This window comes from Schistocerca serialis, chromosome 8, assembly GCF_023864345.2.
Source record: "Schistocerca serialis cubense isolate TAMUIC-IGC-003099 chromosome 8, iqSchSeri2.2, whole genome shotgun sequence".
NCBI lineage: Eukaryota > Metazoa > Arthropoda > Insecta > Orthoptera > Acrididae > Schistocerca > Schistocerca serialis.
Genome location: NC_064645.1, coordinates 566,801,546 through 567,954,978, shown reverse-complemented (window position 1 = coordinate 567,954,978; position 1,153,433 = coordinate 566,801,546). Strand labels below are relative to the sequence as shown.

At 43.0% G+C, this 1,153,433-nt stretch overlaps 1 protein-coding gene, 1 long non-coding RNA gene, 1 other non-coding gene and 1 pseudogene across 3 annotated transcripts; 2 read left to right on the top strand and 2 right to left on the bottom strand.

Moving 5' to 3' along the window:
• The first annotated feature begins 100,530 nt into the window (after positions 1–100,530).
• Positions 100,531–100,648, top strand: LOC126417931 (5S ribosomal RNA; annotated as a pseudogene).
• A 113,023-nt stretch (positions 100,649–213,671) lies between these two features.
• LOC126417123 (potassium channel subfamily K member 13-like) lies at positions 213,672–701,062 on the bottom strand. Its single transcript, XM_050085019.1, has 8 exons — positions 700,936–701,062; positions 353,413–353,641; positions 307,000–307,093; positions 297,857–298,009; positions 244,675–244,863; positions 233,322–233,552; positions 213,865–213,950; positions 213,672–213,768 (listed from the first exon to the last, which is right to left on the bottom strand). Exons 1-8 carry the CDS (start codon positions 701,060–701,062, stop codon positions 213,672–213,674), a joined length of 1,206 nt encoding a protein of 401 aa, XP_049940976.1.
• LOC126416538 (uncharacterized) lies at positions 395,389–396,323 on the bottom strand. The gene is made up of 3 exons (XR_007575480.1): positions 396,001–396,323; positions 395,736–395,842; positions 395,389–395,561 (listed from the first exon to the last, which is right to left on the bottom strand). It is a non-coding gene; the product is annotated as an uncharacterized LOC126416538 (long non-coding RNA).
• On the top strand, positions 436,572–436,644 carry Trnaa-cgc (transfer RNA alanine (anticodon CGC)). Its single transcript has one exon. It is a non-coding gene; the product is annotated as a tRNA-Ala (tRNA).
• Positions 701,063–1,153,433: the final 452,371 nt, after the last annotated feature.

Here is a 1,153,433-nt window from a genome sequence, read left to right as displayed (position 1 = left end):
CTTGTCAGCTGTCCCCCTTCTTCTTCTTTTTCCTGCTTTTGTGACGGAGTTGGAATACTAATCTGGATTTGGAAGTGTTCGTAATACAGAGTGGCCGAATGTCCTGGTCGGCAACTCATACCCGCTGCCCCTCGTCCTCTCCGGACGGAATTTATGTACACCATCTGCCTGTGTCTAGTGTTATTCTATGTGAAAGTGTGAGAACATTTTCGAAATGTTGGCCAGTCATGCAACTGAGGCGGTTCGTGTGTAGCACCCCGGTATTCACCTATTCAGATGTAGGAAAACGCCTAAAACCACATCCAGGCTTACTGGTACACTGGTCCCCGTCGCTAGTCCATCAGACACATGCAGTCCACGTCCGACGCACGTCCGGAAATCCCAGAAGCAGATTGTTAACGCGTGCAGCTATCTGGGTGGATCTTTGTCAACTGTCCCCCGAATAATTAAAATTTAGCCAGTTCCCACACTGAAGTATGGTTACAGCACGTTTTTGTCTTACTTTAAGGTAGAACTCTGTCCAAAAGCCAGGGTTCCTTAGCGACATGCAGTCCACAACACACAGGTCTTCATCCAGTCATGGGTCGCAGAGATCACACAGGTCTTCATTTAGCCATTGGTCACAATGATCACACAGCGTGCGATGCCTGCCTGATATCTCATTGTTCCACAGATTGTTACACAATTTCGGGCTCCCTACACACACCAAACCTATCACTACATCAAATAATTAGATGAGAATCTACATTATTCAGCAAATCACCACCTCTGGACTCCGCTGCAGTTAGCTGCAGCCTGCTGTTCGTGCTAAGTCCAATGGTGCCGACTTAGCGCCCTCCACCTGGTGATCCATCTGTAGGCTTATTTCAGCCACTGCCTCCTCGCTCCATGCCGCTGCTCACATGAGCAAACATTACTACTGTTATCTCTTTCATCCACTTCAGGTACATAGCGTCATTCTGCGCACCATGGCATGCCACGTCCTGAACAGCCACGCTGCCTCTAGTCTGGACTATCGGCTGCTATTGGCTGCTGCTGTCGGCAACTGTACCGAGTCATTGCAGTCATCAAACCACCAGCGATGCAACAATGAATACTGCCGGGCAACCTGCTGTTGGGCAAGTGTCGTTCTGAGTGGCCAAATATGCTACATATTATGCAGAATCGCTAATTCAGGATGTGATTGTCCAGTTAACGCCTGATCCTGAAGTTACAACTTCAGCGATTCTTCTTCATCCGACGTTGCTGGGATTGAGGATTTGCATGAATTGATGGCGGAGGCAAAGGACGATCTCTCTAATAATTGGCAACTATCTCAATTAGGTGTGGGGTACGCCAGTTGGCCTCGCCTTCCACCGAGTCACTGAGTGTTGCTGCCGCTGCCGATTCTGACGCAGAGGCCTAGTTGCGATGATAGTCTTAGTCCACGCCGAGCTCAATGGGTTCTCGTCAATCACGACATCGTAATTCCAACCTGCAGCAGTGTTTGGGTAATCGGCGTTGTTGTCCTTCCACACGTTGGGCTAGCCAAGAGTCCTGTCCAGATTGTCATTTGTTGCATCTTTGACGAGGGTGTCCTCATGTGGAAACCATGAGTGGCGTATGCCATCAGATAGGTCATTTGACAACTGTTTGTAACTATAGGCCAGCCAGGAGTAAGTTGTCACACACCTTTGTATTTTTGCTGGACTCTGTGGCTATCTGCAATGCCCGAGTGAGTCTCCTCTACATGAACTGAGTGAGATGGTGCAGTGGTTAGTACACTGGACTCGCATTCTGGAGGACGACGGTTGAATCCCGCGTCCGGCCATCCTGATTTACGTTTTCCGTGATTTCCCTAAATCGCTTCAGGCAAATGCCGGGATGGCTCCTTTGAAAGGGCACGGCCGACTTCCTTCCCTGTCCATCCCTAATCCGATGAGACCAATGACCTCACTGTCAGGTCTCCTTCCCAAAAAAAAAAAAAACAACCCCTTCAGACAGCAGAGATTTACTGTGCACGGCAGCAGACATCGCGATGGAGGCAATTCTTTCTTTATTCGTGTCAGAGGTACACTAAAATGAACACATATACAATACATACCAAGAAAACTGTACAGTATTCACCCAGAATTGGGCAACATTGAGAGCATTGGGTGCTACAGACGTTAAGTCCTTCATGCTACAGCTGGTTGGGAATGAGTTACATTTGAAGAGATGCCAGGTTGTCTGCAATTCACCGCATTCGCACAGTGTTGTGTTGGCATTTGGCAGCTGGAAGTTCCATTTAAGGAGATTGTTCTCGATCTTGCGACTTTGGTCTGTAGTCTGTTCAAGGACTTCCAGATGACCCACTTCTCCATGTGTCCAGGCGGCGGGGATTCTTGTGGTGTCATGCAGTTTGACGGGTGATGGCATCTTTCTTTCCACAGGCAAATGGAGGCAATTGAACTGGTGTAGTAGTGTGGGAGTCTTCCATGGAGGGCGTATATGGCCCATAGTATGGGCAGACCCCCTGTTGGCAGTGTTCATCTGCAGGTGGTAGTAAGCTGGCTGGGCCAGTGCTTGCACTGACTTTCTAACATTCTGCGTGGTGTTTGTTTGTTCTAAGTCGTGTCTCCCTACCACTTTTGCGCAACGACGCTCTGAGCGTGTTTTTTAGGGAACTGACTAGTTTCAACCTGGGACCTGTTGCTGGTAAGGAGACGCCAGACCACACATGACATGTAGAGTTCAGAAGAGTTCAGTGAGACTAGCGATGATTTAACCAAATACTTAATGATTTCAGCGTCAGCTCCACTGCACTCCCTGTAAAAGAATCTTAATACTAACTAAATTTAGTGGAAGGGGTTCAAGGCTTTCCTATTTTTAGTTAGCTGGTAAAATAACGTCGAAAAAGCAGTTAAGTTTACCATTGGAAATTTTATTCTACTCACAAAACATTGTTTATAAATTGCACTATTGATAAAAGGAAATGTTTTAATACAGGATGATAAAAACCAACTGCGTTCAACAAAAATGTGAACGAATATTCCCTGAATGGGTTTCCAAGTTCTGTAATGGATCGAAGGATGACCTATGCCATATCACATCTATAATCTAGCTTTAAATTAAGTTTCACAAAAGAGAAAACTATCAAAATGGTTTACAGTGACCCTCAATTATCTTTAATTACTTATCTAATTTGTCGTAAATTACAGTGGCTGATGTGGCTTCTCAATAACTATATAACAGAAAAATCATCGCGTTTTAGATTTTTACTTCAAGTAGCAAATGTGAACACCATGAGATTTAATTGACGATCGACACTAGTATTACGTAAAAAGGGGGTGTAACAGATGAGACTTCTGCAGTTCTGAGTGAAGCTTTATCCGCTGTTATGCGGCATCGCGTGCGTTCATTACCTTGTCGTTGGTTAGGCAGCGTCAGGGGGCTTCGGGCCGCGCAGCTCCATACAGCTCGCCGTCTCGGAAGCAACTCTTTCTTAACTTCTCCTTACTACAATTTACCGAAGTTGGTTAAAGAAAAGCTATCTGGCTGTCTCAATGTTAACCTTAAGCTCCGCCTACAAAATTCTGTCTATCCAATGAGAAACGTTATACTTTCCGTGGTGGGGCAATGTTTATAACGTTTGTAACGTAACAGAGATGCGAAAAAGTCTCACGTTAAAACTTGGGGCTCTGGTGTGGCCCTTTTAGTGTTATCGTAAGATCTATACTGTTCTTCTGGAGGGCTCTATCTTTTAACATGGGCTGGGGTGTGGTCCTAGTGGTCGGCAGGCGATGTGGGTGTCCGTCCCTTATCATAGGGCCTTCTAGCTTAACACGGTTCTGCTCTCAGCTTCTGTCCTCGTTTCTTCCCTCTGAACTGCGTCTGTTTCACGGTGGGAAGGTATGACATACATTTAGGCGTCCTTGTGTTTGTCTGTGGTATTCCATTTGCTCACTCGTTGATCGTATTACTTTGGTTAATTTACTCTAAGGATTTATTCAGAGTTATGTGACATACTGCTGGATTTGCTTATCATGTCAGGGTTTTCATGGAAGTTGTTGGATTTGCCTGACACCTTACAACTTCAACCACAGTGGACCTCGCCTTGTGCTTCGTGCTGCGTCTTGTCGCGAAATTCTCAGTCGCCAGCTGCCCACCTCAGCTGCATACTGAGTTAATCCCCCCTGCACGGCTATATGGTTCCGGACTTGGTGCTTCCAGCAGACTGCCTTGCAGGCGAGTTTTCTTTTCCTCTCAGCGAGCTCTGTTCCCCAGTTTTACCGTGCCACCACCAGCCCACGAAGTACGCACGCCGACACTGCAGTATGGCAGTGTTGTTACGCCTGTGCACATATTAAAGTATCGGACTATGTTTTCTATTATAAAAGCTTTCGTAAATAGAATCGTGACTAGGGTTTTCATCATGAGATTGTACTTTGCGTTCTGGTTTATAAGGAATCATACATCTAATTATCATTAGAGATTGTTTGATAATGATGTACTATTCAGATCCCTTCCTTTATTCATGATTTACACAAAATTGCTAAATCGGGACACCGCCATCTTGTTGACGTGAAGATAGGCAAAGCGGTGCCTGAGGTGAAAGCCATTCTGTTGATTATGTTGCATACTATGAGATATTGTTTGAAGTAGACGATATAATTTAGAACAACCTCGTTCCATGGTAGATTTTCAGGAATTGACTAAGATAAGTCGTCGCTAGTTCCTGTGTTTCTGGCCACTGGCGTGTCAGTAGCCGGCCGGAGTGGCCGTGCGGTTCTAGGCGCTACAGACCGGAGCCGGGCGACCGCTACGGTCGCAGGTTCGAATCCTGCCTCGGGCATGGATGTGTGTGATGTCCTTAGATTAGTTAGGTTTAATTAGTTCTAAGTTCTAGGCGACTGATGACCTCAGAAGTTAAGTCGCATAGTGCTCAGAGCCATTTGAACTGGCGTGTCTCGCTGTTCAAGTGTTCAAATGTGTGTGAATTTCCAAGGGACCAAACTGCTCAGCTCATCTGTCCCTTGACTTACACACTACTTGAACTAACTTAAACTAATGTATGCCCAAGAACAAAACACACACCCATGCCCGAGGGAGGTCTCGAAACTCTGGCGCTAGGGGCCGCGCAATCAGTGACATGGCGCCTCTAACCGCGCGGCTGTGTCACTGTAGTACTGTTATTATTATTTCACATATGAGTGATGCTGTAGCTCTGTTGCTCTGTTGAATGGTTCTTCAGATGACTAGTTATTGCATCCACTATGAAATGATTAGCATGTGTTTGGGAAAACAGCCCCAGTGCACTGCCAATCGTTATAAGCAAGAAGCAGCACATATTATTAGCACTCGTGACTTTCACGAAGTTATTTATTTACGTTCTAATGCTATATTCAGATATGTTAGCTCTTTATCATACTATTGCACTCATTTATATGAAAATGTCTGTGTGTGACTACTTTGGGGGTATTTATTCGAGTCAGGTAGCGTTATAAAATCTTTCACGGGCATTAGATATTTCATTTTGCTTATGACTGATAGATCAGAGCTTCCATACGACTAACTATGTGAGTGACTCCCCGCCCCCCCCCCCCTCCTCTCTCTCTCTCTCTCTCTCTCTCTCTCTCTCCTTCTCTCTCAAAAATGGTTCAAATGGCTCTGAGCGCTATGGGACTGAACACCGGAAGTCATCAGTCCCCTAGAACTTAGAACTACTTAAACCTAACTAACCTAAGGACATCACACACATCCATGCCCGAGGCAGGATTCGAACCTGCGACCGTAGCAGTGGCGCGGCTCCGGACAAGTGCCTAGAACCGCTCGTCCGCCGCGGCCGGCTCTTTCTCTCTCTCTCTCTCTTTCTCTCTACACACACACATTTCAAGGTTCTTATCTTCACAAATTAAAGTGCTTACGGTTCTATTCCGTTTGAATACGCAAGGCTTGTGCAGTAAAATGGCTCTGAGCACTATGGGACTTAACATCTGTGGTCATCAGTCCCCTAGAACTTAGAAGTACTTAAACCTAACTAACCTAAGGACATCACACACATCCATGCCCGAGGCAGGTTTCGAACCTGCGACCGTAGCAGTCGCGCGGTTCCGGACTGAAGCGCCTAGAACCGCTAGACCACCGCGGCCGGCGTGCAGTAAGAAACACAGAAATATCTCATCTAATATAACTGATGCTGGATAAATATCGGGAATTGGCTTTACTGCGAGTCTTTGGCTTTATAAATTAACTCGAGTTAATGGAATATTTGCACTCTTTATGACAGCAGGTAGTTGGCGTGGCGCGTTGTCTGAAATGTATATGGTAAGTAGAATATGTTATGTTACAGTAAGTACAGTATTTCATCTCAGAACACGTATGAGAAGTGTTTTGTTCCCAAGAAGCTGGTACTTCTCTCTTGTCAGACATTTCGCTCCTACTGGCTTGTCATTTGTCAGGCGCTGGCTGGGGTGACGGAGCGGTTCTAGGCGCTACAGTCTGGAACCGCGCTACCGCTACGGTCGTAGGTTCGAATCCTGCCTCAGGCATGGATGTTTGTGATGTCCTTATGTTAGTTAGGTTTAAGTAGTTCTATGTTCTAGCGGACTGATGACCTCAGAAGTTAAGTCCCATAGTGCTCAGAGCCATTTGAACCATTTTTTCATTTGTCAGGCACCTCTGGAACGGACAACAATCCGAAAAACGGCGCAACAGTCACGTGGCATATAGCATGAGATGCAATATATTGACGGTACGGCGATGCCATTCACGCAATACCTAGAACATTCACCGAAGAATGACGCAACCAGACGCACTACTAGCAGCCACGTCTTTAGCTGTTTAGGTGCTTTGCTATTGTTAGCTGGTTATCGCAACGTGATAAGTGAACTGAGCACAATGTCAGTGCATAGTGGGACACGGTCTTCACGCTATTACGCGTGTGACTGTAATTCTGTGCGAAAAGTGTTCACGTTTCATTAACAGAGTTTGGTTTAGCTTCAAGTTGATTTGAGTTTCCAATTCAAGTACGTCTGCAGGGAAATTCATTAAACAAAGAGTTCTGCTAAAGTCTATTAATGATAGTTATTGGTTTCATTAACTAGTTTTACGTAAATAAGTGATTTTATAGTACATCGTGTGACTTTTACTGGTTATGTGGGATATGCGGGACGGCTATAACTTAACATTCCCTATTTAACACATTATAACACGGAAACGAATTACAGCACCAGTACCAAAGTTGCTAGCATTAATGTGCAGAGTATGGGGTGAATGATTTCTATGCGTCGCAGCGCCATCGTCAAGTTCTAACTATGGCTACCAGGTGCCGTGCTCAGTCACAGTGATTCATAATCTCTCGAATCTGACCGGTCGCAGTGCACTTGTTGACGTGTCAACATGAGCTTGGACAAAAGGATCAGGGTATTATTGGTGAAGCTCTATTATCAAAACAACAGTAATGCCGCAGCTGCACTTTCTCCAACTACTGAGCGAAGCATGATGAAGAAGTTCCAATCAACTGGAGAACTAGGCGTCGCTCCGGGAAGAGACGGACGACCGCCTGCACCAAAGGCGGTTGATGAAATCCCTGTCGCTGTGGCAGACAACGCAGCGCGCAATTCCCGGTCGTCAGGCAGTACGCAAGCTGTGTCACGACAGTTGTACATCCTGAGTCTACTGTACGGAACGTGTTTCGAACCATTCTCAATTGGTATCCGTACAAGATCCATATCGTACAGCAGCTTGCACCCCAGGACACACGACGGCGTGTTGACCTCTCTCTCCACATTCTGGCAACGACTGAAACTGACAAGGGCTGATCCTGCACCGTCCTATAGACAGACGAAGCTCATTTTACTCCGACGAGTGAGGTGAACATACAGAGTTGCCGACTGTGGGGATCTTCACCACCAACCAGTGTGCATGAACTCCTCTGCATGCTGAACGTGTCACCATATAGTGTAGCTTTACGGCTACGTTCATCTTTTTTGGAACAGGTTGCGCTCAGGGACCAAAGACGTGCAGTGTGACAAGTCAGCGTTACTGTGATATGCTTCGTCAGCATGTCCTACCCACCCTACAGGAGAGCCGGATTGAACTCAACAGTTTTCATGCAAGATGACGGCTCACCCCACATCGCTCGTGAAGTTCACCTGCTTCTCCGAAACACATTTGGAAACGATCGAATTATCAGCCGACCGTTTCCAAATGCTCGGCCGGCACGATCACCTGATCTCACTCCATGTGATTTCTGGTTGTGGAGCTACATGAAGGACATAGTTTATCAGGAGAACATTCACATATGTGCTGATCTGAAGCGCAGCATATCAAGAGAGGTACCCAGCATGCGTACGGACATGCATCGTTCTGCTGTACAGAATCCAATCCTGCGCCTTCAGACTATTCTGGACATTGATGGGGACCATATTGTGCCCCTTTTTTTAGCAGTAATGGTACCGATATGTAATTGAATGATGTACCGTAGCAGCACATTAAAAGCGTTTCAATTGAATTGATTCTGCATTTTCCCTTCCCCATGTCCTTGACATTAACGGTACCAAGTTTGGTCCTCGTTCGGTAATTACTTTCCATGTTATAACGTGTTAAATAGGGAAACTTTAGTTCTAACCATCCGGTAAAAAGGTCTTTGTCAGTATTTAAATGTTTGTTAATTATTTCTGTGACTTCGATTAATTTTTTAAAATTCCTGTAAATGTTGAAAATATCGTCCGACTTACTGAATTATCGATATTTTCGTATTGGTGATGCCGATACATTTCATAAACATCGCTACAATATGTATCGATATTTTTTAATATTAGCCTAGCTCTAGAGTAGAGTGGAGCCACCGAGCGACTACCGGTTTGCCGCGGAGCTGTGCGTCATGTCCTGTGTGGGCTCGTATGTGCTGGTGTGAGCTCTGCAAGGCGGAACGAAGTACACAGTGTCTCCTTGTCTGCACTCGGCGTGTGTTGCCTTGGCTGACTTACAGGACTGCTCAACAGATATAATTTTTGTTTGTTCCCTATAGAAGGCACCGCTCCAGTTGGCGCGCGTAGAACAAGTTATTGCCGATAGTGGGTGGAACGCGACAGCTTTGGATGTGCCTCTAAGTGTGCTGACTTTTATGGGAATAGAATTACTGCACCAACGCCGAGCAACGCAGTGAGTGTTTGGTTAGTGGTGAATATTTACCGTGTTCTAAAAATACGTGTTGTAGTAAACCTGTGTGATGATCACCATCCTCGTTACCAGATGTAGACTTTTTTCGGTTATGTGACTGACTCGTTGTTCAAATAGTAACACGATGGAACGACCATAAGACCATTCATTAACAGGTTGGCAAGTGATTTATGTGCTTTGTAACAATATTTACATTCTCTAGTTGTTAGTGTTGTTCAATTTTGTGAATTAACCCGAGTTACTGTGGGTAGTAAACAGTGGTGTCACCCGTTACTTATTGCTGACGTGTTATTTGTAACTTACAGCTATTCCGTGCAACTGTCGATTTAATCACTGGTGACGCACAAGGTACTTTAAGCGATTAAACTGATCATTATACTTAATTATGGGCTCCTGTTGTTATTAATTAATAAACAGTTTGGTAACTTAAAGTCTTTGTCTGAAATTAAATGAAATAAGCATCAGTTAATTATGCCAAACAATGATGGTTTTAAGTATTAAAAGATTATGTCCTCATTCAGAAATGGCCGGCCGAAGTGGCCGTGCGGTTAAAGGCGCTGCCGTCTGGAACCGCAAGACCGCTACGGTCGCAGGTTCGAATCCTGCCTCGGGCATGGATGTTTGTGATGTCCTTAGGTTAGTTAGGTTTAACTAGTTCTAAGTTCTAGGGGACTAATGACCTCAGCAGTTGAGTCCCATAGTGCTCAGAGCCTCATTCAGATTTCATAGTTATTGTAAGTGCTTAACAGTTTTTATGCAGCAGCAGCTATAGCAGTGTGCTGAAATTTGTATTATTGAACCAATGTAAGGTCAAACTGGCAGCCATAGAGGTGGCCCATATAAGTGATGTGAGCAGGAGACTCAATCTAGTGTTAATGCTGCCAAGTAAAAGGCCTCACGTTGGATACAAGGCGCCTTCCTTCCACTTACTGCAAAGTGGTCGGCCTAGTTTTGAGATTTTATTGCTTATCTGTCAAGTGATTTTATTATTTTAAATTTTGAAAGGTCTCTGTGGATTTTTTAAATTTATTGTAAAATTTTAGTTAAAGAATTTTAAAGTTGTGCAACCTTTTCATGTTTTGTTTCATTGTAAGGTTTTACTCAAATTTAGAAGGTTAACTGAACTGTAAAGGTCTTGTAGTAAAAGTGACTGAATGCACTACCTAAACTACGACACACATCAGGAAGCTGTAACATTGTAATATTCGTGGTCTTTAATATTTAGTGTAATGAATAAGTTCTTTTAAAATTTTGGTTAAACATTTACAGTCCCATCACCTTTCCTGCTTCACAAATTTATAACTGCCAGTATGGTCCAAACTGATTACAATTTGTCTGTTGAAAAGTCTGTAAAGCATATGCTGAAGATCCAGGTCGTCTTTCTGTATTTTGTGTCATAGTCCATGTCTCTTCTCCGTATACAACTACAGGATGAAATGCTGTTCTGCAGATCATAATCTTCGTTGATCTCGGTAGAACCTGGGATTTGAGCAGCTTTCCGAATACAATCCTGGACCTGTTTGCTGTTTGCAATCTTGCCGTAACTTCCTAGTCTGTGTCGTTCCTTAAACTAGTAGCCGGCCGAAGTGGCCGTGCGGTTAAAGGCGCTGCAGTCTGTAACCGCAAGACCGCTACGGTCGCAGGTTCGAATCCTGCCTCGGGCATGGATGTTTGTGATGTCCTTAGGTTAGTTAGGTTTAACTAGTTCTAAGTTCTAGGGGACTAATGACCTCAGCAGTTGAGTCCCATAGTGCTCAGAGTCATTTGAACCATTTGAACCTTAAACTAGTAAGGAGAGGTCCTCAGCGGTGTGATAGACTTTTGAGAAAACTGTACGATCATATAGATTAAGATTCAAGGAATCACACCCTATAGCCGTTCACTTTGGTGGGGCCTCGTTTGCGGACAATCAACGGAAAAAAACAGATGATCCTCTATACTCTTAAAATGGTAACAAATGTGCAGAGTAGTTGGATAGCATAATGATTACGATACTGACTTTATATGCAAAAGGATGTGGGTTCGAATCTTGTAGGGTGCTTTCAATGATTTATTTTTTAATCTTCATCAAAAGACTGATCGTAATTTTTATTCAGTTAATTGGTTTAAATATAATTTTTTCTATTTCTTTGTCACGGCGTATTAGTCGTCATATGAAATACATCATTTCCTCTCATTTTTCTTCCGATCAGTATTTTCTACTTGGAATCCTCTTTCTTATGATTTTGATTATTGTTATTATTCCATTTTGTCATCTTACATTTTCGTCCATGTAACTGCATTCATTATTTCTATTTCCCATTTTGCTTGAATTTCATTTTACTTATCATCCCTGCTTTAGTTTAAATCATCATCCACCTTGTTTTGTCCATAGTGCAATAAAAATTTATATTTTTTGCGTCTGCTTGACAGTTGCCACCTAAAAAGACGTACATCTTGTTACGAAAAATACATTCTTGACAGCACTGAACAGTCAATATAAATAAATAATTTTTTTTTTTAACTGACAGATCGGCATTTCAAATGTTCAAGCATTATGACAGATAAATAAAAATATTTAAATTCACAAGCATAATGATTCCAAGTGGGGAAAGATTGACTGGAAGAAGAAATCAGAGAAATTGAAGAAGTTAAAACATTGGTTAAAATGATGTGATAAAGGAGTACAAATAGAAGGAATTGGGTGTAAATCAATTAATTGAATAACAATTGTGTTCAGAGCTATTTCGATAAAAATAAAAAAATTAAAAAAATTGAGTGTAGCTGACGAGATTCGAACTGTCAACTTTTTGCATGTGAGCATCACACAAAATTTCGACAATATTTTCGTCGATTATTCGCAAACGAGGGACCACAAAGGTCAATGATTGCAGCTTGTGATTCCTTGCATCTTAACCTACGTCACCGCATAGTTTGTTTCAAAAACTCGATTCCACAGCTGGGGACCTGTCCTTTAAGTAGTGCCCTTCGATATTTAAACTCTTTCAAAGATCTTACCACCCATATCTAAGGTCTGTCATCGTTCTCTCTACTCACTTAGAGGTATTTCCTCTTATCCATATTCATCTTCAAGCTGCTCATATTCCCTCTTCTATAAACACTCTTGTTAACCGAACCAGATATTGCTAATTTTGTGCCAATAGAACTTCATCATCCTAATAGGCCAGGGTATTGACCCTTCTAGCCAGCTGTATTCCTGCCTCCAGGCTTGTTACTTTTTTCGGGGCTCTTTCCAGAACTAGTTTAAACAGAAGTGGACGGGGCCAGTCCCCATGTCGCACTCCACTCATCACCTTGAACTTCTTTGGCATCTTTCCATTTACTTTCACCATGCACGTTGTCTCTTGTATACATGCTTGTGTTTGTTTTGTATGTTTTCTGCTAACCTACACCCTTCCCAGGTGTCTTTCAGTCTCCTTTGGTTTTGTATACTTATTCGGCTGTAAATATCTTCACCTCAGTCCAGATGTGACGGTATGTTCTGCCTGATTCTTTTCAGATACAAACTTGCGTAATATACTCACTGTGTTTACCGTTGACAAAAATAGTGCCCATTTAGTTTTCACCCTCAAGCTTACATTCAGTACTGCCCGATTGTCTCTTGAGCATTTTTTTCTGCTAGTCTTAGCCGCAGCATAACAGTCGCAGTCAGAAGTATAGACAATTTTACTAATGAAGCGTTGGTCGATATTCAGCTCATGTATGGCGTCACTGAACGCAACGTAAAAGCGACGCAACGTCAAACTGATGAGGTGTTCCCACAGCGACAGCAAACCACATCGCGCTAGTTGTGTGCTGTTGAGGGTTATTGCATTACTCTATGGTTTCTGTAGTACATTTTCTGGCTTCGCGTTACAGGTGTGTACTCTGTTCTTTCACAAGAACAAAGGTGACTGCGATAACGGACCGAATAATTCATAATAACTTTATTATTCTGTTACGAGCCACTGGAGACCACAGGTCCATTATGCTAAAGTGGTCGCAAAATATCCGTCAACAACCTCCTAAACTTTTTCAGTGGATTTCGGGTTGACGGTGTATAGAGGTGGGATGTGGGAAGCGGCTACATTACTGCAGCGCAGCAGACCAACGGAATTCCGTCCTGTCACGTATGAAACGAAATTAAGCGCACTGATTTTCATTCTAGGATTCCCGGGCCCCGCTAAATCCGGCTCGTTTATTTGGGATTATCTCGTCGCCCTTGTTATTTGTAGAAGCGACAACTAAATTTGATTACGGGATTACTGGCGCAATTTTCATACACCGTATGCTGCTGTAGGAGTGTGAATATCCCTGCTACGAATTCTGCCAGTTACAGTTTAACCCTAGACTGGGCGTGCTGGTGTATTTTACACACCAGAGTTATCTTTTGCCCTCTATCGGGAAAATGAAAAGCCTTATAACCATCTAACTGTTGATAGCTTCCTAATCATTGATTAGCTTATGTTTATTTGTGTCAGTTCGATTTCAGAATCAACAGGTCATGGAGAACGATAAATCATTCCTGGAACTGCAGCAGTGACGTACTGTGTCCATCACATGTCTAGACATGTAAGTATTATTTCACATCGTCAACGTTATCTCTTGTACGGTGAAATGAAATGATGTGCCAAAAAGCGGTATATTTTAACGACGTCATTGTCCTTCATCAGCTGCTAACAACAATTCGGGTTTTTGAGTCCAGGAGGAACTAGAGCGAACTCTTTTTGAGGTGTTTGCAGAAGAAGATGACGACCGAGATATTGATGATTTGTTTTGTGATAGAGAGAAGGAAGTAATGTTACCGAGTGATCATGACAGTGACTCTAAAACTGAATGTGATGAACGATTACCTTCCTTTTATACTGAAGACGATATATTTATTTCCTGGGATAAACCAACAAAATGGATGAAAACTGATATACATAAAAATACATCCCGTGCACAAGCAGAAAATATTATCAATACCTTTCCAGATCCTAAAATAGTATCACGAGGTATTGTTGAAGAAACTGAATCTTCCGTAAAATCATAAGTACTGATATGACAGATGAAATTGTGCATTTTACAAACTTATGAAATCACAGAAAAAGACAAGGACAAAATTAGTTTAGAGACAGGGAATTAAAATTTGCAGATAGAAATGAAATTTGTAAAGTATTAGACATTTTTTTATTCGAAACCACACAAATGCATTGGAACGGTGGTCAAAAGCCTGAACAAGTTATGATTTGCTTCTCAGGTGTAATACTCTTCACTATAAAGAAACTAGGAATATGAGATGTAAAACAGATGGCTTCGCAGCTATTAGGATCTTTCTAGATGCATTTGGAAACTACTGCATGAATAGTTACAATCTCGGAGACTCTGTTACGATTTACGAGAAACTAGAAGCATTCAGAGGTCGTTGCAGGTTCATAGAATACACTCCAAACAAACCAGCAAATATGGCACGATAAACTAGAAGCATTCATTGGTCGTTGCAGCTTCATACAATATATTCCAAACATACCACCAAATGTGGCACCAAAATATTTGGTCTCTGTGATGCTAAGTCATTCTGCACTGATTTGTTGCTCAAAGTGCGTTACGGCAAACAAGCGGAAGGATCATTGTGTATTTCTAATAAGCCATTTGATTTTGTGTGTAGACTAACTGAACCAATTTAAGGCCCAAGTAGAAATGTTGTAGTAGATAACTGGTATACTAGCTGCCCGCTGGCTTTCTCTCTACTGCAAAACAAAATCGCTTGTATATGAACCCTAAGAAAAAATAACAATGGAAATGCTGCCTGAGCTTCTGACCAACAAGAACAGAGAAATCGCTCCCTCACTTTTTGGTTACCCGTAAGACATTACTATGGTATCGTATGTACTTAAACGTAATAGATCTGTTATACTCATTTCCACTATGCGCAACGAAGAAACGGCAAATGAGGCCATTAAGAAACCTCACACTACACTAGATCATAATCAGACGGAGAGTGGGGTTGATACTGTTGATGAAATGTGCAATAAATGTTGAGAAACATGAATAACAAGAAGATGAACAATAGCTATAATTTTTTTCTTTATTAAAACAACCATATAAGCACAGAATCACAAAAACAAACTGAAGAACACATTTCAATATAGTGCCATATATTGCCATTTCTAAGCTTACAAAACAGAACAAAAATATTAAACTGAGAATAGCATCTTCAGTCCAGACAGAGACATAGAGCCAAAACGCAAACATATATATATATATATATATATATATATATATATATATATATATATATATAATTGACTGTCTTAACTAGCATTGCGGTTCTGTCAATTGATTGACAACCGTCCAAACTCTTCACAGAAAGTCATTTGGAGCATACAAACGGATAACAAAGAAATGCACAGCCAACATAAATTAATGAAAACGTCGTAGTGAAGTTAATAACACCATTGAGAAGTCGGGAGCAGTCCTAGGAACATGTGTAACCCCTTATTCGTTGTTTATTTTGTTCGCTGCATGGTCTTTCATGTGATTTGTGTCCTTACCGGAGTAGAGAATTAACCTACGCCTTGTTTTTCAAAAATTATGTCTAATAAGTTAGCAAACATCTTCCTGAAATTTGGGTAACGTTTCATCTTCCAACGTGCCTTTCTCATATAAGCCTCGAAACTAATGAGATTATCTTCACTATTGTGAATGATGATATATGTCACAAACTGTCCCAACAGCCACATCACGGTGTTCTTCTTGGTAGCGGGAAAATGTTTCGTGTCCGGCCAGAGCAGGATGTGGGTGCAGTGGCTGGCTGGGTTGCTGCGGGTAATCAGGCCCAGCCTCTGCTGCACCCATCTACAGTAAATGAGATGGCCGCCACAAGTGAAGCGATGGCGTAAGGTGTCGACCAGACCACAGCGGACGCATTTATCACTGTCAGATAAGCCGATTCTATGCAACCTTTCATTAGTGGCTATAACATCGTTTACCACTTTATACCACGTGGACGGCACCTCAGCAGTGTGGACCGTTAAACTTACGTTGTCTCAAACTGCCTTCCAATGAACACTCGGGTATTTAAGTTCATTGGGATTCGGGATTATTGGAGATGTCCATCCTTTTAATAACAGGTGCGTCGTCGGTAAATCCTGCGTGAAATAATGTCCATCAATATAGCTTACTTCAAGAAAAAACTGCTTGACATTTCATAGTTTGTAGTGCATTTTACCTACATCAATGGGTGGGTGCATATCGGTGGGTTGTAAGGTTCCGAAGAGCAAACTGGTTACGCTGAGAGGTTCCTTGTCCAACAAGTGGGTGATTCGTTTAATATATAACGCAGTACACTTTCGGTTAATGTCAGGCATGTTGAGTCCGCCGGCCTGTCTGGAAGAAGTCAGCGTGGTGTATTTCACTTTGAACAGATGCCCTTGCCAGATAAATCTACTAGAAAGTTTCATCACGTGTTTGTCCTGCATCTTGGGGACTGGAAATATTTGGGCCATGTAGTACGCTTTACTGAATATATAACTGCTGAGGAGTCGTATGCCCTTGCCAGATAAATCTACTAGAAAGTTTCATCACGTGTTTGGCCTGCATCTTGAGGACTGGAAATATTTGGGCCATTAGTACGCTTTACTGAATATATAACTGCTGAGGAGTCGTATGCGTTGGAGAATGTCAACGGACCGCCAATTGTTTTCATAGATGGCACCTTGCATTTTATTGGTGACCTGCTTCCAATTTTTTGCATTCATTTTTAGCGGACATTTGTCGATAATCATCCTCAGAATGGTGTGGGCTTCGACACGCTTCACCCAAAGGTATAATAACTGCGTCGAATCCTCCAATGTTGACAAAGGTTCATTTATCGGCGTTGATTTTAGCACCAGAAGCACGACAGTACTCGTCTACCGCGGTCTTGAGGGTTGATACGTCTCCGTCGTGGTACGCATTGTTCAAGATGGCTGGTATTAACGCACATGCGTTTTCTCAAGCAAGTTAAAAATAAACGAGAAACATGAAAATCGAGTTTTTCTAAATGACTTTTATTTTCAATTCGTGAAACCGCATGTTACCGAAAGATCTGCGGTACTAAGTTTTTAAGCTTATTTGTGTGTATCTGCGTCGTTACAATGTTCACGAGATACATATACAAGAGCAACTAATGAAGAAAGACAGTAGATGTAGAATTTGTGGAAGGGCAAAGAATAGTTCCAAATCATTCTCAGACAACAGTCCTCTGTTAAAAATACAGTGTATGTTCGCCCGAGAACGAGGACAATTAAACTGAAAATAAATTGTTCCAATGTAACAAACTGCGGTTTACAGCGGAATCTTTTGTCAAGCATAAGCTAGAATGTTAATTACCATCTCTATACAGTGTAATGTAAATTACTGCTGCAACTGATGGACTAAATGCCACTTACAATCAGTATGTGCATAATACACAGCGCACCTGTTCCTGTAACATTAAAGAGCGCGCCCGCTCTAAGGTTAAATGCTAGAGCTGACATACCGGCAAAGTGCATTACGTGTGACACAGGTCTTTTTTCTCAACATTTTGATCTGCGTAAACTAGAGCAGTAGTATTGTCCCTTGGCACTGCATCTTCAGTCTAAAAGCTATTACTTCTACATCAACTCCATAAGCTGTAATCCGCAACGTGCCTTAGGGCGTTTGTTTGTTTATTTGCAACATCCTGCATTACAACTTTTTGTAATGCTGCATGTATGTATTGTGTATGTGTGTTTGTAGTGTAGTGTAATCTTTGTGTGAAACCTGGTGCCGGCACGTAGCCTACTTCTCTCGAACAGCACCAAGGGGTCCACCAAACTTAACGTCCCCATCCAATGGACGGATCACCACCAACAGCGTGACATGCCATCAGTTCATGAGCTACTGTGGAGTCGTTTGGTATTTAAACCACGACATTGGCGCCATATCTGGTGATCATGAACTTTACGCCACCATCTCTCCTTCCCTTGCCGATCAACTACTGACAACGAAAACTTTATGTACCACATGGATTCGAACCAGTTTCCAATCAGGTCGACTGCTACCGCAATAGCCTGCGTCAGCGAGCTCTGCCACGGAGGCGGGTGATGTGTGGTGGAGGGTACTAGGTGCAGCATTGTCACTTATCCCCTTTCTTGTTCCAGTACCGACTGAAACCGACGTCCACGTATGTCGCAGAAGACGTAGAAACCACACAGGTAAAGATCCGGCCTGCACAGTGGATGCTGCACAGTTTTTCATCCAGATCGCTGAAGCATAGTCTTCGACCAATTGGCAGTGCGGGGGCGGGCGTTATGGTGTAATTAGACGATTTCGTCCGACAGTATTCCGACAACCCAAGGGCAACAGTGCAGACATCCCATTGCTTCCGCAGGGGCCCTTTGCTCGTCCATTTCCTCAAGTGTGGATCCAGAATGACTTCCCAGCGCTTGAAGGCACTTTACAGAAACTGTGATGCATCACAAAGTCAAAGAGCCCAGGAATCTCTCGAGCGAAATTAACCTGTTGCACAATAACGCCTGCCCTCGCATTGCCAGTCGTACGAAGGCCACGCTTGAGCGATTTGGGTAGGAAACACTGCAACATCCTCGGTACAGCCTGCATCTTTCTCCGTGTGATTTTTCACATTTTGGCGAGTCGAAGAAAAAATACGTGGACGTCGGCTTCAGTTCGACGAAGATGTGCATGGGTGGGTGCGGTTGTGAATCTGTCAACAGTCGACCACGTTCTATGAAACATGAGTTGCTCGTCTCGTCCCACAGTGGGATAAATGTCTAACGTGTCGTGATTTCTTTCGAATGGGTCCTTTCCATGGTCCCGTTGTGGCGGGTGTTCTGTATTCGTTTGAATGACACTTGTATTCTCAGTACTCCTGTCAATCATCTAGAATTTATGTTATTTACATCTCTTAGGTACTTTACAATATGTATCTGCTCCGTAGTAAAATATTTCGAGCAACTTCTTTTTCTTGGTATTCATATTGATCTGCTATCTAGAATTTACAGCAGACATTATTTATGTTCCATAAAAGAGTAAAGGGTATTGATTTACAATTTGTTTACACTCAGACAAAAGGTAGTCGTAGCTCCTTGCCATTGTGAATTACTTGTTTATGACACTAACGTTCGGGAAGAAATAAGATGCATAATATAGGCGTGGAGGTTGATCTTCAGGAGATTAAACTCATTTCTCTGTCACTGATGGAACGCACTGGACGAGTACTATACAGATATATTGTGAGGTACAGGACATGGTATCTGAGATAGAATTGGCTAGAACAGGAAAAACCTAATGCCACAGTCACAAAACTAGTTCGATTATGTCATCCGACTAAACAAGTCGGCACGAAGAAACTTGTGAGCTTTACCAATAAACACCGGCGATCACAAATAGAATCGGACAATCGCAGAGCAGAATCCAAAGGCAGGCAACAGAGAGGACCCCTATCAAACTATCGGAACCAGTAACAGAGAAATGTAAAGGGAGTAAGTACAAGCCGAGAAACAAACAAGATAGAGACCCTCGAATAAGGTCTTTTGAGAACTTATTTTGCATAGAGGCTGAATTCTAAAATGAAAGTAGCCTCTATACATCTTCATAGAATGCGTCTTCAAGCATAAAATCAGCGAATGTGGTATAAGTCTAGGCCGAATACAAGCCGCTGAAGTGGTCACTTTTCTTTTCCAACCGGCGAACACTACTGAACCGTTCAGCTCTGAAAACCTCTCACTGAACCCTCATGAGGTTCTCTTTCTTCCACTGTGACATTTCAGTTCCCCGCTATTTTCTAAGATGTGCAATTTCCTCTCCTGCGAGCATAAAAGAAAACGAAGTGTACCTCCAGCCTTCTCCCTCAGACGCGCTAACATTTTAGCGGAATAAGCGTGATTCTGTTAGAGAGCAGTGAATGCTGACGCAATTTTTCACTGCGCGCGTATCTGGGAACGGCGAATGGCGAACGGCGAACGGCGCCTAGCAGGAAGGAAGGAAGCCTTTTTGCTCGCAACGCCGCCCAACCTGTTTATACGCGGCGACGATGAAAACGCGAAGTTACGGAGGCAGAGATGCTCGTAATATTTCACCCTGCGGCACAGAGAAAACACGAAAGAGCGGTAGTGAGCAGTCGTCCTGTTGCACGGAAACGAAGAAAAGACTGACCACTACGCAGCGAAGGGGCACCGACGTTCCGTCACCGGTTACCCGAGTTTACATGCCCCGACGAACAAACATCATTCGGCAAGATACTTTCCGTCTTCACCATAACTGTACGTTTAGGTAGGCGTAGCAGAGCTTGTTGTCTTGTCCACGTGGAGGTCACTTCACGATCTTTAGGCTCCTACAGATGGTGACGTGATACTGAAACGCGGCATACCCCACTGGAAACTGGAAATGAAACCTAATTGAAACGTAAAATTTGTGAAGGATAAAGTTAAATAGCCAATCTCTTCCGAAACTGTGACGCTTATGTGCAACTATAAAAAACCAAATTTGGAAGCTTTATTGAAGGGTTCAATTTTGCGGAGCCTAATCGTATCGATACTACAAAATGGTTCAAATGGCTCTGAGCACCATGGGACTTAACATCTCAGGTCATCTGTCCCCTAGAACTTAGAACTACTTAAACCTAACTAACCTAAGGATATCACACACATCCATGCCCGAGGCAGGATTCGAACTTGCAACCGTAGCAGTCAAGCGGTCGATACTAAACTGAGGTAGTATATACATAAATAGATGGCGCTATTATCGCGCACAGAAGGTATGAAAGGGCAGTGCAGTGGTGGGGCTGTCATTTGTACTCAGATGATTCATGTCAAAAGGTTCCCGGCTTGATTATGGCCGCAACACGGGAATTAACAGAGTTTGAACGCTTGTTTTTGGTGGAGCTAGACGCATGGGACATTCCATTTCGGAAAACTTTAGGGAATTTAGTGTTTCGTAACCCACGGTGTCAAGATTGGACCGAGAATACCACATTTCAGGGATTATCTCTCATCACGGACAACGCAGTGCCCCACTGGCTTCACTTAACGACTGAGAGCAGAGGCGTTTGCGAAGAATTGTCCGTGCTAACAGACAAGCAACACTGCGTGAAGTGACCGCAGAAATCACTGTAGGACTACGACGAACCTATCTGTTAGGACAGCGTGGCAGAATTTGGCGTTGTGGGCTATAGCAGCACACGACCTACGCGAATGCCTTTGCTAACAGCACGACTTCGCCTGCAACGCCTCTCCAGGGCTCGTCACCACGTCGGCTGGATACTTGACGACTGGAAAACCATAGCCAGATCAGATGACTCTCGATTTCCACTGGTAAGAGCTGATGGTTGGGTTCGAGTGTGCTGCAGACCCCAAAAAGCTATGTACCCAAATTGTCAACAAGGCGCTGTGCAAACTAGTGGTGGCTCCATAATGGTGTGGGTTGTGTTTACGTAGAATGCAATGGACGCTCTGGTACAACTGAACCGATGACTGACTAGGAATGGATATGTTCGGCTGTTTGCAGGTCTTTTTCAGCCATTCGCGTTCCCAAAGGAGGCTGACATTGTTATGGATGACAACGCACCATATCGCCGGTCACACAATTGATAGCGATTGGTTTGAAGAACATTCTGGACAATTCGAGGGAATGATTTGGCCAACCAGATCGCCCGACATGCATCCCATCGAGAGGTCAGTTCACGCACAAAATCCTGTACTGGCACTACTTTCGCAATTATGGGACGGCTGTAGAGGCAGCGTGGCCCAATACTTCTGCAGGTGAGTTCCAACGAACTGCTGTGTTCATGCCACGTCGAGTTGTCGCAAAGGTGGGCAAAAGGAGATCCGTCATGGTATTAGAAGGTGTCCTATGACTTTTGTAACCTCAGTATTATGAGATAATTACCCCAACGCGGCTGTTTAATGTTCCTTTAATTGTCCATCACACGCAAAATACACTCCTGGAAATTGAAATAAGAACACCGTGAATTCATTGTCCCAGGAAGGGGAAACTTTATTGATACATTCCTGGGGTCAGATACATCACATGATCACACTGACAGAACCACAGGCACATAGACACAGGCAACAAAGCATGCACAATGTCAGCACTAGTACAGTGTATAGCCACCTTTCGCAGCAATGCAGGCTGCTATTCTCCCATGGAGACGATCGTAGAGATGCTGGATGTAGTCCTGTGGAACGGCTTGCCATGCCATTTCCACCTGGCGCCTCAGTTGGAGCAGCGTTCGTGCTGGACGTGCAGACCGCGTGAGACGACGCTTCATCGAGTCCCAAACATGCTCAATGGGGGACAGATCCGGAGATCTTGCTGGCCAGGGTAGTTGACTTACACCTTCTAGAGCACGTTGGGTGGCACGGGATACATGCGGACGTGCATTGTGCTGTTGGAACAGCAAGTTCCCTTGCCGGTCTAGGAATGGTAGAACGATGGGTTCGATGACGGTTTGGATGTACCGTGCACTATTCAGTGTCCCCTCGACGATCACCAATGGTGTACGGCCAGTGTAGGAGATCGCTCCCCACACCATGATGCCGAGTGTTGGCCCTGTGTGCCTCGGTCGTATGCAGTCCTGATTGTGGCGCTCACCTGCACGGCACCAAACACGCATACGACCATCATTGGCACCAAGGCAGAAGCGACTCTCATCGCTGAAGACGACACGTCTCCATTCGTCCCTCCATTCACGCCTGTCGCGACACCACTGGAGGCGGGCTGCACGATGTTGGGGCGTGAGCGGAAGACGGCCTAACGGTGTGCGGGACCGTAGCCCAGCTTCATGGAGACGGTTGCGGATGGTCCTCGCCGATACCCCAGGAGCAACAGTGTCCCTAATTTGCTGGGAAGTGGCGGTGCGGTCCCCTACGGCACTGCGTAGGATCCTACGGTCTTGGCGTGCATCCGTGCGTCGCTTCGGTCCGGTCCCAGGTCGACGGGCACGTGCACCTTCCGCCGACCACTGGCGACAACATCGATGTACTGTGGAGACCTCACGCCCCACGTGTTGAGCAATTCGGCGGTACGTCCACCCGGCCTCCCGCATGCCCACTATACGCCCTCGCTCAAAGTCCGTCAACTGCACATACGGTTCACGTCCACGCTGTCGCGGCATGCTACCAGTGTTAAAGACTGCGATGGAGCTCCGTATGCCACGGCAAACTGGCTGACACTGACGGCGGCGGTGCACAAATGCTGCGCAGCTAGCGCCATTCGACGGCCAACACCGCGGTTCCTGGTGTGTCCGCTGTGCCGTGCGTGTGATCATTGCTTGTACAGCCCTCTCGCAGTGTCCGGAGCAAGTATGGTGGGTCTGACACACCGGTGTCAATGTGTTCTTTTTTCCATTTCCAGGAGTGTATTTCGGGCGTCATCTACATCTATATCGATACCCTGCAAACCTCTTTGGAGTGCATGGCAGACGGTACGTCCCACTGTACTAGTTATAAGGGTTTTGTCAAGTTCCATTGGCGTATGGAGCACGGGAAGAATGTCTTTGTGTGCGCCGTAATTATTCTAATCTTCTCTTCCCGATCCCTATGGAAGAGATACGTACGAGGGTTGTACAGCGTATTATATTCCTAGATTCATAACATGTAATTGGTTCTAGAAACTTTCCAAGTAGGCTTTCACGGGTCAGTTTGCGTATATCTTCAAGCATCAGCCTGTTTAGTTCTTTCAGCACCTTCGTGGTACTCTCCCATGGATGGAACAAATCTGCCCTACTTGGATCGGTTCGTTGTCCTCTATCAGTCCTATATTGTACGGGGCCTATACTCTTGAGCAATATTCTGGGATGGGTTGCACGAGCGTTTCGTACGCTGTCTCCTTTGTAAACTGATATTATAGTCATAGGATACTATGTCTTTTTTCGTTTTGTGACGTAAACACATTTGCTTTTCTGAAGTTGCCAGTATTTCCAACGCTTTGAAATGTTATCAAAAGCTTGATCAACATTTGTTTAGCTTCTATCAGACAATATTTCAGTACACATAACTACATTATCTGCGAAAGGCCTGAGATTACTGTAAATACTTTTAGCAATGTCATTAACATGAACAGCAAGGACCCCAAGATATTTCTCTAGGGCAATCACGAAGTTACTTCTATATGTGTCGATCACTGTCCATCTAACATAACTTTCTGCGTGCTCCTACTAAAAAACACTCCATCCAGTCACAAATTTCGCTTAATACTACATATGAACGTACTTTTGATAATAATCGTAGATGTTGTGCTGAGTCAAATGCTTTTTGAGAATTATGAAATACTGCATCTACCTTCCCGTCTTGATACGGGGCTGCCATATGTCGTGTGAGAAAAGAGCGAACTGGATTTTCCATGACCGACGGTTTCGGAATCCGTGATGCCTGACATGGAGGAGGTCATTCTGTTCGAGATATTTCATTACTTTTGGGCACAGATTGTATTCTAAAATCCTACTTCACATGGCTGTCAACGACACTGGACGGTAGTTTAGTGGAATATCTCTAGTGCACTTTCTGTAGGCTTCTCTTAATACGAGGGGCGTTCAGAAAGTAAGCTCCGATCGGTCGCGAAATGGAAACGACTATGAAAATCCGATAAAGCTTTGCACAGCCTGAAGCTATGCAGCTAACATTACATAACTGTCGTGCTGTTTCGTCTTCACGACAATTCTCAGCCGCATTCTGCAGGGGCAATGAAGATGCTCCTGCATCGTTTTCAAATGGAAATGTTAGATTACCCACAATACAGTCCGCAATTGTCTCCCCTGAGTTTCATCTCTGGTCACATGAACCGCTGTCTTTGAAGACAACATTTTGACACAGACAACGAGGTGTAGGCCAGCGTGGAGAATTGGCGGAAAGCACTGGCGGCTGCCTTCTATGATGAGGCTATTGAAAAGTTGGTACAACGCTATGACAAAAGTCTAAGTCAGAACGGCGACTACGTAGAGAAGTAGCTGAAAGGTGTAGCTAATTGTTACAAGTAAAACATTTCTGATGTTCACTGTGGTTTCAATTTGGCAATCAATCGGAGCTTACTTTCTGAACAGGCCTCGTAGCAAAACGTGTTTCATTCAACATCTCTATATCTATAAAATGATGCGTTGTTTTACACCTATTACGCAACAGTCTCTGTTTCTTTAGACTTTTCCTTACTGTAACTGTATGCATCGAGGATCCCTTCCGTCATGAACTGTTCTACCAGTTAAATACCGTCTAATGCATGGGTTAAGAGTTTCAAGTTCCTCATAGAGATAAGACGCTACTGCTCCTTTGTGTTGTTTACTGGACATGGGGTATAAGTTTTTCTAGTTGTTTTATTTGCTCTTTGTACTTTGGTTATCATTATTACAGTAACTGTTTCAAAGTTACTGATACCAGTTTCAATATGACATCCTCAAAAAGCTCAGGTCTGTTTGCAGACATTGGATCAAATGTATTTCCATCACGAGTGGGGTTCCGAAATATCGGTTTTAAGTAGTTTTCAGAGAAGGAATGTAGTAATGTCTGACAGGATGTCTTGTCACGCCAACAACTAATAAAACTATCATCATTCTAATTTGTTGATGGGTGGTTGAAGTCTCCTCCGATGACTATGCTTGGGATACTTACTTACTGAGGATTTCTCTAAAGTTTCGGTTATATCAGGAGATAAGTTCGGTGGTCGATAGAAGGATCCAGTTATAATATTATTCTACCCATGATACTGAGTCTTGTGCAAACAACCTCGCATCCAGCTTCAATTCCTGTCTCGATGGATTTGAATTTATCGTCTACTGAAATTAATTTATTACCCACTTTTCCCATTAGCCTACCCTTTTAACATAAGCTTAAATTTTCCACAAAAGTTCTCACTGCTGTCAACGTCAGCATTTACAAGCTTTTTGTACCTAGTATTGTGTGAGGTTCACTGATTTTTTAATTTGCGCTTCAAACTTCGGTACTGTGTTGCGAACGGTTCGGCAGGTAATCACTTCGGTTTTAATAATCTCACCTCTAGGAGGTATTTCTTTGGAACTTATATGCTCATTTTCAGCCATATTCGCCTATAACAGGGAACAATTGCATCAATGAAAACATTTAAGCAAGAATGTGGCGTATAAGATAATAAGACAATAATATCAATGCACTAAACTCAATGCTCTTCCGTTGCTGGGTAAAGAAAAATCAAATAGCAATACGTTACCTTTAAAATGTTGTTATTGTTGTGGTCTTCAGTCCTGAGACTGGTTTGATGCAGCTTTCCATGCTACTCTATCCTGTGCAAGCGTCTTCATCTCCCAGTACTTACTGCAACCTACATCCTTCTGAATCTGCTTAGTGTATTCATCTCTTGGTCTCCCTCTATGATTTGGCCCTCCACGCTGCCCTCCAATGCTAAATTTGTGATCCCTTGATGCCTCACAACATGTCCTACCAACCGGTCCCTTCTTCTTGTCAAGTTGTGCCACAAACGCCTCTTCTCCCCAATTCTATTTGGAGAATACTCGGTATTGTAGAACACTTAGTATAATGTCGTTTATTGAAACTGAACTACAATTCTCAAATAATCACTATGTACACACAGAAACAAATAATTTGTAGACGACCATTCATCAAGAGCGTCGGTGAGGTCCGTCGGAGTTGATCCTAGCTCGGCGAGGAACTGGCTGTACTGCTAATGCGCTGGCCTTATAAAGCCGTCGGAGGCCGGCGGAGTACTCCAATTTTCCCTGTATCTGTGAGGCGACCTCTGTAGAAAAAGGTTCGCATTGGTCTCTAGCAAGTTCTGTTTGTTTTGAAGAATTTTATTTCTCTTGGTTGCGCCTGCAAGTGCTTATGTATGTTATATGGTACACAGGGGTGTCTTGAGTGTAGCCTGCCTGGCAGACGTAACACTATTCAATACCTCCTCATTAGTTATGTGATCTACCCATCTAATTTTCAGCATTCGTCTGTAGCACCACATTTCGAAAGCTTCTGTTCTCTTCTTGTCCAAACTATTTATCGTCCATGTTTCACTTCCATACATGGCTGCACTCCATACAAATACTTTCATAAACGACTTCCTGACACTTGAATCTATACTCGATGTTAACAAATTTCTCAGCTTCAGAAACGCTTTCCTTGCCATTGCCAGTCTACATTTTATATCTTCTCTACTTCGACCATCATCAGTTTTTTGCTCCCCAAATAGCAAAATTCCTTTACTACCTTAAGTGACTCATTTCCTAATCTAATTCCCTCAGAATCACCCGACTTAATTCAACTACATTCCATTATCCTCGCTTTGCTTTTGTTGATGTTCATCTTATATCCTCCTTTCAAGACAGTGCTCTTCCAAGTCCTTTGCTGTCTCTGACAGAATTACAATGTCATCGGCAAACCTCAAAGTTTTTATTTCTTCTCCATGGATTTTAATACCTACAGGAAATTTTTCTTTTGTTTCCTTTACTGCTTGCTCAATATACAGATTGAATGACATCGGGGAGAGGCTACAATGTTGTTTCACTCCCTTCCCAACCACTGCTTCCCTTTCATGCCATCTGGTTTCTGTAAAAATTGTAAATAGCCTTTCGCTCCCTGTATTTTACCCCTGCCACCTTTAGAATTTCAAAGACAGTATTCAAGTCAACATTGTCAAAAGCTTTCTAAGTCTACAACTACTAGTTTTGCCTTTCCTAAATCTTTCTTCTAAGATAAGGCGTAAGGACAGTATTGCCTCATGTCCCAACATTTCTACGGAATCCAAGCTGATCTTCCCCGAGGTCCGCTTCTACCAGTTTTTTCATTCGCCTGTAAAGAATTCGCGTTAGTATTTTGCAGATGTGACTTATTAAACTGATAGTTCGGTAATTTTCACATCTGTCAACACCTGCTTTCTTTGGGATTGAAATTATTATATCATTCATGAAGTCTGAGGGTATTTCTACCGTCTCATACATCTTGCTCACCAGATGGTAGAGTTTTGTCAGGACTGGCTCTCCCAAGGCCGTCAGTAGTTCTAATGGAATGTTCTCTACACCCAGGGCCTTGTTTCGACTCAGGTCTTTCAGTGCTCTGTCAAACCCTTCACGCAGTATCGTATCTCCCATTTCATCTTCATCTACATCCTCTTCCATTTCCATAATATTGCCTTCAAGTACCTTGCCCTTGTATAGACCCTCTATATACACCTTCCACCTTTCTGCTTTCCCGTCTTTGCTTAGAACTGGGTTCCCATCTGAGCTCTTGATATTCATACAAGTGGCTCTCTTTTCTCCAAAGGTCTCTTTAATTTTCCTGTAGTCAGTATCTATCTTACCCTTAGTGAGATAAGCCTCTACCTCGTTACATTTGTCGTCAAGCCATCCCTGCTTAGCCATTTTGCACTTCCTGTCGATATCATTTTTGAGACGTTTGTATTCCTTTTTGCCTGCTTCATTTACTGCATTTTTATATTTTCTCCTTTCATCAATTAAATTCAATATTTCTTTTGCTACCCAAGGATTTCTACTAGCCCTCGTCTTTTTACCTACGTGATCCTCTGCTGCCTTCACTACTTCATCTCTCAGAGTTGCCCATTCTTCTTGTTCTGTATTTCTTTTTCCTATTCCTGTCGATTGTTCCCTTAAGCTCTCCCTGAAACTCTGTACAACCTCTGGTTCTTTCAGTTTATCCAGGTCCCATCGCTTTAAATTTCCACCTTTTTGCAGTTTCTTCAGTTTTAATCTACAGTTCATAACTAATAGATAGTGGTCAGAGCCCACATCTTCCTCTGGAAATGTCTTACAATTTAAAACCTGGTTCCTAAATATCTGTCTTACTATTATATAATCTATCTGATACCTCCTACTATCTCCAGGATTCTTTCATGTATACAAACTTCCTTTACGATTCTTGAACCAAGTGTTAGCTATGATTAAGTTATGCTCTGTGCAGAATTCTACCAAACGGCTTCCTCTTTGATTTCTTACTCTCAATCCATATTCACCTACTACGTTTCCTTCTCTCCCTTTTCCTACTCTCGAATTCCAGTCACCCATGACTATTAAATTTTCGTCTCCCTTCACCATCTGAATAATTTCTTTTACCTCATCATACATTTCATCAATTTCTTCATCATCTGCAGAGCTAGTTGGCATATAAACTTGTACTACTGTAGTAGGCTTGTCTGTCTTGGCCACAATGATGCGTTCACTATGCTGTTTGTAGTAGCTTACCCACACTCCTATTTTTTTTATTCATTATTAAACCTACTCCTGCATTACTCCTATTTGATTTTGTATTTATAACCCTGTATTCACCTGACCAAAAGTCTTGTTCCTCCTGCCACCAAACTTCACTAATTCCCACTATATCTAACTTTAACCTATCCATTTCCCTTTTTAAATTTTCTAACCTACCTGCCCCATTAAGGGATCTGACATTCCACGCTCCGATCCGTAGAACGCCAGTTTTCTTTCTCCTGATAACGACGTCCTCTTGAGTAGTCCCCTCCCGGAGATCCGAATGGGGGACTTTTTACCTCCGGAATATTTTACCCAAGAAGACGACATCATCATTTAATCATACAGTAAAGCTTCATGCCCTCGAGAAATATTACAGCTGTAATTTCCCCTTGCTTTCAGCCGTTCGCTGTACCAGCACAGCAAGGCCGTTTTGGTTAGTGGTGCAAGGCCAGATCAGTCAACCATCCAAACTGTTGCCCCCTGCAACTACTGAAAAGGCTGCTGCCCCTCTTCAGGAACCACACGTTTGTCTGGCCTCTCGACAGATACCCCTCCGTTGTGGTTGCACCTACGGTACGGCCATCTGTATCGCTGAGGCACACAAGCCTCCCCACCAACGGCAAGGTCCATGGTTCATAGAGCGCGAAATGTATTACGTAAACGTCATTAGACACACGTATCGTACTGTAAAGAAATTAATGAACGTTTTTTCCTTTTCTTACTTCATAGGCTTATTAATGATTTTCCAGTACGCTTTTTTATGTATTACGTACTTCTAAATGATTATAAAGTGTGACTTTTAACTCTCACAGCGCTTACGTATTAGTTTAATGGTAACGGCTTACTGTTTAACTTGAGGAACCAAAATTACGGAAAGGCGTAAGTTTACGCAATATACTGATATTTTCAAACAACTTACGGGTATTCAACCACGTAATATTTTCAGCGACCGCCGATATTTCGGTGGTAGTACACCTCGCCATTTTAAGGCAAACTGCAACGGACAGGCGATGTACAGGCAAATTTAAAACCTCGGTTCTCAGACTGATGCAGGAAAGGTAACACACACTGAACACTATTGCCACCAAAGATGACCAAAGTCAGAGATATCGTTAGTGAGACTACGAACTAGCAGGTGAGGTAACATTGATTCTATCCCTGTCTTTTGACAAGGGAGACACCAGGATTCCAAACAGAATTTAAAGAAAAACCTCCATCCCTGTTTACAAGGTTGTTCGCTAATTTAATCGCAACTGCCTCCTTAACAACGCTGTCGCAATAGCTAGACGTGCATGCCATTATCTCGGTGTTGTTGTAAAACATAGAGCGACCAGTATCCAAGCAATGTTCGGCAATAGCAGATCTACTTGGCTGCTGTAATCGTGTGTGTCGTTTATGCTCAGTACTTCGGTCCTCCACAGTCCTAATAGTTTAGCCAATATATGCCGTGTCACAGCTACACGGAATGCGATATACACGCGCCTTACGCGAACCAAAACCATCTTTAACAAAACCCAAAAGCAGTCACTATCGATATCTCTGACTTTGGTCATCTTTGGTGGCACTAGTGTTCAGTGTGTGTTATCTTTCCTGCATCAGTCTAAGATCCGAGGTTTTAAATTTGCCTGTCCATCGCCTGTCCGTTGCAGGTTGCCTTGAAAATGGCAGGGGTGTACTCCCGCCGAAATATCGGCGGTCGCTGAAAATATTAGCCGGCTGGTGTGGCCGAGCGGTTCTAGGCGAATCAGTCTGAAACCGCGTGACCGCTACAGTCGCAGGTTCGAATCCTGCCTCGGGCATGGATGTATGTGATGTCCTTACGTTAGTTACGTTTAAGTAGTTCTAAGTCCTAGGGGACTGATGACCTCAGATGTTGAGCCCCATAGCCGGCCGGAGTGGCCGAGCGGTTAAAGGCGCTACAGTCTGGAACCGCACGACCGCTACCGTCGCAGGTTCGAATCCTGCCTGGGGCATGGATGTGTGTGATGTCCTTAGGTTAGTTAGGTTTAAGTAGTTCTAAGATCTAGGGGACTTATGACCACAGCAGTTGAGTCCCATAGTGCTCAGAGCCATTTGAACCATTTTTTTTTTTTTGAGCCCCATAGTGCTCAGAGCCATTGGAACCATTGGAGCGTTTGAAATTATTACCTGGCTGAAGACCCCTAAGCTGTTTGAAAATTGTATACGCCAGAAGAAACACAGGTCGCATATATTGATATTATTCTCTTATTTTGTTATACACCCAGGAGCACTGAACCTAGCGCACCCAGACTGAAAAAAGGTACAAACGCGAAACTTTACGAATATCTACAGTGAGATTCGATATGCATATGTTTCAAATTTCGTGCCAATGCGCATGCCGACAGACGCTGCAGCGGCGCTTCAGTCGGGCAGCAGACCCTATTTTAGAGGCTCGTACTGGACGAGTCATACGCGTGACTATCACATCCCGACTCGAGGAGGACGTTAGTGCAGAATGCCAGGCAGAGGTGTCAGAGGACATTCGTCACGGTTAAGCCTGTTTGAGAGGGACCTAATTGTCGGTACGAAATCCGCGGCTCGTCGACATACCATGCGGTTTGTCGGGTCCATCGTTCAGAGTGTACCGTCGGACAATGTTGGGAGCAGTGTACACGAGATGGCACCCACGTGCGAAGTTCCGTGTCTCGAGCGACCAGAAATATGACAAGACGAGAGGATCGAAGGATCTTGGGGCAAGCGATCAGGAATTTTACAGTGACTCGCTCCACGATACGAACAGGTGTACGGTGCGACCTGTCCCAGAAGGCATTTCCCGACGCCTAGCGGGTGCGATTTGCAACCCAGTCGCCTTTGTCGTGTACTCCTGCTAACACCGAGACATCGGCGACTCCATCGACTGTGGTGCCAAGACAGTTCGACGTAGCCTGCAACAGACTATCAAAAAGTGGTGTTTAATGATGAATCTTGATTCGTTTTGTGGATGTATGATAACCGCATATGGACGTGGAGGCAACGGTCCAGTTCTACCCATGCTGCCGCATGCCACACCTCCCGCAGAGCCGGTGTAATGGAATGGAGGAGGGGGGGGGGAGGGAATATCCTATATCCAATTAAATGAGTGTATGGCATCGTTGGCCGGGAGGTCCCTTTCGGGTAAGTTCGGCCGCCAAGTGCAAGTCTTATTTCGGTCGACACCACACTGGATGACATGCGCCATGCGCGCCAATGATGAGGATGAAATGATGATAAGGACAACATGACACCCAGTCCACGAGCGAAGAAAATCTCCAACAAGGCCGGGAAACGAACCCGGGCCCGCTGCACGGGAGGCAAGCACATTATCACCCAGCTAAGCAGGCGGACATGACCTATGATAGCTGGTCCACTATAACTGCAGTAAGTGGAACCTAAATGCGCCAGCGTTACGTTGATGACATTCTTCAACCTCACGTGGGACCTGCCCTAGATGGTCTACCAGGGACACTCTTCCATCACGATAATACTCGTCAGCATACTGCTGGAGTCACTCAAGACTTCCTACGTCATGTTCCGACTCTTGCATGTTCCGACTTGTCACCTATAGAGCATTTGTGGGACTAGCTGAAACACCAAATGTCGCCGTGTAGCTCCGTACAGTATCTGGACGTGGCTGTTCAAGATTTGAGGCCTAGACTGCCTCATCATCAACTCGATGCCGGACCGTGTTGCGGCATGTACTGTAACGGAAAGTGTTCCAAAGCATTACTGATTTTCACTATATTTGTCTACTTGTACTCACTGTCTACATGGGTTGATTTTGGTATCAAGTGAATCCGCCACCAGAATCATTGTGTCAATAAATTTCATTTTGATCCAATGTTCCCCTCTTGGCGTGCTATTTTCTGTGTTCCTGGGTGTCTAATCAAACTCCTGTGTAAAGGTTTTCTAAAAGCGCTTATAACTGCTTTGCGCAAACGTAGTTTAGACTGCGCGGGACTCCCGACAGTGTCCTGATCAACGGGGTGTTAAAGGAGCATTAAACAGCCGAGGTGACTCCATTATTTCATAGATGCTCTTGGAAGCTACTGGTAACTTTTCGTTCAATACGGACTGCGGGAGTCTAGAGATCAATCTCAAATGCGTCGTCATTGAAATTAGTACCATCACTTTCACGGCTGGCCTAATTTTCACAGAAAAATCGGAGAAGTGCTGGGACTGTGAAGGACACACAGCGTAAAGATTTAAATGAAAAACTGCTCATTATGTATTTAGAACAGGCTTTAAACATGTACTTCCAACAGTTTGTCCGTCGCTTTGGTTAAGGAATTGTGGCGGCTTTCGCCACTTGAGATTTGGGTAAACACAGAACAAGTGTCATGGGCGGCAGCAAACTTACTTATGAGAAAATGTTGCGTTAAATGTCTACCAGAAATTTTGTACGTGTTTTTAACATTTTATTATCTGAAAAGAAACTTCAGACAATATTTACAATAATGGAATAAAACAATGAAGGTGCAGTGCAGAATGTCAGACACTAAAGAACAGAAAATTAAAAAAATTTCTCCGTTGTTTCATCGCTCTGTGAGACCTACTCAACACGCGCAGTGTGGCAAAAGGACGTAGTCACCCGAAAAATGCTGTTAAAACTAATCGTCTTCCATAGTCTGTCATTGCTATTGGCGTGCAAACTGCTGTTCGAATTGTGCTAACTACTTGTGAGAAATTAATGTCCAACACCAGATAAATTACAAACTATAATAATATCTTATGAATTTGGAGCAAATGGAGACAAGAATCTGAAGGAAATTTGCACTACAGCGTCGGTATTAATTACACAGTAGTTGATGGGTGATTTTTCATTCTTACTATAATTATTATTTTGTTACGTTGATTTCTGATTATTTCTCTCTCTCTCTCTCTCTCTGTCTCTCTCTTCTCTCACACACAGACAAATACGGATTCACACATACATACACAGTCGTTGTTGCGTTTATCGGCGAAATCAACCTTTACAGCACCAGGAGGTCTAGGTAAAACTTACGTCGCCAAGGACACTGATGTTACACTACTCGCTTTGTTATATGAAAACTTCTGTAATCAGGTGAGAGTGAAGTAAAAATATGTGAAAAGCAGTGTATATAATTACAACTCACAAAGGAACACACCAAATACGTACAATACAATGGAAAACATGAATGTGCTACCTTGCCCAAAATCAGATAAAAGAAAGCCAACCTGTACTGTCCCATTTTTAATTAATGCAGTTGAGTTTAAATTATTGTTTTCTCTTAATGTGAGTGAAATATTAAGCTCAGAATTTGAAATAGACACAGGAGTACGACAAGGGGATGGACTGTCCCCAGTGCTCTTCAATTGTGCTCTTGAAAAAGTTGTTCGATAATAAAGAAAAGCAGGTGCACCAGCTCACAGACTGGGACCAAAGCGTAAGGGCATAGAATTACACTGTTTAACATTTGCTGACGACATGGCACTGATCGCCCAAGACATTACCGATGCACAGAAACAGCTAGAATTATTAAAAGAGCAGCCAGCAGAAATAGCATTAGAAATTTCATTTGAAAAAACAAAATTTATGACTGACATCAAAGATGCATCTTCTGTTCTCAAAAGGTAGTAACTACATCTTTCGAGTAAAAGAACTTAAATATTTAGGTGAATGGATTGCAGAAAATTGTTATGAAATCTGTCAGATCAAGAGTCCATAAAATGGAGACGGCTTTTCAGTTAGCAAAATAACGTTTACAACAAAAAGAGTGTCTTGTGGAACTGTAAAATACGACACTACAAAAAAGTAATTAAACCCGAAGCTCTTTACGCATCTGAGGCACTAAATCTTCAACACAGAACACCAAAAGGGGATTTAGAAGTGAAAGAACGTAAAATAATGAGGAAAATGCTAGGACCAAGAACTAAAGATGGTGCGCATTATCCAAACCCCAATGCAGAAATATATAAAAATATTTCCAAAATAACAGACACAATGAGCATGAGAAGAATCCCATTCATGGGGCATTTAGAAAGAATTGACTCAATCTGATTAGCGCGCAAAATCCATAAATTTTTAAAGAACAAAACTACAAGACCGAACTGGTACAAACAGACGGAAAAAGACCTGAGAGGATTAGGGTCTCCGAATCTACATGACAGAAATGAAATTAGAATAATCACAAACACACGGGGTTTTGAGGAAGAAGAGAGAAAAACTAACCGACATACGCGGTCTGCGCAATGAAAACCAGCCCATTCGTTGCTTATGAAGTAATACTGGGTGAAAAGGAAGGCCAACAAATGTTCTTTACGCATGATCCTAAGTGATCCATCCGCGAAGAAGAAGAAGAATGAAAAATGAAATGTAGGTTACAGCCCCTCAGATTGGAATTCCTGGTATGAGGAGCAAAATGGGTGTATTGAGAAGAAACATACCATTGACGTAGAATACGATGGAACACATGACATGCTATCTAGCCATAAAGCGCATGAAAGAAGGCCAACCTGTAGAATTCCATTTTTCAAATTAACGCAGTTTCAGCAAAGAAAACTAGATCCATTGAGCAGCAAATGAACATGTAGAAACATGTCTGGTTAACGGAACAGAAACAGGAAAAAACTTTATTATGTGAAAGGCAGCCTTTTTGAAAGCTCCAGTTGATGTTAATCTCTTTTTTAGAGTATTACACGTGAGAGATAACTACAGTTGTTGTAATACGGTAACGTGCGTTGCGCGTTTTGGCGTTTACTACGTTTTTCGCAGGTAGAAATACGGTGCTGTGTTCTAAAATGAAAGTGAATCAGTGGAAATCGATGCACGTGCGAAGAGAAATGCATATTCAATGGAATGAAACTGTTTCATTTGTAACTGTGCTGCGATTACAACCATGTAGTGTAGTGGCACCGAAAATATATCAGCCTCCCAAAACGTAGTGTACACCCACAATACGTACATGTGAATGCTGTTAATTTGTCTGAAGTGTGTGATCGAAGCAGATAGGCTGATCAGCGCAGAATTCCTGTACCCTGGCCACATTGCCGTATCTGAACACGGAACTGCAGCGATACACGGTTTGATTAACCGACTGGGGAAATTCTAACTCTCCTACGATCGCGTCGTGTGTAATTTGCTCGCAGTTGCTAGACATAAATAAGTGTGTACGTCCATCGCTCCCAACTAATGTGCGTAACGAATTCATTGTTGTCTAATTTAACCCTCTGGTTATCAGAAAATCTCTATAATGTCGCCTATCAGTCGGGCCTCTAGGACCACATTGTTTAAATTGACACAAAATGACACTATTTTGACTACTTATGACGTCGACCTTCTTCGAAGTATAAGTACTTGTGAAATAATTTTATTTACGTAAAGTTTACTTTTAAAAAAACACAATTATTATTCTTTTCCCGGGACATTTTGAGGATATATAAAATTTATTCTCATTCTGCACCAAGTGTTTTTATAATATAATTCTTCTTGCAAATTTGCGCAGCATCCAGAGACAATACCAGAATACAACGAGTATACAGGTTCTGTGCACTTGTAACCTGTAGCCGGCCGGTGTGGCCGTGCGGTTCTAGGCGCTACAGTCTGGAGCCGAGCGACTACTACGGTCGCAGGTTCGAATCCTGCCTCGGGCATGGATGTGTGTGATGTCCTTAGGTTAGTTAGGTTTAATTATTTCTAAGTTCTAGGCGACTGATGACCTCATAAGTTAAGTCACATAGTGCTCAGAGCCATTTTTGAAATTGTAACATGTAATTTGACTTTTTCTATCTTTCTTCTCTACACAATTTACACATCTTCTCCGTTTCTTAGTTGAACGTTCCGCTGCACTTCCCGAATCCGGTATTACTAATGAATTCATTGGCCTTTTTTAATCCCTGCTAGTTGCTTTCACAAAGTCATGGTGAAAACCCGACGTCTCATTTTTTGTTGTTGTTAGCCTGCCTCATCCAACTTATTTAAGCATTCATTACACTTACATCGAACATATTGAATAAAAACACCAATGGGCAACACGTCAGCTCTTATCAAATGAAATCGGGACTCATCCAACGAGGCTACGGTTCTCCAATCGTCTAGGATCCAGTCGACATGGTCACGAGCCCAGGAAAGGTGCTGCAGGCGATGTCGTGCTGCTAGGAAAGGCGCTCGCGCCGGACGTCTGCAGCCATATCCCGCTAACGCCAATTTTGCCGTATTCTCCTAACGGATACATTCGTCGCGCAAAAGCCGCTGCTCTCGGCCGTTAAGTGAAGGCCGTCGGTCACTGCGTTGTCCGTGGTGAGAGGAAATATTTGGTATTCTCGGCACACCCTTGACACTGTGGATACCGGAATATTGAATTCCCGAAATTGAATGTCCCGTGCGTCTAACTCCAGCTACCATTCCGCGTTCAGACTTTTAATAGTCATCGTGCGTCCATAGTCACGTCGGAAACCTTTTCACTTGAATCACCTGAGTACAAATGACAGCTCCGCCAATGCACTGCCCTTTTATACGTTGTGTACGCGATACTACCGTCACCTGTATACATGCATATCGCTATCGTATGACATCTGTAATAAAATCTCGTAAAAAACATACTACCTTCAGTCACAAATCATGATTTGTTTCGAGCCGTGGGAGCTCATCTTCAGAGCACTGATCGGCTACATTGGCTTCTAAATTTACGTTATTACTGGTGCTATTATTAGTAGTTAGACGTATTACTATTAGGACAAAACGGAACAATTAATTACTTTCTGTTTTGAATCGCGGTATGAGTAGACGTATTCACACACATATACACACTTTTCATGTGAAAGCACATTTATAAACAAAATTCAAAGTAAGTTCAAATGTAGAGAGCTTGCGATTCCACAGACACAAAGGTGACGGGAAAATATGCAGTATTATTTATACACAGATGTCATCTGCAAAACCCTTATTTGTGTAGAATATCAGATCCATTTGGCACTGCAGAACGGTTGCAGCTATTAAATTCTTGTGCCTTTAGGATTAGGAAAAAGTAATTCAGTGACGGCGGCAACGCTGACAGCAATGGAAAAACTTAAAATAGTAACACTTTTCGAGAGTTCTGGTAAGACTCTACGAATAAGTAACGAAAATTGCATATAGTACTGTACGCTTGTGCGAAAGGTTCTGTAAAACATACCAGAGTGCAGACACAGACGACGGTAAAAAGGGTGCAAGCACACACCCCCAAACCGTGCGCCAGTTAATGTCAGGATGCTGTAGCACCATGAGGTCGCAAGGGTTGGACAGCATAAACAAACGATAATAATCTTTTGTACGTGGAGGACGGGTGAGTGGAAGATCGGCCCGAACGTAGCTGAGTTCTATGAAACAATTGGCGACGTAGTACAATAATGGAGAAATAGGTGCCACATTGATCGGTGGATCGAGAGAAGCTGGTCGGAGGATATCTAAGAGACTGCGTGTTAAGGACGGGACCGGCCCCACCGACTGAGCTACCCAAGCACGACTCACGCCCTGTCCACACAAATTTTAATTCCGCCAGTACCTCGTCTTCTACCTTCCAAACTTCGCAGAAGCTCTCCTGCGAACCTTGCAGAACCAGCACTCGTGGAAGAAAGAATATTGTGGAGACATTGCTTAGCCACAGCCTGGGGGATGTTTGTAGAATGAAATTTTCACGCTACAGCGGAGTGTGCGCTGATATGAAAGTTCCTGGCAGATTAAAACTGTGTGCCTGACCGAGAATCGAACCCGGACATTTGCCTTTCGCGCACTTGCCCGCGAAAGGCAATGGTCCCGAGTTCGAGTCTCGGTCCGACACACAGTTTTAATCTGCCAGGAAGTTTCACATCAGCGCACACTCCGCTGTAGAGTGAAAATTTTATTCTATTTCTCTAATACTTTTCCAGTGTTTTGAGTCCTGATCGGGTAGACACAAGAGCAGACACAGAATTCGGAAGCGCTTGGCTAGGATCGTAACGAATCCTCGTAGCCGACAAGAAAGTCTAATAGGAATGCTCGGGGAACATAAATGGAAATCTTGGGAATCAGGATGATACTGTTCTCGCGGAAGCCTGCTCGGTAAGTTTACGTTAATAAAACCGACCTGACTGGAGATGGAAGAAAAAAGGTCCTATAAAGATGTGTCCGGAAATGGACTGTGTGCGTACAACAACAACAAATCGTCCAGTAACATAGTATAGAGCTGCATAGCACCCATTCACAACAGATGTTCAAAGTGACCTCCATGGGGTGCAATGCACGCTTTCACACGTCGTATCATGGACTGCCCGCCTCTTTCGCACGTTCCGGCCACTCCCCGGATAGCGTTACAGGTCCCGTGAATACACTATTGAAGGGTCTGCACATCAGGAACTGGTTAAGCATACAAAATTCTTTTCAGATGCCCGTAGAGGTAAAAAGCCAGGAGTTTAAGTCAAGTGACCTAGCAGGCATGCTATATGGCCTACGCGTCCTATCCAACGTCCGAGGAAGATGTTGTTAAGGTGTTGGCGAACTGTAATGCGGAAGTGGGATGGTGCACCGTCACGCAGTAACCACATAACTGATTATATTGCCAAAGGCACATTCTCAAGCAGACCAGGGAGAGTACTCCGCAGGAAGTGCAGTTACAACCTCCGTCGTAGAGTTGTAGAATAATAGCAGGTCCTAGCATGTGGCCAGCAAGAATCCCTGCCCAAATATTGACGATGAAACGGTGTTGACGAGGCAATTGAACCATTCCTCGAGAATCGTCTATAGCTCACAGATGACGACTATGCAGACTGATATGCAAGTTCTGGTAAAGACTGCTTCGTCGCTGTAGGGGACTAATGAGAGAAAACGCATAATTGTGATGGTCTGGTGCAAAAACTATCAACAAAGTCCTTCCCGTAGAGGGAAATCCGCTTCTGATAATCCTTTCACTCGTTGCAAGTGGTGGGGATATTAGTGGTTGTCATGCAGGATACGCATAGTCCTACTTTGGCTTACAGCATGTTGGCGGGCCACTTGTCTCGAGATTGTATTAGCGTTCGTCTCAATACCCCTTGGAACCCGGTCCTCCAAATCTGGTGTACGCGTAGTCCGCCGCCTCCCTGCACGTTCATCTGTCTGAAATGACTCGTGATCACACAAACGGCCCAAAAGGGCTTGAAGGGTCGTGTGATGTCGTTGGTGTCAGTGAGGGTATTTCTTTTGGTATAGCCGTGCAGCATCTGGACTGTTTCGATCTGTTTGGGCGTAGGCTTGTTCCCCACATGAATTCCAGACCATTCTGCTGCTTACAGCAGCATGCAGCGCACAAGAACACACGGCACTTGCTCAGAGGGACATTGAACCGTCAGCCCCAACTACCGTGGCAACGAAGCATTTCCGACACATGTTCATAGGACATTTTTTCCTCCACTTCCAATCAGGAATCCATGCCTGCAGTTTTTCGGTTTTGTTAAGGAAAAGGCCGTGGCTGTACCGCGAATCGAAACCGAGACGTCCGCATAGCAACCAGAGTTGATGATCACCGAGCTACAGAGGCTGGCTGGAATTACTTATGTAGAGGTGAAACCCATTCGACAGGCGAGGTCGCCAATGCACGCTTCAACCACAGGATTCGATGGGAAGCTGCTCAGTCGTAGTGGGCGAAATTTTTACAGCCAGAATTGGGCCTCAGACGCGGTGACGTACGGTTCCTGATTTTCAGGCCTTGCACCAGTGTTCCAGCTTAAATTCCAAAATGTCTCTTATTTAAATGGAAATTTGTGGTAAGTGCTACGCCTCCAAGTGCTGAGGCCATCAGTCCCTAGGCTTGCACACTACTTAATCGAACTTAAAGTAACTTACGCTAAGGACAAAAAAAATGGCTCTGAGCACTATGGGACTCAACTGCTGTGGTCATAAGTCCCCTAGAACTTAGAACTACTTAAACCTAACCTAACCTAAGGACATCACACACATCCATGCCCGAGGCAGGATTCGAACCTGCGACCGTAGCGGTCGTGCGGTTCCAGACTGCAGCGCCTTTAACCGCTCGGCCACTCCGGCCGGCGCCGCTAAGGACAACACACACACCCATGACCAAGGGAGGGATCGAACCTCCGACGGAGGCAGCAGCGTGAACCGTGGCAAGGCGCCCTAGACCCCACGGCTACCCTGCGCAGCTACGTGTCTTACGGAACGCCGATATGTAAAGCTTTTGATGGTGATACTCCCATCGGATCCACATTTTAAACCTAGTGATAGATAAGGATGGTTCTCGGGTAGGACAACTTTATTGTCTGTAATATAACATACAGTCACCATTGATCTTTATTTTACAATTTCCATTACCAATCTTGGCCCATACAAACATATACTCATCGGCATTCAATTTCTTCTTCCTTCTGGTAGTCAAAGTAAGTGGCATACTCGGAACTACTGTACCATAAGGCTGCTTAGCCAAAAGTCCTGTTGTCTCTGCTATACTCCATGTCTTCCATGTTAAAATATTTCCATCTGGAAAGGCTTCAAGGCCAAAGTAAATGGCATTGCTATTCGAAAGGAGTAGGTGGGTAAAGTCTAAATCAGGGCCAACAGCAGCCACGGCGATGCTTATCTACTGCTCATCCATTGGGAATATGTAAATTTCGCTTATCCACTGGCACGATTCTTTAGCTTAAGTAACGAGTGCGTGGACAGAGGCAGCGCCGAAATTGAAACCATTGTCTTGTTTGCTGTATTTCGGTGTGTTAGTGAGTTTCGAGAGAAATATTTTGTGATTACGGCAGCGAGAGCTATAAAGTGGACTGATTTAAGCGACCTAGTTCTGTACAGCGGCGTCGTCCGTCCTGCATGTCTCTTGGATTAACTGCAGACAGACGAAAATGCATCAAGTATGGTAGTGACATGACTAAGCAGTCGATCTGCGAGAGCACACTGCCTAAGTAGATCAATATTTTTTTAGTTAAATCATGGGAGAAAGTAGCTGGATCAATGTTTGTTAATAATGGACTAGCACCCTATGAGAGGGTGGTTCAAAAAGAGCGCCGGATTTTATGTATCAAAGTAAGAACCTTACATAAGTACATAAACATGTTCATACAACCTTCCCATTTCATGTACGAAAAATGTGCGGTATATGGCCTCCCCTAATTCACTGGCTTGCAAGAACTCTGTTCATGAAATTCACTATGACTGCAACAGAAGTTTTCACATCTATGTGGTTGACAACCTGTCGAATTTCCTCCTTCAAGTCATTCATGTTTCGGGCTAACCCCAAAGAGAAAGGTCACAGGGAGTTAAGTCACATGACCTTGGTGGCCACTGATGATCACGACTGCGCGAAATGAGGCGATCCGGGAACCGCTCGTGGAGGAACTGAATCGTTTCGCGGAAAGTACGGCTGGTGGCACCTTCCAGCTGAAACCACAACTCATCAGTGTCCATTCCGTCCACACGGGGCTACAAAAACTCCCTTTACGTGTTTCAGTATCGATCTCTACTGATTGTCATCCATCATCTTTTTTTTTTTTTTTTTTAAACCGATGACGCCGCTAGACAAATGCGACACCACACTGTCGCTCGTTGTGGATGCTTTTCCCTTTCTTAGATCACGCAAGGATTTTATGACCCCCACATACGGCACTTCCGCTTATTCACAAAACCAATTAAGGGGAAGTGTGCTTCATCACTGAAGATGATTTTGTTTGCGAAGCAGTCGTCCTACTGTCGTCATCTCAGAAACCAGTCAGCAAACTGTCGTCTCTTCTGGTGATCCTCCACTTTCAGATGCTGCGTCAACTGAATTTATGGGGCTGGCAGTGGAGATCATACCCGAGAATTCTCCGTACTGAAGCACAGCTGAAGCCCAATTGTTGGGAATGGTGACGAACTGATTTCATTGGACTAACAGCCACACTGCCACGAACCACCGAAAAATTGTGCTCACTCCAGCCAGAAAGACGACACCAAAGACTTTTTGGCGTTTACCTTTGAACCCGTCTCAAAGAACTTTTTCATAAGTCTGCGAACTGTTGATTCATTCGGTGCTTCATTACGCCCTAGAATTGCACCTATCTCCAGTCTGATAATACGTTTTCACGATTACCACAAGTTGCGACCAAGTGAACTTCTCTATGGCTAAACAGCGAATTCAAACTGGATCAAGAACGGAATGTTCCTGAAAGTACAAACGAATCAAAACAATGTCACCAATTGACGAATAAACCTTTACCATCCGCTTCGGTACCGGCGTTCTAATTGAACCAACCCAAATTAATAAACTTTGGTCCACCTATGCTTTAATTAAAGAAAAACATTGATCCACTTACACATTGTGCTTCCACAAATAAACTGTGTAACAATACAAAGCAGATAAATATTTCACTTCTTTTTGGAATATATCCTGGTTTGCGACGCTGTCATACTACAGTTGGAGTCACGAACGATGGCGGTAGAGTTCAGACTTGTTCTGGACGCCTACGTCACGTATGCTCCGACAGCCAATGAGCGTTCGGTATGTTCTGAGCACTCTGCGCGAATTCCGTAGCTAACGCGACCATTAAATGTGATCGTAGCGGGTTGCTTAAATGGTTCAAATGACTCTGAGCACTATGGGACTCAACTGCTGAGGTCATTAGTCCCCTAGAACTTAGAACTAGTTAAACCTAACTAACCTAAGGACATCACACACATCCATGCCCGAGGCAGGATTCGAACCTGCGACCGTAGCGGTCTCGCGGTTCCAGACTGCAGCGCCAGAACCGTGCGGCCACTTCGGCCGGCAGCGGGTTGCTTAGTGAAATTCGATATCATTTGTTGCGAGTTGTCATCGCTGATTGTGCTGGTAGGTGATAAATTCGGCGTAAGTAAGTGAGAGACATAATTTGCAGGATATACGCTTTCTTCAAGCGCGCATGCGCGTACCGCAGCTGTCGCTTGGAACCGTCAACAGTGTCAACAGTGCAATCCCCGCCCGTTGCTCGACATGCGCGAACCGCCATCGTTTATGGATCGGACTTCAGCGCACTTTAAACAGCTGCGACTCAAACTAGGAGCACTTAAATCCTGGTTTAGAGCAGTGTTTCAGCATTTCTTCCGAATGTATTAATTCGAAACAAGGCGTCAGCCTGCTGCTCTCTCATTGGCTGCTTAACAGGAACAGCTGACACGCCTTCTTTTGTTCCCATCATACTTGACGGTAAGCGCTGACAACATTCCTGCACGAAACACGTAAGAACGCAACTGCCCCTATTCTGGACTTATACCGGAGTAGGTTGTGTGCAAGGAACTCGGATTCACCCTGTCCCCTTCCCTTCATCCGTAAGAACACTAAAACAGCGCTACCACGTACAAGCATTCGCCACACCCATATATGCGACACAGACGCAAACTTTGTACAGCCTGGCTTTACACCGGACCGAACACAAGCCAACAGTCACCGAAGAACGAGAACTGTCTTAGATGTAAAAGGAAGGCGAGCGGGAGTGAAATGGTGATCCGCTGGCTGTCAGTATTTTAGTGTACCGTAAAAAGAACTTGGAGCTTTCTCCGCCTCGACGTTAGCAGCATAGAAAGCTTTCGTCTGCTGTCTTGTCTGCTTCTGTTGCTGACATGATCTGAGTGAGGGAAAGAGTGTTCTGCAGATAATCTAACGTTGGTGATACAATAATATAGATATCATAGGTGCTTCTGGAATCCAATAGATCCACGGCAGAACTGTTGAAGGAAAAGAAATGTAAAGGAATGTGTATCTATGACTATTATCCTCATTAAAACTAATAATATACCTGAACACTCTCGTAGCTTACGTTCAGGGTTGCTGTAATTTCATGGCTGACAGGCGTCGGACAAAAACATCGAAACACCGCGAGAAATGCATGCTTGAACATGAACGCAATGCTGGCCAAGTTGGCAGGTTGCTCTGTTGTATTTGAACTCAAACGACGACTACGTAATCTCCTCAATACGTTGCAAGTGTCACTAGAGGTAGGAACAGTATTCTATGGAGTTTTCAATGCATTAAGTCGAAGCTCGCTGCATTCGAACGTGAGCAAATTGCAGATGCTCATACGCTGGATAAAAAAGCTACCCGTTGCATTAGATGTTTCAAGAGGCAAGGTATCAAACATTTATATCGCATCGAGGGAAAGCGGAGAAACATTATCCGTAACGTCGAAAAGCAGACGAAATATGAGGACGACAGGTGAAAAAGTCACTGCAGAACTGAATGTCACAGTTACGAAGCCTGTCAGCACCAAAACAACACGATGGGAGCTTCATAAGCAGGGATATACAGGAAGGACTGGAACTAGAAAATCAGTCATCAGTGAGGCAAATGCCCCTAACAGAGTAACGTGGTACCGAAGCCTTGAAAACTGGACTATGGAGAAATTGAAGAATGGTAGAATGAGTCTTGTTTCACAGTGTTCCCAACATGTGACCGAGTTTACGTATCAAGAGTGAAACATGGCGATGTACTGGTGATGATTCCGGCAACCATGTCGTGGCATTCGATGTGCCCTACGTTTTCTGTGGAAGGTGTAATTATCGCAGGTGTGACCGTTTCAGTTGATCCGGTCCATCCCATTCTTTCCAAGGCGACGGAGACCCTTTTTCACATACCTCGCTTCGCCCAGGATTGGTTTTGTGAGAACGAAGATGAATTGTCGCTTCTCCTCTGACCATATCTCATTATTAAATTGTATAGACTGTTGACGGTGCCTGATCGCTTTGTACCTCCCACATCTTTACCTCAACTTGCACCACTTTGCAGAAAGAATTGTATAAGATTCCCTTGAAATCCGTACAGTACATGAATTTATTTTTGTCCACACCTGTATCGATGTTACGTTGCAGATTTTTGATGGTAAATGAAAATGGTTTACCAGGCATCACGCTGTCTGAAGATGATGATGAAGTCCCATTCTTCTTGAAAGATCGTAGGGGAACGATGCGGGAGACCCGCATCGCCGTACTAGGCAAGGTCCTAAAGGCGGCAGTTTGCCGTTGCCTTCCGCCGACCGTAATGGGGATGAATGATGATGAAGACGACACAACACAGCCAGTCAACTCGAGGCAGGTGAAAATCCCTGACCCCGCTTGGAATCGAACCCGGGACCCCGTGCTCGGGAAACGAGAACGCTACCGCGAGACCACGAGCGCGGACATCAAGCTATCTGCGCCTTATCAAACTGCATAACAGATTTCGTTAAGTAGCCTGTGTGAGAGGTCGTATGTACTGTATATCACATTCCATTTATCGTACTTTGTTAGGCTAGGTTAGGTTAGGTTAGGTTAGGTTTATTCCTTATCTGTACTTTAATAAAATCACTGAGGTGCTTCGCAAGTGTTAGTGCACACATCGGGAACTCGCTGGGATATAGCAGCTACTGAAATGCGAAACCGTCACGAACATAATTGTCACCATTTACTAATGGCCAGAAATGAATGCCTGCCTTGGTTCTGGTTATATTGGTCGTCGGTAGATAGTGTTCTACTTTTAAATTCCATCCTCGGCTCGAATAAGAAGCCAGCAAAAGGCGTCAACCAACATCTACATCTACATGGATACTCTGCAAATCACATTCAGGTGCCTGGCAGAGGGTTCATCGAACCACCTTCACAAATCTCTTCTATTCTAATCTCGTATAGTGCGCGGAAAGAATGAACACCTGTATCTTTCCGTACGAGCTCTGATTTCCCTTATTTTCTCTTGGTGATCGTTCCTCTCTATGTAGGTCGGTGTCAACGAAATATTTTCGCATTCGGAGGAGAAAGTTTGTGATCGCAATTTCGTGAGAAGATTCCGTCGCAACATAAAACGCCTCTCTTTGTATGATATCCATCCCAAATCCTGTATATGTGCGAAGTTGTGAACTAGCGCTAAGAAAAACAGTGTTAAGTACTCTACCGCCACGCATTTCACTCTTATGTACATATTCAGACACGCAAATTCTTCGTTTACTATCCCATTTTGCACACTCCGTCAAAAGCAATGCACGCGCCATGCAAGATAATATACTCTCCCGCTATCAAAGTTCTGCATTTGTCGCTAAATACAGTTGTATCCTGTCTGTCTAGTATTAACAGCAGAAAACAACAACGCTCGTCTTTCGTTTTCTCTTGCGTTCCCTCTAGAGCGAAAGCTTGTTCACAGATACAAGCGAATCGTAGTCGATGCTGGGGAATTGTCTGCAAATGCTCATTCGGCTGTGTTCCCTTCCATTCTCTCCAGTGTAATCCAGGCTTAACAGGTCAGGGCCTTAGAGGAAGGCAACTGCAAACTACTCCCAATAGCTCATTGTCGAGGATGGCAATGCGGGATTCCAGCATCTGCAGGGAAAGCTGCTTTCGTAAGTAAGGGACTAACTTCTGATAATGCGCTGCAGAGGCGGGCATGGGACTGGATTATGTTCCTGCCACTCGGCATCCGTTTGAACCACCCGTTCCACCAAGCACTCGGTCGACGCTGTTACTACGATAGGCTAACACATAGGTTAGGTGTGCTTCCTTGTTTAAACAGTGCTAATTTTGTGTTTGTCTTAATTACTGCAGGTTACAGGTGAATTTTCGTCACATTGGTGAAAATGAATTATAAAACTGTGATTTACAATGCAGAGGCAGCTGTGAAACGCGGAAACGGGGATATTTTAGCGGTTTCACTTTTATTGTGATTGCAGTACCAGAGCTAACGGTAAAAACGGTGATTATGGCATGCATTGCCCGCAAGAATAAGGCAGTCTTCTCTGGCATGGGTATCTATGCAGATCTGGCGTGTTGCACCTTTCGGACGCCTAAGGAGGAACAAAAACAGATGAGGCAGTAAAACGGTCAACCTGGATACGTAATCCAGCCCGTGTGTTCACCAAACCATACCAAAACGTGCAACAATGAAAAATAGATAACAAAAGAAATTCTTAAGTTCCTGTGGTAATACGGAAGTTACTAATGTTACACACTCAAGATACACGGAAGGAAATCAGCTATGTAATCTGAGTTGTTGTTGTACTCTTCAGCCCGAGGACTGGTTTTGTGCAGCTCTCCATGCTGCTGTATCCTATTCAAGCCTCTTCATTTCTGAACAACTACTACAATCTACCTCCTTGTGAATCAACTTACTAAATTCATCTCTTTGTGTATTTCTACGATTTATACCCCCTACACTTCCCTCCATTCCCCCCAGTACTAAATTACTGATTCATTGATGTCTCAGAATGTCAGGTTGGCCACAAATTACTTTTCTCCCCAATTCTGTTCAGTACATCCTTATTAGTTACACGCGCTACCCATCTAATCTTCAGCTTTCTTCTGTAGCACCACATTACAAACGCCTCTGTTCTCCTCTTGTCTAAGCGGTTTATCGTCCATGTTCCGCTTCCACACGTAGCTACTCTTCATACAAATACTTTCAGAAAAAATATCCTAAGGCTTGATTTTATACTCTACGTTAACAAATTCCTCTTCTTTAGAAATGATTTTTTTGCCATTGCCAGTCTACATTTTATATCCTTCCTACTTCGACCCATCAGTTATTTTGCTGTAAAAATAACAACACTTATGTGCTACTTTAAGTATTTCGTTCCCTAATTTCATTTTCTCAATATCGCCAGAGTATCCTAACACGCCCTATGGAACGCTCAACAATCTCACGTCCTTTCTACTTATCCAGTTTCTGTACTCTTAATATCCAAAATTTTTGGAATCCCTTCTGTTTTAATCTACAGTTACAAAGCAATAGATTGTGATCAGAGACAACATCTGTTCTTGGAAACGTCTTATAATTTAAAATTTGGTTTCTAAATCTATTACACATTGACAGAAAAAATCAGAATACCAAGAAGGAGTTTTGCAACGTTATGGAAAGTTGGTAGTCGTGTTTCTACATCTGAAATACGTCTATTCGGTTTTCACCGCAGTCGCATAAATGAAGCACTGGTGACGCCTCTGTGAGAATGCAAATCAGGTATGCTTCAAACACACGCTATGACGGTTGTGATCGCTAGTTACCTTTTACATTTGACGTGGTGAGTTGATGTTCGTCAAGAATGCCTTTAAGGCGACAGAGACAGCATTGTAATATCCAAGTGAGTTTTAATCGAGGCTGTGTAATAGGACTACGAGGAGTTGGGTGTTCTTTCTACAACACTGCAGAAAGACTTATCAGCAATGTAGCAATGTAGCCTCTGTACGTGACTGTTGGCAGCGGTGGCCACGAGAACTATGGTGGCAAGAAGCCCGTGCTCCAAATGGCCACTTGGCAGTGCCTCACTACCGAGAGGGAAGACCGTGTTCGGCGTATGGCTCTGGCGCACTGCACCGCATCTGCGGCAGCAATTTGAACAGCAGTTGGCACCACCGTTACAGAACGAACTGCTACAAATCGGTTACTTCAAGGACAGCTTCGAGATAGATGCCCTGTAGTGAGCATTCTGCTGACTCCAAACTAACGCCATTCGCGACTTCAGTGTTGTCAAGCGAGAGCTCATTGAAGTGCAGGGTGGAGGTTGTTGTGTTTTCTGATGGAAGCTGGTTCTGCCTCTATGCCAGTGATGGCCATGCGTTGGTTAGAAGGAGGCCAGGTGAGTGCTTGCAACCAGCCTGTCTGCGTGCTACAAACATCTACATCTACATCTACATTGATACTCCGCAAGCCACCCAACGGTGTGTGGCGGAAGGCACTTTACGTGCCACTGTCATTACCTCCCTTTCCTGTTCCAGTCGCGTATGGTTCGCGGGAAGAACGACTGTCTGAAAGCCTCCGTGCGCGCTCTAATCTCTCTAATTTTACATTCGTGATCTCCTCGGGAGGTATAAGTAGGGGGAAGCAGTATATTCGATACCTCATCCAGAAACGTACCCTCTCGAAACCTGGCGAGCAAGCTACACCGCGATGCAGAGCGCCTCTCTTGCAGAGTCTGCCACTTGAGTTTATTAAACATCTCCGTAACGCTATCACGGTTACCAAATAACCCTGTGACGAAACGCGCCGCTCTTCTTTGGATCTTCTCTATCTCCTCCATCAGACCGATCTGGTACGGATCCCACACTGATGAGCAATACTCAACTATAGGTCGAACGAGTGTTTTGTAAGCCACCTCCTTTGTTGATGGACTACATTTTCTAAGCACTCTCCCAATGAATCTCAACCTGGTACCCGCCTTACCAACAATTAATTTTTTATGATCATTCCACTTCAAATCGTTCCGCACGCATACTCCCAGATATTTTACAGAAGTAACTGCTACCAGTGTTTGTTCCGCTATCATATAATCATACAATAAAGGATCCTTCTTTCTATGTATTCGCAATACATTACATTTGTCTATGTTAAGGGTCAGTTGCCACTCCCTGCACCAAGTGCCTATCCGCTGCAGATCTTCCTGCATTTCGCTACAATTTTCTAATGCTGCAACTTCTCTGTATACTACAGCATCATCCGCGAAAAGCCGCATGGAACTTCCGACACTATCTACTAGGTCATTTATATATATTGTGAAAAGCAATGGTCCCATAACACTCCCCTGTGGCACGCCAGAGGTTACTTTAACGTCTGTAGGGGTCTTTCCATTGAGAACAACATGCTGTGTTCTGTTTGCTAAAAACTCTTCAATCCAGCCACACAGCTGGTCTGATATTCCGTAGGCTCTTACTTTGTTTATCAGGCGACAATGCGGAACTGTATCGAACGCCTTCCGGAAGTCAAGATAAATAGCATCTACCTGGGAGCCTGTATCTAATATTTTCTGGGTCTCATGAACAAATAAAGCGAGTTGGGTCTCACACGATCGCTGTTTCCGGAATCCATGTTGATTCCTACATAGTAGATTAGTAGATTCTGGGTTTCCACAAATGACATGATACGCGTGCAAAAAACATGTTCTAAAATTCTACAAGAGATCGACGTCACAGATATAGGTCTATAGTTTTGCGCATCTGCTCGACGACCCTTCTTGAAGACTGGGACTATCTGTGCTCTTTTCCAATCATTTGGAACCCTCCGTTCCTCTAGAGACTTGCGGTACACGGCTGTTAGAAGGGGGGCAAGTTCTTTCGCGTACTCTGTGTAGAATCGAATTGGTATCCCGTCAGGTCCAGTGGACTTTCCTCTATTGAGTGATTCCAGTTGCTTCAGGACAACACTCGAAATTATGGTCTGACTGCTAATTCTTACGTGAATCTGGTGGTTCGACCAGCTGTGCTGCCATTAACGAACATAATTCCAGAGGGTGGTCTGTTCGCTCACATATCGCTATTGTAGCCCTATATGCTCTACAGAGTGTCGACATGTAGCCTTGGTCTGCTCGATCACCAGCTCAATCGAGCACATAAGGGAAGTCATCGGATGACAACTCCAGCGGCATCCACATCCAGCGTTGACCGTCCCATTATTGACAACCAAGGGCAACGGGCATGAAGTCCATTCCACACATCCGTCACCTGTACAACACAAAGCATGCATGTTTGCATTCTACAATCTGGCGGTTATATCGGTTAGTAACGTAGCAGCATTCCCCTTCTTTTATGGCTTATTTCGCGCTTACATTAACATGTGATCGTGCAGTGTTAATCACTTAAATATGTTTCCAAACAAACGTATTCCAGAAATTTCATTACTCTACTCTAACTATTTGTTGTTGTGATTTTTGTTTCCTTCAGTGTATGGACCTTGACAAAGGAATAGGGGCTACTCAAGAATTGCTATCTCCTGGTTTTTTTCGCATAAACAATCTTCTTTAATGATTCTTAGATCAAGTCTTAGAGATGATTTAACTATGCTCTATATAAAATTTCAGGCGACTTCCTTTTTATTCCCTTCCCCCTGTCCCTTTTCACCTACTATTTTTAATTCTCTTGCTTCTCCTACTGTCGAGTTCCTGTCCCCCCTTCACAATTAAATTTTCTTCTTCCTTAAATATGGGAATAATTTATTTTATCTTTTCAAACTTTTCTTCAGTCTCTTCATCATCTGCGGAGCTGGTTGACATATAACTACTGTGGTAGTTGTGGGTTTAGTGTTATCCTTGCTTCGATTATGCGATCACTATGCTGGTCATAGCGTCTTACCCGCGTTCCTACTTTCTTATTCGTTACTAAACCTACTCCTGCATCACCCCTATTTGATTTTGCATCTATGATCTTGTATTCACCTGACCAGAAATCCTGTTTCTCCTGCCACCGAGTATTACTAATTACCGCCGGACGAAGTGACCGAGCGGTTCTAGGCGCTACAGTCTGGAACCGCGCGACCGCTACGGTCGCAGGTTCGAATCCTGCCTCGGGCATGGATGTGTGTGATGTGCTTAGGTTAGTTAGTTTTAAGTAGTTGTAAGTTCTAGGGGACTGATGACCTCAGCAGTTAAGTCCCATAGTGCTCAGAACCATGTGAACCATTACTAATTACCACTATATCTTACTTCAACCTTTTCATTTCCCTCTTTAAATTTTCTGACCTACCTGCCCGATTATGGGATCTAACATTCCGTACCCCATTCCTTACATTGTCATTTTTTTCTCCTGACGACGACATCCCCCTGTGTAGTCCCTCCCTGGAGATCGGAATGATGGAGTATTTTACTTCCGGAATATTTTGCCCAAGATGATGCCGTCATCATTTAACCACACAGTAGAGGTACACGCTCTCGGAAAAATTACAGACGTAGTTTTTCCTTGCTTTCAGCCATTCGCAGTACCAGCACAGCAAGGCCATTTTGGTTGATGTTACAAGTCAACTACTACGGATATTGGAAAGGCTGTTGCCCCTATTCAGGAATCACGCTTGAGCGTGACCTCTCAACAGATACTCCTTCGTCGTGGCTGCACGTGTGGTAAAGCCATCTGCATCGTTGAGGCAACCAAGCCACACCATCAACGGCGATGTTCACAGTTCCCGGCGGGCCATATCAGTTACAATGTCGAAATAGTAATACTTCGGTAATTACAGGTTGTCATTTGTGATATCAAAGAAAGACACAGTAAGGTCTAGTCAAAACAATGGTAAAGAAGAAAAAACTGAGTTCTTAAGACCGAAACAGAGGAAACTAAGTATGAACAGGGATAAAAAAATGCAAGAACAAAAATTGCGAATGTCTGAGAAACACCTAGATATACTGATGAAGAAGAATTATGGAAAGCATGTTAAAATGTAGAAAAGGTCATACCTGAAAATAACCAACAATTGATGTCTTAGTGAAATATAAGAGTAGTTCGAGCAACTGATGAAGGCAATGACGATGAAGATCATGGTGAGCAAGCAGGACACTAATTTTCCTGAGGTTTTTGTTGTGACACTTGGTCAGAAGACTGGTCTGATGCAACTTTACACACTGATCTATCGTGTTCAAGCCTCTTCATCTCTACCTAACTACTGTGGTCTACACCCACTTGAATCTGCTTACTGTAGTCAAGCCTTCAGCTCCTTCTACAGTTTTTATCCCACAGACTTGCCTGAATTATCACATTAAGTTTTTCATGGTGCCTCTGGACAAGTTCTGTCAACACATTCCTTCTGATAGTCATGCTGTGCCAGTAATTTTATTTTCTTCCTGATTTCATTTAGCTCTTCAACAGCTATCCGATCAACCTACCTAATGTTCAATATTTTTCTGTAAAACCAAATTTCAAAAAAATTTCTATACTCTTCATATCTCAACTGTATGTGATTGACATTTCACTTCATAATGAGACTACAATTCAGGGAAATAATTACAGTTTTACTAACAGTGAAATTTATAACTGAAACAAAAAGTTTGCTTGTAAATTTATTTCCATTTTCACAAGCATTCCAAAGATTTAAATCTCCGTCGTCAGCGGCATGTAATTCTATTAACAAGACTTGTATCTGTTGCATGTATGCGTTTTGGGTACCGTGTGACAATAACTAGCAGCAGAATGCACAAACAAAACAATATTTTGATAAAAGGTACAACACTTTGTGGCAACAGACATTGCCAAATTAACAGTTTTCATTATGTCGAGTCAATTGCCACTTTTCACACTATTCAGATATCTTGTCTAGGTGATTTTGTAATTGGATTTGATAATATGATAATTTTACAAGGCATTACATGATAGCATCATCTGCAGAAAATCAAGCAGGCCTACTCAGAGTGTCTTCTATCACGAACAACTGAGGGCCTGCAACACTTCCTTTGGGAACGCCTAATTTTACTTCTGTTATCCTCCATGACCATTGTAACAGGAACTCAACAAGTCCAGTCGAACAGCTAAAGGGATACTGCGTAGACATGCAGTTTGATTAGAAGATCCTTATTAGGAACGGTGTCAAAAGCCTTCTGGAGATGCAAAAACATGGAATAAATTTGACAGCCCCTCTCATTACCACTTAGTGAGAATAAAGACTAGATGTTTTTCAAAAGATTCAAATGGTTCAAATGGCTCTGAGCACTATGGGACTTAACTGCTGAGGTCATCAGTCCCCTAGAACTTTTAACTACTTAAACCTAACTATCCTAAGGACATCACACACATCCATGCCCGAGGCGGGATTCGAACGTTCGACCGTAGCGGTCGCGTGGTTCCAGACTGAAGCACCGTTCGGCCACTGCGGCTGGCGCAAAATTAACGGTAATGTATATGTGAATATCTCCAATGGTCCCAAGTTCCTTCGGAGTTCAGAAAACCGTGTCTTGCTTCTGGCATCTAGGCTACCCTGCAATGCAGATTGATTTGGTAAGTTGACACTTTTCCCAAACAACATGTCTGTCATGCAGGGCAGCCTATACGCCAGTGCGGCGAACACACGTTTTTGACCATATCTCCGCTCCTATTGCAGCTAGGAGGTTTTAAGCCACACAGCGCTGGAACGTCTGAGACCTGCTGTGCCTGTGCCAAGTTTGTTTGAAATCGCAGAGATCCCAGAGACACACTCTGTTTTATATACATAAGAAACAAGATTTTTGTCAGTTTTTACATTGTTTTGTATTGGTTCCACTTTACTAAAGATTTTGCAGTTTTATATCATCAGGAGCGTCCGAGGGAAGTGTGGTTGGACTGATATTTTTCTCTATATACGTAAATGATCTGATGAACAGGGCGAGCCGCAACTTTTGACCATTTGCTGATGATGCTGTGGTGTGTGGGAAGGTGTCGTTGAGCAGTGACTGTAGTAGGATACAAGGTTACTTAGACAAAGTTTCTAACTGATGCAGTCATTTTTGAAAGGCCCTGTCTCTAAATTTTGGCAAACTGTGTTTAGAGCGGTACCAGATTATAGATACATAGGTACATATTACTGTGTAATAAGAGTTTTATTTATACATTGTAAATGTGCTTTTGGAACTTCGTTATGGTGACATCTTTTATGGGCTTCATTCCTGGAATAATGTCCTTTCAGTGTTGATCATCTTCACATGCCATCTGTCATATACCTCATACACTGTGCACTACGTTTTGCTTTTCATAGTTAAAGTGTCTTCATTTCTGAATAGTGTTGTGAGATGTAAAATGGCGTGAAATACTAAGTTAGGACGAAGTGAAAGTACCATGGATCATATGTTTCCGGAAATGTCTCTTGTCTTTCATTTTGAATAACGCTTGTACTGGACTGGGGGTTATTTTCAGGAACGAAATACAAGCCATGCAACGTTTACTTGATTATGTTCCGTATGGATATTAGTATTTCTAGGATATGATGAAACGGCGTGGACGTAACAGTCTTGCTGATGATTATAATCAGTGAAACAATTTTGTATCCACTTTGATTAGGGTTACACTACTGTGAAAATATATTAGTAAAAAAAGAAACAGTGATTAATACTACTAAAACCGTAACTTGACATGTGAATGAATTCCTCAAGAAAAGGGTATTATTCCAAGATTTTGGACTTAATTTTTTTCAAAGTGGACTGTTTTACTTGGTTCCTGAAAACTTAAGATTTTGGAGTATGGTCCTTTCAAAATTGATTGTAGCAGTTGGTCTGATGAACATAAGGATATGCTGACTAGTTGGAGAAACAAACCCATAATGTTTGGATACAACATTAATAGTGTGCTGTTTGACACAGTCACGTCGATTAAATATCTAGGCGTAACGCTGTGAAGAGATATGAAATGGAACGAGCAGGTAAGGATTATAGTACGGAAAGCGAACGCTCGCCTTCGTATTATCGGAAGAATTTTCGGAAAGTGTGGTTAATCTGTAAAGGAGACTGCATATAGTACACTAGTGCGACCCATTTATGAGTATTGTTCGATTGTTTGATATCCCCACCAGCTCGTATCTAAAGGAGACATCGAAGCAATTCAGACGCGGGCCGCTAGGTTTGTTACCGCTATGTACGATCAAATCACGAGACATTCTTCGGAAACTCGACTGACAGTCCGTGGAGGGAGTCCGACGTTCTCTTGTAGGAACGCTATTGAGGAAATTTGGAGAGCCGGCATTTGAAGCTGACTGCAGAACGGTCCTACTGCCACCAACATACACTATGCATAAGGACAACTAAGAGAAGAGAAATTGGGGCTCATACTGAGGCCTATAGACACCAAGACAAGTCGTACAGTTAGAAAATGTGTGTTTGTCCTGAGGCAGGTGGACTCACGGCTCGGTCTTCATTCATCCAGTATTTGAGAATAAGAGACTTATCGACTTCAAACAAACTTTACACATAATTTCAAACTTTTGCGAAGCTTTTCCTTGCTGACACCCTCCGCAAAATGATGCATGTTCAAATGTGTGTGAAATCTTATGGGACTTAACTGCTAAGGTCATCAGTCCCTAAGCTTACACACTACTTAACCCAAATTATCCTAAGGACAAACACACACACACACACACATGCCCGAGGGAGGACTCGAACCTCCGCTGGGACCAGCCGCACATTCCATGACTGCAGCGCCTGAGACCGCTCGGCTAATCACGCACGGCGCAAAATGATGAAAGGAGAAATGTTTATCGCTTATTACATTTCAGCTGTCCATGCATCAAACATCAGCACTGGGGTGGACGTTTTAACTTATTTCTTTCTACTAGACAACTGGTTATGCTAAATCAGCAATAAATAAAATAATATCCGCAACGTAGTTTGCAGACAGTATCCACGTGTACTCATACCACTGAATGCATCTGCCAAATTATATTACTGTATGCCATGTTGCTCAGGATATATGACACCATACGTATTGAGATACGTGAAAAACTATGCTTATATTGTCGGACAGTAAAAGATCAATATCAGAAATGACGTTTAATTTATTGCTTCTTTACTATGAAATTATTCGCAACACACTTCACAGAGGGTAGCTGCATATATCACTGAATGTACTTGCAAAATTATATCATTGCGTAGCACATAGTTCAGGAGATATGACGTCATAAACATTTATATGCCCGAAAAACTAGCCTTACCTTAAAATCTAAGTCTGCATCTACATGATTTACGTGATTACTCTCCAATTAAGTGCGTGGCAGAGGGCTCACCCAACCACCTTGTAAGAGGTATGCGCTATATGCGCTGCCTGCAATAGGCAAGGCATAGGAGAGTCTCTGACCAGAGAGCAGTATGTAGTTAGTTGTTGCTTGTCGCTAGTCGGCATTAGTCTGCAGTAGTATGCAGTAGTCTGTGTGAGTCGGTAGTCGGCGGGTGTCTGCGCTTGTGTGCAGTCTGCTCTGGTCGGTACTCTGGAGGATGAGTATTATTGTAGAAGGTTAAGAAGCAGCCTTGCGCATATCTAGTAATGTATGTTAACTGTCATCCAATTTCTTATAAAAAATGCCCCAATAATAATTTTTATAATATAAAGTGATTTTTTTTTAAAAAAAGGCATTCATTTCAATTTAAAGATTTTGTTCCAATGCATGATAATTCCTTTCACGAGTCACAAAGCATAGGCCAGCATTGCACGTAGCTGTGCCGAAATTTTTTTAGCTAAGAGCAGATATATTCGCAGTTTTTATTGAGGTAAGAATTTTTGCTTTTTTTTTATTCAGAGTACAGGGCCATGGCGCAGCGCTGCTGTCGTCATAAAATTTACCAGGTTACTGAATTTTTTATTTTGTGGTTTCGGAATTTTTCTGTTTCGAACTTAACATTAAATGAGAAAAGAATTTTGTGGGTACATTAAATGTGAATGCATTTCTCCACGGAGATTATAAATGGGAACAAATTTTGTTCAGAGATTACAATATTTAAAATTCATTTAATTATTATTTTTGTGGGGAGGTTATTTTTGGTTCATATTCATTTTTTTATTTTTGTGGGGAGGTTACACTTGGCGACATCCGGCCAGGATCGTATTTCTTTGTGAATCTTCTGAGAAGTAGTCATATATCTGCTCTTATTTACTTAATTGTAGTTTGCATCTGGCGCAACGCATTTATTAATTTGTCACTTTTTCTTTCACAGATCATCGGCAATTTGTTGCTCTTTGTTGTAATTGTGTTTGTTGCATTTTGCATTGTCCTTGTTTCATTTGTGCTTAATTTTGATTTGTGAAAAATGCCGCGAAAAACTATCATCGCGATGTGTAATGAGTGAAATAGCCGACTCGAATAATTTGACCGATAATACTTGCGACACTCAGTGTAATGATGACAATCCTCCATTTATAGACAATCAGTGCATACCGACCACTAATATCGATTTTGATCCTAGTGATGAGCAAACAAATTCAATTGTGTCCTCTGTTAATTTAACGACAATTGATGACGCGGGACGTTCTGTTACAATGAACGCTGCCCAGTTTAACACACCAGATTTGCAAAATTTGAATTGTGAACAGATAAATTTTTCTAACGAAAATGAGCAGTGTACTCAAAGTACGACAGATTTACTTGATTCCGATTTAGTGCCCAACAGTGCACATTCGATTGGCAAACCTTTTAAAGAATTACAGAATGACCAAATGGTTACAGAAAACGTGACAATTGCAGGTATGCCATCAAACAGCACAGAGAATAGAGTAGGTAATATTGGCTTGGATCAAATTATGGCAGTATTGCTACAACAGAGTGAAAATTTCAAACAACTTATTGAAAATCTTAAACAGTCCAATGATAAGCAAGACAGCAATCACAAACAACTTAGTGAAAATAATGAAAATCTCTAACAACAACTTAGTGAACAGAATAACAGCTTAGTGATCAGATTACAGCCATTGCCGCGCAATGTCATGATACTAAAGAACAATTACGTGAGGAAATTAAGGCTTGTGCTAGGAAAAGTAGTGAAGAAATTAGATCTATTGCTCAAGAATTAAGGAATACGCAAGCAGCTGCAACAGAATCACTTAAAGACGAAATTAGTGCAGTCGCTAAACAATGCTCTGAAAACGCCACACAGTTACGCGACGAGTTTAAATTAATGTCAGCAGAACTTTCGCGCACACTGGATGCAAAAGTAGACGCGAAATTTGACCAACAGAACAGTCAAATTGACGAACGTTTTAGTCACCACCTACAAAACACTGAAAAGCGTTACCGTAAATTCACACAGGAACAAAATAAAGTAAAACGACAAGTCATGGAAACAATTACTGCACAGAGACAGGAAGATAAGCGTAAATTGTTTACGAAAGCAAAAACATACGTAGACAACAATATCGCTACAGTATCAGATGAAATTAATACTATCAAACAGTTGAACACCGAATTGCGTGATGAGATTTCCGATCTTAAATCAAAAACAGACACACACACAGTAGACTTTCAGACAGTGACCGACAGACTTGAACAATTAGAACTAATACAGGATTCCGATGTCATCAAAGCAAAGGTTAAAAAATTGAACGAAACCACACGTAAGATACAAAAACAAATTAATGCTTGTGATACTAAAAACGATGATCAGGTAAAAATATTGACTGAAAAATATGAATTGGCCAGTTGTATTGACGTTATTGAAAGTAATAATGACACCAAATCAGACGATACTTCACCGATTTCGTTTAATCAAACACCCGAATTCCAAAATTTACAGCAGACAATCAGTGAGATAGGTTCGTCCAATAATACATTACGTAGAAAATTGTCAACTTTACAGCAAGAGGTAGCAGAGATGAAAATTGTTTCAGCATTTAACACATCACAGCAGACGCCACTTTGCGAACATTTGTCACACTCACACAGCCAGTATAATTTAGGTAATTTACAGCGAGTACGCGACTTAGATTCCGAACAATCGCAGACAAATAGATTCTCATACAATCCTGAACCTGTTCAGACCTACAGAGACGATAATTTTGATTACAAACATTTTCTACTCGTAAAAAAATCTAAGGTATTTAAAAATGACAGAGCACAGGTACACGCTTTGAACTGGATACGTCAATTTGCTTTGTATTTTCACCAGCTTGGCCTGTAATGCAGAAACTAGAATTAGCATGGATACAGCAATTTGCTTTTGAATTCTCACTGGCATTGCCTGTAACGCAGAAACTAAAATTTATTTGCAGCGCGTAATTGACCTCAGGGGATTCATTACACTTTAATGAATATGTGCCGTAGCGTGCACAGGGCCCCGAGCCATAGTAGTGCTATTTCATCTTTAGTTTTCTGCACTGCTGCCTTCTCTTCTACTATCCTTTATATCTATCAGAATAGCTCTTTAACTATCGCTCTATCTAGGATTAAGAATGAGTAAAGAAAACCCGATAAGACAACTTTTACCGAAAGTGTCAATTTTTCATTAGAAACTCCAGAAATGACAACCACGGGAACTTTAATACCTGACAAAAATTTAATCATCAGTATGTGTAAAATTATGAGCAACAGCGAACGCATTTTGGTAACAATAGAGGTTTTTCACAGCAACAGCATGAAAGCCAACCGGTTAGCATACCTAACCAACAATGTAATGTACAAGGTCAACCAAGCTTTAATGTTTCGCCGCCTACACGCATCGCGTCAGCTCCAACAAATAGTAACGCACAGCAACAAGGAAATCAGTACGTACAGAAAACACACTATTTCAATTCCTACCGCAATGCACCGTATAGAAATGACTTTCATGACAGACGTAAAAGTAATGAGCACAATTTTCAGCGTACGTTTAATAATAGTCGGTCTTACCAGCAGCAGAATCATCCGCAACAACAAATTATCATGAATGAACCAGACAGTAGATATCATCCCGAACGTAATACGTCAGGAAGAAATAACAGAACAGTACAAATAGTTCAAATGCCACAGCATCCTACCGAAAATAATAGCACGTCAGATAGAATTTGACTAGATACAGTACAGGTTGCATCTTCCAGTAACGCAAGCAATACTTTTGACACGCAAAATCTTGTTCACGAAAATGTTATTACTTTTGACAACATCCGACACACACTTTTGCATGGAAGACAGAATCACAGCGTATGTAGATGACATTCTTATTGCAGAAGCTAACTGGACTGAACACAATCTGATTCTGGAACAACTATTACGAACTTTTCGTGCACAAGGACTCACAGTTAATCTCAGTAAATCGCACTTTGGCAAAACTTCTATAAAATTTCTTGGACATGTAATTTCATCAGAAGGCATTGCGCCTGACCCGGAAAAACTTCAAGCTTTACGTGATATTACTGTTCCTACGACGAAGAAACAACTACGCAGCTTTTTGGGTTTAATTAACTTTTTTCGTAAATTTATTCATTACTCTGCTTTAGACCCCCCTAGATTATGTCAATTGACAGGTAAAAACAGTATTTGGTCCTGGGATAGGCAAGCACATTCTGAATTTGTGAACCTGAAACAAGCTTTGTTGAATGCACCACTTTTATCACATCCAGATCTTACTAGAAATTTTTCCATTGCCACCGACAGTTCTAACACCGCTTTAGGCGTACACATTTTTCAGGAAATTGAAGAAGATGGCACTAGAGTAATTAAAAGCATCGCCTTTGCGAGTCGCATTCTGTCACCTGCTGAACGCAATTATTCTGTTACATAACTTGAAACATTATGTGTTGTATGGGCATTTACGAGATTTCGGCATTTTCTTTATGGAAGACACACTACCGTTTACACAGATCATAGAGCTATACAGTTTTTACTTTCCGATAAATTTGCACACGACAGATTAAGTAGATGGAAACTTTATTTGCAGGAATTTAATTTTACAATTGTTCACATTCCCGGTACACAAAATATTGTAGCAGACGCACTATCCCGTTCTCTCAGCAACAATCAGCAAGACATCGCAACCAACTTCTGCAAAGCAAATTTCAGCGTCATGTACATTCAACAAGGTGCATTTGGAAATTTCATTCCGTCGTCATTACAAGACATAGCACAAGAGCAGAGTAAAGACAACGTGTGGAAAGAAATTAAACACCTTTGGCAAGATAGGAATAATGTTACCATTAGAAACCATTACACTGTACGCAATAACATTTTGTTTCGCCGCTCTCACCCTGACAGCAACAATTGGTTATTATGCATTCCTGACGAACTTGTTAACAAATTCATCTGGTATACTCATTTAAGTTACGCACATTACGGAGCGAGAAAATGTTTTCTTATACTGAGACAGAACTGTTATTTTACCAACATGGAGAAACGTATTCGACGAGTTTTAGCGTCATGTAAAATCTGCCAGAAAGCTAAGTCAGATACGACTTCACATATTCCTCCATTACATCCCATTGTACCTGTTAAATTGAGACACATGGCTGTTGTAGACATTTTTGGTCCGATTCCCAGAACTAATACAGGTTTTTGCTACATCTTTGTCGCTGTTGACCTCACTTCAAAATTTGTTACCTTCACTCCGTTACGCAAAGCTACTGCTAAAACTGTTTCGAAAGCATTTGTAAAACATTTTCTATTTCATGTAGGGCATGTGTTGAAAGTAATTTCCGACAATGGACCACAGTTTCGATCTGCTATATGGACACGTATGTTACGAGCTAATGAATGAAATTGGTTAACTGTGTAGAATATACTGCCATAAAAAACATATTGATTGGGACACACACATACTCTCATTCCAAGATGTAATTAATTCCATACCAAATGAATCTACTATGCTATCTCCGTCTGTTATACTGAAAAATGTTGAACCACCTAACAAAATTAAAGAATTAGTAACCTTTCCTACATCTCGTCGACTACGACACCATGAAATAATTGACATTGCGCTGAACAACATCAAACGTGCCGCAGAGCGCCGGAGAAGACAGCAAAAACAGGTTTGTACACGTCGTGACTTTCACATTTGACAGAAGATATTAGTACGCACACATTATTTATCTAATAGAGGAAAAAGTAGATGTAGTAAATTTGAGCTTCTATATGCAGATCCAATCGAATTCGCAGCATTCCTCACCTCAATGTAGTACACGTCGAAACTCTGAGAACCAGAAAAACCAAAGGGAATCACCATGTCTCCAACATCAAACCCTTTATTGAATGAACATCCTTTATGATTTATCACACTGTAACGCCATTTCCTGATTTTTTTAATATAACCACTTATGCAATTATATTTATGTGACTACTTATTGATGATTATCATATTTTTTCTTGGCAAGTGCCCGGCAAGGTAAGGTTAGTAGGTCGCTTTTCTTGTCGTTACACATCAGACCGTGCACATTTTCCATTTTTCATGTATGTATGATTGTTTTACTGTTTTGTTTGTATGCACTATGAAATATTTAAGATATAACAAACACCAGTTGACTTTGACATTTTGCCTTATGATATCTCAACATCGTGACTATTTTACATTTTTTTTGCTGCTGCATTGTGATACTCTATGTACATTTTTGTATATGAACACTGTCTATGTTTTTGACATATTACGTTTTCTGTCATGCTATGCTGTATAAACCAGTTTTTATTTAATGGGTATATGATTTAAATGCAAGGCATTAATCATTGTTCATCATTTTCAGAAAAAAATAACGTGTCAAAGAAATAAATTAAACAAACCACAGTGGATTACTGTGAAATGGGAATTTCACCTTCGCAATGAACGAAAGAAGATGCAGTACCTCGTCACGAAGAGTAAATGGATCAGAATTAACAAGCATTAACAAGAATATACTATACACATCGTATGATAGCAGTCTTAACTAATTTTTTTTTTCAGAGTACGAGGCGATTGATGCAGGCTGTCAGACAGAACTATACATCTTAGTTTTAGTGATGAAATATGCTAGAAATAAGGAACTTTATACAATGAATAGTTGTATAATGAATAATGAAGTGACTTTTTTGCAGATGATAATGAATGATGATGAATAGTGATGTAGAATATGCTAATATGGATAATGAAGTTTTTATTTACAGGTGATGATAATAATGGAATTATGGTGATATGGATAATGAAGCTTTTATTTGCAGGTGATGATAGTAATGATATAATGAAGTTTTTCTTTGCAGATGAGGATAATGTTGAAGTTTATGTATTTATGCTATGTTATTATTTAAGTATTTGTTGCAGTTCGTTTTGACAGTATGTCTTATGTCGCATGGTATGATGACTGAAGGTTTTGGAAAGGACAGCTAGAGAACATACATATTTTTTGCACATTTCATTACCTGTTAATTGGAAGTTCACTACTTTTCAGCATAATATGCGTTTCTTCTTTCAGCTTAATAATCCATTTTGTATTTTTTGCAGGAGAAATTATTCATGAAATTAATGTGCTATACGCAGTTGGTCATTAAACCTGTGTCATTCATGAAAGTGATCACATATACTCTATTTGTTTCATAACCTTGCTACAGCTGACTCATGACGAATGACGTTACCCATCTTCATTTGCAGCAATAAGTCAAAAGCAAATACTGTTATGCCCCAGCAATTAATTATCGATCCCAACGCAATGCATTGCTAGCACAAAAAAAATGTATTACCAGTCCCAAATAATGCTACCAGCTTAACAGAGTTATGAGTAATACTGAATGATGTTTTCAAACCACGGACTTTGAGTAATAGTTACAGAGTGTTACATTTTCAAATATGTCATATGTCACTTGAATTATGAGTTCTGAGTAATAGTGAATGATATTTTGTAATAATGCATGCATGCTCTACACTCTTTAACTCGTGTTTTGAATAATGACTTCTGATGTTCAGTAACTGATCAATGAGTGCCAATAATTATTTTTAAATATGTCATATGTCACTTGAAGGATGAAAAATGTTTTGTAATATTCAATACTTGCTGGCCAATGAATGCCACTGTTTCTTATATTTTAAATTTGTATTATGTCACTTTTATGCTATATATATGAATACCAGTAGTTTGATGCTACACTCATTAGCTCGTGTTTTGATTGATGACTTCTGATGGTTTGTAACTGGTCAATGAGTGCCAATGTTCTCTGTAAACAGATAACTTATGAACATTATTCTGTAATACTTCATACATGGTACAGAAATGTTCAGTAACTGGGCGATGAGTGCCACTAATTAATCAAATCAGTTGATAGACTAGTAATTATCAATGATGACTGGCATACGACTTAATGTCCTTCACCTTCTGATCTAATTACCAGAAATTACTACAATATCCGTTTGTCCTGTCTATCCTCATGCTCATGGAGCACTATATTTGGTTTTTGCACTAATTCTACGTTGGTGTACCTTACAAGAACGTGGTGTTGACACAACATGATGTCCACCACCTTGAGCGATGGAGATGTTATTATGGTCCCACTGTTTGGTGTACCTAATGTACTGCCAAAATGATAACATGGAATATTACTACGACATTTCAGTGTCTTGGCTACACTGATTAATACTTCAGGGAAAGGAACTTCAGATTGTCTCACTTGGTGTTGTGCTTCTGTAGAAAGATATGGACTTTCATTGCAGCTGCGTGCAACCTAATGTGCTACAACCATGATGCAATCCTTCCCTTTCCTATCCTAGTTCTTGTAAAATAGTAAAAAAAACTACAGTGCGTGTGCACTTTTGTCATTTGTTAATATGATTTATACTCATTACGTATACATTTTGTGATTTGCTGATATGTTCGGAACTACAGTGCGTGTACACTTTTGTCATTTGTTAATATGATTTGTACTCATTCCGTATACATTTTGTGATTTGCTGATATATTCTGAACTACAATGCGTGTGCACTTTATGACATTTGTTAATGTGATTTGTACTCATTGCGTATACATTTTGTCATTGCTTGATATGTTCTGTACTCAGTGCATGTGCACTATATTTTATTTCATGTTCTGCACTTATATATATGTATATATTCTGTGGTTGTAAACTTAGTTAATTAAGAAAAATTTGTTGCTCATGGCAAGTCCAATTGACTCACCATCGCTGCCAAATTTTTGCCCCCCCCCAAGTGGAGGGTTATGTAAGAGGTATGCGCTATATGCGCTGCCTGCAATAGGCAAGGCATAGGACAGTCTCTGACCAGAGAGCAGTATGTAGTTAGTTGTTGCTTGTCGCTAGTCGCGCATTAGTCTGCAGTAGTATGCAGTAGTCTGTGTGAGTCGGTAGTCGGCGCGTGTCTGCGCTTGTGTGCAGTCTGCTCTGGTCGGTACTCTGGAGGATGAGTATTATTGTAGAAGGTTAAGAAGCAGCCTTGCGCATATCTAGTAATGTATGTTAACTGTCATCCAATTTCTTATAAAAAATGCCCCAATAATAATTTTTATAATATGAAGTAATTTTTTTTTAAAAAAAAGGCATTCATTTCAATTTAAAGATTTTGTTCCAATGCATGATAATTCCTTTCACGAGTCACAAAGCATAGGCCAGCATTGCACGTAGCTGTGCCGAAAATTTTTTAGGTAAGAGCAGATATATTCGCAGTATTTATTGAGGTAAGAATTTTTGCTTTTTTTTATTCAGAGTACAGGGCCGTGGCGCAGCGCTGCTGTCGTCATAAAATTTACCAGGTTACTGAATTTTTTATTATGTGGTTTCGGAATTTTTCTGTTTCGAACTTAACATTAAATGAGAAAAGAATTTTGTGGGTACATTAAATGTGAATGCATTTCTCCACGGAGATTATAAATGGGAACAAATTTTGTTCAGAGCTTACAATATTTAAAATTCATTTAATTCTTATTTCCGAGGGGAGGTTACACACGGTTCATATTCATTTTTTTATTTTTGTGGGGAGGTTACAACCTCCAAACTATTTCTTTAGCGTTCCAAGTTGGAAAGGCCCGTGGAATAAACGAGCACTTAAATCTTCCTGTGCGAGCTCTGCTTTCTCTTATTTTATTATGATAATCACTTCTCCCTTTATAGATGGGCCTCAACACAATCGGAGAAGAAGGTTGTTAATTCAAATTTCGCGAGAAGATCCTGCCGCAACAAAAACCGCCTTTGTTTTAATGATTTCCACGCCAATTTACATATCTTATACGTGACACTCTCTCCTTTATTTTGCGATAACACAAAACGAGCTGTCCTTTTTGGATATCCTCCGCGAAACCTTTCTGATGCGCAGCCCACACCGCGCAGCAATGCTCCATACAAGGTTGGACAAGCGTGGTGTAAGTAGTTACTTTAGTGGACCAATTTCATTTTCTAAGTGTTCTGCTAATAAACCGCAGACTGTGATTTTCTGTCACCACAACATTGTCTCTGTGATCGTTCCAATTAAGTTATTCGTAATTGTAATCCCTAAGTATTTAGGTGGACCGACAGGTTTTAGACTTGTGTGATTTATCGTGAAACCGAAATGTAGCGGATTTCTTTTAGTGTTCGTATAGATAACTTCATGTTTTTCATTATGTCGAGAAAATTGCCACTTTTCACACTATTCAGATATCTTGTCTAAGTGATTTTGTAATTGGTTTTGATAATATGATGATTTTACAAGACATTTGATGATAGAATCATCTGCAGAAAATCAAACAGGGCTGCTCAGAGTGTCTTTTGTCACGAACAACTGAGGGCCTATAACACTTCCTTGGGGAACGCCAAATATTATTTCTGTTTTACTCCATTGCCTTTCTAACAGGAACTCACAAGTCCAGTCGAACAGCTGAGGGGATACTGCCTAGACATGCAGTTTGATTAGAAGATCTTTGTTAGGACATGCAGTTTGATTAGAAGATCCTTGTTAGGAACGGTGTCAAAAGCCTTCTGGAGATGCAAAAACATGGAATAAATTTGGCAGCCCCTCTCATTACCACTTCGTGAAAATAAAGACTAGTTGTGTTTCAGAAGATTCAAATGGTTCAAATGGCTCTGAGCACTACGAGACTTAACTGCTGCGGTCATCAGTCCCCTAGAACTTACAACTACTTAAAACTAACTAACCTAAGGACATCACACACATCCATGCCCGAGACAGGATTGGAACCTACGACCGTAGCGGTCACGCGGTTCCAGACCATAGCACCTAGAAGCGCTCGGCCACTCCGGCCGGCGTTTCAGAAGATCGATAGTCTCTGAATCCGTGCTAATTGTCAATAAATCATTTCCTTTGCGGTAATTCATAATTTTCGAACACAGTATATGTTCCAAAACCTTACTGCAAACCAACGTTATTGTTATGTGTCTGTAATTCAGTCGAGTACTCCTCTTGCCTTTCTTGGGTGTTAGTGTGACTTGTGCAAATTTCCAGTCTTTAGGCAGGGAACTTTCGACGAGAGAGTGGTTGAATATGGCTACTGTATCAGCATACTATGAAAGGATGCTGACGTATACAATGTGGACCGGAAGCCGTGCCTGTATTAAATGATTTAAGCAGCTTCAATACACCGATGATATTTACTTCTAAGTTTCTCATGTTACCATTTATCCTAGTTTCCAATTCCGGAACATTTACTCCGTCTTCGTTGGTAAAGGTATTTCGGAAAACTTTGCTTAGTGGCTCTGATTTATGGACACTATCATCAGTGACATTGTCATTGTTATCGTGTAATGAAGGTATTGATTGCATCTTACCGTTAGTGTAATTACAATATGACCAGAATCTCAGAGTTTTCCACCAGGTTTGGAACTACACACATCAAAAAAAAGTTTGCATCACCTCGGTTCCAAGAGTTCCGGAACCTGTACAGATAATTGCAATAGAGATTAACATAAACATCATTTCCGCCCTTTTTATTGCTCAAGAAAACCACACATTGCATGTTGTACCACCATACAGCAGTACCTTCAGAGGTGGTGGTCCAGATTGCTGTACACCTGGGTACCTCTAATACCCAGTAGCACGACCTCTTGCGTTGATGCACGCCTGTATTCGTCGTGGCATGCTATCCACAAGTTCATCAGAGCACTGTTGGTCCAGATTGTCCCATTCCTCAACGGCGATTCGGCGTAGATACTTCAGAGTGGTTGGTGGGTCACGTCGTCCATAAACAGCCCTTTTCAATATATCCCAGGCATGTTCGATAGCGATCATGTATGGAGTCAATGCTGGCCAGTATAGTCGAGCGATGTCGTTATCCTGAAGGGAGTCATTCACAAGATGTTCATGATGGGGGGCGCGAATTGTCGTCGATGGAGATGAATGCCTCGTCAATATGCTGTCGATATAGTTGCACTATCGGTCGGAGGATGGCGTTCACGTATCGTGCAGCTAGTACGCCGCCTTCCATGACCACCAGCGGCTTACGTCGGCCCCACATAATGCCACCCCAAAACAGCAGGGAACCTCCACCTTGCTGCACTCGCTGGACAGTGTGTCTAAGGCGTTCAGCCTGACCGGGTTGCCACCAGACACGTCTCCAACGATTGTCTGGTTGAAGGCATATGTGACACTCGTCGGTGAAGGGAACGTGATGCCAGTCCTAAGCCGTTCTTTCGGCATGTTGTTGGGCCCATCTATATCGTGCTGCCTCGTGTCGTGGTTGCAAAGATGGACCTCGCCATGGACGCCGGAAGTGAAGATGCGCATCATGCAGCCTACTGCGCACAGTTTGAGTCGTAACACGACGTCCTGTGGCTGCACGAAAAGCATTATTCAACATGGTGGCGTTGCTGTCAGGTCCACTATAATTATCCGGGCTGTTATGCCGTGGTCCTCCTCCTCCATTGTAGACGGCAAACTACATTTCCTCGATGTGCTTGTGTTTAGAAACGAAAATGGTAGTTTGGGCTACTGAGTGTACCGCAAACCCACGCACACGGACCGTTATTTGCACCGGAATTCGAACCACCACCAACAGAAGCGGGATGTTATCAAGACGTTAGCGGACAGAGCTAGAAATATTTGTGAACCTGAGTTGCTCGACGCTGAGATGGAACATCTCCACAATGCACTAACGAAGAACCGATATTCGTCCGCCGAAATAAAACGTGCGTTGAGGCAGCCACGCAGAAATCATACTGACGTACAGGCTACTGCAAAATCTAAGGTTTTCCTGCCGTTTGTTAAAAATGTAACGGAAAGAATAGGGAGGATCTTGACGAAGCGGAATATTACCGTAATTTACAAGCCCACCAGGAAGATACAGGAATACCTTAGGCCTGCCAAGGACGCTCGCAAACCATTGGAAAAATCTGGAGTGTATAGGATCCCATGCAGCTGTGGTGATGTTTATGTGGGTACCACCAAAAGAACTGTTTCTAAACGTTTGGAAGAGCACAAGGGAAATTGTAGAAGAGGAGAAGCGGAACGATCAGCTGTTGAGGAGCATGCTTTCCAGCCAGGGAACCACAATATTCGTTTCGAGGAGACGCAAGTACTAGCGGCCACGAGCGGATACTACGAAAGGCTCTACAGGGAGGCATTCGAAATCGCTAAACACCCAAATAATTTCAACCGAAAGGAGGAGGGCGTCAAATTAAACGGTATATGGATGCCGGTGTTAAAGAAGATGTGTACCACTCGTCCACTACTGGGTGATGGCAACGGCGATCGACGGCGACGGACAGCGGCCAATTGCACTGACGTTTTCAAAACACGTGACGTCACGCCGCGGCGCGGGGGCGCGCGGACACGGAATTTAGCGGCAGTCAGTAGCGAGCCAGTGGGTGTGTTGGACCTTCCATCGAGCTACGGACCCCCTTGGAGATGTCTCCCGCAGTCGGAGACGAAACGTTGGGAATCACCACAGAATTCATCAACCGACCACGGCATAACAGCCCGGATAATTATAATGGACATGATATTTCCGGCCGTGAAAGTTTACATTTTAGTTGCTGTCAGGGTTACTCCGAGCCATAATCCATAGGTAGCGATCATCCATTGCAGTAGTAGCCCTTGGGCGGCCTGAGCGAGGCATGTCATCGACAGTTCCTGTCTCTCTGTATCTCTTCCATTTCCGAACAACATCGCTTTGGTTCAATGCGAGACGCCTCGACACTTCCGTTGTTGAGAGCCCGTCTTGGCACAAAGTAACAATGCGGACGCGATCGAAACGCGGTATTGACCGTATAGACATGGTTGGACTAAAGTCAACACGAGCCGTGTACCTTCCCCCTAATGGAATGGCTGGAACTTATCGGCAGTCGGACCCCCTCCGCCTAATAGGCGCTGCTCATGCATGGTTGTTTACGTCCTTGGTGTTGGTAGTGGTGGTGGTGGTGGTGGTGGAGGGGGGGGGGGGGGGAAATTAGTGACTTCTCTGAACAGTGAAAGGGACTGTCTCTGTGACTGCACAGTCAACGTCTATCATCAGGAGTTCTGGGAACTGGGGTGATGCAAAACTTTGTTTGATGTTTGCACTAAAAGCATCTCGCATTGAAGTTTGCGCTAAATTTCTAGCACTTATGAAACTTAGTCAATTGGGACATTTTGCGCTATTTTAAATTTAGCATGCTTTCTTCGTTGCCTCTGCAACGTTTCGTGTGTTATTGGGGACCAGTACTATCGCTTATTAATTTATGTGGTATACATCTCTCAACTGCCGTCGGAACTATTTCTTTGAGTTTACACCACATTTCGTCTACGCTTACATAATCAGATTACAAAGAGTGGAATCTGTCTCTTAGGAAAGCTTCAAGCTAATTTATATAAGATTTTTTAATTCATGTGGTTTGCCTTTATTGTTGGTGGATTTGGATGTTGCGCTGTTCAGTCTCATATATCTCTCAACTGCCGTCGATACTATTTCTTTGAGTTTACACCACATTTCGTCTACGCTTACATAATCAGATTACAAAGAGTGGAATCTGTCTCTTAGGAAAGCTTCAAGCTAATTTTTATAAGATTTTTAATTCATGTGGTTTGCCTTTATTTTTGGTGGATTTGGATGTTGCGCTGTTCAGTCTCATTACGACAGCCTTGTGGTCACCTGTTCCTGTATCCGTCATGATGCTCCCAGTTTTTTCAGGATTGAGCTATGAGGTGTTCCCGGGTTCGATTCCCGGCGGGGTCAGGGATTTTCTCTCCCTCGTGATGGCTGGGTGTTTTGTGCTGTCCTTAGGTTAGTTAGGTTTAAGTAGTTCTAAGTTCTAGGGGACTGATGACCATAGATGTTAAGTCCCATAGTGCTCAGAGCCATTTGAACCATTTGCTATGAGGTCAAAATGAAGCGAAAATTATCCTGTTTATATTCATCCAGTGTTTCGTTACACTGGGCCACCGTAGATTTTTTGCAGAAACCAAAGTAGACGGTCTTCATAGATTTCAATGCGTTGATCAGGAGTATTATGATTAAAATTTCGTCCTAGCTCACGGGTAAAAGTAACTTGGGACTTAACGTTTCACATTTATTGCTATCGTAATCAATACATAAATTAATTGAACTTACCTTGTTTCCTTACATTCCTCTTGTGGGTGGTGTCTAGAACATTTCTCTGTAGCATCCACCAGAAATCAACTAACTTGGCAGTAGCCCACCGTACTGTGTACCGCTGTTCCTTGAGAGAAATTTCCTGGTGGAATCGCTCATTACGGAGTGCACCATAGTTGTCGGGAACACATCGATGTGGAAGTAAAGGAAGTGCACCTTCAGGGTCATGTTGCAACCAATGACCTTACAAGCGTGAATGAATTCATCCATAGGTTCCATGCAATTTTCGACTATCCTGTTTCCCAAGAACAGTGTTCTCACTTTACGAAAACAATGCCACGCATGCAGCTGATCGAGGGTCAGAGTGGACTCAAAGTGTGCGTATTTGTGCATCAATCTGTGGTGAGGTGTGGAAAGGTCTTGCACGAATATTGCAATCATGCGTCATTCCTGTGTGCAGCCTTAAAAATGTTTTCATGAGTCCTAACATGAGGTGCAATGGTGGGAGAACAATTTTGTTAGGGTTTACTGGAGGTTCTTTAGCAATATTTTTGACCCAGGTACAAGTGCTGTTTGTGCAGGCCATTCTTCTGTATGTAGTGTTTCTCTCTTCTGCTATTGTCTCACGCACACGGCTAGCAGCAAAACTTTGAGTAACCCCCATCCAAACGCAGAAGCATCGCAGTGACTTTGAAATCTTCACATACCAGCCATTCGTTGTCATTGTGATTTACACAGTTTACAACGGACTTCAGCATGGTATAACTTGCTTTGTCTAAGGAAACTTATGTGACAGGGGTGAATGGCCTTTCATTACTTTCACATAATAATATTGCCTTCAGGCTTGTTTTGAGCCATCTAGAAAGAGTCTCTACTCGCCTGGTTTGTGTGTAATGTTCAGGTCTTCGAACAAACTGTCACTGTATGTCACCTTTAATACTGAAATGACACTCTAGTTTTTCTGACGCTCCTGAAACACAGACGCATGTACTGTGTCGTCGAGGAGATTCGACTGCTACAGTCATGAGTCCAAGAGTTATACTATACGCATTGGAACATCTAAATCCCTATACAGACAACTGAGTTCACACCTTGTAATTTTGGGTGGTTCCCCAGATAAAGATGTTGCCATAAATGTAGGGGCAGTGTTGCTGGTGGACCACTGCATTTTTTTCGGCTGTATGTGTCGGTTCAGCGTCATTGCTGCCAGCGCTTGACGGTGGTAGATGTTGGGGAAGACGAACTGGTAATCCTTCGTCATGAACTAGGGAGTGAGTGACAAGTGGGATGTCAGGAACTGAATATTCCACTTCCTCTTGGTATTGACTCCTGTCCTCAATGGAGGCACCACACAGAAATAGCAGTCACATACGTGGTTTGTGGGGTCATGCCAGATAGCTAGCACACGTACATTCACTGCCAAACAACACGACATTCGTTCCAGCTGCAAGTGAACTAACGCAGCACAAGAGCACGCAGCCGTGAAAATCGACAATTAAAATCTCTTCGGCCTTCTGCATTCGACAATGCTCACGTGGGCATGCATTTTCTCAACTGTATGCTTAAAGACGAATATTTAACACATTATCGCAGTTCTAAGGTAATAAGGCATTTGAAGCTGTTTTATACATGAGAGTTCGATTCTTTAAAGAATCAGGGGTTTACCGGTAACTAGGAAATGATTAAGGTAACACATGTATTTTGTTTTAAATAATATAAACAGACAGGTATACTCTCAATTTAAGAGGATATACCTACTCCTGTTGTTTGCATGGATCTGTTGGGTTACAGAACTGAGGCCAGGTAACTGTTTATTTGGAAAATATTGTGGGAAGACGAAAATAGCTAATTAACTAATTACGTGGAAAATGTGAAGGGGTTGGGGCACGGTAGGCAATTCGTGTGTGTGTGTGTGTGTGTGTGCGTGTGTGTGTGTGTGTGTGTGTTTGTGTATCTGTTTACCAGACCGGTGTTTCCTCGCTCAGAACGTCCTAAAGAGGCATTCCCGAAGGGCTACTTTTCTGTACTCAATGGAAATTGGACGCATGTTATTCTGAAAGTTTCATTCGAATTGGGCTATGCTACACCGCCCTACAACATTTACTACTCCTCCTGAAACACCCTGTGTTTGTTTGGAGAAACTGAAACCTTTATAGGTCATAGGGCTAACCATATCATAACAACGGATCTGGACGCAAAACCAACATGTTGGTTCACCAAAGGAAAAACTGACATATGCTTGGAGCTGTACGATAATACGTAAACTAGGTTTGCATGTTATTAACAAACCTCTGAACTCTACAACATATCACAGCAGAGCTCAAGTGTCCTCAAATATAGGAAGATTCTGTGGTGGACAACGTGAGAGGTTCATACAGTCACTGACCATATTGTTTTATATCTTGTTGTCACTGATGCCGTCCGAAACAACGTAGACCAAGTATCAGTAAGAAGCGTACTTAGCTTAAAATGGTGAACTGTGATGCAAGTATTAATGCTTTTTGTTACGTGCACAGCAGTAAAAATGCCGAGAGGTGGCTGTCGGCCTAATCTAAGAATAAGTTTCCCACAATCAGAAAATGGGCTCAAATATGCAGTTTGACTCCTTCCTTAACTATTATTCACTAAAGCAAGTAAAGCAAAGGCGAAGGAATTAGTCGAATTTAGCGGTAGGAGTTAGTTTATGAACTGAGGCACTAAAAGAAGTATATGTATTTTTCAACTGATATCGCAAATTAACTGACGATGGTGAAAGTAGAGAGGATACAAAATTCATACTGGCAATAGCAAGAAAATCGTGTATGAAAAAGACACATCTATTAACATGGAATTACAAGTTTAGATGTCAGGAAGTCTTTTCTGGAGGTGTTTGTCTCAATCTATTCCCAAACGAAAGTGAAATGTGGACGATGAGTAGCACAGACAAGAAGAAAATAGAGAATTTTGAAACGTGTTGCTACAGGAAAGTGCTGAAATTTAGGTAAATCGAAAAACTAATGAAAAGATACTGAATAAGGTTGGGGAGCATAGAAGTTGATGGCACAATTTGAGAAAAAGAAGTGATCTGTTGATAGGACACATCACGACGTATGAATGAATTGTGAATTTGGTAATGGTGAGAAGTGTGTAGGATAAATATTGTAGATGGAGGCAAAGATTTGAGTATAGCAAGCTGGTTCAAGAGGATCTACAGGGGCATGTCAACAACACGAAAACGCCGCGCGATATACATGATTGATCACAATTGCAGGCGCTAGCTAAGCCTGAAGGTGTCGCTGATGTATTTGACCACGAAAGGCACGGGTGCAATGTTCTCAGTACGTTGCAAGCATCAATCGTTGTCAGAACAGTGTCCTGTGTAGCTGTGAGTGCATTTTGTCGGAGCTAAGTCAATTCGAACGTGAGCAAATTGTTGGTCCCCGTGTGGTGGGTGCTTCCATAACCAACGTAGCCAAAGTACTTGGCGCGTCAAGGGGCACCGTGCCGAAGATTTATACCGCATGCAGTGGAAGCGGAAAAACATCATTCGCTAAGTAAAAACGAGGACGGAACTGTGTCTTGAATGACCTTGATAGGCGGTCATTGAAGAGGGCTGTGACGAAAAATGAGACCTGATTGTCGCACTGCCAAACCTTGCCAGTAACAAAACAATGGCAAGGGAGGTCCATAAACTGGGAATTTCAGGACGAGATGTAATTCCAAAATCACACGTCAGTGATGCACATGCCTGTAACAGGAAAATGTGGTGCCGAAGACATAAAACTTGACCTATGGAGAAATTTAAATAAAGTAATTGGGTCGGAAGAGTCTTGTCTCACACTACTTCCAACTTTTGGCGCAGTTTACGTCTATCGTATGACGTCTGAAACTTACGATTCAGACCGCTTGTTGTCAAGTGTGAAACGTGGCGGGGTTCGGTTATGATTTCGGAAGGCATATCGTAGTATTACTTGGGTCCTGTGATTACTCAGCGCGATCGCTTTACTGCCAAGAAGCCTGTGACCATTTGGCTGATTAGGTCCATCACATGGAAAAATATTGTTTCCCAACGGCGATCCTGTGTTCTTAGACGGCAGAACCTCTGTTCACACAGCCAGGTCCGATTTTTTGAGAACGACAACGAAGTCGTATCTCCCCTGGCCACAACAATCACCAGATTGCAATATTATTGAGCCTCTGCCATCTTTACCAGGACTTGGCATTGTTTTGCAGGAACAACTGTATAAGATACTCTTGAAAACCCTACAGGACTTGTATTTATACACTCCTGGAAATGGAAAAAAGAACACATTGACACCGGTGTGTCAGACCCACCATAATTGCTCCGGACACTGCGAGAGGGCTGTACAAGCAATGATCACACGCACGGCACAGCGGACACACCAGGAACCGCGGTGTTGGCCGTCGAATGGCGCTAGCTGCGCAGCATTTGTGCACCGCCGCCGTCAGTGTCAGCCAGTTTGCCGTGGCATACGGAGCTCCATCGCAGTCTTTAACACTGGTAGCATGCCGCGACAGTGTGGACGTGAACCGTATGTGCAGTTGACGGACTTTGAGCGAGGGCGTATAGTGAGCATGCGGGAGGCCGGGTGGACGTACCGCCGAATTGCTCAACACGTGGGGCGTGAGGTCTCCACAGTACATCGATGTTGTCGCCAGTGGTCGGCGGAAGGTGCATGTGCCCGTCGACCTGGGACCGGACCACAGCGACGCACGGATGCACGCCAAGACCGTAGGATCCTACGCAGTGCCGTAGGGGACCGCACCGCCACTTCCCAGCAAATTAGGGACACTGTTGCTCCTGGGGTATCGGCGAGGACCATTCGCAACCGTCTCCATGAAGCTGGGCTACGGTCCCGCACACCGTTAGGCCGTCTTCTGCTCACGCCCCAACATCGTGCAGCCCGCCTCCAATGATGTCGCGACAGGCGTGAATAGAGGGACGAATGGAGACGTGTCGTCTTCAGCGATGAGAGTCGCTTCTGCCTTGGTGCCAATGATGGTCGTATGCGTGTTTGGCGCCGTGCAGGTGAGCGCCACAATCAGGACTGCATACGACCGAGGCACACAGGGCCAACACCCGGCATCATGGTGTGGGGAGTGATCTCCTACACTGGCCGTACACCACTGGTGATCGTCGAGGGGACACTGAATAGTGCACGGTACATCCAAACCGTCATCGAACCCATCGTTCTACCATTCCTAGACTGGCAAGGGAACTTGCTGTTCCAACAGGACAATGCACGTCCGCATGTATCCCGTGCCACCCAACGTGCTCTAGAAGGTGTAAGTCAACTACCCTGGCCAGCAAGATCTCCGGATCTGTCCCCCATTGAGCATGTTTGGGACTGGATGAAACGTCGTCTCACGCGGTCTGCACGTCCAGCACGAACGCTGGTCCAACTGAGGCGCCAGGTGGAAATGGCATGGCAAGCCGTTCCACAGGACTACATCCAGCATCTCTACGATCGTCTCCATGGGAGAATAGCAGCCTGCATTGCTGCGAAAGGTGGATATACACTGTACTAGTGCCGACATTGTGCATGCTCTGTTGCCTGTGTCTATGTGCCTGTGGTTCTGTAAGTGTGATCATGTGATGTATCTGACCCCAGGAATGTGTCAATAAAGTTTCCCCTTCCTGGGACAATGAATTCACGGTGTTCTTATTTCAATTTCCAGGAGTGTACATTCCGAGGCGACTGGGTGCTGTTTTGAATGTCAACAGGTTTCCTATACAGTGTTAGGCATATCAATGTGTTGTATTTGTGGTGATTACATATCTTGTTCCGCCACTGAAGGTTGTACAGGATAGACCGATGTGGAGAGCTGCCTTACATCAGTCTGCCGACTAGTGACCACAGCAACAGCTTTGGAGACTTCACGAGCTCAAAATGACTGAGCGGAAGGAGAATGTTCAAGGAATACACAATAAAATATGCTTCAAGAATTACCAGTAAACCTACTTTTCAGACTTAGGAATTCGTCATCTGAGAAAAACCGAATGAAACATGACTATCGCATGTGCGTGCTTGCACGTTGATGACGACGAAAAACGCGTTGATTAACACATAAACATTTCTAAGGTGTGTCCACTCGTGAATGGAACCAATAGCTGAGCACACACAACTCCACTTAATTAATTCCCTTCATACGTGTTACATCACTTGCCTGGTGTAGATATAATTGCCCAAGACTCTAATAAACTCACTGTGCATCCAAGTGCTGACGCTTTCCTTGTTCCTCAGCTTTTCGAAGTGCCCTGAAGTGGAATGGCAAAGTTCGTAGAGCGAGGAGGCGTCCGATTGCTTCTTTAATTTCGGATTCTGCGAACGCTGACGTTGAGATAGGAAAGAAAATGGAGCGTACTTCGTTATCCCAGGCGCCGGCGCAAAGGATGAGGAAATTCCATCTGCTGCGAGGCTACAGCTAAAGGTCTCGCACTGAACGTCTGCTGCCAATCTTATTTGCAGTTCTTTCTCCTAAGGAAAGGCGAAAGCAGGCGAGTTTCTTCTTTCTGCGAGCTTGAGTCTCAGAAATACCCTATCATCTCTACGTATCTGACAGCGAAAGTCGTGAAGAAGAGTTCACTGGCGCAAAGGTCCATACATGTTTCCGTCAGTACTGCGATTGTGTTCCGGGTAACCTGGTGGGAAGGTATCTTGCTGATAACTAGATCTAGGATTTTAAGACGCTAAAATTTGACGACAAAGGTGCGGCATTGTAGGCGAATAATTGCTGGAATAGTGCCCGATACCAAATGCTGCATTTTATTATGGAATGCACGTAAAAATGATTAAATCACAAAACTTCCAAAAGAATTCACTCAAGCATTGATAAATCGTGAGCTAACATCCCATAGATGTTCGGGCCCACATGCGGTTCCTCTTCGTCGAAATGTCTTCGCTCAAACTCGTTTAGGGGTTGAAACGCAAGTGTGGCATTACACGTTCTAAATTAGACACTTGTGACACTTTAGTTAAATTGCCTAGCTGATGGTAAGTTTGCGAGATACAAAGTTAACATACCATATAATAACAGTAGTAATAATATCGGGAACTAAATTAACGACCCATAAATGATGTAGACCATAGTTGCGATTTGCTTACAACAATGTTTATTCAGAAAGCAAACTAATAGCGAAGGTGGTAGTATTTAGAGTTACTGTTACACCTGAGCGCATATACATTTGACACAGTTAGATCATTCACAATCTCATCGTGAATTATAAGTTCAATACTCCACCTCACTAACTACGAGAAAAGTTAAGAGTTCACACCAGGCATGCGGCTGCTCACCGCTCAAAGTCCCGCGATACCATACGACGCGAAATCTTCTAAGTCGTTTCACTTCCTAGCTGCCTAAAGACCGACTGTCCGCTTTCGCGTCTCAATCCGAACTGTACCCTTTGGTGTCTCCAGCCGAACTATACTCTTTGGTGTCTAGACCAGAACTGTCCTCTGCCCGTCTCCGACAGCGTTCCCTGCGTGTCGAACATCATTGCTCAACTGACTTGCGCAGTTCCCTTTCCTGAAGCCATCCATGTGATTGGCTACAGCTTATTCTACATTATTTTACATTTTCATGTATTTAAATAATCAAAGCTTGACCACTTTCACGTTCTAAACAAAGCAACAATAATAACCATTGTTAAATACTCCTACATAAAACCAATACAATTTTTTTCTTAATTTTTAATGTCACGGCCGGTAGCCTTGCACCAGTTTGCTTTCTGATAAATAATTAAAGAACAAAAGTAACTGTTATGCACTGAACTTTACAACAAATATTCTGTTACCTAATGATTCAATCAGGTGTTATGCTGTCATCGTTCAATGTGTTTTGTGTGGAGGAAATGATGATCTGATGCTTAACTGAAAACAGTGATAATTTAAATTTACTATATCTTTTAAACAAATAAAGATACAGAGTTGATATTTACAACGTTTGTCATTTTAATGATGCGCTCCTATATGAAATGTCGATTGTAAAGATCGACCAAAGCGTTCAGATTTTAGCATTCAGGTCTTTGTTACCCAATTTGTTAATTTCATTTTAACAGTAATTCCTGAACTGTTATAGATATGATCAATGTCCAAGTTTTATTGGGATAACCATGCAAAATTTATGGAGGATGTAAGATTAAAATTAATGTAGCTTCATTCCCTGCATTGCTACAGAATTAAATAGTTTCCATAAATGTTTCCCTTTATGAACGATCTTAGGTCCGCCATATTTAACACTGCTACGTATCCCTGGCGACAAAGCCTTCTACTGGGTTTCCCTATGACGTAGGTTCTCGTCTGTCTCAATCGCACACTACTGCGCTCAGGCCTTAATAAACAATAGACGCTTGTGAGTATCCCCTTCTCGTGGTGAATCTGCGCCCTTTGTGACACCCGCTCCTGGACGACAGGGTTCGTTTCAGAATTCCTGAAGACTGTCTCTTTCGGCCATATTCTTAAATGAGAGCGAAGTGCTCGTTAACTCACAAAATCTAATATGACATACCAATGAAGACCCTGACGTACTGTAGTGACTCATCCTGAAAGCTGCTGAAACACGTAGCATTCAATTTTTTGTGAGACAATTTATGAACATTCAGAAAATATTTGTTAATAGAAAAAGGAGTTCTCCATCAACAGCATAAGCAGTGCGTATTTTTTAGTTTTTAGAAGGTAATCAATATTTCTTGTTCGTTGCTCTTCCCGCCATAAGGGGTTTTAGGCTCAGCTTTGCTGGAGCTTCTGTTCACTGTCCGACGCATACATTCCTCAGCCAGAATGTCTGCCAGTCAGACACGCACTGGGCATGTAGTATCAGTGAGTGTGATGTCCGTGTGGAGAGTGGAGAAGGCGCTCGATCTCTCTGAGTTTGATTTAGGGCAGATTGTGATGGCCCGCGAGGCTCGGCATGAGCGTTTCGGTTAACTGCACGAGTTGTAGGGTATTCTAGGAGTGCTACGGCGAGTGCCTTCAACGCCTGGCGGAACCAAGTTGAAACTACGTCCAGACGTGGTGGGTTTCGGCAGTCTATCTCACTTGAATTGTCGGACGTCGTAGGCTGGGAAGACTGGTAAAACAAAACAGACGCTGATCTGTGGCGGAACTAACATCACACTTTAGTGCCGGGCAGAGTACAAGTGTGTCTGAACACACAGTGCACCGAACATTACTAACGACGGGCCTCCACAGCTGACGACCCATGCGTGTGCCAATGTCAACAGCACGACATCGATAACTACGACTGAAATGGGCGCGTGACCATCGGCAGTGGACGTTTGAGCAGTGGCAGAGCGCTTCAGGTCTAATGAATCCCCATATCTTCTTCATCATGCCGATGAGAGAGAGCGAATCCGTCGTCTTGCAGGAGAACAACTCCTTGACAGCTATACTGCGGGACAGAGACAAGCTGGCGGCGACTCCATTACACTTTGGGTAACAGTCACATGGGCATCCATGGATCCAGTATCTAGTGGAGCTCACGCAAGGCATCATGACCGCCCAGGAGCATCGTACACTGGTTTCAGACCACGTACGCCGTTCATGTCGATCATGTTTCCCGACGGCAGTGGCATTTTTCAACATGATTATGTCACAAGACCAGGAGTGTGAAGCAGTGGTTCGACGAAAACAGTGGCGACCTACAATTGATGTGCTGGCCTCGAGCTCGCCAGATATGACACCGATCTGGCATGTGACTGAACGTGGCGTCAGAGTTCATCGCAACTAAGGGAATTATGTGATTTGTGCGTGCAGATGTGGTGTCAACTCCTTCCAGGGACCTACAAGGCCTCATTGCTTCCAAGTCACGGCGTATCGCCGCTGTTAGCCGTGCCAAAGGTGGACATACCGGCTGTTAGGCACGAGGTCATGATGTTCTCCACACAGACTGCTGTGGATGTTGTTATCGTCTGACTGTTAGCGCCAGGAAGTCATTCTTCACGTCATGTGTGCCATAAGATTAATGTTTGTTTATAATTCATTTTTCCCTTTATTTACAAGATAGTTGCAGTATTCCTGCATACCAAACCTTAGTAAAGTATCAAGCGTTCTCGAAAAATCGTAAAATATATGCATAGAGAGACAAGATTCATGAATGAAGTAGCATAAGCTTCAATATATTCACGAATAACTCTCGAAACTGGATATAATTATAACTTATGCCACTCAAAACAAGAGAATATAAACAAATTGCTACCAAAGGATAGGTACGTACTTGAGTCGGTCCATTGTGCCTTCCAGGACGACGAGATCACCCATGGGATGCGAAGAATACGTTCCGCAGACCATTACGGTCCCTCCTCCGGCCTGGAACCTTCCGGCCATCGTTGTAGGATATTTCCTTTCAGACGTTTCACGCCGTACACGCTAACGCCCACCTGTCTGATGGACCGTAAAACGTAATTCGTCTACAAAGGCCTCCTGTCGCCACTCAGTGAACGTCCGGTTGTGGTGTTAGCGTGCAAACTTCAGCCTCCGTCGCCGATGTGCAGAAGTCAGCTAGAATGCATGAAGCGGGAGCCTCCTGCGGAGCCCCATACGCAGCGACATTCCCTGAACGGTCGTTGAGTAGACAGTGTTGGTAGCCCCTTGGTTCATCTGTACGGCAGCTAGTCAAGAGTTGCGCGTCTATTTGCCCGTACACATCTCCGCAGCTGTCATTCACCCCTCTCATCTATGCCCCTTCGTGCACAGCGGTTGCCTCGGCACCGGTTTTGGATCGCGCCAATTGGCCACGCAAGGTGTGCTTTAACCATGGTGGTACGCAAACATCTTACAGACTTCCTCGATCAGACCCCGGGTGTACTGCCGGTCCATAGTGTCCAACGGGCACAATATTTCGGCGATCAGACATGTCACCATCGTCAGGTGCGCTGACGAACTCAGCTGCTGAGAGTGGGCGGCCGTCTTAAATCCCCTCCCCTCGCTAACAACGCGCCCGCCCGTCAGCGGTCGGTGAGACGCTGGCGTCGGCGTCTGTGGTGGCGCCGGAGTAACTGCCTCGTCCACCCTAGTCACCCGTTCGTTTCCTTTGCTGAGCGTCTTCTTAATTAGACTCAGTGCGGGTTCCCATGCTCTGATGAGGTTGTAGCCGCAATCTCGGTTGATGAGTCGGTCACTGGCACGAATTTCGATAGCCTCCCTAACGACGGTGTCCAAGTATTTAGATGTCTGTGCCAAGACCCTGGTATGTTCGTAGTCCACTTCGTGATTTTCGGACAAACAGTGCTGTGCGACTGCCGACTTGTTGGGGTACCCAAGTCGAGTGTGCCTCTGATGTTATCGGCACCGATCTTCGATGGTGCGCACTGTCTGTCCAATATAAGTCTTCCCACACTAATACAGAATCTGGTATAGGCCGGCCTTCCGCAAACAAATTCCGTGTCAATGAGGGAAACGCTTCCACCACTGGTCCGAAAGCCTATGGCCATGCCCTTTCAGAAGTCAGATAAGTCACTCCCTCTCCGCATTACGATAACGACTGCTCTTTTTTGCAAATACTCCCGACACGCTCTATTCACTGAGGTGACCTAAGTCATGGGATACCTCCTAATACCGTGTCGAAACTCCTTTTTCTAGGCGCAAGGCAACAAACGTTCTTCGAGACGGGACGTGGAATGTCAGCAGCTTGAATGTGGTTGGGAAATTGGAGAATCTGAAAAGGGAAATGCAAAGAACCAATCTAAATATAGTAGTGGTGATTGAAGTGAAATGGAAACAAGACAAGGATTTCTGGTCAGATGAGTAAAGCATAATATCAACAGCTGCAGAAAATGGTATCACGGGAGTAGGATTCGTGATGAATAGGAAAGTAGGGCAGAGAGTGTGTTACTGTGAACAGTTCAGTGATACTGTGGTTCTTATCAGAATCCACAGCAAACCAACACCGACAACCGTAGTTCACGTGTACATCACGACGTCGTAACCTGAAGATGGAGAAATAGGGAAAGTATACGGGAATATTAAAAGGGTAATACGGTACGTAAATGGAGATGAATATTTTATTGTCTTGGGGGACTGAAACGCAATTGTAGGAGAAGGAGCAGAAGAAAAGGGTACAGGAGAGTATGGGATTAGGACAAAGAAAGAGAGAAGAGAAAGACTAATTGGGTCCTGTAATAAATTTCAGCTAGTAATTGAGAATACTCTGCTCAAGAGTCACAAGAGGTGGAGGTATGTTTCTAGATTTCAGTTAGATTACATCATACTCATACAGAGATATCGAAATCAGATTCTTCATTGTAAGGCGTACCCAGGAGCAGATACAGACCCAGATCACAATTTAGTAGAATAGTAGGCTCAAGTTTAAGAGTTTAGTCATGAAGAATCAATAGGCAAAGAAGTGGGTTACGGAAGCACTACGGAATAACGAGATAAGCCTGAAGGTTGAGGCTATAGATAAGGAATGTCTCAGTAGGCAGTATAGTTCAAGAAGAGTGGACATCTCTGAAAAGGGCAATCACGGAAGTTGGAGAGAAAAACATAGATACAAAGAAGGCAACTGCGAAGAACAGAAGAAACACTTCACCTGATCGATGAAAAAAGTTCAAAAATGTGCAAGGAAATTCAGGAATACAGAAATACAAGTCGCTAAGGAATGAAACAGGAAGTGCAGGAAAGCTAAGAGGAAATGGCAGCATGAAAAATGTGAAGACATCGAAACATAAATGACTGTCGGAAGGATTGATCTTCGGTGAAATTAAAAGCAACGGTGGTAACATTAAGAGTGCAACGGGAATTCCACTTTTAAAAGGTGAGGAGAGAGCGAATAGGGGGAAAGAGTACATTGAAGGCCCCTATGAGGGTGAAGATTTGGTTTATGTGATACAAGAAGAAACACGAGTCGATTTAGAAGAGATAGGGGTTCCTATACTAGAATTTAAGAGCGCTTTTGAGGACTTAAGGTCAAATAAGATAGAAGGGATGGACAGCATTGCATCAGTATTTCTAAAATCGTTGGGGAAAGTGGCAACAAAACGACTTTTCACGTTGGTGAGTAGAATATATGAGTCTGGCGACATATCATCTGACTTTCGGAAAAATATCATCTACACAATTCCGAAGACTGCAAGCGCTGAAAAGTGCGAGAATTACCGCATAATCAGCTTAACAGCTCATGCATACGGGTTGCTGACAAGAGTGACATGCAGGAAATGGAAAATTAAATTGAGGATGTGTCAGATGACGATCGGTTTGGCTTTAGGAAACCTAAAGGCACCAGAGAGGCAATGCTGGCGTTGCGGTTGATAACGGAAGCAAGACTAAAGAAAAATCAAAGCACGTTCATATGATTTGTCGACTTGGAAAAAGTGTTCGACAGTGTAAAATGGTGCAAGATGTTCGAAAATCGATCAAGATAAAATAAGAGAAATCAGGGCTCGCACAGAAAAATTTAAGTGCTCGTTTTTCCCGCGTGCCGTTTGAGAGTGGAATGGTAGAGAGACAGCTTGAAGGTGGTTCATTGAACCCTCTGCCAGGCACTTTATTGTGAATAGCAGAGTAATCACGTAGATGTAGAAATCCTCAGCAAAATAGGAGTAAGCCATAGAGAGAGATAGGTAATATACCATATATACAGGAACCAAGAGAGAATAATAAGAGTGGACGACCAAAAACGAAGTGCTCGGATTCAAAAAGGTGTAAGAGATGATGTCTACCGCCCCTAGTATTGAATCTGTAGGTCGAAGAAGCAATGATGGAAATAAAAGAAAGGTTCAAGAGAAGAATTAAAATTCAAGGTGAAAGGATATCAGTGATACTATTCGCTGATGACATTGCTATCCTGAGTGAAAGTGAAGAAGAATTATGTGATGTGCTGAATGGAATAAAAAGTCTAATAAGTACAGAATATGGATTGAGAGTGAATCGAAGAAAGACGAAAGTAATGAGATGCAGCAGGAATGAAAACAGCAAGAAACTTAACATGAGGGTTGATGGTCACGAAGTAGATGAAGTTAAGGAATTCTGCTCTGCTACCTAGGCAGCATAATAACCAATGCCGGACGGAGCAACGAGGACGTCAAAAATAGACAAGCACTGGCAAAGAGAAGTCTAAAATATGAAATATAGGCCATAATTTGTAGACGAAATTTCTGAGAATATACGTCTGGAATACTGCACTATATGGCAGTGAAACATGGTTTTTGGGAAAACCGGAACAGAAGAGAATCGAAGTATTTGAGGTGTGGTGCTACAGATGAATGTTGAAAATTAGGTGGACTGATTTGGTAATAAACGAGGAGGTTCTACCCAGAATCGAAGAAAGAAGTAAGTGGAAAACACTGAAAAGGAGGATGAAGATGAAAGGACATCTGTTAAGATATCAGAGAATGACTTCCATGGTACTAGAGGGAGCTGTAGAGAGCAAAAACTGTAGAGGAAGACAGAGATTGGAATACATCCAGCATATAATTGAGGACGTATGTTGCAAGTGCTACTCCGAGAAGAAGAGGTTGGCACAGGAGAGGAATTTGTGGCGTGCCGTATCAAACCAGTCAGAAGACTGATGAAAAAAAAAAAAAATCGGAACGTCCGGACACTTTTGATCAGATAGTATATTTCGTGCAGCTGGATTGTTGTCTTTCGGTGTGCCGTGGTGTCTTGAAACTGAACGCCAATCCCGTCAACTCATATACCATTACTACTGACATTGTCTGGAGACGAACATACGCTGGGAGTTTTATCATCAGAAGTCATACCACAGCCAATGTCGTTGTCATTTCGCAGCCAGTCATTTACTTAATTGATTGGATCCTGGATCTGAGCATACTGGAATGTTTGCGAATGCTTCAACGAACTCCGTCGGGTAGACGTTAGCACCACTTTCTTCTTCAATTTGCAAGCAGCTTCATCGGACTCAGCAGCTGCTGGTCATAGAAGCTCTAGCACCAAATTCAGCAGGAACGTTTTTTCAACAATTCTCCTCCATTCATGCTATGCAGCGCCTCTGACGTTTGCCATGGGTACCACCACCTTATCTCTCTCAGGTTTCATTTTACGTTCGCAACAAACAGGGGCAGTACACTACTGACAGTTTAGTTCACCTTGTTAAGTGTCAATGCCAGGATACGCATTACCGGTTGACTGAATTTAAATTTAATGATTGTCATTGTCGATTATTACCGTTATATTTTTCGGCGTGTCAGATACTGTAGAGTTACGGTAGCTTCTTTTTTTTTTTTTTTTTTTAAAAAAAAAAAAAAAGAAACAAGAAGCAACGCTCCTTGTGTACTGGAGATTATCAGTAATGAGAGCCCCATTATCGAGGCTCATTGTATAATGTGTATTACCGTGCAATATTGTTTTTCATAAATGGGTAAGTGAACAGATTGTGGCGGCACATCCCTCGTATCTCGATGTGCTGTCTATGCCCTGGAAGGGCTTTTTTGTCCCGAGTGCTGGCCCCGTTTGCTTATAAGGCAATGAAGCCGAGTAGGGACGGAGTAGTGAGGATTCTCCTGAGGACTCGGGAAAAAGCCGGTGCGTGCTGCTAGTCCTACCGGGCTACTCACTGTTAGACCAAAACTCTGTGCCGTCATCCGACCGCAAATGCAATTCCGCCGTTTCTGAGAGGGGGCTACGCTGTGTAAATTTCATTAGGTTAGGGACACGGGGCGGGCTGGCGTTGTATTACTGGTGCCTCTTACTCTGACCATAGTATTCCCGGCAGGCAGCCATCTCTCCAGAATGTTGAGGGACGCGAAAGATTAGTCTTGCCGTCGACGTGTAGACGAGGTGAGAAGATGACTGTTTGTTTCGAGAATCGTCTCAGCGTTTAACTAAAACTAAACCTAACTTTGTAGCACGCAGCTAAATCAATAGTGTTCTGCATTAATTTACTTGTCATGGAAATGTTGGTGTACTGTCACACAATGAGGTATTTTGTGATTGATGGTGCGAGGCAGTCAGATCTCTGTTCTGAAACACGGGCAGTCTACAGACACGAGCGTTGGATAGAGTGATCGACCAAACCATCGAACAGTCTCAAACATCCGTTTGAGGTCAATCTCACTTTGGGGCCCTCTACCGTCTGTATAATTTTTACATACCTTATCACGGACTCACTACGCTGTAATTCCCATTTAACACACGCGCAGTTGTTATTTCGTGCAGTCTCTTGTATCCAACCAGTTCTGTGTGTACTGTAGCAGAAAATTCGTGCTGCAAAACACAAGGAGGATGGAAAGTAAGAGCCCATTGTAAATGGCTGGTATTTCCCTAAATAACTTTATTTCATTGAAACAAGATTTATTATGATGAGGAAAACTATTTTTGCCGTGCAAATTCCGCGGAACGCCAGCATTTTACACCGATTCCTCCAGTCATTTGGGAATATCATTAACACATTAGAAGAGCAACACTTATGCTGCATTGGTGGAATCTTCCTGGATGCAAGCTTCCAAGCCATCCAAGGCACGCAGTTTGGCCCAATAAAGTTCCAAAAGGGTTCTAAGCACTATGAGACTTAACATCTGAGGTCATCAGTCCCCTAGACTTAGAACTACGTAAACCTAACTAACCTAAGGACATTACACACATTCATGCCCGAGGCAGGATTCGAACCTGCGACCGCAGCAGCAACACGGTTCCGGACTGAAGCGCCTAGAACCTCTCGGCTACAGCGGCCGGCAATAAAGTTCCATTTGCGCCCATTCCGACTTAAGAAGTTGCATGGAGTAACATCAGAGTTTTGTGCTGGGTACTTGTACGGACCACCGTGACCCAGTAGACGACCCAAGAAATGAACGTCAAGCCATCTGCATACACTGACTGTAAAATGAGAGAATTTTCTCTGCTGTGCCAACCACTTCATCTCACGGTAACACTTGAACCCAACTTCCTCGATTATTTTTTGGGTGTATACCAATCTCTGTCTTCCCCTGTAGTTTTTACCATTTACAGCCCATTCTAGTAGCTAGAAAGTTATTCGTCGACGTCTTAACAAATGTCGTATAATCGTGTTCTTCATTCTAGTCAACGTTTTCCACGTGTCCCTTTCTTCGACGATTCTGTAAAGAACTTACTCATTCCGTATCAGTCCACAACATCCTTCTATAGCACACATTTAAAACACTTTGATTTCCTTGTTTTCCGGATGTCCCACAATCCATGATTCATTACCATACAATGCTTTGTTCCAAAAGTACCTTCTCATAAATTTCTTCCTCAGACTAAGGTCAATGTTTGATTCTAGCAGACTTCTGCTCGCCAGGAACGCTTTCTTGTCTTGTGCTAATCTCCGTGCTTCGTCTGTCATCTGTTTTTACTTCAAATTTATAATAATTCCTTAATATCGTCTGCTTTGTGACATCCAGTTTTGATGTTACGTTTATAAATAACAACATTTCTGCCACTCCTCATTGGTTTCTTTTTTGGGCTTACGCTCAATTGGACACAACTGGCCGTATCTGATTATCCAGCATGGGTCGGTACCACTCTGAGTTCATTGTGCTCCAGAGAAGGAAGGGATCGGTAAGTTCATCTGATGTTATACCACACCAAACCCATATCGTGGGGTAATGGTGTATTTTCTCAACAATGATACGTCGAGAATATCCTGCCCAGTAATGCGAATTATAGTGGTTTACGAATCCTCCCAAGTGAGTCACAGCTCCGTTAACCCAAATAATGTTTGAAAACATCCAGGCAAAGTGTTTGAACCAACCTAGCACTCCATCCAATGGCAACGATCTTCAGCAGTTACTAGAAGTAATATGGCTTCCATGGAAGAACATCCAACTCCTTTTCAAGGACTTTTCGATTGTGTACTCCATTTCTGAGAATGTGTTTGGAGCCCAGCATTGTATAGTAGTGAATCATGGACTGTGGGAAAACCGGAGAAGAAGAGAATCAAAGCATTTGAGACGTGATGCTACAGATGAATGTTGAAAATTAGGTGGACTGATAAGGTAAGGAATGAGGAGAGGAAAGGAATATGTGGAAAACACTGAGAAGGAGAAGGGACAGGATGATAGGACATCTGTTCAGACATCAAGGAATGACTTCCTTGATAGTAGAGAGAGCTATAGAGGGAAAAAAATGAAGAGGAAGACTGAGATTTAAGTACGTCACACAAATAATTGAGATTGTAGGTTGCGAGAGGTACTCTGAGATGAAGAGGTTAGCACAGGGGAGGAAATCGTGGCGGGCCACATCAAATGAATTAGAAGATTGGTGACTAAAGAAAAAACCGCTTCATAGTTTTTTTTTTTTTTTTTTTTTTTTTGCTGTCTGCTGTGTTTTTTGCTCTCTGGGGCTTTCAGTGCACATTTCCCACACCACACATTTTACTCTGACCTGGACGTCCTGGGTAGACCATGTCAGACAATGTCCACCACTGATCCCATGTCATCAGCTTCATGTGACAATTTCCGATTTTCGTTGCATGCGAAGTAGTCCACTAGCATCTTTTGGTAGAATCATGAAACTCCACACTTCATGGTGAGAGTCCATATCAGACTGATTATGTACTGTTAGATATACAGAGATCAGTTTCTACCGCTAAGAAACTCAATGGCTTGTACACATATATATACTATCTGATACCTGCCTCTGTGCTCGCACATTAATAGTTTCGTTATTATGTCTGATGTTGGGTAAGTAAGCTACTGTACATGCAATAACGTCAGCCGCCCTCATGTGTCTACCCGTTTGGGTAAGCATATTTGCTGATATGGCCCTCTCTCCCCCAACTCCCCCCATGTGCATGACGACACAGCGCACGCAGCGTTGCTGCTGAGCAGTGCATGCACATGGACTTGGCTACCTATAAATTACACTCTGTGCATGCACATGGACTTGGCTACCTATAAATTACACACTCAGTGCATGCACATGGACTTGGCTACCTATAAATTACACTCAGTGCATGCACATGGATTTGGCTACCTATAAATTACACACTCAGTGCATGCACATGGACTTGGCTACCTATATATACACTCAGTGCATGCACATGGACTTGGCTACCTATAAATTACACACTCAGTGCATGCACATGGACTTGGCTACCTATAAATTACACTCAGTGCATGCACATGGACTTGGCTACCTATAAATTACACTCAGTGCATGCACATGGACTTGGCTACCTATAAATTACACTCAGTGCATGCACATGGACTTGGCTACCTATAAATTACACTCAGTGCATGCACATGGACTTGGCTACCTATAAATTACACTCATGTACATTTCGCAAAAAGGTAATTAATTTTTTAACGTGGTTAATGTTCCCTGTTGTAAAAAAGAAGGATTCAAGCTATCTATATACCAAATTTCATCGAAATCGATTTGACGGTCTAGCTGCGTAACGAAACCAACAGAACTACTTTTGCATTTAATAATATTGTTATGGAAGTATAGATCAAACTTTTCTAAGATTATTTACGAATTTTATTCTAGCAGTTAGCCATGGCTGCATTCACCTATTAGTAAAATGGAACGAAACGTGCATACGGTTTCATTGGCCGGGAGACTTTGTTCAGCATGTTCAGCCACTAAGTGCAAGACTTTTTATTTGACTCCACTTCGGCGACTTGCGCGTCGATCATAAAATGATGATAACAACAGCACACACAAGCAGTCCCGAACGGAGCAAATCCGACCTGGCCAGAAATCGATACTGGGTACTTGTGATGAAGGCGAGCAATGTTATCCAGAAGACCACGAGCTATTGACACATGTCAGTAGTTTTGTTATTGTGAGTGATATTGGCGACACTAAAATAAAATGTCGAATTTCTGAAATTATTAAACAGAGTTAAAAAACGAAGAAGAAAGTAAACAATTTCTATTTCAGTGCAGCAAATACGAGGGCTGTTCGGAGAGTAAGGAACGATAGGTCGCTAAATGGAAACCACAGTGAAACTCAAAACTGTTTTCAGAATGATATTTTCACTCTGCAGCGGAGTGTGCGCTGATATGAAACTTCCTGGCAGATTAAAACTGTATGCCCGACCGCGACTCGAAGTCGGGACCCTTGCCTTTCGCGGCCAAGTGCTCTACTATCTGAGCTACCGAAGCACGACTCACGCCCGGTCCTCACAGCTTTACTTCTGCCAGTATCTTGTCTCCTACCTTCCAAACGTTACAGAAGCTCTTCTGCGAACAGAAGTAAAGCTGTGAGGACCAGGCGTGAGTCGTGCTTAGGTAGCTCAGATGGTAGAGCACTTGGCCCGCGAAAGGCAAAGGTCCCGACTTCGAGTCTCGGTCGGGCACACAGTTTTAATCTGCCAGGAAGTTTCAAAACTGTTTTATTTGCAACGGTTAGCTACACCTTCCAGCTATTTCTTTACACAGTCGCCGCTCAGACATTTGTCGTGGCGCTGTACCAACTTTTCAATTCCCTCGTTATAGAAGACAGCCACCAGTGGTTTTCGACGATTTTCTACTCTGGACTGCAGCTCGTTGAATGTGTCAAAATATTGTCTTCATAGCCAGCGGTTCATTTGAGCGGAGATGAACCTCAAGGGTAGCCAATTACGGACTGTATTGTGGGTGATCAAACACTTCCCATGGAAAACGTTGCAGTAGCATCTTCATTGCCCCTGAAGAGTGCGGTAGAACGAACCACATGACAGTTCTGTTATGTGGCTTGCATAGCTACAGGCGAAATCTTCCGCCAGGCCTTCATACTTGGCCATCGTGTCGAGTCTTCGAGCGTCTCATCTACATCTACATCACACTCCGCAAGCCACCTAATTGCGTGTGGCAGAAGGTTCTCCTTGTACCACTAACTGAGCCCTCCAACCCCGTTCCACTCTCGTGAATAGTGCGCCTAAGAAGAATGATTGTCGGTAAGCCTCCTTTTTCACTCAAATTTCTCGACTTTTTCCTCATGGTCATTACGCGGGACGTATGTAGGAGAAAGTAATATGTTGTCTGCCTCAGGCCGGAAAGTGCTCTCTCGGAATTTCAATAGTAAATCTCTGCCTGGTGCACAACGCCTCTCTTGCAAGGAGTTGTAAAAGATGCCTGAAACGTCAGCGACTAAAATGCGTCGGGCTTATGGCTGATATTAGTAAGGAAGTACGAATAAAATCGTCGAGGATCAAGTAAGTATTGTATTCATCACATTGAATCGCATTATGTTGGACATATCAAACAAAAAGGCATTTTCATAAATATGATAAAGTTCAAAAGTGAAAGAGTAATTCTTTCAAAGGGTAATTGCTGTTCCGTATTTATCGTCAAATTCTTCAACTCGATAAACACTGTGTACTAAATACTTTCCAAAATAGCCTATGTTGTTCCATAGCACTGAAGCTATCTCCATGCGAAATTTCATTAAAATCTGTTGAGGAATTTAGTTGTGAAGGCGTAACAGATAGCTTCCTTTTCGTATTTATAATATTAGTGTGGATGTATTAAAAGTTGTTACCTATTTGCAATAGGCAATCTCTATATCGTTCGCAGCGTGTTGGGAATTACTCTCCAGCAACTCATTCCCTTTGAATCAGGTGCTGTCACTATTATCTTCTTCTACACTGCTGGTAACTGACACCCAACACCATGAAGGCAATCTGTAACAAACATAAAACTCGTATGAAGTCTATACGCATAGTCAGAGAAGTGATTAACATTTTAGCGTTACATCACAATGCAGATAGGAGTAACGCTCCTACTTCAGCATATAAGAAAGATTATGCAGTGGGTTTCTCGTTCAGAAATCTCTTTTGAATGTTATTGCTTGGTGAGACGCTCATGAAACGTCTTATGTAAGAGGGAGAGACTTATACCAGCACATGTCGAAATCAGACCGCTTCATGATTGTGGGCTATCAAAAGTGTGGTTTATAGTTCCCTGATGTTGCTGCTCGCCTTGGCATGGGTACTACGACCGCCATGCGAATATAAAATCGATTTGTCCAGGAGGGCCATACCCAACACCATGCAGGATGTCAGGGGTCGCACGTGACTAGCGCCCGAGAGGACAGCCCATCAGGAACATACAGCTATACCGTGTACCTTTTGTCAAAAACTGGGCTTGTGTCCTGCAAGATAAGAATGCACACTTATAGTGCGATGTCAGGAGCACAACAACGACTATGTTGCTGGCTGGTACCATAGACTCGGAAGCACAGACAATTGCTACAGCAATTTTGCGGCCACCGACGAACCTGGACACAGGAGTGGCCCAATGTTGTCCTTTCAAACGAATACTGATTCTGCACGCAGTTTACAATGAACGCATCTTCCAAACATAGCGTTCTTTGACTGTTACTCAGACTTCCGCATGGAGGCCTGCCTCGCGTAGAGAAGCAGTTGAAAGAGTAAAGGAAGTAGTCAGGTCCGGAGGGAATCCCATTTTGGTTTTGTAGAGAGTACTCTCCAGCATTTACCCCTTACTTAGCTTACATTTCTCATGAATCTCTCGTCCAGCGCAAAGTCCCAAGCAGCTGGAAAAAGTACGCCGGCCGCTGTGGCCGAGCGGTTTTATCCGCTTCAGTCCGGAACCAGGCTGCTGCTACTGTCGCTGGTTCGAATCCTACCTCGGGCATGGATGTGTGTGATGTCCTTAGGTTAGTTAGGTTAAAGTAGTTCTAAGTCTAGGGAGAGCTTATGATCTCAGATGTCAAGCCCCATAGGGCTAAGAGCCATTTTTGTAAAATGCAGGTGACTCGCATATATAAGAAAGGTAGGAGCATGGACCCACAAAATTACAGATCAGTATCGTTAACATCGATTGGCTGCAGAGTTCTTCAACATATATTGAGTCCGAATACAACACAATTCCTTGAGGCAGAAAAGTTTCTGTATGCCAAAAAAATGTTCAAACGTGTGTGAATTCTTAAGGGACGAAACTGTTGAGGTTATCGGTCACTGGACTTACACACTACTTTAAAAAAAACTTATGCTACGAACAAAACACACACACACACACACACTCATGCCCGAGGGAAGACTCGAACCTCTGGCGGGAGGGGCCACAGAGTCCGTGACATGGCGCCTCTAACCGCATGGCAACTCCGCACGGTTCTGCATGCCAATCAGCATTGATGAAGGAACCATAGCTTGCGTGAAAATCAGCTTGCCCTTCCTCAACTGATACGCTACTAACTATGGGTGGAGAGCGACCGGCAGATTCCATATTGCTGGATTTCCGAAAATAGTTCGACATGGTTACTCACTGCAGACTGTTGACGAGGGTCCGAACACACATTAGATTCCCAGATATGAGATTGGTTCGAAAACTTCTTAAGAAATAAAAAATACGTTGTCCTCGATGATGAGTGTTCATCAGAGACAAAGGTATCATCAGGAGTGCCACAGGGAAGAGTTATAGGATCGTTATTATTCTCAATATACATACATCACCTGGTGGGCTGCGTGAACAGCGTGCTAATGACGCCGTACCGGAAGGTGTCGTTCTGTTACAGTAGAACGATACAAGACGACTTTGACAAAATTTCGAGTTGGTACAATGCATGGCACCTTGCTCTAGATGTCTAAAAATGTAAGTTAATGACACTGAGTAAGGGAAACAATTCTTTATTGTTCGAATGCAGCTTTACCAGTGTGTTTCTTGACACCGTCACATCGATTAAATACACAGGCGTAACGCTGCGAAGCGATATAAAAGGGAATGAGGACGTCACGTTGGTAGTAGGCCAGGCGAATGTTAGACTTCGTTTTATTGGGTGAGTTTTGGGAAGCTCTAGCTCATCTACAAAGGATACATTACGTAAGACACTAGTGCGACCCATTCTTTTGTATTTTGTATCCCGTCTGGAAGGCGGCGCGTGATCTGCTCCTGAAAACGTAAAGGTAGGCCGAATGAAGGAAGCGAATAGGAGCAGGTGAGGTAAAACACGTCGGTACTGCAGGTAAGTAAAAGGGATTTACTGGTGCATGAATATATACAGAGGCATACATAACTTTGTGCTGAGGAGCACGTAGGTGCGAAGCTTTAGACCCGTCGTAATTACTGCAAAGTCTCTGTACCAAACAAGCTGAAGTGAAGTGTCCCAGCCGTCTGCTCTTGAAAAACTGGCCAAAGTGGAGCGGCGCTCGTAGAGCTGCACAGCGTCCGCTAGACGGCGCTGCGCTCGGCGAAAATCTTCCGCTCTCGTAGTGCCAACCTAAGAACGGGCACCTACGCTACGGCATCGTAGCTATCGATCCCATAGTGTATTGCTCAAATGCTTGAGATCTGCACGAAATGAAATATCCGTATCTGACCATTTAGCTCAGCTCGATTCGGTGTCCAGCCAAATCAGAGCTGTTGTTGCTATCGTTCCTTGTGCTGCAATTGCAACGTGCATTTACCGTCATTGAAAATGTTTATAAGCTACCCTCTCTTACGGTTATGACAATATTTGAGTTATTTTTCTGTGGCAACTGCTCAGCGTCGGACTCGAAGTTAATGTCAGCACAATAGAGCAGACTTATGCCAAATGTACGCACAAGTTTATCAAAAAAGCTATTTCCATTCAACAGCGGAGTGTGTGCTGAGGTGAAAATTCCTGGCAGATTAAATCTGTGTGCTCGACCGAGACTCGAACTCGGGACCTTTACCTTTTGCGGGAAAGTGCTCTACCGACTGAGGTACCTAAGCACAACTCACAGCCCGTCCTCATAGCTTTATGTTCTTACAAAACTGTCTATACTTCATTGCGCACAGTGGGAGCATCTGTAACCCAGCCTGCAAAATTGCACCTTGCATAGTGACTTTCTGACTCGCGCCAAAAGACTGGCAGCTCCCAAACTTCGTCCTGCTTGTAGACTGGGACAGCCGGAGTACTTTACGAAGACATAGTCTTACGGAACTAACCATTCTTTCCCGCCAGCCTCCTCAACAAGCCACACGTCGGACAGTGAGCTTAGAGGTGCTGCGCTCTACTCGTATCCGTAGCGCTCACCTAGCCGCACGTACGACAGTTAAAACGTTGCATTGCCAATGTCACGACAGAACTGCAGAAAGAACACTACTGTCTCGTTCCCAACTTATTAGATAGTAATTCGAGAATTGAGACATGAGGACTATAAACTGTTTTTATTGTTCGTTAGGTGCGTACAATGTTTCCCAGTTCCTCACACGTGACGTAAAAGACGGCACCAAATACGGCCAGAAGCGCGGTAAGAAAAGTGAACGAGTGAGCTTCTGTTCTCAGTGGTGAGATGCGCCTGAGTAAAGATATACAAGGTGCGGTCGAAAGGTTACTTTCCCGAGATAGTTAACCGTAACGTCTCGCACAAACCACCTACTTTTATGGTGACCCTTTGTGGGTATGCAAGTCAGATTTCGAGGCTCCAGCTTCGTTAGTTTTCCGCTGCGATACGTTGTATACCATAGTGTAAGCAAAATGGTGAATATCGAAGAATCAAGAACCGTGCTGTGATTGAATATCTTCATTTGAAGGGAATGACGCCCAAGGAAATCGCGGAGGACATGCAGAATACACTTCAGGACTGTGCTCCGTCTTATACAACAGTGAACTGTGTGTCCGATTTCAAACGTGGAAGAACGAGTGTGGAAGCTGCACCAAGAAGCTGAAGGTCTGTCACCGTTGCCACTGATGAAACAATGACTGAAATTCACGATACGATTTTGCAGGATCGTCGAACAACGTTACAGCACATTGAAACCACATTTGGAATCTCCCATTGGTATGCTCATGACATTGTTGTGGATAATCCATTAAATTTCGGGCATGCAGCCGCGCAAATAAAATTTCTTCTACTGATATTTCGGCCGCGTATCGTCCGGCCATCTTCAGAGCGAGTTCCAAGACTGACGACAAGGTGCCAAGCGCGGCCTTATATGCTCCACCGCGGCGGTACTGCGCATGCGGGTCACAGATGCTGCGCCGCCTGTGGCGAAGGCGTACGGACATTCGATGTGCTTATCGATATTTGATCGGCGGCGGTGACACGGTGACGACTTCTCTGCAATTTAATTACTCCAAAAGCCGGATTCCATGCTTTGTCCAAATTAAAACCATTGTCTCTGTTTATTAAATTGTTGGCTAATCGAATTTCTATGGCTTCTTTGAATACAGATTCTCAAAAAGAAGAGGTTGATGTTAAAATCTTCACATCACTGTAATTCATGGAATGACCCGTATCAATACAATGTTCGGCCACAGCTGACTTGTCTGGTTGTAATAAGCGTGTGTATCTTCGGTGCTCCACACACCTGCCATGAACGGTGCGTGTTGTTTGACCTATGTATGACTGCTCACAATTTCCACAAGGAATCTGGTACACACCCGCCTTACGAAGCAGTGCGCCGCTGCATGCCCGAAATTTAATGGATTATTCATTACGCCGCGAGAAGTTGAAAATGCACATTGTTGTGGATGTTTTGGCAATTCATAAAGTTTCATCTCGGTGGTGCCGAAAGACCTGAATGCAGATCAAAGACGGGGGCGTGTGCAGTGTCGTGAAGAAATCATATGCCAATTTGAAGCGGATGAAGACGGCTTTCTTGAAAAGTATGAGGCAATGGACGAAAACACTTTGATCCTGAGACAAAACAACAGTCACAGCAATAGAAACATCCTTCATCACCTACCTGAAAAAGTTCCGAGTTCAAAAATCAGTGGGCAAGGTGATGGCATGGATCTTCTTGGGTGCGGAAGTGGTAATTATGGTGGATTATTTGCATCATACTACTGCAAGCTCCTTCGCCATTTGAGAGAAGAGATCAAGACGAAAAGGCGCGGAAAATTGGCTCGCGGAGTTCTTTTGCATCAGGACAGCGGACCGGCGCACAAAGGCCTCGCAACACTGGAAACTCTGCCATATTCTCTAGATTTGGCACCATCAGACTTTTTTCTTTTCTCAAACCTAAAAAAATTACCTCGAAATACGACTATTTGACAATGATGATGCAGTGATTGATGCTGTGAACGATGGTTGGACTCGAAATCGAAGACCTTTTAATTTGTATGGTTTGTAGAAGTTATCTGAGAACGCCCGCAAGTGTGTTAGTGTACACGGGAGTTATATCGAAAAATAAATTGATATTGTGAAATGTCTGTCATTCTTTATTTGTGAGACTAGGAACGTTTCGACCCCCCTCGTATTATATGAATTCGGTAGTAAGGATAGACATGTACGCCATTTCGAGGGAAGGAGACGGAAGATGTCGTCCAAACATGAGAGTAGGCAAGTGTCTTGGGATAAAACACTTACGGCGATTGATACAGGCGAGACCAAACCAAGAGGGTCGTAGAAGCTTGTAGGAACTTGCAACAAACTTCTTTTACTTGCTGTCCTGTTTACTGTTTTGCCAGTGATAACGATTTGAGGTAGATATGTCGTTTGTTGTGTCCCATATTACACCCAGTAACGTAGCGTTCGTTTTAATGTCTTGTACTAAGACATTTATTTATACCAAAGAGAAAAACGTCATGCAAAGATAATATAATACATAATTCTACAGTGCCGTGGCAGCGCAGTATAACTTGAACTGACAACTGTAAACAACCGAAGTGCATTCGGCGAGTCTCTAGAGAAGAGGCCGAGTTAAGTAGTGGGCGTGCAGTCATAGTGTGTCAGCGTTGTCGTGACACAAACCGTAGTGAAGCAACATCTCTAAATGAAGTGTTCAAGACATTCTCCCGAACATAAACGACGACGCTTGGACGTCTGCCGTGACTTGATTGAAAATATGTGTGCAGAAACGATAGTGTTACAGTGAAAAAAGTATATAGGTAATAACCATCAAAATTTTAGCGACCCACATATGGAAGTATAAATATTATGTTTCTTTATATTCAAAGGCAACGGCCTTGCCGCAGTGGATACATCGGTTCCCGTCAGATCACCGAAGTTAAGCGCTGTCGGGCGTGGCCGGTACTGGGATGGGTGACCGTCCGGGCCGCCATGCGCTGTTGCCATATTTCGGGGTGCACTCAGCCTCGTGATGCCAACTGAGGAACTACTCGACCGAATAGTAGCGGCTCCGGCCAAAGACAATAATTGTAACGGCCGGGAGAGCGGTGTGCTGACCACACGCCCCTCCTGTCTTCATCCTCAGCTGAGGATGATATGGCGGTCGGATGGCCCCGATGAACCACTTGTGACCTGAAGACGGAGTGCTTTATAGTCAACCTTTACAGTACAGCTAAAAGAAATGTGGAGAATCTGTAACGGTAATACGAAAATTTTCTACGTTATATATGAACAACGTCTCTTACAAATATTTTTAGCTTAACACGACAGAAGGTTTCTTCGAAAATGTTTAATTTTACGAGGTTACAGTAATAGTAATTCTTACAAATATTTTTAGCTTAATACGACAGAAGGTTTCTTCGAAAATGTTTAATTTTAATTGTGTGTGTATAAAATGTTCAAAGACATTATACGAATCCACCTTGGTTCCGTTAATAGCGCTAGTATGATCGTAGGGATGACGTCGAGCTAGCCAGAAATGAGAAGCGCCCATTACCGTAGCAGAAAGGAAGATGAATGACTATACTAACACGGCGGGGCTACGTTAACATCATTTCACTGCAAGTCCATAATTAAAACAGAACTGTGTAATAAGACCAGTATGAAAGTGGTAAAAGCTGCATGATAAGAGTCATTATCTGAGTAGTGATAAATGGACTTGTTTTGACTGTGATGTGAAATTCAGTGCTTGAAGTTGTGTAAAGAGTAACTACGCAGTAGCGTGGTTTCGTATGCATGGAAGACTACATGGCGAGAGGGCAAGAGAATGGTGAAAGGGTTATTGCTCTATAAATAATAATTACCGGCTACAAATGGACGTTTGCATAAGAATATTCAAGACGAACGTAAATGGTGAAGCTGGTATATCAAGAGGAATGTGAGCAAAACATTTGTAGCTTTCGCATGCAGCAGCCCTAGTTTAATCTTCATCGTTGAGTGAGCACCGGTAAAAACTATAGTCAAACACCACATCAGCAACCAAGGCAAAATGTTTTATTGATCGGTAAAGGGGGATTTCGTTTCGATAATAATTTTTATTCAGAAAATATAAAGTAGCAGATTACAACTTTTGTTATTTAGTAGCCTCTTTAATTGGAATCACTGTTATGTATGTAAAGGTTTCTTGGGAATATTAATGTCATCACCTTCTGAAATATTTAAGCAACGAACGTTGAACTATTGATGCAAGAGAAAGATCGATTTGCGCATCAGTTGATAAAAATGCACTGTCAGTTGTACAGACTCTTTAAAGAGACATTTAATGAGTAAACTACATTAATTTCTGACTTCATAGTTAACGAGTATTACTATATGGAAGGTAGATATCAGTTTGTAGATATGCCAGATAAAAACTTCATTACATACGACGGTAACAGCCATCACAACAAATAAATTTCACGTTACTTAAAGGTTTGCATTATACGATTTTTGGTCTCAAATTTAGTAATAAGTTGCAATTTTTTCAAAACATTACGGAAATAATACAAATACATTTTTACCTGCTTAATATTTAGTATCACAATTTCATAAAGTCAGTGCACGCATCTGTACAGCCTTGAAGCTGTTCACATTAACATCGTTATACTTTACGATACAGAGACAGTACTACTTAAATGTATATTGGGTACAGTTTTTCTCTGTTGTTCACAAGAACAGTAGCAAAGTGGCAGAAAGATAGCTAATACCTAGTCACTATGAAATGAAGTAAGCAGACTCTGCAGTAAGCCGAAGTTACTTTTCTGACCTCAGTTGAATTTAGTAACACATGATTTGTTTAGCACAGGTTAAGACTTCCCTTGAAAATCTCTAAGCTTATGTCTGCTTTGTACAACAAAGTATTGTTCCCATCAAAGAGCTTTAATAGTAAATCTAGCTTCAGATATCGCAAAACTTTCCTACTAAAACAACATTTAGAAAGACTAGGATTTTCAAATTTGTGGATGGGAACACTTACGGCGAATAACTGTTCCTAGGTACCAGTGGTTGCTGCATTTTCGCGGGAAGAAGAAATTAATGAGCAGAAGAAATTAATGAGCAGGCAGGAAGTGATATCGGTGTGAAATGAGTGAAATTACAACGACCATTGTACAGAGTACATGGTCTTTCGATTCCGACAGCCTCTTTGTCACGCAGGTCACGGTTAAGACGCGCCACAGCTGTTCAGTTATCATCTAGTTAGTGGTTGTGTGCTTTGTTAAATTAAATCTCATCACCGTCATTGTTCAGGAATCAAAGAACGAATGTTTCCTGGACTATTTTTTGTATTTTACGTACAAAAATATAGAGTTTAAGTAAATACGAGGACTATTCAGAAAGTAGGGAACGTTTTGGCATTAAAAAAACCAAGTACAAGAAATGCATTTTATTATATACATCCGAAAAAGTGACTGAGATACTACTTTTCCATATAGTCACTTATCATAGCGGTGGACGAGCTTCGAAAGACATTCGTCGCAAATTTCTGCTGCCTGAGACTTCAGCCAGTGAGTCACGCCCACCTGGAGTTCCTCGTCGCCATCAAAGCGCTGCGTTGCAAGCCGGTTCTTCATCTTGGGGAAACAAGTAGAAGTCGCTTGGTGCAAGATCGGGGCTGTAGGGTGGATGAGGAAAAATTTAACATTTGAATGAATTACGGAGTTCTTTAGTACGGTTTGCCGTGTGAGGTCGGGCATTGTCATGCAAAAACAAAATTTTGGGACGTCAGCTTTCATCGGCGTTTGTTTTGAACTGCTCTTCTAAGGCTGTGAAATGTTTGACAGTACCGGGCAGAATTTATGGTTGCTCCACGTTCGAGAAAATCAATAAGAAGCACACCTTGCCTATCCCAAAACACTGTCGCCATCACCTTCCTTGGTGACAAGGTTTGCAAACATTTTCTCGGTTTTTGGGGGGACCTTGTGTGCATCGAATCCATGGACTGTAATTTTGTCTCGCAATTGGCGTGTTTCACCCAAGTCTCGTCACCGGTTACGATTCGAAGCAGTAATGAATCACCATGTTTGTGGTGGGCCTCCAGAAATGTCATCGTTGGCCCCATTCGTCTTTCCTTATGGTGCTCTGTAAGCATTTTGGGCACCCACCATGCACGAAATTTGTGGTAGCCTAGTTGTTGAGTGACAGTTTTAAACAACAAAGTCCATGAAACTTGTGGAAAAGAAAGCACAAGCTCCGTTATTGTGAAGCGACGGTTTTCACGAATCGTTTCAACAACTTTAGCGACAAGATCGTCAGCCACAATGCTCGGGCGTTCAGCCTTCTCTACATCATGAACGTTGGTTCGGCCATTCTCTAACAGAATGTACCATTTCCGGACGGAACATTCGCTCAAGCTACGTTGTTTCCGTACACTTCGCACAGTTCACGATAAATTTCTAGAGGATTTAGATTTTTTGCCAACAAAGACCGTATCACAAACCGCGCCTCACAACTAGAGGAATTTTCGATTGCAGTGCACATTTCAAATTCGAATATCGAAAAACCCAGACGCGCAGAAACGTTCCCACTGCCACGGATGGGTGCCGACTGAGCTGCCGAGCACCCACGCACCAAAATATACGCGATCGGCGCGCGCCTAGCGGCGTCAGACGAGAAATGTTCCCTACTTTCTGAATAGCCCTCGTATTAACAGGGCGACCGTCTCTCTTAAATTTACTAGAGAAATCTGCATTTTAAATAGCACACTGAGATATCTAAGTATTTGTTCATCAGAGACTCTTTCCGAATTATTTACGAAACATTAACAGTGGAATGTTGTCGGTAGTACAGTGCAATTGGGGGGGGGGGGGGGGGGCGGGGGGAGTTAGAACCGTTGCAGACTTAGCTGACAATTTCGCACCGTTGTACGAATGTTTTGTGTGTTGTACTCAAATGGGGGAGGAAACAATGTAGAACAACAGAAGCATCAATACCATCACCTTATAGTTCCTCTAATGTTTATTAATCAGGTCTCGAAACGATTTGCTTGGGTGGGATAGGCGTATAATCTGCAAATAACTTAGTATAAGGGTCAGCACAGTTTACGTCACAACAATTTATCAGAACGCTGACGTCACACTCAGGTGATGCCGGCGTCGTTGCAGTCGAAATCTTTTGGAGGCGCCGGCTAGCGGCGACGAAACGCCAGTGTGGCACCTTTTACAACACTTTGTGCCATCTCGTCTATTCCGCGCGGTGGCACACAGTGTTGATATAGGCGCCTACCTATTCCTCCCTGTGGCTTACCGCGGACCAAGAAGTGTCTCACTCGCAGTGCCGCTTGATACCAGTCTTCGGCTTGCCTGAAACCGTGAGACTAGCTGTTCCTTGTTCCCATCCGGGCACAAGATAATCAGCAGCTGCACAGCGTTCATGTTCCCGAAGTCACAGTAGCACCCTTTATTCTTAAAGCGCATGATTGAAAGAAACCTTAGACCAGACTTTTTGTGATTCTATGTCATGTTCCTTACCCCACGTGAATAATTACGAAGTACTTACCTTAGAAATATGGAAACTATTGTGTACATGAGTCGCTACCTGGTATGATAGACTCTCCTCCACCAACGGAGGGTGAACAGATCAGCCTTTACACAAAGGCGAAAGGAGCCCGCTAGCAATTTATAATGGTTGGCAGGAGGAAGCATTAGCGCTAGCAACGCAGAATTCTGTTCCACATCACCCATCACAAGGAGCAAACAGTGGGGAGGTTAGTATCACATGGCACTAAAATATAAGTCGCGCTCCGTGGCTTAACCGGCGTTGCATCTTCGAGAGAGTTCTTGCAGAATATCTTCAAGAGAGTCTTCCAATTCCGTTCGCTGTCGCTGCGACAGATACAGTCGTTGCAGCTTAAAGGTGTGGTTCCGATAGCGGCGACAGCGACCGACCACAATTGTAGACGTCAGACGGCAACGCTGTCGCCTGCAGTCGGTGCGTTGCGCAATGCAGCGACAGACAAGCAGCGCAGTCACTTGCAAGAGCTACGCGAGGCGAGATGTCTGGTAACTTCGCCGCGGTTATTGCGCTGTTATTTCAAGAGGAAGTTGATGACATTTTATTGTTCAAATGTGTGTGAAATCTTATGGGACTTAACTGCTAAGGTCATCAGTCCCTAAGCTTACACACTACTTAACCTACATTATTCTAAGGACAAACACACACACCCATGCCCGAGGGAGGACTCGAACCTCCGTCGGGACCAGCCGCACAGTCCGTGACTGCAGCGCCTAGACCGCTCGGCTAATCCCCCGCGGCGACATTTTATTACTGCATACAAGGGAAAGATGAATGCTGGCAATGCCTTTATATAAAAATGGAACAGAAGAAGGTAGTTACACAGCATCGATTAATAAGCATTTGTTAAATGATCAAAATGCATCCACGAGCTATCGTCGTTTAAATAAAAGATAGACTCGTGATAAGTTTTGTTAAAGATGATAAAAAACTGCAGTATGTAAGAAATGCAGTATTGCAGAAGAAAAATTATATTTCACATTGAGGTAGGTATACAAAATTTTATACATTGCGTAACACGCACAGCTTTCCAATAACTATGTAGTGTACAGTTTTCCCGTCTTTGTTATGGTTACGGACTGAGATTTCTGTGTTCAGATGCGATATGTGTAGGTGACCCTTGACACACAGCTCCGGGCAGTATTGCCTTCAGTTAAACAGCTTTAGGGCATTACTGTGGGCGGCCAGACGTGGGGGTCCGGGAGACGTCCAGCACATCCCACTTATCATCCTCTCAGTCCACTACAGAGCCTTTCCCATGTGCTGCCAGCACTATTGTCGAATGGGAGGCTGCTCCAGTGAGAGGCAGCCAGCGGAACACTTTCCAAGGAGTCGATCGAAATGCCACGGCCAGTCTGTCTGACGAACAGGTTTCGGGCGCTGTCTGTGGCTGACGAAGTCCCAGAGCCAGATGAAGTCGCTCCCCCAGTTCCAGAGAAAGCCTCTCGTCCTGCAAGGTCTGGGCATTCACAGAAAGTGGGTTTACTGAGTTTGGGAGATCCAACGGCAGGCGGTTACTGGGGCCTCTTAGGGATATGGCTGCCACGCAGGGGAAAGAATCCCGTGTGTACTCTGTGTGCATATTGGGAGGAGTCATTCCAGGTGCGGAAAGGGTGCTTCCGGATGGCATGAAGAGAACAGGATGCAGTCAAGCGTAGGTCATGTCTCATATTGGTACCGAAGTGTGTGTCGCTTTGGATCGGAACAGTTCCTCAATCATTTCCGGTGGCTAGCTGAAGTAATAAAGACTCTAGTCTTGCTTGCGACATAAAGGCAGAGCTCTCCATCTGTAGCGTCGCCGACAAAACCGACTGTGGCCTTTTGGTACAGACCCGAATGGAGGTTCTCAATCAGAGGCTCAGGTGGTTCTGTGACCGTGTAGGCTGCAGAATCCTCGAGTTGCGCCATAGGGCGGTGGGTTTCCGGGTTCCACTTCATATACCATAAATCACTACTGGCAAGAAGCATCTACATGGATAGCGGGGGCTATGTGGACTGGGCGGAGCAAATGTGGTGCATAATGACCGATACAGGTGTTAGTGGCCACGAGGTTGTTGTAGCGAGACTGAATACCATAATATCGAAACCCACCAAAAATAAACTCTAAATACGTCTTTTTAGAAAAGCAGATAAAAATTCGTTTGAGGCCTTCCTAAGACAGAGTCACCACTCCTGCCAATCTGAATAAATAAGCTAGACTAGATGTGCTTTAAATTCAAAGAAATAGTATAGAAGGCTGTTGAGAGACATGTACCAAATAAATTAACGAGAGATGGTACTGATCCCCCATAATACACTAAATAGGTCAGAACACTGTTGCAGAAGCAACAAAAAAGCATGCCAAATTTAGAAGAACGCTGAAACCTTCAAGATTGATGAAGTTTTACAGAAGCTCAAATTTAACGCTACATCAATGCGAGATGCTTTTAAAACTTTATACGACGAAACTTTGTCTCGGAATCTGGCGGAAAGTCGAAAGAGATTCAAGTCGTATGTAAAGTTCACCAGTGGAAAGACACAATTAACACCTTCTCTGCGCGATAACAATGGTAATGTTACTGATGACAGTACCACTAAAGCAGAGTTACTAAACACGGTTTTTCGGAATTTCTTCTCCAAAGAAGTCGAAGTAAATATCCCATAATTCGTATCAAGAACAACCGCCAACATGAGTAATTGAGCAGTAGATATCCTCGGTGTAGCAAAGCAGCTTAAGTTTCTTTGTGAAATAAAGGCCTCCGCTCCTGATTGTATACCAATTATGTTCCTCTCAGAATACGCTAACACAACAGCTCTACACTTAGCAACCATATACTGCCGCTCGCTCGCCGAAAGATCTGAAGCTAAAAGCTGGAAAGTAGCACAAGTTACATCAACATCCAAGAAAGGAAGTGAGAGTAATAAGCCGAATTATAGACCGATATTGCTAACTTCAATTTTCTGTAGGATTTTAGAACATACACTGTCTTCGAACATTATGAGTTATCTCGAAGAAAACGATTTATTGACAAACAGCCGACACGGTGTAAGGTGTTCGCCGCCCTGCTGGAGCAAATGTAATTTCGTTATATTGCTCCTGCGACATAAAATATCTTTGCTGCAATAGAGTCGCAGGTCAGAGCAGTTTCAGCAGTTGTTGCGATCGCTTCTACAGTGCAGTTGTAGTCTGTCGCTTGTACAGCGCACTTCATAGTCATGTATTGTAAGGTGAATTTTATTATTTTTATTGGCATGCGCGTAATTAAGTCACTTGTCTGAGATGTTAATATGCATTTGTTTCAGTCTTTTTGTGATTCGTCAGCACCAGTTAACCCAGATTTGTAATATTCAATTTTTCGTATTATCGATAGCAGATATTTATCAATAATGTAAAAGATTTTCAGAATTTAATTTTTACCAGTCTACAAAAACGAAGGAATAACTTTGCCTTAAGTCATTACCAGTCCCGATCCAGTCATTCATTTAAATTTAAATATTTCAGAAAGTTTCTCAGATCATAGTCATGTGTTCTTTAGTAATCAGACGACCAGCTGTGCAGCTACGCCAATATGCGAAGTCCGTTTCTCTAATAACTCGGATCTCAGACACATGTTGTTCAGTATTAGTAGAGAGGCCAGCATTGCACTAAGCTGTGCCATTTAAGAGCAGATATACAGACAGCGTTATCCGGCGACACCGTCACGAGGTAAGAATTTTTCAGATTCATTTCACAGTGCTATGGCGTAGCGCTGTTTACGTCAAAATTTATGTTTTCATGAGTTAATATATTAACAATAAAATTACAATTTTTAATTTTATACTGGAAGGTTACAACGGATTCAGAAAATATCGTTCTTGTGAAACATAACTAGTTCTTTTTCCCCATAAGCAATGAGTGCTACTGACAGGGCACGTCAAATTATTTGGGATATTTTTATATTTCCAGAAGGCTTTTGACACCATACCTCACAAGCGACTTTTAATCAAATTGCGTGGCTATGGAGTATCGCCTCAGTTGTGTGACTGGATTTGTGATTCCCTGCCAGGAAGGTCATGGTTCGTAGTAACTGACGGAAAGACATCCAGTAAAACAGGAGTAATGTCTGACAATCAGGCACTCTGCTGCTCTGATCTGCAAAAACAATGGAGGAGACAAGCTGAGTAGCAGTCTTAGATTGTTTGCAAATGATGATGTCATTTACCGTCTCATAAATTCATCAGATGATCAAAACAAATTGCAAAACGATTTAGACAAAATATGTATATGATGCTAAAAGTGACTATTGTCTGGAAATAAAGAATAGTGTGAAGTCATCCACGTACGTGATAAATCACACGAGTCTAAAGGCAGTAAATTCAACTAAATACTTAAGGTTTACAATTACGAATATGTTGGAACGATCACATTGGTTAAAGCAAACCAAAGACTATGATTTAATGGCAAAACACTGAGAAAATGCAACAGGTTTACTAAATAAACTGCCTACACTACGCTTGTACGTCATATTCTGCTGTATTGCTGTGCTCTGTGGGATTCGCATTAGATAGAATCGACGCAGGACATCGAGTAAGTTCATATAAGGGCAGCTCGTCTTGCACTATAGCGAAATAGGGGAGAGAGTGCCACGGATATGATACGTGAATTCGGGTGGCAATCATTAAAAAAAAAGCATTTTTCGTTCCGGCAGCATCTTCTCTTGAAATTCCAGTCACCGAATGTCTGCTCAGAGTGTGAAAATATTTTTTTGCAACCCACCTAAATGAGGAGGAATGGTCATCATAATAAAATAATATTAATCAGAGCTCGCATAGAAAGACTGAAGTGTTCGTTTTTCCAGTGCGGTGCTTGAGAATTGAATGGTAGCGAAATGGCTCGAAGGTGATTCGATGAACCTTCTGCCAGACACTTAATGGTGGTTTCAGAGTAATCATGTAGATCCAGATGTACATATTCTTTTTCAATAAACTTTTTTAGTAAATTTTGTGTACTTTCGTCCCTTGCTTTCACATTTTTAAAATTATATCATAATTACTGCGAACTTTACAGCGTTTTCTTTTCTGTACTGTACACAACGTTCATCGTTTGTTACGCCAGCAAGTTTGAGCTCTGTTATCCTCTCGGCCTTTGTGCTTTGTTGGCTGCAATGGTGTTCCTGGAATATTTGTTATTCCAGATTTGTGTTGTGAAACACCATTTAGAGACAATAATTTTTCGGGTCTATTTGTTTTGGAATTTTTTGAGGCAACTGATCCCGTTCCTAATTTGTGTTTCTTCTTGAACCTCTGCTAACGGTCTCTTTAAAAAATTCACTTCGTACAGTCATCATCTGTAAGTGGAAACTGTATTAGCTACATGATCTCATTTGTTCCAGATTATTCACTCCTGGCGAAAAGTACCGTTCTTTCTCATTTCCATATCGTACATCACCATCTTACACATCAATAATTGTGTAACATGTACAGAAGTTGTTAAGAACAAGAATGCTGCCTATATTGACCCCATCTTCTACTGAATCAGATTTCAGAGGTACTGAACAAGAATCTTGGCATGAATAGAACATACCTAACTGCTTTGGAGCCATACACGGAAATCGCGGTCAGCGCCATCGTTCTGCTGTCGGCTTCAAATACTGGTTCTCTCAATCTTCTCAGTAACTTTCCTCTAAAAGAACGCGGCCTTCCCTCCAGGGAGTCCCATTTCAGTTCCCGAAGCGTTTCTGTAATGCGTGTCGATCGAAATCACCAGTAATAAATCATGCAGATCGTCTATGGATTTCTTCGATGTCTTCCTTTATTTCGGCATGGTAAGGATCTAAAACATTCACAGTCTCCTTCACGGATGAACCACACTTCCCCAAAATTCTTTCAATAAACCAAAGCCGACCGTTCGATTTCCTTATCACAGCCACTACGTACTCCTTCCATTTCATAACGTATTGCAGCGTTACATCTAGATGTCCAGTCGAGCTGTGTCCAGCAGGATACTACTAATGCTGTATTCAAAATTCACGAGAATGTTTAGCCTGCTCAACCGCATTAACTTACATTAGTCTACACTTAGAGCTCGTTGCCTTTCATCACACCAACTAGAAATTTTTTATAAGTCATCTTCTATCCTCTTTAAGGACGACACCTTCCCGAACATCACAGCATCATCAGCAAACAGCCGCAGATAGCCGTTCACACAGTCCATCAGATCATTTACCTATGTAAAGAACAATAGCTGTCCCATCATACTTCCCTGGGGATCTCAAATGGCTCTGAGAACTATGGGACTACTGAGGTCATCAGTCCCCTAGAACTTAGAACTACTTAAACCTAATCAACCTAAGGACATCGCACACATCCATGCTCGAGGCAGGATTCGAACCTACGATCGTAGCAGTCGCGCAGTTCCGGACCGAAGCGCCTAGAAACGCTCAGCCACCGCGGCCGGCTGGGGAACTCCTGAAGATACCCTTGTCTTTGATGAAAATTCGCCGTCGAGGACAACGTACTGGGTTCTTTTACTTAAGAAGTTGTCGAGCGACTGACGTATCTGGAAACCTATTCCCTATGCTCGTATCTTCGTTAACAGTCTGCAGTGGGGCACCATGTCAAACATATTACGTAAATCTAAGAATATAAAATCTGCCTGTTGTTCTTCACTCATAGTTTGCAAACTATCAGGTTAGGAAAGCGCAAGTTGACTTTCGCACGTGCGATGCTTTCTAATCCCATGCCGATTAGTGGGTAGAAACTTTTCCGGCTCAAGAAAAATTGTTATATCCTAACTGACAATAAGTTCAGGATGTATGAAGATGGTATCTGTTCTTTCGGACATTTTCGCCTGTCGACAGCTTAGGGTTTTGATTTAATTATCATTTCATAAGTTCAGGAATTCCGAAGCACATCGATGTTAAAGACTGTACATCGAGCTCTTAAATTTTTACATTTATATCTCTTTGATTAAAGGCGTGTCACAGAAAACAGAATTTTCCTAATTTCAGTATGTGTACTTGTACACGGGTTTCTAAAATTAAAGCAACAAACTGTTATTTCTCCATCCTGTGACTAATTCACGATATAATCATACCGACTGTCAACAGATGTAGTTACGATCGTGTACTGCACTGAAGATGGTAGTCTGATCAGCGGACAACCACGACAGCCATGACGTCAGGGCACCTATCAAGCGGGGTAGTGTTTGCAGGGTAATTCAAAACTGCTGTGTGACGGTGCAGTGTGGCACAGCGAAGACGGCTGAAAACTCTCTGCAGTGGAGGGCTATAGGAAGAATGGAAACAGGAGAGTCGCAAACTGCTGTGGCCCAATGGCTTAATGTGAATCGGTCTGTTGTTTCTGAGATGAGGCGACAGTTTATAGAGACCGAAATTGTAACCGAAGGCCAGGATAGCGACCTCAGAAATAGTGGACCGTTATTTCGGTGTAATGACACGACGGTGGCGCCTTAGTAGTGCATTGAAACTGTCATCTGACCTTGCAGCACCCACGGGACGTGTTGTACCGAGGCGAACGGTGCACAGAAGGCTTCAACAGAGCGGCCTTTGTTGTTAGAGACCTGCTGTCCTTTTACCTCTGGCGTGCCTTCACAGAACGGAACGTCTAGAGTGGAGTCGTCTACATGCCACGTCGATAGCCAAACGACGGGGCAATGTTATTCTCACAGATAAGACCCCAATTTCGTCTGGACAGTGATTCTCGATGTATTCGCATCAGGAGGGTATGTGGAACACGATTGCGGGACCCAAACATTGTGGAAAGAGGCCGACATCGGGGAGGATCTCTAAAGGTGTTGGCTGGGATTATTTTAAGAACTTGAAAAAAAAAAAGTTTCAAATGGCTCTGAGCACTATGGGACTTAACATCTGAGTCATCAGTCCCCTAGAACTTTGAACTACTTAAACCTAACTAACCTAAGGACGTCACACACATACATGCCCGAGGCAGGATTTGAACCTGCGACCGTAGCGGTCGCGCGGTTCCAGACTGAAGCGCCTAGAACCGCTCGGCTACAACGGCCGGCTAAAGAAGTTGAACTTCATGAAATTGTACGGGTGAATCAGCAATATTTAACTGCTGTCAGGTACCGTGAGGAGAGATTGGGATCTCATGCGCGGTTGTTGTGAGGTGCTGTATGCCCAGTCTTTGTATTCATGGACTATAATCATAGTGGAGCACGGGTGGTTGATCTATTTTTGTAAACAGAAGATATTGCACGCTCGCTCTCCCGATTTGAATCCCACAGAACATGTCTGGGATGCACTCAGGAGACAGGTTGCATCACGTAAGTATCCACCAACCACTCTCCAAGACTTGTGAACAGCTCTGCAAGAAGAATGGGCGTTATTGCCTCAAAATAATATTGATGACATAATTCACCGCATGTCCCCTCGTTGACAGGCCTGTATTGGTTCCCGACGTGGTGACATCCCATACTGAGCGCATTAACCAATTGTCAGAATGTGTGTGCAAATTCGTTAAGTTGAAAAAAAAACCGATCATTTTTGTTATTCATGTTGCAGTTGATTACATTCTGTGTTTTTACATTGTTTCTACTAACTACCACCTGTTTATACTGTTTTGAGGCAAAATAAGCGCAACCTTGCCAAATTTGCGTTTGTTGCTTTAATTTTGGACATCGGTGTAGGTATGCATTCGTGATGTCTGGTACGGTGGCGTCCCTCTTTACAGTGACAACAGAGGCATCTCGATATTTGTTGCAAACATACACACTGATGACGAAGTGTAGCTACAACACAAAGGCAACACGAATAAACAGTGGATCTGAAATGGATTTCCGCGAAACATGCGCGCAGTCCATAGATTAGGTAATCAATTGTTTCTTTGCATGTGGATAAGAAAAAAATTGTGAAACAAATTTTATGACTGTACTGGAGTGTTAAAAAAGGACTGAAGCAGAATGCCCGGAACATTACGTTAGTCACATAGAATGGTCCTATGGACTTACATTTAGTTAATTTAAGTGCTGTGTTGTCGAAACATTATGAAATAACTTTGCATCAGAGTCCACTGATAAAGAATTCAATGAATTGTTCCATCTGTTTTCCATTTTAGCGACATCACTGTAAGAAATCAGTAAAATAATGTGGACAAAGTAATGAATTACGTTCTGAGGAATCAATTTTTTGGCCATAAAACCAGTTTCTCATTAAAGAGTTTAGAATAACTGCCTTCCTAGTTTCCTGTGATGCGACCTGATGAGCATTCCTTCTTTCAACGTATTTTTGTTTTTGTCGAATACAACGCTATCATCACACGACTAAACTATGTTAAACGCAAAATTTATATATTTTTTCCCAGTTAGTCCTTATCAGCAATAAAAACTTGCGATTCCTGTTTAAGATTTCGAAGTTAACTCTCTGCCGCCTCCTTGAGGAGGGGAGACCGGATTGGAGTTTGCTGCCATTGGCTGTCCCCCTTCGAGATGAACAGCGTTTGTTACAACCTTTTTTGTAATGCTTTAAGTGGTTTTCCAAATATTTCAAAGAAAAGTTTTAAATGAACCACTACATGCATTGCAAAATAGTTAAAATGTACCAACTTAACTTTTAGAGGTCTCAGCAGAATGTTCCACACTTAAATGTGATATGTTTCTTGTCGCATGCATCTGTGCTAACATGGATCTAACATGATTAACGTATCACAACGAATTGCTTTCCGTTTAGTTAGTTTTCAGTAAACAGATATTCATGTACAGTATTCCCACTGGGCAGGTGATATTTTTAGCTCTGGCATTTCAAACATAAGTTCACAAAAATTCCTGCAAGCTTTGACTCTTATTTCCGAATGCGACGTTTGTGCATCACACTGTCTCTCCACTCAGTTCCAACTGACATCGTCTTTTACTCCTAAGAGTAAAATGTTTCTCCACTATTGGTGTACGGTGCATGAGATGCTAGTTTGCCCGGTTGCAAAATTTAACAATCTCTGATGTGCTGACAATTCTCTGTTTCTGACACTGGCCTGGTCGGTCTTTCTAACCCATCTCAGACCCTCCATCTGCCTCTCTGGGCAGTTGGAAGTAGCTATTTGCTCTCTCTGCGCTATACGTCAGGTAACATTTGGAAATATTCCAGGAGTCTGTGCTGCAATAAAGTTGTATGTTTCTCTATCCGAAACTACCTCAGTGTGGGACGGGTTGGAGGACATTCTGATGCAGTTGTGACATCACATATTAATTATGCAAATAAGTTTCCTGAATGAGCCAGTGGTCATTGTGAATATTTTCTGAATAAAACCGTCTAGATGGTTTAATATGTTTCTTCATTTACAACGTCGTTTCGGCTATTGTCATCATCAGATGTGTAATTAAATTTAAGGGCACATGCGAACGACAGGCGTTTCTTACGCAGGCTCACCCAAAAGTCTGTTAAAACTTCAAAATCCACAAAGGCATGGAAAATTGTGGGTAAAGGGGTAAAAATTGACACTGTAAGGGTACGAGTGCGAGCTGTCGTTATGCTGACGAACTGCGGTGTCCGCATGCGACGGTCGCAAAGCTCCTCACATACACAGTAGTCGCTCCGCGTCGCAGGCCGCCTGCACGAGCAGCACAGTTTCAAACGCGTGTTGGTCGGACGCGGAATTATGTCTTTTTCGACTCACAATGGGGTATTGACAAATCTGTATTTTTTCGTGGTCGGACGTCAGACACAGTTGTGACGGATTGGCGTAGCGAGCACGTTATTATAAATGTCTCCGTACAAACATAGTGGTGATGGCTAATAACTCGGAGTCAGCGTATTTCTGTATCTCATGGACCCAAGGCACGCAAAAATCCTGGCAGACACCAAGGAGGACCCTCAGCGGAGGATACAAACCTCATAAACGCCTTATAATACACATGCCTCAAATAAAGTCCGGTTTCACTGAAACCGAAAAGAGTGCAAAATCTGGCCAACAGATGGCGCTGGACACCAGCACGTCAGTGATGCCGTGTGAGAATAGTGTATAAAACGAGCTGCAATGAACTGTTTGCCATCGATTTTCTGACGTGGAGAGCATTGGCTTTGTGAGCACTTCAAAGAATGGGGAAACGTGACGACTGCGTCTCTAAAGCGTTGTGGCCTGACTAGGCCCATTTCGTAGTCCGATGGTCTGTTAACATACTGCAGAATTGGCCTATTGAAAATCGTTGAACTGGCCAGACTTGGACCCATCCCTCCACACCTTCCCTTATCCTCTGTTTTCCCCGTCTGCCTTTCTTTCCCATCCTTCCTTTTACCAACAACTATTTGACTCATTAATACCCCCCTCTACTAAACCCCTTCTTTTGTCCCTACAGCCCCTTCTACTTCATCGACACCATACACCTGTCCTCCATCGTTATAACACGACTTTCTTACCCTTCATACCGGCCAAACTCTTCCCCTTTTACATTTCATTATTACTGTCATCAACTTCAAGAGCAAAAGGCCTGTCTTTCGTATATATAAAAACTTTCGTTTTATTTTACCATTTAAAAAGTTTTAAATTCATTGTAATGTCTCACCTTTCTCTTTCTTGACTCTTTCGTTTCATTTAATTTTTTTTCATCATTTGGGTGAAAAGCGGTGTTACTGTACCGCTGACAGCCTTCCCCACTCCCCGCCCATATGGGGCGTAGGGAGATGAAATAACAATAAAGAAAAAAATTACAACTATCGTGGAAACCCCACTGCATGACAGAAAGTCAGAGTGAGGTGTGGATTTACCACATCAATCGTGATCGGACCCTTTTCCTTCGATAAAATGTCAGTATGACGCATGCGAGGCACACTAGTATGTTATAGAATCGCGTCAGCCCTAGCCCGTCTGTTAAACATCTGGTGGAAGTTGCGACTTTTATCTAGGGTAGCGCAGCACCTCATTATGCTATTCGTGTGAAAGATGTCTTGCGCATATTGTTTGGTGAATATCACGTCCTGAACCGCCGCTACTGACATGCTTGTCCTCCAAGGTCCCCAGACCTCAATCCGTGTGGTTGTGGGTCGTCGGGTTACCTGAAGTCGCAAGTCCACCGCGACCGTCTGACCTAACTATGGATGCTAATTTCCCTCCATGCCTACAAACAGGCTGTGCAGTGCTACTGACAACATTAAGCTTTGGTTACAGATATTGTTGATGAATGACGGCCGGCCGGTGTGGCCGAGCGGTTCATGGCGCTTCAGCCTGGAACTGCGCGACCGCTACGGTCGCAGGTTCGAATCCTGCCTAGGGCATGGATGTGTGTGATGTCCTTGGGACTGATGATCTCAGATGTTAAGTCCCATAGTGCTCAGAGCCATTTGAACCATTTGATGAATGACGGCCGACATGATGAGCATTTGTTATAAAGAACATAGTCTTTACTAAAAAGCTGTTGTTATACTAATTATTGCTCTTGTATCATATAAAGTGCCATCTGCTGGTCATTTTATCCACTTGATTTTGGTTTCACAAAACTTCATGTCATTTCAGGTATCTGTGCAATTTTTTACCTCTGTACCTACATTATTCCGTGAAGTATTGAATCTCCAAGCGTTAAGAGCCTAGTAGGTCAACCTGTACACTATGATGCTACAAAAGATGAAAAATCAAAAAGTAAAACATTTTTGTAAGAAGTTCTCTCACTAAAACTTAAAAATTGCAACATAACATTGAGTATCAATTGTCAACTTGGCTCAATAAAATTTTCATGGATGCAACTGCCAGCAGAGACGTGGCACTAGTGTGGAGAACATTAGCTTCAACTTTCGTAATCTTGGCCATACTTATTAAATGACACAAGTCTTAAGTTACAAACATTCAAAGCTAAATTATAAAACACGGTTTAAGTGAATATAGTTGCGCAGTTATAAAATTTTCATTTCAGACAGCTGCAATTAGCCCATGTGGAATAGCCTTAAAAATCTACGTTCACATAAATACTCCGCAAGCCACTTGACGGTGTGTGTCGGAGGGTACTTCTAGCACCACTTCCGGTCGCACCTTCCCTGGACAATCGCGAATGGTCCGTGGTAAGAATGACTGTCGTTACGCCCATGTATTAGCTCTCATTTACAGAATTTTTTGGTCGCAGACATTTTTAGAGACGTATTGGGAAGACGTAGTACGGTTACCGACTGTTCCCGGAAGGTAATCTCTCCTAATTTCAGTGACAAACCTCACCGTGATGGACATCGCCTCTCTTGTCTATCGCTGCAGTTTGTTGAGCATCTCGTAACGTTCTCGCGCCGACCAAACGATTCCTTGTTGAAACGCGCCACTCACCTTGGTTCTTCTGTATCTTTTCTGTCAGTGCTGCCTGATGAGTGTTCCAGGTTGATGAACAATAATCAAGAATCGGTGGAAGAATCACCTTGTAAGTCACTCCTTTCGTCGATGAGTTACATTTCCCCGAGATTCTTCCTACTAATCTCAGTCTCTCATCTACCTTACCTACTATTGGTCTTAGGTGGTCATTCCACTTAAAGGTCGCTCTCGATAGGTAGTCCTTGATATTTTACGACAGGAAACGTTTCAAGGAAATTGTCAGCAATAATGGGTGGTGAAGTAGCGAATTCCTTTTCCTATGTATGCGTAGTACACTACATTTATTGATTTCATGGTAAACTGCCAGAGCTTCTGCCATTCACCAGTCCTCTGTAGGTCGTTTCGCAAATCCATACCGTCTTTTGGCATTGCTACTTTCTTATAGACGACCGCATCATCTGCGAACAGTTTAAAAGAGCGTCCAACTATTTCTGCTACGCGGTCCAGTCACCTTAATGTGACCACCAGTCAAAAGCTTGGATAACCACATTTTTCGGCACGGACATGATATTCTAGAAGGTACGGACAGGAATGCTGAGACAGCCCTACTCCAGTACGCGGCAAGCTACCCTAGGCTTCCCCAGCTGATTACCTGCGGCACCAACTGCGCAACCGATGTGATCCCACAGATTCTCAACTGCATTTGGATCCGGGCAATTTGTTGGCCAGAGGAACACGGTAAACTCATCCTGTTGCTCTTCGAACCGCACACGTACACTGCGAGCTGCGTCACACATAGCATTGTCGTGCTGGTAGATGCCATAATGTCGAAGAAAAAACTAACTGTAGGTGTGAAAATTGTACCCAAGGATAGATACATACTTGTGTTGACCCACTGTGCCTTCAAGAATGAGGGGATCACCTAGAGAATGCTACGAAAACATTCCACTGACCACTGCCTTTTATCCTTTCGATTATTATTCCAGGGCTCTATACACTAAAGATCGTCTGTCGGATTGACCATAAAAGGTGATTCATCTGGAAAGGCTACTTGTCGCCACTCTCTGGACACCCAGCTGCAGTACTGGCGTGCAAATTCCAGCCTTCGACGCCGATGAACAGCGGTCACCGTGACTGCATGAACCAGGCATCTTTGGCTCTATGGCCTTCAGGCCAAAAGTCAAATTATTTATTTAGCGTATGGCGCTACACACATGGTTTACACTTATTACATTATGAAATTATATTATAAAATACACTGTAAAATATATAAGTGAAGGATACATATTCAGACAAAATATAATACATAAACACAATAAAAAGTAACATCTCAGCAGATATTTTGCGTTACACAAGTCTTCAAATTCTGACGTCCAAATTGGCGATCCATTCGAAGCAGGGCGGTGTGGCGTTGAAGTCAGCCCGACTGCCCTGGTAGGCTCTTAATTCACAGTCCTGGGCGATGTCCTGTATTGTTTGATTTGGTGCCCCACAGTCACAGCTAGGGCTGGAAAGATTTCCGCACTCGTGTAGATTATGTGCACATAGTCCATGTCCTGTTCGGATTCTATTTAGGCTTTTCCATAGCTGTCGTGGAAGTTCAAATCCTTAGGTTTCTGTGACGGACAGATAAGTCCACGGTTGTCAGGGGAGGCACTATCATTCCAGCTCTCGTGCCATTTAGTATCCATGCTGAAGTTGGCGGCTGACAGTTGTTGCGCCAGTATTAAATATGGATATCTGGAGCGGAGTCGTGTTCTTTTCAAAGTTGGGACATCTTCATGGATAGGATGTAGGGGGTTATTCATTATTTTTGTGTATTCCTTCATCAGAGCTTCCTGTCTTCGCAGGGAGGGTGGAGCTATGTGACTAAGTGTTGGAAGCCAATATAGTAGGGTAGTGCATCCAGTTATGGTTCTCGTAGCAGCGTTGAGCTGGGTGTCCACCTTGTTTATATGCTTGCTGCTTAACCACGTTGGTGCACAATACTCGACTGCAGAGTACACTAAGTCGAGTGCAGAGGTCCGCAGTGTGTCTGCTGCTGCTCCCCAGTTAGTGTTGTAGAGCCTCTGAAGGAGGCTGTTCTGTGAGCTTATTTTATTGGATGCATTTTCCAGGTGTCTTTTGAAGGATAATGTACTATCTAGAGTGACCCCCAGGCACTTTGGATATGGCTGATACCGCAGTTGACTGTTATTCGTATGCAATTTCAGCTCATATCCCGCCATTCTGTTGTTCAAATGAAAATAGCTGACTTCAGTCTTGGTGGGATTTGGTATTAGCCTTCATTTGATGAAATACTCATGCATTTTGTTTAGGTCAGTTGTGAGGATGTTTTCAGTGTCATCAAACTGCTTTCTTTGGATGTCTAGGGCCATACCATCAGCATAGCTGAAATTCCTTGAGATGGTTTCAGGCAGGTCAGAGACGTAAAGATTAAAGAGTATTGGTGCTAAAACTGATCCTAGAGACAGGCCATTATTCAGTTTCCTCTGTTTGCTGTCATTACCCTATATCACCTGGAAGTACCTATCCGAAAGCATGTTGTTGATAAAAGTCAAAGTAAATAACTCATAAAATAACAGGCACCTGCTATAGAGGCCCATACGCAGTAACGTTCGCTGAACTGTCGCTGAGGAGACACTGTTGGTAGCCGCTCGGTTCATTTGAGTGGTCAGTTGCTCAACAGTTGCACGTCTGTTCGCCCTAACACATATCTGCAGCCATCGTCATCTATGGCCCGTGACTGACAGCAGTTGCCTCAGCGTCCTTTCTGGAAAGCGCCATTTTGCTGTGAACGGTATACTTCAACCGCGGCGGCAACCGAACAGTTTATAGATTTTTCCGTTTCATAAATGCTTCCATGCCTAACACGAAAAACAATGATGTCGCCCGTTTGAATGCCATAGGATAAATCGCTCCCTTTTCGCATTACAATGAATGCACAATTACCCCTCCCCCCCATCCCCCTCTGCCAATCCCCCCGGACTCGCCTGACACACTTTATACATCCTTCACTGCTAGCATTACCACATGCCGTCTGTGAGTGGTTATTGCACGCTGACGTCGAGCATAGGCGGTGGTCAGATTAATGTGACTAGACCGTGTAGATTATTTATATTTGACGACAAGTATTCATTAAACTTGCTTTACAATCATATCTACAGGGTGTTCGGGAATTCTCGAAACAAACTGTATGTCTTGTGGGGGGTGGAGTGAGCACACAATATTTTAAATAGGAACCCAAGTCCGGAAACCTACCGTTTCCGTTCTAAGACGGTTTCAATTCAGATATTTAATTGGCTCTGAGCACTATGGGACTTAACAGCTATGGTCATCAGTCCCCTAGAACTTAGAACTACTTAAACCTAACTAACCTAAGGACAGCACACAACACACAGCCATCACGAGGCAGAGAAAATCCCTGACCCCGCCGGGAATCGAACCCGGGAACCCGGGCGTGGGAAGCGAGAACGCTACCGCACGACCACGAGATGCGGGCTCAGATATTTAATTCATCCACTTCTGCGTGAGGAACTGAATTAAACGTGACGCAGTACAAGTTTTAGGTAAGAATTCGAAAGAAAACCAGTGCTTATCCCACTGGACTCGCATTCAGGTGTACGACCATTCAAACCCGCGTCCGGTCGTCCTGATTCAGTTTTTCTGTGATTTCCATAAATCGTTTAAGGCAAAAGCCGGGTTGCTTCCTTTGAAAGAGTACGGCCAATTAGCTTCACCATTCGTTCCTCATCCGAGCGTGTGCTCCATCTCTAATGACTTTGTTGTCGACGAGACGTGTAACACAAATCTCCTCCTCCTCGAGAGAAAACATAAAGACACATCCATTTATCGCTTAACCACTCCCTGTTCTGCACTCGTAGATAGCACACTCCGCCTTGTACACGTCAACCACGGCGCTCGGGGGTCACGGCACCAAATTAAGACACCTGAAGATGGGCGCTTAAGAGCCCGAAACCGGTCATGTGATAATAAAAGAACTTTACAACTGTAGCGGTATTTTCAACGTTTGACGTTTGTATGTATTAACACTTAAACATTACGTATTTACATTATTCTAAAACAAAAAAGAACCCAGCGTACTATACGTACAGAACAGTACTGATTCACGGCAACAGCGGCTCGATGTGAGGACCACCAACGTTGTTACAGACATCGTAGCTATGAAGCACGTTCTGGTACGCATTCTTCATCCCACCTGGCGTCTCTTGGGTTTCCGCCCCTGGTAGCTGAGTGGTAAGCGCGACGGAATGTCATACCTACCGGCCCGGGTTCGATTCCCCCCAGGTGTTGTGTTGTCCTTATCATAATTTCATCCACATCGACACGCAAGTCGCCGAAGTGGCGTCAACTCGAAAGACTTGCACCAGGCGAACGGTGTACCCGACGGGAGGTTAGCCGCAGGGCGTTTTCTAGAGAAGCGGTCAGAGCTCGTACCAGCAGATCTTCCTCTGTCTCTAAAGTATTCTCATATATTAAACATTGCTTACGACTCCACAAGAAGTAGTCTCATAGGAGTTAAATTCGTCGATCTCGGCGGCGACGCGTTCGGACTATCTCGGCTTATCTATCTTTCACCGTATCATCTGTTCAGATGTCTCTGAGGTGGTGGTGCACCATCATGCTGGAACCGCATTTTCTGACGTACGATCAGTGGCAGGTCATCCTGTCTACCAGGACAAGCAACTCTGAGACCTTTCTCTTTCATGCATCTGAATTACAACCATCGTAGTACGAAAACGCTACGTTTCCGGTCACGGGTTCCTATTCGAAATAATATGTACTCACTTCGATACAAGCTCTAGGAGTTTGTAATGGGATATTCCGAATACCCTGTATGCAGAAGCCGCCAAAATTTTAACATTGTGCAGTGTGCATTCGTAAGAACAGGACACTGGTAAGGATGGGAGAAGGGGGCATCAGAAGGGAGGTGGGTTGAAAATTAATGAGTTCAGTTCATTTTACCCTTTGTAAGTTCTGATATTACGGTGTACAGAATAGATCACCTGTGGTAGGAGAGAAGAACAACTGATAGTCTAGATGGCGGCGTCAACAAAATAAAAGGAATAGGATGCCTGGGATGGGGCGGTTCACGTTCGTATCGCTGATGGTCGGTCCAGATGAACAGGGCCAGAAGCAGACGGCGGAAGACGTCCATTCTGGCCGAAAGCTCAAGTGGAGGACAGAGACGCAACTGCATGCTGGTTCAGGAGGACTACAGTTCAAACCCTTGTCCGCCCATTCAGATATAGAGTTCCCTAAAACCACTTCAGGTAGATGCTGGGATGCTTCCCTTGAAAGGGCACGGCTGATTTCCTTCCACATGCTTAACTAATCCGAGCTTGTGCTCCGTGTGTAATGATCTCGTCGTCGACGGGACGTTAAACACTTATCTCATCCTCCTCCTCCTTCTCCTCCTCTTCCCCAACTGCGTGCTGCCCCGCAAGACACTCCAGCAGTCACGCTCGCGACTTGTCTCCAACGTTCCCTGTTAGTCGTCTCGGCAGCGAGAGTAACTGGTTTTGTCAGCAAAGGTGGAAAGATTGGCGTGAGATTAACTTTATCAGCGACAACAAGAAGAATGCTGATGTTTACAGCTTCCACCAGACACATAGGCCGTTGTGAGGATTCACACACAGAAATTACTTCATCAGTAATTGACCATGTGGCCACAAATACAGACAGGGAAAAATGTGATGTATCTGTAAAAGATCTCGGACTATGAGACCATCTCTGTCAAATAACAACAGTAAAGTCAGGCGTCGAATCATTCCCTAAACTACGAGCCTACAAACGACACCTATCAGAAATCAAAATAAAAGATTTTTCAGAAGAACAAGAAAAACAAAGCTGGGATGTAGTGTATAAGGAAATAAATGTGAATATGAAATTCTCTAAATTCTCCACCTTGTTTAAATCGAACTTTGAATAGGCATTTCCAAAAGTATGCATGTCTGTATCAACATCTCACAAAAACAGGTGGATAACAGTACGTATTAAGAAGTCCCCCCAAACACTTAATGACATTTCCATGAAAAGATTCGCAATGATCCAGAATTTTTAAATTTCTGTCATAGATACAAAAAGATGTAGAGGAACGTGTTGACTGCTGTAAAAAGGTCATTTAATGACAAAATAATATGTAATGCAGATAATAAAAGCAAAGCAGTCTGGGATGTTATAAGAAAGGAAACGGGGAGAGGCAAACAAACGCAGAATAAGATACTGCTAATGGTGGGGAATAAAAAAATATAAGATCCACAGCACTTAGCAAACTATGTAGTATTGCAGAGAAGTTACAGCATAAATATCCCCAAACAAATATCACACCTGTAACTAATGTTGCACTAAGTACAATGATGTTACTTCCAACCACAGAGAACGAGGTCAGTAAAACAATTCAAAACTAAAAAATAAAAAGTCAGTAGGCTTAGATGAAGTACCAGTGTGTGTTCTGAAACAATGCATAGTGATTATACAAATATGACAAATATAATAAATGAATCCTTCACATCAGGGACATTTCCAGAGCCGTTAAAACAGGCAAGAATTGTGCCTCTCCTTAAGAAAGGTAATGCAGGAGACATAGAAAATTGCCGGCCCATTTCCCTACTGTCAGCATTCTCAAAAATAATAGAAGCAATTATGAAAGACAGATTAATAAACTACCTGAATAAATACACTCTTTTAAGCGAATCACAGTTTAGTTTCCGAAGTGGCAAAAATACGGAGTCAGCCATAGTAGAATTCACAAAAGGTGTACTTGATGCTCTTGATACAGATGAGTGTGTCACAGGCATATTTTTCGATCTTTCTAAGGAGTTTGATACAGTTGACCACAAATAACTAGAAGTCGTAAATATATGAGTATACGAATTAGCTTATTTTAAGTTGATCTAAATTTGTAAATACTTTGTTGAGAACTCTGAAATATAAAACCAAGTCGTATGCAGTGCATCTGCTTTGCCATCCAAATGCAGCACGTTTGCAGTCCTATATCCTTGTAAAAAGAGATCTACGGATGAATAAAGCTACTACTAATACTACTACAACAACTAAGATGTGGCTCGTACCGTTGTAATAAAAATTTTTCAGCCCTAAAATATTTCCAAGTGGTTGTCCATCCTGTATAGTACTGAATGCCGTAACACGATGTTGTGATTATAAAAGTTGTATTTTCTCTTATAATTACGCATGTCCAATACATAAAAACTGCGCTTTGTGAACTAAAATGTAGCGAAACGATGTACTAAAACAGTGAAGTGCGTGAGTTCGGCACAAAAGCCGTTCTCTTGCTCAAGTGCTATGGCTGTCTCGTCTGGCTGCGCAGTTCTACCCACCGCCACGCCACGCTGTCTGAGTGGGGGGAGGGGGCAGAGCGGGAAACTGCGAACGTGCTGCATTTGGATGGCAAAGCAGTTGCACTGCATACGACTTGGTTTTATATTTCAGAGTTCTCAACAACATAGAACACAAACAAAGCAAATTTTCTGTATTGTTTGTGTAGTGGCAACTCTCGCCACCGAATATAACAGCAAACCAAATGTAGTGGGAAGAGGTAGAAGGCACCACATTAAGACTTGTCTGAGCTTCCCAAGTAATTTATTGTTTCCAGCTACAGTGCCCCCATTCCTCTCGATCTGCATCACTTGGTCCCGCAATGCTGAGAACACTACTTAGCTGTCAGCGAAACGGCTTGGCATGGAATGGCAGCCTCGGTGACCCGTGCATGCACTGTTGTGTGTCGGCCTTGTACAGCAGCGGAGTTACAGCATCGTCAGGATGCCGGCAGTTGAGTCAGTGATCTGCGAGCCGCAGGCAGCAAGGTGCGTGCTTCTCGCTGGCGTGGCTAAGGTAGCGGCGACAACAAGCGTCCGCAGTCCGGAGTCCGAATCTGCAGACCTCGCCTTGGGATGCCTCTGGAGGGTGTTGGAAGCCAGGACGACTGCCCACAGCAGCAAGCCGTGGAGAGGTCCGCCACTGGCTGGCTATTGACCCCGTGTCGGCCTCATAGGGTTGAACCAGCGACCCGCCGTGGACTGGAAGACTAGCGCCCCATCTGCTGCTGCGTGTAGCTGGTAGTGTGACACGCCCCACCGTCCAGGAGAGCTGCCACACTTCAATGAATCTTGTTAGAAACCCGAACCTATTTATACACTGCTGTGCGCCTCTACTTTGCCATACGCGCCACTTCGCGTCACGTACTCATAACATGCTAGGTTGGCCAGTGGGCCCCTTCTCTCTGTGATTTGCGACATGCAAAACTGATACGTATACTCTTTCAGCAATTTGATGGCCCTGTGGCCTCTATTCTACTTCTCAATTGTTGGTATGCGTAACCCACTGCAGTCTGACCAACACCTGGCTGCAACTTGTGCTCAGAATGTTGCACAAAACTAACTTTATCCGAAACGGTTTGCCGCTACATTTGATTTTGGCGCACATAATTTTCATCTGGTACAAACTGTCGTCATATAGACATATGCACACAACTTCAGAGATTTTTGCACGCAGATTGCCAGGTAATAGTGGCTTATTTAGTTTCACAATCCTAAAATGGCTTCCACACACATGTTGACCGAAATATTTTAGCATGTATGCAGCCTCTTTATGGGCACAAGGGAACTGTGCCTGAGGAAAACATTGTAGACCTCCAGGGCACTTTTAACGTCAAAGCATTGTCTTTTAAATTGTAATTAGATTAGAGATCAGTCATTTCCTTTTGCACAGCAAATGGTTCAAATGGCTCTGAGCACTATGGGACTTAACATCTGAGGTCATCAGTCCCCTAGAACTTAGAACTACTTAAACCTAGCTAACCTAAGGACATCACACAGGATTCGAGCCTGCGACATTGGCGGTCGCGCGGTTCCAGACTGTAGCACCTAGAACCGCTCGGCCACACCGGCCGGCTTCTGCACATCCACAGGGGCGCTTTCAACTAGAACGGGAACCGGTGACAAAAGCAGCTCGAGGGCAGACATAAAACTGGCGGTGTCCTCAAAACATTTAGAAGACCATTCTTGTAATTCTTTCAAGGCCACAATGAATTCTTCAAACTACGCATTTTCTTTACCGCTACAAAACATAGGAAAATGTACGACATACTTTTTTTTCGTCCCTACTACAAAGCGATTTTCTTTTTAAAAGTATCCCCACAAAATTTGAAGAAGTTGCTTCTTACTTAGTAATGTCTTGTTGTGGGCAGAGTGCAGTCAAGTCCACTTAAAATACGACATCTGCGATCCATTCTGGATGTCATGTAAACTGAAGGTGGAGGGAGGAGAAAAGAAAAAAAAAGTAACGGACTCTTGATGCCAGCTGCATAGGGACTTTATGTGGAATCAGCGACGAAGAGTTCTGGATGTTCCAATTTTCGTTCCCGCTTTTTCCCTAAAAAATTGAACAATTTAAATCGGAAAATCGTTTCAGGCATGCCTCTTGACTTAACCATAGAATAATCATATCACTTACATAATTTTTTATTTAGTTGTCTTGATCGCAAAGGTTACTGAAGAAGATTATTGGTTTCGGCCATGCCATAGCCCCCTTCAGAATCTCTCATTCTGCTGCACTACCACAAGTGATGAACATGAACAAATGACTCGATTTGTTTTTACTTGTTTATTACTTGTTGCAGTGCAGCAGAACGAAAAGTCCTAAAGACGATTATTGCGCAGCTGAAATTGGTAATCTTATTCGAAAAAGTTTGTATTAAGGCGATTAAATAAAAAATTATGCTTACTTAAATGTCGCGCTGTACCGAATACTTCCGAGAAGTAGCGAGCAAAGCCGAAACAGCCTGAGCCTTTGCCCGTACGTTGTCCATACATTGCGCTAGCGTGGCCGACCCTGCACTAAAATGTGTCTAACAAAGAATAGAACAATCTAATCTGATTATTAAATTAAAATCAGTTCTACTCGCAAAACAGAGCTCGACAAACAATTCTGAATGAACGGAGTGTATTTAACACTAACTGGTTTTTTGGTATTTTTCGAAAGTTGCTAGTGTGATGTGTGCTTATAGTGACGAACTCTCTCCTGTTGACTGGGGCACACCCCACTTCCGTGAGATGCACCTGTCTTGCAAATACCTTCTTCTTTTTTTCATCATAGTCTAGATCATAGGTCTGATCCGCCTTCTAAGTATCTAGCCATCTTTTTCTTGGTCTTCCTATGGATCTTATACCTAAAATCTCTCGTACTCTGGAAGGTGGCATTCCTTGTATATTTTTAGCTAGCTATGCCAATTAGACTTTATCTTCTTAGTTATAACATAATCTGACACATGTTTGCTGTGCGAATGCTGTGTGGATCTCCGCCACACCCAAAATCTGTAAGTCTTTCCATATCCTGGAACGTCATGCAGTCCGCCTCGCTTTTCGTACCTGTTTACCTTTCATCACAAGGATCTTTTAGCAACCCTTCAACTTGCCGCCTCTCCTCATTCGCACTGAATGAACTATTAAACGTCCCCTTATAAAAATTATACATGACTGTGCTTAAACTGACACACAATATTTTTTAGCGCAACGCAATCTGACTTTCAAAAATCCCTACAAAAGAATGGCCCTGACTAACATTAACCTATACCTTTCACAAATCACTTACCTCACAAAAATCCTCGTTACTCGAACTACTGCAATGCAGCGTGCGCCACTACTGCCAGCTAAATAAAAGATTCAAACTACTGAAGGCACTAACCACTGATAGGCATAGTTAGCAAATGAAAGATTTTGATAGAGAACAAACAATGTATTTACCTTAATAGTGTTCAAAAGTCATAATATACTATATAGCAGTTCATGACATCCAGTCTTACAAATTTCAAAACTCCACCATTTCTCTCCCCACATCCACCACTTAATTTTAACCTTCAAAACGTTTTAAATACAAATGTCTCACATTTAAGTTAGTGCTTCTTCATCTAATTTAGTTTTACTTGCCCAACTGGCTGAAGAGCGGGTTGCCTGTATCGCTGACAGCCCACCCCCTTCACATGGGCCAAGGGGGATGAAATAAAAACCAAGGAAAAAAGTTAAAGCTTATATCCCAAGCTCTGTTCTTATGTCTCCGATTCTTAGTATCTATCTAATACTGCGCAGCGCTACACTCATCTTGGAAATTTCATTCCTGCCTCTTCGATTTCTACTTGGCTTTTAACAGTTGTCCAAAATGCGATATGTGTTTCCTAATTGAACTCTAATTTGTTGCGCTAAAATTTGCTTAAGTGCGAGAACATTATCAGCACAGGGTCTGGTTTTTCTGAACCATTTTGTTCTTCATATAATAAATTTTCAGCAATAACAAATTCGTAGACGTTGGTTTGTTAACTTCAGATAAATTTTATGCGTATGTCCGCTTACATTACGCTAAGGTAAGTATTGCATTTAACTCGTTTACCTTTTTTAAAGACTGTCATCGTTTAGGGACATAGCGTCTTTTCCGAAACATATTCTGCAAGTGAAGAAATCTAAGCATTAAAAATATTCCCTCACATTTAAGTAACCCCGCGTTTACGCCGTCAGGTTCTGTTGCTTTCCGGTGTTTTGATTTATTCAAGGCGTCGTTTAGTTCTTGTATCGTTATGAGGTCGCTGCCATATCGTATATCCACTTCAGGGGGCTCCTCCTGTACTGCTTCGTTTTCATTACAGCAGAGCTGTTTGTAATACACTCTTCATTTATATTTCGGTTTTATAATTTTGGTTTGTCTCTTTTTCACTATTATTTAAATGCTTTTCATCTTGTAAGCTATTGGCTGTCTTCCTTGGATAGCGGGTTAAATTCTGCTCACAAAATTATTCCACGATTCTTCATTTATTTTCCTGCTGACGGTATTTATTATTTCTTTCCTGTTTATACTCTTGTTTTGCAAATTCTGTCTTCGCTTGTAAATATGTGTGGTATACTCATTTCTTTCCCTGAACTTGTTTTGTGATAAGTTCGTTCCATGTTCTCAGTCCCTTCTTATGTCCTCTCTGATTCGTATTTCCAGCTGTGTCATTTGCGGCCTGTTCAATAAATATGTTTATATTTTGCCATTCTGTTTCTATGCTACCATTCATATGTGTCTTGTTTAACTAAAGAGCCAGTCTGTCTTGATATAGATGTATTACTCTCTCTTCCTGTAATAGGTAGACCTTAAAGCCTTTTTCCCTTCTTGTTTCAATTCTTTTTGTTTTCTTTCATCTATCGAGTGAGTATAGACATGTTTACTACTACAAAGTATCGGTCTCAGTAAACGTCACTACCTCTCAAAACACCAACAGCCTGTAACTTTTTCCATATTTCACTGTTGGAAATCACATAATCTGTCATTGATCTGTGTTCCCGCGTCCTCCAAATGTATTTATGCATATATTTCTTCCTAAAAAAGGAATTAATAATTTTCAGTACAGTACTTGAGGCAAAATGTATAAGAGAATGTCCATTATCATTTATGTGTTGTCGCCGAAAGTTCCCACTGTTCTGGCATTTAAATCTCCGCAGATAAATAGGCGGTCCATTTTGCATCTCTTCGTAGGGTTTCATGAAAACTTGAGTATCTTCTTGTTTTCACCTCCAGGAGCCTGAAGGACAGTTAGATGTCCTTGAGCGATTCTGCATCTCAATGTTATGATTCTGTTATTTTGCAGTAAACTATTAAGTATCAACTAAGTCTGAAGTTCCTTTCAGCTTTTCCTTTGTTTGTGTAATTGTTGCCATATTAATTTTTCTATGTTCCAGTTCTTTAGACAGGTCTGTTTCTTTTAAGTGCAAATCCATTGTTAAGGTTTTCCCTTGTTCCAAATATCCTTTTCTTGCTTCGATCATCTCTTATGTAATGCATCCCGCTCGTTTCTTTGAAGGTTATGAGTAAATTAAAGTCTCTCAAGTACGGGATGTCACTCCGTAGCCAGGCTAGATGTGGTGTGGCTGCCACCTTTTGCTCTCACGACTTGGCAGTAACTTGTTCTTGCTCTAGCGTTTCATTAGGCTATCACGGAAATCATCTAACTGTTGTTGTTGTTGTTGTTGTTGTGGTCTTCAGTCCTGAGACTGGTTTGATGCAGCTCTCCATACTACTCTATCCTGTGCAAGCTTCTTCATCTTCCAGTACCTACTGCAACCTACATCCTTCTGAATCTACTTGGTGTATTCATCTCTTGGTCTCCTTCTACGATTTTTACCCTCCACGCTTCCCTCCAATACTAAATTGGTGATCCCTTGATGCCTCAGAACTTGTCTTACCAACCGATCCCTTCTACTAGTCAAGTTGTGCCACAAACATCTCTTCTCCCCAATCCTATTAAACACCTCCTCATTAGTTATGTGATCTACCCATCTAATCTTCAGCATTCTTCTGTAGCACCAAATTTCGAAAGCTTCTATTCTCTTCGTGTCTAAACTATTTATCGTCCATGTTTCACTTCCATACATGACTACACTCCATACAAATATTTTCAGAAACGACTTCCTGACACTTACATCTATGCTCGATGTTAAGAAATTTCTCTTCTTCAGAAACGCTTTCCTTCCCATTGTCAGTCTACATTTTATATCCTCTCTACTTTGACCATTATCAGTTATGTTGTTCTCCAAATAGCAAAACTCCTTTACTACTTTAAGTGTCTCATTTCCTAATTGAATACCCTCAACCTCACCCGACTTAATTCGACTACATTCCATTATCCTCGTTTTGCTTTTGTTGGTGTTCATCTTATATCCTCACTTCAGGACAGTATCCATTCCGTTTAACTGCTCTTCTTAGTCCTTTGCTGTCTGTCAGAATTACAATGTCATCGGCGAACCTAAAAGTTTTTATTTCTTCTCCATGAATTTTAATACCTACTCCGAATTTTTCTTTTGTTTCCTTCACTGCTTGCTCAATATACAGATTGAATAACATCGGCGAGAGGCTACAACCCTGTCTCACTCCCTTCCCAACCACTGCTTCCCTTTCATACCCCTCAACTCTTATAACTGCCATTTGGTTTCTATACAAATTGTAAACAGCCTTTCGCTCCCTATATTTTACCCCTGCCACATTCAGAATTTGAAAGAGAGTATTCCAGTCAACATTGTCAAACGTTTTCTCTAAGTCTACAAATTCTAGAAACGTAAGTTTGCCTTTCCTTACTCTAGCTTCTAAGATAAGCCGTAGGGTCAGTATTGCCTCACGTGTTCAAATGTTTCTACGGAATGGAAACTGATCTTCCCCAAGGTCGGCTTCTACTAGTTTCTCCATTCGTCTGTAAAGAATTCGCGTTAGTATTTTGCAGCCGTGACTTATTAAACTGATAGTTCGGTAATTTTCACATCTGTCAACACCTGCTTTCTTCGGGATTGGAATTATTATATTCTTCTTGAAGTCTGCGGGTATTTCCCCTGTCTCATACATTTTGCTCACCAGATGGTAGAGTTTTGTCAGGACTGGCTCTACCAAGGCCGTCAGTAGTTCTAATGGAATGTTGTCTACTCCGGGGGCTTTGTTTCGACTCAGGTCTTTCAGTGCTCTGTCAAACTCTTCACGTAGTATCATATCTCCCATTTCATCTTTATCTACATCCTCTTCCATTTCCATAATATTGTCCTCAAGTACACCGCCCTTGTATAGACCCTCTATAAACTCCTTCCACCTTTCTGCTTTCCCTTCTTTGCTTAGAACTGGGTTTCCATCTGAGCTCTTGATATTCATACAAGTGGTTCTCTTTTCTCCAAAGGTCTCTTTTATTTTCCTGCAGGCAGCATCTATCTTACCCCTAGTGAGATAAGCCTCTAAATCCTTACATTTATCCTCTAGCTAACCTTGCTTACCCATTTTGCACTTCCTGTCGATCTCATTTTTGAGACGTTTGTATTCCTTTTTGCCTGCTTCATTTACTGCATTTTTATATTTTCTCCTTTCATCAATTAAATTCAATATTTCTTCTGTTACCCAAGGATTTCCACTAGCTCTCGTCTTTGTACCTATTTGATCCTCTGTTGCCTTCACTACTTCATCCCTCAAAGCTACCCATTCTTCTTCTACTGTATTTCTTTCCCCCATTCCTGCCATTGGTTCCCTTATGCTCTCCCTAAAACTCTGTACAACCTCTGGTTCTTTCAATTTATCCAGGTCCCATCTCCTTAAATTCCCGCCTTTCTGTAGTTTCTTCAGTTTCAATCTGCAGCTCCTAACCAATAGATTGTGGTCAGAGTCGACATCTGCCCCTGGAAATGTCTTACAATTTAAAACCTGGTTCCTAAATCTCTGTCTTACCATTATATAATAAATCTGAAATCTGTCAGTATCTCCAGGCTTCTTCCATGTATACAACCTTCTTTTATGATTCTAGAACCAAGTGCTAGCTATGATTAAGCTGTGCTCTGTGCAAAATTCTACCAGGTGGCTTCCTCTTTCATTTCTTACCCCCAATCCATATTCACCTACTACGTTTCCTTCTCTCCCTTTTCCTACTGACGAATTCCAGTCACCCATGACTATTAAATTTTCGTCTCCCTTCGCTATCTGAATAATTTCTTTTATTTCATCATACATTTCTTCAGTTTCTTCGTCATCTGCAGAGCTAGTTGGCATATAAACTTGTACTACTGTAGTAGGCGTGGGCTTCGTGTCTATCTTGGCCACAATAAAGCGTCCACTATGCTGTTTGTAGTAGCTTAACCGCATTCCTATTTTTTATTCATTATTAAACCTACTCCTGCATTACCCCTATTTGACTTTGTGTTTATAACCCTGTATTCGCCTGACCAAAAGTATTGTTCCTCCTGCCACCGAACTTCACTAATGCCCACTATATCTAACTTCAACCTATCCATTTCCCTTTTCAAATTTTCTAACCTACCTGCCGGATTAAGGGATCTGACATTCCACGCTTCGATCCGTAGAACGCCAGTTTTCTTTCTCCTGATAACGACATCCTCCTGAGTAGTCCCCGCCCGGAGATCCGAATGGGGGACTACTTTACCTCCGGAATATTTTACCCAAGAGGACGCCATCATCATTAACCATACAGTAAAGCTGCATGCCCTCGGGAAAAATTACGGCCGTAGTTTCCCCTTGCTTTCAACCGTTCGCAGTACCAGCACAGCAAGGCCGTTTTGGTTAGTGTTACAAGGCCAGATCAGTCAATCATCGAGACTGTTGCCCCTGCAACTACTGAAAAAGCTGCTGCCCCTCTTCAGGAACCACGCGTTTGTCTGGTCTCTCAACAGATACCCCTCCGTTGTGGTTGCACCTACGGTACGGCTATCTGTATCGCTGAGGCACGCAAGCCTCCCCACCAACGGCAAGGTCCATGGTTCATGGGGGTGGGGGGATCGTCTAACTACAAGGCAGCAATTGCTTCTAGCAATTCTTCGGGCTTATTTCTCCTGGGAAGGTTGAGTTTCTGATGTCTAAGAGCCCTTCCTGCCCAATGTCTGAGGCCTCCTGAAGGCCGTCTAATCCCAAGCCTTTAGAGGCCTCCTTGAGGACTGCCATTCGTCTGGTCCCAACCCCTCGATCAGTTTGACTTGGTATAGTGTAACCAAATACTGAGGCAATTACAAAATGTCTGGTACTGCTTAATTTTCAGGAAATCTGCATCTACATCTACATCCACGTGATTCCTCTGCTATTCACAATAATGTGCCTGGCAGAGGGTACTATGAAACACTTTCAAACATGTCTCTCTACCGTTCCACCTGTAACGTAGGAAGTTATTACGTGATGACATTCGTTACAGTAAGGCAAGGAGCCATTTGTTACGGTGGCTGCAGGATGGCTACGTTTTTTTCCGGTTTGCTCACAGCGCATCCGACGCTGCTTGCCGTGAGAACTGCATAGAGCAACATTCAGTTAGTACGAAAATTCATACCCTCTACGAATCTAAATAATCCATATTAGTCATTATTCGATTAGTTCAAATTTGGTACACAGTCTTTTGTTATTAATGGTATTACGCTGTCACAATTTCAGATTTTTATTTATTATAGTTCTGGAGATAATGAAAATTACCGAAAAGTCCTAAAACCGACGGTTATGTTTTAAAACCCAGTTAGGAACAATAAGAAATTCACTTTCAATATAATTTGAAGCCATTGCAAAGTTATCAGTGCATAAAATCAATTAATTAGAACTATCTTTTAAAAACTTTAGTTACTTTATATTACATAACACAAAAAATCGCTTAAAATTATTATTTGCTTATAATTTTGCTGTGTGAGTGCATGAGAATGATTGAGAGAGTTTATGTGGGACAGACGTTAAAACTTAATATGTCATTTTATGTAAGACCTTGTACAAACGAACAATGGGAAAGTTATGGTGCAACCACGATTCAGATTACGTATGTCAGTGTGAGCTTGCTTTTGTATAAAAGTAGCCAGAATTAGAGGCGGAATAAGTTTATTCATCAATTTGGTTGAAATGGCTCTGAGCACTATGCGACTTAACTTCTGAGGTCATCAGTCGCCTAGAACTTAGAACTAATTAAACCTAACTAACCTAAGGACATCACACACATCCATGCCCGAGGCAGGATTCGAACCTGCGACCGTAGGGGTCCAGACTATAGCGCCTAGAACCGCACGGCCACTCCGGCCGGCCTATCAATTTGGAGAATATTTTGAACTTGATTAAAAAATATACTAGAAATTGAAGTTTTAATGGCATTAATTACTATCGGATTATTGATTGAATAATGCAAGCTTTGCCGTAAGAATGATCTGGAAGAAACATTCTGATTGGTCGTTTGGATCAACAGCCAATCAGAATTAAGCTGTTCCCGCGCAAATTTAGTGGAGTGGGCAGTGAGTAGAATTGTTCGACATAGTCGCTTGCTATCCAGCCTACCGATGACGCAATGTTAGATACCTCCGTAAAAATACCCTGAAAAATTAAGAAACAGTGAGTTAATTGCGATTAGCATACCTCGTGACTGAAGCAACTGGAGTTACGAACATTTTAATGAAAGTTTGGCGTTTCTAGAGCGTGTGAACTTTCTGCTCGAAGTAACAATTCTGCGTGGCATCTTTCGTGCTCTGTACAGAATACTTTGGCGAGCACTTCTTTCAAAGAAGACCACTGTAGCGACTGAATGTTTAACTCGCGAGTAGTTGTGGGTCTGTGAGTGTCAGAACGTAAAAATTACTCTGGTACGGCATGTAAAAATTCTGGGTGCTTTTCGAGTGAAACTATGTTGTACAGACAGTGAACTTTGAATGATAGAGTAGTACTATAGTAAATACGGATTTGATAGCCATTTCATGTGTTTCCAAATGAAAAAAAGCAGATTAAAATCTAAATGCTTTCTGCAAGTAGACTGAATCCTCCGAACGTCCGATTTTTTAAAAATGAAATTTCAGGAACTGACTTCCAACTCGAGATACGAGGCCTCTGTGTGGTAGGAATTAGACAGTGGCTTAATCAACGCTACTTTACACTGCCTAGCACGTATCTGCTACTACAGAGTGAAGGGACGTCGGAAAGAAGCATATCGAAGTAGGTCGACTTCGATAAGTGATAGAGAGATTGAAGACGAGCGACCCCGCACCACCGCACACCCTCATACGGCGCGCGGGAAAAACATGCACTTAAATTTTTCTGTGCGAGCCCTGATTTCTCTTATTTTGCCGGCGGCGGTGGCCGAGCGGTTCTAGGCGCTTCAGTCCGGAACCGCGCGATTGCTACGGTCGCAGGATCGAATCCTGCCTCGGGCATGGATGTATGTGATGTCCTTAGGTTAGTTAGGTTTAAGTAGTTCTAAGTTCTAGGGGACTGATGACTTCAGATATTAAGTCCCATAGTGCTCAGAGCCATTTGAACCATCTCTTATTTTATCGTGATGATCATTTCTCCCTAGGTAGGTGGGTGCCAACAGAATGTTTTCGCAATCGGAGGAGAAAACTGGTGATTGAAATTTCATGAGAAGATCCCGTCGCAACGAAAAACGTCTTTGTTTTAATGATTGCCACTCCAATTCACGTGTCATGTCTGTGGCACTATCTCCTCTATTTCGCGATAATACAAAACGAGCTGCCCTTCTTTGTATTTTCTCGATGTCACTCTTCAGTCCCACCTGGTGCGGATCCCACACCGCACAGTAATACTCCAGAATGGGGCGGACAAGTGTGGTGTCTCTTTAGTAGACCTGTTGCACCTTCTAAGTGTTCTGCCAATGAATCGCAGTCTTTGGCTTGCTCTACCACACAACATTATCTATGTGATCATTCCAATGTAGGCTACTTGTAATTTTAATCCCTATGTGTTTAGCTGGATTTACAGCCTTCAGATTTGTATGACTTATCGCGTAATCGAAATGTAGCGGATTTCTTTTAGTACTCATGTGAATAACTTCACACTTTTCTTAATTCATGGTCAATTACTACTTTTTGCACCATACAGATATCTTATCTAAATCGTTTTGCCGTTCGTTTTAGTCTTCTGATGACTTTAGAAGACGGTAAATGACCACATCGTCTGCAAACAATCTAAGAAGGCTACTCAGATTGTCTCCTATGTCGTTAACATAGATCAGGAACAATAGTGGGCCTATAACACTTCCTTGCGGAACGGCAGATATTGCTTTTGTTTTTCTCAATGACTTTCCGTGTATTACTACGAACTGTGGCCTTTCTGACAGGAAATCACTAATCCAGTCAAACAACTGAGGCGATATTCCATAGGCACGCTGTTTGGTTAGAAGATGCTTGTGAGCAACGTTGTCGAAAGCCTTCTGGAAATCTAAAAATATGGAATCAATCTGACATCCCATGTCGGTAGCATAGATTACTTCATGAGTATAAGGAGCTAGTTGTGTTTCACAAGAACGATATTTTCTGAATCCGTGCTGACTATGTGTCAATAAATCGTTTTCTTCGAGGTAATTCATAGTATTCGAAAGCAGTACATGTTCGAAACCCTACTGCAAATCAACGTTAGTGATATGGGCCTGTTATTCATTAGATTTCTCCTATTTCCCTTTTTGGATATTGGTGTGAGTTGAGCAATCTTCCAGTCTTTAGGTACGGATCTTTCTGTGAGCGAGCGGTTGTACGACTATATAGTTGCTAAATATGGAATCTGACTGGTGTGCAATCTGGACCGAAGGCCTTGCCTTTGTTAAGTGATTTGAGCTGGTTTGCTACACCGAGGATATCTACTTCTATGTTTCTCAAGTTTGGAATTCGGAAATATTTACTTCGTCTTCTTTGGTGAAGGAGTTTCGGAAAACCGTGTTTAATAACTCTGCTTTAGCGGCACTGTCATCAATGACTCCACCGTTGTCATCGTGCAGTGAAGGTATTGATTGCGTCTTGCCACTGGTGTGCTTTATGTATGACCAGAATCTCTTTGGGTTTTCTGCCAGATTCCGAGACAGAGTTTGCGGGCTTGCAAACTAAAATTAATGGTGTGGTGGTGGTCCTCAACTACGCACCCACAGACTCAAAGTTGAAATACTAAAAGTTATTGCTGGTTTCGTTGTCTAGGGGCTGGGATACGTAGTTGCCGCATTACAAGCCAAATACTGCTGTGTCTGCAGTACACAATATCAATATAGGCATGAATCGGATGGTCGAAGGTTCGGCTATTGCGAATGTAACGTTGAAATTTATAAATGAAAGATTGCAATTAAATAAAATCTTCGGATACTGTCTTAACGACTTTAAATGATGAGTACGATAGTAGAAGTACTATTGAGAATGTGGTACATATCTGCAAAACACTTCTAAACGCATACTACCTCTTCACTGGAGAAACCTCGGAAACCTCACAAGTTCACAAGTCGGCACTCTGAAGCATTTATATCTCTCGCGCAAACTGCTTCACACTCTGCAAGTCTCCCTCGCGACCGTTCGGCCGTCGCGCCGTCACCTCCAGCACGCCCCGTGTTCTGTCCCGTTCTGTCCTTGTCCTGTGCCGAACTGTCCAACGAGCGCTGTGATTCGCGATAGGCTTCCGTCACGTCTCCAAATCAATGCACACTCACAAACATTTTGAAACACATTCGAAATACTGGATTTACATTGAAATAACTTGAAATTAAATAAATATTCCTACATCTGGACCATAAACACGCTCTAACACACATTGCCGGCCATAGTGACCGAGCGGTACTAGGCACTTCAGTCCGGAACCGCGCTGCTGCCAAGGTCGCAGGTTCGAATCCTGCCTCGGGCACGGATGTGTGTGATGTCCTTGTGTTAGTTAGGTTTAAGTAGTTGTAAGTGTAGGGGACTGATGACCTCAGATGTTAAGTCCCTTAGTGTTCAGAGCCATTTCAACCATCTGAAGCACACATTATTAGATACATAAAAAAATTAAATAAACATATATCAAAGGAATAGAACAAAAGGTAGGCCAGTAGCCTAATGTCTCTGTGCTTTCTAAAACACAGTAAATATTTAACCAATCTCTTCATGAATAGTATATGTCGGATATAAACAAAGACATAGACGAATAAATATATTTATAAGCATGTTGCTACCGTTTTTTCGTGTCACTGTGGAGTACTTATGGCCTGACGCGGTTAATAGTAATTGGCCACTTTGACCTCCAATAACTCATGTACTATTCAAGTTACATGCCTATAATTAATATCGGTTTAGGTTTACACTAAAAGCTTTCTAAAGACACGTTGATCGACAAAATCGGACGAACCGGTCAGATTTTGGAAATTCGTTACTGGGTGTTACTTGTATAATTTACAGTCAGATACTAAACTTTAAAGTAATAAAGATATTGAAAATCTGATTACACCATCAGAATCGTCGTGCAAATAATGGTATTGTACATGTTTCGTTTTGAGGTGTCATGATTCGTCTGGCTATATTAATTTCTATACGAACCATGGAATGTCTGCCACGATGGTTTCACAAAGTCCGCCATCTACGGCATTCTCGGCACACAAGTCTCTTTCATCGACACAGCGTCACCAAGAAATTCTCAGCCACGCGCTGCCTGGACCCTGGCTAACGTTCGGCACCATGTGGTGGCTACCGGGCCTCGGCTTACCGAGCGGTCCGTGTTGCCACGCCAACTACCAACTCACAAGGGAACCTCCCCATCGCACCCCTCTCAGATTTGGTTATAAGTTGGCACAGTGGATAGGCCTTGAAAAACTGAACACAGATCAATCGAGAAAACAGGAAGAAGTTGTGTGGACCTGTGAAAAAATAAGCAAAATATACAAACTGAGTAGTCCATGTGCAAGATAAGCAACATCGAGGACAATGTAAGCTGAGGAACGCTGTGGTCCCGTGGTTAGAGTGAGCAACAGAGGAACGAGAGGTCCATGGTTCGAGTCCTTCCTCGAGTGAAATTTTTCTTTCTTTATTTTCGCAAAGTTACGATCTGACCGTTCATTCATTGACGTCTCTGTTCACTGTAATAAGTTTAGTGTCTGTGCTTTGCGACCGCACCGCAAAACCGTGCGATTAGTAGACGAAAGGACGTGCCTCTCCAATAGGAACCGAAAACATTTTATCCCAAGTTCATAGGTCAACCGATTCCTCCACAGAAAAAAAAAGTCTGATATATTCTATACGACACTGGTGACGGCATGTGCGTCACATGACAGGAATATGTTGTCGACTCACCTAACTTGCACACTTGGCGAATGGGTAAAAAGATTCTTCTCGCATTGCGTCATGTGCGTCACATGACAGGAATATGTTGTCGACCCACCTAACTTGCACACTTGGCGAATGGGTAAAAAGATTCTTCTACCTTGCCCGATTTAGGTTTTCTTGTGGATGTGATAATCACTCCCAAAAAAGTGATGAAAACATAAGAGTTTGTCACATGAACTGCAACAAATGAATGCAACAGTTTCACAGTCGCACAGTTTTCCCTGTGCTCTGTCAAAACATATGTTTTTTACGTTTTCAAATGTCTCCGTGTGTAGACCGTCAAATCCTGCATATGTCCAAGCAAATCTGAACATGTCCTGGAATTTTGGAGAGCGAAGTTTATTATGTGTGAGTGCCTGAACTTTGATAAGTGTCTGAAAATAAAAAAATTAAGCTTTTCACTCGAAAGAAGATTTGAACCAAGGACCTCTAGATCCGCAGCTGCTCACGCTAACCACGGGACCACGGCGCTCGTAAGCCGACACTCTCCTTGATGTTGCCTACCATGCACATGGACTACTCTGTTTGTATATTTTGCTTATTTTTTTCATAGTTCCACACAACTTCTTCCTGTTTTCTCGATTGATCTGTGTTCAGTTTTTCATGGCCTATCCCTGTGAAAACTTATAACTAAATGTGAGGGGGGTGCGATGGGGAGGTTCCCTTGTTAGAATACTGTCAGGGCACCACAACACGCCTGTTACCTCACAAACTTCGTTGTGGAAGTTATTAAAAGCATCTCGCATTGCTATTTCTGCAAAACTTTGCCCATTTTGGTGGTTTTGCGTTCTCTTAAATTTGGCATGCTTTTTTCATTGTTCTTGCAACAGCGATCTGACACTTTTTGTGTGCCATGGGGGATCAGTACCATCAGTTATTAATTTATGTGGTATACATCTGTCAACTGCCGTCGATACTACCTCTTTGAAATATTATACAAGTTTTCTATGCTTACATGATGAGATCAGAAGGAGTCGAGATTGTCTCTTAAAAAGACGTTAAGAGCATTTTTTTTAAAAGTATATGTATGTGGCGGGGCTAATAAAACTGACCTAGTAATAGAGTTCCAAGGTACAGAGAAGCACAGTAGAGGAAAGGAAATACAGTAGTTGACTACAGCAGATCTTGAAAATGGCCACCATTCATCTCTTGGCACTTTTGGGCCATGGTCAGCAAGTTGCTGAAAGCGGAATTGCTGCAGTCTCATCCGAAATGTTCTGCTACGATTCTCGAAGACTATGAGGGCTGTTGAGATACACCTTAGACTTGAGGGCTCCCTGCACAAAGCAGTCACACACTGACAAATCAGGTGACCCGTGTGGCCAGCTAGGACCGCGACCAGACTGACCTCTACTAACAATGCTGTCAGGCTTGAAGTCGTGTAGTGGTGCTCCAAGGCTCGGCAAGCTGTACAGGCAGTTTCTTCATCCTGTTGGAAGTAACTGTAGGTCTTTTCCTCCTCCGTTAACGTTGCCACAAATGGTTTGAAAATGTCAGGGCCACTTTTATCTGCCACATCCTATATTATACATGTATGTCGTAAAATATTAAAATAATTATTTGTGTTGTACAATGGATTTTTTTTATGTTTCATGTCCATGGAGAGCGCTGCAACACTTCCGGAGCATTTTCGGCGCTACCGACAAGCAGGAAACTGACCGCTGTTGTTCACCTGGCGAAAGCCATAGTGCGGAGGAAGATCCCGTCGGCATGTGTTATGGCCCACTGATTTCCAGAAGAAATAACAGATTTAATTGTCTGTAACAAACATAAAAATGGACGATAAATGTTTTAAATGAAAAATTTAATGATGATTGGTTGGTTCTTTTCTGGACCTCTTACGATCAACATCGAAGTTATTGTAAAACACAACGATGGAAGTTAAAAGTTATGTATTAATCCGTGGCGAAACTGAAAATTATTGTTTTAGTACAAAAACTAATTTGTATTTAAATTTGATTCGTCACGAGAATATAGATCTTTTAATGGTCTAGTCTTGTGAGGAAATCTTGAGTTACTGGTGTTTGAATAGAATCGTCTACATCTATCTACATCTACATCTATACTCCGCGAGCCACCTTACGGTGTGTGGCGGAGGGTACTTATTGTACCACTATCTGATCCCCCCTTCCCTGTTCCATTCACGAATTGTGCGTGGGAAGAACGACTGCTTGTAAGTCTCCGTATTTGCTCTAATTTCTCGGATCTTTTCGTTGTGATCATTACGCGAGATATATGTGGGCGGTAGTAATATGTTGCCCATCTCTTCCCGGAATGTGCTCTCTCGTAATTTCGATAATAAACCTCTCCGTATTGCGTAACGGCTTTCTTGAAGTGTCCGCCACTGGAGCTTGTTCAGCATCTCCGTAACGCTCTCGCGCTGACTAAATGTCCCCATGACGAATCGCGCTGCTTTTCGCTGGATCATGTCTATCTCTTCTATTAATCCAACCTGGTAAGGGTCCCATACTGATGAGCAATACTCAAGAATCGGACGAACAAGCGTTTTGTAAGCTACTTCTTTCGTCGATGAGTCACATTTTCTTAGAATTCTTCCTATGAATCTCAACCTGGCGCCTGCTTTTCCCACTATTTGTTTTATGTGATCATTCCACTTCAGATCGCTCCGGATAGTAATTCCTAAGTATTTTACGGTCGTTACCGCTTCCAATGATTTACCACCTATGGCATAATCGTACTGGAATGGATTTCTGCCCCTATGTATGCGCATTATATTACATTTATCTACGTTTAGGGAAAGCTGCCAGCTGTCGCACCATGCATTAATCCTCTGCAGGTCCTCCTGGAGTACGTACGAGTCTTCTGATGTTGCTACTTTCTTGTAGACAACCGTGTCATCTGCAAATAGCCTCACGGAGCTACCGATGTTGTCAACTAAGTCATTTATGTATATTGTAAACAATGAAGGTCCTTTCACGCTTCCCTGCGGTACTCCCGAAATTACCTCTACATCTGCAGATTTTGAACCGTTAAGAATGACATGTTGTGTTCTTTCTTCTAGAAAATCCTGAATCCAATCACAAACCTGGTCCGATATTCCGTAAGCTCGTATTTTTTTCACTAAACGTAAGTGCGGAACCGTATCAAATGCCTTCCTGAAGTCCAGGAATACGGCATCAATCTGCTCGCCAGTGTCTACGGCACTGTGAATTTCTTGGGGCCCGCATCTCGTGGTCGTGCGGTAGCGTTCTCGCTTCCCACGCCCGGGTTCCCGGGTTCGATTCCCGGCGGGGTCAGGGTTTTCTCTGCCTCGTGATGGCTGGGTGTTGTGTGCTGTCCTTAGGTTAGTTAGGTTTAAGTAGTTCTAAGTTCTAGGGGACTTATGACCACAGCAGTTGAGTCCCATAGTGCTCAGAGCCATTTGAACCATTTCTTGGGCAAATAGGGCGAGCTGAGTTTCACATGATCTCTGTTTGCGGAATACATGTTGGTTATGATGAAGGAGATTTGTATTATCTAAGAACGTCATAATACGTCGATAGTTAAAGGCCAGGGCTGAGGTATTACCCTAGTTTTCAATTTGTGGGAAGCCTCGGAATTTTTATGGAACCAGTGATACGCTAATGATTGAAAATGCTAATGACTGAAATTGTGTCTATCTCTCTTTCTAGTTTCCAGTCTGAAGGAAGGTAATCTAACTATTTCACTGAAGTAATTCAAATTCGTTGTGGCGCCGTCCTAGTGAACATAAGTCTTAAAACGTCAACCTGGATTAGCGTACGTACCTGACTGAAAGTTTTCGTCAAATGGATGTAGAGTACCACGTTTACTGCTGTTGAATGTTTAGATAATAAAATAAAAAGGGGTGTGGCGTCGCGTTGGGTGTCCCTACTAGGAGCTGAAGCTCCCGCCAGCGTAGCTCTCAGGGCATAAAGGGACAGGCAAATTCCCTCACTATGCTAAGGAACTTGTTTTATTTTTTGTGATCTACTGTAAAATTCTACATATTTTAGTACTTGTAGCACTTTTTATGTTTTAGTCCGTACAACGTCAGCCACGTTCAGAGATCGAATTTCACTCTCCGAGAAGTTATGTCGTGCGAAAACCAAGAGCGGGGAAGTTTTTAGTATCGCAACGTCGTGACATGGCGTGTGACAGACACACACACACACACACACACACACACACACACACACAGACACAGACACACACACACACACACACACACACACACACACACACACACACACACACACACACACACACACGAGTCGCCGCTGGGTACAGCCGTAAACAGCAGACCTGATCGCAGAATTTACGCTCCGTTTTCCTCCGCCGAGCGGCGAAGCGATCCTTCACTGTCAAACACTTGGCGTAGCTGGGCGGTGATTTCGCCAAAACTCTGCTCTCTGCGGGGCCACCTCAAACGGTACGAAGTCAAGCCGAATACAAGATAGACGATGCTGCTGGCTACCTGGGAACGAAGTTCTTTGCTATACTTTCAAGCATTAAACTGCAACACAAGCTCAAATTTCCGCAAAGTGTACTACCTGCTTTGGTGCTCGACGCCATTTGCAACCATACTAAGATTATAAATGGGAAAGTAGCTCCGTCCATTACGCTTTCTAGAGTAAACCACTGATCCGATTTTGATGAAATCTTACATGGAGATAGCTTGAACACTGAGGAAGAACACAAGGTAGAATAGAAAGTACACGGTACAAGGTATTTATTGAACTGCAGAACATTACGGGAAATGTGGAACAATAATTACCCTTTAAAAAGTCTATTTGCTCTTCGACCTTTGAACGTTAGCATACTTGCGAAATTGTTTTTATTGCTCGATATGCCCTTCATAATACGATTCAACATAATGAATATGATGCATATACAATCCTCAACGCAGCTAATCCATAATAGCAAACTAATAACAAGTCACAAGCCCGTCGCATTTCAGTGGCTGAGCGTCTCATACGAGTATCTTTTATAGTTTCTGAGACGCTTAAAGACACAACGACTGCGTCATTTCAATGCTGTACGATAAATAGAGATGCGATGTGCCTTTACATGTAGAACATGTGGGGCTGAATGTGATTACGACGTGCAAGTGCTGCCGTGGGTAACAAGCAGACACGTAAGTTATTACACATACAAATATTAAAAAAATGCGCTGTAACGAAGTATAAATAAGTTACCTTCTTTCTTCGTCGTTTAATTCCAATTCATATTTTTAGAAAGTCCACATTCTATTTTAGTAGCGTCACCGTCAATCATCATAACAAAACTAATGATATCCATGAGCAGCTCGTGGTCTTGTGCTTAGCGTTGCTGACTCTCTATCACGGGGTCCTGGGTTAATTTCCAGCTGGGTCGGATTTTTACGACTCAGGACTGTGTATGTTGTTTTCCTCATCTTCATTTCATCATCAAGGACGCGCAGTTCACCGAAGTGGCGTCAAATGAAAAGAAGTGTCCGAACATCCTGAACAAGGTCTGCTAACAAATAAAGCCATACGCACATTTCTATTGATTTTTGGTTATATGCGAGTGCAGCCGAGGGAAACAGTTACAATAAAATTGTTATACAGTACTGGACATTAAAATTGCTACAACAAGAAGAAATGCCGATGATAAACGGGTATTCATTGGACAAATATATTATACTAGAACTGACATATGATTACATTTTCACGCAATTTGGGCGCGTAAATCCTGAGAAATCATGACCCAGAACAACCACCTCTGGCCGTAATAACGGCCTTGATACGCCTGGGCATTGAGTCAAACAGAGCTTGGATGGCGTGTACAGATACAGCTGCCCATGCAGCTTCAACATGATACCACAGTTCATCAAGAGTAGTGACTGGCGTATTGTGACGAGCCAGTAGCTCGGCCAACATTGACCAGACGTTTTCAATTGGTGAGAGATCTGGAGAATATGCTGGCCAGGGTAGCAGTTCAACATTTTCTGTATCCAGAAAGGCTCGCACAGGACCTGCAACATGCGGTCGTGCATTATTCTGCTGAAATGTAGGGTTTCGCAGGGATCGAATGTAGGGTAGAGCCACGGGTCGTAACACATCTGAAATGTAACGTCCAATGTTCAGTGCCGTCAATGCGATAGTGAGGTGAGCGAGACGTGTAACCAGTGGCATCCCATACCCTCACGCCGGGTGATACGCCAGTATGGCGATCACGAATACACGCTTCCAATGTGCATTCACCGTGATGTGCCAAACACGGATGCGACCATCATGATACTGTAAACAGAACCTGGATTCATCCGAAAAAATGACGTTTTGCCATTCGTGCACCCAGGTTCGTCGTTGAGTACACCATCGCTGGCGCTCCTGTCTGTGATGCAGCTTCAAGGATAACCGCAGCCATGGTCTCCGAGCTAATAATCCATGCTGCTGCAAACGTCGTCGAACTGTTCGTGCAGATGGTTGTTGTCTTACAAACGCCCCCATCTGTTGACTCAGGTGTAGAGACATGGCTGCACGATCCGTTACAGCCTGTCAGCTCGACTGCTAGTGATGCGAGGCCGTTGGGATCCAGCACGACATTCCGTATTTTCCTCCTAAACCCACCGATTCCATATTCTATTAACAGTCATTGGATCTTGACCAACGCGAGCAGCAGTGTCTCGATACGATAAACTGCAATCGCGATAGGCTACAATCCGACCTTTATCAAAGTCGGAAACGTGATGGTACGCATTTCTCCTCCTTACACGAGGCATCACAACAACGTTTCACCAGGCAACGCCGCTCAACTGCTGTTTGTGTATGAGAAATCGGGTGGAAACTTTCCTCATGTCAACACGTTGTAGGTGTCGCCACCTGCGCCAACCTTGTGTGAATGCTCTGAAAAGCTAATCATTTGCATATCACAGCATCTTCTTCCTGTTGGTTAAATTTCGCGTCTGTAGCACGTCATCTTCGTGGTGTAGCAATTTTAATGGCCAGTAGTGTAAAATGCTCAATGTGTTTATCCATATTTCCACACTAACATTAGTAAATATTAAAGTACGAGTATCTCTGTCGCTTACGTCTTCACTACTAAACCGGTGTATCGATTTCAATGGAATCTGGTATGCTGATAGCTTTAACACTGAGGAAGAACACAGGCTACAAAAATAATAGGTAGCACTCAACCGTACTTTTTGTCCCAAACACAACTCATGAACGCGTTTCGAGATTGTAGGACTTAATTTACTGTAGGACAGAAACAAAGGTTAAATGCTGTAACTTGTAAGTAAGAGAGACAGCAACCGATACCTCACACCCCTAATGGATAATATTAAATTGCTTGTGCCTGACGAGGCACTGACGTTCGAGACTAAGTATTACAACCTGCTGATGTGGTAACTGTATCTCGAAACGCTTTTGAGTTGCGTGTAGAGCAAAAATTACGGTTGAATGCTACCAATAATTAATGTAGAATCATAGCAGCCATTACCTTGACTGTAATGTGTCATGTTAAAGAACATACACTACTTACGAAAGAAAAATTTAAAGCAGAACCTCTAAGTGAGTGAAATAAGGAATGGACTTTTTTTGCATCAGTGGATATAACCCATGTTAGAAAATTATCAGATTGCCTGCATGTTGTACAGGTTGTATAATACATAGATGCCCACGCCTCTCCATCCGCACGCACCACTCGGCAATGAGGCTTTGTCCTATATCGTCTTGTGTTGGGACAGTAGGCGGCGGGGGACGGGAAGGCAGACATATAAGGGCAGCTGACGTCATTGCATGTACAGTAGCGTACTTATCATCACCCACTATAACAAAACAACTGATATGCCAGCATAGCCATGGCTAACAGCCAGTACCGTATGTAAGGAAAGATTTTGCAGCAGGTATCTTCTTCAGAAATCACACTTGCGCGTTGGTTGTAAGAACGACTGTTACTGTCTGATGTTTTCATTTCTACATCATGTAGTTCTTTTTAGGAGTTTCACGTACAGTGTTCCAGCAGCTCTTTCTGCTTTCTGTTCAGATCCCTGTTCTCACAACAACGCCATGGCAACGACACTGCCATCATTTTATAAAAGTTCTTTTGCGAATTCTTTTTGGTTTTGTTGACCACCTTTCTCTTTATAGTGCCTTACACTGTTGGAATTTATTTAACATGTTTCTGATATCTTTGTCTTGATCAAAGGGTCCAAAATATCATAAGTAACTAAACTCACTATCCTTCTCGATGTTGTTACTGTCAATTATAATCGTCGAACAAACATATTTCTGATATCTTTGTCTTGATCAAAAGATACAAAATACCATAAGTTACTAAATTTGCTATCCTACTCCATTTCGTTACTGTTAATTTTAATCTTCGAGCAAGCTGTGTATTTCTTCTTCAACGTCATTACTTTCGTTATATTAGATATTTTTAAGCTTGTCTCTAGACTTTACTTCAAAACTGACCTGAAGAGTTAATACGTGGATAATTGTAGGTTCATCTTCTTGCTAAGGTCTGATCATCAGCAGATTAAATTTGTATTTCAAACTACATTTTCAGTTCTAAAATGTTTTTACCATTCTTTCAGACTTACAGGCCTAAATCAGTACAAATATCTTAATGTAGGTTCGGTTGTAAGCAGCACCCTGATCTCTTCACACGCTTTATAATTCACTCTGCTCTGGCCGTGCTGTAAAATGATGAGCTGGAATAAATTTCAGCGCGGTTTTTTGCCTGCTGATACTTATTTGTTTTGTGATATTTCAGCGGATAACTTGTAATTGAAACTGGCAGAAGTAAAGCTGTGAGTACCGCCATGAGTCGTGCTTCGGTAGCTCAGATGGTAGAGCACTTGCCCGCGAAAAGCAAAGGGCCCGAGTTCGAGTCTCGGTCCCGCACGAAGTTTTAATCTGCCAGGAAGTTTCATATCAGCGCACACTCCGCTGCAGAGTGAAAATCTCATTCTGGAAACTTTTAATTGTTTTTCAAAAATGCTGATCAATGCTCACGGAATGGTGTAAGGTGTGACAGTGCAGGTTTTATCAGAGCTATCTTTCACTTAATAGTGGGGATGCGTTTCACGAAATACGGTGACGGAAAAACCCAACAACACCAAAAAATAATTAATGTTGAGTAGTGAACGATTGGGGAGTAGATTTGTATAGGTAACATATTTAAGTAGTTAACACTGCAAGATTACAGATCAATGTAAGCGTGAGACAAGCCATTGCAAACTTGAAATGCTGGTACATTAATAACCAGTGTCCACTCCAAGTAGCTGAGTGGTCAGCGGGACATAGTGTAAATCCTAAGGGCCGGGGTTCGATTTCCGGCTGGGTCGGAGATTTTCTCCGCTCAGGGTCTGGGTGTTGTCCTAATCATAATCATTTCATTCCCATCGACGCGCAAGTCGCCGAAGTGGCGTCAAATCGAAAGACTTGCACACGGCGTACGGTCTACCCGACAGGAGGCCCTATGGACACGACATTAACGTTATTTTTAACAGCCACTGTCACCGCCAGAATGTTGAGTTCGAGCATGAAAACGTGCATGCATTGTGTTATTCAGATGCTGAGTGTCGGTTTATGGGATGCAGTCCCATGCCTGCTGCACTTGCTCGGTCAGTACAGGGACGGTCAGTGCTACTTGTGGATGACACTGGGTTTGTCGTCCGATGATGTCGTATTTATGTTCGATTGACACAGATCTGTTGATAGAGCAGGCCAAGGCAACATGTCGATCGTCTGTAGAGAATATCGGTTTACAGCAGCTGTGTGTCGGCGAGCGTTATCCTGTTGGAAAACACCTCCTGGAATGCTCTTCAATAATGGCAGCACAACAAATCGGATCACCAGACTGACGTACAAATTTTTAGTCAGGGTGTGGGGGGTAACCACGAGAAATCGCAACCCAGACGATAGCTCTAGGTGTAGGTCCAGTATGTATAGCACCAGACAGGCTGGTTGCAGCCCCTCGATTGGCCTCCGCCCAACCAACAAACGGCCATCACTGGAATCGAGGCAGAACCAGCTTTCATCAGAAAACACAACAGGCCTGCACCCTGCCCTCCGTGCTTGACACCACTGAAGTCGAAAGTGGCGGTTGTTTTTAGGTCAGTGGAATGCATGATACAGGGGGGCTGGCTGACCCTAAGGTAATCGATTTGTAACAGTTCACTGTGGTACCAACTGCTGCTCAGACTGCCGCTGCAGATCGAGTACGATGCGCCAGAGCCATGCGCCGAACACGATAATCTTCCCTCTTGGTAGTGCCACGTGGCAGTCCCCAGCTCGGTCTTCTTGCGATTGTACATTGTTGTGACCACAGCTGACAGCCATGATGTGCAGCGGCTACATTCTTGCGAAGTCTTTCTGCAGCATCGCACAATGAAAAACCAGCGTCTCGTAGCCCTGTTACACGACCTTGTTCAAACTCAGTAAGGTGTTTATAATGGCGTTTTCGTCGCCTTAAAAACATTCTTGACTGACATCAAGTCACCACGTACAATCCAAAGATAACTACCGTTAACGACCGTTGCAGCGTGCATTTATAGCAAACTTGATTTGCATCCTTATAGTGGCGCTACTAGCTCCACTTTTATCTAATTGATGCGAATTTTGGATAGTTATCGTCTTTCAGACGTAGAAACATGTCTGACAACTTTCATTTATATCGCACTACTCCTTCTTTGTGTTGTGACAGTTTTCCGTCAGTGTACTTAAAAGTGAGTGGGTAAATATTCTGAACGTATGTGGAATCCTTTTAACGGCACAGAAGTAACACATACTAACACAGATAATAACTTCTCCTTAACATTGTCACACATCGTAAAATATACCCTTGTACGCGATCTTTAAGTTAAATCAGATTCTCACTTCGCCTTTTTAATGAAATTTTTTAACCAACAGTGGAGGGAGGAAACTTTATGCTGATAACAAGACTGATAATTCTCTCTGGACACCAACACGTAGATATTATTAAATACAATGAAAACTTTACCTTAAATTTTACTCTTTGCTTCCCTAATGAAATATTTTGTAAAAACGGTGGAGGGACTAAGGTAATTAGAATACTGAACATATGTCATAACTGTCTCTGCATACCAACACGCAGATATTGCTTGACACAGTGAAGTCTTTATACTATGCGCTAATTACTCAGCCAAATGAGCAGTCTCTCTATAAAATCTTATCAAGTCATCCTATATGATCAGTTACCTGTCATGGTATATCTCAAATGACAATTCCTCTGCATATATATTCTCAACCAGAGCACCTCACTCCACCATAGCACACTCTCTCTTGCCAACCACTGCTGCGGGCAACTGTAACTCGACTGCTACATCTTTTGTTTGAGCGAACTCTACTCACTAATACAACGTCTGGTAGCCAACTAATATGTCATTCAGTATTCAGACATGCAAAGTTACTCGTGGTGGCAAACATTCTGAGTAACTGTGATTTCTCATAATATTTAAATGAACTTTTTACCACTTCTCACAATATAGTTATTTTATTGGTGCGCTTGCTTCTCCTAGAATCTCTTCATCGTCTCATGTGGTTTTTCTTACTTTCTTTTATAGTACATGTACCACTTGATTTAACTTTAAACTCACGCTAGTCAAGTGCAGTTGAAAATGCATCTCTGCTTTGTGGTATTTTGTTTCTAATGCCTGTTTCCTGACGACCTTTTACAGTTTCAAGTATCCAGTTGTTCCCAATTGTCACTGAGATATCAAGGTAGAAGCTCCTTTTAGTCAGTCTCTTACCTTTTATTCAGACAATGTCGTCATAAAATTTCAACCTTCTTTTCCTGAAAGTGTCCGAGATTTTATGCAGATTTGGATATAACTCGTTAGACTGCCGTCTCATCCAGATTCACTCAACCTAAACCGGACCAGAAATTACCCTTAATATTATGTATGTCTTTATTCATGATTTGCCTTCAATGATTACAGTCTCTGATACATATAACGCTTATGGTTTGATTACTTGATGTAATATTTGACGTTTAAATCTACATGTGCATGGCTGCTCTGTAGTTCACAATTAAGTGCCTGGCAGAGTGTTCATCCAACCTACTTTCACACTATATCTTTACCGTTCCACTCTTGAATAGCGTCCGAGAAAACCGAATACTTAAATATTTCCTTTCGGGCTCTAACTTGTCTTATATTGTTACGCTCATCATTTGTCCCTAAGTAGGCACACATTCGGTGGCGAAAGTTGATGACTGAAGGTTTGTGAAAATATCTCGCTTAAACTTTGTAGGCGGGAAGCCATTGAAACGGCCGCAGCAGCAGCGCGAAGATCTCACTATGTGAAACTGAATATTTCTGAAACAAAACCGTTGTTCTAGCGCATAAAAAACATCTACGTTTCACTAAAAAGTCAAAGTTCATACCTTGTCGCTAATTAATGAATTTGCGAAAATGTGTAGGGCTTCATTTCATGGTCCTCCGGCAATAGTTCGTCTGGGTAGAAAGAGTATATTAATACAGTATGTTTAACAAGTCAAAAGTTTCCCGCAACATAACCGCCCAAGGTGTTCGCATGATGTAGTAGTCAAAGGTTTACGACCCGTATTCTGACGTTAAAGTATCAAGTTCCTTCCTTTAGTTATGTGCCTCTAAATCCGATCAAAATTGCGAAAAGTGCCGGCGGACAGGGAATTCGCGTGCGAACTTACCCCTCTGTTATGTTCACTGGGATTTATGTCCGGCGATGTTGGTGACAAAATCGTTCGCTCGAACTATCCAGAATGTTCTTCAAACCAAACGCGAACAAATGTGGCCCAGAGACATGGCACAAGGCCATCCTTAAAAATTCCATCATCGTTTGGGGGCACGAAGTCCTCGAATAACTGCAATGTTCTCCAGGTAGCCGGATATAACCATTTCTTGTCGTTGATCGGTTCAGTTGGATCAGAGGACCCATTCAGTTCCAAGCACAATGGAACAGCTCTGATCATTATGGAGCCAACCTTGTTGACAGTTGGGGTCCGTGGCTTCGAAGGGGCTGCGCCTAATTCGAAACCTATCATAGCTTCTTACCGACTGAAATCTGGATTCATCTGACCAGGCCACTAGGGTCCAACGGATGTGGTCACGAGGCCAGGAGAGGCGTTCCAGGTGATGTGCTGTGAATAAAGGCACTCGCATCGTTCGTTTGCTGACACAGCCCCTTAACGTCACATTTCCCTCCACTGTCCTAATGGATACGCTTGCCGTACGTTCCACATCGATTTCTGCTGTTATTTCACGCAGTGTTGCTTGTCTGTTAGCACTGAAAGCTCTACGCAAACACTACTACTCTCAGCAGGTAAGTGAAAGCCGTCGGACACTGCGTTGCCCGTGGTGAGAAGTAACGTCTGAAATGTGCTATTCTCAGCACACTCTTGACACTGTGGATCATTAGGTATTGAATTGGCTCTGAGCACTATGGGACTTAACATCTATGGTCATCAGTCCCCTAGAACTTAGAACTACTTAAACCTAACTAACCTAAGGACAGCACACAACACCCAGTCATCACGAGGCAGAGAAAATCCCTGACCCCGTCGGGAATCGAACCCGGGAACCTGGGCGTGGGAAGCGAGAACGTTACCGCACGACCAGGAGCTGCGGACAAGGGGTATTGAATTCCCTAACGATTTCCGAAGTGGAATGTCCCAAGCGTCTAGATAGAACTTCCACTCCGCGTTCAAAGTCTGTTAATTGCCCTGATGGGGCCATAATCACGCCAGAAACTTTTTGAAAAACAACAGCTCCTCTAGTACACTGCCCTTTTATAACTTGTGTACATAATACTATCGCCATCTGCATATGTGTATGTCGCTTCCCATGACTTTTGTCACCTCAGTGTAAATGTTCCACGTTGTGTGCTGTATGGTATTTCAGTTCCTGTTAATGATTTATGTATGTCTTTCAGATGCACTCGGTATATCATAATTAACAGCGAAAGCAGACACGGCTGAAATTATGCCACTGTAGAAGCCAAAACGTTGACTGTCTGGGCAATTGATGCATCCGCTGACAAAAAATGAGTCCAGTAGCCATATCCCTTTCACTGATTCATTGAACTCGTCTCGAGAGGATATGGTTTCAGTAAACTGCGATGTAAAATTCTCCATACTCTAATGCAACTTGGCACAAGCATCTGAGCAGCTGTTCTCCTTGTCGAAGTTCCTAGAGGGAGGTGAGCTGCTTCTAAAACAATTTCGGAAGCTTCGGGTGTAGTGCATGTAGGTCTTCCTGCTCCACTACCATTTGCGAAGTCGCCTAGCGTCGGAGACGCTGATAGATCCTTCGAAATGCGCAACTTCCAGGGTATCTTTCCTCAGCTGTCTTTGTCGGTAGAAGCTTGCACCTTTCGAAGCCCTGCCATAAGCACTACCACACACCGTCAGCCCAAAAAGTTTCCAGACTGATATTACTCCTGCTATATAAGTGACGTCATCGCAGTAACTACTGTGGCAGCTTGAAATAAGAATTGCAAACAACAGTTGTGCATTCGGGCAGTCAGTTGCGAGCAAGCAGTGTTAAACATTACATGTGCGGTAGAGATGGGAAAAACCGACCGGTTAAAACCAATACCGGTATTTTAGTTCTGAATACTCGTCATTCTTCGGTACTTGTTTGGTATCAGTTATTACAGCCGTTTTCATATTCTTTTATTAGTAACCGAATAAAAAACTAAAATATCAAGTATCCGTAGAAAGAGTGCTAAAATTCTTCGGTTTTAAATAAACTTTTTTATATAAAGGAACAATTTTCGTTCTTAGTCCGCCTGCTTACCTGGGTGGTAACGTGCTCGCCTGCCATGCAAGCGGGCCCGGGTTTGATTCCCGAATGGGTTGAAGATTTCCTCTGCTCAGGGGCTGGCTGTTTTGGTGTCCTCATCATCATTTCATCCTTATCACCGGCGCGCACGTTGCCCAATGTGGCGTCGAATGAAATGCACTTGGCGGCCGAACTTCCCCGGATAGGGGCCTCCCGGAGAACCATGCCATACTCCCATTTTCATTTTTCCTTTGTTCTTAAAATTTGCATTGGTTTGAAATATTGCGTTATTGTAGGAAATGGAGAAAGCGACAGTGCTATTTTAATAACAATGCCTACAGAAACGAGCAATATGCACGTGGCATATGAATTGATACAGCACTTCCGAGGCAGCATCGTCCCTGTTGGCGTGTACGTGCAGCGTGGAAGACTCGCCCCTATCTGATCTTTACGGCAGTTCCTCGCTGTCGTTGCTGGACATCCGTCGTATTGCAGGATAGCACCAATCTTAATCAGCAAATATTTTTACGAAGTGACTTACCAAAGAAATACAATGCTTCATTTGATTTTGAAGATTGGAGATTTGTCTGCCTTATCTCTTAAATAAAAAAAGTAATAAATTAAAAAGTAAACAATTCATGCGTAGTATACAATAAATGTATGAACTACATGGTCTGCTGCCTGTGTATACATAGCATGGATTTATCTGCTTGTAGTTCTTGAAAACGGATAAATTAACAAGAAAAGCTGAGTTTTTCAGCCTCATTTTCCACCTTTTAGCACTGACTATTCACAATGCCGAAGTAGTGGCATAAGTTCCGATCACAACGGGAGTTTTGAGTAGAGTTTCAAAAAATTGGGATCAGCAGGAGAATAGTTGTGATTTTTCCCAGTGTTCAATCACTTACCTTTTCTCGAGAAAATCAGCGAACGTTCGATGGAGTAACTTTTCCTTGTCCATGTAATTTAATAATTTCATTCTATGTATCTTGAAACCAAGACAGTCAAAATTTTTGAATTTTTGTTTGGTTTCACGTTTACTACGGGAAACAATAGAGATAAAAAATCGAAAACCGGTTATTTCAGGAACCTGTTATTTTGAACGGTTTTAACGATCACGCTAAACTGGCGTGAAAATAAACTGGTATCTCCAAAAACTGGTTGTACCAGCGATAACCACTATTCCTAATATGCGGCCATAGTGTGACAGTGTAACAAATCGCTATGGAGTAACGTATCTGATGAAATGTTCAAAACATTCTATTGAAATATTCTGAAGGAGGGAATAACGTCTGCACCCCCACACCCTGGCTTCCGAATGTTAACAACGATTCACGGACGTCTGCCGCGACTTGATTCAAATATAAAACACGGACAATTGTTTCCTGGGAAATACCATGACAGCTGACAAGACTTGGTGTTATCAATGCGTACATACCGTAGAATTAAACAGAACTGACATTCACGTACTTTCTTAACGCTCTGACGACATAACCGACATTCAAGCCAATGTGGTGATCGAGTTGCACCAAGATCCTAAAGGAGGACTTCCTGACAGTTTCACGTGGTTGTACGAACATTCCGTGTGTAGGGCTTATACGGGGGAGTTTCCTGAGCTCATGATCATATCGGTTGTACTCTAGAGGACTGGAAAACAGTGGTCTGGTCCGATGAATGCAGATTTCAGTTCGTAGGAGTTGATGATACGTTTCGAATGCGGCGCAGACCCCATCGAAGCCATGGACCTAAGTTGCAAACACGGCACTGTGCAAGCTGGGGATGGCTCCATAATGATGTGGCCTGTGTTTACGTAGAATGGACTGGGTAATCTGGTCCAACGGAGCCAATCAGTGACCGGGTATTTGGAGGCCATTTGCAGCTAGTCGTGGACGTTGTGTTCCCAAACAACGATGGAATTTTTATGGGTGATAGTGCGCCATGTTACTGGATCACAAATGTTCACGATCGGTTTGAATAACTTTATGGACAGTTCGAGGCAATGATTGACCACACAGATCACCCGATGTGCATCATAGCGAATATTTATGGGATATATCTCTGAGGTTAGTCGTGTATCGACAACACTTTCACAATTATGGATAGCTCTGTGTGGCTGGTCCCGGCGGAGGTTCGAGTCCTCCCTCGGGCATGGGTGTTTGTCCTTGGGATAATTTAGGTTAAGTAGTGTGTAAGCTTAGGGACTGATGACCTTAGCAGTTAAGTCCCGTAAGATTTCACACACATTTGAACATATTATGGACGGCTATAGAGGCAGCGTGGCTCATTGTTTCTGCAGGGAACTTCAAAGACTTGATGAGTACGTGATACTTCGAACTGCTGAAGCACATCGAGCAAAAGGAGGTACGACGTAATGTGAAGAGCTATCCCATGACCTTTGTCACACGAGTGTACTCTTCGTTAGCGTAACGCTCATAAACGCGACATTACTGCTGAGGCTATTCTTTGTATCCACCTGTGCGTCCTTGCGCATATGGTTTTGTAGCAACAAATAAAACGGATTGCCGTTTGTAGCTAATGAACTCAATGGCAGCCGGCCGATGTGACCGAGCGGTTCTAGGCGCTTCAGTCCGGAACAGCGCTGCTGCTACGGTCGCACGTTCGAATCCTGCCTCGGGCATGGATGTGTATGATGTCCTTAGGTTAGTTAGGTTTAAGTAGTTCTATTTCTAGGGGACTGATGACCTTAGATGTTAAGTCCCATAGTGCTTAGAGCCATTTGAACCATTTTTTGGACTCTGTGGTGGCTGCTAATCACACATTAGTTTGTGTGTCCAGCTTTACTGGGACATTTTTAGTTTTGCTGTTGTACGCGTTCACCTGCGTCTATCTTTGCTATTAATTATGTTATATCGTGTACACACACTGTAGAAAACGACGCACTATGACATATATACCAGGGTCTCGCAGTCGCTATCTGCGATATTTCTTAGTTTGTATTATTAGCAATAGGCCGTACTCGAAGACATAAGTTTGTACCTAACGTTTCACGCCCGCATCTCGTGGTCGTGCGGTAGCGTTCTCGCTTCCCACGCCCGGGTTCCCGGGTTCGATTCCCAGCGGGGTCAGGGATTTTCTCTGCCTCGTGATGGCTGGGTGTTGTGTGCTGTCCTTAGGTTAGTTAGGTTTAAGTAGTTCTAAGTTCTAGGGGACTGATGACCATAGATGTTAAGTCCCATAGTGCTCAGAGCCATTTGAACCATTTTTAACGTTTCACCCTCGAGGTACAGGTTATTAACGACACAGGAAGCAGTTAAATCTCAGAGAAACTCAAAAAGCAAAACTGTTTATCCGTATTCACGATCCGGTCGGTTTGTGACGCCATCAGATTGCTGGCCTAACATCGGGGAGTCGCGCTGACGTATGCTATGGCGTTTGTAATGGAGATTTGGGAAATACGCACTACTGCAATGAAAAATAGTCGAACTAACTCAGGCTATACTGGGGGAATTAGCAGAGGAAACGAGACATAAAATGTTTCACCATTTCGGCAGTAAAATAACAGGTCATGTCCAAAGCAGAGAAGATATAAAATGTAAACTGGCAATGGCAAGAAAAGGGTATCTGAAGAATAGATATTTATGAAGTCCTAAAATAATGTAGGAGCAAGGACGAGCACTTTGATTATTAAACTTTATTTTTTCAGTTTTCGTCAGTGTTACGTACAAAAACATTTTATATTTTAGAGAATTAGACAATGTTCATTAGTGTAATTAACATTAGACAGAGGTCGCAAGGCTGGACAAGTAGCTGAACATAGCCTTTCCAGTCAATGATTGGTTCAGTTGGACCACAAGACCCAGGCCATTTCATGCAAGCGGAATACTTGGGGCCTTCTCTAGCTTGCACAGTGGCCTGTTGACATATTGTGTCCACGGCTTTGTGAGGTCTGAACCACACTCGAAACCTACCGTCATCTCTTATCATATGAACAGGTCACTGTTTTCCAGTCTTGTAGTGTCCAATCGAACCGGCCACGAGCCGAGAAACGTTGCAGGCCACTTCGTGCTGGTAGCAAAGGCACTCACGTCGGTCGTCTGCTGCCATAGCCCATTAACGTCACGTTTCGCCACGTGATCCTAACGGATACGTTCGTCATAGATCCCAAATAGATTTCTGCATTTATTTCACGCAGTGTTGCTTGTCTGTTATCACTGAAAACTGTACGAAAACACCACTGCTTTCGGTCGTTAAGTGAAGGCCATCGAGAACTGCGTTGTCTGTGGTGACATTAACGCCTAAAATATGGTATTCCCGGCAGACTCTTGACACTGTGGATCTCGAAATATTAAATCCTCTAGCGATTTTCGAAGTGGAATGTCCTGTGCGTCTAACTACAACTACCATTCCACGTTCAGAGCATGTTAATCCCCTTTTGATACGAATCACCTGAGCACAAATGTCATGTGTGTTAATGCATTGCCCTTTTACACCTTGTGTACGTGATACAATCACGATTTTTATCACCTCACTGTACATACCTACTTAGTGAATGCTGACATGTTTCTAATAACGTACACAGGTACAATAGCTGTAATTGGCATTTTTGTATTTATGGACCAGTAATGGTTATTCACAACCTAGTAACTTCACCAAAACAGGCATTGAATGCTCCCTCTAGAAGTACGTGGCGTAATGAAGGTCCATGTTGTGACCCTGTCTAAATAAACCGGTTAGAGGTCGCTAGTGGCTACGTGTAGCGATCTCTGCCGAGTGGCTCTTCATCCATATGGTTTACAATTGATGCCATGAACTAGTAAAGAATTATTATGGAATTGAGTTAATGATTTTATATGTACAATTAAATCACGTCAGTCACGCCGGAGAACAGCTCAACTTGTAATATTTCTGCTTTACAGCCATGGTATTCATGTACAAGAAGCTCTTCTTGGCGCAATTCAGAAGACAGCAGTGGCAAGATGACGTAATGTTGTGTGAGGTAGCGATGACAGATGGTTTGTTCGGTACGGGTAACGTGAGAAAGACCGCCTAAATTGTGGTCCTTCTCCGCGATTGGCTACTGTGTTCGGAAGTTGCGTGCGGAAATGATAATATACTGTTATTAACATTAGAAAAACTAAACAGCGTATTTATTTGCATTTTATATTAAAGCATCCCTCAATAGCATGCTATCATTCCATTATTTCACAAGTATTAATAACAATCACAATAATAAACAACTACTAAACGAAAAGGCAAACGAAACACTTCGGAGATTTTCGTACTGCGCCTTACATGGATGGCAAGCGAGGTGATTCAGCTGTAAGATCAGAGCTGGACTTACGGTCTAGGAGAACAGACATGCTGTCTGACGCGGTCGGTATCAGGTTCACACTTTATTAGCAATGTATGGTTATTTGGACATTTAGTTCAGAGCAGTGTGGTAGTAGTTACGAAAATACACAGTTCATTATTTTGTTGAAGAATGGAAGTTATTTGTGCCTCCAAAGGGGAATGTAATTGTGCAGGTTCTCGTGTTCTGCTAATAAAAAGCGAGTAGCATCCCGTATAAACAAACTAATTTGAAACTTAATAACTTATAAAATATCAGTTCCTCGCCAAGAGTTTATTACAGACTGCAGGTTGGTAAACATTTGTTAGAACTTAGGCATTTCACTCAAGGCGGAGGGAGCAAATAGGCACCTCGCGTATACTGCCATCTTAGAACAAATGAGGACAGTGACACGTCATCTGTGGTAACATACAGGAGGTCTGAAGGAGAGGATTTTTCTGGAAAAGAGTTTATCATACACACGTACGTACATATCCCTTTCTCCCTCTCTCTCTCTTTTTCAACTTACCGTAAACTCCCGCAAATGTACTTCGATTTCACAGTGTCAGCTTTTCGATCGAAAGATAATAACATACAACAGCGATGTTAATAATGACTCAGCTCTATGCTACTTCTTCAATGGCATATTAATTAATTAAACTGACATTACACTGCATTTGAGAATCGGAACATAAACTTTTCAAAGCAAAGAGATACCTGGCAAATATTAAAGCTTGGAAACGCGTACTTTGACCCAATGAACACAGTTGTATCGCTTGCTGGTTCATCGACATTATGAACACGATCCTCTTACTCACTCCGTTGTGCTGTAGCACGCACTCGGACAGTAGGTGGCTGCAATTGGGGGTGGAGGGAGTAACAACTGATGTGTGTGAGGGAAAAGCTGAACATTCAGAAAGTCATAACTTCATACTATTAGAATTTTGTCCCAAAGTTTCGCGCTTGATCGATTGAGGGGGCTTTTTTTCTCCTTAAAACATGAGATCTAATTGGTGATGTTTCCTTTTAAAGCCCACAGTTTGTCTACTTACTGCCATTTAAAGTTGTTTTCATGCATTTGAATTTCTATGGGCACTCTGTAAATCTTAACTGAGTGATGAATAGATTTCGATTAATCCACAATGCTGGATGTACTGTGAGCCATCGGGTTCCCTAAATGGCAGGCAGCACCGCACAACAGCGACGCTATGAGGGAAACAAACAAACAGCCAAACAGGCGAAGACATCAGGTAAACACGCCGAAGATTCCAGTCGATTAATAGGACCCTATCCTTGCAGAGGTCGCCGCGACATATCTGGGCACGGATTCCTACGGCGGGTGTATATTGGCCCCAGCTCACTATATAGGCCCGGCCGGTCGAAGGCAGCTGCTAATGGCAACCGCTATAGCACAGTCTCCGAGAAGATATCACCGAAGCCGCTGTACTGCACCACCGATCGAAGTACCAGCCGACCGAGAGGAACCACATCTCCGGCTAGATCGACGGACGTCTACATCTATTGTACAGCCAGCTATTGTATTGTAGAAGAAGTTATGTTCAATAAACTGTTGGAGAATACAACACTGGAGACACAAATTTCGTGGTGCGCTGCACGGTCCCAGTGTATCATCAGCTACTGCCGATTTATCCGCGATGCCCAGATGAAAATTGCTCTGCTGAGCCAAAACATTACGACCATTTCCCATCGCGATGTTGGATGCCGGCTGGCGGCGTTGCGGGCACGTGACGCGGCAACAAAATTATGTAAGCGGAGCAGACACGGACGGGTGATCACCCTAGCGAAGATAGGGGCACCTAATGGGAAAATCTATTGATATAAACGACTCTGAAAAAGGGCTGGTTACAACTACACAGAGGCTGTAACCGAACGTCTCGACAACGGCAAAGTCGGTCAAACGTTCACATGCTACCTCCGTGGGCATCTACGGAAACAGGTAGAAGGACAGTGAAACTACCATTAGGCGTTAAATGTTTGGTCGTTCTTGCCTCTTTACAGAACGTCGGATTCGGAGGCTTGTTTGCTCTGTAAAGCAGGATGGATGGTCACATGTGGCATCTCTGCTGAAAGAGCACATTGCAGGTGCACGAATAAATGTTTAGGAGCATTCCGTTCACTGCACATTGTTGAACGTGAAGCTCCGCAGCAAAACACCGCTAGGTGTTTAGTTGTTGACCCAATGACATCGTGAGTTACGATTTCAATAGGCACAGAACCTTCGAGATTCGACTGTCGATCTATGGAAACATGTCGGCTCTTCGGGTGAATCTCATTTTTGCTACAGCAGGTCGACCGTCGTCTCCATAAACAACGTCCTCGACGTGCATGTCGGCTTGCGCCACGGACGCAAGCTGATGGGAGCGGTATTATGCTATAGGAGACACTTTCCTGCGCTTACACGGGACCTGTGATAGTAATCGAAGACAAGCTGACTACTGCGAACCACCTGCATCCCTTAAAGCCGTCTTCCCTGACGGCGACATTATCTTCCAGCATTGTAATTGTCCAAGTCTCGGAGCCAGAACTGTGCTACAGTGGTTTGAGGAGCATTATAGTGAATGCACTTCATGTCTTGGAGAGCAAATTCGCCGACGGAAATCCTATGGAACCTCTCTGGGTCGCTATCGGGCGCAATCACGGCGTACGCAAATCAGCGGCCCGTTACTTACACGAATTACATAACCTGTCCGTAGACATTTAATACCACATACCTCTACAAATCTGCCGACAAACTGTCGGATCCCTGATACGCAGAATCATTGATGTACACTCCTGGAAATTGAAATAAGAACACCGTGAATTCATTGTCCCAGGAAGGGGAAACTTTATTGACACATTCCTGGGGTCAGATACATCACATGATCACACTGACAGAACCACAGGCACATAGACACAGGCAACAGAGCATGCACAATGTCGGCACTAGTACAGTGTATATCCACCTTTCGCAGCAATGCAGGCTGCTATTCTCCCATGGAGACGATCGTAGAGATGCTGGATGTAGTCCTGTGGAACGGCTTGCCATGCCATTTCCACCTGGCGCCTCAGTTAGACCAGCGTTCGTGCTGGACGTGCAGACCGCGTGAGACGACGCTTCATCCAGTCCCAAACATGCTCAATGGGGGACAGATCCGGAGATCTTGCTGGCCAGGGTAGTTGACTTACACCTTCTAGAGCACGTTGGGTGGCACGGGATATATGCGGACGTGCATTGTCCTGTTGGAACAGCAAGTTCCCTTGCCGGTCTAGGAATGGTAGAACGATGGGTTCGATGGCGGTTTGGATGTACCGTGCACTATTCAGTGTCCCCTCGACGATCACCAGTGGTGTACGGCCAGTGTAGGAGATCGCTCCCCACACCATGACGCCGGGTGTTGGCCCTGTGTGCCTCGGTCGTATGCAGTCCTGATTGTGGCGCTCACCTGCACGGCGCCAAACACGCATACGACCATCATTGGCACCAAGGCAGAAGCGGCTCTCATTGCTGAAGACGACACGTCTCCATTCGTCCCTCCATTCACGCCTGTCGCGACACCACTGCAGGCGGGCTGCACGATGTTGGGGCGTGAGCGGAAGACGGCCTAACGGTGTGCGGGACCGTAGCCCAGCTTCATGGAGACGGTTGCGAATGGTCCTCGCCGATACCCCAGGAGCAACAGTGTCCCTAATTTGCTGGGAAGTGGCGGTGCAGTCCCCTACGGCACTGCGTAGGATCCTACGGTCTTGGCGTGCATCCGTGCGTCGCTGCGGTCCGGTCCCAGGTCGACGGGCACGTGCACCTTCCGCCGACCACTGGCGACAACATCGATGTACTGTGGAGACCTCACGCCCCACGTGTTGAGCAATTCGGCGGTACGTCCACCCGGCCTCCCGCATGCCCACTATACGCCCTCGCTCAAAGTCCGTCAACTGCACATACGGTTCACGTCCACGCTGTCGCGGCATGCTAGCAGTATTAAAGACAGCGGTGGAGCTCCGTATGCCACGGCAAACTGGCTGACACTGACGGCGGCGGTGCACAAATGCTGCGCAGCTAGCGCCATTCGACGGCCAACACCGCGGTTCCTGGTGTGTCCGCTGTGCCGTGCGTGTGATCATTGCTTGTACAGCCCTCTCGCAGTGTCCGGAGCAAGTATGGTGGGTCTGACACACCGGTGTCAATGTGTTCTTTTTTCCATTTCCAGGAGTGTATTTCGTTCCAAAGACGGACAAACAAGCCGTTAAGCAGGTGGTCATAAAGTTTTCCCTCTTCACTGTAGAAGGTCGTTTGATCACTCGACCACATGTGCAACCGATTTTATATACTCCGACATTAAGGTTCTATCGAGACCTAATCATTACCATGCTAGGATGAACAAAGGGGCTATGGAAATTCAGTATCGCAAAAACAACTGAAATTAATCAAGTTGTAGGTCTTGTATTGAATATTGAACCAGGGATCTACAAACGATGGAGAGGCTTCGTCCCGCCGTAGCCCTCAGTGGTTCAAAAAATGGTTCAAATGGCTGTGAGCACTATGGGACTTAACTGCTGAGGTCATCAGTCCCCTACAACTTAGAACTACGTAAACCCATCTAACCTAAGGACATCACACACATCCATGCCCGAGGCAGGATTCGAACCTGTCACCGTGGCGGTCAGGCGGTTCCAGATTGTAGCGCCTAGAACCGCTCGGCCACTCCGGCCGGCTCAGTGGTTCACAACCCCAGAACAGGCCACAACAGTCCCTCACACCGAACCCATGGTTCTTGTGCCGTTCAGCCTGAAGTGGACCCCTCAGGGAACGCCTCATACCAGACGAGTGTTACCCGAAATGTTTGCGTGATAGAGTAATTATGGTGTACACGTACGTGGAGACAGTGTCTGCACAGCAATTGCCGACATAGTGTAACTGAGGCGAAATAAGGGGAACCAGCCTTCATTCGCCGGGGCAAATGGAAAAGCGCCTTAAAAACCATCCACAGGCTGGCCGGCACACTGGACTTCGACACTAATCCGCTGCGCGCATTCGTGCCGGGGACCGGCACCCTTTCCCCGCTCAGGAATTAGCGCGTTAGACCGCGCCGCTAGCCGGGCGGTCTAAGTTGTAGGCCTTAGTGTTACATAAAACGAACAGCGCCATTTCGTCCGCTCTACACGCTTCAATGCCCAAGTCGACGCTACACCGCGATCTTATGGGTCATTTACAGGGGCTGTATTTTACGGCAATATTTGACCGAAATAGCGTTTCAGTCAACATTGCTGCACTTTGGCTGCAGTACGCTGCACTTTTGCGCTACATCCGAGCTATATTACCGTTATTGCAGGTAGTTGCCGACGTATTGGCGAGGAGTTGCCGGCGATGTCGAATATGGGTGGAGAATATTCCGTCTTGCAGGGCAATATCTCTCTCTGATCTTCTTTGTAAACGCTTCCACCTCGCTCTAACCTTCGTTTCCTATTTCTCTCACCGCCAGTGCTGCAGTCACTTATGTGAGTGAAAGCAGCATCCTTTCGCCTTTGTTCGAAAGGTCGCATGCGTGTATATAGTCACGCCCAGATGTAAAGGGGGAAATGGGGGCAAACGGGCGTGTCTGTCCCGGACGGCAATTTCAGGGGTCGCCAAATTCATATTCTTTAAGGAAAAAACCTTGTTCCTCAAAACGCCTAGCATGCAGCACACGTTGGCCAATCGATTATTCATATGATTTTGAAATCCATCCCTGTTGGATTTGAACACATTCAGTTGATATCTCAACGAATTATAGGTTGATTTTTGAATGTGCAGATAGTGTACGTAATGTCTCGCCCAGTGGAATGCCAGTCGCATCAAGAAATAGAAAACTTCCCCGCCGACAAAAGTGAATGGGGCTATACGAGCTGCGTCCAATAAGTCCGAACGGGTCAATGCCAATCGGTGTTTTGATTGTATGGTTAACTAGGTGTGCGAATAATCAGCTTTGTTATAATTGTTAGCGAAATCCATAGATTCAGACTAACAGAGTGCAAATAATCTACTAACAGGAATAACAGGTAAGGAAGATTATATAGTGTCTCCTCGGTGTATCCAGCAAAATGAAATTTTGACAGAAAATTTTTGTCAGATCGCTACTCTACTATATACCAGTTGTACAGTCCCCGGTTAGCAGCCGCTTAAGTTCTGTTCTCGGAATTGCACGGAAAACGCATTGTACGAATGTGTAATAACGCCTCACCGGAGAATAAACGTGGGATGACTGAACCGTTGATTCTGGCAGGGTTAGAGAAGTTACCTGAGAACAGTTTTTGACAGTGGCAGGAATAGTTACATAATTACTGATGACGAGATTGTTTGTTAGAACGAGGAAGGAAGAGGAACGGGGACAGCACACAAATTATGTGGAAGAATACGACGATTCCAAATTTATATAAAAATTTCGTACTACTACTACTACAACTACTTTACGATCTCATACTTGAGAAACCGGAGCGCATGAAAGAAATGTCAAACTAACACAAAACTTTTTGTTTGTGATAGGGGTAATAGGAATTTGATATTTGTACTTGGTCAGTGATTTTCTGTCGTGTTATTTATGTAAACGAGGTCGTTAAAAACGACCAAGTGTGCGCAAACAGTTACGCTTATTTGGCGTGTGTTACAACTGTTGCAGTATTAGAAAGGCCTACTAGATTTATCTAGCAGATAGTGACAAAATAGACGTAATCAAATAGAAACCGCACCAGTCTTGCGTACTATTCGTATTAACAGCTTTTTTCAGAAGTAGACAACGACATTTTCAATTTTCATGTACCAAATGTTTGACGAACTTTCATGAGGTAACAGATTCTTTGGCAGGAAGGTAAGCACGAGGGTGTAGAGCTGTAACAAAGTTAAAGAGAAAAAAATGCTGGGACCTAAGGATTGAAGAAATGTGTACTGCCTTGCTTGGCTCTTGCCTTTACTGGTTTTATGTTTCCTATATTTAATTTTACATCGCGCAAAAGAGAAAGTTATTAGCTAACAGAAAATTAAGACTGCAAATTTTCTGAAGAGTTCTTACTCTCCGGGTCACAAATAATTCAACCCAGTATTAATTGTCTGTGTTTTTTAAAGAGAGATAGAATGTCAAACCGGCCGACTGGGAGCAGGATAGACACAGCAGGACATTTCAATTTCCACTATCCTGAATACAGGTTTGATGCCTCCCATTCCAAAATATACACTTCAAATCCCACAGAGCGAAATACAGTGATGGGCGACAGACGAATGCTGTGTAAAGAGGCGTGGCACTGCACTGTGGCACACTTAAGACCAAATAACATGTCTTACATTTCCTCGAACATTTTATATATCAACCTCTTCAGAAAGACGTGAGAGGGGGGGGGGGCACCACTATTAAGAAATATCGTAGATCCGAGGCTACATAAAGGCACCTGTTTTGCTAGGTTCTCGTTGTTGTGTTCTGTTGTGTACAACACTAGAGAATTGGAGAAACGAGAAAACAATGAATTTTATAAATGCGATTCATCCACGATACGTCGACAATAACGTATACAAAGATTGCTATTTGAAAAAGGCCAGTCTGAAAGCTGTTGCTGTGAGCTCAGAATCACACTTCACGAAGTAACAAAAGAAATTTTGACGGCTTCGAACCTATCCCAAATCCGAGGCAAAAATGTTGTATAGGAACAGTGGATGCCATGAGTTTCATACTATCTCACGACGTGCCTGACGTAGAAATTGTTGGTTTAAACACAAATGTGTTTCCGTGTGCTGCTGAACAAAAATAAAATATAAATACAAATTGTATTCTAATTTCAAACTTACATTAATGAAACATTTCGGTTCTTCAACCAAAATATTGCATACTTCCGATTCCAACAGGATCATTGAGATACATGAAAACCACTAGCTGAAAACCGAAAGATGATGTCATTCTGGTTGTAAGTGGTCTATACTTTTTCATATTTATATTGGTTTTAGAAATTCTCGGACCAATTGCCTGTAAGAGATTTTCGAAATCTTGTTTCGACATTCTGGTAAAATGCCTGAAAATGCGTGTATCCATCGTGAATTCACGAATAAAATTTTCTGAACAATTCTGCTTAAAAAAAGCACATACAAAAAGCCCAATATCTCAAATTCTTTCTGTTTTCATTCCTTGTGTGATGTAAGAGCGGGAGAACTGTGCTCAGTACCATTTGCTCACGTTTGTCCGTTTTTTGGTAACAGTCTGACCCGTGTAAACACTTCTGACCCGGAATACTGCCAGACAGTTGCGGCCGGTAACGTGGTAACGTTGTCGTAGATGTGACTGCAATGCGTGCTGCCACCATGTTGTAAGGCAATACTGATATTGTCAGCACCATATGGGTTTTGTGGCCCATATACATTTTTCTTTAGTCAGCGGTCTGATGACGCCTCGAACCGACCGTCGCTCGCATAGGTAAGAAGAGTCCGACTTGCTGAGCTCGTCTGAGACTGTAACTGCTCTCTGAGACGTTATAGCCTCTAATGATTCCTCCAGCACTGGAAGACGAAACGTCTGTCAGAGAAATACGTCTTGCACCACAGACTATTGCCCATAAAACAATAATCACCAAAAAATGCACAACGTGCTCTCGACGCTTGGTGGTCTGTAGATACTACAAGTGCAAATCACACTTCGTGAACAAGACATTTTCCTGTGACAGGTTACCGGGGCTAAATCTCAATAAAGTTGCTCCTTGAGTGAATGAAATTCGGGAAACGTTTACGGTTTTCCAAGTAGGTCACCGAGAAATATAAACAAACCGTGCATAAACGCTTGTTTTTGATTCGTATCACAGCATTCGGAAACTAATCCCTGTTTGCCTGCGAGTGTAAACGCAAACCGTTGTCGGGTCACGTTCCGGTGTAATCCATCCCGGCAAGGGCGATGCGAATTCAACAGCGCGTGTCGCAATACCGACATTCGAAACAACACGTTGCTTTGTTCTCTCTCTCTGTCTCTCACTCTCTCCACCCCTCCCCCCCCCCCTCTCTCTCTGTATCTCTACGTTACCCGTTATTCGTTAACGGAGAAGACCTGCAGGAAACCTGGAAACACCGCACAAAATCACGTAAAAATATTATGTTTCGACAATATTGACAACTGCCACAGTTCTGTGCTTTGCAGTAACATCCCGTTACCGCGACCGTAATTCATAAAAAATTCTTTATCTCTATCGTACTGTACTGAAATCCATAAATTGTATAAGTGATGTGGCTTGTAATCCGAGAAATATTAAGCAAGAATATTCCACCGAAAAAACTACGTTCCCACAATCTAAAAGGCTATAGACGTACTGTATTCTAGTGGAAGTCACAAATTTCGTTCTGGCTGATATGTGCTAAATAATTACAGTCAGATACACGAAGTCTCAAAAGATTGGCAGAATAAGATATAACGCATCCTCGAGCGATGCGCCGTATACTGCATAAATTGATGGAAGGTCTCCGGGGAACCGTTTATACAAACCCTAGCAACAACAGTCCATGGACCAGGGGATTAGGAGATACAGGATCCACACCCAAACATGAAGTAATACGTTTTACAGATCTTGCCGTCTTCTGCATTTAGAACACCATAAGACTTTTACGTACGTTATCACCGTACAGCACATTGCTGTCTATGGCTTGCTGAATTCCTTTTCTCCATGTTCTCTTCCTCGTTTTCGTTTTTGAGATGGGACACGATTCCACAGAACACAGGACACTGGAGAGTGCTGGACGGGAAAGCGCGACAGGCGGTCGCAGGAAATACTTGGAGAGAGTTGAGCAGTTCGCACGTGGTCGCGGGAGATAGAAATATGCCCACTTCTGCACTTGTGAGATTTTCGTGGATTCTGCAAAGAAGACGTAGTATGCGTTTAGAAGTGAATATTTCGCGAGCTATGTTGTTGCTCATAACTGATTAAGTGAAGTAGGGATCTATTGGTTCCATGTTATTCAACTTATATTTTATTTAATTGCTGGACCATCGACACCAAAAAGTGTTTTGCAAACATAAACGGCATTCTTAAAGGTTGTTGTATGTTAACCGGGGACCTAGAAACGACGGAGAGGCTCCGTCCCCGCCGCAGCCGCAGTGGTCCACAACCCCACGACGACTACCGCAGTCCACTTCACCCCTCCGCCGCCCCACACCGAACCCAGGATTATTGTGCGCTTCAGCCCCCGGTGGATCGCTCCCCCCCTCCACCCCCACCACCACCCTCACCCCCGCCCCACCCTGGGTCTCACACCAGACGAGTGTAACCCCTATGTTTGCGTGGTAGAGTAATGGTGTTGTACGCGTACGTGGAGATGTTGTTTGCGCAGATTCTTGAAGGTACTTCTGCTATCGTACTCATCATTTAAAATCGTTAAAATAGTACCTGTAGATTTTATTTAATTGCAATCTTTCATCTAGAAATATCTATGTAACATTCAAAATTCGCAACTGCAGAGTGATATGAACTTCCGACCATTTGATTCATGTGTGTATTCATATTGTATACTGTAGACCCAGCAGTAATTGGCATGTAATGCGGCAACTACGTATGCCAGCCCCTAGAGAACTAAATCAGCCAAAACTTTTGATACTTCAACTCTGAGTCTGAGGGTACGTAGTTGAGGGCCACCATTTATTTTTCTGAAAGCCCACACACTGCGCCACCTCGCTCGGCTCCCTTTAAAGATGTCTTCACCACAGAAGTAGTTACTTCCTTGCTTTTTTTCGCAGTTATATTTTATGCCCCACCTACAGTCCTCCGCAGTCTCTTCTCACTACCTCCACCTATTCACTTTCCAATTCATCACTAGTTTAGAACTTCTAAATTTCACTGCGTAAGTCGCTCAAAAGTTGAGTAATATATTCGTTACATAGTGTTACATCTAATGGATTTTCTTGTATTGTGAATGGTGGAACAACAAATACCAGAGACGCGAGTAAGCAACGACGTTTATTCTTCTACAAGTGAAAACAGAAATCAGAATAATACAACACAGGACTAGCACTGCTACTACTGCGGTCAGCGAAGTCCGCTTATGAATCCGGTGGCTATCGTGCCGAGTAATAGAAATCTTTAAATAGTCCATTTTCAGGAGGAGTATAAATCCAGAAGAGGGCGAACCGAATGGCATGGTGCCCAGATACCAGCAGTAGTGGAGTTCAGGACGAGGCAACCGCACTGAGGTACCGTGGCGCTTACGAAGCCCTGGAGGCGTGGGTATATGCCTGTCATCAGTAAGTCGTCCGCCCCCTGTAGCTGAGTGGTCAGCGCGACGGAATGTCAATCCTCTGGGCCCGGGTTCGGTTCCCGGTTGGGTCGGAGATTTTCTCCGCTCTGGGATTGGGTGTTGCGTAGTCCTAATTATCATCATTTGATTCCCATCGCCTCGCAAGTCGCTGAAGTGGCGTCAAATCGAAGGACTTGCACCAGGCGAACTGTCTACCCAATGGGAGGCCGTCGTCACACGACATTATTATTATTATTATCAGTGAGTCGACGATGGCGTGGCATCGTGTGATTGATGCAGTGTAATTTATTTATTTATTTCATTAACAGTACAGAGTAACCCATCGCCTTGAAATGTAAAATGGGTCGGATGCTTCTGAATCTAATAGCAAAGTCTTCTCATTGTTACAATTTTATTGGTATACAGTTGTTAATGATTTTTTTAATAATATAAAGAACATAATATATATAAATATTTCTTTGAGGTTACAGCGAATTGATTGCTTAACAATTATTAAAATGGTTCCATATAATTTGTTACTATCTAGTTGATGAGAATTAATTTATATAATGCAAATGTCAAAGAAAAATAAAAAAAGAAAATGTAACACAATGAGCGTGGTGAAAATAATTTGCAGTATGTAGAGGGAAGTGATATGCTGTATTTGGATGTTAATATAGTCTAAGCAGCATGTTGGATGATAATAGCCTATTTCTACCTATTTCAGATGAGAAGATCACGGTACAACCTCGAGGTGTTCTCATGTGAAATGGTTTGTGCTAATGTATGTTTACATAGATTATAGAGATTAAATGTTGATGGAGTACTTCATACTTCGAAACATGAATTTTAGCTTTACATGATAAATACTCTTATGTTTGTAACTTGTTAGTAGAAATAGAATATAGTTCATTACTATTGAATGCATTATTCCTTAAATATCTTAATATATTTCTGATATATAAAATTCATTGATTGTAGCTTTGAATTGAGAAGAGAGTATACTTCTGTCTGCACACAATAAGAAGAGCAATACATTACTGCTTGTGTGCAGTATACTTTAAACACTATGCAGGATGTCGCTGGGGAGGAAGAGCCTCGGAATAAAAGTTCTTCGAGCCTTCTCCTCCCAAGTGTCATTACCTCATTACTTAGTATGTGGTGCCATTGTTTATTTGTTTTGTGATTGTTGTGGTTGTTTGCGACTGTGTTGTGGCATACAGTGTCATGCATTGTTGCTTTTTGGTCGTTTACTTGTTGGAACCTTCTGAGTCATGTTCACTTAGTGTTCCTTCCTCGGTTTCGGATTCGTTAGTTGTGTTTGTGTCTTCCCATGTGGTTTGCTGTGTTGTTTGTGCTTATCTACGCCTCCTTCCATATGGGGTTTGGCGGTTGTCTTCTTCGTGCAGAGTGTTCGATACAATATCGACTACGCTATTTATTGTGTTCCAGTCATCGGGATTACGTATCATTCTGGCGATGTCATTGTCGTTCTGTATATGTCTCACTTGTGCTGGCGTGTTGCACAGGAGTGTGACATGTTCTGGAATCCCAGTTTCTCCGCATATGCATACTTCATCGTTAGTTAGTCACATACTGTTTAAATGTACCGGATACGGCCCGTGGCCTGTCAGGAAATGGACCATCCCCTGGCTCGGGTCGACATGTTTCAGTTGTAATCTTTCGTGTACATCAGGAAAGAAAGTGTGTACTCGGCGACCCTTGTCGGATATATCCCACTCTCTCTGCCATGTTTGAATCCGCCATTGTTTCATTTGTGTTTTGTTCGTAATGTTGGTTCCCGTAATTTTGGTAACTTTATCGAGCCTGTCCCTCTAAAGCCAGTAAAGTGCAGCTGTAATTTTGGTGACTTTATCGAGCCTGTCCCCCTTAAGCCAGTAAAGTGTAGCTCTATAACGTATTGTTATGTCTATAGGGCAGGTCCCCATCACAACGCAAAGTGCCTCTAGTGACGTGGTGTCGAAGTCTCCGCTCATTCTCAGGAGTACACTACGTTGACCTCGTCTTGCAGTTGTCTTGTTAGTCTGTATGTTCAGTATGTGAGCCCAGGCACTTGCGACGAAGCATGCGATGGATTCAGATATTCAGTGGAATCCGTGGAGGATACAGTGGCCGATACGCAGTGACCAATTTTCGTCCGAAGCGCTAGACGAGTTCATTCGTCTATTCAGAAGGCAAGGCCGACATTGTCTGCCGCTTTCAGCCGGTTCGCGACGCGGCGCGCTGACATAATCCAGCAACACGTGCTCCAATCTTTCTGAAACGATTTTACAGAAACTATTCAGTAAAAAAATACCTTTGCATTACTTACAGCATATTTGTCATCTTCATGATGGCGTGCCCATCATCTCGTTAATGATCATAGTTATTGTGGATATTTACAGTTAAGTTACACACTGCGCGAAATTCGAAAAATTTGGCTACGAGAAACAGGGTCACTATGATTTTCGTTTGGTGCATATTACAGCATATATTGCTGCGTATGAAAGTTAGCTAACATTTTTGTTTAGACTTGTGCGGAGGTCGTTATGTGTCACCAATCTCAAGAAAATTGATCTTATGTAGCACACTCATGTGCGGTCGTGCACCAGCGATAAATCCAGAATGAAATATCCAAAACATTCGTCAGGTGTTGTAAATGGTTTTAGATGCTGAACTGAGTTTATGCAAATGGTAGCACACAAAGAGGAGTGTTTTTCCATACGGATATTATGCGAAACTTCATTATCTACCTTGTTATTCCACTAGCTACAGAGTGTTTCGATGTAGGAATGTAATTTTTGAGGGCCATCGACAGTTAGTGAGACGAGAAATGATGTGAATTTTCGAATAACGGAAGTGATGACCTCACACGGTTATTTTCGTATCGAGGATGCGCTTTTTCATAAGATATTGACCTTATTTTCCTCAGTTCCTTCCCTAATAAAGTTATTAAGCCACAACTATGTCTGCACAAAGTAGTAGTGAGTTGACATTGTATAACGTTGCTCTGTTTTGGCGAAAGAAACAAATTTTAACATGGCAACAAGAGAAATGAAGGTATTAATCAAAACTCGCCACTCATGATGGTTCTCTGAAAGCTGCAGAGAGTTAACAAGTCAGTGGAACATAGATCGCTGTTTTTGTTGCATTTCTAGAGGAATTCTTTTTAGGTACTAACTAAAGTAGAGGTAACAGTAGATCTTTTTAGAAGGTCACCATTTAAGTGTGGGCGTGGACGGGTACCACTTATTATTTACAAATACGTGAGCGTGGGCTTCAGTTTAGAAAAGTACTTCCCCTCTCTAACTTGGCCTTTCGCCTACATTGCATGCCCGCAACCCCCACCACTACCGCTCTCCCCGTACGTGACCTGCTGACTGTGCATCTATTGTACGTGGTGCCAGCCAGTCAAGGAATATTTTAGGGAATTGGTTTAAAAAATTTATTTCAAAGGCCCAGTCAAATCTTTACAAGTTTACTCCCAGAGAAACTTACTCTGTGCCTACGTGACACAAATTGCCTGACTTTCAAAACCGAGGCAGTTCTATCCAGTTAAAGCTGCTTACAAGAGACGTCCTGAGACCTCTGCTACAACTGCTAGCGAATTCACGCCATTGGTTTTAGCCAATTGCGTGTGTGGGATACAGGTCACGTGAGTGGACGCTGGAGTGTTCTGCAGTGCGGAACACAGTTGCCTCTCTCTCTTGTAATCCAGACTTATAGCACAATAGACGTCTTTTCGGAAGACAGAGCCTCTGGCTCTGTTTTTCACGACTGGTCCACAAGGTAAGTTAGCATGAACCGCTTCCCCTTCCTTTGCCCATTTCAATTAATTGTTCGACCTCCTAGACTTGCCTAAACCTGCTAACTTCCGACCATAGGAGCGCCCCTTATACACCGTACATTGAAATATATCCTCTTTATAGTACCTAATTTCCTGCTCTGTCATTTAACGGCAGCCCTGGATGCCCACTCTCAAGTCCTGACCGCTCGATGTCCTGCACACTGTCGTCACGAGGCATATGTAACAACCTTGTAAGAGGTCCATGATTAAGAAGTTTGTTGCTAGCGCACTCGAGCAGATGTAATTTCGATGTATTGCTCACGCGCTGCCTGCGATATGTAAGCTATAAGAGAATCTCAGACCAGAGAGCAGTGTTGTCAGCAGTAGGAGTAAGTTGTTGCTAGCGAGCAGTCTGGTGTATCGTGTTGGCTGGGCCGGTCGTGGTGGAGCGATGGCGGAGCCTGAGCGTTGTAGTATAAAGTAAAAGCAGCCTCGCGCATAAGTAGTATTGTTATATCAAGTCCCAAGTAAATGTTTAAAAATACCTCTTAATAATAATCTTTCTCATAAAAAGTAATTTTTGATAATCATTCATTTCAATTTAAAGAATTTACTAATTTCTCCAATCCTTGGTCATCCCGATTATTGCAAAGAAAAACCAGTTGTTCCTTTCATGAATGACAAATCTATCGGCCAGCATTGCACTGGGCTGTGCCACAAAAATTTATTGTAAGAGCAGATATATATGCGTTATCCGGCGACCTTACTGAGGTAAGAATTTTCAATTTTTTTCAGAATGATCTTTCAGGGTCATGACGCAGCACTGCTGACGTCCAAAATTTACCAGTTTAAATTCACAGTCATTATTCAAAGGTTATAAGTGAGCGACAAATTTTTTATTAAGAGATTAGTCACATTGTATTATTAGTAGGTTAAGGAAAATAATTTTGTGAGGAGGTTACAACCTTCTACCCCCTTTCCTGCCCGTATACATTAACAATGGTGACCAGAAGTGGGGTCATAAACATTAACACTGCCAACCACATTATTCTGCACGCACTTTACTGTCGTGCGGCTGTTTGACTTGGGTACGCTGCCCAGGCATTGCTACGACATCACACACGCAGCTGTGCATGGCCCGTGCCTGTACTGTCCTGCTAGGTGGCGTTGAACATGAACCGGAAGTGGTTGGTCGTGGATTGTGTCAGATGTGACCTGCAACTGCTTGGGACAGGTGCCATGGTGTACGCATTGATGCACTGATGATACCATTCTTCTGCTCACAAAATGCCACTCCGTGGTGCTCTACTGTGAGGAGCCTTGGCAACGACAGGGAGGTCCAGGCTGGAGGCAGGGCGATGTTGGCAGACCAGGAGCTGTGTCCAGACATGACCAGCCTACATTCCAGCAATACCTGTGTAGGGCCCCGACAAAACCGGAAGCAAAACTGGAGGCAGAATGCGCGTCCTGTCAGCTTTCACAACGTGGAGACGCTGCCTCTCCTTCATGCAACTCCTCACTTTAGAACTCCTATGAAGGGCCTTAGAAATTTCCATTACAAACTTATAAGACTTGTAGACCCGAGTGAGTAGATAATATTTTTAATTGGACCCCAAGTCCAAAAACGTACCGTTTTCTTTCTATACCTATTTTAAAATACGTTCGTAACACGACCACTTTTTACAAGTAATTTATTAGGCGTGACCCAGTACATCACTTACTTTGCAGCTCCATTCATTAACAGTCAAAGAAATTGCTCGTGAATTTGTTGACAGGTTCTCTTCAACGTGATGCGGTACGGCCTCTTCAACTTAGGTGTGCAGCTTCTTTTTTTTTGAGAAGGGTATGTGATGGACTCGGATGTTGTGGAGAATGATCTTGATAAAGACTACTTACAGCTCTTTCATTATCTTGAGTTTCGCCATATTGGTGTATTATACAGATGTGTGCTTAACCATGATTCTCTAACACTGGCAGACAATTGAATGGGACTCGAACGAGAAGAGAGTATTGGCCCATCCGATGTAATCATTCCCCATCGTGACTACCTTTCTGCATACTTTCCTAGCAAACACGTTTTCTTCAGTTTGGAACCGCGCGACCGCTACGTTCGCAGGTTCGAATCCTGCCTCGGGCATGGATGTATGTGATGTCCTTAGGTTAGTTATGTTTAAGTAGTTTTAAGTTCTAGGGGACTGATGACCTCAGATGTTATGTTGTGTTAACCGGTGACCTAGAAACGACGGAGAGGCCGTCCCAGCCGCAGCCGCAGTGGTTCGCAACCCCACGACGACTACCGCAGTCCACTTCACCCCTCCGCCGCCCCATACCGAACCACTCTTCCAGGGTTATTGTGCGGTTCGGCCCCCGGTGGACCCCCCCCCCCCCCCAGGGAATGTCTCACACCAGACGAGTGTAACCCCTATGTTTGCGTGGTAGAGTAATGGTGGTGTACGCGTACGTGGAGAGCGTGTTTGCGCAGCAATCGCCGACATAGTGTAGCTGAGGGGGAATAAGGGGAACCAGCCCGTATATGCCGAGGCAGATGGAAAACCGCCTAAAAACCGTCCACAGACTGGCCGGCTCACCGAACCTCGACACAAATCCGCCGGGTGGATTCGTGCCGGGGACCAGGCGCTCCTTCCCGCCCGGAAGTCGGGCGTTAGACCGCACGGCCAACCGGGCGGGCGACCTCATATGTTAAGTCCGATAGTGCTCAGAGCCATTTGCGCCAAAACACGTTTTCAGACAACTGTAGCACAGAAAAGGCACGTTTCCGGACATGGGTTCCTATTCAAAATATTATGTATTCACTTCCTTTTACAAGTCCTGGAAGTCTGTAAATAGAATTTCCAAATACCCTATATACTAGGCTGAAACGTCTGCCGTGTTTTGCCCAACTTTAAGGATTCTGCAATTCATGCAACTTTTTACAATATTTCTTATAAAATATTTGACATTGTATGTATGCAATGTACTAAACAGTAACTCATCCATATAGAGATATTTAGAATGCCCTTTTACTATACAGAACACTGAAATGTAATTTATACGGTGGTAGAAATACAGGCTTAGAACGTACATGGAAGTCGGTAAATATTAAATGTAATGAGTTAAGAACTCTGTCTTCAAATGCGGTTGTTATGTAGTCGCAACCAGTGCCTATTTATAAGTTTTTATTCATATGTAGCCACTTGCAAAAGAGGTGTTTATTTTTTAGTCATAAGTAGGTATTTAAGAATTGCAGCACTCTGAAGCCCCTTGAATTGTACCATGCACGAACGGAACCCTAGAAGCACATTCATACAAGCCTATCAACCAAAACTAACACTTCATATTATTTTTGTTGAGTAGATTAAATTAGTTCTTGCCCAGCAAAGATATCTGAGTAACAACGTCCCGCCCTCCACCCCCCCCCCCCCCAAAAAAAATCAATAGTAAAATTAGTGTATTAGTGCATATGGAATTCACGCTCTTATGAGATGTCCAGGTCCCGGTTCCCGGTTGTCTCTATGGCAATTTATGGGCCGCCTTTTTGTTCGTTCAGTGTCACTTGGAAATGGAAACACGTGTAAACCATTTCTGCAAATGTTAGTGCAGTTCACAACTGAGAATCCACCCATATTTGCGACGAATTCTTCAATATATTTAATTAGAAATGTCCACTTGCATCCTGACTCATATGTAAACAATTATGAATGTCCTGTACTTTGGGGAAGACATGGCGAACAGTTCAGCTCAGGTTATACGAGTCTTACCTCAGTCGTCGAGAAGATGGGGAGTGCAGCCCTTTCCAGCAACCGATCAGGGATATCTCTATGGCACTAACGGCAATCGAACCTGTGTCCCTGCGCGTGGCTGCCAGGTGTTGTGTGAACAGAGCTGCAGAGGCCGACAAAATAAATAGAACATTTCGGCATTCAAATTTTTTATCGTAAAACACATACCAGACGAGAAAATGCTGCCAACAGACACTATACTTGGTTCCACGGAACCTCAATCCCGCAATGTAAACAAACGGCCTCTCAACACACTCAGTGATTGGTCGACGGATGCAGTGTACCTACACCACGTGACCACATGTTGCTACGCCACTGGGAATAGGTCCCTCCTAGGTATCAGTTATTTCCTTGTTATTCTAGCGTGAATGACGGAATGAAGCAGATAAAGCATTGACAATCTGCACTCTTTTTGCCAGTCATCAAGTTAAACGCTTAACTGGTCTTGTTTATTTTGATCACTCGCCTTTCCCATCGCAACAGTCGTGCCGATATAGTCTTGCAGCCATGCGCCATGAACGTGTCTAAAGTGTCTTCGTGTTCTGCGGTGAAACACAGGTGCGGAAAACCGTTAAAAAGCAACGGGAAACAGATTGTGTTTAATGTATTCGCAGAATTAAAAAGAAATATCCGTCGCTACAAATGCAGCATATTTCAGAAATAACATCTCAGTTTATTGGCGCTCGTGTGACGAATGTATTAGGCGCGCAGAACACCTATGAACACAAGTGAACGGTATACTCTTAGCAGGACGAAAAGTTGACAAACTATACGTGTTAGTAAAATGTGACGATTTTATGGTAATCCGTGTGCAATGGAAGATGCAAGCTTCAAGTGGCTCCCCATCAGTACAGCAATTACAGCTCCAGCTGTGAACTAGATTCGTTGGATTTTGATATGTAAGGAATTGCAAGGTGATTATTGATTTTTGTGGCATGTGTATTTCGTTATACGGTGAAACGTAAAATACATAACTCACGCAGTTAAAGCGCCCTATATCTGCAAAATTTCCACTTAATCCCTTTTAAAGCTTATTAACAGAGTTTCACCGTGTATCGGTACGCAAGGGACAGACCCCAAAAAGGTGTCCATAGCGTTTGAGAGCGGACGCAGCTGTGCCCGCATGGTTTGTTGTGGGTTGCGTGACAGACGCAGCCGCAGGAGCGCGAGTTTGACAGGAAAAAAGGGGTGGAAACGTGCCACGTGGGGGCCGCGCTGGGAAGCCCACAGCCGCACCAGTTTTAAGGGGGGGACGTCGAACGGACCGACTTGGAGCAGGAGAGGCACCACAGGACATTTTAATTTTCACTGTCTATACTTTTACAAAAAAGTGCATAAAACTTTATCAACATGACCAGGAAGGATTCAGAATTCACATGCATAGCAGTGGAAGTTCGAAAACATAACGAAATAATTTTTTTTACATGTGAAATTTCATCATTTTTTTTCACTTACTAATGGCACTATTTGTTGTTATAGGTACACTTTTCTTCATAAGTAAGAGAGATTCTTCGATTAATTGTGCACAACATACAAACCATACTTAAAGGTGTATGAAACTATAGAATTTTCGAAATCTATTAAAAACTGTGGTAAAAATTGAGGTAATTAACTATAAAATTTGTGTTTTTCCTAAACAAGAAGTTTAAAATATAACAGTTCATTTGTTTTTTCATAAATTAAATAAATTCTAGAGTTTCATACACCTGTGAGTATGGTATGTATGATGTGCAAAATTCATCGAAGAATCTCTCTTACTTTTGAAGAAAAGTGTACCTATAACAACAAATACTGCCATTAGTGAGTGAAAAAAATGATGTAAAAAAAATTAATTCGTTATGTTTTCGAACTGCCACTGCTATGTGTGTGAATTCTGAATCCTTCCTGGTCATGTTGACAAGGTCTTATGCACTTTTTTGTAAAAGTATGGGCACTGGAAATTAAAATGTCCTGTGATGCCTCTCCTGCTCCAAGTCGGCCCGTCTGACGTCCTACCCCCCTTAAAGTGGCACCACTAGATGTCGTAGCTTTTCGAGCCTGTGCTATTGGGCCGTTCTGCCAGTATGAAAAATACTGGTGACTATAGCAGACGATCAGTGTGCTCTGAAAACACGTGGGCGGAATTTCCCGTGCTGGCTGCTCGTTGAGGGCAAAGAATGGAGGAAGAGGCCGCCATGACTGGTCAGAAGGACCAGCTAAAATGCTGAATATAAGATATCTCATATTGTAAAACCAGGAGGAAGTTATGACGAGTGTGAGGATTTACACTCGTCCTCGGTACGATGTATAGTTTCTAAGTTATTTTATGTTAAATATTTTGTGAACAATGTAAGCTTTTAAAATTAATAACTTGACGACACCGTTACCGATTATTATAAACGAAGTATTTATGAATAGCTCTCATAGAGAGCTATCAACGAATCAAATCAGAATTGTGATAAACATTACCACTTTTGAGAAAAAGGCTCCGATCTGTATTCCGCGTGGGCAAAAAGGGAGTGAATTTTAACCATAAGATTAATTAATATGTTGAAAGTAGAGGCAGTATTCTAGTATAAACATTGTTAGGGAAGTATGAGTATGCTTATTGTTATTTGTTTATACCTATTAACGATAATATAACGATAAGAAACGTTTTCCATAAAGGAATTAGAAATTATGAGGAAACTAGTGAATGCAATGAAAAACTGAAAAACTGAAGCCAGCAATGAAAAGCTGAGAAACTTTGCATGCAAATCCATGTATAATACACATGTATAGTGATATGTTTATAATTTTTATGTTTTAGAACAAAGAAAGTATATGATTTGACTTGTGTTACAATTCAAGGATATAAATACACGGCTGCCATCTTGGCGCGGACAGTCTGATTTTGGCAGCGCTAGGAGGCAAATAGTCTGATTGTGGCAATTTTCACAGGCAGACGTTTTGGTGAATTTTGTATGCGCAGCTTCACGAAAGTGTTGAACTTTTCTTAAGTGCTTAACGTGGACTTATAAAATCTACTCGTGTGTCGCTATCAAACACTTAGACATAGTTTTCAGCTGTGAATCTTGAAGATTTGTCATTAAGGGACGATTCTGAACTTTGAAATTTCACCAGCAACGTTAGCGAGTGGTTTTTGAAGTTCTCACATTGGCGAGATAAGATTTAATGTTGGCAGTTCATAAACTTGTTACTGTGTGAGAAGAATAAGAAATAGATCCATTTTTTTATATACTTAAATCCGTGAGTGTAGTGAAATCTCTTTACGGAAATTCCCACTGGCATTTAAATGAAAGTTCCGTTTTGATAGCTGACTGTTGTAGGGCGAATGCGATGAATAGTTAGTTGGCCGCTAGAACGAAACACAGCAAAATTATTTTTTGAATTTAAACATTTTAGAGACAGTTTCAGTTTTTTTGTACAAGTTAGTGTGCACCTGAACTGGACACTTAAGTACCAATAACCAACGGAAGGATCGCGTTACTGTAACTACTCCACAGTACAGGGTGAAAGTGTATCTATTACACACCTCTCCCAGCCTAGGCAAATGCAGTAAATCGGTTGGTTCTTTTGCAGTACATGTGGTTTACGGTGCGCCTCAAGGGGCTGATGGAGGCACCATTTAGCAAAGGGGCGCTTCCTCAGAAAACACGAAAAAAGTGTTTTTCGGAACTTTTTCGCCGTCGGCAACTGATATCTAACTAACTAGCAGCAGTAAATCCCTCAGATTTTAACGGGATATTCTCTAGGCAATTATCTAGAAGTCACATTGCACCGTTTTTAGTAATCTTTATCCGTTATCGAGAAACGCCCTACAAAATGTGGTTTTTTGCTATCAAAACGGAGTAGCGGATTCTAAGACGGTTATGCACAGCAAATTAATGTAATTTTTCCGTTGTATTATTAAGATCACGATCTCGAATAAACTTGAAAATTCCGTTTCCGAGATTCAGAGATACAGAGGTTTAAATTTACCAGACTTGCACACGTAAGACAGAAACGTAAAATCCGGCGTGAGGCGAAAACGTTGTTTATAAAGCGATGCACCCCGGAGAAATATATTGTAAAGTCTCTCTGTTATCATTAGAAGGGTTCGGGGACTCCTTGTAGTACTGAAGCATATGAAAAATATTTGTGCATGTAAGTATGATGTATAATTAATTTTGCATTGTTTCAATTTCACATAAGTAAACTATCAGTATTTTACTGACCCATAAAATATTTTTCGTGTGAGTGACATTTCCTGGTTTAGTAAGGAAAAGAAGGAAACCAGGAGAGAAATGCTGCTATCAGAGTGCAAAATAGGCGAATATGCTCCTGTTTAACAAAAAAATGACTGAAAAATGATGTACCAGCTGCCTAATCCTACCGTCCTCGGCACCTTTAAAAAAACTCCCAAAAAATTTTGCATGCGAACACATTCGCGCTTTTTCATTCCGAGAGAGGAGGCAGTGGCTATGGGAAACAGACGGAAAAGTAGTAAGTACTGGAACATAGCAGATAGTGGTTGTTCTATAGAAAGAGTGAAAGGGGCAATGGCAGCGTAAGACAAGGAGAAGGACACACTAGCAGTGGAGTGTAGTTCACAGAGACGGGCAGTTGTAGGAAAAGAATGAAGAAGACCGTGTCAGTGGGAAAGGAATAAAGAGAAGGGCAAGTGAAAGTGGGTCAAAGCCAGTGATAATGAGATACAGATTATATGATAATGACAACAAGAAAGAAAGATATAGTGACAGTGAGAAGAGACATCAGCAAGAGAAAAACAAAGAGATAATGACAAGGAGTTGGGCTGAATGGGTGATTGAGAATGGGCAAGTGAAAATGAATGCGCAGGGCGATGGTCTAGTAGTTGCGAGCGAGTTAGAGTTCGCGGAGCTTACGGGAGTGAGAGGTACGTTGCATGTTAAGAAACGCATGAATACGGTTGCATGCCAGAACTTTTGGAAAATTTTTGAAGGTACTATATAAGCATATTCTCCGTGAAATTTTGTCCATTCACATAAGAGAAATTTGTCCATTCACATAAGACAAATGGACAAAATAACTTAACTGAGAATGTGCTTATGTGTTGTTGTTGTGGTCTTTAGTCCAGAGACTGGTTTGTTGCAGCTCTCCATGCTACTCTATCCTGTGCAAGTCTCTTCATCTCCCCGTACCTACTGCAACCTACATCCTTCTGAATCTGATTGGTGTATTCATCTCTTGGTCTCCCTCTACGATTTTTACCATCCACGCTCCCCTCCAATACAAAATTGGTGATCCCGTGATGCCTCAGACTATGCCCTACCAACCGATCCCTTCTTCTATTCAAGTTGTGCCACAAATGTCTCATCTCTCCACTTCTATTCAATACCTCCTCATTAGTTATGTGATCTACCCATCTAATCTTCAGCATTCTTCTGTAGCACCACATTTCGAAAGCATCTATTCTCTTCTTGTCTAAACTATTTATCGTCCACGTTTCACTTCCATACATGGCTACACTCCATACAAATACTTTCAGACACGACTTCCTGACACTTGAATCTATACTCGATGTTAACAAATATCTCTTCTTCAGAAACGCTTTCCTTGCCATTGCCAGTTTACATTTTATATTCTCTCTACTTCGACCATCATCAGTTATTTTCCTCCCCAAATAGAACACTCATTTAATACTTTAAGCGTCTCAGTTCCTAATCTAATTCCCTCAGCATCATCCGATTAAATTCGACTACATTCCTTTATCCTCGTTTAGCTTTTGTTGATGTTCATCTTACATCCTCCTTTCAAGACACTGTCCATTCCGTTCAACTGCTCTTGCAAGTCCTTTGCTGTCTCTGACACAATTACAATGTCATCGGCGAACCTCAGTTTCATTTCTTCTCTATGGATTTATTTCCTACTCCGAATTTTTCTTTTGTTTCCTTTACTGCTTGCTCAATATACAGATTGAATGACGTTGGGAATACGCTATAACCCTGTCTCACTCCCTTCCCAACCACTGCTTCTCTTTCATGCCCCTCGACTCTTATAACTGCCATCTGGTTTCTGTACAGATTGTAAATAGCCTTTCTCTCCCTGTATTTTACCCCTGCCACCTTCAGAATTTGCTTACTTAGCGGAGTTATTTTCAGTTTATTAAACGGCTATTTATTTTTACTGGTTAAGTATGGTCCTCTGTGTTTAATTTGTTAAGTATGATGTCAGTGACCTGTGTAATGTCGGTGTCCTATGAATTGGTGTGATGTGTGTGACAGCTAGTTGCTGTCTATCGTTGACAGCTTACTGTAAAGCCGAGTACTTGTGTTTTTGTTAATGAATGACCAGAAAGTTGACACTCTCTTCTCACGATTAATCGTGTTACTGGTAGTCTGCACAAATCTCTTTCATCCAGGATCTGGTCGCACTTGTAGAATGGGCTGTAGTCATTGGAGCCGCTTACCCATACAGCTACAGTATACGTTCCTAGATGAGTGTGAATACGTCTGAAGTTCTCGTCTATAACAGTAATCTGCTGTAATGCATTGCTTGACTTGTACTGAAATATGTCAAGTTCTATAACACCTAGGTAACGTCCTTCTGTTGCATGGGGAGAACAGTTTAAGCTTTTAGGCCACTTCAGATTATCGAATACACATAGACAGAATGTTGCACTTGGATAAGGCTGTTCAGTGTGGCAACAGTTCCAGCTATTGAGCATTGTTACGTAATATCTAACTTACCAGCTGAAATAAGTACACAGTTAACTGAAAATAACTTTTGTGCAAAGTGAACACTCCTCGGTCATGTCTGCCCGCTGCGTCACCAGTAATTCATAACGCGCGTTGTGAAGGCTCCGCGCAACTTTCTGAAACACCCGTAGTTGCTTCTTGAGGCGCAGTAGAGTACAGAGAGTGGAGAATTTTCTGAGGGTGAAGAGAAACATCGTTTTGGCAGACGTGTAAATTGTCCCGCCTGCTGACCTTGTACGTCTTTGAAATATAACTAACTACGCTTTTACAGCCTCCTATGATGTCTCAAGCCTTGGGAGACGCAAAATTAGGTACAGAAACAGGTGTTAGGTCACAGTATAATGCTCACAAAACAAAAACTTCGAAGATTGTAAATCCAGGCCGTGGTAGCACGCATTGTGCAACAAAAACACACATTGGCTTCCCAAAGACAGGCGTTGGCACCTGAATCGCCAACGAGCTCCAGCGTTGTCGGATGACGTTTCTGGGAGAGAGCTGGTGCCCATGATTTGTTCCCAAAGATGTCCTCGGCGATGCCACGGAGTTTAGCACAATCAATTTCTCACATCGTAAGTATGAATACCTACCAAACCTCTGGTCAACCTGCCTTGTCACGTAAACGTCACTACACAGTTGCGGCAGCCTGGTCCTCAGAAATTTAAACATTTCCCGCACAGTTTTTGCGAAATGCGTCAGGGCGAACGTTGATGATTGTACCGTTCATAAGTTTCTCAGTCGTAACAAACGCTTTTATCTCTTTTGTTAAACCGTAATCTACTTATGAGTCGTTAAATGTACGACCGCGTGGAAGAAAATTGTAAATACAACGTTTTTGTTGGGAATATTGTCTGCAGTCAACATGAGTAAAGACTTACTGCGTAATTTAGAGGGATCTCGAAGAGCATGTGAATAAGAAGAGGTGCTGGTGTTGGCTCCATGCTATAGAGCATATCTGCAAAGAATAGTTTTGAAAATCAGTTAATTGCCACTGGAGAACAGACGACCAGTTTCTCTAATTTTGGTTTTGTGACTCCGAAAGTATTAAAGCTCAATAGTGTTACGTTGACGTAGTTGTACTGAAACGGAGGAGAGTGGCTTAATTTGGTAGTCTCCTTTCAATGCACTGGAAATAGCTATTTTTGTGATTTTTTCAAGTGACACAAAACTTAATGCTAAATCTCATGATATATAGTTTCATTGCTTACACTTTTGTGCCGGCCGGAGTGGCCAAGCGGTTCTAGGCGCTACAGTCTGGAACCGCGCGACCGCTACAGTCGCAGGTTCGAATCCTGCCTCGGGCATTGATGTGTGTGATGTCTTTAGGTTAGTTAGGTTTAAGTAGTTCTAAGTTCTATGGGACTGATGACCTCAGAAGTTAAGTCCCATGGTGTTCAGGGCCATTTGAACCTTACAGCCGGAACATTGGTCATCGGTGGGAATCTTAAAAGGCCTCGTGTTGCACTTGTAACAAAACAATTATGTATGAGTCATTTTCAACATATTTTCTGTTAGCACACATACGAAAACTGAAAAATGTTATAGTCCGGCTACATGGAGTTGTCTTGAAGCAAATGTCATTTTCGTCGCCCACAAAATCGAGGCAAAAGCGTGCACCGAAAACAGACTTTTGAGGATATTCCAAAACGGCTACAAACGCTGATAGAAAATTCAGTCTAGAATGGCGGCATCAAATTCCTATCAAAATCGTATCTACCCTTCTCAAGTTAAGTTTCCCGCCCATTTGAAAAACACGGTTTCGAGTAACACGCGTTTAAAATTTTGGGTTACATTCTGGTTACATTTTGGTGAACATTCTATACAAAAAAATAAATTTTTGAATGTTTTTCAAAGATGATTATCCTCTTTAATATTAGGAGCACGACAGTCGACCTACGGGAAACCACATCGGACGGCAATACCCATAAACTCTCAGAACATGGAACGGAAGAAGCAATATTTGTTTCAGTCTGGAAATAATCTGAAATAGGGGGGTGCATAATGCTTTCTGATCGTGAGGTTTTGTCTTATATTTCGAGTTTTATCTTTGCTTCAATCTGATCAAGCTTTTCGGGCCAATATTTTGTGCGTTTCACGTTACACCAAAATATTCTAGCGTCAGAGCGCCTTTGAAGAATATAAAACTTTATTTACGTGTCGAAAACTTTCAGGCCGGCTTCGCCATTTTTACATAGCAAGATAAGAAGTTGCACTAAAGAGACATATTCGCACTACGACTTCTACAACATCCAAAGCTACAGGGAGCACAAATTCCTTTGATACTAACAACGAATGTTTACTGTTTCACTGAGCTCATTCAGGTCCAAAGGAAGACGAAGACTACACCATATTGTCGCATGTGTAACATCCATGTGTGAAATAGATGATTTAATTCAAGGATCAGAGGTAATTTCAGTTTCAAATTTTTAAATATACCGAAAGAGTTTAAGTCTATATAATAGCTACCAGTACTTACAGTTTTTTAGATTGTCAGTATATATTGATGAGTTGCATCACTTCTTACGCAGTTGCAGGTGCACTAACGCTATTAGTTCGGAATTATTGTTAATAAGTAGAGTATGAAAGAAGCTGCAGCTGATGGCTGAAACAGGCTGCAGTGATATGTCGGGATTTATACGCAGTTCAAATTCCTGCTAAATTAAATACATAGCCAATTACTTTAAATAAAAAATAAAAACCGTATACAATTAAATAGGTAACCAATTATCCTAAGTAAATGGTATCTCAACTAGAAGAAACTACAGCTGCTAGCAGAAAAGGCCTCTGCTTTCTCCTACAGCCCAATATCTTCCAGGCTAAAAAGGGCTATGGTCACCTTCAGCACCATTCGCATCGATTTATATGCAATTCATAATCGATCAAAATTAAATAAGGAATACATAGAAAAACAGCGTCATGTTCACTTTTTAAAAGCTATTTTCGCGCCTTATTTTCCTACATTTCGACTGTCTGTCCTTGGGAGGCCTTCGTTAATCGCCGGCCGGAGTGGCCGAGCGGTTCTAGGCGCTACAGTCTGGAACCGCGCGACCGCTACGGTCGCAGGTTCGAATCCTGCCTCGGGCATGGATGTGTGTGCTGTCCTTAGGTTAGTTAGGTTTAAGTGGTTCTTAGTTCTATGGGACTGATGACCTCAGATGTTAAGTCCCATAGTGCTCAGAGCCATTTGAACCATTTGAACCTTCGTTAATCACCTGCATCGACATGGATACTCGACTGTGTGTCAATAGACGTTTCTCTTCGACGTAATTCATAATGTTCGAACCCAATATATGTTCCAGAATCCCGTTGCATATCGACGTTAATGGTATGGGCCTGTAATTTAGTCCATTGCTCCTATTGCCTTTCTCGAATATTTGTGTGACTTGTGCAACTTTCCAGTCCTTGCGTATGGATCTTTCGTCGAATGAGCGGTTGTATAAGATTGTTAAGCATGGAGCTACTGCATCAACGTACTCTGAAAGGAACCTAACTGGTATTCAGTCTGGACCGGAAGGCTTGCTTTTCTTAAGTCATTTACGTTTCAGCTGTACTCCGAGAATATTTGCTTCTAAGTTACTGATGTTGCCAATTGTTCTCGTTTCGAATTCTGGAATATTTAATTCGTCTTCTTTGGTGAAGAAATTTCGCGAAGCCTGCGTTTAGTGACTCTGCCTTAGCAGTGTTGTCGTCGATAGTACTTCCATTGCTAGGAATTGATTGTGTCTTGCGGCTAGCATACTTTACGTATGACCTAGCAGAAGCTCTTCGGATTTTCTGCCAGGTTTCGAGACAAACTTTCGTCGCGGAAATTATTTTAAGCATCTCGCATTGATGTCGGCGCTAAATTTCGAGCATATGTAAAAGATCACCAATCATCACGGTTTTGCGTTCGTTTGAATTTGGGATGCTTTTTTCATTGATTCTGCAACTGTTTTCTGAGCTGTTTTGTGTACCTTGGGGGATCACCTCCGTCGTTTCTTAATTTACTTGGTATAAATCTCTCGATTTCTTTCGACACTGTTTCCTTGAATTCAAGCCACATCTGGTCCATACTTACAATATTGTTTTGGAAGGAGTCAGCTTGTCTCTCAGGAAGGCGTCAAACGAATTTTTATCTGTTTTTTGAATAGATACATTTTTCCTTGACTTCAGAGGGCTTGGTGGTTACGGTGTTCAGTGTCGCTACGACCGCCCTGTGTTCGGTAGTCCCTGTTTCCGGTTTGATGCTCGTTATTATTGCAGAATTATTTGTTGCTAAGAGGAAAAGTGTGTTTTCACAACTGTTTACTATTCGAGTAGGCTCATGAACCAACTGCTCAAAATGATTTTCAGAGAATCCATTTAGTGTAATTTCGGAGCATATAAGCTACGACAATGGACAACTGTTGTACCGATGGTACCTAGATCTAGATTCTTACTGTGTTCCACCTGCACCCTTTGAGACTGAATCCCTTTTTGTGTTTGCCCAAAATCCTATAGCTTATAAAAACCACGCAGTCCACGAGACACAGCCCCTGCTACATGTGTAGCCGCTTCCTATGTGTAAGACTCCTGACCTATTTAGAGGAACCCTAAACCCTACTACTCCATGGCGCAAGTCGAGGTATCTGCAGCCTTCACGTTCGCACAACTGTCTGAGCCTCTTATTCAGACCCTCCACTCGGCTCTGCGACAGGGGTCCTGTCGACTACGCTGCAAATGGTGAGTTCTGCTTTCATCTCGTAAGCAAGATGCAGCCTTTACTGTATTTGAACGTCGCTCGAAATCAGAGAAAATCTCTTCCGATCCAAAGCGGCACACGTCGCTGGTATCCACGTGAGCCACCACCTGCAGTTGGGTGCACCCTTTGCTCTTCATGGCATCCTGAAGGGACACGTTCCACATCTGGAATGACTCCACTTGATATGCACACGGAGTGCACATTGGCTTTCGTCCTCTTCTTGGCAGCCATGTTCCTAACGGCCCCATAACACGCCTCACAATGGAGCTCTCAACTATTAAATGGGCAAATAAAATGGCTCTGAGCACTATGGGACTTAACTTCTGTGGTCATCAGTCCCCTAGAACTTAGAACTACTTAAACCTAACTAACCCAAGGACATCACACACATCCATGCCCGGGGCAGGATTCGAACCTGCGACCGTAGCAGTCCCGCGGTTCCGGACTGCGCGCCTAGATTGGGTAAATACTGATGATAAATAGTAAGAGAGGTAAAATTATAAAAATATTAATTCTGTTCGTGGCTCCACGTTAGCCAAAGAAGTAAAGTATGTACAATGAAACTCCGGGATTCTGTTGAAATCATGAAGAGAGTTCTCAACTTTTCGTCAATACAACAAGCTACTGTCCGTCGCGATAAGCTTGATTTATCAAACTGGGCTCTTTGTCCGAGCAAAATAATCAACGTTTCAAGACATCCTATGAGAAATTCGCTAGCTGGAAGTGATTTTGATTTCTTTGCAATAATTTCTCCATGTTCCAGCCGCGACCGGTTCCTTCTAAATCCGAACGCTTTAACCATCACGAAATTGGCTATCAGGTTTTTCACATGTTGAAGCGTATTTCATGCCGGAGTGTAGCCTAATATTAGTTTCCTCGTGGACTGAAATCGCCGATCACGAAAACTGACAACGGCCGGTAGAGCGGTGTGCTGACCACACGTCCCTCCATATCTGATTCCAGCAACGCCTGTGGGATGAGGGTGACACGGCGATAGGTCGGTACCGTTGGATCTTCAAGGCGTGTTCGGACAGAATTTAATTTAGCTTTTGGACTTAAATCGTTTCGCTACAAGTTCAAACCGTCGAGTGTTTGTTTATTTGAGTAAAGAAATACTGATATGCTCGCCTGACCTGAAATGATCTGCCTTCATCCGTCACTTTCCCTTTCTTCTTACTCTCTGCAGAAGCCACATTCGCTTCACGTTGAATCGGACCTGAGTAGCATTGGAATATAGAAAAGGTTTTACATGAGTGAAAACACACACCACTTAATTTTGACATGGTATTGCCCATTAAACAGTGAAGTGAAATATTGAAGAACAGGAGATTGTAATTGCACATGTTGATATCTTAGAAAATCATAGTTGGCTCCAGAAGCACCTAGTTTTCATCTCTTCATAAATTAATGTTCCCAGACACTTGGGTTAGATGTAATTTTCGATCTCAGAAAAAATTCTCCGTGTTAGATGTACGACCGTTGTTATATGAGTAATGCAACACATTTTCTTTTCCCAAGGCAGAATGGTTTTATTCATGATATAAATGCACTGTAGTATTCCCCAATTTCTTGGTTGTAAAACCCTGTTCTTCAACCTAATCACAGTTCAGCTCTGTGGTCTTTTTCCACCTTAATGTGAGAGACTGTATGTCATCATGGTACCCATCAACTGGTCTCTGCCTCAGTTAAATTCTTGCTGCATTGATAACTTTCGCAAATTTCCCCATGTAGTGCTTCCTGCAGAGTCCATCCTTCAGTAGACCAAAGAGATGAAACTCTGAAGGTGCGAATTCGATCTGTAGGGCGGATGGGGAAGAAGAGCCGACCAACGTCTTGTGATCTGCTATTGCGGGCACAGATTCTAATGATTTCTTAAATTTCCTAAGAGTCTCACAGTAGACTCCCAAGTTCCTCGTGCGGGAGGACAAATGTGATAATATGAATCAGCTCCCTGTGGATGTCATAATGATATACGCATCAGTTGGAATAGCCACTCCCCATGGACTCAAATGCGGTTAATGGAAACGATATCGCATAATGGATACCTGTCAGGACGGGGGTGCCCTAGCACACATGAGTCATTGGTGCTGGACCTGATAAAATATTGCAAACAGGGTGTTGACCTAACTATGAAAGTAAACATTTGTCTACATTGTTCCGTATTTATTTCAAAGTTCCCTCTTAACTCAATTGAATAACATGTTACTACAAGATCAGTTCGATTACAAATAATACTTGGGATAGGAAAATTATCAATCATTGACATGGGTCAACACTATTCTAACAAGTGAGTACTCTGCAGAAGTGACTGGGACAGGACTATCACTTAGACATGCGTTATGGGACGGTAACTCTGTGGTCACTACCTGTGACTGGCTGAATTTGTCAGGAGAATGACAAAACTGCGCGTCCAGTTAACAATGTAAGGTTTTCGTATGTTGTCTGCCATTGTAAATATTTCGTTTTGAATGCGATATCTTAAGGATATGTTACATGAGGGGAAGTTTTTTATTCATTATATATTCATTATATATTCAAAAATACGTAGAAGACTTGCGTCAGGGACTGACAAGAATTTGATTCCTAGGTCTTGCCCAGGCCCGAGTGTCATAGAACTCAGCCTGGATGTCACGTTTCCCCCACCGCCACGCTACGCTGTCTCAGCATGAGCGGGGGGGGGGGGGGGGGGGGAGCATCGAGCGCGTTTAGTTTAAATGGTAATCTCGTCACACTGCATACGATTTTGTTTTATGTTTCACACTTCTCAAAAACATAGATGAAAACAAAAGCAAATTTTCAATATTGTTAAATTGTTTTTGGCGTGATGAGGACATCTAATTGTTATCTGGTACAAACTGTTAGCGCTTGATCAGACGCAGGCAATTTCACAGATTTTCGTACTCAGGTTGCCACGTAAACATCTTTCACACGTATTCGTATATCGAAATATTGTAGCACTTTGCCAGCTTAAGAAAGGAGGCGTGGAAACTACCTGAGGAAACCAATGTAGAACAGCTTGCAATGCGGATAGCGTGCAGTCAAGTCCATGTATAATGCGCGGTCTGCAATCCATTCCGAATGTTCTACTTTTAGTTTCTGCAGTTCTTTCTCCTTCATAGATTCAACAGCGAGCTTTAGATCTAAAAATGTTTCCAAGCATTTCCCTGGACTTAACAAATGTACTTGGCAGTAATATTCAAAGTATCCATACTCTTCGTTCAGATATATCAATAAGTGTTGCAACTGACATTCTGTGTGGGCAACCTCAGAATTTTTGCTGTTCGTACCACCATTTTCTTCACGTGCACCATACCTGCAAATTTAGCACAGAGTGCTTGTTGATATACAGAACAATAAATTCTGCCTGTCAATCACTGTAATTTTTGCTCTTTCGTTGCCAACTAAATCTTTAAAGTTGTTATGCTTGATAATGCAATTGCGTTTCGTAGCCAGTTTAGAGTACCCATCGGTTATGTGACTTCATAATATCTATGGAGAGTTCTCATCTCTCTCTTCTATCATTTCTAGTCATTTCTAAAGGCTTGTGAAGACAGATCCCTAGATTGCCTCGTTTTGTGGTGCCAGCCAGTGCATCTGTGAATGTCCTTAATACCACGAACAAATAGCGAATGGTAAACAACGCTGACACCACGATTCTGCCGAACAGAAGAGGTTTTGCAGACTTAAAAACACCAAACCGAAATAACGAATGTCGCTCTGCACCGGAAATTTCCGGGGAGGACCGAGCAAAGCTGAGTGACGACAGGCCGCGCCTTGGCCCACCCGCAACCCGCACAGCCAGCACGCATGAACTCTGGCACGCTGTGGCTGCCCCTAGCTGAGGACATATCCGACTGAGTCGTAATGAAACTTCACTCACTCGTGAAGTTATAGGATACCTACAGGCACACATAATTCTCAAACACTACTTCCCCAAGGTGCAGCCTCTCACCATGTTTACCCCTCAGATTCATGATGCATCTGGCCACCATAATTTTCCACAGGCTGTAAAGTACAGTACGTGATCAAAAGTATCCGGACACCTGGCTGAAAATGACTTACAAGTTCGTGGCGCCCTCCATCAGTAATGCTGGAATTCAAAATGGTGTTGGCCCACCCTTAGCCTTGATGACTGCTTCCACTCTCGCAAGAATACGTTTTATCAGGTGCTCGAAGGTTTCTTGGGGAATGGCAGCCCATTATTCACGGAGTGCTGCAGTGGGGAGAGGTATCGATGTCGGTCGGTGGGGCCTGACACGAAGTCCGCGTGCCAAAACATCCCTAAGGTGTTCTGCAGGATCCAGGTCAGGACTCTGTGCATGATAGTCCATTACAGTGTAAGTAGGCTGTTTAGGTTTTTCTGTTGGTAACGCCACGTAGCGCTCTGTGTGGCTGTGCTATGTGCAGTCGGTGGCTGGTTAGCATTGTTGGAATATTCGCTATTGTAGTGTTGGGCAGTTGGAGGTGAGCCGCCAGTAATGGTGGATGTAGGGAGAGAGATGACAGAATTTTGAGAGTGGATGATCTGGACGTGTGTCCATCAGAGAGAGTAAATTTTTAAGACTGGATGTTCAAATGGCTCTGAGCACTATGGGACTCAACTGCTGAGGTCATTAGTCCCCTAGAACTTAGAACTAGTTAAACCGAACTAGCCTAAGGACATCACAAACATCCATGCCCGAGGCAGGATACGAACCTGCGACCGTAGCGGTCTCGCGGTTCCAGACTGCAGCGCCTTTAACCGCACGGCCACTTCGGCCGGCATAAGACTGGATGTCATGAACTGATATACACTCCTGGAAATTGAAATAAGAACACCGTGAATTCATTGTCCCAGGAAGGGGAAACTTTATTGACACATTCCTGGGGTCAGATACATCACATGATCACACTGACAGAACCACAGGCACATAGACACAGGCAACAGAGCATGCACAATGTCGGCACTAGTACAGTGTATATCCACCTTTCGCAGCAATGCAGGCTGCTATTCTCCCATGGAGACGATCGTAGAGATGTTGGATGTAGTCCTGTGGAACGGCTTGCCATGCCATTTCCACCTGGCGCCTCAGTTGGACCAGCGTTCGTGCTGGACGTGCAGACCGCGTGAGACGACGCTTCATCCAGTCCCAAACATGCTCAATGGGGGACAGATCCGGAGATCTTCCTGGCCAGGGTAGTTGACTTACACCTTCTAGAGCACGTTGGGTGGCACGGGATACATGCGGACGTGCATTGTCCTGTTGGAACAGCAAGTTCCCTTGCCGGTCTAGGAATGGTAGAACGATGGGTTCGATGACGGTTTGGATGTACCGTGCACTATTCACTGTCCCCTCGACGATCACCAGTGGTGCACGGCCAGTGTAGGAGATCGCTCCCCACACCATGATGCCGGGTGTTGGCCCTGTGTGCCTCGGTCGTACGCAGTCCTGATTGTGGCGCTCACCTGCACGGCGCCAAACACTCATACGACCATCATTGGCACCAAGGCAGAAGCGACTCTCATCGCTGAAGACGACACGTCTCCATTCGTCCCTCCATTCACGCCTGTCGCGACACCACTGGAGGCGGGCTGCACGATGTTGGGGCGTGAGCGGAAGACGGCCTAACGGTGTGCGGGACCGTAGCCCAGCTTCATGGAGACGGTTGCGAATGGTCCTCGCCGATACCCCAGGAGCAACAGTGTCCCTAATTTGCTAGGAAGTGGCGGTGCGGTCCCCTACGGCACTGCGTAGGATCCTACGGTCTTGGCGAGCATCCGTGCGTCGCTGCGGTCCGGTACCAGGTCGACGGGCACGTGCACCTTCCGCCGACCACTGGCGACAACATCGATGTACTGTGGAGACCTCACGCCCCACGTGTTGAGCAATTCGGCGGTACGTCCACCCGGCCTCCCGCATGCCCTCTATACGCCCTCGCTCAAAGTTCGTTAACTGCACATACGGTTCACGTCCACGCTGTCGCGGCATGCTACCAGTGTTAAAGACTGCGATGGAGCTCCGTATGCCACGGCAAACTGGCTGACACTGACGGCGGCGGTGCACAAATGCTGCGCAGCTAGCGCCATTCGACGGCCAACACCGCGGTTCCTGGTGTGTCCGCTGTGCCGTGCGTGTGATCATTGCTTGTACAGCCCTCTCGCAGTGTCCGGAGCAAGTATGGTGGGTCTGACACACCGGTGTCAATGTGTTCTTTTCTCCATTTCCAGGAGTGTATATATTGTGACTTTTGAACAGTATTAAGGCGCTGCAGTCGTGGACTGTGCGGCTGATTCCTCGGGCATGGGTGTGTGTGTTTGTCCTTAGGTTAAGTAGTATGTAAGCTTAGGGACTGATGACCTCAGCAGTTAAGTCCCATAAGATTTCACATACATTTGAACATTTTTGAACCCTATTAAGGTAGATACATTGTTTGTTCTCTATCAAAAACTTCCATTTGCTAACTATGACTGTCAGTAGTTAGTGCCTTCAGTAGTTAGAATCTTTTATTTAGCTGGCAGTAGTGGCGCTCGCTGTATTGCAGCAGTTCGTGTAACGAAGATTTTTGTGAGGTAAGTGATTCATGAAAGGTATAGGTTATTGTTAGTCATGGCCATTCTTTTGTAGGGATTTTTGAAAGTCAGATTCCGTTGCGCTAAAGATATTGTGTGTCAGCTTAGTGTTGATCAGAATAAGTAAAGAGAGTAATGTCTGAGTACGTTCAGTTTTGCTCAGCTGTTTGAAAATCAAATAACGTAGAGGTTTATCAGCACAGTAATTCATTAATTTTTCAAAGGGGATGTTTCTACAGGGATGTTATTGTCGTGTAACAATTCCTCCGCAGGCCGTGCATGATGAAAAGGTGCTCGATAATGTTGAAAGATGCAATCGACATCCCCGAATTTCTCTTGAACAGGGGGAAACAAGAAGGTACTTAAAACATCAATGTAGGCCTGTGCTATGATAGTGCCAAGGAAAACAGCAAGGAGTGCAAACCCCCTCCATGGAGAACACGGCCACACGATAAACCCACCGCCTCCGAATTTTGCTGTTGCCACTACACACGTTGGCAGATGACGTTCAACAGCCATTCGCCATACTCACACTCTACAATCGGATCGCCACATTGTGTACCGTAATTCGTCACTCCACGCAACGTTTTCCCATTGTTCAATGGTCCAATGTTTACGCTCCTTACACCAAGCGAGGCGTCGTTTGGCATTTACCGGCGTGATGTGTGGCTTATGAGCAGCAGCTCGATCATGAAACCCAAGTATTCTCACCTTCCACCCAACTGTCATAGTACATGCAGTGGCTCCTGATGCAGCTTGGAATTCCTGTGTGATCGTCTGGATAGATGTCTGCCTATTACACATCATGATCTTCAACTGTCGGCAGTATCTGTCATCAACAGACGAATTCGGCCTGTACGCTTTTGTGCTGTACGTGTCCCTTCACGTTTCCACTTCACCATCACGTCAGAAACAGTGGACCTAGCGATGTTTAGAACTGTCGAAATCTCGCGTACGGGCGTATGATACAAGTGACACCCAATCACCTGACCACTTTGGAAGTCTGTGAGTTCCGCAGAGCGCCCCATTCTGCTCTCTCACGATGTCTAATGACTACTGAGGTCGTTGATATGGAGTACCTGGCAGTAGGTGGTAGCACAATCCACCTAATATGAAAAACGTGTTTCTGTGGGTGCCCGGATACTTTGGTCCACATAGCGTACCAGCTCTCTCTCGGACCTCCAGATGAGTTCTATTTCCTGAGTCTAATTCTCTCCCATTGTGTCCCAAGTTGAAGTGCCTTCTCTCTTGAATCATTCGTTGTTCTCGACTCTACAAATCTGCACAACTCTTGTGTGCCAACGTAAAAGGCTCTGAAATCTACTAGCCAATTATTTTTTTGGTAGCAAGACAACTACCTCTCCTCCATGCAACTTTAACTAATCATTACTCGCACAGGTCAACCAATCATTCCACACACAGGTTTTCAGTCTTTAAACAGTTCTGAGATACTCCCTCACTCTTTCGCCAGTTCGATGTTTTAGCCAATGAGATCATTTCCATACACACACTTAACGGAAATTGGTATCCTGACTTTCCCGACTCTGCTATTAATTTAGGTTAGCCAGTGACGTGCTATTTTACAACTTTTTAGGCAAGAGGTTATTCATCTCACGCGAAGAAGCGACGGCAATTCGGTCCCGTGCTTTACAAAAAGAAAAGAACTGATGTTCCCAAAGCTGTCTGGCTATTTGGTAACTTCTAATGGAACGCTAAGACATTTATCTCTCACTGACTGTTCCTCACCTAGCATTCTCAGAAGGCGACTTCTCAGTGCAAAACGAAGTTGCTTTGAAGTTTCTCCTACCTGAATGCCACTGCTTGTAAAATCAAGAGACTCTCCATGAGTGCAGTTGTTTGTCACACCGCGTTGACTTTTGCTCTGAATGTAGCCTTCATCCGTATCACGCAGAGTGTCTAGCATAATGCAAAACCTACAGGAAGGCAGCCGCCAGCCCTGAAGCCCGGTCAGCGTCCGGGACCTGCTCTTAGTGATCGTCTCGTCTGCGCCATCCTCTGAAAAGGCGAGATGCATCCTTAATGGGATGGGGAGGGGAGGGGGGAGGGAAGAGGAGGACCTTCTGAAGATAAGGTCACTGAGCTGGGATATTGCGCCTGGCTTGTCTCACCAAGTATTAAGCTCAACTACAAAGAAGATTAGGTGTGAAACCGCCACCAGGAAGAAGAAGGAATTTATATGGAAGTAGACGGCCTATTCCTGGTAGTTTCTGACACTATTCATTGCAATATTCATTAGACTATCGTATCAAGACGCGGGAATATAGCTCAGATAGTAATGATTTTAAATCAAATTATGTATAGCACATGAGATACGCCAATCTCACAAAGAACTGCCACCTATCACACTGAAGAGAATAACCCTTTCAGAGCTTTTGAACACATTAGCCTTGGCTTGACCAGCTGAGGGTACTGTTTCGAATATCTTAATCGAAGGGGACATTGTGTGGAGCCATTCTATAGATTGCCATTTTGTTTCCTACTCAATGTGGTGAGTGTACACTTCATCACCTATGATAATGTTCAGTTTCATAACGAGAAGACAGTTCGGCACAGATATTCCTTCTCTCCACCTAATGTTCTTCAGTTAGGCTTAGAGAAGCCAGAGGGCCCACCTTTTGAATATTCTAACTGACGTATAATTGTGCCACCAACAGAGACGTCGAGTTGAGTACTCAGATGCTGGACTGTAATTCGTTGAAAAACTCAAATAAAAGCGGCCGCGGCACTGCAGGCATAACAGCGGTGTGCTGCCGGCCTATGCGTGGTTGATCAGACGTCTTCCGCCTTAGAATGAGATTTTCACTCTGCAGCGGAGTGTGCGCTGATATGAAACTTCCTGACAGATTAAAAATGTGTGCCCGACCGAGACTCGAACTCGGGAACTTTGCCTTTCGCAGGAGAGCTTCTGTAAAGTTTGGAAGGTAGGAGACGAGGTACTGGCAGAAGTAAAGCTGTGAGTACCGGGCGTGAGTCGTGCTTCGGTAGCTCAGTTGGTAGAGCACTTGCCCGCGAAAGGCAAAGGTCCCGATTTCGAGTCTCGGTCGGGCACACAGTTTTAATCTGCCAGGAAGTTTCGTCTTCCTCCTTGTTCTGTTGACGATAGACACCTCGCTCAGCTACTTATCATGTGTCTTTCCACTGTCTGGTATCCGTAGACATTCAGTAAGCTCCTGAAAATGTTTCTGTTGGTCTGATTTTCCTCCAAAACAAATTCAGTGATTGCTCTTTGCATGGCACTCACCTAAGTTGCAGACCCCCACTTTGAAGACTGGTTACAGCGCTGCCATCTATCGGGAGTTATTGCAAATACGAGATGCCGTGGGACTCTTTAAGGATGACGCGAACAAAATTAGAATTATTTTGAACCAAAACTGGTTGCGAAAAAAGATCTGTTGCATTACCTATTTAACGCCCTTTGTATGTACATGAACATGTATGTACATACTCCACAAAGCATCATACGGTGCATAGCGGTGGGTACCTTCTACCACTCATTCCCTTTCTTGATCCATTCGCAAACTGAGCTGGGAAAACTGAAGAAACGGCTGTCTAGATACCTCCACACGGGCCCTAATTTCTCTTATATTTTTTTCGTGGTCCTTACGCGGAAGTTACATTCCTGGCAGTAGAATTGTTATGCAGCCAGCCGCAAATGGCGGTTCTCCATATTTTCTCAGTTGTGTTTCGTATACCCTTCAAAGATTTCCCTTTAAGTTCACATCGCATGTGTGTAATACATGTGTGTTGACCGAATCTGCTGGTAAGAAGTCTTGCAGCAGCCCTCTTTATTGCTTCTCCTTTAACCCGACCTGGCGTGGATTCCAAACACTTTATCAGTGCTCAAGAATGGGTTGTGTTAGTGTTAAATATGCCGTGCCCCTTATAGGTGAACTACTTTTGCACAGAATTTACTCAATAAACTGAAGTCCACCATTCGTCTTTCCTAATACTGTCCTTCGTGCCGGTTCCATTTCATGTAGCTTTGCAACGTTATGACTATATATTTCATCGACCTGTGAGTGTCAATCATAACACCACTAGTACTGAATTCGAGAAGTACGAGACTCGTTTGCTCTGGTTTAGACGTTAATCCATCTGTCGAAGGAATCATTCCGCTCGGCAGCTCCAATCTAGACGTGTAGCCATTCTTCCAGGTGAACTAGTCGCATCTGAGTCAATATTCGCACTTGGGACACTAGAGATAACCAGTCAGGTACGTGTAAAGATCACTTTCAGATTTCGACGGCTGTGGGACTACTCCTTTCCTCTAGACTTCAGTAATCCACATCTCTTTTCAAAATGGTTCAAATGGCTCTGAGCACTATGGGACTCAACTGCTGTGGTCATAAGTCCCCTAGAACTTAGAACTACTTAAACCTACCTAACCTAAGGACAGCACACAACACCCAGCCATCACGAGGCAGAGAAAATCCCTGACCCCGGCGGGAATCGAACCCGGGAACCCGGGCGTGGGAAGCGAGAACGCTACCGCACGACCACGAGATGCGGGCCATCTCTTTTCATTCCCACTTGAATGATAATACGCTGTTGGGAGACTACCTAAAAAAAATCGCACAAGAAGACGTAACAAGTTAATTCATTGACCACTTCAATATTCCATGCAACTTCATTGTAATATTAGAGTTTAGTGTGGAATGTGTGAACTGCTTCACGAGAATGGTAACTGTTTCGATAGAATACAGCTGCAGCCTACTCATTTACGATAGTAATATCAAATTACGGTTAATATGTAATGTATTCATAAACCACTTATTCTAAACACACACAAATAATACACTACTGTCCATTAAAATTGCTACATCAAGAAGAAATGCAGGTGATAAACGGTTATTCATTGGACAAATGTATTGTACTAGCAGTGACATGTGATTACATTTTCACGCAATTTGGGTGCATAGATCCTGAGAAATCAGTACCCAGAAGAACTACCTCTGGCCGTAATAACGGCCTTGATACGCCTGGGCATTGAGTCAAACAGAGCTTGAATCGCGTGTACAGGTACAGCTGCCAATGCAGCTTCAACACGATACCACAGTTCATCAAGAGTAGTGACTGGCGTATTGAGATGAGCCAGTTGCTCGGCCACCACTGACCAGACGTTTTCAATTGGTGAGACATCTGGAGAACGTGCTGGCCAGGGCAGCAGTCGAACATTTTCTGTATCCAGAAAGGCCCGTACAGGACCTGCAACATGCGGTCGTGCATTATCCTGCTGAAATGTAGGGTTTAACAGGGATCGAATGAAGGGCAGTGCCACGGGTCGTAACACATCTGAAATGTAACGTCCACTGTTCAAAGTGCCGTCAATGCGAACAAGAGGTGACCGAGACGTGTAACCTATGGCACCCCATACCATCACGTCGATTGATACGCTTCCAATGTGCGTTCACCGCAATGTCGCCAAACACGGATGGGACCATCATGATGCTGTAAACAGAACCTGGATTCATTCGAAAAAATGACGTTTTGTCATTCGTGCCCCCAGGGTCGTCGTTGAGTACACCATCGCAAGCGCTCCTGTATGTGATGCAGCGTCAAGGGTAACCGCAGCCATGGTCTCCGAGCTGATAGTCCATGCTGTTGCAAACGTCGTCGAACTGTTCGTGCAGATGGTTGTTGTCTTGCAAACGTCCCCATCTGTTGACCCAGGAATCGAGGCGTGGCTGCACGATCTGTTACAGCCACACGGATAAGATGCCTGTCATCTCGACTGCTAGTGATATGAGACCGTTGGGATCGAGCACGGCGTTCCGTATTACCTTCCTGAACCCACCGATTCCATATTCTGCTAACAGTCATTGGATCTCGACCAACGCGAGCACCAATGTCGCGATACGATAAACCGCAATCGCGATAGGCTACAAGTCGGAAACGTGATGGTACGCATTCTTCTTCCTTACACGAGGCATCACAACAACGCTACACCAGGCAACGCCGGTCAACTGTTGTTTGTGTATGAGAAATCGGTTGGAAACTTTCCTCATGTGAGCACGTTGTAGGTGTTGGCACCGGCGCCAACCTTGTGTAAGTGCTCTGAAAAGCTAATCATTTGCATATCACAGCATCTTTTTCCTGTCTGTTAAATGTCGCGTCTGTAGCACGTCATCTTCGGGTGTAGCAATTTTAATGGCCAGTAGTGTATCTATCAAAGGATATTTCTGTGAAGCAGTAGTAATTGGCGACCAAAAATGAACTTTTGTCAGAAAGTATTGAAACAATGTGAAGTGCTGTTACTAGTCTCTAAATTGTATTTCATATTTTAAATATACAAGTTTTCCTCGCATATTTGATAATTTTACTCGTGTCTGTAGGTGGTGTTTTTTCAGATATTGTTTAAATGGTACTATATGCATTAGTTTTTCGTTTTCGCAATATTTTTCATCAGTGACACGATTCTAAGAAACTAATTAAGGACTTAAATGCATTATTCTTCAGAGGGAAATAAGAAAAAAATATGTTTGACGGTAACAACAAAAAAGAAAGCATCTGTGATTCGCAACCAATCTCAATGTGCACCCAAAAATATACATCTATTCACATTATCAACAGAACAGGCTCTGCTAACGGTATACTACGCCTTCCACATTGCAGGCAACTGTTTCTACACAATGCTGGTGCCTACTCTGAAGGACAGTAACAGTTGGAAATCTGTAACTCTTTTGTATCGGTTGTAAATAAATAGTTGGCACTATTGAAGTTACAACCTTCTTATATTAATAGCCTTAAACTGATGCAATTTGAGAGACATTAGCTTTGACGTCTTAGAGTTGACCGTAGATTTATGTCCATTTTCGTAAATTACATGCTGTACACTAGCAAATTCACCTTATTGCCATCAGGAAGGAAGAGGAAGGAAGCAGATTTCTCTGTCATGGAAGGTCTCCACCTAAGTTTCCTGTATCCTGGATACCTGTTATTATGCAGGACATTATTATGCTGTAATAATAAGACTTTCTTGCAAGAAAAATGCTTCAACAAAAAAGAATTTTATAAAATACTTCGACTAAAAAGCTTAAGAATATTAGGAGAACTGGATTATTAAACATTCAGTTTCGAAATTAATTGAAAAGAAAAGATAATGGAAATAATGAACTAAATCAACAATTTATTCAACTTTACATTAAAATACATTAATAACATATTTTTGTAGGCCTCAATCTATTTAACAATTTTTAAAATTCTTCAAGTTCACTCTGATTCTTGAGTAAAATTAACGGAACAGTTAACCACAACTCTTTCACTCACTAAATGTCCAACAATAGACATTGTCTATTTACACTATTATAGTTCCAACAGCCGATTTACAAGTAACGAATTTCCACAGTTTATTCACATTCTCTTCAAAGCTCACATCATGTTTCACCTCTGGCAAACTGTCAGTGTTGACTCACTAGATTAACCTTCATTGTGTTCGTTGAGTGTTCAGCAAGGACAAAATACCATAAAATATTTTGCAGTATCTTATGGTACGTACCAAAAAATCAGTTCTTGTGTAGTATGATGACAATGACATAATATCTACAAATCTACAATGAAATACGACATATACAGCTTTCATATCCTAACAGTTGTATGACTAAATGATTCTTTTTTTGTAATAGATTGAGTACAAGGATTTATTTCACAGATTTTTGCAGAACGATCTGTCGTTAAAATGGTAGGCTCATTATAGTGGAAGGTATTGTGCATAAACAAGATTAGTTTTAGGTACACGCAACGTTCACGTCATTTTTTTATCAACATACAGTTTCAAATAAACGATTGAAACGATAAAAGATAAAAAGCATTCTTTATAGGAAACCTCAAAGGTAACAGGCGTTACTCTACACTTCAGTTACGAGTGCAGCTGTTGATTGGGGAATATTTAAGTATTACCATGTAGTAAAGTGTAAAAAGAAATTGACATTCAGAGATCCAAAGTGCAGAAAGTGAGTATGGGGCTAAATTAAGAGAATACTATGGTATCTCAGTTACTGGTCATGACATACTTACTGGTAGTAAAGCGAAGTGAAAAGTTAAAAGATGAGAGAGAGTTGTCATATGTACTTTGTCATTATGTTTGGCTCGGCAATCAGTACTCACACACGTTTTACTGGCCGTAGTAGAAAATTGACGTAAATCATCATCTTTAATGGTATCAGAAATTGAATCAGTCACGCAATAGATGTTAGCAACCATTTAATAAAATGATCAAGTGTTGTAGAAGTTAAAATTCAATGAGGACGCTCGAAGAAATTTGAGATGTTAGATACTAGGTAAATTTATAAATGCATTGAAATAAATGTGGCCCGTCAAACTCCGATTTCAGATTCTGCTGACATATATGAGACAGTGTCCCTATAGTCTTCGTTGGAGTTCAGCAACACAGTACATTTGCTGACGGTGTTATCCCCAGGTAAATATCATCGTTACATGACTGTAAGTCTTGCAGAAATACTTGATCAAAACTTTTACTTTGTGTAAAGAATGGTAGGTTTCTTTACATGTAGATAAATGTGAGAGAGTGCCAGTAGCAGAGAGAAGAAATACAATAGTATTTGACTACAATACTTGTAGTGAATTATCTGTAGCAGGTCATACCGTATAAATATTTAGGAAAAATTGTAGGAAGCTATGTGATATAAGGAAAATATTCAGTATATATAATAGGTAAGGGTTCCAGGAAAGTGAAGAGCATATGCAAAGAAAGTGGCATACCAGGCGCTGGTGCGACCACTTTTCAGCAAAGCCAGTTGGGTACATTTAGAGGAACAATATTAAAGTAGACTGTCTGAAAATGATTGTGTGTGTTTCACAAGAGTAATACAGTACAGATCAGGGCTCTAATATCCATGTAGCAGAAGGCAAAAGTAATAGATAAAGAAAAAATTTCATGGCAGGAACCATCACATTCATTAAAATGCTCCTTGGACCAATGAGTAACTTTGAGAGGCTGAACATTTGGTCCCCATGTACAGAGGACATTTTCAAGGTTGGTTATAGCTTCCATGTAATTCTCACAAGCAGTTGGATTGCTGCTGCCTGCCGCAAATCTCTTTTCTTTGTCCTTTCACATGTGTGACATTGAATGCGTTTCAAAATTGGATCACAAATGGCCATGGCAGGTTGCTGCCATCCATTGTTGATATCGGTCCATGGTGGGAGACTGGTACACTTTATTCCTCCCACTTAAAATTAGTGACATGATAGGATGAAGCCTTTCAAGGTTGGTGTCCATCTCAATTAAGGTATCTGGGCTGAGAGCTCTGGTAGATGTATAAAACTGCTCCCTGATGTTTCGTTCCTTAGATAAACACGCATTCACAATCATGTGACAAATGGCCCTCTATACTAATCAATAAATTCAGGGGCCCCTCAAGCTCTTACTGCTGTTTTATCCCTGATGATTATTATGGCAATTGGAGATGTCATATCAAGGAATAATTTTATATCAGACATGGTCACTCAGTCTAGAATCTGTTATATACATATATAAGTAGAGTGTATATGTGCATGTCTGGGATATCCTCCCATGCTACAGAATCGATTTCAGCCAAATGTGGCACAGAAACAGCAGGCCTCAGAAGTATCAGCACTGTGGGATTAATAGCATTCTAGCTTCGATAGAAGAGGAGATACAGGCAAACACTTGTTTTCCCATCTCCTTGCATATAGACTGCCTTGTACAATAGGAATAATATGTGAGAACAGTACCAGCCTTTTAAATCAACCTGCTTTGCAGGCCAGCCTAGACGTAGGAGCAAGAAATAGTTTTTTGGTCTCTGACATGTAGGCTGCCGTGCATGGTAGATGTGTGGTGTTGGAGTGGTATTGACAAGCTTTATCGACCTCCTTTGTATGGCAGAAAGTACATCAGTGGCAAATAACTGATTTTCAAGCCTCTGATATATAGCCCATCCTTCATGACAGGTATGTTGTGGGAGTAGTATATTTTTACTTGACTGTATTGCAGGGGCTACATTTGCCAATGAGCATGACTGGGGACAGTTTGCGATGCCCAGATGAGGGGATGGACAGATGGACAGACGAGGGGATGGACAGAGTGACAGAGAGGAGGAAACAGACAGAGTGAGGGGACTAGAAGACATGGATGATGCAGATGGAAGATGTAGATGAGTGGTGGGTATGTAAAAAAGGAAGAGGGGGGGGCGGAGATGAGAGAATGAGAGGAGGAGGATGTGATCAGTGGGACAAGAGAAGAAACAGTTAGAGAGGGGACTGGAGGTAATGGACACAGAGAAGAGGTGAAGATGAAGAGAGAGAGAGAGAGAGAGAGAGAGAGAGAGAGAGAGAGAGAGAGTCTGAGAGTTGGGCGGAGGAGATGGATAAATAGTGGGAGGTTGAGGTGAACAGACAGAGGGAGGAAGGGGTGGAAAAGAGAAGGGGAGCAGGAGGGTGTTCTACTTATGTGTCGAATGGTGTGTAGCGTGAGGTAGGACGCAAAAACGTGTCAATGTGTAGCATGGACCTTCATAGAAGCTCAATACCGCTACGGAAGGTAACCTCTGTAAGTAATACTCTCCAAGAAATTTATTCACTTGCGGCATAACAGCTTGGAATATGTCAATATCTGTATTTTCATCGCAACGTTAGGTCGTCCATGAACTGTAGTTTGGAAAGTACGACTGTTTACGACAATAGAATATAAGCTGAAACAATTATCTGTGTCAGTCGCTTCCTATTTTCCCCCACGAAGCGTTTCGAGGGCTTACATTCTCATCTTCAGATGGATCAGCATATCACATCACATATTTGTTTGCTGGATGTAGCCAGCGTCTACTTTGAGTTTCATTTCGCTACAAATCACGTAGAGTAACTTTTAAACAATAATAAAGCTGCTTACAAAATGTTATTGCAGAAGGAACCCTGAAATTCTTCATAAGTATACAGTTTCATCTTTAAATTTCTCACAAACACGAAACAACAACATAAACAGACCAGAGATTTTACAGATGCAGTAGTAATCCTTATAAGTCAACGCAGATTCATTACCAGTTTACGCAGCGAATCAGATACAGATCACATACAAACAAGTGCTTAAATCTTCAAACCTGTTAAGCTTAAGAATATCATTATTTCAAAAAATAAGAATGTGATAAATAAAAAACTTATATACCTGTATTTTACCTTACTTTTATGGTAATGTTTCTGGTTGGTGATTTGGAAGTTTTCTTATGATTCACGTCACTCAAAAGTAGAAAGAAATAAAAATTACTGTGCATCGCCTTTCTGCTGGAACATATTGTAAGTAGCTCTATTGTCGTTTCCGATTTGTAATTGCAGTGTCTTTCACTTTAAAGAGTGCTGAATATAATGCATTGGTGGCGAAACGAAACTCAAAACAGAGAGCTGGCTACATCCAGCAAACAAAATTAAATGGAATCCACTGATCTACCTGAAAGTGAGGTTCTAACGTCTAACCTATCGTGAGAGAAAATAGAAGGTTACTGACACAGATAACTGTCTTAATTTATCTTTTACTTTCATCGTAGTTTGGTTCTAGTATATCAGCACTCTGTTCTTCAATGTGTTAGCAGTCTCTTTAACAGCAAATCGTTAAAATTCAGGAGGCGCACGAAACTGTGTCCTTTGTGCAGTACATCTCGAGAGACAAAGGCAGGTTAAAGTTTCGTCGCACGCTGTGGCGATAAGCCCCTTAGGTGAGGGAGCAGCCCCTCGGCCTATTGTTCCGCGCGGCTACAAATTAAACGAACGCCCTGGCGAGTGGCGGAGAGTGCTTTTGGCACCTCGCCGAGCTTGTGGGAGCCAGCCAGCAAGCCAGATAAGGGCAGAGTGCCACACACTGAGTGGGCAGTCGGCCCCTTTTATCTGCGACATACGGCGCTGGCAAACAGGCTCTCTTATCACACGCGGGCACTGCTAGGCTACTCTGGTGGCAGGAGGTGAGTGTCCTAGACAACTGTTCTTGTCGTCTCGCCAGTATCTCCCAAGGAGAGGCCTGTGCAAAGTGTCTCGGTTCAAACACAGCCAACAGCTTACGAGTAGCTGAGATCAAGGCTTCTAAAAGTCCGGCAATTTAACTTTATGACAGAAGAGCACCAGGATATTCGTCAGTGTTATTGTCTTTCGCAAGTGGCGTCTATCGATAGTTAACTATCGCACGTTAGTGTAGGCTTATCTCATCCATTTTTCTGAGGATCTTTTCGGCACATTCTTCACTTGCTTTCGCTGAACTTTCACAAGGACCTGTAGTTCATTGTTGTCAATAAATGTCTCAGCAGATAATAGTCGCATTCTGGATTGATGCGAATCAACCCTGCATTTGCTATAATGCAGCATGTGGTAGCAGACACAGAGAGCAACTGTACTATGCTTCGACTGAACTAGGAATCTCTGTAAAATTGCTAAGGCTTGTGAGAATAACAATGAATTAAGCACAAAGCAGTATAACGGTGTCTCATCCACTAAGTATATAAGATGGTGGGAGGCCAGGAGATAAGCTGGCGTGTCACATTTTTGATGTTGTCTTGGAGAAGACTGTGAGGAACGGTCAGTGCAGATATTCGCTTATGCTGATGTCAATGTGTATAACGCCTTCAACCGCCCAGCCTGTGATATTAATATTTTCTCTCTCGCTAAGTGTAAACTATTAGTTCAACAGAAAAAATGAACCAGACCTTTCTGTAGGAAATTTAATGCAGTAAAATTTTGTACGGGGATATGCTTTCGTTGGAGACCGCGGTTTTCGAGTTATTCAAGAAAAACGCGTTTTACTGTCCCTTCTGTAGGCTACTTTTTTTCTTGAATAAGTCGAGAATTAAAGCCTCTAGCGGAAACTTACCCCAGTACCCCCTCAACATTCCATTTGCTCCCACCCACCTTCAACTGCTCCAGCATGATGCGCTCTTCACCGTCCAACCAACACTTCACATTTCTCTATCCTTCCTTAAGCTTCACCATCCTTTCAATCGCGACCGATGATCATCGGACGTACAGTCATTTTGTGTCCTGATTTCAATGTCAACAATTACAACTATTTCAGCCATCTCACAAATAACTAAAATACATGAAATTGTCTGTTCCCCCAATCGGTTACTGTCTCGACTGCATATCCACAAATAAGGATGAAATCCGATTATTCCAGTGTACGAAAAGAAACTATGTCAGTGTATATTACTGTTGAGTTGATAACAAATATTAGTATTGACGACCGTGAAGCAGAATGGCTTTTATGTTATTTGACGCCACAGGATGTTATTTGCCGCTCAGGATGCTGCAAATAATTTCGTGGTATCTGGTAAAAATGAGATGATGGAAAGCGGTAGTTAACACGTATATATTCCATCTACAGTTCATGCTGGTTCTGAAATACTGTTTTGGAAAAATATATACTGTCGACTGGTGCCACAACGGGTGCACAATCTCTTTTACAGACAGCAAAATTCAAAATAGTAATATCGTGAACTTAAAGAAGTTATCTAAAAGGACACTAAAACGAATTATGTTGTATAGGACAGAATGGCTACCGTCAATACGTATAGAAGAGAATGAATAATGTTTCCAGATGCATTTTTCGGCGTCTATAAAGGTAACACTAGACGACTGAAGCTAATTTCATCTGATGACATTATCTTTCAGAAAGTAATTATTCACAATTTATCACGGTTTCCGCTATCAGAAGTACTTTCCCAGAGGCTAGAATCCGTGGAAGAAATGTCCTTTAGTATCGAGAATTTAAATTAAATGAGATAGGCCCCTTTGTTTGGTGACCACCTCTCTAAATTGGAAGCATAAAATTGTCATTACTTCCTAAAGACGTCTAGTTACTAGTGATTCGGATGGAACAGATGTTCATAGCCTGCTCTGAATTGAATTCCAGCACTGATTTCCAGTTACTAATTTCTAGCGATCGTGGTTTAACGATCCTCTTCAGTGTTTTCTGGAGGATATATCTGTCGTTAATGTTGAATCTGAAGGATTATTTCCCTAGAAAGAATCTGCTGTCTCACAGAGCAGACTTTGAAAAACCATTGCCTTTCAAAGTGAGTCATTTCTATAACGTGATAAAGTGTTGAATGTGCACTCCATCTTTTCTGGGTTAGAGGGTCTTCTGCCATCAAGAATTCTCCAGTAAATGGGAAGTGAGGGTTCAGTGTGATTATAATCTCACCTAATACCAAGTGTACATCCATTTCGTAGAAGTTTCCCAATATAAAGCGCCAATGCTGTAGTGGGCGTTCCCCTCCTGACACAAGTGCAATGTCAATAATGAAGGAGGAATGTTAAACAATAATCAAGGACGAATCGTATTAATATTAGTCATAGATTGGGAGAGCAAAAACTGATTTCAAGTTGACACTAGTAATACACATTCTATCGGCAACAGCTGTTGGTCACTTCTGCACATACTACGAAGCATCTATTAAAAGCCTTGCGACAGGTGTCGACATCAGGGTTGTTTTGGATGCAGGTGCTCTTCACAGAAACTGTAAACTGCAGATACATACATGTAGCGGACTACTCTACCATCAAGAAATCTCCAGTTCAAGGGTAATTAAAGTGCCTAGTCTCACTTTAACAATGGGCAGAGCTGTGTGCTGTAAAATGCTGTGTCTATCTTCGTTTGGGGAACTTTCGTAGCTGAGTACTAGACAGTAACTGAGGATGGCGACGATCCTAATGGGTGCCATTACCATCTGATGAAATGACTCTCCGTCCTATAAGACGTATTATATTTCTGTGGCAGAATAATCGCTCAGTCCCCTGTCACTTTATTATCATCATCCAGGTGATGGTGTCTGGCGTAGATCAACTCAACACTGCTCTTCAACAGGGAATACCCTATGCCAGTGACAAAGAGACGGCACTTTCCCCACAGTCATCCGTGCAGTTTCCACAATCAGCAGCTGATCTTCAGCTGCAGACTATGCTGGAATGGTGGCTGTGTGATGCAGCATGCAAGGTATGACAGCTAATCTATATCTTCCTTCCAGTTAACTTTGCTAGACATGCACGTGCAACTGGTGCAGTGTATAGCGACGCAATGGGGACATGTGACGTCGAAGGCACCTGTTCCACTTCAATCCTACAGTCATGTACCAACTCGCGCTCATATCCACCTTCAGGCAGAGCACTACTGGGAACACAATTAACCGGCACTCGTGTTATCAGCACAACACACTGTTGCAATCCACCGGTATGTGTTTCCAGCTCCTCCTTGTATCCAGAACACCATGACCACGTGTATAAATCACATGAGTCCATCTTCTGGCTGAGAGAATGAACAGTGCCCCTATGGTACTCCGTCCAAGTCAGGATTTTTGGTCTAGGCCATCCCTCATACAGCCCTACCAGAAGCTAGTGCCTGTCTTCAGCCTGAGGAGCTGTGACGTCTGTATGTGATCCTCAGTTGATGTTACTTGACCTACACCTTCCCCATGATAGTGTCCAACTTGAGAGAGAAAGAGGAAGACCAAATGCCACTATGTAGAGGTGGTGATGCGCGACCTGGACCAACTGTGGAGTCTTGAGTACCTGCTGTCACTGGTGTCCATCTTCAGGGTGAAAATGAATGACGTCCGCTTGCTGTATCCACTTGATGACGTTAAATCCTGTGGTCAGGTCTACCAGTCAACAGTGTCCACTGTGTTGAGGTGGTGAGACGCCACCTCGATCTTCTGTGAAATCTGGACTACCGGCCACAGGTATCCAGTTTGATAGAGAGTGGGAACGACGTCTGAATGTCGTGACCAGTTAGTGATGCTTGATCTAGACCTTCCCTGTTGACAGGTCTACCAGTCAACTGTGCCCAGCTTGGCGCCGGAAGAGAAAGGCGGCGTGCCGCCTTGTTGAGGTGGTGAGGCTCGACTTGGAGCCTCCGTGAAGTGTGGACTACCTGCCGCTGGTGTCCAGCTTCTGGCTGAGCATGGCCAGCGGCCCCACGGTGCCGGGCACGAACCGACCGGAGGAGGAGGCGCCGCCGCTGGTGCTGGAGGTGGAGCCGCCGGTGCCGCCGCCGCTGCCGCCCCCGCCGCCCCCTGGGTTGTTGCGGCCGTGACTGTGCCCGTGGCTGTTCATTTGCGGCACGTGGCCAGCGCGCGACATCTGCGCGGTCTCGTAAAGCTGCTTCTGCATCACGGCCAGCGACACCTTGTTGGCACGCAGGAACTCCTGTAAGCAAGTCGAGACAAAAGGTTCTCAGTACTCAGACCCACACATTCTATCCAGCAGCAGTTCATCACGCAGGCAGAAACAGTTAAATTGGTATGCATGCTCGATCCTTTCTTGCACTACTGGAATGTCAAACACACTCGTTAAGAGTTACTGCATAAGGTCTCCAGGCAAAAAATTAGTCACCCCCTTAGAACCGTAGATTCTTTATTTTGTAGAGCTGTAGATTTTGTAACCCTGGCTCCAGGATTTAAGGTAACCCTTCACTCTACCTAAGTCGTGGCAGTGAAATGGTGTGTATATGGCAATCGATTGTGTGCGACCGGCTTGCTAAGGCGTGGTTTACACTGAGGTGATAACGATTTGAAGTGGAACGATCATATAAAATTAATAGTTGGCAAGGCGGGTGCCAGGTTGAGATTCATTGGGAGAGACCTTAGGAAATGTAGTCCATCAACAAAGCAGGTGGCTTACAAAACACTCGTTCGACCTATACTTGAGTAGTGCTCATCAGTGTGGGATCCGTACCAGTTCGAGTTGACAGAGGAGATAGAGGAGATCCAAAGAAGAGCGGCGCGTTTCGTCACAGGGTTATTTGGTAAGCGTGACAGCGTTACGGAGATGTGTAGCAAACTCAAGTGGCAGACTCTGCAAGAGAGGCGCTCTGCATCGCGGTGTAGCTTGCTGTCCAGGTTTCAAGAGGGTGCGTTTCTGGATGAGGTATCGAATATATTGCTTCCCCCTACTTATACCTCCCGAGGAGATCAGGAATGTAAAGTTAGAGAGATTCGAGCGCGCACGGAGGCTTTCTGGCAGTCGTTCTTCCCGCGAACCGTACGCGACTGGAAGAGGAAACGGAGGTAATGACAGTGGCACGTAAAGTGCTCTCCGCCACACACCGCTGGGTGGCTTGCGGAGTATAAATGTAGATGTAGATGTAGATAAACTATGCGACATGGTATGGATAAGATGCAGAAGCAACGCGCGTCAACGAAGCGCATAGAAACGTAATGGGAGTGTCTTCACTGGTTTACAGTGGGACGACAGCGGTACAATACCAATACATGTCTCTGCTGCATAGCCCGGAGCGAGATGGAGTGCTGGGCCCTCCACGCAACTCGTATCGCACGATAAGCGATAGTGAAATTTCTGGTCATCGAGTTTGCCTAAAAAAAATGTTTTATGCAGACGAAGAAAAGCTACATCCCTCTCTGTCGTCAGTTTCTTAGTAAAGCTTTTAATTTTAGCGTAAAAATAATAGAAACCACTGTTTAGGGATTCGCCAGTGTTAACTGTTACGCAGCCTTTCTCATCCAGTTTTGAGGAAGCTATTGTATAAAAAAAGGTAATTTACCGCTTCTTATAGGTACATACCACAACTTGACAATGAATTGGTTTCGTTTTCGTTATTGCCCGTAGTTATTGTGATTTCAAAGTAAACTGCAGAATAGCGAATACACAGGGTGACAATTATTGAACCATGTGAAATAAAATCGTCATAATTTGTAAACAGTTTGCGTTAGGACATTCAAACTGCATGGTTTGCTTCGGAGCGAGATGGGCTTTAGTATGCTCTGTATGATTTGGCTTAGCGACGAAGCCCACTTTCATTTGGATGGGTTCGTCAATAAGTAAAATTAGCGCATTTGGGGAACTGAGAATCCACATTTTGCGATCGAGAAGTCTCTTCACTTTCAACCGGTGACTGTGTCGTGGGCAATGTCCAGTCACGGAATAATCGGTGCGATATCCCTTGATGGCACGACGACTACCGAACGGTACGTGGAGGTTCTGGAAGATGATTTCATCCCCATTATCCAAAGTGACCCCGATTTCGACAAAATGTGGTTCATGCAAGACGGAGTTCAACCCCAACGAAGCAGAGGAGTGTTTGATGTACTGCAGGAGTACTTTGGGGACCGCATTCTATATCTGAGTTACCCAAACGCCACTGGCATGGCCCTCGATTGGCCGCCTTATTCTCCGGATCTGAATACACGCGACACCTTTTTGTGGGGCTATATTAATGACAAAGTGTACAGCAAAAACACTAAAACCAATGTTGAGCTGAAAACAGCCATTCAGGAGGTGATCGACAGCATCGATGTTCCGTTACTTCAGCGGATCATCCAGAATTTCGCTATTCCTCTGCGCGACATCATTGCCAATGATGGCAGGCATATCGAACATATCATAACCTAAACCGAATATCTGTAGTGACGTTTACATGATGAATAAAGTGTGAGCACGTCCTAGTTTGAGAGTAATTTACGCTTCTTTTCGTGTAGTTCAATAATTGTCACCCTGTAATTTGAAAAGTTTGCAGTGAAAAATGTAGTCGAAGTCCAGTTTATGTTTGGTGTATTTTACGGCATGTTTTACTGCGTATAGAATGTAGCTAATATATCTGAATTGTTTTTAACGCTGGAAGGATAACAGTACCTGATTCCAGTTCGAGTAAATACATGATACAATTCTGGCGTTTGACCACCGCTACGAGGCATCATACTCGACGCTGTGGCCGCACGCCACGATATGCCGAACTGTCTACTGTTGCAACCGATACAAGCAGAAGTATTCACTCGCACGCGTGATTTTTTTAGCAGGAAAGACGTCACGTTCTGTGCATTTCTTTCTGTGCTGCGTGCAATCAACACGTCATTCACACAAATTGACTGATCGGAGACGTTATCATTTGTCTAGCTTGTAGAGGAAAGCCCTTCACTGTGGGATTTCGGCCTTTAATTTATTTTGTATGCCACACTTTTACCTACCTTCCCTTCCACAGTTTTGTCATACATTTTCTTTCAATTAGCTTAGAACTGAATAACTGGTATCTCCAGTATAATTTGAAGACGCCAGTTTGCTTTTACACTTGTTTGTAATATGGATACAAAGTCTTAATGAACATCATTGCCATCGCTTAACCATTGTGTAAGCATTTTACATGTCGGCTCCTTTGTAGGAAACGCTACACCAGCATCTGTGAGAGCTGTCTCGTTATGCTTTGTAAGTCCAAGGGCTTTCTCGCTCTTTCCGCTACACCTGTTCGATATTAATAGCTTTTCACGGGTGCACCCAGTCCTTCTTTTTGTTCTTCAGCTGTTTAAGCTTTGAATGGTGATAAGACACAATAATGTCCTCTAAAAAAATGCTCATGACTGCAGCTGGGCCAGAAACGTGATTCTATAATTCAACCTTGTGTAAATGGAATGGGACTAGGGCTGGTCGAAGACTTGAAGAAAATAGATAAAAGGAAACTGTGTATCAGGTATCGAGCAGTTAATTGGTAGGTTTGTGGAGGGATATGGCATTAGATGCCTATGCACAGGTCACGTAATTCGCGTAAAATACGGCCCGCTGATTTGCGTACGCGGTGATGGCGGCCGATAGCGACCCAAACGGGTTCCATAAGATTTTTATCAGTCGAATTTGGTCGCCGAGACATCAATGTGAGTTCACTATAATGCTCCTCAAACCATTGTAGCAGCGTCTGGATCCGAGACACGGACGATTATACTGCTGAAAGATAACATCGCCGCCGGGGAAGACATCAAGCATGAAGAGATTCAGGTGGTTCGCAGCTCTCAGCGTGTCTTCCATTATTACCACACGACCCTTCAAAGCACAGGAGAATGTCTTCCATAGCGTAATACTGCTCCCACCAACTTGCGTCCGTGGCGCGCTGCACGTTTCGAGCCCCCGTTCACCTCGATGACGGCGTTTGTGGAGACGACCATCAACCTATAGTAGCAAAAATGTCACCCGACGAGCTGATACGTTTCCACTGACTGAGGATCGAGTCCCACGGTCGCGTGTCCACTGCCCACTGCACTCGTAACTGATGATGTCGTTGGGTCAACATCTGCACACGTATCAACGGCCTGCTGCGGAGCCGGCCGGAGTGGCCGAGCGGTTCTAGGTGCTTCAGTCTGGAACCACGCGACCGCTACGGTCGCAGGTTCGAATCCTGCCTCGGGCATGGATGTGTGTGATGTCCTTAGGTTAGTTAGGTTTAAGTAGTTCTAAGTTCTAGGGGACTGATGACCTCAGATGTTAAGTCCCATAGTGCTCAGAGCCATTTGAACCATTTTGAACCTGCTGCGGAACTTCATATTCAAACAATGTACGATGGACGGAGTGCTCCAAAACAGTTGTGCGTGCACCAGCTTTCTGTTCTTTCGCCACAGAACACCATCCGTCCTTCCTACTTTTCAGAGCAGAGAAGCCTCCGAACCCCACGTTCTGTAAAGAGTCATGGGCGTCCAACCACTTTGTGCCTAGCGGTTCTTTCACTGCCCTTCTGTTCACTACAGTAGCACGTGAAAATTCGATCACGTTACCGTTTTCGCATTACTTGTTCACAATCTGCGGGTAATAATCATCTTCCCTCTGTCGAAGTTGCTTATGTGCCGGCCGAAGTGGCCGTGCGGTTAAAGGCGCTGCAGTCTGGAACCGCAAGACCGCTACGGTCGCAGGTTCGAATCCTGCCTCGGGCATGGATGTTTGTGATGTCCTTAGGTTAGTTAGGTTTAACTAGTTCTAAGTTCTAGGGGACTAATGACCTCAGCAGTTGAGTCCCATAGTGCTCAGAGCCATTTGAAGTTGCTTATGTCAGTAGACTTCCTCATTTTCGGCTCGTATCTTCGCCAGAATGATTCCTCATCTGTCTGTGCTCCGCTCACATACTTTCCTTACAGCGTTACATTCCCACAACGCCACCAGACCACATGCAACTTTGTGGTGGCCGGTGGTCATAATGTTCTGCTTATCAGTCTATAGCCGGCCGGAGTTGCCGTGCGGTTCTAGTCGCTACGGTCTGGAGCCGAGCGACCGCTACGGTCGCAGGTTCGAATCTTGCCTCGGGCATGGATGTGTGTGATGTCCTTAGGTTAGTTAGGTTTAATTAGTTCTAAGTTCTAGGCGACTGATGACCTCAGAAGTTAAGTCGCATAGTGCTCAGAGCCATTTGAACCATTTTTATCAGTCTATATTGCAACAGATAATTGTATGGTACCTCTTTTATTTTTTTGTGCGTAATTTAAGGGGTATCAGGTTGATAAGAAGTTGCTCTGCCACACTGTAAACTATCTTAACTTACAAATACTTGCAAATCGATGTACTACGTTCGACGGTAAGGCTGGTGTCAAATCGTATCTCTGCACCGTCCCCCTGTTTTGTGTCGCTCTGAGTCCAGCTTTACGAACGCCAGTTTTTCTCATTTGCCTGGGGACAGGTACCATGTATAGCTGGCATAGATCGCCTTCGTAATGATGCTGTGACATTTTCACACATTATGAGTCTAGCATGAAGCTTGCCATAAAACAACACATTACTGAAATCGTTTTCACATGTACCGAAACACTCAGCAAGGTCATAGCCACCTGTTTGTGTTCCAATGTAACAGTTTTCTCTAAATGTTTTAAATGTTCTTAAGTTTTAAAAATAACTACTTTTACTAATGTACTGCTCTTTTACTGTATAATGAAGGTCATGTGGGGATTTTCAATGAACGGACTGGCGATGGAAAATAAAGCATTTTTAACAGCAGCTGGGAGTGTGTTTAAACATGCCTTACAGTTATTTTTGTTATTAACTACGTTTACGAATGCTGCCATTATTTTCAAATTGTGCCTGATTCTTCACAAGAAATTTCATAAGAGAGTGCATGTATAGAGAGAGTGTTCTTAGTAGCCTAATTTTTGAAAGAGCTTTTTTTTCTTCTTTAATGGCTTTGAAAGAAATGGCTGCATGAGGTTCGAGGGTGGGCACCAGGTATTATCTTCAAACCACGTTTCTGTAGAATGAATTAATTTTGTCTTTGTAACGAGTTGCACCAGAAAATTATTGAGTCTAACATCAATCAGTGCAATACTCACAGTGATCTAATTTTACAACGCTTTCAATACCAAATCGGCAGTTACACGAGGACCGAACTCAGGCGTTCTAGGTGATATATAATGCGAGATTTTCAGTTCAAGTTCCAATCTGTCTGCATACCAGTAATTCTGAACAATCAGTTCTACATATTTCCTTTCCTCCTTGCTGTATAGTTATGATGATGATTTGTCTTGCCCTGTGCACCAACTCATCGAAAGTATCCAATACCGCTATGTAATATGGAATTACAGGTAATGAATTGGCGGTGACGAATAATAACCACCTTTGACTGTATATTGGAATAACGCCAAGGAAGAATTGTACTAAACCGAGACTCTACCCGAGTTTAGTGGTTTAGGCGATTCCTGGCATAAAGCTGTCACCTAAACCGCTTCGGCTATACGTGCACCAATCACGGATGAACCGTAGCGGCTTTAATTTTGTCGAGCATGGCACTTCGCTGGCGCCACTAACTACTTGAGTTGCTGATATCGATCTGATCATATCTCGGAAGGTACGGTCTCTGGTCAAGGCGTGTGTTGGTTTGACGGCCCCTGGTACTTACAGTTAGTTAGCTGGAAGGCACGTGGCTAGCAAGTTGTTGATTTTTGGGGACTCCTGCTGTTCGGTACGGGCCTCGAGAAGCCGAGTGGTTAAATCGATTGGAGGCAAGCCTTGCTGACTGGACTAAGGATTGATAGCGCCGAGTTGCGGGAAGAGCAGTGGACAAAGCGTGCAACCTGATCGGCATGTTCCCAGCCTACTCTCCAAGCTTAAATTTCACAATACCTCCAAAATAGGAGGCAATAACATCCTCGCTTGGAATCCTGGAAGTCACGGCTCCTACACACGTGAGTGCAGTTCAGTATTGCTTTTTGCTGTTGCTTGTTATCGCAAGGCCACCTCTGCTCTAATATAGAATTAGACCTGTTATATGGCCGGCCGAAGTGGCCGTGCGGTTAAAGGCGCTGCAGTCTGGAACCGCAAGACTGCTACGGTCGCAGGTTCGAATCCTGCCTCGGGCATGGATGTTTGTGATGTCCTTAGGATAGTTAGGTTTAACTAGTTCTAAGTTCTAGGGGACTAATGACCTCAGCAGTTGAGTCCCATAGTGCTCAGAGCCATTTGAACCATTTTTTGAACCTGTTATATTAACGCGCCTCCGAGTGATTACGCATATTTTCATCGGTCAGTGTAACTGATGGTAATTTATCGTTCAAGGCCATATTCTGTGCAGGTGTAGTGGTATACTCTGTTATAAAGTGAGTTGATGTCTAGATAGGCCAGCAATTTGGTGCTCTACCAGCAGCATCATGTTGGGTTAACTTAAGTTGATCCTTTAATACACGCCATCGCGTGTTTGTCGCCAGTTGATAGGGAACTCTTAATGCACCCAATCTGTGAATCCAGTAAACACTTATGCTTTGAAGCGTGTTTTGCAAGGGCGAAGCTCGTCCTCGCTATACCTGCTCTTCAACTACTTATTTAAGCCTTGCACCCTTACTGCTACTTCTGGAGCGTGTTAGTCTGTAAGGCATTTTACTTATGAATATGAACTGTTGAGATTTTGGAAATTTGGAAATTGGTGGTAAGGTTTTATAGGACCAAACTACTGAGGTCATCGGACCCTAAGCTTATACACTATGTAATCTAACTTAAACTAACTTACGCTAAGGACGACACACACACCCATGCCCGAAGGAGGACTCGAACCTCCGACGGCGGTGAGGGGGGGGGGGGGGGGGGGGGGAAGCTGTGCGGACCGTGACAAGACGCCCTAGACCGCACGGCTACCCCGCATGGCGCTGAGATTTTCTTTTTATCCATAATTAGTTAACTCCCATTATTGCAAAACCTGCCTGCTTGTTATCTGTGATAGCCGCCTGTTGTATTTGCTAGCTTATCTCATATTTTGGGGCATTGTGTACCAGTCTCGAGTCACATTTAACTTGCATATCTTCCCAGGTTATCTTGTATTTGGGGGGTGGGGGGTGTCTATTTATATAAGGCTCATTCTCAATGTTTCTGCTGGTGTGTATGAATTGGGAGTCTCATTTAAATTGTGTGTCTTCCCAGCTTATCTTGTATTTTGGGGGACTGTGTATTTAATTAAGGATAATTCTTGATTTTTCTGCTGTTGTCTACCAGCTGGGAGTCACATTTGAATTGTATGCCTTCCCCGCTATGGTTGTATTTTTGGGGGATTGTGTATATTATTGCTTAAGGGATTTTATTAAGGGCTATATATTGTTAAGGGCTTGCCAACACCACAATCAGTAGGGTGAGTTGTTATCCTTTGCCGGCCGGTGTGGCCGTGTGGTTCTAGGTGCTTCAGTCTGGAACCGCGTGACCGCTACGGTCGCAGGTTCGAATCCTGCCTAGCGCATGGGTGTGTGTGACGTCCTGAGGTTAGTTAGGTTTAAGTAGTTTTAAGTTCTAGGGGACTGGTGACCACAGATGTTAAGTCCCATAGTGCTCATAGCCATTTGAACCATTTGTTATCCTTTCCGAGCGGACCAGTGTGGCCGAGCGGTTCTAGGCTTTTCAGTCTGGAACCGCGCGACCGCTCCGGTCGCAGGTTCGAATCCTGCCTCGGGCATGGATGTGTGTGATGTCCTTAGGTTGGTTAGGTTTAAGTAGTTCTAAGTTCTAGGGGACTTCTGACCTAAGCAGTTGAGTCCCAAAGTGCTCACAGCCATTTGAACCATATTTTTATCCTTTCCGTGTTTTGGATGGGCGATTCTATTTGTTTACTGTGTTATCCATGCTTGGGAATTGTTAGTATAATTAGTGGCAGTCATTTGTAAATAATTTCCCCCATAAAACTCAGTTTGTTCAACCCGATGTTAGCCACACCTAGTTCGTGTGCCTTCTTACTTTTCTTTGGGGGCTGTCTGTTCCTGGGTTCAAGTTCTGTTTTTAACTGTATAAATAGTTAAAAAAATTTATTAATGAATTCATCCTGTTCAAGTTACATAAATTATTGTGAGCGTTGTTATTCTTTTTACAAGGCCTTTAAATTGTAATTATAATAGTTGTTAAGCAATAAAGTGTACTCTATATATAAACAGCAAACGATGAAATATGTGGGTGCATCTTTCACGTATTTTTCCTTAAAATTATGCCAACCCTTGTTGCGAGGTATCAACGGATAGACCAAAAGTTCCCCATATCGTCTTCCCTGTGTCATAACCTGCACTCGGTGTTGCGTACATTCCCGTCCAGAGTCGAGGGCCTGGTATCGACCAATAAGTACGAAATCACAATTCCTGTGTTATTAAATAGTACGATCCGATGTTTCTTCGGAAATGCGTGCTGTCCGAAGGAACACTGCATCGTACTTCTTAATAACATAAGCTTGGACAAGTCTCGGAGGCAGAAATGGGCAGAAATAGCCGAAAATATGGACTTTATCTACTCGAGCAGGAAAGCATGGAGTCTTCTGAGAAAACTGGGCGCAGGTGCACCGGCAAGCAGAAAAAATTCCGATGTAACACCAGACCAAATTGCTTCCCACATCATTATTACCTCAAGTGTGCCTCCTGACAAGAAAAATACAAGACGTATCAGATGACAGCTTCGTGACCTGAAAAAGACGGCATCTCCATTATCTGAGTATACCCATCCCTTCACAGTTTCAGACATTGCTCCTGGACTGAGGGACCTCAAACCTCTTAAAGCACCTGGATTCGATGGTATCCATCCAGAAATCCTGATCCTTATGGGAGCAAAAGGTAATAAATGGCTGGCATAATTCTTCACTGACATCTTGCTGACTGGTGAGCTTCCATTGGAGTTTAAAAAGGCGGAGATAATATCTGTTCTGAAACCTGGCAAATCCAGCAACATGGCTGATAGCTATCGCCACATTGCCCTACTTAGCTGCTGCTACGAGCTTCTGAAAGGCTATTATGTAGCAGAATAAGTAGCTCTATCCTAGAGAACGTTCCAGTTGATCAGGTAGGCTTCAGACCAGGGTGTAGCTGCTGCGACCAAGTCTCTCACATTCTTCGTAGAGTCAAGATACCAAATGAAGCAGAAAAAATCCGTGGCGTTTGTTGATCTAACTGCCGCCTTCGACTCTGTGTGGAAGGAAATCCTTATCTACAAATTTCTCCGCATCATACCCTGCAGCACAATGTCTCGACTAATTAACAGCATGCTAAGCGATCAGAAGTTCCAGGTAATCACTGGAAGCAACATAAGTAAGGAGAGGAAGCTGAACAACGGACTGCCTCAAGGATCAGTTCTCTCATCATTACTGTTCAACCTATATCTATCTGATCTACCTGACACTTCGTCCACAAAATACTGCTAAGCCGATGACCTGGCTCTAGCCGTACGACACCAGGAAATGAAGACAACATAAAAGATTCTAATCAATGACCTGTCTCCATTAGATAAATACTTCAAAATCTGGAGACTCAAACCCAGTGTGAGTAAAACAGAGGTGGATTGCTTCCATTTAAATAATCGGTTGGCGAACGTAAAACTGGAAGTAAGTACCAGAGGCAGAATTCTTCGTCATAATCGGAACGCAAAATATCTTGGTGTCACCCTGGACGGTACACTATGCTTCAAACAACACTTTCTTAACTTAGCTCAAAAGTTGAGGACTCGAAACAACATCCCGCATAAGTTATGCGGAACTACCTGGGGATCTTCAGCAACCAACCTGCGAACTTCAGCTCTGGGCTTGATGTACTCAAGTGCTGAGTATTGTGTACCTGTTTGGATGAACAATCATCATACAAGGATTGTTGACACCCAGATGAATATGACAATGCGCATAATATCTGGCGCAATCAAATCTACACCTGTTTATTGGCTTCCGCTGTTAACCGGTATAATGCCTCCTGATCCACGCAGACGTACTGCCCTTATGAGCGAATTCCAAAAGATCTCCAGGAATTCTAACCTACCCGTGCATAGCGACCTGCCACTTTTAAATCGTAAGAGATTGAAATCACGCCATCCAACTCGGTGCGACCTGCTGACATGGTTTATAACGATTTCAAACCACTTGAAGAATGGAAAGATCGGTGGGAAGCAGTGGCAGATGTGCGCCTGTATAACATCTTCTCAGCTTCTTGCAAGTGGATTCGACCTACCACGCAAGACTTGGACTACTCTTAACAGAAATCGTACCGGCCATGGCCCGATGCAGGGATGCTCTCTTTAGGTGGAAGAAGCTGCCTAATGCAGCCTGTGACTGCGGGGCTCCATAGCAGACTTTTCACAACATTGTCAGTGAATGCAGCATTCGAGCCTATCACGGGGCTGAATAGGACTTCCTGCTAACAACTCCATACGCAGTGCGCTGGATTGAAGGACTGGATATTCAGTTGTGAAGATAAACTTAAGTTTCTTGTGTGTCAATATGTACATATGTACACTACTGGCCATTAAAATTGCTACACCACGAAGATGACGTGCTACAGACGCGAAATTTAACCAACAGGATGAAGATGCTGTGATATGCAAATGATTAACTTTTCAGAGCATTCACACGAGGTTGGCGCCGGTGGCGACACCTACAACGTGCCGACATATGAAAGTTTCCAACCGATTTCTCATACACCAACAGCAGTTGATCGGCGTTGCCTCGTGAAACGTTGTTGTGATGCCGCGTGTAAGGAGCAGAAATGCGTACCATCACGTTTCCGACTTTGATAAAGGTCGGATTTAGCCTATCGCGACTGTGGTTTATCGTATCACGACATTGCTGCTCACGTTGGTCAATATCTAATGACTGTCAGCAGAACATGGAATCGGTGGGTTCAGGAGGGTAATACGAAACGCCGTGCAGGATCCCAACGGCCTCGTATCACTAGCAGTCGAGATGACAGGCATCTTATCCGCTTGGCTGTAACGGATCGTGGAGCCACGTCTCGATCTCTGAGTCAACAGATGGGGACGTTTAAAAGACAACAACCATCTGCACGAACAGTTCGACGACGCTTGCAGCAGCATAGACTATCAGCTCGGAGATCATGGCTGTGGTTATCCTTGACGCTGCATCACAGACAGGAGCGCCTGCGATGGTGTACTCAACGACTAACGCGGGTGCACGAATGGCAAAACGTCATTTTTTCGGATGAATCCAGGTTCTGTTTACAGCGTCATAATGGTCGCATCCGTGTTTGGCGAAATCGCGGTGAACGCACGTTGGAAGCGTGTATTCGTCATCGCCATACTGGCGAATCATCCGGCGTGATGGAATGGGGTGCCATTGGTTACACGTCTCGGTCATCTCTTGTTCGCATTGACGGCACTTTGAACAGCGGACGTTACATTTCAGATGTGTTACGACCCGTGGCTCTACGCTTCATTCGATTCCTGCGAAACCCTACATTTCAGCAAGATAATGCACGACCGCATGTTGCAGGTCCTGTACAGGCCATCCTGGATACAGAAAACGTTCGACTGCTGCCCTGGCCAGCACATTCTCCAGATCTCTCACTAACTGAAAACGTCTGGTCAATGGTGGCCGAGCAACTGGCTCGTCACAATACGCCAGTCAGTACTCTTGATAAACTGTGGTATCGTGTTGAAGCTGCATGGGCAGCTGTACCTGTACCCGCCATCCAAGCTCTGTTTGACTCAATGCCCAGGCGTATCAAGGCCGTTATTACGACCAGAGGTAGTTGTTCTGGGTACTGATTTCTCAGGATCTATGCACCCAAATAGCGTGAAAATGTAATCACATGTCAGTTCTAGTATAATATATTTGTCCAATGAATACCAGTTTATCATCTGCATTTCTTCTTGGTGTAACAATTTTAATGGCCAGTATCGTACATGTAATTTAATATTGTGATATGTCTGTGCTAGGCACACACTAAATAATAATAATAAAATAACATAAGCAGTGTGATTTCGTAATACCGAATTCAGTATTATATCACGAGGCGAGCCCACGACAGGGAGTTCTGTGTTGTGAGGAGATAAGCAGTGACAGCAGAATGAGTAGGCTAGGAGAGCTGTGTGACTTCGAATGTGCGCTGGTCATCGCATGTCATCTGAGTAACAAATGCAACAGGTACGTTTCATTCCGTCTAAACCAGCCCAAGTCGGCTGCTGCTGATGTGACCGTGAAGTGCAAACGCGAAAGAACGGCCACAGTCACATGAAGAGCAGGCAAGCCACAAGTAATGACGGGCCGAAACCGTCGGCCACTGCGGAGGCTGGGTGCTGAAATCACATGAAATCAGCGGAAGGAATCACTCATGATTTCCAAACTGCTACTAGGAGTCCAGTTATCACAATGACTCTGCGGAGGGAGTTAAAAATAAGGGGGTACATGTAGTGTACTTAGATAACACATAAGAGAAACTGCGACATTTGGCACCAAAAGTACTGTGGACGTGCGTCCGCACTAGGGAAATCGCTGTGCGCAAACAAATCACGCCGCCCGCGAGAATCACGTCCCTTGGAACGGCAGTGCCACCAGGAAGAAAGATGCGCTCTTAAGTATCCGTACACAAGCAGAAGATGCGAACTGCAAGTTGTAGGTCAGTCTTGCCAGGGGGTTCCTGCAGAACGTTCGTCGTGTCTTCTAATCGACGAGTGAGATGGAAGCAGTGGCCAATAGATTTACTGTGGTTAACCTTCACACAACAGAATGGTCAATAGCATTATCGCATATGGACGGAGACCGCCTGGTACAGATTTAACTAAGTACTGTGAGTTTGGAACACTTCTTTGAACAGCATATGGAGAAAGAAGATTAGTTTTCTTCCGACTTTAGTTCAGAGAATATTATATATGAGGATCGTCCAGAAAGTAAATTCCGATCGGTCGCGAAATGGAAACCACTTGCAAAATCCGATAAATTTTCGCACAGGTGTGTTGGGCAGTGTCTCTAGTATGCCCGTCGATCGTGTCGCGTCGCTCTTTTTGGTTTTGAGTGAACAGTGAGCACGTAAAGATGCGTAGGAATAGCGTCTCCCGCCAAGTATGAGGGCCTGGTTAGAGATTTCGCCTGTTGTCATGCAGACCACATAACACAACTGTCGAGCAGTTACTTCTTCATGACAATTCTCGCCCGCACACTGCAGGGCCATTGAAGACGCTCCTACAGCGTTTCCGATGACAAGTGTTTGATCACCCACAATACAGTCCGTAACTGGCTCCCTCTGAGTCTCATCTCTGCTCACAGGAACCGCTGGCTATGAAGATTAAATTTTTCCACAGACAATTTGCTGCAGACCAGTGCAGATAACTGGCCAAAAGCACAGATGGCTGCTTTCTATGACGAAGATATTGAAAAGTTGATACAACACTACGACAACGCTCGAAGTTGGAAAGGCGAGTATGTAGAGAAATGGGTGGAAGGTGTACCTAAGAGTTACAAATAAAACGTTTCTGGTTTTCACTATGGTTTCCATTTCGCGACCGATCAGAACTTACTTTCTGGGCAACCCTCGTACTTTGTGGCCATGGAACTGAAGTCAACGCAGGACAGATAGGCTAAAGCTGCATTCTACAATTTCTGTAACCGGCATTACTAAAGTTCAGTAATATATTTTACTATTCACTATTCTGTATTACTCTCATCGTGTGTGTTGTGCCCTGAAACCCACGCATCCATACTAGTAGGACACTTGTATTAGTCTTTTTCAGCGGCAGTGTGTTTTCGTCAAAGAGTACGCCTCCAGTCCATATTAGTACGATGGTCGAGCGTCCTCTCATAAGCCACACAGTTCTGTAATCAGTACTAAATGATGCTTGAGGTGGTGTCAAGGGCGACGGCACTGGACAGTGAATAACTGGAAATGAGTGATTTGGAGCGATTAATCACGCTATAGCGTGTAGTAATCAGATGGGAGATTCTGGGATTGGTGAATGCCTGCGATCCCCTTATTGAACTTAAGAAAACTCTACATTTGGGAAAATATGAACACATTTTATAGCACTGTGGACTGTGTAGAAGTAGACGAGTAGTTCGGAGACGTTGATCGTTTGTATCAGCATGACAAGATACATTGTCAAAAAGCAGCATCTGTCAGGCAATGGCTTGTGGACAGTAACACTCCTCAAAAGGGCCGAGCTGCCCAGAGCTCCCACATGAACCGAATGGAACGCCTTTTGGATGAGTTAGATCGTCGACTTCTCTCGAGAACCCAGTGTCGAACAAGACCACTTTCTCTGGTTTCTGCTCTTGAAGGAGAATGGGGTACCATTCCCCCACAGACATTAAGACACCTCACTGAAAGTGCCCCCGGCAAAGCTGGTGCCGTCATAAAGGCAAAGATTGGAGACACCCCATATTGATGTCCACTAACAGCTTCCCAGCTAATTTGATGAGATAGTATACATCATTGAATGAAGTCTGTTTTTCTTCTAAGTTAAGTGATAGACTACTTACCGAGAACCAATCTATAATACTTTACAAAATTTCATTTGTTGCTCCTTCTGTTGTTACAGCTTTGTTGGCCTTGGTTAAGATGTTTGCATCAGCAGCAAAAAGCACTGTTTCAATTTTTTTATCAGAAAAACGGATACTGATTAATTGATGCTTACTGTTCCATCTCCTTGTTCTCACATTCATCTCACTTTCTTCCTAGTAAGGCTATACAGGGTGTTTCACTAAATGTGTTTGCGTTTGCAAGTTACGAAGTAATATGCGACGGAAATATTTATTGCGGTAGGTCACCATAAGAAACGTAACATTGCCTGCAGGGCTATGAACATAGTTTATTGCGTTATTATCCAAATAGGGACACAACAAAAAGATACAATTTTTAAATGGAACAATAGTTGTCTCTATCATGCACTGGAATCAGAAACACTAGCTGTGTATACATAAATTTAAATTACATTCCTGTCACTTATAGTTTGGGAGCTACAACCCTTCAAAGTTTCAGGGGCACATACCACACGCTGTACCTAATACACTCCTGGAAATGGAAAAAAGAACACATTGACACCGGTGTGTCAGACCCACCATACTTGCTCCGGACACTGCGAGAGGGCTGTACAAGCAATGATCACGCGCACGGCACAGCGGACACACCAGGAACCGCGGTGTTGGCCGTCGAATGGTGCTAGCTGCGCAGCATTTGTGCACCGCCGCCGTCAGTGTCAGCCAGTTTGCCGTGGCATACGGAGCTCCATCGCAGTCTTTAACACTGGTAGCATGCCGCGACAGCGTGGACGTGAACCGTATGTGCAGGTGACGGACTTTGAGCGAGGGCGTCTAGTGGGCATGCGGGAGGCAGGGTGGACGTACCGCCGAATTGCTCAACACGCGGGGCGTGAGGTCTCCACAGTACATCGATGTTGTCGCCAGTGGTCGGCGGAAGGTGCACGTGCCCGTCGACCTGGGACCGGACCGCAGCGACGCACGGATGCACGCCAAGACCGTAGGATCCTACGCAGTGCCGTAGGGGACCGCACCGCCACTTCCCAGCAAATTAGGGACACTGTTGCTCCTGGGGTATCGGCGAGGACCATTCGCAACCGTCTCCATGAAGCTGGGCTACGGTCCCGCACACCGTTAGGCCGTCTTCCGCTCACGCCCCAACATCGTGCAGCCCGCCTCCAGTGGTGTCGCGACAGGCGTGAATGGAGGGACGAATGGAGACGTGTCGTCTTCAGCGATGAGAGTCGCTTCTGCCTTGGTGCGAATGATGGTCGTATGCGTGTTTGGCGCCGTGCAGGTGAGCGCCACAATCAGGACTGCATACGACCGAGGCACACAGGGCCAACACCCGGAATCATGGTGTGGGGAGCGAGCTCCTACACTGGTCGTACACCACTGGTGATCGTCGAGGGGACACTGAATAGTGCACGGTACATCCAAACCGTCATCGAACCCATCGTTCTACCATTCCTAGACCGGCAAGGGAACTTGCTGTTCCAACAGGACAATGCACGTCCGCATGTATCCCGTGCCACCCAACGTGCTCTAGAAGGTGTAAGTCAACTACCCTGGCCAGCAAGATCTCCGGATCTGTCCCCCATTGAGCATGTTTGGGGCTGGATGAAGCGTCGTCTCACGCGGTCTGCACGTCCAGCACGAACGCTGGTCCAACTGAGGCGCCAGGTGGATATGGTATGGCAAGCCGTTCCACAGGACTACATCCAGCATCTCTACGATCGTCTCCATGGGAGAATAGCAGCCTGCATTGCTGCGAAAGGTGGATATACATTGAACTAGTGCCGACGTTGTGCATGCTCTGTTGCCTGTGTCTATGTGCCTGTGGTTCTGTCAGTGTGATCATGTGATGTATCTGACCCCAGGAATGTGTCAATAAAGTTTCCCCTTCCTGGGACAATGAATTCACGGTGTTCTTATTTCAATTTCCAGGAGTGTAGATGGCTGTGTGGTGGGTGATGGATGTTCTGGCGGTGGGAAGTTCATTTAAATGAGATATTCAATTGTGTGTCCATGTTCCTGAATGCATAATGCGATGCCCCGTTTTAGATCATCTGGGGATGTGGGCTCAGTGACATAAACAGGATCCTTTAAATATCCCCACAAAAAGAAATCTAATGGTGTTAAATCGGGCGACCTTGCGGGCAATGAATGAGGACCATGGCTCCCCAACCACCTTCCTCCAAACCTGTTGTTCAGTTGTTCCACAACAGCACGCGCAGAATGGGCTGAGTGACCCATCGTGCTGCATCCACATATGGACACTCTGTGTAGACACACATGATCAAGGAGACCATTTAAACTGTGGACTATAAACGCGCGATATAACTCACTTGTCAGTGTACCTGGGAAGTAGTGTGGACCGATAATTTCATCCCCAAGGTTTCCACACCATACATTAATAGACCACCTACGCTGACGGTCGACAGGTCGTAACCACAGAGGATTGTCTGCGGCCCAGTAGTGCACGTTATGGCGATTCACTGCACCGTAATTTGTGAACCAGGACTCATCAGATGGTTCAAATGGCTCTGAGCACTATGGGACTTAACATCTATGGTCATCAGTCCCCTAGAACTTAGAACTACTTAAACCTAACTAACCTAAGGACAGCACACAACACACAGCCATCACGAGGCAGAGAAAATCCCTGACCCCGCCGGGAATCGAACCCGGGAACCCGGGTGTGGGAAGCGAGAACGCTACCGCACGACCACGAGATGCGGGCGGACTCCACCGTGAAATTACGAATGGCCCATTCCAAGAATGTAACTCTCGCACGGAAATTGTTCCCATGCAGCTCCTGGATCAGTGACAGGAGGTACGGGTGAAACCTGTGGCCGTATGCCATACGCCACACAGATGTGAGACTGACACCAGCAACTGCAGCAACGGCTCGTAATCTGACGTGAGTATCGTGGTGTACTTCAGCTAAAACAAACACCTCCGTCTCCTGACTTGTTGCAGTTCTTCGTCTGTTACTGCGGCGCATTACCAAGCTGCCTGTTTCCCGAAGTCGTCGTTCGGCACGTAAGAACGTAATGGCTGCCGGAGCTCTTCGCCTAGGATATCTCACGCCGTGCGCCATGACTGCTTCAGTGGCATCGTGTCGGCACTGACCGAGCATCAGCAACTCGTCAACGTACTCGTTGTTCGTGTATGCCATCTTCATCCGATGTCAGTAACTGTGGTATATTGAGCCCCGTTTGTTTGGGTGGCTCGAACTGTCGGGCATACGGCCGTGTGCGGCGACAGTCTGCAATCTAACAGCGCATTGAGGAAGCTTCTCGCTCCGTGATACCGGCGTTGTAACAAATCGGCCGCACCTCGTTTAGAAGGCGGATTGCGTTACGTGTAGCGTGTGTGGTATGTGCCCCTGAAACTTTCAAGGGTTGTAGCTCCCAAACTAAAAGTGATAGGAAACTAATTTAAAATGATGAATACACAGCTGGTGTTACTGATTCCAGTGCATGATAGAAACAACTATTGTTCCATTTAAAAAATTGTATCTTTTTGCTGTAACTCTCTGGATAATAACACAGTAAACTATGTTTATAGCTCCGCAGACAGTGTGATGTTTCTTATGGTGACCCACCGCAATAAATATTTCCGTCGCCTATTACTTCGTAACTTACAGAGGCAAACACATTTAGTGAAACACCCTGTATATTGTAGTGTGTTCAGTCAAGATGATGTCGCACAGAAGCTCAGAATGAGGACAAAGAAATGGTGGGATGAGTATGATAAAAGGCACAGGGAAGTGGGGAATTACAGGTGCAGTAGAGTGTTGATAGAGAAGTTGAGCCACACCTTCTTGAAAATGAGGGTGTGCAAGTACAGTAGAGAGTTGATAGAGGAATTGAACCACATCTTCATGGAAATGAGGGAGTACAATACAGTCGAGTGTTAACAGAGGGATTGAGCCACATTTTCATTGAGATGAGGGTGTACAAGTACAGCAGGGCATTGATAGAAGAGTTGAGATGCACCTTCATGGAAATGAGGGAGTACAAGTAGAGTGGCGAGTTGATAGAGGAGTTGAGCCACGCCTTCATGGAGTTGAGGGAGTACAACTACAATAGAGCGTTGATAGAGGAGTTGAGGCGTACCTTCATGGAGATGAGCTCCCCAGAGAGCCTGCGTGGCCCCGCGCCGCAGGTTCCCGCCTCTGTGTCAGAGTCGGCGTCGGAGGCGCTGGAGGCGGTGGGGGCGCTGCAGACGGGCACTGGCGCCGCTCCCCGGCTCAGCACGCCTGCCAGTGGCGGCGGCCGGCGCAGGTTCTGCGGGAGGCCCGCCGACGACCGACGCCGCCCCCGCACCGAGGACGAGCGCCGCCGCCGCTGTGAGCCCTGCACGACAGCATGACCGGGTGATGTTATATGATCCACCAGTACCGAAGCCTGCTAGCAAGGGTGTTCTGGATTATAACATACAGCTGGAAAAACAACCTATAAGAACTCACTGGAAAGCATATTACTGTGAGAAACTACACGGGGAATAGGGAATGACGCTACTGTGTGTGAAACTCGAGTGTATACATCCAGTGATAGAGAGAAAGGCTCGTATTTTTTAAGGTGAGGATGGTGAAAATGAAACTTTACATAACCCTCTTGGATTTCAATGCCTCGGGAAGGGACCATCAGACCTGTTAACCACGGATTTTTATGAGTCTTAGTTCAGTTATAAGAGGGCGTGTCGTGATTGCCTGGCTAGCGGCTTTTCGTGCTACGGCCGCTACTTCCCGAAAAAGCCAATATTGAAGTTTTATGCGTACCTCCTACACCTGTAACACTTGTTGCTTTTCGACTAAGCGAGCTTAGCGCAGAGGGTAAGGCCGGCCTCTGTCACGCTGCCGATACGGTTTCACATCCAACCCATGCGCTTTTTTCCCAGTGCGGAACAAGGAGCGAAAACGGTCTCCGTGCAGCAAAAAATATTAACAGGATTTGTCATTCCTTCACAGCACATTGTACTATAACTGCCTCAGGAGAAATATTTTCTTATGTTTTCTTATGTCTACAAGAACTGAAGGGGAAATTTAGTTGGATTGTTCAGAAAAAGAGTTGACGACTTCAGTCATATATTAAAAATTGTGGCTGTGACCTATAGGGAATTACAGAAGATCACAAAAATGCTGCACGAATAGCTTTTATGATCTTTACATCATTTATTCGTGGGAAATGCTGACTGATCATACATTTTAAGATCATATCATTTTAGATGGAAGAAAAGCATGCACTTGCACCACAGAAAGTATCCCACCCAAATGGACTCTACTGTGACGTTTATTTTTAGAGCAGCTTAAAATGTTCACAAAAAAAATCAAAGTGCTCCCGACTTGTTAAAGACTAACAGAGAAATCGCTTCAAGAAACGATTCCATAAAAACACTTCCTTTAATTCTGCATCGGCTTGGTGCACCTGCTTTCACAGGCATGATCAAATACGGGTGGGTGATTTGCATCGAAATTGATCTAAGACAGGTCTTCCTGAGTTTAAACGAACTGTCTTTACCGGTTCGCTTCTGAAAAATTCATGTGCCTGGAAGGCAATAGCTTTCATTAAATGTGCGTGGTAGTCAACGAGTTTTTATGTCTGTTGCTTTTGTGACAAATATAATGTGTAATTCTGTCCTAGTGCAGCAAGCGATAGTGAGAAAGATGGTTCTGTTATCCATTGTGTAACAAATGTAAATCATATTTGAAGAAAGCGTATTTTCCCAAAATGTTTCAAATGGCTCTAAGCACTATGGGACTTAACATCTGAGGGCATCAGTCTGCTAGACTTAGAAGTGCTTAAACCTAACTAACCTAAGGACATCACACACATCCACGCCCGAGGCAAGATTCGAACTTGCGACCGTAGCAGCAGCGCGGTTCCGGACTGAAGTGCCTAGAACCTCTCGGACACAGGGGCCGGTTAGTGTATTGTAATGATTGATTTAATAATGAGATTACTACGGCGAAAACTACTATTTTTGAACGGTTTCGGATGCCATGTGCTACTTAATGATATTCTGTATAAATAAAATATTTAAAAAGGTAAAGATGCAAGGTTTAAGTACATACCGTGACCGAGGTAGCCGGGAATCTTAGCCGCTGCGCTAAGCTCGCTAAGTTGAAACGTGATTAATGTTACGGGTATAACAGATACACATAAAACTTCTACATCTTTTTTTTCGGAAAGTAGGAGCCATCGTATGAAAAGGTGCTAGCAGATAATCGGGAAACCCTCTCTTACAACAGAGATAAGACTTATCAAAGGTCCATGTTTAACAGGTTTGACGGTACTCTTGTTACATAAACTCGAGATTTCAAGGTGTTTCCGTCGTCCTTCATCATCTCCTGACGAAGAATATGGCGAGTATCTTCTAAAGCTCGAATTTTTAAGTCTTTCATGACGTGGGTTGACCACTGAAATAATTCTGTAAGTGGAAGTCGCCAAAATAATATTTGCACAGAGAAGTAATTCCTCTATTGCTCCTCTCACTAGGATCTCATATAACTATCAACATACGTGCACTGGCAAGGAAATAAAACTTAAGCGCCCAGAAGAGTTGGTTAGATGTCAATGTAACTTTCTACCCAAACTCACCATCGGCGGTGTTTAAATCGTTAGAGTTGCAGATTTTATAATCACTCCAAGGACACCACATACACTCTCAATTCGTGAAGTTTCATTTCGTTTCCTCCTCCACTTTTGGGTGCTTCACGTCTTTTGCCGGGAAGTGTGCAGTTGTCTGATTATAAAGGCACAGATGTATAGCCAGTATCTCACTTGTCAAATCTTTCAATACACCCACACGCACACACATATTTTATACATAGTTTGTGAACGACTACAGAAAAACAGCAAAATACAGTATTGTCACTTGAAAAGGTGACAAGCCCTTCAGTTAAAACGGTTCTACTAGGTGGCGAGTAGTCTTTTAAGTACAGAAACGCGCTTATAAGAGTTGACATAGGATAACCCACGCTGATTAGATGTTCAAATAGTTGGCTTTCTGTACCGTATGTGTTCACATAGTCAAAGGTGATGTGACAGGCGCCCTCTACTTTACCGAAATCAAACAATGGGGGTTGTTGTTGTTGTGGTCTTCAGTCCTGAGACTGGTTTGATGCAGCTCTCCATGCTACTCTATCCTGTGCAAGCTTTCTCATCTCCCAGTACCTACTGCAACCTACATCCTTCTGAATCTGCTTAGTGTATTCATCTCTTGGTTTCCCTCTACGATTTTTACCCTCCACGCTGCCCTCCAATACTAAATTGGTGATCCCTTGATGCCTCAGAACATGTCCTACCAACCGATCCCTTCTTCTGGTCAAGTTGTGCCACAAACTTCTCTTCTCCCCAATCCTATTCAATACTTCCTCATTAGTTATGTGATCTACCCATCTAATCTTCAGCATTCTTCTGTAGCACCACATTTCGAAAGCTTCTATTCTCTTCTCGTCCAAACTATTTATTGTCCATATTTCACTTCCATGCATGGCTACACTCCATACGAATACTTTCAGAAATGACTTCCTGACACTTAAGTCAATACTGGATGTTAACAAATTTCTCTTCTTCAGAAACGCTTTCCTTGACATTGCCAGCCTACATTTTATATCCTCTCTACTTCGACCATCATCAGTTATTTTGCTCCCCAAATAGCAAAACTCCTTTACTACTTTAAGTGCCTCATTTCCTAATCTAATTCCCTCAGCATCACCCGACTTAATTAGACTACATTCCATTATCCTTGTTTTGCTTTTGTTGATGTTCATCTTATATCCTCCTTTCAAGACACTGTCCATTCCGTTCAACTGCTCTTCCAAGTCCGTTGCTGTCTCTGACAGAATTACAATGTCATCAGCGAACCTCAAAGTTTTTATTTCTTCTCCATGAATTTTAATACCTACTCCGAATTTTTCTTTTGTTTCCTTTACTGCTTGCTCAATATACAGATTGAACAACATCGGGGAGAGGCTACAACCCTGTCTTACTCCCTTCCCAACCACTGCTTCCCTTTCATGTCCCTCGACTCTTATAACTGCCATCTGGTTTCTGTACAAATTGTAAATAGCCTTTCGCTCCCTGTATTTTACCCCTGCCACCTTTAGAATTTGAAAGAGAGTATTCCAGTCAACATTGTCAAAAGCTTTCTCTAAGTCTACAAATGCTAGAAACGTAGGTTTGCCTTTCCTTAATCGAGCTTCTAAGATAAGTCGTAAGGCCAGTATTGCCTCACGTGTTCCAGTGTTTCTACGGAATCCAAACTGATCTTCCCCGAGGTTGGCTTCTACTAGTTTTTCCATTCGTCTGTAAAGAATTCGTGTTAGTATTTTGCAGCTGTGACTTATTAAGCTGATAGTACGGTAATTTTCACATCTGTCAACACCTGCTTTCTTTGGGATTGGAATTATTATATTCTTCTAGAAGTCTGAGGGTATTTCACCTGTTTCATACATCTTGCTCACCAGATGGTAGAGTTTTGTCAGGACTGGCTCTCCCACGGCCGTCGTAGTTCCAATGGAATATTGTCTACTCCGGGGGCCTTGTTTCGACTCAGGTCTTTCAGTGCTCTGTCAAACTCTTCACGCAGTATCATATCTCCCATTTCATCTTCATCTACATCCTCTTCCATTTCCATAATATTGTCCTCAAGTACATCGCCCTTGTATAGACCCTCTATTTACTCCTTCCACCTTTCTGCTTTCCCTTCTTTGCCTAGAACTGGGTTTCCATCTGAGCTCTTGATATTCATACAAGTCGTTCTCTTATCTCCAAAGGTCTCTTTAATTTTCTTGTAGGCGGTATCTATCTTACCCCTAGTGAGATAGGCCTCTACATCCTTACATTTGTCCTCTAGCCATCCCTGCTTAGCCATTTTGCACTTCCTGTCGATCTCATTTTTGAGACGTTTGTATTCCTTTTTGCCTGTTTCACTTACTGCATTTTTATATTTTCTCCTTTCATCATCATTAAATTCAATATTTCTTCTGTTACCCAAGGATTTCTACTAGCCCTCGTCTTTTTACCTACTTGATCCTCTGCTGCCTTCACTACTTCATCCCTCAGAGCTACCCATTCTTCTTCTACTGTATTTATTTCCCCCATTCCTGTCAATTGCTCCCTTATGCTCTCCCTGAAGCTCTGTACAACATCTGGTTCTTTTAGTTTATCCAGGTCCCATCTCCTTAAATTCCCACCTTTTTGCAGTTTCTTCAGTTTTAATCTATAGGTCATAACCAATAGATTGTGGTCAGAGTCCACATCTGCCCCTGGAAATGTCTTACAATTTAAAACCTGGTTCCTAAATCTCTGTCTTACCATTATATAATCTATCTGATACCTTTTAGTATCTCCAGGGTTCTTCCATGTATACAACCTTCTTTCATGATTCTTAAACCAAGTGTTAGTTATGATTATGTTGTGCTCTGTGCAAAATTCTACAAGGCGGCTTCCTCTTTCATTTCTGTCCCCCAATCCATATTCACCTACTATGTTTCCTTCTCTCCCTTTTCCTGCTACCGAATTCCAGTCACCCATGACTATTAAATTTTCGTCTACCTTCACAATCTGAATAATTTCTTTTATTTCATCATACATTTCATCAATTTCTTCGTCATCTGCAGAGCTAGTTGGCACATATACTTGTACTACTGTAGTAGGTGTGGGCTTCGTATCTATCTTGGCCACAATAATGCGTTCACTATGCTGTTTGTAGTAGCTTACCCGCATTCCTATTTTCCTATTCATTATTAAACCTACTCCTGCATTACCCCTATTTGATTTTGTGTTTATATCCCTGTAGTCACCTGACCAGAAGTCTTGTTCCTCCTGCCACCGAACTTCACTAATTCCCACTATATCTAACTTCAACCTATCCATTTCCCTTTTTAAATTTTCTAACCTACCTGCCCGATTAAGGGATGTGACATTCCACGCTCCGATCCGTAGAACGCCAGTTTTCTTTCTCCTGATGACGACATCCTCTTGAGTAGTCCCCGCCCGGAGATCCGAATGGGGGACTATTTTACCTCCGGAATATTTTACCCAAGAGGACGCCACCATCATGTAATCATACAGTAAAACTGCATGCCCTCGGGAAAAATTACGACTGTAGTTTCCCCTTGCTTTCAGCCGATCGCAGTACCAGCACAGCAAGGCCGTTTTGGTTATTGTTACAAGGCCAGATCAGTCAATCATCCAGACTGTTACCCTTGCAACTACTGAAAAGGCTGCTGCCCCTCTTCAGGAACCACACGTTTGTCTGGCCTCTCAACAGATACCCCTCCGTTGTGGTTGCACCTACGGTACGGCTATCTGTATCGCTGAGGCACGCAAGCCTCCCCACCAACGGGAAGGTCCATGGTTCATGGGGGGGGGGGGGGGGGGGGGGGGAGCAATGGGGGTGCGCCGAAAAAAATACGACGTAGGCAATGCGAATTCTACGTTTTGTGATAACACAGCATAAACAATGAAGACCTTATCAGAAATCCATCTGAAATGAACCACATACCAATAAATATTGCTAAGTGAACGAAAGCCAGAAAAACAACGGATACAGCTGTAAATCCATGCAAATGTAAATCAAAGTAAGAATCAAAAGAAAATCATATGAACACATTATCAAACGCGATCTTCATCTTTATCATCGCTATTGATTTCTGCGCGAATTGATTTCTGCCGAGTAATGCCGACATATTACGATCCTCGGCTTTTACTTTTCTTCAGGCATGTAAACTTACCGAACTCGCGCTACTACGCATTAGGAAATGTTCATCAGTTGGTTGATCCACCGTTACACACTGTTAGGATCGACGTTCGCCACCAACGTCCGGAGGGCAAGGTTCACTTTAGCCGTCCTGTATAATGATCATCACCATCATCATCAACAACAATATCTTAAAGGATTAGGCTTGTTGAGTTCTCAGATTTGGTCACTCACTTTCGTCTGCCCTTTTTAAGTACTATGATTTCCTGCGGCTTGGCAATAGCACTTTCTTTTTAAACCTTTTTCAGTATGATTTAGCAGTTTATCTGATGCACACCCATTACCCGTTTTTCCCCTAATCAGAGATTTACAACTTGATTTTGGCTGCGGTCAGCTCTTGCGTATCCTAAAATAAAACGTAAAATCCTCGTGCTCGCTGCCTAGTTTATCCGTTCTTGTTTTTAAGATGTTGTCCAACACTCTTCTGCAATACGTTCTGCTATAGCATTTTATATTCGGTTTAATAGGAGTATTTGATTTACCACGTAAACTTCCTTTAACACACCCGCATAAGCAGGAGAATGACTTCCTTTTGGAGTCTACGTCTCGAGGATTGTCCAAAAGTAAACTGTATCAAGTTACTGTATCAACTTATTCAAAACGTTAATTTTTCACTTGTCTAGCGTTGCCCGATGACTGTTTTCCCCTTAGTTTTATGTACACTGGTTGCGAATTTGACGTTTTTGTGTCTGATTTTTACAAATAATCTTTGAACCAAAAACTAGAATTTTAACACATGTTCGTTTCAAAAAGTTTCCAAGAAACAAGGAATTTCGTACAATTATCTGTTTTCTCCGGTGGCCTGCAGTTCCTATCTGGGTGGGTACAATTTCGAGTAACCGTGCGATATACTATAGGCCTGACCTGATATAATGTACTTCAGGACAGTTGGTGGACTTTTTGACAAATTATTGTCCAGAGTATAAAAAAAATTTTGATGTAAATTGACTGAGAACTGCCAAAAAACATACACACAGCCGTACCGTAGATGCAATAACATCGGAGGGGTGTTTGTTGAGTCTACAAACTAAATTACGATTCGTGGAAAAGAGCAGCAGCTTTTTCAGACTTGAAGTCTGTGAGATTGATTTATCTGGGCTTCCAACATTAGCCAACACAGCCCTGCTACCTGGTTCCCAAAGATATTAAGTTCGGTTTTGTAACGATTGGACGATACAGGATGAAAATTATATAAACCGACAGACTCTGGAAGGTTGCAAGGGACACAAAAACAAATATTTTTCTCTAATGTCATAATTTCCTGTGAGCGTTTTTTAATCCGGTAAAGGGTGTATTCGCTATTCAGTTGTAATGACAGAAATTGTTGTTGTAACGGTTACGGTTGTGTTGTCTGAGGGCATACTTCGTTCTCCAGTTGTAATAACTCTTTCACTGTCTCAGTTGTACGTGATGACACAGCGCTGTACTTGTTTACTAATGGAGCAGTTTGGAAATTTATGGTAAGTTCCTTTGGGGCCAAATTGCTAATGTCATCGGTCCCTAGGATTACACACTACTTAATTTAACTTAAACTAACGACAACACACAAATCCATGCCCCAGGGTTCACTGGAACCTCCGCCGGGGGAAGCCACGCGAACAGTGGAAAGGCGCCGCAGATCGCACGGTTACCCCGCGCGGCTGCTAATAGAGCGAACACTCTGAGTGAGTGTGCTGATATCGTTGGTTCTTACTTCATAAAGAACCACAACAGATAAGCAGCACAGTGGGTTTATCAACAGTAATACCCTAATCACCGTACGCAGCACCATTCACCGTTTACTGCTCTGTATCATTGTCTGCGGTGACCGGGTAGATTACTAGAACAAGCTGCAATTTGAGAAAGCTGTCTATATCTACATTTATGCTCCGCAAGCCACCAAACGGTATGTGGCGGAGAGCACTTCACGTGCCACTGTCATTACCTCCCGTTCCTGTTCCAGTCGCGTATGGTTCGCGGGAAGAACGACTGCTGAAAGCCTCCGTGCGCGCTCGAGCCTCTCTAATTTTACATTCGTGATCTCCTCGGGAGTTATAAGTAGGGGGAAGCAATATATCCGTTACCTCATCCAGAAATCCACCCTCTCTAAACCTGGACAGCAAACTACACCGCGATGCAGAGCGCCTCTCTTGCACAGTCTGCCACTTGAGTTTGCTAAACATCTCCGTAACGCTATCACGCTTACCAAATAACCCTGTGACGAAACGCGCTGCTCTTCTTTGGATCTTCTCTATCTCCTCTGTCAACCCGACCTGGTACGGATCCCACACTGATGAGCAATACTCAAAACTATAGGTCGAACGAGTGTTTTGTAAGCCACCTCCTTTGTTGATGGACTACATTTTCTAAGGACTCTCCCAATGAATCTCAACCTGGTACCCGTCTTACCAACAATTAATTTTATATGATCATTCCACTTCAAATCGTTCCGTACGCATACTCCCAGCATGTAGAGCCAGATTATTCCATCAGCACTCACGCGATTGCGAGTGACATGGACAGGAATTTGACGATCGTAAAAACGGCCCTTTATGAGTAATCGTTCCATCAATTTCACTTACCACCTGGAATGCGATAATTATCTGCTCAGAACACAGGTTTCACAGTGGTACCTAAAGCACTGTCAAATTCATAACATATTTCTGTCCTCTTTGCTGTTTATAGATGAAGCAACATTCTGGCGTGATGCGTTGATCAGCATTCACCATTCGCATGTTTGGAGTAAGACCAATCTACATGCCGCACTTACTCGCGCTAATCAAGCTTAGTTCTTTGTGAGTTTATGGCCAGGTGTTGTTGGTGACTGTTTAACTGAGCCATATCTCCTACCTATGCCAATAAATGGCAGGCATTATTACAAATTCCCGTCCGACCCGATAGCTGAGAGGTCTGCGTGACGGATTGCCGTCCTAGGGGTCCGGGTTCGATTCCTGGCTGGGTCGGAGATTTTCTCCTCTCAGGGACTGGGTGTTGTGTTGTCCTCATCATCATTTCATCCCCATCCGGCGCGCAGGTCGCCCAATGTGGGGTCGAATGTAATAAGACCTGCACCAAGGCGGCCAGACCCGCCCCGCAAGGGGCCTCCCGGCCGATGACGTCAAAAGCTCATTTCCATTCCATTAGAATTTCCTTGGCAAAGCATTGCCAGAACTGCTAGGCGGCGAGCCTGTCACTACAGGACAACACACGTGGTCCCAGCATTGCGGGGCACCGGCACATTTCAGTCGTCCCGTGCGTCGATTCTTGAACCGAGTTTCCAGGGAAATTAATTGCCAGAGGCTGTTCTGTACCATGGTCTACTCGATTTCCTGATTTTGACCCCCTGTACTATTTGGTGTGGGGTGAGATGCGCTACGTTGTTGATGAAAACCCTGTTGATTCAAGAGGATCTGGTTGCCTAGATGGTGGCAACAGCAGGAGGAATTAAAGACGTTTCTGCAGTGTTAGACAGCACCTGACCAGTCCGTGTAACATTTGTCTTCACGTCAATGGAGGCATTTCTGAACATCCACGGTAATTGAGGCAATAGTGTTGTATTAATGTTGTTATGTCTTGGGGATAAAGAATTAAAAATTGTATGTTTTCCTTTTTTTCTTCTGTAGGTAAGATCTGATGTCCTCGTAAAATGGTGCCGCACATGCAAAAACATTGGAAAAAGTATTTTCAGGTTCAATGCAACATTCCAGAGTTTATTGGCTCAAATAATTTTCATCCTGTATAAATGATATTGTGAGGGAAGCAGAAGGTGGAATGAGGTTTAAGGAGCAGTCAAGCAGGGACAACATACAACATCCATCAGTCAATGAACAAATGATTATTTGCTAAATCCTCACCGTCAATAGCAGCAGTAAGCAATGTAATACAGGGTGTGTCATTATTAATGGCGTAAACGCATGCAGTTGAAAGTACACGATACTAGATGCAAAAAGTCTCAGTAAACATAGGGTGGAAAATGCATACCTTAAGAGCTACGAACAATTTATCATCTTCGCTACTGTGAAGCAAATCTGTTCTACTGCGAGCTCTTTGCTTTCCATATTCTGGGAAGTGATAATATGGACCAAAACGAGAAAAAAAGTCCAGTAAACACGTTAAAAGTTATAAGCACTTGTTCATTAGAAGAGTTCTATTCCAAAGTAGCGAAGGTGAACAAGTGCTCATAGCGCTCAAGGTGTGTATTTTAGAGCACATGTTTACTGGACGTTTTTTCCTTGTTCTGGTCCATATTATCACTTCCCAAAATATGGAAAGCTAAGAACTTGCAGTAGAAGAGATTTGATTCAGAGTATCGAAGATGAAAAATAGCTCGTAGCTCTTAAGGTGTGCATTTTCGACCCTTTGTTTACTGAGACTTTTTTTGCTTCTATTACCGTGTGCTTTCAACTGTATGCGTTTACGCCATTAATTATGATACATCCTGTACGAGCCCGAGACCCAGAAGATACACAGCAAGAACAAGCATCGCTTCAAGATGTTCTGCAAGGGTAAGAAAAGTGGGACTGTAATGGGAAAATTTTTATAGTCAAGTCTCCCATCACGTGACAGGCGACAGTAAAGAGCCAGCAAGGTCCCAAAGCGAAGGCCTGTTTGCGCGCTCCTCAACTCATCCCTCTGGCGAGCACTGCTCCACGCTGCCTGTCTACTGTGCTGTACACTACTGTACAGTACTCTGGTGTACAGTACCTTGCGGACGGCGATGACGGACGGCCTGCGCGGGCCCCCGGCTGTGCCGCAGACGCCGCGGCAGGCGAGCTTGACGATGAGCCAGTTGAGGAACTGCTTGATGACGATGGAGGTGACGTTGAAGAGCGAGTAGATGCAGCAGCAGCCCAGCACCAGGAACACGAAGTTGCCGAACCGGTACCAGTGCACGTGCGGGTAGTCCGGCTCCTGTAAGAGAGTCAGAGTAAAACACACATCGCCAGCGACTGTACCTTACACAGGGTATTTGTAAAATGAAAGTAAGAAATGAGAGAGATGGAGGAGTTAATCAAGTAACTTTCACATGGGAGCCCATATCTGTATCCCTTAAGCAGTGCTCACACAGGACGAGGCTGTAAACGCCGACGTGGATGCCGACGGGGCACCCGACCTCACGAGAGACAGCACCATCAGCACACGGATCGAACTAATTAAAGTGATTTAAGTTCTCGGCGATCCCGAACACCCGTTGTCACTATCACTTGAGGCGTTGACAGGGGAAACGTAGTAAGTCCAAACAAATAATTTTTCACGTGCCTTAGCTCCATACTTAACAATCATATACACCGTTCGCTCGACGAAAGATCCGTACCGAAAGACTGGAAACTTGCACAGGTCACACCAATATTCAAGAAAGGTAGTAGGAGTAATCCACTCAATTACAGGCCCATATCGTTAACGTCGATATGCAGCAGGATTTTAGAACATATATTGTGATCGAACATTATGAATTACCTCGAAGAAAACGGTCTATTGACACACAGTCAACATGGGTTTAGAAAACATTGTTCCTGTGAAACACAATTAGCTCTTTATTCACATGTAGTGTTGAGTGCTATTGACAAGCGATTTCAGATCGATTCCGTATTTCTGGATTTTCGGAAGGCTTTTGACACACTACCACACAAGCGGCTTGTAGTGAAATTTCGTGCTTACCGGAATATCGTTTGAGTTAGGTGACTGGATGTGTGATTTCCTGCCAGAGAGGTAACAGTTCGTAGTGATTGACGGAAAGTCATCGAGTAAAACAGAAGTGATTTCTGGCGTTCCTCAAGGTAGTGTTATAGGCCCTTTGCTGTTCCTTATTTATATTTATTTTGGAGACAATCTGAGCAACCATCTTAGGTTGTTTGCAGATGACGCTGTCGTTTATCGACTAATAAGGTCCTCAGATGACCAAAATAAATTGCAAATCGATTTAGAAAAGGTATCTGAATGGTGCGAAAAGTGGCAGTTTACCTAAATAACGAAAAGTGAGAAGTCATCCACATGAGTGCTGAAAGGAATTCGTTAAACTTCGGTTGCACGATAAATCAGTCCAATCTAAAAGCCGTAAATTCAACTAAATACCTAGGTATTACAATTACGAACAACTTAATTTGGAAAGAACACATAGAAAATGTTGTGGGGAAGGCTAACCAAAGACTGCGTTTTATTGGCAGGACACTTAGAAAATGTGACAGATCTACTGAAGAGACTGCCTGCACTACGCTTGTCCGTCCTCTTGTAGAATACTGTTGCTCGGTTTGGGATCCTTACCAGACAGGACTGACGGAGAACATCCAAAAAGTTCAAAGAAAGGCAGCACGTTTTGTATTATCACGAAATACGGGAGAGAGTGTCACAGAAATGATACAGGATTTGGGCTCGGCATCATTAAAAGAAAGGCGTCTTTCGTTGCGACGGAATCTTCACACGAAATTCCAATCACCAATTTTCTCCTCCGAATGCGAAAATATTTTCTTGACACCGACCTAAATAGGGCGGAACTATCACCACTATAAAATAAGGGAAATCAGAGCTCGTACGGAAAGATAGGTGTTCATTCTTTCCTTGCGCTATACGAGATTGGAATAATAGAGAATTGTGAAGGTGGTTTGATGAACCCTCTGCCAGGCACTTAAATGTGATTTGCAGAGTATCCGTGTAGATGTAGATGTAGATTTTGTATCGAAAAGGTTGTAAGACACATCGACACTGGCACAGAAGTAGCAGAATGTCAAAGGTGTGAGCGGTTGCGTTCCTACAAACGACACAAGATGGAACTTGTAGTAACATCACGTGACACGGCATCGATATGAGAGTAAGTCAGCAAGCCGCCGACTTACCAGGTTTTACTCTGTGACCAACCGTTCATTACTGTGTTATTGATCCCGCAGCAACGTTACTAGGAGTTATTAATACGACAAATGCCTCCGAAACATGATCCACACAAACTGGCAAGCCATATTTTCCGCCTAAAATGAAATTTACGTGATTACATTCAATGATAACGCCTAGTTTTACGTTTTATTATGACCTAATCGATATGTATACTTACTTTGTGCAGGCTGCAGGGCATGAGGTACGGAAGTTGCACTCAGCATACGGAACCAAAACTGGTTGCATCTAGGTAATTTTCTTTTTGGTTTAATCAACATAGACTGCAGATAAAACGACGAAGGTTTCGTAATATCGACGAGCCTGCTTTGTGAAGGACACAATCATACGTCACTGATTCTGACTTCGACTGTGTGCTGTGACAACAGCGCTGGCCAAAACAAAAATAGGATTTTTTAAAATTTAATATACGCAGTGGTAAACAGTATGGCTCATAACGTCAGTTTGAAATTTCTGGTGTCGGGGTATGCCTACATGCCTTGTGGCCGAGATTTCAGCATAATAAAAAACAGAAAGAAGGTTCAAATGGTCCTTGCCCGCATCTCGTGGTCGTGCGGTAGCGTTCTCGCTTCCCACGCCCGGGTTCCCGGGTTCGATTCCCGGCGGGGTCAGGGATTTTCTCTGCCTCGTGATGGCTGGGTGTTGTGTGATGTCCTTAGGTTAGTTAGGTTTAAGTAGTTCTAAGTTCTAGGGGACTGATGACCTAAGATGTTAAGTCCCATAGTGCTCAGAGCCATTTGAACCATTTTTTCAAATGGTCCAAACGGATCTGAGCACTATGGGACTTAACATCTATGGTCATCGGTCCCCTAGAACTTAGAACTACTTAAACCTAACTAACCTAAGGACATCACACAACACCCAGTCATCACGAGGCAGAGAAAATCCCTGACCCCGCCGGGAATCGAACCCGGGACGGGAAGCGAGAACGCTACCGCCAGAAGGAAGGTTTCACAACCAATTACTCCTGACGAAATAGCTGATACCATTAGAGAAAGAAAAGAATGTACAGCTATTCAGTGATGTAAATATGGGAGAGGAAGATTTCTATGATTTCGCCTCGGTATGCAATACGTTATTCCATACAGCTCCCAGTCCTACTTCTTAGATTAAAATTGTGAGGGATAAGCTGTTCATTACAGAAATAAAAGAATTTCCATCAATGAAATGGAACCGTAGAGAGCACAGAAATTTCAACATCTCTGCAGTTCGGTCTCTGCCAGCAGTTAGTGAGGCTAAGAAAAAAGACCTCCTGGAGATATTGGACTACATGGATATCAAATATCATGCATTTTATAGAAATGTTTGTACAGCATAATCACGTTTCTTACATAAATGTGACAGTTTTCTGTAAATACATTTTTAAAATTAATTCGGAGTTTCTGCGTAGTGTCAAAACCATTTTTTGCTTCTCCTGTCAAGTTTACTTTTCACGACTTATTCCCTTCCCCTTGTCAACGAAATTTGGCTCTCAGGTCACACAGTTTCTTTACGAAAAAGGAGGCGCGTGGAATAGCTGCTTTAATTCTGTTAGCAATTTTCGAAGAAGAGTCGGGAAAAAAGCGAAGGATATCATTGATTCTTCGATGATATGAACAGCGAACTGCTAGAAGAGGAACACTACATAACGCTGTACAACCATCTGAGATACATTCTAACAGAAGTTATTCGTTAACTCAGTTGAATTTTCATCCCAGTTTCGGTTTTAAATTGAATGTAGTTAAGGTTGTAAGTAGGCTGTTTATGTTTTCTAATTGGCAACGTTACGTAGCGGTCTGTGTGAGAATCACTGGCTGTGCTGTGTGCAGTCTGTGGCTGGTTTGCATTGTTGTCTGCCATTGTAGTGTTGGGCAGCGGCAGCTGGATGTTAACAGCGCGTAGCATTGCTCAGTTGGAGGTGAGCCGCCAGCAGTGATGGATGTGGGGAGAGAGATGGCGGAGTTTTGAAATTTGTCATGAACTGCTATATATATTATGACTATTAAGGTAAATACATTGTTTGTTCTCTATTAAAATCTTTCATTTGCTAACTATGCCTATCAGTAGTTAGTGCCTTCCGTAGTTTGAATCTTTTATTTAGCTGGCAGTAGTGGCGCTCGCTGTATTGCAGTAGTTCGAGTAACCAAGATTTTTGTGAGGTAAGCGATTTGTGAAACGTATAGTTTAATGTTAGTCAGGGCCATTCATTTGTAGGGTTTTTGAAAGTCAGATTGCGTTGCGCTAAAATAAAAAATATTGTGTGTCAATTTAAGCACAGTCCTGTACAATCGTTCAAAGGAGACGTTTCAAGGTGTAGCATCTAACGTCAGTTTGCGATGTGCATAATATCCATATTCTCGATGTTGCGTTGACTACCAACGCACTGAAATAATATACTTGATCACAAGGATTCCAATATCGAGATTCGTTTCCTTATTTAATTCCAGTGAAAAATAATATTTTTTCCGGATCTGCTCACCATCATGAAAAAGATATGTATCGGCAAGACACAAACATGAGCCAGTCCATAAACTTAGAGACAGGCATATATATTTTACCGATGTTTCATAATAGCAAAATCTTTCAACGAGTAACTTTTAGTTACTTTGAGATACAGACTGGCAGTCGTATTAAGACTGGGAAAACACACCATTTGCATCAAAAATTGCAACAAATTCATTATTCATAATTAATAACATTGGTTATTGTGATAATACTTCTGTTGAATTCGAATAAGAAAGACACATTATCTTCCAGAAAACAAAATGTGAGAAAAAGATATAGGGAAGAAACTGTACTCGGACTCGCTACCTATCTCTTCGTAGTACATTCATTCACGATGCTAACATCTGGGCATACGCTGTCTAAAGACTGTATCTGAAAATGCGATTATTTGATGTTTAATATGCAAGTTGTACCAAAAAAGACGCGATTTTGACAGATCGTAACTGTACCGTAGCATTGAATCGGTATACATACATAGCACACAAGTTTTACAGCACTAAAAATATCAGCTACAGGAAGCCTTTAACTACCGATATGTGGTTTACTGTTATTTTATTACAACAAATAGTAGCTAAAATGACGCGTTTTTGAGAGATCCTCTATTTGCTGATCCTTTAGAACAGCTTATACTCATAGCAAGTACTATATGAGAAAGAAAATCCACCAAATACAATGTATAACGCCTTGCAATATGGCGGCTCCTATGTTTTGTTTCTGACGAAAATCGATGTCGCATCTCGGGCTACGTTCCTATCCACGAGGCAAAAATTTGACATGTGAGGTACTTTATTTGACACTTCAGAATGTAGTGGAACGTGGAATTCCACTCTCTGAGGTCACCGGATCCTCGTCCACGTGGGTTTTCACGTCGCGTGAGAGGACGGCTTTAGCGTTCAGCGCTAGGCGTCATCTAACAGCGCCGCCGAGTAGATAGGCATACAACTCATACGAGTCAACATAGTAGCAGGCCTGGGTGTTTCATAACAACATGTGTCAAGTGCATCCAAACGAAGTAATCGGATGGGTTCAATTTCGGGGAAAGTGTAGTCTATGTCAACGGTCCACGGCACCCTGTCCAGTTCTCACCAAAATTCTCATCCAAATGATTTCGCACCGCGTGACGAAGAGTGCAGATACATCATGGTGATGATACCACATGCGCTGTCGCACGTTGAGTGGGACATTTTCCAGTAACTCTGGAAGTTTTTCCCTTAAGAAGATTAAGTATCTGTTTGAGTTGAGTCGTTTGGGAAGCATGTTTTGATCAATCAGGTTGTCGCCTACCAGATCAGCCCGAACAGTGACGGAGAAGCGCCCTTGCCGACCACGAACAAAGGCAACGTGCAGATTTTTCTGTGCCCGTAGCTGTTGAACAAACCTTCCGTTGTAAATATATGAAGGTGGTATGTGTTCTTTTGGGCCATTAGCTGCTGACGGGCGTTGATATACATCAACGTGGAGGCAGACGCTCTATCCTTCTGAGCCACCAAGGGCACAGAGGATAATGTAACTGCAGCGACTTATCGCCGGCACGCTCCCCGTGAGACCCACATTTCCGGATGCTATCTTCATATCGTTAAGGCTAAACGGCTGATGACCTCCTTCAGTGCGGATGCACACGAATTGCCTAAACTCTTACGGGACTCGGTGGATTGTCTGCCGCGAGTAATGGGTATAATGGCAGGGGCACAACGATTGTAGTGTGTGGACTAAAAATTGAGAATGTGTGTCTCCCGGGGAGCGTGCCGGCGATAAGTCTCTGTTCCCTAGGTGACTCAGATGTATAGAGCGTCTGCCATGTAAGCAGCAGATCCCGGGTTCGAGTCCCGGTCTGGGCACACATTTTCAACTGTTCCCGCAGATGTATATCAACGCCTGTCGGCAGCTAATCGAATTTATTTAATTTTAATTTCATACCCTTGTAAATGGTGCCTCATGCATAAAAAGTAGGAAGTGTGGGAATTCAGACTGAATGGCAGACTAATGCAAAAACCACTGCCAGAAGTCAATGCGACACGGAGAATGTACTGTGTTAAGAGCTTGAACTTTATGAAGGGTAAAAGAACGAAAATCATTTTCATTCTACGCGCGCCAGACAGTGGAATGAATTACACCCATTTCTCGAATAACACTTCCATGCGCTTATTGAGGCGCCCTTCGCACCTGTATCACATAATGAATGCAGCAGGTTTCGATGCAGGCCTTAAATGCGTAAGCGTCATTCTGATACCTTGTCGATGGACAACGCGTCGCAAGTACATCTCTCTCTCATAGGTGACCTTCGGAAGGTGGTGAACGTGCGTGGATCTTTTACTCGCTTGACGTTTCGGAAACCGTTGTACGTACAACCGTTGAGCGGCGGTAGCATTTCCATCCTCAGGCCATAAGCACAGTGCATATTTGCCCCTCGTTCTCCCCCCCCCCCCCCCCTCCCCAAAGAAAAGTGATTTCGCGCCCACTCCACACAATACCAAACAGAGGAGTGTCCTCGCTTGTTGATACGCTGATGGAGGGCGAATCAGACTCTGCTGTGTGCACAGGTTCCGCATTTGCATTGCCAAACGCGACGCGTTCGCATGTCAGCAAAGGCGGAAGATACTTCTTGGTGTTGTCCAGCCCGCAATAAGTGCTACCATTTTGACACGGATGGCAGATTGTATGCCTACCTTCCCGGCGGCGCACGACGCTGTTAAATGACGCCTAGCGCCGAACGCTAAAGGATGCAGGCATGGGCTGCTGTATGCAAGTTACTTGTTATGACGCTCTCTACCAGCCCTCTTATTTTTTTACATTTATTTTAGAAAAAGCCTGTGTATGATGTCCACTAGGTGCCCAAAACAGTGTATTGTATGAGGGGTGTACAAACGAAAACTTTAAAAGTGCAAAATATTATTAAAAGTTAGACTATCGATTTGGCTGTTGGCAGGAGTTATCCTTGTGTTTCGTCAAACGACCGACAGTTGGCAGCCTGTTGCTTAACGAACAAGAAACTTGTCCCAGTACAAAGATCGTCGCCCTACTGCCGACTTGTAGCGCGTTGCAGCAGCGATCCGTGATGAGTTTCTTTGCGCTGTGAAGCTGTTGAATCCGTGCAGATGCGTTGGAGGGTGAAAGCGCTGTACGGTGATTCGTCTGTCTTTCCTTGCAGCAAATATACCAGTGGCGCAGAAAGTTTGAAAGAGGCATAACTTTTGTGCGAGTCGCTCCGCGTCTCTGCCAAGCAAAACCAGTAGTGACGAACCAAAACAATGCCACACTGAAAGAGCATGAGAAGGAAAACCGGCGTATTACTGTAAATGAAATAGCTACTGTTTCAGATGTTAGCCTTGGTTCAGCTCAGTAATGCCCTGTGATTCAATAAAGTGTCAGCAATGTGGGGGACACGTCACTTGACTGGTAAATTGAAATATCGTAGAGTAGATGCACGTGGAGAACTTTCTCGTCGCTTCCAGGTCGAAAGTAATGGATTTCTGAACAGAACTGTTACAGGAGACGAAATTTGGGAGCACTGTTACCAACCCGAAACTAAAATTTCAAGCGAGGAATGGCACCATAGCCCTTCGCCAAAACCAGAAGAATTCCGTGCTCAACAACCGGCACAAAAATTCATGCTTACCCTTTCTTTGGATGTAAAAAGGGGAAATTTTTGGAGCATTGTCCGTAAAGAGGATTAAAAGTGAACAGTAATTCAAACTCAAATCTGTTATGAATTCACCATCGCTTTGCAATGAGGAGCAAATGACGAGTACTTTCGACTATAGGTGTTTTGTTGCAACGCGACAATGCTCGTAGCCATACGATCTTCCAACCGTATCATCCATACAATACAGGAAATCTGAATATTTCGAAGACCCAACGTACTCGTCAGACCTTGCCCAGAGTGGCTTCCATGTACCCGGAAGCACTGGAACGCAAACCAACCATTTCAGAAGCGGTGGAGAGGCGGAATCAGTGGTGCTCGACTGCCTACGTACCGGTACACTACCAAAACAACTCCCCTCGTGAGGTATCCATACACTTCCGCAGCGGATGTGGGCATTACGTCATGAGGACTACGACGAAAAATTATGTCTGTAATTTTTTGTTTATAACATATCTTGCATAATAATAGATAATTAAGGTTTTCATTTGAATCACCTTCCTATATCAGAGCACTTACATACCTAAACTATGTATCCAGCGATTCTGTATAGTCTGTACAGATACAAGAGTTGGACAGAAACATGAAAACACCTAAAGCATAAAACATTATCATGCCTAATGCGGTATAGGAAACACTTTGGCGTTCAAAACAGTTTCCAGTCGTCTCGAAATGAATAAATACAAGTCCTGTATGGTTTTCAATAGAATCTTATACCATTCTTCCTGAAAAACAGTGGCAAATTCAGGTGATGAGCCGGCCAGGGTGGCCGAGCGGTTCTAGGCGCTACAGTCTGGAACCGGGCGATCGCTACGGTCGCAGGTTCGAATCCCGCCTCGGGCATGGATGTGTGTGATGTCCGTAGGTTAGTTAGCTTTAAGTAGTTCTAAGTTCTAGTGGACTGATGACCTCAGATGTTAAGTCCCATAGTGCTCAGAGCCATTTGAACCATTTTTGACAACCACATTGGTGGGGCATCTGTTGAGAGGCCAGACAAACGTGTGGTTCCTGCAGAGGGGCAGCAGCCTTTTCAGTAGTTTTAGGGTCGACAGTTTGGATGACTCACTGATCTGGCCTTGTAACACTAACCAAAACGGCCGTGCTGTGCTGGTACTGCGAACGGCTGAAACCACGGGGAAACTACAGCCATATTTTTTTCCAAGCACATGCAGCTCTACTGCATGGTTAAATGACGATGGTGCCCTCTTGGGTAAAACATTCCGGAGATTAAGTAGTCCCGCATTCGGATCTCCGGGCGGGGAATACTCAGGAGGATGCCGTCATCAGCAGAAATAAATCTGTCATTCTGCCGGTCGGAGCGTGCAAAGTTAGGTTCCTTAATGGTGCACGTTGTCTGTTGTTGAGAAAAATATTAACTGACTACTGCTGCTTTAGTGAGGGCGAATAATGAGACTAACATTACTCAAATTCTGGCTGTGAATGAGACACAGTCAAAGAATCCAGAACTGGTCCGTAATAGCTAACATGTTTTCATTATCGACCTTACTAAAGTATTGCAGTCAATTAATATTTTTCCCACAAGTAGATAATGTGGTTGTTATAGCTGTTCCACACAAATCTTTCTTCCTTTTGCCCCTACCCTTTTTCTGACCAGTTCATCAATTTGTCCATATAACATAGTAATGTGTGCCATTACTCACCTGTACAACGTTTTTGGCTTCTACACTCTTGTACTTTTAATGTGGTTAATATAAGATTAATCTTTTATGAGCTTCTGTGATTATTGCATTATGGTTGTGTATTTATATCGATTACGATGAGATGGTTGGAACTTTAATAGTGGCAACTATTTATTTATAGCTCGGACATAATAGATAAGTGTTTCAATGTTTTGCTGACATTCAAAGTAGTCACCAGAATTGTGTATAACCCGTTGCCAGCGATGTCCAAGTCGTAGGATGCTCTTAGCAACGCCAGTTGTATTCACAGTTCGAGCGGCGCGGTCTATTGCCTGATGAATCTGTAGCAGTTCTGAAGCGAATGCCGTGAGGTGTTTCCTTCAGTTTAGAAATCGAGTTGAGGGCTTCAGTCAAGGGAGTGCAGTAGGTGGTACAGCACTTAGCAGCTCCATCAGTCAAACAAATCAGTAGCAGCTTGCACTGTCCGTGCTGGAGCATTGTCCTGCAAAATGACGGCCAGGTCCTGCAGAAAGTGTCATCACTTCTGTCTCTACGCTGTTAATTTTTGGAACACAACCTACGACCAGTATTGTATTTAAATTACATTACTAGCTAGCCAGGAATGTCCATGTTGTAGCGAAACTTCAAGGCTCGTGGTGGCTGCGAAAGAGACTTCGATATTTCGCTGTCACATAAGCATGGGATCGATGTTGCGTTGACTACCAACGCACTGAAATAATATACTTGATCACAAGGATTCCAATATCGAGATTCGTTTCCTTATTTAATTCCAGTGAAAAATAATATTTTTTCCGGATCTGCTCACCATCATGAAAAAGATATGTATCGGCAAGACACAAACATGAGCCAGTCCATAAACTTAGAGACAGGCATATATATTTTACCGATGTTTCATAATAGCAAAATCTTTCAACGAGTAACTTTTAGTTACTTTGAGATACAGACTGGCAGTCGTATTAAGATTTTTGGTCACTGGGAAAACATTCCATTTGCATCAAAAATTTCAACAAATTCATTATTCATAATTAATAACATTGGTTATTGTGATAATACTTCTGTTGAATTCGAATAAGAAAGACACATTATCTTTCAGAACACAAAATGTGAAAAAAAGATATAGGGAAGAAACTGTACTCGGACTCGCTACCTATCTCTTCGTAGTACATTCATTCATGACGCTAACATCTGGGCATACGCTGTCTAAAGACTGTATCTGAAAATGCGATTATTTGATGTTCAATATGCAAGTTGTACCAAAAAAGACGCACTTTTGACAGATCATAACTGTACCGTAGCATTGAATCGGTATACATACATAGCACACAAGTTTTACAGCAGTAAAAATATCAGCTATAGGAAGCCTTTAACTACCGATATGTGGTTTACTGTTATTTTATTACAACAAATAGTAGCTAAAACGACGCGTTTTTGAGAGATCCTCTATTTGCTGATCCTTTAGAACAACTTATACTCATAGCAAGTACTATAGGAGAAAGAAAGTCCACCAAATACAGTGTATAACGCCTTGCACTATGGCGGCTCCTATGTTTTGTTTCTGACGGAAATCGATGTCGCATCTCGGGCTACGTTCCTATCCACGAGGCAAAAATTTCACATGTGAGGTACTTTATTTGACACTTCAGAATGTAGTGGAACGTGGAATTCCACTCTCTGAGGTCACCGGATCCTCGTCCACGTGGGTTTACACGTCCCGTGAGAAGACGGCTTTAGCTTTCGGCGCTACGCGTCATTTAACAGCGCCGCCGAGTAGATAGGCATACAACTCATACGAGTCAACATAGTAGCAGGCCTGGGTGTTTCATAACAACATGTTTCAAGTGCATCCAAACGAAATAATCGGATGGGTTCAATTTCGGGGAAAGTGTAGTCTATGTCAACGGTCCACTGCACCCTGTCCAGTTCTCACCAAAATTCTCAGCCAAATGATTTCGCACCGCGTGACGAAGAGTGCAGACACATCATGGTGATGGTACCACATGCGCTGTCGTACGTTGAGTGGGACATTTTCCAGTAACTCTGGAAGTTTTTCCCTTAAGAAGATTAAGTATCTGTTTGAGTTGAGTCGTTCGGGAAGCATGTTTTGACCAATCAGGTTGTCGCCTACCAGATCAGCCCGAACAGTGACGGAGAAGCGCCCTTGCCGGCCACGAACAAAGGCAACGTGCAGATTTTTCTGTGCCCGTAGCTGTTGTACAAACCTTCCGTTGTAAATATGTGAAGATGGTATCTGTTCTTTTGGACCTGTTCGGAAGAACAGATGCCATTGGTGACATTGCAGCTCCCTAGAATGAAATTACAATTAAATCAATACCATTAGCTGCTGACGGGCGTTGATATACATCAACGCGGAGGCAGACGCTCTATCCTTCTGAGCCACCAAGGGCACAGAGGATAATGTAACTGCAGCGACTTATCGCCGGCACGCTCCCCGTGAGACCCACATTTCCGGATGCTATCTTCATATCGTTAAGGCTAACCGGCTGATGACCTCCTTCAGAGCTGATGCACACGAATTGCCTGAACTCTTACGGGACTCGGTGGATTGTCTGCCGCGAGTAATGGGTATAATGGCAGGGGCACTACGATTGTAGTGTGTGGACTAAAAATTGAGAATGTGTGTCTCCCGGGGAGCGTGCCGGCGATAAGTCTCTGTTCCCTAGGTGACTCAGATGTATAGAGCGTCTGCCATGTAAGCAGGAGATCCCGGGTTCGATCCCGGGTCTGGGCACACATTTTCAACTGTTCCCGTAGATGTATATCAACGCCTGTCGGCAGCTAATCGTATTTATTTAATTTTAATTTCATTCCCTTGTAAATGATGCCTCATCCATAAAGAGTAGGAAGTGTGGGAATTCAGACTGAATGGCAGACTAATGCAAAAACCACTGGCAGAAGTCAATGCGACACGGAGAATGTACTGTGTTAAGAGCTTGAACTTTATGAAGGGTATAAGAACGAAAATCATTTTCATTCTACGCGCGCCAGACAGTGGAAAGAATTACACCCATTTGTCGAATAACACTTCCATGAGCTTATTGAGGCGCCCTTCGCACCTGTATCACATAATGAATGCAGCAGGTTTCGATGCAGGCTTTAAATGCGTAAGCGTCATTCTGATACCTTGTCGATGGACAACGCGTCGCAAGTACATCTCTCTCTCATAGGTGACCTTCGGAAGGTGGTGAACGTGCGTGGATCTTTTACTCGCTCGACGTTTCGGAAACCGTTGTACGTACAACCGTTGAGCGGCGGTAGCATTTCCATCCTCAGGCCATAATCACAGTGCATATTTGCCCCTCCTTCTCCCCCCCCCCCCCTCGCCCCAAATAAAAGTGATTTCGCGCCCGCTCCACACAATACCAAACAGAGGAGTGTCCTCGCTTGTTGATACGCTGATGGAGGGCGAATCAGACTCTGCTGTGTGCACAGGTTCCGCATTTGCATTGCCAAATGCGACGCGTTCGCATATCAGCAAAGGCGGAAGATACTTCTTGGTGTTGTCCCGCCTGGAATAAGTGCTACCATTTTGACACGGATGGCAGGTTGTATGCCTACGTTCCCGGCGGCGCACGACGCTGTTGAATGACGCCTAGCGCCGAACGCTAAAGGATGCAGGCATGGGCTGCTGCATGGAAGTTACTTGTTATGACGCACTCTACCAGCCCTCTTATTTTTTTACATTAATTTTAGAAAAAGCCTGTATATGATGTCCACGAGTTGCCCAAAACAGTGTATTGTATGAGGGGCGTACAAACGAAAACTTTAAAAGTGCAAAATATTATTAAAAGTTATACTATCGATTTGGCTGTTGCTAGGAGTTATCCCTGTGTTTCGTCAAATGACCGACAGTTGGCAGCCTGTTGTTTAACGAACGAGAAACTTGTCCCAGTACAAAGATCGTCGCCCCACTGCCGACTTGTAGCGCGTTGCAGCAGCGATCCGTGATGAGTTTCTTTGCGCTGTGAAGCTGTTGAATCCGTGCAGATGCGTTGGAGGATGAAAGCGCTGTACGGTGATTCGTCTGTCTTTCCTTGCAGCAAATATACCAGTGGCGCAGAAAGTTTGAAAGAGGCTTAACTTTTGTGCGAGTCGCTCCGCGTCTCTGCCAAACAAAACCCGTAGTGACGAACCAAAACAATGCCACACTGAAAGAGCATGAGAAGGAAAACCGGCGTATTACTGTAAATGAAATAGCCACTGTTTTAGATGTTAGACTTCGTTCAGCTCAGTAATGCCCTGTGATTCAATAAAGTGTCAGCAATGTGGGGGACACGTCACTTGACTGGTAAATTGAAATATCGTAGAGTAGATGCACGTGGAGAACTTTCTCGTCGCTTCCAGGTCGAAAGTAATGGATTTCTGAACAGAACTGTTACAGGATACGAAATTTTGGAGCACTGTTACCAATCCGAAACTAAAATTTCAAGCGAGGAATGGCACCATAGCCCTTCGCCAAAACCAGAAGAATTCCGCGCTCAACAACCGGCACGAAAATTCATGCTTACCTTTTCTTTGGATGTAAAAAGGGGAAATTTTTGGAGCATTGTCCGTAAAGAGGATTAAAAGTGACCAGTAATTCAAACTCAAATCAGTTACGAATTCACCATCGCTCTGCAATGAGGAGCAAATGACGAGTACTTTCGACTATAGGTGTTTTGTTGCAACGCGACAATGCTCGTAGCCATACGATCTTCCAACCGTATCATCCATACAATACAGGAAATCTGAATATTTCGAAGACCCAACGTACTCGTCAGACCTTGCCCAGAGTGGCTTCCATGTACCCGGAAGCACTGGAACGCAAACCAACCATTTCAGAAGCGGTGGAGAGGCGGAATCAGTGGTGCTCGACTGCCTACGTACCGGTACACTACCAAAACAACTCCCCTCGTGAGGTATCCATACACTTCCGCAGCGGATGTGGGCATTACGTCATGAGGACTACGACGAAAAATTATGTCTGTAATTTTTTGTTTATAACATATCTTGCATAATAATAGACAATTAAGGTTTTCATTTGAATCACCTTCCTATATCAGAGTACTTACATACCTAAACTATGTATCCAGCGATTCTGTATAGTCTGTACAGATACAAGAGTTGGACAGAAACATGAAAACTCCTAAAGCATAAAACATTATCATGCCTAATGCGGTATAGGAAACACTTTGGGGTTCAAAAGAGTTTCCAGTCGTCTCGAAATGAATAAATACAAGTCCTGTATGGTTTTCAATAGAATCTTATACCATTCTTCCTGAAAAACAGTGGCAAATTCAGGTGATGAGCCGGCCAGGGTGGCCGAGCGGTTCTAGGCGCTACAGTCTGGAATCGGGCGATCGCTACGGTCGCAGGTTCGAATCCTGCCTCGGGCATGGATGTGTGTGATGTCCTTAGGTTAGTTAGCTTTAAGTAGTTCTAAGTTCTAGTGGACTGATGACCTCAGATGTTAAGTCCCATAGTGCTAAGAGCCATTTGAACCATTTTTGACAACCACATTGGTGGGGCATCTGTTGAGAGGCCAGACAAACGTGTGGTTCCTGCAGAGGGGCAGCAGCTTTTCAGTAGTTGTAGGGTCGACAGTTTGGATGACTCACTGATCTGGCCTTGTAACACTAACCAAAACGGCCTTGCTGTGCTGGTACTGCGAACGGCTGAAACCACGGGGAAACTACAGCCATATTTTTTTCCAAGGACATGCAGCTCTACTGCATGGTTAAATGATGATGGTGCCCTCTTGGGTAAAACATTCCGGAGGTTAAGTAGTCCCGCATTCGGATCTCCGGGCGGGGACTACTTAGCAGGATGCCGTCATCAGAAGAAATAAATCCGTCATTCAGCTGGTCGGAGCGTGGAAAGTTAGGTTCCTTAATCGTGCACGTTGTCTGTTGTTGAGAAAAATATTAACTGACTACGGCTACTTTAGTGAGGGTGAATAATGAGACTAACATTACTCAAATTCTGGCTGTGAATGAGACACAGTCAAAGATTCCAGAACTGGTCCGTAATAGCTAACACGTTTTCATTATCGACCTTACTAAAGTATTGCAGTCAATTAATATTTTTCCCGCAAGTAGATAATGTGGTTGTTATAGCTGTTCCACACAAATCTTTCTTCCTTTTGCCCCTACCCTTTTTCTGACCAGTTCATCAATTTGTCCATATAACATTGTAATGTGTGCCATTACTCACCTGTACAACGTTTTTGGCTTCTACACTCTTGTACTTTTAATGTGGTTAATATAAGATTAATCTTTTATGAGCTTCTGTGATTATTGCATTATGGTTGTGTATTTATATCGATTACGATGAGATGGTTGGAACTTTAATAGTGGCAACTATTTATTTATAGCTCGGACATAATAGATAAGTGTTTCAATGTTTTGCTGACATTCAAAGTGGTCACCAGAATTGTGTATAACCCGTTGCCAGCGATGTCCAAGTCGTAGGATGCTCTTAGCAACGCCAGTTGTATTCACAGTTCGAGCGGCGCGGTCTATTGCCCGATGAATCTGTAGCAGTTCTGAAGCGAATGCTGTGAGGTGTTTCCTTCAGTTTAGAAATCGAGTTGAGGGCTTAAGTCAAGGGAGTGCAGTAGGTGGTACAGCACTTAGCAGCTCCATCAGTCAAACAAATCAGTAGCAGCTTGCACTGTACGTGCTGGAGCATTGTCCTGCAAAATGATGGCCAGGTCCTGCAGAAAGTGTCATCACTTCTGTCTCTATGCTGTTAATTTTTGGAACACAACCTACGACCAGTCTTGTATTTAAATTACATTACTAGCTAGCCAGGAATGTCCATGTTGTAGCGAAACTTCAAGGCTCGTGGTGGCTGCGAAAGAGACTTCGATATTTCGCTGTCACATAAGCATGGGATCTGTCGTAAGGATTATGGTTTCAGTTTCGTCTTGGTTTAGCTTGTGTTAAACCCCCCTTCTAATTACTCCGTTGCGCTATGAGAAAGTTACTTTTCGCTACGAAATATAAATCATAGTCGGACTGTACTTGTTGAATTGTGGTTCAGATTTCATATAAAGGAGAATGTTTCAGGGCAGTGAGAGCCGAGGTCGTCACCTCATGAATTCCCTAGTTAAATTAGAGACAGTTTGAAAACCTCCAAAACCTTTGTTCCTGCAGGTACTGTGACTACATCCGAGCACATATCTAATTCTTGCGCATGACGGGGATTTTCCTTACCCACGAATCCTGCGTAAATTGCGGTATGTCACACATTCCTCACAAACAGTATTCTCGAGCGAGGCTTGACATACTGTTTCACAAAACGTATGTTATGCGGACAAGCTATTGACAAGAGTCATATGCAGACGAATACAAAAGAAAATTGATAATCTACTAGATGACGATCAGTTTGGATTTCAGAACGATAATGACACCAGAAAGGAAGTTATGAAATTGTGACTGATAATCGAAAAAATAATTGCGAAAAATCAAGATACGTTCATGAGATTTGTCGACCTCCGAAAATTGTTCATTAATATGAAATGTTTCAAGATGTTCGAAAATATGAGAAAACTAGGAACAAGATATGGGGAAGATGGGTAATATACGAAATGTACAAGAACCAAGAGGGGACGATCAGAGGGGAGTACCAATAATGAAGTGCTTGAATTACAAAAGGTGTAAGACAGGGACGTAATCTTTAGCTCGTTTTGTTCAATCCGTACATCGAAAAAGCCATTCCGGAAAATATAGGGAAGATTCAGGAGAGGTATGAAGGCTTTCACGACCGGATGACATATCTTCTGGTATACCTTCCGGGGTGTAAGGTCGTGGTCCATGAAACTTTTCAGCTCCTAACGTTTCGTCCAGAGCTGCGCTAGACATCTTCAGAGGGGTGTTTCTCCTCCGGTGGGTCTTGCCGACTGACGGCTCGGACGTCTGAGAGCGACTTATATATCGTAGAAGTGGGCGTAACCAGAGTTACACGTGATATGCAGAGATAATCTTTGTCACAGATAAAACTTAACTATCGATCGTAGTCTCGTCACGGATAAAACTGTCTAGCAATTGTGTAGTGCTACTGTCCAAATATCACTAAGTCAAATATAATAAGTCTTCTTTCCGATTAAAATTATCCCTATGTTTATATATTTCAATTGCTTCTCTACAAAGCCGTGGGTAACAGTTCGTCGTCGTAGATAAAATTTTTGTTTCGGAAAACTTCACTTGATGATTTCCTGACTGAAAAGCGTGTTCTGCTACAGCCGATTTATCTGTTTTTCCTAATCGGCAAAGACTTCTGTGTTCTCTTAACCGTGTATTTACGCTTCTTTTTGTTGTTCCAATATAAACTTTTCCACATGTACACGGAATTTTATACAGGGTTATTACAAATGATTGAAGCGATTTCACAGCTCTACAATAACTTTATTATTTGAGATATTTTCACAATGCTTTGCACACACATACAAAAACTCAAAAAGTTTTTTATGCATTCACAAATGTTCGATATGTGCCCCTTTAGTGATTCGGCAGACATCAAGCCGATAATCAAGTTCCTCCCACACTCGGCGCAGCATGTCCCCATCAATGAATTCGAAAGCATCGCAGTTCTGGCACGTTTCTTGGTAGAGGAGGTTTAAACACTGAATCTTTCACATAACCCCATAGAAAGAAATCGCATGGGGTTAAGTCGGGAGAGCGTGGAGGCCATGACATGAATTGCTGATCATGATCTCCACCACGACCGATCCATCGGTTTTCCCCTTACAGAGGCATCCAGAAGCTTTAAACTGCGCATACTATCGCCGAATGGAGTTAGCAGTTGGTGGATCCTTGTTGAACTTCGTCCTGAAGTGTCGTTGCACTGTTATGACTGACTGATGTGAGTGCATTTCAAGCACGACATACGCTTTCTCGGTTCCTGTCGCCATTTTGTCTCACTGCGCTCTCGAGCGTTCTGGCGGCAGATACCTGAAGTGCAGCTTCAGCCGAACAAAACTTTATGAGTTTTTCTACGTATCTGTAGTGTGTCGTGACCATATGTAAATGAATGGAGCTACAGCGAATTTATGAAATCGCTTCAATCATTTGTAATAGCCCTGTATGCGCCACTGGCTGATAGAGGAGCGCGTTTATCTTTTACAGGCCGGAGAACATGGCAAATTTTCTTCGTTGGTCTAAAAACAAGTCTAATATCATGTTTACTTAAAATCTTTCCAATCTGATCCGTTACTTTCCTTATAAAAGGGAGAGAGACTGTATTCTTCCATCGTTTTTCGGGCTTGTCCTTAGGCTTTTTGTTGTTTGAGTGCAGAATTCTGCTTACTTCTTTCTCTGAGTAGCCATTTTTCTCAAAAGCGTGCTTCAGATGTTTTAATTCGACGTCTAGATACTCCGGCGCGCAAATCCGTCTGGCTCTGTCAACGAGACTTTTAATCACACCTCTCTTTTGTTGTGGATGGTGGTTAGAATTTTTATGTAAGTATCTGTTTGTGTGCGTTATTTTTCTAAAAATCTGTTGTTTCAATCTTCCATCTGTCTGTCTCATAACTAAAAGATCGAAAAACGGATCGAAACCACCAGAGTATTATGCCGCAGTAAACCTCTGGAAAGTAATTTAACCAATGGCGAAAGAAAGGCTCTGAGAGATTTAAATGCAGATGAAGACATAGTGATTGTTCCTGCTGATAAAGGGAATGCTACTCTCGTTTTAAATACAGAACATTATCAAAGCAAAATTTTGAATCTTTTAACGTCAGGACAATACAAGATACTTAAGAAAGATCCTACAGTCAGTGTACTAAGGAAAACAAATAATCTGATAAAATCGGCCACTTCTATTCAAAAAGAAGAAAAAAGAGCTTTATTGAAGACTGAAGCTATGTGTCCTAGACTCTATGGCCTACCCAAGGTATATAAGAGGGACCTTCCTCTGAGACCGATTGTTAGTGCTATCAATTCTCTTACGTATGAAATAGCAAGATATCTAGCAACTCGTTTACAACCATATATTGGAAAAACTGACTCATATATAAAGGACTCACGTCATTTTATAGAGAAAATTGAAGGTTTAATTCTGACTCCTGAAGATATTTTAGTAAGTTTTGATGTAGTATCTTTATTTAGTATGATTCCAGTTAACGAAGTTATGGATTTTATAACGGATATTTTTCCAGAAGATCTGACTGCTCTTTTCAGATATTGTCTTACTTCCAGTCAGTTCCAGTGGAATAATGAATTTTATGAGCAACTTAATGGCGTAGCAATGGATAACCCATTGGGTCCTGCAGTAGCTAATTTCTACTTGGAGAAATTCGAACAGTCAGCCTTGGAAAAAGCAGATAAGAAACCATCTCGCTGGTATCGGTATGTAGACGATACATATGGTAGAGAAGCCTTAGACGAATTTTTTGATTAACTTAATAATATAAATCCAAGAATCCAGTTTACCATGGAGAGAGAAAATGATAACAAAATACCGTTTTTGGATGTTTTAGTTATGAGACAGACAGATGGAAGATTGAAACAACAGATTTTTAGAAAAATAACGCACACAGACAGATACTTACATAAAAACTCTAACCACCACCCACAACAAAAGAGAGGTGTGATTAAAAGTCTCGTTGACAGAGCCAGACGGATTTGCACGCCGGAGTATCTAGACGTCGAGTTAAAACATCTGAAGCACGCTTTTGAGAAAAATGGCTACTCAAAGAAAGAAGTAAGCAGAATTCTGCACCCAAACAACAAAAAGCCTAAGGACAAGCCCGAAAAACGATGGAAGAATACAGTCTCTCTCCCTTTTATAAAGAAAGTAACGGATCAGATTGGAAAGATTTTAAGTAAACATGATATTAGACTTGTTTTTAGACCAACGAAGAAAATTTGTCATGTTCTCCGGTCTGTAAAAGATAAACGCGCTCCTCTACCAGCCAGTGGCGTATATAAAATTCCGTGTACATGTGGTAAAGTTTATATTGGAACAACAAAAAGAAGCGTAAATACACGGTTAAGAGAACACAGAAGTCTTTGCCGATTAGGAAAAACAGATAAATCGGCTGTAGCAGAACACGCTTTTCAGTCAGGAAATCATCAAGTGAAGTTTTCCGAAACAAAAATTTTATCTACGACGACGAACTGTTACCCACGGCTTTGTAGAGAAGCAATTGAAATATATAAACATAGGGATAATTTTAATCGGAAAGAAGAGACCATGAAACTTAGTGATATTTGGACAGTAGCACTACACAATTGCTAGACAGTTTTATCCGTGACGAGATTACGATCGATAGTTAAGTTTTATCTCTGACAAAGATTATCTCTGCATATCACGTGTAACTCTGGTCACGCCCACTTCTACGATATATAAGTCGCTCTCAGACGTCCGACCCGTTCCAAAACTTCGCCCTTTCCATTAACTACGTCCGTCTGATCGGTTCCTTTCTCTCCCACCGTCCTTCCTACGTCACCATCCATAACACGGATTCCTACACCTTTTTCCCCTCCGCCGGTGTGCCCCAAGGCTCCGTCCTCTCCCCCCTTCTGTACGTTTTGTACACGGTGGACATGCCGCCGCCATCACCCCCCGTCCACCTCCTCCAGTTTGCCGATGACACCGCCTTCCTTGCCTTTGCCCCCACCCTGCAGCGCTCCCACCACCTTCTCCAATCCCATCTTGACCGGTCCACCACTTGCTGCAACCAGTGGTTGCTCAAGGTCAATCCCTCCAAAACCCAGGCGATCATTGTAGGCAAACCCACCACTTCCTTCCGCCTCCTTGATTTCTATCTCACCATCTATGGCCGTCCTATCACCCTCACTCCCACCCTTAAGTACCTTGGCGTCACCCTCGACCGTCGCCTCTCCTGGACTCTTCATCTCCGGACAATCCAAGCCAAGGCACGCTCCCGACTCCATCTCCTCAAGCTCCTTTCTGGCCGAACGTGGGTCTGGACCCCTCCACCATCCTCCACACCTATAAATCCCTCGTCCGCCCTATCCTTTGTTATGCCCATCCGGCCAGGATCTCTGGCCCCCCTACCTTTTATAAATCCCTACAAATCCTTGAACACCATGCTCTCCACCGCGCCTATCGCATCCGTCTCCCCTCTCCCACGCGGATCCTGTATGATCTCATCCCCTTCCCCGACCTCCTCCTTTTCCTTGAAAGGATACAGATCCTGTACACCTCCCGCAAACTCGATCCTCCTCATCCGCTTGTCTCACCCGTCCTCTCCCACCCTCACCCGCTGCCGCGCCTGTATTCCCACGTCCCACCCGGTCTCCATCTCTCCACCCTCCTTACCCTCTCCCAAGGTGGCTTCCGCCAGCTCCCCCTCCCTGATGATGTCCTCCTCCCCTCCATCTACCCCTCCTACCAACTTTGATCCTCCCTCCCTCTTCCTGTGTCTGTTCCTTTGGGCACCTTCCGTCCCTCCTCCCCTTCTCCCCACTCCTCCCCCGGGCCTCCCCTCCCCTGTCCCTCTACTCCTCCTCCCATCTCCTCAGCCATTGGCATCTTTGTTCTCCCCCTCTCCACCCTCTCCACCCCCCTCACCCTTCTTCCCCTCTTGGCAGGTCCACGGACTCGCACAATCTACGTGGACTTTCGCGCGCCGGAGATCATCGCCATCAGTGTCTCGTATGTGTGACGTCGTTTTGTGTTTTTAGTGTCCGCCGTCACGCTTCTACGTTTACTTGTGCTGTCGGATTTGTCAGTGTTATGTGCGCCGTGTCAACGTGTTTTCAGTGTCGTTATCGTCGAGAGTGAACGGCTCCGTGTTTTTTGTGTATCTGTTACCACTAGTTTTTGCCCGTCACTATGTTCATTTTAATTCTCCATTATTGTACTGTTGTTGTCAACACTATGGCTGAAGAGCGGCGTAGCATGCCGCTGCCAGCCTACCTGATTGTTCAGGTGTTAAAATAACAATAAAGGAAAAAAAAAGACCTGTCAGTCGGCAAGACTCACCGGAGGAGAAACACCCCTCTGAAGATGCCCAGCGCAGCTCTGGACGAAACGTTAGGAGCTGAAGAGTTTCATGGACCACGACCTTACATCCCAGAAGGTTTACCAGAAGATATTCAGGAGTGGGTTTAGTTTAAAACTTACGGTGATGGGATTTGAATGATAAGACTCGTTGATGACATTACTATCATAAGTGAAAGCGAAAAAGAATTAGAAGGCGTGTCGAATGGTATGAATAGCCTAATGGGTGCAGAATATGGATTCAGAGTAAACCGATGTAAGACGAAAGTGATGTGGAGTAGCAAAACGAGATCAACGATAAACTCAACATCAATCTTAGGGTTCGTGAAATAGAAGAACATAAGGAATTCCGCTACGTTGGTAGGGAGGTAGCTCATGACAGACGAAGCAAGGCATAAAAAGCAGACTAGCACAGGCAAAGAGGGCGCTCTTGGCTAAGAAAAGTCTGCTAGTGTGAAACATCGGTGTTGATATGAGCCAGCCAGGGTGGCCGAGCGGTTCTAGGCGCTACAGTCTGGAACCACACGACCGCCACGGTCGCAGGTTCGAATCCTGCCTCGGGCGTGGATGTGTGTGATGTCCTTAGGTTAGTTAGGTTTAAGTAGTTCTAAGTTCTAGGGGACTTGTGACCTCAGAAGTTAAGTCCCATAGTGCTCAGAGCCATTTGAACCTGATCATGCTGTTGCAACAGGGGGTGACTTCAAAGGTGCCAGAGACAGGGATTCGTGTGGCATTGTTCTGGATGTCTTGTCCGAAAATTACCTTGAGCAGATAGTTATAGAACCATCTCATGAGGGTAACGCCTTAGACCTCCTGGCAACAAACAGTCCTGAAATACCGAATCAGTTAACATAGAGGAATGTATCAGTGATCATAAGGCTGTGACAGAATCTGTTACGAAGGTTCCTACAAGGAATGTTGAGAAAGGTAGGAAGATATGATTGCTCAGCAAGGGTGACAGGATACAAATTTTAGAATATCTCAGCAGTCAGCATCAAATATTCGGTGATAAGGACGAAGATGTGGAGAACAAATGGAAAAAATTCAGAGACATCGTTCAGTGTGCCCTAGGCAAGTACGTTCCAAGTAAGGTTTTAAGGGTTGAGAAAGACCCACCATCGTTTAAAAGCCGTGTTAGAAAAGCTCTACGTAAACAAAGAGCATCTGATCTCAGATTCAAGAGAGGTCAAAACCTAGCTGAGAAACAAAAGCTGAAGAAAGCGAAAACGTGTGTAAAGAGAGCAATGAGAGAAGCGTTCAATGACTTTGAAAGTAAGACGTTGTCAACCGACCTGAGTAAAAGCCCTATGAGATTTTGGTCGTATGTAACATAAGTAAGTCGGTCAAAATCATCTTTTCATTCTCTCAGTGACGACACTGGCACCGAAGCCGAGGGTAACAGAGAGAAGGCCGAAATACTGAATTCGGACTTCCCCAGTTGTTTCACAGCGGAAAATCGTAACAAAGCCCCTCCTTTCACTTGTCGTACGAACGTCGAAATGGCAGATGTTGAGATAACCGATCACGGAATTGAGAAACAGCTACAATCGCTTAGTAGTGGAAAGGCGTCAGGAGCAGATGAGATACCTATAAGATTCTACAAAGATTATGCGAAAGAGCTTGCTCCCCTTCTAGCAGTAATTTATCGTAGATCGCCTGAACAACGAAAGGTACCTAACGACTGGAAAAAGGTGCAGGTCATTCCAGTTTTTAAGAAAGGCCGTAAGACAGATCCACACAATTATAGACCTATATCGTTGACGTCAATTTGTTGTAGAATTAGAGAACATGTTTTATGCTCAAGAATTATGACGTTTTTGGAAAACGAATATCTCCTCTACAAAAATCAACATGGATTTAGCAAACAGAGACCCTGCGAAACTCAGTTCGCTCTGTTCCTCCATAAGATCCATAGCGCAGTGGACAACGGCGCTCGTGTTGATGCTGTGTTCCTCGATTTCAGTAATGCGTTTGACACCATCCCGCATTGCCGTTTAGTGAAAAAAATACGAGTTTGCGGAGTATCGGAGCAGACCTTCGACTTGATTCAAGACTTTCTTGCAGACAGAACTCAGCATGTCGCTCTTAACGAAACTAAATTCACAGATGTGAAGGTAATATCCGGAGTACCACAGGGAAGTGTGATAGGACCGTTGCTGTTTACAGTATATGTAAATGATCTAGTAGAAAGCGTCGGATGCTAATTAAGGATATTCGCAGATGATGCATTTGTATATACCAAAGTAGCAACGCCTGAAAATAGTAAGAATTTGAAGAACGACCTGCAGAGAATTGATGAATGGTGCAGGCTCTGGTAGTTGACCCTGAACGTAAATAAATGTAACATATTGCGCGTACATAGAAAAAGAATCCACTACTGTACAGCTGCTCTTTTAATGACAAACGGTTGGAGACAGCGTCTGCCGTAACACATCTAGGCGTAACTATCCAGAGCGACCTTAAGAGGGAAACGTCCCCTTTGAAACATTATACAAGACTTGTGCTTAAACTGAGACACAATATTTTTGGCGCAACGCAATCTGCCTTTCAGTAATCCATACAAAAGAATAGCCCTGACTAACAGTAACCTATACGTTTCACAAATCACTTACCTCTCAAAAATCTTCGTTACTCGAACTACTGCAATACAGCGAGCGCCACTACTGCCAGCTAAATAAAAGATTCAAACTACTGAAGGCACTAACTACTGATAGGCATAGTTAGCAAATGAAAGATTTTGATAGAGAACAAACAAAGTATTTACCTCAATAGTGTTCAAAAATGATAATATATATACAGCAGTTCATGACATCCATTCTTACAAATGTACTGTTTTTAATGGACACACGTCCAGGTCATCGGTTCTCAAAAATGCGCCATCTCACTTCCCCACATCCACCACTGCTGGCGGCTCACCTCCAACTGCGCAACGCTACGCGCTGTTAACATCCAGCAGCCCAACACTACAATAGCCAACAACAATGCAAACCAGCCACAGACTGCACACAGCACAGCCAGTGATTTTCATACAGAGCGCTATGTGGCGTTACCAATAAGAAAACCTAAACAGCCTACTTACAATTGGAATGACCACATTAAAGAGGCAGTGAGAAAAGCAGATACCAGACTCAGATACATAGGAAGAATCTTAAGGATATGTAACTCATCCATGAATGAAGTGGCTTATAAGGCGCTTGTTCGCCCGATTCTTGAATATTGTTCATCTATCTGGGATCCCTATCAGGTAAGATTGATAGAGCAGGTAGAGAAGAACTAACGAAGAGCGGCGCGTTTCGTCACGGGATCGCTTAGCTGGCGAGAGAGCGTTACGGAGATGCTACGCAATCTCCACTGGCAGAGGTTACAAGAGAGGCGTTGTGCATCAAGGAGAGATTTACTATTGAAATAGGACGAGTCGGACAAAATATTGCTTCCCCCCATACACATCTCGCCTATTGACCACGAGGAGAAAATTCGAGAAATTAGAGCCAATACAGAGGCTTACAGACAATGATTTTTTCCACTCGCTATTCGGCGTGGTACAGGACTGGAGAGATCAGATAGTGGTACCGAAAGTACCCCCCGCCATATACCGTTAGGTGGCTTGCGGAGTACGATGCAGATGTAAATAAGGAATGACGAGGTTCTCCGCACAATCGGCGACGACAGAAACATAAGGGAAGAAGAAGAAGCAGGATGTGACGAGGTGTGATAAGACATGAGGGCATAAACTTCATGGTACTAGAGGGAGCTGTAGTAAAAACTGTAGGGCAAGGGAGAGAACGGTATACATCCAACAGATAATTAATTACGTTGGTAGTAGGTGCTGCTCTTTGATGAGGAGGGCAACACAGGAGAGGATTTCATGGCGGGCCACATCAAAACAGTCAGATGACTGACGATAAAAAGAAATAAGAATCCACTGCCGCATGCCAGCTTTGTAATTTCTGGAACATACACGTAAATTTATATATATGCGGTGGCAACAAGGATATTTGTTTGCAGCTTGCAGATGGGACAAAGAGAAACACAATGAAAAACAGTAATAATAGAAATATCTAAAAGCTTGTGTGGCGTGCTGTAGCGTCACAGCACACACGCATTACCTACTGCAAGGAAGACACAGATAACTGCGGACTGCGGGTTCCACGCCGGTACGGCTTGGGAGGCTTTGCTTTCAGCTGGCGCACGGACAGCACGAAGGGAAAGCCGTGAAAATCTCGAGTTGATGAAAGAACGCGACTGCACGCTGCAGATAAAGGCGCGCACACACGACTTTTCATTTCGAGATATTCACTGCTTCTTGCGCAAAAAGCGCTCGTTGGTGGGCGAGTGAGTTACGTCGGTGGGGCGGGGGGGGGGGGGGGGGGGGGTCTTTTACGACGAATTTTAGGCGTCTTTTGTAGAATGCTACAACTCTTATCTCTTAAGTACATAAACGAAGTGCAACGAAGTAATGAGGTCGATCTTGGCACCACAGTATTTTAATAATTCCTGCGGGTAAGAAAGAGAGAGAGAGCAACAACATAAAGGAATTGCATTATACCTCCACATATTCACGGTCAGTATTTACGACACAAATACGTCAGTATGGGCCCTTCAATGCAAGGACCACACAGGTGCATTTTAATGCTCTATTTTGATATTATGACTTGTGAACTGCGCCAATTAGAGGAGTGTATGTTGGCAAATGGTCAATGAACACAAGCGAATGATTTTACACTCCTGGAAATTGAAATAAGAACACCGTGAATTCATTGTCCCAGGAAGGGGAAACTTTATTGACACATTCCTGGGGTCAGATACACCACATGATCACACTGACAGAACCACAGGCACATAGACACAGGCAACAGAGCATGCACAATGTCGGCACTAGTACAGTGTATATCCACCTTTCGCAGCAATGCAGGCTGCTATTCTCCCATGGAGACGATCGTAGAGATGCTGGATGTAGTCCTGTGGAACGGCTTGCCATGCCATTTCCACCTGGCGCCTCAGTTGGACAAGCGTTCGTGCTGGACGTGCAGACCGCGTGAGACGACGCTTCATCCAGTCCCAAACATGCTCAATGGGGGACAGATCCGGAGATCTTGCTGGCCAGGGTAGTTGACTTACACCTTCTAGAGCACGTTGGGTGGCACGGGGTACATGCGGACGTGCATTGTCCTGTTGGAACAGCAAGTTCCCTTGCCGGTCTAGGAATGGTAGAACGATGGGTTCGATGACGGTTTGGATGTACCGTGCACTATTCAGTGTCCCCTCGACGATCACCAGTGGTGTACGGCCAGTGTAGGAGATCGCTCCCCACACCATGATGCAGGGTGTTGGCCCTGTGTGCCTCGGTCGTATGCAGACCTGATTGTGGCGCTCACCTGCACGGCGCCAAACACGTATACGACCATCATTGGCACCAAGGCAGAAGCGACTCTCATCGCTGAAGACGACACGTCTCCATTCGTCCCTCCATTCACGCCTGTCGCGACACCACTGGAGGCGGGCTGCACGATGTTGGGGCGTGAGCGGAAGACGGCCTAACAGTGTGCGGGACCGTAGCCCAGCTTCATGGAGACGGTTGCGAATGGTCCTCGCCGATACCCCAGGAGCAACAGTGTCCCTAATTTGCTGGGAAGTGGCGGTGCGGTCCCCTACGGCACTGCGTAGGATCCTACGGTCTTGGCGTGCATCCGTGCGTCGCTGCGGTCCGGTCCCAGGTCGACGGGCACGTGCACCTTCCGCCGACCACTGGCGACAACATCGATGTACTGTGGAGACCTCACGCCCCACGTGTTGAGCAATTCGGCGGTACGTCCACCCGGCCTCCCGCATGCCCACTATACGCCCTCGCTCAAAGTCCGTCAACTGCACATACGGTTCACGTCCACGCTGTCGCGGCATGCTACCAGTGTTAAAGACTGCGATGGAGCTCCGTATGCCACGGCAAACTGGCTGACACTGACGGCGGCGGTGCACAAATGCTGCGCAGCTAGCGCCATTCGACGGCCAACACCGCGGTTCCTGGTGTGTCCGCTGTGCCGTGCGTGTGATCATTGCTTGTACAGCCCTCTCGCAGTGTCCGGAGCAAGTATGGTGGGTCTGACACACCGGTGTCAATGTGTTCTTTTTTCCATTTCCAGGAGTGTATATGCGTACAGTGGTTGCACGATTCTTTACTGACAACTGACGTTGCGCATTGGATTACCAGCGGAAAAATGCTCCTGTCTGAGCGTAAAACAGGCGGGTGTGCTCCGGTTTAAAAGACTCTGAAAAATGGGATTCCAGCTGCCTCATTCTAGCTTCCTCAGCAGCTTATAGAATTTTCCAACCCATTTTCACGTGTGAACATGCTCGCACTCCGCTCTTTTCAACATGCAACACACCTGTCACTCTTACAAGCTCCCCTAAATATAATTCGCTCACATCCAATAGTCCATCGCTGTAAGGCACTTATACCCACTTCTTCAGCCTCACTCACTCATTCAGACCAACTCATTGTCATTATATCTTCGAGTCTCTCTAACCGTCACAGTCGCCTGTTTCACAGGGACAGTCTCATTCGTTCTGTCCTACTCCTGCTGTCTTTCTAACTGTCACTGTCTCCCTGCGGGTCTCTCTTACTGTTACTATCTCAATCATTCTTTCCGACGGCTGTTGTCTCTTCCCTCCGTCACTATATCTCTCTTCCTCGTTGCCATTTTCATAGACCATGGCCCTCATTATCACTGGTACTCACTAACTTTAACTTTCTCCTTCTCTCACTCCGCTCCGACTCTTTTTCCTAGTACTGTTCTGTCACAGTCTTTTATGTTCCGCTGCCACTGCATCCCTCTCTATCTCTCACACTGCCACTGCCGCATTCGCATTTTTCTAAAACGATGCACAATATACTATCGTCTAGTATTTATTACCTTTTCCGTCTCCCTCTCAGCATAAAAAAAGCGAGTATGTTTACACGCCAAAAATTTTTGGATAACCTTTTTGTAGGTGCTGAGGAAAGTGGAATGAGGCAGCTTGTGCCCCACATTTCATTCAGAGTGTTTTAAGTAAAAGCATTTTCGCCTTCAATATCCAGCAATAGCAGGATTTTTCCGCTGTTTCCCTTCTTTCCACAACCACAGCAGCGCTTGTCACTAACATGAAAACAGCTTTATGGGTGAGTAAAATTTTGATATTTTACTTACGTGCAGTTTAAATACCATAAAACAATCTTTACACCTACAACTAGATTTTGTGGGCACAAAAATTTTGCATGTGTTCCAGTAAAACAACATGAAGTTCCCGAAACCCTTCTGATGATAACAGAGACACTTTACAGCATGTGTCCATGCTACGTCAGTTTATAAACTACGTTTTCCGGGCATACCGGATTTTACGTACGTATTTTATGTGCGTAGGGTGACATTGAACTTCTTTATCTCGTAAACAGGTAAAGATATAAAAAAAATCTTGTTCGAGGTTGGGATCTTAAGAATACATCGTAAGAATTACACTCATATTCTGTGTATAGCCATCTTTAAATCTGAGGCTCGGTTTTGGTGTCCAAAGACCAGGTTTTTGGGTTGTTTCTCGATAAGAGATATTGATTTTTTAAAAACGGTGAGATTGCACTTCTAGATAAATAATTTTATTTAAAAAAGCGGATAAAGTGTCACTAGAAGCCTTCCTAAGAGACAATCTCCATTCCTTCCAAACTGACTATGCAAATGTAACGAGATGTGGCTCAAATTGAAAGATATAGTAGGAACAGCAATTGAGAGATTCAGACCTCATAAATTGGTAATAGATGGAACTGATCCCCCATGGTACACAAAACAGGTCCGAACGCTGTTGCAGAGGCAACGGAATAAGCATGCGAAGTTCAGAAGAACGCGAAATCCCGAAGATTGGCTAAAATTTACAGACGCGCGAAATTTGGCACGGACTTCAATGCGAGATGCCTTTAATAGGTTCCACAACGAAACATTGTCTCAAAATTTGGTAGAAAATCCGAAGAAATTCTGGTCATATGTAAAGTACACAAGCGGCGAGACGCAGTCAATACCTTCGCTGAGCAGTGCCGATGGTACTGTTACCGACGACTGTGCCGCTAAAGCGGAGTTATTGAACGTGGTTTTCCGAAATTCCTTCACCAGGGAAGACGAATGGATTATTCCAGAATTTGAAACACGAACAGCTGCTAGCATGAGTTTCTTAGAAGTAGATACCTTAGGGGTTGCGAAGCAACTCAAATCGCTTGATACGGGCAAGTCTTCAGGTCCAGATTGTATACCGATTAGGTTCCTTTCAGATTACGCTGATACAATAGCTCCCTACTTCGCAATCATATACAACCGCTCGCTCACCGATAGATCTGTACCTACAAATTGGAAAATTGCGCAGGTCGCACCAGTGTTTAAGAAGAGTAGTAGGAGTAATCCATCGAACTACAGACCTATATCATTGACGTCGGTTTGCAGTAGGGTTTTGGAGCATATACTGTATTCAAACATCATGAATCACCTCGAAGGGAACGATCTATTGATACGTAATCAGCATGGTTTCAGAAAACATCGTTCTTATGCAACGCAGCTAGCTCATTATTCGCACGAAGTAATGGCCGCTATCGACAGGGGATCTCAAGTTCATTCCGTATTTCTAGATTTCCGGAAAGCTTTTGACACCGTTCCTCACAAGCGACTTCTAATCAAGCTGCGAGCCTATGGGGTATCGTCTCAGTTGTGCTACTGGATTCGTGATTTCCTGTCAGAAAGGTCGCAGTTCGTAGTAACAGACTGCATATCATCGAGTAAAACTGAAGTGATATCAGGTGTTCCCCAGGGAAGAGTACTGGGACCTCTGCTGTTCCTGATCTATATAAATGACCTGGGTGACAACCTGAGCAGTTCTCTTAGGTTGTTCGCAGATGATGCTGTAATTTACCGTCTAGTAAGGTCATCCGAAGACCAGTATCAGTTGCAAAGCGATTTAGAAAAGATTGCTGTATGGTGTGGCAGGTGGCAGTTGACGCTAAATAACGAAAAGTGTGAGGTGACCCACATGAGTTCCAAAAGAAATCCGTTGGAATTCGATTACTCGATAAATAGTACAATTCTCAAGGCTGTCAATTCAACTAAGTACCTGGGTGTTAAAATTACGAACAACTTCAGTTGGAAAGACCACATAGATAATACTGTGGGGAAGGCGAGCCAAAGGTTGCGTTTAATTGGCAGGACACTTAGGAGATGCAACAAGTGCACTAAAGAGACAGTTTACAATACACTCGTTCTCGGTGTGGGATCCTTACCAGGTGGGATTGACGGAGGACATCGAAAGGGTGCAAAAACAGGGCAGCTTGTTTTGTATTATCACATAATAGGGGAGAGAGTGTGGCAGATACGATACGCGAGTTGGGATGGAAGTCATTAAAAAAAATGGTTCAAATGGCTCTGAGCCCTATGGGACTTAACATCTGAGGTCATCAGTCCCCTAGAACTTAGAACTACTTAAACCTAACTAACCTAAGGCCATCACACACATCCATGCCCGAGGCAGGATTCGAAGTCATTAAAGCAAAGACGTTTTTCCTCGCGGCGAGATCTATTTACGAAATTTCAGTCACCAACTCTCTTCCGAATGCGAAAATATTTTGTTGAGCCCAACCTACATAGATAGGAATGACCATCAAAATAAAATAAGAGAAACCAGAGCTCGAACAGAAAGGTTTGGATGTTCGTTTTTCCCTCGCGCTGTTCGGAAGTGGAATCGTAGAGAGATAGTATGATTGTGGTTCGATGAACCCTCTGCCAAGCACTTAAATGTGAATTGCAGAGTAATCATGTAGATTTAGATGTAGATGTAGATAAATGCCTAGAGACAGAAGTATAACGTTAAAGTTAGAGCAATGTTCTTCGGTTATTTATTATTTAGATTAGGCCTCACACTAGAATTTACGTGCTTATTTTATATGTACTTGTAAGCTAACTTTGAACAGGGGTATCTCGGAAACGGAAAAAGATGTCCATAAAATTTAGAGTCTTTTAGAGATCGGCATCTTAGGAACATATCGCAAAGTTTTAGCCACTTTCTGTTTATTGCCGTCTCGACTACGCCGGCTCAGTTGTGGTACGAAAAAATGGTAATAAGCCCTTTATGGGATTTTCTAAGGAGCCTCCCATGAACTACAATACAGATTTTTTAAAAAAGAGAGTACTTTTATATAAATGCCTAGAGAATAAAACGTTAAAATTTGAGCTGTTTCTTGCAGTTTTTAACTATCTAAATTTCGCCTCGTACCAGATTTTAGTGCGTATTTTACGTGTAGAAGTAGGTGAGTTTGCAACTCTGTATCCCGGAAGCGGATGAAGATATCAAGAAATGTTTAAGGCTGTTCGAGATCGTGATGTTAGGAATATATCGCAAACATTTCAGCCATTTGCTGTGCGTAGCCATCTTTATCCACGGCTTGGTTTTAGTACGAAAAACTGTAATTTTTTTTTGAAAATTAGGAAACAGCCCATGCACTAACGGTGCCTCCGTAGACAACATCAAATCAAAAAAGAACCAATAGATTTGTTCCATTTGCCTTAGCCGGAAGAAATGTGTAACATTAATACGTTGAATAATAGCACTAAGACGATCCTTCTGTTGGGTATGCATATGTTCCCTTCCCAAGGGGTGTCCAGAACACGTGTGCCTACCATTCTGTCACCAACAGATCCCGAGGGATGAGCCCTGGAAGAATCCAGCTTTTATGCACGGAGTTTTAGAATATATTAGGTAGCGCTTGCTATAGCTTGCTTACCGATTGCGACAATGAATTCAAGTTACATTATCATAATAGTTCAGTCATTGTCACAAAGAAGTATTCAAAAGCAGATTTTGGAACACAGTTTTTCATGAAGCGGCATTACATGCGGTCAGGGACAAGGAGTGAGGTGTGGGAGGGAGTTTAGACCTGGGAGTATAGAGTTCAAAATGGCTCTGAGCACTATGGGACTTAACATCTTAGGTCATCAGTCCCCTAGAACTTAGAACTACTTATACCGAACTAACCTATGGACATCACGCACATCCATGCCCGAGGCAGGATTCGAACCTGCGACCGTAGCAGTCCCGCAGTTCCGAACTGCAGCGCCTAGAACCGAGTATAGAGTAATTTTACTGTTTTGAAAGACGAATGGCGACTTGTACGTTGTTATAAAAGTTTTAGTTCCAGACGTTGTTAAAAACCTGCTTAACACCGACTTTAAATCGTTTTCTTGAAATAAAAACACCAGACGATAAACTATCATTTTTCTCCTTTCCATGAGAGATTAGAAGGGGAATGGCAGCGGCCAACCCCCCCCCCCCCCTCCCGCCAGTCCCGTCCCAAGGTACGGGCACCCTCTTCACCTGGACTGGGTTTCAGTAAAAAGCGAATCGTGGCTAACGCATATTATTATAACGTTGTTGTTGCTGTCGCAATTATTCATGATTGAACCGTACTGGACCACGTAACATACACAACGAATTATTGCAGAATGTTTTTAGCTTTTCTGTGTATTCATATTACTTTTACCGTCTCATAACGAGGCAACTATCCAAGCGTAAACTTTCTGGTAAGACGCGGGGTCAACCGGAACTATTTAGAGGTTTCTCAGGAATGCCATCTGAGTATTTAGGTATAGGGACCCACAGCCGCCGGCGACTCGGTACGAAATAATTATTTTTCGTTTGGTTTCTTACTCATTTAGCTTTGGGTTTCTCTCTCTCTCTCTCTCTCCTTCTGAAAACAGCGTACAACAGTACAAATGTCGTGTCGACGGTATGCACTGTGTGGCTCCTTTACATTCGCTGAGGGTACGTGCTGTTGGCAACAGTTATGCCCTCTTTAACTCCTGCCGTAAAGTTTTCGGCCAGTACTGCTCTGTTTTGTTTTTTTTTTTAGTGACGTATTTTCAGGCAGTGTTAGCTGCACATTAACGGTGATACGTATCAGTACTGTGGATAGGTTTATTCATGAAGAGTTGGCCGGTATGCTCGTCGTGTTATGGGTTCACTGAATGCAAGGGTTGGTTATTGCACATTACAGGGTTTCTCAATGTTGTGAAGGTACTTTCATAGGAAGAAGGGCTATTATGGAAAACACTGTATAAAGCATAATTTCATCGTTACACTGTACCGAGTTGCAGCATGCCGTTGCTCCCTTACACCAAAATACTCAGATGGTATCCCTCAGCAACATCAGAAAAATTTGTCGGTCTAGTTGCGGCTCATCTTGTATTTATGAACTTCAGCATGCGACGGAAAAAGTTACTAAACAACTTGTAAAATAATTCAGAAAAAAATAAAATGAGATTTTAAAAATGCCAACACTTCTAAAGGAAATAAATAAATGTCGTGTGACTAGGGCCTCCCGTCGGGTAGACCGTTCGCCGGGTGGAAGTCCTTCGATTTGACGCCACTTCGGTGACTTGGGCGTCGATGGGGATGAAATGATGATGATGAGGACAACACAACACCCAGTCCCTAAACGAAGAAAATCTCCGACCCAGCCCGGAATCGAACCCGGGCCCTTAAGATTGACATTCTGTCGCACTGACCACTTTTTTTCCTTCCCTTTTTGATCTATATTGTTCGTTGAATTTGTTCGTGGCGGACGTCCGATGACACTTGTTTAGGTTCTACGCTGATCCATTCACTCAGTTTTTTGTTACAGAGGTTAGCTGACCCTCTGACCGAACACGCTGAGCTACCGTGCCGGCATCACTCAGCCACTGGGGGCGGACACTTCTAAAGGAAAATAGTGGGTATTATTCAGGAAGCTATAGAATCATTTAATAGATTTTTTTATATGTAGAGCAGCTGGAAACAACGACTGTATGAAAAGCAAAAATATATATGTAAGGATAAAGATGACGAGGTGTGTTTCTGTAACGTAAACAAGCCTAAAAGGAAAAAAAGATGCTTCTTACGAAGTGTCCGTAAAGCATAGTTACAATCGGCGTACATTACTAGGTTTGACTGTTGCTGGAGAGATGTGGCCCTTTAATTGGAATAAAACACAACAAATTCATTACTCGTCGGTCTACAAAGAGTTACCAAAAGAAATAAATGGGTTGTGGAACAGACAGAACGTGATTATGATCACAAACATAAATGAAGTTGGAAAGGACAAGCAGCCAAATGTGACGAACATTCTTTCTTGATACCCGAGAAATAAGAGAAGACAGAGAGGTGGACGCAACGGGGTTGGTGATGGTTTGAAATGATAATGATGTGTATAGATGGAGGCCGAACTGCATGATAAACTTTAAAAGAGGGGCTGTATGCTGCAGTAAACGTCAAATGGCCGCCGATTGTGATGACGACTCTGACAATAGAGCAACTTGTTGACATGGCGCAAAGTAGTTGACTTACTACTTCCCTTGATGCAATTTTTCTTACCGTCCAAAATCTTTGGGAATTTTTTTTGGGCCATTGTCAGCTAGTGTATTGGGTTTCTCGATTCATTAGATTATCCATTACGTAGAAGTGAGAGCAATTTGTGATAAACCAGTCCTAAAAGCACGAACAGTAGCGAAGACGGTGCATTTTTATAACAATTTCAATTGCATGCGCTCAGTCAGGTCTAGTTAATAAACGGGCCTTCCGGTTATACAGGCTGTTTCAAAATGAATATACGGGTTTTAAGGCTTTGTAGCACATATTACATTCACCTTACAATTATAAATAATACACGAAAAGAAAGAGAAACACAAACAGTTTTTCTGACAGTTATTCAGTGTGAACACCTATCACACACCGAGTAGACAGCGGAGCTGTTTCGAAACCTTGATCAATGTGTCAGGAGCAACTGTTGTAATAACACTGTTTCTAAAGTCGGATAGATCAGCTGTTATCGGAGGCACATACACATTATCGCGTCAGATCGTGTGTGGAACGTCGAGATCATGCTCAAAATGCTGTGCCAACCGGCCCCTTGACGCCCAGTCCACCGGTCGGATAGAACGTCGCTTAAACAGTCGCGTACTGTGTTAATGCCAGTGAGGCGGCGCACCATCTGGCTCCTAAATAAAGATGCGTTATTCAGCTTCTTCCTTTTGAGGCACGGGCTATAGCTGTAGCACATCAAGTTAAGAAACATGTGTTACAGTTCATTCACCGAAAAATAAATGCCCATAAACTTACCGCGGGGATATTTCTTGGGGTTAAGCGTGAAAGGGCCAACGGCGTTGCCGTAGTGGTAACACCGGTTCCTGTCAAATCACCGAAGTTAAGCGCTGTCGGGCTGGGCTAGCACTTGGATGGGTGACCATCCGGTCTGCTGAGCGCTGTTGGCAATCGGGGTGCACTCAGCCCTTGTGAGGCAAACTGAGGAGCTACTTGATTGAGAAGTAGCGGCTCCGGTCTCGGAAACCGACCTACGGCAGGGAGAGCGGTGTGCTGACCACATGCCCCTCCATATCCGCATCCAGTGACGCCTGTGGGCTGAAGATGACACGGCGGCCAGTCGGTACCTTTGGGTCTTCATGGCCTGTGCGGGAGGAGTTAAAGAGTGAAAGACTCGCACTTGTTCAACACGTTTTTCAGTCACTCTTTGTCATTCCATTCTCTTCCCATTGCGCACAGGTGTACAAAGGTAACTGTTTGAGTTGCTCTTTATTTGGTGTATCATTTACAAATGTAAGTTGAACGTAATAAATGCTGCAACACCTTAAAACCGGTATGTTCATTTTGAAACACCCTGTATATACTGGTTGAACCATGAATCTCAGACAGTCTTAATATTTTCTGAAACGATTCTAGGTCGCTAGGCGAAGCTTCCAGTAAATAATAACACACAAAGGCGAAATAATTGCTATATTGCTAACAAGTATGTCTTTTTTATCCACTGACATTCTGAAGCTACGATTCTTTTAGTGGAACAATATGCGAGGTGTGTGAGAAAAGTAATTAATCTGAATCTTATCTACCAAAGCTTTAATTTTTTCAAACAACAGTAGTGTATCCTTCAAAGTGGATCCGTTTTGGCAGCTATACACCGGCGGAGTCGTTGATCCCAATCTTGGTAGCAGAGCTGAAAGGCTTCAAATGGTGGGGTCTTTATCATGTCGGTTACATTCTTCTGAATATTCTCCAGAGTCCCAAAATGACGTCCTTTAAATATATTTTTCAGATCCAAGAAAAGAAAAAGTCACGAGGACTCAGATCAGGTGAATAGGGGAGGGGGGTTCTGGCATAACAAGAATGCTTTTTGAAGTCAAAAATTCAGTGATGGGTGTGGCCGTGTGACATGGGGCGCTTGTCTGCAATGTCCGGTCTCACCCAATTCACCCTTTTCCTGAGCCTTGCTAGGAAATCTTTGTAAAACAGTTGGTTGGCAGTTTGTCCAAGAGGAACAAATTCTTTATCCACAGTACCCCTACTGGCAAAAAAGCATACCAGCATTGTTTTGATCTTTAATTTGCACATTCCAGCTTTTTTCCCTCGAGTGTGCCGCTCTTCACTTTTCCGCTAGTCTTAAAAATCCAGGATTCATCACCTTTGATCGCACGATTGAACCATTTGTGGTCATTGCCAGTCCTTTTAAGAAGATCAACGCACACGTTTCTTCAATTGTTCTTCTGCTCAGTTTACGAGGTTTTTCTGCAAAATTTTGTCACAAAACTTCCGCACGTGCAAATTTTCGGTCAAAATTCACACGTTCTGCGTTTCTGTCGGTTTTTGTGGTTGAATGGCTCCTTGAGCGAGATTCATCCTCAATGTTTTTTCGGGTGTCCAAAATGATTTGTGCCAGCGGAAAAAAACTCACGCTCTTGACAACGAATGTTAACCATTGGCCTGTTTAAACTTTCCAAAGGTCACACTCGCGGATTCCGCGAGTTCAACACAAAACTTGCTTTCATAACGTTGCTGTAAATCCCGCAGTTCCGTTTTTCGTAACACACAATAAAAATACAACTTCACTGATGACGCTCACAGAAATCACGTAATGGCTGTACGAAGCTGAAACTCGGGCTGAGTATCTGTAAGGAATGAACACATCGGTCTACACAAGTAGAACAACACAGAGTTGCCAGATCGCTCGCAGTGCTGTCAGTCTCTCTACTTTTCTCCGATACCTCATGGGTGTATTAACAACAACCTGAATTTCTAAAACAAGAGCAATTCAGTCAAAGTTGTAAAACTTCGTCAAGATAATAATTTTAAATTTTCGTAGCTTTAGAAACTGATGTTCGTCATCGGCATCGTTATGAGTTCTGATCCCAACGGGCACGAAATCACTCTTCTATTCGTTGTGGCATGGTAGCAGACAGCTTAGGGAATGGGGAATTTATTGGCATACTCGAAACGCACTCTGCGTCAGTAATGAAGACGGATGCGTGGAGGCTGGGATGGGTGTACATGTCTTCCCATTTCATCCCAGACTGAGGATGACAAATGAATGAGAAATTAGGGGACTGGGTCGATCAATCAGGCACCTGTACATTTTTTAATGCGTTTTCGGCGAGACCTGGAGTCTGGGGGCTTGCATTATCCGGTTGGAACATGCCATTTTGTACCCTGATCACGAAGCGTATAACAACGACGTTTTCCATTCTTGCCACATATTGGGAAGCACTCAGTTTCCCTTTAACAGCTACCAGATTCGCGCTGTTGTCACATCCAATTCCTGTCCATACAACCATTTCAGGAGATAGAGGGGTGTGGGTCTCTAGAATCAATGCTTTCAGTAATCTTTCAACAGTTCATACACAGACACATTGACGTCGACCTGGCCGCCACAAACAGAAGCTGAAGACAATTTAGAATGCCTCTCAGTGTTCCACATGACTCTGACTCTACACCATGCAAGTTTATGTTGCCTATGTGTTATGGTTGAAACACGGTAAGTCCTGAGGGCTTTCCTCCTTTCATTTTTGTTTTTGTTAAGATATTTAATGAAATTCCTTGACGGTGACTGTGAACTGCATCCCTCGAAATCTAGTTGCATTGGCTAATTAGAAGCGATGGTTCTTTCCTGCCGTTGGCTAAGATTTTGTGAGCTCCTTTGCTGCCACTAGGTAGGATGAACATGCTGCTCTGAAAATTACCGCAGGACCGCTCTAACGGGTTGGAATTCGGGAAGTCGGATGTGGCTGGTTGCAGGTAGAATGGCAGGGAGCGCACGCTGGCTGGTGGCCGGTTTTATTCAATGGGCGAGGCTCGTGCGACAACCGAAACGATGGGGAGTCGCCAAGCGATCAGTGGTGCACTGCTGTTAACGCACGACGGTGCATTTTTCCCATCGCTAGCCGGTGTGCTGTTCATAGCTTTCACGCCAACTCGCATGACGGGCCAGCACCTTTCTTAATTGTTACCCGTCGGGAGAGAAAACTTTTGCTAAATCAGCAGGTATTTGCGGGCTGGAAGGCCGATAACCTTTCTCAGAGAACCGTATCTGCTAGCATTGTAAAAGGTTTCTCCACATAGTCAAGGGTAGTACTGCACTGCTTCGTGCCTGATAGTAAGTTCTTTGAGAGTTTTAGTTCTCAGGCCAAGTGATTCCCCGCATGTGCTGAAAATGAACATCATTGTTGGAAATCATATGCTGACATCTGAAGGTCAGTAACTTTTGGTAGCAAGTCACTCCGTTGGAGGAGGGACTTTTTCCAAGGTCTTGGAGAGAGGCAGAGTACGGAGTTTTGATAACACGACGGGCGCGGAGCAAATCCTGCTACGTGCAGTTGTCAGTTGGAGTTTGTTTTTAGAGCTGCTACATGTGGATGACTTTGGGAGTTTGTGCGGTTATGCTAGCCTGAGACTCCGCTTGAGTATGAAATGGTCCACACATAACAGAGTTTGCCCAGGTCGCAGATGGAGTTGGAGTCCACCGTTCGAGAGTGGGGGCGCCCTGGTCGCGGACTTCAGATTTTTGCACCGCTGAGCACAGAGTTCACCCGCGATGATAGCTGTTTGTGGTGAGCACATTTGCAGCTCCAGCACACAGGAAAGTATCCGTTTTGCTTTAAACCCTCAGCACCGTATTCTTTTGACCTGGGTCAGCAGTTGTTCACTTAATGCATGTAGCACGGCCTTACGATTTAGTTCAAAAATGGTACAAATGGCTCTGAGGACTATGGGACTTAACATAGGAGGTCATCAGTCCCCTAGAACTTAGAACTACTTGAACCTAACTAACCTAAGGACATCACACACATCCAGGCCCGAGGCAGGATAAGAACCTGCGACCGTAGCGGTCGCGCGGCTCCAGACTGAAGCGCCTAGAACCGCTCGGTCACCCGGCCGGCTACGATTTAGTGGTTGAGAATGACTGTCATGTAAGACAGATAGCGTTAACGTTTCTACTCACAGAAGGAGACATCGTATAGAGAATTCCAGTCCTTCATGTCAGCATTGCTAATCAACCATTACTATTGACATAACTGAGATTTGTAGGTGTTTTAGAGGATCTGTGTTTCTTTTGTATCATTATTTTGGAACATCATATTCATTGCTCGTTTCTATTGCAACAAATGAATTTTTTCAATGAATTACCTTTTTCATTACAGTAGAGAAGATTACTTATCCATAAATCTGGTACTGTTTGTTAGATATTTAATGTTACTTACTGTTTTACCACAACTCAAGGTTAACTGCTAGGGGCACAAAATATTAACACATCCTTGCGTCCGTTGCGCACAGATTTCAGTAGTGTATCTTAAGGGTGGTTCTGTGTTAGGGATCATTCCGGAGCAGAAATTAATCGCAGGTAATTCCCAAATTAATGTTGTACTGGGCATCTCATATGGTATCAGCAGTAAACTACACATGAAACCTGTACACCTCAACCCAGCTGCCAGTGGTCCGTTCCCGACGGTCGGCTGTGGCGCTCTGCCTTTAACCTCCGCCCGAATTTCAGCTTTTGCTATTCGTCTGTTCATCAGGATTACTTGGACAGTCTTACGATCTTCTCGTGGTGCAGCCCGTCTGGAAGGACCTCTGCCCGCTCTGCCTATATAAGGCAACAAGCGTCTGGCGCACTTGTTAGATCGGTTACTGCTGCTATAATGGCAGATTATCAAGATTTAAGTGAGAATGAGATTTTCACTCTGCAGCGGAGTGTGTTTCAAGATTTAAGTCAGTTTGAACGTGGTGTTATAGTCAGTGCACGATCGATGGGACACAGCATCTCCGACGCAGCGATGAAATGGGGATTTTCCCGAACAACCATTTCACGAGTGTACCGTGAATATCAGGAATCCAGTAAAATATCAGACCTCCGACATCGAAGCGGCCGGGAAAAGAACGAGCAAGAACGGGTCTAACGACGACTGAAGAGAATCGTTCAACGTGACAGAAGTGCAACTCTTCCGCAAATTGGAGCAGATTTCAATCCTGGACCATCAGTAAGTGTCAGCGTGCGGACCATTCAACGAAACATCATCGATATGGGCTTTCGGGGTCGAAGTTTACTCGTGTACCGTTTATGACTGCACGACACAAAGCTTTAAGCATAACCTGGGCCCGTCAACACCGACATTGGACTATTCATTATTGTAAAATGTTGCCTGGTCGGACAACGCTCGTTTCAAATTGTATCGAGCGGATGGACGTGTACTGGTATGGAGACAACGTCATGAATCCATGGACCGCGCATGTCAGCAGAGGACTGTTCAAGCTGGTGGAGGCTCTGTAATGGTGTGGAGCGTTTGTAGTTGGAGATGTGGGACCCCTAATACGTCTAGATGCGACTGTGACAGGTGACACATATATATGCATCCTTTCTGATCACCAGCGCCCAGTCACCTCCATTGTTCGTTCCGCCGGACTTGGACAATTCTAGTGGGACGATGTGACACTCCCACGTCCAGAATTACTGAAGAGTGGCTCTAGGAAGACACTTCTGAGTTTAAACACTTCCGCTGGCCAACAAACTTCCCAGATATAAACATTACTGAGCAAATATGGGATGCCTTGGAATGTGCTATTCAGACAAGATCTCCACTCCCAACACTCTTACGGATTTATGGCCAGCCCTGCACGATTTATGGTGTCAATTCCCTTCAGCACTACTTCAGACATTAGTCGAGTGCATGCCACGTCGTGGTGCGGCACTTCGGTGTGCTCGCAGGGGCCCTACACGATATGAGAAAGGTGTATCAGTTTCTTTGGCTCTTCATGTATCTAGGAGAAGCACACGTATTGCTGGGGATGAGGGTAAGCTCGCAGCAGTGGCGGCACATGGTGTACGCCAGAGCATGACACATTAAAGTGAGAGCCAGTGAAGTAAATTGGTAGCCCTCTCGCCGTGTTTCTGCGGTGGTGCGTGAAGCTGAGTAACAAGGCCACAATTCTCGGGGTCGGCAGCAGCTGAGCCATTAATGGTGCTGCCTGTTGTAGCACCTGACACTGTGTTCCCGCGCGACGTGCCCACCGGTCTGCGAAATTGCCGACCTTCCGGGGCAGTTCTCGGAGAAGCGCCGGCCTCTACCCTGCACCCTGCTCTCGTTCTTGCAAGGAGGCGTTAAGCAGAAACCGATCAATGAGTACACAGGCGCAGATCCAAGAAAAAGGGGTGAGGAATGTGGGGGAAGAGTTTTATGCGGGTTATCACCCCATCCCATATACAGGGTGTTTCAAAAATGATCGGTATATTTGAAACGGCAATAAAAACTAAACGAGCAGTGATAGAAATACACCGTTTGTTGCAATATGCTTGGGACAACAGTACATTTTCAGGCGGACAAACTTTCGAAATTACAGTAGTTACAATTTTCAACAACAGATGGCGCTGCAAGTGATGTGAAAGATATAGAAGACAACGCAGTCTGTGGGTGCGCCATTCTGTACGTCGTCTTTCTGCTGTAAGCGTATGCTGTTCACAACGTGCAAGTGTGCTGTAGACAACATGGTTTATTCCTTAGAACAGAGGATTTTTCTGGTGTTGGAATTCCACCGCCTAGAACACAGACTTGTTGCAACAAGACGAAGTTTTCAACGGAGGTTTAATGTAACCAAAGGACCGAAAAGCGATACAATAAATGATCTGTTTGAAAAATTTCAACGGACTGGGAACGTGACGGATGAACGTGCTGGAAAGGTAGGGCGACCGCGTATGGCAACCACAGAGGGCAACGCGCAGCTAGTGCAGCAGGTGATCCAACAGCGACCTCGGGTTTCCGTTCGCCGTGTTGCAGCTGCGGTCCAAATGACGCCAACGTCCACGTATCGTCTCATGCGCCAGAGTTTACACCTCTGTCCATACAAAATTCAAACGCGGCAACCCCTCAGCGCCACTACCATTGCTGCACGAGAGACATTCGCTAACGATATAGTGCACAGGATTGATGACGGCGATATGCATGTGGGCAGCATTTGGTTTACTGACGAAGCTTATTTTTACCTGGACGGCTTCGTCAATAAACAGAACTGGCGCATATGGGGAACCGAAAAGCTCCATGTTACAGTCCCATCGTCCCTGCATCCTCAAAAAGTACTGGTCTGGGCCGCCATTTCTTCCAAAGGAATCATTGGCCCATTTTTCAGATCCGAAACGATTACTGCATCACGCTATCTGGACATTCTTCATGAATTTGTGGCGGTACAAACTGCCTTAGACGACACTGCGAACACCTCGTGGTTTATGCAAGATGGTGCCCGGCCACATCGCACGCCGACGACTTTAATTTCCTGAATGAATATTTCGATGATCGTGTGATTGCTTTGGGCTATCCGAAACATACAGGAGGCGGCGTGGATTGGCCTCCCTATTCGCCAGACATGAACCCCTGTGACTTCTTTCTGTGGGGACACTTGAAAGACCAGGTGTACCGCCAGAATCCAAAAACAATTGAACAGCTGAAGCAGTACATCTCATCTGTATGTGAAGCCATTCCGCCAGACACGTTGTCAAAGGTTTCGGGTAATTTCATTCAGAGACTACGCAATATTATTGCTACGCATGGTGGATATGTGGAAAATATCGTACTATTGAGTTTCCCAGACCGCAGCGCCATCTGTTGTTGAAAATTGTAACTACTGTAATTTCGAAAGTTTGTCTGCCTGAAAATGTACTGTTGTCCCAAGCATATTGCAACAAACGGTGTATTTCTATCGCTGCTCGTTTAGTTTTTATTGCCGTTTCAAATATACCGGTCATTTTTGAAACACCTTGTAAAAGACAATGCCAAAAAAAATGATCGTACACCTGGAGAGCGTTGTGCGGCATAAACGAAAGTTAGTAGGTACATCTGAAAGATGATGTCTATTGGAATCTCGCCCTAGTCACATAAGAGTGTCGCTAGCAGCAACACTATGAGGATTGAAAACAAATCTGCTTTAAATTCACCCTGTAATGGTCGTGACCGTTAATTACCTTAGAGATTTGACGCTGTGAGTTGATGTTAGTCAAGAATGCCTTTAAGGCGAAAAAGGCGCCATCATCAACACATCACTTACTTTGGAGAAAATCCTGTAATATGGCTACAAGAAGTTGGATGTTCCTCCTGCGATATTGCAGAAAGTTTCGGCAGGAATGCAGCCAATGTACATAACTGCTGGCAGCGGTGGTCGCGAGGATGTACAGTCTCAATGAGACCGGGCTGCGGACGGCCACGTGGCACTACCGAGAGGAAGACCATCTTGTCGGGCGCATGGCTCTGGCGCATAGTACTACATCTGCAGCAGCGACTTGAGCAGCAGTTGGCACCACTGTACCACAACGGAATGTTACAAATCACTTACTTCAAGGACAACTCAGAGCCAGACGTTCTGTAGTGCGCATTCCACTGATCTGAAACCACCGCTTTTTGTGATGTCAAACGAGAACTCATTGGAGGGCAGGGTGGAGGTCTGTTGTGCTTTCTCGTGAAAGTCAGTTCTGCCTCGGTGCCGTGTGGTTGTTAGGAGGAGCCCAGTTGCGGCCCTGCATCCAACCTGTCTGCGTGATAGACGCACTGAACCCACACCTGGAGTTATGGTCTGAGGTTCGTTTTCGTATGACAGCAGGGGCCCTCAGATTACTATTCCATGCACCCAGAGTGCAGATCTGTACGTCAACCTGGTGATGCGACTTGTACTGCCATTCATGACAGAGTATTCCAGGAGTTGTTTTCCAACTGTATAACAATCGCCTGGATACCGCTGTTGTTATCCGACATGCTTTACACAGCGTCGATATGTTGTCTTGACCCGCTCGATCACCAGATCTGTCTCCAATCGGGCACACGTGGAACCTCATCGCACGACAACTTATGTGTCATCCAAAAACAGTATTAAGCATCCATGAATTGGTCGACCAAGTGCAACAGATTTGGAACTCCACACCACAAACTAACATCAGACATCTGTACAAGGCAATGCATGCACGTTTTCATGATTGCATTCAACATTCTGGCGGTTACACCGGTTACTCATGTACCAGCATTTCACATTTACAATGGCTTTTCTCGTGCTTACATTAACTATCATCTTGTTTTTTTTTCTTTCTTTTACTGAATTTCATTCCCTCCGAAGAGGCGAGTGGGGGTGGTGGGGGGAGGGGGCTGGCAGCAGCTTAATATGCCGCTCAACACCCAACAGAAGAATTAACAAACGTACTGCGAAGATAACAAACAATAAAAAAACAGGCGATAAAACTGTTACTTTTTATAAACTGTAAATGACTGAAAGTTGTGGAAGTGAAAATGTAGAAACAAGGGGTTGACGATGCTAATGAAGACACACAGTAAGTAGACAGGCACAATTTAAAAAACACGGCGACAGTCTGGTTTGTGTTCGCAAGAGAGAAAAAACATACCTAGCGACAGTGTGCTTGCTGTTCGCAACAATTAAAATAAGGTTACGCGCAACACTGATCACTCACATAAACACTTCACTATAGGGTAGATAACACACCATAGGCTAAGGCAGACGGGGGGCGTGGGGAGGAGGATCCGTACAGATGAGGAGGAAAAAAGGAGAGGAGGAGAGGAGAGGAGAGGAGTGGAAAAGCAAAAAGGGAGGGGGGGAGTCGATGGAGGGAGAGGACACATTAAAAAAAGGGGGGACAGCGCAGACGCGAGAAGGAGTAGGGAAGGCAGAGGAGGGGAAAAACCTGTCACCTTGCAATGTTAATCGCTTGAATACGCTACCTAGACGAACGTATTCGCGAATTCATTACTCTACATTAATTACTTTTTGGTGTTGGCCATTTTTCTGTCAGTGTATTACTACATACACCAATTTTGAGATTTGTAGTCTAACTTTCAGAGAATGATGTAGCATGAAAACTAATACTCTCGAAAACTCCAAACAATTCAAGAAATTACGAGCTCTGTTTAACACAGAATCCTCAATCTGATCAAAAGTCCTGGCTCGTATATGTAGACCGAAGTTGGCCACTAGATGTCATGAAAGACAGACCCGCCAATATAAATGGATGCGGGGTGTATATTCATTACAGAAGCAGCAACGACAGAATTGGTCTGTCAAGAGACCTCAGTGACATGGAACGAGGACCAATCATTCGATTTAATCTTATTAACATATCCATCGCGGACATTTCAAAGCTGGCTAAGCGCACTGTGTTTCAGATGCGGTATAATCGTTAATATTTCTCAGCACGTCATTTCTCATCATGAATATTGAATTTTCCTTATTCTGAATGTGACATTATCTCCTGTGCTGATCTGAACCATATTTTCTCGGATTCATCTAATCCCAGAGTACACAGATAGGTTTCTGCGGAAGACTTGTGGAATGCTGGAGTAGGTCTACCTTCGTGATTTACTCGATTCGTAGCAATTACTTGAAATGTATTGTAATTTGTATGGCTGTATAGCACACAAATAAAAAAAATTGCATCACCTCGGTTCCGAGAGTTCCGAAGCCTGTACAGGAAATTGGAATAGAGATCAACATAAACATCATTATAATGTTACTTAAAATCCGTCTTGATTGCAATTTTTTTTTTTTATTATTCATATGACCGGTTTCGGTTCATTCAGAACCATCTTCAGATCTGTAAAAATAATTATACTAATTTACTATTTCACGAAAGCAAATCTTTTTCATCCTATCTTATCAACATCAAATGTACCAGAACGTACCTGATATTTAAGCTACAGGAGTAACCCGACCAATTCAGCAACTTTCACATGCTACGTCACATAAAATTGGTTGGCAGAGTGCACGTCATTTATATTAATTATAACACTATTACCGACAGGTGGCGTCTGGTACATTTGTTACATTCCATTTGCACATACTGTATTCAGTATATCTTTTTTGTATTAAAAATATTTAATTAAAATATGTAGATGTCAAAGCTAAAATCTGTACTTGTCAGGATTAAAAAACAGTAAAGTTATCATTTTTATACGATCTAACAGGCATAGGGCGATTTATATATCTATGGTGCTGGTGTGAACTTGTTTTCTTCCACGGTCTGCTTCCGTGGTTCCCGCCACTTTGGTGTTGTGCCGCGGTCCGCTCAGTCGTCTGCTGTCCATCGCCGCGGGCAAGAGGGCCGCACAGGAGGGCCCCGTCAACGACGCCAGGCGTTGCACGCGTCTTCCGGCTTCTCCACCGCGCGCCATCTCTCATCCCTCGGCCTGGATCTCCATACGCAACAGTTGTCATCTTAGTAGGTCGTCATAAATGGTAAAATAGGCGTTATGATTGAATTCGCTGTAAGCAATATATAGGGCAGACTGGTAGGAACTTTGAAACCAGATTCAGGGAGCACACCTACTCTCAAAACAAAACAGCTTTTGGGGCGCATATGGCTGCGACAAAGCACTCAGTCACGAATATTGAAAACAACTTAGACATCCTGCATAGAGCTCACAAGGGACGGTTCCTTAACATTTTAGAAGAGATCGAAATATACACCCACAGAAATAAAGATCCGGATTTAATCCTCAACGAACAAAGCGAATTCAATCATAACGCCTATTTTAGCATTTATGACGACCTACTAAGATGACAACTGTTGCGTATGGAGATCCAGGCCGAGGGATGAGAGATGGTGCGCGGTGGAGAAGCCGGAAGACGCGTGCAACGCCTGGCGTCGTTGACGGGGCCCTCCTGTGCGGCCCTCTTGCCCGCGGCGATGGACAGCAGACGACTGAGCGGACCGCGGCACAACACCAAAGTGGCGGGAACCACGGAAGCAGACCGTAGAAGAAAACAAGTTAACACCAGCACCATAGATATATAAATCGCCCTATGCCTGTTAGATCGTATAAAAATGATAATTTTACTGTTTTTTAATCCTGACAAGTACAGATTTTAGCTTTGACATCTACATATTTTAATTAAATATTTTTAATATAAAAAAGATGTGCTGAATACAGTATGTGCAAATGGAATGTAACAAATGTACCAGACGCCACCTGTCGGTAATAGTGTTATAATTAATATAAATGACGTGCACTCTGCCAACCAATTTTAAGTGACGTAGCATGTGAAAGTTGCTGAATTGGTCGGGTTACTCCTGTAACTTAAATATCAGGTACGTTCTGGTACATTTGATGTTGATAAGATAGGATGAAAAAGATTTGCTTTCGTGAAATAGTAAATTAGTATAATTATTTTTACAGATCTGAAGATGGTTCTGAATGAACCGAAACCGGTCATATGAATAATTAAAAAAAATTGCAATCAAGACGGAGTTTAAGTAACATTATAAAATCACTGATTGCGGTTGTCCCATAAGACATTATGTCTGTTCTTGCAAAATAAACATCATTTCCGCCCTTTTTGTTGCTCATGAAAACCACACATTGCATGTTGTACCACCGTACAGCGAGACCTTCAGAGGAGGTGGTCCACATCGCTGTACCTCCAATACCGGGTCAGGAGTGAAGTTGCGCATTATGCAGCCCATTGCGTAGAGTTTGAGTCGCAACATGACGTTCTGTGGCTGCACGAAAAGCATTATTCAACATTGTGGTGTTACTGTCACGGTTCCTCCGAGCCATAATACGTTGGTAGCGGTCATGCACTGCAGTAGTAGCCTTTGGGCGGCTGAGCGTGGCATGTCACCGACAGTTCCTGTGTCTCTGTATCTCCTCCATGTCCGAACAACATCGCTTTGGTTCACTCCGAGACGCCTGGACACTTCCCTTCCCTTCCTGGCACAAAATAACAATGAGGACGCGATCGAACCGCGACATTGACCGTCTAGGTATTGATGAACTTCAGACAACACGAGCCGTGTAGCTTCTTCCTGGTGGAACTGATCGGCTGTCGGACCCCCTCCGTCTAATAGGCGCTGCTCATGGATGGTTGTTTGCATCTTTGGGTGGGTTTAGTGACATCTCTGAACAGTCAAAGGGACTGTTGCTGTGGCGTCCATCTCGAGGAGTTCTGGGAATCGGGGTGATGCAAAACTTTTTTGATGTGTGTATTTTTTCTGCCAAATGCCAAATAAAAAAGTGTTAAGCGCATTGTTGTTGTGCACAACAACAACAACAAGCGCATTGCTTCACGGAAGTGGAACGAGATCTGCATGAACTGGAGGTAACGCTGGAGGATATCCACAAACGCATCCTGCTCAAGAAGAAACTCCAGAAGCACCATGGTATCCAAGAAACTAAAACTAAAAAACGGGGCCTCAAGCGAGGTAGGAACAGCGCAGGAAAAGAATGCGGGAACATTGGGTTACACTTAAGGCCCTGGTTCAAGGAAAAGGAAAAGTGAACTTGAAATATCGTGGTCTGGGGATGACCGATATTGCAAAAAGAAAGGAACGCACTGTAGGACACAAGGTGATGTGGACGTATCAGGTCGGCTTCCAGTTTTCTTTGTGGTATCAAAAACCGTTTTGTAATTCACCTCAAATAAGACACTGTTTCATTTTAATTGTAGAGCAGATTCGCCACCTCTCTGCTTGCAGAGTTAGTGCCGGAAGCGAACACCTTCATCTTCTTCGGATAACATTTACCTCTCCCATGTGCTCCTGTTTATTACGCCCATCTCGCTAACAATATTAGTCTTTGTTAGAGCACGTGAGGATCAATCTCCATGTTTCATGAAGTTCTCCGAGCTTATAGGGCGCATGCACAAAACTTCCAAACTCTTTAAATAATACTATGGTGATTGTCGTGAGTATGGCACTATTTTTCTGTCTTTTTTAGATGTGTCGTTCTGTAAGGGCACGTGGTCGTAAGTGGACATTTGAATTTTTTACGGAGGAGCTTTTGTTTCTACTTTCCGAATAATAACTGAGATTATTAATTATTTTACTAACGAAGACATTTTCTCATACTTCGATCTTTAACGCCTATTTGTTGATGTGCTCTTTTCAGCTTTATTGGTGGAATCAAAACATCTACCTATTTCATATATATTTCAATTGAACTGCGTTTAGCAGGGAAACTTTTGTAGGTATTGCCTTCAGACATCACATAACTTTCTTGATTTATAAGTCATTTTCAGTTAACTAATCTAAGTGCAAGTCGCACATACCATATTCCGTCACATGTGCATGTTTCAACTGAACTGCCTTCAGCAGGGAAACTTTTCTAGATGTTGCTTTCAGACGCCACATAATTTTCTTGAAATTATGTCATATTCAGTTCACTAATCTAAGTTCAAGTTGCACATACCATATTCTGTCACAACTGCATTGCACGTATCTTTCATATAAGGATACGCTTACACTGATGAGCTATGTTAGAATTATTATAAGATACATCTTCATGTACTTTATGTTCAAGGTCCCCTTTATTGTTCTGTTGCGCTATGAAAGTTGCTTCACTACCTCATGTTTCACGGGCTGTTGTTCAGTTTTAGGTCAATTTTCATACAAAGGGGAATATTTTTAATGATATTAATATTGGAATCATAACTTGCTATGCATGCACAGGTTAATGTTAAAAATTTGTGTTACCTTTCTCTTTGTTTTTATATGCAAAGTGCTACTCAAAATTAAGTGGCTAGCGACATTATCCAAGGGAATCACTTTGCTGTTTCCTGTGCGTTTGCCAAGATAACATTTAAGACAAAAATTGCAGGATCTTCCACTGTATAAGCAAGTAGAAATGGTCGAACTGTTGCGCAGCTCGAAGTCACGTGGGCTATGGAATTTTTCGCAGCAGCCCCTACACACAGGGTGACACCGTATGGTGTTAAAGGCTTTCAGGGATGATTGGGAGAGGTAAATGTATTAATTCGAGGTAATGACACTAGTCCAGAAACGACCCAGTCGAAAGGTATAAGCCAAAAATTTACTCAGTTCCCCCTTAGCGCAGCTCAGTGCGGAAGCTAAGGGCCCCAGCTTCGGAACGCTGGTCATGACGGATTGAATTCCCGCTGAATATTCCCTAGTGCCCTCAAATAACTTCCCCTGTTGATGGACTAGTAACGATGTCAGAGAGACCGAAAATCCCAAGGCTAAAGTACAGAAGTAATGAATTCCATTTAGGTGCACAAGTTTCACAACCTGCTTCCTTTACAACAGTTGTTCGTAAAGGCGACCCCCAACGTCAATGAGGGCATGTCATCGTCGCACAAAGTTCTGTCGTACCGGTTGTAACATCCCTGGTGTCGTTTGAACAGTGTCGCAGGCAGCGAGAAGTCTTGCCAGGAGATCCTCTTCACTCTCGTCAGCATCCTCGTACACAACACTTGTCACTTGGCCTCACAAAAAGAAATCAAGTGGGATGAGATCAGGTGAACATGCTGGCCACGAAACAGGACCTCCTCTGCCTATTTACTTTCCAAGGAGTGTCTCATTCAAGTGTTCACGAATCCTCAGTCCAAAGTGAGGTAGGACTTAATCATGCTGAAACCACATCTATTGACGAATAACAAGTGGATTACGTCCCATGAACCTAGGTTGTCGTGTATTTCCCTGTCAGAAAAAGTCGAACGATTTCGGCTTAGTCGTTTCCAGGCCAGTGTCTCTCACCTCAAATTGATGCATTTAACCTTCACCATCGTACCTGAGAGTTTTAAACATTATCATGGTAACAACCTGCATAAGATTTTTCCAGCCTTAAAGCCGCGTCGTATTTTGATTGAAACTTGAGCTTTTCAAAATATTACCCTTTTTTATCATCAGGAGGTGGCTGAGAGCTGGGAACAATTAGTACCTCTTATATGGTAGAGACGTCAGTCACCTCCTAAATGTAAATGGTAAAAGGGGTGGTATGTTCGAGAGCTCCAGTTCAAAATCAGGAAAATACTGTACGTTCAAGTCTTCTGAGTGTTTTTACCGTAGCTATACTTGGAATTCTAACATGGACAGGTAAAGTTTGTTGAGGGACGCAATATTTCGGCCCTTTCCTTCTTACAGAAAAGAGTGAGTGTGAGAAGTCATCTGTACCAGGCGTCTGACCTGCGTGGTGACGTAGTCCCCGAAGCCGATGGTGGCAAAGGAGACGAAGCAGAAGTAGAGCGCCTCGAAGAAGGACCAGTCCTCGACGGGCGAGTAGACGGCAGCCGCGCACGACGCCACGCACACCGACGCCGCCGCCAGGTACAGCATCACCTGCGCAGGTACACCGTGGACTCACTCAGCACCTGCCTAGCGAGAAATACGCTTGCAGCGATGGCCAGTCTGGAGCTAGCTTACGGGCGCACCCACTCTGTGTCGAGCGACACACAGGGGTGTTTTAGTGAGGCCATCTGCGGTGTTCCGAGCCACTCCAGTGCATTCGTTGCATGTGGGGCTCGGAATGTACCCCACATACACTACCAGATCTTAAAATTGCTACACAAAGAAGAAATGCAGATGATAAACGGGTATTCATTGGACAAACATATTATACTAGAACTGACATGTGATTACATTTTCACGCAGTTTGGGTGCGCAGGTCTTGAGAAATCAGTACCCAGAACAACCACCTCTGGCATTGATACACCTGGGCATTGAGTGAAACAGATCTTGGATGGCGTGTACAGGTACAGCTGCCCATGCAGATTCAACACGATAGCACAGTTCATCAAGAGTAGTGACTGGCGTATTGTGGCGAGCCACTTGCTCGGCCACCATTGACCAAACGTCTTCAGTTAGTGAGAGATCTGGAGATTGTGCTGGCCAGGGCAGCAGTCGAACATTTTCTGTATCCAGAAAGGTCCGTACAGGACCTGCAACATGCGGTCGTGCATTATCCTGCTGAAATTGCTGAAATGTAGGGTTTCGCAGGGATCGAATGAAGGGTAGAGCAACAGGTCGTACCACATCTGAAATGTAACGTCCCTTGTTTAAAGTGCCGTCAATGCGAACAAGAGGTGACCGAGACGTGTAGCCAATGGCACCCCATAGCATAGCGCCGGGTGATACACCAGTATGGCGCTTACGAGTACACGCTTCCAATGTGCGTTCACCGCGATGTCGCCAAACATGGATGCGACCATCATGATGCTGTAAAAAGAACCTGAATTCATCCAAAAGATAGACATTTTGCCATTCGTGCGCCCAGATTCGTCGTTGAGTACACCATCGCAGGCGCTACTGTCTGTGATGCAGCGTCAAGGTTAACCCCAGCCCTGGTCTCCGAGCTGATAGTCCATGCTGCTGCAAACGTCGTCAAACTGTTCGTGCAGATAGTTGTTGTCTTGCAAACGTCCCCATGTGTTGATTCAGGGATCGAGACATGGCTGCACGATCCGTTACAGCCATGCGGATAAGATGCCTGTCATCTCGACTTCTAGTGATACGAGGCCGTTGGGGTCCTGCACGGCGTTCCGTATTACCCTCCTGAACTCACCGATTCCATATTCTGCCAACAGTCATTGGAACTCGACCAACGTTAGCAGCAATGTCGCGATACGATAAACCACAATCGCGATAGGCTACAATCAGACCTTTATCAAAGTCGGAAACGTGATGGTACGCATTTCTCCTCCTTACACGAGGCATCACAACAACGTTTCACCAGGCAAAGCCGATCAACTGCTGTTTGTGTATGAGAAATCGGTTGGAAACTTTCCTCATGCCTGCACGTTGTAGGTGTCACCACCGGCGCCAACCTTGTTTGAATGCTCTGAAAAGGTAATAATTTGCATATCACAGCATCCTCTTCATGTCGGTTAAATTTCGCGTCTGTAGCAAGTCATCTTCGTGGTGTAGCAATTTTAATGGCCAGTAGTGAATGTCACTGTTAGGTACAATGTTGCTGCGTGCTGGATAAAAAAGAGAAATATACGAAATGCACAGAAAATGACTTTTTGTTTTCCCGACTGTTTTGATAGATCCCACAACACATTCCTCTGCTATGACAACTTCTTCAACTCAGAGTAGCACCTACTCCCAGCTACCTCAATCACGCTATCTGATCAGGAGTATTTGGACACCTACTGATGGGCATTAATATGGGTATATCTACCCTTGCCCTTTATGACGGTTTGTATCCTGCTAGGGAACATCCAACGAGGTGTCTGAATGTTTGTGTGTGAGTGGCTGCCCATTATTCCTCAGGAGCCAAATCCTGAGAAGGTAGCGATACTGGGGTCTGGAGTGCAGTCAAGATTCTACCTCATCCCGAAAGTGCTCCATTGGCGAGACTCTGGGCTGGCCAATCTGCTTGAGGAATGTTTTTGTCCATATAGCACTGCGTCACTGAGACTGTTTTATGACAAGGAGCTCTGTCATGCTCATATGAGTACAAACAATCATCACCAAACTGTTGGTTGGTTGGTTGTTTTGGGGAAGGAGACCAGACAGAGAGGTCATCGGTCTCATCGGATTAGGGAAGGACGAGGAAGGAAGTCGGCCGTGCCCTTTGAAAGGAACCATCCCGGCATTTGCCTGGAGCGATTTAGGGAAATCACGGGAAACCTAAATCAGGATGGCCGTACGCGGGATTGAACCGTCGTCCTCCCGCATGTGAGTCCAGTGTCCAACCACTGCGCCACCTAGCTCGGTACCAAACTGTTCCTTGACTCTATGTTGTATACACTGCCATAAGGTATGTTCATGTTCGTGAGCATTTAGTGTTCTCTTAAGCATGGTAGTAGGACCACACCTAATCACGAAAACTTCCCCATATGGTAACACCACCTCCACACTTCACTTTTGACAGTACATATGATGGCACGCAATGTTCTCGGGGCATCAAATCCTTCCATCGGATTGCCATAGGGTACAGCGTGATTCTTAGCTCCAGGTCACTCGTTTCCAGTTGTCCACAGTCCAGTGGCATCCCTCTTTATACAACACTTCATAGGTTGCCTAGCACTGACTAGAGCAATGTATGGCTTATGAGAAGCTGCTCGAGCATTCTACCACATTGTTTTTTACTCCCTGCGTACAGTCATAGCATTACCTGGACTGGTAATAGCACTTTGGAACTCACAGGTAATTCCTTCAGCTGATTTCACGTGATTTTTTTACAATCACACTCCTTAATGCTGGACAGCCCCCGTCCGTCAGCACATGAGGTGTGTCTGGTCTTTTTTTAGCTGTGCAGTTCCTTCACGTGATCACATTACAATCACATCACCAATAGCCAACAAGCGCAGGTTTAGTGTGGCTGAAACTTCCCAGATGCATTTGTTACTCAGGTGAAATGCAATAACTAGTCTACACTGGAAGTCACTGAGCTATCCTGAACAGTCCATTCTGCTGTTACTACCTCTCTGTTGACAATGCAATACTCCTGGTGGTCTCCTTTCATTCTGATGGGCCTGCCTCCCTGGACATATAGTGGTCAACTTCAAGTTACTAAACTGTGTCCAAATATTTTTCATCATTGTTGTTGTTGTTGTTGTGGTCTTCAGTCCTGAGACTGGTTTCATGCAGCTCTCCATGCTACTCTATCTTGTGCAAGCTTCTTCATCTCCCAGTAATTACTGCAACCTACATCCTTCTGAATCTGCTTAGTGTATTCATCTCTTGGTCTCCGTCTACGATTTTTACCCTCCACGCTGCCCTCCAATGCTAAATTTGTGATCCCTTGATGTCTCAGAACATGTCCTACCAACCAGTCCCTTCTTCTTGTCAAGTTGTGCCACAAACTCCTCTTCTCCCCAATTCTAATCAATGCCAGTCTACATTTTATATCCTCTCTACTTAGACCATCATCCATTATTTTGCTCCCCCAATAGCAAAACTCCTTTACTACTTTAAGTGTCTCATTTCCTAATCTAATTCCCTCAGCATCACCCGACTTAATTCGACTACACTCCATTATCCTCGTTTTGCTTTTGTGATGTTCATCTTATATCCTCCTTTCAAGACACTGTCCATTCCGTTCAACTGCTCTTCCAAGTCCTTTGCTGTCTCTGACAGAATTACAATGTCATCAGCGAACCTCAAAGTTTTTATTTCTTCTCCATGGATTTTAATACCTACTCCGAATTTTTCTTTTGTTTCCTTTACTGCTTGCTCAATATACAGATTGAATAACATCGGGGATAGGCTACAACCCTCTCTCACTCCCTTCCCAACCACTGCTTCCCTTTCATGCCCCTCGACTCTTATAACTGCCATCTCGTTTCTGTACAAATTGTAAATAGCCTTTCGCTCCCTGTATTTTACCCCTGCCACCTTTAGAATTTGAAAGAAAGTATTCCAGTCAACATTGTCAAAAGCTTTCTCTAAGCCTACAAATGCTAGAAACGAAGATTTGCCTTTCCTTAATCTTTCTTCTAAGGTAAGTCGTAAGTTTTGTCTCACGTGTTCCAATATTTCTACGGAATCCAAACTGATCTTCCCCAAGGTCGGCTTCTACTAGTTTATCCATTCGTCTGTAAAGAATTCGCGTTAGTATTTCGCAGCTGTGGCTTATTAATCTGATTGTTCGGTAATTTTCACATCTGTCAACACCTGCTTTCTTTGGGATTGGAATTATTATATTCTTCTTGAAGTCTGAGGGTATTTCGCCTGTCTCGTACATCTTGCTCACCAGATGGTAGAGTTTTGTCAGGACTGGCTCTCCCTTGGCCGTCAGTAGTTCTAATGGAATGTTGTCTACTCACGGGGCCTTGTTTCGACTCAGGTCTTTCAGTGCTTTGTCAGACTCTTAACGCAGTATTGTATCTCCCATTTCGTCTTAATCTACATTCTCTTCCATTTCCAGAATGTTGTCCTCAAGTACGTCGCCCTTATATAGACCCTCTATATACTCCTACCACCTTTCTGCTTTCCCGTCTTTGCTTAAGACTGGGTTTCCATCTGAGCTCTTGATATTCATACAAGTGGCTCTCTTTTCTCCAAATGTCTCTTTAATTTTCCTGTAGGCAGCATCTATCTTACCCCTAGTGAGATAAGCCTCTACATCCTTACATTTGTCTTCTAGCCATCTCTGCTTAGCCATTTTGCACTTCCTGTCGATTTCATTTTTGAGACGTTTGTATTCCTTTTTGCCTGCTTCATTTACTGAATTTTTATATTTTCTCCTTTCATGAATTAAATTCAATATTTCATCTGTTACCCAAGGATTTCTACTAGCCCTCGTCTTTTTACCTACTTGATCCTCTGCTGCCTTCACTACTTCATCCCTCAGAGCTACCCATTCTTCTTCTACTGTATTTCTTTCCCCCATTTGTGACAATTGTTCCCTTATGTTCTCCCTGAATCTCTGTACAATCTCTGGTTTAATCAGTTTGTCCAGGTCCCGTCTCCTTAAATTCTCATCTTTTTGCAGTTTCTTCAGTTTTAATCTACAGTTCATAACCAATAGATTGTGGTCAGAGTCCACATCTGCCCCTAGAAATGTCTTACAATTTAATACCTGGTTCCTAAATCTCTGTCTTACCATTTTTAATCAGATAGTTTATTTGTGGTATATATTCCAATGTCTATCTTCCCCTACAGTTTTTACTATCTGCAGCTCCTTCTGCTAGTGTGTAATTCCCTGATGCCTCAAGATGTCCTAGCTTTCTGTGTCTTTATCTGTATTTTCCTCATATTCTTTTCTTCGCTGATTCTGCGGAGAACCTCATTTCCTGTCTCAACAGTACAATAACTTTCAACCTCTTCCTTCAGCAACACATCGCAAACTTATATTACTGTCGCCTACAAAATTGATTTTCAAGATTTGAGTGTGGATACCTGGAAGACTCAATGGGACAACACTTAAGTGCGGACGAGTCTACTCTCTCTCTTCCCAAACATCCAAGAATTGTCAGAAGTATACCATATCAATCCCACTCGGGGCATGGTGCGTCTTTTGACAAGACACCGCCCGTACGCCGCTCATCTTCAACTCATATTCACGCTGAGTGGCGTCTGGGAGTGTGGAGATGGAGGACGTGCATAATGTACTGATTTCCACTGCGCCCTATTTAGCACCTGTTGCCACGTGTGCTAAACAGGGCCTCTAATCTCAGAGTGATAGCAGACCGAGCGTCAGGCAGTGGAAATGAAAGTGTTAAGTGCCGACATGTTGTATCTGGAGCTCACACTCTCATATTTAGGCGAACACTATCCTTGTCAACACCCAGACTTATAGCGCCACCTGACCAACAGCGCAAGGAAGTTTCCACAACTTGCACAGATGAAACACTTAGGTTTCGATAGGCACTAATATTAGATTACAATTATAGTTACAATAACAGTAGCTATAAGATGTTTCCATCATTAAATACGCTTTTAACCTTACAACACTGCATAGTGTTCGCTACGTAACATTAGCAACTGCCCTGGTAATGTAACACGGACTCTACATTTTTATAACCTGAGCCAGATTTGGAGGACTATACAAAATTAGTAGTGGGGGTGTAGATTTTTTCCTTCATTGTTAAGGTCAACCTGCTCTTCAGCCAATTAATAATAAAATGTAATCAGGTGAAAGAATAATAAACAGAAACGTGAGATATTTACAATGAATTAAAACAAAGAAATAAAAATGAAAAATGTAAATCTGAAAATGAAATGGAAGTTTTCATATGCAAGAGACATGACTTCCATCGCCTGTAGTTAACAACAGTAGCAATCCTAGGTAAAAAATAGAAAGAAAATGGGACTATACTTAAAAACGTTTTTAAAAACCTTGATGCACAACACTGACGTGAAAAAGAAGTACTTCACTGACACTAAGCTGGAATGTCCTGTCCTGGTGTACGAGGATAGAAGGGAGTGGTATACAGACGTGGACATATGGATGAGGACTGGTGCAAGTACATCGATGGGGTAGAAGTCGCTGTTGGGACACAAGAGGGGTTGAAATGGAAGGGATATTAGTAAGGCCAAATTTTGATGAGGGGAATGGTCCAGTGAAAGAAGGATGTGAGGGCAGAAGGGGGATAGGGAAAATGTAGAGAAGCGAGGGAGGGGTAGCCCTGACATGATGGAATGGTTAAATGTCGGGACAGAGCTCGTGATCTGGGAGGGGGAGACGTTTGAAGTTCCTTTGCGAGAGTATGTGGAGAGTGTGTAGGTGAAGGTTTGGCGGGATGTGTTGGTAGAGGAGCGGCAGCATGCTAGGATTGGAAAATAATCGGGAAACTATAGGAATAGCGGAGTTTGTGGACGACCCAGGTTGTTTGGAGGTGTTCAGTGTGATTGAGGAGAGGTGCTAATTTGATGAGGATTTGATGAGGGAATCCACGTGAGGGAAGGTAGCCAGATGCGGAATGCTAGTTGAAGTGCATGGTTTTCAAGGATCTGGAGGGACTAACAGAGTTTGGAGGGGTGATGCGACGGATGGGGAGAGGGTGGATATACACGTAACATTTGCATGGCAAAGGATGGGTTGGATCATGGTTTTGAAGGTGTGGAGGACAGTTGAGGGGCGCAATCCCCAAGCTCTGCCAGTTAGTAGTTTCAGTAGTTTTAATCTGTTGTGGGCTTCTTGTTGGGCCTGCCGCAGTGACCCAGCGGTTCTAGACGCTTCAGTCCGGAACCGCACTGCTGCTACGGTCGCAGGTTCGAATCCTGTCTCGGGCATGGATGTGTGTGATGTCCTTAGGTTAGTTAGGTGTACGTAGTTCTAAGTTCTAGGGGCCTGATGACCCCAGATGTTAAGTTCCACAGTGCTCAGAGCCATTTGAACCTTCCTGTTGGATGGTTAGCGGATGAGGTTTCCACGTTAGTTGTTGGTAGACTGTTACTCCACGATATTTTAGTCTGTTAGTTAACTGGACAAGACAGTCGTAAATGGTGAGGCAGAAGTCGTGGAGACGGAAGGTGCAGGTGGTGTATCCTACAATTATTGCCTGAGTTTTCGGGGGACTGATCTTCAGGAGTCATCGGTTGCACCAGGATGTGAACTGATCGAGGTGGGGTTGGAAGATACGTTGGGATTTCTGGAATTTAGAATAAAGGTCGGGGAAAGCGGTTTTATCAGCACATGAACTGGTGGAGGTGGTCTGAGCGTATCAGTAATGTACAAAAGATAAAGTATATGAGAGAGGACGAAAAAATGGTTCAAATGGCTCTAAGCACTATGGGACGTAACAGCTGAGTCATCAGTCCCCTAAACTTAGAACTACTTAAACCTAACTAACCTAAGGACATCACACACATCCATGCCCGATGCAGGATTCGAACCTGCGATTGTAGCAGCCGCGTAGTTCCGGACTGAAGCGCCTAGAACCGCTCGACCGTCCCGGCAGTCTGAGAGAGAACGCAGCCTAGGGGAAAACCTGTAGTGGAATGGAAGGTATGGGAATTTGTGTCGTTAATGGCGGCAAAGGATGGGCGATTAGAGAGGAAGGGTGCAATAGGGCAGACATAATTTATTGGAAATGCATAGGCCTAGCGTTTGAAGAGGAGACTGGAGCGTCATTCATGATTGCGGGCTTTCTCTAGGTCGATGGAGACGAAGATATCGGATTTATGGGTGTTGAACTGATGGGATGAGAGATACGTGAGGCGCAGGAGAAGGTGGGATGGAAGCACGCTGGTTAACGGGAAGGATATGATGCCGCATCAGGTGTTGAAGTGGGCGTCAGTAGAGGATGGATTTGGAGACCTTGAAGATAGGTATATGGGACGAAAGGAGAGGTATGAGTAGGGAAAAATTGGGGTTTTGCAGGTTTTCCACAGCTGAGAATAATAATCTGTGGAGAGGATACTGGTGTGAAGGATTGGGAGGGTAGCTAGATCGGAGAGGGGACATTCTTTAAGGTGTCGATGGGTGACTGTCCAAGCAGTGGAAGCTGTGAATGAGGGGTGGGACAGGGGTATTTGTGTATTCGTGGATGGCAGGGAAGAGGGAGTCATGTTATACTGTAAGGCTGCGATGGGAACTTATCCCACATCTCTTACTATCTATTTCAAACTTTTAGTTAGATTTATTCAATGTTTCCCCACTGATTATGTCTCTCAGTTTAATCGTAAGAGGATGCACAAATCAATATTAGAGCATCCCTCGGCATGATCGACCTCTGTCGAATATTGTCCCACTTGCGGCACATGCACAGTAATGACACTGCCTGCATGCCCTCTGTCGAATGGCGGATACGCATAGACATTAGGCATTTTTTCTTTATTTCTGAAGATATTAAAGAAGTTACCCGGTCCCATGTCTTAACCAGTTGAAAGCTGACAAAGAATATTACAAGTACGAACAAGAAGAAATTGGCACTTACCCAGTAAACAGACGGCTTCCAGTTGTCGAGGATAGAGTCATCGATATCGTCATCGATGTAGTCCTGACTTGGCAGTGAAGCACGCGAAAGCCGTCTGGAAGAAGAAGAAACAAAAAATGATTTCAACAAGTTGCACTCTGTCCTGTGACATCTAAACTTGGACATTTTGTTCCCTCTTTGTAGGTTAAGAAGCTGAAATAAATGATGTGACTGTATATAGATACGAGGAAGAGAAGAAGGTTCAAGAATCAAGAATCAATCGATTTTCAGAACAATTAATTAACTACAAATATCACTGGATTCTTAAAAGACTGTGCACTGATTTAATATATTGTAGTACCGCTTTTCAATCCTTCTGTCTTTGAAAACAAATGATTGATGATGGTGCTGTATTAGTTTTGAATAAAACGTCAACACTAGTGGGAGTTTCATTTTCGTTTTAAAACCAAGACCAGTTTTAACCTCCAAGGCTATTATCTCGTGGTGTGTGTCAAACGTCAAGTGGTATATGTCAGAATACTACTAGTTAATGTCAGATATCCGGTGTTTATGTCAGATGTCCAGTGCTATATTTCAGACGTCCAGACGTCAGACGTCGAGTGATACACGCCAGGCGTCCAATGTTGTATGTCATATGTGCAGTGGTATATGCCAGAATTCGAGTAGTACATGTCAGACATCCAGTAGTACACGTCAGATGTCTGATGGTATATGTCAGACATCCAGTGGTATATCTCAGATTTCCAGAGAGAATGACAAGCTTGTTTTGCGTTATCTTAGGATGTGTGACATATACCACTGGACATCTGGGATGTCTGATATATAGCACTAGATATTGGCTTCAGAAACCGAAACTAATCTTGCCTTTATAATAAAAAGCGGAACAGATGCTGCCATTTTATTTGAAATCAGTTCTACAGTTGCAAAACCTGCATGATGTTGTCCCAAAAGCTGGACAAGAAATTTCTGTTTTACTTGTTCGTAGACTGCGGTGGTTGTAAGAAATTTGAAATGTTTCGACCATACTGACGCGATTGCTGCATCTGACATCACCGGCGGCCTGTGTAGCCGAGCGGTTCTAGGCACATCAGTCTGGAACCGCGCGACCGCTACGGTCGCAGGATCGAATCCTGCCTCGGTTATGGATGTGTGTGATGTCCTTAGGTTAGTTAGGTTTAAGTAGTTCTAAGTTCTAGGGGATTCTAGGGGACCTCGGATGTTAAGTCCCATAGTGCTCAGAGCCATTTGAACCATTTTTTGACATCACCCTGTGTACTAATGCAAAAACTTGTTTCGTGCAAGATGATTAAAAAGAGAGTTACTGATGACACTTTCCTCCTTAATAATGCTGCAGATGCGCTCTAAACATGATAGTTGGGTCAGTAACACCCGTCTCTCAGAAACAAAAAAATAAATCTGCTATTTGATGCTCTCAGGGTATAAATATTTTGCTGTCATTTGCAGTTTGTATTTATGCGGAGTTTAATAAAACTGTAGGGCGGTGTGGGACGTTTCCTACTGCACTAGATGATTTTGTTTGTTCCTGTTTATGGTAATGAATAATGGGTGCTCCGTAGAGCCTGCGTGTGCTAGCACCCAAGTGCAAGATGATACTGGGGAGCCCCTCTGTGCACAAGAAGTGAACTGCTGGCCTGAAACCTCTGACAGATGTTCGGCAGTCGCTCACCGACGAAATACACCGACAGTGTTACGTCGTGAGGCACTAGTCGCATATTTATCTACCTTTGCGAGTATGTTCGTCACGTAACGGGTATTATATGTTTAAACTTACATTACATTCTAAAATTATGTCCGTCGTCACTTACATGCACGAACACACTCTTGCACACGCTGTATCATGCAAGCCAACAGCCTGCGAATGTCATGGTGGGAAATTTCTTACTTGCATGGAGCACACGTCGTGTCCCTTCAAGAACACTGCTGGTTGGAGACTTCCCGTCACTCTATGGGGGACAAACTGTGAGATGGGCTAGGCAGTCAAGGATCTGTGCAAAATCGAGAAGGCGTTTGTGAAGTGAACTACAGCGTTGGGCCTTGCGTTATTCTGATGGAATATGGTGTTTGGTACCCTGGTCGTTAGGGGTATGATCACAAGGGTTACCATTACTGCCACATACTAGCGAGCATTCGTCTCGGTTTGATAATTACCAACTCAGTCCCATTGTCATCTGCCCACACTATGATTAAAGGGGTTAGCGAAGTATTTTTTCTCGTGAATGGTTAATTCCTGCAACCTTTCACCAGTGTATGCGCGCGCGCGTTGACGTCGATATGAACACCATGAACGCTAGCGAGACTCATCGCTGAACATCACAGAATGCCACTCAGCGCCCCAATTCACTCTGGATCTACACCATGTTAGTCAGTCTCTGTTGTCTGTGGTATAATGTCAGCGGTAAACTACGCATGGTAATTTGAGAGCTCAAACCAGCTTTCAGGAGTCTGTTCCCGACGTTGACACTCTCAGTGTAACCTCTACCCAGATATCAGCATTCCTGAGCCAGTCAAACAGTCCTACGATAAGGTGTAGTCCTTCTGGAAGAACCCAGGCCTAGCACTTTGCACTGCGATATTTACCTGAAAAATTTTATTACCGTTATATACACTTAGTAGAAAACATGTACTAACACTATTCATCAATTATGTAAGTGTCGTTCTCTGTACTGAAAATGCTGTAAATGAGCTTGCGTAGATATGAAATTTTGTCAGCATCTTCTTATGTAGCAGGCGCACCTGTGTAAGTCCATTTTGTAAAATGAAGAAACCGCGCAACAGTTGCTTAATCTACATATATTTTATTGCGTACATGATCAGTTTCGGAATACGTGAAATTCCATCATCTGGTGTATAAAATAAAATCACTTAACCATCTGAGCTCATCCTCACCACAATGCTGCCACCATGGAACCAAAGATTCCGTGTCAAAAGGATAAAAATGACAAATTCCATAAAAACCGTTGGCCCGTACTGCGAGTCCTTTTGACACAAAACCTTTTTTTCCATAACAACAGTGATGTGAGGATGACCTCAGGTGCTTAATTGACTGTACTTTTTACTTCAAATCACGGAATTTTAAGTGTTCTGGAACCAGTTAAATACAAAGTTAAAAATATTGTGGATTAAGCAGCTGTTGTGCAGTTTCTTCATTTTACAAAATCACCTAGGAACGTATCTCTGATACAATGAATCGATATATATATATATGTACAATGTGATCAAAGGTATCCGGACAACTGGTTGAAAATGACTTACAAGTTCGTGGCGCCCTCCATCGGTAATGCTGGTATTCCATATGGTGTTGGCCCACCCTTAGCCTTGATGACAGCTTCCACTCTCGCAGGCATACGTTCAATCAGGTGCTGGAACGTTTCTTGGGGAATGCCAGCCCATTCTTCACGGAGAGCTGCACTGAGGAGAGATATCGATGTTGGTCGGTAAGGCCTGACACGAAGTCGACGATCCAAAACATCCCAAAGGTATTCTATGGGATTCTGGTCAGGATTCTGTGCAGGCCAGTCCATTACAAGGACGTTATTGTCGTGTAACCACTCCGCCACAGGCCGTGCATTAACAGGTGCTCGATCGTGTTGAAAGATGCAATCGCCATCCCCGAATTGCTCTTCAACTGTGGGAAGCAAGAAGATGTTTAAAACATCAATGTAGATCTGTGCAGTGATAGTACCACGCAAAACAACAAGGGGTGCAAGCCCCCTCTATGAAAAACACGACCACACCATAACACCACCGTCTCCGAATTTTACTGTTGGCACTATACACGCTGGCAGATGACGTTCACCGGGCATTCGCCATACCCAAGCCCTGCCATCGGATCGCCAAATTGTGTACCGTGATTCGTCACTCCACACAACGTTTTTCCACTGTTAAATCGTCCAATGTTTACGCTCTTTACACCAAGCGAGGCGTCGTTTGGCATTTACCAGCGTGATGTGTGGCTTATGAGCAGCCGCTCGATCATGAAATCCAAGTTTTCTCACCTCGCGCCTAACTGTCATGGTAGTTGCAGTGGAACCTGATGCAGTTTGGAATTCCTGTGTGATCGTCTGGATAGATGTCTGCCTGTTACACATTACGACCCTCTTCAACTGTCGGCGGTCTCTGTCAGTCAACAGACGAGCTCGGACTGTATGATTTATGCTGTACGTGCCGCTTCACGTTTCCACCTCACAATCACATCGGAAACAGTGGGCCTAGGGATGTTTGGGATTTTGGAAATCTCGCTTACTGGCGTCTGACACGAGTGACACCCAATCACCTGACCACGTTCGAAGTACATGAGTTCCGCAGAGTGCCCCATTCTCCTCTCTCACGATGTCTAACTACTACTGAGGTCACTGATATGGAGTAAATGGCAGTAGGTGGCAGCACAATGCACCTAATATGAAAAACGTATGTTTTTGGGGGTGTCCGGATACTGAAGGAGAGACAGGAGAAACCACAGACAAAGACAAATAGTAGTCGAGCTTATTCTTCATTGAGTAACGTGCCTTCCACTTCTTTTCTTCCGAAAATTGTAACACTCAGAAAGAATGTCCTATGTGAGAATGTGTCGAAAGGGTAGCAGAAAGAAGCGACAGAGACCACAGGACAATGCAATGGCAGGCACGTCGGTGCCAGTATTGATCTCTCTTGTTGTCCTCTTATAAGAAAAACGTAATGTTTTATTAGGGGTTGCTAAAATTTTTGAACGTTTGACCTTGGGCGCCGTACTGGACAGCGACTGTGCCACTGAAATGAAAGCAACGTCGCCTGTTCGACAAAAAAGCGTAATAAGGCCTCCAGTGTTCTCGATTACTTAAACGATTTGTCACACAGTACCATCAGCACTATAAAACTGTTCACTAACGATGCAGTTGTCTGCAACAGAGTATCACCGTTGAACGATTGTAAGGAAATGTAACAAGATTTTGACAAAATTTCCCCTAGCTGTAATGACTGGCAACACTTTTTAATTGTAGATAAATGCAAAATAATGCCAATAAGAACGAGGGAGAACTCAGTAATATCTGACTGGAAGAACAGGGGTGAGTAGCTTGAACAGCTCACATCGGTCAGGTATGTAAGCCTAAGAAGCGATATGAAATGGAAGCTCTCATAAAATCCGTATCAGGGAAGATAAATGAAAGCACTGGATTTCTTGGAAACGTTGTGAGAAAATGTGTTGTTTCCGTAAAGAAAATTGCCTGCGAGGCGCTAGAACCGCCAATATTTTGTTGTTCCAGTGCTATGAGCCCTTACGAAGTAAGCATCGAATTAATTCAGAATCATATAAGGTCGGTGCATCACGCACGAAAGAGTAACACAAATAGTCACGCAATTGAAATGGAAACCCTCGGAAGAAAGACGGTGAAGTTGTCGCGAAACCATGGCGACTAAATTTAGAGGAGCTGCATTCGTACTGATGTGTGATGATTCTACTACCTCCACTTGCTTAGGGATCAGCAGAATAACATAAGAGATATTATGACTCCTACCGAGACATACATTCTTCCCTCGCTCAAAACGAGAGTAACATAGGAAAGAAAATCGACAATAGGGTTGCAATGCACCCTCTGCCATACCCCGTACGGTGTCATACAGGGCATATAAGTAGTTGTTAATGTAGGCAAAAAAACAGTCTCCAAGTAACGGTCATCTCAGTTATTCAGCGGTATGAAGTTCATTTTTCGTTGCGTGAAGTTTTTCCGAACGTTAGCATGTCCATATTCTCTACACTTAAGTCGTATTGATGTTGCGTCTGTGATTGTTACAATTTCTTGCAGAAATATTCGCGAACCATCACTCTTGAACCTGCATGCTCTCTAGCAGCTAAATCAATCCTTTCCAGGAGCTGCTCAGTTGCTGATGACCGCCTGGTTCGCTCATCTTGAACAGTTCTGACGCATTAGGCAGAACACACTTATTCATCCACGAAACGATCTCAGAACCCCTCCTTTGAGGTACCAGCTTAACAGATAAATATCCGTTTGTTCCAATGTTTAGCGCATATGATAAAATAGATCGCTAGTGACATCTCAAATGCGGAAGACTTTTCCAAAGTCGTCATCTTCGTAAACTCCTACTACGAACTCATAACCGAAACCCAATGAGTATGTAACCATGTTTTGGGAGCCACAAATATCAAAAGGCAGGCACACATCGGTGTTGCCACAATTTATCAACTAAACGTGGAGATGGCGATGTATTTCGTGCATTACAACGAAATAAACTAAGATCTGGTCTAAAGTACCGTTGATGCGATCAGTGATTGCAAACCGCAATTTTGAAATTAAGTTGGGAATGGTATCATATAAGTCGTTTTCCATATTTACTTGACGACGTCATCGTCCTGACATAGCACACCCCCTGTTGCTCGACAGACGCCATAATTAGTTCGTTGCCAGGCGATGTGGTGTGTGCTAGTCAACACTCAGCTCGCTGCAGACATCTCGACTGTGGCAGTCAGTTGCCTAGCAACGAACGTGCTAAGAAGTCCCCATTGAAGTTTGCTGCTCTAAAAGTTTTTGAATTATTCGCATTAACTGAAGAAATGTTCGAGTTCACAAATACTGTCTGATAGAAGACTCACTCGTATCTGCAGGGAATTCTGTTTGCACAGCCCTGGAGCTTGGGGCCTATCTCTGCGTAGCTCAACAGCCACCGACATGTACTGTGGCCAGTAAGGCGAGGAGGTCGTCGGGTCAAGAACTGCAGTGTTGCCTGTAGGTTTCCGCCAGCTACGTAACTGTAATGTCTGATATGACGACACATCTCGGTGCGTACTATGAATTTTATTTCTGTATAGCATTAGTGTGTTTGTTTGCGTGGCCATTTCCCACAGTAGCTATTATACACCATATCTGTTATTAGTTGCTAGTTCCGTCTTAAGCTTACTGCAATTAAAGTATTTTACACTAGGCGTGTTTCGCTTTTGTTTACAAACCATTACTGACCTTCTGTAAATACTGCATATTTAATATGTTTCTAGAGTTTGCTATTTTCAAGGAAAAAAGAGTCTTACTTTTCTAATTATGGTGAACGGTTTACTTACGGCATTTATACCTCTGTTTTAGATGTTTCGAAGTCGACGCTTCTATCCTCATAGTTACCGGAATTTGCTGTCGAAAAACACTTGGTACCATCTTCAACTTTCGCAATTTTCCTACTATTAGGAACAGGATTTAACTTTTGCTGTACAGTATGTGTAGTCTTGGAGCTTCACTTCACGTTTACAAAACTTCACAAAAGTTGTCTTCATAGAAATGTTACCAAGTTATCACAGTTTTTCAACTCAGCACTGTGTTATTGGGTGTTCATTTGTTTTTCCGGTAGCTCGTCGTTACTGCCAATCTTGTAAATGAATTGTTTTTAGTGTACTTCAGCATTCGAGTGTGTGTGTATGTGTGTGTGTGTGTGTGTGTGTGTGTGTGGTGTGTGCGTGTGTGATGTAGAGGGGGGAGAGGACAGAGAAAAAAAGAGTGTGTGTAATTTCGGAATATATAAAACGAAGGAGGAAGGCAATGCCAAACCACCTCCTCTAGGACCTTGCCTAGTCGGCGCTGCGGGTCTCCCGAATCGTTCCCTACGCTCCTCTGAGTATGGGGCCTCATCATCATCATAAAACAAATGAAATAATTGTAGACCAAATGTAAAAAAGAAAACAGTTTTTAATCTGTAAATAGCAAAATATACAATCATGATATGTGTACAATATTTACAGAACGATAACTGATGATGCTTTGTAAATGAAAGCGAAATATGTCTGAGATAAAACACACTTCATTTGAAGTACACGCTTAAAATGAAAAAAAAAAACAACAAATAATGGTTCCTTTACAGCATTGTTTGTTTTCACATCAGTCTTTTTTATTCAGAAATATGTAGCTGGTCTCGAGTTGAAAAACTTCGCCTTGATTCTGTTGGTTGTGCTGAGGGCAGCGGGAGTGTTCACATTGATTGAAAACTGTGACTTCAACTTCTTCGAGTTCACTATGTGTCCCAGGGAGTGAAGATTCCTAAGCATTTCTTCTTGTCTATCTTCGGTAATGGTGCCGCGGTTTCCCGTTGAGAGCCCTGTCCCGAAGTTCATCGCTCCCGACTTTTCCACGTTAATGCGTCTACCAGTAGCCATACCATACAAATTAATTCAATGCAAAGTCGCTTTTGCCTCGTCGCCCGACCATGATTGAACACTAGGTCATCCGCGTATGTTCTGCGTATAAACTTATAGAGTCTTATTGTCATTCCTTGGAGTCGGTTCAGATTGCCGCAGAGAAACGGCTCGAGAGCCATGGCATAAAGTATGGTCAACAGCAGGCAGCCTTATCTAACCGAGTGCGAGATGATCCCCATCATGCGTCCATTTATGAGCACTCTGGAGGAGGTGCCGTGGAGTAGTCGCGTCACGACGGTGACAAAACTCTGTGGAAAATTCATGTGGGTCATCACTTTCATAATGTAGGCTGGCTCGCCAAGTCAAATGCGTGCTCTAAATCTGTTAACAGCAATACACCCCGGAGACAACATTTTGTTGCCAGTGAGACGACATCGCGGTAGTCGCTGAGTGACGCTTCTATATTGCTGTCCCCTTCTAGTTGGGTTTGGTTGAGTGATACCACTTGACGCAGTACGCGTATGAAGCGTGCTGCAAGTATCCTGGTGTAGATCTTGTAGTCGTAGTTGAGGAGGGTCAGTGGCCCGTAGGCTTGTATTCCTTTGTCGCCCCCGATGGTTTATGGATAGGGATGATCGTTCCTTCCGCATAGGAGGATGGGAGAGGCCCCTGAGGAACATCAATTCGCAGTACGTGGCAGTACATCGCGGAGTCCTTTAAATGTCCTACAAAACTCTGACGGAAACGCGTTGGCCCCCAGCGACTTGTTTTATGCCCCCTTATCGAGCGCTTCCATTACGTCATCGTCTGTGACTTCCGTCGTTAACTATCGTTCGACCGTCGCGTCGAGGCACGCGAATAGCATTCCTGGGACATCATGGAAGGCTACCTCGTAATGTTCCGCTTCTTCGTAGAGGTGACTGTATTCTTTTATTTCACGTCTATGGTCACAAACTTTTAGGTCCTCCGATTACCCATTTAGACCAGCAATGACCATCTTCAGATCTGTTTTATAAAATATAGATATGAAGATGGTCGTCGCTGACAAAACTGGTGCTCTGAGGACCTACAAGTCTGTGATTATAGATGTGAACTAAAAGAAATTTATCCTACATTTTCGGGCCACTGTTCCATTTGGGACCATGTCGCAGCTTGTGAATTTCTACTTGTTATATCATACGGCGATCGTCCGGCAGTTCCACCACCTGTATTAAGGTTCTGCGGCTACGGTCTTTTTCTCTGTGGTACATCAACGACGATACTCCACAGATGCGTTCAAAGGCTCTTGCCCGAACAGCGACCCCTTCCAGATGGCGTCGCGTAATGTAAATTATTTGGGCCTGAGCTCCCTTTATGGCAGCACTCCGAGCTTGGGAAGGCGCTTGTGGACGGCCGTTGTGGCCGAGCGGTTCTAGGCACTTCAGTTCGGAACCGGGCGGCTGCTATGGTCGCAGGTTCGAATCCTGCCTCGAACATGGATATGTGTGATGTCCTTAGGTTAGTTAGTTTAAGTAGTTGTAAGTCCACGGGACTGATGACCTCAGATGTTACAGGGTGTTTCAAAAATGACCGGTATATTTGAAACGGCAATAAAAACTAAACGAGCAGCGATAGAAATACACCGTTCGTTGCAATATGCTTGGGACAACAGTACATTTTCAGGCAGACAAACTTTCGAAATTACAGTAGTTACAATTTTCAACAACAGATGGCGCTGCGGTCTGGGAAACTCTATAGTACGATATTTTCCACATATCCACCATGCGTAGCAATAATATGGCGTAGTCTCTGAATGAAATTACCCGAAACCTTTGACAACGCGTCTGGCGGAATGGCTTCACATGCAGATGAGATGTACTGCTTCAGCTGTTCAATTGTTTCTGGATTCTGGCGATACACCTGGTCTTTCAAGTGTCCCCACAGAAAGAAGTCACAGGGGTTCATGTCTGGCGAATAGGGAGGCCAATCCACGCCGCCTCCTGTATGTTTCGGATAGCCCAAAGCAATCACACGATCATCGAAATATTCATTCAGGAAATTAAAGACGTCGGCCGTGCGATGTGGCTGGGCACCATCTTGCATAAACCACGAGGTGTTCGCAGTGTCGTCTAAGGCAGTTTGTACCGCCACAAATTCACGAAGAATGTCCAGATAGCGTGATGCAGTAATCGTTTCGGATCTGAAAAATGGGCCAATGATTCCTTTGGAAGAAATTGCGGCCCAGACCAGTACTTTTTGAGGATGCAGGGACGATGGGACTGCAACATGGGGCTTTTTGGTTCCCCATATGCGCCAGTTCTGTTTATTGACGAAGCCGTCCAGGTAAAAATAAGCTTTGTCAGTAAACCAAATGCTGCCCACATGCATATCGCCGTCATCAATCACGTGCACTATATCGTTAGCGAATGTCTCTCGTGCAGCAATGGTAGCGGCGCTGAGGGGTTGCCGCATTTGAATTTTGTATGGATAGAGGTGTAAACTCTGGCGCATGAGACGATACGTGGACGTTGGCGTCATTTGGACCGCAGCTGCAACACGGCGAACGGAAACCCAAGGCCGCTGTTGGATCACCTGCTGCACTAGCTGCGCGTTGCCCTCTGTGGTTGCCGTACGCGGTCGCCCTACCTTTCCAGCACGTTCATCCGTCACGTTCCCAGTCCGTTGAAATTTTTCAAACAGATCCTTTATTGCATCGCTTTTCGGTCCTTTGGTTACATTAAACCTCCGTTGAAAACTTCGTCTTCTTGCAACAACACTGTGTTCTAGGCGGTGGAATTCCAACACCGGAAAAATCCTCTGTTCTAAGGAATAAACCATGTTGTCTACAGCACACTTGCACGTTGTGAACAGCACACGCTTACAGCAGAAAGACGACGTACAGAATGGCGCACCCACAGACTGCGTTGTCTTCTACACTCCTGGAAACTGAAATAAGAACACCGTGAATTCATTATCCCAGGAAGGGGAAACTTTATTGACACATTCCTGGGGTCGGATACATCACATGATCACACTGACAGAACCACAGGCACATAGACACAGGCAACAGAGCATGCACAATGTCGGCACTAGTACAGTGTATATCCACCTTTCGCAGCAATGCAGGCTGCTATTCTCCCATGGAGACGATCGTAGAGATGCTGGATGTAGTCCTGTGGAACGGCTTGCCATGCCATTTCCACCTGGCGCCTCAGTTGGACCAGCGTTCGTGCTGGACGTGCAGACCGCGTGAGACGACGCTTCATCCAGTCCCAAACATGCTCAATGGGGGACAGATCCGGAGATCTTACTGGCCAGGGTAGTTGACTTACACCTTCTAGAGCACGTTGGGTGGCACGGGATACATGCGGACGTGCATTGTCCTGTTGGAACACCAAGTTCCCTTGCTGGTCTAGGAGTGGTAGAACGATGGGTTCGATGACGGTTTGGATGTACCGTGCACTATTCAGTGTCCCCTCGACGATCACCAGTGGTGTACGGCCAGTGTAGGAGATCGCTCCCCACACCATGATGCCGGGTGTTGGCCCTGTGTGCCTCGGTCGTATGCAGTCCTGATTATGGCGCTCACCTGCACGGCGCCAAACACGCATACGACCATCATTAGCACCAAGGCAGAAGCGACTCTCATCGCTGAAGACGACACGTTCCATTCGTCCCTCCATTCACGCCTGTCGCGACACCACTGGAGGCGGGCTGCACGATGTTGGGGCGTGAGCGGAAGACGGCCTAACGGTGTGTGGGACCGTAGCCCAGCTTCATGGAGACGGTTGCGAATGGTCCTCGCCGATACCCCAGGAGCAACAGTGTCCCTAATTTGCTGGGAAGTGGCGGTGCGGTCCCCGACGGCACTGCGTAGGATCCTACGGTCTTGGCGTGCATCCGTGGGTCGCTGCGGTCCGGTCACAGGTCGACGGGCACGTGCACCTTCCGCCGACCACTGGCGACAACATCGATGTACTGTGGAGACCTCACGCCCCACGTGTTGAGCAATTCGGCGGTACGTCCACCCGGCCTCCCGCATGCCCACTATACGCCCTCGCTCAAAGTCCGTCAACTGCACATACGGTTCACGTCCACGCTGTCGCGGCATGCTACCAGTGTTAAAGACTGCGATGGAGCTCCGTATGCCACGGCAAACTGGCTGACACTGACGGCGGCGGTGCACAAATGCTGCGCAGCTACCGCCATTCGACGGCCAACACCGCGGTTCCTGGTGTGTCCGCTGTGCCGTGCGTGTGATCATTGCTTGTACAGCCCTCTCGCAGTGTCCGGAGCAAGTATGGTGGGTCTGACACACCGGTGTCAATGTGTTCTTTTTTCCATTTCCAGGAGTGTATATCTTTCACATCGCTTGCAGCGCCATCTGTTGTTGAACATTGTAACTACTGTAATTTCGAAAGTTTGTCCGCCTGAAAATGTACTGTTGTCCCAAGCATATTGCAACAAACGGTGTATTTCTATCGCTGCTAGTTTAGTTTTTATTGCCGTTTCAAATATACCGGTCATTTTTGAAACACCCTGTAGGTCCCATAGTGCTTAGAGCCATTTGAACCATTTGAAGGCCCTTGTACAGGAAGCTCGTGGAACAGCGTGAAATAAAATTCCATCGTGTGGCGCCTCCACATCATCTGTTGCCTTCCGTATGCAATCAAGGCTCGGCGCAAAGCAGGCTTAACACATCCCAGCCACCATCGTAACGTCGTCGGATATGTCAGGAGGCGTCGTTCATATATGTGCCAAGCATCTTCAGTTAAGAGTTGGCACTCAGGCTCTCTGAGGTGTACAGCAGTCAATATCCAAACACTGTGACTAATCCACACACTCGTCAACGTAGGGAGACAGTACATATGCATGGTACGTGATCTAGAATGGCGACGGACCATAATTCCGCATCGAGGATCACAGATTTGAAACGACGTGTGAGGTAAATTCGATGAAGGCGACTTCCAGAGTGACTTGTAACTTTTGTATATCCGCGTCTGTCGCCATGTATCATCTCCCATGTATCGGTTCCTGTTCCAGTTGCCGCAGCATTATACGAGGGCAGTTCAGTAAGTAATGCAACACATTTTTTTTCTGAAACAGGGGTTGTTTTATTCAGCATTGAAATACACCAGGTTATTCCCCAATCTTTTAGCTACACAACACTATTTTTCAACGTAATCTCCATTCAATGCTACGGCCTTACGCCACCTTGAAATGAGGGCCTGTATGCCTGCACAGTACCATTCCACTGGTCGATGTCGGAGCCAACGTCGTACTGCATCAATAACTTCATCATCCGCGTAGTGCCTCCCACGGATTGCGTCCTTCATTGGGCCAAACATATGGAAATCCGACGGTGCGAGATCGGGGCTGTAGGGTGCATGAGGAAGAACAGTCCACTGAAGTTTTGTGAGCTCCTCTCGGGTGCGAAGACTTGTGTGAGGTCTTGCGTTGTCATGAAGAAGGAGAAGTTCGTTCACATTTTTGTGCCTACGAACATGCTGAAGTCGTTTCTTCAATTTCTGAAGAGTAGCACAATACACTTCAGAGTTGATCGTTTGACCATGGGGAAGGACATCGAACAGAATAACCCCTTCAGCGTCCCAGAAGACTGTAACCATGACTTTACCGGCTGAGGGTATGGCTTTAAACTTTTCCTTGGTAGGGGAATGGGTGTGGCGCCACTCCATTGATTGCCGTTTTGTTTCAGGTTCGAAGTGATGAACCCATGTTTCATCGCCTGTAACAATCTTTGACAAGAAATTGTCACACTCAGCCACATGACGAGCAAGCAATTCCGCACAGATGGTTCTCCTTTGCTCTTTATGGTGCTCGGTTAGACAACGAGGGACCCAGCGGGAACAAACCTTTGAATATCCCAACTGGTGAACAATTGTGACAGCACTACCAACAGAGATGTCAAGTTGAGCACTGAGTTGTTTGATGGTGATCCGTCGATCATCTCGAACGAGTGTGTTCGCACGCTCCGCCATTGCAGGAGTCACAGCTGTACACGGCCGTCCCGCACGCGGGAGATCAGACAGTCTTGCTTGAGCTTGCGGCGATGATGACACGCGCTTTGCCCAACGACTCACCGTGCTTTTGTCCACTGCCAGATCACCGTAGACATTCTGCAAGCGCCTATGAATATCTGAGATGCCCTGGTTTTCCGCCAAAAGAAACTCGATCACTGCCCGTTGTTTGCAATGCACATCCGTTACAGACGCCATTTTAACAGCTCCGTACAGCGCTGCCACCTGTCGGAAGTCAATGAAACTATACGAGACGAAGCGGGAATGTTTGAAAATATTCCACAAGAAATTTACGGTTTTTTCAACCAAAATTGGCCGAGAAAAAAAATGTGTTGCATTACTTATTGAACTGCCCTCGTAATAACGAAGGTACTAATCCTTTAGAGCGAGCATGCAGTTGAAGTCACCTGCGAATGAGACATGTTCGTAGCGGCCTAAGAGTAGTGGCGCAATCTCCTCTGCGTAAAATGTGGAACGAACGCGCGACGGGCCGTAGATGTTAACGATCCGTACTCATAGCACTGTGAGCGCCAGTCCTCGCGCTGACGGCAGGTACAGCACGTCCTCGGCTATGCTGCCTTCGCACTGAAGTATCGATGTTCCTCTGGCACCGCCTATATTGGGTGCAATGTGTGTATCCCACTCATAGAGACAGGGAAAGCTCTCGTGCCGTACTTCCGTCAGAAGGACGATGTCTACATCTGACGCACACAGCATGACTGGCAGTAATTGAAACTTCATCGGCGTTCTAGTTGTATTAACACTTTGACGCCCGCACGTCACGTACAAATTTATTCGCTTGGTGCCGGCAGCGCTAATTCGGATTAGTTGGCTGATCGCTGGCCACTTGTCACCTTTCCGTTGATGACAAGGTTCAAACACATTCACTTTTGCGTCCTTTAATTTTCCCGGAAATACTCTATTTTGCCGTATCGTTCCAAAAACTCGAATTTTCCTTTCAAGTAACTTCTGTGCAAGTTCTACACTGTTATAATCCACTACTGTCCATTAAAATTGCTACACTAAGAAGAAATGCAGATGATAAACGGGTATTCATTGGACTAATATATTATACCAGAACTGACATGTGATTTCATTTTCACGCAATTTGGGTGCATAGATCCAGAGAAATCAGTACCCAGAAAAACCACCTTTGGCCGTAATAGCGGCCTTTATACGCCTGGGCATTGAGTCAAACAGAGCTTGGATGGCGTGTACAGGTACAGCTGCCCATGCAGCTTCAACACGATACCACAGTTCATTAAGAGTAGTGACTGGCGTATTGTGACGAGCCAGTTGCTCGGCCACCATTGACCAGATGTTTTCAATTGATGAGAGATCTGGAGACAATGCTGGCCAGGGCAGCAGTCGAGCATTTTCTGTATCCAGAAAGGCCCGTACAGGACCTTCAACATGCGGTCGTGCATAATCCTGCTGAAATGTATGGTTCCGCAGGGATCGCATGAAGGGTAGAGCCACGGGTCGTAACACGTCTGAAATGTACCGTCCACCGTTCAAAGTGCCGTCAATGCGAACAAGAGATGACCGAGACGTGTAGCCAATGGCACCCCATACCGTCACACGGGTGATACGCCAGTGTGGCGATGACGAATACGCGCTTGCAATGTGCGTTCACCGCGATGTCACCAAACACGGATGCGACCATCATGATGCTGTAAACAGAACCTGGATTCATCCGAAAAAATTACATTTTGCCATTCGTGTACCCAGGTTCGTCGTTGAGTACACCATCGCAGGCGCTCCTGTCTGTGATGCAGCGTCAAGGGTAACCGCAACCATGGTCTCCGAGCTGATAGCACGTGCTGCTCCAAAAGTAAAAAATGGTTCAAATGGCTCTGAGTGCTATGGGACTTAACATCTGAGGTCATCAGTCCCCTAGAACTTAGATCTACTTAAACCTAACTAACCTAAGGACATCACACATATCCATGCCCGAGGCAGGATTCGGACCTGCGACCGTAGCGGTCGCGCGGTTTCAGACTGAAGCGCCTAGAACCGCTCGGCCGGCCTGCAAAAGTCGTCGAACTGTTCGTGCAGATGGTTGTTGTCTTGCAAACGTCCACATCTGTTGACTCAGGGATCGAGACGTGGCTGCACGACGCGGATAAGATGCCTGTCATCTCGACTGTTAGTGATACGAGGCCGTTGGGATCCAGCACGGCGTTCCGTATTACCCTCCCGAACCCACCGATTCCATATTCTCCTAACAGTCATTGGATCTCGACCAATGCGAGCAACAATGTCGCGATATGATAAACCACAATCGCAATAGGCTACAATCCGACCTTTATCAAAGTCGGAAACGTGATGGTACGCATTTCTCCTCCTTACACGAGGCATCAGAACAACGTTTCACCAGGCAACGCCGGTCAACTGCTGTTTGTGTATGAGAAATCGGTTAGAAACTTTCCTCCTGTCAGCACGTTGTAGGTGTTGCCACCGGCGCCAACCTTTTGTGAATGCTATGAAAGGCTAATCAGTTGCATATCACAGCATCTTCTTCCTGTCGGTTAAATTTTGCGTCTGTAGCGTCTGTAGCATCTTCGTGGTGTAGCAATTTTAATGGCCAGTAGTGTAATTATTCATGTAGAGGTGATGCCCCTTTGTATAAGAAGGTGTCATTAGTTCAATCAGTGTTTTTGCTAAAGGCTGTCCAGCGCCGGAATATATCTTAAATGATGAAATGTATCCCATACTCGAATCGCACAGCATCCGAATGACTATGCTATATTTCGTAATTTTCGACGGATTGTAAACTTTAAAATTTAACGGTCCACGCCACGGTGTCATTCCTTCATCATTGAGATGTTTTGACTTAGATTAAACGTTTCTTTAAAAATTTAGGAGAAATAATCAATTATGAATTGCACTTTGAAAAGCCGGTCGGCATTATCCAATTTATTGTTGTTGTCGGAAAAAATGTAAAAATGATAATATTTGTCTGAATTCGTTGCGGAACACCGTTCTGCAAAATATCGGTCTGTCTATCAACAGATTCATTGACCAATAGTCATCAAGCCTTGGTTTTTTTACAATTCCCATAAGGATAGCAAGCTCAAACCATTATCTAAGTTCGGGTCCCGTAAAGTCGAGGAATTTCGCATTTTTTATTCTGTTTCTTTCTAATGCAGGTTTGACTGTAGTGCTTGTTGGTTTAGTTGCTAATATATTCAAATAGATCGTTTCCAGTATACAATTCTACGATGTCATCGACGCTCTGTGTATCTTTGGGAAATACGTCTGAACCCGGAGATCCTTCAAATTTATTACAGGTCCTCGGTAAATCAAAGTCTGGGCGTTGTGCACTGTCTTCCTCGTCTGATTCATCCGAATCAGTTGACAACCGTAGCGTTCGCCGAAATCTTCTTGGACGTATTTCACTATCATCGACGATTCTGCTTCACTTTCATTTTTTTGATATCCAATGTCTTCTTCCCAATCAGCCAAGTCTTCCGGAACGGCCCGCATCTCGTGGTCGTGCGGTAGCGTTCTCGCTTCCCATGCCCGGGTTCCCGGTTTCGATTCCCGGCAAGGTCAGGGATTTTCTCTGCCTCGTGATGGCTGGGTGTTGTGTGCTGTCCTTAGGTTAGTTAGGTTTAAGTAGTTCTAAGTTCTAGGGGCCTGTTGACCATAGATGTTAAGTCCCATAGTGCTCAGAGCCATTTGAACCAGCCATCTGCCGGAACGTCAGACAAGACGTCTGCGCATTCATCGTAAATAATCGTATCGTCTCTTTCGTTTGCAATGATGAAAAGACACAAGTACTGTGGTGTCACCGCCAGACACCACACTTGCTAGGTGGTAGTTTTAAATCGGCCGCGGTCCATTAGTACATGTCGGACCCGCGTGTCGCCACTGTCAGTGATCGCAGACCGAGCGCCACCACAAGGCAGGTCTCGAGAGACGTACTAGCACTCGCCCCAGTTGTACGAACGACTTTTTAGCGACTACACTGACGAAGCCTCGCTCCTTTGCCGAGCAGATAGTTAGAATAGCCTTCAGCTAAGTCCATGGCTACGACCTAGCAAGGCGCCATTAGCCTTACATAGCAATTGATACTTATCGTATAAAGCATGTCTCACCAAGAACGATGTATACAACAAGGATGGATTAAAGTTAAGTATTCCAAAAGCTACGTACTTTTCTTTATAGCATTCATTACGTATCCTGTTTCAGACCTCACGCCATCCTTCGTGTGTTTATAGCGTGCATTGCGGTCCCCTCAAATCACACTGTGTCGGCACTTCTGTCGACACATCAAGTACTTATTAAAACAAAGAAACTTGTAGACGAGTGTAACTTGTTGTTAGCTAAACAAAACACCAACAGAATGCAAACGATACTTAAGTGCTATCGTCTGCCGTTGCACCACACTATGCTGACGACACCACTGTGGTGTCGTCTGCCACGGAGCGAAACCATGCACACGACACCACTGTGGTCTCGCCGGACGGCAGAGTGTTAATGTTAACTGAGGCTGTTCTGAATGGCTGCCGTTCTTCCTCAGTGTGTAAAGCGCACACGAACGGTAATGCTAACTTGTGTGCTGCTGTCTGGCAGCGTGGTATCGCGCAGCCGTCTGCATCTTCTGCGTAGCTAACATTAGATGGGTGCCGCACCAGCCGATGCGGCTGCGTCGTCGATCTGTGCATCAGTATCGTATTCATCGGCTCACTTCCTCTACTGAAGGTCTGTCTCTCTGCGTGTTTCTCCCGCCGGGCTGATTGAAGACAAAGGTATTGCTGTGGTGGATTGAGAGGCTCCTACCGGCGGACCTTTGTCTGGTGGTTCTGCATTCAGCCCTGGTCTCGTCTGATTTGTTTCGTACTGCTGTGAGGGGGGAAGAAACTCCCGGTGCGCATCCAGAGTCACTGTGTCTTCATTGTACTCTACTCCGTCTGCCGTGGAGTTCATTAAGCAGGTGTCCGACAGCGTTAACCGTCGTTTCTTGTGGCGCTTGGGCGATCGTTGTTTGGGCGTGTCCGCCTCCGTGGCCGAATGCGGAAGTGATTCACGGCGTTCAGCGACAAAAAAGTTCAAATGTGTAAGAATTTGAAAAAAATGGCTCTGAGCACTATGGGACTTAACTGCTGAGGTCATTAGTCCCCTAGAACTTAGAACTAGTTAAACCTAACTAACCTAAGGACATCACAAACATCCATGCCTGAGGCAGGATTCGAACCTGCGACCGTAGCGGTCTTGCGGTTTTAGACTGCAGCGCCTTTAACCGCACGGCCACTTCGGCTGGCAAAATGCTGTAAGAATTTCTAAGGAACTTAGGTCATCAGTCCCTAGACTTACACACTACTTAAACTAACTTATGCTAAGAACAAACCACACACCCATGCCCGAGGGAGGGCTCGAACCTCCGGTGGGAGGGGCCGCACGATTAGTGACATGGAGCCCCTAACCGCGCTGTGCCATTCCGCGCGTCTCAGAGACAAAAGTACCTGCCGGAACTACCATTTTATGAATTCCAACCCCTCTTGACCATCCCACCCCCTCTATCAACGGCGTCACCGGCGCCGACTGGTCGGAATGTACGTTGTTTCTTCACAGGTGGCAGTCACTGTTGCGGGTGTTTGCTGTACACTGTCAAGATGGTGGACCTGGTCATTCTTCGGGATAGCATCCATTCTGAACGCGTCAGCATACGTTAGTGTCAGCGGCGTCGGCGTGGACGTAGACACTCGTTCGCCAGTTGGAAATTGCACAATCCTTCGCTTCATGCGTTCTGAGCGGAGTGGCACTCCTCCGCGCAACCCAAGCATGTTTTTGGTTCGCCAATGCAGATGACTATGCTCTGCATCCACCGATGAACAAGTGGGAGAATACATGTTGTGTCAGTTCTATTCTGATCTGTCTCACCGCACTGAGAATGGGGTTAGACAATTTTTCCTCCATGTGGCAAAGCACTCTTCCATCATCGAGTCAGACAGAACCTCGAAGGGAAGTTCGAAGATTCGTATGCTTCGTAATCCCAGTCCTGCTTGATCAATAGTCACCTCGCTCACGGAGGAGGGTACGTTCAACAGTGAGAGCTGAATGGTGTACTCGGACACAGCTGGGCCTGCACCAGCATTTTACTCTGACATCTGATCTACCACAGGCCGCCTGCTGCCCTACGTTCCAGAACGGGCAAGCCTCACACTTACGCGTCCTGTCATGAGTGTGTACGTCCAACACCCTGTCACCTACGTGGGGTTTCACCATCCTTCAATCAGTTTCCATACATGCTCGTTACATAAGCACATGAACAGCTGAACAGCTGGGTAGTTTTCGAGATTTCCGTTCCCAGGCGCCGAGCCATAACACTGTCCATTGTCAAAGTCGCTTACGTCAGTGGAATTCCCCATTCGCGGCCAGTATCGTCCCCTCTAGAATGATTTCCCATTTGCCTCTGCTCAGCTTACTTACTTTTCTTACAACACCTCATGCCCACAATGGAATCAGCTTTCAATATCGCCATGATCAGTGGTCAAGATGCTTTCGTGTACCAAAGTATGCTGTGTTTGTTATTTGTATGCTACAGAACTGCGCTCCTCGCTAAGATTAAAAGTTCATCCCTTGCCGTTCGCAGGAAGCACACTACCAGTTACCTCAACAGATTACAACTGATTGGTCGACTCAAAACTTGAACCGGCCACCGTCTCCTTCACAATGCTGTGAGAGCAGCTTCTTCGATGGAAAGAATGTAGGATGTAGGACGTGAACACAGATCAAAATCTAGATCCAACACCAAACGGAATGAACGCGATGTATAACTACGTCTGTGCCCTACAAACTCCTATGAAGTGCGTGGCACGAATTAGGTACAGAGTGTCCATAGTTAAAGTTCATCTACATCATACTTCGCAAGCCGCCTAATGGTGTGTGGCGGAGGGTACTTTCGGTACCATTATCTGATCCCTCCAACCCTGTATTGGTTCTAATTTCTCGAATGTTCTCCTCGTCATCAATACGCGAGATGTATGTCGGGGTATTATGTTGTCCGACTCCTCCTGAAAACCGCTGTCTCGAAATTTCAATAGTAAATGTCTTCGTGATGCACAACGCCTGTCTTTTAACTTCTACCAGTGGAGTTTGTTTAGTATCTCCTTAACGCTCTCTCGCCAGCTAAAAGATCCCGTGACGAAACGCACCGCTCTTCGTTGGATCTTCTCTCTCTCCTCTATCACTCCTACCTCATAGGGATCCCAGATACAAGAACAATACTGAAGAATTGCGCGAACAAGCGCCATATAAGCCACTTCTTTTGTGGATGAGTTACATTTCCTTAAGATTCTTCTGATGAATGTGAGTCTGATGTCTGCTTTTCCCACTATCTGTTTTATGTGGCCATTCCACTTAATGTCGCCCTGGATAGTTACGCCTAGATATTTTACGGCAGCCGCTGTCTCCAGCTCCAGTTTGAAAATGCTATGGAAAGAGAACCACTGCTCAGAATGACGTCGAATTTGAATAGCATATTAATGATGCTGGGGAAAATTTCATGGAACAAAAAACATTTTTAAGAAAATTTTACCTATAGATGGCACTGTAAACGTCTTAATATAAATTGGGTCGACTACAAATGACAGATGAGGTGTTATCGTGAATGGAGGCGCTCGGGACATGAAACGTGTGATTCGGTATTCACAGTCTGGTGCGGCACACAGTTTCAACTTGATGCACACAGTCGACAGTTTACTTTTTAAACCGTAAGCACCATCTATCCGGACAGCCGGGGAAGCAGCTTTGTACATGAACATGTATTTCACATATTATTCCGAATACCTTATTTTAATGTCGGGATCTGTTCGTTAAGCACGTCCATCACTGCAAGTTCGGTATTCCCCAGTCCGCCCGAACCTATGCCATGCTACCTCTTAGCTGCGTTCGATGAGTTCTCCTTCTACATCCACGTCTACACCTACGTGATTATTCTGCTATTAACAATAAAGTGCCTGGCAGAGCGTTCAATGAACCACCTTCAAGATGCCGCTCTACCGTTCCACTCTCGAACGGCGCGTGGCATAAAAGAGCACTTAATTTTTTCTGTGCGGGCTCTGATTGCTCTTATTTTATCGTGATGATCATTTCTCCCTATGTAGGTGGGTGCCAACACAATGCTTTCGCAATCAGAGGAGAAAATTGGTGATTGAAATTTCTTGAGAAGATCCCGTCACAACGTAAAACGCCTTTGTTCTAATGATAGCCACTCCAATTAATATCTGAGTCACTATCTCCCCTACTTCGTGATAATACAACAGGAGCCGCCCTTCTTTGTACTTTTTCTATGTCATCCGTCAGTCCCATGTGATGCGGATCCCACACCGCAGAGCAATACTCCAGAATAGGGCGGACAAGCGTAGTGTAAGCAGTCTCTTCAGTAGACCTGTTGCACCTTCTAAGTGTTCTGCCAATGAATCGCAGTCTTTGGTTGGCTCTGTCCACAGCATTATCTATGTGATCGTTCCAATTTAGGGTATTTGTAATTGTAATCCCTAACTATTTAGTTGAATTTACAGCCTTCAGATTTATGTGACTTATCACGTAATCGAAGTTTAGCGGATTTCTTTTAGTACTCATGTCAATAACTTCACACTTTTCTTTACTCAGGGTCAATTGAAACTTTTTGCACCATGCAGATATCGCATCTACATCAGTTTGCAATTCATTTTGGTCACATGATGACTTTACAAGACAGTAAATGACAGCACCGTCTGCAAACAATCTTCCGATGTCGTTAATACAGATCAGGAACAATAGAGGGCCTATAACACTTCGTTGGGGAACGCCGGATATTATTTCTGTTTTTCTCGATGACTTTACGTCTATTACTACGAACTGTGACCTTTCTGCCAGGAAATCACCAATCCAGTCGTACAACTGAGGCGATATTCCATAGGCACGCAGTTTGGTTAGAAAACGCTTGTGAGGAACGGTGTCGAAAGCCTTCTGGAAATCTAAATATACGAAATCAATTTGACATCCCCTGTCGACAGCACTCATTACTTCATGAGTATAAAGGGCTAGTTGTGTTTCACAAGAATGATATTTTCTGAATCTCTGCTGACTACATGTCAATAAATCGTTTTCTTCGAGGTACTTCATTATGTTCGAATACAGTATATGTTCCAAAAAATCTACGTTACTGATATGGGTCTGTAATTCAACGGATTACTCCTACTTTTCGTTTTGGGTGTTGATGTGACCTGAGCAATTTTCCAGTCCTTAGGTACGGATCTTTCTGTGAGCGAGCGGTTAATATGGAGCTATTGTATCAGCGTACTCTGACAGGAATTTGTCTGGTATACAATCTCGACCGCAAACCTTGCTTTTATTAAGTGATTTAAGCTGCTTTGCGACACCGAGGATTTCTATTTCTAAGTTTGTCATCTTGGCAGTTGAACTTGATTGGAATTCAGGAATATTTACTTCGTCTTCTTTGGTGAAGGAGTTTCGGAAAACCGTGTTTAATATCTCTGCTTTAATGACATTAGCATCAGTGACTTCACCGTTGTTATCGCGCAGTGAAAGTATTGATTGCGTCTTGCCACTGGTGTGCTTTATGTATGGCCAGAATCTCTTTGGGTTTTCTGCCAGATTTCGAGACAGAATTTTGTTGTGGAAATTATTAAAAGCCTCTCGCATTGAAGTACGCGCCATATTTCGAACTTCTGTAAAAATTTGCCGATCTTGGGGATTTTGCGTTCTTTTAAATTTGGCATGCGTTTTTCGCTGCTTCTTCCACAGCGATCTGACCTGTTTTCTGTACCATGGAGGATCAGTGCCATCACTTATTAATTTATGTTGTATATGTCTCCAATTGCTGTCGATCATTCCACAACTTTTCTACGCTTACATGATCAAATCAGAAGGAGTGCAGATTGTCTCTTAAAACGGTGTTAAGAGCATTTTATCAGCTTTATTAAATAGATATACTTTGCGTTTCTTTTTGATGGTTGTAGGAGTTACGGTATTCAGCCTAGCAGCTACTGCCTTGTGGTCGCTAATCCCTGTATTCATCACGATACTCATTGTTTTTCCAGGATTATTCGATGCTAAGAGGTCAAGTATGCTTTCGCAATCATTTACACTTCGAGTGGGCACATGAACTAATTGTTCAAAATAATATTCTGAGAAAGCATTCAGTACAATTTAGGACGACGTTTTATGCTTGCCGCCGGCTTTAAACGTATACTTTTTTCCAGCATATCGAGGTTGGATTAAAGTCATCACCGACTATAATTGAATGAATGAAGTACCTATTTGGAATGAGACTCAAATTTTCTTTGAACTGTTCAGCAACTACATCTTCTGAGTCAGGGATTGGTAAAACGATCCAATTCATATTTTAGTATAACATCTACCCATACTATTTCGCAAGAACTATCTACTTCAATTTCACTACACGGCAAACTACTACTGACACCAATAAATACTCCACCACCAATTGTATTTAATATATCCTTTCTGAACACTGTTAGATCATTTGAAAAAATTTCTGCTGAACTTATTTCCGGCTTTAGAAGGCTTTCTGTACCTGTAACAATTTGAGCTTCAGTGCTTTCTATTAGGGCTTGGAGCTCTGGTTCTTTCCCAACACAGCTACGACAATTTACAACTACAATACCGATCGTTTATAGAACTAACTTACTATGTTTTAAGTGCTCCCTTTTAGACGGATTCCCTTTCTCTGGTTCCCTGAGGCCCTATAACCTAAAAAAACCTACCAGTCCCCTCCACACAGCCCCCGACACCCGTGCAGCCACTTCTGTGTGTAGTGGACTCCTGACCTATTAAGCATAACCTGAAAACCCTCCACCCGATGGCGCAAGTCAAGGAATCTGCAGCTTACATGGTCACAGAACTGCCTCAGCCTCTGATTCAGACCCTCCACTCGGCTCTGCACCAAAGGACCATAGTCGGTTCTATCGACGATGCAGCAGATGGTGAGCCCCGCCTCAATCTCGCAAGCAAGACTGGCAGTCTTACCATTTCCGCTAGCCGCCCAAACCCAGGGAGAATCTCCTCCAATCCAAAGCGACATACGTCACTGGTACCAACATGAGCCACCACCTGCAGTGGGCAGCACCCTGTACTCTTCATGGCATCCGGAAGCAGCCTTTCCACATCCGGAATGACTCACCCCAGTATGCACACGGAGTGCACACTGGCTTCCTTCCCCTCCGTGGCAGCCATGTTCCTAAGGGGCGCCATTACGCGCATAACGTTGGAGTTCGCAACTACCAGCAAACCCACCCTCTGTGAACGCCCAGACCTTGCGGGCCGAGAAGCTTCCTCTGGAACAGGGTGGATGACTGCATCCGGCTCAGAGACACCGTCAGTCACAGATAACGCCTGAAACCTGTTCGTCAAACGAACCGAGGAGGTCCTACGATCGGCCCCTCGGAAAGTTTCTCGCTGCCTGCCAGACTTTGGAATGATCTCCCACTCGACCACAGGTGAGGGGTCAACCTCAGTGCAGGTAGTGCCCAGGGCGGCCACAGCAGCAGATCGGATGGGGGCCACCTGGGACGTGCTCGACGTCCCTCTCATTCCCCCTTCCGACCCGCCACACTGATTTCCCTTGGCAGCAGCCTCAAGCTGTGTAGCGGAAGCCAACGCAGTCTGGAGCTGTGAGCGAAGGGTCACCAACTGAGCTCGCGTCTGCACACAGCAGTTACAGTTCCCACCCATTACCGCAGACGCTCCCGTTTGAACCTCATGAAAATATACAACCAACGAATGGTGCATTCGCCTTATTAACAGCAGGAACACGAATAATGCTTTAACTTATGAATGTTTTTTTACCGTTTCATTAAAATAGTGTTTAGCTCTTAGTGCTTGCACAATTCGCTTTATTCTTTGGCCTCCTGTATTTTGTTAGAATACTGTTTAACGTTTACAGTTTTTGTAACTTATTTTATGCAATGGTGTTATACGTCGGGTGGAACTTAAACAGTGGCAGCACTGCTGTGGAGACACTATGCAATGGAATCTACTACTGTCGCTGGTAGCACACATTGTTGACATACCTACGTAACCTCCGGGCAAGTGGACTCACCAGTCCCACGTCACCAGCGTGTGCATAATCGAGGGAAACACAGTCACTTGTGAGCGAGCGGTCTAATGTAATGGAACAGCATATGAGTGGTTTAAGCCATATCTACAGAACAGGAAGCACAAAGTCTCTTTATATGCTTCAAATGATTCAGAGGAGTTTGCCACTTCGTCTAACTGTGGTGAAATTACATTAGGTGTTCCACAAGGTTCGATCATGGGTCCTGTCCTGTTCTTGATATATGTAAATGACCTCCATTCTTATGTGAAACAAGATGCTGAACTGACACTGTTTGCTGATGATACAAGCATAATTATTAATCCAGTGACAGAAAGTGCGATAAAAATGATACAAATAGGGTCTTTGGAAAAGTTATTAATTGGTTTTCTGCGAATGGGCTTGCTCTGAACTTTGAAAAAAAAACACAGTACATCCAATATTCTGCTGCAAAAAGTATAATTCCTTCAATAAACATAACATATCAAAAGTAGTCAGTAGCCAGGGTAGAGCATTTTAAATTTTTGGGTGTACATATAGATGAGAATCTTAATAGGAAAAGTCATATTTTGGATCTCCTAAAGCGACTAGGTTCAGCAACATTTGCAAACAGAATAATTGCCAATTTTGAGGATGTAGAAATTAGTAAGCTAACATGCTTTGCATACTTCTACTCTCTGACTGCATACAGAACAATATTCTGGGGCAACTCAACACATAGGCAAAAGGTATTCACTGCTCAAAAGAGAGTAGTTAGAATAATGTGGGGAGTTCATAGTCGCACATCTTGTAGGCATCTGTTTGAAAGGTTAGGAATTCTTACAACTGCCTCACAGTACATTTACTGAGTAATGAAATTTTATTTTCAACAACATGGACCAGTTTAAAATCAACAGCGACATTCATGATTACAATACCAGAAAAAAGAAAGACCTACACTGTCCTTTACTTAACCTATCTTTGGCACAGAAAGGGGTAAAACATGCTCCTATAAAACTTTCTGATAAATTACCAGATGAAATAAAATGTCTGACAGACAGCAGTAATAGTTCCAAAAACAAAATGAAATCATACCTCCTTGACAACTCCTTCTATACCATAGATGAATTCTTGAATATGAGTAAATAAATCTGGAGATGTAATATATGCATTTTGTGTCATTAAGGGAATGGTTCAAATGGCTCTGAGCACTATGCGACTTAACTTCTGAGGTCATCAGTCGCCTAGAACTTAGAACTAATTAAACCTAACTAACCTAAGGACATCACACACATCCATGCCCGAGGCAGGATTCGAACCTGCGACCGTAGCGGTCGCTCTAAGCGAATGGAATAATAATAGAAATATTTAGGTGTAATACTATAATGTAAAAAAATAACTTGTTTCCTGTGCGCATTTCTTGTGCATTTGACATATTTGACATCGTAACGGATTTTCCGTGGTATTGATAAATGGAACATGTAACTAAGTAGTTAACTAACCAACTAACTAACTAACTAACTGTGTCACTATGTTTTCGAAGCAGGAACAACGGAGTTGGATCAAGACTGAATGTGCCAGATGTCGTACAGCACGACAGTGTCATCAAGGTCTTTAAGAGGCGTGCGGGGCATCGGCATTTCCGTACAGAACAGTGGCACGTTGGGTAAAAGCCTTCAACGAAGGTTGGCAAACTGTGGCAGACATGCAAACTGTGGCAGACATGCATCGGGCAGGTCGTCCTAGAGTCTCTGAAGAAGTAGTGCACGCTGTTGCCCCGTTAGTGGACAGTGATCGACGTCATACGATTCGTGAGCTCGCCCACGAAACAGGATTAGCGTATGCAACTGTGCTTCGCATCCTGAAGGAACGCCTGGGCATGCGAAAAATTGCATGACGATGGGTTCCGTGTGAATTGACGGAAATCCAGAAATGGGTGCGTTACGACGCTACTTAGACGCACTTGGAACTATGGGCGCGAAGGAGAGGCTTTCTTACGCCGTATCGTAACACTGTATGAGACATGGGTCACATCGTACGAGCCAAAACCGAAAATACAATTCAAAGAATGGCGTCATTAAGTGTCGCCGCGAATGTCGAAAGTGCGTAGAGCCCCAGTGTGGTAAAAGTTATGGTGATTCTCGTGTACGACTGCAACGGTGTTTTCCTAACGCATTACGTTCTTCCTCCGCAAACCGTCAATGCACAGTATTACTGTTCGTTTTTGGAGCATCACCTGCGATCAGCTTTTCGAAAGAAGCGGCGACACTTTCTGCGCAGCCCGCCCATCATTCTGCACGACAAAGCGAGGGTGCATACAGCTCAAGCTGTGGCAGCTCTGTTCGGTCGATGGGACTGGGAAGTACTGCACCATTCACCGTACTCGCCGGACTTAAGTCCCTGTGACTTTGATTTGATTTCGAAGATGAAGGAATAACTTCGTGGCATTCCCTTCGGAACTTTTCCAGAGATTCGACAGGTATCCATTCGCACCGTCAACAGAACAGGCGCTGATAACGGTATACTACGCCTTCCACATCGCTGACAACGGGTTCTACACAACGTTAGCGACTACCGTGAAGAACAGTAACAGGTGAAGACATGTAACTCTTTTGAATCGGTTGTGGATAAATAGTTATCACTCTATAAGTTCCAACCCTCGTATTTAACTAGAACAGCGGTAATTCTGCCTGTATGTGTGTTACTGAACAGATCAGCCATTATTTATTTCCGTTATTTATCAGGGATCTCATTGTATGCTTTGGTCGAACTGGTGACATTTGCCAAACGATTTTGCAATACGCCTCTGGTAAAAGTATCGAGTTTGGTGTGGCAGCTGGCCAGCCTGATTATGTCAAGTCCCCATTAGTTGTTGTTTGCTGTTTTCCGAACTAGCTGCCTTTGTGACAGGCATCTTGTAATGTGTGTATTTAACGTTGTTTCCCACAGTGCTTAACTAGTTCTGTGTGTAAATCTGGTCAGATATTGCCGCTGTTTATTTTCCTGTTACCTCTGGAATTAAACGCATGGACTGCTTTGGTGTTTTAAATGTCAGTAATTAACACACAAAACACTAAAGCAAGCGAAATGCTTAATGTCAGAGGTTATAGGAAAATAAACAGCGGCAACAGCCGACGAAATATACAAGCGGAATAACATTGGTAGATATTTTAATGCAACTGATATCTTGTAAATCCCGCTTGAGTAACTCTAACCGACACTGACTAGAGACGGGCTCTAGGGTAAGTTTAACGTGATGTTTTGCCAGACTGTTAAGCTGTAAAGGTCTGTGGTTAAGCTTAAGACACTCTAGAACTATTACCAATTTCTGTAAATCCTGAAGCAGCTTCATCAACTGTGAAGTTGTTACGTAGCTGCTGGCCGCTAATTTTTTTATTCCTGTATTTATCGTAAATGTCATTAAGGTTCACTGTAGTTTAACTCTGGATATTTAAGTTTGGTCGCTGTTACCGGTAAACTGGTCTTATGGTCGAGGAAATATGACCCTTAATGAAGATTGTATGTAAATTTGTGTTACTTGAAATGACTTAGCCGTGGTAGACACATATCACTGGGCGTTAAGCTGTTTCTCCTGTTGCTGCGAGTAATATTTGTTTGATTGCGACCTGTAACGCTAAGTTAAACACTTGTACCGCAGCTACTTAAAACTTATCACTGGATCTTGAGCCGTTCGTGCAAGTGCTAAGTATAGGCAATTAATGTTCTTGAATAATCTGTTAATGAGCAACGCCCTAGGGCGATTAACAGTTTTGTAGCAACGATTTATCCATAAATTTATTTTGAAACTGCAAAGAAGGGCGATCTTTGTGGTTTTTAATTAACATCTCTCATGCCTTTCAAGGGTTATACTTAACTGTGAATTTTCCAATTGTAAAACATTTAACTTTCTGTGTTAATAAATCAATGCTTTAGTACACCTCATTTTGTAGTTCTCGCACTTTTCCATTCTCCAACCGCCTGCCTACCATTTCATGCAACTTACTTTTCTTACGATTACCGTTAACTATCGACCATCTCCTAGGAAACCCACACGAAGATATTATTCTTAATTTGTTTGTTTTGTTTTAGGGTGCAAAAACAACTAGGATCGTACGCGGCCAGTCAGAGCTGTAGAACACGAAGACAAAGGGAGGAGTTAAGAACGACTGCACGTTAATCCCAATCGACGGAAGAGAAGGCAGCTAAAAACAGGGACGTGGAGAAAGGTTTGTAAAATACGCCATAGAGAAACGGAGGACCTGAGCTAAAAATTAAATGGCCTTCGCCATATCGCTACGACGTATAAAAAGTAAAACGCCATAGAGAAACGCCGTAGAGAAACGGAGGACCTGAGCTAAAAATTAAATGGCCTTCGCCATATCGCTACGACGTATAAAAAGTGAAACGCGATCGACAGCCCGCGCGTCGTTCATTAAAACGTCCGATAATTCAGACGGCAAACACAAACGGGAACGTAGATGGGTACAAAAAGGCCATTCCGTCAGGAAATGGCGGACTATCAAAGGTTGAGCGCAGTGAGTAGAAAGTGGTGGGGGAGCACCACTTAAGTAATGGCGATGGCTAAAAGACAGTGCCCGACACGCAATCTAGCTAAAATGATCTCCTCACGGCGAGTGGGCCGACAGGGGGTCGTCCAAGCCGCTCGGAGAGGCTTAATAACCCGGAGTTTATTGCCATGAAGGGAGAACCAGTGGTGATGCCAAGGTGAGGCCACTTGCTGACAGACGGCAACGCAGACATTATTGGTGGCAATGACAGAGCTAGCGTGCTGAGGTTCGAGGACTGCAGCCTTGGCAGCAACGTCAGCGGCCTCCTTTCCTGTCACACCAGCGTGGCCAGGAACCTACTTAAACATCACAGTGCTGCATCAAGAGTGAGCAAGTGACAGCTCTCCTGGACCCGTCACACAAAGAGATTAACGGTGTACAGCACACAGAGCAGCAGATGACGCAATTGAAAAGTAACTGAAAAGCTTGTATCACCGGATGTACAGCGTGGCCTGATACAGGGCGAAGAGCTCTGCTGTAAATACCGAGCAGTGTACCTGAAGCCGATACCAGAAAACGATGGATGTGTGTCATGTCCTTAGGTTAGTTAGGTTTAAGTATTTCTAAGTTCTAGGAGACTGATGACCTCAGATGTTAAGTCCCACAGTGCTCAGTGTCATTTGAACCAGAAAACGTCGGTGCCAATGACGAAGGCACAGAATACGCCACGGTCAGTCCGAGAGCCAATAGTGTGCACAAAGGTACAATCGCGAACTTCCGTGCGAAGGTCGTGAAACTAAAGGCGGCAGAGCGAGGGTGGAGCAGTGTCCTTAGGAAGCGAATGAATGCGAAGGTGAACACGGGCCGCAGCACGAAGGCAAGGTGGTGTAGGGTTTACACCCACCGGGAAAGTTGCAGGTAGGCGTGAAGTTAAGCTGGCGGAGCAAGAGCCGAACGCGCCCCTGACTGGCGACCAAAGGAGTCATCCAAGAAGGAGGCACAGGATTGGTGGCCACGCATTGCAGACAAACGGCATGCACACCGTTTGAGGAGAAAGTCACAGCGGTAGTACAGCGATAGTTCGCCAACTTTTGCACACAGACCCTCAACGGGGCTAGTGTAAAAGGCGCCAGTGGCCAAACGAATGCCACGATGAGGGATAGTTGTAAGGTGTCAGGCAAATCCAACACCTTCCATGAAAACCCTGACATGGTAAGCAAATCCAGTAATATGTCACATAGCTCCGAATAAATCGTGACATTAAATTAACCAAAGTAATACGAGTAACGAGTGAGCAAATGGAATACCACAGGCTAACACAAGAATGCCTAAATGCATGTCGTACCTTCCCACTGTGAGACAGACGCAGTTCCGAGGGGAGAAACGAGAACAGAAGCCGAGAGCAGAATCGTGTTGAGCTTGAAGGCCCTACGATAAGGGACGGACGGACACCCACGTCGCCAGCTAACCGCTAGGACCACACTGCAGCCAAATGTTTTAGCGTGAGACTTTTTCGCGTCTCTGTTACGTCAGGACCACCCCAAGCCCATGTTAAAAGATAGAGCCCTCCAGAAGAACGGTATAGATCTTACGATAACGCTAAAAGGACCACACCAGCTGCAAGTTTTAGCGTGAGACTTTTTTGCGTCTCTGTTACGTTGCAAACTTTAAAAAACATTGCCCCACCACGAAAAGTATAACGTTTCTCATTGGATAGACAGAATTTTTGTAGGCGGAGCTTAAGGTTAACATTGAGACCCTGACTGGTCAAAAAAAAGAAAAGAAAAAGCAACACAGCCAGATTTTTTTTTAAACCAACTTCGGTAAATTGTAGTAAGGAGAAGTTAGGAGAGAGTTGCTTCCGAGACGGTGAGGTGAGCAGAGCTGTGCTACCCGCCGCCCCCTGACGAACACCGACAAGGTAATGAACGCACGCGATGCCGTATTTTTGAGCGCATAAGCCTTCACTCAGAACTGCAGAAGTCTCATCTGTTACATCCCCTTTTTGCGTAATAATAGTGTCGATCGTCAATTAAAGCTCATGGTGTTCACATTTGCCACTTGAAGTAAAAATCTAAAACGCGATGATTTTTCTGTTATATAGTTATTGAGAAGCCACATCAGCCACTGTAATTTACGACAAGTTAGATAAGTAATTAAAGATAATTGAGGGTCATTGTAGACCATTTTGATAGTTTTCCCTTTTGTGAAACTTAATTTAAACCTAGATTATAGACGTGATATGGCATAGGTCATCCTTCGATCCATTGTAGAACTTGGAAACCCATTCAGGGAATATTCGTTCACATTTTTGTTGAACGCAGTCGGTTTTTACCATCCTGTATTAAAACATTTCCTTTTATCAATAGTGCAATTTATAAACAATTTTTTGTGAACAGAATAAAATTTCCAATGGTAAACTTAACTGCTTTTTCGACGTTATTTTACCAGCTAACTAAAAATAGGAAAGCCCTGAACCCCTTCCACTAAATTTAGTTAGTATTAAGATTCTTTTACAGGGAGTGCAGTGGAGCTGACGCTGAAATCATTAAGTATTTGGTTATATCATCGCTAGTCTCACTGAACTCTTCTGAATTCTATATGTCATGTGTGGTCCGGCGTCTCCTTACCACCAACAGGTCCCAGGTTCAAACTAGTCAATTCCCTAAAAAACACGCTCAGAGCGTCGTTGCGCGAAAGTGGTAGGGAGACACGATATAGAACAAACAGACAACACGCAGAATGTTAGATAGTATTGAGATGGCGTAACAGGAACGGATGTGCAGATGCATTAACGAAACGGTCATTGTCTAGTTTCAAACGGACAAGGGACCGATACAAACGAAGAACGGTGGTTCCTCTCCTGTGCTAACCGCTTCATCTCAGAGTAGCACTATCTACGTCCCCATTTATTTGCTGAAAGTATTCCAATCTCTGTCTTCTTGTACAGTTTATGCCCTCTATAGCCCTCTCTAGTACCATGGAAGTCAATCCCTGATGTCTTAACAGATGTCCTATCATCCTGTCCCTTCTTGTCAGTGTTTTCCACATATTCATTTCATCTCCGATTCTGCTCAGAACCTCCTCATTCCTTACCTTATCAGTCCACCCAATATTCAACATTCATCTGTAGCATCACATCTCAGATACTTCGATTCTCTTCTGTTCCGAATTTTTCCACCACGTCTTACTACCATACAATGTTATGCTCCAAATGCACATTCGCAGAAATGTCTTCCTCAAATTAAGGCCTATGTTTGATACACTAGTATACTTCTCTTGGCCAGGAATGCCCTTTTTGCCAGTGGTAGTCTGCTTTTGATGTCCTCCTTTCTCCGTCCGTCATTGGTTGTTTTGCTACCTAGGTAGCAGAATTCCTAAAATTCATCTACTTCGTGATTATCAGTCCTGATGTTAAATTTCTCGCTGCTCTTATTTATGCTATTTCTCATTACTTTTGTCTTTCTTCAATTTACTCTCAATCCATATTCTGTACTCATTAGACTGTTCACTCCATTCAGCGTATCTTGTAATTCTTCTTCACTTTCACTCGGGATAGCAGTGTCATCAACGAATCGTATCATTGACATCATTTCACTTTGGATTTTAACTCCACTCCTGAATCTTTATTTTATTTCCATCATTGCTTCTTCGATGTACAGATTGAACAGTGCAAACGAAAGACTACCTTCCTGCCTTACACCCTTTTTAATATGAGATCTTCGTTCTGGCTCGTCCACTCTTATTGTTCCTCTTGGCTCTTGTACATATTTTATATTACCCGTCTCCCCCTATAGTTTACCCATATTTTCCTCAGAATTTCAAACATCTTGAACCATTGTACATTGAAGAACGCCTTTTCCACGTCGACAAATCCTATGAACGTATCTTGTTTTTTTCTTTAGTCTTGCTTCCATTATCAACAGCAAAGTCAGAACTATCTCTCTAGCGCCTTAAACCTTTCCTAAAGCGAAACTGATCGTCATCTAACACGTCCTCAGTTTTCTTTGCTATTCTTGAGGATGTGAATACATATAAATCACTCATCTTTCCAGTGGTATCGAGAATTAAAACTGTGGCAATTCTCGTGGACATACCTTTGCAAAGGATCGATTGAAGATGGATTTAGGCATCTGTGGTTTCGTTTTGCTACCCATAGTGTCAGTCACTGTGTCATGCATCACCTGTGGACCAGAGGGCCTGACATAGCAGCTCGTGCCTACCTGGACACGTCGATAGGCTTTGCTAAGAGCGCACCCGCCGCAGTGTCGAGGTACCCACAAGTGGGTGATTAATTCTCTTTCCTCGCCTCAAGTTTCTTAGTTGTTGAACGCAATAACACTAAGAATAAAGATGATCGAACGAATAATTCATGTCAGGCTGGTATAGTAGCTGGAGTCTTGCAATATACATGGTGGTCGATTGATCGTGACCGGGTCTAATACACACCTGGAAATGGAAAAAAGAACACATTGACACCGGTGTGTCAGACCCACCATACTTGCTCCGGACACTGCGAGAGGGCTGTACAAGCAATGATCACACGCACGGCACAGCGGACACACCAGGAACCGCGGTGTGGGCCGTCGAATGGCGCTAGCTGCGCAGCATTTGTGCACCGCCGCCGTCAGTGTCAGCCAGTTTGCCGTGGCATACGGAGCTTCATCGCAGTCTTTAACACTGGTAGCATGCCGCGACAAAGTGGACGTGAACCGTATGTGCAGTTGACGGACTTTGAGCGAGGGCGTATAGTGGGCATGTGGGAGGCCGGGTGGACGTACCGCCGAATTGCTCAACACGTGGGGCGTGAGGTCTCCACAATACATCGATGTTGTCGCCAGTGGTCGGCGGAAGGTGCACGTGCCCGTCGACCTGGGACCGGACCGCAGCGACGCACGGATGCACGCCAAGACCGTAGGATCCTACGCAGTGCCGTAGGGGACCGCACCGCCACTTCCCAGCAAATTAGGGACACTGTTGCTCCTGGGGTATCGGCGAGGACCATTCGCAACCGTCTCCATGAAGCTGGGCTACGGTCCCGCACACCGTTAGACCGTCTTCCGCTCACGCCCCGTGCAGCCCGCCTCCAGTGGTGTCGCGACAGGCGTGAATGGAGGGACGAATGGAGACGTGTCGTCTTCAGCGATGAGAGTCGCTTCTGCCTTGGTGCCAATGATGGTCGTATGCGTGTTTGGCGCCGTGCAGGTGAGCGCCACAATCAGGACTGCATACGACCGAGGCACACAGGGCCAACACCCGGCATCATGGTGTGGGGAACGATCTCCTACACTGGCCGTACACCACTGGTGATCGTCGAGGGGACACTGAATAGTGCACGGTACATCCAAACCGTCATCGAACCCATCGTTCTACCATTCCTAGACCGGCAAGGGAACTTGCTGTTCCAACAGGACAATGCACGTCCGCATGTCTCCCGTGCCACCCAACGTGCTCTAGAAGGTGTAAGTCAACTACCCTGGCCAGCAAGATCTCCGGATCTGTCCCCCATTGAGCATGTTTGGGACTGGATAAAGCGTCGTCTCACGCGGCCTGCACGTCCAGCACGAACGCTGGTCCAACTGAGGCGCCAGGTGGAAATGGCATGGCAAGCCGTTCCACAGGACTACATCCAGCATCTCTACGATCGTCTCCATGGGAGAATAGCAGCCTGCATTGCTGCGAAAGGTGGATATACACTGTACTAGTGCCGACATTGTGCATGCTCTGTTGCCTGTGTCTATGTGCCTGTGGTTCTGTCAGTGTGATCATGTGATGTATCTGACCCCAGGAATGTGTCAATAAAGTTTCCCCTTCCTGGGACAATGAATTCACGGTGTTCTTATTTCAATTTCCAGGAGTGTATCTTACGAAATAAGCGTCAAACGAAAAAACTACAAAGAACGAAACTTGTCTAGCTTGAAGGGGGAAACCAGATGGCGCTCTGGTTGGCCCGCTAGATGGCGCTGTCATAAGTCAAACGGATATCAACTGCGTTTTTTTAATTACGAACCCCCATTTTTTATTAAATATTCGTGTAGTACGTTTAGAAATAAGAGTTAGTTGGATCATTTTTTTCGCTTTGTGATAGATGGCGCTGGAATAGTCAGAAACATATGGCTCACAATTTTAGACGAACAGTTGATAACAGGTAGGTTCTTTAAATTAAAATACAGAACGTAGGTACGTTTGAACTTTTTATTTCAGCTGTTCCAATGTGATACATGCACCTTTGTGACCTTATCATTTCTAAGAACGCATGCCGTTACAGCCTGATTACCTGCAAATACGACATTAATGCAATAAATGCTTAAAATTATGTCCGTCAACCTCAATGCATTTGGCAATACGTGTAACGACATTCCTCACAACAGCGAGTAGTTCGCCTTCCGTAATGTTCGCACATGCATTGACAATGCGCTGACGCATGTTGTCAGGCATTGTCCGTGGATCGCGATAGCAAATATCCTTCAACTTTCCCCACAGGAAGAAATCCGTGGACGTCAGATCCGGTGAACGTGCGGGCCATGGTATGCTGCTTCGACGACCAATCCACCTGTCATGAAATATGCTATTCAATACCGCTTCAACCACACGCGAGCTATGTGCCGGACATCCATCATGTTGGAAGTACATCGCCATTCTGTCATGCAGTGAAACATCTTGTAGTAACATCGGTAGAACATTACGTAGGAAATCAGCATATCGCAGGTTCGAATCCTGCCTCGGGCATGGATGTTTGTGATGTCCTTAGGTTAGTTAGGTTTAACTAGTTCTAAGTTCTAGGGGACTAATGACATCAGAAGTTGAGTCCCATAGTGCTCAGAGCCATTTTTTTGAAATCAGCATACATTGCACCATTTAGATTGCCATCGTCAAATTGGGGGCCAATTATCCTTGCCCCCATAATGCCGCACCATACATTAACCCGCCAAGGTCGCTGATGTTCCACTTGTCGCAGCCATTGTGGATTTTCCGTTGCCCAATAGTGCATATTATGCCAGTTTGCGTTACCGCTGTTGGTGAATGACGCTTCGTCGCTAAATAGAACGCGTGCAAAAAATCTGTCATCGTCCCGTAATTTCACTTGAGCCCACTGTCGAACTGTACACGACGTTCAAAGTCGTCGCCATGCAATTCCTGGTGCATAGAAATGCGGTACGGTTGCAATCGCTGTTGATGTAGCTTTCTCAACACCGACGTTTTTGAGATTCCCGATTCTCACGCAATTTGTCTGCTACTGATGTTTAGATTAGCCGCGACAACAGCTAAAACACCTACTGGGGCATCATCATTTGTTGCAGGTCGTGGTTGACATTTCACATGTGGCTGAACACTTACTGTTTCCATAAATGACGTAACTATCCGGCGAACGGTCCGGACATTTGGATGATGGGGTCCAGTATACCGAGCAGCATACATAGCACACGCCCGTTGGGCATTTTGATCACAATAGCCATACATCAACACGATATCGGGTCGAGTCGGAAAAAAAATTATTTTTAATTTTTTTGTTATTTAAACTACAAATAAAGTGAAAAATTCTCGAAAATCTGAGTTTATTAATATTTTCGTTAAAGTAAAGAAAAGGGAAGGCAAAAGAAAATCCGGGACTATAAATCAATTTTCCAAGATAGGATTGTAAGGCTTACATGAGAACCTCATTTACGAAATTAGATGCATGTATTATTTTACAGTTGATAACTTACAAAAATGGTTCAAATGGCTCTGAGCACTATGGGACTCCACTGCCGAGGTCATTAGTCCCCTAGAACTTAGAACTAGTTAAACCTAACTAACCTAAGGACATCACAAACATCCATGCCCGAGGCAGGATTCGAACCTGCGACCGTAGCGGTCTTGCGGTTCCAGACTGCAGCGCCTTTAACCGCACGGCCACTTCGTCCGGCTTGATAACTTACACGAAATGGGCTGATACTCATCGTAAAAACACGGAAAACAGTTATGCTTCCCGCACCTTGCACACGTTACAGAAGCCGCACTTTCACTATTACATGGTTGGTTTAAAATTTCTATAGAGATACAGACTTGGTTTACATTCATAGAAGGTTCTCCGTCATCACACAGCTTGGCAGGAAACAATGCGTAACGCATCGTTTCGGCAAATATTCGCTATTATAGCTGGTGATATACGCTACAATTTATTTTGATACGCCCTTCTCGGGGTGAGATTTCTTTTGTCACTCGATTAGAGCCGTTTTGAAGCTTCTTGATCGAATTGTTTATCTGACGATTAAAATAAACATCTCATAAATCGACTGGCGAAGTGCATTTGGGATGACTGCCAGATGAGTATCCTCCTTCGTCGTGAAAAATCTAGACGTGTAATTGTGCATTTTTTTTGTATTCCCCACCCTTAAATCAGCAGAAGAAATTTGTTCTCCTGCATGGAGGGCTTCATCACATGAGTGAGAAAATTCATTTCGTGACTTTTATGAAAATATTACTAAAAGTGGAGTGTTGAGCTTTATCTCCCATTATTTGCAATGCAAGTAACTGGGGCTTCATCACAAAAATCAAAAAAATTCTTTTCATAACTTCTATGAACCATGGACCTTGCCGTTGGCTGGGTAGCCTGTGTACCTCAACGATACAGCTATTTGTAACACAGGGGCAACCACAAAGAAGAGGTCTCTGTTGAGTGGCCAGACAAAGGTCTGGTTCCTGAAGAGCCTTTCCAGAAGTTGCATAGGCAACGGTCTGGATGATTGACTGATTTGACCTTGTAACATCAACCAAAGCAGCCTCGCCTTGATAGTACTGCGAACGCTGTAAGCAAGGGGAAACCACAGCTGTAATTTTTCCGGGAAGGCATGCATCTCTACTGTATGGTAACTACAAAAGGATGTAGATTGCAGTAGTTACACGGAGATGAAGAGGCTTGCACAGGTTAGAGTAGCATGGATAGCTACATCAGACCAGTCTTTGGACTGAAGATCACAACAACATGAAAATATCAATAAACCCCGCTTGTTCTACAATGTTTCGATTTATTTCCAATGTCAGTAACGGAAAAACTTGAAAATAAAAAAAAAATGTGCGTAGGTGATAGACCCCACAATCCATTCTCTACTCTTTCCGCTGCGCCAAACTGTCCCCAAGCTGCAGTAACTTAAATACACTCCTGGAAATGGAAAAAAGAACACATTGACACCGGTGTGTCAGACCAACCATACTTGCTCCGGACACTGCGAGAGGGCTGTACAAGCAATGATCACACGCACGGCACAGCGGACACACCAGGAACCGCGGTGTTGGCCGTCGAATGGCGCTAGCTGCGCAGCATTTGTGCACCGCCGCCGTCAGTGTCAGCCAGTTTGCCGTGGCATACGGAGCTCCATCGCAGTCTTTAACACTGGTAGCATGCCGCGACAGCGTGGACGTGAACCGTATGTGCAGTTGACGGACTTTGAGCGAGGGCGTATAGTGGGCATGCGGGAGGCCGGGTGGACGTACCGCCGAATTGCTCAACACGTGGGGCGTGGGGTCTCCACAGTACATCGATGTTGTCGCCAGTGGTCGGCGGAAGGTGCACGTGCCCGTCGACCTGGGACCGGACCGCAGCGACGCACGGATGCACGCCAAGACCGTAGGATCCTACGCAGTGCCGTAGGGGACCGCACCGCCACTTCCCAGCAAATTAGGGACACTGTTGCTCCTGGGGTATCGGCGAGGACCATTCGCAACCGTCTCCATGAAGCTGGGCTACGGTCCCGCACACCGTTAGGCCGTCTTCCGCTCACGCCCCAACATCGTGCAGCCCGCCTCCAGTGGTGTCGCGACAGGCGTGAATGGAGGGACGAATGGAGACGTGTCGTCTTCAGCGATGAGAGTCGCTTCTGCCTTGGTGCCAATGATGGTCGTATGCGTGTTTGGCGCCGTGCAGGTGAGCGCCACAATCAGGACTGCATACGACCGAGGCACAAAGGGCCGACACCCGGCATCATGGTGTGGGGAGCGATCTCCTACACTGGCCGTACACCACTGGTGATCGTCGAGGGGACACTGAATAGTGCACGGTACATCCAAACCGTCATCGAACCCATCGTTCTACCATTCCTAGACCGGCAAGGGAACTTGCTGTTCCAACAGGACAATGCACGTCCGCATGTATCCCGTGCCACCCAACGTGCTCTAGAAGGTGTAAGTCAACTACCCTGGCCAGCAAGATCTCCGGATCTGTCCCCCATTGAGCATGTTTGGGACTGGATGAAGCGTCGTCTCACGCGGTCTACACGTCCAGCACGAACGCTGGTCCAACTGAGGCGCCAGGTGGAAATGGCATGGCAAGCCGTTCCACAGGACTACATCCAGCATCTCTACGATCGTCTCCATGGGAGAATAGCAGCCTGCATTGCTGCGAAAGGAGGATATACACTGTACTAGTGCCGACATTGTGCATGCTCTGGTGCCTGTATCTATGTGCCTGTGGTTCTGTCAGTGTGATCATGTGATGTATCTGACGCCAGGAATGTGTCAATAAAGTTTCCCCTTCCTGGGACAATGAATTCACGGTGTTCTTATTTCAATTTCCAGGAGTGTAGCTAACACCTCGCCCGACCAGCGCCATGCTGTCTTTTTCTGGGAGCTTTGCAAGCTAGCCAAGTATTGCCTTTCCCGTAAACTTGAACGAAATTGGTGGTGACGAGTAGGCAGGCCGCCCTCGCAGGTAAGGGAAGTGTATAAGCAGAGCAGACATGAACGCGAATTATTCGTACCGACTAAGTAGGCAAATGGGAAATCACTGATATAAGCAACTTTGACAGGGGGCAAACTGTCATTGCCCTGCGACTGGGGACGGGCATCTCGGAATTGGTGAAGCTGGTTGGCTCTTTACGTGCAAAAGTTGTGAGGATCTACGAAATCCGATTGAAAAATAGCGAAACCACGGGTAGGCTACAACATCTTGTATATGCACACGCCTCATCACAGACTCTGGAGAATGGAGGCTTTCCCGCTCTGTAAAGCACGATAGGGCTATCTGTGGCAGATCTGATGACAGAGCGACATTCTGGTACAGGCTCAAGGTATTCGGAGGCACACCGTTCAACCCATATTGCAGAATATGAGACTCCGGAACAGACGATCCGTATATGTTCCCATGTTGACGAAACTACATTGCCAATTACATTTGCAATTGGCACGGGGTCAGCAAAATTTCACTGTGAGTCAGTGGAAACACGGTGCCTGGCCAGATAATTTACTTTCTTGTTACATTAGCTCTATAAATGCGTCCAGATACGCCGCCGTCCAGGTAAACACCTGCTGCATAGTAACATTGGAACACAGATGCGTTGTTCAGTGTTATGGTATGCTAAGCCTCCAGGGGGCTTGTGGAATTCTAAAGCAACATAGCAGCTATGGGGTATGTGAACATTATCGCAGGCCACCTGCATCCAATCATATATGATGTCTTTCCCTATGGCCATGACATCATCCAGTAAGATAACAGTCTGTGTCTTAAGGCCACAATCGTGCTTCAGTGGTTTGATGTGCGTGACAGTCGGCATCTACGAGAAATAAGGGCGCTGCAACGACATTCTGACATCATACTAGTTACCTTGTCCGCCACTGTTTGGCTCCATGCAGGGCCCACATGAAATGAATATATCAACGAAAAGGCATCTATCCACTGTAGATCTCAACTTTGTCGTGTGCTATTGATCGATAACATGCAAGCATTTTAGCGAGCCATTAAGTATTATTAAACTCTTCTGGAACAATCACTGGAGAAGGCTGCTGACACTCGTAAGACCAGCAGTGTCACATGCTGTGGCGTATGCACCATGGCCTGTCTTTCTTGTGAACTGACGTCAATGCCTTGGACACCAAAATCTCCCGATAGGAACCGACTGAACACACCTGGGAGGCTATACGGTGCCAGCTCAGCGTCCGCAAACCACCGGCTCTTAATTTACCGAAATTACGTGGTCTGTGCGTTGGCATCTAGTGCCACATAGCTGTGGAAACTTTCCAAGGACTTATCGAATACATTTCACGCAGTATCGTTTCGCTATTGAGTCCCAAAGGTGAGCCAACACGCTGTGAAATATATGGTCATAATGTTTCGGCTGATCAGTGTGTATATACATATACAGGGTGGTCCATTAATAGTGACCGGGCCAAATATCTCACGAAATAAGCATCAAACGAAAAAACTACAAAGTCCGAAACTCGTCTAGCTTGAAGGGGGAAACCAGATGGCGCTATCGTGGCCCGCTAAATGGCGCAGCCATAGGTCAAACGGATATCAACTGCGTTTTTTGTAAATAGGAACCCAAATTTTTATTACATATTCATGTAGCACGTAAAGAAATATGAATGTTTTAGTTGGACCACTTTTTTCGCTTTGTGGTAGATGGCGCTGTAATAGTCACAAACGTATAAGTACGTGGTATCACGTAACATTCCGCCAGTGCGGACGGCATTTGCTTCGTGATACATTACCCGTGTTAAAATGGACCGCTTACCAATTGCGGAATATACGGCGGACATGCTGCCGCCGTCAACCCCCGTCCACCTTCTCCAGTTTGCCGATGACCACGCCTTCCATGCCCTTGCCCCCACCTTGCAGTGCTCCCAACACCTTCCTCAATCCCATCTTGACCAGTTCACCGCTTGGTGCAACCAATGGTTGCTCAAGGTCAATCCCTCCAAAACCCAAGCGATCATTGTAGGCAAAACCACCGCTTCCTTCCGCCTCCTTGATTCCTATCTCACCATCTATGGCCGTCCTATCGCCCTCACCCCCACCCTTAAGTACCTTGGCGTCACCCTCGACCGTCGCCTCTCCTGGACCCTCCATCTCCGGACAATCCAAGCAAAGGCACGCTCCCGACTCCGTCTCCTCAAGCTCCTTTCTGGCCGTACGTGGGGTCTGGACCCCTCCATCCATCCTCCACACCTATAAATCCCTCATCCGCCCTATCCTTTGTTATGCCCATCCGTCCTGGATCTCATCCCCCCTACCTTTTATAAATCCCTTCAAATCCTTGAACGCCATGCTCTCCACCTCGCCTATCGCATCCGTCTCCCCTCCCCCATGCGGATCCTGTACGATCTCATTCCGTTCCCCCTTTTCCTTGAAAGGATATGGATCCTGTACACCTCCCGTAAACTCGATCCTCCTCACCCGCTTGTATCGCTCATCCTCTCCCACCCCCCACCCCCCGCTGCCGCGCCTGTATTCCCACGTCCCACCCGGTCTCCATCACTCCACCCTCCTTACCCTCTCCCAAGGTGGCTTCCGCCAGCTCCCCCCTCCTGATGATGTCCTCCTCCCCTCCATGTACCCCTCCTATCAACTTTGATCCTCCCCCCACTTCCTGTGTCTTTTCCATTAGGCACCCTCCCTCCCTTCTCTCTCCTTTTCCCCCCATCCCCTTCCTCCACCCCTCTTCCCCCGGGCTTCCCCTCCCCCTTCCTCCCTTCCCCCTATCTCCCCTGCCCGTGGAATCTCTGCTCTCCACTCTCCCTCTCCACCCCCCCCTCCTCCTCTCTTGGCAGGTCCCCGGACTCGTACACGCTCAGTGGACTTTCGCACGCCGGAAATCATCGCCGTTAATGTCTCGTGTGTGTGCCTTCGTTTTGTGTTTAGTGTTCTTTCGCCGTCACGCCACCACTGTTTCACGTGTGCCATCGCAGTTATCCGTGTTATGTGCGCCGTGTCAATAAGTGTTAGGGTTTTTTCTCGTCCAGCGTGAACGGCTTCCTGTTTATTGTTTTTCGTATCTACATTTTTGCCTGCCGTTTTTATTGTATTATCTGTGCCACCTATATGTCATATTATTGTACCACTCAAGGCTGAAGAGTAGCGTAATATGCTGCTGACAGCCCGCCTTAAATGAGGTGATTAAAATTACAATAAAGAAAACAAAATAAAAAGGGAAAAGGTGATATCGTGTTGATGTATGGCTACTGTGATCAAAATGCCCAACGGGCGTTTGCTATATATGCTGCTTGGCATCCTGGACGACATCATCCAAGTGTCCGGACCGTTCGCCGGATAGTTACGTTATTTAAGGAAACGGGAAGTGTTCAGCCACATGTGAAACGTCAACCACGACCTGCAACAAATGATGATGCGCTAGTTGGTGCTTTAGCTGCTGTCGCGACTAATCCGCACATCAGTAACATACTGCACGAGGTTCGGGAATCTCAAAAACGTCGGTGTTGAGAATGCTACATCAACATCGATTGCAACCGTACTATATTTCTATACACCAGGAATTGCATGGCGACGACTTTGAACGTCGTGTACAGTTCTGACACTGGGCACAATAGAAATTACGGGACGCCGACAGATTTTTTTGCGCGCGTTCTAGTTAGCGACGAAGCGTCATTCCCCATCAGCGGTAACGTAAACCGGTATAATATGCACTAGTGGGCAATGGAAAATCCACGATGGGTGGGTCAAGTGGAACATCAGCGACCTCGTCGGGTTAATGTATGGTGCGGCATTATGGGAGGAAGGATAATTGACCCCCATTTAATCGATGGCAATCTAAATGGTGCAATGTATGCTGATTTCCTACGTAATGTTCTACCGATGTTACTACAAGATGTTTCACTGAATAACAGAACGGCGATGTACTTCCAACATGATGGATGTCCGGCACATATCTCGCGTGCGGTAGATGCGGTATTGAATAGCATAATATTTCATGACAGGTGGATTGGTTGTCGAAGCACCACACCATGGCCCGCACGTTCACCGGATCTGACGTCCACGGATTTCTTCCTGTGGCGAAAGTTGAAGGATATTTGCTATCGTGATCCACCGACAACGCCTGACAACATGCGTCAGCGCATTGTCAATGCATGTGCGAACATTACGGAAGGCGAACTACTCGCTGTTGAGGGGAATGTCGTTATACGTACTGCCAAATGCATTGAGGTTGACGGACATCACTTTGAGCATTTATTGCATTAATGTGGTATTTGCAGTTAATCACGGTGTAACAGCATGCGTTCTCAGAAATGATAAGTTCACGAAGGTACATGTATCACATTGGAACAACCGAAATGGAATGTTCAAACGTAAGTACGTTCTGTATTTTAATTTAAAACACCTACCTGTTACCAACTGTTCGTCTAAACTTGCGAGCCATATGTTTGTGACTATTACAGCGCCATCTATCACAAAGCGAAAAAAGTGGTCCATCTAAAACATTCATATTTCTTTACGTACTACAAGCATATGTGATAAAAGAATGGGGGTTCCTATTTAAGAAAAGGCAGTTGATATCCGTTTGACCTATATCAGCTCCATCTATCGGCCAACCATAGCGCCATCTGGTTTCTCCGTTGAAGCTAGACAAGTTTCGTTCTTTGTAGTTTTTTCGTTTGACGTTTATTTCGTGAGATATTAGGCCCGGTGACGATCAATGGACCACCTTGTGCAAGTGCAGGTGACGAATTACGTTTGGTTTGTGGGGCGCTCAACTGCACGGTCATGTGCGCCGCTACAAAGTCCCAATCTTTGCACAATGTAATTTTTTCGCAGTTTCATGTAGCCACTGTCACGAATGATGATGATGAAATGATGAGGAATATATAAACACCCAGTGCCCGGGCAGCGAAAATCCCAACCCGGCCGGGAATCGAGCGCGTGACCCCGCGATCCAGAGGCAGCGACGCTAGCCACTAGACCACGAGCTGCGGACAGCGCGAGTGTTAGCTGGTGGTGTATACCTGGTGGCGGCCATGGTGGCGCCCGAGATCCTGCGCTGGGCGAGCCGGCCGGCGGCGACGCGCCTGCGCAGTCGGCGCAGGTGGAGCGCGCGCAGCCCGCACGCGAGCAGGGTGATGATGCGCTCCAGGAACAGGTTGAAGAAGAGGATGCCGCCCGAGCAGCCCAGGAAGCCGTACAGGATCACCACCGCCTTGCCCGCCGTCGTCTGCGGCGTCGTATTCCCGTAGCCTGCCACACACACCAGACACACGTCCCTGTCAGTACTAATACACTGGGACACGTGACGCTCACATGCAACAGAACGGTCACACAACAGTCGGTACAGCAGAAGCCTCTCCATGTTACTGCTCCTTGAAACCTGAGTGTGCACGTCCTCGGAGCAGCACGTAATGCCTGAATAACAGCGTTACCACTTGTCGTCTTTGGCGTACTCCACGTGCGAACCGCGTTATTGCAGTGAACGGGCCATGCTCGCTGTAGCCTACCTTTTTAAATTCTTCGCAGACAAAGGAAAGTGGAGCATCAGCCAGCCTGAAAAATCCTTCAAGCAGGATAGTTATTACCTTCCTGACGCCGTTGTTGCGTCTTTTTTCCTACAGCCTGCAAGTAGTTAGTTGACCATAACTATGTATCTCTGCGAAAAAAAAAACCACTTCAAACGTGTACCAGGATCAACTTAGTCACACACTAACACACACACACACACACACACACACACACACACAAACTGCCTCTCCGTTAAACTAACACCAAAACTTGCAATACTTGAATTAACTGTACTGCACTGTCTTCCACAAAACTAGGAAAAGAACATTTTCGTTTACCTGTGTCCTTGACTGAAGCACGTTTATAAATTCCATGTATATGTTGAGACAGATTTCTTCCTTATTTATGCACGTAAGAACTGCTATCGAAACCATGGCATCTGCGCGCTTAATTGAATAGGCCAATGTGGCATTTGTCAACTCCACGATAAGAAGATCGTCGCAACCTGAGTTGAACATATAGACAAGATTAATGTATTATCGAATACGCATCAAAACCAAAGAAAAAAAAACCAAAGGAAAAAAAAACAAGACCAGTTTCTGACTGAACGGAGGCAGAGCGTAAGCTGTCTGTATTTTGTGACAGGTTATGGGCAAATTTCTGAGCATAAAAAAACTTTTCTTAATTGGATCCATTGCTCTAAAAAAAGACTCGAAGATGTTAGTGATGATTATGTTTAGTAGTGGTCTATATTTCGGAGACAGACTTTTGCTATATGACTGCCCGCCCGCCTAGCCGTGCAGTCTAACGCGCTGCTTCCCGAGAGGGAAGGCATGCCGGTCCACAGCACGAATCCGCCCGGCTGATTAGTGTCGAGGTCCGTCGTGCCGGCCAGCCTGTGGATGGTTTATAAGGCGGTTTTCCATCTGCTTCGGCGAATGCGGGCTGGTTACCCTTATTACTACACTATGTCGGCGATTGTTGCGCAAACACTGTCTCCACATACGTGTACACCATCATTACTCTACCACTCAAGCATTTGATGTTACACTCGTCTGGTATGAGACATTGCCTGGCGGGGGGGGGGGGGGGGGGGGAGGGGCTTCGGGGAGGGAGGGGGGGTCCACTGCGGACCGAACCGCACAATCACCCTGGGTTCGGTGTGGGGCGGCGGTAGGGTGGGTGGACTGCAGTGGCCTGTTGTGGGGTTGTGAACCACTGAGGGCTACGACGGGACGAAGCCTCTCCGTTGTTTCTACGTCCCTATTCATATACACATGTGAATTGCATAAGAAACAAAACTATATCTTATACGCAAATGGTGAAGCAAAAGACGCTTACATACAGAAAAGACTTCGACAGTACTTGTAACCAGAGTTGTTCAACCCGAATATCGACAAAGGCATTGAGGAATGCAATGAGGATACAGATGGGATAAATTTAATGGAATGAAAATCAAGTGATAAGGCTTTTTGGCAACATAACTGTTAGTCAGGGCCACGAAGGAAAAATGAAAAAAATAAAGTTAGTAAGGATGAAGAAGATCCTGAAACACAAGTATAACATTAAAATGACGGCAGTTATGACATGTCGTGGCCAACATACCACAGTACACGTTACAATTAATGGTATACCGCAGTCACGGTACGGTGCGTGCTGACTGTGCCTTGTACCTCTATTATCCATTGTCCTTTATGTCCCATTCGCCATCAGAGAGAGGGAAAAACGACTTTCTATATGCCTCCGTATGAACAATGATTTATCTTTGTGGTGCTTACACGCAATGTACGTTGGCGGTAGCAGATTCGTTCTGCAGTCTGCTTCAAATGCTGGTTCTCTATATTTCCTCTACAGTTATAGCGTCGTCATTCCAATACATAATAATAATAATATTTTTTGCAAGTGAAGTGAGTCGTACAGAAACTATAAAAATGGTCTGTGACCATGAAATGCTTAAAGACAGTGTTTTATGCGAACAATTACCAAGATCAATAGTTTAAAAAACAAAGACGGTAATGGTGTATTGAAAAATAAACGATATCATTGCACTCATAAGTGTTCATCTGCGGTCTTCAAACGATTTATATACGTAGAGGATCTCTCGTCCCCCGCCTCCACCACCCCCCCCCCCCCCCCCCCCGCCATCTCTCTCTGTAGTTGTTTCCGAAGCGTTATTACGTATGCCGCTTTTCCATGTCCGTAATGTAATGCAATTTAATGAGTTGATGTCAAATAGATACTAAGTTAAGTTTGAGTTGAATTTTATTTACAGACTTTGTAAACTTATGTCAAATAATACCAATTTTCAGAATTTAGCATTTTCAGCAGCGGAGCGAAGACATTTAAAATTTGCCTTATTGTTTTACAGGTGCGTTACTATCAGCGAAGACTAGTTAATAATTTTTCTTCTGGCAAAGCTGGAACCTGCCCCAGGTAGTGCAATGACGAATTTGCCACTCATTATAAGGTATTGTATGGAATTAGGCCCTGGCCTGTTTTAAGTCTAAAGCAGCACGACTTTCGTTACAAAGAGCTATATTTGACCTAGCACGTTGAAATGCAAAGAGACAGCTAAAAGCATATCTACTTTCACGAATAATTATCAACGTGAATTTGGTTGTGTTTTAATGTGTCCGTAAGACATCAATCGTGTGTGGCTTAGAATTTACAAAGTGTTGCTAGATTGTTTTCATTGTTTTATGAATTGTAGCAATATTACGCTACATGTAGACAATTTCACTGAAATAATAATAGCAACATTTAATTTACATAATAATAACATTTTCGAAGAATATGTAAAGAATAATTCAATGAGAGTAAGGACAGATTAATTAGTGTTCCTCGAAAAGAACGTCGCCTTCCCTTCAGGGAGTCCCATTTGAGTACACGAAGCATCTCCGTAATACTTGCACGTTCATCAAATCTACCGGTAATAAATTTAGCAGCCCGCCTCTAAATTGCCTCGATGTATTCCTTTAATCCGACAAGAGAACAGAAAGGTGTAACAGAAGAATTTACTAAAATTCACCTAAAACGATTCATTAACTTAGATTTCCCTCTTGATGAATTAAGGTAGAACCATCCACTGAAAAGGAAATTACCCAAGAAAGTACGATAGACATGGTGTATGGGCCAGATGATTCTGTTCAACAATTTTGAGACTTAGAGATAAGTTAGGTGGATCTTTTAGATAGGTTAAGCAGACTAGACTTTGTCTTCAGAGCTCCATAACACGGCCGCCGGAAGGAAAACTGGAAGGGCGGTAATCAGGGAGGAAGAGGCAGTAGTAATATATGATGTACATTTTTTTTCTTTTCTTTGCAATTTTTTCAACCAAACTAGCAGCAGTAATTTCTGCAGTGCCGACGAGCCCGAAGAACCGTATCAGCAAAATCACATCACGTTTCGGGTGCTGTGTTGCATAAACCCTCATCATACAGGGTGTTTCAAAAATGACCGGTATATTTGAAACGGCAATAAAAACTAAACGAGCAGCGATAGAAATACACCGTTTGTTGCAATATGCTTGGGACAACAGTACATTTTCAGGCAGACAAACTTTTGAAATTACAGTAGTTACAATTTTCAACAACAGATGGCGCTGCGGTCTGGGAAACTCTATAGTACGATATTTTCCACATATCCACCATGCGTAGCAATAATATGGCGTAGTCTCTGAATGAAATTATCCGAAACCTTTGACAACGTGTCTGGCGGAATGGCTTCACATGCAGATGAGATGTACTGCTTCAGCTGTTCAATTGTTTCTGGATTTGGCGGTACACCTGGTCTTTCAAGTGTCCCCACAGAAAGAAGTCACAGGGGTTCATGTCTGGCGAATAGGGAGGCCAATCCACGCCGCCTCCTGTATGTTTCGGATAGCCCAAAGCAATCACACGATCATCGAAATATTCATTCAGGAAATTAAAGACGTCGGCCGTGCGATGTGGTGTGATGTTACAAAATAGAAGTGATGTTGCTATTCAATGGAAAGTTGGAAATTGAGATTTAACTAACTGTTTTATCAATCACAATTGGCGTAAGAATCATGGATTGACCATTGTCATAAAATATTGCATTATGAGATGTGAATAGTTTTTACTTGCGGTTTCGCGTGGCTTGAGGCAGTCACAACTAGCGTGCTATTGATTAAGAAGTTGCGTTATCGTCTTTCTAATTACTTCATGATCGTAGATACGGTCATACCCGGTTGTGAAGTTATTGTTATGACAAAAAAAAAAATTTCCTAAGGGACCAGAAAGTTCTTAAGGGCGCAAAAACAACTGTAACATCACACAAAAGAGAAATTCAATATTAAAGCTGATGCAAGAAGACGATAAAACAGTTTTCTTTTTATCAATGTAACACGCACATTGGACTGCTGATCTTGGAGTCTGTAATATTAGCAAAATGCATAATTAAAATGAAAATAATACTGAGGAGATAATAGGAATGAGCACTGCTAAATGATTCAGTATTCCCAGAACAAATATTTATTATAACTAAAACATATATCGTACCTTAAGCTTAATACTACAATGACGGTAGATTTTTATGTCCATATCATGTCCATTGAGCGCTCTTTTATATAGCCATTGTCCTCTTGAGTCGCTCGTGCTTCGTCACGGTAAGTTATAACAGTTCTTTACACTTCACTCGAACTTAGACATAACACGTTTTTACACATTTAGTAAAAATTAGATCAGACTGCCACAGATCTGCGTCCGTCTTACTTCAGAAAAACAGTACAAGTCTTCTTAGCGCTCCAGGCTTCATTTGTTCTCCCTCGAACAAAATAGTGAAGGATCGTATATCTATCCGTATTTTTCTGTTTTTATTGCCGCCCAAAGACGACAAATTACATCACTAGAAAATTCCACCGTCGCTATGCGACGCCTCATTATACATTAATCATTATTTACAAACAAGTATTTGAATTCTGGCTGAAAGTATTAACTACTCGTATTTGCTGTTTTAATAAAGTCAAAAATAGCGAATATCACATTGCCTCCCATGAGGAGAGAGGGAATGCCGAAGGATTACCTCGATCCTCATGCCCTCATGAGATATTCGTGATTTTTGGTGTGACATTTACATAATGTTACTGGCGTACAAAGTACATAAATTGAAATCACATTTATAAACATATATCAGATATTTATCATTTTTCAAAATAAAGTTTTCATTCTTTGTTCATCAGTCACTTCATTCCATAATACCAAGATTAACATTTATGTGCATATTTAAGTTTGGTCCCTATTTGCTTATAACAATAAGTGAACGTTCATTTCGCACTTCAGGGGATAGAATTCAGGAATTACTTTCTCTTGAGCTTAACAACTAATACATGAGTACAGTGAGTGCTTATTTTCACTAAACTAGAGTGGACAATGTTCGAGCATCTGTTGACTCATTGTGGTTCAATTACAGTTTAATAACGTAGCACTACACTTCGTGATGCTTTCACTTTCTGTGTTAGCTGTCTACGGCGTTCATCATGCAGTACATCTGTCCTTTCCGCTGTGGTGCCAGGAATTCATGCGGCTTCCCGGGTTTTTATTTACAATATGAAACAGAAGAAGTGGAAAATTATTAGTATAACTTACAACCTATTGGATACATTTGTTAAGGATCGGGACTGGTCTGGAGTTTAGGGTCTTCCTATAGTGCACATTCATTTTCTTTGTCCATCAAGAGACAGGGTTATAATTCATTTTAGCAGTGTTCAGGAGTGCCGGTATTAATGGCTTTAAGGCCTGAGTAATCTAACAATCTACTTCTCACTCATCTTAACTTCAACTCAAGAAAATTGCTTAATTTACATATGAAAATGTAGTCACACAAGTGTACAAATGTCTTTCCTCCAGTATGTACGATTGAAGTCACGGCGGTTAGCAGTTTAAAGTTTGGATTGTTTCGTCACCCACACGTCAGCCACTCACAGCGGCTGCACAGTGTTGCGTGAGCTCCAATACTTAGTATCCGTTCGCGCTAAGGCTGTAACAGAGCTGCTGGTCGTAGATTGCTCCTTTTTTTTTGTGAACTTCGTATCACACGAGTGCATCGATACAAACACCTCGCGCGCGTTTTCCATCGGAGGAGCTGGACACTGACGCTGCCTCCATACTTCTCTGTCAACTGCCTCCCATGAGGCTCACAGGTAAGTGACGACGAATGTTTTAGCTGTCGCTGCACTTAGAACAACACTGAACTTTGCGTTGCACCTGTTGTCGTAGCCTTGACTTCTTTTTACACTTGCAGTACAACACTACCACTAGTATACAGTGAACAGTTATTTTTATTATGCACGTCGCACTTTAGTGTGCATCTTCACACAGCATTCGTGCTTAGTTCCTTCGCCGATAGAGTTCATTTACAAAACAATCAATTTTGCACGTTTCCTCCACTGGTATAGAAAGACTTATATTCTACTATTTACAAAATATCACTTACGAGCTAATATTTACAATTAATGGTGACTCCTTTTGTTAAGTCCAGTGAACAACTGCTTTATGAATGGACTCTTTATATCTCAAGATTTGCTTTCACTAGTGAACCTAAAAATATTCTTTCAAACTTTCTTTTAAGTGCTCATCTCCTCATTATGAAAACTACAGGTTTCGCAACACTCGTTGCATTTATTCTTTAGTGCACTCAAGATCATTTTCTACTGCCACGCAGCATATCTACTACATAACGAGTACGCATTTAACGCTGAATCTTTTTTTTTTTTTTTTTTTTTTTTTTTTATAAATTTGAGGGCAGACTGGATAACAATAGGTCTCCCTCTTCGCTTCATGTACTCAGCAATCGTTCTCTGTTAAAAAAAAATAGGGTAACGCGTGTCTACTATTTTTCGCATGAATGGAATTACCGACAGTTCACTGGGTTTACGCAACCGGTCCATAACAAACATTACCAAAGCTAGCGAAGTTCATCACGCTACGTGTCTCATTTCTCATAAGCACTGCTTTGCCCCGAAGCACACGTGCCTTTTACAAGTCGACCCTTGGTCTGGGTTAATGAACCAGGATCAAAAGGAACGGGCACAAGGAAAATGGATTTCATAAGAGGAGTGTCTTAGGAGACATTTTTGCAATAAAATCTGCATATAAATAAAATTATCTTAATAAACATAGGCACACATATAAACTTCAACCTCCTTCCTTACAGCATGCTTTGCTACTTCTACGTCTTACTCAGGTTATAGTCAATATTAAGTTTAAATATCACTGCATTGCTTGTTCTTTAGATTAGCCTTCAATTAGGGTATTGAATGGACGCTAGATTACACTACAGATCTTCTGAAGATCTTTACTTGGACTTATTTATGATACAGGTGGCTTGCTGTGTGGTTATTTAGTACCTCGATTCTACTGAAATCAATTCGTCAGCTAACATTCCTCATATACTCTTTACATTGGGCTCAGATCACAGGGAAATAGTTTACTTTCATAGCAATTAGTGGCCTCGTGGAGTACTTACGCTACATTATTGATGCTTCATGGTTTGCCTCTATTTGTACTGTGTTTCACCTCACTTAGTTTACTACAGTTTATTGTCTCCTTGCGTGAACACATGTGGGTTACCACTTGTTTTTCCATTTAACAGCACGCTTTAACTGAACTTTAAGCTATTTCTTCTACTCCTGTCCACTGTCTGGACTGTTTGAACATGTACCCTTTTTTTTTAAGCAGGTAATTTGGGCTATTACTACAGAACTTCAAGTACTTACATTACTAAAAATAAATCTATAAATATTCTTGTACCTTGAGAGAAGTGCTTATTTACGCATCCTCCTCCATTTCTCACCTTTACATATTTTATTTAGCTCCGGGCAATCACGTCGCAAGCACTTTTTTTCTTATTACTAACTTAAAATTAAATTGAAATTCTTGGTGCAACCTCAATTTCCTGCTTCAGCTTGTTGAAGAAATATCAGTTCAATGTCCATCACTATAAACAATTTTTTCATACATAGCATTTAATACTTAAAGTTTACATGTAGTAGCCGTTACCATGTAGTCAGTGCGCTGTTAAACACAATACTTATCATTAACAGTTCACACAAGGAAATTTCCAGTACGCAGGGGGCAGGAAACCGAAACAGATTCTATCTGCAGTTGAGGCTGTGTCTGTAAACTAACTCTCTGTTTCAATGGACCAATCGCTCCCGATATGGAGCAACCCTGAATCGGCAATGATAAAACTTTTGAAACAGAAGACACCTGTCTGAAAAGACATGATGACATCACATTGATGTTTGCTCCTGTATCAACAATGGCTGTGACAGGAATGTTAGTAATAGAAATCTTAATCGAAGCCTGGACCTGTTCATCATAAATGTCATTAATGTCTTGAGCTTCTAGGTCAGGTGCAAGGTCATCTCGTAAGTCGGTCTCATGGTCGTACCGTATCGCATTAACATACTCAGAATCAGAGTATTCGTTAGTACCCCCACTCAAAATCCGCAGCGACCTCTTGGAGGCTGAAAGGTGCTGCCTCTAATTTTCCGCAGGATGTTTAACCTGTTTGTCATTCATGGCCTTAAGTGTTTGTTCCGTTTCATATTGGTGCTGGTTATGTGGTACAAATGCCGGTGTAGAGGGGTAAAATCCACTGGGTGCATTCACTTGTGAATAAAATACTTGAGACGTCTGCTGTCGCCCGATCTTTTGGTTGCCGGCAGAATCATTTCCTTGTGAAGGAAAGTTCGCATTTGGTACCGTTTGAAAATTGTTCCGCGGTCCTCTATTCTGTGAAAAGTTGTTCTGATGTGCTGGGTGGCCTCCGCCTTGCCCATGCCACTTGCTATTTTTCGACCTATAACTTTGATTGTACACTGGTCCATTTGAAAAATTACCAATCGTTTGTGGAGAATTTCCATACTGCTCAGGCGCAGAATTAAAGGGTGGGTTTCCGTACTGATGTTGTACCTGGTGGTTGTAAATTGGGTGGTATCTCTGCTGATTACTGTAATTGGTTTTCTGCTTCCGTTTAAAGTTATCGCCGTTTGCGTTTTGATAACCGCTGGCAGGTTGGTAACAGCGGTCGCAGTAGCTCGCTCTCTCCTTGGGCGCATTGTTGTCCGCGTGCGATGCATTCTGCTGGCTGCCAGGGAAGAATTTGCCGCTGCCAACCTTGGAGCGCACATCCTCGCCAATTAAATCTAAGGAATCCAGCACAGAAAGGAATACATCCGTGTCTTCTTCGGACACATTTACTAATTTCTCTCTAATAGACACAGGGAGTTTGCTTTTGAGAATCATAATTACGTCCTTGGAAGAAATCGGAGAATCCCAGAATTTAATTTTTGCTAGATACTTCTCGAAGTATCGCCGGAGATTTCCATGCTTCTCATTGAAAATTTCCGCACCATACACCTCCTTCCTTAATCTTTGCTGTACCCCATTACTCCAAAATTTTGCCAAGAACATTTTCTCAAACTCTTCATAATTCCTACACGTGTCTACCATTTCCGTTCCCCATAATGCTGCATCACCAGAAATAAAGCCAGTGACGAACTGAATACGCTGTCTGTCTGTCCAGCTCCTGGGAAATATGCCGGAAAAATTCTTTAGGAACACGATGGGGTGTATTTCTCGCTTCTGCGGATGAAAAACAGGAAAAGTGCGATGCTTAATCACACTTTCCTCTTGCATTAAACTCACAATTGTGGGCGGATCATTTAGTTTCCCTACTCGGGACTCAACAGGACTGTTGTTTTGCATGTAATCAGGCGGTGAACGATAAGGAGTTGACTGACATTCGTCACCGTCTAAAGAGTTGTTCCCTATAGTTTGCGTATGCGTGTGCGGATTTTCTACCCAGTTTCTCAGCATTCTGACTTCGTCCACTACTTGCTGCTTCCACTCGGGAAGATCCCGTGTAAGTGTCCTCCGAATCTGTCCCAATTCAGAAACTACTGTGTCTCCCGACTTACCAGGAGCAGCTAAGATTTCATAAGTTACATCCTTGACAGTCTCCCTAAGCTCCTCCCTGACCTTCTTTTCGATAAAAATATCTTTACCCTTTATCCATTACGTGTTCCGACAATGCCTCCGCGTGTGCTTTCACGGTGCTCTTAACCTGTTCTTCGATATTGATTGAGTCTATCTGCCTCGACAGATCCTCTACTACACCTTCAATGTCAGATACTGCATTTCTAACTGAGTTTATTTCTTTGGTAGCTGCCTGAATTTTTGTGTTTAATGTTCCAGATACTTCAGCTATTTCACTTTTCACCTGTTTCTGCATTTTCTGAATTTGATCACTGATCTTAGTTTGCACCTCACCCAAATGGGTATTTAATTCAGCCGTAATTTCTTTATGCAGATCTGTTTTGATTGTGCCTAGCTCTGTTTTTAATGATTCGCTTACAGCATCTAGTCGGGCGTTAACAGTCTCATTTTGTGTTTTTATAGTCTCATTTTGTGTTTTTATATTCTCATTTACTGCGTCAAACTGTTGTTTCAGCATTTCCATTAACGCACCGAGGTCATTTGTAGCTGCAGCGGGACGAGTTTGGACTTTAGGGTCACTTTCCCCTGTTACAGACATGATTAGTTCAGTTTCCACACGGGAACCTACCGTTCGCGATCGTAAAGGGTATGGAATACTATTAACGTCTTCACTCCCGTCTCCTGTTGTCACCTGTCTCTGTTTACTATCTGCCATTTTCGTCAGTAAATCAGGTGCTACGCAAGGTTTTCGTCGTTTGTCAGTGACGTGGTGAGTCCGCTAAGAGCACCACTCTCGCGTGAGCAACAAATGAAATTCTATCTGGCGAGAAGACAAGATGGAACCTAACCGTTTCAGACAAATGAATGAAGATGCTCTTCACTGCAAATTGCGCACACTATCCACCATGTTGAAAATGCAATACAGCTATACTAACAATGGGGAGAAATAATTTCTATTATCAGACTACGAATAATTTTACTTTGAAAGATAAAATAAAGCAGATTTTCTATAGCGGGAAGGAGATAGAAAGGATGTGGATCGCCTTGGAAAAGCAACGTTGCTACTGAAGCACTACACTGCGTATGCAAAATTCTGACTTACTTTTTGATGGCTTGATTACCGCTATGTTGTCTCAGCAAATTCACGTCTCTTTTCTTTTCTTTTCTCTCGGTAATTAAACTGCGTTATCGACCAGCGTATTTTCTGTCATTCTCACAGAGAGATGATGTGTACATGAAACGACAGAACATTTATTAACAAAAGCACATAGAAAATTTTCCAAGTATTTGAACTAATTTTTGGTCAAGTCCCTGTTCGGGCGCCAAGTGTGATGTTACAAAATAGAAGTGATGTTGCTATTCAATGGAAAGTTGGAAATTGAGATTTAACTAACTGTTTTATCAATCACAATTGGCGTAAGAATCATGGATTGACCATTGTCATAAAATATTGCATTATGAGATGTGAATAGTTTTTACTTGCGGTTTCGCGTGGCTTGAGGCAGTCACAACTAGCGTGCTATTGATTAAGAAGTTGCGTTATCGTCTTTCTAATTACTTCATGATCGTAGATACGGTCATACCCGGTTGTGAAGTTATTGTTATGACAAAAAAAAAATTTCCTAAGGGACCAGAAAGTTCTTAAGGGCGCAAAAACAACTGTAACATCACACAAAAGAGAAATTCAATATTAAAGCTGATGCAAGAAGACGATAAAACAGTTTTCTTTTTATCAATGTAACACGCACATTGGACTGCTGATCTTGGAGTCTGTAATATTAGCAAAATGCATAATTAAAATGAAAATAATAATGAGGAGATAATAGGAATGAGCACTGCTAAATGATTCAGTATTCCCAGAACAAATATTTATTATAACTAAAACATATATCGTACCTTAAGCTTAATACTACAATGACGGTAGATTTTTATGTCCATATCATGTCCATTGAGCGCTCTTTTATATAGCCATTGTCCTCTTGAGTCGCTCGTGCTTCGTCACGGTAAGTTATAACAGTTCTTTACACTTCACTCGAACTTAGACATAACACGTTTTTACACATTTAGTAAAAATTAGATCAGACTGCCACAGATCTGCGTCCGTCTTACTTCAGAAAAACAGTACAAGTCTTCTTAGCGCTCCAGGCTTCATTTGTTCTCCCTCGAACAAAATAGTGAAGGATCGTATATCTATCCGTATTTTTCTGTTTTTATTGCCGCCCAAAGACGACAAATTACATCACTAGAAAATTCCACCGTCGCTATGCGACGCCTCATTATACATTAATCATTATTTACAAACAAGTATTTGCCTTCTGGCTGAAAGTATTAACTACTCGTATTTGCTGTTTTAATAAAGTCAAAAATAGCGAATATCACAGTGGCCGGGCACCATCTTGCATAAACCACGAGGTGTTCGCAGTGTCGTCTAAGCCAGTTTGTACCGCCACAAATTCACGAAGAATGTCCAGATAGCGTGATGCAGTAATCGTTTCGGATCTGAAAAATGGGCCAATGATTCCTTTGGAAGAAATGGCGGCCCAGACCAGTACTTTTTGAGGATGCAAGGACGATGGGTCTGCAACATGGGGCTTTTCGGTTCCTCATACGTGCCAGTTCTGTTTATTGACGAAGCCGTCCAGGTAAAAATAAGCTTCGTCAGTATACCAAATGCTGCCCACATGCATATCGCCGTCATCAATCCTGTGCACTATATCGTTAGCGAATGTCACTCGTGCAGCAATGGTAGCGGTGCTGAGGGGTTGCCGCATTTGAATTTTGTATGGATAGAGGTGTAAACTCTGGCGCATGAGACGATACGTGGACGTTGGTGTCATTTGGACCGCAGCTGCAACACGGCGAACGGAAACCCGAGGCCGCGGTTGGATCACCTGCTGCACTAGCTGCGCGTTGCCCTCTGTGGTTGCCATACGCGGTCGCCCTACCTTTCCAGCACGTTCATCTGTCACGTTCCCAGTCCGTTGAAATGTTTCAAACAGATCCTTTATTGTATCGCTTTTCGGTCCTTTGGTTACATTAAACCTCCGTTGAAAACTTCGTCTTCTTGCAACAACACTGTGTTCTAGGCGGTGGAATTCCAACACCAGAAAAATCCTCTGTTCTAAGGAATAAACCATGTTGTCTACAGCACACTTGCACGTTGTGAACAGCACACGCTTACAGCAGAAAGACGACGTACAGAATGGCGCACCCACAGACTGCGTTGTCTTCTATATCTTTCACATCACTTGCAGCGCCATCTGTTGTTGAAAATTGTAACTACTGTAATTTCGAAAGTTTGTCCGCCTGAAAATGTACTGTTGTCCCAAGCATATTGCAACAAACGGTGTATTTCTATCGCTGCTCGTTTAGTTTTTATTGCCGTTTCAAATATACCGGTCATTTTTGAAACACCCTGTACAAGCACTATGCTGAATCAATCAGCCACACGTGTCTGTGGACACCAATAGAAGGCGCGAGAAACGAGTCACAGGGTTGTTGGCTCCCGCGTCTTGGAAAGGAGAGAATAGTTGAGTGTAATCCTTGGTTTCAAGTCTACGGACAGAACAGACAGCTCCCTACCGTCTGCTTCGCTCCAGCATACCTTCTATCTTTTCTAGAGAGTAAAAATTACGCAATAACAATTACAAAGTGAAATCACTTCAGGCGAAAAATGTTCAGTCGGCATAAAGATCAGAACACAGTCATAGGAAGTCTACTACAAGGAAAAGGTGCTGTTTACGTCGAGGAATCTAAATGTGGAAACCAAAGAGAGATTTCTTAAGAGCCAACTATGGATCATGGTAATGTAATGCACGAGGAGGATGGAAAAGATATCGGGGGCAGTGAAGTTCAGAAATGAAGAAATTCTTAAAAGAATAATTGAAAATAATGATCTCTGCTGCTAACAGTCGCAACAGTTTCCTAGTAAATGTAATGTAAGGATTGATACAACGCAAGAGAACAAGATTAAGAACAATACACAATATTCCACACAGATTTCGGGGTAATACAAAACGATCAGCCCTTCTTTGCACTTCTTCGTTGTCCTCATTCGGTCGCAATTGATAAGGATCCTATATTGCAGAACAGTACTTCAGAAGAGGAAGGAAAAAGCTTAATGTAGGCAGTTTATTTAGTAAAATTTTGTCATATGATGACATGATGGAGACCATGGCTGTTGTTTGAAGACAAATGTTGATGGTGACAGGAAAGCAACCAGTCACGAATTTACTTGGAGTTCCTTTATTCAAAGGGTACCGTTACCGGTTTCGAATCGTTGTGATTCATCCTCAGGCGGTTTACGCGCTTTCTTTATGACATGTGGTGTCTTTTTTACTGATTAATTGTCCTAAAATATAAATAATACATAATTATAAACACGCCACACACACATGGTTGCGTTACAGATTGTCGTTGCATGTGACTTACGTGAAACGTCGGTTTGGAGTGTTTGTTTTCATAACATTCGTCCAACAGATGTGAATACATTCCCACTGCATTCTTATTGTTGCACACGTAACAACCTACTGCAGGAAGTGACAGTGGATCTAGAAGTTGGAGGGGGATGAAGCGTAGTGGTGGGTTGTGTCGTAGTGGTTGAGACTAGGAGAGAGAGAGAGAGAGAGAGAGAGAGAGAGAGGAAGCGATGGAGAAGAGTGGATATACAGTATGATTTACGTTTCAGAAATCGAGAGGGGAATTAATTTAAAAATCATCGCCTTTTTACAAAATTTTCGTGTTATCATTTTGACTACAGTCAAGTCCAGTTCCAAGAGAACGCCAAAGATGTCTTAGACATCTATACGGTTTTAATTGAATAATTCAGCAGCTACAAAAATTATGCAGTACAGGACATTAAAACTGAAACAGCAGGAGGATAAGAAATAACATTTCCTTTATTGCGCGCATATAGCACAGGAGGAAGTGATCATAATTAAATTTGTAGGTGATTTTGGGGTGTTCGCGGTGCAAAATTTAGTCCACATATCAACTTGTAATGAAACTGGTCAGTGTAGATTCTCTCGTACGTAAACAGGTCAGTGTAGCTTCTCTCGTACGTATCGCAGAGTACGATAGACTTTTTAATTTCCAGTACGATCCAAGAATGTAAAAATTGCATGAATTTACTGTAATTTTGGCAACATGTACTGTGCTGCACATGTTAGCCCTGTACGTACCCATATTTGTAATTTTTCTTTTAGGAATAGTCAGTTTCCTGAACGATTAAAGAACTCAGTAGTAAAGCCACTTTATAAAAATGGAGAAAGGGATAATGTAGACAATTCTAGACCTATTTCTATGCCATCAGTGTTTGCTAAAGTTATTGAAAAGGCTGTGTGTGTAAGGATAATTGATCATTTCATATAACATAATTTGCTATCAAATGCACGGTTCGGCTTTAGAAGTCGTTTAACAACTGAAAATGCTACATTCTGCTTTCTCTGTGAGGTACTGGATGGGTTAAACAAAAGGTTTCGAACTCTAGGCATATTTTTTTATTTAACTAAGGCGTTTGACAGTGTTGATCACAAAATATTGTTCGAGAAGTTGGAGCATTACGGAATATGGGGAGTAGCTCACAATTGGTTTACCTCTTATTTTAACAAAAGACAGGAGGAGGTCATTGTTCATAGTGTTGAGAATGGCTGTGTTATGGGATCTAAGTGGAGTACCGTCAGAGGGGGGTGCCCCAGGGATCAGTGTTGGGGTCATTCCTGCTCCTTATTTATGTAACTGATATGCCCCCTAGGATTACGGGTAACTCCAAAATATTTCTGTTTGTTGGTGACACTTGCTTGTTAGGAAAGGATGTTGTGTGCAACATTGGCTCGGTTTCAAACAGTGCAGTTCATGACATAAGTTCATGGCTTGTAGAAAACAAACTAATGCTAAATCACAGTAAAACTCAGTTTTTACAGTTTCCAGCACAGAATGGGCATATGATTAGTGAAGCTGAACAGTTCAAATTTCTAGGTGTTCAGATAGAGAGCACACTGTCATAGAAAGCCCACGTTCAGGATCGTGTTCAAATAAGTAATGTTGCCATTTTGACTATTCGAACGGTATCTGAAGTAAGTGATCGTTCGACATGAAAATTAATCTACTTTGCTTATTTTCATTCGCTTATGTCGTATGGTATTAGATTTTGGCGTCACTCTTCCATTATAAAATTACATTTTTGGCTCTGAAACGGGCGGATCGGGCAGTAAGTGGTGTAATTTCGTGAACCCCTAGTCGACCCCTGTCCACTAGTCTGGGGTTTTTGACATTGGCCTCTCAATATACATATTCTTTACTGTCGTTTCTTGTTAGCAATATCAGCTTTCACTCAGTTGATACCCTGCAGAAATCCAAACTGCATTTGGATCGGACTTCCTTAACTCTCATACAGGAACATGTGCAGTATGCAGCCGCATCCGTTTTCAATAAGCTACCACAAGAATTCAAAATCTTACCAGTAATCCACGCGCTTTCAAATTGAAAGTGAAGAGTTTCCTCATGGGTCACTCCTTCTATTCTGTTGAGGAGTTCCTTGAAAATTTAAGCTGATTCCTATGTTATATTGTTGACTGCGTTTACTGAAACTTATGGCTTAAGTTTTTTGGGTCATAAACATTTTATTTTATCTGTTATTACTTTCATGTTGTAATTTAATTTACTGGTTCGTTCCTTGACCTTGGAGATTAGCTCCTCAATTTGGTCTTACGGAACTTGACGTGTAAATAAATAAATAAATAAAACAGTCGTTCGCACCGTAGCCATGTGGTGAGCGTGGCGCATTGGTAACGGAAGTGGCCGGGTGCGATTCTCAGCCGGATGAGAGAATTTTCTTCCCTCGAGGACTGAATGTGGTGTTCTCCTTAGGTTAGTATCGTCATAATTAACATTCCATTCTTGAGACGCCTGTATGGGCACGTCCCAAAATCCCACACTTGAAAAAAATTAAACAGTATTATATATTTATAAATAGAGAACATGACTTTAATATAGAATTTATTATTCTTCTAAAACATTATTATTTTTCATACTTTCGATGAATTTCAGAACTGTGAGTAGATTTAAAGTCACAGACATTCAAAATTATTATGATTGTATTTAATGGTTCCGTTAATGTTTTGAAAAGTAACTGAAAAGTTGTTTTCTGCTTGAACAATTAATCATATATAAATTACACTCTATGTAAAACATGTATATGTATTTGCAGCACGTTTGAGTTTCCATGCAAGTTGTTGTACCGCTGGTCGCTTTGCTGGGAAGTGTTGAGTTGCCTTATTGAGTTCTGGCACTTGGTGTTGGCTGGAAGAAGTGTAATTTATAATGTTTATTAAAAATTGATGTGAATACCATGTTTCTCACAATATCTAAATCATTTCGTCGTGCATATCTCCAAATTAAAATCTGTTTTCCTCTCGCAACAAAAAGAACTGTAGCACTTGTCAGATATCCAACTAAAATTCATCAGCGAACGAATACAAGATAAGCACAGACATTACATTGTTGTTCTGCTTGCACTTGCTCATACTAATTTGCATCTTTTATGCAGACCCACGCAAAATCAAGGGTTGTAAATGTTCTAAAGTTATAATACTGTGAGTATCGTGCTCAGAAGACCAAGGAGGCAGGTTAGGAATTCTGCTAGAGTTCATCGCTTTCAGTGGCTGGCGCGTGGTGGTGTATCAGGCGATCGAAAACCCAACATCAGATGTTTGCAGTGGGTGAGAGGTCCAGTGCTACAGTAGAACACACTCTGTGTGAGGACAGTATGGCCAAATCGCTGTCTTGCACTTTCTAGCTGGAAAATAACCTCACAAACACCTCGAATATTGGACACACACACGGTCGTTAACACGTCAGATAGGTACCTCTTCCCTCCAAATTACTCACTATGCGAACCACAGGTGACAGTGTTGTGTCTCTAATAGCACTCAAATGTCACCACGCCAGTTGCTCGGCCCATATAGATCTGATGAATGCATATGGCAATGTTCGTTCTCCTCAGGGCCTCCGCAGATGGATACGTCCATGACGATGCCGTACGCAGAACCACGACTCATCTGAGACGATGACGTGGTGCCTCTCCTGTGTCCAGTGATGTCGTTGGGCGCAACGACGTCGGCGCGCCTCTCTCTGCTGATGCTCTGTGGTGCTCCAGATGTCGTCACACTGTCCATGTAGGTACTCGCATTGTTGCAAAACAAGCCAATTTCCTGACGCATGGCAAGCCTGGAGAAAAATAAACCAGTCCTCCCGGACGCTAGATGCATGGAGTCTTTTGGAGTCCTGAGTAGAGTTCAGGATGGCCCTCTCAGACTCATCGTTTTCATATTCACACGACAGTCGTGACATTCGATAAACACGACCAACAATATCTTGGACCCTAATCCTCATTATCAATAGGACACGATCCTGACACCTTCGGATTCCGACAGCTGCTGGTCGATGTTCCTCCTCATTACACGATGCGTAACGCGATCTGTCACTAACAATAAAGCTTTTAAATACGATATGTGGCTGAGAAACATTGTGTGTGATTCCTCATAATACTCAACATATACACTGATCAGCCAGAGCATTACGACCGCTGACCTACTATCGAAATATGCCGGTCCAGGCAATGGCAGCGTCACCTGGCGAGGAGTGACTGCTAGTCAGAAACACGCGCGCTGAATGTAGTATCAGTGGCTTGTATAAAACGGGTAAGGCCCGCGATATATCTGACAAAGAGCAGATTGTGATGGCGCAGAGGCTCGGCACGAGGTTTTGGTAAACTGCATGACTTGTCGGGTGTTCTAGGAGTGCTGTGGTACGTGTCTTTAACAAGTGACGAAACTAACGTGTACCCACTTCCAGAATTCGTGTGGTTGGGCTGCCATCCCTCATTGCAAATGTCGCGCGTCGTAGTCTGGGCAGACTGATTAAACAGGTCAGGTGGCGAACTGTGGCGGAACTAACATCAGACCTTAATGGTTGGCAGAGTACAAGTGTGTCTGAACATACAGTGCACCAAACACTCCCTTCCGTCCAAATTACTCGCTATGCAAACCATAGGTGATAGTGCTGTGTCTCTAACAACACTCAGATACCACCACGCCAGTTGCTTGGCCCATGTGATGCAGCCAGCGACCTATGCATGTTCCAAGACATCGACAACTACGACTGAAATGGGCACGTGACTATCGGTACTGGACGTAGCCGCAGTGGCAAAGTACTGCATGGCCTGATGAATCCCAATACCTTTTTCATCATGCTGATGGGTGGACGCGAATCCGTCGTCTTCCAACAGAGAAACTACTTGACACTTATACTCCGAGACGGAAACAAGCTGGCGGCGACTCCATTACGCTCTGTGGAGAACATTCACGTGGGCAACTATGGGTCCAGTGGAGCCCGTGCAGGGCACAATGTCGGCCAAGGAGGGTCGTACACTTGCTGCAAACCAGGTACATCCCTTCACGACGATCATATTTCAAAGTGGCACTGGCAGTTTTCAACAAGGTAATGTGCCATATCAAAGGGCCATGGTCATGGAGTGGTTTGAGGAACACGGGGGCAAGTTTCAATCGATGTGCTGGGCCCCTAGTTCTCCAGATCCGAAGCCGATCGAGCACATCTGGGACGTGACTGAACGAGGCGTCAGAGTTCATTGCCCTACTCCTCGGAATTTACGGGAATTAAGTGTCTTGCCTGTGCAGATGTGGTTCCAACTCCGTCCAGCGCCCTACCAAGACCTCATTGCTTCCATGCCACGACGCGTCTCAGCTGTTATCTGTCCCAAAGGTGGACATACCGGCGGTCACAATGTTCTGACGGATCAGTGTACCTTTTTTTTTACCTGAAATGGAAATCATTTTTATATCCAAGCATGCGACAGACATCGTGACAAACACAATTAAAATAGACCTCCATCAAAGAAGATTGTATATCACGACCTCATAATTTTTCAGGGACTAAAAATAATTGTTGTTTTCCTTTGGTACTATTTATTTTTATATTATTAGGGTTCCGTGCCTGTATCGCTGAAAACGGAATCTTTATGGAATTGCTTTTTTTCTGTATGTCCGTCTCTCTCTATACGCGTATGTCTGTCTGTACCACTGTTAAAAACCCTATTTTCTCAGGAATGGTTAGTGGTATCAAGTTGAAATTTATGCCACATACTAAAGCCTATGGTCCCTTGGCGGTGTAAAACATTGAATCCTCTGAGTCGATGCAATGAAAAGCTACGGTCACGTGTGTCACATATTTTGATACTCTCAAGCTCACTCATCAAATCCTACAGTGAACTTTGGGTTGCTCTACAGTAATAAAACGTGGCAAGACGTAAGATTTCAGAGTACAAGTAAAAGAGAAGAGCCCCAAAATTGTTAATTGGCAATTATATCACACGAAAAAAAGTCTTTTGACATTTGTTCTCCAGCGTCAGACTTGACATTAAAACAGCCAGTAGTTCTATATTCAGGCTGACTGGGTCGCAGTGGTAAAACCCCAACAGATTAAGAATGATTTTATTGCTCATATGACTTGATTCGGACTAGTCGGCGAATGTCTATTTCGCATGTAACTTGAAAACCTGTATCTACTTGTAGTAATCGCTCCTGGGTCTCTGATGATGCTTAAATTTCGAAACACGTTTTAGGAGCAATAAAGTCATTCCTTGCCTGATGTTCGACATCTGCCACTGTGACCAATTCAGCCTGAATGGAGAATACTGATTATTATAATGGTCGCCTGCCTCCTACATGACTTTATGTCCCATTCATATTATCGAAATTAAAATAGTCTCGAAAGTTTGGGAATCCTGGGACTGATATGTTGCCAGTATCGACGTCGATAATAGGCAAAAATAGTCAACATTCTCGACTCCCGGAATGGAGTAACTGTCTATATACATAATGACGTTTGTGCAGAACCCTCAGTCCGCGAATCCTACTTGCACTTGGCCAATTGTTTTTATGTATCAAGTCGTGTACTATATATCATAAAACAGCAACATGGCGTATTTTACAATATTAAAAAAGTTATCTTAATTTTTATGAACGACAAGGTTCCCGTGTAAGAGGTTGCATATCCTCTAAAAGTACATTGTGGAACAACATTGTACGTAAAAAAATGATTTTCTCTTACAATGGCGAAAGTAAGGGATGTATTAACATAATATATTATATGACAGACTAGAATAATAGAGTGTAATTTTTAATTAAGCTCCAAACATGATCAGAAACAATAACAAACAAAAAATATACAGATGAAAACCAAATTGAACTGTTCACTTAGAAGGTAAGTTCACATGAAAGACCCTATATTGTATATCAGGGTATTTACACATATCCAACAAGTCCCTCATTTTCTCTGCTGACAGAGGAAGAAGCTCCTTATACTACAAAACAATGTGTAATTGACGGAGGACATCGAAAATGTTCAAAGAAGGGCATCTGGTTTTGTATCTTCGCTAAAAAGGCGTATGGGTGATTTAATACGTGAGTTGGGAAACGAAGGAAGGAAGATTGGATGTAACGTTCCGTCGATACCGAGGTCGTTACAGATGGAGCACAAGTTCGGATTGTGTCAAGGATAGAGAAGGAAATCGGCTGTGCCCTTTCAAAGGAACGATCCCGGCATTTGCTTGAAGTGATTTGGTGAAACCACGGAAAATCTAAATCTGGATGGCTGGACGCAGGTTCGAACCGTCGTCCTCTCGAATGCGAGTCCATTGTGCTAACCTAGCTCGATAGGTGCGCGAGCTGGGGTGACCATTATTGAAACAAAGACTTTTTCACTACGGCGAGATTTTCTCGGTGAATTTCAATCTTCAACGTTCTCCTCCAACTGCAAAAATTTGTTTAGGCGCCCTTGTACAAGGGACAAATGATCATTGTAATAAAATGAAAAGTGTTGGTTTTTCATGGGCATTATTACAGAGCAGAACGTAGGGAAGCTGTGTGAAAATGGATTGATGAATCTTCTGCCAGGCACTTAATTCTGAATTTCAGAGTAGTCCTGTAGATGTAGATGTACGAAACCTCCTAACAGGTATAGGGATTTAACTTCACGTTAATTTTCTCTTATGCTTCTACCAGAGAATGACGCACCCAAGGATAAAGACGCGGATACAATGAATTTGGATCACGTTCATTTATATTCAACCGTATAACTAGTAATTTTAAAATCTGATTCACACTTCCTAATGCCATCAAGAACACCGATAGTAACAAAATCATTCTGGCTCATTTCCTTTATAATGAAATATGTACTTAAGCAAACATCACAAAAAGAAATTGTGTGTGAAATCTTATGGGACGTAACTGCTAAGGTCATCAGTCCCTAAGCTTACACACTACTTAACCTAAATTATCCTAAGGACACACACACACACACCCAAGCCCGAGGGAGGACTCGAACCTCCGCCGGGACCAGCCGCACAGTCCATGACTGCAGCACCTCAGACCGCTCGGCTATTCCCGAGCGGCCAAACTTCACATATTGCATACATCCGTTCATCATAACATCATGACGTCCATTACTTTTCTCTTTTCCGATTAATGCAAAAGTACGATCCAGAGCAGAAAGCTATGTCCCGAAACAGCAAACTTTTCCTGCACTGATGTAAAATATTCCGTCAAAACATGGTAGTTGTCATTGTCCTGTTGTTGTTTTGTCCGAACCAACAGCTAGTGCGAACAAATTATTCTAGTGGCCAGTTTTTACGTTATAATGACATACGTCGTTCTTCCACATACAACATGGAGTTTCTTAAGGCATAATACACTCCTGGAAATTGAAATAAGAACACCGTGAATTCATTGTCCCAGGAAGGAGAAACCTTATTGACACATTCCTGGGGTCAGACACATCACATGATCACACTGACAGAACCACAGGCACATAGACACAGGCAACAGAGCATGCACAATGTCGGCACTAGTACAGTGTATATCCACCTTTCGCAGCAATGCAGGCTGCTATTCTCCCATGGAGACAATCGTAGAGATGCTGGATATAGCCCTGTGGAACGGCTTGCCATGCCATTTCCACCTGGCGCCTCAGTTGGACCAGCGTTCGTGCTGGACGTGCAGACCGCGTGAGACGACGCTTCATCCAGTCCCAAACATGCTCAATGGGGGACAGATCCGGAGATCTTGCTGGCCAGGGTAGTTGACTTACACCTTCTAGAGCACGTTGGGTGGCACGGGATACATGCGGACGTGCATTGTCCTGTTGGAACAGCAAGTTCCCTTGCCGGTCTAGGAATGGTAGAACGATGGGTTCGATGACGGTTTGGATGTACCGTGCACTATTCAGTGTCCCCTCGACGATCACCAGTGGTGTACGGCCAGTGTAGGAGATCGCTCCCCACACCATGATGGCGGGTGTTGGCCCTGTGTGCCTCGGTCGTATGCAGTCCTGATTGTGGCGCTCACCTGCACGGCGCCAAACACGCATACGACCATCATTGGCACCAAGGCAGAAGCGACTCTCATCGCTGAAGACGACACGTCTCCATTTGTCCCTCCATTCACGCCTGTCGCGACACCACTGGAGGCGGGCTGCACGATGTTGGGGCGTGAGCGGAAGACGGCCTAACGGTGTGCGGGACCGTAGCCCAGCTTCATGGAGACGGTTGCGAATGGTCCTCGCCGATACCCCAGGAGCAACAGTGTCCCTAATTTGCTGGGATGTGGCGGTGCGGTCCCCTACGGCACTGCGTAGGATCCTACGGTCTTGGCGTGCATCCGTGCGTCGCTGCGGTCCGGTCCCAGGTCGACGGGCACGTGCACCTTCCGCCGACCACTGGCGACAACATCGATGTGCTGTGGAGACCTCACGCCCCACGTGTTGAGCAATTCGGCGGTACGTCCACCCGGCCTCCCGCATGCCCACTATACGCCCTCGCTCCAAGTCCGTCAGCTGCACATACGGTTCACGTCCACGCTGTCGCGGCATGCTACCAGTGTTAAAGACTGCGATGGAGCTCCGTATGCCACGGCAAACTGGCTGACACTGACGGCGGCGGTGCACAAATGCTGCGCAGCTAGCGCCATTCGACGGCCAACACCGCGGTTCCTGGTGTGTCCGCTGTGCCGTGCGTGTGATCATTGCTTGTACAGCCCTCTCGCAGTGTCCGGAGCAAGTATGGTGGGTCTGACACACCGGTGTCAATGTGTTCTTTTTTCCATTTCCAGGAGTGTATAATGGCTCTGAGCACTATGGGACTTAACATCTATGGTCATCAGTCCCCTAGAACTTAGAACTACTTAAACCTAACTAACCTAAGGACAGCACACAACAACCAGCCATCACGAGGCAGAGAAAATCCCTGACCCCGCCGGGAATCGAACCCGGGAACCCGGGCATGGGAAGCGAAAGCGCTACCGCACGACCACGAGATGCGGGCTCTTAAGGCATATCTTTACCAGTTATAGAGATATAAGATTTTCCACAGTTTCTCCTGCTTTTCTTGACATCCTGTTTCCAGTTTGATGGATCTGCTTGCCTTCTTATGCTTTTAATTAACTATACAATATCCTTTGGAGTGAAATTCCAGCCAGATCCGCCTTTTTCATTGATACACAACATTCCTCCAGGACCGTCAACCTTAAACTACAAATTGCTTAAGTTGTAGAAAGAGAAAAAGACATCCGTTGATATGGCAGCATGTCATCTGATGAACCACTTTACTCCAGTGAAGACTCAATAACGCCAGAAAGATGGAATACAACCTTCTTTGAGGTAGGTCTCCAGTTGTTGCATGGCTTCTTCTAGGTGTTGCAGTTTTAATGTTCACCAGTTTATTTAATCAGCAACCGTCTAATTCATCTGTCTTTTGGTACCGTTCATATAGTGCTGACGTGCGACAAAAATTCTCTGTCACTTCACCCTGTATCTTCATCTGACATCTAAATTTAAGCATAATTTCCTGAAACTATGACGTTCCGTTGTGTCGTATAGTCACATACGCGAAACAAGCCGTGCTGAAATCTCATGTGCAATTGTCCAAATACCGTGCTTAAGTGAGACACAACTCATGGAAGTCGGACGAAAACCAGACACAACTTTTCCATTTTTCTTATGATTGAAGTTCGGTTTTATATAGTAATTTTTACCGTAAATTAACGACGTATAATTAGAACGGTACTTTAGGCACTTGCATGCAGCAAGATGGGTGCATTAGCACATCGAGTGGTGGAGAAACGCTTCAAACAGAATATGGGAGAGCAATGTGGAGAGGGCAGTTTCATTTGCGTCAGGGCGCAATTAGGACGTAATATAGTATGAGTGGCGATTACACCACTAGTTTCCAACCTAGAATGTTCTACCCTAGTAATTGCAGTTACTGTGGACACCTTTGCACACAAAATAGCGCAATTGGGCTTGAAGTTTACTACTGGATTGCAAGTACAACCAAATTTCGAATGCATAAACGAAAGATCACCTGATCGGAAATGCCGCCGTCTTGGATCTTAAGAATATAAAGGAAGGCTTGAACTCCACAACGGATAAGTCTTCTGCTGTAGTTGGAAGTGTCAACATGGATTCCTCCAAAGTGCTTTACATCCCTCAGCTATTAGGGAGGAGGGCGAGACCAACAGACGAACGCTTTGTTTTATGGTTATTACTGGAGAAGCTGGAAAATGTTGTTTCTGACATTGGCAACATAAATCACACCGAAAATGGTACGCTCCTTAGCAAGAAGATTCAAATATGCTTACTATTATTACAGAACCATTTTATGATAGCATTATGTTAGTTAATATCTGTGATCAAGTGGACCATTAGAGTCAGTTACAGAAGGACAATGAATATTGTTAAAGAAGGAGGTGCGTGGTTCATCTAAAAATCTACGTAGTAAATACTCCAGGTTCGTCACTGCAAAACATAGTGTCAGGGTGATGCTTCATTTCTCTTACAGGAGAACGACAGTGTGACAGCAGGAGGAATATTGGATAAAATCGGCAAGGAAGCACTGGAAACCATTTAGAAGAAATATAAAAACCATGTAGCTATACCATAAAAGTGGAATTAGCCGACATTAAAACGACGTTCAATTGGAAGATCTGCCTGGAATATTACAGCACCTACCTGTAGACGACTAGTATCTTTCGGATTTGGACGTAACACAAAATTTTGGCCGGATTTTTGATGAAATCGAGATGTGCGACTACTTAATATGAAATCACGATTTCTGCATGGAAGGAGGCTAACACGGAAATATCATTGTGATAGTGAAGAACGGTGAGACAGTTGCAGTAGGCTGTTTAATGTGGACGACCTCCAAATGAGGAGCAAAGATACATTGAAGCACCAAAACACCTGCTATAGGCATGCATATTCAAATATAGAGGTATGTAAACAGGCAGATTACGCTGCTGCGGTCTGCAACGCCTACGCCCATATAAGATAACAAGTGTCTGTCGCAGTTGTTAGACCGGTTACTGCTGCTGCAGTGGCAGGTTATCAAGATTTAACTGAGTTTCAATGCGGTGTTATAGCACACGAGCGATGGGCCACAGTATCTCAGAGGTAGCTACGAAGTGGGATTTTCCGTACGATCATTTCACGAGTGTACCGTGAATATCAGGAATCCGGTAAAACATCAAATCTCCGACATCACTGTGGCCGGGAAAAGGATCCTGCAAGAACGGAACCAATGGCGACTGAAGAGAATCGTTCATCTTGACAGAAGTGTAACCTTTCCTCAAACTGCTGCGAATTTCAGTGCTGAGCCATCAGCAAGTGTCAACGTGCGAATCATTCAACGAAACATGATCGATATGGGTTTTCGAAGTTGAAGGCCTACTCGTGTGCCCTTGATAACTGCACGACACAAAGCTTTACGCCTCGCCAGGGCCCGTCAACACCAACACTGGACTGTTGATGACTGGAAATATTTGGTCTGGTCGGACGAGTCTCGTTTCAAATTTTATCGAGCCGATAACATTATGGAGACAACATCATGAATACATGGACCCTGCATGTCAAGAGAGGACTGTTCAAGCTGGTGGAAGCTCTGTGATGGAGTGAGACGTGTGCATTTGGAGTGATATGGGTCCCATTACACGTCTAGCTACGACTGTGACAGGTGACACGTACGTAAGCATCCTGTCTGATCACCTGGACCCATTCATGTCCATTGTGCATTCCGACGGACTTGTGCAATTCTAGTAGAACAATGAGACACCCCACACGTCCAGAATTGCTACAGAGTGGTTCGAGGAACACTCTTCTGAGTTTAAACTCTTCCAGTGGCCACCAAACCCCCCAGACGTGAACATTATTGAGCATATCTGGGATGCCTAGCAACGTGCTGTTCAGAAGATATCTCCACCTCCTCGTGCTGTTACGGATTTATGGACAGCCCAGCAGGATTCATTGTTTTTATTCCCTCCAGCACTACTTCAGGCATTAGTCGAGTCCATGCCACGCCCTGTTGCGGCACTTTTGTGTCACGATATTAGGCAGGTGTACAAGTTTCTTTGACTCTTCAGTGTACATAACAAATTTGTATGTTAAATCACATGCCCAGGTGTGAAAAAAATTACTTGTATCTACCTTATAGATTTTATAGTATCCAGACATGCGACTACGAGAAACGTTTGCGTCTTCCTTGGTTAACGACCACGGTACGATCAGACGGGAGGGTACAATAACTACAGAATGGATTGCATGTTTTAGCCTGTGCAAAACTTAAAGTGTTTTAAGCTCTAACAAACAGTATTTGCAATGAAACTTTCTGTCAGATTAAAATTGTTTGCCGGTCTGAGACTCGAACTCTGGGCCTTAGCCTTTGGCTAGCAAGTGTTTCTTAGCGGAGTTTCTGCGAAATTTGGAAGGTAGGACACGAGGTGCTGGCAGAAGTTTACCTGTGAGGACGGGGCGTGAGTCGTTCTTTGGTAGCTCAGACGGTAGAGGTCCCGAGTTCGAGCCTCGCTCTGGCATACAGTTTTAATCTGCCACGAAGTTTCATATCAGCGCACACTCCGCTACAGAGTGAAAACCTCATTCAGTATTTACTATGTGCTCCACTGTACTATGTGCCAGTCACATCCGTATGTGGTGTCAGCTAACTAGTAACTTACAGAACAGCGGCTTGTGTGGTGTGTTGTTTAACAACATTCTGTAGTTTTTCTAATGGGGTAATAAGAATATTCGAAAATTGACTGGTGTGCAAGAAATTAGGCCAGACTCTCAAGACCGAGAAAAGCTTATGTTCTATCTGCATACAGTTTTAACTATTTACACCTAAACTATGAGGAGGTTCTTAACACTGACTCCAACAAAGAGAATATAACACAGGAGTTCTGTGTAACAGCAGGAGGACATTGTTCTCCACAATACTGTCGGATATAGATACTGCCGAATTAGGACTAGTACAAACAAACAATGTTATTCAATAAGTCCTAAGAAAAAGACTGAAAGTCACACATAGGTTTAAGCCATTCCCCAATAAGGAACTTATGACTTTAGGTGTAGTTGCTGTGTTGTTGTATGAAAAAGAAAACTGGAAACGAAAGGGTTCGAAAGTAAAAATACCGGAAACTGGAGTATATGGCGGATACAACTGCCATAAAATAAGAATATAAACTGCAATTTAAAAAAGAAGACGCTGTTGCTTCAAACACAGTGTGTGGTGAAGTCTGACTACCACTGGGGAATATAAAAAATCTGCATTTATTATTAATAGCACCGGTGAGTGGCCATATGTTGCAGTTCTGGGTGAAAAGGATGGATAAGAGCACATAAACTACGTTAAAATACACAAGAAAACCCTGTTTATAAAGCTCAATTCTCAGCTGAATCTGCTTAAAAAGGACGGTTACATCGTATTTAAGTGTTTTGCACTGGATGCTGTGCATCTAGTAACACAACAAACGTTTGCATAGCTTAAACCCAATGGTTATATATATATATATTCTGCAGTTTTTCTAACGGGGTAAGAAGAGTGTATATATATATATATATATATATATATATATATATATATATATGAAGATGGTATCTGTTCTTACGGTTATGTCCGAAAGAACAGATACCATGGTGAGGGTGGTCCATTGATCGTGACCGGGCCAAATATCTCACGAAGTGAGCGTCAAACGAAAAAACTACAAAGACGAAACTCGTCTAACTTCAAGGGTGAAACCAGATGGCGCTCTGGTTGACCCACTAGAAGGCGCTGCCATAGGTCAAACGGATATCAGCTGCGTTTTTTTTAAATAGGAACCCTCATTTTTTATTACATATTCGTGTAGTACGTAAAGAAATATGAATGTTTTAGTTGGACCACTTTTTTCGCTTTGTGATAGATAGCACTGTAATAGTCACAAACATATGGATCACAATTTTAGACGAACAGTTGGCAAGAGGTAGGTTTTTTTAAATTAAAATGCAGAACGTAGGTACGTTTGAACATTTTATTTTGGTTGTTCCAATGTGATACATGTACCTTCGTGAACTAATCATTTCTAAGAACGCATGCTGTTACACCGTGATTACCTGTAAATACCACATTAATGTAATAAATGCTCAAAATGATGTTCGTCAATCTCAATGCATTTGGCAACACATGTAATGACATTCATCTCAACAGCGAGTTGTTCGCCTTCCGTAGTGTTCGTACATGCATTGACAATGCGCTGACGCATGTTGTTAGGCGTTGTCGGTGGATCACGATAGCAAATACCCTTTAACTCTCCCCACAGAAAGAAATCCGGGGACGTCAGATTCTATGAACGTGCGGGCCAAGGTATGGTGCTTCGATGATTAATCCACCTGTCGCGAAATATGCTATTCAATAACGCTACAACCGCAGGCGAGCTATGTGCCGGACATCCATCATGTTGGAAGTACATCGCCATTCTGTCATGCAGTGAAACATCTTGTGGTAACATCGGTAGAACATTACGTTGGAAATCAGCATACATTGCACCATTTAGATTGCTATCGATAAAATGGGGGCCAATTATCTTTCCTCCCATAATGCCGCACCATACATTAACCCGCCAAGGTCGCTGATGTTCCACTTGTCGCAGCCATTGTGGATTTTCCGTTGCCCAATAGTGCATATTATGGCAGTTTACGTTACCTCTGTTGGTAATGACTCTTCGTCGCTAAATAGAACGCGTGCAAAAAATCTGTCATCGTCCCGTAATTTCTCTTGTGCCCAGTGGCAGAACTGTACACGACGTCCAAAGTCATCGCCATGCAATTCCTGGTGCAATCGATGTTATGTAAAATTCTCCACACCGACGTTTTTGAGAGTCCAGATTCTCGCGCAATTTGTCTGCTACTGATGTGCGGATTAGCCGCGACAGCAGCTAAAACACCTACTTGGGCCACATCATTTGTTGCAGGTCGTGGTTGACGTTTCACTTGTGGCTGAACACTTCCTGTTTCCTTAAATAACGTAACTATCCGGCGAACGGTCCGGATACTTGGATGATGTCGTCCAGGATACCGAGCAGCATACATAGCACACGCCCGTTGGGCATTTTGATCACAATAGCCTTACATCAACACGACATCGACCTTTTCCGCAATTGGTAAACGGTCCATTTTAACACGGATAATGAATCGCGAAGCAAATATCGTCCGCACTGGTGGAATGTTACGTGATACCACGTACTTATACGTTTGTGACTAATACAGCGCCATCTATCACAAAGAGAAAAAAGTGGTCCGACTAAAACATTCATATTTCTTTACGTACTACACGAATATGTAATAAGTAATGGGGGTTCCAATTTAAAAAAAAAAAAACGCAGTTGATATCCGTTTGACGAATGGCAGCGCCATCTAGCGGGCCAACCATAGTGCCATCTGGTTTCCCTCTACAAGCTAGACGTGTTTCGTTCTTTCCAGTTTTTTCGTTTGATGCTTATTTTTGAGATATTTGGGCCGCTCACTATCAATGAACCACCCTGTATATATAGTTTATGCTCACCGGCCATTTGACCATCTTCTTCTGTGCGGATGCAGAAACAGTGCCCCAACTCTTACGGGAATCGGCAAAAAGCCGCGAGTAATGAGTATAATGGGCAGGGGCACTATGACTATAGCGTGGGACAATAAGTTCAGAATGTGGGTCTCACAGGAGGCGTGCCAGATAAGTCGAGGCAGTCGCACTATCCCCTGTGTCATCGGTGGCTCAGATGGGTAGAGCGTCTGCCATATAAGTAGGAGATCGCGGGTTCGAGTCCCAGTCGAGGCACAAATTTTCAACTGTCCCCGTTGACCTACATCAACTCCTGTATGCAGCTATGGGTATTTATTTCATTGTAATAAAAGCATTTAATGAGCATGTGTTTGCAGACATTGTGAACATCAAGTTCTACATGTAAATTCCACAAGAATATGCAGCAGAAGAGCTGGTAACATACACCCAGTAAGATGTGGGGTGTTATAACAATAATGCTATGCAAGAAATAAGAGATAAATTAATAATCATCGAATGCTCTAGTCCAGAACAACTACGGGAAGGAACAGAGGTAATTGTTAAAGCCATAAAAGAGACAGTCTATAGGAAATTTTTTTTTATATGTACTAGGATTGGAGAACATAGCTCCTTGTCAGATTACTGGCTGGAGAAAGAATTAGAAGAGTCCAATGTAGATTTAAAATATAAGATAAAAATTAAGGTGGATGTTACTGAAACCAAAAATAAAGAAATTGAAACGACCTCTTAGAAAAATTATAAATTACTGTGATGGTAAACTTCTACGTTATTTGATACAGAGACAGCTGAGTAAAACTGAACGTACTCAGACATTTCTCTCTTTACTTATTCTGACCATCGGGAGAAAGAAAACTGGCGTTCTACGGATCGGAGCGTGGAATGTCAGGTCCCTTAATCGGGCAGGTAGGTTAGAAAATTTGAAAAGGGAAATGGATAGGTTAAAGTTAGATATAGTGGGAATTAGTGAAGTTCGGTGGCAGGAGGAACAAGACTTCTGGTCTGGTGACTACAGGGTTATAAACACAAAATCAAATAGTGGTAATGCAGGAGTAGGTTTAATAATGAATAGGAAAATAGGAATGTGGGTAAGCTACTACAAACAGCATAGTGAACACATTATTGTGGCCAAGATAGATACGAAGCCCACACCTACTACAGTAGTACAAGTTTATATGCCAACTCGCTCTGCAGATGATGAAGAAATTGAAGAAATGTATGATGAAATAAAAGAAGTTATTCAGGTAGTGAAGGGTGATGAAAATTTCATAGTCATGGGTGACGAATTCGGTAGTAGGAAAAGGTAGAGAAGGAAACGTAGTAGGTGAATATGGATTGGGGTAAGAAATGAAAGAGGAAGCCGCCTGGTAGAATTTTGCACAGAGCACAACTTACTCATAGCTAACACTTGGTTCAAGAATCATAAAAGAAGGCTGTATACATGGAAGAAGCCTGGAGATACTGACAGGTTTCAGATAGATTATATAATAAGACAGAGATTTAGGAACCAGGCTTTAAATTGTAAGACATTTCCAGGGGCAGATGTGGACTCTGACCACAATCTATTGGTTATGACCTGTAGATTAAAACTGAAGAAACTGCAAAAAGGTGGGAATTTAAGGAGACGGGACCTGGATAAACTGAAAGAACCAGAGGTTGTGCAGAGTTTCAGGGAGAGCATGAGGGAACAATTGACAGGATTGGGGGAAAGAAATACAGTAGAAGAAGAATGGGTAGCTTTGAGGGATGAAGTAGTGAAGGCAGCAGAGGATGAAGTAGGTAAAAAGACGAGGGCTAGTAGAATTCCTTGGGTAACAGAAGAAATATTGAATTTAATTGATGAAAGCAGAAAATATAAAAATGCAGTAAATGAAGCAGGCAAAAAGGAATACAAACGTCTCAAAAATGAGATCGACAGGAAGTGCAAAATGGCTAAGCAGGGATGGCTAGAGGACAAATGTAAGGATGTAGAGGCTTATCTTACTAGGGGTAAGATAGATACTGCCTACAGGAAAATTAAAGAGACCTTTGGAAATAAGAGAACCACTTGTATGAACATCAAGAGCTCAGATGGAAACCCAGTTCTAAGCAAAGAAGGGAAAGCAGAAAGGTGGAAGGAGTATATAGAGGGTCTATACAAGGGCGATGTCCTTGAGGACAATATTATGGAAATGGAAGAGGATGTAGATGAAGATGAAATGGGAGATACGATACTGCGTGAAGAGTTTGACAGAGCACTGAAAGACCTGAGTCGGAACAAGGTCCCCGGAGTAGACAACATTCCATGGGAACTACTGGCAGCCTTGGGAGAGCCAGTCCTGACAAAACTCTACCATCCGGTGAGCAATATGTATGAAACAGGCGAAATACCCTCAGACTTCAAGAAGAATATAATAATTCCAATCCCAAAGAAAGCAGGTGTTGACAGATGTGAGAATTACCGAACAATCAGTTTAATAAGCCACAGCTGCAAAATACTAACACGAATTCTTTACAGACGAATGGAAAAACTAGTAGAAGCCGACCTCGGGGAAGATCAGTTTGGATTCCGCAGAAATACTGGAACACGTGAGGCAATACTGACCTTACGACTTATCTTAGAAGAAAGATTAAGAAAAGGCAAACCTACGTTGCTAGCATTTGTAGACTTAGAGAAAGCTTTTGACAATGTTGACTGGAATACTCTCTTTCAAATTCTAAAGGTGGCAGCGGTAAAATACAGGGAGCGAAAGGCTATTTACAATTTGTACAGAAAGCAGATGGCAGTTATAAGAGTCGAGGGACATGAAAGGGAAGCAGTGGTTGGGAAGGGAGTAAGACAGGGTTGTAGCCTCTCCCCGATGTTATTCAATCTGTATATTGAGCAAGCAGTAAAGGAAACAAAAGAAAAATTCGGAGTAGGTATTAAAATCCATGGAGAAGAAATAAAAACTTTGAGGTTCGCCGATGACATTGTAATTCTGTCAGAGACAGCAAAGGACTTGGAAGAGAAGTTGAACGGAATGGGTGGTGTCTTGAAGGGAGGATATAAGATGAACATCAACAAAAGCAAAACGAGGATAATGGAATGTAGTCTAATTAAGTCGGGTGATGTCGAGGGTATTAGATTAGGAAATGAGACACTTAAAGTAGTAAAGGAGTTTTGCTATTTGGGGAGCAAAATAACTGATGATGGCCGAAGTAGAGAGGATATAAAATGTAGACTGGCAATGGCAAGGAGAGCGTTTCTGAAGAATAGAAATTTGTTAACATCGAGTATAGATTTAAGTGTCAGGAAGTCATTTCTGAAAGTATTTGTATGGAGTGTAGCCATGTATGGAAGTGAAACATGGACGGTAAATAGTTTGGACAAGAAGAGAATATAAGCTTTCGAAATGTGTTGCTACAGAAGAATGCTGAAGATTTGATGGGTAGATCACATAACTAATGAGGAGGTACTGAATAGGATTGGGGAGAAGAGGAGTTTGTGGCACAACTTGACCAGAAGAAGGGATCGGTTGGTAGGACATGTTCTGAGGCATCAAGGGATCACCAATTTAGTATTGGAGGGCAGCGTGGAGGGTAAAAATCGTAGGGGGAGACCAAGAGATGAATACACTAAGCAGATTCAGAAGGATGTAGGTTGCAGTAGGTACTGGGAGATGAAGAATCTTGCACAGGATAGAGTAGCATGGAGAGCTGCATCAAACCAGTCTCAGGACTGAAGACCACAACAACAACAATAAACTGACACACAATATTTTTGGCCCAACGCACTCTGACTTTCAATAATCCCTACAAAAGAATGGCTCTGACTAACATTAACCTATACTTTTCATGAATGACTCACCTCACAAAAATCTTCGTTACTCGAACTACTGCAATGCAGCGAGAGCCAACACTGCCAGCTAAATAAAAGATTCTAACTATGGAAGGCACTAACTACTGATAGGCATAGTTAGCAAATAAAAGATCCTGATAGAGAACAAACAATGTATTTACCTTAACAATGTTCAACAGTCATCATATACACTCCTGGAAATGGAAAAAAGAACACATTGACACCGGTGTGTCAGACCCACCATACTTGCTCCGGACACTGCGAGAGGGCTGTACAAGCAACGATCACACGCACGGCACAGCGGACACACCAGGAACCGCGGTGTTGGCCGTCGAATGGCGCTAGCTGCGCAGCATTTGTGCACCGCCGCCGTCAGTGTCAGCCAGTTTGCCGTGGCATACGGAGCTCCATCGCAGTCTTTAACACTGGTAGCATGCCGCGACAGCGTGGACGTGAACCGTATGTGCAGTTGACGGACTTTGAGCGAGGGCGTATAGTGGGCATGCGGGAGGCCGGGTGGACGTACCGCCGAATTGCTCAACACGTGGGTCGTGAGGTCTCCACAGTACATCGATGTTGTCGCCAGTGGTCGGCGGAAGGTGCACGTGCCCGTCGACCTGGGACCGGACCGCAGCGACGCACGGATGCACGCCAAGACCGTAGGATCCTATGCAGTGCCGTAGGGGACCGCACCGCCACTTCTCAGCAAATTAGGGACACTGTTGCTCCTGGGGTATCGGGGAGGACCATTCGCTGGTCCAACTGAGGCGCCAGGTGGAAATGGCATGGCAAGCCGTTCCACAGGACTACATCCAGCATCTCTACGATCGTCTCCATGGGAGAATAGCAGCCTGCATTGCTGCGAAAGGTGGATATACACTGTACTAGTGCCGACATTGTGCATGCTCTGTTGCCTGTATCTATGTGCCTGTGGTTCTGTCAGTGTGAACATGTGATGTATCTGGATCAATAAAGTTTCCCCTTCCTGGGACAATGAATTCACGGTGTTCTTATTTCAATTTCCAGGAGTGTATATATATGATCCAGTCTTAGAAATTTCCTCTTTCTGACGGACACTCCAGATCGTCCACTCTCAAAACTCTGGCATCTCTGTCCCCACATCCACCACTGCTGGCGGCTCACCTCCAACTGCGCAACGCTACGCGCTGTTCACATTCAACTGCCCAGCACTACACAAGCGAATATTCCAACAATGAGTCCAATAAACCACACACTGCACACAGCACAGTCAGTGATTTTCATACAGAGCGCTACGTGGCGTTACCAACATAGAAACCTAAACAGCATACTTACAAAATAATTGTGTTCGGTGTGTAAATGCATAAGTAGACAGTAATAAAGATTTTACACAAGAGTATGTACTTTAAGATGCTCTCTATCATCTCAAAACGCAAGACGAACTGATACTTACAATGATCAGCGTTTATGGCTGGTGGTTGGTTGGATGACTTTGAAAAGTAGATGAAACTAGGTAGCTGAAGGCAACTCAACCTTCATTTCATACCTATATAAGGCTGACAAGTGACTGGCCTTTTCCTGTCAATTCTCAAAATGGGAAGATGGGGCGGTATTGGAAGCACACAGGTGCACACAGTTTGAATTTCCCAACAAAATAAGAATTTCCTGGCAGTTTTTGTTATAATAATAACAATAATAATAATTATTATTATTATATCCTCTGCAATGTAACTGCTATTTGAATTTACCACGAAATCTGTACAGAATATCCACAAGAATGTGCAGCAGAAGAGCTGGTAGCGTACACCCAGGAATTTGAATTTACTGCGAAATTTTGAATTTCGCATCAAAATTTGAATTTCCCTTTAATAGGGAGAGGGGAGGGGAAGAGAATGGTCAGTGGGGAGGAAGAGGTTAGATTTTCCAACGGGTTAGGAAGATTTCTGACAGTGATGGGGGAGGAGGATGGGGGAGTAATTTAATTAATTAGTAAATCAATGTCATGTTAAAATTGTCCCAGAATTGGCCCTGTGCCACTACTAACTTCAGCTTAAAGCTATTTAGCATTTAAACAAATGTGATGAAACTAAAAACCTTAATCAGTATAATAATTTACAGCATATCACTTGCACCAAAGCACTTCTTATTATTTCCACCAATGTGAATATTTATACTTCGAGTGGTGATACTCATTACTGCCCAGGTGTCTGGTCGATCTTAAGACAAAGGCGGGTCAAAACTTTCGTTATGGATCATACACAGCTCCTACGTCAGATGCACAAAGGTGTGGAGATTAGGAGCAGAGCGTTCTAGCGGAACTTGGGTGGTACATACTGTATTATTTCCGTTAGGAAGCTTGCGTCGTCGGCAGCAGTGTTGACTGACCTGCACGGCCCTCGCAGCACAGTCACTCTCGTTTGTGCGTAACTCTGCCGACAGAGCTTCGGAGTCGACGGCAAAGTTTCGCACCGCAATTAGTTTGCCGCATCGGTGGGTTCGGCACACCGGATTTAACACGCGATGAGCACTAGTCTGCAGGAAATTGTAAGCCTTGGTCGCTTTGAACGAGCGATTCTAATACGCTTGCTAACAAGCCAATTATCAAAGGGACCGCGGACCAGCATACTGTACGCCCCAGACCATGTCACCCGAAAGCCTTCCCCTATGACTCGATCCACTGCCGCCGCAACCTATGGACACTGTCGCAAGACAACAGGCGCCGTGTCCAGTGTAACAGTAGCGAGGCAGTACTGTGCCACTATTTCACAGCCCATGATGCGATACAGAACGGACCACTAGCGAGGAGGCCCAAACAACCCTGATCGTTTTGGTCACCAGCCGTAAGATTCAGCGGTGCTGGTCCCTATTCTTGTCGATTGCCAGCCATTTCAGAGTGGCTGTCACTCCCCACACAAAAGCTGAACTGCCTTATGTGTACTACTTCTGGCCTTGAGGTTTCTTTGCTCCACCATTTCTCAACTCGTAACACGTATACAACCTTTCCATCTCCACGTTTAGTTTTGTTTCTTGCTCGTTTACTATTTCCTGGACATTTTCGTTCCTTGTCGATCAAACTTGTCTGATCCTCAAATAGTCTTCTGTAACACCAAATTTTAGAAGCTGCTAATCGTTTCTTTTCCATCACCCAGTTGTTCAAATTTCGCGCCAATGTGTCCTCCAAGAATAACTAACTTTCTTCTCTCAGAGTATACATTTTTGAAGGCTGTATAAACTAACTGGGAGGTGGCGAGTGTGACTAGAACGAAATATGATTCATTATTTGAATCTGTCTACGTTACTGTACCAGGAGTCGAAATCAGTGACTCTCAAGGACTCCTGCTGTTTTTCTACTGCCCAAAACGCCAAAGTACTGAATATTAATTCTTTGGTGGGGGCGATCTTTCGCCATATAACAGAGACTTTCCATAGCCCCAAGATTCCTATTGAAAAAATACAGTGTTTAACATTCTGTACCTTGCCCCAACTTCCAAGTAGTCTGAAGTCCCAGAAATATTATCTGACTTCAGACCCAGTTCCTATCACAAGGAAAAAACGTGTAACGGATATCCAACTAATGGACTTCACATCAACTATCAGAAACTGAATTTCACTAAAGGTTTTCTAGTAATTCTCCCTTAAAGGGTACACGATGTAAGTAATCACAGGAGGAAGGCTGGTGTATGGGAATGCACATAAGTTCAAAATTTAACGAACTAAATTGAACCTGAGAAGTCCGCAGCTCGTGGTCGTGCGGTAGCGTTCTCGCTTTCCGCACCCGGGTTCCCGGGTTCGATTCCCGGCGGGGTCAGGGATTTTCTCTGCCTCGTGATGACTGGGTGTTGTGTGATGTCCTTAGGTTAGTTAGGTTTAAGTAGTTCTAAGTTCTAGGGGACTGATGACCGTAGATGTTAAGTCCCATAGTGCTCAGAGCCATTTGAACCAATTTGAATCTGAGAACAAACTGGAGCCTACTCCTGAACTGCATTAAGCATGTATTAAAAATTATTATTCAGCGACGATTAGCTGGGTACGGAGCTCAGCAAGTAAGGACATACGCTTACACTCAAAGTCTGAGACATTCACAGAATTACCAGAGATAACATTCAGCACTTCCTCGCCAATGGACAGCATCGCAATCGGAATCGCGATACATGAAGTGACTCAAGAATGGGTCAAGAGCAAGTTCTGCATCATCTGAATCGACACGTATGATAGCAAAGTTATTACTCGCGATAATCACAGACGCCTATAACATCGCTCTCCCCTCTACACTTGAGACGTAAACCTGTATTACAGTGTCCGCATGGTTATTGTTTGGTTGGGTGATTACTGTTTTCCTTTCTTTCAAGATTGAAGTCTGTGGCATGCTTCATATCGGCAGTTAATGGTGCGGCAATAAAAAGAGCCTACAATTCGGTGGAGAGTTGAATTCTCTTATTACCACTGACTACTTCAAAATTTTACCCACGTCAACCATTACGTGCAAAAATCAAGTGAGCATTGCACTACGATCCACTACATACCAGCCACTCAAGGGCAGTAGGAATCAAAATAATGACTATAACTTCTGCGTTCAAAGTGCAAAGAAAGTTTATTTAACTTAAAGTCAAAGTACAATTCCGTACTGCGCCAAATTGTTGTTGGTGTTTTTTAAAAGCTAGAGCTGGCGATACACGATGTGAGAGTGATGTTAACTCGAGATGACTAACTCGTTGTTTGGCGCGCTTATTTCTCTCTTCACTATAATCAATCGGCAATCCAGTTATATGACAATCTTGGCTGGTAGGTGTAAAACTACAAGGAGAACGATTAGGGTTTAAGGTTCCGTCATTAGAAACTGAGCGCAACTTGGAGTGGGGAAGGACGTCATGAAACGCACCTTCTGGTCTATATTTAATAGTAACCTTAAAACTGATCCTTAAAGACTGCAATTGAAAAGAATACAAATTCACGTGAAGCATTCATCTTCAGAAAGTGTTGTCTCGATTAGGTAAGCTTCAAAAGCGATGGAACTGAAAATTTATTTCAACCTGAGATAGTTACTTTAAGCTGACTTTTAAAAGCGTTTTTCACCGCATTTACAAATTTTTAATAGGGCCAGCGTGTAATGTTGGCTCTTGTCAGTGCTTAGTGGCATTTGACCACGCGAGTTCTTTGAATTCTCAGATACTGAAGTATTAATTGAAATATAATTGGACCTTTACCGTAACCACTACTGCCACTTTCCATCTTTCTTTTCGCTCCCTTCTCCGATACCACCAGCCTGTCTTTCACCTTTAGCCCACAGACTAGTGGTGGGCAGGAAATCGCGTATCTGTTAGAAATCGCAGTGACTGAGAAGTCACAGATATCACAGTAGCAACTTTACAGAATCTAACTGCGATTTCAGTCACAGTTAGCAGTCGCAAGTAGTATTTCACATTCAAAGACGTGAGCCATCTATTGGTCGAATTTAGCACTGCTTTCTGCGATTTCAGTGAAAAGTCGCAACTAAGAGTCGCAAGTAGCAACTAAAAAGCGCGGTTAACAGTGGCATCTGTTGGCCGAAGTTCGTACTACGTCCATCTCTGCGGTACGCTATGGAGTCTAACTGCGATTTCCGTGACAAGTCGCAACTAAGAGTCGCAAGTAGCAACTAAAAAGCGCGGTTAACAGTGGCATCTGTTGGCCGAAGTTCGTACTACGTCCATCTCTGCGGTACGCTATGGAGTCTAACTGCGATTTCCGTGACAAGTCGCAACTAAGAGTCGCAAGTAGCAACTAAAAAGCGCAGTTAACATACTTTTCCTAGTGTCATCTGTTGACCGACGTACGTACTTCGTTATGAGAGCCTTGTGCCTCACGAGATCGATGTGCTGTGTGTGCATATGAAGGGCTTATTTCAATAGTGGTACAAGTCCATTTTTGTTATTTTGAGATATAGAGTCGTAAAGTTAAATGAGTGCTGAAAAATCTGCAGTTGAGATACCAGAAATATTCAAGCATATGGCTTCTTGCTAGAGATGAACCTTTATTTATGTTTGTTTGGATCGCTAACTTCAGAAGCATTATAGACAGAAAAGTGTAGGTAATGGACTTGTACCACTATTGAAATAAGCCCTTCATATTAAATGACGACATGCACATTCAGCATCAGTTATGGTTGGTCAAATACTGCTGTGACTCTGAATGTATTATATTAATAAGAAGCAACATTGCCTTTTTCTCCTGAAAATATCAAGTAACGTAACAAATGTGTTTGATTCTGCTTCCAATATGACAGTTTTGGTTAATACTCCACATGCCTACAGGACTTTGCAATGTTAACACAGCAGAACTCAGACATCTGTATAAGTGTAGAGAAATGAAAACAGTCATATGAATGCCTCACTTTTGTTCCGACACAGTTCAAGACTCGGGAGAAAAGTTTTACACCTGGTGTTCTACATGGCAACTTCACACACAAGAACTTTTTGCCGACACTACTACCACCTACATAAGTAAGCTTTTCCTGTGTCACTTTCAAGTAATGCACTTAAGCTATTCCTGATTTAACTGGAAGATCTGTACTTCCCACTTTCATATCAACAGCCTCAAAATGCATTTTGTAGACTTCGGGATATGTTACAGGTCAGTGTCACACCAAGATTGGGGGGGGGGGGGGGGGGGCGGCACGTCGGTATCCAACAAGTGTTTACCAATAAATAAGTGGCGGAAAATTACGGGTATAGGACGGCTTAACATGTGGAAAATAACATTTTTATTATTCACTCAATGTATTTAACATTTATTATTCCTTTAAAATCGCACAACAACTTCAATAAAACACTTTAATCAGTCACACACTTATTTCATAATTATTTCACTTTTAAACTCCAAATCCTCTAAGAGCTGCCTTGAATCTTCACGAGTCTCTCTCAACAGCCTTGATGTGGATAGATATGTACAGCAAACAGTAATCAGTCAGAACTGCGTCTGCAAAAACACAAGGATTATTAAACAATTTCTGCTGTCACTTTACTAGCAATATAATTGACAGAGTACATTGCTAATATTTGCTATATCACATTTGCTAATATTTGTTATATCACATTCGCAAGAACGATCTCACTGAAGTAATTAAGTCCATCAAAACGCTTAGAAACTAACCTCTCGTCTGACGAAAACGGTCTAAAGACTGACAATTTCTTCAGCTCTGTTGACAATGATATTTTGAATTATCACTTTACTGAGTGACTGAAATGTAGTTCAGGTACCTACGAACATAACAATATGTTAGAATTCATTTTCTAAACACGAACTATTACGGTACTGTGCGGCTACTTACATATTAATTACACTATTAATATTTTCACAGTTGTTTCTTTAATACAAAATTAAAGCCAACGGAAGAATAAACGTAAAACATACTTACCAATGACAGATTTGTTGAGATGCAATTTTCTGTGTGGACAGATGTAACTTTTTCATACGGTGGTACGTCGCAGAAATCGCAGGAGTCACAGAAATCGCAGAAGTAGCAGAAGTCACAGAAATCGCAGAAGTAGCAGAAATCGCAGAAGTAGCAGAAGTCGCAGAAATCGCGGAAGTAGCAGAAATAGCAGTGGCGGAGGGATACGCGACTTAGGTTCCTTAACTGCGACTCTTAACTGCGACAAATCACAGTTAAGAATAACAGATACTGAAAAGTAGCATTCACAGAAATCACTGATATCGGAAAATCGCAGTTTAGCCCAACACTACCACAGACGCTTGAGTCAGTCACGACCTTGGACACACCTGTAAATATGTCTTCCCCCGCGAAATCCAGCTTTTGTCCCTCTTCCGGCCAGCAGGTAGACGGAGCGCGTTCGGTCCTACAGGCGGCCACAATGGGACGGACCGGTTCCGGCGGCGGGCTCTTTGTGGCCCACGCGAACGCTCAGTCGCTAACGGCTCACTTCGACGAGTTCTGTGACCTGTTCTGCCAATCGCTGTTCCATATTATCCTCGTCTCTGAAACTTGGTTGAAACCAAACATTTCTTCCGACGCTATCCGAATCACTGGTTACTCTCTCCTAAGGGCAGATCGTGAAACACGACGCGGGGGTGGTGTGGGTGCCTATATTCGCTCTGATCTGAGACCTACTATACTATGCACATCGGATGCAAAGGGTGAAGGAGAAGCAGAGTTCTTGTTTTTCGAAATAAATACATCAAATCAGAAACTGCTAATTGGAGTAATCTATAAACCTCCAAACGTCGGTGCTATGTCCTCCTTTCAGTCTGCCCTGTCCTCGCTCGTGACACTGTATGAACACATAATCATTATGGGCGACACAAACATCGACTTACAGTTAAAATCTCCCTCTGCAGAAAAACTTAGGAGACTGTTCCACTCCAATGATATGAGTTTAGCACCGCTGGACCCAACTCATCACACGCCACACAGCCATACACTCATAGATATAATAGCAACAAAGCGACCAGATAAAATAATTCGCGCCAATCAGACATCCGCTCCAGGACTCTCTGCTCATGACGTGATTTTCTTAAATTACTCAGTACATACTACCAAAGAAAAATCTCACCTGGTAACCTACAGAAACCTAAAAAATGTTAACTATGACGCTCTTCAAAAGGATTGCTCAGACATCCCTTGGAATGATATAAGCAATGAACCGACTTTAGACGGAAAAATTCGGGAATTATGTCGCAAAATTATTGCACTGTATGATAAACATGCTCCTCAACGCACTGTCAAGGTAAAGAGAGCTCCCGCTCCGTGGCTCACCACTGCATTACGCCAGTTAATGAATGAACGTGATGCTGCACATAGGGCCTTCAAGCGTAACCCAACTCCCGAGGCGTACGAAGCTTATAGGAAACTCCGAAATAGAACCAAGCAAAGCGTGAGGAATGCCAAAATCAGACATGCCCGCTCTGTCGTATGCGGCATATCAAAACCTGCTGCACTGTGGAAAAAGCTGCGCAGTTTCGGTATAGGGAAGCGAAGATCTGACGCTGTTTATCAAGCGTCTGCAGAAGAATTAAACGATTTCTTCTCAACAGCCGTAAACTGCCACGCAGCGACAAATTACCAGCTGCAAGATATCAATCTCTCGAGAGACAAGTTTTTCCTAAAACATGTCACTACCGGCACAGTACAGAAGGCAATTATGAGAATCTCTTCCGAGGCAGTAGGAAATGATGGAGTGAGCATTGGCATGATTAAGAACGTCGTAAACACTATTACTCCAGTTATCACAGACATCTTCAACCTGTCTCTTGTCAGTAGTACATATCCTACTGAGTGGAAGCAAAGCTTAATTCAACCTATACCCAAGACTGACAACCCTAAGCCGCCAGGTGACTACAGGCCGATCAGCATACTTCCTGCAATATCTAAAGCCCTAGAACACATCGTCCATGAACAGCTGATGGATTACCTCAAAACTCATAACATCCACGACAAATATCAGTCAGGTTTTCGAAAGCACCATAGTACAGCAACTGCATTAATCAAAGTAACTGATGACATTAAACATGCTATGGACAGACGTGAAGCTACCATCCTAACACTGCTTGACTTTAGCAAGGCTTTTGATACAGTTGACTTTGATATATTACTGATTAAAATGAAGCAGCTGAATTTCTCAAACAGCGCAATACACTGGTTCGACAGCTACCTCAAAAACAGAAGTCAACAAGTCATTTGTGGGTCGGAAAAGTCATCATGGAAAAACGTGCGCTCTGGAGTTCCCCAAGGCTCCGTCCTTGGTCCATTACTCTTCTCACTGTACATTAATGATATTTCTTCAGTGATTCACTCCTGCAACTACCATCTATACGCCGACGACATCCAACTGTACATAAGTGCAAGCCCCAAGAACATTGCTGACGCAGTAGCGAGTATGAACGCAGATCTTTGCTCTGTTTCTCGATGGGCACAGAACCTAGGTCTGAAACTAAACCCCAAGAAATCCCAGGTCATACTTATATCTCATCCAAAGTTAATCAGTCGGTACTTTCGCGAAACAGTCCCTCAAATACTCCTCAATGGTACCCAACTACCATACCAAAAAACAGTAAAAGACCTTGGAATAATCTTGGATGAACACCTAAACTGGGAAGAACAAACAGTCACAGCTTGCCGGAAATCGCTCTCCTCCCTACATGCAATTCAAAAATTTAGAAAAATATTTCCAACCCATGTTAAACAAAAATTAGTCCAAACACTAGTCTTGCCTAATCTTTACTACTGTGATGTAGTTCAACATGGCACAAATAATGAAAATTCGAGATGCCTCGAGCTAGTGATGAATGCTTGTGTTAGATACGTATGCAACATACGGTTGTATGATCATATCAGTCCTTCATACTCCCAGCTAGGTTGGATACGCCCACATAAGGCACGCAATCTCCACACGATGTGCTTACTTCATCGATTTCTTAGCCACTGGTGCCCCCAATACTTATCTTCTCACATTAAACACCTATCATCATTCCACAACCGCAATACCAGATCGGATACGTCTAGCATCTTGGCTGTACCTTTACATAACAAAATCTTTCTCCGTGTCATTCTCCATCTCAGCCATACGACTATGGAACGCGCTCCCCTGTGATCTGCGTCTTATCCAAAACCACTCAACATTCAAGAGGGAACTTAAGACTTACATACTAGGGACGGTATAGCCACCATTGTTGTGCCCCCCCCCTCATCTTTTTCTTTCTCCTCTCCATCATAGCTTCGAATTTTACCATTCTATTTCTCTTCCTCTAACCTATCTACCTCTTCTATATCTCTTTCACCCCATTCCATCGTCTTATGTCTCTGCTTGATGAGAATAACTCACAAGCTGCAAGAATATAACGAGAAAATTCCCAACTAGCAATAGGACGGACACTCATATAAGAAAAATATGTTTACTTTCATATACATAGTCATTATTATTATTATTATTATCATTATTATTATTTTTATTATTCTTGATTGTTATAATTATTTTTTGATTGTTATAATTATCATTGTACTACTTTTATAATCTCTATTTTTTTTCTTTAACATTAATACTGTATAACATGTTATATGTCCTAATTTTCTGTAGACACTGAAATTTGTTGAATCTGAGTATGCCTGGTTAGGTGTAAGAGAGGGCCTGAAGGCCCTAATCTTGCCAGGTAAAATAAATGCATAAATAAAATGCATAAATAAATAAACTGAATGAAGGCAGCTTCTTTGTGAAATAACAGAATCTAACGATAATGAGCGACTGACGCACAGTCGTTTCAACCACTAAAAAATCCAGTACCAACTTTTTGTGGAGTCGCCAATTACAGATATAATGAATTAATACGTCTGCAGGAACAAAGAACATGAGTGTATAAATAATTTTCTTGAAACATAATTTAACCAGAATGCTAGTAATTATTCATATGAAAATGCATGCATGATACACAGATCTCAACACTACGAGTGCAGAAGAACAAATACTGATTATATACAGAAGGAAACAGGCGACGTGCTCTTAGAAGACAAATGGGTTAATGCTATTAACATAATAGTTCATTGCAACTTTACAGTATCGAGTGTTTCCCACACACTAGTTTGTTGTTATCTGATTTCATCTTCACACACAATTCTACCCATTGCATTTGTATTCGATGGAGGTTGTTGTTGCGGTCTTCAGTCCAGATACTGGTTTGATGCAGCTCTCCGTGTTGCTCTATCTACTGCAACCCACATCCTTCTGAATCTATTTACTGTATTCATCTCTTGGTCTCCCTCTACGATATTTACCCTCCACGCTGCCCTCCAATACTAAATTGGTGAACCCTTGATGCCTCAGAATATGCCCTACCAAGCGATCCCTTCTTCTAGTCAAGTTGTGCCACAAATTTCTCTTCTCCCCAATTCTATTCAATACCTCCGCATTAGTTATGTGTTCTACCCATCTAATTTTCAGCATTCTTCTGTAGCACCACATTTCGAAAGCTTATATTCTCTTCTTGTCTAAACTATTTATCGTCCACGTTTCACTTCCATACATGGCTACACTCCATATAAGTACTTTCAGAAACGACTTCCTGACACTTAAATCTAAACTCGATGTTAACAAATTTCTCTTCTTCAGAAACGCTTTCCTTGCCGTTGCCAGTCTACATTTTATATCCTCTCTACTTCGACCATCATCAGTTATTTTGCTCCCCAAACAGCAAAACTCCTTTACTACTTTAAGTGTCTCATTTCCTAATCTAATACCCTCAACATCACCCGACTTAATTCGACTACATTCCATTACCCTCATTTTGCTTTTGTTGGTGTTCATCTTATATCCTCCTTTCAAGACACTGTCCATTCCGTTCAACTGCTCTTCCTAGTTCTTTGCAATCTCTGACAGAATTACAATGTCATCGGTGAACCTCAAAGTTTTTATTTCTTCTCTATGGACTATAATACCTACTCCGAATTTTTCTTTTGTTTCTCTTACTGCTTGCTCAGTATACAGATTGAATAACATCGGGGATAGGCTACAACCCTGTCTCACTCCCTTCCCAACCGCTGCTTCCCGTTTATGCCCCTCGACTCTTATAACTGCCATCTGGTTTCTGTACAAATTGTGAATAGCCTTTCGCTCCCTGTATTTTACCCCTGCCACCTTCAGAATTTGAAAGTGAGTAAGTCTACAAATGCTACCTTAAGCTATTTTCTGAGATAAGTCGTAGGGTCAGTGTTGCCTCACGTGTTCCAACATTTCGACGGAATCCAAACTAATGTTCCCCGAGGTCGGCTTCTCCAGATGGAGGTAGTGCATAGTGCATAAAAAAATGCGTACCACCCCAGCATTCCTTTTTAATAACACATGGAATAGGCGACGTAACGCCTCGCTCTGTGGTTTCACAGTGTGTAGAAAATGTTCTCAGGCTGTCTTCAGTCTCTGCCAGTAAACGTTCCTGCCAACACCAGAATTGGCTCCTGAAAATGACTCGAGTCTCGTCTTACAGCAACTCCAGCGGTGCTCGGGAGTACATACACTCGCCTGGTCCCTCCCCAGGTTGTAGTGCGTAGTGTAGCAGAGTGTAGTGCGTAGAGCGCAGGGCTTGTGGCGGCCAGCCGTCTGTCGTCTACTCTCGAGTCGCAGACACTCCCACCCAATTTCCGGAAAGAGCGCCCTGGCCGTAGACTAACACGGAAATGAGGGCACGATTACACAGGTCGGGTTTCTCGCTGCCGGCTCGCCTGTTTCCACACGTACAGCTGCAAGGAGACAGTTCTGGAAGTCTCTCTGACTGGTGATTCGTTCTGTGAAGGTTATCTGAATATTCTTTCTGTTACGTGCAAGACAAGAGGATGGCGACAACCGTACTCGTCCACTGTGGAAGCAAACACTAGAGACAAAATCTAGAGACCACCCATCTCGTCGCTACGTTGTAATGTAAAGAAGTAGTTAGTTTAATGTGAAGAACTAAGCACTGGGATGATGATGAGCAAAAGTAAAACAATGCTGACTGAATGTCGTCGAATTAAATCTGGCGATACTGACGGAAATAGATTAGGAAACAAGGCAATGAAAGTGATAACTGATCTTGCTGTTTAAGTAAGAAAATAACTGATGACGGTCGAAGTCGAGAATATGTAAAATACGTACTGGTAGAAACAAGAAAGTGTTTCTGAAAGAAGATAAATTTGTTAAATTTAAATATTAGTAAGTATTTTCTGAAGGAAATGGTCTGGAGTTGTAACAAAGCAGTTAGATTCTTTCCCCCTGTTACATTTTTCTTGCCCCCAATTTTTTTTTCAAATATCGTCCAACCATTTTTGGAAGGACGGTGAGTAATTAGGGAATGTGTTAGCAATTTACTTGTCACGCGTTAATATTCGTACCCAATTACGTCTATGTTAGGTTACTTCACTCGAACTGTCATGTTATAGTACATCACGTAAGTCTAATACGTGGCTGTCCATTTACCTGCGCATAAATTACGACACCTGAGACACGATTCGGCCATAAATCGTAAGCCACTAAATATCAAACTGCAGTTAAATGGAATTGGATATGTTGTATTAAATTGTGGTCGCAATCGGCTGGTACTTAGTCTATGTAACTTAAAATACCAGGTCTGACATGAGCATATTGAAATTAAATCTACCGTCAGAGCTATGGGTGGCTTAAGTGGTTTACAAAAGCATAGTATCTGTGGGTGTCGTTGAAAGGATTTAGAATGACGACTGAAGATATGCTGATGCAGATAGCATGGTCCTGAAAGGAAAAGTCTGCTTTAATGGAAAACCAGGCACAAGACTATCGGGTACAGCGAAAACCAGCAAACAACCTAGTGATATCTAAGACTTGATATTGGCGGAAGATTGAATTTGCATCATAATGTCACCCTGCCACCAGGTGGCGTATCCATGTGCACACTGCCGAAACTAGTAATCCAGTGACTGTGTTAATACGGGGGTCACTCCAAAAGAAATGCACACTACAGTTTTCATTCTGCATGTGTGAAAGTTTTACAGTGTGTAGATACATCCTTCTCGCTTGTTTTCAAATTTAGTTCGACCTGTACTCGTGAGTGGCGCCGTCACAGCATGTCTTCAAGATGGCTGCTACACTTAACGTTCGTCAGAAGTAACGTGCTGTCATAGAATTCCTGTGCTGTGAAAACGAGACAGTGGGAAACATCCACAAGAGGTTGAAAAAAGTACATGGAGATGCTGCTGTCGATCACAGTACAGTTAGTCGGTGGGCAAGCAGGTTACGTGATGAAAGTGGGCGCAACAATATTGAGGATTGTCCTCGAAGCGGCAGGCCTCGTACTGCACACACTCCAGACAATGTGCAGAGAGTTAACTAATTGATTACTGCTGACAGACGCATCACAGTGAACGAATTGTCACGCTACGTTGGGATAGGGGAAGGAAGTGTTTGCAGAATACTGAAAGCGCTGGCGTTAAAAAAGGTTTGTGCCAGGTGGGTTCCCAGGATGTTGACAGTGGCTCACAAAGAAACAAGAAAAACGGTATGCAGCCCACTTTTGGAACAGTACGAGAATGGTGGAGATGAATTTCTTGGAAGAATTGTGAGAGGTGATGAAACATGCCCCATCATTTCTCACCAGAGACGAAGAGGCAATCAATGGAGTAGAATCATGCAAATTCACCCATGGAAAAAAAATTCAAAACCACACATTCTGGTGGAAAAGTTATGGCTACGCTGTTTTTCGATTCCGAAGGACTCTTGCTCGTGGACATCATGCCAAGTGGAACCACCATACATTCTGATGCATATGTGACGACACTGGAGAAACGTCAAGATCAACTGAGTCGTGTTCGACCACATCGGCAATAGCAGGATGTTTTGCTGTTGCACGACAATGGACAGCCACATGTCAGTCAAAAAATCGTGGAAGCTATCACGAAACTCGGATGGACAACACTGAAACACCCGCCTTACAGTCCTGACCTGGCTCCATGTGACTATGAACTCTTTGGGACAGACTCCCTTCGTGGAACAAGATTTGAAGATGATGACTCCCTTGTGCACGGTGCGGGTATACAGGCGGTGGTTCCAAGATGGCGTAAGGCAGTTGAGAAGAACGGAAATTATGTGGAGAAATGAAATATTGTTGCTAAAGGATGTATCTACACACTGTGAAACTTTCAAACATGTCGAATAAAAGATGGATTAAAAAAAATAGTGTGCATTTCTTTTGGAGTGACGTTCGTATAACAATCTTCACAAATAAATTGGTGTTCACACAGAATTATAGATCGCCTCCTGCACTGAATTATCATGTGATGTATCCATAACAGTAATGATATTGATAGTAGAAATAGTACATGCAGTGTAATATAAGAGAGAGGTTCGGGAAGACTCTCCCAGCAAACGTCAATGGGAAATGGGAAATGTCTGATGGGGAGTAAGGTATTTATCGTAGTTGCGATGTGGGCGTAGGGTGCGTTGAAGCAAGGGTACGCGATGTCAGTTCCTTTCACCTCCGGAGCCGAGACATTAGACTGCTACCTCCACATGCTTGTCATGGCAGGTGGTTAGGGACAGAAACGTGTGGCGTTGACGCCGCTGGCCACAGACTTGCCAAACGGCGCGCGGAACACTGAATATGGCGCCGTGATTCAGATCCGCGGTGACGCGGCTAGTACTCTGAATCACCGCCCGCTGCCGGTGATTGGCTGCGGTCCGCTCTCTGTCCCGTCCCGTGCCGTCGCTGTTAACACGGCGCTAATTACCGCATCGCGCAACCACGTGGGTGATCGTGCAGGCGGTGCCTTCCCACTGCTGATTAGCGGGGGACGAGCAGGGAGTGATTTGCTGGCGAGCCGGGCACCAGAGCGTATAATGCGGGAAAACGATTGCGTCCAAAGCTCGGTATATCCAATTGCCTTCTATTTAAGCCAATAGAGGTTTCCCCAATGAAGGCTAACTAGCTGGGAAGAATCATTAACAGTGAATAGCGGCGTTTCTTTTATTCCCCACCTGTTCCTTGCAGATACATACAAGAGATACCGATACGGCTGTGAAAGTGGACAGTGTCACATTGAAGGCAGCGAAAGGCTGTCTACAACTAGTGCAGAGACCAGATTGCAGTTACAGGAGTCTCAGAAAAAAAAAATTGGAAGCAGTGGTTGAGAAGGGGGTGAGACAGAACTGTAGCTTATCGCGTATGCTATTCTATTCTTATACTATGAAAGACGTGAAGGAAGCCAACGAAAAATTTGAAAAAAGAGTCAACGTTCAAGGAGAGTAAGAAAATTCAAAACATGGAGTTAAAATGTTTTGAAAATATATGCTTCAAAATAAGAAATGAAATGCATTAGAGAAACATTTCACGCGCCTTTGAATGATGTTCAAAATCCAGCAAACAAATGATGCTCTTTGGCCTGCTATCAGACATACATCCTCAACTATTCTATTCTATCTATCGCTTGAGCCTTGTCCCGCAGTTAAGCAGGGTCAGCCATCGTTAATCGGATTTGGCATGTTAATATTGAAGGGTTGGCCGGATGCCCTTCCTGCCACTACCCCATACCCCCCGGGACGGAATTAGTGTACCCCACTGTCTGCGTCGAGTGTAATCCATGAAATAGTGCGGATGTGTTCAGATGTCTGCGAGCCGTGTAACTGAGACGGAACATGGGAACCAACCCGGTATTCGCCTAGAGGGATGTGGAAAACCGCCTAAAAACCACATTCGGGCTGGCCGGCACATCCGCCCTCGTCGTTAATCCGCCGGTCGGATTCGATCTGGGGCCGGCGCGCCTACCCCAGTCCAGGAAGCAGCGCGTTAGCGCTCTCGGCTACCCTGGCGGGTCACATACATCCTCAACTAATCTTTAAAATTCTAATATTCTACAATGATGCACTTCGGTCTGCTATCAGACACACATCCTCAAGTAATCCTTAAAATTGTAATACTAAATACAACAACAGCATTCCAAGATTTTTATTCTCCAGTGTCACCGTCAATGTGGTCCCACTGGGAACCGAGATACCGATCCCAGCGCTTCTGCCACGAACGGAATACATCTTCAAAGTCTTTTGTAGTCAGTGTGTCGAACACCGCTTGCGATTCCGCTTGAATCTCCCAAAACCGTGTCAAATCTCCGTCAGTTCAACTACATTTGCGAGGGAAAAAAATCGCACAGATCCTAGTCCGGTGAGTGCGAAGGATGAGTGAGAACCACCGTGTTGTTCTTTTGCCAAAAACAGCTGCACGATAAACGCTATATGAGGCCTCGCATTGTTGTGGTGAAGGACTCAGTCATTCCTGCACGACTTCTCTGGGCGTATCTCTGTCACATCCTCCCTTAGCTGCCTTAGAACATCACCACATGTCGTGGATGGTCTGCCTACCATTTTCTGCAGTCGCATTCCCCATAGGTTTGACATATTCTGGTGTAATGCCGGTAGATGGTTATCCCGAACATTCATCGTCATCAACAGGTCGGCAGTTTTTAAAATGTTAGTGTCTGATCGAAAGCGTCATTACTAAAGCTTGCAATAACATTTTGTGCGTTTCTGCAACTGCTTTTCAAAAGTTTCTTCATACAGTAACGCTGTTCTCTCAGGTCGGTCGTGGCAAAATAGCAAACACAAGCAAACGTCAGAATGGAGAACTGACCGCTAATAATTAACACGTCCACTTAGATCGAAGAAGCCAAGGATACTGACGCACGAAACAAGTATTACACGGCACTTAGAGGCCTCGTTTACAAGCGCGCATCGTATAAATTTTGTGAACTTTTGGATAGCACCTCGTAAGATTAGCACTGAACTTTAAATTCTAAATCTGCTCCTCATTTGCTGTACATAATTTCGAGCATCATTCAAAGCTGTGTCCCCGGCCCCGGTGGCCGAGCGGTTCTAGGCGCTTCAGTCCGGAGCCACGCGACTGCTACGGTCGCAGGTTCGAATCCTGCCTCGGGCATGGATGTGTGTGATGTCCTTATGTTACTTAGTTTTAAGTAGTTCTAAGTTCTAGGGGACTGATGACCTCAGATGTCACGACCCTTAGTGCTCAGAGCCATTTGAACCATTTCTGAAAGCTGTGTCAAATGTTTATCTGCTCTATTTTATTTCCCACTTTCACAAAACATTTGAGCGTTTTTTTCTTCACTTTCTTTTATTTCAGCATTTTATTGTTAACCTTCAAACGAAAATGTATCTTTTTGGGCAAAATAGCTAGGCCTTGAAAAGCTAGTTTTTAACGCTTCACTGAAGCTTCTAGCAGGGGCTGTTCAGGAAATATTTCAGTTTTCCCTAAGATCACTAATTAAGTTTTTCTTACTTATCCTGATTACTTCTAAGTAATTACATCTTTCTTTGAAAAACCAGACATCACATTAGCCAATTTGGTACCTCATCTATCTATTTCCCACTGTTCGTTTGGCTATGAAGATTCAGATAATAATCTACTGTGTAATTTCTACGGAATCTACTTTTCACATCGCCCAAACATTTGATAAAAAAATAAATAAGCCTGTTGAGGTTTCCCAATAACAGTGTAATTCGTTCGAAGACGGCACAAGGCGTCGAAAGGCAATTGAACGAAGTGGATAATGTCTTGAAAACAGGTCACAAATTGATCAACAAAATAAGTAAACGATAATGCAATAAAATCAGATGATGCTAGAGGTATTCGATTAGGAAATTAGATAACAAATATCGTAGGGAAACTTTGTTATTTGGGCAGAAAAATAACACGATGGCACAAGCGGAGAGGATATGATATGCAGACTGGCAATAGCAAGAAGTGCATTTCAGCAACGGAGAAATTTGTTAACACAGGATGTAAATTTAAATGTTAGGAAGTCTGTTCTGAAGGTATTCGCCTTGAGCGGAGCCTCGTATGGTAGTGAAACGTGGACGATAAACAGTTCAGACTCGAGCGGACGAATGCCTTTCATATTTGTTGTTATCGTTGAAGCTGACGATACGATAGGTACACCAGACTACTAATGAATAGGTATTGATTGTAATTGTAGAGGACAAAAATTTATGACACAATATGACTAAAACATGGGATCCGTTGACAGGATATATCCAGAAGAATAAGGGAATAATTACTTAATGAAGGGGCGTGTTAAGGGTAAAATACGCAGAGGGAGATCAAGGTTTGACTACAATAAGAATGTTCAAGTGGATGTAAATTCCAGTACTTACATACTGAGTGTTGGCTTATAGCTGCAGATACTGCAATCACTGGTATCTTAATATGCACCCTCTTCGGTGCTTTGATTGGTTTTTCTCTGCTTCTAACAGCCTTCCCACAAACATCACATAATTTACTATGTTTTCTGCATGGTCATAAATGCACCACTAAATGAACTATACCTGTCAATATAGACACCGTTGTCACATTATAATTCAATGCAGGAGGCGATCTATAATTGTGTGTGAAAACCAATTTATTTGTGAAGATTGTTATATTAACATAATTACTGGATTACTAGTTTCGGCAGTGTGCATTACCGTTTTGAGATCTAGAAAATGAAAATATGTTGGGATTACATGTATAGTCATATAAAAAATGGAGTAGGTCATACACGACAGATAAACTGCAAAAATTACATACCGATGAAATCGAGAAGTGGCAGTTACATCATATAATGCTTAAAGCACTCCGTTACACTAGGACTACGCAAACTACTGTAAAATAGTAACTTTCATAATATTCTGCTCATATAGTCTGATGCAATACAAACTGAAAATTTAATAATGAATACCTCTAAATTTAGATAAAAGCATACCGCAATTAGAGGTGTGCAATCATAATGTACTTGGAGTGGATATGGGGTCAACATAACACACGTGCCACATCTTGCCTCTTCGTGGTACAATGCCATGTTGGCTGCGACAGAGTAACTGACGACAGGATTTGGCGTGTAACGGAAACTAGTGCTGAAAGTTACCACCAGACAGTGGTCTGCACTGCATGACGTCGATTACAACCAATGTAACATGGACACACTTTCGTTTAAAGTTTGAAAATTGACAGAAGGAATGTAACATAAAAGTAGTATACATCACGTAATCATGACGACAAAGCTTACACGAATTGCACATAAAGCAGTCACAGCCTGCTGTAACGTATCATGGATGGCTGCCTATACCATTATATAAAAATTGGAAACATTTTTTCAGATAACAGTGACTTAACATATCACATAAATTAACGATTTTATGTCATAAAACACATGTATCACAATTAGCTTTAGGGGAAAGCTGTTTACAGAACTACGAAATACGGTTTCGGTGCAAGCGGATGATGACAATTAACAATAATGTAATAGAAAACTTTAAAACAAGCCCCTAAACAATGTACGGTAGCAATATATAATACAATTCACGTATAAACCATTTTAGTGGAAACTCGTACCACTATTAAATTATATACACTTTTTAGATAACCCATCTTTGCATAAATGTGCCATTACTGTGTGAGTAAAACTTAATTGGCTTATAACCATTGCTCACCACTTCCTACTATGTATTTTTAGAAATTGGAGTTCGTAAGAAGACTACAGTACAAATTTATAGATCGCCTCTTGCATGAATGATCATGTCAGTTAACCACAATAGCAATGATACTGATAATAGAAATCGTAAATGGAATTTAATATACGGTTCTAGGCGCTTCAGTTCAGAACCGCGCGACTGCTACGGTCGTAGGTTCTCATCCTGCCTCGGGCATGGATGTGTGTAATGTCCTTAGGTTAGTTAGGTTTAAACAGTTCTAAGTTCTAAGGGACTGATGACCTCAGATGTTAAGTCCCATAGTGCTCAGAGCCATTTGAACCATTTGAATTTAATATAAGAATGTGAATCTGGGAGATTGTCCCAGCTAGAAGACTGCAGTACATAGTAAGTATAATAATAATAGTAATAATAATAATAATAATCCTGCCATACAACATAAACTAATAAAACAACACTTTCCCACATACAAGTATGCACCACAAAATGTACTGGAGAATGATGAATACAAATTATACTGGAACAGAATCATTATAACAGATAAAACAGCACCACATAACAAACCTGACATCATACTCACCAATAAAAATAAGAAATTAACACAACTAATCGAAATATCCATACTCCATACAACAAATATACAGAAGAAAACAGGAGAAAAAATTGAAATATGCATCCAACTGGCTGAGGAAGTCAAGAACGTGCGGCATCAGGATAAAGTTGGCATTATACCACTTATACTATCAACTACAGGAGTCATACCACACAATATCCACCAGTACATCAATGCAATACAGCTACATCCAAACATATATATACAACTACAGAAATCTGTAATTATTGATACTTGTTCAATTACCCGAAAGTTCCTAAATGAAATGTAACATATACCGTACAGTTAAAACGAAGTCACGCTTGATCAATGTCCACGTCACTTTCCATTTTTAATCAGACATAACGTCTGAGAAAGGAAAGAAATAATAATAATAATAATTACTATTAGTGCACACACGAAGACTCGTTTCGATATAATGAGCTGATACGATGTTAATCAAACCTTGCACAGGCGTTCGTCATTCAACTACTATTAGATTATTGAACTTTCAGGCCTTTCGGACCTAACATCCGTCGTCAAAATTAGTGTGTGTTGACGCTCCAGGGCACGAATATGCTTTTTGTATTCATTTTGAAATGCAAATGAACAGCCACCAAACGTTATATTCAGGTATCACATACTGTCTCAGATGACAAGGAATGCTAGCTGTATGCTAGTATGAACTTCCCATACATGTGCTATTGATGACAAGTAAGCCGGGCAAGCCAGTGGGGGATCCGTCCATTCCACAACTACTTGTAGTGTGAACTACATTCTAGGATCTTGCATTATTCCGAAGGGATAGCCATTTGACATCCTGGTCACTCCAGGCAAATGCCGGGATGGTTCCTCTGAAAGGGCACGGCCGACTTCCTTCCCCATCCTTCCCTAATCCGATGACACCGATGACCACGCTGTCTGGTCTCCTCCTTCCCCAAACCAACCAATTGACATCCTGGTCATGAAGGGCGCGGTAAGAGGGATCATCACTCTTGCCACAAACCGGCCAGCATTCAGCCTTCTTTCAGCGATTTACCAAATCAGCCCTGTTTTCGTATCCAATAGCTTCCCCTAGGACGATCACAGCAGCTAGGTAGGTCTGCATCTCGACAAACGCTACTTTCTGTTATCTTTCAGCTGATTGTTCACGTAGATGTTGGCGTCGATGTGAACGCCACAAATTCTCTACATCTACGTGATTACTTCCCAATTCATAACCAGGTGCGTGGCAGAGCGTTCACTGAACTACGCTACTTCACACCGTTTTCCTTCTCGAACAGCGGCGCGGGCAAAACGAGCACTCAAATCATACCATGCCTGCTCTGATTTCTTTCATTTTATTATGATTATCATTCTTCGCTCAGTAGGTGGGCGCTAACAAAATATTTTCACACTCTCAGGAGGAAGTTTGTGACTGAAATTTCGTGAGAAGGTCCTGCAGCAGCGAAAAACGTCTTTCTTTTAATGACAGCCACCTCAATTTGTGCATCATATCCATGGCACTCTCCCGCTTGTTTCGAGATAATATAGAACGAGCTGCATTTCTTTTAACTTTTCGATGTCCTCCGTCAATACTATCTGATTCGGATCCCACAGCGCACAGCAGTACTCCAAAAGAGGGCGGAAAAGCGTAGTATAAGCAGTCTCTTTGGTAGACTTGTTGCACTTTGTACGTGTTCTGTCAATACATCCCAGTCTTTGGTTTGCTATCTCCACAACATTGTCCATGCCATCATTTCAGTTTAAGTTATTCATAATTGTAATATCTAAGTATTTAGCTGAGTTTACAGTGTGATTCATCGTGTAACTGAAAGGTAGCGGATTCTTTTTGCGCTCACGTGGATGACTTCACACTTTTCATGAGTTAGAGTCAACTGCCACTTCTTGCACCATACAGATATCTTGTCTAAATCATTTTGTAATTCATTTTGATGATCTGATGACGTTACATGACGGTAAATGACAGCATCATCTGCAAACAATCTAAGAAGACTGCTCAGATTGTCTCCTAAATCGTTTATGTAGATCAGGGACAACAGACGGCCTATGGCACTTCCTTGAGGAACCGCAGATATTACTTCTGTTTTATTCGATGACTTTCCGTCAGTAATTATGAATTGTGATCTTTCTGGTGGGAAATCACGAATCAAGTCACACAACTGAGCCGCCACTCCATAGGCACACAGTTTAACTGCAAATCGCTTGTGTGGGACGGCGTCGAGAGACTTCTGGAAATTTAAAAATATCGAATCAACTTGACGTCCCACGTCGATAATACTCATTACTTCGAGAGATTAAAGATTAGTTGTGCTTCACGACAACGATATTTTCTGAGTCCATTTTGGCCATTTGTCAACAAATCGTTTCGTTCGATGTGATTCATAATGTTAGATCACAGTTTATGTTCCAAAATCCTACCGAAAATCGACGTTAGTGATATGAGACTGTAATTTAGCCGATTACTCCCATTTCCTTTCTTGAGTACTGGCGAGACATGTGCAACTTTGTAGTCTGTGGGTACGGATCTTTCTACGAGTGAGCGGTTGTGTAGTGTGAGTGCAGAGTATGGAGCTATTGTGGCAGCATACTCTGAAACGAACCTCACTGGTATACAGTCTGGTCCGGAAGCCTTGGCTTTTCTTAAGTGTTTTAAGCTGCTTAGTTACGTCAATGATATGCACTTCTAAGTTACACATGGAGGCTGTTATTCTTGATCCGAATCTGGAGTATCTACCTCGTCTTCTTTTGAGAAGGAATTCCGGAAGACCGTGTTTAGTCAATCTGCTTTGGCGGCGCTGTCATCAATAACATCACCATTGTTATCGCGCAGTGAAGATATTGATTGCGTCTTGCCCTGATACCCTGAACGCCACGCAATACCACTCAGTGTCCCAGTTGGCATTAGTTCTTCACCATGCAAGTCTCTGTTGTATGTGGTATGGTGTCAGCACTATTGGTTGATTTTGACAATTCAGAGGTGTTTTTCACAATGCAGAGGTGTTTTCGACAATTCTGAGTATACAATAGTTTAAGTGGTACCATAGTACCAAGTTATGTAGGCTTAATAAAGGGCAGTTGCTGAAATGTAACGAATTTTCACCTACACAATATACCAAAGCGAGTAAACAATATGAAACTTTAGCACGGTACACAAGCAGGTAGTATGGTGTAAGAATTCAACTGGCAACACAGTTAGATGTGATACTGCGTAAAGTTGAAATTTTGATCAAGATGTCCCAAAGCAATGAACTACAGAACTCTTACATAGGTACGGTTCGGTCAAGTTGTTCATGGTGTAACATTTTCCATTGCTGTCATGGTATTATAGTGTCGTCTCCTGACAGAAACTGGACAGGCCAATGCCGTGAACCCGGCAGTGTGTGGGCGTTGAAAAGCAAAGAGGCATAGCAATTAGCAGCAAATACTCGTCTTTGTTTCTCGGCGATTTCAAATGCTGCAGGGGCTGTAAAAGTATTTCGAGTATCTGTCTCACTTAAATTTGCCGCAACTTGCTGAGTGTTTGACAGTGTAGCTAATGATTTGGCATAACCAAGAGAAATGTCAAGAAATTCAGGCTGACACATTTTTTTCTATTTCAAAATTACGTGTTTATTGGGTAATACGGTCAAAAATCTTTAATAAAACACTGGCTCCCGGAAACTGTCGCAAAAACTGAGATCCTGACGGCTGATTCACCACTGCTTACACATTGAAGAGCCACAGAAACTGGTAAACCTGCCTAATATCGTGTAGGGCTTCCGCACGCACGCAGAAGTGCCTCAATACGACGTGGCATAGACTCGGCAAACCTCTGAAGTAGTGCAAGAAGGAAGTGAAACAATACATCCGCAAGAATACGAAGGAGTGGAGAACTCTTTCGAGCAGCACGTTGCAAGGCATCCCAGATAAGCTCAATAATGTTCATCTGTGCGGAGTTTGGGGCCAGCGGAAGTGTTTTAACTGTGAAGAGTGTTCCTGGAGCCAGCCTGTAGCAATTCTAGACGTGTGGGGTGTCGCGTTGTCCTGCTGAAAATGCTAAAGTCCGTCGGAACGCATAATCGAGATTAATGGATGCAGGTCATCAGACAGGATGCTTACGTACGTGTCACCTGTCAGAGTCGTATCTAGACGTATCAGAGGTCCCATATGACTCCATCTGCACACGCCCAACACCACTACAGAGCCCCACCAGCTTGAACAGTTCCCTGCTGACATGCAGGGTCCATGGATTCATGAGGTTGTCTCCATACCCGTACACGTTCATCCACTCGATACAATTTGAAACGAGACTCGTCCGACCAGGCAACATGTTTTCAGTCATCAACAGTCCAACGTCAGTGCTGACGGGCACAAACGAGGCGTAAAGCTTTGTGTCGCGCTGTCACCAGGGGGTTCACGAGTGGACCATCAGCTCAGAAAGCCCATATCGATGATGTTTCATTAAATGGTTCGCACGCTGACACTTGTTGATGGCCTAGCATTGAAATACGTGGAAGAGTTGCACTTCTGTCACTTTAAACGATTGTCTTCAATTGTCGTTGGTCCCGTTCTTCCAGGGGCTTTTTCCGGCGACAGCGATTTGGAAGATTGATGTTTTATCGGATCGCTGTTATTCACGGTACACTCGCGAAATGGTCGTTCGGGAAAATCCCCACTTCATAGCTATCTCGGAGATGCTATGTCCCATCGCTTGTGTGTCGACTATAACACCACGTTCAAACTCACTGAAATGGCTATAACTTGCCAGTGTAGCAGCAGCAGCAACCGATCTAACAACTGCTCCAGACACTTGTTGCCTTATTTAGGCTTTGCCGGCCGCAGTGCTGTATTCTGTCTGTTTCCATATATCTGTATTTGAATACGCATGCATATAGCAGCTCCCTTGTCGCTACAGAATTACTGGTCTAGTTTCGGCAATCTGTACTGCCGTCTTGAGATCTATAAACAGAAAACATGCCAAGGTTACAGGTTTACAATCGTATAAAAAATGGGGTATGTCGTACACGGCCGGCCGGGGTGGCCAAGCGGTAAAAGGCGCTGCAGTGTGGAACCGCACGACCGCTACGATCGCAGGTTCGAATCCTGCCTCGGGCATGGATGCGTGTGATGTCCTTAGGTTAGTTAGGTTTAAGTAGTTCTAAGTTCTAGGGGACTGATGACCTCAGAAGTTAAGTCCCATAGTGCTCAGAGCCATTTCAATCATTTTTTTTATGTCATACGCAACAGCTCAATTGCAAAAATTACGTACCGATGAAATCGGGCCGTGGTAGTTACATAATACAATGCTTAAACCACGCTGTCACATAAGGACTACACAAAATGCTGTAAAATAATAACTTTCATAAAATTCTGCTCATATGAACAGATACATTTCAAAGTGAAAATTTAGTAATGAATACCTCTAAAACGTAAAATATAAAACGTACCATAGATACCAGGTGTACTATCATTATGTACTTGGGCGTGACTGGTGCGAACAAAGCCCACAAATGTCACATCATGCCTTTTCGTGGTACAATGTCATGGTGGCTGTGACAGGGTAACTGACGACTAGGCTTGGAGTATGACGGAAGCTAGTGCTGAAAGTTACCACCAGATGGCGGTCCACACAACATGACGTCGATTACAAGTAATGTAATAGGGACACACTTTGGTTTAACATTTGAATTAACGGAAGGAATGTAACACCAGAGCAGTATGCACCAGGTAATCGTAACGGCCAAGCTTATATGAATTGTATATAAAGGAGTCCAGGATGCCATTAGATAAAAATTGGAAACATTTTGTGACGTGATGATGACGTAACATATTACAGAAATTAACGATTTTATGTCATACAATACACGTAATAGAATTAACTATACGGGAAAGCTATAAAGTCGACATTTACAGAATTGTGAAACAGGAGTTCACCTTTTCGCTGCAGCCGAACGCTGACAATTAACAATTACATAATAGGAAACTGTAAAACATGCTCCTAAACAATGAAGGATAGCAATATAAAATGTAATTCATGTATAAAACATTTTCAATGAAAACATGTACCAGTACCAAATAACATATAAAATATACCTCTTATTTTTTAAATTTCCATCTTTGCATCAATGTGTCATCACTGTGTGAGTAAAACTGTAGTTAGTCTATAGCCATTACTCACCATTTCCTACTATGTTTTTTTCAGATATTGGTGTTCGCAAGAAGGCTGCAGTACATATTTATACATCGTCAGCTGTACTGAATTATGTCAGGTAACGATGATACTGCTAGCAGAAATAGTTAATACAATTTAATGTAAGGGTGTGGAGCGGTAATATTACCCCATCCAGAAGAATACAGTACATCATTACCGTAAATAGTAATAATAATAATTTATTTAATCGTATGGCTAGGGCCCGCTGGCGGGCAGGCCGTTCGCTGGGTGCCGGTCCTTCAATTTGATGCCACTTCGGCGACCTGCAGTCGATGAGGATAATAGAATGATGATGAAGACAGAATAACACCCAGTCCCTGGGTGGAGAAAATTCCCCGACCCTGCCGGGATCGAACCCGGGCCCAGAGAATTTACAATCCGTCACGCTGACCATTATTATTATCATTATTCTCATTTTTACTGATTGCACGAAAATTTCGTTAACCACCTTTCTAAGGCATTACTTGACTTATTATTTATTGCAGCGTTTTCACCAACTGCGAACAAAACAAACTTGGCATCTGCTAATAGTGCTGATGAAAGGGGTCATTGATATAAACAAGAAAAAGTAAGGGCTCTAAGATGGGACCTTGGGGGACGCCGCATCTTATTGGTTCCCAGTTGGATGATGCCTGATAGCTTAATGCACGTCTCTTACCTACTGACCCCCTTTGTTCTCTGTCAGAGATATAGGAGTGGCACCTCGGTTATGTTCTCGCGTTCACGAAACGAACCCAAGACGAAACTCATAGCTCAGTTATGCTAGTTCGTTACTGTCCCTGGCCGACGACTAATACTCAAAAATAGCTCAAACAAGTAGAAGGGCAATAGAGTTTATGTCTAGTATGTGCACATTTTAACACCTAAAAATACAAAGATGTTGTAGTGTAGGTTCTAAAGTAAAACACGAACAAGTCACTGAGGACGACATCCTGGTGAAGAAATCGTAAGATAAAGCATCTTAACTCCATATCACAGTCACCGCGTCCTTTGATAACGGTATGTTGGGGGAGGTAAAGGAGTCATCTGTCCCGCTGCCTACACGCCAGCAACAAGTGCACCGGAAACTGGGTAACTAAGTTAATCAGGGAGAAGTTAGAGCAGTTGCTGCTACGGCGGCGTCGTGTGTTCCCCGTACTACCATCCCGTGTCCCCCCTCCCCCTTCTCGGCCGCCCACAACTTCTGCCAAACACGCCGTGTAACCTGAATACCCGCCAAGTAAACTGCGTTTCGACTGATGCTTCGGCAATGTGCGAAACATCTAGACGCATGGTACAATGAGTCTTCCCGACTCCCCACACTTGTCTAAACGTGCTAAGCAAGTTCAGAGCTTTTCTGCTAACGGAAGAGCATCCAATTATTTCAACTAACTGGCATGCAGCCACGGTACCCATGAGCGTAGTAATCGCTATTGGACCACAAATAAAATGCTGAAAGGGTTAAAGCAAGTCTATTATAAAAATCTTATACGTATACTTTTACATTACTGGTCTATGTTGAGATATAAGCATTTAAATACATCATCGGACCAGCCTGATTTTATTCTTGTTGTATAAGCGACGTCAGCTCAGTAACTACAGACACACCCTGAAATAGCAACTGTAAGCAACAGACATGCATTTAACCAATCAGTTGTGAGCAGGCAGTGCTGAGTACTGAACGTGTAGACAAAGTGCTTCATCGTTGTAGTGTCACATATCACAATGAAGCAATACTTCTAAATTAAATGCTCAGGACATCCTCCAGAACGATTTGAACAAAACAAAAATGTGTACAAAAATTGTTCTGCCCATCTTGAGCCCCGAACAGAAACGACGACGCAGGGACGCCTGACATGGATCGATAGAAATGCAAAACGCAAACAGTTCATTCCTGAAAAAAAAGGGATGATAGATGACGACAATTGATGTTATTAATACGAACCTACCACACAACGACAAGTGCATAAATTCAGATTAAGAGTTAATACTTTGACGACATGACCGATACTAAAGCCAGTTTGACACGCGAGTTGAAGAACATCCCAAAGAAGAACTTCTATGAAAGCGTTGTATGCACTCATGTGGTGACAGATTATGGAGATCACCTGAAACATTAAAACACCGTTCTAACTTTTCTTTATTTTTTAAATAAATCAGGTATCCAAACTGTTTCGATTGGCAGGGTCTCTTTTACATAACTCAAAGAACGAAAGAAAGGATCGGGCACACCCTGAGACATCAGGGAAGTGTTAGTTTTGTAACGGAGAAATGAGTGTGTGTACTTGTTAGAAGGGGGGGGGGGGGGGAGGGGGGCGAATGTAAAGGGAGACCAGGGCTTCAATACAGTAAGCAGTTCCAATGGACGTTGGTTGTAGTAGCTACATAGATATGAAGTGGCTTGCACAGGATAGAATAGAGTGGAAAGCTGCACCAAATAGGTCTGAGAACCGATAACGATAAAAACTGTGGTATCGATAGTTCCGATGCCACAACCTAGTTGCACACTCGTAGGTTGGCACTACGAGAGCAGACGAACTACGCCGACCACAACGCCTTCTAGCCAACGCTGTGGAACTCAAAGCGCCGCTCTGCTTTTCGCCCCAATTGATCAAGAGCAGACGACCAAGCAACTTAGCTTCTACTTGTAGGGGTGCTAGCCATTACAGACTTTGCCTTTGCAGCTTCGGATACATGAACAGCTTCGCACCTACGTGCTCATCTGTACCAAAAGTTAAGTAATGTGTTTCTATATAATTACACACCAGTAAAGGTGCTTTAACTTTACTTGCAGTACCTCACTTGCTACTGCTCACTTCCTATTTTACAGATCTCAGGAGCAGACCCACGCGCCGCCTTCCAGGTTGTTGTAGTTGTGTCTTCAGTCCTGAGACTGGTTGATGCAGCTCTCCATGCTACTCTATCCTGTGCAAGCTTCTTCATCTCCCAGTACCTGTTGCAGCTTACATCCTTCTGAATCTGCTTAGTGTATCCATCTCTTGGTCTCCCTCTACGATTTTTACCCTCCACGCTGCCCTCCAATACTAAATTGGTGATCCCTCGATGTCTGAGAACATGTCCTACCAACCGATCCCTTCTTCTAGTCAAGTTGTGCCACAAGCAATACTTCTCCCCAATTCTATTCAGTACCTCCTCATTAGTTATGTGATCTACCCATCTAATCTTCAGCATTCTTCTGTAGCAACACATTTCGAAAGCTTCTATTCTCTTCTTGTCCAAACTATTTATCGTCCATGTTTCACTTCCATACATGGCTACACTCCATACAAATACTTTCAGAAACGACTTCCTGACACTTAAATCTATACTCGATCTTAACAAATTTCTCTTCTTCAGAAACGCTTTCCTTGCCCTTGCCAGTCTACATTTTATATCCTTTCTACTTCGACCATCATCAGTTATTTTGCTCCCCAAACAGCAAAACTCCTTTACTACTTTAAGTGTCTCATTTCCTAATCTAATTCCCTCAGCATCAGCCGACTTAATTCGACTACATTCCATTATCCTCGTTTTGCTTTTGTTGATGTTCATCTTACATCCTCCTTTCAAGACACTATCCATTCCGTTCAGCTGCTCTTCCAAGTCCTTCCACCAGGTAGGATACAAAAAAAAAGTATCTAACGTCGTACGTCTTTTTTAATTCCTAAATCAAGTAATATTTTTTTCTTCCTGTGCGAATTACAATGTCATCGGCGAACCTCAAAGTTTTTATTTCTTCCCTATGGATTTTAATACCCACTCTGAATTTTTCTTTTGTTTCTTTCACCGCTTGCTCAATATACAGATTGAATAACATCGGGGAGAGACTACAACCCTGTCTCACTCCCTTCCTGACCACTGCTTCCCTTTCATGTCCCTCGAATCTTACAACTGCCATCTGTTTCTGTACAAATTGTAAATAGCCTTTCGCTCTCTGTATTTTACCCCTGCCACCTTCAGAATTTGAAAAAGAGCCCACCAGGTGGGATACAAAAAAAAGTATCTAACGTCGTACGTCTTTTTTAATTCCTAAATCAAGTAATATTTTTTTTGTTCCCGTGCGAAAATGAATTACATTGTTGCTGTGAACACGGAAGTGAACTTGGAACAACACAAATCACCAGTACCTTTGAGGCGAGTGGACCAAGTGTTTTAGCTGCTTTGAATTCCAATGTTTGGCTCTGCACAGCACAACAGAAATGTAGGTGCATAGTAGTATTCGAGACACAGTAGCGGTTTGTGGCTCTCTAACATGCTGGTAGCATATATTTGAGTACTGTGATGAATACACAGGGTGTTAAAAAACGATACCGACAGTCTTCGAGAGGTTGAAGAGGGTGTCTTGAGCAACAAATTGAGCATAGGAACCAATGTGTAAAAACGTCATCCAATGACGCTCCAGACCGTCGAAATTGTAGGAGCCGGCGTCCGTCGCTAGGCCACCCTCTCGGCAGCAAACGTGACTTTGTACGTTGACGGACCGTAGGCAGAACTTCTCGCTACACTGTTTGTTTTCGATGATCGCGCCTGGAAGCCACGATCGTCAGTGCAGAAGATGGATCTAGCTGCTGCATACAACTGCCTTGTTTCCCATACATGCGATGCTCTGTCGCCTTGGTGTATGACGGTTTCGGACACGAGTATCCATCTGCAGTTTATTTATCTCCAGGAACCCTCTTCCATCCACCAAGGCAACAGAGCACCGCGTTCATGCGAGGCAACGCTTGTCTGCGCATCATCTAGCTTCATCTTCTCCACAGGCGATCGAGGCAATCAGTAGCGATAACTCAGTAAAAACCAACATTGCGAGGAGTTCTGTTTATTGTCCATCAGCATACAAAGTCAGATTTGCCTCCGAAGGGGTGGCCTGGTGGCAAGCGCCAACGTCGGTTAGGTCGTGGAATGAAGTTTTCGGACACGGGCTCCCATTCACAGCTGAAGGGTTTGGTGCAAGAAGGAGGCAGCTCAACTTTTTCCAGTTTGTGGCAAATTAAAAATAAAGTTCAAAAAATTCAGTTTTCACCAAAACGAAAAAGTTGTCAGCCTTGTTTTCATCTATGCGGTATCTAATACTACTGACGAGAATACATTCAAGTACATGCACTCAGGTACGTGCAATAGAGTTTTTAATTTTGGAGTTGCCTCCGTTTTGCTCCAAAGTGAATGAAAAACTCTTTGCAGGACCATTTTCTTCATAATTAACCATATTTCAGTTTAAAAACATTTATTAATAAAGAAAGTACAACATTATTGCCATAATACATTAATACTGCAGTTCTTCTTCAGTGTTCTAGCACCCCTTCAGTCATGTCAGGATCGTTTGAAGCATCTGACGTCAACTGGTCGTAAAACCACATTTCGTTTTGCCCAACATACTTTCTGCTCAACATTCTTCAGCTCTTCGACATCTTTAAACTTTTGGCCTTTGAGCGGGAGGAGGAAATCATAATCATGAGACTCGCAGGTCATTGGTTGCAAATTTGCACATTTTCGAAGACAGTCATCCCTACGGTCGCACTGCATTGGGTGATCCCCTTACCGATGTATGGCTGTTCATAAGGAATATTTTGTACTTAGTGATTAAATATTTTCCTATTTTATTGTTCGATAATGACACGTAAGGGTTCGATACAAAAAATTTCTAAGGGTTCTTTACAAGAAAATTCTTCAACGTGTCAACAAAGTGGAAAATAAATCTCTGGTCCGCTTCAGTGACATGAAACGCGCGATGTTTACACCGGTCTGCTGAACAATACGTAACACAACCTCCTTCCTGCTATTATTTGGGGGAAGAACGAGGCATCTCCCGGAGCTGCCTCTGTTTTCATGCAAACTCGCAGTAGAGGCAGCTCCAACTGTTGGATATCTCTGAAACTAGTGGGTGAAGCTGCCTCTTTCTTGCACCAAACGAAGGGGCTTTTTTGTATGTGATAGAATGTTCAACTCAATAGAGCCCAAAAGTTGAGCTGCCTCCTTCTTGCGCCAAACCCCTCAATTTCTTCCTCAAGACACCATCTCGAAATCTGTCGGTATTGTTTTGTAATACAGTGTACAAGTTTAATCATAATCCCAACAGCTTATTACAAATATAAATGCTCTATACACAGGAATCAAAATATAAAGTGTTCCGGCTAGGACAATAAAATAACTGCAAGGCTGAATCTATAGATTTAAACAGTAGCTTACTCTGTGCTGTTGCTGTTATTTAAAGAAATAAATTCAACCTGGTAAGTCATTTAGGCGCCATGTCACGGACAGCGCGGCCCCTCCCGCCAGAGGTTCGAGTCCTCCCTTGAGCATGGGTGTGTGTTGTTCTTAGCATAAGTTAGTTTAAGTAGTGTGTAAGTCTAGGGACCGATGACCTAAGCAGTTTGGTCCCTCAGAAATTCACATACATTTGAACACATTTTTGCGCTCAGTTCATACACACGTTTTTTAAATGCCGTTACATCCTAATTAAACATTACTTTTTGTACGTGATAAAAATGGACAGTAAATGAGTTAGTCAGTGCTATTTTTCTACGTTACGCTGTCGAAACTCTCGGTTTCTCTCGAGCGGTTAATGATGCGTTATGGAACCTGCACTTGTGGCTGTTACATCTTGTTTTGCTATTACTGTACTAAATTCGTGTAATAGTATTAAGTCACTTTATATAAGCATCAAGTGATAAAACTTTGAAGGAAATGTGAACATGTTTTAACATTACACTATATTCATCGTAAGTTCAGGTTATTTCACTACTGGCCATTAAAATTGCTACACCAAGAAGAAATGCAGATGATAAACGGGTATTCATTGGACAAATACACTCCTGGAAATTGAAATAAGAACACCGTGAATTCATTGTCCCAGGAAGGGGAAACTTTATTGACACATTCCTGGGGTCAGATACATCACATGATCACACTGACAGAACCACAGGCACATAGACACAGGCATCAGAGCATGCACAATGTCGGCACTAGTACAGTGTATATCCACCTTTCGCAGCAATGCAGGCTGCTATTCTCCCATGGAGACGATCGTAGAGATGCTGGATGTAGTCCTGTGGAACGGCTTGCCATGCCATTTCCACCTGGCGCCTCAGTTGGACCAGCGTTCGTGCTGGACGTGCAGACCGCGTGAGACGACGCTTCATCCAGTCCCAAACATGATCAATGGGGGACAGATCCGGAGATCTTGCTGGCCAGGGTAGTTGACTTACACCTTCTAGAGCACGTTGGGTGGCACGGGATACATGCGGACGTGCATTGTCCTGTTGGAACAGCAAGTTCCCTTGCCGGTCTAGGAATGGTAGAACGATGGGTTCGATGACGGTTTGGATGTACCGTGCACTATTCAGTGTCCCCTCGACGATCACCAGTGGTGTACGGCCAGTGTAGGAGATCGCTCCCCACACCATGATGCCGGGTGTTGGCCCTGTGTGCCTCGGTCGTATGCAGTCCTGATTGTGGCGCTCACCTGCACGGCGCCAAACACGCATACGACCATCATTGGCACCAAGGCAGAAGCGACTCTCATCGCTGAAGACGACACGTCTCCATTCGTCCCTCCATTCACGCCTGTCGCGACACCATTGGAGGCGGGCTGCACGATGTTGGGGCGTGAGCGGAAGACGGCCTAACGGTGTGCGGGACCGTAGCCCAGCTTCATGGAGACGGTTGCGAATGGTCCTCGCCGATACCCCAGGAGCAACAGTGTCCCTAATTTGCTGGGAAGTGGCGGTGCGGTCCCCTACGGCACTGCGTAGGATCCTACGGTCTTGGCGTGCATCCGTGCGTCGCTGCGGTCCGGTCCCAGGTCGACGGGCACGTGCGCCTTCCGCCGACCACTGGCGACAACATCGATGTACTGTGGAGACCTCATGCCCCACGTGTTGAGCAATTCGGCGGTACGTCCACCCGGCCTCCCGCATGCCCACTATACGCCCTCGCTCAAAGTCCGTCAACTGCACATACGGTTCACGTCCACGCTGTCGCGGCATGCTACCAGTGTTAAAGACTGCGATGGAGCTCCGTATGCCACGGCAAACTGGCTGACACTGACGGCGGCGGTGCACAAATGCTGCGCAGCTAGCGCCATTCGACGGCCAACACCGCGGTTCCTGGTGTGTCCGCTGTGCCGTGCGTGTGATCATTGCTTGTACAGCCCTCTCGCAGTGTCCGGAGCAAGTATGGTGGGTCTGACACACCGGTGTCAATGTGTTCTTTTTTCCATTTCCAGGAGTGTATATTATACTAGAACTGAGATGTGATTACATTTTCATGCAATTTGGGTGCATAGATCCTAAGAAATCAGTACCCAGAACAACCACCTCTGGTCGTAATAACGGCCTTGATACGCCTGGGCATTGAGTCAAACAGAGCTTGGATGGCGTGTACAGGTACAGCTGCCCATGCAGCTTCAGCACGATGCCACATTTCATTAAGAGTAGTGACTGGCGTATTGTGACGAGCCAGTTGCTCGGTCACCATTGACCAAACGTTTTCAATTGGTGAGAGATCTGGTGAATGTGCTGGCCATGGCAGCAGTCGAACATTTTCTGTATCCAGAAAGGCCCGTACAGGACCATCAACATGCGGTCGTACATTATCCTGCTAAAATGTAAGGTTTCGCAGGGATCGAATGAAGGGTAGAGCCACGGATCGTAACACATCTGAAATGTAACGTCCATTGTTCAAAGTGCCGTCAGTGCGAACAAGAGGTGACCGAAACGTTTAACCAATGGCACCGCATACCATCACGCCGGGTGATACGCCACTATGGCGATGGCGAATACACGCTTTCAATGTGCGTTCACCGCGATGTCGCCAAACACGGATGCGACCATCATGATGCTGTAAACAGAACCTGGATTCATCCGAAATTTTGCCATCCGTGCACCCAGATTCGTTGTTGAGTACACCAACGCAGGCCCTCCTGTCTGTGATCCAGCGTCAAGAGTAACAGCAGCCATGGTATCCGAGCTGATAGTCCACGCTGTAGCAAACATCGTCAAACTGTTCACAGAGATGGTTGTTGTCTTGCAAACGTCCCCATGTGTTGACTCAGGGATCGAGACGTGGCTGCACGATCCGCTACAGCCATGTGGATGAGATGCCTGTCATCTCGACTGCTAGTGATACGAGGCCATTGGGATTTGTGAGTGCGACGTTCCGTATTACCCTCCTGAACCCACCGATTCCATACTCTGCTAACAGTCATTGGATCTCGACCAACGCGAGCAGCAATGTCGCGATACGATAAACCGCAATCGCGATAGGCTACAATCCGACCTTTATCAAAATCTGAAACGCGATGGTACGCATTTCTCCTCCTTACACGAGGCACCACAACAACGTTTCACCAGGCAACGCCAGTCAACTGCCGTTTGCGTATGAGAAATCGGTTGGAAACTTTCCTCATGTCAGCACGTTGTAGGTGTCGCCACCGGCGCCAACCTTGTGTGAATGCTCTGAAAAGGTAATATAACAGCATCTTCTTCCTGTCGGTTAAATTTCGCGTCTGTAGCACGTCGTCCTCGTGGTGTAGCAATGTTAATGGCCAGTAGTGTATTTTGTTCTCTCTTTCTCACACTTAGCGACGTGAAGCCCAACAGCAGAAAATTTGAATAAACAGACCTATCTTACGGTGAAACTGATAGACACTTAACGACGGACAAAATATGAAAAGACCACAAACACAACACATTACAATGCCTAATACGGCGTAGGAAAGCCGTTTTCACTCAGAACAGCTTCCAGTGGTCTCGGAATGTGTACACACAACTCTTGTACGGTTTTCAAGGGAATATTATACCATTCTTTCCACAATATAGTGGCTAGGCCAGGTAGCGATGATGGTGGTGGATAGCGATCACACACCTTTCTCTCCAAAGTAGACCACAAAGGCTCGATAACATTGAGACCTGGTGACAGTGGTGCCCAGGGGAGATGCGACGAGTCATGTACTCACTGAACCAGTGCTAGACGACGCGAGCTGTGTTAACAGGGGGGGGGGGGGGGGGGGGGCGGCTGTCGCTTTGGAACACAGCATCACTATAGTGGAGCAAACATTGTACCCTGGGATGAACCTAATCAGCCAGAACGGTCACATAATCCTTGGAATTAATGCCACGTTCCGGAGTGCCCATGGGGCCCATCGGGTACCAATATATGGCTACCCAAATCATCACCAGACGGCCGCCATGTTTCACTCTTGTGTAGTAACTCGGTCAGAAGTTCCAAACAGTGCGTAACACGACACATCCGATGAAATGACTTCCTTCCATTGCTCCATAGTCCAGGTTTATGGCTTCGGCATCACGTTTTCCTGTTACAGGCTCTCACACATGGATCTAAGCACTATGGGACTTATCATCTGAGGTCATCAGGCCCCTAGACTTATCTAACCTAAGGACCACACACATATCGATGCCCGAGGCAGGATTCGAAACTGCGACCGTAGCAGCAGCGCAGTTCCGGACTGAAGCGCCTAAAACCGCTCGGTCACAGTGGCCGGTCCTGTTACAGGCATTTGCGTTACCGCTGAATGGACTTGGAATTCCAGTTCACCCTGCAATTTCCTGCTTGTGGACCTCCTTTGCGTTGCTTTGATGCTGACAGGATTTGTGAGTGCGACGTTCAGTTCTGCTGTGACTTTTTCAGTTCTCGTCCTCTTATTCATCGTCACAATCTGTTTCAATTACCATCCGTCAGGATCGCTCACACACTATTTCGTCCGCGTTATGACTTAGCAGATGATTTTCTTTCTCTTTCAGCCGGCCGCTGTGGCCGAGTGGTTCTAGGCGCTTCAGTCCGCTGTTCTTTTTTGGAAGACAACCTACCACCAGGTTAGAGACAGAAGTGGTGTCACTTTCTGCAGGACCTGACCATCATTTTGCAGGACAATGCTCAAGCACGTACAGGGCAAGCTGTTACTGATTTGTTTGACTGATGGGGCTGCTAATTGCTATACTACCTGCTGCACTCTCCTGACTTAAGTCCTCGTGAGCTAAACTCGGTTTCTAAACTGAAAGAAACACTTCGAGGCATTCGCTTCAGAACTGCTGCAAATTCGTCGGGCAATAGACCGCGCCACTCGAACTGTCAACACAACTGGCACTGCTAAGAGTATCCTACGACTTCCACATCGTTGGCAACGGGTTATACACAATGCTGGTGACTAGTTTGAAGGTCATTAAAACTTTGAAACACGTATCTATTTTGTACGAGCTGTAAATAAATAGTTGCCACTATTACAGTTCCAACCTTCGTATATATACTCTATGGATCAACTACGCATTTATTCTTGGGGACGATGTCCACCCCTGCATACAGTTTGTTCTTCCTCACCACGATGGTATCTACCAGCTCGACAGTGTACGTTCAATCAGCGCACATTGTACGTGTGTGGTTCGAAGAGCACAGGGATGAACTTACTATCCTCCCCTGGTCGCCAGACTTCTTGTGGGCTCACCTCGATCGGGCTGTTCTCACCAAGGATCTTAACCGAGGTACCTAGCGCAGCTGGCTACGGTAGTAGAGTCGGTATGGCTCCACATTACTGTCGGTACCTCCCAGTATCTTCTTGTACGTCTCGCTGAGGTCTGCACCGTAAAAAGCGGCTATGAAGGCCTTTGACAGATCGTTAATGTCACGGGACAGTGTACCAGCCATAGTCTATGTCACTTCTAGAGCGTTGTCTCGAAAAGCTAGCTACAACATTTGGTGCGTTTCTGCAGAGGAATTCCCAAGTTTAAAACAAAACTTTTTGTAGGCATCGCAAAATAGCAAACTCACGGAAACACGACAAAGGAAATGCGCTCACCAACCACCATCCACACCACACAGCTCACAGTGAATTATCTTGCTGGTTAAAGGATGTAACCGTAATCATTTGCGCGCAGAACTGAAATTTCCATAATGTTTGGAGGCACCTCTTATCCTCGTAAATAAGTGTCCAGCATTCACGTTTGCTGCCGGCCGATGTGGCCGAGCGATTCTAGGCGCTTCAGTCTGGAACCGCGCGACCTCTACGGTCTCAGGTTCGAATCCTGCCTCGGACATGGATGTGAGTGATGTCCTTAGGTTAGTTAGGTTTAAATAGTTCTAAGTTCTAGGGGACTGATGAATTCAGATGTTAAGTCCCATAGTGCTCAGAGCCATTTTGAACCTCAAGTTTGCTAATAGGGGCATATAGTTACAGTGCATTTTAAATTATACAGATTTACTCATAAGTACGTCTTGTGTTTTAGAAGACAACTGCAAGCGAACTGCACGACACCCAAAAAATGGACATACATGTGCATAGAGCATATCTCCATGTTTTTGACTCAAATTACAGATGCTCAATATGCACAATGTTCCTAACGCGACAAACGGCATAACGTGCGTCCTGTTTACTGCAGTCACTGATATGAATTACCTGGGAAGGAGCGTCAACAGCCCATTTCGGAAATCTATTCCCCGAGTTGCGTATCTGCATTGGTGAACTAATTCGATGTGGCAATATGGAGCGTGTGATTTGTCAACATTTCCAGACATGCCTACCCCCTAAGACAAGTGCGCTGAGTAAGTGTCACGAATGCGACCAAACTCTGGGTGTAGGAATTTAACTCCTTCACGAAGATGCCTCCTCCGTTCACTGACAAGGACACAAGGAGCTGGATGCTTTAGAAAGTCATTTATTTAGCATGGTAATGAGCCCCCCCCCCCCCCCCCCGTCTCCTGTCTTTGGCCCCTACTCTTTCTCACAGTGATTCATTAAAACTCGTAACAAGTTTTCGAATAGAATTACTCTCCTCTCGTAATTCACAAGAAGAGCCGACTCTTAATTTACATACTATTAAAGCTTTCTACGCGCTGCGTCCAGCGTTGCACATTTTTGTAATAATCACATTCCACAAATAAGTGAAAAAACGTTGTTTTAGAACTTCATTACGGAAACGTCTGTTGCAAGCAGCCAAAAGCCTATTTTCTTTTGTCAAATAGTGGAATCAACCTTGAAAGAAGTTCGAAACGAAACATGTAACTTTGTCCATCTTCGTAAAAAAAGTCCGGTTTTAAATCAGTGTAGAATTTTCAGATAAGAAAGAAATAACCTATTATTTTTTCATGGCTGTATAATTCAGCAACTGTAATATTTTTTTTTCAGGATAAATTTCAATCACCATTTGAAAATAAATTTTATTATGCCTTACCACTTTCGACAAATTAACTTGACATCTTCAGAAGCCTACAAAATTTGGCATATTATAAATCTTTAGACCTTGGCTGTACATTTACGTGAAACATAAAAACTACATAACAGAAACTTACTTAGTTTAGCACACAAAAGGACATAATATTTCTTTATATGCCTTGGTTATATTTTTTTATATATGCTTTTAGGTATGTTCCTTGCTGGTAGCAAAACAGGTACATAGATGCGATTCAGTTACCTGGTATTGTATACTGTCAACAATGTTTAAAATAATCATTTACATTATATTAATTTCTGAAAATTCTACGGCATTACCCTTCTATGAAGAAGATATTGACTGCCTGCTGAACTAAGTAAGTTTCTGCAATACAGGGTGTTTATAAATGAATATCGGGGTTTTAACGCTTTATAATATTTATTATCTTAAACTTAGATCTATAAATGATATGTCAAATGAAAGAGCAACTCAAACAGTTTTACCAAGAACCTTATAAATGTTCAATGTGAGCACCATTTGTCACACGGCACACATCAAGTCTATAGCCGAGTTCTTCCCAAACGTTGATAAGTGTGTCTTCTGTGATTGTAGCAACAGCTGCTTCAATCTGGTTTCTTAATTCAGGGAGGTCTGCTGGTAGCGGAGGCACATACACACGATCTTTGATGAAGCCCCAAAGGAAAAAATCGAATGGCGTTAGGCCGGGTGAATGTGGAGGCCATGCAAAGCGAGCCCTGTCATTGGGCTCCTTGCGGCCTATCCAGCGCTTGGGTGCAGTGAAGTTCAAGCAATCGCATACTTCGCTACGCCAGTGAAGTGGCGCTCCATCTTGTTGGTTCTTGGTAAAACTCTTGCTCTTTCATTTGATACATCTTTATAACTGTAAGATTAATATAATAAATATTATAAAGCGTTAAAACCCCAATATTCATTTATAAACACCCTGTATACTTTTTATACTTCACATATTTTACACTTCACATAAATATATATCCAAGGTCTGAAGGTTTATAATATCCCAAATATTGTAGGTTACTGAAGATCACAAATGTGTCGAACTGGTAAAGCGTAATAAAATTTATTTACAACTGCTGACTAAAGAAAAAGAAGAACAAAACATCTTGTTTGTCGTAATGATCAATTTTAAATCGCAACAGTACCATAGATCCATTGCATAGTAAGTTCGCCCTATCCCAGGCCACAGAAAATTAATCGCTGTATCCTCCACGTAGTGGCACAAGGAGCCTAATTCCGCAGCGACGGCGATTTACGTTCATGTGAGAATTCATAGTTAGTAATAAAGTCACGCCGCTATCAGATGCTCGCCTGCAAATCAGTTCGGCACACCTCCGCCCTCATCGCGTGGTCTCGGCGACAGCAGGGAAAACTCTGCGGCTAAAGCGGCACAGGAAATCCCTCACGCTTTGGACTCTGGACAAACACGGGACGCAGGGCACACAGGGTACAGGGAACGTAACGAGCGGCAGGCAATTGTTTCCGCGAACTAGTAAAACTTGAATAGTCTTTGATGTACATCCAGAATATCCTCCATATACTTATTAGTTAGAACCGAAAAGCTGCTAAAAGCTGATAATTTGCGATCTGGAGAAATGTAGGAACACGCGAGGCAAAACTGACCCTACAACTTGTCTTACGAGATAGGTTTAAAAAAGGCAAACCTACGTACATTGCGTTTGTAGAATTAGGCAAATTATTGGCGGCGTTCAGTGGAATTCACTCCTTGAAATTACGAAAGGAACAGAGATGATATACAGGGAGGTGAAAGGTTAATTGCAATTTTTACAGAAGCCAGACTGCTGTTATTAGACTCCAAAGACACCAAAGGGAAGCAATAACTACGTTAAAAGACTCGCACTTTTCTAACACGAGACACTGGAAGCTTCTGATCAAGGCAGTCTGATAGACGCAGTATGTCTAGATTTCCGAAAAGCATCTGACTCAGTACCACTGCTACGCTTATTATCAAAAGTGCGATCGTATGGGGTATCAAGCGAAATTGGTGACTGGGTTCTTGATACGGATGACGCAACAAGTTATCTTGGACGGAGAGTGGTCGACAGATGTTGAAATAACTTCGGATGTGCCTCAAGAAAGTGTGTTGCGACCCCTCCTGTTCACGTAGTACATTGCTGACCTTGCGGACGATATTAATGGTGACCTCATACTTTTTACATATGGCACAATCTGTAATGACGTATTGTCTGAAAGAAGCTGCAGAGCCGCGCGGGATTAGCCGAGCGGTCTACGGCGCTGCAGTCATGGACTGTGCGGTTCGCCCCGACGGAGGTTCGAGTCCTCCCTCGGGCATGGGTGTGTGTGTTTGTCCTTACGATAATTTAGGTTAAGTAGTGTGTAAGCTTAGGGACTGATGACCTTAGCTGTTAATTCACATAAGATTTCACACACATTTGAACATTGTTTGAACATCTTCCTCTTGAATAAGTCACACAATTTTCTGAAATTATAATTTACCATTCCTTACGCATTACATAAGTAGAACTTCTTCTAAGGAATACAGGGATTTCTCAAGGAGAAACTTTTATAGTTTGTTTCGAAATTTAGCTTTGCTGTCTGTTATACATTTTATACCATGCAATTAGGTGATCAAAAACTTTGGTGGCAACATTAAGCACCGCTTTTTTGCGATAAAGACTGCTTTAATGTGGAGTAAAAAAATGTCTGCAGAGTGTAGATGTAGATGCACGTCCGATTAACCTCAGCAGTTAGGTCTCATAGTGCTCAGAGCCATTTGAACCATTTTTGTCAGTTCGAGCGAATGATTTCGCCATCCGGATGGCCCGACATGAATCAAATCGAACACCAACGGGACCTAACCGAGGGGTCGGTTCGTGCACAAAATGGTGCACCGGCAATACTTCCGCAATTATGGACGGCTATAAAGACAGCATGGACCAATATTTCTCCAGGTGACTTTTAACGACTTGCTGAGTCCATGCCACGTCGAGTCCCTGCACTACGCCGGTCGAAAGGTCAGACACCATACTAGGAGGTATCACATGAGTTTTGTCACCTCAGCGTATTTTACGTCATTTTTGTCAGAAAATCTCTAGGTCTTTTAGCTACGTGGTAGGATATGTCACTGAAATATATGAGCAATGCAAAATCGTGAAGTCTAGCCCATTCACAAATGACGTGGAAAAGTAAATCCAATTGCTTTCACTACTAACTACATGAAAAGCTACAGTCAATTTAGTTCAGCTAAAGGTACACTGTTAAAAGCTGTCTTTTTTTACAAACGTGTTTCCTCTTCGCCTGCTACCAACACTGAAGCACTGGATCTTCATTGGTATCGATGTTGCGTTACAGGTATTTGTTGGCGAAACCTCTCACCACAATGAGTGCATTTTGAGTGACATGTTCCATTTCAGTTTCTGATACGCACGTATACAGTCATTCACAAGTTCAATGGCATTTTCAGCCCTCCTATTGCCCAAGAACAATGACATAACTTTCGGAAAGCCTGATATTAGATGTCCTACAAAGCCAAGTTCATATTTGTTTAGAATGTCTGTTTAACACCCTGGGCTTGAGAAGACAGTTCAGACGTTTCGTCCATTTGTGGACTAAGTGGTAAGCTAAGTTTGCACACATTGGTACACTCACTGTGCAGGTACAGGGTGTTTCAAAAATGACCGGTATATTTGAAACGGCAATAAAAACTAAACGAGCAGCGATAGAAATACACCGTTTGTTGCAATATGCTTGGGACAACAGTACATTTTCAGGCAGACAAACTTTCGAAATTACAGTAGTTACAATTTTCAACAACAGATGGCGCTGGGGTCTGGGAAACTCTATAGTACGATATTTTCCACATATCCACCATGCGTAGCAATAATATGGCGTAGTCTCTGAATGAAATTACCCGAAACCTTTGACAACGTGTCTGGCGGAATGGCTTCACATGCAGATGAGATGTACTGCTTCAGCTGTTCGAATGTTTCTGGATTCTGGCGGTACACCTGGTCTTTCAACTGTCCCCACAGAAAGAAGTCACAGGGGTTCATGTCTGGCGAATAGGGAGGCCAATCCACGCCGCCTCCTGTATGTTTCGGATAGCCCAAAGCAATCACACGATCATCGAAATATGCATTCGGGAAATTAAAGACGTCGGCCGTGCGATGTGGCCGGGCACCATCTTGCGTAAACCACGAGGTGTTCGCAGTGTCGTCTAAGGCAGTTTTTACCACCACAAATTCACGAAGAATGTCCAGATATCGTGATGCAGTAATCGTTTCGGATCTGAAAAATGGGCCAATGATTCCTTTGGAAGAAATGGCGGCCCAGACCCGTACTTTTTGAGGATGCAGGGACGATGGGACTGCAACATGGGGCTTTTCGGTTCCCCATATGCGCCAGTTCTGTTTATTGACGAAGCCGTCCAGGTAAAAATAAGATTCGTCAGTAAACCAAATGCTGCCCACATGCATATCGCCATCATCAATCCTGTGCACTATATCGTTAGCGAATGTCTCTCGTGCAGCAATGGTAGCGGCGCTGAGGGGTTGCCGCGTTTGAATTTTGTATGGATAGAGGTGTAAACTCTGGCGCATGAGACGATACGTGGACGTTGACGTCATTTGGACCGCAGCTGCAACACGGCGAACGGAAACCCGAGGCCGCTGTTGGATCACCTGCTGCACGAGCTGCGCGTTGCCCTCTGTGGTTGCCGTACGCGGTCGCCCTACCTTTCCAGCACGTTCATCCGTCACGTTCCCAGTCCGTTGAAATTTTTCAAACAGATCCTTTATTGTATCGCTTTTCGGTCCTTTGGTTACATTAAACCTCCGTTGAAAACTTCGTCTTGTTGCAACAACACTGTGTTCTAGGCGGTGGAATTCCAACACCAGAAAAATCCTCTGTTCTAAGGAATAAACCATGTTGTCTACAGCACACTTGCACGTTGTGAACAGCACACGCTTACAGCAGAAAGACGACGTACAGAATGGCGCACCCACAGACTGCGTTGTCTTTTATATCTTTCACATCACTTGCAGCGCCATCTGTTGTTGAAAATTGTAACTACTGTAATTTCGAAAGTTTGTCCGCCTGAAAATGTACTGTTGTCCCAAGCATATTGCAACAAACGGTGTATTTCTATCGCTGCTCGTTTAGTTTTTATTGCCGTTTCAAATATACCGGTCATTTTTGAAACACCCTGTACAAAGTACCGTCTACGACATAGTGTCACTTCAAGCAATTCTTTCCAGGTTTCTTTAACACCACAATTCCTCTAGAATGGACACGACACTATTACCCTGTTCAGATGTGGTTCAGTCAAGATGGGGAATGTCTGACACTGGAAACTTCGTTTGTTGCGTCTTGAATTAGGCTGGCATTCTGTGATGGATGTTCAAGCGTTATTTCCACTTCCCAGTGAGAAGAAAACCGTGACCCGACTGAAGATCTATCCAGAGTTGGTTGCGTGACCTCAGGTGTATGGCTGGGCGTTTCTGGGAAGCGCTACGCAGAAATGAGTTCTTATACCACCATGTCTACTTAAGAATTTGCAATTTCACAGGTTCGCTTCTGAGATCGAGAGGAGAGTATTAGATAAAACAGACAACCTCTGTCTGGGATTAGAAATGGCTCTGCCAGTAATTGTCCTCGCCGTCTCATTCAGGTGTACACCTGTCTCAGTTGTTGGTGCTCTGTTTTCCATTCAGAGGTTCATTATTCAGCAGCTAGTACACAACCGACATTCCGGCACTGCCTAGCGTATCTGCATTTGCTCCCCAGTTTTTCCTAGCTATTTTGAAGAGAAGAGTTACACTTGTGCCGAGCTGCTCTGATACGTTTGTGCTGAGTTGCTTAAACAACAGTGTCGTACTGAGGGTGACTACTAGTTATACAAGGACGCATTTGTGGGAAACTTTGACCCCTTCAGAAAACACGTGTGGCTTTCTATATGCTTCATTACGCCCTATGGAACGCTGTTGCTACTGATGGAGTTTCCATTTGTGAAAGTACTCTTTCAGTATGGTGACGTCACATGAGAACGTACTTTTACAACGCCTGATATCTTTGCTCCGACACATTAACGTTAACGCAGTTAAAAGCTGTTTAAACGCTGTTGAGATCGATACTGTGTCGGACTGTGAAATAGTCAGGATAAAGCTCTCAATCAGACAAGGACTGACCATTGTATTAGGATGTTTTTATAGACCAGCAGCATCCGCAACAAACGTCGCAGAACGTTTCAGGGAAAGTCTTGAGTACATAGGAAGTAAATACCCAAATTATCCATTAGTTATAGGTGGAGACTTTAATCTAGCATCCATTGACTGGGAAAATTACACGTTTATCACATATGGCAGAAGCAAAGATTCGTGTGAAGTTATCCTAGCAGCGCTCTCAACATACAACCTTGAGCAATTGGTTAGAAAACCAATTCGAGATGGGAACATATTAGATATTTTGACGTGAACGTTTTGAGGAAGTTTACCTAGAAGAAGGTATTAGCGACCATAATGTCGTTGTGGCTTCTATGTCAGTAGAAGTTGAAAAAAAAAACAGCGTAGAGTTTTCTTGTTTGCGAAAGCAAATAAGTGTCATTAATGAATATCTTCATAGTCACTTCCAAGCATTCACCGCGGGACACGAAGATATTGAGCATCTTTGGTCGAAATTTAAAGGTCATGTCCACTATGTGGTAGAGAAGTATGCGCCTAGCAAAAGCATAGAGGAGGGAAAGGATCCACCTTGGTACAACAAACATATTAGGAAGTTGCTGAGAAAGCAGAGAATTTTGCAGTCATTTTAAACGTAGTCACTGCCCCGCCGACAAACAGAAATGATGCGAAATGAAAGCAGTTGTCAGAAGGACAATGAAAGACTCTTTTAACGAGTTTGAAAGCAATATTTTATCTTCAGATTCTAAAAATAAGCCCAAAAAATTTTGGTCGTACGTAAAATCTATGAACGCTACAAATAATTCAATACCTTCTCTTGCTGACAGTACGGGTAATGTAGCTGATGATGATAAACAGAAGGCCAAAATTCTAATCCTAGCTACCGAGCGAGGTGGTGCAGTGGTTAGCACACTGGACTCGCATTCGGGAGGACGACGGTTCAATCCCGTCTCCGGCCATCCTGATTTAGGTTTTCCGTGATTTCCCTAAATCGTTTCAGGCAAATGCCGGGATGGTTCCTTTGAAAGGGCACGGCCGATTTCCTTCCCAATCCTTCCCTAACCCGAGCTTGCGCTCCGTCTCTAATGACCTCGTTGTCGACGGGACGTTAAACACTAACCACCACCATCTAATCCTAGCTTTCAAAAACTCGTTTACGATAGAGGACTGCAGCACCATTCGCCCTTTCAATTATCAAACAAAAGAAAGGATGGGTGACATTGTGGTGTCACCGCCAGACACCACACTTGCTAGGTGGTAGTCTTTAAATCGGCCGCGTTCCATTAGTATACGTCGGACCCGCGTGTCGCCACTGTCAGTGATTGCTGACCGAGCGCCACCACACGGCAGGTCTAGAGAGACTTCCTAGCACTCGCCCCAGTTGTACAGCAGACTTTGCTAGCGATGCTACACTGACAAATACGCTCTCATTTGCCGAGACGATAGTTGGCATAGCCTTCAGCTACGTCATTTGCTACGACCTAGCAAGGCGCCATTATCAATAGATATTTAAGTTGTGATGCCTGACTGTCAGACCGATGTACACCACTTATGGATTAAAGTTAAGTATTACATCAACTACGTACTTTATTTGCTACTATTAATTCCCTTAACTGTTCCAGACCTCGCGCCAGCCTGCGTGAGGTTAAGCGCGTGCCTTTCGGCTTCCTCTCATAGTGACTTGGCTGTCTTGCCAAGTCACAACAGACATAGTGTTTAGTGTATCTGGGATTGTAAAACAGTTAAGATCCTTAGGCGCCAGAAAGGCATCTGACCCAGACGGTATCCGCATAAGATTTTATGTTGACTATGCTACAAATATAGCACCATTCTTATCCGTCATCTACCAGAGATCATTGGAACGGCGGAAATTTCCACAGGACTGGAAGAAGGCCCAGGTCATAGAAATCTATAAAAAGGGTAGAAAATCGGATTCACATAATTACTGGCCAATTTCACTGACGTCGATTTGTTGTAGGATCATGGAACATATTTTGTGTTCAGACAAAATGACCTTTCTAGACTCTGAGAAGCTCATCTGCAGAAACCAGCACGGTTTTAGGAATCAGCGGTCATGCGAGACACAGCTGGCCCTCTTTGTGCATGATATACAACAGGCTCTAGATACTGGCTCCCAGGTTGATACCATATTTCTCGACTTTCGAAAGGCGTTCGACTGAGTTCCGCACTGTCGCTTGCTACAAAAAGTGCGCGCTTACGGTCTATCCAATGACATATGCGGTTGGATAGAAAGTTTTCTAACCGACAGGGAGCAGAATGTCGTTCTGAACGGGGTAACTTCAACAGAAACGAGAGTAACTTCAGGTGTGCGCCAGGGCAGCGTAATAGGTCCTCTGCTTTTTACGATTTGCATAAACGATCTGGTTGATGGTATTGACGGCGGCCTTAGACTGTTTGCCGATGATACTGTAGTCTACAGGAAAGTAGTATCACATGAAAGTTGTGAACAAATCAATGAGGATTTGCAGAAAATAAATGTGTGGTGTAATGACTGGCAGTTGTCTCTCAATATTAGAAAGTGTAACCTACTGCATATAACAAGGCGAAAATCCCCATTAATGTACGAGTACAAAATAAATGATCAGTCTTTGGAAGCGGTAATATCAGTCAAGTGTCTGGGTGTGACTATTCGAAATGACCTCAAATGTAATGATCAGATTACACAAGTAACGGGTAGGGCGAACTCTAGATTGCGTTTTGTTGGTAGAATCATGAAGCGATGCAGTCCTTCAACAAAGGAAATAGCTTACAATACGTTAGTTCGTCCAGTCTTAAAGTATTGTTCGTCTGTATGGGACCCTTACCAGTTGGGTCTGATTCAAGAGATTGAGAAGGTCCAAAGAAGAGCAGCAAGATTCGTGACTGGTACAATTAGCCATCGCGACAGCGTTACAAATCTCATAGAAAGTTTGAAGTGGGACACACTTGCAGATAGACGTCACGCTAAACAGATGGGGCTGCTCACTAAATTCCGAAATCCAATCTTCACCGAGGATGTAGAGCATATATTATTACCACCAACTTTCAAATCGCGTAATGATCATCATTCAAAGATAAGGGAAATAAGGGCTCGTACTGAGGCGTTCAGATAGTCGTTTTTTCCTCGCGCGATCCGCGAGTGAAACAGAGGGAGGGAAATATGACTTTGGCGCGAATTGTGCCCTCCGCCACACACCGCTTGGTGGCTAGCAGAGTATATATGTAGATGTAGATGTAGAAATGGATAACGTTCATTTCACAACACTTTCTGCAAACATGACGTCATTTTGATGTCACAAGCAACATCGTCCACCGCATGATCGGCCATCGACTTTTGTTAGCACTCGATACGGGCCTCTCACGAGACTTTATGTGTGAGTTGCGAAAATTTACAAAAACACGTCATTCTTGGAAGATTTATTATAATTATTGCCATATAAAATTTCACATAACGATTAACCGACGGTTAATAGCTTCATATAAGAGTGCTCTCTCATAAGTGGGTTATTATCGTCAATAATTTAAAAATTAAGCGTGAAACAAGCTTGTTTTATAATTTGTAGTACACCGTTTCAAAGTAATGCAGTGTTGAAAATTTATCACAAACACGTCACCATTATCATTAAATGTCACTTAATAACGCTTGAACAGCGTAAATCTTCAAATGAGAAATTGGTAACCAAGACGGGAGACAAATGTCATGTGATTAAGTGCGTTGTTGCCCCTTATTTTATTGTTTGTTTATTTTATTTTTCGAAATTAATTCTTTCATTGATGTACCAGTTTGAAGAACGATTTGATAGTGATTGAAAGTGTATCAACTGTTGTATAACATCGTGTTTTAGCACATTAAAAGAACTTGAAAAAAAGTGTAATGGATAAGGTCGTGGTTTCTGGAGTCGAATGTTGTGCGTTCGCATCCCTTCACATGCATTTTCTTCATGTTAGCGTTGTTAACACGTTCTACGACTTTCTTACGAATGTGCTGAGGTATGTTCTGCAATAAACGATATTATTATTCTGTTTGATTTGAGAACTAAAGATTAAATTGCATATCACAGCATCTTCTTCCTATCGGTTAAATTTCGCGTATGTAGTACGTCATCTTCGTGGTGTAGCAATTTTAATGGTCAGTAGTGTATTTAGCGATTTCCGAGTGGTTAGTTAGGCAGGAACCTAAGTGGACAGCTTAAATTGCTGTGAGTGAATTGAGGAGCAAGAATATTCATATTCTTCCCTGTCACAAGTCGATGGCCGATCATGTGACAGTCGATATTGCGTGTGACGCCAAAATAAAATCACGCTAGTGGGAAGTAGGGGGAAACGAGCGTACCCATGTCAAATCGTATGCATGCTTGATATTCATGCAGCTGGTAGCTGGAATGTCGTGGACGTGCGAACCAACGAGAACAGAAGCCAGGAATGTTCACTGAGGCACTTTATCGTTCAGCGAAATTTTCTGTCACGGTTCTCGACATCTCACGACTGTCATGCGAATATGGTATCGAAGGACTGAAAAGAGCTTTACTCAGCCTCGCGCATTCAAGCCTGAGCATAATAAACAGAGCGTCCGTATTTAAATTTTACAGAAGTACCGTGCTGGCCTTCAAATTGTAACACAACGATAGCGGCATGTAATAAATGTGAAACAGGAACAACATTCTGCATACGCGAATGATTAGCATTTTAGCGCAAACACGCAAGGTAGGTAGGAGAAATGTAATTTGAATTACGTACGTGCGGAAATATTACGCAGATCGTTTCTCATTCAGGAATTGCATTTGAATGTTTATGATATCTTGTTATGGCTCCCGTGCACCAGTAGCTGTTAATTTCACCGCGAGAGGATCTTCGTGTACCAATATTGATGAATGATTAGTTGAACAACAACGCTATCAGTAGCGATCGGGTTTCTCGTTCCGGAGAAGCATTCAAATGTTTATGAGAACACACTAAGCCTCACGACTACTGACGAACAACTCTACAGCTACACGATATTAGTACGCCCATATCGGTTGATAACTCGTTGAAAACTATCCAAAACTCAAAGAAGGTAGAGGAGACCTGGCCAACACAGTGAACGAAAAAATAGCATTTCTTTTTTATAATGTTTCCATAAATGTGACAGTGAGAACTATTGCAACTTTTAGCAGTTCAGTGTAAGTAAAAACCTTTTTAATCTCGATGTTAAGGATAATCTAGGTGTAGGCTGACCAGATTTCAAAGACAGAAAACCGGGGCACTTGTGTTTGTACCTAACTTCATTACTACACTTACGCTTACCTTTCTTGTCAGTTATCGTGATGTTTTGAAATCGACGATAGATCAACGAAGATGCAGCAGCTAAGAAACCCATTGCAAGAACGTATCTTCATTTTGGGGATTGAAAATGAAAATGCAGGTACATTACACACAGCTTAAATTATTTTCTTCATAAATAAATAAGACTGATACATACTTTTTTTTGTAACAGCTTGGATATATTTTCTGCGATGTATACTTACTTACAAGGTACTTAGGTACCATTTCTTAGTCATAAGAAATATGTAACATTACTAATCAGTAATCAGAAATAAATTATGGATTTTATCTAAAATTTAAGATTTCGTTTGACTGCAGACTGTTGGGGCAAGCGTGCGTACATGCCAAACAGTATTCAATAAGCACTGCTAACACACGCCATATCGCTCATATTCTCCACAATATTAACTTCCACTTAGCTGCAGTCCCATTAGGATGCTCCTTCATACCCCCTTTGGTTTTGGTTTTACTTGTCTGGAGAGCCACGAAGTGGAAAGTGAGAAAACTAGAGGCGAAGGTAGGTAATCGCTGCTTTTCTTTTCAACGTATGTCTTACTCTTTCTTTAGACATAACACTAATTAAGCAAATTAAATTGTGAAAATATTAATTTCTTTAACGTTATTTTTCTAGGAAACTTGATTCTTTACAAATAATTAAATGAGAATTATTATTGCGTGGATTTTGCATCTAGATGAAAAATCGAGGCAATCTTGTGTCCCGAAAGATTTTCTCAGGAGACCGGGACATTAATGTGAAAACCGGGACTGTCCTGGCAAAACTGAGACGTCTGGTCACCCTATCTTTGCGTACCATTGAATTCAGCACTTGTAACATGAATATGTTCAATGTTTCATTACTTGTATTCTTCATTTTGACAAGAAAGGAAAGACATTACTCCATACAGAGTACTGCTCGTTATTCTCTCTCTCTCTCTCTCTCTCTCTCTCTCTCTCCCTCCCCCACCCCTCACCACTTTCCGTGGATAGAGCCTGGTGGCTGACCAATATGGTATTTCGCCAATTTAAATATTAATTTATTTAAAATTTCATAGGTAGGCATGCCACACGCATGTGACAAGACTCTTCACTCTGAAAGTTTAATGTAAACTACCAGTACTACGCAATAGTTCGTTACTTCCATGCAGTCTTCAACTACCAAACCTAAATTAATTAGGCCAAACATTTATTAGTATTATTGTACGGTATTAGGGAATATTCACATACACACAATCAATGAGTGTACAGGCTAATGCTGAAATCTGAGAACCATATCTTCCTACTCAATGTCACTAGAAGTAAATCTTCCGTATCTTCTTTAAAAGTGTGTGTGTCTGTATGTGTGTGTGTGTGTGTGTGTGTGTGTGTGTGTGTGTGTGTGTGGGCGCGCGCGTGTGTGGAGCGGTCAGTTCTCCATAACATGTCTCACTCTTCGCACCTCTGCATCGCAGTCTACATCTGTATTTACTTCCATACTCCGCAAGCACCAAATGCTGCATAGCGGAGGGTACCTTCACTTTCCAGTTCCAGTCACAACTGAAGCGAGGATGAATCGACTGTCTACAGTGCCGGTTCGAGAACATTTTTCCCTACAAGCTACTTATTATTTGACGGCTCTCTCTCCACTCTTTTTCCATCGCACACTTTCATCTGTGTCAGTTTTCGCTACTACTTTTGATACACAGTGTGGACCAATCTTGCACTTGGGCGCCAATCTCAACTGCTCTCAGCAGCATAATCGGCCGCTCCAAATTGTGACACATGTTGCACAGAAACCACGGTTGTGGCGCCCCTGACGCCCCTCTCATCTTGGCGCCCTATCGGTGGACTGTGTCGACTGGGCCTTAAACAGGCCATGGAATTTCGAATGAGATTTTCACTCTCCAGCGGAGTGTGCGCTGATATGAAACTTCCTGGCAGATTAAAACCGTGTGCCGGACCGAGACTCGAACTCGGGACGTTTGCCTTTCACGGGCAAGTGCTCTACCATCTGAACTACCCGAGGACGACTCAAGACCCATCCTCATAGCTCCACTTCCACCACAGCTCCGCTACTGGCGGAAGTGGAGGTGTGAGGATGGATCATGAGTCGTGCTCAGATGGTAGAGCACTTGCCCAAGAAAGTCAAAGGTCTCGGCATACAATTTTAATCTGCCAGGAAGTTTCAGGTCATGGAATTACCAATATTCCAAGTTACTTTCACCTTTGCCAACTATCGGCCTGAAACTTCTTTTGAGTCCTAAAAACATTTAGTAAATATTCTGAGTGTCCAATTCACGTGGCTCATGTTGTGCTTGACATTCCCATTCCTTCACAGAAAGCATAGTATATGTGATTCTCCGCTGCATATACACCAGTGAGCTAAAGCACCTCTTTATTAGCGTGTTAGTCTACCTTTGGAATAAAGTACAGCGGCGATTCTGCTTTGCATTGGTTTGACTGGTCGTTGGTTGCTTTTCAGAGCCAGGGGGCATCAGAGGTCTACACACGGGTCACACAGTTGCCGTAAATTACGGCCAAGTGTTTTCTGTGCGTGAAGCTTGCCCCGGATCAGATGTAAAAAAAAGGGGAGGAAGAAAGATTAGGGTTTAAGGTCCCGCCGACATCGAGGTCATTACAAAAAATGTTCAAATGGCTGTGAGCACCATGGGACTTAACTTCTGAGGTCATCAGTCCCCTAGAACTTAGAACTACTTAAACCTAACTAACCGAAGGACATCACACACATCCACGCCCGAGGCAGGATTCGTACCTGCGACCGTAGCAATCGCGCGGTTCCAGACTGTAGCATCTAGAACCGCTCGGCTACTCCGACCGGCGAGGTCATTACAGATGGATCACAAGCACGGACTATTTCAAGGACGGCGAAGGAAATCGACTAAGCCTTTGCGAAGGAAGCATCCCGGCATTTTCCTGGAGTTAATTAAGGAAATCACGAGAAACCTAGATGGGGATCGTCTGGTGCGGATTTGGATCGTCATCCTCCCGAAAAAAAATGGTTCAAATGGCTCTGAGCACTATGGGACTCAACTGCTGAGGTCATTAGTCCCCTATAACTTAGAACTAGTTAAACCTAACTAACCTAAGGACATCACAAACATCCATGCCCGAGGCAGGATTCGAACCTGCGACCGTAGCGGTCTTGCGGTTCCAGACTGCAGCGCCTTTAACCGCACGGCCACTTCGCCCGGCGCTCATCCTCCCGAATGTGAGTCCACAGTGTGCTAACCAGTGCGCCACCTCATTTGGTCACATCAGGCGAATTTGCTGGTTAAGACATCAACTACAGTTCACAGTCGTGCTCTCCAAACCACTGTTGCACGACTATGCTCTGTGACACGGACTGTTATCCTGCTGGAAGATGCCATCACTTTGGGGGTAGACACCAAGAATGAGCTGCTGCAGGTGGTCCGCAATAAAATTCACCTAATCCACCACTGTCCTTCGTTTCTTTTGATTACCATGACAGTTATCATCAACGTCCAGGTGAAAGTCTTCTGTAGCATAATACTGCGACCAACGACCTGTATCCATGGTATGGTGCAGGTTGCGAACAGTCATTTGCTTGGATGTCGTTATATCATGCTATGACATGAAACCTGAAACACCCAATCAACAAGTTGCCATTGATCCACGGTCCATTCTTGGTTATCTCGTACCCTCTGCAACACAATGTCACTGGGTAAACAGGGCAAGAAGCAGGGGTGTTCGGCTGTCGACCCCTATGTTCGACAGTGTGTGCTGAATTTTGTGTGCCAAAACACTTGTGGTTGCGTCAGCACTGTACTCTGTCCTCAGACCTGCCACAGGTCGCCAGTTGTCCTGCTTTACAGAGTGGGCAGGCTTCCAACACTCACGTCCTGTGGTGACACATTGAGGTCATACACCTTATCATCGACTCATGGTTCCACTACCCTTGTATTACGTGCCATGGATGTTCTCGACAGTAGCACGCCAACACAAGAGCAGCTTCATTGTTTCCGAGATGCTCGTTCCCAGACGCCATACCATAAAAATCTACTAGTTTTTGAAGTTGCTAATATCCGCAGATTTCCCCATTTGTGGCCCATATCGTCACTACAGTGATTCCCCATTCGTCGTTGGGTGTAATCGGTACAAATACAGATATCTCTAAGTTTTGAACATGGCTGCTCGGTTCAGCGACGGTTCATAAATTAAAATTGAAACAAATGAGCCCTCAGTGACAATTTTTTAGTCTTATTTACCAAGTTTCAAAACTTCTAAGAGTGCCTTCATCAGAATTTAGACATTGAAAGTGGTCTATAACATAATTACAAATTTTTGGGAAGAAAAAAATTTTTTATGTAAAAAAGTGTAAGTACTGTCTAATGATACAAGACAGAGACAGTACTTACATGTCACGTATAAAATAACAGGCCAGAAGGGCCTTAGTCACAAAATATTTAATGGGAATGTGTGAAGGCGAGCATCTAAGGGCGGCTCGTACCCGTTCAGCCACAGCCCATAAATTTGTAATTATGTTATAGACCACATTAAATGTCTAAATTCTTATGAAGGCACTCTTGGAAATGTTGAAACCGGGCAAATAAGACTGAAAAATTGTGAACGGGGGCCCATTTGTTTCAATTTTACAATATCTCTATTGCTGACTGAGGACAAGGTACTGAACAACATTAAATCGGTATTTACGTCATTTTCAGACTAATAATTATGGCTATTATAAGTCGCTCTAAGTACATTCGGCAAGAGAAAGCCATTAATGCTTATTTTCCCCTGAGCAGCAGGTCAGGTGTCGAAGTGCGCATGTGTGGACGAAAGGTGGTTAGTCTAAACAGCCAGTGGTGCAGTTACGACCATGCAGAAAACAACTGGTCGTTAAGCCTTTGACATGTTCGTGGGAAGACTGTTCGACGTAGGTAAAACACAACGAACACACTGATGTGTGTATATATTAAGGTGCCACATTCAAAAATACCTACAACTAAGCTCATTACACCCTGTATACTTTCTGTAAAATGTCGTGCGTGCACAACGTCACGAGTCATTATTCAATGCTGAGGTGGCGGCGATCATGTGTTTGTGCTCATTAATGTAAATCGTAACTTGAACGATTCTAAACATAAGGTCATCGCATTTGTTTCTTCATGATAAGACTCTAGCCCATGAATAGGATCCTTCAAGTTGGTGTAGTGGCCAGAATAATTTTGTTTCTCAAGGGGAGGCAATTGGCGAAGCTGTTGAGTCGCACACACAAACATATCCACATGTGGATGGTTTTTCCCATAACTAGTTACACTGTCTCTTCATTTATTTTGTGATGAACGATGCTGCCCGGTAGAGGCGCCTTCCTGGCTTGGAGTTCTGATCAGCACCCTGCTCAAAGCCAGCAGCGCTAACTGCTGATACATTTTCGGGTAACACTGGAGGTAAATCCTTTAGCTCTTGCATGTCGTAACCAGAGATCCCCAAAGTCAATGAAAAAGTTTGTTTCATAAATTGAAACCTCTGTTTCGCTTGCTGCAATCTATGTTCATGTATGGGCCAGACGTGTATTACCTGTTAATTTAAGGCATGGTCAGTGGTTTTAATCTGGAATGATACAATTTTATCTCTGTGCAAGATATGACCAAAAAGTATCGTTAATTTTCATTTTTTGGAAATTATTTTATTTATTCGTCTACATTAATGATATGTCCTTCAAAGTCGACCCCATTAGATATAACACACCTATGCCAGCACTTCTTCCAATTACCGAAACACTTCTGGAACTCGAGCTTTGGGATAGCATTTGGATCTTCCTTCGTTGCCCTTGAATGTTATATAGGCTTGTGTAATGACTGCCGGTTAAGGTTCTCTTTATTCTTGGAAACGAAAAAAAATGTCAGACACGGCCATATCCACCCAATATGGAGGCTGTTCGTCGAGTTGTTTTTTCACCAAGAATTCACGTAAAAGCAATAAAGCGTGAGCAGGTACATTATCGTGGTGCAAAAAAAATGGATTGTTTCCCCACAGTTACAGGCATTTTCTTTCGGATTGGTTACTGCAAACCCGTTTGAACTTGTAGATAGTACTCCTTATTGATCATCTGAGCTTTGCGGGAGAACTTACGATGCACTATGTAGTTAAAGTCGAAGAAAACAGTGAGGAGGACTCTCACATTCGATCGCACTTGTCGAGCTCTCTTCGCTCTTAGCGATCAAAAATGACTCCACTGGGACGCGACTCCGAGCATCTTCCAGTCGCCGATAATTTTGCTCGAACGCCTTTGGTATAAATTTCGCTGTCACGCGTTTCATAGCCAAAACATCCGAAAACATTTCACATATGAGCGAACTAATACACCAACATCAACAACTTCTTTGATTGTGATTCGGCGATAGTTGATAATCATTTATTTCACTTTTTCCGCGTTTTCATCACTCTTATGTGCTGGGTGCTGGGGCCTCCAGAACGTTCGTCGTCTTCAAATTCTTCATCGCAATCTTGAAAACTCTTATACCACTCGTAAACCTGTTTTTACTCATAGCAGAGTCACAAAAAGCAATACTGAACATTTATAAAACTTTGTTGCATTTAATTGCATTTTATAGCAAAATGTAACCCAATTTCTCTGAGCTTTTTTTAAGACAACTTGTAAGCAGATGCATGTAATCATCTTGACAACTGACGACAGACTAAATATTCAATATGGCTAGCAGTGTACAGATACGTTTCAAACATGTTTATCAACACAACAACAACAAGTTGCGCGAATCGGACTAATACAACCCCTCAAGTGAAAAATTTCTGAGACTTTTTGAACAAATCTCATATGCGGTATTTATAGGTAGCAAAAAATTTCACGGTATAATTATTAGATTACTGAATTATTAGCTACAGCTATTCGTTTTTCCAGCCGAAAATTACGTTTCCTCTCATCTGGTTACAGACCACAGGTTACACTGGCACTCACTTACAAGATATCGTCATATTTTCAGAATTTTTGTTTTCTAGTTTTCATCTTTCGTCAGCTAACTGCTGCATTTTTAGACTTAGAGAAAGCTTTTGACAATGTTGACTAGAATACGCTGAGTTTCTGAACGTGGCAGGGGTAAAATACAGGGAGCAAAAGGCTATTTACAATTTGTACAGATACCAGGTGGCGTGAAAGGGAAGCAGTGGTTGAGAAAGGAGTGAGGCAGGGTTGTTCCATATCCCCGATGTTATTCAACCTGTATATTGAGCAAGCAGTAAAGGAGTAGGAATTAAAATCCATGGAGAAGAAATAAAAACTTTCAAGTTTATCGATGACACTGTAATTCTGTCGGAGACCGCAAAGGACCTGGAAGAGCAGTTGAACGGTAATGGACGGTGTCTTTAAAGGAGGATATAAGATGAAAATCAACAAAAGCATAACGAGGATAATGGAATGTAGTCGAATTATATCAGTTGATGCTCAGGTAATTAGATTAGGAAATGAGACACTTAAAGTAGCACAGGAGTTTTACTATTTGGGGAGCAAAATAACTGATGACGGTCGAAGTAGAGAGGATATGAAAGGTAGACTGGATATGGCATGGAAAGCGTTTCTATTGAAGAAAAATTTGTTAACATCAAGTATAGATTTAAGAGTCAGAAAGTCGTCTCTAAAAGTACACTATGTGGCAAAAGTACCTGGACATCCGGCTGAAAATGACTAACAAGTTCGTGGCGCCCTCCATCGGTAACGTTGGAATTCAATATGGTGTAGCCCCACCTTTAGTCTTGATGACAGCTTCCACTCTCGCAGCCATACGTTCAATCAGGCGCTGGAAGGTTTCTTAGATAATGACGGCACATTCTTCACGGAGTGCTGCACTGAGAAGTATCGATGTCGGTCGGTGAGACCTGGCACGAAGTCGGCGTTCCAAAACATCCCAAAGGTGTTCTATAGGATTCAGGTCAGGACTCTGTGCAGGCCAGTCCATTACAGGGATGTCATTGTCTTGCAACCACTCCGTACAGGCCACGCATTTAGGTAGAAGTCTGTTGACATTTCGCTGTATTTATCTGTGTCTTACTGTGAAACTTATAAACTCTGGGAAAAAGCTAAGAGAATTGTTATCGGCGTCGACTAGCAACGACAATAGCAGTGCTTGTGCATTGTAAAATCTTTGGGTAAGTGATTGTTGTACGGAGCGTGCAGAGAGAGGGAGACAGGTTCCAGCGCTTGTAATGTGCGGAAGTGTGGTGTTAATACTCTCGCAGTAGGGAGTACCATTTCGGCAGCATCATGTACGCGCGCCGGCCAGATGTCTAGTAGCAGGAGCTAGGACAGTGGATGGGCTTAAGAGGCTGTATTAATTGTGATAGCCTGTTCCTGTAACTAGCCGTGCTCCACAAGATGCTACCATCTTCAACAACAGCAGCAGTTCCAGCAACATAGATTCGTCATCGGCTCCGAGTTTCGTCGTATGCACAGCGCTGAAGTAAGACTGTACATTGGTAGAAAGTATTAATGGCTAACCCAGCAGCACAACTGGATGTGATTTGATTCACAAAATTTATTTAAATAATAGGCAGTTAAACTCGGGACGATTGTGTCCTCGTTATCCTCAGACATTGTTACTGAGTAGGGTCCTTCTTCCTTTTTTCCTTATATCCTAATCGAGTGTCATAAGAAACAAACTGAATAGTTACAGCCAGTTTATCAATGAATAATATCAGTTTTAAGAATTTTAGCCTCAGTCTACTTTCAACTAACTGTTGTACAGCAGAGGTTTCAGTATATGAGTAAGGTAAACCAATTTCATTTTTCAAGTTTGAGAATCAATCGCTGGAAAAAATCCAAATCTAAAGAAATACACAAATAAAGAGTGCGGAAGTTTTATTTATTTTACACATAGCTTGGAGCACATGGCTGTTTGGTTTGGTATGTATTCTATTATTTAGTTCTCTTCAAGTCAGTAAAAAAAGGCTCAGTTGTTCAGACAATAATTTTCCAGTTTGCAAAATAAGTAATTACAAAGTGAAAAGTGCTTGCTTTTTTCTAAATTTCCTTGATGACATTACTTTGAGGCTACTGAAAGTCATTGTTCACGTGACGAAGTTCAATACGAACATACGGTGTCATTGCATATTTTCAATTCATTATTCGATTGTTTTTTTTCAAAATTTAATGAAAAACATAACTTAAGAGTGAATAAAATTTTCTCGGGCTTCCAGCCGCGTCAGGTGGTTAAAATCCAACGTGCTTTCGACCGAGCTCTTCCCGGTCATTTTCAAGTGGTAAAACTGACTGCTGTGTCGCCGTGGCCGCGTCGTTATATAGCCGCACTGCACCATATATGGCGAGGAAGAGAGCACCAGGGACGTCACAACCAGCAGTGCGGCTATACAGGGTGTTACAAAAAGGTACGGCCAAACTTTCAGGAAACATTCCTTACACACAAAGAAAGAAAATATGTTATGTGAACATGTGTCCGGAAACGCTTACTTTCCATGTTAGAGCTCATTTTATTACTTCTCTTCAAATCACATTAATCATGGAATGGAAACACACTGCAACAGAACGTACCAGCGTGACTTCAAACACTTTGTTAGAGGAAATGTTCAAAATGTCCTCCGTTAGCGAGGATACATGCATCCACCCTCCGTCGCATGGAATCCCTGATGCGCTGATGCAGCCCTGGAGAATGGCGTATTATATCACAGCCGTCCACAATACGAGCACGAAGAGTCTACATTTGGTACCGGGGTTGCGTAGACAAGAGCTTTCAAATTCCCCCATAAATTAAAGTCAAGAGGGTTGAGGTCAGGAGAGCGTGGAGGCCATGGAATTGGTCCGCCTCTACCAATCCATCGGTCACCGAATCCGTTGTTGAGAAGCGTACGAACACTTCGACTGAAATGTGCAGGAGCTCCATCGTGCATGAACCACATGTTGTGTCGTACTTGTAAATGCACATGTTCTAGCAGCACAGGTAGAGTATCCCGTATAAAATCATGATAACGTGATTCATTGAGCGTAGGTGGAAGAACATGGGACCCAATCAAGACATCACCAACAATGCCTGCCCAAACGTTCACAGAAAATCTGTGTTGATGATGTGATTGCACAATTGCGTGCGGATTCTGGTCAGCCCACACATGTTGACTGTGAAAATTTACAATTTGATCACGTTGGAATGAAGCCTCATCCGTAAAGAGAACATTTGCACTGAAATGAGGATTGACACATTGTTGGATGTACCATTCGCTGAAGTGTACCCGTGGAGGCCAATCAGCTGCTGATAGTGCCTGCACACGCTGAACATGGTACGGAAACAACTGGTTCTCCCGCAGCACTCTCCATACAGCGACGTGGTCAACGTTACCTTGTACAGCAGCAACTTCTCTGACGCTAACATTAGGGTTATCGTCAACTGCACGAAGAATTGCCTCGTCCATTGCACGTGTCCTCGTCGTTCTAGGTCTTCCCCAGTCGCTAGTCATAGGCTGGAATGTTCCGTGCTCCCTAAGACGCCGATCAATTGCTCCGAACGTCTTCCTGTCGGGACACCTTCGTTCTGGAAATCTGTCTCGATACAAACGTACCGCGCCACGGCTATTGCCCCGTGCTAATCCATACATCAAATGGGCATCTGCCAACTCCGCATTTGTAAACATTGCACTGACTGCAAAACCACGTTCGTGATGAACACTAACCTGTTGATGCTACGTACTGATGTGCTTGATGCTAGTACTGTAGAGCAATGAGTCGCATGTCAACACAAGCACCGAAGTCAACATTACCTTCCTTCAATTGGGCCAACTTGCGGTGAATCGAGGAAGTACAGTACATTCTGACGAAACTAAAATGAGCTCTAACATGGCAATTAAGCGTTTCCGGACACATGTCCACATAACATCTTTTCTGTATTTGTGTGTGAGGAATGTTTCCCGAAAGTTTGGCCGTACCTTTTTGTAACACCCTGTATAACGACGCGGCCACGGTGACACAGCAGTCGGTCTTACCAATTGACAATGACCGGGGAGAGCTCCGTCGAAAGCTCGTGGGATTTTAACCATCTGACGCAGCTGGAAGCCCGAGAAAATTTTATTAATTCATATCGCCGCGAAATCATGCATTCATACATAACGTAAGAGTGATTCCTCAGTTTTCTTTATCATTACATACTTAGTGTTAGAAAAAAGTGACAACCTTCAGTTGCCACTTCAGTGTTTAACAATACATGTTTTTCTTTCCCATCACCTTGTACAGGATTATGGATGTAAATTTCCCTAGTGGGCTGCCGACTGTTGATTATTTCCTTTTCGTTCATTAGTGTAGCTTTCGTATTCATGATCAGTGGTACCACTTTTCTGTCCAGTGTTGTTCATGAGTGAATGTACAAAATGCAGTGGACGCGTCGCTGCAACCGCCGGGCGCCTCCCTGGGTCACGCGCCGCCGATCGCTTCCCGTGACCAGTTGTCCTCCGACATGCAACTCTTGCCCGCTCCGGACCACATGGCGTCTTCGCCCGTCGGGTGCCCCGACCCGATGGAGGTCGACCCTTCGGCCCCTCCTGTCTCTCTACGGGCGCATACACCGCATGTTGGCGTGCACCCTGGACTAGGTTTTCAGGCGTTTCCTAGCTCCCCTCGGACCGAATGGCAGGGTGCGGGTGGCACAGCCTCGCCTGTTGTTAGGCTCCCCACCTCGTCGCATACGTCAACATGGGGTCCTCCCCACGGCGGGCGGAAGCCTTATAACACAACCGTACGCCGATTTTCGGGGGAGGAATGTGGTGTCACCGCCAGACACCACACTTGCTAGGTGGTAGCCTTTAAATCGGCCGCGGTCCGTTAGTATACGTCGGACCCGCGTGTCGCCACTGTCAGTGATTGCAGACCGAGCGCCGCCACACGGCAGGTCTAGAGAGACGTCCTAGCACTCGCCCCAGTTGTACAGCCGACTTTACTAGCGATGGTTCACTGACAAATCACGCTCTCATTTGCCGAGACGATAGTTAGCATAGCCTTCAGCTACGTCAATTGCTACGACCTAGCAAGGCGCCATTATCATTTGCTATTTATCTTGTGATGCATGTACCGTCAGACCGATGTTTACCAATTATGGATTAAAGTTAAGTATTCCAGAAGCTACGTACTTTTTTTACTAGACTCAACTCCTGTAACTGTTCCAGACCTGACGCCAGCCTGCGTGAGCTTAAACGCGTGCCTTTCGGCTATCTCATAGTGGCTTGGCTGTCTTGCCAAGTCACAACACAAAATAACTTTCATTTTTGTAAGTCATAATCTTCTTTGGTTTAATTATTTTTTATTTTTAGTAGATTTTTCCATCAGAAGAGTCTGTTGTATACTTTCCTCTTACTTGTTGGTATTACTTCTTCGGGAAAGATAGCCTTATCCAATTAGTAAAATTCCATTAGGGACACATACGATCCACGGTCATATTTTATATCGCAAGCATGATAGGCCGATTAGTAAGGGGAAGGTTACATATAGCGAGAGGAAAAAAGAGGTTTTCAATTTATGAAGAGACTATTGGCATATCAACTGCGGAAAATGGCTATACCAACTAAATTTTCACTGAAAGGTTTCTCCCAGAGATTACAGGTTTGAAATAACACAGGAGATTTGACGTACTTCTTGCTGGTATTAAGACGAATTTTATTGGAGTCTGCCATTGTTGTTGTTGTGGTCTTCAGTCCAGAGACTGTTCTGATGCAGCTCTCCATGATGCTCTATCCTGTGCAAGCTTCTTCATCTCCCAGTACCTACTGCAACCTACATCCTTCTGAATCTGTTTAGTGTATTCATCTCTTGGTCTCCCTCCACAATTTTTATCATCCACGCTACCCTCCAATACTAAATTCGTGATCCCTTGCTGCCTCAGAATGTGTCCTACCAACCGAATCCTTCTTCTAGTCAAGTTGTGCCACAGATTTCTCTTCTCCCCAATTCTGTTCAATACCTCCTCATTAGTTATGTGATCTACCCATCTAATCATCAGCATCCTTCTGTAGCACCACATTTCGAAAGCTTCAATTATCTTTTTGTCTAAACTATTTATCGTCAACGTTTCACTTCCATACATGTCTACACCCCATACAAATACCTTCAAAAAGATTTCCTGACACCTAAATCTATACTCGATGTTAACAAATTTCTCTTCTTCAGAAACGGCTTCCTTGCCATTGCCAATCTACATTTTATATCCTCTCTACTTCGACCATCATCAGATATTTTGCTTCCCAAATAGCAAAACTCGTTACTTCTTTAAGCGTCTCATTTCCTAATCTAATACCCTCAGCATCACCGGATTTAATTCGACTACATTCCATTATCCTCGTTTTGCTTTTGTTGATGTTCATCTTATACCCTCCTTTCAAGACACTGTCCATTCCGTTCAGCTGCTCTTCCAGGTCCTTTGCTGTCTCTGACAGAATTACAATGTCATCGGCGAGCCTCAAAGTTTTTATTTCTTCTCCATGGATTTTAATACCTACTCCGAATTTTTCTTTTGTTTCCTTTACTCCTTGCTCAATATACAAATTGAATAACATCGGGGATAGGCTACAACCGTATCTCACTCCCTTCCCAACCACTGCTTCCGTTTCATGCCTCTCGACTCTTATAACGGCCATCTGGTTTCTGTACAAATTGTAAATAGCCCTTCGCTCCCTCCATTTGACCCCTGCCACCTTCAGAATTTGAAAGAGAGTATTCCAGTCAACATTGTCAAAAGCTTTCTCTAAGTCTACAAATGCTAGAAACGTGGGTTTCCCTTTCCTTAATCTATTTTCTAAGATAAGCGGTAGGGTCAGTATTGCCTCACGTGATCCAACATTTCTACGGAATCCAAAATGATCTTCCCCAAGGTCGGCTTCTACTAGTTTTTCCATTCGTCTGTAAAGAATTCGTGTTAGTATTTTGCAGCCGTGTCTTATTGAACTGACAGTTCGGTAATTTTCACATCTGTCAACACCTGCTTTCTTTGGGATTGGAATTATTATATTCTTCTTGAAGTCTGAGGGTATTTCGCCTGTCTCATACATCTTGCTCACCAGATGGTAGAGTTTTGTCAGGGCTGGCTCTCCCAAGGCTATCAGTTGTTCTAATCGAATGTTGTCTATTCCCGGGGCCTTGTTTCGACTCATGTCTTTAGTGCTCTGTCAAACTCTTCACGTAGTATCATATCTCCCACTTCACCTTCATCTACAACCTCTTCCATTTCCATAATATTGTCCTCAAGAACATTGCCCTTGTATAGACCCTCTATATACTCCTTCCATCCTTCTGCTTTCCCTTCTTTGCTTAGAACTGGGTTTCCATCAGAGCTCTTGATATTCGTTCAAGTGGTTCTCTTTTTTCCAAAGGTTCTTTAATTTTCCTGTAGGCAGTATTTATCTTACCCCTAGTGATATACGCCTCTACATCCTTACATCTACCATATTTACTCTCAACAGCGAAATAAGACCTGTCGGAAATTTCGCTCCATCGCTGCACGACCGTCCAGCACGGGGCCTGCATTAGGTAATTACTGACGGTCGATGAAAGAGGGAACACAGCCCAGTTAGCACCGCCTGCCGCTCTCTGTCCTAATGGACGCGTACTCCACTCACAGGGCACACACGCCCCGGTTTGAGTTGGAACTCTTGGAGGGCTGTTTGGCGGCCAGCGACAAGCTTTCAGCAAACACTTTCTGCCTGAACGGCGGGCGCGCCGGTGACGCAGAAACGTTGCAGCCGTACCTCGTCTGTGGGTCCCCTTCAACGAGGGGCTGAAGTCATGGCAAACATTTACACCGCCGTGTCAGTCTGAGGGTCCGTAGAAGTCACTTAATCACAGTGCGAGGACAGAGTAGCAGTTTCGTGTTACGTGAACACCTCAGTTGTTTGATAAACGATTCAAAATATCAAAGCAAGGAGTAATTAAATGTGCTGAGTGTGCAACCAGGTGCGATGAAGAGCTTTGTCGCCTGCGTACCTTGCCTGCGATACCACTTTTGCCAGCAAGAGCTCTGAACATTTTGAATGTGATTACATCGCTAGTACACATTAAACCTGTTCAAAAGTATTATGAAATTGGTACACGCGAGTTTCAGCATTCGATATCTCGAATGAACTGTGCTTAAAGCTGTGAATGGCTAAACGCGACGGCATTTCACTTGTTTGCGACAAATGTCATAGCTCAGAAGTCGCTATTTTCTATGACAGAAAGGGTAGACGCCGTTATTATTTAGATTTTGTACACAAATTTATCGTCGTTTACAAAGTCCCTGATTTAATAAATGTGCTGCTGCCGCATTCGGAAACGATTTCTTAGTAAGTCAGTGCGAAATTGTCCCAAAAGGCTACAAACTGTGAGGTATGATATGCAGAAAATTTACGATGCACCATATTTTAAGCACGAAATTCTTCCATTCTTTCAGATGGCTGTTGTTCTCTCGACAGTAATACGTCAATGAAAGTCCAGCAGTGCAAGAAGAGATACTTTGCTATTTACCGTTTTACCTTCCAATCTTCGTTCACCCTTGGTGAAACTAAAATATTTATTTCATATAAACATTCCCCACGTCATAAGTACAATTAATGGAGTTCCTTATCCTCTAAAATAAGCACAACTGCATGAAGATACACATGATCCGTAGGAAATGACTTAAACTGTCATTTATTAGTCGTATCTACAGTTGAACTCGATCGAAATGTATATGCGAGGGGCGTTCAATAAGTAAGGCAAAACACTTTTGTTTTGAAAGCAGGTTAGCTTTATTCAGGATTCCAATACACCGTTTTATTCCTCACTCTTTTCCCTACAAAACTCTGTTTTTCAAATTAATCTCCGTTCAATCCAACGGCCTTACGCCATCTTACTGGGAGGGCCTGTATGTCATCATGGTACTTTACTTGTCGACGTCGGAGCCAAAGTCTTGCTGCATCAATTACATCCCCATCATCCACACACTGCTTCCCGCGGAGTGCATCTACATATCTACATCTACATATATACTCCGCATGCCACCGCACGGCGCGTTACGAATGGTACCCTGTACCACACATAGTAGTTTTCTTTCCTGTTCCAGACGCTAATAAAGCGACGGGAAACGACTACCTGTATGCCTCCGTATGATCCATAATTTCTCGTGTCTTATCTTCGCGGTCCATACGCGAAATATGTGATGGCAGCAGCAGGATCGTCCTGCAGTCTGCTTCAAATGTCAGTTCTCTAAACCTTCTCACTAGTTAGAGGCTGAAGAAGTGAATTAAAATTTGTGCTGCAGCCAGGACTCGAAATCGGGTCTTTGCGCTCCTCAGGTAGATATACTGACCATTACACCACCGCAGCATTATGGTCAACATAGCTGCACAAACTACCCAATGTTGGAGAGCCCTGGTAATAGCGACAATATAAGGGGAGATGTGAATTGGGGTTTGTGTAAGGGGGGGGGGGTGGTATTGGACTTCTTGGGTAGTTCGTGCATCTCTTTTGACCGTAATGCTGCGGTGGAGTAATGGTCAGCATATCTGCCTAGTAAACAAAAAGACCCGGGTCCGAGAGCCGCCCGCAGCACAAATTTTAATTCGCTTCTTCAGCTTCCAACGTTATCGTAGATAAATTAGAGACTTAAATGTCTCAGGGAAAATTTCTCAATAGTGTTCATCGAACTGGATGTCTTCTTCCTCCCAGGGATTCCCACTTGAGCTCCCGAAGTGTATCCATAACACTTGCATGCTGATCGAACCTGCCGATAACAAAGGTAGCAACTCGCCTCTGAATTGCTTCCATGTCTTCTTTCATTCCGATATGGTGCAGTTTCCAAATACTCAGGCAGTACTCAAGCAATTGTCGCACTAGCGTCCTATAAGCAGTCTCCTTTAAAGATGAACTGCCCTTTCCTAAAATTCCCGCAGTAAACCGAAGTCGACCATTCTGCTGCTCCACCACAATCCTCATATGCTCGTTCCATTTCATATCGCTCCGCAACGTGACACCCAGACACTTAAACGACGTCACTGTGTCAAGCAGGACACTACTAGCATTGTATCCGAAAATACGGGTTTGTTTTTCCTATGCATCCGCATTAAGTTATATTGTTCCACATTAAGAGCCGACTTCCATCCATCACGCCAACTAGAAATTTGTTCGAGGCCATCTTGTGTCACTTACAGTCACTTATCCTCGACACGTTTCTGCACATCACAGCATGATAAGCGAAGAATCACCGTCTGCTACATCTCTTACGTACATAGAAAAAAGCAACGATTCTATCAGACCTCCCTGGGGCATTCGTGAAGTTACCGCTATCTCCGATGAACACTCGCCATCGAGGACAACAAACTAGGTTCTCTTACTTAAGAAGTATTCGAGTCAGTCACATAACTGGGAGGCCATTCCGTACGCACGTACCTTCGTTAAAAGTCTGCAGTGGACTACCGAGTCGAATGCTTTTCGGAAATCGAGAAGTATGAAATCTGCGTATTATCCTTCATCCATAGTTCACAGTATATCATGTGAGAAAAGACCAAGCTGGATTTCGCACGATCGATGATTTCTAAAGACGTGCTGATTCGTGGACATGAGCTTTTCGGTCTTTAGGAAATTTATTATTTTCGAACTCAGAATATGCTCTACAATTCTGCAACAAACCAATGTTAAGGATATTGGTCTGTAATTTTGCGGGTTCGTTCTTTTACCCTTCTTGTATACAAGAACTCACCTGCGCTTTTTTCCAGTCACTGAACATTTCGCGTTAGTCGAGAGAATCGCGATAAATGAGAAGTAAGTAAGAGGCCACTGACGTAGAGTACTCTTTGTAAAACCGAATTACGTTTCCACCCGGATCTGGGAACTTACATGTATTCAAAACTTTCATTGTTTCTCCACATCATGGATGCTTATTCCCAGTCATCCATACGGGACAGTGTGCGACCATCAAATGACGGTATGTTTGTACGGTTCTCCTGCGTGAACCATTTCTTAAACGTGGAATTTAAAACTTCGGCATTCTTTCTGATATCTTCTATTTCCAAACAAAACTGGTCAACGAGTGACTGGATGGAAGCCATAGACACGGTCGGGCCAAACAGATGGAAGGTGACAGATCCGGGCTGTGGCGTAGATGAGGAATAACAGTCCAATGAAGTTTTGTGAGCCCCTCTCGGGTGTGCAGACTTGCGTCAGGCCTTACGTTGTCATAGAGAAGGGGAAATTAGTTCGCATTTTTGTGGCGACAAACACGCTGAACACGTTCCTTCATTTTCCTGAGCGTAGCACAGTACACTTCAAAATTTGTCGTTGCTCCATGGGGGAGGACATCAACCAAAATAAACCCTTCAGAGTCCCAGAAGACCATCGTCATGACTTTGCAGGCTGAGGGTGCGGCTTTGAACTTTTTCTTCGGAAATGAGGTGGGGCCACTCCACGGATTTCCGCTTTGTTCTCGGTCCGAAGTGATGAACCCACGTTTCATCGCCAGTGATGATATTCGTCAAAAATTGTCACGATCAGAGTTGTGACGCGCAAGCAATTCCACACAGACTGTCTTCCGTTCCTCTTTATGGTCTTCTGAAGGCGAGGAGCACAGCGGGCACAAACCTTTGTGTACCCTAACTGGTGGGGGAGTGTGTCAAACTACCAAAAGAGACGACAGGTTGTGCAACGAGGTGTTTGCCTGTTATCCGTCGAACACCTCGGATGAGAGTGTCCGCACGTTCCAAAATTGCAGGAGTAATAGCTGTGTGCGGTCGGCCTATACGCTGGAGATCAGACAGGTTTGAGCGACCTTGTTGCGATGATGGGAGACGCCTTGCCCAACGTCTCAACGTGCTTTTGTCCACTGCTTCTTCTCCGTAGACATTCCGCAAGCACCTATGAATATCTGCGTTTCGTTGGTTTTCTACCAAAAGAAACTCAATGACTGCTCTCTGCTTCGAACACACTTTCCGTACAGACGCCATTTTGAAGGCTTCGTGTTGCGTCGCCTCTTATCGGAATTTCATGAAACTATAAGGGCTCAACCGTCATTATTCCATAATGTCCCACAACAAATTCCGGACCGTTTCAACAGCAACTTGCTGAGAAAAAATGTGTTTATTTCTTACTGAACGCCGTTGGTATATTCAACGGACTGACTATAAACACACGCCAGATTATCACATTTATCTAGCAGCCATCTCTGACTCTTCACTATTAATTCTTTCTTGCATCTTCATCCTTCTGGCTTTACCCGTAACTTCACGGGGCCGCATTTTAATGCTGTGTAATAAATCAGAGGTTTAATAAAAACCTTGGTAGACACGGCGTACAAAATTTGTGGCCCTGTTTATTTAAAAGGTGAGATTGAACGTCTACTGTTAACTTTTGTGAAGAATGTCTATTCTAGCAAAGATATAGGCAGAGAATCAGGAGCAACGACGAACAACAGTCGCCCAACGGCAAGATTTTTCTTCCGTTTATTAGTAAGGTCACAGATCGCACTGGGAAAGTGTTAAGCAAGTATGGGGTGGAAACTATTTCCAGACCCTCCAGGAAAATAAGAGAATATTTAAGATCGGCAAAAGATACACGACACCCTTTGGCTACAACGGGGGTATATAAAATTCCTTGTAGTTGTGGACAGGTTTACATCGGAACCACAAAGAGAAGTGTGAACACCCGTCTGACGTTATCACGAAATAAAATTCAGCGAGACGAGCGTCATATCTAAAACCTCGCATTATTATGCGCGCATCTATAGAAAGGCTATCGAGATTGATAAACGCTATAATAATTTTAACAGGAAATACGAAGGTGTTAAACTGGGTAAAATTTGGATGTCAGTGTTGCACCGGAAGCATGACGATAGATTACTTTCAATCGAGAATGTTGGCATTACCAGAGACAGTCTCATAGCCGACGCCACGTGATGGACAGTGACGCTCTCTGTGCTGCTGTATAATCAGCGCTTCCTCGAGTTGTCTTTGGAGATCACCGCTTTACCACGGAGGATGTCTCCCGCAGTCGGAGACGAAACGTCAGGGGAGAGTTTTATACATCGACCACGGCCTATCAGCCCGAAAGTTTTAAGTGAAGACGGGCAAAGTTAGTAGTGCCGGATGCTCTTCCTGTGGAAATAAAAGTCACCTAGAAGTCATGAAATATACAAGGTGATTCAAAAAGAATACCACAACTTTAAAAATGTGTATTTAATGATAGAAACATAATATAACCTTCTGTTATACTAAAAGTGATACAAGTGAATGATTGAAGATCTAAGAAATACAATAGCTAATTACCTATTTTTTCAAACTCCTGGGTGCATTAATGACGTAATAGCGAACCAACTGTCACAGAGCTTCCGTGTGAGGTCTAATTTCTCTTACTTTCTTGTTGTGTTCATTACGCGAGAGGTATGCGGGAGAAGAGAAATGCGCTCGCTTACTCTTTTTCGAACTTATTCTCTCGGAATATCAACTGCAGCCTTATCCGTGATGCACAACGCTTGTCTTGTAGCGTCTGATAATGGAGTTCGTTGAGCATCTCCGCTCTCGTGCCGACTAAACGACACCGTGACAAAAGGCGCCTCTGTTTGTTAGATCTTTTCTATCTCTTCAATTGGTCTCACTTATTAAAAGCTCCCACAGTAATGAAAACTTGTCAAGAATCGTTAAAACTAATAGTTTGTACGCCACTTCTTTCGCGGATGAGTCACGTTTCCTTAAATTCATCCAACGGACCTCTGCCGGGTAATTGCTTTTTCTACTACACTGACGGAAAAGATAGTCGCAACACCAAGGAGTTGTTCGACATAAATGGAAGTTGGTCGGCAAGTTTGTACATCTGGAAGGTGATGTCTTTTCAAAGTTCACTGCAGACACGTAGAGCCACTAAGAGAATGAAAATAAGGTTTGCTTTAACTACAGGCTGTAACGGTCGTGAGCGTCATTTAACTTTGAGACTGGACTTGGGAAGTTGGTGTTAGTCAGAAATGCCTTTAAGGCGACAAAGACGCCATTACCAACACCACACTGAGTTTGAATGTGGCCGTGTAACAGGGCTACAAGGAGCTGGATGTGCCTTCTGCGATATTCCAAGAAGACTTGGCAGCAAAGGGAACGTATGCCAACAAGAAGGCCGGGTTCCGGACGGCCACGTGGAACTATAGTGTTCGGCATCGCACTGCATGTGCAGCAGCAATTTCAGCAGCTGTCGGCATCAAAGTGACATGTGTTTTTTTTTTTTTCATCTAACAAATCACTACTGGTCTATTTTCTAGACGACAATGAACAGACCCTCAACTTGTACTACGACTAAACACATCTACTTCTTTATTTTATTACTATGTATACAGTAGTTTTGCTTTACAATTTTTATCACCGTTTTACAATATTTCCCGCCTCTTGGCAAGCTCCATAAGGGGGCCAGTACCCGTCCCTAACCATGTGGAAATGGGTGGAGTTTACTACCTAGCACAAACTGCTGCCAAGCTACTAAGATATATCTTTTAATACCCATTAACAAAACATTGTTTATTATTCTACAGATGCTCACTTAAACAAACCCAGTACCAAGAGCACACCCGAACAATTTTTGACTCTAATTCAGTTAAATCGGAAGATGAAGAAGAGGCAAACCATCTACTAAATCCGTCCTATAGACTGACCCTGTCCCTACGTTTCGCTAGCGTTCATTCCATTGACCCTAATCAACCGCCATTTGCGACTTCAGTGGTGACAAGCGAGAGCTCACAGGAGGGCAGGGTGGAGGTCTGTTGTGTTTTCTGATGAAAGCTGGTTCTGCCTCGGTGCCAGTAAAGGCTCTGTGTGGGTTACAAGGAGGCTAGTTAAGGGACAGAAACCAATCTGTTTGCAAGCTAGACACACTGGACCTATTCCTGGAGTTATGATCTGGGGTGCTATTTCATTTGACAGAAGGAGCACTCTAATGCTTATCCCACGCACCCTGATTGCAGGAAACAGCATTTCAGAGGCTGTTTTCCAACAGGATAACGCTATCTCACATGTCGCTGTTGTAACTCAATATTCTCTACAGAGTGTCGACATATTGCCTTGGCCTGCTCGATCGCGATATCTGTCTACAATCGAGCAAATATGGATCATCATCGGGTGCCAACTGCTAGCGTAATCCAGAAACAACATTACCCGTCCCTGTGTTGACCGACCATAAATAACAGGTATGGAACTACATCCCACAAACTGATATCCGGCAACTTTACAACACAATGCATGGAATTTTGCATGCTTGCATTCAAGATTCTGGCTGTCACACCTGTTATTAATGTACCAGCACTTCACATTTGCAGTGGTTTGTCTCGCAATTTTGTAATGTTAATCACTTACATATGTTACCTAGAAAAATTTATTCCAGAAATTTCGTTACTCTACATCAATTCTTTTTTGGTGCAGCGATTTTACCCGTTGATGTATTACATTTATTTACGTTGAGTGGCAACTAGCAGAGCCTGTACCAAACAATGATCCTCCGTAGAACTTCCCGCGCTTTGCTACTGTCTTCTGCCATTTCAGCGTTCCTATAAATTGCATCAACACAAGAAATAGTAAATACTGGAGTAAAAATAAATGTTGCATATTGCTTTATTGTCAATACTGAACGTCATAGGAAGCAAAACTGAATAGAAAACAAAAATACAGAAGATAAACACATTTCCATTTGATAAACACAAGAAAACCTTACAAAAGATTTCGCTACAAACACCACAGTTTCTTCTCATTATCATCTTACATAACACATTGTTTATAAACCAGTTCGTCCTCCTCGTAATTGGAGACACTTTTGAATATCGTTAGGCGTGCTCATTACTAGATTGGTCAGACAAACCTGTACGATTCAAACCAATCGCTTTACCGTGACCCACTATTTCTCAATGCAGCTGAGCTCTGGAGAATATGGAGGCCATTCCATCCGATTGACTCTGTGCTCCACTGGGAACGTATTAACAAGATTGTGGCGAGAAGAGCGTGCATTGTCGCCCTTCAGCGTCAATCCTGCTCTAAAATGCTTACCAAATGCAGCCACATTGTTAGCAAGGATGTCGTTCAGCTACTTTACACCAGTCATCCTCCCTTGCATCGGCAAAAGGAGTGTCCTGCGACCATTCATGATTCTACCCCAACCTTGATAAGTGTGGCAGTCTATGATAACAGTTACAGGGCAATACGGTTTCCTCGTTGTCTCCACACTCGACTGTCAGTATTGTCGAGGTCGAGAATCATACGAGTCTCATTAGAAAAGAGCATTGTGTCCCACGGCCGCCTAGACCCCAAAAAGTGGTTTCGTGCCTGATTTAGGGGAGGGTCTTCTGTCAGGTAATGCCTACTTATGAAGTCTGCACTACTGCACCTGTTTGCAACTGCCGCTGTAGCCGCGTAGCATCATATTGAGTGTTTCTGCGTGCTGTTATACCCAGATGTCGGTCCTGAGCACCTATCGCTTTCCTTCAGCGATCATTCTGCGACGATCCTCACTGATCCCGTCGCTAGAAACTAGTTCCAGATTCCAGCGACACCACTTTGATTCACAGCGACATTCCTGCGACGTCCACCAGTGTCATTCACTGCTCTATTAGACAGACTATACGAAGCCTCCTTTCGTACGTTGTGTTATACGGACCATCCTAAGGCAACACAACTCTCGTAATGAGACAGAGCACAAGCACTGCAAGTTTACAGGTGACAAGATTGCTATAAACTGCACATAGTGTCCCCTCACGGTATATATACGGACGGTCTCAGCTGTAATTACATTACAAACAAATCAATATACTGAAATCATAGCGTATTTCTGGATCACAGCGCTCAATTATTAAGGTTTCCGCAATAAACAACATTATTTTGATCACTGTAACATTCTTAAAAGTGTTTTTCTGCTAATGGTCTCGCACTCAATTTCAAACAGGTCCAACGTATTCAGGTCTGCACAGCTAAAAATACACCAATGAAAACCGAAACAAATGGTGAAGAAATAATAACTAGCGTGCAAAATTAAAACATTTTAGGTATCCATATTGTTGAGAATGTAAACGGGAAGAACACATTTTTAAACTCATCAAACTTCTTAGTGCACCCAAATTTGCACTTTTAATCACTGGAAATTTTGAGGATGGACAAATTTGCGTATTTTCGTTGAATAATGTCATATGGAATAATGTTCTAGGGTAACTCATCTTAAGGAAAGAATGTCTTCATTTCCCAATAACGTGCTGTAAGAATAACGTGTGGTGCTCACCCACTATCATCTTATATACATTTCTTTAAGTAATTAGGCATATCGAAAGCTACGTCGCCGTGTATCAATTACCTCATGAAGTTCCTTATAGTCTACTGCAATTCAAAAGAAACAATGAGATACATAATTAAAACACCAAATGACATCTTTTACTCCACATTAAAGCAGTCTTTATTGCAAAAAAGGGGTGCTTAATGTTGTCACCAAAGTTTTTGATCACCTATTGCATGGTACAAAATATATAACAAGCAGCAAAGCTAAATTTGGAAACAAAGTGTAAAAGTTTCTCCTTGAGAAATCCCTGTATTCCGTAGAAGTAGTTCTATTTATGTAATGCATAAGGAATGGTAAATTATAATTTCAGAAAATTGTATGACTCATTCAAGAGGAAGAGGTTCACAAATTCAGCAGGTCAATAACACGATTCACCTCGGGCCATTATGCAAGTTTTATTCGGCTTAGCACTGATTGATAGAGTTGGAGCGTTAGATCTTCAAAATTCCGAGCTGGTCCATAATGCTCCAAACGTTCTCAATTGGAGAGAGATCCGGCAACTACTCTATCAGTCAATACCAGACTTGTATCAGGAGCAGTGGCAGACCAACTGCTTTTTAATTTGCTCAATTTTCTTTCCCTTTCCTCTGAATAAGTCATCCAATTTTTCTGAAATTTTAATCATTTGTTTGTCGGTACATGCTCATTATATCTACCGAGTTCAGTCCTATGCGAATAATTACTTCGTCCCGCGTCCCTTTTTTTTGCCTTGTTCACGAAATCGCCCTTCAACACTTCCTTGGCGTACTACAGAAATTAGACATATGTCTGGTGATTTCGTCCCGTTAAGAATGACGTGTTGAGTTAAAGTCCTGAACCAAGTCACAAATCAGGTCCGATTCTCGCTGAGGTCGTATTTTCTTTACTGACACAGTGCTGCACATAAGTTACTCACCCGTAGACCAACGATTACGTTGCTTGCATCTCACACAGAAGTGCCGTGTGTTTGTTGTTGTCGTCAGTGGTTTCTGGTCGACAGCACCAGCATTAGGACAAAGTCTCGACAAGGCTGCATAGAATTATGTGTTGTTAACTTCCATATGAGAAATCGTTTGTGACAGCTGTTATGAGCTGCCGATGGTTGTTCAGCGTGGTGAGCTTTCATATTCACCGGTTCACGACACGTCCTAGCAGGTGAAACCTGTGTGCCTGAGCGGATTCGAATCCTAGTCCTCAACAAAGTTTCAGTCTTTCTGAAAGATACAAACCAGCCCACACTCTGTAGCAGACTGAAACTCTCAATATGGAATCGTCCCTTCATATTTCTCCGAGTACATCGACACTTCCCCAATATTTCCACTTGACGATTGTTAGCAGTGCAGCTGGGCATAAACATATCAGTCACATAAAATATTTCTAAAAAGCTATTCGGGCTTGTGAGCTGCTACACTCATTTATTACTCGAGTTCATTTATATTTTCCTGAATATCTTTTGTATAATTAATTCTCGATTACTTTTGTAACTGCTTTAAACACCTCTCTGTCGGCCTCGAAAGCTGCTCGAAGTTGACAGTTCAAAAGGATTAAAAGAAACTCGTCACGCCGGTGTGCAGCAAATAAACGTTAACAGAGTTTCCGCTCTAGACTGCAACGCCTTTCAGACAGCTCACGCCCAAGTTCCGTCTCGCTTATTGGGTTTCTCCCTGCTGGTTTTATCGAGAGTTTAAAAGACCTAATTGCGTTGCTAAGAAAGGTCTGTGTTTGCTAGAGGGTAACTTGACGGAGCAGAGCAGACCGCCTCATTTAATGTTTCTACTTGAATCTGATTTATATTTTGGGAGGACTCGTTGCAAACAGAACTGTAATAATTTTCAAAACATATTGTTCTGCAACAGGCTATACCATAAATGCATTGTGTCTTCCGTCATTCAGTTAGAATGATGTCTGCATGTCCGGAATGCATTAATTATCTTTCGTCTTTATTGACTGGAAAAAATACGACAGTTGTAAATTGCGTACAAATGCACGAATTATTATGGTGCCACTGTGTTATTAGTATGCGAAAGAGTGTGTTGCGAATACAACCACCATGGAAGGAAAGATATAAGAAAACCGTATCTTTGATGCACCAGTTAGCTTGCGTAGTCATAGAACGGAAGAATAACCAATACTCTAAGTAGATTATGAAATAAAAAACAAAATTAAAGAACTGAAAATAGTGAAGGTGAATTGTCTCAGGTCAATTTTACATTAGATGCTTGTAAAAATTTATTTTTATAAGAAGAGTAATGTAACTTCAGCACTGATATTAACAAAGGAAATAACTTCCCTTGACTTGGTCTGTGAGCATTACAGACTTAAGTGAGTACATTCATGTAGATCTCATAAAACGACACCCCACTTAGGCAACAGTTTTATTGAAACTGACACTGGTCGTTTGAAACGCCCTGCTAAACCCGCAGGACAGGACAGGTACTTGGAATTGCGGAAAGGGGCCAAAATCAGCGGCTGTCAGTTACACTCCAAAACTTACAGCACAAATTTTTCAACTTAGTTATCGGCCACGCTATCTTATGCCTTAATAGCACAGCCACTTAAATTTAAAAACGGTTAAAAGCCATTAACTTAAGATTCAGACCCAAAACAGAATATTTAGAAGGCAGGAGGCTCATAAGTAAGTCCTATAACTTGGCTGAAGGCCCAACAAATCTAACACTTGAAAAGCAAACAAGTTTAATTTAAAGACGGCTGAAGGCCCATGATTTAAGACTCGACGTAAAATTACATTAAAAAAAACACAGCAGAAAACCTTAATTTCAATTAGGCTGAAGGCCCAAACGGTCTGATGCTCGAAATACAAGAACTTTAATTTAAAAACGGCTGAAAGACCCCTGACTTAAAACTCAGAGTAAAATAAATTTAAACAACAAAGCCTTATCTTAAATTAGGCTGAAGCCCCAAACAATCTAGCAGTTGACAAGTAAGAAACTTCAATTTCAAAACAGCTCAAGGCCCATGACTTAAAACACAACTAAAATGACCTTTAAAGGCAGAAGGCTCAAGGCTTTATCTGTAAACAATATATTAATCAGGCTGAAGGCCAAGACAATCTAACACTTGACAAGCAAGGAACCTTTAATTGTAATTGAATTAACAAAATGAAGTGGCAGTACAGTATAAAGAGAGAGATGGCCCGAGCACGAGCCACTCACGGCTCATCGTAGTTTACAAGTTGTAAGCTTGGTAGAATGATAGGGATAGCCTTAAGAAATAAACACTGACGGGAAAACGTCGCAACAACAAGAAGGAATTGTGCGACATAAACGAAAGTTCGTAGGCATGTTTCTGCATCTGAAAGATGATGTCTATTCAAATTTCGCTCCAGTCGCATACGTGTTGCGCCTGCGCCGCCGTTATGAAGACAAAATCAGGTTTGTTTTAAATACACGCTGTAACGCCCATGAGCTTTAATTACCTTTGAGACTGGACGTGGTGAGTTGACGTTAGTCAATAATGCCTTTAAGGCGACTAAGACGCCACTATAAACACCTCACTGATTTTGAACGACGTCATGTACTAGGGCTACGAGAAGCTGGATGTTCCTTCTTCCGTACTGCAGAAAGATTTGCCAGGATTTTAGCCAATGCACATAGTTGCTGGCGGCGGTGGCCACCAGAATGTACAGCTAGGGTACAGGCTCCAGACGGCCACTTAGGACTACCGACAGGCAAGACCTTGGAGCATCGTACAGCACCTGCAGCAGCAGTTTCAGCAGCTGTTGGCAGCACAGTGTCACAACCAACTGTTACAAATCGTCTACTTCAAGGAGAGGTTCAAGCCAGTCGCCGTGTAACGTTCATTCCATTGACACCCACACCACCATCGCTCTTTGCGACTTCAGTGGTGTCAAGCGAGAGCTCACAGGAGGGCAGGGTGCTGGTATGTAGTGTCTTCTGATGACAGCTGTTTCTACCTTGGTGCCAGTGATGGTTGTGTGTTGGTTAGAAGGAAACCAATTGCGAGCCTGCAACCAACCAGCCTGCGTGCTAGACACACTGAACCTGGACCTGGAGTTGTTAACTGGGGTTCAATTTCATATGACAACAGGAGTACTCTCGTGGTTATCCTACACACCCTGCCTGTAAGTTTGTACGTTGTCTGGTGATTCGATGTGTTTTGCTGCCATTCATGAGCAGCATGCTAAAGAGTGTTTTTCAACAGGCTAACTCTCGCCCACGTACCTCTGTTGTAACCCAACATGCTCTGCAGAGTGTCAACTTGTTGCGCTGGCCTGCTCGAACTCCAGATCTGCCTCCTATCGACCACATATGGTACATCAACGGACGACAACTTCAGCACCATCCACAAACAGCATTGACCGTCTCTGTATTGACCGACGAAGTGTAACAGGCGTGAAACTCCATCCCACGAACTAACATCCGTAACTTGTACAATACAATGCGTGCACGTTAGGATGCTTGCATTCTTCATTCAGGAGGTTATTCCGGTTATTAATGTACCAGCATTTCATATTTGAAATGGCTTATCTCATGCTAATTGAATCTTTGATCTTGCAGTGTTAATCACTTAAATATGCTAAGCAGATAAACGTACTCCCGAAATTTCATTACTCTACATTAATTATTTTTTGGTGTTGCGATTTTTTCCGTCAGCATGTTATGGTGATACAGACTGGTTTTGCGCTAACAGTCTGATTCGTCTGATGTGATGCTGACAGCATATGTGCTTATGTCGTGGAAAAGAACTGTGATTACCTTTCTTTCCCTCAGTTATTGCAATGCAGTATTATCTTTAAACAGTTTATGATATTGCTGAGCAACATTCATACAATAATTTTTAAATGAACACACCACCATTTACCTTTACTGTTGTTTATTTAATTACGACCCAGATTTCGGCCTTTTATGCCATTTTCAAGAGACTGAGTCTATGTCATTAACATATATTGCAGGACAGCAAGCTCAAAATTGGCGATAAATTAAGAAAAGTAGTCCATCAAAAATGGCTCTGTGCACTATGGGACTTAACATCTGACGTCATCAGTCCCCTAGAACTTAGAACTACTTAAACCTAACTAACCTAAGGACATCACACACATCCATGCCCGAGGCAGGATTCGAACATGCGACCGTAGCAGTCGCGCGGTTCCAGACTGTAGCATCTAGAACCGCTCGGCCACTCCGGCTGGCAAAGTATTCCCTCCCAACGTTTCTTAATTTATGGCCAATTTTGAGCTTGTCCTGCAATATATGTTAATTACATAAACTCAATCACTTGAAAACGGCATAAAAGATCGAAACTTGGGTCGTAAATAAATAAACAACAATACAGTCAAATGGCGATGTATTCATTTAGAAAGATTATTATCTTTCAGTAACAAAGTAACTCTCTGGCATCCAATTGTATGGCATATGTTCAGTGGGAGACGTGGTGTGGTGGTATCAGCCACATAAAAAGAAATGATCTGCTTCCTTCATGCACACTGGCGCCTTTCCCCTCGATATGTAAGATGGTTCAAATGGCTCTGAGCACTATGGGACTTATCATCTGAGGTCATCAGTCACCTAGACTTAGAACTACTTAAACCTAACTAACCTAAGGACATTACACACATCCATGCCTGGGACAGTATTCGAACCTGCGACCTAAGCGGTCTCGCGGTTCCAGATAAGCGCCTAGAACTGATCGGTTACCGACGATATGTAGGACCTGCATCTTAAATGTAGATGCTGAGTGCAGGTTAGTGTAATGAGAGTGTATGCAGTGTGGTGCGTGTGTGTGTTGGAGGAAACAAGCACATATATTTCTTATGTCTAATGAAATAAAATCGAAATGGCAAAGCCATTAAATGCTTGAATAGGTACACCAAATGGAAACTTTGAGACAAGTACCACCGGAGAGCGTTGGTTCGCACAGAATTGTACCATTGTTGTACGATGTGGTGGCCTACTTGCAAGGACAGCGATCCTAACTAAATTGAGTATATTAACTTTATGTATATAAATTGAAATCTTTAAACATACTTAAATTTTACAATTAATCACTTAACATTGAGAGGAATAGAATAAAATGAAGAAATTGTTGGTAACAGCAGGAACCGAAACCAGCCAAATAAATTAGCAGAGTGCACCTTCCCAGTCCGCCTACAGAGCCGTTAACTGCAATCACTCCTCAAAAACCCCTCATGTTGTGTGCTCACACAATACATTTTACGCAATTTCAAAGAAAACTATTAACCTGGTGCCAGAAGTGTGACGTTCCATCAGAGCATGCGCAGTCGAAAACAGGCAGCTCTGTCCCTTCTCTGAGTTGATCGTTATGCAGCGGACCACCTTTCAACTCTCGACAATGGTTTCTAATTATCGTTAGGAGATGACGTAATTTCTGCTCGCATTCGGAGAGAAACGGCGTAATTTTAATTCGATTTCATCTCGCATTCGAAAAGAAATGGCGTAAATCAGTTCAATTTTCGACTTGCACATAAAGAGAAATGGCATAATTTTAGTGCGATTTCGGCTCGCAATTGAAGAGAAATGGCTTAATTTTAGTTCCATTTCCGGCTCGCATTCGAAGAGAAATGGTATAATTTTAGTGCGATATTTACAGTGTGCTGTAGCACATTAGCTCATGATAACCGTCCACCACTACAAATGATGTTGTACATATGTACAGAAATGATCTGTTCCGACGTTAGTAAGAAAACAGAACTGACCTATGTTTTTAACGCTGATAATGACGTTTTCTTGTACGATGGACTACTTACGTTAAATTCTTATGTGATACAATTACGATGTCCGGTGTTTACTTACACAGGAGCACTTTGAAAAGTATGCAACAGAAGTATGCGCGCCAAGTAACTTTAATTGAATGCTGCAGTACACTTCAAACTGACACAGAGTCCGGAGCTCGTGGTCAAGTGGTTAGCGTAGCTGTCTCTGGATTACAGGGCCCGGGTTCGATTTCTGGATGATTCCGGGATTTTCTCCGCCTGGGGGCTGGGTGTTTCTATTGCCCTCTCATTTAAGAATCATTCGGGAAAATGGGGAGACTGGAAACAGTAAAGATCGGGAACTTTTGTGGGCGCTGATAACTGAATCGTTGAGTGCCCCGCAACCAAACATCATCAAAATGATACAGATACAAGACGTGGTTTGAAATGTAGTCCCCCATTCTCTGTAAGCAAAGGTAGAACTGTTCCACCAGTCGTCCAATTGCTCTACAGTAGAAATTCACTCCTTGGTCACGGAGCCATCCGAGGACCACTGTGTGAAAGTCCTCATCGACGGAAAATCTTGCGCTCGCTACGAACCAGTTTCTGTACTGCCTGGGAATTGTCGTCTGTGGCCGATATCTACGGCCTGCATTCCCGATCAACATCATACAAGTTGATGTGAACCTGACCACCACAAACAGAAACAAGACTCGTCACTGAACGCCACATAATGACATTCAGTGCTACAGTTGTCTTTGGCTCTTCCCATTGCAAGTCTGTTGTCTGTGTTACGGTGTCAGCTGTAAACGACAAATGGCAACTCGAGAGTTCAGCCCAGCTTCCACCTTTTCCATATGGTTCATGGTGAAAGTCTCCCCAGAAACTCTGCACTGATTTCAGCTTCCTTGTCAGAAACGATCGAATAATCCTTTGATCTTCTCATGGTGCAGTCCAAGTGGAAGGATCCTTTGCAGCTGTTACTGTCCCACTGTTGTCCTGAGTCCTGTGTGTCGTTCTGCAGTCCTTATACTACAGAAAACAGTCTGTCGTCTTTTGATGATCTAGTGGTTGGCGTCACTGTATATAGATCACGGGATCCCAAGTTCAGTTCGTGACTGGCTGAAAGATTTTCTTCGTTAGTGAATGCGGTGTTTATTTTCTCATCATCATTTAACCTTATCTTCATCAACGGCCACGTCGTCAAAGTGGAGTCAGACTTGCACTAGGCAGTAGAGATGGGGGATCCGCTCCTGAACTGATTCATAGAGTTGAATCTTTCAAAGGAGTGAACAATCAGTGATTCAGAAAAAAAGAACGGTAGCTCCAAACGTTTCACACAGCAAAGAGAGAGAGAGAGAGAGAGAGAGAGAGTCGGAGCAGGTCAGAGGACACTGCACGCCACACAACACAGCCGGCGCCGGCCTCTGCCCTGCTTCTGCCTTGGCTGCCTGCATTGTGCAGTGCCCCATTGGATTTTGTGTTTCACATATGCCGTGCCGTCTCTGTGCTTCCTCTGCCGCGTGCAGTGTCTGGCGCAGCTTAACTTAGCACCGCACTCCGTCCGCGATCGTTCCAGTCGCACGTCCTCCCCTCTGGGCAGTTGATGCGAGAAACAGGACAGAGAGCCTCCTAGCGGAGAACATAAGAACTACTTGCAACAACCTGCTCGCAAGAGAACGGGCGATTTGTCTCGGAGCGGGTTACTGGTGGCCGTTCACCGCTCCCCCCACCCTCGGAACTCCGCCACTCAACGCTCACCCCACCGTTCTCGACTCTAGCCAGAGCGTTGAGCAAAGCAACTCAGGTGTCACTCTGGTCTCTGCGGTCTTAAGCTCACGCAGCAATACAGCTCGCGGCTCGACCAGCTTGACTCAGCGCCTCTGCATCGGAGTTCGTCTATACTGGATATTGTTCTTCGTACTAATACCGATATGTATATTACATAATTATGTTATGTATACATCATTTGTTTTTATTTTATTTTTATTTGTTTAAACTGATCAGATGAGGTTCCTGACGACTCCTCTTACTAAAGGATTTTTTATTATGGACACTCGAATTTACACTTTAATTACGAGCGAACCAATAAACGTATCGCAAAATGTGATACACCAGTATTTTCCTTGTTTTATTCTGCGTAAGGCTATATGCAGCACTTTGGTCTTACAGTCAAATTTATATTTTTTTTCTAATTGTAGTACGGATTTTGCGATTTTGGGCGTCTTCGGAAGGAAACGTTCACTTTAAAAATATATGGCTTGGGATGTATTTGTACAAGGTTAATGAAATTTTAATACATTATAGCCAAATACATTGTTAATGTAAATCTCAAGTTACAACATTTTCCGATCACCCAAAAAACCAAGATAGTCCAAAATAAATCGATAATCAAAAACTTTGTCATATCGTGGAAATTTCAATAAACAATACAAAATTCTTACTCATTATCTGTGTTACTTCAAAATAGGATCAAATAAGATCAAAATACAGGTATAGTACTGGAATAAACCAAGTTTAAAGGGCAATGTGCCTTCCATTTATTTTCTATTGTGAATGAGTGGTGAGTCATGAAAAAGACCTAGTTCATTTCAGGGAGTGAACAGTTCTGATCCGATCTCTGAAAAGAACAGTTTTGCCCATCTCTACTAGGCAGCCGAACTACCCCAATCGAGACTTACTAACGATAAGTACATGATTATTTCATTTTAGTGATCTGTCTATGCGACTTGTCAGTATGTTACTACCATGTCTGTCAAGCTAATAGTTCAACCTTCAAAAGATAGCAATAATCTGGACGTGCACATCCTCTGAGCACCCTGTGTTGAGATCGGCACCCCAAAATTTCGAGCCACATTATACACACCTAGCTGCCGTCATTGCTCATACCACTCTCCATCTGCAGTAATGCTCTTTTCTATACTGAAAATAAGGTCACATAAGGATGAAATTTCTGTCAACATGTCGCACATGTACTGAAAAACTGGATTATTAGTTTGATAGCATTATATAATGCTGCTACTATCAAATCTGTTGGAATATGTGATGAATACTGCAGCAGCTGCTGGTGATCGCATGGTGTTCTCATTTCGGTTATATCAACAGCGCTTCCTGAGTGAATCCTGCCAGTACAGCGGTAATGCAATAGCAGTTTCATTCACCGGTCAGCAGTTCTACCCGGACGTGGGGGTTAATCCATAGATAGAGACCAAACGGAACCACCAACAGCAATCACGAGTTCAAATGTTTGCAACAGTACCAGCTCCCTGCACTAAGTCCACCTTCTCGACTGGCAGTGGTCTTATTCTGTGCGCCATCTTCTAGCACTGTGGTGTGCACACCAATGCATCATACGTTAATGGGCTCTGGGACACAATCATTCATCAGAGAGATGGCTGCTGGAGCTTGACTCATGACCATCTCTGTGTGCTGCTGACAAGAGGCGTTCATGGTGCGACTCAGGCAAAGCTGGGCATGTGTGTTGCAGCCACTTAGCTGCACACTGACTGTCATCTCGCCAGTCTGCCAGACCTATGATCATGGATGTTGGTGTGGTCGCTACTTCGCACTGATGAACCACAAATGTACAAGTAAAACAAAGTATTGATTTTGAGATTCTAGTGTCTCTGGAGCTTCAATGGTCAGCTATCCCATCAATGTATGCATAGAATAACTTCCTCTTTATGACTACATACAGTAAACTCTATACAACATGGGAGATGCTGGGCAGAACTTAACAAAGGAAATGGTAATAGTGTAATTACAAGGTTCATCACAAAATGCCTTGTTCATGTTGTTCCTGCTGTCTGCAGCTTCATCTTCAGAGCTTCTTTCATGAATTCCTCCCGTGATAACAGGAAGCGGCATTTCTGAATCGTTGAGATGTCTTCCTAGGTTGAGGATCAGAGACGAATATCTTATTCTTATAAATGCTGCTGGATGTACGGATGCACGTACCTAGGTCCGCGTGCACGGTCTGTAACACGCGTGGACGGCGATACCTTTGTTAAACTATTGTTTTATTGAGTTTGATGTGTGGGGTGGCATGACGGAGGCAGCTGAGGTCAGCCCACCATAAGGAGTGGGTCTAGCAATATGGTGCCAGCTGGACCGTAATTCTGTGCAGAGACGACAGGTGGTAGCCTTAGTTGTTTCCATCTTGTTACTGATGTTATATGGTGGTGGTCATATTCGTTGTCTAAACATCATGCTCCAGTGGGAATTAATGGTTCGATTATGGCCAACTGTCAGTCTCTCGCCTATTTCCAAGTATATGACATAAGTGATTTGTTGAATTCTTTTATATTTTACTTATATGCCACTACTCCTACGTATTATGTAATGGTGTACTTCCGGCAGTGAGTACACAAATCAACAAAATTTAACAGGACCCATGGTCTTCTAAACCTATTACATAAAAATTATTATTTGTTTATTTCATCTTCTATGCATTCCTATACCATTCGTCCGATTATGATGAAACGTCAGTGAGCTGTATTCGCGCCTGCGAAGTGTTCTGTGGAGCTTAGAACCAGCTACCATCCATAGTGGTGGGGATGAAAAGGGGTGACATAGTTTATTTCAGGAACGTCTGTCATGTTTTTTATATACTTGGCTCTTTACTTGTACAAGAGTAATGTGCGGATAATACATCCCAACCAACCTCGGGGGTGGGGAGTGAGAAAATAAAATATGAAAAAATATTCGATAACAACCACTATTAGCATCTAAATTGTAGCTTCCAGGGTCGCTTGACAGATTATTGGCAATCACGACAACAATTAGATCCAAGAGTTGGGGACGGTCTGGGGGCGGGGGAGTTCAAAAATGTGTGTGAAATCTTATCTTCCACAACCACAGGTGGAAGCACAAGCGGCCAAAGACACTGCTAGCTAGGGCATAACCACCTATGGTAAACTAACATACGCAAACAAGCGACAAACGTCGGCAAGCCCCTGCATATCAGCAACACTGACTGGTAACTACCAGCTGCTATTAGAGCCGACCAACAGGCCACAGCAGGGACACCGACGAGCTCGCCCACAGACGCACAAACAATCTGCCAACATTCCCTCACACTGTGCTTCCCGTGTATGACCTACCGGACACAAGATCGATAGCAAACCTAACTGTTGCAGGTTGCTGACGCTGAACGAGGACTCTGTACCAGCACCCAGCGCCAGCCGCCGAGCAGCACAAACGCACAACGTCAAGGTATCGAAATGCATGATACCCACTACTAACAAAGCCTATCCTTGCACGACCTATCGCAGGCAGCAAGACATCCGCTACTGCTCTTACCACCCGACCTAACTATCGCAGAGGTTTTTTTCCCTTGGCTCTTGCCTTGGCACTTTTTTTCCTTTGCCCTTCAAACCGCTACCCTTCGTTCGATTTCGACCAATCTATCTCCAGATGAGCGCGTATTAATGGTTAACCCTAACCAGACGTACGCAAACATCGCAGTACTCACATCCTGCGACACCTCACTTTAGTGAATACTAACCGTTATGCAGAGATGACAGTAGACCTTTTGTGTTGGCCATCATGCCGGTGTGAGCGTGGAGGGGCTCCACCTCTAAACAAAAACAAAAAAAAAAAACAAAAAAAAAATATGGGACGTAACTGCTAAGCTTACACACTACTTAACCTAAATTATCCTAAGGACAAACACACACACCCATGCCCGAGGGAGGACTACCGCGCGGCTGCTACGGTCGCAGGTTCGAATCCTGCCTCGGGCATGGATGTGAGTGATGTCCTTAGGTTAGTTAGGTTTAAGTAGTTCTAAGTTCTAAGGGACTGATGACCACAGTAGTTAAGTCCCATAGTGCTCAGAGCCATTTGAACCATTCTTTTTTTTTTGAGGGAGGACTCAAACCTCCACCGGGACCAGCCGCACAGTCCATGACTGCAGCGCCTAAGACCGCTCGGCTAATCCCGCGCGGCGCGGGGGAGTTCAAAGACCCTGACAAGTCAGCATATCTTTGCAATATTTGCTATTTGGAAAAAATTACTGTGACAATGAGTCACCCCTGGCACCCTTATGGCTACAACTTTGGTGTGAAAAAGCGTGTCATCCAAGCTTAACTCAGGAACGCCTAGACCTGTATTTTTTAAATACTTTGGTACTTAACATCTGAGTTTATCAGTCCCCTGGAACTTAGAACTACTTAAACCTAACTAACCTAAGGACAACACACACATCCATGTCCTAGGCAGGATTCGAACCGGCGACCGTAGCGGTCACGCGGTTCCAGACTGAAGCGCCTAGAACCGCTCGGCCACAGCGGCCGGCGAAAATTTGTACCTGGGCGGGACTCGAACCTGGGACTTTTGCCTTTCGGGGGCAGGTGCTCTACCGACTGAGCTACCCGCCTAGACCTATTTCAAGCTAATATGGTATGTAGACGACTTACTATATGTATGAAAACACAAGCGCAGGTGAAGATGAGAATTAATAACGTATAGAAAAATCCGCTGTTTGGTCCCCTCCCCCGAATCAGTCAATCAATCAACCAAGAATATGAATCGCAGACTGTTTCTTATCAGCATTCTCCACAGCGTCAACCACATAGTGAGAGTCAGCACTTCAGCGAACTAGTCATTTCGTCAGCGTGTTTCGGGGACGAAGATCATGCCGCACTACTCAGTACCACAGGAATACTGAACGTCCCCTCTGGAGACGAGCAGTGTTAAACAAGCAATTCTTTTAGTGTATGTTAATAAAACTGTAACACAATTCGGGAAAACAGTTGAAATTCCACAACCTTAACAGCAGACCCACTAAAACAGACAATATAAACCTGAAACTTAACCACAGTTAACCACATGTGCACACCTACAATAAGAGTACAGTGCATCACCCACCTCAACCACGGCAGTTACCAAGTACAAGAGAAGGAAAAATTTAATGAATATCCTAATAGAGTTAAAATAAAATGAATCAGAAAAATAATAACGTCCCTAAGACCAACTGTAGACCAGTCTTTTGTGGCGATTTTAGAGAGCTTTCCTGCAACACACAGACAAGACCACCGGTCGTGACAGAGACGCCCCATGAGAAATAAAATAAAGATACGAAACAGGTAGCAGAAAGTCATCAAGATCCATTTTATAAAGGTTTAAGGAAATTAGAACAGCATCGAAAACCGGAAAAAGAGTCAAAAAAATTGGAAATTTGTGGTAAGGTCTTATGGGACCAAACTGCTGAGGTCTTCGGTCACTAAGCTTACACACTACTTAACTTAAACTAACTTACGCCAAGGACGACACACACACACCCATGCCCGAGGGAGGATCGAAGCTCCGACGGGGGAAGACGCCTCAGACCGACCGGCTACCCCGCGCGGCAAAACGAGTCGACCTACTTTCATAAGGCAGTGCGATAACAAAAATGAAATAAAAGGAACGTGCATGGAGTCAACATATCGAGTAACACCTACTGTAACTGCCCACGAAATGTGCTGAAATTTCTTAAATTTGGAGTCTCAAAGAAAACTTATTATTAGTACTGCAAGCCATGAAAGGTCTATTACAAGTGAAGAGTATCGCAGAAAACTGAATAATAGCTACTGATATACTACAAATACCAGACGTGACGATAAGAAGCAGTGGCGTTCTGTCAAACGTACTCTCCACACACACACACACACACACACACACACACACACACACGCAAAATCACAAACGCATTCTTGTGTTGTAACTGCTTTAGTGACTGAGGCAAGGCTGATTAACTGATTCATTATTGTTATTCGGTTCCCTGACCATACAGCCATCTCTTCTGTATTTATTTTATATGAGACTGAACTTAAATTAAGTTACTGGACGGTGCATACACTGTCCAGTCACAGTAATGTGACCACCTTATGTGTTCGACGTCGGTGTGGAATAACCATTCACAGGCAGATGGTGGGAGCAAGAACAGTGGAGGGTATAGAAAGAGTTCTGGGGATGCGCAGCACAGTGCAGTCATTGTCGTAATGTGGAAACAGAGCTAATTATCTGAAGTGCCGCCTTTGTCGAAGTATTCCTTGGATGGCAAAATGGTGCTACCCATAAGCGGCGCCGAGACGTCGCGGGCCATAGATGACAGGGGTGAACGATGGCTGTGGAGACGTATACGGGCGAACATATGTGCAATTCTTGAGCAATGGCCCACTCAGGTGAACGAAGAGGCTACTAACAGCGTCTGCTGAAGAACCGTTCAGCGAACGTTGCTGGGTATCGACTTTCGCAGCAGGCGCCTTGTTCATGCGCCCATGCTGACGGCTGTTCATAGACGACGAAGGCTGGAATTGGCACGCCAGTACCGCAACTGGATGTCCACTGAATCACTTTTATGCTCCATTGGACAGATGATCGTTGGCATATATGACCCTTGCAACAACCGTCGGGGGGTTCCAGAACAGAGGAGGGAACGTTATGGTCTGGGGAATGTTTTCGTAACATTTCGTGGATGACCCTGTCATTCTGGAAGATATAATGGGTAAGGAAAGTAGGCATCTACGCTTAGCGACCACGTGCCACCCCCCCCCCCCCCTCCCCTACATGCAGTTTGCTTCTCCTCAGCACGATGGCACCTGCCAGCAGGACAATGCAACGAGTCACACAGCTCGCAGTATACGTGCGTGTTTCTAAGAGCAACAGCGTGAGTTTTCCGTGCTCCCCTGGACACCAAACTCCCAAGATTTAGACCCATTCCAGAATCTGTGGGTCCACCTCGATCGGACTGTTCGCGTCGTGGTTTCTACACCAAGAAATCTAATGAATCTGGCCAAGGTACTGGACTCGGTATTATTCCTCAACCCCGTCGCTGTACTTTCCCGAAACTCACTGACTCTTCCTGTGCTTCTCGAGGTGACCTGCGCTGCAAAAGGTGGTTATTCATGATTTTGACAGGTGGTCATAGTAATGTGTATTGTATTGTATTGTATGTTAACCGGGGGCCTAAAATCGACGGAGATGCTCCGTCCCCGCCACAGCCGCAGTGGTCCACAACCCCACGACGACTAGCGCAGTCCACTTCACCCCTCCGCCGCCCCACACCGAACCCAGGGTTACTGTGCGGTTCGGCCCCCGGTGGACCACCCAGGGAACGTCTGACACCAGACGAGTCTAAGCCCTATGTTTGCGTGGTAGAGTAATGGTGGTGTACGCGTACGTGGAGAGCTTGTTTGCGCAGCAATCGCCGACATAGTGTAACTGAGGCGGAATAAGGGGAACCAGCCCGCATTCGCAGTGGCGGATGGAAAACCGCCTAAAAGCCATCCACAGACTGGCCACTTCACCGGAACTCGACACAAATCCGCCGGCCGGATTCGTGCCGGGGACCAGGCGCTCCTTCCCGCCCGGGAAGCCGTGCGTTAGACCACACGGCCAACCGGGCGGGCCATAGTAATGTGACCGGACAGTCTATAATAGCTGTGACTATTTAAATTCATATTTTACGATATTAAGAGTTACTGCAGCTATGGTAGTAGATCTGTATCAACGTCTACATCCAAAGCGTGGAAACCTCTGCGAAGTGCATGGCAAAGGGTACTTCCGTTGTACGGAATGTAGGGTTTCTTCCCGTTCTAATCCAATGTGGAACGCGGTACGAAAAACTCTTTAAATGCTTCTGTTAGCGCTTTAGATTATCTAACCATACCTTCAAGGTGCCTACAGCAGTGATACGTAGGAAGTTCTGGTATATTCCTAGACTCCTCACTTAATACTGGTTCCCGAAACGTCCTAAGCACGAACTGTCATCTGTTTTGAAGCGTTCCTTTCTTTGACTTTTTCGAGGGATCTTTCGACAAGATTTTGCTACAGTAGTCATTGAAGGCTTGATCAATTGCTCTTTTAACAGCCAAACGTGTTTCATTCAGCTTCTCTCTGTCCCTGTTATCAGCACTAGCTGCAAACTGTTCAAATTTATAGTTTTCGCATTACTTACTATGCATGTCTTAAGGAACTGCTTATGAACATCATCCGAACGTGTATTTTTTCTCTGCTGGGACGTGGTTTAGACACCTCACCACCACTGCAGCCCACAACTAATGTACGAGGCAGACAATAATGAAATGCTTCCTAAGACACGGTCACTCCCTACTGGCGCAATATTTGGAAACAATTTACATACTAAATGAACACAGCGTAACTGAAAGCGGTGGCATCAAATATTCATAGCATCGTGTTAATCCTAACTAACTAGGACTCTAGACTTATGCCACAAAACGGAAATTTCCAATTTGTCCACCGGTGGTACAAGTATAGGATTAGTAAGCAATTCTAGTGCTCATAATGAAAGATAAGCCAGATAAATGTTTGTGAAGGCAAATGCATTGTAATTAAATTTGTCACGACTCAAGAGGTACTACTCAGTATTTCCCATATAACTTCAGAATATATAGTCTAACAAAAATAAATAAATAAACTCAAGACGTAGACACATTCTTTTTTCTGAAAGTGCAAACAAATCCCAATGTGGATTGGAAAACTCACACCTCAGAGTAATGAAGCATCCTACTTGAGATACATTTCCAATACGCATGGCTACAACGGTATATGATTTTAGAAAACTGATTTATTCTGCATAGTTACATACTCTAGTTATTATGCACACATCAAAAAAGTTTTGCATCACCCCGGTTCCCAGAACTCCTGAATATACAAGTTGACTGTGGATATTGTATCACAGACACAGTCCCTTTGATTGCTCACCGGCCGAAGTGGCCGTGCGGTTAAAGGCGCTGCAGTCTGGAACCGCAAGACCGCTACGGTCGCAGGTTCGAATCCTGCCTCGGGCATGGATGTTTGTGATGTCCTTAGGTTAGTTAGGTTTAACTAGTTCTAAGTTCTAGGGGACTAATGACCTCAGAAGTTGAGTCCCATAGTGCTCAGAGCCATTTGAACCATTTTTTTGATTGCTCAGAGATGTCACTAAAACCGCCCACAGATGTAAACTTCCATGCATGAGAAGCGCCTATTAGACGGAGGGAGTCCGACAGCCGGTCAGTTCCAGTCAATCCATGAGGAAGGAGGTACACGGCTCGTGTTGTCTGTAGTTCAACCATGCCTAGACGGTCAATACCGCGGTTCGATCGCGTCCGCATTGTTACTTTGTGCCTGGAAGAGCTTTCAACAAGGGAAGAGTCCAGGCGTCATCAGCGCCCGTACAAGGTCCCAATTACTGCACAGTCTAATTTTTTACGCAGTCCACTATCACGAAAGATGATGATGATGATGATGAAATGATGAAGACAACAAAAACACCCAGTCCTCCGGCAGAGAACATCCCCAATCCGGCCGGGAATCGAACCTGGGATCCCGTGATCCAGAGGCAGCAACGCTAGCCACTAGACCCCGAGCTCCGGACACAGGAACTGTCGATGATATGCCTCGCTCAGGCTGCCCAAGGGCTACTACTGCAGTGGATGACCACTACCTGCGGATTATGGCTCGGAAGAACCCTGACAGCAACGGCACCATGTTGGATAATGAGTTTCGTGCAGCCACAGGACGTCATGTTAAGACTCAAACTGTGCGCAATAGGCTGCATGATGCCCAACTTCACTCACGACGTCCATGGCGAGCTCCATATTTGCAACCAAGACACCGTGCAGCGCGGTACAGGTGGGGCCTACAACATGCCGAATGGATCGCTCACGACTGGCATCACGTTCTCCTCACCGATGAGTGTCGCATATGCCTTCAACCAGACAGTCATCGGAGACGTGTTTGGAGGCAACCTGGTCAGGCTGAACGCTTTAGACACGTTGTCCAGGGAGTGCAGCAAGATGGAGGTTCCCTGCTGTTTTGGGGTGGCATTATGTGGGGCCGACGTACGCCGCTGCTGGTCATGGAAGGCGCCGTAATGGCTGTACGATACGTGAATGCCATCCTCCGACCGATAGTGCATCCATATCGCCAGTATATTGGCGAAGCATTCGTCTTCATGGACGACAATTCGTGGCCCCATCGTGCACATTTTGTGGATGACTTCCTTCAGGATAACCACATCGCTCGACTAGAGTGGCCAGCATGTTCTTCAGACATGAAACCTATCGAATGTGCCTGGGATAGATTGAAAAGGGCTGTTTATGGACGACGTGACGCGCCAACCACTCTGAGGGACCTACGCCGAATCGCCGTTGAAGAATTGGACAATCTGGACCAACAGTGCCCTCATAAACTTGTGGATAGCATGCCAAGACGAATACAGGCTTGCGTCTATGCAACAGGACATGCTACTGGGTATTAGATGTACTACTGATGTATACAGCAATCTGGACCACCACCTCTGAAGGTCTCACTGTACGGTGGTACAACATGCCATGCGTGGTTCTCATGAGCAATAAAGAGGGTGGAAGTGATGTTTATGTTGATCTCTATTCCAATTTTCTGTACAGGTTCCGCAACTCTCGGAACCGGGGTGATGCAAAACTTCTTTTGTGTGTGTGGAAGAAGTTTTTTTTCTTAAGAACCCTACTTAGAACCAGCATTTTCAGGACGCAGAGACGTACTGAAAGAAGTGAATTTGGTCTTACAGCCAAAACGTTCTGCAGACTCCTAGTGCTGGCAACAGTCACTACGTTTGATTTATTTGTTTACATTTATTCGCTTCTTTACTATTTTACGAAGTTCACAGGAACTCTCCCGTACATCGTCCTCTAGTGGTGCTCCTGCTACAATTTATATCGCTATTTCCAGTCCCTGTTCTACAGGCGAACAGCTGTACAAACGGATCCAGTATGAACAGGTCCATAAAACTTTTTAGTTCCTAACGTTTCGCCCAGACTTGCATTGGACATCATCAGAAGTGCTCCTGGTTCCTCTGACAGATAGATTGGACGTTAGAGAGCGACATAAATACAGTGACTAAGGAGCGTGGTTGACAGAGATACTATCACAATGTCATCTGTCTGTCTAGAGCTACTGTTTAAAAGCCTTAATTATCGTGACGTCTTGTCTTTGTTAAAACGGCCCCCATTGTTATATGGTTCGATGGATGCTGTGTGTAGCCGTGGATAATAGTCTCGTCACTATAGATAAAATTTTAGTTTTGAAAAAGTTCACTTCATCGTTTTCTGACCGTTGAGCATGCTCTGATACAGCAGATTTTTCTATTTCCTATAGTCGACAAACACGTTTGTGTTCTTCCATATATGTATTTATGCTTCTCTTTGTTTTTCTGTTGTAAACCTTACCATACACACATAGAACCTTATATACCTCGCATAGCGACAGAGGAGGACCATTATCCTTTACATATCTGAGGGCCTGAAATATACTATTGTGCAGAAGTTAAGGACGAAGGTAACTTTCGCATATTGTGTCACTGCTAAGTATTATAGCTCGATGAAACTTGGACCATAGACAGGTAGAACTCTTACAATATAGTACAAAAGGTAATTGAAGGAAATACGCAGTGAGAGGAATAGAAACGTCCTCTTACTTCAAAGACTGTACTTACATTGAAGTCACTGTGATTTATGATGATCTCGCCAGCATTATAAAAAGCGAGACATGATTCTTAATAGCGTATGTGATCACCACCGTCGGCTGTGCATACCATGGAAAGCGGTTTAACACTGGCCGCAATGTTGGTATGAAGGTCTTGAGGTAGGCTTTCCAGTCCTTCACCAGCGCAGTTGACAATCGCTGGACGGTCGCTTGTGCATGTGGACGCGCATAATACGTGTCCTCAACGCGTACCACACGAGATCGATGGTATCTGAGTCGGTGGAACGGGCAGGGCAGTCCATTCACCGAGTATCCTCTCGTTCCAAGAGCTCCATCACATGTGCCGTTCGTTGCAGTCGCGCATTGTTATCCATAAAAATTGAGTTATGGTGAAATGCACCCATGAAGAAACGTACATGGGGAAGGAGTACAGCATTACCATAACACTGACAGGTTAGCGTAACGTGTTCAAAGATTTGGACGTCAGTACGCCCATGTGACATTATGCCTCTTGACACCGAAATACCAAGGCCATCGAAACGATCATGTTTGACATTGTTCCTGGGTGCATTACATGTTCTCACATCTCCCCGCATGAGAATTCTTCCATCATTGTTGAACATGATTGTTTTGTTGGCCCGAGTCTTATGCTGTAGGGAGGTACAGAGTTGCATGGGCGCACTGACTTGCGCATTCTTGAAGACGATACACTCAGTGGTCTATATTATTGTGACACCGTACTCCTTCCTCATGTACCAGGGTAAGTCAATTGTCATCCGCAATTTAGTTATATTTTTGTTTATTTTGGTGGTACTGTCGTTTTATGTTGATGACACATGCTTTGTTTATTTGTTGTTACATTTTTGCAATTTTCAAGCTGCTAGGTTAGTTTCGATACCCGTGTTGTTAATTATGGTTGCTCCGCTGTCTATTTGCACCAAAGAAGAGCAACGTTCATTCATCCGTTTTTTGTGGTCGGAAGGTGTATCAGGGGCCGAAATTCATCGAAGACCTTCGGTACAGTACGGGACCAGTGTTTTGCCACAACGGAGTGTCTACGAAATGATTGAAAAATTCCGAAATGGTCGCACACATGTTACGCACGGTGAAGGAGCCGGACTATCATTTACCGTCACAAATAAAGAAACCGTTGAGCGTTCACGTGAAATGATTATCTTAGACAGATGATTAACAATTCATGAGGTTCAAATGGTTCAAATGGCTCTGAGCACTATGGGACTTAACATCTGCGGTCATCAGTCCCCTAGAACTTAGAACTACTTAAACCTAACTAACCTAAGGGCATCACAAACATCCATGCCCGAGGCAGGATTTGAACCTGCGACCGTAGCAGTCGCGCGGTTCCGGACTGAGCACCTAGAACCGCTAGACCACCGCGGCCGGCATTCATGAAGTGGCACATCCTCTGCAAATTAGTCACGGTTCTGCCTACGAAATCATCCACAACAGACTTGGGTTTCATAAAGCTTGTGCCGGCCGCTGTGGCCGAGGGGTTCTAGGTGCTTCCGTCCGGAACCACGCGACTGCTACGGTCGCAGGTTCGAATCCTGCCTCGAGCATGGATGTGTGTGATGTCCTTAGGTTAGTTAAGTTTAAGTAGTTCAAAGTTCTAGGGGACTAATGACCTCAGATATTAAGTCCCACAGTGCTCAGATCCATTTGAACCATAAGGTTTGTGCAAGATGGGTCCCAAAACAGCTCACACAGTTGCATAAACAAACGCGCTTTGACATGTGCAAAAAACATTTCGATCGCTATGGTAACGAAGGGGACAACTTCTTAGACAGGATCATTACTGGTGACGAAAGATGGATCCATCATTAGGAGCCGGAGAGTAAACGGCAGAGTATAGAATAGAAACATCCAAATTCGCCGTAAAAGAAAAAGTTCAAGACCGAACCGTCCACAGGAAAACTGATGCTTACGGTTTTTTGGGACGCACAAGGTCCACTACTGGAACATTACGGGGAACGTGGCACAAAAATAAACAGTGTACGTTACAGTGAGATGCTTACTGCGAGACTAAAGCCTACAATTCGAAGGAAACGCCGAGGATTGCTGTCAAAAGACGTTGTGTTCTTGCACGACAATTCCCGTCCACATACTGCTGCCCACACTGCTGAAACGCTCCAGAATAGAAGTACTGGATCATCCTCCAAATAGTCGCGATCTTGCCTCTTCTGACTATCACTTGTTTGGTTCTGTCAGACAGGCATTAAGGGGGCGCCGATTTGCCTCGGACTAAGCAGTGAAAGAAGCGGTGCATTCCTGGCTCGCAGCTCAACCGAGAACCTTGTTTTATGAGGGCTTCAGGAAGCTTGTACAACTATGTACAAAGTGCGTTGAAACGCAAGGAGACTACGTCGAAAAATGATGTTCTTGTATGGTTCCTATTTGATTACAATAAAATTTAATAACTACTTCGCGGATAATAATTGAGTTACCCTCGTACTTCTTTTCAGGAGTACATTCGGCCCCAGCTTCATGTTTATGGATGACCATGCGTCATGTAGATGAGCTCTTGTATCGAGAGTATATTCGGCGAATGGACGTGCTTATCCGTTTCCCATACACAGATGCCACCGAACACGACTAAAACGCGTTGGGAAACGTACTGCGGCATGTCCACGTGCACCAACAACCACTCAGCGACTGCCAGCTGCAGTGATGGGGGACTGGAACGCCCTACCGTCAGAACTCCTTAGCAACGTTGTGGCCAACATGGTAGGACATTGCCGTTCGTGGTAATCACACACCCTCTTAAGAACCATGACGCGCCTTTTTTAATGTCCAGGAGACCATCGTACACGGCGATGACTTCAGTATAACCACAGTCTAAGAAGAAGAAGATCATTTCTGTTCGTGTGATTGCGTATTTCCTTTAGTTCTCTTCTGTATTGTTGCAGTTAATTCTGTGTGTGGTCGAAGTTCCATCGAGCTACGTTACTTGGCAGTGACACATCATGCAAAATCGTACTTCAGTTTTCCATTGCTGGTCTAAAAACGAGCATACAGCCCACAAGAATCACTAGTGGTTGAGAAAACCTTCTTTACATGCTACGGACTGATAATTTTTATTAAAACATTTTTTTACGGTTTATGATAGTACTATTTGTCTTTCAAATTACTTTGAAACACATTATTTCTGCGTACAGTAATTTTCTGGCGTCACTCCCTTCAAATTGCCACTTGTTTTTGGTATATTTCCTTCCTCGTTTCTGCATTACGTCATCGTGACCACCAATGCCGATGACATTTTGTGTGGCGTTGTGCGGCAGTCCCCCCACGAACGACTGTTTCTGTCTGAACGTAGCTATGTAAGGGCCGAACACACTAATGGCGCAATACGCGTGCAGTGTAGCACTGATAATGGTGGAGCACAGCACGGCTGCTCCAGAATGAAGGACAGAAGAGCCTCCGTGTATTCTCTCCCCTGTGACTCGTACGGCAGGAGTGGTCCGAAGATTCATCGTTACGTAACGACAGCCATTCCTCGCTGTCTGTACGGCCACAGAATCCTCTTTATTTGTTTTCATCGCCGTCGGGAAGAGACGTATAAAAAATGTTGAATGTTTCAGGAAATGAATTAGGCCATAACTCTCCCAAACGGCCATACTGCAGATTTATTCCACAGTGACGCCCACACAAACAGACACACACACACACACACACACACACACACACACACACACACACTAACACATGGAGTCCATAGTCGTGAGATCCATTTTTTCTGCCCTGTTTTCGGTTAGATAAATGTTCCACTGCAATCTGAAGGAGTTCTTCATCCTTTATATTTCAAAACATCCCTTTTCAGGCCAACTTAGTATACAACGTTGTCAAGCCTATGCTTACATTTAATGTTATCAAGGCTTTGCAAGAGTGTAGAATAAACCAGGCTATTTACTTTAAGGTCAATAAAGACAGAAGGAAATTGTACTGCCGGCCTGGGTGGCCGTGCGGTTCTAGGCGCTACAGTCTGGAACCGAGCGACCACTACGGTCGCAGGTTCGAATCCTGCCTCGGGCATGTATGTGTGTGATGTCCTTAGATTACTTAGGTTTAAGTAGTTCTAAGTACTAGGGGACTGATGATCTCAGAAGTTAAGTCCCATAGTGCTCAGAGCCAATTGAACCATTTTGAAATTGTACTTTTGTTTAAAAATACTAAAGAAAAGGAAAATAAATAAACAAATCTTGTATATATGTCATTGCTAAATGCTGACGATTTATTTGGCAAGTTGCAGTTAATTTAGTGCTCTGATGTTCATAATGAGCTGCATTTTCTCCTAAAAATGTTGACTGCAGTACACCTTATGACATACATCGCATTTGAAGACTTATGTCCTTAATACTTCAGTAGGCAATGCTATAAAATTTTGAGAAAATGTTATTTTGATGTTTCTTTTGAGTAAATGTGGCTCTCAGTACGTAGTGACAGATTTAAATAAATTTCTTTTTTTATTTAGTAAGATACAAAATATTTCCCTCAACTAAATATGTTCTTCCAGAGATTAAAATATTAATTTACTCTTACGTAAATCAAAGCAAACGTGCCTGTATTACCAACCTGAGAAAGACTGCTTGAATTCCATACTAAACTAATTATGTATATAGACAGTTCATCCATCCTAGTAATCTAGAACCAAACGCTTTTCCCCCGTTATCGACCTTGGTACTAGGAAGATAACGGTTATGGGAATTACAATAATTCCGAGAAATTTTTAAATTTTGTTTGAAGTAAAATAAGAAATGACAAAATAAATATCTTTTCGTCTGATGTAATTACAAATTGACAATTTTCTGATTTTTTTCCCTTTACTCGAACTGGGAAACCTTGCTTCTTCCCAAATATCATGATTGTAGGCCAACGGGAAGTACCTTGTAAGGTTTGACGAAACAGTTTGCGAGTATCAAAAATTGTGACATAAACGTCCGTGTATTTTGATTAAATTGTCTTAGAAGCCTCAATTTTTTGAAGTGGAGAGGGACCTTAGACCTTAGTAGTGACATAAATTTCAACTTGATACGTCTACTCGATCCTGAGACAAAGATTTTTTAACAGTCAGACAAGCAGACAGACGGACGTGCTTCGAAATGATTCTGTTACGGTTCTGTGTTTACCGACTGAGACACGTAAACCTAAAATCAAAAACAAGGAAAACAAAAAAATTAACAAGAGTCCGTGTCATCGGATAATTCGTAGCTGTCTCCAACCTAGCGCAAATGTGTCATGTGCTGACGAAATACAGCGCTACGAAGATAGGCCTTACCAACCAGTATGTAGCCGGTGGGTGACTACGGTGACTGATACGAAGACAAAACTTCCAGTTGAGATATACGGTGCGAGTGAGTCCATGATGTAATAATAGCGCTGAAGATACTCTTACCAAAGACTGACGTAATCAGGCAGCTGCAACGTTGTTGGCGCCAATGGACGTGTTTGTCGAATATCGAGAGTAGACGAAAGAGCCCCAGTGAAATGCGTGCAATTTTAAGATATGGGCAGACGAAGAGTCTGTCACGCGCATCCTATCGAAATGGATTGCAGCCTTGTGTATAGGGGGGAAGTTTTGCAGAAGGAACACAATTGTGAAGAAGTATTCAAGCCGAAGGAGTTTTTAAGTATATTAAGTACGTATTGCTACGGAATTATGCGTTCGCAGATACACACTAGCTATTATAGTAAATGGCACATGGCTTCTTTCAAAGGCGATCGTCTTTGAAATTCGTTTACCATGAGAAATCATAAACTATATCGGGTGAAGTAACGCAATAAATGAATTTCGCAATGCGAAAATTTATTTAATTATCTGAGGATGAGGCGAACGGGAATTTCAGATTGTAGAGCTGAGTCCCAATGTTTAGGGCCCTTTTTCGTTCTCTAAAATGTCGATACTAGTAATAGGATAACCGAAAGCAGAACTAGGCTCACCGGTTATATGATAGTCAACTGTGATTTTGATGTACGAAACCCTTTCACTCGTTGTCGTTGGAAATACATGTTGTTTGAGAGCAACATTCTGAACTGAAAGATTATGTTAATGAATTTCGAGAGGAATGAAAAATTTTTCTTCTTTGTGAAATTGTGGCAATTATACTGAAGCAAGAGACTTCATGGGTGCAAGTGGTATACAGGTGACAGCATTGCGACACCACTTGGTGAGTCTGGGACAACCAGTGTCACTGACGTAATTCAGTGCGAGACAATACGAAGACACAAGGGATGACTTGGCAGAAAACACTGCAAAGACTGGGTCTTATGGAAGCTTGGTTAACATACGGTCCCAGTGGACAGTGAAACTTGTATTAATTTATCCGGTACCACAAGAACAATTGAGTATCCGCAGAACGGCGAATTACTTATGATTTCCTCGAGTGACGCATTATAATTATGATACATAACACGGCGCCGAGGAACGTATGATACGTAGCACGGCGCCGTGGAACGAATCCACCAGATCAGATGGGCTTCTTACAGAATTTTATTTCCGATTGTGACACATTTTAGGACCACAAGTACACAGCTTGACAATAGAGTGAATCACCCAGAAGCACACGTGGAAACGAAACGAAAATTTAGAGGATTATGTTGTTATTTCAGTGATTACAAAATCGAGTCACGTTTCGGAAGAACTTGGCAGTTTAAGACTATTTATCAATATGACGTTGTACCACCAATGGTCTGGACGCATGCACTTATTCTTTTGGGAAGGATGTCGTAACGTCGGTGTTGTTTCTTCTGAGGAGAGCAGACTCAGTTGTTGCAACCGGTCCATGACATCGCGGACACTGGCAGTGGAACAAAGTTGACGGCTTAGGTGGCCCTCGACACGTTCCATCCGGGACAGGTTTGGAAATACTGATGGCCACCAGAGTGTGTCATCATCAGACAGACTGTTCATGGAGACACGTACCACATACGGACGAGCACAGTCTTGCTGCAAAATGTCACCATGGTACTGTTGCAAAAGTTGAAACACACTTGGAGGGATGTCCGTGATGTACCGTTGTGCCGTCAGAGTCCCCCCAATGGCTGCCATCCGTGACCTGGAGTCATACCTGATCTCTCCCCAAACCACGACGCCAGGAGTAGCACAGTTATGCTTCTACAAAATATTGGAAGAGTGGGACCCATCCACAGGTCAGCGCAGAACTGCGCTTCATCGCTGAACAGAGCTCCACGCCATTCATTAGCAGTCCATGCTTGCCAGTCACAGCACCATTACTGACAGAGTCGTTTGTGTTGTGATGTTAACGGGAGCTTAGGGTTGGGGCGGTAATTTCTTAGTCCGACTGCTGATGGTATCCCACCAGTGGTGCGGGAAAACACAGAATGTTGCAGGGAGTCCATTACCCGTTCTCGGGTGACAGGTGCACGATTGAAGTGGTTACGATGTGTTTCGTGCACAATACGTTCATCCTCTCTTGTGGTGGTTGGGCGTGGTCGACCAGAACACTGACTTCGAGTATGGCTGCCATCACGTTCCCATGCTTTCCAGCATCGGGCCACTGTCACATCAATGGCTCAGCTCTCTAAATATTGCTTGATTCTACCAGTCGACCAAATGGAGACCCTCAATGCGACTACTTTCGAACTCTCTCAGGTGCTGATAACGCTATCTCATACGAGTACGTGGCATCTCCTTGTCAAACGTGTGTGAATTCCTAAGGGACCAAACTGCTGAGGTCATCGATCCCTAGACCTGCACACTACTTAAACTAACTTCAACTGCGCTAAGAACAACACACACGCACCCGAGGGAGGACTCGAACCTTCGGCGGGAGAGGTCGATCTCCTTGTCCTTCACACTTATCACTCAACATATGACGTTGCCCACACCCCTTTATACCGTGACAGGCCCGATAACAACGCTCAACACGAACAACATTAATACACTCTGGCGGTTGTTCTATCTATCACTCTATCATTTACATACCCGCCGATGTGTTGTACGTGTACGAAGTGCTTCAAGTTTCTGTCAGGCACTGTCACAATTGCATATAACGAAATCTTGAAGGGAACAAAGTTCACCGAGTTCACTGCAAAAGTAAAAAATTACGAAAAATAGCTGAAGGCCTATAACACAATAAAACACAACCTTACGTCAGTACACATATCACGAATCTATGTATAAAATAACATCCGACCAACGTTCAGCTACAAAATGCGTATCGATACACGTCCGCGTGGATGCGGACACTCGCAGATATTTCTTCTGACAATCTCCGGTAGTAATCACGTTGTGGTTAAGAATTAAAAGATACTGTCAATGCTGTCATACGATTTTCATCAAATCGTGTAACTTGTGGTAAATGAACGCGTATGCATGAAGTACGAATTTGGAACATATAGGTACTGTGTTCCAAGAACATAAAATAACTCGAAGGGGACAATGTATTAACACAAAAGCAACGCGGATTCAGAAAATTTCATTCTTGTCATACGCAAATGGTCCTTTTTTTTACACGAAGTAACGAGTATTAGCGACAGGGCTCTAAATCTATTCCAAATTATTAGATTTCAAGAAGGCTTTTGATACTGTTCGTCACAATTGTCTTCAAATTAAATGACGTGTCCATGGAGTATCGTCTCACATGGGCGATAGAATTCGTGATTTCCTGTCAGAAAGGTCACACTTCGTAGTGACTGACGGGAAGTAAAACAGAAGTGATGTCCGGGATTCGCCAAAGAAGTGTTATAGGTCCTGTGATATTCTTAATCATTATAAAGAAAGAGACAATCTGAGCTCGACTTTTGGGTTCCTTGCAGGTGATGCTGACGTTCACCGTTTGGTAACCTTATCAGAAGATCGAAACTAATCACAAACTGATTTACGCAAGATACGTGCACGCTGCGACAACTGACAATTGGCCCTAAAGACTAAAAGCGTGAGGTCCTCCATATGAGCACTAAAACGAATCCGTTAAATTTCGGTGCACAACAAATCACACAAATTTAAAGGTTTTCCATTCAGCTAAACACCTAGGAATTACAGTCACGAACAACTCAAGTTGTAAGGATTACATAGAAATGTTATGCAGAAAATGAACCACAGACAGCAATTCATTGACACAATACTTAGAAGATACAACAGGTCTTCAAGTGTACTAAAGAGACTACCTACACTACGCTTGTCCGTCCTCTGCTACAATATTGCTGTACAGCGTGGAATACTTACGAGTATGCTCGTAGTACTGACGAAGGATATAGAGAAAGCCCAAAGAACGGCAGCTCGTTTTGGTCAAGGAAGAGAGTACCACGGATATGATACACGAGTTGGGGTATCAATAATTAAAACAAAGGCGTTTTTCGTTGCGGCGAGAAATTCTGACCAATTTACAACCACCAACTTTCTGCTCCGAACTTTTTACTCACTCCTCCCTGCATGGGACGAAATCACCATGATCATGAGGTCAGGGCTCGCACTGAAAGATTTAGGTGTACATTTTTCTCAACTACTGTTCGATAGTGGTTTTATGAAACAATAGCCAGACACTTAAGTATGAATTACAGAACAGTCCTGAAGATGTGGACGTAGAAGCAGCACCGCACGTCCGCACGTCGGCTGTAGTGGTAGTAGAAAAACAAAACGCCTGTGGTCATTCTTGAAATACGTGTTAAGATATATCGTTTCGTTCTTTTCTTGTGGCTTTAGACGCTATTCCTGCATCGGAACGGAGTAGCACAATATAGGTTTGTGAAGAAGGACAGATTCGTTGGGTGATATGTGATAGCGCTAGAGAAAACGACATGTTCTTCTTCCTGGATTTCCACACTACTGAAATTACGTCTTGAAACTAGCTAGCGGACTAAAACTGCATGACTGACTGAGTCTCGAAATCGGGACCTTTGCCTTTCGCGGGCAAGAGCTCTACCAACGGAGCTACCACGCACGATTTAACGGCCCGTTCTCACAGCTTCATTTCCATCAGTACCTCGTCTCCTGCTGTCTCCCTAGCACAGCTGGTAGAGCACTTCCTCAAGAAAGGCAAATGTCCAGAATTCGAGTGCCGTTCTGGTATTAAGTTTTAATCCGCCAGTAAGTTTCATGTCAACACCCACTTCGCTGCAGAGTGAAATTTTCAGTCTCGAACTTATATTTTGTTCCGGTTCTAGCATCCGTGCCTTCAATCTGAATCAGTCCTGTTTCTGTTATAAGGATGAGGCAGAATTAAGGCACTGATGGTAGGAGTACAGTAACAGAGCTCAATCACGTAGTTAACGAAAAAAAATTGCCGCAAAGCTATACGTAAGCTGTTCTAGAATAAACTACTCATTGGGAACTTCGCTTCGTAGCTTGACTCATGCTTTTGTATCACATACGATATAAATAATGCTCGGAATAAAAGCAATGACTATACCAACGTTTCCGTAAAGTAGATTTAAAAGTATTCAGCACATAGCTCGGAAAGCGTAGGACTTTGACAGTATTTGAAATTACCGTGAAGTAACGTAATATGATAAACGAACTGACTAACTAATCCTTAGCGACGTGTAACATGGGACATCTCGCACCACGACTATATTTGACTTCCCAACGTTGCGGAAATGTTTGCAGGAAATTTCAAAAATCCCGTTTCGGTAATTACTACAGAACGTTATAGGTTAATAAGCGTAATGTGTCAAGAACATGGCAGACTATTTAGCTACATTATTTTTCTACGAAATGTATATTACGAGTTCCGTCCGTAAAATATTAAGAAGCGGGTACAAATTTTTTTCTCAGCGAAAGGCCTAAACGGATATGAAGAACAAAAACATTTTGTGCCACTCTTAGAGGCAGAAAGAAATGAGTTTAAACTTAATACGATCAACATTGAAGCATGTCCAGCCGTAATTTAGAGAAAAGTTTGAAAGTCGAGTAAGGAGTTAAGCAGATGAAAATGCCGGCCAGACGCAAACCTATCGTCACAGCTGTGGCGTGCCAAACAGGTTAAAGGGCTTCACAAAATTTCAATAAACGCGGAAGTGACCATAGACATTTTTCTCTTATCCAGGATGACCTGTACCCATCGATGAAGGAATATTTTTTCGATAAAGGGCTCATGTATACCTGACTTGCTTCGCCATGGCCCCTTCGCCAGCTGGATACCTAAGGCTTCTCAAAAGCGAGAGACAGAGTGGGACATAGCTACGTTTTTAAAGATATAAGAACAATAATATATTTTAGAGGCGTTCATCAAGGTTTTCAGCAGTTGCATACATGAAACGCGGAAGAGACTTAATATAAAGAGCACCCCACACGTAACTTGACTCTACGGAGTGTTCCATCCCCTCTGGGCGTATCTGTGTTCTGTAGCAACGGAGCCCTTTTTTAGGAAATTTTATGTGGAATTCGAAGGAATGCATGTATTCGGAGTAAGTATAGTGACAAAAAGCGGAGGAAACAGTAGACGATTACCAGACACTCAGTGTGGAATTATTAAACAGTCACAAGTCGGCAATATTCAATTTCAGCGATACTACAAACAGCTCAAGCACATCACAATTTGTGATGCATATAATGCAAAGAACAGTGGACTTGGGAATACTAATTGGAACGCCTCGCTGCGTCTCATTAAAACTTTCTACCAACGCAACATGTTCGAAAGCTAGACCTTATAGCAGGATCGCATTAGGTTAACACGTAGGTGACAACAAAAATTAGGCACATGGCAGCGATTTTTCCCGCACCATAACCTATCGACAAGTAGATTTCAGTGGCACTCTCATGATACATATTGCTACTACTGTTTTGGTGATCTATTGTAGCTACCCACGCTAGGTTATTCCATGCAAGTCTCTATCGACAAGTAGATTTCAGTGGCACTCTCATGATACTACTGTTTTGGTGATCTATTGTAGCTACCCACGCTAGGTTATCCCATGCAAGTCTCTTCATGTCTGCGTAACTATTATGCCTACATCCAATTGAACCTACCTATTGTAGTCGAGTCTTGGTCTTCCTGTACATCCTTCTCCTCCCCTCCCACACGCAGCTGTCCATATCCAATTATCTATTCCTTGATGCTTCAGGACTGATTTCTTTCACTCAAGTTCTCCCCGATCATTTTCAGACCAACTTTTTGAGTTATTTGATCTATATATCTCATCTGCAGCATTGTTGTGTATCACCGCATTTCTATTCAGTTTTGTCTGTACTAGTTATTTTCCATGAGTCCTTATTCTCATACCATTTTACCGTGTTCTAGAAGTGTATCCTACGTTGAAAATGAAAGATGATAATAATTCACAAAGAATACGACTGTTTTCCGGCCGTGGTGACCGAGCGCTTCTGGGCACTACAGTATGGAACCGCGCGACCGCTACGGTCGCAGGTTCGAATCCTGCCTCGGGGATGGATGTATGTGATGTCCTTAGGTTAGTTCGGTTTAAGTAGTTCTAAGTTCTAGGGGACTGATGAACTTAGAAGTTAAGTCCCATAGTGCTCAGAGCCATTTGAATTTGAATACGTCTGAGACAATTCGTACATTAAGATGATGAATCAGTCTCTGACACATGCTGCCGCCTCACATTTTAACAATTTTTAGTGCCATTTTATATCCATTAGCGTGTTCCACTCATACTGAGCAGCACATTATCAGTTGACAGGTTGGAACTGTCAGACCCAACGTGACTCTGAGTGCCACGGGTGTGCGAGAAGATGGAAAATTCCAGTTCTATACGTTGTCAGCGACGGAATAACGAGGGGCGCTGACAAATGAATTACATCCCACCGCTGCAAAATTAGTTGCCAACGGCCTTGCCGCAGTGGCAACACCCGTTCCCGTCAGATCACCGAAGTTAAGCGTTGTCGAGCTTGCCTAGCACTTTGATGGGTCACCGTCTGGGTTTGCCGAATGCTGTTGGCAAGCGGGGTGCACTCAGCCCTTGTGAAAGGTTGGCTTTAAATTGAAATACATTCGACTGCGGCATAATAGCCCGGGACATTGTATTAACTGTGGTATGGGAGACAGCCTACATAGAAGAGCGCCGAGTTGCTTATGACTCAAGAGCAACGTGGCAAAGAAGGGTGCGCTGGACGAGGACTACATTATGCGTCTGCACTATGTCACACAAACAGCTCCATACATCAAACGTATATAAACACTGCTAAACGAAAACGTTATGACCACTGCCTACTGCGACGTTAGGTGCAGCCTGGTGGCACGTGAAGCGGTACAATAGTATGTAAGTGGAGCAGACACGGATGGGGGTCATCCTAGCGAAGATATCGGCTGCAAATGGTGAAATTCATTGAGATAAGCAACTTTGTCAAAGGACAGATTATTATTACGTAATGTTGTGAATGAGTATATCGAAAACGGCGAATCTGGTCTAGTGTTCACGTGGTACTCTCGTGAGCATCTACGGATAGAGGTAGAAGGACAGTGAAACTACCACTAGGCGCTAAATGTTTGGAGTCCACGACTCTTCACAGAACGTGGAGTTCGGAGGCTTGCCTGCTCTGTGCAGCAGGATAATGGTGATCTGTGGCACATCTGGCGAAAGAGCACAATGCTGGTGTACGCACAAGTGCAAATGGCTCTAAGCACTATAGGACTGAACATCTGAGGTCATCAGTCCCTCAGGCTTAGAACTACTTAAAGGTAACTAAACTAACGACATCACACACATCCATGTGCTAAGCAGGATTCGAACCTGCGACCGTAGCAGCAGCGCGGTTCCGGACTGAAGCTCCTAGAACCACACGGCCACAGCGGCCGGCCACTCACAAGTGCTTCGGAGAACAGCGTTCATCGTACATTGTTGAACATGTAACTCCGCAGCATACCACCCCTACATGTTCACATATTGACCCAACAACCTCGTCAGTTACGATTTCAGTAGGACCATCGACTTTCGACCCTCCCTCAGTGGAAACCTGTTGGCTCTTCGGGTGACTCACATTTATGCAGCATTAGGTCGCTGGCAGTCTCCACAAACGCCGTCATCGAGGTGAACGGCGGCTTGAAACGTGCAGCACGCCACGGACGTAGGCTGGTGGGAGTAGTATCATGCTATGCGAGGCGTTCTTCTGCGCTTGCTTGGGACCTGTAGTAGTAATCGAACGCGCTGATAGCTGCAAAGCACCTACATGCCTTCATATTTAATGCCTTCCCCGACAGTGATGTCATGTCACCTTGCAGCAGTGTAATAATCCATATCTAGGAGCCAGAACCGTGCTACAGCAGTTTGAGGAACATTGTAGTGAGCTCACGTTTATCTCTCGGCGACTATATTCGCCTGACTTAAATCCTATGGAACCCACCTGGGCCGCTATCGGGCACCATCACCGCCTACGCAAATCAACAGCGCGTTATTGACGTGAATTACATGACTTTTGGGTAGACGTCTAATGCCACGTATCTCCACAAACCTACTAAGAAGCTGTCGAATCCCTGATACGCAGAATCAGTTACGTATTTCGTTCCAAAGAAGGATAAACAAGCAGGTAGTCCTAAGGTGTTATCTCAACGATGTAAGTATATACATGGTTCCACTGGGTTTAGGGCTATACCAATTGTTAATGTGTCAGGATTGGCGAGGAAGGGAAAGCAGTAGGCACCCATTGAGGTGATGAAGTTAAACATTTTATGATAGACATGATGGTTTATTTCAGTAAAAAGTGGTTGGAGGCAGGCCTAGAGAAGCCGCCGAAACTGAATGGGCTGCTGCCCAGGAGAGCAGGAGAAGAGAGCGTCTAACCGGGTCGGAAGCTGCCAACAGTAGAGACCCGGCGGCTGGCCGCGACTGCACCCCACACGTGACCACCTCCAAACCTCCCTATTGGACAGCCAAATTGTAGATGCACAGTTCGGTAGCGTTACCTCGTCAGCAACACGTGAGTTTCGAAGTGGTTCTGTCCGGTATAATGAAACGTGACTTACGCGCTGAAACTGGCCGCCAGGCAGAAGCCACTGGCGAACATCAATTGAAATATAAAAAATTAAATTTTTATAATATTACAGACATTCAATAACAGCCCCCGCTGTACACAATGCTTTAAGGACAGATCTCTGCCAGTGAGCATTGAACTATACTGACATGCACCATGTTCGTAGTCAGAGTCAGAGGTGACTTTCGCTCTGCGAACAGGATTTATCGATCACTGAGAGAGAAATGGATTTAAGTATTAGATTTGGGAATTTTGTGAAAGGAGAGATAATACATGTGAAGTTCAGTTTTTGTAATTATTGGATTATTGTTATATGATTCCAGAGAAAGCTTATTTTTTAAGTTTCATTAAATGATACGAAGTCTAAGCAACTGAAACTGCTAATGAGTTCTTTTAAACCAGAGTAATTGTCCACATTACAAGAGTCAATTATTTTCTAATATTTAAAAGGCACTTTGCCTGTGGTCTTGCGGTAGCGTTCTCGCTTCCCGCGCACGAGATCCCGGGTTCGATTCTAGGCGGGGTCAGGGATTGTCCTTGCCTCGAGATGACTGGGTGTTGCGTCGTCTTCACCATCATCATTCATCCCCATTACGGTCGAAGGAAGGCAATGGCAAACCACCTCCGCTAGGACCTCGCCTAGTCAGCGGTGTGCCGCTCCCGCATCGTCCCATACGCTCCTCGGAGTATGGGAACTCATCATCATGAAAAAATTATGAACCAAGAATGATAGCAGTGGTTTTAGAGTACGCACTGCACCTCTGCATACCTCTGTAGTTAGAATTTGTAGCTCTATTATGTAGAGGCTCCGTAGCTAGGAGAGCAGTTTGGACCTAGGTAAGACAAACTGTGTAGAGAACAGACTCTTTCTTTGATTAAATTTCAGTGCCACCAACCTTATTTTCAAACTGAAAATATGGTTCAAATGGCTCTGAGCACTATGGGACTTAACTTCTGATGTCATCAGTCCCATAGAACTTAGAACTACTTAAACCTAACTAACCTAAGGACATCACACACATCCATGCCCGCGGAAGGATTCGAACCTGCGACCGTGCCGCCCTACAGTCTGGAATAGACTGTAGGGCCTAGGACCGCTCGTCCACTCCGGCCGGCGTTTCCAAACTAATCAGTTTTCTTTTATCAAACTTCACAGTCAGGTTTTGTAATTAGAATAAGTTTCAGACAGGGCGCGATTTTCTTAAGATTCTCGGAGCTACATTTATCTCTGCATCCTCGTAGTTGAATTTTCTAACATACAGTCAGCGTCAAGCTGCCTACAGATTCAGATTCACTACCATCCACATAAAACAAATCGAAACAGATACCTTTCAAACTTCCTTCCTTAACTCCCTGTTTATGCGGAAAACGTCTGACGCACTTCACAGGTAACCTGACTGCACTCGCGTGATGCTGGGTCGACCTGCCTTAGCCGAGGCGCCGGCACAGCAGCGGCGAAGAGAGAGCCATCGATTCTGGTCGAATAGACTCCCCCTTGTCCCAGCAAGCCTGCGCCCCAGTTTTTCACCGCCGCTCCAACAGGTTTTCATCCCGCCGATCAGTGCGATGGCGGGCGCCGCTAATCCAATCCCGCGCCACAAACTAACGACGTCTGCCGCAGCTCGCTAAATCCAATAGGCAGAGGCGGCGCAGGCGGCTACGCCATCACGGCGCCGGTAGCGGGCGAGGTGTCCAAGTGGTGGGCTCCCGTCCTCATCGCTGGGTCACCAGCCAGGCACAGCCACAATATGGCGTAAGTTTCAGGGTTCAAACAACAGTTTGTCTCACACTCCAGAATCAGCTTTTATCCATCGGTGGTACGACCGTCGATCAAAACACTCAATCTCGTTTTAAGAATATATTGAGTCTGTGGACCGCGACAAGAAAAAAAAATGAGAACTTTGTAAGCTTTCTATAAAATAACAAGTTTGTTTGTGTGGCCATCCTCCGCAGTAAGCATACACTCCTGGAAATGGAAAAAAGAACACATTGACACCGGTGAGTCAGACCCACCATACTTGCTCCGGACACTGCGAGAGGGCTGTACAAGTAATGATCACACGCACGGCACAGCGGACACACCAGGAACCGCGGTGTTGGCCGTCGAATGGCGCTAGCTGCGCAGCATTTGTGCACCGCCGCCGTCAGTGTCAGCCAGTTTGCCGTGGCATACGGAGCTCCATCGCAGTCTTTAACACTGGTAGCATGCCGCGACAGCGTGGACGTGAACCGTATGTGCAGTTGACGGACTTTGAGCGAGGGCGTATAGTGGGCATGCGGGAGGCCGGGTGGACGTACCGCCGAATTGCTCAACACGTGGGGCGTGAGGTCTCCACAGTACATCGATGTTGTCGCCAGTGGTCGGCGGAAGGTGCACGTGCCCGTCGACCTGGGACCGGACCGTAGCGACGCACGGATGCACGCCAAGACCGTAGGATCCTACGCAGTGCCGTAGGGGACCGCACCGCCACTTCCCAGCAAATTAGAGACACTGTTGCTCCTGGGGTATCGGCGAGGACCATTCGCAACCGTCTCCATGAAGCTGGGCTACGGTCCCGCACACCGTTAGGCCGTCTTCCGCTCACGCCCCAACATCGTGCAGGCCGCCTCCAGTGGTGTCGCGACAGGCGTGAATGTAGGAACGAATGGAGACGTGTCGTCTTCAGCGATGAGAGTCGCTTCTGCCTTGGTGCCAATGATGGTCGTATGCGTGTTTGGCGCCGTGCAGGTGAGCGCCACAATCAGGACTGCATACGACCGAGGCACACAGGGCCAACACCCGGCATCATGGTGTGGGGAGCGATCTCCTACATGGCCGTACACCACTGGTGATCGTCGAGGGGACACTGAATAGTGCACGGTACATCCAAACCGTCATCGAACCCATCGTTCTACCATTCCTAGACCGGGAAGGGAACTTGCTGTTCCAACAGGACAATGCACGTCCGCATGTATCCCGTGCCACCCAACGTGCTCTAGAAGGTGTAAGGCAACTACCCTGGCCAGCGAGATCTCCGGATCTGTCCCCCATTGAGCATGTTTGGGACTGGATGAAGCGTCGTCTCACGCGGTCTGCACGCCCAGCACGAACGCTGGTCCAACTGAGGCGCCAGGTGGAAATGGCATGGCAAGCCGTTCCACAGGACTACATCCGGCATCTCTACGATCGACTCCATGGGAGAATAGCAGCCTGCATTGCTGCGAAAGGCGGATATACACTGTACTAATGCCGACATTGTGCATGCTATGTTGCCTGTGTCTATGTGCCTGTGGTTCTGTCAGTGTGATCATGTGATGTATCTGACCCCAGGAATGTGTCAATAAAGTTTCCCCTTCCTGGGACAATGAATTCACGGTGTTCTTATTTCAATTTGCAGGAGTGTATAAATATTTGTTTGGAAATAAAGCTGCCTTTTCCCGCTACTATCAGTAGGAAAAGGCAGCTTTATTTACAAGACATATACACAACTGGCCATTAAAATTGCTACACCAAGAACAAATGCAGATGATAAACGGGTATTCATTGGACAAATATATTATACTAGAACTGACATGTGATTACATTTTCACGCAATTTGGGTGCATAGATCCTGAGAAATCAGTGCCCAGAACAACCACCTCTGGCCGTAATAACGGCCTTGATACGCCTGGGCATTGAGTCAAACAGAGCTTGGATGAGGTTACAGGTACAGCTTCAACACGATACCACAGTTCATCAAGAGTAGTGACTGGTGTATTGTGACGAGCCAGTTGCTCGGCCACCATTGGCCAGACGTTTTCAGTTGGTGAGAGATCTGCAGAATGTGCTGGCCAGGGCAGCTGTCGAACATTTTCTGTATCCAGAAAACCCGTATAGGACCTGCAACATGCGGTCGTGCATTATCCTGCTGCAATGTAGGATTTCGCAGGGATCGAATGAATGGTAGAGCCACGGGTCGTAAAACATCTGAAATGTAACGTCCACTGTTCAAAGCGCCATCAATGGGAACAAGAGGTGACCGAGACGCGTAACCAACTCACCCCATACCATCACGCCGGGTGATACGCCAGTATGGTGATGACGAATACACGCTTCCAATGTGCGTTCACCGCGATATCTCCAAACACGGATGCGACCATCATGATGCTGTAAACAGAACCTGTTTTCATCAGAAAAAATGACGTTTTGCCATTCGCGCACCAAGGTTCGTCGTTGGGTACACCATCGCAGACGCTCCTGTCTGTGATGCATCGTCAAGGGTAACCGCAGCCATGGTGCCCGAGCTGATAGTCCATGCTGCTGCAAACGTCCTCGAACCGTTCGTGCAGATGGTTCTAGTCTTGCAAACGTCCCCATCTGTTGACTCAGGGATCGAGACGTGGCTGCACGATCCGTTACAGCCAAGCGAATAACATGCCTGTCATCTCGACTGCTAGTGATACGAGGCCGTTGGGATCCAGCACGGCGTTCCATATTACCCTCCTGAACCAACCGATTCCATATTCCGCTAACAGTCATTGGATCTCGACCAACGCGAGCAGCAATCGCGATAGGCTTCAGTCCGACCTTTATCAAAGTCGGAAACGTGATGGTACGCATTTCTCCTCCTTACACGAGGCATCACAACAACGTTTCACCAGGCAACACCTGTCTACTGCTGTTTGTGTATGAGAAATCGGTTGGAAACTTTCCTCATGTCAGCACGTTGTAGGTGTCGGCACCGGCGCCAACCTTGTGTGAATGCTTGCTGTCGGTTAAATTTAGTGTCTGTCGCACGTCACCTTCGTGGTGTAGCAATTATAATGGCCAGTAGTGTATTTCTATAAAATATTTGGCTGTATGTGAGAAAACTAAATACACTGATTTCGAAAACTTGCTTCTCGTATAACGTGTACTTTATGTGTCGTATTCAATTGCTGAGTAAAACTGACTGTTGGTTGGCCATGTATTCCGAATGTGAATAGTGGCGTGAAATAAAACTTTAAACTTAATGAGATGCAAAATTTTAAATAAATAAAATAAATCTAATTAAATGCCAAAAGAAACCAATTGTGTTCTCGATGAAAACTACTTAACTAAAATTCATTACAGAAGTACATTATGAATGTTGTGTGATATGAAGTGCAATGTTTGACTTGGAATAGCCACAAAAATAAATTACTGGTCTATCCGGAAAAAGCTAACTGTTTGAATTTACCAACAACATTCACTGAAAGGAAATCTATTGGATAGCCCGCATCTCGTGGTCGTGCGGTAGCGTTCTCGCTTCCCACGCCCGGGTTCCCGGGTTCGATTCCCGGCGGGGTCAGGGATTTTCTCTACCTCGTGATGGCTGGGTGTTGTGTGCTGTCCTTAGGTTAGTTAGGTTTAAGTAGTTCTAAGTTCTAGGGGACTTATGACCACAGCAGTTGAGCCCCATAGTGCTCAGAGCCAATCTATTGGATAGTATGACATCTGACAATCCTCCCCACACAGTTTGCGCATGAAAGCAAGGTGACATCGGCCCTAAAATAAAAGTGCTTTACCTGTCCAGCATACTGTTTTTTTTTTTTGTATGTGTCTTGAGTGCTGACGTTCTCTAAACAAAATACGGATCAGCAGATGAAGCAGTTAAAGGTAAATAATCTGTCAGAAACAGTCTGTGACTTCATGTGGCATAAGATGCAATGCACTTCCCTGTACAACAAAAATTTAAAGCTTTACTATAAATCAAGGGTGTGGGTTTCACTTACGAGCGTGGTTTGAAAAGTTCTCGGAAGAAAATAGAGAAAAAAGTATTTACATAACTGAAACTTCTTTTATTCTTCAATCTAGTCTCCTTGTAGATTAATGCACTTAGTCCAACTATGTTCCAGCGCCGTGATCGCATCTCGAAAATGAGTTTCCTCCAGGTTTTCACAATACTTGTCTACTCCGGCTATCAATTCTTCGTTTGAAATGAATCTTCTTCCACCAGAAAAATTTTCAGCTTTGGGAAGAGATGGAAGTCTGACGGAGCCATATCAGGTGAATGAGACGGGTGTGGAGGCAGTTCATACCTTAGTTCGTGTAATTTTGCCTTGGCGAGGGCACATGTGTGTTGCGGCAGCCGTCTTGCAGATAATATTTTCATTTATAATTCTTCAGTTAAAATGTGATATACCCTTTCAGATGACATCTGGCAAGCGTGAGCAATATCATGCACTTTCAATCGGCGATCCTCCATGACCATTTTGTGCGCTTTTGCAATGATTTCTGGTGTAGAGACACATCTTGGCCGATCACTGCATGGATCATCCTGACCAAATTTACATTCATTTGTCCACTGGGCAACAGTTGAATATTAAGGAGCAGAGTCCCCAGTGTATTCTGGAAATCGGCATGAATGTCCTACGCTTTCATACTTTTCTTTACGAAGTACTTAATCAATGCTCGAATCTCGATTTCTTCCATCTTCGCGAATCACTACGTTGGAACAACAGATCCACGTCACCGCCACCGCTCTCTTCCAAGAGCACTGACGTGGCACTTGTTTACATGCAACAATCCAATGAATATCACGTGAACAATTCGTTGCGCTAGCGCTGACCTCTCGTGCTGATTACGAGAACTTTTCAAACCACCCTCGTAAAAGAAAATAGTTTTTGAGATATCAAACTCCGATTATTGAGAAAAAGACAGCACAAAATAAGAAGACCCTAACAATTACAAAATTCTCTCATGATAGAAATTACAAACGTACCATTAAAACCCCTCCAAAATCTTCTCCCTCAGTATTAAGAACATGAAGTATTTACAAATGAGTTTTCATCTCCGTACCACTGACAGTTTCTCCCAGATTCAGATTTACCAGTTACAGATTCCTTTCTCTGAAAAACTCAACTGTTCTAGTGCACCTCGAATAAGAACGACCCTGCGCTACACAATTGACTGACTAGCAAGTTAACCACAGATAAAACTAAATACAGTGTCAAGGACCTTATTCACTACTCTTGCAGGGCGCTCATTTATCTTTAACCCACTGCAGTAAAGATGAATTATTCACCTCAGCAGAAAACGTATTGGAACCTTAAAAACATAAACTCGCATTGCCCTTACGCAGTAACAGGGTGTTTGAGTAACACCTCCCACTATTAGTGAGTCACATTTTTCTAACTCGTGCTGCCAACCTGTCACTCATCTGACACATGCACCTCTTTCGGCCACTACGGGTCACACAGTGCCCCCCCCCCCCTCTCCTCCCAACATGCATATGGATTTCTCGGAGCAACCTCTTCGCCTCTCGCCGAAGTCGCCGCCCATTCTGACCGCCAACTACATTCCTCACATTTACCAAATAACTTGCAAGCGGACCAACTAACAATGGACGGGTATCTAGCCACTGTTTAGCAATTGTTTGGCAGGATGGTGATTCAGCAAAACAATAACATCCCGTCACACAGATAAGCTGCACGGTGAAGATGTATCGACCAGTGCCTGATTTCACATAATAGAGGAGTATGAAATTGCAAATATTGTTTATTTTGCCCTTCCCAGTCACTCTGGTCCTACATTGCAATAAAACTGGCACATGCACACTAGTACCGGGGATACACATCAAATAAAGTTACGAGCCCCAATTTAAGGGCGATAGGTTTCGGGAGATGACTGCATGAAATGTATAATACATACAGAAAACAGACACAGGACATTGGATAGAGCATCCCTCAAAGTTTTTAACTGCTACTGCTGTGCTCAATACGGCCACAATTTGCGACACGGCAGAAGTCAACACTTGCATGCAATTCACTGACGTCACCACTACTGCACCTGGGAACGTGCAACAGCGGCAGCCCGCTTTGGAGAGTGAATCACCTATGTATATAACAATAAGTAAACCTAAAGTGTATGCCTGAACTATACAACAAATTAATGCCAGATATGAAGACCTATAGATATTCATATTCGTCTGGGGATTCTACTTAAAAACGGGAATGACGTACGCTTTTTTTCCGTAAATCTCTTGAAATACCTCATGGCTTCAGCGACCTATGGACCTACGATAGAATTCTGCTATAAGTGAAGCAAGCTCTTCTGCATAATAGATGTACATTATGTGTCTGAAGTAATGGGACAGGAGTCAGTCGGCAGCAACTGAAGTCCACACGTTACATTTGTCCCACAATGTTGACGTGTGACTGTCAAATTTCGCGGCTACGCATATGCTGCCACAGTTGAGCAGTCATGTCTTGGGAACTACACATTCTAGAAGGCTGTGAATTGCTTTGTTTTATGCCTACTGCTACTTCTCACAAGTTCGCATTACGAATAAACAAATCAGTCCTTTGCTTCTGACAACAGTTTTCGTTGAAAGTAGTGTGATTATGTGCTATTTTTGTAGTAAGCTAACTTATATTGCTTTTTATACGTAAATAAAATGACTAAGCATAAAAGTAACTTCAAGAAACGCAAAAATGCTTTTGAAGTGACCACGCCCCCTAATGCATCGAAAAGGAAAGTAACTTTAGAAAGGGGTGACAGTGGTAAAAGTAATGATATTATGTACAACGTCATTACTGATCTACAAATCCCTGCACAAGTTCTTCCTCAAACTGTCTCTTTCTGTCTTTGTGGCGGTGATGTTAAACTTTATATGAGGATATTGGAGCTAGAATAGGTGTTGTGTCTAAATTAATTATTAAACGTCAGAAGTTAGAAAACGAAAAAGCATTTAATACTTCATCAAAGTGTTCAGGTAATGAATTGTATGAAACTAATGCGAGACTGTTCTATGGCCTTAGATGCATTGGTAAAGGTGCAAGGCCTGGTAATGTTCTCTGCACTGTGTTAAATTTGCCAAAGCCACCTTCCAGGTATACAAAATATGTAACAGCAATTGGTGGCTCTGTAAATGCTGTGGGTGAAGATTCAATGGTTGCTGTTACATCAGAAGCTGTTGAACAAAATGAGGGTGACACAGACAGGAGCATTACTGTGGATGGATCCTGGCAAAAGCGTGGGTTTAGTTCTCAAAATGGTTTTACATCTGCAATAAGTACTGACGCAGGAAAAGTTGTCGATTTTGAAGTTCTCAGTAAATACTTCCAAGGTTGCACAGTGAACCAGAAGAACAGATTATTTCATAAGCATCAGTGTACAAAAATTATGATGGCACAAGTGGAGGAATGGAGGTAAAAGGAGCAGTAAACATTTTCCAGCGTTCGCAGAAGGTTAAAGGTGTCAGATATTTGAATTACTTATGTGGTGGAGACAGCAAGGCTTTCATTGCAGTCCAACACAAAAACTTCAGTGTGTAGGATATGTCAAGAAAAGGATGGCAACACTTCTGCGTAACCTAAAAACCAAGCTGGGTAACACAAAACTGTCTGATGGCAAGACAATAAAATATGCTGAAGACTAATGGAATAAGTAATTGATGAATTACTAAAATATTACGGGAAGGCCATTAGAGGTAACTGGGACAATTTTGAGAGAATGAAAAGAGCTGTGTGGAGCACTTACTTTCATCGAATATCAACCGATGAAAAGCCATGTCATGCTTTGTGTCCACCTCCATCAAACACTTGGTGTAAATAAAGGGAAGCTGAATTTTCTGGAACCCTACATGAATTTAAACACAAACATTCTCTTCCTTTGGCAGTAATGAAGACAATCAAACCTATTTACAGAGATTTGGCAAATCCTGAGCTACTAAAAAAGAGTTTACATGAGAAGACCCAGAATGTGTGTGAGTCCTTCAGTAATATTGTATCGTACTGTGTGCTTAAAAAATATATTTGTTGGCTTTATGACTCTAAAGTTAGCAGTGTCTGATACTGTAGTAACTTTTAATGGTGTAAACTCAAGGTTCTGGAGAAGGTAGGGTTAAGATTTGGACAGAACACAGCTAAAGGACTGTGGGAACTGGATAAGCTTAGTGTACATGAAGCAGAGCTGCTCTACAAATGACAAAAGAAGTAAAAAAGAAAAGGAGGAGGCAAGCACTGGGCTGTTGTGACACTGTAGAAGACACAAACTATGGGCAGGGCAATTCTAGTGCATAAAAGACGCTGAAATGTTTGTCTGTATAAGAATTTGTAATAAAAAAAGTTTTAAACCTCAATATGTCTGAACTACATTTTTTGCAATAAATGACCCGTTTTCTAAAAAAGGTACTGATGGTAGAAACATGAAATTTTCACAGCATGCCAAGTGTGAGATTCAACACATATGGAACTAGAATAATTAAAATATCCTGAGTTTTTTTGTTTTTTATGTTCATTTGTTTGCAAAATTCTGTCAAAAAATTCAATGTTCTTAAAAAAAGCAAGATAACATGCCCCAAAATACAATTTTAATAATGATTCTAGTTCAGTATGTCTAGAAAGTGCATTCAATAATTATGGAAAACTGTAAGTTGGTATCTTAAAAAGATTCCAAGGTAATGGGTCACAAAATTCGATAGTTTAACATTGGTGGCATAGGACATACAATGTCACCTTAAGACCCCTTTTCCTCTGGAACAGGTTGTCATATAAAGTTCAAATTTATGTCACATACTTACGTGTAAGTTACCTTGGCGATGTAAAAAAATTTAAGCTTCTAAGTCAATACAGTCTAAAGATTCGATCATTTATGTCACACATTTTGATACTCGATAACTCACTCATCTAAAACTATACGGAAATCCTCAGTGACCTAGGATAAAGAAATCCGGCATGAAGCAAGGTTTCATAGTACAAGTAAAGTGAGAAATCTGACACTTGTTAAATTTTAATTATATCAAATAAAAATGTCTTTTCCATTTAAATATACATTGCATTCATCATCCGTCAGAATTATAATAGACAAACATTAATCCATGCAAACATTAAATTTAAGTTGTAATCACGTTTTAGTAAGTAAATGAGAAATATTGTATTAAGTCTTCTCTCGGTGCATATACAAACAGAAGTCCCCTTCTCGTTTCTTTTTGTGTGTCCCAGCTAGTCTCAGAACCGACTGTAGAGATTCTTATACGGTTTTGGAATTCCGGAGACCAATATCTTGTCAGTATCGATATCGATAAAAAGCAAAAATCCTTCAGATTTTCGATTCTCAGCTTGGATGACATACGTAGTCACATAATTATGTTTGTACGGAACCCTCAGTGTTGATTCCCACTGGCATTTGGCCAATTTTTTAAATAAAAATAAAGTTTTATTTTTTAAAAGTAAATTTTTTGGTCATAATTGTGATTTAGAGTTACAGTTTGTCATATTTAATACAAATGCTGATCTTTGCGTGGACATGAAGGTGATATGTCCCGTCCAAACATTAGTCACGATGACAGACTAAATTGCAGTAGCTGCGTACTATCTCACTTGGCGTAATATGGATGATTATACGCTTTCCTATCTTCAGTGTCCCCCGAAGCTGAGTAGCCTACTCGTCACTGCATAAATACCGATGAGGTGATCCGGTTTCCCTTGGAAATGAATATTTGCTGCATTCTGCCTTCGGACGTATTATAAAACATTACTATCACTCAACTAGCTTTTCTCTTAGATACAAGTGACCGTCTTAATGGCCGGAATTACATCTCCATACTAACATTTCCTTGTATTCGTTTTGTGTTCTTCTTAACTGCAAATGGATTCCTATTTCTTCTTATATACAGCAGGATCATTTTGTTCACTTGAGGGTCCAATCATGGTAGAATATTAGTCGGTTATTATTTACCAGATATTCTATGACTTGTGACAAAGTTCGCGTATTTGTGGTTTTCTGATATTAACTCTTAAGATACCACAAGAGAGAAATATCAGCTTAAGGAGTTAACCAAAACTATTAAGACTTGCTCAAAATTAGTCACTTTAGAAAAATTAAGGCTTTATTCTTTTTAATTTTCCAGAATAATTATTGAAACACAGTTTCTTGAATTATGAAACTTTCAATACATGTTCCGACGTACTTAATACACTGACGGCAACAAACGCAATACCCACGAGGAGTTGCGCGACATAAACGAAAACTGGTAGTGATGACTCTGTATCTGAAAGACGATATCTATTCAAATTGTCACAGATGAGTGCTCCTCGTAGCGCCACTCCGCGGATGTAAGTCAAGTCTGCTTTAAATACACGCTGTAACCGTCGTGAGCATAAGTTCATTTGAGATTAGACGTGGTGAGTTGATGTTAGTCAACAATGCCTTTCAGGCGACAGAGACGCCAATAGCAACACATTATTGAATTTGAACGAGATCTTTTAATAGGGCTACGAGATGCTAGATATTCCTTCTGCGATATTGCAGAAAGACTTGTGAGGAATGTAACCACTGTACATGACTGCTGACTGCGGTGATCACGAAAATGTACTGTCGCAAGAAGACCGGGCTCCGGACGACCACGTGGCACTACCGAGAGGAAAGACCATCGTGTTCGGCGTGGGGCTCTGACACATCGTACAGCACCTGCAGCAGCAATCTGAGCACCAGCTGACACTACAGCGACACTACGAACTACTACAAACCGGTTTCTTCAAGGAAAGCTCTGAGCCAGGCGACCCGAAGCGTGCAATCCACTGACCCCAAACCACCACCATCTGCGACTTCAGCTGTGTCAAGCTAGAGCTCATCCGAGAGCAGGGTGTTTTCTGATAACAGCTGGATCTGCCTCTGTGCCAGTGATGGTTGTGTGTTGGTTACAATAGGGCAAGTTGAGGGCCTGCACACAACCTGTGTGCGTACTAGACACCATGGACCTACACCTGGAGATATGGTCTGGGGTGCGATTTCGTGTCGCAGCGGTAACACTCCCGTGGTTATCCCATTCACCCTGAGTGCAAATTTGTACGACACTCTTGTGATTCGACCTGTCGTGCTGCCGTTCATGTACAGTATTTACGATGAGACAGTGTTTGGAGCGCTGTACCATCGATTTGTTCCCGCCACGTGGCACATGGGATGTAAGTAGCTGTAGGTTTGTTATAATGTTTAGATAAAGTAAAATGACTTTTACACTTTGAAGTTACAACTATAATACTGGAAGAAATGTTTGTGTTTATTTCTGTTGCATGATACGAGCGGGGGTGTGGCAATGACGGAAGGAAGGGTCTTCAAAATGGTTCAAATGGCTCTGAGCACTATGGGACTTAACATCTTAAACCTAACTAAGCTAAGGACATCAGACAAATTCATGCCCGAGGCAGGATTCGAACCTGCGACCGTAGTGGTCGCGCGGTTCCGGACTGAAGCGCCTAGAACCGCTTGGCCACCGCGGCCGGCAGGATGGGTCTTCTGGTCGTCACATAGTCAGAGTTACTGGCAATTAGAAACCTAACAACGACGGTTGAGTTCCAAAGAAGACGTCCCCAAGTGACTCACCCAACCTTGCCGTAATAATGGAAGAAAAGAAGAATGTTACAAAAAGAAAAATATTTTGTATGGAATTGATATTATAGAGATCGACAGAAATCATGTTCCGCTTTAGTCACGAATGGATGCAATCTTACTCATCCACGTTGTTAATGTTTGATAAGCGGCTATTTGTACATGTATGATTTCACTGTAATAAAGTGGATAAAAAGTGAAGTTATTAATTTTGAAGTGTTCAGTCGAAAAGTTTATATGACGATAATTGTTACGAATTGAGTCTGAGTGGAATATATTGTGGATTAAGTTAAGTTGATTTTATACAGCTGAAGTGAACTTAATGAAATGGGAGGTAAAATTATACGGGATAATGCTATTTTAGGTATATTGAATGCACTGTAACAGTTGTGTTACTAAATGTGACACTTCTGTCACTCAATGTAACTGGGTTTTCTCTTTTGATGCTGTCAATTGTCAGGATGAGCATTCTAAAGCATTCTGTCAGGGTGAAAATATTAAATAAATTAACTTTTCTCTCTTAACAACATGTGGGCAGGGTGGGTTCTTCCTTGGCTCGGGTATGAGGTCGAATGAAGCATCATTTTTACATAAGATAACTTTTATTGAAGATTTGTACAACTGTATCTTACGGGATGTTCTGGTTCGGAGAGCGGCAGCTGTGTCGTTTCTGAAGTCTTCTGCTGCGGCAGCGGCGGCGGCGGCGGCGGCGGCGGCGGCGGCGTCTGATTACGCGTAGCGGTGTGTATCTCGTGTCGCCGTCTCGCCCAGTTGACTGGAGACGCGCAGCGCGAGGTGGCCCGTTTAATTATTGCGAGCGAAGTCGTGCATCGGATGATACCTTGGGTGTGGCGTCCCAGTGTTTCTCTTCTCTAAGCGGCCGCGTGTGTTGTGCGTCGACCAGCGGAGCGGCGCGGCGGGGCAAGGCCAGTGTCCCGAACTCGAACCACGGACTCCTGCTTGCCAGTCTTCGGCTGTCAGGTCTTCATACCAGCTCACAGGTGACTGCTGAGGTGAGGCCGTCTCCTTCCCGTCCTCACGAGTCACCCGGGTACGTAAAAATCAGACTTCAAATACCTTTTAACTTCTGTCTTCTGGCGCCGCGGCTGCTGCTTGCTATTCCCTTACAGCGGCGGACTTGGTGCGTCTGTGCATGATGCAGTCTCTTCTTGCATGACGGTCTTCAGCACCGAAACTGACTGAAAACTACTGCTACTCTTCTTTTCTTCCTTCGTCTCTCGTCTTCGTCTCCGTCCCCGTCTCCGTCTTCGTCTTCGTCCCCGTCTTCATCTGTCTTCATGTGTCGGGCCCACTGCGTCTCGCGTATTTATTCACTTCAGTTCACTGGAGGTGAACGACTTCACGGCCATTGCCTCTTTTGTCACGTTGAAAAGCTTCTCGAAGAATCTTCTTAACGTCGGTCATTGGCTCTTGGAATGTAGGCGGGGGCCTTTGATTGCATGTGACGACTGAGAAACACGTGAGCCGGTCATTGCCTCTTCCGTCACGTTGGAAAGCTTCTCGAAGAATCTTCTTAACGTCGGTCAATGGCTCTTGGAATGTAGGCGAGGGCCTTTGCTCACATGCGACAACTAAGAAACACGTGAGCCGGTGGGGCGATGCCCTGACGGCTGAATCGACAGCGCCCGCTTATGTGGAACTTGCTGACTTCACAGTCATTGTCTCTTCTGTTCTGCTGTTGTGCCCGCTGTGTGCCAGTATGTAACTCTCCAAACTAAACCAAGTTTTCCATTTATATTCTAATTTCTAGTTCACTTTGATTTCACTAATTTATTTACTTAAGTACCTCTCAACAGCACGGACGCGATATTTTATGGACTATACCTCACGGCCATTAGGATGCTGAGTTTTCCATTAGCAGGCATACAAAAGATAAATCTAAATTCATAACATTGCAGAAACGAGGGTTTATAAAATTACGGCCAAAATAAGTTTTCAGGAGACAGTTATAAATCAACAGTCAAAGATCATCTTTGTACTTGAAGCGCAGCTGCAGCAGACCACTACACTAAATTCACTGGATATTGTAACTTAAATTAAATGCAACTTTAAAGTGGAAGATCATACTAACCATGCAAAAGTATTAGTTGGAACTAGTCCAAAAGCTAATTATTCTTTAAAAGTAAAACTTCGTGAGTCTGTGACTTTTTTAGTGAAAAATCATAATCTGTTCCAACATTAGGTGTTATTAGGACTGAAGATCAGTTGCTGTGGAAACTTGACAGAAACTGAATATCTTTGTGTTGCTATGTCGATAAAATAATAAACAAGACCGTGATAAGGAAGTTTTTATAATCATGAATACTTCTAAAACTACTACTACCAATGCGCTTGCGCTCTCGACAATCGACCGTTAAAACTGAACCTCCGTATTGATTATATCATCGGAACTATACGGTGTACGGCAGCTTTGCTTTACTGCAGTACAATATCGTAACTGACAGGTAGCACCAAGCAAGAAAGGTTGCTGTGCCATTGTGCATTCTAGGGGGTGTTTTCCAACAGTACAACGCTCGCATACATGCCACTTTCGTAGCCGGCCGGTGTGGCCGTGTGGTTCTAGGCGCTTCAGTCTGGAACCGCGTGACCGCTATGGTCGCAAGTTCGAATCCTGCCTCGGGCATGGATGTGTGTGATGTCCTTAGTTTGGTTAGGTTTAAGTAGTTCTAAGTTCTAGGGGACTGATGTCCACAGATGTTAAGTCCCATAGTGCTCAGAGCCATTTGAACCATTTTGAAACGAAAACTCCAGTGTGACCAACAAACAGCATTAACCGTCCCTGCATTAACCGACCAAGTGCAACGGGCTTGGAAGTCCATCCCACAAACTGATATCCGACATCTGTACTCACAGTGGAGGCGCGTTTGCACATCTGCATTCAACATTTTGGTGGTTATTAATGTACTAGTATTTCACATTTTCAATATCTTATCTCGCGAATACATCTTTCGATGTTAATCTCTTAGATATGTTACTAGATAAATGTGTTCCCGATATTTCTTTACTCTACATCCCATCCCACAAACTGACGTCCGACACCTGTACAACATAATGGATGCGCATTTGCACATTTGCATTCAATATTTTGGTGGTTATTAATGTACCAGCATTTCACATTTTCGATATCTTATCTCGCGATTACATCTTGCAATGTTAATCTCTTAGATATGCTACTAGAAAAATGTGTTCCCGATACTTCTTTATTCTACATAATTACTTTGCGAGGATGTGATTTTTTTGGTGTCAGTGTACTTTGCAACAATTACTGCTCACTAATACTTCCAAAGAAGAGTTAACTAATCAATAAAATCCAAAATTGAAGTCTTTCTTCCAATTACATATCACTCATAGGTATGTCACTGTTATTCAGAAATGAGTAAAATTAAAACTCTCTTCTGTGCTTGTTGATAGGACCGCTGCACTACTCAACATAATTAGTCAACACACATTTACGTTAACACAATTTTTATTGGAAACACGTTAATATAATATACAATGATCATTACATGTTGAACACCTTTCGTGAGCTAACTATTATACCTAAGTCAGTTTGAGACGCTCATTTAGTCAGAATGCACTGAGAAGATTTCAAAATGATGTTGTCGCGAACCGTAGGCCCCTTTCGTTTAGGGACCAGCAATGCAGACTGCTGCGTCGGCAGAACCGTTAGATCACTTTTCCGGCATTTTCCTCCCACGACAAAAACAAACAGAGCAAAACAACATTTTAGTACACATATCCTATTCAAAATACGTAATGAATTAACACATTTTTATATTTCACGTGATGCCGTTCAAGTGAAAAGTAAGGTTGGTGCTGCTCACTAAAGTCGAGAGCATCTCAAGTATAAGCTTTTTGCTCTTTCTTTAATATATTTGCTCATAATCATGCTTATAAATCTTGTGGAATCCTATTAATCTAATTAGTTCCTTAAGTCTCACATTTGCGTAACAAACCCTTACACAATAGACTAGCAAACCATAAATGCCCGCCCGCCTAGCCTAGCTCTGTTTCCCGAGCCGGAAGGGGTGCCGGTTCAAAAAATTGGTTCTAATGGCTCTAAGAACTATGGAACTTAAATCTGAGGTCATCAGTCCCCTAGACTTAGAACTAGTTAAAGCTAACTAACCTAAGGAGAGCACACACATCCATGCCCAAGGCATGATTCGAACCTGCGACCGCAGCAGCGTGGTTCCCGACTGGAGCGCCTAGAACCACTCGACCGCAGTGGCCGGCGGCGTGCCGGTCCCCGGCACGAATCCGCCCAGCGGATTAGGGTCGAGGTCCAGCGTGACGGCCAGCCTGTGGATGGTTTTTAAGGCGGTCTCCATCTACCTCAGCGAATGTGGGCTGGTTCCCCTTATTCCACCTCAGTTACACTACGTCTGTGATTGCTGCGCAAACCCTGTCTCCAAGTACACATACACCGTAATTACTCTTCCACGCAAACATTTGGAGTTACTCTCGTCTAGTATGAGACGTCCCGGTGGGGATGGGGGTCCACTGGTCCATTGTAACTCTGGGTTCGGTGTGGGATAGCGGTGGGGTGGGTGAACTGCTGTGGCCTCTTGTGGGGTGGGCCATGGCGGGACGAAGCCTCTCCGTTGTTTCTAGGTCGCCGGTTTAATACACACTCACACATTACACAAACCATAAATGCTGAAAATTGACTTTTCATTCGAACAAACTCTAAAAGCTATTTCTTTTCGTGTTACCAGTCACAGAATTTCACCTGATGGTGTCCCCGCACGTCTTCAGCCCAGACATCAGTACATCCGCATCCATAGTAATAATATAAATGCGGAAGTACCTCTGTATGTTACGCTTTCACGACTAAACCAGCGAAGCGATTTTCATACAATTTGGTATGTAGATAGCTTGAACGCAGAGGAAAAACATAAGCTACTTTGGAAAGTGTGTAATACAATACGTATACTCACTGATTCGAAGAACACAGCGTGAAATATGGAACAATAATTACTCTTTGGAAAGCAATGTTATTTACTCTTTGACTTTTTAACTTTATCATATTTGTGAAAATTCTTTTATTGTTTGAAATGTTCTAAGTAATACGATTCAACGTAATGAATGGAATGCTTGCAGAATCTTCTGCGTGTTTAACCCATACTAATATCAATCACAAGCCCGTCACATTTCAACAGCTAAGCGTTCAAATTTGCGTGAACAGTCCGTGGTCATGCGGTTATCGTTGCTGTTTGTCGATCATGGGTTCCTAGTATCAGTTCTCGCTTGAGTCGCTTTTTCTTCTTTTTTGATGCGTTTGTTGTCATCATTTTATGGTCATCGTCATGCAAATCATCGAAGTGGAGTAAAATGAAAAGACTTACATCGAGCTTCCAAACATCTCAATCGGCCATACGCACATTTCATTTCATTTCATTCTACTGATACAAGAGCGCAGCCGTGGGTAACAGCCAGAATACAGAGGGGTCCAAAAACAATGTATCCACTGCTTAAAAGTCCATAACTTGCAAACTAATTGGCGGAGTTGTCTTATTTTTGGTGAAAGTGTAGCTTAAAGTCCAACTTAAAGATATCACTGTAGGTGTTCGAAATGGTCACCATTAACATCCACACACAAACGATGCCGCCGAACTGCAGCACGAACTACTGACTGCAACGTAATCAGTTGGATATTTGCGTATGAATGTACGATGCATTCTCCAAGTTCATCCAATGTGCGTGGCTTTTGTCGATAAACGGCATCCTTTAGCGTTCCCCACAGGTAAGAGTCCAGAGGAGTTAGGTCTGGGGAACGTGGTGGATACTCCACAGCACCTCTACGGCCTATCCATCTTGCTGGTAGATTTTCGTCGAGATACTCCCTAACAAGATTTTGGTAGTGGGCTGGGGCACCATCTTGTTGAAAGTGAACTCTTCCGTCTCCATACAAGTCTCGAATGGCAGGTAAAATGGATATCTGAACTCTTCTTGAGGTACACCTCACCGGTAACTGTGCCGTCAAAGAAGAATGGCCCAATCAAGCCCCGGTTCTCGAATGTGACGAATCGTTAAACGTGTCGGTGGCTCTGTCTGATACTCATTTCGCCATTGCCGTTGAACCTCATTAATGTTTTCGTACTTAAAATACCACTTCAAAACTGACTTCCTTTTATCGATTGTAAGCCTTGCGCGAGCCATGTTTTACTCGAGTAACTAGGTGCAACTAAGAACAAAACACTATCTGGCGACTGTAATCTGACAAAACAAATCAACGCAATACAACGCTTGTGTGGCTATTGCCGGAACTACAAACTATTACAGTACCAAAGATGAGACAACTCCGGCAATTAGTTTGCCAGTTATGGACTTTTAAACAGTGGATACTTTTTTTTGGACCCCTCTCTATTCACTGCGGCATACAGCACGCGCGGCTAACTATCATACGACACTGCGGAAAGACTTTTTGAACACCCTCTTTACTGATTTGAAGAACACATCGTCAAATATGGAACAATAATTACTCTTTGTAAACCAATGCTGTTTACACTTTGTCTTTTGAACTTTATCATATTTGTGAAAATTCTTTTATTGTTTGAAATGTTCTACGTAATACGATTCAACATAATGAATAGAATGCTTGTAGAATTTTCTACGTGTTTAATTCATAGTAATATCAATCACAAGCCCGTCACATTTCAACAGCTAAGCGCCACGCGTCGCTTGTAACTTCTTGGTTGCGTTCAAATTTGCGTGAACAGCTGTGGTCATGCGGTTGTCGATCATGGGTTCCTTGTTTCAGTTCTTGCGTGAGTCGCTTTGCTGCCCTCATCATCATTTTATGGTTATCGGCATGCAAATCATCGAAGTGATGTAAAATATAAAGACTTGCATCGAGCTTCCAAACACCTCAACCGGGGTCTCCCGACCAATAAGGCCATACGCACATTTCATTTCATTCTACTGATACACGAACGCAGCCGTGGGTAACAGCTAGAATACAATGCCTGTACAATCCTCAACGTCTTTAATCCATACTTTCACACTAAATTTATAAATGCGGATGGCTTAGCTGGAGAGTTCTGGTAGAGATAGAACAATAAAATCGGACGGTAAACCCGAGAACCATATCTAGAACTACTTACTCACCGTCACTCACCATTACAAAATTTCTGATACGCGAGCACAGCAGCAAGTAACAGCTAGCCTTTAATATGGCTCAGTTTACACACAATAGAGAAACAAGAGTCCATTCTCAGCTTACAGACGCGCGTCAGTTCCCCAGCTATGCTTCTGTGTAGAAATTCGCCCGCACAAACACACACACACACGCAAACTCCCCTCGTGCTGCATATTCATTAGCATCCGTCACGCAGGCAGCGGTACCTCTTTGTGTTGAATGAACGTCGTCACCTTGCGCTAGACAAAGCGCGGTGAGACAGGTCCCTTTGTCGCCGGACGCTCTGACATCGATGTCAATAATCGATGCTAGTCGTCCTGCGGGTTTTTAATTAGGCCCGCCCCTCCACTTCTCCACGAGGCCGTTTTGTTCCGTAAACGAGAACCGGCGCTGGCCGCTTTGTTCCTCGGCCGCCATTCACAGAGTGCCATTCTGTTACATGAGCCGGCTAAATGCTAACGCGACATTTCCGCTCGTTAATACCAAGTGAGGAATCTGTTTGCAATCGTGATGGAATCGTCTGGTTAAAAACCGCTCTCTCTAATGTAATCATTTTCGGAGCCTTTTGAGCTTCCATCAGTTGAGTAACAACTGCAATTCGATTTTCAAGTGTGTCGTGATACGCTTGACTACGACAACAGTAACCGAGGATTGTCTTGAAAATGTTTTGTTGCATGAATTCCAGCTGGTGAATGACTTGCTGGTTTCCATGATGGTAATTGCTGTCACTCGCTATGATGTGTAACGGGTCAGTTAATTTACTACAGAGAAACCTCTTTAAGCCGACCACTTGTACTTTTGTGAAATATGGTCATTTGGAGCGGTGATCTTCTTAAACGGTGATCAAGGTAAAATATGATTCTAACCATAATCATTTAAACACCTTTAATGAAAACAACTGCTACAATGGAAAACAAACTCTTTTGATGTGCAGGGTGTCAAAAAAACTTTACCTGATTGCATAAATTGATAACTCAGGCTAGAAGTAAGATACAAATATGGAACTTATGTCGAATTGTTCACTACTATCACAGTTTTTTTTCTGTTTTAGGTTCGCAGTACGTAAGTAGTGGATGAGGTGCAGTGCCCAAGAAGCCATGTTAACCAATCAGGAGAAGGCACAGTGTGTCCTGTGATACCATGAGACACAATCACCAACACAGTGCAGAGACACTTCCAGACAACATTTGGAAGGAATCCACCTGATGTCAAGAGCATTAAAGCCTGGTACGAGAAGTTCAAGAACACAGGATCTGGTCGACCAAGAACCTCAGCTGACAGGGTGGAATCTGTAAGGCAGACTTTTCTGCGAAGTCCGAAGAAATCGGTGCGCAGGGCTTCACGTTAATTACAGATGCCAAAAAGCTCTCTCCATGACATTTTATACAAACGTTTATTGTTTGGTGCATACAAAGTGCAAATCGTTCAGGCCTTGTTGCCCAATGACAGTACACGTCGATGTGACTTTGCGGTCAAAATGCTATCACGTATTGAGGACGATGATGGTTATCCCAGACGAATTGCCTTTTCCGATGAAGCGACCTTTTTTGTCAGTGGAGTAGTGAATCGCCATACTGTACGCATTTGGGGTTCACAAACTCCTGGCGAGGTCATGGAGTGCACCAGAGGCAGTCCAAAGGTGAATGTTTGGTGCGCCTTATCGCACGATCGAATTATCGGGCCATTCTTCTTCGCTGAGGCTACCATCACATCTGCAGTGGATCTGGACATGTTGTAACTGTATACTGTTCCTCAGCTGCTTCAGTATCACCCCGATGTCTTGTTTCAGCAAGACGGTGCACCGCCTCATTGGGGTTTGCACGTCCGTGCCTATCTCGATATGACCTTTCCTGGGCGATGGATTGGTCGTGATGGGCCAACGGTTTGGCCTCCACGCTCTCCTGACATAACCCCATTAGACTTCTTTTTATGGGTTTATGTCAAGGACGAGGTCTATCGAACACGTGTACCAGATCTTGAAACCCTGCGGCAACGGATAACCACAGTCGTTGAATCGATCCCTCCAGTGATGTTGGCTAATGTGTGGACAGAAATTGAATATCGCCTAGATGTGCTACGTGCTACCAAGGGTGCTCATGTGGAAGATTACTGATGTGTGAAAAAAACTTTGATTGTTTGTAAACAGTTAGACACCAGTTTCATATTTGTATCTTACTTCTAGCCTGAGTTATCAATTTATGTAATCACGGAAAGACTTTTCAGACACCCTGTATTAATAATCGTAATAACAATACAGCATGTACCTAATCGTGTACATAGTAAAATACGAGGAAAAGGGCATCTGCCCACACTTTTTCTATTGGCTGTCACTACGCTGAGGATCTGGATTCATTTCCACAACGACATCTTCCCAGTTACCACTGTAGGTAGACTGTTTAGGTTTTTATGTTGGTAACGCCACGTAGCGCTCTGTATGAAAATCACTGGCTTTACTGTGTGAAGTCTGTGGCTAGTTTGAATTGTTGGAATGTTTGCTATTGTAGTGTTGGGCAGTTGGATGTGAACAGCGCGTAGCGTTGCGCAGTTGGAGGTGAGCCACCAGCAGTGGTGGATGTGGGGAGAGATATGGCAGAATTTTGAGAGCGGACGATCTGGATGTGTGTCCGTCAGAAAAACGAAATTTGTAAGACTGGATGTCATGAACTGATATATATAGTGAATTTTGAATACTATTAAGGTAAATACATTGTTTGTTCTCTATCAAAATCTTTCATTTGCTAACTATGCCTATCAGTAAAAAAATGGCTCTGAGCACTATGGGACTTAACATCTGTGGTCATCAGTCCCCTAGAACTTAGAACTGCTTAAACCTAACTAACCTAAGGACATCACACAACACCCAGTCATCACGAGGCAGAGAAAATCCCTGACCCCGCCGGGAATCGAACCCTGGAACCCGGGCGTGGGAAGCGAGAAGCCTATCAGTATTTAGTGCCTTCAGTAGTTAGAAACTTTTATTCGGCTGGCAGTATCGGCGCACGCTGTACTGCAGTAGTTCGAGTAACGAAGACTTTTGTGAGGTAAGTGATTCTTGAAAGGTATAGGTTATTGTTAGTCAGGGCCATTCTTTTGTAGGAATTATTGTAAGTCAGATTTCGTTGCGCTAAAAATATTGTGTGTCAGTTTAGTGTTGATCAGAATAAGTAAATAGAAAAATGTATGAGTACATTCAGTTCTGCTCAGCTGTTTGAAAATCAAATAACGTAAGAGGTTTATCAGCACAGAAATTCATTAATTTTTCAAAGCGGATGTTTCACCACCACTACTGAAGCATTCAATTTCTTCATTCACTGTAGAAATGTGCTTTCCAATATTGGCAGCATAGCACGGGTAACTGAGGATATTTACTGATGCATCGCCACACTCTTCTCCTCCAGCTTCCACATTTTGTGAAGACTGAAAACCATAATGAATGGAGCATTTTCTAATTGCTTAGTTTTTCACTTTGTTCCACGCACTTTTAATCTAGCTGACACCATCACGCATCACCTACGGTCACAGACTTAGCTAGATCATACAAGGATGTGGCGTCACTCATTTTCGCAACTAGGGAACTCAGAAGCTTCTTTCGGTAATTTATTTTAAAAGATCGGATAATTCATTGCTCAAGAAACTGAACACACGATCTGTTGCTGGCAAGAAAAAATTTTGCTTCCACAATTGAGAATTTTTCGCTGCAGTGATATGGTGCATGATCTACGAAAAGTAGGATTTTATGTTTCTGAATGCTCATTTTTTAATTTAATTTATTCATCCGAGAACTAAAAACGTCACACACCAGCCAAAATTTTTATTTTCATGCCAAGAGACACCAAGCAAGAAAATGTCATTTTTTTTGAAGCACCATGGACGATTTTCTGTGCGCATCGCTTGTGGTTCTTTTTCACCGCCGAAGTTGTTCACACAAACACCGGTCGTTAATCTTTGTTTCGCCAGTTTTTCCGTCTTTGCACTGATCACCCTTCACAGAGTTTTGTCTGGGCCAGTTTTATCTACGTTCTAAGTGTCACTATCAGAATAGCCACTTGTAATTAGACTAAGTCCCGAATTTCAGTCTGATACAACATATTGACTAACGTCTGCTCTTTCTCCACTACCCGCTCTGAAAACAATACTATGTGGAACATGAAATCGATCCAATCAACTGTTGCCTGCATTGAAATTAGGGATTCCTAGACCAGGAGCAAAGTTAAGAGCGATTTCTTGTAGTATCGGTCCACTAATAGGCAATCTTTTGGTGCGTGCTCTATTAAGCCACTCTAAAACAGCATTACTAACGTCTTAAAATGGTTTGCACCGTCTCTTCTTTGAACTTTTGTTGGGGGTTTCTTCCCATTCCTTAACATACCTACCGCGATTTGCAATTATATCCTGTATTTGACTTTTTCCAAAGTTAAACTCACTCGCCGACTGACGTTAAATTTACGTTTTTCACTCTGCCTAACAACAGAAATGCGCTGTTCTAGTGAAAAAACAAGTTTATTTGAAATAGTCATGATTAGTCACTTCAGAGGAAAAAATCAGAACTGTTTGCTATTATAAGTACAAATGACAATGAAATGTAGGATTTCTCAGGGATCGAATGAAGGGTAGAGCCACGGGTCGTAACACATCTGAAATATAACGTCCACTATTCAAAGTGTCGTCAATGCGAACAAGAGGTGACCGAGACGTGTAACCAATGGCACCCCATACCATCATGTCGGGCGATACGCCAGTATGGCGATGACGAATACGCGCTTCCAATGTGCGTTCACTGCGATGTCACCAAACACGGATGCGACCATAATGATGCTGTAAACAGAACCTGGATTTATCCGAAAGAATGACGTTTTGCCATTCGTGCACCCACGTTCGTCGTTGAGTACACCATCGCAGGCGCTCCTATCTGTGATGCAGCGTCAAGGGTAACTGCAGCCATGGTCTCCGAGCTGATAGTCCATGCTGCTGCAAACGTCGTCGAACTGTTCGTGCAGATGGTTGTTGTCTTGCAAACGTCCCCATCTGTTGACTCAGAGATCGAGACGTGACTGCACGATCCGTTACAGCTATGCGGATCATCTCGACTGCTAGTGATACGAGGTCGTTGGGATCCAGCACGGCGTTCCGTGTTACCCTCCTGAACCCACCGATTCCATATTCTGCTAACAGCCATTGGATCTTGACCACCGCGAGCAGTAATGTCGCGATATGATAAACCACAATCGCGATAGGCCACAATCCAACCTTTATCGAAGTCGGAAACGTGATGGTACGCATTTCTCCTCCTTACACGAGGCATCACAACAACGTTTCGCCGCGCGTGATTAGCGGAGCGGTCTTAAGCGCTGCAGTCGTGGACTGTGCGGCTGATCCCGGCGGAGGTTTGAGTCCTCCCTCGGGCATGGGTGTGTGTGTTTGTCCTTAGGATAATTTAGGTTAAGTAGTGTGTAAGCTTAGGGGCTGATGACCTTAGCAGTTAAGTCCCATAAGATTTCACATATATTTGAACATTTTTGAACAACAACGTTTAACCAGGCAACGCCGGTCAACTGCTGTTTGTGCATGAGAAATCGGTTGGAAAATTTCCTCATGTCGGCACGTTGTAGATGTCGCCACTGGAGCTAACCTTGTGTGAATGCTCTGAAAAGCTAATCATTTGCATATCACAATTTCTTCTTCCTGTCGGTTAAATTTCACGTCTGTAGCACGTCATCTTCGTGGTGTAGCAATTTTAATGGCCTGTAGTGTACTTTCTCAGTGAAAAATGTGGCAACTTTTTGACTACTCACGTGGCTGTCTTGGCTTCCTTTTCTCGTAGGGCAACAATAATAATTTGATGTTTCCCATCGACCTGGTGCAAGTCTTTCAATTGGACACCACACTGATCACTTGTGTGTTCCTAACCCATCCCCCAGTAGTCGTACCGGAGAAAGGGGAGCTCCAGTTTAATGTGGAAACCGAAACACGTGTCGTTCCTCGCGAATATTCACATCGTTGAGATGTGAAGGTAAGGTTGAATGGAGACTGAAAAATTTCCGTGGACCGACCGGGTTCGACTCCGCGACTTATCAGTTTCGAAGCAACTGCTTTACGACTTCAACACCGGGTCCGACTTTTCATATTGTGAACAACTTGGTTACATTTTCCTAGGTGCGGAAATTATAGCACCGCGCTGCGGAATACCCTTTGCCTCTTTCCGTGTTCGATGTGGGCTACTGGACGCTCAGGGTGGTGCACGTCGGAACGTAAAAAATGAAAATCATGGTTTCCTTTTTTTTTAATTGGACAATGATGAAGTGATACGAAAGCTGTATTCCGACACCGTTGTTTTAATTCAACAAAAATTCTGTACTACCGAAATAGAGAAATATTTAAGCTCTTAAGAAGAGTTAGTTTTTCTCGCTACTCAATATTTATCACGTCATATCTCCTAAATTATAAATCGCAGAACAACATAATTTTAGAGTTGGTTTCGGTAGTACATATCGATAACGTGTCCAAAACCTTCTGGCCAATAGAGTCAGTAACAGTGAAGTTAATAAATTAAAATGTCACGTCTGATGCCAAATTTTCAGCAATTCTACATCCGAAATGTAGTGAATAACAATCTTTTTTTCTTTACACTTTTTGCGGAGTGTCAAAACTAGAACAAGTTTCGGAAAGGTTTTAATTTATTTTTACAGTTCGTTGGAAATTGGTGGGTGCTACGGTTTACCCTAGACGAGAGCCGTATTGTGGACTTGATTGGCGCGACTCGACTTCCACCGGCGGAACATTTTGCTACTATATGCGCGGTGCAGTACGGTGCGACAGCACTAGCGGAGGCAGCAAAAACAAAACATGTTGCGCAGTGATCGATCTAAAAACCTGTTAATTTTGGCACTCCGGAAGTACATCGAAGTTAGGGAAGAGGAGAAAGACTGTATGTTACTGGGAAGAGTACTCAGCAGGGCCAAAACAGTCGTACAAATGTTCTTACATCGCGAACAAGGACGAGCGCAAAGCATTTCAGTAACAGAACAGCCGCTCAACGATGCGGATGAATGCCACTTTTCACTGGCTTGGAACGTAGGCATCAGAAATAGGTGACACCTCGGTACGTGTCAGAGAGTACGCCGAAGCTGACGAATTCATTGTAAAGGCGGATTCACTGATTTCTTCAATGCGCCAAATTTTAATCATTATTGGAACCGCGCGACCGCTACGGTTGCAGGTTCGAATCCTGTCTCGGGCTTGGATGTGTGTGATGTCCTTAGGTTAGTTGGGTTAAAGTTGTTCTAAGTTCTAGGGGACTGATGACCTCAGATGTTAAGTCCCATAGTGCTCAGAACCATTAGAACCATTTGAACGCATGAGGAGAGCAGTACTGAGGGGGGTTGCAGGCAGGTGATGTAGCGGAAATGCCGAGCACTGGAGGGGAAATGCCGTTCTGAGTCGAAGGCTATGCTCGCATTTTTTTCTAGGTATTAAGTGACGTCCTTCCATGCCCCCACTTGAATGGTGACAGCTCAAAGAGATCTGCCACCTCTTCTTTGCTTAGTATCTAAAATGTATTTCATCGAAAATGGAACGATTTATTTTCGCATTACTTGTTAACCGTTTCTAACTTTCAGAGAAGCATCATAAGTGGCGAATTTTGAGTAAAACGTTCACACTTTCTTGCTGCAACGTTAAAATGTTCTTCTTTTGCAAAAAACAGCGGAGTTTACATAGTCTCACCTTAATAATACATTTTGTAGATGCAATCGCAAGAGAATTCTGAAACAATGGTTTATTAAGTGTGAAATCGAGGAAAAATAAGGCCACTATCTTACAAAAAAGCACAGTACAAAATAAATGTGTAATGTCTTCAATTATGTTGTCCCATAACCACAGCGTTTCTTGTTTCACCAGCTATCGATGACCATTAAAAATTACATCCTTTCATTGAAAAAGTCTGTGGTCAGTGGGATGACACGTTAGAAATAGAAGTTGTGCGTAATAACAGTATGACAAAATACTCTCGTCTTTGCGTGCTACCATTTGCCAAAATGTCATTTCCGTATCTCAAACCGTTTGTGAAATATCAGGAATGTTGTGCATATTTCATTCGGGCTTATTCGCTGGCGCAGCACGATCGCAAATGAGTGTGCTAAGTGACATCAATTTTGTTGAGGTCGGTAGCAGACAGAGACCTACGCCTAAGTCTAATGAAAAATTCAACATACACTATGCGATCAAAAAAGTATCCGGACACCTGGTAGAGAATGACTTAGAAGTCCGTGGCGCCCTCATCGGTAATGCTGTAATTCAGTGTGGTGTTGACCCACCCTTAAACTTGGTGACAGCTTCCACTGTCGCAGGCAAACGTTCAGTCAGGTGCTGGAAGGTTTCTTGGGGAGTGACACCCATTCTTCACGGAGTGCTGCACTGAGGAGAGGTATCGATGTCGGTCGGTGATGCCTGGCACGAAGTCGACGTTCCAAAACATCCCAAAGGTGTTCTTTAGGATTCAGGTGAGGACTCTGTGTAGGCCAGTCCATTACAGGGATGTTATTGTCGTGTAGCCACTCCGCCACAGGCCGTGCATTATGAACAGGTGCTCGATCGTGTTGAAAGATGCAATCGCCATCCCCAAATTGCTCCTCATCAAAGGGAAACAAGAAGGTGGTTAAAACATCAATGTAGGCTTGTACTGTAGTAGTGCCATGCAAAACAACAGGGGTGCAAGCTCCCTCCATGAAAAACACGACCACACCATAACACCATCGTCTCCGAATTTTCCTGTTGGCACTATACACGCTGGCAGATGACGTTAACTGGGAATTCGCCTTACCCACGCCCTGCTATCGGATCGCCACATTGTGTACCGTTATTCGTCACTCCATACAACGTTGTCCGCCGCTCGTGGTCTCGTGGCAGCGTTCTCGCTTCTTGAGTACGGAGTCCCGGGTTCGATTTCCCGCGGGGTCAGGGGTTTTCACCTGCCCCGATATGACTGGATGTTGTTGTGTCGTCTTCATCATCATCATTCATCACCATTACGGTCGGAGGAAGGCAACGGCAAACTACCTCTATCAGGACCTTGCCTAGTACGGCAGTCCGGATCTCCCGAGTCGTTCCCCTACGCTCTGTCAAGAGGCATGGGACTTCATTTCCACACAACGTTTTTCTACTGTTCAATCGTCCAATGATTACGCTCACTACACAAAGCGAGGCGTTGTTTGGCGTTTACCAGCGTGATGTCTGGCTTATGAGCAGCCGCTCGACCATGAAACCCATGTTTTTTCACCTGCTGCCTAATTGTCATCGTACTTGCAGTGGATCTAGACGCAGTTTGGAATTCCTGTGTGATGGTCTGGATAGATGTCTGCCTATTGCACATTACGATCGTCTTCAACAGCCGGCGGTCTCTGTCAGTCAACAGACAAGGTCGGCCTGTATGCTTAGTGCTGTAAGTGTCGCTTCACGTTTCCACTTCACTACCACATCGGAAACAGGGATGTTTAGGAATGTGGAAATCCCGCGTACAGGCGTATGTCACAAGTGACACCCAATCACCTGACCACGTTCGAAATCTGTGAGTTCCACGGAGCGCCCCATTCTGCTCTCTCATGATGTCTTATGACTACTGAGGTCGATGATATGGAGTACCTAGGAGCAGGTGGCAGCATAATGCATCTAATATGAACAACGTATGTTTTGGGGAGTGTCCAAATACTTTTGATCACATAGTGTATGTCATAAATATACCTTTCCTGCTTTCTGTAAAATCAACGGCAACGAGGAAAACAAAATAGCATACTGTATGTACAGATTTTGTTAGAAATTTTATTGAAGGAGAATAAATATACGATTTCTGTTCAAAAAAATTCCAGAATATTCGCAGTGGAGGATTTAAAAATTTTGCGCTCCTAGTTACACCATATTGTATGCTCTCCCCCCACCCCCCCAAAAAAGAAAAACGTTTCAAATAATAACTATTACCCGATCACTTCACAATTGCCGTTTTGGGTGAGAGCGCTGTGAGCATTTTCCGTACTCTGCGATTCTTTGTTCTGAAGGACGCGTCAGCGGTCTTGCCACGTTCAGTCAGAATGTAATATGGCTCCTGATCTGTACTTGGCGTACGGCAGGAGCTAAAAAAAACTTAAAACTGTATTGTGTTAACACATTTTTCTGTCGAAAGACAACAGAAACGAGCACAAGGAAAATAACTTTTCTTTTATGGCCTAAAAATTCAGCAGAACGTGTAGGAGACTTATACATTCACTTTTAATATGTTCTTTTACACGAAACCGTTGAAAATGAAAATGAAAAAGTTATGTTACGATCTAAAAGTTGAGTCGAACGTGTCATACATTAGAAATTTAAAATTAAAATTAAACTGTCATTTTACGATCTAATAACTTGAATGTGTAGCAGATAAAAAAACCGTTCGATATTAATACATGAATTTATAGGAAAGCGTAAGAAAAGAAAATGAAAGACAGATTTCGGTGCACGAACTAACAACTAAATACAGACGAACAAACACAGAACCGGATTTGCTATTACATAATTTTACAGACAAGTGTGGAAAAATCAAATTTGTTTCATAATCTAATAGTTAAAGTGTAAAGTATTACTGTCTGTGTAGTTAGATGATACATAATAAGTGTACACAGTAAGTTTAATCCATGTTAGGACTAAACAGTTCTGACTTTTGTAGTGGAGCTACTGCTCCCACCATAGCTATTTCTAACGGCGTTAGCAAAGTTTTTACGTATTTATTGACGGAACTGAACTACGTTATTTATTAACACTTTTTCATCTGAGCGTACTCTCCGATAACGTGATAATTACACATTTCAGCAGATGCCAAAAATACGCATCAGTTGTAATATACTACAGTATCAGTATGACTTGACTGTACAGCGCCGAAAGGCCATGGTCATTCGGATATTGTTTAGTATTGTCGGGCGCCTCCGGTCACGTCTGCTCGTGAACGAGGTTTAGTTCCGCGTTCTGCCATCGGCAATTGTAAAATAAACAAGTAATACGCAGTTTGTAACTCCAATGATTGTGCTCTAATTTATAATAAAAATGACACTATAATCTTAAATATGTATTCATACTAACATGATTAAAGAAACAAACTCACTAGTCAGTAAAGTTTGCGTCTGCCTTTGACGGCAGAAAATTTGTTGACCATATCTTCTTAAGTCAGACGGTTATCAGTTAGGAGGTCGGCTCCGATGTGAAGAATGGACAAGGCGTTCAATCTCTCCTCAGACAACGCAGAACGTAGGTACGTTTCCAGTCTTTTATGAGCCGAAAACGAGCGTTCTACTGAACAATTTGTAAGTGCCATAGATAGAAATATTCTAAGAACAATGTCAACATTCAGAAACACGGACTGTAACCTGTCTTTTCCTAAAAATTTACTGATTTCGACTGGTATATCACTAATCTCACAGGATTTCAAAAGTTCCGCGAAATGTACACATTCACTAGAGAAGGAAGGCTCAAAATCTGCGTCATATGGTACTTGGAGTTTTGCTCCACGTCAGCAATATCGTCAGGTGAACTGTTCTTAAGATTAATGAAAACTGTGAAGGAAAGCAACAGTGTTCTATAGCTTTCCTTCCTCCTCACTAATTCGGCGTATAATTTGTCGAGTACTGGGAGAAATGTTTCGACTCTAAATTTTTCCCTTCCCGTCACAAAAATTTCTTCAGAGTTCGCTTCTTCGTCATCGTGAAGTTTGCGTTTTTGTGATCTCTTATAGGTGTATTCATAGCCTATATAAGTCACAATCTCCATGAATTTATTGTCATAATAGTCTAACATGCTACGACTAGATGCAATAAATCCTACAAGTGATTAATATAATTCATGCACTATTTTAATATCAATATTTACACTTTGCAATTTCAGATTTACACTATTAAATCTCTGGTGTATGTCATTCCAAACTGTCACCATGAATACTGTTTATAGACTGCTTAGTTGATTCAATAAAGCTGAAGCCTGATTTCGCACAAGTGGTTTTACAAACGTATTATCGGCAAAATGTGTGAGGGCATTGATAAAGCCCTCCCAGTTTTCATGTAGACTTATAGAGGCTTCCTCTCTTGCTGACCAACGTGTTTTTGATAAACTTTTTACAGTTTGGCTTCCTAGTTTCATGAAAGAAAGAAGTTTATCCCAGTGCAGTGTAGAAGCAAAGAAAAAATTATAAAGGTTTTGCACTACACTGAATAATGAACATGCTTCCCAACAACAGCTTTCAGCACTAGTGACAACTAAATTCAAAGAACGTGCCGCACGAGGCATATAATGCGCTTTCGGATTTCGTTCTTTTAATGCGTGTCTTCAAACCAGTGTTGGTTCCTGACATATTGTTTGCATTGTCATATGACTGGCGTGTACAGTCAGTAATATCAATTCAATTTGTAGACAGGACTTTTAAGTACGGTCCTCAGCTAAGTTTCCGGACTTGCGTCCCAGGTTTGATAAAAACAGAAGGAAACGGTCAACAGGTTCACCATTCTCGTTCACATATCTTGATACGAAACATAATTAATCAATATGTGAAATGTCCACAGTAGAATCTACTATTACAGATAAATATTTGGCTTGTTTCATTTCACTTACGACAATTTTTTTTATTCGTTTAGAAAGAAGCTCTATTATTTCATCACAGTTTGTTGAAGAAAGATAACTTGTATGTCTCTGCCCTGGATTTCGATAACGTTCAGTGTGCTTTGCGAGAAGTTTAAGAGACATCATAAATTGACAATTATGTAATGAATGGAATACTTCAACGTGTCCACGTAAGGGAAGTCCATGACTTGCTAGCTTCTTCACTACTCGAAACACCAGTTTCAACACACTGCACATGTAATGTCTCAACATATAATTCGAAATTATTACTTATTGTTCCAAGTGACTTTCTTCTTGTTAAGAGTGATAACTCAGAATTTTTGTGTTCAAGTAAATTCTCTTGATGAGATAAAATATTAGAAATATTTTTCCCATCTGGAATACGATTAGCAGCAATCAGGTCCTTACCTCCAAACAATTCACTTGGTGCATAAGGAAACAGCACCGTTGCTACAGGAGTATACTAGAAAATCACGCAGAGTTGATTCACCATTTAAAAATTTTCGGTAAAATACATTTTTGTTCAAATATCTAATTTTATCGCCTATTGATCTTCTTGAATTAGAAAAATCACCGTTACCATTTTGATTAATGCCACGTTGTAAGAGAATGTCGATTGTTGATTCATTGACACACCATTCTGCAGGACTATGACTAACAAGATTATTTGTTTTTGTAATGTCTAACTCGAAATCAGGCAATTTTGCTTTTCTTCATTTCTAAGTTTTGTCCCGTCTGTATTTACTTCTTTTACTATAGCTGCATTGGCAGAAATATCATCCATACTACTTGAAGTCGAACCTGAAACACATTTTGCGAAAAATTTATCCACTCTGCCAAGCGCTTTTACAACATTGGCTCCTCGTTCTCGCCTTTCCTTCGATAATTTCCGAAATGCCACCCTACTTATTTTAGCAGGTTTGCTTTTTTCAGTGTTAACCATGTTAAGGCAGTTACAAAATTGTGAACCAACAGTCAAAACAAAAGAAAAACCTTTGTAAAAGGAAAGGAAGAAAGACTGTATCCAGATCCAATCGTACTGCACAGCACATGAGCACAAAGCTTTTTGCTTTAAACATGGCACACGAGCACTAAGACTTGTCCTTTAAACACGGAGCCATGAACTGATCAATTCGGATTACTAGATGTAATTATGCTATTAAAGAAGTACGGTGCAGAATAATTTAATTTCATAGTCGCCTGTTTCTCTGGTGTCACTGAACAGTAGAAGCACACCTGCCGGATGGAATTCGTCTCGTAAAGACAACGGGACAGTGCCTTTTTTGCCTCCTGTTTACCGCGTTACCGGAATTTTAGCTGGGATGCAAATATGTTCTGAATATTCTTGACGCTGTCTTTCTAATTTAAAGAGCAAATAATTTTGCAATTTCTTGCAGAGTGATGTGCTGGATCGACTCTTATCCCACTTCTTCTCTTAACATTTTAGCGGTTTCTGTGATCAGAATAGACAGGCTCCAAAACTTACGTAATCTTGTTGGCAGTTGATGTGATGTGTTGTCATTTGTGTGAACACTGCTGTTATGTCTACATTTTATTCCAACATAAAATAAAAATAACCTTTCCTCGAAGAAGAAAGGCTTAGTTAAGAAGTTTAATATAAAATTTGTAATACCACTTACTATTCGATTGCACATAGTGGAAACTTTTAATAGCGTGCAGGCTGCAGCACAATAAATGAAACAAAGTAAAGTTGGTTTCTTCTTGTTTTTTTTCGAAGAAAAGTGAATAATAAATAAAATTTACACCTGCTGTGAAGTGTATTTCACACATTATTAGATATCTGCTTCTGTTGTTTTCATATAAACATGTGTTTAGAAAGGTACAACATTCCCAGTACCAACATATTTCGTTAAACGGGTGTCATTAAATCAAAGCACAGACACAGAAGACACAGAACGTTTACATTATTTACAGTAATGGAGGATTGACTTGCTATTTCCCCGTAATTTCTGCAAGAAATTTAAATAGAGTCGGGATTTACACACTGATGCGCACACATGTTACAGTATTTAAGAAACTGCTGATCAGCTAATCATAGCTTTCCAGGGGTCCCGGTATTTTTACGGGCAAATATGGCAGGGTTAAGTAGAAGCCGACAATATTCTCGGAAAAATAAAGTTTCAAAGATTGTATTGTAGACTGCCGTCCTGACAGCTTATTTCAAATTATTTTGAAGAATAATGAAGATGATACCAGACAGAAACCCAATGTTAAATTTCCATTCACCCACCAAGTAATATATGTATATTTCCAAGCTTGTATTGTCGAATTTCGTTCTTAAGGCTTATTTGAACTTGCAAGTTGTTTTTTAACACTATTGAAAATTTTAATCGTTTGTAAGCCCAATTATTTTAAAAGTCCGGAAGATTTTGAACAGACTTCGTGTATGTATGGAACACTATCCCTAACGGTTTATAGCCGTGCTTTTTGTAGTTGAAAGTGACTGCAAGAAAAGAACGACACCGCATATTTTCACAGCACTGCACCGCACTTTCTTATTCGAAGGCAGTTTTCAGAGAGAATCTGTACATCGTCATTTAAAAAATATACTTGTGCTATGTCGGTTGTAACAAAACTTGTGGATTCCCGCCCCCCCCCCCCCCCTACCCCCAATCCCCTTTCCTGTTTTTCTTTCCCCCAAACTTTTGCTTTTTGTTTTTGAAAATATTTTAAATCTCGAACATTAACTGAGTGCTTAACCAATTTAGCCAACTTAATTTTCTTATCCAGTACATTTGCATAGTTAAATTAGAAGCCAGTGGTGTAATTAATTCACCTGAAGGCTGCGCTAATTGCAAATAACAGTAATTGCAAATTTCGTTGTCATTGTTCATTTGTAAACAAATATCTCATTACTGACTTTCGCAAAAAGTAGATAAAAAGTATGCATTAATAAATGAAGTGTCCTACAGTTAGTGTTGGGAGTATCTCAATAACTTTTGTCCTCATTTAGTTTCAGAGTAATTAGCATTTTTATTTAAACCATTGTTACTGAAATAGAACACGATATTCTGGAAAACAAGACAGCACAATTCATAGCAGTTACTGTTGGATCTAAAAGTTCACATTCAGAAGAATCGTTACCCACCATTCAGCTATTTAGGAATCTAAATTTGTAGTTGTAACTCGTGAATATACAGCAACCAACAATAGATAGTTTCAGTTCTAATTGTTGCAGCATTGTAAAAGAAAGGCTGCCGGGAGCCATTTTAGTCAGACTGCGGAACGTTATGGTATCAGAAAAGTCTGTGCCCGAAATTACTGCAGACGAAGTAGCACAAATTATGCCTCGTACAGTGTATCGAGCTTTAGCAGAATTTTGACCCCGGGAAATCATTTAGTAATTCAGTGACTGTTTTTAATGTTTTACTATGAACTTGCAATTAATCTCAAAATAACTGTGTCTAACTTCAACAATGCATTCTGCAAACTGTGACAATAGTACTGGTCTGTGAACTGTGTTATTTCTTTCTGTGCACGTCGTTTAAGTTTTGATACGACTTCCTATCTGGAACGACGGTGCAATTAGGAACTGTGTTAATGATTTACTTGCTGCATGTAAACATTTGTCAGTTCAGTATTATGTTTCTGCACTCGAACGATCATTATCATTACAGAACATCAGTGTACTGTAGCATGTGTCTTACGATTTACATGTGTGTAAATTGTAGGGAATGAGACTCGATCTGACCATAAACAGCACGTTGTTTAATAGCGAAATGCGATTTAAGTACTTTGTAATGTAAATCTGGTGTGGCCAACATCATCTGGTATAGCCTGCTTTTGACAATCATGTTCCAGCAAGACTCGATGGAGGCGCAGCTACCGATGGCTATCAGCGTTGGTAATAGAGTAATGTAACACGATCGTGTGAAAATTAGAAATAAGTCACTCAAGTACTTTTCGAGTTCTTTGGCAAAAACATTGAACAACAACTTGTCGTTACATCTACATCTACATTTATACTCCGCAAGCCACCGAACGGTGTGTGGCGGAGGGCAGTTAACGTGCCACTGTCATTGTCTCCCTTTCCTGGAACGACTGCCGAAAACCTCCGTGCGCACTCGAATCTCTCTAATTTTACATTCGCGATCTCCTCGGGAGGTAGAAGTAGGGGGAAGCAATATATTCGATACCTCATTGAGAAACGCACCCTCTTGAAACCTCGACAGCAAGCTACACCGCGATGCAGAGCGCCTCTCTTGCAGAGTCTGCCACTTGAGTTTGCTAAACATCTCCGTAACGCTATCACGGTTACCAAATAACCCTGTGACGAAACGCGTCGCTCTTATTTGGATCTTCTCTATCTCCTCTGTCAACCCGACCTGGTACGGATCCCACACTGATGAGCAATACTCAAGTATAGGTCGAAAGAGCGTTTCTTAAGCCACCTCCTTTGTTGCTGGACTACATTTTCTAAGGACTCTCCCAGTGAATCTCAACGTGGCACCCGCCTTACCAACAATTAATTTTATATGATCATTCCACTTCAAATCGTTCCGCACGCACACTCCCAGATATTTTGGCCGGCCGAAGTGGCCGTGCGGTTAAAGGCGCTGCAGTCTGGAACCGCAAGACCGCTACGGTCGTAGGTTCGAATCCTGCCTCGGGCATGGATGTTTGTGATGTCTTTAGGTTAGTTAGGTTTAACTAGTTCTAAGTTCTAGAGGACTAATGACCTCAGCAGTTGAGTCCCATAGTGCTCAGAGCCATTTGAACCAGCCAGATATTTTACAGAAGTAACTGCTACCAGTGTTTGTTCCGCTATCATATAATCATACAGTAAAGGATCCTTCTTTCTATGTATTCGCAATACATTACATTTGTCTATGTTAAGGGTCAGTTGCCACTCCCTGCACCAAGTGCCTATCCGCTGCAGATCTTCCCGCATTTCGCTGCAATTTTCTAATGCTGCAACTTCTCTGTATACTACAGCATCATCCGCGAAAAGCCGCATGGAACTTCCGACACTATCTACTAGGTCATTTATATATATTGTGAAAAGCAATAGCCCTATAACACTCCCCTGTGGCACGCCAGAGGTTACTTTAACGTCTGTAGACGTCTCTCCATTGAGAACAACATGCTGTGTTCTGTTTGTTAAAAACTCTTCAATTCAGCCACATAGCTGGTCTGATATTCCATAGGCTCTTACTTTGTTTATCAGGCGACAGTGCGGAACTGTATCGAACGCCTTCCGGAAGTCAAGGAAAATGGCATCTACCTGGGAGCCTGTATCTAATATTTTCTGGGTCTCATGAACAAATAAAGCGAGTTGGGTCTCACACGACATCTGTTTCCGGAATCCATGTTGATTCCTACATAGTAGATTCTGGGTTTCCAGAAATGACATGATACGCGAGCAAAAAACATGTTCTAAAATTCTACAACCTATCGATGTCAGAGATATAGGTCTATAATTTTGCGCATTTGCTCGACGACCCTTCTTGAAGACTGGAACTACCTGTGCTCTTTTCCAATCATTTGGAACCTTCCGTTCCTCTAGAGACTTGCGGTACACGGCTGTTAGAAGGGGGGCAAGTTCTTTCGCGTACTCTATGTAGAATCGAATTGGTATCCCGTCAGGTCCAGTGGACTTTCCTCTGTTGAGTGAGGATGAAGAAAAAATGCCGCATTTGACGATCGTCATGCGTTTCCTCGTCCCAATACAAAACAAAACTTTATCTAACAAAACCTAGTCCTGCCAGTAGGTTTAATAGAAACGCGATTTAAAAAAAGAGGCTCTGGCAACTCTGTAACTGCGTGCAGAGTGAGCAAGAACAGGTATCATGAACTCTGCGCTGTGTAGGAGCTGTCAGGTTCGAATCCTGCCCCGGGCATGGATGTGTGTGATGTCCTAAGGTTAGTTAGGTTTAAGTAGTTCTACGTCTAGGGGACTGATGACCTCAGGAGTTAAGTCTCATAGTGCTCAGAGACATTTGAACCACTCGGAGCTGTCATGTTGGCACAGTGAGGCGATGCAGTGCCTTGGGGGATGGATATGCATCGAATTGTATCAAATGGTTCAAATGGCTCGACGCAGGATTCGAACCTGCGACCGTAGCGGTCGCGCGGTTCCGAACTGAAGCGTCTAGAACCGCTCGGCCAAAGCGGCCGGCTCGAATTGTATCCAATTTACACATCCACAGTCGTTTCATAAATGCTTCCATGCTTCCATGCTTCCACCTTTGGTTCCTACAGCCAATGATCATGCCCTATGGACCTCAGATAAATTGCTCCGTTTCCGCATCATGACAGCGACTGCACTCTTTTCCGTTTTCTCCTGACACTCTTCGTATACCCTCCACTGCTAGTGCTGCCACCTGCAGTTTGTGAATGATTATCACACGTTGACCTCACGAATAAATGGTGGTCACATTAATGTGACTCGATTGTGTGCGTTCTATCATTTGACACAGGAAACTGATGGCGGTCTGCAGATCGAAATTGTTTACTAAATAAATAAATTTTATTAGAAGCTCTTGTTGGTAAATTACAACGTTCTTCAAATGTTTACGAACTGCGAGGCAGCTTATAGTGGCGGCCCCAAGGTTTTAAGTATTCCTTGTACAAAATTGAAGCGACGATGGTACTTGGTGTTGAAGTTTCTTTGCCGAGTGACCTTTTAATAAGACACATCTTTCCCATCGATGGACAAGTTGACGATACCTTGTTACTTTATATGTTCACGAAACGTACCATTTCGAAAAATCACTTAGTCGCCGTTTTGGAAATGCCTGCCACGCAATGGTTTCATCATTCGAGGAAAGAGGAAAATGTCACTGGCTTTTTCTTTTTGGTTGGTGCTCTAGGGCACAAAAATGCTAAGGTCATAAGCACCCGTATCATAACGTAAGGAAAACAAGGACGAAATAAAAACCTGAGGCAAAAAAGAAATACCAACGAAGCAACTTAAAAGAGGGCAGATAAGGTTAAGGACGTCCCTAAGGAAAATTTCTCAAAACATCGCTGAGATGGCGGAGGTCCCCGCTGGGAGGGGAATAAAATTTGCTTCGCCATGCTGTTGTGCCAAATAAAAAGTAAGACGCAATCGACAGAAGTGTGATCCAGTAAAAGATGTGACAGAGCAGACAGCAAATAAGACGTAAACTTAAACAGTATAAAAAATATGGGCACCGGATCAAAGAGTTGCTCGCCGTCAAGGGTTCAGAGCAGTAGGCACAGAGTGGGACTGGGTCATCACTTAATAAATGGCGGTAACTAGTGTCCTATATACAGCCGGGCTAAAATGACCTCCTCGTGACGTGAGGGCCGTGCTATTGGCAGGTGTTTAATGTCCCGAACTTTGCACTCCAATGTGATGCTACATGCCAACGGACAGTGACATGAAGATCATCCGAGGGAACAGAATGACTCGCTGGCCGAGGGAGGAGAACTGCAGCGTTTGCAGCAGCAGCCTCGTTCCCTGGCACGCCGACGTGACCAGCAATCCACAGGAACACCACGTTGGCTCCCCCCACAGTAAGCGAGTGGACGCCCTCTTGGATCTGTTGTGCTAAAAGATGGACTGAGAACAGCGTGCGAAGCCCGCATCTCGTGGTCGTGCGGTAGCGTTCTCGCTTCCCACGCCCGGGTTCCCGGGTTCGATTCCCGGCGGGGTCAGGGATTTTCTCTGCCTCGTGATGGCTGGGTGTTGTGTGCTGTCCTTAGGTTAGTTAGGTTTAATTAGTTCTAAGTTCTAGGCGACTAATGACCTCAGCAGTTGAGTCGCATAGTGCTCAGAGCCATTTGAACCATTTTTGAACAGCGTGCGAAGGCCCTGAAGAGCACTGAGAGAATCTGAGCACATGGCACAATTTAGAAGCCCATGTCGCCGATTGTACTGGGTGACCTGATAAATGGCGCAGACCTCCGCGGTAAAAATCGAGCACTGGTCAACAAGCCGATATTGAAAAGGAACACCGCCAAGTACGAAGGCGCATCCGACACCATGGTCGGTCTTGGATCCGTCGGTGTAGGCGAAGAGACTGTCTCTAAGTCGCGTGAGAAGTGTGACAAACTCGCTGCGGACACCAGGCCAGGTGTAGTGTCCTTAGGAAACGAGAGAAGTCCAAAATGAACATGGACCTCGGCACGGAGCCAGGGCGGTGACGAGCTTGCACCCATTGAGAACATGATAGGGAGCGTAAAGCAAATCTGCCGAAGCAGCAAACGAAAGTGAACTCCATATCTACATCTATATCTACATCTACATTTACATGATTACTCTGCTATTCACACTTAAGTGCCTGGTAGAGGGTTCATCGAACCATTTTCTTAATACTTCTCTACCATTCCACTCTCGAATGGCGCGTGAGAAAAAGGAACACCTAACTCTTTCCGTTCGAACTCTGATTTCTCTTATTTTATTATGATGATCCTTTCTCCCTACATAGGTGGGTGTCTACAAAATATTTTCGCATTCGGAAGAGAAAGTTGGTGATTGAAATTTCATGAATAGATCTCGCCACAAAGAAAGCCGCCTTTGTTTCAGTGACTGCCACCCCAACTCGCGTATCATATCAGTGGCTCTCTCACCCCTACTGCGCGATAACACGAAACGAGCTGCCCTTCTTTGCACTTTCTAGATGTCCTCCGTCAAACCTACCTGGTAAGGATCCCACACCGCGGATCAATATTCCAGCACAGGACGGGCAAGTGTAATGTAGGCTGTCTCTTTAGTGGGTTTGTCACATCTTCTAACAAGGGAACCTCCCCATCGCACACCCCTCAGATTTAGTTATAAGTTGGCACAGTGGATATGCCTTGAAAAACTGAACACAGATCAATCGAGAAAACAGGAAGAAGTTGTTTGGAACTATGAAAAAAAAAAAAAGCAAATTATACAAACTTACTTTATCAACAGTTAGGCAAATTCACAGCAGTATGATTCATAGAACGATCGTTTTAAAATCATCTTCTGACAGAGAAATATATAAAACAAATAAGTGCTTTAAATGATGTTTTGTAGTTCATGTATTACAGAAATAGAAACAAAGAAAAGATTTGGAAAAGTATCAAACTGTCGCTCTTGTCAGAAGTAAGGAAACTGCTGAACAATGTGGAAAATTTGGAAGTGTTTTAAGCTCGGGGAGAGCCTTACATAAGTGGACGGGTTCAAAAATGGGTCTGAGCACTATGGGACTTAACTTCTGAGGTCATCAGTCCCCTAGAACTTAAAACTACTTAAACCTAACTAACCTAAGGACATCACACACGTCCATGCCCGAGGCGGGATTCGAACCCGCGACCGTAGCGGTCGCGCGGTTCTACACTGTAGCGCCTAGAACCGCTCGGCCACACCGGCCGGCGTGAGTGGACGGTATTGGGCACAAGAACAAAGGCACAGACCAGGAAACACACTGAAGCATGATCCCAAGCGGTAAATTCACTTGTAATGATGAAATGGAAAGATGAACTTAATTGGACAATCATCTTGACCTTGCAAGTGAACAGCAATGTAAGATCTTCTACCTCTCAACAGTGGTAAGTACTGGATCATATGTTGTTGACCTTAGAAGTTAAGTCCCACAGTGCTCAGAGCCATTTGGATCATATATTGATCTCATAACAACACAACTGGCAGAAGATACTGGTGCAGTAATTCCACATACAACAGCTCGCTCGACGAAAGATCCCTACCCACAGACTTCAAGGCCGTCCCCGGTAGCTGAGTGGTCAGCGCGACAGAATGTCGGTCATAAGGGCCCGGGTTCGATTCCCGGCTGGGTCGGAGATTTTTCTCCGCTCTTGTCCTAATCATAATCATTTCATCGCCATCGACGCGCAAGTCGCCGAAATTGCGTTAAATCGAATAACTTGCACCCGGCGAACGGTCTACCTGACGGTAGGCCCTAGTCACACGACTGACTGACTGACAGACTTGAAAGCTTAACATGTCACACAAGTATTCTAGAAAGGCAATAGGAGTAATCCACTAAATCACATCGATACGCAACAGAATTTTGGAACGTATACATTAAGAATTACCTCGAAGAGATCAGTCTATTGACACAGCTACTTCTTCACTCGCTCGATTTGTTTAGTGCTACCGCCAATGGATTTCAAATTGATACCGTATTAGTGAAGTTACAAAAGGCTTTCGACACTGTACCTCACCAGCGGCTAGTAATCTGATTGCGTGCTTATGGAATATCGTCTTAATTCCGTGACTGGATTCGTGATTTCCTGTCAGAGAGATCACATTTCGTAGCAGCTGATGGAAAGTCGTCTGGTAAAACAGCTGTAATTTCTGGCGTTCCCTAAGGTAGTGTTATAGGCCCTCTGTCGTTTCTTACCTACATAAGCGATAGGAGACAATCTGAGCTGCATTCTTAGGTTGTCTGCAGATGATGCTGTCGTTTATGGTGTAGTAATGTAATCATATGATCAAAACCAATTGCTAAACGATTTATATAAGATATCTGTATGGTGCGAAAATTCGCAATTCGCTCTCAATAATGAAAAGTTAGAGGTCATACACACGGGTGCTAAAGGAGTCCGTTAAACTTCGGTTACGCGATAAATAAATCAAATCTCTAGATCATAAATTCATCTAAATATCTAGGAGTTACGATGACGAACAACTTAAATTGGGAAGAGCACAAAGAAAAGTTGTGAGGAAGGCGAACCAAAGACTGTGGTTTATTGTCAGAACACTTGGAAGATGCAACAGCTGCAGTAAAGAGACTGCCTGCAGTGCGCTTGTCAGACCTGTTTTGGAGTACTGCTGCGCAGTGTGGGATCTTGTCAGATAGGATTAACAGAGTATATCGAGAAAATTAAAAAACGGGCAGCACGTTGTGTGTTATTGAGAAATATGGGAGAGAGTGTCACGGACATGATACAGGATTTGGGGTGGACATCATTACAACAAATGTGTTTCTCGTTACTGCGTAACCTCCTCACAAAATTTCAGTCATCAATTTTCTCTTCTGAATGCGAAAATATTTTGTTGATGCCGACCTACATAGGCATAAAATATCATCATAATAAAATAAGGGAAAGTAGTATTCGCATGGAAAGATATAGTTCTTGGTTTCTTCCTCACACTGTTCGAGAGTGGAATAACAGAAGGTTATTGTGAAGGTTGTTCGATGAACCCCCTGCCAGGCACTTAAGTGCAGTTTGTAGAATAAACATTAGATGCAGATGCAGATGTAGAAAACCAAAATAAAAATGCACACCACTTTCTGAAACTCCTGTAATTTGTTGAAACAATAGCGTTAAATCGACTGAGGCAAAATATTTGGCAGCATGTAAATCTACATCAGCATGAATAATCTACAATTCACACTTAAATTCCCGGCAGCGGACTCATTAAACCACTTTCATACTATTTCTCTACCGTTCCATTCTCTTAATAGCATGCAGGAAAAACGAACGCTTAAATCTTTATGTGCGAACACTGATTTCTCTTATTTTATTAGAATGATCATTTATGCTATGCAGGATGATGTCAATAAATATATGTGCAGTACGTGGCAGATTGAAATTTCGTCAAAAGACCTTGCTGCAACGAAAAACGTCTTTGTTTTAATGATTGTTACCCGGACGTGTGTATCACATCCATGACACTGTCTCCCCTGTTCCACCATAATAGGCCGGCCGTTGTGGCCGAGCGGTTCTAGGCGCTTCAGTCTGGAACCGCGCGACCGCTACGGTCGCAGGTTCGAATCCTGCCTCGGGCATGGATGTGTGTGATGTCCTTAGGTTAGTTAGGTTTAATTAGTTCTAAGTTCTAGGGGACTGATGACCTGAGATGTTAAGTCCCGTAGTGCTCAGAGCCATTTGAACCATTTTTCCACCGTAATATTGTTCCAATTTAAATTGTTCATGTTTGTAATTAAATAGGTATTTAGTTGAATTGACAGCTTTTAGAACTGTGTGATTCATCATGTAACCTAACTTTAACGGAGTGACTTAAGTCTTCTTGATACAGCACCATTTACCGAGTGTTTAAACCAGTAGCGAGTCTGAAAAATAACTCAGCAACTACTTGCGCAACGGGTCGAAATAACTTTGGCCTCAGCTTGCTAATGCAAAATAGATGCAAACGCTTTCACATTATCTGCTCTCCTCCCTCTTCCTTTTGCCGTTTCGCAGAGTGTAGCAGGGCTTCTTGCAGGAGTTTGCACGGCGTGGTAGTTAGGGAAGTTACGGGGCGAGAAGGACCGAGCCGGAGGCAGTACGTTCTAATTTAAAGGGGCACTACCACAGTAATTAGGTAGGATTACTCGGGGTGTCGGCAAATAAAAACAGAAGAAAACACGTCATCAAGAGGAATCCCGTTTCCCTGGATGTCGCGGCAGCAGCGGCGAGGAAAGGGAAAGGATTTAATGTTGGCAGCCGTGGCGGAAGTGCTGCTCTCTCTGCAATATACGGGAGCTCGCTGCCTGTGGGAAGGGGGAAGTGGAAGGGGGGGAGAAGGCTTTTATAGCCTCAGACACCGTGGTACGCAGCGCACAAAGCCAGGGGAAGCCCCGGTGAACGCAGTGTCGGCCAGCAGGGGAAGTCCCGGAAAGGCAGCGCGAGTGATCCAAGTCTGCAGGAAGGTACGTCCACCCACCGCGGAAAGACACGAAGGCACGTGCAGTGGAAGCAGCGGAGGCCTATTCTGAGAAATTGGAATTATGAAGAATCGTACCTTTCTTCACTAGCAAATTTACATTGTACCTTACCTTAAAAGCCCTAACCGTTTGTCCGATGTAAAACATCGAGCAACTATCGCAAGTGTTTTTATAAACTCCAGAGCTACATAAAGGGTCATTTCACTTTTTTAAGTTATGGATTAAATTTTTTTGTGAACTATTGTTAGTGGGAGATGTGTGACTAGGTCCTCTCATGTGAAGCAACTTTTTCGAAAATAACTTATTCTGCGACTGCCAAATTTTAACCAGCCGGTTCATCATGAGTCTAAATCTACGTCTAGAACATCGCAAGCCACTTTACAGTGTGTGGTGGAGGATACTTTTGACACAACTATCTTTTTAGCCCTCTCCCCTGTTATATTCAGTAAGGGCGCGTGGGAGAAATGCTTTTGTCGATAAACCTCCTAATTAGTCCTAAATTTTGTGATTTTCATGTTGGGTGAGAGGAATTTATGTTTTACCTGATTCGCACACTTCCGAAATTTCGATACTAAAAATCTCTGTGAAAATCTTGTATGCAGGGTGCTCCACAGCTTCTATTTGTAGTGGCAACTTCTGCCACCAAATGTAACAGCAACATCAAATGTAGCGAGAAGACGTAGAAGGTACCATATTAAGACTCGTCCAAGCTTTCCAAGTGATTTATTGTTTCCAACTATAGTGCCCCCGTTCCTCTTGATCTGCATCAGTGGGTCCCACAATGCTGAGGACACCACTTTCCTTTCTGTGAAATGGCTTGGTGCAAAATGGCTGCCTCAGTGACCTGTGCATGCACTGCTGTGAGTCAGCCTTGTAGGCAAGTGGAGTTGCGGCGTCCTCATGATGCCAGCAGTTGACTCAGAGGTCTGCGTCCCTGCTGACTCAGCGCCACTTGGTGTAAGCCACAGGCAGCCAGCTGCGATCTTCTCACCGGGGTGGCTAAGACCGCAGCAACAACAAGTTTCAAAATAACTGTGCTTCCAAACGACAAAAATTTTTAATATTGTTAAACAACTTCCTAGTTTAAATAACCCTTAAGAACAAAATTCGACAACAAAAGCTTGGAAATATACATAGTTTACTTGATGACCGGATAAGATACCAAATGACATCCTGAAACTCATAGGAATAGACCATATAGATATATTTGTACAATTGTTTAATGATATTTATAATTCGGGAATTATTCCTAGGGATTGGTTGACATCTACCTTTGTTACATTACCCAAAAAGGCTAATGCCAAAACTTGTAATGATCACCGTACAATAAGCTTAATGAGTCACACCTTAAAGATATTTCTAAAAGTTATACACCAAGGAATATACAAAAAAGTAGAAGAAGGTATAAGTGAAACACAATTCGGTTTTAGAAGTTCCCTCGGTACAAGAGAAGCATTGTTTGCTTTTAACATATTAGTGCAACGATGTATGGAGGTTAACCAGCCACTATATGTGTGCTTCCTGGATTATAATAAAGCATTTGACAAAGTTTGTCATGATCATCTCATAGAATTGTTAGAAAAGAAAACACTTGATAAGAAAGACATCCGCATTATATATAACCTCTACTACAATCAACCGGCAACCGTGAAGGTAGAAAATGAGTTATCGAATGATATAGAAATAGAGAGGGGTGTGAGACAAGGTTGCGTTCTCTCACCCTTATTGTTTAATATGTATTCAGAAGACATAATCCAGGCAGCTCTATCAGATGAAATAGCTGGCATTAAAGTGAATGGGCTAAACATTAACAATGTTAGGTTTGCTGATGACACTGCACTACTAGCTGGAAACCTCAAAGATCTACAATTACTTCTTGACAAAGTCGCAGAAAAAAGTGAAGAATTTGGCTTGACTCTTAACGTAAGCAAGACTAAGTTCATGGTGATATCTAAAACACACCAACAAGAAAATCTTACAATCAATAGGGAAAGAGTCGATCAAGTACGTAAATTTAAATATCTCGGAACAATTGTAAATGAGGAGATTGAAAGCTCAGAAGAAATTAAATCGAGAATAGGACAGGCCAGAAGTATCTTTAATAAGATGAAAAATGCATTCTGTTCGAGAGACATTTGTTTAAACACAAAAATGAGGTTGCTAAGATGCTATGTATTCTCAAAATTATTATACGGAATGGAAGTGTGGACATTGAAAAAGAAGGACATGAACAGTTTAGAAGCTTTTGAAATGTGGGCATATAGAAGAATACTTAGAATTAGTTGGGTGTCGAGGATTACTAATCAAGATGTCCTAAGAAGAATGGGAAAGGAAAAAGAATTAATTAAAATTATTAAAGTAAGGAAGCTACAATATTTAGGCCATGTTATTAGGGGAGTAAATTACAAAATATTGCAAATAATACTAGAAGGGAAAATTTGTGGGAAGAGAACGAGGGGTAGAAGACGGACATCCTGGATTGACAATTTAAAAAATTGGTACAACTGTTCAACGTCAGAACTCCTTAGATCAGCCAAATCAAGATCAGAAATTGCCATGATGACAGCCAACCTTCTTAGAGGAGACAGCACATGAAGAAGACTTGATGACTGAATGGAAATTTAACATTGGGTTTCTGTCTCGTATCATCTTCATGCTTGTTCAAAATATTTTGAAGTAAGTTCTCAGGACAGCAATCTACAAAGCAGTGTTTGAAACATTATTACTCCGAGACTGTTGTCAGCTTCTACTTAACCCTATCATATTTTCCCCGTGACAATAAAAGGACCACTGAAAAGCTGTGGTAAAATAATCAGCAGTTTCTTAAATACTGTAACATGTGTAGGCCTGAGTATGTAAAACCCGACTCTGCTTAAATTTCTTGTAGAATCACGGGGAAGTATCAAGTCAACCCTCCATTATAGTAATTAATGTGAAAGCTCTGTGGTCTTCAATATCTGAGCTCTGATTTAATGACACTCGTTTACCAAAACATGTTGATACTGGGAATGTTTTACATTTTTAAACACATGTTTATATGCAAAGAACATAAGCAGAATATCTAATAACGTGTGAAATACACTTCAAAACAGTTTAAAAATTTTATTAATTATTCACTTAGTTACTTTTTTGGCGAAAAACTAAGAGGAACCAACTTTTATTTCTCTCATTTATTGTGCTGCAGCCTGCACGATATCAAAGTTCCCACTCTGTGCAATCGAATAGTACGTGGAAATACAAATTTTTTATTAAACCTCTTAACTAAGTGTTTTCTTCGAGGAAAGGTTATTTTTATTTTATGTTAGAACAAAAGCTGCATTTGCATGTAGACGTAACAGCAGTGTTCACACAAGTCACATCACACCACATCAACTGCCAATAAGACTACTTAAACTTTGTAGTCGATCTTCTCTGCCCACAGAAACCGCTGAAACGTTATAAGCATAAGTTGGATAAGAGTCGATCCAGCACACAACACTGCAAGAAATTACAAAAATTATTTGCTCTTTAAATTAGAAAGACAGTGTCAAGAATATTCAGAACATATTTGCTTCCCAGCTAAAATTCCGGCGACGAGCTAAACAGGAGCCAAAAAAGAGACTCTCCCGTTTTCTGTACGAGAGTAATTCCAGCCGACAGGTGTGCTTCTACTATTCACTAACAACCGAGAAACAGGCGACAATGAAATTAAATTGTTCTGTATTATCGTTCTTTAATAGCACCGTTACGTCGAATAATCCTAGTTGGTCAGTTCATCGCTCCGTGTTTAAAGGAAAAATGTTTAAGCAGGTGAGCCGTGTTTAAAGCAAAAAGCTTTGTGCTCATGCGAGGCGTAGTACGATTGGAACTTTCTTTCTTTCCTTTTACAATTTTTCTGTTGGTTTTGACTGTTGGTTGAGAACTTTGAAAGTGCCTTAACATGAGTAACAGTGCAAACGTGCAAAATTAAGTGGGGCGACATTTCGGAAATTATTGAAGGAAAGGCGAGAACGAGAAGCCAATGTTCTAAAAACGCTTGGAAGAGTAGATAAAGTTTTCGCAAAACATGTTGCTAGTTCGACTTCAAGTAGTACGGATGATATTTCTGGCACTGGAAATTTTGTAAAAGAAGTAAATAGAGACAAAACAAACGTTAAAAATGAAGAAAAGAGAATTTTCCTGATTTCGAATTATACTACAAATTGAGCGTCGAGTCAGACATTACAAAATGAAATAACCTCGTTAGTTATGATCCTACGGAATGGTGTGTCAATGAATCAACAATCGACATTCTCTTATAACGTGACATTCATCAAAATTGTAACAGTGATTTTTCTAATTCAAGAAGATCAGTAGGCGTCAAAACCAGATATCTGAACAAAAATGTATTTTAACGTCAACTTTTAAATGGTGAATCAATTTTGCGTGATTTTCTAGTATACTCCTGTAGCACCAGTTCTGTTTTTTTGTGCACCAGGTAAATTGTTTTGAGGTAAGTCCACGATTGCTACTAACTACACTCCTGGAAATGGAAAAAAGAACACATTGACACCGGTGTGTCAGACCCACCATACTTGCTCCGGACACTGCGAGAGGGCTGTACAAGCAATGATCACACACACGGCACAGCGGACACACCAGGAACCGCGGTGTTGGCCGTCGAATGGCGCTAGCTGCGCAGCATTTGTGCACCGCCGCCGTCAGTGTCAGCCAGTTTGCCGTGGCATACGGAGCTCCATCGCAGTCTTTAACACTGGTAGCATGCCGCGACAGCGTGGACGTGAACCGTATGTGCAGTTGACGGACTTTGAGCGAGGGCGTATAGTGGGCATGCGGGAGGCCGGGTGGACGTACCGCCGAATTGCTCAACACGTGGGGCGTGAGGTCTCTACAGTACATCGATGTTGTCGCCAGTGGTCGGCGGAAGATGCACGTGCCCGTCGACCTGGGACCGGACCGCAGCGACGCACGGATGCACGCCAAGACCGTAGGATCCTACGCAGTGCCGTAGGGGACCGCACCGCCACTTCCCAGCAAATTAGGGACACTGTTGCTCCTGGGGTATCGGCGAGGACTATTCGCAACCGTCTCCATGAAGCTGGGCTACGGTCCCGCACACCGTTAGGCCGTCTTCCGCTCACGCCCCAACATCGTGCAGCCCGCCTCCAGTGGTGTCGCGACAGGCGTGAATGGAGGGACGAATGGAGACGTGTCGTCTTCAGCGATGAGAGTCGCTTCTGCCTTGGTGCCAATGATGGTCGTATGCGTGTTTGGCGCCGTGCAGGTGAGCGCCACAATCAGGACTGCATACGACCGAGGCACACAGGGCCAACACCCAGCATCATGGTGTGGGGAGCGATCTCCTACACTGGCCGTACACCACTGGTGATCGTCGAGGGGACACTGAATAGTGCACGGTACATCCAAACCGTCATCGAACCCATCGTTCTACCATTCCTAGACCGGCAAGGGAACTTGCTGTTCCAACAGTACAATGCACGTCCGCATGTATCCCGTGCCACCCAACGTGCTCTAGAAGGTGTAAGTCAACTACCCTGGCCAGCAAGATCTCCGGATCTGTCCCCCGTTGAGCATGTTTGGGACTGGATGAAGCGTCGTCTCACGCGGTCTGCACATCCAGCACGAACGCTGGTCCAACTGAGGCGCCAGGTGGAAATGGCATGGCAAGCCGTTCCACAGGACTACATCCAGCATCTCTACGATCGTCTCCATGGGAGAATAGCAGCCTACATTGCTGCGAAAGGTGGATATACACTGTACTAGTGCCGACACTGTGCATGCTCTGTTGCCTGTGTCTATGTGCCTGTGGTTCTGTCAGTGTGATCATGTGATGTATCTGACCCCAGGAATGTGTCAATAACGTTTCCCCTTCCTGGGACAATGAATTCACGGTGTTCTTATTTCAATTTCCAGGAGTGTATATTGCAGATTGGTAAAATATTTCTAATATTTTATCTCACCATGATTCACTTGAACACAAAAATACAAGAAGATATCCATTTCCAGACATATGTTGAGACAGAAAAAATGTACTGGTGCAGAGTGTTGAAAACGGTGTTTGCAGTAGTGAAGAAGCTAACAAGTCGTCGACTTCCCCTACATGGACACGTTGAATTACTACATTTATTACGTAATGGCCAATTTATGATGTGTATTGAACTTACAGACGAGTTTGATCCTTTTCCCGCAGAGCACATTGAACGATATCGAAATCCAGGGCAGACGCATGCAAGTTGTCTTTCTTCAACAATCTGTGATGGAATAACAGAGCTTCTTTCTCAACGAATAAAAAGATTTATCGTAAGTGAAATAAAAGAGGCCCAACATTCCTCTGTAATAGTAGAATCTACTGTGGACATTTCACACAGTGATACATTATCTTTCATATCAATATATGTGAACGACAATGGTGAACCTGTTGACCTTATCCTTCTTTTTTTACCAAACCTGGGACACAAGTCAGAAAACTTAGATGAGGCAGTACTGAAACGTCCTGTCGACAAATTCCATTGATATTATTGACTGTAGAGGCCAGTCATATGACAGTGCAAGCAATATGTCAGAAACCTACATCCGAAAGCGCATTATGAGCCTTGTGCAGCACGTTCTTTGAATTTAGTCGGCACTAGTGCTGCAAGCTGTTGTCAGGAAGCATGTTCACTTTTCAATGTAGTGGAAAACCTTTATAATTTTTTCTCTGATTGTACACAGCACTGGAATAAACTTCTTCTTTTCATGAAACCAGGAAGTAAAACGGTAAAAAGTTTATCAAAAAGACATTGGTCAGCAAGAGAGGAAGCGTGTGTAAGTCAATATGAAAACTGGGAGGACGTTAACAATTCCCTCACACATATTACCAATAATACGTTTGTAAAACCACTTGTGCGAAATCACGCTTCAGATTTACTGAATCAACTAAGCAGACTAGAAACAGTATTCATGATGACAGTTTGGAAGGGCATACTCACAGATTTAATAGTGTAAATCTAAAATTGCAAAGTGTAAATACTGATACTAAAATAGTGCGTGAATTATTTGAATCACTTGTAGGATTTCTTGCATCTATTCGTGGCATGTTTGACTATTATGAAAATAAATCCATGGAAATTGTGACTGGCATAGACTATGAATGCACCTATAAAAAATCACCAAAACACGAGCTTCATGATGACGAAGAAGCGGGCTATGAAGAAGTTTTTCTGACTGGAAGGGAAAAATTTGTAGTCGTAACATTCTCCCAGTACACGACAACTTGTACGCCGAATTACTGAGGAGGAAGGAAAGCTATAGAACACTGTTGGTCTCCTTCACAGTTTTTTAGTAACCTTAAGAACAGTTCACCTGACGATATTGCTCAACGTGTAGCAAACCTCCAAGCACCATATGATACAGATTTAGAGCCCTCCTTCCCTAGTGAATGTGTACATTTCGTGGAACTTTTGAAATCTTCTGAGATTGATGATATACCAATCGAAATGATAAAATTTTTACGAAATGAGAGGTTACTTTCCGTGTTTCCGTATGTTGTCATTGCTCTTAGAATATTTCTATGTATGAAACTGACAAATTGTTCAGCAGAAAACTCGTTATCGGCTCTTAAAAGACTTAAGTTGTACCTACTTTCTACGTTGTCTGAGGAGAGATTGAACACCTTGTCCATTCTTCACATCGGAGACGACCTCCTAGCTGATAACCGTCTGAACTATGAAGATATGATCAACAAATTTTCTGCCGTTAAAGCCAGACGCAAACTTTGTTGACTGGTGAGTTTGTTTATTTATTCATTTTAGTTTTGAAAATTTAACATTACAAAGTGATATCTATCATAACTTAGAACTCATTTATTGGATTTACAAACTACGTATTACCCGTTCATTTTACAACTGCCGGTGTCAGAGCGCGGAGCTAAACCTCGTGTACGTGCAGACGTGACCGAAGACGTCCTACAATACTAAACAATTCCCGAATGACCCAGGCCGCTCGGTGCTGTACAGTCAAGTCATACTGATACTGTAGTATATTACAACTGATGCGTATTCTTGGCGTCTGCGTAAATGTATAGTTATTACGGAAATATACGTTATCGGAGAGTATGCTAAGTTGAAAAAGTGTTAATAAATAACGTAGTTCAGTTCTGTCGATAAATACGTAAAAGCTTTGCTTATACCGTTAGAAAAGCTATGGTGAAAGCAGTAGCTACAGCACAAAACTGTTCAGCCCTTACATGGATTAAAGGTATGGTGTACATTTATTATGCTGCATACAGCTACACAGACCCTAATGCTTTACGCGTTAACTATTAGATTATAAAAGAAATTTGATTTTTCTTCACTTTTATACAAAATTATGTAATAGCAAATCCAGTTCTGTGTTTGGTCGTCTGTATTTAGTTATTAGTTCGTGCACCGAAATCTCTATTTCATCTTCATTTCTCATGCTTTCCTATAGATTCACGTATTAATAACAAACTTTTTTTATCCGCTACACATTCAAGTTATTAGATCGTAAAATGACAGTTTATTTTAATTTTGAACGCACCTCTGTAAAAATACGTATTAATTTCTAATTTATGACACGTTCGTTTCAATTTTTAGATCGCAGAAAAAAAATTTTATTTTCATTTTCAACGGTTTCGTGTAAAAGAACATACGTATTAAAAGTAAATGTAGAACAAAAATCCGTTGTCTCCTACACGCTCTGCTGAATTTTTAGGCCATAAAAGAAAAGTTATTTTCCTTGTGTTCGTTTCTGTTGTCTATCGACAGAAGAATGTGTTGACACCATGCAGTTTTAAGTTTGTTATGTCCGCTGCCATACACGAAGTACAGATCAGGAGCCATATTACATTTTGATTGAGCGCGACTAGACCGCTGACTGGTCATTCAGAGCAACGAATATCAGAGTACGGAAACAGCTCACAGCGCTCCCACCCAAAAGGGCAATTGTGAAGTAATCGGGTAATAGTTATTATTTAAAACATGTTTTGTTGGGGGTGGGGGCGCATACAATATGGTGTGCCTAAGGGCGCAAAATTTTTAAATCTGCCACTGCTTTCGGCTCGTCAGTGTAAATTCTTTCAGTTCACAAAGCAAATTATTTCGTTATTCAGCGAAAGTTGCAAGACATAGCCTAAGTGTAGGAAGATCACATCGTTGGCAGATCGCACAAGCACAATGTGATGATCAACAGAGAAACTGTGGGCCAGTAGACAGGCTCCACGACTCCAGTTGTAATAATTTCACTAATATTAACCTTGCAATGGTAGTAATTTCTCTAATATTAAACCGGATGAAACTACATGTTTTGCACATTTACAATATCTTGAGGTTCTCAACGATCTGTAACACCCTACCTGAAACTTAGCAGAAATCGAGATGTTGAAGGATAATGTGACTGAACATGGATTTGTGAAGGCAGAACCAGTATAGACCAACATGCTGAATAGCGTTATTTAAGGGCTATGGCAACAATATAAAAGAATGAAAAGGATACTGAGTACTTTACTCATTTTTAATATCAAACAAAGCGTCAACATTAGATTGAACGGTATAAAGCAGGAATCAATGATGCATCGGTCCAAGGCGAAAATCTGAAATTATTGAGTGGATGTGTCATGAAAAGAACACTTAACAGACCACACCTTCCAAAAAGGAGAACTGACGAGGGAAAGTACATGATCAGTAGGAAAATCGTGGCACAGAATACTAACTGGAATTATATAATCGACAAAGGTATTCGGATAACATTAGGACAACATTTGCTTTCAGGAATGGAGATCTTGAGACGTGGAATTTCTTATGAAGTACAGTGGCTAGCCACATTAATGTGGCCACCTGCCGAAAGCATGAATAACCACTTTTTGCAGTGCGGACTCTGCGAGACGTGCAAGAAGAGAGACAGTGAGATTTTGGAAGGCACCGACTGGGGTGTGGAGCCATGTCAACTCCAGTCCCCTGGCCGGCTGGACTAGGTTACTGGATTGAGAATCCATGGCGCAAAGTGTCGTATCGATAGCTACGATGCCATGGCGTAGGTGCAAGTTCTTATGTTGGAAGTAAGACAGACACCGACGACAGTGCCCTCTAGCCTGCGCTGTGGAGCTCTACGAGCTTCACTCCAGATTCACCCCATTTCATGAATATTATCCATAGTGGATGCTGTCGAACTCCGTGATTGTTCCTTTGTGGGGTTGTAGAAAAATATCCGCTACCAGTTGTTCATTCGTCACACGACCGGTTTCGGGCTTGCGCCCATTTTCAGGTGTTTATACATTCATTTACATGTTTGTACTGTTGGAGATCACAGTATAAATACAAAAAAATTATTTTCTGGTGACTACACAAATACAAGTGGGACAATTGCAAGTGGTAAGGCAGTATTTGACGAAAATATATCTGTACTTACAAATACTTACAATACTTCGAATATTCAAAAACAGAAAATAATTATCCTCTGATATAATAACAAAGTAATATTCTATGGAAATTCGATGTAGCAGTCATACAACAGTCCAAGGGTCATTATCATAATTTGTAATAGTCCTATTGTAAACACAAGCTGTAACTGGCATTTTATAATGTGTAATATTTTTCTACTATCACCCCATTTCATCAAGAGCAGACGGCCTAGAAACATCACTTCAAATTCAGAGGGTGTTGGCTTGCCATTGAGACATTGTACTACTTACGACGGGAATACGGTTTCGTACCTACGTGCTTCTCAATGCAAAGTTATGTGTTCAGTTACTATTGTGATACAGTAAAACCATTTCTAAGAGCAGTACCGAGAGATTTTCACCTTTTCCTGCTCCGATTTTCATTTTGCAGGAGCAGTTCCACGTCCGCCTTCCAGGCGGGATACAAAACAAAGAGCCTGATCAAGGTGCCCCTACAGACTGTCGACTGACTTTACATCTGGGGAGTTTGGTGACCGGGGGAGTGCTGTTAACTCTTCTAGGGGTTCTTCGATTCACTCCTTTGCACTGCGAGCTGGGTTACATGTTGCATTGCGCTGCTGGTAGATGCCATCGTGCCGAGGATATATGCATACTTGTGCTGATTCAGCGTGCCTTCCAGAATGATGAGATCATCCGCGGAAAGCAGCGGGTGCGTTCCCCAGACCATAACTCTCCCTCCTTGATTTCTTTCAGACGTTTCACGCTACACACGTCAATGGCCATCTGTCGGATGGAGAATAAAAGGTGATTCATCTGAAAAGCACACCCATCACCACTCAGTGGCCCTCCGGTTGCGCAACTGGCGTGCAAATTCCAGCCTCCATCGCGGATGACCAGCAGTCTGCATGTGGGCATCAACCAGCAGCTGCAGCGAAAGGCAATACGCAGCAACATTCACGGAACGGTCTTTGAGGAGACATGGTTGATAGACCCGTAGTTTGTGCTGACGATCAGTTTCTCAACAGTTGAAAGTCTTGATAATTAACCGAAACCCTCAGCAGCCAACAGGGGTTGTTGATATACCCCAATGGAGACAGTTGAAAATGTGTGCCCCCACCGGGACTCGAACATGGAATCTCCTGCTTACATGGCAGACGCTCTATCCATCTGAGCCACCGAGGACACAGAGGATACCGCAAGCACAGGGATTTATCCCTTGCACGCTTCCCGTGAGATTCATATCCCCCCCTTTAGGAACATTACGAATGAAGGTTGTGGAGAGTTGGGAATGTGGGACTCACGGGAATCGTGCAAGGGATAAGTCCCTGCAGTCGCACTATCCTCTGTGCCCTCGGTGGCTCAGATGGATGGCGCGTCTGCCATGTAAGCAGGAGATCCCGGATTCGAGTCGTGGTCGGGGCACACATTTTCGGCTGTCCCCAATGAGGTATATCAACAACACCTGTTGGCAGCTGAGTGTTTCGATTAATTATCATTTCTTTCTAGAGAAGCTGCATGATCATCATTGGTATCTGTTCTTTCGGAACAGTTACTATCTTCATATAGTTGCAAGTCTGTTAGCCCGTATACATCATCACAGCCATTCGTTCACCCCTATCACCTACAGTCCTTGGTGCACTAGATGTCTCGGCGCCGGTTTCAATAGCGCCATTTTGCCATGCACGGTATTTTTTAACCACGGCAGCAAACGAATAGTTCACAAGCTAGCCGTTTCGGAAATGATTCCACCCTTGGCCCGATATCCAATGATCATGCCCTTTACGAAAGTAAGATAAATAGCTCCGTTTCCACATTACGATAACGACTCCACTGTTTTGGACGTCCCGCTCGACTCCCTTTACATACGTTTCCACTGCTAGTGCATCCACCTCCCATCTGTGAATGATTATTGCAAGTTGACGTCGAACATAGAAGGCGGTCACATTAAAGTGACTAGACAGCTTATAATACAGCATCACTAGATCACAACAAGGTATGTATCCAAACACAAAGCCCTCAAGGAGAAACAGCAAAGGTGATGACCATGCCCACTGGCATAGACGATCATCCAGAACTCAACTGACATGATGAAGTAGGTTTTCCGCGGATATTTGCTCAGTATTTTGGGGTGAGAGACCCAAGGCCTCCTGCTGACCGTGACAGAGTACTAACGTAATAATAGCTTGATCAGTTTTACCCCAAATACGTTTGTTTCCGTAAAAATACCGTCCCAAAAGTAGTGATGATAATTCTATATGGTTCAAAAGCAGGTGCATGTCTTTTCAATTTGACACCACTTCGGCGAATTACGTATCCCCAACCCAATCAGCAACCTTACTGGGGATGGGGACTCACAGTGTATCGTGGAACCCGAATACTGTGTCTTCCACAGCAACTCCTCACATCGTTGACAGGTAAAGGCCAGATTAAAGGCAGCATGAAAATTTTTGCGGCTCGTCAGAGATCCAATCCCACGACCTTTCGGTTTCCAAGCTTTACCGCTACACCAACAGGTGAGACTTCCCACCAGTGAAATAGGCTGTCATCTTCGATCACCACACGCAAAACACTAAACATAAATTAATGTCACTTATGAGTGATCTGACTGTGATGTGCATTTCGTCGTTTCGGGGAAGCTGATCCTAGTAGCGTTGGCTGCTTTTTCATTGTGTCCAGAAAGTAGATGCAAGGAGGAGGATATCGGCCAACGCTTCATCAGTAAAACATCTCCATGTTGCTGTATATTACCGTGAAAGTACAACCATCACTGTGGGAAAGAGCAAACTCATCGCAGAATCGAGTGCTACTGAATATAAGCTTGAGGAAACGATTTAAATGTGAACGCGAAGTACAGTGAGGCGATGGAACAAGTGTGGTTCCAAACCAGATACACAGTGTATACCGCCGACATTTGCATCGTTATGTAGATATTTTCAATGCAATTAGATACAAAAGTAAATGGCGATAACAAACCAAACGAAGTAAAAGTACTCTGCAAGGAGCCATCGAAGACCTCGGTTCTCTTACAACAGAATACTCCGACAATATCCGCAATTAACCGCCGGAAATTTTGTCGTTAGATTTCATTGTCACCCTGAGTACTATTAAAGGAATGTGCGGGCAATGGATGTGAGAAGGCCGGCCCTTCATCATACCCGTTTTCAACCTCAGTAGGTGAAAACGGATGTTTCCCTTCTTTTATTGCTGTCCTGATCTTTCTCCTACGAAGCTATAGCGACGGATAAGGGAAGCACATTCGGCAGGAGGAAATAAAAACTTTTTCACTGCTCCTCTGCTCCTGAGATCAGCCGCATCGCCTTGTCAGGGAGGTCGTTCCTAGATATTTACTGCAAGACTTATTTCCGTCTTTCGACAGCGTGTGTTGCAGCCCTCGTGTGATGGTGTTCCTGCCATGACCGTTAACTGCGTGTGGTTTTATGGCTACCTCGTGTCCGCCACGATAACTGCTACGTCGAACAGATAAAAGACTGTCCATCCTTTTTTTCTGCAGGTAATGAATTCTTCTTCCGATTTCAGTGATTATTATCGACCGCAGCTACGTACTGCTAACCGCTACACAGAAGAGACATTTAAATGAAACTATATGATTCAAGAAACCTATTCAAGTCTCAGGGATCTATGATGTATATATGCAAACTCAAGCAACGAATGAAAATTTGTACCAAGGCCAGGACTCGAATCCAGGTCTCCCGCTCACTAGGGAGGTGCACTAACCACTACACTACAATGGAACAGTGGCTTTGCACAACTGCACAGGCTACCCCAGCATGTCTTTCTCCTCGATCCAATTTCTCAGTCATTCCTCACCTCAGCTGGTACTCCTCATAAACTTGAAGAGCAATGCAGGAGGTTCTACAAATGTATTGGAATAGCATCTCAGCATAGAATGAAATGGGTGATTCTGCCTGAAACAAGGCACAATTGCTTTATTTAGCTGAAACTATATGATTCCAGAGATCTTTTCAAGTCAGGTTGAGGAAGGAGGTGTGTTAGGGTAGCCGGTGAAGTTGTTCAAAGCTACTGCAGCAGGATGGGACAGCGGTTAGCACATCTGCCTAATGAGCAGGAAACCCAGGTTGAAACCCCAGCCTTGGTAAAAATGTTCATTCATCACTTCAGTCTGCATGTATACTGTGCCGGTGTAAGCTGTCGCCAGTGCGCTGATTGGCAAAGAGATAGTGCGAAGATCGATAGTAGGCACTGGATCAAGCGCGCCTATCACGAGAGAGGCCAGAGACACACCGACAAGCAACAGGCCGCCAACGCCCTCTCGACAGCATGTATTTAGGCCGCCGTTGAGTGGAAGGCTTCACTATCTGACACTCCAGTTTGGCGTCTGTCAGCACATTCGCAAAGCACACTTGGATCACTGACTCACTCAGGTTATGACAGTGCATAGCGACCAGATTAGTGACTAAAGTTTGTACAAGGTTGAATGAAATGTAATGCCTACACCTTCATTAATTGGGTTTTGATGAGAATATTTTAACAAATCAAACGCAGAAATAATCCTTAGAATGTAATCTTCAATTACCAGTATAAACATTTCCACATAATCAACAGCCAATTGAATATATTTCTGCCAACGATGAACATGTTTTCTGAAGCTGTCACCGAAGAAGTCGACACTCGGTTTCCACAACCACAGTCTCACAGTTCTCTCGACGTCTTCATCAGAAGCACAATGAGGTCCACGCAGATCGTCTTTCATTATTAGTAACAGATGGAAGTCAGATGTTGCCAAATCTGGACTGTATCGAGGAAGCCGTATGATGGTGAGATTCAGTCTCTGGTCAGCATCCAGTGTACCCATCGTGCAGAGATCTTTCGATAGCCAAGCAAAGCAATAATGTAACCCACACGTTCTTGTGAAATGCCGATTGTGCTTTCAGTTTCTCTCTGAGTGATACAACTGTCATCCTGAATAAATCTGTCAACATTTTGTTTGTGACAATCAGTGGTTGCTGTCACAGGACATTCAACTCTTTGTTTGTCGCGCATGTCAGATGTTCTCGCCACAACATCTTCAAATTTACTCGCCCAACGACGCACAGTACTGACATCAACGCAATCACCATAAACTGCTTTCATTCTCTGATGAATCTCCTGTGGGGTGACACCTTCTGCTGTCAAGAATTCAATTTCAATGCTAAGGTTTCCCGCCAACTGGAACTGTAGAGAAGGGGCTATGTAACAAGCCAGTACGTGTGGCATACCAATGCTGCCGACTGTTGAAGAGTTATGAAGGTGGAGGCATTACTTTTCAGTCAAACGACCCTATTAGTAGCAGGATTACCGCCATTGTCTGCAAGAGGACTATCCGTGATGATCTTGTACCACGAACATGGACTCTATTCAGGATAAGTAGCAGTTTCATGTAAATAAAGAATCGTATTAATCTACGTGTGCATTAGTGTTGTAGATAGAGGATACCGGCCACCAATAACAACATCCTCTCCCTTGCTTCCTTACAGTTCAAGACTCTACATATACATCAACGACGCTCAGGAATTGAAATGTTGATTAAAGCACCTATTCGTGAGTTTCAGGCAGGATCTCCGTTTCGTTCGATGGTGAGAAACTATTCCAATATTGTTGTAGAGCCTCTGCATTGCTGTTAAGAGATTAGGAGGAATACCAAGTGGACTGAGTTATGAACATGAATTTGGTCTGAGGAGGAAGCGTGCTAGAATCGTCTGCACAGTTGAACAGTGCCACTGTCACAGTCTGCCTAGTTAGCAGAGACCCTGGTTCTAATGCTGGTCTTGACACAAATCTTAATTCGTCGCTTCAGTCTGCATAATACATCATAGAAGACACATTGTTCTGGTCAAAGTGCTGCAGCTGGCATATATGGCAAGGCACCCAAAAAGTAACAATAGTAGTACTAGCAGTGATATCATTATCAAGTTTATCAGATAATATACTTGTCACCTCATTAAAAGAGCACAGATCTTACTTTGGACCGCTGTACATGGTGCAGAGATCGTACCAGTTGGGCATGTGATTCTCTGCTGCTGATTTAGTGATGACTAAGGCCTGAATGTGAAGGTTTTAACCTTAAAGAACCTAAAAAAGGGCTAAATCGCATATAAAGACCTAAATGGAATTAAATGCAGCTTTCACTAAAAAAAAGTAAGGATTAAAGAGGTCTTATGCAGAAAAACACGGTTTTGAAATACGTTTTTTGAATTAATACTAAGTAAAAAATACATTATTATGAAAAAAATACATAATTATTATGTGCAGTCATTTACACACCTACGCTTCTGCTTTGACAAGGATGGGACTGTTGATCATCCGTGGTGTTATGGTACGAACCATCAACTGTGAACCCTCATGGTGACAGTAACACATAGCGTCTGTATGCGTGGTTGTCTAATGTTTTCTCCGCTATGGAATTCTCAAACCTACAAAAGATTAAAGCGACCTTGCCATTGACAACCCACACCTACAGATTCTCATAAAGCGAAATATCGTGTTGTGATTTCACTTTATTTCAGTTTAGCACATCAAACCATTCATTCCTATCGGGATGCTACTAGAAAGAATCACACATTGGATACAATAAACGAATTATTCTCAAAAACACATGGAGTGCAAAAATTGCATATATATGAAGTACACAGTGTTGGATTCTACCCTAAAATGAATTCCGAGATTGCCGGAACATACGTTTAACTTTCTTTAGACCGCTTCTTCCTGTATTAGGTAGACACAAAATTGGTTGATACTGATTGGAGGTGAGAAACACAAGACCTGTGCCCTCACTGGAACTTTCAGAAAAAGATCTGTGGACAACCAAAGGGAAATCATCACGTTTACTGCGAGTGTTTCCCTATCTACTGAAGACAAGAGAACATATAACCTATCGAAGTACAGACAGCAGTTTTACTGCGCCGATGATCTATTCTTTGGGGCGTTGGCTGCTGCGAAGATGATTTACGTCGCATAGCTGTATTTCTGTGCCTGAAAAGTGGACGCGATATGACGTCCGCAAATTCCTAGACCTGAAATTACCTCAGTACAAGACAGAACACAGGTCATGATTTCTGTTTCCTCATTAGCCATGAACAGAAATTCGACTCACGTATTCTTTCATAAAGAAGAATTTCAACTGTGTCAGACTCCACAGACAGGTAAAGAATCGTCACTCGAGTTAACAGAATAACGACTGTGTTCACAGAGAAACGACTTCACATCCTGTTTGTGTTGACAGCAGCACTTCTCTAAATCTAACTACCAGATTCTCCACTGAGACAATCCCCAGCGAAGTTTCTAGGCTGATCCTAGAGAGAAGTGTCCTCCATCGATCCCCACACGGAAATGCCTCTCCACTCCATACGCCCACTCCCTCCTGATCACACAGCAACTACCTTTGCACTCAGGCAACAAATCCCAGCGGCCTCTACATGGGTCATGAATCTGTCATTGGCCGGACGGGGTGGCCGAGCGGTTCTAGGCGCTACAGTCTGGAACCGCGCGACTGCTACGGTCGCAGGTTCGAATCCTGCCTCCGGCATGGATGTGTGTGATGTCCTGAGGTTAGTTAGGTTTAAGTAGTTCTAAGTTCTAGGGGACTGATGACCTCAGAAGTTAAGTCCCATAGTGCTCAGAGCCATTTGAACCAATCTGTCATCCAATCACCTTAAGCTCATGCTCCTTTCTGAAGATTTTCCACAAGTTTGTTTCGCCATCTATCCTTGGCACTCTGCCTGTTAGATACATGTCTCTGTTTTTTTGTGTGAAGTGTGCCTGGAAGTCAGCTTGCAACTACCGTTTTTGACCCTGTGCCTCCCTTTCCACTAAAAATATGTCTTTTCGCCTTGTTCCGCCTCCAACACTTTTTTGTCACGCACGCTAATCTGAAATTTTTTTATCTCACTGGAGTGCAACTCCTGGCCACACTGTCCTTGCTATGGGGGTTGTGCTGCCTGCAGCGATGTAAAGCTTCCACCTCCTCACTCGGCTCTCCCTCTGCCCCTGCAGAACACTATCTTTCCTCCTGCCTCTCATCAGCTAATAGCAGCATCTGAGAAACGTGTAATCCACATTGCTCTTTCAGTCTGCCCTTATCTCCAATTAGCTCCCAGACATGCAGTACTACAAAAATTGCTGCTATGTAGTGCTTGTCAGTATCAGCCACTGACACCATTAATAACCTGATTATGCATTTTGGACAGTGATCTAGTATAAATAAGAAACGAAAATTATTTACACAATATTTAATATATGATGGCCAAATCTAGCTGTCTCATCGGAAAACCTAAATTAAATTGTTCAGGTGAACAATGGAGCCCCCATTGTGTCCTGAATATAACAAAAGTCTGTTTAAAACTGCATGCCGTCCATTAGTTTATCACTGCGTAGAATACTCTTTTATTTAAACATTCTTGCAATTAAATTATTTAATAATGCAAAAATTAGTGCTATATTTCTGTTCTGTTTACCAGTACAGGTCACTGCATATGCTAAACACACTACATTAACATTATTTCACAATGTGAGTAAATGGTTCTATACTATTCATTAATTTCTCAAAAGCAGTCACTGCACACACTACACGCACTATCAGCTGACATCAACATTCACTTGTAGAGTGAGAAAATTACTGTTATTCGGTTCTATTGTTAGGTTTTATTTGTTTAAACTTCTCATTAAATTGCACCAAGTAAATAACTGTGCAGGTAGCCATTAGCAAACATGATACAAAATTGGGAACTGTTGTATGCACTAACAAGTCTTTGTAGGTACGGAGGCTAACCAGGTTTAGCTCAGTGTTTAATGACATGTCATAGAGATGACACCACATGTCACCTTTGTCAATGAATTATGACCCACTCCTCGGCCCCTCCTCCTGGGGTCCACATCTATTAATTGCCCAATTTTTGAGCCATATGGTAGTTCAAAGTAGTTGTCACTTAGATACCGCATTCAAACATGGCAGTCCAAAGATTTTCTCTCCCCATCTTTATAGACATACCCCAGTATAAAATGGCGGAAAATTTAAAAAATTTGAAGTGAATCAGCTTATCTGATAGTTGCGTATTGCGTGGTCTATTTATTCAAACATTTAGGGATATGTGTATCTTCATGTTTACGTAGCATAAAGACTGTTCCACAAAATATCGGGCGTGCAGCCGCATAAACTCAGCTTCTTCTTCTAATATTGTGGTCTTCAGAGTGAGCCGAGGTGTCATCACTTTTGTTTCTAAGCTGATCGTTGGCTGTGTTCCAAAAATGAAGAGCATAGAGACAGAAGTGATGACACTTTCTGCAGGACCTGACCATCATTTTGCAGGACAATGCTCCAGCATTTACAGTGCAAGCTGTTACTGATTTGTTTGACTGATGGGGCTGCTAAGTGCTGTACCACCTACTGCACTCCCCTGACTTAAGCTCTCGTAAGTTAAATTCGACTTCTAAACTGAAGGAAACACTTCACGGCATTCGCTTCCCAACTGCTACAAATTCGTCGGGCAATATACGGCGATGCTCGAACTGTCAACACAACTGGCACTTCTAAGAGTGTCCTACGACTTCCACATCGCTGGCAACGGGTGATACACAATGGTGGTGATTACTTTGAAGGTCAGTAAAACTTTGAAACACGTATCTATTTTGTACGAGCCGTAAATATATAGTTGGACTATTAAAGTTCCAACCGTCTTATATAGATTTTGTAAGAAGAAACGCTGAGTAAATAGCTGCATTTAAGATAACCAAAGCCAGTTCACTCACCATGTATTAACCAACATAGTGACGAACTGCGCATGCAATTCGACCCACGTGTTTGATTCTATATAAAGGCTGGCTTCGACAGCTAGCATTGGATAGACAAAATTTTTTCTGTGAAGACATCTAGAAGAACAGGTGCTCCTGTAAACACTTTGCAGATATTCAGGTTGGGTTGAGGATCTGAGTCGCTGTTGGACATTAAAGAAACCGGTCCACAGACAACAGGGTATCGAATAAGAATAAAAATATCCTGGTACAAAATCTTATAGGGAAGCATAAGAACCTAGTAAGTCGAAGAGAGTAGTACTCGGACTGAAAAGGGGTGAGACAAGGATACAGCTCTACCTTCATTACCATTGAGCTCGCTTTCTCTTTTTCTGCAGTGTCAAAACATTCTGAAGCGCACTGTAATATTTGTGTATAACACATACATTGGAATCTGCGGCATGGATTTCCATAGAGTCTGAAGTTTACCACTGCAGCAACCGAATAATCGTTAAATGCAGTTGTTGCGAAGGGTTTAAACCATTCAAAATGTAGGTTGAAATCACTGAATTTTGTACCGAAATCAGCAAATTTTTTGTCAAAACCAGCCAATTTTGCGTCGAAATAAGCGAGTTTTGCTTCAGAATCACTAATGTTAGTAGAGCCAAACAGACTAGGGTGCACAAGCGACGAACACGCTGAAGTTGTTTCTTCAGGTTCCTGGGAGTATCACAATACTCTTCAGAGTTGACCGGTGTACCATGCAAGCATAACCCATTGAGAGTACAGAGGATTGTCGCCATGACTTTACTGGCTGTGGGTGCGGCACTGAACTTTTCTACGCACGAGAGGTGGTGTGGCGCCACTTCATGGATTGCCGCTTTGTTTCCGGTTCGATGTGATGAATCCACGTTTCATCACCTGTGACGATGTTCGACAGCAAATTGTCACTATCAGCCTCGTAACGCATAAGCAGTTCCGCACAGACGGTCCTTCATTGGTCTAAAGAGTTAGGCGACGAAGAATCGAGCGGGCATACGTCTATGAGTATCCTAACTGATGGACGATTGTGTCAGCACTACCAATATAGACGTCCAGTTGTGCAGCGAGGTGTGACCCGTCGGTCACCTCGAATTGAGAGTGTCCACACATTCCAACATTGCAGCAGTCGTAACTGTGTGCGGCTGGCCGGCACGCGGGAGATTGGACAGGTTTGCGCGACCTGTTGCGATGATGACTGAAGCCTTGCCCAACGACTCAGCGTGCTTTTGTCCACTGCCAGCTTCCTGTAGACATTCTGCAAGCAGCTACTTTTGCCGTTTGGAAGGCTACGTATATAGCCGCCACTTATGGGAACTTCATAAACCTACAGAAGCTGAAGCGGGAATGTTTCACCATGCCCCACAATAAATTCCGCATTTTTCAACCGAAATCGACCAAGAACAAAGATGTATTGCCCTACTTACTGAACGCCCCTCAAACTTTATCGTATACTGATAACGCTCATTACTTGTTAACTGTAGCTATCAAAGCTTCTTACACGCTCTAAAGAACCAGATGGAAATAATGTTTGAGGAACTGATCTATCCAGTTGTCAACTCCCAGTGTAATTGCAATATTGAGTGAGTGAATGTGTGTGTGTGTGTGCGTGTGTGTGTGTGTGTGTGTGTGTGTGTGTGTGTGTGTGTGTGTGCGCACGCACCTGCACCTGTGTACGAATGACACAAGAGAGGGAAAGAAAGAGATAGAGAGGGAAAGAGAGAGAGAAAGAGAGAGAGAGAGAGAGAGAGAGTGAATGTAATATTTTTAATTGGTTTACTGCTTCCGATTAATCGGCATTGCTCTCTTATACGTTGATGGTGACGACTCAACATCTGGCATCAGTCTGGCAATTGCATTTGTTCTTTCCGTAAAACTAGCTTTTAAATAATTGATACGTAATTTTCGCTATTTATTTATGGTTTGTTGCCTCACTACTCCAGCAACGCAGCGTATAATGTGACAGTAACGAAAACCTATTTTTAACAGTCGGACAGTCATTTACTACGGTGAAAATATCCAGTGTATGGCATAATTTGTCTGTTCTTCTACTAGACCCTCAGGGCAATAGATATTTCCGCCAATGTAGATGTAGTATGACTTCCAGAAGACACTGGATGTTGATTCAAGCTGTCGCCATGTGAACAAAACACTAGCGTGCAAAGTGTTAGACCAGTTTCACGATTGGATACAAGAGTTCCCAGTACATAAAACACGATATGTCATTCTAAAAGGGGAGTAATATTCTGTTGTAAAAGCAACTTTGGGTGTACACGAAGGGATGGTTATAGGACCATTCCTGTTCACTATATGCAATTTTATTTTAAACGACTGAAACCATTTCATAAATTCACTTGATTGTTGCAAACCTCAACACTCATATGTTGTTGTTGTGGTCTTCAGTCCAGAGACTGGTTTGATACAGCTCTCGATGCTACTCTATCTTGTGCAAGCTTCTTCAACTCCCAGTACCTACTGCAACCTACATCCTTCTGAATCTGCTTATTATATTCCTCTCTTGGTTACCCTCTACGATTTTTACCCTCTACGCTCCCCTCCAATACTGAATTGGTGATCCTTGGTGCCTCAGAACATGTCCTACCAACCGATCCCTTCTTCTACTCAAGTTGTGTCACAAATTTCTCCCCAATTCCATTTAGTACCTCCTCATTAGTTATGTGATCTACCTTTAGGCATTGTTCTGTAGCACCACATTCCGAAAGTCTCTATTTTCTTCTTGTCTAAACTAGTTACCGTCCATGTTTCACTTCTGTACGTGGCTACACTCTATATAAATACTTTCATAAACGACTTCCTGACACTTAAATCTAAACTCGATGTTAACAAATTTGTCTTCTTCAGAAACGCTTTCCTTGCAGTTGCTAGTCTACATTTTATATCCTCTCTTCTTCGAGCATCGTCCGTTATTTTGCTCCGCAAGTAGTAAAACTCATTTACTACTTTAAGGTTCTCAGTTCCTAATCTAATTCCCTCAGCATCACCCAATTTAACTCGTCTACATTCCATTATCCTCCTTTTGCCTTTGTTGATTTTCATCTTATAACCTCCTTTCAAGACAATGTCTATTCCGTTAAACTGCTCTTGCAGTACAATGTCATCGGCAAACCTCAAAGTTTTTATTTCTTCTCCATGGATTTTAATCTCTACTCCGAATTTTTCTTTTGTTTCGTTCGGTGCTTACTCAATATAGAGATTGAATAACATCTGGGATAGGCTACAACCCTTTCTCACTTCCTTCCCAACCACTGCTTCCGTTTCATGCCTCTCGACTCTTATAACGGCCATCTGGTTTCTGTACAAACTGTAAATAGCCCTTCGCTCCCTGCATTTGACCCCTGCCACCTTGAGAATTTGAAAGAGAGTATTCCAGTCAACATTGTCAAAAGCTTTCTCTAAGTCTACAAAAGGTAGAAATGTAGGTTTGCGTTTCCTTAATCTAAGATAAGTCATAGGGTCAGTATTGGCTCACGAGTTCCAACATTTCAACGGAATCCAAACAGATCTTCCCCGAGGTCGGCTTCTACCAGTTTCTCCATTCGTCTGTAAAGAATTCCTGTTAGTATTTTGTACTCACATATAAAAATGCAAAAAGTTTTGTATTTTTGCAGCCGCATTTGATATTTCTGTCACGAGATTGCAGCAGTGGGCAGTTAGGTAAGGTGGCAGGCACCGAGAAAGCGTGTTTTGTGATTGGAATGCATTAACATCAATGTGTCGTAAGACTGCAACGACAGTTCAGTATGAAATTGAACTGAGTTCTACCAACTGCCAACTCCATTTGGTGATGTTATGCGCAGTCTAAAGCTTGAGGGAGCCTCTACAAGTGAAAATCAATGGGTCGTCCTGCAGTGAGTGAAGTAACTCTTGCGGGTGAGTCTCCCACGTAGCCCACGTTAAGTCGACGAACATAGCAAGCAGAGAGCTGAACATACCACAATCGATCCCAGGGTCAGCAACAGGGTTTCACTCCCAGTGACAAAATCAGGCGCTTTAAGTTCGCGGTACAGTTGCAGCAATCTACAAAAGAGGAGGAATTTTGTGAGAAATTCATCTTCAGTGATGAAGCATCATTTTTCGTGAATAGCACAGTGAACAGGCACAATGCATAAATCTGGGTGAGAGAGAATCGCCCCCTATCGTGCAGGACATTCGAGATTCGCTAAGAGTTAATGTGTTCTCTCGCGGTTGAAAGTCTTCGGTCCCTTTGTCTTCCGCGAGAAAGCCGTTAAGTGAAACGTGTATCTGGACATGCTGTAAAATTGACTCCTGCCACAACTGTAGACCGACAGCGTAGATTTCATTCACCAACAGGATGGTAGTTGATGTTCATGAATGCTTAATCAGGAGACTGAGATATCGATGGATCTGTCGTGGTTTGATTGATGATCAGCAGTTCATGTCACGGCCTCCACGCTCTCCCGACCTAATTCCACACGATATTTTTGTATGGGGTTGTGTGAAAGATTCTGATTTTACGCCTCCTCTACCAACAAACCTACCAGAACTGTGAGATTGCATCAACAGTGCTTCTGAACAGACTGATAGGGGCATGCTGTGCCGAACATAGGAAGAACTTGATAATCGACGTGATAGCTCCTGAGTCAGAAGGGGAGCACATATGGAGCACTTGTAATATATATCAAAACAACTGCTGGAGTTCTCCATGTGTGTGCAAAGCCGTGTGAGAATATGTCAAATACACTCCTGGAAATTGAAATAAGAACACCGTGAATTCATTGTCCCAGGAAGGGGAAACTTTATTGACACATTCCTGGGGTCAGATACATCACATGATCACACTGACAGAACCACAGGCACATAGACACAGGCAACAGAGCATGCACAATGTCGGCACTAGTACAGTGTATATCCACCTTTCGCAGCAATGCAGGCTGCTATTCTCCCATGGAGACGATCGTAGAGATGCTGGATGTAGTCCTGTGGAACGGCTTGCCATGCCATTTCCACCTGGCGCCTCAGTTGGACCAGCGTTCGTGCTGGACGTGCAGACCGCGTGAGACGACGCTTCATCCAGTCCCAAACATGCTCAATGGGGGACACATCCGGAGATCTTGCTGGCCAGGGTAGTTGACTTACACCTTCTAGAGCACGTTGGGTGGCACGGGATACATGCGGACGTGCATTGTCCTGTTGGAACAGCAAGTTCCCTTGCCGGTCTAGGAATGGTAGAACGATGGGTTCGATGACGGTTTGGATGTACCGTCCACTATTCAGTGTCCCCTCGACGATCACCAGTGGTGTACGGCCAGTGTAGGAGATCGATCCCCACACCATGATGCCGGGTGTTGGCCCTGTGTGCCTCGGTCGTATGCAGTCCTGATTGTGGCGCTCACCTGCACGGCGCCAAACACGCATACGACCATCATTGGCACCAAGGCAGAAGCGACTCTCATCGCTGAAGACGACACGTCTCCATTCGTCCCTCCATTCACGCCTGTCGCGACACCACTGGAGGCGGGCTGCACGATGTTGGGGCGTGAGCGGAAGACGGCCTAACGGTGTGCGGGACCGTAGCCCAGCTTCATGGAGACGGTTGCGAATGGTCCTCGCCGATACCCCAGGAGCAACAGTGTCCCTAATTTGCTGGGAAGTGGCGGTGCGGTCCCCTACGGCACTGCGTAGGGTCCTACGGTCTTGGCGTGCATCCGTGCGTCGCTGCGGTCCGGTCCCAGGTCGACGGGCACGTGCACCTTCCGCCGACCACTGGCGACAACATCGATGTACTGTGAAGACCTCATGCCCCACGTGTTGAGCAATTCGGCGGTACGTCCACCCGGCCTCCCGCATGCCCACTATACGCCCTCGCTCAAAGTCCGTCAACTGCACATACGGTTCACGTCCACGCTGTCGCGGCATGCTACCAGTGTTAAAGACTGCGATGGAGCTCCGTATGCCACGGCAAACTGGCTGACACTGACGGCGGCGGTGCACAAATGCTGCGCAGCTAGCGCCATTCGACGGCCAACACCGCGGTTCCTGGTGTGTCCGCTGTGCCGTGCGTGTGATCATTGCTTGTACAGCCCTCTCGCAGTGTCCGGAGCAAGTATGGTGGGTCTGACACACCGGTGTCAATGTGTTCTTTTTTCCATTTCCAGGAGTGTATATAGCCACAGCAAATCTGGAATCGCTTCAATCATTTGTAATATAAATGGCAAAGTCGAGTGCGTCGGAAGTTCCGTGATGCTGTTCGTGAATGATGCTGTTGTAGACAGAGAACTCTAAACACTAGAAAATTGTAGCGAACTGTAGGAAGACATGTGGAGGATAGACATCTAGTGCAGTGATTGGCAGTTGACTCTCAATATAAACCAGTTTAGGCGGATTTACCTGTTATTGTACGATGACATGACTGCAGGACAATGATTTTATGCAATCACATCTAACCATCTAACAAACATCTGGGAGTACGCGTACAGAGCAGTTTAAAGTGGAACGACCACATAAATATAATCGTAGGAAAGGCAGATAGCAGACAGATTCACTGGAAGAATCCTCAGGAAGTGTATGTAGTCCACCCAAGAGGGACGTACGGTAAAATGGACTGAATAGAAACAGCGGGATTAGCCGAGACGAAACTCCCAAAAATGTTTTAAGTTATTGTGGTCAGCCGATGTATGGTTCATTCTATGACAAACATCACATGTGGTAATGAGACTGTTTACTTCGAACATTATCTGTAAGTACAAATCTAAATTGTGGTCTTCTACTTTCAGTTCATGGTAAAAAAAATTTCTATTCCTTTTCACTAACCAAAAGTTCAGCTTTAAAGTAGACTTCAGTCTGATTTATGTTAAGACTAATTTACGAGGGTTGTCCAGAAAGAAAGTTCCGATCGGTTGCGAAATGGAAACCACTGTGAAAACCAGAAACGTTTTATTTGCAATAGTCAGGTACACCCTCCACCTACTTCTCTACATAGTCGCCGCTCCAACTTCGAGAGTTGTCGTAGTGTTGTATCAACTTTCCAATATCATCGTCATAGAAAGAAGCCGCCTGTGCTTTCGGCCAGTTATCTGCACTGGTCTGCAGCTCGTTGTCAGTGGAAAGATTTTGTCTTCATAGCCAGCAGTTCTTGTGAGCAGAGATGTGACTCTGATCAAACAATTCTCATCGGAAACGCTGCAGCAGCGTCTTCATTGCCCCTGCAGTGTGCGACTGAGAATTGGCGTGATGAAGGAACTGCTCGACAGTTGGGTTATGTGGGCTGCATGACACAGGGGAAATCTCTAACCAGGCCCTCTTAGTTGGCGGGAGACGCTATTCCCTACGCATCTTTACGTGCCCACTGTTCACTCAAAACTGAAAAGAGCGATGCGACACGATCGACGGGCATACTAGAGACACTGCCCAACACATCTGTGCAAAGCTTTACCGGATTTCCCTAGTGGTTTCCATTTCGCGACCGATCGGAACTTACTTTCTGGACAACCCTCCTAAAATGTAATGTTGTTTTTCCGTAATGCTGGTTGGTTGTAATCCAAGTGCTGCAGTGAGAGCTGTATACATAATAGATTTCTGAAATATCGTAGGTATGTTCAGCTATCGGTGAGCTAGTAGAATATGCAGAAAAAAAATAGTTCCACTTTCTGCTACCAGGTGAAAATGTGATCCTATAACCAGTCCTGTTTCGATGTCGTCGTGCTGTTCGTCGCTCGGCGATGTGTGTTTATTTCTTTTGTGAAGTGGATGTGGTGTGTAAAGGGTTAAGAAGGTTGAAGTTTCCCGTACGAAACGCAATGGCTATTGAGAAGAAAGACCGTGCACTGCTGTTAAATTTGTTTCAGCAGAAAGGCAGCAATAGAAGCGCCGCGTTGCGGGAATATCACCGACAGAAACAGCTGCAAAGAGGCCGCCTTCCAATAATTAGGCTAAAGAATATCATAAATAAATCTGAGGAAACAGGTAAAATATGTGCTGCATGATGGAGAGGGAGGTAGCTCATTCCCATAACCGTTTTTCCGATCGTGTTGCATATGCTACAAATTCTGCAACCAGTGCTCACACTGTGTCACGGAAATTATCTCTCCCCTGATCAACAGTTCAAAAGATTTTACAGCGCTTTTTACTCTCGTATCTCTACTGGATTTAGGGTATGTACCAAATGAAGCCCCAAGATAAACTAGAACGCTGTGACTTTGCCCCTCGTTTTCTGGCTCACATGGAAATGAATGGCAAGTGGCCAGGGAATATTCTTTGGAGGGACGAGGCACATTTTACTCTGCACGCTGCCTTGAATGCACAGAACTGTCACATATGGTTTTCCACTCGCTGCTTGTTGTGCAGGAACATTAACTGCACTCAGCTTATGTGACTTGTAGTGTAGTTTCACAAGCTCCTTCGGTCTTGGACCGTTTTTCTTTGAGGAAATGACACCATCCGAAGCTCGTGGTCGTGCGGTAGCGTTCTTGCTTCCCACGCTCGGGTTTCCGGGTTCGATTCCCGGCGGGGTCAGGGATTTTCTCTGCCTCGTGATGACTGGGTGTTGTGTGCTGTCCTTAGGTTAGTTAGGTTTAAGTAGTTGTAAGTTCTAGGGGACTGATGACCACAGATGTTAAGTCCCTTAGTGCTCAGAGCCATTTGAACCATTTTTTGAAATGACACGTTGCGGGCCAGTGACATCAGCATGTTATAAGGACCTTCTTGCGAAACACGTGACTGCAGTTCTGCAGGAATGCAATTTTATCCGTACCACTAATTTCAGCGAGATGGGGCAGCATCATACGCCACTTGCCAGATGAAAGATTTTCTTCGAGAATCCTTTGTTCCCGACCGTATAATCTCTGGGCAATATCAAGATGTGTGGCCTTCCAAACCCGCCGACCTAAATCCGTATCACTTTTGGTTGTGGTGATACCTGAAAGATCGTGTCTGTCAGGGATGAATTCGAACTCTTCCTCATCTGAAAGGTAACGTACGACAACCTATTACTCTGATGACACCAGATATGCTCTGAGCAACTGTCTTCCGTGCAAAAGTTCTTGAGTCGGGAGTCAATGCTGAACACATGTTGTAACTTGTGACCATATCCTAATAAACGTGCCCGAGCCACGGTTATCAAACGTTCGGGCGTTTCTCCCACTTTCCTGCACACACATCACATTGTGACTGCTTACAGGACCATATTTTCATCTGGTGGCAGAAAGTGGAACTATGATTTTTTTTCATCATGCTCCGCTAGCGCACCGATTAATGTACATACCTACGATGTTTCAGCGTCCTATGACGTATACAGCCCGCACTCCAACTCTCGGAACACCGTCAGTTTAATTATAAGCGCCCGTTATGGCGGGGGGTGGGAGTTGGGGATAGAACGTGAATTCTTCAGTGTTCCTTTAGAAGCAGACCAAGGATATGATGGATATGAAGAATCACTTGCCACTGTTGTGAACGCAGGAGATTATGCTGCGATTAAATTATTTGGAAAAAGTAAGCAGTTACTTAGACTGTATACATATAAAATTTGTTATTTATAAGGCAAAGCTTATGCAGATGTTTGTTTGAATAAAAAACGGCAAGGCCCATTTAACAGTTTTAGAGATGACGAAGCACTTTTTAGTCAAGGTGGTGTTGTTCGAAAGCTCTTTATTGTTTCTGGCTACACGACTTGCAGATTCAAAGACATCATTTTTAAACATGGGGTTACTGACTTCATTTATTAACAAACAAACGAAGTTCATTAATTTAATGTTATAATACAGTAATTACAGATTTAGGGATGTTTTTGGAAAATATTAAAATAACACAATTCATGCAATGTTTTTAGTTTCAGTGTTGAATAAAACTTCGTTGAACGAGATCAGTTTTGTTTCTCATTCTCCTAGATCCAAAAAAAGATACTGACATGTTTCTGTTCACCATGAAGAGCAGTAAACAGAAAAAATAGTAAGATTAACGCTGCTGTTTCTATTCTCTCCTCTCTGCATGGTGAACAGAAACAATGTTTTTTTTTTGTTATAAAAGCGTGAGCTATGTCCCAAGTCTAATTGTAGGTTTAAAGTTAGATAGAGGACCTACAATCCATTATAGTTTCGAATTTCACATATCTTTTTAAAATAATCGTTTTTTATTTTACAGTTTAAAAGATTTAAAACTCTTTTACAGTGCAGGGTAAAATGGAGTACAGGAGATCACAACGAGTAAAGCGGATCAAAGACGCATTAGTGTACTATATCACTGTCGTGTGGGTGATAGGTGAGAGAAACACAAACACTGAGACGTATTTAGAAAGCTGTGAGCTGTATGTTAGTTATCTGTATCATAACCAATGCAAGAAAGGAAAACTGTGGCAAAAATCAGCAATTGTTACGAAGGTGCCTTTAAAGCTTTGTGATTTCAACGAAAACACTCTCTCGCAGTGCCCACAGGTGAGAGGCTGCATCTATTTTTCAGCTGAATTGGATCAAAGCAAGACAGTACCTGCAGTGTATGTGGAGTTCCTTTTTTAGTGTAGTTTTCCTTTTCGTTATTGTCCCAAACAAAATTTTTTATAATGTTAGGGGTAAACTAGATCATGCCTCGAAATTACATAAGGAAGCAAGGAGCAGAAGAAAAATGACTTTATATTGAAGCTTATCTGCGTGAAGTAGTTAGAAAAGTAAAGAACAGTGGAATAACTTTGCGAAAAGCTTCTGAAATTCATTTTGACAAAGGATACCATGTCCTCGTTTCCTTCAGTTATGACAAAAGCAAAAGAGACAGAAATTTTGGGGGCAGATAAAGATACTGATTCGATCGAATTTTTAGGAAAAAAGAAGCGAAGAAACGCATTTTGTGTATGGTTATGTTGTCGACACTCGGTTCCCATGTCAAATATTATTTGTAAAGTAAAGACGGAAGATCTGAGGAAGGGCAGATATAATGTCGTACACATTAATATGAACAACGTAGGGTTGATAGAATTCCCTTATATGATGCTATACCATTATTATGTTGTTGTGTGATGTCCTTAGGTTAGTTAGGTTTAAGTAGTTCTAAGTTCTAGGGGACTGATGACCACAGATGTTAAGTCCCATAGTGCTCAGAGCCCGTTTGAATCAATTATGTTTAGTTCTAAGTTCTATGGGACTGATGACCATAGATGTTAAGTCCCATAGTGCTCAGAGCCATTTGAATCAATTATGTTGTTGGGTTTGTTTTACAACTCTTAAAATTATTGGCCATCTAACTGTATTTTCAATCGTAATTTTAATGTTAAAGGAATTTCTTATTTAAATATATAGCTTTCATTCTTCTCGGCATCTTACAGTGACCTGCTTTGCGCCTTGAATGAGGTACAGCTGTACAATTATAAAAATATGTAGGTGATACACTTTGCCCCAAGCAGTGGGGTGAAGCAGATCAGATAAAAATTTGTATGTTGGTAATGATGTTCTGTAAAAATATGAAGCTAGTGGTATCTGAAAGATCGTAAATGTAAAATATCAGCTGATGTTCTGCAGATTCTCGTTAAAATCTTAGACCACCATTTCTTAAAGGAACTTCAAATTTCGATCCATTTTCCCATTTTACGGTAGTTTGCAAAACCTTCATTCCGTGGATACTTTAATATTAATCGTCAACGTGGGACACGCACTCGATATGATTGACAAAGGAATCAGAGGAAATCGAAAAATAGAACAGAGCGTTACCGTAGCTATTAATTTAGCAAATGCGAAAGCATCACGGACAAATTCTCGAGCACCAGACCTTACCAGACAGGCTTTCGCTTCAGGTGTGGTTTACTGTTAAAATTCCGGGAACATATGTTCCTAGAAGAGTCAAGTAACTGTATCACGGGTAGAGCATCATGAAGTTAAAGTTGGAGACAATCGTTGGCGGAAGCGGCGGGAAGTTGGAACTGGCGGGCAACTCATATTACTTTCGTGGAAGTGTGAGGGATGGAGGAAGCGAAGTATCATTTCTTACAAAATAAAACTCAAAAATTTTACGAAAGAGAATGTGTATTAATCACTAAACATACTGCTGTATTTTTGCAATAGGTACGTGTTACTGTAATATCACTTGAGTAGAATGTTGGAATTTTGCATTAGCAACCGTCTCTGCTTTAGCGATCATATTAATCAATGGACACGTGTACACGACTTTCAAAATTTTCTGTCATCTCTTATCCTCGTTCCATCATAAAATTGATAATGTTAACGGATACAAGCGTTCATTTTGTCTTGAGAGCTAGACAAGCTAGATGACTACACGTTCGACGCTTTTGTCCGCCATATTGCAATTTACGATAGTGAAATCATTTTTCCCTCGCTCCTTTCGCGGCTGGATCAGGGGAGTCAATGATTAGCAATGAGAGAAAGTATCCTCCGCCTTCCACTGCAAGGAGACTTTCGGAGTTTATATGTAGATTTGGATGTACACTGCGGTGCGAAGGTGTAGACAGTAAGGCATATTATACAGAAACCTCCGAACTATTGAACTAACGTACAAGTAGTTTACTTAAAACTTCCAGAGCAACGGATCCTTTCACACGCGCTAGGCATGTATATCCATAAAATAATTAATTAATTAATACTGAAACTGGCGAAATACCTTATTGTTCAGCTGTAAAGCTCTATCCAAGGAAAATAACAGAGAGAGAGAGAGAGAGTGGGGAAGACAAAACAGCGAGCGGTTCTCTGCGTTTCCTTCCTTGTGGAAACAAACAAATAAGAAATAGAAACATTAAACGCTGAATACATTCATCCCATGCCTGCTGACTTCCGTAGGGCGTATCAAAAAGAGTCATACGATTTATCATGTCTATGTTTCTGAAGCTGATAAACATGTACAGTGCATTTTGCTTTTGATGAACGGGAAACTCAAAAAGTTTTTTTTTTCATACCTTTTCATATGTGTTCAATATGTTCCCGTTGAGGTGTTCGGCATACGTCAGTCCGGTATTCAAATTGTTCTCACACTGTAGCGAGCATGTCTTGAGTTTCAGCTTCCAGAGCTGCTGTTATGCGATGTCTCAGTTCATTCATTGTTGTTGGTAACGGAGGCACATGAACAGTCTATTATAAACCCCCACAAGAAATAATTACATACAGTCAGGTCCGGTGTCATTGGAGACCAGTAATGTAAAGATGAATCGTTTGGTCCAGTGCGACCGATCCACCGTTCAGCAATCCTTTGAATTACAACTTCCCGCACTTCCAGATGCCAGTGTGGCGTGTCCTATCCTGTTGGTAAATGAAGTCGTTTGAATCAGTCTCCGACTGTGGTAAACGAAAGTTCTCGAGCATATCGAGATATGTGCTTCCTGTAACGGTGCTCTGGCGAAGAAAAATGAACCATACACCTTTTCCCGCGAAACTGCAAGGAACACATTAAATTTTGGAGAGTCTCTCTCAAATTGTACAACTTCATGTGGTTGTTCCGTACCCCACATTCTCGCATTATGACGGCTCTCCTTTCCATTTAAATTGAATAATGCCTCGTCATTGAACACTAAGCGTGGAAGAAAACTGTCATTCTCCATCTAGCCAAGAACGAATTCACAGAACTCCACACGTTGTTGTTTGTCACCTTCACGGAAAGCTTGCAATAGCTGAATTTTTTGTGCTTTCATGTGTAAACGTCGACGCAACGTACGCCAGGTGGACATCGGGGGCATGTTGAGCTGTCGAGCTACACAGCGATCTGATTTCTGTGGATTCCTTGTGAAACTATGGTGGATGTGTTCGACGTCTGTGTCAGACATTTGCCTTTACAGAAACAACCTGTTTCTCGGAATTGTTCATGCCATCGTCTAATGCTCTGTGCCGTAGGAGGATCCACACCATACCCAGTAAGAAAGTCACACTGAATGGTTATTACTGACCCGCACTGCGCAAACCGTAGAACACAAAACGCTTTCTATTGTCCCGACAACATTTTTAGTGGGCGCACACTGCTACTACCTAGGGAGAACCATGTAAAACTCGAGAGTTTGCTCTTCCCAACAGTATGTTGTTCACGTACATATCTCAAATAACATAACACTTAAGATTTTTTAAAATAGGATGATTCTTTTTGATACATACTCAAATAATAGTTATGACTGTTTTAAATCGTATGATTCTTTTTAATACATCCTATATGGTACCCAAATATGAGTCATAAAGCTGAAAATATAAAGCTTGTTGCTTACACTGAACTCATGAAATGAAACAGTTCTCGCAGTCATGTCTGTGAACACATATTATATGAATGAAAATGAAATAACCGTATGGCATTCATTGAGCTGCTAGATCCCTGAACACATATTATATGAATGAAAATGAAATAACCGTATGGCATTCATTGAGCTGCTAAATCCCTCTTCGTTATCCGGCTGTCGCATTGCAAGTTCCATTAGTTAACCTCATTTCGGCGACCTGCGTGTCAATGACGATGGAAACTTTGAAAACGCACACTCGGCAACCAGCGCGCTGCCGGGAATCGAACCTGGGCCCCCTTGAATGAAATAATGTTAAATTCTGTGACAGTATATTAACGTTATACACATCAATTATATGAATGATTTCCGAAGTAATAGACGTCAGTTTCACTAACAATTTTCTATTTATGTCTGACAATTCGTGGCTCAGCCGCCGTCGAATCACGAGAATACTAGGAGAAAACGCGAGCGGCAAAATTCGCTGCAGGATAACTGCCACAAGAATCAGTCTGACTCCTGACTGATTCCTGAGTCCATGACATCCCAGCTACCAGCTAGTATGCATACGATCTGGCATTAATGTGTGAGGAGAAAGATATCAATAATTGTGAAAATACGTCTTCAATGAGCTCTCCATACTGAAAGAATACTTTTACGAACTGAGACTGCAACACGACCCAAGTACAACAGATGCAAAAGCGTTCCATGTCCATAACGAAGTATAACTGCGAACACCATACATACTATGTGATCAAAAGTATCCGAACACCACCAAAAACATGCGTTTTTCATATTAGGTGCATTGTGCTGCCCCCTACTGCCAGGTACTCCATATCAGCGACCTCAGTAGTCATTAGACATCGTGAGAGAGCAGAATGGGGCGCTCCGCGGAACTCACGGACTTCGAATGTGGTCAGGTGATAAGGTGTCACTTGTGTCATACGTCCGTACGTGAGATTTACATTCTCCTAAACATCCCTAGTTCCACTGTTTCCGATGTGATAGTGAAGGGGAAACGTGGAGGGACATGTACAGCACCAAAGCGCACAGGCCTACCTCGTCTGTGGATTGACAGACACTTCTGATAATTGAATTGTAATGTGTAATTGCAGACATCTATCTAGACCATCACACAGGAGTTCCAAACTGCATCAGGATCCACTGCAAATACGAGGTGCATTCAAGTTCTAAGGCCTCCGATTTTTTTTCTCCGGACTGGAAAGAGATATAAACATGCGTATTGTTTTAAAATGAGGCCGCGTTCATTGTCAATACGTCCCAGAGATGGCAGCACCGTACGGCAGGTGGAATTTTACCGCCAGCGGCGAGAATGATAACTGTTTTAAATACTTAAAATGGCGACGTTTTCCTTACTTGAACAGCGTGGCAATCATTCGTTTTCTGAATTTGCGTGGTGTGAAACCAATTGAAATTCATCGACAGTTGAAGGAGACATGTGGTGATGGAGTTATGGATGTGTCGAAAGTGCGTTCGTGGGTGCGACAGTTTAATGAAGGCAGAACATCGTGTGACAACAAACCGAAACAACCTCGGGCTCGCACAAGCCGGTCTGACGACATGATCGAGAAAGTGGAGAGAATTGTTTTGGGGGATCGCCGAATGACTGTTGAACAGATCGCCTCCAGAGTTGGCCTTTCTGTGGGTTCTGTGCACACAATCCTGCATGACGACCTGAAAATGCAAAAAGTGTCATCCAGGTGGGTGCCACGAATGCTGACGGACGACCACATGGCTGCCCGTGTGGCATGTTGCCAAGCAATGTTGACGCGCAACGACAGCATGAATGGGACTTTCTTTTCGTCGGTTGTGACAATGGATGAGACGTGGATGCCATTTTTCAATCCAGAAACAAAGCGCCAGTCAGCTCAATGGAAGCACACAGATTCACCGCCACCAAAAAAATTTCGGGTAACCGCCAGTGCTCAAAAAATGGTGGTGTCCATGTTCTGGGGCAGCGAGGGCGTAATCCTTACCCTTTGCGTTCCAAAGGGCACTACGGTAACAGGTGCATCCTACGAAAATGTTTTGAAGAAGAAATTCCTTCCTGCACTGCAACAGAAACGTCCGGGAAGGGCTGCGTGTGTGCTGTTTCACCAAGACAACGCACCCGCACATCGAGCTAACGTTACGCAACAGTTTCTTCGTGATAACAACTTTGAAGTGATTCCTCATGCTCCCTACTCACCTGACCTGGCTCCTAGTGACTTTTGGCTTTTTCCAGCAATGAAAGATACTCTCCGTGGCCGCACATTCACCAGCCGTGCTGCTATTGCCTCAGCGATTTCCCACAGGTCAAAACAGACTCCTAAAGAAGCCTTCGCCGCTGCCATGGAATCATGGCGTCACCGTTGTGAAAAATGTGTACGTCTACAGGGCGATTACGTCGAGAAGTAACGCCAGTTTCATCGATGTAGTTAATTAGAAAAAAAATCGGGGGCCTTAGAACTTGAATGCACCTCGTACTATGACAGTTAGGAGGGAGGTGAGGAAACTTGGAATTCATGGTCGAGCGGCTGTTCATAAGCCACACATCACACCGGTAAATGCCAAACTACGCCTCTCTTGGGGTAAGGAGCGTAAACATTGGACGTTGAGCAGAGGAAAAACGTCGTGTGGACTGACGAATCACGGTACACGATGTGGCGATCCGATGGCAGGGTGTGGGTATGGCAAACGCCCGGTGAACGTCATCTGCCAGGGTGTGTAGTGGCAACAGTAAAATTCCGAGACGGTGGTATTATGGTGTGGTCGTGTTTTTCATGGAGGGGACTTCCACCCCTTGTTGTTTTGAATAACACTTAGACGGCACAGGCCTATGTTAAGTTTTAAGCTCCTTCTTGCTGTTGAAGAGCAATTCGGTGTTGGCGATTGCATCATTCAACACGATGGAGCACTTGTTCATAATGCACGGCCTGTGGCGAAGTGGCTGCACGACAATAACATCACTATAACGGACTGGCCTGTACAGAATCCTGACATGAATCCTATAGTACACCTTTGGGACGTGCCGGGCCTCACCGACCGACATCGATACCTCTTCTCAATGCAGCACTCCATGAAGAATGGGCTGTCATTCTCCAAGAAACATTCCAGCACCTGACTGACCGTATGCCTGAGAGAGTGGAAGCTGTAATCAAGGCTAAGGGTGGGCCAACACCATATTTAATTCCCGCATTACCGATGGAGGGCGCCACGAACTTTTAAGTCATTTTCAGCCAGGTGTCCGTATACTTCTGATCACATAGTGTACCTAGATATCGCCTTCAATTAGACACTTCACGTACCTGTCAAAGAAGCTAGGCCCAAGTGTATATCTACTTCTCAAAATGGGGGAAAACTGGGGAATAAGCGCAGATATTCTACACGATGTCATATGCTTACTACCTACAGCATATTGTACCTCTGAGAGGGTAAACAGAGCACATAAAACTGGAACAGGTGTACGTCTGAATGAGGAGATGAGGGCCACTACTGGCAGTCCCAGATTTAATTTATTATTATTTTTGAGCTTTTCCTCATTACAGAGGCTTATCTCCAACATAGTAATTTACTTGGAAATTACAATACAAACAATAAACGTTCTTAAACTATACTCTCAAAATATTTCTCCAGGTGTTTCGATCTTGCGTGTCCTCTTCCTCTGCGCCCATTCTCCTCATTGTGTGCTGTACATTTTGGAGCCAGGTGGTCACAGGTCGTCCTCTTCTTCTTCTCCCCTCCGGTTCCCACTCCAGTATCAATTTTGGTATTCTGGCTTCCTCCATTCGTCGTACATGCCCGTACCACTGTAATTTCTTCCTATCCATTACGTCATATTTTCTTTCTTTTATTTCCATTCTTCTTATTACTTCGGTGTTCCTTATCTTTTCTTTCCTGGAGATTCTTGCCGATCTTCTCCAAAAGTCCATCTCTAGAGCTTGTAATTTTTTAATGTGCTTCATGTTAATTGTCCAAGTCTCCGTTCCATACAGAACCACACTCTCTAATATGGATTTGTATATTAATTTTTTAATTCTGCTCATTACATTCCTGCTTCATAAGACTGAGTTAAGCATCCCAATGACCCTCCATCCGCTACTAATTCTTTTATTGATTTCTGACTCTGATTTTCCCTCGATTTCTAAAATGGATCCCAAATAACAGAAAGTGTTTATCTTTTTGATTTTCTTTCCTTCAATGTATAGCTCATCTGAATCATTAGTCACGTATTCTGTTTTTTGGTAATTAATCTTCAAACCCCAAGTTTTGTATGCTACTGCTAGTTGATTGCACATATAGTTAGCATCCTCCCCATCTTGTGCTACGACTACTTGATCATCAGCAAATAATAAATGACATAGTTACACTCCATCTCTTATTTCTAATCCCATACTATTACATTTACGAGACCATGTTCTAAGGCTAATATCTATATAGATTTTAAATAATGATGGTGACATGGGACAGCCCTGTAAAAGGCCTTTGCTTGTTCTAAATTTCTGTGAAAGTTTATTACCAACTTTAACTTGGCAAATGTTATCTTTATACATCTGTTGTATTATTTTAATCAAGGAAGGGTTTATGTTTGCCATATGTAGTGCTCTCCAAAGTAATTTTCTTGGAACAGTATCATACGCTTTTTATAGATCTATGAAAATTAATCCTATATTTTTTTATTTTTCCCTATGTTTCCCCAAAATCTGTCCTAATGTGAAAATATGGTCCACACATGATCTCCCAGCCGTGAATCCACATTGTTCTTCTTGGGTTGTAAATTTTTTTCCAGTTTGTTTTTAATTACTTTCGCAAAAGTTCTCGTTAATGTGTTTGTAACACAAATTCCTCGATAGTTTGAACAAATTTTGCGATCCCCTTTCTTAAATATTGTATTAATGTAACCTAGCTTCATCTCGTTGGGTATTGAATCTCCATGTATCATTTTGTTGAAGAGCTGTGTTATTAGTTTCACAATTTTGTCCTCACCATATTTCAGACACTCCAGATTGATATTGCCTGGTCCCGGTGATTTACCATTCTTTCCTGTTCTCAACGCCTGAAGTACTTCAGTTTCTAAAATCTGGATGTCATCATCTTCATGTCCTTTATCTTCCCCTGTTCCTTCTTCTAGCCTTCTTCTCTGTCCTCATTTAATAATTTTTGGAAATAATCTTTCCATTCCTTTTGTGTTATCAGCTGGAGATTAGTTTTGCTTTTTGTATCCTGTCGAAGTCCTTTCAATACTGACCATGCTTCTTTTGCTCTCCCAAATCCTAATTTGCTATTCACCTTGGCACATGTTCTTTCCCATGCTTCATTTTTTGCCATCCTTATTTTTTTCATCACTTCATTCTTCTTTTCCTTGTATATTGACCCTGTTTCTTCTGATTTATCATTCAACCACTGAAGGAATGCATTTCGTTTTTCTCTAACGAGGAGCTCTAGTTCCTCTGACCACCACTGAATGAGGAGATGAGGGCCACTACTGGCAGTCCCAGATTTAATCCCAGTCACTTGTTGTCTGTTCTATTCAATATTATCCTCCGGAAAGCAGAAGAAAAGATGTTGAAGTGCAAATTCTTAAGAAGATGTAGACCCATAAGAACTCATTTATGAGTAACACTTTCAAGAATCGACCGGCTATACACCTGAACACGCGCAAGCAACACTGAGTCAATCTTCAGATTCAGAAACGTTCTCGTTGCCTTCGAGAAGTGGAAATAAAGTTTTAAATGAACACACGCCACAGAAGAGGAGCCTACTTCAAGACTCAACGACAAAGTTTCCAGTGTTAGATATTCTGCGTCTTTACCGACCCAGGTCGGAAGAGGACAAGGGAATTGGCATATCCTGAGGAAGTGCAGTTGTTAAAGGAGAACTGAAAGATTGCATGAAGTGACACGGAGTCCTCGATCTGGTTATCAAATTTAAACTTTAACCTGCACACTCATTGCGTATGCATATGTGTGTATTCCGTAGCGCCATATGATAAACAGTAACTTTGTAGCCTAGTAGGAACCTCATTTAGGTTTTCTGTGATTTCCCTAAATCGCTTCAGGCAAATGCCGGGATGGTTCCGCTGAAAGGGCAGGGCTGATTTTCTCCCCATCCTTCCCTAACCCGAGCTTGTGCTTCGTCTCTAATGACCTCGTTGTTGACGGGACTTTAAATACCAATCTCCTCGTCCTCCCTCCTAGAGGGAAATCAGTCTTTATATTGCTGTCAGTGCAACAGTTGATTGTAGGATCGGCATGACACTCGATATCAGCACATTTAATCGCAGCCAGAGAGTGGCTTTCAGGTGGTGGGGCACTGCCGATCAGACATAATACGAGCTGTTATGGTATGGTTTTCCCAAAACTGCTCCATATCCTAATTCAGAACGCAGTAAATTCAATGAGACAATTGAATTAAAGCTGATCTCAATTAATTCACAAAATTAAATACACTACTGGCCATTAAAATTGGTACGCTAAGAAGAAATGCAGATGATAAACGGATATTCATTTGACAAATATATTATACTAGAGCTGACATGTGATTACATTGTTATGCAGTTTGGGTGCATAGATCCTGAGAAATCAATACCCAGAACAACCACCTCTGGCCGTAATAACGGCCTTGATATGCCTGGGCATTGAGTCAAACAGAGCTTGGATGGCGTGTACAGGTACAGCTGCCCATGCAGCTTCAACACGATACCACAGTTCATCAAGAGTAGTAACTGGCGTATTGTGACGAGCCAGTCGCTCGGTCACCATTGACCAGACGTTTTCAATTGGTGAGAGATCTGGAGAATCTGCTGGCCAGGGCAGCAGTCGAACACTTTCTGTATACAGAAAGGCCCGTAGAGGACCTGCAACATGCGGTCGTGTATTTTTTTTTTTTTTTGGTCATCAGTCTACTGACTGGTTTGATGCGGCCCGCCACGAATTCCGTTCCTGTGCTAACCTCTTCATCTCAGAGTAGCACTTGCAACCTACGTCCTTAATTATTTGCTTGACGTATTCCAATCTCTGTCTTCCTCTACAGTTTTTGCCCTCTACAGCTCCCTCTAGTACCATGGAAGTCATTCCCTCATGTCTTAGCAGAGGTCGTATGATCCTGTCCCTTCTCCTTATCAGTGATTTCTACATATTCCTTTCCTCTCCGATTCTGCATAGAACCTCCTCATTCCTTACCTTATCAGTCCACCTAATTTTCAACATTCGTCTATAGCACCACATCTCAAATGCTTCGATTCTCTTCTGTTCCGGTTTTCCCACAGTCCATGTTTCACTACCATACAATGCTGTACTCCAGACGTACATCCTCAGAAATTTCTTCCTCAAATTAAGGCCGCTATTTGATATTAGTAGACTTCTCTTGGCCAGAAATGCCTTTTTTGCCATAGCGAGTCTGCTTTTGATGTCCTCCTTGCTCCGTCCGTCATTGGTTATTTTACTGCCTTGGTAGCAGAATTCCTTAACTTCATTGACTTCGTGACCATCAATCCTGATGTTAAGTTTCTCGCTGTTCTCATTTCTACTACTTCTCATTATCTTCGTCTTTCTCCGATTTACTCTCAAACCATACTGTGTACTCATTAGACTATTCATTCCGTTCAGCAGATCATTTAATTCTTCTTCACTTTCACTCAGAATAGCAATGTCATCAGCGAATCGTATCATTGATATCCTTTCACCTTGTATTTTAATTCCACTCCTGAACCTTCCTTTTATTTCCGTCATTGCTTCCTCGATGTAGAGATTGAAGAGTAGGGGCGAAAGGCTACAGACTTGTCTTACACCCTTCTTAATACAAGCACTTCGTTCTTGATCGTCCACTCTTATTATTCCCTCTTGGTTGTTGTACATTTTGTATATGACCCGTCTCTCCCTATAGCTTGCCCCTACTTTTTTCAGAATCTCGAACAGCTTGCTCCATTTTATATTGTCGAACGCTTTTTCCAGGTCGACAAATCCTATGAAAGTGTCTTGATTTTTCTTTAGCCTTGCTTCCATTATTAGCCGTAACGTCAGAATTGCCTCTCTCGTCCCTTTACTATTCCTAAAGCCAAACCGATCGTCACCTAGCGCATTCTCAATTTTCTTTTCCATTCTTCTGTATATTATTCTTGTAAGCAGCTTCGATGCATGAGCTGTTAAGCTGATTGTGCGATAATTCTCGCACTTGTCAGCTCTTACCGTCTTCGGAATTGTGTGGGTGATGCTTTTCCGAAAGTCAGATGGTATGTCGCCAGACTCATATATTCTACACACCAACGTGAATAGTCGTTTTGTTGCCACTTTCCCCAATGATTTTAGAAATTCTGATGGAATGTTATCTACCCCTTCTGCCTTATTTGACCGTAAGTCCTCCAAAGCTATTTTAAATTCCGATTCTAATACTGGATCCCCTATCTCTTCTAAATCGACTCCTGTTTCTTCTTCTATCACATCAGACAAATCTTCACCCTCATAGAGGCTTTCAATGTATTCTTTCCACCTATCTGCTCTCTCCTCTGCATTTAACAGTGGAATACCCGTTGCACTCTTAATGTTACCACCGTTGCTTTTAATGTCACCAAAGGTTGTTTTGACTTTCCTGTATGCTGAGTCTGTCCTTCCGACAATCATATCTTTTTCGATGCCTTCACATTTTTCCTGCAGCCATTTCGTCTTAGCTTCCCAGCACTTCCTATTTATTTCATTCCTCAGCGACTTGTATTTCTGTATTCTTGATTTTGCCGGAACATGTTTGTACTTCCTCCTTTCATCAATCAACTGAAGTATTTCTTCTGTTACCCAAGGTTTCTTCGCAGCTACCTTCTTTGTACCTATGTTTTCTGTGGTGTCACCGCCAGACACCACACTTGCTAGGTGGTAGCCTTTAAATCGGCCGCGGTCCGTTGGTATATGTCGGACCCGCGTGTCGCCACTGCCAGTGATTGCAGACCGAGCGCCGCCACACGGCAGGTCTAGAGAGACTTCCTAGCACTCGCTCCAGTTGTACAGCCGACTTTGCTAGCGATGGTTCACTGACAAATTACGCTCTCATTTGCCGAGACGATAGTTGGCATAGCCTTCAGCTACGTCATTTGCTACGACCTAGCAAGGCGCCATTATCATTTGCTATTTATCTTGTGATGCATGTACCGTCCGACCGATGTTCACCAATTATGGATTAAAGTTAAGTATTCCAGCAGCTACGTACTTATTTTACTAGACTCAACTCCTTTAACTGTTCCAGACCTCACGCCAGCCTGCGTGAGCTTAAACGGGTGCCTTTCGGCTTCACCTCCTAGTGGCTTGGCTGTCTTGCCAAGTCACAACATTTTCCTTCCCAATTTCTGTGATGGCTCTTTTTAGAGATGTCCATTCCTCTTCAACTGTACTGCCTACTGCGCTATTCCTTATTGTTGTATCTATAGCGTTAGAGAACTTCAAACGTATCTCGTCATTTCTTAGTACTTCCGTATCCCACTTCTTTGCGTATTGATTCTTCCTGATTATGTCTTGAACTTCAGCCTACTCTTCATCACTACTATACTGTGATCTGAGTCTATATCTGCTCCTGGGTACGCCTTACAATCCAGTATCTGATTTCGGAATCTCTATCTGACCATGATGTAATGTAATTGAAATCTTCCCGTATCTCACGGTCTTTTCCAAGTATACCTCCTTCTCTTGTGATTCTTGAACAGGGTATTTGCTATTACTAGCAGAAACTTGTTACAGAACTCAATTAGTCTTTCTCCTCTTTCATTTCTTGTCCCAAGCCCATATTCTCCTGCAACCTTTTCTTCTACTCCTTCCCCTACAACTGCATTCCAGTCGCCCATGACTATTAGATTTTCGACCCCCTTTACATACTGCATTACCCTTTCAATATCCTCATACACTTTCTCTATCTATTCATCTTCAGCTTGCGACGTCGGCATGTATACCTGAACTATCGTTGTCGGTGTTGGTCTGCTGTCGATTCTAATTAGAACAACCCGGTCACTGAACTGTTCATAGTAACACACCCTCTGCCCTACCTTCCTATACATAACGAATCCTACACCTGTTATACCATATTCTGCTGCTGTTGATATTACCCGATACTCATCTGACCAGAAATCCTTGTCTTCCTTCCACTTCACTTCACTGACCCCTACTATATCTAGATTTAGCCTTTGCATTTCCCTTTTCAGATTTTCTAGTACCCCTACCACGTTCAAGCTTCTGACATTCTACGCCCCGACTCGTAGAACGTTATCCTTTCGTTGATTCTTCAATCTTTTTGTCATGGTAACCTCCCCCTTGGCAATCCCCTCCCGGAGATCCGAATGGGGGACTATTCCGGAATCTTTTGCCAATGGAGAGATCATCATGACACTTCCTCAATTACAGGCCACATGTCCTGTGGATACACGTTACGTGTCTTTAATGCAGTGGTTTCCGTTGCCTTCTGCATCGTCATGTCGTTGATCATTGCTGATTCTTCCGCCTTTAGGAGCAATTTCCCACCCCTAGGACAAGAGAGTGACGTGAACCTCTATCCGCTCCTCCGCCCTCTTTGACAAGGCCGTTGGCAGAATGAGGCTGACTTCTTATGCCGGAAGTCTTCGGCCGCCATTGCTGATTATTTATCAAAATTTAGGCAGTGGCCGGGATCGAACCCGGGACCGAAGACGTTTTGATTATGAATCAAAGACGCTACCCTTCTTTTTTTTAAATCTCATTTTGTTCGTTTTTGTTCGTTGTATCTGCTCTGGGCCGACGTCGAAAGACACCCGTTTCAGTTCGTTGTTGATCCATTAACTCAGTTTTTTTATTACAGAGGGCACCTAGCCCTCTGACCGAACACGCTGAGCTACCGTGCCGGCTGTACCCCTAGATCACGGGTACACATGGGTGTATTATCCTGCTGAAATGTAGGGTTTCGCAGGGATCGACTGAAGGGTAGAGCCACGGGTCGTAACACATCTGAAATGTAACGTTCACTGCTCAAAGTACCGTCAATGCGAACGAGAGGTGACCGAGACGTGTAACCAATAGCACTCCATACCATCACGGGTGATACACCAGTATGGCGATGACGAATACACGTTTCCAATGTGCGCTCACCGCGATGTCGTCAAACACGGATGTAACCATCATGATGCTGTAAACAGAACCTGGATTCATCCGAAAAAATGACGTTTTGCCATTCGTGCACCCAGGTTCGTCGTTCAGTACACTATCACAGGCGCTCCTGTCTGTGTTGCAAGTCAAGGGTAACCGCAGCCATGGTCTCCGAGCTGATAGTCCATGCTGCTGCACACGTCGTCGGACTGTTCGTCCAGATGGTTGTTGTCTTGCAGTCGCCCCATCTGTTGACTCAGGGATCGAGACCTGGCTGCACGATGCTTTACAGCCATGCGGATAAAATCCCTGTCATCTCGACTGCTAGTGATACGAGGCCGTTGGGATCCAGCACGGCGTTCCCTATTACCCTCCTGAACCCACCGATTCCATATTCTGATAACGGTCATTGGATCTCGACTAACGCGAGCAGCAATGTCGCGATACGATAAACCGTAATCGCGATAAGCTACAATCCGACGTTTATCAAAGTCGGAAACGTGATGGTATGCATTTCTCTTCCTTACACGAAGCATCACAACAACGTCTCACCAGGCAACGCCGGTCAACTGCTGTTTGTGTATGAGAAATCAGTTGGAAACTTTCCTCATGTCAGCACGTTGTAGGTGTCGCCACCGGCGCCAGCCTTGTGTGGTTGCTCTGAAAAACTAAACATTTTCATATCACAGCATCTTCTTCCTGTCGATAAATTTCGCGTCTGTAGCACGTCATCTGCGTGGTGTAGCAATTTTAATGGCCAGTAGCTAGTGTACCACAGGTTGCAAAAATTACCAGTACACCTTATTTCACTTCTTTCTATTGTGACGCGGCAGGTGTAATCTTTCTGTCGAGTTGAGTTTGCTTTCCGATTGTGGTAATACGAAGCGCCACAGGGGAAGGACGGCAACGGTGGCATAAAACTACTAGTTCTAAAAACCAGGGCCTTTGACTCGAATGCTGGTGGTGCGACGCTATTTTGAACCAGGTTGGAGAACACAGAAGAAAGAGATGTTCTAGGATACAGCATCGAGAGGGAAGAATTCTGAATAGGTTCTCGAAGATAACACTTCATTCCAGGTGCGCAGCATTGTGTTCACAGATGACGAGCTGCAGTCAGGTTTTCAACTACCATTGCAGTCATTCTCTGCCCCTGATTGTCAAAAGTGTGGTAAGCATGTGTAGCACAGATGAGCGAAATTTGCAGTCCATTGATTGAGTTATGTTTTGGCGTTCTGAATTCATGTATGCATTCAACAATTTCAACTCAACATGCGCTTTGCCATGAGAACTGATAGATATGTGTCCTTTTTTGTGTCTGATCCTTCATTCATGTAGTTATTTCAGCAAGCACTGACGGTTTATGTGCGCATAGTTAAAATCCTTCCTTATCATCACATCCATTCCAAGTTAATCCGCTTTCCCCAGCTATTATTATGTACTGTGATACAGTTTACTTGTAACCTCATGAATCTATTAGTTATTTGCTTTACCCAAACGGCAACCACGTGTTTTAGTAATAAACAGGGCTTTATTGTGACCTATTTTGGAAACTTGTGGTTACTTCCTATGGGACCAAACTGGTGAGGCCATCGGTCCCTAAGCTTACACTCTACTTAATCTAACTTAAATTAACTTGTTACACATCATTGGATTCGTCTCAATAGCTGCTTTCAGAAAATAAGTGCTAAACTATAGCATGCCATTAAAAAAAAGTTGACCTTCATATCTCTGACGCGACCCACGTAGCAACAAAAAACCAACGTCATATTATGGCTCCCACTGTCCCATGCAACACTTGTCCCACAAACTTTTCAGCTGCTGTCATACTTCCGGAGTTATTCTAGGGGGCAATAGATAGTGGCTCACCCTGTATAACACTTTAACATATAATATAATAATACTGAAATACTTCAATAAACATTCAGATGAACATATTCTACAGATGTTTTCACTACATTGGGTACATAAAAATATATATTTAATATAAAGGAGGAAAGTTGCTAGCAAAAATCTCGAAAAATTGTTGATTGATTGAATTCAAACTTTTACATGATAATCCAAGATACCATGTGACAGACATGGGAGATTATATATATATGAATATATATATATATATATATATATATATATATATATATATATATATATATATAAACTACGAGTTCTCTGTTAAATGTGTCTGCAAGAAAGAGTTTGGCGGGCTGTGAAAATCTGCGATATGGGATGTTTCTCGGAGGCAGTTTTAACTATGGCAGCAGAGCATTTGAACTAGTAGACAAATTGTTTCTCTCACACATACTATACAATGTCAAACAAAAATTGTATGACAACAATGTGATGTTTCGTTTTCTTCCTCACAGTGTTTTAACAGAAAAAAGGAAAGTCGTATTTATCGCTCTATGGCTTGTGATTAAAATACTACTATGGAACCTGAACCATCCGAAAAACTATGCGAAATGCTGTCATTGAAGCTTACATCCTCAAGGATCCATCAGCTGAAGCTCTCTCAAACCACGTATACCAATGGTCCCAACTGATAAACCCATTCACTTTAAGCGAGATCAGATCCCAATCAATGTTCCTTTTCCAACAATAATACACAAGGCGCTCGAGGTTGGCGGGGGGGGGGGGGGGGGGGTGGTGGTGGGAGAGGACATGGACAGAGCAGAGAGGTGGGCAAGAAATGGACATAGAGAGGGGGATGACGGAGAGGGAAGAGAGAGGGGGGAGGTGGAGGGAGAACAGGGGAAGGAAGAGATGGATAGATAGAAAGGGGAGGAGGTGATGGACAGAGAGAGGAGAAGTAGGAGAAGATGGGCATAGAGAGGGTGAAGGAGGAAATGGACAGAAAGTGGTGGGAGAAGGATACTAGGACGTATATCCAATTACCATACATTTATATCAATCGTGTGAAGCACTGCCAAGTTCGCAGTTTCCATTATATTTAAAAACCTGTATCTTCGTGAGACATTCCCAACGATATTTTAAGTTACAACATAATCACTTATATTCCATTTTCTCGGTCGTTAGGTAATATAGGCAAATATTAGACGTACTACATTAAGTGTTGTATTTAACTTAGAGAATCTCTTTTTTAATGTTTTTTTTACAAGGTAGTATTCCGCTGTATTTACATAGATCTTTCATGAGTAAGAAAGCCGTCAACTTCAAATGAGATTTCAGGTGGACAACCACGCCGGAACTGTGTCCTTTCGGTCCGCCCCGATAGCTGAATGGTGCCAGCAAGGTAGCTCAGCGTGTTCGGACAGAGAGCTGGTTGCCTCTAAAAAATAATAAAAAAAGGCGGTGTCAGCGTGACGGACTGCCACCCTAAGGGGCCCGGGTTCGATTCCCGGCTGGGTCGGGGATTTTCTCCGCTCAGGGACTGGGTGTAGTGTTGTCTTCGTCATCATTTCATCCCCATACGGCGCGCAGGTCGCCCAGTGTGGCATCGAATGTAATAATAAGACCTGGACCAAGGCGCGAACCTGCCCCGTAACGGGCCTCCCCGCCAATGACGCCAAACGCTCATTTCCATTTTTTTGTGTCCTTTCGCCAAAACTACAACTCGTCTTCGATCTTTTAAAGAAGATTTGGGAGTGAGGAGGCCTGGAGTAAATAAAATTCCTTATGATTGCGGAAAGGATTATACTGGACAAAATTCGTACGGTTCATGGCCGTTGTATGGAACATCAACATTACGTACATTTCCTCTAGCCGGAAAAAATCTGCCGTCGCTGAACATTGTCTCAAGGAAGCAGATAATACGACATTTTAAGAAACGCAAATTATTGCTCCGGCTTCCCGTTACAGGGATTATGCACTTAAGGCATCCATCGAAATACGATTATCCGATGACATTATTAATAGAGATGAAGGTTCCTTTCAGCAAGATGTGGAAATCCTATTTTATCAGATATAAGTAACAACGGTCTGCTTTTCGACCGCCAGTGTCATAATTTGTGATTCATCGCTTTTGTTAGTTTCGTCTACATCTATATCCATACTCCGCAAGCCACCTGACGGTGTGTGGCGGAGGATACCTTGAGTACCTCTATCGGTTCTCCCTTCTATTCCAGTCTCGTATTGTTCGTGGAAAGAAGGATTGTCGGTAGGCTTCTGAGTGGGCTCTAATCTCTCTGATTTTATCCTCATGGTCTCTTCGCGAGATATACGTAGGAGGGAGCAATATACTGCTTGACTCTTCGGTGAAGGTATGTTCTCGAAACTTCAACAAATGAGCGTCTCTCCTGCAGAGTCTTCCACTGGAGTTTATCTATCATCTCCGTAACGCTTTTGCGATTACTAAATGATCCTGTAACGAAGCGCGCTGCTCCTCGTTGGATCTTCTCTATCTCTTCTATCAACCCCATCTGGTATGGATCCCACACTGCTGAGCAGTATTCAAGCAGTGGGCGAACAAGCGTACTGTAACCTACTTCCTTTTCTTTCGGATTGCATTTCCTTAGGGTTCTTCCAATGAATCTCAGTCTGGCATCTGCTTTACCAACGATCAACTTTATATGATCATTCCATTTTAAATCACTCCTAATGCGTACTCCCAAATAATTTATGGAATTAACTGCTTCAAGTTGCTGACCTACTATATTGTAGCTAAATGATAAGGGACCTATATTTCTACGTATTCGCAGAACATTACACTTGTCTACATTGAGATTCAATTGCCATTCCCTGCACCATGCGTCAGTTCGCTGCAGATCCTCCTGCATTTCAGTACAATTTTCCATTGTTACAACCTCTCGGTATACCACAGCATCATCCGCGAAAAGCCTCAGTGAACTTCCGATGTAATCCACAAGGTCATTTATGTATATTGTGAATAGCAACGGTCCTACGACACTCCCCTGCGGCACACCTGAAATCACTCTTACTTCGGAAGACTTCTCTCCATTGAGAATGACATGCTGCGTTCTTTTATCTAGGAACTCTTCAATCCAATCACACAATTGGTCTGATAGTCCATATGCGCTTACTTTGTTCATCAAACGACTGTGGGGAACTGTATCGAACGCCTTGCGGAAGCCAAGAAACACGGCATCTACCTGTGAACCCGTGTCTATGGCCCTCTGAGTCTCGTGGACGAATAGCGCGAGCTGGGTTTCACACGATCGTCTTTATCGAAACCCATGCTGATTCCTACAGAGTAGATTTCTAGTCTCCAGAAAAGTCATTATACTCGAACATAATACGTGTTCCAAAATTCTACAACTGATCGACGTTAGAGATATAGGTCTATAGTTCTGCACATCTGTTCGATGTCCCTTCTAGAAAACGGGGATGACCTGTGCCCTTTTCCAATCCTTTGGAACGCTACGCTCTTCTAGAGACCTACGGTACACCGCTGCCAGAAGGGGGGCAAGTTCCTTCGCGTACTCTGTGTAAAATCGAACTGGTATCCCATCAGGTCCAGCGGCCTTTCCTCTTTTGAGCGATTTTAATTGTTTCTCTATCCCTCTGTCGTCTATTTCGATATCTACCATTTTGTCATCTGTGCGACAATGTAGAGAAGGAACTACAGTGCAGACTTCCTCTGTGAAACAGCTCTGGAAAAAGACATTTAGTGTTTCGGCCTTTAGTCTGTCATCCTCTGTTTCAGTACCATTTTGGTCACAGAGTGTCTGGACATTTTGTTTTTATCCACCTACCGCTTTGACATAAGACCAAAATTTCTTAGGATTTTCTGCCAAGTCAGTAGATAGAACTTTACTTTCGAATTCATTGAACGCCTCTCGCATAGCCCTCCTGACACTACATTTCGCTTCGCGTAATTTTTGTTTGTCTGCAAGGCTTTGGCTATGTTTATGATTGCTGTGAAGTTCCCTTTGCTTCCGCAGCAGTTTTCTAACTCGGTTGTTGTACCACGATGCCTCTCTTCCATCTCTTATGATCTAGCTTGGCACATACTCATCTAAGCATATTGTACGATGGTTTTGAACTTTGTCCACTGATCCTCAACACTATCTGTACTTGAGACAAAACTTTTGTGTTGAGCCCTCAGGTACTCTGTAATCTAATTTTTGTCACTTTTGCTAAACAGAAAAATCTTCCTACCTTTTTTAATATTTCTATTTACGGCTGAAATCATCGATGCAGTAACCGCTTTATGATCGCTGATTCCCTGTTCTGCGTTAACTGTTTCAAATAGTTCGGGTCTGTTTGTCACCAGAAGGTCTAATATGTTATCGCCACGAGTCGGTTCTCTGTTTAACTGCTCAAGGTAATTTTCAGATAAAGCGCTTAAAAAAATTTCACTGGATTCTTTGTCCCTGCCACCCGTTGTGAATGTTTGAGTCTCCCAGTATATATCCGGCAAATTAAACTCTCCACCCAGTACTATAACATGGTGGGGAAATCTACTCGAAATATTTTCCAAATTATCCTTCAGGAGCTCAGCCACAACAGCTGCTGAGCTAGGGGGCCTATAAAGACATCCAAATACCATGCCTGAGCCTGCTTTAACCGTGACCTTCACCCAAATTATTTCACATTTAGGATCTCCGTCAATTTCCTTCGATACTATTGCACTTCTTATCGCTACAAACACGCCTCCCCCTTCACTGTACAGCCTGTCTCTGCGGTATACATTCCAATCTGAGTTTAGGATTTCATTACTGTTTACGTCTGGTTTCAGCCAACTTTCTGTCCCTAGTACTATATGGGCATTGTGACCGTTTATCAATGAGAGCAATTCTGGGACCTTTCTATAGACGCTCCTGCAGTTTACTATTAGCACATTAATATTGTTATTCCCTGTTGCATTTTGCCTACTCCTACCCTGCCGCGTCTCAGGAGGCGTCTTGTCGGACATAGGGAGGGAATTCTCTAACCTAAAAAACCCGCATGTGCACTCCACACGACTCCGCTACCCTTGTAGCCGCTTCCTGCGTGTTTTGCACGCCTGATCTATTCCGGGGGACCCCACATTTCTCCACCTGCCGCCGGCGCTGCAATTCTTCGGTTCGCTGTATGATGTTACAACAATTCCGGCGTGATAATGCACCTGAAATAGCTGCGCCATTCAACTAACAATTAAAGGACGAAGCTATGCGTTAAACAGACGCAGACTGCCGTCATGAATGGTGTGGGTGCCCTGACGTACAGATAATTTTTTTAATATTAATAAGTCATAATGTAAAAGCTGCATAAAAAATTAAACTTCGATTAAAAAATGGAATGTTAGAATGTAAATAATAAAACAAAATGAACGAAACATTTCCCACTGGATTTAAACAGTAAGGTTCAAGTGGTTCAAATGGCTCTGAGCACTATGGACTTAACTTCTGAGGTCATGTCCCCTACAACTTAGAACTACTTAAATATAATCCGTGCCCGAGGCAGGATTCGAACCTGCGACCGTAGCGGTCGCGCAGTTCCAGACTGTAGCGCCTAGAACCGCTCGGCCACCCCGGCCGGCATACATTAAGGGCAGAGCAAAGTATCTAAATTGTCAATGACAAAATCCGCTACAGTTGCATAAATTATTTATTTATAAAACTGAAAGCACATCCCCGTTCCAGGTAATGTATCCTATCTTCATGTGCATCTGAAAATTGTAAAACAGTAACCACATCTGTTCACAGTGGTTAACAAAACCAGAACTGAAAGAACCAACAGAAATTCTCGGAAAAAAATCCCCTATACGAACCTTAATGTGTGAGCCCACAAAAGATGCTTAACTGAGGTTAAAATATATTTAAATAGTACTTTCCTGGTACAATGCCTGCACAGGTTATCCTCTTCTATCCTAGGCCTGCCAGAAAGCCTCTCGCAGAGTGGGACCTACATACAAGGACAAAGCTCTGCAATTAAAAGAGCGGAAACCACCGTTAAATTGAATAGAATATATAAAGTATTAATGGCCCGACATCCCAAATCCCCATGACAAAATTTACGACGGTCCGGGCTTAGGGGCGCGCCACCCGAGGATTTGCATGAAGATACAAAGGCGATCTTTTGGACACTGAAACGCGGCTCTCTGTTTACACCACAAAGGTTGTTGTTGTCTAATGCTAACTTTATGGTTACTTTCTGTTTTACAATTTTGAAATTAAATTACTAGGTTTTTTTTGGGGGGGGGGGGGGGTGTTGCGGCCTTTACATCACAGAACATCTATGGGCCTCCTTATTGCAGGTTACAATGGGTTTTATGGCTTTCATTGTAACCAGTGCTTTTTAATATTTTTGTTTTATTTTCGATTTTATTGATGTGGTCAATACTGTTGTGAGCGGTGCTCCTTAAAAATCTTTCATTCTAGTGACAATTTGAGACTATGCTCTCTATATGCTATATGAATTCTTGAGTGATATTACAGGAATCATGTCAGTTTACTTTGCTTTCACCATATTGTTTGGTTTCCAATGCGTTCACATGCAGGAGCGGTAATCTGTAATCTCGGTAATCTCTCTAGTACATAAGGGAAGTTAGATTTCACTGCAGCGGATGAAAATTTGTGGTTTCTTGGACCTGTTGTTGGCGGGGACAGTAATCCAAATTTTGACCGTCAGATGGTAGTTCATACGCTTCTGGTGGGTGTCTATGCAGCACTGGCGAGTCACAAACTTTACACAGGGGAGTCACATCTTCATTACACATGCATGCTGGGGCATAGTCTGCATAATCTTTTTCTGAACGTTACAGTTTTCGAAAGCCTGTCTTTCTGTCTTTATGGGAACTACCCACCTTGGTGCAATAGTGACTACATGACACTTCATCCTATACATCATCATGTTATAGCAATTTTATGCCAAAATGCTCCATACATTTCTATGTTACAGCCAAACTATGACCAACTACCCCTCGTTACAGCAAAAATTCGGGAAAATTATCCCATACATCGTTGTATGGTTTCTAGAGTTGCTTTCCCACTGTTTTGGTTGACAACATCCCCTAGATAAAGTTTAAGTTTAGCCAACACCTTCATGACATAGATCTACCACAGTCACCTTTACCACCTTTGTCTGTAACAGACTTTAATTATTCTTCTTGTATTACACTCAGCAGACAAAGTTTCTCTGTCAACCACGTATGTTGTCGCAGCTCTCGACACAGCAATACTACATATCTGTAGAACATTTGTGATGATTATCTCGTATTTGCCTTCATTCAAAGTCAGCTAGCTTTGATATTACGAATAGTTAACACGACCATAACGGTAGTAGAGGCAATGGCAGCTACATCGCCAAGTCTGTGCCTAATGTGTAATAGGAAATCATGCTCCAGAATGACGATCAATTATACTCTTCTGTTAGATGAAACTGTACCAGAATAATCCATCTCTGAGACTTTTTGTTTCACGACCATGTACATACACAATCTGATATTAGAAATATTTGAGAGTTCTCTATGTAATGCTATACAACACCCACTATCAAAAAACAAATTGTGGTGTGCGTACTGTAAGACCTTCGGTACACACACCATCAGATTATTTGACTTGTCGCTCTAGCAAAGTAGGCGAGTGTCAGCAATATGTCTCGTGGTCTTATCGTGACGTGTTTATGTCCTGCCGTTAGGTCAGACGATAGAAATGCCACTTGCACGCTTAGAGTAGCAGATTGACGGTGACTAACTTTAAACAGAACTTGATTAATTTTCACACACATTTATTAAAATAATAACAATCATAAACCTTACTAACTTGATTCTGGATGCTATTTACAATTGACAATCTGAAGTTCCTTTGGTCTTGGTACGTTAATCTTATCCTCACATATATCTGATATTTGACAAAGTCTCTATACATTTATCTTCATGGCTGTGTACAGGAATATGGTAATCTTATTAGGCGCAGACTGAAACTTGACTATCGACTGGTACAGATAACTGCAGACTAATGTAGACTGACTAATCTGAGGTCTGTACACTTGTTATAACACTTCAAGTGTTCAGGTATCAATGTGTGAGTGTGATCCGCGAGGAGATAAGGTTCTACGTTAGCAGCAATCTCATTGGCTGCGTTACGTATTAATACACAGATCGGCGGAAGCAGAATTTGGTCCGTCTCTAAGACAGCGCCATCTCGTAGTGCGGAGATGGACGAGCGCTGCGCCTGCGCTGTTGTGCTTAGTGGGGCGCGTTCTAGTGGGAAAGTTGTGTACGCGCTGACTATGCGGAACTATGTACACAACACAAATCAATTCAATAAATTTGTAGTAAAATTCATTGTATATGTGCGCTATTCTGCATACGACAATTTTGTGGTAAGTGTTTGGAGTCCCTCATACTTGTGGTATCCTTCTTCCATCCCTTTGCCCAAGACAGTTCCGCAAGAACTACATGGCCATTTCTCCATGGAGTTCCATTTCTGTTCCTCAACCATTTCTGTTACACTTTCGTATGTGCTTGTTTATGGCCATAACATACATTTTGCCCTTGACTTTCTGTAATTCCTTGCGATATTTCTACAGCGATGTTGTCACCAAACATTCCTGTAGTGTTAACGATCTTATCTGCTACGTCATGTATGTATAATAAGATGTGACATATTTGCCATCCAGTGTAATATGCTGTGTTCTATTAGTTAAACGCTCCTCTGCTGAAGCCATAAAATGTTTCATATAGCATGGGTTTTAGAATGCATCAGAATCCTTGGGCACCTTTCACACAAAAGGACAACAGCATTTTTGTATTTCATACCACACCATAAGATTTTTTCAGCCTTATGTAAAGTTTACCCTACTCAAGATTCCATTATACTGTTATGTATGATGACTGCTCTTAGCATTTATAATGGACAGCATTCCAAACGTGAAAAAAGGCAGACAATCGTGACAGTGGAGTGTTTGTCCACTACAATAGTTCTAGTCAGAGATTTATTAGTGGAAATAGCTCCCACCGTAGTTACATCGCGTTCCTTCCAGCACAGTGGACTGCTATCCAATTCTGTAATTATAATAAGTGTAAAGTCATCTCCATTTAGAAATGCGCGTGTGTTGTGACAGGAAGAGGTGACTTAGACCAAAACTTAGGGTGCTAGAAAGAGCGTCATATTCAAATACTTTGTCATAGCGATGTGTTCCACTCAATGCGCAGTGATCGGAATGGTGGCAACCACTGATAGAGGAATTAGCACCACGTTACATGGTGTGGTGTCAGCTGATGTAGCACTCAGTGTAGCGACTGTGCAAGCTACTGGAGATGATCGCGTAATTTAAATGTAACATTCAAATAAATAAAACAGTATCTCAGTTCTAGAATAAATGCCAACCAACATCTCCAAGCTACTACTCGCAGCAGCGATAACACCAGAATCGTTTCAATAAAAACGACATGAACAGACATTTATTTACGATTATGGGAACATTTCACTGACCTTATAAAATATATTTATATACGCATTCCTGGTTAAAGAGTTTTTACAAAACATCCAGATGCTCCTATTATGGGATGAACTGTAGATTAACCATTCATTTACTAAAGCTGTAAAAACTATAGTTCTACATACAAGAATATTGGGAGAAGGGTTGGTAACGTACATCCAAGAAGATGTGTGCTCAGTCTGCCTATAGTTTCAATTATTTTCCTGCAAACTACATGAAAAATGCAACACTATTTACGATTCACAGCTGTAATATTTGATCTTACACATAGAAATATTAACAGAGTTGAATGAACTCATAAGACAGTTACATATCCTATGACTGACGGACATGGGATCAGAAACCGAAACCTTCCAGCCCGTAGTCTGTGCACTTCCTAGCACAGTTTTTGCCAGGCAGTGTTGCCTGATCTGCTGTGGGCAGGAGTTATTAATAGCCCTATATCAGTGTAACCGGTACGTCGTTGCCACAGAACTAGTGTGGACTACCATCATGCAGCTGAGACCTACCTCACAGCTCTCGCAGAACGACAGTCACTTCACTGGAATGTGAATACAGCGTACGTTTCGTTTGGTAAATGGAGAAGAAGTACCTCAGTAGTCAGCAGTGGCAATCACTCGAAGTGAGGTTGCAGCACGACGCAGTCAGCTCTTCACAGTTGCACGCATTTAGCCTGTGACTGAAGTGGTCTCATGAGAGCAAATCTGAGGAAATTGCGATCTGCTGACGTCCTCCACAGATTTTTCAAAAAATAAAAAAGTTTCTATCGTACTATAAACATTGTGAAATAGCTCAGTGGCAGTGTTGGGCTCTATGGTGGTCAGTGACACGTCAACACGTCGGCAGTGGAGGCCCCATTGATGTTTGTTTAAAAAACAAACTTTCCTGGGCTTTCCTACCATACAACACGCACACACAGTAATAATTATTGAAACATTAAAAGCCTCATATTTATCATAATCTACAAGGATCTCTGGATGACCATCTTGTAGGTAGCTGAAATTAGATAACTGCGTGACATTAAAAATTACTTGAAACTGCATGCCCTGTTTCTTAACTTTAGAGGAAAAACAGCTGTTTCTGTATGTCAACGAGCGCCTCGAAGGCATTAGATATCATTGCGTAGGTTGATACTTTCGAAGACGGTCATTCTATCAGAGTGGAGGAAAAATAGCACAGTTGTTGAACTGTAAATGGACGTGAATTTCATAAACATTTGGCGCCATATTCCTCTGGAAGCCTATCAAGGATCTGTCTCACTCAGAATCGATATTGTGTTTGATGTGTTATTATATGTATCTTCACTTGTCCTACCCATACTGTCCAACTAGAACTCTGCCTGGATACGAGTACTGACAATTTTCTATCGTACCAAAAGTCTACATTCAGCAAGAAAAACCGATGTTAATTAAAGTACATGATCTTTGCAGTCTCTAAGCGATTACTACTCTGGCCTTTCATCCTCTTAAAAATCACGCTCATCGTGTGCGGAGGTATATACGGATAAAAATAGCTAGGGGAGTATGTCAGGGTGCTGGAATGTTAATAACGTCACATTCCAGATGCCTAAGATGCCGGAAACCGTTCAGTTTTAAAATTAGTGTGTGTTTATGTGTAAAATCTTGTAGTCTCAGGAATGCATCTGAAAGTTGTGGCTTGGATCCAATTGTGTTCACCACCTGTAGCATACAGTGGGCAACTCGCAATAGATTAATATCACGTCGAGCACCTGGAATGTGGGCAATTGTTTGTCTCCGTGCATATTACACAGAGTCTGTGACGTCATGTAGAGCACTTAGTGGAAGAGTATCCTTATATCTGGTCCATATTGAATCTCCGAGCCTGCTAGATGCGGTAGATCCTGTTTACATTGGCTGGAGGCGGTCCTGTTCCAAACCCACCCTGAACAGCGCAGAGGATGTTGCATTTACCTACATTGGTGGTGCACTATCCAATGTAGAGGCGTTTGTCGGTACTTAGGCAGTGGGAGCAGTGTCTGTTTTGATAAATCAAACTTACTGTCCTGTTCTGTGCTACAACACACACACACACACACACACACACACACACACACACACACAAAATGGTTCAAATGGCTCTGAGCACTATGCGAATTAACTTCTGAGATCATCAGTCGCCTAGAACTTAGAACTAATTAAACCTAACTAACCTAAGGACATCACTCACATCCATGCCCGAGGCAGGATTCGAACCTGCGACCGTAGCGGTCACGCGGTTCCAGACTGGAGCGCCCAGAACCGCTCGGCCACCACGGCCGGCCAACACACACAGCTGTAATTGTTTAAACATTAGAAGTCTTGTATTTACGTTAATCAACGTCTGTCTTCGGATGACGATTTTGATGTGTGTTTGAAATTGGATCGTTGGATGATATTGAGATGTAGATGAAACTTGGTAGTTGAAGGCACTACATGCCCCGTTTCTTATCTATAAGAGGGAATAACTGGTTTCTACCTGCAGGGGCAAAAATATGTTAGTGCCTTCCACGTGGTGTTTCATTCCTCGTGAGTAGTGGGTTTATGTAAATAGCAGGCCAGTCTGCTTACTTTAGTACTGAAATAGCAAGCTTGACTGCTTTTATTTGTGAGTAAATAACATGTCTAAGTGTATTTTAATACTGCAGAAACCAGATCATCTATGGATAGTGACCCACCAGGTTTCAGCTTGCGTGGGAGAAAATATATAGAACTGTGTGGGCCAATGTCATCCAACTGAGTCATGTATCTGGTATACCATGCAAGCATCTGAGACTCAGCGTAGAGGGCTGAGGGACCTGCCAACACACTATCTAATGGTGACAGGGTCAGAGAAATAAGTAAAGTGAGATCCGTGTGATGTCATATGGCCAGGCAATGTAGTGGCGAGTGCGCTGCGGCCAGCGTGTGGCTGACTGACTCATGTCCAAACCACTGTGGCGTGCAGAATTGATTGGCAGTAATGGGGTGTAGTCTCCTGATCAGGATTGCCCAGCAGAACACTAGAGCGGTGGCAATGTGGTTTCAGTGCTCCAGTGGCATCAAATCTGTGAAATTCCTGACCGGCATGCCAACTGGAAGGTTATATCTTAAATAGAGCCACAATTGTTTACAGCACTTAGTTTCAAACTTGTGGTAAATGGACTCTTAAATGAAACATTAGCGGAGACTAAAGGCTTTTTAGCTTCCTGTCATTTTAAACTCAGGTCTCGATTCTATTCTTTGTACAAAGACCATCTTGCACTTTTTTAAAATTTTTCCAGCATTGTAAAATTAGGACAAGTCGTGCTCTCAGTATAAGACCTAGTAGACATAGATAGCCATGTGGAATCTGTAGACCTATATGACACTGTGGACTGTCCTAGTACACACAGGTGGCTACCTAAGATTGCCTTTTTCTATCACCGCCTTGGATTCGTGGACGTATAGGACGCGTTAGACTGTTCCAAGCTCAGCCATCTTGGATCCTCATGTCGGATTTTGTACTTACAGGCTACGTTCCCCATCTTCAATTTTTGAATTTACAACCAATTTTTGAATTTTCGAAAATTTTTTACATGAGGCGAGTGGCGTATCTTCTCCCTCTCACCACTCCCCTGGCAAGTCATCAATGACATCATTGTAGATAGGGCAATTGGCGTACTTATACGAGACGTTAGACTGTCCTGAAACACAGCCAGTCCCACCACTCCGTGAAGTTTTGCAGTCCTTAGGTACAGACTTTTCATCGAGCGGGCGGTTGTATATTATTGCTAAATATGGAGCTATTACATCAGCATACTCTGACAGGAACGTAATTGGTATACAATAAAGTTGCGAAGACTTTCCTTCGTTAAGCGATTTAATTTGCTTCTCGCTACATCGAGCCTATCTGCTTCTAAGTTACGCAAGTTGGCAGCTCTTCTCGATTCGAATTCTGGAATACTTTATTTTTCTCTGTTTCTTGAAACACTGACTAGACAGTATGTTTTGACTTGCATCCGCACGCCTGATACCAGCTTGATTGCGTTGTCAAGCTCCAGTTCCACTTTTCAGAAGCTTATAGCAGGATCCTATTAAGAGCGCATCCGTATACGAACTGGTAAATTGAACCATTTCCTTTCGTGAGGCTGCACACAGGCAGCGAATAGTGACAAAAGAACCAGATTAAAAGCTAAAACAGTATATACTCGTAAATTAGCATGACAGCCCGGCTGATAGAAACGGCGGACAAAAAGTAAATCAAGCTGAAAAGCTTTTACCCTCTTAACCGAGGCGAAATTACGAGCAAAACAAGCACCCCCGCGGCAGACGCTGGTAATAGTGTTCTGGATAAATGGCTTCCTTTGGTGCGGTCTTTGTTAGGTAATCTACGGAATGTTTCTGCTTCTCCCACTTCTGCGGGGAACTTTTCCAGCACAGTGTGGGGCTGTTATAGAACACTGTACTTGAAATTAATGGGAATGCAAGACCTCACTCTTCCCAGAATCGTGAAATAAGTCGAACTATGAAAAAGAAAAACGACTCATTACGAGTTAATGTAAGTACACTTTATAGATAATATTAGATCACTGGGACGCAGCGGATCTGTACAATGTTCGGTGCTTATTTTTTGGCCAAAAATCTGCAGACGTACTGGATAAGCAACCAAGTTATGCCTCCGCAGATATAAACAATACATTGTAACTAACAACGAAACTTAAACGGGTATAGACATACATAGAGAGTCAAAAAAGACTTTACAACTTGGTACTGATACAGAAATTTATCGAAATAACTTACAGAATCGATAGATGTGTCACATCGCAGCAAACAACATCACATTTTATTCACGTTGCGCAGAAGTACCCCATTTTGCCACCAGGAGCGCAAGTGTAGTGCACAGTTAAAATGGCTACTTTCACTGGTATGGAGAGCGCTCGCTGTGTGTTTTGGTTTCATTAACTTTTTAATTCTCCAGATCGATGAAGATTGCCGAGGTGGGTTGATTTACTACCACCAGGAAGGTGCACCACGTCATGTCCTCACGGAAGTTCGACGTTTCCTCGATAATTGCTTCCTAGGTCGGTGGATTGGCTGTGAAGGATCAATCGCATGCCCACCTCGCTCACTAGACTTGACATCATTAGATTTATTTCTCTGGGGTTTCATTTAAGACCGTGTGTATGTTCCTCCCCTACCAAACAGTTTAGCCGACCAGGAAAATCGAATCTACGCGGCTGTTGCACAAGTTACGCCCGATTTGCTGCAACGAGTGTGGGAAGAAACTGATTACCGGTGGGATTTTTGCCGCATAGTAGTCACATCGAACCAGTTGACACGTGACACTTTTCTGGGAAACTTGAGGTTATTTGCTACTAAATAACACATCTACCGATTCTGTATGTTATCTCAATAAATTTGTATATCATTCCAAAGTTTAAAGTCCTTTTGGACTCATGCTCTACAATAATAGTAGCACAAACCTTCATGTATACATGTGTGGTGTCACCGCCAGACACCACACTTGCTAGGTGGTAGCTTTAAATCGGCCACGGTCCCTTAGTACATGTCGGACCCGCGTGTCGCCACTGTGTGATCGCAGACCGAGCGCCACCACAAGGCAGGTCTCAAGATACGGACTAGCACTCGCCCCAGTTGTACGACGACTTTGCTAGCGACTACACTGACGAAGCCTTTCTCTCATTTGCCGAGAGACAGTTAGAATAGCCTTCAGCTAAGTCAATGGCTACGACCTAGCAAGGCGCCATTAGCCTTACATAGTTTGATAGTTATCGTATGAAATGTCTCATCAAGAACGATGTATACAACAAGGATTAAAAGTTAAGTATAATAGCAGCTACGTACTTTTCTTGCTACCATTTATTACGTATCCTGTTTCAGACCTTTCTCTAGCCTAAGTGAGATTACGCGTGCCTTTCGGCTACTTCAGTGTGGCGTAGCTGTCTTGTTACGCCACAACAACATGCATCCACAGTTGTGAAATAATTCCTTTATGAGCTGACACTGACTTTAGCACTAAATGTAGTCTCTGTTACTAGCCGCTAATATAGGCACAGACAGTTTTATTTTAAGTGCTTTAAATGATGCCTCTTCTCCTCCTGTGTGAAGTTTCGTACAGTTCCAATAGATATCAGTGCAGCAGTGCACCATCAAAATGGCATCTACGTAATACACCAGTTACAAGCAATGCAGTAATTGAATTCTAGATTGCACGAAAGGAAGCTGTGTGAACACCCATAAACATTTGTGTACGATGTATGGGAATGACGCAGTTAATAGGAGTATTGTTAGGGCGACGGATAAAGACAATTAAAGCATCAGGAAGAATAGAAATTGAGCTCCATGATCGATCACATTCGGGGTGTCCTGTCACTGACACTGCTCCTGGATTGGTGAATCGCGCGGACTCCGTTATTTATGCACACCAGGCCATTACAATTCCATAAGTGTGCCACCATTTTTTGGATATATAAGTTATTACTGTAGTTGTTATTTTCACACGATTCCGCATCTTTTGATTCTAAAATTTGAAGTGCTCAGGAAATTTTTCCTTGTTTGAACCAGTGTTCAGATGAGTCCAGAGACGATTTACATGAATGTAGAAGGAAGAAACGACTCTCTGAATTGTGGAAGACAAATGTGATTAAACTGGAACGGCAACATTGTTCCTAAGGGGGAGACAGGTACGGATTACAGGTAAATTGTCATAGAATGTTCACTGTTTGTGTTCTCTGTACATAGTATAATAGTAGAAGCAAGTTGTGTAGAAACGTTATACTACAATGCGATTGTAAATTGGGCTGTTACACAGTATAAAACATTTCAGTACACTGTTCAGCCAAAATGCATCTCTGTTTCACTCAGTAGCAGTGGAAGGATGAAATATGAATTTCCTCTGGTCAAGACTGGGATAGTCTGTGAATGTTTTGAAAATATTCTAAAGAAATGTACCATTAATAAAGTGCCCGGTGTAGAGGAAGAAAATGAATCTGAAATTGAAGTTTGGGACAGTGATCAAGAGTACAAATTTATGGACATATGTGTGTGTTAAAATAAACAAAGTTGTTTAATAAGTAAAAAAATGTGGAATTAACTCTCCCATGTTACGAGCCAGGGCACTAAAAGGGATACTTCAAAAAATGGTTCAAATGGCTCTGAGCACTATGGGACTTAACTTCTGAGGTCATCAGCCCCTAGAACTTAGAACTACTTAAACCTAACTAACCTAAGGACATTACACACATCCATGCCCGAGGCAGGATTCGAACCTGCGACCGTAGCGGTCGCGCGGTTCCAGACTGTAGCGCCTATAACCGATCGGCCACCCCGGCCGACAAAGGGATACTGACTTCAGTTATGTATGGTGTACATTAATAAACCTGACAAACTAAAGAGACTAATTCTCGGCTGGAAATGTAGGAGAAAAGGATCTGTGAGCGTGTGTTTCCGCAAAGGGACGGTGTGCGTGCCACGGCAATATATAGTCCCGTAACACATATTCCATAGGGATTGTCTGCAGCCAACAGATGGCGATTATGCCGAATGATGATGCCAGATCTGGTAAAGCTTGCTTCGTCGGTAAAGAGGACAATTGTGATGGCCTGGTGTGAAAACCACCGACAAAATACTTCCGATAGACTTAATGCAATTTTGTCATATGATGACATGTTGGAGACCGTGGCTGTTTTTGAAGACAAATGTTGATCGTGTTAGGACAGCAACCAGCCACAAATTTACTTTGAGTTCCTTTATTCAAAGGAAACCGTTACCGGTTTCGAATCGTTGCGATTCATCATCAGACGGTTTACACGCTTTCTTTCTACATTTGGTGTGTTTTTTACAGATTAATTGTCCTAAAATATAAATAAAACACAATCACAAACACGCCACACACAGATGGTTGCGTTGCAGATTTTCGTTGCATGTGACTTACGTGAAACGTCGGTTTCGAGTGATTGTTTCTATAACGTTCATCCAATCGATGTAAATGCATTCCCACTTCATCCTCGTTGTTGCACACGTTATAGTTCTCACTGTACACTTTAGATTTGTCGCTGAGTTCATCCCAACCACGCACCACATGTTTTGGTACATACAAAGAGTGGGTAACATTGAGGACAACTTAAAGATTTTACATATAACAGAAAAAGGGGCCACTATGAATATATTAGAAGAAATAGAAATACACACACACACAAAAACAGCACCACAGACTATATCCTTAACGAACAAACAGAGTTGGCTAACGCCCCTTTCCTGAAAAATTTCCAAAAATTACTTTCCAGCCTCCAAAGCAAATAATATTAATACACCTATCTGCAGATCAAGTAGAAAATTTATATGTTACTATAATTCTCATGCTGCCAAATGTAATAAAATAATGTACTATTTTACCTATACAGCTCTAAATATATATAAAAAACTTTATAATTAAATTAGCAATAACAGATTTATATATATATTTAAAAAAAATTCAATTTCTCTGCACTAATGTAAAAGACATTACAGTTTTGTAAAAGAATATATGATCCTTTCCAAACATAGGACATCATCGTCAAATGTTACGATATATCATAGCATCTGTGACACCCATATGTTTGTAAGCTCTTTGTATGTACCAAAACATGTGGTGCGTGGTTGGAATGAACTCAGCGACAAATCTTGTGTGCAGTGAGAACTATTACGTGTGCAACAACGAGGATACAGTGGGAATGCATTTACATCGATTGGATGAACGTTATAGAAGCAATCACTCGAAACCGACGTTTCACGTAAGTCACATGCAACGAAAATCTGCAACGCAACCATCTGTGTGTGGCGTGTTTGTGATTGTGTTTTATTTATATTTTAGGACAATTAATCTGTAAAAAACACACCAAATGCAGAAAGAAAGCGTGTAAACCGTCTGATGATGAATCGCAACGATTCGAAACCGGTAACGGTTTCCTTTGAATAAAGGAACTCAAAGTAAATTTGTGGCTGGTTGCTGTCCTAACACGATCAACATTTGACTTCCGACAGAGTAAAATCCGCTGCTGATAATCTTTCCACTCGTTGAAAGTGATAGGAATAGTAATGGTTGTCATGCAGGATACACATAATCATACTTTGGCTTACATCATGTTGGCAGGCCACTTGTCTGGAGCTTGTACTCGGGTTCGTCTCAGTATCCTGTTAAATCTGGTCCTCCAAATCTTGTGTACGCACAGCCTACAGCCTCCCTGCACGTTCGTCTGCCAGGGCCCAGAATCACAATGTATCCGAGCTGCCTATCAACCGTTACCATCTGCTTGCCCGTACTCAAACGCCATCTTGGCTTGTTCCCGACATGAACACCAGACCATTCTGCTGCTTACAGTACGCTGCGTCAATCACACAGCCTGCAGCAGACAAGGCTGACACGGCACGTGGTCAGAAGAACTTTCATTCGCAAACGCCACGTACGGTGGAAACGATGCATGTCAGGATACATGTTCATAGGACGTTTTTCCTTCCATTTCCAGTCATGAATGCCGCGCGAGGTAGCCGTGCGGTCTAAAGCCGTCGGCACACGGACCGTGCATCTGAACGTTGAGCGTGCCGAGTTTCTGACGTCATAGCGTAGAATAGCACGTTCGGGAGTCTTTCCGAACGTGCAGAGCAATATCCGGCATGCCAGATATTCTGAGCGTGCGTCTGAGCGTTGACCAATGAGATGGCACAACGCCACCTACGTCACACGCACGCCGTCTCTCTTCAGCACAGAGTTGTGAGGCTCCATACTGGCATTCATTTCAAGCCTATATGTGTATACGCCGTTTCTGAGTACCAGCAAATTGAGATTCACTGGAAAACCCCTTGTTAACTGTGTTATTCGTTCCAATAAAATAATGAGAAACATCATATTCGTGGCAAAAGAATTATTGTAACTCGCGTATTATGAGAGTAGGCTATTTGAAGGCAGCTACACACTAAAGATCCACCCAAAACGCATTGTTCTTGGTACAATTTGTTATAATTAAATTTAAATTAGCAACATATCTACGATTAAGGTTTTCAGCAAATGGTGATACAATTTGAAGAGATGTAGAAGGTACGATGTTGGTTTAGCGAAGTGAGTAGCGTCATTGTCCCATATGAAGTTATTTGTTGGGGCAGTGATTCGCGTCTTGTCACTTCGAAATTTTTTCCTAACATTTGCGTTTTTATTAGGTTCTGATACTTTATTATTAGTTTAATATAAGTATATACTATAATATTTGATGTTATGTAAACATTATTTGAGGGGTGACTTTGTTCGATTGGCTTAATCTAGAGGACAGCTTCCGCTACTTGTATAAAGATATTTTGCTCCTTTTTCTTTTACGCTTCGTAATTCACGTGTTGCAAACATTCTGCTACTGGGGAGGAACAGTGATCAGGTAAGAACGACCTTGGGGTTTTACTAAAGTGTGGAAATGAAGAAATAATGTTTATCTTATGCGGAGAAGTATTCCAAATTTGTAACGCACTGTTTGTAATGGAACTTTTATAAGCCTGTGTCCTTATTCACTGGACATGGTACTTTCCATTTCGTGGACGATGGAGGAAATATGCGTTTTAATAGAGCTAACGTGGGAATTTCACGCGCGCCCGTTGAGTAAACAGTGTGATTTACGAACTAGAAACATCCCTCAACTGCCGCTGGAGTGCGCTGCGATCGCGTTTACCACGTTGTGGCTCACGTACCGTATGCAAGAGTCGCATCGTTCCTGAGCGTTTAGCAGCACGTTGAACTTGACACGCTCAACGTTAACGTTCGACAGCACGGTCCGTGTGCCGACGGCTTAAGGCGTCTTGTCACAGTTCCCGCGGCTCCTCCCGTCGGAGGTTCGAGTCCTCCCTCGGGCATGGGTGTGTGTGTCGTCCTCAGGGTAAAGCCGTCGGCACACGGACCGTGCTGTCGAACGTTAACGTTGAGCGTGCCAAGTTCAACGCGCTGCTGAACGCTCAGGAACGATGCAATTTGTGCATACGGTACGTGGGCCCCAACGTGGTATACGCGATCGCAACGCACTCCAGCGGCAGTTGAGGGGTTGTTTCTAGTTCGTAAATCACACTGTTTACTCAACGGGTGCGCGTAATTCCCACGTTAGCTCTATTAAAACGCACATTTCTTCCATCGTCCACGAAAAGGAAAGTACCATGTCCAATCAGTAAGGACACAGGCTTATAAAAGTTCCGTTACAGACAGTGCGTTACAAATTTGGAATACTTCTCCGCGTAAGATAAACGTTATTTCATGATTCCCACATTTTAGAAAAACTCCAAGGTCAGTCTTACTTGATCACTGTTCCTACCCAGTAGCAGAATCTTTGCAACATGTTAATTACGTAGCGTAAAAGAAGAAGGAGTAAAATATCTTTAAACAAGTAGCGCAAGCTGTCCTTTAGATTAAGCCAATCGAACAGTCACCCCCCAAAAAAAGGTGAACTTGTATTTACATAACATCAAATATTATAGTCTACACTTGTATTAAACTAATAATAAAGTATCAGAACCTAATAAAAATGTGAATGTTAAGAAAAAAAATTGGTTGTGTCAGGACGCGAACCACCGCCCCAACAAATAAATCTCTTTACAGAACACTGACGCTCTTCATTACGCTAAACCAACATCTCTTGAGTTGGTACTAATCATAGTATCTTACCGCGTGCTAAAAACACTAATCATAGATATGTTACTAACTGAAATTTAATTATAACAAATTGTACCAAGAACAATGCGTTTTGGGTGGATCTTCAGTGTGTCGCTGCCTTCAAATAGCCTACTCTCATTATACCCAAGTTACAATCATTCTTTTGCCGCGAATATGATGTTTCTCATTATTTTATTGGAACGAATCACACAGTTAACAACGGATTTTGCAGTGATTCTCAATTTGCTGGTGCTCGAAACGGCATATATACGTATAGACTTTAAATGAATGCCAATATGGCGCCTCACAACTCTGTACTGAAGGGAGATGGCGTGCTTGTGACGTAGGTGGCGTTGGGCCATCTTATTGGTCAACGCTCAGACGCACGCTCAGAATATCTGACATGACAGATATTCCTCTGCACGGTCGAAAAGACTCCCGAGCGTGCTATTCCATGCTGTGACGTCAGAAACTCGGCATGCTCAACGCTCAACGTTCGGATGCACGGTCCGTGTGCCGACAGCTTAAGGCAGTTTAAGTTAGATTAAGTAGTGCGTAAGCCTAGGGACCGATGACCTCAGCAGTTTGGTCCCACAGTCCTTACCACAAATTTCCAAATTTTTCCAGCCAGGAATCCATCCCTATCGTTTGTCGCTGTTACTAATGTTCACTGTGCATTGTCTGCTTTGATATGTATTGCCTCATTATGAATGGCACAAATAATAGTAACATGCTGAAATGATTAAAAAGAATATTTTGCTTGAAAATATCCTATTCTTGTAGTTACACATTATTTATGATAAAGTGAGTGTTGTTTAAATCGAAAAGGGGATATGTCAGTCATTTTCGGTTGCCTTTTTTTATTATTGGACTTTAAGATTTTGCTATAAGATTGTATTCTTCCTGATGAGCATGTGTGAGTAACTATTAGGTTGGGAATAATATTATTTAATATTATACCGTTTTTTGAATGTATCTCAAAATTACTGTTGAGTGACATATGCCCCTTCAGTTCTCAACGCGTGTGTTGGTTCCGGACCTATCAGTGAGCTCTGGAAGTACGTGTGCAATGATTGAGACTCTTGGCTATTCAAAGGTTCTCGAGATGAGAACATGCATTTTAGTAAACATACGTACTACAGGGTGTTACAAAAAGGTACGGCCAATCTTTCAGGAAACATTTCTCACACACAAATAAAGAAAAGATGTTATGTGGACATGTTGTCCGGAAACGCTTAATTTCAATGTCAGAGCTCATTTTAGTTTCGCTCTATGGAGCACGTTATCATGATTTCATACGGGATACTCTACCTGTGCTGCTAGAACATGTGCCTTTACAAGTACGACACAACATGTGGTTCATGCACGATGGAGCTCCTGCACATTTCAGTCGAAATGTTCGTACGCTTCTCAACAACAGATTCGGTGACTGATGGATTGGTAGAGGCTGACCAATTCCATGGCCTCCACGCTCTCCTGACCTCAACCCTTTTGACTTTCATTTATGGGGGCATTTGAAAGCTGTTGTCTACGCAACCCCGGTACCAAATGTAGAGACTCTTCCTGCTCGTATTGTGGACGGTTGTGATACAATACGCCATTCTCCAGGGCTGCATCAGCGCATCAGGGATTCCATGCGACGGAGGGTGGATGCATGTATCCTCGCTAACGGAGGACATTTTGAACATTTCCTGTAACAAAGTGTTTGACGTCACGCTGCTACGTTCTGTTGCTGTGTGTTTCCATTCTATGATTAATGTGATTTGAAGAGAAGTAATAAAATGAGCTCTAACATGGAAAGTAAGCGTTTCCGGACTCATGTCCACATAACATGTTTTCTTTCTTTGTGTGTGAGGAATGTTTCCTGAAAGTTTGGCCGTACCTTTTTGTAACACCCTGTATAATAATGAGAAATCCTCATTAACTGCAGATAAAAAAAAAAACAGTAGAAAACATCAACTCCATTGTACGTCTCAGACAGCAGCAGAAGCACCACAACTTACATAACGATACATTGAGCGTTGTTAGCTACAACAGGTAGAAGTGGTTTGTTGGTGCTGCAGATTTTAGCGATTTTAATTGATATAAACTCACTGTGCAGTTGTCTTCTTCGGCACGCCAGCGAAGGAATTGGCACAGTAACAGCTAAGTGACAAATCCATGCAACTGCACGTGTATTTATATATAAAAGCTGACTTCAGAAATTTCATTTGTGTGAGACTGCGTGTTCAAACTACGTCTGCTGATTTGAAATTCTAGATTCGCACATTTTACTGTTCGCATTGCTTCTGCGTAATCTCTCACTGTTTGTATCAATTCTAATACTCTATGATCTTTTGAACATTCGCGAGTGCCGCGATAAAATCGTAGTGTTATCGTCAGTTGGAGGCATAAAATTATTTAAGCTCTTTTAAATTTTTTAGGACAGTAGACCCATCCTTGTTCAAAAGAATCGATCCCTAATTTCTTCGTATAATTATGTGAGAAACAGGTTATTTTTGATAATTTTCGGATACTTACAAACCTATATTCTGGTAAGTTACCGGTGCGACTGTTCTGGATACGTAACATATTTCATAGTTCATCGTTTGTGGTTCACAGGTATGACCAAAAGAATAGATCATCCCTGAGTTTCATTGTATATCAAAAACGTGCATTTTTTAGGGTTTTCGGAAGGTACCGTTGTCCTTTGCATTATCTAATTTGTAGTACATAGCCTTTTTGTGATTTAGTTACTGTAGCGGATAGTGTAACTAAAATATTGTGTTACATCTAGTCTTCGTTTAAAGAGGAGTAGCCCCACATATTAACTACATTTCTCGTAAACTAACTATGTTTTTGAGTTCGCTAATAGCTAAACCAACCTCAAAAAGTTTTAGGAAACTATTAATTTTTACCACAGCTTTATCTTTTGCCTTAATAGGGGTCGCGTTTTGTTTATTTGCTTCAATTCCCATAGGAAATTAGCGCCTTTTTAGCTGTACATATTAAAAAATAAACAGTGGGGTTGCTTTAAAATTATTTGTTCACTCACCTATAATACATCGCACTAGCTCAAATGCATCCCCACTGTGAATGCTGTTCTAGAATACGGAATGGGTTGGTTGACATTCGTAAGTAGCAGGTAATCGCTCTGACTACTCTCAAACGATTGGTTGCTGCTGCAAATCGGTTTGTTGAAAGAGCTCCTGAGAGTGATGTACCTGTGGTATCGGTACTAAAGGTACATCATCATTTAGCTACAATGTAGCAGGTCAGCAACTGGAAGCAGTTAATTCCATAAATGATCTGGGAGTAGGCGTTAGGAGTGATTTAAATGGAATGACCGTATAAAATTAATCGTCGATAAAGCAGGTGCCAGACTGAGATTCATTGGAAGAATCTTAAGGAAATGCAGTCCGGAAACAAAGGAAGTAGGTTACAGTACACTTGTTCGCCCACTGCTTGAATACTGTTCACCAGTGTGGGATCCGTACCAGATTGGGTTGATAGAAGAGATGGAGGAGATCCAACGAGGAGCAGCGCGCTTCGTTACAGGATCATTTAGTAATCGTGAAAGCAGAGAGACGCTCAGTAGCTCGGTACGGGCTTTTGTTGAAGTTCCGAGAACATACCTTCACCGAGGAGTCAAGCAGTAGACTAAATTGCTCCCTCCTACGTATATCTCGCTAAGAGACCATGAGGATAAAATCAGAGAGATTAGAGCCCACAAAGAGACATACCGGCAATCTTTCTTTCCACGAACAATACGAGACTGGAATAGAAGGGAGAAGCAATACAGGTACTCATGGTACCCTCCGCCTCACACCGTCAGGTGGCTGGCGGAGTATGTATGTAGATGTACATGTAGATCCTTTCTTCTCTCCAGTAAGTACGGGATCTGTCATTACACGTCTACTTGACTTCGAGCGGCGTGTTAATGGTAGCGCTAGACCTTCCGTACAGGGCGGACCGGGACCAGGTAGGACTCAGGGTGTTGTACAGATCTTCCTAACAAATACGTTTGAAGTGCTGTCTATCACTGAAACTGAAACTGAGACAGAACGACTCACTTCACCCGTTTTTGGGAAACCAGTTTTCTCCAATGTCAAGAGGAAGCAAGCGCAAAAGGGCAGTTCAGACTTAGGGCGCAAGATGGAAACCCTTATGGAAATGGTAGCAATGGACAGGAGAGGACACCAGGTGCACTCTGTGTTTATACCTAGGGGCCTCAATCAAGATGTTGAAGATTCTAAATGGTTCAAATGGCTCTGAGCACTATGGGACCTAACTTCTAAGGTCATCAGTCCCTTAGAACTTAGAACTACTTAAACCTAACTAACCTAAGAACATCACATACATCCATGCCCGAGGCAGTATTCGAACCTGCGACCGTAGCGGTCGCGCGGTTCCAGACTGTAGCGCCTAGAACCGCTCGGCCACTGCGGCCGGCCAAAATGTTGAAGAGGCTATTCCAGTAGCCACTGAGGGAAAAGGGTGCAGCCAACTGCAGATTGTAGCGCAAGTTGTAACAAATGGTATGTGTCGTTTGGGCTCTGAGATCATAATTGGATCATTCCAGCGACTGGCAGAGAAGTTTGAGAAACCCAGCCTTTAGCCTGGAGTTCTAAAGAAGCTCATAATTTGCAGCATGGTCCCTGGAACTGATCTTGGCCGTTCGGTTGTGAGTAGAGTGGAAGGACAGAAACAAAGACTTCGAAGGTTCCGTGATAGTTTAGGCTGCTACTTCCTCGACTTGCGCCGTAGGATTGAGAACTGTAGGATCCCCCTAAATGGGTCAGGTGTACACTACACATCAGAGGCTGCTACCCAGGTAGCTGACTGTGTTAGGGTGCACACAAGGGTTTCTTAGGTTATGAGACTCTCCATACAGTCCAGATAACGATAGCGGTAGGAAACCCAGAATTATCAGTGTATGATCGAAAGAAATGACTCCCACAGGTGAGAGCACAAATATTAATATACTAATGGTTAACTGTCTAAGTATTCGCAAAGAGTGCCAGAGTTTGAAGAGCTTCTGAATAGCAGCAATGCTCAAACGACACTCGGTACAGAAAGCTGGTTTAGACCTAAAATTGATAGCAGTGAGATTGCTGGGGAAAATTGAAGTGTATATCAAAATGACTGACTAATAGGCAATGCAGGTGATGTGTTTGTCGCAGTTGGCAAGAAACTCCAATCCGCCGAGCTAGAAATTGAACCTGCGTTTGAGATTGTGTGGGGAGACTCAGTGGGCATAAAATGGTAATTGGATCCTTCTACCGTCCACCGACCCATTTCCTGATGTAACCGTGAAATTTACGGAGAGCCTCAGTTCACTCGCATATGAGTTTCCCGATTTATACTGTAATATTCAACAGAGACTTTAATCATCCATCAATCAATTGGGAAAATTACGATTTTGTTATTGGTGGGCGTGACAAGACATCCTTTGAAACATTACTAAATGCCTTCTCTGAAAGCTACCTAGAACAGATCATTCGGAACCCCATTGACGTCAGAAATTCATTGGACCTAATGGAAACAAATAGACTTAACCTCTTTGAGAATATCCACATCGAGACTGGTATCAATGACCATGACGCAGTTGGGGAAACAATGATTACCAAAGTACAAGGAACAGCTAATACAATCAGGATGATGTATATGTTCAGTAAACTAGATAAAAAGTCGGTAGTGTCACATCTCAATGACAAACTTGAAAATTTCAGCACAGAGCCGGAGCATGCAGAGGAACTATGACTGAAGTTTAAAGGATAATTGACCATACAGTGGATAGGTAGGTTCGTAGAAGATCAGTTCATAATGAAAGGGACCCTTCGTGGTAAACAGTCACTGTAAAGAAACTTTTAAGGAAACAAAGACTATTGCATAACAAGTGTAAAAAGAGGCATAGGACTATAGATAGAGAGATACTGAATGACGCGCTGTCAAGAGAGCAATGCACGAAGTCTTCAGTGACTACTGTAACAGAATAAAGTCAAATGATCTTTCAAAAATGCCAAAGAAATTCTGGCCGCATGTAACAGCTGTTAGTGGCACCAAACTTAGTGTCAGTCCCTAGCGAATGAGACGGGAACTAAAATGTTTCCATAATTACTTAGGTGGAAGCAACACGGACAAAGAGTGAGCTTCAGCCATAAGATGAAACATCAGTTTTAATTCAGCTTACTTTTTATTAATCTTCACTCCCAGAGTGGAAACTGAAAAAGCTGTTCATAATTGAGTTTTGTGTTAAATTAACATTGTCAGTTTTAAAATATTTTTCTGTACTATTTCGGCACTGCACTTATACTGAAGACATTTAAATTAAATTAATAGACTTCATAAAATCTATGCACGTCACGACTTTCACTATTGATAGGAAATCAGGGTAATAAGAAAAAAGACGGTAATCACTTTGTACATTTTCATTTCTTATGTTACAGAAAATGAAATGTCACTAATGAGATCAAGACGAAAAGTCCAGTGTCATCCACAAACATCATCAACAGTCACTGTATGACCGACGAAGTGCAACAGGCGTGGAACTCCATCCCGTCTACACCACAAAGCATACTCGTTTGCATGCTTGCATTCTACTTTCTGGTGGTTAGACGTTACACTGATTGTTAATATACCAGCATTTCACATTTGCAATGGCTTATCTCGCACTTAAGTTAACCTGTGATCTTGGAGTGTTAATCACTTAAATGTGTTACCTGGACAAATGTATTCCAGAAACTGCATTACTCTAGATAAAAAAAAAAATTGCAAAGAATATTCAAACTCCAGAAGGTGTAAAAACTAACAAGTAGTCACTACCACTAAAGGGCAATATCTCGTAACGCAAAACTATGAGGTTACGAAACTGCTGTTTTACCAGAAGCTTCCTAAGCGGCAGAAACCACATTAGTTAGATAGATGACGAAAACTGACGACATCGAGAAACAAGAAAGAATATTCTTAGAGAAAGTCACGGCCCTGTTCTCCGAGATGGAACTTGGGTCAGAATACCTGTAACACCTATTTTAGATCTGTTTTGCATCTGTATCGATATTTCTATGTGAATTTGTAGTGTTGCTTATGTAGAGTGTTGTATCTTTCATGGAAATTTTTTGATTATGTATACATATTTCAGTTATGTGATCTTTTGAATGATGTTGTTTAAACTGTGCTTGTGGATTTAAGTAACTACTGGAATGATTGTTATATAAGGTATTGTAAATGACTTGGTCCATAGTTAGGAAACCTAGAGTAGAATGTGAAAGACGTGGGGAAGCCTCACAGCTACGGAAGTAGCCTGGCGGAGCAGAAAAGGTGTGGTTGGCGCGCAAGTGGCAACTCGTCCTTTGTGACGTGTAAGGAGTACGAGCTGGGCAGTGCTGCGGTTAACATCTCGCTAGCAGTAGCGGATCATTGTGGCTCATATTCTTGGAGTTATGAGGCCAGAGGAGCTTCAAATCAGTATTTATGGGCCTCGGATGCTGCATTTTGTGATACTGTAATCTTGTCATGGTTTTTGGCCCTATGAATATAATTCCGACGCCAAGAACATCTGTAACAGGGCGAGGCCAACAGTATTGCTATGATTGCTATGTTAACAGGCACTGAAAATTACGCCACCAGTACTACCGGCCTTCCACTAAATTGTTTATATTTGGCACTCTGTAAATGTACCAAATGGACCAGATATTTATGAAATTTGGTCGATTTTAATAATAATCGTGGTATTGCTAAAAACTCTATCTTACACCCTTGATTATCCCAAATCACAAACCTGCATATGAAGCCTATCGTATTGAATTTAATTAGGAGTGTCCTAATTTATTACATAAAGACTTACTCGGCAGATGTAAAAATAGTTGTGATTGATTTTTAATGTTTGGTGTCATAGTGTTTAAAGTTCAGTTTCTTGTAGTTTAAGAAATACTCCACTTCCAGTGAATTTTTTAATCTATCTACAGTCATATCCTTAAATAATTCGCCTTACTTAAAAGGCTGCCTGAAAATAGAAAGTTGATCTGAAGTGTAAAAGATTATTAATTGTTGCATTTATGGAATCTGATCAGAATTACAAAGTTTTATCACTGTTTAGTTCATAATAATGTGAGTGAACTTGAATTTAATGTCGTGCTGGCATTTGCACAGCCAACTATATTTTGAGTAGGTTAAAAGATTGCTTATCAAAGCACATTTGTTATTTAAAGAATTATAGCTTGTTGTTCTTTGCTTTATGAATAATTATTAATGAGAATACTTACCATTTCATGCAAACTTGTGTAGTGTTGTTAATGTGCGTGGCTCGTCAAACTATGAAAGTTTAAGGAACCTCATGTACTAGGCTAGTTAGTTAATGAAGCAAAGCAAAGGCTCCTTCAGAGCCAGTGTAGTTAGATTTGCGTTCTGTTTAATTGCTTCAAACTGAGCTTAAGGGGATACGGAATCGGATTTTGGGTTAAAAAATCGAATTTTTTTTTATTGGCGTATTATATTCTGCCATGTTTCCTCTTTAAAATGACGTATCATACATAGCTCTACTACAATTATAACTATTTTATTTTTATATATTTGTGAGATCGGGTATTGCGCTTTAGTTATACACGTCTCTCGTGGCTGACCATGAACTTTTTGGCAGTACCTTTAAAGTGACATGAATTCAAATATCCCGGTTTCCAGCGACTATTTATACACTAGTTGCCCGAAAATGTTTCTCTCTGGTTTCCTCAAGTTACTCTTTGACTTTGTGGTGGGACTGTTTTGTAAACAGTGTGATATAAGAAAGTAGTTGTTGTTGAGTTATTTCGTATTTAGTGCTTCATTTTTCGCAGTGAAAATGCCTAGAGCTAAATCAAAAGTATTTAAAAAGCGTGTGAACTGGCAAAAGAAAAGAAATAATGATTCATTAGCAAAGCAAAGCAGTTCATCATCATCACTGTTGGAAAATGTGAATCCACTTATTACTGATTTGCCGAACGAACTTACACCAAATGAAAACAGTGCTTCTCATAAAAAACTAAGAGATTTGGAAGAGAAATATAATTTACTTGATAGAGGGAATGAAGTTTTTGAACTCATTGATACGAATATATTGTGTGAAGCTCTTGAAAACAGTTTGTGCTGCAAAAAATGTCATGGAAACGTTTCTCTGAAAGTAGAATCCCATGTTGGCCTGGCTGCCCAGTTTAATTTAATATGCAGTGTTTGTAAATACAGCTGTAAGTTTCCAAGTTCGGTTTCAGTAACTGTAAATAATGGATACAAGAAAACTGAACTTTATAGTGTAAATATTAGGTTAGTTTATGGATTGCGAGCAATTGGTAAGGGCAAAGCAGCTGGTGATATGCTATGTGGTGTTCTAAATCTTCCAAGTGCACCTTCAAAGTTTGAAGCTTACAATTATGTACTAGGATCTGCAGTTGAAGATGTAGCACAGAAGTCAATGCAGGTTGCTGTGGAAGAAGCAGTGGAAGAAAATGACGGCAGTCGTGACCTCACAGTGGCGTTTGATGGCACGTGGCAGAAAAGGGGCCACACCTCCAACAATGGTGTTGTAACAGCAACTAGTGTTGATACTGGCAAGGTTATTGATGTTGCAATAATGTCTAAATACTGTAGGTGCACAGGCAGGCTGAAAAATGAACACAGTGATGACTGTATTGCTAATTATTATGGTAGTAGTGGTGGCATGGAGGTTGCTGGGGTGAAGAAAATTTTTCATCGCTCTTCACAGTGGTATAATGTTCGCTATGTCAAATATCTGGGAGATGGTGACTCTAAAGTATTCAAAGAAGTTTTGGAAAGCAAACCATATGGGAACAGTGTAAATATAAGCAAACTTGAATGTATAGGACATGTGCAGAAGAGAATGGGTGCCAGGCTGAGAAGGTTAAAATCAGTTATGAAAGGGAAAAAACTAGATGATGGGAAAACCTTGGATGGCAGAGGAAGATTGACTGATTCCATAATAGACCACATTCAGAACTGCTATGGCCTTGCAATCAGGCAAAATACAGGCAATCTTGAAGAAATGAGGAGATTTATATGGGCTTTATATTTCCACACCGCATCCACGGATGAGCATCCACAACATGGTTTGTGCCCCAAAGGTGAAAACAGCTGGTGTAAATACAATAGGGGACTAACAACAGGAGAGAAATACATTCACCACCACAGTCTACCATCAGCCATCATGGCAGAAATAAAGCCCATTTTCAGAGATCTGGCTGACAGAAGTCTTCTGATGAAATGTCTTCACGGAAAAACGCAGAACCCCAACGAGTGCTTGAATAGTGTGATATGGCATCGTCTCCCAAAAACAGTGTTTGTCGGAATTAATACACTACATTTTGGTGTGTATGATGCTGTGGCAACCTTCAATCTTGGAAATATAACTAAATGCCAGGTCCTTCAAAAGTTGGGTATGTGTGTTGGTTCCCGTACGGTACGTGCTATGTTCTTTTTAGATCAGCACAGACTAAGGCATGCTGATAATATAATCAAGACATTAGTGAAAAAAGCAAGACAGGTGCAGAGGGGTGCCAAAAGAAGACTTGAAGATGATTATGAAGACTGTGAAGGGGGTATTAGCTACTGATCAGGAATGTTTTAATCTTCTTTCTCCGTTTCCCGTAAGTTTACTTTTTACTTCATCTAGGAACATTATCTCAGGTACTGGTCAACCTAGAAGTCTGAAATTTTTATGACGTAGTGACATAGGTCCCTATTACATACTGAAACAACGATTTTTTAATTACTTGATTTACAAAAGACTTAGGGGTGATAGTCTAGTAAAAAGCGATGGAAAAAATTTACTTAAAAATAAATGTACAATATCTCTGTAAGAAAATACTTTGACAATAAACTGTTGTTTCAGTATTGTTGTAACATATGAATGCACATACAGTAAAATTTTTACCTCTCTGTCTCCAGTAGTTTGTGAGAAAATGTTCCCTATAGTAGGCATATATTAACATTGCGGGGATAGGTGATTCCGTATCCCCTTAAGATAGAAATATTCCAAATTGGTTAATGCACAGGCGTTGAGACCCTGTACTATGCAGTGATGTTATAGAGTATGAACATTAATAGATCCCCTGATTTAAATCAGATCTTCCCCGTTTAGTATTACTATTAGTTTCACGTGTGTTGGTAACTAGTTCCGTAAACCGCTGCATCTAGTTCATTTAAGGTTCGTGTTGTTGAGAGGTCCGTGTTACAGTTTGCTATCTCATTGGCCATTTGTTTGTCTGACTTCCAAATTAGTAGTACATTTATCTGCAAAGCTAGGTTACTGCGTTGTAGTGTGGACAGGAATAAAGAAAGAGGTTAGTGTGTTTGTCAAGGAAGGTTAGGTTAGCCTTAGCACTGCCTTCTGCTTTATTATATTGCTTGACACAAGAACGTCTAATTAGTAATGTTACAACTTGCTTTTGTGCTGGGAGAACGTCTGTTCCCTGACTCACTCTTTTACTGTTGGTTATACTTCGCTGGAGTGTTTCGGAAACGAATCCCAGTTTGATTGTTCTGTTCCCATTACGTTATCTCACGGTCACAACTTACTCAATTATTCCTCGCAGAGGTTTAACTTTAGCATCTATTGCCATTTAAGGTGGTCGTGCTACCGTTACAAACCTACAAAGGAACTCTACGAAAAAAAGACAACGTCACAGTTAAATTTAGGAAAAGGTGCCTACAGCTACCTACGCAGCATGAATTAAAATATTCAAAAGAAAATTTTTCTCATCGTTAATGGAAGCGAAGGAAAGACCAGTAGGATTAAAGTAACATGAGAAGTCCTGAAACTATTGATATCTTGTCAAGGACAGAAAGGAACTCCGAAATAAAATCAGAAACATGACAATTGAGCGAGCGTCACGAAAAGAAACAAGAGGGTAGTAATGGACAGAGGAAAGGAAGAAAAATCACAGCGAATTAGTGAAAGAGTTTTGGGAAGAAAAGAAAAGAGGAAGAGGGAGTGACTCTGTGATTGGCTCATGTTCACGCGCTCTCCTGAAGGGGAATAATCGAAAATAAACCACATTCCAGATTTTCATATTGTCTCGTTCGCTATGCCCAACATTATTAGTCGTACATAAAAGATGAACAGGATATTTATGTAGGCATTTTAATATAGCTAAATTTATTACTGGGATGCATTTTCGCTAGAGGCCATAGTTTTCGCGTTATTCAAGAAAAATGTTGAAAAGTGATCTTCAAACTCGTTTTTCTTCAGTTACTCGAAAACCACGGTCTCCAGTTAAAACATATCCCAGTATACAATTTAACTAAATTAAATTTCATCATTTTTCAGTAGTACTAACAATTTGCGCGTAGCGCAGGACAAAATACGATAATTTCGAATGTGATTTTTGAAGGCATTGTGGGTCGAATAAAACCTATAGTAGGGGCAGCTTGGATCACCCTATATATATTTCCAAACTTCAAAACAAGAACACAGCGCATACAGTTAACAATATCTATATATAATGTTGAACTTCACCAAATTCAAACTTCACCAAAAAAAATTCAAAATGTTGGAGGTTGTCGTGTGATAGTTTGTAAGTGTTTTGGTATAAGGAACCTATGGCCCTCTTTCGTTTCATTTCTTATCCTCATCTGGTTTCTCATTGATACTGTCCCGAGAAATCTGCAAAGCTGTGCAAATGACGGTGGTATGCGCTTTGTGTCTTATTTCGAAACAATATAATTGCACTCACTCACGCTATTTGCTGTTGGCAACTCTTCACCTTCAATACTGTCTTCGGTTTCTGCACGGGTTCGTTTTATCTCCCAGGTCGCATTCGTAAGTTAACTTCGTGCACAGCATTATGGGTAGGGTGCTGATGAAGAGTTAGGCGACATGCAAATCGTCTATGGGTTCACTGAATACATTCGAAGAATAGCACAATGCCGCTAAGTTGAACTGTTCCCGCATCGACAGATAGCACGTCACAGAACCTTTGTATCTGTACATACCTTAGTCGCCTACTAGAAACCGGATCCTTCAGCGCTATGGTGACTGCATCATGCTTTTTCGCTGTTGTGCAGATGTTTCCATAGAAACAAAGGTAACTGGGGTAACAAAATGAAAACGACACAAGTATGTTAGTAGTCTCTAACGAACTACGGAAGACCACCTGTTACTCGTAACTTACTAAATTACTCCGAAAAGTTTCCGATGGAACGCGGTTTCACCCTGTGTGTATTATTTATTTCACTTATTTATTCCAGACCCTAATCCTCAACACTCATACTCAGTGGTGTCAGTATTTCTACCTACATTTTCTCAACTTTCTGTATTTGCGCGATACGCTCTTCAGCCAGAACATCATGAGAACTGATCTACTATCGATATAATCTCGTCCAGGTGACAGCGTCTCTGGTGAGGAATGACTGTTAGCGAGACGCACACACGGTGCATGTAGCATCAGTGAAAATACTGTCCGTGTGTAGAATGGTGTGGTGCACCATCTGTCTGAGTTTGACCGACGGCAGACTGTGTTGGCCCGCAGGCTCAGCACGAGCGTATCGGAATCTCCACGACTTGTTGGGTGTTCGAGGAGTGCTGCGGTGAGTGTCTTCAACGCGTGACGAAGCTAACGTGAAACCAAGTTCAGACGTCATAGGGTTGGACGGCTACCCCTCGTTACAGATGTCGGACGTCGTAGGCTGGGCAGACTGGTCAAACCGGACAGGCGGCGAACTGTGGCGGAACTAACATCAAGCGCTAATGCCTGGCATGGTATAAGTGTGTCTGAACACGCAGTGCATCGAACACCGCTAACGAAGGGACTCCACAGCCAATGACCCATGTGTTAACACCACCACATCGGTAACTACGATTGAAATAGGCACATAACCATCTGCACTGGACGTTGGCGCAGCTTTACAGCGTTGCATGGTCTGACGAATCTCGAGACCATCATCATTCCGATGGCAGAGCGCGAATACGTCGTCTCCTAGGTGAACAGCTCCTTGACGCCTGTACGGAGGGACGCATACAAGGTTGTGGCGGCTCCATTGTGCTCTGGGGAACATTCATGTGGGCATCTGTGGGTCCAGTGGAGTTCGTGCAAGACACTATGGCAGTCAAGGAGCGTCGTACACTAGATAAAGACCCCGTACACCCCTTCGTTACTACACTCCTGGAAATTGAAATAAGAACACCGTGAATTCATTGTCCCATGAAGGGGAAACTTTATTGACACATTCCTGGGGTCAGATACATCACATGATCACACTGACAGAACCACAGGCACATAAACACAGGCAACAGAGCATGCACAATGTCGGCACTAGTACAGTGTATATCCACCTTTCGCAGCAATGCAGGCTGCTATTCTCCCATGGAGACGATCGTAGAGATGCTGGATGTAGTCCTGTGGAACGGCTTGCCATGCCATTTCCACCTGGCGCCTCAGTTCGACCAGCGTTCGTGCTGGACGTGCAGACTGCGTGAGACGACGCTTCATCCAGTCCCAAACATGCTCAATGGGGGACAGATCCGGAGATCTTGCTGGCCAGGGTAGTTGACTTACACCTTCTAGAGCACGTTGGGTGGCACGGGATACATGCGGACGTGCATTGTCCTGTTGGAACAGCAAGTTCCCTTGCCGGTCTAGGAATGGTAGAACGATGGGTTCGATGACGGTTTGGATGTACCGTGCACTATTCAGTGTCCCCTCGACGATCACCAGTGGTGTACGGCCAGTGTAGGAGATCGCTCCCCACACCATGATGCTGGGTGTTGGCCCTGTGTGCCTCGGCCGTATGCAGTCCTGATTGTGGCGCTCACCTGCACGGCGCCAAACACGCATACGACCATCATTGGCACCAAAGCAGAAGCGACTCTCGTCGCTGAAGACGACACGTCTCCATTCGTCCCTCCATTCACGCCTGTCGCGACACCACTGGAGGCGGGCTGCACGATGTTGGGGCGTGAGCGGAAGACGGCCTAACGGTGTGCGGGACCGTAGCCCAGCTTCAAGGAGACGGTTGCGAATGGTCCTCGCCGATACCCCAGGAGCAACAGTGTCCCTAATTTGTTGGGACGTGGCGGTGCGGTCCCCTACGGCACTGCGTAGGATCCTACGGTCTTGGCGTGCATCCGTGCGTCGCTGCGGTCCTGTCCCAGGTCGACGGGCACGTGCACCTTCCGCCGACCACTGGCGACAACATCGATGTACTGTGGAGACCTCACGCCCCACGTGTTGAGCAATTCGGCGGTACGTCCACCCGGCCTCCCGCATGCCCACTATACGCCCTCGCTCAAAGTCCGTCAACTGCACATACGGTTCACGTCCACGCTGTCGCGGCATGCTACCAGTGTTAAAGACTGCGATGGAGCTCCGTATGCCACGGCAAACTGGCTGACACTGACGGCGGCGGTGCACAAATGCTGCGCAGCTAGCGCCATTCGACGGCCAACACCGCGGTTCCTGGTGTGTCCGCTGTGCCGTGCGTGTGATCATTGCTTGTACAGCCCTCTCGCAGTGTCCGGAGCAAGTATGGTGGGTCTGACACACCGGTGTCAATGTGTTCTTTTTTCCATTTCCAGGAGTGTATTATGTTCCCTGACGGCAGTGGCATTTTTCAGCAAGATAATGCTCCATGTGACAGGGTCAGGAGAGTGATGGAGTTGCTCCAGGAACACAGTGGTGAATTCCAATTGATGTGCTGCCCCCCCTCCCCCCCCCCAACTCGACAGATCTGAACGCGATGGGACACATTTGAGGTGTGATTGAACATAGCGTCAGAACTCATCGCCCCCCTTCCAGGAATTTACGGAAATTATGTGACGCGTGTGTGAGGATTGTGAGAATGTGGTGCCAGCTCTCTCCAGCGAAATACCAAGGTCTCGTTGCTTCCAAGCAACAACGTATCACCGCTGTTATCCGTGCCAGAAGTGTACATACTGGCTATTAGGCATATGGTCATAATGTTCTGGCTGATTAGTGTATTGCCTGCATTGCTACTGTAACTGTCATTTTCTTGTATTTCCTGTTATTTTATACTAATTTCAAATTCTTCCATAAGGGTAATCACTAAAAAATGACACTCGGTTTAAAATTAACGAACTGTGCTAACTACTTCCACATTCTGACACTAGAGACCTCATCTTAACACAGCTTCATTGTCGAATTATGAGATGATAAATGGGTCGCGACAGAGAGACCGAAATTACATTCCAGTGTGGGAATAATTAGAGCCTGCGGCGTAATATGCGTATCGCAGTCAAATGAGATCCACATGAAACAGACCGAATATCAAAGTCATTCAGCGTAACACATTAAACAGCCAGAAAATTTAAATCTGTGATCATAATGATCTGCAGAAAACGTTTTCTCTTCGATAGTGCTGCCCAGGATTCTTCTGCAGATGTACACAGATTTACCTGTTTAACCCTTCTACTACAAAACATTTTTTGTTACGTTGAGTACCGCTTGGGTCAATATGACCCCAAGTACTTAACACGGGATATATTGGCAGTATTTTATTTATTTTAATGAAGTGACATAAAAGCATACATTATTGATTGGAACCAGGCAAACTATGTATGTAAGCACTTGCAGATCTTGTCTTAATCCTTGATATTATTATCCTTAGATTTAAAACAAAGCAACTCTTTACATTTAAAACAAAGAATGTCTGAATGTTGTTTACGGACAGAAAAAAAGCATCTTCCGTACGTTTCTGAATGTTTTCTATCCACTGAACGTTCGCATAGGGAGCACCGTCCACGTTTTCCCCCACATACACTTCTGCTGAAGGAGGGAGGGCAAGGAAGAGAAGCTTTGCTGCGCCGACTTCTGTTTATCTGTGCTAGACTTGTTCTCAGTTCCAGGAGAAATTCTCTTCTTTTGTAGTTGTTTTTTTTTTTCCAGTCAGGATTCAAGTCGAGCCATATTATGAAAGCATTTAGGGCACTAATATCCAAAATATCACAAAAAACAACCATGATCCATCCTCTTGTCATACGTTTTGTGGTGTAGGTCCTGACTAACTTGTCCATTGTGTCCACACCTGATTTAGTAGCATTATAGTCTACGATTATAATAAGTTTTGCTGCTAGGCCGTCACCTATTTCCTCTCTGAAATGCATAGTACTCAGCAGTGTCCCTATCTTACCCTTTTTTTTTTTTTTTGGCAGTAGGAGACTATTGTACCTGATTCCTGGAATACGAAGAGACATGAAGCTGCAGTTCTACCCCTTGCTTCAATAAATCCTGCAGGTAGTTCACGTCGACTCTTTCTTGGTGTTCCTCGCAGAGTCATTTGTTTTCGTTCTAATTCCTTTGCCTACTCCAATCTAGTAAAGGAATTGTAAGTTTTGATATTTCTACCACTCCCGGATAAATGTTCTGTCAATTCTAAAACTGTTCTTTTTCCCCGATTTAGGTCTCTGTACCGGCCTTCGCCCTTTCCTGTATACACTTACAGGTGTGTGACATAGTAATTAGTGCTGTCACATGCAGCCCATATATTTATACCACACTTTCAAGGTTTCGAGGGGATGTACTAGCGAAATGGACATACCAGTTTTTCATCAACTGTAATATTCTCGTGTGGTTCGTATGCATCAAGTAATGTGCTTACCTTCTGTTCAAATAAATCTCTTATATGAGCCAATTTATTAGGGCTACGCTTCTGTCGCCGGTGCTGAGCATCATCAAACCGAATATTTCTGTAAAGCTGTTCCTAGCCATAAAACTATTTAAAATAGGTCAGCCATGCTCTTCATTCCATAAATTCACTAAACCATCATTGTGGCCTTTGTACACTTCTGCAAGAATAAGCAGGCCAAGAAAGCAATCAAATTCTTCTCTATCAAGATCTGTCCATTTGCTACCAAAAGTAATGTTAAATTCTTTGTTGGTCCACTTCAAAATAATCTGGAAAATTCTGGACTTCATAAATAATTCAAGTGCTGACTGCACAATATTTACGTTCCTTACAGTATCCCTCATGAGACCTGGAGCCGTCTTCAATATATTTCGTGCCTGCTGTCTCTCATGTAATGTAACAATGATTTTCCCCATGTTTCATTTCCATTTCTCGACCAGAAAAAAATGGAATTACTGTTTTACATATGTACTTACATATTATTATTATTAGAACTATCATTAAAGTTTTTGCAAACAAAAAATAGTTCAAATGGCTCAGAGCATTATGGGACTTAACATCTGAGGTCATCAGCCCCCTAGAACTTAGAACTACTTAAACCTAACTAACCTAAGGACATCACACACATCCATGCCCGAGGCAGGATTCGAACATGCGACCGTAGCGGTCACGCGGTTCCAGACTGAAGCGCCTAGAACCGCACGGCCACACCGGCCGGCCTTGAGTATTAAATGGTTCAAATGGCTCTGAGCACTTGGGACTCAACATCTTAGGTCATCAGTCCCCTAGAACTTAGAACTACTTAAACCTAACTAACCTAAGGACATCACACACACCCATGCCCGAGGCAGGATTTGAACCTGCGACCGTAGCAGTCCCGCGGTTCCGGACTGCAGCGCCAGAACCGCACGGCCACCGCGGCCGGCCCTTGAGTATTAGTTTGTGGTTCTACATAAGTAACGCATTTCGAATATCTGTCAGTTTGCATTTAGATTTTCCAAACAGATGCTGTCTATATGAAAACAATAGAGGTCGCAGCTTTTCATTCCTTTATTTCAGTCTGGCATTAGGAGTTTAGCAAATGTTATTTGTGTTTGAATAACTAGTCGTTTATTTCCTCAATCGGTGTGTATCTTTTATGTTCACTGTCGATAATTTTTTCTGTCAGAATAAGTAACCCTATTTTAATATGTATAATTCGTCTTACAATTCATCATATTGAATTGCCCTGTGTTGGTGCCGTAGATTTTACCCTGTTTTGGTGCTAATATAGTTAAATAGAACGGGTACTCGGATGTAACAGAGCTCGGTATATTCACAGCTCCTGCACTATGTTCGACAGGTGGTGGTGGTGGTGGTTAGTATTTAACGTCCCGCCGACAACGAGGTCATTAGAGACGGAGCGCAAGCTCGGGTTAGGGAAGGATTGGGAAGGAAATCGGCCGTGCCCTTTCAAAGGAACCATCCCGGCATTTGCCTGAAACGATTTAGGGAAATCACGGAAAACCTAAATCAGGATGGCTGGAGACGGGATTGAACCGTCGTCCTCCCGAATGCGAGTCCAGTGTGCTAACCACTGCGCCACCTCGCTCGGTGTTCGACAGTTAACATTTCAAAATAATATTACTTCTCATTCATTTTACTCCTCGCTTTAATAATGGAAGTACTTCATAAACTGTAGATGGGAAGAGGAAACGGTGAGACGAGACAAGAGGAATTACTAATTGCATTGTTAATTATACTGATATAGTAAACTCTGAAATACTATGAACGCTGAGTAAAGTTTTCAAATCTTGACATATCATTCTTCAACACCTTTTAAAAAAGCGATAGAAGTGCACCTGATACATATGCAACGCTCCCATGGCTAGAAGAAGGATATTTCAATTACACGCAATTTACAAAGTAACATTGCACCATATCATCGGCCACTTACTTGCGACCAGGTTGTTCCCGTCTTCTTTGATTGCGTTCGGTCTTTGAATCCCTGTATTTTGTTGATGGCATTCCTATATTCCATTCTGTTGTAAACTGTCTCTGGTATAATGTTCATTTCTGCAATGTCTTCTTTTACTTCTTTCAGCCAGTTAATTTGTGTCTTTCTGCTTTCCATGTATTCCAGGATTTTCTTTGCCGTTCTTTCTGGTGCCATTCTTTTGACATGCCCATAGAAACTCAGTCTTCTCTTTTTAAAGGATGTTGTCAGTATCTCGGTAGGTTTAAGTAGTTCTAAGTTCCAGGGGACTTATGACCACAGCAGTTGAGTCCCATAGTGCTCAGAGCCATTCGATTTATATATATATATATATATATATATATACTCCTGGAAATTGAAACAAGAACACCGTGAATTCATTGTCCCAGGAAGGGGAAACTTTATTGACACATTCCTGGGGTCAGATACATCACATGATCACACTGACAGAACCACAGGCACATAGACACAGGCAACAGAGCATGCACAATGTCGGCACTAGTACAGTGTATATCCACCTTTCGCAGCAATGCACGCTGCTATTCTCCCATGGAGACGATCGTAGAGATGCTGGATGTAGTCCTGTGGAACGGCTTGCCATGCCATTTCCACCTGGCGCCTCAGTTGGACCAGCGTTCGTGCTGGACGTGCAGACCGCGTGAGACGACGCTTCATCCAGTCCCAAACATGCTCAATGGGGGACAGATCCAGAGATCTTGCTGGCCAGGGTAGTTGACTTACACCTTCTAGAGCACGTTGGGTGGCACGGGATACATGCGGACGTGCATTGTCCTGTTGGAACAGCAAGTTCCCTTGCCGGTCTAGGAATGGTAGAACGATGGGTTCGATGACGGTTTGGATGTACCGTGCACTATTCAGTGTCCCCTCGACGATCACCAGTGGTGTACGGCCAGTGTAGGAGATCGCTCCCCACTCCATGATGCCGGGTGTTGGCCCTGTGTGCCTCGGTCGTTTGCAGCCCTGATTGTGACGCTCACCTGCACGGCGCCAAACACGCATACGACCATCATTGGCACCAAGGCAGAAGCGACTCTCATCGCTGAAGACGACACGTCTCCATTCGTCCCTCCATTCACGCCTGTCGCGGCACCACTGGAGGCGGGCTGCACGATGTTGGGGCGTGAGCGGAAGACGGCCTAACGGTGTGCGGGACCGTAGCCCAGCTTCATGGAGACGGTTGCGAATGGTCCTCGCCGATACCCCAGGAGCAACAGTGTCCCTAATTTGCTGGGAAGTGGCGGTGCGGTCCCCTACGGCACTGCGTAGGATCCTACGGTCTTGGCGTGCATCCGTGCGTCGCTGCGGTCCGGTCCCAGGTCGACGGGCACGTGCACCTTCCGCCGACCACTGGCGACAACATCGATGTACTGTGGAGACCTCACGCCGCACGTGTTGAGCAATTCGGCGGTACGTCCACCCGGCCTCCCGCATGCCCACTATACGCCCTCGCTCAAAGTCCGTCAACTGCACATACGGTTCACGTCCACGCTGTCGCGGCATGCTACCAGTGTTAAAGACTGCGATGGAGCTCCGTATGCCACGGCAAACTGGCTGACACTGACGGCGGCGGTGCACAAATGCTGCGCAGCTAGCGCCATTCGACGACCAACACCGCGGTTCCTGGTGTGTCCGCTGTGCCGTGCGTGTGATCATTGCTTGTACAGCCCTCTCGCAGTGTCCGGAGCAAGTATGGTGGGTCTGACACACCGGTGTCAATGTGTTCTTTTTTCCATTTCCAGGAGTGTACTTTGTCCACAGCACAGCACTGTCTCGAATTCATTCACTGGCTAGCTTTTACAATATAACTAGCCTCGTTACATGTCCTTGTATTCTCACGGCGAATCTTCCAAGATCTGGGGCGGAATTCGGTGTGAGGCGTTTTAAGAAGACAGTTGGATGGATTATGGATACACTGCATGCAGGGAGTCAAAGCGAAGACGGCTTCCTCTGCTAGCGCTATCCCTATGGAGACGGCGATCTCTGGAGAGAGCGTAGCTCGTAATGGTGTGCTGGCGGCCCGTTTAATAGCGTCTTCTTCTGCAGAGATGGGAGCGGCGCTCAGCGCGCTGTACGCAGTCGACAAAGGCATCGTCGTTACCGCATTAACCAAGACATATGGAGTATCTTTGCATGTACAGTGTGGTTACAATTAAACGGGCGGTCTGCCGCGTGCTGCAGTGTGGGCTCTACACATCGCAGGACGTTGGAACATCGTACGTTTGTTAATCAATTGGTGCGCTCGCGGAGTATACTGGAAAGAATAATAGTCAAACTTACCGCCACCATGGCGCTGTATGCATTCAAAATGTCAAGTGTTGAATGTTTTGACGTCAGTATGCTCACTGTCGCTTCGCGACCATGTTGATTTTTGTTGTGAAGTGGATGTTGTTGTCAAGGGTTACGAAGGTTGAGGTTTTCTGTACGAAACGCAATTGCTATGGAGAGGAAAGATTACGTTGTTTCATCAGAACGGCAGTAATAGTAGTGCTGCATTGCGGGAATATCACCGACAGAAACAGCTGCGATGAGGTCTCATGCCAATAAACGGGCTAAATAATATGTTCAAGATATTTGAAGAAACGTTAATTAGGTGAAGCAGCATGGAGAGGAAGGCTGCTCATTCCCATGGCAACAGTTGCTAAGTAGCTGTAGCTATAACCGACTGTGGAGCAGATACCTCAAATTCTGCAGCCCGTACTAGAGCTGTGTCACGGGAATTGTCTCTCCCATGGTCAACAGTTCAAAATATTTTGCGGCGCACTTTACAGTGATATCCCTGAAAGATTGAGAATGTGCACCATACGAAAGGTAGTATACGTTGCCGTGACGTTGCCCTTCCTTTTTCGGCACGCATGGAAATGTATGATGTGTTTCCGGGAATATTCTTTGGAAGGACAAGGCACATTTTATTCTGGACGGTCCCCGAATACACAAGACTGTCGCGTATGGGGTTCTACTCCGCCACATGTGCAGGGACATCCACTGCAGTTAGCTTACGTGACTGTGTGGTGTGGCAGGTGGAAGATTTGCTTCGAGAAATCTTCGTTAACGATCGCATCATATCTACGCAATTTCAAGATGCGTGACCTTTCAGACTTCGACCTAAATCCAAGTTATTAATAGTTGTGGAGATATCTAAAAGATCGTGTCTATCAAGGATGTATTCGGACTCTTGTTCATCTGAAGGATATCATACGACGACGTACCGCTCTGATTACACCAGATATGCAGCGAGCAACTGTCGACCATTGCTTGTTACAGATGCAGCATATTGCTGACTCGGAAGACCATATTGAACGCGAGTTGTAAGTTGTGACCATATCCTAATAAACGTGCCACAACCACCGTTATAATGCGTTAGATCGTTCCTCCCGTCTTCTTTACCCACGCACGTTCTGACTGCTTACAGCGCCACATTTTTACTTCTTAGCAGGAAATTGAACTATAATTTTTTCAGAGTACTCCGTTACTGCACTGATTAATGAACATACATAGGATGTTTCACTGTCCTGCAATGTACATAGCCTGCACTGGAGCACTCGGAACACCGTCAGTTTAATAATAACGATCCAGTATGTGACTCATTCGGCAGACAGTTCAGTAATACAACCTACTAACTTATGCTGGACGTCAAGTCTTCTACAGAAACGAAAACGAGATCGACTACCACCCAAAGAACCATAATACTTCATCTAATGTTATCAATACGTATAAGCACTTTGTCAGATGGGTCAGCGGCACTATAAGAGTGTTCGTTGAAGGTGATAAAGAAGGTATCATTATTGGACAATCATAAGAAATTGCAGAAAGGAAAAATTTCAACTCGCCATAGTAAGTGGCAACTACGGGTGAATATAAGATAATGTCTACGACAAAGAGACAGCTTGAGATAGTACTGGATCACATGATCAGTGATTCATCTACATCTACATATCCATACTGCAATTCACACTTTAGTGCCAGGTATTGGGTTCATCGAGCCACGTCCAAACTATTTCTCTACTGTTCCACCCTCGAACACCGTGATGGAAAAACCAACACTTAAATCTTTCTCTGCGAGCTCTGATTTATCTTATTTCATTGATCATTTAGCATTATGCAGGCGACCATCAACAAAATATATTGACATTCGGAGGAGAAAGATGGTAATCGAAATTTCGTGAAAAAATTTCGTCGCAACCAAAACTCCTTCTCTTCCAATGGTAGCCATCCTAACTCTCTTATCATATCCGTGGCACACACTCGCCTATTTCGCGATAATACAGAACGATCTGGCCTTATGTCTACTTTTTCGATTCCCACTGTCCGGTAACGATAAAAAATGTTCAAATGTGTAAAATGTTATGGGACTTAACTGCTAAGGTCATCAGTCCCTAAGCTTACATACTACTTAACCTAAATTATCCTAAGGACAAACACAGACACCCATGCCCGAGGGAGGATTCGAACCTTCGCCGAGACGAGCCGCACAGTCCATGACTGCAGCGCCTGGAACCGCTCGGCTAATCCCGCGCGGCGGTAAAGATCCCGTACTGTGATGCACAACTCCAGAAGAGGACAGACAGGGATAGTATTGGTCGTCTCTTTAGCAGATTCGTTGCATCTCCTTCCCCACAAAACATTCTGTATGAGTGTTCCAAATTAGGTTGTTTGTAACTGCAATCTCTACGTATTTAGTTGAATGACATACCTTATATCTGCGTGATTTATCGCGTAATCGAAATTAGACGGATTCCTTTGTGTATTCATGTAGATTACTTCATACTTTTCATTATTTAGAGCACACTGACGTCTTTCACACCATACGGATGTTTCGTCTAAATCACTTATCAATTCGTTTTGATCTTTAGTGGACGGTAAACGACAGCATCATTCTCAAAAACCTAAGAGAGTTTCTCAAATTGTCTCCAAAATCGGATAAATAGGTCAGAAAGAGCAGAGGGCCTATATCACTTCCCTAGAGAACACCGGATATCACTCCTGTTTTACTCAATGACTTATTGTCAGCCGCAACGAACTGTGACCTTTCTGACAGGAAAGCTTGAGTCCAATCTGGTAACTCAGAGAGTACTCGATAGGCAGGCAATTTCATTACAAGTTGCTTATGACTAACGGTGTCGAAAGGCTTCTGAAAATCTAAAAATGTGGACTGAAGTTGAGATCACATGACGGTAACACTCGTTACGTCATGAGATAAAGACCTAGTTGTATTACACAACATTCACGTTTTATGGATCCGTGCTGACTGCCTGCCAATAAGTCGTTTCCTTCGTGGTAATTTATAATGTTTGATCACAATGTATGTTCCAAAACCCTAGTGCGAGTCGACATCAGGGACAAGAGTCTGCAATTTACCGAATTCTTTCGTTGAGTACTGGTGTGACCTGTGTTACTTTCCAGTCTTTAGGTACGTATCTTCAGTCGAACAAGCAGTTATAAATGATTCTTAAATGCGGAGCTATTATATCATCATATTCTGAAAGGGATCTGATTTGCACGCTTTCTAATTGGTAGACTTGGCTTTATTAAGTAATTCTCTACAGCGAGGATGTTGTTGTTGTTGTTGTTGTCGTCAGTCCTGAGACTGGTTTGATGCAGCTCTCCATGCCACTCTATCCTGTGCAAGCTTCTTCATCTCCAAGTACATACTGCAACCTACATCCTTCTGAATCTGCTTAGTGTATTCATCTCTTGCTCTCCCTCTACGATTTTTACCCTTTACGCTGCCCTCCAATGCTAAATTTGTGGTCCCTTGATGCCTCAGAACATGTCCTACCAACCGGTCCCTTCTTCTTATCAAGTTGTGCCACAAACTACACTTCTCCCCAATTCTATTCAATACTTCCTCATTAGTTATGTGATCTACCCATCTAATCTTCAGCACTCTTCTGTAGCACCACATTTCGAAAGGTTCTATTCTCTTCTTGTCCAAACTATTTATCGTCCATGTTTCGCTACCATAGATGGCTACACTCCATACAAATACTTTCAGAAACGACTTCCTGACACTTAAATCTATAATCGATGTTAACAAATTTCTCTTCTTCAGAAACGCTTTCCTTCCCATTGCCAGTCTACATTTTATATCCTCTCTTCTTCGACCATCATCAGTTATTTTGTTCCCCAAATAGCAAAACTCCTTTACTACTTTAAGTGTCTCATTTCCTAATCTAATACCCTCAGCATCACCCGACTTAATTCGACTACATTCCATTATCCTCATTTCCTTTTGTTGATGTTCATCTTATATCCTCCTTTCAAGAACACTGTCCATTCCGTTCAGCTGCTCTTCCAAGTCCTTTGCTGTCTCTGACATAATTATAGTGTCATCGGCGAACCTCAACGTTTTTATTTCTTCTCCGTGGACTTTAATACCTACTCCGAATTTTCCTTTTGTTTCCTTTACTGCTTGCTCAATATACAGATTGAATAACATCGGGTACAGGCTACAACCCTGTCTCACTCCCTTCCCAACCGCTGCTTCCCTTTCATGCCCCTCGACTCTTGTAACTGCCATCTGGTTTCTGTACAAATTGTAAATAGCCTTTCGCTCCCTGTATTTTACCCCTGCCACCTTTAGAATTTGAAAGAGTATTCCAGTCAACATTGTCAAAAGCTTTCTCTAAGACTACAATGATAGAAACGTAGGTTTGCCTTTCCTTAATCTAGCTTCTAAGATAAGTCGTAGTGTCAGTATTGCCTCACGTCTTCCAATATTTCTACGGAATCCAAACTCATCTTCCTCGACGTCAGCTTCTACTAGTTTTTCCATTCGTCTGTAAAGAATTTGCGTTAGTATTTTGCAGCCGTGACTTATTAAACTGATAGTTCGGTAATTTTCACACCTGTGAACACCTGCTTTTTTTGGGATTGGAATTATTATATTCTTCTTGAAGTCTGAGGGTATTTCGCCTGTCTCATACATCTTGCTTACCAGATGGTAGAGTTTTGTCAGGACCGGCTCTCCCAAGGCCGTCAGCAGTTCTAATGGAATGTTGTCTACTCCCGGGGCCTTGTTTCGACTCAGGTTTTCCAGTGCTCTGTCAAACTCTTCACGCAGTATCGTATCTCCCATTTCATCTTCATCTACATCCTCTTCCATTTCCATAATATTGTTCTCAAGTACATCGCCCTTGTATAGACCCTCTATATACTCCTTCCACCTTTCTGCTTTCCCTTCTTTGCTGAGAACGGGGTTTCCATCTGAGTTCTTGATATTCAAACAAGTAGCTCTCTTTTCTCCAAAGGTCTCTTTAATTTTCCTGTAGGCAGTATCTATCTTACCCCTAGTGAGATAAGCCTCTACATCCTTACATTTGTCCTCTAGCCATGCCTGCCTAGCCATTTTGCACTTCCTGTCGATCTCATTTTTGAGACGTTTGTATTCCTTTTTGCCTGCTTCATTTACTGCATTTTTATATTTTCTCCTTTCATCAATTAAATTCAATATTTCTTCTGTTACCCAAGAATTTCTACTAGCCCTCGTCTTTTTACCTACTTGATCCTCTGCTGCCTTCACTACTTCATCCCTCAGAGCTACCCATTCTTCTTCTACTGTATTTCTTTCCCCCATTCCTGTCAATTGTTCCCTTATGCTCTCCCTGAAACCTCAACTTTTTTATTTCTTCTCCGTGGACTTTAATACCTACTCCTCTACATCCTTACATTTGTCCTCTAGCCATGCCTGCCTAGCCATTTTGCACTTTCTGTCGATCTCATTTTTGAGACGTTTGTATTCCTTTTTGCCTGCTTCATTTACTGCATTTTTATATTTTCTCCTTTCATCAATTAAATTCAATATTTCTTCTGTTACCCAAGAATTTCTACTAGCCCTCGTCTTTTTACCTACTTGATCCTCTGCTGCCTTCACTACTTCATCCCTCAGAGCTACCCATTCTTCTTCTACTGTATTTCTTTCCCCCATTCCTGTCAATTGTTCCCTTATGCTCTCCCTGAAACCTCAACTTTTTTATTTCTTCTCCGTGGACTTTAATACCTACTCCTCTACATCCTTACATTTGTCCTCTAGCCATGCCTGCCTAGCCATTTTGCACTTTCTGTCGATCTCATTTTTGAGACGTTTGTATTCCTTTTTGCCTGCTTCATTTACTGCATTTTTATATTTTCTCCTTTCATCAATTAAATTCAATATTTCTTCTGTTACCCAAGAATTTCTACTAGCCCTCGTCTTTTTACCTACTTGATCCTCTGCTGCCTTCACTACTTCATCCCTCAGAGCTACCCATTCTTCTTCTACTGTATTTCTTTCCCCCATTCCTGTCAATTGTTCCCTTATGCTCTCCCTGAAACTCTGTACAACCTCTGGTTTAGTCAGTTTATCCAGGTCCCATCTCCTTAAATTTCCACCTTTTTGCAATTTCTTCAGTTTTAATCTACAGCTCATAACCAATAGATTGTGGTCAGAGTCCACATCTGCCCCTGGAAATGTCTTACAATTTAAAACCTGGTTCCTAAATCTCTGTCTTACCATTATATAATCTATCTGATACCTTCTAGTATCTCCAGGATTCTTCCATGTATACAACCTTCTTTTATGATTTTTGTACCAAGTGTTAGCTATGATTAAATTATGCTCTGTGCAAAATTCTACCAGACGGCTTCCTCCTTCATTTCTCTCCCCCAATTCATATTCACCCACTACGTTTCCTTCTCTCCCTTTTCCTACTCTTGAATTCCAGTCACCCATGACTATTAAAATTTCGTCTCCCTTCGCTACCTGAATAATTTATTTTATCTTATCTTACATTTCATCAATTTCTTCATCATCTGCAGAGCTAGTTGGCATATAAACTTGTAGTACTGTAGTAGGCATGGGCTTCGTGGCTATCTTGGCCACAATAATGAGTTCACTATGCTGTTTGTAGTAGCTTACCCGTACTCCTACTTTTTTATTCATTATTAAACCTACTCCTGAATTACCCCTATTTGATTTTGTATGTATAACCCTGCATTCACCTGACCAAAAGTCTTGTTCCTCCTGCCACCGAACTTCACTAATTCCCACTATATCTAACTTCAACCTATCCATTTCCCTTTTGAAATTTTCTAACATACCTGCCCGATTAAGGGATCTGACGTTCGACGCTCCGATCCGTAGAACGCCAGTTTTCTTTCTCCTGATAATGACGTCCTCTTGACTAGTCCCCGCCCTGAGATACGAATGGGGGACTATTTTACCTCCGGAATATTTTACCCAACAGAACTCCATCCTCATTTAACCATACGGTAAAGCTGCATGCTTTCGGGAAAAATTACGGCTGTAGTTTCCCCTTGCTTTGAGCCGTTCGCAGTACCAGCACAGCAAGGCCGCGTTAGTTAGTGTTGCAAGGCCAGATCAGTCAATCATCCAGACTGTTACCCCTGCTACTACTGAAAAGGCTGCTGCCCCTCTTCAGGATCCACACTTTTGCCTCGCCTCTCAACAGATACCCCTTCGTTATGGTTGCACCTACGGTACGGCCATCTGTATCTCTGAGGCACGCAAGCCTCCCCACCAATGGCAGGGTCCATGGTTCATGGGGGTAGGATATTTATTTCTAAATTTGTCATGTCGGCAGTTGTTCTTGATTCGAATTCTGGAGTGTTTACTTTGTATTTTACAATGAAGGAATTCCGACAAACTGTGTTCGGGAATTCTGCTCCAGTGGTACTGTTATCGGTACCAGCACCATTGCCTTCATGTAGTGAAGGTACTGATTTTGTCTTGCCGCTGGATTACTTTGCATACGACCAGAATCCCTTCAGCCTGATTTGAGACAGCGTTTCGTTGTGGAAACTTTTAAAAGCCTCTCGCACTGAACCCACGATAAACTTAGAACTTCCGTAAAACATCGCTAGTCTTGGTGATTTAGTGGTCTCTTAAATTTCTTTTCTCGTTGCTTCTGTAATAGTATCTGACCCGTTATCTGAAGTCAACGGTCGTGCTGACGTTGATACATCGGTTCTTGATAGATCAGCGAAATTAAGCACAGTATGGCGTGCTCAGTACTTGGATGGGTGAGCATCCAGGTACGCCACTTGCTGCTGACAATTTTCCTTTTGCCTAGAGGGTTGTGGCGTGAGGTCCCTGGTCACAAGTCTTTGCGCCAGTATTCTGGATTCAATTCCAGACCTCCTCGCAGTGACTCGCGAAGTAAGAGAATGCGAGACTGACGATGGTGGTCCGTCCGTCGGATGGAGATTTTAAGCTCGGCGGTTCCCTTGGTGCTCTTCGAGAGGAGTAGGTCATGTGTCGGCCCCTGGTTTTACCCTCTCCCTTCTTCTGTAGAGACTCGTGGGCAGTTTTGTAAAGCCCTCGCCGCTACTGCTGTGGAGACCGAGTTGCTACTGTTGTTACGGTAGGCCGAGTTTGTGAGTTTGTGAAACGGCTACAGGTACAGTACACCGCTATCACAATTTCATCCTGCAACTATTACACAGCTATGCCCCAGGACCAGGTAACAGAATAGGAGGACGCAGTTTCTACAACACTCCAAAAAATCAGTAACCAAGTCACACAAATGAGTTAAAAAGTTTTACTTACAGGGTGTTTCAAAAATGATCGGTAAAGTTTGAAACGGCAATACAAACTAAACGAGCAGCGATAGAAATACACCGATTGTTGCAATATGCTTGGGACAACAGTACATTTTCAGGCAGACAAACTTTCGAAATTATAGTAGTTACAATTGTCAACAACAGATGGCGCTGCGGTGTGGGAAACTCTATAGTACGATATTTTCCACATATCCACCATGCGTAGTCTCTGGCGTAGTCTCTGAATGAAATTACCCGAAACCTTTGACAACGTGTCTGGCGGAATGGCTTCACATGCAGATGAGATGTACTGCTTCAGCTGTTCAATTGTTTCTGGATTCTGGCGGTACACCTGGTCTTACAAGTGTCCCCACAGAAAGAAGTCACAGGGGTTCATGTCTGGCGAATAGGGAGGCCAATCCACGCCGCCTCCTGTATGTTTCGGATAGCCCAAAGCAATCACACGATCATCGAAATATTCATTCAGGAAATTAAAGACGTCGGCCGTGCGATGTGGCCAGGCACCATCTTGCATAAACCACGAGGTGTTCGCAGTGTCGTCTAAGGCAGTTTGTACCGCCACAAATTCACGAAGAATGTCCAGATAGCGTGATGCAGTAATCGTTTCTGATCTGAAAAATGGGCCAATGATTCCTTTGGAAGAAATGGTGGCCCAGACCAGTACTTTTTGAGGATGCAGGGACGATGGGACTGCAACATGGGGCTTTTCGGTTCCCCATATGCGCCAGTTCTTTTTATTGACGAAGCCGTCCAGGTAAAAATAAGCTTCATCAGTAAACCAAATGCTGCCCACATGCATATCGCCGTCATCAATCCTGTGCACTATATCGTTAGCGAATGTCTCTTGTGCAGCAATGGTAGCAGCGCTGAGGGATTGCCGCGTTTGAATTTTGTATGGATAGAGGTGTAAACTCTGGCGCATGAGACGATACGTGGACGTTGGCGTCATTTGGACCGCAGCTACAACACGGCAAACGGAAACCCGAGGCCGCTGTTGGATCACCTGCTGCACTAGCTGCGCGTTGCCCTCTGTGGTTGCCGTACGCGGTCGCCCTACCTTTTCTGCACGTTCATCCGTCACGTTCCCTGTCCGTTGAAATTTTTCAAGCAGATCCTTTATTGTATCGCTTTTCGGTCCTTTGGTTACATTAAACCTCAGTTGAAAACTTCGTCTTGTTGCAACAACACTGTGTTCTAGGCGGTGGAATTCCAACACCAGAAAAATCCTCTGTTCTAAGGAATAAACCATGTTGTCCACAGCACACTTGCACTTTGTGAACAGCACACGCTTACAGCAGAAAGACGACGTGCAGAATGGCGCACCCACAGACTGCGTTGTCTTCTATATCTTTCACATCACTTGCAGCTCCATCTGTTGTTGAAAATTGTAACTACTGTAATTTCGAAAGTTTGTCCGCCTGAAAATGTACTGTTGTCCCAAGCATATTGCAACAAACGGTGTATTTCTATCGCTGCTCGTTTAGTTTTTATTGCCATTTCAAATACACCGGTCATTTTTGAAACACCCTGTACCTTTGTGACTTGTTGAAATATGAAGTTTGCAACACTGCATGTAATAAACACAAAAAAGGTCCTCAATGTCTAAGTCCAAATAATCGTAGTTAAACTTCACAGTACAAAGAAAATGCAATTTACAAGTTTCTGTTCACTTTCAACAGTTCATCAAACGACATTCCCTGTCTGAGTTACCCCCAGGCGATTATCTATAACCAAGTGGGCGAGAGCTGCTTTTCTGTGTTCCAAGTAGGCTTCTGTCCGTTACCGTCTGGTTAATGGCGGATTGTACTCGTCCGGCAATTGTCCGAGGTGAAGTCGATATCTTCATCCTCAGACCCGCCCGTGGCGCTGGTGGAATTCGCGCACGTGGTGAGTCTCTATGCCAGTGGCACCAGCTCGCATCTTTGCGCCTGTGGTGCTTCTGCCCTGGCTGTGTATTGTTTGGACGACACAGCACCTTCTCGCGTCATCTCCACTATGAACACGACGCTACACAGTCATCTACACTTAACAGATATACGAGGGTTATTCGGAAAGCAAGGAACGATTGGTCGAGAAATGGAAATCAAAGTGAAAATCCGATGACGTTTTGCACAGGTGTGTTTGACAATAACTCTAGTACGCTCGTCGATCGCGGTACATCGTTATTTTTAGTTCTGAGCACACAGGGAGCACATGAAGATTCCTAGAACAAGTGTCTCCCGCCAAGTATGAGGGCCTGGTGAGATATTTCGCCTGAAGCTATGCAGCCAACATTACACAACTGTCGTGCGTTTTCTTCTTCAAAACAATTCTCGGCCGCATTCTGCTGGGGAAATGAAGATGCTCCTGTATTGTTTTCAATTGGAAATGTTTGATTACCCACAATACAGCCCGTAATTGTCTCCCACTGAGTTTCATCTCTGCTCACATGAACCGCTGGCTATGAAGAAAACATTTTGACACAGACGGTGAGCTGTAGGACAGTGTAGAGAATTGGCGGAAAGCACTGGCGGCTGTCTTCTATAACGAGGGTATTGGAAAGTTGGTACAACGCTATGACAAACGTCTAAGTCGGATCTTCGACTATGGAGATAAGCAGATGGAAGTTGTAGCTAACTGTTGCAAATAAAACAATTTTGATTTTCACTATGATTTCCATTTCGCGACCTATCGTTCCTTACTTTCCGAAAGCCCTCGTACTTCCACACACAGCTCCATACTAAGCGAAGGAAAGGTGGCTGCGGACGCACAGGATATGAAAAAAGGCTTTCCTATTAGGGGGCTAAACCAGCCCTTCGGGGTCCCGACGAATACACGCCACTTTTTTACCTGTTTTCTGTACCATAGTGGATCAGTTACATCTCTTATTTATGCATTTGGTATTCACTGATCAGCTAGAAGATTATGACCAGTTAGCTAACCGTCGGTACGTCCATCTTTGTCACGAATAACGGCAGCGATGGCGTGATAGAAGAAGAGACAGGAGTAGATTTAGAAGAGATAGCGTTACAGTATTAGAATCACAATTCAACATCTGACACTCTAAAAAACATCATCCACACAATTCTGAAGACTACAAGTGCTGACAAGTGCGAGAATTATCAGACAATCAGATTAACACCTTATGTATCCAAGTTTCTGACAAGAATAATATATAGAGGAATGGAAAAGAACGCTGAGGATGTGTTAGATGACGATCAGTTTGGCTTTAGGAAAGGTAAAGGCACCAGAGAGGCAGTTCTGACGTTGTTCTTCATAATGGAAGCTAGACTAAAGAAAAACTGAGACACATTCAAAGGATTTGTCGATCTGCAAAAAGCTGTCGAGAATGTCAAGTTGTGCAAGATGTATGAAATTCTGAGGAAAATAGAGATAAGCTATAGGGAGAAACGGGTAACATACAAAATGTACAAGAACCAAGAGGGAATAATAAGACTGGAAGACCAAAAACAAAATGCTAGGATTAAAAGGGGTATAAGACAGAGATGTAGTCTTTCGCCCCTACTGTCCAACATATACACGAAGAAGCAATGACGGAAATAAAAGAAGGGTTCAAAAGTGGAATTAAATTTCAAGGTGAAAGGATACCTATGATAAGATTCGCTGACGACGTTGCTATTCTCATGAGAGTGAACAAGAGTTGAAGAGTTGGGGGGCCAGCACATCTATTGGAGCTCACCACTGTGTTCCTCGACCCACTCCATCACTCTCCTGGCTTTCTCACTTGGCGCATTATCTTGTTGAAAAATACCACTGCCGATGGGAAACATGATCGCCATGAAGAGGTGTATGTTGTCTCCAACCAGTATACAATGCTCTATGGCCGTCATGGTGCCTTGCATGAGCTCTACTGGACCCACGTATGCCCACGTGAATGTTCTCCAGAGCATATTGGAGCCGCCACCACCTTTGTCGCCGTCCCATAGTACAGGTATCAGAGAGCTGTTCACTTGGAATACAACGCATTCACGCTCTCCCATTGGCATGATGAAGACCATGCAGAGCTGTGCCACTGTGCGCACGTCCAGTCCCTATGGTCACGTACCCATTCCACTCAAAGCTGAGAATGTCGTGGTGTTAACATTGGCACATGCACGGGTCGCCGCTTGCGGAGGCCCGTTTTCAGGAGTGTTCGGTACACTGTGTATTCAGACTCACTTGTACTCTGCCCAGCATTAAAGCCTCATGTTAGTTCCGTCACAATTCGTCGCCTGTCCTGTTTTACCACTCTGCCCAGCCTACGACGTCCGACACCCGTAATAAGGAGTAGCAACCCAACCCCACAGCGCCTGGACGTGGTTTCACCTTGGTTTTGCCACATGTTGAAGACACTCACCACAGCACTCCTCGAACACCCGACAAGTCGTGCAGTTCCCGAAACGCTCGCGCTGAGCTTCCGAGCAATCACAATCTGTCCTCCGTCAGACTCTGACAGAGAAAGCGCCTTCCTCATTCTACACACTGATACTACTTGCAACGTGCGTCTGTCTGACTAGCAGTCATTCCTCGCCAGGTGACGCTGGACGGGTTTATATCGATAGCAGGTCGGTGGTCATAATGATCTGGCTGATGAGTGTAAATCTCTCAGATGGTGTGGACACTACAGCCTTGAATTATAACCACATCTGGCCTATGCTTACGTAGTTAGTACGTTTGAAGTGTGTCCTGTCCCTTGCATGAAGCGAATTTCTGTCTGTTTTTTGAAATGGACATAATTTGCCTTTATTTTTGGTGGGTTTCTATGTTACGGTGTTCAGTCTCGGGACAACGAGCTTCTGGTCACCAGCCGCTGTGTCGGTCAAAAGGCTCCCCGTTTGCTCGAGATTCTAAGAGGTCAAGTACATTTTCGCAACGACTTATACATCGTGTGGGCTCCTGAACTCAAGTTTCGAAACAATTTTTGGACGAAGCATTTAATACGGTTTCGGACGACGTTTTATGCCTACCACCGACTATAAATATGTATTTTCGCCATCGTATCGAGGGTTGATTGAAACCACCACCAAGTATACTTGTACGGATAGGATACCTATATTCTTCCTTGCACTGTTCAGCGTTTATGTTATCTGAGCCATTGGGGGAGGGGTCGGTAAAAGAAACCAGTTATTAATTTGTTAGCAGTATTTCGCAGTGGCTCCGTCTGGTTAAATGGAAAAGAAAGAAATGAGAACGTACACGTTTCTAATACGTTGAATTGCACCATATTGTCTTGTGTGCTGGCCTATTGGTTGGAGTGATTTTCTGAAATTGGGCACTGCTTCGCAATTACTAAACAGATATGGGTACTGGATATACTTCACAGCTCCGTCCCACCTCCAGTCCCCTCTCTCTGCCCACCTCCCCCTCCCCCTTTCGTTGTTTAGCTCCTCTTCCTTCCCTTTTCGTTCTGTCTGCGAATCTCCTCCTGCCCCTTTCTCTCTGCTTTTCTCCTCCTTCCCCCTCTCTATGTACATTTCCTCTCTCATCCCCTTTCTCTCTCCTCTCACTCCTCTCTCTATGACCTTAAACTTGTTTACTGTTACTTCAAGCGAAAACTGTCTGGGAACTGAAGTTGCTTAAAATGAATGGGCAAATCGGTTGGGATCATTGGTATGAGAAAGATCTGTGGTGATAATAGTTTCAATAACAGTATTTCACATACTTTTTGTCTGCGAATGGGTAGGATTACCAAATGTTCGGACGATTCGGACGCTAGAGTATAATTGTAATCATAAGCATTGTCATTTGGAAAAAATATTTAAGCATGTCTGACTGAATGTTTGTTAGTGCATCGTGTAAAAATGTGAAGTAAATTCATCGAGAACTTTTCGAGATTTTTGGTAACAACGTTTCACATTTATATATTGCATATATACATATTTACAATAGATGTATAAAATTATATACACTACATATAACCTATGACTATCTGAATTTTCATTAGAGTATTGAGTAAAAATCTAAAGTACATCTGCCAAGAAATTTTCGAAATTTTTTAAAAAAACAGCTATTCCCCTTACGTTTTACATGTATCAAAAAAATATACAGGGTGGTCCATTGATAGTGACCCGGCCAAATATCTCACGAAATAAGCCTGAAACGAAAAAACTACAAAGAACGAAACTTGTCTAGCTTGAAGAGGGAAATCAAATGGCGCCATGAGGTGCCCGTTAGATGCGCTGCCACAGGTCAAACGAATATCAACTGCGTTTTTTTAAAAAAGGAACCCCCTTTTTTATTACATATTCGTGTAGTACGTAAAGAAAGATGGGTGTTTTAGTTGGACCACTTTTTTCGCTTTGTGATAGATGACGCTGTAATGGTCACAAACGTATAAGTACGTGGCATCATATTAAAAAACTAGAAACCCACCTCGATTGCGAAAAAAGTACCTAGTGTTAACCTAGGTTTCGGCGTAGATACCTACACCTTCCCCCCCATGAACCATGGACCTTGCCGTTGGTGGGGAGGCTTGCGTGCCTCAGCGATACAGATAACGTAGGTGCAACCACAACGGAGGGGTATCTGTTGAGAGGCCAGACAAGCACTTGGAACCTGAAGAGGGGCAGCAGCCTTTTCAGTAGTTGCAGGAGCAACAGTCTGGATGATTGACTGATCTGGCCTTGAAACACTAACCAAAACAGCCTCGCTGTGCTGGTACTGCGAATGGTTGAAAGCAAGGGGAAACTACAGCCGTAATTTTTCCCGAGGGCATGCAGCTTTACTGTATGGTTATTGATGATGGCGTCCTCTTGGGTAAAATGTTCCGGAGGCAAAATAGTCCCCCATTCGGATCTCCGGGCGGGGACTACTCAGGAGGACGTCGTTATCAGGAGAAAGAAAACTGGCGTTCTACGGATCGGAGCGTGGAATGTCAGATCCCTTAATCGGGCAGGTAGGTTAGAAAATTTAAAAAGGGAAATGGATAGGTTAAAGTTAGATATAGTGGGAATTAATGAAGTTCGATGGCAGGAGGAACAAGACTTTTGGTCAGGCGAATACAGTGTTATAAATACAAAGTCAAGAAGGGGTAATTCAGGAGTAGGTTTAATAATGAATAAAAAATAGGAATGTGGGTAAGCTACTACAAACAACATAGTGAACGCATTATTGTGGCCAAGATAGACACGAAGCCCACGCCTACTACAGTAGTACAAGTTTATATGCCAACTAGCTCTGCAGATGACGAGGAAATTGAAGAAATGTATGACGAAATAAAAGAAATTATTCAGATAGTGAAGGGAGGCGAAAATTTAATGGTCATGGGTGACTGGAATTCGGTAGTAGGAATAGGGAGAGAAGGAAACGTAGTAGGTGAATATGGATTGGAGCTAAGAAATGAAAGAGGAAGCCGCCTGGTAGAATTTTGCACATAGCACAACTTAATCATAGCTAACACTTGGTTCAAGAATCGTAAAAGAAGGTTGTAGACATGGAAGAATCCTGGAGATACTAGAAGGTATCAGATAGATTATATAATGGTAAGACAGAGATTTAGGAACCAGGTTTTGAATTGTAAGACATTTCCAGGGGCAGATGTGGACTCTGACCACAATCTATTGGTTATGAACTGTAGATTAAAACTGAAGAAACTGCAAAAAGGTCGGAATTTAAGGAGATGGGACCTGGATAAACTGACTAAACCAGAGGTTGTACAGAGTTTCAGGGAGAGCGTAAGGGAACAAATGGCAGGAATGGGGGAAAGAAATACAGTAGAAGAAGAATGAGTAGCTCTGAGGGATGAAGTAGTGAAGGCAGCAGAGGATCAAGTAGGTAAAAAGACGAGGGCTAGCAGAAATCCTTGGGTAACAGTGGAAATATTGAATTTAATTGATGAAAGGAGAAAATATAAAAATGCAGTAAATGCAGCAGGCAAAAAGGAATACAAACATCTCAAAAATGAGATCGACAAGAAGTGCAAAATGGCTAAGCAAGGATAGCTAGAGGATAAATGTAAGGATGTAGAGGCTTATCGCACTAGGGGTAAGATCGATACTTCCTACAGGAAAATTAAAGAGACCTTTGGAGAAAAGAGAACCACTTGTATGAATATTAAGAGCTCAGATGGAAACCCAGTTCTATGCAAAGAAGGGAAAGCAGAAAGGTGGAAGGAGTATATAGAGGGTCTATACAAGGGCGATGTACTTGAGAACAATATTATGGAAATGGAAGAGGATGTAGATGAAGATGAAATGGGAGATACGATACTGCGTGAAGAGTTTGACAGAGCACTGGAAGACCTGAGTCGAAACAAGGCCCCGGGAGTAGACAACATTCCATTAGAACTACTGACGGCCTTGGGAGAGCCAGTCCTGACAAAACTCTACCATCTGGTAAGCAAGATGTATGAGACAGGCGAAATACCCTCAGACTTCGAGAAGAATATAATAATTCCAATCCCAAAAAAAGCAGGTGTTGACAGGTGTGAAAATTACCGAACTATCAGTTTAATAAGTCACGGCTGCAAAATACTAACGCAAATTCCTTACAGACGAATGGAAAAACTAGTAGAAGCTGACCTCGAGGAAGATCAGTTTGGATTCCGTAGAAATATTGGAACACGTGAGGCAATACTGACGCTACGTCTTATCTTAGAAGCTAGATTAAGGAAAGCCAAACCTACGTTTCTAGCATTTGTAGACTTAGAGAAAGCTTTTGACAATGTTGACTGGCATACTCTCTTTCAAATTCTGAAGCTGGCAGGTGTAAAATACAGGGAGCGAAAGGCTATTTACAATTTGTATAGAAACCAAATGGCAGTTATAAGAGTTGAGGGGCATGAAAGGGAAGCAGTGGTTGGGAAGCGAGTGAGACAGGGTTGTAGCCTCTCCCCGATGTCATTCAATCTGTATATTGAGCAAGCAGTAAAGGAAACAAAAGGAAAATTCGGAGTAGGTATTAAAATCCATGGAGAAGAAATAAAAACTTTGAGGTTCGCCGATGATATTGCAATTCTGTCAGAGACAGCAAAGGACTTGGAAGAGCAGTTGAACGCAATGGATAGTGTCTTGAAAGGAGGATATAAGATGAACATCAACAAAAGCAAAACGAGAATAATGGAATATAGTCGAATTAAGTAGGGTGATGCTGAGGGTATTAGATTAGGAAATGAGACACTTAAAGTAGTAACTGAGTTTTGCTATTTGGGGAGCAAAATAACTGATGATGGTCGAAGTAGAGAGGATATAAAATGTAGACTGGCAATGGGAAGGAAAGCGTTTCTGAAGAAGAGAAATTTGTTAACATCGAGTATAGATTTAAGTGTCAGGAAGTCGATTCTGAAAGTATTTGTATGGAGTGTAGCCATGTATGGAAGTGAAACGTGGACGATAAATAGTTTAGACAAGAAGAGAATAGAAGCTTTCGAAATGTGGTGCTACAGAAGAATGCTGAAGATTAGATGGGTAGATCACATAACTACTGAGGAGGTGTTGAATAGGATTGGGGAGAAGAGAAGTTTGTGGCACAACTTGACTAGAAGGAGGGATCGGTTGGTAGGACATGTTCTGAGGCATCAAGGGATCACCAATTTAGTATTGGAGGCCAGCGTAGAGGGTAAAAATCGTAGAGGGATACCAAGAGATGAATACATTAAGCAGATTCAGAAGGATATAGGTTCCAGTAGGTACTGGGAGATGAAGAAGCTTGCACAGGATAGAGTAGCATGGACAGCTGCATGAAACCAGTCTCAGGACTGAAGACCAGAACAACAGCAACAACCTACACCTTCTTCAGAACAATAAAACCCACAAGTTCCTAAGAAGACTTTTGTCAATGATTAAAAGATCACCATAGCTATACATTTATAAACGAAAAAAAGGGAAACATAAACAGTACATATGTACAAAGTCTAAACCGTTACTTAACTTTATGGCGGGTCATGGCCCATCGAACATTGGCCGGTGTGAGGTGGAGGTTACACCATTAAGTTAAGTAATGGTTTAGACTTTGTTTATATGTACTGTTTGTGTTTCCCTTCTTTTCGTTTATAAATGTATAGCTATGGTGTTCTTTTAACCATTGACACAGGTCTTCTTAGGCACTTGTGGGTTTTATTGTTCTGAAGAAGGTGAAGTTATCTACGCCGAAACCTAGGTTAACACTAGGTACTTTTTCCGCAATCGAGGAGGGTTTCTAGTCTTTTAATATATTAACCAACGATAGCTGACGCGCTGCGATGTTGAAGGTTCTTACGTGGTATCACGTAACATTCCGCCAGTGCGGACGGTATTTACTTCGTGATACATTACCCGTGTTAAAATGGACCGTTTACCAATTGCGGAAAAGGTCGATATCGTGTTGATGTATGGCTATTGTGGTCAAAATGCCCAACGGGCGTGTGGAATGTATGCTACTCGGTATCCTGGACGACATCATCGAAGGCGTCTGGACCGTTCGCCGGATAGTTACGTTATTTCAGGAAACAGGAAGTGTTCAGCCACATGTGAAACGTCAACCACGACCTGCAACAAATGATGGTGCCCAAGTATGTGTTTTAGCTGCTGTCGTGGCTAATCCGCTCATCAGTAGCAGGCAAATTGCGCGAGAATCGGGAATCTCAAAAACGTCGGTGTTGAGAATGCTACATCGATTGCACCCGTACCATATCTCTATGCAGCAGGAGTTGCATGGCGACGACTTTGAACGTCGTGTACAGTACTGCCACTGGGCGCAAGAGAAATTACGGGACGTTGGCAGTTTTTTTGCACGCGTTTTATTTAGCGACGAAGCGTCATTCACCAAAAGCGGTAACGTAAACCGGCATAATATGCACTGTTGGGCAACGGAAAATCCACACCAGTGACTTTGGCGGGTTAATGTATGGTGCGGCATTATGGGAGAAAGGATAATTGGCCCCCATTTTATCGATGGCAATCTAAATGGTGCAATGTATGCTGATTTCCTACGTAATGTTCTACCGATGTTACTACAAGATGTTTCACTGCATGACAGAATAGCGATGTACTTCCAACATGATGACGTGCGGCACATAGCTCGCGCGCTGTTGAAGCGGTATTGAATAGCATATTTCATGACAGGTGGATTGGTCGTCGAAGCACCATACGATGGCCCGCACGTTCACCTGATCTGATGTCTCCGGATATCTTTCTGTGGGGAAAGTTGAAGGGTATTTGCTATCGTGATCCACCGACAACGCCTCACAACATGCGCCAGCGCATTGTCAATGCATGTGCGAACATTACGGAAGGCAAACTACTCGTTGTTGAGAAGAATGTCGTTACACGTATTGCCAAATGCATTGATGTTGGCGGACATCAATTTGTGCATTTATTGCATTAATGTGGTATCACGCTGTAACAGCATGCGTTCTCAGAAATGATAAGTTCCCAAAGGTACATGTATCATATTGGAACAACCGAAATAAAAAGTTCAAACGTACCTACGTCCTGTATTTTAATTTAAAATACCTACCTGTTACCAACTGTTCGTCTAAAATTGTGAGCCGTATGTTTGTGACTATTACAGCGCCATCTGTCACAAAGCGAAAAAAGTGGTCCAACTAAAACATTCATATTTCTTTACCTACTAGATGAATATGTAATAAAAATGGGGATTCCTATTTTTAAAAAAAAACGCAGTTGATATCCGTTTGACATATGGCAGCGCCATCTAGCGGTCCAACCATCTGGTTTCCCCCTTCAAGCTAGACAAGTTTCGTTCTTTGTAATTTTTTCGTTTGACGCTTATTTCGTGACATATTTGGCCCGGTCACGATCAATGGACCACCCTGTATAGCCTATTCCTATCCGAATGTCCGTTAGAGCATATTGTAAAAATTCGAAGTTGTTTAAGAATTTTTCGAGGTTTTTGGTATCAACTTTTCCTTTTATATATTTCATAACTAACTAACTCCGTCCGAACAGGTCTTGGAAAGCCCAACGGTACCGACAGGTCACTGTGTCATCCTCAGCCCATAGGCGTCACTGGATGCGGATGTGGAGGGGCATGCGGTCAGCACACCGCTCTCCCTGCCATATGTCAGTTTACGAGACCAGAGCCGCTACTTATCATTCAAGTAGCCCCTCAGTTCGCCTCACAAGCGCTGAGTGCATACCGCTTGCCTACAGCGCTCGGCAGACAGGATGGTCACCTATCCAAGTGCTTGACCAACCCGACAACGCTTAACTTCCGTGATCTGACGGGAGCCGGTGTCACGTCTGCGGCAAGGCCGTTGGGCATATTTCATACATACATATACATTACACACAAGACGCTTCAACAGGCACATAAAAGCACGAGGCTATTCGACTACGTTATGAGAAAAGCGACCAACCGACTACTTTTCCAGTTGTGCGAACACAGACATACGCAGGCTGAATTTTTATGTATAAAAATAGCGGTTGTTACATGTGGCTTCTACCAATACTTAAAGGAACTATGTACTTTAATTGCAATACAAGATAAACTACTTCCAGCAGCAATAAACACTTAAAATCAGTATTAGGAAAAGGGAATGCGAAGCCGCTGATTGTTAGAAGCGTTCTGGGAAAGCGCGGTGCATCTACAACGGAAATCGCGTACTGTGTGCTACTGTGACCAGTTGCAGAGTACTGTTCCAGAGATTGGAGTCCTAATGAAATAGCTATGATAGCAGATTTCGAAAGAATCGAGATATGCGTCGCTAGGATAGTAACACGTCGGTGTAGACCATACGTATGATAGAAATGCTTGGACGACGTAAATGGCAATCCACGGGAGCAAGACGACCTAGTTGTCATTCAACTCTGTTGGGCAAATTTGAACCTGTACTCGATGGAGATTCAGAATAGTTCTGCTGCCATCTGGCATCGTACAACTCGCGTGGATGTGATGAGATTAAGATAACATAGATTGGGGCATGTGCGATGGTATACAGGCATTATTTTATTTTTCCTTCCTCAGTACGCGAATGAAATAGAGAAGAAAGCAATAATATTAGTACAAAGTACCCTCCGCCATACATAAAATTATCAAATTTGGCACACTGCCTGCTGAACGATGAAATAAAGAATAACGTCTGCTCGGCGTATCTCCGTCAGTCAATCACAGCAAAGATAACAGACTGTTATTAACAACTGCCAAATACTAGTGATAACGAAATATAACTTCAACTGCGATAACTGGTACTTCAATATAGACGCTTTAGCCCCTCTCTATCAGTTAATGAGGGGAACTCGCATCGTAGAGCGGTGATATGACGTCACTTTGACGTATCGAGTATTCCAATACAGTCCACGTGGAAGAATTAGGAGACTGTAAATACCGCGGGTGACGTAACGAGGCACGAATTGTGGCGGCATAAGTAAAGTTCCTAAGACCTCTTAAAATAATAACGGTCACAGCGATGAAAGCACTCCTCTGCCACTAGATCTACATCATATGAAAGTCGCAAGTGACATTTACATCTACGTGTACATATACATTCCGCAAGCCACCTTGTGGTTTATAGTGGAGGGTACCTTAAACCACTACTAACCGTCGTGTATCCTGTTCCATTCACAAACAGAGCGAGGGAAAAGCGTCTATATACCCCTCTGTACAAGTCCTAATTTGTCTTATGTTTGCAGTGCTTACGCGAAATATATATTAGCGTCAATATACACGTTCTGCAGTCATCTTTAAATGTCGGTGCTCTAAACTGTCTCAGTAGTGAAGTTTCTCAATAGTTATTTGCGAAAAGAGCTCCTTCTTCCCTCCAGGTATTGCCATTTGAGTTCACGAAGAATCTCCATAATACTCGCATGTTGATCGAACTTTGTTTGATCCAGCCCACCAGAAATTCCTCTCCTGTGCTAATCTTTTCATCTCAGAATGGCATTTCCAATCTACGTCCACAGTTATGTGCCGTATATATTCCAATTTCTGTCTGCTTCTACAGTTTTTACCGCCTACAGCTCCCTCTAGTGACATGTTAGCTGTTCCCTGATATCTTAACAAACGTCCTTCTAGCCTGTCCCTTCTCCTTGCCATTATTTTCTGTATATTCCTTTCTTCGCCGATTCTGCGGAGAACCTCTTAATTCCTTTCCTTATCAACTTTCAAAGTTCTTCTATAACAGCACATCAAAAATGGTTCGATTCTCGTATGTTTCGGTTTTCCCACCGTCCATGTTTCCCCACCATACAATGATGTGTTCCAAACGAACATTCTCAGAAATTTCTTCCTCAAATTAAGGTTTATGATTGACACTCGTTGATTTCTCTTGGCCATGCTTGAATCTGTCAGTAATAAATTTATTAACCCCATCTCTGAATTGTTTCGTTGTCTTCCGTTAATCCAACCTGGTGGGGATCCCAAGCACCCGACTAGTACACATTAATGTGTTGCACTAGCGGTCAAAACGTAGTCTCCTTTACATGTCAAGCAGAACACTATTAATGCTGTATTCGAATATTACGCTATTGTTTTCCCTATTTATCTGGCTTAACTTACATTTTTGTACGTTTAGGGCAAGTTGCCATTCATCAGTCTAGCTATAAATTTTCTCTAAGTGACCTGGTACCCTCCTGCAGACACCAAACGCCAGCACATTCCAGCACACGACAGCACGTTCCCGTGCACGACCGCGTCATCAGCAAAGAGCCGCATATTGCTGGTCGCCCCGTCCGCCAGATCACTTACAGAGTTAGAGGTCTCCTATCCCACTTGCTTGGGACACTCCTGACAGTATGTTGTCTGTGATGGTCACTCGCCGTCCATGGCATCGTACTCGGTTTTATTACTTGAGAAGTCTCGGGATGCCTCACATACCTGGAAACCAACCCGTACGCTGGGACTTCCGTTAACAGTCTGCAGTATCAAACGCTTTCCAGAAATGTATGAATATGTAATTTGTCTGGTGCCCTTCATCCGTTGTTCGCAGGATATCATTTGAGAAAAGGATAACTTGAGTTTCGCACGAATGTTTCCTCAACCCCTGCTGATTTTTGGACTTTGGCCTCTGCTTCTATTCGCAAATGTATAGGGGGAAAAATACTGTCTGCAGGCCTTCATTTGACCCCAACAATTCTTTAATTAGTCGTTACGAGTGGTGTACGAAGGAGAAAGTAACAACGTTCATTATTTGTTTAGGACTGAATTTTAAGAGAAAACCTTAGCATGGTGCAAAATAGCTTTCCCCATAAAGTTTGCCACTGGAATTCATAGTAGTAGTAGTAGTAGTAATTTTCTTCACCCGTACAGAAATTTTGCGAAGGTATTAGACATGTCATGATATTGCAAGTCAAGAGTAAGTAAATAAAAACGTAATTCATGTTTACAGGCACTTACATACTGACCTTCACCAAAGAAGACTAAGTAAAGATTCCTTAATTCGAATCAACAACAGCTGCCAACGTGAGTAACTTAGAAGTAGATACCCTGGGAATAGTGAAGCAACTTAAAGAGTCTGCTGGTCCAGACTGTGTACCAGATAGGTTCTTTTCAGAGCGCGCTGATTCAATAGCTCTCTAGAGGGTCGAATGATAAGAGCGATTAAGTTAGTTAAAGGTAGGGCTTTTACAGTAATGAAGTTAATTAGAATGTGAAGGAATATAGGGAGCCAGAAGTAGTATGTGTGTTACAACCTGTTGCGCAGTTCAGTGGTACGATAATGTAATGCAAGTGGGTCGGTGGAACGCTGTGTCGTTGACCAGCAGAGGACGTGAGAAGAAGTAGCTCACCGCAACCCAGGGTGTCAACATCGAGACCGGTAATCGGGTCTAAATTAGAATTATATTAATACCTTTAGCTGCTGACGGGCGTTGATTTATCAACGGGGATAGGTATTCCACAAAATATCTTCGGTTCTGCAGAAGATTTCTAATTAGACAGCCCTCTGCTACTCTGCAGCTGAGTACGCTTGCCCAGTATGGTGCAGATCTACACATACAAAGAAAGTTGATGTTGCTCTGAATGAGACATGTCGTATCACTACGGGTTGTCTAAGAGCCACACCTGTGGAAAAACTGTACTGCTTATCCAGCATAGCCCCTCCGGACATCCGAAGAGATACAGCAGCACGGAGTGAAATGAAGAAGGCATTAACATCCGAAGCCCACCCACTACATGGCCACCAACCGGCGCAGCAAAGACTTGTGTCTTGAAAGAGCTTCCTTCACAGTACAGAACCACTCGCTGACACTCCACATCAACACCGGGAGAAGAGATGGCAGGTCAGATGCCAGCATCTGGAGGAGTGGCTGATCCCGCAAGAAGTTCTTCCCCCAGGCCACACAGAGAAATGGTCCACATGGAAATCACTCAACCGCCTGCGTTCTTCTGTCACAAGATCCAAGAGTAATCTGGAGAGGTGGGGCTTTCAGGTGGACTCTCTCCAGTGTGACTGCGGAGCTGCCGTGCAGACATCAACACATCTACAACAATGCACATTACCTCCAACTGTGTGCACCATGGAGGACCTCGTAAACGCTACACAAAGTGCACTGGACGTCGCAAATTTTTGGGCATCCACTGTATAGATTAAAATTATCTTATGTTTGACAACACAATCTGTGTCTAATCATTTATTTCATTCTTGAATAGTTTAATTTATAAACCATAATGTATGTATGTATGTAGTAATGTATCTAATATTGTTTTTAGTTTGCTTCTGACACGATAAATAAACTAAATAATAACGGGAATAGGTGAAAATGTGTGTACCGACTGGGATTCGAACCCGAGATCTCCTGCTTACATGGCAGACGCTCTATCCATCTGAGCCACCGAGGGCACAGGATAGCGCGACTGCAGGGCCTATCTCGCGCCCGCCTCCCGCGAGACCCACATTCTGACCTTGTATGTCCACACACTACAATCGTAGTGTCCCACCCCAACACACTCATTACTCGTGGAAGACATTCTTACCAAGTCCCGTAAGAGTTCGGGGAATATGTGTGCATCCGCGCAGAAGAAGACATGTCCGAAAGAACAGACACCATATCCACATAAGTATAAAGGTAATCGGGTCAGTTACGCCAGCCGAGCAACACAGCAATGTTCCACCGGCCTACTGAAGAAGAAGAACCATAGACACCAGATGCAGAAAGCCGTATTTAAGGATCGGCAGTTTACTCGTCATCATCGTCCCTCGTGAGGCGCTGGAGTGACGCAGAGCCTGTATCACTTAGCGCCGCCACCAGTTCTGACTCGTCACAGCTATTGTAGTCACCGTAATAGTCATTTTCATTATCACAGGTCGTCGCCTAGGAGGCGCCTGAGTGAAGCCGTTGCTGTAACTATCGTCGGACTTGGCTAACAGGCAGCCGCCCGTCAAGGGAGTCATCACTTGGTTTTCCTTGTAGTAACGTACTGTCGGCGTCGTCCTGGGTTCTGCCCCCACAAACATAGTGACCAGGACCGAATATGGGGACCCTGGACCTCCGACACCGGACAGCCGTATCCAGGGATGGTGGCTGAGACATAGACCTGTCCCACCGAAGCCGCCACGCGTCCGTCCTCCAGCCTCGATCACAACAGACGGCCGACGGCGTGTGGTCCCAGCCGCCGCAGTACGGCCCGAAAAGAATGTAGTGCCGTTGCCGAGGCAGCAGGTTCCAGCTAAGCGACGCAGCTACAGTCGTGACAACAGGCGCACGTGTCAGCGTCCCCCAGTCACCTTCGCTACGACCGAGACAGTTATGAGTGGAAGCAAACCTCGCTCAGATGGCGAGTGTATTCCAGTTGACCAATAAATGTTGTTATTCTGTGCCAGCAGCCATCCGTGGACACGCAACCACCATCCTCTTCCTCACACCCAACCGAGAGACCACGTTTGAATCTGGCTACAGGCATGGGGAGTCCCGTGCTTATTAACACTGTCTGTTTACACTGATGTCAGAAAGACTGCTGAGGCATCGTGCAGGGCAGATCTCGTGGAGTTACGAGTCACCAGTGTGGTGCACCTACAGCGACAATGTGTCGTGCAACAAAGGTAATAGTCGCTGATTTCAGGCATCAGGTAGATAAATTACAGATAGAGGTAAAGAAGCTCAGAGCAGTGGAGAGTGAGCAGATGTAACCCAACCCACCACCCCTGGATGGTACTGCTGCGGGACTGGTTACCTCGTTTTCAGGGAAACACAGTGAAGATATTTTTAAATTGTTTGACAATTTGGCTACAGCCGCAAAATTGCTGAGGTGGAGTAAGGATCATTTACACACATCAAAAAAAAATTTTGCATCATCCCCGGTTCCCAGAACTCCTGAAGATAGACGTTGACTGTGGATACTGTAACACAGACACAGTCTCTTTGTGTGCTCAGAGATATCACTAAACGTGCCCAAAGATGTAAACAACCATGCATGAGCAGCGCCTATTAGACGGAGGGGTCAGACAGCCGATCAGTTCCAGTCGTTCCACCAGAAAGGAGGTACACTGTTCGTGTTGTCTGTGGTTCAACCATGCCTAGACGATCAATACCGCGGTGTCTATGCGTCTCGGAGTGAACCAAAGCGATGTTGTTCGGACATGGAGGAGATACTGAAAGACAGGAACTGTCGATGACATGCCGCTGGTGCTCATGGAAGGCGCAGTAACGGCTGTACGGTACGTTAATGCCATCCTCCGACCGGCAGTGCAACCATATCGGCAGCATATTGGCGAGGCATTCGTCTTCATGGACGACAATTCGCGCCCCCATTGTGCACATCTTGTCAATGACTTCCTTCAGGATAACGACATTGTTCGACTAGAGTGGTCAGCATGTTCTCCAGACATGAACCATATCGAAATGCCTGGGATTGATTGAAAAGGGCAGTTTATGGACGACGTGACCCACCAACCACTCAGGGATTTACGCCGAATCGCCTTCGAGGAGTGGGACAATCTGGATCAACAGTGCCTTGATGAACTTGTGGATAGTATGCCACGAAGAATACAGGCATGTATGAAAGCAAGAGGACGTACTGCTGAGTATTAGACGTACCGCTGTATACAGAAATCTCGACCACCACCTCTGTAGGTTTCGTTGTATGGTGGTACAACATGCAAAGTGTGGTTTTCATGAGCGATAAAAAAGGGCAGAAATGATGTTTATGTTGATCTCTATTCCAATTATCTGTACAGGTTCAGGAACTCTCGGAACCGAGGTGATGGAAAACTTTTTTTGATATTGTGGGTTAAGTGCACAAGGCTGGACGTTAAGTGACATTGGTGGAGGGCGTTTAAACGCACTCGGTGATGGAGTGTTGAAGTTCTTAATGGGGGAAGTTAACTTCCAGGTGGATGCAGAAGTAATCGCCATGTTTAATGGTAGGTACAACGTGATTCTCAGACGTGATTTCCTGGTTGTACATCACGCCTTAATTGACCTGGAATGGCATACGGTACAACTGCATGGAATTTTGTTTTGTAGAACTGGCTATAACTTTGTTTCAGATGGGCTCTGTACCTGGAATACCTGAACTATCGCAAAGTCCACCCCATGACCAGGGGAAACCAATTAAATTGCTTACAAGTTCCCTTGAAGTAAATTTTTCGGGCCCGCATCTCGTGGTCGTGCGGTAGCGTTCTCGCTTCCCACGCCCGGGTTCCCGGGTTCGATTCCCGGCGGGGTCAGGGATTTTCTCTGCCTCGTGATGGCTGGGTGTTGTGTGCTGTCCTTAGGTTAGTTAGGTTTAATTAGTTCTAAGTTCTAGGCGACTGATGACCTCAGCAGTTGAGTCGCATAGTGCTCAGAGCCATTTAAATTTTTCGGAGTGCATACCTAAAAGTACAAGAAAGGTAGTGAGCTGTGGAGCCATTCAGTTAGTAGACTGTTCTCACTGGCACCTCTGGCTCAGGTGTATTATCGACTATCCCTCTTGCGGTCCCATTGCCAATATCCATGTGGAAGAGTTTGTATCTGTTGGTTGTGTCCTTAGGTCTTTGTTTGCTGATATATATACGTGGCACAAAGTTTGGGGATTCCTTCGACCATCCTCCACACCAACAAATCTTTGATCCGCCCCATCCTTTGTTATGCCAGCATTGCTTGGATTTCCGCCCCTTCCAGGTTCTATAAAGCTCTCCAAATTCTCGAGTGCCATGCACTCCACCTCGCCCTCTGTATCCGCCTTCCGTCCCCAACGTCCATCCTCTATGACCTCATACCCTTTCCCCACCTTCTCCTTTTCCTTGAACATTGCCCGCTGACTCTATCCCTCCTCCCCCCATCCCCTGGGGTCTCCCTTCCTCTCCACCCCCAGCCTCTAGCCACACCTTTACCATTGTGTCCTGCCCTCTCTCCATCTCCACACCCTCCACCTCCTTTCCCAACGCATCTTCCAGCACCTACCCCTCCCAGATGATGAACTTCACTCTGATGTCCACTCCACCTACCAACCCCACCTTCTGCCTGCCTCCTCCTCAGGGCTCACTTTCTCCCCCTCCTTTCTGAACTGCTTTCCCCCTCCTACACCACCTCCCTCTCCCATGCTCCCCCTCAGTGTCTCTGCACTCCTTCCTGCCTTGTGTTCCCTCTTCATGTCCTGCCCTGCCCATTTCCTGCCCCTTGGCACTCCTCCTAACCCCCTTTTTTCCTCTTCCTCTCACCCCCCCCCCCAGACCCCCACTGTAACTTCCACCCCTCTTTTTCCCTCCCCTCCAGCCTCCAGTCCCTCAGCAGGCCCCTAATGGCTTTTTATTCTTCATGAGTGCTCTGTCGTTTCCAGTGGTGTTTTAAGTGGCGTGCTCTGTGTGATTTTTATTCTGTGGCCGACTTTTAAATTGTGTTTGCCTCCAGTGATTTTTTAAGTGCACTTTGATTTGCCAGCTGTGTTCTTTTAACTTGATGTCGACTTTTTAACTGTCCCCCAGTGCATGTCCCCATCTTAGTGTATATTTCAACTCCAATCATCTCCATTTACTGTGTTTGTTATATCTCCCATTTTATGCCCCCTTCTTATGTAATCACCCTTCTGCATTTTTGTAAAGCCAATTGGATGAAGAGCGGTGGACTGTGCCGCTGAGGGGGATGAAATTACAATAAAGAAAAAATAGTTGGGGATTGGCAGTAGCCACCACGAGAAGTGGTGATGAGGTCCGAGTGGCTGAAGCAATGAGCTGCATAAGAAGGGCCTGTGCAGAGTGAAGACACTGCAGTACTTCACAGGGTCAGCGTCGACTACAAGCAGCAGGTCAACATCATGTCGCTTGGTTGGCAACATTCGTGTTGGACGACCGCTCCTGGCCTGGCTGCCCTCTTCTACCTGGCTTTCATCAGCGGCACTCAGTAACCAATGCGCTGCACCATGGATCCATGGAACTGCTTGCTGAGAAAGGGGAGTAACATTCTGTAATCCTTGTGGTGATTTGTGTCATTGTCTACCTGCCCTCCTTATTATTTTCTGGTTTGTATCCGACCCTCAGAGCTTTACTCAGTCGGTTCTTTGGTCATGAATATAAGCCATAGTATTGTACTAAGACACTAGTTGTCGTTTGGAAATTTGTCCCGCTATTATATTGCCTTTTTCTTCCTGGTTTGTACCCAATCATTATTGTTCTAATGACTCAGCGCCTGGACATAAACACAGCCTGAACAATTGTACTGAGGCACAGGTTGTCGTTAAACAAAAGAGGGATCTTGTGGTTAGATTTAGATGCTAACCTGTTCAGTACTTTGATTGTAATTGCATTTCTCAGTCATTAGTATCTGAACAACCTCTTGTACTAAGCTGTTCGTGCAGTGTGGTAGTAAACACCACCATTTCACCTTATACTGGACGGGCTGCAGGTCCAGCGGTCTTGCAATGGTTGTCATACTGTTTGCTGCTTTGCCATACGGCAGTTCAGATTTCTTTTGGAAAAGCTTATTAAGCTTAAGGTTTAAGGTCAAAAACTTTTGTAAATTTGTTGATATTGTTAAATAAAAATTTATGGTTATATATTTTTAAATAAACAGTTTGTGTGAAAAGAAAGTTATAATGGTGGGCCCTCCCTTCCACGTTTTCCTTAATTCCAGAAAGGACCATGTAACAGGTATCAGGTAGTCTGGACTGATGTTGGTGCTGATCTGTCAGTGAAATCGTTATGTATTGTTGAACCTTTGGCAAATAACAAAGTACTAGATGCAGTCAGTTGTTTCATACAATGTAGCAAGTCCTTCGTTCGGCAGGTAGACTGCAGGAGGGTAGCGCCTGTCAATAATGATAATTTTGGCCCCAGGAAGTAAAGTAGTCCCATGGTAACGTGGTTGCGAATTTAGAAGTGTTGGATGAGGACGAACTAGACAGTGATTTTATAGAAAATTACACAATGCTGGGAGGATCTGTCGACTGGTCAGCGCTAAGGAGTAAGGCAGCGCGTCTTGAAGTACAGGATGCAGCGTTAGTGGAAAAACTGTTTAATGAGTACGTGGAATTATCTAATCCACCTTGTCCATTATCCGCGACACCAACAGGATATTTTCAGTTTCACTGCATGCTTTTTTGACTCAAATACAGGCCGCAACTCTCCAGCATTTATTGTATAGTGTGTTGCACCGATTAAAAACAAAACAATGCATGGTTTACCCGGGCGACGTAATTGTGTATTCAAAGGATATTCCGGAACATTTGGAGTGGTCGTGTGAAGTGTTTCATCATTTGCGTGAAGCACATTTAAAGCTGAGCTTAGAGAAATGTTATTTTTTATTGCAAGAAGTTCGGCATTTGGGTCACATTATAGGGCAGAATGGAGTTCGTAACGATCCAAAGCCAGCTGAGGTTGTTCAAAGTTTTCCAAGGTAAAGGAAATGCGATCTCATTTCAGGCTTGCGAATTTTTACTGTAGGTATGTTCCAAATTTTGCAAGAATTGCAAGACCTCTCTCGCAATGGCTAAAGATAAGAGTGAAGTTTCATTGGACAGCTGTGTGGGAGGCGGCGTTCCAACAGTTAAAGGAGCTATTGACATATAGTCCCATCTTGGCCTATCCGGATTTTGAAAACCCGTTTATTCTTTCTTGTGATTTGAGCGATTTTGCTCTAGGAACTATTGTGAGTCAGGAAGTACATGGACAGGAGCACCATACTGCGTATGCTTCATGGCAGCTCAATAATGCTGAACGAAATTATTACACTACAGAGAACGAAATGTTCACAGTGATTTTTGGAATTGGGTACTTTCGTTGTTACCTCTGTGGTAAACGATTTAAAGTAGTGACTGATCATGCAGCATTTAAGCGGCTTTTAGGACTTAAAGACACAACGAGTAGAGTGTCAAGACGGGCTTTTTGGTTAAGTGAGTTAGATTATGAGGTAGTACATCGGCCAGGGCATGCTGAGGTGAATGGACTCAGCTGTGAGCTACGTGCTATGGAATGCACAGGCACTGACGTACGTGAATAAAGGCCAGCATAAAGTGCTGACCTGGACTGTCAGAGATTCACTAAACAACAGCAGTTCTGCACGGACGATGGAGTACTGTCTCGAACAGTGCAAAATGGGCAACTGTCAATGGTATTGCAGACCTTGTGTGACAAAGTGTTCAGACAAGTGCACGATTCGATTTTAGAAGGGGCATTCAGGTCAAAGAGCAATGGAGTGAAGGGTAGAGCAGGATTATTAGTGGATGATGCGTAGGCAGGACATGGATTGTTATGTGAAAATTGTGTTCAGTGTGCTCAAAGAGCAGAACTTAACCACCAGAGCATTAAACTACTGATGTTACTGGAAACTGATAGCCCCTTCAAAATGGTAGTATTGGACATCCTAGGAACCCTAACACAAACATCAGCAGGAAATCATGATGTATTAACCTTGATAGTTTTACTAGACCAACGAGCCACAATGATGGCTCAGTCACTAGTCAGTGAGTGGGTACTTTCGTTTGGGACACCTCAGATCATACACATGGATCAGGGTGCAAATTCTCTGTCAGAATAAAAGTAGCAGCTATGCACGTCATAGTGGAGAAAGATATTATGAACAAGCACTCTGCATCCTCAAGCTAACTGTCGCACAGAACGAGTCCACAGGACAATTGTGAAAATGTTGAGTTTTTACATAAATTCCCAGGATAGCAATTAGGTCATCCTTTTGGCCTACGCCATCAATGCGTGCAAATCGAAAGTTCAACAGAGCACAGGGTTATCCCTGTATGAAGCACGTTTTGGGCTCAAGATGGCATCGCACTTGGAGGTTTTCAAAGCCCCGCCACAAGGAGACATCTGGTCAGTGAAGGATTTCACTAGGAGCGTAAAACTTATGAGGAGGCAAGTTGTTGTTGTGGTCTTCAGTCCTGAGACTGGTTTGATGCAGCTCTCCATGCTACTCTATCCTGTGCAAGAATCTGCTTAGTGTATTCATCTCTTGGTCTCCCTCTACGATTTTTACCCTCCATGCTGCCCTCCAATGCTAAATTTGTGATCCCTTGATGCCTCAAAACATGTCCTACCAACCGATCCCTTCTTCTAGTCAAGTTGTGCCACAAGCTCCTCTTCTACCCAATCCTATTCAATACCTCCTCATTAGTTACGTGATCTACCCACCTTATCTTCAGCATTCTTCTGTAGCACCACATTTCGAAAGCTTCTATTCTCTTCTTGTCCAAACTAGTTATCGTCCATGTTTCACTTCCATACATGGCTACACTCCATACAAATACTTTCAGAAACGACTTCCTGACACTTAAATGTATAATCGATGTTAACAAATTTCTCTTCTTCAGAAACGCTTTCCTTGCCATTGCCAGTCTACATTTTATATCCTCTCCACTTCGACCATCATCAGTTATTTTACTCCCTAAATAGCAAAACTCCTTTACTACTTTAAGTGTCTCATTTCCTAATCTAATTCCCTCAGCATCACCCGATTTAATTTGACTACATTCCATTATCCTTGTTTTGCTTTTGTTGATGTTCATCTTATATCCTCCTTTCAAGACACTGTCCATTCCGTTCAACTGCTCTTCCAAGTCCTTTGCTGTCTCTGACAGAATTACAATGTCATCAGCGAACCTCAAAGTTTTTACTTCTTCTCCATGAATTTTAATACCTACTCCGAATTTTTCTTTTGTTTCCCTTACTGCTTGCTCAATATACAGATTGAGGCAAGTACAAAAAATTAATACGGATGCTTTACGGAAACAGGAATGAGCACATGATGTGAAAGGAGTGTTACCCAAGTAATATGTGAGTCAGTGGGTAATGTTAATGAATCCTTATATGCTGAAGGGAAAACCAAGAAGTTTGTGCCATACTTTAATGGCCCTTACCAGTTAACAGAGATGCTATCACCGATCATTGTTAAACAGCAGCTCCCCACCCGCCCTTCAATAGTCCACGTAAGGCAAATTCGGTCATTTAAAGGGGTTATGGACAATCTGCCTCAGGTACCCCAGTTTCCATAGAAGGGGGGGGGGAGAGAATGAGAGAAAGTAAAAAGCAAAGCAAAGAAAACAGGGTACTATGGTGAATCATTGGTATATGGTAAGATATAGAGCAGTGATGCAGGACTGACATTAGGGTTTACTTTTCAATTATCAGCTACGATAATTGGAACCACAGTCGTAAGTGTGGTCCATTCGGTAACTTATATACCTGACCTATCTTCCTCGGTTTTTGCCCTGGAACACCTTTCGCTTCTTAATAATACCACTGAGAATGACCTGCTCACCTCTCTGAATCAGATGATTGCCACGCAACACTGTTGTGTTACCACTGAACACCTCTTAGAGCACATGAAAAGCTACAGAAGTAGGCAGCAGGAACAATTAGTAGTCATTAGTTCATCAACATCAACTGCTTGTGTGCCGGCCAGTGTGACCGAGCGGTTCTAGGCGCTTCAGTCTGGAACCGCGTGACCGCTACGGTCACAGGTTCGAATCCTGCCTCGGGCATGGATGTGTGTGCTGTCCTTAGGTTAGTTAGGTCTAAGTTGTTCTAAGTCCTAGGGGACTGATGACCTCCGATGTTAAGTCTCATAGAGCTCAGAGCCATTTGAACCATTTTTGAACTACTTGTATATTCCTTGTGGTGACTGGGGTTATATATTGTGTTTCAAGAGACGAGTTGCCCAAATTCCACCCCTCCCAATCTTCAGCCTACGGGTTCGAACTGATCAGAATGTCACCCATCCGACAAGGCAGTGTAATGAGTGAACAGTCATGAAGGCAAATACCGAGTGTGCTCAAGGACTGTAAGCAACAGTTGAGTGTAAGAGGTATATCTGTGGTGTAATTAATAGTAACAAGCCACAATGTATAGTTTCAAAGAAAGCGAACTGTGTAAATATGGTACAAGTCCAATATTGGCAGTAGGTTCAAAAACATGTAAATAGAGTCAAGTGTAAAGAGATGTAGAGGCACAATATAGGGAAATATTCTTTCCACAGAAGGGGGTGGGATATAGAGGGTTGAATGATTAGAGCGGTTAACTTAGTAAAAGAAGAATTTTACAGTAATGAAATTAGAATGTGAAGGAATGTTGCGAGCCAGAGGTCGTATGTGTGTTACATTTTGTCGCACAGTTCGGTGGTATGGTACCATGATGTCAGTGGGTCCACAGAATGCAACGTTAAGCAACACAAAGGGGAACAACGTGTGACTGGCCAGCAGAGGACATGACAAGAATCAGCTCGCCGCGCTCCAGGGTGTCAACATCGAGTACGGTATCCGGGTCAATTACGCTAGCCGAGCAACACCAAAATATTGTACCAACCTACTGGTAAAGAATAACTGCAGACATCAGCGCCAGAAACCCATATTTAAGGAATATCAGTCAGCTCATCGTCATCGTCTGTCGCGAGGCGCTGGACTGACGCAGAGCCTGCGTCATTTAGCGCCTCCACCAGATCAGAGTCGTCACAGCAATCTCAGTCATTGTAACAGTCGCTGTCATTACGCAGGTCGTCGCCCAAGAGGCGCCAGGGTGACGGCACTGCTGTAATTGTCGTCGGACGTTGGCAACAGGCAGCCGCCCGTCTTGGGAGTCATCGCGTATGTTGCGTTGTGGTAACGCAGTCATCATCTTGCTGGGGCGCTACCTCCACAACTATCGCCGGGGCCGGATCTCGGGACCATGGCTCGCTGACGCCAGAAAGCCGCAGCTAGGGATGGTCGCAGAGACAGAGTACTGAACTGTCCCACCGATGCCGCCGCCCCCCACCCTTCCCTCACAACGGAGGCCAGCAGCGCGTGGTTCCTGCCGCCGCAGTATGACCCAGTGAGTCTGTAGAGCCACTGCAGATTCCAGTTACACCAGCGCAGCTACAGTCGCCACAGCAGGAGTGTCCACCGACCACCTTCATCACCGCCTCGAATATTACGAACAGAAGTCTCGCCCAGAGGGCCCACAATCAATTTATTCTAGCTGAGCAATAAACGTTGTTGTTCTCTTATCAGGAGCCATCCGTGGATACACCCACACCATTTTCTTCCTCACGCCCGGCAGAGAACCCACGTTCGAATCCGGCGATGGGTAGTGGAGTTCCATGTCTGTTAACACTGTCCATTTACAGCTACATACAGGGTGTTTCAAAAATGACCGGTGTATTTGAAACGGCAATAAAAACTAAACGAGCAGCGATAGAAATACACCGTTTGTTGCAATATGCTTGGGACAACAGTACATTTTCAGGCAGACAAACTTTCGAAATTACAGTAGTTACAATTTTCAACAACAGATGGCGCTGCAAGTGATGTGAACGATATTGAAGACAACGCAGTCTGTGGGTGCGCCATTCTGTACGTCGTCTTTCTGCTGTAAGCGTGTGCTGTTCACAACGTGCAAGTGTGCTGTAGACAACATGGTTTATTCCTTAGAACAGAGGATTTTTCTGGTGTTGGAATTCCACCGCCTAGAACACAGTGTTGTTGCAACAAGACGAAGTTTTCAACGGAGGTTTAATGTAACCAAAGAACCAAAAAGCGATACAATAAAGGATCTGTTTGAAAAATTTCAACAGACTGGGAACGTGACGGATGAACGTGCTGGAAAGGTAGGGCGACCGGGTACGGCAACCACAGAGGGCAACACGCAGCTAGTGCAGCAGGTGATCCAACAGCGGCCTCGGGTTTCCGTTCGCCGTGTTGCAGCTGCGGTCCAAATGACGCCAACGTCCACGTATCGTCTCATGCGCCAGAGTTTACACCTCTATCCATACAAAATTCAAACGCGCCAACCCCTCAGCGCCGCTACCATTGCTGCACGAGAGACATTCGCTAACGATATAGTGCACAGGATTGATGACGGCGATATGCATGTGGGCAGCATTTGGTTTACTGACGAAGCTTATTTTTACCTGGACGGCTTCGTCAATAAACAGAACTGGCGCATATGGGGAACCGAAAAGCCCCATGTTGCAGTCCCATCGTCCCTGCATCCTCAAAAAGTACTGGTCTGGGCCGCCATTTCTTCCAAAGGAATCATTGGCCCATTTTTCAGATCCGAAACGATTACTGCATCACGCTATCTGGACATTCTTCGTGAATTTGTGGCGGTACAAACTGCCTTACACGACACTGCGAACACCTCGTGGTTTATGCAAGATGGTGCCCGGCCACATCGCACGGCCGACGTCTTTAATTTCCTGAATGAATATTTCGATGATCGTGTGATTGCTTTGGGCTATCCGAAACATACAGGAGGCGGCGTGGATTGGCCTCCCTATTCGCCAGACATGAATCCCTGTGACTTCTTTCTGTGGGGCCACTTGAAAGACCAGGTGTACCGCCAGAATCCAGAAACAATTGAACAGCTGAAGCAGTACATCTCATCTGCATGTGAAGCCATTCCGCCAGACACGTTGTCAATGGTTTCGGGTAATTTCATTCAGAGACTACGCCATATTATTGCTACGCATGGTGGATGTGTGGAAAATATCGTACTATAGAGTTTCCCAGACCGCGGCGCCATCTGTTGTTGAAAATTGTAACTACTGTAATTTCGAAAGTTTGTCTGCCTGAAAATGTACTGTTGTCCCAAGCATATTGCAACAAACGGTGTATTTCTATCGCTGCTCGTTTAGTTTTTATTGCCGTTTCAAATATACCGGTCATTTTTGAAGCACCCTGTACTTAACAATCATATACAACTATTCACTCTACGTAAGATCCATACCTAAACAGTGTAAAGTTGCACAGGTCACACCAACGTTCAATGAATAATCCACTAAAATACTATCCCATATCACTAACGTCGACATAGGCTGGATTTTGGAACATATATTGTGTTCGAACATTATGAATTACCTCGAGGAGAACGGTCTATTGATGCACAGTCAAGACTGATTTAGTAAACATCGTTGTTGTGAAACACGATTAGCTCTTTACTCACGCTTAGTGTTGAGTGCTGTCGACAAAGAATTTCAAATCCATTCCGTATTTATAGATTTCCGGAAAGCTTTTGACACTGTACCGTACAAGCTAAGTGTAATCAAACTGCCTGTTTACGGAGTATCGTCTCAATTATGCGAGTCGACTCGTGATTTCCTACCAGGGAGGTCGCAGCTCGTAGTAAATGACGGAAAGTCATCGAGTACAACAGAAGTGATTTCTGGTGTTTCCCAAGGTAGTCGTTTGGGTCCTCTGCTGTTCCCTATGTACGTAAACGATTTAGGACACAATTTGAACAGCCATCTTGTTTGCAGACGATGCTGTACTTTATCGTCTAGTAATGTCATCACAAGACCAAAACAAGTTGCAAAACAATTTAGATACGATTCCCGTATTGTGTGAAAATTGGCCATTCGCCCTAAATAATGAAAAGTGTCAGGTCACCCACATGAGTGTTAGAAAAATTCCGCTAAACTATGGTTACACAATAAATCGATCAAATCTAAAGACCGTAAATTCAACTAAATATCTAGGAATTACAATTACGAACGACTTAAAGTGAGAAGAGCACATAAAAAATGTTGTGGGGAAGGCTAACCAAAGTCTGAGTTTTATTGGCAGAACACTTGGAAGATGCAACAGATCTACTAAAGAGACTGCCTACACTACGCTTGTGCGTACTCTTTTGGAGTACCACAGCGCAGTTTGGGGTGTTAATTAAAATATTTGAACATTTTGCTTAATGAATCCGTTTGTTTCCATTTGGACCAAATTTGACAGCATAATATTTATTGTGTACTACAAATCAAGTACTGACTATAACTTACAAGAAAGGTATCTCCAATAAAATGAGATTCGACTCATTATGTGCTGCATGGAGCACCATCTCTACTCGACATCCCAATAGCTGCAGCACTAATCATCTTCTAGCGACGAGCCTGCAGGGCGAATACGACCCGCAGAAAGACCGAAATCTCGTTACTCTGTAAAGCGTCGCCGCAATACGCCGCAATCTCAAATTACTTGGAGTATCGATCCCATGGAACGGCCGAGTAAATCTAATTGTGGCAAAGGCAGGCCGCAGAATGAGATTCATTTAAAATCCTATGAAAGTGTGCTTCATTCACACAGGAAATCGCTTACAAAATCCTGTTTCTGGCCGTACTCGAGCATTAACCATCTACCGAGACAGGTGAAGGGGAGACAAAGAGCGGAGATACACAATTACTGACGGTTTCTTCCGTTAACGTCAGTGTGTCGCAGATATGCCCAACTTACATTTGCCAAGAAAGAATGAACATAAAATTAATAAACACATTTTCTAACAAATAAACAACTGCGCAATCATTTTCCCAAGGAGATTAAAGAGATTACTAAAACGAACTTAATTAAGTAGGCAGGTACGAATTGCGTGATAAGCACTACATTCTATACAGCGAAGGATTACTTAGCTAACACAGAGTAGGGGCTTGCAAAAAATTAAATAAAAGTAAACAATGATAACATGAATTTTTAAATAACCGTCATTTCACGGAACACTTCCTCCCTATTTCTTTTTTTCTGTGGGAAACTGCCAAACCCTCGCAATTTACCACGTGGTTATAATTGAACTGTGTCCCAAGTCCTGCTTGCGGGCTGTATAGATCGCAGGAGGCTGAAACATCGTAGGTACGTACACCAAGCGGTCTGTGGTGAAAAAATAATAATTCCACTTCCTGCCACCAGGTGAGAATATGGAGCTGTAAGCAGTCAAAACGTGAATTGTTTCATGTTTAGATGTTTGTTTGTTATTTGTCACTTGGTGACACGTGTTGATTTCTTTCGTGAAGTGACTTTTGTTAAAAAGGGTTCAGACAGTTGAAGTTTTGCGTAAGCCATGCACTGGCTATTGAGAAGAAACACCGTGCACTGCTTGTAAAGTAGTTTTATCAGAACGGTAGCGGGAATATCGCTGACAGAAATAGGTCCCATGTCAATAAATGGGCAAAAGAATATGATAAAGAAATCTGATGAAACACGTGAATTAGGAGGCGAAGCGGGGAGAGGGAGGCGGCCCCTTCCGATGGCAGTTGTTGATGAAGTTGCTGTAGTTATAGCCATCGGCGCAGCAAGTGCATCAAGTTCTGCATCCAGTGTTCGAGCTGTGTCACGGGAATTGTCTCACCCATAGTCAACAGCTCAAAAGATTTCCCGGCGCATTTTACGTTAGTATCCCCACTGAAGAAACTGCAAAAAGGTGGGAATTTAAGTAGATGGGACCTGGATAAACTGACTAAACCAGAGGTTGTACAAAGTTTCAGGGAGAGCATAAGTGAACAATTGTCACGAATAGGGGAAAGAAATACAGTAGAAGAAGAATGGGTAGCTCTGAGGGATGAAGTAGTGAAGGCAGCAGAGGATCAAGTAGGTAAAAAGACGAGGGCTACTAGAAATCCTTGGATAACAGAAGAAATATTGAATTTAATTGATGAAAGGAGAAAATACAAAAATGCAGTAAATGAAGCAGGCAAAAAGGAATAAAAATATCTCAAAAATGAGATCGACAGGAAGTGCAAAATAGCTAAGCAGGAATGGCTACAGGACGAATGTAAGTATGTAGAGACTTATCACACTAGAGGTAAGATAGATACTACCTACAGGAAAATTAAAGAGACCTTTGGAGAAAGGAGAACCACTTGCATGAATATCAAGAGCTTTGATGGAAACCCAGTTCTAAGCAAAGAAGGGAAAGCAGAAAGGTGGAAGGAGTATACAGAAGGTCTATACAAAGGCGATGTACTTGAGGGCAATATTATGGAAATGGAAGAGGATGTACATGAAGATGAAATGGGAGATATGATACTGCATGAAGAGTTTGACAGAGCACTGAAAGACCTGAGTCGAAACAAGGCCCCGGCAGTGGACAACATTCCATTAGAACTACTGACGGCCTTAGGAGAGACAGTCCTGACAAAACTCTACCATCTGGTGAGCAAGATGTATAAGACAGGCTAAATGCCCTCAGACTTCAAGAAGAATATAATAATTCCAATCCCAAAGAAAGCTGTTGTTGACAAATGTGAAAATTACCGAACTATCAGTTTAATAAGTCACAGCTGCAAAATACTAACGCGAATTCTTTACAGGCGAATGGAGAAACTGGTAGAAGCCGACCTCGGGGAAGATAAGTTTGGATTCCGTAGAAATATTGGAACACGTGAGGTAATACTGACCGCACGACTTATCTTAGAAGAAAGATTAAGGAAAGGCAAACCTAGATTTCTAGCATTTGTAGACTTAGAGAAAGCTTTTGACAATGTTGACTGGGATACTCTCTTTCAAATTCTAAAGGTGGCAGGGTTAAAATACAGGGAGCGAAAGGTTATTTACTATTTGTACAGAAACCAGGTGGCAGTTATAAGAGTCAAGGGGCATGAAAGGGAAGCAGTGGTTGGGAAGGGAGTGAGACAGGGTTGTCGCCTCTCCCCGATGTTATTCAATCTGTATATTGAGCAAGCAGTAATGGAAACAAAAGAAAAATGTGGAGTAGGTATTAAAATCCATGGAGAAGAAATAAAAACTTTGAGGTTCGCCGATGACATTGTAATTCTGTCAGAGACAGCAAAAGACTTGGAAGAGCAGTTGAACGCAATGGACAGTGTCTTGAAAGGAGGATATAAGATGAACATCAATAAAAGCAAAACGAGGGTAATGGAATGTAGTCGAATTAAGTCGGGTGATGCTGAGGGAATTAGGTTAGGAAATGAGACACTTAAAGTAGTAAAGGAGTTTTGCTATTTGGGGAGCAAAATAACTGATGATGGTCGAAGTAGAGAGGATATAAAATGTAGACGGGCAATGGCAAGGAAAGCGTTTCTGAAGAAGAGAAATTTGTTAACATCGAGTATAGATTTAAGTGTCAGGAAGTCATTTCTGAAAGTATTTGTATGGAGTGTAGCCATGTATGGAAGTGAAACATGGACGATAAATAGTTTGGACAAGAAGAGAATAGAGGCTTTCGAAATATTGTGCTTCAGAAGAATGCTGAAGATTAGATGGGTAGATCACATAAGTAATGTAGAAGTATTGAATAGAATTGGGGAGAAGAGGAGTTTGTGGCACAACTTAACAAGAAGAAGGGACCGGTTGGTAGGACATGTTCTGAGGCATCAAGGGATCACAAATTTAGCACTGTAGGGCCGCGTGGAGGGTAAAAATCATAGAGGGAGACCAAGAGATGAATACACTAAGCAGATTCAGAAGGATGTAGGTTGCAGTAAGTACTGGGAGATGAATAGCTTGCAGAGGATAGAGTAGCGTCGAAAGCTGCATCAAATCAGTCTCAGGACTGAAGACCACAACAACAACAACATCCCTACAAAGTTCAGAACGTGCACCAAATGAAGCCCTAGGATAAGCTACAACGCCTGACTTTGCGCTTCCTTCTTTAGGAACGCGTGGAATTGGACGAAACGTGGCCATGGAATATTCTTTGGACGGACGAGGCACATTTCCTTCTGATGCGTATTGGGTTCTACCCCGCCACATGTTGTGCAGGAACATCCACTGCACTCAGCTTAAGTGGTTGTGTGGTTTGGTTCCGCAAGTTCCTTCAGCCTCGCGCCATTTTTTTTTTTCCGAGATGATGACACTTCGCGGGGCTGTTAGGAGTACAGTGACAACTACATTGCGCTGCAACACGTAATTCCATCTTAGCAAGAGCGCAACTTTGTCCATACCCCCCATTTTCATGCAAGACGGGACGACACCACATGTCTCTTGCCAGGTGAAGGATTTGCTTCGAGAAATCTTTGCAAACGACCGCATCATCTTGAGGCTGTTTCAAGATGTGTAGCCTTCCAGATCCGCCGGCCTAAGTCCATGTCACGTCCCGTTGTGGGGAGAGCTGGACCATCGTGTTTATCGGGAGTGTATCGAGACTCTTTCTGATATGAAGCGAAGAGTACGACGATATATCGCCCTGGCTGCACAGGCTGTGCTGCGAGCAACGGTCGCTCACGCCGTTTTACGTATACTGCATGTTGCTAAGTCGGGAGACCATATGAACACGTGCTGTAACTTGCACCGCATTCTAATTAATTTGACAGAATCACCATTACCGTATGTTCGATCGCTCCTGTCCTTTCCCTATACCCACTCTGATTGCTTAAAGCGCCATATTTTCGCAAGGTGGTAAAAAGCAGAACTATAGTTTTTTTCGGTATTTTCCGCGAGGGCAGCGATTAATGAACATGCTTACGATGTTTGAGCTTCTTGCGATGTACACAGACCACACTGCAGCGTTCAGAGCACCATCAGTTTAATTTTAACAGTCCTCGTTGTGAGGTCAGTATCACATACATTACAGAGGTATGCAGCTGGCCAGCAAATGGCAAGTTATAGTACACAAAATGGAAGCCAAACATCGTTTCTATAGCCCTGATGTCAGGTGATAACGTTTGTAGTGTTACATTTTGAAATAATGTGTATGTAGCGTATTGGTGAGCGGGTGTGAGAAATGAATGAACAGTGTAGCTCTAGTACTTTTACATTATTATAGAACTTCTTTGTAAAACACTGTTGTACATCACGAATAGCTCGAATGTGGTAGAGCTAACACTGTTTTAAAGACTCTGGCTTTCCATTACAGAGGATCGAGGCTCCAGTCTTCATCGGGCCATCGTCATTTTTCATTTTCCGTGGTTTCTCTAAATTACTTTGGACAATTACAGAGAGAGTTCCGTCAACAGTGCCGCAAGTATCTGCCTTGTCAAAATAGACTCTACATCTACATCTACGTCTAAATGGCTGTTCTGCAAATCACACTTAAGTGCCTGGCAGAGGGTTCATCGAACCACCTTCACAATAATTCTCTATTATTCCACTGTCGAACAGCGCGCGGGAAGAACGAACATCTATATCTTTCCGTACGAGCTCCCTTATTTTATTGTGATGACCGTTTCCAACCTCTCACGTATTGAACTCCTGTGCTGAATTAGAGTGCTTATAAAAAAGTGTGAGTGGATGACTAATTTATTGCAGTATTCTTGTATATTACAATATTGCGTTGTTTCGAACTGTGCCGCTGCACTCCGCACTAGCTTCATCTGTATATCTACTGACTGGAATAATAAAGCCTGCTACTTTAATCTACAATATAAAATATGGGTTCTATTTTTCGAATTTCGAGAAAGTTAATGAGGTTGGGAGATCACGTTATGTCTACAAGTGAATCTGGGGATGACATCTTTGGGTACATAAGTTCTCTGCAGTTCACACTTACGTGGCTGGCAGAGGGTTCATCAAAACCGCCTTCAGACTATCATTCCACTCCCAAACAGTGCGAGAAAAACGAACACTTAATCCCGTCTCAACGAAAAACGCCTGTTTATGTGATAGCCACCCCATCTCGCTTATAGTATCCGTGACATTCTCTCCGCTATTTCGCAATAATACAAAACGAGTTGGCATTGTATTAACTTGAGATGTGTCCCGTCAATCCCACCTGATAAAGATTCCAAACCGCACTGCGATACTTAGGCGGAGGACGGACTACCGTAGTGTAGGCAGTCTCTTTAGTAGACCTGTTGCTTTCTCTAACTGTGTTGCCAAAAAAAAAAAAAAAAAAAAAAAAAAATGCTGTCGTTGATTCACCTTCCCCACAACAGCATTTACATGGTCGTTCCAATTTAAGTTATTCGTATTTGTAATCCCTAAGTATTCAGCCGAGTCCACAGTCTTTACATTTGTGTGATTTATCGTGTAACCGACATTTAGCAAATTCCTTCCAGTACTCATGTGGATGCCTTTACACTTTTCCTTATTTAGAGTCAACTGCCACGTTTCGCAGCATACAGATATCTTGTATAAATCATTTTAAAATTGATTATGATCACTTAATGACTCTACAAGACGTTCAACGACAGCATCATCTGCAATCAGTCTAAGATAGCTGCTCAGATAGTCTCCCAAATCTTTAATATAGATCTGGAACAGCAGAGGGCCTATAGCACTTCCCTGGGGATCGGCAGATATCGCTTCTGTTGTACACTACGGCTTTCCTTCCATTACTACGAACTGTGACCTTTACGCCAGGAAATCACAAATCAAGGCACCCAACTTGGCTAGAAGCCGTCTGTGAGGGATAGTTTCAAAAACCTTCTGGAAATCTAAAATATGCAATCAGTTTCAGATCCCATGTTGATGGCACTTATTACTTCGTACTTATTAAAATATCGTGAAAATCGATTGTACTATTGCGATGGTCCGAGAATTAACGGATTAGGCCTAGAGTTAAATTTTGTTACTGTCTCTCCAATCAATTTCCCTGAAACCAACACGTAGTGTGTCCGGAGGTCACGACTCTCATAACCGAATTAAATATTGTGTCCGTAATGACAATCCATCGCTTAATGATGTGATGCCTCTAATTAAAAATTTATTTACTGAGGATGAACTTTATTTATGCTGCCTTAATACCAAGAAGAAATTAAAACTTATGTGGTTTGTAATGTTTATGGAAATGCACAACGATAGGCATTGACATTTTTGATTAAGACTGATAAATGCCATGTTGCACCGTTTGTCGAACTCCCAAGTTACATTTTAGGCCCCCAATTACTAACTGGTAAGTCAGTTCAAAGATATAAGGGAACGCAACGGCATACTGACCTCAACGCTACCGTGCTTAGTTAAGATCTGTGGCGCTGAAAGCAACCTTCAGCTTAATGACGTCTCCAGCTTTAACTATTATTTAGTCTGTTTGCCATTTCTTTAGATAGTTACATAGTACCGTAATGGAAATCTTGTACATTTTAAATGAGATACGACTACAAAAGGTTTTTGCAATATATTGAATATAAATACGGAAATAATTAAATTTTGTATTGGGTGTGTAGTGATACAGATGTTTTAAACATACATAACTAAGAAAGTTGCTTAAGGTTATTTTTTCCTTTTGCTTGCTGGCAACTGTTTGTAGAAGCCTTCTTCCCAGGAAAGCATAGTCGTATAAAAGAAAAGTAAGCAATTTAATTTAAGTGTACTAGGTAAAAGGATCCGCTTCGTTTCCATATTTTTTTCCCTTTTTGCAGTTAATCATCTCAGTTCTATAGCATATGACTTATTCAAAGGATACTGTTGTACATTACGTTTTGTGTTTTGCATTCGGGTGAAAAGAATAATAAGTTTCGTGATCATCTAACACGCGAAAACGCTACGTATAGCTGTCCATGCAGTACCTGAATGTTTCCCGTTGTTCTTTATTGTTAGTCGTGCTATAATCCACTCTTACCGGAAACTGGAGCCTTTTAAAGATGAATGAGAAGTTAACTGAAATGATCGGGATTAGTAATATGAATACCGAGTTGGGTTTTTCTTTTCCGAATAATATTCCCGCTTCTGTGATGTTCCTTAGAAAGTTTTTTGTGAGTCCGTACTGTTAACTCTGAGCGAATTTAGTGATTCTGTTTGGAACTATATGCTCCAATTTACGAATTTCAATATTTTTTCCACCCTGCTGTGGTAGTCTATATCCCCTGATTTGTTTGTTGAGCTACATCATTTCTGTTCCTAAAATTGTTTACTCACACAACCATTATTTGCTTACGTAGATTCTCTTTATAAGCGGATACACTTTTTCGATAAGTTGTTCCCCTGTCATTACTACGTTGCACAACTCATCGGTTAAGACGATTTTGGAGGAGTGTGTATTTAATGCGATATGTCCCACTTCCAACTTGTGTTCCAGAGTATTCTAGAACACTCGAAAACATTCGTTAACGAAAGAGAATATTCGTAGGAGGTCGAGATGGTTATAGAAAAACCACGATTTTTTTCCTTTGAAAAATACATTGATTCGAGTGAGACAGCTGATTTCTTAGTGACAGCTACGATGTGACAGCGATCGCCTTCAGCACTCATATCTCCACAACCGCAGCAGCTAGCACCTTATAATCACTATGATTAAGGGCGCGTCGACACTTCGTTGGAGATGTTACGTCCCGAAAGTCTTAACTCTCTCTACACATTTGCAAACTGGGATTACCAGCACTCCGCAAGTAGTCTTCTATAAAATGCTTTCCAAACGCGTCTGAACTCTATCATATGGCTGACTAATCTCGTCGAATCACTGTATGTTGTCTGGATTTTTGAGATAATTCGACTGAACTGGCGATATCAGAAACTGAAGAGGCTGTCAGACTTATTGCAAAATGCATTTACTCACAAACGTAGTGCTTGATGGAGGATTATTAACCCGCTTCTCTGAGAGATACTGTCAGGCCCGTCAGGTGTTATGGCGAGTCCCGTACGTACCAGTAACAACACAAAAGCTGACTTGCTATCACGGCATTCCGAGTGAAGTCTTTGTTAACACTTTGCCGTCCGCGCGTCTTCTACGAATTTATTCGCTTGGCGCCGGCAGCGCTAATTGGGATTACTTGGCTTGTCCCCGACCGCTTGTCACCTTTCCGTTGATGACAAGCTTGAAACACATTCACTTTTGCGCACTTCAATTTTCCGGAAATCCTCTGTTTTGTCGTGTCGTTCCACAAATTTGAATTTTCTTTTCGAGTAACTTCTCTGCAATTTCTACACTGTTATAATAATTACCCATGCACAGGCGATGTCACTTTCCATCAGAAAAATGCAATAGTTCCATCATTGTTTTTGCTAAAGGCTGTCCAGCGCCGGAATATATCTTGAATGAGGAAATGTATCCCGTACTCGAATCACACAGCATCCGAAAAATGGTTCAAATGGATCTGAGCACTATGGGACTTAACATCTATGGTCATCAGTCCCCTAGAACTTAGAACTACTTAAACCTAACTAACCTAAGGACAGCACACAACACCCAGCCATCACCAGGCAGAGAAAATCCCTGACCCCGCCGGGAATCGAACCCGGGAACCCGGGCGTGGGAAGCGAGCAACATCCGAATGAGTATGCCATATTTCGTAATTTTTGATAGATTGTAAACTTTAAAATTTAACCGTCCACACCACGGTATCACTCCTTCATCAATTGAGATGTTTTGACTCAGATTAAACGTTTCTTTAAACTTTTTTGAAAAATAATCAATCACGAATTGCACTTTGACAAGCCGATCGGCATTATCCGGTTTATTGTTGCTGTCGGAAAAATTTAAAAATGATAATATTTGTCTGAATCGGTTGCGGGACACCGTTTTGCGAAGTATCGGTGTGTCTATCAACGGATTCGTTGACTAATAATCACCGATCCTTGCTTTTTTTACAATTCCCTTAAGGATAGCAAGCCGAAACCATTTTCTAAGTTCGGGTCCCGCAATGTCGACAAATTTGGCATTTTTTAAATCCAGTTTCCTTCTATTGCAATTTTGACTGTAGTACTTGTTGGTTTCGTTGCTAATGTCTTCAAATAGTTCGTTCCCAGTACATAATTCTACGATATCCTCGACGCTCTGTGTATCTTTCAGAAATATGTTTGGACCCGCGATCCTTCAGATGTATTATTGGTCCTCGCTAAATCAAAGTCTGACCACTGTGCACTGTCTTCTTCGTCTGATTCAGCCGAATCAGTTGGCAACTGTAGTGTTGGCCGAATTCTTCTTGCACGTATTTCACTATTTTCCTACGATTATGCTTCATTACCATTTTTTTTATATCCAATGTCTTCTTCCCAATCGACTAAGTCGTCCGGAACGTCAGACAAGACGTCCGCGCATTCATCGTAAATAATCCTATTGTCTCTTCCGCCCGCCATGATGAAAGGGCTACAAGTACTTATAAAAACAAAAAAACTTGTTGACATGTGTAAGTTATTGTTACTTAAACAAAACACCAACAGAATGCAAAACATACTAAAGTGCTTTCGCTAGCCACTGAGCGATACCATGCTCACGACACCACTGTGGTGTCGCCGGACGGCATATTGCTAAGACCGGCAGCGTTCACGTTGTACGGTTATAGTGTTGTTTAATATACACTTCCTCCGAAGATGAGTTAAAGAGAAATCCTTGCATGAAACTAAGCATGGGCCATATTTAAGAAGCTATTAAAATTCTACTGTTACTGGGTCGTATGTACGAGCGTATGAAAGAAATAATACGTGCTAAGTTTTTAATAACATAGTATCACCAAGACCAAAGCGAGTTGTCAACATTCACCTAGTTTCTGGTCAACTATGAGAAAACTGTTGAGTTTTTAACACAGTGCATTGTGTCTTTCTGTCCAAATGTTAATAGCTTTAAACAAATCAGTGGCAATTACATCATGTCACTGAAAAGGCGGCTTCAGATCTCCGTCTCACAACCTGTTACGCCTACTCTATCTCATCAAAAGTATCTGGATACCCCTGCGTGAAACGGAATCGATCACCAGGTGTCACCAGAGACGGACCCGCCAGTATTAAAAGGGGCGCGGAGATTTTTGTAGTCAGTAGAGAAGCAGTATCAGCTGAGTGGATCGCAGGAGAGCTCAGTGGCTTCGAACACGGACTAGTCATTGGATGTGACGCGAGTAACAAAACTCTCAGGGACATTTCAATCCTTCTCAAGCTGACCAAATCGACGGTTAGTCATGTGGAACTGGAAACGCGAAGGAAGAAGCGCAGATAAACCAAGAGCAGGCAGATGTCATCTACTGACGGCCAAGGGTGGTTGTGAAGTCGAACGATATCAACGGAGGGAGTCACTAGTGAGTTCTGAAGTGCTACGGGCAGTACAGTTAGTATAATTACTGTGCATACGGAGTTGGGGTACAAAGATCGAGAAGCTCCTCAAAAGCCACAAATTTTTGTCGTCAGTAACACCCAAGGTGATATAAAGAGTGATGCCACTTCACAGTGGATGCTTGGAGACCAGTGAATTGGAGTGGTGAATCACGCTATAGCCTGTGAAAATGGGATGGAAAGGTATGTGTTTGGCTAATGCCTGGAGAATGTTACCTGCCATCATGCAGAGTGCCAAAAATGAAGTGCAGAGGAGATGGTGTCACGTTTCGGGGTGGTTTTCGTAGTTAGGATGTGGGCCTGTTATTGCACTTAAGGAGACGCGAGATGCACAGAGATATGAACACATTTGAGATCCTCTGCTAAACCCGCGGGACAGGACAGGTAGTACACCCAACGGCGCTCAGAAGTTTCCGAGGGTCAGCCTGGAATTCAAACACTAACAGACCGACAGACAGTCAACGGAGCCACCAACAAGATAACTTCCGCTCCACCCGACCAGCACACAACAGGGAGTTCAATGGAACAACGTAGAAGGTATTGGAGCCCATAACCAATTATACACAGAGCTGTCAAACTACACACCGTGCTGGACAGCGACAACACTATGAGGAAAATACACTCCCTGAATTTACGTCAACAGCCAGACCAGGTAACCAGAACGTTAGCGGCCACAAGGGAGAAGATTCAGCTGGAGTACTTCAGTTCAAAATAACAAAGTACAGTTAAACTCCACTGAAGGGTGGCTAAAATTTGCCAACTTGGAAACACACGTTGTTGCTCGCGGGAATGTTCCAACAGCCGACAACAAAATCCAAACGACACAGTGTGAAGAATCGTGACTTGCTGGTAGATTAAGTCAAAACTCAGCTTTCGTGTCCAGGATCGGTGAGCCACAGATCTCGTAGTAATGGGAACAGCACCACACACTCCGACCATGCGTGGACGCCGCCAGCAGCCCTGGCCAAACCACGCGCCGCGATTTGCTCTCTGCTCCACGCCAACCGACGAACTGCCCAAGCCCGGAAACGGTGAAAGGACCATGAGACGACCGACAGAACGACCAACCAACGGTCGTCCCGCTCCGATCTCCCTCCTTCGGACAGTTCATGTGTGTTGCCAGCGGTTTGCGAGCACTGGCTGTAAACGCCTCACCGGCGCTACATCCCTGACTTCACCTCTACTGCGTCCCGACTGCACTGCTGGTCCGTCCCGAACTGACTGCCAGACAGACGACGACCCGGAATTACCATCGGTTGCTCCAAAGATGTTACGACAGTTCACTTATCGATACGCGCTGCTGCTGCCGCAAGTGATGGAGGAAGTTAGTGACGCCAGTAAATGGAATAAGAAAACGAGGCGGCAGTACCGTAATAGAAGATGACAAACAATCAATGGAATGAACACGAGCCTTGCACGGCTCAATATTTTATAACACTATGTACTTCATACGGCAGAGGAAAAGTTCAGAGATGATGATTCTATCAGCGTGACTACGGATCCTGTCTTAAAGCTGTATCTATGAGGCAAGTGTTTATGGACAATAACATTCCTGAAGTGGATTGGTTCGGCCAGCGTCGACTTGGCTCCAGACCCAAGCATGCTACGTCAATGCCTTTTCTGGTTTCAGCTCTTGAGCAAGAATGCACTGCCATTCGTACAAAGACATTCAGACACGCCACTGAAAGTCTGACCAGCAAAGTTGAGCTGTCAGAAAAGCGAAGGGTGGACACACACACCATATTGATGTCCACTAACAAATGTCCGGATACTTTTGTCCAGATCTGTATGGTCAGGATTTTACTCGCGCTCCTACGATGTCTTCCTTCCTTCGGAATGTTACATCGCAATTTATGCGTGCAGCAGACAGCCGTGACTCATTAACATGTCCGCCTGGACAAAGTGTGACTGGTGGCTGGAAGGTAATGGTTCCTTGGGTAACAGTTACCAGCGGAAAAATGCTGCTATCGCAGCAGAAAAAGCAAGAATGCCCCTCTTTATTAAAAACACTGACTCAAAAGTGGTACCAGCTGCATCATCCCACCTTCCTCAGCACCTTTAAAAATGTTCCAAAAAATGTGGCAAGCGAAACTTCCGTGCTCTTTCTAAAATGCAACTAACCTTTCATTTCCACAAGCAACCCGAACTGGAGCTTGTCCCCACCCACTAGGCCATCGCTATAAGTCACTGATACCCATCCACTCCCACTTGTCCAGTCTCACTCACCCATTCAGCCAAACTCACTTTCATTATCTCTTCGTGTCTCTCTAACTGTCTATGTCTCCTCTCTCACAGCCACAGTCCCTTTTGTTCTGTCCTGCTACTGCTACTACTGTCTGCTCTCACAGTCACTGTCTCCCTCTTGCCCTCTCTTATTGCTGGTGTCTCATCCATTCCATGTCATTGGTGCTGTCTCTTCCTACTATCAATATTTCTCTTTTCTGTTGACATTGTCATATACCCTGTCTCTTTAGCACTGACTCTCACCCATTTCAATTTTCTCCAGCTTTTTATTCTTCTCACATCAGTATTCTTTCCTTCATTCTTTCCCTAGCACTGCTCTGTGAGTACCAACTCTGTTCCACTGCCACAGTGGCACTCTCTTTACCTTACATTGCCATTGTCACCTTCGCTCTCCCTATACCATAACTGTGTATGCTATCGTCCAATTTTTATTACTTTTCCGTCTCTTTCTCACTGTCATTGTCTCCTGCTTTCTGAACATAAAAAGCGCAAACATGTACATGAGCAAAAAATTTTGGGATAATTGTTAAAGGTACTGAGGATGGGGGAATGAGGTAGCTGGTGCACCACTTTTCAGTTAGAATCTTTTAATAACCAACAGCACGTTCGCCATTTCTGTGCTCCCATAGGAGCACTTTTCCGCTGCTTCACATCTTTTTACTGTTATAGCAGAGCATATCACTTACATGACAAGAGCTCTATGGTCAATAAAATTTTGGTACTTTATTTATGAGATTTTACACCTCAAACAGGAATTCATGCACACAAAAATTTTACTTGTGCTGCAGTATTGCAACATGGGGTTCCCAGAACCCTTCTCATGATAACGGAGACACTTCACAGCATATTTCTCTAGGCTACGTCAATTTATGAATTGCGTTTTCGTCTTACTCCGAATTTTACGTTTGAATTTTACGTGTACAAGTATGGTAACTTTGAACGTATTCATATCGGAAATGGATACAAATATGAAGAAAATCTTCCGGTCTGTTGGAGATCGGGATCTCACGAACACATCGTTAAAATTTCAGTCATTTGCTGTGTATAGCTTCTTGGAGCTCACGGTTCCGTTTTGGTCTCCAAAGTCAAAGTTTTTCGGTTTTTCTCTGGTATCGCCCTTGAACTAAACGGTGCCTTCATGAGCGCCTTAAGACGCGCTGTAGACCACATGTAATGCAAAATGAATCAACTGATCTGCTCCATTTATCTCAGATTCAAAATTTTATCCTGATATGTAGGATGATTACAGTAATAGGATCCTTTTGTTAGGTATACAAATGGACCTTAAGCCGATGGCTATCCAAAACACTTGACCCTCAGTTTCTATCACCAATACAACCCGAGGTATTAGACACGGTAAAATGACGTTTAGTCAAACCCACAACGCGTGTGTGGTGTACTTCCTTCCAGCTCCATAGACGGGACGAGGTTCTGCTCACTCGGCTTCGGATAGGCCACAGTCCCATGACGCATGGCTTCCTGCTCCGGCGAGAGGACCCTCCTATGAGTGGTGCTTGTGGCGTCCAGATCACTGTGCGCCATGTTTTATTGGATTGCGTTTTATTTTCTGACCAGAGAGTCGCGGCTGACTTGGCGGTGGATCTGCCATCACTTTTAGGAAATACAGAAACGAATGTGGTTAAAGCTCTGTGACTTTTCCAATATTTTTACTAATATTTTAGGGAGACGGTCTTAATTTGTTCACAGGGTGACTGGCTCGCCCATATTTTATGTAAGTGGCCAGCCAGTGACAATTTCCTGTGGCATCCTTGACGCTGCTTTCTCGTTTTCCTTACGTTTTATTTTCTTATACAGCATATTTCTCCTTTTCCCGCTTTCTTAGCGTGTATGTTTCCATTTTACTAAGTTTGTCCACATTAGTTTCTTTTAATATGTGTCAGGGCGCTGATGACCTCGACGTTGAGCAGCCATAAGCCCTAACACACACACAAGCATTTTGCGACATACCACCGCATACATAACGGTAACAGGGGTAGACTGCAGAGTGTCGAGTACATACTGTAACCGCACTGAGCAAGCGGCGCCACCGTTCCAATATGGGACACGCGACACGTTTTCAGCTGCTAGTGTGTTGTGCGTTTTCGACTTAGTCTTGTGCTCGCGTATTATGCAAACATGATATCCCATAGCGTAGTGAAGTACTCGTACAAATGTTTTGTATTCAGACTTACGTATAATTGCGTCCAGTTGCCAAAAATTAATAAAACACAGAGAACTAGTTACTTGTGGCAATACATTTTCGTAAGAGACGAAAGGAACGAAAGTTCTCTAGTTTCGATATGTTGGCAGCGTCATTACCTTGCAGGAGGATTTTGTCAATAGCCAGTTATGTTATGATCGTTGTCCTCGGTTAACCACAAAATAATTTGAGAAAATTCTGTTTTGAAATATAAAATCTCACCTGTTGAATGAATCGCGAATATTATATTTCGAACCATCGACAAATATTTGGTAATTCAAAGTTTAGAACGATTTTCTCAACCACACGAAATATTGCTGCAATAAGCTATCAACTCACTGTAACTGGAGCGTTGTAACCTCCTGTTCGTAATGAACACTTTAGCCCAGTGGTCGTCAAATCGCGCCCTGCGGGCAGCATTCGGCCCGAATCAAATGTTTGTGCGGCCAGTGATTTTATGATAATATGCAGCTAGCAATAAACAGCCAAATCCAAAACGGCGACTAATGTTAAAAGTGAAACTTGGTAATGTCGGGTGACCGAGATACAGGGATCTGTATTACTCGTTAAAAATTTTAATAGCCTTGTACGTTTCAAACACAGTTGAGTTTTCGCGTTAACTGAAGGTAACTATACATTAATTTCTATAGATTTTGACTTACACATAGTAACAATGTTCTTGAGGTAAATACGGTAGTTAACGTACATAATTTTTTGTAAGCTTGGTATATTTATCTCTATTTTATTTTTAAAACACTCTGAAATTCACATTTTTACACTCATTTTCGCACATCTGAAGATGGTTGTCAACCATCCGAAACCTGTTATTCGCGAACTTCAATTTTATGCTTTACTAGTTTTTCGCCCGCTGCTTTGCCCGCATGGACTGCATACTATGTGATCAAAGGTATCCGGACACCGTCAAAAACACACATTTTTCACATTAGGTGCATTGTGCGCCACCTACTGCCAGGTACTCCATATCAGTGACCTCAGTGCTCATTAGACATCGTGAGAGGGCAGAATGGGGTGCTCCGCGGAACTCACGGACTTCGAAAGTGGTCAGGTGATTGGGTGTCACTTGTGTCATACGTCTGTACACGAGACCTCCACACTCACAAACATCCCTAGGTCCTCTGTTTCCGATCTCATAGTGAAGTGGAAACGTGAAAGGACTCGTGCAGCACAAAAGCGTACAAGCTGACCTCGTCTGTTGACTGACAGAGACCGCCGACAGTTGAAGAGGGTCGTAATGTGTAATAGGCAGACATCTATCCAGACCATCACTCAGGAATTCCAAACTGTATCATGGTCCACCGCAAGTACTATGACAGTTAGGCGGGAGGTGAGAAAACTTGGATTTCATGGTTGAGCGGCTGCTCATAAGCCACACATTACACCGGAAAACGCCAAACGACGCCTCGCTTGGTGTAAGGAGCGTAAACATTGGACGATTGAACAGTGGAAAAACGTTATGTGGAGTGATGAATCACGGTACACAATGAGGCGATCCGGTGGCAGGGTGTGGGTATGGCGAATGCCCGGTGAACGTCATCTGCCAGGGTGTGTAGTGCCAACAGTAAAATTCGGAGGCGAGTGTGTTGCGGCGTGGTAGAGTTTTTGATGGAGGAGGCTTGCACCACTTGTTGTTTTGCGTGGCACTATCAGAGTACAGGCTTACATTGATTTTGAAACACCTTCTTGCTTCCCACTGTTGAAGAGCAATTCGAGGATGGCGATTGCATCTTTCAACACGATCGATCACCTGTTCATAATGCACGGCTTGTGGCGGAGTGGTTACACGACAATAACATTCCTGTAATGGACTGACCTGCACAGAGTCCTGACCTGAATCGTACAGAACATCTTTGGGATGTTTTGGAACGCCGACTTCGTGCCTGGCCTCAGCGACTAACAATGATACCACTCTTCAGTGCAGCACTCTGTGAAGAATGGACTGGCATTCCCCGAGAAACCTTCCAGCACCTGCTTGAACGTATGTTTGCAAGAGTGGAAGCTGTCATCAAGGCTAAGGGTGGGCCAACACCATACTGATTCCAGAATTACGGATGAAGGGCACCACAAACTTTTAAGCAATTTTCAGCCAGGTATTCGGATACTTTTGATCACATGGTGTATAGTCTGCAGTTTTTTTTGTTTATCTTTAATCGAATTTTCATATTGTTCACAAACTTCAACATCTTCTACACTATTCACGCTAATTAAGGCCTTAGGAGCATTACCTTTTCCAAACTTCCTTCTGATCATAAAGCGATTCTGGTAGCTGGATTCCTTTTGCGCTCTTATGGTGACATTTCTTAAGAAACTTTCATCCCACGACATGTATTTCTTTATAATAAGTGAAATACCAATTTCCACAGATTTAGCTTTAAAATTTTTTAATGTAACGAAATATTTTCTCAAAAATTTTCTTATCCTATTTCACCTCATTAGAAGTTGATTTTCGAAGAGCAATGAAACACGTTTCATTCATTTCCTAAACACAAGCGTAATACAGTTTTTTCATAGATTTAGCTTTGAAAATGATTTCATAATAAATTTCATAAAACTTTTCATGCCCTACTTCTCTTTTTAGGGGATGAATTTCCAAAAACTCTGAAATATATATATTTTTGAAATTTGTAATCATGACGTCAAATACCAATTTCCGTAGCTTTAAAAATGCTTTGGTAAATGTTTAATATTGTTTTGTTTCCAAAAGACTTCCACCCCACTATTTTAACCCCTTAGTGCTTGAATTTACAAAAATGATAAAATATGTATTTTTTATTTGTGATTCAGAAACGAAATGTCAATTTTTTCGTAGTTATAGCTTCAGAATTGCCTTAATAGCGATATATTTTCCATTTTCATTGTCAACAATGACTACATTATAAGACCCACACCGAATCCAAATTTTAAGTTTTTATCCTTAGCGGTTTCGGCTTGGTGATAATGTATCCGAGAATCAGTCTGGCCCTGTGTCACCCCCGTAGGGGTTGAATTTCGAAAAGCAGTGAAACATGTATTTTTTCATTTCCAACCTAGAAGCGAAATACCAATTTTCATGTATATAGCTTTAAAAATGCCCTAACAATGAAATGTTTCCATAAAACCCCTTGGGGGTTGAATTTCTAAAAGCAGAAACATGCTGAGTTTTTATTTCTAACAGAGAAGTCAAATATCAATTTTCATAGGTTTATCTTCAAAAATGCTTACATAATGAAATATTTCGATAAAAATTTTCGTCCCTTACTTAAGGGCCGTAGGGAATGAATGTCCGAAATCAGAGAGACACATATTTTATTTCTAACTACTAACCCAAATTCATATTTTCGTAGATTCATCACTAAAAATGCTCCCAGAATGAAAGATTTCATACAATATTTCATATCGTATTTCACCCTCTTAGGGGATGAATTTCCAAATACACTGAAACACTTGTTATTTTGTTTGTATCCGAGAAGTCAAATACCAGTTTTCACATATATAGGTTTTAAAAGAACTTCAGCAGTTCCTTAATAATGATTTGCATTCAAAACCCTTTCAGCCACTATTTCATTCTCAAAGGAGTCAAGTTTCCAAGTATGCTGAAACATGTTTTTCTTTATTTCTAACCGAGAAACCAAATAACAATTTTCGTAGATCTAGCTACAGAATTGTGTGAATGGTGACATATCTTCGAAACACCTTTCATCCCCCGCTTCATCCTCTTAGGGGTATACTTTCGGAAAACCCCTTTTTTAACGACGTTTACAGTATAAAATCAACACCCTCTCCAACTTTCTAGTTTCTATCCTTAGTGGTTTGGACAGGGCAAATAAAATTGGCCTGGAGAACAGAGTACCAGGGTACAAAGAAACACAGCAGAGGGAAGGAAGTACAGTACTGACCCGACTATAGTAGATGTGGAAAGTGACAACCATTCATCTCTTGGCACAGCAAGTAGCTGAAGGAGGATCGAAACTGTACTGCTGGAATTACTACACTCTCATCCGAAATTTTCTGCTGCAGTTCTTGAAGACTGTGAAGGTAGTTGCGACACGCCTTAGACTCTAGAGCTCGCCTCACAAAGTAATCGCACAGATGTGATTTGGGTGGCCAGCTAGGGCCGCAATCAGACTACAGGTCCAGGTGGAGTATTCGTCTCCATAACCGACGTGATACACCGGTGTCTTGCGACAGGCATCAGGTTATTTTTGTCGGGCTCTAAAGCATTTTCTGGTGAACTGCAGCCACAGTTCAAAAAATGGCTCTGAGCACTATGGGACTTAACTTCTGAGGTCATCAGTCCCCCAGAACTTAGAATTATTTAAACCTTACTAACCTAAGGACATCACACACGTCCTTGCCAAAGGCAGGATTCGTACCTGCCACCGTAGCGGTCGCGCGGTTCCAGACTGTAGCGCCTAGAACCGCTCGGCCACCCCGGCCGGCGCAGCCACATTTTCTGGTGTTCGGGCACGTATTGGAACGTTTTGACTTGTTCAAAACACATCCAGATTTTCGGTCTAAGCTCTGCATGGCACTCTTTGCAGGCACTTCGACACCATTACACTTCTCAGCAAACAACTGACCACACCGAAGACCAGCTGCTCCACTGCGAGTACCATCGTCCCCTTTGCACTGTAGCATTCACACACAAACACACACACACACACACACACACACACACACACACACACACACGCACACAGCCCGCACTACGCGCTGAATAGCAGCGGATCTTGTGCTGGGCGTACATGTGGTGTGCGCGTAACGGGGTGTAGTTGTATGCATGCATTCATGTCTACTCGTATCCAGTCTTCCGCCCCACTTCTATCTGCCCCACGCTGTATATGGATTGTGGTCAAGACTATTAAATAATTATAGTTCAGAACTTCTGAAGAGCGTAGTTTTCCTGCCCAGTAAGAAACAAAAATATTTACAGAAACATTAATATTTATAGATGTGCTAATTGTTAACTGACGGTGAATTCGGCCGTGAGCTAAGGAAAGTTGGCCGCTTACCGAGGATCATAGAGATAAGTAGTTCGGCCACTGCAGGATTGAGGGATCTGAGAAGGGGAATATTCCAGTCCGATCAGCTGTTATGGTATACATTTTTAGCCGCAAGCAACATGTATTCGTGGATGCGCATTACACAGACGATCATCTTTAGATGCGGCATATTTTTGCAGCAAGGACTAGGAAATTAAATTAATGTCGTTGCAATTCAACGCAATGTGTAGAAGAAAAATTTTATTAAAAAGTGAGTAAAAATTTGTGATAGTGTCCCATATTGCGTAATGGACTTAAAACTAAGTACAGTTGCTATGTATGTTTGCAGGCGGGGATATTCAGCCGCCAAACAATTATTACAATTCTGCTTGATACCTTCAGCCATCATTTAATTTGCACAATTCGCCATTAATTTTGGTCAATGGCTATTATCAAGCTTAGCCTTAAACGAAAAAATCAAACCATTAGGGGTTACACTGTTTACAGGGAAATATGATATTTAATGGTTTTTCAATTACTGGCATAAACAGCAGGAAAGTTGTATTGTAATTTGAACAAAAGTAATTTGTTCTATTAAGCCCACCATAGCACGTGAAACATTTATCACAATAATAACTGTGTTCACATAATTTCGTCAAGAAAAAGTTTCGAGAGATCCCCCGCCAAATCTTCCATTGAGTATGTTCAAGAGAAATTCATGTCACTCTTACAACATATGCTAAAGAGCCAAAGAAACTGGTACACCTGTTTAATATCGTGTAGGGCCCCCGCGAGCACACAGAATTGTCGCAACACGATGTGGCACGGACTCGAATAATGTCTGAAGTAGTACTGGAGGGAACTGACACCGTTAATCCTGCAGGGCTGTCCACAGATCCGTAAGAGTTAGAGAGGCAGGAGATCTCTTCGGAACAACACGTTGCAAGGTATTTCTGATATGCTCAACAGTGTTCATATCTGGGGTCTTTGATGGCCAGGGAAAGTGTTTAAGCTCAGAAGATTGTTCCTGGAGCCCTTCTGTACTAATTCTGGATTTGTGGGGTGTCGCATCGTTCTGCTGGAATTTCCAAAGTACGCCGGAATGCACAATGGACATGAATGGATGCAGGTAATCATTCAAGATGCTTACGTACGTGTCACCCGTCAGAGTCGTATCTAGACGTATCAGGGGTCCCATATCAGTCCCACTGCACACGCCATACACCATTACAGAGCCTCCACCAGCTTGAACAGTCACCTGCTGACATGCAGGGTCCATGGATTCATGAAGTTGTCTCCATACTCGTACACGTCCATCCGCTCGATACAATTTGAAACAAGACTCGCCGCACAAGGCAACATGTTTCCAGTCATCAACAGTCCAATGTCGGTGTTGACGGGTCCAGGCGAGGCGTAAAGCTTTGTGTCGCGCAACCATCAAAGGTACACGAGTGGGTCTTCGGCTCCGAAAGCCCATATCGATCATGTTTCGTTGAATTCTTCGCACGCTGACACTTGTTGATTGCCCAGCACTGAAATCTGCAGTAATTTGAGGAAAGGTTGCGCTTCTGTCACACTGAATGATTTTCTTCAGTGGTCGTAGGTCCCGTTCTTGCAGGAACTTTTTCCGGCTGCTACAATGCCGGAAATCTCATGTTTTACTGGATTCCTGATATTTACTGTACACTCGTCAAATGGTCGTAAGCGAAAATCCTACTTTAAGGCTACCTCTGAGATGCTGTGTCCCATCGCCAGTGCGCCGACTATAACAGCACGTTCAAACTCGCTTAAATCTTGATAACCTGCCATTGTAGCATCAGTAACCTATCAAACAACTGCGCCAAGGACTTGTGTTACATGGGCGTTGCCGACCACAGACTCGTATTATGCCTGTTTACATATATCTGTATCTGAGTACGCATGCCTGCACCATGCCTTTGGCGCTTCAGTGTATTATTATTAATCAACTAATCCGCTCACACAGAAAACACAACAGATTTCGCCAGTCAATTACAGTGCCAAAACTTTGGGGTATCTGAGGGTAGCAGCAACTTGGAACAGCGAACATTCGACACGAAGTGTTCCGAATTGTGCCTTATTTTAACGATCAGTACTTGTGGGCTAGCCGTCAGATTATAACGTCCTTTCTATAGCTAGTCTATTACGGCTCATGACGTACTAATTTATGTAGGATACCAATTAATGATAACGTCAGTACATATGTAGCTACAAGTGCCGCTCACAGTCTCATTATTGGCTCCTGAACAAAAACGCTTGACGACCACTGTTTTAGCCTGTCCCTAATTTAAAGTGAGTTTTGGATGTAAGGTAATACGGGAAACTGGTTGCGATCTATTACAATAGTTCAACGCCAGTGAAAAAACTTGCCACACAGGACGCTCATATTCACCATCTTGCCGGGAAGCTATGTTGTACTACATTTTTAAACTGAGAACGACCTCCGAAATTCGAATACCACAACAGTATCGGTCAAGAAACAGATTTCCAGCAACTACACTTCTTGCCAACTCAGCACCATCTTAAGACTCATAACAGCATGCACATTTCCCATTTTCTTAGGAATGACGACATTTTCCGCGTGAGTGCTATGTCAACAGCTTTTAAGGTCTCTATAGAGTATACACTAAGTGATAGCACAGCTTGAGATACTATTCTTTATGGTATAGATTAGTTCTAAGAATTTATTCTGAAGTGATACATTTGACATTGTTATCAGATTATGCGCGGTTTCAGAGGGAAAACATAATTAATAGTACGTAGATAATGAAGATGGTATTTGCAAATTGGTGTTTCACTTTCCTTAGTCCCTTGAATAAGGTAACTTGTCGACAGCGGTAGCTCTCAACTGAAAACAATTTGTGAATTAAATCACTTTCTGTAACACTCAGTTACACTACAAACTAGGAGACGAACAGGGAAATTTGTGCACTGGAAATTCTTCCTTATGATCGGCCTCAGATATTGTTAACCACATCCTGAAACCGAAAATCTAATAAACGATCGGAGACTGAAATAGTAGTGCTTAAAGAAAGTCGAACACATTTCACGTAGAGCCACTTAAAAGGACATTCTCTGCAAGAGTCACAAAGTGATTTCGCCGGAACTGATAGTGACCGCCGCTTCACACGCCAGTGGACGGCCGATATTTTGTGTGACTGGACATGAGGAGTTGTTTCCGTCATTTTGTGACAATATGATCTTAATATCGAAGGGGTCTTCACGAAACAGTCCGAAAAGTGTCCCAACACAATAAAACATAGCTCTAGTGAAGGAAAGCCAGCAGAAGTTTCAACGTCATTTAGCAGTAAAGGTAGGAATACTCGTAAAAAGCTGGAGTTTTGTCAAAAGAAGGCTGAGCATCGTAATTCGTGCAAATACATCTCACCCACTAACCGTGATAGCACGATAGAGAACATTGAATTACCAACTCATCCTGCAAGTGGAAGGGTACTCAAGTTCATACATCTACGAAAGTATTCAACAGCCTGTTCAGACGAAGTACGAGCAAATGTAATGATCGTCTATGACTGTAGCTACTCGATAATAAATTTGTCTTATCACTCTTACAATAGTAAACATTGTGTGAAGCATAATATCACCATTCAAAAGTTAAAATATTAAGAATTAGTAGACACAACAGGCTCATGGCATTATCTTACCTAAATGACAAAACGAAAAGTGTATCAGTTCCATCTCTACCACATACTAGCAGATGATCAGAATTTGAAGCAATCAGAGATGCGGTTCCACAAGGTTCTATTTTGCGTCATCCATTGTTACAGTTTCACAAGTTACAAATTTTGCCCTTTTAGCAGATGATAGAGGCATAGGAATAAAAAGTAGTACGTGTCTCTTTATGGAAGAGTGTACCTAACGAAACTTTTAACACCATCAACGAAAGGTTCAAGGAAGGTGCATTATCAACGAAATGTGGCAACACTCGGTATATACAGTTTTGTGCTTCTCGTAGAACTCCACGAATTAAAAAAAAAAAACCTTTGCAAAAAATGCAATACAAGAAGTTGAAAACGTTGATTTTTAGAAATACAGATAGACCACAATGTAAACTGGAAAACCAACTGGTGAGTATTAATAAAGCACTTTAGTTCAGCTACGGTTGCAGTACGCATAATTACTACTATATGTGATTTAAAAACGAAGAAACTAATTTACTCTGCATATTTCCATTCACTAATGAGTTGTGAAATCATTTTTTGCGAACACAAAAGCGTATTCTAAGAACTGTACCTGGTGTCAATTATAGAAAATTCTGCAGAGATCTGTTCAAAGAACTTGGTATTCTGATATCTAACATACATTAATTTTCGTTGTTATAACCATTATTCTTCTTTTCTGAAAAATTGTAAAAATCATTAATATAGCACTAGGATGAAAAACAACCTCTACAAACGCTGTTAGAGCTTAACCTTAGTACAGAGGAGACTCAGATGCTAAAGTACACGCGTATGCAACAATCTGCCAGAGCACAGAGCACATTAAACGTCGCGTACGCAATCTGGCGGAGAATGCAAGAATTCTATGTTGCGCAATACCTTTTACTCCATTTATGAGAGTCTCACAGAAATTCTCAAATTAGATATTTAAGGTTATTACATAATTAGGGTCACTGCTGTAATATAATAATATTTCGTAGTGCTAAGTCGTTTCCTGCTATTACAGCTGAATTACATTAAATGCAAATGATTTATTTACACGGCCGACGGAACACTCTTCGCGGGAATCATTGAATAGGATTAACGTGATACAATTTAAATAGTAAACCTGACGTTTAATGCTGTAGAGTCCGCTTATCGTCACTACAAAGAAGCTTCACTTATGCTGGAGAGTATTGTGATACACAACTATAGGAAATAAGCACTCACATACGGTGTACAGAAGGACGACACCATATCATCGCTGTAGGGTAAGCTCCACTTATATACAATACCAAGGAGAGTATATGTCGGCAGACGTCACTTGGACCTGCACGGTCTGTACGAGGATATCAATATATGACGTTTGTGGAGTGTAAGACTGTAATTTTTAGGACAAAAACAGCACTTAGTTTCTCCATTTACAGGTCATGCACCTTGTCCGTCATGTTCCCTGTGAGCAGATTGAATCTCTAAGTGCTTCTCTAAAATGCCTGTAAAATAGTCTGCAGCAGCTGCCGTTACCTCCACTTCGTACAAACAACTTTACGTCGGTGTATTTTGTTAAATTTAGCAACAGGTGGAATTGAGAGAACAGCAAATTTGCTGAACAACATAGATATTTCAACAGTTCATTTCTAGGTACACATTTGTTTCCAAAGTTAAGGCATTTGCACAGGTATTTTTTCATACAACTGGTGCAAAAAATTTGCGTGGTATACCCTACTTATTTGTGTACCGTTTTCAAGGAAATCAACAACAGAAAACCTCTTTGGATCCCGGAAGTCACTCACATTATTCTGCCAGGCAGATACAATCTAAATCGTACTTTTTTGTAAATGTTCACAGGTTCCATACAATGCTTCATTTGCTGTTTACTTCAAGTTTTCGACCACATCCGATACACAATCACAAATTGTAGAATAAAGCAGTTGATTCCTTTCTGAAATGTTGCCAACGTTGACGAGAAACTCGTTTTGATTCACGGGATTGGATAAATGCAACAATAGTATAATTGGAAAAATTAATCACTTGTTTCATAAGTACAGCAACTAAACCTTCACCAGCTTCAGATGAGTTTAAGTGAGCGACAAACTATAAACGAAGAAACGCAGAAAATCTGGAGTGGTGCACTAGCGCACCTATTAGGGTGAAACGCTTGATACTTACCATACACTTCCGTGCAACGTTTATCAAAGTAATATGACCAACATTTAGAGGCTATGAAATTCCTTCCTCGCGCCTTGGGTAGTATGGAGAAGCCTTGCTGTCAATTTAGGGGAAGCTGCACTCACCTATGGTGTAGAATATGGTGACGGTTACGTGGAAGCTGCTTGCGAAGACCCTCCAGCACCTCTCGAGGACGCCAGCGTTGCCTCAGTGGTAAAGGGTGAAGGGAGCGGTGCCACCCTGCCTTCGCTATGAGGGGTAGGTAACTGGACTCACCAATGGTGGAGACGATGGTGCCGACGAAGTGGAAGCTGCCCGCGAAGTCCCAGCGGCGGCGCTTGTGGATGATGCCGGCGGCGCTGGCGTTCCCGTAGGCGTACAGCAGCCGGTGCACGCGCTCCATCACGTCCGGGGCGCCCTGCGCCGCCCCCGCCGCCCCCTGCGCCGCTCTGCCGCCGCCCGAGCCGTTCGCCGCGCCGCCCCCGGCCTCCGCCCCCAGCTGCGCGGCGTCTCCGCCCCCGGCCGCGAGCCGAGGCGTCGCCGCCCCCGCTGCGGGTCGCGGTTCTCCGGAGGACTGGCAGCACGACGGCGGACTGCCCGTGTCTGTGGCACACACAGTGGCAACAACGTCAAGGAACGCTCTGCTCTCCTTTCACTGTCTCCAAAGCATTAACGAGTAACGAATTATAACGTGACTGGCAAATAAGAAACCTAATAATGTTAAACGATGTTACCAAAAATTCATGACCGATTTTCTTCAAATTTAACAGGTGTGGTTGTTTTCCTGTCCGGACGGGGTATGACCCTCACTCTATTTGATACCCAGTTCAACAGGCTCGACGTCAACAAACTATATTATACGCAGAAGAAATAGTGCCACTGCGGGGCGATACGACTGTTACGCCGTAAGAGGGGATTTCAGCTGTGTCCTCCATCCGAAGTGGCCAGATTCCTAGCGAGTCAAGACGTCTGCTCTTACGTATGTTGGTGGATGATTTTCTTCTCATTGAGCCATGGGGGATCATACACGGTCACACTCTTGGTTACACTCGCCACATGAGTCATTCATCAAGTTGACTCGATCTATTCTAGTTTCTGCAACCCTCGGGGCGCGTGCGTGCTGCAGGGCAGCGTGGCACTGGGATACTACGCACTATTATTACACCATCTTACGCAAATTTGATGTCTTCGCACTGTCATCGGATATCCATAACGATCGTCAGCGTATCAAAGCCAAACTTCTGTCCCTTCAGCGCAACAAACTACGGGGCATAGTGGTATGGTCACTCTACCAAGCAACCACCGACGAGGAGCCTCTTGCTCGCACCCATGTTCCTTGTCAATCCGTCGTCCGTCGTCGACGACGTTCTCTCGTGTCTACTCTTACCGTCTAGGATGATAACCGTGTCAACACTGAAGCAGCGGTCGTCTCACCCTTCGCTGATCATTACCATCATTTTACGATGACGAAACGTCAGCAGCAGTTTCCGAAGATATTCTCCAAGTCCTCACCCACATTCTTAACAACATAGAGGCGGCCTGCTTGGTGATAGCTTTCACAATGGACTAGGTGGCGAACGGGATCGCCAAAGGCGCGAAGAACAAATTCCCAGGCCCTCATGGCCTTCCGGTTGAATTTTTGCGGATCTTCAGCGAATCTATTCTTCCACTCGGGACCTAGATGTTCCGGGAGTTCTTCAGTCCTTCCTTCCTTTTACCACCGGAGATTGTCCACGGCATTCTCAAGCAATGCCCAAACCGTCAGGGGGAACGCACACCACCAAATTTCGGCCCCTCACATCACTCAAAGTGAATATATAAAATCTACGCACGTCTCTTGGCGGCGCGCACGCGTGTGGCGTTACCTGCAGGACTTTCTGCAGAACGAACATAGCGCGGTGGCAGTGGCACACTCCAGACGGCAATAGGCGAATGTCAGACGTTATTGCGCTGGCTGCGTCCTGCCGCCTCCATGCGTCGCTTGTGTCGATAAATTTCAGCAGCATCTTCGACCAGGTCCACCACCATTTTATACTCTTAGTGGCGGAACGCATAACGTTTCCCCCACCATTCACAGACGCCATTCGCCGCTTACTTTGCAATGGCAAGTCCATGGTCCAGGTGACTGATCCCTGTCCAGCATTCAGTCAAGCAGTGAATCTCTCTGTCCACTGTGTTGTATGCGATCGCCCTCTAGCCTCTCATCAAAGCCCTCTTACCCCATCTTACACGCCTTTCACTGTGCAGCCACTCGTTTTGCTGCTGGACCTATGCGGACGCCCACCTTCTTAAAGAAATGACGAAAAGGGCCAAGTTTGATTCAGATCGCTGCCTGCCCCGATTAAAAACTAAACTTCTTCCTTTGAATAATAAAAAGCTGCATCAAAATAAAGCTGTTCGAATTGACACTGAAATGCTAAACCAAATTTTAGCTAAATTTCAAGAGGTATTACAACAACTCAAAACGGAGAGGTAGCAGGATATACGAAAAATAAGGCGTACAGAGTAAAAGAAATAGTGTGTTTGCGAAGGTGGCATGAACATGCATGGTGGACTGCAGATTGTGATACGGCGGTCGACCAAAGAGCACTGACGTATAAAGTCAATCTAAGAGCGACGACATATAAAGCATAGGACACAAACAGAGCATAGCGCACAAACAAAGCAGAAGATAACTCTCAGAGTATAAAAAAGTACGGAATAAAACTACAAACACATTCTGTAAACACAGAAGAACTGGAGTCATGAGTAAAATCGAGAGCATTGACTTAGAATTCAAACTGAACAATAGCAGGAACTCCGAACCTTGTGGCTGCATGTAAACTGCTATCAATCACCAAGTTTGAACTTCAAGTGGGACTACGCGAAACTAGCAGTGAACAACTAAGAAAACGTGAAATCATAGACAAGTACTTCGAGAAACAGCATAACTCCGAAGAACCCAGACAAAAATGGACGAGAAAGTCTCTGAGCAAATAAATACCACTTGATGAACCCAGGCGTATAGTCGCGGGGAACTGAAGAACAGCAAAGCCACCAGCCAAGGGTCGACATAGCGGAAATGCAGAAAATTAGAGGACACATCACCATCAGTGCTTTAGGTTAATAGATGAAAAAGATCTCGGGAACTGAAATGATGATGGGGAAAAAACACAGAATCATCTTCTGCATTAAAAAAGACACAAAACTGGCGTCAGCAATTGCCATCGCATTTCTATTATACCTCTAATTTACAATATTTTCCAAAGCAATGCAAGCTAGCCTGATGGGGCAAATGTATCGTCAAATTGGCGAATATCGAGCTGAATTCAGGAAATGGAGATCTTGCGTCGAGCAGATCAGGAGTATGAAAAGAGTACTGGATAATCTTCGACGTGGAGAAGGCCTATGATGAGGTCGACTGGGAATTTGCAACGGACCCAAAAACAGGATAATGTATCAAGCTAACTCTGACAACAGAGACAGATCCAAAAGTAAAATTAATAGGACAATTCGACACAGAATTTTTAATTAAAATCAAATTACAATTAAAACCAGGGTCTTACAGGGTGATGGGCTGTCCTCAGTTCTCTTCGATTGTGGGTTAGAGAAGGTCATCTGAGTATGATAAAAGGAAATTAACACTGGAGGTTCAAAGGACGGTGTTAGAGCCAACTGCCTTACATTCGCCTATGGCCTGGCGATCACGTCAAGAAACACTGAGACAGCTGTGGGACAGATAAACACCTTGAAGGAACAAGCACAAACTGTGTTTCTAATGCTGGGGGTTTTAAAGTGGTGAAATTAAGTATACAGTGGTTGATGAATGACGTGTGGCACTGCGAGACGTTGATGAGGCTAAAAGTGATAATGAAATAGGGATGTTGTTTTGGTCGAAATATGTGTACGAAAGTAAAAGTATAAAAAGCAATAGTGATAAAAGGTAACATGATTGTGATAATTTTATAATGAGGAGAAATGTAATAAGGGCTGATGAAAGTAAAAGTATATCAAGCAATGGATATAAGGTAATACGATAATGATAAATATGTAATGAAGAAAACAGTGAGGAGGATTGAGGAAGAAAATGAGAATGCATAAAGACTGAGTGCTCTGGGAGAAAATGTTGGTTACTTCACGTGTGTCTTACTGCTAGCTTTAGCCAAATCGTCTTTACATAATTTATTCTAGTTTCAGTCAAAGAAAAATGTTCAAGTTGAAGCAAGAAAACAGGTCATTTACAATATTATTTATTCAGTAAGTTAAGCTTACTTAGAAGTACCATTTAAATATTTATTTCCTTTCCACTTTCTTTGCTAATATTAGACATTTTAAGGTTTATTTTTGGGACTGACTTGTGACTAATGACTTTCTAACTGGATTTTTTCTTGCAGCTAATTCTCTAAATGCATTCAATAATTTTTTCCTTAGTTAGTCCAACCATGGTTTTTTTCAATCCACATATATGTTTGGAGCTGATTTGTTCACTGCCCTCATTTGTGTTTGCAGTGGATTACTAGTGATTTGTGTTCATTATGTAGTTGGATAAAATAGTGAAACATCTTAGATGTGTGCCCACAATACTATTTCTTTTTAATTATTTTCTTGCTATTAATTATTAACGTGCAGCATTTTGACACTTATTGCTTTGAATATTTTACTTTATAACTTGTTTTGTAACATTTTAGATATTTTACTTTTGAATTTGCGAGGAATTTTATTTTCGCTAATTTCTACTGTAATGATTACACTGTATGTGCAGCTTGACCTTAGTACTTCGTGGAATATTACTGTGTCAAACGTTTGTATTTGTACAAAGTTTTTGTGGGAAAATGGATTTCACCCATTTACATACCATTATACATATCACTTCTCATGTATAAACATTGTCTTGCTCCTTATATGGCATATTTAGTTATAGATTGTAATGCATGTTCTATTATGTTTTCTGTTAGCTTTGTTGAACTTGCAAGGGAGATAATCATTGTAACCAAATCACAAGCATACCTGTTGGTGAAAGCATTCACTATGGTAATATGATACTGTTGCCACAACTGCAGGTGGACAAATGGATGGGGTATTGTCCCATTTAACATAAAAATCTGGTAACCTCTGTTGTCATCGGAGAGATACTGGACTTTAGTGGCATTACAAACTGAAATAATGGCTGGTGGTACAAATGAGCCATAAGCATATGCATCACCACTATGACTAATGGATTTGCGGATTTCAGTAATGAACATATTCCACCTATTTTGCTGGGTCTACACCTACTGGAAATACGTGTTGTGTTTCCTGTACCAATGTTCCTTCTACTCTGTAATGTGACAATTACTACTGAGTCGAAGAAGATGCTAGATGGCTTGTCATTGGAGCACATACCACATAACTGCCTTCCTGAATCTGACCTCTAGTTCCCATATGAGTACTGTTTCATCACATAATAACAATATCATTTTTGACAGCAAACTCTGGCTAATGTAGATGTGCCATTGGTATGAAGTGTGTGTAATAATTCTGTGATGCACTTTTACTTTCCTCACTGAGCAGAATAGTCTCCTTTACTTCCCTAGTTGGATAAGTATCGTGCTATCTGTGTCTTTTGCTTTACTCAGATTATTACTGATTAGATTATATCTTATGTATATGTATATATGAAAAATCTGATTTCTTTATTACAGTACTGTGTACATGAAATGTATTTCTTTCTTACTAGTCAAAGTCATTTTCGTAACTATTTGAAGAAGTTATGTACATTAAGATAATTTACTCATACTTTCGTTCAGAATTTCACTGAAAATTTTCATTTTTGTCTGATTTCTATGAATATCTCTGTGAAAATTTGTTTAGATTCCTTGACACTTGCACGAAACACCTTGCCAAATTCTTTTTGGTAAAGAGGGGGGCATAGAAGTATAAGGTTTCTAAGTTATTTTTCCTATTCAATCAAAGTCATGTGAGCTCTCTTTTTATTCGATGTGTTCTACTTCATACTTTTTCAAGCAGAGGTTTTCAAAAGGCTATATGTTACGCCACAGAGTTTCTGTGGACAATCAATGTGATCTTTGGTTGTCAGTAGCAGCATGATTGGCTGTGGACAATCAATGTGATCTTTGGTTGTCAGTAGCAGCATGATTGGCAGTGGAGCATTCATTGAGTTGCAGTAATGCTTTTGGAGATATAGTTCTGTAAAGACTGTTTTGAAAAGTGTGAAGATATTAAAGTAATGTCGCAGCATTGCTTGCTTGTGTGGAGTTTATCACGAGTTTGAAGAAGGCACATATTCAGTACGAGTTTTTCTTTATTGGTTGAGATCATTTAATTTGATTGTCGAGACGAGATTATAGAAAGTTATTTGCTCACATGGTTTGCTGTCAGAGTTACAGTTCCACCATACCTTTAGAATTCTATTAACTCATTACATGGCAAAGTCGTATTTTTTATAAGAAGTGATTTTTCGTATTTATGGTTGCAATTGTTAAGAAGTGAGGTCCATAATAAAGTTTTGAATTCTATTCTCTTTTCAATCATATAGTGAGTCGAGATTCTTCCACTGTTTCCCGACGAAAGCGAAACACGGTGGCTCAAAACATAAAGCGTGATGTGCTTAGCGTAGCTGCTTCCCCTTTCCTTGCTGCTGGCAAGGTTTTTTTTCATTTGCTGCTTTGTTGTATTTTAATATTCATCACTTTCGAGGATTACCGATTTTCCGTTGTCACAAGGGAAGTTATGAAAATTCGCAAGGGTCAGTTTAACAACAGTCAGGTCACAGCAAATTCGTTGAAAGTGAAGCTTTGCATTTCAAATTCATTATCAGGCTCAGTTCACTAAAGTTAATTTCTAATTTCGTTTACTTTTTCAGACTGTCTTACTCTCACAGAGCAGTGTACATTTGCGTGTGTGTGTCGTTTAGTGTTCGGAATTTTACTTAGTTTGTATACGTAATATTACAGGACATTTTAATAAAAGGTTATTGGTAATTTATTCTTTCTAAACTTGATTTGTAATTTTTTCTAGAATATTCACACTTTTAGTTTCTGTGTTGGAACAGGGAGACACATACGGCGATGTCACGCATTGTAGCACTGTACACTGAACTGCAGAACACAGAATTCCACAGGGTATCTTATTTAGCATATAGTTTTAGGATTATTAATCTTTTGGTAAATGTTAACTGTAATACAGTTACACAATATCAGATCGATTTGGTGACTCTTTTTATTAGATAACGTTTACAAAGTCCCAACACTTGCATTGTTCAGGTTCACATTCAACACAGACACACACGAACACTATGCATAAGAAACAAGTTCTGATAAAAAGGAGTAGATTAAACAGTTACAACTGCCAACCACAAAAATGAAGTTATGGCCCAATGCACGTACGAACAGACGAACATGTGAAATAAGTACAGTGCCACAATAACGATTATCGATGAGTGCATCATGTTCAATGATTTGCAGGTCAGTACGTCCATACATCTTTATGTCTCCACACACCGTTACACATAGACTACTGAAAAGGTCTTGTTCGACAATTCTCCTGGGTGCATTACATGTTCCCATCTCTCGCCATGTGAGGCGACGTCCAGCGTTGTCGAATGTGATTATTTTGGTGGTTCAGGTGTTACGGTGTGGGGAGATGCAACGTGGCATGGGTGTACACAGCTCCAATTCTTTGAACATGGTACATTCAGTAACCAACGTCACTGTGACACTGTACCCCTTCCCCGTGTGCTTCTTTCCAGGGATGCACTTGTCCCTGACTTCATTTTTATGAATGACAATGCGAGACAGGGCATGTGGAGAAGCTCTTGGAATGAGAGGATATTTGGCGAAGGGCCTAGCATACCATTCCCCTGACTTAAACTCAATCATGCACATTTGAGATGGGTCATGGAGACATATAACAGCACACCTATATGCATCACTGACCGTCCATCAGTTGTCAGCCTCGGTGGTGAGGGAATGGAACTCCTTTTCACAACAACTCCTTATCAACTTTGTAGTCAACATGGGAGCACATTGCAGAGCATGCAGTCGCCCGTGGTGATCACACAAGAATTGTGATCCACCTTTTGTAATGCGCAGGAGGTCATCATAAACTGCGGTAAGTGCTGTGTAAATATTGTCTTCGAGCAAAAGTGCCATTTCTGTTAGTCTCATTGCTTATTTCTTTCAGTTGCCTTCTGTACCATACAGTAGCAGTTTCTAGTATGGTCTAAGTTTCGTCGATACTTTGAACTGACACATCATGCTGAAGCTACTTTCGTCCTTAGGTCTTGCACATTAGTTGTAGTTTAATTTACACGTGCATAGAGACTATTATTGATCCAAGCCATATTGTCTGGGCTAGGTTCCCGGACCACATCCTAAGCATTAGAAATTTGAGTTATCTTGAAAACCTATTTTATGGATTGAGTTTTGTTATGTGGTGCAGTCAGTTACCTGCGCAATGTTGTTAATAGAATCTGAATTTCCAGAAAAATCAGTTATTAATCTAAGAGTAACTTTGTTCCGACAGTGTTGTTCAACAATCAGTCCAGATAAAAGACTAATTTTTATTTATCATTCCTTTATTTGCAAAGTATGGCATGTGTATGTTCATTCATGTCTAGTCGTATTTACGGGGCAGCGACTTAGGCAAACAAGGGTTGCCGATTAATTTCTTGGTTACTTTAAGATGTAGCTTTACTCAGAATCACACAAAATATTGTCCTAATAATTAATGTGAGGGAGCGATTTGCTGGTTAATTAGTGTCTCGCAGTAAAATGCTGATTAATATTACACATAAATGTTGAATCTGTGGCTCTCTCATGAAACAGTTAATGTAGTCAGTCAATTAGTAACTTTAATTTTTGATTCAGTAATTTTAGTATCTTTAATTATTAACAGATATATTTGCATGAGACTGACGATCATAACGTTGCCTTGCTACAAATAAGTATTACATATCTGTGAGACGTAACACAAACGATTTCCAATCGCGATCGTTTTGTACACTGAGTATAGCATATTTTTGAGAAGAATAATTAAGTCTGATACCCACTTCCTAAATTAATCATTAGTAATACAATAACGACCAACAATTTTGTAAAGTATTAGTTCAGTCATCTCGTATAATAATGTAAACGAGAAGAAGCCTTTTACACTGATGTAAATAAATAATTATTATCATTTCATTAGAATATCCGTCGAAATTAAACTGTTTATTACAATCATATTAAAATGTTTTATATATTTTATTGTTTTTACTGTTCAAATCGTTTTATGTTTGGGAATAAATTCGTTAAAAATCATTCAACAGCCAAGATTTCATAAAATATTTGTTTAAGACAACCAATTTCAACAGCCATTATTGTCACCTTCAGGTCTTAAACTTTGTTTTAAAACATGTTCATTCTACGCTGAACCTCACACCCAAGATATCAAGCGGAAAAAATTAGTTTAAGACCTGAAGATGACAGCGAATGCCGTTGAAACCGGTTTTCTTAGATAAAAAAAAGTATTTTATGCGATCTTGCCTGTTGAGTGGTTTTTAACAATTAAAATAGATCGCCCTTCAGCACTCTAAAAACAAGAAACTCCAATCGAATGAATTCGTGTTGACTACGCTTCCTTGGAAGCGGATTACAATGTGCGTCTGAAAGGAAAAAGTTGTCGGCAAGTATGTAAGTTTTTTATGACGACGTAATAAAGCGTTTAATTACCGTGGGATGAAAGCTGGTGCTCGGTGGATCTGCCGTGAGCAAGGCGCGGCCAGAGCGACCGAACAACAGGCTGCTGTCTGCCTGGCAGAGGAAAAACTTTGAGAAGCGCCGTAAAGCCTGTCTCGAATGGTTCGTCTGCCTAAAGCTCCACCCAAGCCCAAGACTCTCTCATAGTGATTTAACCGATACTTTAGAAGAAAATCCGCTCCCACTCCCCTCTGTAATTTATTTTCTTATTTTTCATTTTTTTTTTTCAAATAACGCTTGAGGAAGGCAAGAAGAATCAACGTCATTTCCGCTTCTTTCATTGTTAGAGAATCTTGTTCCTTCCCTTCTTGTGTCCGCTTTCGTCAAGTTCTTGATTTTTCTCCATCCCGAAACCTTGCTTTGCTTCTTTAAAAAGCATTTTGTTTCCTATCGTGTCCAAGTCGACTCCTACAGTTTCGATACATCTTTTTACTTCTGTCAGCCTGTGATTTTTGCGTCTGTACATGTTTATTAAGTAAAAGATATGTTTAGTGATTCTGTCATCACTCCTCCTGCATATCTGTCCACAGAATTTTAATCTCCTTTTCCTCAATACATCCGTTAACTTGACTTTTCCACACAGAGTTCTGTATTAGATCTTAATCTGTTTCCCGATTCACTACTGCTTTTGGGTCCTAGTATTTTTTTAGGATTCCGCTTTAAAATTTTTCTCGTTTTCCTGCTCTCCATTCGCAGACTGAGAACAGTTTCTCCTGCATTTAGAGTTTCTGATCTGACTGCTATTTCTCAGTGTTTCAGTTTTGTCTTCCGGAATAATGATTTTTTAGTACAGATTTTTCTTCTAATTTGAAAGGTCCTCTCCATTTTATGTATTTTAGTCTCTGTTGTTGTCTTTTCCTTCACGTTTTTTGGCACCCAATCTCCTAGATATTTAAAACACTATAGTTTGCGTACTGTGTCCTTGCGTTTCTTCACAATGGTTCAAATGGCTCTGAGCACTATGGGACTTAACGTCTGAGGTCGTGTGTCCCCTAGACTTAGAACTACTTATACCCAACTAACCTAAGGACATCACACACATCCATGCCCGAGGCAGGATTCGAACCTGCGATCGTAGCAGCAGCGAGGTTCCTGACTGAAATACCTTGAACCGCTCGGCCACAGCGGCCGGTGCGTTTTTTCAGCTTTTGAGGTGCGTTGCTGATACTTTCCTTGAAATTTAATTTTTTCATCTCCTATTTGTAATACTACTTTTGTTGTTTGACGTTGTAGTTTTGTGCAGCTTCAAGTAGTCCGTAATAAGTGCAAGTCATTTTCAAATGATAGACAGTCTCCAGTGATGTTGTTTGGCTTTCTTTCTAGTTCTATGCCCTTAGTATTTATGTCCTCTTTCCATTGTATAGGCACTTCCTAGAATAGGGGCGACAACCCGTCTCCTTGTCTTTCTCCTGATTTTATTTCAAAATTTTCTGATAGTTCTCACAGATTTGAAGTTGACTTAATTGTTTCTGTTGTTTTATTATCTAGATCAAACTCTTTTAAAATGTTGAGTGCTGTATTTCTATCGGTCTAATCGTACGCTTTTTTAAATCCAAAAACGTTACAACATATTTCGAGTTTCTTATTTTTGTAATTTCTAAGATATGGTTTAAGTTTCTCACTTGTTCTAGGCTCTTCCTGAACCCTGCTTGATTGTAAACGGCTTACTTAAAACACGACCGATCTCACACTTATGCCCAACTTCATGTGAGTACACTCAGTTTCGTCTTTACATTTAGACTGGAAACTCGATCTCGCTCCAACTTCGAATTTGTAAAGACGAAGTTGAATATAATCACTTGAAGCTGGATGTAAGCTCGAAACCGTCGTGTTTTAAATTAACCATATGGAAATGTGACTGACGGCGGATTTTTTTCAAAGAAACACTATGTTCAGCAGCACCCACTATGACAAAATGATTTATAATGATTTAGACAAGAAAGTACTGCAACAGCTACGTTTCTTCAAGCGCACCACGACTCGTTTCCGGAATGTATTCCCAAATTCAGCTGATGTGGGTGTTTATATACAGATTAAATACTATGCTTGCGTGTGTTTTGCTGTGCGTGATGACAATGACTTAATATCGTATGTCCATAAAAAGAATGCTGCACGCAAAGAAGGACAAAAGGATACACATACTCTTACACATGACGTCCAGTAGTCTACTTACGTAAATACCCAGAACACTTAAATATGAGAATAAATACCCGGAACGTATCGTACTACGTATTTAGAAACGTAACTGGTGCAGTACATCAAGTCTTTACAGTTATTTTTTATTGAGGATATTGATTTTCTTTACCAGTCTCTATCTAATTTATCAATATTGTCCAAAGCACGGGGTATTGTCAACCATTTGTTCTTCTATTCCATCATTTTCCGGGCTTGCTTCCGTGATATCCTTAATTCTTCTTCCGATTTTTCGAATGACAAACTTCCAGTCCTCCTCTAGGTGAGTCGTTTGCAAGATCTTTAAATCACTTCACATAATGTTATGGAGCAAACATGCATTCGTCAGAGATAACAATGTTGATAGCTAGAGCGTAAGTCATAAATAATAATTTACGCATATAAGAGTAAAATGAAGCAAGCACTGAATCAGCGTATCCACAGCGCTTACGAAGTACACAGTTCAGTTACAACGGCCTTTTGCACCGCACATCTCTGCAAGGGGTACATGAAAATATCGACAGGCATGTGGATCCATGCCAGCTACGCTAGGTTTCTCGGTTGAGGATCCATGACGTATACAGCCCGGTCGAGGTGACCTCACAGATTCTTGATTGGGTTTACATACGTTGGTGCCCAGGGGAGTGCGATGAACTCATCCTGGTGCTCCTGGAACCATGCATGTTCACTGAGAGCTGTATGACACGCTGCATGTTTCTTCTGGTAGACACCATCGTACCGACGAAAACCAGACTACATGTGGGGGTAGACATGGTCCCCTAGGTTAGATGCATACTTGTACTAATGCACTGTGCTTTCCACAATGACAAGATCAAAAAGGATATCTCCCAGACCATAACGCTTCCCGCGATATTTCCAAACCTGTCGACTCTCACTGGACATCTAGTCGCGAGGAGTCAGTATGGGTGCATCAATCAGGCGCCTTCTGCCGGAGACCCTTACGCAGCAACGTTGGCTGGACCGTCATTTTGGAGACACTGTTGGTAGCCCCTTCGTTCATTTGGGTGGCCAGTTGCTTAACACTTTCGCGTCTCTTCGCCCAGACACATCCCCGCAGCCACCGTTCACCCCTGTCTGCTACGGCCTGTTGTGCATTACAGTTGCCTAGACGCCAGTTTTTGGATGGCGCCATTTGGCCATGCACGGTATACCTTAACCACAGCGGCACGCGGATAGTTTACAAACATAGCCGTCCCGGACTCACTCTTGGCCAGAAAGTCAAAGACCATGACCTTCTGGACGAAGACAGATCACTGCGTTTCCGCTTTACGAACACAACAGCACTGTTTCCATGTCCCCCAACACACTTAATATACTCTCCGCTGCTACTGCTGCCACCTGCTGTCTGTGAGTGTTTACTGCCCGTTGATCTGGAACACAGACGGTGATCACATTAATGTGACTGAATTATTAATGTAGTTGATTATTGCTGAAGTTAGTTTCACTAACAAACAGCATACAAGCCATTTGCTGCTACAGGAAACTAGCGTTTAAGAAAAAAAAATTGCGCTGAGCACTATGGGACTTAACATCTTAGGTCATTAGTCCCCTAGAACTTAGAACTACTTAAACCTAACTAAGCTAAGGACATCACACACATCCATGCCCGAGGCAGGATTCGAACCTCCGACCGTAGCAGTCGCGTAGCGTTTAAGAGGTTATATGTGTATATACAACAGTAAGTCAATTATTATCGGCAAAGTAGTTATAAAATTTTATTGTATTCAAATAGGATACTTACAAGAACATCATTTTCCGACATAGTCTCCTTGCCTTTCAGTGCGCTTGGTCTATCGTTGTACAAGCTTCCTGATGCCCGCATAAAAGAAGGTTCTCGGTTGAGCTGCGAGCCAAGAATGCACCGCTTTTTTCACTGCTTCGTCCGAGGCAAATCGACAGCCCCTTAATGCCTGTTGAGTGGAGCAAACATATGAGTTTCTGGAGCGTTTCTACAGTGTGGGCAGCAGTATGTGGACGGGCACTGTCGTGCAAGAACACAACGTCTTTTGACAGCAATCCTCGGCGTTTCCTTCGAATTGCAGGCTTTAGCCTGGCAGTAAGCATCTCACTGTAACGTACACTGTTTATTGTTGTATCCCTTACCCCACAATGTTCCAGTACTTGACCTTGTGCGTCCCAAAAAACCGTAAGCATCAGTTTTCCTGCGGACGGTTGAGTCTGCGGATGTTCACATTCCATACTCTGCCGTTTACTCTCCGGCTCGTAATGATGGATCCATATTTCGTCACCTGTAAAGATACTGTGTACGAAGTTGTCCCCTTCGTTACCATAGCGATCCAAATGTTTTTTGCACATGTCAAAGCTCGTTTGTTTATCCAACTGTGGGAGTTGTTTTGGGATCCATCTTGCACAAATTTTATGAAACCTAAGTCTGTTGTGGATGATTTCGTAGGCAGAACCATGAGTAATTTGCAGACGATGTGCCACTTCGTCAATAGTTAATCGTCTTTCTAAGAGAATCTTTTCACGTGAGCGCTCAAAAGTTTCTTCGTTTGTGGCAACAAACGGGCGTCCGGCTCCTTCATTGTGCGTAACACTTATGCGACCATTTCGGAATTTTTCAATCCATTCGTAGACACTCCGCTGTGGCAAAACACTGTTCCCGTACTGTACCGAAAGTCTTCGATGAATTTCGGCCTCTAATACGCCTTCCGACCACAAAAAACGGGTCACTGAACGTTGTTATTCTTTGGTGCAAATAGACAGCGGAGCAGCCATGATTAACAGCACGGCAGCGATAACGAAACTAACCTAGCAGCTTGAAAATTGCAAAGATATAATAACAAATAAACAAAGCATGCGTCATCAACGTAAAACGACAGTATTAGCTAAATAAACAAAAATGTAACTAAATTGCGGATAATAATTGACTTAACTTGGTATATCTATATTCTCCTCCCTCCCCTCTATATTCTCGAGCTCCCTCTCTCTCTCCCTTTTTACGTCCCTCTTCTCCTCCCCGCCAGCCGTTGTGGTCGAGCGGTTCTAGGCGCTTCAGTCGGGAACCGCGCTGCTGCTACGGTCGCAGGTTCGAATCCTGCCTCGGTAATGGATGTGTGTGATGTCCTTAGGTCAGTTAGGTTTAAGTAGTTTCTAAGTCTAGGGGACTGATGAACTCAGATGTTAAGTCCCATAGTGCTTAGAGCCATTTTTTTTTCTCCTCCCCCTCTCCCTCCGTTTCCTCCTGACCCTATTTCTGTCAACCTCATCCTTTCCGCTTTCTATGTCCATTTCCTCTCCTCTCAGTGACCTTGAACATCGTTTATTGCTATTGCAAATTCTGATTTCGTTGTAGTGTTCTTCTCATAAGCTGATAAGCCATAAACAAAACATCCCTGTTGGCTAACAGCGTTCCTCTATTATTGAGGGTGGTCCATTGATAGTGACCGGGCCAAATATCTCACGATGTAAGCGACAAACGAAAAAACTACGTAGAACGAAACTTGTCTAGCTTGAAGGGGGAAACCAGATGGCGCTATGGTTGGCCCGCTAGATGGTGCTGCCATAGGTCAAACGGTTATCAACTGCGTTTTTTAAAATAGGAACCCCCATTTTTATTACATATTCGTGTTTCACGTAAAGAAATATGAATGTTTTAGATGGATCACTTTTTTCGCTTTGTGATAGATGGTGCTGTAATATTCACAAACATATTGCTCACAATTTTAGACGAGCAGTTGGTAACAGGTAGGTTTTTTAAATTAAAATACAGAACGAAGGTACGATTGAACATTTTATTTCGGTTATTCCAATGTGCTACATGTACCTTTGTTAATTTATCGTTTCTGAGAACGCATGCTGTTACATCGTGATTACCAGTAAATACCACATTAATGCAATAAATGCTCAAAATGATGTCCGTCAACCTCAATCATTTGGCAATACGTGTAACGACATTCCTCTCAACAGCGAGTAGTTCGCCTTCCGTAATGTTCGCACATGCATTCACAGTGCGCTGACGCATGTTGTCAGGCGTTGTCGGTGGATCACGATAGCAAATATCCTGCAACTTTCCCCACAGAAAGAAATCCGGGGACGTCAGATCCGGTGAATGTGCGGGCCATGGTATGGTGCTTCGACGGGCAATACACCTCTCATGAAACATGCTATTTAGTACCGCTTCAAACACACGCGAGCTATGTGGCGGACATCCATCATGTTGGAAGTACATCGCCATTCTGTCATGAAGTGAAACATCTAGTAGTAACATCGGTAGAACATTACGTAGGAAATAAGCGTACATTGCACCATTTAGATTGACATCGAATAAATGGGTGCCATTTGTCCTTCCTCCAATAATGCCGCACCATACATTAACCCGCCAAGTTCGCTGATGTTCCAGTTGTCGCAGCCATCGTGGATTTTCCGTTGCCCAATACTGCATATTATGCCGGTTTACGTTACCGCTGTTGGTGAATGATGCTTCGTCGCTAAATAGAAAGCGTGCAAAAAATCTGTCATCGTCCAGTAATTTCTCTTGCGCCCAGTGGCAGTACTGTACACGACGTTCAAGGTCGTCGCCATGCAATTCCTGGTGCATCGGGTGCAATCGGGTGCAATCGATGTTGATGTAGCATTCTCAACTTTAAGCTAGACAAGTTTCGTTCTTTGTGGTTTTTTCGTTTGATGCTTATTTCGTGAGATATTTGGCCCGGTCACTATCAATGGACCACCCTTTATATATATCCAATGACGCTACAGTAAGTATGTCAAAACACGCTCATCTTTGAATGCCACCATCTCCTTCACATTCCCCCTCTCTGTGTCCATCACTTCCTCTCTCTCTCTGTCCGTCTTCTCCTTCCACTCCTGTGTCCCCTTCTTCTCCCGCTGCATCTGTCTCCCCCTCTCTTATGCCATCTTGCCCCCCATTCTCTGTCCATCTTCCCCTCTCCCATCTCTCTCCATCTCCTCCTAGCCTTCTCTCTGTCCATCTCCTCCTTCCCATTTTGTACGTCTGTTTCCTCCCACCCCTCTGTCCATCTCCTCTTCCGCCGTCTGTTTGACCTGGAGCATTGTTTATTGTTACTGAAAATTCAAATTCTGTAACAGTATTCTAATCATAAACCAATAAGCCGTCAGTATAACTTTCCCGTTTGCTAACAATGTTTCACTGTTGTGAATATGCACCATAACGCCTGCCCGCATTCAGCTAGACTGACAACGAACTTTATGCAGGAGTTGGGTTGAGAAGTCATTCTGCACACACCTTGTTCACCTGAACTTGCGCCCTCAAATTTTCAACTTTTTGGTCTCTATTAAACAACCTTCAAGGAACTTGCTTCACGGGTGAAAATATGCTTCGATCACGGCTCAACGCGTTCTTCGCCTCAAAACTACGTGATTTCTACAATCGCAGAATCGAAAAGTTGTCCCTACCTTAGCGGACTGTTGTAAATAGTGAAGGAGAATGTATTATTCAGAATAACGTCTCTGTTATGTGTATGTGTTGTGTTTACTAAACTTATGGAAAACCACTGCGAACTTATGCACCAACCCAACACTATCGTTTGAACATTTGTTCCCACGGTACCTCAGGCCGCAGAAACTGAATGCAAATTACGTTAATGTTATGGCTGCTGACATACTTTTCCTTTACGTCTAATTTTCGCTCTATGATCATATAAAGGCTACGTGGAAAACACAGAGACGTACTCCGAACAGCGTGTACATGTTTCAAAACTTGAAAATGAGAATATATTCTCTAAACCAATCAGCTTAGCGGAATAACACGCAATAAACAAGTTAAGGTTAGCAGATTTTTTTATTCTCAGTAAGAACACTCCTTTATTCGCACAGTGGCAGCATTTCCCGCAGATATCATATAATGGATAAACAGAAGTTATATGACTGGGTTATATATACAAATATAAGCATCTACGGACGGCCTCATTCTCTACTCACATTCAAGAACGCAGTAATTGATTTCTTTATTAGCTGGAAGATCATGTGAACAGCTTTTAGGCACTGTCAAAGTCAATCAAGCGTATTTTTTGAAGTGACTACGGATACGGTACGCCTGCGGTGAGCAGAGTTTTCCCACAACTGCCGAAGAAGGAGAATCCATTAACGTCGAGAACACTGCACACAGTGAGATGAAAAACAAGGCAGACGCGACAGCTATGTTCTTTAAACGTGTCTGAAGATACAAGCAGAGGGACGGCATGGAAGTGTGCCCTCGGGAAATCAAGACTTACGCGTCGGGAGTTCGTTTCACAGCAAGGAAGATTGTTCCTCTACAATCCCTCTACAATTTAGGACAGGAACGGAATGCAAAACGAGTTGAAAGAATGGTTCGTTTAACTAGAAAACAACACAGCATTGGCTTGTTGCTCACGAGAAACGCTACTGCGTACGAAGACAGAAACAAATGTAAAAACTGTGATTTTATATAAATTTTTTTCCGCCTTTTACGCCCCTCATTGATCTGATGATGGTAGCTCTGAAATTCTAGACTTGTAATTCACTGAAGTAAAAGAGTGACTCTGTCGCATGAATAAATATATTTGAAGTCGAAACATATCGTGAGAGATTTCTCCGTCGAAATACAATGTCGTATTTACCTCACGTTTATCTTCACACGCGGACAGGCCCGTGAGATTGTGCGGTGCCCTGAAGTGTAACGATAACAACGCACGCTGAAGACTTGTTCAGAAAAAAATGAATTTATTCTTTATGTATGACTAGCATAAATCTAGCTGTAGGGAGATAACAAAAAGACTCGGTAGTGTGACGATATTCCTTGTTTGTGGCAAGTGTTTCACAACTTTTACATTACTGTCGACTTATTATTATTTATTTTCCTGCGTCCTCTGTTTCCGTTAATATTTAATTTGTCTTCTGTTCCGAATTATCTCACTGAATTATTAATACTAAATTATTTCGTATGAGAATAATAAGAAAGCAGAAATTTCATATGAACCTTGATAACGGCAAATGCCTATATGAGAATATGAGACATATCTGTGAAGTTCAGTGGCTCGTAACGTGAGCTATGGTGGGTGCGACGAGACAAATGGTGTGGCTGCGAGACCCCTGTTTCCGCTTGAACACTCCGGGACATCTGCTTTATAATGTTCTCGTTTTCTTAGTCCGATTCTGCGGGTTATTCAACAGTACAATGAAATTCCATTCCAGACTACATCTACATATACTCTATCCGGACCCCTTATTAGGGGACAATGCATGGGTTGTGGCCACCCTTTCTCCTTTATGACTGCTTGACAGGCCAGCCATTTCAGGAATGTTATTGTCCACTAACAATTGCGTTACGGATTCTGATTTATGACTGGATGTACAGTCATCCTCGTATGGTCATCATCTCCGAACTGTGTGCGGTACAGAATCATACAAATTGTTTTCATATCCTCCCATACTTATCGTTTTCTTAAAAAAGAAAGTAAGGAGGCCTCGCCCTACCCACGAAAAACACCCCTATACCGTAACACCACCTCCTTTGCACTTCACTGGTGCCGCTACACATGATGACAGTTGCTCTTTCCATCGGGTTGCCACAGAGTACAGCCTGTTCCATCACTGAGAAACACTCGTTGCAGGCCATCCATTGTCCAGTCGCATCGTCCTTTACACCAATTCCAGCATCGCTGCAGAAGTGTGTGGCTCAGGAGAAGCTACTCTAACAATGTACCCCATTCCTTTCAACTACTTTTGCATACATTATGGGAGTAGCAGTGATCAATGTGTTACAAATATTTACTATTAAAAACAGTCTTGATAACGATTTATTTATCAAGGTGACCGGTTTCGACCACTGCTGTGGTCATCTTCAGACCTACAAGCTGTATACAAAACTATAATTAGAGGGCTATATACATTAAAGAAAATACATAAAGTTATAAGGCAATACAACGTTAATAAAAACGTTAAACGTTAAAAACGTTAAAAGCAATAAAAAAATTATAATTTTTCTATTTTATTTTTGACACTATGGATCATAGTATTATAATTTTAAATTCCTTCCATTTTCATTATTTTTATTTGTTTATAAGACTGGCATACAACTTAAGGAATAGCAATGCCTTTTAAAAATTGTCGCATGTAGTTTACATACGAATTCATAGACCATATTTCGTAAATATGGACAACTACTTTGTATCGCATTTGTGCAGCATGTAGTATACATGTCAGCTAAAGATTATTGCAGTCTATTCATTGAAAATCGTTTCAATAAAGACATGTTGCTGCTCATTAATATATCGTCTGACGTGACAGTCTTCGCCATCCTACTTCCGCAACAACTTCGTTAGAAAGAAGCCTGCTGCCACATCTTTGCACTGGCGTTTGTCCTCACCATGGCAACCACTAGTTCGCCTATCGACTTTACAATTTCAGTAGAAAGAAGCCTGCTGCCTCATCTTTGGAACGGCGTCCAACTTCACCATGGCAACCAGTGGTTCCAAATGGTTCACTAACAGGCCTTGAGAGGGCAACACATGTACTGCCAAACCGAAGTTCATTTATCCTACATATTTAAATATTTTTAACGCTTCTTAATTGACAATATCTGTTTAATAAGCTAAGTTTAGAGTGTATTTATTTTTAATTCTTGACAGTGTTCTTTTAACTAAGAAACTTCACATTGTTATTCGACTTATAACTCATTGGTTAGTAATGACATCATTCCGTCAGAAATGGGCGGAGCCTCCATTATATATAGCAAGACGTGCACTGGATTCTCCAGCAGTAATTCTCCAACAGAAAGAGGTTCCTTCTCAATGATAATTCATCGTTTTATTGCTTTATAACTTTATGTATCTTCTTTAATATATGTAGCCTTCTAATTATAGCTTTGTATACAACTTGTAGGTCTGAAGATGACCAAAGCAGTGGTCGAAACCGGTCACCTTGACAAATAAATCGTGATCAAGACCGCTTTTAATAGTAAACCATTCCTTTTAACTGCTGCGTGGACCGATGTTAGGACTTTGGAAGTCGGCAATGCACGACGGTCCCTGCTCCTCAGTACGTGAGGCCTGCCTGGTCTTGGCTCATCCCTCGCATGTCGACTTCACAATCACATCAGCCACAATCGCCATGAACAGCTTTACAAGGATCAAAATGTCCCTGCTGTTCGTTACTAGGGTGTCATCCAATGACTATTGCACGTTCCAAGTCACTGGGCTCTCTTGAACTACAGATTCTGCTTTTACTCACTCTGTACTGCCAACACAGTACTCCTCCTTGTTTCATTTTATACTAGCAGGTCCACCTCGTGACATCTAGTGGTCAGTTCCGTAATACATAGGGTTGCTGGGTCAGTAGGATCATTCCATAAGTCATTTTAACGATTGTGTATCTTATGATAATGCGACGACATGGGAATTCCACGATGTGCGTAGGACCGGAAAGGTAGTGTGTATCTGAATGGCAACATAAAGTAAGGTTCCAGTTTAGGAGATCGCGGCAGTGGATGAAATTGAAACGTATGCATTGGGTCTCTGTGTAAATTTATTCTGTGTGAGTACAAATGGCATAAAAAGGAATCAGAATCAACTACGGTCCTTCAAAAGTGTCCCCCGGTGGATCCATGCAGCGTTTCCAATAAATGGGAAGGCGCTACATGTCACTGGAGTTGCCATCAATGTGTGCCACTTATCACCGAAATGCCATGCGGATATTCACCCTGTTTTGCAAAGCACTTCCCACACAACAGATTCTTCAGTTGTGGAATGAGGTCGAAGTCGCGTATATTGGGACCTGGTGAGTAGGGTGGGTGGGGAAGGATTTCCCCTATCCACCACTGTACACAGTTCTTGATGATATCTGCAGTGTGGGCTGTACAGTTATAATGGAATATGACTGCATTGTTCAGAAGTGTCAGGTGTTATGCCGTTACACACAGCTGCTCGTAGTTCCGCATGACACTGAGTTGCATTTCTGCCAACGAAAAGGCGAATCCCACGTTTTCTCTGAGTTCCACTCTGTCTACACCCACCTTTTAGCACGGCTAAGCTCACGCTGAACGCTTAAGGCGCTAGTACCTAGCAAAACTCGGATGCGGTCGCAATCTGTCGACTGATTTCGGTACTGTTGGCCACGGGCTTTAGAATATATTTACTGTCATTCCAAAAGTAGAAAACTCTAATTTGAACATTATGAACTTCTAAGATTTAGAGAAAAGTGGAATAATTCAATAAGTAAACCAGGTAAGCTTCACTAAAACCTCTACAGAATGTTTTTGTAATCAACTAAAATTAATTCCAAAATTACAACTTTCTAACTTTAACAATAAATGCTTTTAAATTTTCGAAAAATCTGGAATTTTGGAGAAAGTAATTATCGAATCATGCTGAGACTCTAAACTTTTGACATTTGATTAGTATTACATAATCTGGCCAAGTTTTGCACAAGTATTTAAATATTTAAGTCAATGTGACGTAATACAAAATCTCTTTGTTTGCTGTGATCATGGCATGCATTAGGTGCTGCCGGCTTAACATTGGGACTGATGACCTAAGATGTTGAGTCCCATAGTGCTCAGAGCCAGAGCCTAACATTGGCCGAGCGGAAGAAAAAAATCAACACCTCGCTCGCCACACTAGCCTTAAGTGGTTGGTTCTTTGGTTAGCGGTGTAAAGGGACCAAACTAGACGGTCATCAGCCCCTTTAGCCATAAGTGTTTGCTCCTCTAAATGAGATGCTCCTTCTCAAATGCCATGCCACAACAATCTGCCGTTTGTCGAAGTTCCTTATACCGGTATGCTTGTCCATATCGGGCCCAAGTCGTCACTAGAATGAGTCTACATTCGCCTCTGATATGGTTATATATGTTCCCTACTGTGTCATGTGGTCGCAGCGTCACAGGTGGCATTAGTTGTCACGGTGGGTAGCAGTTATAATGTTCTGAAAAATCACTGTATGTCTAAACCACAATGTGGACAATCTCATGAGCCCCATGGGGCTGTTGACACATGGCACTGTACAGAGATGCTAAATCATTAGAAACTCGTAATGAGGTTCATGGACACAAACGAGAAGTACCTGGTGAAAAAAAGATAAAAAGATTCTGCTGATACTTAACATAAAAAATGTAACATAAATAAGGTAATGTGCATAAATAGTCGAAGAGATCTGATGTTGTCTGACTCCACCATTGGCATTTAGTCACTGGTATTAGTCACGACCTTGAAGTATTCAGGCACTACTTTTTGGTATGATATAACATGTAATGACCACATAGATATAGCTGTGGAGAAGGAACATGCCATAGTAAGAGTTATTAGGAAAATGCCAAGGAAGTCTCTTACAATAATCGACAAATGCCTGAACACTGTTCCTTGTTCTGGTACCGTTACCAAGTTGGATTACAGGAAGAAGACGATGAGAATTAAAGAAGAAATTCATGCTTAGTCCCGGGTTTATTTAATCAGTATGAGAGTGCCACAAAGAAAGACATTTTCATCACCAAGAGCGGAGAGCTCACATTAAGGAATTAGTCACGAAACACACCGCTTCCTCCAACATAAGTCTCATACAACAACTATCACAATAAAATTAGACACAACAAAGCTCACACCGACACAGTTTATTCCTGTGAAAGATTCCTAAGTGTCATAATGGGGAGAGGAGTGGGGGAGGCAGAGGGAATGATGCTGATACACATAGTACAGTCCGCAGCTCGTGGTCGTGCGATAGCGTTCTCGCTTCCCACGCCCGGGTTCCCGGGTTCGATTCCCGGCGGGGTCAGGGATTTTCTCTGCCTCGTGATGACTGGGTGTTGTGTGATGTCCTTAGGTTAGTTAGGTTTAAGTAGTTCTAAGTTCTAGGGGACTGATGACCATAGATGTTAAGTCCCATAGTGCTCAGAGCCATTTGAACGCATAGTACCCTCTGACAAAATCCAGGCACTGGCTTGTGGAGTGCAGGTTTGGGTACAGACGTGTTTACAGAGGTGATTTACTGATCCATGGCGTCGGACTACTTTTTTTTGGGGTAATACAGAGTAGTCAGTGAGGAGTTGTAGCAATCAGCTTAACACTACTTTGTCCAAGGCGCATTCGCGACGCCGACGTTCAAATACCTGCCCCGCCATCCAGATTTAGCTTCCTTATGAGTTTCCTAAATCGCTCCAGGCCAATTCCGGGATGGTTCCTCTGATAACTGCGCAGCCAATTATCTTACGCATCCATTCGTAATCCGACCATGTCCTCCGTCGATAGTGATCGTGCTATTAAGGAAGTTCGTTAAACTCTAATCTTTCTTCCTTTCTATGGTTCCGTGCCTCAGTCGGTAAAAGCGGAACTCTTGCAGGAACACTTTGTTGTCGTCTGTATATCTCTCTATCTCACCTAGTTTACGTCCGCCCCCGGTAGCCGAGTGTTCAGCGCGACAGAAAGTCAATCCTAAGGGCCCGGGTTCGATTCCCCCCTGGGTTGGACTTTTCTCCGCTCAGGGACTGGGTGCTGTGTTGTCCTAATCATCATCATTTCATTCCCATCGACGTGAAAATCGCCGAAGTGGCGTCAGATCGAAAGATTTGCACGCGGCGAACGGTGTACCCCACGGGAGGTTCAAATGGCTCTGAGCACTATGGGACTTAACAGCCATGGTTATCAGTCCCCTAGAACTTAGAACTACTTAAATCTAACTAACCTAAGGACCGCACACAACACCCAGTCATCACGAGGCAGAGAAAATCCCTGACCCCGCCGGGAATCGAACCCGGGAACCCGGGCGTGGGAAGCGAGAACGCTACCGCACGACCACGAGCTGCGGACCCCGACGGGAGGCCCTAGTCACACGACGACTTACTATTATAAACCCTTCATCTCAGGAACGGATCAAGGTGTCCAATTCAAATTTATGCCACATATTGAGACCTACAGCCGTTTGGCGGTATAAGAAATTGTAGCTTATAAGTTAGTACAGTCAAAAGATATAGCTATTTATGTAACTTGTTTCGATACTCGCAAACTCACTCATGAAAACTTGTAGTGTACTTCACAAGTAGCATATTTTCGGAATAAGAGTATGAGAAAAATCCGAAAATTTTTAATTTGTAATTATATCACGCGAAAAAATATGTTTTTATCATTTGTTATCCGACTGACTGACCGTTCTTCTTTTAAGACCTCTTTTCCTCAGGGATGGATAGATGTATATCTTGCTTGCATCGATATCAGTAACAGGTAAAACTCGTGAAGATTCCCGATTGCCGGGGCGGACGAACTATCTGTGTACATAATCAAGTAGGTAAGTATCATTCGATGTGCGACTGTTGCTCGCATTTATCCAGAGCATTTTTTTAAATTTTTTTTTTTACTTTGGATTAATAGCATAGTATTGCTAACCACCTCGAGAAAATAAAGGTACGACCGCTAAAAATGGTGATGGTGTCGGTCATTCTCTAGACGTTAACTTTTAATACCACACACTTTTCCCACATTGATGCTCAATTGGAGGAGATCTCTGTTGTAGAAGTCTTCTTTTGGATTATCGGGACAATTTCAGTCTAGGAGACCACGTCATCGTCAACTTGAAAAGCATACCACATAGTGGTTTCTTATTGTGAAGAAATAGGTAGATGTCACTGGCCGGTATTTCAGGGTAATACAGTCTAATACAAAAACAGCGACGCAAAACGAAGCAATTGTTCGAATGGGACGAAAATAGGTAGACGTGACGCACATGTACAATCAAGATATGAATACAGTTTCAGAAAAATTGGATGATTTATTGAAGAGAGAGAGCCTCACAAATTGAGCGTGGAATTCCATTGGCTGCCCAAAATCGTCTTCGGTGATGACTTCTGCTCCAGTGCCCAGCCATGGCGTCTCTAGAGACGCAACAGACAGTGGTGGGACAAATCGTGACTGACGCTCATCAAACGGACCGATAACGTGATGGTCTGGGGCGCCATTTCATTTCATAGCAGAACCCCTTAGGTTGTCATCCGCTGTATCCTTACAGCACAGCGGTACGTGGACAATGTACTACACCCCGTTTAGTTGCCATTCATGGCAAGCCAACTTGTGCTTACATTTCAACACGATAATGCCTACTCGCACACTGCGAGAATTTCTGTTGCTTGCCAAACCCTAACTTGACCAGCAAGGTCACCGGATCTCTCCCCAGTTGAGAACGTATGGAGCATTGTGGGAAGGTCACCTCCAACCAGCTGGGGATAAGGGCGATCTAACGCACCATTCGGACAAAATACGGCATACTATCCCTCAGGAGGACACCCAATAACTCTGTCAAACAATGCGAAAGCGAATAACTGCTTCCATAAAGACCAGAGGTGCACCAACACGTTATTGACTGGCTCAGTTTGTGAAGCCTTTTCTCTTGAATAAATCATCCAGTTACTTTGAAATGGAAATCATTCGCTTGTCTGCACATGTACGTCACATCTACCGATGTCTGCGCTATTCGGATAATTCCTTTGTGGTGCATTTTGTGTGTGTGTGTTAAAGTGTATTTAACGGCCGAAAGCAGCAGCATGTGTAATCAAGTCCTGTGCGGTATGAGCTGCGGAAGTGTTGTGGAGCAAAAACATCCCCTCAGACAGGTTCCTGCGAAGCTTCGTCATGATAGCCTCCCCCAGCCACATCGGCTGCTTTGGCAGTATGCTCCATGACGGTTTTCCTGTTAAGAGCATGTTCTTTTGACATTATACAGTATCAATATCGAAAAACACTCAGTACCACCTTGCCCAATGACGGTTGTGTCTTTGCCTTTCTTTGTGGTGATAAATGGGTATGCTTGCTCTGCTTACTTTCCTTCTTTGTCTCAATGTCATAGTGATACACCTAAGGCCTGTAGTGATACACTCAGCGCCTGTCCGTGGTATTTAGGCAGGTAAAGAAGTCATCGGGCTGGGCCTGACACAGTTGCAACGTATCTGCTGCTGCCTCGGTTCATCGAGTTTTTTGAATGTGTCTGAGCAGTCTGAGAACAGTGGGCGGCCACCTTTGTCACGCTAAAAGTGACATCTGTCACGCTGAAAATTAATTCATGACTAATTTTCAGTTTTTCCACTATCGCCTCGATTGTGGTACGGAGTCCTTGAATACCGCGATCCCTGCTTCTCTTGTAATACACAGTTTTTCACACAGAGATGGTTTGCCACTTGGTTCTTCACCATTCAGACTTCTTTGAGCATGCTTGAAGTGACTGTGTTACCTGACATTATGTCACGTGATGGTTCATTGTTACCATACATTTTCAGCAGCTCATCACGAATTACACAACTTAGGCTTTCACAGCCAGTATTTAGTTCACTTAAGACTTCTGGACTGGGAGGCTCCCATTTATTAACAACGCAACAAAATGACAGATTGCATTGGGATAATTTTGGACAAGTATGGGGTTGATTCGAAGTTTATACTCATCAAGAGGATAAAACGGTGTTAGAAAAGATAAAGGATTCACAGTACCCACTAGGGACACCTGGAGTGTATAAAATTCGGTGTAGTTGTCGACAACTGTACATTGGAACATAAAAAACAAATGTCAACACCTCCTGGCCCAAGACAAAAGGAGCTGTTGTCTGGGACAAACTGACAAATCAGCCATGACAGAAAATTTTTGCCGAGGTGGAGACCACGAAATAAAATTCAGCGAGAGGAGCGTTTTGGCAAGTACGATGAATTATGATATGTGTTTGCATAGAGGCACCCCACGAAGGAGCTTGCATAGGTGGGATGGTTTGCGTGCCTCAGCAGTACACATAGCTGTACCGTAGGTGCAACCATAATGGAGGGGTGTCTGTTGACGATCCAGACTAACGTGTCGTTCCTGAAGAGGGGCACCAGCCTTTACAGTAGCTGCAGGGACAACAGTCTGTATGAAAGACTGATCTGGCGTTTTAACATCGACCAAAATGGTCTTCCTCTGCTAGTACTGCGAACGGTTGAAAGCAGGGGGAAACTACGGGTGTAGTTTTCCCTGGAGGCATGCAGCTCTACTTTATTGTTAAATGCTGATAGCATCCTCTCGGTTAAAATATCGCTGAAGTAAAATAGTCCCCCATTCAGATCTCTGGGTGGGAACCACTCGGGAAGATATCATCATCAGGAGAAACAAACAAAATACCTGATGTTGGCCGAAGTATTGAGGATATAAAATGTCGATTGGCGGTGGTAAGAAAAGTGTTTCTGAGGAAGAGAAATCTGTTAACGTCGAATATAGATTTAAGTGTTCGTAAGTCTTTTCTGAAAGTATTTGTAAGAAGTGTACCCATGTATGGAAGTGTATTATAGATGATAAACTGTTTAGACAAGAAGAGAATAGAAGCTTTTGAAGCATGGTACTTTAGAAAAATGCTCAAGACTAAATGGACAGATCACGTAATTAAAGGGGGAGGGGGGGTTACTGAATACAACTGGGGAGAACGAAAATTTGTAGCGCCACCTGCCTAGAAGAAGGGATTGGTTGATAGGAGATATTCTGATACATCATAGTATCTGGAGGGCAGTGTGGAAGGCAAAATTTATCGAGGGAGACGAAGAGATAAATACATGAAGCGGTTTCAGAAAGGCGAAGGTTGCAGCAGTTATTCAGAGATGAAAAGACTTGCACATGATAGAGTAGCATGGAGAGCTGCATCAAATTAGTCTTCAGACTGAAAGCCACAACAACACGAATACACTGGAGAGCCAAAGAAACAGGTACGCCTGCCTAAAATCGTGAAGGGCCCACGCAAGCACGCAAAAGAGCCGCAACACGACGTGGCATGGACTCGACTAATAGCTAAAGTAGTGCTGGAGGGAATTGACACCATGAATCCTGGAAGAATGGCCATCCGTAAGAGTACTAGGATGTGGAGATTTCTTCTGAACAGGCGTTGCAAGACATCCCAGATATGCTCAATAATGTTCATGTCTGGGGAGTTTGTGGCCAGCTGAAGTGTTTAAACTCAGACGAGTGTTCCTGAAACCACTCTATAGCAATTCCGGGCGTGAGGGATGTCGCATTGTCCTGTTGGAAATGTCCAAGTCCGTCGGAATGCACAATGGCCGTGAATGGATGCAGGTGATCAGACAGGATGCTTACATACGTGTCACTTGTCATAGTCGTATCTAGGCGTATTAGAAATCCCATAGCACTCCGACTGCACACGCCCCGCACCATTACAGAGCCTCCACCAGCTTGGAGAGTTCCCTGCTGACATGCGGGGTCCATGGATTCAAGAGGGTGTCTTCATACCCGTACACGTCAGTCCGCTCGATACAATTTGAAACGATACTCGTCCGACCGGGCAACATGTTTCTTTCACATTGAACGACTCTCTTCTGTCGTCGTTGGTCCCGTTCTTGCAGGATCTTTTTCCGGCCGCATAGATGTCGATATTTCATGTTTTACCGGATTCCTGATATTCATGGTACACTCAAATGGTCGTACGGGAAAATCCCCATTTCATTGCTACCTCGGAGATGCTGTCTCCCATCGCTCGTATGGAGGCTATAACATCACGTTCAAACTCACTTAAATCTTGATAACCTGTCATTGTAGCAGCAGTAACCGATCTAACAACTGTGCGAGACACTTGTTATGTTAAATAGGCGTTGCCGACCGCAGTGCTATATTCTGCTTGTTTACATATCTCCGTATCTGAATACGCATACCTATACGAGTTTCTTTGGCGCTTCAGTATGTGTATAGAGAGATCACAGAGACTCACAGACGACATAATAATGTTAATAGAAAAGTACAAGGTCTTAAATTAGATAAAATTGGGCTGACAACTTTGTGCCAACAGTATGGCAATCGACCGATTTTAATAGAGCGTGATGATGCCAGCCAGAGATAACCATGGCGTCAGCACCACAAGGCGAATGATCGCGCACTCTAGGCACCTCTATAAAGGCAGGTGCCTCTTTAATCCTTCATGAAGTTGCAATTTTACCTCTGGAGATGTCTCAGACAATGAGAGACGAAACGTCAGATAACGGTTTCACATATCGACTAGTCTATCAACTCATAAGATTCAACTGAAGTCAGCATCAACTGTTGCAGTGTTGTTACCCTTCAAATAGCAAAAACCGGACTGCCGCCTAGAGTAAGTAATGCAGTACGCTATTTTGTTTTAGCTGCTCTTATGACATGCTACAACTGAGCTGTGTGGGTATTTCAATGCTTACCACGACTGCACACATGGACCAGCAAATAAACAAAAAATTTAGTACTACATATTCCCGATATGCTGCTCGTGGAACAGCGACCAATAAAGTTTGTGTCTACAGTCGCAGTTTATTTACTGTGCCCACTGGCTACCGGTTTCGGTACACAGTACCATCGTCAGGTCATCCCTTTGACACGCTTGCTACCAAGCAGATGTGTCAGATACTACACTTACTCGGGAATCATGCGTGACAACTGCATGCCAGGGTACGACCTGACGATGATACTGTGTACTGGAACCGCTTGCCAGTAGGCAAAATAAATAAACTGCGACTGTAGACACAAAGATATACTTTTTCAAGAAATTAAACTCTTAACTTTTATTTTTCTGAGGTTATGATTAAAACTGTGTGAATATTTCGCATATTTTACATTTGGCATCTGCTCGTTGTGCCTCCACGGGGAGGCCTCTCTACCTGGTACCTCACACGGACGAGCTGCCCCCCCCCCCATGTCACTGCCCCAGCGGCGCAGTATGCTGTAAGTAAACCAGCACGCTGCTGGGCTCACTTCCACCACGCAGCCTCGCCGTGAGATATACAGGCGGCGAGAGTCGCGCCCCGCTGGTATGGCGGCGCGTAATTAAATCCTGCCTTGCGGCTTATTTAATGAGCTGAGCTGGAGATAGGCTGGTCGATGCGGCGTCGGCCGGCGCCAACACTGTTCGCCACAGACAAGATTCCCCAGAACCGCGAATTTAGTTTTCCCGAGAGCAGGCGTAAAACCAACTGCAGAGGGACGGCTTCTTTGCTCTCCGGCCGGCCGAAGTGGCCGTGCGGTTGAAGGCGCTGCAGTCTGGAACCGCTACGGTCGCAGGTTCGAATCCTGCCTCGGGCATGGATGTTTGTGATGCCCTTAGGTTAGTTATGTTTAACTAGTTCTAAGTTCTAGGGGACTAATGACCTCAGCAGTTGAGTCCCATAGTGCTCAGAGCCATTTTTGCTCTCCAGTGTACGAGAACAGAAGTGTAAGAAATAGCCAATGTTCGGAAGCGTCGCCAATTCCCACGCTCGCTGCCCCAGTTCCCTTAGCCCATCATAATTTCGGCTGTCTTAATGCTATCTTCCAAGTATCTTATCTTACGATAAGCTTATCACCTACGTCCCTGCAAATAATTGTGAAGTCCATGATAGAGAGAATTTCCCACTGACCAAGTTATCAGGACTTCTTCCCATTCCATTCACGTATGGACTGGAGGAAAAACAATTGCTTCAACACCTCCATACATGCTGTAGCTAGTCTAATCTTCTCTTCATCATCCCTGTGAGAGTAATACGTATGAAAGTTCAAAATGTAATATGTCGGCAATGTTTTGGCCGATTAATATAAACCAAGTGTCTACGGATGCAGCTAGTAGAGCTGCATCGAACAATTATAGCCGACTTAGCAGAATCTGTACCATTTTTTAATGAGAGATCGAAATATGGGATTCGACTGAGGGAAACTGTGTTTTTGGTAATAAATAAATTTAAAGAGACGAACCTGGCGGCGGCATTCTAAAGTTTAAAGAGGTAGATGAGTAATTAGGTATGTATTTTATTGTGATTCTTTTATTTGTTTATTTATGTTAAGTATAAAAAATATGGGAAAAGCAATATCGCGCAACAAGAACATTATTTGCGAAAAAACGGTGGCAGATACAAAAAATTGGACATTAAATTGTTATTGCCCTGAAAATTTCCATATTTTTCGATATATCATACATGTTTTTATGTTTAGTTTTAGAAAATTCGTAATCTTTCTCAAACATTGTTTTGAGTTACGCAGTCTTTTCGAGGGTGGATAGGGCGGCCATATTTGAGGATAGTTGGGTTTCAGCGACGCTAAGAGACGAACGTGCCCCCCTTCTGGGGGCAGCAGTGGGTTGGTAGCCACGTTTGGGGACAAGTATATATATAGCTATATATATTCCTGCCATACCACGTGGGGGCTCGAGCCAAACTATTCAAACTTCAATTTGTAGTGCCCAGTACTGTCGTAAGTTCCCAGTTTTCATGTCCAGTAAGTCGTTTTTCTGTACCTACTTCGCCACTTTACTGCTTGATCTGTTTATTTTTAAGCCGTACCCTTTACTAAGTATTTGGGCAGATGTGCGAACCTCAGTTATCTGCCAGGTCGGTCGTCTCTTAATACAGAACGCAGGATGATGGCTTGCAAAACAGGAGTACCTCCGCACTCGTGTAATCAGTAGATACGGAAAATACATTATTCACTTAGAAAGATGCTTGTACATTGATCAAGGCATGCAGTGACCCTGAGCGGAAAAGTCTGCCTCGGCAAAGCACAAGACGGCACGTTTGGCTATAATGGCTCATTGTTGCCCCATGGGAGTGACAGCGATTGATCGGCTTATCGCGAGTTTTTATCATGATATTTCACGACACCATGTTGACATACTTGATAGTGGCTGCCTGTGTCACCACTGTACTTGTTTATTGTAATATCAGCATGTGTTTCTCATTACGGCCATGGGAGACCAAGTGCAATTATATTGTAGTCGGGTAGTAGGTGCGTCAGCGGTCTTGTGGGTGAGGGTCTGGCTTCAGACGTGTTTCTGCTAACAGGGGGGGGGGGGGGTCTCTTTTATGTCAGACAACCGTTGTCTCTGGCAGTAAGTCAGGTGTGAGATATACTGGAGAGCAGTCTTCAAACCTAGGACCCCTTGGAGACGTCCACGAACCGGATGAAGTCCACGTGGAGGTGACTCCCTCATTGTGGCTCCAGCTTGAGCTCCAGAATCATCAGGTCTAGCAGTGGCACACAGAGCGACAACTAGTGAATGATGTGACTACACATAGTGTAGCTGGTTGCCCAACATGAGACTGTCAGCTAGCGTAGACAATGCTTTGTTGGTAGTAGTCGCAGATAAGGCACTGATAGGTCTTAGCAGCAAGTATTTATAGTGGATTTACCCAGCTTTACCATGCCGCCGCAGCAATATCCTGGCCCTGGCAACAGGATTTCACAGGCAGACACTTTTCCCGCGTTGGTAATGGGTTCCGGAGTCTACCTGGAGGGAGGTGTTCCTGCAAAAGTTAAGTGTGCTGTCCACTCAGGTCAACATAATGCAGACCTCTCTTACACATGGTCGAAATCACTGTGTCTTCTACGAACTCTAATACTGCTGTCGGCTCTCTTTCAATATTTCTTCATCTCATGAAATTTTCTTTCGCATGCTTCATCGCTTCTTCGACAAATAACTTCAAAGACAGTGATGACATGTTGAAACTCTGCCCCACACAATTCTTAATACAAACTTGTTACACCCACGTCAGCTCTGCGGGTGTTACAGATTATTCGTAAGTTTCTGGACCTTAGTCCCAAACTATTAATGATTCAGAGTATCCTAATCCACCTTACATCATCTTAGATTTCCTGTAGGTTCACAGATGCTAGGTTCACGAATGCTGAGATGTTACCCTCATTTTCCTTTAGTCTGCATTCCATTACCGAGTGCTATGTCACGATTCATTTTTTAGCGACTTTCCTCTTGCTGCAACTGATATACATCCTGTGAATCTCCACTTTTTCTTTATTCCCCTACGTATTTTATTCTGATCAACAAGCTATAAGCATGGCTTGTCACATCACTTACCAGATAGTGTTCACATTCATCCAATCATGTTATGATTGCTAGTGCAATGAAAATGCTTTTCTGTAAATTCATTGCCCAGTCACCCGTTCGACACCAAGTCATACAACTTTCTAGATATCAGAACTCTCACAGCTCTCAATAACTCTAAAGGTACATCATCGATTGCTGGTGATTTGTTTGCTCTCGCCTCCTTCAGTGCTCTATCAGACTGTGACGCCCATTTTATGTTGACGTTTTCATTAATCAGTTTTGATAAGAATGGGCTTGCATAAAAAGTGGCGACTGCCTCCTCCTGCTGCTATCGGAGAACTGGAAACGAAACTGAAATCACATAGAGCACAATGATTTGTGATTTACTACTGCCATTCAGCAATATAGGCCATGTGGCCCAGGTGCCTTGACACTGCAGTAAGAGTGGTGGTGGTGTGTCAGAAATAGAGACCTGAAAAGTCAGGACTCTTTTGAAATATAGAAGATCAGACACAAGGAAGACTTCAAACACCATATAACTATCACTGATACCAACAGCCCGCTAGGTGACACTCTTCAATACCAGAGTGTCAGAATGTGGTGCAGATTCTCTGTTGTTGCACAAGTTGCCACAGCTTCTACACCTGCCGGTGCAGTACAGTAATAGATTTTAGGGCCAGAACCAGTAAACAGTTAGCAAAATAAAGATTTTACAGCAACTGATATGCTCAGGTAGCTGTTAGTTATGTCACCAGAAACCCTCCAAACCCCGTTACCCTAAGTAATCGAACTTCCACGTATAAAATGCATCTCAGTGTTTATCACATGAATTTCCTGAGCCAAATGTCACACAATTATATAATTTTGATGTACATACAGAACAGGTATATATGGATACTATCTGCAACATGTGTTGGGAATGGTTAGTAGTAAAAAAGTAATAAATTAATACTTCATACCTCATCCTGAAATGTTACTGCATGAATAGTGACCATGCAGTGAAGAAGACCAGAGTGGAAGACACTGTTTTTCGCTTTCCAAATTCCTTTATCACAGCTCTCCCCCATGATACTTTACAAACAGCAGCAATCTGGTTTAGGCATACAGTTGGCTCTCGTGTGTGTGTGTGTGTGTGTGTGACCTTCAGAAATGCTGACAGGGTGCTGTGTGGCTGAGCAGTGATGCAACGCCACAGCTTCTGTCAGCGATGTCTCCGGACTCTCTAGCTATGGCAGCTGTGGCCAGTTGGTGGCTGATGTCTGCAGTGCTGCCCAGGTGGCGGTAACGTTTGATGTAGAGACCTACTCAGAAGTGCTGTGGCTTATGGTTTGAGGGGGGCAGTGCACAAATGGTTTAGTTCATACTTAACTGGAAGAATGCAGAAAGTTGAAATAAGTGGTTTATGTAATGTTAAAACAACAGCTGATTCCTCAAACTAGGGGGGGGGGGGGGGGGGGCTATCAAGTACGGGGTCCCACAGGGTTTGGTCTCGGGTCCTTTACTGTTCTTGATATACATTAATGACTTACCATTCCACATTGATGAAGATGCAAAGTTAGTTCTTTTTGCTGATGATACAAGTATAGTAATAACATCCAAAAACCAAGAACTAAGTGATGTAATTGTAAATAATGTTTTTCACAAAATTATTAAGTGGTTCTCACCAAATGGACTCTTTAAATTTTGATAAAACACAGTATATACAGTTCCGTACAGTAAATGGCACAACTCCAGTAATAAATATAGACTTTGAGCAGAAGTCTGTAGCTAAGGTAGAATTTTCAAAATTTTTAGGTGTGTCCATTGATGAGAGGTTAAACTGAAGGCAACACATTGATGGTCTGCTGAAACGTCTGAGTTCAGCTACGTATGCTATTAGGGTTATTGCCAATTTTGGTGATAAGTATCTCAGTAAATTAGCTTATTATGCCAACTTTCATTCACTGCTTTCGTATGGCATCATATTCTGGAGTAATTCATCGTTGAGTAGAAAAGTATTCATTGCTCAAAAACGTGTAATCAGAATAATTGCTGGAGCCCACCCACGGTCATCCTGCAGACATCTATTTAAGGATCTAGGGATCCTCACAATAACCTCACAGTATATATATTCACTTATGAAATTTGTTGTTAATAATCTAACCCGGTTCAAAAGTAATCGCAGTGTGCATAGCAAAAACACCAGGAGAAAGGATGATCTTCACTATGCAGGGTTAAATCTGACTTTGGTACAGAAAGGGGTAAATTATGCTGCCGCAAAAGTCTTTGGTCACCTACCAAACAGCATCAAAAGCCTGACAGATAGCCAACTAACATTTAAAAATAAATTAAAAGAATTTCTAGATGACAACTCCTTCTACTCATTGGCTGAATTTTTAGATATAAATTAAGGGAAAAAAACAACAACTTAAACATTAGTGTCATGCAATATTTTGTGTAATGTAATATCTTGTACAGATATCTTTTATTAACCTGACACCTTCCACATCATTACGAAGTGTCGTATTCATGATCTATGGAACAAGTATTAACCTAATCTAATCTAATCTAGCGTGCCATGTCGCAGGACTTGGCTGACCCTGTGGCGGCAGAGGCGGCGGCTCTACGTCTGGTATCTCATGGCAGGCTGCCCTGACGCGATGTCAAACTGCAGACCTCTGCGGCATTACGGAATACCACCCCAAGTGTCACAGCCCCGTGATGGTAGTGCTGCGATACTAACACAACAAGATGTCGCTACAAAAGTGGCTAAAAATTTTTACATTAAAGAGCCAAACAAACTGGTACGTCTGCCTAATATCGTCTAGGGCCCTCTCGAGCACACAGAAGTGCTGAAACAAGACGTGGCATCGACTCGACTAATGCCTGAAGTAGCACTGGAGGCAATCAAAACCATGAATCCTGCAGGGTTCAAAAATGGTTCAAATGGCTCTGAGCACTACGGGACTTAACATCTGAGGTCATCAGTCCCCTAGAACTTAGAACTACTTAAACCTAACTAACCTAAGGACATCACACACATTTATGCCAGAGGCAGGATTCGAACCTGCGACCGTAGCAGTCGCGCAGTTCCGGACTGAAGCGCCTAGAACCGCTCGGCCACCGTGGCCGGCAATCCTGCAGGGCTGTCTATAAATCCGCAAGACCACTAGGAGGTGGAGATCTCTTCTGAACAGCACGTTGCAAGGCATCCCAAACATCCTCAATAATGTTCATGTCAGGGGAGTTAAGACGCCAGCGGAAGTTTTTAAACAAGAAGGGTGTTCCTGGAGCCACTCGGTAGCAATTCTGGGCGTATGGGGTGTCTCATCGTCCTGCTGGAATTGCCCAAGACGGTCGGAATGCACAACGGACATGAATGGATGCAGGTGATCAGACAGGATGCTTAAGTACATGTCACCTGTCAGAGTCGTATCTAGACGTAGCATGGGTCCCATACCACTCAAACTGCACACGGCCCACACCGTTACTGAGCCTCCAGCAGCTTGAATAGTCCCCTGCTGCTCGATACAATTTGAAACGAGACTCATCCGCCCAGGAAATACACTCCTGGAAATGCAAAAAGGAACACATTGACACCGGTGTGTCAGACCCACCATACTTGCTCCGGACACTGCGAGAGGGCTGTACAAGCAATGATCACACGCACGGCACAGCGGACACACCAGGAACGGCGGTGTTGGCCGTCGAATGGCGCTAGCTGCGCAGCATTTGTGCACCGCCGCCGTCAGTGTCAGCCAGTTTGCCGTGGCATACGGAGCTCCATCGCAGTCTTTAACACTGGTAGCATGCCGCGACAGCGTGGACGTGAACCGTGTGTGCAGTTGACGGACTTTGAGCGAGGGCGTGTAGTGGGCATGCGGGAGGCCGGGTGGACGTACCGCCAAATTGCTCAACACGTGGGGCGTGAGGTCTCCACAGTACATCGATGTTGTCGCCACTGGTCGGCGGAAGGTGCACGTGCCCGTCGACCTGGGACCGGACCGCAGCGACGCACGGATGCACGCCAAGACCGTAGGATCCTACGCAGTGCCGTAGGGGACCGCACCGCCACTTCCCAGCAAATTAGGGACACTGTTGCTCCTGGGGTATCGGCGAGGACCATTCGCAACCGTCTCCATGAAGCTGGGCTACGGTCCCGCACACCGTTAGGCCGTCTTCCGCTCACGCCCCAACATCGTGCAGCCCGCCTCCAGTGGTGTCGCGACAGGCGTGAATGGAGGGACGAATGGAGACGTGTCGTCTTCAGCGATGAGAGTCGCTTCTGCCTTGGTGCCAATGATGGTCGTATGCGTGTTTGGCGCCGTGCAGGTGAGCGCCACAATCAGGACTGCATACGACCGAGGCACACAGGGCCAACACCCGGCATCATGGTATGGGGAGCGATCTCCTACACTGGCGGTACACCACTGGTGATCGTCGAGGGGACACTGCATAGTGCACGGTACATCCAAACCGTCATCGAACCCATCGTTCTACCATTCCTAGACCGGCAAGGGAACTTGCTGTTCCAACAGGACAATGCACGTCCGCATGTATCCCGTGCCACTCAACGTGCTCTAGAAGGTGTAAGTCAACTACCCTGGCCAGCAAGATCTCCGGATCTGTCCCCCATTGAGCATGTTTGGGACTGGATGAAGCGTCGTCTCACGCGGTCTGCACGTCCAGCACGAACGCTGGTCCAACTGAGGCGCCAGGTGAAAATGGCATGGCAAGCCGTTCCACAGGACTACATCCAGCATCTCTACGATCGTCTCCATGGGAGAATAGCAGCCTGCATTGCTGCGAAAGGTGGATATACACTGTACTAGTGCCGACATTGTGCATGCTCTGTTGCCTGTGTCTATGTGCCTGTGGTTCTGTCAGTGTGATCATGTGATGTATCTGACCCCAGGAATGTGTCAATAAAGTTTCCCCTTCCTGGGACAATGAATTCAAGGTGTTCTTATTTCAATTTCCAGGAGTGTATGTTTCCAGTCATCAACAGTCCACCGTCGGTGTTGACGGGTCCAAGCGTGGCCTAAAGCATTGTGTCGTGGAGTCATCAAGGGTACACGATTGGGCGTTCGGCTCCGAAAGGCGATATCGATGATGTTCCATTGCATGGTTCGCACGCTGACACTTGCTGACACCCAAGCATTTAAATCTGCAGTAATTTGTGGAAGGGTTTCACTTCTGTCATACTGAATGATTCTCTTCAGTCGTCGTTGGTCCCATTCTTGTAGGATCTTTTTCCGGCCGCAGCGATGTCGGAGATTTGGTGTTTTATCGGATTCCTGACATTCACGGTATACTCGTGAAATGGTCGTACCTCGAAGCTGCTGTGTCCCATAGCTCATGCGCCGACTATAACACCACGTTCAAACTCACTTAAATCTTGATAACCTGCCATTGTAGCAGCAGTAACCGATCTAGAAACTGCGCCAGAGACTTGTAGTCGTATATAGGCGTTGCCGACCGCAGCGTTGTGTTCTTCCAGTTTACATATCTCTGTATTTGAATACACATGCCCATATCAGTTTCTTTGGGACTTCACTGTACTTTCAGGGGCTGTGCTCGCTTGGTCTTTGCTATGCCTTGTAGTACGCACACTAAACACTTCTGCAGTTGCTGATGTGGAAAGGCTTCCACCATTTACTGATTAGTGCTTCTGTGTCAAGTATTTTCACGGTTCGCCCGGCCACTTCACCTTGTTACTTCCGGCGGCTGCTTTAGGTTTTGTAAGGCATAACATCCGTGCTCGCTTGCGTGTGGCTCTGCTGTAATCTTCTTCCTACTTTGCACGTTTCGATGTCGTATGTGTGCTACAGTAGTCGTAGTTCTTTTCTTCAATTTTGGGATGTCTCAGCGAGTAAATTTTTAGAAAAGGTTTGGAATTGTATGTAAAGTTAATTGGAAGTCGACAAGTGCTCTCAATCTCAAATACTGGATGAATATACTCTGACGAATTTGCGCTACGTGAACTACATTGCTACAAGACACATATATGGTTCCTAAATCTACATCTACATTAAGCAAGCCACGGTGCAGTGTGGGTCGAAGGGTACTGTGTGTATCACTGTCACTTCCTGTCTTTCCTACTTCAGTCGCTTTGTTTCATGAGACGAAACATTGCCGGTAAGCCTCCGTGTGAACACGAATCTCTCGAATTTTAACTTCATGGCCTTTTCGAAGGGTGTAAGTAGAAGGAAGCAATATAACTGTTCACTCTTCTAGGAACGTGCAGCCGGCCGAAGTGGCCGTGCGGTTAAAGGCGCTGCAGTCTGGAACCGCAAGACCGCTACGGTCGCAGGTTCGAATCCTGCCTCGGGCATGGATGTTTGTGATGTCCTTAGGGTAGTTAGGTTTAACTAGTTCTAAGTTCTAGGGGACTAATGACCTCAGCAGTTGAGTCCCATAGTGCTCAGAGCCATTTGAACCATTTAGGAACGTGCACTCTCATAATTAACCAAACCGCCATGCAGAGCGCTTCTCTTACAATCTTACAACGTCTGCCACTGAAGCTTGTTGATCATCTCTGTGTAACCTTCGTAGTTACTAAATGTATGTTCAACGAAACGCGCTGCTCTTATTGGAATCTTCTCTATTTCCTCTATCAAACTCGTAAGGTAAGGTTAGCATACTGACGAGCTATATTGAAGTGTTGGTGGCCCGTGATTACTGTAAGCTGTTTCCTTTGATGAGGGTTCTTCCAATGAATCTGTCTGCCATCTGCATTGCTCGGGGTTAAATTTACGTGGTCGTTCTACTTCAAATCTCTCCGTATGCATACTCGTCGAAAGTTATGGAATTAAGAAAGTTCTGCAATCTTTTAATAATAAAGTAATAGGTCTTTCTTTCTATGTATGCATAATAGGTTACATTCGTTTGTGTAGAGGATTAACTGACACTTCGTGCACCAAACGTCGCCACTATGTACGTATTTCTGCATTTCGCTACGATGTTCTAGCTTCACGAGTTCTCTGTATAGAACAGCATCATCCGCAAAAAGCCTCATGGGACTACCGACGTTGTCAAGTAAGTCATTTATATGTTGTTGTGGTCGTCAGTATAAAGACAGATTTGCTGCAGCTGTCCGTGCTACTCTCTCCTGTGCAAGCTACTTCACCTTCGAGTAACTACTGCAGCCTACATCCTTCTGAATCTGCTTACTTTAATCATCTCTTGGTCTCCCTCTACGAAATTTACCCTCCATGCTTCCTTGCAGTACCCAATTGGTGAACTCTTGATGCCTCAAAACGTGTCCTAGCATCCGGTCCCTTCTTCTAGTCAAGTTGTGCCATGAATTCCTCTTGTCCCCAACTCCGTTCACTACCTCCTCATTATTTACGTTATCTACCCGTCTAATATTCAGCATTCTTCTGTAGCACCACATTTTGAAAGCTTCTCGTCTCTTCTACACTGTTTATCGTCCATGTTTCACTTCTATACATGCTTACACTCCACTTAAATCTATGATGGATGTTAACAAATTTCTCTTCTTCAGAAACCCTTCTCTTACCATCGCTCGTCTACACTTTATACCCTCTCTACTTCGACCATCATCAGTTATTTTGCTGCCCAAATAGCAAAACTCATCTACTATCTGAATGTCTCAGTTCCTAATCTAATTCCCTCAGTATCGCCTCATTTATTTCGACTACATCCGATTTCCTCGCTTTGCACTGTCCATTCCGTTCAACTACACTTCCAAGTCATTTGCTGTCTCAGAGAGTTACAATGTCATCGACAAGTCTCAAGGTTTTTATTTCTTCTCATTGAGCCGGCCGTTGGTGGCCGAGCGGATCTAGCGGATCTAGGCGCTTCAGTCCGGAACCGTGCGACTGCTACGGTCACACGTTCGAATCCTGCCTTGGGCATGGATCTTTGTGATGTCCTTAGGTTAGTTAGGTTTAAGTAGTTCTAAGTTCTAGGGGACTGATGACCTCAGATGTTAAGTCCCATAGTGCTCAGAGCCATTTGAACCTTCTTGCTATCTTCAGAATTAGAACGAGAGCATTCCAGTCAACATTGTCAAAAGCTTCGCCTAAGTATACAAACGCTATAAACGTAGGTTTGCCTTTTCTTAACCTATCTACTAACGTAAGTCGTAGGGTCAGTATTGTCTCACGTGTTCCTACATTTCTACGAAACCCAGACTGATGTTCCCGGAGGTCAACTTCTACCAGTTTTTCCTTTCGTCTGTAAAGAATTCGTGTTAGTATTTTGCAGCCGTGACTTATTAAACTGGCAGTTCGGTAATTTAGACACGTGTCAGGACCTGCTGTACTGTGAAAAATAAGGACGTGTAAGAGTCCGTTGAGATACGGCTGACGTTATTTTTACGTTGAACGCTTTACTCGTTAGGGATGTCATGCTTTATTCTGTTGGCTAGAAACTATTCAGTCCTATCACACATTTGGTAGGATATTCCGCACGCACGTATTTTCTTCATTAGATGGCAGTGCGATAGTGTATCAAATGCCTTAAGCTCGTCAAGGAACACTGAATTTACCTGGGAGCCGGTATTTATTCCTTTCTTGGTATCATAGACGAACAGAGCGATCTAGTTGTCACAGGATCGTTGTTTTCGGAACCCAAGTTGATTCCCGCAGACGAAATGTCGTAATAGGTGGGCATAAAACACCATCCAAAATTCTGCAGTTTACTGACGTCAATGGTATAGGTGTTGTGGCTTGGCAAGACAGCCAAGTCACTATGAGAGGAAGCCGAAAGGCACGCGCTTAAGTTCACGCAGGCTGGCGCGAGGTCTGGAACAGTTAAGGGAATTAATAGTAGCAAATAAAGTACGTAGTTGATGTAATACTTAACTTTAATCCATAATTGGAGAACATCGCTCTTGACGGTACATGTTTTATAATTTCAATATTAACTGGTAAGGGCGCCTTGCTAGGTCGTAGCAAATGACGTAGCTGAAGGCTATGCTAACTATCGTCTCGGCAATTGAGAGCGTATTTGTCAGTGTAGCATCGCTAGCAAAGTTGGCTGTACAACTGGGGCGGGTGCTTGGAAGTCTCTTTAGACCTGCCGTGTGGTGGCGCTCGGTCTGCAATCACTGACAGTGGCGACACGCGGGTCCGACGTATACTAGCGGACCGCGGCCGATTTAAAGGCTACCACCTAGCAAGTGTGGTGTCTGGCGGTGACACCACAATAGGTATATAGGTTTATGCGCCTATTCGACGACCCTTCTTGAAAACAGAAATGATATGCTCTTTTTTGTTATCATTAGGAATGCATCGATCTTCTTGAGGTCTGCGGCATACTGCTGCTAGAAGACGGTAAAGTTCTTTCGCATACTCTCTCTAGAATGAAACTGGTATCCCGCCAGTTCCCGTGGCCTTTCGTCTGTTGAGTGATTCCAGTTCGACCACTAGGTCGATTACTTTGGTATTTGTTCATTCAGTCTTTCGGGCGTCAGCGTGAAGGACGTAATGCAGCGCGATTTATCACTGTCAAACAGTTTTGGAAAGACACATTTAGCAGTTCGACCATTATTGTCTTATACTCCGTTCAATGCCATATTGTCACAGAGTGTCTGGACAGATGATTTAGATCAATTTACAGATTTAACGTAAGACCTAAACTTCTTAGGCTTTTCTGTTAAGTGAACCGACAGAATTTTACTTTAGAATTCGTTAAACACTTCACGCTTCGCTCCTCTTACTATAATTTTGATTTCTTTAATTTCTTTCATTCTAGAGAGAGTATGCGAAAGAACTTTACCGTCTTCTAGCAGCAGTGTGCCGCAGACCTTTCCTGTTGTGGTTCATGGCGTGGGTTCCTGTAGTCATGTCCTAGTTCATAAACCACGAGCAACGTATGAGTGGCCAAGTAAGTGGTCCCGACAGTCGGGGTACCAGTTACTTTGGAATAAGGCTGGGCATCTCGGACATATTCTGAGTCGTGGTCACCTTTGTGCTCATACGGCAAAGACTACCAAATCCACCGGTTAGTCCCTCAACCGTTAGGGGTAAAACCCAATGGGACTCGGGGCAAGTAAGGCTAGCAACCTGCTTCCCTGGTACTTTAAATATGATGCTGGCAACAATCAGAGCAAAATGCCTCGGACCTTTGGAGGTGATGGAGTCCCTCCTCTAACTGACCAACCGGGGACTTCTAAGATACGACTTGGCAAACAAATGGTAATGAGATGGGGAGCTATTAATATCAATGGGGGCTACTCTGGGAAGAAGGTGGAGCTGGCAGAGGCTGCAAGTAAGATGGGGCTGGACGTTTTAGCTGTTAGTGACATTCGGGTAAGGGGTGAGAAAGAAGAGGAAGTGGGAGAATACAAGGTCTACCAGTCAGGAGTCAAAGCAGGAATAGCACAATGGGGTGTAGGGCTTTACATCAGGAAAGAAATGGAACCCAGTGTAGTTGCAATAAAGTATGTAAACGAACGACTGATGTGGATAGATTTGACAGTATCTAGCAAGAAAATTAGGATTGTGTCAGTATATTCGCATTGTGAAGGGACAGATCGAGATAAGATGGATAGTTTTTATGATGCACTCAGTGATGTAGTTGTTAGAGTAAAGGACAAGGACAGTGTTCTGCTCATGGGTGATTTTAACGCCAGGATTGGAAATCGAACAGAAGGGTATGACAAGGTTATGGGTAAATTTGGAGAGGATATGGAGGCCAACAGGAACGGGAAACAACTCTTGGATTTCTGTGCCAGTATGGGCTTAGTAATCACAAACTCCTTTTTTAAACATAAGAACATTCACCGGTATACTTGGGAAGGCAGGGGAACCAGATCTGTCATTGACTATATAATAACAGATCAGGAATTCAGGAAGGCTGTGAGGGACACACGTGTATTCAGGGGATTCTTTGATGACACTGATCATTATTTAATCTGCAGTGAAATTGGGATTGTGAGGCCGAAAGTGCAAAAATGGCTCTGAGCACTATGGGACTTAACATCTGCGGTCATCAGTCCCCCAGAACTTAGAACTACTTAAACCTAACTAACCTAAGGACATCACACACATCCATGCCCGAGGCAGGATTCGAACCTGCGACCGTAGCAGTCGCGTGGCTCCGGACTGAGCGCCTAGAACCGCGAGACCACCGCGGCCGGCCCGAAAGTGCAGGAGGTCAGGTCCATATGTAGGAGGATAAGAGTGGAGAAACTTCAGGATAAGGAAATCAGGCACAAGTACATAACAGCGATCTCAGAAAGGTACCAGTTAGTTGAATGTAGTCAATTACAGTCATTGGAAAAGGAATGGACAAGGTACAGGGACACAGTACTAGAAGTGGCTAGAGAATGTCTTGGAACAGTAGTGTGTAAAAGTAGGATGAAGCAAATAGCTTGGTGGAATGATACAGTCAAGGCAGCCTGTAAAAGGAAAAAGAAGGCGTATCAAAAATGGCTACATATCAGAAACCACGTAGACAGAGAAAGTTATGTTGAAGAAAGAAACAAAGCCAAACAGATAATTGCAGCATCCAAGAAGAAATCGTGGGAAGACTTTGGAAACAGGTTGGAGACTATGGGTCAAGATGCTGAAAAACCATTCTGGAGTGTAATTAGCAGTCTTCGAAAGGGAGGTAAGAAGGAAATGACAAGTATTTTGGACAGGTCAGGAAAACTGCTGGTGAATCCTGTGGATGCCTTGGGCAGATGGAGGGAATATTTTGAAGAGTTGCTCAATGTAGGTGAAAAAGCGATCAGTAATGTTTCAGATTTCGAGGTAGAATGGGATAGGAATGATGATGGAAGTAGGATCACATTTAAGGAAGTGGAAAAAATGGTCAATAGATTGCAGTGCAATAAAGCGGCTGGGGTGGATGAAATTAAGTCGGAACTCATGAAATACAGTGGAATGTCAGGTCTTAAATGGCTACACAGGATAATTGAAATGGCCTGGGAGTCGGGACAGGTTCCATCAGACTGGACAAAAGCAGTAATCACACCAATCTTTAAACATGGTAACAGAAAAGATTGTAACAACTACAGAGGTATCTCTTTAATCAGCGTTGTGGGTAAAATCTTCTCAGGTATTGTTGAAAGGAAAGTGCGAGTATTAGTTGAGGACCAATTGGATGAAAATCAGTGTGGGTTTAGGCCTCTTAGAGGTTGTCAGGACCAGATCTTTAGCTTACGGCAAATAATGTAGAAGTGTTATGAGTGGAACAGGGAATTGTATCTATGCTTTATAGATCTAGAAAAGGCATATGACCGGGTTCCTAGAAGGAAGTTATTGTCTGTTCTACAAGATTATGGAATAGGAGGCAAACTTTTGCAAGCAATTAAAGGTCTTTACATGGATAGTCAGGCAGCAGTTAGAGTTGACGGTAAATTGAGTTCATGGTTCAGAGTAGTTTCAGGGGTAAGACAAGGCTGCAACCTGTCTCCACTGTTGTTCATATTATTTATGGATCATATGTTGAAAACAATAGACTGGCTGGATGAGATTAAGATATGTGAACACAAAATGAGCAGTCTTGCATATGCGGATGACTTAGTTGTGATGGCAGATTCGATTGAAAGTTTGCAAAGTAATATTTCAGAGCTAGATCAGAAATGTAAGGACTATGGTATGAAGATTAGCATCTCCAAAACGAAAGTAATGTCAGTGGGAAAGAAATATAAACGGATTGAGTGCCAAATAGGAGGAACAAAGTTAGAACAGGTGAACGGTTTCAAGTACTTAGGATGCATATTCTCACAGGATGGCAACATAGTGAAAGAACTGGAAGCGAGGTGTAGCAAAGCTAATGCAGTGAGCCCTCAGCTACGATCTACTCTCTTCTGCAAGAAGGAAGTCAGTACCAGGACTAAGTTATCTGTGCACCGTTCAATCTTTCGACCAACTTTGTTGTACGGGAGCGAAAGCTGGGTGGATTCAGGTTACCTCATCAACAAGGTTGAGGTTACGGATATGAAAGTAGCTAGGATGATTGCAGGTACTAGTAGATGGGAACAATGGCAGGAGCGTGTCCACAATGACGAAATCAAAGAAAAACTGGGAGTGATTTCTATAGATGTAACAGTCAGGGCGAACAGGCTTAGATGGTGGGGCCATGCATGTTACACGCATGGCAGAAGCAAGGTTACCCAAGAGACTCATGGATTCAGCAGTAGAGGGTAGGAGGAGTCGGGGCAGACCGAGGAGAAGGTACCTGGATTCGGTTAAGAATGATTTTGAAGTAATCAGTTTAACGTCAGAAGAGACACCAATGTTAGCACTGAATAGGGGATCATGGAGGAACTGTATAAGGGGGGCTATGCTCCAGACTGAACGCTGAAAGGCATAATCAGTCTTAAATGATGATGATGATGATAATTTCTTGTTTATGAGGCTTCGGCTAACACAGCTATCGATCGACGGCAAGTCTTTTCCTTCCCTAATAACTTTGCTCGGCAATACCTGTAATAATTGCCCTAGCGTGCTAATCCTTTAACGTCAGATTATACCTGTTAATCAGTAGATTACGACAGCATTCTAAATTTTTATATGAAATACCTCAAACTAACGCTCTTTCAGTTTAATAATAAACAGTCGTAAGTAAAACTCAAAGACGGAAGAAACTTTCACAGGCTGCGTCATTGCCAAGTAACACAGCTCGATGAAACTTCGACCATACATAGAAAATGCTACAGTATAGTAGGCTAGTTAATCGACGGAAATTAGGAAATAGAGGAAATGAAGTAGCACTTTCTTTCAGGGACAACAATTACACTTAAGTCTCTACGATTCATGATGGTCCCTTTGACCTTCGAAAAGGCTGGACACGGTTCTTAATAGAGTGTATGATCACAACGATTGGCAATTAATTCTATATAACATGTTCCAATGCTTATCACAAGATTGGCATGGAGTTATTGTGGTGGGGCGTTCCATATCTCCACCAGCGCGGGTGATGACGGCTGTATGGTCTTCGGTGCGCGTGGACCCGAAAGCACCTCACACGTGCTCCATAGGATTTAAGTCGGGGGAACTGGCAGACCAATCCATTCGCCGAATATCCTCTCCTTCCAAATCTTCTCCTCCTGCGCTGTTCTGCGCCGTCGCGCATTATCATCCATAAAAATATAGTCAGGGTCGAATTCACCTTTGAAAAGACGCACGTAGAGTAGAAACACAATGTCACAAAAACGTCAATTGGTGAGTCCATTGTATTCACAGATTTGGAGGTCAGTACGCCTATAAATTGTCGTGTGTACCCAAACGTCGATAACTCATACGATAATGCTCGAGAATATTCCTGGATGCATCATGTTTTCCCATCTTTTGACATGTGAGGACACGTCCAGTATTGTCGAACATGATCGTTTTGGTGGTCTACATGTCATTCTGTGGAGAAGGGCAACACTGCACAGGCTTATTGCCCTACATGTCTTTGGACGTGGTACACATACCGGTCAATGCTATTGCTACACTGCACTCCTTTCCCACGCACATGTTTTCAGTGGTGCATTCGGCCCTGATTTTGCACACATCAAAAAAAGTTTTACATCACCACGGCTCTGTGAGTTCAGGAACCTATACAGAAAACTGGAATAGTGATGAACATAAACATCATTTCCGCCCTTTTATTGCTCATGAAAAACAATACCACCACGCAGCGACACCTTTGGAGGTGGTGGTCCAGATTTCTGTACACACCGGTACCTCTAATACCCAGTAGCACGTCTTTGGCATTGATGCATGCCTGTATTTGTCGTGGCATACTATCCACAAGTTCATCAAGGCACTGGTGGTTCAGATTGTCCCACTCCTCAACGGCCATTCGGCGTACATCCCTGGTGGTCCACGTCGTCCATAAACAGCCCTTTCCAATTTATCCCAGGCATGTTCGATAGGGAACATTCTGAATGGAGAACATGCTGGTCATTCCACTCGAGCGATGTCGTTATCCTGAAGGAAGTCATTCACAAGATGTGTACGATGGGGGCGCGAATTGTCGTCCATGGACGAATGCCTCGCCAATATGCTGCCAATATGGTTGCACTATCGGTCGGAGGATGGCATTCACGTATCGTACAGCCGTTACGGCGCCTTCCATGAACACCAGCGGAGAACGTCGGCCACACTTAATGCCACCCCAAAACAACCAGGAACCTCCACCTAGCTGCACTTGCTGGACAGTGTGTCTAAGACGTTCAGCCTGACCGGGTTTCCTGCAAACACGTCCCCGACGATTGTCTGGTTGAAAGAATATGCGACACTGATCGGTCCATTCGGCATGTTGTTGGGTCCATCTGCACCGCGCTGCACTGTGTCGTGGTTGCAAAGATGGACCTCGTCATAGACGTCGGGCTTATTTCGAACAGTTTGGCGTTGCTCCTCCGAGCCATAATCCGTAGGTAGCGGTCATCCACTGCTGAGGTAGCCCTTGGGCGGCCTGAGCGAGGCATGTCATCGACAGTTCCTGTCTGTCCGTATCTTCTACATGTCCGAACAACATCACTTTGGTTCATTCACTGATGCCCGAACACTTCCCTTGTTGAGAGCCCTGCCTGGCACAAACCTCGGTATTAACCGTCTAGGCATGGTTGAACTACGGACAACACGAACCGTGTACCTCCTTCCTGGTAGAATGACTGGAACAGATCGGCTGTTGGACCCACTCCATCTAACAGGCGCTGCTCATGCTTGGTTGTTTACATCTTTGGGCGGGTTTAGTGACTTCTCTGAACAGTGAAAGGGACTGTGCCTGTGACATAATATCCACAGTCAAAGTCTATCCTCAGTAGTTCTGGAAACCGGGGTGACGCAAAACTTCTTTGATGTGTGTATTTTTAGGGATAGCAGTGCGCAGACCTATTCGAATTGAGCAGGTGGAGAAGCTCTTGCAACGAGAGAACATTCGACGAATATACTGACCTCTTCGTTATCTTCCATTTAAATCCCACCGATAGCACCTGAGGAGCCTTGGAGAGACTTACCGCAGCACGACCACACGCACCATCGACCATCCAGCAGGTGTCAATCTCGTTGGTGAAGCAATGGTACGTCCTACCACAACAACTCCTTACCAAGCTTATGGCCAGCATGTGGTCACTTTGCAGAGCATGCTTTGCGTCCGCGGTAACTTTACACCATATTAAATACTGTGTCCCTCCTTTTAAAGACACTGAAGCGCCAAATAAACTGGTATAGGCATGCGTATTATACTACAGAGATATGTAAACCGGCAGAATACGTTGCTGTTGTCGGCAACGCCTATGTCAGACAACAAGCGTCTGGCGCAGTTCTTAGACCAGTTACTTCTGCCACAATGGCAATTGTCAAGATTTAAGTGAGTTTGAACGTGGCGTTACAGTCGGCGCAGGAGCGATCGGACACAGTATCCTCGCGATAGCGATGAAGTGGTGATTTTCTCGTAGGACCATTTCACGAGTGTACTATGAATTTCAGGAACCTGGTAAACCATCATATGTCCAACATCGCTACGGTCGGGAAAAGATCCTGCAAGAACGGGTCCACAGGCGACTGAAGAGAATCGCTCAGCGTCACAGAAGTACAACCCTTCTGCAAATTGCAGCAGATTTCAATGCTCGGCCATTAACAAGTATCAGCTTGCGAACCATTCAAAGAAATATCATAGATATGGGCTTTCGGAGCCGAAGGCCCATTCGTATACCCTTGATGACTGCACAACACAGAGCTTCACGCCTCACCTCGGCCCGTCAACACAGTCACTGCGCTATTGATGACTGGAAACGTGTTACCTGGTCGGACGAGTTTTGTCTCAAACTCTGTCGAGCGGATGGACGTGTACGTGTATGGGGAGAACCTCATGAACCCATGGATCCTCCGCCGGCCGGGGTGGCCGGGCGGTTTTAGGCGCTACAGTCTGGAACCGCGCGACCACTACGGTCGCAGGTTCGAATCCTGCCTCGGGCATGGGTGTGTGTGATGTCCTTAGGTTAGTTAGGTTTAAGTAGTTCTGAGTTCTACGGGATTGATGACCGCCGAAGTTAAGTCCCATAGTGCTCAGAGCCGTTTGAAACCATGGATCCTGCACGTCAGCAGCGAACTGTTGAAGCTGGTGGAATCTCTGTAAGGGTGTGGCACGTATGCAGTTGGGGTGATATGGGATCCCTGATACGTCTAGATACGACTCTGACAGGTGACACGTACTAAGCATTCTGTCTGATCCTCTGCATCCATTCATGTCTATTGTGCATTCCGACGGACTTGGTCAATTACAACAGGACAATGCGACACCCCACATGCCCAGAATTGCTATAGAGTGGTTCCAGGAACCCTCGTTCGAGGAACACTCGTCAGAGTTTAAACACTTCTCTGGCCACAAACTCCCCAGAGGTGAACACTATTGAGCATATCTTGGATGTCTTGCAACGCCTGTTCAGAAAAAATCTTCACTTCCTCGTACTCCTACGGATTTATGGACAGCCCTGCAGGATTCATGACGTCAATTCCCTCCAGCACTACTTCAAACATTAGTCGAGTCCATCCCACGTCGTGTTATGGCACTTGTGCGTGCTCTCGGGAATCCTAAACGATGTTAGGCAGGTGTACCACTTTCTTTGGCTCTTCAGTGTTTTCTCAGCCACTTACGGTTGAAAAAAAATGCAACTTTGTGGAATATCCCTGCTTCAGTCCCTGTAGCTTCACGAAGCTCCGATCGGTGGCAGCACTACACTAGCCTTCAAAATGACGTCTGCAACGGAAGTGCGTTCCAGGCAGAAAGATGGCATTGAGTTTCTTTTGGCAGTAAAACAGAACGTCGTAGATGTTCAGAATGTCTACGGAAACCTGGCGGTGAACAAAAGCATGGTGAATCGTTGGACGAGGCGGCTGTAGTCATTGCAAGAAGGTCGATACAGTTGTGACTTCTGCAATATCTAATTGTGTGGAAACTCTCATTCGAGGTGTACGGCGAATCACAATCAGTCACCTCGCTGCACAGCTGGACGTCTCTGTTGGTAATGCTGACTCTCCTCTCCGCCAGTTGGCTTATTCAAAGGTGAGTGCCAGCTGGATTCCTCGCCGACTAACGCAAGACCATGAAGAGAGAAGAAAGACCATCTGTGCGGAACTGCTTGCCCGTTACGAGGTTGATCGTGACAATTTTTTGCCGAAAGTCGTCACAGGCGATGAAACATGGGTTTCCTTACTTCAAACCGGAAACAAAACGGTGATCTATGGGGTGGCACTACATCACCCCTGCTCTGAAGAAAATGTTCAAAGATGCATCTTCAGCCGACGACAGTCTTCTGGGACTGAAGAACTTACTCCAATTGATGTCCTCCTTTATGGTGCGACGATCAACTCTGAAGTGTGTTGTGCTACCGCCGGCCGGAGTGGCCGAGCGGTTAAAGGCGCTACAGTCTGGAACCGCACGACCGCTACGGTCGCAGGTTCGAATCCTGCCTCGGGCATGGATGTGTGTGATGTCCTTAGGTTAGTTAGGTTTAAGTAGTTCTAAGTTCTAGGGGACTTATGACCACAGCAGTTGAGTCCCATAGTGCTCAGAGCCATTTGAACCATTTTTTGTTGTGCTACCCTCCGGAAATTGAAGAAACGACTTCAGCGTGTTTTTCGCCACAAAAATGCAAACAAACTTTTCCTTGAAACTTTCTGGCAGATTAAAACTGTGTGCCCGACCGAGACTCGAACTCGGGACCTTTGCCTTTCGCAGGCAAGTGCTCTACCAACTGAGCTACCGAAGCACGGCTCACGCCCGGTACTCACAGCTTTACTTCTACCAGTACCTCGTCTCCTACCTTCCAAACTTTACAGAAGCTCTTCTGGCAGAAGTAAAGCTGTGAGTACCGGGCGTGAGTCGTGCTTCGGTAGCTCAGATGGTAGGACACTTGCCGGCGAAAGCAAAGGTCCCGAGTTCGAGTCTCGGTCGGGCACACAGTTTTAATCTGCCAGAAAGTTTCATAGCAGCGCACATTCCGCTGCAGAGTGAAAATCTCATTCTGGAAACATCCCCCAGGCTGTGGCTGAGCCATGTCTCCGCAATATCCTTTCTTTCAGGAGTGCTAGTTCTGCAAGGTTCGCAGGAGAACCTCTGTAAAGTTTGGAAGGTAGGAGACGAGGTACTGGCAGAAGTAAAGCTGTGAGTACCGGGCGTGAGTCGTGCTTCGGTAGCTCAGATGGTAGAGCACTTGCCCGCGAAAGGCAAAGGTCCCGAGTTCGAGTCTCGGTCGGGCACACAGTTTTAATCTGCCAGAAAGTTTCATATCAGCGCACACTCCGCTGCAGAGTGAAAATCTCATTCTGGAAACTTTTCCTTCTCCATCACAACGCAAGGCCCCACAAAAATCTACGCACAAGAGAAGAGCTCATAAAACTTCATTAAATTCTTCTTCCTCGTGCACTTTAAAACCTCGATCGCGCACCTTCCAACTTCCATCTGTCTGGACCAACAGAGGATGCGCTACGTGGGAAACAGTAGGTGGATGATGGGGAGCTTACTGCTGCGGCACACAGGCCTTCCCAGTAAGGTGGCGTACGCCATCACATTGAACGGAGACTATATTGAAAAATAAGTTGTTGTCAAAAGAGTGGGGAATAGTATGGTGTGTTGGAAGCCTGAATAAAACCAACCTGCTTTCAGAAAAAAAGTTTTCATTACTTACTGAACGCCCCTCGTACATTCAAATGACTCTGAGCACTATGGGACTTAACTGCTGAGGTCATCAGTCCCCTAGAACTTAGAACTACATAAACCCAACCCAACTAACAAGGACAACACACACATCCATGCCTGAGGCAGAATTCGAACTTGCGACCATAGCGGTCGCGCGGTTCCAGACTGTAGCGTCTAGAACCGCTCGGCCACTTCGGCCGGCTCGTACATTCGAAAGCCTTACCAAAATCGCAAAATATTCCTAAAGGCAAGAATTTCTGATTTGTTCACCCTAATGTCATATGGCAAGGTAAATATTGTCTGAGCTGCTGCCAACTCTCTTTAAAATCCAAACTTCTTCCCACCGACAACTTTTTGTGAGCTATTTGTTTATAACAGTTATCGAGTGTCCTCATCTAGCTGACTGATGTGATTGCCACCTACATTTTCGTTTTAGCAGCACTAGATATTTACACAGGTAAGTTCTTAAAAAAGTTAATTTGCACTAACGGAAGAGACCGACAAAATTCAAAGTTGCGCTTCCTCACACGACTGTATGGTCGGCTTGAAAGTGGCGTAGGAAAGTTCAGTAATCTCAGATGCGAGATATTGTAAGAAAGGCGAAGTGTATCGTCGAGAAGCTTTCTGTCTCACCACAGGAAACCTACATTTCAATACGACTCACATAGCGATCAGAAGGGAACTGCCAGAGGGCTACAGGCTTATACAGAGGGTTATTGCCAATCTTTCTTCTCCCGCGCACGAGGAAGGTGGAAAAAAGATTCTGGTTTACGGTCATAACTCTGTCCTTTATTGTTCTTTCATTTCGTCGCCCCTCACAGGTGAGCGGGGCAAGATGCCACTATTCACCCACAAATGTTCACGTTGAAATGAAATATATTTCATATTCTAAAACGGGTAAAATATATTTAGGGTTGTTTCATAGTAGATATAGACAGATGACACTTTTTCGATAACAGGTGACATAGTGCATCAAGCTTAGCTGGAACAGGCGACTAGTTTCACACAATGTTCCCCATTCTAATTGTAGTGTTCTCATATTAATGGAGCAAACTTGAAAGTTTTAGGAGTTTTCGGTAATCAGAAGAAAAAAGGTCTAAAATTTGTTTCAAAGTACTTTTTTCCCTTTACATTTGCGATTTTTAAAGAAAAAGTACCTAAAAAACTGACAAAGCATTTCGCTATAACTACAGCGACCCGCATTGAGGGGGGATAATTTAGGACAAGATAGGTGGCTATATCCAGGTGGTGGAAGTGGTGTAAGATGTAGAGTAACATGGGATGGAAATGACAGGGAAATATGTGGGACTTGGAACAGGTACTACAAGGGTTGGCAGCCAGGCCCTGTTTATAACGATAAATTCGACAGTAGATAATGGTTTGTTGAAAATGTTAATTTGTTACATACCTTTAATGGGTATAAACCGTTGGCGTCAACTGTGTACATTACAATCCCTGTAATCCGTTAACTTTGAGACTGTGTATGGGTCGGAATACAAAATAGCTTTATTATTAGAAAGTACAGAAAAATGCGGATTTGTGTTAAAATAAACGATCTCTAAACTCAAAAATGACTACTTTACGAATGTATATTGTTCTCTACAGTAAAAAGATTGCAGTAAACAGCACAAAGGTGTTTTTACTACATACTGGAAAAGAGTAATACTGTACAGTAAGTATTTACTGTACTGTACATATCGTACGTATGGAAAGTACTGTTAAAATTGAAGGTAGCCTATAGTATAATAAAAAATTACTTAGGAAGAAAGTCAGTTACAGATTTTTGTGTAGCAGATGAAATTATAGATTTAGCTTCAGTGTTCCTCCATTCCTTGCTCCACAAAATGTCCGTAAGTTTTGAGGTTGAGTTCTACTCGATGTACTGAAGAGCAATATGAAAAGCGTTCTTGGCGTCGATGTTTGAAACTTGGATATGGGGTTCGTCATCATCACCGTCCGAGACCTTGTTAACAGTTTCTTCACCATTTTTTCCCAAAACACCGGCAATAATCTGGTTTCACAGTCTTTGTCACACTGGGCAGTCCACTCCTTATCTTCACTGACTGGGACATACGGTTGTACAGTTTGTGGATCTTTAACGATTTCCTGCGTGTCACTGTTTTGCTCGCCTTCGATCTGAACGCTATCATAGATTCCTGCCAAAGATTATGCCAAGGTTTTCTTAGAGTGTCAGGCTTTAGTACCGCCCATGACTCATCAATCGTACAGATAGTATCTTTGACATTGAGGGATCTCATAGCTTCAAGTACGCTACAAGCTTCTTTGGACTTCCCTAAAACTGAGATGATGAACTTTCTGTGATACCACCTCTTTAAACATTCTGTCCTTCCTGATCCATTGGTTGGATAAGTGACATGCCATTTGGTGTAAGGAAGATAGTTTTTATGTCCTCTTTCACCAAGTCCTCTTCAGATGAATGTGACTACGCGTTATTCAACAGTAACAGAGCACGAACAGGAGCTTTTTTTTTGTTTCAAGTCTTTCTCTACAGATGGAACGAAATCGCCGAAGAACCCAAGATTTGAGAATATTGCAGTCCATCCAAGCAGATTTTTGACTGCGGTGGTAAACCGAACCGGCGAGGAAGGGTTGGTTAGTAATGTTTTTGAATCTCTATTTTGTCAAAAGTCGACATGTTGAGAAACGTGGCTGTTGTACTTAAGGTTTATAATTTATATAAAAAACAGCTACCAGCCACATGTATGGTTTATGCATACCAACATAAGATGGCTAATTTCCGGTCAATTCTACATCGTATGCATAAAGTCCCCCTCACCCCCACTGAACAGCACAAAGAAATCAGCATAATCAAATCAATTGTCCAAAATAATGGCTATGATGCTTCAATCATAGACACACTCTCTCAAAAAACAAAGAAAAAATTGCTAGCAATAAGTCTTTGCAACAAGCAACAGCCACAATAACTATGAAAGACAAAAAAATCAGTAAAATATGTAGCCCTACCATATATAGGCCCACTTTCATATAAAATTTCCAACTTATTCAAGAAGAAGAATGTCAAAATCAGTTTCTCTACCAATAACAAACTCCAACAAAGAGTCATACACTCACTCCCACACAATATCATACCCCATAAAAGATCTGGAATTTATAAACTCAAGTGTAACAACTGTCCTAAATTCTACATTGGCCAAACAGGTAGAGCTTTTGAAAATAGATTCAAGGAACACCTTGATGCCCTACGTCTGAAAAACCTAAGCAAATCTGCTTTTGCCACCCATCTTGCAGAAAACAATCATACAGTTGAGAATATAGAAAACAACCTGCAGATATTACACCTCAAAGACAAAGGTTTCACATTGAATCTCCTAGAGGAGATTGAGATTCATACACATAAAAACAGGTTCCCCGATCTCATTTTGAATGAACAGACAGAGTCAGTTAACACCCCCTTCCTAAGTAACTGTGAAGAAGCTTTCACTTTTTTAAAATAACTTAAGCCTAATATTCCATCAAAAACATTCAGTATACAGGCCCCAAAAACTGCTTATATGTCATTGAAAAATTGCATAATGAAAACATGTGCATTGCTTATTATGTCATATATTAGAATTTATCTCCTACTATTGTAACAACTAATTAGTAACACGTAGTAATTCTGTACTACATATAATGTTTGTAATTTTATTTGTATGTAATTTTATTTATTCCGTTTTAGATTAATTTCATACAATAGCAAAGAGATATTTTAGTGTACCCATATCGACTATACAGCATCTGTAAGTTAACATCGTTATGACTGTAAGCTCTTTGCAAATATTGTTCTCGTTTGTAATGTGAAGTTGGGCCACGCTTTGTAACGTTATTCGTGTGTGCTGCGTGTGTAATTAAGAAGATGAGGTTGAAAGTGACGTCCATTGACTGGAATAGCACTCACATAGTGCATATTGAAAAGTGTATTAAGCTTGCGTTCGAAAACATAAACGCACGAATATTTCGTCAGGCAGAACTACACAGCTCGTAAGTATACTAACCTGTAAGTTTACTAATGTTTATTGGGGGGTTGTTTTGGGGGAAGAGACCAAACAGCGAGGTCATCGGTCTCATCAGAATAGGGAAGGATGGGGAAGGAAGTCGGCCGTGCCCTTTGAAAGGAACCATCCCAGCATTTGCCTGGAGCGATTTAGGGAAATCACGGAAAACCTAAATCAGGATGGCCGGACGCGGGATTGAACCGTCGTCCTCCCAAATGCGAGTCCAGTGTGCTACCACTGCGCCACCTCGCTCGGTACTAATGTTTATAAAAACCATCTCATGAGCAATTAGATATTGTAAAAGAAGTAAATATTTCGTAAAAATACCATTACCGATATGACAACAAAAATATTTCTTTTTTCCCAGTGCAGCAAACGAATAACACAAACAAAACTAGGTCCAACTAAGAATGCTTGTAAGTGCCATCTGAAGATAGATTTGTAAAGAAAAATCCGAAACCGGTCATGGTCTGAAGATAATAAACCTTTTTAAACCATACGTGTGGCTGGTAGCTGTTTTTTATATAAATTATGTTTTTGAATGTCCTAGGCTTCTTACATTTCCCAAATAACGATCTAAGGAAGCTTGTGTGTACCATCAGCGTTGCTGCAAGGAACAACGATTAGCTTGTCTTTTTTAAATTTCGTTCCTGTTACGGTTTCGTTTGATGCAACGAGGTTTTTTCTTTTTTTTTTCAGCTTAGGCATATCTCGTCTGTGTTATAGACTTGGCAAGGCAAAAGTTCATTTTCTTTGACAGTTTCTTGAAACTTCACAGAAAACTCCTTAGCCGCCTCGGCATCATCAGAAATTGAAACAAACCGAACGTCACCAGCTTTCCAGCGATGAATCCAATCTTCTCTAACTACGAGCTCACTTCGGCTTCTAGCTTTCTGTTCAAATCTATTGCCTTTTCTTTTATAATGGGCGCAGATTTTGAGGTTCCTTTCTTTCTTTCTTAGTGGAACCACATCCACAACGCACTCTCAAGCAGTTCAAGTTTAGGATTTTTCAATGTTTTGCGATTCTTAAGAATGTCTCGCCACTATCGTCACTGTACATGGTTCAATGTCATTCCGATTTGTTATCCAATCTTTTACTATCTTAACGTCTACATTGGGTTCCTTGCCAATTTTATCTAGTTATTTCCCTTTGGCCAATTTTCGTAGCAATGCTAATTTTTCATTTCGTGAAAGAGCAAGGTGTCTACGTTTCACTCCTGTTCTGTTGACGGAGCACACACAACTATAAAGTATATACAAGGTAAAACAAATACATACAGTGCTGTAACGAACACAGGAGAATAACCTCGTAAAACCACCGAAGAGTAAGCACTAAAAGCTTGACAGTGCAGTAGTGTACAAAAAATACGGACAACGCCAGAAACGATACGAGGGATGACAGAGTTCTAAAACGGACAAACGATAATAACAATAATTATTACCTGTAAACAACAATACAGCAAACGAGAAAGGCACTACGGGAAGTGTGTCACCGCCACGAGTTGGGGGAAGTTCGACTCCAGCACGGTCGGACCAACCGGAGCGGCGAACCATCCGAGGGCAAACTAGTGGGGTTCTACCTTACGTGATTTAGACCAGTTGTCATGTTGGATAGTATAAATCATTGATATTAACAGTTGGCCCTGGTCAGTTTGTGGTTTTTACAGATGTCGATGGCAGGCGTCCACATGTCGCTGTTTTGTATGGGAGTCAAGGTGGGCAGCACAAACTTTTCACACAGATTTTTCTCTTCTTCAAAACATTCTGGACAAGGCTTCGTAGACTTGATTAGATGTGTTGCTCCATGGCATTTTCTGATGAGAAACAACGTTGGCACACTATAGACGCGCTTCCACTGCTTAACGCTGCCTCTCTCAAGTGACTGAGCGAATGCACATCTAATGTTTACAGTGGTTAGTTCAAGCTACCGCCGTAGTTATAGTGCTGACGTCACTTATGCGCCGACGTCACTTATGTGCTAGGAATAAAATCAGTCTCGGAACTTTTGGACAGGTTGTATAGATACAGACAGAAAGGGAACATGTTACACCGTGACACAGCAGTTCAAAGTTTATCATACTTCCTAGCGGTCGTCACATCATGTCGAGTATTATTGCATTCGGGGCTTATGTCTCTCATGAAAATTAGTAAAGCGTGTGATGCCCACTGTTATTTTCGATGTGCCGTGGAAGCAAACAGCCTTTAAACATCATCTTGAAGAATCATTTGTCATGTCTGAAACCCATGCCGTGTTGGTCCTTGCATAATGCTGGCTGTAGCCTTGTCTGACTACAGTATATGTCGTCCATCGCATCCCAGACAAGCTAAATGGATGAACAATCAGAAGATCGCTCAGACCAGTGTAGAATACATACATTCGTCACGTCGTTTGTAGTACAAACTGCATTGTGGGGTCATGTGTTATCCTGCTGGAAAATGTCATTTGGTATCCTGACCACAACAGGGTTTGCTGTCATTGTCACATACAGGCGCGCACTCAGCTCCCCTTCAACAGTTACCGAGTAACTTTTAATATACAGTGGCTTCTGTTGTGGGTCGAATTCTATTTGGGATGGATCCCTTGGAGGTTGAATAATAAACGTCCGAGTAGCAGATACATGGCTGACTGCAAACATATTAGTTGCCTGCACGACCTTTGTTAGCTAGTGTGGGCCATTAACTGGGCCTCCAAGATGTTTACTAACAAAAGAAAGCAACTATGTATGGCTGAGGGGTACAAGTGTCGTTTCCACCGAACTCTAAGTGGTAGAATTCAACGCTGGTCATGCTTTAAAACCACTTGTAAAGCATATCTAAATCATTGATGTAACAGGTATTTTTGAAGAGAAAGCTTCTCACAACCGTGAACCAGACGATGTCCAATCTATGCTCAGGTAGAAGACAAGCAACTTTATGCAACGTAAAACGACTGAACAGCTGTGCGAATGACCAAGCTAAATTCTTCATTTCGAGATTTCTGTTGATGAATTAGCTTCAATAACGGAAATGTCATTCTGATTAGAAAAAATATGCACTCTTCTCGTGTGAGGCTTCGTCTTAAACTGGCAAGGGACCTATGATAGTTGCATTTTTTTTTTTTTACTTTATTGACACGCGAGTCTCTTGATACGTACACAACATTCTTTATGTAAGTAATCACTTGGCAGTAAATTTTCCTCCAAGGCCTGTTTATGCTGACTCTGAAGTGGCTACTCATTCTGTTGAACGTGATTCTGCAGAAAATGGAACCATAGAAGGAGACGTTGCAAACAAATTTGGATAGATGTTATATTCCATACACACGTTTTTAACTCTACCTACCATGCCGTAGTGCATTTGGAAGCAATTCCCCAGTCTGGTTCAGCGGGAAGGAAAATGAGCGATACGGTATGCGGATCCTCAGTATTCAAGGGGTTACACAACTCGGATATCCGGTAAATAGCATGGGTAAGCAAATGGGATAGATTCTTGTGCTTGTTCATCAACTAGTCCGCACCGCTGTTGAGATGTTGTAACTGAATGTTACTATTAATTCAAGCCATACATCCACGAAAGCAGAAAACGTATTTCTCCTATTATACTGAGTGGCTGGCTAGTTCTATCAAATTATACACTCGCTTGACGCGGCAGTACTGGAACAGAAATAGGGTTAACACAACAAGAAATAACTTATAACATGTATTAGGAGTTATAATACAAACTTTACTGAACTTTTGGTAACAGTTCGATGCTTGGTACTTCAAGTACTACACCTAATGCGACGAAACCTAAATAACTTTGCTGCCTTTAGACAGCCCATAAAATAGTAACTCTGACTAAACACAAGCTGAGCTGACAAAACTCATGGGACACCGCCTAATATTGTGTCCGACCTCTTTTGCCAATCGCAGTGCAGAATCTCAGAATGGACTAACCAGTCTTTGGAAGTAACTTGCAAAAATACCGAGACATGCTGCCTCTATACCTTTCAATAATTGCGAAGGTGTTGCCAGTGAGCCGTGGCTGGCTCATGCTATGTGCTGGATTAAACCTTCGTTGCGATTCTGTGTTTAGTCGCCTGCAGTTATCTCGATTATGCTGTTATCCTCTCCTTCTGCGGGTGGCATCAGCGGTGTGTGTCGATATTCGCACCTTGGGTTATCTTTCACCTGGCTCTTATAGTTTCCAGCTGGGCAGTGTGCGACCAGTCGGTCGGTTGGCGTGGAGAAGCGAGGAATTCTCAGCGGGGCGTACTTTGGCCGGGGCCCGCTGGCAGTCTCTATGTGGTGCCGGTGTGTGTGGCGCTGTTCCCATTGCTACAAGGTCTGTGGCTCACCAACCCTGGACACGAGAGCTGAGCTTCAATTTAACCTACCAGCAAATCAAGACTGTTCACATAATGTTGTTTGGAGTTCGCTGTCAGCGGTTGGGATATTCCCATGGGCAACAACGTCGTTTTCAAGTTGGAAAATACTAACCACCCTCTGGTGGAGTTTCACTGTATTTGGTTATTTGAATTGAAGTGCACCAGCTGAATCTTCTGCCTTGTGGCCGTTAACGTTCCGGTTACATGCCCTGCCTGTTGACTTAAAATTTCAGGCAGTGTAGTTCCCTCATCATGTTGTTGGTGTGTAGTTTGACGCTCTATGTATGATTGGTTGTGGGCGCCAATATCTTCTACGTTTTCCATTGAACTCCCTGTTGTGCCCTGGCTGGGTGAAGTGGAAGTTATCTTGTCAGTGGGTCCGTTCACGGTTGGTTGGGTTGTCATCGGATCATGAATGGTGGACCCGACTGCTTGTCTCACCTAAGCGAGCATTAGTGTTTGAATTACAGGCCGACCCTCGAACATCTGAGCGCCCTTGGGTGTACTGCCCAATTTTTTTAAATTTTTTTTGTAATTTGTTCTTATTGTTTGTACTTGTATGGCTTCTAGCCGATTTTTTAAAACTAGTTCTTTTGCTCTTAAGGCCTTCAGCCTAAATTAAAGAACTGTTTCATGTGAGGCCTTTGGTATTTAAAAAAATTAATGTAATGGTGTTTTAAGTGCTAGGCCTTCAGCCGTTTTGAATTTAACTTTTACTTCAGCCTAACTAAAGAACTGTTTTAAGATAAGGCTTGCCTGTTAAATTTCTGATTATGCTTGCATTTTAAGTTATTGCCCTTCAGCCGTTTTTAAATCAAGGTGTCTTTTAGCTGGTAATTAAGTCCCAAGGATTAAAGCTGTATGTTTTTTTTTTTAATTTAGGAATTTGTAATGTTTGATCAAATAAGAAAGTTGTATGTTCGAGTGTAACTGACAGCTCTTATTTTTGTCCCTTTTCACAATTTGTACTATCTGTCCTGTCCTGCAGGATTAGCAGGGCGTTTCAGCCGGAACATGGTTTTGTGTACGAACTGACGTCTCTATTACGTCCCATAAATGTTCGACGGGATTCATGCCGGGCGATCTGGATGGCAAATCATTCCCTTGAATTCTCCGGAATGTTTTTCAAACCAGTTGCGAAGAACTTTGGGCCGATAATACGGCACATTTTCATCCACACAAATTCCATCGTTGTCTGGGAGCGTGAAGTATGTGAATAGCTGCAAATCGTCTCCAAGTATCCGAAGATAATCAGGAGCCAGTCCTTTCCGTGTAAACACAGCCAACACCATTTTGGACCCACTACCATCTTTCACATTGCCTTATTGATAACTTGGGTCCATGGTTTCGTGGTGTCTACGCCACACTCGAATCCTCCCATCAGCTCTCACCAAATGAAATCTAGACGCTTCTGAACAGGCCACGATTTCCAGTCTTCTAGGGTCCAACCGCTATGGTCACGAACCCAGGAGAGGTGCCACAGGCGATGTCGTGCTGTTATCAAAGATGATCGCGTCTGGTTGATTTGACTCTATCGGTGGCTGGCAATGCTATCGTCGCTAGAATGTGACTCTCTGATGGACGTGGCGTTGAACCAGGAAGTGGTCCCAGTTTGTGAGAGCCATATAGAGGCTGCTTCTCCTAGCTCACTCATTTGTTACATAGTTAAATTCTTAATTTCTTTGGGTGTTTTTGGTACTTGCATTGTTTAATTCATAAATTTCGGGCGTATTATAGTATTTGAGAGTTGTAGCATCGCGTTTTAGCACCTGAATAGTGTAAAATCGCGTAGTCTCCTTCCGCCGCCGAGCAGTGTGTCAGTAGTGCGCAAGTAGCAGCATTACTGCATTTACTAGGCAATCTTGTATTTTAATAACCGTTTAAATTTTGTGTCGATTTGTTTGCGCTCTCTGTAGATTAGTTCAGACGTTCTTTTCACAACAGTTTTTAGCATGGATAGGGACTGCAACTGCTGTGTTCGGATGCAGGCTGAGTTGGCATCCCTTCGCTCCCAGCTTCAGGCAGTGTTGGCTTCGGTCACACAGCTTGGCGCTGTTGCCAATGGGCATCACTGTGGGGGTCCGGATGGGGGTTTGTCGGGGACGGCCAGCTCGTCCCACGCATCCCCCGATCGGACTACGACTGTGGTTGCCCGGGATACTGCTCACATTGAGGGTGATCCCTCACCTGTGGTAGAGTGGGAGGTCGTCTCAACGTGAGGCAGGGGGCGAAAGACATTCCAGAGGGCTGAACGGAAGGCCTCTCCAGTTTGTCTGACGAACCGGTTTCAGGCTCTGTCTCAGGCTGATACTGATCTTCGGCCTGACATGGCTGCTTGTCCTGTTCCAGAGGTTGCCCCTCAGTCTGCAAGATCCGGGCGGTCGCAGAGGGTGGGCTTACTGGTAGTTGGGAGCTCCAACGTCAGGCGCGTAATGGGGCCCCTTAGGGATATGGCAGCAAGAGAGGGGAAGAAAACCAATGTGCACTCCGTGTGCATACCGGGGGGAGTCATTCCAGACGTGGAAAGGGTCCTTCCGGATGCCATGAAGGGTACAGGGTGCACCCATCTGCAGGTGGTCGCTCATGTCGGCACCAATGATGTGTGTCGCTATGGATCGGAGGAAATCCTCTCTGGCTTCCGGCGGCTATCTGATTTGGTGAAGACTGCCAGTCTCGCTAGCGGGATGAAAGCAGAGCTCACCATCTGCAGCATCGTCGACAGGACTGACTGCGGACCTTTGGTACAGAGCCGAGTGGAGGGTCTGAATCAGAGGCTGAGACGGTTCTGCGACCGTGTGGGCTGCAGATTCCTCGACTTGCGCCATAGGGTGGTGGGGTTTCGGGTTCTACTGGATAGTTCAGGAGTCCACTACACGCAACAAGCGGCTACACGGGTAGCAGGGGTTGTGTGGCGTGGTCTGGGCGGTTTTTTAGGTTAGATGGCCTTGGGCAAGTACAGAAAGGGCAACAGCCTCAACGGGTGCGGGGCAAAGTCAGGACATGCGGGGACCAAGCAGCAATCGGTATTGTAATTGTAAACTGTCGAAGCTGCGTTGGTAAAGTACCGGAACTTCAAGCGCTGATAGAAAGCACAGAAGCTGAAATCGTTATAGGTACAGAAAGCTGGCTGAAGCAGAGATAAATTCTGCCGAAATTTTTACAAAAGCACAGACGGTGTTTAGAAAGGATAGATTGCATGCAACCGGTGGTGGAGTGTTCGTCGCTGTTAGTAGTAGTTTATCCTGTAGTGAAGTAGAAGTGGATAGTTCCTGTGAATTATTATGGGTGGAGGTTACACTCAACAACCGAGCTAGGTTAATAATTGGCTCCTTTTACCGACGTAAAACTGTGAGGGACGGGAAAAACCCACCGTGGTTCAACAACAAAGTTAGGAAACTACTGCGAAAGCAAAGAGAGCTTCACTGCAAGTTTAAACGCAGCCAAAACCTCTCAGACAAACAGAGGCTAAATGATGTCAAAGTTAGCGTAAGGAGGGCTATGCGTGAAGCGTTCAGTGAATTCGAAAGTAAAATTCTATGTACCGACATGACAGAAAATCCTAGAAAGTTCTGGTCTTACGTTAAATCAGTAAGTGGCTCGAAACAGCATATCCAGACACTCCGGGATGATGATGGCATTGAAACAGAGGATGACACGCGTAAAGCTGAAATACTAAAAACCTTTTTCCAAAGCTGTTTCACAGAGGAAGACCGCACTGCAGTTACTTCTCTAAATCCTCGCACAAACGAAAAAATGGCTGACATCGAAGTAAGTGTCCTAGGAATAGAAAAGCAACTGGAATCACTCAACAGAGGAAAGTCCACTGGACCCGACGGAATACCAATTCGATTCTATACAGAGTACGCGAAAGAACTTGCCCCCCTTCTAACAGCCGTGTACCGGAAGTCTCTAGAGGAACGGAAGGTTCCAAATGATTGGAAAAGAGCACAGGTAGTCCCAGTCTTCAAGAAGGGTCGTCGAGCAGATGCGTAAAACTATAGACCTATATCTCTGACGTCGATCTGTTGTAGAATTTTAGAACATTTTTTTTGCTCGAGTATCATGTCGTTTATGGAAACCCAGAATGTACTATGTAGGAATCAACATGGATTCCGGAAACAGCGATCGTGTGAGACCCAACTCGCTTTATTTGTTCATGAGACCCAGAAAATATTAGGTACAGGCTCCCAGGTAGATGCTATTTTTCTTGACTTCCGGAAGGCGTTCGATACAGTTCCGCACTGTCGCCTGATAAACAAAGTAAGAGCCTACGGAATATCAGACCAGCTGTGTGGCTGGATTGAAGAGTTTTTAGCAAACAGAACACAGCATGTTGTTATCAATGGAGAGACGACTACAGACGTTAAAGTAACCTCTGGCGTGCCACAGGGGAGTGTTATGGGACCATTGCTTTTCACAATATATATAAATGACCTAGTAGATAGTGTCGGAAGTTCCATGCGGCTTTTCGCGGATGATGCTGTAGTATACAGAGAAGTTGCAACATTAGAAAATTTTAGCGAAATGCAGGAAGATCTACAGCGGATAGGCACTTGGTGCAGGGAGTGGCAACTGACCCTTAACATAGACAAATGTAATGTATTGCGAATACATAGAAAGAAGTATCCTTTATTGTATGATTATATGATAGCGGAACAAACACTGGTAGCAGTTACTTCTGTAAAATATCTGGGAGTATGCGTGCGGAACGATTTGAAGTGGAATGATCATATAAAATTAATTGTTGTTAAGGCGGGTACCAGGTTGAGATTCATTTGGAGAGTCCTTAGAAAATGTAGTCCATCAACAAAGGAGGTGGCTTACAAAACACTCGTTCGACCTATACTTGAGTATTGCTCATCAGTGTGGGATCCGTACCAGATCGGGTTGACGGAGGAGATAGAGAAGATCCAAAGAAGAGCGGTGCGTTTCGTCACAGGGTTATTTGGTAACCGTGATAGCGTTACGGAGATATTTAACAAACTCAAGTGGCAGACTCTGCAAGAGAGGCGCTCTGCATCGCGGTGTAGCTTGCTGTCCAGGTTTCGAGAGGGTGCGTTTCTGGATGAGGTATCGAATATATTGCTTCCCCCTACTTATACCTCCCGAGGAGATCACGAATGTAAAATCAGAGAGATTAGAGCGCGCACGGAGGCTTTCAGACAGTCGTTCTTCCCGCGAACCATACGCGACTGGAACAGGAAAGGGAGGTAATGACAGTGGCACGTAAAGTGCCCTCCGCCACACACCGTTGGGTGGCTTGCGGAGTATAAATGTAGATGTAGATGTAGAACTGAGAGACACCAGGCGCGTGGTTGTGCTGTTCTTGCGGTATTTGATCCTGGTTCGCAAGAGCTTCATACAAGTTGATTACGAGGGTTCGGGAGATGTAGGTCTTGAGAGTCGCAGTTTCTCGTGACCTTCCGCCAGGCGGTCTACACACACACACGTTGGGGTCAATCTGACTGCCACAATCAGAAGCGAGACGCATCACTGAAAATCGTAAATACCTCCCAGTGCCCAATGTCTCTGCACTATGCGAGTGTCTGTTGTCTGTGGTGTGACGTCAGCAGCAAATAGTATACGGGAACTCGAGATTTCGGCCTAGCTGCAGTAAGGTATTCCCTATTTTTCTTGGTGTAACTCTGCCTGTAAGCTCTATCTGAATTGCATTTGTCGTCGTCCATCTATTCGTCAGAGCCATTTGAAATGTCATACGGTCTTTCCGTGGTGGGTTCCCTCTGGAAGGACCTGAGCCCCATCTTTCTTGCCACACTATTTCCCTGAGCCCATCTTGTTACCACCTGTTCTGTATTCTACATCCACATGCCTACCCTGAAATTTACACTTAGGTATGTGAAATATATTTGCAATTGCGAATATGGGCATCTATCAGCTGTATAACGAAATGACGATAGTAAAAATTTGTCCAGGACTGAGATTTCCCACTTATCGTGAGTGGTCACCTCACTATTAGGCTATCCAAGCACGAGTCACGCCCGTACCCAATATTCCATTTGTCATCCACCATGTATCTACAACCTGCATTCTTACACACGTTGCGTATATTTCCGCACAGAGGAGACTTAATTAAATGTCGCTTGTCCAGAGTCGGCAGGTAAATACCACATTGAAGTGTCTGTGTTGTTTAACATACATCCATATCCAAAGGAAAATTGTGTCTTACTTCCTGCCAACACCAGCCACTGCGATATGGTATTTATCCGCCGACAACGTGCGAGAGACTTTCAATTAAAATGTCTTCCACGTGCGGGAATATACATAATGAATGTACGTGTGCACGTTGTACACACATGGCTGACGACATATGGAAGGTTGGGTCTGGCCGTGTGTTGTGTTCGGACAGCCTAATAGTAAACCGACCGCTTGCAATAAGCAGGAAATCTGGGTTCGAATCCCGGTCCGGTACAGATTTTTCGCTGTAGTCGTTCCATTACTCCATACTCGTAACTGTAAATACATTTCATGTATTTCATAACGGCTGTAATCACCACAGTGCCTGTTCCTTAGGGACGCGCATGCATGTCCAAAGGAACATTTCACTGTAATTTGAAATAACACAGGCAGTTAAATATCGTGGGTGGCAGAGGGTTCATCGAACCACCTTCAGACTACTTGTTTAGCGTTTCGCTCTCTAACATCGCTGGGAAAACAGAACACCAAAACCTTTCCGTGCGAGCTCTGATTCCTCCTATTTTATTACAATGATAATGTCTCCCTACGTTTGTGGGCATCAATAAAATATTTTCGCATTTGGAATAGAAAATTGTTGACTGAATTTTAGGTGAAAATCTCCCCCCGCAACGAAAAACGCTTTTGTTCTACTGACTGCCATCCCATTCGCGTATCGTATCAAAATGAGCTGGCTTTTTTTACTTTTTCGGTGTCCTTCAAACGTAATTCGTAAAGATCCCGTAATTTGCAGCAGTACTCCAGAAGACGACGGCCAAGCATAGTGTGGGCAGTCTCTTTTGTGCACCTTTTCACTTTTTAAGTGTTCCCCATATTTAAAGCAGTCTCTGGTTTTTTTCCCACAACACTTCCTACGTAATCGTTCCAATTAAAGTTATTCGTAATTTTAACGCCTAGGTACTTAGTTAAGCTGACAGCATTACGTTCACTCCAGCTGAATGTCCGTGACTTCTGGAAGTATGATGTTTCCAGAATCCTGATGCGGATGATCTGAGCAACTCAAAGTCCGAAAGATCTTGTGTTGCGAACCTGCACCTAAAAAGGTCCAGTAACAATAGACACACACATTAGCGACCATGTAAACACACAGTTAATTATATGTAATATTGACTTTTTTCTATACTGACATTAAGCTGGCATAAAGTAAAATTTTAATAGGCACATCACACACGCATGTAAACACTAGAGCATGAGTTCGGAAGCGTTTGCTCGATTTATAAAATTGAAATACGAGTATTTATTCGATGTAGTCACTTGGCATCATCTAGAACAGATGTGACGGATAGATGCATCGCTGAAATGAATGAGAACTACGTGCACGTCACGTGCTGAATATATGGCACAAAAATAATCTCGATAGAAAGGGAAACACAAAGCACAGGATATTTCATAAAGAGAAATTAGGAGAAACGTTGATCCTCGTAATTTTATGTCAATAATCGTTCCACGCCGAGACAGTTACATTTTCCTCATGGTATAAGTAGTACCAGACATTTTCTGAATTTATTTGGGAAATGCACAGAAAACACGAAGAAGGAGGATATCTACACAGAGACCCGATTGCGTTGCGCTGCCATCGTAGCAATCTTTCTGTCACTGTGGTTTGTCTTTCACTTTCGGTAAACAGTCACAAAACCTTTCTGTACAAGGGGTCTAATCATCAAATCTCCTTTAGCCAATATTGTTTTTGTTTTTTTTTATAAACGCTTGCTCTTCCCTGTGGGGTGAACTGTTCTCCTTGTTTATCCCTTTTTCGCCATCGTCTTCCACCGAAGAGTCATTTTATGTTTTCTGAACGTTTCCCTGGCATACAGCCTTACATTCTGTTTATGAGGAACCGATAAACAGCTATAGGCCTATACCGTTTATTCGGTTTCTGGGAGAGACAAGGCCCGCCGTATTCCCAGCGTAGTTCCGGCACTCTACAATACTGCTTCCTCCGACTTGGAGGCGCGCCAGAACTGTTTCCGGGCAGTGGAACCGTAACAGCGGGACATTGGGATTACGAATGAGGCCATCTCTCATCTAAATTTCATACCCCCTTAGCGGAGCTCCGCGCCGCGCCGGAGACGGCGACGAAAGTGAAAAGAAAACACGGTCTGCCCTGCCCTTAGTGTTAGCACAGACTCCCGCTGCCAGTCCGCGACAACAGAGCAAAAACTTCATGTTCATAAAAACGATAAGCCTCACTCGTGGAGAAAGTTTCGACATTATGTGCACGTCCTCAGCCGTAGCTCTGCGGCAGCGTGCGCGGCGCTTCCCTGACACTGTCACTTTGCCAGTTTAGTCCGCAGGGGAGAGAGCAAAGAAAACCGGAATAATCGGGGCCGGGGGGGGGGGGGGGGGAGGGGGGTAAGAAAACTGCGGAACACCTTTTGATGCAGCCAGAAGCATGAGTTCGTTTAGAATTTCGCAGGATCTATGAGATTAATCTCTCCCTCCATACATGAAAGAGATGAGGTGTAGACAAAATAGCCCCTAAAAAATCTGCGGAGTTGCTAACAGACGTGGAACACACGAATGTAACTTTCTATTCATACAACCTGTTTATTTAACAATATATAACCATAAATTTGTTTATTTACAAATTTGTGAAATAGATAAGCTCTTACAAGAGATATCAAAACAGGAACAACATGACAATAATTACAAGGGCCCGGACCCGCAGCGCGCCCGTAATCGGGTGAAACAGCGGTGTTTACTACCGCGCTGGACACAGTTTCTCCTGTTAAATGCCCTTTTGCAACACATGAAAACATAAGTAATATTGATGACAAGAGTGTTTCAATTACTTAAACAAATGACGTAATTTTTTTATTTGGAAACCGTATGACGAAAGGTTCGGGGTTAAGATGCGCACCTATGCTTAAAGGTTAAAAAATTAGGAAACAATTATGACAATGATAAGGCTTCCTTCGAAGCGAGCAACCTTTTAATTCCAGTCAGCACCTACGTGCGACTGGATCCCAACCAGTCTCTTTTGACAATCTTATTCTGACTAAAGCCCTGGTGACAGTTGTCTGTTAATATGTGAGAAGTCAAATTGCTCCTCAGTTATAAAGGCCGCTCTGAAGGTACGTTTTAAAACATTACGTATGAGCACGTATTACGAGAGAACTCACTCGGGGGAACCACAAGATCCAGTTAAAAATACACCAATAATGACCTGGTCTTTCAAAGACAGGAACGCACGGCTTAGTACAACAGGTAGTTCAGATTATCTCAAGTGAAAGTACAATCAAGGAACTGAACCGGTTAACAACTAAATCTAACCACAAGACCCCTGTTTGTCTAACGGCAAGCTGTGCCTTGGCGCCATTGTTCCGACTGTATTTCCGACCAGGGGCTGATTCATTAAAACATTAATGATCGGGTATGAAGAAGAAAGGAAGGGCAATATAACGTCAGAACAAATTTTCAAAGGACAACTAGGGTCTAGTACAATACTACGGTCTATATTTACGACCAAAGAGCCGACTGAGCAAAACTCTGAGGGTCGGGTACAAACCAGAAAATAATTAGGAGGTCGGGTAGACAATGACACCAACCACCACGAGGATTACAGAATGCTATCAGCAAGCAGCTCCATGGATCCGCGGTGCGTCGTGGCGGTTACTGACAAGGGAACTTCCCCATCGCACCCCCCTCAGATTTAGTTATAATTTGGCACAGTGGATAGGCCTTGAAAAACTGAACACAGATCAATCGAGAAAACAAGAAGAAGTTGTGTGGAACTATGAAACAAATAAGCAAAATATACAAACTGAGTAGTTCATGCGCAAGATAGGAAACCTCAAGGAGAGCGTGAGCTGAGCAGCGCCGCGGTCCCGTGGTTAGCGTGAGCAGCTGCGGTACTAGAGGTCCTTGGTTCAAGTCTTCCCTCGAGTGTACAGCAGTGCTGTGGTCCCGTGGTTAGCGTGAGCAGCTGCGGAACGAGAGGTCCTTGGTTCAAGTCTTCCCTTGAGCGAAAAGTTTAATTTGCCGGCACGGTAGCTCAGCGTGCTCGGTCAGAGGGTAACGTGGCCTCTGTAATAAAAAAACTGAGTTAATAGATCAACAACGAACTTAAATGGATGTCTTACGGCGTCCGTCCCGAGCAGATGGAACGAACTAAAGCGAACAAAATGAAAATTAAAAAAAAAAAGTGAAAAATTTATTGTCTATATTTTCGCAAAGTTATGATCTGCCCGTTCGTTCATTGACGTCTCTGTTCACTGTAATAAGTTTAGTGTCTGTGTTTTGCAACCTCATCGCAAAACCGTGCGATTAGTAGACGAAAGGACGTGCCTCTCCAATGGGAACCGAAAACATTTGGTCGCATGGTCGTAGGTCAACCGATTCGTCCACAGGAAAACACGTCTGATATATTCTACACGACACTGGTGACGGCATGTGCGTCACATGACAGGAATATGTTATCGACTCACCTATCTTGTACACTTGGCGAATGGGTAAATAGATTCTTCTACCTTGCCCGATTTAGGTTTTCTTGTGGATGTAATAATCACTCCCAAAAAAGTGATGAAAACATAAGAGTTTGTCACATAAACTGCAACAAATGAATGCAATAGTTTCACAGTCACACAGTTTTCCCTGTGCTCTGTCAAAACATATGTTTTTAACGTTTTCAATTTTTTCCGTGTGTAGACCGTCAAATCCTGTATATGTCCAAGCAAATCTGAACATGTCCTGGAATTTTGGAGAGCGAAGTTGATTATGTGTGAGTGCCTGAACTTTGATAATTGTATGAATATAAAAAATTAAACTTTTCGCACGAGTGAATACTTGAACCAAGGACCTCTCGTTCCGCAGCTGCTCACGCTAACCACGGGACCACAGCACTGCTGTGCTCAAGCAGTCCTTGATGTTGCCTGTCTTCCACATGGACTACTCAGTTTGTGTATTTTTTTTCATAGTTCCACACAACTTCTTCTTGTTTTCTCGATTGATATGTGTTCAGTTTTTCAAGGCCTATCCACTGTGCAAACTTTTAACTAAATCTGAGGGGGGTGCGATGGGGAGGTTCCCTTGTGAGTAGTGCCGATGACAGCCAGCTAGAAGGGGGCAGCCAGGCCACGAGCGGTCGTCCGACACAAATGTTGCCAACCAACCGACGGGATGTAAGCCTGCTGCTTGTAGTCAGTCGATGCTGACCCCGGTGAAGTACTCCGGTATCGTTCCTCTGCGCAGGCCTTCCTTGACCGTAGCTCGTTGCTTCGGCCGCTAGGATCTGGTGAACGCCTCTTGTCGTGACGCTATCGCCACTCCCCAAACTTGGTGCCTGTGCTCTCGGGCCAGCGAACCCGTATATCAGCAAGCAAAGAGCTTCTGAGATATCAACTCATGGATATTGGCAACGGAGTCCCTAGAGGAATAGTCGATACTACCCGTGAGCTAGTGGCGCCAGGCAGAACAGTCTACTAACTTAATGGCGCCACGGCTCTCTAACGATTATAGTTTATTAGAAATTTTTTCGAGTCGTCATGAACGTAAATAAGTTGACAGACAAATCGACACCTACCTGTCCTGATTACTCCAGGGCAGAGTTATAAAACAATGTGGACACATATAACAGCTAGAGAATTCCGTGGCTCTGATTTCGGCTTTCGGGAGTTTTCGTTGGTTACAAGGTAAATGCCGGAGATGGAAATTCCCTTCCACGTACTCCCAACTGGGACTCTCTTAGACGTGTTATCACCTCGTCTGGTATCTCACTGAAGTGTCCTTGACCTTTGAGTGGCTCAGTACTCGACCGGCCCCTTTTAAATTTGTGCGAATGAAAAGTATTACAAAATAAAAAATAAGCCCCAAATTCCAACGACAAATTTTCGAAGATTGTTCAGGTATATTTCTGACTATTTTGGTACAATAGATTCGTAGATTCCGGTGGCTCATTTCGGAATAATAACCTAATTATGACTTGTTCGGTTTGTGAGCCCAATTACTTTTCTACTTGAAAAAAATGACTGCAGAACAGTGAGGCAGCCTGCAATATGGAACCACCTGAACGTGCAACACAAAACACAGAGTTCTCCAACAACCCTCAGATGCTAAACAACACCATCAAAAAAAGTTTTCCATCACCCCGGTTCCCAGAACTCCTGAAGATAGACGTTGATTGTGGATATTGTATCACAGACATAGTCCCTTTCACTGTTCAGAGATGTCACTAAACCTCCCCAAAGATGTAAACAACCATGCATGAGTAGCGCCTATTAGGTGGAGGGGGTCCGATAGCCGGTCAGTTCCAGTCATTCCGCCAGGAAGGAGGTACACGGCTGGTGTTGTCTGCAGTTGAGCCATGCACAGACGGTCAGTACCAAGGCTCGATTATGTCCGCATTGTTACTTCGTGCCAGGAAGGGCCCTCAACAAGGAAAGTGTCCAGGAACCACGGAGTGTACCAAAGCGATGATGTTCGGACATGGAGAAGATACGGAGAGACAGGAACTGTCGATGACATGCCTCGCTCAGGTTGCACAAGGGCTAATACTGAAGTGGATGACCGGTACCTAAGGATTATGGCTCGGAAAAACCGTGACATCAACGCCACCATGTTGAATAACGCTTTTCGTGCAGCCACAGAACGTCGTGATACGACTTAAACTGTGCGCAATAGGCTGCACGATGCGCAACTTCGCTTGCGACGTCCAAGGTGAGATCCATCTTTGCAACCATGAAACTATGCAGTGCGTTTCAGATGGGCCCAACAACATGCCGAATGGACCGCTCAGGATTGGCATCACGTTCTCTTCAATGATGAGTGTCGCATATGTCTTCAACCAAACAATCTTCGGAGACGTTTTTGGAGGCAACCCTGTCAAGCTGAACGCCTTAGGCACACTTTCAAGCGAGTGCAGCAATGTTGAGGTTCCCTACTGTTTTGGGGTGGCATTATGTGGGGCCGACGTATGCCGCTGGTGGTCATGGAAGGCGCCGTAACGGCTGTACGATACGTGAATGCCATCCTCCAACCGATAGTGCAACCATATTGGCAGCATATTAGCGCCCCCATCGTGCACATCTTGTGAATGACTTCCTTCAGGATAACGACGTGGCTCAACTAGAGTTGCCAGCAAGTTCTCCAGTCATGAACCCTATCGAACATGCATGGGATAAATTGAAAGCGCCTGCTTATGGACGATATGACCCACCAACCACTCTGAGGGATCTACGCCAAATCGCCATTGAGGAGTGGGACAATCTTGGCCACCAGTGCCTTTATGATCTTGTGGACAGTATGTCACGATGAAAACAGGCATGCATCAACGCAAGAGGGCGTACTACTGGGTATTAGAGGTACCGGTGTGAACAGCAATCTGGACCACCACCTCTGAAAGTCTCGCTGTATGGTGGTACAACATGCAATGTGTGGTTTTCATGAGCAATAAAAAGGGCGGAAATGATGTTTATGTTGATCTCTATTCCAATTTTCTGTACAGGTTCCGGAACTCTCGGAGCCGAGCTGATGGAAAACTTTTTTTGATGTGTGTAGTATGGCGTGATTTGCCGTCGCTGTGGGGACAGCTCTGCATAAATCGTTGTGCCACTCCTCCATTGCATTCAGTTGTAGTATGAAGTGTGTGGAACGCCGTATTCTGTGATAAAAATAATCGCTGCTGTAGGTATTGTAAGAATACATAGACACTCTGCGCGAGAGTTTTGAATCTTCTTTTTTCCTTCACTCCACTATGAAAATTATGAAAGAAAAATCCATTTCTAATAAGATATCCATTTTGCTGTTGTCTATCCGAGAGAGCTGATAAGGATACGTGCATGTATAGGCGCCCGTAGTGTAACACGTTTCGGTTAATAAACCATCAAACTTGCCAATGGAGCTGGATAAACTAAATATTATTTTCCAATTATCTTGCCTGATTCAACTAATTATTATTTTTTATCTTTCTGATTTCATGGTTGGTAGATGGGAGTGTTTCTGTAATGTATGGTATTTATGTGTCTATCTGAAGCCACGACAAATCGAGGCAAATGAACGTTCATTCCTTGTAGTATACTTTCGAATCTGCAATTTCGTGATTTCTTTCCAAAGGTTAATTTTTCAATGACTTACAACGAGTTTATTCGTACTCCAAAAACATAAGTCATCAAGTCGTACAGAAAATTATTTCTCGTACATTCCACACTGAACCCATATGAAGAACCCACGGAAAAACAGGTAAGTTTATGCAATATTTTGATGGCCAACGGTCGGTACTACAAGGTAGTTGAAATGACTTTAAAATAACTTGGCAGCTCATGAAGATACAAGGAGTTTTACATTCAGTGGTAGCGGAAACAATTTTCTACGTTCGTCTCAGTTGGAAAGAATGGGGCAAGTCTAAGGTTTGCTTCCTCTGTTTACGTTACATCTACTACCTTAGTTGGGTTGCAACTGCGGATGTGATAGGTTAATTTTCGTACTCTGCGTTGTTTCCTTATCGTAATAGTGTTTAGTTTGAAGTGTGATAGTAGTGTGGTTCTTTATGGTCTTTGAAATGTGTGGATCATCTCAAGATGAAGCTCAGAAACCATCTGTTAATTAATCTTCGTAGGGACCTTAGGGCAATATCAAATGAGTTGGGCAGTGACTGCAAATGCTCACTGAGTATTTCAAACAAATCAAACTCCACGAAGGAGAAGAGTTTATCAGTATGTAGAATGATCAATTTTCCTATTTAACCTTCTTTATGTCTGTGACGTTAATTTCTCGTACAAGTCCTTGGGATGACGATTCCAATCCCAGAGATTGGTCTTTGCGATAAATTATAACAATCAAACGAAATGATACCATGAATGAAATTCCTGTACAGAAAGTTGAATGACAAACCACTTACAAGCTTTACCAGTCGAAAAACTCGATCATTTGTTGTGCTGTATGCGGCCAAGCATTGTCCTGAAAAATGAAGAGTGAGTTCTGCAGGAACTGACACCACATCTCTCTTAAAGCAGGTCGCAGTTTGTGTTTCAGTAACGAACAATAATAGAGCCTACTGATGTTCTGTCGTTGGGAATTACATATGTAAGCATAACATCATTACAGTCGTCTACGAGAATCACCACAACTTCCACATTTCTTGGTTCTGGCAAATTTTCGATCTTCTTCGTGATCGTTAATGGCTCCATACGTTCGACTGGCGTTTCAGGTCTGGCTCGTACGATCTGCGTCTCACGAAGCGTAATGATACGATGTAAGGAAGACTCTCTTATGAGCCAACAAGAAAGTATTTGTTTCAAGTGATATTAATACTGAGGTACTACGTTGTATTTGCGATGATGCAAGTGCAGAAATACTGCAGTAATGTTTTAATTAGTAGCACAGCACTCACGAAAATGTCATTCCTCATATCATTTCAATTTTTTTCAGAAGAGAACAAAAAATTAAATTCATGAAAAAATTTCTCAGTATTGGCTTCCGCTTCCCATATAACTTAATTCTTGGATCAGATGTTGCAAACTGTAGAATTTCTTGTGTTGTTGAGGAAGAAATGGCAACATCATCAGTGGGTCCTCCTGTTTTGCAATTGACAAGAATGACTGGTCTTTCAGATGCATTACTTCATGACATACAGCTGTCATGGTCGTTCCTATTTTGAGTACATTGACTTCTTCCATTCTTCCGTTTCAGTCTATTTGATACGGATGCGTATGAGACACTTTGATCATACTGCGTTTGGAGACATTAGACGGCTCCCTTGACAACAGTGTTTTGTCCGCTCCTTCAGTTTTTTCACTACTTTTGATATTCAGATTATCTGCTTCCATTTAAAAATGTTTTGTCGATACAAAGAAACAAAAAAACCTACATGTTCTCTGCTTAGCACATTAACTGTGTCTCGTCTAAATGGAGGAGCCCTTGTTGTGTGACACTTGGGCCCATGCGCCATCTAATAGTGAATGTTTGAAACATTTTTCCATGTTTTGGCACCTGGATAAAATCCATGGACATGCACTAGAGTACCGATTGCACAGCACTGAAAAGGTGTTTTGTGAAAAATGGCTTTTCGAACGTTTGACATTTCCACTCTTCATTTGACGAACTGTTTTGATAGGCAAAAGAAACGTATTTATTCAGGCGAAAGGGAAAAATATTTACAGATACTGCTAATAGTTGTCAGCAAGGTGTAATTACTACCGCTAGTGTGCTAAGAGTTAATAAAGTTTGTGCCCCTCAGAGTAGTTCCACTTACGTGCATTACTGGCGTATTTTTAGTGCATGTTTCCTATATAATTATGTGTATTTGCGAATTGTAATAATATTTTTAGCTTCTTAGATCACGTATGTATGCATACTAGTATTTGGGTACTTTTCGGTGCATATCAGTATGCCCCCTACTGATTATATTTTATTCCCCAAGTTCATTCCTATTTGTTAGACGGAAACCAACGGCTACCACACAGATCAGAAATATCAACAAATACTACAAGTAAGGAGACACTTCGCCATCTAGACTTGGAACATGGAGAGAGCGTTGTGCTGATCTAGTGAAATTTGTGCAGAGTCACAAATATTGAGACATTGCTCATCTAACGCGAAGAAAAGTAAAGTTAAACTTTATCCTGCTTTTTGGATCTCCTTTACTGCAAAGTCACAAGGATAAAGTCAGAAGGATAGGACACTATTTCATGTACTGTTTATCAGACCCATGCAAGGGAAATGTGTCTCGCTAAACTACAGCTTGCGTTGCGCTAAAGTTCGGAAAAATTTGCAGGAAGCTCCAAACGCAAAATGCTACTGCAGCTGTACAGTTCTTTCAACACCCTTAGTGGAAAAAATTTTCACTGTCAGAATTTGCTCAGCAACGGGAGGAAAGATGGTAGTGTGAGTTCATGATTAACTGACTCTGCGCTAACAGCCGGTTTAAATTCTATATCTATCCGCAGTGTCTCACGGAGTTTGGGAATTTGGTGATCCATCCGTGTGATGGGACGTCAAGCTCGGTGGTCCCCTGCGTGACATTGGAGAACACTAAGCTGCGTACCGGCACTGCGTTTCACCCTCTCCCTTCGGTCTCTCTCATCGTCATTAACAACACAAACACGGCACTGGGAACTCCAATACACTAATGATAATCGCCTACACTACAGCGCGTTACTCGTATGACACCCTGAAAGCCATGCATTAAGGCAGTCGGGTAGATGCGGTACTTCTCGTCTTCCGAAAAGCATATCTATGCCCGTTATCAGTAGTGCCATGGTGTGGGGTTTCAAGCGACATTTATAAATGGACTTCTTGGTAAGAAGGGGGAATCATGCTATCTCGAATGAAGAGCAAACCACAGAAGCAGAAATAACTTCGGCGGTGACGCAGGGAAGTGTATTGGGACCCTTGCTACTCATGTTGTGTCTTAAAGACATTGCACACAGTATTAAATGTAAGCTTAGGACCTTCGCAAATGACGCAGTTATCTTCAGTGAAGTACTATGTGAAAAATAGGTACAGAAATATCAAGTCAGATCTTGATAAGCTTTCAAAGTGGTGCAAGGATTGGCACCCTGCTTTAAATGTTGAGAAATGAAAACTTATGGACTTCGCAAAATGAAGAAAACTAGTGTAATAAACCACAATGTAAGTCATAATTGTAATCAGTTATCTCATGCAAATAACTGGTCGTAACGATTTGTGAGGATATGAAACGAAACGATCACATGGGCTTTGTGATAGGTAGAGGAGGTGACAGACTTCGGTTAAATGGTAGCAATGCTATCAGTCAACACAAGAGAGTGCTTACAAACCACTCTGTGACCCATCTTAGACTACTGTTCAAGTGCGTGAGGTCCGTACCAAATTGGACTAACAGGTGATATTGAACCAAAAGAAGTGCTCCAGGAATGGCCACAGGTTTGTTTGACCCATGGGAAAGCGTCAAAGTGGTACTGACAGAAATAAAATCGCCGACTCTTATAGCTAGATGGAAAATAGGCCGTGAAGGTCTAGTTACAAAGTACCAAGGGCCAGCCTTAAGTTAGAATTCTACGGCTGTATTACAGTTTTTACGAGTCGCTCCCGTGGATGTCGCAAAGATCAGTCTAATTACAACGACCGAAAAAATGTTTAGGCAATCATTCTTCCATTTCTTCATACGTCATGGAAAGGGTAGAAGCCTTAACGAGGAATACAATGGGAAGTACAGCCTCGCAGTTCACAGTCGTTTGCTGGGTGTAAATGCAGATGTAGATACGCTGAAGACAGAACTATCAGTCTTCGCGTAGGAAATGTGTCATTCGGTACGATAAAAGATAATCTTTCCAAGTAAGTGTACCAAGCTAACCCTCTCGAGTTTCAGAGCCCACAATTTTTTAGAACTAAAAAAGTAAATTCACACAGTGCAGGCTCACTCTTGTGTCTCAAATTTATTGTAGAACCTCATTTATGAGGACAATGGAGACAACATTTTTCCCACTCAATATTTTCTGACCTCTTGAGAGGTCAACAAACAGCCTGTTCGAGTACGGTCAAGTCTCCTGTTGAGACTGTGTGAACTACTTGCTTCCGGAAAATATCGATACGGTGACGTTTCTGCTCTTCATCCGCGTGGCCAGTCTACGTAGGAGGCCGTTATCACCGTCTGCTATCGCCGCTCACGTCAATACAGATGATGGCCTGGCCATATCACAGCACAAGTATCGCGTCCACCACGCTTTATACGAGTATTACGTCCGTATTGTTCGACATGTAATGTGGAATGTAGATGCGAAATTCTTTCGACGAATCAAAAGGAAACTAGTTCGTGAGTATTGTTTGTCCGCCTAGATCTTTTACCAAAACTGGATTACGAGAACACGTACAGAAAATTGACACAAGAGCTGAGTTTTTCGCCTCACGTTCCTTTAATAACTGCGAAAGCGACAGAGAGATGTTCAGCATACTACAGTGGAAGGGGCATAGCGCAAAAAAAAAAAAAAACATAGAAGTAGTCAGAATGCATCCGCTTAAAGATACACCAATAAGCAATATACTTGCTTTCGAACAACGACCTTTGTGCGATAAAATGAAAAAAAAAATGGGTTGTACGTCCACCTTCTGACAATTATTAGGGTACAGCATCTGATAATGAAAAAGACAGGAGAGTGAACAGAGCCGGCCACTGTGGCCGAGAGTTTCTAGGCACTTCAGTCCGGAACCACGCTGCTGCTACGGTCGCAGCTTCGAATCCTGCCTCGGGCATGGATGTGTGTGATGTCCTTAGGTTGGTTAGGTTTAAGTAGTTCTAAGTCTAGGGGACTGATGACCTCAGATGTTAAATCCCATAGTGCTTAGAGCCATTTGAACCATTTGCTTAAGGCCATGTGTTTTTAAGCCTCCTCTGAACTTCTCCTTGCATTAAACTCTAACTACACGCAACATCGTCAACACTGTATCTTTTCTAATGACATCTATTCACCTTCTATTCTGTTACATCTTTAATTACATACCCGCATCCTTTTACAACATTAACAAGCTGTTTTACATCATGAAACTAAAAAAAATGTATTTTGAAGCAAAATAATAATAATAATAAAAGTAAATAATTTGAACCACAGCGACTATGGAACATTAACGACTCATCGTGAGAGGCTAATATTCAAAGAGCTCAAGTAGATGGCGCTTCTTGTAATTTTATTACTCTCCAAATGTGCTGTAATGTACATCTTAACTTTGTACACTACGTTCTGAAACTGTAAATAGGCTTTTATCTTTCACTTGTAGTGCATAAGCTTGCGTTGTTATATTCCCAGTAGGGTGGCGTGGACAGTTCTCAACCCTACATAGCTCCCAGTCCTACCCTGATCAGCTACAAATTGATTCTCTTATACGTCTGTATGGAGCCCATTATAAGGGGTATTCGTAAAGTACGTAGAACATTTCCAAAAATCTGTACAGATAAATGGCGAATAACAACTTAAGGGAATCAGAAAATGAGAATTCGTGAAAATAAAGAACTTTTTAAAACTGTGTTAAGTTATGCACCAGTCTTTCCTGAACAAGGATATGTATGGTTTTCGTGTGTTGAGTGAATATTGATAGGAAAGAAACATCATTTTCTAAACAACGACACGCCCACTTTTTCCTGTTATCTTTGAAGAAACTACAACTTATGCACTTTTGAAATTACGTTTGATTTGAACAAATAGTTTTAAAGAAACGTGTACCAACGTTAGTACGGTAAACTGTAAGTAGGCTGTTTATGTTTTCTCTATGTAAGTAGGCTGTCTATGTTTTCTTATTGGCAACGTTACGTAGCGCTCAATATGAAAATCACTGGCTGTGCTGTGTGCAGTCTGTGGCTGCTTTGCATTGTTGTAATACTCGCCATTGTAGTGTTAGGCAGCTGGATGTGAACAGCGCGTAGCGTTGCGCAGTTGGAGGTGAGCCGCCAGCAGTGGTGGATGTGGGGAGAGAGATGGCGGAGTTTTGAAATTTGTCATGAACTGCTATATTTATATATGATGATATCAAGGTAAATACATTGTTTGTTCTCTATTAATATCTTTCATTTGCTAACTATCCCTATCAGTAGTTAGTGCCTTCCGTAGTTTGAATCTTTTATTTAGCTGGCAGTAGTGGCGCTCGCTGTATTGCAGTAGCTTGAGCAGCGAAGATTTTTGTGAGGTAAGTGATTTGTGAAACGTATAGGTTAATGTTAGTCAGGGCCATTCTTTCGTAGGGATTTTTTTGAAAGTCAGATTGCGTTGCGCTAAAAAAAATATTGTGTGTCAGGTAAAGCACAGTCCTGTATAATTGTTCAAAGGGGGACGTTTCAAAACCATAGGAAATACACACTCGACCGGATCCCCTTAACAAATGATGCAATACACGAAAGAAAACTCTCAAAGTTCTTTTTTATTTTTTTATTTTTCATTCACTTTTTTACTGTGTGTCCACCTTTCGTCACACGATACATGTCTGATCGGTAGGACAGTTCTGTCCATACCCGATAAACCACATCACGATTAATGATAAGAACAGCTGCTACGATGCAATGTCTGAAGTATTCGGTGTTCTGCGGTAGAGGTGGAACGTAAACACAATTATTGATGCAACCACACGTGAAAAAATTGGAAGACGTCAAGTTATGTGACCGCAGTGTTCAGTCGACTAGTGCCAGGTCTGCGGCCGTAACACGCCTTATCTAGCGACGTAGCGGCGTTTCACTTCAGGTAATCTCATACACAATCGTGGAAATGTGGAGGGGCGCCATCTTGTTGAAAGATGAAATACCTGATACCAGTTTTAAGTTCTGGCATGAGCGACAATTTCAGAATGCCGACATAGGTGATAACACTGACAGTTTTCTCTGCAAAGAGAAGAAAAGAGTTTGTCACCAAACGCTTATCGCTCTTAGGAGGTGCATTTGTACAGCTCATTCTTGATCCCTTAAAAGGATTTTCCACACTTCTGGCTGATGCAATAGCTCCATGGGAAGAATTTTTAGGGCTCCCCAACACCACGTCTTTTACACGGTCGATTCTCTGTTCTGACACTCGTGGTCGGACTGAATGTTTTACATCGCACAAACAACCATCCTTCTCGAATTTATCGTACCACTTCACTGTGCTATTGTAAACTGGTGGTGTCTTCTGAAACATTGCAAGGAGAAGTTTTGGCACACTCACTGCCGATTCACAAGGGCACGCCCTAGCACAAAACATGTTTTCTCTACTGGATTTGCCGCAGTTTTCAACAACTACGGTCTGTGATGTAGCAGCCGACGGTTGTCCAAACTAACTTGCCAGAACCAGGTTCAAAAACTTTGACAGTTTTTCTTTCACGTACTGTATCATTTGTTGCGTTATGTTCAACCATTTACCCATACCGATTGTTTATCATTTTTCACGGCCTTCACAATAATCCTGTATATAACAGTTTTGTATCATCTCTTTATTTCGAAATTCATGCCACATAAAACAAAAATTGCCACTCAGATATGCGTATATATTCATTTCAGTGTCTCTAAATAACCAAATTAAAAAAAAAAATGTAACGACAAAATCGTCTGTTTCCCCGGGGGGATTTTTACAGCACTCCTGAGCAATGTCCATGCTTCCTGGAACGCCTGCTTCCTCAGAGGTAGGCTCGAATCCGTCGCGCCATGCAACCGATGAGAACATGAGACCGGCAGTGGTCGAAACTGTCCCATTCTTCAGTGCCGATTCTGCGTAAGTCGTGCACAGTATGTGGTCGATGTCGACCTCCAAAGCAGCTCATTTCAATCGATCCCATGCATATTCGATAGGATTCATGTTCGGAAAACAGGCAGCCAATCCATTCTGGTGATCCTAGTATGCCGAAGGAACATGCTCACGAGAACTGCTCGATGAGCACGTGAGTTATGTCCATCAGCATTAATGGTCAGCAAAATGTTGGCGGCACGGACCCTGTACCGTAGCACAGTGAGACTGAGGGGAGCACGGTGGCCTCACGCAATGCCACCCCAGAATCTTACCCCACCAACACCTTGTTGCCACTGTGGGACACGGTGTTGGTGGCGTTCGATATTACCAGGTTGGTTCCAAACACGTTGTATGCAATTATCAGGGTACAAACACAATCGAGTTTCGTCTGTAAACAACACCCGACATCAGACCTGGGCTGTCCATTCAGCATGATTTCTTGACCATCTGGAGGAAAAGGCGTTCTGGAAGTGTGTGCACGGTGTTGTATTTTATCATCTTGTAAAGCGAACTCACCGTTGAAATGATGACTGTACATCTGCACATTACGATGGAGGATCCTGTCCTGAAACTGGTCAACCATCATATTACGCTCGATACCACTTAGAAGCGTCCAACGCGATACTGTCCCAAAATGTCTACCCCAAGTCCTCTCTAAACTTGTGGAATTGCGTGCCTGAGTGGTGGATTGGTACCCGGTCGCCGCTACATTCTTCTACAACGGTCACCAAGTGGCAGTCAAATACTGCACTCGGCGACGAACGGAACCATTGCCTTGTATGCAGCTTCAATTCCATGTGTGCCCTTGCACCAAAATAAATAAATAATAATTTTTTTGGCAGCCATAAGGAGAATCACTGTTTTATAATGGTTTGCACACGTCCTTCAGATACCACCGTGTTATAAGGTTCGCTACAGCCTGAATTGGTCATATGAACATGGTTGCATGGCTGAGCCCACTTCATTAACAAGTGTGACATATGGGCACTGCCATCTGTTGTATGTCTTGCCCAACTATCAAGTGGGACCGTACGAATGTAGACCATTGGAAAATCGCTTCTATCGGAGCACAAATACTGCGAATAAGCACCCGTTTATTTAAATTTTGACTTGTGAACATAATCATTCTTTCTTTAACATGCAAGTCACCTGAAACAGCCACAAGCTCCTCTAAATGTACATCACTCGGACACTCTAGTCCATCGCTGTAAGTAGCTCATAACCACCTACTTCCGGTTGCCCTTTCTCACTCACTCAACCCAACCCATTGTCAATGTATCTATGTGTCTCTCTCATTGTCTCCTGTTTCACAGCCTTAGTTACTTTCGCTTTGTCTCACTGCTACAGGCTAGCCTCACTGACACTGTCTACTTCCTGCTCTCTCTTACTGCTCATATCTCATTCCATCCTTCCTACTGCAGCTGCCTCTTCTTACTGTCATTATCTCTCTCTTCCTCGTTTTCATTATCGTTGTCTCACACACTTCCACTTTCTCTTCTCTTTATTCCTGTCCCCCACCACCACCACCACTGTCATGTTTAGTCATTGTCAACTATGTTCTACTGCGTCTATGTCCCTCTCTTTCTCTCACACTGCCATTGTCTCCTTCGCTCCTTCTGTAACTCATCTACTGTCCACTATCTTCCAGTATTTGTTACTTTTCCGTCTCTTTTTAGGAAAATCACTAAAGTAGTAGTCTTGCGGTAGCGTTCTCGCTTCCCGCGCACGGGGTCCCCGGTTCGATTCCCGGCGGGGTCAGGGATTTTTCCTGCCTCGAGATGACTGGGTGTTGTTGTGTCGTCTTCATCATTATCATTCATCCCCTTTACTGTCGGAGGAAGGCGTGGTGGTGGTGGTGGTGTGTTGGGGCTTATGGGCGCTCAACATCGAGGTCATCAGCGCCCTGACACACATTAAAAGGAACGAATGTGGACAGACCTAAGAAAACTAAAGCCCACACTCAAAGAAAGCAGGAAAAGAATGTTGTTCAAATGTGTGTGAAATCTTACGGGACTTAACTGCTAAGGTCACCAGTCCCTAAGCTTACACACTACTTAACCTAAATTACCCTAAGGACAAACACACACACACCCATGCCCAAGGGAGGACTCAAACCTCCGCCCGGACCAGCGGCCCAGTCCCTGACTGCAGCGCCCTAGACCGCTCCGCTAATCCCGCGCGGCGCAGGAAAAGAAGGAAAATGCTACATAAGAAAGTAAAACCTAAGGAAAGGGGAAACATAGCAACAAGAATGTCACAGGAAATTGTTATTGGCTGGCCACTTACATAAAATATGGGCGAGTTTGTCACACAGTGAGCAAATTAAGATCCTCTCCCTAAAATCTTTGTAAAAACATTTGACAGGGCACAGAACTTTAAAACTTTAACCACATTCGTCCGAGTGTTGCCTAAAAGAGATGGCAGGTCCGCTGGCAAGTCAGCCGCGACCCGCTGGTCAGAAAATAAAACGCAATCCAATAAAACGTGGCGCACAGTGACCTGGACGCCGCAAGCACTACACATTGGAGGGTCCTCTCGCCGGAGCAGGAAGCCATGCGTCATAGGGCTGTGGCCTATTCGAAGCCGAGTGAGGAGAACCTCGTCCCGTCGATGGGGCTGAAAGGAAGTACACCACACACGCGTTGTGGGCTTGACTATACGGAGCTTGTTGTCAGTCACTTCCAGCCACTCATCCTCCCACCGACGCATGACCCGTGAGGCAATGAGAAACCACCTCCGCTAGGACCTTGCCTAGTACGGCGGTGCGGGTCTCCCGCATCGTTCCCTACGCTCCTCGGAGTATGGGACCTCATCATCATCATCATCATCATCATCATTACAGTTGCTGAGGAGGATTGAATGAGTCAGCTGGTACTACACTTTTCAGACAGTGTTTTACGTATATATATATATATATATATATATATATATATCGTGCTCTGATAGGATTATTCTCCCACTACTTCCCTTGTTTTCCTTGCTGAAGCAGGACATGTAACTCATATGAGAAGCAATGTATTGGTTAGGAAAATTTGGGTAGATTACTTATGTGGAATTGCAGTAACGCAAAACTAATTTTACACATCACAGCGGACTTTATGTGCACAAAAATTTTGAATGTACTTCAGTAATACAACGTGGGATTCCCAGATGATAACGGCGACTCATTACTACATACTTCTCCGTGCTGCGTCACTGTGTAAACTACGGTTTGGACTCATACCGGATTTTAGGCGTACAATTACGGTAAATTTGAACCTTTGTATCTCGGAAACGGATAAATATATCCAGAAAATTTTCAGGGTTATTCGAGATCGTTATCTTAGGAATACACCGTAAAAATTTCAGCCATTTTCTGTGCATAGCCGTTTTGGTATGCTCGGCAGGGTTTTGGTCCGATGATGGAAGCGTAAACAAAGCAAAAAAAACCTTTTTTGAGGTTTCCCAAGATACCACACCTGAACTAATAGTGCCTCTGTAAGCTCCATCACGTTCACCGCAGACCACATCAAGCGCAAAGAGAACCAAACGATTTGCCCCTTTTGCCTCAGCAGGAGGAAGCATGCAATACTCACACAGGGTGACAATTATTGAACTGTATGAAAAAAACGTAAATTAGTTATAGGTCTTTTATTTAAGCACTTTATTCAACATGTAAATGTCACTGCAGATATTAGTATTTAGTTTATGACATGTACGATATGCCTGCCATAATTGCCATAATGTGGCGCAGACGAATAGCGAAATTCTGCATGAGCCCCTGAAGTGTAGGAACATTGATGCTGTCGATGATCTCCTGAATGACTGTTTTCATCTCAACAATGGTTTCGAGGTTATCGATGTACACCTTGTCATTAATATAGCCCCACAAAAAGGAGTCGCATATGTTCAGATCCGGAGAATATGGCGGCCAATTGAGGGCCATGTCAGTGGCCTCTGGGTACTCCACAGCCAGAGTGCGGTCCCCAATGCTCTCCTACAGGACACGAAACACTCTCCTGCATCGATGGGGTCGAGCTCTGTCTTACATGAATCACATCTTGTAGATATAAGGGTTACTTGGGATAAAATCATCTTCACGTGCCGTTCGGTAATCACCGTGAAATCAAGGAATGTCCCACCGGCTATTCCGTGACTGTACATTGCACATTACACTTAACACGTTCAGGGCGAAGAGACTTCTTGATCGCGAAATGCAGATTCTTAGTCTCCGAAATGCGGCAGTTTTGCGTATTGACGAACACATCCAAACGAAAGTGGGTTAAACCAAACCATGCGTGTACTAATCCCCGTAATGCCCCGCGGGCAACCGTGCAGTTTGAACGCCCTAACGCCAACCGTTTAGAAATTATAACGATTTTATTTCATATAGTTCAATAATTTGTTATCTTGTACATTGTTCGAGTTCTGTAAGATAGTCACACTAAGACGATCCTTGTGTTGGGTATACAAAACAGTCACTGGCTCAAGGGCGAGACAAATCATTTGACCTTACCGTTTTATCAACAATAGAACCCGAGGAATGAGCACTGAAAATCCCTTATTATACGCATCGTTTGGAACATGTTATGCATACCGATACACGGTATGTTACTATTGTGGTTTTTACCTGGTTTTGTGTTTATTCATGTATCTTAGGAGCTGGAAGACTTTTGTACTCTCCCGATGTTTGGGCGAGTGGCTCCCGTCATGCCATTGTGGATATTTGTACTCGAACTCCTGCCTGAAGATAAATTGAAATATACGAAATTACAATCAAAATAAATAAATAATAATTTTTGGCAGCCATACGGAGAACCAAATGTGTTAAACAGTTCAAGACAACATTGCACGCCAATACCGAAATGTCCAGGAATAAAGAAATTACATATTATCCAAGCTTTCAAAATGGCCAGATTTTAAAGGTATCAGCTTTCCCCGTTGATTTCAATCAGTGTACGCTGGCATCCGATATCTGTAGTTCCTTTGCGACTCAATTCATCATGGCTGCTTGATGAAAATGGTGCCTGTTCTTTCGAACATACATACATATAATTAAGGCGAGACGGCCAGTGATTTCTTGGGTGCAGACGCGCACCAGGCTCGAACTCTTGCAGGAATCGGCGAAATGCCACGAGTAATGAGGATAATGGTCAAGGTGCACTATATTATTAGTGTGTGGATACGTTGAGCGTTTGAGTCTGACGGGAGGCGTGCTATGGTAGGCCATGAAGTTGCAATGACCACTGTGTCCGGATGGCTCAGCAGTCAGAGCATCTGCCCAGTAAGCTGGAGACAGGGGTCCGAATCCCTGTCCGCACAAATTTTCAACTTTCTTCATTGGTTTCAATAGATGACTGCTGACAGCCAATGTCTGTAATTCCTCTGTGTCTTAATTCATGGTGGCTACTATTTATCATTTTTTATACCATGTTAAGGGAATGTGTTGAATTGTGATCCAGCACAGCGCATGGTAAAATGATGATAATGGTGTAAGAACACTGCACCCGACAATGGTGTAGAATAGTACATCAGCCTGCACTGTACACAGAAAAATACGAGACGTGTGTCCGCAGCTCGTGGTCGTGCGGTAGCGTTCTCGCTTCCCATGCCCGGGTTCGATTCCCGGCGGGGTCAGGGATTTTCTCTGCCTCGTGATGACTGGGTGTTGTGTGATGTCCTTAGGTTAGTTAGGTTTAAGTAGTTCTACGTTCTATGGGACTGATGACCATAGATGTTAAGTCCCGTAGTGCTCAGAGCCATTTGAACCATTTTGAACGAGACGTGTTTTCTAAGTAAGATCCGTTTGAACATAAGTACACAACGGAAGGTTATTTCAGAAAAAGTAAATTTATTTCCAGAAAGTACACACTTCACTCTATTTTTCGACATAGTTGCCAAGTTTGTTCAAACACGTATCATACCTCTCAACCAATTTTAAAATATGCTCTTCATAAAAACTTACCGCCCGCTCCGATAACCAACAGTACACTGCCGTTTTCACGTCGTCGTCATCATTGTAACGGTTGCCTCTGAGGTGTTGTTTCAGGTGGAGGAACAGACGGTAATCGATCGGCGCAAGATCAGGACTGTAGAGTGGATGGTCTTAAACTTCCCGGCCAAAACTGTCCAATAAATCGCGCGTCTGACCTGCAGTGTGAGGTCTGGCATTGTCATGGAGAAGGACAATTCCCTTTGTCAGCATGACGCGTCTTTTGTTATGAATCGCTCTGTGTAGCTTTCACAGGGTTTGGCAGTATGATTCTGCATTGACAGTGGTTCCTCGTTGCATGAAGTCGACCAACAAAACACCATGCCTATGCCATGATTTTGCGCTGGGACAGACTATGTTTGGCCTTCAGGAGAGTGTGTGTGTCTCTATTCCATGCTCTGTTGCTTCGATTCGGGCGTGATATGCGAAACCCAAGTTTCGTCTCCAGTTACAATCTGACTCAGGAAGCTGTCACCTTCTTCGTGATAACGAGAAGAACTTCATCGCACACTCAAATCTTTGGTTTCTGTGGTCCTCTGTTAGGAGTTTCAGGACCCAATTGGAACATAGTTTCCTAAACTTTAGGTGTTCAGAAACAATGTTGTAAAGCACTGGTCTCGACAAGTCAGCAAATTCGTTTGAGAAACCTGTTATTGCAAAGCGCCTGTTCTCACGAATCCTCGCTTCAACTGAAGCCACCAAATCGTCTGTAATCAAAGAAGGGCGACCGGAGCGGTCCTCATCATGGACATTGTCACGGCCATCTTTGAATTCTCGTACCCACTTACGCATTTTGCTTTCACTCATAACAGTATCACCGTACACTTTGCAAATCTGTCGATGAATTTCTGCAGCAGACAGGTTCCTTGCTGACAAAACCGGAACTCTGAGCGAACCTCGCACTCGGCGGGTGAGTTGATAGTCTTAAACATATTGAAAGCACAGAACAGAACCGTACAGGTTAGCTACAGAGCTGAAAGTGACCACAGTTGTCCCCGAGGCATGCCGGTACACGACGCACGCGCTCGTTGCGGTATGCGCGTGAACTACTAGTGTCTACAACAAAACGGACGTTACTTAAAAAACACGTCTCTTATATTAACAGTCTAACATCACTGTACTCAATAACGACGTGAAAGCAGAGTTATAGATTGTACACGGGATATACACAGAAACTTACAGTCAAATGCTCTACGACTGTGGCTCAGCACCATCGAAATATTTTTAGTATCAATAAATTTTTGTTTGGATTGAAAAAGGGGAAAAAGAACAACGAAGGACAGTTACCGTTTTTAAACACTATATTTAGCATCGATGAACATTCAAGATTTGCAAACATAAATCGCCAGGAGGGTTTTGCTTGTTTTGGACACTAAAGAGTACCGATCGCCACATTCTGTGTGTGCTTGTAGTGTTTAGTGCTGCCTCTAGACAAAGAGAGGGTACCTCGAATGAAGACTGGTCTTACCAGAGTATGTGGCGTTGGCGGCGGCCTGCAGCAGCTTGCAGTAATGGCTGCGGAAGTCGGCGTACGTCCTCCAGAAGTCCCGCGCCATGCGGGCCTCCGAGTCGCTCTCCAGGTACTGGAAGAGGGCGGCGCCCGCCAGCATGTACAGCAGGAGCACCACCGCCAGCAGCAGGAAGCGCGCGTTGTCCTCCGTCAGCTGCAGCGCCGCCATCTGCACACCGAGGATCACCAACTACTTTGCAGCAACTACATTAACAAATGCCCGTTCAATACCAATGCGAGCAGCAGGAAGTGTGCATTGCCCTGTGTCAGCTGCAGCGCCGCTACCTGCAGAGCGACGAACACCTGTTACTTTGCAGCAATTGCAGTAACAAACACCTGTTCAGCACCTGTCAGCCCCAACACGTCTAACATGACTAGACAAATGTCAGTATACGCCGATCAGCCAGAAGATTATGACCACCGACCTACTACTGATACAAACCCGTCCAGGCGATATCAGCGTCACCTGGTGAGGAATGACTGCTGGTCAGGCACACGCATTTTGCATGTAGTATCAATGAGCGTGCTGTCCATGTGTAGAAAGGGGAAGGTGCGCCATCTGTCTGAGTTTGACCAAGGATGGACTGGTATGGCCCGGAGGCTCGGCACTAGCATTTCAGAAACTGCACGACTTGTCTGGTGTTTGAGGAGTGCTGCAGTGAGTGGCGAAACCAAGGTGAAACCAAGTCCAAATTGAGCGATCATTCCTCATTACAGATGTCGGATATCGTAGGGTGGGCAGACTGGTCAAAGAGGTCAGGCGCTGAACCGTGGTGAAACTAACATCAGACTTTAATGCTTGACAGAGTACAAGTGTCCAGAATGAGATTTCACTCTGCAGCGGAGTGTGCGCTGATGTGAAACTTCCTGGCAGATTAAAACTGTGTGGCGGACCGAGACTCGAACTCGGAACCTTTGCCTTTCGCAGGAACTGCTTTACCATCTGAGCTACCCAAGCACGACCCACACCACGTCATCAGAACTTTACTTCCGCCAGTACCTCGTCTCCTACCTTCCAAGTTTGGAAGGGTCAAATGGAGTTCGTGCAAGGCACCATGACGATCAAGCACTGGTTGAAAGAGCACATACACCTCTTCATGACGATCCTGTTTCCCGATGGCAGTGGCATTTTGTTTTGAAGGTAGGAGACGAGGTACTGGCAGAAGTAAAGTTGTGATGAAGGGGCGTGGGTCGTGCTTGGATAGCTCAAATATTAGAGCACTTGCCTACGAAAGGCAAAGGTCCCGAGTTTGAGTCTCGGTCCGGCACACAGTTTTAATCTGCCAGGAAGTGTCAGAGTACAAGTGTGTTTGAACACGCAGTGCACCGAATACTTCTGACGATAAGCCTCTACAGCCGACGACCCGTGCATGTGCCAATGTTAACACCACGACATTACAACTATGACTGAAACGAGCACGTGACCATCTGCACTGTACGTTTGTGTTGTGGCAGAGCGTTGCATGATCTGATGAATCCTATACCCTCTTCATCATACCAATGCGAATACGTCGTCTTGCAACAGCTCCTTGCTACCTGTACTGCGGGATGGAGACAAGGTAGAGGCAGCTCCATTATGCTCTGAGGATCATTCATGTGGGCATCCATAGGTTCAGAGGAGCTCGTGCAAGGCACCATGACGGCCAAGCAGTATCGTACACTGGTTGAAAGACAACATACACCCCTTCATGACTATCATCTTTCCCGATGGCAGTGGCATTTTTCAACAAGGTAATGGGTCGTGTCACAAGGCCAGGAATGTGAAGGAGTGGTTCGACACACACAGTGGCGGGATCCAATTGATGTTCTGGCCCCCCACCTTGCCAGATCTGAACCCGATCGAGCACATCTGGGATGTGATTGAACTTCAGAGCTCATCGCCCCTCTCCCCGGAATTTATACAAATTAGGTGCCTTGTGTGTGCAGATGTGGGCCGACATCCACCATCGACCTGCATCGACCTACCATGTCCTGACTGCTTTTATGCCACGACGCGTCGCCGATATTACACGTGCAAAAGGTGAACATATCAGCTATTAGGTAGGTGCTTATAACGTTCTGGCTGCTCACTGTACAGCACTTAGCAGTATACCTGGGGACAATGCAGTCTACATCAACTAATGCGGTTTCAGCAGAAGTAAACGAACCTCCCATACATCTACACCACAAACACATCAGTGGAAAACTTTTAACTAATACGATGCAGTTCCCATAGGACCAGATATTACAAGATATCAATACTTTCGTGGAAGTGAGTTGTAAGTCCAGATAAAGTCTTCCTCTTCACACTGCCACAAATATGGATATTAGTCCGTTTCTGAAAAGAAGCCTGCCTGCACAAAAATTAGTCTGCTTTGAAGCACACTACTTTTCCAGTGTACTGGGACCACAAGCTGCACTAGACCTGGGTTCTGGAGGTGGTTATGCAAATATTTACGTCTTGAAGGAGTATCTCTTCAGACATAGAACCGTAAGGATCATGTACACCGACGTCTCGAAGGATGATGGTGAATGTGGTTGTGCTTTCTGGGATATCACTGGTCATATTGCAATGAAATTCAAGCTACCTAAGGAATTAACGATTATGACAGTCGAGCTTTTGGCTATACTACGAGTCCATCAATAAGCGGTGAAGCACGTGGGTTATGAGTTCGTTACCCTTTCTTATTCGAGATCAGTGCTACAACTACTAAGACATCTGCACAGTGAACGATCTAACCATCCAATAACGTATAACATGATAAATTTGCTCACTATGGAGTTCCAGGCAATCAAACGGTAGACAAGCTAACCGGAGAGCAAATATATTGACCCAGTCTGCTTCATTAGGACATCTCGCCGCCATTCCTTTTGTGAATTAATCTTTTCAGCAACACCAAGGTCTGCCACGCTATCTTCTTTGCTGCGGAGTCCGTTGCCACATTACTTTTCGCCATGCTGTGTCCGGCATACATTGCAAGGGGCCACACCAGCGTATCTGACAAAGCAAGACTGGTACACACCGTCCTCCTTTATCCATGCTCCAATTATTAGTTAAAGCATATATAAATTTTTTGCCAGTATTCTTACTCAGATATTGTTGTAATCTTACGATAGTGAGCACATGTTACACAAAATGTCAGTTTTGCATAAACGTAAAGCCCGTTCAAAACCAGATTATTCAGTTCATGCTATTTATTATTCTGAAGGTATTGCAATAATTAGTTTCATTAGCACTGCAGTAGTTGAAAAGTGTAATTATACAATTTCGTGGAGCCAGCTATCTATAGAAACGGTGTGAACTAACACGTTAGATCTAGATGAAAGACCTAATTCACTATTGAGTGTTCTTGCCCCTGATTTCAGCAGTGTAATTATATTTTCTGAAACTTAATTACTTTATCAGATATTGTTTGTTAAAGATTTCAATTAGCCTAAACTTTCGGAACAGGTTATGACCAGAGTACTGTAACATTTCAGCATTTGATCACATTCTTTTGTTAATCTGAAGTTCTTGCATCCAACGCACCCATATTATGTGATAACCTTTACTAATTAAGAATTACGTAATTCATTTTCAATAACTAAATGTCATCATTCAGTGTGTATTCCATTCTTGTACTCCAGTGAATCTCAATGTGTACACATAGTTTGATTCTGTACATTTTAACAGCAGTTGCTCATATGCAATATTTATTAAACCAAAATGATCATAGTTTCAACTGCCAGTTAGGAATGAACATTTTAACCTATGGGATTTTCAAACTATAAGTTAATAACCAAAATTGCTTAATATTCTAGCTCGAGTCTTTATAATGTCGACGTTGGCGTCATTTCAATCGGTCTATGTTCAGTCTTAGCTTTGACTTCATTTCGATCAGTTCGTGTTGGGTCTCAGCTTTGCTTTCCCAAGTCTGCGTCGATCGCGTCATTGGATTACGTTTGTTATCCCTTCGGCACCACGTTTCGGTCACAGAAAAGTACGTAGTGTGTCTCGTATTTTTGCTTATTTATAGCAGCCTCGGAACCGTTACATTGGAATATAATGTTGCATAAGTAATACCGTGTCAACTCATATGTAGGTTGTGAGCAGTGTCTGCTAGAATACGAATAAAATTCTTTGAGTATATGTACGAGGTTGGAACTTAAACAGTGGCAGCTATTTATTCACAACCGATACAAAAGAGTTACATTTTTGCACCTGTTACTGTCCTTCAAAGTAGTCAACATCGTTGTGTAGAGCACGTTGCCTGCGATGTGGAAGGCGTAATATGCCGATAGCAGAGCCCGTTCTGTAGATGGTGCGAAGGGAGCGGTTTACTGCCCGTCGAATCTCTGGAACAGTTCTGAAGCGAATGCTACGAAGTGGTTCCTTCATCTTCGGAATGAAATCAAAGTCACAAGGACCTAAGTCCGGGGAGTATGGAGGAAGGTACAGTACTTGCCAGTCCCATCGACCGAACAGCGCAGCCACAGCTTGCGCTGTATGCGCCCGCGCATTGTCGTGCAAAATGACGGGTGGGCTGCGCAGAAAGTGTCGCCGCTTCTTTCGCAAAGCTGGTCGCAGATGATGCTCCAAAAACGAACAGTAATACTGTGCGTTGACGGTCTGCCGTGAAGGAACGTAATGCGTTAAGATAACACCATCACAGTCGTACACGAGAATCAACATAACTTTAGACCGCTCCATTCACAGCATTGCTAACGGTACACTGTGTCTTCCACATCGTTGACAACGGGTTCTACATAACGCTAGTGACTACTTTGAAGGATAGTAACAGGTGAAAACATGTAACTCTTTTGTATCGTTTGTTAATAAACAGTTGCCACTATTTTAATTTCCAACCCTCGTACAATTGTTGCCACTGTATGTTGTGGGAAGATTATTAATATTTCGTGTACCTGTAATATACTTCACAACTGCTTAGCTGATTGTCAGTTGTCAATGAATTGCTGTTGCCATTATTAGTAAGGATTTGTAATAGTCACTTGTGTAAGCCTTGCCGCAGTGGTAACACCGGTTCCCATCAGATCATCGAAGTTAAGCGCTGTCGTGCTGGGCTAGCACTTTGATGGGTGACTATCCGATCTGCCGAGCGCTGTTGGCAAGCGGGGTGCTCTCAGCCCTTGTGAGGCAAACTGAGAAGCTACTTGATTGAGAAGTAGCGGTTCCGGTCTCGTAAATTGACACATGGCAGGGAGAGCGGTGTGCTGACCACATGCCCCTCCACATCCGCATCCGGTGACGCCTGCGGGCTGATGGTGATACGGCGGCCGGTCGGTACCGCTGGGTCCGCCAGGGCCTGTGGACGGAGTTTAAGTTTTTTTCGTTTACGTTAGAAACGTTTGAACTCTATTAGACCTGGTCAGTGTAGTTCAGCGCCCCGTCAGCGACCGTGTGTCGCTAGTCGCCATAGGAGCGAGCGAGAGAGAGAGAGAGAGAGAGAGACCGCACAGCACAGCACTGCTCTGCGCTGGACTGTCCCGAGGTCAGATCAAACGTAAACAAAATATTCTATTTGAGAATTATTTTTTTGTAAGGGATATAGTCTCATTCTTACTGTTAGTAGTGACAAGTAAGTATTTTTTGTTATACTTCGTGCTACAATTTTTTGTATCCTTTTCAGAGTTTAGAAATCGGATCCTTAGTTTGCTGTTTTGTAAGTAATAATTTTAACTGACAAAGTTTGAAAACTTATTAAAATAGAATTAAGGTTATAAAGCTCTTTTCTTCTTACAGTCAACATTGTTGAAGAAAATGGGATGAGAATGTAAGATTGTTAAAGAAGACAATTAACATTTTACACGTTTTTCTTTTTCGAGGAAACGATTTTGTCTAGGCGTGGTACAATACTCCGTGAGACTGCTAACCTCAAAGAATTGGTCAAAGTTTTATCGCCAAGGAATGAGCGGTTCTTAGTTTTAGGAAGTTACACATAAGGAAGCGGTCCTTCAGGCGGATATGGCACTGTAGGTCGATCAGCTCTAGTTGACGCGCTTGTGAGACGTCCACTGCCCGAAGGGAAAACGGGCGAACAAATATACACTCCTCGAAATGGAAAAAAGAACACATTGACACCGGTGTGCCAGACCCACCATACTTGCTCCGGACACTGCGAGAGGGCTGTACAAGCAATGATCACACGCACGGCACAGCGGACACACCAGCAACCGCGGTGTTGGCCGTCGAATGGCGCTAGCTGCGCAGCATTTGTGCACCGCCGCCGTCAGTGTCAACCAGTTTGTCGTGGCATACGGAGCTCCATCGCAGTCTTTAACACTGGTAGCATGCCGCGACAGCGTGGACGTGAACCGTATGTGCAGTTGACGGACTTTGAGCGAGGGCGTATAGTGGGCATGCGGGAGGCCGGGTGGACGTACCGCCGAATTGCTCAACACGTGGGGCGTGAGGTCTCCACAGTACATCGATGTTGTCGCCAGTGGTCGGCGGAAGGTGCACGTGCCCGTCGACCTGGGACCGGACCGCAGCGACGCACGGATGCACGCCAAGACCGTAGGATCCTACGCAGTGCCGTAGGGGACCGCACCGCCACTTCCCAGCAAATTAGGGACACTGTTGCTCCTGGGGTATCGGCGAGGACCATTCGCAACCGTCTCCATGAAGCTGGGCTACGGTCCCGCACACCGTTAGGCCGTCTTCCGCTCACGCCCCAACATCGTGCAGCCCGCCTCCAGTGGTGTCGCGACAGGCGTGAATGGAGGGACGAATGGAGACGTGTCGTCTTCAGCGATGAGAGTCGCTTCTGCCTTGGTGCCAATGATGGTCGTATGCGTGTTTGGCGCCGTGCAGGTGAGCGCCACAATCAGGACTGCATACGACCCAGGCACACAGGGCCAACACCCGGCATCATGGTGTGGGGAGCGATCTCCTACACTGGCCGTACACCACTGGTGATCGTCGAGGGGACACTGAATAGTGCACGGTACATCCAAACCGTCATCGAACCCATCGTTCTACCATTCCTAGACCGGCAAGGGGACTTGCTGTTCCAACAGGACAATGCACGTCCGCATGTATCCCGTGCCACCCAACGTGCCCTAGAAGGTGTAAGTCAACTACCCTGGCCAGCAAGATCTCCGGATCTGTCCCCCATTGAGCATGTTTGGGACTGGATGAAGCGTCGTCTCACGCGGTCTGCACGTCCAGCACGAACGCTGGTCCAACTGAGGCGCCAGGTGGAAATGGCATGGCAAGCCGTTCCACAGGACTACATCCAGCATCTCTACGATCGTCTCCATGGGAGAATAGCAGCCTGCATTGCTGCGAAAGGTGGATATACACTGTACTAGTGCCGACATTGTGCATGCTCTGTTGCCTGTGTCTATGTGCCTGTGGTTCTGTCAGTGTGATCATGTGATGTATCTGACCCCAGGAATGTGTCAATAAAGTTTCCCCTTCCTGGGACAATGAATTCACGGTGTTCTTATTTCAATTTCCAGGAGTGTATCTATTGGCTGGCGTTCGGGCGGCCCGCAGGACCAGCTAAGCGGCGCGGCTCTTCCACTGCAGCAACACACGAATTCGCCCGGGCTGCTGGCCGCGGGCGCTAGCGCCCCAGGGGCACAGTTTGGACTAGCCTGGTCAACAGCAAATCAGCGGCCTCAATAAAAAAGGAAGAATTTTCTGTTTGAATCTATAATGCAGCTGTTTGACTTTGCATTTAGTTGGACATAGAATCCTGTCACACAGGTTTTCAAGTGGTGAACTAGTGTGTACGCGCAACTACCGAGTGCAGATACTCCTGCAGGTAGGTGCCGAAACGTGAAGAGCAGGTGCTTCCTTTCTATGCAATCGAAAATTGTGTTTTCGGTGTTCATGATCTCTCTGCTTCTGTGATATCTGTCGTGATCAAGCTTGGGAAATCTACATCTCCGTCTCCAAAAACCCATCTCGACAGCCACAGAAGGTCTTTTTGCCTTTGAGTTAGTTCCCACAGCTCTGAGCCACACGTCGCGATACTTTCAACAATGGTATGATAGATGAGAGGGTTTCTCCTTGCGTTATGATATTGTTCCAGAGAATAACATTTAATTTTTTTTTTGGTTCGCTTGCCTTTGCCAGTCTTATTGTTTATATCATCCACAGATCTATACTCATGCTCATAAATTAAGGATAATTGCAGAATGTGGTGCCACACAACATGGCACTACACAAAACTTGCGCTAATAGCATAGGCACACAGGGAACACACATGACACAGATCTGTAAGTCCACAGTATTGGTGGTAAGTTGAGAAAACCTTTCCGAAACACATGTGCTACAAAACGCCACTGTTTCCTGCCCGTGTACCCCGACATCAATATGAGATATGATCAGCATGCACATGTACACAGGCCGCACAACGGGTCGGCATACTCTGGATAAGGTGGTCGAGCAGCTGCTGGGGTATAGCCTCCCATTCTTGCACGAGTGCCTGTCGGAGCACCTGAACTGTCCTAGTGGTTTGAAGACGTGCAGCGATACGTCGACCGAGAGCACCCCAGACGTGCTCGATGGGGGTTAGGTCTGGAGAACAGGCTGGCCACTCCATTCGTCTGACATCATCTGTTTCAAGGTACTCCTCCACGATGTCAGCTTGGTGAGGTCGTGCCTTATCATCCATCAGGAGGAAGGTGGGACCCGCTGCACCCCTGAAACGGCGGACATACTGATGCAAAATGTCGTCGCGATACACCAAACCTGTTACAGTTCCTCTGTCAAAGACATGCAGGGGTGTACGTGCACCAATCATAATTCCACCCCACACCATCCAACCACGACATCCATACAGGTCCCATTCAAGGACATTAAGGGGTTGGTATCTGGTTCCTGGTTCACGCCAGGTGAAAACCCGTTGAGAATCACTGTTCAGACTATACCTGGACTCATCTGTGAACATAACCTGGGACCACTGTTCCAATGACCATGTGCTGTGTTCTTGACACCAGGCTTTACGGGCCCTCCTGTGACCAGGGGTCAGTGGAATGCACCTTGCAGGTCTCCGGGAGAATAAACCATGTCTGTTCAGTCGTCTATAGACAGTGTTTTTGGAGACAACTGTTCCAGTGGCTGCGGTAAGGTTCAGAGCATGGCTACCTGCAGTACTCCGTGGCCGTCTGCGGGCACTGATGGTGAGATATCGGTCTTCTTGTGGTGTTGTACACTGTGGACGTCCCGTACTGTAGCGCCTGGACACGTTTCCTGTCTGCTGGAATCGTTGCCATAATCTTGAGATCACACTTTGTAGCACACGGAGGGCCCGTGCTACGACCTGCTGTGTTTGATCAGGTCCCAGTCGCCCTAGTTTTCTACCTCTCATAACGTCATCAATATGTGTTCTTTGAGCCATTTTCAACACACAGTCACCATTAGCATACCTGAAAACGTCTGCACACTTACTCGCTGCACCGTACTCTGACATGCATCAACACACATCTGCGTATGTGGACTGCTGCCAGCGCCACCGCGCGACGACCGCAGGTCAAATGCACCGCATGGCCATACCCCGAGGTGATTTAAACCCGCAAACCGTCCACCACAGCGTTGTCTCGCCATGTATCAGCACTATCCTTAATTTATGAGCATGAGTGTACATACCTTTTAAACGTTATTAAATTAATAACCAGAGATAAGTGTAAGACAGAATGGAAAGAGATCTCCAGATACGAAGACAAAGATTATCGGAAAGTGAATCCAGTGCGTATTATTAAGTCCTGACACGAGAAAGATCGATGTTTTACAACAATCAAGGGCACTATAAGGCACGTCATCTTCAACTGTGATTGTTAAGGAAGAATTTATTTCATATTGATCTCTTTGTGTCCTCATAGTGCGAAAGCAGTAAAGAAGGAGATGACAACCGCATCTTATTGACAGCCTACATCAGTAACAGTTCCGCTATCCGTGAAAGACTTGACAATATATCGCTTTTAATAAGCCTTTTTGTTGGATGATCAGGTCAACCTTTAATCTGTTTTTACTGTAATTTTATGGTGATGTTGATTTACAACGTGTAGATTGCTCTACACTGTATTAAACCTTTTGTGTATGGTGATGACTGCATGAGTCCTGCTCAGGTACCAAAACAAAAAATTAAAATAAACTTTACCTTCCTAGCAGTACTGGAAGCATCCCAAAAATTTGGTTTCTTTATTTAATGAACGCATTTAGATGAATCGTCATGTAATTCCTATGCTCCCAGAGTAGCTCACAATAAATCTCAGGATATTGTCAGCAAAGTGTCTGGTTAGCGTACTCTAATGGACCGTACCACTGATTTGCTGAAACAGGGAGGATGCTTCGCTCCACCCTGAAGGATAAAGCCACGTGGGTTATGGCCGCAGAGACTTTATGAAGCAGGCATATAAAGTGAGACGCGCCAGAATTACGAGCGACATAAAGCACACACACACACACACACACACACACACACACACACACACACACACACACACAGACACACACGTCTACGCTTCCCACAAATACCTGTGTCCAATTACATTTCTATACGCAAACAAAGCAATATACATCAAGCTAACAACTGCAATACTTCCCGGACTTAAGTCCTTGTGACTTTGATTTGGTTCCGAAGATGAAGGAACCACTTCATGGCATTCGCTTCAGAACTGTTCCTGAGATTCGACAGACAAGCAGCAGACCGCTCCATTCGCACCATAAATAGAACAGGCTCTACTAACGGCATACTACGCCTTTCACATCGCTGGCAACGGGCTCTACACAACGCTGGTCACTACTTTGAAGGACAGTTAACAGGTGCAAACATGTAACTCTTTTGTATCGGTTGTTAATAAATAGTTGCCACTATTTAAGTTCCAACCTCGTACATATACTCAAAGAATTTTACTCGTATTCTAGCAGATACTGCTCACCACCTGCAGATGGGTTCACACGGTATTACTTATGCAACATTATCTTCCAATGCAACGGTTCCGAGGCTGCTATAAACAAGCACAAATACGAGACGCATTGCGTACTTTTCTGTAACCAAAACGTGGTGCCGAAGGGATAACAAACGTAATCCAATGACGCGATCGATGAGTTACGTTTGTAAGGAGTTAAAGACAAATTACCGCTGTATAAAGCAAAAGAAGTGCTTTAACTAACAACTAGCGAAAGCTGACACTTCAAAATGTTTTATTATTACAGGATTATGTTGAAAGTCACACAGCTGCCTAGTCTGCTGCAGATTTACAATACTTTAGACCTACTTAGTATATGTGTCATACGGTATTGGTGAACTTTTCTGACTCGAAGTCGTAAACTGGATTTGCCCCCTTTCGTACTGGCTACCAGCCAGTTTCAATAAAAGTATCTTGGGAGGAGAACTTAAGTGCACGATCGGATTTTCATGAATTGATTTTGGCTCCTTGATTGTTTCCTAGAAACTGTTGGCACGCCGCTGCAAAACAGTTAAACAGTTCCTATTTTACAACCAATTACCAATTTATGAATTTCGTTGCAGACTTGTTAACTGCAATACAAAAAAAATGAATGTGGCTGGAGTTGGTTTTATCAAATAAGCTAGACGACATAAGGAACACCTTTGAAATTAGTTTATTCATTAAAACGTAATTCTGTTGTAGTCGCACTTATTATCTCACTAACTTTAACAGTAAGGCAAAATTCACAAGAAGGCGACTCGAAGTGTCTTTCGAAATGCATGAACAATGTGTGTCAACACACTTCCCTGTGAAAATTTTAATGTTCCTCTATGGTCTCACTCACGGCATAACTGTAAGCCACGATGTGAACCGGAATCGTGAAATACTTGAAATCCCAACATTTAGCGCTATGAGGCGCTGTGAGCCGTTGGCGTTTTGGATACAGAGTTCCTCCCGCTTTCGAGTCCAAACAACAGATACCTCACACCCTCGTTCCCCTGAATCTGGGCACCGCTGTTCAGCTTAGTAACGTTTTTCCCCACTAGTTCTGTCACGTTCTTTCCCAACGGTTGGCCTCTACCATCTCCCTCCTGCCACACCGCTCCATCCTAGTGACGTGCGTTATACGTATTACAGCTATGGCACCGCTTTTCACACACACCTTGCGGACTTCCAACCAGCGAATTTTGCACCGTGGATTTTCCTGCCAGATCCTTTCCCACTGCTGATTTACGCCATCCGTTCACGAGCAACGGATGTGTAGTAACCTCAGTCGGGCAGTGCCCTCGCCAACAGCCTTCGTTTCCGTGTACCTTCGCGGGCCTAAGCTAATTCAGTTCTGTACACTGTGAGTAATGGAGATAATTACAATAACGAAAGGCAATCTGTGTCTCCTAAAGGATGGTCATGGCTACCGGGTGCACAGAAAATGTGATGAGTATACGTACGTTAATTCGTAGCGGATTAAGTGCCGAGGCCGTTTGAAAATTACATTAACCCTAGGTTGCATCGTAGAAAGCAAGTAGGTAAGCTATCGGCACAAGCCTGAACCCTGACATTAGTTGGGATTTTCAACTCAGTAAAGACGTTTTGAAATAAACTGCAGGTAACAGTTTTCTGAAAACTGACGATGGCTCTGTTACTGGTACAAGAATCCTGGTGCTCGGTTGTGAAGAAGCGGAGAAAATCCTGTGTGAAAAAGGAACTGTTCATATGGATGGGACATTTGACGGTTGTTAGAAACAATTCAAACAACCTTATACAATACACGTTGACATCGGAAACACAGAAGAAGAGATGAAGGTATTGCCTATATTATTTGCTTTCCTCCCAGACTAAAGGCAAGATACGTATGACAGACCTTTTTCCTGGACTGAAGTGGGCAGTCACAGGGAACTCCATTGCTTGACTTTGAAAAGGGATACAATTAAATAATTCAAATCCCAAAGAAAGTACTAACACGAATTCTTTACAGATGAATGGAAAAATTGGTAGAATCCGACTCCAGGGGAGAACCGCGTGGATTCCACAGAAATGTTGGAACACGCGAGGCAATACTGACACTACGACTCATTTTAAAGCCAAACCTACGTTTATAGCATTTGTAGACTTAGAGAAAGTTTTTGACAATGTTGACTGGAATATTCTCTTTCAAAATCTCAATGTAGCGGGTGTGAAATACAGAGAGCAAAAGCCTATTTGCAATTTCTTCAGAAACCAGATGGCAGCTATAAGAGACTGTAGCGTCACAGCTATTACGTGACTGCAGATTTTTTCAGTAAGTTTTGTTACGTTATGACAAGCTGGTTTGGAAGCCTGCAGTATAGTGGCATTCGGCAGCGGCCGACTTGTGGCCTGCCGTATGTGTCATAGCCCCACCTGTCGCTAAAGCGGACCGCGAGAATGCTCACTGTGGCGCGTACTGAAATCAGTTATTCACCTCACCTAAGAAACTAAATAACTATGTTACATACTATCTGTTTTATTCCAAATTTGATACATGTCCTTTGTGTCAAAATTTGATACTGCTACCTATAATAGTCGGAGATACAAAAAAAAAAACGTTAAAAAAAGTACTTAACCGACACTTAAGAAAGTAAATTCAAATAGGAACAATAACAGTTTATATTTCTTTTGTTATTTGAAAACAGTAATAGCAACCTCAAAAATGGTTCAAATGGCTCTGAGCACTATGGGACTCAACTGCTGAGGTCATTAGTCCTCTAGAACTTAGAACTAGTTAAACCTAACTAACCTAAGGACATCACACACATCCATGCCCGAGGCAGGATTCGAACCTGCGACCGTAGCGGTCTCGTGGTTCCAGACTGCAGCGCCAGAACCGCGCGGCCACTTCGGCCGGCTAGCAACCTCAGTATGCCGATTTATTTTATAGACATTTTCAATTCTAAACTTTCGATAGTTTTTCTTTCATAATGAAAATAACAGTTTAAAAGTTAATATTTATATTTTGTGTTATGGTAAGAGTAAATGAGAGTGAATGTGAGTGTGTATGTGGGACACGCATCAAATTTCAATTCTAAACTGTATTACACCTTACGTAACTAGCAAGTGTTACGCCACCAGGGTGTCATGAAAACTGTTAATCCCGCTGACTGGAGGATGACGTATGTCTACGAGTGTTTGCTTTTGTAATGAGGAAGCCAGAAAGGTAATAAAAGGATAGTCAGTTCTAAAGTAAATTTCAAGCATAGTTTTCTCTTAGTTTTCGTTTGGTTTGGTTTGGTGGAACATTTGGTTAATATTTGTAGCATGAAATGACGTAAATGCATCTGCGAATGTTAATTGGAGTAAAACAGTTTAAGCACTAATATGATATGAAAGATTGATCTGATTGGCTGTTCGTTCTGATCAACCAATCAGAGTCAAGTCTTTCCCATGCGTTGGAATGAGTTATATGCCCAGAAAGCAACGGCATTCAGACAGTCGTGGACTAGCTGCCGGACGAGAAGGTAATGTTAGACGTGTCCGAAAAAGTTATTTGTAAAATGCAGAAGTGACGGTTATTTCGCGTTTGGTTTATATCTCCGTGCAAGCAGATGCGTTTACGAACAGTTCTGTGAAGTTTGGAAGATTTTGGAGTGTTCGTTGTAGAGAAAACCACATGTGAATCTATTGGCCTTTGTGAAAAATTCTCCGTGGCGTGTTTAGTATGCATTTACAGAACAGTTTTTGGCGAGCATCTTCCTTTGAAGAATCCACTTAAAAGGACCGAGTGTGAAACTCATTTCGTAGCAGAGTATTGACTGTATTTATCTAGTAATATTTCAGGTTGGACTTAATACGTTTCTGGCTGTCTTGTATGTGATGTAAGCTGCATGAACTAGTATTAGAAATGCTATCGACGTAAATGTGGGCTTGTTGACACCTTAACTAAAAGACAATAAAAGACATTAGTACTTGGAAGTGGACATTTTCAATGAAAGAAGGAAGCATCCACTTTTGCCTGTTATTATTATAGATTTACAGGTTTATTTTGTTACCTGAGTTACGCGGACTATTCAATCGTAAGTATGGACGATGGTTTTCTTCAACGCTGCTTTTAACATCGTCTACATAGTACTTACGAATGCAGAGCAACAGATGGTGAACGAACGCTGCACTGAGGTAGATGTACATTAATTTGCAGCTTGCATCACTCAGTGCTAGCGAACCTTTTTTTAACACCGCTCCGCCGCAAGTCGAGGGGCACGAACGGGAAGCAGTGGTTGAGAAGGGAGTGAAAGAATGTTGCAGCCTATCCCCGATGTTGTTAATCTGTAAACTGAGCAAGCACTGAAAGAAACAAAAGACGAATGTGTAGAATTAATTAAAAACTATGGAGAAGGAATAAAAACTTTGAGGTTCTCCAATGACATTGTAATTCTGTCACAGACAGCAGAGGACCTGGAAGAGCAGATGAACGGAATGGACAGTGTCTTGAAAGGAGGACGTAAGATGAACATCAAGAAAAGCAAATCGAGGATACTGGACTGTAGTGGAATTAAATCAGGTGATGCTGAGGGAGTTAGATTAGTAAATGAGACACTTAAAATAGTAAATGAGTTTTGCTATTTGAGGAGCAAAGTAACTGATGATGGCAGAAGTAGAGAGGATATAAAATGTAGACTGACAACGGCAAGGAAAGCGTTTCTGGAGAAGAGAAATTTGTTAACTTCGAGTATAGCTTTAAGTGTCAGCAAGTCTTTCCTGAAAGTATTTGTATGGAGTGTAGCCATGTATGGAAGTGAAACATGGACGATAAACAGCGTGCACAATAAGAGGATAGAAGCTTTCTATACGTGGTGTTACAGAAGAATGCTGAATATTAGATGGGTAGGTGACGTAAGTAATGAGGAGGTACTGAACAGAATTGGGGAGAAGAGGAATTTGTAGCACAACTTGACTAGAAGATGGGTTTGGTTGGTAGGACATGTTCTGAGGCATCAAGGGATCACCAATTTAGTATCGGAGGGAAGCGTGCAGGGTAAAAACCGTAGAGGAAGACTAAGACATGAATAGACTAAGCAGATTCAAAAGGATGAAAGTTGTAGTAGTTATTCGGAGATCAAGAGGTTTGCACAGGATAGAATAGCATGGAGAGCAGCATCAAACCAGACTCTGGACTAAAGACTACAACAACAATACAAAAAAAATGAAAAGTCTTCCCCGAAACATCCCTTTAAGGCTGCAATTGTCCCTTCAGCTAGGACCGTGGAAATAAAACAAAGACTTACGATTAACACCAGAAAACAGGGATGGAGAAGAACTCCGATTGTTTTGCCACATGAGAGATGCAGTGGTATACCTTCCACCAGTGTTGCCGAAGCACGGGTGGTAATAATGGAAGAAATGGCTAGTGGAAAAAAAAGTCATGAAATTCACAGGATATGGTAAATCAATGGATGAAAAATTGTAGTATACCAACTGGAATGCGCGAAGTACTTAACTGGCGGGAGAGGACCACGAATGCTGTCGAAGGTTGGCATGGAAAACTGAGCTCCTCAATACATCAAAAACATTCAAATGTATAATTTGATAAATAAGCTGGAGAAGGAAGCAGTAAATGCTATATTTGAAATTAAAAACGATTCTTTTGGCCTGACTCTTCAAAAAAAATACAAAGTTACATAGACCTTGGCGAAAGGTTAAAAGATGTTATAATAATATATATGCACTCGGGAAACCTAAGAAGACGTTTAAAATCTCTGATTTACCTACAAAAAATTAAGTGAGAAATTAAAACTCATCGATTATGACTAGAAGTTTAACCATTTATTACACTAAAACTGAAGAAATAAAGAAGGTAAAAATGAAAAAGTTAAAAATTAAAAGGATAAATACAGAAAAAGCATTTATACGTGGCTATGCACTACATGCAGCGCCAATCCCATCTGGATAAAATATGAAGGGATGTTTTTAGCACAAAATTGCTGGCACAGCGTCCGCCACTGGTGTAGTCTCCTTTGATGGTCGGGAAACCCACGGTTGAAATATTTGCGGTCGGAAACACGACGTGACGTCACGGCCCACAAAGCCCACGGTCGGAGAGCCCGCAACAGCCACAGAAGTTCCGCAATTACCGTTTGTTGGTATATATGCCTAATCTGCTCAGAACGTCGTTCTTCACTGAGAAATTACCATGTCCGTTCTAAAAAATACGCAAGTGTCCACACTGTAACCTCTCAAGATGATTAGATTCATCATATGTGTAATAAAAGACGAGTTTCAGAATCTTCTACAGAATTTTCAACTCCAGATTACAAAAAATTGCAAGAAGACACCATTAAAACGCATATCACTACAGTGAGCTGTTTGGTTGCTCAGAATTACTTGTTTTTCGCTGTATAGCAATTTACATAGCTAAGTACTAATGTTTTGTGTAGCTGAGAGCATTTATTATGTCAATGCTAAATTAACCGGTAGAAACGAAATGGTCACTCGTTGTTCACAAATTTTCATAGCCGGCCGCAGTGGCCGAGCGGTTCTAGGCGCTTCAGTCTGGAACCGCGCGACCGCTATGGTCGCAGGTTCGAATCCTGCCTCGGGCATGGATGAGTGTGATGTCCTTAGGTTAGTTAGGTTTAAGTAGTTCTACGTTCTAGGGGACTGATGACCTCAGAAGCTAAGTCCCATAGTACTCAGAGCCATTTGAACCATCTGAACCAAATTTTCAAACTCACGCGTTTCGGGCGCAGTCCATCTTCAGAACGTCTACCCAACAAAATACAAAGTAATGAGCTCAAGCGTAATTTAGAAATGTCATGAAGAGTAGCGATACAAAAAATATTATAAAAATATTCAAAAAATGAAGTAGTCATACCAAACAGAATATCCTTCATACACAGTATAATATCACGTGCATCCGTCCTCACCATTAGTGCTGAATCGATGGAGAGTCGCTGTTATAAAACCCACCAGAGAGTCCCGCTAGGTGTCGAGGAGTGTGGGTATAGTGCCACATCAATAACGCCACTGTACCAATTATTTTTTGAATATATTTTTAACACTGTCATGACATTTGTAAATTGCGCTTGTGCTAATGATCTTGTATTTCGTTTGACATATGTTCTGAAAACGGGTACCGTCCGAAACGCGTCAATATAGAAACTTGGCAACAAGTGACAATTTCGTTTATATAGAGCCATTTAGCACTGACGTAACAAGTGCTGTCAAGTTTACATCATGGGCGCAGGTCTCCTGCGCGACTTTATGTCGAATCTTAACCTAAATGCTGGAATTTTCGAATTACATCTCGAATTATTAATTAAGTACTTACACTTCAATGTTGTAGTAATAACTAATCATTAAAAATGTATAAGATGTGTCACGAACCAGATGTTTGTCTGGCCTCTCAACAGATACCTCTCCGCTGTGGCTGCGCCTACGGTACAGCTATCAGTATCGCTGAGGCACACAAGCCTCCCCACCAGCGGCAAGGTGCATGGTTCATGGTTGTCTCTGTTGGTCCACGCCTTTAAATTTCCTAAACCCAAACTGATCGTCATCTGACAGGGCCTCAATTTTCCTGTCCATTCTTGTGTACGTTATCATCCTCAGCAACATGGATGCATCAGATTTTAAATTGATTAGGCGGTAGTTCTAGCATTTATCACCCCTTTCTGTCTTCAGAATTGTGTGAAGGATGTTTTTTCGGAATGTTTGACTGTATGTCTCCACATTTATTAGTTCTACAAACTAACTTGAATAGTTATTTGGTTGCCACTTCCCAATGATTAGAGAAATTTCGAAGGAATGTAGTCTTTACCTTCGGCCTTATTTCATCGCAATGAATCCCAAAGCTCTATTACGCTGTCCCTCTAATACTAGATCTCCTGTGTCTTCTACATCGACTTACATATCAGCCTCCACTTGTTCTTCTGTCACGTAGTGCTATCCGGGATTGTGTATTTAAAATTCGCTGTTTATATTCCGTTTCATTTCCCTTATGTCCTTGACACTCACTTCGATTCCCATGGGCAGCAGAAGTAAGTACGTTTTTACCATACCATTCAGAACCCGATGATAACGTATTTCCTTTTGGTTTGCGCAATTCCATCTCTCTTCTGTTAACCAGGGACGAGCGTATACGCGAGGATATAACGTGGAGTCGTCTTTAGCTAAATGAAAATCCGGTACAAGAACATTCTGAGAAATTTCAAGTACGCATCACAAGTTTAAGTACCATAACAATTTAAATGAATGAAAGATAAGTCCAAGCAGAAACAGAGTCAGTAACAGAGATCAGAATGCTGGCTCAGTTTGAAAGGAGACGAAGTGTTCGACACAGCTATAAACACACAGAAGTTACCCATATGCTGTATCTTTGGGTAAGACGATATCGTCCCGGAAATAAAAATATTTCCAATCCCATTGTTCCGACTAGAGATTTCAGCAGGTTCTCCGTAACTGTAAGACGAATTCAGGATCTGAAAATATTCACCGAAACATTCTAATTAAAAATCCCTGCGCCGTTATCAGTTATCTTCTGAGTTCTGACAATTTACACACTAAAGACTACGAGTGGGTTCCTAATAAAACGCGGAGGCCAAGTATGAGAAACAGATTACCAGGCGGGCCATAAAAGTTAAATTATATTTTTGTGGGTGTGGTTCTTCTACCATAACTTCGCAAATGCATTTCGTAGCTCAATTAGCTGAAGCCAGTACTGTCGTGATAGGATGGTCAATACAAAAAGGAGTGCGAAGAGATAACTGCAAAGCACAAAGAAGCCATTAAAAATAGAAGCATTCAATAAATGAAAAGATGTATCTCGATCGGCGACAGATGCTATTCATTAAAAAAAAAGGCATTAAATCGTGCACAGATTTCTGTGACAGTTTTAATAAAGAGATATCTACGAACGAGATATTCAAAGAGCAAAAAGGATATGGAGAATATGCTCCTTCTCTTGCTGTAGAGCTACTCGAAATCACTTTAGTTACGATCCTTGTCAGCGAAGTACGTGGGGAAAAAATGACGATCTTTTTTTTTCTTTTATGACACCCAACTGACATCTGGGCGATTGCGCCTTTAATCTCTAACGCTCATCCTTTGTCCGGATAATTTACCAGAAATAAAAGCTATACAGCTGACGTTTAGCTTTAAAGGTACGCAAGCAACAGATAACAATTCATCATAGCGACGGTTCAAACTCCAAAAATGCCTCTATAAAATTTGCAAAGTGGCAGATAACAGACTGTAGAGGTAGAAAGAAACCGAGATCTAGATAAAACTGTTTTGGTGACTTCTTAGAATCAATTTATGATGGAAAGTCAGCTTTAAGATGGAAAGTCAACCGAAGCCAGTTACACGATTTTTTTGTCGAATGCTCCCACAGAGGAATATCGGACAGGCCCAGAAATGGTTCAAATGGCTCTGAGCACTATGGGACTTAACTTCTGAGGTCATCAGTCCCCTAGAACTTAGAACTACTTAAACCTGACTAACCTAAGGACATCACACACACCCATGCCCGAGGCAGGATTCGAATCTGCGACCGTAGCGGTCGCGCGGTTCTAGACTGTAGCGCCTAGAACCGCTCGGCCACTCCGGCCGGCTATCGGGCAGGATTTAGATCAATGTATCTTGGACCACGTTCAAATCCTTATTACCGAACAGACCGTAACCACCCTCGTTGACTTCATACTGAATAATGATCAAGTTGACACACACACACACACACACACACACACACACACACACACACACCCGCAAACAAACAAACGCATACACGCTCACTCACACAAACACACACACGCACACACACACACACACACACACACACACACACACATACACACACACACACACACACGCACACGCAGACACATTTCAGTATGTTTGAAGAGTTTAAAATAATCAAAACTTAAATTTATGGTAGAAATATCTGTTATCATATCAAAACTATTGTGTGATGAAGAGACTTTTGTCCCTTGTCTTTCACTCTTCAATAGAAAACGTAATTTAGAGTAGTGCACTCCACATCTCAAACTACATCGAAGTGGAAAAGTCCCGCCGGCCGCTGTTGCCGAGTGGTTCTAGGTGCTTCAGTCCGGAACCGCGCTGCTGCTACGGTTGCAGGTTTGAATCCTGCCTAGGGCATGGATGTGTGTGGTGTCCTTAGGATAGTTAGGTTCAAGCAGTTCTAAGTCTACTGGACTGATGACTTCAGATGTTAAGTCCCATAGTGCTTAGAGTCATTCTTTTGGAAAAGTTCCCTCGGCACCTCCTTGTCCTTCCTTTACTAATTCCTCATACAAACCTTATCATACTCTTTCTTCTTATATAGCTGGGACCCATCTTCCACTTCGTTCTGTATATTCACTGACAAGAGCTGGACTCTGACAGGCCTCATCCAGAACAGCACACACTACCCTTGGGGCTAAGAATAACAATAACGTAAAAAGTGTGTACCACCACTTATTTCAGACACTTTTAATCGCTGATGGTGCAACGAGTGCATAGTACGAAATCCATAACAATTTAAACAAGGATGGAGTATCGGAGACTTGTGAAATGATCAGATCGGATGTTCTGAAGTTACTATGAGATACAAAAGACTGCGAGAAAATTTCAGCTGATACACACTGTACTCGTGTAAGTATCGCTCGAATCCAATCACAAAACTGTATCACGTGATCTGGGTCTTCGTTACTTAGCTGTCGCTCATCAGCCTTGGAATGAAGCCACACTGGGGGATCCAAAGGTTGTCATCGGCTAGCAGGTTCGTGGTAATATACAGTACAACGGGAGGGCCAGTCAAAGGGAACTTACAAAATTTACATACCAACAGAACACGAGGCTTGCGGATTGTAGAAGATAGTGATAGGCTAAGAATTGTTTTGGAAGTTTTTAGAATTCAACTTTTTGGCAAGTGCGTCTTTTTTTGGCATGGGAAATCAAGTGCAACGAAAATTACTAATGAATTATTCAATTGGTGCGTTGAGGAATCTTATCCGGCCTCTCTAACACCAGGATACGCTCAGGGCAAATTCCGCAGAATGTCGGACGAAATGTCGATTTAGAGATACACTTACTGGCGACACACTAGTGAGACATAAAAGTCGAACTTTTCAACCTCTGTTAGAACGTCGATTCTAGAAGCTGGTATTGAGCATAAACGATGAATATGAATCAGAGCCATGTCGATATACAGTGTGTTTGTAAATGAATGTTGCAGTTTTAAAAATTATAAGGTAATAAATCATATTACGAGGTATTTCCACAAAGTAAGATCAGTTTGGTTACATAAAACAAACGTGTACAGATACAGAAAAAAATTATTGTACAAAAATCTACAACTGTTAAACTACTTTTCTGCATAGCTTCCGAAATTTTGTAGGCATTTGTCATAGCGTGGCACAAGTTTTTGTATGCCTTCTTCATTGAAGGTTGCCGCATGTGTATTCAACCGTGTGGTAACATGTTCTTTCGGCTCGTCATCATCGTTGAAGTGTTGACCACCAAGGACAGATTTTAGGAGTAAGAAGAGATGAATGTCGCTAGGAGCAAGGTCCGGGCTGTTAACTTACGGTTGTGCTTAATCTCCTCTTCAATTGTGTGAACCAGTTCATCAGTAACCACAGAAGGGCGTCCACTTCGTTCTTCATTGTGCACTTGATCACGTCCTTCACTGAACACTCTGACCCATCCTCTAATCATTGAATCACTCATAGCATTTTGTCCGTAAACCTCGCAGATTTGCCGATGAATTTCCTTTGGTTTAACTTTCTTTGCATTTACAAAACGAATCACAGATCTGATTTCACACGCGGCGGCAGTTTCAATTACGGCTGACATTATGAAGAAGCACTACAAAGCACACGTCGGCAGCAGCGATCTGAAAATGGCGTACAATGTCTTCTCCTTGAGTCAGAGTATCTGTGGCACATGCTCGGAACTGCGATCGTAGCGCTGCCGCGGATAGAAAAAGAAACGGAACTTACTTTGCGGACGACCCTCGTATTTTTAAGTTTTAAAACAGCGCCACTCATTTAAAAACACCATGTACATCTGGTGTAATTAAAACAGAGCGCCACCGTACATACATCCCTAGTATGGTGCTGTCTCGTATGCACAAATCATGCTGTACGACACTAGCACATTGTATACACATCGTCTTGCGATAATACTCGAGCAACCACTTCTGATAATATCCAGTGCTTCACTTATCTCAACGTAATAACCAACACCCAGGAAACTGACACTGGATAATTACTAACACAATGAGGATGTCATTGTTTTCGTTTAATTTTAGAGAGTGATTGAAAGGAATTGAAATTTTCAGGATAATTCATTAAATAACTTTGTGAGGGGTAACTACAAACAATTCAGCACTGGTCGGGAACAAATAAATATTATGGAAATAATAATTATGACATATTTTAAATATACATTCTGGCAACTGTTTGTATTTACCCATTGCTGATGCTGCACTTAATTGGATTACACGTAGTTAATTAAAGGTATACAATACAAATACGATATACAAGCTAATATTATAATAAATTGATCACCACATAACAAAAAAATATCGACATAAATAGATTTTCAGCATGCGGTTAACAATGTATGCACTACTACGATGTCATCTTGAATAAGATTGTGTGTGTGTGTGTGTGTGTGTGTGTGTGGGTGGGTGGGTGATTTTCAGAGTATCTCAGGAACGCTTTAACCTACTTCAAACAAACTTGGTACATATATAATGTACTTGCATGAGGTAGTAGTGAGAGCAAGACGCTCTTATTGCCCCTATTTCGGAGGGTGTGTAGGATGTAACGTTTCGAAGTCTAATGTTTAGAAATAATCTAAATAACTGATATTAACGTGGAACGCACCATAATCGATCATTGTTAAGTAGTCAGCTACAGCTATGTGCATGTAAGGTGGCGTGTGATGGGGCAATGCACAGTGGAAAAGGACTGCCAGTACTGTCATTCTAACGCGCCTGTCTGCAGCGTGAGTTTCGAACATTTACAATTGGTTTTAAGGTGCTTTCGGTACACAATGTGATCAAAAGTATCCGGACGGCACAATGTAATGCATTATTCACCATTAGACGTCATGAAAAGCGAGCCCACCAGTACTAAAAGATACGGGGAGTATGGGGTTGTCAGAAGGAAAGCAGTGACGGCAGAGTTGGTCAGTGAGGAAAACTCAGTGGCATCGAATGATGAATAGCTATTGGAAGTCACTTGAGTAATAAATTCATGACGTACACTTAAACCCTGTCCAAGTGCCTGTTAGGGATGTAATGTGAAACAAAAATGTGTAGGAACAGCGCTAGCTAAACAAAACCAGGCAAAGCTTTTGTACCGACGGACGGGAATGGTCGACTATTGCAAAGAGTGGCCGTAGGAAAGAGCATGAAATCTAAGTACTATCAGTAGTCCAGCTAGCACAATGACTGTGAAGAGGGAGTTAAAATGATGGCTGTACACTGGCCGAGTGTGTGGGGGTAGGGGCGCACAATATCGAGGCTATTAGCGTCCAAACAACGGTCTAGGAGCTCCTCATAACTCACGTATCACTATATTGAATGCAAAGTAATGGTTGAGGAGGTACAAAGAGCGACACCGGTGGCCACTGAGTAAGTGAAAATGAGTGATTCGGAGTGATGACTACCCCTGTGGCAGTCTGACTAATGGTGTGGGTGGCGACCTGTTTCAGACCTTTCTGCTCACATTGTATCCTATTTGCATCCTGACTTTGAATGCAACACCCTCTTGCTCCACTTTCCGATTCGGTTTTTGTTTGTCGACTTCTCACTTCTCTTGAGTGATTACATGAGTGATTAGAGGGTAGCTTGTAGCAGTGTAAATAACTCGCCTCTGTGTACCTAATCTAAATCTTCCTTCTCGTAGTAGCTTTTCCCTTTAATTTATCTGGTCTGGATCATGGCAACTCCTCCTCGCTGGGGACAGAAACAGATGGAATGTCGCAAACACTATTCATATGCAGTCCGTCACTCAAATTGCAGGTCCTCCAGGGAGTATCCTGCTGGTGCCTCGCACATTGGGCGGTGGAACGATCGACTGGCGTCCTCTATAGCAGAACGGGGAATTGGTGGAAGGGGTGAGAACTTCACTTACTAGCCAACATACGGGCCGGTCCACAGCTGTCTACTTGTCGTTATCCTGCTGTGTTTTTGTCTCCAGACACCGTTTCTAGAAGCTACATGTATGGTCGCACATGGGTCTGCGATATATCCAAACTCTGCTCTTTTCGTGAGAACACCCTGCGTTGGTCTACAAAATCTTCAGAATTTCCGACAAACAAATCTGGTCGTAGATACAGGGTGACACTCGGTTCTCATTTCCATAAGCAAGAGTGTCATTGGTGGATACATTTTTCACGTGACTTCTAGATGGCTCATTGGAGGAGCACTTGGACCACTTCTAGGACTGGCTAGAAAGATTTTGCCGAGGTCTGAGTATCTACAGGTCTAGTATCTACAATCAGTAATCAGGAAGATGATGAGACCCGCCACTCGCTACTACATCACATCGTCCCATGCAAGCAACACGGCGCAGGGTGTCTCGTCTGGAGCCAGCTCAACCGCAGCCACACTAAGGCCGCGCCTGCGCGACTTCGGTGAAGACGTTATAATGATGGAAGAGAAGTTCATTCGCGGTTTCCCCACTTTCATTTTTCATAATTTAATTTACGTGCATCACGTATTAGTACGCATGTTTTCTTCAATCTAATACCTTTTTCAAAGAGACTTTTTTCTCGTAACTATTCATGTTTCGTATCGGTAGTGAGTCAATTCATTGTGGTTCATCCATCTGTTGATTTTTTTTTCCGTTACCTCCTTTATTTAATGATCTATTGACTGCTCTGTTCAGATTCATACTCGTTTTTTAGTAATTATAAAGTCTTACAATCACGGCTTAGAACGTATTTCATGTCCTTTGTTCGTCGGCGCACCATCCGAGTCATAATTGTCCAGCTGGTGGCTATCATAATAACCATTCATTTTTATGATCTGTTTTTGTATTTATGTAAAATTCATTCTCAAGTTGTTTGTAATCCCGGCGTTAATATGCTCTGAGTAAATTGCAGATTGTTTCAGTAAAACTAATGTTTACCACATCAAACTCTATCATTAAGTATTAATTAAAGTAAACTATTCAATTAAATCCCTCAGGTCCTCCAGTCGCCGTCCTCTGTGGCCGAGCAGTTCTAGGCGTTACAGTCTTGGATCGCGCGACCGCTACGGCCGCAGGTTCGAATCCTGCCTCGGGCATGGATGTGTGTGATGTCCTTAGGTTAGTTAGGTTTAAGTAGTTCTAAGTTCCAGGGGACTGATGACCTCAGATGTTAAGTCCCATAGTGCTTAGAGCCATTTGAGCCATTTTGGTTCTCCAGCAATAGGCGAAGTCCCTGACGAGTTCAAGATCTTGTCAAACAATGTTGCCAATATGCACGGCAGGTGATTTATCAAGTAGCGTATTATCTTCAAGGAGGTAATCTATGAGTTACTTGATCTAGGGTGATAGAATTAGCATAAGTCTTATCTGCATACATACGGAGTACCTGATGAGCAAGTGGCCGTATTCACAGCACACCCTGCTTCTAGCAAAGGGTCTGGATTTGGTGACTGCCTGGAGAATGTCACCTGGCATGTTACGTAGTGGAGATGGTGTTACGGTATGGCGGTGTTTCTCTTGATTAGACTATGGGTCCGTACTGCGCTTAGCAAAATGTTATGCACACCTTTTATAGCACTGTATAATGGTTTCAGAAGAGGAACAGTTCGGTGGTAATGACTGTATCAGCATGAGAATGAACACTGTCATAAAGCACCACATCTGAGGCAATGGCTTGTCGTCAATAACATTCCTGAAATGCGCTGTCTTGCCTAGAGCCCTGACCTGAACCCAATGGAATCCCTTTGGGACGAGTTTGTAATGGAGCAGGTAATTTTGCGCGTCCTACAGAAGGCTCCCACCCACCTTGTAGTGAATGTCTTCTCCTGCAATCCGATTCACACGCCTTTGCTATAAAAACTAATGATTTTCTTCTATTGGAATACCTATAGTAGAAGCAGTACGAATCCAATGGGAGCAAAAACTATTTTTCAGTAGCACGTTAACTGAGTGATTAATTGAAACGTAGTTAGTGAGTGAAAACATCGATATATCAGCACTTGTTTGATACAAAAAGCCGGCCAGAGTGACCGAGCGGTTCTAGGCGCTACAGTCTGGGACAGCGCGACCGCTACGGTCGCAGGTTCGAATCCTGCCTCGGGCATGGATGTGTGTGATGTCCTTAGGTTAGTTAGGTTTAAGTAGTTCTAAGTTCCAGGGGACTGATGACCTCAGAAGTTAAGTCCCATAGTGCTCAGAGCGATTTGAACCATCTGATACAAAAAGCACTGCCAAAGTCGTGCTAACGTTAAGTTCTAGTTTCAGCACTCACACGCAACCACATTCACTCGTAACACCCAGCTTATGGTATTGAACCACATCTAATGTCAGAAAGGATTACAAAACACATTATCTGTAACACAGTGCTCGCTCAGATATACGCAATTTGACCACTAAGAATGTTCATTTTGCTGTCGCGCCTTGTATAAGACGCAATGTGGATTCTGGTTATTCAAAAGTCACAGTTTACACATTAAAATCGGTGTTTCATGCGTTCCTTGTTTTCACACATTCGCGTCTACTTTGCGGCACTTCACGGTCATATTTTAATCGTTATTTTACAAAGTCATCACAACTCTTCAGAGATCCTTATATTCACGTCAGAACATCTCACGGCTGAGATCCGAACTCAACTTAGGCTTCTCAAAGCAATTCTCTTAGTCCACAAGATACGCGTGACAGTACTGTCCTCTGCCTACTTTGTAACCAATCTAATGTTAGTTTTAAGCCGTGCAATCTCATGTCTTTCACTTTTGGCCAATCATAATTTAATAGCTTCTAGGAACAATTTATTGAAAGTACAAATTTATAAAATACATAAATATCAAAATAACTCCCTCCTTAAGTAATAAAATTATTGTAAAATGTTTCTTGTTTTCTCATTCCCATAATCCGGCTTGTTGCGCTTTACCATTTCCCCACAATAATCTTTGACAGAAATACGGGATCTCGTCTGGCTCTCTCCAGTGGTGCAGCAAAAAAATTCTTCGCCTTTCCTCTTTGTGTTCGTCCGTTAGTGTGTCAGGAAAGAGTTTTGCGTTAAGTTTCCCTTCCCCTAAATCTTCGCTTAAAACCTTATGACGCATATCACTATTCAAATTAAGTTCTTCTGATATCGTCTTCACACTTACATGAAGGTCCTCTTGCAATAACTGCCTTACACTCTCCACATTTGCTTCGGTATGTGCTGTAGACGGGCCATCAGCTCTGGGATCATCTTGCACTGCATCTCTGCCTTCACGAAACCTTTTGTACCACTCGAAAACGCGATTTCTTGAAAGTGCCTCGCCTGCGTATGCTTTCTTAATCATTGTCCACGTTTCACTAGGGGTTTTCCCGAGCTCCGAGCTTAACGCAGAACTTAATGTGCACTCCCTGCTCACAATCGGTATCCATTATCCATTTTATCACCGTGAGTAAAGCGCCAGGCAGTGTCTTGCTAAGCACAGCCCTACCATCCAGTGAGTTTGCGCGGAACCATGCCCAAGTTCACAAGTTCATTTCTAAGACGCGCAGATATCCGGTAACATAAAAACAGTATTTGTTAATCAAAATATCCACGGGTATGCTGCCGGTCTATAGTGTCCAACGGGCACAATATTTCGGCGATCGTACATGTCGCCATCATCAGGTGAACTGACGGTCTGAGCTCCTGTGAACGTGCCGGCACGGAGATCCGTACGCTATGGCTGCTCAGAGGGAACTGGGTTCGGTCGCGGCGGCGGCCGATTTAAATACCCTCCGCCCGCGGCGCGGTCCCTCCGCCGTCCGCGCCCCGCGCCACGGTCGCGCGGTGGAACAGATTGCGACGGCGTCTGAGATGACGTCGGTGTGATGGCTCTGTCCGCCGTGGCCGTCACAACTATACGTTTGCTCGATTTACTCTTGATTAACCCGATCGCTGGTTCCCAAACCTTGCTAAGATTATAGCCATAGTCGCGGTTTATGAGGTCGCCATTGGTGCGAATTTCGATGGCCTCTCTAACAACGCTGTCCCAGTATCTCGACGTCTGTACCAGAATCCTCGTGCGGTCATACTCCATGGCGTGATTTTCCGACAAACAATGTTCAGCGACCGCCGACTTGCTCGGATACATCAGTCGAGTGTGCCTCTGGTGTTCACGGCATCGATCCTCGACGGTACGCATCGTCTGACCAATATACGACATGCCACATTGACACGGAATCTGGTACACGCCGGCCTTCATCAAACACAGGTCATCTTTGACGCTCCCCACCAGTGCACGAGTTTTACTTGGAGGACAAAACACAGTTCCGACCCGGTGTTTCTTCAGAATGCGGGCGATTTTCCCCGAGAGTGGGCCTGTGTATGGAATAAATGCAGTGCCTACCTCCTCCCTCGTGACTTCATCCATCTCAACAGGTTGTGCTGCAGTGGTTGGGCGGAGAGCACGTTGAATCTGCCACTCTGAGTACCCATTTTTTCGAAATACAGTTCTCAGATGTTCCAATTCCTGGGGTAGACTCTCTGCGTCAGAGATAGTGCGCGCCCTATGTACTAGAGTTTTAAGTACTCCATTCCTCTGTGAAGGATGGTGGCAGCTGTCTGCGTGTAAATACAGATCAGTGTGCGTAGTCTTCCGATACACCCCATGACCTAGGGTGCCGTCAGCCCTTCTCTTGACCAAGACGTCAAGGAAAGGTAATTTACCCTCCGTTTCAGTCTCCATAGTGAATTTGATGTTGCGGTGTATGGAGTTTAGATGTGTAAGGAAGTCAAGGAGGTTATCCATACCATGTGGCCAGATGACGAACGTGTCGTCCACGTAACGGAAAAAGCAAGTAGGTTTCCATACGGATGACGACAGGGCTTCCTCCTCGAAGTTCTCCATGTACAAATTCGCTACCACCGGTGAGAGTGGGCTACCCATGGCGACTCCCTCCGTTTGTTCGTAGTATTCTCCATTAAAAAGAAAATACGTGGAAGTCAAGACATGCCTAAAAAGTTCAGTGTTCTTCTCGTCAAACTTCTGACTAATCAATTCTAGTGACTCTCGCAGGGGTACCCTCGTAAACAAGGAAACGACGTCAAAACTCACCATGATATCTGACCCATCCAACCTGAAGCTATCAAGGCGTTTAACAAAATCCACGGAATTACGGATGCGATGAGGGCATTTACCCACATAAGGACTTAATATTCCCGTCAGGTATTTGGCCAACAAATATGTAGGTGCCCTGATGTTGCTGACAATGGGGCGTAATGGTACCCCCTCTTTGTGAACCTTCGGGAGTCCATATAGTCTAGGCGGTACCGGACCTTGGGGTAACAATTTCTTAGCGTCACCCTCCGGTAAATCTGCGTCCTTGAGAAGCGCCCTCGTCTTGTTCTCCACCTTCTTTGTAGGGTCAACGCTGATCTTCCGGTAGGAATCGTCATTTAACAGGCTCTGCATCTTATCAGTGTAGTCCTTATGGGAGACAACAACTGTAGCATTGCCTTTGTCAGCCGGTAAGACAACAATTTCAGAGCGCTCCCTCAGATCACGAATGGCCGCCCTCTCTTTACTGTTGATATTTGACTTCATCGGCTTGGATTTCGTCAACGCACGACAAGTTTCACAACGTATTTCAACGGCTGATTCTGGCGGAAGTCGAGCTGCAACCTGTTCAACAGCACTAACAATTTCTGCGACCGGAGTGAACTTGGGGGTGGGAGCGAAGTTGAGACCTTTCTGCAAAACCGAGACCGCATCATCACTCAACACCATGCCACTCAAATTGATGACAGTCTTGCACGGAACCTGCAGAAATGGTTTGTCAAGGAGACGTGAGAACTTAGCTGTTTGACGTCCCGTAGCCTTCTTATGGGCGGAATCAGCTGACACCCAGGTGACACCATCAATCCAATCCCAGGAACAAGAAGTGAACTTACTAGCCAGTTGCAAATGTAGTTTGAGTAATTCCTGTGAGATAAACTCAAGGCTCCGGTGGGTGAATTGCACTCTCTCACGTACCAATGCGAGGCTGGCTCGTTTCTTGATTCTCTTAGCTGCTGCAGAATCGATGTGATGCATAACCTTAGCAAAATTTGGAACAACATTCCCGGAACGACATCTCTTTAGAAAGGCAAGAGTACTTAGCAAACGACATCTACGGTGGCGCAACTTTTCAAATTTCTTCATGCTGCGATACATCTCCTCCCCGTAAAGGTGTATGATGTGATTCCTGAGTTTCTGCCGGCGTATTTGATAATCAAAATATCCACGGGTATGCTGCCGGTCTATAGTGTCCAACGGGCACAATATTTCGGCGATCATACATATCGCCATCATCAGGTGAACTGACGGACTGAGCTCCTGTGAACGTGCCGGCACGGAGATCCGTACGCTATGGCTGCTCAGAGGGAACTGGGTTCGGTCGCGGCGGCGGCCGATTTAAATACCCTCCGCCCGCGGCGCGCTCCCTCCGCCGTCCGCGCCCCGCGCCACGGTCGCGCGGTGGAACAGATTGCGACGGCGTCTGAGATGACGTCGGTGTGATGGCTCTGTCCGCCGTGGCCGTCACAACTATACGTTTGCTCGATTTACTCTTGATTATCAAATACGCCTGGGGTGAATTACCTTTCCTTGACGTCTTGGTCAAGAGAAGGGCTGACGGACCCTGGGTCATGGGGTGTATCGGAAGACTACGCACACTGATCTGTATTTACACGCAGACAGCTGTCACCACCCTTCACAGAGGAATGGGGTACTTAAAACTCTAGTACATAGGGCGCGCACTATCTCTGACGCAGAGAGTCTACCCCAGGAATTGGAACATCTGAGAACTGTATTTCGAAAAAATGGGTACTCAGAGTGGCAGATTCAACGTGCTCTCCGCCCAACCACTGCAGCACAACCTGTTGAGATGGATGAAGTCAAGAGGTAGGAGGTAGGCACTGCATTTATTCCATACACAGGCGCACTCTCGGGGAAAATCGCCCGCATTCTGAAGAAACATCGGGTCGGAACTGTGTTTTGTCCTCCAAGTAAAACTCGTGCACTGGTGGGGAGCGTCAAAGATGACCTGTGTTTGATGAAGGCCGGCGTGTACCAGATTCCGTGTCAATGTGGCAAGTCGTATATTGGTCAGACGATGCGTACCGTCGAGGATCGATGCCGTGAACACCAGAGGCACACTCGACTGATGTATCCGAGCAAGTCGGCGGTCGCTGAACATTGTTTGTCGGAAAATCACGCCATGGAGTATGACCGCACGAGGATTCTGGTACAGACGTCGAGATACTGGGACAGCGTTGTTAGAGAGGCCATCGAAATTCGCACCAATGGCGACCTCATAAACCGTGACTATGGCTATAATCTTAGCAAGGCTTGGGAACCAGCGATCGGGTTAATCAAGAGTAAATCGAGCAAACGTATAGTTGTGACGGCCACGGCGGACAGAGCCATCACACCGACGTCATCTCAGACGCCGTCGCAATCTGTTCCACCGCGGGATCGTGGCGCGGACGGCAGAGGGAGCGCGCCGCGGGCGGAGGGTATTTAAATCGACCGCCTCCGCGACCGAACCCAGTTCCCTCTGAGCAGCCATAGCGTACGGATCTCCGTGCCGGCACGTTCACAGGAGCTCAGTCCGTCAGTTCACCTGATGATGGCGACATGTATGATCGCCAATATTGTGCCCGTTGGACACTATAGACCGGCAGCATACCCGTGGATATTTTGATTATCAAATACGCCGGGAGAAACTCAAGAATCACACAGTATTTGTTCTTTATTAGTATTACAAAGTCAGAAATAAAAAAAAACTGTACTTGAACTTATTTGACAAAGTGAGTATCATGGTAAGAACCTAAAGTTTTGCTGTTTTCTACAGAAAGGCGGAAGGAACGGGGCTCAATTATGGCCTTACCTCAGCGTCGACAGCTACCAGAGAAGACAACGGCTTGAGCTTGAAAGACGTGTACTTCATTCACCATTCAGTGCTCGCATTTCATATTCCTAATCCCAGCATTCTGGTATTCCGTAAAATAATAATTCAGGTAATATTATTAATATCTATGGGTTGCCTGATTTATTTGACGATTTTAACAGCTTGTCTCACACTGATCTGTGAAAGTAGCTTAGCGCCAGGAATTCTCTTTATTTATGGGCGAGGGCAGCAGTCTTCCTAGCAGCCATGATGGTTCCCCGTATCCTATCCTTTTTCCGATCGCCAGTGTAGCACGTGGTGTTATTTGAAAGTTCAGTAGTGGGCAAAGTTTCTCCTGTTCTCAGTTCCCCAACCTGCCTTACCAACCTTGTAACTGATATTTCTTCTCAATTTTAACGTCGCGAGATCGCCTCCCTGTGAAATTCCGGCCCTATGATTGGCCAGTTCAGGTGTGCGCTCGTTTTTCGCGGGCGGGCACCAACCGGCCCTCCGCGGGTGGATGGTGGACAAAGGGGCAGTAGGGCAGTTCTAGTGTGACCGTGCCGGAAACCGGAGGTGCCGCTTCCAGGAGATGAAGTTCGGTAAGCACGAGCGTCGACATGCACTGTAGATTCGCGCCCTGCGGCCCAGAGGGAACCTGAAAGGTCATTTTGAATAGTTTCGCGTCTTACGGGTTTTATTGCTTTAGTACGGGAGGCTGCCGAGCGATTCACGCACAGTAGCATCTTCGTAGTCTTTGGCTAATTCCTGGTGGTGGTCGTTGCACGCCCACAACCCCTTCCTTTACTAAATGGCATTGTATTTGATAATACGGCGATCGTTAGTAAAATTCCTTTCCACCTGCTATCGTGGCGTGTTATGAACGTACGTTAGGGCAGGCTGCTGAACTCGAATCTTCTTTCACCCCACCCCCATTTGGTTGTATTATTGTTCGATTCTCAACTGTTTAATAAATGATTCCGTAAATCTTACATTCTCTCTCTTTTCTTACGTGAACTCACCCCTAGTGTAACAGAATAATGCGGAACTATAACGGTTGCTATAAGGTCGTGCAGTCTTGCGCCACTAACGATAGTATAAAGATTCAATATCGCGCGCTTGGCACGACTATTGCACGTATGGCACCGATAACAGTAGTAATTGTTGTGTACATAGTTCCGCGTAGTCAGCGCGTACACAACTTTCCCACTAGAGCGCGCCCCGCTAAGCACAACAGCGCAGGCGCAGCGCTCGTCCGTCTCCGCACTACGAGATGGCGCTGTCTTAGAGACGGACCAAATTCTGCTTCTGCAGATCCGCGTATTAATATGTAATGCAGCCAATTAGATTGCTGATAATGTAGAACCTTTTCTCCTCGCGGATCACACTCGCGCAGTGATACCTGAACGCGCGAGGTATTATAACAAGTCTGCATTAGTCTGCACCAGTCTGTACAAGTCTGTACAAGTCTGTAGTCAAGTTTCAGTCTGCGCCTAATAAGATTATCATATTCCTGTACATAGCCATGAAGAGAAATGTATAGACACTTTGTCAAGTATCAGAGATATGTGAGAATAAGATTAACGTACTAAGACCAAAGGAACTTCAGATTGTCAATCGTAAACAGCATCCAGAATCAAGTTAGGTAATGTCTATGATTTTTATTATTTTAATAAATGTGTGTTAAAATTAATCAAGTTCTGTTTAAAGTTGGTCACCGTCAATCTGCTACTCTAAGCTTGGAAGTGGCATTTCTATCGTCTGACCTAACGGCAGAAGATAAACACGCCACGATAAGACCACGAGACATATTGCTAACACTCGCCTACTTCGCTAGAGCGACAAGTCAAATAATCTGATGGTGTGTGTACCGAAGGTCTTATAGTACGCACACCACACTATTTGATAATATGGCGACCGTTACTAAAATTCCTTTCAAATGGTTCAAATGGCTCTGAGTACTATGAGACTTAACATCTGTGGTCATCAGTCCCCTAGAACTTAGAACTACTTAAACCTAACTAACCTAAGGACGTCACACACATCCATGCCCGAGGCAGGATTCGAACCTGCGACCGTAGCAGTCTCGCGGAAAATTCCTTTCCTCCTGCTATCGTGGCGTGTTATGAACGTACGTTAGGGCAGGCTGCTGGACTCGAATCTTTCTTCCCCCACCCCCATTTGGTTGTATTATTGTTCGATTCTCAACTGTTTAATAAATGAGCCCGTTAATCTTACATTGTATCCCTTTCCTTACGTGAGCTCACCCCTAGTGTAACAGAATAATGCGGAACTATAACGGTTGCTATAAGGTGGTGCAGGTCTCACGCCACTAACGATAGTATAAAGATTCAATATCGCGCGCCTGGCACGACCATTGCACGTATGGTACCGATAACAGTAGTAATCATGTTCAACTATTCCCCATTGATAAACTGGAAAGTGTTCACGGCTCTGTGTGAGCACTAAATCCACTTGATGTGGTGGAAGTAGTGGCCTCTTCTTTGCCTTGCTGGTTTAGACAAAAGAAATGGTTCAAATGGCTCTGAGCACTATGGGACTTGACTTCTGAGGTCATCAGTCCCCTAGAACTTAGAACTACTTAAACCTAACTAACCTAAAGACATCACACAGACCCATGCCCGAGGCAGGATTCGAACCTGCGATCGTAGCGGTCGCGCGGTTCCAGACTGTAGCGCCTAGAACCGCTCGGCCACTCCGGCCGGCAGACAAAAAATATCAAAAATCACAGCCCCTACAGCAAGGAATAGTAACCTGTAAAATAAAGACGAGCCACCGCTTTTAAGCTTTTTCCCCGCCCCTCTGTCTTCGCACACCTGCCTCCTTTGCCGCCAGCGCGGCGCGCCTACCTGGGAGAGCCGGTAGTCGCTTCAGCGACGGCCGCCGCTCAGCTCTGAGTGCGCGCTGTGGCGACTGCGGAACCGCGACGCCATCGAGGCACGGCGGCGCCACTCCAGCTCCAGGGCCGCCGTCTGGAACCTCGGCCCCCAGGGGGACGGCAAGCGGGGCCACAGCTGCGCAGGCGGCCGCTGGCTGGAAGTAGCGCAGGCCGCGCTCCCCTCGGAAGCCTGGTATGCAGCGGGCACAGTAGTTCGTCAGATGAGGGCCCCAGTCGCAGCTCGTCGGAGACGCAACAATGGTGGGCACCTGCTGCTCTGATCACACCGCTCCTGCTTATACAAGCACACAGACCAGGGAGACCTTCGTCAAGATACTTGTGCCGCACCTGATTTCATAAAACGCTGCTTCACCATGGTAACACGCACATAAATTTTCCACAAAGATATACAGTCTGTTCTTGATGAAAAGTGATGCGGGGCTAGCAGTCAAGCGAGAAAATTTTCTCCAACTATGGACATCGGCAGAACGCGTATAGAGAGCTATATGAAGAGATACGACTCGCAAGTTACTAAAAACGTTACTAAAACCGCAAACCAGCAGTGACCGACCTTTACAACGTCCTTTTTTCTGTATGTTACAGAAGATCTGCAGAGGTCTCCAGATGAAACAGTCAATAGTTTCTGTACTGGTAATAGCAACGCCACTATCCTTTTCTGCGACGAAAATCGCAGCGAGATCAGTTCCAGGAGACGGAACGGAAGCAGTAGAGAAGGCCCTGTGGAAGTGGACACAGGCAGAGGTCAGTACCGTATAGTGCCGCTAAAGTGGCTCCGGGTCTTCATTCGCTCCTACTGTGCAGTTGGCGGCGGCTTCCCCGCGGCTGCAGAAGGTGTCTGCGGCTCCAGCCACTGGTGAGAGGTCGCTCGGACTCAGTACCGCCGCCACACACCGAGGCGCGCTTCTCCGAGCACCGACGGCGGCAGCAGCGCGGGCCGAGGCCCCCATCGCCGATCACGACCACGGCACCTGCAACACAACAAAGTGGCGTGCTGTAGTTGCAACACGGTCCACGGCCAACGAACGTTGTCTGGGCCGTAACATTAAGCCACAGTGCTGGCCTCTAAAATAGCAACACCACGAAACACAGCAAATAGCAAAATTCTGCTTTTGTACAGGAAGGCGGAGATAAAGGTAGTCCATGTAAGCATAAAGGCAATGCAGTAAAATTACAGAAACGAAGAGCTGAAATGTTCTAACAATTCAGCTACAGTGAAAAATACAGAGGCCGGCCGAAGTGGCCGAGCGGTTCTAGACGCTACAGTCTGGAACCGCGCGACCGCTACGGTCGCAGGTTCGAATCCTGCCTCGGGCATGGCTATGTATGATGTCCTTAGGCTAGTTAGGTTTACGTAGCTCTAAGTTATAGGGACTGATGACCTCAGAAGTTAATTCCCATAGAGCTCAGAGCCATTTGAACCAAAAATACAGAGAAAAATACATTTATAGAAGATGCTGAAAGTGAGCCCCTCCAACATGAATACACACATGTGCACGTCTAAGCATATTCAGATATTCCCAGCATAAAGTTCAAATGGCTCTGAGCACTATGGGACTTAACATCTGAGGTCATCAGTCCCCTAGAACTTACAACTACTTAAACCTAACTAACCTAAGGACATCACACACATCCATGCCCGAGGCAGGATTCGAACCTGCGACCGTAGCAGTCTCGCGGTTCCAGACTGAAGCGCCTAGAACCGAACGGCCACCACGGCCGGCCCAGCATAAAGTTCGGATATCGGGGGTGGCAACTTCTCGGCTTTCAGTTCTTGTATTGTGTGGATTTGTTTCGTAGAACTTGCTCTTCAAGTGTTCCCATAGGAAAAAATCACATATTGTTAGATCCGTGGAAAGAGGTGGTCATAAATGTTTGCTGGCAGTTCGTCCCTCAGTGAAGACATCATTTACTTGCCCCAGGAATACCTTAGACGTATGGTATATTGCCCCACCTTGATAGAAGAAAAATTATTGTCTTTCATAATCATTGAATAGATCACAAAATGCATCAAAAATTTCCGCGTATGCAACTGTGTTGAGGGTAGTGTCAAAAAATATCGGCCGTAACAAGAAGTATTGCCTTTCATATTCAGTGAGTTGAGGACAAAACGCAACAATAATTTCCATGTAAGCAACCGTGTTGATGGTAGTGTCAAAAAATATCGGCCCAATGGTGCGCGTTCCTGTTACACAGCACTAAACGCTCATTTTTTCATCACGGAATAGTTGCTGAGACAGGATGTTACTGGTCTCCATTGTCCAGTACCTCGTGATCTGTGAATTCAAATAATCGGAAAGATGAAACAGTGCCTCATCACTCATGATGTAATGGATAGGGCCTATCAAACCGTCGTTGATATTATTCAAATGCCACGTGCAGTAATCTACACGTTTCTGTCATCCTCCCGTAATTTCTCAACAACCTCCTCCTTCACCGAAGAGTCAAGCAGTATATTGCTCCCTCTTACGTATATCTCACGAAGAGACAACGAGGATAAAATCAGAGAGATTAGAGCCCACACAGAAGCATACCGACAATCCTTCTTTCCACGAACAATACGAGACTGGAATAGAAGGGAGAACCGATAGAGGTACTCAGGGTACCCTCCGCCACACACCGTCAGGTGGCTTGCGGAGTATGGATGTAGATGTAGATGTAGAACAGTCACACGACATGGCTTTAAATTAAGACTTTTGAATAAACGCAGGAAACTCCTCCTACTTTTATGCTCCTATTGGGCCAATTTAAGTGTAGACTTCATTGGGCTGTGAATAATTCTTCGGCGAATGTCTGCAATAACTTCTGGTGTGCGATCTGAAGGAATTCTTTGCCGTTTTACATTTCTCCACAGATCCGTAGGTGCGCCATTTGTTATACAGACTCTGTATCGCTCTTTTCGCTGGTGGTCCTCCATCTGGACACTTGACCAAGAAAATTTCGCGAGTTTCCGTAATCCAATCTCGTTTCGCAAATGCTTCATCAATTTTAATTCTTTCTTCAATCGAGAAAGTAATTTTCCAGACCTCAAAGACAAACGACTAACTTCAGTGATTGATAAACTGAAATGCTCAAAGGAGAATACTAACATTCTACTATTCCAAAAAACTGTTCGGTGTTGTAGCTGTTTATTTCAGAAGTTCAAATATTGCATTCACATTCAAAGTGGAGGCGGACTACTTTAATTGTACCACCACGTATCATCGCGAAATGGGGGAAACGGTGTCTTTGATTTGATACGCGAGTTGCGATGGCAATCATCAAAACAAAGCCTTTTTCCTTGCAACGACATCTGTTCACGAAATTTCAAATCTCCAACGTTCTCATCAGTATGCCAAAATATTCTGTCGAGACCCACCTACATAGTGAGAAGCGATCATTATATTAAAGTAAGAGAAATCAGAATTCGCACGGAAAGATTGGAGTGCTGGTTTTTTCCGGGCACGGTTCAACGGTGTAACGGTTGAGAAATGATGCGAAAATGGTTTGGTGAACCATCTATCGGGTACTTACAGGGTGTTTCAAAAATGACCGGTATATTTGAAACGGCAATAAAAACTAAACGAGCAGCGATAGAAATACATCGTTTGTTGCAATATGCTTGGGACAACAGTACATTTCCAGGCGGACAAACTTTCGAAATTACAGTAGTTACAATTTTCAACAACAGATGGCGCTGCAAGTGATGTGAAAGATATAGAAGACAACGCAGTCTGTGGGTGTGCCATTCTGTACGTCGTCTTTCTGCTGTAAGCGTGTGCTGTTCACAACGTGCAAGTGTGCTGTAGACAACATGGTTTATTCCTTAGAACAGAGGATTTTTCTGGTGTTGGAATTCCACTGCCTAGAACACAGTGTTGTTGCAACAAGACGAAGTTTTCAACGGAGGTTTAATGTAACCAAAGGACCGAAAAGCGATACAATAAAGGATCTGTTTGAAAAATTTCAACGGACTGGGAACGTGACGGATGAACGTGCTGTAAAGGTAGGGCGACTGCGTACGGCAACCACAGAGGGCAACGCGCAGCTAGTGCAGCAGGTGATCCAACAGTGGCCTCGGCTTTCCGTTCGCCGTGTTGCAGCTGCGGTCCAAATGACGCCAACGTCCACGTATCGTCTCATGCGCCAGAGTTTACACCTCTATCCATACAAAATTCAAACGCGGCAACCGCTCAGCGCCGCTACCATTGCTGCACGAGAGACATTCGCTAACGATATAGTGCACAGGATTGATGACGGCGATATGCATGTGAGCAGCATTTGGTTTACTGACGAAGCTTATTTTTACCTGGACGGCTTCGTCAATAAACAGAACTGGCGCATATGGGGAACCGAAAAGCCCCATGTTGCAGTCCCATCGTCCCTGCATCCTCAAAAAGTACTGGTCTGGGCCGCCATTTCTTCCAAAGGAATCATTGGCCCATTTTTCAGATCCGAATCGATTACTGCATCACGCTATCTGGACATTCTTCGTGAATTTGTGGCGGTACAAACTGCCTTAGACGACACTGCGAACACCTCGTGGTTTATGCAAGATGGTGCCCGGCCACATCGCACGGCCGGCGTCTTTAATTTCCTGAATGAATATTTCGATGATTGTGTGATTGCTTTGGGCTATCCGAAACATACAGGGGGCGGCGTGGATTGGCCTTCCTATTCGCCAGACACGAACCCCTGTGACTTCTTTCTGTGGGGACACTTGAAAGACCAGGTGTACCGCCAGAATCCAGAAACAATTGAACAGCTGAAGCAGTACATTTCATCTGCATGTGAAGCCATTCCGCCAGACACGTTGTCAAAGGTTTCGGGTAATTTCATTCAGAGACTGTGCCATATTATTGCTACGCATGGTGGATATGTGGAAAATATCGTACTATAGAGGTTCCCAGACCGCAGCGCCATCTGTTGTTGAAAATTGTAACTACTGTAATTTCGAAAGTTTGTCTGCCTGAAAATGTACTGTTGTCCCAAGCATATTGCAACAAACTGTGTATTTCTATCGCTGCTCGTTTAGTTTTTATTGCCGTTTCAAATATACCGGTCATTTTTGAAACACCCTGTATGTATGAAACGATGCACTTCCGTTCTACGACGGTTTCAATTGAAATGTATAACTCATCCACTTCTACTTAAGGAATTGAATTAAGCGTGACGCAGTACAATTATTAGGTAACAATTCGAAAGGAAACATAAAGAAATATCTCGTACGATCGTATGCAAGGTTTAATTTACTAGACTCCTGTAGGGACTGAGAAAGTTTTGTTGGAACGGATTCTGGCCGCTGCACTAGAAATTGAAGGGACACCAGGTGGAATGTGGAGCGTGTCCCGGATCATGCTTCGCAGGTGCAATGTTTGTAACAACGTTGATAGTCGCCATATCGGTCCATTGTTGTAATGCATCACTGCTATTCTGCACGTACAGTAAGCTGGTTTTTCTCTTGTTTTGGTATAACGTAAACATATAATATTTAAGCATAAATACAAACAAATGTGCTTAACTGATAAATGAATGTACCGTTATGTTTCCTTTCGAATCGTTATTTGATAACTGTATAGCGTCACAGCTAATCCAGTTCCTCAAGAAGAAGTCGACCTGAAACAGTCGTAGAATTGAAACGATACGTTTCCGGACATGGGTTCCTATTCTAAATATTATGTTCTCACTACCCTCTACAAGTCCTGGAAGTCTGTAACGTGAATTTTAGAAAACCCTATATACAATGAAGCGCCAAAGAAACTGGGATATGCATACGTACTCAAACACAGAGATATGTATACAGGCAGAATACGGCGCTGCGGTCGGCAACGCCCATATAAGATAACAAGTGTCTGGCGCAATTGTTAGATCGGTTACTGCTGCCACAATGGCAGGTTATCAAGATTTAAGTGAGTTTGAACGTGATGTCATAGTCGGCGCACGAGGGATGGAACACAGCATCACCGAGGTAGCGATGAAGTGGCGATTTCCTCGTACGACCATTTTACGAGTGTACCGTGGATATCAGGAATCCGGTGAAACTTCAAAACTCCGACATCGATGCAGCCGGAAAAAAATCCTACAAGAACGGGACAAGCGACAACTGAAGAGAATCCTTAAACGTGAGAGAAGAGCAACCCTTCCGCAAATTGCTGAAGATTTCAGTGCTGGGCCATCAACAAATGTCAGCGTGCGAACCACTCAGTGAAACATCATCGATACGGGCTTTCGGAGCCGAAGGCCCACTCGTGTACCCTTGATGAGTGCACGACACAAAGCTTTACAATCAAATGACACCCTTAGCTGCTTACAGGCGTTGACATACGTCAACGGGGACAGCTGAAAATGTGTGCCCCGACCGGGAAAGAACCCGGAATCTCCTGCTTACATGGCAGACGCTCTATCCACCTGAGCCACCGAGGACACAGAGGATAGCTCGACTGCAGGGATTTATCTCTGGCACGCCTCCCGCGAAACCTACATTCTCAACGTATTGTCCCGCACTACATTCGTAGCGCCCCCGCCCATTGTACTCATTACTCGCGGCGCGTTGCCGATTCCCGTAAGAGTTCGGGCACTGTTTGGGCATTCGCACAGATGAAGAAGATGGTCAAGTGGCCGGTGAGCCTTTCATCTGTCCCCGTTGACGTATGTCAACGCCTGTAAGCAGCTAAGGGTGTTCATTTCACTGTAATTTCATTCTAACGAGCTACATGGTCACCGATGGTACCTGTTCTTTCGGACATGTCCGAAAGAACAGATATCATCTTAGTATATACAAAGCTTTACGCCTCGCATGGGCCCGTCAACACCGACATTGGACTGTTGATGACAGTAAACATGTTGCCTGCTCGGACGAGTCTCGTTTCATATCGTATCGAGCAGATGGATGTGTGCAGGTATGGACACAACATAACGAATCCGTGGACCCTGCATGCCAGCAGGGGAGGGTTCAAGCTGGTGGAGGCTCTGTAATGTTGTGTGACGTGTGCAGTTGGAGTGATACGTGACCCCTGATACTTTTAGATACGACTCTGTCAGGTAACATGTACGTAAACATCCTGCCTGATCACCTGCATCCATTCATGTCCATTGTGCATTCCGGCGGACTTTGGCAATTCCAGCAGGACAGTGCGTCACCCCACACGCCCAGAATTGCTACAGAGTGGCTGCAGGAACACTCTTCTGAGTTTAAACACTTCCGCTGGTTAGCCACCAAACTTCTCTGATTTTTTTTAATATGAGGTGGGGCCCCTCCACACCCACACCGGCATGATGACCAACACAAAAGGTCTACTGCCATCTCTGCATAATGGTTAGTTTTTCACAAAAGTGAGGTCTCGCAGGATGTGGGTACTGCGATGTTTGCATACGTCTCGTTAAGGTTAACCATTAATACGCTCTCATCTAGAGATAGATTGGGTCGAAAATTGAGCGAAGGGTAGTGGTTTGAGGGGCAGAGGAAAAAAAGTGCCAAGGCACAAGACACGGTCGGTTTTAATAGCAGCTGGCATATCCAGTCAACGTTGCTGTTATACAGGGGCTTGCCGATGTTGTCACTTGTGGATAAACGTTAATTTGCCACAGGTGGTTATGCCCTCTTGGTTGCCCGCTTATGCTTTCACCTATGGTTGTGATAATACTCGTAGTTCCTCAGAGTAAGGATGAAAGGATTGTTCGAGTGTCTCGAGTTCCTGTATAGTCGTGTGGCGTGGTTTTTGAATACTTCCTTGAGGGTTCCAAGGCGGTATTCTTTGTGAAGATCCACGGTGCTTGTGTAGCGTGGAGCGTTGCTAATGATGCGTGGGGCTTTGTTCTGTATGATCTGCAGACGGCGCAGGCGTGTAGGAGCTGCGTATTCCCAGACGGGAGCTGCGTACGTCATCAGAGGTCTAATCAATGTCATGTATATAGACCTCGACACCCTTGTATTCAGTGCACTTTTCCTTTTGAGCATTGGGTAGAGTTGTTTGAGCCCAACATGCGCTCTGTAGGCAACGTAATCAATGTGATCCCCCCCTGTAAGTTTCCGGTCCAGCCAGACGCCGAGATACCTGACTTTCTCTCGGAAACATATTGGCCGTGCGTATAGTGTTACCTGTCGACAGTGTTGTTTGCACAGTAGCTTCGATCTGCGTGTGGACGGAACTGCTTCGCACTTGTCGATGTTTACTTTCATACTCCATTGTTCCAATCTAGGCTCGGCAGTCTAGAATTGCTACAGAGTGGCTAAAGCAACACTCTTCTAAGTTTAAACACTTCCGCTAGCCATCAGACTCCCCATACGTGAACATTATTGAGCGTACGGGGATGCATTGCAACGTGCTATTCAGTAGAGATCTCCACTCCCTCGTACCCTTATGGATGTATGGAGAACCCTGCAGGATTCATGGTGTCAGTTCCCTTCAGTACTACTCGAGACATTAGTCGACTCCATGCCACGTCGTGTTGCAGCACTTCTGTGTGCCCGCGAGGGCCCTACAAGATATTAGGCAGATGTACCAGTTTCTTTGGCTAATCAGTATATATACTCGTAGTTCTTTTCATGCATACACAGCATACGGTATAGGTACAGCGAACAGGCCTGGAGTTACTGGCGTGGGACAGAGACAGAAAGAACACTGACACTTGATGGATTCAGATAGATTTCTAAAACAGATTTCAAGCTGCAAAACATACCCAATTGCATACACTCTCCCATCAGAAATATCAGGACACCAATTACTAAACACTGATGTAAAGTGTGTCTTGTCTATCCTTCACTCTTATGATGGGTTGAACTCTGCTTTGGACGCTGTCAGTGAGGTGTCTAAATTTAAGTGGAGCAATGGCAACCCATTTATGGTAAGTGCTGACAACGGGGAAGGTACTGATGTCGGATGCTATAGTCTGGAGTGAAGTCTACCTTCTAACTCATCCCTAAGGCCTTCCATTGGCTTCAGGTCGAGACAGTAGGTGGGTCACAGACCATTGCCTAACAGATGCTCCTTTATAAAGGTGTACGTTGTTATGTCATACAAACAATCATCCTCTCCAAATTATCCATCTTCTATACGCAGTGGACAATCCGGTAAAATTTGTTCATACCTTTCTCTACATAGCGTTTTCTTAAGTGCAAGACCACACACTGACAACCACAAACACCCAAATATCGCAACACTACCTCCTACATACTTCACTGCTGGCACTACATATGGTGGCAGGTTACATTTCCAGGCATTCGCCAAACACAAACCTTTCCATCGCAGTGCCACAAGGAATAGCTGAATTTATCACTCCAGCTCATCTACATCTACATTTACATGAATACTCTGTTATTCACTGTTATTTGCGCGGCGAAGGGTTCATCGAACAAGTTTCACACTAATTCCCTACCATTCCACTCTCGAACAGCGCTCAGGAAAAATGAATATTTAAATCTTTCCGTGAGAGCTTAGACTTTGCTTATTTTATTACAACGATCATTTTTCACTATGCAGGTCGGTGTCAACAAAATATTTTCGCATTCATAGGAGAACGTTGGAGGTTGAAATTCAGTGAAAAGACTTTGTTTTAATGATTGGCACCCAACTGGCGTATCATATTCGTGACAGTCTTTTCCTCAGTTCGTGATAATACAAAACGAGCTGCCCTCCTTTGAAGTTTACCGATATCCTCCATCAATCCAGTCTGGTATGGATCCCATATTGCACAGGAGTACTCTATCAGAGGACGGACAAACGTAGGGCAGGCAGTCTCGTTAGTATTCCTCCTGCCTGTTCTAACTGCGCCGCGAATAAAACAGTCTTTTGTTTGCTTTCCCAGCAACATTATCCATGTGATCGTTCCAATTCAAGTTGTTCGTAGTTGCAATTCTAGGTATTTAGTTGAACTCACAGCCTTTAGATTGTGTGATTTACAGTATAACCGAAATTGTTTCCAGTCATCCACTGTACGTGTCATTCTTTAGTCCATTGGCCACAGAAATGTGTGCCTTATGAGGATCTGCTCCACCTTTGTACTCCATTTTAACTCCCTACGCGCAGCAACTATACTGGCTGGACAACTGGAAGCACTTTGAAACCCATCAGTGATTTATTTTTCTGATTTTATGCGATTTTTACTACCAGCCTTCGCAATGCTCGTCCGTACCAATCCACGAGAACTTGGTTTAGCTGTGGTTGTTGTATTCGTGTCTGCAGTCCATAATCACATCTCCAAGAGTCAACTTGGGTAACTTTCAAAAAAAAAAAAAAAATGGTCAAATGTGTGTGAAATCTAATGGGACTTAACTGCTAAGATCATCAGTCCCTAAGCTCACACACTACTTAACCTAAAGTATCCTAAGGACAAACACACACACCCATGCCCAAGGGAGAACTCGTAGCCCCGCCGGGACCAGCCGCACAGTCCATGGGAAACTTTCGATGGGTTGAGATGTCGCTGATGGATCTGTTACTGAGCCGACATCTAGTCCACATCATTGAGCTCTCTTGACCGACCCATTTAGCTGTCACTACTTCTCTACTGCGACTAACAACACATTGCACCCCGTCACCTTTTATACTGGCGGGTTCTCTCGCCGTGACATCTTGTGGTGAATTCCGTGTTATACACGGGTGTCTGGATACTTTTGACCAGATAGAGTGGATAAAAAGAGATGGCGTAGCAAAAGTTCCCGGACAACATATCCAATTTTGAATTTAACTCGGGAAAGGAAAACATATAAATATGTAGCCAATGAAGCAGATGAAAGCGAATACACACGTCTAAAATATGAAATAAACAGAAAATGAGAAACGTGTAAGCAGTAGTTGCTAGAGGTCAAATTCAAACCTTTAGAAGCACGCATAACTAGGGGCAGATAGATATCGCCTATAGGATGATTAAGGAGACCTTTGGTGAAAAGAGAAGCAATCGTATGAACATCAAGGACTCAGATGGCAAGCTAGTAGTAAGAAAAAAAAAATCGAAGGAATACATAGAACGACTGCATTAAAAAAAATTGGACTAAAACGCAAAATTATAGAATGGGAAGAGAGAGCGGTTGAAGATGAGTTCGGATACAAGAACAAAAGTCTAGCACACATGGCCTCTAAAACACATACCTTGAGAGCTGTGAGCATTTATTCAATAGAGGAGATGTATTTCACAGAAGTGAAAGTGAACAAGTATTCGTAGCTTCTCAGGTAAGCATTTCAGAGCCCTTGTCTTCTTGTCTTCTGGACAATCCCCCTTGTTTTGGTCCATAGTACCACCTCTGAAAGTTGCCTACGCTACAACAACAACAAAAAAGTGTCTGAAATCTTATGGAACTTAACCGCTAAGGTCATCAGTCTCTAAGCTTACACACTACCTAACCTAAATTATCCTAAGGACAAACACACACACACACAGCCATGCCCGAGGGAGGACTCGAACCTCCGCCGAGACCAGCCGCACAGTCAGTGGCTGCAGAGCCTCAGACCGCTCGGCTAAACCCGCGCGGCACGCTACAATCGTACTAACAACAGTACCGGTACATGTATTCTAATCTCAGAGGTATCAGAAAGATTTTCGTTTATAGCTTCCGGCTTTTTAACTCAAATTGATACATTTATCCTTCTCTATCATCCCTGAAAGTTTGTAACATCAACTGAAAATCACCCTCTATGTACAAGGGTCGTTCAGTAAGTAACGCAATATATATTTCAGGAAGCAGATTGGTTTTATTCAGAGTACCAGTACACAATATTTCTTTTGGACTAGCCACGTCGTGAATCTAGGAAGCGTGCCTACTCGGTTCGCTAGACAAAGTCAAACAACTCGTACTAATGACTTTATTACAAAAAGACAATTACAGATACTTAACTTTGGCAATTGCACCGATGTGTCGCAAGCAAATAATCAGTCTTTGCGTTGATTGCTGATCTCTGACTGTCTTTCCTGAACTATTATCGAAGAGCCTAACACTGACGTTGCTATCCAAGTGCCTAATCTTGAAGCTGCTATTGAACTGGGGCTCTATCAATCGGGGGCAGCGCTTATGTCCTCTTCACCTAGGGGCCGCTGCAGGCGCGTTGTCGTCCTGGAAGAGGGTCTTCTCACAGCCTTCTGTTCTCTATCGTTCCCGACTGGCGTGCCGGCGTTTGACTTTACTCCGTAACAGTATTATTCCCCTCTCTTTGGCTACAAAATCCTAGTTTTCAACATTATCTCCGTTTATTGCGAAGGCGTTAACCCACCTTACTAGGAGGGCCTATATGTCCACATGGTCCCACTCTACGGTTCGGCGTCGGAGTCAACGTCTTGCTGCATCAATAACTCCCAATCATCCACGTACTGCTTCCCGAGGATTGCATCCTTCATTGATCCAAACAGATGGAAGTCGGAATGTGCGAGATCCTGGTTGTGGGTGACGAAGAATAGTCCAATGAACTTTTGTGAGCTTCTCTCGGGTGCGCAGACTTGTGTGAGGCCTTGCATTGTCATGGAGAAGGAGCGACGTACATGCTGAAGCCGTTTCTTCAATTTCCTGAGGGTAGCCTAATATACTTCAGAGTCGATCAAAAAGAATAGGCTTTTCCAGTCCCGCAAGACTATCGCCATGACGTTACCTGTTGAAGCTGTGGCCTTAACGTTTTCTTCGGAGGAGTGGTGGTGTGGCACCAAGGATTGCCGTTCTGTTTCCGGTTGAAGTGATGATCCCATGTTTCATCGAATGTGACGATGTTCGACAAAAACTTGTCACGACCAGCTTCATCACGCGCAGGAAATTCCGTACACATAGTCTTTCGTTGCTCTATATGGTCTTCCGTGCCTTTGTTCATTGCCAGGTCTCCGTAGACATTCTGCAAGCACCTATGATTATCTGTGATGCTCTGGTTACCCCCCAAAAGAAGCTCAAAGACACGTTACAGACGCCATTTTGAAGGCTAGTATAGCGCCGCCATCCGTCGGAACTTAGTGAAAGTATAAGGGGTGAAGCGGGAATATTTCACGATGTCCCACAACAAATTCCGCATTTTTTCAACCGAAATTGGCCAAGAAAAAAATGTATTGCATTACTTATTGAACTCCCCTCGTACGTACATATGCAGACACATTCTACATTTCCTGGAAGTATGTCTGTGTAATTTTGAATCACCCTACATGAAGCGTGCTACATTGGAAGTAAATCTTTTCAGAAAAGGATTCCTAACATTAACGGTCTTCAATGTGAGCAAAACAGCCGGGAGAGTGTTGCCCTGACCACATGCCCCTACGTATCACATACACGTGACGCTGCAAGGCAAAGGATGACACGGCGGCCGGTAGTCATCCCTTGACCCTTCATAGCCTGGCGAGGAGCTTGTATACCTAATACGTAAAATCTGAGGAATGATTTTCTCTCCGTTGCCAGTCTACATTTTATCTCCTGTTGCCTTTCGCCATTGTCAGTTATTTTGTTGCCCATATAACGAAATTCGCCCACTACATTCAGCGCAACATTTCTCTTTACTCCAGAATCATCCGTTTTAATTCGACTATAGTCCATAGCGTTTATATACGTTTGTCTTCTGAGCTGTATGGAAGACACTATTCGTTCCGTTCAACCAATCTTGCAAGACCTTTTCGCTCAGTAATATCACGTAATTAGTAAAAGTTACTTTTTTCTTTCTTACTGCTGAGATTTAATTCATTTTCATACTTCTTTTTACTTTCCTCTAGTCCTTCCTCAAAGTACACATTGAAAAACATCTCGGTCAAGCTGCAAGGCCGTCTCGCTTCCTTCTCCGTTACTGCCTTTGTATCACGTCCCCCAGCTCTTTGAGCTAGTGTCCGATTTCCGTATAATCTATAGATAAACTTTCGCTCCATGTTTTCTCGAGACCGAAAGGTTTCATTTATAAACGGTGTTGCAAAAAGATTATTCATCCAATTTCTCGGCGCTATATCTTCTACATGAGTAAAGATAGATACTTGGGGTGAATTTTAACGTACACGTCGAAGCTAAAATTTAACCGTCGCGCCATTTGTCAGGTCATGTGAAACAGCTAGAAAGATCGCTCACTCCTCCGTTAACCAGTGTATGCCGAGTCGAGATCACGATAACGCAGCATCAAAAGACATTTCCCAACCTCCGATACAACAGATCCTACTCAGTTACAAACGTATGGCGTGATTTTCGGCGAAATTAAGCCTTGCACATGTAAAGCGTAATTTACGAATTGATCTCGCGTTGCATTATTGGTCTCAAAGGCCGCCTAATCTAATCTAAAAAAATGGTTCAAATGGTTCTCAGCACTATGCGACTTAACTTCTGAGGTCATCAGTCGCCTAGAACTTAGAACTAATTAAACCTAACTAACCTAAGGACATCACACACATCCATGCCCGAGGCAGGATTCGAACCTGCGACCGTAGCGGTCACGCGGTTCCAGACTGAAGCGTCTAAACCGCACGGCCACACCGGCCGGCGCTAATCTAATCTACATCTATATCTACACCCCGCAAGCTACTTGAAGATGTGTGGCACAGGATACTTCTAGTACCACTACTGGTCGCCCCTTCCATCTTGGATTCGCGACTGGCGAAAGGGAAGAATGCTTGCCGGTAAATATCCGTGTTAGCTCTAGTTTCACGAATTTTTCTCTTACCGAGCTAGGCTGCGCAGTGGTCAGAACACTGGACCCACATTCGGGAAGACAAAGGCTCATATCCGCGTCCTGCTATTCAAACTTAGATGTGCCGTGATTTCCCTGAATCGCTCCTGATTGGTTTCTTTCAAAGGGCACGGCCGGTTTCCTTCGCCGTCCTTGTAGCAATCCGACCTTATACTGCTTCTCTAATGACCTCGATGTCGGCGGGACGTTAAAAAAATTATAATATTCCTTCATTTTTTTCAAATTTTCTCGTTGTGGTCATTTCTCGAGACGTCTGTGACAAGAAATTATGTGTCGTACGACTCTTCGCGGAACGCACTCTTTCGGAATTTCAATAGTAAAGCTCTGCGTGATGCGCATCGCCTCTCTTGTACTGTCTGTCACTGCAGTTTGTTGGGCATCTCCGCAACTCTCTAGCGCCGACTTAACGATCCCGTGATAAAACGCACCGCTCTTCGTTGGATCTTGCTTAAGACTTCCATTAACCCAACCTGGTAAGGGTCCCAAACTGATGGGCAATACTCAATAATCTGTCCAACAAGTGTTTTGTAAGCAACTTTTGTGCATGAACTAAATTTCCTTAAGATCTTAGTCTGGAATCTAGTTTTCCTACTATCTGTTTTATATATTCATTCCACTTAAGGTCGTTCCTGACATCTTTTCCTAGACACTTCATGGTAGTTACCATTTCTAGCAGTTTGTCACTAACAGTACAATCGTACAGTGGCGAATTCTCTTACGTACGCGCAGTAGGAATATATGAGCTGAAACACTGTGATGAGACGGATAACCACTCAAGTGCGATCGGGCCATATGTTTAGCTGGAACTGGCAGATGAAACGGGACAAAGCTAATTCTAGTCTGTCTGTCTTGGGCTGGTGGTCAGCGCGTTTCGGTATGCACAGTAATGTTGAGTAATGTAGCAAATAGAAGTGAAATCACTTTCTGTTGTTCATTTTCAGTGGTTTGTTTTTTTTTTTTTTTTTTTTTTTTTTTTTTTTTTTTTTTTTTTTTTTTTATTAATCAATAGTGTTTTAACTGGTTTGATGCAGTCCTCCACAAATTCCGTTCTTGCACCAACCTCTACAGCTCAGAGGAGCGCTTACAATCTACGTTCTCAATTGTTTGCTAGATGTATTCCAATATCGGACTTCCTCTACAGTTGTTACCCTCCACAGCTCCTCTACTACTACGGGAGCTATTCTGCGACGTCTTTACACATGTCGTACCGTCCTCTCCCTCCTTGGCAGTATTTTCCATATATTTCTTTCCTAGCCGATTCTGTGGAGAACGTCCTCAATGCATACGTTATCAGTCCACCTAATTTTCATCATTCTTCTCTAGCACCACATCTCAAATGATTCGGCTCTCTCCTGTTCCGGTTTTCCCATAGACCATGTCTCACTACCATACAATATTCTGCTATAGTTTCGGTACTTAGAGAAATTCCAGATCTTTAAAGTGCACTTGTCTGTCGTTAAGCGATACGCTCTTTATTTGGTTTGAGGGTTAGTTTTCGAAGTACAGTACATAATCAGGCTTTTATTAGTCCGTTATAATATTAGGGTCACTGAACTCATCACATTCTCGTTTAGTAAGCTCTTTCAGCGCTTTCTAATGCATATGGAATTCTTACTGCTTAAATCTTTTCCTTTTCGTCATCTACTGTAACAAATGTTCCATGCACGGACGATTATGTACTTCACTGTGGGGATGTAACACCTTAAATGGAATTATATTAAGGTAAATCCAAGGCTCCGTCATTAATTTTTTATCCCTTGTCACCATTTAACGATTCTAATGTACTTACGATCCAATATGCAGTTTGAAATCTGTATCAAGTTATCACAGGTACTGTTGCAGCTTTTCTGCCTTCAACAGGGATCTTCATCTTCCTGAGCCGCCAGTACAACCAGTATACACGTTTTCATTAAACATTGCAGTGAAGAGTATGACTCACTTGTTCTTTCTGTGTTTTTCAGTCCAGAAGGTAAGTTGCCTCTGGAGACTTAGAGAATGTTGACGGTTCATTACTTTATATAAAACATAATTTCTTAGTATCTTTAAGTTTCAGATTTATGTATAGAAAAAGTAGCATTATACAAATCCTATAGGTGCAACAATGTTTTTCAACAACGGGTTGGCTGAGCGGTTACTTAAAAGATAATTTTCAAGTAAAAATCTCAATATATTCGTACTTTTTCGATGCAAAACACCGACAATTCCGTGCTAATCTTCAGTTATAGCTTCATCATCCAGGTGCAATCACACTCACTCGTAATAGACAGCTTATTGTAATCAACCAAACCCGTTACCAAAAGGAATAACAAACTCATTGTCTGAGACAGAATGCTCTCCCAAATATTACACAATCTGGCCACTACGAATTTTGAGTTTCAGGTCGTGCGTTGTTTAAAACGCCACGCGGCTTTATTCAAAAGTAGCACTTCACATATTGAGTTCGGAATTTCACGTATTAGTCTTTTCCGCACGTTCGTGTCCACTTTTCGGCAGCGCACAGTCAAGCTTTAACCTTTGTTTCGTAAAATGTTCACGTCAGCTCAGGTTTTATATACACGTCCGAACCTGATGACAACTGAGATCCGAACTGACCTTAGGCTTCTCCACAAAGCATTTCTCTTGGCCCACAAAATACGCGAGAACGTACCGCACTCTGATTGGCTGACATACATCGTAGCCAATTCGGTATTAGTATTAAACGAAGCGATCCCGCGACTTTTGCTTTTGACCATCCACAACTTAATGGCTATTATGAACAATTTACTAAAGGAACAAATTTAGAAAATCCACAAAAAAACAAAACAACTCCCCATTTAAGTAACACAATTATTGTAAAATATATATTTCGTTTTTCCATTCCCATAAACTGGCTAGTTGCACTTCACTGTATCCTTTGTACATGATTGACTCGTTCTGTACGTAGTTCTCACGCTAACTATACTCAATTAATAGACATAACAATATTCATTTACTTAATACTTCGCATTAACACCATCATTCACGCTAATAATTAATGAAAGTCGCAAAAATATCAGTAAATACAGTTTTGTTTCCCAAATATACAGTTTTAACTATTTGATAGTTTCATAGTCCGTAAGATGTCGACATCTTGCGGTCATAGCCGAAACTACTTGCACTTAGCTACTGGATGAGAGAGCATCTGTCGTGCGATAACCATGACTCATTCTCTCTCTCTGCTCCCTTGTCTCTTAATTACATAGGCGCGAAGCAAGGCGCTACGCCTCAACCTGTATTTTAAATAAAAGCATTTTTGTGGTACATTGGGGAGGCAGCTAGAAATCTGGGGGCCGAAGTAAGAGTCACGTCTCGGGATTAGGCGTCAAGAACAGAGGAAGTGGCAGCAGTTCCAGAACCCCACACCCTTCCTCCCACTGGAATCTGGTGGCCTGTTACCGGCCGCTTGTTCTCCAGCATGCCGACTGACGTCACGTTGTTCCCCCTCTCCTCCCCCTCCCCCCCATCCTTTTCTCTTTTCTGCTGACACACCGAAGGCCAATGCTGATGAAACGCCTTGTCTCACCTTCGTACCGAACCAACACGTCCCCCCCCCCCCCCCAACAAAAAAAAGAAAAAAACTGAATAAATCAAGAACATTTCAGAAAATAAGCGGGGAGTAATACAACCAATAAATACGCCAACTCATTTTTTCCCTTTCTTATTATTTCACTTTCCGCGACTGGGCGAATTGGCAACAAAGAAATCCGCTCTCCAGCGTTAACGTTTCGAAAACGACTGTTTCGTTTTAACAACTACGTGTACGCAGATCACATTTGGATTAGTTTTCTTTAGAGACAGGCGCCTTACACGCCACTTAAAACATACGGAGATTACGGTGTCGATGCAACTATGATATAATTACCACTCGCACTGCGAATAGATATACGTACACAGTAAAGAGAGCATGAAGAAATAGGAGAGCCATACTCGTACAATATTGAACTGAAGAGTTGGGGGCCATGAAGAGTCACGTAGGAAGAGGGAGTAACGATAGAATAAGCCAAGGTATTGCTGCAATCGAGCATTTGAGCTTATATTTGACACTATGAGTTCTATGTAGTGATGGTTTTCATATTTGTGGAAAAAGACTTAGTTTAAGTTTCGGCGGATGTGGATAGACAACACATAGAGGTGTAAGGAAGGTAGGATGGTCGTTTCCTATGTTCCACAGTATCCCATTAAACCCTATAGCATCTGATAAGGTCCTCAACTCTTAGAGGACTCGCCTTCAGACAGTTTATATCTTACTTGTAAGCATCTCGCCTGAGGCATGATGTCTCGGACAATAGTACGTCTTGAGACATGCGAAATACTATGTTGCCCAATTACAAGAACGAAATATCCCAACAGCCACTTCGCGTTTCTGGACACGATGTCTTCTCTCCTACCATAAAAAAACCATGATGGTAATTGCTTTTGCTGACTGTCATGAATCTGACATTCTGAAATTTGAAATCTTTCAAACACGTCGTAATGTCCACTGATGGGTCAGAAACTGAAGACCTCCGGTCAAATAGCCTGTTGGTACAACTCTTGAAGGCAGACATCGATTCGATAAATTCTTGGGAATTTTCCGGAGGTATGTGGCTCCAGTTGTTTTCGCCCACGCCACACAAACAACTAGATGACGCTCCGATGGTTTGTGACGGCAAGAAATGCGCCAGATAGCGTCTCACATGCCTTCCACCGGTCTGAAATCCGGCGAATTTGATGTCACATACAAATACACCAACGTTAATTCTCTGTCATACACCACATACCTTTATAGCACGATTCAGGCACTGTGACGCAGATCGCTATCCTGCTGGCATGTGCTTTCACCATCTGATAAGACATCTGTCATGAAGAGACGCAGGTGGTCCGTAATAATGTTCAAGTATTCCACAGTAGTGCTTCTACCTTAGATTACCACCGCCGGGCTCATGGAGGACTAGGTGAACATCGTCCACAGCACAACACTGCTCATACCGTCCTCCGTACTTGGCGCGGAACATCTCTCAGGGAGACGTTTGTCTGGATCACAGTGTACCCCACACGTCCATCGACCTGGTGTAACATAAACGAGATTCATTCGACCAGGTGACACGATTCCATTGGTCGACGGTACAATACCAGTGATCCAGTGTCCACTGCAATCATAACTGACGATAGAGTTGGGTCAGCAGTCGAATACGTGGCGGTCGTCTGCTGTGGAACCCCAAGTTCACCACTGTACGTTGGCCGGTGTACTCCAGAACATTTTTGCCTGCACCAGCTTTGTACTGTGTCGAAAGATCTTCCACAGACCGCGTCCATGTTGCTTTACAGAACGGAGTCTCCAAGATCCATATTCGGTGATGAGGCGTCGACTTACAATAACTTGTCACTTACTCGCGGCCTTACCGTCCATCAGCTACTTTCCATAGATACACGCGACAGTAATATGCGATAAACTGAACAGCTTCGCTGTTTCAAGACGCTCGCTCCCAGAAGCCGCGCAGTAAATATCTGCCCTTTGTCACAGTTGCTTATATCATTGGATTCTCCAACTTGTGGGTCTTATTGTCGCTAAAATGATTCGCTATTCGTTTCTGCTCCGTTTATAAACTTACCTTACTGTGTCACGTGCCCACTACGCCAAAAGGTGGCATTCAATCTCGTCGTATGCAGTGGTTCTAATGTCCTCTCTCATCAGTGTATTGTGGCTAAGGCGCAATACGAGATACGCTATGTGATCAAAAGTATCCGGACACCTGGCTGAAAATGACTTACAAATTCGTGGCGACCTCCAACAGTAATGCTGAAATCCAAATTGGTGTTGGCCCACCCTTAACCTTGACGACAGCTTCCAGTCTCGCAAACATGCGTTCAATCAGGTGCTCGAAGGTTTCTTGGGGAATGACAGCCCACTCTTCACGGAGTGCTGCACTGAGCAGAGGTATCGATGTCGGTCGGTGAGGCCCGGCGTTCCAAAACATCCCAAAGATGTAATATAGGATTCAGGTCAGGACTCTGTGCAGGTCAGTCCATTACAGGGATGTTATTGTCGTGTAACCACTCCACTACAGGCTGTTCATTATGAACAGATGCTCAATCGTGTTGAAAGATGCGATCGCCATCCTCAAGTTGCTCTCCAACAGTGGGAAGCAAGAACGTGCTTAACATATCAATGAAGGCGTGTGGTGTGATATGCCACACAAAACAACAAAGGGTGCAAGCCCCCTCCATGGAAAACACGACCACACTGTAACATCACCGCCTCAAAATTTTAATGTTGGCAGTTCACACACTGGCAGATGAAGTTCACGGAGCATTTGCCGTACCCACATCGGATCACCACATTGTGTACCGTGATTCGTCACTCCTCACAACGTGTTTCCACTGTTCAATCGTCCACTGTTTACGCTCCTTACTCCAAGCGAAGCGTCGTTTGGTATTTACCGGCGTGATGTGTGGCTTATGAGCAGCCGCTCGACCTGAAATCCAAGTTTTCTCACCCCCGCCTAACTGTCATAGTACTTGCAATGGATCCCGATGCACTTCGGAATTCCTGTGTGATGGTCTGGATAGCTGTCTGCCTATTACACATTACGACCCCCTTCAAAAGTCGGCGGTGAACAGACGAGGTCGCCCTGTACGCTTTTGTGCTGTGCTGTGCGTGTCACTTCACGTGTCCACTTCACTATCACATCGGGAACAGTCGACCTAGGGATGTTTAGGAGTGTGGAAAGCTCGCGTACAGACGAATGACACAAGTAACACCGAATCACCTGACCACGTTCCAAGTCCGTGAGTTCCGCAGAGAGCCCCATTCTGCTTTCCCATTATGTCTAATGACTACTGAGGTCGCTGATATGGAGTACATGGCAGTAGGTGGCAGCACAATGCACCTAATGTGAAAAAAGTATATTTTGGACTTGTCTGGGCTACGTTTGATCACATTGTGTGTGTGTTCACTGTCTGGTGAATCACCTGGAAGGTATGATAGGATGTTAGTGTAACTTCATAGACTTTCACACCACTGGCAGTTACGTGTATTTTTATGTACGCTGAGATGACAAAAGTTATGTGATATCTCCTAAAACCATGTCAGACCTCCTTTTGCACGCCGTAGAGCGGCAACTCGTTGTAACATGCAGCCAACAAGTAGTTGGAAGTGCCCCGGAAAAATACTGTGCCATGCTGCCTCTATAGCCGTCCATAGTTGAGAAAGTGTTGCCGGTGCATCATTTTGTGCGCTAACTGTCCCCTAAATGTTCTACAGATTACATGTCGGGCGATCTGTATAGTCAAATCATTCGCTCGAATTGTCCAGAATGTTGTCGAAACCTTTCAAGAACAGTTGGGGCCCCAGTGATGTTGTGGATTATCATCATTTGTCTGAACCATTTTATTCGTTTCGCCACAGATGGTGCTGTAATCGGAGGAACAGAAATGAATACACAATCGTAATTTAGGGGAAGCTCCTCAATGGTCGTTGAATATCCAATAGCGCGCAGGACCACACGTCGATGATGCGAGTGTAGCACTGGCCAGTATTTTGTAACTTCTAATTGCAAAACCCACTGTCAATGTTGTATTCCTCCGACATTTCGAACAAGGGACTACTCGAGGCGCCACCGTGGACGTGTAGGTAACTATGACTAATCATAACAGGTGTAAACTGCGAGGAGAGATCACGTATCGTGCAGACGTAAAATAGATAGCGGCTCTAAACATTACAATACTGGCGCATTGTTTATTGCCCACACTCCTACCTATCATTTGGAGAGCAGACGTGCAAGTGGGCTGGCTCTGAGCACTATGCGACTTAACTTCGGAGGTCATCAGTCGCCTAGAACTGAGAACCAATTAAACCTAACTAACCTAAGGACATCACACACATCCGTGCCCGAGGCAGGATTCGAACCTGCGACCGTAGCGGTCGCGCGGTCCCAGACTGTAGCGCCTAGAACCGCTTGGCCACACCGGCCGGCAGACGTGCAAGTGGACACGGAAGGTTGCAACTACAGAAGAAAAACCTGAAACGATGCTGATTTACGGACAATGTAGGAGAAATGTTGAGGCTGCTGTGGCCTTGTATGCTGAGAGTTTTCCAGAGAACCTTCCCTCTCGTTCAGGCTTTTTCATGTTTGTGAAGGCCATGTCTGATGGCAGCATAAAGACCGCCAGAAGGAAACGAGACAAACTCGTTACAGGATAAGCTAATGAAAAAGCTGTACTAACGGCAGTGCACCACAATCCACTGATAAGCGCCCGGCAATTACACCGCGATTCCGGTATGTTCGTAAGCAGTATTGTCGCAATACTGCATCGCCATAAATATCATCCGTACCACGTGTCACTGCATCAAGAACATCATGGAGTCGAATTCCATAACTGGTTAGTGTTTTATGAATGGGCACGTCAACAAATTTAAACGACGCCCACGTTCTTTGGCGAGGTGCTATTTTCCGATGAGTCTAGATTAGCAAAGCATAACATGCATTACTGAAGTTTAGACAATCCTCACTGGTCTATCAGCGCCCTTGGTCGGTTAACGTACGGTGGGGCATCATGAGCAACAAACTCATTGGTCTGTGTTTTATCGACGGCACGTTGAATGGACGCAAATATCGAACGTTTTTGGAACATGAAATTCCGGGACTTCTGCAGGATACTGCCCTGGACGTTCGACAGCGTATGTGGTTTCAGCATGACGGTTACCCAGAGCGTTACGCAACTGAATCACAGGATGCATTAGACCATGTTCACAATGGTCAGTGGATCGACAGGGGTGGCACTGTTAACTGGCACGCTAGATCGCCGGATATGACGTCGCTGGATTTCTTTCTGTGGGATATTTAAAAGATATGGTGTACCTTCAAGCGCCAACAGGCCATGAAGACTTCGTCGACGGCATCAGAAATGCCGGTGCTGACATTCCCGCATATGTGCTTCTGTCCTGTGTACGGTCATGTCAAAAGCGAATCACTAAGTGTACTGAAGTTAGCGGTACTACGTTTGAACACTTACTCTACTTGGAAAAGTACAGTAGGGTTCGCCTGGAGCCATGGCGACAGTGGCGCGTCGAGTATTCCAGTATTCGATATGTCGGAGGAATACAATGCTGCGAATGGGATTTCCTACCCTCAAAGCATGGACGTGCGGCCCCGCGTATCACTGGATATTCAAAGGCCGTTGAGCAGCATGTCGTAAATTACGATTGAGTACCAATTTCCACTCCTCCAATTACAGCACCATTTGTGGCGAAACGAATGAAATGCTTCAGACAAAACGTATGTAGATTTTGTCGTAGAATGGTGATCTGCAATGGAAAAAGGGGGTTCCCATTCGAGATTTCAAAGTTGCTCCTCGCCACCCATGCACAGGGTAGGATAAGAGTGTCGAGTGTGATATAATTGGATGACATCCTCAGAGACAAACAAATTGGAATTATAACGTTTTTCGATCCGATGTGTAGTTTTCGAGATATTTTAATGTCTGCAGCTAAAATGAACGCACTGTTTGTTCATATCGCGATCCCATGACTTTTGTTACCTCTCTACACGTGCGGTGTCTATTGTTTCGGACATGCCCGAAAGAGCAGATACGTCCGAAAAAACAGACACCACATATATATAAATAAGTAGGGCTTGACGGCCAATAATTTCATTTCCATGTAGATGCACTCTCCCTCTCCTGAACTCTTCCGGGGATCCACCATGGTGCTGGATGCAATGAGTATGGTTGACAAGGTATGCTGTTAAGTACTGTGCGACAAATTGGGAATTTGGGTCGGACGGAAAGCGTGCTCAGATAGCCGAAGAGAAGAAGGCGACCGCTTGCGTAAAGCGGAAAATCTGGGTTCGTGTCCCGGTCCGGCACAAATTTCCACTTGTCGCCACTGAATTCATTTCATTGGCCAATTGCTATGTCAGAATTTATTTCATTTTATCCTGTTTTCTAAATGGAGTTGTAATTATGTGTGACAGGTACAGTCGTGCTCAAAAGTATCTGAACGACCTGAATTGCATTTCGCCTGATTCGAAAGCAACCCACATAACGCAGCTGTCTAGCGGGTCCTCTAATCGCTCCTCGGTACAGTCGTTTGACTATTGAAAATGGCTCCAACAAGTCACCACTAGAAAACACTGCTCTGTATCGCAATAACTCAAGATGAAAAGTAATACCAAGGTACTACTAATATCAGGGAACCCCTTATCACAGATAAGACTGTCATTAAGGCATGTAAGCTCACATTTATTACAATAAATGACATACCTGAAATGTTACCACTCTCATTATTACGTCAGATTGGTAATGCACGTAGTAAGTTCGCCGTATTCATGATTTCCTCTTCAAAGTAACATACCGTGCTTATTGTTTAACACAAAATGACATTAAAAATTTAAGTTACTCACGAGCAGCTGGTTGAGAATATGTATGAACTTCAAATGACACGACGAACCGTCTCGTTCTGCATATGGATTCAAACCCAGGTCATGCAGACTAAGCAAAGACTCCGTGACTGATGGAAACTAACAGTCATTCCTGACTAGGCATACAGAGAGTGATATATCTAGATTTTAGACAGTATAAGTTAGCGAGTATCAACTGTAAATTACATAATGCAAACATTTTTAACGGTCGCGAATTCCTACCCAGCATCTATTGTCCTTTTTAACGAACTACGAGAGATCTCAAACATTGCTTCTTCACAAGTAACTTACTTGAAATGCCGTGAGGAAAACCTTTGTGTTGGACAGGGATTCGAAACCAGAACCTAATCGGATTGTTATCGAAGCACAATCAACCGTGACATATCGGATTTCCTCGGCAGTAGCTAGATGTTTAACTTCTGGCTACGCCAAGTGAAGAAGGAATAATGGCATTGTGGTCTGAAATTCACGTTAAACATGATATTCCTTCTCTACCAAGTAGATTTTAGGTTGAAGCACAATAAAGTCAGAAGTCGCGTCACGTAGAAACTCTATCAGCAGTTATCTTTCTTATACTAGTTATTTATTTTTAGTGACGAAACAAACGCTATGTAGGGTCGCAGGACACTTATTCCATCTTTTATTTGAGCTTCTATATGTCGACAAGATTGGTTCTGGACTGGGAATGCAACTCAGACCGCCCTTAACGCGGATTGTGATCCCTTCGTGACAATATATCCCGACTACTATATGTTGTTTGTTGACAACTGCAGATTATTCAACATCTCCACAAATTGCGCGTGAATGGGTTCGAATCCTGGCCAGGCACTAAACTTTTCTTTATGTATTATCAAGCTCTAGCAGGGGAACTCCTATCTGCTGGTGGATAATAATTTAGATTTTTAATGTATTTTCATTCGTTGTCAACACTAACGATATCTGACGTTTTTGACGCCCAGTGAGACACAGAACTATTTGCAAGATCACTGTAAGTTCCTGGATGTTATTCCGAGCTGCTGGTGCAGAAAAATTCGGTAGCTGACGTTTCTTTGAGTGCAGTCAACAACGATATGTGTGGGGTTCGATTATCAGTCAGCATTGAACTCTTCGTCATATTATTTCTAGTCCAAATATGCTCACATGTCGCTACTGGTGTAACAAACACATATTTAACGTTCGTTTTCTCTAGAATATAACAGCGATAGGTGCCAGGTTGGAGTCCTGGGAAGGAAAAAATTAATGTTTCGTCTCGTCATTTCAGTTAAAACATCTAGCTACTGCCGGGAAAATCCTATATGTCACGGTTGATTGTGCTTCGATAACAATCCGATTAGGTTCTGGGTTCGAATCCCTGTCCAACACAAAGCTGCTCCTCACGGCATTTCAAGTAAGTAACTTGTGAAGAAGCAATATTTAACATCTCTCGTAGTTCGTTAAAAAGGACAATAGATGCTGAGTAGGAATTCGCGACCGTTAAAAATGTTTGCATTATGTAACTTATAGTTGATACTCGCTAACTTGTACTGTCTAAAATCTAGATATATCACTCTCTGTATGCCTAGTCAGGAATGACTGTTAGTTTCCATCAGTCACGAAGTCTTTGCTTAGTCTGCATGACCTGGGTTTGAATCCATATGCAGAACGAGACGGTTCGTCGTGTCATTTGAAGTTCATACATATTCTCAACCAGCTGCTCGTGAGTAACTTAAATTTTTAATGTCATTTGTGTTAAACAATAAGCACGGTATGTTACTTTGAAGAGGAAATCATGAATACGGCGAACTTACTACGTGCATTACCAATCTGACGTAATAATGAGAGTGGTAACATTTCAGGTATGTCATTTATTGTAATAAATGTGAGCTACAAGCCTTAAGGACAGTCTTATCTGTAATAAAGGGTTCCCTGATATTTGTAGTACCTTGGTATTACTTTTCACCTTGAGTTATTGCGATGCAGAGCAGTGTTTTCTAGTGGCGACTTGTTGGAACCATTTTCAATAGTCAAACGCCTGTACCGAGGAGCGATTAGAGGACCCGCTAGACAGCTGAGTTATGTGGGTTGCTTGCGAATCAGGCGAAATACAATTCAGGTCTTTCGGATATTTTTGAGCACGACTGGAAAATGGTCAACAACGTGCATTAGTGCTGTTTGCGTTTAGTGTTTTTACTGGGTCTGGGAAAGCATATATGAGCCGTGAACTGCGTCAGATGTTAACTGATAGCTATGAAATACACTACGATGCTGTGTACTGATTGAGACATCATTATCGGCACCTGACAGAGTTTGAAAAGGGCTTCATTCCAGGTCTCCATTTGGCTAGGTGATAGAAATAGTACAATATCTAAGTTGGTGAGACATTTGGGTATGACAGTGCTCTAATGTGGAGGATCGCCATTCTCTGCACTAAGCACATCGCAGCCCTTCACATCTGTTGCTGCCATCCGATGTCATGTGATTGACTTCCTGCTAAATTCTGTGTCATCCTGGAAAGATGGTCAGAGAATAATAGCAGCCAGACTGGGGAATTACCGTCCCATGACTACGCTGCATTGAATATCACAACACAATCGGCTGCGTTTTAAGAGGTGCCATGGCCAAGCTAACTGGTGGACTGCTGACGAATGGTGTCGCATTGTGTTAGCGATGCATCAGGTTGCTGTGCTACACTAGATGGCCATCGTCGCCGATTATGGAGGTGGCCTTACGAGGTGTCCCATTTCTCCAAAGTTTTGTAGGTGCAGCGTTCTTTCTCTTGGTGTCATCGTATGAGGAGCCACCGAATATGACTTAGGATCGCGGCTGGTAGTAAATGTGTGAATCCTGATAGCAGGACTGTACGTCTCGGACGGTTTGCATCGTCCGTGTATTACCTCCCACGTCACAGTATCGTGGTGCCCTTTTCCAACAGGACAATGCTTATCCACAAATGACATGTGTCTCTATGAACTGTCTGCGTGATACTGAGGTACTCCCGTTATCAGGAAGATCTCCATTTGTGTTCCCGACAGAAAATGTGTGAGACCACCCCGGACGTCAACTGAGTCCCACTGCTAGTATCCAGGATATAAGGGACCAATTACAAGAGCTGTGAGCCGCCTTGCCTCAGAAGCGGCTACAAGAGCTTTATGACGTCTTTCCCAACGGAATCAGAGAATGCAGCCAGGTTAGAGAGGCTTCATAGTGCCAAGTTCTTTATATATTTGAGTCGATAATGTAATCGTTGGAACAACATCACGTAGCTTCTCAACCCGTGAAGTTTCAGTTCGTATCCTCTTCCCCTTTTCGATGATTCACGTTCTTTGTCAGCCAATATATTAATACGTAGAAGTATTTTATTTACAACCGTCGTAAGCTGCATTTGAAATTTTTATTTGAGGTTGCTGTCTACAATATTATTAAATAAGTCACTCCGCCGTGTCACCCTCAGCTGAGGATGCGGATAGGAGGGGCGTGTGGTCAGCACACCGCTCTCCCGGTCGTTATGATGTTTTTTTTCGACCGGAGCCACTACTATTCGGTCAAGTAGCTCCTCAATTGGCATCACGAGGCTGAGTGCACCCCGAAAAATTGCAACAGTGCATAGCGGCCCGGACGGTCACCCATCCAAGTGCCGGTCACACCCGACAGCGCTTAACTTCGGTGAATTTTATTAATTTACTACCGAATAAATAAAGAAGAAGATCATATAGAATGGTAGAAAAGTATTTCCAAACCAGAATTAATTCTGTAGCGCTTACCGTTTTGGCTGCCTGCTCCAACGCAGCCGCCCGTGTGATTCTTCCGCCGCAAATTTTGTGTTTGACTGATCGACGTGTCGGCTCCAGATTCCTAACGTGCCATCTGTAAGCCTTAAGGGCGTCGTAAATCATGGAGTCAAGAGTGTCTCCTTAATGACAAAGGAGATTGCGTATTTTGGGAAGGAGCAGCTGGAGCTTCATTCCTCTGGCGTATGATTCCTGAACTAGTGACAAGAAGTGCTCTGTCGAAGAGTATTTTCAGTTTGAGTAAAAGTACAACAGACAAGAGTATCACATTTATCCTTTGCTCGTTAATATCTTATTTCTCACTTCTTGCCGTAGCATTTCTTGTTTTCTCTGTAATAAATTAAAAGAAAATGATTGCAAATTATTATTGGACTGTTTCATAAAGCCATATTTTCATTAACTCCGAATACATGAATTTATCATTGCTTCAAAAAGAAATGTAAAGAGTTTACAAATGGTTCAAATGGCTCTAAGCACTATGGGACTTAACATCTGAGGTCATCAGACCCCTAGACTTATAACCACTTAAACCTAACTAACCTAAGGACATCACACACATCCATGCCCGAGGGAGGATTCGAACCTGCGACCGTAGCAGCAGCGCGGTTCCAGACTGAACCGCTAGGCCACAGTGGCCGGCAAAGTGTTTACAGGTTGTTGTTTCAGAGCATATGGGGAACATAGCTAATGTGCACTTTTTGAAGCACTAACATTACACAGATGTATATATATTGCTCTGCCTATTCCTGTTGAATGTAGAGTACGTTGTGTTTATGTGACATTACACATGTTTCTAACATCTGTTAATTACACGTGAAACTATTGTTTGTGTACTGTAAGAGAAATACATGAAAACATAATAAAACATCTGAACAAGTTGATCTTTGCATGAGGGAAAAACAGCATTCCGAGTGTGGGTTTGTACCACGAGACTGGAGAAGTACCAACGTTATTTAGTGTCAGCGCGCTGAGGGAGAGTATAGCCAGTAAAGCGACTGTCCTAGTTAGCTTCAACAGCTTGTAGTGGTGCGAGGCGATGATAACCCACCTACTAATAATAAATGGCCTCTGGCGGAAGATCAAGCAGGCAAGCAGACTATATTATACCTCGTTGGCTGATTTAGTACCGTAACGTCAGATTTAATATGTTGGGTCTAGAAATCGCCGAATAGTGCTGTTGTACACTTCCTTTGTACGGTCTAAAGGTGCTGCATTCTGCTGATTGCAAACTGTCATCAGACAAGAATAATCAGCCTTTCTTCTAATTTTTTAAAGCTCTGTGATTCAGTGGAAAAAGCAATGCACTACATTTTCGAATGTCTTGGGTTCGATCCCCAGTCAATCCTTGGTTTTCATCCGTCACTTATCACTTCCTTGAAAGCTATAATTTTTGTTAATGTGAGTAATGCAGAGGAACACCGTCGTTCGAAGTCCACGGCAAATTGTACGTCTCCCTCAAACTAGCTGCGTATATTAGTTCAAGGTTGGGACGAAGGCAATGCCATACCACCTCAAAAAGAACCATGCCTAGTAAACCGTTGTGGTGTTCAAGCACAGCTTTACTTTACTTTTTAAGCGAAGGTCAGGTTCCTTTCATTTCCATTTCTGTGTTTGAAATGGAAAGTTTGTTTGCTGTAGTGTCAGATGAGTGTTTATATCCGCTGAGGAATGAATTTTGCGTATAATTATTCTTTCCTTCAGTTAATTTCTGTATTTTGAACATTATCTTCGTGTCACTATAAATCCTGCAAATTACGTAATTTTCATATGGTGATGAAACTGAAATTCAGCTTTGATCGTTCATGTTTCTTTACGACTAGCGGAGAAACCAGGCATTGCCCAGCTATTTATTTATAGCTGCGTACGCACATACCACACAGAATCTGGCCTTGTGCTTAATGTTCATGACATCATATATCCTGAACTATGCGTCATACAATGACATAATTTCGTAGGTACATTCAGCAACGTATGTGTATACTATCCGCAAAATGTGTTGCAAATAGCGTTAGTAGCAACGAAGTAATAAATTTAAACATCATGCACGATGCGACAGTCTTTTACGCTTCTCACTGTTTATGACGTCACATCTCCTGAAGTATATGTCACCCAGTGATATAGTACTGTAACTACATTCAGCGGTTTATGTGGATACTGTCTACATAATTTATTGCGAATTGAGCTAGTAGTAAAGAGGTAATAAACTGTAACGTCATGTCTCATGCAGTACTTTTATGGCATGAGCAGTGGAAAAGCATTAAACGATAAACATTTTTCCTTTAACCTTTTTGTAGTGGATTGCCAGCGAGAAAAATTTCGCAAAGGTTTGAAATTGTGTAAAGTTTTCTGCAAGTCGCTCTCATTCATAAATACTGGATGGATACATTCTGAGAACTCACACGTCGTGGGCTGCGCTTCGTTTTCATCCCCACGCTCAGCAGGTGGTTCTTAACCCCACAGCGACTGTCACCTAACAGCAGTAAAGATGTACACCACGTTTGGTTGAAATCTGTGCAGTGGTATAGGAAGAGATGGGGAACACGCACACACGTCCATTTTTAGAATATTTATGGATTTAACCACGACTCACAAACTACAATAACACTCTCCCGATTTCTTTAGTAAATGCAAAGCTCCCGTCTTCTACCACTTAAATGACATTTAATTACAACTCATGTCAAGAACGATTCTTTCTTGACAAATCTTTATGCGACATCGCCATGAAACAGCATACTTTAATAACGCAAGTTATAATACAAAAAGAGAATATGAAAATACTTTTACCATCAAAAAGACGTTTTCTGTCCATTTAATAGAACAATTCGTACTAGGAATGATGCGTTTTCGAGAGCTCTTCAGTATGGTGGTAGTCATAGGGCTGCAACTGAAAACGACGAAATCCAATACGGTGTCTCCCGAGTTCTGCGTGTGAGGTAGATCATCATGTTGCATCTCGCTCGCCATGATTATCTCCACGAAGCCAAATTTCTATTTAGTCTTTCAACCTTCAGAATGATGTGGATCATGAAATTCCACGCTATGACGTCCAGGAACGTATTCACGGCCCAGGTAAGGGTGTGTTAGGGAAGAATGTGTCCTGCTTTCTAACTGTGGGTATTTCATTTACTGTGGCTTAGAAATCATCTATAGTTTGACGCGAATTTTTGTCAAGCCTAAATCATATTGTCCCATGGCTATCGAAGTCTTTACCAGGCCTTGTTGATAGCAAGAATAGGATGTCATAATTTCGTTGCTGTGTGGTGGGCCAGTAGTAAACAACATAATTGTAATTGCTGAGGTACAGCGCTCATCATTGGGGTCATTGCGCGTTTATTTCCAAGAGCTTGAAACGGAAACCAAACCGAGCAGCTAGGAGCTTGCAATATGGAATGATATGTAATGTTGTGCTATTGAAAAGGGTATATAATTATTTTGACTTCACAAATGGTTGTGAGTGCCTCTTTTTCGGTCTGAGAATACAGCTCTAAACTTTTGGATACGAGCATGGTTAGCAGCTCTGTAATAATTGCATTTCTACAGGATAACACACCACCAATTCCTTACGAAGACGTATTGGTTGCTATGCTGAGGTGCTTGCTGAGTGTTACAGTTGCCAGGCACGGTGCTGACAGGAGACTAGAGACAATTTTTTTTAGAGATTATTTAATGTATGTGCAATTTGTGCCAGTTAACTCTAATCAGGAACGACTGTGATCCTGTTAAGTTCCTCGGAATTGATAGGTTGTCAAAGGCTCCTCCACATTCCGCTGTTCGCAACAGCCTGTTTTGCTTATGATGTGTCCTAGGTGCTGTATTCCTGGCTTTAAGTAACGGGAACTCTAAAGGCAGATTTGATTGGTTTTTCTGTCAAACGATGGTTTTAGGCTAGTTACGTGATGTTCTCGCATAGGCCACATTACTGCACATCGTCTAAGTTAATTATCACAACTAGGAATTCCCTCGATGAACTATACATCTCAGTAAAACCGTAGATGTGCTTGCAACACTGAACATCAATCGATAGTGCTTGTACGTCCTGAATGGCATATGATGATCATGGGACTTTACTGATTCCGTATCCAATGACAGCTATAAACAAGCATGTCAGAATCGATTCTGGAGAGGTAATATCCCCTGATTTATTTTGCCGTCATCTCCCATGGCCATAGTATTGTCTAGAAGTCAATAATACAGTGCACGTTTACCACCTCTTTAAGACATCTCATGTGTGAACAGGTTGGTTACGTCTCTACCCGTCAGTAGGGACAATAAAATTTCCGAAACCGATAAAGCGAAAAATAATCCGAAAATAGCAGTTTTTAGCGAAATAACGCGAAATAGTCGATTTTTACGAGATTTAGCGACATTTGTAATTTTCCTCATAAAATTGTTATAAATCTGAGGATGCTAGTTTTCTGATATTCGTAACTGATAATTATTGAACGTTGAAACTGCATTTTGACTTCTCATTTCCTCAAGATTGAGGTTCACGTATGCTATAATCTTAAAATGATATGACAAAAACAGAATCGAGTTTGGCCAAAAAGAATAGCAACGAATTTGGCAATAACCACTGAATTTAAAAAAAAAATAATAAAAATAAAAAACCTATATGAGAAAGCAATAACACCGAATTTGTCGAAAACTGAATTTTGCAATAAAGCAGCATCAGACTATGCAAAAGACTGCACCGAATTTGACAAAACTAATAGCAAAATTGGCAAAAAATAACACTGAATGTGTAAAAAATTACAACAAATATGTAAAAAAATAATGAATGTAGCATAAAATTGCATTAAATTTAGCAAAAAGGTGGCACCGACTTTGAAAAAGAAATGAAACCGAATATGCCAAAAAAACACCACTTTTGGCAGAAATAACTGATTTGGCAAAAAATAACCTCAGAATTGACAACAAATAATATCAACTTCGGTAAAAAGTAACGAATTTGGCCATAAAATGAAACGACTTTTTGCTGTACCTACCAGTCGGTGCTGTCCACTGAATACTTGATATGGGTGTGACCGTCCCAAGTTCCTCCAGTCTTCGTAGCTCTGGACACCATCACACAGTACATTCGAGACAAGCTGCGGTTTGCAGAAGTGCTGAAGGTGCCAATATAGTATGCGCCTTAAATTCTTTTTTACACAACAGAGTCGGTGCAAAGTACTGAATTACTGTAGAAAGTAATGCTACTTCGTTATTGACTTCGAACTCAAATTAAATGAGTGTCTGGCCTCATTATGTTATTTACTGCTGGAGAACTAACTGGTAGCAATGTTAGTGTGTGCCCACTTGCTTGTAAATTACTGGCACCTTAATCTGATCTTTCACTGGTATTCGCTGGCCACTGGAGCATACGTCTTGCTATCTGCTTCCTGGTGCAGATGGACGCCAGTGCACTGAAATGTGTTTCAGTTAAACAGTCATACCCTTGTCCAAGTGCCCCTTCCCCCTGTAGCTCAGTCTACTGATCGTTGATGATCAGCTGAATCATCAGCCTGGATGGAATTCCACGTGCCGGTGCTACCAGGGCGGTGACACGGAGCGGCAAGCAATGCCGTGTCGTAGTTATGGCCGGTCGCCCCACAAAACAAAGGTGGGCGATGCTAATAAATTACACAGGAAGCAGACAGGTAAAATAATAGACATACGATTAAAAAACATAGCGACAGTCTGGTTTCTGTTCACAAGAGATATAAAAATCACACCCAGCGACAGTATAATGTCCGTTCGCAACACTTCGGGAAAAAAAAGCACAACACTTCACAATCTCTGGAAACACTCCACTAAAAAGTTGGCACGAAGATGACACACCACAGCCAAGGGCAGATGGGGGGGTGGGGGAGAGGGAGGGGGGACCTGGACAGATGAGGGGAAAGAAGGGGGGAGGAGAGGACAAACGAAGGGGGGGGGACCAACCGAGGGAGAGGACACATAAGGGGGGGGGGGTCAGGGCAGATGCGAGAGGGAATGTGGAAAGGCAGAGGAGGGAAATGCAAAAGGACTCAGGGGAGAGAAGGGAGGCGGAGAGAGGGTAGGCAGGGAAAAAACAGGATGGAAGGGGGGGGAGAGAAGGAGCCAGGAAAAGGACAGAGGAAGGGAGGGTGAGGTGAGGATCAGAGTTGATGGGAGGGATAAATGGAGGGAGAGAGGGCATCATCTGGGGCATTAAATAGTGCTTGACAGCTCGCCAATCTGCTGCATTACGTCAGCTGCAACCAATAGGATCTTACTCCACATAAAAGTGTTTATGACGTGCAGATGAAGTTTAAAACTAACAGTACAGTTACATGCATATCATTATACAAGTGCTGTTGTTTAAATAAATAGTGGAGGTGATTAATAAAATTGCTTAACTTTAAATACAAGTGCACCAATACAAAAGGTTGTGCGAACGTAGAATTCGCCAGCTGGTGATTCTTGTTGGTACTTCAAGGCGACACTGTTTCCACGTAAATGGCGATGAGATGGGCGTTGCTTGTCAAAGAGGTGACGTTATACAGTACTTATTGGCGTCCAAAGATGTATGTAGACTACGCTGTTCCCGTGGAAACGTTGTCAAAGACCATGCTGTAGACTGCTATTGCTTAGGCGACGTTTTGTAATGCCTATTGGCGTACAAAGGTGTATGGATATCATGCTGTTCCCATGGAGACGTTGTCCAGGTAGCTGTTACTTTGGCTGAATTGGCGGTTTGCTCGAAATTTTCAACGCTGTGCTTAGAGAATACCGTGATTTATAAAACACAGGGAGAATTAGACCAGATTTGCAATAATCATAATGTGTGAGTAAATCAGTGTATCATGAGGAAAAACAATTTTTGCGATAATTAATTGAAATTTATAATAAGAGTCACTTGGCTATGTTAGTCGTAAAATAAATCCAGTGGCTTTTTTAAAATGTTTTCTTTCTATAACATACACTATCAGTATTCGTAAAATATTTAGGAAATAAAATATAAAAAAGTGACGTAGTTAATTCGCAAAAAATAAATACGTGACATCTTATAGATTCAGTCTTAATGCAAGACTGACTTCCCAAATTACCATGCACTTTTATAATCTTCACACTGCAATCAAATCTGAGGATGGCCTACTGTATGTGCCGAAACGTGTCACTTTAAATAAATGATATTCTGCGATCATGACTGTTTCTTCGTAAGCATCGGTGTTGTTCACGTTTTGAGTACATCGTAGGAAATACTTTACATAAATTAATACGGCGGAATCATGGAGGCAACATGTGGAGCAGTGACTGAGACGTGTCGCATGTACTGCTGAGCGGTGCTCCTATACTGGCGCACCTACCAACACAGGGGTGGGAAAATTATTTGCTACGTCACGCCTTACTGGCAAACATAGAACTAATGAAACTAAGGACGATGGCCGTGACTGTGCACCATCAGCTCATTGGCAATGTCGGTTACTAGATGCAATGCATCCCAATCAAAATACAGGACGAAATGTGATTCAAAAGAAAAACATGTACTTAATTCCTCGGAAAAGAAATTCTTCGGTGTCGGGATGCATAACAGTGACAGAGGCGTAAAAAAGAAAACTATGTCGTAAAGAGTTCAATTTTGATTACATTCCCTTACTGGTGGCCAAATGCCGGCCACTATGGCCAAGCGGTTCTCGGCGCTTCAGCCCGGAACCGCGCTGCTGCTACGGTCGCAGGTTCGAATTCTGCCTCGGGCATGGATGTGTGTGATGTCCATAGGTTGGTTAGGTTTAAGTAGTTCTAACTCTGGGGGTTGATGACCTCAGATGTTAAGTCGTATAGTGCTTAGAGCCATTTGAACCATTTTAGTTGGCCAAAAATAGAGCTTTTCTGTCAGTCGATATCGTTTTGATCTGGTTCAGAGTCGTTGTTGCGGCACAGGTAAGCTTGGTGACATCAGACCGCGATAATATGGAGCGTATTGTCGCAAAATGGTACACAAAAAAACATGGATCGGACCGAGTGACAGGAAATTCAGATTGACAGGCTCGACATGTAAAGAATGAAAATATGCATGTAACGACGCGGAAAACGACCCGTCACCAAACCAATCGCTTTCCAGCCTAATTAGAACTGAAACTGAGAATATTTCTGGACATATTACGTGCAACTGAATCTATATTGGACTACTATAAAATAAACAGTTAAATGCGTCTGAATACTGTTATTACTATTATTATTATTTGTTAGAGCATAAGTAGCAATAAAATGCATCCTTACATGAAGGCAGACAGAAGAAGGAAGACGATATTCGGGAGGCTATACGTGCCGCAGTTATTTTTTATATCATGTAACTAAAATCGCACCAACGATGGCTTAGAGATAGAGTCAGATTCTTTGAAGAATTAGAGCAGATTAATTTATTGATAATGTACAGGTAATAACTTGTTTTAACGTTTGCTAAGTGGAAGCAGTTACTTCAAACTGTTGTGATGTTTGTAAGATTGAATGCAGTGACCTGTGTGAGGTGGTGGTAGTGGGATGGTGGTGTTGGTGTTGTCACTGTTTCTACTGCTACAGAAGTTGTAGCAGTTGTTATTATTACAGTTGCTGGTGTTGCTGCTGTTGCTGGTGCTGCTATTGCTGTTATAGTAGTTGTTCTTGCCGCACTATTTGTTGTTGCTGCTACATCTGCTGCACTAGTTGCTGATACTGCTGTGGTTCTTCTTGCTGCTTCTGTTGGAAATGCTGCTGCTGTTCCACATGCTATCTCCACTATACGAGATTTTACGATTCCATAGTAATGCACTATCCAGTGAGAACATTCCCCGTTTTCAGTCTTCTATTGGCCACGATAGAAACAGTTGCATCTGGTGACCTCCGCAGTGCAGCTAAGCTGTATAACTCTCAAACTGCCGTGGTGAAACGCGGTAGTACAAGATGCTGGAGTTGTAATCCAGCCAGTAAGCACAGTGCCGAAGTAGATCGATAAAACAACCGGAAACCAAAAAGTAACGTTAATCGTCGTTGGCTACGTTCTTTCGTAAGCGGAGTGTGAGGTAAATCGCCTAGCGAGGATATGATCAGAAGATTCTGTGTGTCCATCCATGTGGTTGATGGTCTACGGGACTTCAGCCGTTCACTTATATGTAAAATGAAACACCTACAACCGTCGTTTTGATGTTATTTTATTATATTGAAACCAGTTCCGCTCTCTCAATACACCATCTTTAGGCCATAACTGACGCGGAGGTGGAGAATTCCAATCGTATACGTGATCCCATCAGTGGCCTACACCTATGAATTGGCTTCCGTAGAATACTGTAAAAGCAATGTTGTGTCTGCAACCATCGAATAGTCCAATCTTAAAAGTAAGTAGCGCTCACTACCGTTACAGCGTGTATTTGCATCTTCATAGTGGCACAACAAGCGTCATTCTTACAAGACTCAACGCGAAACTGGAATAGACGTCATCTTGCAGATGTAGAAACACGCCTACCAACTTTATCTTCTACAACTCCTTCTTCGTTTTTTGATTATTTTTTCAGCCGGTGTAGAAGCTGCAGGATAGTAACAAATTTTCATTTCCAAGAGATTAAAGAAACTCGTTCATGTTCAAATATCACATGTTACATGGTGAAAGACGTTCTTTCATTTCTAGGTAGAAATGGTGTAGGAACGAAAAAGAAAGGCATAATTGCCCATACGTTGTGTTTTTGTTGTGGTCTTCAGTCCTGAGACTCGTTTGATACAGCTCTCCATGCTAATCTATCCTGTGCAAGCTTCTTCATCTCCCAGTACCTACTGCAACCTACATCCTTCTGAATCTGCTTAGTGTATTCATCTCTTGGTCTCCCTCTACGATTTTTACCCTCCACGCTGCCCTCCAATGCTAAATTTGTGATCCCTTGATGCCTCAGGACATGTCCTACCAACCAAACCCTTCTTCTAGTCAATTTGTGCCACAAACTTCTCCCCAATCCTATTAAATACCTCCTCATTAGTTACGTGATCTACCCACCTAATCTTCAACATTCTTCTGTAGCACCACATTTCGAAAGCTTCTATTCTCTTCTTGTCCAAACTATTTATCGCCCATGTTTCATTTCCATACATGGCTACACTCCATACAAATACTTTCAGAAACGAATTCCTGACGCTAAAATCTATACTCGATGTTAACAAATTTCTCTTCTTCAGAAACGCTTTCCTTGTCATTGCCAGTCTACATTTTATATCCTCTCTACTTCGACGCTCATCAGTTATTTTACTATTTAAATAGCAAAACTCCTTTACTACTTTAAGTGTCTCATTTCCTAATCTAATTCCCTCAGCATCACCCGATTTAATTTGACTACATTCCATTATCCTCGTTTTGCTTTTGTTGATGTTCATCTTATATCCTCCTTTCAAGACACTGTCCATTCCGTTCAACTGCTCTTCCAAGTCCTTTGCTGTCTCTGACAGAATTACAATGTCATCGGCGAACCTCAAAGTTTTTACTTCTTCTCCATGAATTTTAATGCCTACTCCGAATTTTTCTTTTGTTTCCTTTACTGCTTGCTCAATATACAGATTGAATAACATCGGGGAGAGGCTAAAACCCTGTCTCACTCCTTTCCCAACCACTGCTTCCATTTCATGCCCCTTGACACTTACAACTGCCATCTGGTTTCTGTACAAATTGTTAATAGCCTTTCGCTCCCTGTATTTTACCCCTGCCACCTTCAGAATTTGAAAGAGAGTATTCCAGTTAACATTGTCAAAATCTTTCTCTAAGTCTACAAATGCTAGAAACGTAGGTTTGCCTTTTCTTAATCTTTCTTCTAAGATAAGTCGTAAGGTTAGCATTGCCTCACGTGTTCCAACATTTCTACGGAATCCAAACTGATCTTCCCCGAGGTCCGCTTCTACCAGTTTTTCCATTCGTCTGTAAAGAATTCGCGTTAGTATTTTGCAGCTGTGACTTATTAAACTGATAGTTCGGTAATTTTCACATCTGTCAACACCTGCTTTCTTTGGGATTGGAATTATTATATTCTTCTTGAAGTCTGAGGGTATTTCGCCTGTCTCGTACATCTTGCTCACCAGATGGTAGAGTTTTATCAGGACTGGCTCTCCTAAGGCTGTCAGTAGTTCTAATGGAATGTTGTCTACTCCCGGGGCCTTGTTTCGACTCAGGTCTTTCAGTGCTCTGTCAAACTCTTCACGCAGTATCGTATCTCCCATTTCATCTTCATCTACATCCTCATCCATTTCCATAATACTGTCCTCAAGTACCTCACCCTTGTATAGACCCACTATATACTCCTTCCACCTTTCTGCTTTCCCCTCTTTGCTTAGAGCTTGGTTCCCATCTGAGCTTTTTATATTCACACAAGTGGCTCTCTTTTCTCCAAAGGTCTCTTTAATTTTCTGTAGGCTGTACCTATCTTACCCCTAGTGAGATAAGCCTCTACATCCTTACATTTGTCCTCTGCCTGCTTAGCCATTTTGCGCTCTCTGTCGATCTCATTTTTGAGACGTTTGTATTCCTTTTTGCCTGCTTCATTTACTGCATTTTTATATTTTCTCCTTTCATCAATTAAATTCAATATTTCTTCTGTTACCCAAGGAATTCTACTAGCCCCCGTCTTTTTACCCACTTGATGCTCTGCTGCCTTCACTACTTCATCCCACAGAGCTACCCATTCGTCTTCTACTGTATTTCTTTCCCCCATTCCTGTCAACTGTTCCCTTATGCTGTCCCTGAAACTCTGTACAACCTCTGGTTTGATCAGTTTATCCAGGTCCCATCTCCTTAAATTCCCACCTTTTTGCAATTTCTTCAGTTTTAATCTACAGTTCATAACCAATAGATTGCGGTCAGAGTCCACATCTGCCCCTGGAAATGTCCTACAATTTAAAACCTCCTTCCTAAATCTCTGTCTTACCATTATATAATCTATCTGAAACCTTTCAGTATCTCCAGGATTCTTCCATGTATACAACCTTCTTTTATGATTCTTGAACCAAGTGTTAGCTATGATTAAGTTATGCTCTGTGCAAAATTCTACCAGGCGGCTTCCTCTTTCATTTCTTAGCCCCAATCCATATTCACCTACTATGTTTCCTTCTCTTCCTTTTCCTACTACCGAGTTCCAGTCACCCATGACTTAAATTTTCGTCTCCCTTCACTATCTGAATAATTTCTTTTATCTCATCATACATTTCATCTATTTCTTCGTCATCTTTAGAGCTAGTTGGCATATAAACTTGTACTACTGTAGTAGGCGTGGGCTTCGTGTCTATCTTGGCCACAATAAGGCGTTCACTATTCTGTTTGTAGTAGCTAACCCGCACTCCTATTTTTTTATTCATTATTAAACCTACTCTTTCATTACCCCTATTAGATTTTGTATTTATAACCCTGTATTCACCTGACCAGAAGTCTTGTTCTTCCTGCCACCGAACTTCACTAATTCCCACTATATCTCACTTTAACCTATGCATTTCCCTTTTCAAATTTTCTAACCTACCTGCCCGATTAAGGAATCTGACATTCCACGCTCCGATCCGTAGAATGCCAGTTTTCTTTCTCCTGATAATGACGTCCTCTTGAGTAGTCCCCGCTCGGAGATCCGAATGGGGGACTATTTTACCTCCGGAATATTTTACCCAAGAGGACGCCATCATCATTTAACCATACAGTAGAGCTGCATGCCCCCGGGAAAAATTACGGCTGTAGTTTCCCGTGGCTTTCAGCCGTTCGCAGTACCAGCACAGCAAGGCCGTTTTGGTTAATGTTACAAGGCCAGATCAGTCAATCATACAGACTGTTGCCCCTGCAACTACTGAAAAGGCTGCTGCCCCTCTTCAGGAACCACACGTTTGTCTGGCCTCTCAACAGATACCCCTCCGTTGTGGTTGCACCTACGGTACGGCTATCTGTATCGTTCAGGCACGCAAGCCACCCCACCAACGGTAAGGTCCATGGTTCATGGTTCATACGTTGTGTAACCGGTTTTAAAATTATACAGGGTGATTTTTTCCATTGTGCACAAACTCTAGGGATTGATCGACGAGAGGATACGGAAGAAAAAAGATCGAATGAACTTCTGTCAGGAAATGCATCGTTTCCATGCTAGAGACCATTTATTCAGTCATATTTTGTTACAGAGACTGCGGTCTAGTACGCACTGTACCATGCAGTCACAGTTGCAGTATGCATGGTTTCCTTCTGGAGTGTGGTACTGTTCCTCATACTTCCTGGCATAGAAGTTGGTATTGTTGTGTCCGACTCACTTCTCTTGCTGACTCGCTTTGTGGTGGATATGATACAGCGTTGTACACAATAGTAGTATATTCAAATCGAGAGCTCGCCGACATGGTGTTTACTTACGGAAAGGCAAATGGCAACGGGCGGTAGGTGAAGGACAGCAAGGTTGTATCAGAAGGCCTATCACGCCGACAACACCCACAGCATTCAATGTTTGCAGCAGTGTTTCGCCGTTTTTCTCAGACAGGGTTGTTTCACGAAGCAGGAAGCCGTAAAGGACGTACCCGAAATGTTCGGGCACCAGATTTGGACGAAAATGTGATTAAGCGTATGGAAGGCGACCGCCGTGTCAGTAGAGGGTAAGCCAAACGAGCGTGTGGAAAATTCTCCCTTATAATTGTGACTATCCTTGTCACTTACAGCGTGCGCAGGGCTTACTAGCAACAGACTTGCCACATCGAGAGCAGTTTTGTCACTGGTTTCTTCACTAGGCAACCATGATTTCGGGATCTGTGTCATCCATCCTATTCACAGATTAGGCTATCTTTACGCGGAGTGGTATCTTCAACTTTCATAACAGTCATCTGTGGAATGGTATGCATAACCCCCATGGTATGGTGACAGTGAATCATCAGCACCGGTGCAGCCGGAATGTGTGGGCCGGGATAATTGGCGACCGTATTTTGGGACCTATCTTCCTTCCACGTCGACTAACAGGCCGGAACTATCGGCGTTTCTTGCGGGTGACTTTGCCTCCCCTGCTTGAAGAATTGGCATTGATGATTCGAAGGATTATGTGGCTGCTACATCACGGAGATCAGTTTGGATTCCGTAGACACACTGGAACACGTGAGGCAATACTGACCTTAGGACTTATCTTAGAAGAAAGATTAAGGAAAGGCAAACCTACGTTCCTAGCATTTGTAGGCTTAGAGAAAGCTTTTGACAATGTTGACTGGAATACTCTCTTTCAAATTCTAGAGTTGGCAAGGGTAAAATACAGGGAGCGAAAGGCTATTTACAATTTGTGCAGAAACCAGATGGCAGTTATAAGAGTCGAGGGACATGAAAGGGAAGCAATGGTTGGGAAGGGAGTAAGACAGGGTTGTAGCCTCTCCCCGATGTTGTTCAATCTGTATCTTGAGCAAGCAGTAAAGGAAACAAAAGAAAAATTCGGAGTAGGTATTAAAATTCATGGAGAAGAAATAAAAACTTTGAGGTTCGCCGATGACATTGTAATTGTGTCAGAGACAGCAAAGGACTTGGAAGAGCAGTTGAATGGAATGGACAGTGTCTTGAAAGGAGGATATAAGATGAACATCAACAAAAGCAAAACAAGGATAATGGAATGTAGTCAAATTAAATCGGGTGATGCTGAGGGAATTAGATTAGGAAATGAGGCACTTAAAGTAGTAAAGGAGTTTTGCTATTTGGGGAGCAAAATAACTGATGATGGCCGAAGTAGAAAGGATATAAAATGTAGGCTGGCAATGGCAAGGAAAGCGTTTCTGAAGCAGAGAAATTTGTTAACATCCAGTATTGATTTAACTGTCAGGAAGTCATTTCTTAAAGTATTCGTATGGAGTGTAGCCATGTATGGAAGTGAAACATGGACAATAAATAGTTTGGACAAGAAGAGAATAGAAGCTTTCGAAATGTGGTGCTACAGAAGAATGCTGAAGATTAGATGGGTAGATCACATAACTAATGAGGAAGTATTGAATAGGATTGGGGAGAAGAGAAGTTTGTGGCACAACTTGACCAGAAGAAGGGATCGGTTGGTAGGACATGTTCTGAGGCATCAAGGGATCACCAATTTAGTATTGGAGGGCAGCGTGGAGGGTAAAAATCGTAGAGGGAGACCAAGAGATGAATACACTAAGCAGATTCAGAAGGATGTAGGTGGCAGTAGGTACTGGGAGATGAAAAAGCTTGCACAGGATAGAGTAGCATGGAGAGCTGCATCAAACCAGTCTCAGGACTGAAGACCACAACAACAACAACATCACGGAGCTCCAGAGCACTTCGTCGTTAACGTCCGGACGCATCTTAATCGTGTCTTCCCTGGTCGATAGGGATCAGACGAGGGGGTCCAATTGCATGGCCGGCTCGTTGACCTGATCTCAAACCTTGCGATTTCTGGTTATGGGGCCATCTCAAAATTATCGTGTATGCAGAGTCCATTTCGGATGTGGAGACATTGGAGCGGCGTATTCATGCTCCCTGCGATACTGTTCGGATGCAGCCTGGCCGATGTGAACGTTTGAGACAGAACATGTTACGGCGTGTACACGCATGCGTTGAGGCAAATGGAAACTATTTTCAACACATAGTGTAACTGTGGGTGCATTGTACAGCGCTTATTAGACCGCAGTCTTTGTAACAGGGTATGGCTGAATAAATTGTCTCCAGCATGGAAACCACGCATTTCCGGATATAAGTTCATTAGACCTTTTTTGTTCCGTATCCTCACATCGATCAATCCCTAGAGTTTTTGCGCGGTGGAAAAAATAACCCTGTATAGCATTTTACTTGTCCGAAGATTCTGTAGGGGAGGAATCTTCCTAATGTCACAAATATACCTTTTACAGCAGTTAACTACGCAGGACTCAATGTGGCTGTTGCCAGTCTCCTACCAACACTGCGGTATGACTCACACTAGATGGCGAAAATCGAGAGAAGTTCCGGGGCTGTTCAAATTCAAGCCACAGCAACTCCATCTTATACGAAAACTGACGCTGCCCTCATTTAGAGAACTGGTGCTCCACACAGTCACCAACCTGAGCGCCGAAGTCCGAGCGGACCCCTTGGCCGAAAGCAATGTGGTTGGTTTCCATCGACAACCCCCGTCAAGTTGGCTATAGGGACCTTTTCTATCCGAGGAGGCAGCCTGCTCTGTTGCACCCACAGTTACTTAACAACTGAGAAATGCTCTCTCAGTCCCGTTCCATTACAGTTCTTAGTTGGCTTCACTTCGCGACTAACAGTACCGGCGCCGGAGATGCCGACATTTCGCGATACGTGTGTTCGCTTCCATCATCTTGAAAGCAACATGATGTTGATTCTCTCACATTTACAGGCTCGTGGGAACTTCGGCTATTATTGAGATGCAAACACGCGATTTGCATCGCAAGCGGACAGTATTACGGTTCCACCGACGTTAGAGCAGTAGGCTTGGTCACGCTGCCACTGCCTGTATGTGCGTATTACTTCACTCTTGACTCTAACTGCTTTCGTTCGTAATTCTCAAGTCACAACATTCACTTCTGTTTCTTTCATTACCACCCTCTTTAGGGTCTGGCTGAGTTATTGTTGCCCTTCGTTTGTTTACGTACTTTCTGTACATTTAGACTGATCTGTAGCAAGCAGGAGCCCCGGCAATATGGCCAAGAATTGCAGGGTGGCTAAATCCCGTTCTTTATGACGGGGCTACCCCGCATTTCTGTTCGTTTATGCAGAATATATTTGCTTTAGTTACTGTTCGCTGTCTGTTTCTCGTATGCTCCCTCCATTCATCAAGCCATTTGACTAGGCAAAAGATTTCCGTGATGTGGGTAAGGCAGTCTGATGTCTCCCCGGTTCAGGGCAGATTAGTAGGAGAGATCGTTATTATATGGTGCTAGGGGAAACTGTGACAGGCTTAATTTCTCATTTACATCCCCCAAAACACGAACAGACTTAACATCAAACTCGTAAGTGTGTAGCATCTCTATATTTCCAAAGTATTTTGTACGAGGGCACGATGAAAACAAATGCTTCCAAATTTCTTACGTGAAAACTCTTAAAGCATTTTAAATAAAACAAACGTTAGTGACATTCTAAATTTTTATTATTCATGTCAACATATTCCTCAACATAGCCACCCTGGCGACGAACACATTTCTATCAATGAGAGACCAGTTTGTTGCTACCGTAACTGTAGAAAGTTGACTTTTTTTGGCGGGTCCTTACCCTCACCTCTACTTGCAGCGCTTCATCACTATCGAAGTTTTGGAAACAGATGGAAATCGGATGAGGCCAAGTCGGTACACTATGGAGGATACTCGATGACAGTGAACCAAAGGCGTCATATTGTTGCAGAGGGTGCTCCATATGTGGAGAACTCTTTGAATGAGAAACTTGATTACAGAACACTGTTTCTCAAGCACCGACAGAGTTACTTTTCACACCGCCATGTTATACGCTACTATTCGGAGCCCTCTGGTGGCAGAAGATTGGAAATATTTAGGCATGAAGATTAAAGATGGAGAGTGTTAATAACGTATGTTTTATCTAATAAGATTTAAGAGCTTTCACGTGAGGATTCGGCGCCATTACTTTTCTGCATGCCCTCGTATGACGTAACTGGCGCTAGTTTTGACTCAATAATCCTGCAATAAAAAGTTACCACAATTTCACGCTATGTGAACTGCACAGTTTAGTATTTGTGTGCATTACGTGCTAACTACCAGTCTTGGTGGGATGTTCACATTTAGTCGAGATATATGTGGATATTACTGCAACTTTTACCGCATTGAATTTACTGTTAAGAGCCTGAAAGTGCAATTAAAAATATCCTTTAGGATTGTAACGAAACGATGTAGCCCATATGAAAATGCAACAGAGGCGTTCGGGGGAATAAAATGGAATCGTAGGAAAAGAGATACCTTGTTTGGGAAAATTCGAAGAAAACTGTGCAACCGTTGAGCTGCTACCATCTCACTGTCTTTCCACGAAGGACCGCTATAATTTCAAAAAGTCATTACTTGAAACTATTAGAGATTGGGAAACGTGCATTATTGTAAAACGTGTGATAGATCGCGAAGTATTTTCCTTAGTCCTTTGTTGCATATTCGGTGCGGAATGCATTAAAATGGCGGCAGAACGGATGGTGCAAAGTGTCACCTGGCATGCAGCATTCAAATCCGTGACAGCGGTACTGCGGAGTTATCGACGCCAATATGGAAGTGCTTGACGAGGTGGTTCAAAAACTGTAGACAGGCTGTATCAAATAGCCTTCTCTAAATGGGCCCCTCTGGGTCTCAAGCACGTGTTGACAGAGTGCAACCTCAATTTCAGTGTAAGCCCCACACCACAATAATTGCAGGAAGCGAGGTCAACTGTCCATAGAGAGTTGCATAAGCGAAGTGCAAATGGTCCATGCACCTTAGACAGACGATCGTATTTTGCAGTATCCATTCCTGTATTCGATGCTAGCCTGCCCAAAAAGTATCTACTTTCAGGTGAAACAAAGTTCCGTATTTCTGGGCCTCGAAAAACCACAAACTTACGATTTGGGGCCTGAAAGCCACAAAAAACACGTCAACACATCATTCGTAGACCGAAGCTTAATGCTTGGTGTGACCTAATGCACGATAGGGTGAGAGGCTTACTTTTCCTCGCAGAGAAGAACATAAAGGTAAACATTTATCTCGACATGCTCGAATAACTCCTGCTACCAAGGATGGAAGAGCTGTAGCTGGCCATCGACTTCCAGCATGATGGTGGTAATGATGAAGTCCCATACTCCGAGGAGCGTAGGAGAGACCCACGCCGCCGACTAGGTAAGGTAGCATGATGGTGCACCCCCACTTCGTGTTTTGAAAATGAAGGATGTGCTGAATGACACATTCCCTGAGAGGTGGATGGGACGTATTGATCCCATCACATTACGTCCATCCCTCCCACACACGAGATATCCCGATGTAACACCATTAGAGTTCGTTTTGTTGGGTTACGTCAAGGATCGCATCTCGCCGTAGATGTTAATGTGACGCTGTACTCCCTCCCCAAGTGGGTCTTTTCAGGGGTGCATACGGCCCTGACGTCATTTTTGTGGATGACAGTGCGGTACCGGATTGAACAGCGCAGTTGGAAGAGACAGAGTGGGACCGGATTGAACAGGGCAGGTGGAGGATATTTGGCGAGTGGACTGGCCTGCCCGTTGTGTTTCAGCAGCGCTGTCTCAAGAACTCCTTACCAAACTTGTGGAAAGTGTGCGAGCACGTTGCAGAAGATGCACTGCCGTCCTTGGTGGTCATACATCCCGTCCCGCCTTTTGTAATATCCAATGGGCCATCATAACTCGTGCCGACTTCAGTGTAATTATTGACGTTGAATAAAAGTGTCATTTATGTTATTCTCATAGCGTATTTGTTTCAGTTACCTCCTGAACAACGCTGTAGTATGTATGGTTCAAGTTTCATTGAGCTATATAACTTGGCAGTGCGATACCGTGCAAAGTTACTTTCGTCCTTAAGTTTTGCACACCAGTGTAGTCACCAAGTTATGATTTTTTGAAACGGTAGGATGACTTTATGGACACCCTGTATACCTCAAGTCGGTATCATGAGAGTAACGGAGGAGAGATTAGGGGCCTCTCAGAGAAATTTAGACAGGGAGTCTTCCCTCGCTTACTACGTGAGAGGAGTATGGCAGGAAATCGATAGTTGTCTGCCATGCACTGTATTGTGGCTATCGTAACTGACACCGATGAAAATATTTTATGACAGAAACAAAACTGTTCCAGTGACCATGGGTTCGGAAAGGAACCGTTTTCGGGATAAGCTGGAATGTGTGGTTACGAGCTGCCACTGAGTTTAGCGTGAAATTTTGTCCTGGTTAGTAGAAACGTATTTCAAATATAAAATCTTCGACCAAATCTGCCATGCAAATGGTCACAAATTTTACCCACACCACCAAATTTTGAAGAATAAATTGTTAGCAAGAAACTTGTATACTGTTTTAATAATTAGTTTTTGTAATAAAACTATGTTCGTAAAGGTGTGTGTTAGAATGTTCCGGCGTAACATCAAACACCGGCACGTCGGCCTGGAACGTAACGGCAGAGATGGCTGAGAAGACGATGTCAGCCAATTGAACGCTGACTAGGACAACACCACGACAGGAGCGGCACCCATGCGAAGAGAATATAGGGGCTGATCCAGCTAGCCTCGGCCGCACCAGAAGACGCGCACTAGTAGAGCAGCACTAGAAGACGAGCTGTGATATAAACTCTATAGCAGTGACTTGAGAACTAGTGTGATTTGCTTGCGTGGAAATTGTATACATCGAAGGACATCGATTATTTGCATGTCGCCATTTGCTTGCGACCCCTCTTTGTAGAAACACAAGTTAATTTAACATATTGTAATAAGATCCATCAATAAGATTTGTTTGAATTGTTGTTTAGCAGTCATAGAAAGCAGCTTCCTACGCACCCTATACTACACGAGTGGGCAGGATCCCACATAGATCATGTCGTAAAACTGTATTTCCTTACTTTAATGAACTTACCGTGGAACGGGGTTACTTTGACTTTAAGGGTAACTTTGACGGTTTTTAGGGCTACATTAACTGAGCGCGCCGGCCGAAGTGGCCGTGCGGTTAAAGGCGCTGCATTCTGGAACCGCAAGACCGCTACGGTCGCAGGTTCGAATCCTGCCTCGGGCATGGATGTTTGTGATGTCCTTAGGTTAGTTAGGTTTAACTAGTTCTAAGTTCTAGGGGACTCAGCAGTTGAGTCCCATAGTGCTCAGAGCCATTTGAACCATTTTAACTGAGCGCCAAAATACGCCTTAAACGTGTGTGTAGCGAAATCGCGTGACTTTGTGTGACGGGAGGGGAGTGCGCCGAGGATGTTGCGTTTTGATTACGTGGTTCACTGACTAGTCCAAGCGTGTTCGTCGTTGATGTTTGTAGTGTAGTGCTTAAACACGGCTTCGTACTGTTTGGATGCCTAGTTCTCGATAAGTTTATAGTATCATTTATGTAAACGTATATAGATTTGGCTAGATTACGATATACATCTGTCAGTTAATCTGTCGTGTATATGGTTTTTCTACTTGTTATAGGTTACCTTGTGTTTATATGCGTTACAAATACATTACAATGATCAGAACGTATAAAAAAAAACTTTGGGCCCAAAACTACAAAAATTATAGTGATGAAGACCTTGAAATAGCCGTTGCGGAAGTGAGAGCGGGGACACTTAGCCAGGTGGGTACTGCCAAGAAGTACAAAATTAACAGAACCACCATTCTTAAAAGATCAATCACGAACAGGAAGGAAAGCAAGGCCATCTCACTGTCTTGGCGTCTCGGAGTGCGAAATTAGTAGCAGATACCTTATGCGTACTAGCAGAGTGGGGTTTCCCTTCACAAAGACCGCTGTTCGAACCATCATCCAAATGGTCATCAACAAGGAAGGTAGAGTTATGTAGCAGTAGAAAGACAACTTGCCGGGCTATCACTTTGTGAACGATTTTGCAGCTCGGGACAATCTCATGCAGTAGTTGGTCATAAACATCAAAACTTCGGTGGCATCACTGGGTTCTAACGAGATGAAAGAGTTATTTGACAATCTCGGATCAGCTTCAGAGGAGACACGTCCTGCTCTAATTTGTAATTGTGATGAGGCAAACATTAATGACAACCTGGGGACGATAGAAGTTCCTGGAACGGCGAGGGCACAAACGTGTCAAAACAGTCCAGGAGCATTCGAAATCTTCTATCAACACCATGTTCTGTGGCACAGCTGATGGACAACTCATTCCTCTCATGGTTGTCTACAAATCGAAGTACCTTTATGACAACTGGACACGGGGTGGGCCGTCTGGAATTATTTACAAGAACAGTAGCACTGGCTGGTCTGATATGAAGCACTTCGAGGCATGATTCTTCAAAATATTGCTACCACACATCCAGGAACACAGAGAAGGAAATCAAAAGGTGTTGTCATTGATGAGAAATTGGCTTCTCATTTTTCACCTGAAGTCATCCGAACTTCACTAGGAATTAACTTTGTTTTATAGCTCTGACACCAAACTTGATATATGTGAAGCAACCGCTGCACGTGGGTATCGATGGGTCTTTAAAGAAACAATGGCAGAAGGTTATACAAAACTGGCAGAAAGAATCAAGAAGATCGGACGCCATCCCAAAGCCACAGTATCCCATGCTGCTAAAGAGATTGATGAATGTATTGGCTACTAATAAAAGAAAAGCTGCAGAGCTCCATCAGAACTACAGGTTTGATCCGGAAGCCGTTTAGAAAAAGCTCCCAGTAGATCGCTCAGAAGGGAGTGGACGTTCCGTCGACAGCAGTCTGATGGAGTTTTGGAAAGAGACATGGGACTAACAAGTCTGAAAGAATTCCACACAGAAGAGGAAAGCAAGTCGTTTGTACACAGCTATCTGCAACAAGCCAAGATGTCCCAACAATCGATGATTCCCCAGAAATCGACACCGATGTCTCAGTTGCTGACACTGCCTCAGCCATCGAGAATGACCCAACCTTCACATCCATTCCCTCAACTTCTTCTGTGCCGCCTCCGACAGACCAGACTTCTTCCGATGCAGATGTCAGTCTCGCAAGAAAGGGAATAATCGGCAAGAATAGGGGCAAGAAGAAAGGCAAGGAGAAAGAGAACAACCTCTGCTACATTTGTAACTGTGACTTCTGGTTCTACCACCATGCTGCTGACTGGATTTACCGCATCACTTACAAAAACTGGATTTATGCCATGTGTAACAAAGGCTTAACCAATCCTGTCTACGAATATATGTTGCGCGAGGATACAGACTAATAACTATTTTTAGCTTTTCCTATTGTTGTTCAAATTTGTCAAGTTTGTTGCCAAAGTTGATTGTAATAATCCTAAAGCTATTTATGAGTTCAAAGATAATTACAAGTCTGATTACGTGCCTACAGTTGCACCCTAAGCGTTTTTTGTTATTATTATATTAAATATTTATTATAAAAAACGTCGAATTAATTGTAAAAGCTCGTTGTTTTTAATTTAATTATCAGTATTATGCTTGAAATATTAATATCTTTCATCAAAATGACGTCAAAGTAACATTTACGCTTTAGTTCTCTGACAAAAGTGAGTTCGCAGTGGTGTGCTATTTTCCCTACGGCGAATCCGTCGTGCACGTGCATTTCAAGATTCAACCGCGAAAGGCAATTTCTGTCCATGAAACAATATTTATTTGGGTAAGAAGCTTCTGTCCAACAGCCAGTGCATCGAATAGAATGTCAACCGGCCGTGGGGAAAGCTGTCGAGTTATTTGAAGGAGAGAGTGGACTCCGACCGGCCGAGAAGTTTGTAACAATTACAAGATCGAACTCAGGACGAAATTTCCAAAATTCCTCCAGAAGTTACAAAAGATGTGTTCAATAACTGGGTGAAACGTCTCGAGTGCTGAATAGCCGCAAATAGTTGTCATTTGTTCGATACAGTATTTCAGTACTGAGCCTGAATAAATATTTTACCTTGCATACGATGTTCAACTTCGTTTAGGATTTAGTTTGTGTGTTATTCAAATCTGAAATCGGCAAAACACTGTGAAACACTCTGTAGCAGCACCTAGTAAATGTCGAAGACGTTTAGTTGTTGTATGTGATACGTGGTGGACGGACAGAGGGAATTAAAAGTGCGTTATGACAGGAATTCGATAGTAACTATTACAATAAGTAATGTGTTTACAAGATGTTGAATTGATTCGCGCTTAGAGTCCAGGTTTAAGACATTGTTCACATTTTCGTGAAGTATTGTGTCTTTGTATATAGACGACGATGATTCTCGAGGAGAGAAACGATTACGAATTGACGCAATGTTTACTAATTGGGAAAGAGGTATAATAACTTTAAAAAATAATAGTTTTTACAAAAATGTTTGGATTCCAATGTATTCTGATAATTAAATTTATCTTTAACCAATTTACGTTACTACAGCTGTCACATGAGAGTAGCATTATAGGTCGAAATCGCGATAGTGAATACCTTTAACGAAAGTCCAGGCGGAAAGAGTAATCGTTACTAAACCACTGCAGTAATGGGGACGCAAGTAAACAGGAATTAGCCCACTGACTCACTAGTATTTTTCCCCATTGTCGACCCTATATTTACTATGTAAATTTACGAATGTCATATTATTGTATTACAAAATTTTCTGAAAATCATACAATTTTTTTGGTAGAAATTTTTTTATAAATCTGTTCTCAGTATTTACTGAAGTGATAAGGAGTGAAGATAATATTGTTTCAGAAGTTTTTGTTGGTGTGGTTATCCGAAGGACTATAGGTATGTGGGACGCCACTAGACATCAATCACGCGATAAATACCAGATATTCGGACATTTTTGTCCTGCTTGTCCGTAGACGGGAGTGGTACTGACGTACGCCACAGCACAGCACAGAAGCTCTGCCCGCTCCCCCTACTGCGGCCCGTCAGGTTTTGTCAGCTTCTGTATGGCCAGATTTTCCCCTCGACTGGCAGCCAGACTGGGGCAGTGCGGGCGAGGTTTGCGGGAGACACGCGGAGACAAACGGCCCATAAAACAAGAGCCCCGCCGTCTGCTGTCCGGGCCAGCAGCAGCGGCGGCGGCGGCGGCGGCGGCCGATGGCCTGATGGACCGGAAACGGAAACGGGAAGGACGTCTTCTGTATTCGTGTCTCATTCTCTCCAGGCCGCGGCGAAGGCAGCTCAACTGGAGAGCGCGTGCCGCGCCTCACCACGAGAATAGTTAAAGTTGCGTAACGCGAAACTGGACGCGATCTGAAAAATAATACGCCGTTGGCCGTTTAAAATTACTTGACGAAAGAAATTTCTGACTTTTGCTACAATGGGACATTGAGGGAATTTGATGGTGACAGATGAAAATTTGTTTCGGCCCGGTATTCGAACCCAGAGTACCCGCTTGACACCAGCAGCAGCGCTGAACGCCTTTTTTTCGTTATTGTTCGTTGAATTTGGTCGCAGCTGGCGTCACATGACATCCATTGAAATTCGTTGTTGATCTTTTCACTCAGTTTTTTTTTTTAATACCGAGACCAGCCAGCTCTCTCTCTGACTGAACGCGCTGAGCTACCGTGGCAGCGACGCTTTGGCTATCGGAGCACGTCCGCCGTCGGGCCCAAATCTCTATATGCCGCACACTGCAGAGTAATCACTACAGAGTAATGTCCCCTGTCTCTTCGCTCCTAGCCCTGCTGTATTCTCGCGGGACGTCAGACAGTATTGTGCACTTGCACTGAAAGACCGATATGCTGTCAGGCGCACTTATTATAAGTCCCATAGTGCTTAGAGCCATTTGAACCATTTGCACTTGACGATATACATATATATATATCGCCAGGAATTTATCCGTATATTCCGAAGTACATGGATTCGAACACGGATTTCCCGCGTTATAATATATATATATATATATATATATATATATATATATATATAATATATGCAGCTTACGGTGTATCTATTTTTAAAGCGAATCCGAACAATGATGTCTATATTCTATTGTGGGTTGCAGGGGTTACGACCCCTGGGGAGGTGGGTGGGTTTTATTTGATGGCTGTGTGCTTGGGCGCCATGTTGTTGCGCAACTGTGCGCTGTGGTGGGTGACCTTGAACGAGTTTCGCTCGGTAACCGCTAGGGGGACATTGTACTCGATAATGATGTGAAATATCATCTTGCACAGTACACAGCAAAATTCTTTAATGGTCTAAGACCACTGTACTCGACAATGATGTGAAAGCCGAAACCTAGAATGTACGCACGAAATATACGGAAATATGCAGTGAAATGGCAGTGTATTTCTTAAAAAAAGAAAAATCTGTCCTCCATACCTTTACAAGACTGAAAATTACACCATATTGTGATCGTCAGTTCTCTTGGCAGTCAACATAAACGTGGCAGGAAGAAAACTGCTACCACCGAAAGCAATTTCTGTTACTGTGATGACTTGCACGCAACAGCTACAAAACCTCATCATAGCGTGGAAAACTTTAAAAACAAACTATGGCATCATTGAAAACAACACAAATTAACAAGAGCTGACAATAATTTATTAAAAGTAAATATTCATGAACTGTCTTGAGCGCGAATGGGATACGTGGCCAACAATTAAATGTTCACTTGGTGTGACCAGTCTACGAACGCTGTTCAAGTAGTGAAACCTGTAAATGATGACTGACATAAGAACGAGGGGTGTTCAATAAGCAATGAAGCACATTTTTCCTCTCAGACATTTTTGCTTGAAAAAATACGAAATTTGAGGTGGGACATTGTGAAATATTCCCGCTTCAGCCCCCATAGTTTCATGAAGTTCCGAGAAGTGGTGGTTCTACACGTAGCCTTCAAAATAGCATCTGCACCGGATGTGCGTTCCAAGCGGAGAGCTGCCATCGAGTTTCTTTTAGCGGTAGCGGAAAACAATAACACTGCAAATACTGATAGGCGCTTGTAGAACGTCTGCGGAGACCTGACAGTAGTGTCCGGCCGAACATTCGGCTCTGGCTTCGGCTTCGGCCACCTTCGGCCAAAAATCTCACCTTCGGCCAAACCTTCGCCTTCGACCAAAATATGCCGAACATTTGGCCGAAGCGGAAGGTTTCTAGCAAGCGCCGAAGCTGAACTAACTGATAGAACTGCGCATTCGCGCTGGACACCTGACAACTAAACTGCAACAGTCGCAAACCTTTCACATACTTGGCGCGTACTATAGTACACTGTGTTGCGTAAGTCGGCCGCCGTCGCCAGTAAATCCAAGTTCGAACAGGAGATTTTCTTACGCAAGAAATACTCTGCGTTTATTTATGGCAACTCTAATAGATTCTCGTTTTAAAACGAGGTATTTGACTAGCAATGAAACGGAAAACACGAAGACTGAAATATTATCATTTCTACGACAGAATGCAGATATCGAAAATGCATCCTCAAAAATGATGATGATTTATGGGATTCACATGACATCACCTGTCACAACTGGTAACCAGCTGGACTAGGAACATCACTATCCTCCTTTTGAGGAACAAGTAACATATTTTTTAAAAGAACCTTTGCTTCTGAGAAATGCTGACATTTATGAATATAGGGTTTCCAGTCTACATATAAGCGACCAATTTCACTTAAATACTTATCTGGTCCTCCTACTTGTGTTCCTAATGAACAAATTTGTTCAGCGCAGCGGGACAGAGATATGTGGACGTGAGTTCTAACTTGAATGGTAAAATGTGGGCAAATAATTACTTTTAGCTTACAACATAACACTGTTTAACTTTGACTATTAATTCCTTTTCATTGATAATAACGAAATGCTAATGGAAATTTAAGTTTCATTTGCCTATTATTATGTGTTTTTCCAACTATAATTGTTCTAGTACTTTTTAAGTAAATAAATATAATACAAAGAAGAGCCAAAGAAACTAGTGCACCTGCCCAATATCGTGAAGGGCCATGCGAGCACGCAGAAGTGCCGCAACACGACGTGGCATGGACTCGGGTACTGTCTGAAGTAGTGCTGGAGGGAAGTGACACCATGAATCCTGCGAAGCTGTCTATAAATCCGTAAGAGTACGAGGGAGTGGAGATCTCTTCTGAACAGCGCGTTGCAAGGCATCCCCGATACGCTCAATAATGTTCATTTCTCGGGAGTCTGCTGCCAGTGGAAGTGATTAAACTCAGTAGAGTGTTCCTGAAGCCACTCCGTAGCATTTCTGGACGTGAGGGGGGTCGCATAGTCGTGCTGGAATTGCCCAAGTTCGTCGAAATGAACAATGGACATGAATGGATGCAGGTGATCAGACATGATGCTTATGTACGTGTCACCTGTCAGAGTCGTATCTAGACGTATCAGGTGTCCCATATCACTCCAACTGCACACGCCCACACCATTACAGAGCTTCCACCAGCCTGAACGGTCCCCTGATGACATGCAGGGTCCATGGATTCATGAGGTTGTCTCCGTACCCGTACACGTCCATCCGCTCGGTGCAATTTGAAACGTGACTCGTCCGACCAGGCAACATGTTTACTGTCATCAACAGTCCAATGTCAGTGCTGACGGGCCCAGGCGTGGCGTAAAGCTTTATGTCGTGCAGTCATCAAGAGTACACAAGTGGGCCTTCGGCTCCGAAAGCCCGTATCGATGATGTTTCGTTGAATGGTTCGCACGCTGACACATGCTCCCCCCAGAAACAGACCTTTGGTCGGTCGCGACCTGACAGTGAACAATAGTACTGTGAGTAGTTAGGCGAGGCGTCCGTCACCATCGCAACGAGGTCGCGAAAGCTTGTCCGATCTCCCGGGTGCTGGCCGACCGCACACAGCTGTGAGCCCAGCATGATGGAATGTGAGGAAGGACCATCTGTGCGGAAGCCACTGCACTTCACGAGGCTGATCGTGATAAGTTCGTCACAGGCGACGAAATAGGTTCACCACATCGAACTGGATACAGAACGCAATCCATGGAGTGGCGGCAAACCGCTCTCCTCCGAAGAAAAAGTTCAAAGCCGCACCCTCAGGCGGTAAACTCACAGCGATGAAATACTGGGACTCTGATGGGGTTATTCTGATGTCCTTCATCATGGAGCAAAGGTCAACTCTGAACTGTATTGTGCTACGCTCAGCAAATTGAAGAAATGGCTTCAGGCGTGCTCACGAGCAGCCGTGGCCCACGACAATGAAAGGCCGTGGCGTGTCCGTCACAGCGCCTGACCTTCAGGGCTTAGGAGCGCAACGAGAGCGAGTACCTGTTTCAGAGAAGCTTAATAATTCTTGACTGCGTGTTTAAATGAATGCAACTTCCCGATAGCACACGACAAAATTACGACTTTTAGTGTGTACCTTTTGCATTTTCATATATCTTTGGTTTCCCATGGGCCCCGCAGGGAGCCGAGCGTTCAAGAAAATGTAGCGGGTAAGCCGATTAGTGTGACGCCACAAGTTCGTTGCAAGGTCCATATATCTCGCTGGCTGCTTTTCAGCGCGTTCGTCATCACAAAAATGCAAACAAACTTCTCTTTCTACATGACGACGCAGGGCTTCAGACAAGTCTGCGCACCCGCAAGGAGTTCACAAAACTTCATTGGACTGTTTTTCCTCATCCTCCTTCCATCCCAAATCTCGTAACTTCCGATTTACATCTTTTTGGTCCAATGGCAGATGCACTCCGCAGAAAGAAGTACGTGGATGATGAGGAAATTATAGACGCAGCAAGACGTTGGGTGCGACGTCGAATGGTAGAGTGGTACCACACAGGCCCTCCCAGTATGGTGGCGTAAGGCTGTCCCATTGAACGGTGTTCATATTGAAAAATTAGGTTTTTGTAGCTGAAACAGTTGGGAATAATATGGTGTATTGGACTCCTGAATAAAACCAACAAGCTTTCAGAAAAAAGTGTGTTGTATTCGTTATTGATCGTCCCTTTTACACTGAAGAGGCAAAGAAACTGGCATAAGCAGGCGTATTCAAATACGGAGATATGTAAACAGGCAGAATACGGCGCTGCGGTCGGCAACGCCTATTTATGTCAAAAAATTTCTGGTGCAGTTTTTAAATCGATTACTGATGCTATAGTGGCAGGTCATCAAGATTTAAGTGAGTTTGAACGTGTTGTTACAGTCGGCACACGAGCGATGGGACACAGCATCTCCGAGCTAGCGATGAAGTAGGGAGTTTCCCGTACGACCATTTCAAGAGTGTACCGTGAATATCAAGAATCCGGTAAAATATCAAATCTCCAACTTCGCTGCGATCGGATAAAGATCCTGCTAGAACGGGAGCAACAACGACTGGAGAGAATCGTTCAACGTGACGGAAGTGCAATCCTTCCGAAAATTGCTGCATCAACAAGTGTCAGCGTGTGAACCATTCAACGAAACATCATCGATATGGGCTTTTGGAACCGAAGGACCACTCGTGTACCCTTGATGACTGCATGACACAAAGCTTTACGCCTCGACTGGGCCCGTAAACACCGACATCGGACTGTTGATTACTGGAAACATGCTCCCTGGTCGGACGAGTCGCATTTAAAATTGTATCAAGCGCATTGATGTGTACTGTTATGCAGACAACGTCATGAATCCATGGACCCTGCATGTCAGCAGTAGAGTGTTCAAACTGGTGGAGGCTCGGCAGTGGTGTGGGGCATGTGCAGTTGAAGTAATATAGGACCCCTGATACGTGTAGATACGACTCTGGCAAGTGACACGTACATAAGCATTCTGTCTCATCACCACCATCCATTCATGTCCATACCGCATTCCGACGGACTTCGGCAATGCCATCAGGACAATGCAACACCACACATGTCCATAATTACTACAGAGTGGCTTCAGGAACACTCTTCTGAGTTTAAATGCTTTCGCTGGCCATCAAAACCCCCAGACATGAACATTACTGAGCATATCTGGGACGCCTTGCAACATGCTGTTCAGAAGAGATCTCCACCCCCTCGTACTCCAAAGGATTTATGGACAGCCCTGCAGGATTCATGGTGTCAGTTCTCTCCAGCACTACTTCAGACATTAGTAGAGTCCATGCCACATCGTGTTATGGCATTTCTGCTTGCTTGCGGGGCCCCTACACGATATTAGGCACTTGTATCAATTTCTTTGGCTCTTCAATGTAGTAGAATGTCCAGTTGTGCTACTTTGGGTAGCTGCTGTAGATAGGGCCATCAGCTGGCTGGAGGTACACTGTTGATACTCTCGAACTACTGTTGACACACTCAGTGACACATTTTGTCAGTGTGGAGCCAGGCATCCGCTTATACCCATATTTAGTTTATGATTGTCCACTTGAGAACTGTTTGTGTGACGCAAGGTGCAAGAATAGCATAGTATGTGTTCCTTGCGTCCTCCACGGCGCCTGACCATAACTACGTTACGGCTCTCTGGAGGATGGCCATGGTGTGTGACGTCTTTTCTGTGTATGGGTGTGTCTCGTATCATGTGGAGGACTCGGCACAACAACATCGAGACCGCATGCAACATACATCAAACTGGCGTGGAGAGTATCACTTGCGCCAATATGCATATTATTACCACTGCAGCACAGCCACACAGTAGAGGAAGCGCTAACTCCATCGGCGTGCAGTCGGTAAACAGGGGAGACCAGGGGAACACCGTCATACCAGACAACACCGACATCGTATTTCTTCAACTAACAAGGGAAACTCCCCATCGAACCCCGTTCAGGTAAGATGGCCCAGTGGATAGTCGATCAAAAGCTGAACACTGGTCAAGCATAAAAACAGGAAGAAAATTTACTGAACTGTGAAAAAAGGAACTAAAGAGAAACAGTAAACGGTCCATGTTCAACACATACAACATCGAGCGAGTGTAAATAGCCACGGTGTCGTGATTGTCTGGTCACGCCGTTGGACTGCGAAGAGGAAGATCTGTGTTCAGTTTCCGCGTGCCAATTTTTTTTTTTTTTTCACAAAATTGTGAGCTTTCCGTACGGACACTGACGTGTCTGTTCACTACATTCAAACTTGTGTCTGTGTCGTGGTGTAACGTCCGTCTGCAACAGCGAGAGGTAAGGCAGCGACCTCCAGACGTACGTACCTCCTATTTGTTCTATACAAGTACCACATGTTACGACTCTTGGGTTCCGTTTTGGAAGTTTTGACTCTTAAATTTCTTTGTTGTAAGTTCACAGATGTTTGTTTGTTGTTTTCATTTCTGTAAGAGGTATTTGCGGCATGTCGCCTGCTCTCACTTTTCATCACATTTACTTGAGACGGTAATATATTCTTACCACATGACTCATATTCTATAACCACTGTGTAGTATGACAGTCGCCAAGACTACAAAAGGAGAACAGAAGCGACAATGAACGGACGGAAAGCTCGTAAGTTTGTGAAAAAAATAGAGGAGGGGGAAAATTTGAACACAGATCTCCCGCTTTGCAGTCCAACGTCTTGACCACACAACCATGACACCGTGATTGTTGCAAACTCCATGTTGCACATCTTAAGCTTGGACCGTTCACAGTTTCTATTCTGCTTCTTTTTTGACAGTTCAATACAGTCTCTTCCTGTTTTCATACTTTACCTCTGTTCAATTTTCGAGGGGCTATCCACTGGGTCATTTTACCACTGAATCTAAGGGGGGTGCGATGAGAAGGTTCCCTTGTAAGCTGATGCCAGAAGCAGGGCGCAGAGGCAACGAGTTTTTGTAAACGACAGTCTTATTCTCGCACTAGAAGTCAAGTTTTTATTGAATTATAGTGTTATTTTTAGTTTACACTTAAACTGAGGTAAGTGTTTCACTACCTTTTAGCTGCAACAACTATAATTTAGTTACGTACTATGTTTCCTAGCGCGTCTTTTGGGATGGGATTTGTGGTAATAATGGTTCAAATGGCTCTAAGCATTATGAGACTTAACATCTGAGGTCATCAGTCTCCTAGACATAGAACTACTTAAATCTAACTAACCTAAGGACATCACACACATCCATGCCCGAGACCGGATTCGAACCTGCGACCATAGCAGCCGCGTTGTTCTGGACTGAAGCGCCTAGAACCTCTCGACCACAGCGGCTGGCTTTTGTGGTAATATCGACAGACAAATATGGGATAATGTCAACAAGGTGTCGATTTTTCGCCATGATTTAAATTTTAGAAAAAAACATTTTTTACACTTAAGTGAGGTCTTATATCTAATTTCATATGAGAGGGCAAAGAAAACAAAATCAGTCAGGGATACATAGACTGATGAAACCCTAAGAAAAGGCAGGAAGTTTAGTGGAGTCAGGGAGATCGCTGAACAGCGTATCACGAGAGCTGAACATACTAAAAATTACGCTTTATTGTCGATTAAAACAAAATTCAGACAAAAAAACCTTCCTGGGGGAAGAAGAATAAGAACTAGTCAACCATATGCTACATTGGCACAATAATTTTTCTTGCCATTTCATTGTTTCAGTTGCGGCGAACTATTTATGACCTTGCCCACAAACTAGACCAGAAGCGTAGTTTTAGTGAAACTACCGAAATGGCTGCTGAAGACTCAGTTTATGGTTTTAAAAACAGAAATCCTACAGTAAGGTTAAGAAAACCATCAGCAACAAGTATAAACAGAATTGCAGGCTTCAATAAAGTTGAAGTTGATTTGATTATTTTTTTTTTTTGTTTTGTTTTTGTAGTTGGTCACCATTTTCAACATGTTGTGGTCTTGTTTTATGTATGTTAACATGATAAATTGTGTTACTTTCTTAGAAAAGGTATCTTATTCTGTCCGTATGTCATACTGTTGGTATTACCCTGTAAGAGTGTTGATATTACCCAGGCACTCAGTGCAATAACGACGATTTGCAGACTTAAGAAAATGCTTTGTATAGCTCCGAAGGTATCCCACATTTTTCGATTTTTCAGGTACAGCTATGTGTCTAACATTCCTGGGTCCCATACGGTGAAATCGTTTTTTTATGACATATTGAAACACAAAAAGAAAAATCTCTTAAGGTGTCGATATTCCCATTGTACCCCCAAGCAGAAATTTTGCCACATGTTTTTATTTCAGAAATAGAATTTAAAAATTTGTCGAAAACCTCAATCGCATAACACGTAAAAGAAGTATCAAACTCAAAAACTATTCCAAAGCCGCATCTACTAGCTGGCATCCAGAATCAGCCAGAGCGTTGCGACATCATTTGCAGTCCGAGCTGGGGATATCCCGGGGCCGAACGACAAACAGGAATCGTACATGCAAATGAAAGAAAACGTGCACTCTGTATGTGAATACAGCCAAGAAAAACACAAACAGACGTCAGAGGCCATGTTAAAAATGCATCCTGATATTGTATAGTCCAAGAAAGCGACTTTGCCGAGCAATACAAATACGGGTCCGCTCGTTACCCGGACGAGAACGGGTCTGCGGTAGTAAGGAGACACCGCCCTTGCGTCGCGCTTCACCCGGTCTCTAACTTAGAACAGTTGTTAGCCTCGGCATGCTGCCGCTGCTAACGAGACAGACTCTGAGGAGTAGTTAGTCGACTTGCCTCGGCACGAGTTCTGAGTTAGATACAGGAGGATCATTTCAAAAGACCTGTGCACTGTGCACGTCAGTTGTGAACGAGTCTTCCGGCGTCATGGTCGTAGATTTGGTTCGTGCTTCGCGTGTCTGTGCCGTGAGTTATTCAGTTTTAAAATGGAAGCTGAAAGCGAGTCAGGCCGGATTATATGTAGTAACCAGCGTTCCTACGTCAAAATCGTATCCCTACTTGGAAAAAACCAAACGGAAATTTACAACACTCTGAGAGAGGTGTGTGGGAATTGAGTAGCACAGTATTACAGCGGTCTGCTCGTTTCCGTGAAAGTCAGGTAAGCACTGAGGACAACCCAAGAAATTGAATAGCATCAACTGTAACAGACTGCATCCCTCAGGTTACTGTTAATGATATTTTGAGAGTATCGACGGAAACATGTGAGAAAATTGCATATGAGGCCAGAATATCTGTCACTTCAGCTTACAGAATCATTACTGAATAGTTAAACATGAGAAATTTTGCTGCCAGATGGGCTCCGCATGATCTGAGTGAAGAGCTAAAAGCAGGTCGCAAAAGAATCGCAGATGAATTGCTTCAACGTTATGTGACAGGAGGAGAACAGTTTCTTACAAAGACTGTTGCACTTGATGAAACCTGGCTACGAGATTCTGAGATAGAACTGTAATCTCAGTCGCCACAATGGAAAAGTTGCGACTCTCCATGCCTGAAATAATTCCGCAACAAATTATCAAAGATGAAACTGATGATGATCTTTACGTATCGCGTGAGTGGAGCCATAGCTACAAATGGAGTTCCCCAGGGGACGTCTGTAACAGGCGTGTACTACAAACTATTTCCGCAAAATATTTTGCACCCAAAAACTGGTCATGCATGCAGCTGGTGTCCTCGTTCTGCACGATAACGCAAGACCACATATCGTCCTACCAGTGAGAGAAACACTGAAAAATTTGAATGGGAAACACGTCTGCACTCACCGTACAGCCCTGATATGAGCCCACCACACTGTGATTTGTTTCCTAAATTGAAGAAATAATTCTGTGGAAACGTTTTGATACAATTGATGAAGTTTCCAGCAGGGTGACCTGAGTAATCAGACAGCTCAACAATGGAGGTGCCCTACCCAGAATACAGAAGTTGCCAAAATGTTGGGTGCTGTTGTAAGCGAGAATAGAAATTATACTGAAGGCCTGTAAAGATATTTTGTAAAATAAAGTATTTTCCTTAATTCTGTCTTACAGTGTGCAGAACTTTTGAAATGGCCCTCGCAGAATTAGTTAAGAAGATCTTAGCCTTGGAGTAGTCCCTGGAGTAGAGTTCCATTATCACAAATCCATTCCTACTTTGACTTCTACCCTGTTGCCCCGAGATTTACACCGGGTTCTGTACTTTGAAATACTTTCAACCCATGGCCAAATCGCTGCCGAAATACTACAAGGAGCCCATGCTACATTCTCCCTAAGATTGTGTGTGTCTTACGTAAGGTGTCCCATCTCCTTGTCGGGACACAACATTTTGTTTGTCAGAAGGTCGTATTGTGTCTCATGTCAAACGAAAAACGTACGAATGGCATTCAATAAGTAATGCAACACTTTTTTTCGGCCACTATCCGCGCAAAAAATTTGGAGTCCGCCGTGCAACACCGTTGAACATTCCCGCATCAGTCTCCAAAGTTTCATGTAGTTCCAATAGGTTGTGGCCCTATATGTAGCCTTCGAAACGGCGTTTGTAACAGAGATGCGTTCCAAGCAGAGAGCTGTCAATACGTTTCTTTTGTGGGAAACCGGAGCATCGCAGACAGCCATAGGCGAGCTCGCAGTGAACAAAAGCAGGGTGAGTTACTGGGCAAGTCGTCTGTCATCATCGGAACAAGGTCGCGCAAAGCTGTCCTGTCTCCCACGTACCGAACGGCCGTACATAACTGTGCCTCCTGCAGTTTTGGGACGTGCGGATTCTCTCATTCGAGGTGATTGATCGATCCAATAAACACCTCGCAGCTGAATTGTACGTCACGGTTGGTAGTACTGAAACATTCGTCCACCAATTGGCGTTCTCAAAGGTTTATGGCCACTGGGTTCCTCGCCGCCGTACAAAAGACCTTAAACACCAACGAAGGACCATCTCTGCGGAATTGCTTGCGCGTTACCAGGCTGACGTTGACAGCTTTTTTGTCGAATATCGTCACAGGCGACGAAACATGGATCCATAACTTCTAACCGGAAAAAAGTCATGACTACGGTCATCTGCGATGCTGCAGGAATTATTCTGTTTGATATCCTCTCTCGTGATCCAACGATCAACTCTGAACTGTATTGTGCAATCCTCAGGGAATTTAAGAAATGGCTTCGGCCTGTTCGCCACCACAAAAATGTCAACGAACTTGTCCCTCTCCATGGCAACGCAAGTCCTCACACAAGTCTGCGCATCGGAGAGGAGCTCACAAATCTTCCAGATCTCGCGCTTTCCGAATTCCACCTGTTTGCCCCAGTGAAGTATGCAATCAGCGGGAAGCAGTCGTGAATGATGTGGAGGTTATTGATGCCGCAACGCGTTGGGCGCGACGTCGACCAGTAGAATAGTACCATGCAGGTATACAGGCCCTCCCAGTAAGATGGTGTGATACCGTCGCAATGAACGGATATTGTTGAAAAATAGAGTTTTGTACCCAAAAGAGTGGGGAATAAGGTGATTTTCTGGAATCCTGGAAAACGTAACCTGCTTACAAAAAGGGTTTCATTATTTACTGAACGCCCCTCGTACACCAGCACATGTTGACAGTCCAGACTGCAGTCTATCGTTCCGCAGTATTGCTGCTCGCACTGGTAGGGATCCATCGACTGCCAACCAGTGTGAAATCGATGTGTTCCGGATGGCCGTACTACATACCATGTAGGATCACAGTGGTCCAAAGCGAATAGCGCCCGAGAGGACAGATATTTTCGCAGTTCGGCTGTGCAGGTTCGCCTACCTCGAGACAGGAAATGGGTTTGCTTGCAGCGATCCGGGTATCCACGCAGAGAGTGCGACGACATCCGGAGCGCTACGTGCCATCACCATGACGACCACTGTCACGGCAACAGAAAGAGGTGTGCTGTCAGTGGTGCATCCAAAGACAATAGTGTTCACTGGCGGGGCTCCACGTCGTCTTTTGGGGTGAGTCTCGACTCTGCGTACAGAATCACAATGGACGCATCTCTGTGTGCTAGCTCTTCGATGAACGAGCTTTGCCAGAGTGCTTTCGTCACCCTCACAATATCCACCACATGTCGTGATAGTACGGGATGCGATGGGATCACCTCTGGTTCGCACAGCCGATAATTTGAGCAGCAGCCAATAACATGCTGCCCTCTGGGCATTGAAGTGGGATCCTCTCCATTTTCACAACAGTCAAACATAGCCCCTAAATGATGATGATGGAGGCAGTCATCGAAAGCTTGGAGTTCTCTCTGAATCTGACACGGCAAGTAAACCGAGAACTTATTATCCAAGGACTCTGTCATGAAAGACTTCGTAGCTATATTAATGAACTACTAATACTCCGGTTCCACGAAACAAAGCGTTTTCTATTTTACATTGTATCGCGTGGTTATAGTTAAAGTGCAGCTAGCCACGGAGGTACAGTGTGGGCTGTTATTATCGTACGGCAGCGGAACTTGGTAGATATTCTAATGCGTAAACGTGGAACTCATGTACGCTGGTAAGAAAAAAGTTCCAGTTTTGGCTACAATATGTGAATCTGCCACCATACACTGTTTTTATGACGTTATAACATCCATTCTGTCATTTGACAAACCAGAACGTGAGTGAACAGTGTGGCTATCGGAAGAGAGACCGTGCGCTGTTAATGGAACTGTTTTATGTGAATGGCAGCAATTAAAGTGTTCCACTGAGACGACATTGCCGGCTGAAAGGTCCGAGGAGAAATCCGAACTCATTAAATGGTTTAAAGGAGGTGATAAGCGAATTCGAAAACACGGGTGAGCTTGTTGTGGTACCTGGAAGAAGACGACGTCCTATCTCGGAGGAAGTTATTGACGAGGTTTCCGTTGCTTTAACTGGCCATACAGCAGCTGCCCCAGTTAGCGCTAGTGCTCTTGTATTGACACGAGAATTGTCTATCCCACGGTCAACAGCACGAAAAGTTATGCGTTCTATTTTACACTGGTAACCGTACAAAACAGAGACAGTGCAGCAACTGAAACCATATGATCCACTGCAATGTTCTGAATGTGCTCTTGGTTTCTGGCATGGTCTTGGATGATGACATGTTGTCGGACAATATTCTATGGAGTGACGTGACGCAGTTTACACTACAGTGTGCAGTGAATACATAGAACTGCCAAATTTGGGGTACTATTAAGCCGCGTTTCCTGTACAAAGAGCCACTGCACTCACCGAATCCGACTGTAAGGTGTGGAAACACAAGAACCCCTGTTCTCGGTCCGTTCTTCTTTGAAGACGATACGCCTATAGAGCCTGTCAGATGTACTGTGACAGCCGCACGATATCGAGACCTCCGGCATGTGATTCTAGTTTTGGAAGAGCGCAGCTGTGTGGAAACTACTGTTTTCATGCAAGATGGGCCAACATCTCATGTCGGTCGCCCAGTGAAAGATCTGTTTAAAGCAACCTCCCTCTCATCTCGAGAGCTGTTCCAGACGCGTGGCCTCAAAGATCATCAGATCTGAATTCATGTGACTTTTGGCTGTGGGAATGCCCAAAAGAACGCGTTCAACAAGAACACGTTTATCCCCTACCCGACCTGAAGGCCAGTATGCAGAAACATGTTGTTCACATTCCAACGGCACTGCTGCAACAAAATTTTCATGACGTCGTTTTACGAATGCGTCTCATAGTGAACAAATTGTGTAAGTGGAGGTTAATAATTAAATCAACATTATGCTCTTCCGCCCACTTCCCGTTCCTAATTCATTACATATGGAAGTACTTCTATACATCTTTCTCACATTCTTAGCTCCAGATTTGCACCAAATGGCAAAAAATTTGAACTAATTTTTACAATGTAAATCGGTTCCGCGTTAATGCTTTAGTATATCTACCAACTTTCGCTATCATACGGTAATTGCAGCCCAAACTGGACCTCCGTCAGTAGTTGCACTTCAGTTATAACCACCCGGTACTAACATGGGCCTTGAATGTATATATACTTTTACACATCTTGTATGTTTAAGTGTGTGTGTGTGTGTGTGTGTGTGTGTGTGTGTGTGTGTGTCGTGCATAGCAGCAGGCATGTAGCATCGACAGTAAAATTGATTGATTAGCAGTTGGTCTTCGAAATTATCAGTATTCAAAAGTTTTGCGAGAATCATCCACTGTAATACACCTGGTAACTAGATTATAGCGTAGTGTGCCGTTAAAACAGTAGCACAAATTGACGTCCATCTCACCGACATTGTCATCAAAGGCCGATATTGTCATTTGAATTTTGACGAAGTTCAGCATGGACTGGTCTGCCGTAAGCACGTTAGTTTGGACTGAATTGCTGATAAACACTGTTCGTTTACATTTCAAACTTTGCAGCGATAAACATTTATGTATACAGAATTAGTGACCTGGAACCATATTCAAAACAGGTAATGCAAGTCAATCCATATTCACAAGCTAGACGCATAAATGATTTCCGTCCCCCTAACCTAGTGACACAGTAGTTCAGCCTACATTTTTGACCACTGTGGGGTAGAGAACAACGACTTTTTATTGGTCATACTTGCATTTAATTTAAACATTTGGTATCAATAACTAAAAAATATAATTGTGAAATATGAGATCCATGCTTCGTAACTAAAACTGCTCGTTTTGTTCATTTTTCTTACCCAGTACTTTTAGATTCGAGAGAGAGTGCTACTGAACCGGCCAGAAATGTGTCGGTATTCCTCATATACACGTTTTCATCTCGCTTCTGAGAAGTGCTGAAGTCCTTGTTGGCAGGAATGCCTTAAATGTATTTCATTCCAATTTTCCCAATTTGTTATTCATTTAACACATTGATATTTGTTCCGTGATCGTGTAACAACTCTACAGTTATCATACGGAACAAAAAATAAGTACAACAAAATTAATTCTTTTATACTCTCGTTTCAAATTTTTTGAATTTAACTGAACGTAGTACAGCTGGAAAGTGCTCGCTTCTCAAGTTCGACTCCCGGTCTCATAGACACTCTTAAGTTCTCATAGACAGTGTGATTCCGTGATGACTGTGATAAAAACATTCAGATATGGTACGAAGCGCAAGTGTGTCATTCTGAGGTGAAGAACCCCGATCAGGAAAGGTCCGAATCGAAAATTGTAAACGAATTGAGAAAATTTCAAAGTTATACTTGGTTTCCTGATGATGATATAAATTCAACTAGACACATTTTGTTGCAGATTTATCTGTATAACTTGCACAAGGTGCTATACTCAAGAACATTGTTTAGAATGGCGGCTTATTGAGTCTGTGAGTCGACAAAATGTCGAACAATCCTCTCACTATCACCATTATCTTCTGCTTCTTCATGAATTTCATAAAAAATCCTTCATAATATTAAGTGTATACCGAGCACCTGAAGATAACTTTAATCTGTTCATAAACCACCTTGAAGCTGTACTGGCCCATTGAACAACGAAAAAGTAAGAAATAGTGTTTGCTGGTGACTTCAGTGCAGATTTTCTTAAAGGCTCTCCCAATAAGAACTTATTTGAGTTAGTAACACTATCATTCACTTCCCACTGTAAAGTTCCCAACTACGGTAGCCAATTGCTCACAAACAGCCATTGATAATATCGTTATAGCAAAGTCCAATGAACAAAATTATACTACAAAACCAATAGTCAGTGGCCTTTCACACCATGACATGCAGTCCCTTTTGTTAAATGTTAATACTGAATGGGACATAAATGCTATTAAATCTTAACTCAAGAGAGTAATCAACAAGCCAAAAAATGATAATTTTGGGACACTCCTCAGAGACATTCACTGGAGTGATATTCACAGTGCTCGTGGCATGAATGAAAAATATAACACTTTTGCTAATAAAGTCCAAAACAGTTCTGATGTTGATGCTATAGAACACTACAAGAAATATTGCAAAATATTAAAGACTGTAATACGGACATCAAAGCAAATATATTACAAGGAAAAGATAGTCACATCAGATAACAAAATAAAGATAATAGGGGATATAGTGAAGGAGGAGTCTAGTAGAACCAGTCATGAAGAGGGGCAAATAGCATTAAGAGTAAATGATACATTGGTGGCAGATGTGTATAGTGTTGCAGAACTTCCTAACAAACATTTTATAACTGTTACTGAAAAGATGGGGTTATCAGGTTCTGTAGATGCTGCCATGGGATACCTCAGACCACACATTTCAAGTAACTTCCATAATATGAATTTGACTCTCACTGCCCCAGCAGAAATAATGTCCATCATAATATCATTAAAATCAAACACATCTAGTGGGTATGATGAAATACCAACAAAGTTAATTAAAGAATGTGATTCTGAGTTATTAAGCTACATGTGTAACCAGCTGTTTATCAGTGGAATATTTTCTGAATAGTTGAAATATGCTGGAAAGAAGCCACTATTTAAGAAGGGAGATAAAGAAATAGCGTCAAATTTCTGTCCAATTTCACGTTTGCCAGCATTCTCAAAAATTTTAGAAAAGGTAATGTAAAATCGGCTTTACAACCATCTAATCACAAATAATATACTGTCAAAATCGCAGTTCCGATTTCTAAAGGTTCTGATATTGAGAAGGCTATCTACACTCTGAAAATGTACTTAATTCATTAGACAAAATATTGCACGCAACTGACATATTTTGTGATCTGTCAAAGGCATTTGACTATGTAAATCACAATATCCTTTTAAGTAAATTAGAATATTATGGTGTAACAGGAAATGCTGCAAAATGGTTCAAATCTTATACCTCTGGCCGGAAATAAAAGGTGTTATTATTAGGAAAGAGACATGTATTAAGCTGTCAGGCATCATCCAACTGGGAACTAATTACATGTGGTGTAACACAAGAGTCCATCTTAGGGCCCTCACTTTTTCTTGTGTATATCAATGACCTTTCATCAGTAACATTACCAGATGCCAAGTTTGTTTTGTTTGCCGATGATACAAATATTGCAATAAATAGCAAATCAAGTGTATTCTTAAAAAGATCGGCTAGTAAAACATTTGTGGACATTAATTACTGGTTCCTAGCCAATTCTTTGTCACTAAACTTTGAAGAAACACACTACATGCAGTTCAGAACTTCTAAGGGGTGTCTCACGAGTATATGCCTAACATATGATGATAAGCAGATAGAAGAAGTTGACAGAGTTAAATTCTTGGGATTACAGGTTGATAATAAATTCAACTGGGAGGAGCACACTACAGAACTGCTGAAGTGTCGAAACAAATCTCTATTTGCAATGCGAATTCTGTCAGACATAGGAATATAAAAATGAAAAATCTGGCATACTATGCTTACTTTCACTCCATAATGTCATATGGGATTATTTTTTGTGGTAATTCATCAAGCCACGCTAAAGTTTTCCGGGCACAAAAACGTTATATGTGGTGTGAACTCAAGAACATCCTGCAGAGACCTGTCTAGAGAACTAGGGATACTAACTACTGTAAGTAGGCTGTTTAGGTGCAATGTAAGTAGGCTGTTTAGGTTTTTATGTTGGTAACGCCACGTAGCACTCTGCATGTAAATCACTGGCTGTGCTGTGTGCAGTCTGTGGCTAGTTTGCATTGTTGTCTGCCATTGTAGTGTCGGGCAGTTGGATGTTAACAGCGCGTAGCGCTGTGCAGTTGGAGGTGAGCCGCCAGCAGTGGTGGATGTGGGGAGAGAGATGGCGGAGTTTTGAAATTTGTAAGACTGGATGTCATGAACTGCTATATATATTATGACTATTAAGGTAAATACATTGTTTGTTCCCTATCAAAATCTTTCATTTGCTAACTATGCCTATCAGTAGTTAGTGCCTTCAGTAGTTAGAATCTTTTATTTAGCTGGCAGTAGTGGCGCTCGCTATATTACAGTAGTTCGAGTAACGAAGATTTTTGTGAGGTAAGTCATTTGTGAAAGGTATAGGTTAATGTTAGTCAGGGCCATTCTTTTATAGAGATTATTGAAAGTCAGATTGCGTTGCGCTAAAAATATTGTGTGACAGTTTAAGCACAGTCATGTGTAATTTTTCAAAAGGGTATGTTTCATATGTCGACCCTTCGCCGAGGATACCTCACTGGAATCTTCTGATTTTTTTTCTTGTAGTCCGTGTAATTAGTGTAGCCTTTGTTTGTTGCGAGCGCGTAATCATAGAAAGAATTTCCTTTGTAATTGTAGTTTTTCATTGTTGTACAGTAAAACAGTTGTGACATGCATGTAGATTTGCACCAAGTATTTCGCAGCTACGCTTGCAATTAAGTAGACATTATTTCCATTGCTATTTTATCTTATTTTGCTCTTCAAATTGTGCTTTTCTGTGCTATCGTGTGAAATATTGTGACAATTATGGCGTGTGAAAAACGTAATACTAGGCTTCAAAGTAAACTGAGAAGTGACAGTGAAGACGAAAGCAGTGTGTTAGCGCCACCGTGTAATGAATTAAATAATCTTTAACATAGTAATTTGGTAATTGTGCATAGGGAAATGGAGCGGGCGGCAAACAATGGCGTAGGCGGTGAAACAATTAGTGAACAGGGAAGCATTATCGATCGATCGCTCGGCAACAGCTCGCCTCAGGAATCCGAAATAACAGGACACAATTTTGCAAATACTGTAGATTCAGGTTTTGCGTCGTCACCGTTTTCTCAAATAAGTCAAGACACATTTTCTGCTTGTCAAAATGTGAATGTTGCCGGTGCAAATGCACTGCCGAAAAGCGTAGAGGAACAGATTCCAGACACTAAAGCATTGTTATTACAGCTAATGCAACAAATGGAACAAAATCAGAGACAAACACAGCAAAAGCTTCAAAAGTTAAACACAATGGAACAACACCAGAGACAAACACAACAGTTAGACACAATGGAACAAAATCAGAGACAAACACAGCAAAAACTTCAAAAGTTAGACACCACACTTGAACAAACACGTGAAGATTTAACTACTGAGTTACATAACATTGAATTGAAATGTCAAAAGTCTGTAATGAAGTAAAAATACAAATTTGTGAGCATTTTCAACCAATTTTTTCGCGGCACGAAAATGCATTACAGAATCACGAAGCAGCCATAAAAGAACTGCAAACCATTGTTCATGAAAATCACGACACCTTGCAAGCTAAAACTGACTCAGTTGCATCTACCGATTCGGTTACGCAACCTGCAAAAACTGAGGAAAACTTAAAGGACGCAGTAGATACTCTGAAACTTGGTTCAGAAAAACACACTGAGGAAATAAATACACTATCGGAGAAAGTAGCCGAACTTTCAGATCAGTTCACTAACTTATCTACAAAGGTAGATGATGATCTGAATGACACAAGACCTGTAGGCTTCACGGACACTGAAGAGTATGAACAAATTAGAAAATTCAAACAAAATCAAAATCAAATCAATACACAGTACAAAAGAGAAATGCAGGAAGTACAAGATCAGTTGGCACAAGTAATACAAGAACTACATATTTCAGAGGACACTCGCGCTCCATTACGGGTAGAGGGACATAGAAATACGCAACAACCACAAAATAATAACACAGGACACTTCGGAAATTATGAAAGGAATTGGCATGGCGCATTGAATTTTGAGATGGAACCGCCGACACGTCGTAACAATGACTGACATGCGACTCGCCGAAATGATGATTTTGACTATAAGCTGTTTATTACTACACGTAAATTCAAAACATTTAAGAATTCTGGCAATGACATTCATCCACAAGCGTGGCTCCATCAATTCTCTCATTGCTTTCCTCCCAACTGGTCATTAGAGCATAGATTAGAATTTATGTGTGGCTATTTAGAGAATGAACCAGCTGTAAGAATGCGATCAGTCATTCACGATTGTCACAGTGAAGGAGAATTTTACCATGCCTTCCTCTCAGCATATTGGTCTCAAGCTACACAAGGCCGAGTAAAACATAGCATCATGATTAAGAAACACTTTGAACAATCAGAATTTTCCAGTCTTGTCAAATATTTTGAAGACATGTTGCATAAGAATAAATATCTTTCAAACCCATACAGCCCTTCAGAACTCATCCACATTTGCTTAATGAAATTGCCTGAACATTTAAGAAATATTATTTTAGCAGGACGTTGCAAAGACGACAGTGAAGCTATTCAGGGACTCTTACAAGAATTAGAAATTGACACAGACAGTCGCGGGATGCGAAAACAGGAAAACAATCACTACAGGTCACATCCGTCACAATTCCGTGACGACAGAAACAATAACTGGACACGACAAGTCTATTCTTACAACGCAAATCGTGAACAAAACAGACACCACCCATATGACAACCACTGGCAGAGTAATAGTTACAGAGAAAGATCACATTTCCGTAGTAATGAATATGACAGAGACAATCATAGAAACAGACAATATGGCAACCAGAACTATTATTATCACGGGAGACAGAATAACTTCAGACGGAACGGTCCACCGTGCAGTGATAATTCAGGGAGAAATTCTCCACCACTTAACCAACAAGAAAGAAACTACAGGAACTACCGACGTGACGGCAGACGATATAATCATAACGACAGACCTGAATTTCATCAGAACTGGCGGGATTCAAACTGAGCAGGGCACTCTCGACAAGGTGAATTTGTAGAAGTTAGGTCACCTAATCCTAATAACGACGTGCGCCAACAAAGAGGCAGACAATGACTCGCACAGCAGGCAGCTGCGTGCGCCAGCTGACTCAGAGAAAAATTGCATAGATGCTAACCTTGAGAAAAATTCCAGTGTTCTTTACTGACGTATACCACATGATAATTGCATCGAAGTTGAAACACTGCGTACTAGGAAGAGTAAAGGTTTACACCACATTTCACATGTAAAACCGTTTATTGAGAGATAATCTGTTTTTTTTTTTAATTTAGTCTTTACTATAAAATTTTTCACTTCACGTTACTAGTACTCTTTGTCACACTTAGAAACTGATAACATGTAACTATGTTTTAAAATAAAATTTCCAGTTAAGAACCAAGAGAACCTATTTAAACAGAAATTACGAATGCATTGTTATTGTGAACAGACGACACAGTGTTGTTGTGTGTGTCCATTCTTGCTTGTTAGTTGCACGATTACATAATGACTATAAGGCTCACATACTTCGAACATTTATCAGTACTGCTAATGAGATTTTAATGCAACATTTTGGTTTACTTGAAAATACATTCTGGATTTAAAGCGCTTTCTGTAAGATACCAGATGACACAGTGGTTAGTTTATGTGACAGCTACACGATTTTATCATGACGCTACTAATGAGTGACAATTTACAATGTTGCTTTTGCGCTGTATCTGTTTTATATCTGCACAGTTTTTCTGTAGTATTCTGGAAAGTAAAACATGTTTTAGTAGTAACTTTTGTGGTATAGCTACAATGAGACAGCCTTTTTCAAACCACAACAATACGTTACATTATAGTACTTTCTTGATCACGGTAAGGTACGTAATAACTACGGTATCTATACGCAAAGCATTTCACTTTCGTTTGTGATGAGGTAAGTACATTGACTTCAGCAGAACTTTGCTTACAGAGGACGGTAACTACGACAGTTCCACAGAATTAACTTTCAGCAAGACGCACATTTAGCGCTACTGGACATGCATTTGAGTGATAATTTTGTACTTAAACCATTTATTTTTCAATATTTTTGAATTACAAAGAAGGTTTTCCATGATACATTTCATTCCATTGCTGTAATCTGTAACACCTGAGGGTATAATTACATTAATCCTCAGAGGGGTACATGCTTACTTTGTGTACCATGTGTGTGGCAAGCACAAGGAGCCCTAGCTAATATGGTATTTGCTTATACAACTTTACACATCGGTACCATATTTCTCCAACACAGAATTACACAGCTACCTGATTATTTAACAGAGAAACAAACATTTTTTTTACTACATTAGTGACACATGTTTATGCAATTACACAGTTGGTTAACTTCACACTTACGAAATTGTATTTTGTCTGTACTTTGTGAACTGTTCATATTTTTTCGGACCCATTGTGATATTATGAGAGCTTTGAATGATATATTTGGTATGGGATCACGATTTTTAAAGTACGTTTGAGGCAGATGACACTTTTGACATGAGCAGAGAATTTTTTTTAGGTTTTGAAATTATTGGAGGAAGCTACGACGATTTTGAGAGTTGACTGAGGTGTTATGATGTTATTATTACGATGACTGTGTGTATTATGCTGTTGCGGTACGTTTATGATCAATAAGCTGATGCTATATGAGTTATTTGAGTATGCTACGTATCTGTTATGATGAAATATTGAAGAAGTGTCGACGAATAAGGTAAGGAATAATGAGTAGTGGTTAGGGACTCTGGTTTGTGAAAAAGGTTGTTGGAAACCAAGAATCGTACTTTAAGAGTTATGAAATGTATGTAAATGCGTGAATGTATTACAATGCCGACGAAATTTTTTTGGATTCTTGTTATATCAATAGGATTTTGTTTCTACAGATTTGTAACACAAATTCTTGACCTGTGAAATATTTTTATATGAGACTGCCACTGTAGCGGAAACTGCTGTCATAAATATTTCAGTAAGAAAGGTAAGTGACCTTGACGTAATGCGTTTTGGGCGCCCAGCTGAGAGGTAGTCGTCTGACAAAAGAAAGCCATTAGGTGCAAAAAAAAAAGAGGCCATTATCCTTGCTATTGACATTTCTTTGTCGAAAGCATCGCAAATACGACACGCTCAAACTTGAAAACATGTGATAACACTGTGGCGCTCGTAATTTATTATATTTACTGAAATGTCTAATGAAATGACGAGAAATATTTTATGTCTATACACCTGATTATGACTACTGTCTTTCCAGTTGAGAGATTTTTTTTACTACCTTATGAAATGCCATATGGCTAATGAATGATGTTTCATGCCTTCCTTTGTACATATTTGCTCATTTTCTTTAATATCTAGTTTCTAGCTGCACTGCAGCATTGGTTATTATAAAATTTAATAGATGTACTAATATCACTATTTTCTGTCTACAGACCCAGTAAAGAATACGTTTCTCATATACTTTCTTAGAAAAGAGAGCACAAATAGACATTTCCCTTCACAGGAATTGCATAAATAATTTTTTTAAGGACTTGGTAACTTCATGCAGAGTAAGTTTTTGTGATGCATCTCTCTAGTGTTAAGATGTGACATAGGTATTAGACATGGCCATTTTTAGTGCAATATTTTTTCTGCTTGAGCCATGTCATGTTTAGATATAAGTTATTGCATTTGCTGCTGCTGTTTGCCAGGCATAGTGCCACTAAATTTCACTTTACATTACTCTGTTAAGCCAGTTTTACTACTCATTTATTTTTCTCGTTGCTGCACATTGGCTCATATTAGTTGTAATGTTGCATTTGCTTGGTAATTTAGATTTACTGTATCTAGGTTTGCCAATTTGCATTTTTTATCATTGCTGTTTGTGTGAATTGTTTTGTGCTGCTGCATTGCCTCGTCCCTTAGTTTAGCATCTGAGCTCAGTAGATTTAAGTTAGCTTAAGAGGGAGTAGACTATATAAGAGAATGAGTTGCGATGCATTGGAAGAAATGCATTGAGAAGTTATACGAAAAAAGTACAGAAAGCAGGTATAGGTAGGATTTTCTTGGAAATAAATGATGAGATAAGATAATGGAAAATAAATAATGAGGTAAGAAATATGTGAACATATAAATACAAAAAGCATGCTTGGATAGGATTTTTTTTTTGGTGGAAACAAATGTTGAAATAAGAGGGACGGTCTATGGAATGAAGTTTTGGGTTGGACTGCAGTACCAAATGGTACACTGAAAACAAACCCTGTCCTTTCCTTTTGTTTTATCCCACTATGTGTTTGTGTACCTTTGTGTATTTGTTTTCTTCCTGTCTCTGTGTACTGTTTCATAGAATTTTTTCTCTTCTAATACTAAGCTACATTACTATGATGAGCAATACTGCTATCCTCAAATATAATTTGCATTAATAATACGTTATTTACTTCGTAAAGATGTTTAGACATTATTTATTCTGTTTTGTCTGTGAAGTTGGTGTTTCGAAAGTTATTCTGATCTTTTATGTATGTACTCATGTCATAATTCCTGTAACACTGATATATATGTTATTTCGATTCTTTTGTAAAGCCTGTACTACAAATGTTATCTGTATTGTTTTGTACCTTTGTAATTGTATTCTTATGTTATAAAATTGTAATTGACACCAGTTCATCACATTATTAACTTGTAAGTCCCATTCACTCCACACGTTTCTGTTGGTCATAGTATATGGACAATATGTGAGAAGTAGGGACTGTTAGTGTTTGCACGTGTGTTAATAATTGAGCAAGGGACTGGATAACAGCATTGCTGGTTCTAAGGACAATTCCAAAACCTTTGTGAGTGCACAAGTGGTGGTTATGGACTTGCTATATTATCCGCAAGACTCTTCAATGGTGATTGTGCATCTGCACAGTCACAACAGATGGCTGCTGGCCATCTCTACAAGGACTACAGTGGGTCTGCATCTTTGATGACCCACCAATACCATTATTTCTACAAGGACTACAGTGGGTCTACACCTTTGTTGACTCACCAGTACCATTATTTCTACAAGGACTGCAGTGGGTCTGCACCTCTGGTGGCCCACCAATACCGTAATCTCTACTAGGACTACAGTGGGTCTGCTCTGTGATGACCTACCTACCAATACTCTTCAAAATTTCGACTGACTCTGCTATGGGTTTGCTCTGTTGTGGACCAATACCTATCTGCATGTCAAGAGTCAGCACTGTCTTTCCGTTGGAAGGACAATACTAATTCTTCAAGATTGCATGGAAATCCACTACTTCCGTGGGCATTTTCTTTTACTGCTCAGACTATGACCAAAAAAAAAAAAAAAAAAAAAAAAAAAACACTGCAATTTTACTGTGATGGATGATCAGGACTGTCTTTATGGACAGTGAGAAAATTTTAGCTTTTGACCAACATTGTATCAATAAGTGTGTGCATTTGATTTCTTTGTTATTGTAATTGTGAAAAAATTTTAACAAATTCGTATTGGCCAGTGCCCAAAAAAATTTGTTAAATTTTTTGTGGGGAGCATGGGGGCTATGTAAGTAGGCTGTTTAGGTGCTATGTAAGTAGGCTGTTTAGGTTTTTATATAGGTAACGCCACGTAGCGCTCTGTATGTAAATCACTGGCTGTGCTGTGTGCAGTCTGTGGCTAGTTTGCATTGTTGTCTGCCATTGTAGTGTTGGGCAGTTGGATGTTAACAGCGCATAGCGCTGTGCAGTTGGAGGTGAGCCGCCAGCAGTGGTGGATGTGGGGAGAGAGATGGCAGAGTTTTGAAATTTGTAAGACTGGATGGCATGAACTGCTATATATATTATGACTATTAAGGTAAATACATTGTTTGTTCTCTATCAAAATCTTTCATTTGCTAACTATGCCTATCAGTAGTTAGTGCCTTCCGTAGTTTGAATCTTTTATTTAGCTGGCAGTAGTGGCGCTCGCTGTATTGCAGTAGTTCGAGTAACAAAGATTTTTGTGAGGTAAGTGATTTGTGAAAGGTATAGGTTAATGTTAGTCAGGGCCATTCTTTTGTAGGGATTATTGAAAGTCAGACTGCGTTGCGCTAAAAATATTGTGTGACAGTTTAAGCACAGTCATGTATAATTTTTCAAAAGGGGACGTTTCATACTACTGCTTCCCAATATACAGGGTGATTCAAAAAGAATACCACAACTTTAAAAATGTGTATTTAATGAAAGAAACATAATATAACCTTCTGTTATACATCATTACAAAGAGTATTTAAAAAGGTTTTTTTTCACTCAAAAACAAGTTCAGAGATGTTCAATATGGCCCCCTCCAGACACTCGAGCAATATCAACCCGATACTCCAACTCGTTCCACACTCTCTGTAGCATATCAGGTGTAACAGTTTGGATAGCTGCTGTTATTTCTCGTTTCAAATCATCAATGGTGGCTGGGAGAGGTGGCCGAAACACCATATCCTTAACATACCCCCACAAGAAAAAATCGCAGGGGGTAAGATCAGGGCTTCTTGGAGGCCAGTGATGAAGTGCTCTGTCATGGGCTGCCTGACGGCCGATCCATCGCCTCGGGTAGTTGACGTTCAGGTTTCATAACTAATCTTTTTCGTAGGACTCTCCATACAGTTGATTGTGGAATTTGCAGCTCTCTGCTAGCTCTGCGAGTCGATTTTCCTGGGCTGCGAACAAATGCTTGCTGGATGCGTGCTACATTTTCATCACTCGTTCTCGGCCGTCCACAACTTTTCCCTTTGCACAAGCACCCATTCTCTGTAAACTGTTTATACCAACGTTTAATACACCACCTATCAGGAGGTTTAACACCATACTTCGTTTGAAATGCACGCTGAACAACTGTCGTCGATTCACTTCTGCCATACTCAATAACACAAAAAGCTTTCTGTTGAGCGGTCGCCATCTTAGCATCAACTGACGCTGACGCCTAGTCAACAGCGCCTCAAGCGAAAAATGTACAACTAAATGAAACTTTATAGCTCCCTTAATTCGCCGACAGATAGTGCTTAGCTCTGCCTTATGTCGTTGCAGAGTTTTAAATTCCTAAAGTTGTGGTATTCTTTTTGAATCACCCTGTATTTATTCCTTAGTGAAAATTGTCATTAAAATATATCACTGTTTCAAGCCAACAGTCCAGTTCATGGAACTAGAACTAAGAACAATCTTCACAAGGATTTAAAGTCACTTACTCTTTTGCAAAAAGGTGTGCATTATTCAGGAACACACTTTTTCCATAACTTGCCAGCAGGCATAAAAAGCTTAACAAACAATGAAATTCAGTTTAATAGGAGCCTAAAGGATTTATTGGTGGCCAAATCCTTCTACTCCATTGATGAATTTCCAAGTAGAACCAAATGATTTTATAAAGTACAATCTAACTTCTGCACCATTTCAGTGCAGTAATGTGATCATTGTAAGTAAGTATTTAGTAGTTCTATTGTATGTTTATTACCTTATAAACAAATAAAACATTTTTTAAATTTTAAAGTCAGTGTATTAATGCGTTATTAGTAAATGAGTGTTGTAAAATGAGCCTTTCATATAGTATTAATTAAAAGAAAATTACAGTCATTTCACTTGGGACCTGTGGAAGGTACATAAGCTTATCTGTTTTAGTAGTAAATATTTGTCATGTATTGATGTTTTCCTGACATCTTCTACATACTGGAGGACCTCCTCACTACGTATCAATTGGAATGAAAGTAAATATAATTTAATATTCTTCACGAATTAGGCCATTTGATCTTTTGCGAACGTCTATTTCTTTACTCTTCTCTTTGGTCTGCCCAGTCAGCGGATTCTATACACGAATATGTCGATAGGCAGAAGATAGCAGAAATCCAGGTGCCTCTAAAAAGATCGATGCGCGAGGCATAGAACACATTCAACCGTCATTCCCTAGCGAAGTATCTTGCTGACAACTCAAGATAATTCTGGTCCTACGTAAAATGTAGTGAGGGTCGAAGGCTTCTCTCCAGTCCCTCATCGATCAGCCTGTTGCGGAAACATAAGGAAGTAAAGGGAAAGCAGAAGTTTTAAATTTAGCGTTTAAAACAGCACTGAGACAGGAGCGTCGTTCATAATTTGATTGTCCCATATACACATGTATGGAGGAGACACAAACAGGCATACCTTGCTCTGAGAAACAGCTGAAAGAGCTTAAGACAAACAAATCACCTTGTCCAGATGGAATCTTAATTCAGTTTTTCAGAAAGTAGTCTTGGGCACTAACCTAATCTTTTGCCCAGTGCAGGGTCTCAAGCGCTTTGAAAAACGCACATATACATAGGAAGGGTAAAAAAAAACGGACCATCAAACTTACAGACCAATAGCCTTAACATAAGTTTACTGCAGAATCCTTGGGCATGTTCCACGTTCGGATATAAGAATTTTCTTGAGAAAAGAAAGTTTCTCTCCACAAATTCAGAACGGGCTTAGAAATAATCACTCGAGCGAAATTGAACTCGTCCTTTTCTCACATGGTGTCCTGAGAATCATGGACGAAGGAGACAGAACAGATTTCATATTTCTATAATTCCGAAAAGCGTTTGCACTGTGCCGCTCTGCAGATTGTTAATGAAGGAACGTGCATACAGAACAAATTCTCAGATATGTGGGTTGCTGGACGACTTCTTAAGTAATAGAACCTGGTAGGTTGTCTTGGACGGCGAATCTTCGTCAGAGACAGCGATATCGTCAGGAGTACCCCAGGAAAGCTCATGCTCCCTACATACAATACATAAACGATCTGACGGATACGGTGAGCAGCAATCCGCGGCCCCTTGCTGATGACACTCTAGAGGACACGGAGTATCTATTTGGTGTGCTGAACGGCAGCTTGCTTCAAATGTAGAAAAATGTCAGTTAATGCAGATGAGTAGGAAAAATAGTCCTTTAATGTTCGAATACAGCATTAGTAGTGTGTTGCTCTAAGGCTTCGGTTTATTGGGAGAATTTTAGGAAAGTGAAGCTCATCTGTAAAGGATACGGCTTTTAGGACACTAGTGCGATCCTTTCTTCAGTACTGTTCGAGAGTTTAGGGTTCTAACAAAGTAGGATTAAGGAAAGCTCCGACGCAATTCAGAGGCGTGCAGATAGTTTGCTATCGGTAGGTTCGTTCGATCAACAAGTGAGTATCACGGAGACGCTTTGCGAACTCTAAGGGAAATGCCTGGAAGAAACACGATGCAAAACGCTATAGAGAAATTTAAGAGAACCGGCATTTTCGGCTGACTGCAGAACGATTCTGGTGGTTATAATTCAAATTTCACTATCTGAGCCCGTTAGATAGAAAACTATTTACCTTATGCACACGCAGCTTCATACGAATGACTTTTACACTGTACACTGCAAAATTTGTGTTGTTAGTAGCGTTAACGGCATGAGTTGCCTTTGCGCGCCGGCACTAGTAAGGCAATGTAGGGTTGAAACACAAGCATTTAGTGTGCATTACAGCTGCTGACAGACAATGTGAATCTGGACAAAGGAACAGTACATCACTCGTAAATCTGTTTGATCAAATCATCAGCAACAGTATTGACTCATTACAGAAGTACGGAGAGGTTCTCTTCCAGCACCGGGGTTGAAGAACATGTTTCGAAAGTTCGAATTAGCTGGCGATTCGGGAACTGTTGCTGGCCGAGGCCGACGGACAATCGCGGCATAAATTGTGGTACAAGACACATTCCGCCACATATCGTACGGTTGCTTGCGGAATATTTATGTAGATGTAGACATGCCAACGGTCTTGCCATAGTGGTAACACCGGTTCCCTACAGCTCACCGAAGTAAGCTCTGTCAGGCTTGGCTAGCACTTGAATGGGTGACATGTTCGGATCAGCCGAGCGCTGTTGTCAAGCGAGGTGCCAGACCTTCAAAAAAATGTTCGAATGGCTCTGAGCAGTATGGAACGTAACATCTGATGTCATCAGGCCCTATAACTTAGAACTACTTAAACCTAACTAACCTAAGGACATCACACACATCCACGCCCGAGGCAGGATTCGAACCTGCGACCGTAGCGGTGGCGCGGTTCCAGACTGAAGCGCCTAGAACCGCTCGGCAACAGCTGCCAGCTGTCAGCCCTTGTGAGGCCAATTGATGAGCTACTTGATTCAAGGTAGCGGCTCCGGTCACGAAAACTGAGAACGGTCGGGAGAGTGATGTGCTAACCACATGCCCCTCCATGTCCGCATCCAGTGGCGTCGATAGGCTGAGGGTGACAAGGTGGTCGGTCGGTACTATTAGGCCTTCAGAGGCCTGTTCTGATGGATGTTGGGATCTAGACATGGTATCTCCAGTTTTCACGATATTCTAAGGTTTCATCATTTAAGCTATAAACATCGAATGGCCGCCATACGTCTTCACTCCTGATCCCTCTTGCTGTTTATATTGACGACCCGCATAAATCTTCTGGTGTCAAATTAACCTTTTACAAACTCAACATTGTCTTCTTCCTTACTTTGTTTCATAATCTCCTACTTACCGCACCACACATTCACTTAACTTTCTTTTTCTAATGTTTTGGGATATACCAAGTTCTTCACTAGGTGCGAGTGTGCAACCAAGAAAAGTACATTACCTGACCTGTTTAATGGATTTCGTGCTAATAACAACATGCAGCTAACTTGAGATGTACTATAAAAGGCTACTGATTCTCTTTTAGGAAAGAAAATTTGAAAGTTTTGCTGTTCCACTATTTCATTAACTTCAAACGCAGCTCGTTATGTAGTACATTTTCAGAATTTAAAATTCTTATCTGATTGCTGACAGTCAAGAGCCTCAAGATAATTTATGTCATTGGGAAAAGCTATTCTACTAATATCAATACAGCAAACTACGATCGGACACTTTTTGGAATATATCTTTATTTCCGTAAACTAGTTTTCAAATCTTTTCGAGCTTATCGCATGTTGGCCACATTTTTTATTTCTGTAACGTTATGCTTGATACTCGTACTGTGACGAGAAGACGAATAACCTTTACACATCGGAATCATTGATAGTTATACGGCGAGTTCTGTCGTTATGTCGAAATTTGAGTTTTTTACTCATTGCGGCGGAACGGACAGCACCACAGCTATTATTCTCCCTACTGGTTATAGATTAATCATGTTTCACTACAAATTTAAGCATTGGCTGATTGTTAACGTAAATCCACCGGTATCGAACAGATGCTGTACAGTTCTACATCCACATCTAAAAGGATACTCTGTAAATCGCATTTACGTGCGTGGTAGAGGGTTCATCGAACCACCTTCACAATAATTCTCTTTTAATCCAGTCTCGTACAGCGCGCAGAAAAAACGGACACCTGTATCTTTCGGAGCGAGCTCTGATTTCTGTTATTTTATTATGATGGTCGTTTCTCCCTATGTAGGTCGGCGTCAACAAAATATTATCCCATTCGGAAGAGAAAGGTGGTTATTAAAATTTCGTGACAAAATTTCGCCGCAACGAAAAATGCCTTTGTTTCAATGACGTCCACCCCAAATCTTGTATCATTTCAGCAACGCTCTTCCCTATTTCGTGATAATACAAAACGTGCTGCTCTCCTTTGAATTTACTCGATGTACTCCGTCAGTCGTATCTGGTGAAGATCCCACATCGCGCAGCGGTATTCTGAAAGAGGGCGGACAAGCGTGGTGTAGGCAGACTCTTTAATAGATCTGTTACATTTTCTAAGTGTCCTGCCAATAAAACCCAGTCTATCGTTGGCCTTCCCCAAAGTATTTTCTGTGTGTTCCTTCCAGTTTAAGTTGTTCGTAATTGTAATACCTGTGTATTTAGTTCAATTTACAGCCTTTAGATTTGACTGATTTATCGTATAATCGAAGTTCAACGGATTCCTTTTAGAACTCTTGTGGATGACCTCACACTTTCCGTTGTTTAGGATCAACTGCTAATTTTTGCATCCTACAGATATCTTTCCTAAATCGTTTTGCAATGTGTTTCGATCTTCTGATGATTTTACTAGTCGATAAATGACAGCATCATCCACAGACAACCTAAGACGGCTGCTCAGATTGTGTCCTAAATCGTTTATATAGATAACGAAGAGCAAAAGGGCCTATAACACTACCTTGGGGAACACCAGAAATCACTTCTGTTTTACTCCATGACTTTTCGTCAATTACTACGAACTGTGACCTCTCTGAGAGGAAATCACGAATCCAGTCACATAACTGAGACGATATTCCATAAGCACGGAATTTCACTAGAAGCCACTTGTGTGGTACATTGTCAAAAGTCCTCTGTAAATCTAGAAATACGGAATCAATCTGAAATCCCTTGTCAATAGCACTCAACACTTCATGCGAATAAAGAGCCAGTTGTGTTTCACAAGAACGATGTTTTCTAAATCCGTGTTGGCTGTGTGGCAATAGACCGTTCTATTCGAGGTAATGCACAATGTTCGAATACAATATATGCTCCAAAACTCTGCTGAATATCGACGTTGATGACAAAGACCTGTAATTTAATGGATTACTCCTACTACCTTACTTGAACGTCAGTGTGACCTGTGCAACTTTGCAGTTTTTGTGCATGGATCTTTCTTCGAGCGAATGATTGTATATGATTGTTAAGTATGGAGCTATTGTGTCAGCACACACTTAAAGGAACCTAAATGGTGTACAGCCTGGACCGCAAGACATGCAGTCTGGACCGCAAGACTTGCTTTTGTTAAGTGATTTAAGTTGCTTCACTACTTCGAGGGTATATATTTCTGTGTTACTCATGTTTACAGCTGTTCTTGATTCGAATTCTGGAATGCTTACTTCGTCTTCTTTGTTGAAGGAATTTGGGAAGGCTCTGTTTAGTAGCTCTGCTTTGGCAGCCCTGTCGTCGATAGTATTTCCATTGCTATCGCGCAGAGAAGGCACTGATTGTGTCTTGCTGGTAGCGTACTTTACATACGACCAGAATCTCTTTGGATTTTCTGCGAGCTTTCGAGACAATGTTTCATTGTGGAAATTATTATAAGCATCTCGCATTGAAGTTCACGCTAGATTTGGAGCTTCTGTAAAAGATCACCAATCTTGGAGATTTTGCGTCTGTTTAAATTATGCATGGTTTTTTGTTGTCGTTTCTGCAACAGTGTTCTGACTGGTTTTGTGCACCAAGGAGAATCAGGTCCGTCGTTCGTTAATTTATTTGGTATAAATCTCTCAGTTGCTGCCGATGCTATTTCTTTGAATTCAAGCCACATCTAGTCTACACTTTGTTAATTCAGAAGGAGTGGAGACTGTCTCTCAGGAAGGCGTAAACTATAAAGAAATTACAATTATATATTAATACTTTCACCTGCTGACGGGCATTGATATATATCAACGGACATAGGTGAAAATGTGTACGCCGACCGGGACTCGAGCCCGGGATCTCCTGCTTACGTGACAGACGCTCTATCCTTCTGAGCCACCGAGGGCACAGAGGATAGTATGACTGCAGGGACTATCTCGCGCACGTGTCCCGTGAGACCCACATTCTCACCTTATATGTCCACACACTACATACGTAGTGTCCCTGCCCAACACAGTCATTACTCGTGGAAGACATTCTTATCAAGTCCCGTAAGAGTTCGGGTAATATGTGTGCATCCGCACAGATGAAGGAGGTCATGGTCGGTATTGCCAGAACTGTATACTTACGTATATGGATATGGTGTATCTCATTTCGGACACACACGTCGTGTCAGCAGGGGACTGTTCAAGTTCGTGAAGGATCTGTAATGGTGTGGGTCGTGTACCGTTGGAGTGATATGGAATCCCTGATATGTCTAGATATGACTCTGGCAGGTGACATGTATGTAAGCATCCTGTCTGATCACCTGCATCCATTCAAGCCCATTGTGCATTTCGACGGACTTGGGCAATTCCAGCACAACTATGCGACGCCCCTCGCGTCCAGAATTGCTACAAAGTGGCTCGAGAATATTCTTCTTAGTTTAAGAGACCCCTCCCCCCCCCCCCCCCTCCCTCATACTCTTACGGATTTATGGACAGCGCTGAAGGATTCATGGTCTCAGTTCCCTCCAGCACTACTTCAGACGTTTGTCGAGTCCATGCCACGCCATGCTGCGGCACTTCTGCGTGCTCGCAGGGGCCTAGAAGATAGTAGGCAGGTGTACCAGTTTCTTTGGCTCTTCACTGTATATTGCTTAGTGATAATGAAAAGAAATTAGTAGATTAATGTTCTCCTTAACTGTGCTGGAGGGAAATACATCGTTACTGGCTTCTGCTGTAAGATTCGCGAATTTCTTCGCTGAGGCAGGCTTGCGAAGGCGCAATGACAGACCTGGGTCGTCACAGCGCTACGAATACGGGACAGCTCAAAGCCTTCCCTGCTGGGCCGCTTGTTCACGAAAGTGTCGTGGCCACACGCTGACCAGTTTCTGTAGTCTGCGAGGTGATACGGACCTTGAAAAATATAGCAGGGTTACCTCAGGTTCCCTGAGCACCAGTGTGACCAGTTTGAATTTCCTATCAGCACTTGCAAATACGCAACACCAACATTGTGGCATGTTCATTGTGAGAAAAGTCCAGGGTCTAACTTCCCGGATGACGACAGCCAATCAGAAGGTTTATCGGCATAGGCCCTGTAGCGTAAATGTGAGTCGCGACACAACATACAGGGTGTTTCAAAAATGACCGGTATATTTGAAACGGCAATAAAAACTAAACGAGCAGCGATAGAAATACACCGTTTGTTGCAATATGCTTGGGACAACAGTACATTTTCAGGCGGACAAACTTTCGAAATTACAGTAGTTACAATTTTCAACAACAGATGGCGCTGCAAGTGATGTGAAAGATATAGAAGACAACGCTGTCTGTGGGTGCGCCATTCTGTACGTCGTCTTTCTGCTGTAAGCGTGTGCTGTTCACAACGTGCAAGTGTGCTGTGGACAATATGGTTTATTCCTTAGAACAGAGGATTTTTCTGGTGTTGGAATTCCACCGCCTAGAACACAGTGTTGTTGCAACAAGACGAAGTTTTCAACGGAAGTTTAATGTAACCAAAGGACCGAAAAGCGATACAATAAAGGATCTGTTTGAAACATTTCAACGGACTGGGAACGTGACGGATGAACGTGCTGGAAAGGTAGGGCGACTGCGTACGGCAACCACAGAGGGCAACGCGCAGCTAGTGCAGCAGGTGATCCAACAGCGGCCTCGGGTTTCCGTTCGCCGTGTTGCAGCTGCGGTCCAAATGACGCCAACGTCCATGTATCGTCTCATGCGCCAGAGTTTACACCTCTATCCATACAAAATTCAAACGCGGCAACCCCTCAGCGCCGCTACCATTGCTGCACAAGAGACATTCGCTAACGATATAGTGCACAGGATTGATGACGGCGACATGCATGTGGGCAGCATTTGGTTTACTGACGAAGCTTATTTTTACCTGGACGGCTTCGTCAATAAACAGAACTGGCGCATATGGGGAACCGAAAAGCCCCATGTTGCAGTCCCATCGTCCCTGCATCCTCAAAAAGCACGGGCCGGGGCGCCATTTCTTCCAAAGGAATCATTGGCCCATTTTTCAGATCCGAAACGATTACTGCGTCACGCTATCTGGACATTCTTCGTGAATTTGTGGCGGTACAAACTGCCTTAGACGACACTGCGAACACCTCGTGGTTTATGCAAGATGGTGCCCGGCCACATCGCACGGCCGACGTCTTTAATTTCCTGAATGAATATTTCGATGATCGTGTGATTGCGTTGGGCTATCCGAAACACAGGAGGCGGCGTGGATTGGCCTCCCTATTCGCCAGACATGAACCCCTGTGACTTCTTTCTGTGGGGACACTTGAAAGACCAGGTGTACCGCCAGAATCCAGAAACAATTGAACAGCTGAAGCAGTACATCTCATCTGCATGTGAAGCCATTCCGCCAGACACGTTGTCAAAGGTTTCGGGTAATTTCATTCAGAGACTACGCCATATTATTGCTACACATGGTGGATATGAGGAAAATATCGTACTATAGAGTTTCCCAGACCGCAGCGCCATCTGTTGTTGACAATTGTAACTACTGTAATTTCGAAAGTTTGTCTGCCTGAAAATGTACTGTTGTCCCAAGCATATTGCAACAAACGGTGTATTTCTATCGCTGCTCGTTTAGTTTGTATTGCTGTTTCAAATATACCGGTCATTTTTTAAACACCCTGTATACAGTGTAATAACCTCTGGACAGTTAATGAGCACACTGTAAGTGGTAGAGGAGAAGTTTTGGCTGCCTCTTTCAGTGGAACTGAGAGAAATTCTTCGTCGTCATTGTGACGAAAGCTGTGATCATCCCCCGCCAGCGGCGTTGTTCTGCGAGCGGAGAGCAACCAGAAGAAACTGAGGAGTGAGTGTGGTGACGCGTGGCAGTGAGGACGCATCGAGAGAGAGAGAGAGAGAGAGAGAGAGAGAGAGAGGTTCCTGGTTGCTGCCTGGGGCAGTTTTCGCTCAATCGTTCAAGTAAGCGTCGCTTTTTAGGAGCTAGCGCTGCTTTTCCTCTCGGCAACTCATAATTTGCGAGAGCAATTCAGCAAACTATGTTGCTTTTCAGTGTCTTTATTTATTTGGAACTTTAATCCGGTTTTAACTTGCGTTTGCGAGCTGTACAGGTTGTGGAAAGCAAGTCGCATTTCCCTGGCAATCTTTTGTTCAATTAGAAGTTTCCACCACTTGTTAAGAGAACAGTCTCTGTAAGCTCCGCATTATGTGTTTGTGTATGGTGGTGTACCAGCCTGACTGCCGCCCGCCATAAGGCCCCAAAACAGGAGTGATGGTCTGGGGTCCCAATTCCGTTCATAGCAGGCTCCCTTTGGTTGTCATCTCCAGCACGACGGTGCGCCGACGATATTCTTTGCCCCGTTTTGTTCCTTTTCATTGCAAGTCATTCTGAGCTTAAATTTCATCAAGATAATGCCCGCTCGCACACGGCGAGAGTTTTTACTGCATGTCTTCGTGCTTGCCATACTATATCTCGACCAGCCAGATCGACGGATCCGTCACCAATTTGGAACGTTTGGACCATTGTGGGCAGGGTCCTCCAACAAGTTCAGGATTTTAACGATCTAATGCGCCAGACGGACAGAAAGTAACACGATATCCCTCAGGAGAACTTCCAAAAACTCTGTCAACCAATGACGAATCGAATTACAACTTGCATGAGGGCCAGAGGTGAATCAATGCGTTATTGATCTGCTCAATTTGTCAAGTTGTTTCTTTTGAACAAATCATCCAGTCTTTCTGAAATTGTAAACATTTGTTTGCCTGTAGAGAGACATCACATCCTTGAGTGTATTTCGTATTCAAGTCAGTGGCGCTTCGTAGCCACACATTCGCAGTTACCTCGCAATCGACCGTCGGAGGGCCCTTGTTCACTGGAACATTTTTGCCTCTGTTGTCGCATACTATCAGCAGTCCAAGAATTCGCTGTTGCTTATGAGACACCCCGTATAAAATCGCACAATCAATGTTGCTGACTATTGGCGAGGAAATGTCCTGAAGGTGATTTTAAGTGACCAGCTGAAGTCTTTATTGAAATAGAATTTCTGTAACCGGATTCGCTCAGCTAATTCAGAAACAACATGACGTTTGTTGAATAAACGTGGTGTTCTTGTGGTCTTCACTCCAAACACTGATGTGATGCAGCTCTCCCCATCAGTCTATCCTATACAAGCCTCTTCATCTCCGAATAATTATTGCAACCTACATCCATTTCACCCTGCTTACTATATTAACGCCGAGTTCTCTTTCTACAGTGTTCATGCCCTACACTTTCTTCCATTACCAAACTGACAACTCTCTGATGCCTCCAGATGCGTCCTAGCAATTGAGCCCTTCGTTTACTCAAGTTTTTGCATAAATTTCATTCCTCACTCTTCCGATTCAGTATTTCCGCATTAGATATCGGATCTACCCGTTTTAATCGTCATAATTCTGTTGTAGCACAAAAACTTCAATGACTTTAATTCTCTCCTTGTCTCAACTGTTTGTCGACCACGTTTTACTTCCGTAAAAGAGCTATATTAAACACAAATACTTTCAAAACAGACTTCCTAACTTTTAAACATGTTTCTGATGCAACAAATTTCTCTTATCAAAAACTGTTTTCTTGCTATTACCAGTCTACATTTAAAATCCCACTTCGGCGATCGTCAGTGTTTTGCTGCACAAATACCAAAATTCGTCTACTATTTTTAGCGTTTGATGTCCAAATCTAATTCCTGCTGTATTGCCTGATTTAATTGGGAGCCGGCCTCTGTCGCTTAGTGTTTTGGCTTTTCTGTTTCTATGAATATGCTAGTCACTGGATACCCATTCCTAAATAAAGTACAGTTGTCAGCATTACCCCTACGATTTGCTTTTGTACAATTTCTAATGTCGCCTACCCGCTTCAGTCCGGAACCGCGCTGCTGCTACGGTCGCAGGTTCTAATCCTGCCTCGGTCATGGATGTGTGTGATGTCCTTAGGTTAGTTAGGTTTAAGTAGTCTAGGGGCAGATGACCTCAGATGTTAAGCCCCACAGTGCTTGGACCCATATGAACCATTTGATTTAATCTGATTACACTCCATTACCTTATAGCCATTTTTCAGAACGCTGCCCGTTCCGTTCAGCTGTTCTTCCAAGTCATTCTCCGTCTCTGACAGAATTACAATGTCATCGCCAAACGTCGAAGTGTTAGTTTCTTCTCCCTGAACTTTCTCATTAAAAATTTCTCGTTGTGTCCCTTTCTGCTTACTCTCGGTGCAGATCGATATCATCGCGAATATGATACAACCTTGTCTCACTTCCCTCTCAACTACTGGTTCGCGTTCACGCTGTCCAGCTCTTATAGTTTCAACCTAGTTTATGTATATGTTGTAGACAACCTTTCACTCTGTATTTTATCCCTGCTACATCCAGATTTTCAAACTGTGTATTCCAGTCAACATTGTTAAATGCTTCCTCCTTAAATAAACATGAAGCGAAAAGAGCAAACTGGCCTCAAACCCAAACCCTTATATCAGGCTGAAACACACTGGACGCAGTAATAAAGGGCAGTAACCTCATCTCAGATGCATGTACGTGCATTAAAAGGGCGTATATCTTCCGCTGTGAGATTCTGAATCGCTAATGTCGCCTTGGTACTGGCTCGGTAACGACTTGCAGTAATGACCTCCATAAAATGCTGAAGCAGTGGCGCAGCTCCAAGGGGTGTCGCCTATAAGGAATGGGAGGGGGAGGGGGGGAGGGCAGTGGACTGAACAGCGCCCAACGAGACTGTAGCAGCGGTCAAAGAAGCTCCTAACTGAAAAGCTGGACAATGAAACGCTCTGTCGCTTAGTGGCTTACAACTAGTGGCAATAGAGACCATCACCCTCAACGAAGTAGAAGTATACTGGAGACTTTGGAAATTTTTGAGTACGGCGAAAGGCGACGCATCAGCAGTGACGGAGGTAACAACGGACAGATGGGCAGCAAGTGCGGTCAGTAACACAATACGTAGCCGTAAGCGCTGTCCACAGACTCTGGTGGAGCTCATCGGCACCGACCGACCGCCGTGTCATCCTCCGTCAATGGATGCGGTAAGGAGGGCCTTGAAGCCGCTACTACTCTGTCCAGCAGCTCCTCAGTTGGCATCGCGAGACTGAACATACCACGTTCCAGTCCTTCTACGATGGAAAAATCGCTGACAGTAGCGGGAATCGAACCCGGGTCCTCTGTTTTCAGTAATTAAGAATTTTTTTTATGAACGCTCGAAGGAGTATCGCAGATCTAAAATAAATGAACCAACTTTCTCTCTCTCTCTGTCTGTCTCTCTCTCTCTCTTCCTTCCCCACCTCCCTCATCATACTGCCACCTCTCTCTGGGACCCGCTTCCCACAGTTTTATAACTTCTACAGTAACTGATTTTGTTCCACGGATAAAGCCTTCAATGAAAGTAATATGCTAAAAAGCTGGACGAGGGACCACTTTTCTCACGCTGTGAGGATACCGTTTATTTTTAGACTCACTGACCGCATAAGTAAAACTCTTTGGAAAAATGGTATAAAAACCACATTTTACACTGAGTATAAAAAAAAAACAATACTTTTCCGACGCCAAATCGATGCATGTGGTCAACTTGCTAGTTACCACCCTATTTTGATAAACGTATCTTGGGAAAAGAACATAAATGCACCATCGGATTCACCTGAATTGTTTTTGGCCCATCAGTTGTAGTGTAGATGCTGACTGAAAATCGCTGCACAGAAGTTCCTATTTTTAAAATATTACATGTGTGCGATTTGTTTAGTGACTTGTTAAGTACAATATAAAAAATGGCAAGGTGCGGATAAGATTCACGCTCTGAAGGTTCTTTACATATTTAATTACGTATATTGACGGTACATCCAACCCGGCAGCCGGCCGCAGTGACCGAGCGGTTCTGAGCGCTTCAGTCTGGAACCGCGCGACCGCTACGGCCGCAGGTTCGAATCCTGCGTCGGGCATGGATGTGTGTGATGTCCTTAGGTTAGTTAGGTTTACGTAGTTCTAAGTTTTAGGGTACTGATGACCTCAGAAGGTAAGTCCCATAGTGCTCAGAGCCATTTTTGAGCCAACCCGGCAATTGAAAATACCGACAGTTTTCTTCCTCTTATCGTCAATGATTCAAACAAACTGGCGTATTGTTAAAATAACATAAGCATAGTAGTGTGCCTACGATCGAATTCTGTGAAACTTCCACTGTAATTTCTCCCTATGTAGATTAGGGGCGTCTCTCCCTGTATTACTCCAACAACCTAAGGTGACAACCTGCATCCTGTTTCTCAAATAGGAACTAAGCCAAGCATCTGTTAAACTACGCATTGTGTACAATCTTAATTTCTGTAATAGAATATTATGTTGTGTCACAAGCTCTGCCGTAGCAACCACACACGTCCATATGCAAAAGTGCGCTGCAAGCAGTGGCGTTTCACACAACGTGGCGTTCCCTGGTGAATCGTGGCAGTGGCTGCGTGTTTTTTCAACGAAAAGTAATCGCCCGGGGAGTAGGGCCCCGGTGCGAGGTATTATGAGGCAGGATGTCAGAGATTTTGAATACAAATCACCTCCAGTGTAAGCACACCACCATTACGCGAATGCATGTGCCACGGCTGCGTCGGGTCTTCTTTATTCGGGGAAATTCCTCAAAACTCCTGCGTGACCCGCAGGCCAACAGTGTTTTACCACTTGCCCCCTCTTTCTCTGTACTGTCTCATTCATTTATATTTTACGTTTGCACTTATGTACTTAGATCAAGTTAGTTCAGTAACACTAGTCTTTTACTCTGTCAAAGCTTTTCGGTGCACACACCACACACACTTATACAGTTCACTTCTGCCTGTCTGATAATTTCAGTCAGCATCCCTTCGTGACGACAGAGATGTTGAGATAATGGCGCCACCGACTGTAAGCTCCCTACTAGTAAATTGTCAAGTCAATGTAATTAATGTTCAACATTCGGACTGTTTAATTGGCATCAGAACTCACATCCGTTGGTCGTATTCGTTTCTAACAATGACCGTGTGCCTCATTATTACGACTAACGCCAAAGCCACTACCACCGGAAGAATGCTCCTATCGGAACACAAAAAAGGCGAATATGCTTCTGTTTATTGAAAGACTGACTGGAAAGTGGCATACCAGCTGCCTCATTCCATCTCCCTCAGTAGCTTTAAACATATTCCCGAAAATTGTGTCATATCAACATATTCGCGCTCTTTTTAACATGCAGCTCCCCTCTCACTCCCATAACCTCGCCTATCTGTAAATCGCACCCCCCCCTCCCTCCATTCATCGTTGTAAGTCGCTCACCCCCATCCACTCCCACTTGCCCATTCTCATTCACTCATTCAGCCCAACTCATTCTCATTTTCTTTTTGTGTATCTCTGTCACTGTCTTCTGCTTCAGAGCCACAGTTCCCGCTATTACAGTCTCCTCAGACTCCTCTTACTGGCCCTGTCTCTCTCTTCCTCGTTGCCATTGTCACAGACTGTCTCTCATTATCATTGGCTCTCACCCAGTTCCACTTTCTCCTTCTGTTATTCCTCTCCCACTCGCACTGTCTCCTTCACTCTTTTCCTGGCACTGTTCTGTTAACTGTGTTCCACCGCCACAGTGCCCCTGTCTTTCTCTCGCTCTGCCATTGTCCCCTTCGTTCTTTCTTTAACCACTGTCTACTATCATCCCGTATTTATTACTTTTCCGTTTCTTTTCCCACTCCTTCTCTCTCAGCATAAACAAGAGAGAGATTATGTTATCATGTTAGAATTTTTGGGAAATAAAGATGCTGAGATAGGTAGAATGAGGCAGCTAGTACTTCACTTCCCAGTCAGTCTTTTAGAACAGGACCATACTAGCCTCCAACGTGGCTCCCATAGGAGCGTTTTCCCGTTGGTCCCCTTGTTTTCCCTGCTACAGCAGTGTATGTCGCTCAAGTGAAAAGAAACGTATTGGTCAGTAAAATTTAGAAAGTTTTCTTGTGTAGAATGGAAATAACGTAAAACTAATTATACACCCCAGACCGAATTTTACGTGGACAAAAACTCTGGTTGTGCTTCAGTACTACAACATGGGGTTCCCAGAATTCTTCCGATGATAATGGAGACTTTATACAGCGTATTTCTGCATACTGCGTCAGTTTATGAATTGCATTTTCGCCTCAAACCTGATTTTAAGTCTAAAAGTGCGGTAACTTTCAACCTCCGTATCTAGGAAACGGAAAAAGACATAAAGAAAATTTTCAACTATGTTCGAGATCGATATCTTAGGAGTATGCCGTAAAAATTTCACCCATTTGCTGTGCATAGTCGTTTTGGAATCCACGGCTCGAGTTTGGTACGAGAAAATGGTAAAAAAATCCTTTTTCGAGGGCTTCTAAATAACCGTCCATGAACTATTGGAGCACCATAATTCCCCTATGGCCCACCGTATACAACATCTAATACAAAAAGACGATTTCCTCCATTTGCGTAAGCTGGAGGAAATGTGTAATATTCAAACTTTGAACGTGTAATGTAGGAAAGTTACAATAAGACGATCTTGAGTGTACATCTCTAGTCCAAGGGCTATCCAAAACAGTTGACCCTGCCTTCCTCTCACCAATATAACTCGTGGGACGAACCTCCTAAAAATCTCGTTTTTCTGAGCGGCGATTTCGGGCATACGAATATTAGATAGTAGATGCTGTCGCACGTATACCAGCTGCTGACTGACAAAACATTGAATAATAAAATTTTCATGATCTTTCCGAAATTTGTTACCAAATATTAGCCTATCCTAGCTCATATATATACACCATTGATATCACAATGTCATCTTTCATACACCTGAGTCTGTTGTTCTTGCAGTAGCGGCCTTCGCTCAGAAGGCAGGTTTCATCCAGCTCTCCACGCTACTCATTTTTGTGCCTCTTCATCTCATAATAACTACAGAAACCTGCATCCATTTGAACCTGCTTACTGTACTCATCCCCAGGCCTCCCTCTACAATTTTTACCTCCCACTCCTCCCACTATTACCAAGTTGACTATTCCTTGATGCTTCATGATGCGCCCCACGAACCGATCCCTTCTTTTGGTCATATTTTGCCTTAATTTTTTCCCCCAGTTCGGTTCAGTACCTCCTCAATCTTCGGCATTCTTCTGTAGGGCCAAGATTGAAAAGCTTCTGTTCTCTTCTTGTAAGGACTGCTTGCCATCCAAGTTTCACTCCCGTACGTGGCAACACTTCAGACCAAAATCTCAGAAAATATAGAGTGATTCAAAAGTCCGTTAACATTTTAAAACGCACTAATTCACGAAAGAATGTAGGTAGAGAGGAAAAACGTTATACATGTCTGAGATGACACGGGATTTTATCGAAACCGAAAAAGAGTGCAAAAACCGGCCAACAGATGGCGCTGAACAGCAGCACGTCAGTGACACCACACGAGAACTGAGCTCCAGTGAGAGAGGGAGTGAGATGTGCCAGCAAACCGCTGCATTGTGACTTTAGCAGAAAAGGCTCTAATAGTGAAGCTTTACTATCGGGAAAGGAGAATCCGCTATTGACCACGTGTTTAGCCGCCACGTCCATAATGCTTGGCTTTCGAGATCCAAAGACGTTAATCCGTGTGGCTGCTGTAAGTCGCAAGTCTAATGCAATCGTCCGACCTGATTATGGATGCTGTAAGACAACATACAACGTCAGTTTCTCACCATACCTACTCATATGTTGTACACTACTGTTCACGACATTGTCCCACGATCGGCCGACATGTTGAGCACTTGCTGTAAAGAACATCGTCTTTCCTGAACTGATCAGTTTGTGTGCTCATTATTGCTTTCGTATCATATGAAGCACCCTCTTTTGGTCATTTTGTGACTTTTTTTACTTCAATAAAACTCCATTTCATTTCAAGAATTTGTGTACATTTTTGCTTCTCTACCTACGTTATTCCGTGAGTATTGAATTTTAAAATGTTGATCGATTTTTGGGTTACACTGTACGGTCATTATCAGTCATTCAGCAGCTCAAATATCAAAACCGATAAGCTACTCTTATTGTCTCATTTACTAACCTAATTCTTTCAACAACAACTGAATAATGAAATTACTTTCCATTACCGTCTTTTAATTTGTGCTGATGTTCATCTTATAACCTCTTGTCAAGATGCTATCCATTCCATTCAACTGCTCTTCCAAGTATTTTACTGTCTCTGACAGAATTGCATTGTCATCGGTGAACTTCAAAGTTTTTATTTCTTCTCCTTGAACTTTAAATCCCACTCCAAATTTCTCCTTGCTTTTGGTTACTGCTTGCCCATTGTTCAAACAGAATAACACCGGCGATCGGCTACAAACTAGTCTCGCCCCATTCTCAACCCCTGCTTACCTTTCATGTCTTCGACTCTTATAACAACAGCCTGGTTTTTCTGGAAGCTATAATTGACCTTTCCCTTCCCGTATTTTATTCCTGATACCTTCAAAATCTCCAAGATCGTAGTCCACTGAACTGTATTAAACACTTTCTTTAAATCTGCACTCGCCATAGAAGTAGGTTTCTCGTTACTTATCGTGTCTTCTAAGATAACATATAGGGCCAGTATTGACTCGTGTGTTACTACATGTCTCCTGATCTTACCCGAATTTGGCTACTGCCAAGGTTTCCGTTATTCTGTAAATAATTCCTGTCAATATTTTGCAGTCATGAATTATTAAACTGATACTTCGATAACTGTCAACACTAGCCTGCTTTGAAATTTGAATTATATTCCCTTTTAAAGCCGAAGTTCATACTCTCTGTTATCTTTAAGTGTATTGTTAATTTATTAAATTTTGTCCAGCTGTACACAACCTTGAAGGTTTCGTTCGCTTCATCAGCTAAGAGTTCTGGTGCTTTATCAGAACTGTAAGTGGTTTTCAAAGTTAATATTTTCCTGGCAGTATTTCAATAACAGTTTTAATCGTGGTACTTCATCTTCAAACAGACTGATGAGCAAAGACATTATGACAATTTCTGAATGATGAAACCATTTTAAAATCATCGTAGGCTGTCAATTTTATTATTCTAAGTAGTACTTCTATTGCACCTTGTATATACATGATATTACTGGCCAGTTCCGGTCGGTGGCCATTTTCAGATGTATTGCGCCGATGATGAGTAGGTAACACTTAAAATCTGTTTCGTGCTACGTAGGAAAAGACCCTTGTTCCCACACACAGATGACGAAAGCCTACAGATGTGGTCTGGTACATCACAAACTGCAAAACATTCATTTCACAATATGTTATGTCAGTAAAATATTCTTAACAGCTGGCTTTCTGATTCTTACCAAATACATTTAAGGCCACAATGTGATATTTTGCTTACTAATACGTGAATGATCATACGCCGAAGCCGACCAGTAATGTCATCTATAGTGTGTTAAGGGTACAACTGCAGATATTTCTATTGGCGGTTGAGGACACAGTACTGAACAACGTTACATCAGTATTTACTTCATTTGCACACTAATAATTGTAACTTTTAGGTTGATTAGCACTTCTAAGTATGCGTGCCACAACCAATAATCTCCCCTGTGCAGCAGGTCAGGTATTGAAGTGTGGATACGTGGACGCAAAACGGACAGTCTACACTGAAAGGCGTAGTCCACTCCGTGGCTCAGTTACGATTGTGCAGGAAACATCATGTAGTTTTTATGTGGTGTGTTTGCGGGAAAACTGTTACACACAGACGAAAAACAACTAACACCCTGAAGTGGGTACATATTGAGGTATTGATTATCAAAATATCCGTACCTGTAACTCTGACAATCCGTTTCCGTGCTACTGTAGTTGCTGTAGTCCAACTTCAAACACGATGACCATCCACAACATTGTCACAAATTCTGAATGAAGAAAGCTTATATACAGGGTGAATCACCTAAAACTTGCACCGCAAACAGTGAGGAAATGGAAAGTGCTATTGATGTTCGATTTTCATAGAATGAATTGGTAGTCAACGGCTTGTACTATCAGCCAATCAACAGATTGTAGTAATACCTGGAAAGCGTATTTTTATGCAAACATCCACTTTCTTTAAATTGAACAATGCCTATTGGCATTAACAGTCTAAAAACAGGGTAAATTAGAATTTCAGCGGTGTTTGTTGCAGGATTGTAGTCCGAGTAATTTACGTGATATCGTATTTTGAAAAGTTCCCACAAAGACACTTGTACAACATCTGTGGCAGCACAAACTAAAGAACAGCACAAGTGCATACACTAGTTATGTGTATTCTGCCCAGTAACGAGGCAACTGATCATCACACGTTGTGTTCAAAATGACCACCGGCAGCGGTAATACACGCTTCCAATCTGGTATGGAACGATTGCTGCACACGTGTAAGCATTTCAGGGGAGATGTCCGAGCAGGCTGCTATAATATGTCCTTGCATATAATCGGGTGCATTTGGTATGTCCTCATAGACAGCATCTTTGTTTTCCCCAAAGAAAACAGTTGACAGGCATCAAATGGTTCAAATGGCTCTGAGCACTATGGGACTTAACTTCTGAGGTTATCAGTCCTCTAGAACTTAGAACTATTTAAACCTATACATCACAAACATCCATGCCCGAGGCAGGATTCGAACCTGCGACCGTAGCGGCCACGCGGACAGGCGTCAAATCCGGAGAATTGGCCTACCATGGAACAGGTCCTCTGCGTCCAATCAAACGATTTAGAAACAGTTCATGAAGACATGCTGTAGTACTTCGAGCATCATATGCTGGAGAGCTATCACAATGGTTTCACAGTTTCCTCCTCGTCTCCAGAGGAACACCTTCTAGCTTCCGTGGAAGATTGTCTGTTAGGAGTCTTTAATCCTTTTGCGTATTCAATTTCCGCCTATAACAAACGGGCCTATAAGCTGATGGTTCACTATCCCACACCACACGTTTACATTCCATGGGCGCTGACGTTCACCGTGCGGGATTGGCCGAGCGGTCTGAGGCACTGTAGTCATGGACTGTGCGGCTGGTCCCGACGCGGAGGTTCGAGTCCTCCCTCGGACATGGGGGTGTGTGTTTGTCCTTAGGATAATTTAGGTTAAGTAGTGTGTAAGCTTAGGGACTGATGACCTTAGCAGTTAAGTCCCATGAGATTTCACACACATTTTTTTGACGCTAACGTTGCACTTGACGAAGCCAGTGGGGATTGTCAACAGACCAATAGCGCATGTTTCGGTGGTTTACCTGGCCGTCATTGGTAAATATGGCTTCAACATTAAACAAGACAAGATACATCGGGAGTATGCTGCCTTATTGTACATTAGGACACTTGCCTGACTTATGTCACTTCCTCGTGCGATTACGCGGAAGCTAACATGCGGATCAATTGCAACAGGACCAAGAACATTTATTTTCCCCCTCTTCTGTCGTCACTTCTTTCTTTCTGTTGCGTTTTCTAGGTGCTGCAGTGCGAGTTTCACGTAGTTGGTTGAAGAGATTGATAAATAATTGCCGAGATGGTTCACGTCTGTTGGAATATCTTGCAGTATACACCATACAAGAACAATCTGCTTTCTTCCTTACACCCTCCATACGCCATGGAGCATATCGGCTATTTCTGCTTTGGTACATCCCATACTTCACTCACGACCTACTGCTTAGACTGTCACATACTAACTAACAAGTCGCAGTGCACTCAAGGACCACGCAGACACATTGTAATCAAACATAACAACATTGTACGTAGCAGTTACGCAGGATGAATGGCACAAACACGTGTCGGTGTGGGAACTTTTAAAGATACGATGTCTCCTAAACGACTATAGAATCCTGTAACAAACACCACTGATATTCTGATTTACTCTAATTTTAGTTTGTTAATTTCAATAGGCATTATTCCATTTAAAAACGTGTATGCTTGCACAGCAAATGCACTCTCTAATTATTATTACAATCTGTGTATTTTCTAATAATACGACCCCTGACTATCAATCTATTCTGTGAAAACCGCACTTCAATGGCAATTTCCATTAGCGCAATATTTGCGTTGCAAATTTTAGGTGATCCGCCCCCAGAACGTGGTGAAAAGTAGTGCTTCCGATTTCTTTATGGAAAAAGTCCTACAGCTTTTTAAATAAAACAAGCGTTATTAACTTCTACATCTTCATTCATCACGTCAATATTTGCAGTCCTCTGCCGCTAGAGAACACCGAACTGCAGCGTGTAACATGGCTGCGTCTGAGAAAGCGTGTGGTGTAATCGAGCTCCGAATTCGGAGAGTTCGTCTACATATGGAGGACTTTCTCCTTTGGCATGAAAATGCCAGACCACACACGAGCGCTGCGACATCTGCTACAGTCCGACGCCTTGGGTTCGCTGTCATCGATCATCCTCCATATAGACCCGATTTGGCCCCATCCGGTATTTAACTGTTTCCAAAACTTAAAGAATACGTTCGAGGAATTCACTCTATTAGTGACGAAGCGGAGCAAGCAGAGGTAAGGTTGTGGCTCCGACAACAATTTCAAACACTTTACTGTGACGATATCAACAAACGGGTCTCTCGTTGGGAGAAATGCTTTCGTTCCAGAGTGACTATCTTGAGAAATAAATACAAAGTAGACACGAAGAATAAAAATATAGATTACTAATGATGCTTGCTCTATTTAAAAAGTTTTAAGGGTTTTCAAATAAAAAAATTGGAGGCATTGGAACGTAGATGATGTTATTCCTATCTACCGATGAAGGGTATCAGATGGATGCCATATTCCTTGACTTCCGGAAAGCGTTTGACTCGGTGCCCCACTGCAGACTCCTAAATAAGGTACGAGCATATGGGATTGGTTCCCAAATATGTGAGTGGCTCGAAGACTTCTTAAGTAATAGAATCCAGAACGTTGTCCTCGATGGTGAGTGTTCATCGGAGGTGATGGTATCATCTGGAGTGCCCCAGGGAAGTGTGGTAGGTCAGGTGTTGTTTTCTATCTACATAAATTATCATTTGGATAGGGTGGATAGCAATGTGCGGCTGTTTGCTGTTGATGCTGTGGTGTACGCGAAGGTGTCGTCGCTGAGTGACTGTAGGAGGATACAAGATGACTTGGACAGGATTTGTGATTGGTGTAAAGAATGGCAGTTAACTCTAAATATAGGTAAATGTAAATTAATGCAGATGAATAGGAAAAAGAATCCTGTAATGTTTGAATACTCCATTAGTAGTCTAGCGCTTGACACAGTCACGTCGATTAAATATTTGGGGGCAACATTGCAGAGCGATATGAAGTGGAACAACCATGTAATGGCAGTTGTGGGGAATGCGGATAGTCATCTTCGGTTCATTGGTAGAATTTTGGGAAGATGTGGTTCATCTGTAAAGGAGACCGCTTATAAAACACTAATACGACCTATTCTTGAGTACTGCTCGAGTGTTTGGGATCCCTATCAGGTCGCATTGAGGGAGGACATAGAAGCAATTCAGAGGCGGGCTGCTAGATTTGTTACTGGTAGGTTTGATCATCTCGTGAGTGTTACGGAAATGCTTCAGGAACTCGAATGGGAGTATCTAGAGGAAAGGAGGCGTTCTTTTCGTGAATCGCTACTGGGGAAATTTAGAGAACCAGCATTTGAGGCTGACTGCAGTACAATTTTACTGTCGCCAACTTACATATCGCGGGAAGACCCCAAAGATAAGATAAGAGAGATTAGGGCTCGTACAGAGGCATAAAGGCAGTCATTTTTCCCTCGTTCTGTTTGGGAGTGGTACAGGGAGAGAAGATGCTAGTTGTGGTACGAGGTACCCTCCGCCACGCACCGTATGGTGGATTGCGGAGTATGTATGTAGATGTACTTTGTGTTGTTGTGCTGAAAATGCAAATCATTTGCACAAGCATGTTGTAAAATTCAAGTCACTTTGATGATTAGTGCATATCGTATTAATGCTCTTGCAATTTTAATGGCGAGCTGTACGTGTAGGTTGTTACTCAAGTACAGTGCACGCTCTTTCCTTGTGCAGGTATTGTGAATTGTAAATAATTTTTTGTTTTATCTAATCTCTCTTATCCACCGCCTCCCTACCCGCGTGGTCGGCACATCCGACAGCAGTGCGGTTGTGGAGGGATCGTGGCCCGTGTAGTAAAAAACTTTAAATATAACATCGAAAATCCAATGGCCCTGCCGCAGTGGTAACACCGGTGCCCGTTAGATCACCGAAGTTAAGCGCTGCCGGGCTGGGCTAGCACTTGAATGGGTGACCATCTGGTCTACCAACTGCTGTTGGCAAGCAGGGTGCACTCAGCCCTTGTGAGGCAAACTGAGGAGCCACTTGATTGAGAAGTAGCAACTCCGGTCTCGTAAACTGACACACGGCCGGGAGAACGGTGTGCCCCTCCATATCTGCATCTAATGACGCCTGTGGTCCGAGGATGACACGGCGGCCGGACGGTACCGTTGGGCGTTCATAGCCTGTTCGGGCAAGAGTTTAGCTTAGTTTCTCACATCGAACGGTCAGGAGAGAGTCTTGTGCGAGAACACTCGGAGGAAATATTTCAACTCTTCACAAATTTTTAGTATTGTGTCACATAAACTAAGTAAACAATAAGGCAAAGATTAAGAACAGACAAAGGCAGAAGAACGATATGAGTGAAGTGGCGAGAATTGGTTATAACTTCTGATGTTAGCGGACAGCGCTGTTCTGCGAATGTGTTGGGTTCAGCACACTGATTATATTAGAAGCCCACATTCGATAGAAATAACTGATCAATGACGGCAGTGAACCACGTACGATGCGAATGTCGGTCGACTTAAACATCGACGCTTTTCTCGCGAGATGCACCTAATAATACGGCAGGCTCGGTCGCTGTAGTCGTGGCCCGTCACTCGAGGCGGGCTGACCTCTGCTCTCCAGGCTACAGACTACAGGGACGGACAGACACAGTCTCCGGACTGCTTCGCGGTTGATGACGTCAGCGAAAGAGGAGACGGTCGCCGCTCGGTCTGCAGACGCAACAGCTAACAAGGGGGCGGGAAGGGGAGGGGGGTGACTGGACCAGATCCGAGGAGCCGGGGTCTGTCCCCTCGACCCGGCCAGCGTCTCAGTAAGGGGGGGTGGTGGTGGGGGGGGGGGGGGGGAATCCGCCGCCACTCGCTTCCAGTGTCGGTGGCTGAGTAAACGCGCGCCAGCAGGACAGCTGCCCCTCTGCATTCTTCATGCTCAGCGTTCTTCCATTGTGCCTACCTATCCACATCCATATCTACGTCTATAATCTGCCACTCACCATAGAGTACGACGCAGAGTTTACCTTCCATTTTACCACATATCATCGATTTTCTTCTTTCATTCATGGATAGACAAATGGAGAATTTTTCATTTCTCCCTGTTTGGAGAGCGCTGCTGCTTCATAATAGTGTAACAAATTTGCAAATAACCGCTCCACTTGCTGAAATGTCTTTTACTTTATGGTGCCCCAGAGCTCTTATATATTCGAAATGTATCGTATTACCGCCTTGAGCTGTTGGTAAAATGCTTTACTTGGCTCTGAGCACTATGGGACACAACTGCTGAGGTCATTAGTCCCCTAGAACTTAGAACTAGTTAAACCTAACTAACCTAAGGACATCACACACATCCATGCCCGAGGCAGGATTCGAACCTCCGACCGTAGCGGTCTCGCGGATTCAGTTTGCAGCGCCAGAACCGCGCGGCCACTTCGGCCGGCAAAATGCTTTACTTACACAACCAGTTTGAGCTCCCTGTCATCATCAGGTTCATAGAAGTTTTCATAACATTATGTTAGGCAAAATATAACATTGTTATCGTCAGGTGATAAAACCATGAATAAATCACTTCTATCATACCGTTACATAAATTTCGTCGTCAGTCTATAAACACTTGTAACTGGACATCCTCCACTGGCATTACTTTTCCTCAAGAGTAGTTGTCGATACCAGTATTATTTTTCGAATTTTGAAAAGGTCAAATTATCTCAGTTGCTTTTCTGAAAACTTTCATATACTTCTGTAAACAGCGTGTTATATTTCAAGCCAAAATTAATGAGAAGGAGTTACTTTATAAAATATTTTAGTTTCGATGTTATAGTCGGTAAGTATTAGTTATGAATGTACAGTTAAAATTATTTTTTTTAGAAACACTTCAAATTATGAATTACTTGCACACTTACAATTTATATTATTAATTACGCAATCCTGTGCTGTTTACTACATTTATTTCTGGATTCATTTATGAAATAATAATCTAAATTACCAATGTAACGAAAACTAGTAGAAATTCATTTGTTAAGAAATGTTGTAAACCCTTTGGAATATTGTTATTTCCGCAGAGTGTGAGTAGTCGTAAGTTTGCCTCTGATGTTATCGGACGTATTTTGTGTAACAGGTGCGAACAATGTAATTTTGGTTTTGTTAGAGGTGAAAAATCATAACACTATATGATATACTAAAATGTGAGAAAATCAGTGGAAAATATATTTACGTAAAAAATTCTGCAACAGCAATCTTCCAATTTATTTAGTTCAAAACAACCGTGAGGATCTGATATTAGATTTGCAGCTTCAAGAATCAGACCCTAGACAAGAAGAACTGGGACCATCTCAACATAACAAGCTAAGTAAACTCGAATGTATATTATAATCTTCGCTCTTCTAAAATCTTCATAGAAGTCTTTGCTTTTTAATTATTTGGACTGGGCATTGTTTAATGTGGACAATATATGGAAGAAGGAAGGAGAGCCGGCTGGAGTGGCCGAGCGGTTCTAGGTGCTACAGTCTGGAACCGCGCGACCGCTACGGTCGCAGGTTCGAATCCTGCCTCGGGCATGGATGTGTGTGATATCTTTAGGTTAGTTAGGTTTAAGTAGTTCTAAGTTCTAGGGGACTGATGACCTTAGCTGTTAAGTCCCATAGTGCTCAGAGCCATTTGAACCATTTGAAGGAAGGAGAGGGGAGATTACATATTCTGCTAAGCGTTGTACACGTTCATGTTAAAACTGTAATCGTTTTATAGTTTCAACATCAATGTGTACACTCCCTAGCATAGTCTTTATAGATTGACACCTTAATTTTTATTACGATATTATAACAGTGCATTATTCTTGGTTTTATCACCTGACGATTACGATTTTATATTTCGCCTAACATGATGCTGTGAATACCTTCATAAATCTGACGACGGTCAGACAACTGAAACTGCTTGTATAACTAAAGCATTTTACCAACAGCTCAGGGTGGTAATACGACAATTTTCAAATTTTCCTTTATTTTAGTTTCCGACGTGTTTCCGGTTTCATATTGAAGCTTTTTCTAGTGAATCTCAAACCGACAATGTAAATTATACCAAAAGATGTACATAATAGTATAATGAATATTCAAATAATTTCACTAACAGGAACGTAGGTTCGGCGTGGAAAAGTCTTAAGTTTACACAGGTACAGTTAAAATGGATCTGAGCACTATGGGACTTAACATCTGAGGTCATCAGTCCCCTACAAATTAGAACTACCTAAATCTAACTAACCTAAGCACATCACACACATCCATGTCCGAGGCAGGATTCGAACCTGCGACAGTAGCAGTCGCATAGTTCCGGACTGAAGGGCCTAGAACCGCTCGGTCACCACGGCCGGCACACAGGTACAGTACAAATAGTGGAAAAAGAAATGTAGTTTACAGTGGTTGGACAAAAACATGGAAACACCAAGTATGCAACACTTTACCGTGCCTAATGCTGTTTCCTGAAAACCAATGGCATTCAACACGGCTTCCAGTTATCTCTGAATGGATAAATACAGGGCATAGTTTTCGAAGGATCTTACACCATTCTTCCTGAAAAATAAAGTTCAGGTGGCGATGATGGAGGTGGGTAGCAACGACCCACGTTCCTCTTCAAAGTGTTGCCATCTGGTGACTGTGGTGGCCAAGGGGGTATACGACAACTCATGCTCGTGCTCACAAGACCAGCCCTGTCCAGTGCGAGTTCTGTGAACAGGGGTCTGTCGTCTGGGAACACTGTATAAAGATTGGGGAACAATTACTGTACCATGGGATGGACATGATCAGCCAAAACGGTGACATAGTCCTTGGCAGTAATGTAACCTGGCAGAGGAACCATGGCACCCATGAAATACCACCATTTTCTTTGCGTCATCATTCTTCTTACAGGTTTTAAAAGGCCCACCACGAATTCCTCTCCTGTGTCAACCTCTTCATCTCAGAGTAGCAGTTGCAGTTATTTGCTAGATGTATTCCAATCTCGGTTTTGTTCTACACTTTTTACCCTCTAGAGATCCCTCAATTTCCATGCAATTTATTCCCTGACAGCTTAAGTTATGTCCTGCCATCCTATCTCTTCTTCTCATCAGTTATGAGAACCCTCTCGTATCTTACCTTATTAAGAAACCTTTTTTTTCAAAATTGTTTCTGTAGCACCAAATCTCAAACGCTTCGCTTCTCTTCTGTTCCGGTTTTCCCACAGTCCATGTTTGACTGCCGTACAATGCTGTGGTCCAAACGTACATCCTCAGAAGTTTCTTCCTCAAATGAAGGCCTATGTTTGATACTAGTAGACTTCTCTTGGGCAGGAATACGCTTTTTGCGAGTGCTAGTCTGCTTTTGTCATTGGTTATTTTGGTGCCTAGGTAGCAGAATTCCTTAACTTCATCTAGTTCGTGACCATTAATCCTGATGATAAGTTTCCCGCTGTTCTCATTTCTGTTACTTCTCATAACTTTCGTCTTTCTTCCATTTACTCTCAGTCCATATTCTGCACTCATTAAACTCATACCACCATATGGCGGCCCATATACTTACCGAACCCCCTCTATGTTTCACTCTTGCGATGTCAGCTTGGCCAGGACTTGGGGAAAGAGCGCAGCAGGATTAATCCGACCAAAAACTTTATTCCATTGCTCCATAATCCAAGTTTTATGGCTCTGACACCACGTTTTCCTGTTACGGGCATTTGCATCACTGATGAGTGATTTTGGAATTCTAACTCACCCTGCAATTCCCTACTTATAGAGTTCACTTCGTGTTGTTTTGGCCCTGACAGGGTTCAAGAGTTCTGCAGTGACCTCTGCAGCTCTCATCCTCTCATTTTTCGTCACAATCCTCTTCCACGACCGTCTGTCACGATGACTCACATACACTTTCGTCCATGTTGGCATTTACCAGATACTGTTTTTCCGCTTTCCCTGAATATGGTATAAATCTTCTGCCTCTTGAAACCCCAAAGCTTCGGCTCCCTTCGTTACGGAAACACCCGCATTCAAATTCACTCAGCTCCGACATAAGCCACTCACAACTACACAGAACATTCTTCTAGCCACAACTGACACTAAAAACGTATTGAACATAGAGCACAGGTGCCGTTCGCGGTCAAATACAATGCGTTTAGATTCAAGTATGCATTCCTCTCGGTGTTCCCAAATATTTGTCCGGCCCCTGCACATTTTCATGTGGTGAAACAATGTCAAATGAATACGGAAGTAAAAGTTGGGAAAATATATAAGTGATGCGTCCTAGGAAAAATGCAGTTTAAAATTTCTAATACGTCAAAATGTAATCCCATTCAGTGCTGAAGCATGCTCATACTTCCAGTTTATCAAAATACAGAGTTTATTTAATCATTACACGCCCATTTTTTCTAGGATATTTTTGGGTGCAACACAGATGTACAGAATTATAGTGCTACCTCGCTGATGAAAAACAGACGGCAGATCCCCTTCCGCAATTCAGACCTGCGCTCCGTCTCTGATGAACTCGCCTTCGATGAGTCGTTAACCTTGGTTCATAATCTTTCTTTGAACCAGTTAGTTTATGTTATCCATTTATCTGAGTAATATCTGTCAGAATGTTTCTTGCCAAATGGGTGATTGTAACACCAACATTTATAGTCTCTATACTTATCTAACTTTTTTTCTGCTTTCAACTATGTGAAATCTGTATAACGATGTCCTGTGATGTAACATTCATATAAAGATTTTATTCATTATTTATGTCCATTTACGTTAATAATCTATGGATGTAACTTTAAAAGTAATGTTTTGTGAAAGGATGCAAATGTTACAAATTTACTTGTAGTACTGTTTCATTCATATGGAATTCAGAATTAAATAATGTAAGGGTTAGAGAAAAGTCTTCGTAACTAATCTGATTGTCAGGAATAGAGAAGGTGAATTCGGCGGTCTAAATGCAAGGCTCCTATGTTGAAAGAGTCAGTTGGTGGAAAGTATGCAAAAGGCTCACATCTTGTGAGCGGAATGACGCAAGAAAAGATGCAAGATTATTTTATACAGCCTCAGATGTGGAAGATATCATGCTCATTATTCATGGCCTTCATTGGTTAGCTATGAAATACGCAAACACGACAAGAAAAGTTTCAGAGCCATGGGTATTTTTGCCGCCTATTTTAAATAGCCACAGGAGATCGGCACTCCAACCACCTTCATCCCTAAGAATCAATTGAGTACTGCATTGATACGTCAAGTGTTTTTTTATCTACAATAAGTCTGAGTTCTGTAAACTTAGTATTGAACAACCATATTGTATTCCTTAATCATTTACCTAGATAGGATCGTATCCCAATTGCTATGATCTTTCTGCGTATCCTATTTTACTGAAATGAAAAGTAATTGTCATCTTTCTCTACTGTTAATAAACATTATGGAGTAATAAATTTCATAATTATTAAATAGACCTCGTATTTGACGTACTCCAAGTATTTATTATAAAAGGATAGTTACACTGTCACCAAAGTACAACTGCAAAATAAATGATAAAGTCATTCAGTTAAACCTAGTTCTCACAGAAATTCTAGTACAGTATTAAAGTTAAATGAGTGAAACTGGGATTATTTAGAATAGGTTACTAGCTAATAAATTTGAGGGACCAGCAACGGATATAGTTACTGTACAGGTTTGTATGTAACAGTGTTTACATTTTTATGTATATATAATTAAAAGTGTTTCCCATTCTGCGTGTCAACTAAAATATTCAGTTTTGATCTGACTACATTTATAGAATAGGTTCTAGGTCCACACGTCAGTTTTTGAGCCAGTTTTGCAGTACATATTAGAATAACAGTCCTACAGAAGTCAACTTTCTTTTTTGTATAACTCACGTGTGCTGTAATAAATAACTAGCTACCACTGCACAAACTATAACCGATCCGTGAACACTTGAACTGTATAGTATATAGAAGTGCCTGTTTCTTACGAAAACAAATAGTAATCAGAATGGACAATATTATTATAAGAAAACCATTCCCAATAATTAATCTGACAGAATAGCGCCTTGTCCAAGTTAGTAGTGTTCCATGATTAGTAAACATTTACCTATAATGATCATTAGCTTCCTGTTATAATGTACTGACAGTAAGTGTAATTGAGGGCCACTTGTTACGACAACATATTAATATTGCTCGTGTCTAGTTCACTTCAAACCGGTGGTGCATTACTTCGTAGACTGCGCTACTGCCTTGTATCTTATTTGCAACACAGAATTTCAATATCAAGTGAAGTCAATCTTAATAGTTAACTTTATTTATGAATAGCGCTAGTACACAACTTTGCCTGATGAGGCTGGCGACCGTTTCCTTTTACGTAAGTACAGTTTACTTCATTACTAATAGAACCTTGGTTCGATTCTTTTTTGTTCTGCTATTTCTGTCTTTTAGTAGTAATATTTCAATAAATGAAAACATCCCGATACCATAACCGTTACACACACTCACGGTCAAATAAAAATCGTTTCACAGGAGTAACATTATCGGCGCATTGCTAAGTTAGTAGTAGTCATAGTGTCATATGATGGTGTATGCACGCTTTCCTATTTTCTCAGTGGTATCTTTATTCAGTCATTGAGTTCTAATTGCCGCAAATTTAAAGCGAATAATAAGTTTTGTGGACAGAATTTTATAGTCCCACAGAAAAGAGAACACAGCCCACTTTAGAGTGTCACACACTGAAGGCACAAAACATAGTGATCACTGACCGCAACTAGACCGAATCCCGCCTACTGCCGCTGTGTGCTCATGTCGCGACAAGGGAGGTATACACATGAAGCAGAAATGAATAGGAATTCATCGTAGGAACAATAAGAGCACCAAGCTGGGGAACCCACTAATATAAGAAACTTGGATGAAGGGCAGATTGTTATGGTTTGGAGCCTGGAAAGGACCATCTTCGAAACGGCGAAGTTCGTCAGCAAATCAAGAGCTCTTGTCGTGAGGACCATGGAAAGTGTTCGAAGGTCGCTGAAATCACTAGCAGTGTAGCAGTGGACAAGATGATGGACGTCCCAGCCTCATCACAGAATGGAGAGAATGGCGTCTTGTCCGCTCTGTAAAGCAGAATCTGTGGCGAACTACCAGATGTAACGACGTAGTACAATGCTGGTGCAGGAACAAGTGTTTCAGAGGACACCATTCAGCTATACTGTTGTCCAAGGAGTTCGGCAGCATGCAGAGCCAACGACATCGTCACTGACGATTGCAGCGGCCACGAGACCATCAAGATCTAGCCATAAACCAATGAAAACTAGTCGGCTGGCTGGACGCATCACGTTTATTTTTTATTCCAGGTAGATGATAATGTCTGGATATGCCGTTATCCAGGCAAACAGCCGCTCAGAGCATGCAATGTGCTATGGTGCAAGCTGGTGGAGCCAGTAGTATGCTGCGGGGGACTTTGACCTGAGACTCTAAGGGAAATGTGGTGGTAATCGAAGGCACCTTCACATCTGTGGGCTACGTGAACAGTCCCACTGACCACCTGCCTCCCTTCATGTTTCATGTCTTCCCCAGTGGCGATTCCTTTTTCCAGCAGGATACCTGCCTGTGTCATGAAACGGAAATCGTGCTAGAGCGGTTTGAGGTGGATGGCAGTACACTCTCATTGATGTTTGGCCTCCAAATTAGGATGAATTGAACCCTCTGGGTCACATCTGGGGTGGTATCGGGCGCCACTTTGACGCCCTCAAACCACCGGTGCGTAAATTATGGCCCTTGCATGACCTGTGCGCAGACGTCTGGTGCAACATACCTCCAGGATCCTCCGATGGTCTTGCTGAAGCCGTTCGACGTAGAATCGCCGGTGTATTGAGTTCCAAAGCTGGACCTGCACGCTATTAACCATGTGACCTACTGTTTAGGCTAATTCTTATAGATGGTGCAAAAGTGCTACCAGGCAGACAGGGACTTTCCACCACTGCTGTAAGTGTTGGCTGTGAAATTGTGTGTATATGCCAGTCGTTTGTATGGAATCAAGGCACAGTAAGATGGAGGTCAATTTGTAGACGTGACAGAGTAGAAGAAACGAGCTATAGTGTTAGGACATTTGTATGACAAAACGTGAATGAAGTTGTCTGATTCGTTGCATATCAATTCCTCCTGTCCAACGTATCTACAAGGAATGGAATACAACTTTCAACAATTTTGAGGGGCATTCAGTAAGTAATACAACACATATTTTCCTCAGTCAACTTCAGTTGAAAAAATGCGGGATTTGTTGTGGGACATAGTGGACTATTCCTGCTGCACCCACACATTTTCATGAAATTCCAATAGGTGACTGCGCTCTAAGCAGCCTTCTGTAGCGGCACTACCCTTTGGTATTGTAAAAGTCAGTTTTGGTGCAATATTTCTGAGCGCGCAAGTTGCAGTCAGGTGTGGGCCTGTTTACAGTGAGTTACGCTCACCAGCATTGGGAAGTAAAATAGAGGCCACAGGGGCGTAGAACCGCCAGAAAAAGTACACGCAGCAGTTTGCATGGCGCAAATCACAGGCAGAAGGGGCCCATTGGCCAACATACGTGTTATGAGTACACGACGCGGAGTGTCGCGTTTAGCAAAACAGAGATGCACAGCCGCATATAAATAGGCGTCAGTTCATTAACAAAGCATTCAAGTGTAACAGGTCTCCTGGACGGTGGGGTGTGCCACACCACCGGCTACACGCAGCAGCAGATGGGGCACCAGCGTTCCAGTCCACGGTGGGTCGCTGGTTTGACCTTCTGAGGCTGACGTGGGGTCCGTAGCCAGCCAGCAATGGGCCACTTCTCAACTCACTATCATGGGCAGTCATCTTGGCTCCCAACACGCACCAGAGACATCCAGGGTGAGGGCCGCAGATTCAGCTGCTGGATTGTGGGCGCATGTAGCGCCGCGACCCAAGCCACGCCAGCAGTGATGCATGGCGTGAACCACCTTGCAATTGTCAGTGGGCAGCGCTGAGGCAGTGCAGGACGAAGGCTGAGGAGTCGGCTGCTGGTGCAGCCCTTACATCGCCACAACTCGGCGGCTGTACAAGGCCGACACGCCACAGGGTATTGCACAGGTTGCTGAGGCAGCCATTCCATGCCAAGTCGTTTCACAGAAAGCGAAGTGGCGTCCTCAGCATTGCAGGATCCAGTGACGCAGACTGAGGGGAACACGGCACGGTAGTTGCAAAGAATAAATCACTTGGAAAGCTCGGACGAGTCTTAATACAGTGCCTTCTACCTCCTCCCGCTAAATTTGGTGTTGCTGTTACATTTGCTGTCAGAAATGCCCTCTACAATTCAGAACGACATTTAATGGAGGTGCGTTCCAAGCAGAGAGCTGTCACTGAGTTTCTTTTGCCAGAAAACCAGAGCACTGCTGATATTCATAAACGCTTGCAGAATGTTTATGGGGAACTGGCAATGAATGAAAGCAAGGTCGGTGACTCGTTTGGAGAGGGTCTGTCGTCATCGCAAAAAGATCGCGCAAACCTGTCTGATCTCCTGCATGCCGGCCGGATGCACACAGCTGAGATTCCTGGAGTGGTGGAACAGGCAGACACAGTCATTAGAGGTGATCGACAGATCACAATAAAACACCTTGCTGCTCAACCGGACGTCTCTTTTGGTAGTACTGACACACTCGTCCAACAGTTGGTGTACTCAGAAGTGTGTGCCCTCTGGGTTCCTCAATACCTAACAGAAGACCACAAGAAACAGTGAAGGAACATCTGTGTGGAGTTGCTTGCGCGTTACGAAGCTGATCGTGACGACTTCTTGTCGAACAGCACCGCAGGCATGAGAGATGGGTTCACCACTTCGAACCAGAAAGAAAACGGCACTTCGCCTCTGAAGAAAAAGTTCAAAGTAGCTCCCTCAGTCGATAAGGTCATGGCAAGGATCTACTACGAGTCCGAATGGGTTATTCTATTTGATATCATCCCTCAGGAAACTGAAGACATGACTTCAGCGTGTTTGTCGCCACAAAGATCCAAACGAACTTCTTCTCCATGACAATGTAAGGCCTCACAGAAATGTGCGCAGCCGTGGAGAGATCACAAAACTTCCCTGCACTGTTCTTACTCATCCTGCTTACAGCTCGGATCTCTCACCTTCCGACTTCCATTTGTTTGGCACAATGAAAGATGCACTCCGCCGGAAGCAGTAGGTGGATGATGGAGAGGCTGTCGATGCAGCAAAACGTTGGCGCCGAAAAAAAAAAGAAGTGTCGCACTACTTGCTGAACGGCCCTGACAACAAAACATAAGAACAATGGTCGTAAAAAGACACTAACCTGCTACAGTGACCAAGACGAGTGTTACGACTTTACAGTGACCATCGCTTTCAATACCAACAGGGATTCCTGCGGTAAATGAAAGCAGATATGCATGCTATGGATGTTTGGTGTACGGGAGTACTTCGGAAAGGGGAATTGCTCACAGCAGCACATAGGACTGAACATTTTTAGTCTGCCGAACAACGCAGTAACTGGACTGTAGCTAGCTGTCGACATGTTGAGATTATGCCTCTTTCCAAATCCTGCAGGACATGGAGTTCACTCACGGCCTAATGAGTCATTTAACCTGCAGGGTGAGGGGGGACTTAGTTCCCACCGGAGGCGGGTGTCGGATATTTCTGGTGCATTTTTCATACTGTGACTTGGAAACGGTCCGCAGCTCGTGGTCGTGCGGTAGCGTTCTCGCTTCCCACGCCCGGGTTCCCGGGTTCGATTCCCGGCGGGGTCAGGGATTTTCTCTGCCTCGTGATGACTGGGTGTTGTGTGCTGTCTTTAGGTTATTTAGGTTTAAGTTCTAGGGGACTAATGACCACAGATTTTACGTCCCATAGTGCTCAGAGCCATTTGAAAATGGGGGGGGGGGGGGGGTGCAACAGACGGAAGGAGTGGGAGGGAGGCCGGGAGTGCTAGCTAATATCTGATTGCACTCGGGAGTAATGGTCTAAGAAAGGTCTGGAACCACTTCTTGGAAAATGTCTGCGTTTATTTGGAAATGCGGGTGAAACAAAGCAATGAACATCCTTGCAGTTTGATTGTTCTACGATATCCCAACACGAATGAGCGAATTAAGGTGGGTGTGGCATACCTGAAGAATTTTGTGAACTCTTTTGCTCTCCGAAATGAGGATATTATCGAGTCTAGAGTTGGTGTTGTAGGTCATCACTCAGCGTGATGTCTCCTGGGGTAGCTAACTTGTTGTTCGATGTGGACTTGTTTCGAAGGAACATTAAGATCTAACGTTCCCTCGACGTAGCGGTCATTAGAGCCTGAGAACCAGTTCAAATGTTGCAAGGACAGGGAAGGAAATCAACCGTATCCTTTCGAAGGAACCGTCCCGGCACTTGCTTGGGGCGATTTAGGAAAATTACAGGGCATCTAAATCGTGATCGTCGGATGCGAATTTGAACCGCCGTGTTCCCGAATGTGAACCCGCAACTTGTGGTATAATTTTATATGTATCGCTAATCCTGTCAAAAAGACGGCGCATAGATTCATGCTGCCAGAATGGAAGTAAATCTAATACATCGATTGCGTATCACCCACTTTCCTGTCGGTTCCCATTTTCTCAGGGCAGAGGATATTTTAGATGCTGCTCGAGAAGAGGGTGCATTTTTACAGTGATACTATGGTTTCTCGCTATCCTGACATCATCTTCGCAGTTACTCATGAAAGAGGTTCTGCGGTTATACAGGAATGTGAAAACGTCTGTTTGTACCCCCGTAAAAGGCAGAAGAAAGAATCTACGCGACATCATGTCGTTTTACGGGAGACTGTCAAACGTGGTCCATCGTCTGCACGCTGGTCATGCAACGCAAATGCTTCGTGCAATAAGGGATATGGAAACTGTTGATAGAGGTAATCTGAGATCTAAGTGTCCAAGACTGACTAGAAAACCCGTTACCCGGACAGCTGGAAGTGACTTTAAATGTCGTTCTAAGGGAGCTGACTGCAAAACACTGATAGTGCTATACCGAGAATTGTTGACACTTGAATACAGACTCATCTTTTGCGTACGAAAGCAATGAAATCGATTCCAGTTAATATGTTACTCACACAGACATTCCTATGTACAGCACATCTTCAGTGGAGATATCTCACTGAAAATTCACACGTAAAAGTGAGCAGTTTACACAACAAATCTCATTAGTACATTACAAAGCCTGTAAGCGCAATGTTTGACCCATCTGTAATACACTACTGGCTATTAAAATTTCGATATCATGAAGGCACCATGCAACAAGCATCAGATTGGTGTGAAGTGTACTACATGTTTGTTTACGAAAATTATTAACACTTCAGTGCAACTGCACAAATTACATAGCAGCAACACCGTCTGCCCGGTTCAGTCACATTAATGTGACCGCCGCTTATGTTCGACGTCAACTTGCAATAACCACTCACAGAAGACAATTGGTAGAACTAGCAATGGATGGTATACGAGGTGCGACAATAAAGTAATGAGAATGATGTCAAAAAAAATGTTGCTTACCGTTTTAGTGAATTTCAGTGTTGTCTCCTTCAAAGTAGTTCCCTTCTGATTGCACACACTTTTTCCGGCGCTTCTGCCATTGATGGTAACATTTCTGGAACTCATCTTCTGTAATATCCTTCAAGACTTTCGTCACAGCTTTTTGGACATCTTGTGTTGTTTGAAAATGGTGTCCCTTGACCGCCGTTTTGACTCTTGGAAATAGAAAAAAGTCGCACAGAGCGATATCTGGTGAATAAGTTGGCCGTGGTAGTACTGAAATTTGTTTTGAGGTTAGAAATTGATGTACTGCCAGAGCAGTACGGGATGGCGCATTATCGTGATGCAGAATCCAATTATCAGCAATGTTGGCACGGACACGAAGAAGTCTTTTACGAAGTCTTTGTAAAATTTCTTTTTAGTAATATTGATTAACTGTTTGTCCAGGAGGCACCCACTCTTTATGAACAATTCCCTTGGAATCAAAGAAGCACACAAGCATGTATTTCACTTTTGACTTTGACATGCGAGCTTTTTTTGGTCTGGGTTATCCCTTTGAGCACCATTGCGAACTTTGGCGTTTTGTCTCTGGATCGCACTGAAAAAGCCAACTTTCATCACCATTGCTAACACGGCTCAACAATTCTGGATTGATTTTCGTTTGCTCTAACAGATTGGCTGCCACATTTTTCCGTGTTTCTCGCTGTTGTGGTGTGACATTTTTGGGGACCATTTTTGCTCAAATCTTTCTCATACCAAGATCTTCACTTATTATTAGATTATCCGTTTCTCGATTGATGTTCAGTTCTTCTGCAAACATTTTCACGGATGATCTTCGATCAGATCGTACGAGTTCATGCACTCTGGGCAAGTTGATATCTGTCCGTGAAGTTGGTGGTCGTCCACTGCAGTCTTCATCTTCAACGTTTGTTCTGCCTTCACTGAACATTCTATGCAAACGAAAAACTTGAGCTCTTGACATAACCTCCTCTCCAAAAGCCTTCTGAAGATTACCATAAGTTGTCGTCGCGTTTTCACCCATTTAAACGCAAAAAGAAATGGCATACCGCTGCGCAATATTATGCGGTTCCATTTCTGTGACGAAAGACACAAACATGTGTTAACTTATTGCAGCACAACTCAGGACTGAGCACTTGCATCGATGTGCCGCTTGGACTAGAAGCGGCTTATAGACCAAGGTCAAAGATATTGTGTCTTCAGAGTTGCCACATCTTGCGAAGAAAATCAGTCTCATTACTTTATTGTCACACCTGGTATACTACATGTTGCAGGACACTGAAAACAGTGCAGTCACTGTCGTAATGCGGAAACGGAACGATTTATCAGTCATGCAAATGAGCATGATCATTGGCTTTGAGCCCATGGTGGAAGCATTTCCGAAACGGCTAAGCTTATATACTGTTCGGCGCCGCCATGGTTTAATCATACCGTGCATGGCAAAATGGCACTATCCAAACCTGGCGCCGAGGTAAATGTGGTGCACCAAGGACCATAAATGACAGTGTGAAAGACAGCTGCATAGATGTGTACTGGCGAAAAGACGTGCAACTGCTGAGCATGCCAATTGCACATCCACTGTGTAGCGACAGGTGGCCATCTCAGGTGAATCACGTTTTATGCTCCACCGGACAGATGGCTGTTGGCGTGTACAGTGTGAAACGTCTGAAAGCAGAGACCGTGCAACAGTCGTTGGAAGGCTTCAGGCCGGAGGGCATTCTCTGGGTAATCTCTTGTTTCTGGAAGGCACACTGGATCGACACAAGTATGCATCTATCCTCCGGAACCATGTCCACCCTGCATGCAGTTTGTTTTTCCTCGGCAAGATGGCATCTACCACCAGGAGAATGCAACGTGTCACACAACCAGCAGTGTACGTGCGTGGTTCAAAGAGCACGAGCATGGTACTCCCCTGGCCACTAAACGCCCCGGATTTAAACCCAATTTAGAACCTGTGGGACCACCTCGATCGGCCTCTCTGCGCCATGCGTACTCAACCGAGAAACCCAGCACAGCTCCACGCTCCTATCGGTACCTTCCAGAACCTCAAGGATTCTTTTCCTACAGGTCTCGAAGCGGTCCGCGTTGCAAAAGGTGGTTATTCAGCTTTGTGGCAGGTCGTCACATTAGAGTAACTAGGGTCTGTATATTCTGTACGTAAGGAAATATTCTTTTTATTGTATATCTCTCGCGTCATGCAGTATTATATGCTGCTGAGGCGATGAGACTAGGAAGAAATGGGGCAGAACAACTAGAGAAAGAAGAGAGAAAAATACTGAGAAAAATACTAGGTCCCAAAACAGGTGGAGAGAGGTGGATGCGAAGACCTAGGGAAGAATTGTACCGTAACATGAGAACAATATCCGGGGAAATCAGACTCAAAAGGGCAAGGTTTGCTGGGCATGTAGTTAGGATGAGTATGGACAGAATGACGAAGAGAGTGTGGGAAACAACAGAGAGGACAAGGGGAAAAACAGAAACCAAGTGGATTGTTGAACTTCGTAAGGACTGGTTGGAATTGGGGATTAAGGTCGAAGGAAAGGAAAATTGGAGGAACAAATATACACCGACAAATATGCCGGAGATCAATGACAGAGAAGAACACAGGAAAAGATCAGAATGTTACTAGTGGAGCTGCCAGGATAAACGGAAACTGAAGATCTCGGAAGAAGAGCGGGAGAGAAGAAGAGAAAGAATGAAGAGGTTCTGGGAGAAGAAGAGGAAAATGCATTCCACGAAGGGGCTACCCGTGGTCCTACAGAGGCCGTAACGCAAGAAGAAGAAGAAGTAAGGAAATATTATGCAGGGCGTTTCTCATTCAGAAGTCGCATTTTGATATTAGTTCCTTGTGAAAAAATCGAGCTATGCCTCGTGTGAAAAGGAGAGACGTCCTCCAATACATTTCGGAATTCGACAGCTACAACATTGTGACGATTTATTGTTCCGCGATATTGCTGCTCGTACATCGAGATCACATGAGTGTCCTGCCAATGGGGAACTGATTGATTCAGTAACATGCATGATCTCCACGGCACCATGTGACTAGCGCCCGAGGGTACAGATAGATTGATCTCTCGGTCGTGAGAGTCATACTGCCACATCATGCACCTTGAGTGAGGTAATGGGCTTGTTCGAAGCAACGTAAGTATCCACGCAGACAGTGTGATGACCAGGGACTATCAGCAGGGCGACCATTGTTGTGTCTTCGCTTGACGTGGCGGCAGAGAGAGAGGTTCCAGACGGAGAAGTGGAGCCGCATCGTCCAGTCACACGAGTACCATTCCTGGGCACAGCGTCGCGGTAGATCTCTGTATATGTGGTGGCTCTCAGGGGTATGATTGTTGCCCTGTTCCATTCGTCATCGCCAAATATACCCAGAACCTAGCGTGGTGGTAAGGGGTGCCAGTGGGAATACAAAACGATCAACATCGTTCAGGTAGCCCGAGATCTGGACACCCTTACATTTCAAGGCTGGTGGTCGTGCCGTGTTATCTTTCAACAAGATAACACAAGGCTGCATTTTATCCATGTTGTCCTGGCCTGGCTCGCTATAGAGTGTGTTCAACTGTTACCGGGACCAGCACGTCCTCTACATCACGCTACCACTGAAAACACCTGATATTCACTTCCCGACAGACTGGGACGTCGTGATTCGCCAGCCGCTTCGATGATGAAATCTGGCGTAAATGTGAGGCAGCTTAGCATGGCGTACCCATATCTGTCGTCCAGGCTCTGTCCGACTCGATGCCCTGCCAGGTTAGAGCCGTTATTGTTGCCAGAGGAAGCAGCTACGAGTTCTAAATTTCACACTCCGTACATCCCGTCAACACGTACGTATTTAAATATGTATTCTTCCTTCTATCAGTACCTAATATGTTCCAATAAGCTGCACAAAACACGGGATTCTTCCGGAGCTCATACCTCGGGTTCCGTTTGTGATAGAAAGGTAGGTTTAAGTGTTTTGGATAGTTCTTCGTCTAGGGACCATTTTTATACCCGACAGAAGCATCGTCTTACTCTAACTATCCTGCAGTACAATGTCAAAGTACGACAGTTACACACTCCCTCATGCTTAGATAAATGGAGCCAATCGGTTGGTTCTTTTTGCATTTGATGTGGTCTACAGGGGGCCTTATGCATGCTCCATCAGACCATGGGCGGTTATTTATAAACCTCCGCCCCAATGAAAAAAGGTTTTTTTTACCACTTTCTCGTACCAAAACTGAGCCGTGGATTCCAAGACGGCTATGCACAGCAAACGGCTGAAATTTTAACAGTGTATTTCTAAGCTCCCGATGTCGAACAAAATTGAAGATTTTCTTCATATCTTTATACGTTTCCGAGATACAGAGGTTCAAAACACAATCTTGTGCTAGGCGAAATCGCAGTTATAAAGTAACGCAGCACGGAGGAATATGTTGTAAAATGTCTCCGTTATCATCAGAAAGGTTCTGAGAACTCCATGTTGTAGTACTGGAACATAGGCAAAACTTTCGTGCACATAAAATACGGTCTGAGGTGTAAAATTAGTTTTACGTTCCAGTTTCAAAAAAGTGGACGATAAAATTTTACTGGCGAACACATTTTTTCAAATGAGTGACGTGCTCCTATCGGATCACTAAAAAGACGAATATGCTCCTGTTTAAACGAATCTGACTGAAAAGTGGAGTACCAGTTGCGTTCCTCGGCATCTTTAGAAATGACTGCAAAAATTTTGGCATGTGAACATATTCGCACTTTCTGCAGCATTTGATGTGGCCTACGGTGGGTCTTATGGAGGCTGCATCAGGTCATGGGCGGTTATTTAGAAACCCAGGCCAGGAAAAAGAGTTTTTTTTACCACTTTCTCGTACCGCGGATTTCAAGGCAGTGGCAGTGGATAAGAACCAGAAAAGTAAAAGTACTGGACTATACTGGACAATGGTTATGTATAGAAAGAGTTAAGGAAACAATGGCAGTGTGAGGGAAAGAGAGGGACACAGTAACAGTGGAACATAATTGAGAGTGACAGAACAGAGCTAGGAAAAGAGTGGAGACAGTGCCAGTGGGAGAGGAATAAAGAGAACGAGAAATTGAAAACAGGTGAGAGCCAATGGTAATCAGAGGCAGAGTCTATGACAATGAGGAAGAGAGAGATAATGACAGTGAGGACTGATAGCAGTGGTGGTAAGGAATGAATGAGATGGTAGCAGTAAAAGAGAGGAAAATGGAGACAAGGACAGTGACTGGAGACAGTTGTAGTAGAACAGGACGAAGGAGACTGTGGTTTTCAAGCAGGAGACGGACATGCAAAGAGATAATGAGTTGGGCTGAATGAGTGAATGAGAATGGACAAGTGGGAGTGGATGGGTATTAGCTAATTACAACGATGAAATAGTGGGTGACAGCAACTTACTGTTACGGGAGCTTGCGGGAGTCAGAGGTGAGTTTCAAGTTGAAAAAAGCGTGAATACGTTCGCTTGCCAAAAAATTTGGGAAAATTTTTGAAAGTGCTGAGGAAGGTAGCTGCTATCCCACTTTTCAGTCACAGACTTTTAAACAGGGATACAACAACCACAAAGAGCGGGACATTTCGGATAATACTATAAAGTATTTGTTTGGAATGTAGTCTTATATGGAGGTGAAACATGAACGATAAACAAGTTACACAAGAAGAGTATAGAATCGTTTGAAATATGGTGCACAGAGGAATGCTGAAAATTTGATGGGTAAATAGAACAACAATTGTTGTGTGTTGTTTCTGGTGGAGGGGACCAAACACCGAGGTCATCGGTCTCATCGGATTAGGGAAGGACGGGGAAGGAAGTCGGCCGTGTCCTTTCAAAGAAACCATCCCGGCATTAGCCTGGAACGATTTAGGGAACTCATGGAAAATCTAGATCAGGATGGCCGGACGCGGGATTGAATCAGCGTCCTTCCGAATGCGAGTCCAGTGTGATAACCACTGCGCCACCTCGCGCGATGAATAACAATTGAACAAGTACTAAACAGAAGTAGGGAAACTACAGTTATGTGGCTCAACTTGACTAAAATAAGCGAAAGTTGATTGGAAATATCCTGAAGCATGAAGGTTTAGTTAATCCCGTAATGGAGGAAAGTAACAGAAGATAAACACTATAGAGGTGTACTAAATTTTAAAAACAGTAAACAGGATGGATTAGGTGTAGGTTGCAGTACTTACGCAAAGACGGACAGACTTGCGAAATGTAGACTAGGACAGAGACCTGCATCAAACATGCGTTCGTACAGATCACTGTGACAACACAGTAAATCCAGACTGTCGACTGAATATCTCTTTTGCCGGCCGGTGTGGCCGTGCGGTTCTAGGCGCTTCAGTCTGGAACCACGTGACCGCTACGGTCGCAGGTTCGAATCCTGCCTCGGGCATGGATGTGTGATGTCCTTAGGTTAGTTAGGTTTAAGTAGTTCTACGTTCTATGTTACTGATGACCTCAGATGTTAAGTCCTATAGGGCTCAGAACCATTTGAACCATTTGAATATCTCTTTTCCCTCCAGCAGCTAAGTGTGTGCCATGATGACTCTTTTGCGTGTGTGTCCACTGACATGTGCGTATGTGATGCTCAGAGAGTATAACAGCAGATAACCCAGTGACCAGATGCGCATTACAACACGGTATCCCTTTTTCGAGGTTAAACTTTCGATGAACCGTATGAATACTCGGCTTGTTGACAATTTCACTAAAAGCGAAACCTGTGAAGACAGACAGCTAAGCGTGCGTCATTACTGTGCGAACAAAGAGCGGCAGTGTGTGTGTTATTTGCACAGACGAGAAAGCTGGTACGGTACGAGGCGAGATTGCGCGGTGAAAAGTCAAAGGACCGCTCCAGCAGTGGCAACTGAGTTAGCGCTGGCCTTCTAGCGGTAACAACGGCCGGTTTGTTCCCTGCTGACACGTGGCATAATATTTTGGGATAACTCACATTCCTGAGCAAGGACAGCCGAATCACAAACACTGTGAACGCAGCTCAAGGGCAGCACTTTAGCTGCGGTTGAAGGCAGAAGTGACACACAAAAGTACCGCGCAGTATCCTTGGACAGCTATTTTCTATACAATCTTAGAAGATACCCTGAGCTCAAATATAATGATGTATCTCGAACACAATGGCCTCGTCCATGCCAACCAGCATGAAATCCGAAAAGATCGATCAAGTGAAGCACAACTGGCACATTTCTCACATGACATCCTGAAGGTCATAGGTCAAGGCAGTCAAGTAGATGCGCTATTTCTCGATTTCCGAAAAGCATTAGACTCAACATCATTCCTGCTCTTGTTAATCAACACGATCGCACGGAGTATCAAGCAAAATTTGTAACTGAACTGAGAATTTGTTGATAGAAAATGGTTCAAATGGCTCTGAGCACTATGGGACTCAACTGCTGAGGTCATTAGTCCCCTAGAACTTAGAACTAGTTAAACCTAACTAACCTAAGGGCATCACAAACATCCATGCCCGAGGCAGGATTCGAACCTGCGACCGTAGCGGTCTTGCGGTTCCAGACTGCAGCGCCTTTAACCGCACGGCCACTTCGGCCGGCTGTTGATAGAAGGGACGCAGCATGTTATCTTGGTTGGAAAGTTACCGACAGGTGCAGAAGTTACTTCGGACGGGCAGCAGAAACGCGTATTAGGACATTCCCTGTTAATGTTGTATACTAATAAACTTGCAGCCCAAATGAATAGTAACTTCAGGCTTTTCGCACATGAGGCAGATGAAGTACTGTCTCTAAATTGCTGCACAAATAATTACTCAGATCTGATAAGATTTCAAAGTGGTGCAAATATTGCTAGTTTGCTTTAAATTTTCAGAAATACAAAATATTGCACTTCACGAAACGAAATAACGTAGTGATGCATGACTACAATATCAGTGAGGCACAGCCGAGATGGTTCAACTCATAGAAACGCCAGGGTACAACAACTTCGTGGTGACACGAAACGGAATAATATCAATGATCAGTCGTGGATGAAGAGGAGATAAAATTTGGTTCACTGTAAAATACTTGGAAAATCCAATCAATCCACAAAGCGCACAAAGCGCACGAAACAGACGTTCGACCCGTCCTAGAATACTGCTCAAGTGTGTGGGACCCGTACCAGATGTGACAAACAGCAGACCCGTACCAAATATGACTGAAAGGGAACACTTAATGAATAAAGAGAAGAGCAGGACGAATGGTCGCAGGTTTGTTTGACCCGTGGGAGAAAGCCACTGACGTGCAGAAAGTACTGAATTGACAGACGCATGAAGATTGTGTAGACTATCCCGTGAAAGTCTACTTTGTAACTTTCAAGAACCAATTAGGAGTTCAGACTCTGGAAATATACTACAACCCACTACGTGTCGCTTCTGCAAGGACCGCGATGGCGAGATCACACTGATTACAAGGGCGGCTGAGCAGTCATTTTTTCTGCAATTCTTGCGTGAATGGATTGCAAACAAGCCCTAGTAACTGGTACACTGGGAAGTACCCTTTGCCATTCACTTCACTATGGTTTGCAGAGTCAGATGTAGATGTCGACAAGAGCATCTATAAGTGGAGAAGCCTCTAAAATTACCATATTTGGTTTAAATGTCTTGGATAGTTTCGAAACGTGTCATGCCACAATAACTTAATTATATGGATGACACGAAAACCTTATTTTTGGAAATGATGGTTATTCACTCAATATACATCGAGGAAACCAAAGTCATGGTATGCCGCCTAATATCGGTCGGACCCCCATTTGCCAGGCGTAGTGCTGTAACTCCACGTGGCATAGACTCAACAGGTCGTTGGAACCCTCTGCAGAAATACTGTGCCTTGCTGCCTCTATAGCTGGCCATAACTGCGAAAGTGTTGCCGGTGCAGGGTATTTTGTGCACGAACAGACCTCTCGATCATGTCCCATAAATTTTGGATGGGATTGATATCGGGCGATCTAAGTGGCTAAACCATTAGCTCGAATTGTCCAAAATGTTCTTCAAGCCAATCGTCAACAATTGTGACCCCGTGTATTGTCATCCACAAAAATTCCGTTGGCTTTTAGGAACATGAAGTCCATGAATGGCTGCAAAAATCGTCTCCAAATAGCCGAACATAATCAGGACCCAGTCCATTCCATACAGCCCACAGCATCATGGAGCCACCACCAACTTGCACAGTGTCTTGTTGACAACTTGGGTTTGTGGACTCGTGAGTTCTGCGTCACACTCGAACCCTACCATCAGCTCTTTCCAGCTGAAACCGGGACTCGTCTGACCAGGCCACGATTTTTCAGTTATCTAAGGACCAACTGATATGGTCACGAGCCCAAGAGAGGCGCTGCAGGCGATGTCGTACTGTTAGCAATGGCACTCGCGTCGGTCGTCTGCTGCCATAGTCCATTACGACAAATTTCGCCACACTGTCCTAACCAATATGTTCTTCGTGTGTCCCATATTGATATCTGCAGCTGTTTCACGCAAACACCGCTGCTCTCGGCCGTTAAGTGAAGGCCATTGGCCACTGCGTTGTCCGTGGTGAGATGCAATGCCTGAAATATAATATTCTCGGCACACATTTGGCAGTCACTCTCGGAATATTGAATTCCTTAACGATTTCCGAAATGTAATGTCCAATGCGTCCAGCTCCAACTAGCATTTCGCCTTCAAAATCTGTTAATTCCCGTTGTGCGGCTATACCCACGTCGGAAACTTTTTTATATGAGTCATCTGAGTACAAATGACAGCTCCGCCTATGCGATACTTCCACCACATGTACATGTACATATCGCTATCACCTGAGTTTTGTCACCTCATTGTACACTATCTGACAAAAATTTTAAAAAAAATAAAATGTAACACTGCGAAGACGTCACTCCGTACACGCCCAAAACACCAGTGGGTACGTCAAATATCAGAACTGCAGTTCTGTGGGACAGGTAGAACGGTCACTATAGAGGACATGGAGATGTCGCATACCCGTGTGTAACAACTGACAGAGTTTGAAAGGGGCACTGTTGTGAGTCTCCATTTCGGCTGATCGAACCATGTAAAAGCCAGATTTGTGCGGCATTCGGATGTGACAGTGGTCCCATGTTGGGCGGCATGGGAACTTGAGGGTAGGCTCACTCGTTATTTAGGTTCCAGTAGACCATGCCTGGCCAACACTGGACAAAATCGCCGTAATATGCACCAAGCACATCCTAATCCCTACTCATCTGGGCCTTCCATCTCAGAACAAGTAATGGGCTCCCTGTATCTTTGTAGCTAATCCAGCACCTTTGGTCAGAGATTAGCAGCAAGCAGACTAGGAAATTACCGTAGCATGCACAGGCTGCCGTTAAGATCTCAAAATAGACGGCTGCACTTGGAGTGGTACTGTAACTGGCATGCATGGACTGTTGATAGATGACGCCGCACTGCATCCATCAACTAATTTCGATTCTGCACTACCCCGTATGACCAGTTTTGAATCTGTATGTACCAGCTGCTGCCTCCATCTTGACCCAAAGGTGTAGTGGAAGCATGTCCAGCATGACTTCAAATGGTTCAAATGGCTCTGAGCACTGTGGGACTTAACATCTGAGGTCATCATCAGTCACCTAGAACTTAGAACTACTTAAACCTAACTAACCTAAGGACATCACACACATCCATGCCCGAGGCGGAATTCGAACCTGCGACCATGGCTTCCATCCCAGTGGTTGGTGTGCCGCTAATTCCGCCTGTTATGGCTAAGCAGGCCAGTCTCTGCACCTTGGCAAGCTCCTTAGCCGCAACCTGCTATTCTACCTTCTTCCACCACACTATGGCCCTTTATGAGATCATACGTGTAACGACTGTTGAGTGTAGTGTATATCCATTGCATACCTCTGGGGCTTAGGCCCCAGTTTTGACCACAAGTCCTTCTGGTACTCACTACAGTACCTTTCGCCTTGGAGCAGATGCTCTTAATGTAAGGGGTCCACGTTAATTTCTCATCCAAGGTTACCACTAGATATTTCACTATCCCCTTCACAGGTAGAGTTTCATCGGAAAGCTTTAGATTCCAACTTGTGTGCTGGATATGCCTTCTCGTGAATGGAAAAACTGGATCTCACTGGGATATCCAGAATCACACAATGAAATAGTGAGTGAGGTAAATATAAGAATGGCTGGAGAAATGCCGGCCAACTATACGATAACTCTCAACTGCTTCAACAAACCTTACTATATAATAATTGGAAGCAGGGAGCACAGGGAAAAACAGTTCGACACCGTACAGGGGACATTGTCTGGTTCACTGATGGTTCGAAATCAAAACAAGGTGCTGGAGCTGAGGCATACGGGGTTCAGCCAAGACTGGAGAGCATCACCTCTCTAGGAAAACTGACCTCGGTATTCCAAGCTGAAAATACTGCAATCAAGGTGTGTGTGTGTGGGGGGGGGGGGGGGGGGGAAGGGGGGTGGGAATATGCGTAGGTGCTATAAGGACCATAGCATCTACATCTATTAAGACAGCCGGGCAACCCTTAAATCATTGGCAGCTCCTGCAACAAGATCTAAGATTGTTGCAGAATGTCACAGGATTCTGGTGGAGCTAGGGGGAAGCAATAGGGTAATCCTAGTGTGGGTCCCTGTCCTCTCAGAGATCGAAGGCAGTGAACAAGCCGACAGATTGGCCAGGATAGGGGCAAAGACAATTCATTGGACCAGAATCTGTCCTGACAATCACCAAGGCTATGATCAAACTAGAACTAGGGAACTGACTCAGAAGACAGCACGTAGAACACTGGACCACAGCCTGTAAACAAAAACATGGTAAGGTAGTGATGCCAAAGCCGTGTTTTAAAATAAGCTCTGTAATCCTGGGCTTGAGCAGTAAAGAGATTAACCTCATGATTGGACTGATGACCGCCCATGGGAATTTCAAAAAACACCTACGAACAATGTGTGTAACGGAAGGAAACCTTAAATTTAGGATCTGTGATATGAGTGAAGAAACTGCATCCCACCGAATCTTCGAATGCACGGCATTGGAGAGCAAGAGACACAGTATTTTCGGGACAACTAGATCTGAAGAAATTGCGTCTAACAAAGAACTGGTAAAGGGACTTCTTGCACTATTTAAGGGCATTGGTTGACTTTACTATATATACAGGGAGCGATACCACACGGCAAACGCGGTTTCGGTGCGGGCAGTGGCGGGTTAGACCAAAGCTGTTTTAGCTTCCCTGCCAAAATCGAGTCAAATCAACCGATATGACCATTGATGGCGAATATCGCAGCCATCTGGGGAGAGGTCTCAGTCTTCCAATGTTCTGGGGAAGCATTGCTGTGTAACCCCAGTCGTCATGGTGTGGAGAGCCATCGGATTTGACTTCAGGTCACGGTTGGTAGTGAATGAACGACCTCTAACGGTACAACGGTACGTCACGGACATCTTGCTTCCTCATGTGCAGTCCGTCACTAGGTGTTTTGTCGTCCTAGGCTAGAATTTAAAAATGACGCCATCCCTTCTTTACTACACTTGGTCTCCCTGATATCCCATCCCCCCTCTCCACCACCACCAACATCCAACAGCACAATAACGCAGATGCCCAATTAAACTTTCAATCATTAAACTATGGTGACCGAAAGTCCTAGTTTTCTGGGGATAGTGGGCATTTTTCATGCTTTATCCTCAGTTCCTTTAGAACTGAGTGGGGATATCAAATGTTCTAAATTTCTTGTTTTCTTATTCAAATTCTGAAATTTCCCAAATAATTGAAATACGAAGAATGTACTGAAAATTTTAAACTAGAACTCAACTGAGTATAATGGTGCAACCAAATCTGGCCTCAATTCTCTTTATGTAACTGTTCGAAAATGGATTAATAAATTTGTGGAACTATTTTCTGGTGCGAATTAATTTTTCCTTGAATTTAGAACTTACGCTACACTGATGGGAGACATGCCGAAGTCTCACACTTGGTCGTCTCGATAATTGTGGTGGTACTTCATTTCTCTTTTAACTGAAATATTTTTAGAATGACGAATGAATCTCATCTTTTTCAGTAGCCACTTTCGTCAAAATAAATAAAGACATATTGAGGGCTTTTGAAAACAGTTCGGTGTTTTAATTTTTCCAGTTTTTCATTTTTTTTCCTCATTTGCTCACTTTTTTCGCTGTTTGATTTTTTTTTAAATTTATGCACCGTTTGCTGCCCCTAAAATTTTGCCGCCCACGTCGGCCACCTAGTCTTACCTAATGGTAGAAACGGTCCTGCTCATATTTTACCTCTCAAGTGGCATATCGTGGTGCCATTTTTCAACGGGTGATGTTCACCTACACATGAAACTTGTCTCTATGAACTTTCTGCGTCCTATTGAAGTACTCCTGTGCAAAGCAAGATCCCCGTATTTGACCCCAATAAAAATGTGTGGGACCAGCTCGGAAGATCAGCTAAGTCCCAGTGGCAGTGTCCAGCATATAACGGGACATTCCCAGCGGTAGTGAGCCATCCTGCCTCAGGGGAGGGTACAGCTTCTTTAAGATACCCTTCCCAACCGAATCAGTGAGTGCATCCAACACAAAAGAGTGGCAGCATCATACTGGTAAACCCAATCACACTGCCAACTTCTTTGTAAACTATACTCGATTTTGTAATCACTGTAATAACATCATATACCCTTACAACGGGTGAATTTTCATTTCCTTTCCTGTTCCCCTCCCAGGTGCCTCACTTTCTCCTCAGGGGGCGTATGAGATGTGTTGTTGCTGGATTTGATTCTGCCGCTGATCAGTGATACTTAAAATCTTTGCTGCACGTATGTTTTCCATTTTCGCCATGTGGACACCGTGGACATGGTTGTAATTAGGTACTGGGTACATGTCGCCAGCGCAAACAGAGAGAGTGTCGTCTGCTTCGCGCTCAGGACACCAGGGCGGCAGCTGGTGGATGGAAAACACGGCTGGACAGCAATGCGTGACTACCAGCGTCGCTTCTTTGACGTGGGACGAACTATTGCTTGGACGATTAAATCTCCCCCCAATTTTTTCACTGTGTAACAGATGTATGTGCTGTTACGTATCTCAGAATCTTGTGTAAAAATTTCTTAAAATCAATTACGAGTAATGCTTTCGGTATCTTAAGTTTTATCCGGATAATTAATTTTTATCTAAAGTCATATTGAATGCTGAAAGATTCCCTAAAGCTCATTTGCGTTAAAACACGATGAATTATCTTAATTCTGAAATCTTTTATTTAAATTTAAGATAAAACCAACAATATCTGGGCTCAGTACGTTGGTTTCCACCGCATAAACTATGGATCTTGCCGCTGGTGGGGACGCTTGCGTGCCTCAGCAATACAGATAGCCGTAACGTAGGTGCAACCACAACTTAGGAGTATCTGTTGAGAGGCCAGACAAACGTGTGGTTCCTGAAGAGCAGCAGCAGCCTTTTCAGTAGTTGCAGGGGCAACAGTCTGGGTGATTTACTTATCTGGCCTTGCAACATTAACCAAAACGGCCGTGCTGTGCTGGTACTGCGGACGACTGAAAGCAAGGAGAAACTACAGCCGTAATTTTTCCCGAGGACATGCAGCTTCACTGTATGGTTCAATGATGATGGCGTCCTCTTGCCTAAAATATTTGGGAGGTAAAATAGTCCCCCATTCGGATCTCCGGCCGGGGACTACTCAGGAGGGCGTCGTTATCAGGAGAAGCAAAACTGGCGTTCTTGGGATCGGAGAATGGAATGTGATATCCCTTAATCGAACAGGTAGGTTAGAAAATTTAAAAAGGGAAATGGATAGATTAAGGTTAGATATAGGGGGAATTAGTGAAGTTCGGTGACCGGAGGAACAAGACTTCTGGTCAGGTGAATACAGGGCCATATTGACAAAGTCAAATAGCGGTAATGCAGGAGTAGGTTTAACAACAAATAAAAAAATAGTAGGCGGATAAGCTACTACGAACAGCATATTGAACGCATTATTGTAGAGAAGATAGACTTGAAGCCCACGCTACCACAGTGGTACAAGTTTAATGACAACTAGCTCCGCAGATGATGAAGAGATTGAAGAAATGTATAATGTGATAAAAGGAATTATTCAGATAGTTAAGGGAGATGAAAGTGTAATAGTCGTGGGGGACTGGAATTTGATAGTAGGAAAATAAATTGAAGGAAAAGTAGTAGGTGAATATGGTATTGGTGTAAGGAATGAAAGAGGAAGCCGCCTGGTAGAATTTTGCACACAGCAAAACTTAATCATAGCTAACACTTGGTTTAAGAATCATGAAAGAAAGTTGTATGCGTGGAAGAGGCCTGGAGACACTGGAAGTTTTCAGATGGATTATTTAATGGTAAGACAGAGATTTAGGTTCAAATGGTTCAAATGGCTCTGAGCACTGTGGGACTTAACATCTATGGTCATCAGTCCCCTAGAACTTAGAACTACTTAAACCTAACTAACCTAAGGACAGCACACAACACCCAGCCATCACGAGGCAGAGAAAATCCCTGACCCCGCCGGGAAACGAACCCGGGAACCCGGGCGTGGGAAGCGAGAACGCTACCGCACGACCACGAGATGCGGGCAGAGATTTAGGAAACAGGTTTTAAATTGCAAGATATTTACAGGGGCAGATGTGGACTCTGACCACAATCTATTGGTTATGAACCGTAGATTAAAACTGAAAAACAGCAAAAAGGTAGTAATTTATGGAGATGGGACCTGGATAAACTGACTAAACCAGAGGTTGTACGGAGTTACAGAGAGAACATTCTGGACCGATTGATAAGAAAGAGGGAAAGAAAAACAGTAGAAGAAGAATGGGTAGCTTTGGGAGATGAAATAGTGATGGTAGCAGAGGATCAAGTAGGTAAAAAGACGAGGACTGGTAAAAATCCTTGGGTAACAGAAGAGATATTGAATTTAATTGATGAAAGAAGAAAATATAAAAGTGCAGTAATTGAAGCAGCCAAAAAGGAATACAAACATCTCAAAAATGAGATCGACAAAAAGTGCAAAATGGCTTAGCAAGGATGGCTAGAGGACAAATGTTAGGTTGTAGAGGTCTATATCACTAGGGGTAAGATAGATACTGCCTACAGGAAAATTAAAGAGACCTTTTGACAAAAGAGAACCACTTGTATTAATATCAAGAACTTAGATGTAAAACCAGTACTAAGCAAAGAAGGGAAGGCAGAAAGGTGAACGAATTATACAGAGGGTATATTCAAGGGCGATATACTTGGGGGCAATATTATTGAAATGGAAGAGGACGTAGATGAAGATGAAATGGGAGATATGATACTGCGTAAAGAGTTTGACAGAGCACTCGAAGACCTAAGTGAAACAAGGCCCTGGGAGTAGACAACATTCCATTAGAACTACTGATAGTTTTGGGAGAGCCAAGCATGACGAAACTCTACCATCTGGTGAGTAAGATGTATGAGACAGGCGAAATACCCTCAGACTTCAAGAACAATATAATAATTAGAAACTCAAAGCCAGCAGGTGTTGACAGATGTCAAAATTACCGAACTATCAGTTTAATAAGTCACGGCTGCAAAATAGTAACACAAATTCCTTACAGACGAATGGGAAAACTGGTAGAAGCCAACCTCGTGGAAGATCAGTTTGGATTCCGTAGAAATGTTGGAGCACGTGAGGCAATACCAACCCTACGACTTATCTTAGAAGGTAGATTAAGGAAAGGGAAACCTACGTTTCTAGCATTTGTAGACTTAGAGAAGGCTTTTGCCAATGTTGACTGGAAAACTCTCTTTCAAATTCTGAAGGTGGCAGGGGCAAATACAGCGAGCGAAAGGCTATTTTCAGTTTGTACAGAAACCAGATGGCAATTATAAGGGTTATAAGGGGCATGAAAGGGAAGCAGTGGTTGGAAAGGGAGTGAGATCGGGTTGTAGTCTATCGCCGATGTTATTCACTCTGTATATTGAGCAAACTGTAAAGGAAACAAAAGAAAAATTTGAAGTAGGGGGGTTAAAATCCACGGAGAAGAAACAAAAACGTTGAGGTTTGGCAGTGACATTGTAATTGTATCAGAGACAGCAAAGGATCTGGAAGAGCAGTTGAACGGAATGGACAGTGTCTTGAAAGGAGGATATAACATGAATATCAACAAAAGAAAAACGAGGATAATGGAATGCAATCGAATTAAATCAGGTGATGCTGGGGGAATTAGATTAGGAAATGAGACACTTAAAGTAGTAGATGAGTTTTGCTATTTCGGGAGCAAAATAACTGATGATGGTCGAAGTAGAGAGGATATAAAATGTAGAGTGGCAATGGTAAGAAAAGCGTTTCTGAATAAGAGAAATCTGTTAACATCGAGCATAGATTTTAAGTGTCAGGAAGTAGGAAGTCTTTGCATTGAATGTATGGAAGTGAAATAAAGATGATATATAGTTTACACAAGAAGACAACAGAAACATTCGAAATGTGCTACAGAAGAATTGTGAAGATTAGATGGGTAGTTCACGTAACTAATGAGAGGTACTAAATGGAGTTGGGGAGAAGAGGAATTCGTGGCAAAACTTGACTAGAAGAAGGGATCGGTTGGTAGGACATGTTCTGAGGCACCAAGGGATCACTAATTTAGTATTGAAGGTAATCGTGGAGGCTAAAAATCGTAGAGGGAGACCAAGAGATGAAATCACTTACTAGCTTCAGAAGCATGTACTACTTGGAAATGAAGAAGCTTGCACAGGATAAAGTAGCATGGAGAGCTGCATCAGACCGGTCTCTGGACTGAAGACCACAACAACAACAACGTTGGGTATATGATTTAATTATTGTTAGAGAAGAGTTGATTTTATATGAGAAATATAGTTGTAGCAAATTTCTTTTAAACTAAAGGAGAGAAGAAACAAAACGGCTCTGGGAAATATACGTGTTACAGTTTGATAAAATTATTTCTTTTCTGGGTAACCACCCATTACCATTTCCATGTCCATGTCCTTACTATCCAGGAGCAGATGGCATACAAACACGGGAGAGAAGAATATGGAAACATTCTAGCGACTATACGTGTTGCAAATGCGGAAATTCACTGACATTAGTGACTTTTGATAAAGGCTATATTATTGTGGCCCGGGAACAATGATATTGGAAACCTAAAAGTGATTGAAAACGGTGAAACCACGAGTAGAGGACAAGGTATTAGACCTCCTCACCTTTTCAGAGAACATGGAGGTCAGAGAACTGCTCTGTAAGGCATTATGGGAGGCGGTCTGTGGCAGATCTGACAACGCGGTACAATGCTGGTGCAGACACACGTGTTTCGGAGCACACCATTCAACGCACACATTTGAAAGGGGGGCTCAGCAGCAAACGACCTCTACGTGCTCTCTTGTTATCCTAACTACATCGGCAGTTATGACTGCAGTGTACACGGGATCATAGAGACTGGAGGCAGATCGGTAGAAGCGTATCACCTAGTCGGATGAACATCGTTTCTCGCTGTACCAGGTCGATGGACGCGTCCCAATACAGCGTCACTCAGGCAAATGGCTGGTCGAAAGATGCAAGGCCGCTAAAGGCAGTGCTAAAGAGGAGAACACGGCATATGCCATATCATGCTTTCTCAGAAAGTTCGTTCAGTGGAAGAGGATCGAAAATAAAACAATACGTTTCTCGGCTTATCCTCAGATACTCGACCGTTGCTGAGAAAACGCCGTCAAAATTTTCGAAATAATTTAGCTGCCTTTTAGCAGACGCTAAGATCAGTGCAACTGATGACGTGGTGACTAGAGCCGTGGTCTCTCACTTCCGCGTCCTATATTCGAAACCCGATTATCAAAAATGGTTCAAATGGCTCTGAGCACTATGGGACTTAACATCTGAGGTCATCAGTCCCCTACAACTTAGAACTACTTAAACCTAACTAACCTAAGGACATCACACACACCCATGCCCGAGGCAGGATTCGAACCTGCCACCGTAGCAGTCACGCGGTTCCAGACTGAAGTGCCTAGAACCGCATGGCCACACCGGCCGGCAAACCCGATTATCGTTTTCGTTTATTTTATTTTATTCATTTATCTACTCATGTCCGTAGAAGGTTACTACACGATTGTTTCTTATCAAGTTAGGGAATACAAGGGCGTTATATTAATTGTAAAATTGCAACTAGGTTTCACAGTAAGTGTCGTATATTTATTATGTAATAAATGTGTTTGTGCTATTTTGAGGGGTTACAACCTTCTTAAATTCTCATGTTCTTATATTTCTTTCTTGTAGAAATTCTTCCATTCTTATATTTTATTCTTACGTTTATTCTTCAGAAAGATCTGGTGCATTCCCTTGGATGATACCAACACTAGAAACATTCGAAACATAGAAATTCCGAACACCACAACCATCGCGTTGGGGCAGGTTTGCCACAGCGACATTTCGTCGTATGAATCTCGCCTGGGAAAAAAACGATGTAACGATGTTAACACTGCTGAAGATTTCAGGCGTTGGCAATAATTTGGCGGCAAATTACGGATAACGAATGCTCCTGCAATTGATTATTAATAAAGGTGCAGTACAGGAATTTCACAGAAAACAATTTCAAATAATCTTTCCGTTAATTTATTGTATATTTTTTTTAATTTACTCAACAGAAACACATTTAGTGGACGAATATGAACAACGTTATTTCAGTATACACTGGAAAACATTTGTGTAGTAGTCTTCTACGGACATGGATAGATAAATTAAAAACGCAAATAAAAATAGTAATCGTGTTTCGAACACAGAGCCCAAAAGTGTGAAGCCACAAAGCTAGCCAGTGTGTCACCGCTTCCGTTGACGTTTCTAGCTAAATAGGGACATAAAGTGGCATAAAATCTTCGGACCGTCGTTTGCCCAGAAACGGTCGAATGTTTACGGATGAGCCGAGAAACGTGATTGCTGATTTTGACGCCACTTCCACTGGGCGAAGTATCTGGGAAATCGGATTATTGCATTTTCCGTATTCTCCTCGTAAGTTGTGAGGGACATGCACCTGGGCCTCCAAGGAGTATGTGGTAGTTATCGAAGGTACCGTGACAGCCGTCGAGTACGTGAACATTACTGCGGAGCTCGTGCATCCCTTCAGGCTTGATGCCTCCCACAATGACGGTGGTATCTTCCAGCGCGACAACTGCCCATGTCACCAGGCCAGAATCGTGCTAAAGTGCTTCAGAGCGCATGATTGGGGTGTGAGGCTGCTGTCTTGTCCGTCAAATTCGCCTGATCTGAACCCGACAGAACAAATCTTCCATGCAATCAGGCACCAGTTACACACCTATAAACTACTTGCCCGTAACTTACGGGAAACTGCGTGACCTGCGCGTAGATACTTAGTGCCCTCTAGTTCCGGAAACCTATCAAGGACTTGTCGAATCCGTAGCAAGCAGAATCACTGCTGTATTGGGATCCAAAGGCGGGCCAAATCGCTATTAAGTACGTGGTCACAATGTTTTGGCTCATAAGAGTATAGTATGGCCCACCCGTGTTCTGTAACTTCTTTGAGAATATGTACTCTTGTTCGCACATAATGACTCATTTGTTCTGCTCGTTGTTACTCGTTTTTCATACACGCGCTATGGAAGTAAGATGATGAGGCGAATGAAGATGCAGCTATCGTGCAGCTAGACTGCCTGCTACGTACCTATGATTTCAAGTGAAAAGAGTTGTACGCAAGCCTTCCCCGCACGGGCGTCAGACATCCTCCTTCATAAGGCGATAATATCGCTGTTTAAGAACCTGCGAGACATGTGGCTAAAGCAGGCGTACAGAACTCCGTCGAGAAGACGTAGTATATGGCTCGCGTAAAGGCAACTTCTAAATGGATAACAACAGGAGGAAACATTCAGAAGGTGAGGAGATTTAAATTCCTGGGAGAATGGCCAGAAACTGCGCTGATAGAAAGTAAAGAAAAGGGAGCACAGATAAAGAAATGGATTTGGTATACAAACAAACTACAAACATATACAATGAGACATTACCAGGGGCTGATTCACCCTGAAGCCTTATACGCAGCAGAAACTCTTAATCTAAAAGGAGCATGAATAGTTAAGAAACTAGATCTGCTGGAACGAAATATTCTTAGGAGGATACTGGGACCTAGAAGAACAGAATATGGTCAATTTAGAAGACGAGCGAACCATGATCTGTATACCAAGATAGAGAGAATCCAGACATTATCAGGAAAAGAAGGAGCGTGCTCTTACGACGCTTCCTTAGAACAGACCAGGGAAGTTGATCACAGCAAAAACTGCAGTTTCTGGTGAACAAGAGAAACTAAGTACGCTGGAAGCAGGAAGTGCAAAGGGATCTGGAAGAATTGGGAGCACAGGAAGCAGAAATATGGAAAAGGGTCATTTTTAAATAAAAAAAATGGTTCAAAAAATGGTTCAAATGGCTCTGAGCACTATGGGACTTAACATCTGCGGTCATCAGTTCCCTAGAACTTAGAACTAATTAAACCTAACTAACCTAAGGACATCACACATATCCATGCCCGAGGCATGATTCGAACCTGCGACCGTAGTGGTGACGCGGTTCCAGACTGAGGCGCCTAGAACCGCACTGCCACACCGGCCGGCTTAAATAAAAATTCAGGCTTTCATAGGTTTCAAGGACAGAACTCGGCCCAAAATCATCATGGACAGAAGAGCGAATAATGTTGCCAAGTGTGAGAGTGAAAGAAAAGTGGAAAAGGAGAAAAACCAGAAGAAACGAAGCTGGATCAACGGTCCCCAGACGACCAAAACAAAAAGGAGAAGGAGAAGAAGAAGAAGAAGAAGAAGAAGAAGAAGAAACACACTAACGGAAAAGCCAGTTTTAAAAATTCCAGTTATTTTCAAAGATATTTATTATTTTATACTTTGTCGTTTATCCAACCAACATGTTACTAGATTAAGTACCAGCAATAGAAAGCGCACAAACTCTTGTTTTAACACGTTACTGAGCAGGTCGTTCCGTTAATCTGAGCAGAACTGAAGCCTTATGTGGTCAAACTCCAACCATGCTGATTATGGGAAAGTTTCCTCTTGATGTCTCGTAGAAGAACCTGCGATTTCTAAAACTACTTTGCTTTTTAAAATCAAGTAAGTGTGCTAGGTTCTTTCAAACTCACTGCGAGAAGACATTTTAGATAGGAAAAAAAACACACACACACAATGGCCAAGAGCCCATTTAGGTCTGATTCTAGAGACGTTTGGCTCGCTGTTTCGGATGTTGTCAGACATAAAATATATATATATATTTTATATATATATATACTTCGCTTACTTACGTTCTATCAGCACAACACAGGATCATTTTCTGGGGTAACGACTCGCGTCAAGTTACAGCTTTACTATTCCAGAAACGTATGATACGAAACTGTTTACCGTGTGAATATAAGAACGTCCTACAGAGGCGTGTTAAAGGAACTAGCATTGCTACCTATGCTTCCCAGTATTTTTAATTCTTAATTATATTAATAATATATCTCTTTTTCAAACTAACAACTTAGTTCGTGGAAGTTATACTAGAAATATTAGTACTTTTCTTAAAGATTGAAAGACACTTAATTCGGTTCAGAAAGGCGTCTGTTACACAGAGACATACAATTTCAATAACTTACCAACAAGTTACTAATAAAATACAGTTTAATAGAATCCTAAATAAATTATTTGTGGTCAAATACATCAATTTCGTTCAACAAATTTCTTACTAGAAAAAAATTAATGTATATATTACAATAACAAATAACCTAATGCCTGATTTTTCCATATTTCCAGTGAAGTGAACTTCTGTGTGCGATTTTATCAAACTGGGTTGTGAACTTTTGTGTGTAATGATATATAGTAGTAACAGCTTAAGAAATGACTTCAGCACGTCGGCGTATAAACATTGATATGTCTCCGAATAAACACTGATATGTTTCTGGCAAGCTTGGTAGCTTTTCCCTTTTTTTTACTTATGCCACATCCTTGAAAATCATTTCAGTTAGGTTCTAAGTTAGGGATATTAGCAGATTTTATTTCGTAAATATCTATTACACATTTTTGTTTTACACTTTCTAAATTCCTGAGGATCCGCTCATTAATCTCCTATCACTATGGATCTATGTAAAAAAAAAATCTGAGCTAAGCGGTAGCAATGTAGCATGAAACTGACAAGGAGACGCCGATTAGCAACTAGAATCCCGAGTGATAGGTTGTACTCAAATCACAGCAGTCACGAACTAACTATTTTTTGGCGAGTTTGCTTAAAGACTGACACACAGGCCTCTGTAAGCTTATTCAGCATAACGTGACGTGAAACCGGTGGCGCATATATAATGGTTTGTTGTCCATAATGTTTCAAAGAAACATTTACATGGTTAAAACTACCAGGAAAATTTTAAATGTTGCCTTTCCAAGCAGCAGTACAGAAGGGACTCTGCATACTTCGGTTCAGTTGTCAGTGGCAGACAAAGGAATGACAATCATACTTTATTACTGTTTCAGATGACCAAGGACACTATGTTATCTCTCTTCTTTGAGTGAGATGCACAGAAGAAATTTCAATTGTCGTACAAAACTAAAAGGAAACCTCACTACACCATGTATTTATAATAAACGTTCATTCTGATCATTCATAGTTTACTGTGTTGTGATCCTACTGTGAGTGTTATAAATATTTGTAAAATCTATCTCTTTTATAATGTACAAGAGCTGGAAAATCTCGGAAAAGCCAGTTATAAAAGCTGGAAATGTTTGTGTACATTTTTCGTTAAAGTGCTCTCTCCGCAAGTTAAAGGCCGGTTACCAATCCGGTTTTAATATTAACACAGATAAGGCTGATACATCAAATGGATAATCGAACAGGAAATTAATTAGTCGAATAATATTAGTTTAAGCTTTCCGTAGAATATTTTCAATGAAACTGCAGAGGACGCGCTTAAAAAGTTGCTCACACTGTCTAGTATGTTGAATAACTTTCGTTTTGGCTTAAAGTTAGTCGTAATTATAATGTAAATCTGTAGTCACTGTCGTTTTGTGACAACTGAAACACTTGTTAACACGGAGAGCCCTTGCGGCGGTTTGAACCGACGACCTTTCGACAGTATCGCAACATCTGTCGCCATTCCCATGTCTTAAGCGGAGGATTTCTGATGCGTATGGTACTATTGACAATACTGAATTCACTAGTAAATGGAAAGTGAAGAAAATGAAACCCGTTTCAATAGAAAGAAGATGTGTCATTACACATCCTTGCGGAGGAATGCGCTAACCGGAAACACTTAACTTATACATACATTTTTTTCTCACATTTTTCCGCAGCCGGTACCTATTAACGGTTAGTAATCGAAGATGTTAATTTCAGATATTTCCAGCATCGTTGATGATTTTTTTTTTTTTTTTTGTAGAAAACATAGTTGCTTTAGTACCTCAGTAGATAAAAAAGTAAAGCTTTAAGACATACGGAAGGAACTGACATTTCCTACACAGACGATGGAATTCGGAAAAGGATACTGAAACGGAAGCAACATATAGAGCAAATGAGCACTAACACACTTTCTGGAGTATAAGCGAAAAGAACGACAGTTGTAGGAAGAATGCATACCAGGTTGGAGGACACTTTGCCTCCTGGAAGAAACAGGGCTGTGGGGCGTGAACCCTAGAGTTGTTGATGATGATGATGTTAATATGCTTGTGGCTGATATTCAATAAAGGCGTTCGTAAATTTTTGAAAACTGAGTCATCTCGTTTGTAAATGTCTTATATTAATCATGTTTCACTCGTTTCAATGCATTTTCTTACTGCTGTCATTTAGTAATTCAGCACACAAATACATAAATAAGCATTTGTATCTCTGTTTACAGCAGTTACGGAAGACGCACAACGAAACAACAAATTTTGAAGCCACAGCCAAGCCAGAGACGGGACTCGAACCTAAGACATCCACCTGGCGACGCGGCGACGTGCACGGAGACTACCCACTGTCTCCCCGCTAGGGAAGACAATCGATATCATTCACAACTCACGAGAGTTATCCCCTTTCGGCTGCACGTTCAAAATATAAAAGAGACAAAGGGCCTATTGTTAACGTCCAGTGTGGGCCTAATCTGATGGTCCCAAGCACTTCCGAGCACCCACTACTTGTTTCACGGAAGACGCTGTGGCAGCGCGGAGCAGCTGAATTATATTCAACGAAATGAAATGAACGGATCGGTGGGGATGAAACCAATGAAGAGTCAGTGACGTGAAACGATATCTTAGTCGTGTTCTTAGAAACGAATACCCCAAGTTTGTGTTACAAGCTCGTTACTGTTTGCAATATAAAGCGTTGTAAGAAACAATCTGAAAAGCATGTAACGTTGTCCCAGGGTACATTTTACTCAAAAATAGTTGTTGCGGAAAATATTCCATACGTTGCGCCGTTTCAGAGTGAATTAACATCGAAGTTAGGTAATCAGGCCACACAAAATCCAGCTGTCTGCCAAAGACGGTGTCGCCGAACGTGTCCTTTGTTTGTTTTCGAAAATCCGAACACGAGAGCAATACAAAAATTGGACATCGGATGGTCGTCCTCGGACCCGAGTCAAAGGCTGAGCATCTCGTGCGCTACTATCTACACTATGAAAACAACCGACACTAATTGTATCTGGCGGGCTGCCTGGATTTCCACGTGAAACGGCCTGATTGCCTGATTTCGAAACTAGTCAACCCGTAAATGGTGCAACGTATCGAATTTTCTGCTTGCAGGAGTAACGGTCAATAATCCGGAATGTGACAGGAACGGTCTTTTAAAGCAAAAAATTTCATATCGACATATGCCCCATTCCGAACGGTTTCCGGGACAGAACACATTCAGTACACATGTCTTCGGGCTAGTTGCGCGCACTTGCATGACTTAATCATTGAAGCTCTTTGACGTTTTAGTCTAGTCCAGTCCACATCGATGCTTTCTACTTCTTTGCTCGAGAGGCCTATGTGACATTGAACTAGCCAGTTGAACGCGTAGTTGTCCATGGTGCGTTGCGAGTGACGTCGTGGGAGGGATTGAGAGTGTATCAGAGAGATGCTAAAATGCCACACATCTACTCTACATAAGTATAAACAGATGTGGTGTATGCTCACGGCTTCAGCGAAGGTAGTGCTTCTGCTGCTGTCTAAGGATGCCGTTGGCGCTTTCCGACACCCGAAATCCTCATCGTCGAGTGTTACCTGAGTTTCAGCACGTTGTGTGAAACAAGTATTCCGCCAAGTTTCATCTTTCTTCTGAATGTCTAGTTCAACAAACTGTGCAGGAACAACTACGCATTGTCGACATGGTACAGTGTAATCGTACTGGAAGCACACGGCGACTTTCTGCACGTATCTATGTCCCACGAACACGTGTATGGCTAACACATACGAAAAACTTGTACTCATCTCACAGACAGCGCTTCCACATATTTCTCATTGACCCCAATACCAGGCGCCTTGAATGTGTTCATTGGCTAAATCGACAATCGTCATTTGCTTCCTTTAATACTATCGCTGAGAAAGCCACGTTTACACTGAATGGAATCAACAACACGCATCATAATCATCGGTGATCCCAGGAAGATCCCCGCGCTACAGTGGAAATCAACTTCCAAGTTCGTTTTTCGATCAGTTTTTGGTGCGACATGATCGGTAACTCTTTGGTAGGCTCAGTTATTTCATAAGAGCGATTGACAGGACAGCGATAACAGCATTTTTTGGAAAATTCGTTTGTGGAACACGTCTGGCCACAGTGACTGCAATGTACTTGCAGCATCATGGAACCGCTGCACATTTTAGCAGACGTGTGCCGGCCGCTGTGGCCGCGCGGTTCTAGGAGCTTCAGTCCGGAACCACGCACCGCTACGGTCGCAGGTTCGAATCCTGCCTCGGCCATGGATGTGTGTGATGTCCTTAGGTTAGTTAGGTTTACGAAGGTCTATGTCCAGGGGACTCATGACCTCAGATGTTAAGTCCCATAGTGCTTAGAGCCATTTGAACGATTTGTTGGACGAAGTCTGAAGTGTACGAACAAAGGATGAACGCGCGAGATATACTGCTTGGTCGCATCATGAATGCTGCTGCCCTCATTAGGGAACGTGCACGGGCGCTCAGACAAGCAACGCATATTCTTTAGTCAGTCCACAGATGCAGTGAGGTTGACAATGGGATTTTCGAACATTTATTCTTTACTGTGCACTACCTATGTGACGTGCGCAACAGCGCTTAGAGGTGAACGGATTAAAAATGCGAATTTTTCAATTGATACTTTGTAAAAGGCATGTTTACTAAATGTCGTACATGCGTACATGTGTAAACCTGGCAATGTACTGAATAATGCACATAATGAATAACGCTCTACATTAAATGTGTTGTACCACGGAAAACATACAGAATAGCGTATATGTCCATATGAAGCTTTTGCTTCAGATGATCACTCCTGTCATGTCCCCGAATATTGACCATATCGCCTAGAATATAAATAAAGATGATCACATAGGCAAAGCAGATGGGACACCTGTTATATACAGGACATTGCTAACAAATCATTTGCGAGTCTCATTTTAGAATGCAGCGCAAGTTTGTCGAACACATAACGGATAGGAGTACTTATGGATAATGAAGATATCCAAAGGAGGGTAGCACAATAGCTACAGGTTTCTTTGACCCGTGGGAGAGAGTCACATAATGTTGAAAATCCTGAATACGCTGTCGGTTGAAAACAGACGCCGATTATGTAGCAAAAACGTACTTACGAAGTTTCTAGGAGGCGTATTAAGTTTGGAATCTAGCAATACTTTTCAGCCACCTAGGTACTGCACCGCGTGGATCGCGAAGACGAAATCAGACTGATTACAGCATACACAAGCTATTTAAATAGTTCTTCTTCCCGAGCACCACACGCCATTGGAACAAGAAGAAGCTTCAACATATGGGTGAGTGTCGCAGTCACACGCTGATGTTTCGTGGGAAAAGTACGAGCTTACCGCGTAATGGACCAAATTTGCAGAAGAACATTAACTCGTCACTCTTAAAGAGGAAAAGAAAATCATTTCGCGAGTACTGCAAGGATGTACGATGGAACCGTTACTGTTTGCAATACATGTAAATGATCTAGTAGATAACGTCCGAAGCACCATAACGCTGTTCGCAGTTCTTGCGGCTGTCTATAATGAGGTAACAACACCAGAAGACTGTAGAGATTTGGAGTAAGACTTGCAAAGGATTGATGAGTGGTGCAGAGTCTGGAAGTTAACACTGAACGTAAATAAATGCAACGTATTGCGCATACACAGAAAAAGAAATCCACTACTACGCTATTGACGACAAACTGCTGGAAGCAGCAACTACCGTAAGATTTCTAGAAGTAACCATCCGGCGCGACAAAAATTGGAATGACAACATAAAACAAACTGTACGAAACGCAGATGTCAGACTGACATTAATACGAAAAATTTTGAGGAAATGTAATTCATCGCCCACCGATTCTGGACTACTGCTCATGAGTGTGGGATTCGTACCAAGTTGGATTATTAGAAGAGATGGACAAGATCCAAAGAAGAGCGACGCGTTTCATCACGGGATCATTTGATCGGTGCCAGAGCGTTATGGAGATACTAAACAAGTTTACTCCAGTGGCAGATGTTACAAGAGAGGCGTTCAGCAACACGGAGAGGTTTACTATTGGAATTCGGAGAGAATGCGTCCCGGGAAGAGTGAGACAACACATTACTTCTACCAACATACATATCGCGAAATTATCACAGCGAGAAAATTTGACAAATTAGAGCTACTACAGACGTTTACTATCGTTCTTCCCACGCGCCATCCGCAAATAGAACGGTGAAGAGGGGATCAGTTTGTGGTATCTGAAGTGCCCCTCCGCCACACACCGTCAGGTGGCTTGAGGATTATATAGGGTGTCTCGGCAGAATAGGCAATATTCAGGGATACGACTGGAAGATTATTCGAAGCAAAAAAGTTCAGTAAACATAGGCTCTAAAATGCATACCGCAACAGCTGCGAGCACTTCTGTATCTTCGATACTGTGAAACAAATCTCTTTTATTGCAAGCTCTTTGATTTCCATATTTTGGTAGGAGGTAGTAAGGACCAAAAGAAGAAAAAAATTGTCTGGTAAATATGCTCTCTAAAATGTACCCTTAAACAGCTATGGGAACTTGCTCAGAAGAAATATGTTTCATATTAGCGAAGGAAGCAAGCTCTCAAAGATCTTAAGGTATGCACTTTTAGAGCCCATGCTTGATTGCGTGATTTGGGGAAGGGGACCAAACAGAGAGGTCATCGATCCCATCGGATTACGCAAGGGTGGAGAAGGAAGTCAGCCTTGCCCTTTCAAAGAAACCATCCCGACATCTGCCTGATGCAATTTAGGGAAATCACGGAAAACCTAAATCAGGATGTCCGGACGCGGATTTGAACCGTCGTTCTCCCGAATGGGAGTCCACTGTGCTAACCACTGCACCACCTCGCTCAGTAAGCGCCCATGTTTGCTGGACTTTTTTTTTTTTTTTTTTTTTTTTTTTTTTTTTTTGCCTTGGTCCATACTACCACCTCTCAGTATATGAAAAGCAAAGAACTTGTAGCAGTAGAGATGTGTTTTACAGTAGCGGAGATGAAAAAGTGATTACAGCACTTAAGGTGTTCTCATTTTAGTTCTCATGTTCACTGGACATTCTTTCCTTATTTTGGTCCATACTACCACTTCTTAAAATTTGGAAAGCAAAGAGCTTGCAGTAGAAGGGGTTTGTATCAAAACTGAAGACGTAGTTATCATAGCTGTAAAGGCTCATGTTTAGTAGAGTTCTTTGCTTCGAATGATCGTTCCTATCATATCCCTGAATACTGACCATTCCCGCTGGCATACCGAGTAGATATAAATGTAAATGTAGATGTAGATTGGTAATCTCCCTCTCGCTATGTACTTCACAGTGGTTTGCAAACTTATATGTAAATAGCGTCGTGGAGCTTCTAGCATTTTCCACTATGTCACTTACGCGACACTTCGCAGTACTGACCAAAGTGACCAACAAAAATTCAGAGACTGTTCCTCACCTTACATGGCAGTTCGTCCACGTGCACGAGGAACTGCAGATGATTTTATCCCGTGCTCGATGGTTAAGGCGACGACTCACGGAAAGCACGGATTCCCGGTTCGAACCCCGGTCAGCGAGGCCGACGCGTGTTCTCCACTACGTACTCACCCGCTCACTCGGACAACCGCAAGTAGGCCCGCCTTGGAGACGGCTGCGCGGCCGACGCGTCGCGTTGCCCGCTCGGCCGCGACGCTACGTGAGTGAGCGCGACGTGCGGCTGGCGGTCGGCGCGTCCACCGGCCAGCGTCGGAGGCGGCGGTCGGCGCCCCACTGCCGCGGCGGCGGCGTCGGCGGCGGCGTCGCACGGTTGCGAGGGCAGCGCCGCCACCGGCCGGACCGGCCCGGAGAGCGCACCGTCCCCGGGCAACGACGGCGGTCGCGGGCAGGTCGCGGCTCCAGCTCCGGCCGGCCCGTCGGACCCGACGACCTACCCACCTCACGCTTGGAAACAGCTCAGAGTTACTGTATTGCGATATAATTCTCCGCTCATTTCGTAAGCCAAAGATCGATTCCTACAACCTCCACAACTGTAACAAGTTTGAAACTTCCTGGCAGATTAAAACTGTGTGCCCGACCGAGACTCGAACTCGGGACCTTTGCCTTTCGCGGGCAAGTGCTCTACCATCTGAGCTACCGAAGCACGACTCACGCCCGTTCCTCACAGCTTTACTTCTGCCAGTATCTCGTCTCCAACCTTCCAAACTTTACAGAAGCTCTCCTGCGAACCTTGCAGAACTATGTCTCCGCATTCTGTAACAAGTTTGTTTCCGTAGCCATCCTCCGTAGCAAGCACAGAAATATTTGTTTTGTAAATAGAAACCGCCTTTTCTTGTTGCACTGTAATTTATTTCTCTTCTCCCAGACGCATTCCACCCCCCCCCCCCCCCCCCTCCACCTCTCAGATCCGGGGCTGCTTCCCTCAACTACTGTTTCAGACTTGCATTTCCAAAAAACTGTTGAAAACTAAGTCAAATTTCGAACTGAAAAGTGTTGTCAATCGAGTTTGCGGGAAGAGGTTTACGATGTGAAGGTACCTTTAGCCCGCGTTGATGGTGGCCTCCGCCATTAAATTCTGAGCGCCGACCAATCACAGCCCGGCGGCTCGTCCGCTACTGGTCCGAGACAAACTATAGGTGGGAATTTTGAATCTGACAGCTGACAGCTACATAATCAGTGCTAACATTCAATACATCATACTTTGGCGTAGTTATGACCAAATGTGAATGTATTTGTCTTTTACAGTTATAGCAGAACGAAATTACAGCCATTTCCATGATTATTTACGAATTTATTCAAGAGACTTGTCGTGTAAGTGTTTATTGCCAACCTCTGATTTGGTTATTTTCGTTAACTTTGGAAGCAAGATGGTTTATTTTGAGTTTCAATAATTTACCATCAGAATTACACAAAATAGATATCTGAGAACCATTTTCTTTACACGCCACTAAAACAGTTGTGGATGTGTTTGTTTTGCAAATAAAAACCGCCTTTGCTTGCTGTAGTGTAATTTATTTCTTCCAGACGCCTTTCGTCTTTTTTTTTTTTACTCTAAGGCATCTTCAGTGGAATCTAGAACGATACAGTTTTTTTTGTATTTGTTATCTTAGATAAACGAACAGTTCACGCATCGTTTTTTATGTAAATAAGTAATTACTTAGAGTTCGTTGGGGCCTGCGTTTCCTCTCATCTGGTCTGGACGTCGCACTACCACTTTTCCGAAACAGTAGCACATTTTTACATTCCGAGCATGGTGAACAGTGTGAAGGAAAAAGTTCGGAATATAAAAAGGAGGTTATGTTTCGGAAATAAAGTAGTAGAGCCACCTCCAGACCAGATGAGAGAAAACGCAGATGTCAACTGTAAGTTATTACCTATTTACATAAAGAACGCGACATGAACTGTTCGATAATCTAAAAATAACACACATCAAAACAAAACTTTATCTTTCTAGATCCCATTGTAGATGTCTTAGAGTAAAAAAAAAAAAAAAAAAGCTGAAACGCTTCTGAGAGAAACAGATAACAGTGCAACAAGAAAATACGGTTTTTATTTACAAAACAAATATCTTCAAGAGTGTGTTAGTGCCGTATGAAGCAAATGGTTCTTAGATGTCCATTTTGCGTAATTCTGACTGTGAATTACTGAAACTCAAAAGAACCCGTTTCACTTCCAAAGTTAACGAAAATAACAACTTCAGAAGTTGGTAATGAACACCTAAAGAGCATAAAACATGAAAATTCCGCGAATATACTCGTAAATAGTTACGGAAATGGCTGTAATTTTGTTCAGTTATAACTGTAAGCGCAAAATAACTCACGTTTGCTATAACTGTGCCAAAGTATGATGTATTGAATGTAAGCACTGATTACGTAGCTGTCAGATTCCAAATTCCCACCTACAGTCTGGCTTTCAGGTGTAGCTGACGATTGGTCGGCGCCCAGAATTTAAGGGCGAACGCCACAACATGCGCGTGGTAAAGGTACCTTTACACCGAAAACCAGCTCAAACAAACTCCGTTGACAACTGTTTCAATTCGAAGTTTGACTTAGTTTTCAACTGTTGTCAATAGTTATTTGAAACTGCTAATCTGAAAAACTAGTTGAAGGAAGCAGACCCGGAATGGAAGGGAGGGGGTATCTGTCCCGGGCGATAATTTCAGGGGCTGCCAAATTCATATTCTTGGAGAAAAAATCTTGGTCCGCAAAGCGCCTAGCATGCAGCGCACGTTGCTCTATCCTTGTTGGATTTTGAACATTATTGACCAGAAGCTATGTTGATTTCCGAACGAATTATAAGTTGATTTTCGAATGCGTGCATAGTGTACGTGATGTCTTTGCCAGGGAAATCCTCATCGCATCTAGAAATAAATATGTTTCACGCAGACAAAAAGGGACAGGGCTACACGATCTGAGTAGAATAAAACAGAACGGGTGAATGCCAATCGCTGTTTGTTTGTGTGGTTGATTGGGTGTGCGAATGATAAGCATTATTGTAATTATTAGTTAAATCCATAGAGTCAGACTACCAGAGTGGAAATAACAGGTAAGAAAGATTACATATTACCTTCTCGGTGTATCCAAGAAAATGAAATATTGACAGAAATTTTTTTGCCAGATCGCTACACTACTAAGGGCCAGTTTACAGTTCCCGGTTACCAGCCGCTTGAGTTCTATTCTCGGAAAAGCGCGGAAAAAGCGTTGTACGTACACGTACTAAAGCCTAACCGGAGAATAAACGCGGGATAACCAAACTGGTGATTCTGGCAGGTTAGTGAAATTAACTGGAGAATATGTTTTGACAGTGGCAGGAATAGTTACAGAATTAGTGATGACAAGATTGTTTGTCAGAACGAGGAAGTAGAAGAAATATGAACATAAAAAAAAAATGGTTCAAATGGTTCTGAGCACTATGGGACTTAACATCTATGGTCATCAGTCCCCTAGAACTTAGAACTACTTAAAACTAACTAACCTAAGGACATCACACAACACCCAGTAATCACGAGGCAGAGAAAATCCCTGACCCCGCCGGGAATCGAACCCGGGAATATGAACATCATACACAGAATATGACGATTCCAAATTTATAGAAAAATTTCGTACTACTACTACTTTCCGATCTCTTGCTTGTGAAACTGGAGCCTATGAGTGAAATGTGAAACTAATCCCTAACACAAAATTTTTCGCTTGTGGTAGAGCTAATAGGCATTTGATATTGCTGTGTTATTTATGTAAATGAGGTAGATAAAAATGACAATTTGAGCAAAAACACTCTCGCTTGTTTGGCGTGTGGAACAATTGCTGCAATATTAGGCCTATTTCGCTTTATCTATCAGACAGTGACAAAATAGACGTAATCAAATCGAGAAACCACACCAGTCTTGGGTACTATTCGTATTAACAGCTGTTTCAATATTAGACAGCGACGTTTTGATTTTTCATCTAGCAAAACGTTTGACGAACTTGGAGGTCACAGATTCTTTCGCAGAATGGAAAACTCATCCTGTATAGCTGTGGCAAGATTAGAGAGGAAAAAATGCTGGGACCTAAGGATTGAAGAAATGTGTACTGTCTTACTTGTCTCTTGTCTTTACTGGTTTTATGTTTCCTATATTTAATTTTATGTCACACAAAAGAGAAAGTTATTAGCTAATAGTCAATAAAGAGTACAAACTTCTGAAGAGGTCTCATTCTCCCTTTCACAAATAATCCCACCCAGCGAAGTTTGTATTTAGGACAGTTCCTGGTGTACGCAAACGTTTGTTTACATTCTTAACTGACGTTAAATACGTGGGATTAACAGTTAATTCAGTGTACAGTACTCAGTATTTGTGATTATTAGTGTCATTTAGGCTCGATATATTGAAGGTAGCAGTTTTATACGTTCTATTAAGTTATTTTTCGCGTGAACGTAAACGTTTTTTTACATTATCAATACGAGGGTTAATCAGCTTGAGTTAGTGTACAATACTCAGTATTAACGTTTATTAGTGTCATTTAGGCTCGGTACATTTAAAGTAGCAGTTTTTTATAGTTTTATTAGGTCACTTTCGCGTTTACGTAACGGCTTGTTTAAATTACAAATACGAGGGATAATGAGTAGGTGCAGCTTACCGTAGGTCACTGTTTAATTCGTTTATAATATTTACTAGATAGCCCCTAGCAATTTACTGTAGGTCACTTTCTTATTCTTTAGTATTCACTAAATAGCCCCTAGCAGGAAAATATGCACCAGATCTCGCTTGTACCATACATTTTTATTTTCATTATTGAGTGTACTTTCTGCCAACCAGTGTGTAGCTGGAATGAGATTTTCACTCTACAGCGGAGTGTGCGCTAATATGAAACTTCCTGGCAGATTAAAACTGTGTGGCCAACCGAGACTCGAACTCGGGACCTTTGCCTTTCGCGGGCAAGCGTTCTACCAACTGAGCTACCCAAGCACGACTCACGCCCCGTCCTCACAGCTTTATTTCTGCCAGTATCTCGTCTCCTACCTTCCAAACTTTACAGAAGCTCTCCTGCGAACCCTGCAGAACTAGCACTCCTGAAGGAAAGGATACTGAGGAGACATGGCTAGGCCACAGCCTGGAGGATGTTTCCAGAATGAGATTTTCACTCTGCAGCGGAGTGTACGCTGATATTAAACTTCCTGGCAGATTCAAACTTTGTGCCGGACCGAGACTCGAACTCGGGACCGAGTTCGAGTCTCGGTCCGGCACACAGTTTGTGTGTGCGGATGCAGGAGGAGTTGGTCACAGTCCAAACTCAGCTGAAAGCTTTGTTGGCCACAGTCAACAAGCTCCAGAGTGCCACCTTGAGGTGTGGTGGGGATGGGGTGCCTGGGGCAGCCTCTGCTGTACTAGATGTGCAGTGGGGGGGGGGGGGGGGGGGATGTCACAGCTCGCTGTCACTGAGCCGACCTCAGGTGCCACTGAGCCGGCCGGCCCACTCTCAGCTCAGTGTGGGTGGCAGACTATGTCGAGGTTTCGAGCCTCAAGGCGAAGGCTGAATGGGGGACGCAGGCTCCTGCCAAATCCCATGCACTTTGCTAATAAATTCAGTGTGCTATATGGTGCTGGGGGGGGGGGGGGGGGAGGAGGGTGAGCAGGACCAGAATGCACCTTCTGCCAGGATAGTGGCCGCTCCTTCAGCAAGGTCTGGACAGGCACGTGGGGATAGGGGTTTGTTAGTTATTTGGAGCTCCAGTGTTAGGCGGGTCATGGAGACCCTCAGGAACATAGCGGCTAGGGCGGGGAAGAAGTCCAACGTTCACTCGGTGTGCTTGCCGGGGGGCCTTGTCCAGGATGTGGAAGAGGCTCTTCCGACGGCTATCGAACGTGCGGGGTGCAGTCAGCTGCAGATTCTTGCACATGTCGGCACCAACGATGCCTGTCGTCGGGGTTCCGAGGAAATTCTTGAGTGCTTTCGACGGCTGGCTAAATTGGTGAAGGCGGCCACCATCTCTCGAGGAGTGGAAGAGAAACTGACGATCTGCAGTATCGCACCCAGGGTGGACTGGGGTCCTCTGGTTTGGAGTCGGGTAGAGAATCTAAACCAGAGGCTATGTCGACTCTGTGACGAAAATGGTTGTAGATTCCTCGACCTACGCTATGGGGTGAAAGGGTTAGGACACCCCTCGATAGATCAAGGGTGCACTACACACAGGGAGCAGCTACATGGGTAGCACAGTACTTGTGGCGTGCTCACGGTTTTTTTTTGGATTAGGTTCCTCCCCATGGGAAACAAACCGCTGGCCTGAAAAATTACCAGTTCATGACACTGATGTGGGTGCGTCAAATACAAAAATTGTTAGTTCGCCTAAACAGGTCATTCCAAAGGATTTAAATATGCTTAATCTCATGTTAGTAAATTGTCGAAGTGTCTGTAGCAAGATCCCCGAGTTAATCTCCGAAATAAACAGTAGCAATGCCAATATTGTTTTAGGTACCGAATGCTGGTTAAAACCAGGCATAAATAGCAGTGAAATTTTGAACTCGTATTGGACAATGTTTAGGAAGGATAGGACTGATACTATGGGAGGTGGTGTGTTCATTGCAGTTAAAAGCTGTTTAAACGCAGTTGGGATCGATACTGGGTCGGACTGTGAAATAGTCTGGATAAAGCTGTCAATCAGACAAGGACTGACCGTTGTATTAGGATGATTTTATAGATCACCAGCATCAGCAACAAACGTCGCGAAACGTTTCAGCGAAAGTCTTGAGTACATAGAAAGTAAATATCCAAATTATCCATTAGTTATACACTCCTGGAAATTGAAATAAGAACACCATGAATTCATTGTCCCAGGAAGGGGAAACTTTATTTACACATTCCTGGGGTCAGATACATCACATGATCACACTGACAGAACCACAGGCACATAGACACAGGCAACAGAGCATGCACAATGTCGGCACTAGTACAGTGTATATCCACCTTTCGCAGCAATGCAGGCTGCTATTCTCCCATGGAGACGATCGTAGAGATGCTGGATGTAGTCCTGTGGAACGGCTTGCCATGCCATTTCCACCTGGCGCCTCAGTTGGACCAGCGTTCGTGCTGGACGTGCAGACCGCGTGACACGACGCTTCATCCAGTCCCAAACATGCTCAATGGGGGACAGATCTGGAGATCTTGCTGGCCAGGGTAGTTGACTTACAGCTTCTAGAGCACGTTGGGTGGCACGGGATACATGCGGACGTGCATTGTCCTGTTGGAACAGCAAGTTCCCTTGCCGGTCTAGGAATGGTAGAACGATGGGTTCGATGACGGTTTGGATGTACTGTGCACTATTCAGTGTCCCCTCGACGATCACCAGTGGTGTACGGCCAGTGTAGGAGATCGCTCCCCACACCATGATGCCGGGTCTTGGCCCTGTGTGCCTCGGTATTATGCAGTTCTGATTGTGGCGCTCACCTGCACGGCGCCAAACACGCATACGACCATCATTGGCACCAAGGCAGAAGCGACTCTCATCGCTGAAGACGACACGTCTCCATTCGTCCCTCCATTCACGCCTGTCGCGACACCACTGGAGGCGGGCTGCACGATGTTGGGGCGTGAGCGGAAGACGGCCTAACGGTGTGCGGGACCGTAGCCCAGCTTCATGGAGACGGTTGCGAATGGTCCTCGCCGATACCCCAGGAGCAACAGTGTCCCTAATTTGCTGGGAAGTGGCGGTGCGGTCCCCTACGGCACTGCGTAGGATCCTACGGTCTTGGCGTGCATCCGTGCGTCGCTGCGGTCCGGTCCCAGGTCGACGGGCACGTGCACCTTCCGCCGACCACTGGCGACAACATCGATGTACTGTGGAGACCTCACGCCCCACGTGTTGAGCAATTCGGCGGTACGTCCACCCGGCCTCCCGCATGCCCACTATACGCCCTCGCTCAAAGTCCGTCAACTGCACATACGGTTCACGTCCACGCTGTCGCGGCATGCTACCAGTGTTAAAGACTGCGATGGAGCTCCGTATGCCACGGCAAACTGGCTGACACTGACGGCGGCGGTGCACAAATGCTGCGCAGCTAGCGCCATTCGACGGCCAACACCGCGGTTCCTGGTGTGTCCGCTGTGCCGTGCGTGTGATCATTGCTTGTACAGCCCTCTCGCAGTGTCCGGAGCAAGAATGGTGGGTCTGACACACCGGTGTCAATGTGTTCTTTTTTCCATTTCCAGGAGTGTAGGTGGAGGCTTTAATCTAGCATCCATTGACTGGAAAAACTACACGTTTAACACAGGGGACAGAAGCAAAGATTCGTGTGAAGTTATTCTAGGAGCGCTCTCAACATACACCTTGAGCAACTGGTTAGAAAACCAACTCGAGATCTACATCTACATCTATGTGATTACTTTGCTATTCACAATAAAGTGCCTGGCAGAGGGTTCAATGAACCACCTTCATGCTGTCTCTCTACCGTTCCACTCTCGAACGGCACGCGGGAAAAACGAGCACTTAAATTTTTCCGTGCGAGCCCTGATTTCTCTTATTTTATCGTGATGATCATTTCTCCCTATGTAGCTGGGTGCCAACAGAATGTTTTCTCAATCGGAGGAGAAAACTGGTGATTGAAATTTCATGAGAAGGTCCCGCCGCAACGAAAAACGCCTTTGTTTTAATGATTGCCGCTCCAATTCACGTATCCTGTCTGTGACACTATCTCCCCTATTTCGCGGTAATACAAAACGAGCTGACCTGCTTTGTACTATTTCGATGTCATCCGTCAGTCCCACCTGACGCGGATCCCACACCGCACAGCAGCATTCCAGAATAGGGCGGACAAGCGTAGTGTAAGCAGTCTCTTTGGTGGACCTGTTGCACCTTCTAAGTGTTCTGCCAATGAATCACAGTCTTTGGTTTGCTCTACCCATATTATCTATGTGATCGGTCCAATGTAGGTTATTTGTAATTGTAATCCCTAAGTATTTAGTTGAATTTACAGCCCTCAGATTTATGTGACTTATCGCGTAATCGAAATTTAGCTAATTTCTTTTAGTACTCATGTGAATAACTTCGCACTTTTCTTTATTCAGGGTCAATTGGCACTTTTCACACCATGTAAATATCTTATCTAAATCATTTTGCAAGTTGTTTTGATCATCTGATGACTTTACAAGACGGTAAATGACGACATCATCTGTAAACAATCTAAGACGGCTATTCAGATTGTCTCCCATGTCGTTAATATAGATCAGGAATAACAAGAGGGCCTATAACACTTCCTTGGGGAACGCCGGATATTTCTTCTGTTTTACTCGATGACTTTCCGTCTATTACTACGAACTGTGACCTTTCTGTCAGGAAGTCACGAATCCAGTCGCACGGCTGAGGCGATACTCCGTAGGCACCCAGTTTGATTAGATGACGCTTGTGGGTAAGGGCGTCGAAAGTCTTCTGGAAATCTAAAAATATGGAATCAATATGACATCCCCTGTCGATAGCACTTATTACTTCATGAGTATAAAGAGCTAGTTGTGTTTCACAAGAACGATATTTTCTGAATCCGTGCTGACTATATGTCAATAAATCGTTTTCTTCGAGGTACTTCATAATGTTCGAATACAGTATATGATCTAAAACCCTACTGCAAATCGACGTTAGTGATATAGGCCTGTAATTCAGTGGATTACTCCTACTTCCCTTTTTGGGTACTGGTGTGACTTGAGAAATTTTCCAGTCTTTAGGGACGTATCTTTCTGCGAGCGAGTGGTTGTATATAACTGCTAAATATGGAGCTATTTTATCAGCATACTCTGAGAGGAACCTGACTGGTACACAATCTGGACTGGAGGCCTTGCCTTTATTAAGTGATTTAAGCTGCTTTGTTACACCGAGGATATCTACTTCTATGTTTCTCATCTTGGCAGTTGTTCTTGATTGGAATTCAGGAATATTTACTTCGTCTTCTTTGGTGAAGGAGTTTCGGAAAACCGTGTTTAATATCTCTGCTTTAGTGGAACTGTCATCAGTGACTTCACCGTTGTTATCGCGCAGTGAAGGTATTGATTGTGTCTTGCCACTGGTGTGCTTTATGTATGACCAGAATCTCTTTGGGTTTTCTGCCAGATTTCGAGACAGAATTTCGTTGCGGAAATTATTAAAAGCATCTCGCATTGAAGTACGCGCCATATTTCAAACTTCTGTAAAACTTTGCCTATCTTGGGTATTTTGCGTTCTTTTAAATTTGGCATGTTTTTTTCGTTGCTTCTGCAACAACGATCTGACCCGTTTTGTGTACCATGGGGGATCAGTACCATCACTTATTAATTTATGTGGTCTATATCTCTCAATTGCTGTTGATACTATCTCTTTGAAAACATTCCACAACTTTTCTACACTTACATGATCAGATCGGAAGGAGTGAAGACTGTATCTTAAAAAGGCGTTAAGAGCATTTTTATCAGCTTTTTTAAATAGATATACATTGCGTTTCTTTTTGATGGTTGTAGGTGCTACGGTATTCAGCCTGGCAGCAACTGTCTTGTGGTCGCTAATCCCTGTATTTCACAATACTCACTATTTGTCCAGGATTATTTGTTACCAAAAGGTCAAGTACGCTTTCGCAACCATTTCCGTTTCGAGTGGGCTCATAAACTAATTGTTCAAAATAATTTTCTGAGAAAGCATTCAGTACAATTTCGGATGATGTTTTATGCCTGCCGCCGGCTTTAAACGTGTAATTTTTCCAGCATATCGAGGGGAAATTGAAGTCACCACCGACTATAATTGTATGAGCGGGGTACTTACTTGAAATGAGACTCAAGTTTTCTTTGAACTGTTCAGCAACTATGTCTTCTGAGTCGGGGGTCGGTAGAACGATCCAATTAATAGTTTAGTCCGATTGTCAAGTATAACCTCTACCCATATTATTTCACATGAACTTTCTACTTCAATTTCGCTACAAAGCAAACTACCTTTGACACCAAATAATACTCCATCACCAACTGTATTTAATCTATCCTTTCTGAACACTGTTAGATCGTTTGAAAAAATTTCGGCTGAACTTCTTTCCGTCTTTAGCCAGCTCTCTGTACCTACAACTATTTGAGCTTCAGCGATTTCTATTAGGGCTTGGAGCTCTGGTTCTTTCCCAACACAGATACGACAATTTACAACTACAATACCAATCGTTTCTACAACTACCTTACTGTGTTTTACCTGCCCACTTTCTGACGGACCTCTCTTCTGTGTTTCCCTTAGACCCTCTAACCTAAAAAACCGCCCAGTCCCTGCCACACAGCCCCCCCCCCTTTTCCCGTGTAGCCGCCTCATGTGTGTAGTGGACTTCAGACCTATTAAGCGGAACCCGGAAACCCACCACCCGATGGCGCAAGTCAAGGAATCTGCAGCCTACACGGTCACAGAACCGCCTGAGCCTCTGATTCAGACCCTCCACTCGGCTCTGCGCCAAAGGACCATAGTCGGTTCTACTATCGACAATGCTGCAGATGGTGAGCTCCGCCTTAATCTCGGAAGCAAGACTGGCCGTCTTTACCATTTCCGCTAGCCGCCCGAAACCAGGGAGAATCTGCTACGATCCAAAGCGACACACGTCATTGGTACCGACATGAGCCACCACCTGCAGTTGGCTGCAGTCTGTACTCTTCATGGCATCCGGAAGCACCCTTTCCACATTCGGAGTGACTCACCCGGGAATGCACACAGAGTACACACTGTCTTCCTTCCCGTCCTTGACAGCCATGTTCCTAAGGGGCCCCGTTACGCGCCTAACGTTGGAGCTCCCAACTACCAGTAAACCCACCCTCTGTGAATGCCCAGACCTTGCGGGCCGAGAAGCTTCCTCTGGAACAGGGTGGACGACTGCATCCGGCTCAGAGACGTCATCAGCCACAGATAACACCTGAAACATGTTCGTCAAACGAACCGAGGAGGCCATACGATCGGCTCCAAGGAAAGGTTTTCGCTGCCTCCCAGACTCTGGAATGATCTCCCACTCGACCACGGTTAAGGGGTCAAACTCAGTGCAGGCAGTACCCGAGGAGGTCACAGCAGTGGACCAATCGGAGGACACGTGGGACGTGCTCGACGTCCCTCGCATCCCCGCGTCCGATCCCCCACGGTGATGCCCCATGGCAGCAGCCTCAAGCTGTGTGACGGAAGCCAACGCAGCCTGAAGCCGTGAGCGAAGGGTCCCCAGCTCAGCTCGCATCTGTACACAGCAATCACAGTTCCTATCCATTACTGCAGTCGCTCCTGTTTGAAGCTCGTGCAAATACGTAACAAGCGAACGGTGTACTCGCCTTAGTAGTAGCAGGAACTAGGGGTGCGCTCTCGCTGACGGTCTAACTGACACTGAGCTGTTCTAACCAAACAAACAAAAGCCTGCACGATACGAGAGTCGATACAACGGTCCATGGCAACGGCGGCACTGTACACTACACTGTTACTGAAATAAAGGGTCGTGGCTAGAAAGCACTCGAACACGCAAGAAATTAAAAAAATAAATTAGTAACTACACAGATAACTGAAAATAAATTTGAAGCTCCTAAAAATACGTAAAAAGTGAACGGTGTATTCGCCCTAGTAGTAGCAGGAATTAGCGATGCCCTCTCTCTGACGGCCTAACTGAGATGGGAATATATTAGATATCTTGGCGACAAACAGACCTGATCTTTTTGAGAAAGTTAATCTTGAAGAAGGTTGCCGAAGTGGCCGAGCGGTTCTAAGCGCTACAGTCTGGAAGCGCACAACCGCTACAGTCGCAGGTTCGAATCTTGCCTCGGGCATGGATGTGTGTCATGTCCTTAGGTTAGTTAGGTTTAAGTAGTTCTAAGTTCTAGGGGACTGATGACCTCAGAAGTTAAGTCCCATAGTGCTCAGAGCCATTTGAATCTAGAAGAAGGTATTAGCGACCATAATGTCGATGGCGGTTCTATGTCAGTGAAAGTTGCAAAAAAAAAAAAAAAAAAAAAAAAAAAAAAAAAAAAAAAAAAAAAAAAAAAAAAAAAAACAGCGTAAAGTTTTCTTGTTTGGGAAAGCAAATAAAAGTGTCATTAATGAATACCTTCACAGTCAGTTCCAAGCATTCATCGCGGGACACAAAGATATTGAGCACCTTTGGTCACAATTTAAAGGTATTGTCCACCATGTGCTAGAGAAGTATGTGCCTAGCAGAAGTATAGGGGAGGGAAAGGATCCACCTTGGTACAACAAACATATTAGGAAGTTGCTGAGAAAGCAGAGAATTTTGCACAGTCGTTTTAAACGCAGTCACTGGCCAGCTGACAAACAGAAACTACCCGAAATTAAAGCAGCTGTCAGAAGGACAATGAGAGATTATTTTAACGAATTTTAGAGCAATATTTTATCTGCAGATTCTAAAAATAACCCCAAAAAATTTTGGTCGTACGTAAAATCTATGAACGATACAAATAATTCAATACCTTCTCTTGCTGACACTACGGGAAATGTAACTGATGATGATAAACAAAAGGCCGAAATTCTAAACCTATCTTTCAAAAACTAGTTTACGGTAGAGGACTGCAGCACCATTACCCCTTTCAACTATCGGACAAACGAAAGGATGGGTGACATAGTGTTTAGTTGTATCTGGGATTGTAAAACAATTCAGATCCTTAGGCTCCAGGAAGGCATCTGGCCCAGACGGTATTCCTGTAAGATTTTATGTTGACTATGCTACAAATATAGCACCATTCTTATCCATCATCTATCAGAGATCGTTGGAACAGTGGGAAGTTCCACGGGACTGGAAGAAGGCCCAGGTCATAGCAATCTATAAGAAGGGTAGAAAATCGGATGCACACAATTACCGGCCAATTTCACTGACATCGATTTGTTGTAGAATCATGGAATATATTTTGTGTTCAGGCATAATGACCTTTCTAGACTCTGAGAAGCTCATCTGCAGAAACCAGCACGGTTTTAGGAAACAGCGGTCATGCGAGACACAGCTGGCCCTCTTTGTGCATGATATACAACAGGCTCTAGATACCGGCTCCCAGGTTGATGCCATATTTCTCGACTTTCGAAAGGCGTTAGACTCAGTTCCGCACTGTCGCTTGCCACAAAAAGTGCGCGCTTATGGTCTATCCGATGACATATGCGGTTGGATAGAAAGTTTTCTAAGAGACAGGGAGCAGTATGTCGTCCTCAACGGGGTGACTTCAACAGAAACAAGCGTAACTTCAGGTATGCCCAGGGCAGCGTAATAGGTCTTCTGCTTTTTACGATTTACGTAAACGATCTGGTTGATGCTATTGACAGCGGCCTTAGACTGTTTGCCGATGATGCTGTAGTCTACAGGAAAGTAGTATCACACGAAAATTGTGAACAAATCGATGGGGATTTGCAGAAAATAAATGCGTGGTGTAATGACTGACAGTTATCTCTCAATATTAGTAAGTGTAACCTACTACGTACACCAAGGGGAAAATTCCCATTAATTTACGAGTACAAAATAAATGCCCGGTCTTTGCAAGCGGTAACGTTCGTCAAGTATATGGGTGTGACTGTTCGAAATGATCTCAAATGGAATGATCAGATTACACAAGTGACGGGTAAGGCGAACTCTAGGTTGAGGTTTATTAGTAGAATCCTGAAGCGATGCAGTCCTTCAACAAAGGAAACAGCTTACAATACGTTATTTCGTCCAGTCTTGGAGTATTGTTCGTCTGTATGGGACCCTTACCAGTTGGGTCTGATTCAAGAGATTGAGAAGATCCAAAGAAGAGCGGCAAGATTCGTGACTGGTACATTTAGCCATCGCGAGAGCGTTACAAATCTCATAGAAGGTTTGAAGTGGGACACACTTGCAGATAGACGACGCGCTAAACGGAAGGGGCTGCTCACTAAATTCCGAAATCCGATCTTCACCGAGGATGTAGAACACATATTATTACCACCAACTTTCAAATCGCGCAATGATCACCATTTAAAGATAAAGGAAATAAGAGCTCGTACTGAGGCATTCAGACAGTCATTTTTCTCTCGCGCGATCCGCGAGTGGAACAGAAGGGGGAAATATGACTTTGGCGCGAATTGTGCCCTCCACCACACACCGCTTGGTGGCTAGCGGAGTATATATGTAGATGCAGATGTAGAGGGGAGTACTGATAAGATACAGTGTATCTGAATGTAGATACATATACATAATGTGTTTCGGCCAACTTATATTTTTTACTTAAAGGTTGAAATACCTACCAAGTACTATGGTAACCTGAGATCTTAACAGTAGCTTTAAGTTCCTCGAGTGGGAAAATGGGAAGAAATTGAATGTGTAGGATGCACCGATAAGTGCTTGTCTTAATCTGTTAAGAATGTATAGATAGTAAAATAACAGCGCTTACTTCTTGTGGACATTCACCATACTCCAACACACTCTAGGCACAGTTTCGCTAATCTTGGCCAATGATATTCGATGAGAGTGCATTAAACTTGTTTAGCTGTCACATGTTTCCAAAAATCTAAAGATTACAACAAGTTGTTCCGCTGGTGTTCTGCGGTTCTACAATTGGTGTCTTTCCGTTGAATAAGCGCTGGTACTAACTTCAAGAGTCCTTCGAAATGCCCACATCTCACTCCGACAATTTTTTTGAAATCTTGGCCGTATTGCAGAGCTGCTGCAACACAGGAATTCTCTTTGTAATAAAACTTTCTGGACCACATGCGTCTTTTTTTTTCATTAAGTTTCGTGACAAACACTAACAAACGCTAAGAATTACAGCACAAAATGCTACTGCAGCATCACAATCACAATCCATTTTCTTTTCTGTAAATAAAAAAAAATTCGAAATTGTTTGCTTACAAGAGTTGGAAATTGTTATCAACATTTTGTATCAGCTGACAACAGTTGTAAGTTTACCGAACTCACAACAGTTGACAGTTTGCAAAATTTACAATAGTTCTACGGCTTTGTTTATCGGAGTTCGTTTTCAGTGTGAGGGTACCTTTACACACGCCACAACAAAACAAGTAATGCGCCCGATAAAAACAATGCACACATGCACGGAAACACACACCTCGTGAGGAAACTACTTGCAATAACAAATACAAAAAATAAATGAACAATATAGTGGTAGTAGTATATCAGGATAAGTTTGTTACAAAAGAGAAAGAAATTACAATTGAAACTACATGGAATACTTTGTCTTTACAAGTGCAGAGCGTTTTGCATAGCAGCTTATCTTGGCTTGGGCGACGCTTTGTGACGTCAACGACTTTTCGTTGATGTTTCCGTAATTATTACCTCTCCATCAGCCGTGAAACAGCTATGGATATTTCCTCTTGCTTACTATAGGCTTCCCCTGCCGGTAATATAATCCTCCGTTGCTTTCCTTTAGTCACAGCCCGGTCGGACATAATTGTTGATGCATAAATCTACGTTCGTAGCTGTGCGATTACAATGTCCCTTACACACTCATTTCTTTTTTTAACGTCCCGTACACAGTTTTAAAAAAGTATAAAGTTCACCTTGAGTTACCGTTCGCCAAACTACAGTCCATCTGCTTTTAGCAATCACGGCCACGAATTCACAGTGCTGGCGAAAACAATACCACACGTAACAAACAGATTAAAAGTCCAAAGAGAATTAATGTTTCAATGCGTGCAACACTTCATTATGTTGCACACAAGATAATCAGTTGAAAGTGCATTAGTTCGTGCAGTTCAGTTAGTTGCAAAACTGTTGTGTCTAGACAAGACAGCCTAGACACTATGAGAGAAAGCCGAAAGGCACGCGCTTAAACTCACGCAGGCTGGCGTGAGGTCTGAAACAGGATACGTAATGAATGCTATAAAGAAAAGTACGTAGCTTCTGGAATACTTAACTTTAATCCATAATTGTAGAACATCGCTCTTGATGATACAGAAGTATAATAGCAATATAACAAAGGATAAGGGCGCCTTGCTAGGTCGTAGCAAATGACTTAGCTGAAGGCTATGCTAACTATCGTCTCGGCTAATGAGAGCGTAATTGTCAGTAATCCATCTCAGGCAAAGTCGGCTGTACAACTGGGGCGAGTGCTAGTACGTCTCTCTAGACCTGCCGTGTGGTGGCGCTCGGTCTGCTATGACTGACAGTGGCGACACGCGGGTCCGGCGTATACTAATGGACCGCGGCCGATTTAAAGGCTACCACCTAGCAAGTGTGGTGTCTGGCGGTGACACCACAAAAACAATCCTGTTATAACGACAATCGCAGTCCATTTGCGTAAGCATTATCACTGCTGCTTATAGTACTCCATGAAGCTCACAGTATTCACACAGTCTTACATTTTGTTTCATAACATCCACGTCGAAATTAAGATTAAACTAGGACCGCAAGATAAGAACGCGGCCCTAAATTTGCATGCATTCCTGCCTAGCACTATTACACATAATAAACGCGCGTTCGCCACGACACTGCAGACATCGTAAACCGATTTCCAGATACCGCTTCTAGGTGGTCATGTAAACACTCATGCAATCGGTTTTGAAACGTGGTTGGGCTCTCAGGTCTCTCCTTGTTTTTAAAATTTTTCAGCTAGTATGGATGGAGTGGCTTTTTGTACAGTAAAGGATACGTAGAAATATTAGACTGAAGCTGTTTACGCCTTGTCTAATTGAAGAGAAAAAGTGATTGTGCGGACTAAATGAGAAACTGTAACAGTTGATTTCCAGGTGCCATATTAAACTGGGCTAGGAAATAAGCTTCAGACCGTAACGTGTAAACGCGACAGCGAAAAACGGTTTTTGAAATTTTGTTTTCGTCTTTCGGAAGATGTGTCGCATGTAAACGCAGTGAGCGACCCTCCTGGCTGCAACTAGTGACATCGCTGTCGCATCACAGTTCACACAGCAGTGCTGTGTACAACCTTTAATTTCGCACAGCGCATTTCAAAAAAGCATTATAAAGAAGACGAAACATACATTTACACTCCTCGTATGAATATACATAAAACAAAAACACATAGTAACATTCCATATTACAGAAGCGAGTAAAATATATTCTGTATCATCAAAGATATTCATTCATAGTAAATTAAGCAAAAGAAAAGACAGAAGAAAAAGTCTGTCTCTCGTAATTAGCAATATCTTCACAGACGTCGGGGTATAATGTGTGCTTTCTGAGAGGTTGCAGTGTTGGTTTGCGGTCACAGTGGCATCGATATCGGGGAATTCCGCCGACGGCCGACGTTAGCCGAAGATGGCCAATGTTTTCAGAATGTAGCCGATCTCAACGCTCGAACGTACAGATTCCGGGTGCCAATCTATGAAATTCAGATCAATTTGTTTTCTTCGGTCATATCGGCCTACGTTCTCATACACGAATTATGGATTGTGAGGAGTTGATAGATTTAGTGCGAGAAAGGAGTCTGCAGCATCCTGAGGATGACAAATTTCGTAGTCGAGATGTGGTTTGGAACCTATGGACTGAAACTACGCTTTAATTGGAAACTAGAAGTACACATAATCTTTATCGGAAATATTTAGCGTAAATTATAGCCTCAAAAATCTGTTCAAGTGAGATGGCTGGTGTATATTATACTTAAAGTCACTGTAGTATACTGCTTTTGGGTTGTAGTATGTGGGCATTACCTGTCTATAAATCATTATTGCTGCTTACTGGCGTTTTTATGCTAGTAGAGAGGTGATTCTGCTTTTTGAGGTTGTTTGAAAATGTGATGTATGTTTTCCACTTTCCAGTGCTTGATGTGTTCGGAGTATTTTATTCCAGAATTTTTGTTTATCTTTCGCGTGTACGCTGAATGACAGACATTGAAGGTTTACTTCCATACGTCTTTTTTTGCTGAATTTATCTGAAGCTGTGCAGAGCGTTTATAATTTTGCTTTCCAGTGTGAGCACGAACCAACTCGTGTACCGTTATGTACACTGGTTCTCATTCATCTCACGTATTTGTAAAACGTATGTGGTTAGTCCAATAACTGAGGAAAGAATGTACAATACTCGCCGCTCTCCTTTTGACACAGATATAACACAAGCATTCAGCGTCTTTTTAATACAAATGAAATACAAATTTAATACAAAAACCCGCAGTGCAGCACTCCCTTTCAAGTACAGAGGCGTCGTAGTACCCATCACGCCCACAGACGTTGAAATATATTCTAACCACCTTAATAGAATAGGTTATAATCTACCTAACCTAACCTCCCTTATCCCGCCAAAAACTGACGAAGGAGCTCTGTCTTACTGTGACCCAGCTATCGGCCGATGTTGCCGGACTACCTCTGGGAACGGTGTCTGGCGTTCGTTGTCGGTGCTTCTTTAAACGCAGATTTAGTGATTCATTTGTCATCGTCATCACCTATGAGATTGAGATCAGCCCATTTGTCTTGAGTCTGTAGGCAGTAATTGTACTGAGTTTAGAGGTGAACACTGTTATCAGCATTCATTTTAGGCTACAATCATGGCCCGGTGACGAGCACGTACTTCTGTTGAACAGTTTCAGCCATTTGAACAGGGTCACGTTGTGGGTCTACGGGAAGGCGTACGGACATATTCAGCGGACAGCGGCACTTGTTTGGGGGCACATGTATCGGTGGTGTTTGGCTGCTTTTAGCAGTGATCTCTGGAAAATTTCCACACCTGTAGACCGGATTCTGGACATCCGCGTAGTACTAGAGTCCAGTGGTTCCCAATCTTTCTTAGACCGTTACCCCTGAGCGCAATCAGGTATTAACTAGCACCCACCACCCTCTCACACTCCCCCCCCCCCCCCCCGCCATCTGTTAGCCTCCCCTTTCTCACATTACCACAAACTTCAGCACCTAAGTGAGCTGTAGGATGAAAAATTATTCTTGGCACACTTTTATTTTTAAAATGATGAAAGAAATGAAAGATGAATGATATTTAGTGTGTGTGTGTGTGTGTGTGTGTGTGTGAATACCAGGTGTGGAAGTATGAAACCGGAATTTCCCTATAGATGGTGCTAGCCGTCAGTGTAGGGCCGGCGAGACCGCGTCTGTAGCGCCATCTGCTTCCTGTAACGGCTGACGACGAATGTCAGCACATACTAACCGAAGTTTCATACATCGATATCTATTTCAAACCTGTAAACACGTCGACTTTTGTACCTAAGAACTACGATTTGCGGACAGCGTTGGTTTTCTGTTATCATTTGAAGAAAATTGCTGCAGAATGGCATCGAGTACTTGTCTAAGCTTTCGGCGAACATGCACACAGTGTTTCGAGTGGTTCAAAAAATTCAAAAGTGGTGATACTGACGTGAGAAATGACGAGCGCGGGAAACCACAGAAAAAGTTCGAAGACAACGAATTGCAGGCCTTATTGGATGAAGATGATACACAAACCCAACAAGAACTCGCGTAACACTTCAATGTGACCCAGAAAACCGTTTCTCTTCGGTTGGAAGCTATGGGAAAGGTGCAGAAGGTGGGAAAATGGATTCCGCATGAACTGAGTGGAAGACAGCAAGCAAACCGGAACACCACTAGTGAAATGCTGCTCGCAGGGTACAACAGGTCGTTTCTCCATCGAAAAGTGACAGGTGATTAATTATGGATCCTTAGCGTCGTAAATCCAGGCAAACCATCGACTTCCACTGCAAGACCAAATCGCTTTGGAAAGAAGACAATGTTCTGTGTTTAGTGGGATCAGAAGGGTGTCATCTATTATTAGCTGCTAAAACCTGGTGAAACCGTTAACACTGATCGCTACCAATAGAAAATGAACGATTTAAATCGAGTATTACGCGAAAAGCGACCGGAATATGGAAAAAGGCAACACAGTCATATTGCTCCATCACAACGTCCCATAACACACAGCAAAACGTGTCAGGGAAACGATCGAGGGGCTCAGTTTGGAAATACTAGGCCATACGGCTTGTTCTCCATACTTGGCTCCGCCCGATTGGTATCTATTTGTATCACTGGGACACGCTCTCACTGAACAACGCTTCAGTTGGTGGTAGGCACTTGCTACGGAATATACACTACTGGCCATAAAAATTGCTACACCACGAAGATCACGTGCTACAGACGCAAAATTTAGCCGACAGGAAGAAGATGCTATGATATGCAAATGATTAGCTTTTCAGAGCATTCACACAAGGTTGGCGCCGGTGGCGACACCTACAACGTGCTGACATGAGGAAAGTTTCCAACCGATTTCCCATACACAAACAGCAGTTGACCGGTGTTGCCTGGTGAAGCGTTGTTGTGATGCCTCGTGTAAGGAGGAGAAATGCGTACCATCACGTTTCCGACTTTGATAAAGGTCGTATTGTAGCCCATCGCGATTGCGGTTTATCGTATCGCGACATTGCTGCTCGTGTTGGTCGAGATCCAATGACTGTTAGCAGAATATGGAATCGGTGGGTTCAGGAGGGTAATACGGAACACCGTGCTGGATCCCAACGGCCTCGTATCACTAGTAGTCGAGATGACAGGCATCTTATCCGCATGGCTGCAACGGACTGTGCAGTCACGTCTCGATCCCTGAGTCAACAGATGGGGACGTTTGCAAGACAACAACCATCTGCACGAACAGTTCGACGACGTTTGCAGCAGCGTGGACTATCAGCTCGGAGACCATGGCTGCGGTTACCCTTGAAGCTGTGATGGTTCCTTTGAAAAGGCACGGCCGATTTCCTTCCCCATCCTTCACTAACCCGATCTTGCGCTCCGTCTCTAATGACCTCGTTGTCGACGGGACGTTAAAACAACACTAACCTAACCTAACCTTGAAGCTGCATCACAGACAGCAGCGGCTGTGAACGACGAACCTGGGTGCACGAATTGCAAAACGTCATTTTTTCGGATGAATTCAGGTTCTGTTTTCAGCATCATGATGGTCGCATCGGTGTTTGGCGACATGGCGGTTTACGCACGTTGGAAGCATGTATTCGTCATAGCCATACCGGCGTATCACCCGACGTGATGGTATGGGGTGTCATTGGTTACAAGTCTCGGACACCTCTTGTTCGCACTGACGGCACTTTGAACAGTGGACATTACATTTCAGATATGTTACTACCCGTGGCTCTACCCTTCATTCGATCCCTGCGAAACCCTACATTTCAGCAGGATAATGCACGACCGTATGTTGCAGGTCCTGTACGGGCCTTTCTGGGTACAGTAAATGTTCGTCTGCTGCCCTGGCCAGCACATTCTCCAGATCTCTCACCAATTGAAAACGTCTGGTCAATGGTGGCCGAGCAACTGGCTCGCCACAATACGCCAGTCACTACTCTTGATGAACTGTGGTATCGTGTTGCAGCTGCATGGGGAGCTGTACCTGTACACGCCATCCAAGCTCTGTTTGACTCAATGCCCAGGCGTATCAAGGCCGTTATTACGGCCAGAGGTGGTTGTTCTGGGTACTGTTTTTTCAGGATCTATGCACCCAAATTGCGTGAAAATGTAATCACATGTCAGTTCTAGTATAATATATTTGTCCAATGAATACCCGTATATCATCTCAATTTCTTCTTGGTGTAGCAATTTTAATGGCCAGTAGTGTACTTCCCCTGCATTACTCCTCTCCATTGCGGCAGTCGCTTGAGCGGTACCCTGCAACTCCATTATAAATTCAAACAAGTTCAGACGTGTGTACTGTACTTAGTGTTTGTAAATCATTTGACTGCCGAACCTCTCACTTCTGAACTGGCACAAATTGGACAACTTCAGGCTATTAACGCTTTCTGTTTAACCAGTCTGATAATAATAATTGTATGTACAGCCTTATGTAGTTACTGCTGTGTCGTGTTGTCAATTAATTCATTTATCTGCTTCGAAACGAGTTATGATGAAATTTCTGGACGACTGCAGGCTCTATCTATAATTGGAGAAGACATTTTCTTGAGATATTCAGCATCTGTTACATATATGTCTCATTTTTATCATCAGCTGTGTACGGGACAAAACACAACATACGTGTGTAACGGATGGACTGCGTGAGGGGATAAATTCTAGTGTCCGATTACACTTGCCGGCTTTGAGCAATGACGTCATACGTAAGGTAAAGAGGCTACTAAATAAATTAGTGTAAATGTTGTGTGACTAGGATCTCCCGTCGGGTAGACCGTTAGCCGGGTGCAAGACTTTCAATTTGACGCCACTTCGGCGGCATGAGCGTCGATGGAGATGAAATGATGATTAGGACAGCTTAACACCCAGTCCCTGAGCGGAGAAAATCTCCAACTCAGACGGCAGTCGAACCCGGACCCTTAGGAGTGACATTCTGCCGCGTTGACCACTCAGCTACCGGGGACAGAAAAGACGCTACTTACTGGCAATCAATAAAAGGAACGGAGCACAGTCGTAAATAAACGAATGGAGCATACGATAGAAATACAATCACATACACGCAGTTATTTACTTAGTCACGGATTACATCTAAACGATCTCAAGATAACAAAAACAAATAAGAATAAGAATTAAAAACAAATTTTCATGTCTGGTAAGAAGTATTCTCGTAATTTATGCGACTAGAAAAGCACAGACAACCTTTAAATTGCGTTACAGTGAAGCACATGGTGAAGTCATACTGCTGGGTTGGTTGGTGTTGGGGGAAGGAGACCAGACAGCGAGGTCATCGGTTTCATCGGATTAGGGAAGGACGGGAAAGGAAGTTGGCCGTGCCCTTTCAAAGGAACCATCACGTCGTTTGCCTTGAGGGATTTAGGGAAATCACGAAAAATCTAAATCAGGATGGCCGGACGCGGTCATACCGTTATAAAATAGCGTTAATTTTATATTAATGATTGAACCTAACGCTAGAAGCGCAGAAAAGTGGGGCTTTTGGGCGGGGAGAAACTAAAATGCATCAGAAAAACAAAAAATTTAATGAATGGCAACAAATACGAAACAGTAGCATAAAATGTGGAGAAACAGCCACACTAAATTCTAAAAGAAATGCCAGTACATGACAAAGAAATATCTACAAGAAAATAAAGAACATTGGAATCGATATCTAGAATTAACATACGTAGAGAAATTCCAGTTACAGATTCCAATCGCTCCATGATCCGTATGTAAATTATTTTTGCAGTAGTACGCTCTGAAACGTAATACGATTTCTACATTTATAATGGCCCTCTAAAACTACTGCGGTGTATAACAAAAACTGGAATCCGTAACTAGAACTGATCTTATATATAGGTCAATTCTAGTTACCGATTCCAATATTAGTAACTTTCTGCAGTGGTTCAGAGAGCAATTACAAATGCAGAAGTCATATTACCCTACATTTTAGTGCACACATGGGCTAAAAAACGATCTAATTAATGAATCAATGAATGGCTGGAATCGGTAACTATAATTGACCTTCACTTCTAATTACCGATTCCAACTTTTCGATGGTTCATAATTTTGGACATTTCTGCAGTAAATCTGGGGACTATGTTTTTGTAGGATTTCTGGATTTGTTATTGATCTGAGAACTTCTACAATACACTAATAAATATTGTATGTGCAGCTTCCAAAGTTTTCTCCTTTCAAAGTGATGAAGATAGTAATACCGTATGCAGAAATTCTGTAACACTTTAGTACACACACTTATTGTTAAAACAATCTAAATAACGGACCATGGAATGGATGGATTCGGTAACTAGAATTAACCTATATAGGTCAGTTCCAGTTACCTATTCCAATATTTGTTAGATCCTACTTTTTTCGTCAATTTTCGTTACTTGTGTACTCGTCCCGTGAGACTTAGCAATTAGTATTAAAAGTTAAAGCTGATTCATAATATTATGACTTCACCATGCGCTATATTGGACAGGATTTAAAGGTTCTCTTTGCTTTTCTTACTCGCATAAATTGCGATAATAATTTATTTCAGACACATATACTTCACTTTGTCTGTTCTTATTTATTTTCGTTATCTTTAATTCTTGTCGTTATAATTTGTGGCTAAGTAATTAATCACGTGAACTGTGTTTCTAATTTTAATCGTATACTACATTCGGTCGTTTAGGAATATCATCAGTTGCTTTCAAAGACTACCTCTATTTAGCGTTTCTGCCTTAGGTGTGACGTCATTGCTCAAAGCCGACGAGCGGAATCGGACACTAGCATTGACCAGTGTGAGAAGCAGGTAAACTCCATCAGATTAATGCTACTAACTGAGAAAAAGTAATTATTGATAACTTGTATAAAAATATTAGCCTTAGAAAATTGTGGAAATAGTAACGGTCTTTTGAAAATAATTTGGTTTCGTGACTGAAACGGAATCGAATCGTTTCGTTTTTACCCCTCAGAAAGTTTCATTTTACCCGTCAAGGGTAACTGCCCCCAGCTTGGGAACCACTGTACTACACGCACTTCAAGATCGACGAATTGTGCGAGCAGAGGCGGCCGACCCAATAATCCAGGAGCGAAATGCGGGCACATGTTGCGCCTACTGTGTTATCAGGCACTACTGAGAACCACTTGCCTGCAGCAGGACTAAGATGACGTGTGCCTCTGGCCAGGCTACAACTTGCGCCACGACACCACCAAGCATGGCTACTTTGGTGTTGTGAAAGAGTTTATCGGAAAGTGGAATGCCGCTCTGTTGTCTTCAGTGATTGAGAGTAGGTTCTGTCTGTTGACGAGTGATGGACGCACACGTGTTTGGCGTAGACCTGTTGAGTGCCTATTCCAGAGTGCACTCGCCAACGACACACAGGTACAGTCCCAGGCTTCATGGTGTGGGGAGTGTGACGTATAATTTTATATATATATATATATATATATATATAAAATTTTCGGTGCCTACAGTGTCACGTCTTTCAGTGTCACACAAATTTTTATTTTTAAAGGGGATCACTTAAGACTATTTCCATGGGTTCGCCCCTCAAATTTCTCCCTCATATCAAAAAATTGTCGTCTGATGTAGTACAAACTGAAAAAATAAATTCCTTTTAAAGCACAGTTTCGTATATAATTTATATTCAAAACCTTACACTTGTGTCACAGAACAAATTCTACATCGAGAATACTTTACACAAGTTTAAGGGAAGAAATGCTTCCGATAATTATTACAGTATTTAAAGAACATCAAAATATGAACAGGCTGAAATGAACAAACAGTACATGAGACTACGTTAATCAATTCAACTGTAAAAAGCTAAAGAGCAAATTATTAGCAAAATGATTTTTTTTTCTTTATTGTATTTCAATTCCCCATCGGGGCGGGCTGGCAGCAGCATATGCGCTGCTCTTCAGCCGAAAGACATAGAACAAAACAATAGAAGACATTGAAAAAACAGCAAAGGAGAGAATAAGGTGAACATAGATATAAAAAAGGGGGAACAACATGGAAGGCAATAGACAAAAAACGGGGTGACTGTAAAATGGAGATAAAAAACTGTTTAAAAGTAGCACACACAAAAAGCCACACACTGCGACGATTAAAAGAACACAAGGCACAGTATGACTGGAGCATAAAGGTGTTGACGGATGGCATAGCACATAACGTAACACTGACAGCGAACCTCAAGGCAGCACACAATTAAAGTCACACCTCTTGACGCACAGGAGAAACAGCACTAAACACAACACTGATGTGGCACACTGATGATGATCAATACAGAGGATCTGCCAGGCGCTAGGAGATGAGGGAGACCTGAAGAAGGGAGGGAGGGGAAGAGATGGCGGAGGGGAGCGGGGGGCGCGCGGAAGAGGGCCAGGTAGGGGGGGATGTGGGAAGGAGAGAGGCAAGGATGGGGTGCAGGGTCTCAGGGGAGGGGGGGACGGAGGAAAATCCGCTCTGGGAGAAGGAGGAAAGAGGAAAAGGGGGCCCTGGGGAGGGGGGGGGGGGGAACAAGGCCAGGTTATAGTTGGAAGGAAGGGTAGATGTCACGGCGAAGTTCGAGCAAAATGAGAAATATGAAAAAGTTAAATGCCACAATGAGCACTTCTCAATTGGGAGTAAATCAAAACAATCAGAATGGCTGAAAGAGAGCACAGTAACATAAGCCATAAAGGAATAAGAGCTAAGCAACTAAGCAAATAAGAGAATAGGCAAAAATGAGATGCCAAAAAAATGAGAGCTGGCCGAACTTCGTCGGCACTTATATAGAGTTGGGCTCGTGGCAGCACCTCGCGCGCCTGCGATCGCAATGCACTCTTAGCGCTCGCGGCGGCGTCTAGCGGCCCGTACGCAAGTTGTGCGATTGCTGTCGCAGGTCGACCCTTAATCTATGATGTTACAGGAGCCATCAGTTACAGCTCGCGGTCACTTTGGTGTTTCGGTACGATAAAGTAGCCAGCGTCCGCTACAGAGCAATGTAACAGACATACGACCACCAACAAAACTCCCATCGTCGGAGGGTGGTATGGGACTTCAAAAGTCCCACCGCCACACCCTCAACGTGCACTCAAATGATGTCACAGTAAGACCGATATGCACCGGTGGCACTGTACCTCATCCTCCCTCAACAAAAAAAAAAAAAAAAAATACACTGCACAGTCTGTTACCCCAGTGCTACTGCCATTTTTTCGACAGGAAGGTGATATGCTTCCTCAACAGGATATTGCACGTCGACATACGGTTGCTGTGATGCAGTGTGACCTTCGTGGTGTATAAAAAACGCCTAGACAACAAGGTCACCTGATCTCTCACCAACTGAAAACGTATGGGACATGACAACTTACTCGTTCTCCAGAGCCTGCAAGAACCAAAACCAAACTGCAGCAAAAGGAGCAAGGTACTTGGGACAATGTATCACAGGATGCCACTCGGCACCTTTACGAACTTTTGCATACATAATACACGCCTATGTCAGCGCCAGAAGGGGTTATGGACGCACACGTGTTTGGCGTAGACCTGTTGAGTGTCCATTCCAGAGTGCACTCGCCAACGACACACAGGTACAGTCCCAGCTCCAGTTAGTCTGAATTTGTTGTGATATACTCCGACAATGATGAACTGCTTGTCACCCCACTTACCAACAAATGGCGAGGGTGTTGCATTTTTTTCAGAAGTGTACCTCACTAAACGGCTATCCCGGACCCCGGTGCAACTTCTACTTACAGTTTGCCTATATATCGGCTCCCAGAAGGAAAAAATGGTTTTATTTTCACTAACTCTCAACTAAACTCCGCCCGAACAGGTCATGAAGGTCCAACGGTACCGACCGGCCGCCGTGTCATCCTCAGCCCACAGGCGTCACTGGATGCGGATAGGAAGGGACATATGCTCAGCACACTGCTCTTCCGGTCATATGTCAGTTAACGAGACCGGAGCCACTACTTTTCAATCAAGTAGCTCCTCAGTTAGCCTCACAAGGGCTGAGTGCACCCCGCTTGCCAACAGAGTTCAGCAGACCAGATGGTCACCCATCCAAGTGCTACCCCAGCCCGACAGCACTTTAACTTCGGTGAACTGACGGGAACCGGTGTTTCCACTGCGGCAAATCCGTTGGATTTTTTTTCACTACCTGATACAATTACTGACAGAATTAAAAAATTTAAAATGATGTCATAATCTACATGTCTTCAGGCAGCGTAACTCATGGCGCGTCAATTACCCAGATTGCATTCATCCACTATTTGAGAATGAGAGCAGGTAGTGACTTCCAACAAATTCCACACGTAATTTCAAATCTTTACGAAACTCTTTCTCGCTGACAGTCCCCCATAAAATGATGAAAGGAAAAAAATTTACCGCATATTAAATTTTCGCTGTTCATGCAATAAAAGTTGAGCATCAGGTATGACGTTTTAATTTATTACTTCTTTACTGCTAACTTTATTCCCAACACATTTCGCAGACAATATCCACAAACGCCACTAAATATGCTTGTAAAATTATATAATTGCACAACACATAATTCATAAACATTGAAGTACGTGAAAAACAAGCTCTTGTTTAAAATGGAGTGCAAATTACCCACACTATACATAACCAACTTTGATAATGGGATCACTTAGTGAATCCCAATAGACTTAAAATATAATTTCAAATCTTTTCTAAACTTTTTCTCCATTACATGCTTACTGTCAAATATTCAACACATTAACTCTTTTGTCAAGTAATCAGAGGTTTGAAGTATTTTTTTTTACGTAGGAGCTAGATTCTTTAACGAAGCGGGGGCTGGCGTTGTTCAATGCTATATTCCTCATTGTTTCTTTCAGAATTTCACGTAGTGAAATTTGGTAGCCCTTTAACGTATGAGACATTCCCAGCAACTACATAAAACAGCTTGTAATTAACACTCTTTTTGCATATCGATTATTTGGCTTGCATTTACAGTGACCGAAAAAAATTCGCAAAACCAAAAAAATTTGTGTAGAGTAATGAAAATTGGGGAATACATTTTTCTTGGTAACATATTTAAGTGGTTAACATTGCAAGATCACAGGTTAATGCAAAGGTGAGATATGCCACTACAAATGTGAATTGGTGGTATGTTAATAACCGGTGAAACCGTCAGAATGTTGAATGCAAGCATCTAAACGTGCATGAATTGTGTTGCAGAGGTGCCGGATGTCAGTTTGTGGCGTGGAGTTCCATGTCTCTTACACTTGATCGGTCAATACAGGGACGATTAATGCTGTTTATGGATGACAATCACGTCCTGTATGTGCTCCACTGGACATAGATCTGGCGATCGAGCAGCCCAAGGCTACAAGTTGACACTTTCGCATGTTGGTTTGGATTACAAGAGCGGTATGTCGGCGAGCGTTTTGCTGCTGGAAAACAACCGCTACAATGCTCTTCAAGAATGGCAGAACCACAAGTCGAATCACAAGACTGACGTATAATTTTGCAGTCAGGGTGCGTGGAATGACCATCAGAGTGCTCCTGCTGTCATAAGAAATCGAACCCCTGACCGTAACTCCTGGCGTCCAGTATGTCTTCCATGCACACAGGTTACACTCCTTTATACCAACACAAAGCCATCACTGTCGCCGAAGCAGAACCAGCCTTCATCGGAAAACACAGCAGACCTTCTCCCTACCTGCAGATGAGCTCTGCCTTGACACCACTGAAGTAGCAAATCGCAGTGTTTTGGCGTCAGTGGAAAGCATGCTACAGGGCGACTGCCTCTAAGCTGTCCTTGAAGTAACTGGTTTGTAACATTTAGTTGTATCACTATGGTGGCAACTGCTGCGTAGATTGCTACTGCAGGTGCAATGTGATGCGCCAGAGCCGTACGCCGAACATGATGGCCATCCCTGTTGGTAGTGCCATGTGGCCATCTGGAGCCCTGTCTTCTTGCGACTGTTCATTATCGAGACCACCTCTGCCAGCAGTCATGTACAGTGACTACATTTCTTCCTAGTCCTTCTGCAATATCGCTGAAGGAACATCCAGCTTCTCGTACCCCTATTACACGACCTCTTTCAAATTCAGTGAGGAGCTGATAACGGCGTCTTTGTCGCCTTAAAGGCATCCTTGACTAACATAAACTCACGTCGTCCAATCTGACAGACAATTAACGTTAACGACTGTTACAGTGTCTACTAAAACAAACTTGATTTGCATCCCCATACTGCCACTGCTAGCGCCACTCTTATGCGACAGGCCTACCTACTTTCACGCGGAACAGATGACTGCATTTTAGGCAACACACATTGCATGTGGACGCCTCAGTAAGCTCACGCTCTGCCTGCCTGTCAGGGGCATAAACAATAACAAAAAGACGCTAGCGTTGCCATAAAGGGTAACCAAACATTTTGTATCTAACAAAAGTTGTTCCCCACGACGTGGTCTGTCAGTTCTAGACGTCTGATGCAAAGACTATGAAATACATTTTCGAGGGTTGTTCAATAAGTAATGCCACACATTTTTTTAAAAAAATCGTTAATATAGATTCCCGTGTGGAGTTTGCTGGTCTCCCATCGGGCGCCTCCCCAGGTGGCAGATAGGGGAATGCTCACCAGATATGGTGGGTACCGGAGAAATAAAATACCCGGGGTGGACCAAAACTAGCAACTGCTGCCTTGTAGTATGACATTGGCTTATGAAAGGCTAAAGTAAGAAAACCTTGAGTAAAAATTGCTTGGTCCTCCGGTTTGGGGGTTGTGCAGTGGGCCAGCTCCTCACTCACATAAAAACATAAAAATGCTAAAAAACCTTATAATATGCCTCGGAAAAATTGGAACTTTGGACGACGAACTGGCGATGAGAAACGGCAAATTAAGTTTGGATGCTGGAATGTGCAAGGTATTTCCACTAAAATAAATTTACTACCTGCAGAACTTGACATGTTCAACATGGATGTTGTCGTACTCTCTGAAACAAAGAAGAAAGGCCAAGGAGAAGAAGAACTGGATAATTATGTACATATCTGGAGTGGGGTATCAAAAGCAGTAAGAGCCAAAGCAGGAGTCTCCATTATGATAAAGAAATCATGGAAAGAAAGAATCACAAATTGGACATTCATCAATCAACGTATTATAACTGTTAAAATGACATTATTTGCTAGGGAAGTTGTGATTATTGGCGTATACGCTCCGGCGAACGACACAAAAGATAAGGAGAAAGATACATTTTGGGACACCCTCAGGGAGACTATTGAAAAAAATCCCAAGAAGAAAGGAACTGATTATCATGGGAGATCTGAATGGAAGGGTAGGAATTAGAGAATCTTGGAGAACAGTAGGAAAACATGAAGAGGACGAATATAATGACAATGGGGAACGATTGGTTGCAATTTGTGAACAATTTGATCTAAAAATTACCAACACATTTTTCAAACATAAGGACATATATACACTTGGCAACAGAACACCAAAGAACTTCGATCTATAATAGATTATATTATCATTAGGCAAACAAGTAGTTTCAAAGCAGTAGACGTCAGACCTTATAGAGGAGCCCAGTGTGGATCAGACCACTATCTAGTTAAAATGAAGTCTTTCTGGCCATGGAAGAATGCAAGGAGTGACACAAGTAACATAAATAAAACGAACCAGACTGAGAAAGATGAAAATTTACCTTTTAATATTGACAGCCTACAAGACGAAAGTATCAGAACACTCTTTGCGGCCAGGATGGAAAGGAAACTGGTTGAATCATTTGAAGGAAGTACAGAGGAAATATATGACTATATAAAAGCTAATGTGAAAATCATAGCAACGGAGGTGTTGGGTAAAAAAGATAGCAACCACAACCGTGCAGCAGAGTGGTGGTCTGAGGAACTAGAGGTCCTCGTTAGAGAAAAACGAAATGCGTTCCTTCAGTGGTTGAATGATAAATCAGAACAAACAAGATCAATATACAGGGAAAAGAAGAATGAAGTGATGAAAAAAATAAGGATGGCAAAAAATGAAGCATGGGAAAGAACAAGTGCCAAGGTGAATAGCAAATTAGGATTTGGGAGAGCAAAAGAAGCATGGTCAGTATTGAAAGGGTTTCGACAGGATACAAAAAGCAAAACTAATCTCCAACTGATAACACAAAAGGAATGGGACGAGTATTTCCAACAATTATTAAATGAGGACAGAGAAGAATATCGAGAAGAAGGAACAGGGGAAGATAAAGGACATGAAGATGATGAGATCCAGATTTTAGAAAGCGAAGTACTTCAGGCGTTGAGAACAGGAAAGAATGGTAAATCACCGGAACCAGGCAATAGCAATCTGGAGTGTCTGAAATATGGTGGGGACAAAATTGTGAAACTGATAACACAGGTCTTCAACAAAATGATACATGGAGATTCAATACCCAACGAGATGAAGCTAGGTTACATTAATACAATATTTAAGAAAGGGGATCGCAAAATTTGTTCAAACTATCGAGGAATTGGTGTTACAAACACATTAATGAGAATTTTTGCGAAAGTAATTAAAAACAAACTGGAAAAAAATTTTAGAACCCAAGAAGAACAATGTGGATTCACGGCTGGGAGATCATTTGTAGACCTTATTTTCACATTACGACAGATTTTGGAGAAACATAGGGAAAAATCAAAAAATATAGGATTAATTTTCATAGATCTAGAAAAAGCGTATGATACTGTTCCAAGAAAATTACTTTGGAGAGCACTACATATGGCAAACATAAACCCTTCCTTGATTAAAATAATACAACAGATGTATAAAGATAACATTTGCCAAGTGAAAGTAGGTAATAACCTTTCACAGAAATTTAGAACCAGCAAAGGCCTTTTGCAGGGCTGTCCCATGTCACCATCATTATTTAAAATCTATATAGATATTAGCCTTAGAACATGGTCTCGTAAATGTAATAGTATGGGATTAGAAATAAGAGATGGAGTTTACCTACATCATTTATTATTTGCTGATGATCAAGAAGTCATAGCACACGATGGGGAGGGTGCTAACTATATGTGCAATCAACTAGCAGTAGCATACATAACTTGGGGTTTGAAGATTAATTACCAAAAAACAGAATACTTGACTAATGATTCAGATGATCTATACATTGAAGGAAAGAAAATCAAAAAGATAAACACTTTCCGTTATTTGGGATCCATTTTAGAAATCGAGGGAAAATCAGAGTCAGAAATCAATAAAAGAATTAGTAGCGGACGGAGGGTCATTGGGATGCTTAACTCAGTCTTATGGAGCAGGAATGTAATGAGCAGAACTAAAAAATTAATATACAAATCCATATTAGAGAGTGCGGTTCTGTATGGAACGGAGACCTGGACAATTAACAAGAAGCACATTAAAAAATTACAAGCTCTAGAGATGGACTTTTGGAGAAGATCGGCAAGAATCTCCAGGAAAGAAAAGATAAGGAACACCGAAGTAATAAGGAGAATGGAAATAAAGGAAAGAATATATGACGTAATGGATAGGAAGAAATTACAGTGGTACGGGCAGTACGACGAATGGAGAAAACCAGAATACCAAAATTGATACTGGAGTGGGAACCGGAAGGGAGAAGAAGAGGACGACCTATGACCACCTGGCTCCAAAATGTACAGCACATAATGAGGAGAATGGGCGCAGAGGAAGAAGACACACAAGATCGAAACACCTGGAAAAATAATTTGAGATTATAGTTTAAGAACGTTTATTGTTTGTATTGTAATTTCCAAGTAAATTATTATGTTGGAGATAAGCCTTTGTAATGAGGAAAAGCTCAAAATAATAATAAAAAATAATATAGATAGACAAACGTACTTGTTGGTGCTTCACATCTGATGTTTGTTCTGTTCGACAGTGGAGTTTCGAACCGTTCTGGCAGTTGCCAGAGCCGTAGTGCAGCGTCAAAATGGCTTCTACATACGACTCACGCACCAAACAGCGTGCTGTTATTGAATTCTTGTGTGCAGAAAAAGAAACCGTGGTGAACATCCATAAGCGTTTGTGTGCAGTGTGTGGTGGTGCTGCAGTTGATAGTACAGTTGTGCAATGACTAAAGAAAGTTACAGCCTCAGGAAATGCAGAAACAGTCGGCAAGATTCAGCACAACCAGGAGCACCTCCGAAGATGTCCCACGTAGCTTTGGACGAAACGTCAGGGATAGAACAGTTCCATGGACCACGGCCACACAACCCGGAAGAATTCTCGGCAGCTGAAACATCCGGTCGTGAAAGACTTCATTGTATGATGCAGAAAGAGATAGAGCTCCATGATCAGCCACAGTCGGGACGTCCTGTCACAGCCACTGCTCCGGTCATGCTGAATCGCTCGGATGCCAGCCATTATTCGTGCAGACCGGCGCATCACAGCTCGACAATTGGGTCTACAGTTGTCGGTCAGCATTGGGAGTGCGTCTACAATCATCGAGACTCTCGGATACTCAAAGCGGTGCTCACGGTGGGTTTCACGAATGCTCACAGCGGACCACACGATTAAAAAAAAAAAGGCCATTTCATCTGAATTGTTGGAGCGTTTTGAGACCGACGGAGAGGCCTTTCTGTCACGGATCGTTACGGGGGACGAAAGCTGGGTGCACCATTTTGAGCCGGAAACGGAAAGGCAGTACATAGAGTGGCGTCATCCTCATTCACCACGAAAGCAGAGATCAAGACAATCCCCTCTGCCGGAAAAGTCATGGTGACAATCTTCTGGGATCGTCATGGCGTCATTCTCGTGGATGTGATGCCAAGAGGGTCAACCATCAATTCAGAGGCATACGTGAAGACTCTGAACAAATTCAACAACCATTTCCGACGTGTGCGATCGGACAAGACTCCAGCAGAAATCTTGCTCCAACACGATAATGCACGCCCACACACAAGTCTGAAAAACCGGGAACACATCGAGGAATTGGGTTGGACATCACTGCCTCTTCCACCCTATAATTCAGACCTGGCACCTTCGGACTTCCATGTCTTTGGGCCGCTTGAAGATTTTCTACGGGGAACACATTTTGAAGATGAAGAGAGTGTCAGTCATGCAGTGGAAACGTGGCTACGCCTACAGGACAAGAGCTTTTACCAGCAGGGAATACATGATCTTCCACAACGTTGGCGTACGGCCATAGAACGTGATGAAGACTAAAACAAATAGAATATGGACAAGACATATTGGTGTATATTGTCACCAAATTCTGAGTCTTAACAATAAATATGTTTGGAGAAAAAAGATGTGGTGCATTACTTATTGAACGACCCTCGTATATGAAAGTATTGTTTGTGATGTGCAAAGCGCGCGCCACAGCGTTGCCCCTTCATATGAATTTCTGCGCTTTGTCGTTTTGTGGTAGACTCGCATGAATATCAGTGCATGTGATTTTTCCAAAACAGAACTGTCCACATTTTACACTTCAGTAAAGTCGATATAGGCATCCATGCGTCATTGTTTTTGTTCGGGAGTCAAGGGGTGCAAAACTTTTGGAAATTCGTGGTAAGGTGTTATGGGACCAAACTGCTGAGGTCATCGGTCCCTAAGCTTACGCAGATGAGCACTGTTCTGGAGAGTGTTCGGTTAGGCCAGTTACTAGCAGAGTGATTCTGATGGTTCGTTTCCATTCAAATGGTACCAAGGTTTCATGAAGCATCGACTTGACTGATGCGTCTTTGCAGCTGCCTCTTGAGGAGGAAAATCAGGGTGACTACGTTAGAGGTGAACATGCCTTATGTCCTCTTACATGTGTAAGAGGCTCCACTTCAGCAACAATTCAGCCCAGATATTTTTCCAGCAGTACAAGGGGAATCTGCTTCAGAAGGTTCCAGGAGACCTCATTTATCTAGATAATGACAAAGTAGTCTCTGGGTACACCCCTAAAGAATACACGCACAACTTGGACAAGATATTGCACGCTTTATCCTGGATGCGATTTCCTGTTAATATGGACGACTGTTTTTTTGTTCCAGAATGGCATTAAGTTTCTGGGACACGTTGTCTCCGACTAGCCATTATGTACTCGCTGTTCCTGGGATGAGGTAGGCATAAACCACGGACTGTGCATTTACTGTTAGCTTTTCGACCACATCCATAGCAGTGGCCCAGAGACCGCTGGAGACGGATTCAAAGAAGCCATCCGCTTCCAGCCTATTCAACTTTGTCCCGCAGGCCGTAAAGAACGGGACGAGGCTTACAAAACTTTGGGATCACGTCAGGGTGGCAGGTGACGTGGACTTTTCAGTACTTGATGCTGCCGTGGGAGCCAGAAAACAGTCTTCTATCCTTGCTACAGAGTTGTGTACATTCCACATTCCCATGCGTGACATTAATTTGTTTGGCCGACTCCTACACTGTGAACCTAAGCTTCTGAAAAAAGATCACAGCCCATTATGTTGGCAGCTGGTTGAGATTATATATGTTCGACATTGTGTCAACAGATGGTAGCAATCTGATTTATTATATTAATCTGAAATATTAGGTACGTGAAGATCGCTTGTAAATCTTTTATTCATTATCAATTTCGACAGATATGCGCTGTCATCATCACATCTTGTAACACATTAACAGATTTTCAGATTGTGACACCAGCAGCTGCGTCTGCACACATTCGTTTTTATAGTGGGCAGGCGCTATACAACGACATTTGGTTTGGATCATCTAATCATTGTGCTTTGAAATTTTGTCAGCTATACAGGGTGTCCATTGATCGTGACCGGGCCAAATATCTCACGAAATAAGCGTCAAAAGAAAAACTACAAAGTACGAAACTTGTCTAGCTTGAAGAGGGAAACCAGATGGCGCTATGGTTGGCCCGCTACATGCCCATTACATATTTTTATTACATATTCGTGTAGTACGTAAAGAAATATGAATGTATTAGTTGGACCACTTTTTTCGCTTTGTGACAGATGGCGCTGTAATAGTCACAAACGTACAAGTACGTGGTATCACGTAACATTCTGCCAATGCGGACGGTATTTGCTTCTTAATACATTACCCGTGTTAAAATGGACCGTTTGCCAATTGTGGAAAAGGTCGATATCGTGTTGATGTATCGCTATTATGATCAAAATGCCCAACGGGCGTGTGCTATGTATGCTGCTCGGTATCCTGGACGACATCATCCAAGTGTCTGGACCGTTCGCCGGATAGTTACGTTATTTAAGGAAACAGGAAGTGTTCAGCCACATGTGAAACGTCAACCACGACCTGCAACAAATGATGATGCCCAAGTAGGTATTTTAGCTGCTGTCGCGGCTAATCCGCACATTAGTAGCAGAAAAACTGTGCGAGAATCGGAAACCCCAAAAACTTCGGTGTTGAGAATGCTATATCAATATCGATTGCACCCGTACCGTATTTCTATGCACCAGGAATTGCATGGCGACGACTTTGAACGTCGTGTACAGTTCTGCCACTGGGCACAAGAGAAATTATGCGACGATGACAGATTTTTTCACGCGTTCTATTTAGCGACGAAGCGTCATTCACCAACAGCGATAACGTAAACCAGCATAATATGCACTATTTGGAAACGGAAAATCCACAATGGCTGCGACAAGTGGAACATCAGCGACCTTGTCGGGTTAATGTATGGTGCGGCATTATGGGAGGAAGGATAACTGGCCCCCATTTTATCGATGGCAATCTAAATGGTGCAATGTATGCTGATTTCCTACGTAATGTTCTACCGATGTTAATACAAGATGTTTCACTGCATGACCGAATGGCGATGTATTTCCAACATGATGGATGTTCGGCACATAGCTCGCGTGCGGTTGAAGCGGTATTGAATAGCATGTTTCATGACAGGTGGATTGGTCGTCGAAGCATCATACCATGGCCCGCACGTTCACCGGATCTGACGTCCCCGGATTTCTTTCTGCGGGGAATGTTGAAGAATATTTGCTATCGTGATCCACCAACAACGCCTAACAACATGCTTCAGCGCATTGTCAATGCATGTGCGAACATTACGGAAGGCGAACTACCCGCTGTTGAGAGGAATGTCGTTACACGTATTGCCAAATGCATTGAGATTGACGGACATCATTTTGAGCATTTATTGCATTAATGTGGTATTTACAGGTAATCAAGCTGTAACAGGATGTTTTCTCAGAAATGATAAGTTCCCAGAGGTGCATGTATCACATTGGAACAACCGAAATAAAATGTTCAAACGTACCTACGTTCTGTATTTAATTTAAAAAAACTACCTGTTACCAACTGTTCGTCTAAAATTGTGTGCCATATGTTTGTGACTATTACAGCGCCATCTATCACAAAGCGAAAAAAGTGGTCCAACTAAAACATTCATATTTCTTCACGTACTACACGATTATGTAATTAAAAAGTAGGGGTTCGTATTTTTTTAAAAACTCAGTTGATATCCGTTTGACCTATGGCAGCGCCATCTAGCGGGACAGCCATAGCGCCATCTGATTTCCCCCTTCAAGCCGTTGGATAAGCAGCTGCCAGCAGCAAGACGTATACTCCTAGCTTACTTATTTGTTACATAGTTTAATTCTTAATTTCTTTGCGTGCTTTTGGGTACTTGCATTGTTTAATTCATTAATTTCGGGCGTATTATAGTATTTGAGAGTTGCACCATCGTGTTTTAGTACCTGAATAGTGTAAAATCGCGTAGTCTCCTTCCGCCGCCGAGCAGTGTGTCAGCAGTGCGCAAGTAACAGCGTTACTGCATTTACTAGGCAATCTTGTATTTTAATAACCGTTTAAATTTTGAGTCGAATTGCTTGTGCTCTCTGTAGATTAGTTCAGACGTTCTTTGCACAACAGTTTTTAGCATGGATAGGGACTGCAACTGACCTGACCTGACGGCATACCAATTCGATTCTACACAGAGTACGCGAAAGAACTTATCCCCCTTCTAACAGCCGTGTACCGCAAGTCTCTAGAGGAACGGAAGGTTCCAAATGATTGGAAAAGAGCACAGGTAGTCTCAGTCTTCAAGAAGGGTCGTCGAGCAGATGCGCAAAACTATAGACCTATATCTCTGACGTCGATCTGTTGTAGAATTTTAGAACATGTTTTTTGCTCGCGTATCATGCCGTTTTTGGAAACCCAGAATCTACTCTGTAGGAATCAACATGGATTCCGGAAACAGCGATCGTGTGAGACCCAACTCGCTTTATTTGTTCATGAGACCCAGAAAATATTAGATACAGGCTCCCAGGTAGATGCTATTTTCCTTGACTTCCGGAAGGCGTTCGTTACAGTTCCGCACTGTCGCCTGATAAACGAAGTAAGAGCCTACGGAATATCAGACCAGCTGTGTGGTTGGATTGAAGAGTTTTTAGCAAACAGAACACAGCATGTTGTTATCAATGGATAGACGTCTACAGATGTTAAAGTAACCTCTGGTGTGCCACAGGGGAGTGTTATGGGACCATTGCTTGTCACAATATATATAAATGACCTAGCAGATAGTGTTGGAAGTTCCTTGCAGCTTTTCGCGGATGATGCTGTAGTATACAGAGAAGTTGCAGCATTAGAAAATTGTAGCGAAATGCAGGAAGATCTGCAGCGGATAGGCACTTGGTGCAGGGAGTGGCAACTGACCCTTAACATAGACAAATGTAATGTATTGCGAATACATAGAAAGAAGGATCCTTTATTGTATGATTATATGCTAGCGGAACAAACACTGGTAGCAGTTACTTCTGTAAAATATCTGGGAGTATGCGTGGGGAACGATTTGAAGTGGAATGATCATATAAAATTAATTGTTGGTAAGGCGGGTACCAGGTTGAGATTCATTGGAAGAGTCCATCAACAAAGGAGGTGGCTTACAAAACACTCGTTCAATCTATACTTGAGTATTGCTCATCAGTGTGGGATCCGTTGGGTTGACGGAGGAGATAGAGAAGATCCAAAGAAGAGCGGCGCGTTTCGTCACAGGGTTATTTGGTAAGCGTGATAGCGTTACGGAGATGTTTAACAAACTCAAGTGGCAGACTCTGCAAGAGAGGCGCTCTGCATTGCGGTGTAGCTTGCTGTCCATGTTTCGAGAGGGTGCGTTTCTGGATGAGGTATCGAATATATTGCTTCCCCCTACTTATACCTCCCGAGGAGATCACGATTGTAAAATTAGAGAGATTCGAGCGCGCACGGAGGCTTTCCGGCAGTCGTTCTTCCCGCGAACCATACGCGACTGGAACAGAAAAGGGAGGTAATGACAGTGGCACGTAAAGTGCCCTACGCCACACACCGTTGGGTGGCTTGCGGAGTATAAATGTAGATGTAGATTAGACGTAGAAGCTAGACAAGTTTCATTTTTGTAGTTTTTCACGTTTGACGCTTATTTCGAGAGATATTTAGCCCGGTCACGATTAACGGACCACCCTATATAGAGCCAGTAAAGTTGTACGTAGCATTGTCATTTATGATAGTTTTAGAGAAACCTGTATCAACGTGATACTGCACATTTCGTCAACCAAAACCGCTTTAGTACCCTGAGAAGTAACAGTAACTGCCTTTTTCGAAGCCATCCTGTGCAAGTAGAATGTTCGACAGTGCGATGCTGCTTCTGCAGACAACCTCCGTCTTATGCCCCTTTTCTCGACGTTGTAAACACTTCGTGTTTTTGAAATAATACGACCGTCTATCATGTGTACCGAGGCACTCAGCACAACGCTCTAAACGGTCGTTTTCTAACAAATTTCGACTTTCTTCTTGGTAGTTTGGCGGGTTTTGCCGTTCCGACTGCCCCTGCGACTGAAATATTTGTCGTCACTATGAAAGTCCGCCTAAAAAACCTTGGTTCCTCAGTGACGGGGAGCCTACTATGTTTGGTTTGTTTGTTCAGAAGCCTGGATAACATATAACCATTCTTCCGGTGTGGAGTTATTTAAGCAGATTAGATCATTCTGCAGCTTTGGCCTTGTGCATGAACAGTAAGCTTGTCCCGGAAAGCCGTATCGGCAGAGGAAAGATTGGTGTCTTTATTTTCACACTTGAATTTATAATTCCTTGCGAGACTTCCAAGAACGTATGGCGTGCCGCCGCCATTATAATTTTACTTTCAAAACATTCAGTCAATTCCAGTAGGAGTCAGTGAGAGAAAGAGCCAGGATTCCCGGAAATCTGACGTCTTCGCATCCAGTCACATGCACCAAGACCATACCATCATCACTGCAGGAATTCTGATCATTGCATCACTGCCATGCTGCCGGCTACTGAAGTGTGACCTTGCGTGAATGGCGTCATTTACCATCTGTATGTACGTCCATTATGAAACGCCACCGCCAGCATCAGCGATCAGCTGGTCAGAAGAAGTCTGACAATAAGTATTTCTCATTTTTTATTGTTAACGAAGTCAATTTTGCCTGAGCATAGTAACTAACTTTGTACTAGTCCGAAGCAAGACTTCGAAAACTATTGCGTGCATATTTTACAGAAGCACTGACTTATTATATTATCGACAAACAGAGGAAAGGGTGTAACGGGCATGGTAACTGATTATCGCGGACATCATTAAAAGAACTTTTGGTGACCAACTTCTATTCCATCCATGAATTTCTCAACAACTGCAGTAGACTATTTTAATGAAAATTTGTTATACTTTCATTTTTGACAATACTTGGTTGTAACAGCCAAGTAACTACCTAGATGTAAGTCTTAAGTCTGTAAATAGTGGAAGTTTCATTTTAAATCTTGTACATAATTTGACTGTTCTTAACTGAAGATTATTGAAATGAATAATTTACTTTAATTTTTGACAATACTTGGTTGTAATAGCCAAGTAACTAGCTATTGTGTGAATGATGGATTTAATTAAGACAGGTGTAAATATTAAACCTGTAAATATTAGAAGTTTAATTTTAATTCATGTACATAATTTTACTGTTTATTGACTGAGGATCATTAAAATTAATGAAACTCAAGTTTTTCTAATTACATTTTTGTAATGTGTTTATCTGACATGTTCCACACCCAGGAGGATCCCCTCTTTTGTAGGTCTATGGAATGAATAATTAATCTAATCTAATCTACTCTACAAAGGCGTTATTCGTTGCGACGGGATCTTCTCACGAAATTTCAATCACCAACTTTCTCCTCCGAATGCGAAAATATTTTGTTGACCCCAACCTACATAGGAGGAACGATCATCGTAATAAGATAAGTGAAATCAGGGCTCATATGGAAAGATATAGGTGTTTGTTTTGTCGGAGAACTGTTCGAGATTAGAACAACAGAGAATTGTTCGATGAAACCTCTGCCAGGCACTTAAGTGTGATTTGAAGAGTATCCCTGTGGATGTAGAGGTAGATTAATAACATTATGGCATCCTCTGTTTATATTTAGGTTTTGTCGTTACTGTTACAGACCATGATTCATACGAGCCTAACAAATGTAGAGGTGTTAAGAGAGAAATGGGCGGTGGCCTATATGCCATATGATGCACATCATGCCCTGGAATGCCATCAACATATGCCGGGAGAGGTTTTCATGATCCATAGGAAGCAAGGCCACCTAGAGAGCGATTGCCGCGAATGCGCATGGCTGGCTCTACAAAGAGGAAAGAAGTAATAGGTAGAGGGAGTTTACAATGAGTGTGTATTATAAATGGACGATATATATCAGGTGGCCCACGCAACCCATCCTCTGTTATTTGCATGTTTGCCGCATGCGTTAGAGCTAGAAGTATTGCTATCCAAATGGGAAATGCACCTACAAGCGAACGTCCGCCGAGCTGTGCCGCATCTGCGTGCGTAGGCCGCACGGTTTGAGGCGCCATGTCACGGATTACATTGCGCCCCCCCCCCCCCTCCGCCCTCCCACCCCTCGCACCCAACCCCGTCGGGAGGTTCGAGTCCTCCCTCGGGGCATGAGTATGTGTTGTTTGTGTTGTTCTTAGCATAAGTTAGTTTAAGTAGTGTGTGAGTCTAGGGACCGATGATCTCAGCCGTTTGGTCCCTTAGGAAATTATCAGACATTTGAAGATTTTTTTTGCGTGCGTGGTTCCGCTCTGATAAGATCGGGTGGCCGCCTATTTATACACTCCTGGAAATTGAAATAAGAACACCGTGAATTCATTGTCCCAGGAAGGGGAAACTTTATTGACACATTCCTGGGGTCAGATACATCACATGATCACACTGACAGAACCACAGGCACATAGACACAGGCAACAGAGCATGCACAATGTCGGCACTAGTACAGTGTATATCCACCTTTCGCAGCAATGCAGGCTGCTATTCTCCCATGGAGACGATCGTAGAGATGCTGGATGTAGTCCTGTGGAACGGCTTGCCATGCCATTTCCACCTGGCGCCTCAGTTGGACCAGCGTTCGTGCTGAACGTGCAGACCGCGTGAGACGACGCTTCATCCAGTCCCAAACATGCTCAATGGGGGACAGATCCGGAGATCTTGCTGGCCAGGGTAGTTGACTTACACCTTCTAGAGCACGTTGGGTGGCACGGGATACATGCGGACGTGCATTGTCCTGTTGGAACAGCAAGTTCCCTTGCCGGTCTAGGAATGGTAGAACGATGGGTTCGATGACGGTTTGGATGTACCGTGCACTATTCAGTGTCCCCTCGACGATCACCAGTGGTGTACGGCCAGTGTAGGAGATCGCTCCCCACACCATGATGCCAGGTGTTGGCCCTGTGTGCCTCGGTCGTATGCAGTCCTGATTGTGGCGCTCACCTGGACGGCGCCAAACACGCATACGACCATCATTGGCACCAAGGCAGAAGCGACTCTCATCGCTGAAGACGACACGTCTCCATTCGTCCCTCCATTCACGCCTGTCGCGACACCACTGGAGGCGGGCTGCACGATGTTGGGGCGTGAGCGGAAGACGGCCTAACGGTGTGCGGGACCGTAGCCCAGCTTCATGGAGACGGTTGCGAATGGTACTCGCCGATACCCCAGGAGCAACAGTGTCCCTAATTTGCTGGGAAGTGGCGGTGCGGTCCCCTACGGCACTGCGTAGGATCCTACGGTCTTGGCGTGCATCCGTGCGTCGCTGCGGTCCGGTCCCAGGTCGACGGGCACGTGCACCTTCCGCCGACCACTGGCGACAACATCGATGTACTGTGGAGACCTCACGCCCCACGTGTTGAGCAATTCGGCGGTACGTCCACCCGGCCTCCCGCATGCCCACTATACGCCCTCGCTCAAAGTCCGTCAACTGCACATACTGTTCACGTCCACGCTGTCGCGGCATGCTACCAGTGTTAAAGACTGCGATGGAGCTCCGTATGCCACGGCAAACTGGCTGACACTGACGGCGGCGGTGCACAAATGCTGCGCAGCTAGCGCCATTCGACGGCCAACACCGCGGTTCCTGGTGTGTCCGCTGTGCCGTGCGTGTGATCATTGCTTGTACAGCCCTCTCGCAGTGTCCGGAGCAAGTATGGTGGGTCTGACACACCGGTGTCAATGTGTTCTTTTTTCCATTTCCAGGAGTGTAGTTCAAATTGGATCTTACAGTGAAACGGGTGACAGCTGCAATGTGTTCCAACGAGGACAACACCGATGTGATACTAATGTATGGGGAGAGGCACCGCATTGCAGCTGAGGCCCGAAGATTGTATTCACAACTTTTTACAATGCAACGTCTACCTTCTGCGCATGTTTTTAGACACACAGAGGTACATTTAAGAACAGATGGAGTTTTCCAGGTACAACGTGTTATGGAAAGACCAATCCGCTGTCCCCCCGATGTTGCCAGGAACGTTATTGAGTAGTTTGGAGCACACCCCATGCACAGTAAGCATAGCCTAAATAAGAATAATGCGTCTGTACAATGTAGTATAAAGGAAAGTGTTATCGTAATATTTCATTTAGGCTGCAGTATTATTTCTACCTATGATAATAATAATAATGACAATGATGTGGTCAGTGTTATTAATATTAAGAAATCTCATTAGGTCTCGCCCAGTAATAGCTATTTCTCATTGCAGTTAGGACAAAGAAGAGCTTAGCAAACCTGGAAATACCGAGGTCTTCGGTGCAAACGATTTTGTAGCAACGAAAATGGAATCTCTTTAAGCTGCATCTACACCAGCAGCTATATGTAAATGATTTCCAAAATCAGGTATCGTTCTGCATATATCTCGTAAATAAAGCAGCTGTAAATCCGGATTTTATCAGACAGATTTTATGGTGAGATGAATGCTATTTCGCCAATGACGCCACTGTCAATAGACACTATCTACAGTACTGGTCTCTTGCAAATTCGCGCTGGTTACGACCACATCATGAGCAAGCGCACTGGTGTGTTTATGTAAGGTGCGGCATTCTAGGATATCACATCATTAGACCAGTTCATTTGGCTCCCAGACTAACTGGTCGGCTGTATTTTCAGTTGCTACAGAATGATCTGAATCTTGGGCATCTCCTAGAAGACTTTCCACTTCAATTAGCTCTGAGGCACTGGTTTTAGCACGATGGTGCACCGCCCCATTATTGTAGAGGGGGGAGGGAATATCTCAACAATGTTTACCCCAAACGGTGGAAGGTCGTGGTGGTTGAATTCGATGGCCAGCGAGATCGCCTGATTTAACGCCCTTGGATTTTGTCTCATGGCGTTATGTCAAAGCCAAGGTTTATGAAACTGAACAGGAAAATTCATTTGTGTTAAAAGTACTAATACATCATGCTTGTGCTTCAGTATCTACAGAAATGTTAAGAAGTGTCCATGCTAATACCGTGAATCGCTTACATTAATGCATCCAACAAGATGGGCCTGCATTTGAATATTTTTCATAAGCACTATGGAACTATAGATATCCGTCAGTCTATAACATAGGCTTAAGGAAACATCATTTACAATATTCATTAAACTCATTGTTCTTTATTTCAAAAGATATGATAGCCTTTATGTAATACTGCCAGTTGTGAAGTACGAATTGGTGTGTATTGTTTTGATCAGGGACTATCATTCTTCTACACATACACCATTCTCGAGTCCAGGAATCGAACCCAGCACCCCTAATACAGCAAACAAATTTTCTAGCTACGCGCTATAGGACCAGTTATAGCTGTAAAGTATTTGTTTTCAAGAGCTGGTCTTAGGTTTAGCTGGGTCTCTACCCTGTTGTTGCGGAACCCCTTTACTGCTGTGCATAGCCAAATCTTTCGGCATCTGTGGTACCCGTGATTAACTAATGTCAACGGAGAATGGGATGTGTGGGCCACCTGGTAGGTATGTGTATATATCTGTGTGTGTGTGTGTGTGTTTGTAACAAAAATACATGTATCTATACATGCCGTCTTATTTATTCTTATTCAACCTTATCAACAAATAGCGCGCGCACACACACACACGCACACACACACACTCACACACACACACGCGCTTGGCATAACTGCGGAATATGCGCTGGTGTAACACCAGCATGGCATGCATCAAACATGCGTCAGTTCGATGTAACATCGGCGTATTGCATGTGACACAAACTGGTGTAACATCGTGTCCACATCCGTAATTAATTGAGTGCTCAAAAGTACCTGTATTATTTATCAGTCACGTGCTTTTACTCTCCACTTGTCCACTTGAGACCTCTTTTCTCTGGTTAGGGCATCAGGCACCGTAGCAAGAACTAGAGTAAAACAAATATATATATAAATAAAAAAAACGGCGACGTGAAATACTTTGACGCCGGCCGGGGTGGCCGAGCGGTTCTAGGCGCTACAGTCTGGAACCTTGCGACCGCTACGGTCGCAGGTTCGAATCCTGCCTCGGGCATGGTTGTGTGTGATGTCCTTAGGTTAGTTAGGTTTAAGTAGTTCTAAGTCTGGGGGACTTATGACCTCAGAAGTTAAGCCCCATAGAGCTCAGAACCATTTTTGAAATACTTTCACAGTATCAAATAATGATGTCATAATACCATCTGTAAAATCTTAATCGAGTGGATAAAATCAGTATTAACTATACAACAGACAAATCAGGATATCAAACCTGGAGGTTGTTAGTATTGGCCGTGTAATTGGGAAATTGGCGTTGAAACGCTACATATACACAACGTACGCCGCAGTTAGACCACAATTACGCTACAAATACTCCGACTACGAGGTGCGGCTAGAAAAAAACCGGACTGATGCTGGAAAAAACATTTATTTACAATTATTTACAATTTCATGTTATCTCCTTCAATGTACTCTCCTCCTCGGTCTCTACACCGCTCCATACGAATTTTCCACTGTTCATAGCAATGCTGCAGATCATTTTCGGTAAGTCCATACATTACTTCCGTCGCTTTTTCTTTTACTGCTTCAACAGTCTCAAATCTAGTTCCTTTCACAGCTGACTTGACTTTAGGGAAAAGGAAAAAGTCACACGGGGCCAAATCAGGTGAGTAGGGTGGATGATCTAAGATGGGAATGTTGTGTTTTGCCAAAAACGTCTTCACTGACAACGCACTGTGAGCTGGGGCATTGTCTTGGTGAAGGGTCCATGACTTTTTTCTCCACAAATCGTTCCGTTTTCTCCGTACTCGCTCACGTAGGGTAGCCAGGACGCTAATGTAGTAATGCTGATTCACTGTCTGTCCCTCTGGTACCCAATCAATGTGCACAATCCCTTTGATGTCAAAAAAAAACAATCATCATTGCCTTGAATTTCGATTTTGACATTCGTGCTTTTTTTTGTCGTGGAGAACCAGGAGTTTTCCAATTCATCGATTGGCGTTTAGTTTCGGGATCGTAAGTAAAAAACCACGATTCATCGCAAGTAATAACATTTTGTAAGAAGGTGGGATCACTTTCAATGTTTTCCAGGATGTCAGAACATATCATTCTTCGGCGTTCCTTCTATTCAATTGTGAGACACTTTGGAACCATTTTTGAACACACTTTGTTCATGTTGAAACTTTCATGAAGAATCTGCCTAACACTTTCCTTGTCAACTCCTGTTAACTCAGACACTGCTCTGATTGTTAAACGGCGATCTTGTCGAACTAGTTTACCGATTTTTTCAATGTTTGCATCAGTTTTTGCTGACAATGGTCTGCCAGTGCGAGTGTCATCACTGGTGTCTTCGCGGCCATCTTTAAATCGTTTAAACCACTCAAACACTTGTGTTCGCGATAAACAATCATCGCCGTACACTTGTTGTAACATTACAAACGTTTCACTTGCAGATTTTCCTAGTTTGAAACAAAATTTGATGTTAACACGCTGTTCTTTCTGTACACTCAACATTTTCCGACGCACAGACAAAACGTCAACTACTTAAAACAGACGCCACGGGCAGACTGAGTGCAGGAGGCAGATGAAACTCGAGCAGTAGGCGGAGCGAGAGTCACGTGACAGGCCACGCGACTTTGTCTTATTGCATTCGTTTTATTGTTCACCAGTACTAGTCCGGTTTTTTTCTAGCAACACCTCGTATACATACACCATACTTACGTTATACATATTATACTGTAAAATACTTCAACAGTTAAAAAATAATGATTTCATGGCATGGTCCACAAAATGTTTGTCGAGCGGTGCCAGATCTACAGTCTGATAAAATTGGCTGTAAAATTCGTAAATTGATACTGAAATTGTCTACACTGGTAGAATACGCCAAAATGCAGACGTACCAGCCCATAAAAGTTGAGCATTTTAGGGGATGTGTGTATGTATCTGCTTACTGTATAAATACAACCCTTCTTGCAGAAAAAGATGAGTGCAGTATAAATAATTAATTTCCAAACGGTAAGTCTAGGTCTTGACCTAAACATCATTCGAACAAGAGGTAATCACAATATTAAAATGTAGCCTGTACTCAAAACTATCAGAACAGTCTGAATTATTTATCAATCATGCGCTGTTGCTCTCGGGCAGTAACTGTAGGGCTCCATTGGTCTTACGTAATTTGCTATCAGTTATAGGCATTTGTACAGTGGCGAGAGGATTAGCGTGCGGGCATTTGTTATCAGAAATCCATTCCAGGTACGACATCGAAATCATTGCCACGAGGCAACACTTTTTGCACTGACTTCTGTGTGCATCTAAATTAAACATTCGACTAAACTCGCATTTTTTCCTAGTCTCAGCCTCTCCCAACGTACACAGGTATTTCTACCGAGTTATTGATTGCTAAAAGTATTGACTATTGCTACAATACCGCCAAGTGACGTTATTTTGTAAGTCTTAAGAAAGAAAGAGACCAGTGTATCAAACACAATATATTATCTACCTGTTTATAGTTTTAATTATTTAACGAGGAAACCCAGACACTGTTATATCGGGTCTTGTAGCGTACAGTTGATCTATTTTGTGTGTTGAGTTTCGCTTTATAACTACAGTATTTACAGTACATATACGAAGAAGAAGGGATTGTACAAATGCACTGTGGATGCTCCGAAAATGATGTTAGTACGTCTACCAGTCGCCCTTGTCAAGTATGTCCAGCTGTAAAAAGTGGGGACTAGACCAAAATGCAAGTTTAAAAAATTGGTAGAATTATCTGCCCGACGTTAAGGTAAAGCATCTGCTTCCAAGTAATTGCAAGAAATGACAAATGTTTTTACCCACCAGAAAGTTGATATGTTGTTTTTAAGCAGTACAGAACATGACCACCGTTTGTTTTTAACGTCCTTGCGCACTGACGCAATACCTACAGCAAAAAGAAAAAAAAAAGTTCACTGTATCTACTAAAGTATAGCCCTAGGTGTCCTTTTTTATATGCGAGGGCACTGCGTAGGTCACTTTATAAACCTACGGAAGACAACTATTAACGCCCAAAGCTAACACAGACTCCACCGTAAATATTATATACCCGTATTATACAGAAGTTTTCCAACGCTTGACTCTGCGGGAACAGGTTCAGCTGGATAATTGATTTACCCTCTTCCTAAAGACTGGAGAGTTGTTTTGAAGATTCTGAAACATATACTGCGTTCGAACAGAAAGACATGCCACGCAAAAAGAAAACAGTTCCAAATGTTCGAATTCACTCAGCTCTGACGTACTGAGGCAATATACAGTAGTGCGACCCGTCTTACACAAGATTAGTGGTACGTTTAACTCCTAGGGAGCTGCAGATACTATAGTTCAATTCTTTTATCTTGGCGGCTCGCGCATGCCCGCCCAGACGCGGGAGATTGCTGCGTTGCCAGTTGCACGCGACGCACGCGCCAATAGAAGCAGCGCCATAGTATAGCATAGTTCGCAAGCTTACGTTTAGGGGGGAGCGCGCAGTTCATGAAGTAAAGCCACCACGGCTTCATTAACCCTTTCGCTGCTACAGAAGACGTGCTCCCCGCATTCCGCGCAATGCGCGATTTTGTCACTGCATTGCTCGCCTGTGCAGACACATCGTGCTCCGACTGCTTTGACAGTCTTATCATTCGATTCCACAAAAACTATTTGGCCCAAAAATTAGATTTTTACACATCTTCTTGACTGATACCGTCCCCTCATAAATGACTTAATTTTGTTTCGATGTTCAACGCAGTTATTATGCAGCATTAAATATAGTAATACATTGCACGAAATTTTGAAGAGTTTGCAGAGGTAAAAGTCCATAGAGCATACTTTCCGTATGGTCGATTTTAGTTGTCACAATGTTGAGAATGAAATGTGGACAAGATACCTAAATTTCATATAAAATTTACTCTATAACAGTATCTCATTTAAGTACCACATAGGTGTCGTATGTAATATTGAGAAATATTCCGTCTTTCGCGACTGTAACAAAAGTTTTACTTACACTGAGCACGTTTGGCTTTATTTTAAATAAAGAGACAAAGCACTAGAAATTTCAAAAAATTGCATTCAAACGAATATAATTCGTGAAGTAACGCACTTCAATATTGTTTTCAAATAATGAAAATACTACACTTCGCACAAGGTTTGAACTCATAACCATTTGCATAGAAGCCCATCGCCAACACGTCACGCAAAATACTGACAAACACTGTTGGTATGATTATGAATTACTCATGCTTCGTCGAGGTACAATAGGAAATAAACAATTACCGCTGTTCTTTATTGCGAAAAAGCGGTTCGTGTGATTGATACAAACACCTTTCCTTGCTATCGCCTGAATTAGGAGTCTTATTGCTTGTTTGGTTTAATTAATTAATAGAATACGAAGCAATTGGTATAAAGAATGCTTTTTCAAAACTTTCTATAAAAGAAAGTCTGCTATCAAAACATTGCTTTTGTTCTATTACTTTATTTATGACTGAACGTTTCTAAAACTGAAGACACTCGTCCATGCTCTGCACTGCAGTCGAGATCTGGCAACGTCGTTCTCTGTTCATTGGCTGACTGTTTTGTGACGTCAGATGCGCAGAACGAACCTAAACTCGGCCGCCAACATAAATGACGCGCACTTTAACAGCCTACAACCAGTAATTTAGGCCAGAATGAAATTTTCAGTCTGCAGCGGAGTGTCCGCTCATATGAAACTTCCTGCCAGATTAAAACTGCTCGTTAGAGCACTTGCACGCGAAAGGCGAAGGTCCCGAGTTCGAGTCTCGCTCCGGCATGCAGTTTAAATCTGCCAGGAAGTTTCAATGTTTCAGACGTTTCAGTTAGTCAAGGACAGTGTGTCTTTGGGGTGTGTGGAACGTAGCCTAAGTAGCGGCAAGCAAGTTACTACACAAAGAAGATCTGAATGTCGGGCCACTAATAGACGTTATAAGCAGGATCGCCTGTCTACGCTAATTCTAAGTATGGGAGAGAGACACTGTGCAGTAGTAGAGCTATAACTGTCAGAGTCTAGCGCTTAATGCAGTGCACTCAGTTTTCGTCATGCGTTTCTAAAACTCCAAACGTAGTAGGACAGAGAATGTGCTTCATTAGTCGTTACGTTTAAGTGCCAAGTGCGGGAAGTATTTAAAAACTATTGCTATGAATACATGTCGTTCGAATGTCGTGTTCCACAACATACACTTGAATGAGAAAGTGCACTTGGCGTGTCGAGCAGATTTAACGCATTACCTAATAAGACTTCATAAGCCGGTGCCATGACCATGCGTCGCTTTTCGATGTGTTAACTTAAGACATTATGACAGATAGCTTTATATTTGTATCACGCTCTGGTTCTCCGTGGTGTGCTACGTTCAAAATATGGGATTTGTTTATCAGCCTGAGATACTTACAAGATTGGATTAATAGCTGTGAATTACATTTACCATGATAAAATTGGAAGTCTATTTTATTGCTGGGGCTGGGTAAGCTAGTCCATTCTTAACATGGCGTTATCAGTTTGCTTCGATAGTTCTATAAAGTTGACTCGGTCGAGCGTAATGTATTCTTAGAGGTGACACATAGCTTATAAAAAGACACCTAGGTTTAGCCTATACTTTCTTCCGCTATAGATATTCAGTGATTTAGAGCAGCAGTGTACATACAAAAACAGTCCTCTGCCTACATACAGTTGGTTCCACGTAAAACAAGAAACTTCATGATTATTTCACATCCTCGTCTAGACGACTTCCGTTTCATTAACGTTCGCCGCGATTTTGTGGAACAGGTTCAAAAAAGGTTCAAATGGCTCTGAGCACTATGGGACTCAACATCTGAGGTCATCAGTCTCCTAGAACTTAGAACTACTTAAATCTAACTAACATAAGGACATCACACACATCCACGCCCGAGGCAGGATTTGAACCTGCGACATAGCGGTCGTGCGGTTCCAGACTGAAGCGCCTAGAACCGGTCGGCCAGTAGGCCCGGCTGTGGAACAGGGTAGGTGGGGGTAAAAATCACGCATGGGACAAGAGTGCACATCACGTTTTCACGTCCCTAGACCAGAAGTTAGTCATTTTCACACCATGCAGTGCATACACTACCATCTCCACAGTTCTATTCTGGAATCTCGTGGGAGTCACATGTTTATAACTGGGGAAAATGCGAGAAGTCAATTTTGCACGTTTTCCACGTAAAATTTATATAGTTTTGATTAAGTGCTAGGTGAGGCTAAATATATTTAAGAGAAATAGATTATCTCGATACCGGAACTGGTGGATATAATCTTCCGATATCTTCATTGATATCTACGACGTTAGATATGTGAGTGTCTGTGTGTTATCTGTAGATTGCCGGACAACAAAATAGCGGAAAAATGTAAAAAGTATTCAATTCTATTCATGTAGAATTTCGCAGGGGGCACTTTTAGCCCATTAAAAATCTGCCTGCCAATTTTTACCCCATAACACAGTGTGACAGTTTTGGTACTAATAACCATGCCGCATGTTTGCCAGTCTGTAGATAGGCAAACCTATCACACCAACAGTGGCCTAAGAGGAATACCTTCCTTGTTTTCTTCAGTAATTAATTAAGTTTGGGAAGTCTGCTTCGTTAAAGACAATTAGGTTCAAAAATAAATTATGAACTGCTGTTGCATTATATCCTTCTGTTCCTATTGGGGATCATGTTCTTGTGGGGTCAAACCAAAGCTGGACATCAGTAATCCTAGATGATTTCATTCACCTATCTGAGATGGAATCTATATTGAAATCTCCATATAAAATAAGTTCCTAATTATTTCTACTGGGTCTTATTTGTACTCCCTGTATTTGATTATTCAAGCTTAAAATATTTCCTCAGAACTGATATCTTGCAAGATTCCTAGCCTGATAATAAAGTATAGCATTGTAATACAGAGAGTCAGCATGAAATATACTAATAGACAAAGCAACTCAATAACCGAAATACCATCAAGTAATAAAACTGTAAAGCAAGGTGTTCCACAGGGCTCAGTATTGGGACCCCTACTTTTCCTCCTGTGTATTAATGACTTGAGCCTGAATGTTGATGCACACAAAACAATAATATTTGCTGATGACACAACTGTACTGCTCAAAGGGGAGAATACAGAGGCGGTGCAAAAAGCTGTGAACGTGGCTACTGATCAACTCAGCAACTGGGCAAAAATCAACAGATTAACTATCAACACCAAAAAGACAGCTTCCATGAACTTCCACACAACACAAAATGCAAATTCCTCTCAGCCATCTGTCACTATAAATAACCAGTCAATAGATACCGACACTGTTTTCAAATTCCTAGGTCTGTGGGTTCAAGATAACCTGAAATGGAATACACATACAGGAAGGGTAAATGCCAGGATTTGTACTGGCTGTTATGCATTGAGTGTACTGAAAACATGTGCTAGCCTGAAAACATTAACCAGTGCATACTACGCTTGTATACAAGCCCACCTAAAATATGGTGTAATATTTTGGGGAAATGCTCCAACTGCTCTGAGCACATTCAGAATCCAGAAGAGAGCATTGAGGATTATTAATGGGAGCAAACCCAGAGACTCCTGCAAACCCATCTTCAGAAAGTTAGAAATCCTTACACTGCCTTGCCTCTACATTCTTGAGACTCTAAAATTCTTCAGAAAACATATAGTGCCAACTGACCCCAGAGTTGTAAAAAACAATGAAATACATGAACACAACACCAGGAAAAACGCAAACCTGCATGTTATACATACAAACACTCAACTGTGTAAAAAGGGAGTTTTCCACATGGGCCTCCAACTATTCAACAATCTTCCCACTAGTATTAAGTCCATCGAAGACAATATAAAATTTAGCAAAGCCGTGAAGTCATATTTGTTGTGTCACTGTTTTTACTCTGTAAATGAATACTTAGAACAGTAATCTTGCTGTTTGTGCTAAATTGAAAACATTGAGCAATATAACACATTAGAATACTATAGGCTTACGTTAATACATGTTAACAATGTTAAATGACATTTTCCGATATCTGCAACACACTGTGTACCATCAGACCACATGGAATAAATAAATAGCTGTTCAATATAGCATTCACCGAGCTCTAAGATCTGGGACTTTATTCCACTTTCTGTGTGTATAGCCACTTTGTCTTTTGTCTAATTATATCTACAGAAATGTGATATTAACTTATATCCACCTAGGTGCATCTGTTCATTTTCTGTGACTATCAGATCATATTCTGTTATGCACAGCACACCCGTAGAAATATTACATTTTTCAGTGTCCTTTGTTAATATGAGGTCATTTTTCTTACCAAATAACTTCTTAAGTTTTGGTGGAAAAATCCAAATGTATTATATTGTTAATTTTAAAATGTATAAATTTCCATTTCTCCAGTTTCATATTAAATATTGCAACTGTATTTATAGTTATTCTGCTGTTCTGTCCTTTGCAAACACTTACACTAGAAAGACCTGCTAAAATTACTGAAACTCATAGGGACTGGAAAGACCATATTGCGGTTACATTGAATGCTTTTGGAAACTACTCATATGAGTAACCTCTTACTAAAAACATTTAGTTGTGCACAATGCCACATATGGTATGACAATGTGAGGGGTGAGGCATCATTCACATGCATGTGTCATCACCCAGTCTATTGAGTGATTCATGATGCTTAGCACTTACAAAATGATGAGAGGGATACAAGTGACTGAGTAGGGAGACCACAGTGAGAAATTATCAGAGTCAAGAGGGACACACAGTTGCAACACATTACATTAGTATTTATACAGAGGGTGGTCAGAAACAGTCTGTAAAGCTTGTGAGGGTGCTGCAGCATAGATTGTGCTGAGAAATAATTGTTTCAAAAAAATTCCATATGTTGCACCATTTGTGAATTAATTAATGTGTGTATAAATGCAAGCACCCCATAAGAGATGGTGATGCCAAGTATGTTCTTTGTTTGGTTTCCTAAAATGGAACAAGAGAGAGTTACAAAAATCAGATAACACATTATTGGATCTAAGAAAAAGGGAAATGACTATATGAACAAAAATGACTTGGAAAAAAAAACGTGGAATTACTTTAATGAATGCGAGATTGTACATCTTAGACTGTTGTATCACTTTGTGGGAAAGTCAATGTGAGGATTGCAGTGATGAACCAAGGGCTTTTGTTGATCGAAACACGTACTAGTATGGAAGTTTTATGAATTTGAGGAGAGAGAACCATTATGACAATCATTAAGGATATGTTTTTGTGTAAACCATTTTCATTAAATATAAAGAGATTGTAGTGGAAGAAGACTTTCAAGAAAACAGCCATATGGTTTGCTGATCACATTTCAAATGATTTAAAGGTATAAATGAACTTTATCACCTTTTCCATACATTAACTTATGTGGGTACAAGATATTGTAGGCGGCTTTGTATAATTTTGTTGCTGAAGTGATTCCTGTATGAAACCTGCTTATACGGTTAGGTCACTGAATACTTAATTTCATGGATGAAGTGCACTGATCCTACATTAAACATTAGGTCATTTAATCAATATTTTACAGACCTGTCATAGCACTACAGGATCTGCTGTTTCTCTTTGGCAGAATAAGCTTTCTTACAGGTGACCATGAACTTAGGGAGTTGTAGCAGACAGAGCCTGAGCTCAGCGGACACTACCGTTGCATCTGTGACCATACCCTTCATTTCAGTTACAATGAGTAAAGACTTTTTTTATAATCACAGAGAATAATAATTCAAGCCATATATTCAGACCTGAAATAATCTTACCAATCATAATAATTAAGGCCAATTAACTTCCTTTCCATAAGAAGACATCATAACCATAATTCTAAATAAATTAATTAGCTCTTTTATGCCATGGATAATAATTAATTAATTAATAACTAAATAAATAAAAATAATAATCATCATCATAATTATCCACTAGTTGACTTGCTGGCTCTTTAAGTGAGTATACATATACAGGGTATATGTTTTTTTAAATGGAACCACGTTAGTTTTTTGGCACATCTGAACATATAAACAAATACATAATCAGTGCCGTTTGTCGCATCGTAAAATGTTAATTACATCCAGAGATATTGTAACCTAAAGTTGATGCTTGAAACCTCCGATGTTCAGTTGCGTGTTGTAACAAACACGGGCCACGGTCGGTGAGCAGCATCTGCAGGGACATGTTTACGATGACGACCGTGTTTACGAGTGTGGCTGTAGTGCACTGTTGTGGTTTGGTCTAGCTGTCACAGTGTCCGCATGTAGCGCTTGCTGCTGTTGTTATTCTGCATTTGTCTCCGCATGCAGACCAACTGTAGTACACCGTGTTACCAGACGTCTGTGATAGTGTAGTGTTGTAGGAACTGTGACCATGGTGTATTCGAACTCTGAAAAGGCAGAGATGATACTCATCTATGGCGAGTGTCGACGAAATGCAGCTGAAGCCTGCAGGGTGTATGCAGGACGGTACCCAGACAGAGAGCATCCAATGTGCCGCACATTGCAAGACGTCTACCGCCAACTGTATGCAACAGGTATGGTCATAGCACGCACGCCGGTCCGTAACAGGCCCGTCACAGGAGAAGCGGGTGCAGTTGGTGTGTTAGCTTCTGTTGCCATGAACCCACACATGAGTACACGGGACATTGCGAGAGCCGGTGGACTGAATCAAAGTAGTGTCATGCGCATACTGCATCGTCACCGCTTTCACCCGTTTTATGTGTCGCTACATCAGCAATTACATGGTGATGACTTTAATCATCGAGTGCAATTCTGTCAATGGGCATTAACAGAGAATGCGTTGCAGTTCTACCTGTTTACTGATGAAGTGGGTTTCACAAACCACAGGGCAGTGAATCTACGGAACATGCATTACTGGTCTGTGGACAATCCTCGCTAGCTCAGACAGGTAGAGCGACAGCGACCGTGGACTATAAATGTATGGTGCGGAATCATTGGTAACCACCTCATTGGTCCTCACTTCATTGCAGGGGCCCAAACAGCTGCAACATACATCGCGTTTCTACAGAATGATCTGTCAACGTTGCTCGAAAATGTCCCACTGGAAACGCGTCGACGTATGTGGTATCAGCATGATGGTGCACCTGCACATTCCGCAATTAACACTAGGCTGACCCTTGACAGGATGTTCGATGGGCGTTTCATAGGACGTGGAGGACGCATAAATTGGCCAGCCCGTTCTCCTGATCTTACACCTCTGGACTTCTTTCTGTGGGGTACGTTAAAGGAGAATGTGTACCGTGATGTGCCTACAACCCCAGAGGATATGAAACAACGTATTGTGGCAGCCTGCGGCGACATTACACCAGATGTACTGCGGTGTGTACGACATTCATTATGCCAGAGATTGCAATTGTGTGCAGCAATGATGGCCACCACACTGAACATTTATTGGCCTGACATTTTGGGACACACTCTATTCCACTCCGTAATTGAAAACGGAAACCATGTGCATACGTGTACCTCACCCCTCATGGTAACGTACATGTGCGTCAGTGAAAAAGACCAATAAAAAGGTGTTAGCATGTGGACGTAATGTGCTCTTCCAGTCTCTTCTGTACCTAAGGTCCATCACCGTTCCCTTTGGATCCCTACGTAATTCAGTGCTCTCCGATACACACGATTGAACAGCGGAGGAGTGGTACTCAAGCGTCAACTTTGGGTTACAATATCTCCGGATGTAATTAACATTTCACAATGCAACAAATGGCACTGATTACGTATTTGTTTATATGTTCAGATGTGCTAACAAAACTAACGGGGTACCATTTAAAAAAACGTAGGTTTGTGTTAAAAAACATACTTCCGTGCATTTGTTTATGGTTTGTATTAACCAATTACACTAGCCCCTCTCCTCACGTTCGGTCTGTGGAATCGATTCATCAGTATTTGATGTGGTTTATGAAATATATCCAGCGGTAATGTTAGGTGACTCATCCTGTATATTAAAACTGCCAAACATGACAGGACCAGTAATGCATAGGATAGAGAATATTATTGTTATTTATTATTGTTATTGTGATGTACTGCAGTATATTTATTGTTTGTTGATAACTGTATTGTATTTTGTTACAAAAATATCTGGTGGAGTTAGATGGCATACAGATCTGATCGGCAGCATGTCCGTTATTGTAAACTTCCTGATGCTGCTACGAATCTTCTTTGGACATTCTTCGAGTCTTTAGTAAAATCTAATTAGAATTGAATTTTTCATCTGTCATAGTTAGCGAAATTTTAATTGTCAAGTGTTGTGTTAAGTGGTAGTATTAGAGAGTGGGTCACATTAGGAACTGATGTTCGATACAGGATCGTTGTAACGCACCCCTAAATCCTCTGGTGAACATGTCTGGACCTGCCACTGCTTTAACAGATTTTCTTCATTAAATACATTAGCACAACAGTTCTGAGGTGAGACATTCATGTGTAGCAGTGACATGCAACTCACATAATAGAATTTCAAGGGTTCTCATATACTGGTCTTGGGACTCAAGGCTTGATGCTTCTCTTCTTTGTGTATTATAGCACAGCATTCACCTACCGCCCCACATACCTCTTCTAAACCATTCTACAGATTGAGTAACCTCATTCCTCCATTTTATGAAGTCACTACCCATTAGCTCATGTACATCCTTTAATTTCATTTTAATTGATTAAAATTGGGTAAACTGTCCATAGGAATATTTTCTACTGCTTCTTTAACACATTGATTATTGCAAAGAATCATTTGCTATTTCTTATCTGTGGCCCATTTGTGTGTTAGGTTATGGTTAAAACCTGCTCGTATTTCAAGGTGCAGAGGGAACAACCGTGAAGTGAGGTTCATAAAATAGAGCATGTAACAGCTTTGACTCAAAATCTGATGGTGGAACTTTAAATCACCTATGGTGAGTGCAAGCTGAGACACTGAATACAATTAATAATTTATCCACTATGGCAAGTGATCTAGCAACAAGGCAAAGAGAATTAGCTTCAATGGCTGCTACAAACAAGTCTTAGAAGGTGTAATGAAAGAAAATAATACTATTGCTCAGCAGCAAACTGAAATGTCTAATGAGATACAAAGAGTTGACACCAAATGCAAGCAATTACAGATACAGCATAAAGAGATGGAGACAGTGGTATCTCATGTAGCACGAATGGTAGAAGACCTATCAAACAGATGTGAAAAGCAAAAGGTATTTTCTATGCAATTCAATGAGTGGGCCAGTGATAAGGAACAGCAAGTGATTTTCTGCATTAATCAGAGAATTAAAGAAGCAGAAAAAAACATTCCTATAGAGAGTTTACCCAATTATAATAAAGTAAATATAGAATTAACAGGTGTAAGCGAGCTAATGGGTAGTGACTTCACAAAGTGGTAGGATGAGCTTACTCAGACTGCAGAAGTGTTTAGAAGACTTATGGGAGGCAGCAGCTGAATGTCATGCTATAATAAACAAAGGAAAGAGACATCAAGCCTTGAGCCCCAGATCAGTATGCAACAATCCTTACACACACCACCTTAATTATGGGAGTTTTATGTCACCGCAGCACATGAAAGTCTTACCTCAGAACTGTTATTCTAATGTATTTAATGTATTAAAGCATTGGCAGATCCAGACATATTAACCAGATAAGCAAATGGACTGAATATCAGAATATTGGTTATGTTCCAGGTTACATGGTGATGGAGCTTTGTGGGTGACAAATATGATGGATAAGTGTCAAATGTTTGAAAACTTTGAAAAACCATTCCTGAATAAGTATTGCTCCAAAGCTGTTTAGGAAAGGCTGAAGTGACAGGTGCTGAATCTTCAAGCATTTTCAGAGCACACAGAAAATTTGAGAAACTATTTTGAAAAATTTCTTAATAAGGCACAGTGATGGGATGAGCCTATAACCCGAAAGGGCATCCTAAGAATTTTGAAATAAAAGATACCCACTGAAATCTAGGAGGAGCTAATACACACTTCCAAATGTAATATCAAGGAATTTATGTCAGTCCTTGATTCTGTAGATCAAGGATGAGCAATGGAAATTTTCTTTCACAGGATGTGCAAGCATACAATACACACACAAATAACAATGATAATAATAATAATAATAATAATCTCAGTGCAGCACATGGCAAAATACGAACTGATTTCAGTATCCAAATGAGAATAACAAAGGATAGAATCACAAACTGCAATCAAATCTCAAGCGCATTTTAGGTCAAAGCGGAACTGATTGAATTTGTATAAAAGAACATATTCTCCTGGATACAACTAAAATAATAATGGACAGCAGTGGAATAATAATAAAGCAGATCCACAACCCTCAATAAGCCATAATCGGAGAGAGAAGACAATGATTATATCAGAAGTGGTAGAAAATATGGCACAATCAAATGAGCCACATCTTCAAAATAAACCCAACCGAATCATGCCCCAGAGAGATGGTTGAGGGATTGAGTAGGGGCTATGAGGAGGATATAAAAAGTTTCCGTATAATGATCAAAGAAATATCATAGAAGAACTCACAGAAGTTATAGTTCTCTGTAATAAATATGTTAACTTAATACCAATCTCTGCAATTAATGGTATCATAGAATGTGCTCCAGTGAAAGCAGTTATTGATACTGGTGCATCCATGAACACTGTTTGCAGTACTTTCTTCTGGAGAATATCACAGAAGAACTCACTCTCAACATTCACTGTAAAAAATTGTAAAATAATGGATGCAACTGGCACTCATTCAAAAAATATCTAAATATAGACTTTGTTGGGATTAAAAACAAGAAATGCAGTGATTAAATGTGTGTTTCTAGTTGTAAATAGGCTCATAGCTGAATGTATTTTTGGACTCAAGACAATCCAGGAGAAAGACATAAATATTGATTTCTCAGTGGGGCAAGCTAGTTTTTATGATGAAAGAGCTGTGGTTTTTTCAGATGTTATTCTAGAAGAAAGGAGTCATGGAAGATACTGCCGAGTGGCAAAAATTTGGTGCAACATAAGTTAATGGATTTAAAAGAAGAAGTACAAAGTAAGTTTAAGGAATCAGAGTGCCTTAAGCGAGAACAGTGGATGCAATTTAAGGTATTTTACAATTTAAGGGACCTGAAGAAAAACCTGGAATTATTAAAGGATTTACATGTAATCTGGAAGTTATGCCACACCATACCTACTGCCATAGTTTTTACCTGGTCCCATAGAAGGCACAAAAAGCAGTGGATGAAGAAATACAGTGAATTTTAGTGTGGAAATTGAGTGATCCTTCCCTATTGTAGCCCAATCTTTAAGGTACCTAAGAAAGGAGGAAAGGTGTACCTGCAGCTAGATGCCCAAGTTGTGAATACCAGAATACTTCCTGTGCGTACTCATCCAGAAAATATAGATGAGTTTGCGGTGGATGCTCGGGTGAGATACACCAAACAAACCTTATAATCAGGAGTTCATTTATTCACCTCTTTACACAAGTAAGGCTTACAAAGAACTGGATGCTCCCCCCCCCCCCCCCCCCCAGTACAGAGTACTACTGAGAGGCCAGGGGGGGGGGGGAGAGGGGGGGTGATTATGGTGTCGGCAGGGGTGGACCATGGCCAGCTCAACAGCATCATCAGGGAGCTGTGTGGGTAGATGACGTGAAGGAAGGTCCGGCCACCGAACCTGGAAGTCGATGAAGCACGCTGGGCATCATACTGGGTGTGCTGGTCGTGCGGCGACAGGTAGGCCGGCTGTTTGCGGGAGCGTACACAGCAGGCTTGGGGCTATTTTGTGGTCATTTGATGAAATATTGTTATTTCCATAGTCTCTGGAGGAAAGTACAGAAAGTTATTAAAATGTGAGAAAACACAGAATAACGTAGGCCGCAGATGTGCAGTTGTCAGGGACTGTTGGGATGGCAGCAGGGGAAATGCTGAGCACTGGAGGGGAAGTGTCATTCTAAACTGAAACCTACACTCACATTTTTTGTAAATATTAAGTGGAGTCACGTCACACCCACACTTGCATTGTGTTCTTTCAAAAGGATCTACTGTCACCTCTGGTTTGGTTATCATCTGAAAAGAATTCCACTGAAAGTGTTACATAAACAGTGATTTATTCTTGCCTAGCTTGTTAACCATTTGTAACTTTCACAGAAGCATCATAAATTGTGAATTTTGATTGAAACCTCCATTTCTCTCATTGACAAGTTGAAATTTGGTTCTTTTGCCAAAACATAGTGGAGTTTACACAATGTCACCTCATTAACATGCTGTGCAAAGGCAACTTCGAGAGAATTCTGAAGCAGTGGTTTATGAAGTTTATTAAATGAGGAACTGAGGATGGAAAAGGTCAACAGCTTACGAAATAGGACATCATCAGAAAAAAAATAAACATGAAATGTCTTCACTTATGCTGTTCCAAAACACAATATTTCTTACTTCACCAGCTATCAACGGCCACTAAAAGTTACATTCTTTCATCGAAAAAGTCTGTAGTCAGTGGAATAACAATTGTGAATTGTGTTTTATTCATCTCAAGATGTACATTTGCAATACATTTGGTTTGCCTACAGGGGACATGTCAAAAATTTGTAAAGCAGTTAAATGATTTTTACATTAATAAATAATAGCACTGTAATACCACTATAAGGATATTTCTTGGAACGTGTAGCACATTGCATCCAGCTCAAATTTTCAGTTTGTCACGCATGAATTCATCCACTGAAGCTGAAATTGTTATAGGTACAGAAAGCTGGCTGAAGCCAGAGACAAATTCTGCCAAAATTTTTACAAAGGCACAGACGGTGTTTAGAAAGGATAGATTGCATGCAACCAGTGGTGGCGTGTTTGTCGCTGTTAGTAGTAGTTTATCCTGTAGTGAAGTAGAAGTGGATAGTTCCTGTGAATTATTATGGGTGGAGGTTACACTCAACAACCGAGATAGGTTAATAATTGGCTCCTTTTACCGTCCTCCTGACTCAGCAGCATTAGTGGCAAAACAACTGAGAGAAAATTTGGAATACATTTCACATAAATTTTCTCAGCATGTTATAGTCTTAGGTGGGGATTTCAATTTACCAGATATAGACTGGGACACTCAGATGTTTAGGACGGGTGGTAGGGACAAAGCATCGAGTGACATTATACTGAGTGCACTATCTGAAAATTACCTCGAGCAATTAAACAGAGACCCGACTCGTGAAGATAACAACTTGGACCTACTGATAAGAAACAGATCCAAACTTTTCAACTCTGTAAGTGCAGAACAGGGAATCAGTGATCATAAGGCCGTTGCAGCATCCCTGAATATGGAAGTTAATAGGAATATAAAAAAGGGAGGAAGGTTTATCTGTTTAGCAAGAGTAATAGAAGGCAGATTTCAGACTACCTAACAGATCAAAACGAAAATTTCTGTCCCGACACTGACAATGTTGAGTGTTTATGGAAAAAGTTTAAGGCAATCATAAAATGTGTTTTAGACAGGTACGTGCCGAGTAAAACTGAGGGACAGGAAAAACCCACCGTGGTTCAACAACAAAGTTAGGAAAATACAGCGAAAGCAAAGAGAGCTTCACTCCAAGTTTAAATGCAGCCAAAACCTCTCAGACAAACAGAAGCTAAATGATGACAAAGTTACCATAAGGAGGGCTATGCATGAAGCGTTCAGTGAATTTGAAAGTAAAATTCTATGTACCGACTTGACAGAAAATCCTAGAAAGTTCTGGTCTTACGTTAAATCAGTAAGTGGCTCGAAACAGCATATTCAGACACCCCGGGATGATGATGGCATTGAAACAGAGGATGACACGCGTAAAGTTGAAATACTAAACACCCTTTTCCAAAGCTGTTTCACAGAGGAAGACTGCACTGCAGTTCCTTCTCTAAATGCTCGCACAAACGAAAAAATGGCTGACATCGCAATAAGTGTCCAAGGAATAGAAAAGCAGCTGGAATCACTCAACAGAGGAAAGTCCATTGGACCTGACGGCATACCAATTCGATTCTACACAGAGTACGTGAAAGAACTTACCCCCCTTCTAACAGCCGTGTACCGCAAGTCTCTAGAGGAACGAAAGGTTCCAAATGATTGGAAAAGAGCACAGGTAGTCCCAGTCTTCAAGAAGGGTCGTCGAGCAGATGCGCAAAACTATAGACCTATATCTCTTACGTCGATCTCTTGTAGAATTTTAGAACATGTTTTTTGCTTGAGTATCATGTCGTTTTTGGAAACCCAGAATCTACTCTGTAGGAATCAATGTGGATTCCGGAAACAGCGGTCGTGTGAGACCCAACACGCTTTATTTGTTCATGAGACCCAGAAAATATTAGATACAGGCTCCCAGGTAGATGCTATTTTCCTTGACTTCCGGAAGGCGTTCGATACAGTTCCGCACTGTCGCCTGATAAACAAAGTAAGAGCCTACGGAATATCAGACCAGCTGTGTGGCTGGATTGAAGAGTTTTTAGCAAACAGAACACAGCATGTCGTTATCAATGGAGAGATGTCTAAAGACGTTAAAGTAGCCTCTGGTGTGCCACAGGGGAGTGTTATGGGACCATTGCTTTTCACAATATATATAAATGACCTAGCAGATAGTGTTGGAAGTTCCATGTGGCTTTTCGTGGATGATGCTGTAGTATACAGAGAAGTTGCAGCATTAGAAAATTGTAGCGAAATGCAGGAAGACCTGTAGCGGATAAGCACTTGGTGCAGGGAGTGGCAACTGCCCCTTAACATAGACAAATGTAATGTATTGCGAATACGTAGAAAGAAGGATCCTTTATTGTATGACTATATGATAGCAGAACAAGCACTGGTAGCAGTTACTTCTGTAAAGTATCTGGGAGTATGCATGCAGAACGATTTGAAGTGGAATGATCATATAAAATTAATTGTTGGTAATGCGGGTACCAGGCTGAAATTTATTGGGAGAGTCCTTAGAAAATGTAGTCCATCAACAAAGGAGGTGGCTTACAAAACACTCGTTCAACCTATACTTGAGTATTGCTCATCAATGTGGGATCCGTACCAGATCGGGTTGACGGAGGAGATAGAGAAGATCCAAAGAAGAGTGGTGCGTTTCGTCACAGGGTTATTCAGTAACCATGATAGCGTTACGGAGATGTTTAGCAAACTCAAGTGGCAGACTCTGCAAGAGAGGCACTCTTCACTGCGGTGTAGCTTGCTCACCAGGTTTCGAGAGGGTGTGTTTCTGGATGAGGTATCGAATATATTGCTTCCCCCTACTTATACCTCCTGAGGAGATCACGAATGTAAAATTAGAGAGATTTGAGCACGCACGGAGGCTTTGAGACAGTCATTCTTCCCGCGAATTATACGTGACTGGAACAGAGAAGGGAGGTAATGACACACCGTTGGGTGGCTTGTGGAGTATAAATGTAGGTGTAGATGTGGATGTAATAACACTTCAGTGTCAGTACCTCATACAGCTTTCTTTTAAGTGAACATAAATTCATCTGCATCAACTTGTTCCCTTTTAATTTATTACAAATTTTTATTCCCATGTGTTGAGGTCCCTGGGTGTACAGTCTGAGGTGGTTGGTGGAGAGCATAAAATGTTCTTTGTTCCTTGTATTATGTGAATAGACAAAATGGTTTCCCTCAAATAATTCATGTTTGGTGTACAAAAATATAATAATCTCATATATGTATAAGGACGGCAGAGTTAATATTTTAAGTTTTCTTAATAATGGTCGATATGGTTCTTTGCGATTTGCAGTGCACATATTTCGTATGATTTTTTTTCTGTATTTTTAGTATCCGCCCTATGTTTGTCGAGTTACCCCAAAAAACAATACCATACGTAATAATGGATTTGAAGTAGCTTGTCTATGCTATTTTTCATGTGTCCATGTCAGTTGCAGGGGATAATATTTGCATAGCAAATGCAAAGCTGCTCGTTTTGTTTGCCAGGTATTCAATGTGTGCGTGCCTGCTAAAATTTTTATCTACATTTTGACTGAGTCAACTTCTTCTGTGCCTTGGCTGTTGTGTACAATCTTAATCTGCTCACATTTTGACTGTTTGGTTTTGACTGCATCACACGAGTCTTAGATATGTTTTGATTCAACCCGTTTAGCTGATAAGAAAGTTTTGCATAATAACCATATGGCAAAATACTCTCCTCTTTGCATGTTATGATTTGCCAAAATCTCATTTCAATATCTTGCAAACCGTTCAGGAAATATAAGGAATGTTGTGGGTATTTCATACTGGCTTTATCACTGGCACTCGCAATCACAAATGAGTCGGCTCTGAGATTAGTTTTCTCAAGATTAATGATAGCTAGAGACCTCCATGAAAGCTTAAAGAAAAATTCAATGTGTTAGCTAAATTTTGTATGCAGCAAAATATATGTAATAACCACCAAACACACAATTGTAGCAACCCCTATTTTACATTACAAACTTTTTGAATTATTTGCAGTGACTTACTTTAAATGAAAATATCATACAAGGTGTTCAACTTTGCTTCTCCAGTTTGCCGACAGGTGGTGACAATGGTAAGTAGTGGTCAAAAGAAACAGATCACAGAGATCAGGCAGTCACCTTGGACTCAGTCAACATAACCTCATTCAAATATTAGTCGATTTGTGTCTGCATCACAAAGTTGTTCTTGATTTAAAATGTCAGTTTATGAGCCTAATTTTTGTCATTTGTGGGAGGTAATGCTCTCAGTTTCATATTGTAATGACTCTATTAGTAAAAGAACATGTCGTGAGTGGTTTCAACGCTTCAAGAACGATGATTTTAATGTAGTAGACCGCTATAGTGGTGGAAGAGAGAATGTTTTTGAAGATGCAGAATTGGAGACATTGCTGAGTGAAGACTTGTGTCAAACTCAAGAAAAATTGGCATGATTAGTGGGAGTGACACAGCAAGCCATTTCAAAATGTCTCAAGGCTATGGGCATGATTCAGAAAGAAAGAACTTGGGTCCCATGTCAGCTGAAACCAAGAGACTTTGAACGGAGTTTGTGTGTTTGTGAACAGTTGCATCAGAGGCAAAAATGGAAGGGATTTCTGCATCGCATTTCGACCAACGACAAAAAGTGAGTTCATTATGATAACCCTAAACGAAAAAACTCATGGGGCTATCCCAGCCATGCTTCCACGTCGACGGCCAAACTGAATATTCATGGCTTCAATATCATGCTCTGCATTTGGTGTGACCAGCTCAGCGTCGTGTACTATGAGGTGTTAAAACCGAGTGAAACAATCACAGGTGCTTGTTATTGAATGTAATTAGTGCGTTAGAGCAGAGCATCAAAAGACAAACGGCTGCAATACAGCGAGAGGCACAAAAAAGTGATTTTGCAGCACAACAACGCTCGATCCCACGTTGCAAATCACTTCAAAGTGTACTTGGAAACATTAAAATGGGAAGTCCTAACCCACCTGCCGTATTCTCCAGACATTGCTCCCTCTATCACCTGTTTAAATCGATGGCACATGGCCTGGCTGATCAACACTTCTGATCTCATGAAGAAGTCACAAATTGGATTGATTTGTGGATCACTTCAAAAGATGAACAAGTATTTTGACGCAGGATTTGTACACTGCCCAAAAGATGAGCGAAAGTACATCTACATCTACATCTACATCTACATTGATACTCCGCAAGCCACCCAACGGTGTGTGGCGGAGGGCACTTTACGTGCCACTGTCATTACCTCCCTTTCCTGTTCCAGTCGCGTATGGTTCGCGGGAAGAACGACTGTCTGAAAGCCTCCGTGCGCGCTCTAATCTCTCTAATTTTACATTCGTGATCTCCTCGGGAAGTATAAGTAGGGGGAAGCAATATATTCGATACCTCATCCAGAAACGCACCCTCTCGAAACCTGGCGAGCAAGCTACACTGCGATGCAGAGCGCCTCTCTTGCAGAGTCTGCCACTTGAGTTTATTAAACATCTCCGTAACGCTATCACGGTTACCAAATAACCCAGTGACGAAACGCGCCGCTCTTCTTTGGATCTTCTCTATCTCCTCCGTCAACCCGACCTGGTACGGATCCCACACTGATGAGCAATACTCAAGTATAGGTCGAACGAGTGTTTTGTAAGCCACCTCCTTTGTTGATGGACTACATTTTCTAAGCACTCTCCCAATGAATCTCAACCTGGTACCCGCCTTACCAACAATTAGTTTTATATGATCATTCCACTTCAAATCGTTCCGTACGCATACTCCCAGATATTTTACAGAAGTAACTGCTACCAGTGTTTGTTCCGCTATCATATAATCATACAATAAAGGATCCTTCTTTCTATGTATTCGCAATACATTACATTTGTCTATGTTAAGGGTCAGTTGCCACTCCCTGCACCAAGTGCCTAACCGCTGCAGATCTTCCTGTATTTCGCTACAATTTTCTAATGCAGCAACTTCTCTGTATACTACAGCATCATCCGCGAAAAGCCGCATGGAACTTCCGACACTATCTACTAAGTCATTTATATATATTGTGAAAAGCAATGGTCCCATAACACTCCCCTGTGGCACGCCAGAGGTTACTTTAACGTCTGTAGACGTCTCTCCATTGATAACAACATGCTGTGTTCTGTTTGCTAAAAACTCTTCAATCCAGCCACACAGCTGGTCTGATATTCCGTAGGCTCTTACTTTGTTTATCAGGCGACAGTGCGGAACTGTATCGAACGCCTTCCGGAAGTCAAGAAAAATAGCATCTACCTGGGAGCCTGTATCTAATATTTTCTGGGTCTCATGAACAAGTAAGGCGAGTTGGGTCTCACACGATCGCTGTTTCCGGAATCCATGTTGATTCCTACATAGTAGATTCTGGGTTTCCAGAAATGACATGATACGCGAGCAAAAAACATGTTCTAAAATTCTACAAGAGATCGACGTAAGAGATATAGGTCTATAGTTTTGCGCATCTGCTCGACGACCCTTCTTGAAGACTGGGACTATCTGTGCTCTTTTCCAATCATTTGGAACCCTCCGTTCCTCTAGAGACTTGCGGTACACGGCTGTTAGAAGGGGGGCTAGTTCTTTCGCGTACTCTGTGTAGAATCGAATTGGTATCCCGTCAGGTCCAGTGGACTTTCCTCTATTGAGTGATTCCAGTTGCTTTTCTATTCCTTGGACACTTATTTCGATGTCAGCCATTTTTTCGTTTGTGCGAGGATTTAGAGAAGGAACTGCAGTGCGGTCTTCCTCTGTGAAACAGCTTTGGAAAAAGGTGTTTAGTATTTCAGCTTTACGCGAGTCATCCTCTGTTTCAATGCCATCATCATCCCGTAGTGTCTGGATATGCTGTTTCGAGCCACTTACTGATTTAACGTAAGACCAGAACTTCCTAGGATTTTCTGTCAAGTCGGTACATAGAATTTTACTTTCGAATTCAATGAACGCTTCACGCATAGCCCTCCTTACGCTAACTTTGACATCGTTTAGCTTCTGTTTGTCTGAGAGGTTTTGGCTGCGTTTAAACTTGGAGTGGAGCTCTCTTTGCTTTCGCAGTAGTTTCCTAACTTTGTTGTTGTACCACAGTGGGTTTTTCCCGTCCCTCACAGTTTTACTCGGCACGTACCTGTCTAAAACGCATTTTACGATTGCCTTGAACTTTTTCCATAAACACTCAACATTGTCAGTGTCGGAACAGAAATTTTCGTTTTGATCTGTTAGGTAGTCTGAAATCTGCCTTCTATTACTCTTGCTAAACAGATAAACCTTCCTCCCTTTTTTTATATTCCTATTTACTTCCATATTCAGGGATGCTGCAACGGCCTTATGATCACTGATTCCCTGCTCTGTACATACAGATTCGAAAAGTTCGGGTCTGTTTGTTATCAGTAGGTCCAATATGTTATCTCCACGAGTCGGTTCTCTGTTTAATTGCTCGAGGTAATTTTCGGATAGTGCACTCAGTATAATGTCACTCGATGCTCTGTCCCTACCACCCGTCCTAAACATCTGAGTGTCCCAGTCTATATCTGGTAAATTGAAATCTCCACCTAAGACTATAACATGCTGAGAAAATTTATGTGAAATGTATTCCAAATTTTCTCTCAGTTGTTCTGCCACTAATGCTGCTGAGTCGGGAGGTCGGTAAAAGGAGCCAATTATTAACCTAGTTCGGTTGTTTAGTGTAACCTCCACCCATAATAATTCACAGGAACTATCCACTTCTACTTCACTACAGGATAAACTACTACTAACAGCGATGAACACTCCACCACCGGTTGCATGCAATCTATCCTTTCTAAACACCGTCTGTACCTTTGTAAAAATTTCGGCAGAATTTATCTCTGGCTTAAGCCAGCTTTCTGTACCTATAACGATTTCAGCTTCAGTGCTTTCTATCAGCGCTTGAAGTTCCGGTACTTTACCAACGCAGCTTCGACAGTTGACAATTAGAATACCGATTGCTGCTTGTTCCCCGCATGTCCTGACTTTGCCCCGCACCCGTTGAGGCTGTTGCCCTTTCTGTACTTGCCCAAGGCCATCTAACCTAAAAAACCGCCCAGCCCACGCCACACAACCCCTGCTACCCGTGTAGCCGCTTGTTGCGTGTAGTGGACTCCTGACCTATCCAGCGGAACCCGAAACCCCACCACCCTATGGCGCAAGTCGAGGAATCTGCAGCCCACACGGTCGCAGAACCGTCTCAGCCTCTGATTCAGACCCTCCACTCGGCTCTGTACCAAAGGTCCGCAGTCAGTCCTGTCGACGATGCTGCAGATGGTGAGCTCTGCTTTCATCCCGCTAGCGAGACTGGCAGTCTTCACCAAATCAGATAGCCTCCGGAAGCCAGAGAGGATTTCCTCGGATCCATAGCGACACACATCATTGGTGCCGACATGAGCGACCACCTGCAGATGGGTGCACCCTGTACCCTTCATGGCATCCGGAAGGACCCTTTCCACATCTGGAATGACTCCCCCCGGTATGCACACGGAGTGCACATTGGTTTTCTTCCCCTCTCTTGCTGCCATTTCCCTAAGGGGCCCCATTACGCGCCAGTGATGGAAAATACTTTTGATACATTTCATTAAAGCCTCAAATGTTGGGGGTAAAATGGTGGAAACAAAGTTGTACACCTTGTAATAAATTGGATCATTGACGAAATGATGGGTACATCATCATAAAGATGATATGTAACCAACGAAAAATTGAAATTTGTTCGCCAAATTGTTTCTGTTAAAATGTTTGAGGAAGATTACAGGGCATGCATCTCAGTTATGTCATCACCAGCCAACAAAAAGCAGACAAACAATGTCAGCCTCCCTATCTGAACAAGTGAATGCCTAGTGCTTCAGACAAAAACTGGTCATTGTGCATCAGCCACCGTATCTTGTGTGGACTCTGGTTGAGGTTTATTGCATTCAATATTACCAGAAAAGCCAGTGTATGTTGTCTCCTTTGCTGTTTGTGGACACGTACCTTATGCAAGAGGAGTGTGAAAATTATGTATTCATATTTCTGGATAATTTCACAAAATACGTCTAGTTATACCCTCTGCAAACAGCCACCAGTAAATCTATACTCCATAAGTTATTTAATGAGTACATTCTGTCAGCAGGAAAACCACAGGCCATATTATTGGACTGTACAGATAACTTTACATGTTTTGATTGGAAAAAGACCTCAAGTAACGCATAGATTAAGCAAGGTTTAACTTCATGCTATCTTCCTAAAGCCATACCAGTTGCAAACATTATTAAATCATGTTATGAGAACTTATTGTCCAAATACGTAAGCCCAGTGGATTGACTATCTGTGGGAATTTGAACAAATCCTGAACAATTTACCCTTTACATCAACCAGATTCGTACTTAAAGAATTGATGTTCAAGCTTAAAGCAACAAATGAATCGGTAGATTGACTACTGAAAACAAATACAGTCCAATCGAGTTGGGAGGAAAAAGTATTCTCAGCATTATGTAATTTGTCAAAGAATGTGTGTAGAAGAAGGACAGCATATAATAAGGAATGGAAGAAGAGTCAAACCTAACAGGTAAGAGATAAAGTGTTATTACATTCCCATCCCAAACGTCTTTTTTACAGAAATGAAATAAAAAGTCAGTAGAACATAAAACCAGCCAAGTTGTAAATTTTTACTTTTTATTCATCTGATGACTAGTTTCAGGCCGAGACCCATTTTCAAATCATCATAACAAAGTCGAAAATGGCATTTCCGAAGATGCCAAAAATGTGGAATGAACATTTGCACTGTAAAAGTTTATTGCACCTTTCTGACATCTTGATATCTTCAGAAATGCCATTTTCAGCTTCATTACGACAGAAAATGGGTCTTGGACCAAGACTAGTCATTGAATGGACGAATGGATAAAACACAACAATTCGTAACTTGGACTGGTTTTTAGTTCTACTGATTAATAGAAGTTGCTGACCCAAGCTACACCACCATTGCGGAAGTTTGGAAATAAAAAGTGGCAACTGATGTACATTGGATCATTTCCAGTACTAAAGATACTGAATCCAAGATTGTATCTGCAGGCTCACCCTGGAACATTGCAAGTAAAAGGCTTCTGTCCACACCAAGATATTAAAAAAATGTTATGCTTAAATAATTTTCCTGTATTTTTCTTGACAGGATCTGTGGAGAAGGACTGACTACAACTGATCTTCAGACGAGAATTCTAAGTAGCAGCACTAAAATGTGAAACGTGTAACTGTAAATTGATAGGCCTAAGTAAATATTTGGGTTTAAGGTCATAAAAATACGAAACTGAATGTTTTGCTGTTTAATTAATTGTTTCTGTAATTTTCTAGCATTATGGATAACATTTCAGATTTCTGTTCTGTATAGCAATTCTGAAGATGTAGTGTTTAAGGTTACTAAGTAATATTTTACCAGGTACAGAAACATTCAGTGGGATTAAGTGCAGATTACCTGTAAAACTTATTAACCATTGGATAAATAACAGGGGTCTTACAGACCCACAACATACTAACTTCTCAGGAAGACATCTTAAAATTTATTTACTTTGGTTGACATTCTATGTAATCCTAGAAAATGCAATTGATTTTCTTTCAGAAGGAACATTATTTGTTTCAAATAAAATTAACTATCTGATTTTATGAATTTTGTAATTGTACATTCATAATGCATGGCAAGGGTCTTTAAGACCCATTAGCTAACCACCCATCTTTCCAATATTTTATTTATCTTTTACCTGGATGGAGTGTTAAAGTAGCTAGATTACTGATAACAATTATCAGTTTCACATAATTATATTCTTTACAGGGAGATCAGAAATACTCCAAAAGCTACATCCCTGTACTCAGTTGAAGGTAAGTACATTTTCCAATACCAAATACATTCAGATGAACAGAAGTTTTGTATCATAAATGGAATAAATATCTGTTTATTCCTTACTTGGAACATATATACCTTACTACCTGGAAGAGATGGAAGAACATCATCAAAAGTTGGCACAAGTGATCCGAATTTTGGATCAAATGTTACAGAATGGCATGAAGTTGAAGGGCTCTTTAATCAAGATGATAGCAAAGATTCAGACACTGATGGTGCTCAGGATAATGAGCCCATTCCTACTAGCATTCCTAGCATACCAGTATTTTGTACTTGTTTTAAGGTACGTGTCACACACACCCCTCTCATGCATTTTTGCTAGTCCTGCCACTTGTGCTTCTAAGGGTTAATGTTATATGCTTATAGGATCAGCATAGGCAGTGAAGGTTACTGATCAAAGGCAATGTGTCACTTAATGTACTATAATTCAAGAAAATATATGATTCCCGTATGTGACTTGGTATTGTGAATCTCCAGTTACCAAAGACAACCACTGGTAGTTGAAAGGGTATCTGCAGTTTGCAGTGGAAAAGACTGAGGCTGAGGTTTTCTTAATGATCTATCCTTGTGTCCTGGAAATTACTGAATAATGTAATAACCACTTCCAAATTTTGCATTTCGAAACAACAAGTTAGCCACCCTGTTGTATGCTGAAGAGCCAAAGGAACTAGTACACCTGCCTAATATTGTGTAGGGCCCCCACGAGCATGCAGAAGTGCAGCAGTACGATGTGGAATGGACTCGACTAATGTCTGAAGTAATATTGGAGGGAACTGATGCCATGAATCCTGCAGGGCTGCACATTAATCTGTAAGAGTATGAGGGGTGGCAATCTCTTCTGAGCAGCACGTTGCAGGGCATCCCAGATATGCTCAATAATGTTCGTGTCTGGGTGTTTGGTGGCCAGCAGAAGTGTTTAAACTCAGAAGAGTTTTCCTGGAGCCACTCAGTAGCAGTTCTGGACATGTGGAATGTCGCAGTGTCCTGCCGGAATCTCCCAAGTCTGTTGGAATTCCAAATGGACATGAATGAATGCAGGTGATCAGACAGGATGCTTATGTACATGTCACATATGAAAGTCATATCTAGACATATCAGGGATCCCATATCACTCCAACTGCACATTCCCCACACCATTACAGAGTTCTCATGAGCTTGAACAGTCATCTGCTGACATGCAGGATCCATGGATTCATGAGATTGTCTCCATACCTGTACACGTCGATCCACTCAATACAATTTTAAATGAGATTCCCAACATGCTTCCACTCATCAACATCCAATGTCAGTGTTTACAGGCTCAGACGAGGTGTAAAGCCTTGTGTCATGCAGTCATCAAGGGTGCATGAGTGGGCCTTCGGCTCCGAAAGCCCATATTGTTGATGTTTTGTTGAATGGTTTGCACACTGACACATGTTGCTGGCCTGGCAATGAAATCTGCAGCAATTTTTGAAAGGGCTGCACTTCTGTCACATTGAATGATTCACTTCAGTCGCTGTTGGTCCCATTCTTGCAGGATGTTTTTCTGGCCACAGCAATGTCAGAAATTTGATGTTTTACTGAATTCCTGATATTCACAGTACACTTTTGAAATGGTCATACAGAAAATCCTCACTTCATCGCTACCTCGGAGATGCTGTGTCCCATTGCTTGTGCGCTGACTATAACACCACATTCAAACCCATTTAAATCTTGATAACCTGCCATCATAGCAGTAATAACCAATCTAACAACTGTGACAGAAACTTGTTGTCTTATGTAGATGTTGCTGACCACAGCACCATATTCTTCCTGTTTACATATTTCTGTATTCGAAAATGCACGTCTCTACCAGTTTCTTTGGGGCTTCAGCGTATTAATCCATTCTCTTAAATGCCCATCAATATTACTAGCAGTGCGATGATTGGTTTCATGTTCACCAAACATGATTGAACCTGTCCCATGAAGAGGGTTGATCCTGCTTGTTGCTGCCAAAGGCTCAGTGCTGACCCACTCCTATCCTGCCATCCACACCTAACCAGATCTCAAGAAAGACGCCCCTCTCCCACCTTTCCAGACTGACTCACTGAGAACATCCACTGATGCTGAGAAGATGTCACATATAAATTGATGTGTTATTCCACGAAATTTATGTGTAAGATTGAAGAAACCATCGTGTTCTCTCAAAAGCAGCACAACAACATATTAATATATTCATGTTATAAGACAAACACCAATGTAAAATTGTTTACATGAAAACTATGGTTAGATAACCCACCAGAGTTTAGCAAAGAATATCTTACAGTGATAATTTCAATTTATAGTAAACATATCACATCAATCAAAATTCTAAGATTTGAATTTCTGTAAGTTGCTGAATGGAAAATGATTTTAAAGGCTTTGCTCCAGGTTTTCTGTGTTTTCTTTAGGTGCCATTGGCCATGCGGGAAAGCCATGAATTCCAAAAATTCCAGGGTATTACTATTTGTTTAAAGTATGCTCAAAGCAATTAGAAAATTGTAATTGCAATAAAGGGTTTATAAGTAGCAAAACAACCAGCTAATGGCTAATGCTGAGGCTGCAATGGTTACTGCTAGCAGCCCACGTTAATTCTATTCAGCAATAATTAATTCAAAGCAAACAATAGATGCAACTGACACATTTGAATTAACCTTTAAAGTAACATCTGCAAAAAGTAACATTTGCAAAAAAGTTAAAACATCATTTTTGCTCCCTGCATTACGTGATGCACCTAAGCTGTAGACCAATTCACCAGCACCCCTAGCGTGTATACCTGTAACTACAGGCTGGTTCACAAAGACCTATTACACTATCATATACCTGGCACGCATGCACAGTACACAGTGATAACACATCAAACGTAAACAGAACTGTCTGATCTCTTTTAAAGCCATTCGTTCTACCACACGAAACACAAGGGAGACTGCGGGACATATTGAAACGTCATGCATTTGGATTATTTATATGATTCAAAGTTCCTATTTCATAAGAAAATGTTTATCATTATTTACTAAGTGATTGTTATTCTCTTATGTAGGTTACTACTGTTCTGAATTACAGACTAGACAGTTAGTTTTATATTACAGCACTTGATTACACAAGAATATGCATTTAAACAGCGTTTTGCACATGGAGGAACCACTTGTTTTTGGAGCTATTGCCATGGTAGTGATAGCAAATCTTTGGATTAGGGCAAGACGACAGCAAAAATAAAAAGCCAGACATTTTTGAGTTTGATCCTGGCTGAAAAGAAGGGACAAAGGCGAGGGATTATATTCACTGCTTATGAAAGAACTGAGGTTCGAAGATCTGCATGAGTTTTGGAGCTTCGTGAGGATGGACGTGGCCTGTTTCAAGAACCTGCTGTCTATGATAGGAGATAGAATTAGCAAGTGTCACACAGAGTATTGAGGGTGGCTCTCTCACGTCCTCGAAAGTAAGGATTAAATCATATGTTCTTTTGGAGTCCTTCTCTGTCGCACTGGGCCAGACTGCAAGAACTCTTGCTTCCACTGACAGTTTCTCTTTCTCTCGTCATGAATCAAGGAAGAGATGCAATCAAATCAAATCTGAACTTTCATAAACTAAGGCATTACAATACAAATTGAAAATCACCTTATAATGTTATATACATATTATTCAGAAAGAAACCATTTCTGACTACACTATCATGATACAGAGGGTCATACATACACCTTTCCTCACTGTGTGCCTGATTTAAGATGCTTAACGCCTCTTTATTCCATTTCATTTCTAGAATACAAAGCTATCAAAATAAAAAATCTTTTCACAAACTGTAGTATAAAAAACTCTACTGCAAAAAAAAAAAAAAAAATAATAATAATAATAATAATAATAATAATAATGTCTCTACTGCTTTTGTGAAACCTGCTTACTGACAAAAGAAAAACTGCAGAAGATCCCCAATGCAAAAAATCTCCAACACGAAAATCTGAAATTAGCCACAAGCCAAACAAGAAGTTGAAAGCACTGTGGTACACCCTTCTGCGCATGCAAGAGCTATTGGTGCCTACTGCGCATGCGCAGATTGAAGGCAGTTTAGAACTGCTCTCTATTCTGGCGTGCGGATAATGTGTCTGCTAATTTTTGTAGTTTCATCTGTTCTACCGCTAGATCGCTGTCGCGCTAGACCAATACTGTTCATGGCGGATTGTTGTATAATACACGCATAATGTATCATTGTATCTAAGAAAAAGGAAAATGATGGTATGAACAAACATCTATTCCTAGGAGAGTCATAAGAAAGAGTCAATGAACTACTGAATTTTAATCTGCAAACAAAAAAAATACACTGTGTGATCAAAAGTATCTGGATACCACCAAAAACGTATGTCTTTCATATTAGGTGCATTTTGCTGCCAGCTATGGCCAGGTACTCCATACCAGTGAGCTCAGTAGTCATTAGACATCTTGAGAGAGCAGAATGGGGCCCTCCACAGAACTCATGGACTTCGAATGTGGTCAGGTGATAGGGTGTCACATGTATCATACGTCTGTAGACGAGATTTCCACACTCCTAAACATCCCTAGGTCCACTGTTTCTGATGTGATAGTGCAGTGGAAGCATCAAGGGACATGTACGGCACTAAAGCATACAGGCCAACCTCGTCTGTTAACTGACAGAGACAGCTGACAGTTGAAGAGGGTTGTAGTGTGTAATAGGCAAACATCTATCCAGATCATTACACAGGAATTCCAAACTGCATCAGGATCCACTGCAAGTACTATGACAGTTAGGCTGGAGGTGAGAAAACTTGGATTTCATGGTCGAACGGCTACTCATAAGCCACACATCACACTGCCAAATGCCAAAAGACATGTCACTTGGTGTAAGGAGCATAAACATTGGATGATTGAACAGCGGAGAAATGTTGTGTGGAGTGATGAATCACGGTAAACGGTGTGGCAATCCGATGGCAGGGTGTGGGTATGGCGAATGCCCAGTGAACGTTATCTGCCTTCATGTGTAGTGCCAACAGTAAAACTCGGAGGTGGTGGTATTATGATGTGGTCATGTTTTTCATGAAGGGGACTTGCACCCCTTGTTGTTTTACATGGCACTATCACAGCACTGGCCTACATTGATGTTTTAAGCACATTTTTGGTTCCCACTGTTGCAGAGCAATTGGTGGATGGTGATTGCATGTTTCAACATGATCAAGCATCTGTTCATAATGCATGGACTGCGGTGGAGTGGTTACAATAATGTTCCTGTAATGAACTTGCCTGCAAAGGGTCCTGACCTGAATCGTATAGAACACTGACACACATACAGTGGTTATGGTTACGACAAGCCACACCACAAGTTGGGAAACAGGGCCAAATTTCTAGTAGTTTACTGTTGAGTTGAGATTTTCAGGCACAAATGTTTTATTCATATCTTACAGAAATTAGCAGTATGGCAATAAACAGCCTTTTAAACACACCGCTAATGGCAATCAAATCATTTATGGCAATAGGTACAAAAAAAAAAAAAAAAAAAAAAGATAGAAGTAACTGTACGGCAATCAACAACCTTTCAAAACACACTGCTAATGGCAATCAAGTTATTTACAGCAATGCAACAGCTTAAAAATTTCTGTTGGAAACGGCAATCAGGTCATTTATAGTAATACATCATTTTAAAATTAAAAAAAAAAAAAAAAACGTAGAAGTTAACAGTACGGCAATAACAGCCTTTCAAAAGATGCCGCTAATGGCAATCAAGTAATTTATAGCAATACCACAATTAAAAAAAAAAAAAAAAAAAAAAAAAAAAAAAAAAAAAAAAAAAAAAAAAAACAGAAGCTAGCAGTATGGCAATAAACAACTTTTCAAAACGCTAACGGCTATTGAGTAATTTTATACCAATACAATAGTTAAAAAATTTAAAGAACATTAGTAAACAGGCTAGTAAAGTAAATGCAGAACTTTGTTAATAAAGTATGATGAGGTAGTGAAGCTACCAACACCGCCGTTTGAAAGAAATCAAAAGTCTCAGCAAACACATGATTAATGGCAATAAAGCAATGGAGGAATTTAAAAACGTTTTTAAACAAAAGTGTCCTGGAATATCATTAGAACATAACAGATATGACGGACCCATGTAAGGGGGCCACAAATCACCCACTCGGGATGCTCAGGCTAGGCAGAATACTGACCAATTTAAATATGCCCGTAAACACAATTGCCACTCTCAGGCTGGTCACTGCACCGACTTTTAGCCAGCAAAAACTTGTAATAAGATGGCTTAACTTGCTGACAGAATTAGAGCTAACCTCGTGCAAGGAAACATTACACCACACAGTCCTGAATGAGTGACCACATGATCAACCAACAAGAAGCATGACCAACAAGTAGTAACTGTGGAGACCTACTTCCCATGGTTATGGAAGTGATTGATGCAGTGGTTCACTCTGGAGACCAGCATCTGTTAAACTAGACTCAACAGGATCACTCTCCAGAGCAGTGGTTGTGGATTGGACCAGGGGCTATGAGCAAGGAGTCAACTTCTTAGGTTACAATAACTGTGTGGATATTATGGAGGTATCCTGTGCTGATGTTAATCCACGTGAAAGAGAGAAATCCTTGGTACCGATTTCATAATGAAAGTGAAGGAGGAGGATATTCCAGTTGTAGTGATCCTAGACACTGGAGCATTCATGAACACTAGTCCATATAAATTCTTCCAAAGAGTATCCCAGAGGACCAATCTTCCAGCTCTTCCAGTACACACTCCTAAGGTAGTTGGAGCTACAGGCACATGATCACAAAGTGTTAGAATACAGATGGAGTTGGAGGTTAAGCTGTTAAATGTAACCATAACATGCACATTCCTAGTCTTAAACAATACTGGAAGTAGAATGTATTCTGGGCCACAGAAGCATCCAGGAGAGGGACAGAATAGCTGACTTCTCTACAGGAAAGATCAGTTTTCAGGTCAATGAAGCCTTTGCACAAATAGACTTATTATGAAAGGAAGGTGCACATGACAGATACTGCCGTCGCATCATCTGTGATAGCAAGAAGGCAAGCTGGGACTTCTTTACTAGCTCCTTTAACGCCTTCACTCCCTCCTCGGAAGTTTGGAGTCAGATTCGGCGGTTATCTGGAGCGCCTAGTTTCTCCCCGGTCTCTGGGCTCACTGTCGCGCATGATAAATTAGTGGACCCCATCACAATTTCTAACTCATTGGGTCAACACTTCACTGAGATATCGAGCTCTTCAAATTACCTGCCAGTGTTTCTCCCGAAGAAACGTGCAGCGGAAGTGCAACCTCTTGCCATCTCTTCTCAAAATCGTGAAAGCTACAATACTGTTATCTCCATGCGGGAACTCCCAACACGCACTCTCTTCTTCTCGCACTTCCGTCCCAGGACCGGATGGTATCCACATCAAAATGTTGCTGCATTTATCATACCATAGTCTCCGCTACCTCCTTCGCATTTATAATTGACAGTACTTTCCCCAGACGATGGCGGGAAGCTATCGTCGTTCCTGTTCCAAAACCTGGAAAGGAAAAACATCTCCCCTCTAGCTATCGCTCCATTTCTCTCACGAGTAGTGTATGTAAGGTTTTGGAGCGTATGGTGAATTGCCGTTTAGCCTGGTGGCTGGCGTCCCGCAGTCTTTTAACACCTGCCCAATGTGGTTTCCGAGAGCATCGTTCTGCTGTTGACCATCTTGTTGCTCTCTCCACTTATATCATGAACAATTTTCTCCGGAAACGCCAAACAGTAGCGATATTTTTTGATCTGGAGAGAGCATACGATACCTGTTGGAGGACAGGCATCCTCCGCACACTGTTCTCTTGGGGCTTTCGAGGTTGGCTGCCCCTTTTTCTTCGTGAATTTATGGCAGAGCGCACATTTAAAGTGCGGGTGAACACCACTCTCTCCCGTGCCTTCTCCCAAGAAAACGGGGTACCCCAGGGCTCTGTGCTAAGTGTTGTACTGTTTGCCAATGCCATAAATCCAATTATGGATTGTCTCCTTCCTGATGTCTCAGGCTCCCTCTTTGTGGACGATTTTGTGATCTATTACAACTCTCAACGGACCAGCCTTCTTGAGCGACGTCTTCAAGGATGTCTCGATCACCTCCACTCTTGGAGCATCGAAACCGGCTTCCACTTTTCTCCCAGTAAGACCGTTTGTGTAAATTTTTGGCGTCGTACGGAGTTTCTTCCGCCTTCCTTACATCTAGGCCCTGTCAACCTTCCGTTCACGGACGTTGGAAAATTCTTGGGTCTTATGTTTAACAGAAAGCTGTGCTGGTCCTCCCACATTTCTTATCTTGCGGCTAGCTGTCTGTGATCCCTCAACACCCTCCGTGTCCTGAATGGCACCTCCTGGGGAGCAGACCGAGTGGTCCTTCTCCGCCTCTATCGCACCTTAGTGCACTCAAAATTGGATTATGGAAGCAACGTTTACTCTTCTGCTCAGCCATCTATTCTTTGGCGTCTCGGCTCTATCCACCAACGTGGATTACGTTTAGTGTCTGGAGCTTTTTACACCAGCCCTGTGGAAAGCCTTTATACTGAGGCTGCTGAACCTCCGCTGTCCAATCGATGAGCTGTCCTTCTGAATCATTATGCTAGCCATCTGTCTTCCATGCCTGCTTATCCGGCCCATGACATTTTTTTCGACGCCCCCTCGGATTTAGGGTATGCTGGCCGCCCTTCCTCCCTACTACCACCAGGAGTCCGCTTCCGTCAACTGCTCCATTCTCTTTCCTTCCACTTTCCTAAAACTTTCTTGGCAACTTGGGGTACAGCACCGCCTTGGCTCTGGCCCCAGACCTGCTTGCTCCGTGACCTTTGACAGTTTCTCAAGGATGGTACCCCTTCTCTTGTTTATCGTCGGGAATTTGCTGCTCTCTGCGCACAAATGAAGGATGCCACATTTATTTACACTGATGGCTCAAAAACATCATTTGGTGTTGGGAGTGCCTATATTGTTGGCGACACCCCAAATCGATTTCGGCTTCCCGACCAGTGTTCAGTTTATACTGCGGAGCTTTACGCTGTTCTCCAGGCTGGCCAATACATCCATCGCCATCAGCGGATACAGTATGTTATCTGCTCAGACTCTCTCTGCTCTCTCCTCAGTCTCCAAGCTCTCTACCCTGTCCACCCTCTGGTCCACTGGATTCAGGACTTCCTCCACTTGCTCCACTTGGGGGGGGGGGGGGGGGGGGGGGGCATCTCTGTGGTATTCCTCTGGATCCCAGTGCATGTTGGTATCTGTGGAAATGAGGCGGCCGATATAGCGGCCAAGGCTGCAGTCTCTCTTCTTCGGCCAGCTATTCGCATGATTTCCTTCGCCGTTCTACAGAGTGTTTTATGTCATCGTGTTGCTTTTTTATGGCACACACATTGGTCGACACTTCCCAATAATAAATTGCGGGGCGTGAAAGCTCTTCCTTGTGCTTGGACCTCTTCCTCCTGAACTCATCATCGGGAGGAGGTAATTTTAACTAGACTTCGGATAGGGCACTATCTTTTTAGCCATCAACATCTTTTAAGTGGCGATCCCCCCCCACTCTGTCCCCACTGCTCTCAGCTGTGGACGGTGAGACACCTTTTACTCAAGTGCCCCTATTTTACTCTGTTACGCGCCCATCTACAGCTGTCGCCTGATATATCTTCCATTTTAGCAGATGACACGCGATCAGCCGATCGCGTTCTCAAGTTCATTAGTGCCAGTGAGATGACGTCAGCAATTTGAAGCTCTTTTTGGTGACAAACAATCCCCCTTCTATAAAGGTTTTTTAAGCTTTCCTTCTGTTTTTGATTTCCACACTTTTTTGAGTTTTGCTCCCGTTGCTGCTGGTTTCCATTTTCGTTTTTTTTAGCTTTTCCTAAGTCACAGACCGGGCACTAATGACCGTAGCGGTTTTGCGCCCCCCCCCCCCCCCCCCCCCCCCCAAAAAAAGAGGGACAGATACTGCTGGAGAGTGAGTATATATTTAATAATGGATACTAGCTGATGAACCCATATGTGTCCAGTTAATTTGATGAATGTATTAGGATTATCTGATCAAGTGCAACAAAATTAATGGAGCCAGAGCACCTTAATAATAAACAGAAGAAGCAACTGTCAGCCATACCTCCAGGTATTCAAAGCAAAACCAGTAATCATCAAGGGATATACTTTAATATAAATGTTTTTCCACACAAAATGTATTGCCATAGCTTTTACCCGTACAGAAAGGGCAATGAAGAGGAAAGTTGATTATGAGAAGATTGAGAACTCAGCAGTTCCAAATACGAGAAAGGGTCCTACCAAGAATGCATCCACATTCATTATTGCTTGACAAGAAGAATACGAAATGGCAGTTATTATATGTGGAGTCTGTCAAGATATTCAGGATGCTTCATCCAGGATCACATCTGTTGGAATATACAGATTCACATCACCTGAAAGGACTGTATCCCATCAATATCTCAACAAATACTATACTTGATGGGAGAGAAGAGGAATGGTGAAGTAGTACTGAAACATAATTATGTCTGCAATTTTCTTGTCACACCAGATTGGGTCAACCAGAAAAGTCTGCTGTTGCTGCTGAACATTGTCTTGGAGTGGGACATAGTGTGAAGTGTCCAATATCTTTTCATCCATCTCCACATTCTGGGACTCCATCATTAAAGAAGCAGTCAAAATACAAATAAGTAATGACCTGGTTAATAGAGACATAAAATTTCAACTTAGCAAGGCATGGGAGCCAGCATTGGCAGTACAAAAAAGTTATCACTGGCCGCAAACAAACAAATCCTAGTTAACACAGGCTGGTCACTTAAACTTGAGACAAACACACTGCCCATGCACACAATGAGTGGCAATTTGCGGCTGCACTTTTCCCACACTGCACATGTGAAGACCATGGCTCATTTCCGCAGCAGGGGGCACCAGCCATCTTTGTCCTCTATGATTCATCTACAATGATATTGTTGCCCAACCCTTGGTGCCTGCTTTTTTTAGCAAGCAAGTGCACATACTGGTGAGAGACTGCAACAACACATCAGTAACCATCTGAAGGTGACGAGCAGCTGTCTCACTGAAATAATGTGCAGCTTTCACATGATTATCTGATGTGATGGCTGTGAACCACTGAAGTTTTATTGCATTTTGTGGTACCTCCAGTTTATTCAGTTTTCTTTGGTTTTTCAGGAAATATTATGTGTAATGTCAGAAAAGTTACAAACAATTACTTATATATATATATATATGCACTGAAATACCAAAGAAACTGATATAGGGTTGCGTATTCAAATACAGAGATATGTTAGTCCATTAAATTTCGAGCATGCAACCACGCAAATAAAATTTCCTCCACTGATATTTCAGCTGCGTATTGTCCAGCTGTCCTGAGAGTGAGTCACAAGAGTGATGACAAGATACCAAGTATGGCCTTGTATGTTCCACCACAGTGGTACTGCGCATGCAGGACACAGATGCTAGTCGGCGGCAAAGAAATACACTTATACATGTATCACCTGTGGTGAAGGCATACAGACATTCAATTCACTTATTGATGTATGATCGGCAGCGGTGACACCATGACGACTTCTCTGCAGTTTCATTACCCTAAGAGCTGGATCCCATGCTTTGTCCAAATTAATACCATTATCTCTATTTATTACATTATAGCTAATCTAATCTCTATAGCTTCCTTGAAGACAGATTTCCAAAAGGAAGAGGTGTCCTGCAGAAAGTGTCATCACTTCTGTCTCTAAGCCGGTCGTAGGTTGTGTTCCAAAAATGAACAGCACAGGATAAGCCTCACGATCTAAAAACTTTCTCACCATTTTAATCTTTAAGTTATCTGACATATTGACTGCAAAATTATCTTTACATTGGCAAATAAAGTCTACAAGATGGATATTGTTGCCTCCTTTATAGTTTTTAACATTTATGTTACTCCAAACACTACTACTGCTACTGCCTAAGTTCTTAGTGATTAAATTTTCTTCCGTTTCAGAAACCTTCAGTCTTACATTGGAAATATTACTGAAACATGCTTCAACATCACTTTTGACTTCTGAAAAATTTTTATTAACTGTTTTAGTTACTTCATCTACCCTTTGGTTTAAAGCTGAGCTCTCATTTTTAATCACGGTATGCAGAGCATTATTGGTTTTTTTTTGTTATTATTTTCATTAACCTCTTCTAGTAAGCTATTTTCGATTTTGCATTTCTATTTTCAACTTTATCTAACTTCAGTTGAACTCATTGTGATCTGCTTCAATTAGTAAGCTCATTTACAACAATTTTGGTTTTCTCTACAGTGCTGTTGACAGTGATCTGAATTTGGCCAACATCTTTTCAAAGAAGCGTTAAGGCTTCCCTTTGATCCTATACATAATTTTCTAATTGATCTAGCTTTTGTCCTTGTTCACCTAGTTTTTTATCCAATTTACTTATTCCCCTGCTTTCTTGGTTTGAAGGGAGTTTTTAAATTGGCAACTCTATCGAACATGCTTCCATCTCTGCTGGTTATTGCCTCATGTTCATCCAGCCCTTGAAATGATGTAGAAGTGCTATTGTTTTTGTCTTCTTCAGCTTCCCCTTCTGTCTCACTATCGCTAACATGACTGTCATGAATACTATTGACACCATTAATTAGTTCTTGCTGTATCCATAGTACCTCCTTCTCCGTCTTCTCCTCCTCCTCTCTACTCTTGGCAACGTTTTCTGCATTTACAGTTTTTTTTTTCAAAACAAAAAAAATCTAATTAATTAAAAGATCATTGATATTACCTGGTGAAATTACCTTTGGCTAGGGACTCAATCATATGCCATTAATTTGTGCTACAGTTTCCAAAATGTTTTAGTCACATCTTGAGGCTGTTACAACAAAACAAAGAAAAGCCATCATACCACTGTGCTGCCATTATACCTCTACACCAACAAAGACCAAAAACTTCCTCTGCTACCACCAAATACATTCCTCCAAAAAAGAACATCCTCTTACCTACTAAACTCATTGGCACAGTGGCCACTTTGAAAACTCTCAAAAAAACTGGCATAATTCAGTGTCTTTGTAGGGTCTATATATACATGTTTTGCAATAATGCCATTCATTTTTTAACACAGAAAATTAATGAAATTGACAGTGTCAATCACAAAATATAGTGCCACCAGGTAGCAGGTCAACTTAAACTTGAAATATTAGTATTTGCATTTCTTCATTCATCCTGTTAATTGTGATTAAGTACATAGTTTGTGCAAACGATGTAGGATAATTCAGGTTCTATGAGAGTTGGAACTTCAATGGTGGCAACTATTTATTTACAGCTCATACAAGATAGATGGGTGTTCCAAAGTTTTACATTAGTACACAAGTTTTACATTAGCATACCCTCACAAACCAATAGATGAAATGATACAGACAGATGCCCTTAAGAGACGTTTACTGCATAAAATGCAATGGGGATTGGTCTATGGACCAAACGATTTGATACAGGAATTTTTAAGATACATAGATGAATCAGGTTAATAGCATTTTCAAAAGAGAGAGTGTTTTAATAGGACATGTCAGTATGGAAATACCAGTAAACCACATAAAATGAAAAAAATAGAATTTAATGGAGAATTTTGGGAAGCTATTCTGAGTGAAATGAAAGAAGAGGAGAACAGTAAGTTGAAGCATTAATTAGAGCTTAGTAGTGATATTTTGACAAATTTGTTTGTTGAATATGATAACAGTAATGAAGTGACATGTAATGATGTTAATTATGTGAATTTTGATGAATATGGTTTAGTGAGATTAGTGGATAATTCTGATATATGTATGTTAAGTTAACCTGTTGGCACTGAAGTTGCATGTGTAGAGTCAAACAGACATGTACTTATGATGATAAATAAATAAATGTCGTGTGACTAGGGCCTCCCATTGGGTAGACCGTTCACCGGGTGCAAGTCTTTCGATTTGATGCCACTTTGGCGACTTGCGTGTTGATGGGGATGAAATTATGGTGATAAGGACAACACGACACCCAGTCCCTGAGTGGAGAAAATCTCTGACCCAGCTAGGAATTGAACCCGGGCCCTTAGGACTGTACTTACGATGATGATGATGTTTGGTCTGTGGGGCACTCAGCTTCGTGGTCATCAGCACCTGTACAAAGTCCCAATTTTTACAAAGTCCAATCTAGCCAATATCATGAATGATGATGATGATGATGAAATGATAAAGACAACACAAACACCCAGTCCCCAGGCAGAGAAAATCTCCAACCCGGCCGGGAATCGAACCCAGGACCCCGTGATCCTGAGGTAGCAATGCTAACCACTAGACCATGAGCTGTGGACTTATGTACTTAGGGTGGCAGAAGAGAGGACACAGGATTGCCTGAATGATGATGATGTTAATGATGGTTCTGTTAGGATTAGTGAAATACTGAAATATTTGATGATGGTTTAGATGTTAATGACGATATTCCTGCTGAGGACAATAACGGATATGCTGAGGATTTATATGATTATGTTGCTAATGTCCACTTGCTTCAATAAAAATAAGAGAAAGGACTTAATTAGTGGTTCAAATGGTTCAAATGGCTCTGAGCACTATGGGACTTAACATCTATGGTCATCAGTCCCCTAGAACTTAGAACTACTTAAACCTAACTAACCTAAGGACAGCACACAACACCCAGCCATCACGAGGCAGAGAAAATCCCTGACCCCGCCGGGAATCGAACCCGGGAACCCGGGCGTGGGAAGCGAGAACGCTACCGCACGACCACAAGATGCGGGCCTTAATTAGTGACAAAATATTGAAAGTAACTAGTGATTACTGTGATAATGTTAGCAATTATAGCCAAATTCAAGAAGTTTTAAGAAAGATTTGGCTAAATATGCAGTGAAAATATAAAATGAATGCTGCTTCCAGTAAAATCCATCTAGGTGTAATGAAGTTTTTGAAAGTTTGCAATCAGTAGAAAGTGATGAAGTTTCGGATATAGAGAAAGGGGTAAGTTCTTATCAGGAAAATTGAGGAACCTCTTTTATATGAGAATGAAAAAGATGAAAAACAGGATGAAATGGGTAGCCCCTTATATTACTGCACAGATTGATATTTGGAGAGGTAACTGTCTTCTGGACACTGAGAGTCCCATTACTGCCATGTCAAAATGACTGAAAGACAGAATTAAGAATGGTGAGAACTTTACTGAATTTCCCATGACAGTTGTTAGAATAAAAGGAGCCACAGGTAAGAGGACAAAATTAATCACCAGGCAGGTTTTACTAGAGTTCAAGATCAATAATACTAGTTTTGTTCAAGGATGCTTGGTAATTGAGGAATTAAATGAAAATCTAGTACTCAGGATTAACTGGATAGTAAAAGGAAGTGCGAGTTTTAATTGGGGTAACATGAAAATAACTTTTACTGACCCAAAAAGTAGGCTCTGTGGAGAAGCTAGTACTGTAGTGTTAAGCAATGGCCACAGTAATCTGACCAGAGGGGATAGAAGAATCTGAAGATACAAGTTATTTTGAGGAAGATGAGGAATATGGTAATGATGGAATAAACAGAAGTTCTTACAGTGAACTTGTACCTCAAAAATTGTCTGAAGCAGAAACATAAAGCTCTGAAAATAGAAAAGAACTAGGAGATTTTCTATGAGAATGTAGAGATATTTTTAATTTTAAGCCAGGAAGAGTTAGAGGTTATCACTGTAGACTGTAACTAAAAGCTTGTGAGCCGCCCCCCCCCCCCCCCCCCCACCCCCCCCCCCCACACAAAAAAAAAGCATTATGTCATCCCAGTTTGTGAAAGAAAAGAAGCAGAAAGGGAGTTGGAACAAATGCAAAGATGGAAAATAGCAGAAAGAAGCAGCACGAAGCAGCAGCCAGTACAACAATCCATTAGTTGTAGTGTCCAAATGAGATGGTGGTATAAAAATTGTGCTTGACTCTAGGCATTTAAATACATATCTTGAGAAGGAGACAGACTGTCTGGAGAACACTGGCAAATGAATCAGTAGGTTTGAAAATGTGAAGTTTATCACTAGTTTAAATCTGATATCTGAGTTTCACCAAATAGAGCTAGAAAAAGAATTGAGAAAATACACAACATCTTTGTATAATAGGAAAAGCTTTCAGTATTGTGTTGTACCATTTGGATTAAACATTTCTGTATCAGAATTCATCTAGGGGAACTGTATGTATTGGGAAGGGAACTTGTAGATGACATCTTATTAGCAAGTAAAAGTTGTGAGGAACACATTAAAACTTTAAGGAAAATTACGAGAAAAATAAGATTGGGGGTAAGACATTAAAACTTGAAAAGTGCAAGTTTGTGGTGTGACAACTGAAATTTTTGGGCCACAGCATTTGCTGATCCTGTAAAAAACTGAAGCCATAGCAAAGTTTCCAAAACCAAGAAATAAAAAAGAACTTAAGTCATTCTCAGGGCTAGTGGGATTCTATAGAAATTCAATAAGAACACAAGAATTGAATGCACCCAGTTTGAATAATTTACTAAAGAGAAGCACAGTATGGGAATGGAAACCATAAAAACAATATGTGTAACACAAATTAGTGGCATATGATTGACTGCCTGGCCAGTGCACATATTACCAGGAAATCTCAATTATCTTTTATACAGCAGCGGAAGCATTTCAACTCTACACTGACAACAATTTAGAAAGTGGAGAGGAACTTTTCAACCTCCCTGCTCCACCTTCAAAATTTGATAAACATGTTATTACAATATGCTCTGCTGTTAGAGATGTTGCACAGGAAAATGTGAAAGATGCTGTCGAGGAAGCTGTTGTTGCAAATTATAACAGGAGCTTGTCCATAGCTCCTAATGAGTGCTGGCAGAAGAGAGGCCGCACATCTCTGAATGGTGTTGTAATAGCAACAAATATGGATGCTGACAAGGTAGTTGATGAGGCAATACTTTACAAGTATTGCAGATGCAAGAATAAAATGAAAAATAAACATGAAGAAGAGTGTGTAACAAATTAGTATGGTTCCAGTGGTGGTATGGAAGTTGCTGGAGTAAGAAGTACTTAATAGTGCTCAGTAAAATGGTACAATATTAGATACATAAATTATCTTGGAGATGGTGACTTATAGCCATTTAAAGAAATAGAGGAATCAAGGACCTATGGAAACAATGTGTATCTTTTCAAACTAGTGTGTGTCAGCCATATTCAGAAAAGGATAGTATCAAGATTTCAATGGCTCAACACTAGCATGAAATTGAGGGATAGAAAAACTTTAGATAGGAAGAATAGACTGATGGATGCTGCTATAGACCATATTCAGGAGTGATATGGTCTGACCCTTAGACAGAATGAAGCAGATGCAAAATTAATGAGAAGAGTAGCATGGGCTCTGTTTTTTTGCACAGCTCAAGCAATGAGAAGCCCCAATATTGGCTATGATCAAAAGGAGAAGATAGTCAGCACAAGTACAATAGAGGCAAGCTTACTAAACAACAATACAATCAGTTTCATCATTTGCCAGCCGCCATAATCGATGAAATAAAACCAATGTTCCGGGACCTTTAGTGTGGTAAAAAATGTTTTCATGGCTGGAACCAAAATTCCAAATGAGTATGAACCACATGATATGGAACACATACCTAAAACTGTGTTTGTGAGTATAAACACTCTTCACATTTGTAGTTATGTTGCTGTGATTAGACAAGGAATGGCTCAGGTCTTCAGATAATGCAGTAAATTTTTGTTCAAAGATGACTGGACAGCATAGGAAAGCTATCAAGAGGAAGCTGTTGAACAATTCTGATGATACTAGCTATGGAACAGGCATGCATTGAAGAAAAACTCTGAAGCTCATTTCCCATAACTTTAATTTTTTGTGTATAAGGTATATTTTCTCAGGGTCTATTAACAGTAGAAAAATGAAATTTTCAGGAGTTGTTCCTTAAGGACCTCTAATACATCAGAATTAAAAGATTTGTGACATTATTCTGTACTAAAGGATCTGTATTTTAAAATACTAGTTAAAATGTATAACATTTCTTTCAGGAGTGCTAGTTCTGCAAGGTTCGCAGGGAGCTTCTGTAAAGTTTGGAAGGTAGGAGACGTGATACTGACAGAAGTAAAGCTGTGAAGACCGGGCGTGAGTTGTGCTTTGGTAGCTCAGATGGTAGAGCACTTGCCCGCGAAAGGCAAAGGTCCTGAGTTCGAGTCTCGGTCGGGCACATAGTTTTAATCTGCCAGGAAATTTTTTAACATTTTTAATGTTTAGAAAAACATAAAATATCTCAAAAACTGAACTTATTTCAAATGATTATTTCAGTAGAAAATCAGAACATATGTCCGTGTTCAACGAAAAAAAATCAAAAATATAGTCCCAATAACTCATGAGAAAATGTTCCTAAGCTTTGTCTCAGTTTAACATTGTAAGCATAGGGGATTCCGTATATCCTTAAACTTATGTAATGAGAGCTGACAAGTGGCATACTGTGCCATGATGTAATTTTTGGATATAATAATTGCAGAAAGGAACTGTACTGAACTGTGCAAGCCAATATTAGGATGAGTACCACATGCATGAACAGCAATTGTTACTGATGGATGCAGGAGAAGCATCGTATATGTGAAACAGTGATAACCATCATGTAGCAGGAAGGAAGGCAGAATACAGTGGTATGAGATATCATGTCTAAACACATCAATGAGGGCAGTGAACTGAACTATGTTCTCAAGCAAGAAATCGTGCAAGTGTCACAAAAATCTTTCTTTATTGGTGTAGCAGTTTGCTGATTGAGTTGCTGCTGTAGGCACTGTCATATTGAAGGGCATTTTGCACATGTGTTTTGAATAAACTAATATACCCAGAAAGTGAGAATCAGTGTAATTATGCCACAGTACCAGGAGTCATGTAGAAAAATAACAAGATGGATAGTGAAAATAATGTATTTAAGTTACACAAGCTGGGAAGTGAAATAGTCATGGCTACAAGAAAGGTAGATGCACATTCAGGAATCACAGAAGTGTTGGGAACTAGTATAACAGATCCTTATTTCACAGATAAGACAGGCTTAGCAGAGGACAGTAGAATGATGCAGGTTGAAGCACTTGTGATCGGTTGCACCTGAAACTATACCCAACTCAATACACAGCTAATCCCTGTACAAGTAAAGGCAAAAAAGTAGTGAAAAAGTAACCAATTAGTGAAAGAAGTATGGGAGAAATCAGCTAGGTCAAGACTAAATTAACAAAGACTGCTAGCATGGTGACAATTCAGAATAATAACTTGAGTAACTTTGTAATGGATATTTTATGGAAAGAAGTTGGAAACCTTGGTTGTTGTTGTTGTGGTCTTCAGTCCTGAGACTGGTTTGATGCAGCTCTCCATGCTACTCTATCCTGTGCAAGCTTCTTCATCTCCCAGTACCTACTGCAACCTACATCCTTCTGAATCTGCTTAGTGTATTGATCTCTTGGTCTCCCTCTACCATTTTTACCCTCCACGCTGCCCTCCAATGCTAAATTTGTGATCCCTTGATGCCTCAAAACATGTCCTACCAACCGATCCCTTCTTCTAGTCAAGTTGTGCCACAAACTTCTCTTCTCCCCAATCCTATTCAATACCTCCTCATTAGTTACGTGATCTACCCACCTTATCTTCAGCATTCTTCTGTAGCACCACATTTTGAAAGCTTCTATTCTCTTCCTGTCCAAACTGGTTATCGTCCATGTTTCACTTCCATACATGGCTACACTCCATACAAATACTTTCAGAAACGACTTCCTGACACTTAAATCTATACTCAATGTTAACAAATTTCTCTTCTTCAGAAACGATCTCCTTGCCATTGCCAGTCTACATTTTATATCCTCTCTACTTCGACCATCATCAGTTATTTTACTCCCTAAATAGCAAAACTCCTTTACTACTTTAAGTGTCTCATTTCCTAATCTAATCCCCTCAGCATCACCCGAGTTAATTCGACTACATTCCATTATCCTCGTTTTGCTTTTGTTGATGTTCATCTTATATCCCCCTTTCAAGACACTGTCCATTCCGTTCAACTGCTCTTCCAAGTCCTTTGCTGTCTCTGACAGAATTACAATGTCATCGGCGAACCTCAAAGTTTTTATTTCTTCTCCCTGGATTTTAATACCTACTCCGAATTTTTCTTTTGTTTCCTTTACTGCTTGCTCAATATACAGATTGAATAACATCGGGGAGAGGCTACAACCCTGTCTCACTCCTTTCCCAACCACTGCTTCCATTTCATGCCCCTCGACTCTTATAACTGCTATCTGGTTTCTGTACAAATTGTAAATAGCCTTTCGCTCCCTGTATCTTACCCCTAACACCTTCAGAATTTGAAAGAGAGTATTCCAGTTAATGTTGTCAAAAGCTTTCTCTAAGTCTACAAATGCTAGAAACGTAGGTTTGCCTTTTCTTAATCTTTCTTCTAAGATAAGTCATAAGGTTAGTATTGCCTCACGTGTTCCAACATTTCTACGGAATCCAAACTGATCTTCCCCGAGGTCCGCTTCTACCAGTTTTTCCGTTCGTCTGCAAAGAATTCGCGTTAGTATTTTGCAGCTGTGACTTATTAAACTGATAGTTTGGTAATTTTCACATCTGTCAACACCTGCTTTCTTTGGGATTGGAATTATTATATTCTTCTTGAAGTCTGTGGGTATTTCACCTGTCTGATACATCTTGCTCACCAGATGGTAGAGTTTTGTCATGACTGGCTCTCCCAAGGCCATCAGCAGTTCTAATGGAATGTTGTCTACACCCGGGGCCTTGTTTCAACTCAGGTCTTTCAGTGCTCTGTCAAACTCTTCACGCAGTATCTTATCTCCCATTTCATCTTCATCTACATCCTCTTCCATTTCCATAATATTGTCCTCAAGTACATCGCCCTTGTATAAACCCTCTATATACTCCTTCCACCTTTCTGCTTTCCCTTCTTTGCTTGGAACTGGGTTGCCATCTGAGCTCTTGATATTCATACAAGTCGTTCTCTTCTCTCCAAATGTCTCTTTAATTTTCCTGTAGGCAGTATCTATCTTACCCCTAGTGAGACAAGCTTCTACATCCTTACATTTGTCCTCTAGCCATCCCTGCTTAGCCATTTTGCACTTCCTGTCGATCTCATTTTTGAGACTTTGTATCCCTTTTTGCCTGCTTCATTTACTGCATTTTTATATTTTCTCCTTTCATCAATTAAATTCAATATTTCTTCTGTTACCCAAGGATTTCTATTAGCCCTCGTCTTTTTACCTACTTGATCCTCTGCTGCCTTCACTACTTCATCCCTCAGAGCTACCCATTCTTCTTCTACTGTATTTCTTTCCCCCATTTCTGTCAATTGTTCCCTTATGCTTTCCCTGAAACTCTGTACAACCTCTGGTTCTTTCAGTTTATCCAGGTCCCATCTCCTTAAATTCCCGCCTTTTTGCAGTTTCTTCAGTTTCAATCTGCAGTTCATAACCAATATATTGTGGTCAGAATCCACATCTGCCCCTGGAAATGTCTTACAATTTAAAACCTGGTTCCTAAATCTCTGTCTTACCATTATGTAATCTATCTGATACCTTTTAGTATCTCCAGGATTCTTCCAGGTATACAACCTTCTTTCATGATTCTTGAACCAAGTGTTAACTATGATTAAGTTATGCTCTGTGCAAAATTCTACAAGGCGGCTTCCTCTTTCATTTCTTCCCCCCAATCCATATTCACCTACTATGTTTCCTTCTCTCCCTTTTCCTACTGACGAATTCCAGTCACCCATGACTATTAAATTTTCGTCTCCCTTCACTACCTGAATAATTTCTTTTATCTCGTCATACATTTCATCAATTTCTTCATCATCTGCCGAGCTAGTTGGCATATAAACTTGTACTACTGTAGTAGGCATGGACTTTGTGTCTATCTTGGCCGCAATAATGCGTTCACTATGCTATTTGTAGTAGCTAACCTGCAATCCTATTTTTTTATTCATTATTAAACCTACTCCTGCATTACCCCTATTTGATTTTGTATTTATAACCCTGTAATCACCTGACCAAAAGTCTTGTTCCTCCTGCCACCGAACTTCACTAATTCCCACTATATCTAACTGTAACCTATCCATTTCCCTTTTCAAATTTTCTAACCTACCTGCCTGATTAAGGGATCTGACATTCCACGCTCCGATCCGTAGAATGCCAGTTTTCTTTCTCCTGATAACGACGCCCTCTTGAGTAGTCCCTGCCCGGAGATCCGAATGGGGGACTATTTTACCTCCGGAATATTTTACCCAAGAGGACACCATCATCATTTAATCATACAGTAAAGCTGCATGTCCTCAGGAAAAATTACGGCTGTAGTTTCCCCTTGCTTTTAGCCATTCGCAGTACCAACACAGCAAGGCCGTTTTGGTTAATGTTACAAGGCCCCTGCAACTACTGAAAAGGCTGCTGCCCCTCTTCAGGAACCACATGTTTGTCTGGCCTCTCAACAGATACCCCTCCGTTGTGGTTGCACCTACGGTACGGCCATCTGTATCGCTGAGGCACGCAAGCCTCCCCACCAACAGCAAGGTCCATGGTTCATGGGGGTAAATAACTAAATATAAGCTTTTGATAGAGATTGCGATGTGTTTTTACCAGGAAAAAGGTTGCACTCAGTGGCTTCTTTGCACAGACTTAAAATGGTGATGCCTGAGAAATGGGCAGACATGAAAAAGATAAGATTTCACACTGAGGAAGATGAAACAAGAAGCAGCCAACTGGGCAGATTCCCTGAATTAAGACAGGATAGCATATGACAAGTTTGAAACAGCTTTCACATGAAAATATAGTCACAGAAAATGCAAGAAGAGGTGAAGGATGAGCTGCGATTACAAATATATAATAGATAGGCAGATGGGTCACTAGTTAGCACGTTTGATTTGATTTGATTTGATTTATTATTGGTCCTGTAGATAATACAATTTGTACAGCAAAGCACATCATGATATAGGACAAGTCAATTTGAAAAATTATGTTAAGATTATGTATGACGAGAGATGACAGTAGTGGTACATAACTCACATAGCAGAATACATACAGGATATATAGACAAAATATAAAAAAGGTGGTGTGTGATGAGAGATGACAGTGGTACATTCTGCACATAGCAGAATACATATAAGAGATACAGACAGAATATGAGTAACAAACAATAATTAAATTATCTTACCAAGTAGAAATATCTACAAGTGAATATACGGCTTATTAGAAGTAATTAAAATATTGTGGTACATAGTTCACATAGCAGAATACATAGGCCTATATGAGATACAGACAGAATATAGATAAGATACAACAATTAAATTATCTTACTAAGTAGAAACATCTACAACTGAATAAACATCTTATAGCAAGTAATTAAAATTTTGTTTCAAGAAATTCATGTATGGAATAGAAACAGTGATTTAGTTGCAATTCCTTTAATTTAGTTCTCATTATTTTTGGGTTTTTGCTTGTTTTTATGTCTGTTGGGAGGTGGTTGTATATTTTAATGCCCATACATTTAACCCCATTCGCATATAATTTTGTGTTGTGGGCTATAATTTATAACTGTGTTTTGTTTCTGGTGTCATGTGTGTGGCAGTCTGCATTTCTGTCGAGTGCGTCCAAGTGTACTGTAAAACAAGCTAGTTCAAATATATGTTGGAAGTCACTGGAATTAAACAGATATTTGGACACACCAGTGGGAGTAAAAACGTTAATAAGAAGGGTAACTGGCAGAGTACCAGCACAATATGGAGGTATGTCATATGGTCTTATGATTCAAAAAGAAGAGCACGAAAAATTGATTTTAAAATGTGTGGAAGAAAGAGCAGAAGAGGAAGGTCATGTTGGTAATAGGAATAATGGGGACACAAACTACTAAAATCATGAATACAGGATGACTGGCCAGCACCCCAGTAGCATGACATTCAGCAGCACAAAGCATGGAATGACAAACAGAAAGAAGACAGAGGAGGCTACAGAATAGAAAATTACAAACACTCTGACAGAGACAGCGATCTTGGAGGAGGTTTTCCACCACACAAAATGGATATGAGACAACTAGGGGATAAAGTAAGATATGAAGAGTGCCATGAGACCTGGGAATGCAGTGCAGAAATTTTATACATGATGAGACACGATACAGCACACCAAAAGGAGAGGAAGAAATTCGTAGACCATGGCACAAAAACGGTAGAGAGAGGAGCAGGAACCATGGAAACAGGTTAATTTTTGCGCAGCTCCACTGTGGAACTAATAATAATGAGTGAAATGTACCAGTCCAAATTATAAGGAACAGATGACATAACACAGAAATTAAAAATGATCAGAGAAATAAAATTAAAGAATTAGTAACAGTGGTAATGACACAAACACATCTGGGTACAATAACGAAGTACGTGACAATAACTTGGTTAGGAAAGGTGAGAAATCTGGGGGTGATAGCACACTCAAATCAGTTGAAGATGTTTCAGTTAACAAAGAAATTATGACCATTTCAGGAGATCCAGGAGTATAAAAAGATGTGGTTTTAGAAGTATCAAGTGTTTTTAGTGCTAACCTACTGACTGAACTTGCAACATTGTTTGAAGCAGTGGGAGATGTACAAGCAGAAGATAAGCAGGTGCCACCACAAGATAACAGATTAGTAGATGTTTCAACAATGGTCTTTGCTGAACTGAAGGTACAGATAGCCATCATCCAAATTGAAGTTCTGAGAGATGAGCAAGAGGAATTAATAGAGGAAGGAGAAATGGCAGAATGAGAGCAGATGTCATCTACTCTAGAGATAAAAATAGCAGCCAGTAATGTACAGACATTATGGGATTTTGGAAACAAAGCCAAGCCAAGAAACTTTATGACAACCTTCTGCAAAAAGGGGTCAACATACTTAATTTGTCAGTAAGCAGCTTTAAGATCAACGGAATAATCATAGGAAGTAGCAAATCTATCAGGTACCACATGTAACTGTATGCCTTAATCAACAAAAAGAGATATGAAGCACACTGAAGCACCAAAGAAACTGGTACAGGCATGTGTATTCAAATACAGAGATGTGTAAATAGGCAGGATATGGCACTGTGGTCAGTAAAGCCTATATAAGACAAAAAGTGTCTGGCACAGTTAATGATTAGTTACTGCTGCTACAATGCCAGGTTATCAAGATTTAAGTGAGTTTGAAAGTCTTATAGTCGGCACATGAATGATAGGACACAGCATCTCTGAGATAGCAATGAAATGGGGACTTTCCGTATGATAACTTCACGAGTGTATCGTGAATATCAGGAATCCAGTGAAACATCAAATCTCTGACACTGCTGCAGTCATAAAAAGATCCTGCAAGAATGGGACCAATGATGACTAAAAGAATCACTGAACATGATAGAACTCCAATCCTTCTACAAATTACTACAGATTTCAATGCTGGGCCATCAGCAAGTGTCAGTGTGCAAACCATTCACCAAAACATCATCGATATGGGCTTTCAGAACCAAAGTTAATGACAGGAAACATGTTGCCTGGTCGGACGACTTGTGATTCAAATTGTATCTAGCTGATGGACGTGTATGAGTATGGAGATAACCTCATGAACCCATAGACCATGCGTGTCAGCAAGGGACTGTTGGAAATGGTGGATGCTCTGTAACAGTGTGGGTGTGTGCAGTTGGAGTGATATACATTTAGATATGACTCTGACAGGTGACATGTACATAAGTATCCTGTCTGGTCACCTGCATTTATTCACGTCCATTGTGCATAGGACATTTCGACACCCCACAAGTCCAGAATTGCTACAGAGTGGCTCCAGGAACACTCTTCTAAGTTTAAACCCTTCTGATGGCCACCAAACACACCAGACATGAACATTATTGAGTACACCTGGAATGCCTTTCAACATGCTGTTCAGAAGAGACCTCCACCCCCTCATACTCATATAGATTTTTGGACAGCCCTTCAGGGTTCATGGTGTCAATTCCCTCGAGCACCACTTCAGACATGCCCTACATGATATTAGGCAGATATGCCAGTTTCTTTGGCTCCACAGTGTAGGAGAAATGGCAGTACTGAATTTGATGGTGGAATTTGTTATTGGCACAGATTGGATGGAAGTGCAGAAAGTGGATTAATTTCACAAAAGGGAAGTTAAGAGTTGGTTTTGCACAAACATAAGTAAGAGTAGGGGTGGGAGGAGAACATCAGACAATCAAATTCAAAGAAAGATCAATGGGAGACTGTGTAACAAGGACTACAAGGACTTATCATCTGTCAACAGAAGATGAACAATTCATATAAAAAGAACAAGGAAATGATTATCTTGCCACTGAGACAAGAACTGCCAAGAAGAAACTGAAAAGAAAATAAGAGAAACAGATGTGGATCAGATACTGTGTGATTCATCCAAGAAAGTTTGAAGGAGATACGAAACTGGTTTCTCTAGGAAACCAGAAGTGATCGAAGAACCTCATTACTATATAGAGATTCAACTGCATGAAGCATTCTTTTTCAATACATGCCTCCTATCAGGAACAAAACAACCAGCAATCAAAGAAAAGCTGAAAAGGACAGTGGCTAAAGGCGTAGTTGAAGGAGCATTAAGCCAGTACAATAGCCCTTTATTTACAATGGGTAAGGAAAACAGAGATCCATGTCTGCTGTTAGACATGTGAAAGGCCAGTCGAATATATGAGTCTGAGAGTGGTAGACAGCCATACTCAATGAACTGTTGGTAAAGTATCTGGACAATACACCACGTCTCTATCATGATGGCAAGTGTTACCAGTAATGAGTGTTCCCTTTCAGAGAAAACGTAACCACTGCTGCATTTGTATGGATGTTAGATCAAGTATTAGGTGAAGATTTGCTAAGCAGATTATGGTCTGTGTGAATGAACTCAAAATGACAAATGGGATATGGGAGTAACACAATGACATTGTAGAAGAGATAATAAAAATATCTGATGAAACTGAAGTCATCATAGATTTGAGCAAATGTGGGATTTCGTGGTGAGAAATCAAAATAATAAGAGCATCTCATTTCACCAGAAGGCATTAGGCCAGACCAGGATGAACTAACTGCAACTGGTGGATGCCCCACACCAATATGCCACAAATAACTGAAGGATTTTGTAGGTTTATGCTCTTTGTACCATCTTTTCAAAGATGACCAAATGCTAAACAATGAACAATTAGATGGATTACTGAAGAAACAGAATATATGACACTCAAGTAAGGAATGTAAGACAGGGTTTCACATAATTAAGCACAGAAAAGTAGTATTGTGGAAAAAACAGTAGCGGGGTTTGGCAGGAGGATTTTGACCTCATCGGAGAGGAAGTACTCAGTTACAGAAAAGGAGGTGCTAGCTGTATTGTATTTATTTACTAAGTTCTGATACTATTAGCCAGCAGGCAACTACTTTAGTGATGGACCATTCCACTGTCATTTTTCATAAACACCAAAATGCAGCACAGACAATTTATGTGGTCAATATTAGCCGTTTAGGAATTTTGAGTCTGAGATAGTATATAGGCCAATCAAAGATAGTATTTCCCCAATGCCAAATCATGGATGCTATCTCATTTAGAAAATACCATAAATGCACCTCGGAGAGTGAAACAGATAATTACAAATATGATGAAAGGAGAGAAGTATGAGAAAGAAATGTAGAAAATGTTGTGACAAATCCACAGAGAGCAGAAGGCAGACAAGTGTTTAAGACTGGAGAAACGAAAATATGGTTGTGCTGATGAGGAAAAATTTAGAACTTATTACTTGGTACACAACGGCGTGCTGTAAAGAAGGGTGAATGTCATGACAAATGACTGAAAGCTGTGTGTGCTGCAAAAGGAAATCTCTGAACTGATTCGATATACCAACTACTATAATGCACATTTTGGTGTAGAGAAGTACTGTTATACAACCCTGGGTTGATATTATTAATAAGATGGCACATAGAGAGAGGAACGAGCTACACAAATGTGACGTCTCTCACAAAAAAATTAAACTCATTATCAAGGACACATGAAAGTGATAATACTGAGAAAGCCTAGAGAGAGGAACGAGATACACAAATGTGACGTCTCTCACAAAAAAATAAAACTCATTGTCAGGGACACATGAAAGTGATAATACTGAGAAAGCCTAGAGAAATAATTGCAGCAAATCTCTGGTGACCACTACAGCATCACAGGGGGGAGTTAGTCAAATGCCAGTAGCTACTGAGTTATTTTCAAAATATGTGAGATACTACTTGTTGTTTAATGCTAATACTGAGTAATAAGATGGAAAAGGACTACTGAGTAATAAGAACTATTTTAAAAACATGTGCCATCTGAAAAAAGACGTAAGTAGGACATGTCATGCATGCAGGATGAGAAGGAAAGATTTATTGTTGTGGACTGCATTGGATGAGATTTGAAAGCCTGAGAGCTTAAAGGTGGAAGACAGGGTAATATGCAGACAGAGATTACTGCTTAAACATCATGCATGAGTTAATGAGTGCTAGGTGAGGGTAAGATCAACATCAAGGAAAATGGCATGGGATTCAGAATAGGACCATATGAAATTTAATTGGGAGAAGGTATTCAGAGATTCAAGGAGTCTTAACAGGTCAGCCTCACCATGAGTCCAGGTTCATTCTACAGTTTCAAGTACAGCAATCTCTTGCTCTTACCTGGCTAATCTGCCACCTATATACCTCATCAGTCAATTTCCACTCCACCAGACTTCTCTTCTTCTACAGAATCCTGCAGTTAGCTGCCCCACAGGTTTCCTTGGATGGTAGCATCTGCCAGGCCAACTCCAGACTGCAACAACATTCCAACCTTCATCTCAAAAAGCTATCCCAACAAGATCCCATTCCTGTAATTCTAACAGATGTGAAGCTCCTCCTTAAATCCTCAGCCCCTCACAAGGACTAACACATCAATCCATAGAACTTCTCACTCCACCCAAACTATGTACCCCCACCTTTTACCTTCTTTCTAAGATCCACACCCCAATCATCCTGGCTGTCCTATAGTTGCAGACTTCAAGCCACCCTCCAAATGTATATCTGCCTTACCTGATCAACCCCTGCAGCCCATAGTACAAAAATTCTCCTACTATATCAAAGATATCAATCTTTCCCAGATCATCTGAAATCCATGCCCATCCCACTCCCACCACACACCTTGCTTGTCACCACTGATTCTATATCCCTATATTGTAACAAACGCCATATATATGGTCTGTCTGCTGTTGAGCATTTCCTCAGTCTGCACCCACCTAATTCCAAACCTATGACATACCCCCTACTCACCTTCATCAACTTTATACTTACCAGCAACTACTTCACCTTTGAGGGGCAGACATACAAACAGCTCAGTGGTATGGCCATGGAAACCATGATGGCTTCTTCCTATGCCAACCTTTGCGTGAGTCACTTGGAGGGGGCTTTCCTGGGATCCATACGTCTTCAGTCCCTGGTCTGGTTTAGACATATTTATGACATCTTTACCATAGATGAATTCTTCTCGGGTTATCAGCAAAGTGGTGGCATCATCTTGTCGCAACGTTTCGATCAGTTTCGTACCCATAATCTTCTGGCAAAGACTTCACCAGAAGATGATGGGTATGAAACTCGTTGAAATGTTGCGACAAGATGATGCCACCACTCGGCTGATAACCCAAGAAGAATTCATTAGTGGAATACACCGAGAAAGACTGCAATGGCATATATCTTTACCATATGGACTCATGGTGAGGCTGACCTGTTAAAACTCTTGGAATCTCTGAATACTTTCTGCCATTTAAATTTCATATGGTCCTATTCTGAATCCCACACCATTTTTCTTGATGTTGATCTCATCCTCACTGAAGGCCAGCTACACACTTCTGTCCACATTAAACATACCAACATACAACGGTACTTACATCTTGACAGTTGCCCCCCTTTCCACGTCAAAAGTTCCCTCCCATACAGCCTTGGAATCTGAGGCAAACGTATTTGTTCAAATGCAGACTCTTTACAGCAATACACGAACATTCTCACCTGGGCCTTCACAGCATGTAATGACCCCCCAGCAAAGTTCAAAAGTAGATTTTCTGGGCCATCACATCCAATCCTGGTACTACTGATCCCTCCAAAAAACAACTTTGGAGCACACAACTGGTGACTCAGTATTATCCTGGTCTGGAATGTATTAATCAGCTACTCTGACAGGGGCACGACTTGCTCAAATCATGCCCTGAAATGAGATTCATTATATCTGAAATATTGCCTGCCACACCTAGAATAGCTTTCTGTCACCCTCCAAATCTCCACAGGATTCTTGTCAGACCCCATGATCCTTCTGCACCCATCTCCCAATCCTATGGCTCCTACCCCTGTGACCGTCCCCCCTGCAAGACTTGCCCTATGCACCCTCCTACCACCACCCATAGCAGGCCCGTACCTGACAAAATACATACTATCAAAGGGAGAACTATCTCTGAAACGACACTTGTCATATATCAGCTGTTATGTAGACACTGTTTGGTCTTTTACATCAGCATGACTACCATCAAATTATCAATTAGGATGAATGGGCATAGGCACAGCAGGAATACTGGCAACACACAATACCCTGTTGCAGAGCATGCTGTACAACATGACAATCATGACCTCGGCACCTGTTTCACCATATGTACTAACTGGATTCTTCCACCAGACACCAGTTTTTCGGAACTCCGCAGTTGGGAACTAATGCTACAGCACGTCCTTGGTTCTCGCCAGTTATTCTGTCTCAGCATTTCTTCACTGTATCTACTCTTTTCTTCACTCCATTTTAGTTTTCTACATTTTTCTATTTTCCACTCCCCCCCTCCACCTCCACCTCTGTTACAAATAATGCACTTATCTTTTCACTCTTATTGACTCATGCATGATGTTTAAGCAGTAATCTCTATCTTGCATATTACCCTGTCCTCCACCTTAAAGCTCTCAGGTTTTAATATCTTGTCCGACGCAGTTCCCAACAATAAGTCTTTCCTTCTCATTCCATGTGGTAAATCTCCCATGATCCATTGTTCTGGGTGACTTTCCCAAAATCTACCCCTTTTCCTAGACCTCTTCAGTCCTTTTCCTTCACGTCTCTTCCTTTCCCATCAACCCTTCTGCCTGAAGAAGGAGGCACTGGCTCCGAAAGCTTGCCTAGTTGCAACATTCTTTTATGTGTGTGTTCTCTCGCTGCTTGGTGAGTAGATATTTTATCCATCCATTTAAATAATTTTGTCAAAAATTGATTGTTTTTGTTGTTCTAAACACATTATTAGTCTGGTATAGAAAGTTCTCCAGAACCTACCTTCTAAAAACTGATTCATTCTTTCCTTCTCATCCTATATTGTAAATCATCCCCAACCCAGGGTTCTTGGTGACTTTTCTGAACTCTCCTCATTATTTATACTTCACCAGTCCTTTCTTTACCTTTACCCCAGTCTCCTTCCCCTTCAACCCTTCCGTCAGATAAAGGAGCCTGTGGCATTGAAAGCTTGCAAATTTCAGTACCTTTATATGTGTGTTCTCCTGTCACCAATTGATGAGTTGGTTTTTTATCCATCCAATAACATTATATATTTTTAAAATTATTATTTTCATTGATCCTGTCTTTAGGTGGTTTCTAGGAATCGACTGGTTGATAAACTGAAGATTTAAAAATCAATGTTTATGCTTTCAATATTTATTCATTATGTATATAATGTGCTAACCTTGGTTATTTACACTCTTGTGCATTCCAAAACTTTGCTAAAGAGGCTTTGAACATTTGACATATTCCAGGTATAGAAAATACTTTGCATAATTTATACTTTTGTATACTCAACATGACTAATTGAACAATATTACACAAAGACATACCTTTTATGACATGCCTAATGTAATTCTATGAAAAGTTTCTCTAGACTGGGATCGAATACCTGAAAGTCAATTAATACAACTACTTTATATAGATTCTGAGTGTAATAATGTTGTAATACAGTTGATTGATGTTATTATTAAAGTATCAGTCTATGCAGAAAATGAGTCAGTGGGTGAACTTGTTGAACATATACTTGAGTTACTTACACCAAAGAGTTGATTTTCTGTTGTTGTCATAGAAAAGAGAAAAAAGGTTCAAATCCTGGTATAACAGTGTCTGACCTAAGTGGGAAAAATATTCACATTAATTTGTGCTGCACATGATTTTGAGTTTCTGTGTAATTTAATTCTGTCTTGGAGTCATTCAAGTAATTAAACTAGCCATCTACATCTACTTCTACATCTACATCTATACTCTGTAAACCACTGTGAGATGCATGGCAGAGGGTACATCCTATTATACCAGTTATTAGAGTTTCTTCCTGTTCCCTTACATGTGGACCACAGGAAGAATGATTGTTTGAATGTCTCTGTGCACACAGCAATTATTAAAAACTTATTCTCACAATCCCTATGTGACCATTTGTACTGCCCTTCTCTGTATTCTCTCAATATCCCCTGTTAGTCCTATTTGGTATGGGTCTCACACACTTGATCAATACTGTACAAGCAGTTGCATGAGTAATATGTAAGCAATCTTCTTTCTAGATTGACTGCCCTTCCCCAGTATTCTACCAATAAACCAAAGTCTGCCACCTGCTTTACTCATGACTGAGCTATGTGATCGTCCCATTTCATATCCCTATGAAGTGTTACACCAAGGTATTTTTACGAGTTGCCCGATTCTAACAGTAATTCATTGATATTATAGTCATAGGATACTACATTTCTTCATTTTGTTAAGTGCACAATTTTACGTTTCTGAACATTTGAAGCAAGTTGCCAATCTCTGCACCACTTAAAAATTTTATCAAGATCTGACTGAATATTTATGCAGCTTCTTTCACATAGTACTTCATGACAGATAACTGCATCTTCTGTGAAAAGACTTATTTTACTATAGAAATTGTGTGCAAGGTCATTAATATGCAACATGAAAAGCAAGGGTCCCAACATACTTTCCTGGGGCACATCTGAATTTACTTCTATGACTGATGATGACTCTCCATCCGGGATCACATGCTGTGTCCTCTCTACCAAAAGGTTCTCAGTTCAATCACAAATTTCACTTGCTACATCATATGATCATACTTTTGAAAATAAGTGCACGGGTGATACTGAGTCAAATTCTTTTCAGAAAGCAAGAAATACAACATCTATTTGATTGCATTGATTCAAAAGCTTTTGGTATGCTATGTGAAAAAAACGTGTGAGTTGGGTTTCATGTGACCATTGTTTTTGAAATCCATGCTGGACAGCATTGAGGAGGTCATTCTGTTCAAGAGACCTCGTTAGGTTTGAGCTGAGAATATGTTCTAGGATTTTACAAGTCTGTGTCAAGGATACTGGATGGTAGTTTTGTGGATCACTTCTACTACCTTTCTTGTAGACATCTGTGACCTGCACCTTTTTCTAAGATTTGGGCACATATTTTGTTTGAGGGATCTATGATACATTATAGTTAGAATAGGGGCTAACTCAGCCACAAATTGACTATAATCTGACAGAGATCCTGTTAGGCCATGGAGCCTAGTTCAGTTTTAATGATTTCAGCTGTTTCTGAACACCACTGACACTAACACTTGTTTCACTCATCTTTTCAATGGTATGAGTCATTAACTGGTATTTGCATCTAGTCAATTTCTAACTTCATATTTAATTCCGGTTGTATTATTCACATTTGCTGATGTTCACTTCCAGTCTCATTTCTATTACCACTGCCACTAGTGTGTTATGCATTTCTGTTGCAACTACTTGTGTTGTTGCAATAATATTCACATCATCTGTATAGGCCAGAAGATCCATCTTTCTATTGAATATTGTGCCTGTTGTATTCATTTGGGTCAATCTTATTAGTTTTGCAAGCACCCTATCAAAAAGTGATAATGAGAGCACATCCTATTGCCTCAGTGCACAGTTACTCTCAAAACCTGATGTTGAATTTCCTTATATCCATACCATACATACTATTTTTTCCATAGTTAAACTAATGAGGAGTATTAATTGTTGAGTTCAATCATGGCTTCAAGAAGATAATTTCTTTTTATGGTGTCATATGCTGCTTTAAAATTAACAAATATATGATGTGTTTCTATGTCCTATTCGCCTGTTTCTCCAATTTTTTGCCACGGAATGGATATTGGGTTAGTAGTTGATTTGACAGATCTAAAGGGTACCTTATATCTTCCAGTTGCTCTTTCTGCAAAATGTTTTACACAGGTGAAAAGCAGGGAGGAGAATATTTTATATGCAGTGTTCAATAATATAGGTCCTATATGGTTTGCACATTCCAGAATGTCCCCTTTCTTATGTATAGCGTGTATTGCTCCCATATTATAATAATGATTTACTTGACTGCTGTATTATTTTTAAAAAATGTTGTTACCCACATCAAAAAATAGTCCTTTTTATTGTTTATTCCTACTCGTCATGTCACTTTATCATGACCACTGATGCCTGCCATGTAGGTAGTGTAACTTTTCAATCTTTGAAGGTAAATTTTCTAATAATCTGAGGAAAAGAGTAGCTCATAATGTATTATTTCAGTTTTCTGTTGAACTGCCTGATATGACCAGCTCCTTTTGTTTGATTGCAGTCTGTTGAATAGCTTTGCACAAGAATACATAGCTCCACTCTGAAACCCAGGCAAGGAAGCAAAACCCACATTAATATTATTTTTGTGTCTTGTATTGTAATTGGGTGGAACTCAGTTCAATTGAAACTGATTTTTACTGTCAACAACAAAACTTATTAAGGGGGGTAAGACGTCAAACGGGCCGACTTGGAGCAGGAGAGGCACCACAGGACATTTTAATTTCCACTGTCTATACTTTTACAAATAAATTCATAAAACTTTGAAAACATGATCAGGAAGGATTCAGGATTCATACTCATAGCAGTGGAAGCTCAAAAACGTAACAAAATACATTTTTTTGCATGTGAAATTTCGTCATTTTTTCACTTACTACTGGCTGTATTTGTTGCTATAGGTACACTTTTCTTCCTAAGTAAGAGAGATTCTTCAATGAATTTTGCACAGTATAAAAACTGTAATTACATGTGTATGAAACTCTAGAGTTTATTTAATTTATGAAAAAAAGAATGAACTGTTACATTTTAAACTTCTTGTTTAGAAAAAACTCAAATTTTATATTTCATTATCTCAATTTTTACCACAGTTCTTAATAGATTTGGAAAATTATAGAGTTGCATACACCTGTAAGTACTACTTGTATGTTGTGAAAAATTCATTGAAGAATCTCTCTTACTTAGGAAGAAAAGTGTACCTACAGAAACAAATGCAGCCAGTAGTAAGCGAAAAAAGTGATGAAATTTCACAGGTAAAAAAAAAGGTATTTTGCTACGTTTTTGAACTTCCACTGCTATGAGTGTGACTCCTCAATTCTCCCTGGTCATGCTGACAAAGTTTTATGAATTTATTTGTATAAGTATAGACAGTAGAAATTAAAATGTCCTCTGGTACCTCTGCTGCTCCAAGTCGGCCCGTTTGACGTCCTACCCCCCTTAAGGCATGAATTTACTGGAGAATGGCTGTAATAATTCTAGCATCCTTAAAAAAGTTTCTGCACAATGTACACTTGTCTACTTTACACAATATTCAATACAACTGACCATCTTGATCAATATTTATTGACTAAAGTTGAGTTGGTATTAGTTGATACCAGACATTTGTCAATAATGCTGCCAGCTTTCAAATACAAAGTGCAGATGGCTGCAGGCAAAAAAAGTAGCCATCTATAGAGCTCTAGCAACAATTAAGCATTGCCACAGAGACATCTAAAAGATCACCTAGTGTGACTGGTTGTAGTAGGATCGAGCTGCTGTGCCTAGCCTACAGTGACTGTCAGAGATCTTTTGCAGTGACTCAACTATAGTGATAATGATTGAGGACTCAGACAGTAGTTTGAGTCATTTACAGAAAAAAAATTACACAATATTCTCATTGTCCTCCTTCCCCAATAAACACTTTATTTACATGATGCACTTTCCCAAAAACTAATTCCACAACAAAACTAAGAAAGAATGTAATCAAAAGTAATCAAACACTCTTGTCTTAAGGAAAACACTATAACAATGCATCTCAATTTTTCAATCAATTTGTTGACCATCTATTAACTAGCCATCCACATGAACCCCAAGGAATTTTACACAGTGTATTTCATTTAATATGTGATTATTAATGTTTACATCTGATGCCAGCAGTTCATTTTTCTTGTTTGAAACAGAATAATATGGTCTTTGTGACAATGGGAGTTAAATTGTTTGCTTGGAACTAACTGTGTGGCTGTACAGTTATCATCTGAGCTGTGTCTGTAAAATTTGAGTTTGCACACTTGATTAGTATCCTGGTGTCATCAACAAATATTGCAGTTTTCGGACCATCCTTTAAAATCACTGTTAGATCACTTATGCAGGTTTCGTACAATAATGGGCCCTGTACCAAGTAAACTTTCATCCAATAATTTTAAGAGATCTGACTGTGGTACTAATGGCTGGCTATTATTTCAGCCATGGCAGCACGGAAAATTAAATTGTAGTCTAACTCTACTAGGTGTAGCTATAATTATTTCTACCAAGTTAATCATAAGAACTGTCAAAGTTCTTCTAAAATAAAAGATGACATATGTGAACTTAATTTATTATCTTTAAGTAATGAAAAACATGTCTAACTGTATCACACTCATTGCTTTGATGATTATGACAGATTTTACAGTTCATTCACTCAAAAAAAGCCCTGGATGGTTCAGCATTCCCAATCCAACAAAACATTTCCCTTATTGTGCTACTAAACACTTTATAATTAATCTTCCTGTATTTATGACTTACAACTGTTTACCTACAGGTTTGTTTGACTGACAATGAGTCTGCCCCGCTACTGCCTTGTATGCTTGCTGCTAACCTGCAGTGTCATTCTGACATGACAGTGCCCTGTCCATCACAAAAGGTGAAAGACTGCAGAAAGTTCTAGAAGCAAGTCCTGCCAGCTAGCACCTGTTGCTAGATAGTTCACTGGTAAGCATATCAATTATCAAATCCTTTTGTCCCCACCCTTAATTGTTTTGCAAAATACAAATTCTGTCAAAAATAAAAGCTCAAAACCCTGTGACATTTACAAACACTGAACACTGAAACACTCGACCCATCAGTGACTCTGCCACATTTCTCAACAGAGCAACACTTCAACTCATTCGCCCCCTGAAAGAGTATATCAGTTACAACTTTGACCTGATTTTATGTAAGTTACTGAAATCAAGGCAGATATACTATAATTATGAATCACAAAATATCACACAAATCAGATATATGGCAAGCATATAGAAAGATATCACATTCTGAAAAAAATCACTAAATATATAGTAGTTGAAATGTAACAGGTTGGACCTTTCCTCTTCTTTAAAGTTTGTTACCACCAGAAAATCACACACATTAATTACTTGAAAAGCTAATAACATATCATCAGCAACCCTAAGCATAGCCAAATGTGGGCAATATAAGTAATACTACATTTTGGGAACTGTTGTGATGAAATAAACATGTACAAAGTAGACACTGTAATTGGCATGAATGTCTGGAATGATACTATTTACTTAAAATCACTAAGATACAATTACAGTCATTGTCTATGACAGATGTTTGAAATACGATGTTATCTGAAACCTCCCACATGTGAGAGTATTAAAATCCTAACGATAAACTGCTGAAGCATTCACAAGAAAGTGCCAGGGTTTGAAGTGCTCATGAAAAGTAGTTAAGTTCACATAATATTAGGCACAGAAATCTGGTTGAAACCTGAAATTGATAGCAGTGAGACTTTTGTGGAAAATTTAAGTTTGTACCAAAAGGATAGGCAAATAAGAAATGGAGGTGGTGTATTTATTGCAGTAGACAAGAAACTCAGATCCACTGAAGTAGAAATTGAAGCTGCCCAACGAGGTAGAAATTGAAGCTGCATGTGAGACTGTAGTGTCACATTTCAACGAGGAACTTCAAACTTTCAGCACAGGGCAGGAATATGGAAGGGAACTCTGGCTCAAGTTTAAAAGAATAACTGACCATGCACTGAATAGATATGTACCCAGTAGAACAATTCATAATGGAAGGGAATCTCCTTGGTATACAGTCACTATAAAGAGATTTCTAAAGAAATGGAGATTACTGCATAACAGGTTAAAACAAAGCATAGGGCTATGGATAGAGAGATGCCGAATGAAACACATTTGACTGACGAGAGAGGAATGCGTGATGCCTTTAGTGACTACCATAGCAGAACATAGTCAAGTGATCTTTCACAGAACCCAGAGAAAATCTGGTCGTATGTAAAGGTTGTCAGAAGCACCAAAGTTAGTGTCCAGTCCCTAGTGAATGAGACAGGAACTGAAACTGAGGGTAGGAAAGTGAAAGCTGAGATGCTGAACTCCATTTTCAGAATGGAATCACTTCAGGTTCTATGCTCAATTTGTGGCTGATTAGCCACTCCACTAACTATAATCTGTCATAGATCCCTAAAAAAAAAGCTATACCCAGGTTTTGGAAAATGATACAGGTTAACCCATGGACAAGAATGGCAGCAGAAGTGATCCACAAAATTACCATCCAATATCCTTGATATAGACTTGTTGTACAATCTTAAAACATATTCGGAATTCAAACGTAATGAGTTATTGCATACATAATGAATATTGAAGCCATAAACACTGAATATAAATCTTCAATTTATCAACCAGACAATGCCCAGAAACCACCTAAATACAAGATCAATGGAAATAATACTTTTTTAAAAATATAATTTGATGGACTTACACCAAGGATGTATGTGGTGCCCTGTCATCACATCTTTAAAATTGCCTAGGTATTAACTCCAGCAACTTTGTTTTTTCTGGCAGTATGCTCAACATGTCCCATTTATCTCCTTCATTACACATGCAACTAGGTTTGATGCAGGCCTATATCAAAACATAAAGACCCACTCAACCTCATTTTAATCATTCCTTCTGTCGACACCTTATTTGTGAACTGAGATCCATTATCACTTAATATCTTTTTCAGATGGCAGATGTTTTTAAAATAGTAATCTTCCATCTTATTACTCAGTACTTTACCATTTGCCTTACACAACAAGTAGAATCTCACATATTTCAAAAAAAAACTCAATGGCTACTACCACTTTACTAACTCCCCCTTGTGATGCTGTAATGGTCAGAGGAGGTTTGCAATATTATTTCTTTAGGCTTGCTCAGTATTATCGCTTTCATGTGTCCTTGATAATGAGTTTTATTTTTTTGTTAGAAACTTCACATATGTGTAGTTCGTTCCTCTCTCTCTGTGCCATCTTATTAATAATATCAACCCAGGGTTGTATATCCAGTACTTCTCTACACCAAAATGTGCATTATAGTGGTGGGTATATCAAATCAGTTCTGAGATTTCCTTTTCCAGCACACACAGCTTTCAGTCATTTGTCATGACATTCGCCCTTCTTTGCAGCACACCGTTGTGTACCAAGTAATAAGTTCTAAATTTTTCTTCATCAGCACAACCATATTTTCATTTCTCCAGTCTTAAACACTTGTCTGCCTTCTGCTCTCTGTGGATTTGTCACAACATTCCCTATATTTCTTTCTCATACTTCTCTCCTTTCATCATATTTGTAATTATCTGTTTCACTCTCCAAGCTGCATTTATGGTATTTTATAAATGTGTGAGCATCCATGACTGCGCATTGGGGAAATATTATCTTTGATTGGCCTATATAAAGTCACAGACTCAAATTCCTGAACGGCTAATATTGACCACATAAATTGTCTGTGCTGGATTTTGGTGTTTATGAAAAATGACAGTGGAATGGTCCATCACTACAGTAGTTTCCTACTGGCTAAATAGTATCAGAACTTAGTAAATAAATACAATATGGTTAGCACCTCCTTTTCTGTGACTGAGTACTTCCTCTCCTATGAGGTCAAAATCCTCCTGCCAAACCCCACTGCTGTTTCTTCCACAACACTACTTTGTTCTTCATCTACTTGGTACAGCTGGCAAATAAGACTGTATTCTGAACTGTCACACACCACATTAAATCTGGTTGTGCTAATAATTCTACATTATTCACCTGGACTTGAACATGTCAAACTCTGTTTTACATTCCTTACTTGAGTGTCATATAATCCGTTTCTTCAGTAATCCATCTAATGGTTCATTGTTTAGATTTGCTCATTTTTGAAAAGATGGTACAAAGAGCATAAACCCACAAAATCCTTCAGTTATTTGTGGCATACTGGTGTGGGGCATCCACCAGTTGCTGTTAGCTCATCCTGGTCTGGCCTAATGCCTTCTGGTGAAATGAGATGCTCTTATTATTTTGATTTCTCACCTCAAAATCCCACATTTACTGAAATCTATGATGACTTCAGTTTCATCAGATATTTTTAGTATCTCTTCTACAATGTCATTTTGGTACTCCCACATCCCACTTGTCATCTTGAGTTCATTTACACAGACCATAATCTGCTTAGCAAATCTTCACCTAATACTTGATCTAATACCCATACAAATGCAGCAATGGACACGTTAACTATGAAAGGGAACTCTCATTACTGGTAACACCTGCCATCATGATAGAGATGTGGTGTATTGTCCAGATACTTAATCCAACCGTTCAGTGAATATGGCTGTCTACCACTCTCAGACTCATATATTCGACTGGCCTTTCACATGTCTAACAGCAGACGTGGATATCTGTTTTCCTTACCCATTGTAAATAAAGGGCTTAATGCTCCTTCAGTTATGCCTTTAGCCAATGTCCTTGTCAGCTTTCTTTTGATTGCTGTTTGTTTTTTTCCTTTCAGTTCTTATCTGAGTGGCAAGATAATCATTTCCTGGTTCTTCTCATATGAACTGTTCATCTTCTGTTGACAGATGATAAATCCTTGTGGTCCTTGTTACACATCTCCCATTGATCTTTCTTTGAATTTGATTGTCTGTTGTTCTCCTCCCATCCCAACTTTTATTTCTCCTTGTGCAAAATCAACTCTTACTTCCCCTTTTGTGAAACTGAATTCCACTTTCTGCACTTCCATCCAATCTGTGCCAATAACAAATTCCAGCATCAAATTCAGTACTGCCACTGCTACTACTGCCAGGTGCAAACAGAATTTGTTTATGTTTTTGTCTTTTTGGGAACACGGGGAACATCACAAAATGATATTAGAGTGGAAGTAAAGTGTTGCATCTACTTAGGTAATATATGCTATCATGGGCTGGCCCTACAACCTAAGTGCACAAACCTTTCCAGGAGAATGATGAACAACAGTTTAAAATTTCAATATATCCATTATTAACATATGGCTCAGAAACATGGACGCTGAAGAGCTGTGAAGAACTAATAGGACATTTTGAACAGAAGGTGTTACACAAAATCTATGGATTGACTAATGAATGTGACATGTGATATAGAAGATATAATTTTGAACTTTGCAGATTATATAAAGATCTTGGAATCATAATGTCTGTCAAAATACTGCCACAAATGGATCACCTATGTTCTTTGGATGGAACATGAAGAACCAACAAAAATAGTGCTGCTGCAGATACTGTTGAAGCACAGTTTGTTGCACTGACTGCAGATACTGTTGAAGCACAGTTTGTTGCACTGACTGAATTAGTAAGAGAAGTGAAGTAGATGTACAGCTTTCTTTGTAATATTGGTCAAGATTGTTTCATGCCCATGCTATGAAGACTTTCATGAATAATCATGGTGAGAAGAAACTTTCTGAAAACTATGAGGCTTTAGAAAGTATCAAACATATGGCCCTAAAGATGTTCTTCAAGCAAGAGAAGGTGGAAACCAACACCATAAGTTTGGGATGGATTGCAGTGAAAAGAATGTCATTGACTGACAAAAGCAGCCAACAAAGTGAGGTTGAAAACCCATCAGAAGTTAATAGCAGTAAAAGACTAGAGAGTGTGTGAGTGTCAGTGGACTACCTTTTTGTGATCACTGATGTGTTCTTGATATGCTGCACTGTAAAAGGGGGAATCTCTCACTGTGTATAGTTTGAATGAAATGTATTCTTCTGGGTATGATGTGCTGTACAATAAAGTGTCCTTTTTACTGGTTTCAACAGCAGATTAATAGTTTTATTATTTTCTTGTCTTTTGTTAACCCTCAAGCAGGTGCACCTGTATATAAAGTGTGTCAACTGCAAATAACATTGTTGTGAACAGTTCCATTGTTGTTTTACAATAGCAAGCCACTACATAATCCTGCATTATTGTTTCAGCTAACACATTGAGAAGTTGTCATAGGTTCACGTGAGCAATAGTAGTTTAAAATAAACTGCAAGTGTGTCACCATAGTGTACAAAGTATGCCACGCACCTGGTCATGTAAGTAATTTTTCCTTCACTTTTATTTTGTTCCTTTTTAATTTAATCAAAAGATAACATGTAACAAGTGGGTATATCACTGTGCATAGTGAGATCAAAGCTGACAGACAATGAGCTTGGCTGGTTACTCAGCGAGGATCCAGAGCTCAACTCTGTGCCAGACAACGAAAGTGATGACAACTCTGAAGAAGAAGAGCAATTTACCACACGAAGTGACCACAATTCAGATTATGATCAAGTTCACAATTCAGATGATGACTGTGAAGAGCCACTCTCCACTGGTGGTATTTTTATTGTGAAGGATAAAATGTATACATGAAATAAAAGATATCCTAATGTGACTTCAGAAACAAAAAGAAAGAAAATTGTGAAAATATTCCCTCGGCCTACATGTGTTGCTGGAGGCATCACAAGTGAAACAGAAATATTGAAGTATATTGTGGAAACAACCTAAAGGACCATACAGGGTCTCTAATTCTCCCTGTGATATTGTAGGAAGGCTAGTTACACAGAGGATACAGGAAGAAACATTACAATGGATAACTGGCACACCAGCTATTCCTTAGCCAATGCCCTTTTGAAAAAGCGACTAACATGCATCAGCACATTGAGAAAAAACAAATGCAAGATCCCACAAGAATTTTTACCTGGGAGATGTAGGGCTACCCATTCCTCTTTATTTGGTTTTCAGAATGATATGACACTAGTTTTGTATGTGCTGAAAAGGACATGTTTGCAAAGGACATGTAAAAACAGATAATACTTATGAGAGGTGTAAGCATTTCCTGAAAATGCAAAAGACAGTTAACTGTTTAGATGGAAGAAACTTCATGATAACTGATACTTCTTCAATAAATAAAGCCTTTGTCCTCTTATTTCACAATGAAAGAGTGTTTTTGTTCAGTATGTGCTTAAAAGTGTTGGAATATATTGATGTGTCAACTGTGGCAATAGAATGATATGGAAGTTTCTTATTTGTTTAATCAAATAGTAATTTAGTGATGTAGTATAAGTTCCTTATATTGTTGTTTAAACAAACTAAAATCAAACTGTGAATTAGCTCATACATGTTTTCCTTGGTAGCATAATGACAGCTTTTGACTATGTGTGTACAAAGTGCACCACACGCCTGTTCACGAAAATCAGCTCACCTGATCAAGGGTTAATGTATGCCTTGACTCATTACAAATTCCTGAATGTTCTCCTTCCTGATGAGATACACAAAACAATGACTGAATGAATGTGAGAGATGGTTATATGAAGAAGGCTACTGTAATATACTTCTATCCTACTTATAAACATAAATTATTTTAATCTAGGGGAGCAAACCATATTGTAATACCCCTTCCCAGACTAGACTCACATATCATAATAATTCATGCCAGATTACACCGCATACTGTCATGTAGTCAAATAGCTTTGACCATAACACTGAACGTGAATCACAGTAAGTGCATTTTTGGTGCAGCTACAAGCAAATGTTGCACTTCATATTTATAACTGGGAAGAAATGGATGCAAGTACTAAGTCTTCCCACCATCTCTCCATTTTCACTTTACAGTCTTCTCCTTTGTTCTGCATGCATTCCTTCACTCCTTTCAGCCACTGGTCTCTTGGCCTTTTTCCCTTCCATTACATCTCATGTATCCTTCTGGGTATCAACTTCTCTTCCATTCACTTAATATGACCAAACAATTAAAGGCTTCCGGAATGAGATTTTCAGTCTGCAGTGGAGTGTGCGCTGATATGAAACTTCCTGGCAGATTAAAACTGTGTGCCGGACCGAGACTCGAACTCGGGACCTTTGCCTTTCGTGGGCAAGTGCTCTACCAACTGAGCTACCCAAGCACGACTCATGCCCCGTCCTCACAGCTTTACTTCTGCCAGTACCTCGTCTCCTACCTTCCAAACTTAACAGAAGCTCTCCTGCAAACCTTGCAGAACTAGCACTCCTGAAAGAAAGGATATTGCGGAGACATGGCTTAGCCACAGCCTAGGGGATGTTTCCAGAATGAGATGTTCACTCTGGTAGAGCACTTGCCCGCAAAAGGCATAGGTCCCGAGTTCGAGTCTCGGTCTGGCACACAGTTTTAATCTGCCAGGAAGTTTCAATTAAAGGCTTGATTCTTCTATCCTATCCTGTAACAACCAACACTTAATGAAATGATTACTTTTATGTGGTCATCTGTATTGCATCATAAATGTACCCTATGAGTTCATATCATAAAATATACTAGAGACATGGAATGAATTACTCCATAGATCATATTCTGAACTGGAAGTCCACCATCTGGCCCAGGTACACCCTGGTGGCAGCTTTGGTGACACTTGGATAGAGTTCAGGGATGGTACAAGTAGTGCTGTTATAGACTTGAGCTTTGCAATACAGGCATCACTTGATGTGGGTATCGGATGATGGCATGACTGAGTTGTAATGACATTTGAGAATGCAGTATTGTCTGGGAATGGAGCGTGTGATGGCACTAGTTTTCTAGTCTGGCTCGGTTAGGGTGTAGTCCAAATGTAACAACATAACCTGTGTACAACAGCTGGAAAAGGTGGAGATTGCCTATAAACGATTCCGATTAGACGTCAGTTGTATGGAAGATATCAACAGAATTGGTGGAAAAATGTTCTTGTAATTGGACTTGGGCACCCTTCAATTCCTGAGATATCACACTAATTTGTGAATGTAACACTTTATTTTTAGTAGAAATGTCTGATTTTTTCCCTCCCCTTCAAGAAGATGATCTGCATTTTAACAAACAGTGTGAAGCATCTGAAACATGGGAATCCCCAGGCACACACTTGTGGTCGGTCATGAGGACTGATACTGCTAGAACGAAGATCAGTCATCATGGTATCTAGTGCAGCAATGCTGTGGACCTCACTGTGTCACAGCATACCACCTGTTAAGGTGCAATGTGGGGTGTGTGAGCTGCTTGCTTTACTAACACACCCATGGACCATCTCACAATCTGTGTACATCTGTGTTTGGAATTAGGATATGTTAGAGTTAAGATGGTGCATGAGTTTAGCATCAAGAATGGCACAAAAGTTCACTGCAATAGTTTCTTGAAGCCTAGGGTTACAACCTGAGTTTGTTTACCAAATGTAGGGTTCTGGAGTTACTAACTGCTTTAAGCCAAGAGTTGGCTAAAAATGGTTTGTTCTGATTTTCTGGCAGTATACTGATGTCTGATCCAGAGTCAATAAGATATGTGTGCAAAACATGTATGCCCACGACAAATAAGCAATGAGGTACACCAATATTTCTTGGAATATTGTGCTCCTCCAATGTTATACAAATATTTTCATTGTGGACACTAGATATGATGCTAAATCCATTGATAGATTTGGTGGTGGTCATTTGCTGATTATGTTAGTTGCTAAAATCATAGGAACGTTGTGAAGTACTACAAGCATCAGTTTTGTGAATGCTGAATGGCATACACTTCTTGGGGCAGTGACCAGCAGAGGCTAAACCCAGTTGCTGTTGTTATTATAAGCAGGAGGAGGAATGCACTTCCTTGTAAGAGTGCAGAAACACGCGTTATACCAATACTAATCTGTAGATTGTTTGCGCTTATTGTGGCAGGCAAAGTTTTCCGAACAGGAGTGAGTCAGCATTTTGTGGTTGTTTTTTTGAAGTGTCACTACAGAGTACACATATCTGGCTACAGTCACAGAGTTGGTCTGCCAGCATAAGCTTTCTGCCTTTTTGTAAAATATAGTAAACATTGTCAGCAATGTTTGGTTACAAAGACAAATCGTAACATTCAATAGAACATACACTGAAGTGTGGCATAGTGGCATCTGAAACTTCAGCCTCTATAAGCAATGTTTGAAGGTGGCACCAATATTCTGCTGGGGATCTGTTACCAAGTCTCTATATAATACCCGTTGAATGTGTAGGTTCAAATACAGTGAAGCACTTGGACTTTCAGGTATTCATATTTTTGCACAGTGCATGTGTGATGAATAATGTGAGAAAATACTAAAAGAGTCTGAGCATCCAGAGCACAAATAGTGAGAATAAACTGCAAATTGTGACCATATATGTCACAGGCAGTAAACGAAAGTTGCAGCATTTTGAACCACAGATCTGGCTTTTGTGGTATGTACAGTGGAACAATGATTTTTCTGTGTAGTGTGGAAGTTGTGATGAAGCTAATCAGTTGCTGTGTGTTGTGGAAGACAGGATGAAGTTAGGAAGTAAAATGCTTGTGGGCTGCATATTACCAAAATTTCCAGCAAAAGTACACTGTTGTACACAGTAACTGTTGTGGCAAGATGGCATCAGCTGTAGCCAATGTTGGAAATTCACACTTGATGTACTTTTTGCAGGATCACCAGCTATGTGTGACATTAATCCACAATAAGAACCTTAGTTACTTGCTTATTGCAAAATATTGACATTTATTATTAATCACTGGCAGATACATGAAAGAGGAGAAAATACAGAGAATCAACTACACATAAGTAAAATAAAAGGCAGGAAGACAAAGACAATAGTACAGAAGGTTAGTTAGTCAGTTTCCTGTTCCATGGATCATTTGCATGAGAAATCACAATCATGTTGAACAAGTCATTTTACATTCACAACACAAATTTATATGCAAATATGGCTACATGCTGAACATTTATAAACACACACATATGCACACGCACACACACACGCGAGTTAGTAATTCCTACTCTCCGTATCTTACACATTACAACAGAAATTTTTGTACAGAATAGGAGGAGTTTTCAGGAAAGAGAAACTCTTTCAGTTTGTTTTCAAATTTTACTTTGTTGTTCATCAGAAATTTTATAAACTGGGTAAGTGATCTAAAATTTTGGTTGCAGCATTATGCACCCCTTTTCAGTCTTATGACAATGTCATTTTTTCTTCTTGTATTGTAATTATGTACATTGTCATTCCTTTTGAACTTCAGTGGATTATTTACAACAAATTTCATGAGGGAATAAATATACTGTAAAGCAATACTCAAAATGCTACTTGCCTTAAACAGATGTCTACAGGATCATCACAGTGAGAACCACCTATTATTCTTACAGCATGTTTTTGTGCAATTGATGAGTTACCCTAGAAAATTATTCCACATGACTTTACTGAATGAAAATATGCAAAATATGCAACTTAATGATTTGTCTTTCCCCAAGATTTGCAGTGATTCTATGTGCAAAAGTGGCTGAACTAAGTTGTTTTATGAGTCCCAAAATGTGGTTTCTGCAGTTTAAATTCTCATCAGTATGGAGACCCAGAAATGTTGAAGTTTCCACCCTACTTATTATTTCCTCACCATGTGTTATACCTCTGACCAGTGTAGTAGCTCTGGATGTGCAGGACTGAACATATTGTTGTGTCTTTTTAACACTGAGAGTGATACCATTTGCACAATCAAACCAATGACACTTTTAAGAACATTGTTTGCCATGTCTTCTGTTGCTGTATGTATGCTTGGACTGATTGCATTACTACTGTCATCCACAAAAAGAACTAATTCTGCTTGTTGTATATTAGACACAAGATCATTTACATGCATGAGGAACAATGGCAGACCTCAGATGGAGCCTTGAGGAACCCCATATGTAATTTCTCCCCACTCAGAAGATCTCCCTTGACTACATTGCCCAACTTGATGCAAAGACTGGGATGGTTCCATTGAAAGAGCATGACCAATTTTCTTACCCATCCTTCCCTAATCTGAGCTTGTATTCCGTCTCTAATGACCTCACTGTTAACGGGATGATGAACACTAACTCCTCCTCCTCGGAATTCATTGGTTGAGTTACTAAGTATAACTTCCTGATATTACACACTTCAGTCTTTCAGTGATTGTCTTTATCTATCAATTGACTGTGTTGCCACAGATATAATGTTTGTAAGTTTGTACATGTATGGTTTTTGCAATATGTGATAGATCTTAAACAATGATTTGAAATGCAAACAAATATACTGAGTTATGCAGGTTAAAATCTGCTAAACTCAAATGCTGTTGGAACTTGTTAAATTTCATAGAAGAGAGGAAAGTTCACATACTTTAATTGAAGCAAACATCAAAATAACTTTACTGGCTATTCTGTGCATTCAAGAGTATAGCTTTCGGTAATGTTTTCTTGAAAGTCTTTTGAATCGCAAGGTAGAATAAACTGGCATGCAGTGCAACACTCATCTCAAGAATCTAACTTAGACAGAAGTAATGAGGTACTGTACATCAAGTGTCAAGAATGAGGATTAGTCTGACAAACAACTTGAAATCAGTCTTGAGCTGCAGCAGGGCATGGAATCAGTTTCAAAACTCTTCCATTACTTGAACATAGTCAACTACAGATTCTGAGAAATGTTACATGTTTTGAATACAAAGTTTATTTTTCAAAATGTTCAATTTTTGTTAAAAAATCATTTTAAAAAAAAATAAGTTTTTTGCCACCACAGCTCTCATCAAATATTTCTTCTGTTGCTTTGAAAGATGATAAGTAATTCAAATGGCTGATGATGTTGAACACAAAAGACATATCAATTACCTCCAGAGGATCACAAAAATAATAGCCCTTTTCCCATTTATCTCTAGGTTTCACAAAAATAATAGCCCTTTTTCGATTTGTCTCTAGGAAAGTTGCTACCTTGTTAGTAAAGTGTATCATTTTTATTTTGTGGTTGGTGTTGTAATGGTGTTCCATTGAGTAATTTTTTTCCAGCAATTAATAGCATGGTCACCTAGTAGTATACTAGACAAGAACATGACATTATGTAATACATCTTGTATTATGTGTAAACTGGTAGGTATGTGACCAGGCAGAAAAGCCTTTTTGATAGGGTGACACCACAATTGTCTTCTTCTAGTGATGTCCAGCTGCAACCTAGCTTTTTCTCCACATCTGTCCACTAAACTATTCCCTGCACTTTCTGTGCTATGTGGGAGCATAGCTGGCTGGTTGGACCTGATCTACCCATAAATATTTTCCTTCAGCTAATGCACATTTTTCATATTACTAATAGTAGCTGCATACATATTTTGGTGTCAATTTTACTGTATAAAAAAGCAGTATCGCCATCAGATTTATTCATGTCCATGGCTATGTATGTTGCAATGGTAAAAATTATTCTTATGGAGTCAAACTTGGTCACTAGGCTGCTACTGTTGAGATAATCAGATAATGAGTGAAGTTTCAACTCTTCACTAAGAATATTCATATAACATCAAGTATTTTATTTATTTTATGTATGTTTCGTGTATGTCAGAGTTTCATTAATATTAAGTGAATGCATATCATGAGAGTATATCCAATTTTCAGAGTTGTTGCAATCCACTGTGATTTGGAATGACACAGATTCATAACACTGTGTCACATGTGAAGAACTTACATAAAAATTTACATATCTAAGTGGATTTAAAACTTTATGGTATATTTTCTCAGTTGCAGGTTCTTTTTATCTAATCAGGTTTATAATTTTTTCCATGCTTTTAGATTTATTTCTGTTTGATTCATTGTTGCCCTGTAACCTTCATTGATTTGTGGCTAGAAGGGGTGGTTTTATAATTTGAATGTTTTTCAGGTGATTTAGTTTCCTGGTCCTCATTTTGTGCTCATCTTGCTGTTTCATATTGGTGTTTTGTTTCTGTAATTAGATCATAATGTGTCATACCTTTCATCTTCATTTTGAATTATTTTATATACCTTTAAATCAATGATCTCTATTCCATTATAACTTCATAGATAGCTTCATGAAAGGTGTGATTGGGATTGGCATATTTAATTCACAACAATTGAACAAATACACCTACGTGGACACAAAAACCAGATTATTGTAGGTGTAACATAAGGAAAGGAGGAGTAGTTACATGCACAAAAATGGGAATAATATTCCATGTTATAGATCTGAGTGAGAACTGCAATATACAGCTATCTGAGTGTTGTACGTCTATATTAGACTTGGAAACATGAAAGCAAGCAGTTCTTTCAGTCTATATGCCCCCAAAAGGAAATGTTTTAAATTCAATTAAACAATTAAAGGGGATGCTAAAAACAGTAGAAATAACTAGGATGTGACTCTGTGTGCTGAGTTCCATATACAGGTAGTACCATTGAAGTGTTTCCTTTTATTTTAATTTTTTGTTCATTTTCTCCTCATTTAATTGGTGTTGAGAAAATATGGAATAAGAGAAAACCAATTAAAAAAATAACCTGTGACGAAAGGCATCATTCATCAAAGAACCAAAGAACATTTTTTTAAACTGTAAATGCATCAAAATTCCCATCTATGTTATTTTCCTTTATTGGGATCTCGTGCTCAGCAAAAATAAGTTAGGTGACCTTGCAACATTTCTGGCTAAATAATTATCTATTTCATTATACTTTGTTGAGTGTCCATTGTTTAATAAGAATAATCATCATGTCTCCTCATTACATACATAATCTGAATTGTATTTTACAATAGTGAGGTAGGAGGGGTTGGAGGTGAACTATTTAGAAGTCAATGACCAAGCACTATCAGTGTTCATTCATAAACTGTTTCACTTTCTGAAGTGAAAACCTCACAGATATTTTATCGAATCATTTTCCTCGCAATACACAGTGTTCTATTGTGAGAACTGTGTGAATCTATTCAGTCTTCACTTCCAGACAATGATGCAAGCCTGCCTACTCAAACCTGTCGTGAAAGTGAGTAAATTATGATAGATTTCTGCAGGTAACGTGTATATCATTGCAGCAGAAATATAGTAAATTGTGTTACAAGGCACTCTCTTGAAGCTGAATGTCCATCATCAATGTGTGATCCTCCCATGTTGTGGCAATTCATTTATCTGAAGATAACTCATTTTAAGTGGGGCTTTCAATAAGTAATACAAAACTTTTTTCCTCATTCAAAAAAATAAGGAATTTGCTGCGGGACATTGTGGAATATTCTCACTTCAGACCCTAAGTTTCATGAAGTTCTGATAGGTGGTGGCACTATAATACATAGCCTCCAAAATGGAGTCTGTAATGGAGGTATGTTCCAAGCAGAGAGTAGTCATCACATTTCTTTCTGCAGGAAAACAGATCATCACAGATATTCATAGACACTTGCAGAACGTCTACAGAGACCTGTCGGTGAACAAAACCACAATGGGTTATTGGGCGACACATCTGTCATCATCACAAAATGTTCTTGCAAACCTGTGCAATCTACAGCATGCCAGGCAACTGCACATGGCTGTGACTCCTTCAATGTTGGAATGTGCTGATACTCTTATTTAATGTGAATGATTGATCACTGGACATCCCTGTTGGTAGTGCTGACACACTTGTCCAACAGCTGGGGTACTGAAAGGTGTGTGCCTACTGGGTTCGTCACTGCCTAACAGGAGACCATAAAGAGCAATGCAGGAACATCCGTGCAGAATTGCTTGCATGTTATGAGGGTGACTGTGACAATTTTTTGTTGAATGTTCTCACAGGAAATGAAACATGATTTCATCAGTTCAAACCAGAAACAAAATAGCAATCCATGGAGTGGCACCACACCACATCTCCTCCAAAGGAAAAGTGCAAAGCCACATCCTCAGCCAGTAAATTCATTGTGACTGTTGTCTGGCAATCTGAAGGGGTCATTCTGTTTGGTGTACTCCCTTGTGATTCAACTATCAACTCTGAAATGTTTTATGCTGCCCTCATGAAGTTGAAAAAATGACTTCAGCGTGTTCATCATAACAAGAGTATAAAGAAACTTGTGCTTCTCTAGACTCACACAAGTCTTCATACCTGAGAGGAACTCACAAAAATTCATTGGACTCGTCATCCTCATCCATCCTGTGGCCTGTGTCTCACACCTTCTGACTTCCACCTGTTTGGCCCAAAGGAAGATGCACCCAACAGGAAACAGTACGTGGATGATAGGGAGGTTATTGATGCAGTAAGACATTGGATCTGAAGTTAACCTGCAGAGTGGTACCATGCAGGCAGACAGGCCCTCCCAGTAAGGTGGCATAAGACCATCGCAGAGAATGGAGGTTATGTTGAAAAACATGGTTTTATAACCAAAAGAGTGGGGAATAATATGGTGTACTGGAATCCAACCTGCTTTCAGAAAGAAAATGTGTTGCACTACTTATTGAACCCTTTGAGATAACTTCACTTGAGCCATAATATTGATAAAGTGGGAGGAAAGGCCAACTGTTTATTATAGCAACTTCAAACAACTTTTTGCCTAGAAGCAGAACAAAAAACTTGCATCAAGTAAATGTTGTTTAGGTTTCAGGGTAACATTAATCAGCAAGACTCATTTCTTGTAAGTTCATTCATTAGCAAGATACAAACAGCAGTACATCTTTTTAGATACACTACTGGCAATTACAATTGCTACACCACGAAGATGACGTGCTACAGACGCGAAATTTAACCAATAGAAAGAAGATGCTGTGATAAGCAAATGATTAGCTTTTCAGAGTGTTCACACAAGATTGGTGCTGGTGGCGACACCTACAACGTGCTTGCATGAGGAAGGTTTCCAACCGATTTTTAATACACAAACAGCAGTTGACCGTTGTTGCCTGGTGAAATATTGATGTGATGCCTCGTGTAAGGAGGAGAAATGTGTACCATCATGTTTCTGACTTTGATAAAGGTCAGATAGTAGCCTATCGTGATTGCGGTTTATCGTATCACGACACAGCTGCTCACGTTGGTCAACATCCACCCGTTAGCAGAATATGGAATCGGTGGGTTCAGGAGGGTAATATGGAACACCGTGCTGGATCCCAATGGACTCATATCACTAGCAGTCAAGATGACAGGCATCTTATCTGCACGGCTGTAATGGATAGTGCAGCCATGTCTCGATCCCTGAGTCAACAGATGGGGACACTTGCAAGACAACAACCATCTGCACGAACAGTTTGACAATGTTTGCAGCAGCATGGACTATCAGCTCAGAGACCATGGCTGCGGTTACCCTTAATGCTGCATCACAGACAGGAGCGCCTGCAATGGTGTACTCAACAACCAATCTTGGTGCATGAATGGCAAAACGTCATTTTTTCGGATGAATCCAGGTTCTGTTTACAGCATCATGATGGTCACATCCGTGTTTGGTGACATTGCGGTGAACGCATATTGGAAGCGTGTATTCATCATCACCATACTGGGGTATCACCCAGCGTCATGGTATGGGGTGCCATTGGTTACACGTCTCGGTCACCTCTTGTTCGCATTGATGGCACTTTGAACAGTGAACGTTACATTTCAGATGTGTTACGACCCATGGCTCTACACTTCATACGATGCCTGCGAAACCCTACATTTCAGCAGGATAATGCACAACTGCATGTTTCAAGTCCTGTACGGGTCTTTCTGGATACAGAAAATGTTCGACTGCTGCCCTGGCCAGCACATTTTCCAGATCTCTCACCAATTGATAACATCTGGTCAATGGTGGCTGAGCAACTGGCTCGTCACAATACGCCAGTCACTACTCTTGATGAACTGTGATATCGTGTTGAAGCTGCATGGACAGCTGTACCTGTACACGCCATCCAAGCTCTGTTTGACTCAATGCCCATTCATATCAAGGCCGTTATTATGGCCAGAGGTGATTATTCTGGGTACTGATTTCTCACGCTCTATGCACCTAAATTGCGTGAAAATGTAATCACATGTCAGTTCTAGTATAATATATTTGTCCAATGATACCCGCTTGTCATCTGCATTTATTCTTGGTGTAGAAATTTTAATGGCCAGTAGTGTTGCATCCTATCATTTTTTATTCAATAATCCACTCGTTCCTCTTACAACCTGTTAAAAAACATTTCACTGTGTACCAGTCATGTAAACATGACATTATGGAAAAGGTAACATGCACTTGCACTCATGAATGAAACTCATCCACTTGCTGAAGTGACAGTAAATGAATCGAAACATAACAAAAATGCAAACTGGCCACTCAGCGACTGTCTTCAGTTCAAGGTTTGTTGTGTGTGGACAATGGGCACCATTAAAGAGGAGTCTATGTTGGTTAGCTGAACAATAATTGCAATAATGTTTTCTTATTTATGGTACAGAGATAAGTTGCACATTCCTGTCATACTTTTGCCTGATGTGTTGTGTACAGTAGAGGCCGTTCTTGATTAGAAGCTGCAGCATTACTTTTACAAGAGTGATCCCAAATGTAAAGTCCCCAATTTTTTGAAAAAGAGAGAAACATTTACTTGCAATAAATTGTTCATAGTTTTGAACCTTGAACATTTTTCTTTTTTTTCCACATAATAGCCATTTTGAGTTATGCATTTTTGTAAAAGCTGTAGCAGTTTTTGAATGCCCATGTCATACCAGCCTGCTGCAATGCTATTAATGATGCACTGGATACCGTCTTTCACCTGGTCATTTCATTGAAATGCCTTCCAACCAAGTGTTCTTTCAACTTGGGAAACAAGTGGTAGTCACTGGGTGCTAAGTACAGACTATAGGGTGGATGGGTGGTGACATGCCATCCAGATTGTTGCAGAAGATCTGCAGCTTAACAATGATGTGGAGGTGAGCATTGTTGTGGAGAAGGCTTATGCCCTTGTTCAACATTCCTCTTCTTCAGATCTGAGTCACCCAAGTGAGTTTTCTTAATGTCTGACAATGCCTGTCACCATTTACTGTTGTCCCAGTGACCAAGAAGTCAACCAACAACACAGTTGCCATGACCTTACCAGCAGATAGTGTTGTTTCAAATTTTCATGGCTTGGGTGAATCTGAATGCTGCCACTCATGTGACTGCTGTTTGGTCTCAGGTGTGACATGGAAAGCCCAGGTTTCATCATCCATTATTATTGAATCTTAAAGGTTGTGCTGTTCATCTGAATAGTGTCAAAGAAATTGGCGAGAAGTATCAATGGGTTGCCATTTGTCATCTTCTGTAAGCATTCTTGGAACCCATCTAGCATACAGCTTCCAAAATTTCAACATTGCAGCAAAGTCTGGTGAATGGTGCTCCAAGAAACCTCAGGAACAACACTGCACAGCTCATCGAGAGTGATCCGCTGATCTTGAAGCATGATTTGTTCAACCTTTGCAGTTGTCTGTTTGGAAATTGGCAGTCTCCCACTTCTTTGCTCATCATGAGTTTCAGATCATCTGCAAACACTCTACATCACTTGCGGACATTTTAGGCATCCATACATGACTCTCCATATACCTCTGTCGACTGTTGATGAATGCTGATTGGCTTAAAACCTTTTGCACTCAAAAATCGAATAAATGCATGAACTTCACACCAGACAGTAATGGCTAATGGGAGCTCCATTACAACTGGCTGCCAAACCAAGACTGAAAGCTCTGGTGGATGTGCAGTGGTTTCTGTAGAGAGTAGAGGGAGCAAGGAAGAAAACAATGTGGCCAATAGTCATGCAAACAGTTTCCTGCAGCCCAAGTGCTCCAGAGGCCTTACTTTTTGGACTACCCTCATATTTTACTGTGGTGGAAGGTACACTTAATGTTATTCAGGCAGAGGAACTCTACAGATAGTGATATTCTGACCAGAAGCCACCTCCTTGATTGATGTTTTCTCATCTTGTTGTGATGTTTCAGGAAATGGGAAGTTTCGACCCATGGCAACACAACTGTTGTAGAACTTGCACAGACAAAGCCACTGAGGTTTACTGTTCTTGATTCTGTTGCAATGAATCCACATGGCAGCACATAACAGCTTCAGCAGGAGACACTGAAATTACATTCTAACACATCAGCAGTCCCATCCTTATCATGTATGCTTACATCAAGAATTACATGGTAACGATTCCCATGATCATGTGCAATTCCTTCAGTGGACACAGCAGCAAATCATCACCACCCAGTAGTTCTTCTCTGGTGTTCTGTTTACTAATGAATATTACTTCTCAAACAGGGGCATGGGAAGGGGGGGGGGGTTTGGATGAGGAGTCCAACACCCTTCTGCCCCAGAGCCATCGCCCCCCCCCCCCCCTCCCCTTGGATATTAGGATTAAATTTTTTTGCAGCAGCAAGAAATGGCATGCTGTACATAAACTGTCAATACTAAGCTGATCTTTGGCTTCCTACTTGTTATCAATACATGCTGGCATACTTCACGATGACTTCTGCTTATGACTGCTGCCAATTTCAGTTATCTAACAGCTGTAGCACTATAGGATCACAGCAAACTTGTGTTGCTTGTCAACTGAAAAATAATTAATGTAACAACTGTTCTTGTATATGGATGACTTTATAACATACCTTCACATAGCCTTGTTGCTTCATTCTTTGATTTATACCATAGCTGCTAATTATCAGCATGCACACATGCCTAAAGTTGCATCAGTAGCAGACAGACAACACTCCACCTCTTATGTCCCTCACGAACATGGTGACGATGCTCCACACCTCACACTCCACTGAAGTCAAAGCTGAACTTCTATAGTAAGCTGATCTTTGGCTTCCTACTTGTTATCAATACATGCTGGCATACTTCATGATGACTTCTGTTTATGACTGCTGCCAATTTCAGTTATTTAACAGCTGTAGCACTATAGGATCACAGCAAACTTGTGTTGCATGTCAACTGAAAAATAATTAATGTAACAACTGTTCTTGTATATGGATCCCTCACGAACATGGTGACGATGCTCCACTTCCTGCTTGCTCCACTGAAGTCAAAGCTGAACTTCTATAGAGTGGAAGTATTGCATCTGAGATCACTGAAACATGAAATACAAGAAACATGGCTTAAAGAACATAGTGGTTACCAAAAACTAGAAAGATTTTGATGCTTTAGATCTTAGAGTCTCTTGAGTTTCATTTGCAGCGAGGTACCAATGATATACATAATACCTAAGTCAGAGCTATTTCCAAATGCATACTAATGCCTGATGATTACGTCTTAGGGTCACTGACAAATCTCTAAGTGTGTGTTTGCTTGAGGTTTGTTACATGAAGATCTGAGGCTGTGAAAGTTGTAAAATGTTTCATAACACTCATAGAAGGAAGTGAATTGCAGTACATAGTGTGAATGTTGTACACTGCTAGAAAAAAAACTACATCTGGAGAGATGACATTGATTTTGATCAGATGACAGCATATGCCACTAGTGAATAACAGACGTACTGATAAGTATTTCAGTGTCATCTGCCAACAGATAGCATAGTGGCATAGCTTCCAGAGTGCCATCTGTGTCTACCCTATAACAGGGAATGCTCTCAGCCATAAGGCTCAGTGTGTTGCAAACATGTGAAGCAAGAAGGCAACCATGTCACAGAGATGCACTTGTGCTTCCTACAGGGAGCGAGTTTGAACGAGGTCAAATTGTGGTCTTCTGAGTGGTGGGATGGCCATTCCAGAGAATTCCACACATGCAGGATGTGCTGCAATAGTTGTGCAACAATACTGGTGTCAGTGGTCATGTGAACATTCTCACACCTGTAGATGAGGTTCTGAATGTTGGAGCAGCACAGATACCCACCAGGATCGTCATATTGTAAGGGCAGCAGTGGAAGATCACACTACTACCACAGCACAGATAAGAAAGCTTTTGAGCCCAGAAGTGTCAACATGAACTGTTGCAAACCAGTTACTAGCAGTGGGACTATGGGCATGCACAATAGTAGCTCATCTTCCCTTCACACCACAACATCAATGTGCACAGCTCGACTGGTGCCATCAGAGGATCACTTAGAAGATGGGATGGTGTGTCATGGCCTTCAGTGGTGAAAGCAGATTCTGCTTGTACATATGATGTAGAACTGGTGAGTGCCATCTCATAAGTGCAGTTATCCAAGACACACATCACCACCCCAGGCCTTATGGCCTGGGGTTTAACAAGCTACAACTCTTGTTCACCTTTGGTATTTCTGGAGGGGATGCTAACCAGCACTCAGTATCTGCAGAATGTTGCTAGACTGGTTCTTTTGCCATTTTTGCAAGAGGAAGGTGATATGTTTTTCCAGCAGGATAATGCCCACTTGCACACTGCCCTTGGCCAGCCTGATCTTGTTTCCAATCAAGCACATCTGGGACATGATGGGACGGGAAGTGACTAGTGCTACTCATCAACCAATAACTTTTACAGAAATACATGAGCAGGTCAAGCAGCTGTGCCATAACATATCCCAGGATAGTATCTGCCATCTGTACAGTCGACTGGATCCCAGAATCAGCGGCAGCATTGCCGTCTGTGGAGCTACACCATGCAGTAATATGGGTGTTGCAGCTGAGTCAGTACCTCGTGCATTAGACCCACATGTGCTATTGCTCTGTACATGTAATGATTTCATGCATTCCACATGCACTGCTGTAACAATAAATCTTGGAAAAATTGGAAACCTCGAAAAGAATGTACAATTTTTCTTCCTGGTAGTGTATTTTGGAAGAGAGTAATGTTATTAAATAAATGAGCTAATTTAATCATACTAACATTGCTTGACAATAAATGTAGCTTTTCTATTACCCATTCAAGTTTTTTATATTTTTACTTGGGGGTGAGGGGGAGGGGTACACCATAAACATCATGCTGGAAATCCATAAAAAGTTAGTTTCTAGTGGCCTTTAAAATGCAGTGAAAGTCAGGAAAATGCTCCAAAAGACAGTACCATTCAGGAAAAAAATACACTTTAAGAGTATAAATGAGACTTCACAAACTAACACTCTGCTTCAGAGAAGTCACGTAAGCAGCTGAAGGCTCTAAAGAAGAACTGAAAATTATGAGGTCTGATACCACAAAAACATTTGGGACTGTTTTCGAAAGGGCAACTGAAATTTGTCAACAGCCAGTCACCTCAGTCTGATTCTCAGGGGGGTTAAAATCTAAAAGACTGGACTAAACTACTTGATGTATGATCCTGAAGAGCGTTACCACGGTGCAATCTTTAATCCATTTTAAGATTGTTTTATAACAGAGTTAAAGTCAAAGTTTACAGAACATAACAAAGTGATGTCTGGATTTTCTTCACTGTTCCCAGTTTCAATCAGTGAAGTACTCTTAAATAGTGAAGAACAAGAAGAGTTCAAGGCTTTAATTGAGTTTTAAATTGAAGATATGGGATATGGAGTAGGAGACATTCTTGGTGAGTTAAATTTATGGAGAATGAACTCTGTGAGAGAAGATTACAGACCTTCGTCTGCCATGGAAGCACTGCAGCAATGCAACAAAGACATGTATCCAAATATCAATAACCTTATGAAGATAAATAAATGCTGTGTGGCTAGGACCTCTTGTCAGATAGACCGTTCACCTCGTGCAAGTCTTTTGACGCCACTTCAGTGACTTGCGTGTCAATGGGATGAACTGATGATGATAAGGACAACACAACACCCAGTCCCTGAGTGGAGAAAATCTCCAACCCAGCCGAGAATCGAACTCGGGCCGTTAGGTATTACATTCCATCATGCTGACCACTCAGCTACCAGGGCGGATCTGCTGAAGATTATGACCACACTTACTGTAGCTACAGCCACAGAGAGGTCAACTCCACTTTAAAAAGAATCAAGGTATACTCACAAAATTCAACAGGACAAGCAAGTTTAAGGTTTATTGTCTCACATTAAGTTGTATAAAATTATTAGATTATTATTTATTGATATTTATGAATTCTGGAAATAAACAATGTATGCTGCTGTGTCAGTTAAACCGAGCTGGTAATTGGGTTTTAGCATTTCAGAGAAGGCTAAATAGATTAACCTTCTTGTCCATTAATCATCCAGTGTCTATTACTCCATTGGAGGTGATAGATAGCCTTGCCAAGAGAAAGAAGGAACTGAATATGCCAGTACAGGGCAGATGCATATTATTTCATTGTACCATCATTTTACTTTTAATTTTTTAATCCATAATTATTTATTTATTTGCCTACAGAACAACATACCTGTATAACAACATACTCAGTCCAGTCACGTTACTGTGAACACCTTCTATGTCTGACATCAGCATACCATAAACACTCATAGATGGAAGGTTGTAGCACTAACAGTGGAGGGTACATAAAGCAGCTGTGATGCTCCACATCCATAGATGAGAGGGCTGAATACTGGAGACATGTATGGGTGAACAGATGGGCACTACTGAGCAATTAACAGCAAAAATAAACTAAGGGGCTACGTAATGTGGAAACGAACAGAACACAGATATCATGCAATAGTCATCAGAATGTTCCAGGCAGGAGGAGGGAGCAGAAAACAGTGCAGTCATTGTTGTAATGTGGAAATGGAGTGATTTATTTGATGTCCAGAATGGCATGACATTTAGTTTTCAGGCCAAGGGTGGAAGCACTTTTGAGAGCAAAAAGTTGAGGCCACTTTTGGGTAGTACCATTTTGCCATACACAATATATATTAACCATGGCAGCATACAAACAGTTTACAAACTTTGCGGTTTCAAAAGAGCTTCCACCCTAGGCCCAAAAACCAATGGTCATGCTAATTTGCACATCAGACAAATTGCCTCTTTCGAGATTATGACAATGACTGCACTATTTTCTGCTACCTCCTCCAGACTTGAACATTCTGATGATTATGGCAAAATGGTACTACCAAAAACTGACACTGAGGCAACTGTGATGCATCACAGCCCATAGATGAGAGGGGTGAATGACAGAGATGTGTATGGGCAAAGAGAGAGGCAACTGTTGAGCAACTGACTACCCAGATGAATCAAGGGGCTACCAACAGCACCCCCTCAATGACCATCCAGTAAACATTCTGCATATGGGCCTCTGCAGCAAGTGCCAGGTTCACACACTCATGCTGACTGCTGTTCATCAGCAATGAAGACAGGAATCTGCACTCCAACACTGCAACTTGATGTCCAATGAGTGACAACAGGTGGCCTCTTCAAGATGAATCATGTTTTATGCTCCACTGTACAGAAAGCAAATGCACTGCAATAATTATTGTAAGGGTCCAGGCAGGAGGGGACATTATGCTCTGGGGAATTTTTTCACAGCACCACCTGGGTAATCTCTTCATTCTGGAAGGACCAACAGATCAACGCATGTATGCTTCTATCCTTGGGGACCATGTCCACCACTATATTCAGTTTGTTTTCACTTGGCATGATGGCATCTACCGGCAGCACATTTCAACATGTCACACAGCTCGCAGTATATGTGTGTGGTTCACATAGCACCAGAATGAACTTACTGTATTTGCTTGCCCAGCAAACTCACTGGATTTATAGCAAAGCATTGTTATTTGTATTATATGTAGGGCCTATACATTAAATTTATTCTTGACTGGTTCCATTATTTCCAACATCATTAACTGGAAGAAAAATTATAACATCTGCTGGTTCAGAAACCAAAAGATGATGGTAGAAATAACGGAATTTAATATATACAGCTGATGTCAAATAAAAATGCTTTGCTATAAATATCTCACAGCTGTAGCTAGTTACCTACACAAATTTTTAATCATCAAATCGAAATAAATCTGAGAATCTGTGGGACTACCTCGATCAAGCTGTTCAACTGAGAAACCTAGTGCAGGTGCTGTGAGTGGGCAGCACTCCATATCCCTGTTGGTACCTTCCAGAAACTCTATGTCTCTCTACCCACATGTGTCACTGCAGTCAGCTCAGCAAAAGGTGGTTATTCAGGCTTTTTACAGAAGGTAACATTGATGTGACTGGACAGTGTATGTGATATGGACGTCATCAGTACTTCACACAATGCTTCTTCTACTTAGCTCTAAAAAGCTATTCAGAAACACTAATCCTCAAGCTGACAAAAAATGTGCTCTTTTAAGTAGATACATGCAATTTTTTGTAAAGTGTCTTTGTGGATCAACTGTACTGAGAAAGAAAGCACTTGAAGTGGGCTGTTGCATAACATGCTGTTTATGGATGGTTAATATATTTGTGTTTTATGACATCACCACTATGCGTAAAACTTTTTCTACTACAGTGTTTTTATCTCCATTTATTTGCATCTGTGAAGGTCCAATTCCAACATGACACTGAGCCATCTGAACATCAGCTTAACAGCTTTGGCATGTCTTGCATGTACCGCTGGAGATGTGTAACCATACTACTGACAGGCACTCCGAGGCCCATTCCCGTGGTGTGGCTTTCTGAGCTTGCCTTTCCGTCATCACACTGGTGGCCCATGGGTTGAGCATGCCACATGCTTCAACTTGTCGATGAGTTGCTACAAGATCTGCCACTGGCATATTACTTTGGTTCAGTGTCAACTCGGTTTGGCTTGCCTGAAATGGAGCTCACACGTATTGTATTTTTGGCTTGCTAGGGGCTTGTCCTATCAACTTCACTACTGACAAGTTTAAAGGTGATTGTGTCCTTTAATTTACAAATATTTTCTAGTCATTACTGACATTAGAGTTCTATTTTAACTTACTGTGCCCTTTGAATGGGTGTAATATTGTATTTTTTTAAGGTCATCTGTGATAATTGGTAGCCATTGTATTCTGGTAATAACTGTCTGCAGATATTTTTTTTTTCTGGAAGGATCTAACTGGATTTGAAATAATAATGCACATTATGAATTGTTTTAGAAAGGCAAATGTAAATGGTACCACAGATATGAGATTTTTATGGTATTTTAATTGTAACCTTGCCAACTGGCTAGTGTGAGAATTCAATGTGATAGACATCTGCGAATGTAATTTTGTTCTGTACTCACTTTTAATGGCCCTGTTTTGAAGTCACTATAAGCGGTGTAGCGTATTGTATGGTTAAAAATGAGGGGATGGGGGAGAACTTTTGATTTTGATTTGTCAGTTACGATTTTATATGATTAACAAAAATGTTTTCTGAATGTCATTGAATGCACCTCAACTTAGCACCACCACTTCTAGCTACCATTATAGTATCAGATTTTTCAATAGAAGCAACCTATGTCCCAATTCTAAATCTTAAAACAATTTATGAAAATTCAGATGCTGATATAAAATTATCTGCACCCTCACAAACAAAGGACAGTTAAATATAAAGAACATGCATTAATGGTCCAGCAAAAACCCACTATGTATTACACAGGTGTGAACTTCAGCATCAATGGAGAGTTAATTTCTGGTGTGGGATGCTTGGTACTACAATTATTGGTCCTTATTTTATCAATGGTAACCTAAATGGCAAAGCATTTCCCAACTTCCTCTTATAAATTCTTTGTCATCTTCTGGATGAAGTGTTGCTAAGTGTGTAGAATGCATACATGGTACCAACACCATGGATTTCAAGCACATAATGCCCTGCATGCAAGTCGTATTCTGAAGTGAAGGTATCCTGCCAGGTGGATTGGTCATGGAAGAACAGTGGATTGGCATGCTCGGCCTCCTGACTTTCTTTGGACGTTTTTCTTTGGGGATATATAACAGACATTGTCTGTCACAGTATTCCAATGACCCCAGAGAACAAGCAGGAATGTGTCATAGCTGCTTGTAATTCATTTCAGCAAGCAACACTGGAAGTAGTGATTAATTTTTTCAATCCAACATTTAAACCAGTATGTTGCTGTCCACAGTCACCACCCTGAGCTCCTTCGAATGCTCTACACATTTTTGTGCCCACAGTGGTTTGCAATGCTACAAAATGATATTAAATACTGCTATTTATACATCTTATTATGTTGAAAATGGCATTTACTTAAACATGTGATATTTTTCTTAATGGCTCTTGAGGGGAGGAAGTGGATTACCAAGTAAAAAATAAATGGTGCTATTTAAAAAAGAAATACTGCTGTTCATATTTTCATAATGAACAAAGATACAAGAAAGGCAGTCATGTTGGTTAATGTCCACCTGGTAGCCCTGGTGGCTGTACAATATTTACTTGACACATCTTTTGTTTTGCTTCTTGACAAAAAGTTATGTGTGGTGATAAAGATAAATGGGACTCTTCACAGATGTCATGTCATATAGTTCTGAGTGAGGGCACCTAGGGTCACCAATATTCTGTTCTGGTTTGACCCTCACAGTGACATTCCTAACAAGAATGGGACATATCGCAACACCAATTGATCTCTTTTTTTATCTATCTTTCAAAACATAGATGTGAGCTGCTTGACAAATGATTTAACTGACCATGATGGTCAAATGACAGTGAAAAGTAGTCCCTATCAAACAGTTCTAACTAAGAAAGGAAAAGTAAAGTTTCCAAGAACTGTAAATGCTGACTCAATTACACTATTCACAGAGGATTTACAGGATGGAAAGTGTATCATGACACACAGACAACCAGAAATTTAATTCATTCCTAAAAATATTCTTACAACAGACAGGCATAATGAAAAGACTGCTATAATCTTAACTGTTGGCCATAAGGCCTTCTTGTGAAGCATCAAACACACACACATGATGTGTGGATGCTGCAGCCAGACTCCAGCTGCAGCAGTCATTGACATGGTCGTGTGTGTGTGTGTGTGTGTGTGTGTGTGTGTGTGTGTGAACTGTGCTTGTGTGAATTTGTGTGTGTTTTTTACTTCAGAAGAAGGCCTTTTGGCTGAAAGATAACTGTATAGCAGTCTTTTGTTATGCATATCTGCAATTCAATACCTCTTCTATATGGCAAGTAGCAATCTATCTTTTTCATAATATTGTTGTCATTCCATCCTTGACTTACTATTGTTTAATATTCTGAAAATGCAGGTCTGATTTACAATAGGTCAGGGACATTGACAGCGGAAGCTGAGAAAAAGGGTGAGATAAAAACATCTTGTATGAGAAAGAGAGAGCTTAGCTTTATTTAATCCAAAGGACTAGCTCTAGTCAAGACTTAAAATGCACTACAGACAGTATTGTAAAATTGTTCAATGTGTCCTCAAAAAGGCAAAAACCATGTATTAAATATATTGTAAAAAATTCAAATGTGCAAGAAGAAGATAAGGATTATTTGGAACATTATTAGACATCAAACAAATCAGAAAGAGCAAATGACATTAAACTACCAGACAACAGCACCAGTGAGACAGATGACATGTAATGCAAATCATTGCCTACTAAAGTCAATGAATTCTTCCTAACATCAGCTTAAAACACAAGGGCAAAATAATGGGCCATAGAAAGTAAATCCAATAAATTTCCTTAAATAGGCATTAGATACCCAACCAACAGATATAAGGTTGGCAACTCATCTGTTAGATAGACAACAAAAATTGTTGTTACTTAAAAGTGGTAACTCTTTTGACCCTGAAGATATCTCAGCCAAAGAACTAAAATTTTGTGGTGAATTGGTAGCATCTTCCTTGAGTTATTTCTGTAACCAGTCAAAAAGTTATGGTGTACTTCCTGAATGTTAACTTGCAGTGGTAACACCAGTATACAAAAGTAGAGATAGATAAGTAAGTGACGGTTCTCCCTCATTCCTGTGTTCCTGAAAAGTTTTTAAAAACCTTGTGGCATACCTAATGTAATGGTTCCCTTCTGTTAATTCAATTTTATGATTCTTATATCATTTACTCCCCCCCATGAACCATGGACCTTGCCGTTGGTGGGGAGGCTTGCGTGCCTCAGCGATACAGATAGCCGTACCGTAGGTACAACCACAACGGAGGGGTATCTGTTGAGAGGCCAGACAAACGTGTGGTTCCTGAAGAGGGGCAGCAGCCTTTTCAGTAGTTGCAAGGGCAACAGTCTGGATGATTGACTGATCTGGCCTTGTAACAATAACCAAAACGGCCTTGCTGTGCTGGTACTGCGAACGGCTGAAAGCAAGGGGAAACTACGGCCGTAATTTTTCCCGAGGGCATGCAGCTTTACTGTATGATTAAATGATGATGGCGTCCTCTTGGGTAAAATATTCCAGAGGTAAAATAGTCCCCCATTCGGATCTCCGGGCGGGGACTACTCAAGAGGATGTCGTTATCAGGAGAAAGAAAACTGGCGTTCTACGGATCGGAGCATGGAATGTCAGATCCCTTAATCGGGCAGGTAGGTTAGAAAATTTAAAAAGGGAAATGGATAGGTTAAAGTTAGATATAGTGGGAATTAGTGAAGTTCGGTGGCAGGAGGAACAAGACTTCTGGTCAGGTGACTACAGGGTTATAAACACAAAGTCAAATAGGGGTAATGCAGGAGTAGGTTTAATAATGAATAGGAAAATAGGAATTCGGGTAAGCTACTACAAACAGCATAGTGAACGCATTATTGTGGCCAAGATAGATACGAAGCCCACACCTACTACAGTAGTACAAGTTTATATGCCAACTAGCTCTGCAGATGACGAAGAAATTGAAGAAATGTATGATGAAATAAAAGAAATTATTCAGATTGTGAAGGGAGACGAAAATTTAATAGTCATGGGTGACTGGAATTCGAGTGTATGAAAAGGGAGAGAAGGAAACGTAGTAGGTGAATACGGATTGGGGCTAAGAAATGAAAGAGGAAGCCGCCTGATAGAATTTTGCACAGAGCACAACTTAATCATAGCTAACACTTGGTTTAAGAATCATGATAGAAGGTTGTATACATGGAAGAACCCTGGAGATACTAAAAGGTATCAGATAGATTGTATAATGGTAAGACAGAGATTTAGGAACCAGGTTTTAAATTGTAAGACATTTCCAGGGGCAGATGTGGACTCTGACCACAATCTATTGGTTATGACCTGTAGATTAAAACTGAAGAAACTGCAAAAAGGTGGGAATTAAAGAAGATGGGACCTGGATAAACTGAAAGAACCAGAGGTTGTGCAGAGTTTCAGGGAGAGCATAAGGGAACAATTGAAAGGAATGGGGGAAAGATAGAGCAATAGAGCAATAGATTTACTTTCATTCCAATTGATCCGTAGTGAGGAGGTCCTCCTGGATGTGGAACATGTCAGAAAAACAACAATACATGACAAATATTTACAACTAAAACAAATAAAGTAATGTACCATTCCACAGGTCCCAAGTGGAATGATAGTCATTTTTAATGAACACTAAGAGTCATTTTACAAATACTAATGCACTGAATTTAAAATAAAAAACGTTTTTTTATTTATTTATAAGGTAATAAACATGTAATACAACTACTGTAATACTTATTTACAATGAACACATTACTGCACTGAAATGGTGCAGAAGTTAGATTATACTTACACACACACACACACACACACACACACACACACACACACACACACACAAATTTTCAGTGAACACATTACTGCACTGAAATTGTGCAGAAGTTATGTTGTACTTATATACAAATCAGTTGGTTTTACTAAGAAATTCATCAATGGAGTAGAAGGAGTTGGCCACCAATAAATCCTTTAGGCTTCTCTTAAACTGAATTTCATTGGTTGTTAAGCTTTTTATGGCTGCTGGCAAGTTATTGAAAATGTGTGTTCCTGAATAATGCACACCTTTTTGTACAAGACTAAGTGACTTTAAATTCTTGTGAAGATTATTCTTATTTCTAGTATTGATTCCATGAATTGAGCTGTTGGTTTGAAAAAGTGATATATTTTTAATGACAAATTTCATTAAGGAATAAATATACTGGGAAGCTGTAGTTAGTATCCCTAGTTCCCTAAACAGGCTTCTGCAGGATGTTCTTGAGGTCACACCACATATAATTCTTACTGCACGTTTTTGTGCCCGGAAAACTTTAGCTTGGCTTGATGAATTACCCCAAAAAATAATCCCATATGACATTATGGAATGAAAGTAAGCATAGTATGCCAGCTTTTTCATTTTTATATCCCCTACGTCTGACAAAATTCGCATTGCAAACAGAGATTTGTTAAGACGCTTCAGCAGTTCTGTGGTGTGCTCCTCCCAATTGAATTTATTATCAAGCTGTAATCCCAAGAATTTAACACTGTCCACTTCTTCTATCTTCTTGTCATCATATGTTAGACATATACTCTTGGGACACCCCTTACAAGTTCTGAACTGCATGTAGTGTGTTTTTTCAAAGTTTAGTGACAAAGAATTGGCTAGGAACCAGTGATTAACGTCCACAAATATTTTATTGGCTGATCTTTCTAAGACTACACTTGATTTGCTATTTATTGCAATGTTTGTATCATCGGCAAACAAAACAAACTTGGCATCTGGTAATGTTACTGATGAAAGGTCATTGATATACACAAGAAAAAGTAAGGGCCCCAAAATGGAACCTTGTGGGACCCCACATGTAATTAGTTCCCAGTTGGATGATGCCTGATAGACATGTATCAAGCTCTTTCCTAATAACACCCTTTGTTTCCTGCCAGAGATATAAGATTTGAACCATTTTGCAGCATTTCCTGTTACACTATAGTATTCTAGTTTACTTAAAAGGATATTGTGATTTACACAGTCAAATGCCTTTGATAGATCACAAAATACAGTAGAAGAAGAATGGGTAGCTATGAGGGATGAAGTAGTGAAGGCAGCAGACGATCAAGTAGGTAAAAAGAAGAGGGTTAGTAGAAATCCTTGGGTAACAGAAGAAATATTGAATTTAATTGATGAAAGGAGAAAATATAAAAATGCAGTAAATGAAGCAGGCAAAAAGGAATACAAACGTCTCAAAAATGAGATCGACAGGAAGTGCAAAATGGCTAAGCAGGGATGGCTAGAGGACAAATGTAAGGATGTAGAGGCTTCTCTCACTAGGGGTAAGATAGATACTGCCTACAGGAAAATTAAAGAGACCTTTGGAGATAAGAGAACCACATGTATGAACATCAAGAGCTCAGATGGAAACCCAGTTCTAAGCAAAGAAGGGAAAGCAGAAAGGTGGAAGGAGTATATAGAGGGTCTATACAAGGGCGATGCACTTGAGGACAATATTATGGAAATGGAAGAGGATGTAGATGAAGATGAAATGGGAGATACGATACTGCGTGAAGAGTTTGACAGAGCACTGAAGGACCTGAGTCGAAACAAGGCCCCCGGAGTAGACAACATTCAATTGGAACTACTGACAGCCTTGGGAGAGCCAGTCCTGACAAAACTCCACCATCTGGTGAGCAAGATGTATGAAACAGGCGAAATACCCTCAGACTTCAAGAAGAATATAATAATTCCAATCCCAAAGAAAGCAGGTGTTGACAGATGTGAAAATTACCGAACAATCAGTTTAATAAGCCACAGCTGCAAAGTACTAACACGAATTCTTTACAGACGAATGGAAAAACTAGTAGAAGCTGACCTCGGGGAAGATCAGTTTGGATTCCGTAGAAATACTGGAACACGTGAGGCAATACTGACCTTACGACTTATCTTAGAAGAAAGATTAAGGAAAGGCAAACCTACGTTTCTAGCATTTGTAGACTTAGAGAAAGCTTTTGACAATGTTGACTGGAATACTCTCTTTCAAATTCTAAAGGTGGCAGGGGTAAAATACAGGGAGCGAAAGGCTATTTACAACTTGTACAGAAACCAGATGGCAGTTATAAGAGTTGAGGGACATGAAAGGGAAGCAGTGGTTGGGAAGGGAGTAAGACAGGGTTGTAGCCTCTCCCTGATGTTATTCAATCTCTATATTGAGCAAGCAGTAAAGGACACAAAAGAAAAATTTGGAGTAGGTATTAAAATCCATGGAGAAGAAATAAAAACTTTGAGGTTCGCCGATGACATTGTAATTCTGTCAGAGACAGCAAAGGACTTGGAAGAGCAGTTGAACGGAATGGATGGTGTCTTGAAGGGAGGATATAAGATGAACATCAACAAAAGCAAAACGAGGATAATGGAATGTAGTCGAGTTAAGTCGGGTGATGCTGAGGGTATTAGATTAGGAAATGAGACACTTAAAGTAGTAAAGGAGTTTTGCTATTTGGGGAGCAAAATAACTGATGATGGACGAAGTAGAGAGGATATAAAATGTAGACTGGCAATGGCAAGGAAACCGTTTCTGAAGAAGAGAAATTTGTTAACATCGAGTATAGATTTAAGTGTCAGGAAGTTATTTCTGAAAGTATTTGTATGGAGTGTAGCCATGTATGGAAGTGAAACATGGACGGTAAATAGTTTGGACAAGAAGAGAATAGAAGCTTTTGAAATGTGGTGCTACAGAAGAATGCAGAAGATTAGATGGGTAGATCACATAACTAATGAGGAAGTATTGAATAGGATTGGGGAGAAGAGAAGTTTGTGGCACAACTTGACCAGAAGAAGGGATCAGTTGGTAGGACATGTTCTGAGGCATCAAGGGATCACCAATTTAGTATTTGAGGGCAGCGTGGAGGGTAAAAATCATAGGGGGAGACCAAGAGATGAATACCCTAAGCAGATTCAGAAAGATGTAGGTTGCAGTAAGTACTGGGAGATGAAGAAGCTTGCACAGGATAGAGTAGCATGGAGAGCTGCATCAAACCAGTCTCAGGACTGAAGACCACAACAACAACAACATATCATTTACTAATTGGTTGTCTATTACTTATCATTAACATATGATTACATCCACTCAAGTGGACGTATTTTCTTCCATATCATTTTAACATTACCACCAGAATTTTAGAACCCATTGAAACCTTGCCCGCATCTCAGAAATTGCCAACAGAATAAATTTTATTGGTTAGTTATACTAGAACTGAATTTGTGGGAGCATAACACATTGCCTTCTCAGTAAAGAAGCTTTACAGAAACCAAACTAAGCTGTTGTTAAATAGTTGTCCTCAGAAACATGCTTTAGTACACTATTCTAACAACAACTAGTATTAGACAGTTGTAAAACAACTACTAAACCATCTTTCTCAAAACAAATATTTAACAGCAGCTCGATTTGGCTCCTATAAAGGCTTCTCTACTGAGGAGGCAATATTTTATAATTCCACAGATTCAGTTATAGTAGAAATAATCACTAACATACTAGATGTACTCATATATTAATAGTAAAAATAGAGGACCAATTATCAAAAGATACAAGAATCATAAAAATAAAATTCACAGTGGGGAAACATTACTTAAGGTGTGCCACAAGGTTTGGTGCTTGGCCTGTTGATGTTCTTGGTCTATGTAAATGATTTACCCACAACATTGGAGTACTTTTCAAACTACATAATACTTCCTGACAACAAACATGTACAGATAAAGGCCCAAAACACATCCATACCAGACAGACAGGAGAATAATGGAACAGGCTTACAACTGGTTCACAAAATCAGCTTAACTCTTCATTTTACAAACATCCATATTATGTACTTCCAAACAATAAAAATGACTTGTGGGTACCAGAAGTAGTTATCAATGGGCAGACACTTGATGAGGCTCCATGTATGCAGTTCCTGGGCATCCAAATGGATAATAAAATGAGGTGCCACCACCATGTGGATAGGCTAACAAAAAAACTCAGTTCTGTTTATTTGGCCTCTCAGAAACCTTCCTTGTTGTATTGACCTGCAGACTGGATTCCTAGCAAAATTTGCATGCTCTCAATTAGTTTTGTTCTATGGCATAATCTTCTGGGCCACTTCAGTTAATGTGAAAAAAATAGTTGTTCCATAGAAGCATGCAATAAGACTATTGTGCAAAATTGATAAACAAAATTTTGCAGAAGCCTCTTCAGGGGCCTAGCAATTTTAATACTAATACATCAATACATATACTTCCTAATGGTCTTTGTGACTAATAACAAGAATGAATTTCGGATGAACTCAGTAATTCTCAACCACAATATCACAGGTAAAAATAATTTTCACATGTGTTATGCATCCCTCTCTAGTATTCAGAATGCAGTTCCATATTCTAGCACAAAAGTCTACAACAGGCAGGAAAATTAAATTTCCAAATATTCAGAAACAAAGAAAAATAATACTTCATTAGCCACTGCTACAACTTATTAGGATATTTGGACTCAGGAATGTAAATCCCACATAACTCTAAAATTTTGTCAAACAGAACCTGAACCTGACTTTTCCTGTATATGGTAGTCTTTGTAAATTGACTCATACAACTCAAAACAAATCTATACTTTTGTGATATATATGCAGTAGTAGATGACAATACAACTGTAAAATGAACCTATTGGTAACATTCTTATTCTAAGTATATTCTTGGAATTTGCTAGAGTCATTTTCTCCGTGTGAGTTTGTGGATCCATTTTGATGTTTGGTCTCTATTTTTTGAACTTGCTTTTATCATATTATATTTTTTCCATTATGTTTTGAAAATCCATTTCTTCATGTTTTCACCTTTTCTCTGATCCTATGTGATCAATCTTGCTTTCTATACCAGAAATCAGCAGAAAAACTTATTCCTCATAAACACAAATTATTAAAACCCATGTAAAAGCTATATTTAAAAATTACCTGTTAATTTATATTTTTACAAAATGTACCTGTCATTTGAATAATATTTTCTACACCGAAGGTATTGTAGCCGGATTGGATTGATATCAATGAAACTCTATGAACTGTTCAAAAAAGTTTTTATGAAGTGTTGATGGTGGAGAGACATGTGGAGGCAAGTCTGGGTCTTGTCTCTATTGCAACTATGTAATAGGCAATTGTAAAAATCTGATGATATATGGAAAATGTTTTATTCAAGAGTGTTACTATTCTAACTTATGCTATTCTAACTCTCTGCTAGAGAGCTCTCTTCTCTCCATCCACCTGTTCCCTGCTATCCCTTCCCCTTTCCACCCCCACCCAAGATTGCCGTTCAATGTGACAGCTGCATTTTGGTCTGAGCTGCCAGTGATGATGGTTATATGGCCATGACATGGGCTTGCTTTGTGTGTGGTTTCTTTTCTGAAGAAGGCTTTGGCCGAAAGCTACATGAGGAACAGCCTTTTCACGGTGCTAATCTTGTACTCAGTGTGTCATCTGTACAGAGAGTAGCAGTATATCCTTTGCCTAATATTGCCGATATTCTAGCGTGGAATATTTAATATAGACAGTATTATTTCATGAAGGCATTATAATGGATCACCAATTACAGTGAAAATATTCCACTGTAATTGTTCGTGAAACACTTGAAGATCTTGGCCTTTAGCATAGAGCATAGTCCATTTATTTTTACAGAACAATCAGCTGAGCCAGTTTCTACAAAATCAAGAAAAGAAAAATGATTATCATTCTTTTAATTTCTGACACCTTCAACAGTCAACATAGGTATTGCCTACCTGCATTTCATGTCCCATTAAGTGAACAGTGTACAGAAATGTGTGTTCCTCTAGAATAAAATGCCAAAGAAATAACTTTTTAGTTAATTACCATCATTTTAATTAGTATGTGGGACTGGTATGTGCAGGACTTGTAAAGACTCTCATTAATTATGGATTTTGCAGAAAATGATGTTTGAATGAATGAAAGAATGAATAAACGGATCTGAACTGACTCAAAATGTTGAGAGTGTTTGATAAGTCACCTTCTACTTTCAAATTACATAACTTGATTATAAGTTAAATGTAAATAGAAAAACATTTTTATAACAGACTGGCATTTCTGGAACTGCATATCTCAATATGTTGTGTGAACTTTTGTGATTGTTGCTTCCAGTTCATTCCAGTGTCTCAGTTTCTGCTGCTGAAACTCTTCAAATGGCTCTGAGCACTATGGGACTTAACTTCTGAGGTCATTAGTCCCCTAGAACTTAGAACTACTTAAACCTAACTAACTTAAGGACATCACACACATCCATGCCCGAGGCAGGATTCGAACCTGCGACCGTAGCGGTCGCGCGGTTCCAGACTGTAGCGCCTAGAACCGCTCGGCCACTCCGGCCGGCAGAAACTCTTCCTTCCACATACAAAAAGTCACAGCATGTAGGGTCCAGACTGTGAGCTAACAATTAATGTGGTCCTCATTTGATCATGCATTTAAGTGGGAAATAATCATGCAATCACTTACAAACACAATTTAAGAAATGCTAGAATGTACCATCTTGCATAAGTGAAGTTGTGCACTGTTGCCCCACTCAGCAATTACTGGCCACACATGAGTTTGCTGCATCTACAGCTGCCTTCATTCATTCATTCATTTATTCATCATGTTTTGTAGATCCCGTCAAGAAGTAGAACCTTCAGGGAATTGGAACAAATCAATTTCAACAAAGACAAAGAAATCACATAAACTTAACCTGCATATTCTATTAACAGTAAACTATCACTATAAAGATTAATACTGTTCACACTTCTGCCATTTAAATTTAGTTAAGTAAACTATAAAAAGAGCCAAATCTTTGAAAAAAGCTTGTGTTTCATCAGTTACATTACAGAGCTGCTGTGTATCTGCTTCTAGCAGTCTAATGTTTACTTGATTATAATAGTATTTTTTAACAAAACTATGTGGCTGTATATGTAAACTCTGAGGTTCTTTTCCATTACATTATGATTATTACTTATCATGCAGCTTTACAATGAGCTCTGCTACTTGCCAGATACTTAACAGAATTTCTCAATCCCTGAACCTAAATATTTGGATGATTTGTATAAAGTGTGACTATTCAGGTATGTTTTTAATTTTATTTCCAGTTGATAGGAATTTCCAAGTGTCTTGCCTTACATCAGATGTTAAATGTGTTAGCTTGTTGAATGGCTTCTTACCAAAAAATGTAATTTCATTCTGAACCCTAGAGAAGGAGACAAAGTCTACATAAAAATAACTTCTGTGTTTCTTGTTGTAGATGTGTATATCACAGTTTAGTTGAAACTGATTCGTATTAGTAACTAAAAGCATTTAGGAGTACATGTATTGGGAACTGAGTAAGAATTCCAAGGTTCTTAAAAAGACTTCCACAAGTTGTACACTTATCTACTTTACACAATATTCTTTTCATTCATTTCTGCTCAATAAAAACTTCATTTATGTTAGGTGCATTCTCCAGAAGATAATTTCACATTTTATTTTATTTGTTTATGTACATATTCCACAGAACTTTTAATGCATTTAGATGCTAGGATGTGGAATGAGACAAAGAATAAACAAATATAAATTACATAGAACAAGGAAAAGCACAGACAATTGAAAAACACAGAGCCAGGGAAAATAAAAACGTAAGCAGAAGCAAATTGAAAAAATACATCATCATAGGCCTACAAGGATTATCACATTTGCACAACTATACATAACAAACACACAGCAAAAATATACGCATAAATGTCTGTATGTTTGTTAAAAAAATCACTTAATGACTAAAAAGTTTTATCAAGTAAATTATCTTTTATTTAATAATCCCCTGTTACTACATAGACCTTTGATGTTATTTGGCAATGAATTAAATATTTTGTAGGGATACTTGCACTACATAAAGGAACATGTAGATGTATTTGTGCTGATATATTCTGAACTTTATTACCCATCTTAACAGAAACAACTCACATCAAGAGGGAAACAAACACTCAAAACTTTAGTCCAAAGAAAACTAGCCCCAAAGATACTGCCCACAGTGTCCTGTTGAGTATTGATTGTCACTCTTACATGGGCCCTTGCCCCCTAAAGTGCAGAGTGCCAGGTATGGCAGAGAACTTAAAATTCACCTCGCAGCCCAAATGAGTGTGGATGGTAGGGAGGCAGGTGCTGTTGAATGGTTCCGCCGATGCATCCAGACCCAGAGTGTGAAAGTTAGGTGGGTCACAGCTGTCCAGCTCTGGTGGGGTCATTGGCTCAGAGTGAGGCGTGTGTGAAGTTGACTGTGAGGTGATGTGTGGCACTGGCAACATTCAAGTGGGTTTTACACACTCTCTATGGAGCCTTTAGTTGGCTTCCCCTGGAGGGGTATGTCCACTGTGTGTGTGTGTGTGTGTGTGTGTGTGTGTGTGTGTGTGTGTGTGTGTGTTTGTGTGTGTCATGTCACAGTACTTGGTACAGGCCGGTGTGTGGTGGCTGCAGAGAATAGCATGCCAGGTCCATGCAAAGCATGACATGTGAACACCTATCAAGAACCTGGTGTGTGTTGTGCTGTGACTTTGGAGTTGCACAGAGAGTCTCCATTTGTGGTCTTTAGTCCAAAGACTGGTTTGATGCACCTCTCCATGTTACTCTGCCCTATGCAAGCCTCTTCATCCCTGAGTAACTACTGCAACCTACAAACCTCTGAATCTGCTTACTGTATTCATCTCTTGGTCCCCTTCCAAGACTTTTACCCCATACACTTCCCTCCAGTACTGAATTGGTGTTGCCTTGATGTCTCATGATGTGTCCTACCAACCTATCCCTTCTTTTGGTCAGGTTGTACCACAAATTTCTCTTCTCCCCCGTTCTATTCAGTAGCTCCTCATTAATTACATGATCTAACCATCCCATCTTCAGTATTCTTCTGTAGCACCACACTTCAAAAGCTTCTATTCTCTTCTAGTCTAAACTATTTATCATCCCTGTTCCATGTTTCACTTCCATGCATGGCTAAACTCCATACGAATACTTTCAGAAAGTATTTTAAATCTGTACTCGATGTTAACAAATTTCTCTTCTTCAGAAACACTTTTCTGGCCATTGCCAGTCTGCATTTTATATCCTCCCTACTTTGACCATTATCAGGTATTTTGCTTCCCAAATAGCAAAATTCTCTTACTACTTTAAGTGTCCCATTTCCTAATCTAATTCCCTCATCATCACCTGATTTAATTTGACTACATTCCATTATCCTCATTTTGCTTTTGTTGATATTCATCTAATATCCTCCTTTCAAGGTACTGTCCATTCTGTTGAACTACTTTTCCAAGTCCTTTGCTGTCTCTGCCAAAATTGTAATGTCATCAGCAAACCTTAAAGTTTTTATTTCTTCTCCCTGGACTTCCTACTCCAAATTTTTCTTTTGTTTCCTTTACTGCTTGTTCAATATACAGAATGAATGATATCAGGGAAAGACTACAACCCTATCTCATTCCCTTCTGAACCACTGCTTCCCTTTTGTGCCCCTCGACTCTTTTAATTGCCCTCTGGTTTCTTCATGAATTGTAAATATCCTTTTTCTCCCTGTATTTTACCCCTGCCACCTTTAGAATTTGAAAGAGGGTATTCCAGTCAACATTGTTAAAAGATTTCTCTATGTCTATAAATGTAGGTTTGCCTTTCCTTAATCTATCTTCTATGAGAAGTCGCAGGGTCGATATTGCCTTGTATGTTCCTTCATTTCTACAGAATCCAAACTGATCTTTCAAGAGGTCAGCTTCTATGAGATTTTCCATTCTTCTGTGAATGATTTGTTTTAGTATTTTGCAGATATGTCTTATTAAACTGGTAGTTTGGTAATTTTCACTCCAGTCAGCATCTGCTTTTCTTGGAACTGGGATTATTATATTTTTCATGAAGTCTGAGGGTATTTCACCTGTCTCATACATCTTGCTCACCAGATGGAAGAGTTTTTTCATGGCTGGCTCTCCCAAGGCTATCAGTAACTCTAGAATGTTGTCTACTCCTGGGGCCTTGATTCGACTTAGGTCTTTCAGTGCTATGTCAAATTATTCATGCTGTATCATATCTCTCTTCTCATCTTCCTCTACGTCCTCTTCCATTTCTATAATATTGGCCTCAAGTGCATCTCCCTTGTATAGACCCTCTATATATTCCTTCCACCTTTATGCTTTCCCTTCTTCACTTTGGACTGGTTTTCCACCTGAGCTCTTCATATTCATACAGATGGTTCTCTTTTCTCTAAAGGTCTCTTTAATTTTCCTGTGCGTAGTATCTGTCTTATGCCTAGTAATATATGTTTCTACATCCTTACATTTGTTCTCTAGCCATTCCTGCTTAGCGATTTTGCGCTTCATGTCAATCTCATTTTTTAGATGTTTATATTCCCTTTCACCTGCTTCATTTATTGCATTTTTATATTTTCTCCTTTCATTGATTAAATTCAGTATCTCTTGTGTTACCCAAAGATTACTAATAGCCCTTGTCTTTTTACCTACTTGATCCTTTGCTGCTTTCACTATTTCATCTGTCAAAGCTACCCATTCTTCTTCTATATTCCTTTCCCCAGTCCTTGTCAACCATTCCCTAATGCTCCCCCTGAAACGCTCTTCAACTTCTGGTTCTTTCAGTTTATCCAAGTCCTATCTCTTTAAATTCCTACCTTTTTGCAGTTTCTTCAGTTTTAATCTGCAGTTCAAATAACCAATAAGTTGTGACCACAGTCCACATTTGCCCCTGAAAATGTCTTACAATTTAAAATCTGGTTCCTAAATCTCTGTCTAACCATTATAAAATTAATTCGAAACATTCTGGTGTCTCCAGGTCCCTGCCAAGTTTACAACCTTCTCTCATGATTCTTAAGCCAAGTGTTAGCTATGATTAAATTATGCTCTGCACAAAATTCTACCAGGCAGCTTCCTCTTTCATTCCTTTCTCCCAGTCCATATTCACCTACTACTTTTTCTTCTCTTTCTTTTCCTGCTATTGAATTTCAGTCCCACATGACTATTAAATTTTTGGCTCCCTTAACTACGTGAATAATTTCTTTTATCTCATCATACATTTACTCAATCTCCTCCTCATCTACAAAGCTGGTTGGCATATAAACTTGTACTACTGTGGTGGGCATGGGCTTCATGTCAATCTTGGCTACAAGAATGTGTTCACTATGCTGTTGTTCATAGTAGCTCATATGCAGTCCTATTTTTTTACTCATTATTAAACCTACTCCTGCATTACCCATATCTTATTTCATATTTATAACGCTGTATTCACCTGACCAGAAGTCCTATTCCTCCAACCACTATATCTAATGTCGACCTATCCATTTCCCTTTTTAAATATTCTAACCTACCTACCCAATTAAGGAATTTGACATTCCACACTCTGATCCATAGAACGCTAGTATTGTTTCTCCTTATGACAACATCCTTCTGAGTAGCCCCTGCCTGGAGATCTGAATGGGGGGCACTTTTACCCAAGAGGATGCCCTCAGGAAAAATTGCGGCTGTAGTTTCCCCTTGCTTTCAGCCGTTCACAGTACCTGCACAGCAGGTCCATTTTGGTTAATATTACAAGGCCAGATCAGCCAATCATCCAGACTGTTGCCCTGTAACTACTGAAAAGGCCACTGCCCCTCTTCAGGAACCACACATTTGTCTTGTCTCTCAACAGAAATACCTCTGTTGTGGTTGCACCTATGGTACAGCTATCTGTATCACTGAGGCATGCAAGACTCCCCACTATTGGCAAGGTCCATGGTCCATTGGGGGGGAGTGTCTCCTTATGTTTTCCAATATGTTGCAAGAGGCAGGGTAGCTGTGCATCACCTGGGAGTGGCATGGTGTGAGAAATTTCATTGGAGTGTGTAATGGTTCCCCTTATACTAACTCTGCTGCTGAACAGCCATGTCAGTTTTTAAGGTAGTCCATAAACCCAACAAAATCAGTGGCAACACTTGAGTCCAAGAGTCTTCGTGGCACATCAGGGTACTTTAAGAAGTGGTTCCACCTTACAACCAAGTTAGGTGGTAGCTGGTTGTCCAGTTACTCTAGAAGCCACAAAGTTTCGACAATTGCTGGAACAGTGCAGACTCAAATTGGCATTCCTGGTAGGTGATAACAAAAAATGGAACCTGAAATGAGCTACCCAAATTTCCAAGAATGCTCATGCAGTAGTGTCTGCAGAAATGTTTCTGACTGATATGGCCTCTGCCTGTCTTGAGCAACAACCCATTGTCATAAACAAGGACCTGTAGCCTTCAGGTGGGGGGAGGGGTCAAACAAAGTCAATGTGCTTATGCTTGAAACGTGCGGTAAAAGTTGGGAATTTTCCTAATGGAGCATGCACATGGCATTCTACTTCTCTGCACCGGCTCTGAAAGCAGGTGTGAGTCCACTGCAATGTGTCTTCAGTGACAGCCACACAAAATGATCCATCATCAATCTCATTGAGGCTTTAGTTCCTGAGTGTGCCAGGTTGTGAATGCCATCAAATATTTTTTGTTGCAATGAGGAGTAATGTATGGGCATCATCTATCAGTAGAAATGTCACACCATACTTTAGATGAGGTGCACATTGTGGCCATAAGTTGGAAATTCAGGTTAGTCACCCTTCTGTCAGCAAAGATTGTAGCTATGCATCCGAAGTTTGAGCACCTGCAAGGTCAGAATGATCCAACATTGGAGTTATTTCATTGATGTGTGAAAATCAGTCTGTCACAATTTTGTCAGCTCCATGGATATGGTGCACATCTGTAGCAAATTGGCATCTATACTCGATTTGGAAAGCCTACTGAAGAGAACATGAATCTTATGAAAACCTACCATGACAGGATTGTGGTTAGGAATATTGTGACAGGCCTGCCCACAATGGAGTGGAAATGCTTGACACCCACATACATTGTGAGGAGTTCCCTGTCATATGTACTCCAGGGAGTTTGGCAAACATCTAACTTTTGGGAGAAAAAACTTAGCGGTTGACAGCATCCATTTACCTTCTGATGGAGTGCCGCACCTATTTTAAGCTGGCTCACATCCACTGGTAAGACTAGGTGAACTCCTGGTGTGGGGTGTTAGGGCCACCACATCATGCAGGCTGTTTTGCAGCTTCATGAAGGCCAACTTCATCTCAGACATCTATGGGGGTGGGAGTTCAACACTTTTGTTACATCCAGCCTATGTGTTGTTTAGTAGTGTCTGAATGGTGGCCGTTCTGGGGAGGTGGGGTTGATAAAGGTTTACCATCCCTAGGAATCGCCTGTGACCCGGATACTTTTGACTTCAAGGAAGGGTATGCAGCAACTCTAATTTTTCTGGCAGTGGAAAAATGCCCTGAGCTGACACTGTGTAACCTAGGAAAGTTACCATTGGTTTTCTGAACACGCACTAGTCCTCATTAAGTGTTATTCTGCGATTACTAAACCTGTTTTGCACCTCCTTCATATGCTTCTTGTTTTCATGCACATTTCTGGAAAATACCAAAATATCATCCATGCATGCAAAACAATACCAAATGGGGTTGTCAATGCTGTTTTATGCATGTCTGATTTGGCCATGGGAATGTGGCATGAGAGTCTGGCATGGTAATTCCATTGTAAGCATTATGCCAATCCAACACACAGAATGTGGTCACTCTGGCCAGCAAATGAGTGAAGTCTTGTATGTTGCAGCACAGGGTATCTGTCAGGAACAGTTCGAGCATTCACTGCCCAGTAGTCACCAAACAGATGCCACAAACCATTTTCTTAAGGACAAGGTGCAGTGAGGGGGAACATGGACTGTCAGATAGTTGGGCAATATCTTTTTGTAACACACTGTTGACAACAGTCTTCATTTAGGCCTTCAGGTGTGAGCCTAAAAACACGTGAGGAGACTGGTGGGCCTACTGCTGTCTCAATGTGAGGCACCGTCTTGTCCCTTTCTGTTTCATGCCACTGTGGCATGGGTGTTGCCACCTCAGTGGAAGTGGTGGAGGACTATCGCTGTTCCATCAGCCATTTTAATGTCATTTGAGCTGCCTGAGGCCACACTCCTTCTTCAATATGGTAGTCTTCAGCCAGTCATTTTCTGTGCTTAGCTTGTTGGATGTACCCCTGTCTGCATCAATATCCTTCTCCAAACTAAAGATAGTTCACTTTTAGATCACAGTAATAGTGCTCCTACCAACTTCTGTTATTGTCTAAGGTAGAAAGACTGAGATTTTCTACCCTTGGATGAGCATGAGGTGTTATCTGTCCCTGTTTTCCATGGATAATGTGGCTGTCAGTGGAATATATAAGGCACACATTGTGTAATTACATGGTCAATTCATGTTTCATCAGTAAATCGGTGCCTAGTGTAGGTAGGTCAACATCAGCCAGCACCAAGGTCCAGTAGTATTTATCTATAAGTAAAATGTCAACCATCTCTGTGTTTCATCCATATGTCTGAATGGCTGAGTCAGTGATCGCTTTCAGTTGAGCCTCATCTGTGCATCTGCCTTCAGTGAATGAGCTAACAAGTAGGGTGCTGACATCTGATCCGGTGTTGACTGGAAACATCTGCCCTGTAGAGTGAGCAGGGATGAACAGCCTCTGTGAAGCTGTGTATCTGGCAGCTGTTGAACTGAAATGTGTAATATAGGCTGACACTGAAATGGGCATATCTTGCTCTGCTGTCAGTTTAGGCACAGGCAGTGGTCATCATGGTCAGCTGCACCTGAGGGAGATTGTGAAAGGTGTTTGGGTGCAAACATCATGCCCTGCACTTGATAGCTTGCAAGCCAAAATACTTGTGGGTCCAGCAATAACCAATTTCACTGTTTACGTGTCATGGGGCTTGCGTCTTGTGGCAAGATCGCATGTGTGTCTCCTCTGTCACAATGTCACATTGCTGTAAGCACAGCAGCTGGGCCATCAGGTGATCAATGGCAGTACAAAGGAATTAAAGATCTTTGTTCATGTCTGTGGGGGGGCGGGGGGTGGTTCTTCTTTAGCCAATGGTGGTTTCAGTGGCAGCCATGATGGAGTGTGAGTCGAGGAGGGTGTGTGCTCTGTTGGCCACTTGGAGCAGTTCACTTAATGGCTGTCCTCCCCTGGAAGCTGAGTGATCACTCGACAGAATATCAATCCTAAGAGCCCGGGTTTGATTCCTGGCTGGGTCGGAGGGGAGTGTAAAATGATGTCTGACATCTCCAATAAAGTACATTGGTCAAAATTGCAGATCACTAAGTTGAACTGTTCAAAATCATCTGCTATTTGTTGGTGCATGAAAATATTCTCCATAACTGCAAGCCACATCTCCGGGTGTTTGAGCATGAATGGCAGGGCCTGAATTTCCAAATGTGACGTGGATGCGCAGTGAGAACTGGTAAGATGAAAGTTCATGGTTAGTCTAAGTGGCACTTCCACAGGTGACAGAAAAGTGAACATGTTTACATTTGGCTGTAGACTGGCTGCATGAGGCAATATCCTGTTGCAGTGTTGCAGGAAACAACAGTACAATGGCAGCATCTGGATGTTCACATTTGGTTTGATTTCACCATGTTCTGTAGGCTGTCTGTCCAAGGCAATATCCCATGGCAGTGCGGCAGAAAACAATGGTAAGGCTGGTGTGGTTGAAAATGTAACATGGACAGATTCAGTTTGAGATGCAGGATCCTGTGACACCATAACTGGGAAGTTTGTTGTATCATGTTGAGCTCCTTCTTGATGTTTTGGATGACACCATCAATATTGCAAGACACAGACAATGTGCTGCTCTGGGATGATGAGGAATATGTGTAAGGAAAACTAGTTTCAAGGTCACCCCTTAAGTAGGAGTACTTGCTCTACATAAAAGAAGATTTACACATATTTGTGCTGATATCCACTGAAACTTTATTACGCAGCATAACAGAAACAACAACTCAAATCAGTCAGGAAACAAAACATTCAAAACATTAGTCCAAAGAAAACTGATCCTGAAGAACTTGCACGTGGTGTTCTGTCAACTATTGACTGTTACTCCCACAATTTCAACACTGGAATATGGTACACATTTCTGTATCTGGTTTAGACTTTTGAAATCATAATGGAGTTCAGTCTTTCCTTTTGTACTGAAATCATGGTACATTTCATTGCATTCAGGTGCACAGGATTGTCAACCATGAAGCTCATAATGGAATAAATATACTGAGAAGTGGCAGTAAGTATTCTAAGTTTCTAAAAAGTATTATCAAAGGAGACTCTTGGTGGTACCCTGTTCATAATTTGGACAATCTTCTTCTGGAGAAAGAACATTTTCTTTGACATCAGTGAATTGTCCCAGAAAGTAAGTCCGTAGTACATAATAGAGTGGAAGTATACAAAGTAAGTGGGCTTTGTGATACATGTCACCAATATGTGAGACTGTCCTGATGGCAAAGGTAATTGAGGACAGTTTTCTATGGTCTGGAGGACATGATATTCTCAGTCAATCAAGGTATCGCTGTGGAGGCCTAAGAACTTTATGCAATACACCCTTTGTATTTGCTGACTGTGACGTACCACAGATATTCCATGTGGAATTTTGTGATCAGATATGAACTGAAGATATTTAATTTTGCTTGTGTTTACTGACAATGACTCTTCTTTCAAGAGTAAGGAGTTCTGAGAGTAATTTGTTGGTATAAGCCTCTATATTGGTGGAATGTTAGCACAATGCTATTATTGTCAGCAAACATCATGAAGTTAGATGTTTTGTATGCCTAGGGTAAGTAATTTATGTATATGAGAAACAGCTGCAGGCCAGGGACAGATCCCTGGGGGACTTCATGGAGTACAATGTCTCAATCAGACTCTACCCCTCACCTGCATCAGTGGTCTCATCCAAAGCTACCTTCCGCAGCCTGCTTTGGAGGTAGCATTTTAGTCAGTTTCCCATAGCCCCTCTGATGCTATAGTGGCATGCTTTGTTGAGAATTATTTTGTGATGTACATAGTTGAAAGGTTTAGAAAGACCACAAAATATACCAATTGGCTTCCTTTTTTGTCTACATAATTCTTAAAAGAAAATACAGCTTCAATTGTGGATGTTGCTTTATGGATACCAAACTGTCTTTCACTGATGATGTCAAACTTGTTGAGGTGCCTTACAATTTTGGAATACAAACTTTCTTGGAGCTTTTGTGAATGTGTTCAAGAGACTGACGGAACAAATGTTTGTGGCTTATGTTGTGTCTCCCTTTTTGTGGAGAGGTTTCACTACAGCAAGCCTATTCTGTCCAGGAAGGCACCCTGATTCATAGAAGCATTAAATATGAAGGCCAATACTCTGTATAAGTAATCTGAGACAGATTTAGAAATATACTGGAAATATCATCGACACATGATATGTCACTGCTTTTCAGAGATAGTGTTTTTCTTAACTTCATTTCCAGTTATAGGGCTATATTTAAATTATAACATAGTGGGGATCACCATGTAAAATATATTAGTAACACATTGCCCAGAGTAATTCATTTGTTAAAGCAACATACGACCTGTGTACCTCAAATGTATGTTAGAACATGCTATTTTTTATTTTTTCCACAGCATATCATCATCTGGTATTATTTAAGGTGGGAAAACAAATTGTGTGCATCACACCTTAATACTGCAGTAACAAAGCTATTAGTGTAATTACTGGCCCATATATATAATTTGTCTTTTAAATAAATTGAAACATAGCATAAACACACACACACACACACACACACACACACACACACACACACACACACACACACACACACTGAAGACCCAAAGAAACTGGTACACATGCTTAATATTGTGTAGGGCCCCAAGAGCATGCAGAAGTGCTACAACATGGTGTGTCATGGACTCAACTAATGTCTGAAGTTGTGCTGGAGGGAAATGATACCATGAATCCTGCAGGGATGTCCATAAATCCATAAGAGTATGAGGCAGGGGAGATTTCTTGTGAACAGCATGTTGCAAGGCATAACAAATATTCTCAATAACGTTCATGTCTGGGGAATTTTGCGGCCAGCAGAAGTGTTTAAACTCAGAAGAGTGTTCCTGGAGCCACTCTGTAGCAATTCTGGATGTGTGGAGTGTCTCGTTGTCCTGTTGGAATTGCCCAAGTCTGTCGGAATGCACAGTGGATATGAACCAATGCAGGTGATCAGACAGGATGCTTCCATACATATCACATGTCAGAGTCATATCTAATTGTATCAGGGGTCCCATATCACTCGAACTGCACATGCCCCACACCATTACAGAACCTTCTCCAGCTTGAACAGACATGCAGGGTCTACGAATTCATGAGGTTGTCTCCATACCCATACACGTCCATCTACTTGATACAATTTGAAATGAGACAGGTCTGACCAGGCAACATGTTTCCTGTCATCAACAGTCCAATGTCGTGTTGACAGGCACAGGCAAGGCATAAAGCTTTGTGTCGTGTAGTCATCAAGGGTACATGAGGGGGCCTTTGGCTCCAAAAGCCCATATCGATAATGTTTCATTGAATAGTTCACATACTGACACTTGTTGGTGGCCCAGCATTGAATTCGGCAGCAATTTGTGGAAAAGTTGCACTTCTGTCATGCTGAACGAATCTCTTCAGTCACTGTTGGTCCCGTTTTTGCTGGATCTTTTTCCAGCCGCAGCAATGTTGGAGATTTGATGTTTTACCAGATTCCTGATATTCATGGTACACTCATGGCATGGCTGTATAGGAAAATCCCTGCTTCAACGCTACCTCAGAGATGCTGTGTCCCTTCGCTCAAGTACCGACTATAACATCACATTCGAACGCACTTAAATCTTGATAACCTGCCACTGTAGCAGCAATAACTGATCTAACAGCAGTGCCAGATGCTTGTTGTCTTACATAAGCATTGCTGATCACAGGGCCATATTCTGCCTGTTTACAAATGTACTTCTGTATTTGATTACGCATACTTATACCAGTTCATTTGTCACTTCAGTGTATGACATAAAGGACAAGTTACCAGAAGTAAAACTCACAGAAAATGTGTGTTGTTGCAAACAAGGTTCTCACAAACTTTACAAAATTTACCAGAAGAAGTGTTTAAACAAATACTGCATGACTGGCTAGTTGCCCATTCATTCTACAATATAAAGGAATCTACCAGTTGTGACATAATATTGCAACGTTAAAAACTAGCCTATTGTTCTTTTAGATTATTAACTGTATTGTATTATGTGTATGATGTTGCACATTATTGTAATTGCCTAATTAGAATAAAATCAAACTATTATTATTTGTTCAGTATTTTAGACTAGTTTTTGTAATGATTTATTTGGGAATGATTGCCTACATTTTTTGATGTAAAGTACTATTCTTGTTTTTGTTTGCAAGATATCCTGATCCTCTTTGTGGTCCATGCCTTTTTGTGTTTTTTCTGAGTCAAATCATGTCAGCTCTTTATAGGAAGGAGCCTTGAAGTATTGTTACAATTTCATTGCACAACAGATTTTATTTGGAACTGACACCTCTTTCATAATAAATGTCTTCAAAGGCCTCCATTGTTCCTTCATTTACTGATCTGAGAACCATACTTTCCAGTGTGGCTCTGTTTTATTCTGGCAAATACTCATATCATTAACAGTAAGTCCACTACCATGCCTGAGAGACCATTCAATACTATATTAATAATATTTCCTTGGTCAACAGAAATGTTGTTGACCAGGTTTCCTGAATTTGTAATTACTCTGGTGGGAAAACTGACTTCTGGGATGAGATTGTAAGAGCACCTAAAATTTTCTGAGCCAGTTTTCCCATTAGGAAATTTACACTGAAATCCCCAAGTACATTTTTACCAATGAGCTAAAACATTATGACCACCTGTTTAATAGTGTGTTGGTCCACTTCTCAAACACAGTATAGCAGGGATTGTGCCTGGCATGGATTTTACAAGTCCTTGATAGCTTTCCAGGAGTATGTGGCACCAAACGTCTGCTCACAGGTCACTACATTTCCACAAACTATGGGACCATGATTTGTGGGCAAGCAGCTGGTGCCTGATGTATATTCCATTGGGTACAGATTAGGTGCATTTGCTGGCTAAGACACCAATGCAAGTTCACGATCATGCTCCTCAAACCACTGCAGCATGATTATGCCATTGTGTTACAGAGAGTTATCTTGCTGGAACATGTCATCACCAGCACAGAAGACTTCAACCATGAAGGGAGGCAGGTGGTCCACAATAATGTTCACATACTTCACTGGTGTCTTGGTGTCTTTTGAGTACTACCATAGGTCCCATATAAGCCCAGCTCAATGTACCCCATAACATAACTGTGCTCTAATTGGCCTGCTTCTGTGGTGCGGTGCACATTTCAAGCAGCCATTTGCCTGGATGACCGCATATAAAGATCCAATCATTGACCTAGCGCAACAAAAATGTGATTTATTTCACAGGCAACATGTTTCTATTGATCCACAGTGAAAACTCAATGGTGATGTGTCCACTGCAAACACAGGAACATGTAGGGGTCATGTGATGTGGAGCTCCACTTTCAAAAATGGACTTTCAATGGTGTCCTCTGAAACATTTGTGCCTGCAACAGTACTGCACTCTGATGTCAGATCTGTCCCAGATCACTGCCTATCCTGGATAGACAGTGGGGGATTGTACGGTCTCTACATTTTGTGATGACATGTGGTCGTCCAATACCGTATAGCCTACTCATTATTTCACCATCCTTCAACACTTTCCATAGGTATCCACAACAGTAGTACTCAAACAGCCAACCAAATCTGCTGTGTCTGAGATTTTCACTTCAAGCGACAGCACCACAATGTGCCCTTTGTCAAAACCGGTTATATTAGTGGATTTCTGCATTTGTAGCCCATAGCTTCACTACATTGACTACCCATTCGTCTCTTTTCTATTTACATTCTTTACTTTTAGCATCACATGCCTTCAACACCAGCGGGAGGCATTCAGTCTTGTGGTGGGCAGTGGTCATAATGTTTTGGCTATCAGTGGACAATCAACAAGGTTGAGTTATTAACAGGGAATGCAATGTCAAATGCTTCAAAACGGTGCTCTACATAAAAATTGTGTGCCTAAATTGCATTACAATTAACACAGTTCTTAACAAAATAGCAGCACTTCCTACTTTCCCTTTGTTTCCTGCAATAATCAGATATTAGAAGTTCTTCAACCCCATAACATACATGGTGCTCAGTGAAGCACAGAACGTGGATGTGGTCTACACTTTCACAGTCATACACATTGACTGATTTCATTTGACTTATTACACAAGCTCCTTATATTCCAGTGAAACATTCCCAGCTGATGTTTTACAGATAAAGCCATAGTGCTTTTTTTGAAAAAAAGGAGTAGTAGTTGATAAATTCTGGGATGCATTTCTGTTCTCTGATTTCAGAAACCATTGAGTCTAATGTAGTCTGCCTTAAGCATTGCATTTTATAGAATTCAGGTCACGTTTAGTGAGCCACCAATTTAAGGACTTTGGTGTAGACTATGCCTGTTTATAGCTCTTCTAATAATATTACAAATTACTTTGATTGATGGATTTTGCACACCAGTTAAGATGTAGCCTATGGATTATACATTACACTCAATTGAATGTGTTTACTTCTATCATTTTCTCATTTGTGAAGCTTGTACAAACTTTTACTTAATGCATATTAGTGACATCATCTGCTTTGTTTACACATAGTCCTACCACATGACATGATGGGGCGAAAATATGGAAAACACATCTGCAGTCTCATATTTAGGTTAACACAGTGAGAGATGTTTCCAAGAAGATTATGTGCTAAACTTAGTTTCTTCCTTAATTTGTGACTGTGTTGAATCCATTTTAACCACTCATCCAACTATGACCCCCCGCCCCCAATTATGAGAATTATGAGATAATGCAACCCACTGGATTCTGTTACGAAGGTAAGACTTCATCCACAAAAGAGGAATACCGTTACTGCCATGACACGTTAGTTTGCTAAATAGAATTTTGTGAGCCATACAATCAAAAGCTTTTGCAAGGCCACAGAATATGCAGACAGGATAATTTTTCTGTGCAGTTCTCCTAACACTTTATATGCAAGATCTAGTATTGGTTTCTGTGTGGCAAATCCTTGAAAAAAGCCAAATGAAAGGCAGTTAGAAAGTTCTGCTCAGTTACATGAGTCAATTCTTTCATATACCAAACTCAAAAACTTTTGAAAAGTTTGCATGGAGTGATAAAAACAAGACTACAGCCGCTGTAAAATAAGCAAGACACCACCATTAACTCACATTATTTTGTATTTTGCACTGGGGTAAGGTATAGTAAACGTCATAAAGGAATTAGATAATGACACCTCCATTAAAATAAATGGCATTTCTAATAAAATTTTACATTTAACCACAAGGAAGCAGCCAATCTGCTTTGTTTCTTAGTTAATTTATGTCTGACAGAAGGCAGTTTTCAAATGTTTCTGAAAACATGAAAAAAATCAGGTTCATGTCATTTTTTGAGACAAAGGGCATCATAAATGGTAGATAATTTGGATTCCAGAAAGATAGATCAACAAGTTAAACTGCATTTTAATGTATAAATATAATCTCACTGGGATTAGCTTCAGACCAAAATCCTCATAGTAAATTTTGCGATTGATCTAAAGTTTTGACTTAGCTGACCATGACATTATGGGAACAGAGGAAGAGCTCTAGTATCATTAAATCATAACTGCAAAATATAAAAGAAGCACTAGATATACCATGAAAACAAAAGAAATATTTATTAGAATTTCAACAAATGAGTAATGTTGGGCTCAAATGGCTCTGAGCACTATGGGACTTAACTTCTGTGGTCATCAGTCCCCTAGAACTTAGAACTACTGAAACCTAACTAACCTAAGGACATCACACACATCCATGCCCGAGGCAGGATTCGAACCTGCGACTGTAGCTGTCACGCGGTTCCAGACTGAAGCGCCTTTAACCGCACGGCCACACCGGCCGGCTGAGTAATAATGTACCACAGGGTAGCATATTCTGTTCTTCCTGATATATCTAAATTATTTACCTCTAAAAACAGAGAGTGAAATCATTCCTTTTGCAGATGATGCCACCAGCATAACCAATGACACAAATTTACATGATATCATAACAGAAAGCAAAATGACAATTGAATCAATCACTCAGCTGGTTTCAAAACACCAGACTAATTTTTATAGTAAAGCAATAGTGTTCATGAACGACTACAGAAGAATAATTGTGGAATCCTCAGAATTTCAAGCTCTAGACATAAATGTAGTTCAAAACAGAAGATTCTTAAGGCTTAATGTATATAATTGTTTACTGTGGAAAGATAGCATTGCTCCCATAAATAGCAAACAAACTTCTCTGACTCATGAGAGGGGATAGACTTGGTCAGCTGGTCTCGAGTCAACAACGGAGAGCAGTTGGTAGCACACAGACAATCTACATTATACAAATGCCTTGCAGCTAAGCCAAAGCAAGAAGAACCCTGAAGAATTGTTATCAACAGTGCAGAGAAAACAGTCAACAAAGCAATTTTATCTGCACTCAGGAAGGGACTAAATTTTGCACCAATGGCATTGACACTACCAATAGCTGATTTTATCAGTGCAGTGGAACACATTACCCTTGCTCTTCTTCAAGGACACAGTGGAGTAAATATGGCATGACAAATGCCATATACTCACAAGACACATTCCATCAAAGCCCATTCTCTCCGAAGAGGAGAGGAAAGCTCCAGAAGACAGAGTAAATTCTACCGCTTCAAGAATACAAACAGAAGATATACAACCTACTAGAGGATGATACCTACAGGAGAGTAGAAGACAATCCAACCAACTGTATGAAGAGAAAGCCTGAAAGTGATGCTCAGTCCTTTCATAGGCAAACACATGCATCACTTTCAAAATTTGGCACATTTTGTGTTGCAGCTTTAGAACTTCTGACTAGGTCAGAAAAAGATCTTGGTGAGCTTCGATGTGGTTTGTTTCTTCATTAATGTACCTCTAACACTTTTAACCTAATAGAATAGAAGTTCAGGCCATCACTAATGAAACACTTTGAATTCACTCGCAGTCCTATCCACTTGCTGATTTATGGTAATTACTATGAAAATGGTGATGGGGTGTCTGCTATCACCATTGTCAGTCAACCTGTTTATGGAGGCATTTGTCGAAGAATCCCTTGACTCAGCAATACGCAAAACATCGTGTTTGTTCAGGTAGTGGATGATACACACATAATCTAGTCGCATGGAAAAAAAAACCAATGACAAGACATTTTGAAGCGTCTGAATTCTCTGCAGCAAAACATCAGATTCATGATGGAGATAAATGAAAACAACCAGCTTCTGTTCCTAGTCATGTTTATCAAGCAAAATCTAGTCGGCACACTAGGACACTGAGTGTACTGTAAAGCAGTGTACTATGGTGCTCATACCTGTGGGGCAATAGGGGCTGCTGCTCCCCATAACTCCCAGGGAAAGGAGAAAATATAGTGTAGTCAGGTGTCTTCCTTTCAATAAAATGAAAAGTCGGTGTTACTCTTGTATTTAACAGGTTCGAAACTGGATCTTTATAATGGCCACTGTCAAGTTGTGGTTTGTGTAATTAAAATACTCCATGCTCTCAGCATTAATGGAAAACTGCGGGATTAAGGAGGTTTGGGTCAGGGACAAACTTAAAAAAGTTTAATAACTCTAAGATGATTCCACAAAAACGAGAAATGGCACACGCGAATACATCTAGAATTAACGGAACGAAAATATACAGAAAATACAGAACCTGAATAATTAATGATACCCTCGCCCCACTAAAACAAGAAGATAATCGAGAAATGGCACACGCGAATCTATCTACAATAAACCGAACATAAAAATACAAAAATCGTGCAATTGGAATCAAATTTTTCGCTTGACCTATACAGCTCAAATGAAGACACAAATACCACAAACCGAGCCATGAGGGGCAATATCACAGTTTTTTCTACGCCCGTGTAACAAACGCGCGCATCGAGACCAAAAACATACCCGTCCAAATGAAAGTAACGAAACACAGAATTGAAAACCATCAGTTGAAATAAATTTCCCTTCCAGAAAAAAAGATGCAGAAACATCCACCACAAGAGTAGGCCTACGTCACCGCTTAGTTCAAAATGCAAACTCCAAATACGCCCAGCATGCACTTCACACAACACAACACATTTACGACATGAGTGAAAGCCAACACTCAAACTATATTGCTCAAACGAAGACACCAATATCAGACTTGGCCACACAAAATAAAAACATATCGAAAAATAACAAAAACAAATACCTCTAGGCTGAACGGAACGAAATTGGGAAATACGGAAGCGTCCGATCCCGCCCGTCTGCTTTGACCCATGACGTCACAAATATGGCGGAAACAAAAACAAACACACACACTCTTTCCACAAGAAGCCTAATGACATTAACGGGACAAGCGCGGGAAATGGGGTGTTTTGGGTGGGGGGCAAACTAAATATAAACAAATTTAGACGCCTTGCGTAGCTACAACGTGTAAGTGAAGACAGCCATGCATGAATACCCACCCACCTCCCCAGAGGTCGTAACCCGTGCAACCCATAGGAGATAAAGATGCTTCAGTAGCTGATTAGTGTTTTTCGTCTTTTTAAAAAAAATCTCACGGGATAGAACGAACAGATCAGAAAAGTAAATAAAATAAGATAAAACAGAGCTGGAGACAGCCACACTCAAACCAAACTCCGCGCCGTCATGACGTCAAACACGACAGCACCCTTACGTCACGGGTCAAAGCCGACGCGTGGGATCGGACGCTTCTGTCGACCCCGAAATGGTACAAGAACCACACAAGTGGAATCGCAGCATTCAATGAACCTATGTAGCGCAAACGAAGACAGCGATCCACACACACACACACACACACACACACTCTCTCTCTCTCTCTCTCTCTCTCTCTCTCTCTCTGTGCTGGAAACAATAAAGCATTCAAACAAATGTCCACAGAAAACGATAAACAAAAACATTCAATATAAAATAAACAGACTTCAAATGAAAATTAACGATCAAAAACAAATAAGTAAACAATAAACACCAACGACTAGACTCAATTCGTCTGTACGTACCATCACCACAAACCACATCACGAATACATACCTCCACCGCAAGAGGTGAGTCGACACTAATGACAATACAGGGTCTGAAAAACAATCCATTTCAAAAGCACCGTGCCTCCAAGATGTAACATTCGAAACAAACAGTCAAATATTTGTAACAGCCAAGATTATAAATAAGGTAACTACTTGTTTCATTCACAATCATTTGTGCTGTGGACCTATTGTTCAACAAATGTTCCACATTACAAAAACAGCCAAGTAATTGTACGGAACAGGATTGTAATTAGAATCACTAATCGTTTCATTCAAAATGGATGTAGATGTATACAATTTAAAGTGTATTTAGATATCTGCCTAACCTTACCCTCTCAAATCGTACCAAAAGTGGAAAGAAATGGCCAAATATTTGTGTCAACAGGAATATAAATATAATCGCCACTGGTTTCTTTTAGAACAATTTAAACTTCGGAATAAACAGCAGAGTTTACAAACATCATGTTTTACAACAGTTATTAAAAACAAAGACAACCACAGGTAACATTCAATAATAAGTCGCTTGCATCGTAAACTCATGATGTCACAGAGGACGTCAAGGATCAAAGCAGAATCGGACACTGGTCTTGATCCAATCAAATTACTGGCGTGTCGGATATCTCTATATTTACTGTACATATATGCCTATGATGAACTTTGCTTAGCGTCCGCAAAAGGGTGGAACTGATTTGGCGCCTATATTTTTGGTGCCATGGTTTGGCAGAACTCAAGACGTTTGTTGCTGGCTTACCTAATGAGTCCTCTCGTTGCTCCGTGCTCTTATTGCATTTCACGGTTTTCTTCAGACTTTGCTTAGCTGGGTGTGAAAACGTTGACGTTACTGGCCAATCGTCTAGTCTCAAACTAATGCTAAGCAACGGCCGCTGCAGGAAACTGCATTGTTGAGAACTGAATCGTTTCTCGAGTTGTTTGTTTACTCTTAGGCTAACGCTAGACAGGTATTTTTAACGCAACTTTTGTGCGATAAATAACGCAAGAAATGTGGAGCTGGCGTTGCGGTATATGACGTGACTACATGTTACGGAAATTAATGCACAATGTTGAAGGACAGGCGCGTTCTCAAAGTCGTACCGCAGTCGAATGAACCTGGACCCATTTTCTTGTGTCAAAAGCACCAAGTGGGAACCGGCTTTCATCAGTACCAAACAAATCGGGAAACATAACAGACCTCCACCCTGCTGTCCAATGAACTCTCACTTGACAGCACTGAAGCCGCAGATGGCGGTGGTTTGGGATCAGTGAAATGCACGCTACAGAGCGTCTGGCTTCGAGCTGTACCTGAAGTAACCGATTCGTAATAATTCGTTGTGTCACAGTGGTGGCAACTGATGCTCAAATGCTGCTCAGATGCAGTACGATGCGCCAGAGCCACACGCCGAACACGATCGTCTTCCCTCTCGGTAGAGCCACGTGGCCGTCTGGAGCCAGGTCTTGCGACTGTACATTCTCGTGACCACCGCTGTCAGCAATCATGTACAGTGGCTACATTCCTGCCAAGCCTTCCTGCAGCATCGCAGAAGGAACATCCAGCTTCTCGTAGCCATATTATTCGACCTCGTTCAAACTCAGTGATGTGGCCATAATGGCATCTTTGTCGTCTTAGAAGTCATTCTTGATCGACACCAACTCACCATGTCCAATCTCAAAGGTAATTAACGCTCACAATCGTTACAGCATGTATTTAAAGCAAACTTCTTTGCGCCCTTATAGTGGCAACGCCTTCCAACTTCCATTTATATCTCACAATTCCTTCTTGGTGTTGTGATTTATTTTCTGTCAGTGTAGATTAAAGACACTTCTCCTGAACAATGCTTATCGTGAATGTGAACTATGGAACAGGTAACTAACAAAATAAGATCGATTCAGCTTGTAGATACAGTGACGTTCTTAGGGCTCTGACAGACATAATTGTTACGGGTAAAGGATGTAAAGAACGAAGGGTGGCGACAGGTATTAAAACGTAACTGAAGCATACGGCTTTGTTGTTCACTGTGAAGTACTACAAAGAATCAATATAGTAGGGCCTACCTAATGCCTTGAAATACGAGAGTATAGACGCTGCAGCTGCACATGCTGTCAGAAAGGATCATTCGACAAACTGCTTGACGGAACTTTTAATAACTGTGAAAGACGGAGCATCGAATGACAACTCTCTAACGAACTAATAAAATCAGCAGCGGAAGACGCCAGGGCCGTTAACTAGAGTCAAAATGACATGTTTTTGCCGGGCGGGTGGCCGAGCGGTTCTAGGCGCTACAGTCTGGAACCGCGCGACCGCTACGGTCGCAGGTTCGAATCCTGCCTCGGGCATGGATGTGTGTGATGTCCTTAGGTTAGTTAGGTTTAAGTAGTTCTAAGTTATATGGGACTGCTGACCTTAGAAGTTAAGTCCCATAGTGCTCAGAGCCATTTGAACCATTTTTGACATGTTTTTACCTAATGTTACAAATTATACATATACTCAAATGTTATTTGAAGTGACAGCTGAATGTTTTGTATACTCAGATGGTTTATAAACTCATTATCCTCGAGCAAATGTACCAAATATTCAAGTTCCTGATACGATATATTTGTCTAATGTAAAAAGGAATGAGGAATCATCAGTGTACAAGGGTCAATATGAAATACAACAAGTGTAATATTTATTTTGTATAATGCAATATTTTATTTACCTTTGTAAACAAGTTATTGAAAATACACTCCTGGAAATTGAAATAAGAACACCGTGAATTCATTGTCTCAGGAAGGGGAAACTTTATTGACACATTCCTGGGGTCAGATACATCACATGATCACACTGACAGAACCACAGGCACATAGACACAGGCAACAGAGCATGCACAATGTCGACACTAGTACAGTGTATATCCACCTTTCGCAGCAATGCAGGCTGCTATTCTCCCATGGAGACGATCGTAGAGATGCTGGATGTAGTCCTGTGGAACGGCTTGCCATGCCATTTCCACCTGGCGCCTCAGTTGGACCAGCGTTCGTGCTGGACGTGCAGACCGCGTGAGACGACGCTTCATCCAGTCCCAAACATGCTCAATGGGGGACAGATCCGGAGATCTTGCTGGCCAGGGTAGTTGACTTACACCTTCTAGAGCACGTTGGGTGGCACGGGATACATGCGGACGTGCATTGTCCTGTTGGAACAGCAAGTTCCCTTGCCGGTCTAGGAATGGTAGAACGATGGGCTCGATGACGGTTTGGATGTACCGTGCACTATTCAGTGTCCCCTCGACGATCACCAGCGGTGTACGGCCAGTGTAGGAGATCGCTCCCCACACCATGATGCCGGGTGTTGGCCCTGTGTGCCTCGGTCGTATGCAGTCCTGATTGTGGCGCTCACCTGCACGGCGCCAAACACGCATACGACCATCATTGGCACCAAGGCAGAAGCGACTCTCATCGCTGAAGACGACACGTCTCCATTCGTCCCTCCATTCACGCCTGTCGCGACACCACTGGAGGCGGGCTGCACGATGTTGGGGCGTGAGCGGAAGACGGCCTAACGGTGTGCGGGACCGTAGCCCAGCTTCATGGAGACGGTTGCGAATGGTCCTCGCCGATATCCCAGGAGCAACAGTGTCCCTAATTTGCTGGGAAGTGGCGGTGCGTAGGATCCTACGGTCTTGGCGTGCATCCGTGCGTCGCTGCGGTCCGGTCCCAGGTCGACGGGCACGTGCACCTTCCGCCGACCACTGGCGACAACATCGATGTACTGTGGAGACCTCACGCCCCACGTGTTGAGCAGTTCGGCGGTACGTCCACCCGGCCTCCCGCATGCCCACTATACGCCCTCGCTCAAAGTCCGTCACCTGCACATACGGTTCACGTCCACGCTGTCGCGGCATGCTACCAGTGTTAAAGACTGCGATGGAGCTCCGTATGCCACGGCAAACTGGCTGACACTGACGGCGGCGGTGCACAAATGCTGCGCAGCTAGCGCCATTCGACGGCCAACACCGCGGTTCCTGGTGTGTCCGCTGTGCCGTGCGTGTGATCATTGCTTGTACAGCCCTCTCGCAGTGTCCGGAGCAAGTATGGTGGGTCTGACACACCGGTGTCAATGTGTTCTTTTTTCCATTTCCAGGAGTGTATATGTATTTCAAAATTACAATTGATTTTCATTTAATATTCCACATTATACATTTGTAATAAGCTGAAAAAAGCTAAGGGATAAGGCTTTTTTGTTGCATTTTTCAAATCTACACCACCTTACAGTTTTCACACGAATATCCTTAAAATCAGGGTGGCTGCAAACTACGGGTTGACTGTTGGAAATTAATAAAAGTGGTGTCCTCCTTAAAATTGCATCGCCTTTATACTTCACTCTAATGTTACATGAAATTTCCTCACACACTTTTCTAAAATCTTCTAAGGCTCCTTCTTCAATACTAATTTCATTGCCAACAATTAAGCTTCTATTAACAGCATCTTGCATTGCAAATTGATTTGTTTTGTTGTTACATCTACCTATATGACCAACATTAAGAGCTAAAGATACAAAGCACTCAAAGAACCAATTCTTACCACTATTTGGAGGACCCACAATACACAAAGTGTTTAACTTTTTTGACTGTACATAATTATGATTATTCCAATAATACAATCCATTCTTACTGAACCATGAAACTAAATTTAACAAAAATTCTGTAGCTTTATCATTGTCATCTTCACATTGGAATAATAGAATTTTGCTTAACCAGGTTAAAGAATCGCCCAAACTGTAATAAGATCCCCATACATTGTTAGAGGTAGCATAAAATATACTATCCTGTGAACCAGAACATAAAAGTGATTCAATTCCCCTAAGATCTAACTCGTTAATGGTTTTCTTGTATAACTCTAATCCCATATCGAAAAATCTTTTAAATTTAGGATCAATAAAATTCATGAAGTAACCATGACCAATTGGAAGCACGTTTGTAATGTTCTTAGGTGGTATACAATTGTTCTGAATTATTACGGAAAGAACCTGGCGCGCGATTGTTGTCGGGTTGCACCCTCTTCCTGTAATGATCTGTTTGCGTCTCGAATGAGACTGTTTACATGGTGCATTGTTTGCGTGCCTCTGTTCGCTGTCACCATCAGTTCGACTACTTACCCCTTCCAGTACTGTTTGGTATCCTGAGAGGCAATTTCCCAATTTCAGCTGCATAAGGTAGTCCTTTAATGGCTCTTCTAATCCAATTTTTCCGCGGCCATACCCCTTTTGCACATAGAGGTATAACAGTACATTGAGCCAGTCGATATCTGACATTGCTGCAATTGCTCTTTTCCGTCTGTGGAGCTTCTTAATTCTGGAGGAAATAAATGCATCATTTCGGAACCAACATCTACATCTCCTCGAGGAATAAACACAGTCATGAATGACGTGGAAGTGGTCTCCGTCTTCTCTCCAGAAGAGAATTTCTCCAGAATATCTCTTTGAGAACTCAGTAAGTTTGCTATGCATCTCCCGGTCTTTCTGTGACAATGACGTCACTGTAGTACCACCTGGTAGAGACCTCACATAATTTAATAAATCCTGTAAACCATGGGAACATGAGTAGTAAGTCAGTTCGTATTTTGTCAAACAGTTCATGGTGTTATACAAGCACGTTAACAAAGCTCCATCGTCTTCTCCCAGTGATGATAGGATACTCGTTACCAGGTATGTGAGGAGCTTCAGGGATGGTTTCTTCACTTCGGCTTCCAGCATCGTCCACATCAAGGTTATCAATTCCACTATGTGTTCCATTTTCAGAATTCTACAAACAAATTATCAAACATTAAGTCATCATCTCCATCAGAATCGGAAACTGCACCTAGACAACCTCCACAACGTACACTACGAAATAGTGGGGCGTTTGCACAAAATGAGCACCAATAATCATATTTAGTTACAATGGGTGGTGCAAATACACCTTCCACAACTTCCAAAGGATTAACAACTAGTGATATGTTTTCGATACAAAACATTTTATAAATTAGATCTCTAGGTCGTACAAAAAGCATTTCATTTACACACCGCTCACAAATATTTATTCTCCATCTAGCATTCTTCAAGTATGAATTATTGATCTTAATACAATAATACTGCACACTTATTTTGAAAACACTGTTAAAGAAATTGGAAGGCTCCATATCACTCATTGCTAATACACATAATTCATTCCAAGGTTTCCTTTCTGAATTACGAAACTTTCTTCCAAACATAGAAGCTTCTATTACAATTTCTCGCAACATAGGTACATTTTCTGAGTTGTGAAAAATATAATCTGGTGATAAACGATAACATGAAAAAATATAACGGATTTTTTCATTTCTAAAATGTAAAATAATATCCTCTTTCAACAGGTCCGGAATATTTAAGTCAATTGAATGGAGAGCATTGCCCAGGTGTCCTATTATTACAAATCTGCTCAATCTGTACAAAGTAGAAACCATTTCGTAGTGTATTTACGAAAAATTCACAAAGTGCAGCTTCGGCGAGGTCAGAGGTAGACGCAGTGTTCAGTAAGTTGTCAGAAGACATGGCTACTAAGACCCTAACATACCCCTTTATATAGTGCATGGAGCTTGAAAAGCCAACTATCTCAGCACCACAGCCACAGGGGGAGGGGGGGGGGAGATCGAGTGGTGTATGGTCAACGAATCGACACACATGTGCGGCCGCACATGCGTCATGATTCATGTTGACCATACTCTCGACCTCCCCCCCCCCCCCCCCCCCTCTCCTGGGCTGACAAACATTTATTCCCGATAGAATAAAGAAATATTGAAACCACCCAGTTTACTTAACCAGACATAGGCACAGCCGTGCCGAAGTCTATCAGAAACTACGGCTGTGGTAAAAGGTGAGCGTTATTCTTCCAGGCTACAAATACAGTATTTAAAAAATATGTACACTCTATACTACAAGCAACCCCTTGAGTGTGAAGTCGTCGCGAAAGGTCAATGATGTTTAAGGCACTAGACGCCCCACATGCTGTCTACCATGCTCCCACAATACTGGTTGCTAATGGCAAAAGGGAACGAGACTGTAGGTGGTGAGCACAGCATGAGGCTACAGTGCGTAGTTGAACTACTGGGTCGACGAGTAACTCATACAAGTGCTACGGTGCTAGTGGTGTTGATGCAAAGTAGAGCATTGGCAACAATAAACGAACGAAAAATTGTGTTATATCTACAACTATAGTCGCCGAGGTTGACATTTGTTCAGAAGGGAACCAAAGGAATTTGGCAGAGTGGAAAAGAAGTACCAGTTGAAATACTAACGTTTCTGCAAGATGAGTCAATGGACTGTGTCGTACACCCTCAAACTGTTGGGACAGCGTGCATGACGATTACAATGATGACGATCCGTGCTTAACAAGTGAAAGTGATATTGAAACAGGTGTCGACCCCTGTAGTTCATCATCGTGTCGGACAGGGTGCCACAAATTACATCTCCAGTGAAACATAGTAAAGGACTATCGTCGAAGGAGTACATTGCGTATATCGAAGATCATCCCCAGGGTAATAAACAAACAGTTATAAACAGATTTCGAACAAGTCCGCTGCAATATGACCGTGTAGTGCACAAGAAAAACTATGAGTGTTCAAGGGAGGACAAGGCGCATTTGTTACAAACACTGGTTCAAAGCTATGGGAATTAACATCTGAGATCATCAGTCCCCTACACTTAGAACTACTTAAACACAACTAACCTAAGGACATCACACACAACCAAGCCCGATGCAGGATTCGAACCTGCGACCGTAGTATCAACGCGGTTCCGCACTGAAGTGCCTAGAACCGCTCGGCCACAGCGGCCGGCTACAAAAATTGCTGTCTGCGAGTTCCAAGGATACTCGATACAGTTTACAGGTTGTGTATAATAGTGACCTAGTATGTAATGCACATCAAATCGCGCGGGACATATGTTACACTGGTTTCAATGGAAGCAGTAGATGGTTGTATAACTTCAAACAGTGCTACAGAGCTGGAAGGCGTTGTTGTTGTTGTTGTTGTGGTCTTCAGTCCTGAGACTGGTTCGATGCAGCTCTCCATGCTAATCTATCCTGTGCAAGCGCCTTCATCTCCCAGTACTTACTGCAACCTACATCCTTCTGAATCTGCTTAGTGTATTCATCTCTTTGTCTCCCTCTACGATTTTTACCCTCCACGCTGCCCTCCAATGCTATATTTGTGATCCCTTGATGCCTCAGGACATGTCCTACCAACCAGTCCCTTCTTCTAGTCAAGTTGTGCCACAAACTTCTCTTCTCCCCAATCCTATTCAATACCTCCTCATTAGTTACGTGATCTACCCACCTAAACTTCAACATTCTTCTGTAGCACCACATTTCGAAAGCTTCTATTCTCTTCTTGTCCAAACTATTTACTGTCCATGTTTCACTTTCATACATGGCTACACTCCATACAAATACTTTCAGAAACGACTTCCTGACACTTAAAACTATACTCGATGTTAACAAATTTCTCTTCCTCAGAAACGCTTTCCTTGCCATTGTCAGTCTACATTTTATATCCTCTCTACTTCGACCATCATCAGTTATTTTTCTCCCCAAATAGCAAAACTCCTTTACTACTTTAAGTGTCTTATTTCCTAATCTAATTCCCTCAGCATCACCCGATTTAATTCGACTACATTCCATTATTCTCGTTTTACTTTTGTTGATGTTCATCTTATATCCTCCTTTCAAGACACTGTCCATTCCGTTCAACTGCTCTTCCAAGTCCTTTGCTGTCTCTGACAGAGTTACAATGTCATCGGCGAACTTCAAAGTTTTTATTTCTTCTCCCTGGATTTTAATACCTGCTCCAAATTTTACTTTTGTTTCCTTTACTGCTTGCTCAATATACAGATTGAATAACATCGGGGAGAGGCTACAACACTGTCTCACTCCCTTCCCAACCATTGCTTCCCTTTCATGACCCTCGACTCTTATAACTGCCATCTGGTTTCTGTACAAATTGTAAATGCCCCTTCGCTCCCTGTATTTTACCCCTGCCACCTTTAGAATTTGAAAGAGAGTATTCCAGTCAACATTGTCAAAAGCTTTCTCTAAGTCTACAAATGCTAGAAACGTAGGTTTGCCTTTCCTTAATCTTTCTTCTAAGATAAGTTGTAAGGTCAGTATTGCCTCACGTGTTCCAACATTTCTACGGAATCCAAACTGATCTTCCCCGAGGTCGGCTTCTACCAGTTTTTCCATTCGTCTGTAAATAATTCGCGTTAGTATTTTGCAGCTGTGGCTTATTAAACTGATAGTTCGCTAATTTTCACATCTGTCAACAGCTGCTTTCTTTGGGATTGGAATTATTATATTCTTCTTGAAGTCTGAGGGTATTTCGCCTGTCTAGTACATCTTGCTCACCAGATGGTAGAGTTTTGTCAGGACTTGCTCTCCCAAGGCCGTCAGTAGTTCTAATGGGATGTTGTCTACTCCTGGGGCCTTGTTACGACTCAGGTCTTTCAGTGCTCTGTCAAACTCTTCACGCAGTATCGTATCTCCCATATCATCTTCATCTATATCCTCTTCCATTTCCGTAATATTGTCCTCAAGTACATTGCCCTTGTATAGACCCTCTATATACTCCTTCCACCTTTCTGCTTTCCTTTCTTTGATTAGAACTGGGTTTCCATCTGAGCTCTTGATATTCATACAAGTGGCTCTCTTTTCTCCAAAGGTCTCTTTAATTTTCCTGTAGGCTGTATCTATCTTACCCCTAGTGAGATAAGCCTCT

Excerpts from the sequence above, each read along its gene's own strand:
- LOC126417123 (XM_050085019.1), bottom strand. The coding sequence starts at position 701,062 with ATGGAGCGCGTGCACCGGCTGCTGTACGCCTACGGGAACGCCAGCGCC. Across the intron at positions 244,864-297,856 it reads GGGACTACGTCACCACGCAG|GAGCCGGACTACCCGCACGT; the intron begins GTCAGACGCCTG and ends ACTCTCTTACAG. Across the intron at positions 233,553-244,674 it reads GGGGCCCGCGCAGGCCGTCC|CGGCGGCGGCGCTCGTCCTC; the intron begins GTCATCGCCGTC and ends CAGGGCTCACAG.